Source organism: Rattus rattus, chromosome 12 (assembly GCF_011064425.1).
Source record: "Rattus rattus isolate New Zealand chromosome 12, Rrattus_CSIRO_v1, whole genome shotgun sequence".
Classification (NCBI taxonomy): Eukaryota; Metazoa; Chordata; class Mammalia; order Rodentia; family Muridae; genus Rattus; species Rattus rattus.
In genome coordinates, this window is record NC_046165.1 from 10,077,836 (window position 1) to 10,985,335 (window position 907,500).

The 907,500-nt window shown below is 39.6% G+C and overlaps 1 protein-coding gene and 1 pseudogene across 1 annotated transcript; one reads left to right on the top strand and one right to left on the bottom strand.

Annotated features, from left to right (window-relative positions):
* Positions 1 to 185,521: 185,521 nt before the first annotated feature.
* On the bottom strand, positions 185,522 to 650,540 carry Gpc5 (glypican 5). Its single transcript, XM_032917607.1, has 6 exons — positions 650,022 to 650,540; positions 616,462 to 616,623; positions 392,934 to 393,628; positions 356,333 to 356,466; positions 324,133 to 324,258; positions 185,522 to 186,200 (listed from the first exon to the last, which is right to left on the bottom strand). Exons 1-6 carry the CDS (start codon positions 650,401 to 650,403, stop codon positions 186,062 to 186,064), a joined length of 1,638 nt encoding a protein of 545 aa, XP_032773498.1. The 5' UTR covers positions 650,404 to 650,540; the 3' UTR covers positions 185,522 to 186,061.
* Positions 626,166 to 626,621, top strand: LOC116913838 (annotated as a pseudogene).
* Positions 650,541 to 907,500: the final 256,960 nt, after the last annotated feature.

A 907,500-nucleotide genomic window follows, 5' to 3' on the forward strand; every position in this document is an offset into this window, starting at 1 on the left:
AAGGAATTTTGACTTTGTGTTGAACCATGAAGTCAAAATTCCTTCTATGTTGCTTGACATCAATGCCTAGTAAATTTGAGATCAGCTTGCAATATTGCTGAACTATAATTTAAGAATTGTTTGGTGGGGAGAGTTACAGGAAGTTAATGCAGAGGACCAGGAAGCGGTGGACTGCCCAGAAGGAGCTGGGATCAGATGAAAGCCAGACCTGTAATGATTAAATGTTGAAAGAGTTGGTCAACAGACTGTCTAACATGTTAAAACAAGACCAGGTGCTATGCATGAGAACAAGCAGGACATGAGGACAAGGAAGCGATGAACAAAGTCTTATTAATTCCTGTGATTGCCTGAACCTGGCAGACATCGATGATGCAGTGAAAGAGTCGTGATGAAAGGAGATGAATTGGACAGAGTGCAGCAAACCTTGACTCGAGACGCCCTCTGAAAGACGATGCTGCCAAATCAAAACAGAGTGAAGCAATGATATGGAAAGCAATGCAGGGAGAACATCCCAGGCACGAGGCGGCTGACTGAGAACAGGTCTGGATTACAAGAAAATCATTTTCAATTACAATGTTTTTCTCAAATCATTTAGTGATTTTGACATGATGCATATAATTAACGCAGAAGTGACCGAAGCAGGTTTCAGACATGTTGGCTGAGCTACTGTCGTGCCTTCAGTGCCTTTCTGAAACAGAATGCTATTCCATACTGAGCACATCAGTGAGGCCAGCTGAGGACTAATCTGAAACATAGTCAAGGAAGAAGTGAGCTGTAATCCTGTGAACAAACAGAACTCTGCATGATGAGTTGTCCTAGTGAGACGTGGGAGAGATGGGAGGAGTTGAATTGAGAGGAGGTGGGAGAGCAGTAAGGTGCTTGTGTTCATTCATGACTGAAAGTCCCAGGTGACAGAAAGGAAGCAATGCCTACATTGGGAAGGCTGACAAGTGAGCTGGGATGGGAAAGACTGACAATGGAAGTTAATCAATGAGAGCAGGTTGAAAGTCTGAAGCAGAATGAATGCACTTGAACACAGATGACGGCTCGGGATGAGACGTGTTTGGATCTGAAAGATGAACATGAAAATTTATTTTAGTTTCAACAGATTTCCTAAGCAAGTAACTGCAAGTCCCAAAATGCAATTCCAGTGTGTGGCGTGTGGGAGTAAAGTACATAAAAATGACCAGATGGCTCAGTGGTGAAGGTGGAGGTGTGAACCTGACGAGACCATTTTCAGAACATCACTGCAGGCTGGGTGTGTTTGGAGAATGGTGCCAGTCTGGCACCACAACAATGAATCCCATCTCCATTCTGCCGAGTTGCAACCTGCACTGGTGATCGAAGTTGTTTGACAGATGTGTTTCTCGGCATTCTAGGGTGTGGTTTCTGTGAGTGTTATTTGATAGGACATTGAACAGATGTTTAAATGGCCATTTACTGATCTCTTCAAGTGTGTTTGACCAGCCCTAAATCGACCATAAAAGAAGTGATTTAAATTGTTTTCTTTCTGCAGGCACTCAGCGCTATGAGTTTTCCTCTTAGCACAGCTTTCATTGTGTCCCATAAGTTTGGGTATGTTGTACCTTCCTTTTTTTCATTAAATTCTAAAGTTTTTAATTTCTTTCTTTTATTTCTTCCTTGACCAGGTTATCATTGGTAGAGCATTGTTCAATTTCACGTATATGTGGGCATTCTTCCTTATTGTTATTGAAAGACCAGTTTTAGGCCGTGGTGGTCGATATACATGCATGGGATTATTTCTATCTTTCTGTACCTGTTGAGGCCGTTTTTGACCAATTATATGGTCAATTTTGGAGAAAATACCATGAGGGCTGAGAAGAAGGTATATCCTTTTTGCATTAGGGAAACGTTCTATAAATATCCGTTAAGTCCATTTGGCTCATGACTTCTCTTAGTCTGTCTACGTCTCTGTTTAATTTCTGTTTCCATGATCTGTCCATTGATGAAAGTGGGGTGTTGAAATCTCCTACTATTATTGTGTGAGGTGCAATATGTGTTTTGAGCTTTAGTAAGGTTTCTTTTACGTATGTAGGTGCCCTTGTATTTGGGGCATAGATATTTAGGATTGACAGTTCATCTTGGTGGATATTTCCTTTGATAAATATAAAGTGTCCTTCCTTATCTTTTTTGATGACTTTTAGTTGAAAATTGACTTTATTTGATATTAGAATGGCTACTCCAGCTTGCTTCTTCTGACCATTTGCCTGGAAAGTTGTTTTCCAGCCTTTCACTCTGAGGTAGTGTCTTTCTTTGTCTCTGTGGTGTGTTTCCTGTAGGCAGCAGAATGCAGGGTCCTCGTTGCGTATCCAGTTTGTTAATCTATGTCTTTTTATTGGGGAGTTGAGGCCATTGATGTTGAGAGATATTAAGGAATAGTGATTATTGCTTCCTGTTATATTCATATTTGGATGTGTTATGTTTTGTGTGCTTTTCTTCTCTTTGTTTTGTTGCCAAGGCGATTAGTTTCTTGCCTCTTCTTGGGTATAGCTTGCCTCCTTATGTTGGGCTTTACCATTTATTATCCTTTGTAGTGCTGGATTTGTAGAAAGATATTGTGTAAATTTGGTTTTGTCATGGAATATCTTGGTTTCTCCATCTATATTAATTAGAGTTTTGCAGGATACAGTAGCCTGGGCTGGCATTTGTGTTCTCTTAGGGTCTGTATGACATCAGTCAGGATCTTCTGGCCTTCATAGTTTCTGGCGAAAAGTCTGGTGTGATTCTGATAGGTCTGCCTTTATATGTTACTTGACCTTTTTCCCTTACTGCTTTTAATATTCTTTTCTTTATTTTTGTCGTTTGGTGTTTTTGACTATTATGTTGGGAGGTGTTTCTTTTCTGGTCAATCTATTTGGAGTTCTGTAGGCTTCTTGTATGCCTATGGGTATCTCTTTTTTAGGTTAGGGAAGTTTTTCTTCTATGATTTTGTTGAAGATATTTACTGGTCCTTTGAGCTGGGGAGTCTTCACTCTCTTCTATACCTATTATCCTTAGGTTTGATCTTCTCATTGAGTCCTGGATTTCCTGTATGTTTTGGACCAGTAGCTTTTTCAGCTTTACATTATCTTTGACAGTTAGTCAATGATTTCTATGGAATCTTCTGCTCCTGAGATTCTCTCTTCATCTCTTGTATTCTGTTGGTGAAGCTTGTATCTACAGCTCCTTGTCTCTTCTTTTGGTTTTCTATATCCAGGGTTGTTTCCATGTGTTCTTTCTTGATTGCTTCTATTTCCATTTTTAATTCCTTCAACTGTTTGATTGTGTTTTCCTGGAATTCTTTCAGGGATTTTTGTGTCTCCTCTCTATGGGCTTCTACTTGTTTATTTATGTTTTCCTGGAATTCTTTTAATTTTTTCTTTCTAGGCTTGTTTTTTATTTTCCTGGAATTCTAGGAATTTTGTGGCTTCTCTTGTTTATTTACTGTGTTTCTCTAAAGGGAGTTCTTCATGTCTTTCTTGAAGTCCTCCAACATCATGATCAAATATGATTTTGAAACTAGATCTTGCTTTTCTGGTGTGTTTGGATATTCCATGTTTGTTTTGATGGGAGAATTGGGCTCCGATGGTGCCATGTAGTCTTGGTTTCTGTTGCTTGGGTTCCTGCGCTTGCCTCTCGCCATCAAATTATCTCTAGTGTTACTTTGTTCTGCTATTTCTGACAGTGGCTAAACTGTCCTATAGGCCTGTGTGTCAGGAGTGCTGTAGACCTGTTTTCCTCTCTTTCAGTCAGTTATGGGGACAGAGTGTTCTGCTTTCGGGCGTGTAGTTTTTCCTTTCTACAGGTCTTCAGCTGTTCCTGTGGACCTGTGCCTTGAGTTCACCAGGCAGGTCACTTGCAGCAGAAAAGTTGGTCTTACCTGTGGTCCCGAGGCTCAAGTTCGCTCGCGGGGTGCTGCCCAAGGGCTCTCCGCGGTGGCAGCAACCAGGAAGATCTGCGCCGCCCCTTCCGGGAGCCTCCGTGCACCAGGGTTCCAGATGGCCTCTGGTGTTTTCCTCTGGAACCAGCAATGTGTGCAGAGAGCAGTCTCTTCTGGTTTCGCAGGCGTGTCTGCCTCTCTGAAGGTTTAGCTCTCCCTCCTTTGGGATTTGGGTGCAGAGAACTGTTTATCCGGTCTGTTTCCTTCAGGTTCGGTGGTGTCTCAGGCAGGGCTCCTGCTGCTCCTGGGCCCTCCCCACAGGAACAGAGGCCTTGTACAGTTTCCTCTTGGGTCAGGGATGTGGGCAGGGGTGGGCAGTGTTGGTGGTCTCTTCAGCTCTGCAGCCTCGCTTTCTCAGCGCCATCAGAATCATGTTTTTTTTATTTAATTTGTTTACATGTTGGTTATGTTGATGGTTTCCATGTAGTGAACTATTCTACATCCTGGAATGAAACATACTTGATCACATATTGGATGACCATTTCGATAACCTTAGATTTCCTTAGTAAATTTGTTGCATGGGTATTCATGAGCAATGATCTAAGTTCTTTCTTTCTTTGTTTGTCCTTGTAGATTAGTGTGATAATTGTTGGCTTCATATAAAATTGAATTATATGTTTTCTATTTTGTGATAGTTTTTTTTTTGAGATGAGTATTGGTATCATTTTCTCCTATATGACTCTGATAGAATTAATACTATTATTTGGTCCTGGACATTTTATTTTCTTTTTTTGGTTGGGAGACTTTAATGATTGTTTCTATTTCTTAGAGTTGCGACTATTTGAATGGTTTATCAGTCTTGAGTTTTCTTTGGTAGTGTCTGTCTGAGAGAATGGTACATTTCATCCAGATTTTCCAGTTTTTTTGATTATAAACTTTGTAGTAGGAGCTGATGATTTTTTGAATTTCCTTAGTTTCTATTATTTTCTCTCTTTTTCCCAATAAAAAGACATAGACTAACTGACTGGAAACATAAAGATTACCCAGCCTTTTGCTGCGTACAGGAAACAAAGGTCAGTGACAAAGACAGACACTACCTCAGAATAAAAGGCTGGGAAACATTTTTCAAGCAAATGGTCCCAAGAAAAAAGCTGGAGTAGCCATTCTAATATCAAATGAAATTGACTTTCAACCAAAAGTTATCAAAAAAGATAAGGAAAGACACTTCATATTCATTAAAGGAAAAATCTACCAAGATGAACTGTCAATCCTGAATATCTATGCTCCAAATACAAGGACACCTAACATTCATAAAAGAAACCTTACTAAAGTTCAAAGCACACGTTGAACCTCACACAATAATAATGGGAGAATTCAACCCCCCACTTTCATCAATGGGAAGATTATGGAAACAGAAACTAAACAGAGAAACTAACAGAAGTTATGAACTAAATGGAATTAACAGATATCTATAGAACATTCATTCAAAACAAAAGAATCATACTTTCTTCTCAGCAACTCATGGTACCTTCTCCAAAATTGACCATATAATCGGTCAGAAAACAGATCTCAACATGGACTAAAACAGTCTTCATTAACATTGAAAATGACAGAAAGCCCACAGACACATGGAAGATGAACAATGCTTACTTGGTCAAGGAAGAAAAAAAGAGAAATTAAATACTTTTAGAATTTAATGAAATAAGCACAACATTCCCAAACTTATGGGACACAATGAAAGCAGTGCTAAGAGGAAAACTCATAGCTCTAAGTGCCTCCAAAAAGAAACTGGAAGAGCATACACATAGCATGACAGCATACCTAAAAGCACTGGAACAAAAAGACAAATAACCCAAGAGGAGTAGGTGGCAGGAAATAATTAAACTCAGTGCTGAAATCCTTCAACAGAAACAAAAAGAGAACTATACAAAGAATCAACAAACCAAGCTGGTTCTTTGAAAGTCAAGAAGATGGATAAACCATAGACAGACTAACCAGAGGGGCACAGAGGGAGTATCAAGTAAATGAAGTCTTTTTCTGGAACAATTAGAGCTAAGGGAATAAAGGGATACAAATTGGAAAGAGGAAAAATTTCGAAATGTCATTATACAGAGATGGTGACAGCATGCATATTCACAGGGAAACTCCTATAACTAATAAACTTTAAGCAAGAAGTACCTTGATACAAATCTATACTTAAAAATCAGTAGCCTCCTATATACAAGTAACAATCATACTTAGAAGAATTCATGAACATCCCTGCCCTGACTAAGATTAAGTGAAGTATCTCATGAACAAACATTTTATAATAGCCTAAAATTATAAAATATGCTTTGGTAAGTCTAACATAGCAAATGAGAGACTTGGATGACAAGAATGCCAAGACACTAAAAGGAAGGACATGGAAGATGTCAGAAGATAGAAAGTTAAAAGTTCATGTCCATGGATAGTAGGATTAATTCTTTGTAATAATGAGCATTGCAGCCAAAAATAACATCCTAATCAATGCAATCATGCAACACAAGTCTGTATTGATCTTTGAAAGAGCTTTGCTGTATATAAGACATGTAGGGAAGCATGGTAGCCAAAGAACTCCAAAGTCATTAAAGCACTGCTGAGGCAACACCCTGGGCCTGTAACGGGTCCCAGGCTAAGTAATAGAAACGGGATGGTATTGCCAGAGATAGGCCTTGACAATGTTTTGAATGAAAATTGATGTCTCAATTGGCAAATCTGCACGTAGCATAGATGTCTGATTTCTTAGAGGACGGCAGAAATACACAACAACAACAACAACTTCTTTAACAAATGATGCTGGTCAAATTGGATGGGTAGGTGAGAGGATGCAAACATAGCCATGCTTATCACCTTCTGAACAAAAACTCAACTCCAAAGGGTCAAAGACATCGAGATATAAAACCAGATACATTGAACCTGAGGAAGAGAAGGATAATTAGCTTGGACCGTTAGATCTCGAAGACTTTTCCAAATAGCCGCGTGCTTTATAAGCAGACACTAAGACCGTACAGCGCCATAAAGGGCTCTCATGAAATTGAGAAAATCTGTTCCTCGAAAGGACATCATCATTCAGACAAAACAGTTGATTACAGAATGGGAAAAGAGTGTTACTGACTCCCATACTCCAAAAAGAAAGCAAGATCTAAATTATATAAATAACTCAAGGAACTGGATAATAAGAAGAAAAACAACCTCATTTTAGGAAACAGTTTGTGTATATACCATTAACAAATTATCAATATTGGAAACTCAAATGGCTGACACGCAAAATGTTCAAAGCATCAGGAGAATCGCAAACCAAAACTACTTTGACATTTCATTTTGCAGCGTAAAGACATGCTCCCATGAAAGTTACGCACTGGCTGCTCTTCCAGAGAAGCTTAGTTTCACCTACCAGCTCACAATCAGCTAACCACTGTGTGTACTCCAGTCTCAGGGCTCGACGCTGTCACACACACATATAGCCAGAGCAAGCACCAACGCCATGCCGGGCGAGCAGCCGAGCAGAGAGGAGAAGACGCGCCTCCATAGCTGTCTACTAGTCTTCCTCTGCTGCTCTGCAGGATTCTGTGCTGTGCGAGGGCCAGCAGGGCTGTGCTGGGATAGCAAGTGAGTACAGTGGCTAGGAACCCAGGATCAAGGCCACCGTGTGAGAGTGACACTAGTGGGCACAGAAATCTTCCATGAAGCGAAAACTTTGAGAAGCGTAGCCCTCTTCCCAGAAAGTGTTGCGCCTTATGGGACAGAAGCTCCTCGATTACTCAGTGACTGGAGGCCCTCGGATCTTCATTCCTTCTGGATAGGATCTTATGCACAACATTTTAGTGGGTTGGTGACAGTGCAGAGGCTTTCTGTGAGTTGGTCTGAGATGTTAGCAAACGTTTCATCTGCATGTGGAGGGATTGTGCTGTCTCTATGTGACTGATTGTCAGGATCCTCTCCATGACGTACTATTCAGATAATGTGATTTGAGGCCTGACTAAGCTCTCCACAGTTCTTTTATAGGTTCCAGGGCTTTAACCCATAAACTCACCAAAACTTTCATCAAGTGCAGGGTCAGTCCTGTCCCACATAAGTGACTTCTAATGATATTCTGATACAGATCAGTAGTTTACGCTCATCCATTATCAGAGAAGCTACTGCTGGCAGAATGGAACAAATACATAGATAACACGGGCAGACAAAATGCAGCCAGAAACTCTTTAGAACAAATAAATTCTGGATGGGATTTCTCCAATACAGTCCCTCCTCTCTGGGCCTCAGGGAACGTAGACAAGAAAAGCACAAAATGTCCAAAGGACCAGATAGGACACTGAGGAGAGAAGAGCCTCTAAAAGCAACAGTTTAACACACAAGAACAGATGTACAATCCAGAAATTAGTCTGTACCAAATGAGGCCCTTGAGCTGAAAAGAAGAATTGAACGCATGCCCGCCCACTCAGTTATCTCCGATTGCTATAACTTGCAAAACTAGCTTTTTCCATGGTTTTACTTAAAACAAAATATTCTGTTTGTGGGTTGCCACTAGAAACAAACTCAACAGCATCTTTGGTGTTCTACTAGGGTTTTCCATTTAAAAGAAAATCTTATTTCTTTTATTTTATCGACACTTGTTTTCTTCTTCTTTCACTGTATAATGCCTTTTTGTATGTTCTTGCATCCAGGGAAGTGGTATCATGAGATTTCTGACCGTGTGAACCACTGCGAATCTGTATCTCTGTCTGTTTCGACACTTTTCCTGCCCCTCTTTTCCTTCTGTGTTCAAAGGTTCCATTCAATTCTAATAGCCTTCGTTCAAAGGTTTTTTTGTTTTACGTTATATCTAGAAGCCTGTCGAATGAGAGGAAGAGGGGGTAGATCTGGGCAGGAGTACAGTAAGAAACCTCAGTGAAGAGGTAGAAACCATAGTGAGAGACGGTGAGAAAATAAATTAGTCAGTCAGAAAATAAAAATTATTAGAAAGGAAGTTATTTCCCAATGTTAAATTATTTCATCTTCTTCGCCATTCTGTACTTTATAAGTCCTCAAGACAGGACAATATAAACTTGGTTTCAAAAGGGTGCATGTAATGTATGATGAGAACCCAGGAGAGGCAAGATTAAACCTCTGCAGTAGCAGCTCTTCCTGTACTCTTCCATCACAAATAGAAATGCTGGGGATTTTCAGTCTTAGTCCTCTAATGGTATGCAATTACTTGCTAAAAGTATGACTTTGATCTGTCTTTTTGAAAAATACTGGCTTAGAGAGGATCAGTACCAAGACGAAGTAAATTATTTCAGTCTGGGGTGAAAAAGCTCAGAATCAGACAACCAACAAGGTCTAGCATGGAGTGAAGGTATAGGTATGTAGAATATATGAGATACATGCAAGTGCTGATATGCCTAATTGCAGATCATGGGGGAAGGCTGAGACTTGCAGGAAGGTTCTATGCCATTTAGTTAATCGGGAAGAACAGCTGAAGGAGAGCCTTTTATGCTATCTACCCAGGCACTTAGATAATCTTATTAAAATCTTAATGTTATTTCTAACCATTAATCTTCCATAAAGGTTGTTTAAGAAATGAGGGGAGTTATGATCTATGTTTAAAACCCCAAAGTCCCCAAGTCAACAGCATCTATAGCAATAGTTTATGAATTTTCCACGTGTCCATGATAAATCAGGTCAATCATTCCCAGAGGCCAACAGTAGACACCCAAAGGAAATATGTTCATCTAAGTTTTTATTCACCTTTCTAAAAATACAAAACTATGTTGTGCTAAATACCTCATTCGTACGGATTGCCATTGTCTTTCTGTTGATGGAATCATCTTCCTTGCCAAACACTCTAATGCTTCCTCTGCTCAGAGTATGCATTAAAAGACCTGGCTAAATGATCATATATTCCTCTCAAAAGCAGGTGAATATGTGGAGTTATGCTCTAGACACGTAGCACTCTTATTGAGGTTCTATAGTGATTAATATGCGACATTTACAGAAAGTATCTTTAATATGTCCCTTCACATTTCATTAATTGAGACAATGGTTCAAAAGGTTTCTAGTCACAGATAAAAAACAGTTCTAACTTTTATTACAGGTACTAAATTGCTTAGGTTGTAGGAAACAATGTTTGGGCTTTCTAACATTGAAGATAAAACCACTAACTGATTCGATGAAAAGCCATTAAAGCAAAACAATAAACAAAGAGACATTTTTGTTTCTAGTATTCTTTATGTAATAACAATAAAATATGTATCATTGGTAATACTATGTAGCAATGGTTATATGAAATCTACATATACTTAATTTTGATAACCCAAAATAGGGCCAGCAAAATACGGGTCATTGATATTCCATAAAGCCTTTAAGTAGATTATAAGATTATAGTCATGTCAGAAAGCATTGAAACAGGAAGATGACCATGGTATAAAATTGAGCCGCAAAGCAAAGGTGTTCTTATCTGCCACGTACCCATCTTTTTATGATCGGGGAAAAGTAAAGGTGCCTGTGAAGGAGAAGTGGAAATGCTATTGCTAATCTACAAAGTGATCAATGTGTGCGCCTTATGAATTGGTCCACTTTTTTCCAGACACTTTGATCTGATGGTCTTGGACCCTTGCACTTTGTGTTAGGGGAGACAATTGTAGCTTTCAACGAACTTATTAAAGCCACTTATATGTAAGACTTGTGGATAGAAATACAGCATATGTGCTTTTCTATGGAGAAGTGCCCCATATGGTCCACTATTTTGATCTTAAAATCTGTAGAGATATTTTGTTCTTGTCTTTTAAAACTTTCAACATTCGGGCCTGCTTTTCTTTTCTTCTCTATAAGGACTGTCCTGAAGTCTTCATTGTACAGTTATGTACAATATCGGTTTTCCAAAATGCTTTATGGGCATAACCTACAACAATCAGCTTCTACCCATAACCCCAGTTCCCTTCAAAATATCTCATATGATCATTAGTCAGCAAAGGAGGCCAGGCTCCATGAAGCTGCAAGGAAATGAAGGAATAAGGACTGCTTTGAAGAGACGCAGAGGAAATAGCTTACTGAGACTCATATCCTTTTGCTAATTAAACAGTATAAATAGTGACATTATAAGAGTTGTTATCCAGGTCTCCTGGATTTAGCAAGTTGACTCTTAAACATTCCTCCCTTGTGTGTCAAGTATTACCTTTGCATTGAGCATGGTGATCAGGCCTATACCCCAACACACAAGGAAGGAATCAGAAGATTGGGAATTCAAGGTTTTGCTAGCTGGTTAACATGAAAATTTATACAAACCTTACATGTCATAAACTAAGAAACTAAAAAACCTAAGGGACTGTCAAGATGTCTTAATGGGAAAAGTACCTTGTTGCTCACCAGGAGACCTTGTGTCTGAGTTTCCAGTACTCACATTAAAATGTTAGGCAGCTCTGTTTTCTGTGGTGCAATTGAGAGGGATGGAGGATCACTAAGCTTGCTGGGACCACAGATCTCAAGGCTCAATGAGTTGATTTTGATTGGGAAGTGAATAATGTGATCAAATATGCACATGGCCATGTGTAGGCATATACCAAACACATCAATGTTTATGCTAAAAGCAAAATAAAACAATATTAAAGCGAGACAAACAAAATTAAAAAAAATGCATTTTTCCAAGATGACATTCAGGGAGACGTATTTCATTTGAAATTTCCCTTTATTTGAGCATCACATCCTATTGCAGTTTTCATGCTGTTTTCCTCTAGTGATGATCAATCCCCCTTCCTGTCTGTAGGTACCACATTGTGATTGTCAAGGTGCAATATAACTTGTACTTGCATTTAAGTTCAAATTCTTCCTGCTATTTCTGAGACCACTACTCAACTAAAGCAAATTCTTCTGGGTGCTCTTTTTAGAAAAGTCCCCACCCTGCAAGCAAATCATGCACAGTCCATTCAAACGCTTTTGTATCCCATCATTGTGTCCCATGGAAGATAGTTGTTTTCCACTTAACGCTGTGCTTGTGGGCCAACATTTTTTCTTCTGGTTATTGCTGATTCCACCATTTTGATCCAAGTGATCTTGAAATGTTTGGAAATCTTACTTAACATCAACCATCAGGTTTTCAAATAACCTTCAGTCCTTAGCTTTTGTATGAATAGGAACAAACTTTGTCCTTCCCCACAATTGGTGTCCTTGGATCTCAAAAACATTGGGGACTTTAGTTTTGGTTTATTTGTATGTTTGTTTATTTTATTTGGGGAAATTTTTGGTTTTTTGAGACAAAATCCTCCCTATGAAGTTTGTGTCCTTGTCTCACCACCATAGCCCAGGTGGCTTGTTCATATCCTCCCGTGGAACCTTCCAAAAAGGATAGACATATGCCAACATGCTTAGGCTGTTGTTTTGTTTGTATGTTTGTTTTATTTTTGTTTAATTGTTGTTGTTTTGAGTGGAATATAAGTTTTTTTAACACCTTGATATTTCCCCACATAGATTATTGAATAAAGTAACTAAATCACATCACATGCATTAGTCATACTTTCAAAAGCTTTAGCCCATCGCCATGTGTAGCATAAAGACTGTAATGTATATAAAGAAGCACCTGTTTCTTCCTTGGGTGGAAAGCTAAAGTCTGTCAAATAGAAATTAATATACTACATTTTATACATTTTTTTATTTCCTTGTTGTCGAATCTGTCTTATTTTGACAATGATATGTAATGCCTGTTCGAAATCTTGAATTTCTGGCTTCAAAGGTCCTAGAGGCTCGGGAAATTAGACAGACATATATGGTGAGATATTGGCTAGAAAGTACTGGCATGTGGGTATGAATGAAAGAACCTTTTATCTGTCCCAGCTATCACATCCAGATTCTCCCCACCTCCTTCCTTCGCATTCATAGTTAACATGAATACATGAATTGCCATTTGCTGACAATTTAGCAGACACAGTAAGATGGGAAGGAGGCAGTGAAACTAGCTGTCACTCCAGGTCACTGTCCTAAGAAAGCAGTGGAGGTGGGTAGGTACTGTGGGGCAGGACTGAGCATTGTCAGTAGAAAGGATTTTAAAAAGGTAAGAACAGAATACCCACTGCTTTAAGTGTCTGAGGATTTTGTATGCAACAAATGAATTAAATAAATCGCACTAGACAAATGAGGCAAGTTTCTCCAAAACTGGTTGCTGAAGAAAAACTGTTAAAATCTGTAAATTAGTGGGCATGTGATAACAAAAAGTAATTGTGGTCTCAAAACACCCATCTCCTATTTGGGTAAAATTAATTTTACAATCAAGGAAGAGAGGATAAATTATCGTGTTAGAATTGGTCAAGTCTACAACCCCTGTACCCTTCAATTATTCCCTCTAGCTTTGAGAGAGACACTCACCAAGACTGCTATTGCTAAATTCAATCCAACACAGCTAAATTAGTGCCTTGTCACTTATATTACAAATTACTAAAAAGCAGGGATTAATTTTCCTTTTTATATTCTGATGGTTTGAAAAGACATATGGCCTTTTTCCCCTTCAAATATAATTCATTCATTCATTTCTAGTGAGAAGGAAACAGCTGATCATCTGTCAGTGATGGAATCCCTTTAAAGACATACAGTGGGTTGACAGAATGACTCACAGATGGTGGTGAAGAATCACTGCAGGACTTTTGAGCCAAATATGGTTTCTCCTGACTTTAGCAGACTTTTGTGCCAAACCTTAATAGTCCCATACATTCAAGTTCATAGAAAGAGGGTATGGAAGGGATACAACATTAAAGTGATAGAAGCGCTTTTTTTTTACTTCGCTGATTTATTGTTTCTATTTGCATATTTGGAGTTAGTGATGACAAAAGATAACGCAGAATCTAATTAATCCTGTAGGTTCTTTTCTTTCCTATCTCCCATTCATTTGAAATCATCAAAAAGCCTCCAGTCTATAAATGGCTTCTACAGTGTGCATAGCTAAAATAATCTGTTTTGTTGTAGCCTTAGTGCAAAAAATTATACATTTTAAAATAAATTTCTAGATACTAATGTATTTCTTTTTCATTTCAGTAGATACATTATATTACATTATTATATTTTTTGTTTTTTAAATATCAGATATTGCCAATATGTTTGTAGAATTTTCAGCTTATAAGTATTAAGTCTAATTAATTTCATATATGCTTATATATACAGTAGAGATTACATACTATTCTATTAATGGAAAGAAGTGATCCAGCTTGGAATGAAATTCTATCACTAAATATCAGACCAATGGTTAGCAGGCTACATTATAAAATTTCAATGGGTCCTTATATTTGGTACTGAATTTACTTCAGTATAAAGAAACACACACTGACTTAACACAATCAAAATCATAAAAGAGTATTTTAACATTTTCTACAATGTTAGCATTCCCACTATTCTATAAGTATGAGTATCTATGTTCAGAAATTTACCAAGCGTAGTTTTAATGCCTACTACTCAAAAAAAAGATATCCGATCATTTAAAGGTCCAAAAGAAATTTCAAGAGAAAGTGTTTGGATAAAAATAACTGAAGAAAATGATTTGGTTTAAAATAATGCCACATCATTGACGAGCCCAATGAGATGTCTGCAAACATCTAAATATAGAAAGGAAACAAGAAGGCAAAGACCTAGAGGATTTGTTATCATGAAGAAGAAGGGGTTTGGGAGAGTTCGTTTATGGAACTGATGAACAGAGGAGGGGGAGATTTTGTATCTCAATGGAGAGAAGAGAGGCTTAAACCTTAGGAATAATATGCAGAGATAGAGTTAGCAAACCTTTGAGCATTAAAGTTGATGGAAAGTGTGAGAGTGCCTACAAAGTGTCAAAAGAAAAGAAACTACTAGGTATGAAAACAAACACCAAAGGAGCAGGGCAATGGATCTTAAAGACTGAAACCAATGGCAGAGTTGACCAAGAGAAGAATGTTTAAGAGGTGAGAGGCTGTTGAAGATCAAAAAAGAAATGATGTTTCTACACTTAGATTTGGTTACAAATCATCTGTATGAGGGAAAAATATTAGGATAGGGTCTGTTGAGGGTCATCCTATTATTAGGGACCATATATGAAAACTGGCAAATCATAATTGAGGACAAGGGAAGAAAGCCTGTGCTAGAGGGAAGAGAGGAAATATAGAATCCTTTTGAAAACATCCTACAGCTAGAAGTGGCAGGAAAAGTAACCAGGATCTTCAAAAGGCCTGGGAAATTGCAGCATGGGAACATGTTATTTTTGACTTATTGACACATTGCTCTTCAAAGTGGTTTCCCTATAATTTATAGATATTTTTAATAATTCTTTTCTTGATGTAGAAGTAAAGATTACATTATTGTTGACTTATGTACAACTCGAAAAACATCTAACCCAAAAGAACTAAACAGAAAGACATCTGTTTTCAATTATTATTATTCATCCTCCATAAAAGCAAAATATGTTTATTTGATTTGTTCTTTTTATGTAAATTATTGCCAACTGATGAAATTTTGAAATGGAGGAAGGTCTATTAAAAAAATGTAAAAAACAACTCAACAGAGTGTTCCAGTAATAGGTGTAGCAACAAAAAGGTTGTTGATGGCACAGGGCTTATATCAGGACAAGGGTAAAATGGTCTTGGGAAGAGAATTCTTTATACCAATTTGTCACAACAAAATTATGTAAATCAGATGAATTGGTTTTGGTGGATTTGTTTGCTCTATAAACAAATCTACCTCATGTAATTTGAACTGAAATAGGCAGGGGTTAAAAAGGGAAAAGACATGAATCAGATGCAGAGAAATGAGACACTGATTGGGGCAACAGAACCAGCTAAATTATGTGAGTTCATTATTGGGCTACATTACTGTCCACATTGCAAAAACACTTGTCTTAATTTTGGTATCATGCTCCCCTGAGATCTTTACTATACTCCGTATGTGCCACATTACTTATTCTATAAAGAATACAGAGCTACCGGTTATTGTACATTGCTTTTTACTATGTTTAGTATGTCTTTGAATTTGATCTCTTTCCATGACTTTTAATAAAGGGGTGTTGAATTTGTCATGCTTTTCAGCATCTAATGAAATGATCATGGTTCTTATCTTGAGTTTGTTTAGTTGATTATATAGTTTGATTACCTGGGACAGAAGCTGACTTGATCATGATGATGACCTGCTTGATGCTCTGTCTTTGGTTTGCAAGAATTTTATTGATATTTTGCCAATATTCATAAGGAAATTATTTAAAGTTCTTGGCCTTTGTTGGGTCTTTTGTGGTTTCCAGTATGAGTAATGTAGCTTTATAGAAGGAATTTGTAGAAAGGGTTAATCTGGTTGGAATATTGTGGAATAATTGTACATGTATTGTATAGAGGTATTCTATGAAGATCTGAGGAATTCTGCACTGAACCCATTTTGTCCTGGACTTTTGTTGGGGAGACCTTCAATGACTGCTTCTTTTCTTTTAGGAGTTATGTTGTTTAGATGGTTTAGGTTTGTTCCTTGATTTAACTTTTGGTACCTGGTATCTGTCTAGAAAATTGTCCATTTCCTCCAGATTTTCCAGTTTTGTTGAACATAGCTTTTTCTGATAATATTTGATGATTTTTTTATATCCTCTGATTCTGTTATGTCTCCCTTTCATTTCTGACTTTCTTTGTTAATTTGGACATTTCTGTGACCTCTGGTTACTCTGGCTAACGGTTTATCTATCTTGTTGATTTTCCTCAAAGAACCAGATCCTTGGTTTTGTTGATTCTTGTATAGTCCTTTTCAAACCAGTAGCTAACATTAAACGAAATGGAGAGAAACTTGAAGCAATTCCACTAAAATCAGGGACTGGACAAGGCTGCCCACTCTTTCCTTACTTATTCACATAGGAATTGAAGTCCTAGCCAGAGCAATCAGACAGTGATAGGAGGTCAAAGGGTACAATTGAAGGAAAGAAATCAAAATATCACTATTTGCAGATGATATGATAGTATACTTAAGTTACTCCCAAAAAGTTCACACAGAACTATTTAACTGATAAACAATATTAAAAGTGTGATACAAAATTAAATCAAATAAATCAGTAACCTTCTCCTACCAAAGATAAATAGGTTGAGAAAGAAATTAGGCAATGATGCCCTTCACAACAGTGCCAAATAATATAAAATATCTGGTGTGACTCTTAACCAACAGGAAAGATCTGTAAGACTAGAACTTCAAGTCTCTGAAAAAGAAAAATTGAGGAAGACCTGAGAAGATGGAAAAGATCTCCATGCTCATGGATTCACAGGATAATAATAAAGATGGCAATATTTTACAAAAGCAATCTACAGATTCGTAATTCCCATCAAAAATTCCTACCAATTTTCATAGAGATAGAAAAAGATAATTTGCAATCATTTAGAATAACAAAAACCCAGGAAAGCAAAAACAACACTCAACAATAAAAGAACATCTGAGGGAATCACCATCCTGACTTCCCAAGCAGTATTACAGAGCAACAGCCATAAAAACTGTCTGGTGTTGGTACAGAGACAGGCAGATAGGGACTGTAATAGAATTAAAGACCTGAAAATGAAACCACCACCTTTAAATCACTTTCTGATCTTGACAAAGGAGCTGAAAACCATCCAATGGAAAAAGATAGTATTTTCAAATAAATGGTGCTGGTTCAACTGAGGATAGCATGAAGAAACGAAAATTGGGATCCATTCTATCACAAAAGCTTAAGTCCATGGATCGAGGACCACCATATCAAACCAGATACACTCAAACTAATAGAAGAAAAAGTGGGAAAGAGTCTCAAACACATGGGCTCTGGGGAAAATTTCCTGAACAAAACAACAATGGCTTATGCTTTAAGATCAAGAATCGACAAATGGAACCTCATAAAACTGCAAAGCTTCTGTAAGACAAAAGCACTGTCATTAGGATAAAACAGCAGCCAACAGATTGAGAAAAGATCGGATAGAGGGCTAATATCCAAAATATACAAAGAGCTAAAGAATTTAGGCTCCAGAGGCAAATCACCCTATTTAAAATGGGGTACAGAACTAAACAAAACATTCTCAGTCGAGGAATATCGTAATGCCAAAAGCACCTAGAGAATGTTCAACATCCTTATCATCAGGGAATGCAAACCAAAATAACCCTGAGGATTCCACCTCACTCAGTCAGAATGGCTAAGGAAAGCTCATTCAGAGCCTGCCCCACATGTGGCCCATACATATGCAGCCACAAAACTAGATAAGATTGATGAAGCAAAGAAGTGCAGGCTGACAGGAACAGGATGTACATCTCTCCTGAGATTCACAGCCAGAATATGGCAAATATATAGGCTAAGGGCAGCAGCAAACCACTGAACTGAGAACGGTACCCCCGTTGAAGGATTCAAAGAAAGGACTGAAAAGAGCTTGAAGGGCTGAGACCCTTATAAACAACAATGCCAACCAACCAGAGCTTCCAGGACTAAGCCACCACCCAAAGACTAGGCCATGGACTGACCCTGGACTCTGGCCTCATGGGTAGCAATGAATATCTAAGAAGAGCACCAGTGGAAGGGGGAAGCCCTTGGTCCGCTAAGACTGGAACCCCCAGCTAAAGGATTGATTTGGGGGAGGCGGAATGGGGAGGATGGGGAGGAACAACCACATAGAAGGGGGTTGGGGGGATGTTGTCCGGAAACTGGGAAAGGGAATAACAATTTAAATGTAAATAAGAAATACCCAATTTAATAAAGAGGGAGAAATGAAAAGAAAAAAAACCTCAGGTGACAGCAGATGCTGGCGAGGATGTGGAGAAAGAGGAACACTCCTCCATTGTTGGGGGAATTGCAAAGTGGTACAACCATTCTGGAAATCAGTCTGGAGGTTCCTCTGAAAACTGCACATTCCACTATCTGAGAACCCAGCTATACCTCTCTTAGGCATATACCCAAAAGTTGTTCCAACATATAACAAAGACACATGCTCCACTATGTTCATAGAAGCCTTATTTATAATAGCCAGAAGCTGGAAAGAACCCAGATGCCCTTCAACAGAGGAATGGATTCAGAAAATGTGGTACATCTACACAATGGAGTACTACTCAGCTATCAAAAACAATGACTTTATGAAATTCATAGGCAAATGGAATGAACTAGAAAATGCCATCCTGAGTAAGGTAACCCAATCACAGAAAAACATATTTAGTATGCAGTCACTGATAAGTAGATATTAGCCCAAAAGCTGAAACTACCCAAGATACAATCCACAGACCCCAGGAAGCTCAAAAAGAAAGATGACCAAAATATGGATGTTCCTACTCCTTCCTAAAAGGAGAAAAAATATCCATAGGAAGAGATATGGAAGCAAAGTTTAGAGTAGCAACTGAAGGAACAGCCATTCAGAGCCTGCCCCACATGTGGCTGATATATATATGTGGATAAGATAAACTAGATAAGATTGATGAAGCTAAAAAAAAAAAAAAAAAAAAAAAAATGCATGCTGAAAGGGACTGGATATAGATCTCTCCTGAGAGACAAATCCAGAGCATGTCCAATACAGAGGTCAATGCTAGCAACAAACCACTGAACTGAGAACAGGACCCTTTTGAGGGGAATTAGAGGAAGTATTGAAAGAGTTGAAGGATCTTGCAACCCCATAAGATCAACAATGCTAACCAACCAAAGCTTCCAGGGACTAAACCACTACTGAAAGACTATACATGGACTGACTCAGGGCTCCAACTGCATATGTAGCTGAGAATAGCCTTGTTGGGGCACCAGTGGAAGGGGAAGCCCTTGGTCCTGCCAAGGTTGGACCCCCAGTGCAAGGGAATATGGGGGGGCAGTAAGGTGGATGGATGGGGGAATACCGTATCGGGGAGGGACACGGGATGGGGGCTTATGGACAGCAACCCAGGAAGGGGAATAACATTTGAAATGTAAGTAAAGAAATATATCTAATAAAAAATAAAAATAAAAATAAAAAAGAGAATACAGAGAGAAATAGACATTATTATAAAGAAACATAAAATCTTTCGTTTCAGAATATTCTGTGTCTAATTCCTGGCAATCATAGCTATCTGACATAAAACTGAACACTTTTGAGGAAAAGAATGTTCCTTTTTATGGTAATCCAGTAAAAACAACAACAACAACAACTGTTTTCTTGTAGTGATTGAAAAGTAAGGGATTTAGAATCATCTTGAGTTCATTCAACTGACATGATACTGAGGAAATGACACTATTAAAATATTATAAAACTAAAAACGGTACCTAAAATGTCACAAGAAAATACACGAGAGTCCAGGAATAATTTGTCTTTAGTTTCTCCAGATATATTGTAAATCTAAGTGAAAAAACAAACAAACAAAATAAAATGAAACAAAGAACAAACAAAAAAAATCTCACCCGTCCTGGTAGAAAGAGCTAAAGAGAGAGTCGTATTTAATCCTCAGTCATGCCAACAGCATTTTTTATGAATGGCATACCAGATGACAAAAGTTCAGAACATTATATATTTAAAATATTGAGAGCATGCATTGAAAGTTCACATCTACACTTTAACAATATTTAAATCAATATACTTAATTCAAACAAATTATGGCAGCAGGAATGGGTTAGCACTTGTCACGTGGATGGAGAGACTGCGTTGACTTAGGAGTCTGCCAAAGGCACAGTTTCGGGCTGGAATATAGCTTCCTAACCTCATGTTCCTTCCCGGAAAGTTCATTTAAATAAATTTAATTGATTACTTGCAAATTACAAATTGTGAATTCAGACCCCACACCTGAAGCTCTGAGGATAAATTAAATTGACCAATTAAAATGATCAATAATTATGAATTCCCCTCACATGTGCCCTTAAGAGGAGTTGTTTGTCACATCAAAGTAAGCTATTTTAAAGACCATCACTGGTCACAGACAAAAAAAAAAGGTCTATTAATAACTTAGGACTATACTAAACTGTTTGAAATTAAACACAAAACAGTGCAAAACTCCATTCTGTTGATTTTTTTTAATTCATTAATCGTAATGAGCTCTTTTTAAAATTTTTGAGCAAAATATGTAGGTCAGCTTAGTGCTTGAGCTAATTCAGTATTTTTTTTTGTCGTGTCCATATGTTTATGAAATGGTGCTGTTGTCATCTGCCATGTCACTGTAAAGGAGTTTATAGAATACAAAATGTTCTGGATTTCACACAATGTTATAGATGTCACATCAGATTTATCAATCACTTGAATTAACTGCTTGAGTAGCAACCTCTGTGTAGCATCTATGTCTTTTTAGAGGGACGCCCATCAGATACCTTGAAGAACATTCCCAACCTTTGACTTTACTCACTTGGCGCTACACAGCACATTTCAGCGGGAAAAAAAAAATTGTCACTAAGGCCCCAGATCCTTGGCTGATTTCTACTATAAGAGTATTGGGGGTTCTGTCTAGATTGTATTTTGATGAATTGGGGACTATACATGACCAATTTCCACAGTATTCTGGTTAGAATGTGTGAAAACATGAAAGATATCTTCATTTCAGGAATGGGAGAAACCTCTGCATATCTACTTCACAAGTCATCAACAGCTCTGGAGAAACCATTAAAAGTAACTTTTGCAGATCTAGGAAAAGTAAGGAGCATTTTCTCATGCCGTACGGGACCTCTCTAAGCTTTGTGATATTTTTAGATGCTTTATACTCGTGCCTCTCTCCCCAGTTCTGCAGTAAGCTTTAGAATGAGCAGCTCTCAACTCATCATCAGAAAAACAGATAAACATGAGCTTAGCAGTTACTGATGGATAAAAACACAGCCAGCGCGTGTGTGGCAGTGCCCCGAGCCCTGTCCTGTGTTTATGTTGTTATTTGACACCTGTCCTTTGATAGACTCTATCTTTAGTTGATTTGGCTAATGGTTCCCTAGAGACCCTTCCCCCAAGGTATTGCGTGAAATAATCAAGGATAGAATTAGACTATTTGGAATGTCATTCTAAACAGATGTCAAAGAAGAGAATAAGCAAAAAGTTGTCTCTAACCCCCCCCTCCAAAAACAAAACCGAACAAACAAACTTCGATAAAGAGGGAGGAGTGAGGTCTGTTCATGTGAATATAAAATTTCTAACTCATTCCTATAAACCCAGGGGTCCTGAGTACTGTGCTATGCAGAAGGCACAAGTCCCTCTGAGCTGCCTGGCCTTGATGCTGTGTTACAGCAGGAAGTCCTAGACTCTCCCTATAGAAGTCCTTCAGTATGGTAAGCCTGCCCCTGAGAACACATAGACCTGGCTAATGAACATTGGGGGAGATAGAGTTGCAACATACTTATGGGTCTGTCTGCCACACACATGTGATATCTTAATATAAATGAACAGTCCCCTGACTGTTCATCTACGCTGATGTTTTTCTGAGTTTGCCCATTTCCTTCTCCAACAATTTGCTTTCTCGAGAAACGTATAATGGTTTGGGTGGTATTTAATTAACTAGTTAATTACATCCCAAATATTTCTCCCCCTTCTCGTCACTTCCTCACAGAGTTCCTCCTCCCCGTTCCCCTCTCCTTCTCTTCTGAGAGGGTCACCCCCATATCCCTCCACCATGGCACATCCAGATTAGGCATATGCTCTCCCACTGAGGCCAGACAAAGCAGTCATGAAGACTGACCTACCTGCCTGCTCCATATTTGCTAGGGGCCTCGTTCTAGCTCCTGTATGTTCTTTGGTTGGTGGCTTAGACTCAGAACTCCCAGGGGTCAAGGTCTGTTGACTGTTGGGTCTTCCTGTAGGATTCCCATGCCCTTTAGGACCTTTAATCCTTCCCCTAAATCTTCCCTACTTGTTCCTGACAGGAGCCTAGCATAACTGTTTTCTGAGAGGCTCTATCCAGCAATAGACTGAAGAAGATCCAGATTCCTACAGCCAAACACAAGAGAGAGGTTTAGAGGTTATTAGTCACCGATGGTGAGCCTATGAAAGCCAAGTCCATGCTGTACTTGGACCTTTTGTCATTCCACTCACTTTCAACTTTTAAACAGTATCCTCACAAATCCCCATAGGAGTAACAAAATCACTAGCTCTGATCAGTATCCAGAGGGAAGCCAGGGACCAGCCTAGGCTTAGAGAGGGGTTCTGAGGAGGAGGTACTTGAGAACTGTGAAAGCAAGGACTGGAAATCAAATCTTGGTTACAAGCTAACAGCCTATGTTCCGCTCCAGACAGCTCTCTCTTGCAATTCTAAAATTCTCTGGAAGCTCATCTCTTGTAGAACAAAAGCCTATTCTTTTATTTGCATATCAAACCAGTCATCTCCCCATTCCTTTTTGATTATCCCTTGAATCGACATCCCATGACCCCAGACCCTTGATTCATAGAAAGAGACAGTAAACACATTTTTTAAGTTGGATATATTTCTTTGTTTACATTTCAAATGTTATTCCCTTTCCCTTCCCAGTTTCCTGTCTATAAAACCTCTAGACCCTCCCCCTCCCCCATAAGGGTGTTTCCACAATTAAACCCCCCTTTCTACTCCTCGCCCCAGCATTCCCTGCACTGGGGATCCAACTTTGGCAGGACCAAGGGCTTCCCCTTCCACTGGTGCCCATCCTCTGCTACATATGCAGTTGGAGCCCTGATTCAGTCTGTGTATAGTCTTTGGATAGTGTTTTGTCCCTGGAAGCTTGGGTTGGTTGGCTTTGTTGTTCTTATGGGGTTGCAAACCCCTTCAGCTCTTTCAATTCTTTCTCTAATTCCCTCAAAGGGGGGTCCCATTCTCAGTTCAGTGGTTTGCTGCTAGTGTTCGCCTTAGTATTTGACATGCTATTGTTGTGTCTCTCAGGAGACATCTATATCTGGTTCCTGTCAGCATGCATTTCTTATCTTCATCAATCTTACCTACTTTTGGTGGGTGTATATATATGGGCCACATGTGGGGCAGGCTCTGAATTGCCATTCTTTCAGTCTCTGCTCTAAACTTTGCTTTCATATCCCCGTCTATGGATATTTTTGTTCCTTATTTTAAGAAGGAATAATGCATCTACATTTTGGTCATCCTTCTTCTTGAGCTTCATATGGTCTGTGGGTTGCATCTTGGGTAATTCAAGCTTTTGGGCTAATATCCACTTATCAATGAGTGCATACCATGTGTGTTTTCCTGTGATTGGGTTACCTCGTTCAGGGTGATATTTTCTAGTTCAATCCCTTTGCCTATGAATTTCATGAAGTCATTGTTTTTAATAGCTGAGTAGTACTCCATTGTGTAGATTTACCACATTTTCTGAATCCATTCCTCTGTTGAAGGGCATCTGGGTTCTTATCAGCTGCTGGCTGTTATAAATCAGGCTCCTATGAACATAGCGGAACATGTTTTTTTTGTTGTATGTTGGAGCATCTTTTGGATATATGCCCAGGAGAGGTAAAGCTGTGTTCTCAGGTAGTTCAATGTCCAATTTTCTGAGGAACCTCCAGACTGATTTCCAGAGTGATTGTACCAGTTTGCAATCACACCAACAATGGAGGAGTATTTCTCTTTCTCCACATCCTCGCCAGCATCTGCTGTCACCTGAGTTTTTGATCTTAGCCATTCTGTCTGGTGTGAAGTGGAATCTCAGGGTTGTTTTGATTTGCATTTCTCTGATGACTAAAGATGTTGAACATTTCTTTAGGTGATTCTCAGCCATTCGGCATTCCTCAGCAGTGAATTCTTTGTTTAGCTCTGAACCCCATTTTTAATAGGGTTATTTGGCTCTCTGGAATCTAACTTCTTTAGTTCTTTGTTATTTTGGATATTAGCCCTGTATCAGATGGAGGATTGGTAAAGGTCCTTCCCCAATCTGTTGGTTGCCTTTTTTGTCCTAATGACAATGTCCTTTGTCTTACAGAAGCTTTGTAGTTTTATGAGATCCCATTTGTCGATTCTTGATCTTAGAGCATAAACCATTGTTGTTTTGTTCAGGAAATTTTCCCCAGTGCCCAAGTGGTTGAGACTCTTCCCCACTTTTCTTTCTATTAGTTTGAGTGTGTCTGGTTTGATGTGGAGGTCCTTGATCCACTTGCACTTAAGCTTTGTACAGGGCAGTAAGAATGGATCGATTTGCATTCTTCTACATGCTGATCTCCAGTTGAACCAGCACCATTTGTTGAAAATGCTATCTTTTTGTCCATTGGATGGTTTTAGCTCCTTTGTCAAAGATCAAGTGGCCATAGGTGTGTGGGTTCATTTCTGGGTCTTCAGTTCTATTCCCCTAATCTATCTGCCTGTCTCTGTACCAATACCATACAGTTTTTATGACTATTGCTCTGTAATACTGCTTGAAGTCAGGAATAGTGATTCCCTCAGAAGTTCTTTATTGTTGAGTATACTTTTCGTTACCCTGGGTATTTTGTTATCCCAAATGAATTTGCAAATTGCTCTTTCTATCTCTATGAAGAATTGGGTTGGAATTTTGATGGGGATTGCATTTAATCTGTAGATTGCTTTTGGCAAAATGGCCATTTTTACTGTATTAATCTTGTCAATCCATGAGAGCATGGGAGGCCTTTCCATCTTCAGAGATCTTCAATTTCTTTCTTCAGAGACTTGAAGTTCTTGTCATACAAATCTTTCTCTTGTTTGGTACATGAATTCAGATATCCACCCGTCTTTGTAAGCATCTACAATGAGCTAGTTGGCGGTAGGATCCTGCCCTGAGATTACCCATTTCACAAATGCCTGGTCCTAAACTAGCTCTGTCCCAGGCTGATCATAAACTCAGGAATCTACATGCCTAAGTAACTACCTACTTCTAGGCTCTTCTGACAAGCTGATTCATAGTTCAGCTGCCTCTGTTCTTTTATGTTTGCAAAGTTCCTCATAAAATTCATATTACAATTTTATATTTCGCATAGTTGAAAAATTATATTGTTTGAAGTCATCTTTTCAGAGCTCTTTCCCACTGCCTAAAGGGCTGTCCTGAAAGTTTCAGTGTTTGCCATTTTTGTTAAGGACGTAGACATACCCTCAACACACTCTCAACTCTTGTACTCCTGCTGTTTCTAGTTACCATTCAGTCATTAATGTAAACAGGGAGAGCACTCCCTGAAGGAAGAACATGAAAATGTGTCCATTATTATACAAACAAGCTTTATGCCATAGCTTCCATCAACACTCTTGAAGGCCCTTGCCCTGCTGGCCCTTTTCCAAGGGTGTAAACCATGTCATGCAGTCCCTACTGTAACCAAGCAGGCTCATCAGAGTGCTCAAGTGCACCTCAGGCTGGCCCTGGAAAATTTCTCTGAATTTCTAGCTATTGATTTAGGTTTATTGTTTCCCAATAAAATCATTTATACTTATATGCCAGTGACACAACTAAAGGCAGAACTTAATTCAAAGTGAGAAATTGCTATTAAGTCTTGAATGGAAAACTATTAAATGATAGTCATTTGGGAACACATCATTATATTACCTAAGTTACAAGGGGGATAATCAGAAGTTATAATTATCAATTTGGCATATTCCTGACACAAATGATTTTAAGTAGTAAGCATACATTAACTAGATTTTATAAATCTTAAGTTACCCACGTTTAAATATCTTCATGCTAATTGCAGAAAATTTCTGATTTAAAATCATTTCCTCTAGTTTGTTTAAAATTTAATTAAATGGTAGGTTGGAAAGACTGCATATATGCATAAGAATTCACTAGGACTCCACTCTGGATATGGACAGTCCAGACTAACCAACACAATCTGTGTATCGACATTTACAAGCTCAACAGGGCTCCTGTAAACAACCTGGCTAATTGTATCCCCAAGGAATGGAGAAGCAAAGCTCTGTATTCGTCACCTTTTACTGAAAACTAACAGAAAATATTTCAAAAGGAAGTAACTTATCAATAACTTTACACATTAAGTTTTATTTCCCACCAGGTCCACAATTAATACTAATTAAGAAAAAGAAAATAATGGGCAATGTAGGTCAAAATATTATTTGAATAGATTCGTTTTCAAAATTAATTGACAAGTCACAGACTTATACTAGCAATTTTGTTTGGTCGGAAGCAACTTCTTGCTTATTCTCAACATTGACATCAGTTTAAGATGACATACCATCCTTGATTATTTTGGCAAATACCTTGGGGAAAAGGCCTCTAGGGAACTATTAGCCAAATCAGCCAAAGATAGATTCTACCAAAAAAACAAGTGTGTCAAATAACAACATAAACTCAGGACAGGGCTTGGGGCATTGCCACACCCGCTCTGGCTGTGTCTTGATCAATCAGTACTCACTAAGGTCCACTAAATAGGATGTATACTGAAGACTATATTAGTCTAAATATGACTTTATTGCTAGTGTTGTCGTTTTTAAGGTTGAAGCTATCATATCATGGTAACACATCTCACCAAACTTTTTTTGCATGGTTTTTGGGTGGTATTTTCTGACTCTCCAGGAAAATTACCCAGAGCTTAACTGACTTGCATTAAAAGTGTTCAATGTCTTTCAACTTAGTTTCTTCTGGCATCTGTGTATGATCAGAGACTGCACATTATTTCCTTTCATTACTCTAATGATATTTCACTTTGAATGCATAATATTAAGAATATTTGATGCCATTCAGACTTTTTACTGGTAATACTAATGCTGTATGGTGATCTTCATTGGTGAGATTGAAAGTTATCTGGAGGGTCTAGTAAAGCTGGTCTCTGTACAAGACTTTGATGGGGTTTCTGGATCAAATTAGGACTGAAGTCTTTGACAAAGTGACTGATTAATCCATTGATGGATTTACAGCTTTGTTACATTAGTGAGTGGCTATGAAATGCTATACCCTTCTTTGAGATGCTTACATTTGCTTTTTATTTGACCCTCTCTGTCATTAAATTAAGACTCTCTCATGGCTCTAACATTCTGCTGAAATACATGAGGCAAATGCAATTGTACAATAAATCCTTCTGAAACCATGAGCACAAATACACCTTTTCTCTCTTACTTTGTTCATTCAGGTATCAGCATCTACCTGAACTTGTGGAAAGGGAATTTGGTAGAAGTGTATGACTTGTTGTGACTATGTTGATGTATGACATCATTTTAGGCTGAGTCTAACACAATAGAAAACAGTTCAATTCAATTAAGTAGTTAGGCATCCATTAGCTACTATGAAATAAGCATTTTGAAATTTAGTATAAAAGCATAACGATACTTTATTATATTAAGTATCAAGATAGGTTGTTTTGAAAGAGAATTAATCACAAGGTAGGAATATAAGGCAGCCTGTGCAACTGATGTAATTGTCAAAATATGAAAGAATTTCACAGGCATAAATAAGAGCGAACATGAGATAGGAAGAGTGTTTAGGCACTTGTATGCCCAGGGCACCAGTGTGAGTTCAGTGTTCTCATTCAATAGGAAGTGGCAATTGTAGAAAAGTTGGCAAGAGTCAAATATGGAAAGTTTAAATTTTATATATGTTAGGGTAGATTATGATATGCTCTTGTAAATTCTCAAAAGAGCGCTTATACCCTGACATACAGATATTTTAAATATACTAATAAATCCTTGCTGAGAATATGCAACATATCAAAGGGTTTGGTAATAGGTGTGAAGAGAGAATTTACTTTGGAAACATTTGGGGGCTTGTTAAATTACACCTTATAATTGATTCGATCAGCATCTAACAAAGACGGGAAGACAAGGTGATCTCTGAAATATAAGGAAAGCATTAGCAAACAGAGAATCTATCGCCAGAAATAAGAAGAATACATTACCAGTTTCCAATTGTCACTATGAAATTCTGTTAAAACTCACCACAAGTATATTATCTACTTGTTCTCAAGAATCCACATCAAACATGTCTGCTGAGCTAGCATCAAGGTTTCATTTCTAGAGGCTTGAGAGAAGCACAGTATGACTCTCCTATTATTTAAGACTTCATGATTATAATTAATCTGTGTGGATGATCTAGACAATAGGCCTATACTGGGCAAATGGTTCAGCAACTTTGGTTTAACCGCATATTAGTTTCCTTTGCCACTTGGCATACCCTCAGATTTCAACAAATAGAACATTCAGATGTGTGCAAATTTTTTTGTTCTAGTTGTCTTCCTCAATCTCCAGGGAAACCCACTCACCTCTCTAACTTATAAAATATGTGAATTCTCACTCCATTCCCTGAAAGGCATCACATTCTATTTCATCCTGTGCAAAAGCTCAAAACTCAGAAAGCACTCACAGAATATAAATTAAGACAAGCATGTGATAGTAGTTACAGATAATCTTGTTCAAAGTGGTTACAAATGGAAGGGTAATGAGATCTGCAGGTGTCAGGCAGTTTTACAATTTAAATAAGCAAACTCCATTCAGCTTCAGTGCCTCAGATAATGCCCCAGGTGGTTCTGCAGGTAAAGTGCTTCCCAGGTCAGAAAACATGAGCTTAATCCTGACAACCTATATAAAGGAAGGGAAAGAACTGAGGAAGGAAAGAACAGACATCACAAAGTTGTTCTTTGACTATCATATATACATGTATGACATTTCATGAGCACATCAGGCACATAGACACAAACCACTAAATATGTTAAAATAAATAATAACTTAAGAGAGCAATCCTCTGTGATCCGTTAGTTCATGTGTACCCTGTGTAGGCTCTAGGGACTATCTTCTAGATCTAGATCATCCTTCTATTTCTGGAGAAAGAGCATGTATACCCATCAGCCTTTCTTCTTGGATGATTTTGGGATCAAATGTCCTTTTAAAATTTTGTGTTCTTTTTGTTACTTTTTAGAACAGCACAACAGTGTTTTGGCTGTTCTAAGATTTGCAGAAGCTTCTGTGTATCTATTCTATACTGTGGGGTTTTCTGACATAAGTTTAAAGATTGCAAACAGAGATTCCCTAATCTCATGTCTGCTTTTACCTTCTGCTGGGATGAGAAAAGTTAGGAGTTACTCGATCACTTCCTATAATTTTTCTTAATTTTTAATATACTTTATGTCTATTTGTGTGTACATCTATGTAGTGGGGTGGACACAGAGAAGGGTGCAGATGGCCAAGGGCAACTCTGTGAGATCAGCTTTCCCTTTCCACCGTCCTGTGGTTTCCAAGAATGAACTTCAGACCGTCTGGCTTGCATGGAATACTTTGCCCACTGAGCCATCATCACAGTGTCTGTTACATGCCTTTTGTGAGGCACAATTCGTTGACTTTATGATCTTTCTCAGTTTTAGCAATTTTTTTCTGCTTTCCATCCACGGTTTCAACTTTTCTTTCCTTTTTTTTTCTTTCTTTATTAGATATTTCCTATACTTACATTTCAAATGTTATCCCCTTTCACTGTTTTTCCTCCTGAAAGACCCCATCATATCCCTCTTCCTTCTGCCTTTATGAGGTTGTTCCTCATGACCCACACACCCATCCCACCACCTGACCTCTCATTCCCCTATACTGGGGCATCAAGCCTTAACAAGACCAAGGGCCTCTCTTCCCATTGATGCCCTACAAGGCCAACCTCTGCTACATACACTGATGGAGTGGTAGATTCATCCCTGTGCACACTTCAGATGGAGGTTTAGTCACTGGAAGCTCTGGGGTGGGTTGGGTTGGTTGATATTGTTGTTCTTATAGGGTTGCAAACACTTTCTGCTCTTTCAATCCTTTATTTAACTCCTCAATTGGGGACCCTGTCCTTAGTCCAATGGTTGGCTGATAGTATCTGCATCTGTATTTGTTAGGCTCTAGCAGAGCCTCTCAAGAGACAGCTATATCAGTTTTCTGTCAGCATGCATCTCTTGGCAGCCCCAATAATGACTTAGTTTGCTGACTACATGTGGAATGGATCCCCAAGTATGCCCAGTCCTTGGATGGCATTTTCTTCAGGCTTTGCTCCAACACTTTGTTTCAGTATATCCTCCTGTGAGTATTTTGTTGCCCCTTCTAAGAATTACAGAAGTACCCATACTTTTGCCTTTTTTCTTCTTGAGGTTCATGTGGTCTGTAAATTGTATATTGGTTATTCAGAGTTTTGGGTTAATATCCACTTATCATTGAGTATATATTATGCGTGTTCTTTTCTGATTGGGTTATTTCACTCAGGATGCTATTTTCTACTTCTATCCATTTGCCTATGAATTTTATGAAGCAATTGTTTTTAATAGCTGAGTAGTACTCCATTGTGTAGATGTATCACAATTTCTGTATCCATTCCTCTGTTGAAGGGCATCTGGGCTCTTTCCAGTTTCTGGCAATTAAAAGTATGACTGCTAGGAACACAGTGGAGCATGTGTCCTCGATAAATATTGGAGCATCTTTTGGATATATGCCCAAGAGAGGTATAGCTGAGTCCTCGGATACTCCTATGACTAATTTTCTGGGGAATCTCCAGACTGATTTCCAGAATGGTTGTACCATTTTGCAATCTCACCAACAATGGAGGAGTGTTCCTCTTTCTCTACATCCTCATCAGCATTTGTTCTCACCTGAGATTTTGATCCTAGCCATTCTGACTGGTGTGAGGTTGAAATTCTGGGTTATTTTGCTTTGCATTTCCCTGATGACTCATGATGTTGAACATTTCTTTAGGTGCTTCTCGGCCGTTTGGCATTTTTAAGTTGATAATTCTTTGTTTAGCTCTGTAATTGATTCTCTGGAGTGTAACTTCTTGAGTTCTTTGTATTTTGGATATTAGCACTCTATCAGATGTAGGATTGGTAAAGATCTTTTCCCAATCTGTGGTTTCCCGTTTTTGCCTTATGGACAGTGTCCTTTGCCTTACAGACTGGTTGTAATTTTCCGAGGTCCCATTTGTCGATTCTTTATCTTAGAGCATAAACCATTGGTATTCTGTTCAGGAAATTTTCCCCAGTGCCCAGGTGTTTGAGGCAATTCCCTCTTCTATAAGGTTGAGTGTATCTGGTTTTATGTGAAGGTTCTTGATCCACTTGGACTTGAGTTTTGTACAAGGATATAAGAATAGACTGACTTGCATTCTTCTACAAGCTTGACTGCCAGTTGAACCAGCATTTGTTGAAAATCTTTTTCCACTGGATGATTTTAGCCTTTGGTAAAAAGATCAAGTGACCTGTGTGTGATCATTCCTTTTTTCTATTCCATTGATCACGTGCCTGTCTCTGTATCAAACCATAGTTTTTATTGTTTATTGCTCTGTAATACAGCTTGAGATCAGGGATGGTGATTCCCCAAGAAGTTCTTTTATTGATTAGAATAGTTTTAGCTATCCTGTGCTTTTTGTTATTTCACATGAATTTGCAATTTGTTTTTTCTAACTCTATGAAAAATTGAGTTGGAAATTGGATGCGGATTGCATTGAATCTATAGATTTCTTTCAGCAAATTGGCTATTTTTACTTTACTAATCTTGCTAATCCATGAGCATGGGAGATCTTTCAATCTTCTGAGATTTTCTTCAATTTCATTCTTCACAGACTTGAAGTTCTTATATTACAGATCTATTACTGGCTTTGTCAGAGTCACACAGAGGTATTTTATATTATTTGTTACTATTATGAAGGGTGTTATTTCCCTAATTTCTTTCTCAGGCTGTTTATCCTTTGAGTAGAGAAAGGCTCTGATTTGTTTGAGTTAATTTTATATCCAGCTGCATTCCTGAAGTTGTTTGTCAGGTTTAGGAGTTTTCTTGTGGAATTTTTGGGGTCACTTAATTATACTATCATATCATCTGCAAATAGTGATATTGTGAGAACCCTGTCAGAAATAGCAGGCCAGCTCCCCACAACCAAGTATAGGGGCTCACAGCCAGACTGAAGCCTTCCATTCTGCCCATGACTGCCTGGAGTAAGGACAGATAAGGAAATGGCCTAAATAGAGAACCACCCTGCCTAGGTGAGGACAGAGGGAAGGATTTGGCAAAAAGACAATGCCAGGAATACCACAAATACCACACAAGGTGGGCAGGGAGGTCCAAATGAAGGAGACAACCTCTCCATTCGAGTGGACCATTAATTTTGAAATGTTGCTTAGGTACCCACCACAGCTTATCCAACTCAGTCAACCACTGAACTCCCCACCAAAATGTTCATTAAAAAGTGTGTGTTCAGGGTCTCCTCTTGCCTGCATTCTGGGGAACCCCAACGCACATTGGAACAATAAACCTCTTGCAGATTGCAGCAATTCTGGTCTCTGTGGCCTTATTGAGTGGGGGTCTTCTGATGATGGACTCTTACAAATATTTTCACTTCTTCATTTCCAATTTGTATTCCTTTGACCTCCTTTTGTTGTCTGATTGTTCTGCTAGGATTTTGAGTACTATATTGTATAGGTAGGGAGAGAGTGGGCATCCTTGTGTAGTCCATGATTTTAGTGGGATTGCTTCCAGTGTCTCTACATTTAGTTTGATGTTGACTACTGGTTTGCTGTATATTGCTTTTGCTATGTTTAGGTATGGGTCTTGAATTCTTGATCTTTCCAAGACTTTTAACATGAAGCGGTGTTAAATTTTGTCAGATGCTTTCTCAGCATTGTATGAGATGATCATGTGATTTTTTTTTCTTTGAGTTTGTTTATATATTTTATTACGTTGATGGATTGCCAAAAATTGAACTACCCTTGCATTGCTGGGATGAAGCCTATTTGATCTTGCTGGATGATCGTTTTGATGTGTTCTTGGATTTGGTTTGAGAGAATTTTATTGAGTATTTTTGCATTGATATTCATAAGGGTCTGAAAGAAAGGTCTGAGGTTTTCTTTCTTTGTTGTGTCTTTGTGTGGTCTAGGTATAAGCATAATTGTGGTTTTATAGATTGAATTGAGTATTGTTCCTTCTATTTCTATTTTGTGGAATTCTTTGGACAGTATTGATTTTAGGTCTTCTTTAAATGTCTGATACAATTCTACATTAAATCATCTAGTTCTGGATTTTTTGGGTTGGAAGAATTTTAATAACAGCTTCTGTTTCTTTAGGAGTTACAGAACTGTTTAGATTGTTTATCTGATCCTGCTTTAACTTTTGGTACCAGGTATTTGTCAGAAAATTACCCATTTTTTCTCTACATTTTCCAGTTTTGTTGAGTACAGGCTTTTGTAGTAGGATCTAATAGTTTTTGAATTTCCTGTTTCTATTGTTATGTCTCCCTTTTAATTTCTGATTTTCTAAATTTGTATACTCTCTCTGTGCCCTCTCCTTAGTCTGGCTAATGGTTTTATCTATCTTGTTGCTTTTCTCAAAGAACCAGTTGTTGGTTTTGTTGATTCTTTGTATGGTTCTTTTTGTTTCTACTTGGTTGATTTCAGCCCTGAGTCTGATTATTTCCTGCCTTCTACTCCTCTTGGTTGTATTTGCTTCTTTTTGTTCTAAAGGTTTCAGGTATGCTCTCAAGCTGCTAGTGTATGTTCTCTCCAGTTTCTTTTTGGAATCACTCAAAGCAATGAGTTTTTGTCTTAGGACTGCTTTCACTGTGCCCAATAAGTTTGTGTATGTTGTGCCTTCATTTTCATTTTCTAAAAAAATATTTATTTTTTTCTTTCTTCCTTGACCAAGTTATCATTAAATAGAGCATTGTTTAAATTCCATGCGTATGTGGGCTTTCTCTTGTTGTTGAAGACTTTTCTTAGTCCTGGTGATCTATTAAATGCATGGAATTATTTAATCTTCTTGTATCTGTTGAGGTCTGTTTTATGACCCATTAATGGTCAATTTTAGAGAATGTAGAATGACCTTCTGAGAAGAAGTTATATTCCTTTGTTTTAGGATGAGATATTCTATAGATATTTGTTAATTGGGGTGCTGAAGTCTGCAATTATTATTGTGTGAGGTGCAATGTGTGCTTTGAGCTGTAGCGATGTTTTTTTATGAATATCAGTGTTCTTGCGCTTTTGAGTATAGTTGTTGGAGAATTGAGAGTTCAGCTTGTAGATTTTTCATTTGATGAGTATAAAGTGTCCTTCCTTGTCTTTTTTGATTACTTTTGGTTGTAAGTATATTTTATTTGATATTAGAATGGCTATTCCAGATTGTTTCTTGGGACCATGTGCTTGGAAATTTTTTCCAGTCTTTTACTCTGAAGTAGGGTCTGTCTTTGTCACTGAGGTACATTTCCTATATGCAGCAAAATTCTGGGTCCTGTTTATGTATCCAGTCAGCTAGTCTATGTCTTTTCATTGGGTAATTGGGTCCATTGATTTTGAGAATTACTAAGGAAAACTGATTGTTGCTTTCTGTTATTTCTGTTACTAGAGGCGGAATTATGTTTCTGTGGCTATCTTCTTTTGTGCTCATTGAAAGAAGATTACTTTCTTGTTTTTTCTAGAGTGTAGTATCTCTCCTTGTGTTGGAGTTTTCCATCTATTCTCCTTTGTAAAGCTGGATTTGTGTGAAGATATTGTATAAATTTGGTTTTGTCAGGGAATATTTTGGCCTTTCCATCTATGTTAATTGAGAATATTGCTGGCTATAGTTGCCTGGACTGGCATTTGGGTTCTTTTTGAGTTTATATGACATCTGCCCAGGATATTCTAGTTTTTATAGTCTCTGTTGAGAAGTCTGGTGTGATTCTAGGTCTGGCTTTAAATGTTAGTAGCTCTTTTTCCCTTAGTGCTTTTAATATTCTTTCTTTGTTTGTGGGTACTTGGTGTGTTGATGGGAGGTATTGCTTTTCTTGTCCAGTCTATTTGGAGTTCTGTAGGCTACTTGTATGTTCATGGGCATCTCTTCCTTTAGGTCAGTGAAGTTTTCTTCCATAATTTTGTTGAAGATATTTACTGGCCCTTTAATTTGGAAATCTTTGTTCTCTTCTAGACCTTAGGTTTAATCTTCTCATTGTGTCCTGGATTACCTGGATGTTTTGGGTTAGGACTTATTTGCATTTTGCATTTTCTGTGACTGTTGTGTCAATGTTTTCTATGGTATCTTCTGCACCTGAGATTCTTCTGTCTCTTGTATTCTGTTGGTGATGCTTGCATCTAAGACTCCTGTTCTGTTTCCTAGGATTTTATCTCCAGGGTTGTTTCCCTTTGTGATTTCTTTATTGTGTCTATTTCCATTTTTAGATCCTTGATGGTTTTGTTCATTTCCTACAACTGTTTGGATATGTTTTGCTCTAATTCTTTAAGGGATTTTTGTGCTTCCTCTTTATTTATTTGTGTGTTCTCCTGTATTTCTTTAAGGGGGGGGTTATTTATGTCTTTCCTAAATTCCTCTATCATCATCATGTGATGTGATTTTAAACACAAACCTTGCTTTTCCAGTATGATGGGGTATCCAGAACTTGCTGTAGGGGAAAAACTGGGTTCTGATGATGCCAATTACTTTTGGTTTCTGTTGCTTATGTTCTTGTGCTTGCCTCTAACCATCTTGTTATCTCTAGTGCTACCTGCCCTTGTTGCCTCTGTGCAGCCTGTAACTTGGCTGTGATCTTGGTTGTGTCAGAGTCTAGCTATCTCTGTGATCTTATGATTCTGGGATCCTGTGATCCTGTGATCCTGAAATCCTATTTGTGTCTGATCTCCTGGGATTTGTGCTTCCTCTTTAATCCTGTGATCCTGTGATCCTGGGTTTTTCAGAGTACCTCTGATCTTTGGGGTCTTAGAGCACCTTGGAATCGGGCTTCCTCTGTGTGTGAAGTATTTAGTGCAGAACCAGAGCCCAAGGTCTGCTCGGGTAGTGGTTCAGACTGGAAGGGACCTGTGCCCTTGATTTCAACCTTTAGAAAGTTCCAAAAGCAAATCTTTGAATTTAGTAATGTTTTTAAAATGTAGGTAGTATGAATATTTCCCAAATAATCCATATTTGTTCTTAATATTAAAAATAAACACTTCATTATTGCCTTTCTTATTAATTATGCAATCATCAAGCCTTGATAAGACTGAAGTCCCAACAAATTTCCAAGAAATTCCCTCAACTTTATATATAATTCATAAGGTTTTCTTTCCTTGTTCTTTAGGTTAACAATTCACCTAAACTCTTTGTCAAGATACAAAACTCTATTTTGCCTGACTTGTAATAATCTGCTGGTTTTCCATATTGTCCCTCAGCAGGCCACCATTTACCCTCCTGCCTTCCACTGACTCATGGTCATCCTGGCATCTTCACTGTCACTGTCACAGGATACAGATACTCTCCACCATGCCTCTCGCTTCTTTTGGAGAGACATTAGTATCCACATTATTACTGGCAATGTTCAATACAATCTAGGTTGTCATTTCATATTTTTCCAATGTCTTCTAGGCTTTTGATGCAGTTGGAATGTTCATTTTTATGTATGTAATACAAAATAGTCCTGTTTCAAGACAGCAAATTGTGTGCTTTTTTCGTCATTCACATAACACATCTTTGTTGATTTAAAACAACAAAGTTATGACACTTTGTTGTTCAGATTTTCAAGAAAGATAACTGTGGTAAAGCCAAGGAATTAGTAAGAGATAAGATCTCTTTCTGGGCTCTATATAGGAATCATCTTCTTTGCCATTTTAGCATGTATAGCCTTCTGCACACTCCTTGGCCCCAGCCCAAACTTCTGAGGGCTCAGTGGGGCTATATTATAGGATCTCTCTGCCCCGTTATTAAGCAGCCACGTTTAAAGGTCACAGAGGTTACTCCTCTCTCTTGTTCCATGTCTAAGTATAGTTGTAGTTACAATGGGTCAAATTAGTAGTACATCTAAGTTAATCTTTCTATTTTACAGTTAACCAATGAAAATACGTTAATTTTGATACTGACTAATAATTCTAATTCAGGTGGTCAACAATTCTCTTATCATGCATATTATGATATATTGTATATGCTCAGCCAAATAAGTGTCACTATTAGAAGGTGTGGCCCTGTTGGAGTAGATGTGTCACTGTGGTTGTGGGCTTAAGACCCTCACCTATCAGCCTGGAAGTGAGTCTTCCACTAGCAGCCTTCAGATGAAAATGTAGAACTTTCAGCTCTGCCTGCAGCATACCAGCCTGGACGCTGCCATGCTCTTGCCTTGACAATAATGGACTTAACCTCTGAACCTGTAAGCCAGAACCAATTAAATGTTGTCTACATAAGACTAGCCTCGGTCATGTTATCTGATCACAGCAGTAAAACCCTAAGGCACATGTTAATCCATTATCATTGAAATAGTAGGACATGGGACTCAGTCATTTGTAAAACCAAGGATATCTTTCCTAATACTGAGAGTTGAAATATATAAGATGCAGGTTTTTATTGAGAGCCTACTTTCCATGTCACTATAGGACAGAAATGGAAAGCATAATGTCTTACACAGAACAAAGTAGAACATATAACAAAATAATGTAGTTTACTTCAACATTTTATAAGGTTAATACCTTATAAAATGTTGTCATGTGATTGGGGGCTTTTACCTTCAGTCACTGCCTCTAAGCCTCCACTTATTAATGTCTTTAAATTATGGATTACATGTGGAATATATTTTGTGGTCCTGAGACCATGGCAATCTACAGCCAACATATTCACAGTTTAAGGTGGTAAAGACATAGATAAAATAAAGTAAGGGTCATTGTTTTGTCTACAAGAGTAGCTTCATAGAAAAGTAATAGTTCTATTTAGGGCATGTTGAATAAGAGTCAGATGGTAAATTCCAAACAGTTCCGTTGGTACCACAATATCAATCTGGTCACTTGGCAAGAAGACAGCAGTGTCTGGGGGCTGCTTTTTATTTTTTGTTTGTTGTGTTTTGTGTTTTGGTTTTTTGTTTTATTTTATTTTGTTGTTGTCGTTTTAACATATAGTTACAGAATAGGCCTAGAAAGAAGCTAGTGGAGCCTAGGACTTGAGCCAATGACAGAGGAGGAAAAAAGTCAAAAATATGTGGCATATACTCCAAAGCTGTGCATTACCGAGGATATGTGTTATTGGGGATGTAGCTTCCTGGTATAGGTGAAGCTCAGTCTATGTGACGTCTAGGGTTTCATTGCCACCACCACAAAAAAAGCTCCCCAATGATGCATGCAAGTGACATAAATTTTAATAAATCTTAAAGTAATGATTTTCTATATAGTGTTGTTTGTCTGTCCATTACTCAGTAGCTGAGCTGAGGGTTCAGTGGTGGTATTTTATAGTGAAATAGGAAATAACATAGAGACTATTGGCAGCTGGGCTACAGTAATGACAATATTAACTAGCAGCCTTAGGACCGTTTAACATATAGAGTTGACAGACTTAAATAATATAAAACATGGAAGATTTGCAAACACAAAATAGTTGTGTGAATTTTAAAAAATAATGAATTTGGAGAAGATATAAAGAATTAGAAGCAATAAGAAGTCTCCTGTGAACTGAATGAAAGAGAATGTGTTCTATCCTCTGGTAAATTTATTATAAGAAAGTGAATTTCTGTTAGTTCCTCGGGGTTTCTCTTGCACTATGAAAGTATGTTCTTTGCCTCTACTTTATCCTATTTCTTCTTTATGTTGTGAATGCATGGAGAGTCGTAACAAGTCCTGCTCTCAAATTGCATCAAGCAATAGATGTCTCTGATTCCCAACTGAGAAAAATCTCATTTTCAACGAATGTTTGAGCTTTGACTTCCATTATATTCAGAATATTTTGGATCTAAAGTCTCAACTCTATACAAATAAAAAAGACACCTTTGAAAATTGTATCTACAAATAGAGACATGGAATGGAAAGTAAACTAAAGCTTATCGAACTACTAAAAATGGGGAAAATATATTCTTACTTAATATTTTAATTTCTTATCATAAAAAGTTCTAACAGAAAGTCATATTTGTATAAGTAAACTGGAAAAAAACTAATAGAATTTTAAAGAGTGTAACCTGGTAAAACATAAAAATAAAAGTTGGGATATTTCAGCTATTATTGCTCATAATAGTTAAACATGTATTTATCATAATCAGTGACTTTAAATCATAATCATAGGCAATAATTTTCTATGTATATATACAATATTTTCAAACTGTCTTTGACCAATATGTCACTTAAATTTCCTTTTGTAAAATGATATAACTGTTTCAGAAGAATTTTTGACTGAAGTTTTTAAACATTGAAAAAGTAAGGATAATTGAGTTAGTTTATTTTAAGAAAATTATAATGTTCCCTGGATGCCTAGAAGTATAGCTAAAACACTTAACCTAAGAAAATAAGTAGATGCTTATTCAAACATAACCAAAAAATATTTATGAAACCATTTGATTGCCTTTAATACTGATGATATTCAAGTAGAAACACTGTAAGATCAGTATTTATTTCAGTGATTTATTATTCAACAGTAAACTTATAATGGTCATAAAAACATTCATTATTATTGATATATGCTTGAGGAAGAGGAGGATAAAGAATCATTCATTGTTAGGTTCCCATCACCTAACAAATTAAATCAAGTTGAAAATTGTAATTGCTATTTTGTTTTTAACATTTTGAACTTAGCAAATAATTTTCTAAAACTGACAGCGGGATCCCAGACTATAGTCACTCTTTACATTGCCTAATGCATTCTGTAATCATCATGTTTTATGTCTTAACACTTTGTGTTCACTCAAAATAAATACTAATAAAGTTGAATTGTGCTGATGTGACTTTACTGTCACTACCTCCATGAGAGTCCCCCATAAGTCTGACAAGGAAATTCTCATGACCACAAAGAGTCATGATTGATGTGCGTTCTAGAGTCATGTATCACACATAAAAGGAATCAAGTGACAGCTAGGCTTCATGACAGAGAAGCTCCACAATTAACATAATAAGGCCTTAAAATAGGTCAATTTATGAGCTAAATATACATTCATATATTTCCACATATATGTAACAAAAATATAGGAAAATTAGATGTTGAATAATTTTTATTTTAGAAGAACATTTACTTAAAGTAGTCATCTTTGGACATTTACTTAATTGATAGACTTTGTGATTGTTTTAAGAAACATCTACCAATGACAACCTTTTAAACTATTTTACTTATTCTTTGAAAATGTCACACAACTATAAAATATACCTTATTTTTTCCATCCCTCACTACCTCACTTCTTCAAAATCTCTCTAGGTCTCAACTTTTCACATTCTTTCCAACTTCATATCTGCCATATTCATTATTATTAATACTCTGCAAAGGTCAATCACTACTGCCCATATGTACATGGTTGTGTGGTCAACCAGCAGATCGTGGACAATCCACCAGCTACCTATTTTCAAAGCATAGCAATTCTCCCTCCTTAAGCTTCTGTCAACTGCCAATAGTTCCCAGTACAGATGGATCTAAGAAATCCCTCTTCTATCAGTGCTGGAGCTTTGCTTGGCTTGATCTTGTGGAGCTAATCACAGATGGTGTGCATTAATGTGTACTACAGTCATATCATGTGCAGAGGACAGAATTTCAATGCTTCCTCCCAACCTAGCAGCTCTTCTATTCCTCCTGCTCCCTATTCTACAGTGCTCCTTGAATCTAGGCTGAGGAAATAGTAGTTGACTCAGTCACAGGTGAGAACCACAGTTAACTCTGCTTTTCACTTTGACCATTTATGAGTCTCAGAATTAAATAACATCTACTGCAAAAATAAATTTCTTGGACATATTAAAGCTGAACAAAAATTTTTCAATATAAGACATATCAATGTTTAGGAAAGAATTTAAAATGTTCAATTATCTTACCTATTGGGAAATGGAGATTAAAACTGCTTTAAGATTTCATTATACAAGAGGTGAGGTCATGATCAGGAAGACAGTCAACAAAAAAATGACAGCATGGATATAGCAAAAGAAAAACCATATATGCTATTGGCAGAGGTATAAATGAAGCCAAGTGCTTTGGAAATCAATCAGAAGGTTTTGAAAAAAATTTATAGAATTAGATATGATCCAGCTATACCACTCCAGGGCATTCACTCTATGCCCTATTGCAGAAACTTTTGCACATCCCTGTTTATTGTGGCTATATTCATAATAGCTAACCAGTGAAATCAATAAGATTCACAATCAACTGATGAACAGAAATTAGTATATCCATACAGTAGGATATTAGTAAACCATGAAGAAAATGAAATGATCTGGGGATAGGAGATTACCGAATGAAAATACTTAGACTCAGAAAGACAAACACCATGCTTTCACTCTGGTATATGAATCCTGACTTCAAAATGGTTGAGTTTAAAATATGTGGATTCCAGGAAACTAAAAAGGAGCTATTCAGAGTGGATGATGTAAGATAAAGGACATTGGGATAGTTGAGTATGGGAATGGGACAACGAGGTGTTGGCAGATAGTTTAGTCAAAACAATGAGCACATGAAAATATCTATGAAAACCCATGTTCATCAACTGAAGAAAAATAGTTATTTGGAGAAAATACTTCAGCACAGATGGCATGACCAACTCAAAACAACAAAGGGCTTTACCACTGCCTTTGCTCGACAACCATAATTAGCTAGTAACACCCTGATCCTATAGACAGTACTCTCTGTGAATGCAGGACAAAGAGAAAGTAACATTGAAGTGGCCAGAAACACCTCTCTGTGTGAGCTATAGATGTTATGGAAGTTTCTGGAAAGAAATGACATCAGTGCTTTTTGTTAGTACTCAGTCCTGCATGCTACAGTAATAACTTTATCTATTGGTGCAACATTGGCCTAGAAATTATAGGGTAGTCAACTGCTTTCTGGCTGTATATGAAACCAGCTGCACAAAGAAAGATTTCAAACCTGGTGGTGTAAGCCTCATCAAAAGTTTATGACTGAAGAGGAAGATGAATTATACTAATTTTAAACTCAAGTCTCATTAATATTCATGACAAATAATGTTTATACATTTTTTAGCAAAATATAAGAAATATTTTAAAATTATCCAAAAGAATAATTTTATATATGCAGTTTGACATGTAACAATCCCCATTCCCATAATCTGATATTTGATGAATGGCATACACATTAACCTAGGAAATGATGAAGATGTCACTATTATTTTATGGATTTCAACTCCCTGGCTATTTTTATGTCTAAATGAGATAGGAAGCTTCCCAGTAACCCTCTAGCTTTGCAAAGTCAGGTAATTTTTCAAGTAGGCAGTTCTGCCGCTCGACTAGCTCTTCTTCATCCACGTAGATCAGAAGTCTTTTAAGTCAACGTAGAGCCTCCAAACAGCATGATTTTCATCTGTTACCACATGTAAAAGGCTCATCAGTTTCTCTAGGACACAATTCATGATGTGTTTGATTTTAGAAAGGTACCTTTATGTCATCAGGCAAGAATATAAGTAAGCATCAGTACCTGAGAGATGAGCAGAGAGCATAGTACATCCTCTCCTCACTCCATAATCGACTTTTGGGAAAGAGATGTGGTTCATTGACCACCATTTAAAAGATAAATAGCAGCAATGTTGGGAGATTCTCATAAAAGTCAGAGCTAATGTATAGACAAGAGCATTGTGTTCAGATATTTAGATATTTAGATATAGACTTCAATTGCACTTGCTTAGGTACATTTAATCATGAGGGTGATTGGCCATTAATGCAAGCAAAAGCAGACCAGCTGGTATCTTAAAAGGACAGACACTCATAAGCTCATGTGTTTTGCACATATTTGGAATGGGAGCAATCTAAATAGCTTTTTCTGAGCAGAGTGGAATTGGAGCCCTGAGTTATGGTGAATAGGAAGCTAGCTGTTTTCATAATTTCTGTTTCTACGGTGGTAGTTAGAATACTTGACTGATTCATGAGTTGGGAACTTTTGTATTTACTCAAGAAATTGACACAGTGCAGCATGACTCCATATATGACTTTGCAGGGAATATTTTGTGTTATTTATGGTACATTTATCAAGCTTGTCTTGCGGCTAACATTGTATTATCGCACTTATGCTCAGCTTCTTAAAACTCCAAGTAGTTCTGGCAACAGGGACTGATGGAGTGTCATATATTTAACCTCAGCAGCTATAAAAGCCAAGGAAATCAACAACCTACCTATCGCAGCCATGGCTACCATCAATGCGAAGAATGTAACATGCAAGGTATTTGCAGGCCCCATAGGTAACACTGACACGCACATATAATTTCACGATTTTAATTTGAAAGTTCACTAGCTAAATATCTCATCTACTTCTTAATAAGGTAATGGGAACTTGGTTCGTAAAGAAAAAAAATGTATTCAAAGCAGCATTTAGGCCTGAAATTTAGTATTAAAATATTAGTGCTTATTTAATTTCCTAATCATCTTATTACATGTTTTTTTTTAAACTTCATTATTACATGAGTGTTCAAACATTAAAGGCCATTTAGATTTTTAAAGTACTATTAAAATATCACTTCATTTTAATAAGACACAAGCATATGACTAAATATTGTAAAGATGGACTATTGACCTAGGCAATCTGCACATATGTAACAGGTGAGCAGCTTGGTCTTTACATGAGTAACCCAACAAGTAGAGGAGGGGCTTTCCCTGCTCCTGCTGACTGCTTGCTTGTGGATCCCATCCTGTGCCCCTAAATGGACTCAGTGGGTGAGGACACGCCCAGTTCTACCACAACTTGATGTGCAGGGAAGGATCATATGATGGGGTACTGGGAGAAGAGGAAGGGCTAATATTGGATTATAAAGAGAATAAACAAATTTTAAAATAGATGAGGCACATTACGAAAATGGTATATTATTCATCAGAATCAAAAATATTGAAAATTATTTAGTTTATACCTTATTCAAAGGCACAAAATCATTTCTAAACAATAAGTGACAGCCTTCAAAAATTATATGTACACACATTTAAATGAATGTTAATATCTAGACATTTAAATAAGAATGAAATAATACCTGAATTATTGCTTTACCAAATGCAATCATAATGTTCAGAATGCTACATGATTTTAGGAGAAATATGAGTAACAGTATCTACGTTAGAATTCACCATTCTATGGTTCAATGTAGCCAATTTATTGAAAATTTGTTACTGTCTTTATATGGTTTGGTGTTGTTATTTGAATGTAAAAGATTCTTCTGTAGGCTCATGTGCTTGAATATCTATCCCCAAAATAGGTGCTGTTCTGGACAGTTATGGGAAATTTAGGAGACAAAACCTTGCTGAAGAATATGGGTTTAGCTTTTATAGGCTGTCCCAATTTTCTGTCTGACCTATTCTTTTGCCATTATGGTTCCATTTGAGAGCTTTCCTCTTCATGGTATTGTGTACCCTAAAATGATAGACCCAGCCTTTTTCTTTTAAGTTGTTTCCTGTAAGGTATTTTTAGTCATAGAAACAATATGAGTAACTCATATCATCCTAATTTGATAAGCTTGAGACCCCATTATACAATAGTGCACATCGATAGATAGCATACGCAGCAGAATTGTTCTATCAATTCTGGAGTTGTGGTAGTCCAGGGGCAAGGTGTCATCTCCTGAGGAGGGCTTACTTGCTTACTTAGACAGGCCCTCTGCTTATATCTCACAGGACAGAAAGGGGGCCCATGAATTGTGCTATCTGTTCTTGTTTAAAATTAGCGTATTGTTTTTCTGCGGGATTGTATGCCTATTCATATGCGGTATACATACACACAGTAGCCCACAGAGGCACAAGCGTGTGTCAGATCCCTTAGAACTGCAGCTACCATTTAAATGTAGGGGAACTGAAACCAGATCCCTCACAAGATAAACTGTGGAGTCTTCTCTCATCTCCTAATCTCTAGTCTTCTTCAGATTCAGACTCCATTCTAAAAACTCATCCTCATAACTGACAATATCTAAATCTAAATATTTTTGATTCTCTGACGTTTATTTTCAGCTAATAGAAAACACACTTAGTTCCACTAAGGAATTGGACCTTAACTCATCCAGCTGATGTGATTTAGAGGTCAGACAGATAAACAGGACTGGCATGCCTCCATTTTTGTGAACAAGTCCCAAGCAAGTATCTGAATTTAAAAGAGCAAAGCCATGATCTTCTTAGACTCAGTCTGAAACATGCCAATGGGCTTTGTGGAGAGTTATAAGAAGTGAGGTTATGGAGTGCTGACATAAGGGGACCTATCAAGTCTGCCCTCTGAAAGACCCAACTAGCAGCTGACAGAGTCAGATGCAAATATTCACACCCAACCAATGTACAGAGGCTGCTGATCCCTGTGGTTGAATTAGGAAAATGCTGGAAGAAGCTGAGGGGGAGGGCAACGCTGTAGGAGGACCAGCAGACTCAATTAATCGAGATGCCTGAGATCTCTCAAACACTGGATCACCAACCAGGCAGTATACACCAGCTGATATGAGGCCCCCAACACACATATAGTAGAGGTTCAGTCAGAGAAGTTGCAACTAACCCTCAAGAGGCAGAAGACCCAGGGAGTTTAAAGTTTTGGTGGGGTTAGAATAGGGAGTGGGGACAACCTTGTGGATATAGGGGTGTGGGGAGGAGGTATGGGATAGGGAACAGTCACAAGGTGGACAGGAGGGTTGGAAAAATATGAATTGTAAAAAAAATTAAAGTTAAATATAATAATAAAATATCTCTACTCATTGTAGGAAATTAGATTATCTTACTTTTTTCAGAAAGCAACAGTAATTTCCATGTAAAAATCATGTAAAAGGCCCCAGTCAATCCTGATTACCACAAAATATCTTCATTTGAATAGATATTGAACTACAATATAGGCTCAATAGTTATTTACCTAATGGGTAAATTGAGGAAAATTACACAAGAAATTGATAGTACATTAAAATGTTTTATTTACAGTGTATAGTGTTCTGGAAAGTTAAATCAATACACATCTGTAGGTTGATGTAATTATGCAGGTAAAGGCAGACAAGTTAGGTCAAGTCTATGATTGGACAGTAAAAAAATAAGGCGGGGACTTTTGTAAGGCGGGAGGGAAGGGGAAGAAGAATCAAGATAGAGACGGAGAAGGATGACCCGGATCCAGGTGGTCTTGAATTGCCAAGGTAGCTGGGGTGTATTTCTGTAGACAAATTTATCATTCATATATATATATATATATATATATATATATAGAGAGAGAGAGAGAGAGAGAGAGGCTATATTGCTATATTGTTATATTGCTACTGAAGATACCAAGATTCCTGAGAAGACAATGGGTATGAGTGATAATGTTAGAATAAAGAATTGTGCCAATGAAAATTATGAACTCAAGACCTGGGAAGCCAGAATGTCATGTCAGTTAGAGTAAGCATGGAACTCAGTAAGACTGAGTGACAGGGATAAAAATCTGAGACCCTGTAGCTATAATATTTTTCTTCAAAATGATGATGAAGCCATCGATGAGCCATTCTGAAACCAGAGGAACTTATGGTCCCACGACCTGGCACACACGGAAGTAGGGAAGGAGGAGGTCGAGCACCTGTGCTTTGGAAGCTGGCCAACCATGTGTGGCACCTGCACATGAAGCTCCAGGTGATACTGATGATTAGCTGGACGCCCTTTTCTTGAGGAAGGTGACACAGTATGAATTCCAAAGGGAACATTTCCCTTTTATACTCCAGATGCTGGAGGGAAATAATCCCCTCATTTAAAAGCTCTGTTAGACATTATCATCTTCTCTTTGCTACTTTATGTTTTGTTCTTTCCCCCCATGATAAACAAGGGATGAAGACTTTCAAAATTTTCGAGTCAAAAGAATATGATTTTATTACAGTTGTGTTTTTAGGAATTATCCATTCAATCCGTTTTATTTTGTTAAAATGTCCAGTATTTGTTTTTCCTAAAATAATGCCTAAATTTATATTTTACAAAAGCAGAGTGCTTTTTCTGTATCTATTTATGTCTATATTTTCTCTCCCTATATGTATCTATAAATATGTATCATGTTGTAGCTTACCTAATACTTTGTGTCAGCGTATGAATGCTTGAACTCACAGGATTCATAGATTTACACAATATACATTGCGACAGTACTAGGAGGTAAAATCATTAGCAAGTATTTAGACCTCTCTCAAGGGGAGAGAAATTCCTTTGTATGAGCAACCACACAGCTACCTGATCTGGACAAGAAAGAGACAGCAGCTCTCGGGACAGTTTTATGATCTCTGACTGCAACATTGCATAGCTCTGAGCAACAGAGATCTCCTGTTTATAAATGACCAGTTCAAGGAATTTTTGTTGACACACTAAGATGAATTGGAACATGAGGTTTCAAAATAATGATTTACTAAAAAAATTTCTTGCTCTTTTGTTTTAGAAATTGCCTTGAGTTTAATTCTCTTAGGCTCACAGCATCATGGGAAACAAAGTCACAAGCTAGTAGAGACAATGGCTGATATACATTCCATATCTATACCCATTCAGGAGGCTCCTTATTCCGCCCTGCTCCTTTCTCCAAGATTAACGGGACATTCAGCACCTTGCCTTGAGCTTCAAGGGTATCTCCACTTATCATTTCATGCAGCAGCAGGCCAGGAAATCCGCCCGTAGATACTGATGTACCTTGACATTGCCTGACAGGTAATGCTTTCACTGAGTCAGGCAAAATGGCTCCTAACACTGCCCGATTTACTCCCTACCCTGCCTTCCTCAATATGGACTGTGACAAGAGAATGTAAGTCAAACCCTTTCCTCCCTGAGTCGCTTTTGGTCACTATTGCTGTAATAGTAATCAAACAAAGACAGAAATTGATAGCAGGATCAGTGGTAGTGTTGTGTGAAGTCTTACACTGTTGATTAGGTAAAGACTCTGGAAGTATTTCTTTTCAAATTGTACCCCTTGATTTCATTTTCTTGTGTTATGGTTCTAACTATCTAACTAAAACCTTAAGAACTATGTAGAATAGACAGGGAGAATGGGCATCCTTCCCTTGTCTCTGATTTTAATGGAACTGTTTAACTTTCACTCCACTCATTATGACGTTGGCTATGGGGTTGCCTTATACTGCTTTTATTATGTTAAGGCATGAACTTTATTCCTCTCAACTTTTTTTTAACCTTAACTTTATTGTATATTTTTTATTTACATTTCAGATGTTATTCCCTTTCCCGGTTTCCCATCCATAAGCCCCTTATCCCAAAATTTCTTATTTTATTAATAGTGATGATTTGGTATAAATGCAGATTACTTACTTATGAGCAACTTTACATAAAGTACATCAAATGATACTGACAACAACCTAACACTGATTAATTCTTTCTGCATTTACAGATATGTGGAAGTGAGTTTGAGATGGCCAAATCGTCCTAGGTCATCTTACGTTAATAACTGCCAAAACTGTTATTAACAGTGTGAACTCTATAACTTTCACATTAGTTACATCATGAATATAATTATTGTTCTGGTTTGAATAAGAAGGCCCCCATAAGCTCTTACATGGGAATATTTAGTCTCCAGTTGGTGGAACTGTTTACGAAAGTTTAGGAGTTCTGGCCTTTTGGGGTCAGGGCTGTCACTAGTGGGTGTTATTAAAATTTCAAGAGCATTGTGCCTTCTCTTAGTTCTCTGCCTCCTGCTTGTAGTTGCATCTGTGAGCTCTCAGTGCTTTAATTGCCTGCTGCCTGCTACCTCCATTCTAGCCTCATGGACCCTAACCTTCTGACCTGTAAGCCCCAAACTAATGCATTCTTTTATAAACTGCATTGGTAATACTACTTTATCTCAACAATAGAAAAGCAATTCAGACATCTGGCTACCAATGAATATCAAGTTAAAATCAGGTTCTGAACCAACTCTTGAAGACTGTTTATTACCATCAGGTGTCTAGTCAACCTCAATGCCCATATCTTCGTAGTAAGATAAATGTATAAGGATGTAGCCTTCATGAAAATAGAAACGTGACTTTGAAACGTCTGACGTTTATTTGTATTCCTTTATTGCAGAGGGGGGAATAGTCCGAAGAAGTCGGTTGTTCTGTATCCTCTGCTCTTTATCCAGTTCCTCGTGGCTTAAGGACCCCTGCTCAACTTTATCACCAGTCAATAACTATTCATATTCTTTTCGGAAGAGAACTGCATAACTGATTCAAATGCATCACTTTGATCCATGTTCCAGCTCCTCGTACCTTTCTATTCATGATTCTTTCCTTATCTTCCTGCTGTTAGGGAAACACTGAGGAGTGAATCACCTGTCAGCGCAGAGGCGTGCCCTTTCGGAGAAGAGCAAATGGGAGACTGGGCAGGCAGAGCCAGAAGCCAGATTAGCAAACACAGAGAGGGAGCTCCTGAGAGCTACATTAATAATTTTTATCCCCCAAAGGGAAAATCTCTAAAAAATGAATTGCATTATGCTTATATATAGCAGTACTTTAAATGTAACTCTATGGAGCTCACATATTCTTAGCATATCCATAATATCTACCTAAGGGAATAAAGTTAACAAATCAATTTTTAAATTCAGTTCACTTATTTCTTGTGGTTTTAGCCACTGACTTGTGGGAAAAAAATATTTCTCCTGAATATTTGAGTCCGCGCTCTTATGTAGACATACCTCTGTATTTGATTTTGATAAGTCTATGGAAATGAAATGTCTACCTTTAGCCAGCTTTGATTTTTATCTATACAAATTTAATTCCAACATCTAGTGACTCAAAATCTGTGAAATAGCCTGGCATCAGAATAAACATGTAGTAAGTATACAAAAGTGTTTTTACTCTTTTTCCTCAAAATGAAATTATGGGTCTCTTATCAAACCATTGGTGATTGTTCATCGCAGAATATTGGCTCGTTATTAATTTAATATGAAACATTAAAAATATGAATTGTTTAGGAAACAATTTTCACCTAAGAATCTCCTAATTAAATTTGTCCTTTAATAATATCACACATGTACATAATGTGTTACCAATACTCTCACCTGCATTCTGCTTTTCCATTCTATACTCCTAGCTGATCTCTTCCCTTCAAACGTTCATGGCTACTTCATTCTGTCTTGAAGCCCACTGAGTGCATCCGTGCTAACCTGTCTAACCGTGGGCTGAGGTTGTTCTCTGGATCCTGGTGGATTTAGCAGAGGGGAAGCAACAGAAGGCCATGATTCGCCTTCTCACAGTACTAAAAGACACATCTTCCTAAGACCCTTTGCTTTCATGAGAGATTATTGGCAGGTTGGGCCAGTCCTGTGTGAGCCCAGTGTGAGTAATAGCTATCTTGGTGTCACATACTCACAAAAAAATTGGGCTTTTGAGTAAAACAAATGAACAAACATACTGTCATAGTACATATGGCAAATCGAATGTTGTCATTCCTGCAAGTACTATAAAACATTATTGGTCAAATCAAATAATGAGAAATTTACAAACTGTAATTGTACTGATGTATCACCTAACAGAACATCGTTTCAACTAAATTGTGAGGTTATCCATCATAATTTTCAGCGAAAATTAACCAATGCAGCATATGGTGTATGAAAACTAATATTCTTTTACTAAAACAAACAGTTGACAAAACTGTCAGTCACTGGGCTAGAGTCTGTTCCATTTGTGGCCAAATAAGTTATCCAGATAAAATGAAATATTAACAGGTTCCCAACTTGTAAAGGCCTTGGAAACTGTGACTGTGTGAGTGTTTCTGTTATCTGTCACTTCAACTACATATACATGTACATTTCTGTCAATTTAAAGGTTTTCAATATTATATCTAGTGAATTTGTTGCTTAGCTTACAAACATATGAAACATCACATCCATCTCTCTTCATGTCCATTATCTTTGTAGTGTAATTTCTTAAAACCCCTGAAAAGTAGAAAAATAAATAAGATTTTTTTCAGATTTTAAAAGAAGACGTAAAACTATCTCTGTATGGAAAGAAGATAAAATATAATGAGCATGTAATCAAGAGATAGATTCAGCTATATTAAAAATCCAAGGTAAGCGAGAACGTAGAAGCACACGTGCGCGCGTGCACACACACACACACACACAGATAGAGAGAGAGAGAGAGAGAGAGAGAGAGAAACAGAGACAGAGACAGAGACAGAGACAGAGACACCGAGAGATGAAGAAAAAAAACACACAGAGACAGAAGCTGAAGCAGAGAAACAAAAATCTAGCAAATACATTAATCAAGGTTATGAACAAACAGGAAATTCTACTTTGACCTAGCAAAGACTTGAGGTAAAACCATGAGCACAACGACTTCAACCAAAGTAAGAGTGAAAGGAAAACAGGAAAAATTAATAATAGAATTGATACTGAGGATTGAAGTTGGACTCAGAACAACTAATCCAAAAGTTATTAAAAGGTGATGGTGGGGAGTGGTACGTAGAGGTGCAAAGCCTATAGAACAACAAGTAAAGGCTTAGTGGCTTGGTCCTGATTTAGACAATGGCTCTTTAGAAAGGATATCTAATTACAAGGGACAAGAAAGAAAGGGGTAAATTGTACTTAAATTTTACATGCTTCAGGAGACATCACCAGAACAGTGAAAAGTAAATGCAGAATATGAGAACGGTTCTGAAGATCATTCACCTTGTATGAGCCTTGTACTCAGACACAATGGGCTCCCTCTGCTTAACTATAATAAAAAGAGCTAGCTCAGATTTAAAGGAGAGAAAATGTATAAGCAGACACTTCGCCAGAAAAGAATGCAAATAGAAAAGATATTGCCCAAAGTTATTAGTAAATAGCGAAATGCAGATCAAGACCACACAGAAATACTTTCACATAGTCACTAGGAGAGCTACTGTAAAAAAAGACGAAAGCCAGCATTAAATGACGGTGTGCAAACAAGATCACATGACTTTCATGCCTGAGTGTAAAATGATGCGGCCACCCTGGAAATCAGTTCATAGTTCCTAAAAAATGCATGGGGTTACCAAACAACCAAACAATTCCGTTCCTATGTCCTAGCCAGTAAAATTAAAAGCAAAATACGTGCAAAGTACCCTAGGCAAGTGTTAATAGAAATACTTTTTAAAATGTCAAAAAGAAAGACTAAGCTTTTAAATGATACACAAATAAACAATATGGTAGAGCCAAGAAGTGGAATATTATTTACTCCTAAAAAGCAACCAACATCTACTATGTGTTATACATGTGTATTAGAAAGCATTATGTTAACTGGAGATGGCCAGGCATACAAATGAAATGTGTTCTATGTTTTACCTATGTGAAACGGCAGGATGACACAGGCAGAAACACAATGAATCACTCCCTCTGGCTTAAAGTGTGATGGACCAAACATGAACTGAATAACAAAAATGAATTAGTTTCGTTTGTTTGTTTTTTCTCTGTTATCAAATCAATAGACCTTTGTGGAAATTTTGTTGTTTTCAGCCTAAGTTTGTGCACGTACTGGATTGTCACTGGATTGCATATTTTTAGAGGACCAAGGTTATGTATGAGCATTTAAACTACATCTTAATAAAGAAGAAAAATAAAAGAGAGCTTTTTTCAGTATTCCAAGAATGTTAGTACAATGCCAGCATAAATGAGAGACAATATCTTATGACTATGAACGAAGAAAAATGTATTTTGTACACCTACATGCTAAAAATAGAACGGAGACCTGAAGGTCTTTGGAAAAGTCATCAAAAAATCTACAGAGATGTCAGGACTAAGATGGGATCATCCAAGCCCCCTAAAATCGAAAAAGAAACAACACTGGACATTATCTGCATTATTTGGCATCTTTAAAAACTTATTGCATTAATGTGCACGTTTAAATCTAAAAGTTGAAAATATTGAAAGTAGCGAATCTAGTCAGAGAAATCACTGATCTATAACATATAACGTTTACATTATTGTCATATATAACTAAACATCAAATAATTTACTGATGTTCATGCTAAAGACTGGCATTTTGTTAACTTTAGAGTACATTTTGAATATTTCTTAGGCAGACATTTTCTGGAAACAAGAGAGGTATTGAGGTGAGAGTTTCAGTTTCTTTAGAAAACATAGAACTATAATGGGAATGTGGTTTCGTTTTAATCCCAGGTGTAGGCTACGGGGCTGCTTTACATTGTGATCACATGACGGCTGATTTGCCTCATTCTCTAACAGGGACATGGTTTTGTCAGCTACAGATAGTTTCTGCGTGTGCGACATTTAGTATTCCAGAGACTTTCAGAGGGGAGATAGATGCTAGAACCTTCATAGACAGGGCTGGTTGCCCGGTGCCGGGGTGAGGGGGCGGAGGGATGCCGCCGTTTACTCTTGGTTGTAGCTCGTCAAGTAGTTTAGTTTATGAAGGCACAGAAGAACAAAAACTAGTTATCCTGATGGTGAAGATCAAATATTTCCCAAGAAAACTGACTCTGTAATCAGCAGGAAGTGGTGTAACAATATTTTTGACCCCACCCACCCCTTTCCCTTCTCTACTTCTCTCTCTCCTACATAGTTTTAGGGTGTTGAGAGGGAAGAGGTAAAAGGCTGGAATAAGGGGAAGAAGAACCCACAAAGGAGCCAAAGTACAAGCTACAAGACATTTTGAGGTAAGTTGAATAATGAAAACGTTTCTAGCCATGAAAAGCAATAAAACAAACAACGCATATAACTATGGGCATCTGGCACGGATTAAAGCTACCATGTAATGGACGTCCATTTTACAGAGAACTTGTCAGCTCCTCCAGGAGGAGTTTGCTTTCCTAAGTGTCGGGTTTTAAATTTTTAAATTTCTACTGATAATATTTTGTTGTAAGTGCGTGGGTTCTCACTAAACGTGTTTACATTATATGCATCAGTGTTTATAATCACTTATAAACATATACATGATTATAAGTGAGAGATTGTAAAAAACAGACAACGAAAGAGGAAGAGGATGAGAGGAAGAGGGGAGAGGAGTTTGTTGTTAGAGCTTTAAAAAGTTACACCCTAGAGAAAGGATTCAGGGAGCTGAAGGGGCTTGCAAACACATAAGAACAGCAATGCCAACCAACCAGAGCTCCCAGGGACTAAACCAACATCCAAAGAGTTCACATGTACAGACCCATGGCTCCAGCTGCATATGTAGCAGAGGACGGCCTTGTTGGGCACCAATGTGAGGAGAAGCCCGTGGTCCTGCCAAGGCTGGACCTCCCCCCCCCCCTGTGTAGGGGAATGTTATAGGGGGAGGAGAGGCAGGAAGGGGTGGGTCAATGGATGGGGGAACACCCTTATAGAAGAAGGGGGAAGGGATAGGATAGGAAGCTTATGTACAGGAAACCAGGAAAGGGAATGACATTTGAAATGTAAATAAAAAATATCCAAGAAAAAAATAAACTAAAAATAAAAAGCTACACCCTGGGGGCTGGAGAGATGGCTCAGCGGTTAAGAGCACCCGACTGCTCTTCCAGAGGTCATGAGTTCAATTCCCAGCAACCACATGGTGGCTCACAACCATCTGTAAAGAGATCTGATGCCCACTTCTGGTGTGTCTGAAGACAGCTACAGTGTACTTATATATAATAAATGAATAAAATCTTTAAAAAAAAAAAAGCTACACCCTTAAATTCTCATAACAATGGAAGCAGAACAAGAATGTCGCCAATGGACTTGCCAAGGTGGCTGCGAAAATTACATGAGACCTCAACCCTATACAAAGAACCACAGTGAACTGAGGAAAGCAGGGACCGGAAGAAGCGGTCTCCGCCAGGGAAGAGAGCACCAACTGCCTGTTCAATGCCAAGCGGTAAACCCCAGAAATACACAAACGAGGAAGAGTGTGTGGACCGAACAGTTATATTTACAAATATATTTATATGGATGCATAAACGTATCCAATAAATATTATCTGAAAAGAAAAAGCCATACATTTGAAGGAGAGCAAGGAAGTATGTATGGGAAGGTTGTAAAGAGGAAAAGGAAGGAAGAATGTTTGGAATTACATGACAATCCAAGAGTTTAAAAAAAAATAAAAAGCACATAGCAGAAAAATGCATAGGAAGTTATTGTAAGAAAATATGATTTAATGAAATGGTTATAATATGCTCATATCACTTAACTGCTTTTATTTTTGAACGTATATAGCTTTCAAGAGTTAATCAATAAAATTTTTAAATCGGGAGGATGGTTGTCAGGCTCTGCTTAGGAAACTGAAAAGGAATTTTTAAATTCATGTAGTTATAACTGTGAAACAGGAAAAGTGTTGTGGGGCTGGTTTGCATAAGAAAGTGAATGGACTTAACAATGAACTGGATAGATAAAAATGGTTAAGAAATTAACATTTCCCCGATCTGTACTTTTACTACAATAAAAATAAAATTGAAAATAAAAAATTTAAACCTTGAAAAAAAACCAGACTTATTCCCATATGTCTGAAATAATATTTTTCCTGTGCACAGAGTGCATTGATTATAGTCTATAGTCACTTACTCATGTTGCTTGGACCTCCTCCTTCCCGCTGCTGTGTGAGAACGAAATGACTGACAGCGGTTGGCATGTAATTTGGAGGTTAATTATTTTCTCTTTTTAAAATTATCCTAATTCTAACACTAACAGTCTGCACATACACACCATGTTTTTATTTCAATGGGTGGACATACACACAGCACACATGCACACATGCACACACACGCACACATATACACAGAGCACAATGCACACACACACACACACACACACACACACACACACACACACACACACACACACACACACACACACACACACAGTTGGTCCCCTCCTTACATCCTTAAGCAATTCTTGTTAAAACTTCTTATCATCAATAGTGCCCACTGTTTTCGTAAGGTACACAGAATATACTCAGGAAATGCAAACAGTGTTCTTTCATTGAATGAGGAAATTTGCTACCAAGAAACAAAAAAAAAAAAAAAAAAAAAACAAAAAAAAAACATGGACCTTAAAGTAGGAGGGTGAAAAGCAGGTAACATTTACATAATTTTAGACAACAGACAACAGACAACATGATTACACTCTATAATGTTTTAATAGGACGTTTCACATAACGGAAAGTGCAGTCTGATGACCTCTACCTGCTGTGGCCACAGTCCTCTCTCGTCTACAGTGTTCTCAAATGGTGTATTTCATTTCACACATCCCATACACACGCTAAAGCCTTAATATTGCTAAGGGAGAAAGCTTAGCCAGCTCAGGGTTTGTAAATGTCAACTAGCCAAAAGATATTAGGAAGCCTGTGAGAGCTCACCTTTCTAATATGTGCTTAAAGCCATCTGGAATTAATGTTCTCTTCCTTCTCCTCTCACCTCAAAATAAATCTGTACACAGAAGTCGACACAAAATACTTTTGGGAAGGCTGACATTCAATTCTCTTACATTCAGGAAGGATTTAGGCGTGCAAGTAAGAAGGCTAGAACAATCTATTCAGCACTCTGCATACCGGCTGCCAGGTTCCTCTTTGATGAACAGATTTTCCTTAGGGGAAACGCATCATGAGTGTTGTGTGTTGGAGGAAGCCGGTGCCTGTCCACCTGAGTGCTCACAACGGCGTACACAGTGTGCTCCCCAGGCCGAGGCAATCTGTTTCTCCTCTACCTCCTCAATTGATCTAACAGGCAACACTTGCGAAAATGTGTAATTAGAACTTGCTTTTTGTTTGTTTGTTTCTTTTTAAAATAAGACTATTGTTTACAGATTTAGTCTGTCCATTTCCTGTGGATCAGTGAAGTCTTCCCTCTCACCTTTCTGGACTGTGGGTTAATAAAAGCGAAGAAGAGAGCGGTGAGCCTCTCGCCTGGGGCAATGATCCGCTAGGAACGAGCACTCCACGTGTGGTGTTCAGGGGTCTCTGAGTGACCAGGCTGGGTGATGGGCTGAGAGCCTTAACAGTTCACTTACTCTTTTTCCTTTTCCCTGTCTTTTCAGGTTTGACCAATTAAAACCGAGAGTATGGAGATCGGATTTAAACGATCAACTTCCTTCCCCAAATTTTTTGCACCTTCTCTCCCGCCACAGTGCCTCACTCAGCCTCTTGGGTTGATTTTGAGGCAGTTCCCGAATCCGTTCTTGGTCTGAATCCTGAGATTGAAGAGATTGTTTCATAAAATCTGATCAGCCACGGGAATTCTCACAGGAAGCGCTGCCCTTCGAAGCTGGAGGCCGGTTTTCAATCAAGGACTTAGCACGGTCACTTCAGAGTCAGAACTCTCTAAGTTTATCTAATGGTTTCACATAAGCATCTCTGCTCCTTTAGAATGCTACAAAAATTCTGAGAAAAAGTAAGTAATTTTAAGATTTTTTTTTTTTTACTTTGTTCTCTGGTAGCTTCAATTTGCACATGCTAGGCTCATAAGGCGATCTTTCTCTTCTGCATGTCAACTTACTTCTCTGCCAGGTGATCCTAGTTACATAATTTACATTGAAACCATTTACAGTGCAATGACAAATTGAATGTCCCAGATGCCAAAGAGTGTAATATTCATCTAAGCCATCTCATTGCCTGAAAAACAATTGATGAAATTTGTGACGTTACCAATATCTTTGATTATTTAGATAACACCGAGTCACATTACTGAAACTTAGAACACGCAAGATTCAGTCGATTCAAAATAATATCGATAATGTACTTTTTTTTTTCTAATACCGATCTTTGAAAACTGTAAACCAGAAGTGAAGCAAAATTTGTTTTCGAGTCTTTTGGGGCAAAACCATCTGTCTGAAGTAAGACTGGGGGATACAGGCTGATCCAGGGGAAGGAAGACATTTTTAGCTAAGGCTCTTGAATATTAAATATTCTCTGATGGTTTGCGGTCCTCATTTACACACTGATATTAAGCTTGAGGACCTTAAGGACTCTCATTAACTTTGCTAAATATGGAGTTTAGTTCTTTTTTTCAAACTAATTATTTCTTCACTATTTTTATATCCACATCCAGTCTTTTCATAACTCACAAAAGACAAATCTCCAATCCCCAACCATGGAGTAAAGGAAACATTGCCACTTAACTAGCCCATAAAAACAAACTGGTCTCCATAAAAACTTGGGTGGTACATTTGTACTACCATTTCTATTTGTGAAAATTAAATATTATATGTAAAGTAATGTGGACACTTGCTTGGTTGACATAATTATTGGAACACTTCTTTTTTCCAAAAAAATAGCAAACCTAAAATAATAATACCAGACACACATCAAAAATAATTTGGTCTACTTTAATTGAGCATCCAGGCCCCTCTCGTGTTATTTTGTCTCTGAGAAGCACTAATTTGAGAGACTTTTGACATTATCAAAATTTCATAGACAAATTTATTGCTGACACAATCAATTTTTTGAGGACTATTCTTAATGTATTATTTTCATTTACATTAATTAGACTGTGGTTTTGTGGTTAAATCCATGGCAAATACTTTCTTATATTTAGAGAAGTAACTCCTTAGTTGTCTTCCTTGTCTGATGTGTTGTATCTAAACTAACATTCACTGATGACTTTGTCATAGCTGTAATTCATTTGTGTCTGGCTTCACCTTTAAAATTCATATCTTTACTTTCTCTGGGGCAGTGATTCTCGACCTAGCTACAGAGTCCTAGTGTCTAGCCTGGACCTCAGATCAATTATAGCTACACTCTGGGGGTGGAAGCCTTATACCAGGAATCCGTAATGATAAAAATAAACATACTTTATCATGTAACTCTCCCAGGCAGTTCAAAGGTTCACGCGTTTTTGAAGAATATTATTCAGACTGAGAAATGACCTCACACTTTTGTATAACTTTCCCATTGATAGTCTAACATGTGACAAATGGCGAATGACATCTCTAAAGAGTATGTAGGTGTAAATAGAGATTTTTTTTTCCAATACTATTTGTAAAACCTCTATCTCTCTCTCTCCTGGTAACTTGAAATTTGAACCATCGACCTGTGATAAAGCATGTTTAATGTATTTATTTCAATGCTAGTGCATGCTTTTGTGTGATTTAAGCATGGCAGTTTTCGGTCACATTTGCAGTTAAACATAAGCAACAACACGGAACAAAACAATCATGTTAAAAAAAGGAAAAAAAAAACAGTAACCTTTGTGCATAAAGTAATGTAATTTATTCAGATGTGTTAACCTATCTCATCTCACTAAGAACTTACTTTCATGAATTAGAGTATTACACTTCGCTTTCACTCCCTCTACATCTCTGAAAAGGCCTTCATACCACATCCTTAAGCGATTAGATTATTAGTTGAGGGGAAATTCTTGTGACAAGACATTATTTATCTTACTGAGACTCATTGGTTTGAAATTGATTTTCCCTTGAAATCTACCTCCACTATATTGATCAATTCACTTAAACTTGACTGCAGGGTTAACTTGCAAAATTCTCTAAGATAATTTTTTAATAATTTGTTTCTTTCTTTTTCTTTTTTTCCTTTTTAACTATTGTTCTCTCACAAAATACAGCCCTACTGCAGACCCTCGACCTTCCTCCTTCCACTCCTCCCTAACCCGCACCCCCTCCAACATCCCGTGCCCCCGGATCCATCCCTCTGTTTTCCTTCAGAAAAGAGCAAGGCTCTTTCTTAGTGGTGGAAATCAAAAGTGGCCCAGGAGATGCAGTAAGGTAGGCTCACTCACATCAAAACTGGACAAGGCCCAAAGCAGAAGCAAACAAAATATTTTTCTTTTATAAAGACTGTGCACAACACTCTCAAGATGAACTATTTTCACCTAATTTTCCTAGATTCTATTAATGATGCAATCCCATAAAGGTACAATGATTGACATTCAAGTCTTAATTTCATGAGTTGATTCAATTCCTATAGAATAGGAATAGGATTACTTTGCACTATACTTTGAATTACTTTCCTATTGTTGCATGAGGTGGTTGTATATGTAAATGGGGCTTATACATTCCTTATGTGTTCTACAAATGAAGGTGTCTGAAATAAATTCTATAACTCGATTTCTGGTTTTGTTGTGAACCACATACTACTTAATAGCTTAGCACACTTGATTTGACTTGACATTTTCAAAATTGATTTATTGCACTTCCTGCAAAAAAAAATAAAATAAAAAGTAAAAAACGATTAGCTCTAATCTTGCAAATGCAATGGACTCTTCTTGCCCTGATTATTATTGCAAAGCCTATAGGTATGTTATGTATTCTCCCAGTTTATGTAATTGTGATTTATCATCTCCTTTCTGGAGAAGTCATGTTCCCAAAGTAAAAAGGGTTCTGTCATTTTCTATTGACTACACTTCTGCACATTACCTGAACAGAAACTCTCTTACAAGGATAGGCCCAGTCAAGTATTCTCACTCAGAATACTGGGAAGAAATAAATGCATCTGTTATGATTTATAGAGAGCATGCTCACTGTCTTAGAATTTTAAACCTAATTAATCCTGACTCTTTGGTAGGCCTCCAGTGACTAGAAAAATTTTAAAAGAATGGTTGGGCTTGATGGCCTTCCTGAAGCTTTGAACACGATGAACAATTAAGAAGAGTTGGTTATGATATCCAACGTTTTAAGAGAAAAAGAATATTAAAGGGCCTCTTTAATAATGCCCATCCACAAAATGCAATCCACCTTTGAATACAGAGGCTTTGAATACAGAGGATGGCACTTCATATCTGTAGTCAGCGTGCAATGACTCTGGAGTGACGGACAAACCGCTCAGCCAACAGCTGAGCCAGACAGCTCTCTGCCTGACCCTACCTGCTCTTGCCGGTAGGGGGCGAGTTGGCTCAGAGTCAAAGACACAGACTCCAGGAGCAGGTGAGAAACGCTGCTAGTTCTTCTGAGCACTGCTGCAGGCTCCTTTAATACCCTCCACCCACGGCCCCCACCGATCCCAAGAAAGTATCTATTCTGAACAGCAGCTCCTGATTGGCTAGCGCTGTTTGCACCAGCAATCCTTGGTCTCTCAGGCAGTCCTCAATTAGGTCCTCCTGCAGGAGATGCTTTTGCAGCTGCTTGGCCCCAGTGATTACGTAGACAGCTCTTTGGTTCCTGCTACAGTACATCTTCTATTCCCTGTTTTTTGTCAGCGAACGAGAAGTCTTATCATGATTATTTGTTCTATTATTCATGATAATTTGAACTGTGTTAATTAAGGAGCTTTTAAAATATCACTAAAATGATATTTTCCTTCATATTAGAAAAATCACAAAAATAAAGTAATCGGTTAAAAGTTGCGTTAAAAGCATCATTTTTAGATTGTCTACCAAGACAGAGTAATGAAATAATTTCAGAAAAATAAAATCTGAAGGTGTATTTCAAATTTTACAAGGCATCTAATGTAACTAGAGTAGTTATCCATCAAATATTAATTATTTTATACACTTTTTGGTGATATTGGTGATTTGATTCATACATACTAAGAAAGCTGGTGAGCAACGAGGTATAGATCAGCCTCACCCTGCACTTAAATTTACATAAATTATACCAGATAATCTATTTACTGCAAATGTCTTTGTATCGAACTTTGCTCAATCTAAAAAATAAACAACTAAAATAAGAAATCTAGATTGTTGTGGCAAAAAGTCATAGGATAATTTCGTTTATTTATATTAAAAGCATTTATAATAGTAAATTGATAGTAAGTTATATAAATAGGAAAATCCATTTGTGTGAAATGAACCATTCACAATAACTTTTAAGGTCTCTGTGGCTATAACAATCTCATGGTTAAAGAAATGTATAATATACATATAATATATACACAATATAAAATGTATGTGGGGGGCTCGTCCGTAGTAGAAAAATCACAACTTAATTATTTTCTAAATATAAGTTAACAATAATAAAAGACAGAAACATTTTAACAGCCAAACCTTTTGCAAAAGGAGAAATATCCTTATTGCAAGGAAAATCAAATTTTTATTAGATACTTGATTTTAATGTGCAAATCTATACAATATAAATGGAAAAGTTTACACTACGTATTTTTTTATTTCAAAATCAGTAATTTATTGAGGGTACACATGAAAGATATAGTCAAAATAAAAAACCTTTAAGAAATGCCCATTTTATCTTTATAAAAGAGAGAATAAACGATAATGTTTCTTCAGCCCCATTCCAAATCATAAGCATTATAACACATTCATAATTATATATGTCTGTAGACATATATCACTATAATACTAGCACTGCGATATATATTTCAGAAATTTTTACGCACATGTACACAATTGTATACGTCACAGTTTTTTAAATGAAGCGGCATAATAGATATACTCTGGAAATTTGTTTTCTTCCACAGAACAGTCTGGTACTCACTGACACCTTAGGAACCTGACCTATCAAACGCATGTATTAAGATAGCAGGACTATCGTCCAGCTTACCACTCTCATCTTGGAAAGGAATTTCTAAATGGTTCTTTTTGATAATATCCATGATCCAGTTGATACTATTAGCATGAGAATAGAGCCTTTTCAGTAGCATATATGAAACTTTCAATTTTTTAATCCAATTGTGGCTAAGTAAGGGAAGGTACGCCACTGCAAAGGAGAATTACACTGTCACTCAAATATGGCAGCTGCTAACCAATTAGCGCACTGAGGTCCTCCTTTACCCAGAGAAACAGGAGGTTTTGTGCACCTAAAGGAGCTTTTCTCTCCCTCCGTGGTTCACAGAGATGAGCAGCAACCTCGGGAGGGTGAGGGCTGCAGTGGCTGGCTGCCTTCACAGTTACAGTCCGTGCAGGCCTCACTTTACAGACCCTTGAGCTCTCGAAGTGTTTCAGCAGCACCTACACAGCCCCGGAGACTTGGGGCTCCTTGGCGTTAGTACCACACAGGAAGTCTGCATGTAACCAGCACCTGTACCTTCTGTTTCCTGGCTTCCTATGGCCTTGTGCCTCTCTAGTCTCTGCTCTCTGCCTATTCTCTCTGTCTCTGTCTCCATCTCTGTCTCTGTCTCTGTATGTCTCTGTCTCTCTCTTTCTGTCTCTCTGTCTCTGTCTCTCTCTTTCTGTCTCTCTGTCTCTGTCTCTCTCTCTCTCTCTCTCTCTCTCTCTGTCTCTCTCTTTCTGTCTCTCTGTCTCTCTCTCTCTCTCTCTCTCTCTCTCTCTCTCTCTCTCTCTCTCTCTCTCTCTCTCTCTCTCTCTCTCTCTTTCCTTCTTCCTCTGGCCTGCGTACTCTAACCCTGCTCAGCTTGTCTTTTGTTTGTTTGCTATTATTTGTTGGTTTTGTTTTGTTTTGTTTTTCTTGTCAGCCTAACACAAAAACTTCAATAATCGACATCTGGCTCATTTCGCTGTGTTCACAGCTCATCGCTTCCCTGTACTGTCCCTGCTGGACACTAGACTCTCCCTACAGCCCCCGCTCTGCTGTCTCCGTCTTCCTTCTTCCTATTAACTAGCTCCACACATTCTGCTGAACGCAGGCGAGTAAAGATCCAAGGAGAAAAGTGTCCAATTGACTTAATGAAGCCACCTCGGTGAGGGCGGTGCTGGAGTATCCTCTGGCCGGTTTACAAAACGAGTCTGGGCACATGACTCACATAGCCAGGAGAAGGGTGAGTTCGCAGTCTCAGGCTGTCTAACATGCACATAAATGGTTGTGTTCACACTGATCCAAACTTGCGTCTCCGGCAAGTGTTGGGCAGGACGTCCTCTAGCTCGTGAGTGTGAGCATACCTCTAGACTTCGGCCTCTTCTCAGGCCTTCCCTCACACATGGACAGAATTCTTCTGGGACACTGTGAGCCTCTAGCTTACAGACTTGCTAGAATGAGGGTCTGACTGCAGGCTGTTAAGACAACCCCTCCATTCTCAACAGCTATCAAAATTGAGCCCCTTCCATTTTTACCTATATTCTGATTCTCTTCTTGCCCTTACTGTTTCTCTCTGGCGCTGGGACCTGCACTGGCCTCTGACCCTTGGATAGCTGTTGCCTCTGTCTCTAGGCACCTATCACGAATAGCTCTTCTAAGAAACTCTTCAGTGCCCAGAAACACACAGCAAAGTTCTCCAGAACCACCTGCTCCATCCAAACCAAACAGTAGAGCCATCCCTGGGCACCAGCATTCCTAGAAAGACGCTCTATCTGTGATGGCCGATTGATTAAAACTATATAATGTGGAGCAATTGGAACATTGCTGTTCCAGAGCCTACTTACAATTTCTCTTGGGCAATCTTTAGCCTGCTACACAGCCATTCCTTGCCTAGCTGTATATCAGAACTAACATCCTGCCCTAGTTCCATCTAAAATGTGGACAGACTAGTCAAAACCTTTTGGGATGTACTTACTGTCTTAACAGAACCCTAATTTCCTACCAATCAGAGCATTAAGAATGCCAGCCAGCATGCAAGGTCTGCATCAGAGTTCTCCGCATATTGTTGCTATAGTTAAAATCTACGTAAAAGGTATCTTAGAGCTTCCAGGGACTAAACCACCATCCCAAGAGAACATGGGGTGGACCTCTAGATCCATCCACATATGTAGCAGAGGATGGCTTTGTTGGGCATCAGTGGAAGGAGAGGCCCTTGGTCCTGTCAAGGCTGAATGCCCCAGTGTAGGGGAATGTTAGGGTGGGGAGGTGGGAGGGAGTGTATGTGTGTGTGTGCACCCTCATAGAAGCAGGGGTGGGGTGGATACAATAGCGGGTTTTTGGAGGGAAAGCCAGGGAAGGAAATAACATTTAAATTTTAAATTAAAAAAATCCAATAAAAGAAAAAATGAAAAAAAAAGCTTCAAGATTGTTTTATCATTGGAATGTGATATCTGAGAATTTAATTTATGTTTCCAGGCCACTGTGAATTATAACTTGCTCCAGACAAAAAGAAACATTGTCTTTTATTTCCTCTTTGTAAGACTGGTACTCTACCTTGCCATCTACTATTTATTGAGACAACTTAATAAAAGCTCTGGAACTAACATTTTGAACAGACTTAGCTGGGGCTATACCACCAAGAGTTGCTGCGATCAGTAGGTAGCTATTGCAAAGCATGAGAGTCATCGAGCTGGTTCTTGGCCTAGCAGTCATTTTGTTAGAGGTAGCTGGGGCAGAAACAGGGTTGAATTAAGGAATTGGATTATCCCCCCCACACACACACACACACTATGTTAGCTTTTAGTAAAATGGATCTAAGAAGGAAAGATTTTAATATCAACTTAAAGAATTTTTTATTATCTCCAATTTATATGGATTTTAACAGTGCTTGCCACCAGCTACCAACTGGATAGTTAGGCAGAGGTGGATACCTTTTGATCTATCTCAGAAAAAAATCTCAGTATATAGTATAATCAATAAAGAAAATTGCATGTAAACCACATTGTATATTCCCTTTACATAGTATCTCATTATAGCATATAGACAGAAGTGTGTGTGTGTGTGTCTGTGTGTGTCTGTGTGTGTATGTGTGTGTATGTGTATGCGTGTATGTGTGTACATGTGTGTGTATATGTGTGTGTATGTATGTGTGTCTGTGTGTACATGTGTGTGTATATGTGTGTGTATGTGTGTATGTATGTGTGTACATGTGTGTGTATGTGTGTACATGTGTGTATGTGTGTATGTGTGTGTATGTGTGTACGTGTGTGTATGTGTGTGTGTGTATGTGTGTGTATGTGTGTGTGTACATGTGTGTGTGTGTGTATGTGTATGTGTTACCTGTGCTGGGTAGTTTTATGTTGACTTGACACAATCTTGGAAGAAGGAATCTTTGCTAAATACATGACTTCACGGAATTGACCTATAGACAAGTCCTAGGCTGTTTCCTTAATTGATCACTGATATGGCAGGACCCATCTCACTGTGGGCAGTTCCTTCCTGCACTGCCGGCACTAGATGCTATCAGAAGGCATGATGGGCAAGCCATGGAGAGCAGTACTTCTGACCCGTGGATCAGTTCCTGCTTACAGTTTCTAGCCTTGAGTTTCTGTTCTGACTTCCCTTGAGGATGGACTAAAAGATTTAAGGTAAAATAAACCCTTTCATCCACAAGCTCCTTTTTTATCTTAGCAATAGAAATGTTAATAAAGATGTTAGCTAAATTATTAATATCACTAATGGTCTTCCTGCAATGAGCAGGCTTAACCTTTGGGTATTCTTTTATTGTAAAACTCTCTGTGCCCACCCACGTTGAATCATTTTAATAGAACAAATAAAAACATAGCAATGAAGTTATATTCATATAATAAGTGAAGCTCTCCTGAGCTTTCCTTAAGGCTGCATTAAGGAAGCAGTGGAATGCAATCCATATAAACATGTGTTAAAGGTCAAGGGTTCTTACCCAAACCAGTTCGCCTTAAGAGGAAGAAAAAAAGTCAAAATTTTCTAAAGCAACGCAAAGAGAGTTGAGATAAGTCTTAAAAATACATGATACTCTACAAAACTATTACAGAATCACTGAATTTGTAATGTGTAATGTGCTGGACATCTCAAGATGGGTTCAGTTAGGGTTACAGATGCACGCGTCTTGAGTTAGTTATTTACAGAGGTGAAGCCTGGTGTGCATGTGCTTGTGTGCATGTGTGTTTGTGTGTGTGTGCGCGTGTGCATGCGTGTGTATGTGTGTGCATGTGTATGTGCATGTGTGTCTTGTATGTGTGCATGTGTGCATGTGTGTGTATGTGCATGTGTGTGCCTGTGTGTATGTGTCTGCGTGTGTGTACGTGTGCATGTGTGTGTGTGTGTGTGTGTGCGTGTGTGTCTGTGTATGTGTACGTGTGTGTGTGGAGGGGGTGCTCTTCGTTCCCATGACTCAGTTAATTTGTGAATATAAAATCCCTTTAAATAATAAAGTTGATTAAATTAAAATAAACACATACTTTCAGAAAAGTTGATGGAATCGCAGAAATGGAAGTCTTTTGGACAACAGAAAAAAACCAACTGGGAATGGGCTCTCCCTTCACGCCGCTTTACAATTCACTGTCAGTAAAAACCCCACGTGAGCGGATTACCATGTTTCTTATCTCTAGGGCTTTTGGACAGTGTTTTGTTCCTGTGGGTTCAGGACTAACTTGATGTTGCAGAGGTAGAGAAAGGAAGAACAAGCCTATCTTATTATCTTTTTTTAAACACTTCTACTTTAGCTCAATAAAATATATGCCAGATATAAAAATATTGTTCGGTGGAATAACATCTCTATTCACTTCAGATCTATTGTTATTATTGTTACATGAACTAAGAGTAAAACTGGCCTAGGAGAAATAAATCAGTCGTTATGATCCATTTTCAGTACAAGGTTTACTAAGAGGTCATCAAAGCATCACAGATGGCTCTGTGATCCGAAAGGGGCATTGTGAGTCCCCAGACTAGTCACCAGAGAAGGCTGGCATTCTGGACCAATAGGATGTGGATGTAGCTATACAATAGGATGGAACTGTGCTAGAACATCACAATGGCTAGAACTCTATAAAGTTCTATCCTGTGAGGAACAGAGTTATTTGTGGTCAAAATTTTAAGAACCACTAAAGGAGCAATACAATCGTTTTTGCCCTTTGACTATCCTGGTGTGCCTTTGCTATAGAAAGGTATATTAAAAGATTGCTTTGTTATTTAAGAGTGAGAGTCTTATTTCCTATGAAACTACTATACCAGAATCTTAAATCTGTATTAAACAAGCACACAACTTTCAGCTGACCATGAGAGACAGAGAGAGAGGGTATACATATAGAGATGCTAATATGTACAATTAAAACAGCTATGAGAAAACTGTAATCTATTTCTTAATGAAGTAAAAGATCATTAAAATTTATTAAACAGAGCTAATGTTTACTCACTTGCTACTGAATAACCAACAGCCCAACTTTATGGCTGTTTGATTGCAGATGATGCTGCTCGTTAGAAATGTGGAGTGCGCTTAGCTGGCCTGCCATCCTGGTTGCATTGCATCAGGTGGGGTCACCTGTTCGATTGCCTGCCAGGCAGGTATGTGCTTACAGCTGTGGGCTGTGCCAAGTCCCTTGTTGCTTCATCCTCCCACTTCACAGCATTTCTCTCAATTTGGCCATCCTGCTTTTCTTTTATATGGAATTCTCAAGAAACTTGGACTTTCACGTGGTGCACAGGTTTCCAAGCCAGAGTGATCCAAGAAGGGAAAAAGAACAAAGTCGCAAGTCTTTTGACATGCACACTCCGGGACCTTTGGAATCGTTTAAATCTAAAGCACTTTTAAACGTCCTTTGCAAAGTCAAACCAAAGGCATGGGGAAAGACGTGCGGCACCATCCTCTGGTCCCAAGTGAAAGAATGGAGGAGGGCAAACAGCAGCTGAAAGGATGGGGCAGAGTCTCTCCTAGAACCTCCAGCTAATACACTGTCTGACCATAGCCTCGGAAGACCCACCTCAGACTTCTGACCTGAAGCCCTGGGTGATGATATATTGCGATGATGCTAAATTTGTAGTAACTTTCTCTAGGAGCCAAATAAAAACAAAATCTATTAAACATTGTGAAAGCGAGCGTGCAATTATTTACATTTAATGGCAGCTAAAATAAAATCAATAAATAGTTTAGGAATATTAAACTCACAGTATAACGAGGCTAGATAATTACTGTTTACATATTTACATTAAGGGTTTGATAAACCCTGATTTTTTTAAGTAATAAGTTTGTTTGAATGTATGTAGTATATTCTTGAGAAAATACTATAGTGTAGAAGTCTATATACATATATATATATGTATATGTGTGTGTGTGTGTGTGCGCGTGTGTTGTGAATATGTATTCTCTATTCTAAATAACAAAAGTGCCTGAAGAAAGAAGAAAGCAAAGAGGAAGGTAGGCATTTAATTCAGTCTTTGTCCGATGGAGTAGAAGAGTAAGCAGTAAGTTTTGTTAGTTTGCTCCTCACAGATTTAAACTATGGGAAACTTTGACACATCAAGGACTTTTCTCAGGCTTCATAGAAAATATGTGAGTCCAAAGTATTTTCTTATCTCAAAAGGGAAAACATGTTTTATGTAGACCTATCTACTTGCAACATTCAGGAAAAGGGGTTCACACCTTGAACTTTATTGTCAATGTTTAAATTACAATTTAAGAATTTTAAAACTTTAAACATACAAGTCTTTAATAATCAATTACCACATCCAATTAGTCCATAATCACTGAAAACATACAACTGGGACTAGGTCTCATTTCAAATCTCAGAATACACCATAACTTAATTCGGAGCTCCATCTGCCCCTCTGTCTCTAGGGTCTCAAAGGCTGCCTTCAATTTGTCTTCTGAGTTTTCATCAAAACAAGGCCCCAGTTTGGAATCTATTGTAATGTTTCTTGTACTATATCAGGCCTCACAGTGCGCCTGGCTTGGCTTTTTTTCTATTGAAATTAGTTAGCTGTTCCATGTCAGGAAAGATGAAAGTGTTCCCTGGAAATCATTCTGTTATTTAGAACACAGCAATGGAGAAATCGAAACCCCAGATCTTATATTTCCTCTTCATAAAATTGTAATTGGCCTTTTTATGCCTGTGTTACTCTCGGGACAGAGAATTAACTTTATGTACATCTATGGGAGACACATAAAACTCAAGGTAGTTCAAATTCTCATTCCCCCAAAAAGAATTAGAAATAAAATCATAGCATATTTTCTTTTAATCTTGTGGCGTCTGTATAGTTTAATGATACCTCTTGAGATATTAAATTTCATTTATTGTAAATAACTGGCAAAAGATAAAAAAAATAATATAATCTTTGTAATAGCATTGTAAATAGAGAAAAACCATCACAGAGTTTATGTTTCACCGTGGGACGCAATGGACTCCACGCAGATATCAAAAGTTTATTTTCCACTTTGTCATGTGTCTGAATGTGCAGGGCTGGTAATGAAGTTTGCTGGGTCAGAGTCTGCCCTTCACCATGTATGAGCTGGCCTCTGTCACGGACTCACTGACATCCTGAGGACTAAATTTTACATATATGAATAGCAATTAAAAGTGCAAGCTTTGATAGATGCATAAAATATCCCTACAATTGCTGATTCACTATAAAGTGCCATTGGCGATATTTCAAACAATCAGACAAAATGGACGTTACTTAAGTCCAGGCGCAGGGACAGTGATGGCGTCAGAAATAGTTCACTAAATAAACAGGATATGAGGCTAGAAGCGGCGAAGGTATGTCTTCAATCTCCCTTTGTCACTGTTCCTCCATGTGCTTAATAAACAGGGTTTAATTAGCACTTAATGATGGAGCGCGCACATGTAATCAACCGCAAACCACGTGGCTGCGACTGTGCTGACGTCGCTCTTCTTTCCTTAAGTTAACTCCGACACCCAGCGGTTCCATAGGGCATGGAGAGTTATGACGACGACACACAAATTTCACTGGCATATTCTTTCATACATTGTATTTTGTATGTCGGTTTATGTATGTGAAGTCTTTCTTACAAATCATATTTCTAACATATGACTTAATATCTCAAAAAGAAAGGAAAAATGATGATGATGATGATGATAAATAATAATAATAATAATAATAATAATAATAATGCCCAAATTTAAAACATAAATAATGGGGAAAAACCCAAAAATTTGTAAATAGACGTAAATTGTCTTCTTAGAAACCTTTCGTTTGGAAAAAACATTAATAATTTTGCAAACGGAGCCCTTCTAACACTAGCAGAGCCTCTCTGATAGACGTAATCACTTGTGTTGATTATATTGTGCCTGTTGGAGGGGAGACCCCGAGGCTGACTGCAAAGAGAAGTGACTGCAGACATCAGCAGGGGAGAATGAATCTGTGCTTATCCTCTGTGAAGACATAGATGTTTCTAACTCCCAGCGTTAACCAATGCAGTCAAGGCTGTTTCCGCTGTCACTGGTTTAAGAGGGACTCAGCAGGCTTTTTCCAGCATTCTGTCTGGACTCTGACAGGACTACGGTTTCTGTCTATACTTAGAGAGAACCCTATAATTATTACAGTAGCAGTTTAAAATCTGAATACAGATTTTTAGTTAGAAGACCAGTGGTTCAGCTCAAGGTTAAAAAGAAAAAACATGATGCACTGGATAAACTTGATTTCCCACTCTCTAAACTCCTAGCTCAAAAGAATGTGGTTGGGGACGGGCTGATATCTGGACCTCGCCAGACTCTAAAGGCATCCTACGGATGCTTCTCTCCTTTTGCCTCCGATCTTCGGCTTGCCTCTGATCATGCCATGTCTGCTCACCTGAGGCAGTTCTGAGACTTTCCCTCAAGAGCATTAAATCTAACCCTCACTCCACTACTGAGCCTTTTCGTCACGTGATTTTGACTCGCCTAATGGACTTGAACTAAATCTATCTGGTTTGACTTTTTCCCCGTAGATTCCGTAATAGCGAGAGGGAAATATGTACCACGATCTCCAACAGATGCTGCAAGCTTGGGGCATTTTAATAGGTAGTCATTTACATGTGACTTCCAATGTAGGTCCCATCTATTTTCATTTACCTTTAAGAATCCCAAAAGTGAATATGGTATTGAGCCCTGGTGCTCTCTGACCTCAGGTAATTCATTTCAAAATTAATTATTTCTACTTTGGACCCAGCCAGTGAGGTTGAAACTCTGCAGACATTTCCCCAACTTCTTCCTCCCAAAGTACTGCAAAACAATGCTTTTCTTTTTTTTTTTTTTTTTTTGGGCTGGGGAATCGAACCCAGGACCTTGCACTTCCTAGGCAAGCGCTCTACCACTGAGCCAAATCCCCAACCCCTACTGAGCCAAATCCCCAACCCCAACAATGCTCTTTCCAAAGGGCTCCAGCTGCAGTCTGGTTCCACATCTGACCAGTTTTCATAAATCTACCTTTCATAGAGGTTTGGAATTGTGGAATATTTCTTGAACTTAATGATTTCCTTAACTGTAATGGAGAAGGAATTTTTCTTTCATCTTAACGTGCATTTTATTATTCTGCTGTTAGTGAGGTTGACAGAGAAAGAGTCCACTGTAACGATTTGTTTCAGTTCATCAACCTAAGCAGCTGAAGCTGCGGATGCAGGTGTTTGCCAGCCTCTATTTGAAGACATTCTGCCATAGTGCAGAGTCCTAGAGTCGGACACTGTGCAGCTCCTGCTGTGGGGGGTGCAGTCAAGCATTCTGGGCATCACCTGAGAGCCAGGGCTCAGACAGTGAGTTAACTTGTGTTTCCCTAAGTTTCCTAGGAGCGTCACATGATACTAATGGTGGAGGAACACTGCAACTGGTATATAAAAATAATTACCTTAAAACCTTAAAACGATTTCCCAAACCATGCTCGATATAAAAAGTATTCAACAATATATATTTCACACACACACACACACACACATATATATATACATATATATATATATATCACAACCAAATGCATTTTATAGAAGCATGAGTCATGCCAACTTCCTTTTTTAGGATTACTGAGTCCAACTAAATATTTTTATATTCCAAGACTATAAAAATACTATTCGGCACTTCTGCAAGCTATTGAACCTTGAAGCTGTGTTTTCTTTGGGCAAAATATACTAACATCTCTTGGAAAACTAGAGATAATAACAGAGTAGATTGGAAAATGATGCCTAAACATTTAGAGAGATGATTCGTTCAACCACTCTGGAAATAAGTCTGGAGGTTGCTCAGAAAATTGGACATAGTATTACCTGAGGACCCAGCTATACCATTCCTGGCCATATACCCAAAGGATGGCTGCTCCAACATATAACAAGGACACATGCTCCACTATGTTCATCGCAGCCTTATTTATAATAGCCAGAAGCTGGAAAGAACCCAGATGTCCTTCAACAGAGGAATGGATACAGAAAATGTGGTATATCTATACAGTGGAGTGCTACTCATCTATTAAAAACAGTGACTTCATGAAATTCTTAGCCAGAATGTAACAAATACAGAGGCTGACTCTTGCAGCCAATCATTGAACTGAGAACGGAGTTCCCATTGGAGGAGTTAGAGAAAGGATCGAAGGAGATGAAGGGGCTTGCAACCCCATAAAAACAACAATATCAACCAATCAGGGTCTAAACCAATCAGGGAGCTCCCAGGGACTAAACCACTACCCAAAGAGTACACATGGACAGACCCATGGCTCCAGCTACATATGTAGTAGAGGATGGCCTTGTTGGCCATGGGAGGAGATGCCCTTGGTCCTGCCAAGGCTGGACACCCTCTCCCCAGTGTAGGGGAACGTCAGGGCAGGAAGTCAGGAAGGGATGGGTGGATGGGTCGGGAAACACCCGTATAGAAGAAGGAGAGGGGAAAGGGATAGGTGCTTTATGGACAGGAAACCAAGAAAGAGGATAACATTTGAAATGTAAGTAAATAAAAAATATCTAATAAAAAAAATGGAAAAAAGATTCATTCCTATTTCACCAACTTTTCTTGAAATATCTTAAGAAAACACGTTTGAGATTTGAAGTTGTATGTTGGAAAAAATATTTGTGTGATGTAAAGTGCTAATCTCTCAGAATTAAAGTGGGAAAAGTAGGGGTGCTTGTACGTTTTCTCCCATTTCTTCCTCATGGACCTCGTTCTGACTATACAGGAAGGCTCTGGAAACACCATAGAAACCCAGCATCCCTTGCTAACCTCAGACTCAGTTTCCCCTATTTTTTTTTATCAAAGATGTATCATCCTTACCTCTCCCTATGGTATACTTCCCCACCCTGCTAGAACTACCCTCGGAGAACATATTCTGTTTTCAAAGGCCAAGGTTTTAAAATGCGAAAAATAAATATATGTGATGTCACATGAGGGAAGGATAAAATCATCCTATCGTGCACAAAATATGAATAGTTTTTGTTAGATACTTTGCTTATGTTGTGTCTAAAATATTGGACAATGTGACGATAAAATTAAGTCACAATTGTAATGAGCTATTTGATATCGTATAAGAAAACAAAATCAGCAGCTTTTAAACATTTTCAGTTATCTGCTCGTGGAACTAAGGTCTTAAACATCCCAGACACTTGCTGATGCTAAGAAGTGCATGCTGACAGGAACCTGATATAGCTGTCTCCTGAGAGGCTCTGCCAGAGTCTGACAAATACAGAGGCAGACGCTTGCAGACAACCATTGATTGAGCATGGGGACCCCAATGGGGGAGTTAGGTAAAAGACTGAAGGAGCTGAAGGGGTTTGCAACCCCATAGGAAGAAAAACAATATCAACCAACCAGGTACCCCAGAGTTCCAGGGACTAAACCACCAACCAAAGAGTACACATGGAAGGACTCATGGCTCCAGCTGCCTATGTAGCAGAGGATGGCTTGTTGGGCATCAATGGGAGGAGAGGCCCTTGGTCTTGTGAAGGCTTGATACCCCAGCATAGGGAAATGCTAGGGCAGTGGGGTGAGAGTGGGTGTTGTGGGTGGGGGAGCACACTCATGGAAGGGAGGGGGAAGGGGTGTGGAATGGGGGTTTGTGGTGGGGAAACCTGGAAGGGGGATAACATTTGAAATGTAAATAAACAAAATAACCAATAAAAAAGAGTCAACACGGTAGAGGTCACAATGTATTATTGTAAGTATGGAGAAGTCCTCACATGAAGCAGAAATTCTTCCAACTGAAGATAAGCAGCAGACACCCACTGTCCGTAGGTGGAGGTGCTGCTCCAACATATTTTAATTCTTCTTCTGGCGGGTTTGGTAGGATGCAGCAAAATGGGTTCATCCTCATGTGACCCTCTCTTATCCATGATGAAATGTTCAGGGGTCAAGTCCTGTGCACAGAACCGAAGCTGCCTGACTTCATGAATAAAGCAACCATGGTACGTCCAGGAGATGTTGCTGTGTTGTGCATCCCCCTATCCTCTGGCCCTTACATTCACTTTGCTGCCTTAGGAGGGGTGACATGATTGTCCCCATTAGGGTTGAGCACTCCACCATTAGTTAACTGTGACACGTGATCAGCTTTGCTTTTCTCTATTACTTGCCAGAATTATTATTTTAGAGAACAATTCATAAACACATACTCTATTTTATATTAAAATATAAAATATTATAAAATAATAATATATTAATCTAATATAATATATTACTATTATTAACCTATAATATAAACTATATTGTAATAATAATGATTATATAATAATGTTATAAACTATCAGTCATAGATAATAGGCTAAATTATATCATGTGTGCACATACTGGACTACTTACCTGTGTTCTCATACTGCTCACCATGGCCTGTGCCCCTGTATTTTATCTATATTCAGTTTCTAGCTAAGAAGCACACATTAGACTCACTTCCAAGTCTCCTACAAGTACAGTCTCCACATTCTTTGTAATGAGTCATCTCATGTCTAATAAAAATGGGACTAGGTGGATTGGGACTTTGCTGTAATTCTGGGGCTCCACTCTTCTTGCCGATGGTTTAGCCTACAGACATATCACTTAGTGATCCTTGGGTGTTGTTGTTGTTGTTGTTGTTTATGATGATGGTGATGATGATGAAGTCTTATGCTAATACAAAGTAGTAAACTCATGGTATGTTTAGAATACTTTTATTCTAAGTTGTCTTGTAGAACATGTTATTTATACTGCTATAGATATCCATGAGAAGCTTATACATGCTAATGTTTTTAACAATGATCGTTGACTACAATTTCTTTAGAATATAAACAAATGTGGGTTAAAGATTTAAAATGTAATTATATCCAAACAGTACTGATGAATGCTGCCTAAGGCTCTTGTTGATGTCTTGGCTTTATGAAGGTAAAAAGGAACATAAGGAGGGAAAATGAAGAGGAAGCAGAGGAGAGAGAAGATAAGGAGGAACTAGAATTGTTGTGACATGGGCCACAATATACAAAATGGAAAGGTTTTATAGACAACTGGAGCCAGCAGAGAGAACAGAACTGTAGTTATGAATCCTACATTATATGAAGAATATTGAAAGGGATTGGAGAATGGTGTAGAGATGAAGGAGCGCACCTTGTTCTGGTTCACTTTGGGCACTGGTGCACTGGTATTGCTCTGTTTTCTATGTATAGAGCCATGCCTAAATCTATACATGAGGCTATTTAATTTTAAAAAAATGTACTGTTTCTACAAATAAAAGGGGTAATGATCAGAGATCATCTAATTTGGCTGTAATTTCATAGCTAGTTCATTTGAAAGAGTCCTTAAATGGCATATATATATATATATATATATATATATATATATATATATATATACCAAAATCCCCAACTGAAAAAAAAGACAGGTAAAAGAAAATATTGCAATAACATCTATGGTATCACTATGTATTCTTATTTGAAAACTGAATACTAATTATACTTGGGAGTAAGAAATAATAAATTTTATGAAATCATCTGATTCATTGCATTCAAGATAGAAAAAAATAAGTCTACACCACTTTTGAATATTACTCATTGTTCTATAAAAGTGATTTAAAAACAATAAATGTGATTTAAAATAAAAATGTCATCTGAGCACATTCATGGAAGATACAGACATGTTTATCTAAAAGGCAGCAAATTTTTTCCTGTTATATGTGGTTTAGACATAAAGTGTGTCTTCCAACCTCCTTACCAGTGATGAGAAATTCCACCACTGATAATTGCATGGTTATCTATAAATTTGTAGAATTTTCTATTAGGACCCAAAAATATATGATTAATTAACATAATGAATCAGAGTTGCTCTTCATAAATATTAAAATACAAAAGTTCTTTTGGGGAAAACACAAAAGAAAACAAGGATTAATCTTCCCTGCTGATTCAGGCCTCGTGATCATCTGTCCTGAAGTAAGTGCATTTGTTTCCTGTCAGGTAAACAAATTCAGTTTTATCTTCATGATTTCCTAGAATAAGGAATATTATTTAGTATCCAACCGAAAGTCAAAAATCAAAAGAAAATAAGCATTCAACCTAAGTACAAGATTGTAGAAGTTGCTTAGAAAACATAAAATCCTGCTGACTTATTTATATAAAAATATCTGCCTTGACACTAGAATTGATTGAGGAAATGTATTTGAAGAGTACAATGGAGAAAAGATTCTATACTAAGACGTTTAAAGATTGGATGTCTACAGTTGTGTGTCAGTAACTAGGAACTACTTTTCTTAAAAGACAGGTCTCATTTCTTCAAACTTTAAAATGAGCATTTAGAGTATTAGATAAATTTGATTATTCTACCTGTTCTAGAATTACACTCCGCCCATATATCGATTATGCCAACATTCACATTTGATTTAGCTGTGTAGGATCATTCACCTCTGCACACATGTCCTAGACCCCTTTTCCTGTCAACAATACATCATTTCTCTCAATATTGTTTCTCCATCTTCCTCAAACTTCATTGCTAAAATCACCAGAAACTTAGTGCCATAAAAATTATGTAAAACATCACCTTGGACATCTCTGCATGAGTGACTCACCATGGTAGTGATGACGACCATCACAATGAAAGTGGTTATGGAGCCATCACTGTGAAAGGCTATGTTCTCTCCCAAATTTTTGAGGAACCCCATAAAATATCTCAGAAAACTTTTTAGAAATAAAAATCCCAATCTCTTTTCTTTTGCCCTAGGTAGCCTGATAAACGAAACAGTAAGACTAATGTCTAAAATTATTTAAGTTCCTGAGTTGGGAGGCTGGTGCCCTATATGCACTCATGTAAACACACACACACACACACACACACACACACACACACACACACACACACACAAATATCCACAAACATGCACACATCAACCCATATACCCACAATCATATTTTGCTTCTCATTTTCATCCATTTGCCACTTGATTCTCTGTTTTATAAAACCCTTGCCAGTGAGCCCCACAAAGTCTTCTTCAATTGACCTTTTTATATATAACAAACAAACAGAAGAATCTATAACTTGTTCAGGAAATAAATCATTTATCTACCAACTCTGCTAGAGTTGTTTTGTTTTTTTCATGAGGTTTGTAAAAGAAATAGGAAAGATTTTGTTTGAAACCAAACATGAATTTTCTAGCATTGCACCTGAAAGGAAGAAACCGATTCCTCACTGTATTTTGATACACATTTCTTTACGGATTTGCAATCATGCGGTAATAAGTTAGAATGGTTTATGAGTCAAACAAATGAAGCCGTGGTACTTATCATAGCAAAATCACTCACTTTTAATTGGAAAGCCAGAAGTTTTACTTTTCTGGAAGAAGCAGAAATCTTCAAAGAAGATTTGTTTACTTAAAACTTCATTGGAATGAAGCTCTGAATTAATGCACCACATTTCTGGTGGATTTGGCAGATAAGATGTTGAGTATCATCAAGTTTTGTTAGTGTGTTTAATCATCTTACTCTGTTTTCAAATTATAGTAAAAGTACCAACAGAAACCAGGTAGACAATAGTAAAATACCCAGCATTCATGTCGACACCTTTCTAGCATGCAAACAAACAGACCTAATGATCATAAAGTACAAACAAAAATAATTATAAAATTCTAGGACTCGTGATACTATTGTATGAACTATACTCTTAAATCTCTCAATGTAATTTTCCATGAAAGACTCCTCTTCATGACCGTGTGACAAACATGCTATGCCATGGTGGAGCTGTCCAGGTTCCTGATTTAATATCTTCCACACTAGAATCCAAAGCACAGTAGGTTAGGATTCTGCTGCTCACAGATCCTATGGAGACACCTTCTTCTAAGGTCCCCGAGGCCAGTTCTGTCCACTATGGGACTGTGTACATGGGTTTAGCACTGGTTGTCCATGAGAAAAATTTCTACCTTAAAAATATATTAAATGTGAGGTAGAATGAAGTTTCTATTTGTTTTGTTTTGTTTTGTTTGTTTGTTTGTTTGCTTACTTGGTTGGTAAGTTGGTCTGTTGGTTTTGTTTTCATTTATTTGAGACGGAGTTTCTATGCGTAGTCCTGACTGTGCTGGAACTCACCCTCTACACATGACTGGCCTCACACTCTGAGATCCACTTGCCTTTTCCTCACAAGTGCTAGGCTTAAAGGAGTGAGTGCCTGGCAGAATGAAGTTTCTTATGTTTGTAATAAATATTTAAAAAAATAATTCAGCTTTTATGGCAATTCTCATTAAAGCACATGGAACAGCTCTAAACTGCAGTCTGTGCACTGTATTTTATGGCCTTCAACTCTGTCTGCATTCCTCAAGGCATGCCAGCCCCAGGGACACGTAAGACCGTTCCCTTCCCTGAAGTCTTGCCTACTAAATACCCCTAAAGCATAACCAAAAAGCAGTAAACTATGAGACATTTGTCCCCCGTGCTCTATTTCCCAGCCCACCACTGCATGATTTCCTGGAGGCATTTCTGATGCCAGGGACCACAAGCCATGCTACTACCAAGGAACACAAAGGCAAGGTGAGTATCCAAAACCACAGAGGCCGCACCGGCCACAAAACTCAAGGGGAAGCCCACTCCCAGGCCTGAAGTCTTGCTAATCATCAAAACACCAGATGCTCAGGCCAGAACATAGAGAGGAATCTGAACCGAAGAGGGAAAATATCCAAGAAGTACCCATCCAACAAGATAAACTCAGAAATAATCAGAACAGAATCCTATAATAACACCACAACCCGATGGCTAAAGGCCAGCATAGGAACACAGTCAACAAGAGTCCGGGCAAGAGGACACCACCAGAGTCCAGCTATTTCATTACAGCAAGACCTCAATATTAAGACACAGCAAAAACAGGAGAAAATGGCCAAAAATTTAATCTTATCAAGATGATAGAGGACTTCAAAGTGTTCCACACTGCACTAATCAAGTCATCAAATGTTGACTGTTGGTAAATTAAATGGGATATTTCAGAATTCTGCTGAAAGGACTTGCCTGTGTATTAGTCTATATGTCTGATCACTTCTGTCTATGACATTATTTAGCTTCAAAGAGGACAAGTTCACTCGGTTTTCTTTTCTCCTTCCTTCATTACTTTTCAGTTTTATATTTTACTTCTCTACTTTTTCACTTAACTGTCAGGTTTACAGTGTTGCACAGTTCTTTTCACAAGGTTCTCTTTTTGGTATTGAGTAACACATGTCAAAGATCTCTCTCTCTCTCTCTCTCTCTCTCTCTCTCTCTCACATACACACACACACACACACACACACAAACACACACACAAAACACACACACATTATGCACACTGGAGGTCATGCTTGGGAGTGAAGGTCTTGGATGCTACCTGCCTATTTAGTACTTATTTTTAGATCAGCATTTCAGTTTTAGAATGTTTCAATTTTGCCAACTCAACATTATCTCACCATAGTCTTCCCTGTCTTATTTGGTGTGAATCCTGTCCTTCCTTTTGAGATGCATTGCTACCTTGAATGCTCTTCTGCTCCATGATTTTTGATGGGCATCTCTATACTTCTACATTTTCCAGTTTCAGCAGTGAGCAGGAGAACTATTGTTCTTCTTGTGCAGTTCTAAGAGCTAATCCTACGGCCTCACACACGTTGAACTAGCACACTACTCTTGAGCTGTATTCACAACCTAACTAGACTGCTCTTATTAGGGAATCCAAGTCAGCCTTTTACAATACAAAACTATTTCATTGTCTAAAACCTTCCAGTAGTGGGGTGGTTCATGTAGACGTAGATCCAAAACCATTTCAAAGCCACCTCAGCATGTAGTACCTTTGCTTTCACCATACATTCTAGCTTTGATCTTACTCGTCTCAGTCCGTTAACTATACCGTATCTTTAACATTTGTCAATGCTTATGGAAGCTCTAGACTTTGGAGCTCTGCTCTAGATCCCTTGGTTTGCTGTGCCTTGCTAGGTCTTCATGTACCTCTCTCGCTGCTTCGTTGTTCAGTTCTTTGTCCACTTGCTTGTCTGGTTTGAAATGCAGCATCACACTGAATGTAACCGTGTGCCTGCGGTGTACTTTAGAAATTAGTCATTCTTCCTGTGTACAAGAAAGTTTATCTATTAATTCATTAATGTGTAATTAATTAATGCATTCATAAAAGTAGACAGTAGACTATGAATCAGGAACACCTAAAGGAGATGCTAAGTCAACAAATGTTGGATAAATATAGTGTGTGTGTGTGTGTGTGTGTGTGTGTGTGTAATTTTTAACTAAAAAAATTTTTAAAAAGTTAAAGTTAAAATTAAAGACAGATACAGTGGCACAGGTCTGCAGTTCCAGGTAACTGAGAGACCAAAGCAAGAGACTTCCTTGAATCTAGAAATTTGAGGTTAACGCATCTTAACACACTAGACAGACAGACAGACAAATGGATGGATGGACAGATGGACAGATGGATAGATAGATGGATAGATAGATAGATAGATAGATAGATAGATGATAGATAGATAGATAGATAGATAGATAGATAGATAGATAGATAGATAGATGGATGATGGATAGATGGATGGATAGATGGATGGATGGATAGATGGATGGATAGATAGATAAAATAAAAAGCTGATAGTAGATGATGGTACCATATGTTCCAATTTTATTTAAAAATTGTTGATTATTCCTACCAGAAAGGAAGATGACATTCAGTGTTATATGTTTTATTGTGATCCTCTGCTTTGGTAGTTTTTATTAAGAATAAGAAAGACTAAAGTGATTCATTTGAAATACCAGAATTGAACTTTAGGAACAAGACTTATTTGGGCAGTATTTAATCTCGTGTTATGATAAAACAGAGAATGACGTGCACAGAGATCTTTCAGTTGCCACTTAGCACAATCATACTGCTAATGGGAAGTCTAGACATTCTGGTAAGCGACTCATGTGCATTTGAAACAGGAAAGAACACTCCTCCAAGATTTGCAGAGCTCTTCAGTGAGCCAATGAAGCAATCCCTTTGCAAACCTTTCATTGCTGGCGAAAAATGAAATATTATTGCATAGCTGTTTTATGTGCTAATTTACTAGCTCTGATGTGTGTCATTTTGATAAATGTGTGTCACTAATAATTTGTCACATTAAATATGGGAATATTTAAATGCCACCTGACTTAGTCAGGGAAGATTAAAATTTCAAATGTCTACTCCTTTCACAAGTGACAGTAGGTAGCAAGTGTGTTATCATTTAAAAGCTAAATTTAAAAAATTGAAAATTTCACCCCCCAAAATTGTTAAATGTGTGATATAGAAGACACATTTATCTTGAGATTTCAAAATTTCAATCTTCACAGGAGTGACAATATGACTGGAAGCTCATTCAATATGAGCAGTTTTGATGTTTTTATGAATTGGGTAGAGTGCAGTGAATGATACCTGTACCTACAGTTTGAAAGCAGTGACTGGTACTGTTGTTGCTATATGAGTGAATCAAGTCATATGCACATGATTATATGTGTAGAAATGGGCTTTGCACGTTAATGAAAATGTTTCTTAAAGATAACTATAAACTGTCAAGGACCATAACTGAACTTTATACAACTAAAAGTCCTAGATTGATGGTGGTAACTTTTACAATAATTGTCAATTTAGAGTTGATCTAGCCTATGGACAGGTGGTAAAATTACTGAAGTTTATTCAGAAAGCATTTGTCAAAAACTATGATTGATGTATATGGTACTAAATGATGTAGACAACAACATATGTAATGCATGTTTGGCCTTCAGCATCTCATGAAAATGTTGAAGGAATTATAGACAGCTAAGAAAGACTGTAATAGTTGCTCAGGTTAGGACATCACTGGCAAACACACAAATGCAATCTATGGTGCCATTTTGTAGAATGTTTTATAACAGGAGTTGAAAACAGTGGTAGACTCTGGAGCAGGTCACTGGAGTGGCTGGGAGGAAGCAGAGGGAATAATCCTGATGCAATGAAAACTCCACAGAGGCTTCCACTATCTAAGAGTGGAATTTAGAAGCTTCTGTGGTGTCCATTGATAATAGATTTGAATTAGGGCAGAAGAGTTCATTATAGGAATTCCAATACAGTAATCCTTAGATGAAGGCTGTTCTGATAGGCTTTCTTCAGCAAGCCAAACCTTGTAGATAGTTATCCTTGCTCATTATGCAAGGAAGTCATGATGCCATGTCCGGTAATGACCAGGAAAAGACGCCAAGAGAAAATGAAGATGAGCATTTGATGCCTAAGGAGGCCTCTCAAAGAATAAGCATGAGACAGCTTTTCACACAGCATGCTACATTAGTTTCTTTAAACTCCCACGACACAGCAGCATGGAGTGAATGGGATTTAACACCAGACTTTCATACCATTGCAGTCTTTATATGTCCTCCCCTGGAGGAAAATGTTCTTCTGCTACCTTTAACTCTTGCTGCCAGGGTAAAAGCTGCATCCCAGTTGCTCTTAATTTATCAGCTTCTGACAGCCCCTTAATTTGTTTATGGTCAAACAGAAATGTGTGATAAGTATATGTCTGCAATCTATGGGTTTGCTTAAAACATGGCTCCATAACTGTAATGGCTGACTGAATACTGAATCCCATCACTTTCTTCCTGATTGACTTCCTTTAAGATGATTTTAAAGTATATATATATATATATAGATATATATAAAGTAATATATATATATATTATAAAGTATATATATATATATAGTATATATATATATATATATAGAGAGAGAGAGAGAGAGAGAATTTTAGTTACTGACTTCTGATATTTCTCTCAGTGGTTACAGTTAAGTGTTCTGCAGTGAGTTGCCAGAAGGAAAAACAGATCCAAGCAGATGTTCTACAAGCATGAATACAAGCTTCCAGGTCCTCTTTTGTATATGGATGCCTTTCAAAAGTTGATTAGTAACGCAGCTGCGTTTTAAGATTTCTTATTTTCTACCAACTTTAAATATCCCTTTTCTTTCTTCACAGATGAAAAGAAAACCTTCACCATTCTGCAATCTGTTACTCCAGAGTGTGGAACTCTTGAGAGTGAAACACAGGAAGGCAAAATATTATGAAAATATCTATAACCTATCTAGAAATATTATAGACTGTACCCAATATTTAGATATCAGAGCAGTTCAGGGTTAGTATATAGAGGTTTGTGAGACATTTTGTTATTGTAGTAGATAGACTGAGAGAGACATTTCAAATTTGAAAATACTGGTGTTGGGTCACAGTTATGGAGGATTCAGTCTACACTGTTTGGTTTCTTTTATAAGCCAGTGGCAAAGTATAGACTTGAAGAAGAGAATGGCCAAGCAAAGCTATTTACATCGGAATCATGTCATGCAGGACAAAATCATGTTCCCTATCACTTGCTTCTTCCAACCAGACCATTGCAAAGTCTACAGACTTTCAGTGATGTGTTTAAACATTACACCCATAAATATAGTGAATTCTTAATAGTCATACTATGGATGGGTCCTCACAGATACAAACATGAACATCCTCCTAATACAATTCAGTTGGCAGTCAAAACAAAACATCAAGGGTATATTAAGGAACATCAAATACATTACCAGTGTATTTGAATAATGACAAACTGGGATTCTTCAATAACATCTAATGCAATTGATTCTGAAAGACAAGGGCTATCTTTCCCATTTAAAGATTAGAACCAATAAGCCACCATTGTAATGACTAGAAATCTAAAATAACTTTGTAAAACTTTAAATTTATAATAAAGTTTGATATGTTACTCTGAGACTTAAATATTGGCATTTCTAGGAAATCTATGAAAATCTGCTTTACTAAGTAGAATGATGGAATGGTGGCTAACATAGAAGACTGTCAGGAACCATGTTTGAGATGACTGAGAGGTACTATATTAAGAAGAACCACAGCAGAAAGATTGCTAAATACTACATGTGGAGAATGGAGTGTAGGGGTAGGGAACAATCTTTTTCTCAGCATGACTAAATTTGGCTTAATTTTCTTCTCATGCCTTGATTCAAATAGCAGGAATTCACTTTCTGCTCTTATGACAAATGATTCTACAGTGGAGATAGAAGAAGAAGGAAGAAACTTCCTTGTTTCCCATAAAAAGATTGGACAATGTTATACATTTTGGCCAATATCTGATCATTAAAGCACAACTTGTATATGGAGCAAAAAACAACTTGTAATGTTGTCTCAAATTTGCTTAGCTATGTTTCTTATTTTGTCCTAAATGATACAAAAAGTGAAGCAAATAAATAGCAATGTTATAAAACCTTTACTATGTCAAGTTAATCACAGAAGATTATTTGATGTCTAAGTGTGGGGGATGAGAAGATCCACCTTTATAAAAGTTTATTAGCCATTAATCATAGCGAATAAAGGACAGAGTAATAAATAATGTCTGACATAGCAAAATCAGCCACATTTAACTGGAGGATAGATTTTACATATGGTTGACGTGATAGAACTATCAAGCTAACAACAACCCTTGGGGACAGTTTGAATATTCATTAATTTGCCCTACTTTGAATTTAACTGAGAATGCAACTGTCAATGAACAAGTGAGCTTTTGTAGAAAGGTGATAAACAAAATCCAATGAATTGGCAGAGTGGAAAGCCTTGAAAGAGAATAAACGCTGTAAGATTAAAAATTGAATGAAGGATTTTAGCTCAGATCTCTGCAGGGAAGACAAAAGCTCCCTTCTAAATCAGGTAGCAACAGAGAATATTGCATTCAAAAATTTTTAGAAAGCAACATCTGCCATGATAAAGATAAATTTAGAAATATTTTTGAATGCTGCCTAATCCTTTGACTTTCACTGTCTACTCCACGTTAAAAGACAAATCTAAGTAAATGGGTTGGATTTTTTTTAAGTTTTAAAATAACTAATCATATTTCCAGATGACATGACTTGTACAAAATGTATAAGTAGATGATAGTCTCAAAAAGTAAAACAATTAATCATATCAATTATTAGAAAAGATAGATTGACCCAAATGAATGTGTAGCCTAGTAAATGTCTTCTGGTCCAAAACATTTAACAAATTATCAACCAACCCTAATTCTGGACCTGCAACTCCAACAAAAGGTGAGAGGAACCGACAGCAATAAATAATAACAAAAGATCTGTACCAGAGAATGCTGAAAGCTCTTGATTATTGAGAAAATGCATCTGGGAGAGAACAAAAGACAAAAGTATATAGTATAAAGTATAAGGGAAGCATTATAGACAATACCTCAGCCCAATAACAAGAGTAAATTACTTTTTTGAACTGCTATTCATTTTCAAACTCCCCTATTTAATAGTCTTTAATTCAATCATAATTTTAGCAAAAAATTACTTCCATTTAACTTCTTTTTGCTATAAATGTACATAGTCTTAAATACTGTACTGTGGCATTGCTATATACACTTTATATTATACAAGATATTTTATTTCTTGATCTTTTTATTTTCATTTTATTTAATTTTTTTTATATGTGCCTGTGTTATGTATGCACAAATATGCACAAGTGACCCTGGCAACCAGCAGATGACTTTCTGGTGTCCTGTTTTTGTTTTTTGTTTTTTGTTTTTTTTTTTTTTCCAGTTAGGTGTTATATTGCTGAGATAAAACACCATGACCAAAGAATAAGTGGGGTGGGGGGAGCTCTTGTTTGGCTTACACTTTCAGGATGCCAGGCCAGGAACTGGAACAGAGCAGTAACCTGGAGGCAGAAGCTGATGCAGAAGCTATGAAGCAGTGCTGCTGACTGGCTTGTTCCTTGTGGCTTGATCAGCCTGCTGTTTGATAGAACCCAGCACTACCAGCTCAGGGATGTCACCGCCCACCATGGGCTGGGCCCTTCCCTATCAACACTAATTAAGAAAATGGCTTACAGGCTTATGGAAGCATTTTCTCAGTTCCAGTTCCCTTCTCTCTGATAACTCTAGCTTGTGTCAAGTTGATAGGAAACAATTCAGTACAGCCTGAAAACAGAACTACAGCACTGTGAACTGTTCAACATGGATGCCAGCAATGGAACTCAGATCCATTGCAAGAACGGTACATGCTCTCAGTGACTGCGCTAATTCTCCACATCCCCTTCCTTAATTTGTTTTTCTGTCATCATTATGAATAGTAGGGTTATCAATGCTTATCACTGTACTTTCTTTGTGTTGTTCATTGTGTAGAAATCTATTTAATGAAACTAAATCTGTTTATCATCTATATATCCACAAATGAAAAATTTACTGAGTAAATTTTGTGGCTTCACAAAATGTTGAACTGATGCAATGTTGAGAAAAATCCCCTTTTTACATGTCTGCAGCATTAAGGTTCTTTCTCCCAATATGATTAACTTTACTTGTAATGTTTGTGGCAGCAAATAGCCTCACCACGACATCATAAAGATCAACAAGGTAGAGAATCTCTTTTGATTTAGAGACTGGCCAACTAGACATTTCTTTTTAATGTTAGTAAATTCAATATTCAGAATATTTTGTTCATAGTGCTATAAAAGTTCTTCAGGCAAGAGCAGGAAACATAGAATGTGCCATAAACGAGTATGTGCGTAAATATGTATATACATATGCATACCAGAAAATGAGGTAGAATGCCACATATAGATGCAATATTAAACTTCAGGCATGAAATTGCTCAAGTGTTCTATGGGAATGACCATGGTACATCTATCTACTTTATTGAACAAAAAGTCTTGTTTGTGTACGATGGAATCATTTTATAATATTTGATCAGATTTCCATGTCTAATGACCCTCAAGACACTGACATTAAAATCACAGTTCTAAAGTTCATCCTCTGTTTTTTGAATAATTACCCAGATTCTATTACATACCAGGCACTCTGTAATGTACCATATTATGATATTTAACAGCATAATTTTGCTTTCATAATATTGACAAATTTTGAGTTATATACCTACTAGTAGGTATATACTGGAAACTAATAAAGATTAAACCATTATATAAGGTCCCCAAGATGATGGCATTTGGTTAATTCAATGCATGAATTGATTTAAGCTTTGGAAAGAAACAATGGTAGTGGAGTGAGAAAAAGTCTCACATATATGCACTATTCTTTGTGATCAAGGAATGGATGACTGAACTTACAAATGCAGGTAAATGAAGAGGAGAGTACAACTACTGAAAATTAGGAGAATCAGATATGACCACTTTCATGTCTTTCAACAGCCATCTGGATTAACCAAAAATGGCCATTAAATAATAAACCTGACATTTTCATTTGTGTTATGGTTGACTTCACATGCACACAATTTTTAGATTCTTATTAAAGACATGGTTTAGGGATTAAGAAGATGCAGGTGCTGTGCTGATCAGATACAGGCATAGGTATATGGGGTATTTCTTTAGGTATATTAAGGGAAAAATTATTCAACCTATTTCAGAAGAGGTAAGAAACTTAAAGAGGTGAGGTGAAGCTTATGGTTAAGTTCTCATATGTTCATATTCTTGAATTTTGAGCTGAAAGTCAAAGGTGGTATCAGACTTCTGGAAATAAAAATGGAGCAGGAGGACGGGGAGGACTTGGCAGTGGTAGTGGCTGTAGGATGTTATTAAGCCCAAAATCCCTCAAAGGAAACACATCTAGCTAAAACGAAAGAAGGCTTTAAAGTATGTCTTGAGGAAGTGCGAGTAGGCTGCATGAGTGGCTGCTGGGGGCCAACTCCTTCATTTCTTTCTTCTTGGTTCCTCTTGAGGTAGCAGTGGGGAAGAGTATTGGCAGAGGCAAGACTTCATCCTGAGAGATATTTAGGGTTGCTGTTTCATAATAAACTGTTTACCTATCTTAAATCTAAGTTACATTACTGCCTTAGCTGACCTGCCTGAGTTCTACCGAGGCCAGAAGCAGCAATCTCTGGTGTTTAGCACCCCATCATAAAAACAGCAGGGAATTCAGTGAAGGATTACTTGCTAGAGCTGTTTCCTTCTTGTTCAGATGCCTCTCGCTTGTCAGGCTAGGGAGAAGTTTGGAGCAATAAACTTCTATTGAATTCAGAGATGAGAGTCACATTCACAGAAGGAAAAACTTTTACACAAGTAAATATGAATAAACTCACATAGATTCATATATAAATTTATGCTTACATATTCATACAACTCTATTCATATCAGTTGGGCTTAACTTACATACTTATCTCACAATTACATACTTACACACACACACACATACACACAGACACACACACACACACACCATACATACAGACACACACACACACCATACACACACACACACTTACATATGTCTGTGGAGCAAAAGAACAAGCACCAGTGCAGAAAGAACTCACTCATTCTGGATGAAAATAGAATGCCAATCGTTATTTCACAGAGAAAGACAAAGCTTCTTTATTTTATTGTTACAAAAATTAAACCAACTCTGTTGTCTTTAGTAAGACTAATCTTGCCTTAAGAAAAGACTTCTTACCACTTCTGTTCTGTGGTAAGAAGAAGCTTGCCTGCTCCTTCTGCTCTCCCTGCAGCTTCTTCTTTTTTTCCTCTTTCTTTCTGCATTCTGAATATTGCTCTCTTAATTTTTTAAAGTTGCCCTATAATTTCTAAGTTATTCCACTCTGCATTCTTCTTTGAATCTTCCTCTTTCTCCCTGTTGTGGTGTTACAATGCCATTGCTCCCAATGCCTTAGTCACAATGCTAAAATTTTCCCCAATATAATCATTCCTAGTCATTTGTACCTTTATTAGGGGAATAGATCAGATGGTTTTTCTAAATATCCCTTTTGTACAAAAGTTCACTAGAATTTCAAACATAAATTCAAATCATAAATTGAATAAGAAGTTTACAACAAAGAATATTTATGTGCATATCCATTAAGAGTAATCATCTGGCTAAACTTTAATCATCTGTCACTAGCTCTATAGGTTCATGGAGATTTAAAAACCATAACTGGGATTTATATAGATAAATCCAGTCAATATTTTATCTTCTGTCCTTGCACCTATAGTACATCCTTAGTTCCCTTTTTATGACCTTTGGTTAATTGTTTTACAACCTCTTGGAATGTGCTCTAAATAATAGATACCTGATTGCTATCTGAAAAGCAATTAACTGGTGATGCTTGAAGACTGGCAGATTTCTCAATGCAGTTTTGAAATCAAAAAGGATTTAATAGATGTCCTATTATAAAAGAGCTTAATAATCCCTAATATAATTTAAGTGATTCTAATAGGATCATCATTAAGAACTAACAAATCATCTGTTTGTCTATATGGCATCACTACAAGACATTTTTGTTGTTCTGCAAAAATCTGCTCAAAAGGAGGGTGGGATCACCTACTGAAAATGTATAGTAAAATATATACCATTAGAATATGGTGTTCCTGAAACTACAAGGATAGAATACAGCATCAGAAAGAACCTGAGGATCAGTACAATGGCACACATACCTTGGCAGTAACCAATAACTCTCTAGACCTAGGATGCCTGCAGTAAGAGAGAAGGCGTGCTTGATATTGGAGACCTAGCCAACTACCTAGGGCTAGTGAAGTAATGAAGAGTGGAGAAGAAACTACTTCTTATATGTCACCTAATCAGCATAATCTCACAGAAAAGAGAAGGACTCCCAAGGATATCAACTAAACACTGCAGACCAAGCAAAGAGACCAGGCGGATAACATCACATCAAGTCTGGACAAGGAGGCCAAGTAGGACAAGAAGGACCCACAAGCAGGCAAAAGAGTCAGAAACAGTTGCCTCCCCCTCCCCCCACTATTTACAATCCCAAAGAACACCAAGAGCAGGGTTGATATGGAAGAAAGGGTACATAGGGTAAAAGCCTCAAGGAAGGAGGGAGGGACAGAGGAAGAAAAAAAGAAAATCTCCAGTCTGGATCTAATATATGGGAAAAGAATTTTAAAAAAATAATTAGGTCATGAATTTAAGAGAGGGAAGGTACATGGGGTGGGGTTTGAAGAGAGGAAAGGGTTGGTGATAAAACGATATGATTAAATTATAATCTCAATTTTTAAAAAATATTAAAAGGAATTCAAAAGCTGTTGAGAAGTCATGAACAAACTGCTGGATGAATGTGGCCACTGAACTTAGATGCACGTAAGTGACCTGACTGAAAGTGGTTTAGATCGAATGATTTAGTGTAATGATTGACTAGAAAGGCTATTTAGTTTGGGTGAATATGAAGAAGTAAAAGACAAAGAGCAGGTAATATTTAAGGAGAACGTTTTAGAAGCTTTAACGTGTAGGACTGACATGGCCGCAGCCAGACCTGGGAGCAGAGGAGGAAGAAAATGTGTTTACAATCTAGGAAGATAGTAAGATTATCAAGATGTTGGTGTCATCTAGATGGGGAAAGGAAATGGTCTTGGGAAATAAGGATAACTTGCATCAACTAGGGAAGCAAAGAGAAAAGTACAATGGAGAACTTTACTACTGCAACAGGAGGACATGGTCCTCTCTGGTCCTAAGCAGTGGACAGAAAGTTCCAAAGCATCTCTGTCATCTGAGTCAAAGCCTTAAAACTGTCCTTAATTCATCCTACTGTAGAGGATGTGGTGGCTCATGGGCAATCTTAGGATTTGGAAGACTGAAACAGGAGGATTGCCACCAATCTGAAACCAGACTAAAATAGAGTGAGTCCCTTTCTTAGAGAAACGGAAAAAAAAAGAAAGAAAAAGAACAAACATCTAAAGCGGCTCACTCTCCTCTTCTCCCTGTTCCTCTTCTTCCTTTTGCTTACATTGACAGCTGAGTTGTGCTGCATGCTCCCACAGAGTTTAAATATAGAAGTTCCAGTTTCTGAGAAAATTCTCAGGAGCAGTGCTTCATTTCCTGCTCTGTCATGGGTCCTGTAATCATTATGATTCCAACCAATTTCCCTGCTACTTTTTCATTCAATTTCTTTCAGCCAGCAATGGATTCATGGTTAATTTTCAATAGGCTGCATTTGAGTATCTAGACTGTCACAGTTGATATCTAATGTGAAGGAAACAGACATGCCTCATCTGCTTTACTACATCCCTCTGGAAACATCAAGTTGATGCTTGAGATTGTACAAGTCAGGATCCATCTACAACAACAGAAACTCTCCTAAGTGTTTAAAAGTGAAGGGAATTTAGCCATGGGAACTGGTTAAGCAAGTGAAAGAAAGACTAAGAAACAAGAGAGCAGAGAATGACTTAGCCTAGAAGTTAAAGACAGAGAAAGGAGGTTCCCTATGACCTGGAGAAACAATGACCAGACAAAGTAGTTTCTGGGAGCTTCTTAATTTCATATGCTACAGGTAGGCAGCACTCATCCTGCAACCACAGAACCATGGCACTGTAGACAAACAGGCTGTTCTCTCTTTCTCCTTCGCAAAGAATCATGGATCCAAATCTTGTAGATGACTTACCCCATTCTACCACACACTGCTAACATGAAAGTATAGACTAAGGCTTTTAGGTCTCACTCAAAATAAAGTTGACATTGCAAGGAATTCATCCAGCGAACAGCTGTGTTTAGGAATCCACAGTCAGAGGACATGTCTATTCACCATGGTGTAGATTCTGCTTCACAAGATACATAACTATGTACTATAAGACCGTGAATGTCTTTATGCTTTGTTAATGACTATCTCACATTCCCACTGACAGGAAAGTATTTTTATAGCTAACTCAGGTTCTTTATAAGTATTTTAAAACTAAATCATTTCAGACCGAGTCTGCCCTATCTTGTCCCTACCACAAATGCTTATAGGGCAATGACATTGTATTTTTAAGTGAACTTTGCTTTAAAGTAGAAATCCTTCCACTTTTAAGTTAACAAGCAAGCAAAATATAAACAATAAAAACATGAAAGAAAGTGTTAGTGTAAGGCTGAACAAATCATGAAATAAATGATGCCATTAAATGGCCCAGAATAAACATGCTCTAGGTTCTACTTTAAAGGAACTCCATGGAAACCAACAAGTAGAAGTTAATTTGGCAGGTCTTCACCTGCCGTTGAAAGCACATTACTCACCCTAGTAACAACAGAAGAACTACTCTGTCCTTTCTGATAGAAGTCTAACACTGCACACTGGTGTAAATGATTTAACAGCTATCATTTCAGTCCAATTACTAAGCTCCATATGTTATATGATATTGAAACAGCTGGACCCGGACTGTCTATATTAATCTACTTCCTTTTAACAGGCTTATGATTTATTGTAGTGCCATTGATTTAATGAGTCCTAAGCAGGGTTTTTTTCCCCAGCCCCCAGGGAGATCATGCCTCTCAGTAGAGCAGGTATACACTATTTTCAAAATGTTAATCACTGTGTGTTCTACTCAGATTTGAACCTGTTGACGTCACAAAGCCAAGCCATCACCAGAAGTTCTCATTATGAAGTTGCCAGCAGTTATTGTTTCTCTTTCTACATCAACATCTATCATGTTGACTTTAAAAAAAAAATGTCTACATTGGAAAAGTAATTGGTAGAATTCATGCATGCTAGCTTTACTGACTTTAACCATCTTGTGGAAAAGTGCTTTCTGTGCTAGAGATTCAATCATGTGAGATGAGCTACTCATCTTAGTGATTTAGAGGGGTGAAGGAAAGTAGCATTTTCTCTGACCTTGGATCTGGATCGAGTCTGCCTACTGTCTCTGTTTACCCAGTGGGATCATTCCAAGACTCCAGTCACTTGCTAGGCTGCTGAGCAACTGGGACTATTCTATTTCGGCCACAGTATAAGGAATTGTGCAAACTCATGTCAGAAGGGTATGGGAAATTGTGGAGTCATAGTTAGGGAAGAAATAACTAGGAAATATAAGATTGTTCACTTGCCAGGGTTTGGACAAATCACACAGATGAGGGACGGCCAGTAGGTGTGAGATTTTTTTTTTCTGAGACATGTTCTAAATTACTTAGATGTTGATGATGATTTCCTATTAGTGGAGACACTAAAAACACTGGATTCTGCTCTCGAAAAATGAACAGTATCGTGTAATGCACGTGCATTTCTATCTTAAATCCCTTTATTCACCGAATCAGCAAACCTGATGTTTGTTTAAAAAAAAAAAACCCATCCAGCATTACAGAAATATTTTGAAAATAAAATTTGTAAAATCAAGAAAATGTTTGGGAAGTCATCTCATGTGTCAATTATGGTTCAATACGTAGTACTGCTGTGCTGTTATCAAGGTCTGAAGAAAAGCACACAGCTTACTCTCCATGTGGAGAGCAGTATAAATAGAACGTAAACAAGCAGGAAGTTTTCTCCCTCACCTAGAACTCCATTGATCTTTTATTTTATTTTTCACCTAAAAATAATTTTTGTACATGTTAGCATTAGCTACAGTTTTCAACATCTGACACTCAACTTTCTTTACACAGGTCCTCTGTGAATTAAACAAAGCAGTGCACTCAAATTTAAATCAATTGAATTTGCTGATTTTTCACCTCACTTGGATGCTCAGAGCCAGCACTGAACAATGGTAAGCTATGCAGAGAAAAGTCCAGTGGGTACCCAAAATTACTGAGTGTACCTGTACCTGGCATTCAAGCAAATGACAACTGGCCATCTGATCCTTTGGGGAATCCAGTTTTAAGTGTATTAGCAAAGAGAATCTTTGCTTTAAATTCACAGAGGCTATGTGAATTCACGTCTACAGCATGGTGATGCACGGAGGACGCCATTAATACTGGCTATCTTTGTCATGTTTTTGTCATGGTTAACTTTAGATGAGTTTTAACAATGATGTACTCCAATTCTACCTCAAGTTGGGCCACCATAAGAATGGGCGTCCCATGAGTCCTCATGTATCTCATATCCATAGCATTGTAGTGAAAATGATGTTTAAATATCATAGAACTTAAAGCTTCACAGACTCAAGGTTAATAAAATGTACAATTATGTAGAAGAGAATAGTTCTGAATATATTAAGAGGGAAGGAAAAAATTCAGTGAAAGATCAGCTTTGGCGCTTTGAACTCGACGCTTTTTTTATCTATTTATTTAGTAAACAACAACAACAACAAAAAACAAGGTTTCTTATGGTTCCTGTTTGCAAACCCTTATTTTATATCCTATTTCTATTTCTACTTATATAAATATAGTAACATAATAAACACATATTTATATTTATTTTATATTCTTATGCAAACCCTATTTTATATTCTAGGATTTGATAAACTCTGTCTAGTAACCAGGCTTTTATTGAGTAACTTTCCTTACGATTAGCACTAATTTTGACTCAAACAAGCCCCAAAACAAGAGATTCACAAAAGTGACTTTGATGTGTTGTTGTTTGTATGTGCAAATGTATATGTGCAATTTTCAATATTCTGGCTTTTGTTTCATTAAGCACTATATAAATATATGACATAAATTGCCCCACCTCAGAACTTGGAGGTGATCAGAAATGTAAAATAGACTTGTTTTATTTCATAGTCCCTTTGGTACATGACACAAGCACAGTAATGGGGGGCAAGCTGAAAGCCAAACAGAGATTCTAAGCTTCCAGTACATAAGGCATAATTTGAGGAGTTTGCCCTATGCCAAATCTGGTTCTGGCATAGAGGTTGAAATGATCCTAAATTTCCTTAGCTTAATCTAATATACCTTCTAAAACCAAACTTCCCTTTAAAATATGCACACTTTACATTTAGCATTCCCTCTTACCGATGCAGAAATTATAAAAGTGCAAAGCACATAACTAAAAATATTGAATTAAAATGTTAATTTTAAGTGGCATTTTTCTTTTAGAAAATATGGATTAACGCCTAAATTTTACTATGAACTTACTCTAAGGTTTTCATTTCACAGCTACCGATTCTGGCTGTTTGAATAATTGAGCCAGATAGCATTTCAGTCGGTGAAAAGACCGCATGAGTCCAAAGAGGTATTTTGAGAGAGTCCGTTTGCATTCATGGCTGGATGTTATCTCAATGTTACTGTGGATTAATTTTGATATCATCTGTTGGACTGTGCTTCTCACATTCAGAATCTTTTTTTTTTTTTTTTTTTTTTTTTGGTTTTTTTTTTGGGGTTGGGGACCGAACTCAGGGCCTTGCGCTTCCTAGGTAAGCGCTCTACCACTAGAATCTTAATAACAAAAGTTCAGTAACCGAGACACAAATATGGCAAGCATAAACAGAAAGGACTGAAGATAAAGACATGGGGCTGCAGTTGAGAGAACAGGGCTGAGACGACCTGAGTTTTGTCCCAGGTCTACATTGGTTATTGTATAGCCACTTTAACGCCAGCTTCAGTGAGACTGGATGCTACTGGCCTCTGTGAGTGGAGCACTCATTCACAATCAAAGTTATAAGATGAGATATTAAAAAGAACTGAAATAACTGAAAACCTTAGATAACTCTGTCACTACGGTTGGAGTTTTCGATATGCCCATACCAACTTAACACCTCCACGAATGCACAGCATCCAATGACTGCGGCAGAATTTTTCAGGGGCTCCTGTTACATATTTCAAGATACATGAGGTCCTGAGACAGAAGCAAGACACACATCTAAAATAATTGAATCGTCGATGCTCTTTTCCTCCGCCACAACAAAATCAAGCTGGAATCTAATAGATGAAATAAATATATCAGGAGGCTCTTCAAAACTGTGGAAGCAACACAGTGCACAGCACGCTTTTTATGAACTATACATTAAAAATGAAGTCCCAAGTGGAAATAAAAACTCACTAAGGAAATCTTCTATGGTAAAATAAGGATCGGATAGAATAATAGACAAATCCACAGTTAAAATAAAAATGTAACATTCAAACACACTAGTGCGGAGATGTAGTACTGTGAAATGTTACACAGAGATGGAAAGTGTTAAGGCCGCTAGGACCCACTGGGACACCCAGCAAAGGAAAGCCAAAGGAACCTGTGAGTGGAGGGACGATGTGGTGATGAGAAGTGAAAACCAGAAGAGAAATAGCAAAGACGGAAACAGATTAAAACAAACAAACAACAAAATTGTATTGGCTTACAGCAATGCCAACAAAAATCAGAGAGATTGTGAAGTTCCATTATCAAGTGTGAAACAGAGGCTAACATTTGATCACACAGATACCAAGGAAGTCATAAATGACTTCCATGATGATTTGTATATAAAACTGGCAACTGAAAGAAAATGAACCAAATACTTACTCTCAGAAAGCTGAAATCCAAGAGATGGTTGTCTCAATCAGACTTATCTCAACAGCTGAACAGTTTAATTTTGTAATATATATTTATTTTAATAATTAATTATAATCAATTTATATAACCTTCATAAAGCAAATGGTCTCTGTAAGTAAATGCAGTTTATGAAAGCCTTGTTAAAGTTGTATCTTAAACTCAGCTTTGATGTTTTTGAGCACTGAGCAGTTACAGAAAAAGTGCTAGATAATTCTTAATGCTATTCTTATGCCGATGCTAACATACATTGAATGCTTTGTTTATGTGTCATGTGGAACTATTTTCTACTTACTAAGCCATTTATTTTAAATATCATCCTGTGAGTTTTATAGTTCAGTGAGTTTCTGAATACTAATAACAGATATTAAAACCAAAACTCAAATATTGTTTGGTTAATATACTTCATGGGTACTTAAAAGGAGTAAAAGGTTCGTGCATTATGTTGTCAAGTATTATTTCCATTTATAGATGGGAAAACTGAGGGCTTCAAAATTAAACAAATTACAAAAGGTATTTCAGCTAAAATTGTAGAGTCAATAGCTAAACCATTTGTTGTCTGCCAGAAATTAAAGTTTTAACAACCATATGAAATTTCAAGGTAAAACTCAATATGGTTATCTAGCTGGTTCACTGTCTTCCTGTCTCAAGCTCATTACCCCCAGGAAAGGTGTGATCTACATATTCCCATCTAGTTGTTTAACTAGACAAAATGCTTTGTTACAGAAGAAGGTTTTCCATTTCTACCTTCAATGTATATAAGAAATACTCAAGTTAATAAAAAATAATAATAATAAACAATTTAAAAAATAAAGGGTTTCTAGTTTCTTTGATTTATTCATGACTTATGAATAAAACTAGAAACATCATGCTTGCCATATAGAAAATGCTAAGCAAATAGTAGTTACTAAATATAATTTCTAAGGTATGGAAACATTCATTTCTTCTCTTACTGTCCACAAGCCCTGCCTACCACACTGTTCCATCTCCTATTAGAGCCAGTTCAGGATCAATGTATCAAGCAGTGGATATCAGGGCACCATATGCTCTAAAGATTGACATGGAGACACAATTCAAATAACTCTTCCCAATTATGCCCTACAAAATTAAACACTTGTGTTGATGTTTTTCTTTATCTGATAACTCAAATTTATTTAATAAAGTTTATATGTGATTGACTAGTTAATGCATTAGAAAATAACAACTAGTTAAAGGGCAAAGATTACATATTGCTTCAATTGGTAAAAAAAATTAAAATTAAATAAAAATGTATAAATATAAATATATAAAATATATATTTTATTGTACATTAAATGCTGATGCATAGTATTATATAATGTTATAAAATATGTATTAAAGTACAAAGGCAATAACAGAAGTGAAAATCGAGGATATGTATTAAATAATGGTTTGCAACTTGGAAAATGTTTAAATGTCAAGGTAGACAATACATTTTGTAAAGGGTAAGAAAGTCCAAATGAAGTGGTAAGCTCTTGATTTTTCTTGGCTTTCTACCTGAAAGGAACGTCCAAAAACTAATGCTAGAACAGGATTATCAAAGTGAGCGTCATGGTGTAATGATCTGAAGACACAAGACTGGTAGAGGTTGGAGGCTGCTAAACTTATAAGCCAGAGTGAGAAAGAGGAAGGCGCGTTACCTTATAGAACACTTCATGGGCATGTTTTTCTCTCTACTGCTGGATGCTATGCCATAGATGAAAAGGACACAGAAACACGCGTGCAGTTATGAACTGATGTCAATGAAGAGTAAACTGAGACACCTTGCAGATAGACCATAAAAAGGGAGTTCTTTGAATGTTTTTTAGAGATTTCAGATACTGCTAGGGTGAGTGGAACTAGGTTAGAGGTCAGTCAGGTTCAACAGAGGAGATGTTAGCAAACAATCATAAAACGGTTCATGCAGTGTCCATGTACGTCACTCATTTACCCTGACTGTACCCATTTGTCACTTAAAAGGAAGTGCTCCTGGCCATCCAGTTTTGAAAGGCAGCACACTAATATGAACGCCAAGCAGCAGGGCACACGACTCTGGATATGGAGAGATGCCTTTTAATAGGATTTATCGTCTTTTAATAATCTGAATGGGGGCTCCATTCATAATGTGCTTGGTATGTAGCTAAAAGGATAAGAGTTTGCTCCTGAAAACTCTGTTAGAGCCATGTGCAGGAGAAAATATCTGTAGTCTTGAGCTGGCAAGAACAAGATTTTAGGAATTTGCAGACTATTTAGCTCAGACAATCAGTGAACTCCAGATACAGCAACATACCAGGTCTTGTGACATAAGCTCGAGAGCTATAGAGGAAATCACACACACACACACACACACACACACACACACACACACAGAGAGAGAGAGAGAGAGAGAGAGAGAGAGAGAGAGAGAGAGAGAGAGAGAGAGACAGTGGAATGACAGAAATTGTGGTAGATCTTAAAGTGGGCATTACAAATGTGTTCATCTATTTAAAGGAAAACATGAAATAAGCAGTCAACATATTGAATATCCAATAATATCCAATGCAATCATATCTTAAAAGAATTAATTGTACAAAGCGTTTATCCGGATAATATAAAAATAGCAGAAGAAATGATTAAGCTTAGTCAAGATAGCCACAGAGAATCTTTGAGCCATTGGTAAACAAATGTGGCCCACTAGTTTTAAAGAGGGAAAGGAAAGCAGAGAATTTTGTAGATATACTGTTGAAAACTCTACTCTCGCAGACTCAAGAATTGCAGTCCAACTCAAACAAAATCAGCAATTACTGATGAATTGATTCTTACAAGCAAGCTAGAAGAAAGGGAAACTACAGAATTTTAAAGTAGCACAAATTTACTCAAATATTCAGTTTGACAAATATAATTTTTTCCATCACAAAGGCTCATAGAAACGATGAGGAAATGTCCTCATGAGGAAGGACCATGAGCTGAGACAGAAAACAACACAAGAGAACAAATTATGAGAACATCAAATCTTCAGGAGGCCACAGAACATTTCGTTCTTTGTTCTGTTCTTTAAAAAATTATGTGTTTTCCAGAAAAATGGAAGTTGTATTGCAAGTTGTATGACATGAAAAACAAGAAGTTGCCCAGCAAGAGCAATCAATAGGAAGAGCTGGAAAGGTAATTAGAAATATTAGACTGCAAGTAAGATCTTAATGGCAGAATAGAATAATCGAAAACACTCCTTAAGCTAGACAAGCCATACGAGAAAGTTACATTCATAATAGGCAAATAGAGAAAGTGCAGGGGAGAACAAGAAACTTTTTTTAAAAAGAAAATCCCGAATGGAATTATGACCTAAAAAAGATGAATGCTAATCTCTCAAAAATTAACAGACTGAGAGCTCTAAAAAGCAGAGTAGCAAATGTTATTTTAAAAATAATGAATCCTGTGTTAGCTAAAAGGCAAAATACTCATTGATTGAGGTGAACAGATTTAGCATTAGTACTGATGGCATTGGTGAACCATTCATGACATCCTCATCACAATGGTGATCGAGTTACTCTACTGAAAAGTATCCATCAAAACCTGAGGTAAGATGCAGAATGGAGAGTCTTAAAAAGGATGGAGACATAATGGTTCTAAATATATAGTCACCAAATACTCATAAATTAAATGCATGGTATAAGACTGATGGGTAGAATCAAGAATAGACTAGGCAACCATCTACTGGAATAGCAACATTTCTTCTTTCCTTAATTAATATAAAGGTATTGATTAGTATACAAAAATTAAAATAATATTACCAATATCCCCTACCACACATTCAATCAACATTCTCAATACTAGAAGAACTTATATCACTAACAGGAAAAAAATTTCATTGACGTTATAAAAAATGTATAGTATATCTTCAATTAAATCAAGTTAAATGCAAACTAATTCCAAAAATATTTATGAGGACATGCTCAAATATTTAAAATCAAAATGAATCTCCAATAAATATTAATAAAGAAATACTGTTAAAAAATAAAACACTTAAAATCAATAGAAATGAAAATGTAACATCAAATGTGGACAGGAACAAAAACAAAATCTAGGCAATTTACAGCAATAAACAACATTATTAAAATGGAGAAAAGATATAAAATAAATCTTAAAGGACTAACATCTTTAATGGCTTCCACATAATATTGATTGATGTTTTCCAGATATATTTTAAAAAATTAGGTTTACTAAAAGTATTGATTTTGCTCTTAGGAAAACAGCTTTATTTAGTACATTGGAAGACTGATCTTTAACCAGAAGTTATTATCACTTTAAGTGTTTTTCTTTTTCTCTTTTTTTATCCTTGAAACGAGGTCTTCCTAAGTTGTCCAGGCTGGCTTTGAACTTGCTTCAGTCCCTCAGATGCCTTCTAAATGCTGATAACACAGCAATGTCTTTGTTTTTTACTTCAATTTTCAACTACAAACATAATTTTTATTAGATCAATGGTTAAGATGACTTATATGCTGTCAAGCTAAAACCACTGTCATAGTAATGGATTATGTCTCCTTAGTTGTTGGTCAATGAGGTCCGAAAGATCCTCACTTCATGTGAGACCCTATTGGTGAGGATATCACATTATTTAATTGTAAAACATGAAGAAATACTGTCACTGCTCAACTGCAATCTGCATTTCTAGCCAGATTTCATAGTTCTGAGAGCAGCTATGCATGTTCCCAAATGGGAAAAGCAAACAGTAATCTCACCCTGCTTTTGAACCTTGAAAACTACAATATGGCTGGCCTGACAAGATGCATCCCACTAGTCCAAGACTAGTACAGATGTTACCAACTCCTTTTATGACTGGATTTTAGGCCTGATCCATGAGTTGGAACCCAAACCTATTACCATTAATGGTAACAAGAACCTATGGTCATAGGCCAACAGAACCTGCTACTGTTATTCTGCTAAACAGATTCAGTATTAAAATGACTCTCGATGACTTCTTGTTGTATCCATATATCAGTGATCATTAGAGAAACTTCGTCTTACAGTAGATGGTAATTAACAGAGAGTGACATAACTGATCAAAAGTAGAGCATAAGAAATTGTGGATGCCCTAAATATGGTGCACATATCAAACCCCTCCTTCTGAGCTCATAGACCTTGGGTGAAGACCGATGGAAAGATTATATGAACCTGAGGTAGTAGATGACTTCACGGAAACACTGTTTTGTGAACACAAGAAACTATACATATGAAACTATATTGTTTATAAAAGCATGTATAGCATGTGTACAATCTCAAGCCAGACAGAATCCCAGCAGGGAAAGCGGGACAGAGGGAGGTATAAATCAAATCACCCAAGTAGAAGAGAAGCTAGTGACATTTTTGCTGTTGAGAGAGGGATAGTAAGTTTGCTTTAATAGAGTTAACCCTGGTAGTTCTAGGACACTCCTAGGCAAGTCCTTACTCCAAATCCTGGCTGGGTAACACAAACAGGACTGCATAGGTTTAACAAAAACAAAAAGGAAGCTGGGTGGGTAAGAAGGTGATAGACCATTTGGAATTAGCTGGAGTGTGAACGTGATGAAAATTCATGGTATGAATTTCTCAAAAAATATTTATAAAATATTTTAAGATAAGTTCTATCAGAGAACTATAAACATTTTGTCATGATGATTAGTTACAAGGCTAATGAAGACATGGTTTAAAATGCATGAGTGTGTTAACTAGGATTTCCCTTTAAAATATTCATGTTGTCCTAGCCATTATGAGATGTGTAAATAGAAATCCTGTCATACATTCTTACTCAGACCATAAAACCTAGTAGCAATATTTTTGCTGGAATAAGCTGTATAGATATTGCCTAACTGATGTTTTATGGTACACGTTTATCATGTTAAATATCACAAGAAAATTATTTATAAGACATTTAATTATGAATACTTGATTAAGCAATATAAATAAATTTATTTTTAAAGTACAATATATAACCTTCAAAATGATATTTGCTACAATATTATAAAGATGGACTATTTGATAATACAAACTCTACAAATGAGCAGACCATGAAAAGTTAAATAACTTGATTGTTCTCCCAGTCTGTAATATATGAAACTTACAAAGTTAATTAAAGAATATGCCTCTCCTAAATTTCTGAGCATGCGAGTTTGTGAAGAGTGTTGCAATCTTCATTGTAATACTTTGAAGAAATGAGTACCCATTAACACAATCATTCTTTCTAATAACACTTTGGAAGCTTATGAGTTACACTTTCTGGAAATAAGTAAAAATGTTTTCCAAACATTTGACCCAAGATCATGAGTTTTCGTGGTTAAGGATCTACTTAGGAGAGGAACTGGAACCTAGTGTAAGAGTGAATCGCTCTCGTGCTAGACAGAATTTCAAAAACTCTTAAAGCCAGACAGAAATCAATATTTATTTAGTTTTAAAGAACATACAGTTCCCCAGCCTCTGTGAGTGTTAATTGCTTATTACAGAGGTACACAGTGTCCGGATAAAATAACCTCAGTTTCTGCAGGAAAAAATAACCCTCATATTTCACTGAAATGGTTTAGCTTAGTCATTGAGATTCTTTGATGATTTTTGATGCCATTGTTATGAATGCTTAGGAAGATAGAGAATGCGTGTTTTATTGTTCAATTCACTTTAGAAGCCTTGAATATGTTTTTCTCCTAATACACATCTGCTTAGGCAGAGTATGCTCTTTAGAGGGTTGCACTGGACTCGGTATTTATTCTTATGAAAATACTAGAACAGAAAACACCTTTCATTGAACCATTGTGCAAGGGTTCATACCTCATAGAAGAACCTGCAATATCCTCCATAGTTATAGCATCATTGATCAGACTACTTGTGGCATTCAAAAAATAAAAATGCCAGGATCTCCTTCAGGTAAGGAAGTTTCTTCTTTATTCATAATTAATTAAGTGCTTTTGGAATTCTTTCTTTTCTGAGAGTGAGGAAAACGTAGGTGCCATCGTGCACTTTCATTCCTGGAACAATGCTTGTGGATTACTATCATTTAGACACTATTCCAAGTGTGCAAGACACAGTGGTAAACACAGTCTCAGGTCTTCTCTCCTTGAGATTACATTCTAGTGGTTGTGTGAAGGAATCTAGATTAGATACATATATAAGTATATAAAGCCATACACAATGGAGGCAAAGAAAGAGACAGATGCAGATAATTAATTACTGAGACTTGGGGTGAGTGTGCAGTACATTGAAAGAGAAAGAAACACATGGCTCTACAACGTCTACCACGAAGATCAGTGAAAATACAATATTGGTGTAAAAACCTAGAAGATCATAGAACATGCATATGCACATACTCAAACTTATTCACCCACATACAATGAAACCAAGACAAAAAAGGAAGCCAAAACCAAGGACATTTTGTACATGGAAATATAGCTAGTCTGTGACAAAATTTTTGAGGAGGAATGAGTTTTAATTCCTATCTTAAAACAGGTGACATTTCATGCTGGAGATGATGTAGAACAAAGGGAACATTTATCTGCTCCTTGTGAGAGTGAAAACTTGTACAACCATTCTATAAATCAATATAGTTATTACTGAGAAAGATGGGAATTGATCTACCTCAGGATCCAGCAATACCATTCTTGGTCATAGACCTAAGGAACACTCCATTCTACCACAAGGAAAGTTTTTCAACCATGTTCACTGCTGCTCAACTTATTAAAGGCAGTAATTTAAAACAATCTAAATGTCTGTCAACAGAAGAATTAATTAATAAATACAGTACATTTAAACAATGGAGTATCCCCCAGCTGTGTTTTTAAAAATGATATCATAAAAATTTCAGGCCTGTATGGAACTAGAAAATAATCATCCCTAGTAAGGTGACACAAACCCAGAAAGATAACTTTGGTATGTATTTGCTTATATGTGGATATAACCCATTAGATAAATTATAGCTAAGCTATAATTCTTAGACCCAGGGATGTTAGGTACAGAGTAAGGGAGAACATTTGAGTGATAATATGGAAACCTAGCGCAGTGAAATATATGAAGGTGATCCTAATAAAGTGTCCACATAATGAGGGAGAGAAGTGTCCCAATGGACATCTCCTGTAGCCAGATGAAGCTTCCAATATGAGAACTTGGTTAAATCCAAGTTGTTGGTCAAAAGAGTCTCATGGGAACCTCTAAACAAGCCAGGGTATCACCAGTTCAATGGGATTATCTCCACAGAGTGACAGCAAGACCTCATTGTTGAAGACAGCATACATACAACTCATTGATCATGGAAAGGTGAATCTGGTGTCTACATATGACCAACACCACTGTGTTCTGGTGCCTTTGGTATGGATGTAATCTACATGCTATCCAAAGAGAAACATGAACATCAACTAAGCCACAGAATTGTTAATCTACAATCTGGCCTGCCTGTGCAGTATGCGAAGGCAACGATGGCAGAAAGCTGTTGAACTAGCCAATGCCTGGCTTGCCTTAAGGCCCACCCCATCAGATAGAACCCATACTGTCTGAGTGAGTAAGAACAGAGAGACTCAGTAACCCAGAGACAAAGTACTCCAAGGTATAGCCAAATACCACTGCTGTTTAAAAGTGAGAAAGTGGGGTTCTAACCACATGCTGCTGCCGTAGGTCAGTTCCTTCCTCAGCAATCTTCAGGAAAGCTTCCTCCTGTGGCAGATGGGAACTACAGCCAGTCCTTACACGCAGAGAGAGACAGGAGAGGGGAAGAAGGAGGGGAGGAGCGAGGGAAGGACTGACAGATGGACAGACAGACAGACAGGTCTGCAGCAATTTAGTATTTTTGTGGGACTACTGATTATAGGAATTGGTGGGTCTCTGATGTTTGGGCCTCTCTTGGGATTCCTTGCCTTTTTTGGTTTATCTTTTATAACTTCAGTGTGATGGTTTCTGTTTTATCTTAGTATACTTCTTGGCTCTAAGAAGGAGAATACCTGCATGGAAGAAAGGGGTGGGTAGGAACTGGGAAGAGTAGAGGGAAGGGAACTATAAACAGAATTTATTCATATTTTAACATTAAAAGTCATGAAGTGAGAACACGAAACTACTGCTTGCTGTTTGCTGTTTGCTGGTCGCCATGCTTAATTTTGCCCTTTCTAGGTACACTCTTTTTCCTGCAAACTTAGTCATTCCATTTCACATTGCAACTGAATATTATTTTATTTTGTTTATATGTCACATCCTCATTGTCCATTCATTCTGCATGGGTATCCAGGTATGTTCTCCCTGGGATATGAATTTTACACTGTAAACTGTACTATATATGCATATATATACATATGCATGTATATATATATATATATGCATGTAAACCAGTCTAAGAGTGAGTAAAGTCTAAGAATTTAGAAAAGAGACTAAGATAGGGCAATCTAAATGGTTAGGAGGCAAGCAGTTTAGAGAAAAGGACACGAGTCAAGAAGGATACAAGGCTAATGGCTTGTTAGTTTCAATTTCTTCAGAGTTTTTTGGAGGTGGAATATGTGTATGAGTTGGACATGTGAACTCAACTCACTATGTCTTGCAGTAGTAAGAGCTATTTTACCCTCCACAATAACCCACATGTCATTCTTCACAGTTCTGATTTTGAAAGGCACGCTTACTTTTTAAATTCCATTGACCGTTGGTTCAGGAGGAATTAGACACGATGGATGGATCACTGGGTTCATGTGTCACACTGACTCACTTAGAAAAAGTGAGCGTTTGTAAAAATTGTTCTCAGGAAACGAGTTTTATGAGATCTTTTCTTTTCCTCCTTAAAATGACATGAAATCCTTCTATTGTAGAATTATTTAATATAAATATTGTATTGCTACCTCCCAAAAAATTATTTGTTTTTTAGGCTAAAGTAGTGAGAATCTGTCTCTGAGGCCCCCTCCTCACTCTGCTAGAAGAGGCACAGAAGGCAAGAAGGAAAACTTCCTTCCACAGTACAGCCTTGTGTCAGTGCTGGTGTGGGACATGACTCTTAATGTGTTCCTGTTTACATCCATTACTATGCAATTCTATCAACAGAGACGAACATCTTTAGGGGAGACCTCATATCTAGAGAAGAAAGGCTCTCATTAGTGAGGACATAACAGAGAATCACAGTTTTGAGAAAACTCAGTCAAAACTGCTTTTCTATGAATGAACTTCCGAGACACATGTGACACATATATTCTATGTGGAAAATAGACATCCTGGCCGCAGGTTGCATCGAATTCTACAGGTCATCCTGGCTGGCTTGCACTTCTGGAAACTCCTGAAGGGACGGAATGAGGACCTTTTAATGTTTTAATCTACTTCCAACAGGAGAGAGAGATTACAAGGGGCTTCTTTTAATCTTCTCACAGAGCACGGGGCGGCGGTTTAATTTTCTGTGGTTGCACTGACTGAACACTGAGGTGTAGCATTTTGTCAATATGGATCAAGATGGTGGTACACTATCCCTTGCCTTCATGAACGTAGTATCTATGAACAATCTGATCTTTCCTGATTCCTTGCTTGTTTTCTAAGGAAAGAATACAATTGGACTACAGCAAAGGGGACTAAAAACATTTGGTGCATACTATTAAAGTTGAAATCAAGACTTAAACCTTTAACAAGATTTTCTGCCTGTTCATCTTAACTCTCGTACGGTTTCGGCTTAGTAAGCTTACAACACCGACCAGTATTGGTCAATTGTTAGCATGAACACTAGAACCGGTCAATTGTTAGCATGTACATGTGTATGGCATATGGAATATAACTCCATTTTTTTAAAATTGAAAAACCAAATGAGTTACACAGAAAAAAACTCTCTGCATCAGCCGGTGAATTTCTGACATTGCTCCCCGGGGTTAGTTAGTACTTATCTTCCATATCACATTCAACTTAGCCACTTTATTTCTGCAACTTTTAAATTCTGTTGATCACCTCAGGATTTCCCACACTGATCCGAGCGTTCTTGGATGCTTCGTCCTTTGTTCCTAAGCATTAGCTTAGCAGGCAAGTGCTGTGACTTGGAGGTTTACATCTACTCTGATCAACTCCATAGGTATTTTGAGCTTAAACTTACTGAAGAGAGAACGGGTCTGTTTTGTACTGCTTTGTTTAGTTTTTTGGTTTTTTTTTTCTTCCCTTGCTTCCCCCCTTTTGTTGGTGGAAAGATCTAGCAGTTGGTGGCATTCTTTGTCTTCACTCTTTGAAGATAAAGTCTGATACATTTTTATAAGCCTCCTGCCTACCGTTTTTGTTTACCTTAAAGGGAAACTTGACTACCTGAGGACACATGTTCCTATTCTTTGTATATATTCTTACCCTCTCCTTTTTGTGCCTATTTCCATTTATCCTTCTGTTTCTACTTTTGTGACCCACTACTGTGAAGAATGTTTTCTCTTTTAAAATATCTAGCAAACTATTTTTAACGTCTGCGGGGCTTATTAATTCGGTAAAGTATTACTTTCACTTTGCGGCTCACTGATTGTTTCTCCATACAAATTCTGTGTTCTACTCCGAGTTCAGTGTGAAAGGAAGACATTTATTTCCCCTTTCAGGGCAGATTAAAATTTCTTTCTGGGACTCAAGGTGAAAATGTATTAAAATGCTGAGTGCAGCAGAACTGGTCATTTTTTCAGTCGCCCCAAGGTATGTAATTCTCTTGATATACGTACAAGGAATTTTGTGGAGAAGGCAGCAGCAGTAAAATAAAATGTCTTATTATATTTTTTACAGCAAATTCGGGATAGTCTACAATGTCTTCTGCTATGCCAAAATCTATGAACCACATTCCAAATTTCTTGAAAATGTAAAATGGATGCCAAAACTCAAAATCTTGGGAGGCAAAGATAACCCCCATCTCACTTAGACAGTGGGAATGCCATCCGCTCGGCAGGTGGTCGCAGTCCTGTCTTTGGAAGAGAGATTTGCTGACTTTTAAGCAGCTGTGAGCATTTCTCAAATTGTTTTATTTTATTTACACATTTAACTTCTCAGAGGGCCTGCCAAAGACAACTGTTGGAACCCTCATCACCAAGTCAGTCTGCAGATGAGCTAGCGCTCCCCTCCTCAAAGCTGCACCAGTGCTACAGTGTCTACGGAGGAGAAGTAAGTTCTGTTTGCCAATGAGAGCATGAAAAGCATGAGGAGTAAGATGTTGAACCGAGCATGCGCAGGAAAGTGCCCGTTTCCGCAGGTGACGATGCATATAAAGTGCTCTCTGAGTCGGATCTCTCTGCCTCCTGTGTTCAGACAGACACTCTTTGGGGAGTTATGCTCATAATTCACAGTGTTCTCCCGACCCGCTGAAAGTAATGGATCGTATATCATTCAGTTATCTTCCTGTGCATGTGGAGCTTCAGAGGCCCCAAGGTATGAACTCATTGTGTGTAGTTACAGAAAAGTTGTGGGCAAATGCCATACAGTGATACTTCAGCTGTATGCAGAAGAGAAGCCGCTATAAGACTGTATCTAAAACCCAGATTTCCTATTCCTAACCTGATAATATAAAATATGATATTTGCAGAATGGTGAAATTATTTACTGACAATTTCTCTAAATTGATCCTGCCATTATCTATCACAGCCCTTGGAGGCTGTTTGGTTGCAGCATACATATTTCAAATTTTGATCGTCATGTAGACCATGCAAACTTTTCATGACCTAGCCTGAGCATAAGCACTTTTGCTAAACACCTTTATTAAGAAATAAGCTATCAAAAGATTCAGTTTCTAAACATCAATATAAACATTATTTCTACTTGCTTATTACTAAAATAAAACATTTAAAATATAGAAGTTTCACAAATATGGTTTACTATAGGATTAAAATAACAGAAAATCCAAATTAATTTTTATAAAGCATTTTATATTAATTCATTTTTCAATGTCAAATTTAAAGGCCTTTGCCTCTAATTACCATATAATGATAATTTTCTCCAAAAATTTAGTATAAATGGGATCTCTCAGTGGTATATAAGCAATCTTAATATAATCTCTTTGTTCATATCAGCTGGTGTATTATAGTATAGTTTTTTCTAGTAGGCAAAGAATTTATGTGAAGGTGTTGATATTTGAAGAGTGGTCCAAGCTGGGTAGAGGATATCTGAAAAGCTTGGCATTAGAAGCTTTAAAGACCTCAGACACTTCCAGATTTTTAAACTATTTTCATACATATAATAAGATGTCTTAGCAGTCTACTTAAGACTAAACACAAAATTTATGAGTGTTTCACATACACATAGTCTGAAGGTGATTTTGCCCATTTAAAATTTGATTTTATCCTTGAAATGAAGTCTCATACGTAAGATGATGCAAATTCTCTGTCTTATTGGTATTCATATATTTTCTGCTTTCGGATATATACCTATGAGATGGGGATGCTCAATGTGTGTGATGGATACTTAGTCCGCAATATAAATCTTGCAAAATATCACCCCTCTCACCCTGAGATAGGAAGGTAATCCTTCAAACAAATCTTAACATTGTGTACTCTGTTGAATGAAGCCTCAATCCATATGAGTATTTACAAGATAAAACAAAATATTTTGGGCCATAATATGAGTTTTAATGAGACTTACTTCTACTACCATAGATTGCTTCTGGACAGCTAAGCTGGGGGTAGTGAAGGGACGAAGTCACTGGGACAGCACCTTAAACACGGAATAGCACTGACAACCTCACCTGCAAATTTCTTTAAGCCACTTTCAGTTTGGGAAGTGTGAGGCCGAACCTGGTAAGCCAAGGTCCTACTCTGGTATTCAAGGAAGATAAGCTAGCTAGAATTGTATGATGAGTACTGGGTGTGCTGAACACTTCAGGGCTGGCAAAGGCCATTTCGTTCCTCGCCTCTCTCTCACTCTGAGACTATCATCATGCTCTGTATTGGAGCAAGCCAGCAATAACCTTAGAACTATCCGTTCTAGCAGAGAATGTAACCTGGCCTGGCCTTAAGCAGTTCTTTCCTGTCTCTTGCTCATGTTTGAAATTATAAACCTTATGTGCCCTTGGAAGTCCAGACCGTGGTAGGTGTCAGAAAACACAAGTGCCTTGCATCTGCTACCTAACAGTACCTGAAGAAGTGTCTCCTTCCTTGGTTAAAAGCCATGTGATTCCTAGAGAATCTGGCTATCCACAGGGCCCTCAGACAGCATGTGTGTTAGGGACTCAACATCAGTGAATTATTATCTTAAGGAAGCAATCCACATCTAATGGCAATTGAAGTGCAGTCGAGCAGAATGCCAACAAAACACTGGAGTTTCCTACAGTCTTTCAAATGACAATTGCAATTTAATGGGAACGAAGCAGTAAAGCATTCTAATATGTTTCACATAGTAGACTCACTTTCTCTTGGCCTGTAGACTTCCTGTCTATTAATTTGACTAATGGTTGAATCTCATGAATTCACAGTATTTCCTAGCCTTTCCAAGTACTTGTTTTCTCCACTCAAATGTTGTATTAGCTCTTAAAAACTGATATATGCACAGATCGTTTCTCTTGGTATCTCTAAAATACCTCACCTTTCACAGAGGCACACGCTGACGAGCATTTACTGTGGGGAATAACAGAAAGGAAAATGACTGCTGAGGAGTGAGGCACTTCAGCAGGTTGGAACAGATGGCACTTATTAGTATCCTTAAAGGTTTTTTACTAAAGATTGGATTCTTGAAAATGTTAGATCCGATTTTGTCGCGAAGGATAGAAGCTCTGGAGAATTGAGCTTTGCCTCACACAGATCACTAGCCAGATTTTCGCTGCACAGAAATATCATGAATTAGATACAGAACTTGGCAGTTTGTTGTCCTAATCAGTGGTTCTGGTCATTTATGATTTAATATAGCTCCTTGAATTATTGGAATGTTCTTGAAGTATAGAAAATGGGATTTAGAAATATTCGTGCATTTCAATGTCGATTCAGTAGAATGAAGGGCAGTGGTTAGTCCACAGTTTTCTTCTGTGAGAATGTCATTTCCTGTATAAATGTGTATAAACTCCAGTTAGGGTGTTCCAAGTGGATTCAGAGGGTTATGACGGTATTCTAAAGTACTGTCAAGCCTATATACAAAGGGGACTCGCTGGTTTGATTACTTAGTTGATGCTTCATTTTGGTTTTGAGAAATTTGACTCTATAGCTACTGTTTTTAAAGTAAAAACCACCACAGATCGTCAGGAAAACAGCATATTTGAGCCAAAATATAAACAAAAACAAAAATAAGAACAAATAGTAAGAGTAAACAAAAGCCAGTAACATTTTTAAGATGTAATTCTTTAATTAGTTTACATATATAAGTGTTTGGCTTGCACACATATCTGGGCAGGATATACATGCCTGGTGGAGACATAGGTCAAAAGAGGACAAAGGATTCCCTGTAACTGGAGTCCGAGATGGATGTGAGCCACTCTGTGGGTGCTTACAATTGAACCTGTGAACTCTGCAAGAGCAAAATATGGCCTTACCCACTGAGCTATCTCCACAGCCCCAATAGTTTAAGTAGAATAAAATACATATTTTCAATATTATGTCATAGTTCTCTTCCTCTCAAAATGGCATTGAAAATGGTAATACATTCACATGGAAAAAACAACAAACTAAAACTTAAAAACTAACCATAATATCCAAACCAACAAAAACTTGATTATATCTGGGGGCCGTTCTGAATTCCTAAAAGTCTGAACAGCCAAGGCAGTCTTTAGTAGGTAGAGGATGAAAGCTTCAGTTTGTGTTGTAGTGAGAAGTGAGGCCATCTTGATGCTTAGTTTACAATCCCTGATGCCCCACAATCTACGGGCAATCTGAAGACCATCCTCAATCGCCCATGCCGTGATAGAAAGGGAACGCTGAGTGACATTTTCATAAATTTGAAGGCATTATCACCCATAAGCTTCAAAGCACTTAGTTTTATTTTCCAACTAATAATGAATCTCAAAAACTTCAGTTATAAAAACTAAGAGGAAGACAGAAACAAAACATGGGCAACAGAAACAGCCTCAGCACAACGTTAGATAATACAGTTATTGGTCTCAGAGATCAATACAACTACACCGGAGTTGTAGCGGTTTCTTTTTTCAGGATAGCTTTCTTTTTAATTCATAATCATTTTATTTGTTTGCATTTCATCTGTTATCCCACTTGCCAGGCTCCCCTCCATGAACACCCCATCCCTCTCCTCTTTGATCAAAGAAGGTGCTCCCCAACCCACCCACCCACTCCCACCTCATCCCTCCAGCATCCCATTCTCTGTGGCATCAAACCTCCAGAGAACCAAGAGCCTCCCTCCCACTCATTCCAGATAAGGCCATCCTATGCTACATATGTAGCAGGAACCATAGCCTGGGCCAAGTACACTGTGGTTGGTAGTTTAATTCCTGGAAACTCTGAGGGGTCCAGTTAATACTGTTGTTCTTCCCATGGGGTTGAAAGTCCCTTCAGCTCCTTCAGTCTTTTCCCCAACTCTTTCACTTGGGTCCCTGGGCTCAGTCCAATGCTTAGCTTGTGAGTACCTGCACCTATCTCAGGTGCTGGCAGAGCCTCTCAAAGGACAGCCATTCTAGGCTCCTGTCTGCAAGTACATCTTGGCACCAGCAATAATACTGGGGTTTGGTGTCTGAAGATGGAATGGATTACATGGTGGGGTAGTCTCTGGATGGCCTGTCCTTCAGCCTCTGCTCTATTTTTGTCCCTACATTTCCTTTGGACAGGGACAATTCTGAGTTAAAAATTTTTAGGTAGATAGGTGGCCCCATACCTCCACTGTGGGCCATGGTCTATCTACTGGAGGTAGTCTCTTCAGGTTCAATCTCCCTGCTCTTTGGCTGTTTTGGCAAATATCATCTCCATTTGAGTCCTGGAAGCCTCCCACATCCCTGGTGTCTGGAACTTTTTAGTGGTTCCCCAAGTTCCCCACCCCTGACTGCTACTTACTTCTATTCATTGTCCTGACCATCTGGACTTCTCTCCTGTCTATTCCCAAACCTGGTCCTACCAACCCCACCCCACCTTTTCCACCTAGATACCTCCCTCCCTCGTGATTATTTTGTTCCTCCTTCTAACTTGGTTTGAAGCATCCACATTTTGGCCTTCCTTCTTATTAAGCTCCAAATGGTCTTTAAGTTTTATCATGGGTATTCTGAGCTTCTGAGCTAATATCCACTTACCACTGAGTATAAACAATGAATGTCCTTTTGGGTGTGGGGTACCTTACTCAGGAAAATATTTTCTAGTTTCATCCATTTTCCTACAAGTTGGTGAATTTTTAATAGCCGAGTAGTATTCCATTGTGTAAATGTACCACATTTTCTGTATCCATTCTTTTTTGAGGGACATCTGGTTGTTTCCAGTTTCTGGCTATTATAAATAAGCTATATTTATAAGTGGAACACATGTCCTTATGATGTGTTGGAGCATCATTTGTATACAGCCTATGGTGGTATAGTGGATCTTCAGGTAAAGCTATGTCCAATTTTCTGAGGAACTGCCAGATTGATTTCCAAAGCAATTGTATAGCTTGCCATCCCACCAACCAGCAATGCAGGGCTATTCCTCTTTCTCCACATCTTCATCAGCATCTGCTGCTACCTGAGGATTGTAAGTTTAGCCATTCCAATTGGTGGAAGGTTTTGATTTGCATTTGCTGATGATCAGGGTCGTTTTGATTTTCATTTGCTGATGATTAAGAATGTTAGACATTTCTTTGGGTGCTTCTGGCCATCCAAGAAGTTTCCTCAGTTGAGAATTCTTTGTTTAGCTTTCCCTGTACCCTATTTTTAATTGGGTTATTTGGTTTTCTGGAGTCTAACTGGAAACAACCTAGATGCCCTTCAACCAAAGAATTGATGGAGGAAAATGTGGTAAATTTTTACAATTGAGTATTACTCAGCTATTAAAAAATGATGTCAAAAATTTGCAGACAAATAGATAGACCTAAAAATGAACACTCTGACTCATAAAGATAACCATGGTAAGTACTCCCTGATAAGTGGATATTATCAGTAACGGATAACCATGGTACACTTCCACTAGAAGCTAAGTAACAATGAAGGCTCAAGGAGGAACTTGAGAATCTCACTTAAAAGAGAAAATAGAATAGACATCAAGGGTGAAGAAGGATGGGAAGAGATCCAATGGGGGTGGACATTGAGTCAGGAACAGGAGGTGATACAACTGGAATGGCAGAGAAGCATCTCTGAGACAAGCTGAAAATCTTGAGCAATGGAAACTACCATAAATCTATAAGGGTGATCCTACTAAGACCTAAGATCCTACTAAGACTCCTAGCAATGGTGGCTATGGAGCTTGAACTGGCCATGGCCCCCTCCTGAAACCAGGCAAGGCTTCCATTGGAGAAATTGGGACACCAATCCGGCCACAAAACCTTCAACCTGCGGTTTTTCCTCCCTACAAGTTGTGCCAGGGTAAAGATGGAGCTGAAGTTGAGGGAGAGGCCAACCAGTGAGTGGTGCAGCTTGAGGTCCATGCTGTGAGATGGAACCTCACTCCTGACAGTTAATGATATTCTGCTATACTTCCATACAGGCAGACACAACTGTCATCAGAGAGGCTTCACACAGCAATGGATGGAAACAGATGCAGAGACCCACAGCCAAACACTAGAGTCTGGAGAATTCTGTGAAAGAGGGGGAAGAAGGATTGAAGGAGCCAGTGGAATTAAGAACACACAAGAAAACTTCAGCCCATAGGGACTCACAAAGACTGAACTGCTAAGCAGAGAACATTTATAGGACAAACCTGGGGCCCCAACACACATATATAAAATGTATGTAGCTAGGTCCTCATGGGAGATTTCTAAGAGCAGTAGAAGGGGCTGTTTCTAACTCTTGGCTGTGTTCAGGACCCTTTCTTCTTACTGGGTCACCTTGTCTAGTCTCTGTAGGAGAACTTGTACCTAGTCTTACTGCAACTTGATATGCTAGGGTTTTCTGATATCCATGGAAGGCCACCTGTTTTCTGAAGAGAAAGAGAGTGCTAGGAAGGGAGAACTTTGGTGGTAGAGGGAAGAATTAGGAGGGGAGGAGTGAACAGAAATTGCTTTTGTAATTTAAAAGTTAATTAATTAGCTAAAAGTCAGCACCTGACCAATACAGATGCAAATACTCAAACCAAATCATCAGATAGAGCGGTCAAAACTCTCAGTGTTAGCAAACACTCTTAGCATCAGGCTCAAGAGTTATGAAATCTCACAAACTCTGTGTGGGTTGAAAACCATAATCTAGGTTCTTATAATAAAAAAATAAAATCCAATGATAAAGAGAACATAACATATAAATCTCCCTCAGAAGAGCAGGAGAAGAGTGTGCAAGACCCTTCATAGGAATGTCAGGAGATAATGAAACAGTATCCAAGGGCAGAAATAAATAGGCTTCAATTTGGCATTTGACATCTTGTGAAAATAATCCTTAATGTGTAAGATCCTCAGTTCTCCTTAGTTAGTTCCTATATATTGTATGATAATATGCTTTTTGTATATAGTCCAAATCCTATTACTCATTTTCAAAAATCTGTACAGGTGAATTGAGAAGCAATTGCTATCAGTGTAAGTCTCATTGCTTGTATATGGGTCAGCATAAGGGACTGTGTGGAATTCAAGGGTTTTCAGGTGCCACAACACAGGGTTGCAAGTGTGTCCCCAGAGCAATCTCGGCAGCAATGCATAGAGAAGTAACTCTTTCTCTTTTTTTTTTTTTTTTTTTTTTTTTTCCGGGGCTGGGGACCTAACCCAGGACCTTGCGCTTCCTAGGCAAGCGCCTACCACTGAGCCAAATCCCCAACCCCTGAGAAGTAACTCTTAAGCACACAGCTCAACATCTTCTTTGCCACCAGAACCAAGTGCGATTTACTGCTCTCAGTGCTGTGTGAGTAGCACTTACCTTTTGTTTAATAACAGTAAAATGCATAGCACTATCCAGAATGAACCAACTTAGAGCTTCAAAAAAGTCTAGCTATACAAATGTGATAATATAAAAATGAACATATTTAAGTTGTGATGGAGATAAAATAATCTTGATTTGCTTGATAGCAAAATAATTTCACTTTATTTAGTACAGGCTCCTTTTGAAATCAGAATCCTCTTTCCTTACTCTGCTGACTCATAAGATTTTATACATCCACTGACTTCTTTATAAGAATCAACTTACTCAATTTCACAGGAATGTTATTGTTTCACCCCATTATTTGAGGCAGAGAACAAAAGCATATAGATCTTAGGTTGTGAGTCCCGTGGTTTGTGAGAACTGGAGGCAAGCTTTCTGTTTGGCACCAGAACCAAAGCAAGTACTTATTTTTTCCCCAGGTGTTTTTTGACTTATTGCAGCCATCTTCAGACTTCAAGTATAGACAGACAATTGTTGAAGAAGGAGAAGAAGAAGAAAACGAGGAGCAGGAGGAAGAGGAGGGGAGGGGAAAAAGGAGGAAGAGGGGAGGAGGAAGAAGAGAAAGAGAGGGAGAAAAGGAGGAGGAGGAAGAGGGGGAGGAGGAGGAGGAGAGGAAAGAGGAAAAGGAGGAGGAGATGAAGAGGAAGTCATCAAACTGGATAAGGAAATTGTAAAATATTGTGTAAGTCATTCATAGACAGATAGTCTTCCAAATGAAAACACTCCCAACTAGTCAAGGAAGCAAATTCCTGAATGGACAAGTTCATAAAACTGGACATCTAATGGGACAGAAAGAAATTCCAGAATACACAAAACTAGACTTATTTTTACACAGGGAAGGCAGTTCTTAAAATGGAAATCAAAGTTGATTCCAGACAAAAATCTGGAACAGATTTTTAAACAGATGACTTTGGTGCAATTAAAAATGGAACTACTGAGCCTCAGAATGCTAAGTACTCATTTCCGTTGCTCCGGCAATCTCAGGGAATCTGAGGGGAAAACTAGAATATGCATCAGGTCTTGGGTAAGCTGAGGCCTTTTATCATATATTTTGGAGTAGGTGAGATGGTGAATTTGAGGGCAGAATGTTTGGTGGACTTATGTGATTGAAAGAAACAGTATATTCGGAATTTAATTAAGAATAAATAATTGAAGGTGCTCAAAGTTTTGAGTGCTTCTGTTTTATCTCAGTTCATTGGAACATTCAATAAAGCTCTGTGGGATCTCTGAATGGTTTCTCTGAATATCATTTGTGTCTGAATAGCATTTGTCATGTATTTATAACAAATCACTCATTAGTAATGCATCTGATTCTTTATGATTACATGAAGTGGGAAAAGAAAGGAGAAGCATTGGGTGTTGTAACATTTCAGTGAAAATTCATGTGAGAAGCGTTTTTCCCCCATTAAGATGCAAAAAACCTATTAGTTTTAATTTTCCATTCTGAAGACACTGGATTTCCCCATTCTTGACTTTTGTTACTTTGAGTCAACCACCGATTCATGAGTAACATCTTCACACTGTAGTCCAAGTGACACACACTGTTGAGAAATTCAGGAAAACATTCCCCATTTCCAGTTGTAGCAGTTGGTATGGTTTCTTTGTAAAGCACACACTGACTATACAATTGCTCAGGGATTTATAAAATTGTATTTTCCTGTCCCTTTTTATTATATTTGCTTGCTTGTCTTCTCATTCTTGACTGCTTATGCACTTTACCCTGCATTAATTGCCACTTGATACATTATCCTTAAGGATATCCCGGTCATCTTTGTATATCCCAGCTAAGACCTATGGTGACTGGAATATGGAGGTCCTGCACTGTAAATGACAGTTTCACGTGCACGGAAGATTTCCTACCAAGGATATGAGATGCTTGGAGATCAGGTCAAAAAGAAAGAAAGCAGGTTTCACCTATACGAAAAAAATTCACTTTTATGAAAGTAAGTTCCAATGTGTATATTAGATAAACCCCAAGGCCACATTGCCCAGCATCCCAAAGTGAGTGTGAAAATGCACACACATCCACACACCCAAAACACACACAACACATGCATAGAGAGACAGAGAGACTGCCACAGAGAATCATACACAGTCACACACATAGTTGTGGACCTTGGAAATTAAAAATTGAATGAAAAAAAAATACATGAGTACACTGGTTGATTTTTGTCAACTTGACACAGACGTAGGCATATTAGGAAGAGGGACTCTCAACTGAGGAAGTGCCTCAGTTAGTATTAATTAGATGGCCCTGCACACTGTGTACCTGGCTTCCTTTGGCAGTTATACCTGGCCTGAACATAGAAGTAGCTGAGCAAACCAGTAAGCAGCATTCTTCTGTGCTTTCTGGTTCATGTCCTGTCTCCAGGTCCCAACTCGGGCTCCTACCCTGGCTGCTCGTGAGGACGGTTAGAAGTTATAAGCTGTATAAACTCTTTCCTACCCACGTTGCTTTTCTTCTTTTTTCAGCTTATTCTCACACTTTTTTTTTTTTTTGGCATACATTGTCAAGTTCGATACATAGGAAAGGAAAGCTATGATAACAGGTTTGATATTTGACAACATGAACACCAATTTCAAACTAATAAAATAAGGCATTAACAACTGTGCTGTATTTACCATAATGATTGCATGTTGGAGGATAATATGATTCTCACAGAGTGATAATCACATAGTATTATATGTTGATGATAATGGTTAATAGCCCTAGATTAATGAGGCAGGACGTGATGTTTAAAGCATTGAGAGACTAGATGACATGACTTTTATCACATCTGGACTCTTTCTAGGACATGACAGGTAATAGGTACTCGAAGACACTCGATTTCTAGTAATCCTTGAATGCATAAATTCCTCCCAAAGTAAAAACCATATGTTCATTAAAAGACCATCAGGATGCTTCGTTTGAAGCATTCAAAGTCACCATTTACTAATAAGAATCACATTACTTTACATAAGACTACTACTCTTTTTATAGAGTGTCAATAATTCCCTTTGTCCTTCTGATTCCAGCTTTGTAATCTAAGTCAAGTGCAATTATCTTTACCTACCCTGTCTAGAACACTGCAAATCACATGTAAGACATCAAAGAAGAACACTAGAAGAGAGAGACTGTTTAATTTCCATAATATTTCTTTAACAGATTCTTTTTTTTGCATGAGAAAGGTCTTAGAAATCCATTTAGAAACTCCTTTTCTAAGGCCTCCTGGTAGAAGTGGGCATTCCTATGGAGACCAGGAGGCATATGGCCCATGAGACTCTCCAATTACAGCTTCCAAATGAAGAAAATGAGCCAGGGGAGTGGGTAGAAAGATGTGTGGAAAGCTGTAGCCTTGACTTCATTTTTCTATTCTTATTACTGTTTTATGACATGAAGAATGTACCTTTCTAATTTGAATGCTAATTATCCTAACTATATAAAGGATACAGACAAATCTAAGATGTCAACCAAGCTCGCTGCCGTTCTCAAATGAGGTAATGTGTGACTGTCTACTTCAACAATGTAAAAATAAGTCTTGCGTTGATGTTTGGACCATGAAGCAGTCAATCAAGGAAAGAAGAAGGAAAAAAAAGACACTTTCAGCCTCATCAGAACAGACTGCCTAATGTATTCTAGAACACTGTCTCTGATTCTTGAATTAACTACTGTCACAGGTCTACATTCTATCTCTCTCTGGCTTGCTGAATGTATTTTGAGTTTCCTGTGATAACTGTGATCTTCAGACAATCAGTATCTGTCCTGCACTGTAACATGGGTTGTGATTTTTCTTGCTTAATGTCTGGTCTGCTGTGACAGCCTGCCACTCTGTCTGGTTCTAATAGGCTTTTATCTGAAGAATGAGATCACCTGTTGTTTAGAATCCTGTGCAGTAAATAGGTTTTTGAGTACATGTGTGGAACCCTTGGGGTCTTTGAAACAGACATTCAGATGGGAGGTTTCCCTGCTTCCTTTGGACGAACCCAAGTACACATAGTGACGTGCTCCAGTGTATCTGAATCACTCCATGAGCTTCAAGTACATGATCATAACATTCCGAGCAATGTTTTTGTTATACACATTTGAAAACAGGATGCCTCTGTTTTAGTATAAAATTAGTATGTGTTTGTTCCTGGGTTGAAAGGTGAAGGCTTCCACATCTCCTTCTAATGCTAACAGAACAGTGAAATCAACATGTGCCTCTAAAAGCTTTGAAACGGAAATATATTGAAGGAAAAATAACAAAATGGAAGGTTCCTGGTCACATAAGAAATAGCCAAGCAAGAAACGGACCTGGCAGTTAGTCAACGACTCGTGAGAACTTATCATCTGTCATACAGAACAATCAGCAATCTTTTTAAAACTAAAAAAACACCTCCCCACACCCTCTAAAAGGAAGAAAAGAAAAGGAAAGGAAGAAACCAAGAAAGAAAGATCAAAAGGCACCACTTCTTTTTCAGGATTGTTGGCAGGAACCTTGTGTGACATTATTCCTGAAAGCATGAGAATGCTGTCTGCCCTGCCTGGTCTCCTAACACAGTAAGTCACAGAGGTCACCCTGAGCGTGCAAACCATATTCTCCTCTCAGCATTCACTGCTGCAGCGCGGCCAAGCGGACTATTCATTTTCATTTTAATTATGTTTGTAAATAGGAAAAGAGGCAGGGAAGAAGCATTGCAGGCCTCCCGCAGAGGCTCTGTCTGCATCTGCAGAATTGGAACAATCACTTTTGCAGGTTTCATTACTCTTCAGTGGAATTTTATTGACTGGGAAGCAGGGTGCTATCTTATTAAAATTGCGTTTGTTATAAAAGTTGTTTAAGGAAACATATTCGTTTGCCACAATTTCTTCCCACCTGATTATCTGTTCATTTATGACTTCCCAGCTAACATTTATCTTTAAGACAGTGTAATGTTTATGTAACCTTGATTGCTACCTAATTTGCTTACCAACTGACAATTAATCCCTGATATATTGCCCATGGCACTCAACCCCTATTGCTTAATGAAGCATTCAGCAACAGTCACCTTGTGTCTATGTAGGGATCCATTGACAAAACAGCCGTGTGAATTAGCTTTGGCTTAAAAGTGCTGTCGAAAAACTAAAGTTTTACTCATGTATATACTACACACACAATGTCGATACATCAATTGATTGTTCTGTGGTTTCACTCTGTGTAGGACACTGTGATGGATGATGTTGGGAATGTATAAAGCATCTTTTTTGAGTCTTAGAACCCAAATCTTCTGAGTAAGACTGTGTATGTGTCTACAAAGCCATTTGTAATGACTAGGAAAACACTGAAACAGGACCACTGTGACAGGTCCAACTTCAGAGTCTAAGCTTGCTAGAGAGATTAGAACAACAACAGGGATATGAAGTCACACTACAACTGAACTATGTGAAAACAGCCTAGGAAAAGGAAGAATCTAAATGCAAAAGAAGGAAAGTAGACAAGTATATTTCATCCAAAAGTATAGCCCTAGTTACCCTCAATCACAACATTTAAAGTTTTAAAACTTGGGAAATTATATTACAAGAACACACTGCCAAAGGTCTTGGTGACTAAGGCAGTACATTTCTTATATACATTTGAGGGATTTGCCAGGGATAGAACGCCATATGCCTGAATGCACACACTGGAAAGGGACAATGTGTATTTTTGTTTTCATCATTTTGGGAAGTATCTCCTATGAATTTTCAGGATGCAACTTTCCTAAGTTATCTTTAAAAAGTTATAATATGTGCTTTTTTTAGTCATTGCAAGCTGTGCTTCCCCTGCAGGGATTATAACATATGTAGACATGAAATATATGACAAAGAAGCACAGAGGCTGCAGGCATAGCAAAGAAAAGTTACATAGTGCAAAGTTTCTTACAGGGTTTGAGAAGCAGGAGACCTACTGTTTCATTTGTTTTCTTAATTGGATATAATAAATCACAGTTGTATCTTAAAACAATGCTAACCACCAAGTTACCAATGAAAATATATAACATAAAAGCCATTAAGAAAACAATAAATTGTAATAATTAACACAAAAAGTAAAAAAGGGATAAAGGAATAAACAAATAAATCATATACAAAATAATAAACTCAATTTTAAGAAAAGAGTGAGATCTTCAAATGTAACTTATCTAGTAGGATTTAAAAGGCAAAGATTATATCATCAAGAAGGTTAGCCAGGTAAAATCATTTGCTACAAAGCCTTATGATCTGAGATAATTTTCCTAAATCCACCTGATGAAGGAGAGATCCTACTCCTGCAAGCTGCCTTCTGACCTTCATAACTAGGCTATGACATGCCCCACTTCACTCCCATAATAAATAAAGAATTAATGAAAAAGAATTAAAGGCAAAAATTGCCATAGTGATTTTTAAAAATAGATTATTTATAATATATATGCAAACAACTCATTTACAACTATAAGGTGCAAAGAAACAATGACTAAACATATACCAAACATTATACAATGAAAGCTTCCATATAAAATTTGGTCAGAGTACAGTAATGAAAACCAAAATATATAATTTCAATTTATATTTTAAAACAGTAATAGTACCGTTAAAAACATAAAGCAACTGTAAATGTGCAAGAAAACCCTGCATGGCCACTGCAGAAGGAAGAGTGTAACACAGTACTTGCCCCTGGAACAGAACCAATAAGGTGTGATTCTCTAAGAGTGCTAATGGTAGCTTGTCATAGGCTTGTTTGTATAATACTGTATGTAATTTACTTTATGTTACCTTTTCGGGAAATTTTTTACCCACCAAAGTTACTGAGGAATGCTCTCCCTGCCAAAGTTAATGACTGCATGGTAGTTAGAAGCAGCAGAAGTCTAGGAGGTGAGGGTATATCTCAGTAAAATGGTAAATGCTGTGACCTTCAGCAAAGCTCTTAAGGCTGTGGGAAAGAACTCTGAAAACACAAGTTCAAAAATATATTTCTCAACTATCCAAAACATAAGGATGCAATATAAGTCATATGAGGACCTCTATGGACTTAAAAGAACAGAGTCAGGTGCACTATGAGTCAGCTTGTCAGAAAGATATTAAGGAAGGAGATAAAGAGATTTGGGGAATACTTATCAAAGGAAAGATCCCACCCAGCTAAGTTTATTGTTTGTGCTTATAAAGGCAGGCTAATTCCGGAGTTCAAAGTCAGCCTGGAACAGAGCTAGTTTAGGCCTAGAAGTGGTGGGAATGATGATCTCAGATCTGAATTCCATCCAGTTAGCTTATTGACTGTGCTTACAAAAGCAGGCAGATCTCCGAATTCATTGCCATGTTAAAAAACAAAACAAAACAGTACACTTGATGTCTTTTTCTAAGACTCAAGGGGTTAAGGTCATAATATGATGATTCATAATATAATCAAAAGGGAACCTATGGTAAATAATTGAATTGACATGTACATAAAAGACTGAGATTTTTATCTGGAAGACATGAGCTGTTTAGATCTCTGGAGAGCTGCTTAGGAGAACACAAAGCTGTCAGCTTGTACCCATAATTGACTTTAAGTCATTCTCATGCACTCCCAAGCATCTCTTCTTCAGAACCTCTCTCCCAGCCAAGGCTGGTCCTTGGCACATGCAACAAGTAATAAAACTTCAAAATATAGATATAAATGTTATGGCATACACCTGCAATCCCAGCACTCTGGAAGCCAAGGGAGGACACTAGCTAGTTTGAAGCTACTGCTTAGAATATATTAAAAACTTTTTCTCACAAGAAAAAAAATATTTCACACACACACACACACACACACACACACACACATATATATATATATATGAGACAAAATAGCACAGCAGGCTAGAGGGATAGCAAAGTTACAAAGTAGAAAGGTTCTTAGATGGTTTGATAGAGGGAACATTTGTTGAATAGACCCAGTTATATTGATATCAAGGTATGAAATCAAGAACTAATTGCTTTCCTATTGTGGTTCCTACAGAAAGCAGATGCCCAGAACATCCATGATGTCCTTGATAGAAGTTGACAGTATACTCTCATACCACGCATGAAACAAAATGGGAAATTATTGCAATTTGAAACCACTTAAGACTTTAGAGACAATTCTATTTAAGAAGCTTTCAAGGAACAGACATTGAGTTTTGGAAAGCCAATTCTGGATTCTATGGACTTTTAAGTTAGTTCTTTCCCATTTTAGAATGTTAGCAAAGAACAAGGTGTGTTGAAGTTAGCTCAGAGGGAAATTAGGATCAGGTCAAGCCTCTACTTTCTGAGGTGTCTTAATTACCATGAAAATTATTATGTAGCTACCTAAATATTACCTGGTGTCTTTTGTCTCCACAGGATCCTTTTTGGGCTATTATCAGTCCAACTACCCCTGTCTAAGCACATCTCATGGGGTATATTGGGATGTTAGTGAGACCTCTTAAAATCCCTGTTTATTATACATTCGTATACAGCAGTGTTTTCACACCCATATAATATAGATATTTCTGCATGTAATTAATCCCTAAAATAGCACCAAATTGTAATTGTTGTTTGTTATTTGAAATAGTATGATACGTCTGAAACATTTAAATACATTTAGAGACTGCAGTCTGGAACAGAAATGAATTCACCTAAGATAATGAGTGTTTTCTACTGTTAACAGAAACTGTCAGTGCCCTCCAAAGACCTTGGGTCAGTAATCTTTTACAACATTCTCCTGAGCAGTGGCTTTCCTTCTTGCTCCTCTAACCTGGCTGACTTTGCTGCCAGGGAAGTTATTTAATTCAGGGGCCTGACAATATATGCCTCTTTTGCCTTTCTTTCCAGATCTCCGAGGATTTTATAACTTACTGTCTCTAGTAACAGGAGGATCTTGTACAGTCCAGTTCAACTCTGGCCAAGTTGTTTTCACTAGATTTTTCATGGGACTAACATAGCCTGTTCTGGGCCCTAGTCACTTCCCTTCCCCCCAGCTGACTCTTGTTCATTATTCCCTGATGAATCTCCAGCATCTCGCCAAAACCAGAAACAAATTACACATATCACATTTAAACAAATTGAGAAATAAGTGAATCAAGATTGCATGCCCCAACTCTGAGATACCATATCATTATACATGTCTCTCAAACAGCCAACAGCATAGGCTTAGATTTTTCTCTCAGTCTCCTTCACTTGAGGTTTTTAAATGCTTCAACTTCCCTTCTAGTCCACTGATCAGAGGTAGAGAGAAAAAGAAGGTTAATAGGAAAAGAGGGTTGTGGACCTTTTTAGTAGTAATTCTTTGGGGCAATTACACTGTTTGCTGTCAGGATGCCAGCAGTGCAGTTCAATAGCAAACACCATACCCAAATTGTAGTGGTGGCATGATCTACCAGAAACTGGAAATCTCCACTGAATAGACACAAGTCAGCAGAAACAGCCAGAATACTACCTGATGTTCTTTGGGTCATTTCTCTCTGCAGAGTGAAGACCAGGGAAGACCAGTGGAGAAACAAGAACAGTGAAGTGTTGAATGGCCATAGAAGACCAGTGAAGATTACCAAAGACAAGTGAAGACCAGCAAAAACCAGTGAAGAACAATGAAGTATTGCACAGCGTCAATGCAACAGAGACCTCCCTTCGTTTAAGGGATTCCATTTATTCTCTTTCCAAACATCACACATTTCTCAAGTGTCTGCCCAAGCAAAACATCACATGCCCTCTTACATGTCTGCTTCACCAAAAAATCCTCTCACAAGACAGATTCCATAAAAACATCAGTGAAACTAATAAACTTCCAATGAAACCGGAAATTTCCACTGGACAACAGCAATTTTTTTTAGTTAATCTGTCTTTTCTGCTACATCATTACCCTGTCACCTTGTCATGATGTGTCTGGTATTGTATCTACTTCAAAGACTAAAAGACAATGTGTTTGAAACAGGCCAAAAGTTCAAACAGCATAGTTACCATTCCTTAATTTCTAAACCTTTCTCATTAGTACTGTATTCCTTTAAATAATCCATATTCTTTCTCTCTTTTTTATTATTTTTCTTAGATAGTTTATGGATTTACATTTCAAATGCTTTTCCCTTTCCAGGTTCCTTCCTTCCCATCTCTTCTCCTCCGCTTCTATAAAGATGCTCTCCTTCTTACCCTCCCATTCCCACCTCAACACACTGGCAATCCTCTACACTGGGGAAACAAGCCTTTACAGGACCAAGGGCTTCTCTTCCTATTGATGCCAGACAATGTCATACCCTCTGCAACATATGCAGCTGCAGCCATGGATCCCTCCATGTGTACTCTGGTTATGGTTTAGTCCCTGAGAGCTAAAATGGGATCTGGTTGGTTGATACTGTTGTTCTTCCTGTGGTGTTGCAAATTCCTTCAACTCCTTCCATCCTTTCTCTAACGCCTCCATTGGGGTCCCCGTGCTCAGTCTGATGTTAGGAGGCACTTCTTGGCATCAGCAATAGTGACTGGGTTTATTAGCTGCAAATGGGATTGGTCTCCAGGTGGAGCAGGCTCTAGATGGCCTTTTCATCAGTCTCTGCTCCACTCTTTGTCTCTGTCAGCATTTTGTTCCCCCTTCTAATAAGGACTAAAGCATCCACATTTTGGTCTTCCTTTTTCTAGAGCTTCATGAGGTCTGTGAATTGTAGCTTGGGTATTCCAACCTTTTAGGCTAATATTCACTTATCAGTAAGTGCATACCATGTGTTTTCTTTTGTGACTGGGTTACCTCACTCAGGATGCTATTTTCTAGTTCCATCCATTTGCCTAAGAATTTTATGAAGTCATTGTTTTTAATAGCTGAGTAGTACTCCATTGTGTAAATGTACCACATTTTCTGTATCCATCCCTCTGTTGAAGGATATCTGGGTTCTTTAACACCAGTGGTTCATGCTCTAAGATGAAAAATCTACAAATGGGACCTCATAAAATTGAAAACCTTCTATATGGCAAAGGACACTGTCAGTAGGACAGATTGGCAACCAACAGATTAGGAAAAGATCTTTACCAATCCAATAGAGGCTATTATCTAATATATATATAAAGAACTCAAGAAGTTAGACTCCAGAAAATCAAATAGCCCTATTAAAAATGGGGCACAGAGCTTATAAAAGAATTCTCAACTGTGGAATATCAAATGGCTGAGAAGCACCTAAAGAAATGTTCAATATCGTTAGTCATTAGGGAAATGCAAATCAAAACAATCCTGAGAGTCCACCTTACATCAGTCAGAATGGCTAAGATCAAAAGCTCATAGCAGATGCTGGTGAGGATATGGAGAAAGAGGAACACTCCTCCATTTTTGGTGGGATTGCAGGCTAGTACAGCCACTCTGGAAATCGGTCTGGAGATTCCTCAGAAAATTGGACATTGCACTACCTGAGGACCCAACTATACCACTCTTAGGCATATACCCAAATGATGCTCCAACATATAAAAACGATACATGCTGTAACATGTTTATAGCATATTATTTTTACTTTAAATTTTCTTTTTTACCATGTTTTATTTCTAAAGATTTGTTCTAAAGTTTAGAACCCAGTCTCTCTACATTAATAAGTAGGGGGCTCAGAGCCTTCACTATCCTTGTTTACCTTCAGCCCTTTTTCTGTAATAATCTTTGGCACTCAAATTCCTGGTGCTGGGTAACATAAAATATTAAATTATTTACTGAAAGAGACAAACAATTATAAATCATGATTGTGGTTACTTAGTCCTATTAAACATAATCATAATCGGGTTTGAATTTACCTAGGGCTGAAATATGAATTTACCATCGAGTCTGGGGGAAGGTTACCATATATTATTAACAATACCAGAAAAATTACACCCATAATCCCTACTGTAATCAATTTTCTTCAAAAATTGTTTACTTATATAAGATGTTGATAGAGCACATTGTTTATGTCTAAGTCATATACACAAAAAAGTAACAACAAAACAAAAAATTTAATATGCATATATAGGTACTTGGCTTCCAAGACATTTAGTAAATGGGGGAAATTCTTTAATGTAAACTATATATAACCTAGATCAATAAGATATTTTAGTAAGCCATTATTTTGGTTCCTATCATTTATATTCTACCTCTTTAAAAAAAAATGCAGGCACATGACTTTGGAAGCTACTTGATGAAACACTGGAAGCTATTTTTCAAAATTATTATTGTGATCCTACTTTCTTTGTCTCTGTCATTCTTATGAGTCAATATTTTATGCAACTGCCTGCTTATATCTCTCTCTGGACTGATCTTAAGCCATTATATAACAAGAACAAAAGTAGAAGTCTACCTTTACTCCAGCTTGCCTTTTGCCCTTCTCAATTAATGGAATACCATTCAGAGCAAGCAAGGAGAATCTACTTTTCACAGTTCTTTCACTTTTTGGATTAATTATATCCACCTGGTCTGTCAAAACAGATCATAGGTCTCCATAGAACTCGCCCTATCTAGTCATAATCTGCTTTCATTATTTCCATCATTATATATTACTGGGATAAATCATCTTCACCTATATTATTCCACTTTTCCGACCAAGCTTACATAGGAAACCATTTTTTATCCTAAATGATGGGTTTCATCTTCTTAACACCCTTTAAGAAGTACTTAGTACACTCAAAGTCAAACCAACCATCAGTCTATGTACCACAAGGCTCTAGCTGAAACCTCTGCTTCAGAGAAATCAGATATTTCCCTGTAGTCTTATGGTCACAAATCAAATGTCTGTTACACAGGTTTTCTCTTATCATATCTACAGTAGTCTTACTTCTATGGCTCTGAGTTAAACACAGACACACACACACACACACACACACACACACACACACACACACACCCCCGCCACATCTATCTTCATTACTTCTAGCACAATACTTGGCAGGACTAGCAGTGATCTCATTGATTTATTATCTACTATTCTAATAACTAAAAATATTCCAGGTGTATAGGAGACATTAGATAACTACCCAATGAGCAAGTAAATGAGGGCTGAGTATTCAAAGTATAAGTGAATATCTTATCTGAAAATTTGAAAAAATACCAAGTAATAGAGTATGACGATATAGAGAAGGCAAAACGTTCACTGTACCTTCTGGGAATTTTCAGGTAGCTATGAGAATTTAACTTTGCATAGAAAATACTAACAAGAATGAATATACAAATTTGATAAAATGATTGCAGAACCATAATTGGATTAAATAAGTTCATATGACACAGGAGAGTTCTAAGGCTGGCACTAAGAAAGAGTAAAGCACATTTTTAAATCAAGGTGTACAAAAATGGCAACAGAGAATTAGAAAATGAACTATGAAGGAAAGATAAAGGATGACACCAGTAAAGGTAAAAATATTTGTTTGAGCAGATGGCCATGCCCCATGACGAACAATGTTGCCTGAGAAAAGAGTCTTTCAAAAAGGCTTTTATTGCTTTTGTTGATATTCTTGTTTTTGTATTTTTCTCCTTCTTATTTCAAAAACAAACAGAGATTGATACACCCTTATCTTTGGCTTCTATAGTATACAGATCAAAATAACTTTCATGCTAAAATGCTATATTTATATTTAAATACATCTTCATATTAAAAATATGACACTTACAAATCTAACATTTTAAGCATTTGCCCAATAAATAGATGACTAGAAATTGAAGTATCTATCTTTAAAATACAGAAGCATGGAACTTGATACTTATCTCTAACTGCACAAAACGAAATTCCAAATCAATCAAGGTGCACACTTAGTATTATGGAGGAGAAACTAGAGCAAGCGTTTGAGTGCAATGGCACAGGACCCCATCAGCCCAGGCATTAAGACAAACAAGCAGTACATCAGACATCGTGAAACTAAAAGTCTTCTGTAGAACAAGAAAATCACCTCTGCAGTGAAAAGCAGCCTGGAAAAAGAGAAATAAAAGTATTCATCTGACAGGTTTAACATCTATAATGTAAAAGTAATTAAATAACCACACAAAAAAAAAAGCCCAAGCAACACAATTAAAAATTGTGGCATGAAGCTAAAAAGATGAAAGACAAATGTCTGAGAAACATTTTTTAGTATGCAACATGCCTATCAATCATAAAAATGTTAATTAAAATCATTTTGAGGTGTTGCGGGTTTGTCTGGTACTATGTATTTTGAATCTCAAGATCTGGTCCAGATCCAGATGAGTGAATTCTCAAGTGCACCAGAATTTTTTTTATGTAAACCATGATCCCAGTTTGATTGCTGATTGGTCAATAAAAGACTGGAATGAAAGGAAAGTGGACCTTAGAATTGAGTGGGATGGGAGCATCTTGAGAGGGGCCATGAGGAGGAGAAGAAGAGACAGAGAGAGCAGAAGGTGAGCTTTAGATGGGACAGACCAGGAACATGTAGCCTACAGACGTGTGCCCTGAAGACAGACTGATGGAGCAAAAGCAGCCCCGGAGACATCACATTGGCAAGTGAGAGGCATTGTGTGAGTTTTGACAGGTGGAGGGATTAGTAGAGCTCAGAGCCTGCCCAGCTCAATGCCAAGAGCTTTTTAAAATTACAGTGTTTCTGTGTCACTTACTTGGGAATGTACAAAGAAGGAGTGGGGTAGAAAACCCCATTAGTTATTAAGGAGAAAAGAACTCTCCAGGAAAAAAAAATACTCCAAGATTGAGGTTCTATCTTAATTCAATGAGAGTGGATAAGATGAATAAAATAATGAAAACTGCTGGCATGGATGTGGGGAGTGCAACCTGCTAAGTCACTATGAGAATCAGCTGGGAAGTGTTTCCACAAAGCTCCATCTACCACATGATCCACCTATACCACTCCTGAGTATGTACCCAAAAGACTCCACATCCTACTGTACAGCTACCTGCTCATATGTGATCTTTGCCATTTTATTCTGGATAGAAAGGACACCTAGACAGTCTAGATGCCCATCAAGGGATGGAGGAATGTTGAAAATGCAGTGCATTTACATAATGTGATATCATTCACCTATTTGAAAGATCAACTTGGAAGGTAAATGGATGGAGTTTGAAACGATCATTCTGAGTTATGTGACCTTAACCAGGAAGACAAATGTTGTGCATCTCGGCTAGGTTTGATTCTTCGTAGATGTGTATTTCATGTAAAATACCCATAGCTGTCATACAATTGTCAACATGCTACGGCAAGGTCCTTTCAAGGGTAGGAGGCAGAATCCTCCTCCAGTTAATTCCAGGCTTAAACAGGAATAACAGATGAGAATATTTAAAATGAAAGAGAGGTCAGGCTAGAGGAAGGAACATGAATTTTCAAAAGTCACATGGAAACCTGCTTCCTAGTATAGAAGCTTCCTGATCCAAATAAAACAATGACGTCCCATCAGTGCTGTAGACTAATAATAAGAAACTCAGTTCCAGGAATGCGTTTCCAGTTTGGAGTTGTTGACCAGTGTGCTTCTGTAGACCCCTAAATACTACAAGCCTGTATTTGTACTGCTATTGATTACCTTTCAAAATACCAGAGTAGAACCTCACTGCTGAAAAGACTACATCCCTGAGTCACAGAAATTGGAGATACTAAGTTCTTACTGACCTAGAATCTTCATCCCAACAACCTAGCTTTCACAGTGCTAGAACCTGGTATCCATGTTACCAGAAGAGAAAGGTGATCACTAGTCTTACTCAGAAGTGAGCCCTGAGGGTTGGGGATTTAGCTCAGCGGTAGAGCGCTTGCCTAGCAAGCGCAAGGCCCTGGGTTCGGTCCCCAGCTCCGAGAAAAAAGAAAAAAAAAAAAAAAAAAAAAAAAGTGAGCCCTGTGATTTACAGTGACAACTGGTTGCCAAGTCAGGCCCAGTAGCACAAGAGTGGTGTGAAAATCATGATGACAATCACTTTCTGATAGGACCCCACTCTACGAAATGAAACCCATACCTGCCAAAGGATCGGGACATGAACCTGTCACTAGACAGCATGTAGGCTGCATGGAAGAGCCTATTGCTACCGTTCTGCTAAATGGACAAAGTATTACTGCCTTACCATTGGACTGAGAGGTCAGTGCATCTTGCAACTATTGTATAAGAATAAGAAGATTCAAATTGTGGCAGACATTAATTAACACATGATCCAATACTGGACATGATATAGTGAATGAAAGACTATATGCTCATCTATAAATTATATATGTATGAACACACACACACACACACACACACACACCCTTATATGTATACATATCATATCTCCTTCTCTGAAGCTCAGGCGTCACTGTAGAGGAAGGCCGAGAAAGAGCCAATGAATGACACAAGGAAACACAGTCTTCTGGACCTCTGGACACAGCAGGGAAGCTATACATATAAACTTACAATGATCTGACAGGAGGTAAAGAACCTGTGTAAGTTCAAGCTAGACCAAGTCCCAGAAGGGGAAGAGGTGGGCATGAAGTCTGACCCCTTGAGAAAGAGCTATTGGCAGATCATACATGCTTAGAAGAGTTAGTTACATATAGGGAATAAGAAGGGTTAGGGACACCATGAGAACACAGCCCACATCATCAACTCAGCAGGGCTCATGGGGCTCGCAGGGACTGTGGTGACAATCACAGAGCCCACATGGATCTAACTAGGTCTTCTGAATATATGTCATGGTTATGCATCTTGTCATTCTTGTGGGACTCCTGAGAGTGGGGGAGGGGGAGGGCAGTCTCTGACTCATGTGCTTTGAAGATCCTTGTCTCCCACTGGTTTGCCTTGTGCAGCCTTGAATTGTGTTCTGTTGTAATTTGTTATGCATTTTCACTTGATAATCCTTAGAAGGCCCGTTCTTTTCTTATGGGAAATGGAGGAATAGATCTTGGGGAGAGAAGAAGTTAGGGGCACTGGGAGAAGTCGAGGAAGAAGAAATTATGGTTAGGGTATAATGTATGAGAGAAGAATTTTCAAAAAAGCGTTTAGTCCTTAGTAAGTCACCAAGATGGGGTGGAAAGTCAGAAAAGTCCATACATTCTTAGAAGCAAAAATTGAATGTGAAAGGCATTAAAGAAAACAAATAGAATACACAATCTTTGTGGGTAGAGGATAGAAAGATCTGAGAGGTGTCTGAAGCAGGGAAATATGATTAAAATACATTGTAGGAGATTTTAGTAAACTACTAGTATATTACTCTAAAATGAAAATGGTGCTTCCTTAATTGTTTAATTATAATAAATTCTTTGTTCTTTCTAACTTAAAGGAATGGCTAACACTATAAAATATGTTCACCAGTGAGCACTGATTTTACCACATGATTTAATGTATATGGGAACAAAATAGTAGGTTACAAAAATATTGTAACATACAAGGATATTCCAACAAAAGCCTGATATGTCTGCTTCTCATGTCCTTAGAAACATGGCATGCCCATTCATACATATTACCATTTAAGCTTTCATGGTTCTACAATGGTTTTGTTATTCAGGTTCTGAAAATTTACTTTATGTATTTTAGCTATAATGATGAAAAATGACATATCAACTAGCCAGAATCAACTAAACAACTGATATATTTCACATATGCGTAGGAAATAAATGTAAGAATTATAATGTATTATATACATACTGATTAGAAATGATTTTCATGATAACTACCTTGCACATTATCATTTATTGCAGTATCTACTTTCTGAGCAAATTTCAAGTATGTAATGTAGAATTAGCTATGAGATAAGTTTTAAAATTATGGATAATTTTAATACCTTCCTGGTTGTCTTTCAAAGTTCATTGTAGCCAATGAGTATATTCTATATCATAATTCTAATATTAACATGTTAACTTTTATAAAGTCAAAGAATGAGCAAAAGCAATGGAACGGAGCAGAAAATTAGACCATCTTTGTGTGCTTTTACGTGTTATAGAGTGCACTCCTCTAATGCCAGAGATAAACACTGGGTGTCTTCTTTGGACACACCCTACTTTGTTTTTGAGACAGAGTGTCTCATTAAACCCTCATCATGTGCATTCAGCCATATTGGGTAAATATCAAGTCTTTTTCCTCCACTCAGGTGCTGTACTTAAATGCATGCATGGAAGAGTCTAGCTTGTTTACATAGGTGCTGGGGATTGGATCTGGATCCTTAGGTTTATATGACAAGTATTTGATACACTGGCCCATTTCTCTACCCTAGAGTACCTTTCATGTAAAGGTAACAGATTTTGTTTTCAAATATTTCATTGCTATCTACAGCAATTTATGGAATCCATCACTCCGTGAATAATCAGACTGTAAATGTGGTCTGCATTTAATGTCTCATGTGCAGATGGAGCCCTTCTGGGTTTTTTGTGTTTTCCTTCCCCCTTAAAATATAAGCATCCATTTTTACATAAATCAAGGCTTTTATCGCAACACCAGTTGTGCAAGGAAGCTCATCCAGTGACCACAAACATCTGCTTAAGATAACTAAGCTTGTGAATGCAACACTGCCTAGGTCATAGACTTAATATCTGGGTATCGGTAAACAAACAGGAAATACATGTATGATGCAAGGGAACAGCAAGGGAAAAGTGTGTTTTATACACAAACATTGTTAGTGGGTATAGTCACTTTCTCCATACCTGTTTGTATGTCTTTTTTTTTTAAATACTGAGACTATAAGAGTTCAGTCACAGGCTATTTGTTTCTTAAAAAGCCTCTTACTGACTGAAACAAAATACTCTCCAATCACTTGATAAAATGTGTATCGTGAAATACAGCCTGTTCCTTAACCACATTTTTTATTATAGGATATATTTTATAGATTTTGTGTTTTTCTGCAGTCTACCTCTAAAGGGAAACATTAATGTTAAGTTTTTTCTGGTTAATAATTTAGCAAACTTTTCAATTCATGGGTATAAAGTTGCTGTATGGCCCGAGAAATGAACCTTTCTGGTAACATATTTCTCACCTTTAAAAAGTAAGTCCATAAACAGTGGCTTTTAAGTGTGTGTTCCATAAAGAATCTCTTAGTTCTCTCACTATTTCCATTTAGAAATTCAGGAAGTTATGAATAAATTGTTATTTTGCAGTAAGTACATCCCATCCAATCCTGTGCAAATAAATATCAAAAAATAGTGTTTCTCCCATCTGGAAGCCTACTTTACAAATTAAATTTACTAAGGGTTTAGCTCAAATATTCAAAGAATTATAACTCCATGGAGTTATTCAATTCAAATTTGCATTTCAGAGAAAACTTTATGATAATTACATTAGGAAAAACAAATCAATTTATCAGGAAGGGTAAGAATCTAACACAGTGCCAACAGCTGAAGCAGAAATAGTGTGAATGGAGCTCCACAACCGCAGACTGATTATTCTGATATGCTCAGCTGTTTAATATCATGCCTGGCTACCCCGTTCTGGTGGATGATTTTCCTTTGTAGGATATGACAGGCCTAAATGAATCTGAACCTTTGTGAATTAAAACCCATTTATTCATTTACTTTGGCTAAAATCCCCTTTGCACATGGCGCAAGTGACATTTTCCTCTTGAAGTGCACTGAACTCTATACATAATTATATGGGAAATTCTGAATATTCTTGTCACTCCTATGAAAGAACTGGTTAAGTAAGTACATTAGAAGAAGAGGGTTGTTATCAGCGTTTAATCATTTATTTATTGATACTACAGTAAAACAGATGAACAAGTAATTTGAGGTTAAACTACTTTTCCAAACGAGGACACAAATCTACAAAATACCTCTGGAGTTAAGCAAGGCACAGAAGAGAATAAATATTTCAGCATTACTGTGTTCTTCAATACTGGGCAGTGTTTACGTGCTTTTTAAAGTACTTACTTATTTAATTCTTACTGTGTTAACTATACTTTTCCATTGCTGTGACAAAATACCATGACCAACACAACATATAAAAGAAATTATTTAAGTTGGGTTCAGAGACTTAGAGTCCAGAGCCAGGATGAAGGGAAGTATGGCAGCAGGGCACAACTAGAGTCACGCGTGATCATGCCTTCGAGATGGGATATCTAAATCTGATGTTCTTACCAGCAAAGCTTTTAGACATCTTTATGTTTCTCCATTCATAGGCATGATTGAACTCTTGTCACTCACTGCCTTATGATTGTCCCTAATATTTACAAAGTGAAGCAATTGCACTGTTGGAGATAAGAAATTATAAGAACAGAATAGTGAGGAATAGCAAGGACCACATAATAACCAGAGGGGCCATGTGCAGTGTATCCATTTCAAATGTATTTGACATTTTATTTTTTCTTAATCGATCTATCTTAGAGCTCATACCAGCCACAAATACAATCATTCTATTGCTTTTATTGTTATGACTGTCTTAAGTCAGAAAATAGACTCTTTCAAAAGATCTAAGAAAAATGATTTAATAGATTGAATGTGAATATAGTAGCCAGAATCAGTAATCATAGATATCCTTAGGTTTTAAAAGAGATTTTTAAAGAATGTGATTATGCTTAGGTACACAATTTTTATTACTCTGTTCATATGTGTGTATTTTATATAATAGTTTGGTTATGTGTGTGTGTGTGTGTGTGTGTGTGTGTGTGTGTGGTCATCCGCATAAGTATGATTTCATATGAAGTTCACATGTTGATGTTGTTTGTTTTCTGTTTACTAAATATACTATACATATATACATGTTACATTTTGTTACTTAGCTTGCTAGAATTCTTATATGTTATAATAAATGCCATGCATTGTTCTTTAATACTAATGTGGTTTTCTTATTTAATTTCAAGACATTAATAGTAAATTGGTACTTGTGGAACATTAAAATCATATATTTGACTTATCAATAAACAATTCCAACAAATTAACATGAATTAACTATCTCAAATTATGGTATCCAAAAATAGGCATTTGAAGAAACAATTATAGGAAATATAACAGTATCTCGGTTTATTTGCTCTGTGACAGTATGCATCTTCACCTGGCTAGAATTGTTGCACATATTCTTAAGAAGATATTCGTGAGACGTTAGTTGACTTAATGGCTTAATGGCTGCTACACACAGTCAACTCCAACCAAAGAATTCTTGAAAACTCTAGACAAGTATAGAAGGAGTCTTGTGATTTGGGTAGAGTTTCATATTCTACAAATATTACACTTGATTAAGAAATATGACAATCTGGAGCCATGAGCAGCATAATTAGTTACCAAGTGCTCATTCTTGAATATTGGTATTTGTAACAAGTGGTAAGCTCTTAAATTGTGCGTGTGTGTGTGTGTGTGTGTGTGTGTGTGTGTGTGTGTGTGTAAAATCAAGAGTAAACAGATGCACCAAGTTATATTTGTACAGATATATATTATTCAAATATGTATATAAAATATTTGTCTGCATTCATTTTCAAATAATTGTGATACATGTGTGTGCATGTGTGTGTGAGAGAGAAAGAGGGAGAGACAGTGTCAGAGGCAGAGACAGATACAGAGAAAGAGAGAGAGAAAACATATATAGCAGTAACAGAAAGAGATCATGAATTTGAAAAGAAGGCTTGGCAAGTGTTGGAGGGAAGACGGGGAAGGTGAAGGTGATATACACATAACTTAATTTAAAAAATAATGAAGAAATTTTTATAAGGAAATATAAGCACACAAAGTAGCTGTAACCAGGACCTTCTACTAACGTTGTAGATGCCAAATTCAAGACAATAAGATTTAATGTGCTGAAGATTACACAGTATCAATAATGACTGAAATCTAACAAATAATCCTGTGGAGTCGTGTTCAAAAATGTCCATTAAATATTATTGATAACACAGCATGTGATTAGAATTGTGCTAACACTTTCAAAAATGAATATTGTTTTGGCCAATCATTACTTCATACTGAGGGCTAAAGATTATCAAATCTGCATCACCTTCCTGAGATGACGTGGCCAGTTTCTGCACTTTGGTCGTTCACTTTTACAAAGTTGTGGCCAACAAATGCGTGCTAAGCATTGGTCAGACACTGCAGTAACATAATTTGGTATAGGTTCAAAGAATGCAAATTCAGCCTCTTAGTCCATACGGAACAGGGAAGGAAAAGTATATCATTTCCAAAGTAAAGTTATGAAGCTGCTCCTGTTGCTTGGACCACACACTGAGCAGTCCTTGCCTTTATTCCCTTGAAACTAACTCAAGGGTTCATGCTGTGGTTTAAAGCTCTCAGATCATTTGGCTCTCATGGGTCTATTTTTTGGAGTACCCAATCCTGTGTTAACCATTCTATAGTTAAAAGAGATTATAAGCTAAATCTGGAGAAAGGAAAACCCCACATGAAGGCAGTTTAAAATACGATTTAGTTCAACCATTATTTTGACTGTGCAAAGTTAGTAATGCATTAGTAATTTATGTTTGGCACATAGATCTTTCAAAGCACTGACCCTCACCCAAATGTGTATAAATGTTAATCTACCTTTAAGACAATGTACACATGAAGCAAAGGGAAGAATTTGGTTCTTGTGATTTTCTATTGAACATGGCAAGTGACTGGCCCTTCTACTCCAAGTCAAATCTGAGAGTTTCAAGTCTCCCACTGGGATACTAGCAATGGGGCAATTGGTCTTGCTGGTTCCATTTCCTCAGCCAGGAGTCTCTTTGGCTGTGTAAGCAGCATGAACCTACTACCTACCTCCTTTGAAGTAAGGGTGGGAGCTAAGGAGTTTGCCCTCTGAGTAAATCTACTACTGGCTTACAGCTATGCACTGAAGAGAGTTTTCTGTACACCAGAATTTGATGTTAGGTCAAGCTCGTGTTCAATAAGTAAAAACTCAGCTCACTGGGTAATATTCACCCAGTACATGATAGCTGCATGGGAGTTGGAGGAAAACATCTGCTACCATTTGATAATGGGGTTTCAGAGAGAAAATATAACGACTAGGTAACTCAGAGTAAACACTGGGTAACTCTTTTTTGTCTGCCACCTTCCACATGCTGTTCTTCATTGTCCAAGAAACAGTAGAAAAGTCACTTCCTCTTTTTCATGTAGTCATGGTCTCTACCCCTCAAAACCACCCTTTCAGGAGTTAGCCACACAGGTCCTCCAGTCTTATACACTGAATATGGAGAATTAGAGAGAGGATGGATTATTCAGTCTTAAAAGACAGTACCACCAATAGTTTGGCACATTAATGGAAAGTTTTATAGATAATAATTGGGAAATAAATGGTTGTTCTCATCTGTGAGCAAAACTTGTAAGCTATGCTTAGCTGAGGTTCTTATCAGAGTCCTTGTTGATATGGTAAACAAACATGTGTGAATGGGAAACAGCTAACCTCATTTTTATCATGTCCTCCTTCCCATTGACTGCTCACATCAGCCATTGTCATTTTCACTGGCTCACAAACCTCCATTAAGAGTCCACACTGGTGGGGAGGCAGGCCTATACTTCTGAGTATCTTCCTGAACCCACGTTTCCATGGTGCTGTCCTATGAGGTTCAAGAATATATTTGTCTCCACCATCTGACAACTCACCCATCTTTTTGTATGTCAGTGCTGTGAATTCCAAATCAGGTCCTCCCCCTTGCGTGGAAGGCACATTGGCAACTTCCTTCATCTCCTTAGCTGTTAAAGTACATCATTTAACAAAATTGTTCCTCAGATTTTCATCCTTGAAATGGCAAAAGCACTTGACTAACATGTGTGATGATGAATGAAAAAACCTATGTAAAATGCTCATCAGAGCACTGAAACTACATGTATTCACATACACACACAGAGATACAGAGAGAGAGAGAGAGAGAAAGAGAGAGAGAAAGAGAGAGAGAAAGAGAGAGAGAAAGAGAGAGAGAAAGAGAGAGAGAAAGACAAGTTCTATTAATATACAATAAGAGGTAATTGCATTGGTACTTCTTAGTAGAGGACGTGGGCTAGTGTGTGACCCTCAGTCAAAATTTCTGACCCAGAATTGTTCCTGTCTAAAAGAATTGCTGGAATTCGTAGGCAAATGGTTGGAACTGGAAGATATCGTCCTGAGTGGGCTAACCCAATCACAGAAAGACATACATGGTATGTACTCATTGATAGGTGGCTATTAGCCCAGGTGCTCGAATTACCCTGGATGCCTAGAACAAATGAGACTCAAGATGGATGATCAAAAAGTGAATGCATATCGCTCCTGAGAGACACAGCCAGAATACGGCAAATACAGAGGCGTATGCCAGCAGGAAACCACTGAACTGAGAACAGGACCCCCGTTGAAGGAATCAGAGAAAGAACTGGAAGAGCTTGAAGGAGCTCGAGACCCCATATGTACAGCAATGCCAACCAAACAGAGCTTCCAGGGACTAAGCCACTACCTAAAGACTATACATGGACTGACCCTGGACTCTGACCTCATAGGTAGCAATGAATATCCTAGTAAGAGCACCAGTGGAAGGGGAAGCCCTGGGTCCTGCTAAGACTGAACCCCAGTGAACTAGACTGTTGGGGAGAGGGCAAGGGGGGAGGGTGGGGAGGGAACACCCATAAGGAAGGGGAGGGGGAGGGGGATGTTTGCCCGAAACCGAGAAAGGGAATAACACTGAAATGTATATAAGAAATACTCAAGTTAATAATTAAAAAAAAAAAAAGAATTGCTGGGACAAAAATGGAGAAAAGACTGAAGGAAAGACGTCCAGTGACCAATCGAACTTGGGTCCATCTCATGGGGGGAGGGCGGGCACCAAGGCCTGACTCTATTAATGATGCTATGATGCTATGATGCTATGATGCTATGATGCTATGATGCTATGATGCTATGTTGCTATGATGCTATGTTGCTATGATGCTATGATGCTATGATGCTATGATGCTATGATGCTATGATGCTATGATGCTATGATGCTATGATGTGGTATCAGGTGGGAGCCTTGCATGCCTGTCCTGAGAGGCCCTACCAGCAGTTGAATGAGACAGAATCAGACACTAAGGAGAATCCCTGAGAAGAGATAGCCAAAAGACTGTAAGGATCAGGGGAACTGGAGGACACCGGAAGAACACGTCCCTCTGAATCAACTAAGCCATAAGGTCTACTGTTGGGGGTTGGTCTTATGAACTGCGCATTCCAGATGCTAATTCCTGTGCCCAGAGAACTAGTTACACTCAGACAAAGCATTGCCCTGAATACTGAAGAATCTCCTGATCGATATGCTCTAAAGAATGTTTCCCACTTATCTCTCATTGGGTTAATAAAAAGCTGCCCGGGCAATGACAAGGAGATAAAAAGGCTGGACCTCGGAATCTCAGCCAGGAGTCCTGGGAAGAGAGAGTTCTCCACAAGGCAGATGAGAGGGTAGCAGAAGAAGGGCCGTAAGGTGGAGGAAGAAGAGGTCGCCATGAGGTTGAGCATGAGGAGGAGTCTGCCAATGTAGTTCTCCATGAGGATAGGCAGGTACAGCCAGTAAAGTCAAGGAGAGACTAATTATAAATAACTCGGGGCCTTTGGTGCTCAAAAGTAGCTAAGATAACAGAGTGGATTAGAAATATCTGCTCAGCTACTGCTTAAAGCATGTTGAACAAATCGATAGGTCTCCAGTGCAACTACTTGGGAGCTAGCCAGCTTTAAAAAACTGCCATTTTAAATAGCATCCCATATTCTACACCAGGTCCTCTATGTATATGTTATACCTTAGCTTAGTATTTTTATAGAGCTCCTGACTATGAGGATGAGTGGTCTCTGAGTCTCTTGCCTGCGTTTGGGATTCCTTGCCTCCTTTTGGGTTCCCTCATGTCCAACTTCAAATGAAAGTTTTTGCTTCATCTAGCTCTATTTTATGTTGCCATGTTGCTTGGTATTTGTCAGAAGTCTGTCCCTTTTCATAAGAGACACAAACGGTGTGGATCTGGAGAGCGAGCAAAGGAGGTGGGAGAAACTGCGAGCTCTATGTGGAGGAAAACCCATATTCAGGGTAAGGTGTAGGAGAAAGGGGACTATATTCAATAAAAGAAAAAAGAAGAACTAAATGCTACAGCACCTTGTTATGCTCTTATACCCCAAGAGCTCTGTATCATTAGTCTACTTTATTTATTTAATTTTTATTACTTTGCAATAATGGCGATTAAACATAGATCCTTGCACAAGGCAGGCAACCATTTAACCACCAGGATATACTTTGAGCCTTCATTACAATTTTGACAAGGAGAAAATAGAGGTTCAAAGATATGAGTGGTTTTTCCCGGGTTTACACAAGAATTTACATGTAGCCCTGGAATCTGCTCAGTCTTATTGGATACTCATATTGTGAACCAGGCACTTAGCAAAAACAATAAAACAAATTTTTCCTGTGGTACTTGTACAAAACTGATAGAGAAAAGCAACTTGGTTAGAAATGAAAGAAAAGCATGAATCAGGCAGGGAAGGGAAGAAAAAGCACACTTCACTCAGTGCTGGTAGGAGGTAGCACTCAGGACCATCTTATAGACTACATCATCAGGGAAGCATTCTGAGCATCATATATTAGAGACAAACCAGAATCCATGATTACAATGTCTATGAAATCAATTGGATGAGTCTCTTTCTGTGTAGGCTATACACACGTCTGTTTAGAGTTGAATATATATATATATGTGTGTGTATGTATATATATGTGTATATATATGTATATATATATATGTATATATATGTGTTTTTGTGTGTGTATAATTAATGCAACTATAACAACATTGCTCTTACAGTGGTTCATTTAGTTTATACCTCCTATGTGGTATCAAATTTTTGAAAGGCTAATGTACTGCTGTTTTGATTGTTGTTATAAATGCTCTTAGGAATGAGTTGAATTTGGATGACACACCCACAGGGAAATGCGCTATGAAGTCAAAGAAGACCTGCCAGGAGCCAGAGGAAGTCTGGTGGAAGGGATATGCTGCGTCCACATCTGCAACCAGGGTCCACATAAGAAGTCGAGCTCAGTAAGTCCTAAGGCCAAAACCCAGTGGCCAATTTTCTCAAGTAAGACTCCACTTCCCCAACATCCCACACCATTCCCAAATAGTGCCACCAGCTAGGGACAGATGTTTAAACAAATGAACCCACGGTGGCATTTCACATTCAAATCAGAATAGCAAAAGAGCTCCCTGGTGCCTGGTGAGTGGGGGATGGTATTGGAAATGGGGCATAACATTAAAAATTAGATCTTTCTTTCCACACTGAAATAAATATATATTTCTTAGTACGATGTCACATTAACTTTACCCTCAAAATAGCATCAGGCTGACTTATTGCTTTTGTTCCTAAGGTTTGCCTGAAGTTGTATTTCTTTCCCATTTTTCTAAGCTGAATTTGAGTGGTTATATTAAATTCTACATTGGCTTTCTGTTGGTTGTTGGCTGTCCAGGCTATAAGATGGGACAATTTTGGTTATATATTTCTGTTAACTTCTATACAAAACAAGAGAAACTGCTCTTTGCCACCTCTCTTCATATTTTTTGGTGCTTTTGAAGAAACCGCATGAACCAAATTTTCTTTGTAATATTTCCCTTTTAAAACGTATTTAGCTTCACTCTTTCATAACATTTCAGAAGCAGGCTTTGCATTTCAGAATGTTTTCATCTTCGAAAACTAGAGTGTTAATATTTACAGTTTAATTTAATTTTATTTATAGTAATAATATGTGATAGTCATGGTTTAAGTTAATAGCTGACATTTTTTTTCTTATTTTAATTCTTAAAACACAAGAAAATGAGAGGTTTCTTTCAATTTTAAAATGAAAGGGGCTAGGGTAAAGAAAGCAATCCATCAGTATCAAAATAGTGATCAATAAGATGTGTTGAAATTTAAAAGCCAGAATGCCAGATCTAAATGGTTTTGAAGGGGCTGAAGACATAGCTCAGTGTCTTCAATGAGAGATTTCTTCCAGAACTTTTGTTTGGTTCTATGCACCCGTATTGGAAGGCTTAGAGCCACTTTAGTTCCAGGATATCAGGCATCCTCTCTTGAATCTGAGGGCACCTGTGTTCACACGTGCATGTGGCCTCGCATCCTTACCATGCACACAGATGCGTATATATAATTTTCAAAATGAAATAAACAGGGGCTGTGGAGATAGCTCAGCTCCTTCATAAGACATGCCTATTTCCTAGCATTCACATCAGGTGCCTTGCAAATGCCTCTTACAGTTTAGATCTGGGGTATCTTACCAACTTCTTCTGGCCTCTGAATGCACTCCCATATACATAGCATATTCATACAGATATATGCACGTATGATTCAGAAATAAGAACGGTTGAATGGACATGGAAAATGCTCTCTGCTTATAGAACTCACAGCGTATGTGCTTTACACCAGGCGTTTGCATCCTAAGAATAAAATGCAGTCACAAGTACCTGGCAATCATTTGTGCTCTTATGGAACTAAATACCATCTGGTGCATTCTTAATATTTCTCCCTCAAACACCTTAATAAGCAGAACCAGTGACATACCATATGTCTCCCTGAGGTGGGCCTAACTCATTAAAAGACAGAACCAAACCGTAGCTGACACATGCACTAACAAGATACACTCAAACTGCCTTTATGCCATGGCATGGAATCTGAAACTTCATTTTCTTCCTGATATTAATGCATTTTTTGTAACTACAGTATTATCCTTGTCTGTTATATTATATGTTCGCCAACATGATCTGATAATATTAGCCAAAGTCGAACCAAGAGAGTCATATTACCAAGTTAAATAATTGATTCTCTATTATTACTGTGTATTTTCCATAGCATATAGTTTTATAAATGTATAGTTATTTTTTATACTGCAAGTATCTATCATGGAGAAATATTTAGTCATTTTTTTTATAAGAACAAAGTTAAAACCAAAGGCTTGTAAACTCAGCATGAGTCACCGATGCCGTACCAACCTGAAGTAATGCCAAGAGTGGAGAAGTTGCTCAGTGGAGGTCATGTAATGAATGAGTGGCCACTTACCAAGGTATCTGAATGAATGCCTATTTCCTTTTTATTCTATTTTGGCATGTTACATGTTATCTTAAGCTAATGTCAGAAATGAAATTACAATTATTCTAGATTAATTCAATTGGCTTTTCATGTAGTCAAGATCTGTGGACGCTGACTCCAAGCCCAGCACCATGGTTAGCAATGTAAAGGAAGACAAAAGCCCATCTATCTCACTCTTGAAGAACAAAATGTCAATGTATAGTTGGGATAAAAAAACGTGACAGGAATTAGTTGAATTTTAGTAATAAAATGAAACATCCACATCATTTTATCTGAGTGTTCCAAGTTTTTATCTGTCACTTTTGTCATTCTCAGGACAGCAACAGTGGCAATTACAGAACAAGAGTTTGTCTATGAGGATTCAGGGCTGAAATGCCCTACTATTTCAACCAGAGCTTCTTTTAAAAGGGTTTCGAAGCAAAATTGAAATAGTTGAATACCAATAAATTATGGAGTAAAAATGACAATAAAAATAAAACATGACTGACTAGTAAGAACACAGCAGCTAGAAACAACTAACCAATCATGAAATATCCGCTGGAAACAACTGACCAATCATGACTTAGCAACTGGAACCAACTGACCAATCATGGCATGCCGACTGGAAGTAAACCATGTTAGAAGATTTTCAGATCTAGACAATTCAAAATCACTTGAAAATTCACCAGCAATAAGTAGCAGGAGGGATCAACTAATAAGGTTCTAAGTAGCACAGTAACACACAGGAAAATGGTTTTATGGTTTTTCTTCAGTAAATGGGGGCAAGGTTCTCTGAAACTTTTAAGCTTCCGGATTTTAATCCTCAATATGAAAAGGGACTGACCTATGATCACTATAGAGTAAACAATATACAGTAAAATATATTAGCAGATGATAAAGTTATGGTTATGCAAAATAAAATATTGTGAACCTGCACTTTACACCTTGCTTACACCTGCACTTTAATATTAACTGAATCATTCTTGAGAAATGGTATCATGGTTGTGTAAGCCAGCAAGGGAATTATTGGAATGGAGTGGTTCTAGAGTTAAACTACCAAGTACATGCTTGACGGGTTGAAAAACTAATACAAATAAGACGTGAGAACCCGGATTCTTATTCCCATCTGTGCTGCAGAGTCCTATGTCCACTTGACTCAAGCGAGAGTCATCTGAAAGGAGAGAAACTCAACTGAGAAGATGCGTCCATCAGATTGAGGTGCAGCGCATTTTCTCAATTAGTGATTGATGGGCGAGGGCCCAGCCCATTTGTGGCTTCCGGGATCTGTAAAGAAGCCAGCTGAGGAAACTGTGAGGAGCGAGCCAGTAAGCAGCACTCCTCCACGGCCTCTGCCTCTTTCCTTGCATCCGGATCCCTGCCCTGTTTGAGTTCCTGTCCTGGTTTCCTTCAGTGATCGACTGCAAAGCCATGGAGTGGAAGTGGAAACTAAACGGACTCTTTCTGCCCAACCTGTCTTTAGTTATGGTGTTTGGTGATGTCAAGAGTAACCCTATGTGCACTCAAGGAGAAAGGCTAACAGTAAAGTCTCTTAGGTATTTTAGCAAAATCCTTCCTCAGGGAGACCTGGCCTTCCCTTATTTCAAAGGGATTTGGATTTGCAAAATGACTTAAGTCTGGAAATTGGTTCATAGGCCAATATTCCCTTTTGCCACTCTCCGATGAAGGTTTTCTTTTGTTAGTTTAAATTCTTTTTTCTACTTATGCTGATCAGACAAAACAGCAGCAGACTTCATATTCATTTCATGCCAGGAAACACTATGATTGATTAGCCATTACTAAAAGATAACATAAGTATTGTCACCATAAAATTCACTTCGTGTTTCCCAACACGGGTGAGGCCATTTAGGGCACTGCTTTGCTATGCTACCCGTTACAGTAACTCTGATCATGACTCAGTGCTGCCACCTGTCCCCTGCCACTTCAGGTACCAATTAAATCCAATGCATTTAATTCACGCAACTTGGCAGCACTCCAGCATCTCCAACCCTAAGGTCTAGTGTATACAGCGTCAACGGGAAAGATGCTTTGATTTGACATGGAAAGCCCAGATAATGGCAGAGCTGGTTTATATCTATGTTCTAACCAGGCCACATTGGGAATTTGATTCAAAGATTCACGGTTTTGAGTTTAGTCTTAGTTCCCATGCCCGCACCCCAGTCACTGAACTCCAGACTGGAATCTGGAAATGCAATTTCCAGAGGAGAGGATGAGATTAACAGAAAAACTCATTTCATCCAACAGCGACATCTGCTGTTCATTTACAAGGCTTACAGAGGAGGCTGCAGTGCAGCATATGCCCTGAGGATCGTCATACGAGCCAGTCACATTGACCTCAGTCAGAAACACTCAGAAATAAGGAGTGAAAAATGAAGTTTCGAAATTGCTAAGCTGTGATACTCTGCTATAAAACATCCTAGACTACTTTTATTGTTATTGGCACTATGCTTACGCATTTGTTGTTTAAAGATAATATCAAAGGAGATGGCAAATTCGACTCTCTGAGTAGAAGTAGATATAGAAACATGGGTTTTTGGTGAAGTTCACTACTGTACTTCTATTATTCAAATCTATTCGAGGATTGGTGCCTTTCCATGGCAGCAGCTTGGTTCTGAGTCATCTCAGGGGAAGGAGTTAAAACAAAACAAACAACAAAAATCCCCTACTAAAGGATAAGCGTTTTCATGGAAACCAGCGGAAAAGATAAAGTCAATTTACATGGTATTCTGTCACAAAAAGTATTGGACTGAGCTGTAAGTGACAGTGAAGCTTGGTCTAGTGAGCAACAAAAGTGAGAAAGAAGAAAAGGGTCCAAGCGGTTAGAAACCTTGGACACTTACAAGCCAAACTGTGGACAAAGCAGAAATGCCCACACAGAGTCAGAAACGCCAAGTCAGAGTGAAGGACAATGGGGTGAGGACACCCCTCCTGCAAACTGAAAAACCTACAGAACACATCTGTAAAATGGGGATTCTAAAATCTAGGGAAGGTAGTTTGGTGGTGAGGACAATAAACTACACAGTATCCAATTCTCCTGAACCGGAGAGGGTTCTGGGAAGCAGGGCTAGAGAAGTAGATAACAGCACCATGTTCAATAAATCATACAATGATCGCAAGGTAGCAAATCCTGAGCGTGCCCTCCAGCTCTGACGGCTTTCTTACTTCAAAGAGAAAACTCCCGGGTTCCAGTTGGTAAGATTAGTCACTGAATACCAAGTAACCAGAATGGAAAACAATGAAAAGAGGGGCATATTAACCCCAAAACACCAGAGGTGTACTGCTATAACACAGATGAGGAGTTGTGTATATTTTACCACAGAATTTAAAAATATAATAAAATACAAATATACCTTGAAACAACATGTATGATGGTGGGGAGGAGAGAATGTGAAATTAAAAATAAAATGCTAGAATTCATAAAGAAAATAAAATTCTAGGAGAAATTTCCCAGAAGGCTTTCCACCAGCTAGCATGAAGTACAGAACAAAGTACGGGAGACAGGACAAATCCAGCAGCAACACAGTGAAACGTGAGAAGCGTCTCCCAAATGTTGACCTCTGACCTTCTCAGCTACACCATTTTTGTGCTTTAGTACATAGACACCAGATGGTCACATTTTTTTTTAATAGAGAGAGAGAAGAAGATTGGGAATGAGAAAGAATTAGGGCCATCACAAAGACAAATGAGGGAAGGAAAATAAATTCTCTCCCAGAAGAAAGAAGAGGAAGAAGGAAGAGGAGGAGGAAGATGAAGAGGAAAAGAAGAATATTTGACATGCTTGTAATCCCAGCACTCAGAGACTGAAACAGGATTACAAGTCAAAGAGCAGCCTGCTTTACACAGCGAGATCCTGTCTCAAAAAGACAACAAACAAATGCAATCTGAAAGATAAAATAGAAGTAGTTGCTGAATGATAGTCTCTACAGGAAGCCTAACCAACTAACTAACTAACTATACATACATACATACATATATGTATATATATATATGCCTATGATTAAAGTGTTCTTCTGAAATGAATATCTGTGTATAATAATTGTACTTTATAATAACTATTCTGTAGAAAAGAAATAAAATTAAGAAAGCATCATTTCAGAGCTTAATCAAAGAAGATAATTTACCTACAAAAAAATAAAACTCAAATTGGCACCTGTTTCCCTCAATAAAAGCACAGACAAGAAGAGGAAAATACCTAAAAGCCAATGAAGAAAAGAGATGGGAAGTTATCTTTTCCTCTCCTTATATCTATCACGTCTAAGCTACAACCAACTGTAAGTCCAGAAAACACTTAGAAGAAAGACTTCTTGAGGAATCTAGCCAGGGCAAGCCTCATTCGGTTTTCTTAGTTTCTTTTCTTGTTGCTTTGGTCAAATGTCCTGACAGAAGCCACCTAAGGAAGAAAGGGTTTACATGGGGTCAAGATTCATGGTAAGATCCACCGTGGCAGGAAATTCAGAGCATCATGATCCTGAAGGGGATCCTCACGTTACATCCACAGTCAATCTTCGATAGTAATTAATGCTGCTGCTCGATTCCATCTCCTCATTTATATAATCTAGGATCCTTGCTGGAGAATGATGCCACCCACAGGAGCAAGTCCCTCACTAACTTATATATTCAAGATACGCCCTCACGGGCATGCACAAGGCTACTTAGTCCTCCAGGGGACTCTGGAACCTATCAAGACGACATCAAACGCTAACCGTCACGTCAGCCTACTGCTCAAGAGGTGCCATATTTGAAGTAAACCAAAAGATATCAAATAGATTCGTCTGTAGATGTAACAAAAGTATATCACAGAATATGTAAAATCCTCTGTATTCGTAAGCCTTATCATGTGCAAATAATCCAACCATGAACATTTGGAGGAAAGAAAACTAAAGAAAGGAGGAAGGGATTAGCTCCCTGGTGGCCAGGTCTGTAACAGGGTTGATTTAGAACTCACGAATACATACTAAAGCAAATATTAAGAAATATCGTATTAGAAGATCAAATAGCACAAAAAGGGGTGAAGAAATTACAAGTGGCACAGAGTCTAATTTCATTGCAGGTCCCAGTCAGCCTGTGATAGTGTCCAGTATCCTAGGCTTAAATATGTGAATGTGAACGGAGTTAAAAGTAGATGAAACCGTAAAAATGACAAAAGTATAGATTAGCTCCATGAATTAAAATGTAGTCATTTTAACAATATATTTTCTAATGTTAATAAGAAATGATATAAACACACAGACAAGGAATCTGTAAAAATCAGATGCATTCAGGTCTTTGAAAAGGCCATGCTGCTAGCGTGAGTGAGTGACAGGCTAGCTTTATGTGATTTCAATTGCTTATGTTTTCCTATTGCACCTCAAGATAGTGTCACAATATTTTAAAAATACTTATTTTATCCTGGTTTTATGATAATCCTATCCATCTGATTTGAATTTTGCCCTTGTACCAAATTTTCTTGAGAGCGACATGATTATGTGTTTTGTTTCGCGTTGTTGTTGTGGTGCTATTTTGGCTGCAAAAAAAAAAAAAAAAAATACAACAGACACTCGGAGCAGTAAGAGCGCCTCTCCACTTCCGACTACCCTTTAATCTAGCTACTGTTGTTTATTTTCAGTTTCCTTGGTTACTCAGTGGTTTTTTTTTCTTGCAATTTTCAAGTTATCAATTACATCAGCGTGACAGACAGGCAACAGAGAGCTTTCTTAACCAGAGAACTAGAAGTCCATCTAACTTTCTTAACAAAGTTATTTGATACTCGTAACTTTCCAGCAGCAATGGAGAGTTGTAGTCATAAATTCTCCCTGACATGGACAGATCACCTGAGAACCTAAGTCTCTATTTCAGCTAATACTGAGGAGATGTGGCTGACAGGACCAGAGAGTTGGCAGTTAAGGGCTCAGGTGGAATGGTGTCTGGACCAATAACACGATTCATCCCACTCTGGAGAGGGGAAATAGGTATTAGTGAAATTTCCAACTCATGTCACTGTCCCCTTTGTTAATGCCCCCAAATTGAGTTGGCAACATCCTGTGATTAAGCAAATCAGAAACACTTGATAGATGAAATGTTGTTAGCAGAACAACCAGCTATCCATCATATGGTAAAAGTTCATCTATCACTCAAGGACCAAACCCAATTCTATCGTGTAGTGAAGCACATGCACTCCACAGAAAACTGTCAACTTCTAATCACCTAAAACTTCTTCATGACCACATGACAATACTCAAAGAAACAACAGAGACAGTACATGGTTAATCAGTATAAAGGATCAGTGACACTGTAAATATTAGCCAAGATTGTAAGATCCCCAGTACGACACTCATTGGACTGTCAGAACATGGTGCTAAGGCACCCTGCCAATAGAATACTTTATTACATTCATGATTTTACACATCCCACATTAGAAACATTGATTTTCCTTTTTTGCATGTGTGCATGCATGTGATATGCAGGAATATACCCATGTCCACATGTCTTTTGAGGCAATGTATGTGAGAGGAGTCATCGTCACATGAGTGCAGGCATACAATGGCCCAGAATCGACGTTGGAAACTATCCAGATCGTTCTCTACTTTTGTTTTCATTGGGGTTTGAGCTTTCGCCTAGCCCAGAACTTAGGAACTTCAGCGAGTCTAGTTTGCTCTACACTGCCCTGCCTGTACTTCCTAAGTGCTGGGTCACAGACAGTGCCCATAAGCCCCCATCCCCTCCCCCTCCCCCGTATGGGTTTCCCCCCCATCCATCTCCCTTACCCGCACCCGCCACGTTCCCCTGCACTGGGGATCCAACCTTGACAGGACCAAGGGCTTCCCCTTCCACTGCTGCCCCCACAAGGCTATTCTCTGCTACATATGCAGTTGGAACCCTGGGTCAGTCCATGTATAACCTTTTGGTAGTGGTTTAGTCCCTGGAAGCTCTGGTTGGTTGGTAATGTTGTTCATATGGGATTGTAAGCTCCTTCAACTCTTTCAATACTTCCTCTAATTCCCCCCAAGGGTGTCCTGTTCTCAGTTCAGTGGTTTGCTGCTAGCATTGACCTCTGTATAGCACATGCTCTGAATGTGTCTCTCAGGAGAGATCTATATCCGGTCCCTTTCAGCATGCACGTTTTAGCTTCACCAATCTTATCTAGTTTTGGTGGAAATATATACATATATATATATTCATATATATATTCATATATATACATATGTATGTGCCACATGTGGGCAGGCTCTGAATGGCAAAACATAGCTTCTTATTCTCTTTAATAAATGATTTTAACAGTCATATAGCTTGATATTTTAACTGTTCCTATGAAGAGCATAAACACATTTTTTCTAGAGATTCTTAGATTTTTAATACAGAATTATCAATTGTAGTTAGAGCTTTAAGACACCAACTCTTCATTGTATAAGATTCAGATGCATGGCAGAGCAAGAATTCTCTATCCGGCAACTATTCCCTATATTTTTAAAATTATTTTTCTATATACACACTGTACACACTTGTATAGTAATCATTATTTTCATCATGAGGTGAACCATAAAGCCTGTGATAAATTTTACATGCAATGTTATCCATCCAAACACACATCCATATGCACATACACACACATACATATGTATATATAAATGCACAAATACACACACACATATATGTACACACGTATATATCTATGTATCTATGTATCTATATATCTATATCTATCTATATATCTATTTATCTATCTATATAGATATAGTTTTCCATATACTGAACTCTCTTTGTTAAATTTCCACCCCAAGTCAATGGGAATTTTTATTCTTCTAATATATTGCATATTAAAAATGAGCTGTGTTGTTATTGATTTTTCAAAGCAACACTTCCAAGTATGAAAGTAATAGCTTTTTGATTGATTTGGTCAAGATGGGTCAGGCATTGAGAACAGAGGGAGAATTAATCTGAAGGGTTGATGTAAGGCCTGTTCATAATACAGATTTTCCCTTTTTGTGTCATTGTTCTCTTGTTAGAGACCTGATGAACTGCTTTCCAGCGTGAATGATAAAATGACTAGAATTTGAGAGGTAACAAGGAAACAGGTAGGGGAATTAAGTCCATTCTCAAATTAAAGGTAGAAACTGAATTTCACATCACAGTATTCTCAGAAGAAATTCTACAATTTTAGCCAGGAAAATGCTTATTTCTTATAGAAAATGATTAGACAAAATGTGCATAAAAATGTTAAGAATCTGATACCCAGATGATGTAATGGATCATATTGAAGACTTGAAACTGACTCAGAATATATATATATATATATATATATATATATATATATATATATATATTCAGTGTCCATATCACCAAATAAGTGTGGAGGCATTTAATACTAAGTATTATATGATGGAGCTCTTAATTAGCGTGAGTTTTCTGATTGCTTCACACTGTATAATTATCTAACAAAACACAGCTTACATACCTCAAGTCAAAGCCTTACATACCCACAGTTCCTATTTTTCTATTTTACCTCAACAAAGGAGGACATAGAGATCATAATTTAACTTTGTCTTCCTGAAAAGAACAGAGGTTTCAGAAAAATATGCCTACAAATTGTCAAAATTGTCAACCAATTTGCACAGAATAATCTAGAGTTTTGACACTAACATTTATTCATTTCTTTGTTTAAGGGATTCAGAAAAAGTTTTAAAGATCCAGATAGCACAAGGTCCTGGAAACTCTAAACCTAATTCCTTCCTACATACTACCATAATAACCCATACGGTCATACCATACATACTACCATAACAACCCATATGGTCATACCATACATACTACCATAACAACCCATATGGTCATTCCATACATACTACCATAACAACCCATATGGTCATACCATACATACTACCATAACAACCCGTATGGTCACACCATAAATCTCAGGCTCCTCAGAGACAGGAGTAATGAGATCCTCGGGCCACCCATGATGCAACAGGCATGCAATATTGTCCAGAAAAACTGAACCCTGAAATGACCAGACCTTGACCTGCTTTTCTCAGAGATACTAACACAACCAGGGAGATTTTAACATTCTTCCTGCTATCGAAGATAGAGGCATTAATGAATACGGGGAAATAAAGAATTGATGAAAGAAGATATTGAAAGCTTTGCTGATTCGCCACATAAACAATACACTGCAGGGTGAACATCCTGAAGAGCTATGTGAGCTACTTCAGACCACAGGAAGGGATCACACCATGAGAAAGAAAAGAAAAGTAGGGGTCAGGTGAGCTCACATGAAACATGCTAGGAACACTGCATGGGAAGCTTACATGAAACACACTTGTAACGTGGTATATGGATCTTACACGGAACTTTCTTGTAAGACTGCATGGAAAATTCACATGGGTCATACATATAACACTGCATGGATTGATCACATGGAACATACTCATTAACAGTAGACAATACCAAAGTTTTTTCCAAGCAGCCCGGGGTTACTTTATGAATGTAGGAAGGGTTTTCTGGATAGTGAAATGACAGATAATGGCCAGGAAACTCAGAAACTCTTAAGGGACAGGTCACCGTATCTAAGCAAGATGAAAACACGGGGCCTTATCCATACTCAGTAACAATAGCTCTAGTTGGGACCCAAATTGAGATGTCATTAGAACAACATGGACTGAGCTAAAAAGAGGTTAGAAAGGTGGGGTTTATGAAGGCCAGGAAAGACTACTGCTGGCTTCCTCATCTGGTGTGACCTATAAGTCACCAGTTCAGGGCAGCAGTCCTGGACCTTTAACCCCTTGTGCCATACAAGACCAAAGCCATAGTTTGTGCCCTCATCCTGTCTCAGTACTTATTCAGTTGAATTATCAAGAGCCTTTCTCCAATATCACATCGTCTTTGAAATTTAAGAGCAATTTTTAGTGTATAAATTTCGTAAGATAATTTGCCTGCTTTAGTCTGTATTTAAAATAACAAAGAACACGGGGGCACAGTATAGTTTGTACAGTGCTTTCCGTGCAAGCATGAAGACATGAATTTGATCCGAACTACTCATTTATAGCTGTTGGAGCCTTTATCTCAGCATCAGGAAGGCAGAGCTAGAAGAGTCCCTGCAGCCAGTGGACCAGTCATCCTAGCAAGTCAGGGAGTTTCAGGCTCTGTGAGAGATCACATCTGAAGTCATAAGATGGAGAGCAATCAAGAAACACTTGATATCAACCACCAGCTTCCATATGTATACAAATTTCATGCCTTCTCACCTCCTGCTCATGTACACACAAACACATAAAAATATACATACATCAAGTGAATAAATATGAAAACATGAACTCCATTGTAAGCACAGCTATAAGCATCTAATTCAAGGCATCATTTTTAAGAAGGATGAGAGTTGATCTAGCAATTAGCAAAAAATAATTTCACCCTCCTTGGTTCTACATATGATAAAAGAGATTGAACCTAGAGTTATAGTCTAGACTTCCTTGGCCATGATTTAAAGTAACAAATATTCAGACCCATAGAAGGCTTCCTGGAAAAGTTGCCTGCTGACATGATTGATCAACTGAATCTGATCTGATCCTGGGACCCTTCAAGAGGGAAGGGAATAACTACCTTCCACTACTTGTCTGACTTCTACACATGCATCATGGCAGCTGCACACACACACACACACACACACACACACACACACACACACACACACACACGCACACACACATATAAGCTAAATAACAAATATATAAATAATGAAACCAAAAAGCCTAGTAACCAATTCTTTCAGAGCAGGTAAGAGGGCCCCGAGTATTGGTGTCTTTGTACATTAGAAAGATAAGCAAGTAAATTTTATGAGGTGGCTTCATTTCATCAATGCCGTCATTATGGAAATTTACAGTTAAATCAATAGTAAAAGATACAAAGATAAAATCTCAAATATAGTTAGTTTGTGCAAATAATGAGTACTGATAAATTTTTCTTGTGCATGATGATATACCAATATTGCTGTTTACAGTTTTAAAATCCATCTCTTAGTGATTATACACTAAACACACAGGTACGCATTGCTAGATACTGTCATAAAAGCAAGAAGTAAAAGTAAAGATTTTGTAATAGTGATTAACAGTGATTTTTTCTGTAAATTTTTAAGATTGTATTTCTCAGTCATGAACACCATCGAGTTCATAGTAATCAGAAGGTCAGCTGCCACTGGGACTGAAGTATTATGATTGATAAGAACTAGAATCAATAAACATATTATCTGCTACAGCTATTAGAGAAACAGTTTCATTCCAATAATATTTTGCATAGTGTTTAAAGGCCACTATTGTAGTGGATATAAGATAAATGCAAAAGTATTTCCTTTTTATCTGAGTACTGTGGCATGACTCTAAGCATAAATTTCATTTTGACCATTAAAAAAAGTAGTAGTCAAATATCACATGGAGAGATACAATATACTGTGAAAGAACTAAGCACTCTACAATTTGAAAAGTAAGTTGTTTACAGAGTTACTCTGTAACCCAAACTTTCCGTAGTGCAGGGAGATTCTTACTACTGTCAGGAGCTTTGGCCCCTGTTCTGTAAAGCAGCAGTGTATCACAATATCACTAAAGCTATAAGCTGGAAGAAACCAGTCTTAGAGGAAATCCCATAGCTTAGGCAGTAGTAAATTCTACTTGCTTCAAAAGTCTCCGTAGACTCCCAGCATATACAAACTGTCCCAGGAATGCACAGCTCATAAAATACCCTTCAAATGCAGAGCATATCTCTGACCAACACAGCATGGGTATATTTCCTGTACTTCTTACAAGGTTGTCATTCTCTCCTCCTGCAGAAAAATTGCACATTCTTAGACCGTGTCTCTGATAGGTGATAGAGTTCTGGAACTCCTTCAAATCATAGCTTTCCCAACTGAAGGTTCATCTTTCTAATTTCCTCCAACATTTGTTTGTCTTTATCACTTTCAATAAACCCATACACAACCTGAAATGAAGTAGAAATTGGAATCCATTGTATCTGTATATCAAATTGCAGAAAATATATTCTCTCTCATAATGTGCCTTTCAAACTAAGTCTAGCTATAGTTTTATAAAATTGTGTGTGGGGAAATACAATCTGGAGAAAGAATCTGTAACCTTCATCTCTAGGCACATAAGTCAATAGATCATTGTGACAACTCCTCCAGTCATATGAAAAATCAATATTAAGGCATTTACCTGTGGAGATTTCAACACTGCGCCATAGATTTTCAACTTGCTGGCTCACTTTCTGGTCTCTGACTTGCTGTTCCACAGAAACACAGCCAACTCAAAGGATAAAGTATGTACTGAGAGTACAAAATTATGTTTTTGCTTTTAAATATGTGAACAAGCTAATTTGGGTCAAAGTAAGAGAAATTTAAATGAATATAAGTCAAGAGTTTAATAATATAAGCGGGCACATTTATGTGATTGGTTCTTACATGGTTGCTGACCCAATCATCTGCATTTGCTAAGGATACTATGGAAACATCATGATGGGCGTGGCAATGCTGTTACTAGAAAAAAAGATGTAATTTTGGGTAGGGAAGGCAAAAAAAATCTGTGTTTGTTCTGCTGTGGGTGCATCTAGACAGACGAGTGCAACAGATACGTCAGAATGTCTTCTCATTTACTTAACTGAACACTGCAGTACAGCCGGGCGCCCATCACACTTAGAGAAACCCGCCAGGGAATGATTCGGTCAGTATGGTTTGGAAAGCTCTGGCTGTAGGTATAGGAAAGTGGGCTACCATATGAGAAAAATTTAAAGCCTCAGGGGTGTTTGTCCCCAGGTTGTTCAGCAGATGGCATCTAAGGACTTATCAGTGGGACACGAACTTAGAAATAAACGGACTCCTCAGCTTTGTGTCTTCCCATCTGCTTCTTTTCTGTGACCCTGACCTAACTTCACCACAAGTATCTATGTATTATTTAAGACACCGTCAAAGTGATGAGATGAATCTTTGCTTTCAATTCCCCTAGGAACGGGCACAGACTAGCATACTTGGTTGCAACACATTGTGTGTTGCAGCAGTTTCTACAGTGATACGACTGTAAGACGAACAACATTGTTCAAGGCTCTTGAACCTAACCTAGATTTCTAGGCAAACAAATGCTTAATGATCATCAAACACTGGTCCCTTTTCCCTCTTTACATCCATGAGAACATGCTTTCCAAAACTTTCTGCTAGTAGACAGGCATGCTGTAAATTTGCATTGAAAATGTGCAGAAAGTATGTTGTTACTCCAAGGTGAGTCAATTAAAATGTTCTGATTTAGCCCAATAGGTCCTCGACTGTCACGAGTAGGACAGGACTAAATACATCTCTACATTATGGACAATGTTTTAGTCTCTGCAGGGCCCTTCAGGACCTCTAGGATCTGCTTTTATTAGAAGGCAGGGATGATCAGAGTAATATACTAAATCCAGGGATTTATTAACAGTACTTGGTTTATCTAAGTTAATAAAATCATTACGGCACAACATTTATGCTGTGATAAAAAATGTTAGGAAAATAGAACAGGAGACACGAGAAGCAAATAGGCAAAATGCTAATTTTAAAATAAGTGGATGGCTTATGACAGGCTTAAAGTAGTAACCAGAGCATTGTATACAAAATGCAAGTACTTGTTTGTAGGGCACATGTGTGGATAGAGCAGAATGTTTTTAGAGTTGAATGTCTTAAAGTCTTCTGACTGTTTGCTACCTCCACCTGCTTCTCTGTCAGACCTCCTCCCCCAATAACGAGATAGATTACAGACTAGGATTCCTCCGCTTTGGATGCATGCTTCTGATATTTATATTTCTAGTGTGACTAAGGGTCCAAAGCCCATTTTACACCTGGCATTGATGCACTCCATCCTTATCATATCTTATATTCCTCTCCGTGGATAAAATCTGATCCGCTGATGGAATTCCCCTGTGGGAAACTCTACTATGCATTTACTAGTTGTGACTGCTCCATCTTCTACAACCAAATTCTCTAATCAATGTGGTTTACTAACGAAAACCGTTCCTTCCTCACATAAGGCTGAGACTGAGGAAATGTAAGGCCAAAGAGCCTGTGTGGTACATGTCTGATGAGGGACACTTTCCTGAGTTATAACCGCTGTCCCAAACGATGGAAGAGAGGACTATTTCAGTCTTGGGTTTCCTCTACAAAGATTTTCTTTCTAATCATGAAGACTCTGATCTTGTAGTCTAATCTTGAAGCTAAGGTTTATGTTTAAACACTACCATTTAAAAATCTAGCATTTCAATATTTGAGATTGGGGGGGGGGTCAAAAACATTTGATATCATAGTGCTCTGATTAGAGCCAGCTAGCCAGCATTGCATAGTGAACTTTTAAACGACTCTCACATCCAGAGATAATTTTCCTTCCTAATCTACAGTGCTATCATGAATTTTTAGTACAATCCCTCAAATAGTCCGTCTATTTTCACACAGTCTCCATTCAGTCCTTTCCACTTACTGTAATTGGGCTGTGATTTGTTTGAACGAGTTGTCTAAAAAAAGGCAATAACTTGAAAATTTTTGGATGGACTTCCATTCTTCAGTGAATAGCAAAGCATTGTCCCCTACAAGGCACTCTTTTCTCTTCTCAGGGTCAACTCAGCCCGCTCTCTCCATTGTTCTCAATAATCTCTCACATCTTAAATTTCTCTCACTTATCAGTACAAGCACCCAGTTCCTCATCCTCTCTTTGTGGCTATGGCTCTGTCAATATTTTTAAACCACACATCTATTGTCCTTTAAGTGTTTAATTATCTTTTAGATATCAGAATAACCTCCATAGCAAGTTTTGTTTTTGCAATTATAATTTTCTTTCATATTAGAAGACCAAACTAATTGCACATATTATCATCTAATTGATCCCATCTCTTCTACTGAACTAAGCTTCAGGATGGAAAAGGACCACACCTGGGTCTTCTCTCCTTTTGATTTCTGAAGAGCCCTTATGCCAATAATGCTCAATTAATTTGTCTTTCCGAAATGAATAGACGCACCTGGTGGGTAAATGAGTGGCTGTTCCTTTATTTGTAGAAAAACACATCAATGAATGTTTAGAATACAAAAGGGAAAATTACCAATTAAGAAATAAAATGGTTCGTGATGGAGGAATAAACATGTGCTAACAGATAATATAAATCTGCTAGTCTGGTGCTGAAATGTGCTTGTGTGATTTTTCTAGTCATAGATTAAACTGTCCTTAGATCGAAGTGAGAGTGAATACTTTCCAGCTTGGGAATGAAGCATTCTGTGGGTGTAGCTGAACTCTGAGAAAATGATAACCATGGTATGGTCCAGCATTAAATCCATCTACTTTGAAGAATTACAAGAAAGTCTTTTGTTTTTGCTTGTGACAATGCCAGAAAGCCAGAACAGCATTATTCCGGAAGTGTGCAGTCAGATGGAATATATGACCCAAGAATAAAGTATTCTTCAGAGGCAACAGATCATCGCAACTCAGGAAATGAAATAGAACAGATTTTTAATTCAGTGATTTATTTTTCTGGATTTGCCACAACATTTCTGCAGATAAGAGCATGATAGAAGAGGTGCCCTCTACTCATTCTTGCTGGGTTTCATAGCTTGAAATGAGGTAAGACGCTTGAGATTTGACAGAATGGGGAACATCTGGGTTCCATTTGCCTTTGGAAGGAAGGAGGTGATTCTTGTCCGTCTTTCTTCACTTTGGCTAGTAAATGATCAGAATAAAATCGATTATTTAATAATCTGAATCATTATGAGGACACTCAATATTTATCGACAAATTATCAGCTCTGTTTGCCCCGTAGTAAGGATGCCTTGGTTGGTTGTTAGCTTTGAAATAAAACTTAAATCTCAAGGTTGACCTTGGGAGACAACCAGGCTTTAAGATTAAAATGAAGCATTATTATTCCCAGTGATGTCAGGAAACCAACTCCTGTCACAGAATACTATTACATTAAATAATGTGTTTGAGAGCAAATGTTATTCACAAACAGTAATTTAGCATGCACTCTGCCAACTGCCAGAGTTTACCAGAGAGAAGTGTATTTGAGACTGGATCCATACTTAGCTCCTGTATAAGATCACTTAACTTCTGCTCCTGGACAAGTCACCTGTGAAACATGCTTTCAATTAGCTGTTTAAAATATCCTGCCTCTGGGTCCCTGTTGACCTTGAGTTCAAACTTTGTGTTTCTTCATACTGGTAGAATCACTGAAAATCATATTCTTTGTGGATGTTGCCAGAGTCTTTGCAATGTTCATAGTCACAGAAGAAAGTAAATTTTCTCCTAACTTTTCTACTTTAAAGTTTTGGCTCTAGGAGGAGGATCTCAAGCAAAAAGGTGTATCTGGAGTACCACCTATATTTTGTTACCTATCATTATGTTCCCAGAGTTATTCTAAGGTGAATTTGAAGGGAGACAAAGTATAAGATTCCTCATAGAAATCTACCAGTTCTGCAAAACTACATGATATAACTAGATGTATTCCTATTCAAATGAACTTTTTATTATTCTTTTTTTCTTTAGCAACACATTGCAATTTCTACGATAGCTATCCAGATGTTGTGATTGAGCATCTGACCACACAGGGTGGTCGTGTCAGTGGGAGTGGCTCCTGACTACACATCTCTGTAAGGATTCTAGGCATGGTGATGCTGCAATTCCAGCATCCACAGTCGAAAGAGGAGGATTCAAGCAGGAGGTCGTCTGAGTACAGAGCAAGATTGGAGAAAGCAGTCCTCAGAAGAACAAAACAGGGCAATGCAAGGTAGAACAACACAGCAGCGCCATGGCACATGGTAGAATACCTTGAGTGCTATAAAGAAAGGAAAATTGAAGAGCTGTGTAGTGGAATGTGAGACACAGAAGGCAGTGATGGTGAAAATAGCCCCAGGTTTAAAGCACAATTTCCTTAGCATTCAGCTACAAATCAGCATGCATCTGCCCTTCCTGTCTCAGTACATTTTACCCTTAATAGTGAGTGTACTTATTTTTTCTTCCATGGATTAATGGCATGTTTAAATAAAATAACGTGTAAGCATCTAACCTATAGTTGAGTATATAGTGGAATATATACATATATATGTATATATATATATGTATATTCCATAAAACATCCTGTGAAAAGATTACTAAATACTCCATTATGTAAAAAAGAGGGAGTTGTCAGATTTTCTAAATGTTGAAGGGGAGATTTATCTATAACAAATCGATTAGGCCTCTTGAAAGAAGGAGAACTGAATAAAAGTACAAAGATTGAGCGTGAATACAGAATAGGAAGAAAATAGGAAGCTATACAAATTGAATGTTGCCAAGTAAACTCTGCAGACAACACAGGGACACATAGAAACTGAGGGAGATAGCCATGAATGTCTACATACATACATATATTTGCTTTTGATTCTGTTGATGAAGAATTTCTGGAAATTTGATCTATGGAAGTTCAGAGAAAATGACTTTAAGAAAACAGATGTTGGTCATATTGTTTAAATCATATTTTTCCTGACATAAAGCGTTTTACATTTTATGTGCATGGTATGATTTTCATCGTTTTAGTGTTTAACACAGTAAAATAGATTTTCAAAATTGAAACTTAACATACGTTTATTGAAGTTACTCCCCTGACCAGAAGTATTTCAGGCACAAATCTGACTAATACAGCATTAAATAGGGCCATAAACTGCTGATTTATGCTTCTTAAATCCTACATGGATTTCCAAAAATATCACATATGTGGAAAATATAATTTAACAACACATGAATATCTCAAATACCCTAGGTCCAAATGGTTGTCTGGTGGTGGTCTCTGAAACAGACACAGGAAACTCAGAAAGGAGAAGAGGCTTCTGAGGAAAAGAACTGTTGAACTTAAGACCTGTGCGATGACTGTCAGTCTGAAAGGACTACTGAACACTTTCTCATATGTCAAAGGGACTTAGTGTAAAGACCAGCTAGGCAGAAATGTAGTTCAGCTGCCAGAGTGCGATCCTGGTCTGGACCCACATGGTTATCCTGCAATTAATCAGGGTAACACGTGATCTTGGGAGCTTAAGGGCTATGTAGCTGGTGCCGAGTACATGGTCTTCTTAAATGTGTATGAAAATTAAAGACATAATGTACTAATCCTATACATCTAAAGGCCAGTTTATGAGTTTAAGCTCTGCATTGGAGAAATGTCCGCGTATAATAACATTTATTGTTGGGAAATCTGTCTTGCAGTAACCACTAGGAATCTCTATCAATATTCACCTGGGAAATACTAAAAGTCTTTTAAGGGAAGTCTGATAATTTATGCATCAATTAATCAAAATTTTTTCTTTTTTTATTGGATTTTTTTATTTACATTCCAAATGTTATTCCCTTTCCCAGTTTCCCTTCCATAAGCTGCCCTAACCCATCCCCCTTCCCCTTTCTTCTATGAGAGTGTTCCTTCTCCCCAACCACTCCCTCCTTCCCACCTCCCCACCTGACATTCCCCTACACTAGGGGTTCCAGCCTCCACAAGACCACAGGCTTCTCCTCCCTTTGGTGCCAAATAAGGCTGTCCTCTGCTACAATATGCAGCTGGAGCCATGGGTCTGTCCATGGGTAGTCTGTCATTGGGTAGTGGTTTAGTCCCTGGGAGATCTGGTAGGTTTGTATTGTTGTTCTTATGGGATTGCAAGCCCCTTCTGCTCCTTCAAACTTTTCTCTAACTCCTCCAACAGGGACCCCATTCTCAGTTCAATGTTTTGCTGCTAGCATTCACCTCTGTATTTGTCAGTCTCTGACAGAGCCTCTCAGGAGACAGCAATATCAGGCTCCTGTCAGCATGTACTTCTTGGCGTCATCAATATTGTCTAGGTTTGGTGGCTGTGTATATATGGGCTGGATCCCCCAGGGAGGCAGGCTCTGAATGGCCATTCCTTCAGTCTCTGCTAGACACTTTGTCTCCAGATCTCCTCCTATGAATATTTTTGTTCCCCCTTTTAAGAAGGACTGAAGCAAAATTTTCCAGTGGCATATATAAAAATGAATATAGATAAAGAACTTGGAAAGGCAAAAACCAAATCTGTGATCATAAACCAATATGATTTCTTAAAAATAGATACATCTAGAACAAAGGAAAGGGAACATCAAGAAAAATATACTTCTATCAGTTTCCGCTTCTAGGCAAACCATTAAAATGACAACCAGATACAGACAGGAACAGATGTACCTACCGTTAAAAAGTTAAATTAAATCAAGTGAAAATCTCAAATGAGGAGTTCAATGAGAAGGAAATAAAGAAGGAATAAAAACCACATCTGTTTACAGGATGGGGAAATGAGAGATCCCCCTCAATGTGTAGGCTGAAAATTCGGATGTAGGTAAGCAGTCTGTGAACATGCATTGGATAATAAAAAGAAAAAGAATTTACTGGCCGATCCATGTAAACAGTTATTTTCCTTCCTAATCTACAGTGCTATCATATAATTGAGCATTATTGGCATAACTCTCATCCCTGATACAAATAGCACACAACTGCTTCCAACCACATAACTGCAAGTGATTTTTGTATTTTAAGGTTATTGGACTTCACACTCCCAATGTTTGCCATAATTTTAGAGATAACCCCTCTATGGCATAAACTCAGTTGTTCAAGAACACTTACATTTGTCCTGTACTAATGATATTAAAAATGACAGTGTTCACAGCCTAAGAGTAGAAATTAGAGGGGTGATTGAGTGCGGAAGATGGAACAAGGTCAAAGTGAGATTTGAAAAAATGGGAAAGAAACGTACATTTTACCACCCAACTCTGCAGTCTGGACTTAGAGGCAGTGGCAGAGTCTATATAGTAGATGTCGAAACAAAGTGTTCTACTCTCAACCTTACTATCAGGAAAATAGAAATGAAGGAACATTTCCAAAACTATTCTGTGTTTCTTATATTGATGTTGAGAAGAGAGCTTATGAAATTCTGCTGTAGGCTTTGAGTAAATACAGTAAAAACCACTCACCTCTAATGGCCCATCCTTTCACGTTAACAGTTCTTGGTTTCCTTCTTTACGTCTTCCCTTGTTCTCTGGTCCGAATCAGGCTTTGATCACAATGTCTTTCTGTGTACTTCGTATATGCACAATTTGTTTTTAAATGCTGTTCGTAATGGTGCTAGCACAGCTATTGCTTCAGTACCACACAACAGATGTGAATTTCAGGAAATCCAGGGTGGTGAATGAAAGAAGAGATTTTTGCAGTTCCCCGTGTGCCACTTTCCAAAGGTGTATCTTTCTGCTGCTACTCATTTCTATCATTCCTACTCCGGACCTGTTTTAATGATCTAAACAAAATTAGCTGTCACCCTGTGTCCAGCTTCTGTGTCCCCAGCAGACACGGATGTAACCTTAAAACGCACCGTGTGTCTAATCATTAGCTACAAAAACAAACAAAAATGGAAGGTTTTCCATTGAGGCGTGTGGTATAATAAGGTAATCCACAGTCAGTTAGTTAGAGGAGGGACACTACAAAATTGACCACATTTTAAGCCCTAGTATACATTCTTTACTCTGTGGGGTAATGTCGAAGTAGTCCATGCCGATCTTTCCACTTGACTTAATGGCCACTAGGGCTAAAATCGAAGTAGCATAAAAGCAGGTAGGTAAGTACTCAGTGAAGTAATTTACAGCATTGACTGGGATCTCTGAGAGTGCCGGATGTTTAGAAACCAGATGAACAAGGCTAGAGTGTCGATGAAAATGCGGACATGATAGGGGTGGAAACAGATCAGACTTTGCGGTTCTTGTTGAGAGCTTAACAGCTTAAGTAGTACAAAGGTGAAGTAAGGGATAAGAACTAAATGGACTTGTAGGCATGCATGGCTACACAAAATTGAATAACATTGAATGGCTTTTTTCTTTCTCTAATCGATTTCATAAATATTTAGGTTGGACATGCCTGTGAGATACTTGAAAAATACTTCCCCAAAATACTTCAGTTTATCATCTATCGAGCAATGGTTTCGCTGAGAAATAATGAGTGGCCAAGAGTTTTCCTTTCCAATAACTCAATTATCATTTCCATTTCCACTGATGAATCTTCAGTGTTTTGAAGAGTGTGGCGGTGGGGAGATGGGGGAAACAGCGACATCAGTACTAGTTCTTAGAAACTGTTAGGTTTAATACTTTAGATCAACAAACTGTAATGTAGCACAGAAGACATAAGCAATCGATACTTGAAAATGTTGCTGTGCTATGAACGAAGGGTATAAATATTTATAACTAGATTGAAACTTGATCTAGGCGATTTATAAAGTCAACCACATTTTGCGAAAGGTGAAAAGAGAAAAGTTGTTAAGTACCTGCTATAGTTGCAAATGTTCTGATTGTCGTCTCTCTGTGCCTTGTATTATTGATAAACACATCACGTTTGTATCAGGCCAATGTATTGCTGTGATGTGCTAATGGATAATTTTAAATTCTCTACCATTTTAGAAGAGTAAAGTACTCATAATGAACTGTGTTTACAGAGAGTTCTTATCTACCGCTATGGAGTGTGAAATGCAGGATATTAAGACCTTAAGAAATGATTATCTAAATGATTTAATTATATCACATGTTTTTCCACTGATGTTATAATTACATTTTAATGAACCAATCCAAAAAAAAAAAAGAAAGAAAAAACCAGTCTGAATGTTTAACATCAAAACCCTATTTCATTTGTAGCTCACACTAGTTTTCTAGTTTTCAAATATAATTTTTGTAAGTAATTTAGAATACATTTTAATTTGTTAAAATAAATGAGTATATGACTTAGAAATCGTGTCTTTAATTCCAAGGGCTTTTTTTCCCATCAACACAGTAACATGATTGTCAACAAAACTCCCAGAAGTATTACTTCTATGATGATTTCTGCAGATCAGAATATTTCCATCAAATAAATTCTAAGTATACAGTTTTCACAAGTATAAAAATTTGCCTAACAACAAAAACAATTGGAAATGCATAACACTTTGGGAAATATAGAGGGATTATTAAACAATAGCGTTGGTCCGAATTGTTTCTGTGCACAACCTTTTCAAAGAACCACATTTATTATTTGTGTTAATATTTTAGTAGAATAGAACATGCTTCAAAAATTATTTACAACCTCCTCTACTTCTATCACTGACAAGAATAGAATTATCTACTGCTTGACTTTGGGTATTGCCAAGTGACATGCCTTTGCAAAGGGAATATCATAAGTTTGGCATAACAGGGAAATGAATAGAAGTTGAGTAATTCCACCAATGTCTAAGGATATATTTTCCAAAAAGAAATCATTACAGCAATATTAGATTGCCCACCATTTCTTTCAACCATATATCACTTCCACTATAAGCAACTCATCATATTGTTTCAAACATACTGTTAATATGTTCTGATTAAATAACATCACTTCATTATAATGACCTCTGAAAATTAATTCTAATTTTAATTGGTATGAGACATTTTCTAAGGTCTTGGAACTGTATATGTATTTGATGAAGCTGGGGGAAAATCTTACTATAAATTCTAAAAAGTGGAATCTTTTTTTCTTTGACTATTATGTAAATACTTGTTTTTCTCTTTGCTCATTTTGTGGTTTATACTAGTTCTTGAAAAGTGGCAAAACCAGTCTTGACCATATTAAAATAAACAGGAGATCTCTTATTTTATGCTAGAATTTCAAATATATTTGTTAGAGAAATAAAATGATTTTAGTCTTTACTCACCACTTGCCTTGGAAGCAAACCAGTTAATTAATAAATGGTTATTATCAGTGTTTTTGTTTTCTCAGTTCTGTATCCTTATGTATATGAGAATGCTGAGCACACAGAGCAGAAGGTAATAACAACGCCTGCCAGAGGATTGAACAGACGGGTAGGTTAATGCACACAAAATTACAACAGTCCAAGATTAAATTCAAGATAAAAATAATAATTTATCTTGATAACTTTAGTTATTATTAGTACATGGTATTTTGAGAGACTTGCTTTCCTATATTTATATGTAGTGATCAAATTAACTATTAATTTTATTCACGCAATTTTATTAATGCTATTGTATTTTATGGTAAATGGAGGTTGTACACAAACAGTTCACAGTAGTCTTGGATATAAAGACTAATTTTAAGTGGAAAAACCTTGATGGTTGCCGTCCATTTGAAAATCTCAAAGAAAGAAGTCTTAGAATAAACTAAAATGAGAAACCACATGATCCACCCTTGTTAGACTTTTTATGAATGGGAATGCTGTTAAAGAGTTGGGTAAAGATACTGAACTCTCGGTTATATGGATTAATATTATTGTCAAATCCTTGTCAGTGAAAATATTCATATGTAGCTCTGGAGAGAAAGTTTAAGAGTTATGAGCACTTGCTTCTCACACAGAGGATTCAGATTCTTTTCCTAGCACCCATATAACATTTCTCAATCCCTTGTAAAGTCCAGGTCAAAGGAATCTGGTACCTTCTACTGTTATGCAAACATAAATGTGGTACACATACATACCTACTACACATATAAAATAAAATATATAAGTAATTTGTTTTAAAGAATATATATATATATATATATATGATTACCTAAAAACTGAAACTAAGTACAAATAACTTATTTTTATATATTTGAATTATGTTTTGTTTATTTTTTCACGATAGCATATTATGAAACTAAATTTCTGCCTATATTTGAATGGATACAAATAAGTATTTTGAAATTCACAGTACTAAGTTTTTCAAAATTTATAAAATTTATAAAATGCTTTAAGAATGTACTTATTTTCCAGACAGTTTAGCCATCGTCCCTGGTACTGTATCCCTGTAGCCTTTGAAAAGCTTTCCTTATTAAATGTGGAAGTTTAGAGTAGAAATTTCCTAGGATTCGTAAGGCAAAGGTAAGTTATCTTGCTTTGCTATGTCTATTTTATAAATTGAGTTTAGACTTGCACAGTTGAAAGCTCACTTTATAAGATGAAAGGAGAGAAACTATTAAAGAAAGTTAAATAGGATTCCATGGCCTGTTTATTGGGACTTAGGTCTAGTCATAATAAATTTCACACTGTAAAATTTCAAAATTATAATTTTCAGAAATAGTTGCTGACCCCTCCATGAAGATATACCTATTTCAATTCATTAATATAAAATTCATGATTAGTTCTATATCTAATGAAACTGATTATGGTTCCACCACATCAGCGTGAAGCACAAAATAAACACAAAATTTACATTCATAAGACTTGCTATATTTACAGTTATTAAAATGTATATTTTAATTTGTACAGATCTCTCAGATGGCTTAGTTCTTGATGAAATTTTACACGGATCTTGATCTCTCTTCTTTAAAAGTCTATGCCTAAGAAATACCTGAGCTGGTCCCCCTCAACCATCTTCCCTCATAAGACAGCCTTCTTTGTAGGTGCCTTAACTGTTCGTAAGCTGCAGGAGGCCATCTGCTTAAGTACCACTGCACTGCAAAAAAACACATCTGGGAACTGTTCTGCTCCGACATCTTAAATCTTCAAAGCCCATTCATAAAGTTGGTGTTGAGTGGTTAGAGTAAATTTATTGAAAGAGTAAAGCATCATGGACTCATCATTTACCTGCGGAAAGCTAAGATTATGCATGTATGAGTGAGCTATTCAAACACTACATATGGCAAGGAGTGCTGATAACAAGCATTACAGAGACACTTGAGACCTTGAGGCAAGAGTTGTCAAATTCTGATGCTTTCCCAGGGAAAGCTGGTACTCTCCTTCATTCCTATCACACAACCAGATATGGGCAAACATGAAAGACTGCTTTTGATTGGTTAATCGGGTGGGTGGGTGATTTGGATGACTTTAGGCTACCATCATCTCTCAAAATCATATTCAAAGGAGGGTGAGAGAATTATGAATTTCAGTAGATATATGGATACACCTAGTCATTTTGTTTCCCCCAAAGCACATAGAAAAATGAAAGAAAACAAGATTAACAAAGGGGACACTGGAAATTACCGGCTACATAATGACAGACAGAGCCTACATACTGAAATCAGTTAAGGATGTAATGGCCTGATCAGAAAGAATGAGCGTAGAATAATCTAGGGATTTGGGGACAGAACACAAGTGCTATGGAGGTGTGCAAGGAGCAGATGAGTTAGGAATGCTTGTGGATTGTGTGATATGAGCATGGCAAGAACCTCAATACGTCAGACCCAGCACAATGGCAAAGCTTTCCCTCCTCCCGTGTGGATCTTAACAATGTGTTAACAAAATGTTGACCACATCTCCTTCCTCTTGGCTGTTCACACACAGCCTGTGGCTGCTCCCCATAAAGACCTCCTACAGAGATCAGCTAAACACACTTCTGTTTTCTTGTTCAGCTCTATAAAGTGACTCTCTGATTTCTCAATGCACTGCTTACAATAAACCCCCCTCCTCAATCCAATGTATTAAATGTTCTGAGTTCCTTGGTTTGCAATGGTTTGACTCCATCAGAGTGGATGGCTTACAGATCCCAGATTTTCTGTGCATGTGTCTGGCATTTCTTCCTTCCTGTCATCCCTGATAGGTCAATCCCTAAGCCATGTAGTTGGTGGAACAAGAGAAGAGTGTTCAAGGATACAATCTTTTTGACTTGGGGAGTTGTGTTAAGTCGTCTTCCAATTACTAGAACAAATTTCTGCAGAGAAAGGTCTAGTTGGGATCGGGGTATTAATGATTCTTACTCATGATAAGGAGGAGCCACTGCTTTTAAGCCTTCAACGGGATTGCCAGATAGCAATAGTGTAAAGATGAATGGTGAAGCAAAAGGCTTAACCTGTGGCTAAGAATACAAATGACAAGAGGCTGGAATCTACCTGTCTTTCTCAGGGTTTCAATTAATAAACTAAATATCAATTAGATGTCGTGTCTCAAAATGTCAACATCCTCAAATAATGCCATTCTGGGGATAAAGCATGCAACACAAAGGATTTCAGGGGAAATTTACATCTAAATGATAGCAGGAGTCCAATAAAACACAGCCATTGCATCATAGGCTCTCCCAGTCCCTTCATTTTCCCTGCTGCCTTCATGCACCCAGGAATTGATGGGTGAATTACTTCACATTCTTTGTAAAGAAAACTCTCTGCATCTATGTGTCCTGCAGCCTTGCCTTGTTATGGATGTTTAAAATCTGTAGACCTTTTCTAAGAGGTAATATATTGAGTGTACTGATTTGCATTTTAGAATACCTTTAGCATGTTGTCAAATTTACATAAAAAATGTAATCCAAAACAAAACAAAACAAACAAACAACCCCAGGTGATTGGATTTCATTATAATCACATGGAGGTAACTGAATGTTTTTTCAAAGAGTTAGTAGCCTATCCAGTGTGCTGAAGGACTGCTAATTGGTTACTGGATTCTTCCACAAAAGATGTCTAGTGACTTCTCAAGAATAATGGTGGATACCAGAGACAAGCACAACATATTGCCAAAAGATGCAAGAGAGTAACTGGAGACGGTAGCTATAGAAAACTGATGCACACTAGACAAAGTTAAAAACAATAAAAAAAACCTGTTGCTTTATTCTACATATACAATTATGAGATAACGGAGAAAAACAAAAAGGTAGGAGAAAACCTTAAGATTGCATTGAAGGGTTCTTATACCGGCATAGGTGTAAGTAAAGTGCTAACCAAGTTACAGGCTTAAAGAACTGCGAATGAGCATACAGGATGCAAATCAGAGGAAGAGGGTCTTCCAAGGAGGATGGAGTTTTCATGGCCATCCTGAATTTGAACCTTCATGTTGTTTGCATATGAGAGTAAGTTAAAGTTATCTGAGGTTTAGAGGAAATATGTTGGAAGGAGATAAATAGTTGGTTATCATAAAGTCATGAGAGTGTCTGGGGCAGTGAAAGGAAAGAAAAAGAAGGCAATTGTGTGGTATCTCAAAATAACTTTTAAAGAAGTGAGAGAAGGAGAAAGGTAAAGATCCTATGATGAGAGTAGTCAGAGAAACTGCTAAGAAATCAGGGCACAGGAACAAAGAGAGGAAGTAAGCTGTATAGGTGAGTGTTCCGAGGCCAAGTGAGAAAATTACTAATAAGATACTGTTGAATAATTTACTGGAAAGTAAAGATAAGCGGTCAGTACATCAAGACATTTCAGTAGACTGAGGCAGCATCCTCGCTGTAGGAGGCCAAGCCACTAACAGTAAGAGAAGAACTAAAAATACTGGTTAAACTAACACATCTTCATAGAAACAGACAATTATCAAACACGGTATTTGAAAAGTCATCAATGCAAGTCTTCAGGAAACATTCCACTGGCTTAGTATGTTAATTCGGTCACTTGCTTTGCAAACTCTTTACCTCTGTTTCTTGTTATGTTGTGTTATTATGGTATACATATTTTGTGAAGATTGGAGAAAATTTGGGTTAGATTTTTGTTGTTGTCTGGGTTTTCTTGTTATGTTTTTTGTTTTGTTTTGTCTTTGTTTTGTTGTTATTTGAAATTACTCAGTGGATACTTAGGGGATGGTCTTAAAAGCATTACATTTGTCACTTAATATAGTCGTCACTTTTACTAGCCTCCAAACACCAGATAAGCAAGATTTATGATAAGGAAAGATTAAGATGAGGTCCCAATTTCAGAGGTTCCAGAGCTCTGGAGTGGGAGAGAATGATGACAGAATGACTCATGTCATGATGAACAGGAAGCAGAGTAAAACAGTAACACGAGGAAGCCAGGGTAAAATATGGTAAATGTAGCTTTCAATGGTGTGACCTCCTTCCTTCAACCATGTCCCATCCTCCACAGTTCTACCATCTCTCAGCACTGTACTTAACTGCTGAGGTTAGTAGGTCAGTCAGAGCCCGGATGATTTAATACCCATGGAAACCTCCTCACTAACACATGAGGACACATGGCTTGCTAATTGCTGAAGCATCCCTCAACCCAATCAAGTTGGCAAGAATAACCCTAACAATAATGCACTATATAATCATTTCTGTATTTCATAATTTCTGCAATAATTTAAATCCAAATGGACTCCATTTCTTATGAAATCTGAGAAGATAGAGAGAGTATTAGAGTTAGAGAATGGGAAGGTATCTTACTTTTCTACTGCTGTGACAAAGCACAATGACCTGGGACATTTTTCCCCTTTGATTAGATATTTTCTTTATTTATATTTCAAATGTTATATTCCCTTTCCTGGTATCCCCTCTGGTAACCTCCTATCCCTTCCCCTCTCCCCTGCTTCTATGAGGGTGTTCCCTCATCCACCCGCCAACTCCCTCCCTCTTCCCCACCCTAGCATTCCCCTACACTGTGACATCTAGCCTTGACAGGACCAAGGACCTCTCCCCAGCAAGAGAAATTTATGCAAGCATTTAATTTCCCATCTTTTAATTGAGTCCATGACCATCATGTTGGGTACATGACAGAAGGCAAGCTGGTCAAACTAAAACCTATATGTCAAGATACCAACTGGGAGGCGCAGAGAGAACTAACTAGGAATGGCAGGAGCTTTTGCAACCTCAAACATCTCCTCCAACAAGGACATACTTCTCAATCCTCCCCAAACACTGGAGCAACTGGAGACCAAGCATTCACACAGAAGAACCTATGGAGGCCATTCTCTTGAAACCATCACAGATGGAATGCTACAAAATACTATCTTCTCGTCATAGCTGCTGCACGCATGAACTCACTGTGTAATGGTAACTACAGAAAACCTATCCTAGACTGGTCCCACATGCATTCCATTGCAAGTGGAGAAGGTGCTCATAAAGTCTCATGTCTTCCCAATGGACTGCCGAGAGTTAAAGATTGACAGGGGAGAAGGAGCCATATTCCTCAGAAGTATGCAATGGAGTCATTATGCCCACTGAATCAAATAACACTCTACCAATGCTCATGTAGCCTACTCTAATTCAGTATGGTTGGTCACAAAACAATGGACAAGGAGGGAGATGAGGATTTAAGAAGAGATTCGGTGGGGGAAAGGATAACAGAGAGGATAATAGGGACATTGATTACAGAACATTTTATATGTGTGGGAAATCATATAAGAATAAATAATTAAAATTAAAGTTCTAATTATCAATGTTCTTTCAAATATGTATAAAAAGAAAAATCTATCTGGGAAATTGCTCATCTTATCATGTAAGATCAACAGTCTTACTGAAGTGAATACAAAGCTTAGCCCTCAGTCAGCATACGACAATTACATACTCTTAAATAATCAGAAATAAATCAACAGTGACCAATGCTAATCTCATTACTTTCAAAGAGAGTTCTCAGGACTTTGTTTCCAGTTGATTGTACACTAATTGAAATGGTTCTTTTATACTAGCAATTGATTTTTTTAAGTGACCTAGCCAATAGTGGAGTCAGAGTCCTTCTACCTCCCACTCCAGAAAGCAGCCTTCAATTGAATTATCTCAAACAAGCTAATTGTAGAATTCGATGGTGATTCAAAGTTAGTGAGCGCATTTCAAGTGCTTTCTTCTCTTCAGCATTGTTTTTTAATTGGATATTTATTTATTTATATTTCCCCTTTCTCAGTTTCCCCTCTGGAAAAGCCCTATTCCATACTCCCTCCTCCTGCTTCTATGAGGATGCTCCCCTCCCCACCCACCCACTCCCACCTCCCTGCCTTGGCTTTTCCCTATACTAGGGTATTGAGCCTTCCCAGGACCAAGGGCCTCTCCTCTAATCAATGTCTGACAAGGCTACCCTCTGCTACATATGCTGCTGGAGCCATGGGTCCCTTCAAGTATAGTTTTTGGTTGGTGGTTTAGTCCCTGGGAGCTCGGGGTGGGGGTGGAAGAGTCTGGTTGGTGGATATTGTTGTTCTTCCTTTGAGTTGCAAACTCCAGCTGCTTCAGTCCTTTCTCTAGCTCCTCCATAGGGGATCAAACATGAGTTAACTGCTACATTGCTATACCAAATAGAGAAGCTGTTGATTATAAAATATTAGTACCGCAGGCCTGGGGCCACGACTACTGTGTGTAACAGAATCATGTGAAGGATTTAGTATACAGTGTTCCCTACATAAAATAAGAATATCATCTCTGCCCGAATATAGTGCACTATGATCACTAGAAAATGCTATCATACGAATGGTTATTTTATACTTTAAGTATGGCTATGATTTCTTCTCTTTCAATAAGAAAGTAAAATTTACTTAATACATAAAGATATTTTCATGAAGAAGTTTTAATCCATAGTAAGCAATATTTAATAGAAACTTGGTGCTCTTAAATTAGACTGGTTAGGTTTGAGGAAACAAAATACTAATTAATGGAAAACTGAGGCCACTGCATCTTGCATTCCAAAATGAAAACATGCAAATGGGGTTGGGGATTTAGCTCAGTGGTAGAGCGCTTGCCTAGCAAGTGCAAGGCCCTAGGTTCGGTCCCCAGCTCCAGAAAAAAAAAGAATTAAAAAAAAAAAAGAAAAGAAAATATGCAAATCAATTTCTAAGTAGCAAACCATCAACTGTCCTAAATAGTACTCAGAGGTGGGTATTTGAGCTTCTGCCAGCATTTTCATTTAAAAATGATAGATGTGTAATGTTTAAACACACTTTGTTACAGTTGCAGCGCTGTGCTCTCCTCAGGAAGAGGCTAGGAATGCAAACTGAAGAGCAATCCTGTAACCTGAGCAAAGCTGGATCCAGGTGGAAGACGGACAGGTAACAGGTAACTCTCTTTCATCCTCGGTTCCTGTTTGCATTGCAGAAGAGTTTTTAGGTAGTGAGAAAGCATTGAGGTTCTGAGATGGTCTCTGAGGAACTAACTATCTCACTATAGCCTGACTACTCCATGTATTAAGCCTTATCGCTATCCATTGAAGAACAGAGTGTAAAGATAGGGTCTGCACTTATTAAACATATTAAGATTATTTATACTAAAACCTCTTTCTAGGAGGATTTTAATCTCATTGTAAATTATCTTTTAACCACAATATTTTTAATTTAAAAATGTCGTTATTGTAAGGAATTTGCAAATCAATTTTTAAATATCCCATGTAGCAAGATTAGCCAAACCAAAGTTTATTCATCTCAATGAACTTTGGTACAGTTAGGACGGCCATTCAGAAACTTTAGAGCTTCAAGGTGGATTTCAAAATTTCAGTAGTAATTATAATTTTATGTATTTTCTGTCACAAAAAGAAACAAAATTTATAATAGATTTAAAGATTAAAAAACAAGGCTTTATATCTTCTTTCATAATTCACATAGACTTTAGCTTTATCTGCAGATCTTACCCTAAATATATACACAGAGGTAAGCGAATGTACATCCGGGTACAATATAACACACACAAAGCATGAGAGAGAATTAATCATGGCTGATAAGGAAGGGTGTGAGGCAGATAAAGGCCATCTCTGGGCTGTCCTCCTCATGCTAACTTTCCTAAGAAACTTCTAATCTGTAATCTGTCCCCTAAATGATCCATTCTGTTGGCATTTTCTGGTCACTGCTAGGCTTCTTCCTGACTCTTCAGAATATGGGCAAAGTTGTTGCTCATTCCTTTCCAATGTAACTCAGCTTTTTTTCCATGAATACAGGTTTTCAGTATTGGTAGCAAATGTCCCTACTCAGTCTTTTACCTGCCAATACTTCCGATCTGCGCAGAAACCAATTTCAGTTATAATACTATAAGGCTCTATCTATTTCTCATAATTATCTACATGAATCATTCATTTCATAATCACTGTCATCATCCATGTGCAACTTTTACTCTTTCTCCACACAGTCCATGTTCCACAATATAGCCAAATATCTTTATAAAACATTAATCGGTGACAAGACAAGGCTGCCCACTCTCTCCCTATCTACTCAATACACTACTTGAAGTTCTAACCAGGGCTATAAGACAACAAAAGGAAATTAAGTGGGTGCAAATTAAAGAAGAAGTCAAAGTATCAGTATTTACAGATGATATGATAGTATATATGAGCAAACCCCCAAATTCCACCAGAGAAGTCCTACAGCTGATAAACAATCTCAGCTAAGTGGCAGAGTATAAAATAACTCAATTAAGTAGTCTTCCTTTATACTAATGATAAATGGGATAAAAAAGAAATTAGGGAAACAACACCCTTTACAATAGCCACAAATAGCATATATCTTCTTGTAACACTTATTAAGCAAATAAAAGATCTATATGACAAGTACTTCAAATTCCTGAAGAAAGAAATCAAAGTTGCCCTCAGGAGACACAAAATCTCCCATGCTCATGGATTGGTAAGATTAACATAGTAAAAATGGTCATCTTACAAAGAACAATGTATAGATTCAATGCATCGAAATTCCAACACAACTCTTCACAGATATTGAAAGAGAACTTCTCAAATTCATATGGAAAACAAAACAAACAAACAAGCAAACAAACCAAGGATAGCCAAAACAACTCTCAACAATAAAAGATCTTTTGGGAGAATCATGCCTGATCCCTGACTTCAAGTTCTATTACTTTGCAATAGTGATAATTGTGTCTCTGTATATGGTATTAGTACAAAGACAGGCAGGTAAATCAATGGAATAGAATCAAAAAACCAGAAATAAACCCAAACACCTATGGGTACTTGATCTTTGAAAAGGAAGACAAACACATATGGTGGAAAAAAGAAAGCATATTCAATAAATGGTGTTTGTCTAACTAGTGATCTGTATGTAGAAGAATAAAAATAGAACCATATTTATTATCTTATACATCAAGTACCTCTACATAAAACCAGATATACTAAGTATAATAGAGGAGAAAGTGGGAAATAACCTTGAATCCATTTGGCACAGGGGAAATTTTTCTGAACAGAACATCAATGGTTCAAACTCTAAGATCAACAATTGATAAATGAGACCTCATGAAACTGAAACACTTCTGTAAGGCAAAGAATACTGTCAATAGGACAAATCGGCAGCGTAGAAATTGGGGGGAAAATCTTCATTAACCCTACATCTAATAGAGGGCTAATATCCAAAATATATAAAGAACAAGAAGTTAACCTCCAAAAAAACCCAAATAACACGATTTTAAAAATGGGGTACAGAGCTAAACAAAGAATTCACAACAGAGAAATTTTAAATGGCAGAGAAGCACTGAAAGAAATGTTCAAAGTCCTTAGTCATCAGAGAAATGCAAATTAAAATGACCCTGATGTTCCACCTCATATCATTCAAAATGGCTAAGATCAAAAACTCAAGTGACAGCACATGCTGGCTAGGATGTGAAAAAAGAGAAACACTCCTCCATTGCTGATGAGATTGTAAACTGGTACAACCATTCTAGAAATCAATCTGGTGTTTCCTCAGAAAATTGGAAATAATTCCACCTGAAGAACCACCAATACTACTCCTGGGCATATGCCCAAAACATGCCCCACCATATCACAAGGACACATGATCCACCCTCTTTGTTGCAGTCTTATTCATAATAGCCAGAAGCTGAAAACAACCAGATGTCCCTCAACTGAAGAATGGATACAGAAAATGTGGTTCATTTACACAGTGGAATACTCTTCAGCTATTAAAAACGAGGACATCATGAATTTTACGGGAAATGGATAGAATGAGAAAATATCATCCTGAGTGAGGTAATCCAGACCAAACATGACATGGATGGTATGTACTCACTGATAAGTGGTTATTAGACAAAATATACCGAATACCTAGGATACAACCTGTCAGATCTTAACAAGCTTAACAAGAAGGAAGTCCCAGGTGAGGATGCTTCAATCCCACTTAGAAGAGAGAACAAAATAATCATGGAAGACAGAAGGAATGGTAGAATGTTGGAGATGGAGAGAAAAGGTGGATTAGGATCAGGTATGGGGGGAGAGGATGAGGAGTGAAGCCCAGAGGGGCAGAAAAAGGAATGGAAATATGCAGCCTCCCAGCATGAGAAGTTGGGGGTGGGCTCTAGAGAGTTCCAGATACCTGGGATGTAAGAGACTCTCAGGACTCCATGGGGTGACCTTGGACAAAATGCCTCCTGGTCTAACCTTAGTGGGAGAAAGAACTCAAAGAGTCTACCTCCAGTAGACACACAGGTCTCAAGTGGACATACATGGTTACCAATCCACAGTCAAAATTTCTGATCCAGAACTGTTTCTGTCTAAAAGAAGTTCAGGGACAAAAAAAATGGAGAAGAGAATGAAGTGACTGGCCCTGAGAAGGCACATAGGTCTGACACTATTTACTGATGCTATGTTATACTTGCAAACTGGGGGCTAGTATGGCTGACCTCTGAGAGGCCCTACCAGCAACTGACTGAGACTCAGATACTTACACCTAATCACTGAACTGAAGTTGGGGACCCCTGTGGTTGAATTAGGGAAAGATAGAAGAAACTCAAGGGAGGGCAACCTCATAGGAAGACCAGCAGTCTCAAGTGATGTGGACTCCTAAGAGCTCCTAGAAACTGAGCAGCGTACTGGGCTGGTTCAAGGCCTTTGGCACATACATAACAGAGGACCTCCTGGTCTGACCTCAGTGGGAGAAGATGTGCCGAATCCTCAAGAGACTTGAGGCCCCATGGAAGAGCACCCTCTTGGAGGCAAGAATAGGAGGAAGGGGATGACAAACTGAGGGGGGAGGAACCAGGAAGAGGGGGCAACTGCTAGAATGTAAATAAATAAAATAATTTAAAAACCATAAATCAAGTTCAACATCTTCCTCCATTTAGAATAAAAGTTCCTAGAATGTACGACATTCTCCCAAGCACGCTCATACCTGCCTCCACTGTCCATTCTCCCTGCTGCAGCCTTGTGGATTTCTGCTCCTTGAAGAGGATAAACTTTCTCTCAGTCCTTTCACCCCGGAGTTCTCACCAATTCTCCTGATTCCTTCACTTCAGCCCAGCAGCACACTCTTCCTAAGCTCTCTTCTCAGTCAGCTGGGTTTCTTTGTAATTCTTGCCAGTGATTGTTATGCTTGTTCTGAACTTTCATTATTCTCAGAATGCAAACCCACTGAGACTAGGAGTCTACTTGGGCTCACTGTTGTGTAAATCTACTACAAAACTATGAACTTAAAAGGTATACGTCAAGTGCATTTAATACAACAACTGTAGAAACATCAAAAAGTTGGGCATTTCAATATAAAAATCTCTTAGACCCACTTGCTTAGTGATTAATTGCAGAAGTCAGAGAAAATGAGGTCACAGCTCAAGCAGGCCAAAACACAGGTGTTTCAGAAATGACATATGGATATAATTATTACTAATATTTTTGCTGGCCAAGAATATGGATAGACTATTATTGTATAATCGTATAAAGACAAAAGGCAATGGGAACATTAATCTCACTTATAAAAATGTAGCAATTTGCCATAGCACAGTTACAAATGTGGCTAACATCAATTCTAACACAAACAACTTTTATGGGAATACTTACTTGATCATCTATATCTATGGATTAGGGTGTGAAATATGTCCCAATGTCTGTGCCCTCACTTAACCTACACTACTCCCAAAGTAATGACTTCTCACACCAGAAGATAGCCTTTCTGAACCTTCTTCACAGATGACATCAGTGATCCTGGTAACTGTCCTTTGCCGTTGCATATGACATCAGTCGCCATGCGGGGCATACAGATGATTAGGAATCAATCAGGCAAAATGAAACCTTTTCTTCCTCTGCAGGAAAGTCAGCGTAGGAAGCAGTATTTTCTAAGACACAATAGGTTAATGTTTCAGTGATACCTGCTCAGGGTATGAATTTCTGGGATCTTTTATAAAAATCTAACGTTCAGCCATATCTTCCCAACAGACTTGAAATTCAGACCTCAAAGGCAGTATACATTTGACACTTCCTCATAATTCTATAACGAAGTGAAGGTTGGACAATTTGAAAGCTGCATGCCCATAAAGATGAAGGAATGGAGTGCAATCTAAACAGGGTCTTAAAAACAAGGTTCCCTGCAAAACACTGAAAAGGATGTGGTTTTTGATATCTTTGTAACAAGGATTTAGCCATGTTATGATGCAGAGCAACAGATCAGTGATGATGATGATGATGATGATGTGTGTGTGTGTGTGTGTGTGTGTGTGTTTGTGGAGAGAGAGTGTGTGTGTGTGTGTAAAAATTTAAACACTTGCCTAATTAAAGAACAGCTATAAACATATTAGGAACCACAAAGTTTTTCATATATACATACATGTCATAAATTATAGATAAATAGGAGATAGAAAGATGATAGGCATAGGTTGATAGATAAAAAATCGATAATAGAGAACGGCTTGATTGCATGTCTACTTTATACCTATATTTATGTTTATCCTACTACACACAATTATCACTGCATCTCTAGATGACATATTTAACTGTCTATAATAATCAAAGGAATAATGAGATAAGATGTGCCGATGACTGGCTTTGGCATCCATGTGGTGGGCAAACCGAGATAGGCAACTGTAGGAGGTCAGTGCTTAGAGACACTGGCCACAGTAGATCCAGAATTACAGGGTCTGCTGTCAAAGGCAGCCAGTGATTAGAGACATTATTCAGCAGACATTCTTCTGAGGTAACAAAACTTAATTTACTGAGGCTGGCACTCTCTGTGGGCAGCAAAAACATTACAAACTCTTTTAACTCTTTTGGGCTTGTGAGAAAGAGAAGGAAAGAGAAAATTCCCACACTCACACACACAGCCACACACAGACAGACACACACATACACAGACACACAAACAGACACACACATATACAGACACACAAACAGACACACACACACACATACACACACATACACACACTGAATGGACAAGCCAAAAGGCAGAGTCCAATAACTTTATACAAATATTCACACATATATACAAACATACATACACACATGCATACAGACCTACAGACAGACAGACGTAGTCACACATAGAATGGCTAGAGGAAAGCTCTAGCAAGCAGGCTGCAAGTATTCCACACATAATATACATAAAGACACACAATTAGTGGATGGGAGGAACAATGTTCCAATCTGCAATCGCACAAACTTTACACATACACACGTAATTGATAGATGGGAGAAACAATGCCCCAACCACACCATACAATGCATTATTCCTTTTCCACAGCTTACATAACCCAGCAAAATCTTTCAAACAATCTACAATTACAATGTGATTACATTTTAGTTTTCTTTTAGTGAATGATTATGAAACAATAGTGTGTTTTCCAATACCTTTGCAAGAAATAACATTATGTAATACAGGTAAAGAAAACAAATTATTCTTAAAAATAACCCCACATATATTCATAACGAAGAAACTTGTTATAGATTAACAAAATGTAAGCAAACAAGATAGTTTTTTCAGCCAGTTTCTCTCACTGGCAGGCAGTAATTTGCAGTTACAAAGAAAGAAGTAATTATGTCATTATTTATCTTTGAAAGTAATCTTGTAAGAATCTTAAAAGAATCATAAATCTAAACTTTTATATGAAAATCAGTCATTCAATCTTAAATCCACAAAATGCATATCTACTCATCAGCAATTCTTAATAAATCACATCAGGATGCTGAGGGCAAAAATGGGAATAAGAAATAAATCATCACCAGTTCAGCCTCAGTGAGGGTCACGTCACCCAGTTCTGTCATTGTTCTTGTTCCCTGACCATAAAGGGTTCCTAGCTTAACTAATAAGAGTAGCCTTTCTGAACTTCAGATTGTTCTCTAAGAATTTTTACATCAGAGACACATCTCAAATTAGCTTCACTAACAACTATTTTTTTTCTAAATATTTTCTAAGGGTGGTAGTCATTTTTGAAAATCTATGTCTCTTAAGTTCTTCTTTACGGCGATAAGAGAATCATAATGTACTCCAGGAGCGATGCCTCTAAGAAAGCAAGCATTAGTCTTGTGAACACCAGAGATACTGCCCAGGGAGCAACTGGAAGCCCCCTTAAAATTTCCATATAATTCTTAGATTAAGAGAGATGTGAGGGCAGCAAGCAGGGCAGGACACCATAGCAGCATAAAGCCCTCAGGAAACATAGTTCTCAGGGCCGAGACATACCCAGGCCCACCCACGTTTCTGAGGTAACCAGGGGCTTGCATTCCAAGAGTTCTAAAGCCATTTGTTGTTCCTCCTGTGTGGCCCTCAGCAAAGATCATTGCATCTCTACTTTTGTACTCAAAGAAAACCTTGTCCACTCACTGGGTCATTTGTCAGGCATTATAGAAGTCAGATGTTTTTGTCTTGCAGTACAATGAGCTGATTATTACCAGTCTGCTACATTGTCAACTGTGTGCTATAGTTCCAAACAACACACACTTACAAACCACTCAGTGCCACTTGTCAAACACACTTTGACGAACAAAGGCAATCACTCTGGCAGCTGCAGGTCTTCGTCTGTGTTGGTTGGTGTTGACTTGGAACGGGTTTAGCAGAGCTAAATCGATATCACCAAGCAATATCTTGTGCATACAGGGGACTTAAGACATGCCGATTAGACTCCGCGTGGACAGCCTGCCTGCTGGAATCTTTTAACCCGAGTTGTTGTTCAGTCAAAATGAGATTTCCATTTTGTACCAGGACAACTACAGTATATGTCTGTTTGGTCCTCTACACAGTCTTAATTTCCTATACCCTGATTGATTGCCAGGACACTCGACCACAAATCCTCACACTAAGGTCTTCTCCTAAGAAAAAATGTACAGAAGTATGTAATAAAAGTGTACTCAGCCTGGGCATTCAGTCGCTAATATATTGGTTTTGAGCCACCAGAAACTCAGGAAATAAAATAATACCCTACGTTTTCTTGAGGTCTCAGTAGTTTCCCTTTGGGCCGAGATGAATTTCAGCTGCAAGTGTTCTTGTTTCTGTGGAGAATAAAATTTCCAAGCAGGAGGAAACTTGTCGGGATGAGTTCCTGGTAAATTCGGGAGGTGTAGTCACAGATGGTCTGCAAACTACTGCTTCTGGACAGCAGATCGCCAGGCGACCTCTGCCCACAATTTACCCCTCCTCACGGTTGCTTCAGCTCCTGATGGAACTGCAAAGCTTTCTGTCTCCAGACATACCTCAGCACGTGGGTCACTGGCAGCATAATGTAGCTGCTTCACCTTGGAGCCTAGTCTTTGAAGGAAATGTTTTTAGCTTTACCTACGTGAAGGACTTAGGTTTGCTCTCAGATATTCCTCATATGCTTTACTCTGATACTTATTTTTTTCTGAAAAGAACTTGCCCCTGGTGCTGACAAACAAAGGAGTTGTGGAGGTATCACGGCGTGTGCAAATGGATGAGCAATGCAGGGCTCAGTGCCTCCTAGGAGAAAGCCAGCCCTGTAAACACTAGCCTCTGTGTTCCCTTCACATAGACTGTCACTGGATTTAGAGGCTCATGAACTGAGTTCAAATAACTGTCTCTGGTGAACCTAAATGACAACAGTCATACACGTCACTCAAATAGACCCCACATGCAAATAAAATTCAGAACTATTTGGATTTTCTTTAGTATCATACGGAAAATGATCAATTATCTACACCAACCTCTGATTAAAATGAAGATGTATTCGTTCATAAATGGCTACAGAACGATTACAACTTAAGGAATAATCCTTCTTATAAGAAAGTAATGCAAAATATGCAGTGTGAATGTTATTTATAATATATAACACATTGTTCTAATTAATAAATAGCTTTAATGCAATGTTCTTTTGTGTAATTATCATAATATGGCTTATGTATTATATGTTAAACCCAGCAATGTATATGACATAAAAGATCAAATGGAAATATTTAATGAGCACACACCAGTGAGACTATATACCTAATATGTATAATGTGAAAAATATAAATAGCAGAAATGAAGGCCATTTATTTATAAGCTAAGTTTTGTTAAGGATGTCGCAATGTTTATGACAATGTTCATATAGTTATATGAAAGGATTTTCTGGCTTTTGTGGTCGGATAGATGTTTTCTTTAGTGATCGTAGTTGTCCCTAGACTTACAGCTTCATGACTGAAAATGAATGTACCCTGAAAGGTTCACTACTGAAGTGGAAGGGGTAAAGACCTGCTTGTCACAGATGCACACTGTTCAAACATACCATTGGAACTGAGTTTAAATGATGATGACTTTACAAAGTGTTTCTGGAACAAGAGATATAAGTAAATCATTCCGAAGATCAACGTAGGTGGATATAGGACACACTTAGTAATCAAATATGTTAGAAAGCATTCACATACCATTTAAAGCTGATAATAAAATAGAGATCAATATAAAATATAATAAAATCGATATAATAAAAATTTAAAAACCTGTACTTACCTGGATCACATGCTTCAGTTTGTCAATGATCTGGTTTATCACAGGATCAGTTCCTCTGACTCTGACTTCAGGATTTGCAGACTGGGCTTTGACGCCATTTCCAACCACACGCTGAGCGTAGCTAATGGAGGGGAAAGGGAAGAGTCATGATTTGCAGACTGGCCAGGAGCATCTTCAGAGCACCTTGAGACACCTGGTTTGGAATTTCATTCTCTGGGAACAGACACGAGGGCTGTGCTTCCCAGAATGTAGATGGATGAGCCATTGTGCCATTCTACTGAGGGGACATGACTATAGGGAAAATAACAAAAGATGGATTCAGCTTGTAACTGTGTTTAACAACATGATATATAGTGTGTGAGTGAATGTGGGTGCATGGGCATGTGTGTGTGTGTGTGTGTGTGTGTGTGTGTGTGTGTGTGTGTGTGATGTTAATAACTCTGGCAATTCTGGCTGAATAACATGTGTTTATACCAACAATATCCATGTCAATTTATTTTATGTAGTACTTAGATAATCCCCAGTATAATACACACACAAATACACACAAACACACACAAACACACACAAACATGCACATATTCACACATATATAAACATGCATTTAGACACGCAAGGCAAAATTACTGAGTTTACAATGAAATAAAATCCACAAAATCTTTTGTAGATATAGGAATATATGAAATAATCTACCTCAAGTCATATAGAAAAATTAGTAATGGGATGATTTCACAGGCAGTAGAAAATATATAAATTCATCAGTCCCTAAAATGTATCAATTCCCACTCTATTCAACATTCTATACCAATAAACTTGGTGAAAAAGGAGGTGAAATAGTTGTTCTCAAAATGTTCCTTACCAACCTAGGAATATAGAATGTCAATACTAATTAAATCATTCACTGATACATTCATTCATTTAATTTTACCAGATTTCAAAGTTCCATAGTAGAATCCAGCCATATAACTACACTTGTTTTCTGGACAGTATACTGTATTTATATAAGTATTGTAAGTAATCTCTGATACTTTTCTTGTATTAATGACAAGGATAACACCCCTGAAAGGAAAATGGAAAAGGGATGTGAACAGCATGAAAGTTTATGAAATCAACTAATATCATTAAGGATGCATTTACTTTGGGAAATGGTTCATTTGTTCTAATTAGAACATTTTCCTTTATTTATTTTTTAAAAATTGTTTTGCTTATTTATATTACAAAAGTTACCTCCTTCCCAGATACCCCTTCAAGAGTTCTTCACGCCATTCCCCATTCCCTTTTCCTCTGAGAGGGAGCTCCTATGTACCCCACCCCCACCCTACCTTCTACTCAACCTCCACCTGCATCCACCTTGCCTGGGACATCAAGTCTCTACAGGATTAGGCACATCCTTTCCCACTGAGGTCAGACAAGGCAATCCTCTGCTACACATGTGCTAGGGGCTATGGGCCAGCCCATGTACACTCTTTGGTTGGTGGCTTGGTCTCTGGGAACTCCCAGGAGTACAGGATAGATGATACTTATCATTTTATAGTAGAAAATGATGCATGATTTTCTTCACAAATCTCAGTAAACATTCAGGTTTGTCAGAGAAATAGCAGCCATCACTGGAAGGCTGCCAAATGATTTATACAACTTATTCTAAAAACACAACCACAGTTACAGCAATAGAATGCAATGCTCACTCTCAACTTCAGTGAAGCTATTAATTAGCTCACATTCCTATCCCTTCACAGACCAGCAAGAATTTTAACATGTAGTGAAGGTAGCTGGTGTTAATCTAAGGAACTTCTTGTTTTAAGTGTTTTTATTATCAGTTTTATGATACTCTTGATTAATTAAATAAGGCCAAGTAAAATTTATCAGAATTATGACTGATGAGGAATCACATTCAGCTACTTATAATTAAATATTTTTTATTTATTATTATTCTCTTATTTGTATAGTAAAAACATTATAAAATATAATAAAAATCAGTGAAATATGGTTTACTGAAAGCAATTTCTTCCTTGTTTTGTAAGAGTAATAACAGTATGACATATGGTCTAATATTCATGCTACAATAGTTCAAGTGAAAAAGATGGGTGATATCAAGTGTTGGCAAGAACACAATGTGACTAGAACTCTCTTCCACTGTAGCATCTGTCAGTCTGTTCTAGTGTAGTTGTGATTCATTCATGCTCATTGTGGTACTGTATTTCCTTCATATATGCTTCCATTTATTTGTGTGTGACAATATTAATGGTACAAAGGAAACAGTAAAATAATGAAATTAAATAAAACCCAGCTACATTAAAAAAGACTGACAAGTTACACAGACTAAAATAAAAGATGATAAAAAATATACTTTATGATTTATTATATTTTGAAAAGCAACCACCTTCAAAATATGTATTATATTTTGAAAACCAAGTCACTTTCAAAGACATCCACGACCAGTGGCTCTCAATTGTGGGTCGGGACTCCATTTTGGATCAAAGAACCTTTTCATTGGAGCCCCCCAAAGACCATCAGAACAAATATTTATATTACAATTTATAATAGAGGCAAAATTACAGTGATGAAGTAGCAATGAACATAATTACCTGGTTAGGACATCAGCAAAAGATGAGGAACTGTATTAAAAATCATAGCATTAAGAAGGTCAAGAATAGGACATTAAGTGTAGAGACGAGGTTGCTGTCCCACAGTAAAACTGACCCAGAATTGTTCCCATCTGAAAGAACTGCAGTGACAAAAATGGAGAAGAGACTGAGGGACAGGAGGTCCAGTGACCAGTGCAAATTGAGATCCAGCTCAAGGGGACATCTAAGGCCTGACACTATCATTAATGCTATGGCGTGTTTACGAACAGGAGCCTAGCATGATTGCCCTCTGAAAGGCCGAACAAGCTGCTGAAATAGTTAGATCCAGGTATTTACACACAACCAATGGACAGAAGCCAAGGACCCTTGTGGTAGAATTAGGGGAAAGCTGGAAGAAGCTGAGGAGGAGAGTGATCCTGTAGGAGGACCAGCAGACTCAACTAACCTGGACCCCTGAGATTGCTCAAATGCTGAGCCACCAACCAGGCAGCACACACCAGCTGATATGAGGTCCCCAACACATATACAGCAGAGGACTGCTGGATCTTGACTCAGTGAGAGAAGATGCACCTAACCCTCAAGAGACTTGGGGCCCCAAGGAGTGGGGAGTTATGGTGGGGTAGAGATTGGGGAGTGGGAGCATCCTCTTGGAGATGGGGGAGGAGGTATGGAATGTGTAACAGTCAGAGGGCATATCTGCAGGGAGATAAAGGTTAAAATGTAAAAAAAAATATAATAATAATAATAATAATAATAATAAGAATAATAATAATCAGAAAAACAACAGAAAAGAAAGGTTAAAAACCACGGCTGTAGAGAGGAACAGAATTCACCTTTTTGACTTGATCTTAATTAATCAACAGTGCTTATTAAAATAAAAGAGGACTGGGCTAAAAGGTGAGATTTGGACACTCTACTATATAACTTATGTATATATTTTTAAAAAATATACTTAAATATTCTGTTATTTCTTATAGAATTCATAAAAATATTCTTTCATTAAGCAATTGTTAGATAAACAATACACAGGCAAATATACCAATGGTTCATAATGGTGCATGTTCATTGTACCTGGTACTGTGTTACATCAGGACATTTCCATGCACTTTGCACTGTACGGTAAGCATGTCTACCTCACAGTTGCCTGTCCTCATCTACGCCCTCCCCTTCCAGCCAGACCCGTCTGTTACCTAGACAGTCTCACGTCTAACGTCTTGCCATAGATTCATACACAGAAAGAAATATTTCCATCATCACTAAACAAATGATTGAGGAGTCTAGTTTGAATTTAAAACCTTCTCCCATAGACAAATTTATATGCACAAATATGTTTTTTAAATTAAATAAAACTTTCTAACAAATGTGTTTAATTTCATTATGAAATTTCTATACATCATTATTTCTTTTTTTCTGAATGTAACAGTAATGAGAAAACATTTCAAGCATTCCCGTGGTAGTATTTAAATAGATTTGAAAACAAGTTAACATTTCATTGAGAAGAAACAGAGAGAATATTTTTTAAATGTGGAAGTAAAAGCCCCACCAGATGTGCTAATTTTTTTCTCAGCAGAAGTGGTAATGAATGCTAACAATGTACTGGAGTAGTCACTAGAAGGAGGACTTGTCCTCATCAACAGGGACAAAGGCAAGCACGTACAAACACACCTGTATACCCTCATGCATGCACACATGCCTGAGTGTGCATGCGTTACAAAAGACTAAATGTTGATTAATAAGAGTTCATTTCTCTCTATACTGGACACTGACAACATAAATTAAGCGCCAGTAAGTCTATGGATAGTGTGTTACTAGGAAATATTAATGTGATTCCTGACTTGACTGGCAATGCCTACTTAAAACCACTCTTATAACTTATTGACTGGCAGATCCTAGTTTTGTAGAATGCAATACAATTTGATGCAGATTCATTCCAGAATTATAGTATTTTGATATATGGTTACAAAATTTCTGGTGAGAAGTCCAGAACCTGACTCTGAGATATAAACAACTTCAAAGGACCTATCACGGATGTTATCGCCAGGTCAACTGCTACAGGACGCAAAGCGTGATGGCGTTAGCTATGAGCAAGGCACTTGGTCAGATGTTTCTCCTTACCCAAACTGCAGTATATATCAGCAGTTAAAAATCATAAATGGAAATATAATTGCTGCTATTATTTTTGTTGTTTCCACTATAAATTACCTTTAAACCCTCTCCTTCCTGTCTTTCTCTTTTCTGGTAGCAAATACAATGTAAATACTGGTAGTTTTGCCTAAGGATTTCTTCTTAGAATCTTGCCTGAACAACACTGCTGAGTGCTGTTCTGTGAATGGTCCAGCTGTATAACATTTGTCCCTACATGCAAAGTCTAATTTTGAAACCTCAGCCTAGAAAGAACTCTCATGACTGACTTTATGATCCAGATTTATGGAAATAACCTTTTATGGTAGATTGATGCTCACAGGAGCTTTAGAGAATAAAGACAATCGTAGAGTCAATTCGCAATGATTAAACTTTTTATGGTTTTACAATCTTACTTCAATTGTTAGGACATATAACAATTTTCAAAATACTAGCTACCATTTATTTAGCTTTGTAATTACATATGTCATATCTCAATACAATATTTTATTTCTGATTTTGCTGATATCCAAATAAATATAATTAATCAACTGAGATCCTATTTTGGAATTGTTATTATTTATAAATAACTAATTTCTGTCATGAATGTGATGGTTTGTGATTTGCTTTAGATGGTGATAATATTTTTAAAAATCATTTTATGCTTTACAAATAATGAACTTTCAGCACACTACTGTAATTAAACAATTAAGAAAAAGATATTTAGGAAGACTAGAAAGCATGGACACATGAAAAACTAGATATGACTATGTCTTCGGCCTCACTTTGTTTGGCAAGGTACAGATCACTGCTTACCAGTTTAGCCAAGAGAGCCACGGGGAAGCAGTTTTATAGCAGTTTATAAAATAATCATCTGTGCGAGCCAGACGGAAGGTACGTCAACACGTGAAGCACCTGAACCACTGGAGCCAGAAGGAAGCCGCATCTCAGAAAACATTAAACACACACTGCTGTACGTACGTTTGCCTCTAAATGAAGCTGGAACACTTTCAACCCAAATCCAAAATTACATTTAAAAGAAAAGATCATCTACCATGATCAAGTAAACTTCATCCTAAAGATCCAGGGATGGTTTAACACACATAAATTGATAAATCTAATCTACCAAAAACAGACTGATCACAAACCACATGATCATCTCATTAGGTGCAGAAAGTCATTTGACAAAATCCAACACCACTTTATGATAAAATTCCTGAAGGGAATATGGGTCACCATATGTCACCATAATAGGGACAGTTTACAACAAGTCCATATTCAACATCAACTTAAATATAAAGATACTCAAAACAATTCCACTAAACTCAAGAACAAGACAAGGTTGTTCACTCTATCCAAACCCGTGGAAATACAGAATTTGAAATTTTATCTAGAGCAATGAGACAACTGAAGGAGAACAAGGGATACAAATTTGAAATGAAGTAGCCAAAGTATCTTCGTTTGCAGATGATTTTATATAAATAAGCATCCTTAAAGTGCCCACTGTGAAATTCCTGTAGCTGACATGTTAACTCATTAAAATCAGTAGTCCCCTATGTACAGATGACAAATGGTTGGAGAAAGAAATTAGGGAAATAACACTTTTCATAATTGCCTCAAAAATCTTAAAATATCTGGTGGTAACTTTAACAAGGTAGGTTAGAGACATATAGTAAAAAGCTTTAAGGCAATAAATAAAGAAATTGAAGAAGATATCAGAATATAGAACAAGCTCCCATGATCACATATCAGGTAGTATTAATATAGTAAAAATAAACATCCTACCAAAAGTAATCTAAAGATTCAATGTAATCCCCATCAAAATTCCAAAACAATTATTCATAGACCTTGAAAGAACAATTTTCAGCATAAATAACCAGGATGGCTTAAATGATCCTGAATTATAAAAGAATAGTTGTTGATATTGTCATCCCTGATTTAAAGTTGTACTGTAGCATTGGCAGAAAACAGACACACTGTTAATACAATCAGACTGAAGACTCAGAGATAAATCCCCACACCTATGTATACACTGAAGGAAGGAAAGAACTTAAATAAAGTATGCTGATCGACATGTTTGTCTGTATATAGAAGAATCCAAATAGATCCATATTATGACCTTGCACAAAACTCAACTGTAAATGGATCCATGGTGTCAACATACAACCAGATACACTGAACCCAATAGAAGAGGAAGTGAAGAAGATCTCTGAACATATTGGCACAGAAAAAGACTTTTGAACACTACATAGTTGGTACAGGTACAGACACTATGATCAACAGTCAATGAATGGGACCTCATGAAACTGAAAACTTGTCATTTGGACAAGGGAGCTGCCTGCAGAACAGGAAGAGATTTTCATCACCCACATATCCAATAGAGGGTCAATATTCGAAAATATATCAAGAACTATAAACTAGATGTCAAGAAAACAAAAAATCCAGAAGCAAACTGGGAATAGATATATCTCAAGGACCAGCTATGTTGTTCTTGAGCATATACCTAAAGAATAATTCATTCTATCAAAAGACATTTGCTCATACAAATTCATTGTTACTCTACTCACAAGAGCCAGAAATGAAAAACAACCTAGAATTCCCTCAAGAGATTAATGGATAATCATAATGTGGTACAGTGTGAGCAGGGGAATATTACTTAGCCATTAAAAATGAAATTCACAGGGAAATATATAAAACTAGGAAAAAAATGTCATTCTAAGTGAGGTAACAGATCCAGAAAGATACTTATCAGTAGACAGCCAATGGAAAGTGAAAAATGGCACCTTTGAGGTTCCTTGTCTCATAACATATCAGATCTTTCCTATTTTTAAGGTTTATTTCAATAGTCTTTGTTTTTATTTTTATTTACTTTTATCTCCCTTTCTCCTACAAGTCCTTTATGGATATATTATGGTTTCCAGTTTAGTATTTTTTATGGTATTCTTGAGTGTACACACAAGTAGGTTTCTGTTTCTTGTGAGATTTTTTAGGCCCTTTTCTTCTATTTGATTTTTAGTATTCTGATGTGTTAATTGAAGTGGACATTTCTGGTTTCCTTGGAGACTAATCGTGTCATGTGGTTTATTTTTTTCTGAAAACTGTCTTATGAGAGTATGCTTTTCATGATGCAGGGCATGAGAACAGACATGGAATTTTTCTGGAAGCAGCCTGGAAAAGGAGCATGTGACGATTTCCTAGAGCGGACACTGGAGAGAATGCGTGATGCTTGGAAAGCGTATATATATGATCTCACAGTCAGTGGACAATCTGTGCTGTATTAGTTCACTTTGCCACTCATTGTGGTTGTCTCATTTGACATCACTTCATAGAGATACATGACCAAAGAACTTCTTGAGGTGTTCTGGAAGCTTTTTGGTGCTTCTGAGGACTCAGGTTGATTGGCAGAGCCTCATGGCTTCTTCTGGATCAATCTGCCATTGCTGATTCGTGAATGGTAATTTCTAGTGGATCAAGCTACCCCTGCTGACTGGTGTGAACTGAACTGCTGATATCCTGACAGTGCAGTTAAGATTCACCCCAAAGAACCATTTCTAATCAGGTCCACATCCTCTTTTGCCCTATGAATGTTTCCTTGCCACTCCCGATGTTGGGTGATAGGCTGGAAGGGAAGTTAAAGCATTTACATACACTTATTAAAATAGGCTTTGAAAATATAAGCCTACAGTTAATCTTTGCTTTATATTGTTTCATTATATTATTGTCCCTTAGATGCCTATTTGTTTGTTAATGAGAGATGTATCCAGATTAGAAGGAAAGTGGAGAGAGAAAGGGAGGGGTAAGTGAAGGGAAACCATTTTCAGAACATATTATGTGATAAAAATAAACAAATAAAAATAACAAAGATATTTAGAAAGTACAATAATTGGAAAATACCAAAACACTCTGGAAATTAATATTTTGATAATTCCTGTCAAAACAAAATTAAAATCACAGAACTTCTGAATTAAATTGGATATAAGGTCATGAGAATCACCTTAAAGTAAAGCACACAAAATGACAAAATGTTTGTGTGAGGGCAGAACACCTTTTGGCACGGTTCTGAAGTGTATGTATCCAAAGTTAAGGGTTCACAAGGCCAGACTTTGTCTCCTCCTACAGGGGTGCCATTCCCTCCCACTAGTTCTAGGATACTACATTCTGGTTCTGCTTGATGCCCATCCTCCCTGTGTTACCTCACATCAACTCAGCAATGTCTGAAAATTCGCTATTTCCAAAGAAAGTCACAGACTCTGGTTTATAAACCCGTCATTGGTGCTCCATGCTGACTCACTATACAGCTATTATAGAAAAATGTACAAGCTCTATGAACAACACCAGAAAAATTCTCTGTGACTTTCATCAAAGTCACACTCTCTTATCTTGACATTGAAAAATCATTATTACAAAATTTTGTATTGCACAAAGCATTTACTAAACTATAATGTTAATTTTGTCAAATTCAGTATGCTTTGGGAAAAATATATTCTATTACAGAAATTGTTATCATAAATACAGCATTTAGATATTGTATATTTTCAATGACTTCTAATAAAAATTAGTCATATGGAAGATAATACAAATGATCTAATATATAAAAGCAGATACAATATCTTACAATCAATATTTTTGTGCTGGGGCTCTCTCTTCATAGTAAAGCATTTGCCCTGCATGTCCAAGGCCCTGTGTATAATGCCCACCATAGCAAATAAAATTTAAAACATTTAAATTTTATTTAAACAAATAAATTTATTACATTCAAAAATCCCAGATGTAGAACCATGTTTTCTAAAGACACCGCAGGAGTAGCTGTTACAAGGATGTTGACAATTAATACCTTGGAGACCCACACAAGCATAAAAAAATTCATTTTAGACACATCTAAGCTAGAGTAATAGCAACTGTGACATTATTCCTATCTGATCAGTTTCATAAAATTAAACATGTCCATTAAGTTCACCTTAGTTTCTCCATTTTATATCAATGACTCAAAACATATATTTAAAGTTTTCCCTTTTTAAAATTGGTTTAAGAATGAAATAGTATTTTTATTGATATTTTGCATTTTAAGTTACTTCTGTTTTATCACTGTAAGACTGGGAGGGTCAAGAGCAGGCTGAATCTCCCACACTGCCCAGAAGAAATACACCTGTAGCAAGAAAACAGTACTTGGCATTCATCTCTTAGCCTAGAGCCTAATGCATGTCTTTTGTCTGCCTTTGGTGACAACAACATAAATTTAGAGCTGGAAGGGACCTTAGAGGTCATTTAGTTCAACTCAGCCATCTCTTCAAACAAATTGAGGAGGTATGTTTATTTCATCATTTTGTATGTATGTGCAGTGGATTTCTAAAGGCTTCTGAGACAGCTTTTCATAAAAGGCACAGACTCTATAAAACAAAGGAAAACGAAAAATAATGAAGGCAAATGGAAGAAAGTTATATGTGGAGATAGAAGGAGAGAGACAAAATAGGTCATATTACCTTCCGATTACCAACCACAAAGAGGACATGTCAGGGTATGTTTGAAACAATGTTTTGGTCAACTGCTGATCTCCTAAATATGTTTATGAATCTTTAAGTAATCCAGTATAAACAATTCAGTAAAAATATTGAACAAATTAAAACAGATGTTCATGGTCCCAAGGACCTAGTGGCTTCACATTTCTAGGCTGCTATCTCACTGTGTGTGCATGGTTCTCATTCTCCCAGAAGGTCTGCAAAGCAGTCTCAGGGATCCTTAGAATGTACAGATTCTACACTCCATGCATTCCTACTCATGTTAGGGATTAGTCACTTGATTCTCTCTCTATTGTTGTTGTTGTTGTTGTTGCTGTTGCTGTTGCTGTTGTTGTTGTTGATATTATTATTATTGTTATTATTATTGTTTTCCTGGTTTCTTTTTAAGTCTTTCAAAAATTACATGCATATATTTTTTAGAAGAAAGAGGTAGATATGGGAAATAGAGAGATGAGGGAGAAAGAGAAAGGGAGAGATTATTAATAATACATACATGATAGAAAGATGATAGGTAGATAAGATAATGGATAGATAGATAGATAGATAGATAGATAGATAGATAGATAGATAGATAGATAGTCAGGTAGCAATTTGAAATTAAAAGAATGAGATATGTTGAAGGGCCAGGGACAATTAGAGTCATATAATGAGTCAGAGGAACAGTTTGGGGTCTGTAACCTAAAAGCTGATAGCCCAAGTATCCAGCTTCCTGGAATTTCTTCCTTCTGTTGCTCCTGATAGTCTGAACTCAGCTTTTTTTTCTATTTCCCCTTTTCCCATATTATGCATTATTATTTAGCATAACTTCATCTTAATGAATCTGGGGAATTATAGAGATGTATGATGTAGCAAAATAGAAAATGCTGACAAACAACTCCCTCTCACTGTACACATCAGCCATTTACAGTCAATTCTTTAAAAAATGTAAACTCTCAGACTTCCCATCCAGAAATCAGCTGAGCATATAATATATAAACCACTTTTTCTTGCCTTCTCCTCTAGCTCTCCCTACACATGCATGCTGATTATTGAAATATGTATCATACCCAGAGGCAGGCAGGATAAAACAGGTATATGTGTCAGCCCAGCTGCACTGTGCTCACACGTGCTTGCTGGCCACCCGGAGCAACCACAGACATCAATCTTACCTACAGCATAGGGCAGAGAAAGGCATTAAGCCATCTTCTCAAAGGTAAAAGAAGAAATTAAACTTAAAAATGGTCGTTTATATAAAATGATATACAGAAAATGATGTGTTTAAAAAAAGAATCGGGCATAGACAAGAGAGAGACAGGAAAACTCAGCACGTGTCATCACCCTTCAGAAAGGGACTAAGAGTATCATGCTGAAGTCTCAGATAGAAATACACTTAAGAAGTAAAAGGCTAATCAGAAGGCACATTTAGGAATTTTCTTTAAGCTGGTTAACTTTGAGAAGTATGGAGGTCATACCATTTAGAAAAATGGCAGGAAAGGTACAAAGACAAATAGGTTCCCGGTGACACTGTGAGAGATGCCTCAGATTGCTTTTACAGGAGACCAAAGATACAGGAGCAGGTCCTCTATCCACACAGGAATCCACAGAGGGAAGTTCAGGCAGTAATTGAATCGGAAGCCCGTGGGGGAAGAGCAAAGTAAAATAATGACAGGAGTGAGGTCAGATAGGCTGTGAAGAGTAGACTTCTAAGTCAAGAAGAATTGTGATAATTCAAAAAGGAACAAGAAGGACAGGAGCGGAAACAGAAATCAAAACTATGAATAATAAAAGGAGAACAGAGTTCTTCAGGAGCAGAGGAAGGAGCAGCAAACGGTGACCCATGTGAAGACATTAAGTGGACAAAGCCAGAGGCCCAATCAAGAAAATGTCAAACAAATTCAAAATGCAGGGAAAAGAGAGAAGGGAGACTGGTTAATTATAAATAAATTACATAAAATGCTTAGTAAATGTTCATTCTATTTCATTTAAGTTATTAGAAGTCAGGAGAGGTAAAACAGTTCTTTTATCCTAACCCTGTGGCCTCAGAGGGCAGTAAGAACATTCAAGAGTTCAAGGATACCCTGGACTTCATACATAGTGTGCTCTTGTCTCAAAAGAGCACAGTTGATCAGTCAACTAACCAATCAGTCTATAAATATCAAAAACAGATTCAAAATAGAAAGTGTGGAAGTATTAAGAGAGTGAGGCTATAATAAAAAATATTACACTGGACAACTCATTTTCAAGACCTCTCTCTAGGACAGAGAGCTGCTAACATTCCACTCAATAAACTGTGCATGCTTGTCCTTCTTAAGTTAAGTTAAGAATGATACATCATGTGCTTTTCTGACTGTGTTCAAAAGAATGACATCTGTTTACCATATATGCTGGTTTATCCAGGTAATAAACTTCCCTCAATGACATACATGTATAAATTTATAAATTGAAAAATGAATTATTTTAAGAATTAGGAATCTCTGATTCCAACTTCCTGGAAGGAGACCATGGATTCAGTTACAGAAGAAGTTGGTTCTATATATTCTTTGTTTATTATCTCAGTAGCATTGTTTAAAGAATGGCAAAAGGAAATCAAATAAATACCTAGCCATGTCATATTAATAAGTAATATTCAAGCCCTAAATTAACATATGAAAATTGATTTAGAAAAGTAGCATAATTTTCCCATTTTAGTACTCTGTGTAAAATCAAGTTCCTCAAAACAAAACAAAACACCCCAAAACCATTACTGTATGATATTCTACTCAAAGCATACAGTAGACTGCTGACATAACCAGCCTAGTTGAATGTTTCTTCTTCTGATTATTATTAAAACTCCTGATTTCTCAGTTTCTGCTATTGATCTTCTCCAGCTGGTCTTAGAATAGTGATAAAAAGCTCTCGCAACACAATTTGTATCTAATCATTTCTCTGTTTCAAGTCTTTCAGTGGTTCCCATCTCATTTTGAGAAGCTCCCCAAAACCACATGTTGACCTCAAACATACTGACTCCATGAACTGTTCCTCATGTATTCTTTCTGGAACCTTGTCCTCTAATGTCCTCCTCTCAACACTGGGCCCAACATGGTTAACCTTCCTTGATGATAGTCTTAGAATCAGGCCACAGGATTCTTTTTCAGCACTTCTATAACAAGCTCTGACCTCTTTTCCTTTTTGTACTGTCCCTTTAACTAGATTCCCCCATGATTCCTTACACTTCTCATAGATCTCCCCAATCATTTTTCATCTGATGCCTAATTTCCACAGGTAATAGTTTTAAACAGGATCCTAAAGTGGGATCTCCCCATGAGAAATTTAAGAATATGGAAGAATTATTGCCTTGAGTTTTGGACCCTGGGAACCCCACCACACTTTAGTGGAGAATCCCAGTTCGATAGTCATGAAGATGGCTCTGGATTAACTTAGTGGGCTACCAAAACTACCATAATGCATAAATCTGGAGAAAATACACACAGTAATGGAAGGGACCACAAGGTTGATGGGAATGGGGTGAGAGGAAAGATTAAGAAAGCAAAAGTGATCAGAGTGTATTACACAAATTCATCAAAATGACAAACAAATTTAATCGACACAGAAAATAGCTAAAGAAGAAAGGATGGATGTAAGGAAGAAGGAAGGAAGAAAAGAATGAAGAAAGAAAAGAAGGAAGGAAGGATAGCAGACAGGCAGACATAGAGAAAGGAAAGGACCAGATTGAGGTAACTCTCTTTGTTTGAACAGGTATTATTTTCTCAAAAATAAAGCTGTTTTTCATGAAACTATTACATATACCAAATGGCTTGCCTCCAATAAAGCAATGTATATGACTGGGAAGAATTGAACTACATTACATAAAAAGAAAACTACTGGCAACATGAAGATTGAAAGACAGAGAATGAAAGGATCTTGGAAGCCAATCCCATGTAAGCACTATTTGGAACACGCAATGCTATGTATGTAATACTGTGTGGAAGTTTGTAATACTGTGTGGTTGGTTATGAATTTAAAAATTTACTAAAGAGATAGATTTTAATGCTCAAATAGAAGTTGTCCAAGTTGCCTTCTGACTCAGTTTCAAGCTCTGGTATTCCATCTCTGGATTAAATGAAACCACCACTGGCCAGTCAGAACTTGAATATGTTCCTTGAATATGTACCAAGGTTAAAGAAGAAGCAGGATCAAGGGCATCAAACGGCAAACATGCTAACATATGACCTGATAACAGTACCTAGCTGTGAGTCTCTGCATTTTTTTGCCCATTTACTGCTAGAGGAAGCCTGTTTGATGATGACTAAATCAGACGCTGATCGGGGAGTATAGCAGAATGTCATTAGGAATGATTTTATTCATGATTATTTATCAACACTATAGTCCGAGTGTATCAAAGACCTCAACCTAAAAACAGATACACAAAACCAGTTAAGTATGAGAGTGGGGAATAGCCTTGAACACACTGGCATGTAAGACGACATTTTACACAGAACACCAATCGCATAGGCACTAAGATCAATAATAAATGGGACCTAAAGAAAATGAAAAGATTCAGAAAGACAAGAACAAAGGACACTGTGTTACATATTTCTGTTGACTGGTTCTTTTTAAGAACAAAACCCACGGGGCTGAGAGATGGCTCAGCGGTTAAGAGCACTGCTCTTTAAGAAAAGCAACCACATGGTGGCTCAAAACCATCTGTAATGGGGGTTGAAGACAAGTGTTTTTATGATAAATAAATAAATCTTTTAAAAAAAAAAGAACAAAAAAAAGGGGCTATTTTAGAAGGAGTCCAGACCCTAGGTACCTAGTACTTCTTTAAAAACTCACACCTGCTCTTGCTGCCCCTCACTCCATGCATGCACCTTATCCTCCATGTTTATTATTATTTATTAGTATTAGTATTATGCATTACTTGTTTATCATTTTGGGGTGTGAGCACATGCGATGGTCAACCTGTGGATGTAAGAGGACAATGTGCTGGAATTGTTTCTCTTTCCCATTTTATGATTTCAAGGATCAAAGGAGTTACCAATGAGATTTTTTAAAGTGAGAAGATGTAAAACTGAAAGGGAAAAACACATAAAGAGCATTGTCTTTGATCCACAGGATTCCAGGGAAGAAAATTGATTATGCTACTTTAAGATCGGCTCACCTCTTGTGAGTGAATCTTGAATTAGCTTTAATGGGTCAAGCTTACAATTTTTTTAAGCTTACCAATTCTTGCTCAAAAAAATTAAGAACTATTTAAACTATGTGCTAAATGCTTCATAATCAGATAATTTTATGAATGAGTGAAAATAGTAAAAAATAAAGCCAATTTCAAAAAGGTATTAGAATAGGACTTTCTGTTCCAGCTAACTTTATATTCAAAATACAAGTTTTGAATTAATTCTTGATAAACTTAGTACTCAAAGAGACGCCAGTTTAAATCCATTATTTATCAGGAACTGTCCAACCCTACAATTTGAGATTTGAGATTAGGCATAGAAGGGTAATTTACTACTAAGAAAAATATATTAATAGAAGGCAATCCAACAGCGAACCAGATTATGCACCTCCTGCAGCTAGAGTGAATGCTTTTACTGCTTTCAAGTTCATATCTTAAAGGAATTGATCCAACAGAATATCAACAGAAGGCAGAGCATGGAGAGCTGGTTATTCTGTGAATAAAGCCTCCTCTGTTTTGATGGATGCCATCAGGGCTTCAGAGAACTGCTCTGCCCCTTTGACCACGGTGAAAAAATGGACATCTGAGAACCACTACTGGGGGGCTCAAAACAATGATCTTGCAGGAATATTCAAATACAATTTTTATTGGATATTTTTATTTACATTTCAAATGTTATTCCCTTTGCTGGTTTCCCATCCATAAGTCCCCTATCACATCTTCCCTCCCCCTTCTTCTATGAGGGTGTTCCCTAACCCATCCACCCACCCCTTCCTGCCTCCCTGCCCTGACATTCCCCTACACTGGGAGTTCCAGCCTTGGAAGGACCAAGGACTTCTCCTCCCATTGCTGCCCAACAAGGCCATCCTCTGCTATGTATGCAGCTGGAGCCATGGATCTGTCCATGTGTACTCTTTGGATGGTGGTTTAGTCCCTGCGAGCTCTGGGTGGTTGGTATTGTTGTTTTCATGTGGCTGCAAACCACTTCAGCTCCTTCAATCCTTTCTCTAACTCCTCCAATGGGGACCACACTCTCAGTACAATGGTTGGCTGTGAGCCTCTGCTCTGTATTTGTCAGGCTCTTGCTGAGCCTCTCAGGTGACAGCTATTCCAGGCTCCTGTCAGCATACACTTCTGGGCATCAGCACTATTGTCTGGGTTTGGTGGCTGTATATGGGCTGGATCCCCAGGTGGGGCAGTCTCTGGATAGCCTTTCCTTTGGTCTCTGCTCCAAACTTTGTCTCAGTATTTACTCCTATAAATATTTTTGCTCCCCCTCCTAAGAAGAACTGAAGCGTCCACACTTTGGTTGTCCTTCTTGAGCTTCATGTGATCTATGGACTGTATCTTGGGGATTCTGAGCTTTGAGGCTAATATCCACTTATAAGTGAGTGTATACCATGTGTGTTTTTCTGTAATTGGGTTACCTCACTCAGGATGATATTTTCTAGTTCCATCCATGTGCCTATGAATTTCATGAAGTCATTGTTTTTAATAGCTGATTAATACTCCACTGTGTAAATGTACTACATTTTCTGTATCCATTTCTCTGTTGAGGGGCATCTGGGTTCTTTCCAGCTTCTGGCTATCATAAATAAGGCTGCTATGAAAATAGTGAAGCATGTGGCCTTGTTATATGTTGGAGTATCTTTTGGGTATATGCCCAAGAGTGGTTTAGCTGTGTCCATCCTCAGGCCATATTATGTCCAATTTTCTGAGGAACCTCCAGACTGATAGGGGAGACATAACAACAGAAACTGAAGAAATTCAAAAAATCATCAGATCCTACTACAAAAGCCTATACTCAACAAAATGGGAAAATCTGGAGGAAATGAATAGTTTTCTAGACAGATACCAGGTACCACAGTTAAATCAGGAACAGATAAACAGTCTAAACAACCCCATAACTCCTAAAGAAATAGAAGTAGTTATTAAAAGTTTCCCAACCCAAAAAAGCCCAGGGTCAGATGGGTTCAGTGCAGAATTCTATCAGACCTTCATAGAAGACCTCATACCAATACTATCCAAACTATTCCACAAAATAGAAACAGAAGGAGCACTACCCAATTCCTTCTATGAAGCCACAATTACGGTTACACCTAAACCACACAAAGACCCAACAAAGAAAGAGAACTTCAGATCAATTAGAATTCTATACCTCTAAAAATGAGAAATATGTATCTATGTTCTAGTCAAACACATTAGGATTTTTTTACCTTAATTCTAATAAAAATATAATAAAATAATAAAAAATAAATTCTAATTAAGACATAATAGCATAAAATAAACCTAACGCAGTAATTACAGTGTATGACCTCACTATAAATTAAGTAATTGGCACAAAAAAATCAATTACTTTTATTATTACTTTATTCAATAGAGCAATAATACAGAAATGAACATCAGTATTATCTATAGAAGAAAAGACTGAATGAATGGTCAGGGCCAGCTTTAAAAACTAATCATGGCCCCCTCAGCTCTACCTGCATCCCTAGCGGCCTGCTGTCACTGAGGACAACTAGGTGGTTTTTGAAACCAGGGTTTCTCTGTGAAGTTTTGGCCATTCTGGAACTCAATATGTGGCCTTGAACTCACAGAGATCTGCCTGCCTCCGAGTCCTGAGTGCTAGGATTAAAGATATGTGCCAGCACTGCCCAGCTAGTGGCTGCTATTTTTATTCATAAGAAAAACAATTCATCTTATGATAACTCTTAACTAAAGGTAATATTCATGAACCAATGAAAAATACCACAAAAAAAATCACTTTTTAAAATGCTATGTGAACATTACCTGTGGACTACATTGTTAGTGCACCTTGTCAAAGCATAAACAGGTTTGTTTCTCTCCACGATCGATGCCAGAGCTTGATGAATAGCAATAAACTCACAAGATTCCGCAAATTCAGCCACAGTGATCTAGTCCTCCAGTGGAAATGAGCAAAGGTCATCTCTTTCCATAAATAATTACTAATATTGGTTCTCATAGCACACATTATATGTACGTAAATGAATCAATCAGGCAACCTACTTACCTCTCTGCCTAAACACACTTGCAGTTTACAGAAAGTGGTTAGCGCAGAGTTCCAGAGGCTTCAAGAGTGTCCTGAGAGAAGCACCTAACCTATATTAATTAACACAATGAAACCAGAACCAGCGACTGCACAAAGGTACTGCTGTGGACGTCAGGTAGCAGGAGAGACAAGATAGAGACTGAGGATGCAGTCGGCTGCGCAGACAAGATGGCGGAACTTAGTCTGAGCAGAAACAGAAAGTTTGCATTCAGAAGAGTAACAGGTGGACAGGCAGACTAGACTCAATAATGTAGTCCATGTCCTCAGTAGGGTGTCATAGTGAACTAAAGGATAGGTAACTGACTGAGTTCACTGCTTGTTGGTCCCTGGTATGCACACAAGATATGACATAATAGGTTGTCGTGGGGCCATGCCATTACGATGCTAGGTTCCCGTCGCCTCATGGGGTCCAGGTGAGAAAGTTACACCCGTTCGTCAGTCTGGCATGTTTGATAATTTCTTTCGACTGGTTTGCCTGATATGACTTACACATGCCATTGTGCCCTTAATGTCTTAATTTTCCTTGATCCCTAAATAGATGGAACCATTTCCACTTCAAAGGATAAGTCATTTACCAGTCTGCATTATGTAAGTAGTGTTGTTTGCCTGTCCACTCTTGAAGGCAATCAGCCTCCCTCTGAAAATGGAGTCAAGAGCTGATTGCAAGATGGAGTTTATTAGGGCAAGCCAGAGCCAGAATAAAATCAGGTCAGAGAGTAAAAGTGTGCAGCTTAATATTAATATTAACACTCTATCCCTTGGACTCCCCTGGGGCCCAGTGGATCTGCAAAAGAGCAAATGTTTTGTTTGTTTTGTTTTGTTGGTGTTGCTGTGTAATTTCTTAAGATCTAATTTCAGGCTGTTTCAAATAACTCAGACTATACTTTATGTAACTAAATTTAACTGTGTTCCGTATTTCATGCTTTTTAAAAGAGAATAATGGATTGTCATTGTGTAAAATGTTACTGTCAGCATATTCAGGGTCACTAAAACATGGTGTTTACCTGCAATTTGTTTGCAATTTTTGCATGCCTACTCTTATTTCAAGGTAATTTTAAAAATCAATCTGAACTGTAAAGACCATGTTGTAAGAAGAGAAAAGAAAAACTGGGAGACATGTTACAAAGAGAAATGCTGTAGAAAAATCTAATTTAATGTTACAAAATGGAGGGATAAAGGAGAAATACTGAAATTTTACTTGAAACTATTTTAATATATCATAATTTAAAATAAAAATTATCTCTGAAAAAGTGCTGCTAAATTAGGAGGCAGGAGTCATCCTGCAATCGTTCATGTACCTCAACCTTATATATTGTAAAAACTGAATTTCTAATTTTACATTTACTTGATTAAAGCAAGTATTATATTTATATTATATTTAATAGACCACTATCTGTAGTCCCATAAACTATTAATTATTATTAAAAATTAGATTAATGTATGTGGCTTGCTATAAAACAACTCTGATGTTCCTGGGTAAAATGCAAACAAAGAGAAGATATGAAATTGTAAAGCTCAATTAGAATAAACTAGAAGCTCACAGATTCCAAACACAAAGAATTCCCGCTTTATGTAGACAAAAGGGCATCTAATATAGGACTCCCATGAGCCATTACTCAGGAGACCAAGCCTTGGAGACACAAGTCTGACATTTCCTATTTCCTTTAAAACAATGCTACAAATCTCCCAGATCCCACAGCAGCTGCCTGGGAGAGACTGGAGATTACCTGATAATTTCAGAGCTGTTGTTTGACACAACGCTGACATGTTGAATATTTTCCTTCAGCCACAGGAGATCTCCAGCTCCTGCCACCGCGAGTCAAAGGGGCACACACTCAATTCATCCTTTGTTATGGAGTGGTTTGTTTCTGCTAGATAATTGATGGAAAATTAGCACGGAATGACAGCTTGGATATAGCGTAGGAACTGCAAGCAGATGAGAAACCTGAACAGCATTACCAGTACCAGACAGAAAAGCACACCACAACAGCACACCACAACAAAGGTCAAGCGATAGAATTAACCCAGGCTTTTACCCACTGTCGTGTCTGAAATGCAGTATCAGCAAAACCCTGAGCAGGGTTAGCTCATCAACATTCCCCCCTTTTTAAAGTATATTTTGAAATTCTCCACAGCTGAAGAGACACGTCATTATCAAGTTCCTAACATACATCTAACTTTACCTTTTGAACTTTACAATGGTGAACGATTCAGCCGAAAGGAATTCAATATACGTGAATGAAATGTCATGAGTGTATTGTTTCACTGTGTAAAAGTTAAAAACAATTCAAGTATGCACAGGTGAATTGTGAGATATTTACTCTAAGGAAGTGCATACATATTGAAAGTGTTTACTAAAACTTAAAATGGAAAAATTCTGAATTTTTGCTATGGTGATTTTAGAAAGCTAATTAAACCTCGTAGTGATATTATCTCAAGAAATGGAATTGTTAATATGTACAAAACAAGAAAAATTTTAAATATTTTTTTAAAAAAATAAAACATTTATTGTTAACCTAAAGGTCCCATAAGAGTGAAGGAGCCTTTGCCTATAAACAAACTCCAGATCCACAGGCCTGCATGGAAACTGCTGAGGAGAAATATTAGGAAGAAGTGCGTCACTGGGGTTGTGGGGGCGGGGGCATTTTGAGGTCTTAGATGATCAAGCCAGGCCAGTGTCTCACAGTCTCTCTTCTTGCTGCCTGCCAATCTGGGATGTAAACATCTCACCTACCTCTGTGGCACTGTGTCTGCCTGCATGCTACTATGCTTCCTGTCATAATGAAAATGGACTACACTTCTGAAGCAGTAAGCCAGCGCCAATTAAATGTTTTCCTTTATAAGAGTTGCTGTGGTCATGGTCTCTCTTCATAGTAACAGAAACCCTAATCAAGACATTAAGCCACCTCCACTGTGCTTATTGTGATTGGTTTAAACGCATTCCATGTGTCACACAAGGATCCAAGGGAACTGAACGCAGATATTGAAACTCACAGTTGGCAAATGGGTATGCTTAATGAAAAGACCTTAAACATGGTAGTGAGCTGTATTTAAGACCAATCTGGAAAGATACAAAATGCACCCAGTCAATCAACACACACACACACACACACACACACACACACACACAAATCCTATGAGCAATGACAAGAAATGTACCCAATTATTTTGAAAACACTACTGTATTTGGAAAGGAGTTAATGCTTTTTCAGTGTTTTGTAGATACTCCAGGCTAACTGCAACTTGTTTCTGTAGTCTAAGTAAATAAATAAATAAATAAATAAATAAATAAATAAATAAAACTTTACGTTTCAACAGATAAAGCAAATACTTATTTACAATCTTTAGGTACAACTCAAAATATATCGTGCTTATTAGTGATCAATAAATAAATTGAAACCATGTGCCCTATGCGCCTTTAAAAAACATATTTCCTGATTTTATATAAGAAAATATCATTTTCCTTTTATCTTTGCATCTATGTGCCTTTTAAAAGACACCTCTTGACTGTTTAATTTTATAAAATGGTGTGTGTGTGTGTGTGTGTGTGTGTGTGTCCACCTAGATGCATGTAGAGGTAAAAACATAACATGAAATTCTATTTTCTCCTGCCACCATGAAGCCTAGGGATTGAATGCAGGCCATCATGCTTGCTGAAAAGTTCCTATAACCAACTTAGCCATCTTGCAAGTCACCATTTGTCTCTTTTCCATCACTACTGTATCAATCAACACTATTTGCTAGGTATAATTACAACATACTGTCTATGCTTAATATATGCTATTAACAATATTAAAGCATTACCAAGCATATTGGTTACAGAATATGTAGAATTTCAGTGGGTACCAACCCCCTACATTGCTGTTTCTTTGGCTCAGAAGACAAGACGTTCACTTACAAGAGCCCAGAATCTTATGAAAGGTTCAAGACTCTGGGTACATAGTTCTCCATGTAGCTGACTGCACATGGTGCAGGGAGTGCTAAGGATAATGCTTCTCTGATCGTCACCTATGCTCCTATGACCTTTTGGTGACACAGCTGCTGTTGGGGCAACCATGATCCTATAAGGAACACTGTCTTAGTTAGGATTTCTCCTTCTGCAACAAAAAGGCAAGCTGAGGAAAAAACTGTTTATTCAACTTCCACGTTGTTGGTCATTTCCCAAGAAAGTCAGGACAGGAACTCAAGCAGGGCAGGATTCTGGAAGCAAGAGTGGACACAGAGGCCAAGGTGGGGTGCTGCTCATTGGCTTGCTTCCTATGGCTTTCTCAGCCCTGAGAACCCAGAACTACTTGTCCAGTGATGACACAAGGTGTTGGGCCTTCCCCCACTGATCGCTGAGAAAATGCCTTACAGGTGGATCTTATGGAGGCCCTTCCTCAGCTGAGGCTGCTTTCTCTCTGATGACTTCTGGTCTGTCAAGTGGACCAACAAAACCAGCCAGTTATAGGCACCAAACTCATTGGTCCTTGAAGCTAGACTTGTACAGAAACATATCATTGAACTGTCATCAGTGGTCTCTCTGGGGGTAGAAAGTATTTATTCCATTGCCTTCAGGAGATGTCCCAAAACAGCAGGTCATGCTGAATATGTTATGTGCTACCATAAGAAATCAACTTGAATGAGTGTGCATGATTCCTTGTCACTTCTGTACATTATGTCTGTGCACACATAGATGTGTGCATGTACAAAGCTAAGCATGTACTGTAATGCTTTCTTAGTTGCCATCCACAGAACAAAAGTTTTTCAGGTAGAGTGTACAGATTTTGTTTTACAATTAGGATTGATTTTGGGGGAACAGGTGAGATTACTCGGTGGAGAAAGGCACTTGCCGTCAAGCCTAATGGCCTGATTTGGATCGCTAGCAAACCCTGGGTGGAAGGAGAAAACCAACTCCAGTAAATTGACCTCTGACCTCCACATGTGCACCACAGTATGCATACCCTCATAGACACAAAACAAAGTGTGAATTGTTCTTTAATTTGGACCTGTTCTTGTTACCTACAGTGTATTCCTATTACCTGACTCCTCTCCATCCCCTTCTCCCACCCTCCATAGCTGCTAGATTCTTCGTCTTTCCAATTCTCCCTCTGTACTTCATCCTCTTGACACAGCAGTAAAGAGTCCATGCACATACTCTTTATTTTCACCGAGTAAGAAATGGGAAGAGATAGGTATGCTTGTATCTGACAGTCCAATATCTACCATTTCAAATATCTCCCAGGCTCCTACAGGTTATACATTTTTGTGAATTTTTTAAAGAGATAACTGGATTTGCAGAAAGTCCTCGCCGCATCCTTGATTCATTGTAGTACTTCTCCATATCTACCTGCTTCCCACACGTTTATCTTAAAACAATCCATAAATGGCACATTAAAAAAAAAAAAACAAGTTAGTGCTAGAAGAGCCCAGTGGCAGACAGAGTGGCTCTCTGTCACCTCTTGAGAGGAGGATCTGAAGTGACTCCCAGATCCTTTCAGGATTTTTGGCAGGCTATGCATTCAGCTGCTCTTCCAACAGTTGATGTTCATAGTCTCGGTTCCCATTCAGTTTGGTTTCTCCACCACTGGATAGCCTCCTCTCATGTAATTCTTTTCTTATCTGTCAGACTGGACCTTCCCGTTCTTTCAAACATTCTGTCACGCCGTTTAGGCAGGCTCTCTTTTATTGACAAGTAAAAGCTTTATCTGAGGAAACAGGCAAATACATTTTCTCGTGCTCATTCCATTACTATGTAAATGAAAGAAGGGTAGGTAATTCTGAAACCACACATTTCAGTAATGTGAAAATCTAATGGAAAATTATTAAGCAATGTAATTCGAATATATATGCAGGAGACTATAGTAAAACTAATATAATTAACATCAAAACTATTCACACAGTCAAAGAATAAGTTAGACTTTATGGATCCATGTTATCTAAAATTAAAAGTATTGAAGTCCATTGTTAGATATTTTAATTTAGGCAAACATAGGGTTCCTTTGTGTTTGCTTGTTTGTTCGTTTGCCTCCAAACAGAGCCCAGAGTGAGGTGAATAACTCTTTCAAGGCCCTGCTCTTTCAGGACATTATTATTCAAGCACAAAACCAAAATTTCCCTCAAATGTACAGGTAACTGTGTTAATTCTCTTGTATTTAATGCATGATAAGTTCCCAAAATCTAAGTGAATCCAAGCACACAGAGAAAATCTTTATTACAATTTCCAGAGAATGCGACTCAGGTTGAAGATATCAAATGAGCTCATTGTCTCCTGAACGGATGCATTCTGGCCAACGCACCATTAGCACAGGGAAAGTGTACTGTACTCTAAGTGCCATGCCAGGTACTTCTGAGCTCAACACATATTCTCTTCATTGCCACAAAAGCTGATGCTTCACAGACATTTACGTCATGACTGAGGTCCTTTACTTTTTAATACTTTTCATGCTATCACATGATTCATCCTTGCATCCTCTATGGACTGATAAACTAAAGCTCAGGCTGCAAATGTCCTCCTTTGTATAAGTGCTTTTATCTACTCTGTGTCTAACGAACACCTGTGTCCTCAAAACACTTCCTACTCTTTGGTGTTTGGTATATAATTGGGTTATTCCAGTTTAGAAATCTAGGAAATGTCTTTTAAAAAAAGAGAAAATAGATAAAAATAGATTTTAAATTTTCTTTAGTAAATGAGAAAATACAAAGTAATGTTTTAGTGCTATATAATTCTTTTTTTCTTTAATTTATGTGTGTGTGTGTGTGTGTGTGTGTGTGTGTGTGTGTATCAGTCATCAGGTATGTTCGACAGGGGTCAGACGGAAAAGAGTATTTGATTCCTATAGTTGAAGTTACACATGGTTGTGAGTTATCATGTATGTGTTGAGAACCACTAAGCCATCCTGTCAGGCACATGAGCTATATAACTCTTCATACATTGTCTTTATCACTGAGGACATTAAATATGTAAAGCACCTAACACCTCCAAACAAAATCATTCTCCTAAACTCATATTATGCTGCTGCCATTTCAAATCAGCACTGTGGGAGCTGCCCTGTTTTGAGAATAATATATGCTGAAAGCACGGAATTTAAAATTCCAGTAAGGTAGGAAAGAAAATATCTGTTGGTTATGGCTCTGCAGCCTTGAGAGATAAGATAAGAGAAATAGAAACTGAAACCAAGGCATCATAAAGTATTTTTCTAGAAGGTGGACAGGAAGAGTAAACATCTTTATTTGGGTGCTGTGCCTTTGCCTAGAAATAGAACCAAAAATCTACAAAGACCGATGTTTAACATTATCACTGGAGAATCAAACATGTCTGCAGATACCTCCAATGCTTTTTTTTTTTTTTACAAAGAAAATGCGCATCTCTTCTCCGAGGCCACGCCCTCATGAAACATCTAGGAATTCGGCCATGCTCATGGAGACCGCATCTGCGGGCATCAACTTCCATTATTACCTCATGGAATTGCGTATTAGCCTCAAGCATGAAACGGAACTAGAAGACAATCCTGTCTATTCTCTATCTCATGCCGCTCATATCCCGGTTCCTTTTAAAGAATATCTTATCTCCAGCGCTAGAGCATATGATATCCTTAGTTTTTTTGACGGGGGTTTCTGTTAGCCAGTTCTCAAAAATTTTAGTCTTTCAAAGAAACCAAGGCTGCCCTAGTGGTCAAACCCCATGGTTGCTTAGTGGGGTCATCTTCTTAATCACACCCTGTCAGGAATCTAGTCTGGTTTCCTAGTCCTCCTTTCTTCTTTTCATTTTAAAAATTGATTATTTTATTTATTCACATTTCAAATGGTTTCCTTTTTGATCTCCCCTACACAACTCCCCATCCCATCCTCCATCCCCTTTGCCTCTAAGAGGTTACTCCCCAACCCACCCATCCATTCCCCCCTCACCCCTCTAGCATCTCCCTTCACTGGGTCAACAAGCCTCCAAAGGACCAAGCGGCTCCCCTCCCACTAATGCCAGATAAGGCAACCCATTCCTGCATATACAGCAGGAACCATGGACCCATACATGCATACTCTGGTTAGTGGTTAGTCCTTGAAAGCTCTTAGAGGTCCAGTTAGTTGACACTGTTCTTCCTAAAGGGTTGCAATTCCCTTCAGTTCCTTCAGTCCTTCCCCAATCTCTTCCATTGGGGGCCCTGGGCTCAATCCAACGGTTGGCTATTGGCATCTGCATCTATCTTAGTCAGGTGCTGGCAGAACCTCTCGGAGGTCAGGTCTACTGGGCTTCTGTCTGCAAGCAATTTTTGGCATCAGCAACAGTGTCAGGGTTTGGTGTCTGCAGATGGGATAGATCCCAAAGTGGTTGATCTCTGGATGTCCTTTTCTTCAGTTTCTGCTCGACTTTTTGTCCTGCATATCCTGACTCAGGATGACATTTTCTAATTCCATTCATTTGCCTGCAAAAATCATGAGATGGTCATTTTTAATATCTGAGTAGTATTCTATTGCTTAAATGTACCATGTTTTCTTTATTTATTCTTTTTTAAAGGGACATCCGGGTTCTTTCCAGTTTCTGGCTATTCTAAATAGAGCTGCTACAAGAGCATTATGGAGCACTTGTCCTTGTTATATGTAGGAGCATCTTTTGGGTATATTCCCAGGAGTGCTAAAGCTCAGCCTGCAGGTAGAACTATTTCCATTTTCCTGAGGAACTGCCATGTTGATTTCCAGAGTACCTGCTTGCAGTCCCACCCACCAGCAATGGAGGAGTGTTCCTCTTTCTCCACATCTTCTCCACCATCTACTATTGCCTGAGTTTTTGATCTTAGCCATTCTGATTAGTGTAAAGCAGGATCTCAGGGTCGTTTTGATTTTCATTTCCCTGATGACTAAGGACGTTGAACATTGCTTTAGCTGCTTCTTAGCCATTCTGGATTCCTCAGTTGAGAATTATATATTTAGCTCTGTACCCCATTTTAAATTTGTGTTATTTGGCTTTTTGGAGGGTAGCTTCTCGCGTTCTTCATATATTTTGGGTATTAGTCCTCTATCTGATGTGGAGTCGTCGGTGAAGATTTTTTCTCCCAATCAGGATGTTGTCAATTTGTCCTGTTGACTGTGTCTTTTGCCTCCTAAACTGTATCTTTTCAGTTTCATGAGGTCCCATTTATCAATTGTTGATCTTAGAGCCTGGGCCATTGGAGTTTGGATTAGGCAATTACACCCTATGCCAGTGAGTTCAAGGCTCTTTCCCACTTTCTTTTCTGTTCAACTCAGTGTATCTAGTTTTACGTTGAGGTCCTTGATCCTCTTGGACTTCAGCTTTGTGAAAGGTGATATAAACATGGATCTCTTTTTGATTTTTCTACATACAGCCTGCCAGTTGGATGAGCACCATTTATTGAAGATGCTTTCTTTTTTCCACTGTATGTTTTTGGCTACTTGGTTGAAGATTAAGAGTCTATAAGTATGGGGGGGGCTTAATTCTGAGGCTCCAATTCTATTCAGTTGATCAGCCTGTGTTTCTCCATAACAATGCCATGCACTTTTTTATCACTTATTGCTCTGTAGTATACTTTGAAGTCAAAGATGGAATTCTTTTATTGCTAAGAACTGCTTTAGCTATCCTGAGTTTTTTGTGTTTTTTTTTTCATATGAAATTGAGAATTGCTCTTTCCTTCTCTGTGATAAACTGTGAAGGAATCTTCACTGAGATTGCATTAAACCTGTAGATGGCTTTTTGTAGGATGGCTATTTGTACTATATTAATCCTACCACTCAATGAGCATGGAAAATCTTTCCATCTTGTGAGGTCTTCTTCAATATCTTTTATTTGGAGATTTGAAGTTCTTATTGTACAGCTCTTTCACGTGCTTGGTAAGTCATACTGAGGTATTTTGTATTATTTGGGACAGTTGTGAAGGGTGTCATTTCCCTAATTTCTTTCTCAACCTATTTATACTTTGAGTATAGAAGGGCTACTAATTTGTTTGAGTTAATTTTATGCCCAACCACTTTTCTGAAATTGTTTATCAGGCTTAGTAGTTCTCTGGTGGAACTTTTGTACTCACTTTTGTATACTCTCACATCATCTGCAAATAGTGATATTTTGACTTCTTCCTTTCCAATTTCTATCCCTTTGACCACTTTTTGTTGTCTGATTGCTCTGGCTAGAACTTTGAGTGATATTGAATAAGTAGGGAGAGAGTGGGAAGTCGTATTATCTTGTCCCTGGTGTTAGTGGGATTGCTTCAAGTTTCTCTCCATTTAGTTTCATGTTGGCTACTGGCTTGCTGTGTATTGCTTTTACTATGTTTAGATATGGGCCTTGAGTTCCTGAAGTTTCCAGGACTTTTATCATGAAGGGGTGTTGAATTTTGTCAAATGCTTTCTCAGCAGCTAATGAAATGATCATGTGTTATATTTTTCCTTTGAGTTTGCTTATATAGTGGATTATGTTGTTGGATTTCCTTATATTGAACCACCCCTGGAACCTTGGAATGAAGCCTACTTGATCATAATGGATGATCGTGTTGATGTGTTCTTGGATTTGGTTTGCCAGAATTTTATTGAGTATTGTTGCATTAATATTCACAAGGGAAATTGGTCTGAAGTTCTCTTTCTTTGTTGGGTCTTTGTGTGGTTTAGGTATAAGCGTAATTGTGGCTTCATAGAAGGAATTTGTTAGTGTTCCCTCTGTTTCTATTTTGTGGAATAATTTGGACAGTACTGGTATGAGGTCTTCTATGAAGATCTGATAGAATTCTGCACTAAACCCATCTGTTCCTGGCCTCTTTTTGGTGGAGAGAATTTTAATAATTGCTTCTATTTCTTTAGGAGTTATGGGGTTGTTTAGATGGTTTATCTGTTCCTGATTTAACTTTGGTACTTGGTATTTGTCTAGAAAATTGTCCATTTCCTCCAGATTTTCCAGTTTTGTTGAATATAGGTTTTGTAGTAGGATATGATGATTTTTTAATTTCCTCAGATTCTGTTGTTATGTCTCCCTTTTAATTTTTGATTTTGCTAATTTGGATACTATCTCTTTGCCCTCTGGGTAGTCTGGCTAAGGGTTTATCTATCTTGTTGATTTTCTCGAAGAACCAGTTCCTGGTTTTGTTGATTCTTTGTATAATCCTTTTTGTTTCTACTTGGTTGATTTCAGCCCTAAGTTTGATTATTTCCGGCCTTCTACTCCTTCTGGGTGTATTTGTTTCTTTTTGTTCTAGAGCTTTTAGGTGTGCTGTCAAGCTTCTGATGTTTGCTCTCTCCTGTTTCTATTTGCAGGCACTCAGAGCTATGAGTTTTCCTCTTAGAACTGCTTTCATTGTGTCCCGTAAGTTTGGGAATGTTGTGCCTTCATTTGCATTGAATTCTAAATAGTCGTTAATTTCTTTATTTCTTCCTTGACCAAGTTATTGAGTAGAGAGTTGTTCAACTTCCATATATATGTGGGCTTTCTGTGATTTTTTTTTGTTGTTGTTATTGAAGATCAGCCTTAGTCTGTGGTGATCTGATAGGATGCATGGGATTATTTCAATCTTCTTGTATTAGTTGAGGCCTCTTTTGTGACTGATTATATGCTCAGTTTGGTGCTGAGAAGAAGGTATATCCTTTTGTTTTCACATAGAATGTTCTATAAATATCTGTTAAGTCCTCTTGGTTCATAACTTCTCTTAGTCTGTCTATGTCACTGTTTAATTTCTGTTTCCATGATCTGTCCATTGATGAGAGTGGGATGTTGAAATCTCCCACTATTATTGTGTGAGGTGCAATGTGTGATTTGAGCTTTAGTAAGGTTTCTTTTATGAATGTAGGTGCCCTTGTATTTGGAGCATAGATATTTAGTATTGAGAGTTCATCTGGGTAGATTTTTCCTTTGATGAATATGAAGTGTCCTTCCTTATCTTTTTTGATAAGTTTTGGTTAAAAGTCGATTTTATTCACTATTAGAATGGCTACTCTAGCTTATTTGTTTGTTTTGTTTTTTGTTTTTTTTGAAAGTTGTTTTTCAGCCTTTTACTCTGAGATAGTGTCTGTCTTTGTCTTTGAAGTTTATTTCCTGAATGCAGCAAAATGCTGGGTCCCCTTTACATATCCAGTCTGTTAGTTTATGCCTTTTTATTGGGGCATTGACTCCATTGATACTAAGAGATATTAAGTATTAGTGACTGTTGTTTCCTGTTACTTTTGTTGTTAGAGGTGGAATTATGTTTGTGTCTCTCTTCTTTTTGTTTCACTGCAAGGAGATTAATTGCTTGCATTTTCTAGGGTTCTAGGGTAGTTTCCCTCCTTTTGTTGGAGTTTTCTATCTATTATCTTTTGTTGGGCTGGATTTGTAGAAAGATAATGTGTAAATTTCATTTTCTCATCGAATATCTTGGTTTCTCCATCTATGTTAATTGAGAATTTTGTTGGATATAGTAGCCTAGACAGGTATTTATGTTCTCTTAGAGTCTGTATGATATCTGCCCAGGATCTTCTGGCTTTCATAGTCTCTGGTAAGACGTCTGGTATAATTCTGATAGGTCTGCCTCTATATGTTACTTGAACTTTTTTCCTTACTGCTTTTAATATTTTCTTTGTTTTGTATGTTTGGTGTTTTAACTATTAGATGACAGGAGGAATTTCTTTCCTGCGCCAATGTATTTGGAGTTCTGTAGACTTCTTGTATGTTTATGGGTATCTCTTTCTTTAGGTTAGGGAAGGATTCTTTTATAATTTTGTTGAAGATATTTACTGGCCCTTTCAGTTGCTATACTGTTCTTCTCTCTTCTCTGCCTAGTGTGACTTCATGCAGGAAAAAGTTGCAAAGAATTTCTAGGATTCCAGCTGCTTCTTGATGCTTCAGCGGACTTGTGCTGATTCAGCAGAACCTTGAATTTTCTTCTGGATCAAGCTGCTGCTACTGATAGTTTTTTTCTCATTGGGCTTGACTGTTGCTACTGATTCATGTTTGATGTTTTGGAACAGACTGCTATATCTTTACCACAAGATAGGAATTGCCTTACAGATTCACTTCTGAACAGGTTGACAACCACTCATTTCTTATTAACCTTTCATTTTTCCTACCTTTGGATGGTAACCTGGAAGGGAAGTTGTGTTTAAGAACCCTTATTAAAGTAGGTTTAGAAAAATCTATGCCTACACACTTTGGGCAGATTCTTAACAATAAGCATGTTACTTCTCAATTAAGAAATACCATAACTATTAAGAAGAGACTGAAAAATAAACTATAGACTTCCTTTTCCTAGCTGTTGCGTTTATTACTTATAGCAAAATTAGTTTTCTTTATCCAAAGACTTGATGGGGTGTTATGTCTTAGGTTCTAAATTATAGTGTCAAAAAGTTACTAAATTCTCAACAATACTGAGAATTAATGGTCAGAATATAACACTAACTATAGGCATAAGGTGATAGGTGCATACTTAGTAATTCATCTATGATTAAAAAATTGTCCTTTATTTTGATGGTAATAGAACTGTAAATTATATATTCTGCTCCAACCAGCTCTTAGAATATTTTATGTAAAAAGGCTTACTGTGAGAAGAAATTCTAAAACTTTATATCTAAAAACTAAAATCATTTTAATAACTAAATATTATTTTGTGAAATAAATAATCTTGGAGGTATGAGTTATGCCTTCTATGATACATTTTTCTTTCTTTTGGAGAACATAACTCCAGTTGCACATACTTTGGATGTCCAGATAATAAAATAGTGGTGTTTCTATTTTCATATCCTTCCATTTTCTGTGCTTGAAAGAGAAGAAATCAACTGACAGATTTGCTCCTTTTCAGTCTTACAAATGCACCCCCTCCACCCAAGGGACTATTGGTCATTGAAGGTTACTGGGGAAGTGAGTGTCATGGTTATCAATAGCATGGCTGCTGATAAGATTTCCTTGCTTCAACAAATGATTTTTTTCCTCTATTCTTTAGCCTGGAACATTATCTCATTGTGGCTATTATAAAAAGACATGAAAGAGGAGGGGGTTTGTTGACAAGTAGTGTTACAACAGGAGAGGGAGGGAAGGAGGGAGGGACTGGGAGTTAAAATAACTGAAACTCATTATATAAATTGTCAAACAATAAAATATTTTAAGAAAAGAATGTTGGTTGGAATACATTTCATCTCAAATAAATGTGAAATTTGATTTGAATTCTGATTTTGTTCCTTATTGATTTATGTCTTGAATAATAATGCACTCTATTTTCTTAAAGGGAAATCACAATGTCTGAGTATGTATCTTCAGTTCACTTGTAATATAAACCTGTTCCAACACTACTATTATTTATTTTATTAATAAAATATCTTTCAATGCTCTCAAATATCAACCAGACAGTAAAAATAAGGTTTTTGTCACTCCATGTTGACTTCAGAATCCTTTTCAATGTAAAAGTCCAAGTTTATGCAATAGGAAAGCAATAAAATTGGTTTACCTGGGAGGGACCATGCTCCTAGGCATATATTAGGTTATGGCTGAGCCAGAGGACAAGAGTGGAAAAGGAAAGAAAACAGAATAAATAGGGATAAAGACTGGGAGGTAAAGAGGATGTTGTAGAGTGACTCATTTTTTTTTTTTTTTTTGTATCAATGAAGTTCATCTATGCCAACTCAATTAGGGAGAGAAGGTATTTGCTTTAATCCTTTAAACCAGAAGGGTAAAGATTTCCAATCAGAGCTGAATAGCGTACTCTGGCCTCTGCTACTGAGTAGCACTGAGTCGTTGAGAGTTAAGGGTACTGATGCAAAGACAGGTGGCCAGTTTCTATAATCCTAGACTGAGGCAGAATGATTACAGATTGGAGGGGGATGCACAGGGAGAGCTTCAACTATGATCAACTACAGTTAGAAATGACCCTCAGACCTTCAAATCCAACATGAAAGGGAAGAAATTATTTTCAGTTACTATACAAAAATCACTGACCATCAAACAGATATTAGAGAGAGCTGTTAAATCACTAGATTTGAATTACTAGGCCTGCCTGACATTAGAGTCTGAAAATCTCTTTGCCATGTCAACCAAAAATGGGCAAATGTCACGTACAGGGGGGAAATTATTCCTTTTTATACAGATTGAAATTATATTTAGCAGAAAATATTGATGTCAACATGTTTAATGAAGTGATTGTATTAACTAATGGCATTATTATTGGTTATAAAAGTTTAAATTTTGCCAGCTTTTCAAGGTGAAAGTTGGAGTTTTCCATAGAGGAGTGCTGCCATTTCCAAGAAAATTCTGATCAGAAAAATTGCAGTGCTAATAGAGACATAAATACTTAGCACTCAAAGACTACAATGAAATATGAATTTTGTATCCTGGGAGTGGTGATAAAGAAATATTAGTGTTAGAGTCATCTTTGTTGTAACTTACAAGTAAGCAATGCGTTTTCTCTGTCTGACCCTCACTTCCATCTTCATACTGAGGATATGAGCTTCTTCTTAGTTCCACATAAATCTAATGTTTCTCATTCATATGACACTTTCAGATGTATATTAGAATTAGATAAAAAAAACCATCACTGTTTTAGTGCATAAAAAGCTGTATGTCTGATGTTAAACATAGGGGGATATTGTGTATTGTTTAATTATGAAAGTGTCCCTTCAGTCAAGATATTTTTCTCAATAACCAGTTGAAAATACCTGAAAGTTTTCAAAATGAAAAGATTATGTACCTGAGTGGCAGAGTACTTACCTATACGATGTATGAGAGGTTCTAATGTTGATCTTTTTTACTATGTGGTACAGACAAATTACACAGGATAGGAGAATAGGGAGATGATGTTTAACTTGATGATCAATGAATGTTGTAATAAATAGAATTATTACTTTCTGGAAAGGAAAATGTGTTTAAATATTGGGAATTGGTGACTTAAAAACTTTTAAACATATTAGTAAGATAATATAGACCTTACAATTTATCGATATCTGTATATTATTTATCACCTACATACTCTGTGCACATGGAGGAGATGATCTTTTAGGCATCAAATAATAGCATCAAGGGACTCAACACAAGAAAAAGAGAAATAACTGAAGCTATATGTATCCATATAGTTTACATCTTATCTAGAGAAGCAGTTGTTTGTGACTATTCACTTTTTTCCTTTTTTTTTCAACTTTATTAACTTGAGTATTTCTTATTTACATTTCGATTGTTATTCCCTTTCCCGGCTTCCAGGCAAACATCCCCCTAACCCCTCCCACTTCCCTTCTCTATGGGTGTTCCCCTCCCCATCCTCCCCCCATTACGGCCCTTCCCCAACAATCACATTCACTGGGGGTTCAGTCTTGGCAGGACCAAGGGCTTCCCCTTCTACTGGTGATCTTACTAGGATATTCATTGCTACCCATGAGGTTGGAGCCCAGGGTCAGTCCATGTATAGTCTTTGGGTAGTGGCTTAGTCCCTGGAAGCTCTGGTTGGTTTTCATTGTTGTTCCCATGGGGTCTCAAGCCCCTTCACGCTCTTTCAGTCCCTTCTCTGATTCCTTCAATGGAGGTCCCATTCTCAGTTCAGTGGTTTCCTGCTGGCATTCATCTATGTATTTGCCATATTCTGCCTGTGTCTCTCAGGAGAGATCTACATCTGGTTCCTGTCAGCCTGCACTTCTTGCTTCATCGATCTTATCTAGTTTTGTGGCTGTGTATGTATGAGCCACAAATGGGGAAGGCTTGGAATTGCCATTCCTTCAGCCTCTATTCTAAACTTTGCCTCCCTATTCCCTCCCAAGGGTATTCTTGTTCCCCTTTTAAAGACAGAGTGAAGCATCCACATTTTGGTCATCCTTGAGATTCATGTGGTCTGTGCATGATGGGTAATTCGAGCATTTGGGCTAATATCCACTTATCAATGAGTGCATACCATGTGTGTTTTTCTGTGATTGGATTACCTCACTCAGGATGATATTTTCTAGTTCCATCCATTTGCCTATGAATTTCATGAAATCATTGTTTTTGATATCTGAGTAGTACTCCATTGTGTAGACATACCACATTTTCTGTATCCATTCTGCTGTTGAAGGGCATCTGAAATCTTTCCAGCTTCTGGTTTTATAAATAAGGCTGCTATGAACTTAGTGGAGCACATGTCTTTGGTGTATTTTGGAGCAACTTTTGGGTATATGCCCAAGAGAGGTATAACTGGGTCCTCAGGTAGTACAATGTCCAATTTTCTGAGGAACCTCCAGACTGATTTCCAGAATGGTTGTACCAGTCTGCAATCCCACCAACAATGGAGGAGTGTTCCTCTTTCTCCACATCCTTGCCAGCATCTGCTGTCACCTGAGTTTTTGATCTTAGCCATTCTGACTGGTGAGAGGTGAAATCTCAGGGTTGTTTTGATTTGCATTTCCCTGATGACTAAAGATTTTGAAAATGTCTTTAGGTGCTTCTCAGCCATTCGATATTCCTCACCTGTAAATTCTTTGTTTAGTTCCGAACTCCATTTTTTAAAAGGGTTATTTGTCTCCCTGCAGTCTAACTTTGTGAGTTCATTGTATATTTTGGATATAAGGTCTCTATCAGTTGTAGGTTTGGTAAAGATCTTTTCCCAATCTGTTGGTTGCCGTTTTGCATAACAACAGTGTCCTTTGCCTTACAGAAGCTTTGTAGTTTTATGAAGTCCCATTTGTTGATTCTTGATCTTAGAGCATAAGCCATTGGTGTTTTGTTCAAGAAAATTTCTCCAGTGCCCATGTGTTTGAGATTCTTCCTCACTTTTTCTTCTATTAGTTTGAGTGTGTCTGGTTTGATGTGGAGGTCAGTGATCCACTTGAACTTAAGCTTTCTACAGGGTGATAAGAATGGATTGATCTGCATTCTTCTACATGTTAACGTCCAGTTGAACCAGCACCATTTGCTGAAAATGCTATCTTTTTTCCATTGGATGGTTTTGGCTCCTTTGTCAAAAATCTAGTGACCATAGGTGTGTGGACTCATTTATGGGTCTTCAATTCTATTCCACTGGTCAATCTGCCAATCTCTGTAACAATACCATACAGTTCTTATCACTAATGCTCTATAATACTGTGTGAGTTCAGGGATGGTGAATCCCTTGGAAGTCCTTTTATTGATGAGGATAGTTTTAGCTCTCCTGGGTTTTTTGTTATTCCAGATGATTTGTAAATTTTTCTGTCTAAGTCTATGAAGAATTGGATTGGAATTTTGATGGGGATTGCATTGAATCTGTAGATCGCTTTCGGTAAAATGGCCACTTTTACGATATTAATCGTGCCAATCCATGAGCATGGGAGATCTTTCCATCTTCTGAGATTGTCTTCAATTACATTCTTCAGAGACTTGAAGTTCTTATTGTACAGATCTTTCACTTGCTTGGTTAAAGTCACACCGAAGTATTTTATATTATTTGGGACTATTATGAAGGGTGTCATTTCCCTAATTTCATTCTCAGCCTGTTTATCCTTTGAGTAGAGGGAGGCTACTGATTTGTTTGAGTTAATTTTATACCCCAACACTTTGCTGAAGTTGTTTATCAGGTTAAGTAGTTCTCTGGTGGAACTTTTGATGTCGATTAATTACACTATCATATCATCTGGAAATAGTGATATTTTGATTTCTTCCCTTCCAATTTGTATCCCTTTGACCTCCTTTCACTGTCTGATTGCTCTGGCTAGGACTTCGATTACTATATTGAATAAGTAGGGAGATTGTGGGCAGCCTTGTCTAGTCCCTGATTTTAGTGGGATTGCTTCAAGTTTCTCTCCATTTAGTTTGATGTTAGCTACTGGTTTACTGTATATGGCTTTTACTATGTTTAGATATGGGCCTTGAATTCCAGATCTTTCCAGGACTTTTATCATGAAGGATTGTTGAATTTTGTCAAATGCTTTCTCAGCATCTAATGAAATGACCGTGTGGTTCTTATCTTTGAGTTTGTTTATGTAGTGGATTACGTTGATGGTTTTTCTTATCTTGAATCATCCCTGCACGCCTGGAATGAAGCCAATCGTGATGGATGACATTTTGATGTGTTCTTGGATTAAATTTTCAAGATTTTTTATTGAGTATTTTTCTGTTGATATTCATAACAGAAATTGGTCTGAAGTTCTCTTTGTTGGGTGTTTGTGTGGCTTATATATAAACTAATTATGGCTTCAAAAATGAATTAGGTAAGCGCTCCACCTGTTTCAATTTTGTGGAATAGTTTGGATAGTATTGGTATTAGGTCTTCTATGAAGGTCTGATAGAATTCTGCACTAAACCCGTCTGGATCTGGGCTCTTTTTGGCTGGGAGACCTTTAGTGACTGCTTCTATTTCGTTAGGAGTTTTGGGGTTGTTTAAATGGTTTATCTGTTCCTGATTTAAATTTGGTACCTGGTATCTGTCTAGAAAATTGTCCATTTCCTGCAGATTTTCAAGTTTTGTTGAATATAGGCTTTAGTAATAGGATCTGATGATTTTTTTGAATTTCCTCTGATTCTATTGTTATGTTTCCCTTTTCATTTCTGATTTTCTTAATTTAGACACACTCTCTGTGTCCTCTCGTTAGTCTGGCTAAGGGTTTATCTATCTTGTTGATTTTCTCAAAGAACCAGCTTTTGGTTCTGTTGATTCTTTGTATTCTCCATTTTGTTTCTACTTGGTTGATTTCTGCCCTGAGTTTGATTATTTCCTGCCTTCTTGCACCTCTTGGGTGTATTTGCTTCTTTCATTCTAGAGCTTTTAGATATGCTATCAAGCTGCTGACATATGCTCTCTCCTGTTTCTTTCTTCAGGCAATCAGAGCTATGAATTTTCCTTTTAGCATAGCTTTCATTGTGTCCCATAAGTTTGGGTATGTTGTACCTTCATTTTCATTAAATTCTAAGAAGTCATTTCTTTCTTTATTTCTTCCTTGAGCAGGTTATCACTGAGTAGAGAATTGTTCAATTTCCATGTATATGTGGGAATTCTTTCCTTATTGTTATTGAAGAACAGCCTTAGCACGTGGTGGTCTGATAGGACAAGAGATTATTTCTATCTTTCTGTATCTGTTGAGGCCTGTTTTGTGACTGATTATATGCTCAATTTTGGAGAAAGTACCATGAGGTGGTGAGAAAAATGTATATCCTTTTGTTTTCACATAGAATGTTCTATAAATATCTGTTAAGTCCACTTGGTTCATAACTTCCATTAGTCTGTCTATGTCTCTGTTTAATTTCTGTTTCCATGATCTGTCCATTGATGAGAGTGGGATGTTGAAATCTCCTACTATTTTTATGTGAGGTTTAATGTGTGCTTTGAGCTTTAGTAAGGTTTCTTTTATATATGTAGGCGCCCTTGTATTTGGAGCATAGATATTTAGGCTCGAGAGTTCATTTTGGTGGATTTTTCCTTTGATGAATATGAAGTGTCCTTCCTTATCTTTTTTGATGACTTGTGGTTGAAAGTCGATTTTATTCAATAGTAGAATGGCTACTACAGCTTGCTTCTTCAGACCATTTGCTTGGAAAGTGGTTTTCCATCCTTTCACTCTGAGGTAGTATATGTCTTTGTTTCTGAGGTATGTTTCCTATAGGCAGCAAAATGCTGGGTCCTCATTAATTATCCAGTTTCTTAATCAGTGTCTTTTTATTGGGGAATTGAGTCCATTGATGTTGAGAGATATTAAGGAATAGTGATTATTGCTTCCTGTTATTTTTGTATTTGGAGGTGCGATTATGTTTGTGTGCTTCTCTTCTGTTTGTTTCTTGCTTTTTCTATGGTATAGCTTTTCTCCTTGTTTTGGGCTTTGCCATTTATTATCCTTTGTAGGGCTGAATTTGTAGAAAGTATTGTGTAAATTTGGTTTTGTCATGGAATGTCTTGGTTTCTCCATCTATGTTAATTGAGAATTTGCTGGATACAATAACCTGGGCTGGCATTTGTGTTCTCTTAGGGTCTGTATGACATCTGTCCAGGATCTTCTGGCTTTCATAGTCTATGATGAGAAGTCTGGTGTAATTCTGATAAGTCTGCCTTTATATGTTACTTGACATTTTTCCCTTACTGCTTTTAATATTCTTTCATTGTTTTGTACATTTGGTGTTTTGATTATTATGTAATGGGAGGAGTTTCTTTTCTGGTCCAATCTATGTGGAATTCCGTAGGCTTCTTGTATGTTTATGGGCATCTCTTTCTTTAGGTTAGGGAAGTTTTCTTCTATGACTTTGTTGAAGATATTTACTGGCTCTTTAAGTTGGGAGCCTTCACTCTCTTCTATGCCTATTATCCTTAGGTTTGATCTTCTCAGTGTGCCCTGGATTTTCTGTATGTTTTGGGCTAGGAACTTTTTCCAGCGTGTCGATGTTTTCTATGGAATCTTCTGCTCCTGAGATTCTTTCTTCTATGTCTTGCATTCTGTTGCTGATGCTCGCATCTGTGACTCCTGAACTCTTCCCTTGGTTTTCTATCTCCAGGGTTGTCTCCCTTTGTGCTTTATTTATTGTTTCTTTTTTCATTTTTAACTCTTGGATGGTTTTGTTCATTTCCTTCTCCTCTTTTGTTGTTTTATCCAGTAGTTCCTTAAGGGATTTTTGTGTTTCCTCTTTAAAGGCTTCTAGTTGTTTACTTGTGTTGTCCTGTATTTCCTTAAGTGAGTTATTTATGACCTTCTTAAAGTCCTCCATTATCATGATAAAATATGATTTTAAATCTAGATCTTGCTTTTCTGGTGTGTTTAGATACCCTGTGTTAATTTTTGTGGGAGAATTGGACTCTGATGATGCCAAGTAGTCTTGGTTTCTGTTACTTGGGTTCCTGTACTTGCCTCTCACCATCAGGTTGTCTCTGGTGTTACATTGTTCTTGCTATTTCTGAGAGTGACTTGACCGGTCCAATAGGCCTGTGTGTCAGGAGTGCTGTAGACCTGTTTTCCTGTTTTCTTTCACCCAGTTATGGGAACAGAGTGTTGTGCTCTGAGGTGTGCACTCATTCCTGTCTGCTGGCTTTCAGCTCTCCCTGTGGACAGGAACCAGAATGGCCCTTCCCTACTTCTCCTAGGTCTCTGTGTGCAGGGGGCACAGATAGCACAAGGTGTTTTCCTCTTGAGTCAGGAATGTGAGCAGAGAACAGTTTCCTCTGGTTTTGCAGGAGTGTCTGCCCCTCTGAAGGTCTAGTTCTACCTACCTCCCCACCACGGGTTTTGAGTGCATGGAGAAGTTTGACCAGTACAGTTCAGATCTGGTCAGTCTGGACTGCGGGGCTGCTGCAGCTTGACTGCTTCTATATTCCTGTGTCCAGAGGCACTATGCAGTTTCCTCTTGGGCCAGGGATATGGGCAAAGGTGGGCAGAAGTGGAAGTCTCTCCTGCCCTGCAGTCTCAGAGTTTCCCACACTTCTGAGTGATCAGTTCTCTCTTCCACAGAGTTTGGGAGCAGGGAGCTGTGGGCTGAGATCAGCGAGGTTCCGGCTCTAGCTAGAAACTGGAAGTGCCCAGTCCCAGTGGAATTCTGCCTTTGTGTGTTCCGGGTCCACCAGGCAGGTCACTTGGAGCAGAAAAGTTGGTCTCACCTCTGGTCTCAGGCCTGAAGTCGCTCCTCGGGGCTGGCTTTCAGCTCTCCGTGAGCATAGTAAGTTCTTAATTTTGAAAACTACCCTTTTGAGGATTTCTTTATTTCCCCAGAACACAATAGTCAGTGTCGCTGAAAATTTTCTTCTCAGAGAAATTTGATTCTGTTCCTATTTAAAATATTATAGTTAATTTGGAAGATAGCAAGGGTACTAAGGGGTCATACTTGAGAGCTTCATAGAAAATTAGAGTAGCTCTTAGAAAAGTGTCCACCCAGCCCTTAAAATCAGACATGAGACTTGACCTTACCACTGAGATGTGGAGAGGTTGCATTAGGTCAAGTACAGCAGGAAACTTAACAGCCTATTATATGGCAATATAATAACAGCTATATTCATTATAGGACTTGTTGGAATATTCAGGATGGATGGTCAAATTATTATCTGTTATTTTTCAAATACCTTTAAACCATGAACAGTTTAGTTTCAATGAACACTCATGAAATTGTCATTGAAATATGAAATATAAAATATTCTAGGATTCTTTGAAACTGTGTTTTCAACGTTCTGATTTCAGTCATAATAGAATAAAAAATAAAGTCATTCAAGAAACTTATACTAGAGATATCTGTTTTTAGGCCATAACATTTTATTGGAGACAATCAGAAAATGTGGTGTGGTTGACAAACCCTACATTGAGTTTGAAATTACTGTGTTACCAATATGTTCCAATCAATGAGAACCTCTCAGCCATGAACTTTTATTGATTTGTATTCCTCAGAGAAACATAAATAGCTTTCCTTAAATCTTCCAATTTTACTATCATTCTATTTTTCTGAATTCTTGGCTGGAAAAAGGGTATCAATTCCTTAACATTCCAAGCCAGATATCCAGATATAACATAAGCCAAGTATAGTGTTCTACAAACAAGTAAAAGTGTGTGTGTGTGTGTGTGTGTGTGTGTATGTGTGTGTGTGTGTGTGTTATGAAGAATAAAATTACATTATTCCGTGAGCAGATAAATTATATTTTGGATAGTTTTGAACAAGCAAGTTTCTTACAGAAAAAATGGAAATGTTCTCGCATCAAATCACAACAGGAATTGTTCTACACTTCCTTTTTACTTTTGAGAAATACATGTGAAATCTAATCATCAAAACTGGGTTATTAAGGGATACATTTGAAAGATTATTACAAACAAGGCTAATTTCAACACTTCCTAAAATAATGGTCTGACACTCACTACTTTTAAGACACCCTTAGCTTCATTGGCTCTCTACAATGTTAACTGTTTTATGTGAAAGTGGTGTTAAATGGTGGTCTCACTATATGTTCAAATTGGAAGAACAACTATACTGGAGTCTTTCTACTGCTACTAAAACCATGGGCTTATTTTTATTAATCCTGTTGTCTTTTGTTATAGTTAAAAATTTAGAAAATCTGACTAAAATTGATAAGAGGTGCAAACACTAGAAGATAGTTTCTCTTCATCACATGTAAATTTTATGGAAAATTTTTCATATATTCTGATCATGGTTTCTCCTTTCCCACTCCTCCCAGATCCTCCATACCTTCCATCCACCAATTCCACACACATATTGTGTCTTTCTATAGAAAAGTTGAAAACAAATAATAAACCACAAAAAACAGAAAATGCCCACAACAAACAAATAAAAATAAAAAATAAAATCAAACAATGTCCTAACAAAGCAATATCAGGCAAAATCATCTATATACACCATTGAATTCATTTGGTTGTCCACCTATTGCTGGACATGAATCCTATCAATAAGTTTGATTAATCATACTCAGTGAGGCTTGTCTGAAGATAGGTTCTCACTTAGGCACAGGAGCCTGTGTCTACTTCTCTGCCTCAGAGCTGGGATCCTGTCTGGCTTGAACCTGTGTAGGCCTGATGAATGCCATTACTGTCTCTGTGAGTTCATATGCCCAGCAATCTATTGTGTCCAGAAGAAACTGTTTTCTGGTGTCACCCATTTCCTTTGACTCTTCTGGTCTTTCTGCCTCCTCTCTCTAATAGCTCCCTGAGTCCTGAGGGGAAGAGCTTAATGAAGACTTCCCACTTATGATTGAAGGTTCCAAAATCTCTTGTTCTCTGTATATCTTGATGTCTTTTTCTAACTATTATGTATTTACCATGGGGGAAAAATGAAAAAGCAAAGTCGTGAAGGAAAGCTTCAAACCTAACTGATTTTGAGTTCTTAACTTTATGTTCATATCTAAGTAATGAAATCATGTTTAATCTTCCTTACAGTTGTCTGTGAATTGTGTTCTTTCTCACTATCATTAGAGCCAACGCTGCAGTCTATATTGAATGTTATTACACTGAATTATATAACATGCATATGAAGTCAGTTTCTCTTTCCTGATATAATAAAGCTATGGACAGTTAGTCATAATGGAATAAAGACTGGTTACTTTATTTGAGTCATTGCAATTTACTAATGCAAAATGATAAAATCATTCAAAACTGAGTAAGTGGATAAGAATTAAATGGACAATATTTCCTTTAAGTTCCCATGTATACTAATACTTGATTGATATAACTGAATTAGTTATGTCTTGGGCATAAAACATAGAAAGTATGATTGATTTACTGATATAACTCTCAACCTCAGTCCTATTTCAAACACTTAATTCTTAGAATAAAAGAAAGAATATGATTTAATCACATTTCAAATATACTGCGTTTTTCCTTTTGAAAAGTCTGAGTACTTCACTGTTGATTCAATGGTTTAAATTGCATGAGGATTGGGTTATTTCTAAGTAATTTAATCTGAAAGTTAATTTAAGATTTTAGATGAAACTTCACATTTTAGAGGTTAATGACCACGGTCACTTAATTTCATTCTACATTAGCAAAAAGTATATAACACCTTAAAATAGGGTTTCCCATAAATGTTAGTAAGTAAATATTTGTGTTTCTATGATATTAGTTGTAAATTTTGTAGTTTCAAAGGGAGAATTAGTTAAATATCTAAATAAATGTCATGGTGTAATAAGCTTGCTAATGAACATATTCCTTGAAGTTATATTGGAATTTCCTTTGGTTTTATATATACGGGCAAATGCTATACTTAGAATAGTATGTTGAAACTGTAGTGTTATTATTCAAGTAACCACACACTTAAAGGTCATAGAGAAGAGTTGTCATCAATGGAAGCAGGAATAGTTACTAAGAAGTGTGGTAGACCAGGAGTTAAGACAGACTGGGGTTGTAGTGAATGATAAATTTGATGTGTTCTTAGATTCAGTTTGCCAGAATTTTATTGATTATATGGAGTAGTCGTCAATGGATGCAGGAATTGTTACTAAGAACCGTGGTAGACCAGGAGTTAAGAAAGACTGGGGTCATGGTGAAAGATAGATTTGATGTGTTCTTGGATCCAGAATTTTATTGATTATATTTGCATCAATATTCATTAGTGAAATTGTGTCTGAAGTTCTCTTTCTTTGTTGAGTCTTTGTATGGTTTAGGTATCAGAGTAACTGACTTCATAGAAAGAATTAGTAGTGTTCCTTCTCTTTCCATTTTATGGAATAATTTGAGGAGTGTTGGTGTTTACTCGTCTTTGAAGGTTTGGTAGAATTCTGAAGGAAAACTGTCTGGTCCTGGGATTTTTGTTGTTGTTGTTAGATGGCTTTTAATGACTTCTATTTCCTTAAGTGATATGGGGCTATTTAGATAGTTTATCTGTTCTTGATTTAACTTTGGTATGTGGTTTCTGTCTAAAAGAGTCATCTATTTGGGTCAATCTGCATTCTTCTACATGCTGACCTCCAGTTGAACCAGCACCATTCATTAAAAATGCTATCTTTTTTCCAATGGATGGAATAAAAGCTACTTTGTCAAAGATCAAGTGACCATAGGTGTGTGGGTTCATTTCTGGGTATTCAATTCTTTTCCATTGATCTGCTTATCTGTCACTGTTCCAATACCATACAGTTTTTAGAACTACTGATCTGTAATACTGCTTGAGGTCAGAGATGGTGATTCCCCCAGAATTTCTTTTATTGTTAAGAATAGATTTTGCTATCTTGGTTTTCTGCTATTCCAAATCAATTTGAAAATTGCTCTTTTAACTCTATGAAGAATTGAGTTAGAGTTTTGATGAGGATTGCATTAAATCTGTAGATTGCTATTGGCAAGATGATCATTTTTACAATATCAATCCTCCCAATCCATGAGTATGAGAAGTCTTTTCATCTTCTGAGATCTTCTTCAATTTCTTTCTTCAGAGACTTGATGTTCTTGTCATACAGATCTTTCACTTGCTTTGTTATAGCCACACTGAGATATTTTGTGTTATCTATGACTATTGTGAAAGTTGTCATTTCCCTAATTTCCTATTGGGTTACCAATGTCTATATATTTCCTGTAAGTATCAAAATATATTATATTCACTCACAGCAAACTTTTTCTCAAGCTTTGAGTAAAGTTTATGATCTCTGACAAAGGACAGGAGAGAAGAAACAGTTTAACAGAAAAATATCCCGTGTGTGTGTGTGTGTGTGTGTGTGTGTGTGTGTGTGTGTGTGTACCCAAATGCAAGTCCTTTTGAATCAAGCTTCATTCTCTCTTTAATCCTGCATTCAGCAAAGGCTATTTGTGGGACCATAAAACGTAGTGTGATTCCTGATATGTCCCCAGAGACTCTGAAGGGACAGTAAGAGGTTTGCCTGCTCCAGGACAACAGGTCCCTGTCACTAGCTGAAGCCCCACATATGTTTGTGGTCATCATTCACTTAAGGGCAACACATCAAGCCCCTCCACAGGTAGAGAATGTGATGTGTGGCTCAAGACAGATCTCCATGCTAATGAGGTACATAGAGGCCTGGAGGGCTTAGACAATAAGCTTTCCTTCCCGGACATTCCTTTCTTCAAAAGGTATTTGATCTCAGGCCCACTCTGAGAAGTGGGGTATGGTTTTACACATCCACTTCATGCCATGATAATAAATGCCTTAAAACCATGCTCTGTCTCTTTTCATTAGGATCCACCTTGGGGAGCCATGGAGAAGGCCTTTGCCTACAGAGTAGTCTGGTCTCCCACAGAAAGCCTCTCTGCACTCCGAGCCAAGACTCAAGCCTGCACACCAATTGCACACCAATCTCAAGCCTGCAGCCATCAAGCCAAAGACTCATCCCCTCTCCCTTCTTGGGACCAGCTGGAGCGCCCCCCTTCTCCAGCCCCACCAGATCCAACCTGTGGGCCCCCACTCCATTCTCAGCAGCACCTGGATGTCCAAGAGCCTGAGAAACAGATTGTGTGGGCCTCGTTGCAGGCTTGGGGACCCCCGAGCCAGCTCTGCCTGTCACACACCTCAGATTGCCTTTTCCCACCCCTCAACCCATGGAGATTCGGGACCCACAACCCTACTCCTATTGTCAATTTAATAATGGGAAATCCTAAGTATACAACAGGTTATTGATCTCTGCTACATTACAACTCACAAAGTTGTGCTAGTTAGTTCAGTTATTCCAAAGTTGCACCTAAGGTCCACATTCAGTTTGCATGTCTGCATTGGTAGCAAGAAAATAATAATTTACTAAACACACTAAAATGCAAGAGTTAAACTATCAATACATTTTCAGCAACCAAAATCCTTGAGAAACTTGAGGCCCTAGGGAACTGGGAACCCTGGTGGCCTATGTGGGGTGTGGGGGTGTGAGAGCATCCTCTTGGAGATGGGAGAGGAAGAATGGGATGAGGAACTGGTGGAGAACAGAACAAGTGGATTATGACTGGAATGTAAAAGACAATAGAAAATGTAAGTTTTCAGGAATAAATAAAAAAAATGAAACACTACAGAGTTGGCACAATAATTTATTTTTCTCCAACATAAGCATGTATTTTTACAATCCTACAACCATTTCAGAGGTTATAAAATTAATCTTATTAAAAACTCCATTTTTTGTAAAGTTTAATAAGTCGCATGGGCATGCAGTGGAAAAAATAATTGGTAAGGTAAGTGAAGTCTCAGAAATTATATGTGGATTAGGTATAATGTTTGGAGGCCATAATCTCTTGTGAGTAGAAAGTTTACTGTGTGCTTTTTGATTTGCGCACTGATTCTACTCTCTATTATGTGTCTTTCAGATGATGGGGAAAGATAATGAGATAAGACTACAAGAATGGATGTCAATTAAAGTTCAGATTTAAAACTGTTATTAGCTGTGTTCTCATTGTAAGCACTATCTAATAATCTTCTATTAGTATGCCCTACCAGTTTTACATTACCAATGAAGAAACAGAAGCTAGATGAGCTGAAGTAATTCCTTTTGAGTGAAACTAACTAGTAAATGAGACATTTGAATATTCACTGAATTCTCTCTTGGCTGAGGGTAATAAAAATATTCTCTTAAATAGTTATTACAAATTGAGTAGAGTGTTTTCCCTTTCTTTCTTCACATTTTTCCAGAATACCAATGGTAGTTTGATTCTAGCCTACTTGTTATTCTGTGTATACATCAAACATTTGCATATTTCAGTATCTGTATTCATATTTCTCCTGTATTTCTGCCTTATCCTTTAACCTACTTATGGGTTTCAACATCCAAATTCTAACCACTTATCCTCTTGTGATACTTTAGAAAATTATTTTTCCCTCTGGTGAATCTATGATGCCATTTAAAATTTATACAATTTTTAATTTGGTCACATTTATATTAAAATATTATATACAATATACTATATGTATATACTACAAATAATTTTGTCTGAAGTTTGACCTCCACAGAATATTTACTAAAGGCCTTCATGAAGAGATCATTAGTGCATTGTTTCATTTATTTCTGGTATGGAGAAAGCTTTATAAAAATGCTAAATATATTCTTCAAATTCTTGATTCTACCATTACAAGAGGTTTTGTAGTGAGCAACCATGACAATAATGTTATGTTTCATAATAAAATAATTATTAAGTATAACGCAAATAGATGTGTAAATTAAGTCATGGAAATATATCAAGACCAAAATTCCACAGCTATAGTACATAAGTATAAGTGAACATAAGACTATAACTTATATTATGTTAATCAAATTTCAAATTATGGCATTAGAGTAGTCAATTTATCTGGAGGAAAAAACATTCTGAAAAGTAATTAAGCTTTGAAAGAGTGCATCTTATGATTTGTAATAGAACACTCAGTTCAGGTATTTGAGAAAAAAATACCAATTTATACATATAAAATAAAATCAATCTCATAAGTCAATGTTGCCCCGAAGTTTCCTTGAAAAATATTGTGGTTTTTTTTTTTATTGAAAACAGAGCATTTCAGATTAGAGGTTTTTGAAGATTTCAGGACTAATTATTTTCCTATGATAATCTTTAGAAACAAAATGCTTTGAAATAGCTCATTTTTTCAATAGTACAATTATTTCCTCTAAATTTCCTTGAAGCGGGCACCGGGTGAGTGCCATGGATGTTGATTATTTGTTGCTGTGACTTCATTGCTTGACTTTCAGCCCAAATAATTATAAACCAGACAGAAACTCTTTCTAAAATGTAAACTATGGTATCATACTTCACAATTTCAGGATGAGTGGACTAGACAAAGAGAAGAAACACAATTTTTATAATGCAATAAGGTTGTGTAGCCCAGATGTGATAGAAAAAAAGAGGATACCTAAATATGCTCTTTAAAAAAATTAAATCCACAAACTGAAACTTTCATTATAATACACATGGAGAGAATGATTCACTAAGTCTAGGTGAAGTACGCTATGCCAGGGACAAATTAAATATGACTGTGGACTGTGAACATCTTTAAGGACTTGAGATACGATCAATGCATTGTTTGTGCCAACTGCAGTAGCCAAACGAAATTCCTTCTTCCCTTTTCTCTGTTTCTTTCTTGCATCTTTTCCCTTCAATTTTAGTTTCTTTAGAAACAGACTTGTATATTTTAATCAGTAATATAAACCAAGCAATTTTCTAAAGCTGTTTTTATAAGGAGTAAAATTCTTAGTAATATTCGCTGGTCACATTGTGTAAACACATGATTACTACAGCAACTGAATTTCCATAATCTTTAGATGAAACAAAATGATTTAGAGTGAAATAGATTACTTTGGAAAGCAGATGAATTTTTTATTTTGTTAAATAGTTACCCAAGCATTCATATATGAAGGTAACCATTCAAATTCTACTTCATGCCAAAGGAGTTCTTGGATGGGAGAGGTATTTTTCTTTATCTAGCACATCTGATTTCTCACTCCATATTCAGCAAGACATGCTCAGGTTCTCTTCTTATTCATTTTATTATGTGACTCACTGAATGTACAGTTTTCATTGAATGTAGAGTCATTAGTGGATGTGCAGTGTTCGCTGAATATACAGTCCTCACTGATTGTACAGTCCTCACTGATTGTACAGTCCTCACTGGCTGTATAGTCCTCACTGATTTTACAGTCCTCACTGATTGTACAGTCCTCACTGAGTGCAGTCTTCACTGATTGTACAGTCCTCACTGATTGTACAGTCCTCACTGATTTTACAGTCCTCACTGATTGTACAGTCCTCACTGAGTGCAGTCTTCACTGATTGTACAGTCCTCGCTGATTGTACAGTCCTCACTGATTGTACAGTCCTCACTGAGTGCAGTCTTCACTGATTGTACAGTCCTCACTGAATGTACAGTCCTCACTGAATGTACAGTCCTCACTGAATGTACAGTCCTCACTGATTGTACAGTCCTCACTGAGTGCAGTCTTCACTGATTGTACAGTCCTCACTGAATGTACAGTTCTCACTGAATGTACAGTCCTCACTGAATGTACAGTCCTCACTGGTTGTACAGTCCTCACTGATTGTACAGTCCTCACTGAATGTACAGTCCTCACTGAATATACAGTCCTCACTGATTGTACAGTCCTCACTGATTGTATAGTCCTCACTGAGTGCAGTCTTCTCTGATTGTACAGTTTCCAGAAGGGCAGTCTTCTCTGAATGTACAGTCCCCGCTAATATCTATACTTTGCTGGATGTGTAGATTTCACTAGGTATAGCTTTGACTGGATAAAGTTGATATTGGATATACTTGTCCACACTGCATGCACACACTCTGCTGGATATACAGTCTACTGGATGGAGAGTCTCCACTGATTGTCCAGTCCTCACAGGATGTATAGTCCTAACTTGGTATAACATCTTCACTAGCCGTAGAGTATTCATGGGATTTACAGTCATCCCTGGATATACATTCCTCACTGAATGTACTTTGCACAAGGTATAGTCCTCACTGGATGCACAGTATCCCTGAAGGTACAGTCTTTACTGAGTGGAGAGTCTTTGCTTAATGTCAAGTCTCCACTGAGTATAAAGTTTGCCCTAGACGTACAATCTTTACTAAAAGTAAAGTGTTCACAGAATACACAGTCTTCTCTTCATTTCCATTATTTGCTGAATGTACAGGCTTCACTGAATGTACATGCTTCATTAAATATACAATCTTACTCTAAAAATGACTCTTCTTGGTTATAATCTATGCTCAATGTGCAGTCTTTACTGCATGTACAGGGTCTGTTAGAAGTACATTTTCCACTAGATATACAATATTCCTTGATTGTAGTCTTCCTTAAATGTACATTCCTCCCTCAAAGTATAGCCTTCCCAAAATATAAAATCTTCAAGAAATGTAAAATCTTGGCTGAATATAAGGATGTGGCTGGATGCAAAGTCTTAGTTAATGTATCATCCTAACTACATGTATAGTCCTTGCTGAATGCAAACTTCTCATTACGTACAGTCTTCTCAGAAAGTAGTTTGCTCAAGATGTACAGTCTTTCCTGGCTGTATTATCTTCACAGGGTCACAGTCTCTTCTGGGATTACAATCTTTGTCAAATATATAATTCTTATTGAATATACAATCCTCACTAAATGCACAGTCATCCCTGAATCCTCACTGAATGCAGTCTTTGCTGAATGCACAGTCCTTTCTGAATGTGCAGTCTTTGCTGGGTTTACAGTCTTAATTTTATACAGACGTCACTGAGAGCCGTCTCAGCTAAATTTATAGTCCTCAATAAATATGCATTCCTCACTGAAAGTACAGTGTTTTGTGAAAGCAGTTTTTCTATTCAGTCTTCATTGAATGTACAATCTTCATGAATGTACACTTTTCACTGAATATACATTCTTCCCTATGTATATAGTCTTCCCTAAGTGTACAGTCTCACTCAATGTACAGTCTCACTCAATGTATAATCTTTCACTGAATGTACAGTCCTCACTGTATGCACAGTCCTCACTGAATGTACACTGTTCAGTGGATGTATAGTTTACACTGGAGTTCGCTGAGTGTACAATTTTCACTGATTTTACAGCGTTATGAACGTACAGTCTTCACTAAATATACAATCTCACTGATATGATCCTCACTGCATGTTCAATCCTTGCTGAATGTCCACTGTTCACTAGATCCACAATCTTCACTTAATGTGCACTCTGCTGCTTGTAGCATCCTCAGTGATATACAGTCTTTACTGAATACACACTCTTCCCTGAATATAAAATCCTCATTGATCTAAAATCTTCACTGAATACATGATCTTCATTGAATAGTGCTCACTGAGTACACAGACTTTTCTGAGTTTAAAATCTTACCTGAATGGGCTATCTTCATAGGATGTTAGTCTTCTGGGTGTATATTCTTCACCGTGTATACAACAGGACTAGATGTACAATCTTTGCTGCATGAACAGCGTTCACTGGAGTCAGACTTCTATGAATAAACATTCCAAACTAGATGTGTAGCCTACAGTGGATATACAGTATTTACTGGATAGTCAGTCCTCACCGAGGGTACTGTTGTCACTGAACTTATCTTCCTTTATGAACAATCTTCACAGAATTTATGATCCTCACTAAAATACAGTCTTCATTGAATATACTGTCTTTATTGAATGCACAGTCTTACCTGAATGTCCTGTTCTCAATGAATGTACCATTTTTTTTTCTGGAAATATAGCCCTCAGTGAATAGAAAGTCTTTGTTGAGTGGATAGCCTTTGCCAATTTTAGAATATTCACTCCAATACAGTTTCACTTAATAGAGGTCTTCGAATACATAGTTTTTGCTGGATGCACAGTCATCAGTGAATATAGTACCCACTTCATACCTCATCCCCATTTCTAAAGTCTTTACTGAATTTACAGCCTTCACCCTTCACAGACTGCAGAGTCCTCACTGAACATACAGTCTTCACTGAATATAACCTCCTTTCTGAATAGCCAGTCATATATGAATGTACAGATTAACCTGATATAGTGTCTTCAGTTGTTTTATATTTTTTCCTGGATACACAATCCTCACTTGGTTACATTCTTGTTGGATAGACACTCCTTGTTGAATGATAGTCTTCCCTGTATGAATAGTATTCATTGGATATACAGCCTTTACTGCATTTACAGTCTGCAATATAGTTAAATGTAGTCTGAAATCGATGTAGAATCTTTGCTTGATATACAGCCTTCTTCCTCTGAATACAATATTCACTGGATGTACGATCTTCCCTAGATATGCAATCTATGCAGGACGTAAGGTCTTTACTGAATGTACTCTTCTCACTGAATATATAGCCCTCAGTGAAAATACACTACTCATTGAATGTACAGCCTTCCCTGAATGTCCAGTCTTCACTGATACACAAACATTGCTGAATGTACACTCATACATGAAAATACAGTCTTCCCCACATATACAGTCATTGTTGGATTGCACAGTCTACCTGGATGTCAAATCTGTGCTGGATGTAGTCTACTTTGGTATGTAATGTACACTTCTTTCTGAATGTACAGTCTTATCCGAATCTACTATTTATTCTGTATGCACAGGATTCGCTGGTTGAACAATCTGCATTGGATGCACACATCTCTGATGGATATATAATCCTCACTAGATATGGATTTTTCACTATATGTACCATCTTACCTGAATACAGTTTTTACTGAATGTATCAATTTTACTGAATGTAGAGTCCTCAACTGATGTACAATCCTATGAATATACAAATATCACTGAATATCACTGAATGCACAGTCTTCTCTCAGTGAACAATCTTTTCATGATATATAGTTTTCACTGGGTTTACAGCTTTGCTGGATACACAATCTTCACTGGATTACATTCTTAACTGGATATATACTCCCTGTTGAGCGTCAGTCTTCCCTGTATGTATCGACTTTGTTGCACACAGTCTTTCCTGCATTTACAGTCTTCAGTTTTATAGTCTAAAATGGATGTACCATCTCTGCTTGTTGTACAGTCTTCTACCACTGGATGTACACTCCTCCCTGGATGTAGAGTCTTCAATGAGCATACACTACTTGTTGAATGTACAGCCTTACCTTATGTATAGTCTTTGCTGATTGCACAGCTGCTAATGGATGTACAACAATCACTGGATGTACAGTCACCTCTCACTGACTATATATTCCTCCATGTGTGTACAGTCATATATATATATATATATATATATATATATATATAGAGAGAGAGAGAGAGAGAGAGAGAGAGAATGAATGTACCGTGTTCTCTAAATGTACATTCTTTACTGAACAGACATTCCTCCCTTAATGGAGAGACTTTGTTTAATATTGAATTAATTTTGAATATACAGTCTTCACTGAATATATCCTTATTGAATATATAGTCCTTCCTGAATAAATACTCCTAAGTTAAAGGACAATTGTTACTGCATATAGTTTTCATTGAATGCACAGTTATAAATGAATATGTAGTGTTTACTTCCCAAGTTCTCTGAATGGCAAGTGTTTGCTTAATGTACCCACCTCAGTAAATGTTCAGATTTTTCAAATGTGCAGTATTCAGTGGATATGCAGTTTTCATCAGATGTACAGTCTTTTTCTAAATAAACAATTTTCACTGGGTTTAGTCTTCCCTGAATGAACAATCCTCATGGAATTTACAATTCTCACTAAGTATAGTCTTCAGTGAATATACAGTCTTCTGAATATACAGTCTTGCCTGAATGTCTTGTTCTCATTGAATGTAGAATCATTACTGAATACAGAGATTTTGCTGGATTTACAGTCTTCAGTGAATGGACAGCCTTCACTGAACATACAAACATTGTGTACAGTCATATATAGAGTCTTACCTGCATATACAGACTTTGCTGGATGTGCACAGTCTACCTGGATTCATAATCTATGCTGGATGTACAGTCTACCTGTATTCCTGTCAGACAGTATTTAGTCTTCATTGAATGCACAGCCTTTGTTGAATATACACTCCTTCCTGAATAAACTGAATCTACTCTTTAAGCTGTATGCACAGTACTCACTGGATATAGTCTTTGCTGGATGCACAGTTTTTACAGGATATGCCTTTTTCACTGAATGAGCAGTCTTCCCTGACTCTACAGTCAATTGTAAGATTTTTAAATTTTTTAGCCCTGCAATGGAAATCCATTTTCTTTATAAGAAACATGGTGATGATCCTGTCAGGTAAGTGTCCTTACTCATCTGTCTATATGATCAAGCTCTTCTCTCTGAGCTCCTTCAGAATTCATATATGGATTGTTCTGTGTGTATTAGCATCTGCAGGGAGACTAGCTTTCACAGCTCTGTGAAAATAAAAATTCATATATTTCACAATTTCAGGGGTATCAGATAATAATCAACTTGAAATATTATGACTACACTTTGGTTCTGGCTCCCAGGGATATAGCAGCAATTTTGAGGTGAAAGCATTTCCAACATAGAATGCACTTCCAGAATCTTAGAACTGACAATCTTATTCTGTAATCACAATGTGTTGTTACCAGTAGAATTCTGTAATCATTGTTTACACTTAATGCAGCAATATATCCCATCTTTAAAACTGACATTTGAATATTATAAAGTAGTTAAAAGTATTTAAATGTATTTTATATTACAAAAAATAAGAACCCAGAATGTGTGTGTGTGTGCATGTGTGTATGATATCATAAATAGTAAATATAAAATAACAAGCTCAGATGTAGTAACTTTCAGGAGAGGGACACAAACCAAGCCACTTTTCCTTTTATTTTTGGGATTTGTTTGTGCAATTTATTGAAATGTTTTTCTCCCCGAGGCTAATTATTTTAAAGAGCACACTGACCTAAGCTTCATTAGATCCTGACTCCTTCAATTAATTCGTCTCAGGATTTACAACCAATGGAGCTAATTGGCAGCTGTAACTTCTCTAGCCTGATTTACCTATGATTTAGGTATCCAGCGCCATCTACACACTTTCCTTCTCCCAAATGTTACTGATTATCTCATCCGTGTGAACCTTTATGGAAGGTAGCAAATAATATAAAGGGATGCCAAATGAAAGATAAGAAGGGCATAGCTCCTTATAGGGAGAGATAATGATATGTATTCATAATGCTAATAGAATGCATACCTAATTGAAAGTGGTAAGAGTAAACAAACATTTAAAAGTACAATAGGAAGAAATTGCAATTGAGCTAATTCCTGTTGTGGAATATGAATCACCGCCCACCCCCAAGGCTAAAATAGGGGAAATTCATTCTAAATCAATCCTATGGGAATATTACATGAAGGTATTTGGAAACATTGGGTGTCTTAAGGGTTCAGAACAATTTGCTCATGCTAGCGAAGAAGAAGAAGAAGAAGAAGAAGAAGAAGAAGAAGAAGAAGAAGAAGAAGAAGAAGAAGAAGAAGAAGAAGAAGAAGAAGAAGAAGAAGAAGAAGAACAACAACAACAACAACAACAACAACAACAACAACAACAACAACAACAACAAGAATGGAGAACGGAGAAGGAGAAGAAGGAGAAGGAGAAGTAAGAAATGAAATGGTTGTACAAATTAAGGCATAGACCAAAGTACTAGGGTTTCATAATTACTGTCTCTAGCTTCAACTTGATTCATTGTCACTGATTAGGTGAACAATTCCGATACCTGAAAACACTGAGGAAAGAAGACTATACCAAAAGGAGCCACCTCAACGCCTACTACCCTGTGGTAACTTATAATTCACACTGGTTCAGTAGTAAGATCTGAGTAATAGTTTGAACCAATTTTCAAAGCAATCCTCTCAGACACTTATAAAACATGATTTTGGTATCAACACTCAAAGTTCTTGTGTGTGAGTGGGTTGCTAATCAAGAGAAATACACCAGAGCCCTGTACCCTACCCACCCGAAGCATGTGCATCAAAACTGTTTGAATCAGTTTGTCTTATATTCAGAAAGCCATCCACATAAATCACATGGTTATATCTTCAAAAGTGTCTTCAGTTATATATGATTAACTTTCATCATTTGTAAAAACAAAACATCTACCTCTCAACCAAATACCCCGCAGCAGCTACAAACTGAAACTATTAAGTACTTCAAAGGAAGAAGACAAGTTTTAAAAAATTGTTTAAGAGATATAAGCCTACCACAATGCATTGTTAATACAATATAAATATTCCCAATATAAAATGGTCAAATTTCATTATATATCAAACACACACACACACACACACACATATCTCAAGCAATATATATATATATGTATATATAAAATCAAACATACATGTATATGTGATCTTTATAGAAATATTACTCTGTAGAGAAACATGTATATTGTTATTTATAACACATTTATAGCAGGAAGATAGAAGTAAAATAAATGTCCATTAGAAAAACGTCAAATTCAGTGACAGCAATTATTGAAATTATGCAATTTGTCAATATAAATAAATATGTGTGTATCAACTTACCTCTTGAAAGACTCCAAAATGTTCAGTGAGATGTGTACCATACAGAATATCCACATATCAATAAAGTGTTAATAAGTATCCTATTATTTATATGCCCATAAGCACAGGAAATTAATTTCAAGGGAGGGGCCATGTCATATATTATTAGTGTGACTTCTTCCTTCAGGCATATGCCTTGTTCTTTTTAAAATAACACTCAATCCTAAATATCTATGCTCCAAATGCAAGGGCACCTACATTCATAAAAGAAACCTTACTAAAAGTCAAAGCACACATTGTACCTCACACAATAATAGTAGGAGATTTCAACACCCAACTCTCATCAATGGACAAATCATGTAAAGAGAAAATAAACAGAGATGTAGAGAAACTAACAGAAGTTATGAACCAACTGGATTTAACAGATAGTTATAGAACATTCCATCCTAAAACAAAAGGATATAATTTCTTTTCAGCACCTCATGGAACCTTCTCCAAAATTGACCATATAAATGGTCACTAAACAGCCCTCAACAGATATAGGAAGATAGAAATAATCCCATGCATCCTATCAGATCACCAGGCACTAAGACTGGTTTCAAGAACAATAACAACAATGATGATAGAAAACCCACATATACATGCAAGTTGAACAATGCTCCACTCAATGACAACTTGGTCAAGGAAGAAATAAAGAATGAAATTAAAGACTTCTCAGGCTTTAATAAAAATGAAGATAAAACATGCCCAAACTTATGGGACACGATGAAAGCAGTACTAGGAGGAAAACTCAGAGCTCTGAGTGCCTGCAAAAAGAAACAGGAGAGAGCATATGTCAGCAGCTTGACAGTACACCTAAAAGCTCTAGAACAAAAAGAAATAAATAAACCCAAAGGTGTAGAAGGCAGGAAATAATCAAACTCAGAGCTGAAATCAACCAAGTAGAAACAAAAAGGACTACACAAAGAATCAACAGAACCAAAAGCTGGTTCTTTGAGAAAATCAACAAGATAAATAAACCCTTAGCCAGACTAACTGGAGGACAAAGAGAGTGTATCCAAATAAAGAAAATCAGGAATGAAAAGGGAGACATAACAACAGAATCTGAAGAAATTAAAAAAATCATCAGATCCTACTACAAAAACCTATATTCAACAAAACTGGAAAATCTGGAGGAAGTGGACAATTTTATAGACAGATACCAGGTACCAGAGTTAAATCAGGAACAAATAAATCATCTAAACAACCCATAACTCCTAAAGAAATAGAAGCAGTCATTAAAAGTCTCCCAACCAAAAAGAGCCCAGGTCCAGATGGGTTCAGTGCAGAATTCTATCAGACCTTCATAGAAGACCTCATACCAATACTGTTCTAACTATTCCACAAAATTGAAACAGATGGAGCACTACAAAATTCCTTCTATGAAGCCACAATTACTCTTATACCTAAACCACATCAAAACCCAACACAGAAAAGACCCAACAAAGAAAGAGAACTTCAGAACAATTACCCTTATGAATATTGATGCAAAAATAATCAATAAAATTCTTGCAAACCAAATCCAAGAACACATCAAAACAATCATCCATCATGATCAAGTAGGCTTCATCCCACGGATGCAGGGATGGTTTAATATATGAAAATCCATCAATGTAATCCACTATATAAAAAAACTCAAAGATAAGAACCACATGGTCATTTCATTAGATGCTAAGAAAGCATTTGACAAAATTCAACACCCCTTCATGATAAAAGTCCTGGAAAGAACAGGAATTCAAGACCCATATCTAAACATAGTAAAAGCAATATACAGCAAACCAGCAGCTAACATCAAACTAAATGGAGAGAAACTTGAAGCAGTCCCACTAAAATCAGGGACTAGACAAGGCTGTCCACTCTCTCCCTACTTATTCAATATAATATTCGAACTCCTAGCCAGAGCAATCAGACATTGGAAGGAGGTCAAAGGGATACAAATTGGAAGGGAAGAAATCAAAATATCACTAATTGCAGATGATAAGATAGTGTATTTAAACGACCCCAAAAGTTCTGCCAGAGATCTACTTAACCTGATAAACAATTTCAGCAAAGTGTTGGGGTATAAAATTAACTCAAACAAATCAGTAGCCTTCCTCTACTCAAAGGATAAACAGGCTGAGAAAGAAATTAGGGAAATGACACCCTTCACAATAGTCCCAAATAACATAAAATATCTTAGTGTGACTTTAATCAAGCAAATGAAAGCTCTGCATGACAAGAACTTCAAATCTCTAAAGAAAGAAATTGAGGAAGATCTAAGGAGATAGATCTTCCATGCTCATGCATTGGCAGGATTAATATAGTAAAGGTGGCCATTTTGACAAAAGCAATCTACAGATTCAATGCAGTCTCCATCAAAATTCCTACTCAATTCTTTATAGAGATAGAAAGAGCAATTTGCAAATTCATTTGGAATAACAAAAAACCCAGGATAGCGAAAACTATACTCAACAATAAAAGAACTTCTGGGGGAATCACCATCCCTGACTTCAAGCAGTATTACAGAGCAATAGTCATAAAAAAAATAGTCATAAAACTGTATGGTATTGGTACAGAGACAGGCAGGTAGATCAGTGGAACAGAATTGAAGACCCAGAAATGAACCCACACACCTATAGCCACTAGATCTTTGACAAAGGAGTTAAAACTATCCAAGGGAAAAAAAGATAGCATTTTCAACAATGGTGCTGCTTCAACTGGAGGTCAGCATGTAGAAGAATGAAAATTGATCCATTATTATCACCATGTACAAAGCTTAAGTCCAAGTGGATCAAGGACCTCCACATCAAACCAGATATACTCAAACTAATAGAAGAAAAAAGTGGGGAAGAGTCTCAAACACTTGGGCACTGGGGAAAATTTCCTGAACAAAACACCAATAGCTTTTGCTCTAAGATCAAGAATCGACAAATGGGACCTCATGAAACTGCAAAGCTTTTGTAAAGCAAAAGACACTGTCATTAGAACAAAATGGCAACCAAAGATTGGGAAAATATCTTTGCCAATCCTACATCTGATAGAGGGCTAATATCGAAAATGTACAAAGAACTCAAGAAGTTAGACTGCAGAGTTCCAAATCACCCTATTAAAAAATGGGGTACAGAGCTAAACAAAATATTCTCAGCTGAGGATTATGGAATGGCCAAAAAGCACCTAAAGAAATGTTCAACCTCCTTAGTCCTCAGGGAAATGCAAATGAAAACATCCCTGAGATTCCACCTTATACCATTCAGAATGGCTAAGATAAAAAGTTCAGGTGACAGCAGATGCTGTCGAGGATGTGGAGAAAGAGGAACACTCCTCCATTGTTGGTGGGATTGCAAATTGGTACAACCACTCTGGAAATCAGTCTGGAGGTTCCTCAGCAAATTGGACATTGTACTACCTGAGGACACAGCTATATCTGTCTTCGGCATATACCCAAAAGATGCTCCAACGTACAACAAAGACACATGCTCTACTATGTTCATAGCAGCCTTATTTATAATAGCCAGAAGCTGGAAAGAACCCAGATGTCCTTCAACAGAGGAATGGATTCAAAAAAATGTGGTACATCTACACAATGGAGCACTACTCAGCTATCAAAAACAATGACTTTATGAAATTCATAGGCAAATGGAATGAACTGCAAAATATCATCCTGAGTGAGGTTACTTGATCACAGAAAAACACAGTTGGTATGCACTCATTGATAAGTGGATATTATCCAAAAAGCTCAAATTACCCAAGATGCAATCTGCACACCACAGGAAGCTCAAGATGAAGGGTGACCAAAGTACAGATGCTCCCACTCCTTCTTAAAATAGGGGAAAATATTCATAGAAGAAGATATGGAAGCAAAGTTTAGAGCAGCAACTCAAGGAATGGCCATTCAGAGCCTGACATACATGTGGCCCATATATATACAGCCACCAAAACTAAATAAGATTGATGAAGGTAAAAAGTGCATGTGGAGAGGGACCGGATATAGATCTCTCCGGAGAGACACATCCAGAGCATGTCCAGTACAGAGGTCAATGCTAGCAGCAAACCACTGAACTGAGAATAGGACCCCCTTGGGGGGAATTAGAGGAAGTATTGAAAGAGTTGAAGGAGCTTGCAACCCCATAAAATCAACCAGCGCTTCCAGGGACTAAACCACTACCAAAAGACTGTATGTGGACTGACCCATGGCTCCAACTGCATATGTAGCCTTGTTGGGGCACCAGTGGAAGGGGAAGCCCTTGGTTCTGCCAAGGTTGGACCCCCAGTGCAGGGAATATGGGGGAAGTAAGGAGGATTGAAGGGAATACCCATATGGGGGAGGACATGGGTTAGGGGCTTATGAACAGGAAACCGGGAAGGGGAATAACATTTGAAATGTAAGGAAAGAAATACATAATAAAAAATAAAAAAATATTTTGTAAATAGCATACAGCTTAACAGGTTTTTACATGGCATTTTCATGTACACTTTCCTCTGGTTGATTCTCCTGCCTTGCCAGGACCACTCTCACCTCCATGCCTAGAGCTTCCAACCTCAGTATTCTCCCGTCTACTTCCATATAATATTTATTATACTGTCTCCCAATACTCCTTCACTAAAGACATCTTTCCCCATGGTCTCTGGTTTCCAGGCTCCTAAGCATAGTCACTGGCACCTAAATATAGAAACTAAGATCTGTATCTTCCTGTCCTTTTAAATTTTCTTTAAATTCCACCTATGTGAAAAAATCATAGAATCTTTGTTGATGGGATTGGTTTATTTCATGTGAAATAATGATCTTCAATTCCATCCATTTTGCTGTGGGTGACATAAATTAATTTTTTCATGACTGAATTGAATCCTATTGTAAATATATTTCTGCCACTTATCCATCCAACCACTAATAGATATCTACACTGATGCTATAATTTACCGGTTGTGAATGCTACATCCACACTCATGATAGTCTGGGTATCCCTACAGTCAGTTGGCTATTGTTATTTGGGGTAATAAACACAGAAGTGTTGTATTTCTATCATACATTAGCTCAGGCACTAAGATCAACAAATAATAAATGGGACCTCATGAAACTGAAAAGCTTCTGTAAGGCAAAGGACACCATCCGTAGAACAAAATGACAGCCTACAGATTGGGAAAAGATTTTCACTGACCCTACATCTGACAGAGGATTAATATCTAAAATATATAAAGAACTCAAGAAGTTAGACAACAACAAACCAAATAACTATATTAAAAAATGGGGTACAGAGCTAAACAGAGAATTCTCAACTAAGGAGTCGTGAATGGCTGAGAAGCACTTAAAGAAACATCCAAAGGCCGTAGTCATCAAGAAAATCCAATCAAAACAACCCCGAGATTCTACCTTACACCAATCAGAAGTTCTAAGATCAAAAACTCAGACAACATCAGATGCTGGCATGGATGGGGAGAAAGGAAAATACTCCTCCACTGCAGGTAGGATTGCAAACTGGTACAAGCGCTCTGGAAATCAATCTGGACGGTCTTCAGAAAAAAAAAAATGGAGTGATAAAATGGAGCAGGCTTGAGTGCGCACCAGTTCCTCTTCGTATCTACGCAGTGGTTGATGAGCAGGCTGTTTTGTGGGATGCCGAGCAATGACAGCAGCTGGATTTCTGAGTCCTTTGCCTGCTCTTTGGACATTTTTCTTCTTATTGTGTTGTCCAGTCTCGAGATGCAGTTTTTGCTTTGTCTTATTGTATCTTGTTTTGTCACGTTTGGCTCTCTCTTTTAGCCTGCTCTTTTCAGAAGGGAAATGGATCCGGGGTGGATCTGGGGATGAGGGGAGGTTAGGGACACTCACTGAGAGGCATGGAGGGAGTAAGACTGGTCATGATATATCTTATGAGAGAAGAATTTACTTTCAATTCAGAAAACCCAAATTCTCAGCTTCCTTTTTAACCACATGAGAGCCAATTTCAACTTTGCAGTCAAGGTATTTCCAATTCATTGTGAAGGGTATGATATAATAGTTGTTTAATTGAAAACAAACTTATGACTGTGGAGTAAAGTTTAATAGATACAGAAAAGTTGTGAAAGTGAAGTGACAGAGGAAATAATGCAACATGTTTCCATGTTTCCATTGCTAAAATATAGCCAACATATCAGGGCTAAAAAAAAAAATTGCCAGCTTCCAAGTTTGTGTCTTTCTTGCCTTTTTGTTAATTTAATGTTCTCCCTGTGGCCAAAGGGCTAATGAAGCTTCAAAAGTCCCAGACCATAACTTATGCAGGAGATGCTGGGTCATTAAACTAAAGGTCTTGGATCTGCATCTTCTCTAACAAGCATAAAGGTGACCCCGACCCATATTGTCACTCAGGGAATAGATCCTTGACTTCCAGTAACAGCGCTATAATAGAGTCCACACAGGAGCAGAAATGAGACCAAAATCTTTGGGTGATTTTCACTATTTAAAGAAATAAGATCTTTCAAGCATCCTTTGAAAATTGGGATTTAAAAAGAAACAGGGAAAAAAATTAGGGAAGAAAAAATACCAGGATTTTGGATAAATAGTAAATTAGACATTCATTTAATTTCATAGAAAGGTATACACAAACATTAGAAATAGGGAAAAAAACTTTTCTCAGAGGAAAAATATAAGCCAAGACATATATATTTGTGTCAATTACGCATTGAGTATTAACTTCTGATTCACCTCTTTCAAAATCCTTTAGCAATTTAGATGAAAATTAATGCAAATAGTTCAAGTTTGCTGGATCATCCTATTAAAAGGTGTTAATGTGAATATGGAAGCATATATAAACAGAGAATGATTTTTAAACATAAAATAAACCTCTAAAGTATATGTCAAGTGATACTTCAACATACTGAAATTTATCTTACTATTAGCATTTATGTGGTAAAAAAAATTCATGACTGAAGAATACTCATGCATGTGTGAATGTAAGTTTTATTAAAAAGAGCATATTGAGTGAATTGCTTAGTATTGAACCATAGGTAATAAAACGAAGGACTGGATCCTAGGCATAAAAATTGGGCATGTGTTCAAGGCAAGCAGCACACCACCGTGTTAGAAGGGCCAAGGGCTTGCCTTGGCTTCTGAGTTGTGACAAGAACATATTCTCGTCTGCAGATATGAATGCTATTGTACATCTTTATGTATAAAATATTAAATTATTAAAATTAAAGACAAAAGTTTTAAACAACAATGACCAGAAGTCCACAATATAAACCAGATGTGATTTCTTAAAAAAAAAAATTACTCAGGCTTTGAAACTACTGATAACCACATTCTCCTAGGTCATCACTGTCTCAGCATCTTTAATTGTAACTCTTGGACTATTTACCATCGATGTTTTTCTAATACACACACAGTAGCATTTAGTAATTAAGTGTTTTTTAACTTTTGTGGGTTTTTTTCCAGACTGGCTTCCTCAGCCTACCACCACCATACTTCAAACACACGGTCGCAAATCCTAAAGGTAACTGTGAAGAATTGGACCACAGCAGGTTATAGGTGCAGAAGCAATCATAAAGCTTTAGAAATAGACTATTTACAATCAGCATTTGTTTTGTATTTGTCATAATGGCTATGGGCAATGTTATATATTTAATTAATTTCATATAGTTTTTCTTTTCTGAGTTGATAAATATACATTTGATTTGGAGATTAGTCACAGGGTTCCAGATGTAAATATTTATTCAAGGGAAAAGTTACATAGCCATCACTATTAGGTTTCAATACTATAAGTAGAAACCTTTACAAGGATTCTTCACTACCTCCGTCAAGATATATCTGCTTCTGCTTTCCACAATTTGTTCTACGTCTTTATTTATCTCTGCCTCTTCAACATACACACATTACTTTGTTACTACATACATCTCTTGTTTGTCAATAACTGATAATCAAAACCAGTGCCTCTTCCCCATCCCCTCTCTTCCTTTCTTCACTCCTCCCCTTCCCCAACTCTTGTCATTTATCAGTTCAAAGAGTCAAATCCGAGTTCTAAGGTTTGCAGTAAGAATTCTGTGTAACTCGGCTACAATCACAGCCCTTGCTGTTTGAGATAAGACCTTGTTATGCATCTCAAGCTGGTCTTAAGCACGCCATCTTCTTCTTGTTTCAGCCTCCAGAGCACATGAGACTACAGATGTGTGCCATCACACCAGCGCTATAATTGTCTACAATCATCTTCTTCAACCTAGGGCACAATCTGGGTCTTAAACTTGAACACCACATATCTGTCTTTACAAGTACCTATTTGTATCTTTTGTTCTTCTATTAGATTGTCCCTTGAAAATTTTAAAATATTGGCATGTATAATAAACTCATGAAAAAATTGCTGAATACAGATTGCTTTCATGTTTACTCTGTTGGGCCTGTGTTTTTTTTGTAGCATAACTTTTGAGGAGCCTACTTTTCAGGATGGACTTCTGAAAACCTACATTAATTTTTTTATTTATGTTTACTTTATGTTCCATACTCTGTTGACCTTTGTATGATGTGACAGATATATAAAGACACATGCAAATATATATTTATCTGAATAAGCATTTGCAGCTTTTAAAATTTATTTGCTAATGGTAGTAACAAAAACTTATTCTTCTGTCTTGGTGAATTATTTATGCTTTCTCAAGTGAGCTCTGTATTTTAATGGGCAATGGTTTTACCTTAATTTTAGATTCAAAGTAGTGTAGTTCTCCTGATTATATAAATAAATTTCAAGCTTCCTTTAGCTATTCTATGCCTTTTTACATTTACATGTAGATTTCATAATCATTTCATCAACGGAGATAAGACATCATTAACTTCGATTTGCGCTCTTCAATATTTTAGCTATCTAACTTGCTATTCAATACACCATAGAAAAAGCTAAGATTTATTTTTGACAAAGCTTCAAAAACTGCCTTGCCATTGACATTTGTCATCCACTGTCTCTGACTAACAGTAGTTGCAGTTTGTGATGTGACTCTCTAAGTCATGTGGCGTTCATCGTTTTACTCACCTTTGTTTTCTGCATGGTAATTTCACCGTTCTCTCTGGGTATTCTGCTTTGAGATTCTTACATCTATCTCAGCATTTAGCTGTTTTGCATTCATTAAATCTGGAGCCCTTTGTCTATTCTCCAAGTGTTTTATGCCCATTTCAACATTCTTAACTGCACATGTGGCTAAGTGTGTCCCCTAGTCCCACTCGCTCATGAGTTTGTGTTTTTAAGACCATCATTTCTTTTTATCCTTGCTTAGGATGATGCCAAAGCACTTGTACTTACATATCCTACCCTTGGGCATCCTGTCCATATTCATTTAGCTTTGATTTTCAGACTTTCTACATGCATTTCCCTATAGATAGGTCAACAGTGGCACAAAGGCTACAAGTGTCCTCTCCACATAAACAGCTTTCACTTCAAGTCCTCCAGCACACCTAACAGCTGCTAACCTGTTAACTGCAGATTGTGCACACATCAGATGTGTGGTGATCGAACGCTAAGTTGTTTCCCTTTGACTCTTAATCCTAGTTCCGATAATTGCTCCCACAGAAAATTATTTTTTTTTAACTTTAGATTGAACTTTGTGGATTATATAAAATTAAAGGTATTGATGTTTCCCTCTCGAACTCTTCAAAGTTTTACTTCCCATGGTTAACTTAGCTCTGGTGGTGTGGCGGATGTGTGCTGAGGTCATCATTACTGTCATTCTTCTTGTCTTCTCCTTAGCTGCCATGCTATCTTATGGTATTTGGAAGCTCTCTACCTTAAGTACCATTGAGCCATCCAAGGGGATGAGAAGATGAGAAGTCCTGTGTAGGACTGGGCTTTCTTCACTCTGGGTTTTCCTTCTAGATTGAACTTTGAATCATTGATGGCAAGCCCATCTTCAATTTTTAAACTTCATCATATGGATCCTGAAGCCACAGTCTGCAATTTTTCCTTAAATTCTATTTACCTGGAGACCTATGACTTGAACAATGCTTTTTGCCATAATTAGATGAATAAAGATCACATCAGCTTTCCTTCTCTGCTTCTGACCAAATTCTTTATGCTCCTTTTGGTCATACTCCCATGTCTTAAGTACCTGCTGTTTTATTTTTCTTGAAGTTTATAACTCTTCATTCCAACTCTGCTGCTATTATTGGAACTGGAAAAGAACACTTTTTTATTTTATTCCAGTCATCTTGAGCATTGTAAATCAAATATTTTCAATCTATAAAAGCTGGCAGCTTATTTTCTGACTAATGGTTCAATGTTCTTTCCTATGTACATAGATGTGTTTAGGCACCACCCACAAAGGCTACATTTAATCCTAAAAGCAACATCACAGACAGGCATGCTTATCTGATTCTACACTGAAAGGGGGAAGACTGAGAGCCAGTTGCTTGGAAAAGTTCAAAAGATGGAAAAAAGTTAAAGGACCACAATAGCCATAATGTCTCCTATTGTTACATACTTCTCCCCTCTCTCAAATCTGCAAATCTTAGCACCACTGATGAGTATCATCAAAAACAATCACCATAATTTAATGATTAAAACCATAGGCTTCTGAGTATGACATTGTTTGTTGTCATGGATTATCACGGAGCCCCCATATGTAACTAATCAATTCTACAAAAGCAAATGACATCGAAAATTGCAGTGTTCTCTAAGCCACATATCTGATCCATGGAGAAAGTGCACGGCATGAAATTTTGCAATAACCATTAAAATACATTTTATTGTAATATTATATGAAAATTTAATCTCCTTCAAAAAGTAAGAAATGTGTTCTGTGATATGTTTATATCAATCTATCACAGCTGAAAAATCCATTGTAGTATTAGGAAACAGAAATAGAAATAGGCGTGTATTGGAGATGTATTATACGCTAAACACTGTGTCAGGCATTTTGATTTTGATTATATTTTATTTTCACAATCCTACCGGGTAAATAACAAATTCTGTCTTTTCAGATGAAGACAATGAATAAGGCACAAAATACTTAAAGACGGATTATCCAACATGGGGCAAAGAAGGATTTCTATTGCTCTATGGTCAGTATATAGCCATTACAGATTCTAATTTTTTTAACTTTAGATTGAACATTGTGGAGTATATAAAATTAGAAGTAGCGGTGTTTCCCTCTCAGGCGTCTTGCAGTGTTACTTCTCGTAGTTAACTAACACTATCTGAGATGTCAACAAATTTCAGAGTTTCTTCCTCAGTTTCTTATCCTCCACCTCCTCAGTATTAAATCTAATGCCAACATAATCTGATTATAAAATCATCTTTCTGTCATTGTTTTTGTGTGTTTATTTCACTCCTATTGGATTACCTCCTAAATTTATTTTTAGTATGTTCAAGTCTTTTATGTGGAACACAAACATACACTGTTACTTCTTTAGGCTTTGGGAAGAGTAAATTAGACTAGCATAGTCTTGTCTCTGTCTAGAAGGCTTCAATTGTCTTAGGAACTTATACATGTCCACTTACTGCTTTACCTAGTGAGTGCATTCCATACAAGCCTGTAACATGGTCTCCGTTAGAACACACCAAAGAACAAACATCCCCCCAAATATTGATATTTCAAAGTGGTTTACTCATTATAAAAATTAATTCAGCACTATACATATCAGGTATTATATGTAAGAATCAAAGCATTAGCTCTAGTCATAGTAAAGGGCTAATGAATTGAAACAGCAGTCACATCCCAACATGTAATGACAATGGGTAAAGAATGAGAACATTAGATTTTATTCAAAAGTACTCAAAAGTACTTTTACTTACTAGAAATTGGAATTTATATTACTTGGTGGAGAAAGAGTCAGTTTTTTTATTAAGTTACTTTACTTATTTACATTCCAAAAGTTGCCCCACTTCCTGTTCTATCCTCCCCTGAATTCTTCATTGCACTCCCTACTCCCTACCATGACCCTTAGAAGGTGCGCCCCCACCTGTCCACCCACCACAACCCTCTTCCCTGGGACATCAAGTTTCTACAGAATTAATTAAGCTCAACCTCTCCTACTGAGACCATGCAAGGCAGTCCTCTGCTATCCATGTGCCGGGGCCACAAACCAGCCCATGTATGCTCGTTGGCTTTTGGCTTAGTCTCTGGGACCACTGGAGGGTCTAAGTTAATGACACTGTTGTTCTTCCTATAAAGTTTCAATCTACTTCAGCTCCTTAAAACCTTCCTCTAACTCTTCCATATAGGACCTCATCCTCAAGCCAATGGTTGGTTGTAAGTATCTGCATTTGTCTTGGTCAGTTGCTGGTAGAGCCTCTCCGAGGATAGCCATGCTAGGCTCCTGTCTACATGCACAATATGGCCTAAGTAATAGTGTCAGGATTTGGTGTGCATGCATGGATGGATCCCAAGTTGGGCTGGTCACTGGGTGGCCTTTCTTTCAGTCTCTGCTCCAATTTTGTCCCTGCAGTTCTTTTAGACAGGAACAATTCTGAGTTAAAAGTTTTGAATATGGGTGGGGAGCCCCCTGCATTGACTAGGGCAATGTCTATCTACTAGAAGTGGTCTCTTTCAGTTCTATTTCCCAAATTTTGGGCATTCCAGCAAATGTCATCCCCTCTAGTCCTGGTAGATTCTCACATGCCAGGTCCCTGGGACTTTCCAAAGGTTCCAGAGGGAACCTATCCCACACTGCTGAATATTTCAATACATTCTCTGGGCCTTCTCAGCATCCCTCTTGTCTCTCCCCATACCTGATCCTGTCCCTTCCTTTCCCCTCCCCCTACCCTCTCCCACCCACATTCCTCCCTTACTCTGCCTCCCACAATTATTTTGTTCTCCTTCTAATGGGTTTCAGGTATGCACACTTGGGTTTTCCTTCTCATTAAGCTTCCTGGAGTCTGTGAGTTGCATCATAGGTATTTTGTTCTTTTTTGCTATATCCATTTATCAGTGCATACATACCATGCATGTCCTTTTGGGTTTGGATTACCTCACTCTGGAAGATATTTTCTAGTTCCATCCATTTGTAAGCAACGTTTATGATGTCCTTGTTTTTAATAGCTGAATAATATTCCACTGTGTAAATGAACCAATGTTATCTGGGATGTTTCCAACTTCTGGCTATTACAAATAAGGGTGCTATGAACATGGCAGAGCATGTGTCCTTGTGGTATGGTGGAGTATCTTTGGGTTATATTCCCAGGGTTGTAGAGCTGGGTCTTCCAATTTTCTGAAGAAACACCAGATAGATTTCCAGAGCGGTTGTACCAGTTTGCAATCCCACCAGCAACTGAGGAGTGTCCCTCTATTCTGTGTACTGTCACACCGTTCGCAAATAGTGACACCTTCAAAGTTTCTTCCTTTCCTGTTTGTATCCCCTTGCTCCCTTTTGGTGTCTTATTGCTCTAGCTGGAACTTCAACTACTATCTGAATAGATAGGGAGAAAGTGGGTGGCTTTTTCTTGTCCCTGATTTTATTGTAATTACTTCAAGTTTCTCTCCATTTAATTTAACACTGGAAGTTGGTTTGCTGCATAATGCTTTTATTATGCTCAGGTATGGAGCTTAAATTACTATCCTTCCAAGACGTTTAACATGAAGGGGTGTTGGACTTTTGTCAAAGTCTTTTTAAGCATCTAATGAAATGATCATGTGAATTTTTTCTTTGAGTTGGTTTATATAGTACATTAAATTGATGGATTTTCAGATATTGAACCATCCCTGTACTCCTGAGATAATGCCTACTTGGTTGTGGTAAAAGATGGCTTTGAAGTGTTCTTGGATTAGGTTTGTGAGAATTTTAATGAGCATTTTTGCATCAATATTCATAAGCAAACTGGTCTGAAGTTCTTTGTTGGATGTTTGTGTAGGTATCAGAGAAATTATGGCTTCATAGAATGAATTAGGTGGTGTTCCTTTTGTCTTTACTTTGTGGAATAGTTTAAGGAGTATTAGTATTAGCTCTTCTTTCAAGGTCTGGTAGAATTCTGTTCTAAAATTATCTGGTCCTGGACTTTTCTTTAGGTTGGAAGGATTTTAATGACTGTTTCTATTTCATCAGGGTTTATGATATGTTTAGATAGTTTACCTGCTCTTGATTTAACTTTGGTATGTAGTATCTCTCAAGAAAATCATCTATTTAATGTAGATTTTCCAGTTTTGTTGAGTAGAGATTTTTGTACTAACATAAGATGATTTTTTTTTAAATTTCCCCAGTTTATACTGTCTTGACTCCCTTTTCACTTCTGATTTTGTTAATTTGGATAAGTTAGTTTTGGTAAGGGTTTATCGATCTTGTTGATTTACTCACAGAAATAGCTCTTTATTTTGTTGTTTCTTTATATCATTCTCTTTGTTTTTAACTTGTTGCTTTCAACCCTGAGTTACATTATTTCCTGTGGTCTACTTTTCTCACCTGTGTTTGCTTTTTTCTTTTCTATAGCTTTCAGGTGTGCTGTTTAGCCACTAGTGTAGGATCTCTCCAATTTCTTTATGAGGGCACTTAGTGCTATGAATTTTCCTCCTAGCACTGATCTCATTGTGTCCCATAAGTTTGGGTATGCTGTGTCTTCATTTTCATGCAATTCTACACAGTCATTAATTCCTTTATTTCTTCCCTAGCCAAGTTATCACTGAGAAGAGGGCTGTTCATTTTCCATGTGCATGTGGGATTTCTGTCATTTTTGTTGTTATTGAAGACCAGCCTTAGAACCTTAGTCAGTGGTGATCTGACAGGATGCATGGGGTTATTTCAATCAACTTTTATCTGTCAAAGCTTGTTTTGTTTATTAATTTTGGAGAAAGTACCATGAAGTGCTGAGAAGAAGGTGTATTCTTTTGTTTTAGGGTGAAATATTCCATAGATGTCTGTTACATCCATTTGGTTCATAACTTCTATTATTTCATGATGTTTTTTGTTAGTTTCTGTTTCAAATGACTGATCCATTGGCAAGAATTGGATGTTGATTTCTCCCTCTGTTATTGTGTGAGGTTCAATGTGTGTTTTGTTTGAGCTTTAGTAAAGTTTCTTTTATGAGTGTGGGTGTCATTACATTTTGGCATAGATGTGCAGAATTGAGAGCTCATCTTGTTGGATTTTTTTGAGTAGTATTTCTCTATCACTTTTCATAATTTCTGGTTGAAAGTCTATTATATTGAGTATTAGAATGGCTACACCAGCTTTTTTTTTTTTTTTTGCAGCCATTTTTTCAGAAAATTTTTCTAGCATTTTATTCGGAGGTAGCATTTGTCTTTGTCACTTAGGTGTGTTTCTCATATACAAAAACAATGCTGGATCCTGCTTGTGAAGCCAGTGTGCTAGCCCATGTCTTTCTACTGTAACTGAGACTTTGATGTTCAGTGAGAGATGTTAAGGGCCGAAGATTGTTGGTTCTTTTTCTTTTCTTTTCTTGGAAGTGTTATTATGTGTGTGTGATTCCCTTCTTTAGGGTTTGTTGGGAGATGATTGAGTTGATTCTTGTGCTTCCTTGGCTGTAGATACCATCCTTATTTTGGAGTTTTCCTTTTACTATCATCTGTAGGGCTAGGTTGGTAGATATATATATATATATGTATATATATATATATATATATATTTTAATTTTGTTTTGTCATGGAATATCTTGGTTTCTCTATGTATGATGATTGAAAGTGTTTTTGGGTATAGTAGCCTTGACTCTCGTTTGGATTCTCTTATGTTCTGCATGACCACTGTCCAGGATCTTCTGGTTTTTAGACACTCTGTGGAGAAGTCCGATGTAATTCTGATAGGTCTGCCTTAATATGTTACTTGGCCTTTTCCCTTTACTCCTTTTAAAATCATGTCTTTGTTCTTTTTGTTTAATGTTTTGATTAATATTTGACAGGAGAAATTTAATTCTTGGTCCAATCTGTGCGAGTTCTGTAGGTTTCTTGTACATTTAGGGACATCTCTTGCTTTAGGTTAGGGAAGATCTCAGAAGAGGGAAAGATCTCCCATGCTCATGGACTGGCAGTATTAATATAGTAAAAATTCCCATCTGACCAAAAGCAATCTATAGGTTCAATGCAATTCCCATCAAAATAACAACTCAATTCTTCATAGAATGAGAAAGAGCAATTTATAAGTTCATTTAGAATAACAAAAAATCAGGATAGAGAAAATTATTCTCAACAATAAAAGAACTTCTAGGAGAATCACCATCCCTGGCCTCAACCTGTATTGCAGAGCAATCATGACAAAAATTGTGTGGTATTGGTACAGGGACAGTCAGGTAGATCAATGGAATAAAAATTGGAGACCCAGAAGTGAAGCAACAGACCTATAGTCACTTGATCATTGACAAAGGAGCTAAAACCATCCAGTGGTCAGCATGGAGAAGAATGCAAATATATCCATTCTTACCTCCTTGTACAAAGCTGAAATCCAAGTGGATCATGGACCTCCACATAAAACCAGATACACTGAAATTAATAGAAGAGAAAATGGGGAAGAGCCTTGAACACATAGGCAGAGGGAATAATTTCTTGAATAGAACACCAATAGTTCATGCTCTAAGACCAACAATAGACAAATGGGACCTTATAAAACTGGAAAGCTTCTGTAAGGCAAAGGACACTATCAATTGGACAAAACAGCAACCAACAGATTGGGAAAAGATCTTTACCAATCCTACATCCCATAGAGGGCTAATATCTAGTAAATAACAAGAATTCAAGAAGTTGGTCTCCAGAGAACCAAATAATCCTTTTAAAAATGGACATAGTACTTCCTAAGGACCCAGCTATACCACTCCTGGGCATATACCTAAAAGATGCTTCAATATATAAAAAGGACACATACTTCACTGTGTCCATAATAGTCTTATATATAATAGCCAGAAGCTGGAAAGAACCCGGATGTCCTTCAACAGAGGAATGGATACAGAAAATGTGGTACATTTACACAATGGAGTAAATTCACAGGCAAATGAATGGAACTACAAAATATTATCCAGAGTAAGTAACCCAGTCACTCACACACACACACACACACACACACGCGCGCACGCACACACACACACACACACACACACACACACACACATACACACAAACCATATATGGTATGTCCTTACTGATAAGTGGTTATTAGGCAAAAAGCTCGGAATACCTATGACACAACTTAGACTATATGAAACTCAAGAAGAAGGAAGACCAACCTTTCAATACTTCAGTCCTTCTTATGGAGGAACAAAATATGCACAGGAGGTAGAGTGTAGGAGGGACATGGAAAGAAGAGAGGAAGGGACCGGGAAAAGTGGGAAGGATCAGGTATGGGAGGACAAGGGGATGCTATACAGAGGGTCAGGAAATTGAACAGAGGTAGGTAGCAATGGGGGTTGGGGAACTGGTGTTAACCACCAGAAAGTCCTAGATACCAGGGAAGCAAAAGGCTCCCAGGACCCAAAGGAGATGAGATTAGTTGAAATTCCCAAGAATGGAGAGGGAGAACCTGAAGACCATATCTAAAGGTTAGGCAAGGCCACAGGTTGAAGGATGGGATCATCCGCTCATCTCCAAATTTTTAACCCAGAATGGCTCCTGTCTAAAGGAAATGCAGGGACAAAGTATACAGCAAAGACTGTAGCAAAGGCCATGCACAGACTGCCACACATGGGGTTCCACCCCATATACAAACATCAAACCCAGACAGCAGCCAGATATAACTGTCTCCTGAGAGGCTCTGCCAGAACCTGACAAATACAGATATGGATGTTCACAGCCAACCACTGGATTGAGCAAGGGAGCAAGGGAGGAGTAAAAGAAGGGACTGAAGGAGTTGAAGGGGTTTGCAACCCATAGGAAGAACCGCAATATCAACCAGCCAGACACCCCAGAGCTCCCAGGGACTAAACCACCAACCAATGTGTACATGTAGGGGTACTCTTGGTTCCAGGTGCATATGTAGTAGAGAATGGCCTATCTGGCATCAATGTGTGGGAAGGCCCTTGATCCTGGGAAGGCTAGATGGTCCAGTGTAGGGGAAATCCAGAGCATGGAGGTGGGAGTGGGTGAGTGGGTGAGCTGATGAGTGGTTCGGTGGGTGATCCCCCTCATAGAGGGTGGGGGAATAGGATAGGGGTTATCTGGAGGGGCAATTGGGAAAGGGGATAACATTTCAAATGTAAATAAAGAAAATATACAATAAAAAATAAAAATAAAATTTAAAGAAAATTCAGACATATAAATTAACAAATTATTAGGCAGAAAGAAAACTGGTTCAGATAGCCAGTCTGTCTTAAACATCTAATATATATTCCAGATATTAGTTACTGATTCTGAATTGTAGGGGTGCATCCATTTACTCTTATGAGTTCTGTGGCAATGATGCTGTAGGTTATAATAGGTTATGAGGGATCTGTTTTGCCAAGTCCTCATGTGAAAAGTTTCAAGAAAAGCACACATTTTCTTAAGAGTATGACTTACTTTCACATTAATAACTAGACCGTGTTCACTGAGGCTACAGATCTGTGGAGTTTGTACACGATTGGTAGATTATTTTTCATTTACACTGAAATGAGAGAGTTAGAGATGTTTCCATAGCTCTTATTTTCATCTCAGTTCTGCAAGGTAAAACCTGAGGCAAGGGCTGTGTCTTCTACATAGCCTAATGATTCGTGTTCCTGCTTTGTTTTCAATCTTAGGTTCCCTAAAATAGGGTTCCCTCCATTGTTTAGTAGTTGTCTGAACCTAAATATTTAACACATGTAATTTGGATATAAATAGATAATTGTGAAATGTTTGCAGTTACTTTAGACACAATTGAAGCTCTGTAAGCTCAAGCAAATGGTGTAAATTAACTTGAAAAGACTCTTTGACATAATAAGTGGGTCCTAATGTAAAACTTCAGAAACTTTCTTGTAGGAAAAGAGACACCTACCTAGCCTGGAAATTATAAATCAAGTGATGTTTGGTTTAACACAGGGCCCTTCTAATTTTGAGGTAATTTTAATGTTTTCATTCAGCAATAAAACTTTTCTTTTGTAATGATTACTCTTTGAAACCAACCCCCATAATATTCTGAAATACTAAGACCATAACAAGTTCAATAACAAGAACTATTTATAAACTGTGAGAATAGGTGGGTAATAAAGTAAATTATAAATTCTTCTGATACTGAGAACCTCTGTGTGACACATGAGAACATGAAATTAACAAAGTAGCAAACTAGAGTGTAAGAAAAGACACTTCAAATTTTGTCCAAGTGGGAATTGGTACAACACAAACAATGCCATGACCAAACCCAAAATATTTAAACATTAAAAACCAGAATATTATGTAGATGATAAATGAGAAAACAACTAGAAGGTCGCAAATGATAAGTAACATTAGCAAACAAGGAGACTGTAAATTTAAAAAATATGTAATTGTATGTTTATAGAGTATGATGGTTAAAGTAATTTCAACTTGATAGACTCTAGAGGCAAATCTACCATAGGTAGACCTAAGAGGCACACCTGTGAGCATGTTTGTGAGGACATGTCTATAGTCACTTAATTGAAGTGGGAACACTCACCCTGGGCACCATAACAGACTTTCCTCTGTAATACAGCATGCAACCTATGTTTCTAGACATGGATGTTTCAATAGCTTAACATCTAATGTCTCATGATTGTTGGATGTTCACATTGGACACATTCACTACATTGCAGCTTTATGACATCTTTAGTACTTGCTAAGTGTAAATGTACAAAAATATCTTTCAATGGCCATCATTAAGACTTAGAGAAGATGCACCTAACCTCAAGAGACTGGAGGCCCCAGGGAGTTTAGAAGTCTGGTGGAGTGGAGGGGTAGGGGAGTGGAGACATCCTCATAGAGACTGGGGTTTGGAGAGGAAGTATGGGATGTGAACTAGTCGGAGGGTGGACCTGGAGGGGAATAAAATCTGGAGTGTAAAAAAAAAAGATTAAATAAAAAGAAGGAACATTTTCAAAAAAGACTTAGTTTTGATTTGACTGTGAGGCACTAATCAGTTATATATCATTGATATAGGTATAAATGTCAGTATAGATACTAATGCTTGCCTTATCTTTCTACACATTTCACATTACCACTACCTATACATGACATGCTAACTGCAAGGCAAGCTTAGACTTGCAAGTGCCAAAACTTAAATGATTTATCCCATTCTTTTCTTTACCTCTGCTGTCTTAAGGGAGATGAGTACTGCATTTTAGTTTTGGTGGCTGTGTACCATTTCCCAAATTTAGTTATTAAGTGTTTCCCCAAAGACCACATGGTAAAAAGTTGATCTTCAGAATGGGAATAGAGGGAGGTGGTGAGATCTAGGCTAAGGAAGCTTGTAGAAAAAAAGTCCTTAGCTGTTTGGGGCTGTGCCTTTGAAGGAGACTGTGGCTTCCAGTTGCCTCATAGCCCTGAGGTAGGAAGCTTCATTTCACCACATCTTCCATGATGCTTCATCACAGCCAATAAAGAGAGCTATCATGGACTGGGAACTTTAAGGCTCTGAGTCAAATAACATCTCTATGTTAATGACCTCAGTTGCCTTGTTATATAGAATAAGGTAAAGGGCACTAAAACGCCACCAAAACAAACAAGGACCAAGGATATGCAGCTCTTTTTTAACATAAAATCTGGACTTAAATAATTTGAGAAACAAACCCTTTACATAACTATCTTTGATCAAATTTATGTGATAATTACTTTTATTACACTATTTTAATCATCCTGGCTATAAAGTGCCCTTGTTCATGATTAAGCAGGAGGCATGGAACTCAGTGGTATTCGTGATTAACTCTGAAGTCTAATGCAGTATTTGATGAAAGTGGATGTGGCCTGGATGAGCAGCATTTGGGTTCATAAGTCTTTAAATGGCACTGAAAAAACAATTCACTGTGGTTATGAGGAGAAAATTTGCTATTTGCCCTAATGAATCACTGAGAAAATAAAATAGCTTCCATATGTAATATAGATTATTTGGTTAGATAATGCCAACTTCTAGGACATGACTAGATGATCTACTAAGAGAATTTCCTTTTAACTTATGTATTTCAACTTTTCTTTCTTTCCTCTCAAGTATTGTATTATAAGCCGGCAGAATTACTGAAACACACATCAAGGCAATACTTAATTTTCCTCCAAAAATAGGTATCAGTTCCCAATATCAGTTAGTTCCTAGTTTAAAAAAAAAAAAAAGAGACAAGCAGTATCTGAGATTTTGAAGCCTCCACTTGACACTGAACGTGAGAGCCTGGAAAAGCCTTTGCATAGCTAACTCTTCCTTCTTTCCATGTGGTGCAAGTTCGCCATCTACAGGTGTAAGGCAAACTCCCACGATCTCTGAGACTGCAAGGCAGATGCTGCAAGGAAGAAATTCTTTCAAATGCTATTCTTATCTAATTCTTTGCATTCTGTGTCATTCGTGAGAAGGGGGAAATAGGATTTCATGAGATCCTGTGAGATTTTAGAAAAATGTTCTTTGCGAACTATTTATTTAACATTTAAAAAGTTTATATATTTGCCAAAAAGACTAGCACTATACATTTGTGTTTGGAGGAAAATGCCAAATAAAATAGCATATAAATATAAGGTGGAATATCCTGTAAGTGTATCAAATTAAACTTGAGAATTAATAACCATGATATAATTCACAGTCTGAGCTATTATCTAAACTATATTGAAGAGTTTTAAGACAAAATTTATTGAAAGAATTGGGAAAAGATATACCTTCAGCATACAGATACTGAGCATCTTCTTTTCTTTAATTCTTATACCATCTCACGTAGGGAGGCAAGCTTCAACAGAAAGCCATCTAGGATATTCTATGAACCATAGCTACACTGTTACCAAGCAGTAGAGTAGAGCTACGGAGGTGAGGTCTCCAATCACAAGAGGAATCCCTTTTCATGATTTTAGCTCAAAAGACAGAACTGTAGGGAGCATTCTTTTTGGGGGGTAGATGTTCATTGTGTAGATGTACCATTTTTTAAGAGTTGAGGACTCTTATACTCCTACTTTCCGAGTATCTATCTTACAGGAAGTATCTTCCTCACAGTTCAGATCTAAAATATCCGTTGCTACACACAAACTACTGTGTTCTGCTATGCTCAGACAGCTTCTCCTTACAAAGACATATTCTATGAATAAACTTGTAATAAAATAAGATCCAGAAAAACAGCTGGCTTAGATGAAGAAAGATACATGACTAAGTAGGTAATTCCTCTCCCCTTGATTTTAGTGCTGCAGATTTGATCCTTTATTACGTCAAAGAGCATAGGTACAGCAACAAGTGACCCCAGTGAAGTATGGATTTTCCAGCTGTGAAACCAAGGTCCTCACTCTTTCAGTGTGAAGTCTTTCACAGGAGTTTTGTCACACTGCAAGAAAGAAGCATGCCTTACGGCCTCCGACAGCCATTCATTGATGTATTCATTGAGTAAATACAGCCAATATCCACTCTGAGTGTCCAAAGCAAAGCTATACATTTGAACAAAAGGAAGCAATCCTTGCCCATGAAGAACTTACAATAGCAAAGGGTGCATGATAGGAGGAAGTGCTATCAATAGGCAAATTAAGTACACCCAGAAAATCATCATTAAGTATTTATTAAATGAAGTCTTCGTGGCTGACTTAGGCTTCATCGAATTCCCCCTGGACTCCAAAGATGAAAGGAGGCTCATTTTAAACACTGTTTAGCTGGGTAAGCCTGCCCAGAAATGCGAAATGTGATATATCCTTTTTGTTTCTTGACACAATTATGTAACTGTTCAACATGCATATTTTACACATTAAAGAAAGTCACAGAAGTGGGGCTGAGATAATGAAAAAAAAAGATGAGGCAGGGAAAGCTAAAGATGAGTCTCCTTGGTGCTATTCTGGAAGTCTTGCTGAACTCAAGAAACACCAGAAAGGGAACTGAGCAGACACGGGAGAAAACATGAAGGGAACCAAGCTTTGTTTTTTGTTTCAGGGATTTTGTTTATTTGTTTGTTTTGTCTTTTGGTTTTTCTTTGGCTTTTTTTTTTCTGGAAGAAGCAAGCAGGTCTCTGGAATGGTTTGGAGGTGTTGCTTAATCAAGACCAGTTGGCCAATGGCATTGACAGAAGACAGACTCTACATTAATTGCTTACTTAAGTATTGTGATGTCTGGATTTCTACTAGTTCATGTCAGTAGTTCATGTGCTGTTGGCCACCACATTGCTATTACATCACCTATCCCAACTGTAGTGCTTACAGAGGTATGATATTATAAATATTAGGAGAATTCAGTGGGAAGAGCAAAGAACACAGAGAAGTAAATGAGGTTGGAATGTTCTCTCTTTTTTCTATACATCCAGAACAGGGCATGTTTGGGATGTGGGAGATCAACATCTTTAATAATGGTAGCGTTCTGCATCATAATTTAATTGTGTGATTATTCGTTTTTTAAAGATGAAAACAATTATTAATTTCTTTTTTATGAACCATTCCATTCGTTTACATCTCAAATGACATCATACTTCCTGCTTACTCCTCCCCCAATACCCCCTACCCCATGATATCCTACTTTCTGGTTAACCCTCCACCATCCCCCATCATATATCCTGCCTTCCCCTCCCCTTTGCCTCTATGAGGGTACTTCCCCACCCACCCACACTCTCCCCACCCACTGCTCCAGCATCCCCCTACACTATAGGTCAGCAAGCCTTCTGGGGACCATTGTTGACCCCTCCCCTTGCTGTCAGACAAGACCATCCTCTGCTACATATGCATCTGGAGCCATGGATCCCTCCATACACTCCTTGGTTGGTGGTCTAGGCTCCGGGAGAACTGGGTGGTCGGGCCAGCCTTTGTCGTTCTCCTCCAGTCCTTCTGCCTGTCCCCCGTCCATAATCAGCTTTAAATGCCTCTTTGGGTAACTCTAAGACAAGTAATGACTACTTTGTTTTTGCATCTTTCCATTCATCCCCAGCTTGATAACAGATCACTCACTGTGGCCTCTCCTTCCTCCCTGCCACCACTCCTTGGGAACTTAAACAGATCCTCTCCTAATGCCTTCCTTTCTCACTGTATCCCTTTGTTGCACTCCAGATACTCTCTCCCTGGGAACTTGCTATGCTGGTCAAGGAACGAGATCCTCAACAGACCTAGCTCTCCTCCTTCCTATGGGTACTCTCAGCCTCCTCCCCAAATGGTACCCCATCTCCATAACTGTCGGTCAGCCCCCAATACCTAGGAACACATCTTTCCTGGAATTCCCAGAGGTCTCCTTGGTGAGACTAAGAGGACTTTTTCCAGGCAGCCCACAGCCACCATGGGCTCCTCAGAACCAGAGAAGGCAAGGAACACCAAAGAACAAAATGCCCGCTGAGCAAAGACAAAGCTAGATATCAACACCTAGAAATATAATCATGACAAATGCAGATGCCTGGACACCACATAACAGCCAGGTCAGTATGTCTCCACTAGAACCCAGAAACCCTACTATGGTAGGCCCTGAGAAATACAATAGAACTGAAGTACAAGGCTAGACCTTGAAAATAGCTACTATGAATATGATCAAGGACTTTTAATAGGATATGACTAAATACATTAATGAAATCTGTGAAAACAAACTACATAGGAAGGATATGAACAAAAGTGTAAGGCATAAAAGTAAAAATAAAATCTATTTTTAAAACCTATGAACACAGGGAAAAATTGAAAATAAAAGAATTGAGGAAGTCAGACAGGAACTTCATAGGCAAGTGTCACCAACATAATACAAGAGTTGAAAGAGAGACTCTCGGGCATTGAAGACAAAACAGTGGTAATGAATGTCACAGTTAGAAAATGTTAAATTTAAAAAAGTCTTTAAAAACATTCCAGAAATGCTGAATGCTATGAAAGGACCAACTTTAAGAATACTAGGAAGAAAGGAAGGAGAAGAAACCCAGGTCAAAGGCATAGAAAATGATTTCAAAAAAGCCATTGAAGAAATTTTCCCTAATCTAGAGGAGACACCTGTCAAAGTACAAGAACACAAATCAATTGGACCAGGAAAGCAATTTCCCATAACACAAAATTGTCAAAATACTAAATGTACAAATGAAGAAAGAATATTAAAAGCTGCAAGGAAAAGGGCAAGGAAACATATAAAGGCAGACTTATTAGAATATCACATGATTTTCATTGAAGACTCTAAAAGACGAAATGGCCTATACAATGTGCTGTCAACTCTAAAAGACCACAGATGTCAGCCCAGATTATTTTACCCAGCAAAGGTTCAATAGCAACATATAAAGAAATATATTCCACAGTAAAGTCAAATTTGTACAGTATCTATCTACAAATACAGCTATACAGGAGGCTCTCAAAGGAAAACTTTAACTTAAAAAAGTTAGCCACAAAACTCATAAGGAATAAATAATCTTAGCTTAGAAAACCAAAGCAGTGGGGGTAAACCTACATCATACCAACAAAATAATGAAAATCAATGTACACTTCTCATCAGTGATCCCAATTCCCTTACAAAAAGACATGGACAGACTCAGGTTGGATAAAAAATAGGATCCATCCTTCTGCTACATCTAAGAAACAAACACTAACATTAAGGATAGACATCATCTCAGGTTAAAAAAAATGAACAACGACAAAAATAATAATACAAGAAAATGGACCCAAGAAATAAGCAGGTGTAACCATTTTAAAATCTGACAAACTATACTTCAAACCAAAACTAATCTGAAGAGATATGAGAGGAAATTATATATTCATCAAAGGAGAAATCTACCGAGAGGATACTGAATTATAAACATGTATATATCAAACAGGAGAGCATCAGAGTTGTCAAAATAAACAGTACTGCAGTTTAAATTATATACTGATGCTCACAGAGTATTTGCTGGGTGACTATATTTACCCATTCTGTATAATAGACAGATCACAATGCAAAAACTGAACAAGAAATACTTGAGCTAAAACACAGTAAACCAACTGGACCGAAGGTATATTTACAGAATATTTTGCCCAATGCAAAACAATCAAACAAACAAAATACCACACCTTCTTAACAGCTCATGGAATGTTCTTCAAAATTGACTACATACTAGATCACAAATCAAGTCTTAAAAAAGTAAAATTTAAATAATAGCATGCGTCTATATCAGCAGAAAAGCTGAAGACATATGGGAACTTAACAAATCACTACTAAATGATATATACAGAGAAATAATGTAAAATCTTTTAGAATTGAATGAAAACAAATGTATAAGACACAATGAAGGCAATTGTAAAAAGCATGTTCATAACACTAAGTATGTAATTTAAAAATGGAATAAATTCATATTAGTAACTTAACAACATACCTGAAAGCTCTAGAAAATAAAAAGAAAAGTGACAGAAAGGAGTAGACAGCAGGAAATAATATAACTCAGAGCTGAAGTCAATAAAACAGATATAATGAAAAATGCAAAAAGTGAAACATGGGAGTGAGTTCTTAGAGAAAATGAGTAAGATCAACAAACCCTTGGCCAAATTACCTAAAGGACAAAATGAGAAGACCCACGTTAGCAAAATTAGAGTCAAGAAGAAGGAAATAACAATAGATGCTGAGGTGCTGAGGAAATCCATAGAATCATTATGATATACTTTAAAATCCTGTGTAACAGCAATGTGCAAAATCTAAAGAAAATGGAATATTTTTCTTGATACATACCACTAAAATATTTAAACCCAGATCTGATAAGCAATTTAAACATACCTATAACTTCTAGTGAACTAAAAGCTGAAAAAAAAAAACAACTCCCAATCTAAAAGAGAGACAGACAGATAGGCAGAGAGACAGAGAGATCAGAGACTGAGTGAGGTGGTTTTAGTGTAGAATTACACCAGACTTTCAAAGAACAATCAATGCCAATACTCCTCAAATTATTACATGAAACAGAAACAGAAGAATCTTTCCCTACTTTTTTATATAAGGCCAGAGGTATCCTGATATCTAAACCATATTAAATTCCCACAAAGAAAATTTCAGAACAATTTTCCTCCTTCTCATAATTGAAAAAAAAATTTATAAGGTACATGCAGGTCAGTTTCAGGAATACATCCAAAAGACTACCCACCACAATCAAATTGGCTTAAAAAACCTATATGATCATCTCAATAGATGCAGAAAAGGCCTTTGACAAAGTAGGTTACCTCTTTGTTACAAAGGTCCTGGAGACAATAGAGATACAAGGGACCTATTTTAACAAAATAAAGGTGGTTTATAGTAGGTCCAGAGTCGACAACAACAGCTGAAAAAAATACATAGCATTTTCACTAACACCAGGAAAAAAAGTAGGCTGCCAATTTTGTCCATAGCCATACTATACAGTCCTTAATGTCTTAAATCAACGAGACAACTGAGGAGACTGAGGGCATACACGTAGTAAGGGAAGAAGTTAGAGAATCTTTATTTGATGGTGAATGACAGCATATATTTCTGACCCCAAAATTTTCATCAGGAAACACCTACAGCTGCTAAACACTTGCAGAAAAGTAGCAAAATCAAAATTAACACACAAAATTCAAGAGCCTTCATATATATGAATTACAAACAGAATTTGAAATCAGCACTACTATACCTCCCAGAATAGCCTCAAAAAACAAAACAAAACAAAACAAAACAAAACAAAAAACCAAAAACTATCTTGGGATAGCTCTAAGCAAGCAACATAAATACCTGTATTATAAAAAAAAATTAAGGCATTGAAGAATGAAACTGATGAAGGTATCAGTCATGGATGGATGGTACAGGACTGGAACAAGAGGATCAAACTGGGAAGAGGGTTGAGAGAGGGAGCATGGGGGGAGACAGCTAAAACTAAAGGCCATTTCATGAGTTGTATGAAACCAAATCCAGTAAAGGTCTCCTAAAATATATTCAGTTACGAATATGATCTAAACAGAATCAGCTAATAGTGAGAAGATGGAGCCACCATTGGACATCTCTCATCTCACAAGAAGACTCCAGTTTTGGGACTGAGTTACCTCTCATTGAGTCCCACGGGAGCCCCCAAACAAACTCCCCAGACTATTGGGAATGCTATTGGTTGCTCTCCATGAACTGATGCTGATCTATTGGTGAGGACAATACATACAGAACTCATGATATACAGAGAAGTCAAGCTAGTATATTCAGAGAGAATTAATCTCTACCTACTAGTATTCATGGAAGTGAAAGGTACCCTCACGCAACAAAAGAAGAAAGATAAAATCTGAGCTACGAACTTTTGATCTATGATGGTGAGCTGCATGCAAGGTTATTTAGCACAATAGTGCAGCAAAGACAGTGGGTCTAACCAACCACTATCTGACTGGGTTTAATATCCACTCCATGAGATGGAGCCCATCCCCAAGTCTGCTCACATGACCAAGAACCCGAGGGCAAATACCAGAGAACTACGTAAAACCAGATACTACTGTTCTGGCAACAAAATGACTCCTTACAACTCATACTCATAGAAAACTATCTCACTCAGCAGTCATCAGGGAAGCTTCCTTACGTAGTAGATGGAAAAATACAGAGACTCGCAGCTAGGCAATGTACAGTTAGAAACCTTGTAACACTTGGACCTAAATGGGATGTTTCCACCAAATCTCTCTCTTTCAGGCTCCTGGAACCATACAGAAGAGGAGAAGGGAAGATTGAAAGACCTGGAGGGAATGGAAAATACCACAAAAGAAAGGCCGTCTCAAACCAGGGGAAATACTCACATTAAGTCACAGAGACTGCTGGCAGCAACCTCAGGGCCTGTAGAGTCTGAAAATGATGTTGCCCCAGTGCTGAGAGTCAACAAGGTAACACCTCTACATGCATCACTAAACCAGAAGGTATCTCCAGTTGATAAACACTCATGAATGAAATTTTAATTTTCTCCAACGGGGTCTCACTGGGAATACAAACCACTCTTAAGGCCAGGACCTATTCCCAGAACAAACTCAGGGGTACTTTTTAAATTTTTGTCTCTTAATTTTTTGGGCACTGTTTTTACATGCCATTTGTTTATATATGTTTCTGGTTGCCATTTGTGCATATATATATATATATATATATATACACATGTATATACATATATGTGCATATATATGCATATATATATTGGTTTTATGGATTTTTGTAATTTGTGGTTGCTGATGTGTTTTTCTCTGCATCTATATTTGTTTCTTGTGCTTTTCCTTTGACTCTTGGTTTTTCTGCTTGTTTCTTTTGTCCTATTCAGGTATATTTTATTTTATCATGCCATTTTATTTTTCTATCTTTACGATGTCTGTTTGTTTACTAGTGAGAGAGAGTGGGAAAAGATGTGGATTTGGGATGGCTGGTGGCTGGTGATCATGATTTAAAAGGAACCTGAGAATGCAAAAAATAATAATCAGAATGTATTGTTTCAAATGTTTTCAATTTAATAAAGAAAACAATATTGCAAATGAAGGCATAAAGAAACTGGACACTAGGCATATGAAACCCTGATACATGTCGCAGTAACAAATAATTCCAAAGACACTATCAGAAAGATTTACTGTTCAGAGCTTCGGAGTGAATAACAATATTCTGTAAGAAGCCTGCATATTATGGAGTTACGATACTTTGTTTCAGTCATACCATTATTAACTAGGTGAATATGAGCTGCATATCTTCATACGGATATCAAACAATATATATGAAGGGCAGCATGAGATGTTTATGTAAACAGATGTGCATGCTGACAGGAGTCTGATATAGCTGTCTCCGGAGGGGTTCTGCCAGAGCCTGACAAATAAGAGGCGATGCCCACAGCCAACCATTGGGCTGAGAACAGGGTCCCCAATGGAGGAGTTAGAGAAAGGACTGAAAGAGCTGAAAGGGTTTACAACGCCATAGGAAGAACAATATCAATCAACCAGAGCCCACAGAGGTCCCAGGGACTAAACCACCAACCAAAAAGTGCACATGGCTCCAGCCACATATGTAGCAGAGGATGGCCTTGTCAGGCACCAATGGTAGAGCCTTGGTCCTGTGAAGGCTCGATGAGCCAGTGTAGGGGAATGCCAGGGCAGGGAAACATGAGGGAGTGGGTGGGGGAGCACCCTCACAGGAGCAGGGGGAGGGGAGAGAGGATGGGGGTTTCCAGAGGGGAAACCAGAAAAGGGGATAACATCTGAAATGTAAATAAAAAAATCCAATAAAATTAGTTAATTAATTAAAAATGTAAATAAATGTATACAATATATGAGGCGACAGCAGATGCTGGCGAGGATGTGGAGAAAGAGGAACACTCCTCCATTGTTGGTGGGATTGCAGACTGGTACAACCACTCTGGAAATCAGTCTGGAGGTTCCTCAGAAAATTGGACATTGAACTGCCTGAGGATCCAGCTATACCTCTCTTGGGCATATACCCAAAAGATGCCCCAACATATAAAAAAGACACGTGCTCCACTATGTTCATCGCAGCCTTATTTGTAATAGCCAGAAGCTGGAAAGAACCCAGATGCCCTTCAACAGAGGAATGGATACAGATAATGTGGTACATCTACACAATGGAGTACTAATCAGCTATTAAAAACAATGACTTCATGAAATTCATAGGCAAATGGATGAAACTAAAAAATGTCATCCTGAGTGAGATCACCCAGTCACAGAAGAACACACATGGTATGCACTCACTGATAAGTAGATCTTAACCCAAAAGCTTGGATTTCCCAAGATACAATTCACAGACCACATGAAACTCAAGAAGGAAGACCAAAGTGTGGGTGCTTCACTCCTTAGAAGGGGGAACAAAACTATTCATGGGAGGAAATAGAGACAAAATGTGGAGCAGAGATTGAAGTAAAGGCCATCCAGAGACTTCCCCGTCTTGGGATCCATCTTATATACAGACACCAAATCCAGAAACTATTGGCAATGCCAAGAAGTGCATGCTGACAAGAGCCTGATACAGCTGTTTCTTGAGAGGCTCTGCCAGAGCCTGACAAATACAGAGGCAGATGCTCACAGCCAACCATTGGACTGAGAATGGGTTCCCCAATGGAAGAGTTAGAGAAAGGACTGAGGGAACTGAAGAGGTTTGCAACCCCATAAGAACAACAATACCAAACAAACAGACACTGTCCAACTCCCCACCCGAATCTCCCAGGGACTAAACCACCAAACCAAGAGTACACATGGATGGATCTATATGTAGCAGAGGATGGCTTTGTTAGCCATCAATGGGAGGAGATGACCTTGTTCCTATCTAGATGAGATGTCCCAGTGTAGAAGAATGTCAGGGCGTCAGGGCCGGAGGGAATGGTTAGGTGGGATCACACACGTAGAAGCAGGGGGTAGAAGGATGGGATAGGGTTTGCCAGAAGGAAAATGGGGAAAAGGGATAACATTTGAAATGTAAATTAAAGGGGTTGGGGATTTAGCTCAGTGGTAGAGCGCTTGCCTAGCAAACGCAAGGCCCTGGGTTCGGTTCCCAGCTCTGAAAAAAAGAAAAAGAAAAAAAAAAGAAATGTAAATTAAAAAATATATCCAATTAAAGAAAAAAAAAGAACACTTAAAAGCGCATCTCAAAGTTAATTAAAATTTTCAGTTGAGATAATCCACAAACGCCAGGCTAAATATTGTCTTATTAAATTTTTTTACATGTATGGATAATACTTAAATATGGAGGAGAAGGTTATTTTAAATGCTGACTTAGATCTTTTACAAAGTTCTACTTTTATACTTACTGATTTTTTTAGAGTATATAATTTATAATGCAAACTTTTTTACTTTCCCTGAAAGTGCAGATACTGGGAGAAATAAGATCAGTACTTGGCATTTTTTCAAAAAATATCTTCTCTTACAGCCTACACTTGGCAAACTAGCTGGTCCTCATCAGGCCTGACCTACAAACCACACCAACCCATGACCTGCAAACTACATTAAGGACAAATCTGATTCTGATCCTCATGGCCCCTGCTCTGTGGAGAGCTACCCAGATGTTGGCATTAGCCATGTGCTGGAATAACCTGGCTCTGTTCTGTGAGTGAGCTTAGCTTATGTGAGGTCTGGAGGCTCCTGCTGTCACTCTAGAGAAGCATTTACAATCTGGCAGCCTGATGCATCAACACCTCTGTACTGTACCACCACAGCCCAAATTCTGGCAGCTGCTGGAGAGCTAATGAAAATTTCTAAGTTACAACGCTTCGCTCAGAGGTCCTAAAGAGGAAGAGTGCTCTCAGATGGACGCTAACAGGTGTGTCAGAGTAATCCAAGGGAAGGAGGGGGTAGGGGGTTGAGATTCTTGGAACTAACAAAACAGTAATAAAAGCAAAAATCCATACGTAAACTCTGCTTTATGAATATAAATATATTTTAATATTTAATAACTAAAAGAGGATAAAAACTGATTTCCATGAAGTTAAAGAGGTCTTAAATTGTTGTTTTGCTCTGTTTTTTCATATATATTATATCTATATATATGGTATCACTACTGGAAAGGAGCTGCAGCTTCTGTAATGTAGCAGCTGCAACATGGCTTGGCTTAAACTACACAGAAGTAATTTTAACAGAACCTATTTGGGGAACTGTGGGGTTACCCTTAATTTGGGGTTTGTGCTTCTAATAGCCATTCAAAATTTCAATATTTTATTCGTTATTAGCAATAGGCTCCTGGAAGCAAGAGGACAGCAATAAAAACAAGACCTCTGACTTTTGAACCATTCTTTATTTTTGCTCCTGAGGGTAATGTGACTTTGAGAATTATTATATCAGTGACAGAGGATTAAGGCAAGTGAGGACGCCCCTCTAGCTGCTGCTGAACAGCACTTTAACGCTGGTACAGAATGGGAACGGCACAAACATTTGTGGGATACTGGGAAAGATTTTTTTGCTCATTTTTCAAATGCATCACGTTGGACTAAGTTTATTTTAAGTGGTCACTTACTGTACTCTTTCATATTTTTAGTTTATGAAGACTCACATCCTTTTTCTACTTCATTTTCTTTCCTCCCGCACCTCCTAGCTACCCTGCCTTTGAACGTCAGGGATAGCATTACTAAAAGAGCTAACACAACAAGCAAATGGCAACAAGCACAGTGGCATATGCTGGGATTAGCTGCGGTAATGTTGGATGTTATTAGCAAATCTGATGATGGTTACCTCTCAGTGATGATCACAGCTCTCTGGGTCTGTATTCCCATACTTAGAAAGCTGAAAGGCTGTTAGCTTGTAACCAGCGTAGATTAGCAAGAATGTTGAAACACTTTGTAACTATCTCAGGTTTCTCTATTCTTTCTCCTGTGTTTTATAGCAGTGTTCTGTCATTCTATAGTTTTAAAACCACATATTTTTGTGCTCTTTTTTAAAATAAAGGGACATGTGACTACACACAGGCTCAATGTCCAGTTCCAAGAAGTAGGTCAGGGAGACTTAACACACTTAAAACAAAAGCTGTAAAAAGCCGTCTGGGCATCCACACAGCTTAGTCCGAAGCTCAGCTCACTGTGTTCATGGTGGGAAACACGTTTAAAAATACCGTCTTCATCCAAAGGGCAGATCTTCTCACTTAAGCCTAAAGAGAGCTTTCCTGTGCTGCCTCTCCACTTTATTCGGAGTGTTTAAAATGTTCTTTTCTACCAGACTTAGCACACTGTATGAGCACGGGTGCTGACTTATTTACACTGCAGCTCCACACTGTGGTTGGTCAGGGAACACATTCTAAGGTAAATGGTCCCATGGAAATCAGAATGGCTGCTGTGATGGGTATAACCTGGAACAGAAGACATTTCTAGTCTAGCTGAAGGGCCATGTCCGAAACCAACTTTCTGGAGCTTTTGACTTGAAATGCCATGATTTAACATAGCCCTCCAGGAATGTGGTGCATGTCACTACTTTTCATGCCAGGATTTAATCAAGGTTGCTTTTAAATATTATTTTTAGAACCTGTTACTTTGTATTTTGAAATATCTCTCAAAAGCTATGCAGTAAAGTCACTGTATATTATTAAGTTATAAATATGAAAAATAGCAACAAACACACCAAGTAATTGTACAATCTAGATTTTATATGCTCCTCCACTGATACATAAATAAATTTCATTAATAATAAAATTTTATGATATAATATAATAGTTAAATAAAGATAAACCTAGATTACCATTTGAGAATATATTATAGGAAATTTAAAATCAGGAAAAAAAGACCTTTACAGGTAAACTAAATTTATGAAAAATCTCCAAATAGATGACTTAAAGCATTTTTAAACATTTTATTGATTTCTAAATTTAATGAAGACAGATGTTAGCTGTAGTGTGTCCAACTTTCCCATTTAGTTTCTAAATGATGTTATTGACAAAAGTATAAGCTTAGTATAAAGAAATGTTTCCTGATTTGCTTTGTATCCATTAGACACAAACCTCAGTTAGAATGAGTAAAACAAATATGTAAGAAAGTGTCCCTTATAACCCAAATGCAAAGCAATAGAACCACAGCAGGCAGTAAGAATCCCTTAGCTACAATTAGTTTTCATTTTTAAAAAAATATACTTTTTTAGTAAATCATCAAATATTACATTAAATCGTACAATGTGTAACACTAGAGCAGGACTGGCACAAGCTGAGTCATCCATGCTGGACTCAGAAATTTTCTTTTTTTTTTTACACCATGAAGCTCATCATAGCTATTTCAAATAATTTTTAAGTCTATTAGATATTTTTGCTGAGTCAGAAATTAAACTATGCCAATTTCCCTGTACGTACGAAGCGATTTGATTATTCCACTCAGTGGAAAGGAGTCTTAATACAGAGAACACGTGGAGTCACTGTAGGACCTAGAGGAGGAAAGTTGCCTTTGCATGCAGACTTGGATTCGGATCTGACCTCCACTGTTCATTGCTCCGTAACGTCTTTGTGAGCAGAGCAAAAAATTGAAATAAATATGTCTTTGACTTGTAAGAAATACAATTGGTAATAAAGGCAGAATTGGCTCAGCGATTAAGAGCACTGACTGCTCTTCCAGAGGTCATGAGTTCAATTCCCAGCAACCATATGGTGGCTCACAACCATCTGTAATGAGATCTGGTGCCCTCTTCTGGCCTGCAGTCACATATGCAGGCAGAATGCTGTACATAAAATAGATAAATAAATCTTAAAAAAAAAAAAAGAAAAGAAATTCTAAAAAATAGTAAACCATAATTGTATGGACTTGACAAATTAATGAGGAAAATTACAATGGATGGCACAACCACATACTTAACAAAGTGACAACCCTAGGTCTAAGGCTTTTTCATCAAAACAACGAAGTCCCCCAAAATTTTGTCATTTTTTAATATTCTGAGATCTCTCCACATACTTAAATTCATATGGAGGAGGTGGGTTTTTTTTCTTTCCTTTCTGGAATGAAAACAACTTAGTCCAATTATATGCAGCTATCTATCTGTTAAGTAAAACTGCAGATTTTTAATTGCACAAAGTTGTTTTGAAATGTGCACTTGTAAATCTGAGATTTCACACCCTTATTTCCCTATCAGCTCACTGGCATATGTGTCCAAAAACGAGCATAAACTGTTTTTTTAGCTTTGACACTCGGTGGAGAGAAGATTAATGATGGAAAGTTTCCCAGCCGTTTTGCTACTTCCTTGCAGAAATTTCTCCTGAGCATACAGTGAAACTTGATACACTCAGTAGATGTTACACTATGTCTCCAGGCCGGGCTTATGCTAACTGTTGCTCTTTTTTAAAAGATAAAGTCAAGAAATGAAAGATCTCTTGTGTTCCAAATGAACATAGTTGTAAGGCAATCTTAGGCAAATGACAGGAGGAAGTTAGTGTCTCAGTGATTCTGTAACAAGCACAGATGAGCTTAAGAATTCATCTTAGTGACACTATTTGAAGGGGAAGCCTTTGGTCCTGCCAAGGTTGGACCCTGAGTGCAGGGGAATATGGGAGAGGCAATAAGGGGGATGTATAGAGGGAATTACTCATATAGGGGAGGGGATGGGGGCTTATGGACAGGAAACGGGGAAGGGGAATAACCTTTGAAATGTAAGTAAAGTAATATATCTAATAAAAATTAAAAAAGAAAGAAAGAAAAGTGTGTGTGTGTATGTGTGTGTATTTGTGTATGTAGGGAGTTTGTAGTCTGTGTATGTGTGTGTGTGTGTGTGTATGAGTTTATGTGTTTAAGTCTTTGTGTGTATGTGTGTGTGTGTGTGTGTGTGTGTGTGTGTGTCTAGTGCATGTGTGTATGGTGCTTGTGTATTATTATGTCCGTGTGTGTGGTATGTGTGGATAATGTGTGCATGTTTGTCTGTGTGTGTGTATATACATATGTGTTTAAATCTGTGTGTGGTATTTGTATATGTGTATATGCGTGTGTGTGTGTGTGTGTGTGTGTGTGTGTGTAATATAGTCATAAGCAGGCAGACATTATCATCAAGTCAAATGTCCACCAGTATGGAAGCTACATACAGTTGTAACACATGGTAAGAGAAATCAAAGAAAATGTAGAAGGACTCCTATCAAGGTGTTAGCTTAATGTCAGCAGAAACTTTCATCATCACTAGCTGTCAGTCATAGCACAGTTCTCTGATGAGAGAAACATCTGCAAACAGAGTAATTGCTGTGGTTAAACAGCAATGGATCTACTATGTGGGAAGTAGCTAATATTACAGTGGAATATAATGCTAATGTGATAGATGATGTGTGCAGAACTACAAGTGTCCGATGAGATAACCAGTGCTATGACAAGGTACACTAGACAGGCATAGATGTGATGAGGGTCTGACCCTGAACTTCAGACATACCGAAAAGACAATAAGTGTTTCACTTTCAACTGAAGAAATTTAACCGTGTTCTTGAAGTTCGATTGTTTGTGTTGTTCGTAATTAGCCTCAATCATATCATTCATGGACATCACATTCCTTTTTGTTTTTAGACAGGGTTACTCTATGTAGCCCTGGATGCCCTGAAAATCACTATGTCGGCCTTGCTGGCCTTAAACCCAGAGATTCGCCTGACTCTACCTCCTACGTGCTAGAATTAAAGGCATGTACCACCACCGCCTGGCTTCAATTATATCATTTAAGATGGACATTTTTTTCACATAATTTATCTTCATTTTCTTTTTAATTTTGTCTATGATTTTGCTTTATTGAAAACAGAAACTTTTTCTCATACTATATATCCTGACTATTCCTCTCAGTTCCTCCCCACCTCCCTGAAGGACCCAACCTAGCACTAATTTCATCTTATGTCCAGCACGTCCTTAGTTTGAACCTAGCAACTTGAAAAACCACAACTTGTTCCAGGAACTAAGACACCCCAAAGCAACAGCTACTCCACCCAGGCCCAATGTCATGTCCCAGGCAAATGACTCAAGTTAACCACAATTATATATGACAAATTGAAATTGTCTAAATTGGCTAAAATTCTTGTGCAAGCTATGATTTCTGAAATGTCAACCAATGGTGTAACTGACAAATTGGAATGCCCCACCCCCTGCTTAAACTGTATAAAAGACAAGGCTGACACCATCTCAACACCTTCCACACCAAATGACTACAGTGAAGAGGTTGGAGAGGTCTGAGCTCGAACTTGAATAAAGACTCTATGCTTTGGCATGTGCGTTAGAACCATGGTGGTCTTTGGTGGTCTGTGGGGAAATCCACGGTTAGGGTATAACAGTCCCCACCCATCCAGTGCCACCCTTTTTCTGTGTGTTAGAAAACAAGTAGGCTTCTAAGAGATAATAATATAGTTATGAAAAAACCAAACAGGCCTATAAGGGATAATATAAATTTGAAGAGAATAGAGCAGAATAGAATACAGCAGAATAGACTGGGATGAAATGGTATGGGATGGACTGGACTAGACTAGACTAGACTAGGAGGATAGGGTAGGGTATGGTAAGGTAGAAAAGGATAGGATAGGATAGGATAGGATAGGACAGGACAGGACAGGACAGGACAGGACAGGACAGGACAGGACAGGACAGGACAGGAAAAAATAGAATGGAATAGAGCAGAATAGAATAGCATAGCATAGCTTAGCATAGCTTAACATAGAATAGCATAGCATAGCTTAGCATAGCATAAGGTAGCAGAGCATGAAATAGCATAGCATACAGGTGAATATAGCAGAATAGATTACATCAGAATAGAATAGAAGTCAAAGCTAACACATAGGAGCAGAACAATACACTACAAATCAAAAGGAAAAGAATCCAGTCAGAGGCAAAACAAATAGCTGCGGATGCATAGACCCACTCATTTGCACACTCGGGAATCCTATAACAACACCAAAGTAGAGGCCATACTACAAACCCAAAGCACCCATGCTGTACCTGCACATTCTCCCTCACTCTCTGAGTTCACATGTGTGCCCATCCTGTTCATTTCGAGGGCCTTGTTTCCTTGGTTTCCTCTACATTTCCTAATAGTTTCTCTAACACAGAAATAAAGGGTCTTCTCTGTGTTAGGTAAGAGCTAGAAAGACGATTTTAGAGAACAAAAATGGGAATGCGGAGATGGGGGGACCATCTCAGGCTCCTCAGTATCATGCTTTGCAAGCTGAAATCTGAAGGTGGCACTTTGATAACCAATGGAAAACAAGTCAAAAATGGACCCAAGATTAATGACTAAAATATCAAGTCTCATGGGCTAGAATGGATTGGAAATAATGTGTTATTTCATCCTTTCTGTTTTTAAAGATTTTCTCATTTGTTTTATGTACCTTAGTATGTCGTGGTTATCTTCAGAAACACCAGAAGGAGGCATCAGACCCCAGTACCAGTGGTTGTGAGCCACCATGTCGTTGCTGGGAATATAACTCAGAACCTCAGGAAAAGCAGTCAGTGCTCTTGACTGCTCAGCCATCTCTCCAGCCCCTATTCTGTTTCGTATGGAGCTAACTAGGTGATCTAAGATTTCTCTTGTGGATGTCTTGGTGGTGAAGAGCACACATGACTTTTCACAGAGCCACATAGGGTGTATAGCATCGAAAGCTGAAAATAACTAAACAAAACCGATGTGGTCAGAGTTGATCTCTGCAATCGAAGCATTGGATTCTCAGTAGATGAGATGTAACACAGTCCTCAACAGTAGCAAAACACAAAAGGCAACAAGTCACCCAGGCCATGGAAATGCCCAATGAAGTGGTGTCTTTTTCTCTCTCTTCACCCTACTACATTTAGGGTCTCATTGATTTTTATCACATTCACAGTCATGAGAAAGCTCCACCTGTCCTTGCCGTAAGAGGTCATGTAGCAGTTACTTTGCTCATCGCAGTGATCAGCCACCTGGAAAATGTATAGTAAGCGTTTACTTGGCTCTTAGGATAGAGTCCCTCCCAACAATGGAAGCACATAAGCAGGGGGCACAGGTGGATTTTGACCTTACACCCACAACCAGTAGGCGAAAACAGATTCACACTGATGCTCTGTCGGGGACAGTTCTGCTTCCATTTTATTCAACGTGGGACTCAAATACATGACAGGGCGCAACTCACATTCAGGATCGTTTCCCCTCCTCAGTTGAGGCACTCTGATTCCCCGACATGCTGAGATATTTATGGTCTCTTAGATAATCCAGCCACCTTCAAGAAAAACAGATGGACCTGCGTGCTATAGAAGGATCATGGAGATTTCAGTCTCTCATAATGAACCACACACACAAATACAAGTCAATCATGGTTTGTTTGTTTTTTCTCCAAAAAAGACCAATCATATTGAAGCTAGGAATGATCTGTTTGGTTCATATATGCTGTCTATTCTTAATTTCAGACATTCTTAACGCTACTCTACACTGTACCTGTGTCACGATCTTCTTCCTATGCAGAAATATTTTGTTATATAACATGTTGCAGAAACAAAGAAATACAAAGTCTTCTCTGAAGACTCACCCTGCTAAATATTTTAAGAAATATTTCATTTAAAAAGAAACAAGAATATACTTGCTATAGGTCACACTGGTCTCACAACCTCACTCTCTCTAATGCTAGAATTTTATGCATATGCAGACAAGTCTAATTATAAACTGGAGTTCTAAAAAATACTACATTTCTCAAATATTTTACTGTTTCCCTCCTTGAAATCAAAGACAAAAATGAAAAAAACAAAACAACAAAACAAAACACTTTATGTTGGGCAATGGTGGTGCATACACTTAATCCTAACATTCAGGAAGCCTAGGCAGGTAAATCTCTTGAGTTCTAGGCCAAACTGGTCCTCAGAGTTCCAGAACAGCCAGGGTTATACAGAGGAAGCCTGTTTGGAAAAACAAAACAATGACAAAAAAAAAAAAAAAGGTAACACTCTGTTGTTGATCTTAGATACCCCATTCTTCTTAACTGAAACTGATCACTTTTATAAAATAGTGCAACATATCACATGATTTATCTTAATCTTCAAATAAAAATGAAGCTTGCTTCCTGTTGTAATCCATTTGAGTCCTACTATTTAAAAATCTTTTTTATCTGCTGTGTCACAGAGTGACAAAATTGAAATAAAACCGAATAGATCAACAGAAAACACTAAACTAAAAATTAACAAGAGTAAAACCTTAGCTTTGCAATTGTTTCAGTAAGTAAATTTTTTGAAGACAGAACTTACTGCTTTTGATAGATTCACACAAAATAAAATATGCTCTTTATAGTTTAGTGGACACTCTCCACCTGTGAGTAAAGTGTAAGGCCTCAGCCTGCTCTAACCATCAACATTTTGATGGATGTTGGTTTGCAGTTTGCAAGATGCAGGAATGCTGTTCCTGGAAACCTCTGCCACCTAGTGGCCAGGGGCCATGGTGCAGCCTCTCAGTGATGCAGTCTAATTGCCTTATATGCTATATCTGGGCTTCAGAGAATCATTCTTGAGTGTGTCTAGGTCAGTTGGAAGTAATAATTTGAAGAGGGAATAATACACACACCGCATTTCCTAAAAGCATCTGGCCTGAGAATCAATACAACATTTCATTTTCATTTTAGCGGCACTTTAAATTAAAATCCCATTTATAAATGTTTTAATGTGGCAGTAAGAGGCTCCTGGGTGTGTTTTAGCCTTTCATTAATATATGCCTCCAGTGTGTTGCAAGATACACGCTTACCAAATAAGTCCCTTTGACCATTCAAGTGCTAATTAATGACGCAATAAAGCGAGGCCTAGGGTGCCTTAATGAAAACAAAATGCAATTCTTTAATTTGGAAAATAAAACGTTTTATTTCCCCTTCAAGTAGCACTTAAGGATATGAATAAAACGAGCACCAACGGATCCGAAGAAATAACAAAGCTTTAGTCATATTTTTAATCAGAACCCCACACACACCCCTACACAGCGCCCTTAGCTTCAGATTTAATTAGTGCCAGTTTAATTTTACATAGATGGAGGAGGATAGAACATGGGATGACTGTCAGCGGATACATTTATAAAGCTATATTATTAAAATATCTTTAAAAGTTTAAAGTCAGATACATCACTAGATCATTCTTGATTCTGTGGTGGTTTGTTTTGTTTTGTCTTGGTTTGGTTTGGTTTTTAAATGACTACTCCAACGACCATTTTTATAAAGTCAGGGATCAGTGGCGGTAAAGGCTGCTTGCCTTGTTTTATCCTTGTTGTTATCCTTGTTTTCAGCAAGGTGTCTCCCCACAACAAGTCCAAGATGAGACAGAAGTTAGCAGTGGGCTCTCTCTCCCACCTCAGTCCACCTGACACTCATGGGAGGAGCAAGATGGCCATCATGTCAACCCTTCCTGACAGGCCTGGAACTAAGGCTTACTCTCTTACCCTTCAGTGTCCTGCGTCTTAATGCAGGTCCACTCCACATGGATCTCTGAAAATCACTGTGATAGGCAGGTCCTCTCTGCCCTTTCTGCACTGCTGAAACTTCCCGTCTGAGCAATTCTGAGTGACACAATGGCTTGTTAACCTACTGTACTGTTCAATTACCAAACTGCTCTCACCAGATCATTTTAAGACATGGAAAATTATTAAAATTAATAAGAATGGCCCATAATAGAGAATATCAGAGAAGTGGAATGACTTGCCCCTCGCTTTTTTTCCTCGTGCCTCACCAAAGCTTTTTTGATGTCTAACAGCAAGTAGTCCCCCCAAAAAAGCATACATCGGTTAAATAAAACATTAGCCTTAAGCAAGAGATGTCAAGAAATTCCTCTAAATTACTTGTCATGATATCAGGTTGGTGAGCACGAAAAACAAAATCAATGGCATAATTGCAAAGGATGTGTTGACACTTGGGGGTGGTAATAGGGGGAGGGAATACCATGATGGAGCACAAATAATATGTTATGATTCCTTCCATCTTTATGAGGAGGTAAATCACAGGCTTCTCAGACATCTCTCGGCTCTTAAAGGGGTGACATTTTAAAAGAAATCATGAAATATACATACCAACACAAAGCTGTAATAAAGCCAAGAACCTGTGAACGTGTGTGTGTGTGTGTGTGTGTGTGTGTGTGTGTGTGTGTGTGTGTGTGTGTGTGTATGTAAGCTGGATAGAAAATTTCCCAAAAAGTCGTTGTTATTTTATGCGATTACTCTATGGTATTCACTGTTCTTTCTTTTAATTATTGGAAAAAATAAACAGAGGGCCAATGAGATGGCTCACTGTTAACACAGTTAAGGATGTTCACTAATGAGCACAGCAATTGACAGGTCAATTCTCAGAAGCCAGTAAAGGTGGAAAGGAAAAAAGGACTCCGCAAAGTTGTCTGTTGACACAACATATGTGCAAACGCATGCGCACACACACACACATGCACACATACAAGTGCACATTTGCGCTTGCATGTATACACACAGAAACATGTACATATCACATACAGTAACAAATAAAAAATTTTAAAAAGTTTTTCTAAATTGATTTTTCAATACCCTAAAAGGTCACAGTTTCACAATCTGAAAGTCCTTTTTAGAACTGCCTTCGGTTTACATTTTCATGACCATGATGAACTTCTTGAACTAACCTGTCCATTCTGACAAGGGTGAATGGTCTCTCAGCAAAAATTCTTGTATGCGGTAGTTGAAAATTTAATAGTAAGGGTGCTGGAGAGACGGCTGAGTGGTTAAGAGCACTGGCTGCTCTCCCACAAGACCTGGCTTTCCATTCTCAGCTGCTACAGGGCAACTCGAGGTGCTCTCTACACCACCGTTTTACAGCACAGCCATCATGGGGAGGAAAGGCGGCCTGGGTAGCTCTAGCTGTGGCAAGGGAAACAAGAGAAGGCGGGTCGTGTGTGAGTGTAATCGGGAGCAGAGATAGATACTACTGATCAGCCTTTCTTCTCTCACTTTTCAGTTTTTCCATCCAGTCTAGGGCTCCAGTCTCACAGTGCCCACATTCAAGGCCAGACTCTCCCCGATTAAACCTTTCTGGAAACATCCTGGTGCACTATCCCAGAGATATGTCTTCTAGGTTATGAGCATTAACCATTATATGCTTAGTATTATATAAGATATAGTTCTATGGTAACTTAAACATCATCCAATGAAATATACAGCTTCTGTGTTCGGAAGCCCATGTTCTTATGCTCATTGATTTTATTTTTTACATTTCTTTATCTTGAGTGTGTGTGTGTGTGTGTGTGTGTGTGTGTGTGTGTGTTTAGGTATGTGGATGGATGTTGGTGTGCAAAGGTAAGCATGCAGAGACCTTAGAGAAACATTCAAGCATTGGTTTTCAACTTGTACTATGTAGGTTCCAGAGGTCGAACTCAAACCATCAAGCTTGACTGCAAGAACATTTAGCCATGGACTGACCTCACTACCCCCATATATTTGAATGGCACATGGACAGTTTTCTTAACTCACACCTCTGGGGCAACGGAAAACTGCAACTTACAAGTAAGGGAGATGGCTTCGTAAGTCAAATAGAGCCATTTAAGTGTGGGTTGGAGGTCAGATTCCCAGAACACTTGTGAAAGCAAAGCGTGGTGAGTTACCTACAGCCCCAGTGCATGAAAGGCAGAGACAGGCCATTCCCCAGAGCAAGATGGGTAGGACAGATTCACTATAAACTCACATTAACAGTTTAGTAGGGGACAACTTATATATATATATATATATATATATATATATATATATGTGTGTGTGTGTGTGTGTGTGTGTGTGTGTGTGTGTGTGTGTTATAACATATATATATATATATATATATATATATATATATGCAAGTGCAAACATGCACCAAAGAATATTTTGCTGTTTCAGTATGTTTCATGAAGTACCCAGGTAGAGAGAGTTTTTACGTCTCTGGTCCACTATGGCATTCAGGGTTCCAACACTAGAGTGGTAATGACTGCTTATACTTAAGTTTTGGTGTTTCATATTACTATGTATGTCATTTTGTACACATCATGTCTCCACGTTGCAACTCATGACGTTAAGCACAATGCCTCCTCCGTAGAAGTGGGAGTTAGATCTATCTCCATGGTTGATGCAACTTTGTCACACGTGGTAATGGTGGCATGAGGATGCACACTTGTCGATCCCTTGGCATCTCTTCCCACTGTTCTTCGAACCTTCGCTTGACTCTGTCGTCAACTACAAGGCATAAACGATAATTTCAAAGACATTCCTTTTGTGACTGCCAGAGAACTTGTTCAAAGGAGAACAACACGTGTAAGGAACACAGAAAGAATTGTGTCAAAGGCAGTTAGAACTCTGTCCTAGTTCGGGCCAATAAACAGCTGACAGCTCTGAGATGTGTTATGAATATCAGATGGCTAGGGTTTCAGAAACAAAGCATCTATGAAACACACACACACACACACACACACACACACACACACACACAGAGCGCAGGGGGCAGGGTTGGGAGGATCATGGAGAGTTGGTCTGCTTGGCATCTGGATTACATTTAGATAAGACCAGGAGAGTAGCAACGACATTAAACAACTGCTTACTATGAATGCCCTTCCGTTTTGATTCAATTACAAGGCCATCAAAACCTCCCTGTATTGTTTCAATTTAAAAGTGTTTTCCAAAAAAGAGAAATCAGCAGAAAAAGCAGTCTGCAGATTAGAATCTAACAAGTATGTGCATTGTCCTTGGCTTGAATAATAAATACATAGTTATGTGGAAAGGTGATGTGATTTTTAATAAAATAAGCGAATTTAGAATTGTCATTAAAACTTTGAAAACACCAGGCCATCTTTTCACAGAAAGATGTTGTGAAAAGATTGAGGGAAGATATTTGAAACATTCTAGACATTGACGGCACGTGAATATGAAAAGAACGAACAAGCAAACATCCTGACCCTGGCGTGGAAAGAAGTTCACACGGCCAAATCCAACCGTTGGAGACAATAAAATTAGCAATGCATTCTTTCAAATATGTAGGAGAAAATGTTATAATCTATATTGAAACTCAATCCTGTCTCTAAAAATTTGCTTGACAGAATGCTTGTCATTTGACTTACAAATACTTTTATTCTTCAGTTCAGATACAGTGGCTTTCCAAAATCATTACTAACAAAACGATTTGGCATACTCTAAACTCCACAGGGGAAAAAGTAGTCAAATTTTGGATTAGAAGTCGGGAAGTACAATCCATGAAATTATCGCTATGCTTTGCTTTGCACTAATGAGAAAGCTTCAGCCAGGATGATCTATAGGGTCTCTGTAAATTCTTTTCTTTACTCTCAGTAGAGTGGCTGGAATCTAACTGGGGTGTTTCTATTTTAAGCTTCAGCTGCTTGCTGGTTTCCATAAAGAAAGTCCACAATGGGAAAGAGAGGTGAGTGAGACAATTTAAATAGCTTTTTCTTACACGGGCTAATCAGTTCTACTGCAGAGCTAAATCAAATGGCATCCTATTTCAGGATTATAATTCTACAGATGGTACATGTTTATCTTCCCACCCATAGTATTGCTTACAAGGTGTGACACACTTTCACATGAAATTTTTATCACCATAAAGCTATCATCTCCCTTACACTGTCTTTAAGAAAACTTAACTTGGAATTACACAAGTCAATCATGAGTTTCAAAGACTTGACCCTATCACATGGTTAATTACCTTTGAAAAATGTGAGATAATCTTTACTATACAGATGCATGAATAAAATATTCCTCAATGTATAGCAGTGGGAGATGAGGAACTGGGAGTAGTCACTAGAAAGTCCCAGATGCCAGGGACCCAAGAGGTTCTGAGGACCCAACAGGGAGGACCTTAGCTGAAATACCCAACAAAAGGGAGAGAGAACCTGTAGAGACCATATCCAGTGGATAGGCACGATCCTGGGTTGAGGGATGGGGCCACCCACTCACCTCAGAAATATTAATCCAGAATTCCTCCTGTCAAAAGGAAAGGCAGAGTGGAGTAGTAACTGAAGGAAAGGGTATCCAGAGACTGCCCCACCTAGGGATCCATCCTATCTGCAGACACCAAACCCAGACACTATTGCTGATGCCAAGAAGTCCTTACTGACAGGAGCCTGGTATAGCTGTCCCCTGAGAGGCACTGCCAGAGCTGGACCAATCAGATGCAGATGTACACAGCCAACCATTGGACTGAGCACAGAGACCCCAATGGAGAAGTTAGGGCAAGGACTGTAGGAGCTGATGGGGTTTGCAACCCCAGAGGAAGAACAACAATATCAATCAACCAGACCCCCCAAAGGTCTCAGGGACTAACCCTGAGAGTATGCAGGGAGTACCCACAGGTCCAGCTGGATATGTTGCAGAGGATGGCCTTATCTGGCATCACTGGAAGTGGGGCCCCTTGATCATGTGGAGACTTGATGACCCAGGGTAGGGGAATGCTAGGGTGCTGAGGCAGGAGTGGGTGGGCAGGTGGGGGAGCACTCTCATAGAGGCAGGGGGAGGAGGTGGGAATAGGGGTCTTGTGGAGGGGAAACCAGGAAGAAGGATAACATTTTAAATGTAAATAAATAAAATAACCAATAAAAATATAACAAAATATTCCTCAGGATTGATGATTTACTTTATTGTTAGTAAAAGTAGGAATGAGATTATGTTTCTCACATTCTTATTTAATAAAAGATGCTACCTCTCGGTCCAATAGTAATCACTTACATAGTTTGTATTTAATAAAACACTATTATACAAAGGAACTGAATTTTGCTAAAACTGGCATCATGTTACAATACTTATTAGACAAACCTGCTCTCTTCAATATATTCGTTCAGTGAATTCTTGTGGAGAAACTATAGTTCAAAACACACAACAGCTGGTGCTACATATGGATTCTGGATACAGTACATAACATAATCAGTGCAGAGTCTGTGATACCACAAGATAATTAATCTTACAGATATTGCTATGAAATAGTGAGGTAACATATACTGATATATTATATGTTTTATTAAATACATCTTTTCAAGATACTAACATAACATTTCATTCAGCGGTAATTTTCACCATCAAATCCTTCGGTGAAAATCACATTTTAAAAAGTCCTTGTTATTAAAAATTAAAAATAATCTCCGTAGTACAATTTCATGTGTGCTCTGCCCCAAACTTGTTTTTTATTATTTTTTCCTGATGCTGATGCTTTAACATTGAAAGATGCCATCACTATCTGCCAGCCAGCTTTCAATCTGATGTATTTCATAGGTACTCTCACGAGGACAACCTCACTGAGTAACAGTTTAGGCCACTGAGGTAGCCCAAGCCACCAGCTCTTAGCAGGCTACCTGCATTGCCTCAAAGTCATGGTTTTCTCTTTGTTCTGGGATACTTGCCTAGCAGGAGAAAAAGTGTCTCTATCACACAGGAGAGAGCTCCACTCTCTGACTGATCCTTGGGGTGGATGGAAAACTCATAAGCCTGTCTCCTAAGGACTTGTTTCCCTGTATGGGTTTAGGATATAAAATTAAAATCATTTTACTAAACACTTTGGCCAAATCAGTACAGCTAACCTTTGCCCAGAGACTGGGTATAGTTATCTTAATGAGTAATTTGGAGGAAGAAAAATAAGAAAAACCAAAAAATTTGCTTTTTTCATAAATGATAAAAGGATAGATTATATTACTAATATTAATTTTATTAGTTTCCTTTCGCTGTGACTTTTTGCCTTAAAATTTCAGCATTAAGTGACAATGCCACTGCTTTTGTGACAATGTGGTTGACTTTCACAAAGAATAGGACCCAGTACCAAACAGAACAAACAAGCGATCACCCACAAATATGGGCTGTCATGAAAAAATTAGCAATAGTAACAGATTTTTGAATATTCAATGAACAAAATTAATCAAAAAATGAATCTCTGGTGCTTCGGGTAGAGTTTGCCTGTGTTGCACCATGTGACTTTACTGTAAAGTTTAGGAACAGGCACCATGAGCTCTTTGCACTGTACTTGCCAGGGTGCCTCAAAGAACCAATGTACAGCGCATGGGTATGTGTGCATATGGGCACGCATGTGTGCATGCATGTGTATGTGTATGTGTGTGCGTGCGTGCGTGCGTATGCGTGTGCGTGTGCGTGTGCGTTCTTTTTTACAAGACATGTTTATTTTGTGTAGTGCTGGCTGTCCTAGAACTTGATCTGAAGAGCAGGCTTGCCTCAAATTCACAGAGATCTGCCTGTCTCTGCCTCCAAAGTGCTGAGATTAAAGGAGCGCACCACTATGCCCAGCCTACTATGTTTTCTTGATTGCGGTGTTTTTACTGCACAGCTAAAGTTTTCTGTACGGAAAAACAAAACTGTTTGATTATGAAAAAGAAAGTCTTAATACTTTTATGTTGCCATTTTTCTGTAGGAACTACCAAATTACTCTTTCCTTGGACTAGAATTACCTTAGAATTTTGTATTTCTGATGCTGGCTTTAGTTTCAAAATAAATAAGTAGATAAATGTAGATAGATAGATAGATAGATAGATAGATAGATAGATAGATAGATAGATAGATAGAACATTAAATAAACTTTGGATGTGAATAAGGATTGAATCCCCAATATTTTCTAAAATGACCTTACATGTACTTTTGCTCTTTTGTCCTAGGTAATTACATGAAACAGCATTCTCAATACTAATGGCAAAATGATAACATATGTCAAATAATCAGTTGAAAAGAATTTATGATTTATTAAGAGTAAATATTTTATTTGCATAACTATTATAAATACCCATTTTATTAACAAGGTTTATGTTGCCTTGATAAAATTCCATGATCAAACACAATCAAAGGAAGGAAGGGTTTCTGCTAGCCTAGGAGTCCAGATGTCTGGCGTCCATAATGGTGTGGAAGCATGACGTGGCAGCAAGAGCTGGTTGGTCACATTTTCATTCTTCTACAGAGGGCTGAGTATTAACAGGAAGCAGGGAAAAGTTATAAACCCTCAAAGGCCACCCCCATGACTTAATTCTGCCAGCAACACTGTACATCTTCAAGATTCCATAGCATCCCAAACTCTCACCATCTGGAGACCAAGTGTTCAAATCTATGTTCGTCACATCTCAATAAAACCACCTCACCTATCAGGGGTTGAATAAAAATGTCTGTGGCAAAAAAGTCACCATTGGAAGAAACCATTGTTCTAAATGGTACAATATTGAGATTCGGTACCTAGATTCCATGTTTGGAGAAATAATACGGTAATGAGGCCTTTAGACAAACATCAAATTGAAAATTTAAAACTTAAGAAATGGTTATAAGCATGCATGATTAAGCAATTACACTTATTGATCAATAGTATGAATCAATATGTTACATAAAGCACGAGATAAAACCCAAGCTTATGAAGCTCAGGTAGTGTAGTAGAACTTTCCCCTAATGAATAAAGATTACAAGGGACCAATCACTGGGCAGGTAGGTGGGACTTCTGGATTGGGAAGAGGAAGAGGAGAAAGGAACACCCTTTTGGACGGCGGTAGGTAGGGAGGCTGACCAAATGTAGGAAGTCAGAGGCAGTGGATTCCAGTGGTGTATCTGCCACTGGAGGATTTCTACATAAAATAGTTTGTAAAATTAGGCTGATAGATTCCGAGCCCAAAGATTGTGTTACCTGTGATTCTAAAGTAAGATTGTGTGGTGTTTTCCTTCATAAAGTGACTCAACTGGGTTCCAGAGAACGGTACCACGGCAGAGCGTGGTGTGCAAGAGTGCACAGTAGCCAGCTGCGGGAGTTTGGAAGCATGGGGCATATGTGGCAGCAGTCAGCTGTGGAAACTTAGCAAGCGAGGTGAGACATGCCCTGGCTAAAAGAAATAATATATTCTCAGCCTGTCGACCTAGCATGGGTGCTTTTTAATATTTTTAATATTTCACACAACAAGGTAGTACATTAAAAAGACAGATCATTTTACAACTTGATATGCCACTGGGGTAAAAAAATCAATAACGAAACTCTGATGGTTGAAACAATAGATTAAAAATCCAAGCCAAATGTGGGCCAAGAATTTGATTCAGTAATGAAGTGCTGACACAGCATTCTCAAAACCCAGGCTACCCACAACAAGAAGCATACATGCGCATACACACATGGAGATAGGAAAGGCAGACAGAGACAGAAAGACAAAGAGAGACAGAAATCGAGACAGAGTCAAACTCTGTTATCAAAAGAATAGATACAAAAGGAAAGCAGACACAAGAATAAACCCTAAAAGAAATTAATAAATATTATATACAAGACATAGGAAAGAAAAAAAACCTCTTGTTTAATCAAGCAAATAAAGAAACCTTTTCTAATATAATGACAGTGAGGTCATCTAGGGCTGTCCATGCAAGTTGACCATTCATCTGAAAATACTGCTTGCAGACACATGCACCAAGGGGTATGAAGACCCACCTGAATGCATCTTTTGTCAAAATGGTGCAGACAGCATGCCTGCCGCCAAACACTCATCATACCTAACCACCCTTATGCTGAAAACTATATTAATTGTTGTTCAAAAGGGATATAAAGTCTTTTGTCTTGACCGACACATGATAACGCTGTACATCTATGGAGCACAGTGCAATGTTTTCATACAGGCCATACCCAACTAGAGAGATTCGTGTGTATGTTTATCATTTCTTTGTCACTCTATTGCAGCCATGGAGAAGGGTTTCACTGAGATGGCATGAAGGGACTGACGCAATCATCCTTCCAATTTGATGGACTTTTCTCAACAATTCCTATATAACACTACTGATCAGGGCCAGTTGCCAGCAGCAGAGTCTATGACATGTTCTTTCTCAGACAGACAGTGTCATCAACCATATGCGCTCAATGAAAAGTGGATGTTGAACAAATTCTTTGAATCAAAAGGAATTAATATACACTCACCATTGTGGAACTAACTGATATTATTAACTCCGCTGCTTTAAAGGGGAGCGAAAGATGTCAGTTGGTAGAGAGCTTGCTGTGCAAGGATGTGGGTCTGAGAGCATTCCCAGAATTCATACAAAAACCTGGGTGGTGTATGATTGGAAACCCAGCACCTCCTAGAAAGAGACAAATGGGTCTCTGGAGGCTCACTGGTCAACCAGACTAGCACAGTCAGTGAGTCCCAGGCCCCAGTGAGAGGCCCTATGTCAAAAGACCTGAGGAATAACAGTTTATCTCTGGCCTTCACACACATACACATATGTACTTATATTTATGTGCATGTGTACACCCCCACTCCCATGAATGTACACACACACACACACACACACACACACACACACACACACACACACACACACCCCAGATGACCTAAAAGCAGAAAGAATAACTCTTAAGCACAACATACAGTATCTTAGGTTGGAAATGGTCTCTTAATATCCTGAAAAAATACGATTTCATCATAGTCAAAATCAGAGGATAGAACGGCAGATACCCACCTAAACACAGACCATTCACGTTCTAACATCACAAGCGTGGTGTTTGCTGATTAGGGGTTCTCTGACACCAAAGCAAAAGGTGATTTCTTCAGAACAGAGAGACTTTAACAAATCCGAGGTTGATAAATTCATCTTGCTATTTTGCACCCCCGTTCCACACTACTGATTCAATAATCACAGGCAGTGTGATGTTACTAACCAAAGAGTGTGCTTGATTCTGGTCTACGGGTGATCATTGTGAGTTACTAGACACCTTTCGGTCTTTCCATTTTTTGCAGTCAATAAAAATGAGATAAAGATAGTGCAGTGCATAGGTCAGAACTTAGTCATGCAAACAAGGGAAAGCTCTTGGGATGTGGTCTGTCATGTGGGGCGAAATGGGGAGGTGACAGGAAAAGCACATTATAGAGATGATCATGACCAGAAATAGGAACCACAGTCATGTGATTGTGTGTGTGTGTGTGTGTGCGCATGTGTGTGTGTGATGTTTTCAGCAAAGAGTGTCTTTTCTTCTTTGATAGTCCATTTTATGTGCTCAATGCCATACTTAGTTTGCTAATCTTCAAAACTGAAAAACCACTTCCAATCGTAGTAAACCTTGTAGATAGAGACACTGGTCATTGGTGAGGACTTGGTGCAAGAAAGGGCACCAACTGGATCTCTTGTGTTAAATATACAAAAAAAATGAAAGAGCTTTCAATGACATAAGAGCACCTCGTGGAGCTGCAGTTTATGTCAAGGAATTAAATATTCACAGAACGTGAGGATGGAGCTGTACGTACCAACCTTTTCCCAGATGTCTCCCTTGATACTTCTGTACTACTAGGGTCATCTTCTAGTCGTCCATGAAAAGTGCGTTTCAGGTACATGTGGTTATAGAGAATTCCTTGGGAGGACAGTGGAGTACTAAAGTCTGTGACAGGCCAAAATACATCTATGTTTTTCTCCTTACATGGAGGAATCTAAGTGGGCGTGATTTCTCTGTGGTTTCAGTTCCTAAGCATTGGCCTTCCTCCGCATTCCTTCCCGATTTCTATCTAGAATGGCAAGCTGAATGTGAATTCAGCTTCACTGGGAGGGTTCTTTGTCTCTGTAAATTTTACCTCTCCTCCTTGTCCCTCTGCATAGAATTAAACACGAATAGCAGTGTTGGAATATGCGTTGGTGGATGTTGATACAGATAGAGACTCCCCACAGAAACAGATCTCTGGTCACGCTTGTGCAGAGTCTCTTGACTGAGTTAATCGAGGTGTAGAAGTCCATACTAGTATCCAAACAACCTTCCCATAGCATAAAATTCTAGACTTCAACAAACAGGCAGCAGTAAACTAAATCCCAACACTCCTCTTTCTCTTATTCCTAACTGTGCATGCAATGGACCAGATGCCTCACTCTCCAGATACTACCTTGTCCTCATGATGGTGGACTGTATCAAACTGTAAGTCCAAATAAATCCTTCCTTCCTGAAGATGCTTTGATCATGTATCTAATCATGGTGATGAAAACTGTGACTAGTGTGAGACAGTAGCAAAAGCCTTGTCTCTAAAAGGCATATTTAGGTCATTAAGTGAGAAGCTTGTATATGATATATTGAGTAGAAACAAACAAGAAAATGATAACATAATGCAGTCTTCCTCTCAGCTTTGACCAAAGAACCATTACTTATAAGATCTTACAAAGCTGTCTGCATTTGCACAAAGTTTATCTAGGGCCATACAAGTATCAGAAAGTGGGCAGAAATGCTGGTCAGAAAAGTATCAGTATTGCAGGTAATGTCTCTAATTATTTCAATTATTTCATTATTGGTAATGTACGGGAAAAAAGAATAGATAGTTACAATGTATTAACATTTATTTTTGTGTTTCAAGAATACAAAAACTGAGTTGCTACCCAAAAGAGACTATCCTACAGCGTGTAAAATGTATAATCAGTATTTAAAATGAGGGAAGTTAATTCTAGAGTAATTTCTCATGCTTTACCAGGAACATTTTTGTTATAAAAAATGCTGAATGTTATGACCATATCACTGAAAACTTTGGCTCTCACTTTAAAATAACTATAAACTGAGTAAAATTCCAACTAAAATAATATTACAATTGATCCATCACTCTTTTCTTTTAAATTTCTGGTTTTTAAGCATAGAAATTATCATGGATGTTACTTCACTAAAATAACACAGAATGTAGCTCAAGAGAGTAAGAACTATTTCCTGATCAAATTTATACCTTCAGCAATTGGAAGAAGGTTTGGTACATACTTGTGACACAAATACATCTTCTTAAATTAATGGCTGAATGAAAAAATGATAACTACACTAACAGGTCATTAACATGTATCTAAAATAATGTATGACCCAAAGGTCGACAGCCTTATCCCAACATCCATACACTTATGGGCAGCAATGACTGGACTTAGTGGGTTAAAACCTAGGACGTGAAGCTAAGAAGGGATTGTGGAAGGAACTGAGGTAAATCTTTTCAAAATACATTATATAAATATATGAAATTTTCAAAGATTAAGCTTAAAATATTAAAAAGAAAAAGTTTAAGAAAACTTCTGACAAAATAAAATTACTAAAAACAAACCAAAATAAAGATATTTTTAGGCCTTAAAAAAGGATCATGAATAAACATTTCCCACAGGAAGCAACATAGCTAGCACATATATAAAAACAAACAGTAACCACCATAAAATCTGCACATCATCAATTATCCAGAAAATACAGGTTGAAACCAAAAAGAGGACTAGTGAGATGGCTCAGTATAGAATGAATGTTGTTCACTCACAGGGACCTAAGTGCAGATCCTTAGAACCAGTCAACCACACCATTGACAACCCTGAAGTATATTTGTTCTCCATCAAGAATAACTTACAAGGGCTAGACAGATGGCTTAGTAGTTAAGAGCACTGGCTGCTCTTCCAGAGGTCCTGAGTTCAAATCCCAGCAATCACATTACAGCTCACAATTGTCTGTAACTCCAGTTCCTAGGGATCCATGTTTCCTGTATCCATTCTTCCATTGTGGGACAGTTGGGTTGTTTCCGGCTTCTGACTATCACCAATAAGGCTGCTGTGAACATAGTGGAGCCTGTGCCCCTGTAGGGCATCTTTTGGGTATATGTCTAAGAGTGGTATAGCTGGGTCTTCAGGTAAAACTACTTCCAATTTTCTGGGGAAGCTCCAAGTTGATTTCCATTGTGGTTGCATCAGTTTGCAATCCCACCAGCAATGGAGGAGTGCTCCTCTTTCTCCACATCCTAGCCAGCACGTGTTATCTGTCACCTGAGTTTCTGATCTTAGCTGTTCTAATTGGTATAAGGTGGAATCTCAGGGTCATTTTGATTTGCATTTTCCTGATGACTAAGGACTTAAACATTTAAATGCTTCTCAGCAATTGAAAATTCTTTAGTTGTGAATTTTCTGATTAGCTCTATAGCCCGTTTTTTCATTGGGTTGTTTGAATTATTTTGGAAGTTAACTTTTTGAGTTCCTTATATATTGTGGATATTAGCCCTCTATCAGATGGGGGTTAGTGAAGAATTGTTTCCAATCTGTTGGTCACTGATTTGTCCTATCAACTATGTCCTTTCCCTTACAGGAGCTTCTCGGTTTCATGAGGTCCTAGTTGTCAATTCTTGATCTTAGACCCTGAGCCATTGTACTTCTGTTTAGGAAATTTCCTGCCATGTCAGTGGGTTCGAGGCTCTTTCCCACTTTCTTTTCCATTATGTTCCATGTGTCTGTTTTTATGTTGAGTTCCTTGATCCACTTGGACTTTGTGCAAGTTGACAAGTCAGGATGTATTTTCATTTTCCAACATACTGACTGTAGTTTAACCAGCACCATTTATTGAAGATGCTTTCTTTTCTCCATTGTATATTTTCGTCTTCTTTGTCAAAGATCAAGAGGACACTACATGAACAACGTAAGAGTCTGAAGTTGTGATCACTTTCGTCAAAATTTTGGAGGAAAGCTTCTGGAACCAGGCATTGTAGGTCAGGATCAGATTCACAGAAAGGAGCACCAAAGACAGAGTACTGTTGGCAACTGTGAGCAGGGAGTCTAAACTGTCACAGATATGGGATACCTGCCTAGGAAACACGCAGATAAGGAATTAAATCAGCCAAAAGAGTCCACAGGGAGGTGCTGCTCTATCTGTTTAGAGCTCAGATCTGCACACCATGTGCCCCAGATGCCTGACATAGAGCGAGGCCATTTACGTTTGCTGTTTGGTTATGTTCTTGCCTTTGTCCCATCTCTCCTTTCATGGGCCATCTTTCTTACTTTTTGGAATGAAGATGTTACTCTACACCATTGTAGATGAACACAATATGTTACCATTTTATTTTCCATGGACTCAAAACTAAAAATTTATATTGATTCTTGAGGAGACTTTGAACAAAGTTGAAATCCTTAAAATATTGGGTACTATTGAAACTGAACTGAACATATTTTTTTTTCATTATGAATTAAACATGAGTCTTTTGCAAGGTCCAGGACGGACATTACAATTTAGTGAATTGTGTTGAATAGCAAGTTAGCAAGGTGTGAATTTGTAATAATTAGTCTTTATTATCAATTGGATCAGATTTAGAATCACTATGGAGTTTGTTGAGAAGCACCTGGGAGTCTGTGAAGGCAATCCCAGAGACAATTAGGTGAATGAGGGAAGGATAACATCCCATTGACAGGTATTAAACGATAAATAGAAGTTACACCAACCTCCAACTTCCTTTATCTGGAGACACAGATTTTAATCTAGCTAAAACTTTTTATTTCGCCTCCAAACTTTTCAACTTCCAACATGGAAAGACAACCCCAAATCAAATTATGCTAAGTTTTAAACAAAGAAACATTTGTTTTAAGCTATTGTATGTTCATTATATTTTACTTTAAGTAGCGTAAGTCTCATTTTATGTTATGATTGTGAACGATCCTCACCACTGTTAACAGAGTTTCTGAGACAGTTATAGAAGTTATTTAAAATGCATCCTTTAAATTATACGTTTGCTTCAGACAATTTGCCCATCTTAGAATAAATGACCTAAGTGGGTGGATTTAGCTGTTCTAACTTCTGTGCTCAAATTTCTGTATGATACTTCAACTCGTGGATTCCACCACACCTGAGAAAAAACATCCAAAACTGGTGCATTTAATTTAAGTGCAAACATCATTAATGTATACATTTAAGTTAGTGACACTGTAAAAACTTACACAAACACTATGCTTCTCATTATTTAAAATGAATATAAGGAAGTAATAAATGTGAATAATAACTTTCCTAAGAAAACAAAAGAACTTATTTTCTCTGCAGCTATTATCTACTGTTTTCCCCTCTGTCCACATCTAGACATATGCATTCCTTGATGCCCAGTGGGAAGCATGGCTACCGCTGACGTCAGGTTTATGTTTTCATTAGGTATTGAGTTCTGAGTCAGAGCAGTTGCCCTGCTTGGCAGGCAGAAGGTTTTGTCACAGGAGTGAAGTGTGTAGCTGTTGCCACCGGATGGCAACCCAAGACACAGAAAGAGCAGGAACGCTCTGGGAACTGCAGAAGCAACACTACAACTTCAAAAGGAATTCAAAAGCATCTTGCTTTAAAGAAATCACCCTGTTGTAAAAATATATGCAGTTGTACTGTTTATGAAGTGAATGTCGGTTGTTTAAAATGAGTTACTATTCAGCAAAATATCAATAAATTTGAGAAAGATATCTAAATTAATAACCTGATTATTTTGCACCAGGGCTAGAATAGAGTAGATGAATTTTTTAAGTCCAGCTTCAAAGCTCCTCCTTTGAAGCAGCCTTCATTTACGGAGAGAAGTGAGGACGTGGGGACTGACTGCTGGTTGCTGCAGGCTGGTTCAGGACAAGAGGCTGTCCACATGAAAAAGCACAGCTCTCAAATAGGTACAATTAACTCCCACACAGTAAACTTAATCTTGAATGGGATAAAGTCATCTTTACATGTGTAGGGTTTTCCTTATATATAAAACGGGAAAATGTTCTAAACATGTTTAGACTTGTTTACTGAGTATTAAAAGCAATAAATTCCCCTTTTAATGAATTGTGAAACCAAAATGACCATTAAATTTCAAGGCTTTGTCACATTGCCCTTATTGGGCATTCTTGGAATTCAAGGACGCATGAGCAAACCCAACATGAAAGTAAGAATAATGACCTTCTTTATGTAGGGATGCTTCTTGATGTAGGTCAGTGCAGAAAAAGCTGAAAATCAGGGATCAGGGCAGCCAGGGGTGAGTCTGAAGGTGAGGAGGAGTACTCTGCTTCTAACCTTGGTTTCTGACTATGACTTTCAGGAGGAAATAAAGAGGGGAGAGAGAAGGAGTCAAGGGGAAGGAGATAGGAAGAGACTAATCAACAAACTCTATGTTCAAGAAATATGTCTCCATAAAAGGAAAGCAATGGAGAAAGACACCCATAGCTGAACTCTGGCCTTTACAGGCAGACATGCACACATATGAATGAATATATATATATATATATATATATATATATATATATATTTATACCTTTACACAGACAAAATCTAAAAATATGAGAAAAACAAAAAGAAAAGTGATATGTAACAGAAATGGAAGAAGCCTATCCTAATTTTCCACTGCAACTCCATTCTTACATAGAAATAGAGGGCATAGGTGGAAGAGGAGAAGGCATGGACATTAGTAAAGTAAAATTGTTTGGGAGCAATTCCCCATTCTTTGATTTGAGCACTCAGTTTTACAAGGTTCATGAAGCTGTCTACGCCACTGAACTGAATGACATAAACAGTGTTTCAGCTCCCATCCAAAATCTAAACGTGTTCAAAATTATGACTTACCTTATATAAAGTTATATTTTTAAATTTTAACTTACAAACCATTTTGTTCACAGCCTGGAAAAGTAAAAGTCATGTGAAATTTTATAAGCCCTGTGTAATATATAGCAGCTTGTGTAAATATAATAAATAATTTGACAGAATTGATATTCAGTCATCTTCTGTTATCTGCAAACAGCAGGGGTTCAAACCTATGTGAGTTCACATTCAAAATCAACCTACAAACCAAACGCCTTCAGATTACTGAAAGCTCACCTGTTAACCAAAAAACAGAGGGAATGGTTTTCTCCTACAACGAAATCTAGTTCAAACAGGATGAAAAGCCAACAGCAAAAACGAAAAAGGAATTACAACAAACAACAACTTTACTCAGGACAACAAACTATTTTCATTATAGACTAACTGTGAACAAAAACATCGCCTAAATGAAGATGATAAATGATAAAATGTGTTGCTTCAGTATTATGTTGTGGTTTTAAAACAAATAAAAAACAAACAAACAAAAATGGAAGAGCAATATTGATAGAAGAAGAAAGGAAATCTCCCAAAAATAAGAGAGGAAAAGGTTTGACTGATTAGAGGATAATAAATTATACATAGTCCTCAAGGTCAAAGGTTAGCAAGAAGAGCTGTAAAAGCAATTTTATTGGGCAGTTGCACATTACAATGGTAAAGTAGCTGTGTGTTTGAAGGGGCTAAAATGTGTCTCTGAAAGCTTATATGAGAAGATGTCATTATCTTCTAATAACTCCATGATGGTTGGCACTGGCTGGGATTTGGATAATGAACTAGACTTCAAACCTGTCTTTCTGGATATATGAGGAATATCATTGACACTGAAAAGAACTTGATAGTTCAATTCACATGTGTGCTGCTTTCGAATGGGAAAATGCCCTATGCATGTTCATGCTATTCATCCGTTTGCTTGGTCACTGACACATGTAATTTATTAGCAGAGGAGAGCACAGACATGGGAGTAGTGTAGGCTCTGTCATCACATTTCTAGTTTAAACTCTTAGCATTGCTAATGGTATGACCAGTGACAGGACGCCTTCCTCAGGCCAAAACAAAACTTTTGGCTTTTCTGCTGGAAAGAATTTCAGGACTAACAAACATAGTGAAGCAAAGCTAAAAATTTTATTAGAGTTATTTTGATATAGGATCAAGAATATTAGGAAAAAGAGACATAGAGAAAGAAGATGCACTGAGATAGGAATGAGGAGTTGCATCAAATGTGTACTCATGTGTAGGTCTAAAAGTCCTTAAGGGAGATTTAGTGATTGGCTTTCTTGGCTTTGGCTGTATATAAATCCTGTTGTCAGGTTTCATCTCAAAAAGCTTCTATAGAAACTGGTTTTCCCTTCATTTAAAAAGTGAGACATATGATGTGGCCTTGGAAAGAATTAGAGTCTGACAAATAAGACCAGAAGCTCCAGGATTGAACATTTTAGTATATACTCTTTCCTTAGAACAGGGCTTCTGATAAAAATCTGAGGAAATTTCCCATATGCAGCTAAGAGGGGAGGAAGGCCCAGGACATTATTAGGTGAACAGAAATTCCTGCTTCTCTACTGAGAAGAGTAATCACCTGAACTCCAAAGTGAAATCACTTTCTTCCTTCCTTTCTTCCTTCCTTTCTTCCTTCCTTCCTTCCTCTTTCTTTCTTTCTTTCTTTCTTTCTTTCTTTCTTTCTTTCTTTCTTTCTTTCTTTCTTTGTCATTCTCTCCCTCACTGTCTCTCTTATGTGCACACACATATTCACACATACACATAGCACACACACATGTACATACATATACACATATATTCACACATACACATAGCACACACACACATACACACATATTCACACATACACATAGCACACACACTCACACACATATATACACATACACACACATACACATATACACACCCCTCATACTCCCATTAAATTCTCTTGCCTTTCTCATTGCCTCAAAAGAATCTTGAGTCAGGAACTGGAAATCTCCACTTTCATTTTCTGAAAATTCAGCCCATAATAAAACCTTCTTAGTAAAGCTGTAAGGCTATGGCAGAAAGCATTCAGCTATGACTAGCAATCAGTCAATAGCATTGTACTCTAATTTGATTACATGCAATCTCATATTAATGTGTAGACTCTCTTCTTTTTTTTTTTCTTTTTTTCAGAGCTGGGGACTGAACCCAGGGCCTTGCACTTGCTAGGCAAGCGCTCTACCACTGAGCTAAATCCTCAACCCCTAGACTCTCTTCTTATATGGTCTTTTGACTTGACGAGCCACAGTCATGTGAACTTCATTTGCAGCTCACTGTTCCTGCTCTATCTCAGACTGCATTTATGTCCTGACCCATGTCCACCTCTCATGGTCTCAGAACCACTTATCCTCACCTATCTGAGTCTATCAGCCTCAAGGACAAGGTAAATGCCTGAAAGAGAGAGGCATCTGCGCAACTGATTAAGTTAAGTAGATAAAAGCCATCCCAAGAGTCTATATTGGGGGTCCCAGAGAAAGAAACAGCAGTTACTCAAACCTTATTTTTAAAAGCATCATCGTGACTTTGAAACAGTCAGAGAAGAGTAAATCTCAACACTGAAACAATTGCTCCAACGACAACTATGAAGGGGTATTTGATAGGCTGGGTCTAAAAGCCTGTGGTGAAGACCAGAAAGAGAAGTCTAAGAGTGGCAAATCCTTCTTCCTCCTCTGGAGAAACTTATAAGCATGGAATTGCACTATTGATTTCTTAAATAGTAATCACCTGTGTGGGGAAATTATTTACAAGAGAGGTGGCAAGTAGAGGGACAAATACGTTATTAAAATCCAGAGGGGGTAGGAAAAGAGACTATGGAGCTGGCGTAGAGCAGAAGGGTGGTAACTGTCCAAGATAACATGGAATGCATGCTTCTTTTAACCTCTGAACATAGTTATACATCATTGTACTTCTGGGAAATCACAAATCATGCCAATTTGCATTGCCAACAACTAGAAATGTAACCCCAATGGGAGAAGAGTATTGACTTTACAAAAATAACCCTCAACTTAGTTCTGTCTTTGGCAGTCAGATGTAACGCATAATTTTCCATTATATAGATTTTTTTTGAAGTAGTTTCTCTAAAGCTATGATATACACTTGTGTTTAATAATATACATAGTAACCCAAGTCCATTGTCTTTGAGGACTCATCCTTCTAGGTTACTGCCAGATCATGCCAAATACCATGTATAGAATGTTTAAAACTTGTATTGCAATAAAATATGTTTAAAATGGCATGCTATATGCATGCTTTCTACCTGACTGTGAACAAGTATATCTTATGGATACATTTTACTCCTACACATACTTTGTACTCTTCTTGCTTCATTCAGAAGATTGAACTTGGGATAAAGAATAAGAATTAGAAGCTCTTTGGGTTGGTGACACTGTTACAGACTTTTTATATCCTTAATACTGAGGGCTACAGTCACAATCATCTTGCACAAACAGGAAGAACCCATGTACGGGAACCCATGTAAGTTTTAGGCTGAACATCTTAAAGTTTCAATTTTAGACTATGATTCCAAAGTACATCAAATACATACATACATCATTCCAAATATCACATGATGCTATGTACTCTAAAATGTAGGTCATGTTCTGAAATTTCCGGTCCTTTCTGTCATTAGTTAACTGTAGATTAGGAAATTTAAAGTTTTAACCTTTTAGTTTCATTTTTCATACTACTCCTTTGCTTACAACCAGCCCTCAAACCTCTTAAGTGTGCCCCGGGGGCATCATGACTATATTCATTCAATACAATTCTTCCCTTTCAGTGTGGCTGTCCTCTTCTGTGTAATGGTGTCTTCTCACAGAATACGAATGACTCCCTTAACCCTTTCCATTCTAACTAGCTCTTACTTGCCCTCCATATATCAGAATCTTTGTGACATGTCAACAATATACTTATTAACATAAGAAAGTATGTCATAGCTATATGATTCCTCAAGAGATTGTGGACAGACTTTCAGATGAACCGGAATGAAGGACATAAGGTAGAGTGGATGATTAAAAGCTGGGAAAAGTACAGGAGGTTTCGCATCCAGAGGCCAGCGTCAGCAAACATGGGCTGGACTGAGGCTCTCGGCATGTATGTAGCAGATGTGTAGCTCAGTTTCCATGCAGGTCCCCCAACAACTGGAGAGGGGGCTGTCCCTAAATCTTTTGCCTGGCTATAGAATCCACTCCACTCCCGAACAGGGCTCCTGTGTCTGGCCTCAGTGGGAAAAGATATGTCTAAGCCTGTACAGATTTGATGCTTCAGGCTGGGGAGATATGCCAGGGTAGAGGGTCTCACACTCTCAGAGAAGAGAAGGGGGTTGGGGCAGATACTCTGAGGGAGGAGACTGGGAAGGACGTAGCAACTGATGTAAATAAATAAATAAGAAGGAAAACAAAGTCTCCCCTGACCCACAGGAAGCAATGAGATATGTATTAAAGCTTGGGTCTGAACGAATCTGAAGATAAGGAAAACAATCCTTGTGAAGCTTAGTCAGGAGGCATTTCATGGCCCTTCGGCCAGAAGGCAGGTCTATGGAGCTGGTGTCTGGAGTAAGATGTGGTGAGCCGATACCTCTGGAAGTAGGGATGACTATGCGGCAGGTCAATAGAAGAAAGTGTGGGCCACATATGCACCCAATTCCTTGTTTACTCTGATGTCTTCCAGAAGTCTCGCCAATGTTTTGCCATACAACTTTGTGCCGAAGAGCTATCCCATCATCACATGTGCTTCAATTAGCAACATGAGAGGGATACTGCTACCCATTCTTCCCTGGATCTGAACCATGTACATGGCACAAGGCCATGCCACCCTGGCATGTATGTGCCTACCACACACACAACACACCCTAAAAACAGATCGTGTGATCGGAAACCTAACATTCCTCCACAAAAGAATTCTTCACAGGTAATTTTCCTGTAGCACCTACATTTTGAGAGTTGAATTCTGCTTTAATTGAGGCAAAAGGACAGGACTCCTGACCATGCAGGATTTTGAAATGCGACTTCCTGCTGATTTACCCACTGCTGTCCATACCTTTGGTACATAAATTATTCCATGGTTTCTTTTTCAATACAATCTAAACATTTGTTTAGCCATTGAAATCTTCATGAAGCTGAACGCTTTGTCATCTGAGCTGTTAGAAAACTTCCAGAGAGAAAAGCAACACATTAGCAAGTAAAATGAACAGGAAGCAGCTAATTAGGAATCCCCAAACAGAGCCTCTTCCCAGCAATAGCATTAAAACATTTTTTTACCATAAGTAAATAATACAAATAATAATAGCGTTTGCAGACGAATAGTCCCCAGAAGACACACATGAGAAATCATGATGAATTGTGTCAATCTACACGCTAATGGATCTGTCTGTGGATGTGTTTTGAGGCTTTCTGTGTTTACTTGGATAGAGTCCCAAAGAGAAGCTGACTTGCATGTCTGAATAAATAAATTCCTAATTAGCTTCCTGGTCCTGAAGCTTTTACATTCTACAAATGGCTTCATCTGAATGCCTGGGCCAGGCTAGAACTTTTTTTTTTTTTTTTTTTTTTTGTCCAAAGAACATATCAAAATTGCAGAAACAAGTGACAGGGAGAAAGTCATGTTCAAAACACAAACATATATCTCAATTAAAGTACTAAAAATTATCTATAGAAATTGCACCTTCTTTAGTCTGTCTTTTTCGCTTCAAATCATTAGCAGAGAATTTTTCTTGTTTTAGTTTTTCTTGTATTTTGGAGCTGCTGTATGAAGAATGGGGAGCTTTGATCTTGGACCTATTTGCAGCTACTCTCCCGTTTATTGGCGTCCACAGATAGAAATTCCCAAGCAAGTTCTATTATGAAAATATTTGTATATTTTATTTTGTATATGTTTATGGAAGAGTAGAGATTTTAAAATATCTTCATCTCCTGAAGAGTGCTGAAGATTCATATATGGGCTAAATAATTAATTTACATCAGTGATACTAAATATCTAAGGAGAAAGTGATTGATGCTTCTTTTTGAGAAATGTACAATACTTAAAATTCTGTCTTGCTAAAGTTGTCAACCATATGAAATGCAAAACTTATTATGTAGAAGGTACTCTGTACATCAAAATAGAATCTTATTAAATCACAACTCTGAAGCCTTCATCTAAACAAGAACTTCACAACACTACAACTTGTCCTATATCTACACTTGAATCTTGGAATAGAAACATGTACTACCCTACAACTTTATAGCTTTATAATTATAGGAATATAATATATATTTCTAAAACAAATAATCAATGATACATGCCAGATGATTCCATGGGTCAAGATACTTTCTGCCAAGGCATGTTATTTGAGGCCAATTCCTAGAACTTACAGGTTAGAATAAAAGATCCAACTTCTAGAGCCAACTTCTTTTTTTTTATATTTTTTTTATTATTATTATTAACTTGAGTATTTCTTATATACATTTCGAGTGTTATTCCCTTTCCCGGTTTCCGGGCAAACATCCCCACCCCCCCCCTTCTTTATGGGTGCGCCCCTCCCCATCCACCCCCCATTACCACCCTTCCCCCAACAATCTAGTTCACTTGGGGTTCAGTCTTAGCAGGACCCAGGGCTTCCCCTTACACTGGTGCTCTTACTAGGATATTCATTGCAACCTACCTGAGGTCAGAGTCCAGGGTCAGTCCATGTATAGTCTTTGGGTAGTGGCTTAGTCCTGGAAGCTCTGGTTGGTTGGCATTGCTGTACATATGGGGTCTCGAGCTCCTTCAAGCTCTTCCAGTTCTTTCTCTGATTCCTTCAACGGGGGTCTGTTCTCAGTTCAGTGGTTTCCTGCTGGCATCGCGCCTCTGTATTTGCTGTATTCTGGCTATTGTCTCTCAGGGCGATCTGCATTCACATTTTGATCATCCGTCTTGAGTTTCATTTGTTCTAGGCATCTAGGGTAATTCAAGCATTTGGGCTAATAGCCACTTATCAATGAGTACATACCATGTATGTCTTTCTGTGATTGGGTTAGCTCACTCAGGATGATATTTTCAGTTCCAACCATTTGCCTCACAATTTCATAAAGTCATTGTTTTTTGATAGCTGAGTAATATTCCATTGTGTAGATGTACCCATTTTCTGTATCCATTCCTCTGTTGAAGGGCATCTGGGTTCTTTCCAGCTTCTGGCTATTATAAATAAGGCTACGATGAACATAGTGGACACGTGTCTTTTTATATGTTGGGGCATCTTTTGGGTATATGCCCAGGAGAGGTATAGCTGGATCCTCAGGCAGTTCAATGTCCAATTTTCTGAGGAACCTCCAGACTGATTTCCAGAATGGTTGTACCAGTCTGCAATCCCCCCAACAATGGAGGAGTGTTCCCCTTTCTCCACATCCTCGCCAGCATTTGCTGTCACCTGAGTTTTTGATCTTAGCCATTCTCACTGGTGTGAGGTGAAATCTCAGGGTTGTTTTGATTTGCATTTCCCCTATGACTAACGATGTTGAACATTTCTTTAGGTGTTTCTCAGCCATTCGGCATTCCTCAGCTGTGAATTCTTTGTTTAGCTCTGAACCCCATTTTTTAATAGGGTTATTTGTCTCCCCTGTCTAACTTCTTGAGTTCTTTGTATATTTTGGATATAAGGCCTCTATCTGTTGTAGGATTGGTAAAGATCTTTTCCCAATCTGTTGGTTTGCCGTTTTGTCCTAACCACAGTGTCCTTTTGCCTTACAAGCTTTGCAGTTTATGAGATCCATTTGTCGATTCTTGATCTTGACCATAAGCCATTGGTGTTTTGTTCAGGGAAATTTTTCCAGTGCCCATGTGTTCAAATGCTTCCCTAGTTTTCTTCTATTAGTTTGAGTGTATCTGGTTTGATGTGAGGTCCTTTATCCATGACTTAAGCTTTGTACAGGAGTGATAAGCATGGATCGATCTTCATTTTTCTACATACTGACCTCCAGTTGAACCAGCACCACTTGCTGAAAATGCTATTTTTTTTCCATTGGATGGTTTTGGCTCCTTTGTCAAAAATCAAGTGCCCATAGGTGTGTGGGTTCATTTCTGGGTCTTCAATTCTGTTCCATTGGTCTATCTGTCTGTCTCTGTACCAATACCATGCAGTTTTTATCACTATTGTAGAGCCAACTTCTTAAAGTCATTCTCTGACCTCTGCCCATATGTGATAGCATCAGGAACCCCTCCCCCAAGCAACTAAATAAGCAAATATGTTTGTTTAAAGATAAGTGCTAACATTTGAATGATGTTGTTAATTATATTAATTATAATACTTTTTATTGTTTTTGCAAAGGACTGAAAGTACATTCAAGTATCAGTAGTAAAAGTACATGAAATAGAACCATTGAAATATGGTTAATTAACGAATCCTCCTGTACATACCCCCGGCTCTCTTCTCAAAGAGGTATTTTCGACCACTAACGATAGTGCTACATCTTTCTTCTTAAAAATCAAAAGTACATCCCATTTTTTAAAAAAAAAATATATATATATATATATATACAATAATCTCTATAATTAAATTCTAAAATCCCTATTAAGAAGCATTTTTGTTGTGACTTCTGCATGCTTATAAATGAAGCTTACTTTATTTACATGTTACTACATTGGAAGGAAAGTTCCTACAGGTAAAGTAGGTAAGACAGAGGTCAAGTACTACTGAAGCACTCACACAAATTCCCCTCTCAGAGACATATGAATAATCCTGTCTCCTACATGGAGACAAAATATATTTCTGCATATTTTGGACAATGTCAAGAAGTATAAAATGTAACTATCTAGACCATACTTACAAATGATAAAATGTAACTATCTAGACCCTATTCACCAATGAAAAAACAAACTGATTCCATTTGTGTTTCTTGAATTAAGTTAATGGTGTTCTACCTGCTTAACTTGATCTATATAAGGTTGTGATTGGAAAATTTTCTCCACCTTACAAGTTTCTTGGTCATACTTGAACTCATTCAGAAACATATATAATCCTTTTAAAGGGGGAGGGGCTAATAGGAATAAGGACAATAATGAGTGGTACAGTAAATGATTTTAGAAGAATTAAATGGTTTGGAGACAGGAACTATTGAAACAAAACCAATCCTCCCTGTAGAAAGGACAGTGATGTGTAAATAGTTGGTTTTGGCCTAATGAGAGAGACCATAAAAGGTGATAATGTTATGTGAGAAATCTGTTCTGTGGCATTGGTAGACTCCCATTTTCCCTCCTGTGGTACCAGTCCAGTCCTGTCTGGTTAACTCTTATTTATGTCTAGGATATGAAATATTCTTCCGAGACTCATGTTGAACTTGGTCCCAGTTGCAGGAGCAGAGACGGAGTCTTGGAAACTTATTTGATTATGAATGTTTGAACTATATCAATGGTTGATTCATTGGTCCGTTTAAAGGTAAGTGGGCTACTCAGGAGAGACATGAGGGGTCCATTAGATGTAGTAAGTTATTGGCACATGCCTATGACATAAAATTTTGCCTCTACACCCTTGCAGATCCTTGTACTCTCCTCTCCCTCCCTCTCTCCCTGGCTGACAGGAGACCTGCAACTTCCTTCTACCACATTATAGCGCCATGATATTCTCCCTCACTACAGGACCAGAAACAGTGGGCCCAAGAGGCCATGGCTGGAAATGGTCATATTTACAAAAATATGACCCATATTAAACTTATCCTCCTTGAAGTTGGTTTTTTCAGGTATTTTGTCACAGTACAGAAAGCAGGATAATTAATACAGCTTATGAACACCCATTGTTATGGTGTACGTGGTGCTGTGGACCATGAGTGGAAGCCTGGTAAGGTTGAGATACAGTCTTGAAGCCCCAGAGATCTCGAAAGGATGGTAGAAGCTTCACCTGGTCCCTGCACTTGGCCCCTGTCATGTAGCTGCAGCACCCCATAGAGAGATTTGTGGCCATCAGTCACATAAGGGCAATGCCCCAAGCCCTTCCACAGTAGATGAGGCATCCCTAACATCTCAGACCAAGACAATTGGAAGTGACATTAGACATGACCACCACAGTCAGGTAGATTCAAAACAGAGTTCTTCATGCTAATGAGGTAACTAGAGGCCTATAGAGTGTTGCCAATACACTTCCCTTACCAGACATTCCTCCCTGAAAATGTATTTCACCTCAAGCCCACCCTGAGAAGTGGGGTATGGTTTTACACCACCATAACAATAAACTGGAACCACAAACTGTCTCTTGTCATCTAGATCGAGCATGGGGAGCCATGAAGAAGAGTCACAGCCTAATCTCCCATAGAAGGTCTCTCTACACTCCTAGTCCCCAACTCCATCCTCGGCTCTTCTGCAGCTCTCAGAGACTCCTGGATACCCAAGAGCCCATGAACACCATGGCACTGCCTCTTCGCAGGCCCCGGAACCTGGAGCCAGCTCTGGCTTTCCCTTGCCTCAGACTGTGTTTTCCCACCCCATGGAGTGGTGTCTTGGAGCTCCTCTACAGCCCAGCACCTGTCTCTCCCACAGCTTGGGATAAGTACAGTCAAACCCTCTGCGGTTCCACCTCCCCAAGATGCTGGAGCCCAGTGGTGGAGAAGACTTGGTCCTACATCCCTACAGCGGTGTAAAAATTGGACCAACTGCTACTGAAATGGCAGTAAGACCTTCGAAGTTTTAAGTGGTGCGTCTGCCCTATGATCTCTCCCCCATGGGTGGGACTAATTCCATTATAACAGATTATTGTTACAGTTTGGATGTGCAACTTCTGAATACGTAGTCTACAACTTCCTGCACTCTTTTTTAAAGCTGGGAAACTATGAGGTGAATGTTAGCGTAAGCAGGTTGTTGGGAATGGGTTTCAAAGATGACTTTAGCCATTCGTGCTAGCTTGAGCACTTTGCTTCCCCCACATCTACATATTGTGGCTGCCATAATTTTCCCAATGGAGTGGTAAAATTATGAACTACTTGTCCTTTAAGTTGCTTCTGTTGGGTTCACAAAAAAAAAAAAAGTACCACAAGCACACTCCTCTTTCTTTTTGCCTTTGCGTCATGTGAGGACTTCTTTTATACAAAGGTATAGAAACCTAACCTTGGACAGCACAAGACTAGAACTGTAAGCAAATAAATTTTCTTGTTTATAATTTACCCACTCTCAGGTACTCTAACATAATAAAACAAGCATAAATAAGAAATGATTGCTGGAAAAAATGTTGGTTCTAATATTTGGTCTTCAGTCTAAGTTCCTAATGTAGATCTCCTAAGTACTTTTTAATTTCCTGCATAGAACTTTCTAACAGAATCTTAAGTGCCTTGATAGATCCCGAGTGACAGGACCTTGTATTTTAGTGAGGGGATACTCATTGGCTCTGCAAGAGAGCTGGTCACCAGAAAGATCAAGGTATAATGAGCAACTTGAAATTTCAGGCTTCTCCTTACGCTCAGGAGAGTAGAGACGAGATGTAAGAAAACTGACTCAGTTGATGATAAATGACTGTGAATCTCTGATTCGTTATGCCTGCATGAAGTCTTCACCAATATCCCAAGGCCTTGGGGTTCAAGAACATCCAAATTTCTGATTATGTCAAAGTGCTGGGAACCCGGGTGTGCCCTGAAAGGGTGCAGAAGCAGCACGTGTCTGCCCGTGGCTGCCAAAGCCTAACCCTCTTCCCAGATTACCCTTTGCCATTTTCCCGCTCTCTAGTTCTCCCCTTTAGCTATCCCTGGATTCTTTTCTATTAACGGACTGAAAACATGAAAGCGTTTCTCTGAATTCCTTAAGCCACTCTAGCTAGCAATTGACCAAAGCAGAGAATGAGACTATAAAACTCTCCAAGTGTTAGCTACATGTCACACACAAGCTGTGGGGAACCTACAATTTGTGATGGCATCTGAAGTAACACTCGTTCTGTGGAGTGGGCCTCTCAACGTGTGGACTCTGTTCTCATCCTGATTAGTGCCAGGCTGTGCTGAATTGGAGGAAATGTGGCTGCTGTCAGAGGAGAGCTGGATATGCTATTGACATGGGAGAAGCCGTTACATGTGTTGTCAGAAGTGACCTGAATTGAATTTGGATGCAGACAAAAAGCAGCTTAGTGTTCACCTACTGCAGCTTGAAAGGCCTAGTGACTTGTGGACATAGGTAGAGTGAAGCACCAAGTAGTTCCGGGGCTACACTATCTGATGCACAAAGTAGTTCCGGGATGGCAATAGCTGACTTCACTCCTTATAGCATCTTATCCCAGAGAACCCTGGATCCTTTTATCAGTTTGTCCCCTCACACATTGGCTTTCCTTTCGTCCTCTAACATGTGAAGCCTGAAGTTCTGTCTACTTGGAGAAGTCAAATACCCCCATGGTATTTCAAATATGAGCTCTCCACAGATGTTTTTCCTGGAGAGTTACCCTAGCACAGCCTATTCCTCACCCCAGCTCTGTAACACCCAGCCCACGGGAATAGTTTGACTTTCCCCACCCAAACCAGTGTTGGTTATTATTAATTTTACTTAGTAACACACCTAGGAGTTAGAGTGTTCATTTGGTATAAAAGATTATTTTTACTTTTGGTTATTTATTAATTAAGCTTATAGACATGGACTAAAGCATTTTATTCTCCACAGTATAGAGTTCTGTTTCAGTAGTAGTCTTGGAAACAAAAACAAAAGTCCCCAGAAAACTAAGAAATTGCATCTCTTGAAGGCCTTTGGACTTATGACTGCAACATAACTTCTCAATGTGGCTGTCAGCTTGTTCATCTTCCCTGGGAATCTTAGACTAGCCAGTTCCTGCAATGGTGTAAATGCATAGCCACATCAATATACTCTTGCACTTACCAACAATCTGTATCTGTAATGTGGATGAAACATACTCACCAATAGTTCATATAGTCAATTCTAAACCTCTAGACTTTGGTCCTACAAGGAGCAAGGATCATTAAGAGGTAAGGCCTAGTAGGATTTCTTCTTGTCATAGAGGATATGACCTTTAATGGAGAGTGGGACCCTCCTTTCTTTCTCTTTGTGTTTACTCTGTCTGCCACATCTGCAAAGCCACAGACATCCACCAGAGCCCCAAGTCAGTTTACCTAATCATCTCCAAAATGGTGAGCCATTTCTTTCTGTACATTGATTAATATAAAGTTATTTTTCCAGAAACAGAAAACTAACACTATACATATACACATATAGTGTGGATATACATACAAAGCCATGTTTATATAGTCAATTTTAAATATATGTGTACGATGTATTTATATATTGATGTCCAAGTGAGAGTATATGTGTGTGTGCCTGTACATAACAAAATGTTTCAAAGAAAGAGGGCATGTGTCAGTTCTGTGTTTGAGGAGCCCCTAATTAACAACACGACTGTACACCCATGCCTCTCAGGCTACAGGCCTTTCCACCCACACCACATCACTTTCCTGTGTAGAAATACATATTCCAATTTGATAAACATGGTGTACAGTAGACTTTCCCCAATTCAATCCCGTGCCTACGCTGCTTCTACTTAGCAATAGTTTCGGCATTTAAATATATCACGGTAAATAAAGGCTAATAATTTGTTAAACATATTTCATTTAAGTTTTTGTTGTTCTACTCACTTGATGCTCTTAAATGTCTAGATTTCCCTACAACAATAAAATAACCAGCATTTCATCCATGTATGTAATTAAAGATACTTTCATATTTACTTTACATATAATTCCTATAAATGTACTTATATCCTCCCATATCTATATTTCTGTTTTTGTGACTAGCAATAAGCATTACTATATAGAATACCTTCCTAGATCTCAAAACTGTATCAAATAGCAACCAATAATGGATAGTTTCATACCCCATTCAGGCACGGGTTAGTTCCTGCAGACAGGGGGAATACAATGGCTATGTAGCTTTCTTAAAATTATGACTGGCTTCCTATTTACTTAAAGCTCTCTTCTGTATGGAGGAAATGTGTTTGAGGATCCTCTTCCAAATGTGAGATCCATCTCCTTCACAATGTAAGACTTACATTACTTACGTATCACTCAAACATTTATTGCATGCAACTTCTACAGCTCTTATTGAATATAAAATTGATTAAAGGTGGAACTTTGAGAGCAGGTTATATGAACACAAAAAGAATTTGTATTCTTGAGTCTCCCCAAGTAAACAAAGAAACAGAAGTATTTCAGAGTAATCAGAAAATAAAGTCTTCAGGAAAACATAGCACAAAACCACACACATTGTACAAACCAAAATATGTAAAGAGCAATATTCTATTATTGTGCATTTATTAATCTGGGAATCATTTACCATCAGATTCTATAAACTCTAACAGCTTCTAGAAGAGCTCGCTGATTTCTTCTGAGAAGTAAGTAGATCTGGGGACTTTAGCAATCATGTGTGCATGTAATGGATGAGTTGTGCAGGGAAATTGAATGAGACTACAGTGGGACCTATTTGAAGAGAAAATCTAAACGGATGACAATATACTTCTGGTATGACTTCTGGTATGTTACTTTAAAAGGTAACAAATCACTGGCTAATAAATTTATGTACCGTAATATGAGAACATAGGACCTAGTCTGAGTAGAAGTATTTTTGTTTTATTGAAAAGAAACTAATTTGCGGGTAGAAATCCAGTGGGAATGTGAAGGTTGAGTGTGAAAATGCTCTAACTAAAGCAGAATTGCCATCCTGGAACACTGTACAATTGTTGCTGTTTTCAACAACATAACCTGAAAGTCACAAGTCAGAGGAACTGTGATGCAAACCAGACTCCCAGAGAGAGCAACTTCTGTGCCCCCTAGATGGGAAAAGGCCCGTTAGCTTTATATTTCGGTGAACTCTTATCTTGCTTCTTTTTCTAACACTCCTCTACTCACAGCCTCTGATAGAAGCATGTAACAAGTTAAAAACAGTCGATGTGTATGATGTCAGCATGCGAGAAGCGGAGTCGACACAGGGTGATGGCTGGTGTTCACCGTATTGTGCTCCAGGCATTCTGTACACAATACAGATTCTCTTTGGGACCTCAGTGGGTGAAGAAAAGTAGCAAAATGCATGTCAGCCTTAGAACTGTCATGTTACTATGGTGTGGGTGGTGTTGTGATGGAGGTTTATCATGGCTTCAGGGCATGATTTCCTGTCAACTGAGAGTTCATCATGATTAACAATATGCCTAGCCAATGGCATCACAGTCAACAATATGCCCAGCCAATGATTCCCATACTATTCTTTAGGAGGACTAATTATTTTTCCTTTTGTCTCTGAAACAGTCTTTGTTTTTTAACATTGGCTCTGTCTTGAGAAGACTGATCCATTACATGGTGTCTTAGTCAGTGTTTCTATTCCTGCACAAACATCATGACCAAGAAGCAAGTAGGGGGAGGAAAGGGTTTATTCAGCTTAAACTTCCATGTTCCTGTTTTATCATCAAAGGAAGTCAGGACTGGAACTCAAGCAGGTCAGGAAGCAGGAGCTGATGCAGAGGCCGTGGAGGAGTGTTGCTTAGTGGCTTGCTTCCCCTGCCTTGCTCAACTTGCTTTCTTATAGAACCCAAGACCACCAGCCCAGGGACAGCACCACCCACAATGGTCTGGGTCTTCCCACCTTGACCACTAGTTAAGAAAATGCCTTGTAGCTGGGTCTCATGAAGGCATTTCCACAACTGAGGCTCCTTTTCTGTAATAACTCCAGCTTGTGTCAAGTTGACACACAAAGTTAGTTAGTACACATGGGTAAAAAACTTACACTCTTTTCCCCAAGCTGAAATTATTGAGGAACTCTCTTAAAAAATATTTTCTCTATTTCTATCCATAGTGAAATAGTCTTCTATTTAGCATTTAGGAAGAAATCACCTTTTACCTCAGTCCTATAAATATGCCATAATTTTTTAGACTTTGAAAAAATATTAAATTATGTGTATGCACATGAATCTTTGTGGAATAAGTGTATCTAAGTTGCCAAGGGAGGCCAAAAATGACAGGGAGTTAGAGCCCCTGAAGTAGGGAATTACATAGGGCTTTTAACTGCTTAATATGGGTGCTGGAACTCCAACTCAAGTCTGCTGCAAAAACAGCACACATTACAAACTACTGTGGCATCTGTTCAACCCCTATTTCTGTTTTTACTAATTCATAAACTACTCCACATATGTTGATGTTTCTAAACAGGATCCTTCTGATTCAAGATATAACTCATCCAGTAATGAGCACCCTAAGGCCCCCCAGTTACAGCTTTTATTTCCTGTCAGCCAAGAGCCATCAATTAAAATAATCTTAGGTTTATTGGTCATGGAAAGTATTTTTTCCTTCTTCTCTCTCATTTTAGTCTACACTAAAATCTCCCAGCCCTGAACCTCCCAAGTATATATGAGGAGTTAGAAGCACTTTTTGAAAAATTAGTACAACTCATGGTTGACACACGGTCCAGAAGTTGCTCAAGCCCACTATATGTCTCCCAGATTCAACCAGGACTTATTGGGCAAGAGTATGGATGAACATACTGAATGAATTTCAGATTTTCAAATATTTCGTAGGGCTGGATGCTTCCATTGCAGGACGTACCCTGCTTATCGTTAACCAGACATCCTTCAGGCACCAACAGAGATTTACAAGACCCAAAACTGGTCATCATTTTATTTTAGTGGCAAGGTAAGAATAGCTCTCTAGTGGATTTAGTTCTGTGGTTTATATTTTCAACTTGCAAAGTGCAACTCTCTGAGAATAATGATGTCCCCTTAACTAGAGACAATTGGTTACGAAGCTAGCAAGTCACTAACATCTCCCTTAGTACTTTCAATGAACACTAATAATGGAATGGCTAGCCTGCAGACTACAGTTTAAAGAAAAATAAAATGGTAGCCAGAAATAATCCAACAATGAGGCAGCTCACAGCTGGCTGCTGTGCAGGATAGTCTACAGCTGAGAATACTGGAAATTCATTCCATATTTGTTATAAGTACCATGCATCAGCCACACCTACATACATACTCAACATGTAGGTTGGCATGTGATGAATCTACACACAGCCAGAGGTTTCATTTCCATCATTTGAGGACAGGTGTGTCTCAGTTATTCCCTTACAAAGCATTCTAAAATTGTAAATTTTTCAGATATTTTTTCATACTGTATTTGTAAAACATTTGCTTTCATGTACATATACATGTATACTTAGTAAACCTTGGAATCCAGAAAAAGATCTTAGATTCTTTAGATCTTGAGTTACAGAGGGTTGAGAGATATCATGTGGATTCAGGGAACTGAACCTGTGTCCCCTGAGAAATAGCAATTACGCTTAACCGCTGAGCCACCTTTCCAGCATAGAATTCAGACTTAGTACGAGCTGTGCATTTTTATACATCCCCAACACTATATCCCTTCATTAGGATGATTCTGCCTACACATTTAACCAACACATTTGAGATTAGACTAGCTCTCCGAACTTTGGTTTTACACTGTCAATGGAGTACACTCCCGTGAGATACTCATGACCCTACTGCTAAGTCAAAAACAAAAAAACAAAAAACAAAAAACAAAAAAACAAAAAAACAACAAAAAAAAAACCAAGCAAATAAACAAAAAACAGAAAAGAGTACCCAGAACAGATGCAGGGAGGTGATTTTCAGGTCCATCCCTCTTCTACACTGTCAGGTGTTGAGCTTCACTTAGGAGCCTACTAGCAACAGCCTAACATCAGTACTTCCCACTGTCCAAATCCCAGTGTTCAGTCCTACTTATGACAGTGGTTTTCTATGAACCTGTGGGTCATACTCTTCTTGAGAGTCAAACAATCTTTCAAAGGGGCACATCAGATCACTGGAAAATATAGATATTTATATATGATTCATACCAGTAGCAAAGTTATAGTCATGAAGACACAATGAAAACAGTTTTTCGGTTTGGGGGTCACCAGAACAGGAGGAACAGTATTAAAAGAGTTAGAAAATTAGAAAGTTTGAGAACCACTGACTTATGGATTTAATTTACCCATAGTTCTTTTATCTTCAGAAAAAAATCACTCATATATATATATATATATATATATATATATATATATATATGCTCAATGATACTAATCATTTTCAACCTTCCTATTAATACAAAGGCTATACTCTAAAAGAAAGAAGATGTGATATATGACACAAAAGGCTTCATAGGGAGCACAGTAGATTAGAGGTTTCACACACAAGTTAGGGAGTGCACTCTACTAAAACATGAGATGAAAGTAGGAACTTGGCAAAGTTGTATGTATACTTGCTTGGATAAAATAATTTAGTTGGAAATCGCTCTTTTTAACAGTGGACTTTCCATATTCTGTAGTAGATTTCTGAGATGAATAAGCTGGCTAATCACAATTTGAACACCCTCTAGTTCCCAACCAATGACATTGTGGCAGTAAGACGTAAAAACATTGACAGGGGAAAGGTTGGGGTTGAGGAAAGACCGAATGGAGGTAATGAATACAAATTGTGAAAGAGGATGTAAATTCAATTGTTTTTTCTACTTCTTACTCTGTCATGGGCTTTTCATTTTTGGTGAAGAATATGTTCATAAAATATATTCCATGGTGAAACATATAACCTCCCTCTGTAAATAAATGGCTGTTCTAACTCTGGATCACTGATTTGTACAGTTTTTGTTCTGGTTATTTACATGTGTGATCTTTTTTTATTTGCAACCTTCTTTAAAAAGTTGTAAATTTTAAAAAGGTTTTAAATTTTACAATTTTTAAAAGTGTTAAAAAACGTTTTAAAAGGAAAAGAGGATTTTGACATCATTTGCAAACCTCACTGGATATGCATCATACACTGTGGACAGCAACTGAAATCAGATGGGTGTTCAAATCACAGGAACACTGCATTCTGCATAGTATGCAGGGAAAGCGAATGGTTATTACACGAATACATCCAAAGCAGTTGAGACTCGATTGTCTTCTAATGAAGGTCCTAATGTGAGAGCTAGACTACTCCTTTTTGTAAATAATATATCTAATATAATTAAGCACTGTAGAATCAGAAAGAAACACTGAAAGCAAAAATTGATTTCCTATTAGGTGATAGGTAAAAGTGAGGGGAAATAAGTTAGACAGTAACTGCTGAGAAAAAAGTTCTACTTGAAATAGGAAATGAAACTACATTAAGTATAATATTAAAAGACTGCTAACATTTGGTCTATTTTTACTTGATTTTAAAACTCAGTCATAATCACTTAAAAAATGGTCACCTTATCATAAGGACTAGAGAGAAAAAAATAAAAACCCACTGGATTATGCCACAAGCCAGAAGCATTAGGAAACATTAACTAAATAAAGATGAAGTAGAGATGATGTGGCTTATTAATTTTACTAGGGTAGTTAACAGCTCCTGGCTGTTTCAAGGGCTAATGTAGAGATCATGAATTCCTGTATATCGAGGGAGAGTTACTAGATCTTTTTTCTCTTAATAGCAAGGGGGGATGCAAGCTGTGCTAATTAAGGGACTGTCATCTAAACTTCTTTGCCCAGAGGGCAGTGGAGAAATCATTGAACAATCAATTACAATTACAGATAACTGAGAACAGAGTAGGGACTAGCACGCCTCCCAGAGAACAATTTTATCTCGCGGTAACTAAGGAGTGCGGTAGATAAGATGGACCTTCTGGGATGCAGATCACATAGATTGCAGCAGTAGCTCATTTTCATCTGCAATCAAGAACTTGACCCATTGAACTCGGTGTTCTACTAGAGTATAAGGCACAAAGGCTCTCTTTAAAATTACCGGAATTAAAATAGACTTTTTTTTTTAGACGTAACTCTCCTTACACTACAGATATTTCAGCCATTTTTCTCTTACATTCACAAGCACCCAATTTCACAGACTCGAACGATACAGAATCAGTCTCTAGATTCTCCACAGCTGTGCACATAAATAATCTTATCAGTCACCTCCTAACAAATGCCTTCAGGAGACGGAACGCCGCCAAAATAATCACTCCAGTCTTATAATGAGTGATAAAATCAATCCTGGCAAGCAATTCAATGTGTTGATGTGTTTGGCATAATTTCCCAGGATGGATGCAATGGGTATTATAGCCTACCATAAGAAGGATAATAGTCTTCACCGCTAAATGGGACACACATTCACTTGGTATTAGTTTTCCCAAAATTGAATGGCATTATTTGTTTTAACTAAGGTTATGTCTCTAAAACGAATGCTTCATGCAATGGCTGCGTACAGCTCTCCACTGCGAATCTTGCTATATTTTGTTTTCTGACAAAAAAAAATTAAAAATTGATATCATAGCAGTTTTCTGGACTCAGTATTTTATAGAAATACTATTATGTAAATTCAGCAGTTCAATAATATTACACATCTATCTGTGCTTTGACAAACATGTCACAAAACTCCTAAAACCTGAATTAGAAATGTAAAACTATTAATAATAGCACTTCTTATCACATGAAGTTTTACTTTCACAAGAGAGGGATGAAACACTAAACACAGCCTAAGCAATCAGCTAGATTATATAGATACCTAGATTTTACCGTTGTGCTTGCATTGACAAAAGTGATCTTGTTCTAAACCTACCTCAATAACTGGTTGAATCATAATTGAAAATACAATATAAATCGAGCATATAAAAAGATAAGGTACCCATGAAATTTCCCACAGAGACAAAAATGTTTGGAGAAGTAAACGACTCAATGCTTAGATTTCTTTCTTCATTGCCTCAAAGTAGTCACGACTGAGACACGTCCACTAAGAGTAGATGTTGGGCGCAGTGAACGTGTTGGCTCATTCCACCAGCAGTCACAGGAAACGTCTCCAGAGCCATGACGGGCAAACAAATACCCAGAAGGAAGACGAAGGCATCTACTGAGACAATAATTTGTATAATTATTTCAGGAAGATACTGGCAAAGTGAAATTTGTTCTCCAGAGATGGAGTTTCCGTACTTGGCCCTGTTAGTAAACAGCAAACCTTACCAGGATGGGGAAGGAAGGGTAGAGTATATTGAAGACTCAGAATGACTTTGCTCTGGAAATGTAGACACCTTTCATGGAAAACTCTACCTAAAGATGTGCCTTCCAAATTCAGATGCATGGGGTGTTAAAGATTACATTAAAGAAAGAAATTGTGGGGGTTGGGGATTTAGCTCAGTGGTAGAGCACTTGCCTAGCAAGCGCAAGGCCCTGGGTTCAGTCCCCAGCTCCAAAAAAAAGAAAAAAAGAAAAAAAAAAGAAAGAAAGAAATTGTGTTATGTGTTATGTGACTTGAAGGAGATTTTCTATCCGAAATCTTTTAAGTCATTCTCTCTTTCTCCTAGCACACAAACCTCAAGGAAGAGACAGGAGACTTACACAAATTGAACACAAATGTTTATGAATGCTTACAGATGGACATTTGGATAACACGGTTTAACACAATATAATACAGTAAATAAACTGGCATTAAATGCTTAATCTTTCATTTGACATCATGATATTCTTATTCATATTCCTTAGAAATATTTCCAACAGAAGACTTCACTTCAATTTAAATAATGTGCAAAGGAAAGTTATAATTCAAAGTCGAGATTAATTGTAGAATGTAGAAAGAAAAATATGGACAGAACTACTTTATCCATTCAATTGCATATTATGACTGCTCTCAGTACGTGTAAAATAAAAAATTTAAAATACAGTCCAAGACTCAAAGAGCATAATGAAAGATATTCTAGTCAGATCACCAAAACTTTATACTTCAATTTACATTTTTATCTCCTAAATCATTTTCTTTGAATGCTCTTAATCTCTGAGATGTATTAATTAACCATAACATAAGAGTATATAGCTTCTAAGTATAATGAATATGATCACCTAGAATTTTAAAAAAACATTATGACAGACATCTGTATTGAAAGTGTACTGTCATATGCATTTGTCAGAGTGACAATTCACTACATGATACTTTAAGTGAACTTGCCATTGTGGTGAAGCTAAGCCATGAGTCACCAGATGGAGTAGGCATGTGAAAGAGTAGCCACACTGTCTTTCTTTCTATCAGACCGCTAAAGATAAAGTGAAATTTCCTGGGAGCTCTGGTTGGTTGGCATTGTTGTTCTTATGGGGTTGCAAGCCCCTTCAGCTCCTTCAGTCTTTTCTGTAACTCCTCCAATGGGGACCCTGTGCTCAGTTCCATGGTTTGCTGCTAGCATCCACCTCTCTATTTGACATGGTCTGACTGAACCTCTCAGGAGACAGCTATATCAGGCCACTACCTAATGGCTCCAGCTGCATATGTAGCACAGGATGGCCTTGTTGGGCACCAATGGGAGGAGAAGCCCTTGGTCCTGCCAAGACTGGACTCTCAGTGTACAGGACTGTCAGGGGGGTGGAAGAAGGGGTTGGTTGGGGAGGGGGAACACCCTTATAGGAGAAGGGGAGGAGGATGGGATAGGGGGCTTATGGCTGGGAAGGCAGGAAACATTTATAACATTTAAAATGTAAATAAAATATATCCAATTTTTAAAAAAAGAATAAGACATTCCTTTCACAAAAAGGTGAATTTTCACAGAGTCAAACAAAACTTTCAACGAATTCAAATCCTAACCATGGATAATTGAATGAAAGTGTAATTTATTTTATGCTTTAGAAATACTCTTTCCTCCCCTTCCCTCCCTCCACCTACCCCCTCTCTAATCTTTGCATGAGTATTCAGGTTTCACCTAAGTTACTCGCAACCTAATAATCATAAAGTTAAAAAAATAAGACATTTGATAAATAAAGCCAGCTAGAGAGAAGACAGCAGTTTAAAGGTTGGAGCTGTTGTGTATGTTGGAGACAGGTGCAAATGAAGAAAGAACTTCAGACAGCACATAGTGGACCCACAGTTGAAATGGAAAGAAAGATCAAAGCTATCCAGGAAAGTCAAAGGAAGGGATTAACCTAATCTGTGCTGTAAAGTAACAACAGTAAGCATCCATGCCAGTTCCAGGGAAGAAAGCAAGGAAGAGAAGCAATGTACCCAGGATTTACCTTTTCACTATGTCCTCCCCATTCCAGCAGGGCCTCCCTTCAGCTGCAGCCCATTCATTAACGCAAAGCTGGTCAGCCAGGCCACCGTAGAAGGACCTGTGCAGCCTAAGGCTATTGATGAATTCTCTGAATGAGAAAAAACAAAAACAAAAAATGTAAAATCTACAGAGATCTACATAAATATTACCACACACAATTTATAGAAAGCTATAGTTAACTTATTTTGCATATATTTCACATACTTGTCAACCAGTAAAACCACATTATTCTGTAAAAGATTACGAGGCTAATATTTACATTTATTTTTAGAATAGAAAGTTTTCACTAGCTATGACTCTTATTTTAGAGACAGACATTATTAAATACCATGCATTGACACACACACACACACACACACACACACACACACTTTATTCAGTCTCCTTAAACCACTCCCTAGCTATTGGCATCTAGACACAGTAGCACTCTTTATTTTCTATTTCAAGTGGAAAATGTGATACACTTACAACTCCTTAGTGAATTGCCTATCTAATAAAGGCTTAGTCAACTTATATCACCTTTCTGAGTCCTTGGCAGCAAAGTAGTATGCTTTTAGTATACATGACACAAGCCCTAAATATACAAAATATTAAAATAAAATTTAATGAAGTGAAAGTTTTGTTTATTTTCTTGATTCACATCCTATTTTTCTGCCCTTGAAGATTATAGAGGGAAAACTCACAGATAATAAAGGATCTTTCATTTTTTGCTTAAAAGGCCAAAACTTTTGAGTTTTAAAATCAGGTCTTGGAAAGAGAAACAATGTTTGCTTTGCAAATTCAAGGGCCAGTCATAACCAAAATTCATAAAACCTAGGCAACAGTGATGGCCACCTGTAATTTAAACACACAGGAGCTAGAGCAAGAATACCTCAGAGGCAAGCTTGATAATTGGACTAACCAGGATCACTTGAGCTCTGGCTTTAGCAAGAGACTCTGTCTCAACTGCTGAACTGGAAAAGGACACCAACGTCACTACCAGACCCCCCGTGAATGCTTTACTTACATACATAAAGCTATAATACACACACATACACAATCAAGGATCGATGGTAAAGTAAGAACACTAAGATAATTTCTAACAAAGGTGACATATTCACTGATATATACAAGGAAGGAAGAAAAAGCATTTCCTTAGTGTCCCACCTCATATTTATAGCCACTTTTACCCCGTTCATGTCTTCATCTTTTCTAACACACTCCCTCCAGAGCCTACTGTGTAGATGTGTGTTTTTGTGTGTTGTGTGTCTATGTGTTATGTGTGTGTGTTGTGTGTGTTTTGTGTGATTCTGTGTGTTCTGTGTGTTCTGTGTGTGTTGTGTATGACGTGCATGTTGTGTGTGTGTTGTGTGTGCTGTGTATGTTTTGTGTGTATGTGTGTGTGAGTGTGTTCTGATTATATTTTGCAACTTCATCTTTCTCCCTGCTCTAGATAAAATATTCAAGAAGGCAAGGGGTCTTCTGCTTACTTGTTTTGTTTTCTTCATTGCCTTAGATCTGAGGGTAATGATGATGACAGGAGTATATCTGATAAACAGTCATCAGAGTAATAAATGACCAAGAACTAAATAATTAACGAGAGTATTTGAGTTGATAATTTGTGGGAATGCCCATCTACAGAATTAGGTAAAATGCTATTTTTCAAACATTGTAAGTGTAAACATCATCTTATAATCTTGCCAACATGCTGATGTAGATCTGACACCTCCAAATAGGGACCAGAATTCTGTATTTCACAAGGGCCTGCAGATGCTGTTCATGCTAGTGATCCAAGAGTCATGAGTGTAGTGGCACTGTGTTCTTAAATCGCAGACATTGGACCTTGACTGTCTGGGAACTGTGTGATCTTCAACCAGGAAATGGTGAACAAAGACATGGATGCTGATGGAATTTCACAGATAAGAACCACACATTAAGTAAAAAGTCAGAGGTACTCAAAAGTAAAGGGGTTGGGGAAGGAAAAAGAAATAAAAGCCAAGCAGTCATGCAAACCATAAAATGAGGAGAAATGAAATTAGCAATTATACACAATATAAAATACTGAGTCAATTAAATATGGTGACAACATTTTTTAGAAGACAACACATAGCATGATTTCAGACCATATAGAAATCAACCTGGAACCGAAGGACAGAAACTTGCTCCCTGCTTAGTTCCTTTCACAGGGGCAGAAGGTAATATGCGGGCCAATGAGGAAGGAGAGTCATCAATAGATTTAGCCATATATGGACCTTGCAAGTTACAATACTGATCCCCCAGGTAAAATGTTCCAACAGCTATAACACGATGACACTTATGGTTATGAGGGGAAATAAACCATTCCTCTACAGTAGGAATTTTTGTCTGATTCTCCAAATGTAGCCAAAACCTTATAGCAAGCCAGGTCATGGGCCCCAGGCAGTAACCTACAGTAGTTATTTTGCTTAATAGCTATGGTGTTCAAACTGAGCTCTAAATGTTTATGTTTATACCTATAGATTAGTGCTACACTCAACCTTGGTCAGAGAAGTGTTTTTCACAGAGTTCAATAGTCAATGCAGAGACCCACAACTACTGAAAGTGCTGAAGCCCTATGAGACGTTTGTATCAACCCCAAAATGCTCAGGGACACTGTAGAAGAGTGTCTGTAGGGGAAGATGGAGCAATGCTGTCATCTAGATGTGACACGACTCCTGCACTCTTGAATGCACTGCTGCTAGGTTTATCTGAAAAAGACCTGCAAAGGATCAAGACAATCAACATCCGCACAGGGATGGGAGAGAGGCTTTTAAGCTTCCACCCATAACTCAGTAGCTGATGGCTACTGCTGGGCTGGAAGACATTTTCTTTGTAGACATTGCATATAACCTTTAGTCGACAGTGGATGGCCCCACTCTGATGAGCAACAACAGTCGTTAGACTCAGTGGGTTACTACTTTTTGTAAGGAAGAACCACAAATAAGGTCGGGGACGCTATTGGGAGATGTTTGGAGGAGGGGGACAGGAGATTTGGGTTTGAATTTTCAGTCTTACTTATTGTTCTATTGCAGTGATAAAGAAAGACACCATGATGGAGACAACTTATAAAAGGAAGTGTTTACAGACCCAGAAAGGCTAAGTAACAAGGAGGGGACTAAGGGGGTGGAACATGGATCTCCTGGGAAGGAGAAATAGAATTTGTGGCAGGTGGGAATAGGCTAGAAGGGATTGGGTGGGGGGAGGCAGGGTGGAGGGATGGAGTACTGGGAGAGACAGCTTGAACTAGAGCACATTTGTCAGGGAGGAAGGAGGGTGGAAACCCAGTCCAGTAGAAACTCTTGGGATTCTAGGGTTACCCTAGTAAAGAATCCAAGTAAAAAAGGATTCAAAACCAGAACCAGCCATCCTCTGGAATCATTCGAGCCTTCCAGAGATGGCTTTAATCTCTAATCTGCCTTACCTGCAATACATACAGGGGCATTGAGGGCACAGAACTTGTTAGCCGACTAATGACTGTCTAATTTGAAACCCACACCACAATAGGGAGTCTATGCAGTTCATTTTCTAGATGAACAGGAATTGGAGGGTGGTTAGCCTAGAGACCTATGATAGAAAAAAAATCAATTCTTAATGATATTTTGTATATTTATAAATCAGTGTCTAGTCAAATCATCAAAGAGGCTATTACTGATAGTTGATGGTAGCAGACACTGAAACCCAAAGCCAAACATTAGGTAGAGAGAGAGCCCAAGTTGGAGATCTTCATCAGGTCCTTCCACTTAGACCTCAGGAAACCATGTAGAAGAGGGGGAGGAAGAAATTCGGAAGCCAGAGGTGTAGAGGATAGTGGGGGAACATGGTCTACAGACTTCAACTGAGCAGGGCCCATAGGGGCACACAGAGACTGGTGTGGAATCTGCATGGTCCTCATCCATTAGGCTCTCTGCATATTTGATATATTGTTAGCTTGATATATTTTTTGCAGGACCCCCTAACAGTGGGAATAGAGGTTTCTCTGACTCTTTCATCTACTCCTTAAGAACCATTTTTCTCCTACTGGATTTCCCAGCCAGGGTTTGTGCCTAGTCTTATGGTACCCTATTAGTCTGTTTTTAGTAGATATGCCTGGGAGGCCTACTCTTTTCAGAAGAGAAATAGATGAGGGGTGGGTCTGGATTTGATAGCTATTCCTAGTTGTCAACTTGACTACATCTGGAAAGAACTACAATCCAGAAATGAAGGGCACATAACGTGTTAGCCAACTAATGACTGACTAATTTGAGACCCACCTATGGCTTCAGGAGGGCACACCTGATCTTGACTTGAGGCTGGAAGACACAGGCTTTTACCCAGATCTTGACATGGAGATCTTAAGGTATAGTGACCATAGAAAGCTTGGGTCCAGGCAAGTTGTTCACACTTTTAATCCCAGGAGACTAAGGCAAGCAGATCTTTGGGTTCAAGGGCAGCCTAGTTGAAAGGCTCCAGATTCAGGCGTGGTAGTACACACCTTTTATATGGGCCACACGTTCTGCTGGAGGCCTATATAAGGACATTGGAAGAAGGAAGATTCACTCTTCTGCTTGCATGCACTTACCAGCACATCTGTTGGGACCCACTTCTTCAGGATTCCAGCTTACACAGAAGACCAAGTGAAATAACTAGCTTTGTGGGACTGAGCAACTACTATATCACAGCTGCCCATTTTTGTGTTAGTTGGACTATAGACTGCAAGTCATTACAATAAATTCCCTTAAAATGTAGACACATTTCTAAGTCCATAACGCCAGAGAACTCTCAGGAGAGAGAAGGTGGGATGACAGGAAAGGGTAGGACTGGAGGGAGATTAAACTGCCGTCAGTATGGTCAATATGTATTGAAAAAGAATCAAAATAAATGAATAAAATTTAGAAGTGTCTAATTTGGGTTTATGATTTCAAAATGTTAGAGTGGATCTTGCCTGCTCAATAAGTTCAGGGTATGGCGAGCTGCCCTGAGCAGCCTGCTATCTCTGTTGTACCTGCTTTCTCTCCTCCACGGGACCTGCGTTTCCTGAATCTTACAGAACTGCAGATCTGGACCCATACAGCCCATGGATAAATATCAGAGGCCTACCATACCAGGACAAGCCCCCTCCCAATATCTACTACAACAGGAACATTCTGAGACCAAAGCAATCCAGCTGGTTAGAAGCAATTGAAAGAAAACAACCAACAAAAGTCAGGGTCATCTAACACCTTCAAAGCACAGCTACCCTACTACAGCAAGTCCCGAGTATCCTACTACAACCGAAGCACAAGAAAATGACCTTAAATCCCATCTTATAATGATGATGGAGGCCTTTAAAGAGGTAATGAATAAATCCCTTAAAGAAATACAGGAAAATACAATCAAACAAGTAGAGGTCTTTGTTAAAGAAACAAATAAATCCCTTAAAGATATACAGAAAAATACAATTAAACTGGTGAAGGAAATAAATAAAACCGTGAAAGCCTTGAATGTGGAAATAAAAGAAATAATAAAAACACAAACTGAGGAAATCCTAGAAATGTAAAACCTAGGAAAAGGAACAGGAACAACAGGTGCAAGCATCACCAACAGAACACAGGAGATGGAAGAGAGAATCTCACTTGTAGATCACTCAAAAAAAAATGTTAAACCGAAAAAGTTACTGACACCAAACAGCCAGAAAATCCGGAATACCATTAAAAGACTAATCTAAGAATAATAGAAATAGAAGGTTAACTGTTCCAGCACCAAGGTAGAGAAAATCATAGAAGGAAACTTTCCAAAACTATAGTAAGAATATAAACATACAAGAAGCTTATAGAACACAAATTAGACTGGAATTCAATGAAAATTCATGGGACACAAGGAATCAGTGATAAGAGGAAAATCCATAGCATGGAATGTCTGCATAAACAAAGAGAATGTTCTCTTACCAGTAATTTAAAAATTACATCTAACAGCTCTAGAAAGAAGAAGAAGAAGGAGGAGGAGGAGGAGGAGGAGGAGGAGGAGGAGGGAGGAGGAGGAGGAGGAGGAAGGAGGAGGAGGAAGAGGAGGAGGAGGAGGAGGAAGAGGAGGAGGAGGAGGAGGAAGAAGAGGAAGAGGAGGAGGAGGAAGAAGAGGAGGAGGAAGAGGAAGAAGCAAGCACACCAAATAGGAGTAGAGGGCAGGAAATAATCAAAATCAAGTCTGCAATCAATCAGTTAGAAACAAGAAAACAACACAAAGAATTGACAAAACCAAGAGCTGGTTCTTTGAGAAAATCAACAAAATAGACAAACCCTTAGCCAAAATAACCAAGATACAGAGAGACAGTATCCAAATAAACAGTTAAAATCAGGAAAATAATCTAAACAGCCCCATAACCCTTAAGGAAAGAGAAACAGTCATTAAAATCTCCCACTCCACCCCAAAATAGCCCCAGACTGGACGGTTTTAGTGTGCTACCAGACATTCATAGAAGAACTAATGTCAATAATCCTCAAACTATTTAACAAAAGAGAAACAGAAGAAGCATTGCTAGACTCATTCTATGAGGCCATAGTCACCCTGATATCTAAAATATACAGACTCAACAACAAAAGAGAACTTGAGACCCATTTCTCTTATGAACACTGATGCAAAGATATTCAATAAAATACTCGCAGACTGAATCCAGGAACACATCAAAAAACACCATCCATCATGCTCAAGTAGGCTTTATCCCAGGGATGCAGGTATGGCTCAATACTGGAAAATTCATCCTTGAAACCACCATATAAACAAACTGAAAGAAAAAAAAAACTGCATGATCACTTTACTAGACTGAAAAGCCTTTGACAAAATCCAACACCCTTTCATGTTAAAAGTTTTAGAGAGAACAGGGATAAAACTCATATACCTACACATAATCAAAGGGATATACAGCAAGCCTGTAGCCAAGATCAAACAAAATGGAGGAAAACTTAAAGCAATTCCACAGGGCTACCTTTCTCCCTATCTATTCAATATGGTACTTAAAGTTCTAACCAGAGCAATAAGACAACCAAAAGAGATCAAGGGGATACGAATTGGAAAGGAAGAAGTCAAAGTACTGCTATTTGTGGATGACAGTATACATCAGTGACCACAGGAATTCTATCAGAAAACTCCTACAGCTGACAAACACCTTCAGCAAAGTGGCTAAATACAAAATTAACTCAAAAAATCAATAGCCCTCTTTTATACCATTTCATTTTATTTGGTAAAGAGGCCAAGAAAGAAATTAGAGAAACAAGCCCCTTCAAAATATCTCTGGATAATATAAAATATCTTGGGATAACTCTAACCAAGTAAGTAAAAGACTGTTATGACAAGAACTTCAAGTCCCTGAAGAAATAAATTGGAAAAGGTATCAGAAAATGGAACTATCTCTCATGTTCATGGATAGACCTAGAAAGAGCAATTCTCAACCTCATATGGTAAAACAAAAAACCTAGGATAGCCAAAACATTCTGACAAGAAAAGAACTTCTAATAGAATCACCATCCCTGATCTCAAGCTGTATTACAGAACAATAGTGTTAAAAATTGCATGGTATTAGTATAGAAATAGACACTTTGATCAATGGAATCAAATCAAACATTCAAAAATAAACTCATACACCTATGGACAGCTGATTTTTTTTATAAAGAAGCCAAAGGCATACAATGGAAAAAAGGAAGCATTTTTCAACAAATTTTACTGGTCCAGCTGCACGTTTACATGTCAAAGAATGCCAATATATCCATGTTCATCACCCTTTGCAAAACTCAAGTCCAAGTGGACAAAGAACCTCAGTATGAAACCATATAGAAGAATCTAATAGAAGAGAAAGTGGGAAACTACCTGCACTTGTTAGTACAGGAGACAGATTACTGAACAGAACACCAATGGCTCAGGCTCTAAGATCAATAATTGATAAATGGGACCTCTTGAAACTTAGAAGCTTTGGTAAGGCAAAGGACACTGTCAATTAGACAAAATGGCAGACTACAGATTGGGAAATGATCTTCACCAACCCTACATCTGACAGAGGGCTAATAGTCAAACTTTATAAAGAACTCAAGAAGCTAGACACCTGCAACCCAAATAACCCAATTTTAAAAATGGGATACAGAGCTAACAGTGAATTCTCAACAGAGGAATCTCGAATGGCCAAGAAGCACTTTTAAAAATGTTCAAAGGTCTTAGTCATCAGGGAAATGCAAATCAAAGCAAGTGATAGCACTGGTGAGGACATGGAAAAAGGGAAACACAATGGAATACTATTCAGCTATTAAAAACAAAGACATTTAAAGACAAATGAATTGAACTTGAGAATATCATCCTGAGTGAGGTCGCCCTGACCCAAAAGGACATACATGTAGTCATTTATAAGTGTATATTCGTCATAAAGTACAGGGTATTCATGCTGTACTCCACAGACTCAAAGAAGCTAAACAAGAAGTAAGGCACATACTTGAACCTCTCTTAGAAGAAGGAATAAAATAGTCATAAGAGGCAGATCAAAGGAGGAAACTAGGTGTTAGATGGGATGGGGGAAAGAGTGGGGGGGTGATTCAGGATCAGGGGTGGGGAGGGACAGGAGAGATGGCCAGATGGCCATGAGACTGAATGGAAATATGTAAATGACAGGAATGCAGAGGTAGGAAGCATCTCCAGGATCTGGCAGAAACCTGGGCTGAGGGAGGTGCCTAAGAATCAATGGTGGTGACCTTAACTGTGACTCACAGCATTGGGGATATGAAACTTCAAGAGGCCATCTCCTGTAGCCAGGCAGGAACTCCAGTGGGATGATGGGACACCATCTCACCTGCCAAACTTCCAACCCCAAATTTGTCCTGTCTATAAGGCATGTACAAACAGGCACAGGGAATGGAGCAGGCATTGACTGAATGGCCAACCAATAACCAGCCCAAATTAAGACCAGTCCCATGGGCAAGCACCAATTCCTAACACTATTGATGATACTCTGTTATGCTTACAGACAGGAGCATGTTGTCCTCTGAGGGACAATGCCCAGCAGCTGATTCAGACAGATACAGACACCCACACCTAAACAGTGGATGGAGCTTGGGGACTCATTGAAAAATTGAAGAAGGAGTACAGGCTCTGAAGAGGATAGGACCTTCCCAGGAAACCAACAGAGTCAACCCACCTGGACCTTGGGGCACTCAGAGACTGAACCACCAAACAAAGACCATATAGAGGCTGGACCTAGGCTTCCCTGCACATACTTAGCAGATGTGCAGCTTGGTCTTCATGTTAGTCCCAAAAAACTGGAACAGGGGCTATCCCAGAAGCTCTTGCTTCTAAGTGGGATATGTTCTTCTAGTTGGGCTGCCTTGTCTGGCCTCAGTGGGAGAGGATGTGCCTAGCCTTACAGAGACTTGATGTGCCAGGTTGGGAGTATATCCAAGGTGGGGGATCCACCTGCTCCGAGAAGGGGAGGGAGGATAGGGGAAGGATCACGGGAGGGTGTGACTTTGAGGGGCACAGTGAGGGGATATAAAGAGATTAAGTTTAAAAATTTCAAAAAAGAAAGTCAGAGTGCGTGTTGGGAGAGCACAGGTACTGTAGCAGAAACACCTAAAAGCTCATAATTCACACATAATAGGCAGAGTGAGAAATACTGGATAAGGCTTGAATGTTTTAAAACCTCAAAGCCTGTACCCAATAAAGCCACCTCTTCCAATAAAGTCGCATCTCCTAATAGTTCACCAACTGTTAGACCAACTGTAGACCAAGTATTCAAACATATGAACCTATGGGGGCCATTTTCATTTAAACTATCAGAGATATCATCAAGATATACATGTGAAAATGTCAAATAATAAAACAACATATTATCAAAAATGCAATTTTGCTCATTGTGTAGATGGTACATTAGCTACAAAAAAAGGTAGGAAGGAAGGAAGGAAGGAAGGAAGGAAGGAAGGAAGGAAGGAAGGAAGGAAGGAAGGAAAGAGAGACAGAGAGACAATATAATTGAGCTGTTTGGAAAGGAATACTAGTAGAAAAAGTATAGTCAGACATTGCAGCTGCTGCATAACCAATTGATATTGGACCTCCGGGTTTGAATGTAAGTGGGTTCATAGTCCCACATGTTTGAGAGCTTGTTTCCAAAGATGGTGGTGGTTTATGGGGAGTTGATGAAAGCATTAGGAAATGGAATCATCCTAAAGGAAGTGAGTCACTGGGACTGGTCCTTGAGAATACATGACCATACTTCCTGTCTATTCTTTTTTTCAGGAGTATGGATGCAAGCCACCTTCCTGTTCCCGCCAGCATGTCTTCCTACCAAAATATGCTGTATCCCTCTGGAATTATAAGCCAAAAAGTAAACTCTTTCTTTCTTAGGTATTTTTGCACCTGAACAATAAAGCCATGCACCCATACCTTTCTTCCCAGCTCAGTGCCGACTATTATGCATGTGATTCCCTTTCCAGTTTACATGAAACATTTGAAGAAATGGTGTATTCTTGAAATTACTCTAAATTTAAATTTGTATGGGTGTGGCCAATACATACATTTACTTTTATCCATCGTGAAGATTATATCACTTAAAATTTGGAGCAGAATATATGCAGGGGAAAGCTAGATCTTGCTAATTATCCTTTGGTAGTTATGTTGTTCATATCAGTTTTCCTCCTGTCCTGGAAACATCACTAAAAATATAGAAATCATATTTAATTCATGTGAGCAACTGAATTGCAATATTTAAAGGATATGGGAGAGTGTTTCCCATCTGAGCATTTATTCAACGTATAATCTATCAGTCCATATTAAAAAAAATGTGTAAATTCTTCATCAAGCTTCAAACTTAACAGATGGGCAATGCCTCTAATTTTCCCTTTTCTCTTTCCCTTCATTTCATTTTCTAAGTTATACTGAGAAGCAACATTGGAAATCACAAATTGTGTAAGTGAGGTCTGGTACTTCCTCCCAGCTCCCTGCTCCCAGAAATAAGACTCAGATTCAAAATATATTTACAAATACTTCGGCCATATAGCTAGGCTCTACTCTGACTAGATATAACCTAAAATATGCCATTTATTTTAACCTACATTCTTCTCAGGTACCATACACCCATCTTGTCATATCTTCCCGGAGTGAAACACCTGCACTTGCCTCTATCCCAGAATCCTTTCTGCCTCCTAAAGGTCCTACCTCCCATTTCTTACCAAAGCAATAGACCATCAGATTTACTATTGACAGGTGCCACACCCAAATAGACACAAGATATCTCTCTACCACAAACACCGCTTTGGATCATTTTAAATATAAACTAATTTAGATTAAACCATGTCTTACGATGACCAGGTCCTCTTTACATTCCACCCTGTAGGCTTATTTCGTGCCAGCTACTCTTCCTTCCGGGCCCATACCCCAGGCACAAGTCACATTTTTATTGAGTCACTGCATAACATATATCTGTATTGCTTGAACAAACTTCATGCTGATGTGTTCATGCCTTCCACTTTGCTCTGCTTTCTCCATTGTTCTAGCCATGTAGCCATTCTCCAGACTCTCAGCAAAGTGCTCCACCTCTCTTTCTTCTCCACTGATCAGCCTGTGTCTGCTGGTTCTTCCTGGCTCTCATCTGTGTGTTCCTCATAGCCTCTGTCCTATAATTGTCCCTACTTTGTAAATCTCACTCCTCTCTGAAGAAATGTCTCCTCTCATAGCAAAAATGCTGTCTTGTCTATCATTTGTACACAGGGCTTGATCACCATTTATACCCAACTCAAATACGTGATAAATTAGCTCTAAGTGATATCTTAGTTTTTAATAGTTTCCAGAATTGGAAATTAATACAATGTATTTTTAAATGATGATATTCTTAAGCTCCTAAACAGCAAAAATAAATAAATAAATAAATAAATAAACAAATAAATAAATAAATGCCATAGGATTCTTTAATCCAGACGACCTACTTCTAGATTGTGAAGAATCACATGTTCCTAGTATATTATCAAAATACTAGAAGTCTAGAGCGTGGGATTACCAACTCAGAAGACTACTGGACAAACACATGGCAGTCCCAGGGATGAATACGGAAACGTTCTCATTACTATTCAGCCTCACTATGAAGTAAGATCCTACCCACCACAAATGTACTGTATCATGAGTTAGAAACCAACCTGAGGAAATCACCTCTTTGAGTAGCTCCCTGTCCTGTCCATATGTCACCATCACATAGAAAAAGAAATTAACTGACACAGATAGGACCGGTGACCTGGTTCAACAGGGAAATATCAGTTATCAATAACACGAATTTTCAAGGGTCTGACAACTCAAGGTTTAAAAATGTGAACAAGGAAAATGCTGCTGAAGTTACAAAAAATTTATGGGAATTTCACATTAAGAAAACATACACATCATTTATAGGTGTATTGCTATGCTAGAAACATAGGTGCATCACTTCTTCCCCTGAAATCAGAAAATCAGAACTTAGAATGTAGTATGTTCAGATAGAATCTCTCTCCTCCCTTTTCCTTCTCCTTCCCTCCCCTTCTCCCCTCTCTCTCTCTCTCTCTCTTCTCTCCCCTCTTTCCCCTTCTCCTTCCCTCCTCTCTCTCCCTCTCTCTCTCCCCCCCCATCATCTCTCTCTCTCTCTCTCTCTCTCTCTCTCTCTCTCTCTCTCTCTCTCTCTCTCTCTCTCCCTATGCAGCACAGGAAGCTGAAAAATAGAGTAAATTACTCTAGCTAATGACCAGCCTTGCTCAGTGCTGGCTTGCTCAGTAAAGAAGAAAAGGTCTTTAGTACAATTGCTCATTCACAGCCTGCAGCCTTGTTTGCCCTGAGCTTACTGAAGGCAGGGGAGAAACATGAACTAGCATATTTATTGCTTCATTGCTTCCCATGCCCTTGAGGCCAACCATACCAGAAGGGTCTCCTGATCCATCACATGCTAAAATATATAAAAGGAAATGCAACTCATCTGGGAGTTGTCCTTTGTGGTTTGTTGACATGGCCACACTCGGTTACTATTATAAAGGCAGGCAATACCTTCAAATGTGTAATACAGTGACCACCTTTAATAAAAAGGCAACGCCTTTTACTGAAAAGTAAGATAATTCAAAGGTACCTGAAGATCAGGTTAATTTGGTGTTTGTATCCTTCCTGAAGTAACCAATGTTGACAATCTGCTGTTTATCCTTCCTCAGCTTTCTCTACATGCAAATTAACAAGCAGCCAGAGAGAGGAGCAGATGAGAAAGGCAGAAATACAAGGAAGCCTTAGTACTACAAAACCGCTACTAAGCTACTCCCATACCTTCAGTGGGTATCGGGAACATCTACAACTTCAAAACTATAGACCATACTTAAATATGTGCTGGTGTACAATATTTCATAAGTTCAATATAGACTTAGACAGTCTAATAAAAAACTTTACTAAACTAACTTACGCTGTAATTTGTAAGATGGACACATGCCTCGTAAATCAGGTGTGAGGAACGGTACCCATATAGAAGTTAAACATGGTCCATCTAGGAAACTATGTGCTTTAAACACGTGGCTCTAATTTATATTTCAGTTTGCATTCTATTTCATTCGATACTTCTAAAATATAGCTGGAATCTATACCCTTACCCTGTAGTGGTTTGTTTGGTTTAAAACATTTATATATGGTCACATGTTACATTTCATTTCTATCTTCCCCAATCGAGACAGAGGGGACTATTTCTAATTTTGACCAAAGCTAATTATCTGGGGAGAAAATATTGGAAAAGAGTCACATTTTCAAATGGAGCTCTCCTCTGTGGAATGTCTCAAACCACATGTTTCTTTATTTAATGACATGTATTGATTTTTTTCTTTTACCCCTAAAGTCAATCCACACATAATACAGAACCCAAATTAAAAGCAGTACCTCGCACTCTGTTTGAAAAAAAAAAAAATCTGTAGAACAAAGGTCAAATGTGCAGTTTGCTAGTTAATGGCCTGAGGCAAAGTTAAGGTTAATGTGCCACTAATGAGCAGGATCAACCCTGTGGAGATGCCTGACCACAGCTGTCAAACAGGAGACATTTAAAATGTCAGTCTCCAGCTCAGCAGAGGAAATCTATAATTACATGCTTCGAGATAACTATTTTCTCTTGCTGCTCTGAATCTATATTTAATCATTTAACTTTATTCTCACCTAAGTCGTTCTATCTGACATAATATTTTTGGATTTCTATCCCACAGCAATAACAATTCTTTGTAAGCGCTTGAAAATTATTCACTGTGTGTAGTTTGATGAGCCAAAGGGACAGCTGAAGTCTCATTTCTTGGGCCCAGAGAAATATAATGGGGACCGTATCCTATGAAGTAATGCTTCGCAAGGCTCCGGGAGCATTTTTCACAAACTTAGATGTGATTCAAAGCAGTTAAACTGATAGCTGATTTAAATATTATGAATATACATACATTCATATAGACATTATTATAATATATATATATATATATATTCATTCCAGCACAGACACTCCTGAGGTCTGCTCTCTGAACCCTACTTGAACTTACTTCCCATCCTGGAACTGTGACCTAAAGGTTCGTTCAGCATCATTTGCAGAATTGTTCCCTTTCTGGTTAAGTGATTCCAGGCTTCCCCTCCTCACAGGAAGTCTGCCATGATTTCCCTTCATTAAAAGGCTGACAAGGATTTCTCTATGTGTCAAACAAGGTGAAGAATTAGTGGCATTAAAAGAAGCAACCGGGAAAGTCTGGGAAACAGATAAGGGAAGGAGACTAGGAAATTCACAAACCTTCCGTGTCCCTTATAGGAGGCTGTTTTTAGACAGAGGTTCCGTGGTCAGAATTCTCTTGTAATGTTAGATTAGCCCTGAGCTACAGCCAGCTACAACAGGATAGATTCCTTATTTGTCAATGGCATTCAAACACAAGCATGCCATCATTCACTGTCCCAAGAAGAAACATGCATTCTGGAAGCATTTTCTTCCTGTGTGATTTAAAACTCACCAAGACAAAACTGGGCTTTCAAGCCTAAGTCATTATTCTGCATTATAAAAAATTGTACCTTAAAATGCATTAATGTGTTTTGCATTAAAGGGTCTTTAAGCAAAACATCAAACATAAAATAAAAAAAATAATACAGAACAAACAAAAACATGTCCAAATAGAAAAGATTTAAAATAGATCTGACCAGAATAAGAAAACTGAAAATCTGTGACAGATAGATGATAGATAGATAGATAGATAGATAGATAGATAGATTTTCTTTACTACATAACTTTCATTCATTTTAATTAAAACTGCACTAATTCTAATGTAGTTAACTCAACTTGCTTAAAGAAACATGTCAAGCTATTCATAATTGGGTCAAAAATCAATGAGAAACTTAGGTGAAATCTGCAACTCTCCTGAATCTATTTCAAGGCTCTCCACAAAGAACCATTTTGAGATAAGTATTTTGCCTACATGAGGGTTGGGTATTAAATGTTTGTATATGGGATGCATACTTGTGAGTGAAGTGAAGGAGTAGGAGTTAGGCAGATCCCTTCACAGGCAGAAAGATTGGGCGAGGAGCCATGACTAGGTAATAAAGACAGGGAACTTCCAAGACAGCTAGCTTCACCCTCCTGAACTTCAACAAAGGCCTGGAAGCTTAAAACAATAAATAAAAGGGAAAAAACCATGCTGGGCATTTGTCTCCCACAAGTAGATCCTACCCTGCTGATAAGCAGCCTGGCTCAGAATCCGTTTACAAAACAGTTGTGGGCCAATCCGTCAATCTGTTCAAACAGACCAAGCCTTAATTAGGAGAAGCAAACCCTTCAATAACTTTAAATATTCTCAAATAGAAACAGGATTTTCTAGATGCTCCTCTTTCTCTGTCTCTTTCTCTGTCTCTGTCTCTGTCTGTCTCTCTGCCTCTCTGTCTCTCTCACTCTCTCTCTCTCTCTGTATGTGTGTGTGTGAGAAAGAGAGAGACAGAGACAGAGAGAGAGACAGAGAGACAGAGAAAGACACAGAGAGACAGAGAGAGTCAGAGACAGACACAGAGAGACAGAGAGAAAGAGATTTCCTGTATATTCACATTTCTTCCACCCTTACTTCACCAGTAGATTTTGTCTTCTATGTTACGGTTTCCCTCACTGCTACCTATGCATTTGAGATGCCTTCTGCCTGTTAATTCTTTAATTGGCAAAGATAACAAACCTTATCAAGACCCCTGTACAGTAACACAAATGGGTATATTTGTGTAAGTGGAGACCTGAGGTAAAAAGGAAAAGTGTGTTCTGATTGTTCTCTGTGTTTATTTTATTTGACTTTCACAATGAAAAGCAGGACAAAAGATTTATTTGGTGTTTTCCCCAAAGAAAAGATAGGCAAAGTTATCCAGATTCCTCCCCTCAACACTGAGGTGATTCGAACATTACCCATGCATAGAACGTTTCAGGTTTACCTGACCAGAAAGCCACCCCTTCTCTATCACACAGCTACTTAAATAGGTCAGAAGGAACTCACCGGCACCATGTCTGTCACACTGTCAGCTACACATCTACAACCCATGTTCCAATCAGATCAATGAGGGCAAATCTGATCTTCGCAGTGTATAATAGAAATTATCAAATGCTTAATCGGAGACTACTGTTCAGAGGCAAGGAGTGTGGGAGTTCTTAGAATTGAGTGTGGGCCTGCTGATCATGATAGCACTTGCCTGTAACCCCATCTCTTTGGAGACTGAGAAATGATGAATTTACATTTGAGGCTATCCTGGGCTTCATGACAAAATCCTCTCTTGAAGAAGAAGTTACTTGTGCCAGCCTTTCAAAAAGTAGCTAAAAGCCACACGGAAATGCTTCTTTCCCACGGCAATTCGACACCATGTTCAAACCTTGGCTCCACTTATAGTCTGTGTCTTATATTTGTTTCAGATATGGGCATATTGTACCTTAAGATTAAGGTATTGCAGTCAACAGTGGGAGTATAAACAGCCTGCTTGGCAGGACTGGCGACAGGCTAAAGAGACACTTATGCTCTTCTTCTTGGCACTCAGATGGTTAAAGTAATAGACCCCAAGAAGCTATAATTTCCCCAGGAATTTTCTTTTGGGAAAAGAAAAGGATGATGCTAATTTCTTGAATCAGGGTCTCTCACTGAACATGATGAAAGTCAGTGATTCATCTAGAATGGCTGGTCTTCAAGCTTCAGGGATTTGCCCGGCTCACCCCTGCAGTGCTGGGGATACAGGTACTAGCCATTCCCTGTGTTCTTTGACATGTGTTCTAGGGATCCAAAGACAAGTCCTCACATGCTTGTGCTGCAGTCATGTTACCCACTGAGCTACCTTCTCAGCTCCTTTTACTTAAAACTGGGGATATAGCATTGTCTGTCAAATCCTGAATATTCCTTTCTTTTATTGATAAGATTTTAACAGTAATCGTCATGACATAGGAAATGCAAAGTTAGACTGGATAATAATATTCCCTCTTAGAATTAGAAGAAAATAAATGAAATATTTTCTCTCAAGTCATCTGCTAATAGGAAGACTATTTTCTGCATTCTTTTCTCATGTCTTCATGTTGCATTGTTATCTAATATTCCTTATTATACATAGAAACATTAATTTTTTCAGATTGTGAGCAATATTTGCTTGGTAAACATTCACACTTGTATTTTCAAAGACTCTCTAATTTCACTCCAAACACTTTGTCCTTGAACTTTGTAGATCTGTAATTAAGGCCATTTAGATAAAGTACACTACTTGAATGCTTAAGATGACCACTATTTCCACCCTACTCGTCATTTTAGAAAGTATTGTTCCTATTTTGTAGAATAGTTTGAAGAGTATTGGTATTAGGTCTGATTCTTTGAAGGTCTGATAGAATTCTGTACTAAACCCGTCTGGTCCTGGGCTTTTTTTGACTCGGAGACTTTTAATGACTGCTTCTATTTCTTTAGGAGTTATGGGACTGTTTAGATGGTTTATCTGATCCTGATTTAATTTTGGTACCTGGTATCTGTATAGAAAATTGTCCATTTCATCGAGATTTTCCAGTTTTCTTGAGTATAGATTTCTGTAGTAGGACTTGATAATTTTTTTTTAATTTCCTCAGTTTCTATTGCTATGTCTATCTTTTCATTTCTGATTTTGTTAAATGGATACTGTCTCTGTGCTCTCTGGTTAGTCTGGCTGAGGGTTTATTTATCTTGTTGATTTTCTCAAAGAACCAGCACCTGTTTTTCTTGATTCTTTGTATAGTTCTTTTTGTTTCTACCTGGTTTATTTCAGCCCTGGGTTTGATTATCTCCTGCTGTCTAGTCCTCTTGGGTGTGGCTGCTTCTTTTTGTTCTAGAGCTTTCAGCTGCCAAGCTGCTAGTGTGTGCTCTGCCCAGTTTCTTTTTGGAGGCACCCAGAGTCTCCTCTTAGCACTGATTTCATTGTGTCTCATAAGTTTGGTTATGTTGTGCCTTCATTTTCATTAAATTCTACAGTCTTTAATTTCTTTCTTTACTTCTTCCTTGACAAAGTTATCATTGAGTAGAGGGTTGTTCAGCTTCCATGTGTATGTGGGCTTTCTGTGCTTTTGGTTGTTATTGAAGACCAGCCTTAGTCCTTGGTGATCTGATAGGGTGGATGGGATTATTTCAATCTTCTGGTATCTGTTGAGGTCTATTTTGTGACTGATTATATGAGATTCTACCTCACACCAGTCAGAGTGGCTAAGATCAAAAACTCAGAGGATAGTAGATACTGGCGAGGATGTGGAGAAAGAGGAACACTCCTCCATTGTTGGTGGGACTGCAAGCTGATATAATCACTCTGGAAATCAGTCTGGAAGTTCCTCAGAAAATTAGACATTGCACTACCTGAGGACCGAGGTATACCTCTCTTGGGCATATACCCAAAAGATGCTCCAACATATAACAAAGACACATGCTCTACTTTGTTCATAGCAGCCTTATTTATAATAGCCAGAAGCTGGAATGATTCCAGATGCCCTTCAACAGAAGAATGGATACAGAAAATGAGGTAATTTTACATAATGGAGTACTATTCACCTATTAAAAATAATGACTTCATAAAATTCTTAGGCAAATGGATGGAATAAGAAAATATCATCCTGAGTGATGTAATCCAATCCACAAAAGAACACATATGATATGCACTCACTGATAAGTGGATATTAGCCCAAAAGCTCAGATTACCTAAGAAACAATCCACAGACCAGATGAAGCTTAAAAAGAAGGAAGACCAACATGTGACTGCTTCTGTCCTTCTTAGGAGGAGGAACAAAATATACATGGGAAGAAATACAGGGACAAAGAATGGAGCAGGAACATGAAGAAAAGGAACTGCCCACCTGAAGATCCATTCACATGCAGCCACCAAACCCAGTCACTATTGCTGAGGCCAAGAAGTGTTTGCTGAAAGGAGGCTGATATAGCTGTCTCCTGAGAGGGTCTGCCAGAGCCTGACAAGTACAGAGGCAGATGCTTGCAGCTAACCATCAGACTGAGCATGCAACCCACAATGGAGGAGTTAGAGAAAGGACTGAAGGAGCTGAAGGGGTTTGCAACCCCATAAAGAAGAACAACAATATCAATCAACCAGACCCCCAGAGCTCCCAGGAACTAAACCATCAACCAAAGAGTACACATGGAGGGACCCATTGCCTCAGCCACATATGTAGCAGAGGATGGCATTGTGGCATCAATAGGAGGAGAAGCCCTTGGTCCTTTGAAGGCTTGATTCCCCAGTGTAGGGAAATGATAGGGCAGTGAACTGGGAGGGGGAGCATCCTCATAGAAACAGGTGGAGGGGGCTGGGGAAGGAGGGAACCTAGAAAATGAGTAATATTTGAAATGTAAAGACATAAAATATCAAATTAAAAGAAAAATACAAGATTTAGAATGTAGTAAGTTACTATGCTAATCTAAAAAGCAAAAGCCAAAAAAGAAAAAAGGAAGAGTTTTGGCCTCAATAGTCATATGTGACCCGAGCCTTACTCTCTCTCTGTTTCTGAGAAGTATGAGAAAAAAAAAGGGTTTAGGTCGGATAGTAAAATCCAAAAGGACACAAAGATGGGTGCCTGGGAGCAGCCAGTTTGAGGGAAAACGTATTAATGGCAAGATCAGAGGGACAAAGGGTTAACAGCAGGTTGTGGGTTTCAGCAGAGCTCAGGCCCTTGCAAGAGGAAACAGTCCTCATTGCAGAAGTGGGATCTCCTTTTTCTAACTTCCTAAGGAAGGGAGTCTTCAGAACGCAAGTCTGCAGCCAGTCTCTCTGACTCCTAGGCAGAAGGCAGGGATGGGGTATAGAGGAAGAGGTGGGACCAATACTCCATTTGATCATAATTTTTATGCAAAAACATACTAAATCTGATATATACATATATATGTGTGTGTATATATGGTTTATTAGAGTGTGTTTACTTTTTTGACTATTAAAGATATTTTATTTCATTTTTTGGATATTTTATGTATTTACATTTCAAATGTTATCCTCTTTCACTCCTCTCCCATACCCCCTCCTTCTACCCTATAAGATGCTCCCACTCCCACCCACCCACCCACTCCCAACTCAATGTCCTGGCATTCCCCTATAATGAGGAAATGAGCCTTCACAGGACCAACGACGTTTCCTTCTATTGATGCTGGACAATGCCATCATCTGTTCCATATGTAGCTGGAGTCATGGGTGCCTCCATGTGTACTCATTGGTTGGTGGTTTAGCCCTGGGAGCTCTGGTGGGATCTGGTTAGTTGATATTGTTGTTCTTCCTATGGTGTTGCAAACCCCTTCAGTTCCTTCAATCTTTTCTCTAACTCCTCCATTGGGGTCCCCTTGTTCAGACCAATGGATAGCTGTAAGAATCCTCATCTGTATCAGTAGGGCTCTGGCAGAGCCTCTCAGGGTACACCCATATCTGGCCCTGTCAACAAGCACTGCTTGGCATCAGCAATAGTGATTGTGTTTCGTAACTGCATATGGGATGGATCCCAGGTGAGGTAGTCTCTGGATGACCTTTTCTTCAGTCTCTGCTCCAGTCTTTGACCCTGTATTTCCTCCTGTGAGTATTTTGCTCTTCCTTCTAAGGAGGACTGAAACATCAACATTTTGGTCTTCCTTCTTCTTGAGCTTTACATGATCTGTAAATTTTTCTTAGGTATTCCAAGATTTTGAGCCATTTTTGAAGTAAAATCACTTTCCAGGTGAGATTCTGGCACAAGAGAGTTTGTTAGCTAGGAACTGACAGATTTTCCTAGTAGGGGGCCTATTGGTTTGTCTGTGAGAGTCAGAGGGCTACACAATACTGCAGCCTGAGCGGCAACTAGAGTGGAATATTACATTCTTACACACCAGACACTGATGAGCACGGTTGGATATGAGTAACCATTGTACTCAGGTTTAGCATCGAAAACACCTCATGGAAATTAAAGTTCTCTTTTCTTCTTGTATGTTTATCCCTATGTGCATGTTTACACCAGGATTGGCTTAAAGGGAAAACTGTAGGCAAAGTCAAAGAAGATGGTTATAAATCCTTTGAGTCTGTTCAATTTGCAAGATCCCAAAGTTGTAATGTTTGATTTATAACAAGATTCTTGGTAGCGGAAGGTAAAACCAATACAGCAAGAGAGGAGCCTTAGTCCTATCGATTTCCAAGCATCGTCAAAGAGGAGTCATATTTTTTAGAAAGAGGCTTGACGTGTCTATTAACTCTACAAATGGGAGCCTACACACGAAGAATTACCTGGCAGCTTCCTTCAAATCCCAATTTGTTTTGTTTCCAAGAGAAACAGCCACCTGTGATTCTGAAGACACTGGAGAGTGCTGCTGTGCTTTCTTAGAGTAGAGGTGAAAGGTTGATGAATAAATAAGAAAAAATTAATAAGTGAGTAATAAATAAATAGATAGGACCCTCTATCAAAGGATACAGTCTTACTCTAAACACTTTGGATGCATTTATTGTATTGTTTTAAAGACAGTTGGAAAATTGTATCTTTGTCATCTCCTTTAAACCAGCGAGAGAAACCTATGCAGTTATAGTTTTGTCTCTTCCTTTTCTCCCTTCTGGGGAAGGACAGTGTCTTAGAACCTTTCAATGGCAGTTGACAGGTGTACAGGGTTAGAAATATTCTTTACCATGCCAAACAAAGTAGAACAGAGAGCTTGGAATGCTTCAAATACAAGTGTTTCTACAAACAAGTTTTATTTACCACCTAATTAGCCCCCAACAGGCTTTGTAAAATAGCCTCAAATAACTTACATAAATTCACAGAAGTCATCAGTTTCAATATGGCAGAAACTCGAATTGTAACCTTTTAAAATCCTTAGTGGGAAAAAAAAGGGGGAGTTTAGTTCTTTTCAATTGTGCAGATGTTGGTTGACTTTCTGAAGAGAAGGAAGATTCACATGTTTGACATAAAGAAAGGAAGAAGAGAAGAAGGAAGAACAAAGATGAGAGAGAGAAAAGAAGAAAGAACTTGGAGGCAGGTCATCTGGCAAGAATTTCACAGTTTGGTTGCTTGCAGAGGGACATTTTGAGTCTTATACATGAAATAATTCAACAGTTCCATTATAAGCACTACTGAAAGCCCCAGGTATCTCTAGAAACCTGTTAACTGGAAAACGATTAGAGAAAGAGTTTGAAAACTGTCCAATGGAAAGGGCAGTCTTCCTATGGTCTGAAGTATATTGTCTTATTCTTTCTATCGTGTGAAATATGTAAAGCTTTATTCTTATTAATCTTATCCTAAACATTATAAGGTGTGTTATTACATACCTCCCAGATTAACACAATAAAGAGTTCTCTGGGGAGCATCGATAGAACATGAAAATTTTACAATATTTATGATGTTTCCTGACATAAGCTTGTAGCCCACCCAAACAAAGTATGAGAATTCAAACTTAGCAAGGATGGCTTAGTAGTTTTCTTTAATGTTTTTGAAGAGAGAGAGAGAGAGAGAGAGAGAGAGAGAGAGAGAGAGAGAAGAGAGAGAGAGAGAGAGATTGATTTTATGCTTGTATGTGCATAGTCATATCCGAAACCCATCCTAATTTCAATGCGGATTTCCATTAACTACTGGACACCATTTCTTTCATTTCAGGACCATGAGTGCTTTGTCTTGGTATAGTTATCTGTGGCTTGGGATCGAATAAATATGTCCTCTGAATGGCTCTGAAGTCTCCCGTGAGTGTAGAGAAAATAAAAAAGGGCTCCTTTTGAAAATATGTGTTTTTTTAATATTAGTTTCAGCTGCAGCAAATGGCTTTCCAACACAACAAAACTCTTCCTGTGTTTGTTTATAAGCCTTCTTTTCTCTGGGAATGTATCTCGGTGGGATACATGATCCCCGAAGGTTAAGAAGCAAGAGCCTAACTTTTGCCATATGTTTGCGGTGCCTCCTGGCCTTAGGTGCTTCCTGTGGGCCTGGGTTTTGACCCCCTGCAGGCCCTCACCCTCATTACTCAAGGTCTTGACTCTAACCTGGTTGTAACTTTGTTCCCTGAGTGCGAGAGCTCTGGCCTCACCTCTCACCCTATCTAAAGCCCCGTTGTGGCCTGGCTTGCCCTGGAAGCACTTACTTTGTATCACCACTTACTAAGTGCTGTTTTAAATTAAACAAAAATTTTCTCATTCAAAGGAGCATGACCTTCATTTTACTAAATTAAACTTGCAGGTGATAAATAATAATGCCACCTCAAAGGACTTACTTCCTTTAAGGAAACAGATTGTAAAGTGCCTTCTTTATTATTATAAGAGATGGTAAATTCTCGGTTTCCTTTTCTCTGACCTGTGTATATGTTCTTCCATGGAGTATTTACATTACCAATACACCATTGAGCCCAGCATATCTCAAGACTGATTTAACACTTAAAAACAAAATCACATTCAGCCAGTGTGCTATGTAGAATTATTTATTTAATAAAGTATTATAAGAGGGTTTCAGTAATTGTAAACTCATGTATTCTAAGTAACTGGCCCATTTAATGTGAATCTATTCATTTATCTTGATAATAAACTTAATAAAATTTGGAGTTCTTATTGAGTATGTATATAATTTTCTCTACATCTAAATTGATATAGGCTTATGTATATTTTGGCTGGATATGATTTGCTTTAGTTCTCAAACATTAAGTATACACCATGTACAAAAGGTCCCATTCTGCTTGGGCACCAAAATCTGCATGACACTAAATATCTTATTTTTTGGCTAAGCACCTAGGATAGCCTCTCTTACCCAAGCAAACAAGGCATATATAGCCAATCTCTTCCTCATGTGTTCTGCATTGAGGAACTTGGGTAATTGGAAAGCGTTCTGGCGAACAGATGGGACCCTGGTGTTGAGGCTGTGTCTTAATTTATTGTCCTGGGGTTTTCCTAATTACCCACTTAATTGGCACAGCCATACTGCTTTGAAATAATAATGTACAGCTAATTATCACTGACTTAAGCTCCCTAATAGCTTATTCTTACCAGCTCACTTCAAGAAATCAGGCTGGGAACAGGAAGTGCCACAGGAAAATCACTCTGCCTGGGATGGCTCACGGTAGGGTCCAATATCCCTCAGCACTGTGCTTATTTGGTTTCTGACCAAAGGAGAAAAGGGTGACAACTTTCTGTCTGATTAAAGGAACAGACACCGTTCCTTCCTTCCACAGGTACAGAGAACCCTGTAAACAGCTTAGATCAAACTTTTAGGGTTCAGTTAGCTCAATTTTTTTGGTATGATATGAAATCAAAGAATAGACTGAGTCCATACAATTACATCTCCAAAAATAAAATGAAATTCCACTCTGCAGCCTAATCTCCTCTTTCCAATAGATTTACACAGTCCATAAAGAGCATTAGCACAAATGTTACAGAGACATATTTAATAAGCAAATTGTTCTCCATCAAATGTTAGCACATAAATGTATCAGGAGAGGGTTTGTTTTTAATGAATATAAGGGAGAAAGGGCAGAGAATAAAAATTGATTAGAATTTAGGACCATGAAGTTATTTAAAAGCTGATGCTCCCTTAATTTATATTTGTTCTGTATTTATTCGAGATGCTTTTTACAAATTCAGATATCTCTAGATCAGATTCTCTAGATTTCAGGCCTGGGGCCAGAACTGGATGTGGAGAGAGAGTAAGAGAAATAATGTTCTATGGGGAGAAGACTAAGAGTAGCAGGGGCGGAGGTGGAGGAGGAAGGAGTTAAAATGGGATGTGGTCTTAAGTGAGAGAGCAGAAGTCATAGTGGGTGAGCAGAGGGTATAGTGAGAGTGCAGAGGACATAGGGAGAGAGTGGATGGCATAGGGAGAGAGTGGAGGGCATAGGGAGAGAGTGGAGGGCATAGGGAGAGAGTGGAGGGCATAGGGAGAGAGTGGAGGGCATAGGGGGAGAGAGTGGAGGGGCATAGGGGGAGAGAGGGAGGGGGCATAGTGAGAGAGTGGATGGGAGAGAGGGAGTGGATGGCATAGGGGGAGTGGAGGCATGGGGAGGGAGGGCATAGGGGAGAGGGGGAGGGGAGAGTGGAGGCATAGGGCATGGGGAGAGAGTGGAGGGCATGGGGAGAGAGTGGATGGCATGGGGAGAGAGTGGAGGGCATGGGGAGAGAGTGGAGGGGCATAGGAGAGAGTGGAGGGCATAGGGGAGAGTGGATGGTGGATGGTGCATAGGGAGGGCATGGGAGAGAGGGTGGATGGCATAGGGAGAGAGTGGATGGCATAGGGGAGAGAGGAGGGAGGGAGAGAGTGGGGCATAGGGAGAGAGGGAGGGCATAGGGAGAGAGGAGGCATGGGGGAGAGTGGAGGGCATAGGGAGAGAGGTGGAGGGCATGGGGAGAGAGTGGAGGGCATAGGGAGAGAGTGGAGGGCATAGGGAGAGAGTGGAGGGCATAGGGAGAGAGTGGAGGGCATAGGGAGAGAGTGGAGGGCATAGGGAGAGAGTGGAGGGCATAGGGAGAGAGTGGAGGGCATAGGGAGAGAGTGGAGGGCATAGGGAGAGAGTGGAGGGCATAGGGAGAGAGTGGAGGGCATAGGGAGAGAGTGGAGGGCATAGGGAGAGAGTGGAGGGCATAGGGAGAGAGTGGAGGGCATAGGGAGAGTGGACAGGGCATAGTGAGAGTGCAGAGGACATAGTGAGACTATGATATATATTTCAGCACATGTTATTTTTCATCTGCATACAAAGTTAAACCCCTCATACCACATGGCCTGTCAGTCTGGCATTGCCCATCAGCTGCTGATAGTCAACTGAGGCCAGGAAATGTCTGCCCACCTCCACCAGGTAGAAGTAGTGAGTGCTACCAATCTCCGACAATTACCATCCATTCACGTGTCCACGAATCATTTCCTACAGTGAATATGGCTGAACTGTGTAACCTCTTTGGTAGAGTAAAAACATGGTTAGTTAATTACATCACCGTGTTTATGCTTTTGTTCACAGATGGGGCGGGCCCCACTGTCTAATTCAGAATGTGAACTTTCACTACACAGAGGCAGAATACTAGGATTTATAAGGCATCGACAGGGAATCTCAATAATGTGAATAAAAGTTGGTCATGGTGCTAGAACAGGCGTGGTAGTCTGAATGATCGATGTCCCCTGCAGGCTCACATGAGACTTGGTCCTACCAAGCAACATTAAATAAAAGCTGACGCAAGGTGATTCAAGGCGCACAGGGTCTGTCCCAAACTGACAGCCAAGATGCACCAGTGTTATTGGTATTGCAGGCATGAAGGAAATAAGAGCAAATGGGTCATGGACTCCATTTCCTCCATGATTTCACACGGCTACTGAGGTCAAGTAGCATGCAGAAAGGCAGTCCCTGCCTGGAGGCCATCACAGGCCACCATAAAGCCTGGATGGAAGTGGAGTCTACGGGATGTTAGAGATCCCGGCGGCCATGAGACACGTGCCCAAGAATACAGGGAATAGAACCAGCCACAGAGAGAAATACATTGCTGCAGCAGAGGCAGAAGCGCTGAAACAGTGCCATCTAAGCCATCTAGAGCTGAAGTCCTAGTCACCGGGCACTGAGATAGAATCTGGTGCTTGCCCTGCTGGTTTGGTTTGCTTGATCTAGTATCACCTTGCTATGCCATCCACTTTAGAAGAGTAATGTATGTTCTCAACCACTGCATATAGGAGTATATAATTCTTCAGTTGTACAGGGGTCACAATTAAGGGATTGCTTTGAGTAGCAGAACAGACTCTGCACTCTGGGCTTTCGGAAAGTCTTAGTACTGAGAAAGACTATGGTACTTTTAAAGTTGGACTTTGCATTATGAACGTCTTCAAGCCCATGAGTACCAGGGAGAGGAATATGATGGCCCGAATGGGACAAGTCCCTCACAGGCCCAGGTACGTGAACACCTGGTCTCCAGTCAGTGCTAGTGTTTGAGGAAGTTGAGGGGAGTTCCTTGCTAGAGGAAGCACATCATTGGGGTGGGGCTCAGACTTCATATTCTGGTATAGCTTCCACTTCATGCTTATGGTTGTGCCTCAGATATGATGTCTCAGCTTCCTGACCCCACAAAGACTGCTGTGGGGTGCCTTCCCACCCAGACGCGATGGACTTTTGTCCCTCTGGAACTGAAAGCCAAACAAACTCTCTGTATAAGTTGCTTTGGCCATGGTGTTTTACCACAGCGACAGAAACAACTGATGCAGCAAGGGTTTCTTTGGTTAGGGTGAAAGTGGTGGTGGTGTTGGGGGTGGGGGGCTTCCGTAATGAAAAGACTGACCAGATTTTCTGTTTTTCAAGAAGAACTAGCCTGTCTGTTCCCACCTCCTTAATGTTTGTGTGGCATATCTTATGAGTGACTACATTTTTCCTCTTCTGATTTGCTGCATCTGAATACAGGCATTCAGTGTAAATAAATGGCCTCCATGACTGCTTAGAGCTGCCAAGTGCTTTTCCCTATGCCCGTGCTTCTAATTCACAGAAGCACCGCACCTTCCTTCCTCTGCCCTTCCCCTCCCCCTGCCCCTTCTCCTCTTCCTTCACATTTTTTCCCCTAAAGGAAATGCACTCACTGTTTCTGTGACATGTTGCTGCTGAGTTTTACATATCGTGTTTCCTTTTTTTATTATGGACATATTGTTTGCCTCTCTTAGTTACCATAAATGATCAGGAATGCCTCCTCTAGATATGAACAGCAGCTTCTTATGGAGAACATCTAAATGTTACATAATAGCATTTAGTCCTGGTGAGATTGACAGATGCATTGGCTTTCATGACAACATGGCAGTTCTAGTGTACAATAAAATCACAAAATGGAAAGCTAGGTCCTACCAGTGAACTGTCAGAGATGAAGTTCAGAAGAGTCACCACATATATAGCAATAAATCAACAACATATTTGAAATAACTCTATTCCAACCTAACCATAAGACTATAAAATATATTGACAAGAGCATACTGTAGAATGTTCGGTAAATAGGAGTACTAAAGTGAGTTACGAAGATTTTCAAAATCCCTCAAAGAAAAATTATCACAGTAATAACTAACGAATAAAAGCGTGGCTCAGAACAAGCTGGGATTCACAGCCACAGGCCAATCAATGACACACAGTCACTGCCTGTGCCTGAAATCTGAATGTGTGTTAAGTGAAAAACAACACTAGTAATGAAAGGATGGGCCAGCTCAGGATCATGTGGGAAAACATGTTTAATGTAGGGAATGGGGATGTCCCTTAAACACCGTGGCATACTGCTTCTGTATTAATTCTGAAGAGAAACAGAATGACAGAGAAAAAAAAATCTCTGAGTGAAGTTACCCAGACCCAGAAAGACAAACATGATATGTAGTCACTTATAAGTGGATGTTAGCTGTTAAGTAAAGGACAGTCATGCTACAACCCAAAGAGAGGCTAAATAATAAGGGAGGTTTAAGAAGGTGTATGGATCTCTCTGGGAGGGGGAAAAAGAATAGCTTTTGTGTATGGACTGGAAGTTGAAGACAAGGTGAGGTTAGAAAGGAAGATTTCAGTTCCAGGAGGGGATGGGCGTGAAAGGAGAGAGTACTGCCACAGATGACAAGAATTGGAAGACACAGGGGAGGGGGTCATATAGAAAGCCTTGTAGTAGAAACTCTGTGGAATCTATCAGAGTGACCCGAGAGAGGTTTCCTTAGTAATGAGGGATACAGAACCCAAACTGGACACGTTTTATAACGTAGGAGGCCATCTAGCAGCGGGGTTGGTACGTCAATCCAGCAGAATAATGATGGTGCAGAACTCTCCGGAGTGGCCAAACGATGATTGGTCCAACTTGAGGCACGAGCTGTGAGAGGGGATCCACGCCTGATACTGCCTAGATGGCCAGCAACCAGAGGCAGGATGCCCAGAGACCCAGGATAGAACCAAACATGGCTGGCAGGGAAACAAAGTCAATAAAATGATCCCTAATGATATTCTGCTATACTCAGATCAGCGCCTAGCCCTAGTTGTCATCAGAGAGGTTTCATCCTGTAACTGGGGGAAAGAGATGCGGAGACCCACAGCCAAACGTTAGGCAGGAACCCTACAAAAATGGGAAGGAAGGATTGTAGAAGCCAGAGGGGTCAGGGATTCTACAAGACAAACCACAAAATCAAGTAATCTTGGCTCACAGGGGCTCAAAGAGACTGAACCGACAAATTGGGAGCCTACATGGGTCTGACCTGGCCCTCTGCATAAGCATTTTGGTTGTGTAACTTGGTCTTCTTACCGTATTCCTGACAGTGCAAGTCTGTGTGTGCGGGGTTCCTCACTCTTTTGCCTGTGCTTGGGAACCTTTTTCTCCTACTGGGTTGCTTTCTCCAGCTTTGACGTGAGGGCTTATACTAGTCTTATTATAACGTGTTATGCATGTTCAGTTGATATTCTCTCCCCTCTCTCTCTTTTTTAAAGCAAATGAAAGACAAGTGGGTCTGGGGAGAGGGACTGGGAGGTGTGGAGGGAGGGAAAATTGCAGTCAGGATGTAATGTATAAGAGAAGAATAAAATCAATTCACTAATAAAATAAAAAAAAACAGATGATACTATATGAAGAAAGTTGTATAGAACACTTCATTGGTGGCTGGAGAGATGGCTCAGTGGTTAAGAGCACTGACTGCTCTTCCAGAGGTCCTGAGTTCAATTCCCAGCAACCACATGGTGACTCACAACCATCTGTAATGGGATCTGATGCCCTCTTCTGGTGTGTGAAGACAGCTACAGTGTACTCATATAAATATAAATAAATAAATCCTTAAAAACACTTTATTGTAGATTATCTAAGAGATATAGAAAACAGCTATCTGAACTAATACAAAATATGTAACTTTCTGAAATCGGGTTACATTTATATGGCCATGATAGAGAAGCCACTATTTCCTAAGAGATGCATAGTCAACTCAATATTAAAAAGGAGAAAAAGGGTTTTTCTGTAGTTTGAATAGCTTTTCGTGTTCAATGGTAATTACCAACCAAAGGGATACTAGAGGAGGGTCTAATTTACCTAGAGAAATAGGGATGGGCAGAGTGGATTCCTATCTGCCTAATGCTTACTGCTTGGCATCAACAAGTGGCCATTTAGCCACTGCAGGTAAAATGTAGAGGGAAATGCACTTCTTACTCCTCTATTTCAAGAGTGTTAAACATTCAGAAATATGAGTCACATGGTATGACGCATTGTCTTACACTGTGTAAGACAGACACCACTACCTTTGTGCAGAAACCAGATTACAGTTACCTAAACTCAGTTAAAATAAAACACCCAGTCCTTAGTTTAAATATGCAATGCTCATGTGTTCCTGGATCTGCCCCAATATAATAAAGAATAATTCCCATAGCCACAAAACAATTAATAGTTTCCACAAGCTTAATCTACCTTCCAAATTGATGAGAAAGCTTGAGCTGCTGAACTGAAAAATTTTAAATCTGTTCTTTTGTATGTGTCTATATGTGCTCAGTCTTCTATACATGTAACGTGTATGGGAGGCCAGGAGGAGCATCAGATGCCCTGAAACTGCACTTACAGGTGGTCAGGATTAGCCTGGTGTGGGTGTGTTCCAGAATATTTAATTGCACCGTGGCCCCCAGGATTGTGTTTACTTCAAAAACCTGTTTCTAGTTTTAGTGCAGCTCAGCCTTAACATACACCTTTAATCCCTCTGGCTGGAATATTACACTCACTCAATACACACCTTTAATCCCAGGCAATGAGAGTAAAGTTAGTTTGTAGAAGGAAGCACCGGTGTTTGAAAGTGAAGTCTATTGAGTGGCAGACAGAGTAACAAATCAAGGAAACATTTGACAGAATAGGAAAGAGAGGAAAGGGAAGCTACTTGAAGGGCAAGGGCTGGGGGGGGAGAGAGAGAGAGAGAGAGAGAGAGAGAGAGAGAGAGAGAGAGAGAGAGAGAGGAAGAAGAAGGAGGAGGAGGAAGAGGAGGAGGAAGATGAGGAGGAGGAAGAAGAGGAGGAAGAGGAGGAGGAGAAGGAGGAGGAGGAGAAGGAGGAGGAGGAGGAGGAGGAGGAGGAAGAGGAGGAGGAAGAAGAAGAAGAAGAAGAAGAAGAAGAAGAAGAAGAAGAAGAAGAAGAAGAAGAAGAAGAAGAAGAAGAAGAAGAAGAAGAAGAAAATTCTCTAAGGAAAAGAAAAGGAAATATTGGGAGTTGGGAAAAGGACAGAAAGGATCTAAATGTACTGAGAGAAAACAAGCTAGACACAGGCAAAGACAGAAGAAGGCAGAGAATGAGAAGGAGCCGGATTAGGACAGATTGCTAGAGTTAGTTTGAGACAAGCAGAGCAATTCAAAGGTTGAGAGATAAGCCAGATTGAATAAGAATGCTAGATGCTAGGAGAGGAGTTTGTGACAGAACGGCTGAGTTGAATCAGCCAGCCAGCGTTCAGAAAGAACTAGGATGGGGTGAGATTTTTCAGCAGCAAGTCTCAGAGGTTGAGATTCTAGGCCTAAGTTAGATTGTATGGAGGGTAGAAACTCCCAGGACTGGGCCTCGGTGAACAGATGGAGGCAGTAAGTCTCAGGGACAACAGTGACATTAGGTGAATGAATCCAAACTCCGGTCCTCTGTAAGAGCAGCGAGTGCTGTGAACATTGAACCATCTCACCAGCCTATGAGCCACTGCATTTTTAAATAAATAAAATGGCTTTTGAACTTTTTCCTTCCATACTACATTTGGGCCTATTTAATGTACACATTCTATTCTCTTGTAGAATTAATGGCTTACTTTCTTTTCTCTTTCTGGTTGTAAAACAAATGTCTTACTTTCTTCTGTTGGCAAGTGTCTCTTCACCATTCCTTGGAGAGATCTTCATCCCATGCCTCTCTTTGCTTGGATCAAAAGTACAGCGGGGGCTCTGCGTCGGTGTTCTCACTGGAAGGCCGCAAATCTTATTCACCTTTCAAACAGAAGGCAGCAGAAAGCAGTTACAAACCTGCTCTATCTTTACTGAGACCACAGAACAATGGTACGTTTGCCCTAGTACATTAGTTTTCAACAACTATAATGCTTGTCTGGATTTGAATTCAGTACCAATAATGACAAACCAGTCTCATGCATGTTGATACGGGCTACAATACACATGCAAAAGCTATCCAAAAATCAAGACTTAAAGTAAAAGCTAAATTACCTGTATAAGCAGGATTGCCTAACCAAAATAGATATGCATCGGGCTTTATATTTGTGTAAGATAATATAAATCCTTGATGAATGTGCACTCAAGTTTGAATGAGTCCTAAAGGATCAAAGTTAAGATCTACAGAGAAAGGACAGTAAGTCGGCAGAGTTCCTTTGTTTGCAGTTCACAGAGGGAGGCTGGGACTCACACATGCTAGACAAGCACTTCATTATGAGTTTATATCTGCAGCCTGACTGTACTTTTTATTGTGAGGCAAGGTCCCAAGTTACCCAGGCTGCCCTTGAACTCACTGTTCTTCTGCCTCAACCTCCCAACTAAGCAGAATGGTCAGCTTGTACCACCAGGTCTTGTTGACAATGAGTCCATGAGATATTGTATAATATTATACAATCTCATTTTATAATCCCTCTATACCTTCTTTCTTATACTGATAAAATTTCAAGGATGGTATAGTCTTCTAACAATGAAAAGAAAAACAATGACTGCAGTGGGGCAGCGGTGGCACAGGCCTTTAATCACAGCACTGGGATGGAAGCAGGCAGATCTCCAAGTACCAAGCCAGCCTGGGCCCCAAAGTGAGTCTAGGACACCTGGGATTACACACAGATAATCTGTCTCAAAAAAACAAAACAAAACAAAATAAAAAAACAAACTTGATTGCCTTTTAGATACTCTTAAAGCAATGATAATTTACAAAGTTAACATAATTATCACTGGAAAGTCGACTTAGCATCTAATGTGTCAGTAAGACTCATGATAATACGTAGTTCAAGAGGACACAGCATGTTTGAAACAGGTACAAAAGCCTTGTGCAGAACCAGGAGGCTTCACTTCTTGTCTATTTTTTTTTCTTAGTTCCGAGACCTTAAAAATAGCATGAAAGCTCTTTGAGATTGATGGTCCCATACCTGAGGTGAAAATGCAAGGCTATTCAAAGTATAAAATTCTCTGTTTCTTTGATTGCTCCATATTGGTGATATTAAAATAATTATGCATATATTTCCTCCTCCTGTTCACAATTATTTTACTTCTAACATTTGTGAAGCTCCTGTGCTGAACTTTAGGGGAGAGGAAAAGTGACTTCTGCCTTAGCAGAGCTTACAAACCAAACAGAATGAGATCTTCCAAATTGAGATCTTCTGTGTGTGTGTGTGTGTGTGTGTTTGTGTGTGTGTGTGTTTGTGTGTGTGTGTGTCTGTGTGCATGTGTGTATGTGTGTGTGTGTGTGTGTGTGTGTGTGTGTGAGAGAGAGAGAGAGAGAGAGAGAGAGAGAGAGAGAGATCACTGGAGATAGATAATGCTTTCTTCTGGTTGTGTTTCTGATATCTTCTGGGATTGTAGAAAGATGGAAATTAAGAAACATGAGATTACCCCTGCCATGTATGAGATTTTGAGCATCTGTTAGGGAAGGGCATGTTGAGATGGATTTCTACAAAGTGAACTCATAAACAAGCACTCATTAAATACCATTATGTCAAGTGCTGGAAGTATATCCATGCACGCAGTTAAATTAAGTTCGGTGTAAAGCAGCCACTGCATTTTTCCATCTTTCATGACTATAACAGAAAGAGGACAGCACTAAAGCCAACAGCATACTTGCAGTTGCACAGGAAGTGGGCTGTTCAACTGCTTAAAGAAGTGCTTCAAGAAGTTGTATCTGAATAGCAAGTCAAGGGATGGACTGAGAGTTTGAAAGATGGGAAAAAATGCAAACACAAATGTTTCAGGAGAGTCTAAATTACCAAGAGGAATGCAACAATTTACCATACATATCTTACATATGAATATATTCTGTAAGAAAATAAATAGAATATAGTGTAGCATTTTTTCCTAGTATGGGGATGGGGAATGCCATATGATGTGGATACCAAGATAATAAACCTTCTAAGACAAGCAGGAAATTGATATTTTCCCATCATTACCAGCAGGATGATAATGGCCAGAATGTAGAGAGGGGCAAGGGCAGGCCTGCAGAGAAACACCAGGATCCAGAGTCAGGAGCAAGAAGGCAGAAAAGGAAGAAGATTGCAGGAGCAGAAATAGATAACATAATCCCATTTGAAAATCATCTCAGAGCAAAGAATGGAGCTGAGGGGAAAGGCAAACCCTAAAAGACGGAGATGTAAGGGTTCCATGCAGAACGTGGCTACCATTTTGTTTTACCTAGAAATGAAGAGTTAGGATAGGAAACAGCAAAAGGAAATTATGCTGGAAGAGTAGGCTGGAGACAGATCTTGGGGGAGTTCTTCAAAGCTAAGAATATGTTTATTAGATAAAAGCTCCTACTGTTTGCTAAGTTGAAGAGCAAAATCCGGAAGTGGGAATTTTACGAATTCACCAGACACCATTGCGTAAGTTTAACTACAGAGAAAATTCTCCGCTGAATGTAAAAATATAGTTTAAAACTGCAGGTATTCCCAAGCAGAGGTGGGGGGTGGGGGGATTAATTCTGAAGTCAACCAATGACGGTATTCATAGATAGTACAGAGAAGTAAAATCAGCTGGACTCGGGGAAGGCTATTTCAAGTGAAAAGAACAAGGTATTACAAAGTTCAAAATGAACTTTAGTCCCTGGGGCTAAAAAATAGTGATGGTGGACTATAAATATATTAGCTGGGTGCTAAAATGGAAAGAAAGAGGAAGATTTGTTGTCAACAACCAGTAGTACCTGGAACCGAAGAGAAGATGATGTGAATTGATGGGAGGTATGTCTGGAGGTATTATGTGATATTTTCAAAATAATCATGATCCATTGTGGCTGGCCACAGGGGCTTGAGGCAAAATGAAACTCGAAACGTCTATGAATCTTAGTTTTCTCTTTCCTAAATTAGAGGAGAGGGACAAACTACTTTGAACTTACAAGTGGGGAGAAATATCATCTAACCCCCGACCCCCTGTTAGAATCAAAGCCATATCTTCCACTGAAGTGTTTTCTAGTTAGGTTATAAGGGGTTGAAAACCATCAGCCTCGAATGACCTTTATACTCATTATGTTTGCATTGGTTGCAGCTACAAAAATAAAAAAAAAAAATAGCTTTAGCTAAAAACTTAGAAACTAGCTTCAGTGTTATCCAAAGACACCAGGAGGCACAGAAGACCCAAGATGTCAGTAACAGCACGTGAATCTCAAAGACCCTGCTCCTTGAGTTTCTGTGGGGAGCCCTTCTTCACATTTTATTGAAAGGGAGCAGAAAACCATCTGGTAGCAGGGCCTTAAGCTGCCACCTTTGCCCCTGAGGAGAGACAATGTGGGTGGTACATTTCAATACTTATGCTTTCTTCCTATTGAAAAAACCCTCACACTTCTGCTGACAGATTTTCATCTTTGCCTTATACTGCAATTTCCTCCATTTCTTCCTCCCTGGTCTCTACTCTTCTCCCCTGTAATCAGTCTGAAGTATCTCAGAAAAAAAGATTGTTTTCCTCTGTAATGCTTGTCAACTCCTGCTTTAAGTTTCATCTTTGGCTTCCCGCTGATTTCCAAGTTCCCATCTCACCTTGAAATGACTCTCCTCCTCACTCTAAACCATATCACTTTTCCTGCTCCAGTCAAGTATTTGCTGCAACAACTTCTTATAAGTTAGCTGACTTTCCCGTTCTCAGTATAATTGTGGAAACGCCCAGAGTGTGCGGAGTCATCATCAGCCACCGAGCACCTCCATCTGTCTGCACACTCACTCTTTTTCAAGTCTTCAGAGTGTAGATTTCCACTGAAAATCTTCAGGTGTTTGCGAAGAACGCCTTTTTTTCATTTTACTCCGATTAGCAGGCTTCTGGTTCTCGAGCAATGGTAGTCTTAGGAAGTATATTAATGATAGTACAAATCAAGGACTTAGAAGATAGTTCACTGGTAAAAGTGCTTGCCACGCATGCACAGCGACCAGAATCTTGATCTCCAGAACACATACATGTCAGCTGGACACATGACATCCTATAACACCAGGGCCCAAGAGGCAGAGACAATGGATTTCTAGGGCCAGCCTGCTAAGCAGAGGAGCCAGGCAAGGTTTGGGTCCCACTGAGAGACCCTGATTCCATTAATAAGATGAACAGTAATTAGGAAAGACTCCCAACAGCACCACCAGGACTCTGCATGCATATCTGCCTGTCTGCCTGGACACATGTGCACCCCATGCATAAGCATGCAAACAAACCTCATGTACATAAGGAAAATATGGCACAAACTGAACAGCAACCTTTTAAGAGTATTAAAAGTTTGGAATAAAAACGTGGGTGTTCCTCATTGATAAGTGGATATTAGCCCAAAACCTCAAATTACCAAGATGCACAGAACACATGAAACTCAAGAAGGATGACCAAAATGCGAATGCCTCACTCCTTCTTTAAAAGGAGAACAAGAATACCCTTGGGAGGGAATAGAGAGGCAAAGTTTAGAACAGAGGCAGAAGGAACACCCATTCAGAGCCTGCCCCACATGTGGCCCATACATATACAGCCACCAAACTAGATAAGATGGATGAAGCAAAGAAGTGCAGGCTGACAGGAACCGGATGTAGATCTCTCCTGAGTGACACAGACAGAATATGGCAAATAAATAGGCGAATGCCAGCAGCAAACCACTGAACTGAAAAATGATGGGACCCTGTTGAAGGAATCAGAGAAAGGACTGAAAGAGCTTGAAGGGCTCGAGACCCCATATGTACAACAATGCCAAGCAACCAGAGCTTCCAGGGACTAAGCCACTACCCAAAGACTATACATGGACTGACCCTGGACTCTGACCTCATAGGTAGCAGTGAATATCCTAGTAAGATCACCAGTGGAAGGGGAAGCCCTGGGTCCTGCCAAGACTGAACCCCCAGTGAACCTGATTGTTGGGGGGAGGGTGGTAATGGGGGGAGGATGGAGAGGGGAACACCCATATAGAAGGGGAAGTGGAGGGGTTAGAGGGATATTGTCCTGGAAACCGGGAAAGGTAATAACAATTGAAATGTAAATAAGAAATATCCAATTTAATAAAGATGTAGAAAAAAAGTAAAAAAAAAAGTGGGTGTTCTATGTATGGTTATTAAATAATTTAACCTAACAGGTAAGACAATTCATAGCCCCTTGAATGCTGAAAGATGCTGTTTTAGTTTAGGAGATATTATATGAGAAATGACTCTAATATTCATGGGAATAATAATAAAATGTGAAGCAGTATAGTGTTTTATAGTGTGCTATGTTCCACTGTATGAAAATCCAGTTTCAGAGGAGACTGATAGATAGGGGACTTCTCAGGTATAACAACAAAAGCGAGTTTATTTTCTCATGCCTCATGCCCTTGTGATTTTAGAAACTTCAGGGCAGAGCCCACTAGAGTATGACTATCTTGTCCAGACAGAGATAAATTCACCCTCCTAGCTTCATTCTGTAAAGCCAGTGTTAGTTGGACCAGACCTTGAGAAGAAAGCTGGAGAGGTGGCCAATAAATATCAGTCTTATTATAATTAGGTTTCTTTTTATTTTTTATTTATTTAATTTGTTTGGACTAAAGTAATGTGCTAAAGGTCAAGGGACAAAGGGATGAAATACTACAGCCTCTTCGTGGACATATTTGGCTGGTTCAGGACAAACAACAGAAGTATCCCTCTATTGACAATTCATTTAGGGCCCATGAAGAATGAGAGAAGGAAGGAAATGGCCCTTGAAAGGAGGACTAGGTGGATGTCCATGGTTACAGTTACAGGTGGGTGAACAGGATTGACTATAGGTGGGTTGGTTACAGTGAACAGGAGTTGATCTATAGGTGGATGTCCATGGACAAACAAAGTGAACAGGAGTTGACTACAGGTGGATGTCCATGGTTACAGTGAACAGGAGTTGACTACAGGTGGATGTCCATGGTTACAGTGAACAGGAGTTGACTACAATGGAGTGAACAGGAGTTGACTGGATGTCCAGGAAAGGTGGGTGTCCCTTCCATGTTACAGTGAACAGGAGTTGACTACAGGTGGGTGTCCCTGGTTACAGTGAACAGGAGTTGACTACAGGTGGGTGTCCATGGTTACAGTGAACAGGAGTTGACTACAGGTGGGTGTCCCTGGTTACAGTGAACAGGAGTTGACTACAGGTGGGTGTCCATGGTTACAGTGAACAGGAGTTGACTACAGGTGGGTGTCCCTGGTTACAGTGAACAGGAGTTGACTACAGGTGGGTGTCCCTGGTTACAGTGAACAGGAGTTGACTACAGGTGGGTGTCCATGGTTACAGTGAACAGGAGTTGACTACAGGTGGGTGTCCCTGGTTACAGTGAACAGGAGTTGACTACAGGTGGATGTCCATGGTTACAGTGAACAGGAGTTGACTATAGGTGGGTGTCCATGGTTACAGTGAACAGGAGTTGACTACAGGTGGGTGTCCCTGGTTACAGTGAACAGGAGTTGACTATAGGTGGATGTCCATGGTTACAGTGAACAGGAGTTGACTACAGGTGGATGTCCATGGTTACAGTGAACAGGAGTTGACTACATGGTTACAGTGAACAGGAGTTGACTACAGGTGGATGTCCATGGTTACAGTGAACAGGAGTTGACTACAGGTGGATGTCCATGGTTACAGTGAACAGGAGTTGACTACAGGTGGGTGTCCATGGTTACAGTGAACAGGAGTTGACTATAGGTGGGTGTCCATGGTTACAGTGAACAGGAGTTGACTACAGGTGGATGTCCCTGGTTACAGTGAACAGGAGTTGACTACAGGTGGATGTCCATGATGAAGTGAACAGGAGGTTACAATAGGTGGATGTCCATGGTTACAGTGAACAGGGAGTTGAACAGGTGGATGTCCATGGTTACAGTGAACTACAGGTGGATGTCCCTATAGGTGGATTACAGTGAACAGGAGTTGACTACAGGTGGATGTCCATGGTTATAGTGAACAGGAGTTGACAGGTGGATGTCCATGGTTACAGTGAACAGGTGAACATGGTTACAGGAACAGGAGTTGACTACAGGTGGATGTCCATGGTTACAGTGAACAGGAGTTGACTACAGGTGGGATATCCTGGTTACAGTGAACAGGAGTTGACTACAGGTGGGTGTCCCTGGTTACAGTGAACAGGAGTTGTTTCTACAGGTTGGTGTCCCTGGTTACAGTGAACAGGAGTTGACTATAGGTGGATGTCCATGGTTACAGTGGAAAGGAGTTGACTACAGGTGGATGTCCATGGTTATGAACAGGAGTTGACTACAGGTGGATGTCCATGGTTACAGTGAACAGGAGTTGACTATAGGTGGATGTCCATGGGTGAACAGGAGGAGGTGGATGTCCATGTTTGAACAGGAGTTGACTACAGGTGGATGTCCATGGTTACAGTGAACAGGAGTTGACTACAGGTGGATGTCCATGGTTACAGTGAACAGGAGTTGACTATAGGTGGGTGTCCCTGGTTACAGTGAACAGGAGTTGACTATAGGTGGATGTCCATGGTTACAGTGAACAGGAGTTGACTATAGGTGGATGTCCATGGTTACAGTGAACAGGAGTTGACTATAGGTGGATGTCCATGGTTACAGTGAACAGGAGTTGACTACAGGTGGATGTCCATGTTGCAGTGAACAGGAGTTGACTACAGGTGGATGTCCATGGTTACAGTGAACAGGAGTTGACTATAGGTGGGTGTCCATGGTTACAGTGAACAGGAGTTGACTACAGGTGGATGTCCCTGGTTACAGTGAACAGGAGTTGACTACAGGTGGATGTCCCTGGTTACAGTGAACAGGAGTTGACTACAGGTGGATGTCCATGTTGCAGTGAACAGGAGTTGACTATAGGTGGATGTCCATGGTTACAGTGAACAGGAGTTGACTATAGGTGGATGTCCATGGTTACAGTGAACAGGAGTTGACTACAGGTGGATGTCCATGGTTACAGTGAACAGGAGTTGACTATAGGTGGATGTCCATGTTGCAGTGAACAGGAGTTGACTACAGGTGGGTGTGAACAGGAGTTGACTATAGGTGGATGTCCATGGTTACAGTGAACAGGAGTTGACTATAGGTGGGTGTCCCTGGTTACAGTGAACAGGAGTTGACTATAGGTGGATGTCCCTGGTTACAGTGAACAGGAGTTGGCTATAGGTGGATGTCCATGGTTACAGTGAACAGGAGTTGACTACAGGTGGATGTCCATGGTTACAGTGAACAGGAGTTGACTATAGGTGGATGTCCATGGTTACAGTGAACAGGAGTTGACTACAGGTGGATGTCCATGGTTACAGTGAACAGGAGTTGACTACAGGTGGATGTCCATGGTTACAGTGAACAGGAGTTGACTATAGGTGGGTGTCCCTGGTTACAGTGAACAGGAGTTGACTATAGGTGGGTGTCCTGCATATGATAAGAAAGGAGATGCTAAAACTGCCAAAATCTTTATCATAGTAGCCAGGACAAATAGCAAATAGAATAAAAAATATAATAAAAGATAATAAAATAAAAGCAAGTTTAGCTCTGTGTTATTGCCTCTAGAAGAGACTCATTTTCTTTGAAATTTTTATGTTTGAGGAGATTTCTAAATAACAGCTTTAAGTGGTGGATTACAGGGTATTTTTTGTCTTGATTTTTTAAGGAAGTTATTGAACAAACCCACCTATTTAGAGCCAGAAGCAAAATGAAAGTACAAAATGTGGCAAATACAAAGTTCAGAAAGAAAAATCTAGCAGCGAAAGAAAGGTTATAATATTATAAAATTTTAAATATTAAATATCAATATTAATATTATAATATTAAAATTATAATAAATTCCTCCTTCCCCCAAAACTAGGACTGGAAAGAGGAGTCTGGCATTTTCATCGATACCAGGAAATCCTGCCCTAAAACTATGTTATTAGCGCTGTGCTAATAATGTAGACATTATTCACACATGCTCAAAGTGCAAATAAACACTAAAGCCCAGTACAGAAAACACTCAGAAGTAAAAATCCATAACAATGCTTTAAAAGTTGTGGAGAATATATGCAGGGGTCGAATATCATTGATAACCCCTAAAACACGGTCCTTTAGTATATTTTACCCATAAGACAATTCTAAATCGCCACGGGTGGCCAGTTCTGAGAGGACAGGGACACAGGAGATGCCAAAGCTGCTGGAGGAAGAAGGCCTGCTGTGGTCCTGCCAGTGGGAGCTCACCTGACACTTTCCTATGTGTATAAATTAAGCCACCAGAGGGAGCTTCTGCATTTCAGTCCTCTTCAACATTATTAATTACACGTACATAAGAGTCTGTTTAATATCATATACTTTAAGACTCTTTAAGGGATACTCAGCTTGTCTCCTAGAGTAAAATATATACCCATACATGAAGTTTTCACAAAAACCCAATCTTTTATGAAGAACTGCTACACACGTGCTCTAAGGCCTACGTGCTCAGGGAGAAGCTCAGTCATGGGGTAACAGCCCCTAAGCTATCATGGACTCTGCAACAGCACACAAAATGCACCAGCATTTACAATTCTTCCTGCTCCTCTCTCCTGCCCTCCCTTTCTGTCTGCCTTACTCGCTTGTCTCTTTCCTTCCCTCTCTCCATCATGGTCCTCTCCAGGTAAAGGAGAGGTCTAGTCATTGGTCTAGTGAGTCCCCAGAATTGAAAGGCAACTACAAACTTCTCGTCCTTGTTTCACAACACAAAGCACAATGTTGATACAAAAAGTGAATATCTATTATTCATGAGATATTCTTATAAGACATGAGAATATAGCAATACTTTCAGATCTATATTCTCATCAGCGGAGCAAGAATTGCACTTTTTTTCCTTTTGTTTCTTTCTTTTTTTTTTTGCTTCTTCTTTTCTTTTATTTCGTATTTTTTATTTACATTTTGAATGTTATCCCCGTTCCCAGTTTCCTCTCCAGAAACCTGAGATTCCCATCTCACCTTCCCCTTCTTCTATAAGGGTGCTCCACCTTCCTGCCTGCCCACTCCCTCCCACATCCCCACTCTGACATTACCCTACATTGGGCAGTCAAGCCTTGGTAGGACCAAGGGTTTCTCCTCCCATTGGTGCCTCTCAAGGCCATCCTCTGCTACATATGCAGCTGAAGCCATGGGTCTGTCCCTGTGATCTCTTGGAATGTTGATTTAGTTGCTGGGAGCTCTAAGGGGTCTGGTTGGTTGATATTGTTGTTTTTCTTATGGGGTTGCAAACCCCTTCAGTTCCTTTAAATCCTTTCTCTAACTCCTCCACTGGGGACCCTGTGCTCAGTTTAATGGTTGGCTGTGAGCATCTGCCTCTGTATTTGTCAAGCTCTGGCAGAGCCTCTAAGGAGTCTGTCAGTATGCACCTCTTGGCATCCCCAATAGTGTCTGGGTTTGGTGTCTGTATATGGGATGGATCCTCCAGATAGGACAGTCTCTGGATGGCCTCTCCTCAGTCTCTGCTCCATACTTGGTTTCCGTATTTCCTCCTACGAATATGTTTGTTCCCCCTCCTAAGAAGGACTGAAGCATCAACAGTTTGATCTTCCTTCTTCTTGAGCTTCAAGTGGTTTGTGAATTGTATCTTGAGTATTCCGAGCTTTTGGGCTAATAACCACTTATCAGTGAGTGCATACCTTGAGTGTTCTTTTGTGATTGGGTTATCCCTCATGATGATATTTTTAGGTTCCATCCATTTGCCTAAGAATTTCACGGAGTCATTGTTTTTATAAATGAGTAGTAATCAATTGTGTAAATGTACCATATTTTCTGTATCTATTCCTCTGTTGGAGGACAAATGGGTTCTTTCTAGCTTCTGGTTATCATAAATAAGACTGCTGTGAACATAATGGAGCATGTGTTCTTGTTATATGTTGGAGCATCTTTGGGGTATATGCCCAGGAGAGGTATAACTGGGTCCTCATGTAGTAGAATGTTCAATTTCCTAAGGAACCTCCAGACTAATTTCCAGAGTAGTTGTACCAGCTTGCAGTCCCACCTCAATAGAGAAGTGTTCTTTCTCCACATCCTCACCAGCATCTGCTGTTATCTGAGTTTCTGATCTTAGCCATTATGATTCATGTAAGTTGGAATCTCAAGGTTGTTTTGATGTGCAGTTCCCTGGTGACTAATGATATTGAATGTTTCTTTAGGTGCTTCTTGGCCATTCAGTATTCCTCAGTTGAGAATTCTTTGTTTAGCTCTGTAACCCATTTTTTAAAGGGGTTATTTGATTCTATGGAGTCTAACTTCTTGAGTTCCTTGTATATATTGGATAGTAGCCTTCTATCGAATGTAGGATTGATAAAAGTCTTTTCCCAATCTGTTGGTTGCTTTTCCAGGATGTTGGGGTATCCTGGATTTGCTGTGGTGGGTTTTGAAGATGAAAAGTGGCCTTGGTTTCTGTTGCTTATGTTCTTGCACTTGCCTCTTGTCATCTGATTATCTCTGGTGATAGTAGGTCTTGCTGTCTCTGACAGTGGCTTGACCTTCCTGTAACCTGTGTGTCAGCACTCCTGGGAGACCAGCTCTCTCCCAATGGGATCTGGGCACAGAGAGCTGTGGCACAGGGTCAGCTCTGGGCACAGAAGGAAATGGAATAAGAATTGTACTTTAATCTACAACACTCTGATTTTCTTTTTGAGGCAGCCTCTTTCTATATAGTCCTGGGTGACCTGGAACTATGTCTATAAACCAGACTGGGTTCAAAATCAATGAAATCTGCCTGCTTCCGCCTCTCAAATGCTAAGGTTAAAAGCCCTGCAATACTATGAAATATCTAAACTTTGGTGTTTTGAGTGATAATGTCCCTGACTCAGATATTTGAATACTTAATCTCCATTGTTGGAGCTGTTTGTGTAGGTTTAAGGAGGCGTAGCCTTAATGGAAGCAGCCTTTGAGAGTTGTGAGCATTCCTAACCCTCCTGCCTCCTGTGTGTGGTTGAACCTGTGAGATTCAGTTTGCTGCTTCATTCACCATGCCTGACTACTGCTATGCTTAAAAACCATAATGTTGATGAACTCTTGTCCCCCTGGAATTGGTAATCCAAATAAATCTGGCCTCTGACAACCTGCTTTTATCATGCTATTTTATATCAACAATATGAAAGTGGATAATACAAAGTGACTAAGTTAAAAGGGATCATTGGTAAAATGGAGGGGTGTGGGGGATGGCCATCCAGGTAATAAAGAATAAACTATTTAAAAGGAAGACTTAAACTATGCCCTGGGTGGAGTTAAGAAGCAATGCTGTAAGCTTCAAGAAGAAGTGTCCGTTGCAGAGAACAGACACAGGAACAGCTCTGAATTGGAAGGAGGTCACATGGTCCAGGGGAATAGGGTGATGGGTGACAGCAGACACAGTTCAGCCACATTGCACACTTCCCCCTGTGTTCTGGCAATGAGTCAGTTTGTGCGGTCACTGAAGAGTTGGGAGCCTGATAATAACACAGGGTAGCTTATTTTTAAAATAGCCTTGGCCAGGCTAAAAGACAGGACAGAGGGGAAATACTTGCCAAAAAAGTACAAGGACCCAAATTTGAATTCCCCAGAACTGTAATCTCAGGGATAGCCTATGTAGTTAGATGAACTCGGCAAGCACATCCCTGCTTCAGTAAGATACTGGCTCCATAACCAAAAGTGGAAAATGATCCAAGAAGATCCTTAATATCAAGCTCTGGCCTCCACAGGTATATCCAGATACATGCACAAGAGCAACCACACAGATGCAAAATATACACACATGCCTATGTACTGGGACACATATAAATGTGCATACACAGAGGTGAGCATACCACACATGCATACAAATAATATATAAAGAGTAAGCATGCTGACCAGCTATTATATGCAGAGAAGTAAGGTCAGAGAACAAGACATTGATAAACAAGATGGAAAGAGTTGGTCCTAAGGGACATTCTGGGTGTGCTGGTGAGAGATGATGGTAGCTTGACTCAGTGCTGAAGGAGAACTAAGCATCGGTAGATGGCCTCTATATCCTAATGATGCAGATACCAGGATGTGAATATACAATCCAATAATCGAGTTCTTGTATCTTTTATATGAAAAAACAAAGACAAATTGAGTGTCATGTGATCGGAGCGAAAACTAAGAGAAGAGAGGATTTAGGGGAGAATCGCAATGTTCTCCTTGACTATGCTTGCCTCCTGATGAGTAATACTCATCCAGGAGCAGGTGGTCATTCTGGGAACAGAGAGCTACAGGCTGAGATCAGGGAAGGTATCTAAATGTGCATATCTACTGTGGGCAGCATTTGAGAAAAGACAAGAGACTGCTAAAGACTCATTTAGAGATAGAGATACAGGGAGATTCAGAAAGACTGGACAAAAAAATTTCAAACAAGTAAGTATAACTAAACAAATGAAAACCTCTCTAAATGTAGGCATTTCCCCCTCTTTAAGTTATCATTGCAATAGCAGCAAATCTCAGAGGAGTAGACACGGTGATTTGAATAAGGATACTCCACATCAGGCACTGCTGGCTTCTGCCTTTAATCCTGGCATTCTGGAGAGGTAGGTGGATCTCTGTGAGTTCAAGGACATCATAGTCTACAGATTGAGCTCCAGAACAGCCAGGGCTACACAGAGAAATGATGTCTCAACCCTTCCCCACCCCTCCAAGACAAATAAACATCAACCAACAACAATTTTTCCCATAGGCTCACACGTTTGAACACTTGGTTCTAAGTTGGTGGTGCTGTTTGGGGTCTCAGTGATGGAGGAAGCACATAACTGGGGTTGGGGTAGGACTCTGACGTGTCATAAAGCACACACCACCCCAGTTCACTCTCTCTGCTTCTTGCTTGAAGTCTGAACCCTTGGTTTCCATTGCTATCAGCAGGAGCTATTCCCCACACCATGGATGCTTCTCCCTTGGAGCTGCGTGCCCAAATAAACTCTTCTCTCTAATGTGGCCTTTGTCTTGGTGTTTAATTACAGTGATAGAAAAGTAACTAATAGAGTAGGGTACCTCAGAATGCTGAGGAAGACAGAGTTTGCATTTAAATGGAGGCTATGAATAAGTGTAACAAAAGGCTGTGGTCCTATAGTAACTGTTGCTGTGATGAAAGAACATGACTCAAGTTACTTGGGGAGGCAACAGGTCTTTTGGCTTATGCTTCTGTGTCACAGTTCATCAAAGGAAGTTAGGCTAGGAACAGAGCAAGCATCTGGAAATGGTAGCTGATGCAGAAGTCATGGAGGAATTCTACTTACTAATTACTCAGACTGTGCTCTTACAGAACCCAGGAGCACTTGTCCAGGTCTGGCCCCACAGTGGGCTGACTTGTTCGTTATCAATCACTAAATAAGAAGATGGCTCACAGCCTAATCTTACAGAAGCATTTTCTTTCTTTTTCTTTCTCTTTCTTTTTACTTTCTTCCGTTTTTTACTTTATTTTATTTTCCATATTTTTTTATTAACTTGAATATTTCCTATTTACATTTCGAGTGTTATTCCCTTTCCCGGTTTCCGAGCAAACATCCCCCTAATCCCTCCCCCTCCCCTTCTTTATGGGTGTTCCCCTCCCCATCCTCCCCCCATTACTGCCCTCCCCCCAACAATCACGTTCACTGGGGGTTAAGTCTTAGCAGGACCAAGGGCTTCCCCTTCCACTGGTGCTCTTACTAGGATATTCATTGCTACCTATGAGGTCAGAGTCCAGGGTCAGTCCATGTATAGTCTTTAGGTAGTGGCTTAGTCCCTGGAAGCTCTGGTTGCTTGGCATTGTTGTTCATAAGGGGTCTCGAGCTCCTTCAAGCTCTTCCAGTTCTTTCTCTGATTCCTTCAACAGGAGTCCCGTTCTCAGTTCAGTGGTTTGCTGCTGGTATTCACCTCTGTATTTGCTGTATTCTGGCTGTGTCTCTCAGGAGAGATCTACATCTGGCTCCTGTCGGCCTGCACTTCTTTGCTTCATCCATCTTGTCTAATTGGGTGGCTGTATATGTATGGGCCACATGTGGGGCAGGCTCTGAATGGGTGTTCCTTCTGTCTCTGTTTTAATCTTTGCCTCTCTATTCCCTGCCAAGGGTATTCTTGTTCCCCTTTTAAAGAAGGAGTGAAGCATTCACATTTTGATCATCCGTCTTGAGTTTCATTTGTTCTAGGCATCTAGGGTAATTCAAGCATTTGGGCTAATAGCCACTTATCAATGAGTGCATACCATGTGTGTTTCTCTGTGATTGAGTTACCTCACTTAGGATGATATTTTCCAGTTCCAACCATTTGCCTACAAATTTCATAAAGTCATTGTTTTTGATAGCTGAGTAATATTCCATTGTGTAGATGTACCACATTTTCTGTATCCATTCCTCTGTTGAAGGGCATCTGGGTTCTTTCCAGCTTATGGGTATTATAAATAAGGCTGCAATGAACATAGTGGAGCACGTGTCTTTTTTATATGTTGGGGCATCTTTTGGGTATATGCCCAAGAGAGGTATAGCTGGATCCTCAGGCAGTTCAATGTCCAATTTTCTGAGGAACCTCCAGACTGATTTCCAGAATGGTTGTACCAGTCTGCAATCCCACCAACAATTATTTTCCATATTTTTTATTCACTTTACCTCCCAATCACAGGACACCTTCCTTCCAGTCCCACCCTTACAAATCCCTCCCCCCACTACCCATTCCCCTCCTTAGAGAAAGGGAAGGCCCCCTTGGGTACCATCCCACCCTGGAACATTTATTGAAAGCATGACTAAGCATATCCTCTTCTACTGAGGCCCAAACATGTAGTCCAGATAGGGGAAAGAGTTGGGCATATCCTATTCTGTCAAATCTTTCCCAGATTCGTCACTTATTCTGACATCAGGTAGAAATCACTTTAAACATGGGTGCTTCCTTTTACAAACTAATTTTGCCTTCATATCTTGGGTTTAAAGGTGCATACTAAGGGTGTGCCTTTATTCCGGCCGGAGGGATTAAAAGTCCTCGCTAAGTGCTAAACTCACACTGCAAGTAGAAACAAGGTCCTTTTCAGCAACTACCACAATCTCAAGGTTCACATTATGATCAAATATCCTGCAGCTCTCTCCCTCTGTCTCTTCTTCTGTTCCTCCTTTCTCCCTTTGAACTGTAGAACTTATGCAGAGGCTTACTGGTAAGGATATTTGAGAAGCAATCCCAAATGCACATTGTGAATATCATGATCTTTAGGGTGTGAGGGAAACTAATTAAATGCTAATGAGAATGGGACATACAGAAGAACATTTTTCGGAGAGTGATGTTTGCATCCTGTATGTTCGTTCTCCTTGTCAGGAGCACAGACCACTGGTGTACTTCTTCTTCACAGTGCTTTGCCTGGGACAAGCGTAGCCCAAGCAGATGCACAAGGCAGGCTCTGAAGAATTTAGTTTGCAAGACCTACTCCATGGTAAGCGTAAAGGTTTTTACTCCAATGATGAGGAAAATACCATCAGCTGCCCTGCAGGGATCTAGTGTGAGTGTAGAGTTATCCCTGAGTAACTATGGATATCCATTAATTTCAATAACTTTTCCCAACAGATAATCACAAAATACCTGTAATGAGCACTCCCTACAGCATTTTAGGGATAAAATGAAGAACCCAGTTAAAAGTCGAGTCAGTTTCAGCATTCAAGTAAACACAGTTAATAGATTTTTAACCAGTAGCTGGAGAAAGCCTTTATCACACAACCCGCATGGAGACAACTTTAAATGATCTGTAGAGATTCACGTGGATAGCTTCCCTAAGCTTTACGATAAAATAGATTTCAAAGATTAGCTACTAACATCTACGAACATTAGTGAGCTTCCAAGATCACAGTTTTAAGAATTCTTAAGATGACCAGAAAAAATTATTTAAATGAGGCATAAGCTCAGAGTATCTGACAGACACTTGTACTGACAGTGGGGACTTGATCTTTCTCCAGCCCCTGGAAATATCTTCTGCACTGGAAACTGCCTATCCCATAGCATGGAGATATCAAATTTTTATTATTTTCAATTCTGGGCTGATAAGGGAAAGATGAAAAATTGACACAAAATACACCTAGAATCATTTACAGAAAATCACATGGACCATTATGGTGTGTTTTGCGTGTTCAATAATTTTAATCTTCACCCTTATTTTCAGTAACCCAATCTGATAAGTAGGATTTTGACAGGGCTGAAGATAAATGCATTTATACAGTGGAGTACTACTCAGCTATTAAAAGCAATGACTTCATGAAATCCTTAAGCAAATGAAAGGAAATAGAAAATATCATCCTCAGTGAGGTAACCCAATTACAAAAGAACACACATGATATGTATTCACTGATAAATGGATATTTGCCCAAAAGTTTGGAGTACCCAAGATATAATTTACAGACCACATGAAGCTCATGAAGGAAGACCAAAGTATGGATGCTTTAGTACTTCTTAGAGGGGAAACAAAATACTCACAGGGGGAAATATGGAGACAAAGTGTGGAGCAGAGACTGAAGGAAAGGCCACTCAGAGACTGTCACACATGGGGATCCATTCCATATACAGTCACCAAATCCAGTCACTATTGGGGATGTTAAGAGGTGCTTGCTGACAGGAGCCTGATATAGCTGTCTCCTGAGAGGCTCTGCCAGAATCTGACAAATAGAGAGGCTGATGCTCACAGCCAACCATTGGACAGAGAAAGGGGTCCCCAATGCAGGAGTTATAGAAAGGACTGAGGTAGCTGAGGGGATTTGCAACCCCATAGGAAGAACAACAATATCAACCAATCAGGCATCCCAGAGCTCCCATGGACTAAACCACCAACCAAAGAATACACATAGAGAGACCCAGGGCTCCAGCCTCATATGTAGTAGAGGATGGGCCTTGTTGGGCATCAATGGGAGGAGAGGCCTTTGGTTCTATGAAGGCTTGATGCCCTAGTGTAGAAGAATGCGAGGCAAAGAAGGTGGGAGAGAGTGATTGGGTAAGTGGAGAAGCACCCTCATGGAGGCAGGGGATGGGGGGATGAGATGGGGTTTCAGGAGGGGATAACAGAAAAGGAGATAACATTTGAAATGTAAATAAAAAAATATCCAGTAAAAGAAAAGAAAAAAAGGATAAATGCATAATATCAATAGCACCAAGATATCTGTGTAAGAGCTTTAACGTTATACTTTGTTTATTCATTAAAAGAAACAGAAATTATAGCAGTTCTGTGGATGTACTCCCACGGGAGACAGGAAATGTTAATAATTTAAGTTTCAGCAAAAAACTGTAGATGAATGTAATTAAATCCAGTTAGCACGTTAAATCAGGATGTTTCTACTATCGAATTTGAGGTCATTTCATTTCAACAAATATTGTCAAACATTTTAATAGGCACTGGGAATAAAATGGTAAGACAGCATGAATTGCCAGGACTGCCAGCTAATCCAGAGCAATGGGGAGGGGAAGGGAGCCTGAATGAAACAGGCTTTATAGCAGATGGAAGATGTGCACACAAGGAGGTGGGGAGCGCATAAGGCATTCATACTTTTTCATATAGACACAGGAAGGCCAAAGTGGAGACAAAGACGAATTTGGGAAGAATTCCCCCTTTTGAGGAAATGTATCAGAAAATCCAAAATTACTCAGTTGCCCAATAAAAATTTACCAAAGTGCATGTACTGTAAGACCTAGATTCTGGGAGTAGAATAATTAACACAGAAAATGGCATCCGCCCTCATGACATATACAATTAAGCTTAAAATACAAATAAATAATAACTGTGGGCCACAAAGAAGATGATCCATGTGACGAGTATATGTTACTCACAAGGCTACCGACCCAATTGTACAACGCCACACTACAAAATTTTATGATTTCAACTCTAACCCCTTCCAAAACAAATCCTGTTCTGTGGAAGTGTAGCAATTTCCCATTTGCCTGGGTCACCACCCAACCCCGAGGAACCACCAAGTTCTCTGTCTCAGTAGACCTGCTACTTAGGCTTTTCATGTTAATAGTATCCTGCAAAGCAGGGTCTTTGAGATGGACTTATTTCAAATGGCGCATATTAAAGTAATTAATTGGGACTTCCACAATCATCCAGATGAAGAATAAAACCAAAAATGAGATGCCTATAACCATCAGTTAAGGATGTTAAAGGGTAACAGCCAGCGAAGAGTCTATTTCATTCTCTAACAGAGCAGTGAGATTCAAAGCAAAGAAGGACCGGTCACCGGGCCCTCTGAGATCAGATCCAGCATGGGGAGCCAAGCATTGCTAAGAATAGTTCTCACAAGAGCAAAGTGGGAGGAGAGAGTCCAGGTAGACAGGGTTCTGAAAGCCAACAGAAAGGTTTTAGATTCTACAAGGTCAACACACAGTCATGGTTTATGTCACGATTCACTTTATATTTTGGAAAGACCATGTTCAGAACGGAGCAGAGGCAGTGGAGGAAAGGAAGATGATCTTTTATAAATTCCAACACCGAAGTGACACTATCCAGTTAGTACACACCCCGTGTCTCACTGGGCATCCTTCTTTCAAAGCATGTCATACAGTTGAACTAGAGTCTAGAATGAGTAAAAGTATTCTCCCATTAAATCCTGCCCCTAAATTATTTGAAGTAATAAAATCCATTTTCCAAGGTCTTAAAGTTTACTTCTTATGTGAAAAACAAAACTTATACTATACAAGAAGTTGTTTTTTTCTAATGGTCTTTGAAGCATTAAGAACAGAGTATTTCTAAAATCTATTTAATGTTTCACTCTGGTTGAAGATAGTTCAGAAAGCCTCAAGAACACATGCCAACACAAGTATAAAAAGAACAACCCTCAAAATGGAAATTATTCACTGTATTGTAGTGGTTTTCCATTTGTGAGAATATATTTTCAAAATCAGTCAGCCACTTTCTTATAACTTACTATGAACTTCAATGGTTTTATAAGCTTTTTATTATGTAATTTATGTTCCATAAAATTCAACTTTGAAATGTGAGTTTAACTATATCTTCAGTTGTACAACACCACAATACCAAATTTGATGATTTCAACTCTAATCCCTTCCAAAACAAATCTTGGGTTTTTTTTAATTATTTATTTACATTCCAAATGTTGCCCTGTTTTTGATACCCTCCTCCACAAGTTCTTTACTCTATCCTCCATCCTCTTTGCTTCTGAGAGGATGCTCCCCCACCCAACCACCTACTATTACCTCATTCCTGATAGCATCCCCCTTCCTTGGAGCATCAAGTTTCTACAGGATTAATCAATCCTTTCCTACTGAGGCCAGACAAGGTAGTTCTCTGCTACATATGTACCAGGGGCCATAGACCAACCCATGTATACTCTTTGGTTGGTGGCTTAGTCCCTGGAAGCTCTGAGGAGTCCAGGTTAGTTGATACTGTTGTTCTTCCTATTGGGTTGCAATCCCTTTCAGCTGCTTCAGTCTTTCCCCTTACTCTTCCATAGGGTTTCCTGACCTTAGTGCAATGGTTGGCTATGAGTATCTACTTCTATTTTAGTCAGCTGCAGGTTACTAGAGGATAACCTCAGAGGATAACCATGCTAGGCTCCAACTTCAAGCAAAACATGGCATCAGAAATAGTGTCAGGGTTTGGTGACTACACATGGGATGGATCCCAAGTCAGGCCAGTCTCTGTACAGCCTTTCTTTCAGCTCTTTTCTCCATTTGTTTAGATAGGTACAATTGTGGGTTAAGAATTTTGAAGATGCGTGGGTAGTCCCATGTCTCAAATATCCACTAGAAGTAGCCTGCTTAGGTTTCTTCTCCCCCTCCCCCTATTGGGCATTTCAGCTAAGGTCAATCCCACTGAGTCCTGAGATCTCTCACTTCTCTGGTATCTGGGACTTATCACCTCATGGTACCTTCTCCAAAATTGACCATATAGTCACACACAGAACAAACCTAACAGATACAAGAAGATTTAAAATTGTCATTCCTTCTATCAGATCACCATAGACAGGTCTTCAATAACAACAAAAGCAACAGAAATCCCACCTACTCGTGGAAACTGATCAACCCTCTGCTTGATAACTTGGTAAGGGAAGAAATGAGAAAGAATTTAAAGAAAGACTTTCTAGAATTTAATAAAAATGAAGGCACAGCTTTCCCAAACTCATGGACACAATGAAAGCAGCGCTAAGAGGAAAATTGATAGCACTAAGTGCCTTCATAAAGAAACTGGAGAGATCCTACATGAGCACCTTAGTAGCGCACCTGAACGCTCTAGAACAAAAAGGAGCAAACACACCCAAGTGTAGACAGTTGGAAAAAATCAAATTCAGGGGTGAAACCAATCAAGTGCAAAGGAAGAGAACTAAACAAAGAGTCAACGAAAATAGGAGTGGGTTCTTTGAGAAAAACAAGAGAGATAAACCTTTAGCTAAATTAACTAAAAAACACAGAGACAGTGTCTAAATTAACAAATCTTGTTTTGTATAAGTACTAATTTACCATTTGCCTGTATCACCTCCCATCCCTGAGGAAACACCAAGCTCTCTGTCTCAGTGGACCTACTACTTAGACTTTTCACGTTAATAGTATCCTGTAAAGCAGGGTCTTTGTGATGGACTTACTTCAAATAATGCACATTCAAGTAATTGAGAGAACATTAGCCTGAGAAAGTACCAGCCTTCATGGTCCCTATGTAAACAAACAAGGTGAACTCAGTAAATTCCTCTCTCACAAAACTTAAATTTAGCCAATGAGAAATATACAACTAACATAGCATTGTTTTATTTAATCATTAAAATATTTCCTTGTCTAATTTCTATGACAAGCATCTTGTCTATGTTTTCTGTTTGAAATCTTCCATTGCAGACTCAGCTGCTTGCAGACTACAGTTTATGATTTAAATAAATTATTTGAAATTCTAAATTATCTGTTCACCTTTTTCAAAGTTGCAATGGTGTGTCTCCTACATCTGTCCTTGTGATCAATAAAGAAATCCACCACAGGCATGAAAGACAGTGCCTTTACACATTCATCTCCTGATGGTCATTTAGGTAATTTCCTTTTCTCAACTTATCATAAGTGATGTAATGGTCACAAATCTGTATTTTGGGGACACATATTTCATTCTCATTTAATGTGCAGACAAGCAAACATATTGTATACACACACATACAACATGGAGCTCCTAAATCATATGATAACTCCGTATTGAACAGTTTTGAGGAGACACACAACCATTTTCCAAGCTTCTTGCACTACTCATTACACACAGCCTGCCTCCAGCAATGTTTCAGTGTTCCAATTTGTCCACAGCCACACTCGCAATGTCCGTCTGTATTTCCATTACAGCCATCCTACAATGGTAAGTGATATTTTATTATTGCACAGTCCCCATGAGTAAGAATGCTAAACATTTTTCATGTAGCTTACCAAATCCTTGCTGACCTTCCTTGGAGAATGTGTATTTAACTCTTTTTTTTCCTTAATTGGGAGTTATAATTATTTTCTAATTGTATTGATTAGTGAATTCACATAAACATTAATTTATAGCATGTGATATATAAAAGGACAGTTTTGAAAAAAAATGTTTCTAACAGTTCTACTATACCTGTAGAACTATATTTTAAAAATTGTCTCTACTACTAATTTTATTTCAGCTGTTGTATTTCCATGTTTTAGTTTAATTTTTGTTAAGAACATTTTATTACTAGTTGGCAAATTAGAAATAGTATTTGTGGATTCCACACTTGACATTTACAAATTACACATCTTCAGTACTTCTGGTGTTTGTTTTTAATTTCTGCCCTTTGTTTATCCTCTAGCAGCACTCTGTCAGATTCTCAGTTGACAGGTGTTTTCACCAGTGCACATATATGAGCCCACACTGTGCCCGGGACTGAAAAATGCCAATTTTGAACATCAGTTGACGATGCAAGCAAGAACTAGGACCCAAAACCAGACCAATGAGCCAGAGTACAGAAGAGGTCCTGTTTTCTATGATATGAAAGAACCCTCGTGACTAACAGGGGTCGTAAGCTAAACACTGCACAGACAAAATATTTTAAAATAAAAAAAATTATTAGTGTTTTGAATCATCTTGTACCTTAAATGTATTGTTTTTGATATCTTTGTTTTTTCTTTTTTCTTTTTTTCGGGGCTGGGGACCAAACCCAGGACCTTGCGCTTCCTAGGCAAGCGCTCTACCACTGAGCCAAATCCCCAACCCCGTTTTTAATATCTTATATAAGAACTTTTGAATTTTCAGCATAGATGGGGTAGATATATGGATATAAATTCATCCACTTTGTGGGAGGGGGACTGAAGAAAAGAAGATGGATGCTGTACCTGAATTTCTACTTCTTCACAAGTCACTAAGATAGTGATAGCCCGGTTAGCTTCCAGAGGACCCTTCATGTGGCTAACACTACTCAAAGCAAACTATCAACTCTAAGATCCTACCACTGTGAACCTTCAAGCTCAAACCAACACATGGAGGAACCCATGGCTCTAGCCACATATGTAGCAGAGATAGCATTGTCTGGCATCAATAAGAGGAGAAGCCTTTGGTCCTGTGAAGGCTCATTTCCCCAGGGAATGCCTGGGTGTTGAGGTGGGAGTGGCTGGGTGGATGGGGGAGCATGATCATAAAGCAGGGGGAGGGAGGATGGGAGAGGGGGAAACTGGGAAAGGGGATAACATTTGAAATGTAAATACATAATATATCCAATAAAAAGGAAATAATTCATTTATTAAATTAGCCTTAAAACAGCACATCTGATTTTGTTGTAAATAATTTTGTTGGAAAGCTGCAGAACTCTGGAACAAAAATCCATAATGTTTTAATGATAACGCAGTGCAAATTACATAAAGTCATAGAAGAGTTATGAAGACCCTCTTTTGTGTGCTCACACACACAATTTGGGGGAATGGAAGAAAGAAAGGGTTGGATTTTGGGTTATCCATAACTATATATGTATGAAAGATGTACCTTATAAAATCCCACCAGTTAGTAAGCTAATTTCAAAACTCAACTTTTAAAATTACAATATAGAAACTTACTACAGCAGAAGCTTCCAGGAACATAAATGTATACATATTTAAAAATGGTCTAAATGGAGTTACATTTTCAAGAACATGATTTTATGTCCAATCATATGAGACCATATAATCACATACCTTCTGAAGCAGTAAGCTAAAACACACCCTTCCTCCACCAAGTTCTCTATCAGATATTTTATCACAAAATGCAAGTGTGATTAAATAAATAAATCTTTGAGCGAAAATAGGGATCATAATATGTGGGTATCTCAGAGAAACTCCTAGAATGTAATAAAAATGCATACATAAACAATGTTAAAATTGATGGGGAAGTAATATAAGTGATTATTTTCCTTGTTATCTTTGGAATGAAATTGAAGCACACAGGTTAGGGAAGGGGGTGTCTGAGAAGAAAGTGAAGACTGATCCTCGAATGAGAGTGAGTTTTAAAGGTAATATCATCCTAGAATTCATAGATAAGAGGGAGAAGAATAAGGAGGAGGAGAAGGAGGATGAAGGACAGAGGTGGGAGAGGGAGGGGAATGGGGACAACGAGGGGTTAGAGAGAGAGAAAGAGGGAGAAAAAGAGGGAGAAGGAGAGGGAAAGAGAAGTTCCACTCTAACATGAACATGTCTCCAGGAATAGAATACAACAAAGAAAATAAATTAAAAAAATAGTTACTATCATTACTGATTTTAAAGAACTCTTTGTCACAATAGTCCTCAGAAAGGCAAACACACAAATTAATCATACATGTTTAAACTCCTCTGGAATATTTACTTAAAAAATTATTCAAGATCGCTTTCTAATGTCTTCCTAAGGAATTTTAGACTTTACAAAAAAGAACCCTAGGGATTGACTATCCCTCACCACTGTCTATCCTTTCAACCTTAAAAACGGTCACAAACAAAAGTTCACTGTAGAGCTCCTTACTTGTAATCCAAGCATTACATAGATCAGAAGTTGAAGGTTATCTTGGCTACATGGTGAGATCAGGAATATTCCTGGCTACTTGAGACCTTATCTCAAACACTAATATCAAGGAAAGAATCAAATTGAACCCACCCATTGGCATCAGTTTTTGCACCCATGTTCAGATAAAAAATCTTCAAAAGGTAAAGAATCAAGCATAAAAGAAAACATGTCAGCATACACTGATAACGTCCTATGGGTACCCCCAAGACATAGTACTTACTGAACAAAAACAAATTTCAGGGGGAGATGTTACCCTTAGACTTGTCTCAGATTCTTGTTCTGCATTAGAGAAGAATACAATAACCCTAGCACAAAAACTAGAAACTCCTAATTATGGCCGCATGTTAAATGCAGGTACTTCTAGAAACAAGCTCTCTATCATGGCTGACTGCCCATGGAATCTGACTCATTTCAAACAGGTTAAAGCATGAGAATTAGTATACCTCTCTATCTCTGTGCCTTTGACAAGAAAGTGTTGCTGAAACAACAAATAATACCCCACCATCACATAATAGTAAACACAACTTCTAATAATGGTTGACAAAAACGGTTTAGTGTCTATGGCTCTACCACCCTGAATAAACTTATCTCCTCTGCTCTCAGGAGCTAGCTTAGCAGGGTCACACCTGTGTAGAACTTGGACTGGGAGACCCACTGATTTGTCAAAAGGATGAAATCCGTGTACCTGTAAGTACAATGTATATCTAGAAACATCAGAGAACTGCATATTTCCTAAAAACCCTCTTTTCTTCTCACTTGAGAAAATATATATAATTAGTTGTTTATATTAAGTAATCATTAAAAAATGATTTTGAAGTCCTAGAGTCCTGCATTCCTAAGAAAGGGTAGTTCAGTATTAATGTAAAACCCTGAAGAATTCACAGCAGTACTTAGCAGAACAAAAACTCAGTAGGGTTAAACAGCTTGCTGGAAACACTAAGCCCATCCTAGGCTCACCACTACTCTGTCATATTTAACCCAAGAGCAAACTTAATTATCAAGGAAACGCTCTAACTTCTGCAAGAGCAGCAGTTCTCAACCCCGTGGGTCACGGCTTTCTTTGGGGTTGAACAACCTTTGCATGGGGATCATTTATCAGATATCCTACATATCGGATATTTACACTATGGTTCATAACAGTAGCAAAATTAAGTTAGAGAACAGCAACAAAATATTTCGAGTTGATGATGCAGGCAGAAATACAATCAGCCTCACACAATTGCCTGCTTTTTAATCCCAGTCTTTCTAGATCTGCTTCTACTTTAACTTTAACTTAATCTACAGAAAAAACTAGCATTTAAAAATATAGTCTTTTTGGGGTTGGGGATTTAGCTCAGTGGTAGAGCGCTTCCCTAGGAAGCGCAAGGCCCTGGGTTCGGTCCCCAGCTCCGAAAAAAAGAACCAAAAAAAAAATATATATATATAGTCTTTTAAAAGAAGCTTTTGTTATTGGCAGGTGTGTGTGTGTGTGTGTGTGTGTGTGTGTGTGTGTGTGTGTGTGTGTGTGATACTTAGAATTTTGTCAATAACCTAAGAACTTATTTTTATTTCCAATTGAAATTCCTCTAATAGAACATGATACACTGGGCCCCTCTATGGATTTCTTTAAGGGAAAATATGTACTTATTGAAGGATACATGGAGAAGTGCTCAAGTTCACAGATTGCTTTGGGAACGTGAGAGGGCCATTACTTGCTGGCTCCCCAGCAATTTATTTTGAATTTGTTGAAATCATTGATGTGTGTGAACTGGTTATCAAAGCTTGATAAACAGTTTATAAATCACTTTGAAGTTGGCACAAATAAATATTAATGAGTCAATTTACAAGGAACTTAAAGTCAGTTTCTTCTCCTCTTCTTTTGAAATAAATGAAAATAAGGATCTCCATTGTTTATATTTGAAAAAATAATCCACAGTTTGTTAATAATAATTATGTTTCTTCAGATACTAATAAGGCCATTTGTTATATGAAATCAGACTAATATTTAGGCTCTTGAAACAATAATCTCCTGTTGATAAAGTCCTCCTGATTGTCAGTCAGGACAGCAATGAGCTCATACCCATGGCTGACAATACCACACACCTCATCCTAAGTTACAGAGAAAGGTGGTACTGAGAAGGGAACTTCTTCCTCTCTGATGGCTTGCTTTCAGATGCCAGAATTTTACTACAGGAGTAAAAAGGTTAGCAATGGTCTTACCTACCTAAGAACTATATAAATAAACAGTACAAAACAAAACAAAAATCATAAAACCAACCTACCAAGAAAGTTGTTCCTACCTGTGCAACAGCTGGAACTTCTGTGGAACAACCGGTGCACAGGGCATAACCAACTGATTTTGAGAACCACTCCATGGTTCTCAACCCATGCCTGGGGGATTGGAAACCCAAGAGAAAAACTTACTACTGCTGTTTAAATATGACAGCATCAAAGGGCCTTTTAAGTACCTATGTTTACAACCCTGGGGCCATGCTGTGACATGTGACTACTGCCCACCTTAATCACCGAAGCCCATCTTTTCGGTGAATGGTGAATGTAGGATGTTAAGGATAAGTGGCAGTCCAGCCCTCAGCACTACAACACATTTAAGTTATCGACACCACCTCTAAGATCCAGGGAACATAGTGCAAGCAAAGTTAGGAAGCATGTAAGACTCTGGTGATGAGGGGAGGAGCTGTGGCATGCCATCATTAAACTCCAATAGAATGGTTGCAACCACAAATTTAAACCATAACCATTTGCCCTTGACTAGCACAGCACTGGATTTGCCAACAGTCAGTCACTCAAAAGAGAGAGGTGCACAGGAGACCACTTCTTCTGACAGAACTATTGGCTGCTGATGGATTCTGGGGATCACTGTCTGTGAGCTCCAAAATGTAACTGTATACTCACAGTCATACTGATGGCCCTGTATAAACTCAGTGATTCACAAAACCAACGGATGGGTGTGAATGTAGGAAAGAGAAGTAGGAAGGAAGAGTAAACGGAATATGGGGGGGGGGGGAGATGAGTTGGGGGGGGGAATACAAACAGTCAGGATTGTTTACAGACATGTGGGAAATTGTCAAAGAGCAAATTTACCTACCAAGAAGATTTTTTAAAAAGAAAGGAAGAAAGAAGAAAGGAAATAGAGGAAAGAAAGGATCATGGTTGTAATTGCTGGCAAGACAAATTTTAAAAGGCCAGTGCAGGTAACAGTAGTTATGAAATCATTATTATAGAGCCCTTTGAAGCTCTTCACCCTGTCTTCTGGCTTATATATACTTTTTCTGTAATGTTTCATGAGAATTATGTGGCATGAAAGCTTTCTGCAAAAGTGATTCATAAAGCACAAACATTTGCTGCTATCCCAGGGGGACCTCCATTCTCCTGACACCTCTCCCATAACCTTCAGCAGATCAGCAAATCCTGAACCATACAGGTAAGCTTCCTTTCCCCTAACTATCTTTCTTGCTCTCTGGATCCTCTGGGCCAAGCCAAACTGCTCTGAACAACTTGTTATCCTGGGGGAACCTCTATTCTCCTGATACCGCTCTTTCCATCTGCATCAGACCTGAAACTTCTGAACCATAGAGGTAAGATTCCTTTCCCAATCCCATCTTACCTGCTCTCTGAGCCCTCAGGGGGATCTCCGTTCCTCATTAATTCTCCACCCACCTTCATTGAACCTGAGGGTTTTGAGTCTTACAGACTGGCAGGTTTGGAACCATACAGCCAGCAGATACCCATCTGAAGCCTGCTATACCAGGATCATCAAGGTTCATCCGCCTCCTAATACCTAGTACAACAAGAACATCCAGGGACCAAAACTATCCAGAAGGTAAATGGACCTTGAAAGATGATAGAGGGCTTTAAAGAAGAAATGAATACATCCCTTAAAGAAATACAGGAAAATACAATCAAACAGATAGAGGTCTTTAAAGAGGAAACAAATTCCTTAGAGACGTACAGAAAATGCAATCAAACAGGAAAAGGGAAATAAATAAAATTGTTCAACCCTAAAGTGGATATAGAAGCAATAAAGAAAACACAAATTGAGGGAATCCTGGAGATGGAAAAGCTAGAGAAGATATCAAGAACAAAAGATGTAAGCGTCATAACAGAAAACAGCAGATGAGAGAATTTCAGTCATAGAAGATACAGTAGAAGAAATTGACAGCAGTCAAGAAAATACTAAATATAAAAAAGTTCCTGAAAGAAAACATCCAGGAAATCAAGAATACCATGAAAAGACCTAAACTGAGAATAATATAAATAGAGGAAGGTGAAGAGTCCCAGCTCCAAGGCCCAGAAAATATTCTCAACAAAATCACAGAAGAAAATTTTACCAACCTAAAGAAAAAGACATGCTTATAAACATACAAGAACACCAACTAGACTACACCAGAAAAGAAAATAGTAATCAAAACTGAAAATATATAGAACTAAGAAAAAATATTAAATGTGGCAAGAGAAAAAAGGCCAGACAACAGACAAAGGCAGACCTATCTGAATTATACATGACTTCTCAACAGAGACTCTAAAAGTCAGGAGATGTCTTACAGTCTCTAAGAGACCACAGATGCTAGTCTAGATTTCTATACCCAGCAAAACTCTCAATCACCATAGATAAAGAAAATGAGATATTTCAAGACATATCCCAATTCAAACAATATCTATCTACAAGTCCAGCCATATAGAAAATATTAGAAAGAAAACTCAAATCAAAAGAAGGATAACTACATCCAAGAAAACTCAGGAAATATGGGATTCCATATGAGCAAAAACAAGGACAGTACACACACACACACACACACACACACACACACAAACACCACCAATATCAAAGTAACAGGAAATGACTATCACTGGTCATTAATATATCTTAACATCAGTGGACTCAATTCCCCAATAAAAAGACACAGGCTAACAGAATGGATGCAAAAACAGAATTCATCATTCTGCTGCATGCAAGAAACTGAACAGCTCTCTATTCAATGACCTCTGGTCAAGGAAGAAATAAAGAAAATGAAGACACAACATACCCAAATTTATGGAACACAATTGAAGCAGTGCTAAGAGGAAAGTTCACAGTACTATGTGCCACCATAAAAAATTTAAAAGTGTCTCATATCAACAATTTTAAAGCATACCCGAAAGGTCTAGGAAAAGAAGGAAGAGAGGGAGAAAGCACACCAAACATGAGGAGAAGGCAGGAAATAATCATAATCAAAATCATTGCTGAAATCAATCAATTGGAAACAAAGAGAACAATACAAAGAATCCATGAAACAAAGAGCTGGTTCTTTCAGAAAACCAACAAGGTAGACAAACCCTTAGCCAAACTAACCAAAAGACAGAGAAACCATATCCAACTAAACACAATCAGAAATGAAAGGGGAGACATAACAACAGACACTGAGGAAATTCAAAGAATTTCCTATAATACTCCACAAAATTGGAAAATCTTAATGAAATGGACAGTGTTCTAGACAGATACCACTTACCCAAGTTAAATCAAGATTTAGACAGCCCTATTATCCCTAAAGTAATAGAAGCAGTTATTAAAAGCCTTCTACCCTCCCCCCCAAAAAAAGCCTAGGGACAAATTATTTTAGTGCAGAATTCTTCCAGACTTTCAAGGAAGAACAAACTAGTCCACGAAGCAAAATAGAAGGAACACTGCCAACCTCATTCTTTGAGGCCACAATTAGCCTGATACTTACCTACACAAAAATTAAACAAATAAAGAGAACTTCAGACTCATTTCTCTTATGAACATTGATGCAAAAATACATCAAGACATCATCCATCAAGAGCAAGTAGATTTCATCCCAGGGATGCAGGGATGGTTCAATATACAAAAACCCATCATATGAACAAAATGAAAAGAAAAAATTCACATCATTATCTCATTAGACACTGAAAATGCCATTGACAAAATGCAACACTGTTTCATGTTAAATGAATTAGAGAAATTAGGAATACAGGCACATAAGTAAATATAGTCAACACAATAGACAACAAGCCAATAGTCAACATCAAACTGAATGGAGAGAAACTTAAAGTAATTCCACTAAAATCAGGGAAAAGACAAGGATGCTCACTCTCTCACTATCTATTCAATAAAGTACTTGAAGTTCTAGACAGAGCAATAAAACAACCAAAAAGAGACCAAGGGGATACAATTTGGAAAGGAAGAGGTCAAAGAATCACTATTTGTGGATGATATGATAGTATCCATAAATGATACCAAAATTTCTACGAGAGAACACATAAAGCTGATAAACAGCATCAGCAAGTTGTCTGGATACAAAACTAACTCAAAGATATCATGAGCTCTCCTTTATATAAATGATAAATGTGCAGAGAAAGAAATTAAGGAACCAACACCTTCTCCAATAGCCATGGATAATATAAAATACCTTAGTCACTCTAACCAAGCACACGAAAGATCTGTATGACAAGGGCTTCAAGTCCCTGAAGAAAGAAATTGAATTTAATATCAGACGATGGAATGATCTCCCATGTTCCTGGATGGGTAGGATTAACATAGTGAAAATGGTCATCTTACAACAAGCACTCTACAGATTCAATGCAATGCCCATTAAAAGTCCAACACAATTTTCTATAGAACTTGAAAAGAGCAATTCTCAACTTCACATGGGAAAACAAAAATCCCAGGATACCCAAGACATTCCTGAACAATAAAAGAACTTCAGGAGGAATCACCATCGCTGACCTCAAGCTGGACTACAGAGCAATGGTGATAAAAACTACATGGTATTGGTGCAGAGACAGACACTTTGCTCAATGACATTAAATCAAAGACCCAGAAATAAACCTACATACCTATGGAGAGTTGATTGTTTCTATAAAGAAGCCAAAGCCATACAATGTAAAATATTCTTCAGCAAATGGTCCTTCTGTAACTGGATGCTTGCATGTAGAAGAATGAAATATATATGTTTATCCCCTGCACAGAACCCCAGTCCAAGTGGATCAAGGACCTCAACATAAAACTAGGTACACTAAATCTCACATGAGAGAAAGTAAGAAATACCATTGAAAATATTGGTACAGGAGACAATTTCCTGTACCGAACACCAATGACTGCAGCTCTAAACCAACAAGTGATAAATGGGACCTCACAAAACTGCAAAGCTTCTTTAAAGCAAAGGACATTGTCAATAGGACAAATTGGTAGCCCAACAATTAGAAAAGAATCTTCATCAACCCTACATCTGACAGAGGGCTAATACCCAAAATTTATAAAGAACTCAAGAAGTTAGACACCAAACAACCCAAATAACACAGTTAAAGTTGGGGTACAGAACTCAACAGAGAATCCTCAATGGAAGAATCTCAAATAGCTGAGAAGCACGTAAAGAAATGCTCAAACTCTTTAGTCATCAGGGAAATGCAAATCAAAGCAACTCTGAGGTTCCAACTTACACCCATGAGAGTGGCTAAGATCAAGAGCTTAAGACAGCACAAGCTGGCAAGTGTGTTGAGCAATGAGAACACATTGTCTTTGCCGGTGAGAGTGCAAACTTGTACAATCACTTTGGAAATCAATTTGGCAGTTTCCTATAAAACTTGAATAGTTCTACCTCATGGCCCAGCTATGCCACTCATGGCCGTATACCCAAAAGAGTGTACAACTTTCCACAAAGACACTTCCTCGACTTTGTTCACAGCAGCTTTATTCATAATAGACAGAAACTAGAAACAGCCTAAGTGTCCCTCAACTGAAGAATGGATAAAGAATGTGGTATATCTGCACAGTGGAATACTATCCAGCTTTTAAAGTCAATGACATCATGAAGTTTTCAAACAAATGGATGGAACTTGAGAATATCATCCTGAGTGAGGTAACCCAGTCCCCAAAGGACACGCATTGTATATACTCACTTATAAGTGGATATTAGCCATAAAATATAGGCACCGTGCCACACCACAGACCCAAACAGGCCAAACAAGAAGGATGGCTCAGGTGACGATGCTTGAATCTCACTTAGAATGGGGGGGGGGTGTAAAATAGTCATAGTAGGCAGATGGGGAAAGGGAACTGGGAAAGAGATATGGGGAGGGGAAATTAGGAGTCAAGATCAGGTATGGGGAATGACAGAAGAGATGGCTAGATGTCCATTAAAATGAGTGGAAATCTATAACTAACAGGGGTAAGGTGGTTGGGTACATCTCTATGACTATATAGAGACCTGGGATAAGGGAGGCACCCAAGAATCAATGGGGTTGAACTTAACTGTGATGCACTATGTTGGGGGTTATAGTACTTGAAGAGGCCACCTTCCGTAGCCAGGCAGGAATCCCAGTGAAGCAATAGAGACATCAACCTCCCCCCCCCTAACACTTTTTTTTTTTTGGTTCTTTTTTTCGGAGCTGGGGACCGAACCCAGGACCTTGCACTTCCTAGGCAAGCGCCCTACCACTGAGCTAAATCCCCAACCCCTCCCCCAACACTTTTAATCCAAAATTATTGTTGTGTACAAGACATGCAGCAAAGGGACATAGAGCTGAGACTGAGCAAATGACCCACAATAACCCAACTTCAGATCCATCTCATAGGCACACACCATTCCCTGACACTATTGATGACGCACTGTTATGCCTGTAGACAGGAGTATGTTGTCCTCTGAGAGGCTCTACCCAGCTGCTGACTCAGACAGATACAGACACCTACAACAAAAAGATGGATAGAACTTGGGTACGTCTATAGAAGAATAAAAAGGATTGCAGGCCCCAAAAGAAATAGGAAATCCACAGGAAGACGAATCCCCGAGGATCTCAAAGTCTGAACCACCAACCAAAGATCATACATGGGCTGGACCTACGTCCCCCACACATATGTAGCCTATATGCAGCTGGACTTTCATTGGAGACCCAACTACCAGACAGCTGTTGCCTGTGTGTGGGCTATGTTCTACTAGCTTGGCTGCCCTGTATGGCCTCAGTGGGAGAGGAAGTGCCTAGCCTCAGAGAGACATGATGTGCCAGGGTGGGGGGATACCCTTGAGGGCCCCCCACCGACTCAGAGGAGAAGGAGAGGGGGGATGGGGAAGGATTGTGGGAATGTGTGCCCGAGAGGAGGCAGTGAACAGGATGTAAACTGAATAAGTAAAAAGTAAAGTTAAATAAATAAATAAAACATAAACGTACTAATAATTTGAAATACAAAAGCAAACGGTTTAAACACAGCCTGCCAAGGGCTGGCTTTAGAATAGGGAAAGGAACTACCAAGTGGTCACACATCCATCTCCAGTGACAGGCCAATATCACCACACTCAGCCCATCACTACCCCCATTCCCCTGTTACACAAGCCTAAATGCACTCTAACACTGTTAGTAGTCTACTTGGGCTACAGGTAGAAAATGCTGGGTTTAAAAGCATGCATGGGTACTGTAGTCCTGATTTGATTCCATTAATTGAAATAGGAAAAATAGATACTTTTAGATCTGATGGATCTTTAAGGATATGAAAGATCACTCTGGCTCCTTGAAGTGCATAAGGCATCTTGAATGCCAATTCTGCTACATACAGCAGAAATCTCGGGCCCAAGATTTTAAGTAGCATACAGCAAATTAAAACTGAAGCCCGAGGGCGGAAGAGACGGCTCAGGAGTAAAGAGCAGTTGTTCTTGGAGAGGAGCTTGGTTTGAATCTCAGCACCTACATGACAGTTCACACTATCTGTGACTTCCAGGGGCCCTCTTCTGACCTCTGTGGATACCAGGCACATGCGTGGTGTACTCACATAGATGCAGGCAAGAGACTCATGCACATAAAAATGTAGGTAAATCCTTTTATAAATATAAACTATACTCTAGACTTGGCCCTAGATTTCTAGTACACATGTTCCCTCTGGACATAGTTGACATTGTCAAATGGATATTTTATTTCCTGTCCAAAATTTAAAACTATACAATTTTTGTGTTATGTACTTTTAGAGGTCAATCTTGTATTTGATTTACATAAATTGGGGAGACAGGACCAAAACACTGAGGTTTATTACATCAAGTTGAGAACAAGCAAAAAAGGAGGGCACTGCAAGGTGAATATGAAAAAGACAGTGATGCATACATACATACGTACATACGTACATATATACATACATATGTACATACACACACATACACACAGCAATGAACACATACACACATACATACAAACACATATACATGCATACATAAATATACACACATGAAAACAAAATAATGAAACCTATTGTTCTGAATACTAATTTTAAAATGGCAAAAGAAACTTGTTTACTAGTTGAGGACACTTGGCCAAATGCAATCTGGACTTGAAATTCAGGGCTCATGCCACATTCGGATGATGCAGCCACCAGAGGGCGCTATTTCTAATTGTCTGAAGGCTCCAAAGAGGCACGAAAAGGTCGCTGGGGAAAAATGTGGAAGGCGTTGGTAAACTCAAAGCTTTCAGGTCCACTTTCTATCAAGAGTGAAGAGTTGACATACAGAGCATGTGACAAGAATATTTTTCAGGTCAGTAAATCAATGTCAGTTCAGAAAGATGGATTGTCTTGGTGCTCGAGAGTATCTGTTTTATTTCAGGAGAAATGATTTAGGAGAATCATCCACAGCATATCCTGCTCCACTCTGTGAGACCTGAGAAGCGTTACTGAAGGAGCCTGAGAATATTTCTAAATAGCTCTACAGGAAGCTGAAGAGAGAAAACTCTTGTATCACTTGCTTGATGGTTTTGTCTCAATAGTTTCTTAGTTTGCTAGAAATGAAACCGTAGGAGAGCACGGGTCAGGTTTTACAGACTATCCGCTCCATCACTTTGTCAGACTCTTAAGAAATTCTTTTGCCCACAAAGGCATCCAACCTTAACTTCATGGATACATAGTCAGTGTTTTGCCATTCTAAGCTAGGAAACTACAAACCTCTAACAACATCGACCTGTCTTGTTTTACGAAGAGGTGCTGGACAGAAGCTTGAATAAACAGTGCCTTTCTCAAAAGGGAACACTTCAGAAGATTTCTGCAGTGTTTCCTTCTCGTCAGTGAGGAGATGGAGGTCCAGAGACTTAAAATTCTTACCTCATCTCATATTGCTAGTTAATTTTGCACCCAGATGTTCTTGATTAAAATGTAAGCTCTCCCGGCTTCACTGAGCCATTCATGAAGCCAGATACTTAATGGCTAAAGTATTATTTTATCCGATCAAACTTTCGGTGTTGAGTAGATGGAACACTGGGACTCAGTCAGGTGCATCCATGCATTTTGCGACTGATTCTTAGAGAATGAACTCCCTGTGCTGACACACATGTGAAGACTAGAACAACAGAGTATCCAAGACTTTTGTGCGTATCCCACCTACGTGTTGCATCCTAAGAAGTTAGAGGGGAAGAGCAGAAGGGCGGCTTACCTGATCCAGTAACTTCTGCGCGTTGAGGTGAGCCTGCAGCATGGCGTCATTAACAAGCAAGTGGAAGTTCAGGAGCACGTGCTCAACGTCGTAGGTTCCGTGCATCGCATCCGACAGCTCTTCCAAGGAGCGGATATAAGCATGCCAGTGTGGATTAAGGTCTGTCATGTGGGCTAGACAGCCCCTGATGACATTGAGGCAGTACCCCATACAGGGCTTACTGAGCGTCAGGCTCTGGCAGTGAGGACAGTACTGCATCTTCAGGAGGGCCCTACTGCACTCCTTAGAGAAGTGGATATGGTCCGTGGTGTTGATGACTTCAATGCCCAGATTAAGCGCCTGCAGGAATGTGCGGCCCGGCAGCAGTGACCTCCCCATCTGTCCCATGACTCTTTTGGGGATGTTGCCAAATGGACTAACATCCTGGCGGGCCGTTCGGATGCATTCTGAGTATTGCAGAGAACTGTCAGTCACACCAGGGTTTATGAGATGGTTATAGACCAGAGGGAAAAGACTGTCAAAAAATCTGTTTACAAATTCCTCGGGGTTAACGTCCGCACCAAATAAATAGAGTCCCACATCGGTGAAAAACTCCTGAATGGAAGCGGCAGCCTCCAAGGCCATGTTCCGGTAGGTGTTGCAGAAAAGGATACTGGTGTAATTCTCTGCTTGTCGGATGAGGGTTTCCAGGGTCTCTGTAACACAGTGACAGTAAAGGAGAAGGCTTAGTAGTCATGCCAAGCCATCTGCCTGCCCTAGGTAGCAAATGTGCTCAATACCTCATCACTAGCCCAAGGTCAGCCATATTGTGCAGTTTACTGAACTGAACTTTCCGAGGGGAGTGGCCACATGATGATACATACTATATATACTTTCTAGGATGCAGATCCTAGTGTCCAAACTGGCTAAAACGTACAGAAATCTGGTTACACAGATGGGTAATTTCTGACTAATTTTCATCACCTGGCTTCTCATAATCTGCTGGTGATAAGTTCGCTTTGTTTCATGTCCTGATGTCAATACATATAAGCAGGATGTCATTTAATACTGATTTCCTGGCTATTGTAGTCTCATAGTTTTTCCCATCTCACTTTTATTTTCAAAATGGATGTTTAGACATTATATACTAATTACCGATAAGGCACAATAGATCCCAGAAGAACAGTCTTGATAATCCACAGCCCTTTTGATATTTCCAAACGTAAACAAATCTAAAATATGTCACCACCACTGTCCCTGCAAATTGGCACGCTTTGTTATGAAACGAGAAATAGAAAAGGTGCTGCCCCAAGACAGTAATTTGTGACCCCGTTGTCCATTTTGCTTTGCCGTCTTTAATCTTTCCTTCAAAGGCTAACTGTGGGATATTTTATTTATTATCTAAGAAGCAGATGGTCCTGAACTAGCCAAGCAAATCTAATATATCCGAAGGGAAGGAAAGAATAATCTAAAGGGAAGGGATTGGAGCGATCGCTGAGATCAAACGAAATTCCAAACCCTGGCTATTAAAAAGCAGCAAACCACCATGACTATCCTCGTAATTACATTTTATAATTAGACCAATGAATGGCACTTGACTATATTGATATATAATCAGTTATAAAATACATTCAATAAAATTATCTCCCATAGCAACAACTTCATAGCTATTTCTAATTAGGTTGTAAAAGGCCACCATCATACTTCACTAATCAAATCACCGCTTGAGTTTCTTATTTAAAAAAAATGGAGAAAAAGTGAAAATGAAAGAATGAAAAGCAAATATAGAAGGAGTGACTATCAGGAAGGCAGAACCATACCCAGGACTGTGCAAGGGTGTCTTTTCAGAAAGGAAAGAACACAGTGAAGTCCAGTCTGAGTGTCCTGAGACTGACTGAAATTGCACTCCAGACCTCTCTGTGAAATCTCAGGGTGCATCTTTCCCGCAATCGAAGGTAACTACTTTGAAAGGCTCCTGCATTCCTGAGTTTCACCAAACAGAGGACTCCAAACACCAGACTGCTATGAGACAAGACCCCTGTATTCAGATGCTGTTCCAGCACCCAGTACAGGTGTCGAGTATATCCTAGCAACTTGGCGAGCATGGGAGAGAATGAAAGTGTGTTTGGAGCTGTGGTTTACACCAGAATTTCCTGCATGGTCTGACCCTGGTCTAGATGAAGGCGAATGCGGGCTGTTAGAGCACTCAGGTGATCTGACTTAGTCAAGCAATCTGCAGTTACCATGCAGCTCAGCTGATACGGACAGGCCAATCATAGAAATTCTATGAGGGTAGGTAAGGCAGTATTCTCTCTCTGCTCAGCAAGTGTCTGTCCCAGGGGGCCAGCCCAACCCTACCGCTGCATCTCAGCCAGGATCCTGTTCTCCAGGACCCACAGGAGCGGCTGTGAAAGCCACACAGAGCTGGGACCTGAAGAGCATCTGAACTCACCCTTCCCTGCATAGCACAGGGCCCATCTTCATGGGTGCTTGCATGTGGGAATTAATTATAACGTAGGTCACAAGCAATTATATTTACCATTAGTATTTAAGTAGCAGTGATTGTAAATCAATTGATTTTTTTTTTAAGCTAAATGAGACTGGATTAAAAGATACCCCCATATCACATGCTATCTTGCAGACGCTCCACACTGGGTTTTTAAGGTATGCTATGGATGTGTTCCAGTAACTGACACTCTTTAAGATAGGCTATGGATGTGTTCAGGTAACCAATGTCTGCCATATTACTCCCAGTTCAATGGTGTTTGGACATTGCTCATCCTGACAATACAAATGCCGTTTATTTATTTACTTATTTATCTATCTATCTATTTATTTATTTATTTTCAACTCTAAATGATCAAGTATGTAATTTTTTAAATTGACAAGTAAAATTTAAAATGTCTCTTTACAAATTGTAGCATTATACATTCACAGAACAGTGATATGGGGACTTGCAGAGTTTACGAGCAAGCGTCTATCACTGTACAACTGGGAACTAACTTACTTTGTGAACACGCTAAAGAGAAGATATTTACTAGAGCATTTATGCTGAGTACAGTGCACCTAAATATTATCTCTTTACTGAATTCACGCTGCACCACTGACAACTTTGATTACTATTTTGAGTGTACAGTTAAAAAAAAATAAGTTCATGAACAAGCCCAGATGGTATTTTACTTTAGGCCTCTTTTTGTTTGATTTTATTACAAACAAAATGAATTTTTGAAATTGGGTTTTTGTGTTAGTTTTTCACAGTGTTACCCATGTATCACCACATAGGGATCTAATTTTCTTTCGGTTTGTATTGCATCCAAATATTTAAAGCATTGTTAGTGCTAGGGATAAGCAGTTTGGGGGCTTTAGTCGATCTCTATATTTTATCATACATATTCATATATATGTGAAAAGCTGACCATGCTGGTACTTATTATCCCAGTGACTGAGGCCTCATTTAAGAGGAGAGTGAGTTTGAAGTTGGTTTTGTCTAAATGGCAACCATAACCCTAATTCTACAGGACATTTTGTCTCAAAATAAAGAACTTTAAAATCCAATCCATTAGAGTATTCTGGCAATTTTTTTTTAATGGGTAAACTCAAGCTGAAGTTATAAAAACTATTCCTACATATTAACTTTGAGTCTACAAAATATCAATTGTCATCAATAGGAGTTAACACTATCCTCTTTTAGAATTAGCACTGTCGCAGTAGCAAGAATATTAGCTTTAGGGGGCTGGAGAGATGGCTCAGCGGTTAAGAGCCCCGACTGCTCTTCCAGAGGTCCTGAGTTCAATTCCCAGCAACCACATGGTGGCTCACAACCATCTGTAAAGAGATCTGATGCCGTCTTCTGGTGTGTCTGAAAACAGCTACAGTGTACTTATATATAATAAATGAATAAATCTTTAAAAAAAAGAATATTAGCTTTAAAATCAATGTGTCACAAAGTATTTGCTGCTGTGTAAAAGAATTCGCAAGTAGTAGTGTTGCTTACAGAAGACAGGATTGTTACCAAGAAATTTGTTTCGTGTCTTAATTGTCAAGAATAAGATATATATAGCAATACAGAGTTTTGATACACATAAAAAAACCACATCAATTCTATGTAAGCATTACCTTTCTATCCTGGCGCTATACATTGAAATGATTCACACACACACACACACACACAGATAAAAAACAAAAACAAAACCAAAAACAAATATTTGCCCCACTCTGATTAAAGAATGTAGTGAACAAACGTCCCTAAAACTTCCTTGCTTTGCATTTGCCTCTGAGTATTTCAATAAATATCTCTGTCCAGTGATACTAGATGAAATTACAAAGCCAAAATCGCTTCTTCCTTTTCACTATGGAGTAGTAGAAAGAAGAAAAGACTGCAATATAATTACAATTAGGTTAAAAATTACAATTCCTCCTAGTTTTATAGGAAAATTCACTTATCTAGACAAAAATACTTGCATACAATCTCACAGAGGAGAATGTATTTGAATGCCGAAGTTCATGTTCATCTATGTCGATTATCGGCATTAGCATTCTGGAATAACTACATGGTACAACACAAAAATTACTTCAGGTTTCCCAGTCCTCATTCCCACCAAAGGTATTGTGCTATACATGCAAATGATTCCTGACATGTAAACCGAAAATTTAAATTCGAATGAAATACTGGCGATAAAGTCAGGTCATACTGACATAAAATTAACAAACTGAAAAGTCACGTGAGTGGCTTTTGGCAGCAAGACAAGTTTAATCTTCATGGACGTTTTTATTATTTTAAAAGATGAATTGACCCCATAGGTAATAATCGGAAAACAATAGTTTTAAGAAGTTCTCCCGCATGACATGAACAGATAATGTCTGGGTCTTGATACACTTCAGCCTTTTAAGCCTATGGACATGTTAAAACACAAAATATGAAGTATTAGTTCCACAGTAAGGGTAGATGTTCCCATCTAGAGTCAGGGAAACATGAAAAGAAATCAGCCATGGAAAACTAGCCACAGATAACCCACAACAGCCTGCCACAGATAAGCAGTCATGGATAACCAGGGGGTGCTTGGCATGTACGTGTAGGTTGAAGAGGTATTTTCACAGTGACTTCACCCTGCTGCACATCAGAACTGGAAAGTCACAGATTATGCAACTGCAACAGAGCTCTCATTACTGCTCAGTTGCTTTGGAGCTCCGTTGTGCAATCCCTATGCATTTCATTCTGGAGAGATAAACAGATGGATACAATGTAAGAATAGTTCCTCAAGAGTTTTATCATGCATATATTAAAATAAATTTTACCTCTATCTCCACCTTTAGAAAATGCTTTCAAATGATTTTAACAGTGCCACATTTAACAATCCCTTTAGTCTTTGGAAGACCACTAAAATACGCTGTTGTCATACAGACCTACATAAAAATGCAGCAATTTCCTATTTTTTTCACCTTGGAAATGTCTATGATGAATTAGTTCTTCCATTTGCATATTTCCTTCAGTTTTTTTTTTAGAAAGTAAAATGTGTAATAAATGTTCTCTGGAATATTGATTTAATGACATTTAAATGCTATGCATTATGATTTGTAATATAATTCTTCAGAAATTAGTCATCTGTATAAATAAACAGTGACTGGGATATTAATCTGCATCACTAAAAATTAGCATACTGGTCATTAATCTACTCTCCTCAGACAAGCACTGGATGAAAAAAATGCTTTCTCAACTTTTCTTCCTTTATTTCTCTCTTTGTTAATTTGGTCATCACAATGTGTTGACTTGATTCTAATTTAGTATGCATTCATTTATTTTCTAAAAGTCAATACTGATTCTAGTAAAAATATACTTAATTAAGCACTTCCTTAATACTTAAAATCAGTGTTAAGCAACCATCTACGTGTATGTGTGTGTGTATATGTGTGTGTGATATGCACAATTGTTTCATACATTGTAAAGATTTTTAAATAAAATTTATCCAGTAGTTTTAAAATAAACACAAAGAAACAGTACAGAGATAAGAAACAGCTACCCAAAACTAATTCTTACTAAGTACGTAATCTGTATTTTAAAAGAACAAATAAACCAACAACTTTAATAGTTAATTTAATGATTTTGGTTAACAATTTTCATTACTTTAATAATCTAGAACATAGAGCTCTTTTATTTAATTGAACAAAATATATCGGTTTAACAGAAACATAGTTCCTGTCATCATTTTCCTTTCTGCTATCTCAGGAAAGTAAGATGATTTTATATGTTTGACTTCCCCTGGCATATTATCCATTTCCTCTTGTATACATTAAAATTTAATCCACCGAGCCAACATTTTTAGAATGTGATATAGACAATGAAGCCAGAGCTAAGAAAGCCATACATGTTTCTGTGTTGCAACTATTAGAATCTGTAGGATAGAAAATAAAAGCAAACAAATAGGATTTATTGTCAAGTATCACAGAAAAGACTGAAGAGTAAACTTCAGATGTGACTGGAAAATGAGCTTATGTTCCTTGATAATGCTTTTCAAAGTAGAAAACTTTCTTAATTTAACAAGTATACCCAATCTAGACATAATGTTTTTTCATATGAAAATTTAATTACATGTGTATGCAAATTAAATTAAACAAAAATTATTTTCTGATTTTTTTGGGGGGGGAGGGCGCACATGTCTTAAACAAGATGAACAAGAAACCATTAGCCCAGAAGGCAGCATTTGGGAGAAAAGAGCCAGATATATGGGAAGATGAGAATCTGGTAAGTTCAGAGGGCCTGAAACACAAAGATACAAGACATGCAGAAACAATCACCAGAAAATACACAGTAAAGTGTTTGTTGGTTGTTGAGCTGAAGGGACCAGAAGGAAAAAGCAGTGAACCAGCAGACAGGAGGCAGATCACAGAGTGCCTCGAAGCCATCAGGAGGTGTTAGACCATAGATGAGCAATGGGAAGTTAGTAGAGAATTTTCTAGAGAAGAGTAAAAGGTCATGGCTTGCATTGTAGTAGATCTCAGCAATAAGTGGGTGAGGTCTAGAACACTAGAGCCAAGGCAAGAAACTACAGGTAGCTCAATAAAGTCCAGGGTTCATACCTATATGTCACACTATCCTCGCAGTGCTAGGATGCACAGCTGCAAAAGGGCATATTAGCCATATGTTGGAAAAATATCTAAAAGGGTTTGATGCTCCTTGAAAGAGTACAATAGAAAGATGTGGAATACAAGTTCTGGAGTGCAGGCTTGAACAGCTGGATTCATGGTAGAACAGGTCAGACTATGGGGGCACACATCAAAGTTGGAAAATCAATGTAAAGATTAATATGCCAACTAGAAATTGAGGTTTGTCAGTACATACTGAGAGAAAATAATGAAAAATCTAAAGGGGATACTGAAACTGTTTGTACAAATATTCATAATACAGAGAGCAAAGTCATGGTGCCAGATGAAACAGAAGATAGACAAACAAGAGTGAGGAGGACTAAAAGTATGTATTATGGCAAAGAATACAAGTCAGTGAAGTTAAAAATGAAAAATTGAAAAAGAAGAGTATTCCACAGGTCAAGGGAAGAAAATTATCCTTCCATCTCTCACGTCAAATGCCACAAGGTCAACTGAGATGAGGAGTACCAACTGCTGGCCACCGAACTTTCAAGAAGAAGCATGAACTCAAGAAAGAGAGCAGGAATTGAGGACACGTGCAGACACGTCCAGCAAGTGCTTCCTCTGGAATCATAGAAGCAAGCACGGGATCGGGATCTAAAGTTAAAGGCGGTTGTTGTTGTTGTTGTTATGGAAGTTGTTGTTATGGTGATTGTTGAGGTTATTGTTGTTGATGTGTTGTTGTTGCTGTTGTTATTTAGGTTGCTGTTATGTAGGTTGTTGTTTAGGTTGTTGTTATGGAGGTTGTTGTTGTTTAGGTTGTTATGGAGGTTGTTGTTATGGAGGTTGTTGTTTAAGTTGTTATGGAGATTGTTGTTATGGAGGTTGTTGTTTAGGTTGTTGTTGTTGCTGCTGTTGTTGCTGCTGCTGTTTCATATGGGTCGATCTTTCTATATCTCCTCCAGGAACAAACTGAGCGGCAAAGATAGGGTCAAGATGGAAATCAGTTCAATAAGCTAAAATGTGTGATCCTGGACACTCACAGGAAGTCAAAATACTTGGCATTTAGTAGGTGCGAAAGTTACCAAGACTGATAGCAAGGTAAGAAACGAGAAAGGGAATTTGGTAATGTTCTCAACCATGGGAGTGGTTCAATAGATTCCTGGCAGCCTTTCTTGCCAAATGTAATAGCAACTTCTCGAAAGGCAGACTCCTCTATTTCCTCTAGCCATTGAACCTGGTGCCAACGATTTTACTTCATTCTGCATCCAGGAAACACTTATATCTTCCCTAAGCCAATATTTAAAAGCTGTAGTCCTTGAAATATATCATCTCCTTTAAAATATGGTTTGCTTATTATTATGCGGATGTGTGTGCCTAACGTGCAGTAGAAGATATGCAAATTCATGCATATGAAAAGCAAAGAGCATTTTTGTAAAGTTGGTTCTTTCCTTCCACCTATCCGTGGGATCTGGAGATCAAACTCAAGTCTCAGGGCCTAGAAACAAGCCCCTAAACCCAGTGAGCCACTGTGGTGGTTTGAATAAGGATGGCTGCTATAGGTTCACATATTTAAATACTTAACCCCTCGTTGCTAGAACTGTTCGTGGAGGATTAGGAGGTGTGGCCTTATTGGAGAAAGTGTGTCACCTGAAGTCAAGCACCCAACACAGTCTTGCTTTTATAAATTGCCTTGACAATAGTGTCTCATCACAGAAATAGAAAAGTGGCCAAGACCTCTTGCCAGTCATGCGTTTATATCAGATGATACTACGAGTTGCTGACTTCCATATCTACAAATGTACCTCAATATTTCTCAGATTTTTTTCTTTATCCCAGGACTCCTTATGTTTGTAAGAATTTATCAAGAAGCCCGAGGTGATTTTTGTCCCACTGAGATGTACGTATACATACATATGTATTTGTATAAATATGTATACATTTCTAATTCATTTCTGTTGCTATGGTAAAATACCCTGACCAGAAGCAACCCTTTGAGAGAAATTACTTTTTCTTCTTGGCTTGCAATACAAGGGTACAGCCCATCGTTAAGAGGAATGTAAGGCACGGACTCAAGGAGCTCGTTATTCCACAACCAAAATAGGAGAGAAATGAGTGCTACTGTTTCTTTCTCACAGTACCTTCCTTCGTTTTCACAAAATTCAGAGACAAGCTTAGAAGATGGTGAGATCTGCTTAACAACTGAAGCAATCCCCCAGAGACATGCCCACAGGAGAACCTGGTCTAGATAATTCCTCACTGAGACTGCCCAGGAGAATCTACATTGCACCAAGTTGAGAGTTAAAACTAATTAGTGTGGGTGTTGGGGGTGGGAATGTCTTAAATATTTATTCTGCCTTGAAAGGGAACTGTAAGTACAATTGTGCTAAGAGAACAAGTAGTTACCTTTGAGTCTATAAGCACAATGCACAAGTGAAAAACTTAAGGGAGGATGTGGAAAAGACATGGTAGAGTTCATAGAAGCAAAAGCCTGTGACAGAGACCTTTTACACTACCATGGGCCTGAAAACAAAGAGAAGGTTAGGTTGTAGCTATCAAAGAGGAGCCTTGTGGGACCTACTGTACCAGCGAGGCCTTATAAAGGTTCAAATGAGCCTATGGCAGATATTACAAACCTAAATGATAATAAATAGATAACCTATAAAGAAAAATGTCTACATTTCCAAAAGAAAAAAGAAATCTTTAGTGATAAAAGTGCCATTGATTTACATCACTGAAAATTCCATTAATGTCTGGCTTAATAGTTGGTGCAGTCTAACAGCAGGTATATACTTGATAAATATATAAAATAAATTCAACATTACACGGATACTTAGTATTACTTAAGATTGTTGTTAATAGTACTTTATATCACATCAAAACAATGCTATTAGCTGTTTGTCCAAAAGTTAGCTGGAGAATTAAAGTCTAGCCGTCCACTTCCCTCTCCTCAGTTAATGAAAATCTATTGCTTAGATTTCATTATAAGTTATTCTGTTATTCTTGAGACAATCTGGCCCATACTGACATTTGAAAAACGTTGGTACACAGGTTATGGAGACTTGTCTAAGGCTGACATTTTTGGCCAAATGGTAAGTATTATAAAGTCATTCTACTGGAATAAATAATTTTTGTCTAAATTTTCTACTTTATCTTAAGATTTAATTGTTATTACTATGGTTCGGATAACTGTTTCCCAAAGGTACATGTCTAAAGAAAAAGCCATTCTCCAGGGCTGAAAGACTGACTCACAAGGTACTGGCACTTGCTGCTATCACAGAAAACCAAGCTTTGATTCCTGGCACCCACATAATGGCTCACAACTGTCTGAACTCTATGCCCAGGGGATTCAATACCCTCTTCTGGTTTCTGTGGGAACCAAAGGGACACGCTGCACATCCATACCTACACACAGGTAAAACCTCATACACATAAAACATAAAATAAAATAAATTCTTTTTTCTTACACCTGTTTTGTTTAAGGCCTGATTTTAAGTTTCTTTTTTTAAAAAGGCCTGACTCCCAGAGTGACCTTAATGTCATCTTTAGATAAAAGGAGACTATGAGGAAGACCTTATTTGGGAACCATGACTGATTGGTAGCCACTTCTGTCATAACATCTAAGCCCACCCTAATGCGTGACTTCCTGGAGCCCCAAAACATGGGCCAATGACCATGGATTTGAACCACCAAAACTATAATCCAGAATAAACTTATCCTCTATAGAAGTTAGCCATCTTTTTCGTTATTTCCTTATATTTTCACCATCATCTAGTTTGCTATAGAGATAATAGGTCTACGGAGTACAACTATCATTAGCACAACATGCAGTAAGTTGATGTCCTTGATGTTACAAACTCATTGGTTTGGTCTTAAGAAAATGCAAAGCAATAATCTGAATCACTATAACCTGCCTTTTTATAAGGAATTAAGTGGTATTTGTGGCCAAAGGCTGCCAGGTTCAACTACCATGTCAAAGGACTGCAAAAACAGTATTTACTGAGAGATTCATTTTGTACCGTAGACAGAAGAAAGATACGCTGTATGTGGCTTCCTCATTTTATCATATTAATCATGAAAAATGGATTAGTTCACCTGAAGGTGTGTAATTAGCAAAAAGAATATCGCTGGGTTCACTAGGATATTGTTAAGTGGAACTGGATTTTTAAAAGAGTATTTAATGTAAAGTACACACAGATCTCAATTGTGGTTTGTAGATATTAATTTAGCTTGTGCCGATCTCCAGGAGATGAGTCAATGGTAGCATTAAAGTATGTTTTGTCTGACAGATACCCTGACAGGTCTCCAGAGCACTAAATCACACGTTGAGACTTTTCTCCTGCAAAAATGGTACATTTTAGATTCTGAGATCTAAGCAGGTTCAATGTCTGACGAGACAACGTGAGCTGTCCTCACTTGCCAAAGACACCCCCCCCCCAACAAAAGCCTCCATAACCTCCGGGAAGCCTTATTTTTCGCATAAGCATTATCCTTTAATTTTTAATTCCAACAATAATTTTTCATCAGTAGATGCCCTTTTTAACCTCTTCACCCTCAGATATCCTTCCTAAACCAATCTCATCCAACCTGGAATCTACCCAGTGTTGCCATTGTGCATTCAGCTACCTTTTCCCCACTCCAGTACTGAGATTCTATTTTTTTTCTTACTTCTTTCCCCATATGGAAGTGCAAGTTCATTCAAGGACCATACCTAAACCTGATAAACCTGAGAGAAAAAATTCAAAAGTAAACCTGAGAATTTCAAATGCATTGTGAGTTCTTTGAAACATACCTGAAGGGAGAGATGGATGCTAAGGAGTTTGACATTATGTAACACACAACATTCTGAACTCAAGGAAAACTTGTGAACAAGATTGACATATCATTCTCCTACTAAAAGAAATACCTCGATCTTTCTTTCTAAACTAACATTCAACAGATGAGAAAAAGGTCAGTTTTCACCTGAACACTCCTAATGTATTCTGGTACCTACACTACTTAATTTCCTTAGTCATCAGTTATTGGAACATTCCTTACAGTATAATATTAAAACACACACATACAAACATACACACACACACACACACACATGTACACACACACAGAGAGCTACCTCAGGTTATGCACACACAGTAGCAATGCACACACATACACAATGCACAAACATGTACACACATGCACACATATATGCACACACATGCACACAATGCACACATGCACAAACATGTATACACATGTACACATATATGCACACACATATGCACATACACTCACATACATACACACATGCACACACACACATACACATATATACACACATCTGTCTTTTATTAAGCTATAATAAAGGTTAAGGAGTTAAAATCTGCAACACCAGAATATTCTGTAAGTCATATGCTAAATCACACTGAACTTCAGTATTGATGAGTTCTAGGACTTACATGCATTATACACAGGCACATCGAAAAGGGCTGTAATTATTATCTGGAAACTGGTTCTTCTTAAGCATCTTGACCACAGTCCCAAAGATCTGCTAGATCACATTGCCAAGAATCCATTTGAGTGCTTTGTTACTTACAGGCCAGCAAACAGATAAAGAATTGAAGGTATCCACTACTAGACTCCAGACGGTTTAATAAATATACTGCTACTACCTTGACAGGAGAAACTCTTTCAGAAGCCAGGCAATCCTTTCAACCATTACATTCTCTCCAAATAGCAGGAGGAGAAATTGCAATACTTTCTGATAACTGGAATGCACTATAAAGCACAAAATCAATCAGACCAAAAGAAGTCTGTCTCACTACGGAATGCATTCCTGCATTCACAGCTGTTACCACCGAAGGCTCCACCAAGAGCAGTTCAGGAAACAGATAAGAACTGAGTTACAGTTTGATTATAGCTATGGGGGTGACAGGAAATTACTGAAATCCAATTTTTTTAATGCTTTGATTCATAGAGTTTGTGTTTGACCATCTGGAGTGAGAGGAAGAAATCTCTTCTGGACAAGTACTTTTGGTTACACTGTTTTGAGCTCTCAGCTAGTCTCAGGTGCACATGCGCTCAGGAACTTTCTCGGATTCGTGGATGAAACACACACACACACACACACACACACACACACAACCTCATTTTAAAATTATTATTCTTTAACTTTTTTTACAGTCCAGTTATTATCCCCCTTCCTGTCCATCCTCTGACAGTTCTTCATCACATTCCTCCTACCCCATCTCCAAGAGGATGTTCCTACTACCCCACCACACCAGGCCTCATCACTCCCTGGGGCCTCAAGCATTTTCAGAGTTAGATGCTTCTTCTCTCATTGAGGTCAGACCAGGCAGTCTTCTGCTGAGTATGTGTCAGGGGACTCGGACCAGCTGGTGTAGGCTGCCTGGCTGGTGGCTCAGTGTCTGAGAGATCTCGGAGATTCACGTTAGTTGAGGCAATGGCCTTTCAACTCATTTCATCTCTTTTGGGTCTCTTGGAGGTCAAATAGATGAAACGTCCAACAGTGAGGAGGGAAATTGTAATACACTTCCGGTCAAAGACAGGGCATCAAGGGTGGAATGCCATCCCACTAAAAACTCTGACCCAAAATCCCTGTCTAAAGGAATCAGGGACAAAGATGGAAATGAGACAGAGAGAGAGGAGGTTCTGTCTGGAACCCAGCCCTAGGGAGGAATGACATTCATGCTGTGGGGTGCTTTCATTAGAACAGTTTTAACCTGCTTTACTGGCTCAGTGGCCGGACTCTCCTAAGCCTTCTGCAGGTAGCTTACTCTTCCCTTTACTCCTAGCCTGCACCTCTAAGTCTTGCCTCAGCTTAATTGCCTGGTTACTGTCTGTGAAACTCACTGGTCTTGCTGCCCAAGACACTTTCAGGCTGCCCTTGGCCACTCTCCCCTTTTGGAAGATCTCCCTGTAGCTCTTTGTTCCATCTCTCTCAAAGTAAAAATTCTCCTCCTCCTCTCAGCCTGGGAAATCCAATTTTATTTTTAATGCTTTTGATTGACATAGAACCAATTAGGGTGACCTTTGCAGTATACAGATTCGATTAAATCAAACCTTCAGTCCTCTATGCTCTTCTTTTTCCTTCTTCCATGTGGGCTCCAGAGAGCTAACTCAGGTTACTCAGATTTAGTAGCAAGTAGCCTTACCCACCAATCCACTTTACCAGCCCGAACTATAAATTTAAGGATATGCTTCAAAGGTATTAGATTCTATTAATATAATTTTAAAATATTTGACTTCAAAGACACGGGGTGATATACTTTTTTCCTATATGGATGTCTCAGTTCTAAAGATCCATCCCACATGCAGTCACCAAACCCAGTCACTATTGGGGATGCTAAGAGTTGCATGCTGACAGAAGCCTGATATAACTGTCTACTGAGAGGCTCTGCCAGAGCCTGATAAACACAGAGGTGGATGCTCACAGACAACTATTGGACTAAGAACATGGTCCCCCATGGAGGAGTTAGAGAAAGGACTAAAAACGCCTTCCTTATTTATGGGGCTTTAAAATGAGGGTGGACAGCTCCAGTTGGTACTGCCTTGCACAGTAAGAACAAAGGTTTTGTGATGTCAGGGAAGGAATGGAAAGGAGATTAACAGACACAAGAACGCAGCTACCCAAAGTCTTCATCACCAGCCCAGGAACTTTGGTCTCCCTTTCATTAAACACAAATCTAAATTTCTAAACTGCTCTTGGTGCCATGCTGCCAAGTTTAGTGCAGCCCAAACACAATGACTGTGTGGCTAATATACCAAATTACAAACACCGGGAAAGAAAGAAAGTCTAGTCCTTCATTCTTTTTTTTTCCCAGAAATTGTCATCAGCTCTCAATTGAAAAGCATCACAGTGTAGGAAGAGCCACTGAGGAAGGCATTCATTAATGGTAAACGTGAAGGGCACACCGTGTCCTGCGTAACTCCTCAGCATTGCCCCCATATTGGATCCCTCTTATACGTGAAATTATAATTTCATCATTTCTCCTTCCCCCTTCTACCAATAAATGCTCCAATATTAGTTTTGTTGTCCTTTTTCAAATCCACGGGCTCTTTTCTCATTACTTGTTACATATACATATGCACGTAAATACATATTTTTAAATATATGCTCAGGTCTATGCATTCTGGAGATGAATTGTCTTGCTTTAAGCATTCCTTGGTTGCTTATAATTCTTTGCATATGGTTCAGGCTCCCTGGACTTATCTCCGTTCGCTTTGGCGGGCCTACTGGTGGTAGGGCCTATTGGGCTCACATTTGAGTGGTTGAAGAGACTGGATGGTTGTAGCATCTCAATTTACTATGAGTCACGATGACATAGAAATTCCCTGATGCTCTGGCCTTTACAGTCTCTCCTCCCCATCTGCTGGAATGTTCCCCAAGCCTTAGGTGCAAGATAAGTTGTGTTACAGATGTATCCCTTTGGAGTTCAGCTCTACAACCCTGCGTTTTGAGTGGTGGTAGTTTTCTATAACGCCTTCCATCTCTTCCTAAGAGAAACCTCCTTGATGAGGTATGAGAACTAAACTCACTGGGTAGGTAGAATGGTAAATGGTTAGATTGTATTTGGAGATTTTGCTGGTTTAGTAAGGCAGTGATTGTAGATTCTCTTCCAAGATCCCCAACGTCATTAACACTGAGACTTCCTGAGAGAATTACCCATGGTGTCATTTTTGCAATAGCCTATAATGCTGTTACAAGCCCTATTTATCTAAACAACTTATCTATCCTTGCTGTTTGTAGTAAGAGTTTGTATTTGCTATAATTAAAATTAAATATATTTTTGTTTCAATTTTCATAGAAATTTCTCTTCTACACAACATAACATACTAGCACCCCCTTACGCACAGGTAAGACATAGTCAAACTGAGCCCCTGAATCAATCAACAGGCCCACCATAGTAGTCTCTGAGCATAATCCGACCTACAAACCAGAGAACTAAGGACTAGCTCACTTCCCGCTCTGCCATAGTCAATTAAACTTCTTCTTAAAATCATTCTCTGGAGGAAAGTGCAGCTGCCTCACACCCTCTTATTCTCCCACATAGAGTTTGTGGCAGCCTTTTCAAAAGCCACAATACAGTTAAGAAAATCTTTAGTTATCCTCTATGAATGAAGCCTACTTTAATGTTCAGCATGATTAAGTGATTCAGAAGATTTATTGTGCTTGAGAGACGCTATCATAAGAAAAAAACTTTGTGAAGTGTATTTCAGTATATATATATATATATATATATATATATTTATATATTTATATATATATTCAATATATATATTACACACACGCATATATATATGTATATATATATATAATTTCATGCATTTAAACCACTTATAGTTGCTACACAAGCAATTCTCATTTCAAGGTACACTAAAAAAATACTTTTCATTATGTCTCTAAATACACCATATACATATAGAATGTAGTTTTATGGTACCAAACATGAGTATGCATTGTGTAACATTAAAACCCAAAGGCCTCAGCTGTCTCACCCAAATCTCTTAAATCCTAATGGCCACAAGTTATGTTAAAGGTTTCGAGTCTCATCAGGACATGGCATTCACATTCAGTGCACTTTGGATGAGGTTCAATCACCCTCCTCTTCATCCAGCCTATGGAGTCCTGATGTATGGTACTTCTAAAAGTCTTAACTATCGGAGAAGATATAGTGTTCTTTGTTGGGTAGAGTCTAAGAAATTGTTCCAAATCTCTTCCCCACTTCATTTTCTCTCTTTCCAATTCCCTTCCAGCTATGCCACACATGCAGTTGATGCTGCAGTGAGAGTCATGCGGTACTGTGTTTGTTTTCTCATATCTTTACACAGTCCAATTTCTTCTTCATTTCTCACCATAGAGCATTCATGCCTACCACTAAGAACAAATGATGTCTTCTGCAGGGGCCTGTGCAGGCTGATATGTCATCTGAAAGACTTTTTATATAGATAAATTACAAAGCCATGGATTCAATGAATTGTGTGTCAAAATATATTGAAAATCCATGGCCTGAACTGAACATGTGCAGGCATTTTTTCCTTGCCACTGACCTCTAAACAATACTTACTGAAGCTACATTTCATTAGGTATTAAAAGCAATCTAAAGATGATTAAAAATATATGAGAAGTATATTGGGCAATTCTCAGCTCAATTTGTTTGACAGGTAGGATGTCACAGGTAAGCGTAACACCCACAAGTATGCAGAAAGGAAGTGACTACAGAAAAATGTCAAGACATGAAGAAAGTCACAGAGGTAGCTTTGTCTTGGAGTGATAAGAATGACTTAAATATCTTAGAGACAGAAATGTATGCATTCCTATTACTAACTCTGCTGTCTCCAAGTGTTCAGCAAAGCTTTTAATCTAACAACTTGGAGGTAAAGACAGGAGGGCCTCTGCAGAAAGATATTAGCAGGCAAACTTCATATGAAAGCAGGATCTTGAATCTAGAAAACAAAGTAGTGATTTGGACATGCATTCGCTGGCAATTCAGAAACAGTGGGCTGGGGTCATTATCCATTTAGAAGACAGAAGGCCAAACTAATGATGAGTAGGGAGCTCACTGTTGGGACTCCACAGCCCTATGGCCACTTCTGACTTACATTGACCTTCTGAAGGATAACCGAAGTGTGGATCCTTCAGTCCTTCTTAGAAGGGGGAACAGAAATATTCATGGGAGGATATATGGAGACAAAGTTTGGAGCAGGCCATTCAGAGCCTTCCAAACCTGGGCATCCAGCCCATATACATACAGCCACCAAACTCAGACAATATTGCTGATGCCAAGAAATGCATGCTGACAGGAGCCTGATATAGCTGTCGCCTGAGAGGCTCAGCCAGAGCATGAGAGATACAGATGTGGATGCTCGCAGTCAACCATTGAACTGAGAACAGGGGTCTCCACTGGAGGAGTTAGAGAAAAGAACTGAAGGAGCTGAAGGGGCTTGCAACCCCATAAGAACAACCATACCAACCAACCAGAGCTCCCACTGGGACTAAACCACCATCCAAAGAGTACCCATGGATAGACTCATGGCTCCAGCTGCATATGTAGCAGAGGATGGCCTTGTTTGTCAGCAAAGGGAGGAGAAGCCCTTTGCCCTGCCAAGGCTGGACCCCCCAGTATAGGGGAATGCCAAGGTGCAGAAGTGGGAAGGGGTGGGTGGTTGGGTGGGGGACAGGAGATAACATTTGAAATGTAAATAAATATCCAATAAAATTAAAAATAAGTTAATATTTCCATGTCTCATTTTTAGCTAATTCTTAAGAAATGTAAAGTATTAAAATATTTTTGTAATCACTTAGGTTAATAATAAAATATTTCTTATCTGAAAAAAAAAATAAACCACATTGACCTGAGCTTTGGGTATGCTATTTAACTTTCTTTTCTCTCTGTTCCTTTTCCATCTGTATGAGGAATTAAAAGGGACAGTGCATAGTTCTTAGGAGTGATATTAGGAATGGGTTAGATAACCGTGTTTTAAAGGACCCCAACAATGCATACAGAAGGCTTAGTCTTTCTTAATACAAGGAGAATAAAAGGCCCCAAGAAAACTTACCTGTTACATCACATTTTCCCTCCTCTTTGATGTATAGGAAAAACACTCACAACTGTAAATATTACAGGCATATTCTTTGAAGTTTTATACACAAACTGTAAAATTAAATGTTATAATGCGATCACCCAATGTGGCATGATTTCTTTGTCAACTAGCCCTTCTCCTTCATCTACAGATTTATATAGATGAAAATGTAAAGATCAGATTACAAATTCTATCACAAGAGTTAACGTTCTTGCTTTGGGACCTACCAGGGGAGATACAGAAGAACTGTCAAATAATACAGAAAATTTTCCCTATTTGAAACTGTCCACACTAGTGACAGCATCCTCTGAAGGAGCGCTCTTCACTGTCCTCAATACTTTCATTCCGTTTCTTCATCCTCCTAGGAACTGATGTGTCCTACCCCTAAACCAGCTACCCTATATTAAGGATTCCACATGACCATATGACATGATTACAAAGTTGTAATGTTGCAGACGTACAATCAGAACTATTGTATCTTAAGTCCCCTTAGTAACCATTCATTACCCAGCAACATAACATCCCTTTAACTGGCAGGTAAGACCTGTGGATGTGTTCTTATGAGAGCACTAGGCTATTTCAAAACAAAAGCCAAGAGTATCGCCAGATAGCACATATTCTAACATTTCAGTTCAGTGCAGCACTGCCTAGGTTTTTATTGATCATTTTATATTGTTTTAACATTCAAATATATATTCATATATATATAAGAAAAATTCAAAAGAGGGCATGAATTTAAGAGAGAGCAAGGTTGGTGCATGGCATGGGTTGGAGAGAGAAAAAGGAAGAGGGGAAATGATGCAATTATAATTTCAAAAATAAAAATTATTATAAACTTGAAAAGAAACCTATAACTGACTTTTCCCTCACTCTGCCTCTCTGATACAACCCTAGTCCCATGCCAATGTATTTAGGAAGCACCTAGATTTATGACTTTCTACTGTTCAGTAACTGTAAAAGGCCACCTAACAGCTTCTATGGTGGATCTTGTCATTTGGGCACACTAACGTCTTGTTACAGGGCCATGGTCACTTGTGTGTGGCTCAGAGTAATCTCCCTTACTCCATTTGGAGTGAGGGCTGTGTTTGTATCAACAGTTTATTCGTTTGTGATACTCCAGAGACCCTGGGCCCAGGTGCCCTCAGAAGAGGCCAGCCACTGAGACAACTACACCCAGCAGGGACTCCTCCCTCTGATGATAAGGACGCTAACCACTGATTGTTCCTTTCCTTCCAGGGCTGGGTTGCCTAAGAAGTCGAAGCATTGCTACAGAGTATTCTGAAAAACAAACACACAGCAGGCAAGAAGGTTGCTTTTGCAAGGTTTTTAATATTTCATTTTCTTTACCCCTAAAAGATTATCAAAATAACAGAGGGAAAAAGAAAGTTATCTGGGTTCTTTTGATTGCCGACCTCACTTCAGCACTGCCTGTGTTTGTATTGATTGTTTTATATGGTTTTGACATTTCAATTAAGTTTGGCATTGCTTGCTTTTGAAACATTGAGTTTAGTGTTGTTTTTGGTATTGTTTTTTATAAAACAGAGTTGTCCTATGCAACCCAGGCCATCCTCAAATGCATAATGTCCCTCCCAAGGTTAGGCTTCTTCTACTCCAGTCTCCCTGCCATTGTGGTATTAGCTGTGCCCCAGTGTCAACCTGTGGCATAGGATTTACTTGCCAAGAAAATGATTTAATAATTTTTTCATTGTTTAGCATATCTATTAAAAATGTCAACTCCTTCTTTATCCCCTCCTTTCGCCCCTACCAAACACAACTTTCCTTATGCTCTGTCTGCAGTGGTGAACTCTTGACCCAAACTTACAGACAACTCTCTCAATCACATCCCAATTCATGTCTTCCAGAGTAACTCATCAGACTAACTTACTTTGCTTCTGTGCTAATGTCACATTCATCCACACATGAATTCAATAGCCTTCATTTCACACATACACAAATGAATTTACACACCATATACAGTCAGAGTCACAAGGCAATAGGACATTGGGTTTCTACTCAAAACTAATCAGGCATAAATTAATAGTTCTATCTTATTCAGACTTTTATTCTAAGTATGTCCTCAATCCTTAAATAAATTCCACCCATATCAGCAAAGGCCATCTACATTAATCATTTTCCTGATCCAAATGTTGGTCTTATTCAGAAACACCCTCACAGAACAAGCAGAAATAACGCTCAACCAAATACCTAGGTACCTCTTGGTCAATCCATTTGACATATAAAGTTAACATTTATACATTTATCTCATCCAGTATTTTGAAAAATCTATGAAGATTCAACTCTCTTTTCTTATAGCCAAAGTTCAGTGGTATATATATGCTACAGAATTAAGCTGGAAACACTCAATTAACTAAAAGTTTTTAAAAATGTTTAAACTTCAAAACTAAAGTTTCAAAGATCATTTAAAGACTTTCTTTTGTCGTTTCTAGAACAATGCAGATACACAGGACAGCAGGACAGAGAGACACGATGGCAATGATGTGCTTAGATTTCTTTTGTTTGCTGAGCGAATGAGTACTGTTTCTCTTCTAAGTCAACAACAGCCCCTGAGTACCTTCTAAGGTCAGGCGTTAAATCTTATTAGACCAAAGATTTCTATGGAGAGACAGAAAAGTTAAAAAAAAATGTATACAGAAAAATTAAATCATAAAGCAGTGACCAGGAGTAGTGTCACTCCTCTTCGCGGTGGTGTAACACACCCAGATTTAACAGGAGATGTGTTCTTTCACCATCCTCCTGGGAAAAGCCCCTCCCCCCAAAAACTGGTTTCTACACTTTTTTACAAGAAGAGTTAAATAGTGCATATTCCTTAGGAGTATTTTTTATGATAATCTACTCGTCTTTCAGACCATGACTTGGGTAGTCATCTCAATTACCTGAGTGAATGAGGGAACACCCATCTTGACTGTGAGTAGGATCATTCCTTGGTCTCAGGATCCTGGCCTACACAGGCTAGGAAAACTAGTTGAGCACACACAAACATTTATGATTCTCTGTTTCTAGATTTTGGATTCAGTGTGACCAACTGTTTCAAGTTCCGCTGCATTGACTTCCCCACCATGATGGACTGGACTTTGAGCTGCACTTATCATAGCAACAGCAAAAGAATCTAAGACTGAAATCATAACTCAATCCGAGAAGCACAAAGTGAGCAGCTGGTGAGCAATTTGGTTAGTACAGCAGTTCAAGACAGACATTCAGTCACCAGATAATGGTTAGCCACTGGAAAATGCTATAAATAATCAGTTTTTGCAAGAAAAGTATGAAAGCAGTGTTGTGATTCCCTTCTGGTTAAATATATGGCAGTTCAAAACACAGTGTCACTCAAGTTTCTAGACTATTCCCATCACCTAGCATAGCTGCAAAACATATCACTAGAGTTGACTGTGATCATGTAGACATGAAATTAGCAGATGTGGAAAATAATTTAAATAAAAAAATATATCCTTGGGCTTACATTCATTACACCAACCTAGGCAAATATTGCCAAAGTTAATCAACTTAATTAGGGTTAACTTGCGCTCGATGCACTAATTATGCCTACATATCAAAAGCAAAGCTCATTGAGATGTCTAAATTAAATCTAATTATCCTTTGTGATCATTTCCTGGGATTTAATTGCTTACCAATGTCAAACATAGAGAGACATTCCAAGCGGTATGAACCCTAGTTGTCAGGATGCTGTTTTGGATGCTTTTGCTCCAGGACAGGAAAGGAAGGCTAAAGGGCTTTTCTTTTTTTCTTCCCTTTTTTTAAAAAACATCCTATCACGTTCTTTATGGGAGAAAATATTTTGGCAATTTCATGCCAAGCTAGTTCATTTTTCAAAATTGTCTGCAGTCTGGGAGAAATATTCATGCTGAAGCTGTTCCTAGGAACTGAAGGGTAGGCTGAGAAATCATTTCATATTCCACAGTTACACTGAGCAGATCATGTTGCACTCTCAAAGGGGCTTCACCACAGCAACAGTCTTCCGTGCTATTGACTGGTACAAATGAAAGGAAGCAGCGTCTCAGTGATTGGTGGTAGGCCACTGTGTTCACAGCAGGCATAGATTTTTAAGAATACTGGTTGGTCTTTCTAATTCTTCATAAAGTAATGTAAGTTATGAATGATTTAACTTTCAAACTTTTTGAAATTTTGGGGTTTTATCTGCTGTACTTGCATAACCCAACTAGCATCAAAATTGTCTGTTTCTTTATCTAGTTCATATAATTTGCTCAGATTTATTACACTGTACACTGTAGCCACCACTGTAGTCTATGCAGTCTCGTCTCTGCTAATTACAACATACTCAGTATTGTATAGGCTCCTTATGAATTCTCACCCCAAAAACTACAGTGTATGTTCCCTCCTTGAGTTATGGAATGGTCTCTATTATCAGTATGTTGTCACTGAAAACTTTGAGTCTTGACCTACCAGTATTTTTCCTATTAAGTTGCAACATACAATTCTATTCCCACTGCTAAAACTTTCCATGTCTTTGAAAACCTTGCTAATAACCTCAGTTATGATAGACCTATTCTTGTCTATTCTACAACGAGGCTTGTTATATTGTGTATCCCTTTGATAATCCATGAGAGTGATTGGCATACATTACACTTTAATATCTTAAGATGTCCGGCTAAAGAACAATTACTGTTAAAATAGAAATTAGAAATTAGGGTGCCTTACCTACATTCTATTGCTGTGATTGAGACAACATAACCAAGGTAATTTATAAAGAAAAGCATTTTGTTTTGAGCTTACAGTTTCAGAGGTAGAACTAGCATGGCACAGAGAATGGTGGCAACACGCGGGTGGACAGGGTGCTAGTAGCTGAGAGCCCTCGTCTGACAAGCATAAAGCAGGGAGAAAGAACACCCAGACTGGGAATGGTGTGATCTTTTGCAGTCTCACTGCCTGTCTCCTCTTACATATCTCCTGCAATAAGGCCACACTCCAAATCCTTCTCAAATAATTATTCCAACCAAGGACTGAGCATTAAAATATAAGAGCCAATGGGGGGCCATTCTTATTCAAACCATCATACTGGATTATCAAAATCTATAATGCCTTGCTAGCTAGTCAGCACACCCTCACTGATTTTCAAATAGTATCATCATTGTATCCACAAGAGAAAAGTCTATGGAAGAAATCACTATTGCCAAAAGCTAAAATTACAGAAGAAAATTAAGAGCAAGATATACCCAAGTCAGAAGGCAGATTAGTTAGCTAAATCAAATAAGGGAGTTTTGTGTGTTAATGACAAATTTCTACTGGAAATTCATTTTCAAACACATCACACACACGAGGGAATAAATTTCTTCTTATTAAATGGGTTTGGTATCACTGTTGTTTTTGAGTTTTCAGAATGAGTGGATGTTCCTGAGAACTTACCTATGGTTTTGAGGAATATGTTACTTCTCCTGACACATTACAAAATCTAATCGTGAGCAGAACTTCCTCTAATTTTTCACATACAAAAGGGGATCCTTTTCAGTTTGATGATGTCACTCTCCTAATTTACAGCCTTTTCAGTTTGGGGACATCATTCTCTCCTACGTCAGTACCTTTTCAGTTAGATGATGTCATTCTATTACTGCCATTCTACTCCCTTGGCTATGTGATTATTAGCCATTGTCAACTTAGTTGGAATGAGAATCAGCTAGGAGAAGCATGTTTGGGTTGATCTGTGGGGGTTGCCTTCACAGAGATTTAGACAAGGGCAGAGGTTGAGCCATCTGCATACTAGCATGGATATATTATCACCAGTCTGCTCATAATTCTCTATTGGCTTTACTCTATTATGATAAACTCAACCATGAACAAAAATACAACCCATCTCCCTTACTGCTGGCAAGCTTCAGGCCTAGTTCTAGAGGATCTGATTTCTGACTCTGGACTTCTGAACTCGACCAGACACATACACCATACACACACACACATACGTACATACATACACACACACACACACACACACACACACACACACACACACGCACACACACACCTGAAAGAGAAAGATAGTCAGAGGCAGAGAGACAGAGAGACAGAGACAAAAGTAGACAAAGTAGACAGAGACAAAATTAATCTTTAAAAGGAAAGGAAAGGAAACCAATGGGAGGTAACAAAATCCTGAAGCCTTTATTTTAGCCAGTGCCACCCCTCCACACACCCTTTAAACTGGTGTGTTTGTTTAGCAAGACTGGATCATACCTACAACCCTTCACTACTCTATTGCAGTGTGTCTTTTCTAATTAGCTAATCAAAATCTTATTCAGACTTAATCTTTGGTCTTCCTGTATTCACCGCTAATGCATGCAGAACTGGACGGCCATGCTCCTGAAGCAACGGTGCTTTTGTATCACTTTGCTAACAGGGTGTTGCAAGGCACCGTTTCCCTACTACGAAAATATGACAATCATTGGCTTGTGCAAGGAGTCTTCTGTCTGCGGCCAGCATTCTAATGATGATCCTGAAGCATGTTTTACCATCTTCTCTAGTCTGCATTCCAGACACAGTTGCTGAGTTTCCTAATGCATTTGTAATTACCATGCAGGATTGCACTGTATTTTTTTATCTAAGCCCTGTCATTTGAAAGCTCTCCTCTGTTAGGCCTTGTAAAGCCAATGGCGTATTGAGTAGTTAATCAATGTGTGCAATTTTTCCCTGACGTCTATTTTCACTTTATAAAAATGGATTAGTTGAATACTGCTTGTTAGAAAATGCCACTGCAATTACTGCATTCATTTGCAAAGATATAGAACAATGATTAAAGTATTCTTAGTAAATATTTCCTGTTTTATTGCCTATGTTTGGAATTGTCGGGATGTCAATGGTTTTCCCATAAACAGTGTATTAAGATTAACAAGAACCAACTTGACATTTAAATCATTGATATGGTCTGCAATTATTTTCATTTCTGACAGGAACATTTCATCGTGCTGACATTCCACTATCTTTCATTTTTAGAGAAATATGCGAAAAGACAAGCAAGACAAGAACTAGTGGAAGTATTCTAAAATCCTCCTGAAGTGAGAATAGAGAAACAACTGTGACCAAATGACAAATGTAATAACAACTCAAAGCAAATATTCTAGTAACTGAGTTCCATGCATTTGGGAATCTGGGGCAGAAAGGCAGGATGAACATCCATTTACCCAGTGAGAGAACACGCCAGTGCGGTAAAACAACTGTCATGTTTTCACATCATCTCAGATCTGTGGGTTGCTCGCTGCTGTGTAGGAAGCTTCTTTATAAAGCAGACGAGGGTCCATGCCGAGCTACTTTACACCCAAGCACATAAGGCAAGCCCCAGAAGGAACGTGCCTTTCCTCCTCTCTGTGTGCACCTCAGACTGCACTGCTGCACGAGGGCTTCATGAAGACAGACAAGAAAATAGAAGTCTCCTGATCCAACTGGGCTTAAGTTACTAACATCTAAGTAGCAGATATTTCTATTCTTAACTTCAGTAAAAGCTGGAAGCCATCACAATTTGCTAGATGAAGCCAACAAGTAGAATTGTAAGTTCTGAGTTCCCCAGACTCAGATGCAATAGCCATGAGTGCTGTAGTTTTCCTTGTCTTCCCTAGGGTTCTCTGGGTATCAGGGCGTGAATTCTCTCACAGAGTAGATTTAGACTACACAAGAACAACCTGATGTCACAAGACCCAGGAACATTTGTCTTCCAACCTTTGGGTTTTAGCCACATGCTCTCACCTGGAGCTGGCGCTGAACCTAGATAGAACTAGAAACTAAGATGTGAGCTGGTGTCCATGCAGTAAAACTCTATGAGACCTAGCTCTGTCCCATTAGACACGGTGTAAGGAGAAGGGCCGAGACCTAGCAGGCTCCTCCACTGAATCTTCTGTGAGGCTGACTGACTAGTGATAGCTTCACACACTGTGAAGAAGTTGGAAGTGTGCAGGTTCAGAGCTTAGTTACCATTTACCTTGGTAATCATTTTCTTCATCCCATCATAACTTCCATTCCCACATCCTGGCTGTATTTCACCTAACGCCTTCTTATTAACAGATACCAGGTAGAAACCCTCTAAAACATATTAACAGACTCTTAGCTTCCACCCACCAGAAGGCTAAGTGTTCCCTCAGACAGTGCCTGAGGCAATAGCAGAGACTGTCTTGCTTCACTTCAATATGCTTACCTTATATTTCCATCAGTATATTTAAAATCTGCCTTGACTTATGATTGTTTTGTGAGGTTAGCCATAAGAGCTTCATGACATTGTTACTTTGTTGAAAAATTAAATTTCTTAAACCTATGTTTCCTAACCCACAATCACTCATATTTGGCTCCAGAATGAACTACTTCTTGTCCCTCTATTTAGGTGACAGCTGTATTAATGAGGGAGGAAACATTGGCCATCAACTTCAATGGACCACAAGCTCTCGGTTGGTTTCTCCATCCCTATGATCTCAAGAACCCTCCACTCTACATATCTCACCACTGCAGCTATCCATCACAACCACTTCACCCATGTCTCCAATGGCAGCTGCCTCCACCTCCCCACGGTGCTCAAGGGTACCCTTTTATAAATTTATTGGAGCCTTACACTAGATTAGGAGGAATCATTTTCAAACGGGAAATATGAAGTAAGATACAAGCCACATTTATGCAGGTACCGCATGACTTAGGATGGAGTTATGTTCAGATAATCCCATCATAAATGTAAGTATTTTGGGGAGGAAATCTAGTCAATAGGCACATCAAATACCATAGCATTGCTACACAGTAAGCACACTGTTAATGACTGTAGTGGCTATTCCTGGTTGTCAACTTGATTATATCTGGAATAAACTACAATCCGGAATTTGAAGGCTCACCTTTGATCCTAATCTTGAGGTTGGGGGATACAAGTTGCTGACCTGGATCTTGGCATGGAGATCTTGAGGCATAGTGGCTATGAATCTCAGAAGCCTGAGGCAAGGAGATCTCTGAGTTCAAGGTCATCTGAGACAAAGCAAGTCCCAGATCCAGGCACGGTAGTACACAACTTTAACCTGGGACACACCTTATGCTGGAGACCTATATAAGGACATCGGAAGAAGGAAAAGTCTTTCTTTTTTGCCTGCCTGCCTTGTGGGACTGAGCCACCACTAGATCCTTAGACTTCCATTCACAGCTGCTGATGATCATTGTAGAATTGGACTACAGACTGTAAGTCATTAACCACTTCTTTTACTATATAGAGACTACACATAAGCTCTGTGACTCTAGAGAACCCTGACTAAGACAATGACCCAATTGTTTGTCCCAAGTTTCTGTGGCCAAGTTGGTGATACAACTGGCTGCTGTTCCCCAACAAGGCAAGACATCTAACCACATGTTGCTAGCCCAGCATATTATCTAAATAAAAAACTCAAATCCAGTATCTATTGCGTAACTTTTGCTCCATTGAAGAGTGAAAAGTTTTATGATTTCATTGAGAGAGGAACACATGTATACATATATGTGTATTAGTAACCTATTACTTAAAATGGACAGGGTTATTAGTTAATAACTAAACCAACCATACTACCAAGCAAATACTGATATCAAATACTACTACTAAGGGTTGAAGAGTAATTTTTTAAAGAATGTATTGATGGTAGTAGTGGTGGTGGTGGTCCTATGGGACAGATGCTGGCCTGGAAGTCACTGTAGTCCAGCCTGACATTAAAGTCACAATTAATCCTCTGCTTCTGTCTCCCTATTGCTAGGATATGAGTGTACCTCACACCAGCTTTTTATTACTACTACCAATAATAACAATAAAGGAAAGTCTCACAGTAATGGTAAACTATCATAACTTTTTATCAATGGCAAGTATGGAAAAACTCATGACAAAACTCCACCATTGCAAATCATCAAATCACAGTGAAGAAAAATTAGAAGAGTTTTATTTAATACAATAGACACGTTCTCAAAAGCAATTAGCTACTGGAATTCTAGGGGAGGTAGGGCAACTAAAGGTATATCTTTGCTTTTGATATTTAAATTTTCTTTGAATAACCAAGTAAATTGGGAAAAAATGGCAAAATAGTCTCTGGTGGGTTTTGCCTAAAAACATGTAGGATTCTATGAGAAAAGTAAGATATGTTTGCAACGAGAGATAGTAGAAAGTGGAAAGTCTCTGCCTTTTATAATAGAATATCAGCAGCCTAAAATGTAAAATAAAACGAGTTCATGTACAAAACTTATACAATGCAGATACTACTGGCATGAAATCAGAGAGTCCTTGAATTAATTTAAAAACTACAACTATTATGTTATATAAAACAGAAATCATAATAAAAAAGACATACCATCATGGTAAATAGGAAATACTTTGCATGATAAATGACCAATTCTTCTAAAACAATTAAATAAAAACATAATTTAAGCTTATGTATTGTTTCAACTACTACATAAAAATGGGCTCCCAAACATAAAAGAGATAACACTGAATAAGGTTATCCTTCTAAACATTAAAATACTATAAACAATGTAAGTCATGGGCTATTGATGGCATGAAGGTAGATTAGCAGATTAACCTGATAAAAATAACTAATGAATACAATGATTGCTGATACATATATTTTCAATACAATGTAATCATTGGAGCTGATGGTTTAGCCCCATGGTATCCCAAATCAGTAATTGTATCCCCTTTCACTTGCCTGAACACCAGCAGCCATATGCCCATGTTCTTCAGTGTTCCTATGTTGCTCTGCACACAATACTTAAATAATGTTTGAGGGATGTGGAAACCATGCTGAGCAAAGCCCTTATAGAGCACTAATTCAAAGTGATTTCTAATTACAGAAATAAACATAGGGTATGTTTCCTTTTAGTAAAAGCCTTTTGAGGTGGAATGGCTTTACCTACAAAAGTGTCATATCAGTTAAACAGTCTCTTGAGCTGTTGATCAGAGGTAGTAAATGAGATTGCAGGACAATGCCTAAAGTCACTTCTGGCTATGAGACCCATTGACAAATCGAATTTCACTATGTCAACTGCATACCCTAATTCCATCATGCCCAGATGTTGCTTGGCAGTAGGCTGGCTATCCAGCACATGAATTCAAACGGCTTCCTTTTCCCTTGTGGCCATTACTACAACCCATTCATCCAAACCCTTAGTTTATCCTCCCAACTATTAAATCAGAAAACTGCGCAGGTGGATCGAACATAGAGAGGCTTTCCTATTCCACACAAAAGCTTGGACTAATTTCATTTCATAATGTTTCTAGCCTTCAATGGGCTGTAATTCCTATGCCGTATCCATAATGTGATACCTTTAACAAAATGTGAGGTAAAAAAAATGACCTAATTGCAGAACTGTGAGACACAGATAAGTTAAAGTGAAGAAAAAATATTGAGAAGCCTTGAAAGCATTTTGTGGCATGAAGCAACTTAATTCATCCCAAATGTTATGCTACACTAAGTTATATGATTCTGCCAGATGCTTCTCTTTAGAAGAATTTTATTATACCAAAGAGAGCAATTTCTTTTAATGAGAATATTTTTGAATAATATTTGTTCTCGAAACCAGTGCTTTCTTTGTTTCATATCTAATGAGAATAATTCCTTTGATTCATAGGCATTTTTATTCTTTTGCTGGTTCAATCAAAATACCAATTAACTACACGCATCGTATAAGGATGAAGTGTGCACCTTCCGGCTTCACCTCAGAATGTGCATATCAGTCACAGAAAGCACACGGTCTGCACCACGAGAATCCACAGGTGAAGAATTACAACCCAAGTCTGTGGTTAATGTCCCAGTTTAGCTTCACCTCCAGGTAGGGAGCTAATGTAAAATCTGAAGGGTGAAAAAGCACTAAAGAGAATTTGTCTCAGTCGTCATAAACTGCCAGCGACGCACACACCCTCACCTCAACATGGACTCTTGGTCTGCTTTTCACCAAGACCTGTGAGAGGTGTTTAGTGATGCAGACCCTGTTCAGATAGAATGAATAGATCTGTTTAGAGAGAGGGCCTAAATACAGAGAAACACCATCACTTCAAACTTGGAAAAGGAAAACCGCATAGCAATTTGCCTCTGAGAAAGGTAAATAAACCAAAATATAACTCAAGATTGAGCAGTGAATCTCATTTCTAACAGGCAGCCATGGAGGTGACCATGAAGCAGAAAGTGCGAGGTGAAAGCCATCACTGCTTTGGTTTGGATACAAAGACCCCAAAGGCATGTGTTGAAGGATTGGTCCCACAGAGTGATACTGATCAAAATGATTTCCCTTCCTCGTCAAGGGACTAAGCCATTGATACATGCTTTACTGGGACACACTTGGAGGAGGTCAGTCACTGCAGTGTGACCTTGAGGGATATATTTCACTCACACACCCTTTCTCTTTCTTTCTTTTTACGTTCTCATTGTCTTTAGCCAAGTTCCTCTCATCTACAATGCTCATTGTCAGGCTGCCCTCCTAGTCACAAGTCAAAAGGCAGCAGTTATCAACGAGGAACTAAAATCCCCGAAACTGTGGCCTGATTAAAACGCCTCTCCTCTTTAAGACACCTTGAGGAAGAGCTGGGGTTTGCTGGATGAATCACATACACAGGGATACTTTATCAGGGGGCAGCTCATGTTTGCAGAAGCCGTTTGATCACTTTTCTTGGGCCTGAAACAAGAGGTAAGACATCTTCACTGGACCAAGAAAAACCAATCTTGTGTGAGTGAGTGTGTGTGTAAGTGTGTGTTGTATGAGTGTGTGTGTGTGAGTGTGTGAGTGTGTGTGTGTTTAACCTGACAATACTGTTCTTACACTGTGAAAATGTCATTTACTATTGTTATGTGATATGTTATAATATTATATAAGGTCATGTCTAATCTCAAAATGTTAAATTCCTTAAAAGTAAATACTCTTTCCATTGTGAAGGGAATCATAAGGACCTAACTCACAGTATGTGCTGAAAATAGAATCAGCCAGTAGTTTAAAATGTTAATGCAACAGTAATATCTCAGTGAACCAATTTGCGATATAACATTTTGTAAATCAAATACAAGTACAAGCAGATGAAAACTGATCTCAGGACAAAAATATGTCAAAAGTAAAAACAGTATATGGGTGTATTTGTACAGAACCATAAAAGTATATTCATACTGTATATGAACGCATATTAGTCTGTTTTTAAAATGGATGTTATATGAAACCAGATAACTAATGTCATCTAATGCTTATCTGAAGACCTTTGATCTATAACGAAACAATGAGGAAAAAAATGGCATGCCAACAAGATTCTTTGGTTCTTCAATGGCAGAACCTTAAAAGCATCAGAGTCTTACATGTAGTACTCAGAGTTCTGCAGTAAACTACAGTGGGAAGCCCCAGTTACACATTCTCTTCTAGGAGAGCTAAGCTCTGGTTGCTAAAAGAACAATTATTTCAGTGTCCTGACTTCAAAGACTTTGCACAATGCTGATGTACCCATCACTCTTCCTGTGTTCCAGACATTTTAGTCTGCTTAGCAGCTGGAGCCAAGTTTGAGAACCCATTTAAATAGCCACGGTGGACAGAGTAGTGACATCACTAATGTGTCTTGAAGGGAGTGTGCTGGCGGGGGTGATAAAGCAATCACCACAAGTGGGAAGAAGCTACAGTGAGCGCACAATGGAAGGATGTAAGAATAATTACATGGTGTTGGGGATTTAACAGTCTGATGAGAGACACTGAAGAACGGGATGAACTACAGCAAGATGGGGGCAGCAGACCATATGGACAAGCATATCAAATGTTGAACATGGAAGAAAGAGCAAAGCTTGAGATCCAAAAGGGTTGAGGGCTTAAAAGAGACGTATTAGGTGGGCCCCCAAGGAAAATACAATACACTCCGCTCCTACTGCCAGCTGCTGTCTCCATTCTCGGCAACGTTGTATACAAAAATTAACGCATCAATTATTATATATTACTAATAATACATAATAATATTAGCAATAGAATAATCTATAATTATATAATTATATAAATATACTATATACTACATATATAAATATATATAAATACATTATATAATAATATATTATTAGTATCATTATATTGCCTTCTTTCCAGTTTGTGTGTCCAGTCCTCATGTAGTTCATCCTCACCAAGGCTTCCTTTTCATTACATCATGAAATTAATGCTGAAAACTTCTTTAGTGGCTTTCAATCGGTTTCTGAATCCAGTAACAAAGTCTACCCCTCAGCACTGGCAAGGCATCATCAGGATTTGAGTGTTGCTCCTTGGCTTGTTTTCCAGGGCATTCTATGTTCTCAGGATTCTTTCTACTTCCCTTGCTGGTCATTCTCAGTCTCATTCATTCTTTCCATATATATGTGTATATATATATATATATATATATATATATATATATATATATGTCCTGTTCTCTGCCTACACTTATATTTTAAACAATTATAAGTAAGGCAAGAGCTCATCTAACTATGCCAGTTCTACCCTACTCGGATCTAGACTGTGTTCAAAGATAAGCTATCTAAAAATACAGCCATTTCCATTCATTGCTAACAGCACTATCTAATCTTCCCTTCACTCAAAATAAAAACCAGGACTTCTTTTTTTCTCCTCATATTTTACACCCTGTCAGCAGTTTCCCCTCTTCCTCTCACAGTCCCTGTGCTCTACCTACCCTGATCTCTGAGCCATTCCTCCTTTAGAAAAGGGCGTACCCCCCAGAGATATCAACCAAAAACAGCATATTAAGTTGTGACAAGACTAGTGACCTCCCCTCGTATAAATGCTGGACAAGACAGCCTAGAATGGAAAAAAGTCCCAAAGGCTAGCAGAAGGGTCAGACAGCTCCCACTGTTAGAAGTCCTACAAAAAGACCAAGCTACACAATCATGTATGCAGAGGACCTAAGTCAGTCCCATGCAGGGTCTCTGTGAACCCCTATGGGCCCAGGTTAGTAAGTGTGTGTGTGTGTGTGTGTGTGTGTGTGTGTGTGTGTGTGTGTAAGGGCATAAAGTGTGCAAGGTGCAAGGCATGGTGTGTGTGTGTGTGTGTGTGTGTGTGTGTGTGTGTGTGTGTGTGCTGGTGTCCTCAATCCCTCTTAACTCCCACAATCCTTCCTCTTCTGTCTTCTGTAGGAGTCTCTGATCTCTCCCTAATGTTTGACTCTGGGTTTCTGCATCTGCTCCCATCAGTTGCTGGGTAAAGTCTCTCAGACAATGATTATGCTAGGTTTCTGTCGACGAGTATAGCAGAATATTTCTAAAAATCATTTTATTGACTTTTTGGAGTGGACTAGTCATGTTTGGTTCTATTCTGTTTTTTTTTTCCTTTTTCTGACTATTATGAGTAAAGCTACTATGAACACAGATGGAGTATCCTTTGGGCATATGCACAATAGTAGTATATGTAGGTTTTGTGGTAGACCAATTACCAATTTTCTGAGGAATGATCAGAATTTCCATAGTTGCTGTATGTGTTTGGACCACCTTAAGCAGTAGAGGAGTATACCCTTTTCTCCACATCCTCACCAGCATAAGATGTCACTTGTGTTTTTGATATTAGCCATTCTAACAGGGTAAGATGATATCTCAAAAACATTTCCTTGAGAGCCAAGAGTATTGAGTATTTCTTTGATTGCTTCTTGGCAACTTAGAGTTCCTCTAGTTGAGAATTCTCTGTTTAAATCCATATTCCATTTTTAATTGGATTATTTGGCATGTTGATGTCTTATTTCTTGAATTATTTATATATTCTAGAAATTAGCCCTCCCTCAGATGTGGAGGTAATTAAAATCTTTTCCTATTCTGTAGGTTGCCCCAAAACAAGGATTTTTCAAAGTCCAACAGGGATATGAATGAGTAGATCAGTGGTTCTGAACTTGACCTTTTCACAAGGGTTGCATATCAGATATCCTACATAATAGATATTTACATTATGGTTCATAACAGTAGCAAAATTAAAGCTATGAAGTAGCGATGAAAATAATTTCACAACACGATAATCACAGCAGGAAGAACTGTATAATAGGGTCACAGCACTAGGAAAGTTAAGACCCACTAGACCAGACCAACTCTCTCACTTCTTCTGCCTTACTCCACTCTAGCCACACTTATCTCTTATGCTTCTACAAGCACAGCATGCACACTCATGACATACAGTGTGTTCCTGCATCATAGAAAGGCTTTTCCCTAAACGCCCTCATGGACACTCCTGTTTCTCTTTCTTACTTTCTTCCTTTCTTTCATTCTTTCTTTCCTTCTTTCTTCCTTTCTCTTCTTTCTCTTCTTTCTTTCTTTTCTTTCTTTTTCTTTCCCTCCCTCCCTCCCTCTCTTCCTTCCTTCCTTTCCTTCCTTCCTTCCTTTTTTTTTTTTTGTAAAGACATCTCCTGCTCAACAGAGATCTCTCTAGAAGATCAATTTACCTAGGACACTACATGAACTGTTTAATATACATTACCTACCTTCCCTCCCTATACTATTTACCATATGAAACTGTGGCTAAAAAGATTATGTTTCCTGTTAATACAATAAGTTGGATTGTCATTGGGTTCAAAAACCCAAAACAATGGATTGGGGAGCCCCCTACAGCTAACTGGAGGAAATGCACCTAAATTTAAGCTTCATGGAAATCAACTGGGGTTTGTGGATTCTTTACCACAACAGAGGATTGAAAATTTTTTGCCCAAGGATCTCTAATGCTAGGTATCTGATGACCCTAGGCCATGGTTCAAGCTTACTAGGCATCCAAGCTTACTAGGTGCTCAAATAGTTTCCATTTGAACAGGCAACATCATTGATTCCATGCTCTCAAGGTAAAACAATGGTCAGAGGGAAATGTTTTTTTTCACTGGATCATCACCAAGCCCTCTCACACTATGGAAGAAATACAGAGCCTAGGCTTCTCTTGATGCTCCTGAGCCTTCAGTGTGTACTGTTAATGCTTGTTATCTACGCCCCAGAACAATAACAACAAAAACCTAAAAAACTGTTGGGGATTTTTTCTGTAGTTGTTTTCTTGGAATGTGTGTGAGAGATGGGTTAATTGAGGACAAAAGACCCTATTTAAATGTATGTATTACTTTCCCATACAGAGGAAAAAGCAGACTGGACACCATCATTCATTTTTCTTTGCTTTCTGATTGTGGACACAATGCGATTGGCTGCCTTGTGTGCCTGCTACCATGCTCTCCCCACCATGATGGACTGTACTATCCAACTATAAGCCAAAATGAACCTTTCCTCCCTAAAGTGGACATTGGCAGGTATTTGCTCACAGCAAAGAAAAAATATTTAATACACTGCCTCTCATTGTGAGTGTAAATTCTTCAAGAAAAGATAACTTTACTGTCTTCCAGTTTACAGGAAAGTGTCTAATACACTCAATGAACATTTTCTTAAAAGTCAATGAAAACTTTGAAGATTTTGGATATTATGTGGGTAGATGATATGGTCATCAAAGAAAATAACAGTGAAGAAGGAAGTTTAGGAAGAAAGAATTTTGCTTTAATTCTTTCCAGCATATCTTTGAATTAACCAAATAGTAAATGATTTCTTCTAAGATATATTGATATCACCTAGGTATTCCAGACAAACTTACTTGAGTTCTGAATCTAAAGCTGTAAATCCATATATTTACCATCCCGCAGTCTCTGCAGGTCATGGACCAATGGCAAAGGACCTTGGCTAACCAAGGCTCTGACAAAGACTGCCCACAATACTATGGTTAGAGGATCCCTTAGGGCCTTGGCCACTTCACAGTTTCAGGATTTCCCTCAAGGATGTCATCAAAGAAATATGTGAATATATACACAGTGGCCACATCATATAGAATATCTGCAACCCACAGCCAGTCACAACCCATCCAGGAAGCTAAGCCATACCTGCTGCAGAGAGACAGCATCGGCACCACAATTCTTGTAACACTTGATCCCAAACGTACAAATTTTAATCAATGACTGGTAACCCTGGGGTTCTGCCTCCATTTACTATGGTTGATTAAATATTATCTCATAACCAATATATGACATGGTTTGTTTCTATGTAGTCTGTCCATGATATCCCCATATCAATATTCTTCAGTAAGAACACATTTGAAAACTCCCTTCTGTCCCCTCAGGGATCTTATTCTGCCTTCTTTTAATTTATTGGTAAACATTCGCAGCATGGGTCTGCCTAGCTAGTGCTGAATAAAACACTCGTTGTTTGTTCTCATTTAGGTGGTTTTCTAAATCTCCACACTCAAAATACAGTAGTTTAAGTCATGTAGAATTGGGTCAATAAGTCTACCTTATAGTCAAGTGGCTGGTGATAGCCCAAGGCTCTAAATACCAAATTGGCCTCATTGAGGGCCCATTAAGATAGTCACCTGTGGGGCAAGTGGAGCCATGTGTCACCAGACAGAAAAACTGCTAAGACTGAGTAGATTAAGAAACCCCAGAAAGTCTCATAATTGAGAATGTGAGCTGTTTGAATCTGCTCCTGACCAGATTCCTGTCCTGGACCACATGACCATGACACCCCACTAAGAGGACCCTGACAATTGATCATGTAGCATTGAGCCCAGAGTTCTCCATACTAATGAGGTATCTTGAAGCCCTGACCATTTAACCAATAAGCAATGTCCTTCCAGGACATTCCTCTCTTGCAAAAGGTTTTTAATCTCTGGTCCACCCTGAGTAAGTTACATGGATCCATTTTCCACTATGAATAAAGTTTGGATAAGCAAGGACCGTCTCTCTCGTCAAGACGTGCTGTGGAGGGAAGGCTTCATTAGCAAGCTGCACCTAAGTCCCCAGCAGAAGGCCCCTCTGAGCTCCCGACACTCCTCACCCTAAGCTAAGCTGGACCCCAACCCAGGCTCATCTCAGGCTCATGGTCCCTTTCCCAACTCTTTGGGGTTCCCAGAGGTGGTGACTGGGTGTCTGGGTGTCTGGGAGTTTGGGAACTATTGGCCCCAGCCTGTGCTCTATACAGTGGTGTTTTCAGAAGTGTAGGTAAACTTGCATAGAAATTCTCATGTATCTAAGTGTTTACCAGCAACACTACTTTCCTCAAATGCCAGGGATATTGGGCAAGGTCAGCACTACAGACGGGGCTCCCCTCAAAGCTTCTTTGCCACTGCCTGAATCTACACTTTTCAATATTTATAGGCACACCATGGTCCAAGGCTTGGTGGAATCTAAGGAATTGTCCTGAAAGTCTTCATCAAGCTCTCTACTGCCTCACACCTCCCTTTTGACTTAACTTTTGTCATCTTCTGGTTTTCATGTCATTTGTCTTTACAATCATTGACCTTGTGTAATGGCCTTTTAAAAACACATATGTATAAGAGTCTATTAATGGAATGTCTATTCATAATTATGATTGATAGATTAAATCATACATTCATTTATATTCATTTATTTATTCACCCATCACATAGTGCTGAGTGCAACATGATGAACTGCTCCTAGATATGGAGGTGTACTATTAAATCAGCAGAGGTCACCAGTAAAGGACACTGTAGCACATGGTATAGTGACACTAGCAATAAGAGGAATATGGGCCATAAAGTCTTCTAGAAAACAAGGAAGACGGTTCTGTAGTTTGCATGTCATGAACTTGTTTGAAAAAAATCAAAGTCAAGGAAGGAAGTCAAAAGAACAAAAGCATCAAGTTCCCAGGCAGCTGGGCACATTGATGGCTCTGAGAGCATTGCTAAGGCTCGCACAGAGTGCATGGACCACATAAAGACAGGCGAATCAGGCTGAGGGCTGACTTCACAGAGCTCAGGGAGCTCAGCTGATAATGACGGAGATTACTTAAGAGTAATTATATTAGTCAGATACAGTAATTAAACATGGGAGCTCATTAAACATTACTCAGATTTGATAATTAAACATAGTCAGATACTGTAATTAAACATGAGCTAGATAGAGCAATTCAAGCAGTGTTTCACAAGAAAGGTCAATTTGAGTGGATAATTGAATCAAAAGTTCCTACTTTAGAATCAATTATCTGAATCAGGTGCCCTTATTAAGGGAAATTTTAGAAACTGACAGATCTTTGCAAAGGATATATATTGCAAAGAATGTAATCTGCAAAAGACAAATAAGATTGTCCTTAAAAAAAAAAACAGAACAGATCCATTTGAGATAAAGAAATTCACCGTCAATAAAGTCAGTATGGCAGTGTTAATTCATTTTCCATAGAATTCAGCTGAGTTAGTTTATTATCTAATCTATAGAGATTTCATTCTTTAGGAGAAATTTGTGTGGGAAAAGGATTCTTTGACCAATACTAATAAAACTGGTGAGATTCTGATTTAACTAAAAGATTACAGACCATCTATGGGGAGCTGAGGATGCCCTGAGTGGATGTCTAAGAAGTTGATAAAGTCCTGAAAGCATGTGTGTTATTGACAAGGACCCCAGTTCCTCAGACTCCACGGGAATTGTCAAAACCTTCCCCAGGTCAGACGCCAAGAATTGCCATTTTCTTCCGGTCATGTGTGAGTGTTGACAGACACACACAAAGAGTCAACCATTCTTTCTTCTTTGGGACATTGATAGTCTGAGAATGCTCTCCCCCAGAGACCTCTTACTGCTAGCAGCTAACATCTACCCACTCTCCCTGCGCTGTGCATCACAAACATGCTGAGGTTTCGGATTGATGTGGAGTAGGGGCCACTCCCTCAGAGTGAGCATGTCCTACACATCCCCACCTCTTCTGTACATGTTCCATCTGTCCGTCTTTTCTTTATTCCCACAGATGCCACAGTCAATTTTCCAAAGCATAGTGCCCATCAATCTGTTAGATTTAAAACAATGTATCTTTGCTTAACTTCATAAGAATAAACTTGATAAGCCCATTAATAATAACAGAGATGAGATGATTAAAATAGAAATTCCTGAAATGGTGTCAAACAGCTGTAGTCTTACTCTTACTCCCTTAACCAGTTTCATAAGAAAAATCCAAATTACTTTATTTTAATTCATTGCCAAATAAGTTTCTACATGTTTCTGAGAGACAACCCCCTACCTGATGTCCAGAGTGTAATATATGGAAACAAAATGGTTAGAACTGTGTAATTAAGATGTATACCTTATGTTTATGAAAAAGTTTATGTCTGGCACAAAACTGATTGACACTGGGTAAATTAATAAAGTTGCATGCTTTCAAATGTAAATTAAGAATCAAGCTTGAGTGAAATTCCAATGCAGTTGTGGCCTTGATATGAAATGTTACTGGAGAAAGTTCCTGTGTTGATAGCTTGTAGAGATACTGACAGGGGACCAATTCACAAGTGTTAATCTCTACAAATGAGTTCACAAGTAAATGAACTTACACTGTGATGGCTGCCATAAACAAAGACAAATGGATATTAATGAAATCTCTTCTTAGGGAAGGGAGAGAGAGAGAGAGAGAGAGAGAGAGAGAGAGAGAGAGAGAGAGAGAGAGAGAGAGAGAGAGAGAGAGAAATGCAAAGAGAATAGAATCACATCCTTTCTTGCTTGATGCTTATGCTCAGCTAACTGTCATGACTCTAATACAGTTCAGGGCCATGCCTAAGGAATGGTGCCGCCCACAGTAGACTGGGTCTTCCTAAATTAATTAATAATCATGACAACCCTTACAAACATTCTCACGGGCCAATCTGATAGAGATAACTCTCCACTAAGACTCTTTTTCTGAAGTGATTCTAGACCGTTTCAAATTGACAGCCACAACATGCCAGCCTAGTCACTGGGATCACTTTTTAAGGTATGGTTACCTCCCATCCATCCTGCCTATTTCTCTTTTTCATGGTGACCATATGCTCATCACCATGCTGTTCTACCTCACTGAGAAACAGAAACAGTGAATCCAAGTGACCAAACATAAATACCTCTGAAACTTAGCTAAATACTTTTTCTCTGTAAATACACATAGAGAAAGAAAAACCCCACATCCTTTTTCTAAGTCAGCTTGTACCATCTAAGTAATAGCCACACTAACGAGTTTCTTAAGTGAAATAGGTTAAAAATGCATCAACAACTTTTTAATCCAGAATGTACAAATGGCTAAATTCAGGTGCTGACAGAGGTATCACCGAGGAAGTATAGTGCTTATAAACCAATGTCAGCCACAAGACTACACAAGCCTACTGGAATAGCTAGCAGTTGCATTTCATTCAGAATGTGAGAAGACTACAAATATCATTTAATGAAAAACAAGTGTCCGTAATCGGGGTAACTGAATCAATCTTTGACCATTTCTGCAGAGATCTTAAAGCTGCATGCAATCTTTGCAGTATTTACATTTACCTGATGAAATGCTAAAATTCATAACTGTGGGAAATGTTCTTTTTATAACCTTTATATATTAAGGAAGTCAGAGAACTAATAATGCACACACATAAAACTCTTACCGACGTAAATCACTACTGCGAACTTGGCCCGGCGTTTGAATTACTTGAATTTATATCAAATGACTTACTGAATATTCAGCAGTGCTAGAAATATACTCAGGATTAACAATGACTTTGAAGGACAGTCTCTGCTTAGAATTTCTAGAGAGCAAACACCATAATTGAAAGCGACTCTCAATTTCATCATGGGATTTTATAATTTCGCTAAAATTAAGAAAATAATTTTCCAGTGAACAAATACTTGCCAGCCTTCTATATTTCAAAAGTATGAGAGAATCTTATTCCACATATTTTCAAAGTTCTTCTTGTATTTACATATCCTGGAGATTAATATGAATTTAGAGCCAACTGGGAGCAAATATCTCCGTTTTGCTTCTAGGTGCAGTTAAATTTGCTTTTATTGGTGTTAATTAAAAGTTTAAAAAGAACAAATACATTCATTGTGTTTCATACTCTCCAGCAAATTTATTTTCTTCAGCGTTTTGAAATACCATTTTGTACTGTTTTGACATGTTCCCTTTTGTTTTGTTTTCCTACATAAAAAAAAGAGGTGAAACCACAGGCCAAGCTAATTTTAATTGGAATATATTGCTGAGGATTGGATTTGGGATGTCAACCAGGAGGCAGATATATATGTGAGAGGACTGGTCTCAGAGTGGAGCCTCTGGCAGGCTGTAGATATCTTCAGAGGTGGGGCCAAGGAAAAAGGGTGTAGGTACTGGGAATATATGCCTCACGGGGCTCCTAGCGTCCCCTGCTGTCTCTGTGCTACCTAACACATTCCATGTCAGGCCGTTTGGGCACATTCTCCAGGCGTGATACTCTGTTTCCCATGGGGTTGGAGCAGAGAGTGAGGGTATGGCCATCCAATAACGGGCCCAACGTGAGACCCATCCCATGGGCAAGCATCAATCCGTAACAGTATTAATGACACTCTGTTATGCTTGCAGACAGGAGCATGTTGTTCTCTGAGAGACTCTACCCAGCAGCTAACTCAGACAAACACCCACAGCCAAACGGTGGATGGAGCCTTAGGACTCTTAATGGAAGATTAGGAGGAATTGTGGGCCCAGAAGGGGATCGGAACTCCATAGGAAGACCAAGAGACTCAAGTAACCTGGATCGTTGGAGCTCTCAGAGTCTGACCCACCAACCAGAAAACATACAAGGGCTGGACCTAGGCCTCCCTAGGCTCATATGTAGCAGATGTGCAGCTTGGTCTTCATGTGGGTCCTGAACAACTAGAACGGGAGCTATCCCCAAAGCTGTTGGCTATGTTTAGGAAACACTCTACTAGCTGCGCTCCTTGTCTGGCCTCAGTGGGAGAGAAAGCACCTAACCCTGCAGAGACTTGAGTGCCAGAGTACGGGAAAACCTAGGGGGCCTCCACCACTCATAGGAGGAGAAGGGAGACAGGGGAAGAATTGTGGGAGGGGGTGACTAGGAGGGAGGCAGTGAGCAGGATGTAAAGAAAAAAAATTAAAAACAATGAAATGAAAGGCAAACAGAGTAATTACCCGACTACAACTGGACTGAGACCCCGCAACCAGAGGTAACATGAACCTTTTCTCTTTATACAGTAATCTCCTTGTGTCATCTGTTATAGTCACAAATATCTGACAAAGTATGCATAAAGCTGATAAAGATAAAATTGAAGATGATTGAGAGACATTTTAAGGAGGCACAGGTGAAAGGTGTGTCTGAAGAGAGGGACTGCAAAAGAACCCCCCTGAAATAATGAAATACCTCAGTGTCTTGATTATGGGATTTCTTTTCAAGTCCAAACAAATAATCAAATCGCACTGACCAGCGTGAACACACATAACGCTCATAAAAAACATCGGTGAAAACTGAGTGGGATCTGTAATCAATAAACCATAATGTCCCATTCATCTCGCTTTGTTATTACATCACATTATGCAAAATGTCATCAACCAGGAGAAGTCAGGTGGCAGGTTTATAGGACTCTCAGCTCTATATTTATGACTGCCTGTGAGCCTTTAATTATTTTTAAATGAAGATTTAAATTTGTTGATTGTGTAGACTTCACTAAGTAATTGGCAGCATTGGGTTTCTAGTGATTTATTAAGGGCTGGGAATATTCACATAATTTAGATCGTGGGATTAAGGTGATCAGAAGAATATAAGCCAGGTGGACTATAAATGGACCCACTTGGGAGGGCTGGGAACGGGACGTAGACATGAGGCGTGATGTGTGACAACTCAGGCCAAGCAAACCCGCTCAGGCTGTGGATCCCACACGTGCTCAGCACAGTGACAAACCATGTGCAACACCGTCCACCACGCCTGCCAACGTGAGTGCTATCTGCAAACCCGAAGGCAGTTGGCAGCCTGCTGTAAAGTGGCCGTGCTGAGGATTCCTTATCCTTACAGTAGGCGAGGACGATAAACGCAGTAACCCGGCACATCCTGTGCTGAAGGAGACAGCTCTGCAATTGCTAGGAGCATCTGTGGTGCCTGTCGCAACTGCTCCATTCGAGAGATGTGCAACCCAGCTCAGCTGTGTAATGGGTTGTGTCCGAAGGAAGAAAGAAGTAAAGGACAGATGACACCCAAGTGGCCTCTCTTCAGAGCTCCCACACTTGGTTGGCTTGCTACTGTATCTCAGGTCCCAGAAGAACGGAAGCAATGCATTGAATCCTTTAGTTCCAAGTCTCCAAAGCCCTCCTGCATAATGCCTGGCGTAGGCAGAGACACAGATAAAGACAGGAGGATGGAGAAAATGTATCACAAATAAAAGAATGCTGAAAAAATATAGAGCACTTCACATTTAATGGTTTTGTAAGCTTATATTTTCTGTTTCACAGTGAGCATGTCATATTTACAAAGTAAAACAATAAAAATGATTACAAACTTAAGATGCCTTATAAATTTTTGTCTGACAGCAGAAAAGTCATTAGATATATGAATGATGTCATAGACACTTTGAGACGCACACAGGCACCCACATACATTATACTATTTGATTATGTAATTTCTTTTGTAAATATTTTCACATCCTCTAATCACATATAATTTATAAAAGATGGAATGAAAGTAAAGCTGACTTTCCTATTGTTTAATATATAACAAAAGTGATAATTTCATATTTTATCTTAGATTTGATCTTACTTTATTCAATACACTTAATTCATTTCTTCATTTCACAAGAAAATCCAACATTAATGCAACAAAACACAACGTTTATTTTTGCTTCCACAGGATGATGAAATTATTCTTATTCCTTTAATAAATTTTTATGTCTAACACACTGCAATGGGCTTCAGAGTCTAAGATCAAACCTGACATAAAATCAATTTGCAATAAATGCTTGATAAATGAGGAGTAAGGGTGAAAAGAGAAAGCCTGGAATTGGAATAGCCTGGTGCAAAGATGTTCCACACTAGTATGAACACTCGTCCAGAAGTTCAAAGAGCAGAGACTCGGATCTGAGTAAATAAATATGAGCTTTCACTGAAGACACTGCTTGAGCTAACACTCTGAGCAGCATTAAAGGCCCCTGGGATTTTGTTGGCTGACATGTAATCAGAGAACGGGATGACAGGCTCACAGCACTGGTTTGAAATATCCCAAGTGTATATTCTTCCTTGTGGCTGTTTGTACAGTCACTTCAAGTACTCGCTAGAGAAGATGCCCATGTCAAAGAATGAGGTGTCCTAATAGGACTGATTAACTCAGAAAGGTGCTTTATGAGATGTGCCAACAAGAGCCCACAAGAGTCAGGAAAATTGGGGTCAGCTCTCAGACCATTATGTAAGTTTGATCAGAGCATGAGAGAAGGAAAGGTTGTGGAGTATAATACAGTCCACTGTGCAGGTTAAAAGAGGGTAGGCCAGGTGGTAAGGGCACCTGAAAGCCAGAGTCAGCGGTCAGGTGAGTCCCTCCTCCCTTAAAGAGAGATGTCTCTTAGTCTCCCTGACACATTGCACACTCTAACCAAAAGGCAACCCGTGGGAAGCATGACCTTGGCAGAAACGCAGTAATGGGTGTGAGCACTTGAGGTCTGGGCCTATGATTAGGGCAGCTTCCCGAAGCAGGAGGTCAGCCAGGGAACTGGCACTGCGACTGCAAACAGAATTCGAGGCAAAAGGGGTCAGCTGAATAATGTATTCAAAGATATCCTGTTGTCTTAAATAAGCTTGTGAGATGCTAATCGTAATAATAGGGTCAAATGCAGAGCGTCGCATCCTGCTGGCTGTGAACCTGTTATCTTTCAGCACCGGGAGCTGTCTCATGGACGACCTAGCCAGAGGTCTCTGCTACATTTACTTTTGATATGCCTGGCGGATGAACACTATGCAGAAAGCTCAGGGCCACTCTCACACGCACATTTATATTAAATGATAGTTGCCAGTATGTCACTTCTTTGCTGAGGGTTTCCTTTCTTTATCTAATAGCCTCTTTATTTCGATGCAAATGATGTTATGGCTAAATTATGAGAAATGACAATAACCAATATATATCAAAATGCGTAAGGACTGAAAAGGTGACTTACCCAAACCTCCTAGTTTTCCACTTTGGCACATCCCCGTCCACCCTCACAGTCACTTGATGCAACCTTAGCAATTTAACCCCTCATTGCCTCATTGCTTTCTGATTCCACTTTTGCTCCTTTTCTTTCTCCAACAGTATGCTTATGTATGAACATTACAACCTGACAGAAGCTGGCCTCCCTTCCCTCCTCCAAGTCCCACCCTTACACCCCCTCCCTCTACTCCCCTCTGATTCTCTGAGGAGAAGGAAATCTCCTCCCCCCATGGATTCCTACCCACCCTGGTACATCACGTCATAGCAGGACTAGACACACCCTCTCCCACTGAGGCCACACAACGCAGCCCAGCTATGGGAAAAGGATCCAAAGGCAGGAAACAGGATCAGAAACATCTGCTACTCCAATTGTTAGAGGACCTACATGAAGACCAAGCTGCACATCTGCTACATATGTGTAAGGGGCCCATGTGCAGCCCACGAATACTCTCTGGTTGATGTTTCAGTCTCTGTGAGGCCCCATGGGTCCAGGTTAGTTTACTCCCTGATCTCCTTAATCCCTGCAGCTCCTTCAATCCTTCTCCTGACAAAAGACTCCCCAAGTTCTGCCTGTTCTGAGTCTCTGCATCTGTTCCCATCAGCTGTGAGCTAGAAACAAGCAGGCTCCAGTCCTGTTGGGAGCAAGTGCTGAGAACCAGAGAGGCAGGAGAAAAGGCCTTCTTTAGGAGTTTTAATGTCATGGCTCATTTAGACAAAAGCCTGCCTGACATGGCAATCTTTAATGAAGCAGCTCTCTTAGACAATTCTTGCTTGTTCAAATTAGTTTAGTTGAGGTGGATGTGGGTGCATACATTTTATTTGGGGTGAGCAAGGGATTCATTTTTACAAGAAGGGCATAAGAATACCCAGGAAGGTTATTGACTAAAGGCAGAGGCTATCTAGATACTGCATCAGCATAAAGAAGAACTCCAGGTAGTAAGCTATGTGACTGAGTGCCCATTGTCCTCTCTGTTGGGTGTTGTGGTTACATGTTCCCAAGCAGGTACAGAGACAGGTAGGGAATGGCTCCACTCCTGCCCTTCTCAAATCTCTGAGATTCCCGGGGTTTGAGCTCACTGAACCTTACCAGTTCTTCTATCCATCTGGAGGCACAGCCCACTTGCCCTACAAAGTCTTAACTCTATTTATCTTCCAATATTGTGGAATTAGGCTACCAAATAATCATTAAGAAAGATCGAAAGCCAAAAACCAAAGTGCTATGCCAGAATGAGACACAGAAATCAAACTCGTAGGATCAAACCAGAGCCAGAAAGGGGAGAGATGAAGCACAGATTTCAGACTGGTGACCATGTAAACACTGTGGGGAAGATAGGGATGGACTTTATCTGGTGTCCAGGGAAAGTCCTGGACTGAAAGCCCCAGAGGGCCTAAGACACTTGCCATAAGAGGCTCCTGAAGGTGAGTTCCCTACTCAGCTTGTGGTCATTCATTTTTCCTATCTATTTAAGAAAAAGAAAACACAGTCAAACAGGCAAAGGAAATGAAAATGGAAATAGCAACAATAAAGAAAGCACAAAGGGAGACAACCCTGGAGATAGAAAACCAAAGGAAGAGACAAGGAGCCGTAGATACAAGCATCACCAACAGAATACAAGAGATAGAAGAGAGAACCTCAGGAGCAGAAGATTCCATAGAAATCATCAACACAACTGTCAAAGATAATGTAAAAGAGAAAAAGCAACTGGCCCAAAACATACAGGAAATCCTATACCTAAGGATAATAGGTATAGAAATGAGTGAAAATTCCCAACTCAAAGGACCAGTAAATATCTTCAACAAAATCATAGAAGAAAACTTCCCTAACCTAAAGAAAGAGATGCCCATAAACATACAAGAAGCCTACAGAACTCCAAATAGATTGGACCGGAAAAGAAACTCCTCCCATCACATAATAGGCAAAACACCAAATACACAAAACAAAGAAAAAATATTAAAAGCAGTAAGGGAAAAAGGTCAAGAAACATATAAAGGCAGACCTATCAGAATTACACCAGACTTCTCATCAGAGACTATGAAAGCCAGAAGATCCTGGACAGATGTCATACAGACCCTAAGAGAACACAAAGGCCAGCCCAGGTTACTGTATCCAGCAAAACTCTCAATTGACATAGATGGGAGAAACCAAGATATTCCATGACAAAATCAAATTTATAGAATATCTTTCTACAAATCCAGCGCTACAAAGGATAATAAATGGTAAAGCCCAACACAAGGAGGCAAGCTATACCCTAGAAAAAGCAAGAAACTAATCGTCTTGGCAACAAAACAAAGAGAAGAAAAGCACACAAACATAACATCACATCCAAATATGAATATAACAGGAAGCAATAATCACTATTCCTTAATATCTCTCAACATCAATGGATTCAACTCCCCAATAAAAAGACATAGATTAACAAACTGGATATGTAATGAGGACCCAGCATTTTGCTGCCTACAGGAAACACACCTCAGAGACAAAGACAGACACTACCTCAGAGTAAAAGGCTGGAAAACAAATTTCCAAGCAAATGGTCTGAAGAAACAAGCTGGAGTAGCCATTCTAATATTGAATAACATCAATTTTTGACCAAAAGTCATGAAAAAAGATAAGCAAGGACACTTCATATTCATCAAAGGAAAAATCTACCAAGATGAACTCTCAATCCTATATATCTATGCTCCAATACAAGGGCACCTACATACATTAAAAAAAAAAAAACCTTACTAAAGCTCAAAGCACACATTGCACCTCACAATACTACTAGGAGATTTCAACACCCCACTCTCATCAATGGACAGATCATGGACACAAAAATTAAACAGAGACATAGAAAGACTAACAGAAGTTATGAACCAAATGGACTTAACAGATATTTATAGAACATTCTATCCTAAAACAAAAGGATATACCTTCTTCTTGCAACCTCATGATACTTTCTCCAAAATTGACCATATAATCAGTCACAAAACAGGCCTCAATAGATAGAGAAAGATAGAAACAATTCCATGTGGCCTATCAGACCACCATGGGCTAAAGCTGGTCCTCAATAACAATAAGGAAAGAATGCCCACATATACATGGAAGATGAACAATGCTCTACTCAATGATAAAGTGATCAACGAAGAAATAAAGAAATGAAAGACTGCTTAGAATTTAATGAAAAGGAAGGTACAACATACCCAAACTTATGGGACACAATGAAAGTTGTGCTAAGAGGAAAACTCATAACTCTGAGTGCCTGCAGAACAAACAGGAGAGATCATATATCAGCAGCAAGACAACACACCTAAAAGCTCTAGTAAGAAAAGAAGCAAATACACCCAGGAGGAGTAGAAGGCAGGAAATAATCAAACTCAGAGCTGGAATCAACCAAGTAGAAACAAAAAGGACCATAGAAAGAATCAACAGAACCAAAAGTTGGTTCTTTGAGAAAATCAACAAGATAGATAAACCCTTAGCCAGACTAACCAGAGGACACAGAGAGTGTGTCCAAATTAACAAAATCAGAAATGAAAAGGGAGACATAACTACAGAATCAGAGGAAATTCAAAAAATCATCAGATCCTACTACAAAACTTGAAAATCTGGAGGAAATGGACAATTTCCTAGACAGATACCAGGTACCAAAATTAAACCAGGAACAGATAAACTATTCAAACAACCCCAGAACTCCTAAAGAAATAGAAGCAGTCATTTAAAAGTCTCCCAACCAAAAAGAGCCCAGGTCCAGATGGGTTCAGTACAGACTTCTATCAGACCTTCATAGAAGACCTCATACCAATATTATCCAAACTATTCCACAAAATTGAAACAGATGGAGCGCTAGCAAATTCCTTCTATGAAGCCACAATTACTCTTATACCTAAAGCACACAAAGACCCAACAAGAAAGAGAACTTCAGACCAATTTCGCTTATGAATATCCATGCAAAAATACTCAATAAAATTCTTGCAAACCAAACCCAAGAACACATCAAAACAATCATCCATCATGATCAAGTAGGCTTCATCCCAGGTATGCAGGATGGTTTAATATATGGAAAACCATCAACGTAATCCACTATATAAACAAACTGAAAAATAAAAACCCATGATCATTTCATTAGATGCTGAGAAAGCATTTGACAAAATTCAACACCCCTTCATGATAAAAGTCCTGGAAAGAACAGGAATGCAAGCCCCATACCTAAACATACTAAAAGCCATACACAGCAATCCAGTAGCTAACTTTAAACTAAATGGAGAGAAACTTGAAGCAATCCCACTGTAATCAGGGACTAGACAAGGCTGCCCACTCTCTCCCTACTTATTCAATATAGTTCTCAAAGTCCTAGCCAGAGCAATCAGACAACAAAAGAAGATCAAAGGGATACAGATTGGAAAGGAAGAAGTCAAAATATCACTATTTGCAGATTATATGATAGTATATATAAGAGATCCCAAAAGTTCCACCAGAGAATGGCTAAACCTTCAGCAAGGTGACTGGGTATAAAATTAACTCAAATAAATCAGTAGCCTTCCTCTACACAAAAGAGAAAGAGGCTGAGAAAGAAATTAGGGAAACGACACCCTTCATAATAATCCCAACTAATATAAAATACCTCGGTGTGACTTTAACCAAGCAAGTGAAAGATATGTATGACAAGAACTTCAAGCCTCTGAAGAAAGAAATTGAAGAAGATCTCAGAAGATGGAAAGATCTCCCATGCTCATGGATTGGCAGGATTAATATAGTACAAATGGCCATTTTACCAAAAGCGATCTACAGATTCAATGCAATCCCCATCAAAATTCTAATCCAATTCTTCACAGAGTTAAGACAGAACAACTTGCAAATTCATCTGGAAAAACAAAAAACCCAGGATAGCTAAAACTATCCTCAACAATAAAAGGACTTCCGGGGGAATCATTATCCCTGACTCAAGCAGTATTACAGAGCAATAGTGATAAAAACTGCATGGTATTGGTACAGAGACAGACAGATAGACCAGTGAAATAGAATTGACGACCCAGAAATGAACCCACACACCTATGGGTCACTTGATTTTTGACAAAGGAGCCAAAACCATCAAATGGAAAAAAGATAGCATTTTCAGCAGATGGTGCTGGTTCAACTGGAGGTCAGCATGTAGAAGAATGCAGATCGATCCATGCTTATCACCCTGTACAAAGCTTAAGTCCAAGTGGATCAAGGACCTCCACATCAATCCAGATACACTCAAACTACAGAAGAAAAAGTGGGGAAGCATCTTGAACACATGGGCACTGGAGAAAATTTCCTGAACCAAACACCAATGGCTTATGCTCTAAGATCAAGAATCGACAAATGGGATCTCATATAACTACAAAGCTTCTGTAAGGCAAAGGACACTGTTGTTAGGACAAAACGGCAACCAACAGATTGGGAAAAGATCTTTACCAATCCTACAACTGATAGAGGGCTTAAATCCAAAATATACAAAGAACTCAAGAAGTAAGACTGCAGGGAGACAAATAACCCTACTAAAATGGGGTTCAGAGCTAAACAAAGAATTCACAGCTGAGGAATGCCGAATGGGTGAGAAGCACCTAAAGAAATGTTCAACATCTTTAGTCATAAGGGAAATACAAATCAAAACAACCCTGAGATTTCACCTCATACCAGTGAGAATGGCTAAGATCAATAACTCCGGCGACAGCAGATGCTGGCGAGGATGTGGAGGAAGAGAAACACTCCTCCATTGTTGGTAGAATTGCATGATGGTACAACCATTCTGGAAATCAGTCTGGAGGTTCCTCACAAAATTGGACATTGCACTGAGGATCCAGCTATACCTCCCTTGGTCATATAACCAAAAGATGACAAAGAGACATGCTCCACTATGTTCATAGCAGCCTTATTTATAATAGCCAGAAGCTGGAAAGAACCCAGATGTCCTTCAACAGAGGAATGGATACAGAAAATGTGGTACATCTACACAATGGAATACTACTCAGCTATCAAAAACAATGACTTTATGAAATTCATAGGCAAATGGATGGAACTGGAAATTACCCTGAGTGAGGTAACCCAATCACAGAAAAACACACATGGTGTGCACTCACTGATAGTGAATATTAGCCCAAATGCTTAAATTAACCTAGATGCACAGAACACATGAAACTCAAGAAGGATGACCAAAATGTGGATGCTTTACTCCTTCCTTAAAAGGAGAACAAGAATACCCTAAGGAGGGAATAGGGAGACAAAGTTTAGAACAGAGGTTGAAGGAACACCCATTCAGAGTGTGCCCTACATGGGGCCCATACATATACAGCCACCAAACTAGATAAGATGGATGAAGCAAGAAGTGCAGGCTGACAGGACTGGGTGTAGATCTCTCCTGAGAGACACAGCCAGAATACAGCAAATATATAGGCAAATGCCAGCAGCAAATCACTGAACTGAGAATAGGACCCCTGTTAAAGGAATCAGAGAAAGGATTGAAAGAGCTGAAGGGGCTTGAGCCTCCATATGAACAGCAATGCCAACCAACCAGAGCTTCCAGGGACCAAGCCACTACCCAAAGACTATACATGGACTGACCCTGGGCTCCAACCTCATAGGTAGCAATGAATATCCTAGTAAGAGCACCAGTGGAAGGGGAAGCCCTTAGTCCTGCCAAGGCTGGATTCCCAGTGAATGGGATTCTTGGGAGAAGGGCAGTAATGGGGTGAGAATGGGGAGGAGAACACCCATAGAGAAGGGGAGGGGGAGGGGTTAGGGGGATGTTGGCCTGGAAACTGTGAAAGGTAATAACATTTGAAATGTAAATAAGAAATACCCAGTTTAATAAAGATGGAAATAAAGAAAGAAAAGAAAAGAAAAAGACACAACTCATGAGCCCTAGAAAAGCAGGTTCTCAAATTGTTCAAGCCAACAATGTTTCAACAAATAAGAACAACCTCTATGATCATCAAGTCTTGTGTTTCTTCAATCTAAAACATTATCATCACCGCTTCCTTGAACATTTCACTTAGACTATTTTTCTACTTGTAGTGAAAAGTCTTTACATTATCATCTATTTAACACACATGGTCGTTTGAATGTTTGCTGTGGTTCATCTATTGGATTTAGCGATGGTCTTTGTAAAGACAGCCATTATATACTTGCAAAAATGGGCAGGATTTTAAATTATCCTGCACTTTATTTCCCTTAAAATATTCTACATGCAAAATATTTGTTCCCTGACAGTAACCAGAAAGGTTTTAAAACAAAAGTTAACAGAGCAGAAATATATTGTTCTATTTTAAGGACACATCAAAGTCTATTAAACACATAACACATATGCCTGGGTAACTGAAAAACATAAATATTGATTAGTGAAGGACACTAAAAGTGAACAGTTACAGTGACAAAATAAAGAAACTGGAAGGAAATGGAAACAAAACTGTAGCCATCAGAGTCAGATGCAGCACCATAGAACATAACGACTGGTGGTTTGAATGGGCTTGGTACTATTAGAGGTGTGGCCTTGCTGGAGTAGGTGTGGCCTTGCTGGAGTAGGTGTGGCCTTGCTGGATAGAGTTTGTGGGAATGAACAATAAGACCTTCCTCCTAACCATGTGAGAGGCAGTCTTCTCCTAGTAGCCTTCAGATGAAGATGTAGAACTCTCAGCTCCTCTGCACCATACCTGCCTGGATGCTGCCATGTTCCCACCTTGATGATAATGGACTGAATCTCTGAACCTGTAAGCCAGACCCAGTTAAACGTGTCCTTATAAGAGTTGCCTTGGTCATGGTGTCTGTTCACAGCACTAAAACCCTGAGACATAATATTTTAAAATTCCTAATTATGACAAATCACACTAAGTCCTTTAGAAAGACAGTATAGTTAAGAATAATCTAAAGTAAGGGCTTCACAGCCAGGAGATCCAGCCTCAGACACTGACTGGTACTGCCTATGAACCTATATTTGGTAAGCTAATTTCCAGCATTTAATCATCAATGTGTGTAAGAGTTTTACAACAGTTCCCATGTGTAAGCAAATGCTCAATTCATGCTTGGTATTATGGGAAGACACTGTGCTATAGCTATCCAATGCCAGCCCCAGATGTAACTTTAAGGTTCCTAGGAACCATAATGTAAGATGTAAAAGAATGATGTGGAATTTATCTCCAATTATGCTGAGCTAAAGGAGAAGTAGACAAAGGATGGTTTGGTTCTGGGCTTCTAGCCTCCAGAAGTGTGAGTTAATCGATGTCTATTGTTTAAGCCGCTCGGCACGTGGGACTCTGCTTCAAGAGCCTTAAAAAATGAACAGAGTCTAATGAACCAAAATGTCATCAGCTTAGTATCCTATCAATACACAGTTTTAAAAATAAGTGCTTCACATTTTGTTTTGTATATGAATCTTCAATGTTAGGTATATTTTGCACACCTCAGTTTCCTCTGGTTAGGATTCAAGTGCTCAGGAAATACAAGAGGTAGCTCCAGGATTATCCAGGAAACCGTAAGCTCTGTCATGGAGTTAAGGCTCCACCACTTCCATTGTCTGACTACAGCTTTGGTCATTAGAGAGCCATGTTCTCATCCTGACACAGAAAAATACATACATGTATATGTATATGTGTATATGTGTATAATGTATGTATGTGTGTATATATATGTGTGCATATGTGTATATGTATATATGTATATTTGTGTATTGTGCATGTATGTGTATATGTTTGCATGTATGTATCTATAAATGTGTTTATATAGATATATATACATAGGTATTATTAAAAATTATTGAATGAATAAATTTTACTCATAGAATCATTCTGATTACAGTTTCCTCTCCTCTAGCTTCTCCAGGTTCTCCCATCTACCCAAATCCACATGCTTTCTCTCTCTCAATATAAAACAAGAAGGTGTCTCAAAAATAAATAATAACAAATGCATAAAATATGATGAGATAAAACAAAGCAGACTAGGACAGTACAAACATGAAAAGAAGCCAAAGAAAAAGTACAAGAAACTCATGTAGACACAGAGACACTCAAAACACATGCATTTACACATGAAAAAAATCCCATAAAATACAAAAGTGGAAACCATATACGGAAGAAAAGATCTGTGAGATCAAAAAAAAAAAATCCCCAGGTAACAAAATATAAAATGAAAAAATTTCCACAAATCCCATTGCGTTCATTTGTGTTGTCTGTCCACAGCTGGACATGAGGTCTGCCCTTGAGTGTAGTTTTTATACCCGCTGTGACTGCCATGGAGAAACTAATTTTTCCTTTTCGAGTTGTTATCACCTGGAGACAGTGTTTGGGTGGGAGGTGATATTTTGCTGACACAGAAAATATTGACTGATGTTGGCATTTCTGTTGCTTTGATTACTGATCTCTTTTCGGGTCTATCTGATCTATGGTACTAGTTATTTATACCACCACGTGACCAAATACCTGAGAAAATGCCTGAAAAGAAAAAAGGGTTGCTTGGATTTATGGCTTCCTGGAGTCATTTCAGTTGGGTGAGAAAGGTGTGGTAGAACAGAAAAGTTTAGATGAGGCTAGCCAGAAAACAGAGAAGGAAATCCAAAGAGGTCAGGGCAGGATGTGTCCCCTGGAAGGCACACCCTAGTAACCTACTTCTCCCAATTAGGTTCAACCTCCTGTCACTCATTCCCCAACATTGTCATTCCACCATCAATCCATTAAGAGACACATTTTTAGATCAGAGGCCAAATGACTCTGGAAAGGCATTCACAGACAAACCCAGAGGCATTCTTAAGTCCAGGAAGGTTGACAGGATAAGAAACCAGAGATATCTGTCTGTACCTAGTCTTAAGGCTGATATTTATAGCTCTATTCTCCTTGGGTTTTTCTTTAAAACTACATCAGAGAATCAATCCAATCACTGCTCACTTCCATAACCATATTCAGGTTTTACTCTACTGATAGGAATAAAAATAAAATAGAGAAGAGACCCATGAGAGCCAGAGTGCTAAGTAGTGTCTTTGTCACAAAGCAGCCTTCTATACAAAGGGTCTCACTTCCTCCTGTGACATTCACAAGCTTATTCTCATCTATAGCTATGATTCCAAATGATACTCTTAAAGAATTAGGTCTGACCCCAACGTACTTCTCTTCTGGGGTGCTCAGAGCTGGGAGAAGGCAGGCAAAGTCTGAAGTGGGGAGTCCACAGTGGTTCCTGGTCTTCTCTCTGGGTACCTGAGCACCACTGGTGTCAGGCAGACATACTCTGATTCAGAGTAAGTATCAAAAGTACTCAAGGAGCTGGAGGAGAGAAGGCCTTCCTCTGGAGTTTTAGGTGCGGCTCTTTAGGACAAGGCCTTCCTTGCAGCAATCCTTAATGAAGAGATGATCCTTTCTTGTTCATGCTAGTTCATTTGGTGGTAGGTATGAGTGCATACAGTTTATTCAGGATGAACCAAAGACTAAATAACTTTTGTAGGAAGGAATACCAAGGAAGGGAAGCTCATTGGCTGAATGCTTGGGGGCTATCTAGATATCATTTATTGTGGAGAAGCCCAGGTGTTTATGCTACTGTGACCCAGAGTCCATGGTCTTCAGTGGAGTGTCATGGTTATGTATTCCAGAGCAGGAAAAGGTAGGTAAAGAATACTCTCCTGATGGTCTCAATTCTGAGATTCATGGTGTTTGAGTTTATTTCACCTTAGCCTTCTCATGCCTTTCCAGTGAGAAGGTCCCATATGCCCTACAGAATTATTTGAATATGATCGCTCCCTGCCCTCCTATCCCCCATTCTCTTGCAAGAACTGTACCCTGCCTTTCTATCCCTCTAACACTGCCTCCATAGCCTCAGTATTAAACATGCTCGCACTTACCCATGAAGACAGAGCTCCTCTTTCGGGTCATCATTTGCTAGCCCTTCTTCCCTTTGAGATTCCTCAGCCCAGATGTCTTATAATCATCATTTCCATTACTCTTGTCTCCTAGGTCACCCCCATAAGCCAACCTGCACAGATACTCAACAAATTTATCCTAGTGGATCTGCGGTAGCTAAAAAAGTCGACTGGTTCATCATTTTGGAGCACTCATTGCTGGCTTCCTTAGGGTCACTTCTTGGTTTTTCTCCACTCAAAACTCTTGTCCCCTCACATGTTAAACATTTTGCACAAAACAAAGTTTGGGTTATATCCTCATTCTGAAGTCCAAAGTTACCTCACTGGGTTTATACCTTATTTCATCCTTCCCCTTGACTTAAGCAAACCAGCTTCTATCACTCACCCACCTTATCCGTATTTATAAACGTTTTTTGTCACACCTTGTACACCAAAAAAGAATCTAAGCAGTTATATTTAATATCATATATATCCATACAGTGGTAGTTTGAATGAGATGACTCTTGTAGGTATTATCTATACAGTAGTGATTTGAATAAGATGACCCTATTAAGTATATATCTATGTAGTTGTAGCTTAGATGAGATGTCCTTCATGAGGTCGCATGTATTTTAATACTTGGTCTCCAGGTTGTGGCTGTTTGAGGAGGATTAGGAAGTATGGTCTTACTGAAGGAAATATGTGATTGGTGATGGCCTTTGAAGTTTCAAAAATTTGACACATTTCTAATGCAATCTCCTAGCTTGCTGTTGGTACATTGCAATGTGGTTTCTTAGCTGCTGCTCCAGACTCCTGCAACCACTACCTCCACTCATCCTCATGGACTATTACCCTCTACCACAACCAAATCAACTTCTTCCTCTACCGGCTGCCTCAGTCATTGTGTTTCAGCACAGCAGGAGAAAGTAACCACTACATAGCTGTAGAGCGTGTGTTCTAGTTCCTGTTATTTAGAAAGAATTAACCTATATGCTAAAGTTTCATAAACCAAATTATCCAATCTACTCTTGAAATCACCAGATGTCACCTTGAAACCAAACTTTTCATGACATAGCTCCTTTTGATGAGTCTTGGCTATGTTCAAAACATTGAGTTGGTCCTTCTATAAACCTACCTACATCTTCCAATCAAAGTGATTAACCGTCTTGCATTTGACGTAATTCCCATAACTTTATCCACGACTGTCCATAATCTTCGATCTATCTTCAATGTCAGTATTCATTTGATCTCATCATTTTTACTAGCTCTCCTTAGTGTACCAAGTAATCAGTTTCCATCTCTAGATCACAATCCTTAAGCATTTTCTAGCGCTTTTCAACAAAACTCTTTTAAAATCTCTGAGTAGTCTTAGTCCAGGCGTCATGTTCTTACATCTATACTTTGAATGTGACTGAAGATGAACTATAGTATCATTTACTAGACAGAATATGCTTAATAGTAAAACAAAATTTATTATTGATTGTATATTTCAGAAAATACTTATGTAATTTTTATTATAAATGTAATGCTATGTCAATACTTAGAAAAATAGCAATGTCTCTTCAATTGGTTTAAATAATGAAGAAGTCCATGCTGAACATATGGCTATGAGGGTAAAATGCTTGTCCCACAGGGGGGAGGACCTGAGCTTAATTCCCAGATCCAATGTAAAAGTCAAAGGAGAAAATTGACTCTATACACCTGTCCTTTAACCCCCAAATTTGCTCCATACATACACACATATTTATAATAAAATCAATAAAAATAATAATTTTGAAAAATGAGAACTAATGACAATGTAGTTTCTATGTGTACAGCTGATATGTCCTGAAAAAAAAAAGCAATGGAAAAATAGAAATATAATCTTCCAGAAAAGAAATATGCTGAGATAGTAAACAGAAGTATGAACCTTGGAACACAGCAAGCACTGACTTCTTGACCTTTGGTTCTCTTCCTATACTCTGTTCCTTACTTGTAAAGTATAGGTAATAGAGCCCACTTCCAGACTTAGAGTTAAAATGAACTAACAGGGTGCACAGGAGGAAGCCAGAACCATACATAACGATGGTACACCCCCAGGGTCAGCACACTGAAGTAAAATAAGCACAAAAGAATAACAACAATACCAACCAACCAGAGCTCCCAGGGACTAAACCACCATCCAAAGAGTACACATGGACAGACCCATGGCTCCAGCTGCATATGTAGCAGAGGATGGCCTTGTCAGGCACAAATGGAAGAAGAAGCCCTAGTTCTTGTCAAGGTTGGACATACCAGTGTAGGGGAATGTCAGGGGACAGAAGGGGGTGTGGAAGGGGAACACCCTTATAGAAGAAGAGGAGGTAGAGGGGATAGCGGGCTTATGTCCAAGAAACCAGAAAAGAGAATAACATTTAAAATGTAAATTAAAGAATACAGAATAAAAGGAAAAAAGGTATTTCCTTTCCTTTTATCCTAGTGTAGTCCCATTAAAGTTCAAATTATGAAATGCCAAAGATCAAAATAAAAAAAAAAAAAAGAATTTCTGATAGGTGAAAGTTGACTGCCACCCACTGCAAACGCAAACACCTCATTTTGGTCCTAACATTGTGGTTCCATGATTTTGTATGCTGTAGGACTTCTTCATACAGGAACAAAGAAGAGAGTTAAATTGAAGTTAGCAAAAAGGTTGAAAAGGATGCCAATCAATTCAGTTATTCATAGGCTCTGGGAAAATTCTTGAGGTAACTATTGAGTATCTTTACCTCCCAAACCAATGCTGCTTTATAGGTTACCGTGCATTCTGCTTCTATAATGTAAGTTATCTTCCCACAGATCATTTTCTGAAGTATAAGATGATAAGAAGCATATTACCGAATATCTCCACAAACTGCCCACTGCTGTGCACGTGTGAAAAGAAATGGAACATAAAATCCGATTTAGGAACTACAACTCGGTTTCTTCCTCAGACCAAGATTGTGTCTCCCTCCAAAGTAGCGAAGATCTTTCTGAAAAGATAACTTTTACCATAACTTTCTTTTCTTCATAAATACAGCATATTTAGCTGTATCATTTCAATACTGGTCTGTCCTCCCTCAATGTTCCCCAGATCTTTCCACTTCACTTCCTTGTTGCTTTCTATGGTGTTGACATTGGGGGCTTCTTTGAACCTGAGAAACTTGGCTCCTTGCAGAATGACAGCTGTGTTTGGTATCCGCTTCCGTCCATCTTTTATGCAGTATTCTCAGTGTGTGTCCCTGGCCTACACAGGCTACACATAACAAACAAACAGTTCCAACACTTCCTTTCGAATGTCTTCTGTAAAGCATTATAAAGCCACTCATTCACTATTTACCTTTAAATGGAACTCTTTGCCCTTCAGCATGGATTTATTCCTTGATCCCTTAAGGAATGAGAAGCATCCGCATTTTGGTCATCCTTCTTGAGTTTCATGTGTTCTGTGCATCTAGGGTAATTTGAGCATTTGGGCTAATATCCACTTATCAATGAGTGCATACCATGTGTGTTTTTCTGTGATTGGGTTACCTCACCCAGGATGATATTTTCCAGTTCCATCCATTTGCCTATGAATTTCATAAAGTCATTGTTTTTGATAGCTGAGTAGTACTCCATTATGTAGATGTAACACATTTTCTGTATCCATTCCTCTGTTGAAAGGCATCTGGGTTCTTTCCAGCTTCTGGCTATTATAAATAAGGCTGCTATGAACATAGTGGAACATGTGTCCTTGTTATATGTTGGAGCATCTTTTGGGTATATGCCCGAGAGGTATAACTGAGTCCACAGGTAGTGCAATGTCCAATTTTCTGATAGGGAGGCAAAGTTTAGAACAGAGGCCCCACATGTGGCCCATATATATACAGCCACCAACTAGATAAGATGGATGAAGCAAAGAAGTGCAGGCTGACAGGAACCAGATGTAGATATCTCCTGAGAGACACAGCCAGAATATGGCAAATACATAGGCAAATGCTAGCAACAAACCACTGAACTGAGAATGGGACCCCTGTTGAAGGAACAAGAGAAAGGATTGAAAGAGTTGAAGGGGCTTGAGACCCCATATGAACAACAATGCCAACCAACCAGAGCTTCTAGGGACTAAGCCACTACCCAAAGACTATACATGGACTGACCCTGGCCTCCAACCTCATAGTAGTAATGAATAGCCTAGTAAGAGCAACAGTGGAAGAGGAAGCCCTTGGTCCTGTCAAGACTGAACCCCCAGTGAATGGGATTGTTGGGGGGAGGGAGGTAAATGGGGGAAGGATGGGGAGGGGAACACCCATGTAGAAAGGGAGCGGGAGGAGTTAGGTGGATGTTGGCCTGGAAACCGGGAAAGGGAATAACATTTGAAATGTAAAAAAAAAAAATACACAATCTAATAAAGGTGGAAAAAATTATAAAAAAGGAATGAGATATCTAAAGATGAAACTACATAATTAGATACACTTCAGAAGATATACAGCTTTGTTATTTTCAAATCCAGTTTTAGCCAACTTTTATCAGCCTCTGGTAGTCTCCTTCTTTTTGAACTCTGGGGACTTAGGCAGCAGGATTTCCGGTACCCTCACCTGCCCGTTGACTCACCATTTCTGCAGTATGTTAGGACAGGTTTCTAATTTATCCTCTGGTCTCAAAGGTACTTGAGCAACTCACTACATTAACTTGAATTAATGAAGAAATCATTGATCACAGGCACATTCATCAATTAATTTTAAGTGAAATGTTCTCAGATTTCAGCAACAAAGCGTATCATGGAAATTTGTAGCTGGCACAGTAGAAAATACCTCTTTACTCAGCCTACAAATTACTCTCATATATTCATGCTATATCCATGGTTGCAACGGCTTGTGATATGTTCTATGACTACAGATAAAAGCTACTCAGTGGCCACTGGGTTTTGTCAAATAAATAAATTAGAACCTATATAAATATAATTATATATAATTTATACAAACATATTGCATATATCAATAATACATGTGACTTGATCAAAATCAGGATTCTCTGTCATGTTACAAGGCACACACTTGATTCAGTGTGTGTTTTACATAGTCATCACGTTAAGTGATACAATAGCATTTCTACTAAACTTTGAAGATAATGATGCTTATAACTACTGCTACCACTTAACATTGCAATGTGTGTGCTTTATAGCACATTTTAAGATATTAAGATGGAAATGTAAGTACTTACATAATTAACAAACAATTATTTTGATGTTACTGTATAAAGTGAAAATTCCCAAACACTTAGACAAATGAAGACTATTTAAGACAGCTAAAAATAAATATAAATAAATCATGTTCATCCCTCAATAACAACACAGAATGGAAATGAGTAATAATGTGCAGAAAGCATAATGAGGAAATCTCTAGACATACTGAAGATAAAAGAAGATACACGGAAATGCAAGTATGCCAGCCTTCTCTTAAGTAGGAAAGCCATACAATCCAGAGGTCGGTTTCCACACTACATGAAATCTATACATTCAACCAAGTCCCAAGGGGGTGGGAATTGCAAAACTGACCATGTAATTGTATGGTTTATCTGTAAATATGAATTTCTGAATACTTGGCACCAGCATGTCAGCGTAGGACCAAAAGGCAGCTATCTAAGTTGGTCGGTAACTAACTTTGTTCTTGGGACTATAACTTTAGAACCCTACCCTGCATCCTCCGCAATAATACTCTGCAGGAAATTTAATGATATCACTGTGGTTCAATATAATGGTAAAGACAGTTAAGACAAGTATGAATTGTTAAAGAAAAATAGGTGATATAAGGGAAGGTCTTGGTGGTACAAGTATACTTAAGCAGAAGAAAATGTTAAATCGTAGTTTTGTATCTGTACAGATATGCTATCACAATGCTATTTCAAGAGTACTATATGGTAGTCATACTGACTTGAGTGACTCTCTAGCATGAAAGTTTCAAAAAAAAAATTAAAAATCACAGGGAGAACCCTAAAAAGATTGCAGGGTTAGAACACTTCTAAATTGTGGAATTACAGTATTTGTACTTTCATTTTTAGTTTTTCTTTATTGTTAGAATCTTTGACATGGACTGACTATCTTTAAAAACAAGATAAGACATTCATTCCAGGAAATATATCTATTAAATATTGAGCAGAAATCTGAAATTTTGATCATGAGTCTGAGGCCATGCTCTGACTTCACTTGCTAATGAGTATACATCTCTCTATCTAAATCACTTCCTGGTCTCTCAAAGCATTTTAATTTGATTCAAAAGCCCTCAACAACTTTAAAATTCATATTCAAAAGCCTTCAACAACTTTAAAATTCATTATATTCACATGAAGACATCAAATGTGAATGTACATTCTGCAGTAAAGATGCAGGCCTGAGGTTAAAGAAGATTGGAGCTATGGAATATCATTTCCAGACAAGATTGAGAGATATTCTGGTGATCCCTGGGTGGAAGTGGGGGTGCACTCGGGTCACTAACCACCCTGTATCTCTGCAGCTAGTCACACGCATCTGTTAAACAGCATGCCCTTCCCAAAAGTGCGATCTACTGCCATGCTATGTTTCAACATTAGTTAAGCACTGTCGCCGTCATGATGCTCACATAATTGGTAAAACTGGTGTATAAAATTCTATTAATTTCAAGCTCCAGTAGAAACATGGAATGACATTAGTATTTATCAAATGAAATAAGGAAGGTGGAAGGAATTATTACCCTCAAAAGCGTAAAGACAGCACCATAAACAACACTACGCACTTGATTTGGAAGAGTGAACTAAATTAGGTGATTTGTTTAAAAGCAGTCTCCAGACTTCTCTTGTGACAGCATTAACTTATTTTTGAATTAATTCACCAATCTGTATAATCTTGACTTATGTCAAGGTTAGAATAAAGAAAATAAAATTATTCTTCTGCAAATCAACTATGTGTTTTCAGTCATGATCATCTTCTTTCTCAGTCTTGGTTTTTCCTAATACCACTCATGCCCAAGGTGGGGGAAATGCTGCAGCAGAACATGCAGTCTTTTGGTCTTTACAGGTTTTTGTGCCTAGTTTTTTTTTAAACTTAATGTCTACAATTCTTATCTTTTTTCTAAAGTACCTTATATGTGTTGGCGTTGGGGATTCTACAAACAAATGAATAGAACAGGTAATTCAATAATTTAATGATGTCTACCCATTTCCCTCTGGAAATAGCCAGTCACTGGCAAGACTTTGAGGTCAGCATCTTCTCATAGGGAGGGCTCTTCCTCCACAAGGCTTAGCCTATAACATAACAGAGCAGAAAGGATGCGGTCTTGAGTTTCAACAGATGCTAAAAGTGTGGACCAAGGGAGAGGCTGACCCACATTCTCTCAACTCTTGCAAAACCATGGATACACATCACAAATCTTTCTTTAAAAAAAATATTAATCCTACAAGGGCTATGATTTACAGTTATTTTGAAAGCCTAATAGAAGTTAATGTTCTCAAGACATAAAACAGCTAGATCTGATCTAATCTAATACCATTTGAGAAAAAAGAAGGGACCCTAAAAATAAACATGACCATCATCCTTAACGGTTGACCTGTGCAGTCTGCTGCATTTTATTATGAATATAAGTGTAGCTACAGGAACTTACTCTTTGGCTTCTGGAATATGAAGGAACCTGTCAAATCTATGTCACCCTGGAGAGAAAAATCCTTGAAGACAAGAGCAAATTCTGGGCCTCCATATAAGGACACACATTGGAACCCGTTACAGAAACTGCTGAGAGCGCCTGCCCTAACTGTTGGCCATGCTTTGGGGATGTTACCACGGACGGGCCAGATGGAATCTTGATCTTTGGGAATGTGAAATCTCTCACCCTGATTCATGTCTTAGCATCTTCATTTAGACAAGATCTCCAGTAACCTGACAGTCTGTTTACTACAACGGTACATGAAATCACACTCCAATAAGGAAGAGAGAGTTTAGGCGCTAGAGAGATGGCTCTGGGCTAACAGCACTTGCTGATCTCCCTTAACATGGGTTTGGTTTTTAGCATGCAGCTGGTGACTTATGATCAGATACAATCGAATTTCAGGGAATTGCACACCCTTATTTGGTTTCCATGAGCACTGCACACACATGGTGAACGTATATAGGAAAGAGACGCTCAAACACATACAAAATAAAAATAAATCGATCTCAAAATAATGCAGACTTAGACAATGCCTTGTTTATTGACTCAGCATCTAAAATAGAAGTTTAGAGTGGGTGGGCGGGTGGGGAGCACCCTCATAGAGGCAGGGAGAGGAGGGGATGGGGGCTTGTGGAGGGGAAACTGGGCAGGGGGATAACATTTGAAATGTAAATAAATAAAATAACTAATAAAAATGAAAAAAGTTTAGTATATGAAAACTTACCACAAAACAGCAAGCAGCAAAACTGGGGTGAGCCAAGTCCTATATGATTTCAAAACTCAGGTTTCCACACATCATGCTATCCACCGAAGAGAACTGCGTCCTATTTCCTTCAATTGATTCAAAGTGGAGATGTGTAGCAATATATATATAGATAGATAGATAGATAGATAGATAGATAGACAGATAGAAAGATAGATAGATGGTAGATAGCTAGATGATAGATAGGTACATAGATAGGTATTTAAATGGAAAGCTGTGTTGCTATATGATGTATGATGAATCCCAAAATGGTTAAAAAAAAACTACATGGCGTATCTCATCAAAGGTTGTGATATTCAAAATTGTCTATAATCACTAATAGCAACAATGTGTGTAAATCATGACAATGAGCTAATGAAAATAATGTTAATCTATAACTATGACCAAGAACCTAAATAAGGCTTGAAGCATCTTAATAATGTACATTATAAACAAGCACTTTGTCGTGACAAAGTACTAAATGCTGAAATAGGTTTTTTGAGGTAATGTTAAATACAAACCCAAGAACACACAAATATTGAGACTGCTTTTATCAAGAGAAATTTCCAGGGACAAGAAAGATGGCTTGAGGAGGACCAGAATTTACACCCCAGCACTCATGTCAGGTAGCTCACAACTGACCTCTGTCTCCCTCAACAGAGGAACCTGATGCCTCTAGTCTCCATGGGTATCCACAAACACTCAAACAGATCCAGACTCTGATACACGCATATATGCACAATTTAATTTAGTAAAAGTCTAAAAAGGGCAAAAATTACAGCGTAGGAAGATAGTTCAGTTGATAACATACGTGTCAGTCAAACAGGAAGGATGCAAACGTCAGCCCCAGAAGCCATGTTTACACAGCAATTGTTTTAACCACCAGGTACATGCTTGCCATCACAGAGCTGGGAGGTGGAAACAGGATCTAAGCAAGTCTAGCCTTAATCATAAATTCTCCAGGCCAGCCTCAAAAAGCAAGATAGATGACACCTTAGGGATGACCCAAAGTTGCCCTCTAGCCTGGCCTCCACACAGATAAGTTCACACAGACACACACACACACACACACACACACACACACACACACACACACACACACCTACATATTTATACAGATAAAATTGCTCTCTGAATGCATATGCACACTATCTCTTAAGATTTAAGAAAAATATAAAAATAAAATCATTTTATTTGGGTTGATTAAAAAACCTATAAAGTATAATTTAGAAGAGAGTACAAGGGTATAACGTTCAAAAGCATTGGTAGCAAGCAATTCCCTTCCTGTGCTGAGAACGAGAACTCCTGTAACACTGGTAAACATCTCCTGTGGTAATTACTTTAGAATCGTGCAGTATATTAACGCTGAAGAATACCATTAGAGAGAACATAATATCTTATTATAGCTCTACATCATCTCCCCCGGAAAGCTACATGGAATCTACTGCTACTTCAAAATTGTATCTTTAGTCATTTTATGATATCACATTTTACAGAATTTAAATGTCTAGATAGAAAAACTTTATTTAGTATTTTAAGTACCTGCTTCAACATCCAACCCATTTGTAGAACCAATAAATTTGACACTTCTTGCATGCCAAGGACTAGGATAATCTTTTTGTTATTATTCATGCACCATCTCCAGGTATTCCCATTTTTTTTCCACTGCTGGTAAATTGCTTCACACATGCAGTTGGAGGAGGAGAGGTGCAATCCTAGCTCTACAGGAAAGTTTGTGAACCCTTTCTGAAAGGATGAAAAGACGGGGCTACAGATGCTACCTAGACAGTAAACAAGTTTGTTGGCAAGTAAGCCGCCACGGGTTGGCTCTTCAGTGCTACGTAAAACAAGGAACAGCGGTGCATGCGTGCTTGTAATTCCAGCACTGGAGGGTAGGGGAAGAAAGCACAACTCCTGAATCCTCTACTGCACTGCTAGGACAAGGCTAGCTTGGATTCTGAGGGCAGGCTTGAGGGCAGGCTTGAGGGCGGGGTGAGGGCGGGGTGAGGGCGGGGTGAGGGCGGGGTGAGGGCGGCAGGGTGGAGGTGATGCATCATACTACTGAACAGATTTTAGTCGTTTAGGTGTGTTGTCCACCAGATTGGGCAGAAGTTCTAATACAAGATCTTCCGGAAGAGATAGCTTAGTGTAAAGACTTTGTCATAGTCATTTCAGCTTCACCATAAAACCTCTAGGAAGGTAAGCCAGGATGACAACCATATACCATCAGCTCTCAACCTCTGGGGTCAGATGACCCTCATTAGAAAATGGAGATGTCTATATTGCAATTCATAACAATATTAAGTTAGAGTTGTGAAGTAGGAACAGAAATAATTTGATTGTTGGGGGCCACCACCAATGAGGGACTGTATTAAAGGGTCTCAGCATTAGGAAGGTTGGGGACCACAACAAGGTTGGTACAAATAAAAGACCCAAAGAAATCCATGTATATACCCTAGTCCCAGTAGTGACTTGTAATCATCTGTGTAGAAGCTAACTTCGTTTTCTTTACTACTTAAACTTTACTTAGTTTACTATACTAACATAGTCCCTCTATTTCAGAAGTGTGCTCTTTCTTGGCTTTCAGTGTCAAACTGATACATGGTACCAATTTCTTTTCACTGTAACATGTCTTCCAACATCAAGCAATCTTGAGGCCTAGCATTTGAAACAATTGCTTCCCGCTAAGAGAAGTTAGGAATTCTTTAAGATAGAAAAGGAAACTGTAAATGAATATCTTTAGTATAAGTGTAGTAAATTAATCCAGTAACTGTATTTCTTTACCTTATGTTAGTCCCCAGTAACTGCACAGAGAAACCCGCACCTCAGTAGTTGAGCAATTAAATGATGGTTGTTTTCTATGCTAATGTGGCTACCTTCCATCCCCATCCCATAATGTACATTATTATTGATCTGGCTCTTTGGTCTTCGGGTGTGTTTCCATGATCTCTCTCCAAATCCCTTTGGTATGACTCCAAATCTTCCATCCTCCTCCACTGATCTGAATTTTCCCTTTTCCCCTCTCTGTCCTCTGGTTGGTGGACATCCCACCTTATTGTCTATTCTGCCTAGCCATTGGGTAATCAGCATTTATTGACAAGGCAGAGATGAAGGGTAAAAAATTTTTCCCCAACTTGAGACTGGTATAAACATTACAGTGTTGTGTCCAGACTTAAAAAAAGGTACGAAGGCAGAGAAATCAGTCTTGAATAACAAAAGGGTAAAGTTTACACTGCACAAAAACATGATGCCTACAGAAAATAGTCAAAACACTTAAATGTTTTGAAAAACATGACATGAGTGTGTGTGGAAAAACTAAATGAATTTGACGATATAAATTCATAATGGTTGAAAAGTAAAAGCTTGTTTTTAAGTTCACAAACTATGTAGGACATTTTTGGTGAGCTGATGTATTACTGTTCTCAATGACAACATTATTGTTTTTAGCGTACACAACCCGAATCACATAATATTTGTATACACACACACACACACACACACACACACACACACACACACACATTCCATTTATAAGAAGTACTCCATAGATTGTTACAGGAGCCTCCAGCTCATTCTCCCTGAATAATGAATCTGAAGAAATAACTTTTACTAAGCCTTACATACTTTGAATCTTTCATACTGCATTTATCTCCCCATCAGTCACTTAATTTGAGGTCTACAAAGACATAGTCTTTACATAGTAGATCTTTCTACTTTCTTTTATTCCATAAGTTACTCTTCCACCCTCTCTACCTACCCTTCTTTCCCTTACCACTAAGAGAACAATGACAACATCCAGGGCACATGACAATCATATTCTAATGTCTGCTCAAAAAAGAAAAATACATCTTTTTCTCCTTCACTGCCTCTGTCATTTTACTCCAAATTAACATGTTCTGCAATTTTAGAAAATGTTTTCCTTAATAACTTCCAAGTTCCTTGTCTTTCCTTGATCTTGTGAGTATATATGCAATGACTTATGTCTCCTTCTAGATTTTAGGTCTTTGTGTTTCATTGTAGCATTGTATACAACTCCTGCAGTGTTTTATTGTATCCTTGTGTACAGCTCCTGGAATGTGTGTGTCATTGTGTACAGCTCCTGTGGTGTTTCATTGTGTCATTGTGTACAGCTCCTGCAGTGTTTCATTGTGTCATTGTGTACAGCTCCTGTGGTGTTTCTTTGTGACATTGTGCACAGGACCTGCAGTGCTTCATTGTGTCATTGTGTACAGCTCCTGCAGTGTTTTACTGTGTTGGTGGGTACAGCTCCTACAGTTTACTGGACTTTCATCTACTAGGCCTTGCATGGATGTTTGCTCCAACAGAATTTCATCAATATTCAACGAAAACATGTTTCACTCTTTCATTCCATTTCATTTGTATAACAGTGAGTCCTTCCTTTTCACCTCCTTTATTTTTGTATTTAGCTTTCATCCATTTTTCCTTTCCTTATGTCTCTTTCTTCATTCATTCTTTCTTTCTTTTGATTTTTGTTTGTTTGTATTTATAAAATGTCACTCCTTTTCTGTGGGGCACTGAATGAAATGGTTCCTCAGAGTTCTACTGAACCTATTGGGATCTAAATTCATTTTCCTTTATATTTTCCAAATAGTTTGCAAATCTAAAACATTGCATTATAAATGAAGTCTCAAAATTAAATATGATTCATACCTAATTTAGAAGTATAATTATTTAAATAGTTGAAGAAATTCAGGATGTGTTTATAAGTAATTTTACTTTTCATAATTTTATTTAAAATGGAATTGTTGAGGCAAGAAAGCCTTTCTCACTGTGCCCGAGAATCTGAGGGAGGAGGAGAGAATTGAGTACATAAGTTGCCCTTTGTCTTCCACAGAAGAGCAGTGGCTCATCTATGCACACAACACACATACAGGCTCGCACACGCGCATGCGCATGTGCACACACACGCACACACACACACTAAAATGTATTAAATTGTACTCATTTTTATTTTGTACCATTTTTATTACTCTCCTTTACCGGCAAGAGTACAACTAACAATGAATATTTTATGAACGTCTAAAGTAGCATAGTTTATTAAAAGTATAAATTCCTAGACATAGATTTTATGTTTATTGATACCATCCAAATAATTCCTCAATGTCTTCAATTACATTTTTATTGGATTTGTTTAAATTTAATAAATATTCTCTTACATGATTACTATCCAGTTAGATAAACACAGATGTCAGACAGACTGTTAGGTATGAAGATACTGAGGAATACCAAATTAGTCTCACCACTGTTTGTTCCCCTATCCATTTCCTGCTTCTTGAAGCTTCTGAGCTGATATATTACTTTGTTGAGTTTATTTTCAAGCATTTGGCTCTCCTAGGAATACAGATGACATACCATCGCAATCACTGAATGCTCAGTATACCCTAGATTGTGCCTTTTAATCCTTAAAGATCATCAATGTTATCAGGACTTACTAAGGCATGTGTCTGAGCTCTCCAATTATACCTACTACGCATGGGAATTTTGTCTGTACATAGTTTCACTTCCATCTACCCTTGCTTTTGTGTAAGTCTTGTCACTCACATGTCAAATATCAGAAGCTACTTTTCAGCTTCTCTTTCTTCACCATTTTCAATACTTTACCTTGCTTAAGTGTTGGTTCTTTTCTTGGATTGTCCTAGCAATCTTACAGGAAAATTTATAGATTTGACTCCAGTTTCTTTCTGTTCATTTTGCAATCATCTACTAACTATATTATTTCATTTTTCAATGAATTTCAAGGAGACAATTTAGAAGGTGTTTTGGTTTGGATTACTTTTGCCTTAAATTGGCATGTAGTGAGATCGCTAACCACAGAGGGTATGCTCAAAGAGAGTATGCCTACCATCCCATTGTCCCTTGGTTCTAGTTATCACTTTGAGAGGTTATAACTGTTCTATACACAGAATTTTCTCTGGAAATGACCACTCTATGCTTTACTTGCTCTGGGACTTGGCCCAGAGAGAAAGTTTCAGTGTTGGAATGATGGGAAAGACATCCTGGTCATACAAATCTTCCTTTGATATTACTCAAGTAAGACTCTTCTCTAGAGGTCTAAACTTCTTATTCTGGTTTCCTTATAAACAGAAACAGAGAAGAGAAATCGTAAGTAATTTAACAAAGCTCTCAGGTGATATGTGAGAATCATATTCTTTTTTCTCGCTTTTTTTGAAGGTACTCCATTTTCCTCGGCAAGATCCATTTTTCGTTTGTGTTGTTTAGTATAATGAATATGCTTTCTATACCTAGACAGCATAGTTATCATTACCTCTTCAACTACTAAGACAATATTGGTGACCTTTGGCTTAGCAAACGAGGATTTGGATGTGACAAGGAGAAAGAAGGAGACATGCAGGAGACAAAGCTATATACTATGGAAGAAGGCGAAATTTAGCCATAGAAAGAAGATAATCATAGCGATGTCTTCTTTAAAAGTTAGCTTGGCATAGTGACAAGTTAATAGAACTCAAGGTGACAGTAGATAAGCCCAATTCCTGTTGCTACAGGATGTGCTGGAGATGGGGTCACATGGGAAGGAGTGGTGCGGTATGGACAGGATGATGCTGCTAACCTCACTTCACTCCTGAGCTAAAAGAGCATAGCAACCATAGAGAGAACCCAGATATGCCAAGTCATCTCCGGTTACTTACCCCATTCCATGTGTGCCTAGTAGGCACCCCACTGACTCTGAATTCTATCTAAAGGTAGGCAAGTTTTTCAGGACAGATACACTTTGCTTATGTCCAGTCTAGTGTGTGCTATGCAACAGAGCAGGTTTCTTGCCTTAGTCTTAATTTAAATCTATTTCCTCATATTTCCATGTCACTAAAATCAATTCATATTTAAATACTTCTATAAACTTTTTAAAAAGTATAAATGGGAAAGCAATCAACATCCTAAATCAAAACATCTATACAGCTGTGAATATATATATATATGCTTATTTTTCTTTTCCTTCAAACCTCACTTTCTAATAAACATAGGCTAATGAATCGTGAAGGTGTTAGATAAAGAACTATTATCACTTCCATTCTACACATCTAACCACAATCCCAGATGCCTGAAGCCATCAGGCACTACAAGGTGAGGTAAATAATCTAAACAGTCCTACAACTCCTAAAGAAATAGAAGCAGTCATTAAAAGTCTCCCAACCAAAAAGCCCAGGGTCCAATGGTTTCTACCAAACTTTCAAAAAAGAACTAACACTAATACTCCTCAAACTATTCCACAAAAAGAAGGAGCATTGCCAAACTCATTCTATGAGACCAGTGTCACCCTGATACATAAACCACACAAAGACTCAACAAAGAGAATTTCAGATCAATTTTCCTTATGAACATTGATCAAAACTATTAAATAAGTTACCTGCAAATAGAATCCAAGAACACAACAAAGACGTCATCAATGCATCATACCATATCATGCATCATACCAGTAATGCAGGGGTGGTACAATATATGAAAACCCATCAATGTAATCCACCATATATACAAACTGAAAGGAAGAAAACCACATGATCATTTCATTAGATGCTGACAAAACCTTTGACAAAATTCAACATCACTTTATGTTAAAAGTCATGGAGAGATCAGGGATACAAGGAGCATATGTAAACACAACACAGGCAATTCAACACAAGACAATAGCAAATATCAAATTAAATGGAAAGAAACTTAAAATGATTCCACTAAAATCAGGAACAAGACAAAGCTGGCACTTTCTCCATATTTCTTCAAATATAGTACTTGAATTCCTAGCTACATAAATAAGACAACTAAAGGAGATCAAGAAATAAAATTGGAAAGGATGAAGTCAATGTATGGGTGATATGATAATATACATAACAGAGTCCAAGAATTCTATCAGAAAACTCCTACACCTGATAACCACCTTCCACAAAGTGACTGAATACAAAATTCACTCAAAGAAATCAGTAGTCCTCCTTTAAACAAGTTATAAATGGGCCAAGAAAGAAATTAGGAAAATATCATTTACAATAGCCACAAATAATATAAAATATCTTGCTGTGTCTCTAACCAAGCAAGTGAAAGATCTGTATAACAAGAACTTCAAGATACTAATAAAAAAAAGAAATTGAAAAAGATATCAGATGAAAATATTTCCCATGCTCATAGTTCAGTAGAATTAACATCATGAAAATGTCCATTTTATCAAAAGCAGTCAACACATGAAATGAAATTGCAATGAAATCACCAAAACATTTTTACAGACCTTGAAAGAATAATTTACAACTTCATATAGAAAAACAAACAAATAGAAAAGCCAGGAAAGCTAAAATAATCCTATACAATAAAAAAAAAAAAACAAACTTCTGGAGTAATCACCATACCTGACTTCAAGCTGTATTACAGAGCAATAGTAATAAAAACTGCATGGTATTGATATAGAAATAGACAGATTGATCAATGGAATCAAACTGGAGAAACAGAAATGAACCCATATACCTACGGAAACTCTATTTTTGGCAAAGAACCCCAAACCATACAATGGAAAGGGAGAGCATCTACAACAAATGATCTCACTAGAAGTCTGCATGTAGACGAAGGCAAACAGATCCATATTTATCACCCTGCACAAAACTCAAGCCCAAATGTATCAAAGACTTCAAAGTAAAACTAGATACACTGATTTAATAGAACAGAATGTTTGGAATAGCCCTGAATGTATTCGTACAGAAGACAACTTTCTGAACAGAAAACTCGTAGCTCAGGCACCAAGATCAACAATTAATAAATGGGACATCATGAAGCTAAAAAGCTTCTGTAAGACAAAGGACCATGTCAATAAGACAAAATGGCACCCTACAGATTAGGAAAAGATCTTCATCGACCTCTGACAGTGGCCTCATATCTAAAATATATAAATAATTCAAGAAATTAGACACCAACTGCCCAAGTAATCCAATTAAAAATGGTGTACAGAGCTAAACATAGAATCAATAATGGCCAAGAAACACTCCAAGAAATGTTCAACATCCTTAGTCACTAGGGAAATGCAAATCAAAACGACTGTGAGATTCTACCTTATACCCTTCAGAATGGCTAAGATCAAAAGCAGTACATGCTAGCCAGAATTTCCCTCTGAAAATTGGAAATAGTTCTACCTTAAGACCCATCTATACCATTTCTGGGCCTATATGGAAAGTATTCTCTACCATCTGACAAGGACAATTGTTCAACCATGTTTATAGCACATTCATTTGTAATAGCCAGAAATTAGAAACAACCTAGATGTCCATCAACTAAAGAAAGGGTAAAGAAAATGTAGTTCATTTACACAATGGAATAATACCCAGCCATTCAAAACAAGGACATCATAAAATTTGCAGATAAATGGATGGAACTAGAAAATATCATCTTGAGTGAGGTAACCCAGACCCGAAAGGACATACATGGTATGTTCTCAGTTATAAATGCATATTAGTCATAAAGTACAGGATACCACACTGCAATCCACAGACCCAAAGAACCCAAATAACAAGGAGGATCCAAGGGGTGATGTTTAGATCTTTCTCAGAGGGGAAATTAAATTGATATTAGAAGTGGATAGAGGGGTGGAATTGCATAGGAGAGGGATAGGGAGAAGTACACAGCAGGGAATCAAGTGTAGGGACAGCAAGGGAGAGAAAGGAATCTGCAGTGGGTAGGGGGACATCTCTATGTTTTGCCATAGACCTGGGATGGGGGAACCTCTAGGGGTTCTATGGGGACGACTCTAGCTGATACGACTAGCAGTGGGTAACATGGAGCCTGAAGTGTCTAACACCTTTAGCCAGGCAGGACTCCCAATGGAGGGATAAAGACCTACCACAACCTTTAACTCAAAATGTGTGCTGCCTACAGTAACTGGCCCAGTTTGAGACTCATCCCATGGGCACAAACCTATCCCTGACACTACTAATGGTACTCTGTTATACTTACAGACAGGAGCTTGGCATAACTCTGCTCTGAGAGGCTCTACCCAGTAGCCAATGGAAACAGATACAGAGCCCACAGGTAAGCAAAGATGGATGTCCTGAGTCTTCTGGAAGAGCTTGGGGAAGGACTGAGGGTCCCAAAAAGGATGGGAATGCACATGAAGACTAACAGACTCAACAGACTCATCTAACTTGGACCCTTGGGAGCTCCCAGAGACTGAACTACCAGCCAACAAGTGAGCATGAGTAGGATCTATCCCCTTAACCCCCACACATATGTAACCAACATGCAGCTTGGTCTTCATGGTGTCCCCCCAACACCTGGAGTGGGGGTTGTCCCCGACTGTTGCCTGTCTGTGGATCCCATTCATAACTGTGCAGCCTTGTCTGGTTTCAAGGGGAGAGGATGTACCTAGTCCTGCTGTGACTTGAGATGGCAGAGTGGGTTGATAAGGGGGTGGGGGTGGAGGACTTCCTCTTTCTCAGAGGAGAAAGGCAGCAGGAAATGTGGGGAGGAGCTGTGTGAGGTGGGGACTGGGAAGAAAGGGGCTAATATTGGTATGTAACTTTTAAAAAAAAAAAGCTACAAAGTTGAGGCTTGGATTGGTATCTATAAGAAGCTTCCCCTTCTCTGAGGAAAAGAGGCAAAGGACAGGCGGTGAGATGAGATGAGAGGGAGGACTGAGAGGAGAGAATGGATGGAGGCTGGAATCAAACCAGTGTAAAGAAAGTTAATGAATGGGAAGAAAGAAGAAAATTGTGGGTTTAGTCACACAGAAGACTGTGACAAAAGACCTCTTGTATAGTTGCTGAAGACAAAGAATGTTGGGTCTGTGAAAGTCAGTGCATAACACTTTAGCCCTATACCAAAGAGTAGGCCTTGATGCATCAGAAATATCTGTTATTAAATTTTAATATTACAGGATTTCAAGCATATATTTTTATCCTTGGGCCATTTATGGCACTCTTCTTGGATCTAATACAGTAAAACAAGGTCAAATTTTGCAAAGGAGTGTACAGGCCCTATGATGTCACATGTGTAAGGCTACTCCAGCTTCTAGACTTTTTCATCAGAATCCTCTCTCTACAAAGAACTCTAAATATAAGTTACCGCACAGGTTTGCTCTCAAAAAAGACCCAGAAGATAAGAAAAAGTCTATAGGGTTTGATGTTCAATGCAGGCAGAGCAAACATCAATAAAGATGTGTTGTTTTGTAGGAAAGAAGAATTATGAGGACCTAAGTCAATATTCTTGTGGGCGAAATGGCACTGCAGAGAAATAAATCTGAGCGACCACTAGACAGAGGCAAAACAGGAGATGTGATGGGGGCAACTAGGGAATGAAGCACGTGCTTTAGGGCTGACCAAGGAGAAAACAGTTGTCATTCTATAAAAACCCGTTCATTGAAGGGTAGGATGTCTACGCTAGAATTATCCAACTTGAATAAGACTGCAGAGTGATATCTATTTAATAAAATTATCCTGACTTTAATATGCAGCCCTAAGGTGACCTCATATTTACAAATAGAAAACTTCAAGCTCAGTGCTATCATATCTAGTGTGCTTCTCTGCATGAGATTATTGGAAGATGACGTTAGAAAAGTGGTCTGACAATGGTTGTTCTATGCCTAGCCTCCAAAAGCAGCACTAACAGCATAGGAAAAACCAGTGATTCACTGCCTACATGCACAGGCTTCCTACCAGTTATCTATTGTATATCCGACCTTTCAGTTAATTCTTCCAAAAACTTCATTCAAGACATTAACTAAGTAACACAATTGAGACCTCTGTAGTAACTCTTACAGGTCTCAATTGTAGATTTGGCGGCCATATATGAAATCTGTACAAATTGAACTAAGAAAATTAAGTGTACACATTTGTACTTATATTAAGGTACAAATATAAATACACACTACTGGGCATAAGACAGACAGAATAGCAGAATACAGTGAATCTACCCACTCTTCATGCTGTGCTGCAGACAAACTTTAAAGCGAAGGCCCATTGGCATTTCTCATATTCACTAAAGATCAGCGCCTCCTTCTGTCCACACTACAACATTGACAGGTGTGTGCGTCCCACTCGCAGGTTCTAAGCTTTTCTCCTATTGTAGTGTTCTTCACTGCAAATCTGAATCATTCTTTGAGGAAAAGAAAGATACGTTTCACAAAGAGCCATGGACCAATTAAAGTCTTTTTCTGGCAAATATGGAGAGTTGACTCTTCACTTGTGTCATGGTGTTATGCATTGTTTTGTCCTTTGTGTATTTTTTGTTTACTTGTTTGGTTGTTTGTTTGGTTTTTGATTTTTTTTGTTCTTAAAAGAAAGCAAGAACATGAAGTTAGAAAGAGAAGAATCTGGAAGAAGTTAGAGGAGAATAATATAATAAAAAATATATTGTATGAAATTTTCAAAAATAAATTAAAACATTACAAATTATTTATTCATAAAAGCAAAATTCAACAACAGCTTCCATATACAGTATTCCTCCAGTTTGTGCTACATGAATGAACTGATTCCTCCTTTCTACAATAAGGCAACCATTCAGCAGACTATAATTAACGTTAAGGGCTTTGCTCCTTGACATAATTATGAGTCTTTGAACAGCAAAGGATGATGAAATGTAATTGATTACCTTTCTTGACTGAGACGTATTATAGTCATTCAATAACTGTTTGGTAACCAGAGAAGTGCTAACAAATGAGCTGGAACTAGAGTTCAGTGGCAGAGCATGGTTAGCATGTGCAGAGCCTTAGATCTAGCCTTACAGGGGAGAAAAAGTACAGTAAAATAACATACAATATCCAGGAAATACTCCACAGGGCTTAGCACTAGAAGATTCAGTTGAGTCGCATGACTATATTTTTAAAAATTAATAAAATCTCTTACCAACTTAAACAGTCATACCATTTGGGTTAAAAACAAAAAGGTACCATTCCAATAACAGTAATTGCTTGCATCTAAAAAAGTCATTAAAAATCATAATATTATTTATTTATGTAAGATAAGAGTGTGAATATAACATATGTATACTTTAAACAAATAAAATTTTACATCCTGAGCAAACACTTGTCCTTCACAGACTCTAAGAACAAGCATGAGAAATGTCCTTTCAAGTTGGACAGTTCAATAGACTTCCAAAATATTATAGACTATTGTTGTTGCCCTTGGTTACCTGCCAGAGGTCACAGGTAAATTCCTATTCCTACAGACACCGTACACTTTGAATATACAACCTGGACAATCCAAGCTGGATCTGACCTGAAAGCCTAGTCGGTGATAACTAGTTTTCATGGTCAACGAAGGAGAGATGCAAATTTCTAAGGGAGGGAAGCAACTAATCGCCATCTACCCATGATGCCTATGAACAACTAGGAGCATGAGGTATCTTTAGGGTACAACAGTAGCATCCAAACCTTGGCTAACGAACATCTCCTTAACTGAGCCTAAGGCAAATTTGCTAAGAGAGAAATCATACCTGGTACTACAAACTTTATTGAAAACCTCCCAAGACTAGTGAGATCATGAATCGTAGAGAACCTACAACTGTTGCTTCACTAAACCAGCATAATTCCTATGTTCTAAATATTTATCCTTACACCACTGATGAGAATAACCCCTATGATTTAACAATGAATTTTTTCTTTGCAACCAAAGACAACCACCTAATTACAATGCAAACAACCACTGCGGTACCCCACCCCAACTGATCCATTTACAGCACAACTCCTGCACCTGCAGCTCAAGGAACATTGCAGCAAAAAAATCATCTAAAATAGACAAGATTAAAACTATAAAAATAGCAATGTTTTAAGTTTACATGACCTTCATAAAACGTTACTTACAGTTAAAATTCATATAAAAAGCAATGAACTATATGATTTTCAATTGTTAGTACTGTAAGCACAGTTTTATACCCAAGATTGGAAAAACCTGTTGAGCTCAGATGCTTTAAAATGATACTATATTCAAAAAACAGTTAAGTGATTAAATTTAGTGAGGAAAATTACAAGCCATAGAATAATGAATGCAAGACAAGAAAACAACCAGGTGGACAAAGCAGAGCAGCACCTGAGTGCCCTTCCTAATGACGTAATCTGTATTTAGTGGTGTCATTTTTAATCCTAGGCTTTTGGAGGCTCTCTGATTGTTTATCTGCTCTGGAGATACATGGACTGACCCTGGGCTCCAACCTCATAGGTAGCAATGAATAGCCTAGTAAGAGCACCAGTGGAAGGGGAAGCCCTTGGTCCTGCCAAGACTGAACCCCCAGTGAACATGATTGTTGGGGGAAGGGTAGCAATGGGGGGGAGAATGGGGAGGGGAAGCCCATATAGAAGTGGAGGGGGAGGGCTTAGGGGGATGTTGGCCCAGAAACGGGGAAAGGGAATAACAATCAAAATGTAAATAAGAAATACTCAAGTTAGTAAAGATTAAAAAAAAAAGGAATAAACCACAACTTGTTATCTCTGAATCAGTAACATCAAGCATGGGCTGCAATTTTAGCAAGATTTTATCTTTTAAATTAAATTTAGCTTAATTTAATTTAATGGTACTAGGATTGAGCCCATGTGCTACCGCAAAATTACAAGGTGAACCCTAGCAAGATTCTATAAAATAAATCTAAGAACTATCAATCCCAACAGTCGGTCTATTCCACAGATTGGAATTGTTTATTCTCCACATATGGTACCATTTCTGTTTAATTATTTATTTGTTTACTTATTTATTTATTATTGATTATTTTTTTAAATAAAGTTGTAGTATGACCAGGCTGATCAAAAAAAAAAAAAGAAAAGAAAAGAAAAGAAAAGAAAGCAAGCCCTGGAAAGCATCCTATATTCCCTGCTTCTAAGGCTAATAGCTTCTATTTCCGGAGTCATTTTACCTGGTCTTGATCTATTTAGCTTGAGGAAAGGTACCTTAAAATAGTTCACCAGAGTAAGCCAACAAAACAATTTATGCTGAATACAGTCAGGTCCATAATAACCTAACAATAAGCAGTTAAAAGTCATTTAAAAAAATTAAGCTGTTTTTCACAAGGCCTAGGTACTATCGTCTGAGGCAACCCAAGCCCTCTTACAATTTTTATCATAAATATTACACCTTTATTGTTTTATGAATTATCTTACTTATTTACATCCCAAATGCTCTTTCCCAGTGCCCTCTTGCATTTTTATTCCAAGATTAGTGCCATGGTTTTTTGCTTTTTTTTTTCTCCCCAGTAGTAGACAATTAGATTCCTAACTTTGTTTTGATATTATTTCTTTTTTGTAATGATATAAGAAAAACGAACACATAGAAATTAGAGAAAACAAAACCAACCAATGAACCAACCAAACAAACAAACGAACAGAAAAGAACCCAAAAGAAGGCACAAGACACAGAGCTCTAATAGTTCACATACCCAATAAAAACACTAAACTGGAAGCCATTATATATATGCAGGGGACCAGATGCAGACCTGTGTAGTCCCTGCAAACACTGCCCAGGTCTCTGGGAGTTCATCTGAGCTTTGATAACGTTGACCTAGAAAGCCTTGTTTTCTTGGTGTCCTCTATCCCCTCTCTGCCTCTTACTCTTTCAGCTCCCTATTCTCCACAGTCTCCTGAACGCTGAGGGGAGAAATTCGATAGAAATAAATTTAAAGGAAGCAAACCCAAGGTCTCGCTTTCCGGGTAAATGTCTGGCTGTGTGTCTCTGAATTTGTTCCCATGTGCTACAGAGGAAGAAGCTTCTGTGATGAAGGCTGAGGAAAGCATTGATGGATGAGTATGGAGAAAATGTCATCGGGTCATTTCACTGCTGCTTGCATTTTTTAAGGGCAGTAGTATTTGGTTTTATCCTAGGTCGCAAGGTGATTTAGTTTCCATTTGTCGGTCACGTAATTAGCATTGGATAGGAGTTCAACCCTGTGGAGTGGGACTTAAGTCAAATCAGACCCCGCTGATGAACCCAGCACCTACACAGCTCATTGAACATGGAGAAGCGAAGCTGGTGCCTACATAGAGCCTTTGGTACAGAGAGGTTCTCTGCATGTCACCAAAAAAGAAATTTAAACACTAACTGTCTTAACTAAGCTTACTATTGTTGTAATGAAACACCACCATGGTGATAACAACTTGGGGAGCAAAGGATTTATTTGGTTTATGCTTCCACAACATTCTTCACCACCAAAAGAAGTTGGGACAGGAGCCTAAACAGGGCAGGAACCTAGAGGCACAAACCACGGAGTAGTGTTCTATACTGACTTGCTCTTCATGGCTTGCTTACCCTGCTTTCTTGTTAGAAGCCAGGACTATCGACTTAGGAATGGCTCCATTCACAGTAGACTGAGCACTCCCATGGCAATTACTAATTAACAAAATGCTCCACTAGCTTGCCCACAACCCCACGTTTAGAGGAAATTTTCTCAATTGAGGCTTCTTTCACTCAAATGACTCCAGCTTGTGTCAAGTTGACATAAAACTAACCAGGAGGGTAAGCTAGCCACAAACTCTTGGACCTATAATGGCGTCCTGTCTGCAGTGGTGACACAAAGCTTGTGGGAATGACCAATCAGTATCTGTTCTGGAAATATTTCAACCAATTTTCTCTTGGACTCCCTAAGTTTCACATATTAGTAACTAAATGTGATTTTCAGATAAACCTATTTGTGCAGAGGATTTTTAATCCAGCCACATGGCTGCTCTGTCAAGGGGTCACATCCAAAGAAACCTCCTAAGTCTGCATGATCCAGGTGGAATGACACACCTTTAATCCCTGTGGCCAGAATACATGCACACTCTTAATACACACCTTTAAAGTTAGTTTATAGTAGGAAGCAACCAGTTTGAAAAGTGACATCTAATTGAGAGGCAGATGAGTGATATATAAGAGAAAGATTTACAAAATGAGTCAGAGATAGGACACGTTCAAAGAGACAGAGAAGAAAGGGTACTTGAGAGCACTGAAGATCGAGGCAGGTAAAAGGTAGTTCAGTGAGTGGAGTTCAGTTCCATGAAGTTCAGTGTAGTTCAGTTGAATTCAGTTGAGTTCATGCAGTTCCATTGAGTAGGTGCAGTCAGCGCAGTTCAGAGCACAGCATTCAGAAGCAGTTTTCCAAGCAAAGTAATTTAGTGAGAAGCTGAAAGAACCCACTATATTCACTAAAATACCTCAGCTGCTCTTCATGACCCCTTCATGCCTTCATGAAGTACCACCTGGGTGACTCTTACACATTACCAAGTGAAGCCACAGCACAAGGTACAACCTTGGCTATCTCTGGAACACAACTTCTCTGTGCTCCCAGAAAACACTTCCCAGATTTTGCCTCAGTGATGCTGCTCTCTTCTTAATCGCCACTAATTTCTTAGCTCCAGCTGACCAACATTAATAGTCTCAGTAACACGAAGGTTTCTCTTTGGCAGTTCTTGTTAATCACAGCTGATTCTTCAGCCCCAGCTAACCAAAACCACAGAATCATCACAATCAAAACAGCATCAACCTTGAGAAGAGTCTTTAATCTTCCCTCTGAAATTGCACAAGCCAGGCCTCCATCTTCCTCTGCACTGTGCTCAACACTATCTTCCAACCTCCTACAGAACACCCCACAGAGCTCTAAACATCCCAATGGCTCTCCTAGCTCAAAGTTCTGAAGTCCTTCCACGGTCCTCCCCAAAACATGGTCGGGTTGTCACTGGAATACCCCACTATGCTGGTACTAATTTATCTTAGCCAGGGTTTCTAGTCCTGCACAAACATCATGACCAAGAAGCAAGCTGGGGAGGAAAGGGTTTATTCAGCTTACACTTCCACATTGCTGTTCATCACCAAAGCAAGTCAGGACTGGAACTCAAGCAGGTCAGGAAGCAAAAGCCGATGCAGGGACCATGGAGGGGTGCTGCTTACTGGCTTGCTTCCCCTGGCTTTTTCAGCTTGCTTTTTTATAGAACCCAAGACTACCAGCCCAGGTGTGCCCTCCCACCTTTATCACTAATTGAGAAAATCCCTTACAGCTAGATCTTACAGAGGCATTTCCTCAAGGGAGGATCCTTTCTCTGTGACTACTCCAGCTTGTGTCAAATTGACACATAAAACCAGCCAGTACAATATCTATGTCTATGTCTATGTCTATGTCTGTGTCTGTGTCTATGTCTGTGTCTGTGTCTATGTCTGTGTCTATGTCTATGTCTATGTCTATGTCTATGTCTATGTCTATGTCTATGTCTCTCTATGTCTATGTCTGTCTATGTCTATGTCTATGTCCGTGTCTATATCTATGTCTCTGTGTCTATGTCTATGTCTATGTCTATGTCTATGTCTATGTCGTCTATGTCTCTGTGTCTATGTCTAGGTCTCTCTATGTCTATGTCTCTCTATGTCTACGTCTCTGTGTCTATGTCTCTCTATGTCTATGTCTATGTCTCTGTGTCTATGTCTAGGTCTCTCTATGTCTATGTCTGTCTATGTCTATGTCTATGTCCGTGTCTATGTCTATGTCTGTGTCTATGTCTATGTCCGTGTCTATGTCTATGTCTGTCTATGTCTATGTCTATGTCTATGTCTATGTCTATGTCTATGTCTATGTCTATGTCTATGTCTCTCTATGTCTATGTCTCTATGTCTCTATCTCTCTATGTCTATGTCTATGTCTATGTCTCTGTGTCTATGTCAGGTCTCTATGTCTATGTCTGTCTATGTCCATGTCTATGTCTGTGTCTATGTCTATGTCTGTGTCTCTATGTCTATGTCTATGTCTATGTCTATGTCTATGTCTATGTCTGTCTATGTCTATGTCTGTGTGTATGTCTGTGTCTATGTCTTTGTCTGTCTCTGTCTGTGTCTATGTCTCTCTATGTCTATGTCTATGTCTATGTCTCTGTGTCTATGTCTAGGTCTCTTTATGTCTATGTCTGTCTATGTCTATGTCTATGTCCGTGTCTATGTCTATGTCCGTGTCTATGTCTATGTCTGTTTATGTCTATGTCTATGTCTCTCTATGTCTATGTCTCTCTATGTCTATGTCTCTGTGTCTATGTCTCTCTATGTCTATGTCTATGTCTATGTCTCTGTGTCTATGTCTAGGTCTCTCTATGTCTATGTCTGTCTATGTCTATGTCTATGTCTACGTCCGTGTCTATGTCTATGTCTATGTCTATGTCTCTCTATGTCTATGTCTGTCTATGTCTATGTCTATGTCCGTGTCTATATCTATGTCTCTGTGTCTATGTCTATGTCTATGTCTCTCTATGTCTATGTCTGTCTATGTCTATGTCTATGTCCGTGTCTATATCTATGTCTCTGTGTCTATGTCTATGTCTATGTCTATGTCGTCTATGTCTCTGTGTCTATGTCTAGGTCTCTCTATGTCTATGTCTGTCTATGTCTATGTCTATGTCCGTGTCTATGTCTATGTCCGTGTCCATGTCTATGTCTATGTCTGTCTATGTCCATGTCTATGTCTGTGTCTATGTCTATGTCTGTGTCTCTATGTCTATGTCCATGTCTATGTCTATGTCTATGTCTATGTCTGTCTATGTCCATGTCTATGTCTATGTCCGTGTCTATGTCTATGTCTGTCTATGTCTATGTCTATGTCTCTCTATGTCTATGTCTCTCTATGTCTATGTCTATGTCTATGTCTCTCTATGTCTATGTCTCTCTATGTCTATGTCTATGTCTATGTCCCTGTGTCTATGTCTAGGTCTCTCTATGTCTATGTCTGTCTATGTCTATGTCTCTGTGTCTATGTCTAGGTCTCTCTATGTCTATGTCTGTCTAGGTCTATGTCTATGTCCGTGTCTATGTCTATGTCCGTGTCTATGTCTATGTCTGTCTATGTCTATGTCTATGTCTATGTCTATGTCTATGTCTATGTCTATGTCTGTCTATGTCTCTCTATGTCTATGTCTCTCTATGTCTATGTCTATGTCTATGTCTATGTCTATGTCTATGTCTATGTCTATGTCTGTCTATGTCTATGTCTATGTCTATGTCTATGTCTATGTCCATGTCTATGTCTATGTCTGTCTCTATGTCTGTCTCTATGTCTATGTCTATGTCTGTGTCTGTGTCTGTGTCTGTGTCTGTGCCTGTGCCTGTGTCTGTTTCTGTCTCTGTCTCTGTGTCTGTGTCTGTGTCTGTGTCTGTGTCTGTGTCTGTATCTGTGTCTGTGCCTATGCCTATGTCTGTCTATGTCTATGTATGTCTATGTCTATGTATGTCTAGGTCTAGGTCTAGGTCTAGGTCTAGGTCTAGGTCTAGGTCTAGGTCTAGGTCTATTCCTATGTCTAGATCGAGGTCGATGTTGCTGTTGATGTAGATGTTGGTGTCGATGTCTATATAGATAGTGAAGAAGTATCTTTATTGTTATGAGGTACTTGCTGCTCCTGCAGAGAACCCTAGATCATTTCTCAGTGCACAACTATGTATAGCTACAGTGCTTTAGCTTCTGATGCCCTCTTCTGGAATCCGCAGGTACCAGAAAACATGTAGTACATATACAAAAATGCAGGCAAGAGCATACACACACACACACAGAGAGAGAGAGAGAGAGAGAGAGAGAGAGAGAGAGAGAGAGAGAGAGAGACAGAGACAGAGACAGAGACAGAGACAGAGACAGAGACAGAGGCAGAGACACAGAGACCAAGACAGAATAAAAGCAAATCTTTTTTAAAAGATGATGAATCAATAACATTTTCCTCAAGATGGTTTTATTACAGAGGCAGGGAAAAATCAGTCAATATAAGAGAAAGAGCATTGAGACATGAAGAACTGTCATCTCAGTATCCTGCACAGGGCCCTTCAGAAAGGACAGTGCAGTATAGATCTCAGAAATAGGAGAGATCTATGAACTGTCATCTCATAATATGTTCAGATACAACTAAACAGATTCATATATATGGCAATCTGGCCAGAGTGATGGGTGTCAGGCAACCTGGCCAAAGTGATGGCTGTATGGATGCTTGTCATTTTAAACATGATCTTGTCTAAAAACCTTGATGCCATTTCATACAAATAGCCTTGACCACTCAGATTTGTAAAAAAGAAATTCATACAGAAAATATGCTTTGTAATTGCTTATGGGGAATTTTCATATTCTTTTACCAACTCACATTTGGTGAGTCTTCTAATCTACATATCTCTAGAATTGTAGGCTATCATTTAAAAAGCCGATGTCATATGCCCTCATTAAAGAAGCAATTTAGCTAACTAATGCTGTTATATTATTGAACAGTCTAACTAAGCTGACAAGTTTTTCATAACCACCCAGTGAGATCCAGACTCCCTTGTAATTTCTAACAAACAGGCGAGAAGGGGGGGAGGGATAAAACAAATCTTAAATATTTGACATAAAACCTCATTGACTGGAGAGTAGAATTGAGAGCCCCATCTCTTGGGGGAATATTACCCTTTAACTTGAGCCAAAAACAAGGATGTCTGAAGACATTAGCTGCCCACCCAGTTCCACATGCAAATCTCTCATCCGGAAACACACATTCTATACCAAATCTTTCCCTCCCTACCTTTGAGACCACTGTACAAGAGTAAAAGTACTTAGAGTACTATTGGTGTCATATCTTGAAAAATAGCACCTGTTATATTTATTCCAGTTTGAGGATACTTCTTCATAATAACATTTTTAAATTCACAGTCAAGTTCCTGAAGACCTAAATGAAGGCAACAAAAGGAAACTGTCCATCCTACAAGGTAATGAGAAAAATGATAGCAACTAGAACATTCCAGACAGGGAGCCCTACTGACTGACATACTCCCAGTGGGATGTCAGCCTGGCCACAGTCCTGTCACATCTGAACATAAGGATGCCTTTTTGCTGAGAAACCCATCTCTTTGTTTATCAGCACTCTGGATGAATACTGTGAGGGTAACAGAAACCTGACATTCTGACATCTAAAGAATGCTATTAAAATGAACCATAGAGGAAAAGTGTACAGTGATAAAAAAATATAACACATCTGAAACTGAATAAATATATAAATAACAAAAGCCCAGCCATAGATCCTCTTGCTTACTGTTTTATAGAATGGAAGACATTCTATGAGATTTATATTGTGGGATTTAAAAATAAAACTTAGACTCAGCAAGTGTATAAGTATTTTATAAGCACTTTATCATTTCTCTTCCTACTGTTATGACACTATTAAAAGAATACACCGTCATTATGTGTTGAATAAAAAATGAAGACTTGATGATGCCTACTAGTGCCCTTTCAATAATGCCTGCTGACTTGATAATAACCATTGTCAATGGCACTATACAGAGCACACTGAAAATCTGCAGTGTACATAACAAATGTGTACACACAGCCATGCAAGGGCACAGGTTACAAACTGGCCCCACTTGTCATATCTCTTCTCCCTCAGATTTTTAGTCATCTGTTAGAATGTACTAAAAAAGCAGCACCCTGGGGGTACGTGGGGGGCACTATATGCAACAGTGTCTGATTTGTCTGGGTCACCATAAGAAGTATGTACTTCAGTGCATTAGTGTGGCAGTGAACTTTGCTGTGGGATGGGTAAGACTACTTTGGTGACCTACTTAGGAGCCTTGAGTTTCATAGGACACTCCACTGGATGACAGTAAGTGAAGGTGCAAGGGTATTGTTTTGTACAGTGCTAGAGATGGAACTCTTTAACATGCTGGGCAAGCATCCTACCATTTGGATGAAAGTTTGCCTCCAGTCCCCTTGTGTATTCTTTCATCCCCTAAGTTGCTAATACATACAATAAAATAAAATGGAATGATAAAAGTCACATAAATAAAACACACAAAATAAAGTTTCTTGGGATCTAAAACCCAAGAGTTGAATTTTAAGGATTTCCTAGCCTTGACTTTAAAAAAAAGAGGATGCATATATGATACTTCACCTTGATTTGTTCAAAGACTTCTACCGTCTAGCAACAACCCAACAAATCATTAAGGGCTTGCCTGACTTAAACCCCGTTCACAGCACTCTGCTGAACAGAGGAGCTTTGAAGTATTTTTAAGAACAAGGACAGCTCTTTCAACATTATTTCAAAAAATAGCCTACATGTTTAAATTAAAATATAGAGGATCTAGGATAGAGTAGAGACTCAACAAATGAGTTGTGTTTGAAGCACTGTTTCTAAATTAAAAAAAAGATGGAGAAGCAGAAATTGCTGCCTATGAGTATACAAAGCTAAGAGTATATAAAATATAGTAAACATAGTTTAGCTTAGTTGAGGTTTGAAATTTAAAAAAAAAAAAGCTTAGGTATAAAAAATATGTGCAACTCTAAAGGTCAATACTAAATTAGCCAAAACAGATGAGCAAGAAAAAGTTATAGTAGTACCAAATATGGAATTAGAATTTGAATACTTGTAATGCTATATGGTTGGGGAATCCTTAATTTTTCCACACACAATATTAGCAGTATCAGTTTCTTGTGTGCCTAGCTTACTTCTCTTCATTTGTGGAATCCCACTCCCATGATTCCAACCCTTCACTTGAATACCTTGGGTATCTGTATTTGACTCTGCCTGGCCAATTCATACAACACCACCATTCTTTTGAGAACCTCACTGTTCAAATTGTACTTGGGACATGCACAGCACTTTAAGAGATGGCTGTGTATTAATGTAAGCTACTGAACATAATAGATGTTTTCTCTCAACTGCTCTAGCTAAAAGAAAATGAGGAGCTTTCTGTGAAGATATCTGTGTGAGAATTATTCTTCCCTCCCACCAGGAAAAATGGATGGAAGAAGAGGGTAGAGAAGGGGACACGAAGGAGGAGGAAAGACAGTGAAAAAATGTAAAGAGTCTCAGGCCTACTTATTGTCCTCTGTTCTCTTCCTCAGCTGTCACCTATGAGTTCGTCTCCCCTCCACACTAAACCAATACTGTTCCTCTCATGCTAAAGGGAATTTGAATTGTTTCTTTCACTTGCAACTGAGTCAAACACAACAAGTGCAGCTTCTTGGCCAATTTATTCATCTCCATGCTTCCAACCCATCTATTCATCTTGGGCTATCAGTTTCTCCTTTCTATCCTCCCAGCTTTCCATATTTCCAGACCGACTTTCTATATGAAGTGTTGTATTACTGGCATGAAAGAATTAGTTTCTATATTCCTGTCAGGACTCTACGCATACATTAGAGACAGGAGTTTAGAGAAGATGTCTTAGAAATTTGAATTTTAGAACTGTCAAGGAAATTTACTGGGGTGGTTAAATAATTGGGGGGAGGAAATGATTCAGAATGGAAGATAACTTAAAACAACTCAGCTGGTATGTTTTTGTTGATGATGTCTGCCATCGTTGAACTCTGGGCATGAGTAAATTTTGGCCTATCAAATATACAAAGTATAAGGCAGAGATGTTTGATAAAATGTCACATGAATCTGCCCATGATACATGCTGAGACAACACCACCAAGAGTGGTATCTTCTAGCAAATAAAGCTGAATGACTACGATTCTGACTGGATTACTTCATCTCAATATACAATTAACCCCACATCACACTATGCACATCATTGGATATTAATCTCCATCTGGTAAAAGTTTGATTATAATAACAATCTCATGGACTATTTGCCATAGCATGTGACATGATGTATGAGAAGCACCAGCCTCCGGATAATAACTGTCAATCATAACTCTCATGGAATATCTTGGTTTCTCCATCCATTTTAATTGAGAGTTTTTCTGGATATAGTAGCCTGGGCTGGCATTTGTGTCCTCTGAGGGTCTGTATGTCATCTGCCCAGAATCGTCTGGGTTTCATAGTCTCTGGTGAGAAGTTGGGTGTAATTCTGATAGGTCTGCCTTTACATGTTACTTGATTTTTTTCCCTCATTGCTTTTAATATTATTTCTTTTTTTGTGCATTTGGTGTTTTGACTATTATGTGACTGGAGGAATTTCTTTTCTGGTCCAATCTATTTGGAGTTCTGTAGGCTTCTTGTATGTTTATGGGCATCTCTTTCTTTAGGTTAGAAAAGTTTTCTTCTATAATTTTGTTGAAGATATTTCCTGGCCCTTTAAGTTGGGAGTCTTTACTCTCTTCTACACCTATTATCCTTAGGTTGGATCTTCTCATTGTGTCCTAGATATACTGGATGTTTTGGGCTAGGAGCTTTTTGTGTTTTACATTCTCTTTGACAGTTGTGTTGATGTTTTCTATGGTATCTTCTGCCCCTAAGATTCTCTCTTCTATCTCTTGTATTTTGTTGGTGATGCTTGCATCTATGACTCCTGATCTCTTTCCTAGGTTTTCTATCTCCAGGGTTGTCTCCCTTTGTGCTTTCTTTATTGTTTCTATTTCCATTTTTAAATCCTGGACAGTTTTGTTTAATTCCTTCACCTATTTGGTTGTGTTTTCCTATATTTCTTTAAGGGATTTTGGTGCTTCCTCTTTAAGGGCTTCTACTTGTTTACTTATGTTGTCCTGTATTTCTTTAAGGGAGTTATTTATGACCTCCTTAAAATCTTTTATAATCATCATAAAATGTGATTTTAAATCTAAATTTTGCTTTTCTGGTATGTTGGGATATCCAGTATTTGCTTTGCTGGGAGAACTGGGCTCGAGGATGCCAAGTAGTCTTGGTTTCTATTGCTTAGGTTCCTTCTCTTGCCTTTCACCGTCAGGTTGTCTCTGGTGTTAGCTTGTCTTGTCTCTATCAGCAGCCTGACCCTCCTGTAAGCCTGTGTGTCAGCACTCCTGTAGACCTGTTTTCTTTCAGTCAGATCTGGGAACAGAGCACTGTGGGACAAGGTCAGCTCTGGGCAGAAAATGGCAGAAACTGGAAGGGTCCTGTCCCAGACTGCTCCTGGGTCTGTGTGTCCTGAGGCCTCCATGTGGGTCGCTCAGAGCAGAAGAGTTGGTCTTACCTCTGCTCTCAGGTGTGTCAGTGCTCCTGGTAACTGGCTTTCAGCTCCGGGTGCAGGCAGAAGCTGGAATCATAACTCTAAAAGGGCTAGCACAAGACCGGCCTGGCAGAGGGCTCTACACACATACAACAGACACATATTACACAGGTCTTATACACAGAACAAAGAGTAAATAAAAACTAAAATCCTTGGAAGAAATTTATTTCCTTGCCAAATAAATATTTTTGGTCTGCTCCTCTCATATTACGTCTGGTTATTTCATGGTGCTCCTCGCTTTGTAGTTCTATCAGATTATTCCAAAGCACTGTCAGAAAGAAGCCATTGCTGACACTGGCTTCCTCCCACCAGCCCTGGTCTTCAGAGTCCTCCACTCTGGTGTATTGTCAGGCACAGAACTGCACGGCTTGTTAGTTTGGAAATCTGTTCTGCTCTCCGATTTTGGTGAGGGCATCTTTTAAACAACTATTTTGCTCATTCAAAATACCTCAGATACAGATCAGGACATGCCCACATTTAAAATGGATACCTGAATGGCACAGACCCACAAGGTTGTCATATGGAATCTGACTCTTCATTAATATCCTGATTAACTCATCCTAAGCAATTTTTATTTTCTTGAACACAAATACTAAATAGATAGGTTCAGTTTAACCATCTATCTCCTCATCCATAATGAAGAAAGTAAATACACAAAACAAACATTTAGTCATAAACATCACAACCACTAAAATGAGCTTAGACTATCACAATTTAGGATGCTATACATCTTACTGTGGAAGTATTGACTTGCACAGTACTTAAGAACTAAGTATGATTCAAATTACTAAGTTGAAGTTCTTTTGCCCCTCATCTGTTCAACCATAGCATTTTCCATTTGCTCAGTATTCTGTACTACTTGATATGTACCAGAAAATGGAGGAACACAGGCATATGGGTGCCAGCTGGTGTGTGTGTGTGTGTGTGTGTGTGTGTGTGTGTGTGTGTGTGTGTGTGTGTGTGTGTGTGTGTGTGTGTGTGTGTGTGTGTGTGTGTGTGTGTGTGTGTATCCTCCCTCTGAAACCAGAGCTTGTTCCTACTACAAGGACTGACTGCTGCAGCTGCAGTCATAAGGTTCCCCACAAGGGACAAGTTAAGTGTGGGAGTGTACACTAAGTCAGCATCTGGAATAACCTATATGGAAAAGTTCTAAATATTGCATGGCAGCCTAAGATCAGATCAAATTTTATGCTTAAAATATTAGAAGCAGCTTTCCTAGAATAATAAAGATAATGTTCCTCCTTTCTGATCCTTACTAAGAAAAATCCATGCTTTTCTTGTTCCCTGTTATATCCCAGCCCTAGCTCTTTTGAAACACAACAGGTGCTGCCTGAATGATGGTGGCATAATTAAGGAGTCCCTTGGAACTTCCTTACTGCCTACCTTATTGCCAGTTACCACACAGATCACTTGAGAAATTGTTAACTGGCAATATCACTTCAATAAGGAAAAAAAAATCACTTGCAGGCAAATGGATGGAACTAGAAAATATCATCCTAAGTGAGGTAACTCTGACCCAAAGGGACATGCATGGTATGTATTCACCAATAAGTGTATATTAGCCAGAAAGTACAGCATAGTCAGGATGCAAACCACAGACATCAAGAGGGCTAACAAGCCCAAGTGAGGGCACCTCAATAGTAATTGGGAGGGAGAAGAAAGGAATCACAGGAGGGAGAAAGGGAAGGAGGGACCTGGGTGAAAAGGGGACAGGGAGGGAAAGAGGACAACATGACCAGGTTTTGGGTATGGTGAACAAGACTGAAGCCCTGAGAGCCAGCAGGAAGAATGGAAACAGCAACCTCGGGAAATAGGAGGTGGGGGATCCTGTAGAATGTACCAGAGACCTGGGAGGTGAGAGACTCTCAGGACACAAAGGGAGAGAGGGACCTTAGATGAAACTCCCTTACAGTAGGGAGAGAGAATGTGTAGAGCTCACCTCCAGTAGAAAGACAGAGCATCAAGTTGAGGGTTGGAGTTGCCATCCCACAGTCAAAAACGCTGACCCTGTTTAAACAAATTGCAAGGACAAAAATGGAGAAGAGCCTGAGGAAAAGGAGGTCCAGCGACAGGTCCAAATTGGGATCCAGCTCAAGGAGAGGCCCCAAGGCCTGACACCATTACTGAAGCTATGGTGTGTTCACCCAAAGGGGCCTGTCATGATTGCCCTCCGAAAGAACCAACAAGCAGCAGAAAGAATCAGATGCAGGTATTTACACCCAACCAATGGACAGAAGCTGATAACCCCTGTGGTTGAATTCGGGAAAAGCTAATGGAGGAAGCTGGGGAGGAGGGCAACTCTGTAGGAGGACCAGCAGTCTCAATTAACCTGGACCCCCAGAATCTCTCAGACACTGAGCCAACAACCTGGCAGCATACCCTAGCTGATATGAGGCCCCTGACACATATCAGCGGAGGACTGCCAAGTCTGGACTCAGTGAAAGAAAATGTACCTAACCCTCAAGAGATATGAGGCCCCAGGGAGTGGGGAAGTCTGGAGATGGGGCAGGGAGGGTATGGGATGTAGAACAGTCAGACGGTGGACTGTGAGGGGGAGAAAATCTGGACTGTAAAAAAAATGATTTAAGAATTAAAAAAATGTATATAAAGCTGATAAAGCCATTCAATAATACTAAAAGTTTAAAAGTTTCTCTATGAAAATCATTAAAATAAATGTACCTCTGCGGGTAGAACTTATTGACTGGAAAACACTGATAACCTTCATTACGTGGAAACTCAGAAATTGTTCTGAGGCACCATTAACTGTGAACTGCAACCCTGCCACCTTGGCTCTTACTAATTCCTCTATATGAGGATGATGAAAGTCATATCCCTCATTAGTTCCAGGTACCCAGGGTACAGATGCTAAGAGATATAGACTGCGGGCTTTCTCTCCTGTCTTTGGAAGGGAGCTTTCCAGAATCTAAGAAGGTAGCTGGGAATGAATGCTAATCCATGCTATGTAAACATCGCTAACATCAGACAACGATGAGGCCTTGGAGCCAACCAGGAAATGGAACTTTTATTATTTATGTAATTAAGCTACTTCTTCTTTAGCATACAGTTAGACATGTAACAGAAATTAAAAGGTGTTTTGCATTTGCTCCTCATTGCAAAGGATTGTTTGGTAAACAGTATAACAGCCTGCTCACTGCATGGGACTCCTGCTGGCTGCTGCGGAGGGATGTCCTCTTGTTTACATTGCCATCCTCTGCCCATTTGGCAGGTAAAGCACATTAGGCAGGTGGAGGCTCTTTCCCCAGCAAGCGGAAAGCATAAGTGACAAGAATAAATCATTCCATTTGTTGGAGGAAAAAGATACTTTCAGCAAATTCCAAAATCTGACTTTAAAAAGAAATCAATTTAGTAAATTAGGAATCACAAAATGAAAGCTTTAGCTGATACCTTACCCAAGTACAAACTACAGGGGCTGTCATTGCCTACACAAGACTGAGTCCCAAGGCCACCCATGACGCTTCATCCCACCCACTTATACCACTGCTTTGGGAGGGTGGAACACTCTATCTCCTTGCTCTACCAAAGATTTTCTAAGAAAGTTTCATTCGCTAAAACTGGAAGGCTTTCAAGTGATCATTAACTTACCATCAAGGAAAGCCTCCATCCCACAACCTGCTCACCAAGAGGCATCAATCAAGTCAGTTTAATGGTTAACTCTACAGGACACCCATCCATTATTGTACATAAGACTCGGGAATCAGTGGGCAAAGATTTGCATGGTTACAGAAAAAAAAAAGACAAACAAAAAAACAATTAAAATAAATATTTTAAACAAAAACGTTGCAGGCATTTTATAGACAAGCTATTTCATCTTACCTATTTCTGGCAGACTGTAGAGAAGCATCTTTTAAATAAACATGTCCTAGTTAAACTATAAAGCACTCGCCCTGATCAGACCTCCAGACCTCCAAGACCAGGACCTCCCACTCTTCACGCTTGCGTAATCCCCATCTACTAAGTGTAGACAGTGCCCTGAATTGCACTAAGCATCTTGAATATGGCAACATTAAAAGATTCTTGGGCTGCTGAGATAGCTTAGGTAGTAATATGTTTACGTCCTAAGGACAAGAACCTGAGTTTAATACAGAAATGACCTCAAAAAGCAAGACAACATGGTTGTCAGTCCTGTGCCAGAGAGCTGGAACTCTTGTGGTTCACTGACCTTAGCCCACTTGGCAAATGACAGACCAGAGAGAGACCCAGTCTCAAAGAAACTGATAGATAATGCCGGAGGATTTATGCCCAAGGTAGCCCTCTGCCCTTCACTCACAGGCATATGTGCATATATCTGCACAAACGTGCACACAAACACACAAAACAACAACAACAAACTCATTGTCTTCCTGATCAATTTCCTCTAACTCTAGCTCCTGGGTTGATGGACTTGAAGTTACGTAAGAGAAGTTCAAGTTTCTCTGACAAACTTACAGAGACAAAACATAGGAACGGTTCTGTCCTTGACAATCAGGTGGGAAGGTCAACCTCTAGAACCTGGGCATGGCCTAGAGCTAGGGCAAGATACTGTAGACCTGGGTCCTACAATCACAAGGAATCAAGTTCCATGGGCATCTGGAGTGAGCATGAAGGTGGATGTTGCTGTAGTCAAGGCTGCAGAGGAGAACACGGATCAACAGTCACTCCACATGCAGCTGTGAGCACACTTGTATAAACTCCTTACTGAATCGGTCCCTTATTCCTGACCCATAAAACCCTTGAGATAATAAATGTGCTGTTGTAAACTGTTGGGTCTGGGGTGACTTTTTACCCAGAAACAAGAACTGACAGAGAAGCATTAAAGTATCTCAGACACATGCAGGGCTAAGGAATCCATATTTCTAGCTGCAATTCTTACATAAACAAAAATCTTTAATATGTATACAATATTTATTTGAAATTAGTATGATTAACATTTTTCTGTTGGTATTCATTCACACCCCAAAATGATACAATATTTACAGTTGTCTGGGCTAAACTCATCTTAGTCAACTCCAAGCTGGTCTAATTAGTCTCTTGTCTGTTTTAATGTAAGTAATAGGTGAAGACAGTGCTTCTTCCTTTTAGTAATTACAAAATTTGATTTCTTACACTATACCTTATCAATAATGATCTTAAATAAATCAAGATACATTCAGTATCACACAGAATTTGCCATTATATAAATGCTCATCTGAAAGAATCTAGGCAGCGTGTTTAGGACTGGAAAACAAAGTTATTAATCACATGCAATGGACAGTCTTTGTGGCCTGCATACTGATGTTCCTGAGTAAAAAACTATGATGCTTTGGACCGTGACTTTTTACACTGATAGTCACTTTGCTGCATGCCTTTGATGCAATGGTTATAGACAAAAGGAAAGAAGTTATTACAGTATAAATAAGGATCTGGCTGCAGAAATTAATCCTCACTAAAATATTTATTCAGAGTTAATTAAATTCCATTATTACATCCATCATTACAAATTGTCTCCTGCACTCTAATCATTGGGTTAATTGCTTATTATCTTGCAAAGATGTAAGTCAAGACACTCACAAGATTGTTACTGTGGACTTTGCTATGGGTGATGACTTGTTTTTTGTTTTCAGATTTGTAGTTAGAATAACTGCTACACTAAATTAGACAATATGCCATCTCTCTGCACATGGACACCGATGTATCTGGAGCAGATGTTTACAGCACCTAGAAGACTGCAGAACACATAAATATTTCTGAAATGAAGCAACTTCCTCACCATCCAGCATGTGCCAGCATGCCATAACTAAACCTTGAAAGAGAGGAGAAATGGGCACACAGCCGCACCCCTGGGTTAATAGCTATTGGCAACTGATAGCTGCTTAGGAAGACAAAGGATGATTTTCTTTGAAACTGTATCTCCTAGTAGAAGAACCACACTCCAGCTGAATGATACCTAGCATAAAGTGTGGAGGCAGTACGTACAGTACGTACTCCATTTGATGGGAGTAAACATGAGGATACACTGTGGTTTGATAGGAAAGGGAAGGGATATGGAGGCATTGAAGATGGGTTGAATGTGTCGAAACTATTGTGTGAATGTCTCAGAGAGCTAATAAAAATGAGAAACAAAAGAATATAACATTTTGTAAAACCCTGCAGAAAAATAGAAAGCAGATCCTAGGTGAAGGGCTGTAAGCTGCTCTCTCTGGAGATCTACCACACTACGTTATACCTGGACAGCGAAGAGGGGAGGACTGAGAGGAGTTGAGCACAGAGACCAATACTAGAACTATTACAACGCAACTGTAAATTATAGTACAGAGACATTGAAACCAAAAATGTATCTTATTGGTACAAAAGCATGTGTAGTGGCATGGGAAAAAAAGAGAAACCAACAGATCTAACAAAAACTAAGAAGTATACCTACACAGCTATAGCTTTCTGACTCTCCACAAAGCTGCAACAATATACAATGGAAAAATACTTCCTTTTTTAACAATTAGTACTGGAAACACTGGATGTCATATATGGAAAAGTAAAACTACACTTCAAGTTCCTTATACAAAAACTGAAATAAAGTAACAGATTAAAGATCTAACATAAAGCCTGAAATTCCAAAGCTGTTAGAAGGCAAGATAAGGGAAATGCTTCAAGGTCTCTTCAATGATGTTCTGAATAGAACTCTAACAGCTCAGAAAAAAAAGTTGGAAAAACAAATGAGATTACATGACGTTGAAAGCACAAATTTTTGTACAACAAAAGAAACCAGAGGGATAATCTTTGCCAGACATTGATCTGATATGGATTTAATGCCCAGAATATTTAAAGAACTAAAAAATAAATCTGAAGAACAAACAACCCAATCAATGAGTGGACTAAACAAACACTATCAAATGAATGAGTGCAAATGACCAACAATTACATTTTTAAACTATCCATCATCTTCAGTCATTTTTAGAGAAAAGAAAAATACATTTTGGGCTGGGAAGATAGCTTACAAAAGTTCTTGTCTCACAAGATGCAGACCCCACTTTAACACCAGAATCCACCCCAACCCTCCCTCCCCCGAAATGCGCATAGTAGTACACGCTTGTTCTAGTGCTGAGGGGACAAAATGGTCAGTGGGGATTCATAGTCAGCCAGCTTAGCTTAATTTTGAGGATGCAGAAAAAATAAACATATTCACTGCTGGTGGCATTTGAAGAGCTTAATACAGGCAAATGTGGGCAGTGGAGGCTTGGCTCGAGAGTTTTCATAGGGAAACAAGAACTCTACAGGAAATTAGGCCACGGGCTATTTGTGTTATATTCTGGGAAAAACTTGGTAATATTCTACCCATGTTCTGAGACCTTGATTAAGGCTGAATTCAAAAGTAATGAAATAATTAATTTTGCAGAGGAGATTGACATCGTCAAGTTTGGGTTGCCGTTCCTTCTCGCTGCTCTTCTCGTGGTCTGCCTTGGGAGAGAACAAGTGCAGAAAAAGATGTAACATTGTGCCCTTTCCTGGAAAGGAGGCATTTAAAACTGTAGGCAAACCTGGCACAGAGAAAGCAGCCGTGATTAAAACAGATTAGCTCTACTAAAGAGAAACCTACTGCTCTCTACTGAGGCTCTAGGAAAGGTGCCCTGGAGACAATATGTCACCCTCTGAAGACTCCGTCCTGCAAAAATCCAAATTCATTTGAGAGGAAGACTAAACTGAGAATTATAAATTTTTAAAAAAAGTTCTTTGCTCAAAAACAACTACCAGGGGAACCAATTCCTCAGGTCTGCCTAGAGGGTAGAGACCAATGAAACTCTCATCTAATGAGGCTAGGCTACATCGCTAGTCTGCACCAAACTTGGTAGCATCGCTGCATAATGCTGGCTTAACAGTCAGAAAAGAAAAAGAGTCAAGGGTTTGCAGTGGCTTCTGTTATGTTCTAGAAGGCAGTTAAGGCCAGGCAATATGTATTAGCATTTTTATTCCCTGAAAGAACACCCAAAAGAACCCTTGCATGAAGCTGTGAAGGTGAGTGTCTTAGCTAGTGTTTATATTGCAGTGATAAAAGACCATGACCAAAGGTAAGCTTGGAGGAGAGGGATTATTCTGCTTATGCTTCTGTATTATACTCCATCATCAAAGGAACTCAAAGCAGGAACTCAAGGGAAGTAGGGAAACCTGAAGCAGAGGCCACAGAGGAACATTCATTTGTGTTAGCTTGTACCCTATGGCTTGCTCAGCCTGCATCCATATATACCCCAGGACCAGCTACAATAGCCTAAGCCCTCCCACATCTATCAACAATTTTTTAAATGCCCCACATATTTGCCTGCTGGCCAACCTTACCCAGGCGTTCTCTCAGTTGTGGTTCTCAGATAGCTCTGGTTTGGGCAGAGCTGACACACAACCAATCAGGACAATGAACCTACATGGAGAAGCCAGCCACAGGATATTTACGATGCAAGGTCTGTGGAACAGCTGCTCTGGGAAACATCGAGCATAAAGGGAGGTTCCAAGCAGGGAGGAAGTGAGGGTCAATGTGCTACAGATGGCACATGGAGTTGGATGGCTGGAGCTCCCCAATTTATTTGAATCTCTAATTCTACCCCAAGAATCAGAAGCCTAGTGTGAAAGTGCATAATGTGGTGTTTTCTCTGCTGGTTTTCTGGTGGTTTTCATGTGGAGATTCCTTGTTACGGCCCCATATCACCCTTTGGGAATGGCAATGCTTAATCTGATATGTCATACATTGGAAAGATATACCTTGTTTCTGATGTTATAGAAACTCAGAGGAGTTAAAAGATTCTCCATTTACACTTATGAAGAACAAATAGAGTGGAGCAGTTAAAGGCTATGAAGGTTTTGAAGTTGGACTGAAAGCATTTTTCATTATGAGATGGCCATGAGCTTTATGGAGACAGTGGGTTAAAGGTTATTATCTTTTATTTTATCATTCATTAATCTTTTTATTATCCAGTCTTTTCCCCCTTCCTGGTCCGCCCTCTGACTGTTCCTCATTCCATACCTCCTTCCCCCAACCCCCATCTCCAAGAGGATGTCCCCACACACCCCAACTGCCAGCTCCAAAGACCTCCCCACTCCCTGGGCCCTCCAGTCGCTTGAGGTTTAGGGGCAACATCTCTGACTGAGTCCAGACCAGGCAGTCCTCTGCTGTATATGTGTTGCCTCATATAAGCTGGTGTAGGCTGCCTGGTTGGTGGCTCAGTGTCTGAGAAATCTTAGGGATCCAGGTTAGTTGAGACTGCTGGTCTTTCCATGGGGCTGCTCTCCTCTGAGCCTTATCAATACAAATGTGGATTCTTGCAGGGGAATGACTGAAGAAGCTGAAGGAGTTTGCAACCCCATAGGAAGAACAACAATATCAACCAAGCATATCCCCCAGAGCCCCCAGGGACTAAACCACCAACCAAAGAATACACATGGAGGGACCTATGACTGCAGCTGCATATGTAGTTGAGGATAACCTTATCTGGCTTCAGTGAGAGGGGAGGCCCTTGGTCCTGTGAAGCCTTGATGCCCTAACATAAGGGAATGCCAGGGCTGGGAGGCAGGAGTGGGTTGATAGGTGGGGAAGCACCCTCATAGAGATGGGGGAGGGGCAGGACGGGGGGGGTTGGAGGGGAAACTGGGAAAGGGAATAACATCTGAAATGTAAATAAATAAAATAACCAATGAAAAATTTTTAAAAATAAATAAAATTTAAAAAAGCATTATGTTTGAGTGTCATGTTGATAATGGGTAGAAATATTATGGTTGTTAATATTGATTGTTAATTTGATAAGACACAAGCCTATAGGAAGGTCTGTGAACAAGATTCTAGATTTTACTAATTGAGGTGTGAAGAACCATCCTGAATGTGGGCCGCCCCATTCCATGGTCAGGCTCCTAAATAAACAAACAGGGGGAGAGAAGTGAGGACTAGCACTCATCCATTCTGCTGCCTGAATACAGATGCAATCCGATTAGTTGTGTCCTGGTTTTGCCTCTCTGCCTTCACAGCAGTGATGGACAGCATCCTCAAACTGTAACCAAAAACAAAACAGAAAGCCATCTTCCTTTCCCAAGTTGCCCTTGTCAGGTATTCTTTTTTATAGGAACAAGAAAAATAATTAATTCAAATATTACATCTTCTCTGTCCCTCTTTTGATCCCTAACCATGAGCTAAGTGACTTTTCTCTGACACCTGCTCAGACTTGGCACCCTGACCATTCTGTGCTGACCAAAGGCCCCTAAGCAAGGCCACCACTTATCAAGGATTGAAACTTCTGGAATGCCTACCCAAAACTAATGTTTTCTCTTCTAAGTTCATTATCTTGGGTATATACTGACACCATGAAAAGATAATATAGCATATGATGAGGAATCATTCATAGAAAAGAAAATTTGCTAATTATGAGGCAGATCAAAGCTTTAAAGAACTTTAAAATAGAGAGCTTTTTAAATTTAAAGACCTATGCACGTGATTCTTGTACTAGAGAAGCCAAGTAGTTCGACGCTATTCTGCCGAGTATATACCAAGTCCCAGTTCAACTATGGCAAGACTGTGATTTAAAAAGAAATGAGTCTCACAATAGCCACAGTTAACAGGCACGCTTGGTAGGCAGCCATGGAGAGTCAGGAAGTTTTACTGAGTTAAACAAAAGCTGCTAGGGGTCTGGTGAAATTGGTGGAACTTGAGCCTACAAGATAAAATGTAGGAAAGAAGGGAGCTACCCAATCAGAGAACTCTAGAAACTAGCTGAGAATCTCCCCAAAGTATTCACCAGAATACTGATTAGATCACTGATGTAAGGTCAACACCAAGGGCTGGAAAGCTTCATGTAAAAATCTTACAACAAAATCCAGGACTCATGACAGGGAGGAGTCTGTAACTACCAAAAACAGTGGGAAATCTGTAACTCATGGGAAACTGAACAGAATACTTAGAGGAATACTACCTCAAGATACAAAAAAATAACCCTAAGCTAAGCAAGAATTTGTCCTATTCTACAAATCAAAAAAGAAAAACACCCTTGCATTGGATCCCACCGCTCCCTGCACCCAAATCCCATGGGTAAGAGAACTGAACTCCCAGACATGTGGACAATCCTGAGATCTCAGGGGAGACTATAACTTCTGCCCACTTCTGCTCACATTCCTGGCCCAACAGTAAACTGCACAATGTCTCTGGATACAGGAATGTAGGAGCAGTCAGCAGCAGGAACCTGCTGATTTGTGCCTGTTCCCAGAACTAAACTGAAATGGTCCCAGAGCTCTTTGCGCACAAATCACCAGGGGAAGAGAGCTGGACCCTGAGAAGTGCGGGCACTTCAGAGAACAGAGGAGACAACTACTTTCTGCCCACATTCCTGTCCCAAGAGGAAATTGCCTAGTGCCATCTGTGCCCTCTAGGCACAGGAACCTAGGAGCAGTCAGGGGCAGGACCCTTGAGGTTTCTGCCTGAACTGAGAGTTGAAAGCCAGTCACCAGAAACACCTATACACCTGAGAGCAGAGCTCTCTGTTCCCTGATCCTGCTGAAAGAAAACAGGTCTACAGGAGTGCTGACACACAGGTTTACAGGAGGGTAAGGCCACTGTCAGAAACAACAAAATAAACTAACACCAGAGACAACCTGATGGTGAGAGGTAAGCACAGAAACTTCAGCAATAGAAACCAAGACTATTTGGCATCATCAGAACTCAGTTCTCCCACCAAAGTAAGTACTAGATATCCAAACACACCAGAAAAGCAAGATTTAGATATAAATCACATTTTATGATGATGATGTAGGACTTTAAGAAGGACATAAATAACTGCCTTAAAGAACACAAGACAACACAAGTAAACAAATAGAAGCACTTAAAGAGGAAACACAAAAATCCCTTCAAGAAGTATAGGAAAACACAACCAAAGGTAAAGGAATTGAACAAAACCCTCCAGGATCTAAAAATGAAAATAGAAACAATAAAGAAAGCACAAAGGGAGACAATCCTGGAGATAGAAAACCTAGAAAAGAGATCAGGAGTCATAGATGCAAGCATCACCAACAGAATACAAGAGATAGAAGAGAGAATCTCAGGGGCAGAAGATACCATAGAAAACAACACAACCATCAAAGAGAGTGTAAAATGCAAAAAACTCCTAGCCTCAAACATCCAGTAAATACAGGACACAATAAGAAAATCAAACCAAAGGATAATAGGTATAGAACAGAGTAAAGACTCCAACCTTAAAGGCCCAAGAAATATCTTCAACAGGATTATGGGAGAAAACTTTTCTGACCTAAAGAAAGAGATGCCCATAAACATACAAGAAGCCTACAGAAACCCCAATAGATTGGACCATAAAAGAAATTTCTCCAGTCACATAATAGTCAAAACACTAAATGCACAAAACAAAGAAAGAATATTAAAAGCAGTAAGGAAAAAAGGTCAAGTAACATATAAAGGCAGACCTATCAGAATTACACTAGATTTCTCACCAGAGACTATGAAAGCCAGATGATCCTGGGCAGATGTCATAATGACCCTAAGAGAACACAAATGCCAACCCAGGCTACTAATCCAGCAAAACTCTCAATTAACATGGATGGAGAAACCAAGATATTGCATAACAAAACCAAATTTACACAATGTCTTTCTACAAATCCAGCCTTAAAAAGGATAATAGATGGAAAACTCCAACAAAAGGAGGGAAACTACACACTAGAAAAATCAAGAAACTAAGCTCCTTGCAACAAAACCAAAAAAGAGAGACAGACAAACATAATTCCACTTCTAGCAACAAAAATAACAGGAAGCAACATTCACTATTTGTTAACATCTCTTAACATTAATGGACTCATTCCCCTAATAAAAAGACAAAGACTAACAGACTGGATACATAAAGAGGACCCAACATTTTACTACATACAGGAAACACACCTCAGAGACAAAGACAAACAGTACCTCAGAGAAAAAGGCTGGAAAACAACTTTCCAAGCAAATGGATCAAAGAAACTGGCTGGAGTAGCCATTCTAATATCAAATAAAATCAAATTTCAACCAAAAGTTATCAAAAAAGATAAAGAAGAATGCTTCACCAAAGGAAAAATCTGCCAAGATCAACTCTCAATCCTAAATATCTATGCTCCAAATACAAGGGCACCTACATTCACAAAAGAAACCTTACTAAAGCTCAAATCACACATTGTACCTCACAGAATAATAGGAGGAGACTTCAACACCCCACTCTCATCAATGGACAGATCATGGAAACACAAATTAAACAGAGACACAGAGAAATTAACAGAAGGTATGAACCAAATGTATTTAAGAGATATTTATAGAGCATTTCATCCTAAAACAAAAGGATATACCTTCTTTTCAGCAACTCATGGTATGTTCTCCAAAATTGGCCATATAATCAGCCACAAAACAGGCCTCAACAGATACAAGAAGATAGAAATAATCCCATGCATCCTATCAGATCACCACGGACCAAGCCTGGTCTTCAATAACAACAAAAATGACAGTGAGCCCACGTACGCATGGAAGTTGAACAATGCTCCACTCAATGATAACATAGTCAAGGAAGAAATACAGAAAGAAATTAAAGACTGCTTAGAATTTAATGAAAATGAAGACATAACATACCCAAACTTATGAGACACAATGAAAGCAGTACTAAGAGGAAAACTCATAGCTCTGAGTGCCTCTGAAAAGAAACAGGAGAGAGCACACATTAACAGCTTGACAGCACACCTAAAAGCTCTAGAACAAAAAGAAGTAAATACACCCAAAAGGTGTAGAAGGCAGGAAATAATCAAACTCAGGGCTGAAACCAACCAAGTAGAAACAAAAAGGACTATACAAAGCATCAAGAAAACCAGGAGTTGGTTCTTTGAGAAAAATCAACAAGATAGAAAAACCTTTAGCTAGACTAAAGATAGGGCACATAGAGTGTATCCAAATTAACATAATTAGAAAATGAAAAGGGAGACATAACAATAGAATCTGAGGTAATTCAAAAATGAATCATCAGATCCTACTACAAAAGCCTATATTCAATAAAACTTGAAAATCTGGAGACAGATACCAGGTACCAAAGTTAAATCAGGAACAGATAAACCATTTAAACAACCCCATAACTCCTAAAGAAATAGAAGCAGTTGTTAAAAGTCTCCCAACCAAAAGGATCCCAGGACCAGATGGGTTTAGTATAGAATCCTATCGGACCTTCATAGAAGACCTCATACCAATACTGTCCTAACTATTCCACAAAATAGAAACAGATGGAGCACTACCAAATTCCTTCTATGAAGCCACAATTACACTTATACCTAAACCATACAAAGGTCCAACAAAGAAAGAGAATTTCAGACCAATTTCCATTATGAATATTGACACAAAAATACTCAATAAAATTCTTGCAAACTAAGTCCAAGAATACATTTAAATGATCATCCATCATGATCAAGTAGGCCTCATCCCAGGGATACAGTATGGTTCAATATATGTAAATCCATCAATGTAATCCACTATATAAACAAACTCAAAGATAAAACCCACACAATCATTTCACTAGAAGCTGAGAAAGCATTTGACAAAATTCAACACCCCTTCATGATAAAAGTCCTGAAAGATCAGGAATTCAAGGCCCATACCTAAACATAGTAAAAGCAATATACAGCAAACCAGTAGCTAACATTAGACTAATGGAGAGAAACTTGAAGCAATACCACTATAATCAGGGACTAGACAAGGCTGCCCACTCTCTCCCTACTTATTCAATATAATACTTGAAGTCCTAGCCAGAGCAATCAATGAAAGGAGTTCAGATGGATACAAATTGGAAAGGAGTAAAAATATCACTATTTGCAGATGATCTGATAGTATACTTAAATGACCTCAAAAGTTCCACCAGAAAACTATTAAGGCTGATAAACAACTTCAGCTAAGTGGCTGGGTATAAAATTAACTTAAACAAATCAGTAGCCTTCCTCTACTCAAAGGATAAACAAGCTGAGAAAGAAATTAGGGAAACAATACCCTTCATATTAGTCACAAATAATATAAAATGCCTCAGTGTGACTCTAACCAAGAAAGTGAAAGATCTGTATGATAAGAACTTCAAGTCTCTGAAGAAAGAAATTGAAGAAGATCTCAGAAGATGGAAACACTTTCCATGCTCATGGATTGACGGGATTAATATAGTAAAAATGGCTATTTTGCCAAAACCAATCTACAGATTCAATGCAATTTCCATCAAAATTCAACTCAATTCTTCATTGAGTTAGAAAGAGCAATTTACAAGTTCATTTGAAATAACAAAAAACCCAGGATAGCAAAAACAATATTCAACAGTAAAAACATTTCTGGGGGAATCACCATCCCTAAATTCAAGCAGTATTACAGAGGAATAGTGATAAAAACTGTATGATATTGGTACAGAGACAGGCAGATAGATCAAAGGAATAGAATTGAAGACCCAGAAATGAACCCACACACCTATGGTCACTTGATCTTTGACAAAGGAGCTAAGGCCCTCCAATGGGGAAAAAGATAGCATTTTCAACAAATGGTGCTGGTTCAACTGGAAGTCAGCATGAATGTCAGAAGAATGCAAATTGACCCATTATTACAAGGCTTAAGTCCAAGTGGATCAATGACCTCCACATCAAACCAGATACACCCAAACTATAGAAGAAAAAGTGGGAAAGTATGACCAAGAATCCACAAATGGGACCTCATAAAACTACAAAGCTTCTGTAAGGCAAAGAACACTGTCACTAGGACAAAATGGCAACCAAGAGATTGGGAAATATCTTTATCAATCCTACATCTGATAGAGGGCTAATATCCAATATATACAAAGAACAAAGAAGTTAGTCTCCACAGAGTCAAATAATCCTATTAAAAAATGGGGTACAGAGCTAAACAAAGAATTCTCAGCTGAGGAATATCAAATGGCTGTGAAATACCTAAAGAAATGCTCAATACCCTTATTCATCAGGGAAATGCAAATCAAAACAACTCTGAGATTCCACCTCACAGCAGTAAGAATGACTAAGATTAAAAACTCAGGTGACAACAGATGCTGGCAGGGATGTGGAGAAAGAGGAACACTCCTCCATTGTTGGTGGGATTGCAAATTGGTAAAACCAATCTGGAAATCAGTCTGACAGTTTCTCAGAAAATTGGACATTCCACTACCTGAGGACCCAGCTATACCTCTCCTGGCCATATACCCAAAAGATGCTCCAACATACAACAAAGACACATACTCCACTATTTTCATAGCAGCCTTATTTATAATATTCAGAAGCTGGAAAGAACCCAGATGTCCCTCAACAAAGGAATGGAAACAGAAAATGTGGTACATCTACATAATGGAGTACTACTCAACTATCAAAAACAATGACTTCAAGAAATTCAAAAGCAAATAGATTGAACTAGAAAATATTCTGATTGAGGTAACCCAATCACAGAAAAATGCACATGGTATGTACTCACTGATAAGTGGATATTAGCCCCAAAGCTCATATTACCCAAGATACAATCCACCGACTACATGAAGCACAAGAAGAAGGATGACCAAAGTGTAGATGTTTCACTCCTTCTTGAAAGGGGAAACAAGAATATTCATAAAAGAGGATGTAGAGGCAAAATTTAGAGCAAAGACTGAAGGAAGAGCCATTCAGAGCCTGCCCCACATGTAGCATATATATGTATATGACCACCAAAACTAGATAAGATTGATGAAGTTAAGAAGTGCATGCTGACAAGTACCAGATATAGACGTCTCCTGAGGGACACAACCAGAGCATGTCAAATACAGACAGGAATACTAGCAGCAAACCACTGAATTGAGAACGGGACTCCCATTGGAGGAATTAGAGAAAGGATTGAACGAGCTGAAGGGACTTGCAACCCTAAAAGAACAACAATGCCAACCAACCAGAGCTCCCAGGGACTAAACCATTACCCAAAGACTATACATGGACTGACTAATGGCTCCAGCTGCATATGTAGCAGAGGATGGCCTTGTTGAGCACCAATGGAAGGAGAAGCCCTTGGTCCTGCCAAGAATGGACCCCTGGTGTAGGGGAATGTCAGGGGAGGGGCCTGGAAGGGGTGTGGAAGGGGAAGGGAATGCCCTTATAGAAGAAGGGAGGGGGACGGCATAGGCTTATGTCCTTGAAACCGGGAACGGGAATAAAATTTGAAATGTAAATTTAAAAAATCCAATAAAAGAAAAAAAAAGGAAAAACGTCAAAATGTCAAACTTTCCTCCATCCCAAAACCAATGTGAAGAAAACTCATAGGTTAAAAAACATATAACATTCTAGTAGAAAATGTTTACAAGTTCTGGGGTTTCCATTAAATAATAAGAAAACACCCAGACATGCAAAGAGGAAGGAACAGACAACCAATTTACAAAGAGGAAAGCAAAACCTAATAGAATAGTTCTAACAGAATTAGAAAGAAATACTAAAAACTGATGAGACACTTAAACCTAGCCATATATTTCATTACATAACATGTAAGGGATGCAAATATCCTAATTGATCGAGATAGTAACAGATCAAACAAAATATAAGAAATAATTATTCCTGGTCCACAATAAACACACATTCCCCTAAAGACAACAAGAAAATGTAAAGAGAATCACCAAAGAAGGCTCACTTGCACAGGGTGTCATGGTGGTCAGTAACGCTCAGGCATTTAATATTAGAATTCAAACCACAGCGGAGAGGAAAGAACACTGCAAAGAGAAAGACAAAGAAGTATCGAGACTAAGTCAGAGACGTAATCCCCTGCTTCCACTCACAGCAGAATGGAGAAGTAATCAGTCCAAGACACTGTCCTCGGATCTGGCAAGATGGGCTCATTAATGTGATGTAGGGGAATAGTTGGGGCAGCGTCCTGGCTAAGGCGGTGTGGAAGACGATGGATGGTGACCAAGTGCTAATAGCAGCACTATCCCTAAGAGCTCCCTCGAGACTCTTGCTGGAACGTAGAGCCGAGAGTGAACTGCACCAAGGGCAACGTGTGGGAGCCAAAAGTTTTCCTTTATGTTGGTGGAAATGTAAACTAAGCTAGAACACATTCACACGCTTTCCAGAAAGTTTTGGGAGTAATTTCAGAAACCAGAGACACAAAGGGAACAATGAAGAAAATTATAACTATAACATTGCTAAACAAAGACAAAAGAAGCCGAAAGCAAGACTGCACAGATTCACATGTTGGAAGCTTAGCAATACATCCACGGACAATTTAAGGGTTAGAGGATATATTCTAACAAAAATTACAGAATTCTTCAAAATGAAGAAAAACTCAATGGAGCAACATGGATAAAAGTTCGTTATGAAACAGTTAAAATAGGATGGGAGGATATTTATACTCTTTTTTTTTTTTCTTGAGTATTTTTATTTACATTTAGTGTTATTCCTTTCCTGGTTTCCGGCAAACATCCCCTTCCCCCCCCCCTTCCTTATGGGTGTTCCCTCCCCACCCTCCCCCATTGCCGCCCTCCCCCACAGTCTAGTTCACTAGGGGTTCAGTCTTAGCAGGACCCAGGGCTTCCCCTTCCACTGGTGCTCTTACTAGGATATTCATTGCTACCTATAAGGTCAGAGTCCACAGTCAGTTCATGTATCATCTTTCAGTGGCTTAGTCCCTGGAAGCTCTGGTTGCTTGGCATTGTTGTACATATGGGGAGGCCTTCAAGCTCTTCAGTTCTTTCTCTGATTCCTTCAACAGGGGTCCTATTCTCAGTTCAGTGGTTTGCTGCTGGCATTCGCCTCTGTATTTGCTGTATTCTGGCTGTGTCTCTCAGGAGAGATATTTATACTCTTAAAAGCATACATTAAAATTAAAATGGCTAGTTATTATGAATAAGCCTACTATTTGAAAATTAGAAGGGAAAAGAAAAGAAAGTGTCTGTTCCAAAGGTTCACTGAAGTGTCTGGACTACATAAGGAGCAAAACGCATAAGGTATTCTAGAGCTCCCCTGCTGAATGGGCTTGACAGGTTTACCAACAAAATAGCGGATCAATGCTTAAAGGCCAGATATACAAAGCCAAGGAAAGACGTACCTCAAATAGGCTTCCACCTACATTGACAATTTTGTCAATTCCATTTCCTACCCTGGCAAGCAGAGATAGACAAGATCAATGGGGCAAACATTCCTTGTAGAGAAATCCCCAACCACACATTCGATATCTCAAAAATGCATGCATAAAGCAGTCAGAAGCTTTTGAAAGCCATGTTGTGAGGCCATGCACTGTTGACACATGCCCAAGCTCTGAGGTCACAGAAGCTAATCGCATTCCTTCATAACTTTTTTTTATACCATAATAAGATGGCATAGCATTATTTTTTAATCCTCTGCCACTGGACAGAAAATCTAATGTGCATTAACTTCAACGGAAAATTAATTCCTAGGAAAAGCTAGGAACAAAAATTTACAATGTGATATATTCAGTTCTTAGCCATCTCAAGATATAGGATAGTAAATTGTCTAATAAAATATGGGGCGCTGACATCAGGAATCTATTCAAAACTAAAGCTGTCCTTATCTTCTACCTTGTAAAGTAACATTCTTTTCTTTCTTAAATTCTTGGTGTGGTAACATTGCTCATGATTGGAAGGAAATCCCTTTGTTATTGGTTGGAACAAACATTATATTAGTTAAATAGATTCATATGACGCTAGATTAACCAGCAGGTATGCATAACATTAAAAAAAATAGTTTTTCACTGAGGAACAGCCAGAGCGTGTGCTTTAGAACAATGACTTTTGTTGAGATCATGAAATAGCACACACTATCACTGTCAAACCAAACCATGTCCTCTGGGTCCCAGCACAGAAAACATTTGTAGGTCAATGTGGTGACAGCTGTGAGGAGAGCTAAACACTCAGCCGAGGAAATGGCTCCTAGAAGTGGAGCAAGTCTGAAGGAGCCGGTTTCAGCCAGGAGAACAATGGGAGAAACACGGTTATGTGTTTAAGTGGAAAGTTGTAGGCAAAAGGCTCAAAGTAAACTATTGATCCAGACTATAGATGCTCAGTAATTGTATTACAAATTTCCCATCCTACCATGATAAAATGTTCTTTTAAATAAAGAAATATTCCAAATGACTGGAGTATTTAAAGGACCATTTGGGCCCTGAGGAGTTAAGGGGCACTGAGGATAGAAGATCAACTTGAAGGTTGAGCGTCACAGAGGAGACATTTCTTCTGCTGAGGTGACACAGGAGACTGGGATACACCTGTGGGCAACACGCGTACCCGGTGAACAAACGCGCGCAGTCGGTCGGTTCCAGACACTCTTCTAAGAGCGCTCCATACAGGGAGCAGCAGTGCAATGCGCCATCTTCCCTACACTGAAGATTTCCTTATCTCTGTGCTACAGGTGAGATAACAAAAACCCCAGGAGAAGCTTGGTAAATTGTGCAAACCGTGGAAGTCAGAAGAGGTGGAGAAGAACCTCTTCCCAGTAATCTGCTGCCAGAGTTGATGATTAAAACTGCACGAGAACCCGTTTCCAAGGGAGATTAAAAAAAAAAAAATCACGGGAACTAACTTACTGACATTTTAAATCGTTTCACAATAGTAAAGGCTTGTGTGTTTGTGAGTAGCTCACAGGCATGAAGAGGGATGCAGGAGCGAATCGAGGAAAAGGTAAAGCAGGTTTGAAAAGGTGACAATGGAGCAACCAGAGCTTCCAGGGACTAAGCCACTACCTAAAGACTATACATGGACTGACCCTGGACTCTGACCTCATAGGTAACAATGAATATCCTAGTAAGAGCACCAGTGGAAGGGGAAGCCCTGGGTCCTGCTAAGACTGAACCCCAGTGAACTAGATTGTTGGGGGAGGGCGGCAATGGGGGGGAGGATGGGAGGAACACCCACAAAGAAGGGGGAGGAGAGGGATTAGGGGATGTTTGGAAACCAGGAAAGGGAATAACACTTGAAATGTAAATAAGAAATACTCAAGTTAATAAAAAAAAGTAAAAAAAAAAAATGGGGTACAGAGCTAAACAAAGAATTCACAGCTGAGGAATATCAATTGACTGGGAAGCACCTAAAGAAATGTTCACCATCCTTAGTCATCAGGGAAATGCAAATCAAAACAACCCTGAGATTTCACCTCACACCAGTCAGAGTGGCTAAGATCAAAAACTCAGGTGACAGCAGATGCTGGTGAAGATGTGGAAAAAGAGGAAGACTCCTCCATTGTTGGTGGGATTACAAACTGGTACACACTCTCTGGAAATCAGTCTGGAGGTTCCTCAGAAAATTGGACATTCCACTATCTGAGGACCCAGCTATACCTCTCCTGGGCATATACCCAAATGATGCCCCAAATACAACAAAGACACATGCTCCACTATGTTCATAGCAGCCTTATTTATAATAGCTAGAACCTGGAAAGAACTCAGATGCCCTTCAACAGAGGAATGGATACAGAAAATGTGGTACATCTACACAATGGAATACTACTCAGCTATAAAAAACAATGATTTTATCAAATTCATAGGCAAATGGATGGAACTAGAAAATATCATCCTGAGTGAGGTAACCCAATCACAGAAAAAGACATGTGGTATGCACTCACTGATAAGTGGATATTACCCAAATGCTTGAATTAACCAAGATGCAATGTACAGACCACATGAAACTCAAGAAGGATGACCAAAATGAAGATGATTCACTCCTTAAAAAGGGGAATAAAAATATCCATAGGAGGGAATATAGAGGCAAAGTTTAGAGCAGAGACTAAAGGAACGGCCATTCAGAGCCTGCTCCACATGTGGCCCATACATGTACAGCCACCAAAACTAGATAAGATGGATGAAGTTAAGAAGTGCAGGCTGGCAGCAACTGGATATAGATGTCTACTGAGAGACACAGCCAGAACATGTCAAATACAGAGGCGAATGCCAGCAGCAAACCTCTGAACTGAGAATGGGACCCCCGTTGGAGGAATTAGAGAAAGGACTGGAAGAGCTTGAAGGGGCTTGAGACCCCATATGAACAACAATGCCAACCAACCAGAGCTTCCAGGGACTAAAACACTACCCAAAGACTATACGGGGACTGACCCTGGGTTTCAAGTGCATAGGTAGCAGTGAATAGCCTTGTTGGGGCACCAATCGAAGGGGAAGCTCTTGGTCCTGCCAAGGTTGCACCCCCAGTGTAGGGGATTGTTGGGGGGCGGTAATGGAGAGTAGATGGGGAGGGGAACACCCATATAGAAGAGGAAGAGGAGGGGTGAGGGGGGTGATGGACAGGAAACCAGAAAATGGAGTAACATTTGAAATGTAAATAAGAAATACCCAATTTAATAAAAATGGAATAAAAGAGATTAAAAAAAAAAGAAGAAAGAAAAGGAGACAATGGAATCCATGGGAAACAGAGCAGCTCTGTAGGCTGAGCTGATCCAATGGGAGGCAAACGGGAAGGTGCTGTGGACACTTGCTCCCTTAGTGCTAGCATCTCCTTCTTTTGCTTCTAATAATTCCTTTACTCAAACTCACATTTTTATTACTCAAGTTTACCCTCACAAACTAAGAACATTCAAATACATCACAAAAATCGATCAGCATTGCAACCCAAGGACCAAAACAAGCAAAAGAAAAAAAGATACAAAAAAAAAAAAAAATCCTGAAAAAAAAAATTCACCAAGGGGCAGGCTGCTGTCATACAGACTTTAGTTCCCATTCGGTGATTTTATAAAACATTAGTGCTGCTATCATATCAAAATCCTAAACAAACTGTCAGTGGGAAGCAACCGAAGCAAGGTTCTGAATAGAAAGGATTAGCACTGTGTAGACATGCTTCCAGACAGTGACCTGAGACAAGAGTGAAGTCCGCACAGTGAAGCAGCCTCGTTCTGTGGTCATGGAGGCTGTCGTTGACAGGCATCATGGAACAAAATGTGGACATAGGTTTTGATTTTGTATCTATCGATTTCAGAATGCATCCATGTATACAGAAATATAAACTTATCTAAGTACATATAATATTCTAGTACACATTATAGCCTATTTGAGCTTCTTTAAAGTTGAATTAATATGCTTCTAATAAAATAAATGAATGGCTAAGTTTACTATTATCTTTCTTACGCTCTTTAAATGGTTGTAACTACTCTAAACAAAAGCATCTCTTACACTAATAACTGCATACATTGGCAAAATCTCATGGGTTTTTGAAGTTTAAATGTTTTAGCAAGATAATTTTACAGTAATATTTTTATTAATGAAAATACTATAGATGATTTATAGCAAAATTATATGAATGAATATAATTTATAGAAATACTATAGCACTGTTTATAGTAATATAAAATGTAAAAATTATAATTTTGCTACAGTGAATTACTGCCAAACTTACTATAGTAATTTAAAATTACAACTATATTAGCAGGAACAGAATAAATTGCTATGTATGCAAATACGAAGCCTAAGAAGCATGATAAATTCTTATAGATCTGACATAAACAAATACACAGGTACAGACATGAGCACTATTGATTTAGAGGATATAGGAAAACACGCGCCCTTCATATCCATGACTATCAATTATATTTTATACTGTTAATAAATGCGCGAGAAAATAAACATTATAGGGAATAACGGTTTATAAACATCGTTAATCTTTAAATGTTTTCAGATAAAGTTTTATAACAGAAAATAAAAAACTAAACCAAGTATCTTCTTTAAATATATTGGGAACATTAATATCATATGTTTATTTGTATGTTTTGATAATTTGAGTGATCAAATCATTCTATCAATCCCTAAACCAATAACTTATACAAGTAAAGATTATTAGGGGATATGAAGGATCCAATATATGTTAATAGATCTATATTAGAAAATTATAGACTTAATAAGATATATTAATATATTACATAATTTTTAATTACCATTTTAAAAATACATCTTTGATTTGATATATACAAATGGATTATCAGACTCCAAAGTAACACGGCACAGAACTGAAGAGCATTTAATAATGATCTTTCCTCAGATACCCATAGTCATGTTTTTAAAAAAGACAAAAATATAATTTCTCCTTTGTGGAAATAAAATATTCTGAATATTTACATGTCGCCCTAATCACAAAACGGTGTGATACATATTCAAATTAACTAATCTACACGTGGTCCCAAGGTAAGGTGGTTCCGTTTCCAACATTTTGATTTCTTTTTGGTGTATAACAGAAGTAGGAATCCCTTGGAGCTGGCATCTGACCCTCCCCTGGGCGGGCGGGTGGCTGGCGGCTTCATGCTGTCACCAAACCCTGGCAGTGTTGGTGAGATGGCGCTCCCATCAGCCTCACGGCCAGGAGAGCACGCAACCGAGGCTCTACGGGTCGCCATTACGTGAAGCTGTGGTTATTTTGCAATCTGGCCGTATTAAATGAATCTCGTTTCCCGTATTTGCAATTTACACTATTTAAAGGGACATAATCTCATCTCAAGCCCAGGAGCACCAGTGTTTAATATTGTTAATATTCACAGACACAGGACACCTTTATGATGGATCCCGAGAAGTTGAATAAAGGTGGAAGACAAAGTACAAACTCTCCCAGGGTTGCCAAGCCAACGCCAGAGCTTCACTGACTCCAGAGCCTGTGCCTCAATATCACACCGCTCAGCACAATCGGAATCTGTGTGCAGTAGGCAGCACATGCCCAGAAAGTTGAAAGTTAATTTTAAAGGTCACATCATGCAAATTTGAAGCTTAAAAATATTTACTGCTGGTTGTAGACAGATATCTCATGGGTAATTCCAATTAACTAATCTTTGAAAGTGCAATGCACCTGTAGTTGAAATGATGCTTCTCTCCGTACCAGTAAATGGAACATCAATGCTGTTAGCATCCCCGGGTCAATTTAGCTGTCTAAATACACTCATCCTGTGTAAGGCGGCATGGAAAATCCGTGGTGGTTTGTATGTGGGGCTAGCATTGAAGCTCATCTAAGGCACTTCTTTATCACTTCCAACTGTGAAGTTCTGCATTATGAGTACTCAACCAGAAATCTCATTACTTTAATAGCAGCAGAGCAAGAAAAATACATGGTGTAGGAGAAGTCTTATAATCCGTGATGCCCCCAAATATTACACTTTGCTCAGACAAGCTTAAATCCTTACCCAGGCAGCTCGATCTTATGAAGAGGTCTAGGGTACATTGTTAGTTGTTTGATATAGGAAAAGATACTTCCTACCCTCGTGAATTTATAATCTCATTAGAAAAAAAGCATCCACCCGTAGCTAAATGTCAAACATAATAAAATGATTATATCTCAAAAAGTAAATGCAATTAAGAAGACACATCAACATACAGTTATAAAATTGGACAAATGTTTCACAATGTCTGCTGAATGACGATCTAAACACAGAGAGATAAAATGAGGGGGTAACGATAGATCAAGGGACAGGACAGTTTCTAATGCAGACTTCAACTTATATTTATTTTTTAAATAAAGTCATTTTACATAATAATATCAGTACCAATATATCTCATTTTAACACAAATGTGACCTTAAAATCTTTACTTTAGACAAATATTTAAATTCATTTATGTTACTCTTCTTAATGTTGTGTATATACCAAATATTCTATTAAAAAACAAAACTAATTATGAGGTAAGGATCTCTGACATGTGTATACACACACAAACACACACACACACACACACACACAAACACACACACACTGTGGATACATCACATAAATATATCACATTATATATCATATGCACTTTTTAAATGAAATAAATGAAAACATAAATAAATGTGAAAATAAACAACTGCAAACAAAAATGGACGAGATTGTATGACAGAAAATTGCTATTCTGTTATGCATAGGGTGAGTGATAGTAATCTAAATTTTAAAGGAAACTTTCCATGCAAGATAATCTACACCAAAATTGATTACAATTAAGAAATCTATTCTCCAAGGAAGAAAAAATAGATCCGTGTTTTTATTTCAAAATTTTTACTTCAGGTTTTTACTTGTTCATGGGATTTAAAAGGAAGATGTGGTATTTATAAAACAGAAAAGTAGCAACCTCAGAAATCATAATAAGGTCCTAGTTAGTTTATGTCAAGTTGACACAAGCTAGAGTCATTTGAGAAGAGGGAACCCTAAGTTAGGGTTCCCTAAAATGTCTCCACCAGCTTAGCCTTTGTGTGAGCCTGCGATGCACTTTCTTCAGTAAAGATTGATACAGACCCATCCCATGCTCCATCCATGCACAGTGCCCACACCGGGCTGGTGGTCCCGAGCTCTACGAGAATAAAAGCTAAGCAAGGCAGGAGGAGAAGACATCGAGAAACACTCCTTCGTGATCTCTGCGTCACTCTGCCTCCATGTTCCCGCCCTTTGAGTATGCCCTGGTTTCCTTTGATGATGAGGTGGATGTGGAACTGTGAGCCACAGAAACCCTTTCTTCCCCAAGTCCTTTCCGTCATGATGTTTTATCACGGCCATAGATACCTTAACTGAGGCAGACGGGAGTCACCAAACAGACCTCAACTCTGAGCAACGTGCACATCCTCTCCGACTCCTCTTCCATGTATCACAGATCAAGTAAACCTGAGTGCAGGCTGACCCTACAGGAATTCAAGAGGTCAGAGGTTCTTTACTTTTGTCTCTTAGTTAATGTAGGATCCCTGGGACCTAAGTTACAATCTCTAGCAAAAAGAGAAAGAAAAGTGGCATTTGGCTGAGTTACTCTGAGTTTATGGATCGTCTTCCTCTCGGTACGACTTTTCCGATTTTCCATAGATGATCAACCAGTCTTGGTTTTGATACTTTTGATCTCTTGATTAATGGCCTCCCTCTTAGGAGTCATTTTATTATTGGTAGATTTGGGTTTTAGCTTTTACAGATGTCAAATTTTATTACTGGTATAGCAACGTGGTTTTTATTGTTGAACTTTTACCTATGACTTTGGAAAAATTCATGAACTTATTCAGATAGTTGAAGTTCATAGCCTATTATACAGCCATTCTATTTGTGCTTTGTTTTGTTGTTTGGTTGTCTGTTTGCTTGTTTGTCTATGGGAACCATATACATTTTATTTCGTCTGCTTACCTGCTTGTATTAACACCTTGAATAAGATCTTAGAGGGCTGGAAAGCTGGCTCCGTGTTTCAGAGCACTGATGACTCTTACAAAGGACCCAGGTTCAATTCCCAAAACCCACATAGCATTTCAGAACAGTTTCTAATTCCAGTTTAAGGGAATCTTATCCTACCTGGCATCAGGAATGCACACGGTACACAAACATATATGGAGGCAAAATACCCATACACATGAAGCACATTTATTTTTTTAAAAAAATCTTGCTGAAAGTTATGACAGTTGGTATCACTGATTCCTGCTTGAAAGAGCGCTTTCACCCTTCTGCTATGAGATATGATGTTGCTGCTTTGCCAACCATCCCTGTGAAGTGAGCTTCTAGTAGGTACCATGTGTTTTGATCATGATGTATTGCACATGCCATCTACCCAGTGCTGTTTGATACTGAAATGATCTATAATCACTACTCATTGGCCTCGTAAGATATAAAATTACATTAAATTATTTGGGTGATATTAAGGCAAACTCATGATGGCCCCAATTCCATTGTTTACTTTCTTCTCAATAACAAATGCCATTTTAGGAGGAGAATATCTGGCATGTGTCTTCTCTGGGACATAGAAGTGGGTGTCTTTTGTATCTTCGGTTTTCTGTCATTGTTTTCTATCATTTTTGTGCCGGTGCGCTTAGCCAGTGGATGTTGTAAATGAAACAGTAAAAAAAAATGGTCTGAAGTCCTTTGTAATGTCTACAGAAAGTTCTCCTCCTCCTCCTCCTCCTCCTCCTCCTCCTCCCTCCTCCTCCTCCCTCCTCCTCCTCCTTCCTCCTCTTCTCCTCCTCTTCCTCTCCTCCTCCTCCTTCTCCTTCTCCTCCTCCCCTTCCTCCTCTTCCTTTCCTCCTCCCCTTTTCTTCTTCTTTGGTTTTGTTTTATTCTGTTTGGTTTGGTTTGGTTTGGTTGGAGGGGAGGTTTGAGAGGGAATGTCAGAAAGTACAGGTCCACCCACTGGAGTTGGAAATTGATATTCTCCAGTGGCTGCTCTCTACCCCATGGAGAAGTTGTTTGTTTCTACCCTTCTAAGCACTCTCTCAAAGAAAAGACATTTGTAGTCTGAACCCTTTTCTTGCAATCCCTAACCTCCAAGTTTCATCCCCTCCACCTATTAAAATTCCCCAAGTGTGTCTCTTCTCCTCAGTTGCCTCTTCTCGAATCTGGAAACACATGACATAAGACTCTGTAAGCCAATATCACTATCCTTGGGTTTCTTTTTCCTGGACTTTGGTCCGATAATTCTGTATTATCATGCCGGTTTTTTGGATGCCTTCAGGCAGCATTGTACAAGTTAGAGAATTCTTAATTAATCTCAGCATGAGCTGATCAAACCTAACTTACCCCTCATATTTGTCAGGGACCAGACATCTGGCTGCATCTCAGATAAAACCGCCTGCCTGTGTATCTAAAACCCCATTCAAGAAAAAGGAATAATATGTTAATATGTTCGACTGCATATAGTTTCTATTGAAAGAAGTTTTAAGAGACCACCTTAAAATTAAACTTAATTATGATAGGAATATATTCATTAAAATAGCAATGCTTGATAAAATTCTAGAACTCTTAATTGATATGAAGGCAGGGTCCAGCAATAAGAGTGTGAAGGCACCCACAAACTCTGATTACGAAGCTCTTGGAGACAATCCGCGTTACAGAACAGTATCATAATGCAAAGCCTCAACTGCAAGAGCTTAAACAAACAGTGCACAGAATGTACGAGTTTATCACACAGAACCAACACAGCCTTCTACCCTGGGCAGGTAGTGGATGACAAAACTGAGCAGTAACTCAGACTTGACTCTGTGCCCTGACACAGCTGGGAGCAGGGAACACCCACGCGGGAGTAATTAGTGTCAGTGAATATACAGCGCTCACACAGACACAGGTGTGAGTAAACATGTCCCCAAAGGGACACAGTGATGGAGAGCCACAAGAGGAGATAAAGAAGAGGGCTAAGTGCTAGTTAGAAGGAGCAAACAGCTAGCAGAGAGGATCTTACAGTCCCGGCAGGTAGCCAAACCTGGAACACTGAGACCTCTAAAGAGAACATTGGGTGACACTGTGTAACAACCACCAAAGATTGCCTGGATCCTCGGATAACTGCAGGGCAGAATGTAACCCTTGGCAACATTGCTTTGAAAAGTTAAGTTTCGAAACTAAAATTCATTAACTGTACATCACAAATTTTTTTTTAAATCTCAAAAATTGAAAAATATTGTGAAGTGGGAACTTCGAAAGTTCTTTGGAAAGTCAGTTGGATGGTGTTTTGCCGGGGCCAATGTGTGAGGGAACGTTTTGTTAAAGCGGAGAGGTGGACACAGATGTAAAAAGCTAAGGCAGACTCGTGAAGGAATGTTTAGCTGAAGCAGACACAGGAGAGAAGATATTCTGGTAAAGGAAGCTTGTGAAAGGTCATGTGGTGAAGGATTCTTTGCCAACAAATGCACATGTGTTGGTCCGCCTTACACCGCATAGCTGAGCTGAATTTGTGGACTCCACAGAAAGAAGAGCACCAAAATCATATGGTTTTTTTCTGCTTCCTTGGACTCGGGCTGATTGGATGCCCTGCTGAGGCAAGGCACATGGAGAACACAAGGTTTTGGAGGTATAAATAAGACTTCATTGAGGGACGGAAACAGAGCCTGGCTGGCTGGTACAACTAGCTGTGCTACACTTGCGGGTCTATATCTTCACTGATCTTAGCTTCCCTGAGAGGCCCAGCCAAGAACTCCTGATGTCCCTCCTTGTCTCTCCTGCTGACTTGAATGGAGGCTAAGGTTGTCTCTGCTAGGTTGTATCACTGCTGTTGCTATCCCAACTCTCCCAAACTGGACTGCTGGTGTATCTGCAAAGTGTTTGCCACTGCCTGCTAACCTGTGACCTAAGCTGACGATTTCCAGACAACACAGACAGGACTTGCTCCAAAGAACCTTTCCAAACATGTCCACTTTCCCCATATCCTTTCTTTTCTACTACCTCTGGTGGGTGGTGGGCTACAAGGGAGGTTAAAGTGTTTAAGAACCATGGTTAAAAGTAAGGTTTGAAAAAATAAAGATACAGTAAAGACGTATAAATAATATTAAAAGTATTATAAAGTAAAAACTTTTCTAGAAGTAAGTCAGAGGGAAATTAAAGTAGGTTACAGAAAGAAGAAAATCATCCCTGTAAAATGTAGACTTCCAGCTTTGCGAACACAGCAAGATATAAATCAAAATTTCTTTCAGTAAGATTTTTAGATATTAGTAATAAGGCTTCTATGTATCAAAGAGATTTGAACTGACGAGAGAAACAGTGAGTGCGGAATTTTAAAAAGTAAACAGGAGCTCTGCGTGGAGACATCAGAGCAGCTACTAGCATAAAGAGAAACATAGTAGTGATCTCAGTTGTTGTGAGCCAAGAGCATGAGAACAGATGTGCTCTGTAGTCAGGCTCCGGGTTTCTTAAAGGTGCAGTGAAGGCTTTGGACTGGGCTGTCTTTTAGTGCTTGGCTCCAGCATCTGATTGCAAGGCGGCTCACAGAATAGGTGGCAGCCTCTGACTCCGGCTACTATGGGCAGCAGGTTTCAATCGCTTGCTACATGGTGTCTTTATAAGATGTTGGAGCAATCACTGATGGACACCCAGACGATGGCCAAATTGATAGAGGAAGGGTGTCCTAGTGTCTTTCCACAAAAGCCATAGGCTACCACTTCTGACTTTCTTGTTTATTAAAGCAAGTTCCTAGTCCAGTTCAAGCTCAGGAGGAGAGAAATCAAGACTCCATCCATTGAATGGAAAGTCAAAGACTTTGTGAGCACACTTTGAACCACCACACCACCTATCACTGGTTTGTTGGCATGGGGAGCACAGGTGTCAGGAATTTATGCAAAAAGGAAGAACCACACAAGTGTTCCTACCACAAACCAACAGCTTTTCAGGAAACCTATAGACAAGCCCCGAAAAGGGGAAGGCCACAGCAAACACAGCAGCATTCTTTGTCCTCTCTGACAACTCTCATCACAAAAGATTTTAACACACATGACCTGGAACTTTCTGACACCAGGAGAAAAGAGGAAGGAATGCAGTTTGTACTAAAAGGGGAGCTAATTACCCATAATGCATGAGTAACCACCATGGAAGTTAGCAATGCAGAAGAACATGCTGGCTGCTCATCAAAGAGAAGGCATAGAAAAAGAGGCTCCCTATGTTCATCCAGCCTTATTTATAATAGCCAGAAGCTGGAAAGAACCCAGATGCCCTTCAACAGAGGAATGGATACAGAAAATGTGGTACATCTACACAATGGAATATTACTCAGCTATCAAAAACAATGACTTTGGAAATTGTAGGCAAATGGTTGAACTGGAAAATATCATCCTGACTGAGCTAACCCAATCACAGAAAGACATACATGGTATGTACTCATTGATAAGTGGCTATTAGCCCAAATGCTTGAATTACCCTAGATGCCTAGAACAAATGAAACTCAAGACGGATGATCAAAATGTGAATGCAGATTGCTCCTGAGAGACACAGCCAGAATATATGCCAGCAGGAAACCACTGAACTGAGAACAGGACCCCCGTTGAAGGAATCAGAGAAAGAACTGGAAGAGCTTGAAGGGGCTCGAGACCCCATATGTACAGCAATGCCAACCAACCAGAGCTTCCAGGGACTAAGCCACTACCCAAAGACTATACATGGACTGACCCTGGACCTCATAGGTAGCAATGAATATCCTAGTAAGAGCACCAGGAAGGGGAACTAAGACTGAACCCCAGTGAACTAGACTGTTGGGGAGAGGGCAGCAATGGGGGGAGGGTTGGGAGGGGAACACCCATAAGGAAGGGGAGGGGGAGGGATTTGCCCGGAAACCGGGAAAAGGAATAACACTCAAATGTATATAAGAAATACTCAAGTTAATAAAAAAAAAAAAAAAAAAAAAGAGAAGGCATAGAAGGAAGAGGTCCTTGGTCCTACGGCATTTTCTTTTAATAGTGAACTCCATTCCAACATGGTCAAGACACAGTGAGAGAGAGAGAGCACTGTGGGTGGTTCGAGTTATGTATCTTAACCTAGCTGACACTGTGGGGATGGGGGGTCACCTACTAAGACTTTATGAATAACTTACCTAGCTGAGCTCAAATTCACTTGCATTGTTTCAATAAACATAGAGAAAATGAAACACATTTCCAAATTGTGTAAAATTCACTCATGGCCTTTCTCTCCTGCTTGGTGACACAAATAGTGGCCAGATTAGGACAGATTAAAAGTAGGTAGAGGCTGGTTTATTAAGAGACAGATATTGATATCACCAATACCACAGATGGAGGTCAAATATGAGTGTATGTGTGTATTTGTATGTATGTGTGTATGTATGTGTATATGTGTATGTATGTCCATGTGTGTATGTATGTCCATGTGTGTATGTATATATATATGTGTGTGTGTGTGTATATGTATATATGTGTGTTTGTATGCACATGTACATATACAAAAACACACATACACATACATGTACACATATGTAAGTGCACACAGTGTGCACACACATAAACACATATGCACACATACACACATAAAACACACAAATACACACAAAAACACACTTACACACATACACACACATACACACACATACACACACACATACACACACACACACACACACACACACACACACACACACACACCAACTGACAGCGATGTGGCTAAAAGGAATCCTACTCCATCCAACCCTTTAGTTACTTAGAGTAGAAGAATCCATAAAGTGCCCAGAGAGACAAGGTGCAAGCCTCTACTTACATTCTCTAAAGAAAACGCATGCCTGAGGGGAATCTCTCCTCCCCCTTCCCCACTAAAACATGTAATGAATGAAGAGCAGGTTGAATAAAGAATCTGTGCAGAAGAGACATGTATAAATATGTCATTTCACATGCAAAAACAACAAAAATGCAGGTAGGTCAGGGGCTTCAACTTGTGATGCTTTCAACAGAATCTGAAGCATGCAGAGAGCACAAGATGAAGGATAATATATAAATTCAATGCGTCTAGAACACTTTCCGCTGCAGCTTCCAGTTGAGTGTGGCCAGACAGGAGGCACCAGGAGGTTTCTGGGATGCTCTGATGTAGTTGTTTGTCACATGGTTCTGGAAGGTGCCCTGGTCCACTACTGTGGCGCTCAGCAGGCTGCAGTAACACACATCCGTCCGTCTCTGTCTGAGACACACTGCACTTCCTCTTGCTTGGACCACGCCTTTGAATCCGGAAAGTCTCCTCCAATATCCTGACACTGGCTCTGTGTGCTAGAAATGCTCGCTGACACCGAATGCCCCAGCTCTGTTTAAACAGTATGATTTCCTTGGATTTCTTTTACCTTTCCCTATCTCTGATATCTCATAGTGTCTATATTTTCTTTTTAGTTAGTAACAACTTCCAATGTGTAAAACTGGATTATATTTGAAGTGGGTTACAATGTATCTAGAAATATGTGTGACATTCAGATCTTGCACTTGCTAAGTTAGAGTCACACCAAGGTATTTTATATTATTTGTGACTATTTTGTGAAGGGCGTCGTTTCCCCAATTTCTTTCTCAGACTGTTTATCCTTTGAGTATAAGAAGGCTACTGATTTATTTGAGTTAATTTTATATCCAGCCACTTTGCTGAAGTTGTTTATGACTCAGGTTTAGGAGTTCTGTAGTAGAATTTTCGGGGTCACTTAAGTATACTGTCATATCATCTGCAAATAGTGATTTTGACTTCTTCCTTTTCAATTTGTATCCCTTTGACCTCCTTTCATTTTCTAATTGCTCTGGCTAGAACGCCAAGTACTATGTTAAATAGGTAGGGACAGAGTGGGTAGCCCTGTCTAGTCCCTGATTTTAGTGGGTTTGCTTCACGTTTTTCTCCATTTAGCTTGATGTTGGCTATTGGTTCTACCTCACACCAGTCAGAATGGTTAAGATCAAAAACTCAAGTGACAGCAGATGCTGGTGAGGATGTGGAGAAATAGGAAATACTGCTCCATTGTTGGTGAGATTACTAGCTGGTACAACCACTCTGGAAATCAGTTTGGCAGTTCCTCAAAAAATTAGACATAGTACTGCCTGAGGACCCAGCTATACCACTCCTGGGCATATACCCAAAAGATGCTTGAGCATATAACAAGGACACATGTTCCATTATGTTCATAGCAGCCTTATTTATAATAGCCAGAAGCTGGAAAGAACCAAGATGCCCTTCAACAGAGGAATGGATACAGAAAATGTGGAACATTTACACAATGGAGTACTACTCAGCTATTAAAAACAATGACTACATGAAATTCATAGGCAAAGGGATGGAACTAGAAAATATCATCCTGAGTGAGGTAACCCAGTCACAAAAGAACACACATGGTATGCTCTCACTGATAAGTGGATACTAGCCCAAAAGATCGCAATACCATATGAAACTCAAGAAGAATGAAGACCAAAATGTGGATGACTCAGACCTTTTTAGAAGGGAGAACAAAATATTCATGGGATGAAATAAAGGTACAAAAAGTGGACTACTAAAGAAAAGGTCATCCAGAACCTGCCCCACCTCAGGATCCATCTCATATGCAGCCACAAAACCCAATCACTATCGCTGATCTCAAGAAGTGCTTGCTCACAGGAGCCTGATATGGATGTCTCCTGAGAGGCTCTGCCAGTGCCTTACTGATACAAATGGTTAGCTTGCAGCTAACCATTGGACTGAGCACTCAAGGGAGGAGTTAGAGAAAGGATTGAAGGAGCTGAAGGGGTTTGCAACCCCATAGGAAGAACAACAATATCAACCAACTAGATGCCCCAGAGCTCCCAGGAACTAAACCACCAACCAATGAGTACACATGGAGTGACCCATGGCTACAGCCGCATATGTAGCAGAGGATGGCATTGTCTGGCATCAGTAAGAGGAGAAGCCCTGGTCCTGTGAAGACTTGTTTCCCCAGTGTAGGGGAACGCCAGGGTGTTGAAGTGGGAGTAGATGGATGGGAGTGGAGCATCTTCATAGAAGCGGAGGGAAGAGGAAGAGGGGATGGGAGAGGAAGCAAAGGAGATAACATTTGAAACATAAATACATAAAATATCCAATAAAAATGTTGTGCAAAAAAGAATAAATATGTGGGGGTTGGGGATTTAGATCAGTGGTAGAGCGCTTGCCTAGCGCTTGCCTGGGTTTGGTCCTCAGCTCCAGAAAAAAAGAAAAAGAAGAAGAAGAAGAAATATGTGTGCATCGTAGAATTCTACACAAACTAATTAATGTAAATAGTGCATCACATAATCCTTATGGAGTGAGAGCACCTAGTCCACTTCTCAGTTTTAAAGAATATCATACATAGTTATGCTATTAGTGTGTAATGCATCTTTTTTATTTATCCCTCCTATCTGTTTGAAAGTTTGTACCATTTCACCAGTATTGCTGTGAAAGCCCCCATGACCAATGCCACCATTTCTAAATACCCATCATCCTAGGAGAAAATTCAGGACATTTCTACTGACTGCCTTTATGTATCATTAGTTTTTATGTTGAAGAAATTCTGCCTAAATTATTGGATTGCTGATATATAAAATGATCTTGTTTAATACTTTCTATTATTCTCTGTTTCCTTTATTCATTTTGAACCCTTTTTTGGCACTAAAAATAATGTGGCAATGGAAGGAATTAAAACTATAATTGATATGGTATAAAAATAGCTTTTCAAATGTATAGCTACTTATTAAGTATACTATTAAAGAAAATAGCCCCATTATTCAAATTATTAATAACGGAAAAAGTCGCCACTCTCTCATTTTGTAGCCACCAAATTGGTCTCATACACTTTTATTTCATTCAAATCAGCAAATGAAGAAACTTTTTAAGAAGCGGCTAATTAACATTATGGAGGAACAAAGGCTGTAGGCTATAGAGTTAAGCATCCTACAGCCAGTCAGTAAAAGTTTTCCACTAGCGGGTAAGTTTACCATGCACATAAAAACTGTTCTCTTTACAAAATCGATTCTGTGTTGGCTCATGGGTATTTTCTCATACGGGTCTCTTAGTCTCAGCTCCCCTACTATCCAGTTACAAATGCCTCTTATAACTACTTTTTTTCTGTACCCTGTCTTCAAATAGGTAACATCAGACTTTTCAAAGTATCAATTAGCAAATAAGCTTCCTATTCTCAGAACAAAGACATTCTCAGCACGTGGAGTTTGCATCCCATTCACATCAGTAAATTTGATTATTCTTGCAAACTTGATCATCTTATACTATAATTTATGAGGCTTATTTCCAAGGCAAAAATAAAAAATAAAAGTGAAACAGACTTTGGGGAGGGGGTTGGGTATCCACAAGTTCATTGTACTGACTTAAAGGAAGGGAGGAACGCTAAAGTCTTTAGGATGGATCAATTTTGGATTAATAGGTATGGTAGAAAACTTTTATGGTAGTTAAATATAAATTTTGGTAAACACAATTTTGTCTAGCCTACATCCTGGACATAGGAATGATTTTAGAGAGACCCCAATTAAAACAGAGTACATGGTAGTCCCAGCAAACTGGAGGGAGGTACTGGAAATGGAGCCAAGGGCTTTTTCCTGGTGCTAAGGAAGCTATATTCCCAGCATCTTCCCCAGAGTTTGGATCCAGTCGTTTACAATGACTCCTGGCAGCACGCATCTGCAGAGCACAAATACCCAGCTGGGTTTGACAGTCACTGCTGTAAACAGTCAGTGGCATCATCATAGCATGTCCGCAATGCAAATGTGATTCTGCACACAAATGAATGATTTCCGTAGTTCATGTCCCTCAGATTCCGGGTAAGGAGAAGCCCTGTGATTTCATGGCAAGTTAAAGTCGAAAGTCTGCTCCGCCTAGCACATCCACATATCGTGATCTTACTGAGGACAACAACTTTATGAATTGCTAATATTTTCTGTTTGATTTGCTTTATCGTTCTGTGTATGTATACAAGTATGGACCTGTGTCTGAATGTAGCCACATGCATACCATGCCACATACATGAGGCTCTGAGAAATCCCTCAGCTGTTAGTCTTTGCCTCCTCCCTTGTTTGGGAAAGAGTCTATTGTTCACCACTACCGGAGTCAGGCTAGATGGCGGGGGAACTCAGTACATTTTCCTGTCTCCTCCTCCCAACTCTTAGTAGTGCAGGGTTTATACTCACTCCTACTATCGCTCTCAGTGGGTATGGAACGCTGAAGTCAGAGCCTTACCCTTGAGAGACAAGTGCTTTATTCACAGAGCTTTCTCTGTGGCCCCCTTTGTCTGACTTCAGTAGATGAATGGACTCTAATTATCCACTCCTTTTCGTTTCCTAGAGAGACTTTTCCTATTAAAGCTTCTCTGATTGCTTGCTCGTTGGCACTAGGGTTGACCTTGTACGATCAATATTGGAGACAACCCTCCCTTTTCAGGATTCCATGAAGGAGTCACTGTTTGCGCATGTGCAGGTGATTAGCCCATCTGATCTACACCCTGGATCCTTAGAATTACAAAGGAGTACCTCAAAGCTAAGTAACATATTCTACTGCTGAAAGATCAAAGCCTAAAGAGTTTAAGTAACTGAGTCTATGGCAAGTCAGAACCATCTAATCTCTGTATTCCTGATGTTGTGTTCTTGAAACAATTCAAATCATCTGCAAAAAGCAGAATGACAAGTTAGAATTTATGTCTCACGGTCTTCAGCATGGAAGCAGGCATTTACAGCTACAATTTTGCTAATATATGTAAAATGATATGCTTACCTTCGTCAATATCATCATGTTACACTGTGAATTTGGGGACACCTTTTCATTTCCATTACGCACTTACTTTCACATCCATTTACTTTAGTCTCTCCACATTCAACTGGATGAGAGTTTAGTTTAGGAAGGTAGCTTGATTTTAATACATTTTTAAGGCATGTATTTAGGAAATCAATATGATAAAATTATAAAAAAGCAATGTAAATTGTTCGAGTTTAAGCATCTGACAGTTTAGGAATATATATATATATATATATATATATATCTGTATTTTGATCTCTTAAGAAATTGTTTATATGATGAATCCCGAACTGCATTTTTTTCTTTAAACTACTCAAATTCCTTACTCTTTGGCGTGCAGGATAGCAGGAAGTAAGAAAGAATCTCTTGACAGAGGCCATCTTTGTGAATTATCCTAACAACTACATAGGAAATCATCTCTATTCAGCGAGTGGCCTCCTTAAGTATGGAATCCTCAAAACTAAGCATCCCTCGGAAAAGAGTTTGGAACCACTGATTTCTAAGACTGCTCAAGGGGCCATCATGATTCCATCATTTCCACATGCATTCTTGACTGCTTTCCTTGGAAACAGCAGGGCAACTTGTGTCATACTAAAAGGTAATTTCGTAAACTTAACACCTTTCATAGGCAGCCTCACTTTCCATTGCACATACTCAGGGAGTCAATGGGAGAGTCAGAAAGTAACAGGTCATTGTTTCTCATTTTCTGTCTGGGTTTTATTTACATCCAAATGTTGACCACCCTCCCTCCCGTCTCCCCTTCCCAGACTTCTTCACCCCATTCTGCCTCCTCTTTGCCTCTGAGAGGGTACTCCCTCCCCTCTACCACTCCACACCCTCTGTGTGTGTGTGTGTGTGTGTGTGTGTTTCCTGATATGTTTGCCAAACTGGGAATCCAAATCATTATGGCAATATAGGTTTTTTCCTCAGAACTCAGAACTTAGATAAAATGTCCTACAGGGAGGAGAGGGAACTACAGGGTGGAGGGTTGAACCCATCTCCAGCAGAAAGGCAGGGCATGAAGTGAATGATGGGGTTGCTATTCCACAGTCAAAGCTCTGACCCATAATTGTTCCTATATGAAAGGGGGATAGAAATGGAGAAGAGCTTGAGGAAAAGGAAGTCCAGCGACAGGCCCAAAGTGGGACCCAAGGAGAGGCCCCAAGACCTGACACCATTACAGAGGCTATGTGACACTCACCAAAAGGGGCCTATGGAGACTGACCTCTGAAAGACCCAACAAGCAGCTTAAAGAGTCAGATGCAGATATTTGTACCCAACCAATGAACAGAAGCTGATAAACCCTGTGGTTGAACTAGGGGGAAGCTGTAGGAGGACCAGTGGTCTCAGTTAACCTAGACCTCCAAATTCTCTCAGACACTGGATCACCAACCAGGCAGCATACACCAGCTTAGATGAGGCCCCCAACACATACACAGCAGATGACTCCTGGGTCTGGGTTCAGTCAGAGAAGATGCCCCAAATCCTCAAGAGACTCGAGGCCCCAGGGAGTTTAGAGGTCTGATGGAAAGGGCATTGGGGTGGGAACATCCTCGTGGAGACAGGGCAGTGGGGAGGAGGTATGAGATGTGGAACAGTCAGAGAGTGGACCAGGAGGGGAATAAAATCTGGAGTGTGAAAAGAAGAGATTATAAAAAGGAGGAAAAATAAAAATAAAAAATGCAGATTGCATCTGCAATGATGTGGATTGAGTAAAGTGTATTGATAACCGCTTTGATTTTTATAACTACATTTCTGACCTATTTTGAACAAGACTTATAATACAATGAATTAGTAGTAATTATAGGTTTTCAGGTTGGCAAACATATCAGGAAACACACAAACACAGACACACACAACACACACACACACACACAGACAAGCACACAGGATGATATTTTTGATAATTTGGGTTTCTCACTTTATAAAGTTGGACTGATGCTTTTATGAGAATGTGGGCAAGATTTGGAATCAGAACCCAACTATGGAAGCCAGGGAAAACCACAGCAGACATATTAAAAAGCTCCGTATTCTCACACATCTCCTCTCATTTCCCAGACTCCTTGTCATGTGTACTGTTCCAGAAACACAGGTAAACACATCTGTATCACTCCACTGCATCAGAATTTCTGGAATAACAATAAATTTACAACATTCTGTAGTTTCTATGACAGTGATTTGTAAATTTCCCCCTACCTTGGTGGCCTGGCTGAGGCAAACGAATGCTCTTCAATTCCAACTATAATTACTAATGCGAATTCTCAAATTATATGACAAAAATATCTATAAACACACCGTGTGTGTGTGTGTGTGTGTGTGCGTGCGTGCGCGCACATGTGTGTGTTTACACATGATGAAGAATAAATACACATTAAGAGGCTGCAGCCGAGCTCAAGGGCTTCCAAGTGTGGTTGAAGACACCTGTGTTGACGATACAATCAGAGCGGTGTGAGGAGGGAGCATCTGGCAGAATCTGCTGAAGTCAGGTTTGAGAGCAACACGGTAGGCTTCAGAAGAGAGGTGAAGAAGGCCAGATGCCAATCAGGAGCAGAAAATGGCAGGTCATTTCCCGGTCCAGAGGGAGAAGAAGAACAGGCAATTAGGAAGGCAACTGAGTGAGCTGTGCCAACATCAGGATAGCAGGCAAAGATCCAAATACTCATATCTTAAAACATGGATGCTGCGTGTCATGTGACAGGGGGCCATACACGTGGAGTGTTGGTTGTCTCTTACTGTAAGGGGTCCAACCAAAGGGGTACCCTTTCCTTCTGTCTGATGTCTCTGGTAAGTCTCTGGGCCTGGTTTTCTTTCATATGCTCCTGTGTCGCCACAGGTTTAACTCTACCCAGTAGACTTGTAGGGCGGCTCAAAACTAAGTCTTTTATTAGTCTGTGCTGGACGGTGGCTTCTGACATTGTATACTCTCAGGATTTGCTTAAAGTGGCAGTAGTCTTTCTGTCTCAAAGCAAAATCAAACTCTTGTAAAATGAAGACTCCTGGGGCAGGTACACTCTGAAAAACCCAAATTATACAACAGGAACATCTTACAGTAGGGCATGACCAGATCAATAACCAGTAAACGTTTTTAGACTTGCTAGCTACATATTAGGAAAAAAATGTGGTTGGGCATAGGGTATATGTCTATAATTTCAGCATTCAGAAAGAAGGCTGAGGCAGGAGGATCAGATTCATTCAAGGCCAGTGTGACCCATTCAAAGTCTAGGAGGATTCTTAACCTGTTAGTTATTGACCACTTTCCATATCCTGCATATCAGATGTTTACACTATGATTCATAACTATAGCAAAAATAGTTATGAAATAGCAATGAAATAATTTTATGTTTGGGCATCACCACATACTCAAAGGTCACAGCATTAGGAAAATTGAGAACCACTGACTTAGAGCACGTGAGACCAGCCAGAATGCCTGTCTTTAAACAACAACAAACCAAGAAGAAATCAGAAAAAAAATTTTTTTTGATTGATTTTGTAAGTCTCTCAAAAGACAACATTGCAGGGTACGTTGTTTTGGTTGGCTCATCAGATCTGGAGGTTAGAGCGAGCATTCTTAAAGGGAAAGGCTTGCAATACCATGCACTAGCATGTGGAGATGTAAGGTGATACCACCATTTCCAAAGTGTGGTTTTGCATGAATGTTCCCTTCTGAACTTCTTCCACTACTAGACTGCGGTGTTCAAAGCTGTCTCGGTATACTGGAAATATACTGGCTCTTCCTGGACAGCTATGTGGACCCTTCAGCCACTCAATCAGACTACTGGAAAACAGATTAGAAGCTACTTTTTAAACATTTGATTCCATGTTGTTTTTCACATAAATGTTTTAGATTTAATTGCTAAGAAATTTAGAATTGTCAATAACGCATTTTGAGTCTATGTCAGGCTAAATGGTGACACTCCTTTCATCCATCCACAAACACAGGTCTATATGAGATCCGTGGACTTGGAGCAAGGGGCTTTCTTCATCTGGTCAAGCATCTTATAGATTGACAATGCAAAGCCAGAATTCCAGTGCCTTTTCCTATCCTCACAGAAGCGTTTAAGTGTCTTGTCTTTTCTTATCATAAGCACACTAACTATTGGATTTAAGATCTACATGGTGATCTCACCTCTGATCTTAACTAATTATGTTTGTAATTTCCATTCTTTGGGGGGGGCTGCTTTAGGAGATAGGGTCTCTCTGCCTAGCCTTGGCTATTCTGGAACTCACTTTGTAGATGAGGCTGGCTTCAAACTCACAGCGATCCACCTGCCTCTTCAGTAACATCAAAGTCCACAAGTGACACTCATTGTCAATGTAGTTAATAGTAGGTTATAATTGTTTATCATTAGAGAGTCAGGCACAATGCTTAAGACCGACAACCAAGGTTGAGGTACACTTGTGTCTCATTTAAACACAAACCAACTCCTCCACCCTAAAACCCTTTGCAGTTTGCATAGGATTCCTCCCCAGTTACTACCATCCCCTGGACTGCTCTTTTCATAACATACTGCACTTTTCCTCTGTGCCAATACACCGGCCAGATATCCGTTTTGTCCCTAAGAACTTCGTGTGCGTTTGAATGATAAGGGGTTGGCTTCCAAGAGCACAGGCAAAGTTGGATTCTAATTTGCAATGTTGTATCCTATTTCATGAGTATAAAGCACTGAATTTAAAAGTCTCTAACTATAACATCATGGTGCCTATCGGAACTATTCACAGAACTTTTATTTCTCATCTGGAAAAACACTGATAAAATTAATGGGAATAAGAGAATGATCAAGAATGGTTGACTTTGAAGGTTGACATTTGACTCCCTTTACTGTCACTCCACAAGGTTGGTCACATTATTTTATGGATTAAAAAGTTTCTGGGACGTGTCCACCCAAGCAATTTCCCATGCTTTGAAAAGGAGGTCAATGCCAGATTTCACATTATGTAAGAGGTCAATGCCAGGTTTGATATTATGTCCCTTTTGATTTTCCTAAAGATCAACAGAGAGACCTATCGGCCAGGTCTCCCTCTTTCAGACGGGAATGCTCACAAAGCACCTGCATGTGCTCTTTTAACTATGGCTGCTCCTGCAGCAGCTATACTGTGACCATGAGGGAACCAACCAGAGGTACAAAGCTCCCATGCTTAGGAACATGGCGGAGAAATACAAAAAGACACTGAATTATTTCAATGCTCGGCAACTACTTAACTGTGAGCTAAGAAGAATAAAAGAGTGCACTCTTGTTTGTCACATTCATCAAGGGCTCTTATCACTTAATACCCATTGAATCCCAATACACAGAAGGAAAATAGGTGTGTATATGTCTGTATGTGTCTGTGTATATTGTTTAGTTGCGTAAATTCTATTTTCATCAAAGCAGTGTTTAAAAGACAAAACTGATCAAAACCTAAAAAAAAAATATCCTTTTAGCTTACTATCTTAAGGTATTTCTTACAACTTACAAAATATGAATGTTCAAATTGTATTCATGTTATAGTATATTATAATTTGTGGCAGCATACTGGAATGCCTCATAGATCACTTAAAGGCTAAACAAAAGTCAATATATTATTATATTGCTATATTCTTGATGACGTTTAGGATTCAAAAGGCCATATTTGGAAAGAAATCCGAGTAGATCATTTATCTCCATTTACAGCCATATCTCATGGACACCTATAAGCAAATTTGCTCTTCCATTAAGGCAGCCAAGATTACAAAGCACTCTGCAGGTGATTTATTCTGCCACATGCTATTCTGAGTTACACACTCAGGAGATTGCTCTGCAAATAAGTTAAAATTCATTCATGTCTGCCAATTATTCTCTGCGACTGCTAAATCTTTATCTACATTATTCATGTCTGCCTGTATTCCAGGAAAGCTTGAAGTCCTGCAAAGTGGAAGCCTCCTAAAGGACGCAGTGTTGATCCTTTACAGAGAATGAAAGAGACAAGATGAGCTGTATCCCTATGAAGCCACATTATGCAGGTTTGCCCTGGGCCTGAGGGAATCAATATATTAGCACACTCATCTCCTCTTCAGGGCATGTATGGGCATCACAAATCCACCCATAAACAAGTTTGGGCATAGATTACATTTGCCGTTTCATTAACACTGTACACTCTGCTTAATGTTAATAGTGTGGTGTTCCTTCAGAGGGTCACCACTAGGATGACGGTGGGAGACAGAGGAGAGAGCACGCATTGAGAGGCGAATGGAGAAAAATAAAAGCAGATATTGAGCTAAGGAAGCATGGTCCACTGCCGGATGGGATGAAATGAAAGCAGGACACCAAACAGTAGTTTCCAAATCAGTCCATTGAGGGTATTTTGGAGATCCATTGATGGGGTACTAAGAACCAGTTGTTAGAGCAGAAAAGAGAAGTTGTCTGGGGAGCAATGTGAGGAGTTCCAGGCCCTGAGCAGGGTGTGTCATCAGGACAGAACACAGCTGAAACTCCACTGAGACCGTGAGACAGCTCCACTGAGGAGAGGAAATTAGCAGGAGTAACAAGAGCAACAGAAGGAGGTAAACATCTCCTGTGGTGGGCGGGAAGGAGGAGCACAGAGTTGGAATTACCTGGGCTCTGTAGGAATCAGGGAGCATGTGTGAATTATTGCCTCATTGTGTGGATCCCCTTTACGTTGATGACATATGTAACAAATGAGTTGTTCATTTTATAAGCTAGAATATGATTTTTATGAGAAGGTGTTAATATTTTTGCTTAATTAAATACACAAACCTGATTGAAAGTACCAACACTGAAAGATAGGCCAGATATCAGATATATCCCCCTATTAAAAACCTTCACAAGAGTCTGAAGTTGTTTTTGTCTCCTGGTGTGCATTAGAGCCTGATCCAGAGCGCCATTCAGCAGTGTCCCCTGTGACCCTGTTCTCTCTCATGCTCGATGTTAAGTACCTGCAGTCTGACAGGGCGTCTGCGTATGTTTCTGTGTATGAATGTGTCCAGTACCTACCTGGTTTATCTTTGGATGTTTAATGACAGCTTACATGATAACCTTCTAGTATATACAATTTCAAACTTGGTACTGGCAGCAATTAGCAACTTTAAAATGAAAATTAAGTCTAAGAATTTAGAGCCGGGCAGAGGTGGTGCATGGTTTCAGTCCTAGCGCTCTGGAGGCAGAAGCAAGTGGATCTCTGCATTTGAGACCAGCGTGGTCCACAGAGTGAGTTCAGGTCAGCCAAGGCTACATAGAGAAGCCCAAGCTCATAAAACCAAAAGCAAAAACAAAAACACAACTTAAAAAAATGAGGACTTAGAAAGATTTTGTAACAGAATTTATGATTATTTAGGTACTGTCTATGTCAATGAACAGTAATGGAACATAATTGCAATTCTAGAATACTGAATTATATTTTAAAATTAGCATGTAAAATTGCTTTAAATGAGAAAACTAACTTTTCCTCTAAGGCTCAATAATATATTCCCTAGCAAAATTTTCAAATATATGCACTTCATTTTTACATTTAAAATCATTCATAGAAAAATTTGATTCTAGGAACATAAACCTGTGCCCATGGTCCCTCCCATAGAAGCCTCTTAGAGTTGATTTTCACAAATATAACTGTTACCTTTCCCACAATTTTATTCATGACTTGCACGAAGTGCAAATACCAGTGGTCAATCCTAAGAGTTTTGCTCAATAGACAAGCCATTTCTACTAGTGATTTGCCTTTCTGAATGTACAGGAAGTCCGCGCACCTAAGTGATGAAGGTTACTTTGTATATCATTCTCTAAATTTCCATAGTATGTTCATTATGAAGCATTAGATATTTTGATCTGGTTTTGATACTTTCTGTCCTTATTTCTCACAAAGTGAATTTACCAATTTCTTATTATTTGTTTTTGTTTTCTTTATGTTGGTTTGCATATCTTGTTTTAGGGGTATTAGTTAGAAATTTCCACACCATCTGGTAAATATACAGTAACCTAACACAAAACAACTTTAAAAGCACTGCAGTAGGTTTAAGGTAGTCAGCAATAAACAGATTGCATATACTTTTATTGTTGATAACTTTAAAATTAGCATGGATTAAAAGTTGTTAGCCAAAGTCAATATGTATATAACTACCAGAGATCATGTTACTTCTGAAACCTTATAGACATATTATGTTTAAAGACAACATCAGAATGGTGACCATGGATAACGTCTAAAAACAGTTCAGTTCTTCTCTAAAATCCACTAACTCATACACAGGCTAAAGAGCACCACTTCCAGCTTTTGCAAGGTAGAGATGACAGCGTACGTTGCCTTCTTCCCCCGGATGCAGATTGGCCCCTGGACTGTTACTGCAGTAGGTAAGGGTGTTCAATAAATTCTCCTGAGTTGTTTCTACTCCAACAGGTATAATCGCTTGTATTGATGCATTGTTTGGGATGTATGATAAATTGCTAAGTATTTTTCCATGCAGTTAAACATTCAGTGCCTGAGAGATAACTTCAAGCAGGGCATAATATTCCAACTCAACCCACTGTGGCTTCTCAAGTATAGATTCCACTAATGCACCAACTTGACCCACTGTGAGCTATCAAGTGTAGATCCTACTAATGTACCAACTGGACCCACTGTGAGCCATCAAGTGTAGATCCTACTAATGTACTAACTGGACCCACTGTGAGCCATCAAGTGTAGATCCTACTAATGTACCAACTGGACCCACTGTGAGCTATCAAGTGTAGATCCTACTAATGTACCAACTGGACCCACTGTGAGCTATCAAGTGTAGATTCCACTAATGCACCAACTGGACCCACTGTGAGCTATCAAGTGTAGATCCTACTAATGCACCAACTTGACCCACTGTGAGCTATCAAGTGTAGATCCTACTAATGCACCAACTTGACCCACTGTGACTCACCAAATGTAGATCCCACTAATGTACCAACTTGACCCACTGTGACTCACCAAATGTAGATCCCACTAATGTGCCAACTTGACCCACTGTGAGCTATCAAGTGTAGATCCTACTTATCTCCCACTGCAGGAATCTCCTAGCTTGACTAATCAGTGAAAACCTTTAGGACCTCAGGAATTAGTAACCACTAAGGAGCGGTGTCCACCACGCACCAACCACTACACTGGAGGCACAGCCATGTCATGGAAATGGCGAAAGTCCTAAAGCCAGCACAGGTATTTGACAAAGTTCCATCAGTGTCGAGTCAAATGCTGCGATTGCTGTCATCCTGTCCCTCATTTTTTAGGTCTTGGTTTCTGCATGATGCATTCTTGAAGAATTTCTGCATTGTAACTCATTTTCTGTCTTCTCTGGAGCAAATTATGTCTGTGTGTTTTTGTGGAGAGTCCTAACCATAACGTTATCTCGCCACTATTTGGAAGCTTTCCTTATGCTCTGAAGCTCAATTAAGCACTGGGATAGACATTTCTAAATGAGGAATCTTCCTGAGGTATCTGCCCCAAAGCAGACTCAAATAGTGTAATTGGTACAAGGTAAACAGAGACAATTAACTCTGACTGTCCAGGATAATTAATAACATACTCTCAGCCTCTTTTTCAATACTCTTAGAGATTTCTGAAAATGTAGTTTAAAGAGAGTGGGTCACACAGTAGTATACCCCTGAAGGACTAGAACTCAGTAAATATGAGAGATTGACTAAAATGACCTTTTTCTACTTTCTAGCATAGATGATGAAATGATACAGTAAAAAGAGTTAGGGATTAGTATCTGCCATTCATAAAAAGGCAAGGCCAGGTATGTGCTGTTTGTCTGAAGTTCACTAAAACTGCAAATACTTCCAACCTAAAATCAGGCCAACGTCATATAATAAATGTTCTGCTTTGGCAGAAACATTCTTTAAATTCTTTAAATTGGAGTTATTAGGCTAATAATAAAAGTAAAATCTGTTCTATTTGTACTTTGTATTTGTGACTGAACTTGTAACCCCAGACATGTAATGAAAAATCAAACACATGTCCAGGAACAAGATGATAGAATCTGTACATCTTGGATATAGCCTGTCTGTTCTATGAAGCCTGTATAAATAAAGACGGCAATCAATCTGATTGCTACTCAGTCAGGCTGTAAGATTCCCTTGACCACTGTGCCTCCCTCACTCCTCCCTTTCCTACTCTTTACCTTCTCTTGAGCCACACTGTCAAACAGCATGGGTCTGGCTCCCAGCACATAGGCATACTAATGTGAGAGCAGCAAAGGTCCTCAGAGGCAGTGATGTTGTATAGCAAAGGTCTGCATAAGCACCCAGATGCATGTACATCAAAGGACTGCATTGGCACTCGGAGGGAGGTACACGTTTTCTACGTTTTCTACAAGGAAGCTTGGAAAACCTATTATGGTGTACATCTGACATAATTCTGCAGAATTTCCTTCTGGATGGAAATAGTTTCCATACCAATCAAGAGGTCCTGCGTCTTCTTATTGACTTATGTTCAGTACCTGAATGAGAAAGGATAAGTCTACTTTGGTCACTCGGTCAGGGCTTTGGTTATTGGCCTTGAAGTTTTCCTCTTAGTGTAGATGAAGCAACATTTCAGTGAGTTGCGTCTCCCCCTAGTTCTCATGCTAATTGTGGTCAGTTAGTAACCTATGTTGTTTACTACCTAAGGGTTGGGACTGGTGCTGAAGGATACTGAGCACTGTTACCCACGAGATAGATAGACATTAAGTAAAGCACAAAGATAGCGTAAGTACATATCCAGTCAAAGAGCTACAGTGAAAACTGACAGAAATGACCAAGGATGGACAGGATGCCCAGAAATAGTCATTCAGACCTTGCTGGTGAAAATATAGACTAGCAGAGCCATTCAAAAACAATTCACTTCAGTATTTTCTCATACAACTAAGAGTGCAATGACTCTAGGGACCATCATTTACACTCTTAGTATTTATAGCAGAGTAATAAAAACTATGGCTACACAAAAACCTATACCCACATGCTGACTGGTTAATGAATGCCTAATCCTAATTGAACAAAAATGGACACAAAGCAACTATTCTACCCCAAGGTTTTATACACCCATCAGAAAAAAGAACTGTATACCTATACAACAGTTTGGGCAACTCTTAATAAAATCGTCTGGAATTTTACTAAGAAAAATAGGGACAATAACAAATCATGACATATTACACAATTTCATTGATGTATCGTCATTCTGGAAATGGCAAGATTAAAGAAGGGGAGAAAAACAGTGCTTGCCAGGGTCAGGAACTACAGACATCCCTATAAAATGTCTTTCTGTATTTAGTTGTCCCAAAGTCATCATTCCACATGTGGTATTGCATTCCATTTTGTTACACATCCCTATGGAAGGAAACTGAGGGGATAATAGGTTAACTCTGTGTGCATTGTTTCTCGCAGCTATCTGCCACAAAGACATTATCTCAAAACCATAAATTTGAGAAGAAAATCATATGCAAGTGTCTCAGTCAGGGTTTTACTGCTGTGAACAGACACCATGGCCAAGGCAACTCTTAGAAAGAACCTTTAATGGGAGCTGGCTTACAAGTTCAGAGGTTCAGTCCATCGTCATCATGGCAAGAATATGACAACGTCTAGGTAGGCATGGTTCAGGAGGAGCTGAGAGTTCTACATCTTCATCTGAAGGCTGCTAGCAGAATACTGACTTCCAGACAGTTAGGACACAAGTTTAAAGCCCACACTCACAAGGCCATGTCTACTCCAACAAGGTCACACATCCCAAAAGTGCCACTCCCTGGACTAAGCATATACAACCCATTACAGCAAGACAATAAAAAAGAAGAAAGGAAGGGAGAGACATCCCTTAGCTATTTCCTTATAACAACAACAAAATGGTGTGGGTAAGTCTTTGTGGTTTATTTCTTCTTTGAATTCATAAAGGGAGACTTGGGCTACAGGGTAATAGATGCGAGGATCATTAAAACTGTGTTTGTATGAGAACACTGTCAAATACCTGGAATTTGGGAAAAGATGTTTTTCAAGGTATTTGTTTTAAGTTAGGCTTAAGTTCAACGTAGAAAGTTTATAAGGAAACTAAATGCTGCTGGGAATTCTGATGTGATAATCTTCAGGCTAACAACATTACAAAGAACTCAGAGTGAGTTCAGTTTAACTCACCAGTCCTTCACTGGAACTCTACGAAGACATCTGAGCAGAAAACAGTAGATAGATTTTGGGTTTAAAAAGTGAGAATTGTTTTAGCAAGATACACACAGATTTATAGATTCATTGGTGGTGAGCAAAATGTCTGTTGTTAGTGAGCTGTGTGCTATATAAGCTCAGGGGGAGTGGAACACCACGAGACCTTCAGCTCTTGTCATTTCAGGTTATTTACTCCGTGTTAGAATGTAATCAAGCAGGCCCGGTTTCATTGTGGTTGCATATTTATCCACTAGACAAAACACAATGACAACGGAGACTTGCAATTAGAGCAAAAAGAAATAGGTTTTATTAAATTTAAACATAGAGGGAGATTTAATGACTATTTAAGAAATCCCAAGTTCCAAACTCCATTTAAATCTGGTCTCAAAACAATAAAAACCTTATTATAATAAATGATAATATCACTGGACTTTATTACTGCAGCTTTCATTCATTTCTAATCTCTGTGGCTATATTAAGTAAACACTCTTTAATTTCACTCTTCTTAGGAATAGACTGGTCCCGGCTGCACATTATTAAGAGAGTGTTTCATTCCCTTTGCTGTTTGCAGAAGAGTTGTTTTCCTTTAATGAGAATGCATAATTATTGCTAAACAGTGCTATTAGAAGTACACATTTTAACTTAGTGGGAAAATATGGAAAACTGTGTACATAATTTCAAATTTTCTAAAATAACCTGAGGTTTCATATTCAGTAATGCTCTACAAAATAAAGACCACAAAACATTAACACATCAAGTTCAGTGAGAAACAAACATACATTCAGAAACATTTCTCTGTTCCTACAGCAGTCTCCCCCATTCCCCCGATCGAACTGAATTGCTGGAGACTCATTTTGACTGTGACAGACCTGTTGCACTGAGTCTAATTCTACAGGCAAATCTTCAGGACTATGATTTAACAAATAAAGTTAAGTGTCAACATTCCATTTTCTTCTTTCCTGCAAAAAGCTCCCACACTAGTTAGATCTGGGTAAAAATTACCTAAGCTGTACACTTCGTTGCCTTCCCCTAAACCCGGACTGTTCCTCTGTTCATATTCTGTTTCAAAATGGGACAGGCAGGTGGTGCAGACTAAATTGAAGCCAAGCTTTAATGTGCACCATAACCTTGTGAAAATGAAAGGAAAGATATAAGAGGAAAATGTTATCTACTTCAAAGTCATTTACCCAGACTGTCTGAATTACCACACTTGCTGCATGTTTATCATCCAAATCAATTAAGTCTGCCTCTCAAATCACACACATGGAGTGGGGTATTCCACCAGTGCTAAGTTACCACCAACTGTAACATTCATCATCATTTTACGTTCTGTTTAGAAGGGGGAAATGCTGCCAATAAAACTACGACGCGTCATCAAATTTAATCTAATGCCTCAGCTTCAAGTCAAACTGGGGCTCAGCGGTGATAAGGTGCTTTAAACAAAATGTGTGTGCTAAGGGAGGGGAATGCTGTGTGAGGGCTGTGTGAGCATGAGGGCTGGGGTTCAGATCCCCACACCCACAGTGCAAACATCACGGCGTAGTACTGTGTGCCTTCAATACAAGTCGTGGGAGTAGTGCGAGGGGAGAGCCAGGAGGATCCCAGAGGCTTACTGCCTAGCTAAACTAAGTGAAATGGGAAATCCCAGGCTCTGTGAGAGACACTTGTCAGAAAAAAAGGGGGGAGGATGAAATGATAAAAGGACAAAAAAGAAATAAAAGGCAGAGAAGCAATTGAATGATTGAAGAAGACAATATAATTTCAATATTTAGTCTTTGCATCTATCTGTATAGACAAATAAATAGGCATACACACATATACCACACTTAACCACAAGACACACACACACACACACATACACACACACACACAGAGAGAGAGAGAGAGAGAGAGAGAGAGAGAACATAAAGAGCTACATAAACAAAAAACTTTCCATACTACACAAAAATCATCCCATGAACTCCTAAGCTTTTAATATAATGCTCAGATCAAAAAATGGATTAAAGGGTTGGGGATTTAGCTCAGTGGTAGAGTGCTTGCCTAGCAAGCGGAAGGCCCTGGGTTCGGTCCCCAGCTCCGAAAAAAAGAAAAAAAAATGGATCAAAAAAATTATAGATTAAAACAGCAACCATACCATTGGGGTAATTAAGCTCCTCCTCTTTAAGACTGTTCCAAAATGAAAACATCGATGATTAAAAATGACAGAAACAAAGGGTGGAGAGACGCCTCAGTGGGTAATATTGTCTGTCTTGCAGGAACACTCATGCTGCATTCATATTTCCAGAGCCCAGGCATCCACAAGTACATGGCCTGTGGGGGGATGGGAGATGGGACAGGAGAACCTTCAGCAGTTTGGGGACCAGCTAGCCTGGCTAGTGAAGTAGTGAAGACACTCAGCCCCAAATAATATGGAGGTGAGATCTGATATTACCTTGTACAACATACTAAAATAATAAATTCAATAAAAAACAACTCTATGGTTTTCAATCACCATTTTGTCAAAGTCAAAAACATTTCAATATGGCTGGTGTCCTTTCTGATTTTCTTGAATCTGTTAAGTATAACTTCTGATATGTTGTTTTTCTTTATTTCAATGGGCAAACTTTCTGACTTACTTGTGCAATGGAGTGAAATGAAACTATATCTGAAATGCAAATATCTCAACATATAGAGAAGTAACCTAACCTCTAAGATCTCAGACCTACTTACAAAAATTGTCAGGTACTGAAAAGAAAATCTCTATTTAAAAATTAACTGAGCATAAGGCAGCTAAAGTAAGTATATGGTGTTTGGAATTGCTTGGCATATTAAAAGTGCTGCTTATGAAATTACTAAGCTCTTCACCAGAAATTAGCTTAGATACACTATTCTATGCAGCAGTGATTTTGCATATCATCTTTATTAATTTAAAATAGAACTTTGTTTACTTAAAATAGATAATTATTTGTTTCTTGGATATTAAATTAAACATAAGCTTGAGTGAATGCCATTATAGTGCATTATAATTTCAATTTATACATTGATTCACATGATTCATGATTTATGTTGTACCATCCACTTCTACCATGCTTTGCAAACAAAATACATAGCAATTATCTGCCTCTGTTAAAGATCTGCTACTACAAAGACACTACGGTACATCAAGTTTTTTCTTTACTGAAATTGTGCAGTTGTTTTAAAATGGTCTCCCAGAAGAGCACTTACATCAAAGAGGTATTACATTTTACCATGACCACTAATTGTGTGTATCTTTGTCAAATCAAAGGGCTAAAGGCAATAATGCATCAACATAGGTACTCAATGTGTTAAATAAAAATGCATTGGGTCACAAAACCCCTCTCCCATAAACTAATAATTTCCTAATTTCACTTTTCCTAAGTGTGTCAATGCAACAAATATATACAGTGGCAAGCCCTGTCTAGTTCCTATTTTACTAACGGCCAATGAAATGGAAAAGAAAGTCCAACTTTCAAAATAATTGATTCAAACACTAACATCTGTTGTCTATGGTTGATTGCAGCTTGAAATTGTTTCCATTTTCCTTTCTACTTGAAAGTACACCAAGTAATTCTATAATGTTATTGGACATGTTACCTATGTTACTAAATATAATATAAAACACGTGTTTCCGAAAACTAGATGATAGACAATGGGAATACCAACCAATGAAATTACCTCAATAGTAATGAAGCTCGAAAGACAAATCTAAAATATGGTTATAAATTATTTTCGTGAAATTAAGGAAATAAAATTTTGATATGAATCAATTCTATTCATTGACATTTGTTGCATATAATTTTAAAAATGCACGCTTGCTCTGGCTAGAGTCTGGGACTAGCAGCCGCTCACCAGCCATCTAGTCAGTCCCCAGAGCTAGCTAACACTTTCCAGTGTTTCCGGCTATGCTCCGAGAACAGCCACCACCGAGTTGCCGGCTGATTCTGAAACCCGGGAGCACTACCCGGTCCTCCTTGCCCAGTCCTGGCAATGACCATCTCACCCTACTCCTTTTAGTCCTGAGGTAGGAAATACACTAGAGACTTTTACATTTTAAAACTGACCAGGTAACTCAAAGACTGGATATATATCCTGCTCCATCCTCCTTAGTCTCCGCAGCCACCTGTGCAGGCTACTAACTAGAGGGGCCCACGGAGATCTACAAGTCTTCATCTTCCTATCTGGTCCACAGCCTGGTCGGAAACCCAATCCTCCCTGGTCCCCATCTCTTCCTGTCTGGCTTGGAAATCCCACTTTATCCTTCGTCCAGCAATTGGCTTCTTCTGTCTTTATTGACCTGATCAACGAATAGACAACCTCCCCCTGCAGACATTGCCGTAGAATTTATTTGAAAATTTAAATTTTAAAATATTCTCAGCATGAAGTAATTCCTGCCTTAGAGTGTTTATTAAACAATGGGATAAAAAAAACATGAAAATTAAATCCTATATCCAAAAAGTAAAGAAAGGCACCGAGTGGAGGCAGAAAACATGAAGTATTGGTGAAACAAACGACAAAGTAACTAATAAATGGATGGAATGTGAGTTGCAGATTCACGGGAGACATTTACCAGCGGAAGCTTACTAACACCTGATGGAAAATATCCACTATCGCTAATTATCAGGCAACTGTAAATAGAGCCACCAGGAGAAGTCATCTTGCATCTATCTAGATGGCTATTATCCAACTAAGAAAATAAAAGACACGGTTAGAGTCGACCAGGATGTGGTGAGACAAATCCTCACACGCTGTGGTTGAGTTGCTGACAGAGGGTGGTAGAAGGTCCTCTCAGAATTTTAAACATTGAACTTGCATGTGACTCAGCAGTGCAGACTTCTCATAATAAATAAATAAATAAATACATAAATACATAAATAAAGAAATAAATAAATGAAGTTGAGATCTCCAAGCGTTGTATGTAGCCTTATGCCCACGAATGCACTAGCTACAATGGACAAGGAGCATGAAAAATCTGTATCCATTCTCCTTGGGTTTCAGAAACCACGAAATCATGCGGTATGCAACAGCACAAAGAAGTTTGCAACAGCACCATGTGAAGTGAAACAAGGCAGCGAAGCCAATGGAAGCGCCACACAATTCCACGTAGATGAGGTATTTACCACAGTGAAATTCCTAAAACCACAGCGTAGTGGTGCTTCATGAGGGTAAAGCTGAATTACTACTTAAGAGACCAGCAAAGAGACTTAAAAGCAAGAAGCCAACTTCTAGACCAACTGTACAGCAGCACAGCAGGCCCTGCACACTCTGTAAAGAAGGGAGTTCCTACCTGTACACCTCAGACATAACTTTTAGTAGAGATGAAAAAGGTACCATCAGAATACTATTTACAACACCCAACAAAGAAGATATACAGATAAAGATATAAGGATTTTTAAAACAAGTTTATGAGGCTAATGCTAATGTTATATGTAGGTGAGTTGTTTTTTTATTTTAAACCTACTTTTAATAAGGTTTCTCAAATGCTTCGACCCCACCCATGCAAAGGTAGGGGAGAAAAGGGGGTGCAGAACTATTTAGTTCTTTGGTGAGATTCCCATCTCTTGTTTTCAGGATACAAGCATCCCAGTTCAGTAGTGTCAGGATATCAAACACAAATCAGCAATGGTGGCACAATCCAGCAGAAACATCCAGGCCACCTCCCACTCGGCACCAATCAGTGGGAGCAAACAAAACCAGCCAAGATATCAAGAGAAGTTCTCTTCCATGCCTCTCTCAACGAATTGAAGATCATTTATGATGTGAGACCAATGAAGCATTGCAAGGCTAGCTATGCATGCACACTGTCACTGTCCGTTGAATCCTATTTATGCTCTCTCTAAACATCGAGTGTCCTCCCATGGACCTTGCCAGAGGAAGACAGCACATGAGTTTACATCACATGACCCAAACAGAAACTTCTACCTCAGTTACATGTGGATATGGATTTGAGCACATGCTCTTCAACTTGGTAGAAATTTTACAAAATTCCATGTTACATTAGACAGCACAAACGCCAATACATCTAATTAACAGAGAGTGCAACACAAAGCTAACACCTTTCAAATCTCTGACCACATCGCAGCGTAAGGACACAGCTGCACTCTAGAGACTCTGCTAAAAGTGAAATAGTGAATAACCAGAGAAAAAAATCCTTCTAAAGTAATTGAAAATATCACAGATTGCTTGCGATGGTATCTAGCAAACCTGAGGATAGAGTTCATGGCAAAGGAAGCATTAGAAGTGATGAAGAGTTGTCTATTCATGAGTTGCTGGATTAAAAATATGAATAATCCCATCCCACCTGCAGACACCACACCCTGACACTATTGCTGATGCTAAGAAGTGCTTGTAGACGGAAGTCTGGTATAGCTGCCCCCTGAGAGGCTCTGCCCCCACCTGACCAATACAGATGCAAATACTCACAGACAACCATCTAAGTGATCCCAAGGACTCCAATGGAGGAGTTAGGAGAATGACTGAATTTGCTGAAGGGGTTTGCAATTCCATAGCAAGAACAATAATATTAACTAACCAGACCACCCAAATGGAAACCATTTAGAGGAAGGACTAAACCACCAACCGAAGAGTATATATACATGGAAGGATCCATGGCTCCAGCTGCATATGTAGCAAAGGATGGCCTTATCTGGCATCAATGGGAGGGAAGGCTCTTGGTCCTGTAGAGTCTCAGTGCCCCAGCATGAGGTGATGCTGGAGCAGTAAGGTGGGAATGGCAGGTGCTAGAGAATATTCATAGAGGCAAAGGGGAAGGAGGATGGGATGGGGCGGAGGGGGGGTTGCTGAGGGGAAACCTGGAATGGGAACAAACATTTGAAATGTAAATAAATAAAATAACCAATAAAATTAATAGCAAAATATATGGATAATTATTGTTCAAAAGACTAATCAAGTTTTAATATTTATGCCATCTAAGGAGTGAATGAGTGGCTAGTGAGTTGACTCTGGACAAAAGCTCTACTGCTCTTGTAGGAGGGCCTGGGGCTTCTCTCATAATCTGTAACTGTGGTCTAGGAGATGTCTTTGGCTTCCACAGGCCCCTACACTCATATCACATCACGGTCACAAATACATGCACATAATTTAAAATGATAATAATAGTAAATCTTTAAAAGAGTTAATTTGAAGAAGAAATTATCTATACTCCATAAGAAAAAAATATGACACAGAAAACTCAAGAACAAAAAATAAAAAATCATCAGCAGTTTACTTTTGTATTGTAAAACTCAATTGCTGAGATACAGAAAAATGACCATTTCGTCATATGAATGGCCATTCGAACAGTATTGATATTGTTTGAAATGCAACTACATATGCCAGTGAACCCAGCAACTGTGACGCTGAGATCATGAGGCATTATGAGTTTCCATGGCCAGGCTGGGCTACATAGCAAGAATGATAGGACCCTGTCACAAAGCCAAGAAAATGTCAAAGTGAGGAGTAAGGGGGTGAGTGAAAGGAAGAAGAAAATTCAATTCAGAATGATTTAAGAATAGTTTGATTGCAAGCATTCACATACAACAGATATTTGAGAAATTATAAATGAAGCAACTTCTTAAATTTTTATCTCAGTTTGACCAGCCTTAATAAAATGTGCACTAATAGCTGTGTAAGTTTTCAACATTCTAATGAAAATAACATTCATCCTTTCAGAATGTATAATCATGTAAATCTCTATCCATTCACCACTCATCAAATATATGCAATTACTCTCGTACACGTTTTAATTGAACAGACTTCCGCCGAACTCCTAAGCACGACAGTTCAGTTGGATATGTTATCTTCAGTTCTGTGTGTTTTCGTGTCTTAACATGGACTCTGAAAGGCATTCCAAGATGTACAACCTGTGTGTCTGGACCGCTTTTTGAGACTGAGGCTCATAGTCACAAGAGACAACGTTCACGTCTATATTCACAGCATCTGGAATCATTCTGATTAGCAAAAGTAAACGCACGTTACATGAATAGTTTTTAAATGTGCATTTTTGCTCTACCTTGCAAATCCATCTTTACGAGTATTTATGTCCACCCACTTTATTGAAGCTTAGCAAACACATGCCATAAAATTCACCAGGTATTGCACACTACAATGGTTTTAGTGTATCCCTGGAGAAGGTAATCACAATTACCTTCAGGTCACTTTCACCACCACCTCCATACCCCCACATCCTCATTTTCTTCCTGCCAAATAACTAAACTAGACCTCAATCAACGATAAAGGTATTTTCTATCACTAGAAATGTGTGTGTGTGTGTGTGTGTGTGTGTGTGTGTGTGTGTGTGTGTGTGTGTGTAAAAGTCATAGGAGTAGACTCACAATCAACATCTAATCATTTGGAAAGCTCTAGAAAGCAGCAACACACATATGTAGGTGAAACACAATAGAAATGAGAGTTTAAAATGAAGTCGGAAGACAGTATGTGTGGCCTTTAGATGGAAACCATTTAGAGGAAGGATCCCAGGACTGGTCTGGGTGATTTTAGAGCAGATCTCACTTGTCAAAAGCATGTTGGAGGATGAACAGGGTTCATTTAGACTGCTGAACCTAACAGGAAGAAAATCTTGAAGTCAGTCTTGAAGGCCAAGCTGAGCCTTCGTAAGTAGACTAGGTGTTTCTTCAGATTTCCTAGGCAATACAGGAATCTACTCTGCTTAGTTCCGGGACTGCCTAACCATGGACAAAGAACTGTCTTGTTTTTAATTACATAGCTTCGTGTGTTACTTTTCAGATTGATTTACATTATTGTGCTAGTATTTCCATATGAACATGACTTGGAACATATAATACATAAAGCAGAGATCTGATTTCTGATTTTCAAGCAAATACTACTGGTAATGTGTCTTTGCACTAGCTGAATTACATGATAATTCTGCAGCTGGTCGGTTGTCTAATTCTACTATGCTCTGCTCTCATTTTTAATTCTTATTTCTGTTATGTTTTACCTTAACATATGGCTGATGCATTACAGATGATTAGATATTGACCACGAATTGGGTCCTTTACAACCATAAAATATTCATTCTCAATTTCAGACTCTTTTCAATATATTAGGTCTACCATTTATAGGCATGAGTAGTTTGAATTATCCCTTCCTCTCTGAATCTTTCTTTCTTTTCTTGGCTTCATGCCCATAGAGATCCTCCAGCACAGTGTGGTTAAAACAGACGGTTAAAACAGAGTTATGCCTCTTATTTCTATCTTCAAGGCTGAGCCCTCAGATTCCACATCAAATAGGAGGTAGGGTCTGAGTTTCCAACTCCACTTCTGAGAAACTGACATTTCTCAAGTGGAAGGTCCCTTTGACTGTAGTGTATAAAGTATTCCTATCACTAAAACATTGACCTTTGCCAAATATCCGTGTCTATTGAGAGGACTGTGCGAAACACATACATGTCTTCATTAGGTTAACCTGGTACATGGCCTAATTCACTCTCAAATGTCGAACCAAGATTCCGTGTCTGGGAGAAATTTCTCTTGATCACAGTGCACATTTTAAAATGTTTTGATCATATTTTGTTGATTATTTTCCCATCTGTAATCCTAAGAGATATTAGTGGCTAGATTTTTGTGTCATTCATTGATTCTGTCTGGTTTATGGATCAGGATGACACTGACCTCAGAGAGTAAGTTGGGGAGTGTTCCTTTGTCATTTGTTTTGGGGAAAATTTTGTGCAAGAGTGGTAAACACATTTAAAGATATAAGGGTAAATCAGTAAAGACATCTAGACTTATACTTGTGTTTACAAGAAAATGCTTTTCCCCCTGAGGTATAATACAATCTTTTACTTGTCCTGTGTCCTCTGGGATTTTAGACTTCTTCAAAAACATTGATTACTGTGGGTCTTACTAGAATTGTAAGGTTATGTAAGTTATCTAATTCATTTGCACAAAGAATCACTGACAATTGCTAATTTCTGTAAAGAAACGAACTGTGTTCCCTTTGTTGCTGGCTTTTGCAACTGAGGAGGCTTCTTTTTTCAGTCAGCATTGTTGTTTTTTTCAACTGCCTATGTTCAACTGACTTTGTGGATTTCCTGGCTTGTGTTTCTATTGCCTACATAATTTATTTCCTGTCAAATATGTTTATTATTTTTCCTTTACAGACTTTGATGTAATTTGTCCTTATTTTCTGGAGGTAAAAATGTTAGATTTTGTATTTTTTTCTAAAACTTTTTCTTTTCTTCTTTTTTTTTCTTTTATTTTTTCAAGACGGTATTTCTCTGTGTAGCCCTGCATGTCCTGGAATTCATTCTGTAAAACAACCTGGCCTCAAACTCACAGAGATCTCCCTGCCACTGCCTCCTGAGTGCTGAGATTGTAGCTAAACATCACTGCAGCAGACACATTTCATTTTCACTAACATAAACATTTATGTAAATGACCTGCTGGACTTTGACTGGTTAATTAGTTTTTATGTGCTTTGTCTTCACTTTCATTGAAGCATTTCTTCGAATCCTGGCACTCCTTCTTAGACTGTTCAATGCTTAGGGGTGTGTTTAACGTTTTACACAGACACATAGCTGACTCACATTGTCTTCTGTTAGTATCTAAGTCCTTTCTATTGCACTCTGAAACACTCACAGGTTTGCTCAGTTCGCTATAACAAGTACAGCAAAGTAGGCAGCTTAAGTTGAAGAAATTTGACAAGTAATACTTGTGGAGGACAGTTACATGGAATATGGTTCTAGGAGTGGCCCCCTAATCCAACACAAGTAAAGTGGGGTATAAATTCTGGTACACATACATACAGAGGAAGCTATGCAAAGACACATGAGAAAAAATGACCACACATAAGCCAAGGAAAGAGATCTGAAACACACCAATATCTCCCAGCTTGCAAGAGGCACAAACCCTACTAACATTTGATTGTGGACATCCAGCATCAAGAACTGGCAGATAAGTAAAGATAACATTTTCAAGAGGAATTCTGACAGATGGGAAAGAGACAAAACAGTTACAGTTCTGCCATCATGCTGGGAAACTGTTTCCCGCTAAATATCCATAACAGCAGAAATGACAGTAGAGAACGTTAAGACACTATGATACTCCATGCTCACAGATTTATTTGGGGATTTTTCTTAGCAATAACATCCTGCAGTGCTACAAACTTCCGATTCATTCTTGGGTACAGAAGTTTGGCTGTGGTATTATTGCTACAGTTGGTTGGCTGCTCTTTTGATGAAGAGGTGGATTTTACTTCAACAATGTTGATGATAACCTGTGCAAAATTTTAAACAAATTTGAAAATGCAAAACGGAGAATCGTTTTTAAATAGAGAAATTTTAAAAATAAATAGTAGTCCACTCAAATAATGACAGGATTAAGTCATTGAAATGATGTAAAAATGGTTAAACAAATAAGGAAATGTTTGTAATGCTTGACTCATTATTTAAGATTCAAGAAAGTAGCATTAGTCACTCGCGGTCATTAAAACACTTCTTCATGTTAAGTGCTGAGTATGAGGTGTATACATTGTCTCATTTTATTGTAGTAAAAATGCTATAATGAATATTCTATGTTCCTGCTTTAATTATGTTGATACTTAAAGTTCTTCAAGTTCTGGGATATTCCAAGGTCACACCAATGAAAAATAGCACGGTTAGTAGCAGATATGCACTTACCCACCACCAAAAAAAATGAAAATATCCATGAAAGATAACACTAAAAATCTCTTAGCTGTATATCATTCTGCATGACTCAAGTAGGGGAATGCTACTCTGCTCTAAAGAAATATAATAAGGTTTTTAAAATGTAAAAAAATAAAACAGAAAAATTTGGACATTGAGTGTATGCTATTAAGCAAAATTACACAATCTCAGAAAATATAGACCTTAACCAATAGTGTGTGTGTGTGCATGTGTGCATGCATGTGCATGAGTGTGTATGCAAATAAGTGTGCTTTTGGGTAGAGTATAGGGTGCAGAAAGGAGAAGAAAAGGTAATTACTGGGTGATGAGAAAGGCCTGAGTGCGGGCAAATGACCCTGAGTGCTGCCGGAAGAAATAAACCTTACTTACTTTTGCAGTTTCCATTGCCATGGACGCTTTGCGTTTGAAGGTGGATGGTGCATAAAAAGTATTGTGAAAAGACAGTGGAAGCGAATGACCCATTGTGGAGCTCCTGCCCTCAGAATAGCTACTCTCACGCGTGCAAGTTCATCAAATCGTTTGTGCTGGTGTGTAATTCAATAAAGTTTTAATTAAAAACTATGGATAAAAATATTAATATAATGGATTACAGGACACAGCAAAGCCCACTGCAAAAGAAGAGGGTGACATGAACTCCGGCAAGGTCTAAAATGGGGCTGTTAAGAAGCTGAGGAAGTCGGTGCCGGTGATCAGTGTTTGACTGGAAAAGGTAAGGAGGGCATGGAGGAATTCACACATGCTCACTTCCCAGCAGTCTTCAGATCGCTCTGTTTGCAGCAGGTCAGTGCTGTCGCTCCTTCAATGTTGATCCAGCATTCCTTTTTCTGTAAGGAATAAATTTCAGTACCAGGAGTTCTAAAATGTAGCTATTTGACGTTCAACGAGGCAGACTCTCTCAGTATGGAATGCCAAGACAACAGCAAACATGTGTGTAATTTAAGTGCTGGATAGTTCAGCTCAAAGTACTTTAGATTATAAAATCATAAAGTGTCCATTTCAGAGATGTGAAAACTAAGGCACAGAAAACCTAGTTATGCGAATTCTCATGGGCAAAGTGTAGACAGCACCATAATTAAAAATATTTGTGACTGTGGATTTAATTTATAAATGTATATGTATGTATAGACACACAGGGTTTCTATAATTAATGAATGATGGAAAGAGTAAGATTTTCATGTTTAATAACAGAAAATTACTTTCTGTCCTTCCTAACCTACTTTGGCTTAAATCATAATACATAGCCACGAAGCACCCCAATGTTAGCTGAGCAATATATAATCTATAATGGCCTTCTGGGAAAAGCTGCTTTGTCTTCTCAGCAGGGTAGACTATTTTTTCTCACACATACACACACAAAAATAATTGTAGTATTGTGCTTCAGTGCAAATTCTCAGAGGGGAGCAGCTGTACAGAAATGCCGCAACTTGTTTCATTAAAAATAATAAAGCACAGAAACTATTTCACGTGACACATCTCTTCCCCATTTTCATCAACTGCATTATCCCAATGTCAAGTCTCTGATTCAGAGATTGGAAGGAGGGTGTTCTAAAGGGCTCTAAATCTGTGTGCTTGGAAGCATATAAAGATTCAAGTGCCTAATTATCTCTAAATTAATAATCTACTGAGCAAGTACAGGCGAAGAAATATGGAGGTCACCCAAAGGCATACATGACCTGCTTCAGTTTGGCTTCCTCGGAATGGATTTTGCCTGCTCTCTTAGGTATTCTCTCTTATTCTCCGAGACCCCTGCATAATCTCTCCTTGGCTACACTTTCCTTATCGCAAATTATCTGTCTTCCAAGACAGTTTGTTCTACAAGGTCAAAGGCTTAGATTATTTTGTTTCTTGGACAGAGTCCCAAGCCCTGTTCACAAATGGGCCTTCAGACATTTTTAATTCCAAATTATGAAGCAAGCTCCTCGATTCAGAAAACGTAAGCTGACCCATGAAAAATAAGGAGACCCGAGCTGATGGGGGCAGTTAACAGTCCTTCCGTTAAGTCTCCACAGAGAAGTGAAGACTGTGGAAATGACCTGGAAGAACTTTGGGATCATCAGCTTCTCTCAGCCCACAGCACCCCACAGCACCAGATCCCATCCTGCCTATGTAATTTCTGGAACCTATTAGTTCCAAAAAGTCATCTTACCTCTCCATTGTATTAACAAACAAACATCTAACTCTGCATTCTCGGGTTCTGCACAGCAATTCACGACTGACCAACCACACTGTGTTGTTTCTTTCCTCAATGATCAATTTGGTCAGCCGTGTATATCTTCTGTTCTTTTCCATTAGTTCAGATACATTTTAGAAAGCACATCATTTTATCGTTTTTTCCTTAACTAATAATTTCACCAGTCTGGAATGCCTCATCAGACATTCACAACAGATTGTGTAATGTGATGTAAATGTAGCCATCAAGCTCCTTCTCAATACAGCCTTTTAAAAGTTCCCGATCACAAGAAATTGTATTGACAAAAACCCACACATGTACACGAATTGGCCAACACAGCTCATTTATTTTGAACCTCACGTTTCTTACGTTCTAGTCTCGATTTAGAATCATGTGGCTGATTGATCTTGGAGCATCTTCCTGCATTGGAATTACAAAACTGCCAAACCCTTCAAAGACAAGACCATTTACGATTTAATTGTTTTTTAGCTGGGGCTTGAATAATAGGTTGTAAAAAGTGAATACTTGGGATTTTTGTGGAACGAATATTAAAGTCTTTCACTCAGGTGTCAGTTTCCTTAATCTTGCCATCTGTTCTTTTTCTACTGTTTCAAGTAAGGTATTAATTGGGTTTCTACAGTAGTTTGTTTAATTCTCACATTCAATATCAAATGCTCAAGAATTGCTTGGCTAGATTAAAAAACCTAGGAGAGCTAGAGTGGCGCGCGCACGCACACACACACACAACACACACACACACACATACACATACATAGTTTTAGTGACAAATCCTGTCACAACAAATAATACATTTGGTCTTATTAACACAGAGTTCCTTCTAAAAGACTTGAGGAGAAGACAGAAACAGTATTTCAGCTACCATTTCTGGTCTAAAGGTAGAAGAACACATTGTAATGGATAACAAAGTGAAACTGGGTGAAAACAGAAAGTTGGGTGCCGTGCACTCCCCTCTATGGTTCCTGCACACTCATTCCCGATTTATAGCATTCTGCAAAGTTGTATTGAAGGTGCTACCTTTGTGTTTGAACAAAGAGCAAAAAAAGAACACAAAGCTATTCTCTGAATAAGCACTAAATAAAAAGATCCTTGCCGTCTCTCACACTTTACAAGTGTACCTGAGACCAAATGAGACAGCCCGTTTCCCTCCGTGAGAGGTTAGAAAGGGTCCTAAAGAAACAGAGGGTTACCATTGTCAGTTTTGATGCTAACAAGAATCTTGCTTTGCTCCGGTTTTTCTTCCCATTAGCTCAGAGAAAGCCAACAGTTTAGAACAGAATTTTTATAGAAAAAAAAATAATTCTTACCACTTTTTCCTTATTTAAAATGACTTCCATAAAGTCACTTAGGGCTTGAGAATGACTTATATGAATGATGGCAGTTATTCAGGAAGCAGCCAGCTGTCCAAGTGTAAAACAATGGATCGCTACTTGTAAATGATTTCTGTGCAAATTTCTGCAGCGCAAAAGAAGATTTAAATACAATGTGCGACAACTGCATTTAACTTGTAAAGCAAATCATTACTCAAAGATATTGTGAAGCCTATCTTAGTCAAAGCCCTCTTCCAGGGGTGTTTCTCTAAACCTGGCAGTCACAGGAGCAAAGATGAACTCTGTTAAGTATCTAAAGCACTCGATCTGGAGGAATCCAGTACTGGAAAGTAGACGCCAGTAAGCCCGTCCACCATCGGGATTTTTGAGACAAGAGACTTACCTTGCCACTGTCAGTTACGTAAAACCTTTGTAGTCAGAAGTTATTTTCAGTTAACAAGCACAATCCAAACACACCAATGTACTATTTTCTTAATATTTACACATTCTATTTGGGTTAGAACCCATTAAACACACCCAGGTTTCACAAATACCAGCATGTGCTCTATTAAAAAAAAACAAACAAAAAAACTCAAAAAAAAAACAAAAACCAAAACAAAAAACAGTAGAATATAACAAAGAAAATGGCCTCTCTTTGCCATGGGAGTAACTAAGAAGTTAAAATATCAAATTAATATAGAGAATGTACCAAGGACTTTCACAGTTTCTATATTCACTTTTGAAATAGTCGCACCATGTGTAAATTATTACTCAAGCTCGAAAGTTAGATTACTGGTATCAGAATCCTAATGCCAAAGGTCAAACTTGATCTCAGTGAGGTTAGAAACTTCTGATTAATGCCACTTGCTGATCTTGGTGTAAATTCCCCACTATGGCTTATTTCATGCTACCAGGATGAGGACAGCCTTCTTATATGCCAGTGGCTGATTCGGGCAGCACAGATGATTTAAGTGACTAGGAATACTGACCTAAGTGCAAACTTTTTCACGTAAGATAAAGGAAAGGATAAATTATCCTCTTCTGAAGCTGCACAAGATACAATCTGTACTAGCTACAACCACAGCTATTTATCAAATATGTTCGCGTAATTCAAGAGATGGCAAACACTGGTTTCTGTGGGTCTCCCAGATCCCATGTATTGTTGGCCAATTAGGTCCAGGAGGGGAGTGGGAGCAGAGACATCCAAAAGAGGGTTGAAAGCCTTGTGATTAAAAAATGGTGAATGATCACACTGGACCACAACTGTGACTTCAAACACCACCCCAGACTGCTTGTCAGCAGGCAGTTACTTACAGTGATCGAAAAGGTTATAGTTTTGAGGAACTGAGGGTAGGGAGATCCCGGATGGGCAAAGATCGCTGGCTGGGGGATTAGAATACCTGGAATGTCTCGCTAGCATGGTGAAACATTAGGAATCTCAAGTCTTGTCAGGAGAAGGGAAATTGATCCTATAGACCAATCAAGAATTGAGACTACATGGCATTCCTCAGGTAGAGGTGAGTATGGGGTCTTAGAATTACCTGGACAACATCAGAGAAGGAGAAACTCTGCTAACAGAGGGAGTCTTCCATTACTGATCCCAAGAAGGCTTTCTGGTCTATGGTAGACTTCAAAATAAACTAGCAGTTTTCCCTCAGTTTTCAATAAAAATTTGGGCTCAGTTGAAATGAGAGTGTAACATCTCACGATGGAGCTATAATAGTCCACTGAAGTGGAAGACAGAAACCAGGGGAGGCAGCTTCGGAATTGTACAGGACTCACGTGAAAACCAGCCAGGAGCTAAGCCCAGTGCAGCTCTCTCTGAGACCCAGACAGATGGTGTCTCAGTAGAAGACTATCCCAGGACCTGTTCCACGCCCTCAGGATGGGACAGTCTCCAGAAGCTTTCCAGAGACCGTGACCACTACCTTACTACTACTGTGGGAAGAAAAGCCAAGTGCAGAGCAGAGCATGTTCGGGAACACAGGGAAGAGCCTCTCCCCGCAGCCGCGGGGTTTTGAGGTTTGCGCTCACGTACTTCACTTGTTGGCACTGCTAATACTGCTCTTGCTGTTAAACGGCATCACTTCACGGTGGCTTGTGAAAAACACAGTGGCAAAATTTACACCTTAACAACGCAATGAATTTCTCTTAACAATGCAATGAATCACACACTGATAAATATGCTCAAAACACAAAAATAGAGGAAGACAAAATTTTCAGTCTAGCATCATTTACAAGTTTCTACTCTCCATGATTTTAATCGGTTCCCTTACTTCCCTCCATTCATAAATTAATAAATCTAATGATATATACACATTGTATATTTTAGGTAAATTGAATTGTCTTAAAAATAACCTAAAAAATAACTTAAAATATAGTAAAACTATTTTTAAGAAGGTAAGACAGGTATAAATAAAAATTTTAAATACATAAACACTTAAATACAATGCTAAACATTAGTAAACAAAAAGCCAAGAGGTCGTTCTGCTTTTTGCATATTAATTATAATGTTCCTACCCGAAAGATAACAATAAATTCAGGTGTTATTCATTATTTTTTAAGTGTCAGCATTCAGTGAAGAAAAACAGCTTTGAAAGTGACAGGTGTCATAACCCCTGACATGATGTGTGCACTTGTTTGACAAGTTCTGGCGTCCTTTTTAGAAATGAAAAACTCCTGTCTATCACATGAAGCTATGATAAAGGCAAATTTTAACTCCAGGATTCTGGGTCATACGCCTCCTTATCTAGCTTTCTCTAATGAGTTTTTAGGATGAATTTGCATTTCTGATTTCCAATTTTCTTATCTTCGAAGACATCTGTCTATTCAACAGGCCAGTCACCACACTCCGGTTCTCTCAAAGGTCCATGCCTGTAATTGCCTCTGCCTCAATTATTGGGCATGGGGGAAGGGTGCTTCACAGTTCTATTCCAAGTGTCTAGCACTATGTCGTCCATATGAGTAGTAAGTTTTCAAGTACTGTGAAAACTGCAATAGTGTCTTCTCAAAGTGGCAGTGAAGCTACACCCATTAAACGTCAATAATGTGAACAACAGCTATGCCCACAGCTGTGCTAACTCTTAACTGTGAAAGGGGAGAACTGTCTGGACCCCACCCTAGGAAAGACCCACAAGCATCTACTACTGCATTAAGAGGGAAAATTAGTCTTACCTAAGGACCTACCTCTTCACCCATTATCCGATGCAAAGTTACCAGCTCTGAAGTCATACACACAGAACAACACTAAACACACTGGCAAGCTGTGTTTATACATTTCTGCATTTACATATCCATGTAACAAATAATTAGACAATGGGAGGTCATTGATTTGAAAGGGAGAGGGGAAGGAGAAAAGGGAAGAGGGAAGTGAAGCCATTACATTTTCATTAAAAAATTTAAAGATTATGATAAAGTATCTGGAATATGTATTAAAACCTTCCTTTTATCTCTTCCTTATGATCTCTCCTAAATGACTGACTACATCGATTGCTTAAACTAAAATTTTTAGAACAGCATACACTGAAGAAAATAATGATAACTCTCCCTCCCCCACTGCATCGTCTGCCTCAGGTAATGACTTCCCTCACAGAACCTTTGCTCCTCCTCCATGAGCTCCACCCTTTACTGTGAGGAGTGGAGGGAAAATGCTTAGTGTCCACTTCTGACCCCAAACATAATTTATGGCTTTTTTACATAAAGGTTACTGACTGCATATTAACACTATTTAGTGTGACCTCTTTCCAAACTGCTCTTTGAAGGCCAAATTTTGTGACACTCTCTGAGTGTAATATTAAGATTCAACAAAATTTCCATGTGTGCAAAATGCAAAACAACCCAATGTGCTATAGATTTTTCAGGAAAATCAGCCCGTAACTGAGATGGCATAGAGCATGTAGCTAGGTGTGTTGTTCTTTTCTCTTTCATTCCCTCAAGTGTTAATATCACCTGTGGCACAGAGGAATTATGAGGAAAAATGGGGTGTGTGTTTGGATTCCAAGAACTCATGTAATTCTAACTTAAAGGGCAGAGACCAGATACTCAGAGCAAGATGGCCAAGCAGACTAGCCATCAGCGAGCTCTGTATTTGACCAGAAACCTTGGCCTTTGGTGAATCAAGCACAAGAACAAGGGAGAATGATTCCCAGAATCAACCTTACATGTCCCAGCCTACAAGTGCATGAGTGCGCACACAAAAGTACACACATGCAGGAGGGCAGGGGTGGCAGAGTCATAGAAAACTCATGTATAGCTTTGTAATTCCTCACTAGTTCAAGAAATCAAGTGGAAACCAAGCCGGTTTCAGATGCTTATATTTCTCTCATGCTGATATTTAATATAACCAATTGATCAATTCCAGAAATTTTAGATCAATTTTATATCATAAATAACTTCAATCTGAATATTAAATAGCATTAAAATCCACTAACATATGTAGAAAATACCCCTGATGTCTTCTAGTAATTGCAAAATTTACCAAATCCTTCAATGTGTTCTAGAAGGACTTTTTCCTGATAAAATACTAGAAGAAATTCTTGGAAATAAAATAGCATCCCTTTAAATTTGGGCAAGTTTCATTTCCATATGAAAGATACACAGTTTCTTTGGATACAGAAACAAGGTTTATACATCCAGGAGGAAGTGCAAGACAGATGCAAAATCAAGAGGACTCTGTGTACATAAATATTAATAAACATGTTTCTGATGCCCAGTACTCTTGGTTACAAGAACTTTGGTGTCCAAATTTGCATACCTGACTTTAATTTGACAGCAATAGTAAAATTCCATTTTTTTCATCTGCCACACAAGACAGAATTTTAAAAAGATAAGTAATGCAATTGGCTTGACTATAATTTCAAGTGTTTTGACCTTTCCTAGGGAAAACAAGAACAGACATTTAACTCAGCAAACGTTCCCTGTCTACTTCACTCCTTCTTAGGATAAGTTACTGGTATGAGAATTGCATAGGAACGAAGGAATCATGTTCTCTCTTGCGTACTGAGTGCTCTTCAGGACTATTTGGGTTGAGGCAGCATTTGATTCCTGACTTACGTTTCTGTGAGAAAAGTTTCATAGAAGAGCTATCTGATCTGGCTTGTGATGAAAAGAAACTGAAATCAGGAACCATTCATCATGCCAAGGATATAAGGCTTTAATCAGCATATTAACGCAGTGTAATTGCTTCCATTGTTCTTTGAACAAGGTAGCCTGTGTTTTCTAGATAGCCAGTTTTACAGGAGACAAAACTTTGCTGATATATATATATATATATATATATATATATGTATATATGTATATATATACATATATGTATACACACACACATATATATATAACTTTATTCAATGAATTTTTAAAATTTTACTAAGTATCTTCATTTGTTAAAATGAGATTCATACATGTTAATATTTTGAGATGACATCATAGAAACAAAAATACAACACTGTACTGAATTGTGTGGAACGTAAAAACATATCCCTCGCTAAAATACGGTTGTAGAATGAGAATTTCAGATACCCTAGAGGCAAAGTGCTAAACAAGATTCCACTAATCCTGACTCTATAATGTATAGACTTTGGAGGTCTCAGGATTTTTGTTACAAAAATATAGAATGCTAGAGAAGGAAAATAAAATTTAAATGGTCTTTAAAAAAAGTTTCTCAGCTCACCTTTCCTTCTGTAAGCACTCAGAGACCTGGGTGGAATGGTGCTGCCAGTTGCAAGTGGGTCTTCCCACACCAATCACCACATTCTGAAGCCCATTATTGACATGTGAAGAGGCTTGTCTCCAAGGTGATTCTAGATTTTTCAAATTAATAATGTTAGATGTCACATTCCATAAAGATAGGTATTATTCTATATTGAAAAGATAGCGTATCAATTATAAACTCCAAAGGAACAAGGTAAAGCTATGTTTAATCTATATATGACCCTGTTCATTCCCTAAATTGCACGTCATTGTCACAGACACAAGCATGTAATCTGTGTTGGTAAGGAATAAAAATTTTAACCTCAGCCCATTCCTCTCACCTTCCTCAGATGAAGCAGCAGATCCGAAGGGAAAACCAGAGGGCCACAGGGTTTGCATTGCAAGCCAACAGTACTTTGTATCGGTTCTTTTGAAATGTCCATTTCTTAAGAAGTAATGCCAGACAATCAGTTTCAGAAATTGAAATGGAAATTTCTCTTTCCATTCATGTGGAGAAAAGTTGATAAACAGCAAGGGAGCCAAGCTAGTGCAAGCAAGAAAGGGTTGGCCCTTCCTGTTGCACCAAGGAAAGGTTAACCATAGGCGTTCTTTTGAATCATCCTAAGAATAAAACTTAGAAATAATACAACGCACTATAGCAACTATTGGAAAATAAATCATTAAAGCATTCTAAATGCCAAAATCCTTCAAACAACTGTTGGATTATAATGATGTAGGGTTAGTCTTTGAGAGTCATCAAAAATCCCATGTTGCCATTTGTACAGAAAATTATTACTCTGATGTATGCCTGTTAAAACATCTTGCTTTCAAAAGGTACTCTAAAAAAAAGACTCATTTTAGTTTTGTTTATGTGTGTTGGTGTGTGTGTGTGTGTGTGTATGTGTGTGTGTGTGTGTGTGTGTGTGTGTGTGTGTGTGTACATGAGTATTTGAGCGAGTTTGTGCCAGGTATGTATGGATGCCTGTAGTGACCAAAATAAAGACATTGAATCCTTTGAAACGGGAGTTACAGGCAGTTGTGAGCCACAAAACTAGGTGCTGGAAAACAAACTCTGAAATCAGAGTAAGCTCTCTTGGCGATATAACACTCTATCCCCTTGGTTATCCGACTGTGGCTTAAAACTAAACTATCTGATCCTCCTGTCTCCGCCTCCTTCAGAAAAGGCTACTGACTCACGCCATTGTTGAGGTCCGTGGAACTGTTGCAGCAGGGGGCTGTGCCGCTGTTCCAAGGCTCTGCTACCGCTGAAGACCACACAGATGTCCGTGGTCGGGGTCGCAGCCCGAGGCTATGTTGATGGTGTCCTTGAGCCAGAATGCTGCCAGGGACTCTATTGCTGACTGTGGCCCATGCCTTAAAGGTCAAGTTCATGTCCCTGGCTTATGCTTTCACCAGAGACCGTGGTCTGTGGCGCGGCTGATGCTGGAGGCTATGTTCACGGTGTGTGCTTTCCCCAGGAATCATGTTTCTGAGCACGATCTGTTCTCTTGCTGACTGTAAGAGGCAAGGAAGTTACTTTGGCAGTGGTATTGATGATTGTAGACTCACGGTTGAAAAAGAAAGTCATAAAAGGTCTCTGTGGCAACCGCTACTCCCAACCCATTCCAAAAAAGTAAAAACACAGACCGGCAGCTGTAAAAGAGAACTTTTAAAATTGTAAAAGGGTTGCTGAAGTGAAGCTCTCCACAACTGATGGCTTCTGTTGGGCTGCAGGTGGGCAAGAACACAGTTTTTTTTAACAAGATGGCTACTGGGAGTTTGACCATGCTCCGTTAAGTATATGGGTAATACAAATTGGACTTGGTTTCTTTCTTTCTTTCCTTCCTTCCTTCGTCCTTCCTTCGTCCTTCCTTCCTTCCTCCCTCCCTCCCTCCCTCCCTCCCTCCTTTCTTTCTTTCTTCCTTTCTTTCTTTCTTTTTGTTTGCTGGAGAAGACCAAGGTTCACAAGGGTAGGGACACAGGTAGGAGGACTGAAATGATCAATAAAAATATTACGTTGTTAAAACAAATCAGCAAGTATCAGATGGCTCTGAAGTCAGGTAGGTAGCATGGGACCGTAGCACCAGCTCTGGGGTGGTAGAGTCAAGAAGCTATCCCAAACTTTATAATTCATTCCAAACTACCCTGGCCTACAGAACTTGTGTTTGTCTACTTGTCTTGTGTTTACTCATTTGTTGTTTGTTTCTTTTTAAAAGCCATCTTCACTGAGGTATTCAGAATTCTTACCAAAGGAGAAACGGGCTATTGAGTGGAATAAAAAGTTTATTTTAATGACCTGGCTCCCTTTATTTACCTTTATTGTAGGTGCTGGTAAGCCTGAGCTCAGAAATGGTAACCTGCATCTGGAGCCCCTGAAGGGATTGATACTGCACTCGTGAAACCACATGCAGCATGGAGGCAGGATCACTGTTGCTCGTAAGGACCTGTGCTAATTAAATAAGACCAGCAGTCATTATGGAAGGTAAACCGTTTCAGTCAAAAATCTAACAATTTAAATGTTAATCTCACCGACAAAATCCCATCAAAGCAACAAGACGACTACTGTTTACCCAAACATCTGGGCACCAGAGACTCGCTGAACATATGGTGTAGGAGCGTACACCCGGAATAGAAAGTACAGTACCGTGTGGAGATTAAGAGACAGTGTGATGTGTGTTCTCCAGGCTGTTCATTGTATCTTAGCTTTCTGCCTCTTGTGCTTTCTTTTTCTCTGCCTTGGCATGTTTCGTATTTTGACACTACTCGAACTATCACATGAATAATAGCTGCACATAAGCAATGTCCACTGGTATGGTAAGCAGAAAGTGCTCGGGACATCACATTTACTAATACAAATTATTAGTAAAAGTCATGCATGGAAAAACCATTCTATCTCGTAAAGAAGGCATGAATATTTACTGTAAATATATTTACAATATTTTTGAAAGCCATTTTTCTGCAATATCCTTCAGACTTTTAATCATTTTTTTAAACACTCTGGTTTATAAGTATTTTCAACTTCAATATGTGGGTGTAAATTTTACTTATTCCTTTAGGGATGACTTTGTTTCTACATTTCCATAAACTCAAAGAGTTTTACTGCCCTATAGATCTTTCATGCTTTCAGACCTTAACATCGTTTTATATATCTAGAAGCAGCTTCTTAAGAGAAGGGAAAAGCAGATCAAGACAAAATATTAGGAGATCAAACTATATTTCAATACAGTGTGGAGACTCCTTCCTAAAGCCTAGAGGAGGAAATGGGCAAGATTAATGGCTTTGGACATTAAAAAAAAGAAGATGTCGGGTTGGGGATTTAGCTCAGTGGTAGAGCGCTTGCCTAGGGAGCGGAAGGCCCTGGGGTCGGTCCCCCACTCCGAAAAAAAAAAAAAAAAAAAAAAAAAAAAAAAAAAAAAAAAGATGTCAGTAAGGTCTAGCGATACTATTACTAGACTCTATTTTTCATTTTCTTCTCATTCTTAAATACATCTGTTTTGTTGGGAATTATATTTATGAAATTCTACCTAAATTAACAATATAACTGCTCATTTTCAAAGAGTAATCAACTTGCTCCTAAGAGAAGAATTAAACCCACTGAAAGCTTGGGCTTCTGAGTCAGAAAACATTGGCTGCAATGTGGTACTTACTCACACACTTAGTTAAGGCAGAGGAAACTCAGATGTCACCATCCTCTGCTCTCTCTTGTGGGGTTGCAGTGAAGTTTTAAATGATGGAAGCTATGCAAAGTTTCAATCTCAAAGTAACTCAAAAACATTAATTTCCTTTCTTCTGGAAAAAAAAAAATCCCATCCACAAAAAGAAAGCAAAGTGGAATGCTTATACTGGCCCCAAAACTGAATAGATAAAGCCTTAGTAGTTGCTAAGATTTAATCGAAAGGCTATGTATGAGAAGATGAGACGATTTGGAAATTGTCATCACCCTACTCTTTTCAACAGTGAGGAAGAATGGGGAAGGTGCTGGACACTCAAGCAAGGGATTACACGCCTTAAAACGGTTCCACCACTGAGCACAGTGCATCCCCTGCCACATGCCTTCATAGGCGTCTTCTTATAGCCCTGATCGGCAGCAGTAGCTCTCCCTCTGACTAGTACAACTCTCATATTTATCTAATAACATGGGGTACTATTTGTAGGAAGTTGTAAATCATGATTGAGAGTTCAGATATAAATCTTGCTTCTTCTGAAAACTTTTGCACCAGTAGTTTTATTGATTTTTTAAATTATTATTTTTTTTAAAATCTAATAAAGAAATGCTTAACATTTGAAAATGTCCTGGGGGTAGGCTCAAGAATGCTTGTTAGGGTTTCTGTTCGATTTAGAAGTTTAGAACTTTTAAAAGTTTAAGAGACTATCGTCTCAGTGTCTGGAATGAAGGCTAACGTTCTGAAATCTTTTCGAACATACGAGAATATTAACTTATGATTCCCTAACTGTGGTGAATTCATCAGTACGGCTCCCTTTACTGAACTGGCCTGGTGATCATGGAATAAAGCTCGTTAATAATGAAGTAACTTAAAATACTACTAGATTGATTTTGTGTACATGTTTCACATCAATATTAATGGAAATTGAACTACTTTGCATTCCCACTAGCAATCTCACTGTCAGATTTTTGAGCTATGAAGAAATAGTGCTTAGGAACCCATTTTTTTGTTATCCAAACTGTCTAATATTCATTGAAAATAACCTTCTCATGGACATCAAAAAACAATTGCTTATAAGTTCCTCTAGACCTGGTAGTCTTTTAACTCACTTGGCTTTTTGAATAGGTAGAAAATACATCTATGTCAACTGTATCACTGGAGTGCAGAGTTTTTCTTCATTACTCTTTTCTTCAAGTCGGATTTGGTGGTCTTTATTTCTTTCTAGAAGTTTTAGGTAGAGGAAACTCCTCTAATAATTCTGATGAATTTGCCACAAATATGAGCATGCTTACTTGGATTACTTTCTGGAGTCTGGATATTCACTGCATCCTCCCTGCTTTCTCTATAATTATTCCTCCTACTTTCTTAAACTTCAATTCTATTTCCATTAAGTTTTTGCCTTCAAAGAATAGTTGATTAACTTTTTCTTGTTGAATACAAAAATCTTCAAGGTTGCCTACCTAGTCTTCCAGAATGCACCAGAGGCTGGAGCATCAACAAACAAGTCCAGAGTCTCTTATAAGACTCTAAAACTTCATTTCCTCATTTGGAAAATGCATATAGCATTAGTGTTTACATAATAAAGGCAACAATTAAAAGAGACAATATGAAGATAAGAAACAGCATGTGCCACACAATAAATGCTCCTGCCTCAGGTGGAGATGTTGGAGTCAGAGGGTAATGCTTGCATTAAGAGATGTAGCTTTAATCTGTGAGCATGATATATAGTATTCTGACTGAATCAGTTTAATCTGTGATTTTGATACATAATATTGTAACTAAACTACCTTACAGTGACCTTGAAACTGTGACTGAGTTTCCACACCTTCCTTGCCAGATCAGAAAGTCACCTTCTATAAGACACAATAACACTGATCCCTGCCTTGAGCTCCCTTTTAAGCCATCTCTTTGTACAAAGAAAACAAGGATCCAAAATAGAATCGAGATCTTCCTCTTCCCGACAGAAAGCTACTGCTACTAATTATTTGAAGACAGACGGCATTAAACTAAAAGCAAACAGATGGATCATTGATGTTATAGGATAAATATATGTATCTAACTAAAAATTCTGAAGTTGAGGGATGAAAGGTAGCTTAAAATCAGAGTGAATTTTAATATGTATAAGTACCTGCATTTTATTGCAAGAATGACAACAATAAAAAAGGAAATAATTGAGTAAATAAATGAGAATAAAACTGCCATTGTATTAAATGGAAAGTAATGCTGACTAGAAACAGAGCTCAAAAAGACACCAAGTTTTTGAGAAAGGAGAATTGTCAGATGGGTAGATGGATGGAAAGATGGATGGAGATAGATAGATAGATAGATAGATAGATAGATAGATAGATAATAGATAGGACTGATTGAATGATATATTTTAATCTGATTATGAAATGGCTGCAGAAGGCTCAGATGTTGAATGATTGGTCCCTAGCTGGTGGATGCAAACACTAAAGGGTGACTGGTCATAACCGGTTTGATTCATTGACCAATGATGGGTTCACAATTTAATGGTATTATTGGGAGGTAGTAGGAGTAGAGATTGGAGGAAGAAGGTGACTAGGAGGAAGCTTTTGAAAGGTAGCTTCAACTTTATCCCTCTCTCTCTTCCTCTCTCCTTCTACCCTTCTCTCCTTTCATTCCTTTCTTCCTCCTCTCCCCCTGCTCTTTCCTGGCTGTTCTGATACTTGCTCCCACTGTTTTACCTCAGATCCAAAGTAGAAATCCACTCACAGACATATCCAGAGATGCTTGTTACTTGTCTCCTTGGTTATTCTAAACCAAATCAATCTGACCCTGAAGATTAACCAAGATAGATAGATAGATAGATAGATAGATAGATAGATAGATAGATAGATAGATGCATAGATACATATATAGACAGACATATATAGATACAAAGATGATAGATCAATGTATATGTATATACATATGTGTGGTACGAGATGCACAGAGAGAAAGACAAGCAGATGAATCAAGTCTCCTCTCTTGACATAGAATCTGATAATGCCAAGCACAATCTCCAAGTGATACCTATAGTAAGTAGGCTACACAATCTATATATCAGCTAGGAAATGGAATTGAGCAAATGATTTGTTAGTTTTCTTAAATTCAAGTTAACTGGGCATCCTGTATTTTCCATTATATGTGACATTTTTCCAAATTACCGTTAAGTAGATTGTATGTATGCAACAGATTCTAAAAACAGAGGAGTCAGCAATATAAAATACCACATGGTCATGTTGACAAGCCAAGGTTCTTGCCCAGGGAAAGATGTTTTTCTTCCTACCTACTCTGCTATTACTTATCAAATATTAAATAATTTCTATATGTATGGTTGTGAGCAAAATAAAGTTTCTGTTCATTTGGATCTACTTTATCCGGAAAGAGAAAAACATTACCAGTAAGCATTAAACTATAAATCACCCTCTCAGGAAATAAAACTAGGGGAAGAAAGAAAAAGATCTAAAAGTCTGAGTACTGCAGATGGAGAACACACAGGGAAAGAAGTAAGCAAAGACCTGAAGTAAGAGTGAGGAAGCAACCCAAGGGGAAGCGGAAACACAGAGCACAGTGAGACATCAAGAGTACAGAATATGAAACTAATTAGTGACTGCTACCGTGCTATCACTCTTTATATCAAAAGTCAATGAGTAAACACATGCATGTGAAAAAAATATCCGAGTGGTGATGTTTAGACAGAAAATGAACACAGCCCTCTGTAGCTGGAAAGGAAGAAGTTAAAGAGGCCTTGGGAAAGATAAGCGCGAAGGCAGGATGCAGCTGTGCAGAGGATAGCCCCCTGGTGCTGCCTCTGATGGATAGTAAAAGATAAGCTTGGTGGAAAAAAGAGGTAGTCAGAGAACACTAGAGTGCAATGTGAACACATTTCGGTGCCATTGTCACTCATGCGACTCAGCAGGATCAAGAAAATAAAACCAGAGCTACCATAAACCATATGCAGAAGAATAAGTGATAGAAAAACTCCTGAAATGATAGGCTAAGGAAAGATTAATGCTCAGAACGCTGCTAAGGATGACACTGCAAAACACCAAGTATCTGCAGAATTACAAGAGCTACATGTCAGTGTCTGTGTACTCTTGCTGGAGATTGAACTTTCTCCTCTGTTCGTTGTTCTTCCTCCCTTTTAATGTATACTGACTTCCTTGCTCAGGCTTCAAGGATCTCTGAGATCTAGGCACATTTATTGAACATCATAACTGAACACCAATCCACTGAATTTAACCATGTTGGACAGGAACTGAATGAAAACCACAGCAAACAGTAACAATACGCCAACCAACCTCTTCCTGTTGCTGGATAGAACCAAGAGTCCTGTTAACCAAGGAAGGACCCCACACTACTTCCATCTTGTTCTACCTGCTCCAAGGATGGCTACAATGTCCTTATGCAGCCAGCTCTGCTGTGTTTTATAAAAAAGAAAAAGAAGCCAGGAATATGTTTGGTGGAGGTAGGTATGAGGTGGGGGAAGGGGGTGCCTCTGTAGGCCCATGCTGAGGCATCCCTTCCTCCTGACGTACAAGTCACACAATAAGTATAGTATAGAATAGTTTATTTAGAGCATGGGAGTAGTAGAGACAGAGAAAGGCAGGAGGAAGGGGAGAGAGAGAGAGGAAAGAAGAGGAGGAAGAGGGGGAGGAGGAGGAGGAGAAGGAGGAGGAGGGGGAGGAGAAGATAGAGGAAGGGGAAGAGGAGGAGGAGGAAGAGGAAGAGGAGGAGGAGGAAGAGGAGGAGGAAGAGGAAGAGGAGGAGGAGGAGGAGAGCCATGAACACATGGAGAAGGGAAGAGAATATGGAGAGAAGGGACAGAGGGGGAAGAGGGCAAGGCGGAAAGAGAGCAAGAAAACAAGAGAGCAAGAGAGTGAGGAGAGGGCAAGAATCCCCTTTTATAGTGAGTCAGGCAAACCTGGCTCTTTCCAGGTAACGGTGGGGTGGAGCCTAGAAGAAGTGCTAACAAACTCTATCTCCAAATTATTATCTTTACTCCCATTCCATTTCACGTCCTTAAAACTCAGATGTCCACTCACTATGTATCCCCTAGATTATAACAGAAGCTTCACAATGACTTGGCTAAACTAGATGGCTTCCTATTTATCTCATCCATGCTCTAATTGTCTAAGGGTTATCTTCTTAAAATAGAAATGACTATTTACCTAGCACATTCACCAAGCTGATACTGTCCCAGATTTCACAATCCAAATACTTTGTTTGTTTGTGAGATAGTCTCACAAAAGTCAAGCTAGTCTTATACACACTATGTAGCCAAGGATAACTCTGAACTTGTATTACTGGGTAGGGGTCTTGATTGGGTCCATTTTCTCTAACAGTTAAAAATTTAAAGGCAAGAAAATATTTAAAATGTAGTTAGGAATTATGCTGGTTTAGTAAAAGCGTAGTTGTGGGTTCTCCTCTAAGGTCTTCACTAGCTCTGGATAGTCAGCTAGGTTTCTAGTACTAGGCTCCCTCTTGTTGAGTACATCCTAAGTCCAATTAGAGACCTGCCCCTTACTATCAGGATTTGCAAGCCCTGAGCCCACCGACTGACAAGGGGAAAAGCCTGCCATGCCTTTGTTTCAAGCTTCCAGGCATTTGTCCCAGGTTTGGGAGTTAGGATAAAGCCTGAAGTTTACCACATTGGAAGTTTGTCATCTTTATTACCTCTGTGTAGCCCCTCCTCGTGTCTGTCTGCCTCTCAGAGATCTGTCTAACTCCTGGTTTTTCCTGTGTCTCCTCCTGAGTGCTGAACTATAGGCATATTATGCCCACCCACCCCAGCTTACTGTTGTATTATGGATCAAGCTCAGAGCCTCTCGCATGCTAGCTAAGCACTTTCTATTGGAGCTGTATCCCATCCCTGACCTGTTCCCTTGTCATCTCCACGTAGCCCTTGATGTACAGCCTACAGTATATACACCAGTCATGACAAAATCCTTGCTTTCCTCTCCTTCTACAATCTGACTGTTATGACCCTAGACTTGTGCATGGCAAACTCTCTGCACAATTCAGTTTGCTTTCCCCCTATTGTTCATTCAGCCCGTCAGTAAGCTGTCCCACTCCCAACTTCCCAAAGAAAGCTTGGCACGGTGTTACCAACCTGTAATCTCATGGTTTAGAAACAGAAGCTAGAAGATACAACTCCTCTGAGCTACATGGTGAGATCTTATCTAAGCACAAAACCAAGCCACTCATCATGACACATGGCTGTCATCCCAGCACTTAGGAAACTGCAGCAAGAGAAGCCCGAGCTGCAGGCCCAGTCTAGTTTACTGAGTAAGACTTTTGTCCTTAAACACAAGCAAACAAACAAACAAGCAAAAAGTTCTGCTCACAGCAGAAAAGAAAGGAGAGTTAAAAGGCAGCAAACAACAGAGTAAAGCACCAGGCGTTAGGTGAGATTGCAGAAGGAAGAGTTTCCAGTCCCTGTGACTAGAAACAAAGAGCAGAGATGAAACTGGACAACCGTTATGCTATACAGAGTAGATGAAAAGACCATAGTGGAAATTCTGACATGGATCAAACCCAACAAAGACCCTCACACGGGCTTCCTTAAATGGTATATTTCCAGCCTCCACTTTCCTGACCACTGAGGTGCTCAATACATACTACTCAATGAGGACTCATTGGGTGCACATGCTTAAAAGGGTAAATGCATACTCCAATTATCAAACCAGGCTAAATTAGTTATTAATGATTTCCAAACCATGAAGAAGAGAAAGGGTGTTTAAATAGCTTAAATAAGTCATCGCCGTTCTTAATAAATAGAGGAATGTTCAGCTGAAATTTTAAAAACTATTTGGGAGCTCACGAATTTGACAAACAGGATCATTGCATGACCTTTTTATTTGTCTCAGAGAATTCACTGGTAAACGACTTACAATGCGGACAAGAGAAAGCATATTCCACTTCTGAGTCCAGTAAGATACTTGACACGAATACTGAACGTAAAGATTTTGAAGCGTGCGGGCAAAAATACTATTCAAATAGCTCCAAGCTACATCTATACCAAAGCTGCTAAGAACCATTGTAAACGGCCACAAATCTCATTAGCTCTAACAAGCATTACTCCACAAAGGACCACTACTGGAAGGACGAAAAGAAAGTATATAAATTATTTTTTGATGTATACATACAAGCAAAAGCAATGAATCTTTGAAGACTGAATAAATGATGGAGACAGTTAATCGATAAAGAAGTGGAAAGGGTTGGAACAGTGCTCAGTGGGTAAAGTGCCTGCTGTATAAGCACGAGACCCTGAGTTCAGATCTCTAGTCCTCATGTGAATCGTGCACTATGACGTATCTCTGTAGGCCCAGGCTTGGGAGTAAAGTCAAAGGGAAGCCAACGGCTCACCAGTGGAGCTGAGATGCTGAGGTCTAGACTATCAGAGGTCCTGTAGAAAGAGATAAAGATAGAAAGGCACCTACTATCCACCTCTAACCTCTAACACACACACACACACACACACACTTACACGAGTTTACACACCACCACTCATCCTTCTCCACACTCACAGAAAGAACATGAATAGAATCAGAAGACTGCTAGCTACTGGAGAGGAGAACCACAGGAAGGAAGTTGAATACAACTCCATAAGTTACAGCAGACCTGTATGAACTGATACTCTGAGCTAGCAGTGCTGAGGGCTTGGAGCACAAAAGTGACATGATTTGATCCTTCAACAGGACCTCCCTGAAACGGCCAACATACTATAAAAATCAGTGTGTTTTAGTAGTGTGGTAGCAGTGGATACAGGAAATGTTGGATTGTAGATGTATTAGGATTATAGCCAATAGTATGGATGAAAGAGTCTTAAGTCAGGGACAGTATCAATGACTAGCTGTTAATATATTATATGGTCTCTTATCTATTCTATGTGTGATGAGAGACATCATTTATCTCTCTTCAAGTTGTAAAAGAAAGAGAGAGAGCCTTCCTAAATGCTCTTCTGGTCTTTAAAATCATTGCCACCTACAAATGCCCTAAGTATGTGTAGTTTCCAAAAAACGACACTTGATAATCACCGGTAGCAAATTTAAAGAGAAAAATGCCTCTGCTGTGTGCACCAAAAATAAAGAATAATATCCAAGAACTTAAGGCATGGCTGTGTGATTTTATCTTATTACCATGGAAGGTAGAATTAACAAATCAATCACTAATAAACACAATTCTCCCAGTCAATATCCTTAAACCTTAACATCAACAACCAGTGAGCCCACCGCATCCTTATTTGTAAGGTCAACCACTGATTTCACAAAACACTTCCTCTTCTGAATGAAGCTCTGGCTGCCGGCCTTCACTGTGTGTCTACTCTTGCTGATAAAAGGAAAAACTGGGCCAAAGGTCTGAATAGTCCTACAACAATATTGGGCAGAGTATGATAAAACTACCCTAATCATCACAGTAGAATTTCCATCCTACTCACCCAGGAAAAGAGTGAGTTCTTTCAAAGAAGCAGAATTTGTGAAATACAGTAAGGGTTTAATACAGCATTTGAGTTTTCTACTAGAAATTTCAAGAATACACTGGGACACAGTTGTTGGTTCCCTATAAAAGTCCAAGACAAACACAGCAGATTCGACTTTGAAAGCTGTAAGACTTAGTGTCGTAATGTTTAAAACACAGATAAGAAAAATCTTGAGATCTGAGCCAGGACACAGTTTCAAGCTAGTGTTGGAAGAAAGGAGGAAATGCCATCGGGGGAGGGGTGAACCTCAGAAAGGTGGTCAGTGGATAAGGACAAAGAACAAATGATAACACTGCAAGTCCAGGAGTCAAAGGAAAAACCAGGCTTCAAAAGAGGTGAGCACACGCCCGCTGCTATAATAAAGTTACAATGAAGATGTAAAACTGTGTGGGGGATTTAAGGTAACAGGAGAAGAGCCTACTGTGGCAGACTCAAGAGAGAGTAGAGTGACAGAAATTGTGGACAGTAATTGCAAATAAAAGACCTTTAGACTTTAAGAATAAAGGGGAAAACAAGCCAGAAGATAAAGAAAATATTTTCAGGAAGTTTGTTGCATGTATAGGAATAAGAGAAATAACAATTAATTAATATGGTGATAGGAACAAGTCAATAATAATTTGTGGAAGGCAAAGGAGGAAGATGCTGCAACTTTTTAAAAGAAGACAGCAGTAGATTTTGTCTATAAAGAGAGGCCATTCATAGCAATAGGAAAAAAGGCAAAGGAAGAATGGTCAGGCAAGATGAGGGAGAGCCTTTGCAATTCTTTTCTATTGATTGATTTTCTTCTCCTCCCCTCCCCAGTCCTCCCTCTCCTCTCCTCTCCTCTCCTCTCCTCTCCTCTTCTCTCCTCTCTTCTACCCTCCTTTCCTTCTCTTTTCTTTATTTTACTTTCTCTTTTTCCTTCTTCGTTTTTTGAAACAGCAGCTCCTACTGTTGCCCTGGCTGACTTGGAATTCATGACAATCTTCCTCATGCCTCAGCTTCTCTCGTGTACTAGAATTGAAACACTCTACTCCACTGTGACTGTTTTCATGCTCCATGTAATATGAGAAAGATTTCTGCAGATACACAAGATGAAAGTGATGTTTGTGCTTTGATAAAAGAGACTATAGAATTAAAGGAACATCAGGGAATGCAGATGGATTAATGGACAGAGTAAATGGTTACCAGGCAACCTCAACACTCTTTCAGAAGTTAATGATGGTTTGCAGGCATCAGTGAGTGTTTATCTCTAGTCATGTTTGGCTGGCACAGTGTAGCATAGAGTAAGAGGCAAATTCAACAAGACTTTGCTTTGACCAAGACAGTATGATCAAGTATAAGTAGAGATCTGGTCCATAATGGTTGGCAGTACATCAGGCAAATCACGGAAGAACTGAGTACACAAGTGACTGATATAAAAGTTAAAAATGAGGATGGCAAAGGAGATCAGAGAATTATTGCAAAAGTTCTTGAGAGAACCATCGGGGGGAAAGCTGATGAAGATGGGATAGTACTGTGTCCAAAATGAAAATGATTGCCTAGTGACATGATTTCACAATGATAAGGAATGAGGAGTGCTCATGACATGGATGGTAGAGAGCACAGAGAAGCCAAGGTAGTTGAAATAAAAGGATAGACAGTAAGAAATCAAGTTGTTAGCATATTAAAAGTATAATCATAGTGACTAATTTAAATGTTGACCTGACAAGGCTAAGGATGCCACATACATTATGCTAGCATCATTTCTGGGTAATTCTATAAGGGCATTTCTGGGAAACATTAGCCTTATAAAGTGAAGAGCAGTGTAAACCACACTGCTGGGTGTGTATCTTCCAGTCCCTTACAGCCTGAGCAGAATCAAAAGCTAGAGAAAGAACAACAGCTCTTGTCTCGAGCTAAGGCATCTGTTTTCTACTCCCAAACATCAGCACTACTTGTTTTCTGGCTTTGCAGAACGAGACAGGACTTAGTCAGTTGTCCCAAAGCTCCGTCCATATTCTCAGACCTTATGGCTGGGATTCCATTACCCTCAGCATGTTTTCTTCTACAGAAAATAAATTGCAAGATTTAGTTTCCAATGCCACGTGAGGTAAATCCTAGAATAAATCCCTTAATAATGTTACTTACAGATGAGAGATTTAGCATTATTTTATTTTTAATATGTCCCTAAAATTATCATTAATGAAAGCCAGTGTTTGGAGGTGAGAAATAGCTCTGGCCTCAGAAGGTGACAGAGCAAGGAAGGTCACCTCCATAAGACCTCAGGTGGGACTGGAAGTCTGGCGACACAGGATTTTGTTATTCTGATGTCCACAGATACAAGAGAAGTATTTTGTTACATTAAGCCATTCAGTGACACAATTGTATTATGGGAAGAAAACTTCTCATACAGACATTTGAACTGCATCCTGATAGAATCCTAAAAATTTGAGAGTGTAGGAGTTTTAAAGTGTGACATAGGATGTTACTCCAGACTGCACACATTCAAAAGGAGAATGAGGATACTAAACTTGGGACACCAGAATGTAAAGCCGGGTATGCAAATCTGAAAATGTGTTTTTATTGTTCTGAAGATTCCCATGGAGTAACATTTACATTTTGTAAGCTAACTATGGAGATAAAGAAAAGATGAACATATGATGAACAAAAAAGAGTGGAGATGTCTGATTTCTCAATGAAAACCTAGATAACTTCTTACCTAAACGTCTTACTAAAAAATAAGCTATTCTTACTGGAGTGCATGAAGGGCCAGTTCTACAGATACAAAATTATAGGATCTCCATGACACAGGACAACAACAGGAGATCAGAGAGGAGTCTAGGTGGGCAACCAGCATAGACAGTGGAGCAGAAGGCAGAGGCCTCATACCAGACCAATGAGTCACTGCAATGCACACTGGCAAGCAAGGAACTGTAGATAAAAAGGTATACTGTGACACACTACACTTCCACAATGAGGGTGTTTTTCCTCTCAGAAGAGGGTTAGGGGGTGGTGTTGCAAGGGTAGAGGGTGGGTACAGGAGAATGGGTATGAGTGGGATTGGAATACATGATGTGAAATTTACAAAGAAGCAATAAAAAGCTTAAAAAAGAAAGAACATGTATTACATGAAAACTTTAAGCCAAGTAGAGATATCCAAGCTCTACTTGGATATTTTTATTTCTCACATAAAATCCTATACATACTTCAGTCTCCCTACCACCTCCAGTTTACATGAAGCCATAAATTTTGCAACTGAAGAATGCAGCCTTGTAACAAGGAAGATGGCCCAGTAGTTAAAACACTTCCTATACTCATGAGACCCAGAGTATGGATTCTTGAAACCCACATAAATGCCAGATAGGTATGGTGGCCTGCCTGTAATTCAGGCTAGGAAGGGAGAGACAGAATATGCCCAGAGCAAAAGACTAACCACACTGATGAGTTCTGAGCTCAATGGAAAGACCTTGTCTCATTAAACAAGATAGAAGAACAATAAAGAATATTCTCACCTCAACCTTGGGCTTCCACATGCATGCATATTCACATACACATACAAGTCCACACACATGCAAAAGTGCATATACACACTCATACAAGCATGAACACAACCATAGGAAAAGAATACTACCCCAACAGTCCCAATTAGATTGTCTCAAAAACCTCACTTCCGCCTGCCCTTCTTTTACCCTGTTTCCTTTCATTCCTTTACTTTTTCAGAACCAAGATCAAACAAACAACCATCCCAAATTATCACCATCCTCATGATGATAACATACTCATAAAAAATAAAATAAGAACAGTAAAATATCTCACCTCTCTTTGTCTAGGACTTATTCTAAAACTACTATATTGCGTGGTTGCTTGGTTGGTGGTGGTAAGCGCAGAGACAGCATTAAACTAAGGGTTATTTATCCTGGCTTCTCCCCGTCTGGGCTTCAAACAGACCCAAAGGGAAAAGAATCCTTTAACTCTTCTGTTCCTAAGGGTTTTTTCCCACCTCCCTAGTACCCTTTTAGGTCCCTAGACCTAAAAGCTGGTACCAAATTAGTCTTGCTATAGAGTGCTATTTAAAGGTTTCAAAGTTTCCTTGAAAGAATTCAATGGGTTTAACAGTTAAAATTATTTTGCTACATTAAATTTTATTCAAATATATTGAAAAGGTTCAGTGAAGGGGGAAAAGGAGGTCAATGTCTTTTTAAAACTCAGTCTGGCTTGAATAGAGAGGCAAATTGTAAATTGCAGGGTTCAGTTAGAAAGTAATTCAGTGGTAAAGACCAATTCATCATGAAGGAGCAGAGCCGGGTTGGGAATTAAAATGAGCCCAGTAGTTAGTCTAACAAGAGGAGAAAACAGAAGCAACTAGTGCTGAGTCTTCGTTACCCAGGTAACTATTTACAGTAGGAGGCTGGGCATTATAGGGTCTTTGTTCAAAGAAAGAAAAGAAGAGAAATGGTTTGCCACTGATTATAGTTAGAACTTTTTGAAGGATCTTATCTATTCTGAGAAGGACAAATGAATAAGGAAAAGTATCATATAGGTGGATGGATGGATGGATGGATGGATGGATGGATGGATGGATGGATGGATGGATGGATAACAGGGAGGGAACAAGGAAAAGGTGGATCTGAATCTATATAAAAAAAAACAACCATGTAAAGCAATTGCTTCTCAAGCACAAATTCATATGCACACATTCCAGTGAGAATGCAGATCTGACATCCAAAATGATCTGACGCTCTGCATGACAGAGGCTCTCAGGTAATGACCAAGGTGCCAGTGTGCTGACTACATTGAGTAGTGAGCACAAAGCACGTTATTGTTCCGTGATTATACAGGGACTTCCAAAATGAGCTTCTGTGGAAAAGCAAGCACTCAATGCTCATCTCTCCAACAGTGGTTTCTCAGTTAGGGTATTCTGTTCCCAAATTGTGGGATTTCTTTTGATTTTCCCTCAATTTGTCTTCACAATTCCATCTTAAGTCATTTTATTTCCCAATAAAATGTGGGGAAAGAGGGTGAAAATTCCTTTTCTTGGCTATAGTTTTTCTATCTCTTCTCCTAAGACAAACCTAAAATATAAATATATTTGCATATTAAATATAATATATATTGTATACAGATATGTAAAATTTACAAAAGTAATTATTTCTTAGACTTTTAACAAATTTTAAGGTTTTTTACACTTTAGAGGTCAAATGAAAAGCCTATTGCAAAATTCCTTTGCATTCCCTTTAAGGGAGTGGAGCAGACCTTGCTTGGCCCTGCTCGATAAGGCCAAGAGATCGATAGTTCCACTAGATGACTGTCCAGGACCACATGTTGTATTACGCTTATGCAAATGTTAAGAGTGAGGGCTACATGCTTGTGTGAGAGGAGACAGTGTTACTAACTAGCAATGCAATTAGTCTACATGCTTGTGTAAGAGGAGACAGTGTGTACTAACTAGCAATGCAGTTAGTCTACATGCTTGTGTGAGAGGAGACAGTGTGTACTAACTAGCAATGCAGTTAGTCTACATGCTTGTGTGAGAGGAGACAGTGTGTACTAACTAGCAATGCATTTAGTCTACATGCTTGTGTAAGAGGAGACAGTGTGTACTAACTAGCAATGCATTTAGTCTACATGCTTGTGTGAGAGGAGACAGTGTGTACTAACTAGCAATGCAGTTAGTCTACATGCTTGTGTGAGAGGAGACAGTGTGTACTAACTAGCAATGCAGTTAGTCTACATGCTTGTGTGAGAGGAGACACTGTGTACTAACTAACAATGCAGTTAGTCTACATGCTTGTGTGAGAGGAGACAGTGTGTACTAACTAGCAATGCAGTTAGTCTTCAGTGTGTGTGTGCTTCCAAGCACACCATGTAATACTTAAAACTCATCTGTCAACTTAAAAAGTAAAGAGAAAAAGAAATAAGCACCCCTAAGTGAATCCCATCTTCCTTACAATATTTTACTATGACAAACTTAGGGAAAAGAAATGAGAATTATAAGGGCTATCCACTCAAAGGAAAAGGAGAAAGAGTTCTTGACCTATAGGAAACTTAAATTTACTTTCATAGTTATCTCAAGTAAAGAAAGAAATAGCTACATGTGTATAGATACACTCTTAATTAAAACAAATTGAGCTAAGAGAAGTTTGCATGCCTCCCAAGGTGGCTGAAATACTCAAGATGCTGCCAATATCTCGGCTTGGTTCTTCCTTCCTGTGATTTTATCAGACCATCTTCAACAAACCAAAATGCTTCCTTCAGTACACCAAAAGCTAATAAGAAGCAAATGAAATACAAAGAGTGAATACACAGGCAAATAAATAGATAGATAGATAGATAGATAGATAGATAGATAGATAGATAGATAGAAAGACAGATAGACAGTATACATGTCTTAGAGACTTCCGTAAAAAAAACATATGATCCAAACAAATTATCAGAAAAATAAATTGTCACTTCTAAAGGAATAAAGTTAATATAACAATGCCCCTAAAAGTAAATGCATCATGGCATACACTACACTCATGGGAAATGTTATACAGCATTTCTATTATCTGTGATGCTGTCCTTTATCTCCTTGAATTAGAATCATCCTCAGAAATAATGTCTAAGTCTACATCAGTGCTTGAGCATCTCTGATCTCCAAGTTGGGAATGTTAACGGGTAAGCTAAATGCAAACCCCTCCACAGAGGGAATTTTAGAAGCCTAGCAGGCCTTTCCAATTCAAGCAAGTGCATAGCTCTCCATCAGAGGTGTGCCCACAAAACTCTTCTATTCTCGTGCACAGAGACCATGCAAAACAGCTGTGAAGAAACTGAAAGTGGAGAATATATTTTAGACCTTCCCATAGAACAGCACGCAATCTGCAGTAACACTGCTACTCCAGTATAATCTAAATATCAGGAAGACAGTGGCACAGATACGCATTGCCTTCCTGGAAACAAACAGAAAGGGTCTCGTTTTTATACTTTTTCTATACTACTGTGTACACAAATACCCTAAAGATACTAAATGTAGAGTCTGAGTTAATAAGGCTGAAGTAGAGCAGATATCTTCACACCCATAATGTGTTTCCATACCTCACAAAAACATAGTTGACAAGACGGGCTCTCTTCAACTGGATTGTTCTTACTGAGGAGGCAGCAAGAGATAGGCTCAAAGATTGGGGATAGTCTCCTTTGATCCTTTCTTTAGGTCATTCAAAGGCTCTGCCATTAAGTCAGATGCAGACTGAAAAACAAGTCTCTAGGGGCCCCAAATTTAAGTATAAATGGTTCTGCTACTTAGCCCTATATGATGAAGATTAAGTAAACACCTGATAGAAGAATTATGAAAACTGCACATAAAACATTGAGTTAATGCCATGCACTCAGAAAAACATATCACTTTTTGTTTGCTATTTGGCTGCAAAGTCAAAGGACAGTTCTAGATAATCACTTAACTCAGGACATCGCTATGAACTAGGTACCGGAGAGTTTAGCTTATCCTGCGACTTTATGTAAAGATATTTATGCATTTGTGTTTAACAGATTCCCCAAGTTGATTAGTGTTCATAACAAACCAAACAGGATCGAAGCACACTTCTGAGTTTCCCTTACCAAAAGCCTATGCTGTCAAGAAGCCCTTAACACAAATTGGGCTTATAGTTTTATAAAAACCAACTAAGACAAGCCCCAGTTACAACTACACAGCTTTAGAACAATAACACATCTTAAAATTGGCAGTGATAAAAATGGAGAATGCAGTATTTACCAACCACATAATACTGAATGGGCAATTACCTTCCAGTTTGTCTAAAGAGAGAAATAAATTTAGGTCATTGGTTTATGTAAGGTACCTGCATGATCACGAGTGTTTAAACTAACTTTCAGTTTCCTAGAAGTAAAAAAAAAAGGTCTGGAACTCTGGAACATCACAAAGAGACTCACAGACAATACATTTAAAACAGCCATACCCTGAGCCTTGTATGAAGGCCAACCCACAGACATTTTCCGAGGAGCACGCTAAAATCAGTAAAGTGTTCTAAGGATAGTCTTCACATGGCTAAGAGCCAGACGGTTGCTTAATGAACACATACAGAGAAAAGCCATGGTGATTGGGCACAGGTTCATACCATCACTCACCAACCCTTCTTCACCTGGTAGAAGAAATCCTAAAATTTCGCATTCTGTCCATTTTGAGATTTTGAGGAATAATGACAAATTCTTCTCACTAAAAATGTCACCTAGCCATTTTGAAATTATCATTCACTAGGAATAAGGAGGAAGAAAAAAATGGTTTTTGTTAGAGTAACTGACAAAAGAGTGAAAATGATCGAATGAGCTGATGGCTGGAAAGAGGAAGGCTGCAGCCTAGGAGATCACCATGCATCCTACTGCAAGGCTGCAGCCTAGGTAATATCAACATGTCCTACTGCAACTCTGCCTGGGCACAGATAAGGGTACTGATGCTTAAGAAAGATGTCTCGGTTAAAGACCACTTCCTCTAAAAAGTAGTGCTACCAGAAAAATGCAGGATGACCCTGGAGTTGTTCTCGGAGTCACACACATCTATGACTCTGCTTCTTTTGCAGAAGCAACTATTGCCTTTACTTAAACAGTTTGGCTTGCTCCACCAGATTTATATTTCACTTGAATATATTTTGTGTACATATATGTATGGTATAACCTATATTATATGCATGTAGATGAACATATATATTACAAAGTACATGAGAATGTTTACATCATTCATTTATATTTCTTCATCATTTATTCCTATTTCTGCTTTAATTTCTCCCCTTAGTATCACACCATACATAGAGATATTCCTGACAGACTGTAATGTAAAAACCAGAAGACCGTGGGTCCAAGCAACCATGACACTGATTCTCCATGAGGCAGAGGTGACTGCTTGTCTCTGAGTAAGTGAAGAGCTGTAGAAACGCATCCCGGCTTGACACACAGAGCATCCAGAATATATAACTCCCTAAATCCCCTAAAGTTCTTATGTGTAACCTGTGGTTTATGTGGTTTATGATCCTAACCATACATGTTTATCTAATGCAATATATGTATAATATATATAAATGTATAATGTAAAAAAGTAATATATATTTATATTTATGCCCCAACTATGAATGTTTATCTAATGTTCATATATATATATATATATATACACACACACACATACACAGACACACACACACACACACATACACACGCACATACACACACACACACACATACACAAACACACACACACATATATATATGGCAAAGTGAGCCAATATGGTTCTCTCTTGAGAATTTTCTTCAGCAGACAGATACAGACAGGAGATGGTTGATGTTCTAAAGGAAATGGCTACAAAGAATAATAGGGTCTTTGGTGTTGCGTTGTTCCTATCTTTCTTGGAGTTAAGAATTTCAACATCTTCTTCCAAACTGAGATCTTCCCCAAATTTTCATCCATCCCATAAATATCCTTTACATTTAACAGGGAGAGTCAGGTATGGATGTTAGTAGCTAAAAGAAACTATGGCATGTAGAACTATTATGATAATGTTAGCCAATATGTTTAAAAAAACTGAACAGTAACTGAACAATGTTAAAAATCAGTAACACCAATGGCTATGTGGTGTGTGCAAAGCTTTCTTTGCATATTCATGTTCCATTTCCATTCAAAAATGATTCTCGCAAGTTGGGCATGGTGATGTGCACTCTTTATTTCAGTGCTAGGGAAGAAGGGGCAGGTCCTCAGTGCTGACCAGTCAGCTCACATAACTAGTGAGCCCTAAGTTCCAGTGAAAGGTGGGGTTTCAAAACAACAGTAAACTGCCAAACCAAAGCAAGGCAGACAGCTTTCTTAGGTGAGAGATGAGGGATAACACCCAAGGCAAATGTGCACACATATGTATGCACAACTGCACACAAAGTGCACTGCACACAATCACAAGTGCACATATACAAATGTGCACACATATGTCTGCACAACTGCACACAAAGTGCACTGCACACAATCACAAGTGCACATATACAAATGTGCACACATATGTCTGCACAACTGCACACAAAGTGCACTGCACACAATCACAAGTGCACATATACACCAATATATGCACACACATACACATACACATACATTTTTTTCTATCTTCAATTTGTCTCTTCTTTTTTTAATTGGTTATTTTATTAATTTATATTTCAAATGCTATCCTCCTTCCTGGATTCCCCTATCCCACCCTCCCTCACCCTGTGTCTATGAGGATGCTCCCCCACCTACCCACCGACTCCTGACTCACCACCCTAGTGTTCCCCCCGCACTGGGGCATTGAGCCTTCACCAGAGCAAGAGCCTCTCCTCCCATTGACGCCAGATAAGGCAGTCCTCAGCTACACGTGCGGCTTGAGCCATGGGTCCCTCCATGTGTACTCATTGCTTGGTGGTTTAGTCCCTGGGAGCTCTGGAGGGTCTGGTTGGTTGATATTGTTGCTATTTCTATGCAGAAACTCCAGCCAATATACCCTGATACGCATCTAACTGTAGTATTTGCTCAGGCACCAGTGAACCACTCAGAAAGGTTTACAAAGGAGCCCTTTAGTCATAAGTAATGGATACCTGGCATGCTTTTGGCAAAGGAGTTTAGAAAGCGGTTTCCTACGCTTTCAAGCAATGGCAGATCGACTCGCTCTTCCCGCTCATCACTCTTTCTAAAGAGCACTGTGTGCGTGTGGTGAAGGGCTTAACACCGAATGAAACCACAGAAGAAGTAGAAAATCATCTGATTAATGTTCTACTTTTTTCTGCTTCTGTTGTAAAAGCCATCGTCTGTTTTAGAATAAAAGCCCTGTCCGTTGTAAAGGTCTCTGTGGTTCCACAAATGAAGACATGTGGTACTTTATACAGCACACACATGCAATAGGAACCTGAAATAAGTCAACCATATAAATTATTGAAAAACTAATAAGATAGGGCCCTTCCTTAGTCAAAAGGTGTTAAATTATTCTATTTAGAACATCTGTGCTTCTGACGTACATACATCCAAGCCAGAGACCCTACATACAGACTAATGTGTATAGCAGCAGCTTCCACATCAGCAGCAGAGAAAGCAGTAAACTTACACTAATGTACAATTCTAAAAATTTATATAGTCTGAGGAATGAATATATTTATGTTATCACAAATTTTTTCAGCTCTATTTTAAGTTCCATAGACAACGTAAGTCCCACTAACAGACATTCTTTTCTATTTCTCCTCATGTGGAATGTGGATTCTGTAAAGCAGAGGAGGAAGGTTAGTTGATGGTTACAAGGGTAGATATGTTTAAAGTAGAAAATAAGGCAATAATCTTACTTGATTCAAGCCCTGTCAAATGGCAACTGTGTTTGGGACTGTTTCTTAGAACTTCCATTGGGAACTTCCTGGAGACTCTAAAGACAAAGTACTATTCAAACTGCCTCATTCAAAACCCAATAACAAAGTACTATTCAAACTGCCTCATTCAAATGTCACCCAATAACAAAAAATTCACAGAGGCTAGATTATTTGATTGACATTTCGACAGCCTTCCATATCACTCCATGTTACCTTGGTACATTTCCTTTCCTTTCATTCTCATCTCAGAATCCCAAGTGCTCTCACTAAGACCCTTCAAGGATGCTGTGTGCACATATGCCCCAGAAACACACACAGGCACACACATGCACACATGTGCACGACATACACATACACACACACACATGCACGCATGCACACACACACACACATGCACGCATGCACACATACATGGTGAGCATTCAACCTCACTCAGCTAGGTAAACTTAGGCTCCTGTTTACTCACTTATTGAAGTCTTACATGCTCTTATAACATAGTGAGATTCACTTACTTTTTGATGCAAGTGATTGATAATACTAAACATCCAAGCATTTCTTTCCAGCAACTGAAGCATATTAATTCAGGAATCTGAGATGGTTAAAATCATAGTTAGAAAGATTCAGTCCTTGAACCCCATTCTTATTTATGGCTAATTTTAACTATGTTATTAGACTACCTCATCATGTATGCATTGATTACATTAGGAGCAAAACATGTAAATGAAATAATGAAAAACTAGTTTAATAATAGTATATTTTCTGAACATTAAAAAACTAAGCATTTGTAATAATGAACAAAGTATTGAAAATAATATGTAGTAAATGACTGAAAACCGATATATATTTTAAATAACTGAATGATAAAACCACAACAGCATTACAGAAGTATAAAAATAGTATAGTTGCTAGTTTAAATAATAATCACATGCATTTTTAATTATTATAGAATCAAGCATTCGTAATATGAGAAAGGAAAGAATATGACGCAGTGGATAAAGAAGCAAAATAAAACCAGAAGGGGCTGGAAACACTTAACTGATATTTTGTGATACAAAATAAATTCATGATGATCAACAGTCAAAGGGAATACCTCAAAATACATCACCCACATATGAATTTTCTTCTGTGGTCCCTAGGAAAACTTTCTTTACTGAAGAAATAGAAGTACCTTTGAAAGGCTTGTGCAGAAGACAAGCTTTTGCTTTCTTCTCAAGGCAAACATGTTAAACACATGCTTTTCTCATTCACCTTCAGTTTCTTACCATAAACTACTACCAGCCAGTGTCTAACTCTGGCTTTTGCCTGGACTACTAAAGACCAAAGCACAAATGCATTTGTCACCATGTCGGCCTATGGGTGACATTTTGCTTATTTACTATGCCTTTCCTCTACAAACTTTATCTTGCCTTGATGTCTGTCAACTACTCCTGAATAGACTTTCTTCTTGGTTCTTTGTGGGGAGGGTTGGGTTTGGTTTCGCTGTGTTTTGGTGGTTTGGAGACAGGGTATCCTTTCCCCATGTGTGTCTTGTCTTTGACAATGTTCCCTATCTTATTATTCTCAAAATCTATTTCCACCCAGCCCTATACTAAATGCTGAATTATGTGTGTAAATATGGTGTGGGGGGGTGACACAGTGTGTGTGTGTGTGTGTGTGTGTGTGTGTGTGTGTGTGTGTGTGTGTGTGTGAGTGAGTGTAGGTGTGACTATATACATTTGTGCAGCATACATACCTAGAGGTTAAACAGCAATGTTGAGTATTTTTCTCAATTACACTTCACTTCAATTTTTGAGATGGGTTCTCTTACTTAACCTAGAGCTCACCAATTGAGTTGTACTGTCTGGCCAGAGAATTCTGGGATTCCTCCTGTCAGCCTTCCCACACTTGGGATTACAGACCCACCCAACTGTGTTTGGAACTTTGTACAGGTGCTAGTGATCCAAACTCAGGCCCTCATGCTTCCATGGCAACCACTTGACTGACTGGTGTAAGTGCCTAGCCCCTGAACTCTTTCTAATAGGCCCCAATACCTCCGGGCTACAGAAGTCCCTGAAGCACTTTACACAAATCACATTCTAATCAAAATGAGTGTTTTCCCTACAAATATCTTGTCATCTCCCTAAATTTCCCCTTACAAATCAAGTTATTCATGGATACATTAAAGCTGGAAACAAAAGGAATCTCTTGGACTTCTCCCTTCCCTTAGGAAACCTGAACACCACCACATGACCTGAAAACCTTACCTCCAAAGTCACCCTCCTCTAAGTTGTCCCTTGGCCTCAGTCTTCATTCCATATCTGCCTTTATAATTCCTGAACTAAACCATGACAACAAACTACTCTAACACAACGAACTCCAGCAGCCCCTCCCACCTGTCTAATTCCTAGGTTCAGTAACACCTGACCTACCACACTTGGGAACAGTGAATGGAAATTTTCAAAATGAAAAATAGGTTTTCAATTGCATTCTCAGGAGAGTGTTGGCTTGTAAGGTAGAGGAATGAAACACTTCTTTAGCCAGTGTCATCAGACTGTATCTGTCCTCCAACTGTGGTAGGTAGCTTAGCAACTGTCTTTGTTATTAATGTCTTGCAGAGGATTTAGTATTATGCACAGTCTCTGGTATTCACTAGGGTCTCAGAATGCTTTCCAGACTTGCCAGTGACTTAGGAGCTCAGGCAAACACAATTACAAATATACTTTTCACTGGTACCAAGATGAAATTAAAGATAACAAAAAGAAGCTGGATATGGTGGCACATGCCTTTAATCTAAGCACCAGGAGGCAGATGCAGGCACATCTCTGGGAGTCTGAGGTCAGCCTGGTCACACAGTGAGTTTGAGAACACCCTTAGCTACATAGTAAGACCCTGTGAAGAAGAAGAAGAAGAAGACAACGACGACGACGACGACGACGAACGACGATTACCAGAGTAAATCGTCCTGCTACTTGAACTTGCACTCTTCCACAGATTTTCTGTCTCCCACAGCCAAGAACTGCCAGCTACAACCTTCCCTATAACACAACTGTAGAGCAGGGTGACACTGTCCAGGATTAAAGTAGTAATGTGATTCTGTAATTTCCATGTTTTAAATTCCTGTGTGAATCCAATATTGCTTTTGAGATTAAAGTTCAGAACCCACAGCATGACATGAATCACTGTTCCTCTGACTCATAGCCACTCATTTTCTTCACTTCCAATCATGTTCTTAGATCCAACATATCCATCTCCTGGCTGCTGTTTGAATAGCAGACGGAATTTATGCTGCAATCTCCATTTATGAGGCTCACCCTGGCATCTGTCATTTGATTGGCACCTATCCCATGTCCTACATTTGACTCTGTCTGTCTCAACTGGTGTGAAAAGAATAATCCTAATTCCCTTTCATGTGTCTTAATCTCTACACAATGTAATTTCTTTTACTGGTCACCTACTGAAGGAAAGAAGAATCCTATTTCAAGATGCCATTGTCTTTAATACCACTGAGCAATATAATGAAATCCAGTCATTTTGAATTAAGAGATCTGGCTTTTACTCCTAAATCTGTTATCTGCTTCAGGATAATTAGTTAAAGTAGCCCTTTCGGAGTTTTGCTTTCCCCATGTTCGATATACAAGGTTCTCACATATCCAAGAGTAACAACCTGATGGAAGTGTCCAACACTGAGATGGACGCTCGTGACTGAGCAGAATTATTAATATATCAGGAGGAATGCAATGCATGGGGTGAGGCATTGAACACCATCACATCTAGGAAGAGGAAGCTACCCCGTGTGTGAGTGTCAGGATGTGATATGCCAAACATCCCTCCATACACAAGACAGCCCCAGCCAAGAGTCGCATAGTGGCAATCATTCCTGAGACCAAAGTTAATTTAGGTGGCAGAGTCTGGACAGTGACTAAGACCTAAGGCTTCGATGTCAGAAGTTTAACTCCTTTCTGATACAAGTATTATATTAATAATTTCTCGTTGATGCACCAAATATTCATCGCTACAGCATTTCTAACATAAGTCGAATGAAAATTGCTAAGCCATTGTGACCCCGTATGGCATGGTCATGGTCTAACCATCCACAAATACCATAAAATTGCTTATTAAAGAACCACTGCAAAGCTCACTGCATGACTCAGTCACTGTTCTTTCTCCAGCCTTTACCTGGCTTCAGTGTGGACCTCATCCTGATGCTCGGTAAGTGCCACTGATTGTGACGGTGGAGAGATGCGTTAATTTACAGCCTTTTGCAGAATTTGAACTCTTGCTTTTTTATCTGCATCTCATATGGGGTGTAAGAGATGTAAACATATCTCCCTACTTGTTTTCCTCTACAGAAAGACAGCTCTCCCTACCTACTGTCATGCTTTCATCTCTGAACTACAGACAGAGGCAACAAACATACAGCGCGCCAATTCTGAGTTCCAATTTTATGAGGCATGCTTGTTGGTTCTGCCTGTCCTAACACTCCCATCAACAGCATAATAACTTCCTGCCTTCCTTTTGTCTGGCCTCTAACATGCGTCTGTGCATGCCGCAGGCTAGAACAGGACTGTCTGGGCCAAACACGTTATGTAAGACATGATGAACCAAGATTTAACCAGACTAATCTGAAAATGCATCGGTAGGATATAAATGTTCCTAGCTGTATGAAACCCTGAAGTTTGCTGTCATATGACAATAACCAATCATAAACCTGTTGCCATTGCTTTCCTGTAATAAAAATGCTAAGAAACTATGCAGACAGCATTCTCAGAAAAATTAATCTCTCATCTTAAGTGAAAACATTAAGAACTCAATTTTTTCCACTTTGTGTTCAAAATTATATAGATATGTACACAACACTATTTCTATGGAAAATGGGTCCAAAGTCCAAAAGCGTACAGTCTGGGCCTTGATTAAAAAGGATATGCTAAGGCCAGGGATATAGGTCAGAAGTGAAGAACATGAGCTACTGTTGAAGAGAACCAAGGTTCAGTTCTCAACACCATAGCAAGAGGCTGACAACTGCCTGTTCCAATGTCTCTGTCTTCCATGGGCAGTGGCACCCATGTGCAAACACACACACACACACACACACACACACACACACACACACACACACATATACACACACACACACACACACACACACACACACATACACACACACACACACACACACACATACACACAAACACACACACATACACACATGCACACACACATACACACAAACACACACACATACACATACACACACACACATATACACACACATACACACAAACACACACATATACATACACACAAACACACACATACAAACACACAAACACACACATATACACACACATACACACACAGAGAGAGAGAGAGAGAAAGAGGGAGACTTAACTGAAAATAAAACAAATTATTTTTTAACAAAAACGGAAAAAATATAAAGAAAAGCATGAAGAGATGACTACGGTGATAAACATGGCAATAAAATAAATTTCGTTAGGGAGTTAAAATAAATTGACAACTGAGAACCATTTAAAGTTAAACCAATATTCTTTCTGTGCAAGCCTGCTTCATACTTGTTTCTCACGTTGACTCCTAGCTGTTTTTACATCACTGCACGGAATCTGAAGACTGAATACCTTTCTTCTATCTTTGTAAGCTTGAATACCAGTATGCCCACGGCATTCATGGACTGGGTTTCATTAATGAGACAATACTTTGCAAATAATATACATGGTCTTAGTTTTATGTTAGCTATCATGTTTTCCATTGTGAAAAGATTATGGTTTTATGATATGATCACTACCTCTGTAGTAGCCACTGGGGACTGGTCCCATTACGATACTTCTAAGCAGTGGTTGTTTTTTTCTACTTTTTATCAAATACAAATGATTAGGGTTACTAGAAATGATCCTCCTGGTCAGAATTGGGCAAGTTTTATAAATTAGAACATTTCCTTTAACTTCAAGTTCTCCTATTAGTGACTTCTGAATCACTGGAGGTCAGTGTGGGATGAATAGTAAGATATGTTTAAAAGGGGATTCTGGAGGCCTGAAGGTGTAGCTCAGGGGTAGAGTACTTGCCAGGCATCTACAAGGCCCTGGGCTAGATCTACAGTACTGTCAAATCAATGGGGGATACATTGCTCTTCGTAGAATGAAGTGTTGCCTGATTCTGGAATAAAAAATGAAAATAACCAGTAAATAAAATAAGCATTTCCTTGTTGGGACGTTTTCTCGTGTGTATCAGTGTGATCACAGGTGTAGAGCTGTTAAAGGTGGAGGTGGTGAGAGCCCAGGAACTGAGAGCTCCGCCCTGGTGGTGAGGAGAAGTAGCCACAGAGAAAATGCTGAATCTCCTCCTCCCAGGAAAGTAAACAGAAGAACACTGCTACTACTCACTTCTCTTCAGTGAGACACTGAAAAGCCAGTGTGATCATTTAGTTCAGAATCCACAAACACGAGAAGTCCACAGGAGTTTAGGGACTTGCCTTTTTGGCACTGGATTTTTCCAATGTATTCTATAAATGGTATTAATAGCAATTCTACACAAAGACTTCTTTCTAGGAAGAAAATTGATGTTATAAAGTATAAGACAGTAAGATACCAACGTCAAAAACCATACACCAATCTTTCCGTCGGTTTATCTACTATGACTTTGCTAAACATTGGCACTTCAGCGCACAGAAACTCTGCCCCACCACACCATGTACAGGGGCTTCTCATTCTTCAGTTTCACCGAATACATTGCAGCTTAACATAAACAACATAGAGTTTAGAAGAGAAATACCACAATATTCTTTCATGCACAGTGAGGATTAAGTTAATGAGCAAAAATTAATCATAACAGCTTGCTTCAATCAGCATTCTTGTCAAATATTATGCAGTCTATAAAATTGATAGCTTAGAGTACTCTCTGAAATAAAAAACAAACAAACAAAACAAAACTAGTTTTCAATGGTATCCTGGCTCAACTAACAGGGCTAAAAAACAAAGACTCTTACCCTGAAAGGAGAGAAACAGCTGTCATGAACAGGCTGTTTAGTATTCCGACAGTATAAATAAACTCTCCACCTGCCTGTTTAGGCTTCCTTTCTTTCCTAGAACTATTCAGTTTTGAAGCTTTGTTGATGGATGCCAAACTGTAAGTATCACCTGGGAAAAAGATAAAACTGAAGTTTATAGTAATCTATACGACTATGTCACAGCTAAGAAGATTTGGTGCAACAATTTTATAGCAGCCGGGAAACATTTTCCTCCTTAATACCAGCAATATGGAAAGAAAAAGAAATACACCTACAAGATTTCAATTAAACTGTAAAAAGAAAAAATAAAAGGTATCGTATAATGTATCCATACAAAGAAACAGTCCATAACTAGCCGTGTTTATGATTGCCATCGTCATAGGCTAAGCAGCACTTTCTCAATGTGCTCTGCAAATGCCTCTCTATTGTAACCATTCACCACCTTTGTTTTTTCAGAGCATGAAAGTCGTGGGGGTGGAGCCTAAAGTGGAGGTGGAGCCTAACGTGGGGGTGGAGCCTAAAGTCAGAACACTCCCTGTACTGTTAGTACTTAACAGATCTCAGGCCAGAAAAAATAAGCAAACATTCAGTTGGTTGAATTCATCTGTCATTTGAATTCATATCTCAGTTCTTTCCTTTGTTGGAATAAGTCACTGAGTCACAAATGTTACAGAAAACTGTGACGAATTTACAACAAAGAAGAAAATCCAGAATCTTCTTATTTTGAAAGCAAGATGATATTCAAATCAATTCAAGTTAATTTCAGAGATATTTTAAGACTTTAGAAAACGCCCTTGGATTTTTAAGTGAGAAATATGTTCATTCATGTTAAGAATTATAAAATATATATATACCCTGACCTATATAAACTATTCAAGAAAATCATATAGTTAATGTGTAAACAGATCTTAGATAACAGAAGGAAAGAAGATAGAAAGAAGTCTAAGAATAGGATCAGATGTGAACTAGATAGCTTTGCCCTAGGATAATATTAGAAATAATTTTGATTATCAGATGGCATATGTATACTGTCATAATAATAAATTAGATGTGCTTTATACTTTTCCCTAGTATTCAGTGAATATATTGCAATCAGTAAATAAATTTAAATCGTGCTTATTCAATGCTCTGTTGTTAAAGGAAGGAACTGGCAGAGGAAGGCTATATAGTACATTGTATGGTTGTACATATTTACAATTGTATTATTAATAGTTAATATTAAAATATTTAGCAAATTGAATACTACTACTATCACCAGAACTTTAAATCCTATTTTAACACAAGTTCAGTAGGGCAAAAGTGTTTACGTACCTCCAAGGAATTTTCACATAAAATAAACTTATGTGTTGGCAATTACTAGGAATAAGCAAATTAAAAATTGCGTTCTACAATAAGATCTTTTACCCTACCTAATTTCTTAAAGCCTTGGAAATGTTTTGAGTAGTTATCAATTGGAAAGGGAAATAATGCACGCATGTTATTGATAGCTATGTATCCATCATTCTTTGAAAACTGTGCACCCCTGACTCCTTTATCTGGTTCTCACAACAACCCTTTAGTGTTAGCATAGCAGTTATCTCTAACTCACAGACGAGGCCAGAGAGCTTTAGTATATCATGCAAGGTCTCAAAGAAAAGTAGGCATAGATGAGGCGAGTTGGCCAAGGTCTGAAGAACAGAATTAGTGGTAGGTAATTCTCCTATTCTTCTAACCATCACACTGATTTAGACTGAAAAGTTCCATGAGTTTAATATCTACCATGGTTAGGTACTGTACTGAGGAATGGAATATAGTCACAGGTAGAAGTATCATATGCAGTTCTTCATCTCCAGAAGGACAATGCTGAAAAATCAGAGAATTGTGTGAATAGGACATACTATATGTGGGACGTTATTGCAATGGATAAGAACTAATTTTGAATAGACATAATGGAGATTGTAGCAGACATTTAAATCTATGAATACCAGACAGTATTTTAAGTAGGAAGAAACTGCAAAACACGGAAGAATTTTAAGTTGGTGAGTGACATGCAGGCAGCATAATTTAAAATCTTCATCTGCTAGCTTATAAAAAAATCCAGTTGGTACACCAGTTAAGAGGCTATTGCCATTATGAATGTAGCTTTTAAAAAAGGGTGAGGAAAGGGTTAAATTATATTTCAAGAAGAAAATGTCAAAAGGTTAGCAAGAAGAGAGATGGAGTGAGTTGGGTAAAAACTGATCTCAGAGCTAGAATAGAGCTTCAAAACCAGGACCCACATACATGGCAAAAACAGACAGTTTCGAAGATGAAGAAGAGAGTGCAGGCTGCAAACGGAGTGAGTAAGTGCAAGTTATTCTACCCCAAGAGTGTACTTCATCAAACTCTTGGGCAGCATGAGAAAATGAAATGCCACATTATTACAATCTGACACCATCTCTCTAACTTCTAGACATGCCCTGAAATTGTGTGTCCTGGCAACGAATTAAATAAACCAGAGCAAACAAATTTGTCTTCCCAAACTTTACATTGAAGCTCTATTAATCTGCTTCACAGTAAGGATTAACGGCATTAAATACACGAAAGAACTATATTTAAGGCAGACGTTATAGTAAACACTTGGTGAAACTAGTGTTTTCAAATAAAAACCCCAGGTGGATCGTGCTCATCAGAAACTGGCAACTCAGTGTAGCACTGATCACAAAGTAGAACACTGAATGTTAAACCAGGCCTCTCCCGATGGGGCAATTACTGTACCATTTTCTTCTTTACAATACCAAATGAAGACTCTGTAAAGAAGAACTTTCAGAATAAAAAGGTTGACATCCTGCTCTGCAAACAGCTTCTATAATCAAGAGGCAATCTCTTAAACAGCACAAGACATCATTGGTTCTTGTTTTGAGATTCAGCTTTGTTTTCTTAATGGAAAGTTATAGTAATCAATGCCTCGTGAAAGTCATCAAAATTGGATCAGCAGACCTCTACAGTATGTTGATGATCTCTTACAATAAAATCTGAATGAGAAAGGGAAATTGTCTGAAAGGACCATTGAGCCAGGTAATAGATTCAGTCTCATATATCCACACAGCAGGAACCAAATTAAAATGTAGATGGGATTCTAATATAGTCCAACTGGAAAGACTTGCTCCAGTTTCCTACAAATGCTTGCTTGCTGTTTGCAACCAGCTATTCTTGAAGACACAAAATTGGCCATATTAATTACTTCAGACGCTTTTAAAGGTATAAAGATGCAACTGAGAACAGTATCAAGTCCATAGTGCATGAAATAAAATGGCCAAAACTCTTAAGCCAGGGCAAGTCTCTTCGATGAACAGAGATCAATCCTAAAATAGTATCTGGGTGACTCATCCTTCACCAATGTATCTGTTTGGCCCACCACTATTCCCAGGAGAAATCGTTAGAACTACATGTTGTGGACACACCTGTAAAGAAAGCACATATTTCTAAGGAGTGTTTGCCAGTGATCTGGAAAGTTAGCAGGGATCAGTCCGCAGGAAATCATTGTGCCATTTTACTTTAAAAGTAATATGAAAGGGAAATAATGATGGGGAAAAGAAAAGGCTGGAGAATAATCCATGTAAAATGTTCTTCCAACGAGCCTAGCCACTCTACAAGAGAGTACAGAAAGGCATTCTTTATAAACTGCAGCAGACTGCAAATATGAATACACATGTTATTTACAAATTTGAAAATACAATTCTAAACGTCCATGTATCTGTAGTCCACACAACTCTCAGGATATTCACTTAGAAAAACCATAAGATTCTCTTTAAGTTACTGAAAAGAAAACATTGTAATCATCGCAAAATGTAATTTGCTATGTGAAAACAAAATTCTTGTGATAGCCTAATAAAAATCTAAAAAGTAACAGTAGAGATATTAATAGGCTAAAATGATAATAAAATGTAATGGATTAGAAGTCAATAAGAAAAATAGAAACAACCATATTAGAAATTTTAGACAGTTGTATTCATGTCCCAGGGCTACTGAAAAAAGGGGCCACAAATTGGCTTGTCTACACAGCATAATTTTCTCTCTTATGGTTCTGAAAGCTAAAGTCTAAAAACAAGGCAATTTAATTTGATTACTTCAGAGAAATTTGAGAGAGAATAAGTTCAATGTTCATCTCTTAACTTCTGGTTCAGAAATTCATAAGTTTCTCAATGGCATCACATGAACTTTTGTATCTGTATGTAGATCTCTTGGGGTTACTGATGTTGTGATAAAGCACCATGACCAACAGCTTGAGAAGGAAAGGGTTTGCTTGTTTTATGCATCTACACTCATAGTCCATTGACGGAAGCTAAGGCAAAAACTGGAACAGGGTGGGAACCTGGAAGCAGGAGCTGATGCAGCGGCCACGGAAGGGTGCTGCTTACCGGCTTGCTCCTCCTGGCTTCCTCAGCCTGCTGTCTTCCATAACTGGGGAACACAAGCCCAGAGGTGGCAGCACCCACAATGTCAATCACCAATTAAGAAGATGCTCTATAGGCTTTTCTACAGCCAGGTCTTAGGGAGCCATTTTCTCAGTTGTGGTCCCCTCCTCTCATGTGACTCTAGCTTTTGTCAAAATGGCATAAAATTAGCCAGTACAACTTTCTATGTCCAGATTGACTTTTATTTTTCTTTGTTATTTTTTAAGACAGTGATTTTTTTTTGTCTCTCTGCCTGCCCTCAAGGAAAAATGAACATAAACTCATGATTCCTCCTGCATGTCAGTAAAATCCTATTAACTGACACGCATGCTTACTGTTTGACAGTATTAAACGGCGATGTCAGCCGTGTAGGATTAGAACTTATTCTCATGATTTCACTTTAACACAATTGTCTGCATAGAAAGAAACAATGAGATGGTACTAAGAGTCAAAATTCTCACATATCTTTGGGGTAATTTAGGGAGAAGGAAATTCAATGCACACCAACATGTTTTAGAGAACACTGGAACCATCATGCAAAGCAAGTTTTGCCTTTCCTATAGGAATGTAAGAGAGTAACATGCATTAACATCATTTTGGCCATTGAACTGTATCTGTTGGGAGAGATTTGAATAGAAGCCACAGGAGTCACTCCTAAGATCATATTTCCTTCTACCCTAAAACATCAACATCTCAGACTAGGCTTCTTCTCCCAAGGTAAGAGATCTTATCATATCATATTTTATCATAAAGACTTGTGCTCATTTGGAGGTGAACTACTGATACTTCAACATCACTCTAACTGTAATAAATTTCCTCAGAAGCTGATAAAAAGTGTTTCAGTAACCTCAAAAAAGAAAATTAAAAGTAGAGACAACATGAAACACAATGAAAATGTTACCTCATAGTAAAATCTAAGTCACGCAGTAAATAGTTACCAAATGAAATTTCTGAAAATACTTTCGTTATAAGGAAAAACATAAAAGTTTAAAATTATATTAGTGATAGTAATAAATTAGACACTTAAGATTTTTAATTAGGTTTTTTAAAACTCATTTTTAAATTATTAAAGTAGACTTTATTCACTAAAAGTAAAGGCCTAAAGTATATAAAATTCTCAAACAATGTTCTTGACCAATGGCTGCAAAATTATTTTGAAGAAGCACGTGATGACAGAGGTGAGGGCAGAAACTAGAAATAATAGAGAGTAGAGTGGTAACAATGTAATGAGAATAAAAAAATATAAAAACACAGAAAGGAGGGAAAAAAGAGAGAACTTGGGAATATGGAAGAATTACAATTCAGTGTTGTGAGATTAGAAATTGCAAAGGGTTGTAAGTCTTGAGCTCACTCTCCCAAACTCCCCAGTGCTCACTCCTGGCCATGTCTTAGTACAGCTGTCCTGGAATACATAATCACCCAGAGTCTCTCTCTCTCTGCCGAAAAGGAAATCACCTACTGCCGCGATGCAATGAACTTGTCTTCGTGATGACCAAATGTAGGATCTTCTTTACAACCTCTGAACTCCATCACAGCAAAGACCATTACAGCATAATCAGGGGTATATCATGCACAACAGATATTAAGCTGCTTGAAAACAATCATAATTTCATACTTAGCCTAAGAGGCTGTCCTCATTTTTCACAATTCTCTCATAACTGAAGTAAATTGAAGCACCTAAGAAAGGCATTGTTTAGCTAAGCGTGAGCTTCACTTAACACAAAATTGTGCCAGGTGAATTGCCTGAACATATTAGAGTCAAGTATTTTTATATACTAAACACTCTTGAAGATGTGAATGAGTTTTCCATAGTAGGTTGCCCATAGGCTTAAAATTGAATAAATTATTTTTAAATGAAAGAAAATTATATTGACAAGAGAATAAGGGGAATGTGTTGTTATGAGAACACTCTCATCCCATCTCTGCTCCCTATTCTGCCTGATTCTGTTCTAAACAGTCCTGCACCTCCTTCCACTTGAACATTCTCAAAACCTCTCTCTCTACTCTCTGTCATCACTGCTAAAGCTTACTGCCTGGTCTCTGCTCCAACCTGGACTAATAGAGAAGCCTAACTAGTCATCCTCCAGCCAGTAAACATATCACTTGGACTTCTAAACAAATATATTTAAAGTAGAGAAACACCAAAAACCTATTCTAAAAACTTTGAAGCACTCCAAGGCAGAGCCAGGCAGATCTTTATTTTCTTTATTGTTATTGTTATTATTATTATTATTATTATTATTCCTACTTCCCTAATGAAGGTTCACCTCCTTACATTTTTCTCCTTGTCTCCTATCCATATCTCTCCTCTCTCCTAGTCTACTCCTTCTCTGTTTCCCTTCAGGAAGAGCAGGAATATCAACTGAACATAGCATAGCGAAGTACTGTAAGACTGGGCACAAACCCTCATCATCAAGGCTGGACATGATGACCCAGTAGAAGAAAAAGGGTTAAGCCTGGTCTACAGAGTAAGTTCCAAGACAGCCAGGGCTACACAAGAAACTCTATCTCGAAAGAAAGAAAGAAAAAGAAAGAAAGGAAGGAAGGAAGGAAGGAAGGAAGGAAGGAAGGAAGGAAGGAAGGAAGGAAGGAAAGAAGGAAGGAAGGAAGGAAAAAAGAAAGGCAAAGAAGAATAAAATTTAAAGGTTAAAAAACTTGGAGCAAACTTTAACTTAGAATACATTTAAAACAAAAGTATAAGAACTCCAGTCCTTCTACTAAAACCCAGAGACCCAGAGAGGGATTGAAATCATTAAGCAGTGAGATTTCAAATAATGCTCATAATTTATACTTTATTTAAATCAGAACAGTGAATATCTGAGATTTATAGCATGAATAATTTGGGAAATAGTAAAATGAATGAGATATTTTCCCTCGAGGTAGAATTTCAAAGAATGTTACTAAAACTGAAACCAGAAAAGGCTGTATATATGTAACTATTTAGTTTGAAATATTTAGATATTTCAACATCAAAATATTAGAATGTTTAAGTCACCAATAAAATGCAATCAGCCTAGAGGTCATAAGGAACAGTAGACATAAAAAGAATCTCATCTATGTCATCTAATGGTCCATAAACAGAAGCCAACTTGAAATATCAGCATTTTCAAATACTAATAAGTGCCAAAAAAGAAAGAAAGAAAAGAAACCAAAGAATTGAATGCTTCCAAATGGTTGTGCAGTTTGAAGTTCTTGTGGGACTCTTAACAGTGGAAGTGTGTGTAGGTGTGGGGGAGCTGGGGTGTCTCTCATTTTTCTGCCTGTGTTTGGGACCCTTTTCATCCTACTGGGTTACCACGTCCATCCCAGTGTTGATGATGAGGGTTTGTGCCTGAACTTGCTATGCTGTGTTCAGTTGATATTCCTGGGGGGCCTGCTCTTTCCTGAAGGGAGACAGAGAAGGAGTAGACTAGGAGAGAGGGGAGGTATGGGTAGGGGCCAAGGAGGAGTATAAGGAGGGAAGTAGGGAAGAAGAATAATAAAAAATCAATGTCTGTGATAGAGAAGTAAGTAGTGACTATAAAACAGAAGGCCAACCCAGAGCTATTTGTGCAGTGTGACTCCATTTTCACAACACTATGAGAAAAGCGAGTGAAGGTGACATATGCATATGATATCTTTATATGATGAGGAAAGTAGCCTCTATCTTGATTGTGCCATGTGTCAAGTTTTTGTCACTGTGAGAAATGGTGATGGTTAGTTTTAATTGTCAACATCACACAACCTTAAAAGATCATCTCGAGGAATGGTCCAGATCAAATTGGTCAGTAGGCATGCCTATGTGTGATTATTCTGTTGCACTAACTGAGGTGGTGTACTGGCCTGGCTGATACTAAGCCCAGTAGTCCTCTGAGCAGGGGAGAGGCTTGTAGAGAAGATAGGAAAGAAGACTGAGAGACGAAGGGTAGAAACCGGGAGGACTGTCTAGTCAGTGTTGCAGTAGAACCATGCTTAATTCTCTTAGTTTTTATATACTTTACAGTATCATGGAAGATAAAGTCTCAAGCCAGCAGAAACAAAGGCTGACATATATTCAATTGTACCCATCTGGAGGCCTCCATATTCCTTCTTGTTCTTCCTCCATGATGAACAGCTCCTTGCCTTGAGCTTCAAGTGTATCCCTTATCATTCCACACATCAGCAGGCCAGGAAATCTACCTGCAGACCCTGGCCTGACGTGACTCTGTCTGACAAACAGGCTGTCACGGAAGCAGGCAAAATGGCTCCAGAAAAGGTGGAAAGGAACTCCCACTGCTGTGTGTGGTATCATTCCTTAAGCCAGGGACCCTGAAACTGTGTAAGGGTGAAGAAGGCAAAAAGAACACAGAGCAGCATATCTATCATTCATTCTCTCTCTCTCTCTCTCTCTCTCTCTCTCTCTCTCTCTCTCTCTCTCTCTCTCTCTCTCTCTCCCCCCCCACTGGGAGATAAATGTGACTGGCTGCTGTATTACTTCACTGCAGCGATAGACCGCAACCTGAACCTCTGAGCTGAAATAAACCCTTTCCCCTGTTCTTCTCAGGGTGTTTTATACAGCACTGGGTTGTAAAAAACTAAAATACAAAGACTCTAGAAAACAACTTAAAAAGAATTATTATTTTGTGTTATGGTTTCAAAGATATAAATTGTTATAGATTTTCAATCCACATTTCCTCGGCCCCATGCACAGAACATGAGGACAGAGGTGCCCATGCATATGTGTCTGCCTGCGTAGAGTCTGGAAGACAGTTGTATGCTGTGCCTTTTATGTAAGACACTGAGTATTTTTATAAAAGAAGAAAGATTACAGTCTATCAAAGACTAAATTAAAATAAATTTCAACAGAATTGGACATTTAGTTGACTTTTTCTAAATGTATTATTTCTAATATTATGTTTCTTCTGTAGTCTTGAAGAGTTTTCATAACATCATTCCTTAGAAGATAGAGTCATTCACCTGATTAGCATGACCTTTCTAATACTGAATGTATTGATTTCTTTCTTCATCAGTAAACTCCAGGTTTACTGAGAGATCCCATCACAAAACTTATGTAGAGAACAATAAAGAAAAGTACCCAAAGTCAACTTTGGCATCCACACTCACACACACATAACAAATGAATCCACACTCATTTATGTACAGACATACTTACAAAGCACAAAAAACCATAGTATTCACCATTGACTCCAAAAATACTAAATGTTATCTTAGATTAAATTTTATTCCAAATTCTACAAACCATTTAAGACCTTTACTTTGTTCTGAAGACTACAAATTTATTTACCCTGGCTGCAATAAAAAGGGTTCACTTCAAAACAGTGACTTGAATGAAATTTTCAGAATACACATTGGGTGGCTCACAAATGCCAGTAACTCTAGCTCCAGTGGAACAACACATTTTCTAACCTCTGAAGGCATATGAAGAAACATAGCACACACACACACACACACACACACACACACACACACACACACACAATAATTATATTATTAAAATATTCCCAAATATGAAGATACTCTCATTTGAGACATAACAATTAGGTTGTTTTATTTACTTTTATTGATTGATTGATTTACTTTACATCCCAATCACAGCTTCCCCTCCCTCCTCTCCTTCTAGTTCCTCTGTCTCCTTTCCCCTCTCCCATTGTTCTATTTCTTAAACCAGCCATTGGATAATTTCCCATGGGCTCTCTTCTTCACTTCCTTGTGTAAGTCTGTCATTAGATATCAGAACTCATATCAGGTTCAACTTACATTGAATGTCCAAGTGTTACAACCATTAATACAACTTGAGACTCTCTTTAATTGCCAACAAGACAGCACCAAACCCTTAGTTAAACAACACAAATTGCTATTACTCACCCAACAACTGGCATTTATCATCCTAGAATATACTTGGTTACACTGAACATTTACAATGAATCTGATTGCTGGCAAGTTCATGGGCATAATGATCCTTGGAAAAAGCTAGAAATTGGTACCACCAAGACCCTTCTCTAACCAAACCACTGCAGCATTTCTAACAGTGGAACAAACAAATTCATTGAATACCCCACAGTACAGAGAACCACCAACTGACTACAAACCATCACACATTGAGGAGAAAAAATACTCTATATATAAAGGAAGAACAATGGCTAATATATGCTAAGTGCTTATACTGTAAGTTCCTACCACAGAAGAAACATCATAGGAATTAGTTCAGTTGACTCCCATTAACTGCTGCCTTGACGGTGGTACTATTATTTTCTATTTACACAGCAAGAAAATTGAAGCCCAGCAAGTAAGTCTAAAAACAGGATCCACATTTGGACTCCCAAACTCTTTATCCCTACTTCATAAACTCCTAAGCATACTTTCTGTCCATTCAGAACATATATTTTCCCACCACAAGAAGTAGTCCTATATTACAGACTATCTTCAATTTATTCCTACTTAAGGAAAAATACTGAATGTTTTCAAAATTAACATTCAAGTCAAGCTTTCACCCTGGGGAGATGGAGTCAAATCAGTAGGTAGAAAAGAACAATGTCCTTTAGGGATTGAAAGTTCAATTATCTTTGTTCATACACAAGTTTATCCATAGGCAAAATTGCTCTGGAATAAAATAAAAAGCAGAGCACAGCTATGCAACAATTACCCTTTATTTATTTACTATCATGACTCATGGGATGTTGAGGTGTCATTTCAAGCCCTTTGCCTTTTGCATAAAAGCTACAGTAACTATATTCCATTTACTGCTAGATATATTTTATTTTGAAAGCACAAAGATATGCATGGTTAATTTCCCATCAGGAATAGCTACACTGAAGGATGGTTATAAAATTTAAGTCCTCTATTTGAGGAAAGAGAGGTATATTGTTTTCTATTAGGTCTTATCACTTTGTCAATTGAATGTTATGGATAATAGTGTAATATTTTCAACTTAATCTCCTCTTTGCCCAAAGCTACAGAAAACATCAGTTTATATATTAAGAACTTCTCTACATTTTAATAGCCTACAATGGTTAATAGTTTACAATATACTATAAGACCATTTAACTCTTTTAAATTTGAGAGCAACTGTTAATTATGAAACTACAAATATTTATGTTAAATAAAGGAAGTTACATGGAAAGCCTATTATTTAAGTGATTGACAACTATTAATATTGCTTAGTAAACAGAAGTTATTTCATTCTCAATTTCTATAAACTAGCAAATGTAGCCTTCATTTCCGAATATTTTGCCAATATTTCAAAATAGATTTCAATGAGTCTTAAACCATCAAAGAAATTTATGTGCTGAATTGTTAATTTTTAATTTTACTTTTCATTTTTTGTATCTATGTGTATCTTTTTGTCTAAAACATATGTCCCATTCCAAACTCATGATCTGCAGTTTAATTACAAATATTCAGCTTTAGTCAGTGTTGCCTAATTGCCCTAATTCTGTTTATAGTGTTCACCTTGCTTCAGATATTTTACCAAAATTGGATTTGTATATTATTCATTTCTTGGCTATGATCTTCATCTTTAAATCATGCTAAATATTAGAAATCTATTTCATTATATAGAATCATGGAATTTTGACTTACTTAGTTAAAATTACTTTTTCATATACAGGCATGGGTTTTTGTTGGCTTGTATGTTTCTATGTCACTGATTGCAGCCCTGAGTTTGATTATTTCTTCCTGTCTACTTTTTCAGGTATTATCTCCTCTTGCTTCTCTGGGGCTTTCTGTGTATGTAAGTTATTAGTGTGAGATTTTTGTATACATGTTTTATTACAGTAATATTTCTATCGTTTTACAAGCCAGGCGGTAAAGCAGTCTGCTGACTCTTCCACATAATTATTCATCAAATCCGTGTCAAAGGTGCACAATTACAATCCCATAGGTGGGCCTCCATGGTTCCACAGTGCCGCGGGCAGCTACTGCATAAACACACCTACACATTTCTCTGAACCCAGGCCCATTCTATCTCCAATTCCTTTCCATATGCCCAGGGGACACTGGTGATCATATGTCCTGAATCTGACTACTACTTACTGCCTCCACAGCCAACGACTGGGTCTAAAACATTGTGATGTTTCTTCTGATTTGTGACAATAACTTCCTAGCTGCATGTAGGTTCAAAACAGTCTCAACATAGACTGGTCCGAAGACTACGGACAATTTTATAGATCAAGAACATATGTGGGAAAATTCTTGTTTCAGAAGAGACCCAATTTGTCCCCACCTGTTCTGCCCCCTGTTGCATCTATGATATTCTTTTGAGGGCCTGTTATACATATTCCTTATTGTACATAAATTGCCCTAGCCTCCTTGCTGCTATTTCTCTCACACCCAAGCCTTCCCCCTGCCTTCAGCATATCCCCTCTTGCTAGAATGTGTTTCTCCCAGATAGTCACATGACTAACATTTTCACTTCAAATCTTTGATGTAATAAGGACTTTTCTCTGAATATCCAATCTAAAATTGCAACCTTGAAGTAATTCTAATCCCTTTCATCCTGCTCTCTTTATTTTCCCAAAGCATTTATTGTAGCCTGACTTACACTTCTATATGGCAAGTGCTCTTTATTTTATTCAGAGACTTAAAATGATGCGAGAAAATAGAGGTTACTCACTTCCCCCATGAAAATGTATTGAATGAATGGATGGATCTTCTGTCACTCACAATGTTTCACTGCAGATGCTCAAACATGTACATGGATGCTACTTCACCTGTACCCTTCTGCTGAGTAGGTAAAGAAGGCTAGAAATAAAAACCACCAGACATCCTACATGCTTGTTTTACCATTAATTAGTTGTCTCAAGTGTTGAGCTACAATTTTTGTTGTTAATTTCCCTTCTTGCTGCCCAAAAACACCATTTCAAACCATGTAAATAATTCCCACTCCATTTTCTATCATGTCCTATCTCTATAGCTGGGCTCATTGTGTCTCTCTGGATAGTCTTGGTTGTCCTGAAACCTATTGTGTAGGCCAGGTGGACTTGGAACTCACAGAGCTCTATCTGCCTCTACCTCCTGGTTAGGACCGAAGATGTGTAACTCATGCCCAGGTAATTTCTTTAATATTTTAGTGTCACTATATTTCATCTAAAACTGAAGTGATCCTAATTATTGTGCATAAATTTTTGTAGGGTCTTAAAGAACATGAAGCTATGAACTCTCAAAATATTGACAACAGTCTTTTTAAAACTATTTGGTCATATTGTACACATTTCAGGGGTAAGTGACATTTCATAAAGCTAAAATAAATTAAAACTAAAACAACGATTGAGAAGACCTGGTCATTTACTCCCTCAAGACCACATTCAACTAATTTTGTCTAACACAAAAAAATTTATAATAGCTGTAAGTTAGTAATAATTTGTAATAAAAATAGCATTTATTACCTAAAGTTCTGTCTTTTATAGAAAGTATATTACAAAAAACTCAAATGAACCTTATTCTCAATTTCCACCAGCTTATTTAATTTTAAAGTAGTGTTCCCTTTCATTCTATGTGTATGAATGTTAGTACATGCATGTAAATAAATGTAGCATGTGTGTGCCTTGCACCCGTGAAGGTCGGAAGATAATATCGGACCCCCTAGAACTGGAGTTGATAGACACTTATAAGCTACCAGGAATGGCTTTAGCTGCTTCACAATCTCTCTAACCCCTGAAGCAGTCTTTTATAGCTTACTTTGGATATTAAAATGTTTTGTTTTACAGAACAATTAATTACAAGACATATACCCACATGATAATTGAAATATTTAACAAAAATGGCAATATTCAAATATTTTTTGAAAAGGAATAAACTAAGGGAAAGTATAAATTTCACAATTGGCTGCATGTGTCAGTATTTGTTCCATCTGGTAATTTTTTTCTCTAAATAATTTATCTTATTAAATTATAAAAATCAAAAAGTGTAGTAGTCATACTGCCACTCTAATGTTTATTTCTGTGCAGTATTCAGGAAAGGGCGGCTTTGTTTTATTTCCTCTGTTTCACCTTTAAAAATGTAGTCACAAAAAAATAAGACAAAAGTTGATCAAAATAAATTTGGGTTTTAGGAAAACCCACGATTAAGTTTGTCAACAATTATTGCCTCATTAGAAATAGAAATTTCAGAGACACCCATGTGCCCAGTCCCAGGGCCCAGTGTTGAGCGCCAATACAATGAGTGAATATATACTGGGGAGATAGGAAGAGGCAGTATGAGAGAGATGGGAGGAAAAGCCAAGCCGAGAGATTTGTGCACTGTGGAGACAGGTGGAAGTACAGATACAACAGTGGTGAAGCACAGGTAGACATGAGGTGACTGTGCAAACCACCTGGGGTCATGGTGATAACTGGGCCTGGGCTGCCTTTAAAGGCCATTTCTGAGTCTGTGGCCCTGTTACAGCTAGGTCTGTGCTGATGGCTGTGGCCCATGTTGCCACTGAAGGCCATCTGGATGTCAGTGGTCTAGGCTACTGTCTGAGACCATGTTGATGTCTGCAGCCAGTACTGATGCTGGGGGCTAAACTGATCTGAGTGGCCTGTGCTGCCACCTGATGCCTTGGTGACATCTGGGCCTATGCCCGCCACTGGAGGCCATGTTTGAGTTCTTGGTCTTCTCACAGCCAGGGTTTGTGTTGATATCTAAAGCTTTATTACCACGAAAGGCCATGTGGATATTCCTGGTCTGAGCTGCCTCATAAGGCCATGTTGATGTACAAGCACTGTACTGAGCTGGCCCCAACCTTCACTAGCTGCAGTGCTTGGGAGAGGGGCCCACACTGGGCCTAGGCAATAGAGATGGCTTTGACTGCAAGGGTGTGAGAGAACTGCCCTGAGGGTAGGTGAGCAGGGGAGCTGGTGGGCTAACAAACTCTGCTTCCACTCAGGCCCAGATCTAAGGCTGTAAGCTGGCCCAACCCAATATTCACCCCATCTGTGAACTGCTGGAGCATGTGAGGGGTCTGTCTTCCTCATCCAAAATGGTAGGATATCCATGACTCAAGGCAACAACAAGATGTTCAAGAGGAGTCTCAGCGAGGATGCAGTATTGCTAGTGTAGCGGAAGCTAGAAGCCTGAGAGCAGACCAATAACCCATCGCAATGGGCGTTTGCAAGTAAAGCTGTTTGAGCAAAAGGGTATACTGTGTGACATACTGTGATACAGTGCAGCTTCCATGGCGAGATTTCAGTTTTGGTTTGTTTTGTTTTGGGGGAGTTACAAGGGCAGAGGGCAGATATGAAGGGATGTAGAGATGAGTGGGATTGGGGTACATTGTGTGACAGTCACAAAGAATCAATGATAAAAATTAAAAAGAAGTATACATTACTAAGATAAATAAGCTACACTTTAATAGCAGATAAGACTTGCTCATTTCTTGTCATTGAATCATCGCGAAACCTAATATTTAATATGCGTGTGTGTATTAGGCATAATAACAATAAGACCATATACTTCATCTCTGCTTTATAAAGATTACTGTGCCTTACTAATTACTAACCTGTGCATTTAATCATCCCTGTGATACCTAATAGGCATAGAGGAATCAAGGAGTACTTGATTCGCATTGACAATGAGAGCACATGTTAGGCATTTAATATTTCTGTGTTCACACAATACATCCTGGAAACTGGAAGATGCACTTTCTGACTGCCTATGATGAAGATGCGAGTTCTCCATCACAGAAGATCTCTAACCCAGAGGAAACAGTGGAGGACCTGGGCTCTGAGTATCAGCACTGGAAGGCTGGATCCCACGCAGACGGAGCAGCTGTGCTCAGCGGGAAACTGTGGTCTCTGAGTCATCTCCACCACTATCAGCTGATAAGGTTTACATAAGCACCCATCATAGGAATGTGGAGGTATTTATTTATGAGGCTGGAACTTGAGAAAATATGCCATGCTAAATTAATGTGATAGCAGATAGACAGGGAACAGCCAATGAAAAGCTCAGAAACAGGCACGGATGACATGGCTGCCATGCTCAGGATGTGCAGGACTCAGGTTGTTATAGGAAAGAGGAAGAGTTTTGATTATTATCATGAGAATTTTCAAATTCGTAAAACTAAGGGGATATCCGAACATATTCTCTAGGTATATAGATATATGTCTGTGATATATTCATAGAGGCTTATGGTGCAACAAAACAAAGGCCCTGGTGAAGGAAAAATAACTCAAGCTGTGGAATCATCGGGGAGCTGCACACAGTGTGCAGTCATCCGAAAGCCACACACAGTGTGCAGTCATCATCGGGGAGCCGCGCACAGTGTGCAGTCATGGGGGAACCGCACAGTGAGCAGTCATGGGGAGGTGCACACAGTGTGCAGTCATCCGGGAGCCGCCCACAGTGTGCAGTCATGGGGGAGGTGCACACAGTGTGCAGTCATCGGGGAACCGCGCACAGTGCAGTCATCTCGGGCAGCCGCACACAGTGTGCAGTCATCGGGAGCGCGACAGTGCAATCATCGGGAGCGGCACACAGTGTGTCATGGGGAGGTGCACAGTGTGTGCAGTCATCGGGAGCCGCGCACAGTGTGCAGTCATCGGGGAGCCGCGCACAGTGTGCAGTCATCGGGGAGCCGCGCACAGTGTGCAGTCATCGGGGAGCCGCGCACAGTGTGCAGTCATCGGGGAGCCGCGCACAGTGTGCAGTCATCGGGGAACCGCACACAGTGTGCAGTCATCGGGGAGGTGCACATAGTGTGCAGTCATCGGGGAGCCGCGCACAGTGCAGTCATCGGGGAGCCGCAGACAGTGTACCGTCATCAGGGAGCCGCGCAGAACATGCAATCATCGGGGAGCAGCATGCACTACTGCCCACGAGGCTGCACACAATGGATAGTTTCATGTCTATCACGCTTACCTTTTAAAATCATGAGAACACTCTGTGAGAAGAAAGTGACCAAGCAACAAGTCACCCAAATGATGGTGGTACTGCAACCTGTCTTGCTACACAGAAAAGCAACTCTAACAAGGACTTAGTAAGCCGGTCAATGTGCATATTCTATCAACCCGCCTGCAGGCTGCTGAAATTCATGGGGCATGAATTCCTGCCTCTACCACCCAGTCCTGGAAACAGGATCCCACAGCCAGATCTTTTTTTTTTACAATTTTTAAAGATTATAACATGGGGTTGGGGATTTAGCTCAGTGGTAGAGCGCTTGCCTAGGAAGCGCAAGGCCCTGGGTTCGGTCCCCAGCTCCGAAAGAAAAAAAAAAAAAAAAAAGATTATAACATAAGATTTCTCCCTCCATTTCCTCCCTTCAAACCTTTCAATATACTTTCCCTTGTTTTCTTTAAGTCTCTGTTTTCATTGTTACTGCATGAATAAATGTACATGCACATATGTTCCTACATAGAACCTGCTCAGTCCGTGTAATGTCACCTCTGTGTATGTTTTCAGGGCTGACAGTTTGGTACTGGATAGCCAAAGGGAATCACCCACCTTTTTACAGTTTCTGGGAATCAGACTTAGGTGTGTATGATGTATGCTTTCACGACAAACATGTCACTATAGGACCTCCAAAGCCCCAAAACTTTACTTTTGGAGTTTCCAAAAGAGTTTTCATGGGCCCTAACACATATACAGCAGAGGACTGCCAGGTCTGGGTTCAGTCAGAGAAGATGCACCTAACCCTCAAGAGACTGGAGGCCCCCAGGGAAAAGTCTGGTGGGGTGAGGGTTGGGGGTGAAGGACATCCCCATGGAGACAGGGAGGTGGGGAGGAGGTATGGGATGCAGAACAGTCAGAGGGGTGGACTGAGAGGGGAATCAAATCTAGAGTGGATAGATAGATAGATAGATAGATAGATAGATAGATAGATAGATAGACAGACAGACAGACAGACAGACAGACAGACAGACAGACAGATGGAGAGTTTGGTGTAAACATGACATTAAAATTATAAAGTCTCACTATTGATAATGTTTTGTTCAAATCAAGATTATTTCCAGCTGAAAAATAATTTAAAATCTCATAATCTTTACCTAAAATATAGATTGACCTATTTTCCATAATTGATGGCAACCTCCTGACACATATCTTAAAAGAACAATTTTTAACTCTTTAGAGATAAAGGATAGAGGTTGAAAACAATTGCCTGGACACCTGCCGTATGAGACAACCAATTTACCAGCAGTCAGGAGTGCAATCTAGGTGTGGCCCCATCCACAGAGAAACTATGGTGTAGTCACCTTAACTTATGATCGATAAGTTAAGACACACGGTAACATAACACGAATCTCAAGCAAGAGATAAAAGTAACGCAGAGGGGCTGGAAAGAGGGCTCAGTGGTTAAGAGCACTGACTGCTCCTCCAGAGGTCCTGAGTTCAATTCCCAGCAACCACATGGTGGCTCGCAACCATCTGTAATGGGATCCAGTGCCCTCTTCTGGTGTGTCTGAAGATAGTGACAGAGTATTCATATAAATAAATAAATTTAAACATTCTTTAAAGAATAATGTAGGTGAATATTTAGATATTGGGTACAATTTAAGCCCCTCATACTCTTGTTTCTCCGTAAGTACTCAAGAGACACAGTAAAAATGTCAGCGTAGGGAAGAAGGAGGTAAAGGATGGGAAGGAGGAGAGAAAGGGGGTAGGGATCTTTTGTCTCCTTGGAAACCTTCCTATGCTAAGTAACACACATTGCTTCACCTTCACGTATTCCTCCAGGACATTTAATTACACTTGCTGGATCTCTGTACTGACTGCTACAGTTAGAGAGCAGTGAGCTAATCTCTCAAAGGCTACATTTTCTCTAACTCTAAGCTTTTGATCAAATACGTCTTACCGTTAAAAATATCATTATTCATGGAGGAAATCCCACGAGGCCTCAACCCTACACAAAGAAAGGTAACTATGGAATTCTGAAAGCTGGAGAAATAGTCTTTTTCAAGGCAGAGCATAATAATTGGTTATCCAATACCAAATGGGTCAGCCCTGAATGTACATAGAGTAACATTATACAGACTGAGCAGGAAATTTACATATATATATAATTATATTTGTAAATATATCATATTTATATATATAATATTTATATATATAATATTTAAATATATATAATAGCAATTATTGGGGAAAAAAGAGGCCACAAATTTGAAAGACACCAGGAGGAGTATGTTAGAGAGCTTGGAGAAAGGAAATGGAAAGGAGAAATATCATAATTATAATCTCAAAACTAAAAATTAAAAACATCATTACTTAACTAACCTTTCCCAGTCTGCCCAGATCTAGGTAGGCATCAAAAGGTAATGGCTATTCAGGCCATGACTACTGGTCTCAAATTTCTTCCTCCCAGCTCTTGGTGCCAAAAGGTAAGGGGTCCCTGACCCTAAAACCATTGCCTAACCTTGTGTATTTCCGCTAACACTGCTGAGTTTTATAGTCTGCAGACTACATTAGCCTCAGGTCTACTCTCCCATTCAATCCACTTGCTCCAAGTACACAAACCATAGTACAAAGAGCATGAAAATCCAAGACAATATGTCTTCCTCCAAGGTTACTAGTCTCTTAGTAATGGACTCCAGGGAGAAGGGTGTCATAGAACTTCCAGACAATCAATTCCAAAATATAATGAAAATTATGTTCAAACCAATAGGAAGAGGAGGAAAAGGAGGAGGAGGAGCAAGGGGATGAGGAGGAGGAAGAGGAGGAGGCCTGAGTGAAAGAAGTCAAAACAAGATAAGAAAACAATCAAATTCCTGAAGAAAAGCAAACTAAAACGATGCCAGAAATGAACATTTTAATGAGTCAAATAAAGACCTCAGCAGAGAGCCTCACCAAGGTCATATGGAAAACAGAATATCAAAAGGCCATGTCCATATACGAATCCCAAAGGGGATGGATTTACTCTGTATGAACAGACCATTTCCATCCCCAGAAGACACTGGCTATTAAGTGAAAAACACAGTCCATGGTATGCGTTCCTGGTGAGTTATTAGGGAGAATGGAAAGGACACTGAAACAGCACCGGCTACTGCTGTTGCCTTTGGTTATTCCCCACAGATAGGTGCTAAGGTTCTACAGGTGAAGACTTTTTAGACCAGGGGAAAGGGACCATTTCAAACTGACTAGGAACTTCCCCCTGCTGGCTTTCACAGTCTAGGAAGGTAGCTTACAGGCCTCTTGAGGAGCATCTGGCGTTGCATGTAGCAGGACAAGATACACCTCCTGGAGGAACTGTGATGGGCATAGTCTACTGCTTTCTGATTGGATTTGAGGCCTGCTGCACAGAATAGTGGGGCTTTCCTGAGGCAAATAACTGGATTCTGATCGGATTTAAGGTCCCAAGAGGGAACTTCTTGCCTAGAACTGTCAACAACTCCTAGCTGGAGAAGTCAGGGGCCCTAGGGTAGAACTGTTATTAGTTTTACCATCTAAAGTTTTATGCTTCTACATATAGACCTGGGCTCTCTCAACCTTAGTCAGGAGTTCTTTGTGCAATGGACAGCTGTCAATGGAGAGAGAGACCTGCATCCTCAGAGTGCTGAGAATAAAGGGCCCAGTCCTCAGCCTTAAATAGCACCATCTCTGAAGGGGAGATGGAGAAGTTAATAGCCACAGTGCAGGAAGATTGCTGTGGAGGGCTAACTCGGGACCGTCACAGTCATGGACAGACTGCTGCTGCGGTTACATGCATAAAGCCTTCATAAGACGAAGCTAGTCAAACTGAAGGCACCGATGGATGAGGCGACACGCCTTTCTGAGGAAGGGCAGGTTGTGAGACTGTGAGCAAAGGAGAATCTTTTCTCGTTGTTGTTATTACTTCACTATTCTTTTCTGATATAAAAAGAAGATGTAATTATATATTATAATAACAATATCTCTCCCTTCCTCTTCTTCCTTCCAAACTCCGATTTACCCTTTCTTGCACTCCTTAAATTGCATGGCTTCTCTTTTCTCTTTTCATTAATTGTTAATGAATGTATATGTGTATATATCTATATTCCTAAATATAACCTACTCAATCACACACACACATACACACACAAAGAGATTATATATATATACATATACATGTATATATATATATATATATATATATATATACATGGTTGAAACTAATAGGGTTCCATGCTTCAGTAGATGACTAGCTAAAAACTTGATCATACTGGATTAAAAACAAACCCAAAAGGTCATGATGGAAAGATATGGAGGATTTGGGGAAGGAAATAAGAAGTGTAGATAAAAACATTTCATCATTTCATCATATATGTGTTTGAACTACAGATAAACAAAAAGATTTAAATTATATCATTATTAAATTATTCTTTCTACATATTTCTCCGCACTCGCGCTCACTTTTTATTTCAGCCGTTTTGAACTAGGCTATTCGGGCTGGAGAAGTGGCTCAGCAGTTAGGAACAATGGCTCCTCTTCCGTAGCCTCCGGGTTAGTTCCCATGTCCACAAGAAAAGTCAGTCATCTACATCTCCAGTCTCAGAAGACCTGAGGCCCACCCTGGACTCTGCACGCATTAAATATATGACTGCGTGTAGACATATACTGGCAAAACTACCCATACACATAAAATAAATGAATTTATTTTTTAAAAATAGGATGCTTAAATTTGAATAACTCCAATATTTTAGAAAATACAAGAATGCAGTTTTATTAATTCCTGATCCTTGAATTTTCAAAAGAAATAGAGATAAGTTTATTAATCTTTGAGGTGTTCATAATTAATGGATGAAATTTAATAAGCCAAGACAATGAAATACTAAACAAAAATTAATAGATTCTGTTCTAAATATCACTAATTGCTCAGATTAAACAATATTGTTCATTTTCAAAGTCATACATGATATTGGGAATTTTCCACAACACAGATGAGTAGCTACCTTAGGTTTATTAGAAATATTTTAATGTATCTGAAGGTGAGGAAAATGGAGAGCAGTGCATCAGGGAGAAAACAATCGATTTCTTAGTCTTATCACCCCAATGTTTATAGGGAACACAAATTCTAATGTGTCCTTTAATAAAAATACCACCGGGTTTCATTCTACAAATGATACTGAAATTTCTGATAGGTTTAAGTTGTAGACTAAATGTCACCACTGTGCTGGAGCAGAGACTGAAAGGGTGACGAGAAGGAGAGCTGTGGGAGCTGCTTTTTCAGTACATGACATATTCTGTCCATTTCCCTATTGCTGCAGGAGTCTCACTATACCTCAGTGCATACATAAATAAAACATTTATTTTAACAATTTTCTAAACATGTTTATAGCAGGCAATCACAGTCATCATCAAAAGCCAAAGGGACACACATTCTCAGTTATCCAGGGCTGTCTTGCTTTATTCATGAGCATGTGCAGCCTGTGCAAATGAGAAATAGTGTCTGTGCTGTGACAAGGGCAGTGTGCCTCTCTGTAGACAGCCCTGATTCTCTATGCATAGTCAACATGAGAATATCAGCTTGTTCCCTTTAGGTTACAAAGTGCTCCAAGCGTGACTGTCTCAAGAAACAGTGACTGGCATCCCAAGCCATTGCACAGAACCCTTGCAGCAATATTTATGTGACTACTAATTTGGTTTATTATGAGAAAATGCAACTGAGATGAACTCCAGTAATTATTTTGGAAAGGTAGAGTTGTCCCTGAAGCATAGTCTAGCCTAATAGCCTACATATGGTATACCCAAGTAGAAGATTCTAACACCAATGTGAATTTTACACAGGCTAAACCCATGACTCCTCTAGCATTGGACCTATGGAAATATTTCCCCATGGTAATTACCTAGATAAAGTGTGGGACATGAGATTTAGAATAATCATAAATGTGATCGAATAATCCATTGTGATTAGAGGAGACATGAACAAACATCTCAGTGAACCGAGGAAGGCAAACAAAGTTCAGAAAAACACAAGTATGTGCCTAATGGAATGACAAAGAAAGTTCAGAATATGAAAACTGAATTTGGTAAAGAGATAGAAATACTCAGGAAAGCACATGCTGAAATGAACAGGGAATTGAAAAAATTTCCATTAAAAAACTCGTGGAAAGCAAATTAAATAGAAGATAGAATATCAAGACTCAAAGTAAAGTTGAGGAAGTGGATGACTTAAACAAAGAATATTTAAGATGGAAGGGCAAACGAACTAAAGGGATATGCAGGGACCTTGATACCATGTAAAAATGAAATTTGTGAATCATGGGCAAAGAAAAAGAAGAATCCCAAGACAATGGCTTAGACCAGACCTTTAACAGGGACATCAAGGAACTTTCCCAAACTGAGATCACAGGAATCTCTGAAAAGACTATGAAGACTTTTGGAGTTGGGCTAAATGTATCTTGCAATTATGCTGTATCTAGTTATACCCCGCCCCCCGTGGACTCATGTGTTCAAACAAGCATATGACAGCCGGGAAGTGGAATGTGGTAGTTTGACTATGCTTGGTCAATGGGGAGTGGCTGAGCTAATAGAAGGGGTGAACTTGTTAGAATAGGAATGGTCTTCTTGGAGGAATTGAGTCACATAAACTCATATGCTCTAGCTCCATCAATTTTTGAAGAGGGCCTGCCATGCTTCCACCCATGACGATAATGAACAAAATCTCTGAAACTCAAAGCCTGCTCCACTTATGTCTTTATAAGAAAAAAGAAAAAATAAACAAAAAAGAAGCACACACAATACCAAACAGGGCCAAAAAGAAAACTCCCATTGGCATATTATAGTTGAGACACTAAATATATATATAACTAAGAGATCATATTGAAAGAAGAAAGAGAAAAATCACAAGTCACATATAAAAGAAAATACATCAGAATAACAGCTGATTGCTCAATGGAAACTAACGGCCAGAAGAGATATAACAACCATAAATATATTATGTCATAATCTTACTTAAATGTTTATGTGAATATGTATGCATATATTTATGTATACATATATATTAAAATATGTGCATGTATAATATACATATATAACTTATGTGGATATAAATATATTAATATACATATATTTACATGTACACATATAATGCACTTATATTTATAAATGCATATATAAATATATTATATATTTATATATTCTTCATATATATAAATATATATACATATCTATGTATGAAATCAGCATGGTGGTATATACATTTAATCCAAGTACTCAAGAGATAGAAGCAAAAGCATCTCTGTGAGTTTAAGGTCAGCTTAACTACATCTTACCAGTACATTCCAAGCCTACCAGAATGACACAGTAAATATCCTGTCTCAAAAGAAAAAAGAAGGGGAGGGGAGGACAGGGGAGGGAAGGGAGGGAAGGCAAGGGAAGACAAGGGAAAAATATATATGTGTGAGCATCCATACATGTAGTTACAGCACATAAAATGGTGGTGTCCCCAAAAGAGCCGTGAACCCCTAGTGCTAGGGAAGGGAAACCTCCTTCATGTTGTTGGTCAGGTTAATACAAGAATCTCCCAAAGGAAAATGAATTATTACTTTTCCTTTCAATATACTTCTGGAACTCGCAGGGGAGGCCCTACAGACAACACATACTTCAGACACAAGGCTTGAACGAATGGAGTAGGAACTAATGTGGAAGGCCTGGCTCTCAGCACCGGGAGGTGGTATTCAGGCTCCCACTCAGGAGAGGTAGTAGTAGGAAATGTAAAGGCTGAGGAACCAGGACAATGACCAGATTGGCAAGTCTGTCTTCACAGTCTTTGGGTGGCACTTTTATCTTGGAGGTGACCAACAACTATCTATTATGGATATCTATTATTTAAGCCACTCAATGAGAGATAACTCATCCTTAGTACTATGAACATAACCCTCTAATCATGGCTAGGGAGGAGACCCTGTTACTGTCATCTTGTTAAACCAATTTATGTTCTAACTATGTTCTAAATACTCATCCTTACATCCAGAGTTAAGTGTGGTTCTCATTCCTCATTGAAGAAGTTTCTTTTTGGCAATGGATGAAAACTATTACAGAAATCCATAACTGATTAGAATACAAAGAGTAAGTGGCCATAAGGTGTCCAGCCCCAGTTGATACAAGTGTAGTACAACCCTGAACCTAAGGCTCATGGAAAGTCATGGGAGAGGACACAAAACATTACAGGAGCCAAGGGCCCAGTGCACCTGCTGCTAGGTGGTGTCCCCTAGACATGACAGGTAAAGTCTATGAACTCTCAACAAGACCAGCACAATGGCAACACCAACTAACATGCAAACATGGATGGGAAATTCCACAGGGTACCATGCCTATGTGGAAAAACAATGAGTGCTGTGAGGAGAAATAGTTTCCTTCAGGGAAGAACTACTACACAGTGTGTCTAAACCTGTCAACCCTGAACACACATGTATCCAAGCAAAGCTAAATGGATTCAGTAGAACATTTTCATACATACATACCTTCTCTTCTCTCTCTCTCTTTCTCTCTCTCTCTCTCTCTCTCTCTCTCTCTCTCTCTCTCTCTCATATGTAAATACATATATACATATTCATCCACATATACACATATATATATATACATATATACATACACTACACACACATATATTCTATTACTTTGAATTCTGACATTTTAAAAATGTCTGGGGAAAATACATTATATATGTGTAATTGTACATATATGTAGCAAAAATAAAGAGTTCATTAATTTGGGAGAGAGATACAGGACTTTAGAGAGATTGAAGGGTAAAGAAGAATGGGTGAGAGTAGCCTACATGCCATGCTCTTGAAGGAAATTATCAAAGTAAATAAAATTTTTAAAAAGAAATGGAAATGAAATATCTCAACCACAAACTCTTTGGCCTACAACAGTCTCATTCCTGTCTGCAAGGTATGCTAGTGTGCAATGGTGACTCAAAGACTGGGAGAGTGACTGACCTACATCTGATGTGACTTAGGGTCACTCCACTAGATGGAACCCATACCCAACACTGGCTGGGTGACTAAGAACTTGTGACTAGATAGTCCTGAAATGTAGGATAAAAGAATACTACTCTTTTTTAAGGTAACAATAAAATGACTCCTAATGATATTCTGTTCAACTCATAGATCAGTGCCTTGCTATGCTATCATCAGAGAAACTTTCTCCTGTAGAAGACAGAAATAAAGACGATATACTGAGAATGAGAGACCTTGAAATAATCAATCCTAAATGTCTTTATCAAAATTTCCCTTATTGCACAGGGAATTGTGCAGGAAAAAAAAGGGGAGGACAGCATGTAAGAGTCAAAGGAGACAGAGGACACCAGGAGGAAAAGACCCTACAAATTCCACAAGAGCTACACAAATAGGAATCAGAGAGATTGAGGCAGCATGCACAGCGCCTGCACTGGTCTGCTCCAGATGGGGTCCTAGAGCTGAAAATAATCTCTGCAGGGCTAGGCACATCCTCTCCCACTGAGGCCAAGACAGCCAAGCTAGAACAAAGCATTCCGCAGACAGGCAACAGCTTTAAGGATATCCCTGACCCCCACTCCAGTTGTTTGGGACCCACATGAAGACCAAGCTCCACATAAGCTACAGATGTGCATGGAAGGTTCACCCAGTGCATGCTCTTTGGTTGGTGATTCAGTTTCTGAAAGCTCTCAAGGGTGCCCTTCAGGAGCCCCAATTCTGCCCTCAACTCTTCCATAAGAGTCCCCAAGCTCTATTCAGTGTTTGGCTGTGGTGTGTCAGCATCCATCTGAGTCATGACTCCACTGCAGGGTGGAGTCTCTCAGAGGACAGCCTTGCTAAGCTCCTTTCTGAAAGCGTAATAGAAGATGAGTTAATAGTGTCATGGATCGGTGCTTGCCTGTTCAGTGTGTAGCTAGTGATCTGGTTATTGCCTGGCCATTTTCTCAGTCTCTGCTCCATCCCCACCTCTCCATTTCTTGCTGATAAGTGGGACCTCATGAAACCGAAAGTCTTCTGTAAGCCAAAGAACACTGTCCACAGGACAAAACAGCAGCCTACAGACAGGGACAGGATTGTCGCCAACTCTACAGTTGACAGAGGGCTCATATCCAAAGTTTATAAAGAATTCAACAAAGTAGACACCAACCCTAATAACCCAATTAAAAATAGGGTACGGAGCTACACAGAGAGTTCTCAACAGACAAATCTCAGATGGCCAAGAAGCACTTTAAAAAAATGTTCAACATCCTAAGTCATCAGGGAAATATAAATCAAAATGACTCTGAGGTTCCCTCTTACAGCTGTCAGAATGGCTAAGATCAAAAGCTCAAGAGACAGCACATGCTGGAGAGGATGTAGAGCAAGGGGAACACTCCTTCACTGCCTGTGGGAGTGCAAACTTGAACAACCACTTTGGAAATCAATTTGGCTGTTTCTCAGGAAACTGGGAATAGTTCTACCTCAAGACCCAGCTCTAGTACTCCTGACCATATACCCACAAAGTCCCCGATATCCCACTTTCTCAACTAGGTTCATAGCAGTTTCATTCGTAATAGCTGGAAACTGGAAACAACCTAGATGTCTCTTAACTGAAGAATGGATAAAACAAATGTACATCTACACAATGGAATGCTATTTAGCTACTAAATACAAAGACATCATGAATCTTTCAGGCAAATGGATGGAACTGGAGAATGTCATACTGAGTGAGGTAACCCAGCCACAGAAGGGCATGCATGGTATGTGCTCACTTATAAGTGGATATTAGCCATAAAATACAGGATACCAACACTACACTACACAGACACAAGGAAGCTAAACAAGAAGGAAGGTACCCTGAATCCCGCTTAGACTGGGGAATAAAATAGTCATGAGTAGCAGATGGAGGCAATGGGAAGGGGAATGGGGGGTTCAGGATCTGGTGTGGGGAGAGACAGGAGCAAGGGCCAAATGGCCATGAGGAGGAATGGAAATCTGCAGATCTATATGGAGGTAGGGGATCTTGAGGATGGGCCAGAGACCTGGGATAGAAGAGGCTCCCAAGAATCCTTGGAGGTGAACTTAGCTGGCACTCACAGCAGAGGAGATGTGGAACCCAAAGAGGACACCTCCTGTAGCAAGGCAGGAGCCGCAGTGGAGGGACAGGGACAGCAGCCCACCCACAACTTTCAGCCCCAAATTTATCCTGCCTACAACAAACTAACGTTAAAGATAGGCTGCGTGTTCAGGGGTAGATGGCAGGCAAAAGGCAAAGTCACTGGTATGTTTGGAGGCTCCTCGTCTCATAACGTCGTGTCAGAGTTCTCTTCTCTGAAAAACATTATTTTTTTAAGGTACATATTTTCCTTCTCAGACCTTTGCATACATTGGCTTTCAGTCTAGTGTTTTTATGGGGTTCCTGATATGGGAACAAATGGGCCTCTATTTCTTGTGTCTTCAGTCTAGTGTTTTCTATGGGGTTCCTGATTGTGGGCCCTAACAAATGGGTCTCTGTTTCTGGTGTCTTTTCTTGGATTCTTTTTGTCCAATTCCTATGTTTGGTTGGTTGTCCAATTCCTATGAGCTACGTTTTATTCCATTTTGTTTTACTTTATTTTATTATTTTATTTTGTTTTTAATTCCTTAGAAAACCTGTTTGTTTTCTATTGAGAGATCCAAGAAGGGGTAGATCTTGATGAGAAGGAAGGTGGGGACAAACTGGTAGGGAGTGGAGGAAAAGAAAAACATAACCGGAATATTGTGTGAGAAAGGAGCTAATTTCAATAAAAGAAAAGAAAAAAAATCAAAGGAGGAACTCAGTCATAAAAAAAAAAAAAAGAAAAGAAAATGTAAAGTAAAATTACCAAGTCAATGTTCAGGAGCTGTGAACTGATCTCTTAAATCTCGGTCAAGCAGATTGCATCCACATGCAATGTGGTGGATTGTTTTAAATAAAGATTCATTTTTTAGTAGCTAATTGGCGAAGTGGCCTGCTCAATTATGATGCAACAAATGTGATTTCTCATCTTGTTTTGGGCAGACATATTTAAGGCTCATTTATGAAATTATGGCCCAAGTCAACTCTTCTGTTCATTTAATTAAGGGCTGCTATCCTTGAAAGTTTTGTTCCAATAAAAGAATATGGGCAAATTCCTTCTAAATCTATATTGTCTTCTTCTAACTCCAAAATGATGCCTGACAGTGGTGATTATGATAGTTGCTTTATAGAAAATCATTTCATAATACCTTTTTACTGTTATTTTTACAGTTAATCTTAAAGTCAAAGTTTATCTTGCTAATAAGAGCACGTGAAACTTACTAGGCAGAAAGATAAAAAGGTTATAGAGCAATAAATGACACTGAACAGGAAGTGTGGATCTTAGATCTTAATGCACATTTTGCTTCTGAAGTGGTCATCACCCAACCTGTATCACTTTCAGCAAAGCTTTTCAGCCATTCAACACACTTTAGTGGTCAACAGCTTTCTAGGTTCCACAATCTTTTGATCTTTATTGATTTATTTAGAAATAAGTTATTAATGAAAGTATATGAAATGCCTATGGGACCGCAGCTGATGGCTCTATGCCCTGGTCTGCCGTCAATGCCACTGAGGAAGAGGAGGCTGACTTATCAGACCTTCCCTGCTCTGTCAGAGCACGGCCACCTGTTCTGAATGGATGAACTTGAGGCTAAAAGTTCATATGTAGTTCTCCCCATGCAAACTTTTTCCTTAACACTCGTGTATGTGTGTTTTAAGATTTCTTCCCAGCTCTGGCCTTACTTTCTCAAGCATGTGACTGACGATCAGAAACTCCCTATCTGGCTTGGACTTTTCTACTTCCCCCTCACTCCAAAAATGTATTTTCCTACATCACAATGCTCTCGTTATCATGAGAAGTAGTCACATCATTTTCACTGGACAACTGAGGCTTTCTAATTTTCCCAGTTCAAATCACAAATCTTTGTTTAGATTGCATGTCAATGACTTACTCCCTACAATGTCTCAAAGGAGAAATAAAGCTATAATTAAAGCCTACCAAAAACATAGTTGTATTGAGGATTGGTCTGTTGCTGTGTATTATAATGCTAAACAAGGGCCCCCAAGATGAGATGTGTTGCCCCCAACGAGGAGATCCTCATGTACACAAAGTAATGCTCTGCAACCTTACCCCCAACTTATTCCTGACTGGTCAATAGATACCTAGACAGGTTTCCATTCCTGGGGATTGGGGGTCTGAGAAGGAGGTCTCAAAGAGGAGATGAAATGGTAAAAGAAGGAATACAACACCGTGGGATCAGTGGATTGTTCTATCTTGGGGCTATTGACAGAGAAATGGACAAAATAGCACAGAGGGTAAATACCTACCCAGCTCTGTAGCCTTTGAGGCTTGATATAAATATAAAGGTTTTTGTCTTTTATTTGGGAACTAAGTGATCTAAGCCGGGGTAGAAATTCCCAATTAATATTTACCAAAATATAGCTGACATTTCAAAATTTCTGAACAAAAAACTCAATTCGTGATGAGCTACGTTTTAATTCAAGTTGAACCTTGTTCTGACTTAGTACACCTACTTTATTTACTACATATAATTTTAAAAATCACCTTTGTGATTTAGTTATGTGTGTAAACAATTCAAATTACTTGCATAAGTTCACAATTAATATGCCTATCACATAGGAACACTAACAGAACCTGTGTCCTGTGTTGAGCAGAGCTATAAATTGGTTTCAAAAAGACACGCAAACAAATTCTTCCATTTTAACCATAGGCACAATAGCTAATACTTTATAAGGAAAAATAAGCTATTTTATTACAGTAATAAGAAACTTTCCAGAAAAAACTAAAATAAAAAGACCATCTATCCTTCAGTGTGTCTGATAATTTCATAACTCATGAATTTTTATGTGTCAACATTCTGTTTGATTTAAGGATGAATTCTGAGGTTAGTTGAACCTTAAACATCAACTACTCTTAAACATTTACTACTCTTGAATACACTCATCACATCAAACCTGTGTTCTCATGAAAAATGCGTGAGGTTTCCAGGAGAAAAGTTAAGATAAATATTTCTTCATTTCATATGTTTAAAAATAAATTGATGATTATACAGGTAAAAGTCACTGAGATTTTGTTACTTCCTCCTCCAAGGTCTCTGGTAAATATGAATTTTCACTGGGAAAAAAATGGTGGGTGAGAATCATGGAAACATTGAAGGACTGTAGAATGGTATGCATTCCTGTGGATTATTTCAATAACACAGCATTTACTCCTGTCATATTCAATATGCACTCAGGAAGCCTCCATGCATAATTTATAATGGCTAGGAAAACAAACTCCACTTTACAGCAGAATGATGATACACAATTACAAAGAAATGAGCCTACCCAAGTTTACTAATATTGCTATTACAAGGAAAGGGTTTAAATGGGCTGGTCATTAGCGTCAGAACGCAAATCCATCTACCTTGAAAAGCAGCTGCATTCCGAGATATTAGCAACTTTAGTGTTGAGCTGGATGTCTGTAGCACCTGCTGCAAATCCTGCTGAGCGGCAATCTGGTACTGCTCCTCCATCTTCCTGGTACAGCACGTTGGGTTTTTGGATAGGCACACCTGAAGATCAGGTCCTGAAAGACAAATGGCATATTCCACAATGACTCTCAGTCCATTTAAGAAATGTGACCGTTTACAGGGCAAGTGTTATGACTAATCCTGCATGCTGGAAGTATGTGTACAGTGTTAGAAACGGATTCTTAAGTGCATTTGTTATCAGAAAACTTAGTACCAAACACTATTATCACATAAAGTCCAGTATCCTTGGGATGCCAAGAGGCCCACACCAGGCTTTTCCATGAAGGTATTCCTCTTTGCACTAAATGTTTAAGCAAAGTTTTGATAGAGTGGGCTACCTGGACTTTATATAATGCTCCATGCAAGTTTGTTAGAATTGCCTAAAAACAGTTTTTCTTTTTGTCCCGTGGAGCTTCAGAGCTCCCACATTAGCTCTACATTAACTAATATTATTACTGAAATAAACAAAAGTAAAATATGTTTGCATGCATCCACATACACACATATCACTGTGCCAATGTAACCCTTACAAACTCTTGCCCAACATCCATTGAAATTGTCTGAAGGCTCTTTAAAGTTCTTCTAAAAAAAATGAAGCCAGGTAAAGTCACTCTGTTCTTTCCAGCAATATGGGATGCCAACAACAATGCTGGCTTTACAAATGCACAAAATAAAGAAAGAATATTAAAAGCAGTAAGGGAAAAATGTCAAGTAACATATAAAGGCAGACCTATCAGAATCACATCAGACTTCTCGCCAGAGACTATGAAGGCCAGAAGATCCTGGACAGATGTCATACAGACCCTAAGAGAACACAAATGCCATCCCAGGTTACTGTATCCTGAAAAACTCTCAATTAACATAGATGGAGAAACCAAGATATTCCATGACAAAACCAAATTTACACAATATCTTTCTACAAATCCAGCCCTACAAAGGATAATAAATGGATATTTGATCACATTGTAAACCCTGAGATTGTGAACTGAAAAAATCTGTTTCTTGTTGTGGTGTGGCTCAGCCCTGAGCACACAACTTCAACCCAAGAGCTTTCCGTAAACAAATGCTAAATAAAATCAACCCTAGGTCAAGAAGTGGAGCAAGCAACCAGAGGACAGGGAGTGAACAGGAGAAAACCCAGGAAACAGAAAGAAGGCCTTTGAGTTGAAGGGCGTTTAAGACAGCATGGAGAAGGAGAGGAGCTTTTTCCTTCTGGGACTTCCATGGAGCAGGAAGGTCACTGGGTGCTTTCTCTGCCTCTCTGAGCTAGCAGGCTTTCAACCCAGAGTCTGACTCCTGAGTCTCATTTGGTAAATCAAAGGTTTGGGATTTTACAAAAGAAGATGTGAAGGTGCTAGAGGAGATCGGAAGAGGGTGTTGTCTCCCCTGAAACTGGAGTTCCAGGAGGCTGTGAACCTCCTGACCTGTACTGGAAACTGGTCTTAGCTGACAATCCATTTCTCTAGCCATGACAAATGTCTTTCAAATAAAAAGTCATCACGTAGCATCTAAAAAAAAAAAAAAGTGTTGGCTTTAGTTTACTGAAGTTAAACAAGAAATGACAATATTTGAGCATTTTACAAAGCTAAGAAGAGTCAACTATCTACAGACATCGCAATAGGTAAAAGATTGACATCTTTTCATTTATCTAACCTAAAAGTGATATACAAGCAAATTCTATTTCAAAGAATAAAATTGACTCTCGGGTTTTTCCTAAATGGAAAAATTGGTGGACTAGTGTTCATAAAAGCAAAAATAATAAATAGGAAAGAGAAACAACTAACATTGAAGGACAAAATCCTATCTAGTGTAAGAGTAACTAGAAGGATTTTAAAATAACCATGATACGTTAGTGCAAGCATGACTCCAGAAGGCAGCATTGTTCTCTACCTCAAATTTAATATTGACGACCTCAAAATATGTCCTGAACACCACCTGCATTGGTTTAAATAAGAACAACCCTATATGCCCATGTATTTGAATGTATAAGTCACCAAGTAGTGGCTCTATCTGAAAGAATTAAGAGGATTAGGAGGCATGGCATTGTTGGGATCTCTCTCTCTCTCTCTCTCTCTCTCTCTCTCTCTCTCTCTCTCTCTCCCTGCCCACCTCCCCACATGCTACCCCACCCCTGCCATGGACCATGATCAAGTTCTCAACTACTGCTCTAGCACCCATCTGCATGCCACCATGCTCCTGCCTTGATGATCATGGACTAATCACTGAAACTGTAATCAAACCCCCAATTAAACATCTGTTTTGTTTTTTTATAAAACCTACCTTGGTTACAGTGTCCCTTCAGAGCAATAAAATAGTGCCTGAGACACCATGTTTCTCCCCCCATCTATGCATGGTCAGGATCATAAACCACTGTGATCTTCCCTCAGAATCTACTCTTGTTCTGTTCCTCGTGTTCACCAGGTTGCTCCTCCCTCTGTCTAAGACACTCTTGTCCTACACTTGCAGGAAGCACGCACCTCCCTCTGGTTGATTCTTAGACATAGTTCTTTCGGTCTGTGCTTCATCTTTCCAGAGGATACCTCACAACCTCCCAGACATTTCAAGTCCTTATAGCATAGATCTGTAAGGGGACTTCTCTCCACTACAGTTATCATGTATAAAATTTTATATTCTTTGATGTGATACCTAATTACAGTGCACCCACTAATACTGAAAAGCCCCAAATAGGAAATGTTCCACTTGTCAGTTGTCCTAGTTACGCAGGGCATGCATAGTACATCATAAAGAGTCAATAATATTATGCATTATACCCTTTAATATTTACAGCAACTTTATGATATTTTCACCATTACTATCACATTTCATGTACAAAGAAACAGGGTTTAAAAGAGGCTTCACACTTCCTTGTTTGAAGCTGAGGATATAGCTCAGTGGTAGTGTTTGGTGCACCCAAGGCCCTTGTTCAATCCCTAGCACCTCAGAAAGAAACATGGTTCTTTTATACTGGTTGGGTAGGGTAGCACACACCTATCTCAGGAGAAAACAAGTACAAAGTCAGCCTGGGTTACATAATGTACACCAGGTTAGACCAGGTTAGCCTGGTACACATAGGGATCCACTATCTTAGAGAAGGAAAGGGAGGGAGGGGGCACACAATTATGCAGTGTCACACACCAAGACTACACAAATGGTAGCGCTGACTCCCAAATCATAATCGCCACCATTATTCTACCGAGAGGAAAGCAAGTCTTAAGCCTATAATCGGCTGGCTTATGTGTATAACTGGCCATTTCCTCTCCCTACTTAGGAAGGAGGCATCTGTTTGGAAAGCTGCAAGATAACAAATTTAAGGTTAGGAACTATCAAACGAGATTTACTCAAAATAAAACAGTCTAAAATATAGCTACAGAGCACTCATTTGCCTCTTTGCCCAATTTTCAATGATGGAAACTACAATTAGAAAGATGCTACGAACTGTTCCCACTGCGATTATAAGCACAGAGCCAAGAACACGCTACACTGGGAACTCAGAGCAAGCGTGGAAGCCCTCCTTCCATCTCTTGGAGGAAATGCAGATCCTTGTTAACAAGAGTCTGCACTGAGGAAGCTTTCATTTACAATCTTGAAATTTTATAATGGCCAGGCAAAGCTCAACTCAAAAGCTATCTGAAATAGGATACCACAGTTCAAAGGTCGGCTCCTTTTAATTGTACGCGTTTTAATCAGTATCGCCTACAAGGCTTGTTTGAATGACTTAAAGTTGAAGTGCCTGTGCAGGCAAAACCAGAGGTGGTTTTAAAAAAAAGCCTTCCCTCTCCTCGAATGCTCATCCAACAACAGGAAGGATTCTAAAGTAAGGGGAATCCTGAGGGAAAAGACCATACATCCGCTGTTCACAGTGTAAGCACAAAGGCCTTGATAAGATGCTTGTTGATAAAAAGACCACACTGCAGTTCTTGGGCTGTAAATAAAATAGGCATCAGAAGAAAGCAAAGCCAGAGAGAGCACAAACATGCTACAAATAACAGGAGGGTTTTTTTTCTTTTTCTTTTTAAGATATCAAAGCCAGGCTTCAAGGAACACAGTATTATCCCAACCTACTCTGAAATGGCAAGACAGCCCAGGCTGCAGAGCAGGCGTCCTCGTCCTGTTCCTGGACAATAATTTCAAACTCTGCAGGGAAAGCTAACAAGAAAACAATATTAAAAATAAAGTAGTAAGCACTTCACAGAAGCAGTCGTCAGCTACGATAGCTGAAGCTTTTCTAGGTTCTCATCCAGGAGCAGCAGGGTTGACTAATTCCTGTCTGTTCCCAATATAAAATACTCACAGCCACCAGCCTGCCTAAGTATTTGTTGAATGTGTTAAAACAGGAACACTGGGAGGCATTCTGCTATGCAGTGATGGTAACTGGGTGCCTTTTCATTATTTCCATATCCTCACATATAACCAGACAGAACCAGAAAAGTTTCCTTAAAAATCAAAAAACTAACACACACACACACACACACACACACACACACACACACACACACACACAAACAACAAACTAAAACCCTCACAACATGGAGAATACGATATCGCCAAAGCTTTAAGCTACGGACAAGAAAGTGACAACTAGCATCAGAATTTAGGAGGGAGCAGGCAAAGGAATGGCAGTCAGAGTGAAGACCGTAAATGCCCGCCATAGCAGACACAGGAAAATACAACCAGTCACCTTGGGAACGTGCATGACAACCTCCTCCTGGAAGGCAGGAGTGAACAGAGCAGTCAAGACCCCAGGGACCCAGGCAGGACTCTTTCTAAGGACAGAACTCGCTTGGTAGTGAAGCTTTTGGAAGTAGGCTCGAAATGAAGGTGAGCCAGGAGGCACAGACCAGGCTAACGACGTTCCAGAAGGTGAGCTGTGGATGTCCTAGCACAGTGGCAAAATCTTGGACAGCATAATTAGCACCGTAAGAAAATTAGTCAATTAAGGAAATGCAAAAAAACAAAAGAACACATCATTGAGCTTGTTTGCTTGCTTGTTTGCTTTTCCTTTCTTCTTCCATTTTGACTTTTGAGACAAGGTCTCACCGCAGACTTCAGGCTGACCTAGATAGAATTCTCTGGGTAGACTCGACTGGTCTCAAACTCATGGCAGTCCTCCTGTTTCTGTTTCTCCTAATTCTAGTGTTACTGACTTAGTGTACCACTATGTCATTTCAAGCAGCCATATTCTTAAATCTTACCCAAGAACAACAGAAAAGGAAATTCTTTAAAGTTACAAAAGCTATTTTTGAGCCTGTCTTGAAAAAAAAATTTAAGCAAACCAAGAAGAATGAGGAACAGAAAATGTTAATGTCAAATCTCATACACATTGACTATGGTAAAAAGGAGTAATGGAGAAAGGCATGCCCACCAAGAACATACTGAAGAAAGGCCTGCCTCACAGAGTCAGATCAGAGAGTTAGCTATGACGCTTCAGAACCTACTTGAAGATAATGAATGGAATGCCACACAGAAGAACGGAATTAGGAAACCTCTCAGTCAAGGTGACAGTACTCAGGGAAGAGATGGAGATGAGAAAGAGCTTCTGTGTGAAGACTCTAGTGGAAGAAACACAGAGGTGGTAACACAGAAGTGTGCTATGAGAGGAAAAACAACAATTATAAAATCTCAAAAAGAGTGAAAGGGTCTGAAATTCAGTGACAACAAAATTAAAGGGAGGTACGATTCCTCCAGAAGACAGTGAGTGGTCTGTGAGAACTGGCTTAAATGGGCATTTGTGAAATATTAAAATTCTACCACCAGTTCTACTCTGTATTTTTGGAAATTTGGAATACTTTTTAATGTGGAAGGAATACAAATGTAATGAAAACAAGATCAAATCAAACCCTGTAATCTTGAATTTTAAGTATAAATAAAAATCATCAATTCCACCTCACGTCAGTCAGAATGGCTAAGATCAAAAACTCAGGTGACAATAGATGCTGGCAAGGATGTGGAGAAAGAGGAACACTACTCCATTGTTGGTGGGATTGCGAGCTGGTACAACCACTCTGGAAATCAGTCTGTAAGTTCCACAGAAATTTGGGCATTACACTACCTGAGGACCCAGCTATACCTCTCTTGGGCATATACCCAAAAGATGCTCCAACATACAACAAAAACACGTGCTCCACTATGTTCATAGCAACCTTATTTACAATAGCCAGAAGCTGGAAAGAACCCAGATGCCCTTCAACAGAGGAATGGATACAGAAAATGTGGTACATTTACACAATGGAGTACTACTCAGATATCAAAAACAATGACTTCATGAAATTCATAGGCAAAGGGGTGGAACTAGAAAATATCATCCTGAGTGAGGTTACTCAATCACAGAAAAACACACATGATATGCACTCATTGATAAGTAGATATTAGTCCTAAAGCTCAAATTACCCAAGATACAATCCACAAACCACATGAAGCTCGAGAAGGACATCCAAAGTGCAGATGCTTCACTCCTTCTTAAAAGGGGGAACAAAAATACTCATAGGAGGGGATATGGAGACAAAGACTGGAGCAGAGACTGAAAAAATGGCCATTCAGAGCCTGCCCCACATGGATATATGGAGATATATATATATATATATATATATATATATATATATATATATATATATATATATATCCACCAAAACTAGATAAGATTGATGAAGCTAAGAAGTTCATGCTGACAGGAAACGGATATAGATGTCTCCTGAGAGACACAGCCAGAGCATGACAAATACAGAGGCAAATGCTAGCAGCAAACCATTGAAGTGAGAATGGGATCCCCATTGGAGAAATTAGAGAAAAGATTAAAAGAGCTGAAGGAGGCTTGCAACCCCATAAGAACAACGATGCCAACCAACCAGAGCTCCCAGGGACTAAACCACTACCCAAGACTATACATGGACTGACCTATGGCTCCAGCTGCATATGTAACAGAGGACAGCCTTGTTGGGCACCAATGTAAGGAGAATCCCTTGGTCCTGCCAAGTCTGGACCCCAGGGGAATGTCAGGGTAAGGAGGTGGGAAGAGGTAGGTGGTTGGGTGGGGGAACACACTCATAGAAAGAAGGAGGGGGATAGGTTAGGGGGTTTATGGATGGGAAATCGGGAAAGGGGATAACATTTGAAATGTAAATAAAAAATATCCAATTAAAAAAGGAAGAAGTAGTATAGTTCTGGGGCTAGAGAGATGGCTTAACAGTTAAGAGTACTGTCTACTCTTCCAGAGGTCCTGAGTTCAATTCCCAACAACCACATGGTGACTCACAACAATCTCTAATGGGATCCGATGTCCTCTTCTGGTGTATGAGTGACAGTGCATTCACATACATAAAATGAATAAATAAATCTTTAAAAAATGAAGTATATTTTCTAATGTTTTAGGAAAGACCTAGAAGTCATGACTCAGTGAAGAGAAAAGGCATCCCCAGTGCCCAGGTCATGGCCATGACATGACATTTCTCTCAATAGGAAATTTGGTCTCTTTAAGGAATGGCTTGGGACCTAGAGAGATGGCTTCCCTATTAAGACTACACGGTGTACTTATAGAGGACCTGAGCTTGGTTCCCAGCACCCAGGTCTAGAGGTTCATAGTCTCCTGCAACTGCAGTTCCAGAGCACACGATGCCTTCATCTGTCTTCCATAGACCTCTGAATTCCCATGCACACAGTGACTTCTGAGACAGGGTCTCTCTCTCTCTCTCTCTCTCTCTCTCTCTCTCTCTCTCTCTCTCTCTCTCTTCTCTCTGTCATTCTGTCTCTCTCCTCTGTCTCTCTGTCTCTCTCTCTCTCTCTCACACACACACACACACACACACACACACACACACAATTCACACATTAAACTAAAATAAATCTTTAGAAAAATAAATAAATGGTTTGGGGCATAAACTAAATAAGACAATAGCTGCTAAAATATATTCACCTGCTAGTAGAGAAGTACGATCAAGATCCCTCCCTCCTCCTAGAAGAGTAATCTGGAACTAGATTAGTCTGGTAGAACTAGCATAATAAAATACCGCAGGCCTGTGACTTACTGGATGGAAATGACTTGTCTCACAGTTGAGAGAAGAAATCCAAACTGCAGCTGCCAACAGACTAGTGTCTCCCTGGCGAGCAGATGGCATCTCCTCCCTGTACCCATTGATCACGCTCACCCTAAAGTCTGTTCCTCTTTTCAATGGGACATGCGTCAGATGGATTAGGGCCCTGCCTGAGCCCTTCATTACCTCCTAAAGGTCAAAATCTCTAAACACAGCCACTTCAGGGCCAGAGCATGACTTTTGCAGAGACATGTTCAGTGTATGTTGGACCATGGTCATTCTCATAGATTCCAAGAAGTTCCCACAGCTTAGGTTTTCATGCACCCCCCTCCAAGTAACCCTGAATTCCAGCTGTCTCCCCCCACACTCTCTCCCTCCATCTGTTCAACCCCTACCTCAACCCAACCTCCACTCTCCCACCCCTGCATCTCATGCTGCCTCCAATAATCACTGTTTGAATGTTTGAAAATACAATTTTATCATACTTCAGAGTGTAGAGAATTCACAACTGGAAACTGATTGATAAGCGGGAAGATTATATATCTTGCCTTTCAGCAATGACCTGTGTCAGAGCATTCAAATGGTAGATGAAGGGAGTCCTTCCTAACAACAAGCTGGTAGCATAGCACCATTTACCAAACCCGAATGCATTAATAGACTGAGGTGTTAAGCAGCAAATAGCTGCTCCAACAAAGGCGAAAGGAAAGCTAATCGACAGGAAGCCTCTCTGCAGTCTTGTCAAGTGCTGAAGCCATGCCTTGCCAGAGACATCCAACCTGAATTTAATCTCATCTCTGAATCCAGCTGCTAAAGTATAGCAAACATGAAAGACTAAGGAACCCTTTTATCCTGCACCCTTAGTATGCAATCAGCAATATATAGATTGTGGGAAACTCGAAAAGCCAAGTGGCCCAGATTCTCAGCAGATATGTAAGCCAAAGAACAAGACAGAAGGATCAGTAATATATCAAAGAAGTCATACAGGAGGAGAAAGTTCCAGGGAGCTGTTGCTTAGTAATGAGTTTACAGATAATCACACTGTAACAAGGCTGCAAAGAGAGTTCTGTGGTTGGGACTGGACTCTTGGGAAGGCTGTGAGGTGATGACAAATTTTAAATTCTTACCCAAGATGGTGTTAAAGGGGTGCTCACATTACATCTCACGTATTCTTCTTTTGTCTGTGCGTTACTTTGTAATACATTTTGTGTACGGACTGCTGACGGGAAATACACATTCTCTTTTGATTTCAAATAAATACCTGTGCTAATAAATCTATGAGACTTTGATAATTAGCTGATACTTTACTGTTAGTGTTGGAAATATCCTCAGTACCAAGACATAAGAAAAGCTAACGACAGACAGGAGATGGTACACAGCATGAAATATCAAATGCTAATTCCCTCCTCCTACTCTTCAAGAACATCTTCTTGCCAAGGATTTGGAAACTGACAAGAGCCTGTTAGATGATATCATACAGAGTTTCACTGAGTCAAACATAACCTTCTATCAAGCTAGGTTTAAAAATACTTGAGGCGCCTTTCCCCGTGGCGACGCCGCGCGGTGAGGAGCTCGTGTTCATCCTTGTAGCTATGCAGTCCAAGGGTCCGCTGCAGTCCGTGCAAGTCTTCGGACGCAAGAAGACAGCCATAGCCGTGGCCCACTGCAAATGAGGAAATGGGCTCATCAAGGTGAATGGACGTCCCCTGGAGATGATCGAGCCACGCACACTGCAGTACAAGTTACTGGAGCCTGTTTTGCTTCTGGGCAAGGAGAGATTTGCTGGTGTGGATATCCAGGTCCGTGTGAAGGGTGGTGGTCATGTGGCCCAAATTTATGCTATCCGGCAGTCCATCTCAAAAGCTCTGGTGGCTTATTACCAAAAATATGTGGATGAAGCCTCTAAGAAGGAGATCAAAGATATCCTCATCCAGTACGATCCGACCCTGCCTGTAGCTGACCCCCGTCGCTGCGAATCCAAAAAGTTTGGCAGTCCCGGTGCCCGTGCCCGGTACCAGAAATCCTACGGATAAACCAGTCTCAAGGATCAGGGTTTACCTTTATAGTAAACATCCTAGGACTTTAAAAAAAATACTTGAGGCTGTGAGACTAGCAAACCTTTTAAAGGTGGCATACAGTCCAGTAAGAGTAACCAGTTCTTTCCCCTGACATCCTTTAAAGGCCTGTCTCACTAGAACACATATAATTTTGAGGAGTTCTATGTCCACATGAGGAAAATTGACTAGCTTAAACATAGTACCATATTCTGTCAGTGCAACGATTGTTTCAGAAATAGCCAGTCACAAAAACAAAATGTACTGTAGTCTTTGCCAGGGCCTCTGGAGAGCAAAGCTTTCACTTCAGCAGACCTAAATGTGAAGGTACAAATGTCTCAGGTCTTCAGAGCCCTGGCTATTTTCCAAGTCACCATAAGAAGGGTATTTACCACATTCTCTGGTCACCAGTAACGTTAGGATAGCTGACTAATACACAAGTAAAGGAAGGCCCATATCATTTCATTTTCTCTTATTTCAGAACTTTAAAGAAACTCTACACAAAGCAGGAAGGATAACCCAATTCCATGGGTGCCTAAGTCCCCTATCCCAAGAGACAAACTACATCTCTACCATGCAAGACATTTGCTACAACTAGCCACATCTATTCATCATGTGTATGAATTAACTGTAGACAAAAATGAATCAATTAAAGCCACAGAAATGAGGAGAGAGGGAAAGGCCCTAGGAAGCAGGCAACGTTTGGAAGACAGGGAAAACGTTAGGTTACAGTCCCATCTTTGGCTCTGGATCTGACCACATTCTAAGGATAAGCTGACTAAACACAAGTGGATTCTCAATCTTTCTGGAAGCTAAAAAGTTGGGGTCAACAGTTGGGAAGGAAATACGGAGGCAGGACCAGGGAACTGAGGAGCAGGAGCGCTTAGTTCACTGTGCAGTTCTGTTCTGTCGGCCATCACCTGACCCGCACCTCGCATGAGTGGAGAAGGTTCCACCAAGCCCACTCACTGGGAAGAATTAAATGGAAGGGTGGTTGTCACCCAAGAGAGGGGATTGCCACTTTCACTCACATCAGTCACATTCAAGAAGCTTATGTTTTTCAAACATCTCTATGGGTCTTGGCTATCTTTTTTTTTTCATAGAGAGTCACATTGCATTTAAGATCCTGGAAGTTCACCTCAACTCACTGAAAGCGACTTTACTAAAGCCTGTTTAATTATGTGATAAGCATCTCTTCTAATTTATCTCTACATCATATGTGTATGTGTTTATGTATACATGTGTGCCTGCTTATATATTTGTGTATATGCTTATGTTCATGTGTGCCCAAATGTGTAAGTATGTGTGCTTGTATATGTACAGGTGCACATATGTGTATATGCATGTCCATGTGAGTGTGTGCAAGTGTGTATGCGTGTATAATACAGGTACATGTATGTGCATGTGCATGTGAGTGTGCATGTGCATGTGTGTGGGCGAGTATGTGTGCTTATATATGTGCAGGTTCACGTATGTGTATGTGCATGTGCATGTGCATGTGCATGTGAATGTGCATGTGCATGTGTATGTGTGCTTATGTGTATTATTTGGTCCAGTTTCCTCCTAAGGCTAAGGTTTCCACCACAGGATACAGACATTCGATTATTCCAAGCTTGGTTTCACCCTGTGCTTTTTGTTACAAACACATTGTAAGCAACTAAAGCAAAGCCCACCATGAAAGGTTTTCAGTAGAACATTAATAAATTTCTTCTACTTCTTTCTTGCACATACAGTGTTTTGTAATAAATTTAAGAAGACACTGTCTTAGCTCAAAATTAATGAGAGAGCTTCAAAACATTCTATCGAGGAAGAACATATTGCTGAAGATATCAAAAACTGACTCAATAAACTATATGAAATAGTATTTATGGTTATTGTTTTTATGTTTTTACAAATATTCTTATTAAAGTGTCACTATAATTTACAGATTCATTTATTACTTTATATAATATCTTCATTGTTCCATAAAACTATGTACAGATATCATTCATAAAAATGAAAACTCTTAAAATAATATTAAGTATTTCAGATATTATAAGTTTTTGTAGTCCCATATTCAATGAAAATTAATGGTGAGGACTCAGAAAACTCAGGCCAACGAAGCCAATATAATACTCCCAGATGGGGTAGTAACAATGTCCTTATATACATAAATGGCATTACTGTACCTTCCATAGATAATGTGCTCATAGTTTTTTCATAGAGATGGTCAATTAATGTTCCCATAAAAATCACATACTTAAATCATTTTTCATATAGTCAATAACAGACACTTCTGATATGAAAAGGTATGTTCTCAGATTATGAAGCAGAGGAAAAAGCATGCTAAGAAGGATGCTTTCTCGAATTTCAGGCCATGAATTTGGAGTCAATAGTCAACATTCAACACTCTGTTGATGCTAACCAGTTTAGGGGACAAAGGGTACTCTTTACCCAGACCCCCAACCCACAATAGTAGTAGCTGTATCAACATAATATGGTTCTTGTAGGAAAAGGTAAGTGAATTGCAATGCCATTCCTTCTATATAAGAGGGCACAAATTGATATACTTTGTGTGTGTGTGTGTGTGTGTGTGTGTGTGTGTGTGTGTGTGTGTGTGTGTGATACTTTAGTTCTGAAAGTCTCAGGAATCCATCTTGAACAGGAAATTGTCAACATCAGGAAGATGTTGACAAACAGGAGCTGTCAAGGCTCTGGCCAGTTCTCTGTGGTGTCCTTGGTAATGCTTTCCTTTCCAAGCTGTGTCCCTGCCTTCACTGGGGTGACTTTATCAACAGGTTGATGAGTACAATGTGCCAGCCCTGGTCGAGTATTCCTTTGTGAATTCCACATGAACAAACATCAGTGCTGTCAATATTTTCACTGGTATCCACCAGCCTGTGGCCCTTGATGCCTAGGGATGCTACAGACGATGATGTCTGTTATTTCTAGACTGAAACTTCTTGTACAAGTCTGCCTTCCACGAGCTTTATCATGTGGAAATGTATCAACTCCTTTGGTGTTGGTTGCTATTCCACTGTACTTTTCAACAAAGTACACGCATATGTGCAATTTATATTTTTTAAATTGTTTTATCATAACTTGGAGGCTGGGAAAGGAAAAAAACTTAAGTTACTTTATTTTGCTTTTTGTGTCTTTATGGGTATGCATACATGCCTGCCTGCTTGCTTATGCAGAGGCATCAGAAAGAAGTTGTCATTATAAAAGACTGTTACATGACACCTTGTCCATTCTCTAATCCCTTACAGGACTTTAAATACCCAACACATACAAGGAAATAGCAAGAAGATAATTTGAATCGAGGATAAGAGATAAAAGTGGATGGTTCTAAAATCCTTACTCCTGTGTCCCTGGGTCCATAGTCACCGGGGAAGTGTGGGAAGAAGGACACCAGAATGAGTGGCAGAAATAATGCTCAGGACCTCTGTTTGCTAAAGTGAGATCATAAGGTCATTACCAAGACTTCTCTTATATTCCCTACCTGTCTATGATGCCATAAAATGCATTATAAATTTTCCACACATTTTTGAGGTGGAGGAATCTTTTTTTTAAATTAGATGCAATGACATTTAATAAAACACAAGAGAAAGAGAAAGCAAGTCCCACAGAGATGTAAACACAGTCATTGTGCTGTTGTGCTTCGTCTAAGAAGCAAAGGTAAAGGGGTGTAAGGGCGAGTGTATTAAAAGGACTGAAGGAGACGAAGGGGTTTGCAACCCCATAAGAACAACAATGCCAACCAACCAGAGCTCCCAGGGACTAAACCACCATCTAAAGAGTACACATGGACAGACCCATGGCTCCAGCTGCATATGTAGCAGAGGATGGCCATTTTGGGCACCCATGGGATAAGAAGCCCTTGGTCCTACCAAGGCTGGACCCCCCAGTGTAGAGGAATGTCAGAGAGGAGAGGGGGGAAGGAGTGGGTGGGGGAAGAGTCTCATAGAAGGAGAGGGAGAGGGGATGGACTGGGAAACCAGGAAAGGGGATAACATTTGAAGTGTAAATAAAAAATATCCAATAAAAAAATCACAGGCTGCCTGTTTCTCAAGTTGGGAATCAGGCACATGAAGAGCTAAATAACTCCTGAAACTGCGAACATCACAGCGATGGTCCCACCACAAACAAGGGGAACATCTATAAGCAACTATAAAAAATGGTTATATTTTAACTAAACTAATATTGCAGTATGTGAAATGCATAAGGTAGAGAATAATAAAAGAAAAAACACACATATATACTTCAGGAGGACAGGAAGGTAAAATGAGTTTTAGGGTCATATCTGACTCAGACACGGGATACTCAGCATCATATCCTACTAATAACTGAAAGCCCATGGGTTATGCAACACAAGTGAAGCAGGAAACCTGGTACCGTCACCATAGCACGGATCCTCCATACTTAGGATAAACCCAGAACTATAAGCGAAAGAGTCATTGAGAGGTTCATCAAAGAAGGAAACCCATTTGACCATGCATTCTCTCATTTTATGACTTGATGATTGTAAGACCCACAGTAACGTTTTCCTAGGGTCTATGGCTCAGAAGCCCTGGAATCCAAGCTTTATTTACTATGAACAAACTAGCTGTATCCGGGTAAAAGCCTACAGCGGTCATCCTGAGGATCTACTGCTGTATGTACAAGGTTCAATGCATCATTTCTTCCTGTGTAACATCGCCCAACTTCAGCTTTAGTGATTTGTCATGTGCAGCCTCCTTCGACCCAAGAAATCAAAAGCCAACTTTCACTCTCTATAAAGACACCAGCTTACTGTTCATCCCGTGACACAATCACCTCTCCTCTCTCCGTGCCTGCCTCCCCTCCATCCCGCTGTTTTCCTTTGTCCACCCCACAGCCCCGTCCTCGGCCTTGCCCACAACCACACTAAGCAATTTTGCCGACTGTGTTCTTCTCTGTAGTGGCCAGTAAGAAGCTCAACACTGAAGCCTTCAGCCCCGGTCACAGCAGTATACATGGCATCCTGGAGCTGACTGCAGATCATTTCCCCTGCTCCTGTATTTCACATCATTGTCTTATCCCTTGCTTACTACTATTATTTTCAGGCGGCACGAAATTCTGTAAGTTGATTGTAAAAATATGAAAATATCTAAAAATATAAATATGTGTAAAATCAACAATCCACACTTAACACTTGGGACTAAATTTCTTTATTCTTTCTGGCTTACACTATGAGATTTTTTTTAAAAACATTAGCAAATTATGGACAATGAGTGGGAGGGCATACAGTGTAAGTGTACACTGATTATGTAGAGAGAAGCACATGTCATGTACACATGCCACCATGTGGTTGCACATCTCTAATTGGTGAGATGTGGATGGATGGATGGATGGATGGATGGATAGATGGATGGATGGATGGATGGATGGATGGATGGATGGATGGATGGATGGATGGATGGATGGACATATAGACAGGCAGATCTGTGTATTGGATAGAAATTAAGATACATATACAGCAGAAGGTGAGATAAGTCAGAAAGCTTTTTCCCTATGCAAATAAATTGGCTTTATCAATAACAAATATCCTAAATTTCTCACTGAGCAGCTCTTTATATAAGAAGCATGCAGAGTGTGCAGTGCTTGCCCAGCTCCACTAAGCAGCAGAGAGAAAAGCATGAGGCAGGACAGAGCTGTTCTTCCTTCTCAAAGTCAACTTAACCAGAACTCTCAGAATGGCATCATGCAGAGTGCCAAGTTGATGTCCCTCTATCTGGGAAGGAACAGTGGCCCCAGAGCATAAGTGATCCTCTGTCATCCCTTCTCAGGAGCTGCTATATCTTGCTCTCACCTGTACTCAATTACAGAGTAATTTCCTGCTCTTCATTTTGATTAATAAGTCAAACGAATTCATCAAATATTGATTAAGCACCTGTTCCTTACAAGACATTGTGTAGTTATTAAGGTTAACAAGAAGGATAAAATATAATTTTCCCTCCCGGGCTCAGATGATGAAGAGACACATTTATAAAAACTTAATGTGGTAAAATGTCATAAAAGATGCACCAAGTTTTCTAGGAGCATCAAAAAGAGAAATTATATCCTCTTAGAGGAATCAAGAGGGATGGTCAGAGAGTTTATGGAAGGAAGGGACTTGAATAGCTTCTTTGAATAAGCACTAAAATACTTACAAGATAGAAAATATTGTTACCCAATAAATGAGAAATGGGTTTCATTGTGCTTGAACTGCTCTTAATCCATAAAACTAATGTACACCAGAACAAACCTGGTAAGACAGGGTTAGTGAGTGAGGAGAAGGAAGAGCATCTTCTTTTTTTTATTATTTTTTTCTTTATTAACTTGAGTATTTCTTATTTATATTTCGATTGTTATTCCCTTTCCCGGTTTCTGGGCTAACACCCCCCTAACCCCTCCCCGTCCCCTTCTATATGGGTGTTCCCCTCCCCATCTTCCCCCAACAATCATGTTCACTGGGGATTGAGTCTTGGCAGGACCAAGGGCTTCCCCTTCCACTGGTGCTCTTACTAGGATATTCATTGCTACCTATGAGGTTGTAGCCCAGGGTCAGTCCATGTATAGTCTTTGGGTAGTGGCTTAGTCCCTGGAAGCTCTGGTTGCTTGGCATTGTTGTACATATGGGGTCTCGAGCCCCTTCAAGCTCTTTCAGACCTTTCTCTGATTCCTTCAACGGGGGTTCCGTTCTCAGTTCAGTGGTTTGCTGCTGGCATTCGCCTCTGTATTTGCTGTATTCTGGCTGTGTCTCTCAGGAGCGATCTACATCCGGCTCCTGTCGGCCTGCACTTCTTTGCTTCATCCATCTTGTCTAATTGGATGGCTGTATATGTATGGGCCACCTGTGGGGCAGGCTCTGAATGGGTGTTCCTTCTGTGTCTGTTTTAATCTTTGCCTCTCTCTTCCCTGCCAAGTGTATTCTTGTTCCCCTTTTAAAGAAGGAGTGAAGCATTTGCATTTTGATCATCCGTCTTGAGTTTCATGTGTTCTGTGCATCTAGGGTAATTCAAGCATTTGGGCTAATATCCACTTATCAATGAGTGCATACCATGTGTGTTTTTCTGTGATTGGGTTACCTCACTCAGGATGATATTTTCCAGTTCCATCAATTTGCCTATGAATTTCATGAAGTTAATGTTTTTGATAGCTGAGTAGTACTCCATTGTGTAGATGTACCACATTTTCTGTATCCATTCCTCGGTTGAAGGGCATCTGGGTTCTTTCTCAGGTAGTACAATGTCCAATTTTCTGAGGAACCTCCAGACTGATTGTACCAGTCTGCAATCCCACCAACAACATCGGGAGAGCAAACAGACAAGGGCGTAGCCGAGATGAATTGCTGGGTCTGTGCAGGGCCGCATGCCAGAGGACGTTGTTGGGACTGAATATTTGGGGGGTTTCACAACTGGGTTCCGGAAGGAGGCTGGAAATTCAAGCGTCCAAGTCAGGGTTTCTATCACTGTCATGGAACAGTGACTACAAACATGTCGGGGTGGAGTTTATTCTGCTTACACCTCCACACTATAGTCCATCACCTAAGGGAGGTAGTTCAAAGACACAAAGACAGCAGAAACTTGAAGGCAGGAGGTGACGCGGAGGCCATGGAGGAGTGCTGCTTAGGGTTTCCTCCACCCGATTCGCTCATCCTGCTTTCTCATAGTACCCAGGACCAGCAACTCAGGGATGGCCCCGTGTCAATCACTAAGTAATGAAGGTGTCCTAATGGCTTGCCCAGTCTTACGGAGTCTCCAGTGAGACCCCCTCCACTGCAATGAGTCCAGCTTGCCTCAAGGTGACATAAAACTACCCAGCTTGACACAGGAACGAGTCACCATAATTTGAAACCTTCCTTTCTTATAGAATCCTAAGACCACATATTAATATCAACATTACAGTATAAAGCATTTTATAATCATAAAAGTCCCACAGTCTTACAAGTTCAAATACTTTACAACTTCGGTCTCTAAAAACATCCAGTCCCCCCACTGTGGGCTCCTATAAAATAAGCTGAATACTTTTTTTTTTTTTTTTTTACTTCAAGAGGAAAAAAATCAGGACACAGTCACAATCGTAACAAAGCAAAACCAAACTCCAACTGTGTAAATGATTCAGTGTCCAGGGTCTTGGACCCGCTGACTGTCTTCTGGGCTGCTCTAAAGGTCTTGGGTAACTTCTCCAGTTCCTTTTCCTGCCACACCCATAGATCGTCCACAAAGCTCAGGCCAGCCTCAGTCTATGGCTGTGGCTGATCTTGCCAGGTGAGCCAAGGTGCTGCCATTTTCACAGTGCTTATGTCTCTGCCGCAGCTGAGCTGCACTTTCTTCAGGATCCTTTCCCGTGCTCTCTTCATGGTACCGAGCCTCACCGTCTTTGCATAACCCATTTAATCCTGGGCCTTCAGTTGCTACTGAGGCTTTGCCTTCACCCATGGCCTTTCCTGGCCTCTCTCAGTGCCAAGCCTCATCTGCTCTCCATGACCTCCTCATGCCTTCAAAACCAGTACCCCCTGAATGACTCTTACACTACCAAATCACGCTGCCGGCATGAAATACAACCTTAGCAGTCTCTGGAATGCAGCTACTGTGTCCTGATTCTGAGAAAAACTTCTTGGAATATGTTTTTCTTTTCATTTTTTTTCTTTTTGATCAATCTATTTTTTACATCCTGACTATAATTTCCCCCGCCTCTGCTCTTGGTATTTCCCGCTAACCTCCGTTCTTCATCCTGCCTCTTCACATCCACTCCTTCTCTGTTTCTCTGCAGGAAGGGGCAGGCCTCCCTTGGATACCAAGCAGCCATGGCATATCAGGCTGCAGTAAGACTGGGCACCTCCTCTCCTATTAGTGCTAGATGAGGCAACCTAGAGGAGAAACAATTTTCCTGCAGTCGTTTACCTCAATGTGTTGGTCTCTTCTGAAACACCGCTATTTTTCTCAGCTCCGACTGACAAGGATAAATTGTCACAGCAATGTCGATTTCTCACTTCAGTATTGAATCGGGTCTCTTGTTAGATACAAGTGACCCTTCCATCCTAACTGACCACAACCACAGACTCTTTTTATTATTATTATTATTATTAACTTGAGTATTTCTTATATACATTTTGAGTGTTATTCCCTTTCCTGCTTTCCGCAAACATCCCCCTCCCTTCCTTATGGGTGTTCCCCTCCCAACCCTCCCCCATTGCTTCCCTCTCCCAACAGTCTAGTTCACTGGGGGGTTCAGTCTTAGCAGGACCTAGGGCTTCCCCTTCCACTGGTGCTCTTACTAGGATATTCATTGCTACCTATGAGGTCAGAGTCCAGGGTCAGTCCATGTATAGTCTTTAGGTAGTGGCTTAGTCCCTGGAAGCTCTGGTTGCTTGGCATTGTTGTACATATGGAGTCTCGAGCCCCTTCAAGCTCTTCCAGTTCTTTCTCTGATTCCTTCAACGGGGGTCCTATTCTCAGTTCAGTGGTTTGCTGCTGGCATTCGCCTCTGTATTTGCTGTATTCTGGCTGTGTCTCTCAGGAGCGATCTACATTCACATTTTGATCATCCATCTTGAGTTTCATTTGTTCTGTGCATCTAGGGTAATTCAAGCATTTGGGCTAATAGCCACTTATCAATGAGTGCATACCATGTATGTCTTTCTGTGATTGGACAACCACAGACTCTTAATCCAAATAGCAAATGGCTCCTGTAGAGTCTTTAAATGTCCCTCTGAAACTTCACAAGCTGGCCCTCCACTGCCAGCACTGTCCTTAACACTTGATTTTCCAAGCTCCTACAGATCAACCCACTCATCTCTCAACACTCAAAGGTTTTTCTAGCCTGAAGTTCCAACATCCTACCACAACCCCCCTCCCCAAGATAACATGGTCATGTCTGTCACAGCAGTACCCCACACCTGGTACCAATCTCTGTCCCAGTTAGAATTTCTATAGCCATGGTAAACAAGCTGGGGAGGATAGGGGTATTTTGGCTTATACCTCCACAGCATAGTGCATCACTGAAGGAACTTGGGGGCAGGAACTCAAAGGGGCAGGAATCTGGAGGCAGGAGCGGATATAGAGATATGGAGGGGTCAAACCCTTTGACTTATTCAACTTGCTTTCTTATAGCACCTAACACCAGCAGGCCAGGGGTGGTCCTCTCCCATAGATTACTAATTAAGAAAAACGCCTTGCAGGATCGCTTAAGTCCAGTCTAATGAAGGCATTTTCTCTATTGAGACTCCCTCCTCTCCAATGACCCTAGCTTGTGTCGAGTAGACGTAACAGTAGCCAGCACAAGGAGCATGGTAAGCAGTCCCAGTAAGATGCCAGTCACTGGGACCAGGATCCTGCCCCCAATTCCAGCAGACTGGCTGATCATGTTCAGGCCAAACTGGTCAAAAGGATGGGTGATTGAGCCCCTGTCAGCAGAACTGTAGCACTCAACCCTTCCCCCAGCGGCTCAGGTACAGGCCACATCAGTCAGAAGAGTCGGTCAGAAGAACAGAAATCACCCGCTGTACCACAGGCTAAGCAAGTCCCGAAGTCAAGGACTCAACCTGGTAAGAGACTTTCTAGTGGATCAGAGGTCAAGCAAATCCAGGTCACAAAGCACAGAAGACAAAAGAGGAAACAGAAACTAAGGAACAAACACCCATCCAACAAACACAAACTCAGAAATCAGCACTGAGGCATAAAATCACCCAAAACTCAGATGCCTAAATGCCAGTGTGCAAACACAATCATCAACAGTCTGTCACCACCAGAGCCCAACTCTCCTAAGCCGGCAAGACCTGAGCATTCTCATGCAGCTGAAGAACAAGAAAACAACCTTAAAACTAACTTCATAAAAATGACAGAGATCTTTATTGAGGACATGAAAATCTCTTAAAGACATCATGGAAAAGATCAGAAAAAAAAAAGAACCACAAGTGAAGTGAAGGAGACATTTCAAGACCTGAACATTGAAATAGAAGCAATAAAGACAAGTTAACAGGAGCAACAGATGCAAGCATCGCCAACAAAGTAGAAGAGATGGAAGAGAGACTCTCGGGGGTTGAAGCTATGATAGAAGAACAACAAAGTACAAGAGATGGAAGAGAGAATCTCAGGGGTTGAAGGTATGATAGAAGAAATAGATGATGCAAGCATCACCAACAAAGTAGAAGAGATGGAAGAGAGAATCTCGGGGGTTGAAGCTATGATAGAAGAAATAGATTCATGATCAAAAAAATGTTAAATAAAACTTGCTGACACAAAACATCCAGGAAATCTGGGACAGTATGAAAAGACCAAGCCTATGAATAATAAGATAGAAGAAAATCCCCAGCTCAAAGGCCCAGAAAATATTTTGAACAAAATCACAGAAGAACATACCTCCAACCTAAAGACAGAGATGCCTATAAACATACAAGAAGCTTACAGAACACCAAATAGCTTGGACCTGAAAAGCAAGTCCCACTGCCACAAAATAATCAAAACACAATGTACAGGGAAAACAAGGATATTAAAAACTGCAAGGGGAAAAGGTCAAGTAACATATAAAAGCAAACCTATCAGAATTCCACCAGACTTCTCAACAGAGACTCTAGAAGTCTAGGGCCTGGACATGTTTTGAGGCTCTGAAGGGGATTGCAATCCCATAGGAAGAGCAGCATCAACTAGCCCAGGTCCCTCAGAGCTTCCAGGGATTAAGACACCAACGAAAGAGAATACATGGTTGCTCCTTGGCACCTGGCACATGTGTAGCAGAAGGCCGACCTATCCTGCTTCAGTAGGAGAGGATGCGCCTAATTCTGCAGAGTCTTGATGGGCAAGGGAAGGGGACACCCAGGGGCCCCCACCCTGTCAGAGACAAAGGGGAGGGGTGGGGAAAGAGACTCTGAGAATGGGTACTTGCAGGGGGTAGCATTTAGGATGTGAATAAGTAAATTAATTTTTTTAAAAAAAAATAGCTAAGAATAGAAAACATAAAAAAAAGTGTTCAACATTCTTAGCCACCAGGGAAATGCAAATCAAAGCAACTATGAGAGTCCATCTTTCAGCCATCAGAATGGCTAAGATCAATACCAAAAGTGACAGCTCACGCTAGGTAGGGTATGAAGCAAGGGGAATCCGCCTGCATTGCTAGTAGGAGTGCAAACTTATGTTAACAACTCTGGAAATTAATTTGGCAGTTTCTTGGAAAATTGGGAATAGTTCTATCCCAAGACCCAGCTATACGACTCCTGGTCATATACCTAAAGAGCGCTCTGCCATTCTACAAGGGCACTTCCTCAACTGTCTTCCTGGCATCTTTGTCATAATAGCCAGAAACTGGAAACAACCTAGATGCCCCTTAACTGAAGAATGGGTAAAAAAAATGTGGTACATTTACACAATGGAGTACTACTCAGCTATTAAAAACAGTGACTTCATGAAATTTGCCAGCGAATGGATGGAACTAGGAAAGTTAACCCAGACCCAGTAGGAAAAATATGGTGTGTACTCTTTTATAAGAGGATATTAGTCATAAAGTACGGGGTGATTATGCTACAATCTACAGACCCAAAGAGCTAACTAACAAGGAAGGCTCGAGGAGAGGGAGAGAAACATTAATCTCGTGCAGAGAGGGAGACAGGATAGATACTGCCAATCGACGGGAAGAGGAAACTGGGTGGGGATGGGGGGTTGGGGATGTGACCAGGAGTGAAGAGTTGCTGGAAGACTGTAAGGAGGGTGTACTAGGAGAGAAAACTGAAAGCTTTTATCAGCTGTAGGAGTTCCCTGGTAGAATTTGAGGAGTCATTTATGTATGCTATCATATCATCTACGGATATCAATACATTGACCTCTTCCTTTCCTAGGGCAAGGGAAAAGAGCCTGCAAGGGTGACCCTAGCTAAGACTCCTGGCAGTGTGGGACATGGACCCTGATCCAGCCATCTCCTGTAACCAGGAAGCACTTCCAATAGAGGGATTGGGACACCAACCCAGCCACAAAACCTTGACCTAAATTTGTCTTGCCTACAAGATGTGCAAGGGTAAAGACGGAGCAGAAATTGAGGGAGTGGCCAGACAATGTCTGGTCCAGTTTGAGATCCAAGCCATGTGGGGGAGCCCACCCCCAACACTGCCAGGAGGAGCAGAAACCAGAGGCTGGATAGCCAAGAGACCTAGGATAGAAACAAACACAACAGGAAAAAATAAAATAAAAGGGAATGAAATGATTCCTAATGGTATTCTAGGTAGATTAGTGAGTGCCTAGCCCAGTTTGTAATCAGAGAGGCTTTACCCAGCACGTGGAAACAGATGCAGAGACCCACAGCAAAGCATTGGGCGGAGCTTGAGAAATCCCTTGGAAGAAGGGGAAGGAAGGATTGTAGGAACCAGAGGGGTCAAGAATACTAAGGAAAACACACAGACTCAATCAAGCTGCGCCTATAGGGCTGACAGAGACAATCATGAAGCCTGCACCGTACTGATCTAGGCCCTCTGCACACTTGTTACAATTGCGTAGTCTGGTCTTTGTGTAGGACTCCTGACAGTGGGAGCAATGGCTCCGTTGCCTGCTTTTGATACCCTTTCCCCTACTGGATCACTTTGTCCAGCCTTAACGGAAGTAGTCCTAGTCTTCCTGCAATTTGATATGCCAAGACTGGCTGATGATGATCGAGGCCAGCCCTTTTTTGAAAAGAAATGGAGAAGTGGATAGAGATGGGGGATATGGGAAGGGACTGGGAAGAGACAAGGGAGGGGAAACTTTAGTCGGGATGTAAAAATAAATAAAACTCAAAGAAAAAAAAAGATGTCAATCACCAGCCTCCTTCATGATTCTAGCGGGTCTTCTAGGAAGGCAGTTAGCTATGCTGTACGAGGGAAATTCTGAGCTTTCTGATTGTCACAAGATTTTACAGTGGGCCTCAGTCATCCTGCTCTGTCCTGGGATGACGACATTCCTCCACTTGGTTCAACCACCGCACAGAAGAAAACCTTCCTAAAGGAAGATTAGGCAGTTCTGTTATGCAGACAGGCAGTGAAAATATTCAGTGCGCGTGGTGGCTTGTCCCACCAACAGGCAAATGAGAAAGACAGCAACGAGAAACTGCAGGAGACAAACTGGAAAGAAGAGCAGGAATTACGGACAGCTCCAACAGCCAACGGGGGAATGTAAGCTTTTATGTGAACACTGCGGAACACATGTGGGCTCCCCCACACGGCATGGATCTCAAACAGGACCGACAGCTGTTTTCAGTTTCCCAGCAAACACCTCTGCATTGGTACCATTACCTTGTATTTCCTGGGACCCCCTACCCCTTATATTCGGCCTGTACTTGAGTTGGTGACAAGGACGGAAACCTTTATAAAGAATCAGCTTCCTGAAAAGGTTCAATTTGGAAACCAGAGAACGACTTGAGTTCCTATTTTTGTTAGAAGCTGCACAGCTGTATTTCTGACAGGTACAGAGGGCTAATCTGTGGTAGGAAAAATGAACCTTGATCAGTGTAGAGAGATCAGCCCTATGGTCAGAGCCCTGAAGTCAATAAAAGAGTGAAATTGAGAGGAGCGCTAGCATTCATTTCCCTGTGGATCCTGACTGCAGACCCAAGGAGACCAGCTGCCTCAGGCCTCTGCTTCCGTGATCTCCCTTCTGTGACAAAGGAGACTTCAAACTATAAGACAAAGTAAATTCACCCTTTCTTGAGTTGATTTTGACCCAACAACAAGTAACTAATACTGAATGTCTTAGTCAGGGTTTCTATTGCTGTGAGGAAACACCATGACCAACGCAACCTGAGGAGGAAAGGGTTTACTCAACTTATACTTCCACATCACTGCTAGCTACTGGAAGTCGGAACAGAAACTCAAGCGGGGCAGGAACCTGGAGGCAGGAGCTGATGCAGAGGCCAGGGAGGGGTGGTGCCCGCTGGCTTGCTCAGCCTGTTTTCTTATACAATCCAGGGCAGCCAACAAAGGGATGGCACCAACCACATTGGATTTGGGCCCTTCCCTACAACACAGTTCTCAAAACCACCAAAGAAGAAAAGAAACTGTATATACTATGTATGTATGTACATATGTATGTAGTGTATGTATGTATGTATGTATGTATGTATGTGTGTATGTATAGAGGAAAGCAAAATACTCAGAGACATTGAGTCATTTGCTAAATGTCACGCATCTACTAGATGGAATGGTAAAACTAATTTCAAAGCTATAAATTCATTTCTCTGCACTATAACACGTGACAAATTGTATGTCTGGTTTTTCCAACATTTTAGTCCTTTGTCAGACTTATTTTTTCTCATTATGACTACAAGACATTTATATACATGAATTAAATGCTAAATATTTAATGACCTGAAGCTTTATGGCACCAGTGAACTTCCAGAGAAGAAAAAGAAAACTTAGCTTTGTCTTTCCAAACTAAAGCTCTTAGCTGCCCAGGCATAGACCCATGCAGGTACATCCGATAGCCAGCACCCAAAGAAGCTCATCGATTTCTCTGCTGTCGATTTCCCTGCCCTGTGAGTCTCAAGGTGTTCCTTCTATTTCCTTTGCCTTTTAAGTTGATCAAAACCTTTTTTAAAAATGACTTGTTTTATACATGGTATGCACTCACTGATAAGTGGCTATTAGCCCAAATGCTTGAATTACCCTAGTGGCCTAGAACAAATGAAACTCAAGACGGATGATCAAAAAATGAAGGCTTCACTCCTTCTTTAAAAGGGGAACAAGAATACCCTTGGCAGGAAGAGAGAGAGGCAAAGATTAAAACAGAGACTGAAGGAACACCCATTCAGAGCCTGCCCCACATGTGGCCCATACATATAGAGCCACCCAATTAGACAAGATGGATGAAGCAAAGAAGTGCAGACCGACAGGAGCCGGATGTAGATCGATCCTGGAGAGACACAGCCAGAATACAGCAAATACAGAGGCGAATGCCAGCAGCAAACCACTGAACTGAGAACGGGACCCCCGTTGAAGGAATCAGAGAATGAACTGGAAGAGCTTGAAGGGGCTTGACACTCCATATGTACAACAATGCCAAGCAACCAGAGCTTCCAGGGACTAAGCCACTACCTAAAGACTATACATGGACTGACCCTGGACTCTGACCTCATAGGTAGCAATGAATATCCTAGTAAGAGCACCAGTGGAAGGAGAAGCCCTGGGTCCTGCTAAGACTGAACCCCAGTGAACTAGACTGTGGGGGAGGGCGGCAATGGGGGAGGGTGGGGAGGGGAACACCCATAAGGAAGGGGGGGGAGGGAAGGGGATGTTGCCAAATGTACATAAGAAATACTCAAGTTAATAAAAAAAAAAAAAAAAAAAAAAAATGACTTGTTTTTTTCCCCCGTGTTTTTTAAAATCCAGAGCGAAATGTGTTCCAACCCTGGGAAGAATGGACGATGAATCTCTCCCTTTTATTGACCGACTTCAGTTTCAGCTCATTAAACACAGACATCTCAATGATCAAAAGAGAACGAGCCAAATGTAACTTGTTCTAACCTTACTGAATAACAGGGCTACTCAAAAAGCAAATAAATCCGAACTGGTAATTTAATATTGACAGTCTTCCACATAAAGGATCTCTGTGTAATTTTTTCCCTGTATTTCACTTGATCAATGCAGACACAGTCTTGCTGCGTCTTCACATCCACTCTCTTCCCAGATTTCACCCTTTCCTAACGTGAAAAATGAAAAGGCAGAACGGAAATTCTAAGAACACAGCTCAGAGATCAATTATAATGCATATCCAGAATTATGAAAACTAGGATAAATTTTACTACAACACTGAAGGAAAAGAAATAGTAATTCAAAGTCCTTATCCTAATGAGTAATAAATATTTAATCATGTGGAGCTGGAGGGATGGTTCAATGGTCCAGAGCACAAACTGCTTTGCCAGGGTCCTGAGTTCAATTCCCAGCAATCACATGGTGGCTCACAACCATCTGTAATGGGATCTGATGCCCTCTTCTGGTGTGTCTGAAGACAGCTATAGTGTACTCCTATAAATAAAATAAATCTTTTTAAAAATGTCATCATGTACTTAAAATTTTTAATAATGTTCTAAAGAACACTTACTAACTTTTAGATCATGGCTATTTTTAAATGTATTTAAGTGAAGAGTTGAGCCGTATCAAAATATTCATGTGTATTTCATTAGCACTAACACAAATTCTTCTTCTATTCAGAGAAATTTCTTCATGCTTCTTATGTGGCAAACCAATCATGACACTACTTCACATAGGCAGAAATAATTTCCAAAATTTTCACTGAAAAAGACGTCATAAAGAAGTGATACATCTGCGTGCCTATCAGTCAATAGATTAATGGGGAAAGCTGTGGTATGGACACGCAATTGGATATGGCCTGTCTTTAAAGAATAAGATACTGTCATGGCCATGTGACGGACTGTTGAGGATGTCATCTTGAACAAAAAAGGCAAGGGACAAAGAGAGGAAAGCTACTTTGAGTTTGTAATAACAGAGAATAAAGGTGTGGACACCACAGGCTCAGCTAATCCAGGATCTGATCAAGGGATAGAAAGAATTAAGCTCAAGAGATTTGTTGTACAATGAACTAAAAAACACACGATGGTGCACTCAACCCTCAGAAAGGACCAAACTGGACTCTAAGTGTTTTTGCCACCAAGAACGATCTATCGTAAGATTACATTTATCTTATTTAGCTGGATTTAGCCACTTCACAACATGCATATATTAAGTGTATATACAAGTTACATTTTCAATATATGGTGAAGATTATGTTGTAAATAATAAATATCAGCAATTTCATGTCACTAATTTAAAATAAATGGACTTTAAAAAAGACTAAGAATGTGTTTTTAAAGCTGCCTGTATTAGAGATACTTTACAGACTGATACATATGCTGATACATACGGAATGGTGTGTGATTTACTAGCAATTATTTCTGTTATCCTCAAAGTCTGACATCACTCTATTTTTACATTGATATCTTCATTGACTGCTCTTCTCGTTGGGACCAAATGCCTGACAGGTGAGATTTACGGAAGAAATGATTTCTTTGGGTTTATAGTTTGAGGTGCAGTTCATCATGGCGAGGAAGGCATGGTCAAGCTGCCCGGTCACAGCTCATCTGCGATGAGAGAGGAGCGGGAAGGATGCTGGTGCCTCAAATGCCTTCTTTTCACTCAGTCCAGAATGCCAACCCGTGGAGTCATGCCAGTAGCATCTGAGGTAGGTCTTCACACCTCAGTTAACCCAGTCTAGACATAGTGAGAGATGTATCTCCTAGGTGATCCTAAATTCTGTCAGCCTAACAATCAATATTATTGACACAGTAACCTTCAGCAAACACAGCTCTTCTCCACGCAGGAGTTATCCTGTATCTGAGCAATGTGGTAGGCAATGTTTCTCTCAGGATGGAACTAATAAGGATGGACTAAAAAAGGGGATTCAGTACATAGTTCCCACTAGTCATTTCTTTATGGCTGTGCAAACAAACCCTAAATGTTAGATAATTTCCCTTTCCCTGCAGAACAGGGATAGCAGAGAAAACTGTCTTCCAGACACTCCTCTAGCTGTCTCCTTCCTCCATTTCAAAACTGTCAGATAAAATAGGTAAAATTTGTTTAAATTTAAAATTTATGGGGTTGGGTCACTTTACAGAATCTGTGGCAAAGTCACACAAGGAAATGTTGTCTCTGAGGAAACACTGAATCAACACAAGCAGGCACAGGACAGAACATATCTGAACAACAACAACTTCACTGCTTTACTGACTACCTTCTTCATCCTACCAGAATTAATAAAAATTACAACTAAGCACAATGAATTGTATGTTATGTAACTATTAATTAAAATTAATTTATTCATCAAAATTAATGTAAATGCTGACCTGATGAAAATCAATTACAGATTCTTTTCTCCCGTAGGGTAGCAGTATGCAAAAGAACAGAAGTACATTTAACATGCGTTTCTGTGCTATGAATATCGCTCCATCTTCAAGGGATTCAGTGCCCTCTTCTGGCCTCGTCAGTCACAGGGGCAAATGCAACACACACACACACACACACACACACACACACACACACACACACACACATACATAGTGTGGGTGCCGGGCATTGAACTCAGGACCTCTGGAGGAGACGCCAATACTGTCAACCACTGAGCCAACCATCTCTCCTGTCTCTGGCCTAGGCATTTATAAAACTCTGCAACTTATAGACCTTAGTTAAGTTTGTGGTGCGTGAGAAACATCAAGTTGGAAATGGCTAAAACTATGGATCTCTATTTAAAGCAACCATGTGTCTAGAACTTTCAGGTATGCCCTGTTGGGCTTTGCTTTGAAGCTGCTACTCTTCTGTGAAGATGAAAACCAGGATGAGCACCCATCTCAGAAGCATATTCCATGTAAGACTCACAGCACATGGCTAGCAGGGTTGGAGATGGTTAGTGCTTGAGACTTCCTTTACCGTTTGAGAATCAGAGCGATGGAAAAGATATAACAACATGCTTCTTCAGCTCAACTGGATAAAATGTTGCAACCTTACTTTGGCCAATCCCTGTGACCGACCATACAGCACCCAAAAACACACCGTGCAAGTGAGGTCCAATCGGCTGTATGACTTCCAGGACCCCACGCCAGCAGCAGATGAAAGGCAAGGGTTCAAATTTCAATACAGTGCCCACTGTACATTAAAATAGGCACGAGATCCTTCTGAATGTGAACTCTTTTTGTGACAGTGTAGACTGGTCACAGACTTATGACACTGTCCCCAATAGATATGTTTTCTGTTCCCATTATGCAACTTCATGGTGGAAAATAACAAGCTGAAAGAAAAGGAGTGTAGTAAGCGCCATGTAACAAAAGAAACAGCGTCCTACAGTTACAGCTGGCACAGCCGAGTGCAGTACACAGTGATTCAAGCTGAAATTTGATGAGTGGATAGAAGTCAGCCATTCTTACTCTCTCTGTTAGTTCCTATGTTAGTTCCCATTCAAACTAACTACTACTGTGACTTAGCTTAGGAGACACATGACCAAAGTCACAGATATCTAGTTAGAAATGTATATAATCTATATTATACACACATGATGGGGCAACAAACCCACCTACCAGAAATTCTTAATTAGCCCCAAACAAGCAAATGTAACACAGGATGTGAGCATAGATGTGCCTCTTAAGCTTCCAAATCGCAACCATCCTGAAGCTATCTTTTGGGCAAGGGCTGGTCCCTGGTCTCTTGGCCTTGATCTGTGAAGTGTGTAGCCTGCAGTGTCTGCCCACAACCACCTAAACTGTCTCCAAAGAGGCTCAAGTCGACTGGGCTGCTGAAGCCTCCCCTGGGGCCCCTCCAGCCAGAAACCCAGGTAAATCTCTACTCTTTGCAACTTGGTTGTCTCAGGTATTTTAATTTTTTGGAGTCATGAGAAGCTGACTAAGGCTTACCTTCTATGCACTTTGCTACAAAGTGTATATGTAGACTTGTACCATTAAAATTAGTTACATTCTATCCCATAGCTGGTTTTAAATAAATCCCTTAACATCCTCTAAAAGAAAAAAAATGTGTATGTGAATAAATCATTATCTTCCCTCCCCAGTGAGTAAAATAAAATAAAAGGCCCATTAAAGATGCCCCCACTAACAGTCCTTCCCCGAGCAAAATAAACAAGAGCAAAGGGCACCTTGACTACCACTTAGGAAATAAAAACGGGAACATGGGCAAATCTGTAATTCTAATCACACTTGCGCCTCCTCTCCTTTCTGCATTTCTCATCCAAACATTCTAAGGAGCTCAATGGGCTTAGAGGAATTGGAGCAGTGCGGAGAACAAAGGTGGAGGGGGTCTGGGGGGGCAGCTTAGAAGGCTGTCCACACCACTTTAATAATTTCAAACTCGGATATGATCTTCCAGAAGATATAATAATCACAAGTGTAGGGAGGAATTGCAAAAAGTTATTCTATCTTCTTTATGTTACAAAACAGCATTTGTGCTAGACACCTTAGGAATGATTGACTGTGAACAAGAAATTAAAAAAAAAAACTAAACTTCTAAGAAAAAAATACGGAAGTAAATGTATTAGTTTTACCCAATGAAAGGCTATGTATTAAATAAGTTGATGGATTTTTTTTAAAATGCACTATTTGTATTCTCATGTGAAAAGGACTACTTAGATATTAAGTATATACTGTCCTGAGACTGGTGTGATTTTAGAAAACTAGGTAGCTACTCACTGATTTTATTTTGTTAGCTATTATAAATAGTTATGAAATATAACAGTATTATGTAAATATAAGACTAAAGAAATATTTATTAAGCATAACTTACATGTGAGTTATGAGGTTGGGGTAGAAAACCAAGAATGGGAATTTTTAAGCAGGGAAAAAGAGATGGATCAATGTCAAAACATTTTAAGGTTTTGCTGAAATCTTCAAATCAATGAATGACACAATTAAATGTGAGTATTATAGAAATGTGTCCATGAATGATTCTCCTGGGTTAGTCAAAAACACAATAATTCCATATAACTTTTTCTTAATGAAATATCCAAGGAATTTAACATTCTTTCAGGAGAACTTCTTTCAGACCACTGATGTGTCTAAGAGTGCCCGGCTGCTTTAGTGGGAGCTACTCTGATTTTTCATTACCTTAAGCTACAGATAAGAAAGGTGCTTTCAACAGGACAACAGCCCAGAATGCCATTTTTAGAAAGGAGAATGCCCTCACAGCACTTAGGGTGTGCTATCCATCTGTTCCAAATGCAAACAATGACAACTATTTGCTTTTCTGGAGGGTAGAGCTTCAGTAGCTCCTTATATCATAGTAAAAGGTTACCTCAGTGATCAATGCTCTAGAACGCTCCTCCTCTGTCCTCTCCTATGGAGATGACATACACAAGATTCTAGAAATGAAAGTCAACACCCTTAGGAGTGTGGTGCCGTCCGCAGGTGCTCCAACACTGAGAGGAGAGAGGGCATTGGAATCAAAACCTTGCTGAGAAACTGTGCACTACAGCCAAAGCAGTGGCATCCAGGAGACAAGCATAGTGTATTCACATTCAATACCCACTGCCCACGATCCAATTAGTTTCACAAGCGTTAAGTGAGATGTATTTCTTAATGAAGTAAGTACATACTTAGAAGGTTTCTGGTGTGTGTGTGTGTGTGTGTGTGTGTGTGTGTGTGTGTGTGTGTGTGTGTGTGTGTGCCTTTGAAGAGACAAGAATTGTCCTAACCTGGAAGTGTGAACCATGTATGTCAAGTATGGAAAGAGTGTCTGGTGTGATAAATAGGTATTCCAATAAATACTGGTGTATTTAAAAGTGATCCTGTAAGCGCTGGCTGGTGGGCTTTATGTGCCCAGACACTGGGGAAAGATGATAAGAATTGAGCTAACTAGCAGAAAAGCAATCAAGCAAATGTGCTACCACTGGGGAGTGCTAACGGCAAGCCTCCTCGCATTGGAAAAAGGATGTATTTGGTACTCAGGCATCCTTTGCAAATTCTTTGTTCATCAGACATCCTCCTCAAATCCATCCCTCTCTGTTGACTTCAACAACAGCTCACAGTACTCCACTAACTTAGCTCTAGACACGGCTGGCTCTCTAACACACACCTTCTCTTTCAGATAAAACGTGTTCTTGTCCTCCCACCAGCAGCTAAGAATTAGAGTGTAGGATAGGACACAGGAGATGGATGCAGGCCAAGGGGCTTATAGGACGCATGGCCTCTAGCTACCACATTAATTGTGTCGTTCCCTGTGGGTCTATAGTTTACCGTCCATGCTCGGTGCCCCCAAAACACAAGGCTTGATTGCCTGCTGCCCTATCGCTTTCCAGGCTTGAAACTACTTTGTGGGTCTGGGAGACCCACTGAGCGGCTCGGCTTTCTGAAGGAAGGCTTGGTGCCAGGGTGCAGAGGGGCAACTAAAGGTCATCTCTGAGTGCACTGGGTGGAGTGTTCTTTACAGATAACATCGACTGTGCCTTGTCCAGCAAAGGACTATAAAAAGATTTGTTATTTTACCATCAAACTTGCGGCAACCAACACAATTTCTCTGAGGTTGTGGGCTAACAGTAAAACCAGGACCCCTGGCGGTATTCCCTGTGGGAACAGATCCCGGAGTTGCTACGCGCGGCAACAAACCTTTACTAGTCCTTCCAAAACATCTCTGAAGAGCAAGGGAGCACCAGCAGGAAGCGAATGCTGCGGAGCTCCGAGGAACTCCAGATACAGTTAAGGAGCCCCTTGAAGCTGCCCTACTATGGTGACCACACCAAGCATCTCCACAGGCCTCACACTGACTCACTTACTGGGGCTGAAGTACCCGAAAGTCTCACCAAGGACCATCTCTGGATGCCCGGGAGAGCGTGGTCGCAAGCCCAGCCTTCCCCGGCTGGAGCCCCGCACACTGCCAAACCAACCAACCGCTCCTACCTGCCCGCGGTGCCTCCGGCAGCCCCTTGACAGCTCCCCCAAGCCTCCACTGGAAAAGTTTCCGAACTTCTTCGCAGCTTTCCACGCCCTCGCTTCGGGTAGATCCAAGAAGAGCCAGGAGAAGGAGACAGCGCCATCCCAGACGCCAGGTGCGAGCATCCATCCTCGGTGTTCGGGTCGCGCCCTCACCGCTGTGGTCCCCACTCTCCGGAGCACCCAGCATCGGCGGCGCTGGAAGAAGATGCCTGGCCAAATCTGGCGAGGGTTCGAAGCGCAGGCGGCCACGGGAAGACCGCGAACAGACCGCGGCTTCACCTAGAAGAGCTTCGCTTTCTCCCCTGAAGCCCTGAGGCTGAGATGCTGGACTTCTCTTGCTTAGCATCCCGGTTCCCTCCCAGACCCAAGCGGGTTGGCGCTGCGCAAGCCGAACACAAGCCGGGAAGAAGCGAAGAAACAGCGAGCATCCAGCACCCTCCACTATCGCTTGCTGCCGCCTGAGGCTCAGCTCGCAGCCACTAACCTAGGCTGTGCCTGCCTGCGGAGCTCCAGAGCTGGGCTCACCAGCCCCGCGATCAGGCCACGCCCCTAGACACACCCCCAGCAGGCCTCCGGCTCCGCCCAAGAGCAAGAGTCCCGCTAGCGACCTCAGAGAAGAACCAAATTAATGAAAGGAAACTAGTCTACTTCCTCCCGGTTCATTTCGAAAAGCATTCACCGGCTAAAACGAAAGTGTGTATAAAGAGGATCAGAGAAAGCAGGAGATGAGAAACATGAATTGGAAATAAAATGAAACATTTCTCTACAAATCAAGGTCCTCTATGCACAGGAATCTGTATCCAAATTTCATGAAATGGACCTCCGCAAATGGGAAAGGCAAAAGCTGGGTTTTTAGAGACCTAATAACACTAAGGTTTCAAAGCAGCCTGAAGAAGTTATTTTTAAATGCTTTATGCTTTTAAATTTTTTTTATTTCAAACATTTTATGCTTTTAGTGCTAGGAGGATTTTTCTGTAGCCTGATTTTTTTTTTGAAAAAATTTAGAATGCAGAGTCTCAATGGGAAGTTAGCTCGTTCTTTATATCTTGCTGACGTCCAGTTTATTCTAACATGATAGTTCGTGCCAGCGCTGAGCTTTGACACATGTGAGGACTTGTTTTTAATATTTCTCAGCGATTAACTAAGACAAAGGTGCTCAAGGGGTTTCTCTCCAGGAAAATAGAAGCAACGAGCATACTGAGCAGTTAGAAGCTGAAAGGAAAGTTTGTCACGTTAGAGTTTGCGAAAGGAAATCGTGAGAAACCGTGAAGCAAAGGGCAGGCTGCAGTTAAGCCTGAGTGACAAGAGCTGTCCTGGGCATAGCCACCTGGACAGAGTACTTCTCACACAAAGAAGCTGTTTAAAAGCTTCAGCAGAAGGAACTCTAAATATCTTAACCACTTGAAGAGAATTTCATCTTAAGCTGAACCCTTGCCAAGACTCATGATGAATAGTTTTCAGCCTTAGCTAAGTGTCCTGGGGTTTTCTGATGGCCGTTTGATATCAAAGGCTCCCCGTTCGGAGAGAGATCGCCTGCTGTGGCCGGGACACTGTTTCAGAGTGAAATATTACCCACTTGGCTTTTGACAACCTTTCCCCGAATACTACAGATTTTTCCTTAGAAGTTTTCTTAGTAAATGAGAATGGAAAACATTAGCCGCTTTCGTTCTAGGCCTTTAAGCAAGGTTGGCCGTATGTATCCTAGAAGAGAGATAAGCACGACTCTGCTGCTCTGATGCGCCACGGTGGAACAGCTTTCTGGGGTCAGCGACATCCGCGTGAGTAAAGAGGAGCCATCACGCTCCTCTGTAAATTCTCACTGCTAAACAACATCTAAGTGCTGTGTGGATTTTCCTTTGCTCGGCCTTTACAATAACCCTATAAACTTGTTACCACCAGTACTGTTTTTCAAGTAAGTAGATAGGGACAGACATGCAAGATGGTTTTCCCAAGGCCACAGGCAGGGGGAAACCAGGAGTCAAGTCAGGATATCAAAATCCAGGATAAGATTTCCTTCATGCTTCATGTTTCTCCTAAACACCTACTCGGTTACATCAAGTAAGATTAAAGACTATTTCTTAATCCATCCTACTTTTCAAAATTAGAAGAATAAATACATATCTTCTAGACTCTCTCATATGTTAATATAAAATTATCTTCTAAGTTTCACCCAAACTTCTTTATTCTCATTAGAATCTCTCCTTGTTAGAGCTGGTCATCATAGATCATTATAACTAAAAGGAGTCATACTGTCCAGTCTGATCCCTTTTACTGTGGTCTGTAAGATACTTTATGTAAAGAAGAAAATCATAAATACAACTGAGACATATTGATGGTTTGAGTAGCAAGTATTGATTGGACAATATACTAGAAAGAACTCTGCTAAGCTTAACTAGGCTTAAAGAAACCTACAAGCAAGTTCTCAGTGTTTTATACTTTCAACAAAACATACACAGAAACTGAATAGGTTCTAATGAGAAAATAAGTGTACTAAGCCTTATATACATGGACAACATTTATAAATAAATGACACATTTTTTTCATCTTTATTAACTTAAATACTTCTTATTTACATTTCAATTGTTATTTCCCTTCCCTGTTTCCGGGCCAACATCCCCCTAACCCCTTCCCCTCCCCTTCTATATGGGTGTTCCCCTCCCCATCCTCCCCGCATTACCGCCCTCCCCCCAACAATCACGTTCACTGGGGGTTCAGTCTTGGCAGGACCAAGGGCTTCCCCTTCCACTGGGGCTCTTACTAGGATATTCATTGCTACCTATGAGGTCAGAGTCCAGGGGCAGTCCATGCATAGTCTTTAGGTAGTGGCTTAGTCCCTGAAAGTTCTGGTTGGTTGACATTGTTGTTCATATGGGGTCTCAAGGCTTTCAGTCCCTAAGATTCCTTCAACGAGGGTCCCAGTCTCAGTTCAGTAGTTTAATGATGGCATTTGCCTATGTATTTGCTGTATTCTGGCTGTGTCTCACAGAAGAGATCTACATCCGGTTCCTGTCGGCCTGCACTATTTTGCTTTATCCATCTTATCTAGTTTGATGGCTGTATATGTATGGGCCACATGTGGGGCAGGCTCTGAATGGGCGTTCCTTCTGCCTCTGTTCTAAACTTTGCCTCCCTATTCCCTCCCAAGGGTATTCTTGTTCCACTTTTAAAGAAGGAGTGAAGCATTCACATTTTGGTGAATTCTTGAGTTTCATGTGTTCTGTGCATCTAGGGTAGTTCAAGCATTTGGGCTAATAGCCACTTATCAATGAGTGCATACCATGTGTGTTTTTTCTGTGATTGGGTTACCTCACTCAGGATGATATTTTCCAGTTCCATCCATTTGCCTCCGAATTTCATAAAGTCATTGTTTTTGATAGCTGAGTAATATTCCATTGTGTAGATGTACCACATTTTCTGTATCCAATCCTCTGTTGAAGGGCATCTGGGTTCTTTCCAGCTTCTGGCTATTATAAATAAGGCTGCTATGAACATAGTGGAGCATGTGTCTTTGTTATATGTTGGGGCATCTTTTGGGTATATTCCCAAGAGAGGTATAGCTGGGTCCTCAGGTAGTTCAAAGTCAATTTCTGAGGAACCTCCAGACTGATTTCCAGAATGGTTGTACTAGTCTGCAATCCCACCAACAATGGAGGAGTGTTCCTCTTTCTGCACATCCTCACCAGCATTTGCTGTCACCTGAGTTTTTGATCTTAGCCATTCTCACTGGTGTGAGGTGAAATCTCAGGGTTGTTTTGATTTGCATTTCCCTGATGACTAAAGATGTTGAACATTTCTTTAGGTGTTTCTCAGCCATTCAGCATTCCTCAGCTGTAAATTCTTTGTTTAGCTCTGAACCCCATTTTTAATAGGGTTATTTGCCTCCCTGCAGTAGAATTTCTTGAGTTTTTTGTATAATTGGATATAAACCCTCTATCAGTTGTACAATTGGTAATGATCTTTTCCCAATCTGTTGGTGTCATTTTGTCCTAACAACAGTGTCCTTTGCCTTACAGAAGCTTTGCAGTTTTATGAGATCCCATTTGTCAATTCTTGATCTTGATCAATGGCATAAGCCATTGGTGTTTTGTTCAGGAAATTTTTTCCAGTGCCCATGTATTCCAGATGCTTCTCTAGTTTTTCTTCTATTAGTTTGAGTGTGTCTGGTTTGATGTGGAGGTCCTTGATCCACTTGGACTTAAGCTTTGTACAGGGTGATAAGCATGGATCGATCTGCATTCTTCTACATGTTGACCTCCAGTTGAACCAGCACCATTTGCTGAAAATGCTATCTTTTTTCCATTGGATGGTTTTGGCTCCTTTATCAAAAATCAAGTGACCATAGGTGTGTGGATTCATTTCTGGGTCTTCAATTCTGTTCCATTGGTCTATCTGTCTGTCTCTGTACCAGTACCGTGCAGTTTTTATCACTATTGCTCTGTAATACTGTTTGAGTTCAGGGATAGTGATTCCCCCTGAAGTCCTTTTATTGTTGAGGATAGTTTTAGCTATCCTGGGTATTTTGTTATTCCAGATGAACTTGGAAATTGTTCTGTCTAACTCTCTGAAGAATTGTATTGGTCTTTTGATGGGGATTGCATTGAATCTGTAGATTGCTTTTGGTAAAATGGCCATTTTTACTATATTAATCCTGCCAATCCATGAGCATGGGAGATCTTTTCATCATCTGAGGTCTTCTTCAATTTCTTTCTTCAGAGTCTTGAAGTTCTTATTGTACAGATCTTTTACTTGCTTGGTTAATCACACCAAGGTACTTTATATGCTTTTGGTCTATTATGAAGGGTGTCATTTCCTAATTTCTTTCTCAGATTGTTTCTCTTTTGTGTAGAGGAAGGCTACTGATTTATTTGAGTTAATTTTATACCCAGCCACTTTGCTGAAGTTGTTTATCAGCTTTCGTAGTTCTCTGGTGGAACTTTTGGGATCACTTAAATATACTGTCATATCATCTGCAAATAGTGATATTTTGACTTCTTTCTTTCCAATCTGTATCCCCTTGATCTCGTTTTGTTGTCTGATTGCTCTGGCTAGAACTTCAAGAACTATATTGAATAAGTAGGGAGAGAGTGGGCAGCCTTGTCTAGTCCCTGATTTTAGTGGGATTGCTTCAAGTTTCTCTCCATTTAGTTTAATGTTAGCAACTGGTTTGCTGTATATGGCTTTTACTATGTTTAGGTATGAGCCTTGAATTCCTATTCTTTCCAGGACTTTTATCATGAAGGGGTGTTGAATTTTGTCAAATGTTTTCTCAGCATCTAATGAAATGATCATGTGATTTTTTTCTTTCAGTTTGTTTATATAGTGTATTACGTTGATGGTTTTCCATATATTAATCCATCCCTTCATGCCTGGGATGAAGCCTACTTGATCATGATAGATGATTGTTTTGATGTGCTCTTAGATTCAGAATTTTATTGAGTATTTTTGCGTCGATAATCATAAGGGAAATTGGTCTGAAGTTCTCTTTCTTTGTTGGGTCTTTGTATGGTTTAGGTATAAGAGTAATTGTGGCTTCATAGAAGGAATTTGGTAGCGCTCTATCTGTTTTAATTTTGTGGAATAGTTTGGATAGTATTGGTATGAGGTCTTCTATGAAGGTCTGATAGAATTCTGCACTGAACCCATCTGGACCTGGGCTCTTTTTGGTTGGGAGACCTTTAATGACTGCTTCTATTTCCTTAGGAGTTATGGGGTTGTTTAAATGGTTTCTCTGTTCCTGATTTAATTTTAGTACCTGATATCTGTCTAGGAAATTGTCCATTTCCTGCAGATTTTCAAGTTTTGTTGAATATAGTCTTTTATAGTAAGATCTGATGATTTTTTGAATTTCCTCTGATTCTGTAGTTATATCTCCCTTTTCATTTGTGATTTTGTTAATTTGGACAGACTCTCTGTTTCCTCTTGTTAGTCTGGCTAAGGGTTTATCTATGTTGTTGATTTTCTCAAAGAACCAACTTTTGGTTCTGTTGATTCTTTCTATGGTCCTCTTTGTTTCTAGTTGGTTGATTTCGGCTCTGAGTTTGATTATTTCCTGCCTTCTACTCCTCCTGGGTGTATTTGCTTTTTTTTGTTCTAGAGCTTTTAGGTGTGCTGTCAAGTTGCTGATATATGCTCTCTCCTGTTTCTTTCTGCAGGCACTCAGAGCTATGAGTTTTCCTCTTAGCATGGCTTTCATTGTGTCCCATAAGTTTGGGTATGTTGTACCTTATATTCATTAAACTCTAAGAAGCCTTTAATTTCTTTCTTTATTTCTTCTTTGACCAGGTTATCATTTAGTAGAGCATTGTTCAATTTCCATGTATATGTGGGCGTTCTTCCCTTTTTGTTGTTGAAGACCAGCTTTAGCCCGTGGTGGTCTGATAGGATGTATGGGATTATTTCTATCTTTCTGTACCTTAAATGACACATTTTGCTGATATCTTCGCCCCCTCTGATTGCCACAGTGAGTGAGATAACAATAGACTTAGAAGGGAGCTTTTCCTCTTAGTTTTCTTATGCTACACAAATAGTTCCATTTCTGATCTGAGAACATTCAAAGCAAGTTCCTGTCTTCCAAGCACTGTACAATACCACCGTGCGTTTTATGGAGACATTCTTAGAGCAATCCACACACAGTGGACGCTAACTTGTCTCTGGCTCAATTTACTTATAAATACTACAAATGAAGCAAGGAAGAATTTCAGTATTTGATGTTTATAATGTCTCATTTTTGAAAGCTACTCAACCAGCACTTATAGAATGTCTTTTGTGTAATAGGCCCTGTGCTTTGCTTTCAAACATCAATACCCTTAGATAGGAAAATCTTTAAAGGACCATCATTTAAAATACACATTAATAATCTTCTAAGTGTGAAGTTTCCCCAGCATTTCCCAGTAGCTGTTTATGATTCGTCAACACAAGGTCTTGTATAAAAAAAGTAAAGAATCGCCAACATAGTGTAAGAATGATGTGGTATTGGTGCAATTGGTATTGCAGAGTCTTCGCCCTGAATGTGTCTTTAGGCCAAAATGTACTACTGAATAGCTCAACTGTGTACTGATTAATTTTAACTGTTAACATGAGACAACATAAAATCACAAGAAACAGAAGTCATAATTGAGAAACTACCGAGATCTGATTGGTCTCTAGGTACACTTGAAAGTGCTAGTCTGGACTGTTAATCGGCCCAGGCCATTGTAGGCATCACTGATCTCTAGGCAGGTGGGAACAGTTCCCTAGTGAGTCTCTGCTCCATAAACCTTCCCTGCATTTTTTTCCTGACAGATAACTTTTGGACAGAAGCTTTTGTGGGTGGGATAGTGTCCCTATTGTTCTATTGGGGTTCCTGCCTAGCTACGGAATGCAACCTCTTTTCACATCCAAATGCTAAGAGTCACAGCTAAGGGTAGCCAGCTCTCTGGTACATCCTGGAGACGCCCCCTACTTTCCCACCCCATCATGTGCAGATCTCCATCCTTTCTCATGACCATTGGCCATCTCTCCTGTCCTTTCCACACCTGATCCTGAACCTCCCCCATTCCCTCCTCATCCCCTCTCCCACTCATTTCCCTCCCTCAATCTGCCTCTTACAACTATTTTTATCCCCTCTTCTAAGTGTGATTCAAGCACCCTTGTTTGGACCTTCCTTGTTTAGCTGTTTTGAGGTCTGTGGAGTATAGCATGGGTATCCTGTATTTTATGGCAAACATCCACTTTTAAGTGAGTACATACCGTGCACATCTCTTTGGATCTGGGTTACCTTGCTCAGGATAATATTCTCAAATTCCATCCAGTTGCCAGTATACTCATGGTGTCTTTGTTTTCTAATGTCTGAATAATATCCCATCGTGTAGACATACCACATTTTCTTTATCCATTCTTCAGTTGAGGGACATCTGAGTCGTTTCCAGTTTCCAGCTATTACAAAAAAAGCTAATGTGAACAAAATTGAGCAAGTGTCTTTGTGGAATGATGGAGCATCTTTTGAGTATATGCCCAGGAATGGTATAGCTCGGTCTTGAGGTAGAACTATTCCTAGTTCTCTGAGAAACCATCAAATTGACTTCCAAAGTGTTTGTACAAGTTTGCAGTCCCACAAATAATGGAAGAATGTTCCCTTTGCACTACATCCTCGCCAGCATGTGATATTACTTGAATTTTTTATCTTAGCCATTCTGACAGGTATAAGGTTCAGGGTCATTTTGGTTTACATTTCACTGATGACTAAGGATGTTGAATATTTAAGTACTCGTTGGCCATTTGAGATTCCTCTGTTGAGAATTCTGTTTAGCTCTGTAGGTCATTTCATTAAATTGAGTTATTTGGGTTGTTGGTGTCTAACTTCTTGAGTTCTTTATACGATATAATATATCTTTATTGATATAATATTTGTATATTAGCCCCCTGTCAGATGTAGCCTTGGTGAGGATATTTTCCCAATCTGTAGGCTGCTGTTTTGTCCTTTTGACGGTGTCCTCTGCCTTACAAAAGCTTTTCAGTTTCATGAGTTTCCATTTATCAACTGTTGATCTTAGAGCCTGAGCCATTCGTGTTCTGTTCAGGAAGTTGTCTCCTATACCAATGAGTTCAAGGCTATTCCCCCCATTCTGCTCTATTAGATTGGTGATCTAGTTTTAGATTGAGGTTTTTGATCCACTTGGACTTGAGTTCTTTTCTTTCTTTATCTCTTCCCTGGCCCAGAGAGTACTGAGCAGATAGAGTGCTATTCAATCCCACGAGTGTGTAGCTTTCTGATGTTTACCTCTTCCCTGGCCCAGGGAGTACTGCTTTATCTCTCTCCTGGCCCAGGGAGTACTGACAGATAGAGTGCTATTCAATCCCACGACTGTGTAGCTTTCTAATGTTTTTGTTGTTATTGAAGTCCAGCCTTAATCCATAATGGTCTGATAAGATACAGGGTGTTACTTCAATTTTCTTGTATCTTTTGAGGCTTGCTTTGTGACTGGCCATATGGTCAGTTTTGGAGATGGATCCATGAGGTTCTGAGAAGAAAATATACTCTTTTGTCTTTTGGTGGAATATTCTGTAGATGTCTTTTAGGTCCATTATTTCTTTGTTTAGTTTTTGTCTGAATGACCTGACAATGTGTGAAAGTGGAATGTAGAAGCCTCCCACTATTAATGTGTGGAGCTTGATATGTGATTTAAGCTTTAATAATGTTTCTTCAATAAATGTGAGTGTCCCTGTATTTGGCATGTAGATGTTCAGAATTGAGATAACATCTTGGTAGATTTTTCCTTTGATGACTGTGAAATGTCCTTCCCTCTTTCTTTTGATTAATTTTGGTTGAAAGTCTGTTCTATTAGATACTAGAACGGCTACTTCATCTTGCTTCTTGGGTCCATTTGCTGGAAAACCCTTCTTTCCAGACCATTATTCTGAGGTAGTGTCTCTTTATTACTGAGGTGTGTTTTTTATATGCAGCAGAATGATGGATCCTGTTTTCACACTCATTTTGTTAGCCCATGTCTTTTTTTGGAGGGGACTGAGTCCCTTGATGTTAAGAGATATTAATGACCAGTCATTGTTAACTCCTGTTATTCTGATGTTGGTGATTGTGTGTGTGTGTGTGTGTGTGTGTGTGTGTGTGTGCGCGTGTGTGTGTGTGTGTGTATGTATGCATGCATGCAGTGTGTGAGCTTCCCTTGCCTTTGCAGGTATAAAATTTGTTTTGTAAGTTTGTGTTTTGATTATTATGTGTTGGGAGCATTTTCTTTTTGGTCCAATCTAACTGGTGTTCTATAAGCTTCTTGTATGTCTTGTATGTTCTTTCTTCAGGTTGGGAAAATACTTTTCTATGATTTTGGTGATTATATTTTCTTTTCCTTAGATCTGGGACTCTTCATCTTCTATTCCTATTATTCTTAGGTTAAGTCTTTTCATGTTATCCCAGATTTCCTAGATGTTTTGTGTCAAGAATTTTTTTAGATTTAACAGTTTCTCTGACTGATGTAACTTTTTTTTCTATCATATGTTCTGTGCCTGAGATTCTCTCTTCCATCTTCTGTCTTCTGTTGGTGTTGCTTCTGTCTGTTGTTCCTGTTTACTTCCCCACATTTTCAATCCCCAGGATTCTTTCAGTTTGTGCTTTTTTTTTATTATTGCTTCTATTTCCATTTTTTAAGTCTTGAACAGTTTTATTTATGTCTTTCACCTGTTTAATTGTATTTACCTATATATCTTTAAGGAATTTATTTGTTTCCTCTTTAAAGACCTCTGTGTGTTTGATTTTATTTTCCTGTATTTCTTTAAGCGATCTATTCATTTCCATTTTAAAGGCCTCTATCTTTATAAGGTTGGATATAAAGTCATCTTCTTCTGCTTCTACTGTGTTAGGACATCCTAGGGCTTGCTCTAGTAGAGTAGAGCATCCTAGGGCTTGCTCTAGTAGAGTAGAGCATCCTAGGGCTTGCTCTAGTAGAGTAGAGCATCCTAGGGCTTGCTCTAGTAGAGTAGAACATCTTAGGGCTTGCTACAGTAGGGTAGGATATCCTAGGTGATGGTCCTGGTGTGGCAGGCCTCTGATGTGTATCCTTGGACTGTATAGCTCCAGGTCAGCAGGTCTGTATGGTTCAGGATCCACGGGTCTGATGAAGGTGAGCAGAGAAGTATTTGGAGATTGGAGGCCCGCAAGGGATAGCAAACTTCAGGGAGCAGCTGGGTGTGCCCCAGAGGACTCAGTGGGCAGGAAAGGTCCAGTTGGATTAATTCTATCCAACCCCATTTTTAACCCTCTGACTTCACCTGTCTACCACTATTTTTGAATAAATTATTATTTATTCAATATTACTGAATAATTATTCAATCATTGAACATCTTTCAATTCTTGTAGCAAAACCATGTCATAAAAGAAATGAAGATGGTACAAATGTCTTTCACTTTCAGTTGTACGTTTGGCACCAACTGTTATAAAGCCTATTTCTTTTTTTTTCTTTTCTCTTTTTTTTTCTTTTTTTTATCTTTATTAACTTGAGTATTTCTTATTTACATTTCGATTGTTATTCCCCTTCTCGGTTTCTGGGCCAACATCCCCCTGACCCCTGCCCCTTCCCTTGTATATGGGCTTCCCCTCCCCATCCTCACCCCATTACCACCCTCCCCCCAACAATCACGTTCACTGGGGGTTCAGTCTTGGCAGGACCAAGGGCTTCCCCTTCCACTGGTGCCCTTACTAGGCTATTCATTGCTACCTATGAGGTCGGAGCCCAGGGTCAGTTCATGTATATAGTCTTTGGGTAGTGATAAAGCCTATTTCTTAGTTTTTACAGAAAGCAATTCACACCTGAGATCCAATACTCTCATTATTGCAATTGTTTCCAATATTTTTTTTAAAAAATTGGATTAACAAATAAATTTGTTTGTTATCATCTGTTTATCTTAAACTGACTGTTTTCCTGAGATTAATCTAAGGAAAAATAGTTAATAGTTTATACTGTTTGGACTGATTGTGAAGTGTAAGAAATAAGGGCCCACAAAGTATCATCTCCCAGATAACAAAGTCTAAGAGATCAGCTGATGCTGCTCTATCCACCTTTATTCTTTGACAGGACTGGGAAGAGTTATTGAACAGATTTAGTATTCTGTATGTCAAATTCTATGCATCTTACACTTTTCAAGGTGGTTATTGATCTCTATTGGCCTTCATTTGGGTTTTTGTATTACATAAGTAGCAGCTCACCTTTTAGATTTAACATACTCTTTTAATTTGTTTAAATGAGGGGGAATCACCATTTGATGAAATAGTTTCAATAAACATTTTCTCTTTTTTATATTTATTCGTTGTTTCTTTTATTTTCCTTTTATTTTCTTTTTAAAATTATCTCTAATTATTTTTTAAGGTCCTTAATCAGGTTGCCATTTCTTAGCTAATCGTATTCATGGGTTACTGCATCATCTTGTACTTAACTTTCAGTAAATTTTTCCATTTTACTTCTTTTCACTTATATTTAATTTATATTTATATCAATATATAATATTATCTATCCATAATAGTGTAAATATAATTAAATACAATGTCTGAACATAAATATAATATTTATATAAATATAAAATTTATATCTTTATATTTCATTTATATTTAGAGGAAAACTATAAAATAGGTATCTTAAAATGTTAATAACACTACTAAATTAATCAAGAGAGTAATTAAGTATTGAAAATTATTTTCTTGTTTTCTCACATCTGGCATAATAGCTCAGGTATTAATATGTTCAGTTAAAGTTAATGTTAATGCTAGGTATAGAATACACTGCAGGGTAACTGCTCATCATCTGTACAACGTCGGTAGAGTATTTAAGAATGCTCTGATCCCTGTTTTCATTACCACAGACAATGAGGAGGAGGTGAACTGCCCAGGCAGTGCTGCTGGGGTTAACTAGGGTAATACATGAGCAGCATTTGCAACTCATGGCTCCCAGGCTCACTCAGTAAACAGACATCAGTCCTCCCCACTGGAAAACATATATGACACTGGCCCATGCTTACAAGTAACATCCTAAATATAAACAAGGTGATAAACTCTCGCAGATCTCCCTAAAATAACTAACTTACTAAATACATAGACTAATTTTAAAAAGTAATAGATTTCCTTTACTCTATCTAGCATAGATGCCGTTGAGCTGTCAAATATGTTGTTTTGAATAACAGAACAAATCGAGCACACCATCCACATCGAATGTTGGTACAAAGCAATCTTTTTATTTATTTATTCATTCACTTTGCTCAAGGTTATAAGCTAAAAGTCACTTGTAAAGGGAAGAGTCATTCCTTCCCTCTCCAAACGTAATGAGCACTTGGAGCAATATCTGGAGACTAATTATCAGCAGCTTTTTAAAATGCAACACATCGACAGTCTAGTGATGATTAAGCCTCATAATTGATAATTATCTCTGATTAAAGAAAAGGAAGTTCTTCCAGAGGCTTCACTGCTCTATGCCATTGTCATAATTGGTTGTTAATTGCCTCATGTAAAGATTCTTTTTATCATATGTTTAATCTTTACTATATATAAATAAGGTCCACGAGCAGCCTTACTAACCATATGAAAAACGTGATATTATTTTACAAGTGTCTTTGCACATTAGTATTCAGCCTGTTTTTTTTAATATTTGCATATGAAAAGGTACAAGCAGTTCATGCTCCTAAGCTAAAAAGAGAAATCTCTTGCTCTGGCCACTTTTGAATTCTCTCCTTGATCCAAACGTTGTAAGAAGAGAGAACAGCCCTCTCTCTGCGGTGCGCCAGAGACTGTCAGCACTGCCAGTGCTTGGCCCCGAGCGGACGGACGATGATACCGTCCTCTCTCCTTTCTCCGCCAGAGCTCTGCAGAGCATCCCAGCCTTTCATGGCGCTCCTTTTCTCACCATCGTTTCCACGATCTCGTGACCATTCTGCTATTGCCCATAAACAATAGTAGTTTAAGATGTGAGCCAACAGCTTCTCGGGTCTGCTGAGCTGACACCCTGAACTCCCCTTTTCCAGGATACCTCCTTTCTTCAGAGTTCTTGACTTGAGCTCTAGTTCTCCAAACGACTGGGTTAGACTCGCTTTACTGTTTTGCCTGTTTTCTCTTTTCTCGTGCATCTGAATTTCCTAGATCCTCCTCCTCCTCCTCCTCCTCCTCCTCCTCCTCCTCCTCCTCCTCCTCCTCCTCCTCCTCCTCCTCCTCCTCCTCCTCCTCCTCTTCTTCTATAAATTATTAATTGGGGTGTTACTGAGTTGAACGCTGTCCCTCAAAATCATGTCCACTGTTTGGAAACTGAGTCTCTGCGGTGCGTTTCTTAAAGCCATCAGGTTGGCATCACTGGGACTTAGGATGAGTTATAGCGACTGACAGGAAAGAACAAGGAAGCAGGGGAAGATATGAAGACAAAGGCAGAGATGGGTGGTTGGCAGGGGTTGCTGACAGTTGTGTGGAGCTAGGAGGGAGAGATGGGATGGATCCAACTCCAAAGGGAGCCGGACTGCTTGACACATGCACCAACAGAGACACATTTCTATGGCACGCCACGAGGGTTCTGTCCGGCAGAGGGAAACAGTTGCTGGGGTTCTTGCTCCTTTACCTGCAGCTCTGCACCGAGTGCTGACACATAACCTCCTCCACACCTGCCTTCTCACACAGCCCTTCTGCTTTTCAATGTCAGTATCCTGCCATCACCTCAAACTTAAAAGGAAAAGCCCCTGACACTGAAGCTTTGGAGAGTTGGAATTACTGATATGAATCACCATATATGCATATGAACTCTGTTGAAACAAGGGAGACTATACAACATTTACACTCTAGCTCATACCCTCTCACCAGTTGATTCATTTGCTAGTCTGACAAACACAATCTGAACTTTTTTTTATTTTCATTAATAGCATGTTTATTAGCCTTACTAGCCTAGCCTGGTTTTTACCGTCTTTCCTTTTTGTAACTACATAGGATATAAGCTATGGCTTGATTGACAGTTTGTCCATCTTTCATTTATCATTTTCATTCTGACTTTCTTACTGTTTCTCGTCAATTTTCAGCTCCACCAGCTCTCAGAGAGGGTTGTGAACCTTAACCCCTCTCTGGTCTAAGTCGTAGGTAGCAATGGGCCCTAGTCGAACCTAAGCCCGTTTCTTTGTTGTGCTACTATGCAGCTGAATGGATGTCAGCAACATTTGTCCAGTGTTAGAATCCCATTCCTGGCTCTGATACAAAACTGCAGTCTTCCTGTGGGGACCCATGCTAATTCTCTTCCTTTTGGACATCCATGCTATTTCTCCTTAAGACTTACAGGGCTCAACATTTAAATTTAGTGAACTTTTATTGTTTTGATATAAACACACTTTTCTCACTTTATCTTCTCTAAAATATGCCTTGGCCAGTTACACTTTTAAGCACCGGTTAAGCCTAAAATTCCTTCCTCCTCTTTCTCAGTTTTGACTCATCAACAAGACTTCCCATCATGCATCTCATATTCTCATCTTCCATCTCAAGCATGTTATTTTGTTATGATTAGCGGATTAATAACGTACTGCTGCTTAGGTTATCCTGACATTCTGCTTTGTTTCTTTAAGACACTCTTCCCCCAGAATACAGACAATAGCCACTTCTACTTCCAGTAAATAACTGAATGAATGCTTGAGAGATTTGACATAGCACCTTGAAAGGATTAGCAATGATCCTAGGAGACTAGGCACGTACCTCCTCCTTAGAGTGAATTCATACAGCCGCCGCTGGTGGTGCATGCCTTTGATTCCAGCACTCAGGAGGCCGAGTTTCAAGGCCAGCCTGGTCTTCAGAGCAAATTCCAGGACAGAAAGGAAAGGAATGTGAATTAGTAGATGGGCTGCCTGTTTACCTTTTTCTCTACCTCTCTCTCTCTCTCTCTCTCTCTCTCTCTCTCTCTCTCTCTCTCTCTCTCTCCAACTCCGTGTCCCTCCTCCTCCCCTCCCCTCTCTTTTGTTCTTCTCTGCCCTCCTTCACTCTGAGGTGCCATTTCCCAACCTTATTAGCCTGGAACTTCTGGTGTTAGAAAAAGTCAGAAGGAACTGGAACCATAAGCTGGAAAAAATTTTGGACTCAGACTTCCATCCACCCACATACATCATCTACATAAACACATAAAAATAATAATAAATAATAGTAGAAACATTATTTTAAAGAAAGTAAATGAATGGAGATGAGTGTTAGCAATTCCTCTAGGCTCCGCCCAATAATTACCTAGTGCCAGGAGTCAGGTAAAAAAAGAAGACTGCCTGTTACCTTTTCTCTACACTCTCTTTCTCTCTCTCTCTCTCTCTCTCTCTCTCTCTCTCTCTCTCTCTCTCTCTCTCCTCCCACTCCGTGTCTCTCTCTCTCCCTCCCTCCCTCTCTTTTTGTTCTTCTCTGCCCCTCCTTCCTCTGCCTCTACCTCTTTTCCAGGTGCCATTCCATCCCAACAATAGCCTTCTTCATATTAGCTCTGCTGTAAGAGCACCAGTGGAGGGGGAAGCCCTGTGTCCTGTTAAGACTGGAACCCCAAGTGAACTCCCTGGGGAGGGTGCCATATAGAAGGGGAGGACTATGCCATGCTGTGTTAAATAAGGACATATAAAGTGAAGTCCTATGCCGATAAGAAAATGTCTCTAGCATCCCTAATGGAATCTTAGATAAAGATGCATCTGTAAAAAAAAAAAAAAAGGCTGAGGCGATGAGTGCATTTGAAATGACTTTAAGATGAGGAACTTGTTTGCTTTCTCAGAACTTGAAAGTGAACAAACTTCCCAATTTTAAATCACACTGTCTACTAGTCTAATAGCCATAGAATAATATTAGAAAATCTGAACAACAATCTCAGAAAATAATCAATACATTCATTAAGGTACAATTTAAAACAAAAGTCAAACAAATATACATTACCCAGTCTTAGTTCTAAGTCACTATGTTCAGATGGACCAATATGTACAAATACTGTATGTACTATGCAAATCAATATACGGATTACTGGGTCCATCACATATTAGCCATGGAAATTAAACACAGAATGACCTTTATTGCTCTTTATGAAGAGGAAACCTAGTCTTCAGAGAAATATCTACAATCACATACTCTGACCATCTGCTTTATTTTTTCAATCCAAGTGTAAGCACAAGAGAAATGCAAGAAACCTGTCCAGCAGTGCAATGACATGCTTTTAGACTGTGCCTTAGCGCTCCCTCGTTAGCGTACCCTGCTCCTACAAGAAAAAAATAAGTTTTATATTACAAATCTTTATCCTAAACATATTCCCTGCATTCTATATCCCTTGTCCTCGCTTCTCAGATGTTTCATAGACATGAGCTAGCGAAAGACAGTTAGAGAGGTCTGCCAGCTCTGCTCACAGTTGAACACTGACCTCCCTTTCAACCCCCAGGATATCCGAAATCGCCTCAATGACTCACTTGAATGTCAAACATGCCAGGCGCCATTCCAAGTTTAGAACTAGGAGTGAAGAGGTGAATCAAGTACGGTGGCTGCCTTCAAAATTTACAATTCAGACGGTTAGACCAGCACATAAACAAGTTAAGTACCATAAAGGGCTAAGTCTGCCCTGCCCAGCGTTCACAAAGGAAGTGACAATGGCTTCCAGGCAGGATGTAGAAGAAGGGGGCTGTTCCTTATGTTAGTGCATAGCACGCATCCTTAATATTGCACAGTGCAGTCCAATCAGACAAAATTGAACGAGAGCCACAGACGTCTTACTCTAAGTCGTGGGGATGAGGGAGTGTTGGAAGGCGGTGTCTGGGAAACCCTGCTATGCACTCAGAGCACTTACAGAAACAGTCTGCATACCACATCCACAATATGATGGAAAGGAATGCAGTCAATAAAATGTATGCTTTACAAGCTCAACCCCTCTCCAGGAATGTTGGACGGGAGGTCTCTGAGGAAGAATGTGCAGGGCACAGAGAAGCAGCTCCACTAAACTTTCTATAGAGAAACCAAAACTGGAGAAACGCTAACTAGTGCTCTCTGTCTGTTACTGTCTTATTCTGGTTTCAGATATCTTCCAAGTTTACATTTGTAATCCGGAAAGAAGTAGTACAGATAAAACCCGCACTGTCCTTCCGAGGAAACACTACATCCCCTACCACTAGAGAAAGGAAAAGAAGCACACAAAAGGGTAACCACTACAGCCTCCTCGCCTCCAGCCCTGGAGATTCTCTGCTATTTCACTGGAGCTAAAGGATGAACATCGTGTAGCTCAGTACATTTTTATTAAATATGAATCTTTATATCCAACTTAATTAATGTGCTTTAATGCAACCCCAGGAACCAGTCAGTACGGCAGTACTGAGGTGCAGGCATACTAAGGCATTCCAATGAAGTCCCCATCTCTCTTCTTGCCTGAGTTTTCTTCTGCTCCAAAATGTCCCCTGCACCGACCCTCCTGACCTCAGCAGGCAGCAGACAGGCAGCAAAAGAAACCCAGTCTGAACAGCTAATGTGGCACTGTGAACAATAAATCTTAATAACTAGTTAAAACACCAAAAGGACCAGAGGGCAAGTGTTCTGGACATTTGGGGTGGTCTTTGTATGCTAATTTACATAGTTCTGTAAGTAACACATTTCCCCGTTGCTATATTATTATACAACAGAGAATCCTCATAACATCCTTCAAAGTGATTTTTGTGTTAAGCATCTTAGAAAGAGTAATTCACTTTTAATTATATTAGATTACCTTAGATAAAAATCAGGTCATGGTGAGGGAGAAATAACAGCTCTGTATAAAAGTGTGATTTCTAGATGTCCCTATATCTCTGGGATCTGTCACTTTGAACCGGCCATGCTAAACTCAGACCCTCCAGACTTCATGGAGGAGCTGAGCTAAATAATCTCTCTGGCTGCTATGAAAATACGCAATACTGGGGGGAGAGAGAGATGTTTAAAATCTCTTGAAAAACCAAAGGCATAAAAGGTTTAATTGCTCAAAACAGAGTCATTTATTTTCTCTAATTAAGATTTATTTGAAATAATCATATACATAATTAATTTTCAGTCTTCCTATCCCACATATGCACACAGTGCAAGACAGACAGCTTCAGGAACAAAAGGCAAGCCTGGGCTACCATGGAATGACAGTAAGTAGTTCACCTTGAAGATCTGGGCGTAAGGAATGAACACTCTTTCGCACAGAAAGCACACGTGAGGCCATCTTACGTCACACCCTAACAGCACTAAAGCCAGCAGGGGCCTTTACAGGATGCTGTTTGCAGTCCACACGTTCTAGCAGGGCTTGATCCACGTTTCTTCCATTACATCCACCTTATTGCCTATAGCAATATGATTACAATCCCTGCTACTCACGTGAAATCAAGGCACAGAGAAGTTAAGTACCTTTCCTAAGATCACACAGCTAGTTAGTGGCAGAATGAGATCAGGGACAAAGATCTGTCTGCTTCACTATATCCATTCTTAACTGTACTCATTCTGCCATTGTCTAGCTTCCATTTGGGGGTCTTTCTGAGTTGAGCCTCCATTCAACAGAATCAGAACCAATTCTGCTGTTTCCTCTCTATTTTTATTTTACTTATTGTGTGGTGGTGGTGGTGGTGGTGGTGGTGGTGGTATGTGTGTGTGTGTGTGTGTGTGTGTGTGTGTGTGTGTGTGTGTGTGTGTACACATGCAGAGATGCATACGCATCTTCAAGAACCATCTACGTTGTATTTCAAGACAGGGTCTCTCAGTGTATGCAAACTCCTGAGTAGCCGACCTGACTAGCTAGCCCCACGGATCTGCAGGGCGGGGATTACAAGCCCGCAGCACAGGCTCTTCTGGCATTCTGCTTTGTTTGTTTTAGTTTGAGCATTTAAGAAGATTCTATGTAGATGTTCATGGTGGGTTAAGGTCCTCGTCTCATGACTGTGTGGTAAGCACACTAGTAACTGAATCATTTCCCTAGAGCAACTGCCCTGTTTTATAGGCACTTCATAGAAACCAAAGAGTTTCTCTTCCCATCTTTGTACATTTTCCAAAGATGTTCATCTCAGACCCTTAGTCTCAATGGTCTAAAATTGTATCAGTCTGCCTTACCGGATGCCATGATCCCTTTCTCAATTTCATAAGATGCATTTGTTCTTCTTGTGTGGCATTTATCACTTCATTACTGAGGATTATAGCTCACATGTCTTGATTTATCACCTCTCATAAAGTGAACTCCTTGTACACGGAATGAGTCAGTCAAGAGTTCATTGCAAACCCTCAAAGCATTTACATGTGGGAATGTGATTCATTCAAAATATTATTTTTTTTCCTGATAAACAGGAAGTTTCAGGCCTGGGGATGTAGCTCAGTTGACCCAAAGGAGCCCAAATTTGTTCAATCCCAGTACCACATAAACCAAGCATGATGGCCAATGTCTCTAATCTCAGCCCCTGGCAGGCGAAGGCAGGAGTATCACAGGTTCAAAAGCATCCTCAGCCTCTAGACAGGTCCCGGTCAGCCCAAGCTACAGAAAATCATCTCTTAGGAAAAAAAATTAAACAAATGTTCTGTTTAAAGCTTATAATATGTTATATAAACTACAGCAGGCTCTTAAGAGTGAAAACATACAAATATCATGCACGTATACATACCTACACACACCTCAAGAAATCACGTACAGAGAAAGCTGAGAAGATCATATTTTGGTTTGCTTTACTCTTACTCAAATGTTAAGTGCAGATTCGACTCCGGCTATTGAGTTCTCTATTGTATATTTCTGATTCATAATATTTAATGCTGTGTACAAAATATTGCATGCAATAGTTTTAAATTTTCACTGAAAAGAAGCCGTTGTATAATACTGTTATTGTCATTTCCTTTTCTGGTTAATCCTGAAAATGCAAAATAAATAGGGTAGAGGTAGCATCATAAAAATATCTATCTAAATGGGAATTAATTTGGGAGGTCAAACTGTTTTATCAGCAGACTTTACTAGACACAGAAACTTGTGGGTCAAATGAACGTTGAATGGGCTCACAGCATCATCCGCCTCCTGGGCCATGGAGCTCCTCACGAGGAGCTCTACAGTGTAGTAATTGTGACAAAACGAAAAACAAAACAAATAGAAACCACTTCTAGCCACCATCAGCACCTGCCCTATGTTCTCTACTCACAAGTCAGCTTAATCTCAACTCCTGCCTGCCTGCCTCTCCACTTCTCTAGAAACCCCAAACATACTGTGCTCAAAAAGCTATCTGCTGTCCAAATGCTTACAGCTCATCGTCAAGAGACAGATGCCTCTTGTCCCGCAGTGTGGACAGAGAGACAGATGCCTCTTGTCCCGCAGTGTGGACAGAGCAGCCATTGCACGGCAGCCTCCCGTCGTACGGTTTCAGTTTCTTTGACTTCAGTATTACCTATGGTCCACAAGCCTCAACTACATACCAGTATGGACATCAGCAATTCATAAAGCTAAACCCATGTCTCCTAGTAGCATGAGGAAACCTCATGTCATCCCTGTGACTCACCCTTTTATCCAGCATATCGTGCTATGTCCTTTACCACCCGCTCTCACAGGAAGACCCTGCCAGTCATCAGACCCACTGTCTGTTGAATCAGAGTACTGTGTTCACAGTGTATTTTACTTAATGATGGTTCCAAGCTCAGAATAAAGACACAGCGACTGGGATATGACAGAGAAGCCATTGAGTGCTTCTCTTGGGTGAAGCGATGTGTTCTGAGTGTAGGAAGGAAAGGAAGAACATTATATGCTGAGGGCCTGAAGTCTATGGTAAGAACAAATGAACCCAGAAATTGCAGAAAGGGCATATCAATTTTTATGGTAGGCTTTCTAAAATACTTCAAACCGAAAATATGACAGCCATCATGGAGCCTGACATGTTTAGTGAAGACAACAACAGGCACTACCTAATGGGATCTGGAGTTAGCTGTGGCTTCTGGAGCCTGTGTGTGTGTGTGTGTACACATGTGTGTACACATGTGTATACACATGTGTGCAGGCGTGCGTGCGTGTGGAATACGTCTCCCTGGAGAAGAGGAACTTAGCTCTCACCAGTTCACCCTTCAGAGACTTTCTGGGATTACCACTTCATGAATCTTCCTTCATGCAGCCAAATCCAGCCTTCCCTTACCTGTACTCACTCTGGGCAGAGCTCTATGAGCTGGCGTGAACACTGCCCTTTCAACCAATAGGGTATTTGAACACAAGCGGTCAAACCATGTGATAAAAATGAGTTAAAAGATCTCAGGCATCTACACATTGTTCAACGTGGAAGTGTAAGCCACCTGTTCCTATGTCAGCGGAGTGGAGAGTTAAAACAGGAACACGACCTATTATTACCATGTGACTTCACCTTCTGTTACTCTATGTATTCTTCATGATATGCTTTGGCTGCTGATTTATTGCAAACTTTTACTGTTCAAAAGCATACCTAGAAGTTGTGGTTAGACATGGTGAGTGATCATTAATTGGAAACTGAAACGCTGATGATTACTTAAATAGTTTTCTTTTTCCTAGTAAGTTTACTTCTTTAAGAATTTGTTACTAACTTTGGTTTTAATTTCTTTTTCATCTCCAGATCATTAGACAATAGATGGTGGAGATTATTTTTCCAGATGTTCCAGATTCTGTTTTCACAGAATTACTGGATTCTGTGAAAGCCAGTTTACAACCAGGAAAATAATAAACCTGATTAACTAGCTTCAGAAATTTTTAATCCTAATAATTATTGGTTTATGCCCTCACAATGACAACTAGTTTTCCCATGTTTTTACTTTACTTTGTGTTGCTTTTATAAAACACACTGTCCAGAAGTAACCGAGAAGGACAGGGTTTATTCATCTTACCTCTCCATATCATGGTCTAACATTGAGAGAAGTCAGAGCAGAGCCAACACAGGGAGGTAGGAACTAAAGCAGAGGCCATGGAGGACGGCCGCTTACTGACTTGCTCCTTGTGAAATGCTTAGTTTGCTTTCTTTCTACTTTCGTTCTCTTTCTTTCTTTCTTTCTTTCTTTCTTTCTTTCTTTCTTTCTTTCTTTCTTTCTTTCTTTCTTTCTTTCTCTTTCTTTCTTTCTTTCTTTCTTTCTTTCTTTCTTTTTAAATTTAGTTTTATTTTTCTTTATTTATTCACTTTACATCCCACTCACTGCCCTCCTCCAGGCCACTCCCCTCCCACAATCCTTCGCTCCTGTTCTCCTCTGAACTGGTGGGGCCCCGTGGGTATCTCCCCGCAACCCTTGACCCTGGCACTTCAAGTCTTTTTGAGGCTAGGCACTTTCCTCTCCCATTGAGGCCGACAAGGAGGCCGAGCTAGAAGAACATAGTCTACAAAAAGTTTGCTTCCTTATATACACCCTGGGCTCAAGAGAGAAAATGCCCCCCAATACCTGGCCACAGAAAGCTATGGAGGCAAGTCCCAACTGGGGCTCTGTCTTCCCAGGTAACTTCAGCTTGTGCCCAGACAACACAAACAAAACCCAAGGCTCTACTCCAACTTTTTAAGGGCATCGTTTTCCTTGTTATGCCAGCACCACAAGCACAACCCTAGTATTCCATAGTTACACTGCAGAGATGCTGTACAGATACGGTCTGTGTGGGCCAGCTACATGCTGAAAGGTGGTTGGTTGGTTAGATGATTTATATAAACAATAATTAGCACAAGGAAGAGAGGTAACATGCACTTTCTGTGAAACTGTAGTTTTTAAAGTGCTGTTTACAGCTAGGAGCCTTGGTCTCTCCCCTTCCTGAACATCTCTCTTGTGAAGTGTTCAGAAGTTCCTACCCTAGCTGGAGAACTTCTGGCTCAGAGCATTCTACTAAGTTGTCTGTGAACATTAAATAAATAAATAAATAAATAAATAAATAAATAAATAAATAAATAAATAAAGGTCTAGCATAAATCAGTTACTTTGTCAAGAATTCTCAAACTGCAAAGAGGGAATTCTGGTGAAATTTTTTTATCTCATTGTACCGGTTATATATATGTAAATGCACTTGTACGTGTATGTGTATGTGTCAGTGTCCTTAAATGTGTATGTAGTATGTGTGTATGTATGTACGCATACATATATATGTTTGTAAATGCCACATCTATGCCAATTGGACCCCTGGTAGCTGGCAGAGTGAGAACTGAAACAGAACTCAGGTCCTCTCTTAATGGCTGAGCTATTTCTCCAGCTCCTACCATAAGCATTCTAATTGTCATGAACACCCATCTTCTGGGTACCATGCTTTTCAGTATTTTTCACACCAAATAACAAAGCACAACCTAAATCTGATATAGGGAAAAGGAGCATCTGAACTGGAAGTCAAACTTTAAAAATAGTTGTCTTGTGTGTCAAAAAGATTAAGGGACACTCTAGACTCTTAGATTGATTCAAGAACTCTTTAATAGTGCAAGTTCTAACGTTGCCAAGACAACAATATGAAGATGCAGCTAACCAAGCTACATACTTCAACTGCATGTCATCAGAATTGTTAACTAAGTCTTCTGGACCACTTCTCTGTGTGAAAGGACTCCAAATTCAGGTTTCATTCACCGATGTGACTTTCTGCCACTAAGCATAGATTCCCTATAACCCGAGTACCAGGATTGCCTTTCACTGTTGGAGGTCTGAGGTCATGGCTACTAGCCACTGAGCTCCTATAATGTCCCCAGTCCAAAGCGAGATGTGCTGTAAACAGAAAGTGTGTGTTGAGTGTTAGAGATGAAGGGGAGGAGGGCACTGGGAGAGGGAGAAAGGAGAGGGAGAGACACGGAGAGAGGGAGAGAGAGAGAGAGAGAGAGAGAGAGAGAGAGAGAGAGAGAGAGAACACCAATGGGTTGAAATTATTAAAATGCAGTGTTAATGTCCATCACTCATTTCTCCTCATTCTGTCTTACTATGACTCCTAGAGAAATGCTCACTGAGAGTGTGGCTGACACTGCGTCTCTGTTAGAATGTTTGAGATCTTTCAGTCCACTTAGTGAATTACTAACAGAAACTCACACTCTGAAGTTAGGAGAGTTGACAACTTTTCAGTTCCTATATGGCAAACATCTCAGTGTGGCGAGATGTACTGTAGTTTGCATCTTTGCTTTCCCAGCACTCTGCGTGGGTGAAGAGAGCCATCCTACTGAGACGGCTGCAATGCATGGGAGCCACCAACTGTCCAAAGGTGGCAGTGCCTGGCTCGCTCAATCTTTACAGGAAGAGAACACACGAATGGGAGCACAACAGTTATTTGATGGGATGAATGCTGAAACAAGTGAACAATGTGTGTAATTTCTGTCTTAAATAATGATGGCTGACCATTGAGGAGAAATGGTTTAGGCTGTCTTTCAGTGGGTTGTATTTAGAAAATAGTTTAAAATACTTCTTGATAAAAGAACACTGGTAAAAATATTTTTTTAAAAATCTTCACAGGCTAAAATATTTGTAATTAATACCAATCATTTATATTTATGCTACATAAAATTTTTAATTGGCAGGAATTTGAAAATGACAACCATTAGTTCATAGAACAAGAAATAATGCACACTGTCAATATCCTTTTAAACAAGATCTGTTCATTTAAAATGTTTTGAATATCTACAGACATTCCTCTCCGGGGTCCTTTGTACCTACTGTTGTGGTGAATGTTTCTGACTACAGCCCTAGGCTGCTGCTCTGTGGACAGTGGAGTCTCCTTGGCTGATACAAGATGGGTCCACACTGAGCTGCTAGACATGTTTTCATACTTGGCCAGAGAGAGAGAGAGAGAGAGAGAGAGAGAGAGAGAGAGAGAGAGAGAGAGAGAGAGAGAGAGAGAGAGAAGCACATCTTCTTCCCATGGCTGAAAGAAAAAAGAAAAAGGTAAAATAATCCACATAGCAAACTTTGGCTTTCAAATGTTAAACATTAGGGCATCATTTCTAAAGTACAATTAAATTTATTTAGTTTATTTCATGCTGTTTAATAAGCCAAGCAAATACGTCATTGCAAAGTTGGAGAATTTTCTTAAAAGCAGGCCCAACTTTATCTGCAACAACTGTGGCAAAAGGAAACCTGAATGTCTCCAGTAGCATCCAGATAAAAAGACTTGCCAAACACTAATCTTGTTTTAATAAAGCAAACTTTCAAGATATGTGACATAGGAAAGAAGTGTTTCACTTACTGCTGTAGGAAAACATCAAAATGACAGAGAACACAGTTGTGCTGGGGATGGTATTGGAAGGAGCACACAAGAGGAGGAGAAGCCCGTGGTCCTGCCAAGGCTGGACCCTCCAGTGTAGGAGATGTCAGGGTGGGGAGACAGGAAAGGCTGGGTGGGTGGGGGAACCTTCATGGAAGAAGGGGGAGGGGGAGTGGGATAGGAGGTTTATGGACAGGAAACCGCGAAAGGGGATAACATTTGAAATGTAAATTAAAAATCAATAGATAGACAGATAGATAGATAGATAGATAGATAGATAGATAGATAGATAGAAAGAAAGAAAGAAAGAAAGAAAGAAAGAAAGAAAGAAAGAAAGAAAGAAAGAAAGAAAGAAGGGAACCCTAACTGGACAAATGTGTTTGGGAGACAGACACTATCTCAACTGAAGTGGCATGCTAACAACTGAGTAATACTTGAAGTGTTTATTCCAACCATAGCCTCAGTGATCCAAGAGCATGGTACCAACATCCACTTAGTTTTGTTAAGGATTTTCCAACAATATCATAGTAGGTAGTGCCTCATGATATGAAAGACATCCAGTGCTAGGATATAGGGTCACTTCAACAATGGAAAAGCCACCTATTGTGGGAATTTGGTGAGATGTTTTCCATAGAAATGGTTATAATACCCCCAAATACTTCCCACCAAATTCCACTGCTATAAACATTCCATTGCAGGTTTTCTTACTCTAACCTGAGATTTTGAAAGTAAATCCTTCCTCAAAAAGTTTCTAAAACCAATAGTCTGCTTCGAAAGGCCACATAGACACTACCACTGAGCTCTATTCCCTGTCTAAAATGTTTAGAACTCCTAAATATGCCTACTTAAAGCATTTTTTCACTTGGTTTATTAAATAAATTATTAAATAATTTTACAAGAAGAATTATTCTTTCAAAAATGCTAGTTTGTGTACAACCAATACATGTGAAACTTGTACAACATGCAAGGCTCCCATTAATCCAACTTCAAATGAGAACTCGTGGAATGCTGAAACATGTCTTGGAGGTGTGCTCTCCCACTAAAGAACAGTTAGGAATATACTTTCTCTATTCTAAAGAAACCACAGGCTACTGGGGGAGGCAAGAATGCTACAAAAGATGGGTCCTCACTGAGCTGCTAGACATGTTTACAGACTTGGCAAAAAAAAAAAAGACCCAGGAAAGAAGACTACAGATTAAGTAAGCATGATTCAAAGAACTTTTAAAAATTGTTTTCTTATTACTCATTTTATTTCTTTACATTCCAAATGTTACCCCTCTTCCCAGTTCCCTGTCCTCGAACTCTCCACCTCATCTCCATCCCCTTTGACTTTAAGAGAGTGCTCTCCCACCCATCCACCCACTCCTGCCTCACCCCTCTAGCATCCCCCTTCTCTGGGGCATCGAGCCTCCACAGGACCAAGGGCCTCCCCTCCCACTGACGCCACATAAGGCAGCCCTCTGCTACATATAAGCAGGAGCCATGGACTGGACTATGAATGCTCTTTGGTTAACAGTTTAGTCCCTGCGAGCTCTGAGCGGTCTGGTTGGTTGATACTGTTGTTCTTCCTATGTGGTTGCAGGACCAACAAGCTAGCAAGTGGTTATTTCTTGTACTGACCTGATGTAAACTAAAACATACTTTTTTCTTTCTTTTTTTTTGTCTGATCAGTTAATTGATACTTTTGAAAGTCATGTTTTTATTAATATATGGGAATTCTCAACAACACATTTTGATAATATTCTCCCATTTTCACTCCAATTATTCTCATATCTGCCACACCCTGTCTCCTGCTCCTTGTGGGTTTTTGATGCTTTGTTTTAAAATCAATTTTTATTTTTTTTTAAAGATTTATTTATTTATTATATGTAAGTACACTGTAGCTGTCTTCAGACACACCAGAAGAGGGCATCAGATCCATTACAGATGGTTGTGAGCCACCATGTGGTTGCTGGGATTTGAACTCAGGACCTCTGGAAGAGCAGTCAGTGCTCTTAACCACTGAGCCATCTCTCCAGCCCCAAAAATCAATTTTTAATATTTATTTCATGTGTACAAGTGTGTTTTCTCCCTTTATGTATGTGTCCCACATGCGTGCCTGGTGTCCACAGAGGCTGGAAGTGGGTGTCAATGTCTCTGGGACTGGAGTTACAGACAGTTGTGAGGTCCCATGTGGGTGCTAAGAATCCACCGCCATCTTCGCAGTAAGAAGGAATAACTGCTGAGCTACGCCTGCAGTCCCTGTCTTGTTAGTGCTTAGAAGGCTACTTCACAGCCAATATCCAGCCCTGTATGCATGGTGCTAATGGTCTTACTGCCCTGCAGAAATAAGGAGACCCATGTAACCAGCACTTGGAACTTATGGAGCAGTTAAGACATAAACATAATCAGCTATGATGAAATTTTAAATCTAGCAGATTTTTTTAAAAGTATATACCCTGAACACAGAGGATATTATATACTAATCATTAAGTGAAGTATAGTTTGTAAACAATCAAAAACCATTTGCAGGCAGCATACCCCCAAACAGTTCTACTTATTTGAATATTAATGTGTTTGCTCTTTGTATGTTTTGGGAATAGCATGTGGTTAATATGATATTTAAATTATTACGTAAATATATTATGTATCACAATCAAAACCATGATGCTGTTTTTTTTTTTTGTGCTGTAGCTGACACAGGTTGGGGAGAAGGCTCAGCCAGCAGAGGTGCTGGCCTCTGTGCTTAAGGACCTGAGCTCCATCTCCAGACCCACATGGTCAGAGGAGAGAACCAACCACTCCAAGTCATCCTCTGACTATCACACTTTCTGTGGTACACATGCACACACCCATACACGAAATAAATGATGTAGAAAAAGAATTAAACCATGAAGTAAAAAGGAATGGAATATAAAGCTATTGAATGGATGTTATGTTAGGTACTATGTGGATGTGACAGACACATTGAAAGTGATTTTAAATGACAAAACTTTAGGAAACAATGTTCCATCTCTAAATTTACCTTTGTTTTATTGTTAGTTCTTATAGTAGTTTTTATACTTATATAATTTTCCAAATGATATTTCAAGCGACATCAGGTTATATCAGCAATTAAATTTAGTTAATTTTGTATTTGAAGGCACTTTTTTATTTACATGAATATTCTTACCAAATGATTCTTCTACATCATGGCTCTATATCCATAATTCCTTAAGCCTTGGCTTATATATTTAAAAATCTAACTAGAAAAATCTACTCTCTACTTCTGCTTCAAAAGTGAAATGTTGGTTTGAGACAGCTGTATTTTAATTTGGTTAATAAACCAGTTGATCATCAGCTAATTACATGCATAGGGACTGCTTTTATCTGTATATATGTAGAGTTACATCTTTAAGAGTTGCCATATATTTAATGTAGAAAAAATATTTCCATGCTTTCATATATACTGAGTTGTTATAGATAGCATAATAACTAAAAATGATACCTGATACTGTGTTAGGGTTTATGTTTTGTGATGGGAAATGATAATATTTTGCTATTCATCAAGTACATTCATACAAAGTATACTCAAAACACTTGGTACTTCTGAAGATGAATAAAATACTACCATATGAAATATTTTGTGCTCCTCCAAATCACATTAGAATTCTTTCACTCTTCCTTTGGGACCTCTGTAGTAGGAGAATTCTCCCTAGAACATCAACAGTAAAAATGGAGAATATTTTCACTACGTTTTGCCTTATTTAGGGTTAGTTACTACAGCTGTCCCCTCTGCCTGTTCTTCCCTGTGTGACTGAGGCCATAAAGAATCTCATGTTGGAGACGAAGATTCTTCCTATTTAGGTATATCCCAGAATTGGAATGCATAATTACATACTCAAGGGAACTTAGCTGAACACAGTTTTTTATATTTACATTATGGGCTCTGCCTTCAGGCAGTGACAGTAAAAAGTAATGAGATGTAGTCAAAGAATTTTGCAAACACTTCTTTCTGACAAAGGAAATATGAGAGGTAGACCCAAGGGAAAGAAATACTGTAGACTTTGCATGTCAGATAGAAAGAAAATAATGTATTAAATTTTGAAAGGATATGATGAAAATGGAGAGAGAGAGGAATGCTGTGTGGTAGGGAATAGGTTAGACTGATAACAAAAAGCCCAAGGGCAAATTTAAAAAAGAAAATAACTTTGCTATTCTCCCACATGTCTGTCCAGAAGGAGTCAGGTGACCCAAGACAAGAAAAACCAGCATCACAAGGCACATTCATGCTCTCTGTGGACTCTTTGAAACTAGAGAGACTTCCCTTAACTCTGTGTTCAACTTCGGGTCAAACCTCCTGTTTCCATTCAGAATTGAGGGAAACAGCAGAGAGACAAACATACATGGAAAACCAAGACGAGGAAGTCGCCTGTAGCCCTGCCACTTCTATCCCACTTTCAGGAAAGCAGTCTTACATAAACATCACAGTTGGAAGGATATTGTCTCCATCCGGGCTGCATCCCACAAACACTTAGGAAGCTTTACTCTCTTAAAAATATGTGAGTTGCATCCCCCTGCCCTGCTCGCTTACTCCTCCTTTCACTCTTCTCCTTCCCCTTCGTATTGCCTGGTCCATTACCCGCACTCCCTCAATCTGCCTTTCCCTACTCACCAGTGGCCTCCTTCTACATCTGGGGTCTCCAAATACATAGGTACTCCAGGCTGAACACACAAATCAAAAGATTTGATACTAGGATCCAGGGCGAGCGAGAACTAAGGGCATGTGAAAAAGCCATGTGCAACTCTAGTATTTTGTAAACCAAATGTGCGTGCGTGTGTGCATGAGTGCATGCATGTGTGTGTGTGAGTGTGTGTGTGTGTGCATGAGTGCATGCATGTGTGTGTGTGTGTGTGAGTGTGTGTGTGTGTGTTTGTGTGTGTGCGTGAATTTAATTAGAGGAACCATACATTGAGGATTATATTCCTCCCAGAAGCTAAAGAGTGATCAATGAGAATCCCAGTGGCAGGCATGGGACATCTTGATGTGTTGGTCAGGATTGTTCTGAAGATCCCTAAAACAACACCGGCTATTGTCATTGTTCTTTGCTCGACACCAGAACTTGATGGTAAGACTGTTTTGCTGAACACACCATACACTTTGGTCACAGGTCGCAGACAAAATCAAGTTGGTACTAAACTGTCAGGTTCTTCCTGTTGGTTGACATTCATAGTGCTGGAGAATCTGTGCAGGCTAATGGGGGAGAGGGGAGCAGTGCCATACCCTGCTGGGAACATAACCTCAAGCATGGCACAATACGACTACAGATAACACAGTAGTGACGTGTATAATAGGTATACTCTAGTTTCATTTTGTTGCTGTGACAAAGCATTCTGACAAATTGCAATTTAGGTAACAGTTTATTCCAGCTTACATTCTCAGGCCACAGTCTGTCACTGAAGGGAGTTGGGGCAGGAACAAAAGAAGAAGCTATAGAGTAACACGGTTTAGTACTGGTTAGCTTACTGGCTTATGATCAGCTAGCTTTCTTATATAGCCTGAGACCACCTGCCCAGGGATGGTATGTACTGCCTGCAGTAATTAATAACTGTGGCAATGCCCCCACAGACATACCCCTACCCCAGTTTTATAATGACAACCCTTCAATCTAGATTTTCTCTTTCCAAGTGACTGTAGGTAATGTCAAGTTAAAAATAAAAACTAGCAGAGAGAGGTAATCAACCAATTACTTTCTGATTGAATTTAAAGCCTACTGTGAAGATATCCATGCCAGTTACTAATACTCTGGCCCCCAAAAGGCTTCATAGACCCCAGGTCTAAACCTACTATTATTGTTTTATTAATTGAACAGAATTTCAAGTTAACTTTTAAATTCATATCTCTATACTCATAGGTTAGTATAGTCTACAGACTTCATTACAGAAGTGTCTTTGTGCAGTGGATGGTTCTTAGTGAAGAAAATCCCAAGTACAGAGAACAAACATTTTTGAAGAGCTCAGCCACAAATGGGGTCTACAACAAACCGCATCCACCCAAGGTTCGGGCCAGCCCTGATAAGGAGGTCAGAAACATTAAAAAAAAAAAAACCCATAGGTGTCAGGTGACCAGACCAAAAGAGTCTCTTCTGGACAACCACTGTACTTATGAACTCACAGAAACTGGGATTGCTTAAGACCTACCTATACAATATCAAGCCAGCCAGTTTCCAGCATGGTTGAATTCAAGAGCCTCTACCCACAGCTGTGAGGAGGAGTTAGGATTAATGCAGAATAAGCAAATTTGTGTCCGGGGAATGTAATGTATGACACAACTTTCAAGTAGCATTTTAAATCATTGATTAGGGCTAGAGAGAAGACTAAACAGTTAAGAGTCCTTTCTAGTCTTCCAAAGGAACAGAGTTCAGTTCCCAAGTCAGGAACTAGTATTGGTAGTTATTGTTACTGCCAATAACTCCAGCTTCAGAGTCTGGCTTCGGAAGGACCTGCAGAAACACAGACTTCCTGAACGACAAGTTCTATAGCCACTTACCTGTCTTACAGACTATCCACACATCTCACATGACGACTGGACTGTGAAGTAAATATCATCATGGAGTCATTTCAGTCTAGTTTTGGAATTCAGTTCCTAAGGGACCAGACAGCTTTAGCAGTTGCCAAGTCTCTAGCTTAGCTCCCATTTCAGTTGCTCCTACTCCAGGGATCACTGTTGCAAAGAACTCATCTCGCATGTGTATCTTTGCCTTTGACTCCACTACAAAGGCAATTCAATTTATGAGGGAAACTGCTCCAAAAATGTCACCCACGGTAAGGTGTCTCATCGTGCCGCACTCTCAGTCCAGCAGTCTTAGAATCTACTTTTGCTTCCTTTTAGCCATAGATGACTTCTTATGTCATTCCAAAAGATAAAGATTGAGAAGGCGTACTTACTTTCAGAGGATATGACCTGGATTTTGCAAGCACTACTGTTTGGTTTTTAACTCCTAACTGGTAACTGAATGGAGCAGACTCTCCTACAGAAACAATTCAGAAAGTGTGGAAGTAATGGTAAATAATTTGCAAATACTTCCCTCCATTACTAGCTAAAAGCTTTGGGTACCTGGGTAAATACATGTACCCTCCCATGTCTTCTCACCCGACTCTGACTTTTCTGTTTAGTAGTTTTGCTTTCCCATCAGTTATGGTTGGTGTCACACAGCCAGTCTTAGAAGTGCTGCCTTACTTGGCATGTCGCTTAAAGGAACCATTTAAAAGACAGCTGACTGTCTTCTCCCAGCACCTACCAAATGCCCCAGCTAGTGGAAGGATTTTGTGTGCTGGCTTTCTGTTGGGATTTTGCCTGGCTGGAGTTTGAGGAGGTCTGTGTCAAAACTATTCTTAGTTCATATGTGCAACTGCCCAATTGTGTTTGGAAAACGCTGTTTCTTTAATGTAGTCCACCACCTCTGGTTCTTAGAATTTTTCTACACTCTCTTCTACAAAATATCTTGAGCACTGGAGGAAGGGGTATGAGATGTACATTACATTTATGGCTGAGAACTCCAGTCTCTTATTGTTGCATTTTGACTAGATGAGGGTGTTACGTTAATCGCCCTCTACTGGAAGAAGTTTCTCTGATGGGATGGAGAGATGATGTCATCTCTGGATACAGCAATATACGACTAGGAGTCATTTTACTAATGGCGTAGTCCATTTAGCAAATAATAGTATTTGGTTCTCCCCTAGGGCTTGTGATCTTCCTAGCCACAGGTTCTGGGTCTCTTTAGCAGTGCCATGTCTGGGTTTATTTTATGGATTATGCCTTGGGTCCAATCAGAAAATGATTGGTTGCTTCTATGACATGTATGCCATTATTGCATCAATAAGCATATCTTGTCGAGCCAGTCACTGTAGTTTGAAAGGTTCCGAGTTAGCTAAGATTATATTTCTCTCCTGGTATCATGCACCTTCCAGTACCATGAAAATAGCCAGTAGGGATAAAGCATCCAAGTGAAGCATCAGCTTGATTTCCCCATGCTCTGTGACTCCAGAATATGCTATCTTCTGCAACAGGGTCTTACTGTCGAGCTCGGGAAGTTATCCAAGAGTATCAGCAATAGTCTGTGATGGTTGGTGGTCTATGTGACTCCATCATCCAGCAACTCAATAAAAGGTAACAGATACCCTGTTGTGGGCAAGTGGAACTGTGCCCCCAGAAAGAAGAACTGGTATGGTCAAAGCAGATTTAAAAACCCCGGTAAAAAAAAAAAAATGAGAACAGTAAGCATTAGAATCAGTTCCTGGCCAGACTAAGTAACCACGGCATCCCACTAAGAAGACCATGACAACTGCATAAAAACCTAGAGTTCTCCATGTTAATGAGTTATCTAGTAGACCCTGAGTGTTTAGCCAATGAGCTTCCTTTCCTAGCCATCCCCCCCTGCAAAAGCTATTTAATTCCTGATTCACACTGAGTAAGACATACATTTTCATCCACCATGAATAAAACAATTTGGACAAGCAAGGATTGTCTTCTTTATCAAGGATGGTTATGGGGGAGGACTTTGTTGCAAACAGCCATGCCTAGATCTCCCATAGAAGGCCTCTCTTCCAGCCCCTTTGTACTTTTGGCACTCACTCAGAGCTAAGGTGGATTCTTCCCTGTCTGGGATTTAGCAAGGTTCCCTGGCTCCCCATCCCCAACTCCCTGAGTTTTCCAGTGGTATCTGGGTACATAGGAGTTTAACAACCACAGCACCCATCCCAGATCTTGCTGCTTCTCGTCCAGGAGAACACGGACTGGGACTCCTATCCTAGACTGCATTCTGCCTTCCTTGAGTGACATTCCAACAGTGCTCTGGTTCCAAGACAAGGCAGACCTACATTTTGCCTCCTCTGAGCAACATATGGACAAAGCTTTGACATCCCAGAGGTGAGGTTTTCATTTGCTAGGTTGAGCTTGAGGTATTATTCCCCATTTTATCATAATTCTGTTAAACATATATATATATATATGTCGATAGAGATAGATATATAGAGACAGACAGACAGACAGACAGACAGATCAGTTTCTACAATAGCTTTCTGTCTTAAGCTTTCTTTTGATGTAAAGAGACATCACGACCATGGCGACTTTCTAGAGGAAACATTTATTTGGAGCTGACTTACAGTTCAGAGATTTGCACCGTTATCCTCATGGCAGAAAGCATGGCAGTGGGAGGCAGACACGCTGCTGGAGAGGTAGCTGAGACGTCTACATGCTGATCTACAGGCAGAAGTAAACTAGCTTGAGCTTCAGAGACCTCAAAGCCCACACCCAGTGAAAATTCCTTCAACAAAGGCACATCTACTCCTAACAGTGCCATTCCCTGTGGACCAAACATTCAAACACGTAATTCTATTGGGGCATTCCTATTCAAACCCCAAGTTCCCATATGGCTTTTTCAAAAGGCCTTTAGTATTAGTTACCCTTCCCCACATTCTCTTCTGTGTTCTGTGCCACCACCCCAAATTAACCCTTCCTGTTCCACTGTTCCTTTAACCCTCTACACCGCTGTGTTCTACCTTCCCTCCATCAAATGTTCCCATGTCTCATTGCCTTATACCAAATTTCTGACTTGTGTGCATATTCCAATGGAGTACATGTCTGAAGATTCACAGCTAATATCCACGAATAAGAGAATATGTGATGTTTGTTTTTCTGTGAGTTACTTCACTCAGAATGATTATTAACAGATCTATCCATTTACCTGAAAATTTCATATTTTTACCTTTCTTAGCAGTTGGATAATATTCCATTGTGTAAATGCACCAACTTTTCATTATCTATTTACCAATTTATTGATAAGTAGGCTTTTTCCATTTCCTGACTACTGTGAATGAAACTACAACGACATGGACAAGCAAGCGTCTTGGTTGTAAGATACAAAGTGTTTTGGGTATATAAGCAAAAAATATACAGCGGATCATGTGATAGGTTTATTTCTAGCTTTTTAAGACATGTCACACTGATTTCCATAGTAGCTGTACTGGTTTGCACCAACTGGGAATAAAGGTCATACTTCAACACCATCATCGCTTGTCATTTGTTTCTTTGGTGTTGGCCATTCTCACTGGGGAATATGAAATCTTGAAGGAGATTTAACTTGCACACCACCCCTGGAATGTTGAATGTAAAAAAAAAAAAATACTATCAGCCATTTATTTTTCTCTCTTGAGAATTCTGTTTACTTCCACGTCCATTGCTTGAGTTGTTTTCATGACGGTTAGGCTTTTCTTTCTTTGTGTATTCTTCATACTAACTCTGTGTCAGGTACACAGCCAGTAACGACTTTCCCATTGTATAGGCCGACTCTTTGCTCAAATGATGTCCTAATGATATAATTCTGGACATAAAAGACCCTAAATGTTCTATGAGAAAAATTCTACAGCTGAGAAGCATATCCAGGTACATTCCTTGGTTGGTGGTCTAGTCCCTGGGAGCACTGGGTGATCCGACCAGCTGATGTTGTTCTTCCTATGGAGTTGCAGTCCCCCTCAGCTCCCCCAGTCCTTCTGCCGGCTCCCCCACCAGCATCCCTCAGCTCGGTCTGATAGTTGGCTACAAGCATCCACATCTGTATTTGGTTACCGATCAGTTGTTGGCTGAACCTCCCAAGGAGTAGTCATACTAGGAGGTATGTGTCATCAAGTGCCTCTTGGCAACTGCAATGGGTCTGGTGTCTGCAGACAGGATAAATCCCCAAGTTGGACAGACCTCGAATGGTCCTTCCTTCAGTATCTGCTCCATTTTTTTTTTCCATTCTTTCTATGGACAGGAACATTTCTGAGTTAAATGAGATCTTTGAGATGGGTGTGTGGCCCCCAACCCACCACCAGGTCCAAGCCTATCTACTGGAGGTGGTCTCTATAGGTTCTATCTCCTTTTCTCTGCTAAACTCATCCCTGTTGGGTCTTGGAAGCCTCTAATGGCTATCATCAGTTCCTGCTACATATTTTTATTCAATTTCCTGACCCTCTGTACCTCTCTCCTGTCCCCTCCAGTACCTGATACTACCCCCTTATTTCCTCCCTCCCTCCACCTTCCACAATAATTGTTACCAGCTCAATGCCAGACTGAAGCATCCACACCCTGGTCTTTCCTCCTAAACTCCATATAGTATGTGAGTTGTATCGTGGGCATTGTATATTTTGGGGCTAATATACACTTATCAGTGAGTACATACCATGTGTGTTCTTTTGTGATTGGGCTACTTCACTCAGGATATTTTCTAGTTCCATCCGCTTGCCTGCAAATTTCATAGAATCATTGATTTTTAATAGCCGAGTTACTACTCATTGTGTAAATGTACAACATTTTCTGTATCCATTCTTCTGTTGAGGGACATCTGGGTTGTTTCCAGCTTCTGGCTATTATAAATAAGGCTGCTATGAACATGGTGGAATGTGTCTGTTTTATGTTGGAGCATCTTTTGAATATATGCCCAGTGGTAGTATAGCTAGGTCTTCAGGTAGAACTATTTCCTATTTTCTCAGGAGTCACCTGACTGATTCCCAGAGTGGTTGTATCAGCTTGCAATCCCACCAACATGAAGGAGTGTTACTTCTTTCTTCACATCCTCACCAGCATCTGTTGTCACTAGAGTTTTTGATCTTAACCATTTTGACTGGTGCGAGATGGAATCTCAGGGTTGTTTGGGCTTGAATTTCCCTGATGATTAAAGATGTTGAACATTTCTTTCAGTGCTTCTCAGCCATGGGAGACTCCTCAGTTGAGAATTCAGTTTAGCTCTGTACCCCATTTTTAATAGGGTTATTTGGTTCTCTGGATTCTAGCTTCTTGAGTTCTTTGTATATTTTGGATATTTGCCCTCAATCTTTTCCCAATCTGTGGGTTGCCATTTTGTCTTACTGACAGTGTCCTTCGTGTTACAGAAGCTTTGCAATTTTAAGAGGTCCCATTTGTCAATTGTTGATCATAGGGCATAAGCCATTGGTGTTCTGTTCAGGAAATTTTCCCCTGTACCCATTTGTTCAAGGATCTTCCCCACTTTCTCTTCTATTGATTTCGGTGTATCTGGTTTTATTTGGAGGTCTGGCTAAGTATGGATTTTTAGAGTAAGTCATCATGAGTCTCTGAATATTCAGGTATCTACTTTTGATTTTTACCTTCTCAGCTTTGATTTTACTAATTATCTTAGCTCCTTTTTGTTTGTCTAATGGTTTACAGTCCTGTTAGCTTATTCATTGCATCAACTCTTTGTTCCATTGGTTCTTATTTTTTTGTTGCTCTAATTTATTAATTTCAGCCCTGACTTTCATTTTCTCCGTTCTTTTGGGCTTGATCGATATTTTAATAAGACCTTTAACTATATCATATTAGTACTTAATCTCTCCAGTTTATTTCATGTAGGTACTGAATACTATGAGTGATCCTCTTAAAATTGCTTTTATTTTGCCACGTAAATTTTTTTCATTTAATTCTAGAAAAAAAAATAATTTCCTTCTTAGTTTTTCCCTTAACCCAGTTTTCCATTAGCAATGTGTTATTTCACTTCCATGAGCTTGTGTTCCTTATGATGCTTGTTTCTGATATTAGTTTTATTCCTTCGTGGTCACATATAAAAAGGGGTGGTATTTCTATTTTCATGAATTGTTAAGACTTTTATGTCCTGATTCTGGTCAATTTTGGAGAAAGTTATGTGAACTTCTGAGCAGTATATTCCTTAAATGTTTTAGTGGTGTGGTGGTTTCAATAGGAATGAGCCTCATAGGCTCATGTATTTGAGTGCTTAGTCATTGGGAGTGATGCTACTTGAGAGGGATTAGGATGTGTGGCCTTGTTGAAGTGTGTCACAGGGGTAGGGGCTAGGATGTTCTCAAGGGCACAATCCTAGCCCAGTAGTTTTCTCTTCCTGATTGAGAGACTTGGCTGCAGGGCCCTCGGCTGTTACTCCAGCACCATGTCTCCCTGCATACTGTCACACGCTTTGCCATGATGTCTATGGACTAAACCTCTGAAAATGTAAGCAAGCCTCAATTTTAAAATGCATTCCTTTAAAAGTTGCCATGGTCATGGTGTTTCTTCACAGCAATTGGACAGTGACCAAGACAGTTGGCAGTGTTTTATAAATGTCTATTTGGTCTACTTGAGTTTCCCTATTTAATTTTTGTCTTGATGATCTACCCATTGGTAGGTATATTGATATTACTATCATATTGGGTTCAATCTGTGATTTTTAGATCTGTGTCTTAGGGTTTTACTACTGTGAATAGATACCATGACCAAGGCAATTAAAAGACAACATTTAATTGAGGCTGGTTTACAGGTTCAGAGGTTTGGCCCATTATAATCAAGATGAGAACATGGCAGCATGCAGGCAGGCATGGTGCAGCGGGAGCTGAGAGTTCTACATCTTCATCTGAAAGCTGCTAGCAGAATACTGGATTCCAGGCATCTAGGATGAGGCTCTTAGAGCCCACACCCACGGTGACACACCTATTCCAACAGGGCTACACTAACAGTGCCACTCCCTGGGTTGAGCATATACAAACCACCACTCTATGCTTGTTTTAAGGGTATCCATCCATGTTTCTTGATTTAAATTTCCTTCTGATTAGTTTTGTTTTTTAAAATTATTTTGTCAGGTATTACAATAGTTACACCTGCTTGTTCCTTTTTTCTATTTGTTTGGTCTACTGTTACCTTCCACCTTAAAGGTAAAGAGTTTTATGGAGGAAAAAAATGGGTCCTGCATTCTAATTCAGACTGTTGGCATCTTGTTGCTAGGGAATTGGAACTGCTAATATTGAGTTGCTATTAAATAATGTTAACTAAATGTTTACTACTCTCTCATTTTCTTAGACATTTCAGTTAACTGTTCTAGAGTTACATATTGCATGTGCCCTTTTAGGCATGTTGAAGTAGCCCTTAGCCAGAAGTTCTCCACCTGTAAGTGTCAGATCCCTGGGGTGGGGCTCAAACCACCCTTTCAAAGGAAGGGATCACCTAAGAGCATTGGAAAACACAGATATTTACATTATGATTCATAATGGTAGCAAAACTAGTTAAGAAAGTAGTGACAAAAATAGTTTTATCGCTGGGGGTCACCACGTGAAGAGCTGTCTGAAGAGTCCATGTTAGGAAGGGTAAGGACCCCTCGTCTGGACATTCTAGACTTACAAGCTGGCTCCATGTCACTCCCTAAACTGGGGTTACCTGCAGGTCTGCCTTACTTCTTATTACTGGCATGGAGAAGCTGACCATAGCAAAGATCTAGGTTGTGCTAGCATTAAGTGAATTTCTTGGCTACCCTATCTTTATTAGAGTTTATGTAAAACAAGTCCTATGTGAAGGAGGAGAGAATGAATATATGGTAGCACAATTACTCAAGCCTCTCGAAAGTTCTTTGGATATTTTAAACAGACACTCAAGTCTCCAGGGAACCACACTGTCATTGTGCTTCCTGGCAGCTTTGCAGCAGACCAGGTTGGATGTTTATTGTTTCTGCTAAGAAACTTTGTTAGAGACAAGAACAGCTGTTAGATTTGTCTTTAAGGGTCAGTGTCTTTAGTAGGGTTTTACTGCTGTGAACAGACACCATGACCAAGGCAAATCTCGTAAGGACAACATTTAATTGGGGCTGGCTTACAGGTTCGAAGGTTCAGTCCATTATCATCAAGGCAAGAGCATGGCAGCATCCAGGCAGGCATGGTGCAGGAGCTGAGAGTTCTGTCTCCATCTGAAGGCTGCTAGTAAAAGACCCACTTCCAGGGAATTATAGCCTATGCCCACTGTGACATACCAACTCAAACAAGGCCACACCTCCTAAGAGTGCCACTCCCTGGCCCAAGCATATCCAAACCATCACTGTTAGTGTACTCAAGGAGGCAAAACAGACCATTTGAAGTATGTACTTTTTATCCTGGCAGTGGGTATTAGCTATGGCCTCATTTTACTGTGGGGCTAAGAAGTTATTGTTGGCCACAGATTGTGTCTTCATTCAATCTCATTCTTTCCTATGGAATATATACACCTCCCTCCATTGTTGGGACTAAAGGCCATAACCAAGACACCTTAGTTAGGCTTATTCTTCCAAAGGACTAGGGTCCAGCTGGCAAAGGGATGCTTGCAGGAGTAGCTAAGAGCACACATCTGGACCTGTTAACAAAGAAGGGGTGCTTCCCCCCAGCAAGATCACACCTCCTCAAACAACATTAGAAATGAAGTATTCAAACATAATGACACATCGGGCCCAATTTCATTCATTCCACCATTTAACATAATTCTACACTAATGCAAGTACTGAAGGCAGCTTTCTTCATGTTGGACATGAAGCTATTGACAGCAATTTTTGGAATATTTAGGTATTAGAATTGGAATAAACAAGGCGACAGAAAGAAAAGCATACGGAAAACAATATATTGCTACATATTAGCCCATAAGTCTTTAGAGAGCTCTATTTAGCTTTTAGATGAAGGTAACTGCAAGACAGAGTAGATAACTTGGAAATGCCAGATTACTAGAAACTTTGACATACTGATTAGGATTATGATTCTACAAATAAGAGTTCAGGTATATGTCCAGGTAGTATAAATTTCACTTCTCATACCAAAATATAGTTTTTAATATGGACTTTTGGTCTGTGTTTTACAGAGGAATGTAAAATGTCTAAAAAAATTAAATTTATTCTTAGTACTTTATAAGGCCACCATAATATTACTAGAAAAATCCTTAATGATACACATCAACGCGAACTGCAGAAGCTATAGACAGAGAAGAGGAAGAGAAATAAAAAGGAAACAGTGAAGGGGAAACAGGGTACATATGGACAATGAGAGGTAAACAAGTGGGCTCATAACTAGGAACATCTCAAATACACACTCCCATGAAAAGAAAGAAAAGGTCGGTTGTTCATTAACTTTTAAAAGTTCACCTTATTCATTTTATCCAGTACTATCATTTACAGCGTTCAAAAGTGCCAAACAATTGCTTAACTCCTCTTCAGTTAACCTTTGCAAACAAAGTCACTGGGTCAACATAAAAGAGTCAAGCAATTTCAAAAGTGGAACATTTTGAAAGCATTTTGTTTGCTAAGACAAATATGCCTTATGGTTAACTATTTAATAGGGATTGATTTCCTCAGACTTCTCCAATTATTGGATGAGTTTAGGAAAGAATAGTGTCAGCAGTACTTAAACCCTGTTCCAAGAGGGTTACCATGTAGACCTCAGTTATTAACAACATCCCAGCAGCACAGGCTTTGGTTAGCTAGCATTGTTTTTTTAAGCGAGAAAGGTTACAATTGTCATTGACAGTTGTTTAAATAATCCAGTTGCAGAATGTTTATTAAATTGCTGCAGCATAACCTTATCAAAGTATGATTCTTCCATTTTTCGGCTAGTTTTTTTCCTAAGTTAATCAGGGCTTCCTTTTTCTAGACTCTATCATTACCCAGAACTGAATGTGTGTAGGAACCCTGTAATTTAAGGTTGAATTATGGCTTCTAAATGTATTGCTGTCCCTAAATTTTATAAACCAAATGAAATCAAAGTAACAGCCCTATCCAAAAATGAAAATTACTTGTGAATGGCATCCTTTTAAAGACAAACCTGTCTTTAAAGTGTTACAGTAGGTTTTAAAACATGAACAAGACTGAAATGTCTTTAAGATGAATAAAATATGTTATTTAGGGTTTTTGATTTTCTAACATTTCATCATTTTAAAGAAGTCAAGCACTTCTACAGAATGTAGTCCCCAGTTCTATATAAACCAGAAAATCAGGACTGCACTGTGTCAGTCTTACCAATCATCACTGAATTGATTCACTTGGTACTAACAGATTCAATTTTTTCTTAACATTTTTGAAAAGTACTAAAGACTAACATACCAAGATCAAATTATCAAAAATAAAACCCACCTAATTACTGTACTATGGTATGCTATATTAGCCTGTTAACAAGGCTACTTCAATGACCTGCTGTAATGTTCATGAAATGTAGTACTTAACATATCAGTCATTTTCCCTGAATTCTAGTAGTACTTACAAGCCTTCACTTACTTCATTAATGCTTTGTTATACTAATCCTGATTCTATACATGAGACTTATCTCAAAACTAAGGATCTCTAAGGATACACAGCCTTTAGCACAGGGTTTGCATTAGACCATGGCTGTCTGCTGGAAAACAGCAGAAAAGTAGTCTTGAGGTCATGGACTAATCATCTGCATAAAAGACATTGTTTTATGCATATTAATGCTCTGCCTGTATTATGTATGAACATACATAAGTACGTGCATGCTTGGGACCAGAGGATGTCAGAAGAGGGCACTGAACCCCCTGGGAGTTAAGCTACTCTGTGGGAACGGGAACTCAAACCTTGCTTGGATTCAATTATGTTATTTTGTAGACAAGACTGTTACTAGTTCCTCACATGGCCCAAGCTCTTCTCAAACTCACATAAACCCATGCTGGAATGGAAGGCTGATCCGGAAATCCTAATTCTTGGGAGCCGCTTCTGAAGAGTGGCTCTGAGCTCTACACACTAGGCAAGTCTCCACTGTCCAGCCCCATTCAGCTGTGCACGTCACTCTTGCACGGCACACATAATTATGTATGTAGCTTTTGCTCTTCTTTTCACTAAAATAAGCACTCTTCAATCTCTACCACTAGGGGAAAACAACAAAAACAGAAAAAGTCAGCATAAGACACTGAAGAGCAGTATCAAGAAAATCCAAAATGATACCAACCATGTAACCCATCAGTCTAACAGGTATTTACTAAAGCTCTATTTTACCAACATTTTAAGGAAAACAAACTAAGACACTATGTTTTCAGGGACCTAGGCTTAATAGATCTCGAAGTCAGGACAAAGAATACTCAAGGTAAGCTTTGAAATGTAACCTTGAGCATACAGGATTGTTATAAAGTTTAAAAACTTGTTTAAAACATAACTTACATACAATCTTACTATCTAATGTAAAACTTTTTTTTTTGCTTTATAAACTGTTGCTGTACCCTAAATGGTTTCAAAGTATACTGCTTTATTAGTGGTTTCCTTTAAAACTTTCTTTGAATCAGGTTATCTCTGTGTAGTCCTAGCTGTCTTACAACTCACTCTCTAGTCCAGGCTGGCCTCAAACTCAGCTATCAGCCTGCCTCTGCCTCCCAAGTGTTGGGGTTAAAGGGGAGCATCAGCACTTTAAGGGCACTTTTAGTACTCCTAAAAAAGGGTAAATTGCTTGATATATTTTTAAATTGCCTACAATGTTGAATGCCTGAGTTTGGAGACATTCTTGAGGTTTTAATTCTCAAGAGGATGATGGTCTCTTCATCCTCTAACAAACAACCCTTTTCCGATTACACAGGCTTTAGCTAACGAATGTTTCATTACTTCCCTCTTCTGGAGACCTACTAACTGCCGTGCCATTTTCTTTCTAGAATGCTTGTGAGAAATACTGTAAGCTTTTCATTTTACTACATCTTCCTTTCACTCAATGGCTACTGTCTATTAAGTTTGTGTGCAATCACTTTCTCTTACTTCCCTCTATGATGGTACTAAATACTAAGAAAAAAAAAAAATCATGACCAGTCTTTGCTCACCCCCCACCCCCAAATGGGGTTCTTAATCAGAACTTTATCTTGGAGTCTAAATCCCCAGGAGTTACAAAGTAGCTAGGACAATACCCACACTTAAAATCCGTGTAATTCCAAGAGGATAAAAGGAGGCTGTAGTACTAGGCAAATATCCAAGTATTATCCTCTGAACCTACAAACATGTCACATGGTAAATGGTTATTAGGAAGCAAATGGAGTCAGAGCTAACTGGCCATAAAAAGTTGTGTAGTATCTGGGAGAACACAGTATCATTACAAGGGTCTTTGAATGTAAGAGGGTACAGAAGAGATATGTAATGTTTCCAACTGCTATCACGAGATCAGAAGATGAAGCCAAGAAATAGGGTATTGTTCTGAGTGGAAGGCAAGGAGACATCTAGAGCTTCAACACGGATACTGTCCCCTACCTGCAAGACTTCTGTCCCAGACAATAAGGGCTTTAAACCCCTTTGTGGTAACTCACAATGTCAGATGGCTAAAAGGGTCTAGACATGTACTAAATGCTTTCTCTGAGGCAGAGCTTATCTAGACAGAGTAGCATACCAGACTTTCTAAGGACATCTTGAGACCTACTAGCAGTCGCCTTAGACTACGGGTAGGCTCAGACCTTCGCAGGCTGATGCGCTGCTCCCTGCACCCGAACATGACTGCCTACGTTCTCGCCTCCTCACACTGACCCTCACCAAAGAGGACAACTGCAGCCCACAAAGGTCCACATGTTCTAACTCTGCAAGCAACTGTCTCATACCTGTGCCTCAAAGTGACTACCCTTATTCAGTAGCACCAGAAATAAATAAGGTATAGGCCTCAGATGAGTCCTCCTGTAGTCCAATCAATTCAGACACTCATTAAGTCTGGAGAAACAAGCCCTTAAACTTAACAGATTAGCCAAGTAACTTAGCAGTCTTCAAATTGGAGCTTACACATGACAGGGGCCCATAACCTATTATTAGAACACAAAAGCATTCATAGCTCCAAGAGAACTGTTTGCACAATGCTGCTTCATCTTAGGTGTATGTGGTTTAAGACTATATTGCTTTGCTACTATGTGCTAAGGGTAAGGCATGGAAACCACACAGCACCTGTGTTCCTGATCTGTCTGTGGAAAAACCCTCATAGAAAAACTTGTTTGTAGTTTTAGTTAGCATCAACACCTCTAAGCAATGTGTATAAAGGAATAGTATCTGAGGACTGTAGTTACAGGCGTGGCACAGGATCTCACATCTGAGTCTGGCACTCATTACCTAACTCCTGCTGTCATCTCCAATAGCCCACGTTCTAACCCCAAACTGAGGAGCTAAGTATTGGGATGGCCAGATTTTAAGGATATGGCTTTGATAGGCTGACCATGCTCTAGCTCAAGGGCCACAGAAAATGCACTACAGAAGCGAGTTGAAGGCCTGGTCTGGATCTGGGAGTAGGTAGGTAGTCAATGATCAAAGCAGTGCATAAATTGTACCCCCCTTCCCAAATCAAACTTCAAACCACATTTAGGCCCTAAAAGTAGGTTTGAGAATTGAGAACCAACCACTGAAATCTTTCCCATTCAACACAACCAGGAACCTGAGAAAGCTCAGCAGTAGGTCAGCTAATAATGCTCTGAGGTTTAAGCCCTGAAGACCCAGTTGTCCAGCCATTTTGAACGACCATTCCTTCTCACTCACTTAACTCACTTTTAGTAGAGGATGTGAGTTGTTTCAATTTTCTTCATACCATAACCGAACTCTTCTTTAACAGAAATGTGTCCATAAACCTTAAGACAATTTGCTTCTGCTCACTTACATGTTATTTGTGAACAGCCCAGGTCTTTTTCGTCCTAGCAGCATGAATACATGGGTGCTTGCTAACTTGCTGAAGGCTTGCACCTGACTCTATATACCAGGTAGTTTTTACACACCAACACCAGAGAGCCATGGCTTCAGACCACTAGGCTTGCAGCTTGTGCATTACCACTGTGGATTAGGAGCACATCTAAATTTTAAAAATGATCATCAAATGAAGCTTGGAAATGTACTTCAGCTCACTTCTAACGTTTCAGGTGATGTTTGAAAAAGGCCTTCCTAAGTGGAAAGCCTTTTCTAATATACATATAACACCAAAAAAGACTTAGTAAGTCAGCATGAAACTCCTAAAAAGGTGTGTGGCATGGAGTAGAGGCAGACAGCATATACTGTTGTGGTCAAATAAAATACAAAGTACATCAAAGAACCAGAACTCAAACTGAAAATACCATCATGAGCCTTAGAACTTTAGCAACCACAGAAGAAATCTAAGGCATAGTCTTCTTGTTTGGGACCAGTGGTACCAGAAAAACAGCACGTAAAGACATTAAGGCTCAAACTCTTTATGAGTGGTAGGATGGGAATTGAGCAAACAAAACACCACCATCTCAAGTTGTGAAAAAAGGTTGTTATATACACAAAGAATTGTTTTGCAGCCAGCCTCAAGTATAAGCCTAACTAAGGGAATGCTTACTTATACAATCTTCAATGTGGCCTGTTAGACAGGGCTTTGAGATTCCCAAGCAGTGATGGTTCATGGACAACCCATGGCAATGGTTACATGTTAACACGTATGTATATCTAACTCTTATAAGACAGTCCTTAAACACTGCTAATCATCCTTTTTATAAAGTAACCCAAATGATGCTCCTAGATTAGAACTCAGGAGAACGCAGAACTTCTTTCACTGTACCTACCTAGGTATTATGGTCAAGAACAGAACCAGAGCAAATAGGCTGGTGAAAAGCCTTAGAACCCAAACTGCTCGCTACAAATCCTAGCTCCCTTCCTGACAATAGCCTAATTAATCCCATTCATAGAAATAAATTCTAATGACCTGTCTAAATTAGAAATGTACATTAATATATAACTGAGACCTATTGTTCACTTTTAATCATGTTCAATACCTGACAAGAACCGATTTTGTATTCGTTCATGTTACTTCCCAATGCTACAGGAGCATTTTCCAGCACTCATTCAATGAGTCTTGAGTTCTTAAGTCCCTGGCCTTTAGTACCTTGTTTTTACTCTATCATGACTTATAAACATTATGCTATGAAATCACCCTTGAGTGGCATACATTGCTTCATTAGCTGTTATAAGCAATTTTAGACATCAATCACCTGAGCAGGGTCCAAGTTTCAACCTCAGCACATCAGAATGTTCTAGTCCTAAGGGCTGAGTGGACAGATAGTCTTCTCATGCCCATCGTCTAGGTAGTCATTTGTTCCTGGAAACTTTCCTACCAAAACATGTTAGGAACCCAAATCAAAGGCACGTAAGCACAATTTGTTGCTTTTCTCACCTATTTGTAAAAGATAACCTAACTTGATTTTTTGAGGTTGGAAATCAGGGCACATTTTACCTTTCACAATGATTTTCTCTTACCTGTAAAATAAGACAAAATACAAACTCCATGGTTAAAGACTGGTCTCCCCATACCCTCAACAAGAAAAAAATGTTTGGCCCTCTTGCAGGAAAAACAAAATACAAGATCACCAGTGCTACAAGATAACTTTATTTCCAAATGCTCATCATGTACATCATGTTTTAAATGCAGTCTTTATTAGCACTAAAGTCTGTAACCACAATAAACCAGGTACCTCATTATGTTCTGCCTGTTTTAGGTCACTGGAAAAAACATTGAAACCCTTGTTAGCAACCTTTTTATACTTTAAAATTCCCAGCACACACTTCCTGAATAGATCCTAGACAACTCAAAGCATTATACATCATTTACACAAACAGAACAGCACACCAATCCTGAGTGCAGAGCAGTCTTTGCTACACAAAACCTACATGTGGAGTCTACAAAATGACCTCAGAACTCTAAGGAGGCATGCTGCTCACCATCAGTCAAACACCCAGAATGCCCCATCCAACTGAGCTGTTTCCACTGCTTAGCAAGGAATTACCAATTAATTCCTAAAGCCAAACTAGTGTTACCGGTTACAAAGCAGAATTGGATTATACATACAACAAAGTTTAGTGACACTGCTTTCTCCAGGTGGCTGCAGGTTGCACTGTGTCAGGAATTATGTAGAACTGACTCTTCAAACCATACACAGGGAAAGTCCAGCTGGTTTTCTGTGCTTAGGTCTGCCTGTTAAAATGAACATCTTAAGGGCTTTTAGTAAAATCAACAGTTTACCTCCTTAATATAAGATCAGTTTAACTTTCATGCAACACGAGATACCAGTGAGCCCCTGCTTTCTTGAAAAAGCCTAAAAAGCAAATGTATGTACGCCTAAGTCAGATCCAAGTGTAAGAGACCAGAGCCAATCAATTAGGACAGTGCCCGTCTGCTGAGCCAGAGAGAGAGGGAAAAGGAGAGGGAAAGGGAGGGAGGGAGGGAGGCAGGCAGACAGACAGACAGAGACAGAGAGTGTGTTGTATTTGTGCTTGATGGAGAAAATCTTAGAAAAACTCTTCACTGCCAGGCCCCTAAGAAATACCTTCCTCACTTAATTCAAGTTTAAAACATTCTTAACCCAATTACTACCACAGGCTCAGCACCCGGAAGATCCTAATTCAAACTCTACTAATTTTAAAGTTCTAACTTAGCATATCGAAGAAAGCAACTGGCAGACTATTCCTGTGTTGAAAGATAAACAATATTCAAACACTTAAAGCAACTTTGACAAATCCTACTCCCTTTATAGAAAAGGCATGAATCATGTTGAGATTATAGAACTCTATCTCTTTTTTAAAGGAATGTTTTTCATTAACCATCTAAAACAAGTTCTAATTACAAAGAGTTAAGAATGGAAGTAAAAATGATTGTTTCCATTTTGTTAATGACTGCACAACTCTGGTCACTTACAATCAAACCCAGACCTGTGAAATCCTTACCTTGCTGCTCAGACATCCAACAAGAAACTTCTTACATTTCTTTTAAAAAAGCAACATATTATCAAAGTGGATTGTCTAACCACAAAGGCTATGAAAATTCAAATTACTATCACAATCCTTTTTTAAGGTGATATAACTGCCTAAGTACTATCAGCTTAAACCTGACCTTTTGAGAACCTTCTCCAGACCACAGGGCTTTGAAGTGTCACGCATACCTGTCACCGCTTAGCAGTCTGCCATCTCTCCCTTGAGGGGTGGTCACATGGTAACATGGTCACATGGTAACACCAGTGAGGAGAGTTCCTTCTTACAGGGTGTGCACATTAGCAGTGGTTATGACTGTTAAGTGTTGCCACCAAGAATTCATGTATTAGAGTCTTATCAGAAAATATTCCACCCTAAATGTCATGCTTTAATAAAAGAAAAATCCTCTTTATACAGATCCAAAAAGGAACATTTTCTTAACTTGTGTTAATTTAACAGTTGCATAAGGGTTTTAGCATAAAATAAACCTGGAATCATACCAGGTTCAAAAGGCGTATTTTAACTTTGCCATACCAGAATACCTAAGCCTACACATAAAATTTCTTACTAAATCTAGCATGCAAATCCAAAAGTGAAATGATTCAGTAAAAATAAAAACAAAACAAAATTCAACTTAAAGATTGTTTCACACGAATGAGGAAGCAACAGCAGTCAGAGTGTTCCCATACTCCGAGAGATCTTGAACAGTTTTTACAGTAGAAATCGGCATCTTCAGCAATATTGTAATTTTCACATCTTCTGGTCACAATCCCCACCAAACTCAACAGGCCGGGACAAGTGCAATACTATACAGAAACACAGCATTGCGACAAATCCCAACCTGTGTAGAAAGGGGTTTGATTTTCCCTTACGTCTCTACAGACTTTTCACCACCACAGTCAGTTTTGCATGGATTTGCACAGCAGAGTATTATACAGCTGGATGCAAACCTGCAAAACTAACCATAGACCAGTGCTCAGTACGGACAGTCGGACGGCGACGGGCCGAGGCTGGAGCTTACAGCTGGCAGTACTGTAAGTGCTCGTAATGCAGTAGATGACGACACACTACCTGCACTATAAGCACTTTAGTGCTACAGAAGCTGTCACATCACACACCGCCAAGAGTCTACATCGACACAATAAAAATACACAATTAGTTTAAAACAAACCACAACAACACTTGAAGTAAATAGCAGGCCACCATCAGTTTTGCATAGATTTGCACAACTACATTCTTCTTGTAGTGCAACTATGCAAAACGAACAGAGGGCTGCAAACAGAACTATTGAGACCCCTACATGCTTGCTTGCCTCGGGTTGGATGAGGACATAACTTCTTATGCCAGAAGGAGCACTTAGGGCAGTAGATGCTAGTCTACTTCACTATCTGCACTAGATGCACCTTAGAACAAAAAGCACGCAGCGCCAGCAGGCCCTCCCCACGGCGCCCAGCCCAGCCCCCGCGAGGCGGCTGTCAGCACAATGCCACAAGTGCCTTCACTGCAGTAGATGCACACACCACTACCTGCACTGTAAGCACTTTGACATTATCCTGACCGGTCGGTCGCTCGGCCGCCAGCCGGTTTCAGTCCCTCCCAAGGCGATGGCCTCTTCCGTCCTGCTAAATTGGGAGATATATAGACAAAAATGAACAGCCCAGGGCTCAAACCCTGTGACAGACTTCAATTTCAGCTTATACCTGAACAAGAAAAAAATAAGCCAATAGGAAGAAGTTCCAAATTGGACACATGTAAGCCTTAAAAAAAAAGCATTCCTTAAACATAGACGCAACCCGTATTAGAATGTTGGATTTTACGGTAGGCTTTCCCCAAAGCACACATTAAAGAACATACACAAAATTATACCATACAAGTGAGAACTATCATCAGCAAGTCAGCTTCTTATTAGTCCCCTCAGAGGAAAGCTTCAGAGGAACCAGGCAGCAATCCCCTTTCTTCTGTCCTCCAGATTGTCAGACACTTGATGAAATGATTAATGATTATTCTTTAGTCAATTCCAAGTTTGTTAGTCATAAAACATAAAAATAGTTTTAAGTATCACCCCAAATTAGATATACTCTATGATCCAACTTGAAGGATCTTCAACTATTTTGGAAGTTTCCAAAACCCAGTGTAGATTTACTAAGTTAAGATCTGGCTCACCCATATTTAATTTTGCAGAAAAATTTTACCAAGTCCAAAATGCATTTACTTCATGCCTTAAAGGATCAAGACTGTTGTACAAGCTCAAAAGACAAAAGTAAAAAACAAAGGTCTTTATAAAAGAAGTTTAACTACAAAAATAGAATATACTCACCCACTCAGGCAAACTTCCTTCTCAGTAAGTATCCTTGGGCAATGCTTCGGGTGCTGCTGGGTCCACGTGTATGACTAGGGTTGGGGGTGGGGAAGACAGAGAAAGGGTAAGCACATTCGCTCAAAAATTACAACCACTCTCTAAACCCGACTCAAAGTTGTTCTCTAACCTTCCTAAAGGGCAAGTCTATCTATTTGCAAAGCCAAGGACAACAGGGCGAGGGCAACAATGTATTGGATGGAAAACCGTGTAACAAAATAAAGTTGAAAAACCACAAAGCTTCATATAGGTGCGTGAATTAATGTGCTCCTGAAATTCTGTAATACCACCAGCTTCAAGCCTGAAGCCTACTGTCCAGCTCCAGCTAGAGAAAAAGGGCAACCAAGAGGACTATTCTTCACCACCCCTCCCCCAATCAAGACCTCGTGGCTGCACGCCGGGATAAAGAGTTGTTTCCCCAACTGCTGTGATCCTCGTGGCATGTTGCTCATTTTCTTCTTCCTGGTCCCATAAAAACCACGAGCTCGTTGCGCTCGCCAGTTTTCTCCCCTCCGTGCCAGCTTATCAAGAGAAAACCGGACGGGAACACCCGATCCTGCCAAGTGCCCGCCACGCTCATGGAGCCCGGGCCGGCAGCACATGTCGCACAAGGGGGCAGGCGGCCTTGCGGGTCCCTGCGCGGCCGCCAGGGGGCGGCAGGTCAGAGCAGGGCCGCGCCGGACGCGGCGACTCCCCCCGCCCGTTTTTGGGCGGCTGCGCGGCGAGCGGCGGCGCCGAGGCCCGAGCAGAGCGTGGCTCCGGACACGCCGGCCGTCCTTTGTGTCCCGCACGCCCCCCGGCCAGGCTCCGGGGAAAGGGGGGGCGCGGCCAGGGGGCTCGCCGCACGCGGCCCGAGGCCTAAGCCGGGAACAATCGGCGGCGGCGCGCAGTCGCCGCCATGTCCCCCGCCCTCGGCGCGCGCAGCCCGCCCCGCAGGAACATGGCGGCGGGGCCGCCCCTCCTGCCGAGACCGCCCGGCCCTCCCGCGCCGCGCTCGTAGCCAGCGCCCGTCCCGGCTCCGCGCCGTCCGGAAGGCGGGCTCAGGCGTCCCGGGCCACCCGCAGGCCGCCAAGTCGCCTCGCCCCCGAGGGGAGCTGCCCACGCGGCCGCACACAAAGCCCACGCGGAGCGCGGGTGGCGCCCCGGGCCCCGTCGCCCCGCAGCTCCTGCGTCCGGCGCCCGCTCGGGCACGCACAAAGTTTGGGAGACGCCGACTCCCGCCCACGCCGCGCCTCCCGCCCGCCCGCGCGCAGGTTCCTCGTGGGCGCGCCCCTCCCGGCCCGCGGCCTGCCCCATGTGCCGCCGCCGCCGCTTTGTTCTGGAGGCGCTTTAACTCGCCCCGGGGAGAAACTTTCCCCGCACCGCGGCCGCGCGCCCCGCCTGGCTCCCTGCTGCTCCGGGGACCGCCACCGGCCTCGTGCGAAGCCTCCCGAGGGCCATTGTGTGCGCCTGGCAGGCCCCGCCGGGGTTCGGGCCGCCGCCCTCGGGCCCCCTCCGGCCTGCGTGCGCGCCAGGATTTGCCGCCCCATGCCGGCGCCCAACGGCCGAGACCCACCGGCCCGCGGCCCTGGCCGTCCTGCCCGCCCCGCCGCCGCTCCGCTTAGCGCACAACAGGTTTCCCTGAGCAGGCGGCGGGCGGGCGCACTCACCGCAGGAGCCGCCACCATCTTCGCCAGCCTCCGCGCCACCCGGCCCGAGGCCCCAGGCCGGGGGGGGTGCGGCGTGGCCGGCCCGGCCTGCGCTCGGGGCTCCGCGGAGGGGCGCGGGCGGCGGGGACCGTCCCCACCCCTCGGCCTCGCCGCAGGGCGCGAAGTGGCGCGAAGGCGCGGGCCGGGGCGGCGGCGGCGGCACCTCGAAAGGACCATGTGGGTGAATGAAGGGCGGCGGCTCCCGCCTCAACGTAAATACGGACAAGCCCCGCTCCCTCATTAGCATAAAAAACAAAGTACTTCTGACCTCCCCGCCCGCCCGCCAATCACCGCAGGCCCCGCCCACGGCGGCTCGTTCTGGCGGCCGGGCGAGCGGGAGCCGGGGAGCCGCTGGTGGCGCCGCGCCGCCTTCCCCGGCCGCGCGTCCCCGGGGTCCGCCCACCGCCGCCCGCCGCCCTCTGCGCAGGGCTCCGGGCCCGGACACCCGGGCCACGCCCCGGCACGCCCTCCCGAGCCAGCCCCGCGCGTGCGGACCCCGCGCCGCACACCCTCCTGCGAGCGCACGCGGCTCAGGCTTCCCGCCAGCCGCGCTGGCCCGGGACTCGACGGAGGCGCCGGGTGACCACAGCTTTTCTGCTCGCCCCGGGATCGGGGTCCCACGCGAGTGGGAGCCAAGTCAGATCCACTCGCCTACCGTCGCCCCCAGCGCGGTCTCCGCCGATCACGGATCCTTTGGGATCCGGCTCATCCTGGAAGGTCTCTTTAACCTGGCCGCGTGCGACAGAGCGCGTGCTGGGTAGGGGCTTCGCGGCCAGTACCTGAGTCGCCTCCCTCGCCCAGTGCACCCAGAACTCTTGGCTCTCAGGTAGAGAGAAAGAGAGAGAGCACACAGCAGCTCGGAAAGAGCATTGTAAACAACCACAGAGCTGAGATAAGCCCACTCCCTGCTACACGCTGTGGTTCAGGAAATTCCAGAATTCTCAGAAACCTTATTAAAAGAACTGAGAATTCATAACATCTACTACAAGCAGCAATTTCAAGCTGGTTCCGAATAATCCAGTTCGTAGTCTTTGGAAAGCACTTGCCACTCTGTTTCGTGCTTTTTACAAGGAAATTGTAAAAAAGCGTATTACCCGAAGATACCTATAGTGTCCAAATGTTACGGGTTTTGACACTCATTTCTTGGCACTTTTGCTATTTATTATGCTCCTGACGTATTTTATCACGTGTTACTTAATTTCGGCTGACATTTTAAAATAGTGGATGAATGTTTTGCTCCCACCACTTTTCAGCACTGGAAACTGTTTTCCAGATACTTTTTTGCTTTGAAAATCAAAGTGCATGAGGTTTCGAATATGTGTTCTTTCTGAAATACAGCCGTTTATAAGTTGCTTGGGGAGGGGGAATGAAAGCTAATTTTATTAAGTCTCATTTGCATTACTGATAACTAGCACTAATTATGTCAAATTTTCCTTACAACTTTTATCTTCTGCTTTAAACCAGAGTGATTGTTAAGTGCATTCATCACTCTGAATCATGGGAAATCCCACCTATAGACAAGTTTCTTGGCAGAAAATTACTTATTTCTTACTTTCGTTCCAATTAACATCAACACAGAAATAGTCCTATTTTAAGACTCTGCTTTAAGATACCTAACAATATCTCGCTGGAAATCTGACATGTAATCAGCTATTTTCTGTGGCTAGATAAGTAAAAAGGATTTGGTTCTTAACAAATACACTTTTTTTTTTTTTTACCGTAATCAGAATTTGGAAGATGTAAATTCATTTAAACTTAATGACTTGGAAAGCCCAGAAAGTTTCAGAATTACTAGGTTGTACTTTATTTTAAAAATGTGCACTCATGCTTCCTTTCCACATTAATAAAGCATATTAATTATAATTAAAACAATTGAAAACCATTTTATATCAATGAATTTGAAACTTATTCCCCCACCCCGTGTGTGCATGCGTGTGTGTGTGTGTGTGTGTGTGTGTGTGTGTGTGTGTGTTTGAAGCCATTACTAATTAGAAACATCCACATCTGCAGTTTCACAATCCACAGCTAGGTATGTTTTATAACTAAAGAAAAACTCGGTCAGCATAATTATGAGCATCACAAAAATGTCTGAACGTTTCTCAAACGCCAAACGCCGTCTACAAACAAACCTATAAGACATACCAAGGAGAGACACATGCCCTTCAAAGTTAGATAAAATACTGCGTGATTTTACAGAGCCCAGAGCCTCTGTAGAAAGGAAAAGCTCTACTCAGGATCAGACCAGAGCTGTCTATGCTGCTTACGTGCTGAGCCACAAGCAGTAGATGACTGCCCTTCACTTGACACTCCTGGGGTTCTGAGCCTTACAGGATAGGGGTGATGAATTGAGGGAGGACATCTACCAAGCCCTGGAGTTGATTACTAACCCTTGTTACTGGGTGGCTGTGACACCGCCAGTTGACTAGTGTTCAGTTTTTAAAAGATAAATTCAGTTGAAGCGTTCCCTTCTTTTTAGCATAATTAAAGGGTAGGTCTTTAGAAACTGAATGACCAACACATTCACATCTTAGAGGGGAAGTTTTAGAACCTCTACCACATTTGACTCCCGGGTGTCATTTTAAAAACACGTTCAACTTAGTAATTAAAAGATAATCTATAAATTGGTCACAACAACTGAGTACACTTAATATTTTTGAAGATTCACATTTTTAGTGGTTTCTTTTCTTGTAACCATTTATTATTTCGCCACAGTGCTTGGATTTAGTGGGATATGGAAACTTAAATACCACGGTGAGTCTAGAAAATTAACTTGTTGTAAGTTAAGAATGGGCTTGGATCTTCTTTGGTTATGTAGCAAGCTGCCCATCAGTACAAATTAGATGATGAGTTATGGGGTTTTTTGTTTGTTTGTTTGTTTAACATGTCAGTCTGTGTGGAACAGCATAACCTAGTTGTATCCTGTTGGTAGTGTTTAATCATGACCATTTAGTGACTCTTCTATCCACTCTCCGCAGCATGAATAAATGCTCATAGTTCTTGCTGTGCTGGTCACAGGTACAGCAAAGAGTCAGACAGAAATTAAGATTATTTTATTAAAACCACTCTTCAAGTTATTAAAAACTAAAAACTGCAAACTATTGCTGGCTACCAAGAATCTCTCAGGAATGAGCTTAAGTTTTAGGTCCTTAAGCCTCCGTTTTATTTGCTCCTTCCAGTATTTCTTTGAATAATCCTCCCAATGTGGCTTTACTTAAAACGGTGACATTCTGTGAGTCATTTGATGACAGTGCACGTATAGAATAAATATAGGGGTTATTCATCCACCACGGGCAGGATTCCAAGACGTTATGTGGGTCTGTAGATTTGTAGTGGATGCAAAGTCCTTTGATCGTTTCAATGGGAAGCTCCTTCTATGTCTTTGGAATTAAATTAGAAATCGTGGTGGGAAAGATGAGTAAAAAGCAACTGGCAAGCACCTTCCTTTCCTCCTGCCCATCCTTTCTCTTCTCGTTACATCTCTCTGAAGCTGTCCCTGCGGTACCCTGAAGAGCTGGAGGAGGATAACCCTTGATGACTCAATTAAGACAACCAGTCATGCTGGGAACAACTTTCCACAGCCCGGCAACAGCCACAAGCCTTAGAGATTGCCGAGGGCAGTCCTCTGCCAATATGTGTAAAACCGTGAGGCTCTTACAGAAACAAAAGAGGGAGGATAATTCCTATTAAACCTTTCAAGGCAACCTATCATTATAGTATACAGAACAGCAAGGTTATTTCAGCGGTTTTTCACAACATTTTTAGAAGGACATGTCAAATATCAAAATAACAAGTGGCTAATTTCAAACTTCTCACTCTCAACTCAGTGTTGCTCAACCTGGCTATCCTTTCGTTACTCAAGGAGCCATTAAGACATGCAAATACCTGGCTCGTACCTGCAGACATTCTAATTTACTTAGTCAGAAGTGTAGCCATTTCCACCCCCCTCCACCCACCCCTTTTAATTCCCAGATCATGTTTCATGTTTATGTGAGATGGGGCTGCCAGCCAGCCTTTTGACTTAGTCTGTCATTAGATAAAGCATGTCTGACTAATTCTCACTGTGAGTTGGTGAATCTTGCTAGGAGCTGTTGTCTCCTCATCCCTACTGTGTATACTGTGTACACTGTGTACGTATAACACACTGAGAAGCCAGGAGGAAGTAATCAGGGTTATTCTAAGCATCCCCTCCAGGATTACATGGGAAGTCTAACCAAGTCAAAGAACTTGGACACAACCTTGAGAGCGTCCTCACCAGTTTCTAAGGAAGGAGTTGAACTGGCTGGGCTGACTGCTGGCCAGGATTGCAATGGAAAGAACTGTATCAGTGACTTAGCCCTGTGAGCACCTACTTCACGGAGCTGTGCTGAGTTTGGAAAAACTCTTGGGAATGGATATAAAGTGATGGATTTTTTTTTTCTCCAATCAGCTTTAAGGATGGAGTCCATCAGTAATCATCCAGACCACCGTTTTGAAATTAACAAAAGACATTATAAGAAGGGTCCAGGTTAGGAGGTATTTCTAAGTGGCGTTACTTTTTGTTGATTATATTCAATTTCCTCAGCGTGTCTTAGGTTTTTCTCTTTTGTGTTGGTTTCAAATATTAAGTTTAACCCCCTTTGATATCAGAGGAGACAAACTGATGTAATCTGCTTTTTACCAGTTAATAGTTTCCCAAACAACCCAATACCTGGATTGGGTAGTTTGGTTTTTGTTTGTTTGTTTGTTTGTTTTATTTGTTTGTTTGTCTGTTTTTTTCTTTAAAACTGTTCGAAATAACAGATTCCACAGTTCTTACACTACTTTATAAAATTATTCTTAAGTATTAATTTTTCATTCTCAGAGATAAGCCTAATCCTCTCTGTGTATGTCAAGTGGTCCCAAATCAAGTTTATGTGGAATTGTTGTTAGTCTTAGATAATTTGCCCATTTTCATCCACTGTCAAAGCTGGCAACAGTGTGTTTGGGTTGAAGATTTGTGGTGGTTCAGCTGCTGTTTCTTTTTCTTTTAAAAAAATATTAATTTATTCTCCACACATATAACGCAACCTGACCACAGCTTTTCTTCTCTCCACTCTTCCATCCTTCTAGACTCCCCTCTCTCCAGATCCACTTCCCTTTATATTTCTAAAAGATCTTGTTGAGGGAAGAGAACTTGGGTGAGTTGGAAAGGAGAAATGAAGGATGGATAAGATATTAAAAAAAAAAAAAAAGACTAGCTATTCTGGGTCACCAACGTGGTTCAACATATAAAGGTGCTTGGTGACAACTAGAAGACCTGAGTTTGGTGCCCAGGACACTCAAGGTGGAAAGAGAGAAAGAAGAGAACCCACTCCTGTAAATTGTCCTCTGAAGGTCGCATGCACAGCTGGGCACACACACTAGAAAAAGGTAACGTACTTTTTAAGGAATAGATAATCTGATAAACTCATTAAAGATTCAAAAGTAGTTACAGTTGTTCTTATTAAGGAAGTAGAACAAATCCAAGCAAGTATTTAAATCTTAATAATACTTAACACACAGAACACTTAAATACTCTTAATGTTGACTCAAAGTCAACATAAAAAGGGGAAGAACGCTGACTTAGAAGAGACAGCAGGATTGGGATGGGCTACGTAAAAAGCCTAAGAAGGTGGTGTTGCTGTTCTGACTGACAGGTAACAGCTGGCTACTTGGGTTTACGGTCATGGTAGACACTTGGGATCTGTGCATTGTGCACTTTGTCCTTTGTATAAGATCGCTCAGTTTTACAATAGTAACAACAGCCAGGAGCTAGGTATCAGTATAAAATCCTAAGGGAGACAGAAGCAGGGGTGAATGGGGCACATTCAAGGACAGCGTGCTGAGGGAACTACAAGTTACCGCTGACATTTGTCTGTCCTGGAGATGATTCTATGTGGATGAGTTGGTAGCATTTACGGTCTTGAGCAAAATGGACAAATCAGCCAGGTAGTATTTAAGGATCTGCTGTTGCTCCTTGTCAATAAAAAGACTGACTTTTACAGTATCAAGAATCGAAGACAAGGTGAACCTCTGTCACCTAAGAGAATTCTCTTTTCAACAGGCAGTTTGTAAGAGATGACTAACGTTGTCTGCTATCCAAATGCGCTATGTGGTTTAGAACGCCATCAAACATTAGCTACCTTAGCCAGGTATGTCAATACTCGCTGTTCAAGAAAGGCTGATGCTTAATTTTGCTTGAGCACATGAGCCATGTTAAAGCCTAATGTGTGTTCACCTAAAATAATTACTACAGAGTATAAAGTCAGAAACTATTGAGTTTACCAAGACATGTAAAAGTTCTAGCTATAGACTCACCAGTGGCCATATAAAATTCAACCCTTAGAATTGGCTACAGTGTCTTGTAGCCAACCTGAGAAGGGTTATAGACTTTCTTTGATCTTATATTCACCCAGCTAGTGTATTATACAACACGAGGTGCTAGAAATAAAAAGAGTCCAGGGCGAAGAGACAATGGACAGACCGACTCTAAAATGTGACAAGGTTACTCTCTGACTTGAATTATGAAATCAGAATTGAGCTGTGGCCAAGGAATGGAATATTGACAGTGGCTAGGAGATATGGGGTATAGTCATACCAGCAGGGAGCCAGAAAAATACAAATGGGAGGATAATCAATGCTAATCAGGTAGTTCTGGGTTCAGAGGGACAGGAAGCAAGGTGAGGGATGATGTGAGCAGCTGCTGCAATGGGGGCGGGGCTTATGGACACGTGGTTTCCTGGGACACCTCAGTGATCCCTAAAACCTTGCTGACTCCTGTGTAGAATTGACCTACAGAACACAGAGCACCATCTTCTTCAGGAGAGTCAGCATGGTGTCAGATACTTTGTCACAAGTGGAAGAGCTCAGCCGTGAATAGATTGATTCACCAATTTCTAAGGAATTATACACAGTATCAAATCCCTGGCCCAAAGCCAATGAGAGACGGAAACCAGGTTTTCGGACTTGACTAGAATTTCAAAAGAACTTTAGGAGATTACAGCAGATGATACCCCAACCCTTGACCAATTAAATATTCACACCCTTTCAGTCGTGGATGTGTTTGGGAAGCTCGTCCTCTCGTCTGGAAGGATGACCCCACCGATTGCCAGTATGATACCAAGAGTGTAAGTTAGGCTCCTAGGGAGCAGAGAGCACGTATTAAGGTACATGAAAGCCTCAATAAAAACACGTGAGAAACACAGCCAGAAAAAAGCTAAACAAAACATCACGGCAGCTGTCACAACACCATGTGCTAAAACAGACAAAGAGAAGCAAAATTCTGCTCCACATAGATAGTCTTAAATATTTCCTTTTCGGGGAACGCATCGCCGCTGCCTGTCCTGAATCCATAAAGGCGCAGGGTAAGAAAGGCTGGGTGGCGATGCTAAGAGTGCGTGGGGATTCTGAGATGAAGCAGCAGTAGCACCCTGGCTCCTGATCAGATCTCCTTCCTGAGGTAGACCGAAGAGCCTCCCTGGCTCCTGCTTTTGTCAGACAAGATTAAATGCTACATTTTAGCGAAGTCATACTTTGTAGCTGTGCTCTGGTATTGTCTTTATCTTTACTAGATTCAAGCAATATTGGCTAAACTAGTCAATGATTTTGAGCCTCACAGCACTTCCTAGATTTTTCATTTTCACTTTCACTTAGAAATTTCCTGTGGTTTTCGAGCTTGTAAACTGCCCTAAGGTAATAGAATATTACTGATTTTACGTAGTATTGTTAATCGTTACAAAGAAGAGTAACTGTATCAAAGAAAAGCCAGCGATTTACAATGTTCACATTTCCAACTCTCTATACAGCCTTTGGCAAATATTTACATTAGAATTTTATTATTATTATGATTATTATTATTTACAGTGCTGGGGAATTGACCATTTTTAAAATGCTAGGCAATAATGCTCTATATACTGAGCTACACCTTCAGCTAAAAGGCATAATAGTAATGCATTCACTTGAATAAAAAAAATTCCCTTTCTACAGTTCTAAACATATTTAACAAGCAACAAGGTTACTTGTTATAAGTATTTTGGTTGCTATCAGAAAGAAAAGACAGGAATTATTCTCCTATTGTCGTTTCTAGACCAGTTGAAATTGTAGCATAGATTAATCTTTTTTAAAAAAAGATTCTCAAATCTTAATTTTTATCAGATAATCCACAAAATGCGTGATATTTTCAGACCCCCTGATTAAAATGAATAAAAACAGCAGGTCTGTGTTTAAGCTAGGAGTGGAACTCATACCCTTGCAGACCCAGAGGGCCGGTTGACATAGCCGGTTGACATCGCTTCGGAATCACAGGTAGCTTTCATCATTTTCCTCATTCTACAGTGAGAATGTTAACAGTTTCTATCTCACCAGGTTGTTTTTTAAGAACTGAAATAATAGATACAAAGCAGTTGAGGGCATGAGGGCCAGGACTAAATAAATACTGTCATTGATAGAGTTCAACGCACCGTGATATGATTATTTACTAATATTTAAGGACTCTTTTGTTGGAAATATATTAAACCACAGTGAGCTGCAGACTCACACTTGTCATTTTCTAAGAGTGGAATATTATTTTAGAAACCATGGTGCGTGTGTCACTATAAAACTATCAGCTTTCCTGTCGAGACATGTATTGAGTATCCCGTCCCTAGAATCTTGTCAGCCTACCAATACAAACTCGGGGACTTACGGCAGAGCCGAGTGTGTGTTTACAAAGGGAAGGAACAGTGTGTTCGATCCTAACTCTAACATAAGTCTGAAGAGGAAGGAAAAACAAACAGCAAACAAAACTCTGTTCTTTCAAAGTCTTTTTCTCAGCTTAAGATTCATAAGAACTGCGGTTCAACTTTAAATTATCTTCTAAATTGGTAGATCTGCTCTGATTTGAATTTAATACTATCCTCCTTTGGAATATGATAGAACCTGTTTTGTTTTACCCCCTTCTCCACCCCCTTTGGCCAATTCCAATAGCCCCACAATGAATGAATAAATGGCTGAATTCAGTTATTCATTCAACAAGCAATCATTGAGTGGCTACAAAAACTATAACACAGACAGCTTGTTTCCAAGGAGAAATATCCACGGAATGGACCTGTGTGCTCGTATTGTATGGAAGGACAGCCAGCACAATGTCTTGCAGTTAGAAGATGCGGCAGACAGAGTTCCTTTGTGTGTGTCTATACATTTTAAAAATCAACATACAGAAAGTGAATCTTCCCTGGTCCGTGTCATTCAGTGTTGTTTGTACAGAGCTGGGGTTGGGAGAGCTGCCAGTATCTGTGGCTGGAACAGCAAGGAAAACTGGGGAGAAGGCAGGGAATACTGAGTTTGCGCCTGTCTGTTTACCAGCTCCTTCCTTCCATCCATCTCTTAGGCTCTCTTGCTAAACCTTTTCTCTCAACTTCTCATAACCTCAAAAACTACACACACGGGTCATTTTCCCTTGTTCTTTGTAAGATGTTTTAAGAACGGGAACACTTCCCTTTCTCCTTCTGTTTTTCCACACTTTACACATGCGATTGAATTTATCCTCTGGCTCTGTTTATTTCTTCAACCACTCAGCGTGTTTTCTCGGATCATTCACATCCAGCTCTTTGACATCTTTCTTTTGTAATTCCAAGTGTGTTCTGTTCAAAGCCATTTCTCCCCAAGACATTCACACCAGCCTTTCTCCCCACCTTTTGGCAGAGAGATAAGGACACCAAGAGAAACACCATGAGAGCAGACTTTTAAATGTTAAGTTAAATCTCCCTAAAGTGAATTTTTCTAGGTGTACTCATGTGCATGAAAGGGGGAGAAAAAAAATCCTCCCTAAGATTCTCACTTCATTCTCGGAGGTGATAATTTATTCTCACTCACAAAAGCTATGGAGAAAAAGTGGAAACGCACCAGTTAATTGTCAAAAGTGCATACCGTGGTGTTGGTGTCGGCCATGCCCTCTGATTTTCCAGGGCAGTATGTTATTAGTGAAACAATCCTCATAGGTGTCTGGATCAATGGAAATCGTTAACTATGCCTCCTTGTGTTAGCAAACACTGTGATTAAGTATTTTCAGAAATCCAGCTTTTTTAACAACCAGAAGTCTTTTACTAGTCTTCTGAGTCGCACAGAACACATAACTAGGTATCTTTGAAGGTCCTGCCCACATACCAGTAGTAAGCGTGCCATCAGCCACAGTGTCAACACATTTTTTTAGGGAAGCTCTGGAAAAGGTCAGTTTTATAATTACCTGTAGGGGCTATCATGCAAGGAAGCATATAGTCCTTCTCCACAATGCCACAACTGTAAAAATCAAGACGGTGGAGGGGAATTCTTTGGCAGGAGCCTTATTATTGGGATTAAGGGTTAATTCCTTGAATAGATTATACAGGACAGAGTTATCCCTACCAAAGAGTGTTCAGCCATTACTATCAAAATTAACAGTGAAAGTGCACAGGCAAATCAAGCACTTGCATTTAACCTTTGCCCAGAAAGTCTTAGTATACAGATCTGTATACTTCGCACACACTTGTTAGATTAAAAATAATTAATGGACCTGTAAATGGTCCTTAGAGCAAACCATGCTTACGTACGCAAGGACTTCACATGACTCAAAACAAATTCAACTACGAAGATTAAAATAATCTAAGAAGGTAGTGATGGCCCACTTGTAAAAGGTGCATATTCAGAACTGATTTTTTTTAGGTTTAAAGTACAGTTCATGAAATTTGAAAGCCAAAAGAATGTGTAAGCCCAGAAAGTTTGAGACATGCAATTACAGAATAACCCTGAGGGATGAATGGCTTTTAAATAGCTTGGACTTTATCTCCCATCCAACAGGGATTTTATTGTACGTGTTATACTGGCCCGGCCCAAGAAGGAAGGGTTCCCATCTTTAATTTGTGGAATTTGGGGAAAACATCAAGAGAGGAAGGACTTCAGGCTAGCTCAAACTTACTGAGAATTGCAGTGCCAGTGGCTTGTGGGTTATAGCTACCTAGATGCCCATTAATAAAGGTGTGACTCTGGCTGGTTTATTAAGAACAACTTTTTTGGCAGGGTCTAAAACAGGACCAGTGTTCCTCTAGAAATTATATATAGCGAACTCTATTTCCATTGGAAACTCGTACTTTAACAAGCATGCCAAAAATATACATACACACAAATACAGCATGTGCATAAGCATGCGTACCCCCACACCCATACCCACACAGGTAAACACTCATGCAGAGAAACACACACACACACACACACACACACACATACACACACACACATACACACACCCACACACAGGATGGAGAGGAGGAGAGGTTCTGGAGGGACATAGGGTAAAGGCTCTTTCTTCGTTTTCTGTGAAGTCTGTGAGTTTGTCCTGATTCTTTGGTGAGGATAACTTTACACATGTCTTTGATGTGAAGTACTATGAGGTAGCCTTAATGAGCAAAATTGATCAGGGAACTTTTGTACTATTAAATTTTAAAGAGGACTAAAGAGCACAGCCATTAAAAATTCTTCTCTAGCCTCTGTGTGTGCTATATGCCATCAATCATACATTTTTAGTGAAGAATTATCTCCATATGATTGCTGCTTTCTTACTCTTTTAGTGAGGTTGAAAAATAGTTTGTGACTGTCTGCTGCATAGCTGTTATTGGCCATGTTAAAATGTTTCTATTACCTTATTAACAACTTTACACAGCAAAAACAGAAATTGAGCAACCGACATTGCCAGTAGGAAAACTTGGATGGGGAAAATTTTAAGGAGGGAAGAAGTTTAGAGATAAAGAATTAGGGGCACCCGAGGAGCTCCCGGGAATAGCTTGACATACTCATTATGAAATTGAAAGAAGAAATACAAAAGAAGGGTAACTCTTTAAAAACTTTGTTTCTGAGGCTGCACTGATACTCAGTAGCCAAGAGGACTAGCTGCATTCTCAGAGGACCTGGATGGCGTTCCCAGCACTCACGAGGGCTCACAAACACCTATAACTCCGGTTCTAGGGGATCTGATGCCCTGGTCAGGCGTGGGCTGACAGCAATGATGCACAGAGTGCATATGTGTGAATGAAGGAAAAACCACTCATGCATGCACAATTAAAATGAGTGACTCTTTAAAGAAAAACATGGCTCTCTGAAAGAGGACACAGAGAGGGCAGGTTGGGGCTTATACAGCACGACTATTGTGCATTTGAAAATTTGAGTAAGGAGCAACATAGCTTCTAGTATTGCAAGCCCAGACATATACTATATTTAAATATTTTATATTTAAGCCAAAATATTACCCATACAGGTTGGCTGTTTTAAGAAAAGTTTTGGCTCATGAAGAATGCCAATATTGAAGAATTTTCTCTCGTCTAAAATGACAGGGTCAGCATGTTAACATTGCACTCTTCATTTCCTTTTAAATACATGGTGAAATAAAACGAGAAATGAGTTAGATCAAATATGTGAAGCTTGTATTTGCACTTAATCAAAAATTTCTTTTCTGATAAAGATACTCAGTGCCCCAAATACTCATTAACACTCATGGGCTTCCTTCCAGTATCTTCTGTCCCAGCACCCTAATGTTTTTGTTCCCGTATTTCAGGGTATGTGTGTGCTGTGTGTGTGTGTGTGTGAGCTGAATGTCAGCTCTCTGTGCTTCCAAGCCAGTTTGTGTCAGTTGCTCCTGTGGTTATATAATTGCAGTAACTAGTACATAGAAAACTCCAGCCCAACTCTATCACTTTAAAACTGCATGTGTAAAGCCTTTTACATAAGAAATCAGGATTAACATCTGCTTAGCTTCTCCTGTGATGTAGATAATATTTTCGAGTTTTCTTCTGCCTTTTCCGTAAGCACGTACCAGGAGTCTCAGAGGCCACATTAGCCCTATAGGAAGGACACGATCAAATGACAAAAATCCCAACCAATGGAACAACACATGAAGAACTATACTTAGCTCTACATCCAAGAAACTGCAGAAGAGTCTCCCAGCAGGTGTGGGTCGGTACAGAGTTTGACTGCCGTACTTCCCTAATTAGGATTGGAGGTGGCCACTCTGCGTCTGCGTTGATACACACGCTAGCTGCATCGTTTGTTAATCGACCCGTTACGATGGCTATGAAGATTAATTCCAAATGTGTAATAGGAAGCACTGAGAAGAAGCACTGTATTTAGCAAAGTTCTTGGTAACAACTGAGACATAATGATGTGCTTATAAAGCAGTGGTTTTGTTAGGTAAGACGTGATAGCGATGAACTTGGGTGTGTCCAAGATATGTGAGCATGGACGTATATGAACTGTTATGTGAGTAACACATCAATAGGGGTGGATTCCACCTAGATCTCTGAACAGATCACCTCGGTATGCAGCTTACAATGAAAGGATACAACTGAAGACTATTTCAAAGCTATTAAATGTATTTCGTTTAAAAAAAGTATTCACAAATATCGATTTTATTGTTTTGCATTTAAATTGACAGTTTCTGGTTGGCGTTTGTGTCCATATACGCACATATGGGTTTGAGACAGCCTCATAATCCCAGGCAGTTCATGGACTAGCTATTCAACCAAGGATGACCTTGAATATCTAATCCTCATGCCTCCACCTCATCCGTGGAGCAGTTTTCGGTGGTGGTGGAGTGGAATCAGGGTTTTGCGCGTAGTAGGTGAGCATTGGTTCCACAGGCCTATAGGCCAAACCCAGCCAAAAGTGCCTGTTTCGAAAACTTAGTGTATGAAAGGATTTTAACATTTCTTCGGTGAACAAAATAAAGCTTGAGTGGAATAAAACTCTGGATCCTATTAGAGTGGTAGCTATCATTTTATAGCTGAGGAGCTGACTAGTTTCTCTGAGATCACACACTTGCTTATGTGGAGGTATGACTCATTCTTGAGCTGTCGCCCTACTGACTTCCCCTATCCCCTGCTGGAGCCACGCATCCGTTGTTACTCCTGGTGCCATCAGAACCTTAAGAGTGCAGTGATCTGAGAGCAGCACCCAGCAGTGTTGGCTTTGACAGCCCAAGACAGGAAGATGGCTGTCCCCTGGTCACTGTCTCATCACAGACTGAGCAGATAGAGTCAGAGGGAAATTCTTGGCCAAAGCCTCTGGGACAGTAATTCAGCTGCAACAAGGATAACGATTTGCCTTCCTTCTCTATTACTCACTGAAAACACAAAGGGAAGGTAGTAACGCCATCTCATCTTTAAAGTCTGTGGACCCTTCAATTTGTTGGCATGTCGGGAGAGTTTCTAGTCTGGTCTGTGAGAGTGCAGATTCTCATGCCAAAGAAGGTGAGACCCAATTCTTGCATTTAGGCAGAGATAAGAGGTCACAATTCCTAAAAGTTGTCTGACTCCCTCCCCAGGAATAAAACCATACCCAGCGCAGGTCACAAGCAGGATGCTTCACCCTTCCTCTATAGGTTATTTTCATGTCAGCAATATGGAATATGCATGCATGTTTTTATGCATTTATTTAAAAAAACAGGTTTAAAGCTTTTTTCGGAGCTGGGGAAAAGGGCCTTGCTTCCAGTCCACCACTATATTTCTTAGTCTTTCATCCAGATTGTAATTTAAATCCATTTTGTCGCATTACTCTTTAAACAGGAAAAACTAAAGCTCAGAAAAGCTGCAGAGTTATTCTTCATCCCAGCACAATCCGAATGACTGAACCAGGAGTCAAACCCACATTTGCCCGGTATCAGTAAGTAGGTGACTATGAACCATTTAGAGAAGTCAGTTTACACAAAGAAAGGTCAAGAAGGGCACGCATTTCAACCTCATCAGTGGCAGTTGTGTCAAGAGCTCACTAGTCAGTTCTGTTTTCTGTTTTTTGTCTTTTTCCAGTCAACACACGGAGAGTTGCAGAGATGGCCAAGGAAGTCCTTCTGTTCTTCCACATTCCCAAATCAGGCAGCAAATTGCTTGGCCATACAGTGCTGTGCCTCAAATGACTAACTTGCCCCGGAGGGTGGGGGACAACTGGTCTACCACCCACTTCCCTGAGAGATGCTTCGCCTGCAGCAGTCACCCTCCTCAGCTCAGCTGGGAGAGGCCTCTGGAAAGAACCTTTCCTTAGACTTGTCTCCATATTCAGAGTCAGGATATAAGCCTCCATTCCCCAAGATGTCATGCCTTGAGAGTTCGTTCCTCACAGAGGTGGTTCTGGGAAATGGAGGAACCTTTAACCGTCCAGAAGGGGCACTAATGCAAGGTCCTTAGGCCGCTGGATCGCTCCCCTCTGGGAAGATAAGTGTGGTTCTTAGCCTTTAAGTGAAGGTTCCCCCAACTCCTGCATTTTTTGTTTGTTTGTTTGTTTGGTTGGTTGGTTGGTACAGTTCTTATATAATCCAGACTGGCCTCCAACTCTCACTTTATAGCTATCAAAGTGACTGAGAACAATGTGGCTCATTAAAGTTACTGCCTTTGCATTGTGAACGTGTAGAGTGGCTGGGGCAAAAACGAGAAAAGTTAGCAAAACCGGGCAATTGCTTTTTCGGGAGACTTAAGTTAGCTAGGTGTTTCCTAACTCGTTCTGTGAGATTAAACCATCCGTTCCAAAGGACAACAAACGGGGATGAGGTGGGAGGGCTGGCACTTGTTTTTATGAAATGAATACAAAGTTATAACTTTAAAGCACAGGCGACGAGACAGTAGACTCCAAATGCCCAGGACGCTGCATACCGGTGACTTCGAACTTTTATTCCCTACCCCTTTGAGTCTTTAGAACAAATATATGGCTCCACAAATAATGCTGAAAGCTGTAAAATTCATAAAACCTTGGGCGTATTAACTTCTATTTTAAAGGGAAACAGACCTTGGTGCTGTTCACCACTCTTGGGGCTCCAGAGACGGAACTGACAGAGCATTCAGCTCAGAACGTCTGTCGTAGATGCCTTCCAGGAGATGAGTGACAAGGTCTCCATAGGAATAGGCAGGTGAGTTCACCCAGTAGTCTGTAGGAAGGCAACAGACTCTCCAAGTCTGACAGTCCATGTTCTGAGAGCTTAAAATGATAGAAAGGCACTAGCCACATCTAGGGTAAGCACCTTTGAATAAGAAACTCCTAGAAGGGAAAAGGAAACAAATCATGCTTCTTAGAAAGTTACGGGAGGACCCTCAGGAGAGCAGTCTACAAGGGGGGGCATGCGATTCCATTTGCATGCTGTGCCAAGTGTCTGGAGGAGAACAGAAAGGAGAGGAATAACGAAAGGAAGCTACAGGAGACAGTCAAAGAAACCGTCGGCCGCCTAAGACAGCAAGCAAGGATCCAGTGGAGAGGGAGGCATGGAGGAAGCACACGACGAACTGAAAACCCAGGGGCCTGAGTGTGAAATGCAATGGTCCCAGCATGCTCTTCAGACACGTCCTGAGATTTGTAGACCTTAGCCTCAGAGCACCATGGGGAATAAGATGCCTGGGCTACCGATCCAGAGAGGCGAGGCTCACGGCAGGTGAGGCTAGGCGAGCTCGAAGCCCGGTGTAGACAGCTGAGTGGGTGATGAGCCTCTGGGGCCAGCTCTGCACCTGTGTTGTTTGCCACGGTGCCAAATGCGGGTCTCAGCCTCCGCGTTGGGGCTCTTCTAGTCTGTGCAGTCTTCATTCACTGAGATGGACAGAGGCTTGCGTTTTAGACCTTGATGTTGTCTATGTTTAATTTACCACAGTGTGTCTCTTGGATGCTATCTTCCCATCTTCTGTCATTATTTAGCCTGTTTCGGTTATTCATTTAAAGATGTGTTTATTTTTTTATGGGTGTGTGTGTACACCATGTGACTGCCTAGTGCATGCGCAGGCCAGAAAAGGTCTTTGGGTTCCCTAGAACAGGAATTGGGGGCAGTTGTGAGGCATCAAGAGAACACTGGGAATGGAATCCCAGCCACCTGGAAGAGTACCGAGTGCCCCTAACTCCTGGGTCATCTCTCCAGACCCTCCTTCTGGAGATGATTTTTCAGAGAAACCAGAATATCGGTATGGCTTCCTGACCTCTACTCCTGGCTCTGAAGCTTGTCCTGTAGGATTTATGGCTCTGCCTCTACAAGAGCCTGCTCCCATTCATATCCTTGCCAGCAGAGAATGACCCAAAAGGCAGGAGCCGAGAGACTCCACTTTTACTCTGAACCTACGAGGGCCCATTTATGTTGTGCTTTCTCTGGTGGGTTCTGTTGCTGTCCCCAAATATCGCTACTCGAATCATCCTGGGATTGGCGGCGGCGTTCCTCGCCCCAATTTCCTGAGTTCTCAAGTGAAAGACACACAGACATAGACACACACACACAGACACACACAGACACACAGACACACACACACACACACAGACACAGACACAAGACACACACACACAGAGACACATGCACACACACACACACACACACAGACACACACACACACACAGACACACACACACACACAGACACACACACAGACACACACACAGACACACACACACACACACACACAGACACACACACAGACACACACACACAGACACACACACACACACACACACACACACACACACACATAGACATCACACATATGCAGACACAACACACACACACACACAAAACCAGACACACACACAGAGACATGCACACAGACCCTCACACACACACAGAAACAGACACACACACAGACACACACACACACAGACACACACACACACACACACACACACACACACAGACACACATACACACACATAGACACACACACACACACACACAGACACACAAACACACACACAGATAGACACACTGACACACACACAAACACACACACAAACACACACAGAGACAGACACACACAGACACAGACACAGACACACACACAGAGACAGACACACACACAGACACACACAGACACACACACAGACACACACACAGACACAGAAACACACACACAGACACACACACACACACACACACACACAGCCTTATATTTTAATATGCCTTAAATAGCTGAATGGCTGGGCCACTTCCAAATCTCCTTGTAGCTAACACGCTCTCCTCTGATATTACTGAAACCTATATTCCATCTTGGCTGAATTCCTCTCGGGCTGAATTCCCCAGCACCTACATGAAGGCCATGTTCTCTCTCCAGTCCCTCTCTGGCCTCTACTCCTTCCTGGGCATGGCAACTGTCTCCCTTCCTGTTCCTTCCTTAGTCCCTTTCCCTGGGAATCCTAAATCCCCACCTCCCTGCCCAGCCATTGGCCTCCCACAACTTTATTTACAATCAAAACCAACTGGGGACCAGGCCCCTCAGAGTCTCATGTAATTTTGGGGAGCAAATTAACACAGTACCTGCTGCATTAGACCTAATCCACAACCAGGTTCCACGGACACCAGCAAGGCCCAGTACAGGTACAATCCCAGCACTTAGGAAGGGGAGGGAGGATGTCTATCCTGAGTTCAAGGCCAACTTGCGTTTCAGAGTGAGGCTCTGACAAAACTAAAAGGAAATACTAGTTGTAGGAAATTGGTTTTAGAGGAAAAAAATTACAAAAAACTAAAGTGTCTTAAAGTGTCCTCATCCCACTTGAAAGGAAGTGACCGTGGAATCACAAACAGCACACTATGGGAACAGGTTAAGCTTTCTGTCAGAGGGACTGCATGCGAAGGAAAGCACTCGCTCTACCGCCAGCACGTCAAGAGATGTGAATGAGCCGTGTGCATCGATGTATGGGTTTACCTGTTAAGTGTTTTAAATGTGCAGAATTTTGGCTTTCCACCAGTAGATTACACAGGATTAAAAGTCTTACCCTGTGTGACTTCTGCATAAGTAAAAAGGTTTTGAGTTGTCCACATTTTTGGTTTTGTGCACTGCTTCGTATGAATTTGTGTCTGTCACAGGGTTAGATGTTCGACAGATTCACGTTGGAGGAGTTTGGATAGATGTGAAAACTGAACTCTTCCCATTTAAAGGAAAAATGTAAACACATTCATATTCAAGGTTTATTCGAGGCCCGTTTTAAGACTGAGGGATGAGCTTTGGGGAGGTGAAGGAGGTGACCATTCAAAAGCTGCTTTACAGAGGTTCAGACTGAGTATTTCAAACTCTCCACGCCCATCCTGACACGGGTGTACATGTCAGTTCTCAGCTTCATCGTGTCTCTTTTTAAGGAAGACCTTCTTCTAAAGCAATACGGAAATCTATTGCCTCACATTCTCTTCTGTGTTCTAATCTGATTCTGATACATTTAGATAAGTTACATTAGAATTCGTCTCTCTTTGGGTTTACTCTGAACATCAACACACTCATTCTTACATTTGATCGTTGGTTGGGAAAATATAAGAAACTGGTGAACAGATGCTTTGAAAATCAATCAATCAAAAACCGCTACCACTTTGTTAAACCTTTATGTGACTACCTTTAATTTCTCATGTTTTGTTGTGAAAAAAAAAATGGTATACACAAAACTGAAGTAACAAAATATGTGACAAAAAAGAGGGGAGGGGAGAAGACAAGTAGAACAAACCAAAGGAAAATCCAATTGGCCGGTGACAAGAAAAGCCCTGAACTGTGAACTGCTCTCCAGTGTGAAGAACTAAAGCTCACAGGTACTTTGAAGCCACCTTTGCACACCCTTCCACCTAAATTGCCACACCGGAAGAAGCAAGAAGTCCTTTCTTCTTTGTATTCGGTGGTAATCATTGCTTGATTTTATATCTATATGTGGAAACCATTCCTGTATACTTGTATATGTGTGTTGTATATGCATACATACATGCATGCATACATATATACATACATACATACATACATACATGGAACCCAGAGGCTGATGGTGGGATGCGTCTCTTGATTGCTTCTACACCTTATATTTGAAATAGGGGAGCTCGTTAAATCTTAAGCTCGCCATTTTGGCTGAACTAGAGTCTCCGGGATCTACCCCCTTTCCATCCCCCAGGGGCAACGTACAGACAACCACCATATTTAACTTTTATGGGGAAGCCGGAGAGCTGAACTTTGGTCCTCAAGCTTGCCGAGCAAACACTTTACCCGCTGAGCCGTGGCTCCAGCCCTTACATTCTTTTCGTTTTTATATTTATTCACAGATATAGCTCTGTTCCAGAAAGCACTCCAATAAATAAATAGGGCACAATTTACTAATCCACGGGACACTGGAATTCGAGTTGTATGCAGCCTTCACGGCATTGCCGCTTCCATCTTGCTCCTGCTTCTTGAGGGACGGGCCTCCTGATGCAGGCGCCGAGGTAGAGTAGCCATGTACCAAACACTACTAAGTCAAGTCAGGGTCTCTTTCCCCAAAGGTTTAGGCAACTTCCGTTGCTGCCAGTTGTGTGGATGTTTAGATTGAATTTCTCAGGCTGACAAAGGCACTCTTTGATTTATCTTTCTCCCAAAATTGCTGCCAAAGAGAAACCATTGCGTGTAAAAATAATTTGAAAGTTTATTTCCATTAAATCTTACAAGTTTCACACGAAGAGAGCCAGGTAACACACATTAGTCTGCTTACGCTGATCTGAAGTGCTGCTTTAATGAAAAATTAAGTAGCAGCTTTGAAAGGGGAAAGGAAAGGCCGTTTTGTTTTCCTTAATTAAGGCTCAAACACGGGGTCCTAGCTCAAAAGGTCAATTCCTATAGCAGACCCTAAACTGTACATATAACAACATGCCCCAAAATTTCGTCTTTGTTTTGCAGTAATTTTATTTGAGCAAAATTGAAGGGGACTATTTGACTTTCGAAAATCTTTTTATATATCTATTGTTTATAGATAAATAAAAATAGATAAATAAACATTTTCTAATTTTAATCGTTATATTTGACAGTTTGCAATTCAAGATATAGATGTGTTTTATAATTTAAACACTAATTTCTATTTCTTCACTGTTTTACAGTACATAAATGTAATAACTTTAGAGAGCTTAAAATATTCGTTGCCTGCTTGCCACATTTGAAAAACATTTATACTTTCACAGGCTCTGACTTTATTGCTCTATCAATGATTTTGCTTTCAATCCTCCAGGAAACTTTCATCAATAGAGTACGATGATCTTAATCCCCCAAGCTAATAAAGCTGGGTGAGTCCAAAAACTGTACAAGAAAAGAAGAGAAGGTTTTGTATGACCAAGTTAAAGTCAACAAGTTATATCTGACTATTGTGTTGATGTCTGTCATACATAATTAAATAATGCTCTTTCTACAAATATAATGTAACAAGTTAAATTATTTCGCAGAAATAAAAAAACCCACTAAATTGTAATCCGTTAATTAGCTATGAAAATTATGTAACCAATTCAACCATTCTCGCCAAATATTTCATACAAATCTAAACAAACCAAATCTTTATAAAGTGGAAGTTTGAATGGAAGGATGTTAACCATCAAAATGGTAAAAATTTCAAACTAATAACTTATACTAAGTTATTCAATATTCAATAAATCTACTGAACAATAAGTTACTCAGTTTTGGTCTTTGCTAAGAGTCCAATGGCATGAAAGGACAATTTCAATGTTATGAATGGCTATATTCTTTTGTAGCAGGACCCAGGCTTTCGATACAACAGCGAATTAAGACACAGGGTCCTGTTGAACGAATGGGCTATTAAGGGAGAAGTTGGCTTTGCTGCCAGTGTTTTGTATGTGTACATCCTGTTCTTAGCTACAGGTACATAGCTTGGCTGTGTTATCTAACGGTACAGCTGCGAAATGGTGGCTTTAATAGTTGTGGAAGAGTGGAGCATGCTGGGTAGAATACAACTTCAGTCTGAATGTTTTCTTTTTCTTCTGAATAGAGTTGTTTAAATAAAAAGCCTCTAAGATTACATTTCCTCATGATCTGAAGTAGCATGGCTGTTCATAGGCAAATCTCTGTGTTTCCTTATCTACACCGCTCACAATGATGTGGGAAATATTTACTTTAATTATTTTAAACATGCAGATGATAATAGAGTAGGCACCCACAAGTAACACCGAGAACAATATTTAGCTACCAAAAAGAGCACATCTAACATACCAAAAATTTGTATCTTTATATTTTTTTGTATGATAATTGTAGAGTCAAGGGTTTTCATATGTAAAAAAGGAATCTCCATGTTTCAAGTAATGTTTATAGAATGGGTGCTAACTGAAAATTTTATTTGCCCAGAGTAACCCGAAGAGACATTCATTATGACGGTGAATTCTAGAGAATATGAAAGATTAATATTTTAGTTGCCAGTTATGTTTCATTGGTGGCCTAGAGTGTGATCATATCGACTCAGATTCAATATTCAGGGTACTTTAGAAACTCGCATATACCACAGAGAGTTGAGGGACTTACTCAATATTTGTCATTTGGAAATAACAAAGAAGTCTCTCCTGTAAAAACCCTCTATTCGTTATGAGAAAAACACTTCACTCACAGATTGATCAAAATCTAAGTTTGCAGCAGCGAAAACCTTGCAGAATGTTTTTAGAAAATGGTTTGAAAAGGAGATAATCGTATGTTGACTTTTTGTGTGTGTGTGTGTGTGTGTGTGGAAATCTGTGCCGTTCCGCAGTCTGCATAGGACAGATCTATCTTGTGGGGGATACGGTGGGCTGGCAGCATTTGCTGGCGCTGAAGAGCTGTGTTGAGGAGAACCTGCTTGGAGCTTCCTCTAAACAGATTTTGCTTTCAGATGCTTTCCGTTTGTCCTGTGAACAGGTACAGCTTTTGGTCACACAGAATGACCTTTACTCTGTGAAGTGCATTTTCGTGTTTAATATTCCCTCCCCAAGGTTTCTTTAGTTCCAACCACTTATGGGTCAGATCTCATCTCCATATCTCACAAAGCATTGACAGCCTGACCGAAGTGCCCCAGGAAACTGGCCTTCACATTTTAATCGGAATAGTCTTCACATATAACTTATATCTTAAAGTCAATTCTTGAAATAGTTTCCACGTTAAAGACCTCCCTTACACAGATTGCCCAGGTTTTATTTTAAAGCTTTTCTTTTTTCCCAAATAGTTTAGACTACTTAATTTGGTTCCACAGAATATTCCCATTACTGTCAACTGCTTCAGCTATAGCGATTTGACAGAGAAGTCACATGGTAGAGAGCTGAGAGCTCGCTCTGGTTCCTTTTCATACGAAGAGCCACAGGCGGTGAGATCAACGAAGATTCTGAATCTAATCATCCTTAAACTCCTTCGACCTTGTCTACCCGTCACCCAAAGGCTTCAGTGATCCTGACTGGTCCCCGCTTCTTTCTAAATTGTTCGCTGCAGACGCAGGCAGGCAGCAAGGTTTGGTTCCGCTGACAGCCCTTTCCGTGTCCACCCTCTGCTGGTGGCACTTAGTAACGGTGGCAGGGCTGCACCGAGCCAGAAAGAAGGGGCACACCGCACACTCAGCCTGGAAAACGAAAGTTTTACTCTCTCGTGAGTAAATTAAAAAAAAAAAAGAAAAATCAACGGCCACAGTGGCTGATGATTGTTTGGAAAACATCTAACTGATTGGAAAGCATAGACGGAATCTCTGTATAGTTCACAAAAAGAAACTACCTTTCTACCTGCCTATTTTGTGCAGAAACGGATTTTTGTGAGTTTGTTTTGGGGGTGCAGTGCCCTTACATTCAGACCGAGGCGCCAGGGACACAGCTAGAGCAGTATGTCATCCGGACTGAGGAGTTAAGAAACTGTGTGGGCGATTGCCTGCATAGCATTACACGTTATTGAAATCAGAGAAGGTGTCCTTGGGTCAGAAACACTACCAAGCATACCAAAACACTGCAAGTCTGATGGTCATTTGTTAGGAAGTTTATCTTGGTATAACACTAATCGTTCTTCCTAGTATTTGCATATCTTAAACATTAAAATAAAACTGAAACGGTATTTAAAGTAAATAATGAAAATGGTTTTTAACTTTTAAAAGTTTAGTGAAGAGTTTTCAAGGATTGACGATATACACAGCTAGTAAGTTTCTAGAGCAGACACTAGTGTGTGTGTGTGTGTGTGTGTGTGTGTGTAGGGAAGATGGAGGGAAGGAGGGAGGGAGGGAGGGAAGGAGGGAGGGGAGGGAGGGGAGAGGGAGGGAGGGAGGGGGAGATTGCTACAAGAACTGCGGTTTCCATCCACTCACTTCAGAGGGAAAAAGAAACATACTATGTAAGTGAATTACAAAGTTGAACAGATCCTTAGAGTCTACTCTGATTAGCTGATGGATTCATTTGTACATTGAGATGTATTTCTATGTAAAGACAACTCTAGTCATGGTCAATGTCAGGGTGTGTACTCATATATTTCTAAAAATTTTAAATTAAGTACTGTGGTATTCAGTATATAAAACATGATCAGTCTATTAATAATCATTGTAGGTCTTTTTTTTTTAAAATAGATTTTCATACACACACCCTTTCTTTCTGTCTTTCCTTAGGAAACAGACAACTAAAAACAGCAACAACAACAACAACAAAAAACCAAAAAACCCCATACAACAAAACAAAATAAGAAAACAATCAGAATAGGGCAAAACAAGCAAGCAAGCAAACAAACAAACAAAAACCAAACAGGAATAGAAGAGCCAAGGGAAAAGCCCAGGAAACATATAAACACAGAGACACACATTTGCATACACAGAAATCTCGTAAAGCACAAAATATATAAGCAAAACATTGTTAAGGTAAGAAACGACCAGTCAGAGCAGTGTAAGACAAACAAACAAACAAACAAACAAACAAACCCAAACCTCCAACAATACCATTGAGTTCATTTTTGTGGGCTACCTACTGCTGGCCATCGGGCGTCATTGGGTAAGTCTCAGTGTCGCCTGACCACAGCATCTCTGGGAAGAGGTTTCTAAACTAACAATTAGCAGAGGCTAAGCTGTTGTCTCAGGATAGCTCGTGAGGCATTAAGTGGCACAGTACATACCATTTTTATAAAACTCAACTCTAAAGTGGAAAACATTTTACAGTGACTGTGTGGACCATGTGTTCTGAGCGATCTCTGTGAATACAATATCCGCCACACTCGCTTTCATCTTTCTCCTACTCCATTTCCCCTGCTGTGTAAAACAGATTCGCAATGAGAGAGCTTTCTCTAGAATGAAACTTAGCACTTAGAATTCTGTTTTTTTAAATCAAGCAGACATTTCTAAGATGTATTTGCTTGTGTTCTGTGACAATCAATGATCAGTTTCTTGCCTATTAGCCCCAAACTGGCTCTTCGGCACCTGTTCTGATAGCCCATGATAAACGCTTTAAATATATTTTCTTCTCGTGCGCACGAGGTGAATTCAGTTGGTAAATGGGAGGGAGTAACTTTACTTGACTCTTGTCTGTATAAAATTGCCTGTTCTTACTTTTTTACCTTGAGTTCGTCGTGTGGAGTGGGTCTGTGAAGAAGCTGGGTGCTTCTACACCTCTATCATCTGACCATGTGCTACCGAGTGCTGTTGCTAGGAAACCCCGAGGCTCTGGCGGGAATCTAGGCTGTCTTCCGGTGGTCCTCGCCCATTTTCCTACTCTTTAAACACTCTGTTGCTGTCTATTGCTCCATATCCCAAGCGTCTTACTATTCCAGCCACGTAGCAGGCTTCTCTGCCATCTAGTGGGCTATACTAATACCTTTCTCTCTAGCCTCGAGAGAAACCCCACCCCCACCCCAAACACCCCACTCTATCCTTCTGTGGGCCACAGTCCTTTAATCATAAGGTAGCTTTTAGCATCTTCGTTATGTTTTTATAGCGACTCCTATCATAATTTAATAATACTTTATTCTAAACTTCCCTTGTGTAAATTACTGTCACTTTCATCTCCTGATTGAACCCAGACTGATACACTGGCAATAAAGTATTTCATTATCAGATCAAAACAGGAATGTATGATAGACACATGGCACTCATCTATGGGTGCAGCAATAAATCATTAGGGGTTTCCAGACCTTCTCCACTGCACAACACACAGGAGTATTTGGGCAACACGCAGTTGACTTGAAGGATTCATAAACAGAGAGGAAAACCTGTTGCTGAAGCCCCGGGAGATCCGAACCCACCTTCTGACCTCTCCAGGCGATTGTACATGTTCCTCATACACATAATTAAAAACAAAACAAATCTTTAAAAACGAAACCAGCATAGCACAAGGAAGGAAGATTATTGGCAGTATCTGGGGATACTGAGACCCGAGGTTGATTTCCAGGACTCGCACGTTGGAAGGAGGTTTGACTCCTGCAAGCGTTTTGACTTCCATGCGTGCACTGTGGTGTGCTCTCCCTGACTGAATGGGAGCGAGTCTTTATTAGCAGATCATCCTTTGTCAGCAGTACAGGGAAAGCGGTTGTTTTCGTACTTCTTTCCAAATTAAATACTAAGCTTCATCTCCCAAAACAAGGTTTATTAAAAAGCAAAATTTTCTCCAGTAAGCTTAACCTTTAGAAATTATGTATAACCCATAACTATTTCATGGTCACTCTGAGATGGCTGGAAGCTCTTCCCACTGGTGACAGGTCAGTGAGCAGGGCACAGTGCCTGACCCGCGTTTGATCAGGAAGCTGGGTTCAGACTGTGGAAGTACCCAAGAGAAGGGTGAAGTTTTTGGGAAAAGCGGTTTCTGCTTCAGGAAGTTATTGTTAATTATTTATTTTGAGAAGCATCTTCTGGCTTCCCTATAACATTATTGTGTAAATTGAATCACCAATGATGGGATGGTGGTCACAAGTGATCTGATACCTGTTCTCGGAGAAGACATGGCCGCGACCCTTTGTCTTGAATCTGGATACACTGCGACTGTGTTAAGCAATAGTGGAACGGGTTCAGAGGCATGCGCTTTCCTAACCCAGGTCTTAAGAGGTTGTGTAGCTTCTGCACAGGGGCTCGAGGGCTACTTTCAGAACCTTGACCCAATATGTAAGAACTCCAAATCATCCCAAAACGCATGGGGAGGCTCTGAAAAACACCTTTACCAACGCCTCGGATAGGCTCCAGGCTCCGAGTTCCCCCGGACCAGGCACCAGATACACAAACAAAGAATACACAAGACAATTCTAGCTTCCAGCTGTTTGTGTTACCTCTCGCTGTTCAATTATTTGCAGCCAAGATTTCCAAGTATCGTGAAGAAGAACAAGAAGGGGGAAAATGAAAACCACATTCAATCTGTATTCTTTCTAAACGTTTGCGCCGTGGATATGTGAGAATCCAGAGGCAATTTGCTTTGGTTGCAAATGTATCTGGGACAGCATTTGATATTGGGTGCTTTGTTATAGCAAAGCCGGGACAGCTTTTGTCACAGAAGAAAAATGCTTGGCAATGTTCAAGTACAGAAATGACACGTAAGGAAAACGCCCCAGAAAGTTGTAGCTAAAGGGGTTCTCATGCAGAGGAAGTGGGTAACATCATTGCTTCTTGGAGCAGTAGAAAATCCATGATCTAACTAAGGAGGTTCCCAGGTAACAAATTGGAGGACCCATCTTGTTTCTTTATCTCTGCTAACACCATGAGAGGAGAGATGTAACACCTTTTCATTCTACAGAATGTAGAAGACAGCTAGAGGGCTCAGAATGCCATTCCCAAGGAGCAAAGGGCCATGTAAGACAAGGATTGGTGGAAAATGAAGCTCAGGATATTTTGTCAGTCAAGTGAGGTTGTCAGAGTAGAGATCCAGGGACAGTGAGGATGCAGGGACAGGGAGGATGCAGGGATAGTAAAGGTGCAAGGAAGTGAAGCAGAAAGTGATACCTTATAGCCTGAACTCACCTTTCATACCCTGGGTATGTAGATCCATTCAGAACATGCTTGATATGTAGACTGTGTAGTAAGTGATGTATAGGTTGTTTTGGGGATATCAGTGTTGGAGCTCAGATTGAAGCTACTGAAATCTGCCTTCCCATAATTTGATTTTCTGAATGGAGTGGATACCATTATAATAATAGTTACCAAGCAACAATATTTCTTTGCCTGTACTATTTCTGCAAAGGTCCATGAAGGTTGAATTCATTGTTTCTAGAAGTCAAAAGAAGAAACAACGGACTCCAGGAAGCCCATCTTTGCTTCTTCCATTTGTCTGCCCACTCAGCAAGGTAAAGAGTTGCACAGGAAACCAAATGAACAAGTCTGCGTTAGCCAATGAGAGCCGTGCCTGACAGCAACCACGTTCAGTAGTGTGTGTGATACAGATGGGAAAAAGTAGATACTAAACATTCAAGATAGTGCTGGGACAAAATGTCTCACCTTTGACCACTCTTTTCCTAAAAATTAAGATATACAGCTAAAACCAAAGCCATATTGTTCTGTATTTCAAGTAAAAGGGACTTATAAACCAGCCAAGCAATGCTAACTTTAGCAGTTTCAAGATTTAAAATGTTCTGGATATTTCTGGTCACATCAGGGAAATCATTTCACGGTCTGAAGTATACATTTTAAGCCATTAGGTTTTTGGTGAAAAGTTCACAGTAAATAGTTTTGACAAGTAGTAATAGAAAAATGATTAAGAACATTATAACTTGATCAACCACATAGAACATCAGTGTTAATAAAATAACACATTTTCTGATATTACACATTGGTAAAGAGTTTTTTAATAGACAATTTACGTTAGAAATTAAGGCTGAGAAGCACCGAAAGAAATGTTCAACATCCTTAGTCATCAGAGAAATGCAAATCAAAACAACCCTGAGATTCCACCCCACACCAGTTAGAATGGCTAAAATCAAAAACTCAGGTGACAGCAGATGCTTGTGAGGATGTGGAGAATGAGGAACACTCCTCCATTGTTGGTGGGATTGCAAGCTGGTACCACCACTCTGGAAGTCAGTCTCGTGGCTCCTCAGAAAATTGGACATTGAACTACCTGAGGACCCAGCTATACCTCTTTTGGGCATATACCCACAAGATGCTCCAACATATAACAAAGACAAATGCTCCACTATGTTCATCGCAGCCTTATTTATAACAGCCAGAAGCTGGAAAGAACCCAGATGCCCTTCAACAGAGGAATGGATACAGAAAACGTGGTACATCTACACAATGGAGTACTACTCAACTATCAAAAACAATGACTTCATGAAATTCATAGGCAAATGGATGGAACTAGAAAATATCATCCTGAGTGAGGTAACCCAATCACACAAAACCACACATGGTATTCACTCACTAGTAAGTGGATATTAGCCCCAAAGCTCAAATTACCCTAGATGCATGGACTACATGAAGCTCAAGAAGAAGCATGACCAAAATGTGGTTGCTTCACTCCTTAAAATGGGGAACAAAAATATCCATAAGAGGAAATATGGAGACAAAGTTTGGAGCAGAGACTAAAAGAAAGGCCATCCAGAGACTGCCCTACCTGGGGATCCAGCCCATATACATATAGTCCATATACATAGAGCCACCAAACCCAGACAATATTGCTGATGCCAAGAAGTGCATTCTGACAGCAGTCTGATAGCAGTTTCCTGAGAGGCTCTGCCAGAGCATGACAAATACAGAGGCAGATGCTCATAGCTGACCATTGAACTGAGAACGGGGTCCCCAATGGAGGAGTTAGAGAAAGGATTGAAGGAGCTGAAGGGGTTTACAACTCCATAAGAACAACAATACTAACCAACCAGAGCTCTCAGAAACTAAACCACCATCCACAGAGTATGCATGAACAAACCCATGGCTCCAGCTGCATATGTAGCAGAGGATGGCCTTGTTGGGCATCAGTGGGAGGAGAAGCCCTTGGTCCTGCCAAGGCTCAATCCCCAGTGTACCCTAGTGTAGGAGAATGTCAGGGCAGGGATGCTAGAAGTGGTGGGTGGATGGGTGGGGGAACACCCTCATAGAAGAAAGGGGAGAGGGAATGGGATAGGGAGTTTATGAACTGGAAACTGGGAAAGGAGATCACATTTGAAATTAAATTAAATTAAAAATCAGGAAAAAAGTAATTGAAAATTGAAGATAAAAATCAGCTACACTTATATTAAGTTCTTTACCTTTTGCCTTACACAAAGAGAAAGTGTAGCAGGTGGCCAGTCCATGATGGTCTTTGGACAAAATGAACCATGGCCCATCATCACTATAAAAACTTAAGAGATGAATGAAGACATTGATACCTTGTGGAAATACTTACAGTCATGTGGTTTAGTGACTCCAAGCTCAGTCTGGGGGTACACAGAAAGTTTCAATAGAAAATCCACACTTATAGCTAGTTTACATGTTGCAAATCAAGCTTCATCACTAAGGGATGAAAAAGGCATGGCGGCACTTCTTCCCAGGGGACATGTTTGCAAGGGAGAATCTGATGAACCCGCGACAAGTCGCTCTGTAAGCGAGGCAGCATGCGCATGCTTATTAGAAGTGTAATTCTACGTTTGAGATGCAAAGAGATGCAGATTTTAATTTTCCCCGTGTTAAAAAAAACTCATTAGCAATCCTGACACGACCACTATTCTTGCAAAGATATATGAACACAAACTAAATGTTTTAAAGGAAAGGCCCTAAACGTTTTATATCCAGAAGGAAAGAAATGGAAATCATGCCCACAGGTGGAGAACATTAACAGGGTGCCCAGGACTTCTTTCTACCCCGTTCAATAAGAGTTTTGCAGAGAAACAGATACCTGTTGAAGTAAACACAAAAAGTGCGACATTGTATTTTCATGTTGTCACTGTGACACTGTAGCAAAGTCCTAGAGCCTCAGCAGCTTAAAAGGAAACTTGATCTCACACTTTGGCAGTCGGGAAATGGCAGGTCAGGAATTTCTTGCTTTTTCAATTTCTCTGCCACTTTGTTCCACTTTCTCAATTTTCTAGCTTTTTTTCATCTACTTTTAAGGTATCCATTGGGCCGACTGTGTCTTAAAGGACTAGGGACAAGGAGCATCTTTAAAACTGTGACTCCTATAGACAGTGTATGCATAGGTGTTGTGCAGAGGGACACTCCAGCGATAGCCCTAGATCTCTGAAGGCAGCCCCTGGAGGTACTAATATCCTTTCAAGGCCAATCACATTTTTAATCTTTTTGGGACAGCTTCAACAATTACTTTCTCATTACTTGTCTTATCATAAGTGGTATTTAAAATGTTGAAATTTTGGGTGCTGAAACATGAATGAGAGAACATCCAGAAAAGATTGTTTTTGCTTTCCTTCTTTTGTCCAGCCATCATATGGGAGTTAGGCTGGTATCCTCCGCCATTTTTCTTTAATAAAAATGTATCAACTATGGTGTTTTTACTCTAACAACTCCATTATTCTTGACATGATATCCCACATATATTTTTTCTATAGTAAGTTTTAATTATTAAAAATTAAATTATATCTATTCATGTATAGAGATTCAAGGAATTAAACTCGGGTCATCAGGCTTGGTGGCAAGCCCTTTACTCCGGGAGCCCTTTCTGTCTTCCCCATCTAGAGAGCTACTTAGTCTCCCATATAAATAAATCCTGCTGATCTCACTTCCTACAACTGGTAGGCATGACCAGATGTGCTGCGGTTTTAAGATAAGCTTTGAGCCCACTTAACTAAAATCTTTACAATTCTGCAAGCATACAGTAGAACCCCATTTTCTCAGATTTGTCATATCGTTCGTTTTAATTCCCTAATTCAAGGTCAAGTTTCAAAGCCCACCACATGACTTTTGCAACTCCCCTCACACCTAATTCTTCAAGGTTTTGAGACCTCCTTTCCCCTCCATTCATGGATACTCATTATTCAACATTTATTTTTATCAATGTGTGGCAGAAATTCAACAGCAATATAGTTATTGTTTTTCTTTTCTTTCTAGATGCTCAGATCTTCTCAAGAACTTTCCACCTTCCCAGTCCCCCAACCCCAGTACATTATTTTTCTCTTCTTGGTTGCAAGATGGCGGTCTCACCTTCAATCTTGTGATCTACGTATCATGACAGAGATCTGCCACATCGCTTATATTAAAAGTCACAAATCCACTGAACTTTGCATTTTCCTGGCAGGAGCTGGGTACATGGGTGTATTGTACCCAGAAAATAAAACGAGGTTCTGTCAAAGAAGAAAGAAAAGGCACTGGACAGGTACCAGTAGTGGCTGCCACAGTGTGTAACTCTTCTAACTTAAATGACCTAGACGAAACAGCCAGTTCCCACCCCAATTTGTTCCACTCCAGACATTTCATCACGTTCATACCCTATGAAGACACTGCTGTGCTGTAGGGAAGTCTCGGCTTCTCACAGTCTTGCTGGTTTCCAGGCAACGTTCAATCCTGGGCTGTGGTTTGGATGTGTGGTCTTCCCACCAAAGTGACTTTAAGTTGTGATGTCGATGCTCAGTGTAGGGGTGGTGAAGGTATTATGTGGGCCTTTAGAGGTCCAAGAGGACCCAACTAGGTCATTGAGAAGGCTGCCCTCAGGAGGCACCAGTACAACTGATGCGGTCATGACTGCCCAACTTTTGCAGGGTGATTGTTTAAGCAGAACAAGTCCGACTATCTCAGGACTCAGGATACTGCCCCACCACGTACTTATTTCTTTCTCTCTTCCTGTCTCTTCCTCCCTTTCCTCTCTCTTTCACTACCGACATCTGCTAGGAGACCACAGTCAGAGCTGAGCCAAAGCTAAGCTTTGATGATGAGCTTAAAACCTTCCACCTGTAAGCTAACTAAAGCCCTTCTCTCTATAAGCAGTGCAGCCTCAACTGTTTGATTATACAAAACAAAATGTAATATTATATCCCCAGTTCACACAACAGGATATGTCATCCAATACAGAACTTCTTAGAGCTAGATAGTACGTGGTGCTTGATGCAAAAAAAAACATAGTTTAGTATGAATGAAATATTCATATTTTACATGTACATTATCCAAATGATGTTGAAAGCAGAGTGGGACCAGCCAAGATACCAGAGTGTCTAAACGCTAATACAAAACCCCTGTGCTCTGAGGCTTTGGCGACTGAAGAAGCGAGCTGGTTTTAATATCTTCAAACTTGAAAGTAAAATGCGGTTGCAAAACAGTAAATAGAAAGTTTAAATGAAGTTTAGAACAGAAATGTGTAAATTGTTCAACTATATTTTCCTCTCAATGCTACTCACAAATACCAATATGTAAACAATACTTTATTATAAACTCCAATGTTAATGAAATGTGTCCAAATATTTATTTTTATTTTATTAAGTTAGTTCCTTGATCATCTCATCTATCATCTCTATCTATCTATCTATCTATCTATCTATCTATCTATCTATCTATCATCTGTCTATCTATCTATCTATCTATCATCTATCTATCTATCTATCATCTGTCTATCTATCTATCTATCTATCTATCTATCATCTGTCTATCTATCTATCATCTGTCTATCTATCTGTCATCTGTCTGTCTATCTATCTATCTATCTATCATCTGTCTATCTATCTATCTATCTATCTATCTATCTATCTATCCATCTAATGCATTCTGGTTTCTCACCTCTGCTATTGTCTTTTAGCTCTCTTCCATTTTTATGAAAACCTCTCTCATCTCTTTCCTTTTAGTGACTTTTGTTTTGTGAACGATTTAGTTCAACCAAGGCCATCTGTGAGAACATGGGGTTGGAAGTATCTATTAGAGGCTGATGTGATTTGTGGAAGAAAAGTGTCCTTGAATCAATCGGTGCCTTTAAGAAAAAAAAATACAAAAACAAACAAAATTCCAGTGACCTGACCTCTGCCTCCCAAATGCTGGGGATTAGACATTCGCCACCACACCCAGCCAGGTTAATGTTTAAAGTCAAGCTTCTCTTACTCTATTGAAGAAAAAAACTATAGTTTTATTTTATGTGTATGAGTGTTTTGCTTGCCTATGTGTCTTGCTTGCTCAAGGAGGCCAGATTAAGGGTCAGATCCCTGAAACTGGAGCTGTTCCTGGTTGCTAGCCAGGCGGGTGCGGGAACTGAACCTGTCCTGCAAGAACAGCAAGCCCTGAACCACCGAGCCCTTTATTTAGCCTCTTTTTCTTGGTCTTTCATGAAACATTTCTATGTTTAGATTATAAGCCAGCAATGGAGCCCATCTTGCACTACTTGGAGGCAGGTCACTATAGGTCAGTAGTACCTGGATACTATATATAAAATTCAGCTATCCATATTTCAGGAAGGATGATCACATGTAATTGTAAAAAGAGGACAATTGTCATCTTTCTTAATTGCCCACGTCAATGGGAAGTCTTAAGATTGAACCAACAGAGCTTCCAGGGACTAAGCCACTACCCAAAGACTATACATGGACCGACCCTGGGCTCCAACCTCATAGGTAGCAATGAATAGCCTAGTAAGAGCACCAGTGGAAGGGAAGCCCTGATCCTGCCAAGACTGAACCCCAGTGAATGTGATTGTTGGGGGAGTGGTAATGGGGGAGGATGGGAAGGGAACACCCTTACAGAAGGGGAGTGGGAGGGGTTAGAGGGATGTTGGCATGGAAACCGGGAAAGGGAGTAACATTTGAAATGTAAATAAGAAATGCTCAAGTTAATAAAGATGGAGAAACAAAAAGGAAAAAGAAAAGAACCATGTCTGTGTCCATGCTAGGCCATACGACTAATTCTTGTGAAACAAACAAACAAACAAACAAACAAACAAAACAAGCAAATAAAATAGTTTCAAGGTGCATGGCCTTGCTAGCTTATGCCTGTGAAGTACAAGTGTCAGATATGGCTTGAGTCTATTGTAACAATGTCAAAATGTTTTACGGACAGATTAATCCTCATAACCTCAATTTGGGAGACAGCAAGTATTTCCTTTACCTTCTGGAGTGGCAAATTGAGTCACCCATAGATCTTGGCTCGTGTCCAGTTAGTAGAGCTACAGTGCAGAGGCGGAGAAATTGTCTCCGCTCCTTGGTGAGGCTTAGAATTCTACTCTGAGAGCTGGCCGTAGTGTAACTGGTGAATCACCCCTCAATTCCATCCTGAAACTCATTCTCAGCAGACGGTTTCCTGTGGGTTCATTTCAAAGCGTATACAGCGAAGGGAAAGGAGGTTTTCCCGGAGCCTAGCATTTCCTCTAGTTGAACTGGGATGAGGGTTGACATGCCTTTCTGCACGCGTGTCGTGTGATCAAGCAAAACACAAGAAATGAAAGGAGGTGCTAGGGATGCAGTGAGAGTAGGATTTCAGTTATTTTGATGCATGAGGTTATTTATTAATTTAAAAATTGCAACTTGGTGTGTCCCTCCCCATTTCTCTGAAGTAACATTGCTTTCCCTTCCCCCTAACATGGCCCCTGCGCTTGATGTTGAAGGTCCGGAGCACACATGTGCGTTCAACTTTCTTACCCTTTGTAATCATAGTTAATACTTGGGGCCATCTTAGTGAAACAACACCCTGGAGGGGCATGCAGATGGCTCAGGACATAAAGCCGTTTGCCAGGCACGGAGGACAACCTGACGTTGGTCTCTGAAACCCGCAGTGGAAGGACAAAGCCAACTCCAAACATTGTCTGTCTCTGACCTCTACATGGTTGCAGAGGCACATTCATGTACATGTGCATGTGCATGTGTATGTGCACATCTGTATTCATTATAAACACCGACATAATTGCTAAAACAAATCAAAACATCATGTGAGCTGTCAATTTTTTTTAAAGCTCGATGCATACAAAGAACACAGAACATTGTCCCAATTTTGAAAAAAAAATCATTCTTCTCTTATGGATAAAATTCTATTTTTTTAATGTTTGTTTATTTTGAACACACTCTGTCCAGCACTCTGTGATGATGGGACTGGTCTATATTACACTGTGTAATAAGAAGGCCACTAACAATACCTGGCTAAGAAGGGGAAACATAGCTGGTGGGAATGACGAATCCACGCCTTATTCAGTGGACGTGACGGTGCTAAGTATGTCTAGAAGAACCCACAGGAGGTGGCCCAGCTTATGTATCTGTCAAACTTTGAGATTAGTCTTTAACAACTTATACTCATCTCTGTTTAGTTATCAGATGTCTGATCATTTGAAGTAAAATCATAGCTCAAAAATAAGCTGATATGCAGTGTACAGAAAGCTTGTGCATCTTTGGTCAATAGCTGGTGAAATATTTTTATATCCTTCTCTCTTTTTTTTATTTCGCTTATAGTGAAAATGGACCCTACGATCTCATATATGCCAGACACGAGTTTTGCCAGTGGGCTCCATTTCCAGCCTGAATAGTCCTGTGTTCTGAGGGTAAGATATTGTGAGTATTTTTATAGGTAGGCCTTCATTATATTCATTGATGTCAGATTCTGGAGAGTTTACATGGTGTATAAGAAACTGAAACAAGGTAATAAGACAGAATGACTTTCTGGCTATACAAACTTTGTCTTTATTTAAATCTGCTTGACAAAACATTGACACTTTTAACAGACGCAAGCCTTGTGTGATCTCGGAAGTTGTTTGATGGCTCTTCGGAAGATAGGTCACATATGCTGGAGTGTAGAGTGACAGCCAGGCAGACGAGCCCTGAATCATCTCTGAAGATGACTCTTTGTACCTGAGGATGATTCACAGACGGCAACAGGAAGCTGCCAGCAACTGTGCGGCTCCGGGGGTACTTCTCCAGGTTTCCTGTTACAAGAAGAACTGGTTTCCATTCCCCTCCAGGCACAGAAAACAAAATTACTCTGACGATCACACAGAAGAAGCTACACATTTGAAACACATACGACTTTCTTTAGACAGGATTTTTAATTTTTTAAAAATGCTCTCATTAGCCACAAAAAATTTCACAAAAGAGGTTCCTTATTCAAACGGAATGTGGCTTAATGGAGACTTAGGATTTTCTCTTTTATGTCTTATTTTAAAGCTCTTAAAAGTGCGTGTTAATAACAGATCGCGATGGGCCTCTTCAACACGCTTTTATAACCTTCGCGCAGTGGATCTCAATCGTACTCCCGCCCCTACCCGCGGTTGGCTTCCACATATGGCAATCACCTTTCTGTTTCCAAATTTCCTGCTTGTACTTTCAAGTGTGTGTGTGTGTGTGTGTGTGTGTGTGTGTGTGTGTGTGCGCGCGCGCGCAAAACCCACATTAGGATCTTTTAACAAGGGAATGGGTAGAAATTTTGTTAACTAGAGCATGGTCATTTTAGCCTTGGATTTCTCACTGAAGAAGCCACCTCTCCTTTCTGAGTCAACTGTTAACTGTATATAAATCCCCCCATGGGTTGGTGTGGCGCTCACGAGCCCCTCCTCTTGACAGGCTCAGACTTGTTCGAGAAGTCACAGCCAGCGGTTAAGGGTTCAAGAGTCCAAAGGCCATGTGGTTCCCAGGGAGCTGCGCTCCACCTCTCCTCAGCCTGCCCGCAGCTGTTCCATTTACTCTGCGCCTCCTCCATTTACTCTGCGCCTCCTCCTGAGGTGTTCCCCAAATCCCGGCGGGGTAACATACATGTCCTATTTATGGTTGAGTCATTTATTCTTTGTAGGATAATCTCCAGGAAACTGTTGCAGTAGCAGGAGTTAGAAACCCAAATAAAAACCTCAGAAAAATCACGAGCCGTCAAAGGTACTGCAAAACGCTGAGACCCAACGGGTGCTTCTAAGTGACTGCTCACGTTTTTACGTTCTGAGCCACCTACAGAAGCTTGCCAACCGGAAGACACTTCTTTTGTATATTTTATGGCATTCCTGTAGTTTTGGATACTGTTTTCTAGACACTAGATCGAAAGAACACAATTATCTTATTTGTCAATACTGTAGTGTATGCATATACAATGACAGACATAGGTATAAAACTTAAGTGGTGAGATGTAATAGTACTTCTGGGGATTTATAGCCCATACCTTTTTCTCTAATAAGCGCTAGGTGTTTCTATGCCCCCTCGAGTCCTTTTTAGCTCCAGGACTAAGACGCAGAGACCTGGTATTGTTATTAACCAACTGCAAGCTGGACAGGTTCTGAGCTGTTCTAACCCTCTAAGGTTTCCTATGCCTATTTCCCAGTCACATGACCCTCTGCCTTCAATCGGAGTCTGGCCCTGGCTCACTCTGGACCATGTGTGTCCTCATGGAGACTCCTTTGGCGACCTGCTAATGTCAACTCCTCAGGGGCTCTCCACACCTTCCTCTCCCTCTGGTCCTTCTCCCTCTCTTCTTTCTCTGGCACTCTGACTTGGATCCAAAGTCCTGCCCTATTCTCTTCCACCCAGCTAATTGGTTGATCGGCTCTTTATCCAGCAATCAGAGATGATGGAAACAGTCTTCACACAACATCAAGACTGGAGACGCTTGGCTGTACTATCTATGGTCTGCAATCAGATGTCTGGGAATCAGCATCTGAATACACACTGCTCAAACCCCTCCTGTTGATAATGTCTTCAGGCCTTGATTTTCCTTCATTCTTTCTTTGTTTAGAACGAACCTTAGTTGTAGACATTACAAATACAGGATACTTAAAAGAAAGGTTAAAAACCTAACAAAATCAAACCTTGCTTTGAGATTCAATCTTACATAATCTAATACTTTAGTATCACCTTATGCTTTTGGAATTTAGATTATTAGAGTGTGGCCATTAGCTAATTTTTATGGCAAAATCCTTAGTCTATATAGCAGTGTAATTATTTATATCAAATTTATGTAACCCTATAAGAAAAAAGGATTGCATAATCAAGAAAACAGAAATAAAGCCACATCTATTGGCAGTAATACCCTAAAATAGATGCAAAAGGAATTCAATGGAGGAAGGATACAGTATATTTTTACATGGGGCTATAAAGATATATATATATATTATATATTGTAACAAATGTATAATATATATATTCTGTAACTATATATAATATATATTCTCATGCTAAAGAGTTTTAAAAATTAAAATATATACTTTGCACCGTTGGGCTGTGTCTGCCTTGCCGCTGGGGTACCCAAGCTCCACAGGTCATTTCTTCAGGGGAGGCAGAACACAGTCTGTGACAGGGGTCCCATGTTTCTCCAGCTAGAACCAGCCAGGTCTGAGATGGATGCTGTGTTTCTCAGAACCTGTGTACCCAGACATCACTGGGGTACCATAGAGAGTTGGGAATGGGGTCCGTGGGTCTGTGCTTCCTCTACAAGCTAGACAGGAAGGGGAGGGCTAAGCCTGGGACTAGATGGGGTGCGGGGAGGCATTCTGTTCGGTTCTGAAAGAGTTCTGAGAGTATGGGTGTGGCTCTTTACTGCCAAGACCTCCTCCAGTGGCGATCCTTGTTGAAGGTGATGATCCTCCTTTGTCCAAACTACTTTTTCTGATGCATGTAAACGGACGCATCTTAGCGTAAACTAGGGATTAATTTGTGGGAGGGAATGCCCAGAAAGAGAAGCTCATTGGTTATAGGCGCAGGGGGCCTATCTAGACACCTCCTGAACGCCAGGTTTTCATGCTACCTGACCTATTGTCATGGTCCTCTCCGTAGGATGCCATCTGATCCATATCAGAGAGTTTGGCAGGGAGCTGGCCTCACACCTGCTATTTTCCATTCTGAGATTTCCCAGGGTTTGGTTGGCTCAACCTTCCCAGTTCTTCTGTCTGGTGGGGTCCACTTGCCCCACATTGTACTATCTCAAAACTGAATTCAAACTCTTTGATTGGTTTCAAAATAAAGCCTAAAACATAAGAGAAGGCTCTTGTGTCCTTTTAAAGAACCATATCATTTTTATTTATCTATTAAACTTGCCATACACGTATACAAAATGTTTTGATAATATCATCCTGTGAATACTCCCATTATCTCTCCCAGCTTCCTCCAGGATCGCCCACCGCATTTCCCTCTCAACTTCCCGTCTTCCTTTTCATAACCCATGGAATATAATTAGCACAGCCTATATGCCTATGAATGTGTGCTAACTCCTAGGGCATGAGCAATCTACCAGTGGCCACAGTCCCAAGAACAAATCACTCTGCCCCCCTCAGCAGTCACCAACCTTCAATAGTTACTCGGCAGTGCCCTGACTGGTTTGATCCTGCTCAGGCCTTGTGATTACGTAATCACTGCTGGTGTGAGTTATTGTGTGTAACTTCCACACCATGTCCAGCTCTCCTCCCCATTCTTCCTGTCTTTCCCTTTCAAGACCCATAAGGCCTTGAGCCTCATGTATGGCACACTGGCGCAGATGGTCCGTTTATGGCACTGAAGACTGGCAGTAACTTAATCTCTGCACTTTGCCAAGTTATGAACCTCTGCGTTATCTGCTACCCCATCTCATTAACGACCCGCTTTTTCTTCGGCCAACTTTAAAAGTGGCGCGAGTCAAGGGGTATAATGATACCTATTTAGAAAACCTTTTAACAACATGACTAGCAAAAAATGAACAGTAAAGTACTGCCGTAAAGCACTGCCGTAAAGCACTGCCGTAAAGCACTTGCTGGGACCTCTTCTGACCTGAGAGGTAAGATATGCCCACAGTTTTCGTAGTGATGTTATACCTTTGGGTTAAGCAACTGATTCCTGAATGGATGTGAGGCTTGCTCCACAGGAGGAATCCTATGCCTGGTTCTGTAAACGCGGTCAAAACGATGTGTTCTTCGTGTAGGTAAAGAGTTTTGAGCTATGATACAAAAGCATGATTACAACCAAAATGAGACAAAATGGACTTTGCAGAGGATTAAGGTCTCCTGAACCTTGAAAGACAGGGCAAGGAGCACAAAGGTAAAGCCACAGGTTGGAACAAGTAACTTGAAATGATTTGTTGAATGAAAACATATACGTGGGGTATTCTATGAACTATTTATTAAAGCACATGAAGAACCCCCTAAAATTTAATGAATAGGAGATTTGAACAGATTCACGAAAAAAAGACATAGATTTGAAAAAAAGCACACTAAAAGATGCTTACCCTCACTATTGATGAGAGAGACGAAAAAGGATGAATCAGAAACGGCTGTATCACACTGAGAACACCTGAGATAACAATGAACGCTCACACCAGGTTTTGATGAGGATGAGGACCTAGAATGCCCTTTCCCTGCTTACAGAAATGTAGATGGTACCGCCACACCAAAGTCCTTTGAGCGGTTTCTGAAATGCCTAATGAAATGCTTCGTGTATTCAGGTCATTTAAATCTTAGATGTTTCTGCGAGTGAAAGCATCAGAGACTGGAACACTGGTGTTAGGGACAAATTTATTTGTAATATTCAGAGTTGAAAACAACTCTGCGTCCAGCAGTAGGAGAATGCATAAACAGTTCTGTGTGTAAGCAGGTGTGCATAATACGGTAGTTCTCTGCACTACAAGGGAATAAAACACCCAAGCATGAACACATCTCAAAATAATTTAATGGAAGAAGCAACATATCAGTAAAAGAATGCATACTTTACGTACATCTATAGATAGATTCTTTTTTGATAATATAAATATATGAAATACAAAGTTCTGATATTTGCAACCAAATCTCCAGGGACAGAAATCATGTCATGTCTTTCCTGAATAAAGAAGAAATGTAGGAGGAGTTTGTGAAGGAGAGATTACACCAGGAAAATCTAGAAGTCGTGTTTACGTTAATTACTTTGCTTGGTGGGTCTGCTGACTTGATACACACATGCAAAAATAAATGCAGTTTATTTTGGATTGATTTCCCTTCTATAAAATTGTTCATTTTTCAAAACAGTTAAAAATCATTTTTTTTTCCTGGAGCTCAAACCACTCAAAGATATCTTATTTTCAGTCTCATGAATGACATTGTGTTACCTCGAAGAAGAAACCGATCCCTTTCCGGGGGAGTTTTATTTGGAATCAAGGAGATGAAGATGTAATCAGATGATGCTGCCTTGCTGTCTCGGTAAGTGGCATGAGTCTGTAGTTGCTACAGTGAGATCTTGGGCATCCTGATGGATTTACCCTTTCCTTTGCTCTTCAATCTAATCTTCCTGCTATGCTGTCCTGTATTAATTAAGGACTGAGAACATAGTCCCCATGTCCTCTGACTCTCTATCTATTGTTATTGCTGGATTCTCTCCATTTCCCACATTAAACATTCTAACCGTTCTCCTATTCTAAGCTGCATCTTCTCTGATCTGTAAGAATAAAATGTAAGATTTTTTTTTTTTTATGTTTGCTCCTTTGGCTTGCTAGTGTTGATGGCTGCCCCTCGAAATGCAAAGAAAACATTGTGTACCTCGTCGCTATTTTTATTAGTGTGGCTGGATTAAAAGGCAACTCATAAAACTGCATACAACATATTTCGGTGTGTAGGAAACGTCAAGTTTCCCTTGAAAACGCGAAGTTGATTTCCCTGTCTTCTGAAATATGTGTCAGAAAAGTGTCAACATCGTGAAAACTAGTAGCAACTCTTCTCCCTTGCTGCCAGCTTTCTTTGTGCAAACATTGTACAGAAATGTTTAGTGTGCATAACGAAATATTATTAGATTCAAATACCCACATTTTTGGAGCAGGAGAATTACAGAAATTAAACTATTAATGTGAAAACAATTACAACTGGGCTAATCAACTCTTTCTGTCTATATTTCTGCACCCTCCTAATTAATAAGACACACCAATTTATACCACCGCTGCCATTTATTTTCAAGATTACATTCCAGACAAAATGGGAGATTTGTGTATTTTTTTAATTGGTGTCTTTAGGGTGCCTGGTATATATCTTGAGATAACGGACGTTTCCATAAATGATACTTCAACCTGTGAGTGAATTCTTAAATGGCAGCCATCAAGGTTGGCTGTGAATATTTATTAGCTCTAGTTAGAGTTGAATTAGAGAATCTATGACGTTTATGTAGAACAAGTGAGATGGGATTTCCAGGTATGAAGTTATCCTCCGTTGTTTTTAAATCTTGAAATAGACATTTACGTCAAACTACATCAAAACTACGGATGGGAGACAGTGTGAATTGGAGGGAGTCAGTAGCGGTTAGCATTGTCTTGCACTCGCCTCGTTTTAGGTTGGTTTTGTCATACTTTAAAGTCTCACATGTACCTCCATCTACTATCTGGGATTCTTGAGCTGGACTAGGGCAGCAGCCACCACGCATTTGTAAATCTCGAAGTTGGAAAGCGGAGGTAAGAATACCTGTTGAGAGATACCCTATCTCAAAAAGCAACCGACCAGCCAGCAAACCAAATGTGTTCTCTGAATGTGTAGTCACACTTTCCACCACACGAGTGTCTCAGCACCAGCACGTTTTATGGCTGGCCTTGGGAACACTTAGCTTTGCTGAGTCTAGAACTGGCTTCGTTCTTCCTCGATTCCAACACCCCGAGACCAGATACAGGGAAGCTGTACATAGATGAGTAATTTAAGGGAACCAGTTTCTGGGCTATTAAGACATGGTAATCTAAAATTAGTCTATTGAAAAAAACTGTCTGAGTTCACAGTAAAAACCTCTTTCTCTACACAGCTCTCCCCAGCCCACGTGGGACAGCAGAGTCTTGTTTGCAGGTGTAGCATCCAGGGAGTTTGCAATCAAATGGGAAACCTTCTACATCACAAAGAACAGTTGTTCTGTGGCATTGCTCACCCCTCCTTTTTTGGGAGGAAAGAGAGGGTCTGGAGAAACTTCACATGAAAACTGGAGTTGATGGCTGTATATGTATGGGCCACAAATGGAGGGAGAATGGGGAGGGGAACACCCATATAGAAGAGGAGAGGGAGGGGATAGGGGGATGTTGGCTCTGAAACCGGGAAAGGGAATAACAATCGATATGTAAATAAGAAATACCCAAGTTAATAAAGATGGAGAAAGAAAAAAAAGAAAGAAAACTGGAGTTGATATTGTGATACCTGTCTTCAGGAATGTTATATATACAGAAAGGTAGTGATGACATTTAACAGTTTTCTTTTTTTTTCTTTCGAGAAATGTCCCTTAAGGAAACGTCTCTTGTGAAGATAACCGGGGAGTAACTTTTGGAGACACTGACTTCTGAAAAGCTTTTGTATTTACTAAGGGTTTTGAGGTTAATTGTAAAGACTTATTTTTCAGTGACTCGTTAGTCTCACCTTACTTCACGCTGTTTTCCAGGTATAACTTTATAATATAGACCTTTGTCGTTTATACACAGGCACATTATTGCAAGCTATCTTGATGAGTCAGACTTCTCTAGACAGTCATATGAACTTAGAATGATTTCTCTGGGGCCAACCCTATGTCCCAACAGGCAAAAGGCACTCACCAAAGAAGCCTGATGAGTTTCGATCCTGGAACACATGGTGGAGGGAAAGAACTGACTCCAGAGAATCATCTTTTGACATCCACACCATGGTGTATGTGTGCCCCCCGCCCCGACACACACACACACACACACACACACACACATTATATGCACCCATGCACCAACAGTGACAATTAAGATATTTATATAAATAAACAAAATGATATTCTTAGTGCGTTACTGTTACAGTAGATCATAGGAAAGTTCCGGTCAACTAAATCATGTGAGTTAAATGCCAAATTCTCAGTTTTATGAAATCGCATTTAAAATTTGCAATAATACAGAAGTATCTCATGCATCAAGTAAGTCACAAAAAATTACCTACAGAGAAAGAATGAACTTAACAACAGCTTTGTTTTTGAAATCCACTCTGCACCTTTTTAGATAAAGAAATTTCTTTACATAAGAGTAACAATACTCACTAGCTAGCAGGTATGTTTTGTTAAAAAATAATTTTCTTATCAGAAGTTGAATATGAGACTGATTGGACAAATTTCTTCTGAACTACAGGTAGTTTCCTGTGTCCATTTGAAAAACTAAGTTAGACTATAACTTGATAGAGATCTCAAACAGCTTCAAAAACTGAACTTTGAGGGCATGGTGCGTTATTTTTACATGTATGTATGTATGTATGTATGTATGTATGTATGTATGTATGTATGTATGTGTATGCACCTGTGCATGTGTGTGCATGCATACAGCACATCTGTGAAGACCAGAGTCCTTTTGGCTATCATTTCTCAGGTGCCAGTGTGGTCACTTTAGTTTCTGAAACAGGGTCTCCTCTCACTGGCTTGGAACACCTGGGGTTCGTTAGGTGACCTGACCAGTAAGCTTCCCTGCCCCTCAGCTTGGGTTACAAGTATGCACAATGGCATTCAACTTTTCTCTCACGGATCTGGGGATGGGTCAGGTCCTCAGCTGACAAGGCTGGTGGTTAATGAGAAGAACTATTCTCCAAACTATACTTTATGGGTTTGACCCCTCAGAAAGAGTTTTAAAAGTTAGTAGAATTAGAATGAAAAAAATAAAAAAAACCTGCCTTTACTTATGTAAAAATTTGAAGTGTTTCTAACTGCTAAGTAAAAAAAAATTACTGTAGAATTCATGCTGTCTCATGAAATATGAAGTAATTAGAAAATGGCAGCTAGTCCTGTCTCTCTCATGGAAGAGATACATTCTCAGTACAATTTTGTTTCAAATTTGATATGATTTATAATGTATTTGTTGTTTTGATTACATTTTCAATACAATGTAAATATTAAGATTGTATAAGCATGTTAATTACAGATAAATTTGATATAATCAACAAAATGTCTTCATGATTTTGATTTTCAAATATAATACAATATATAGCACTATATTACACTGCAAAAATGAAACATAAATATACCAAAGACAGAAATCATGTAAAATTCCTGAATGGTAAGGATGAACTTTTCTGTTTAATGGTGTGGTAATAATATACATCAGTAAGATACTTAGTTGTCACATGACACATGTAAAATGGTGATTTAATGTTTTAATTTTAAAATATCACATTTATAACACACTACAATATGTATACATTGTAATTTAAGTTTATGCTTCTGATAAAGACCTTCAGATGAAAAATTTTAGAGTATGAAAGTTAGATTTCCCCAAGATATTCTACATTATTCGTGAACAAATGACTTTATTTTAGGGCCTATACCACCTACAATACTTGACCTTGTGACTTCTGCTATATGGTAAACTTTGGTGTATGCTAGAAAATGTTCTTGTTTGGGAGAACAGATCAAGACTATTTTAAAAATAATCTTAGATAACAAATCAATACTTCAAAGAGTTTCTGCTGTTAGCATGTCTACTTTATGAGAAAAACTGTCAGAGTTAAGTTGGTTTCCAATACATAAATTGATTATGTTTCATGGAAACCGCAAATTAAATTTGTATTTATGACTAGCACCGTGCTTCGCGGGAAAGGTGCTTGCTGCCAAACTGATGACCTGACTTTGATCCCTGGGTACCTGGAATGGAGGGGATGACTGGGTCTTCTAGACTCTCCTCTCAGGTGCACATGCACAGTGTGGTGCCTTAGTACCTGCATATGCACAGAAGGAAGGCAGGGAGGGGGGCGAGGAGGGAGGGAGGGAACTTTTAAAAGTCTATCTAAGAATCAAAAGAAATTACGATCTCCCCTGTGTGTACTAAAGTTCAGTTTACCACAATCCATGAGGGATATCAATGAGTTTGCTTTACAATAGGATACCCTGGAGGAATTAATTTCTTCATTTTGTACTACCCGGAGTAAAGGTTATGCTTTTGAATTTTTAAGAGAAAAGACACAGCTAAATTTAAACTCTTATCTTTATTTATAGTTTCAAAGCATATATTTATAGGTTCAAAGCATACCTTGTGTTGCTCTGTGAAAGTATAGACAATACACTGCAAATTAAAATATTGTTAAATCGTCAAACACAAAAGTGTCTTTTGCAATAGATTTTTCAAGGTATTAGCATTTTTACTGTTATTCTTTGTGAAATAAAGAAGGAGATATTTTGTTTCTCACTTTTAACTAAGCATAATTTTAAAAAAGATACATGTAAGTGTCACTTTTTATGTCCTCAGATGAAGTAATGAGATGAGAGCCATACCCAAGCTGTGTGAATACAGGGGTCTTAGCCTGAGCCCAGAGTGTGTCGTTCTCTGCTCTGACTATCTCTAGGCCTGGAAACTGCAAGCCTTTGTTCAATTTAATCTTCCAAGCTGACTGATTCAATCCAGCTTTTCTCAGCTTCTGACCGAATTGCTCTGACTGGCCTCACGCTAACGTTAGCAATGTGTTAATCTTCTAGCTCCTTCTAATTCTCTGGCTAGTTCTGTCTCACCTGTGTCCAGCTTGCTTTCCCTGCAACCTTGTTTCTGTAGAGCTGTCCTGGTAAACCTAACATACACGTATACTCTTCCACACACTACTCTTCTGTCTTGCTGCTCCTAGGTAGTCTCTCTTCCTCTGTTGTTTTCATGTGAGTCGGGGGTATCCTATCTCTGAGTTACTCTGTGACTCCTTCTCAGATTCATCACTTTGTCTGCACTTCAGCCAGACGTGACTTCCAATCATGGCTACTTCCTTCTGCAAACTAACTTTACCTCCACTGCTAAGGATTAAATGTCGGTGTTCCAGCCTGATCATAGTATAATCCTGATCGTGTGGGCATTCCAGCTGGATCATGTCTGTGGATTTGATCCCTTGCTGGAGAAGCCATGTCGCTGGAATAAAATTCGTCTACCGATATACGGGAAGCCTCTGTAGTCCTCAGATATGGAAGGACAGCATAGAGGACAATGACATAAGGTCTGATCTTATTTGCCAACACAATCGCTGTATAAATGGTGTTAACCTCAGAGACAACAATAGCGATGACAGAAAAATTTTACAAAATGTGACATCGGATACCCGAGTTAAACTCACCTGGAATAAGGGTGATGAGGACTTCCTTTCTCAGTAAATCCAATCCTTCCCTCAAGTTGGTGGGACATGAGTAAAAACTTAAAGTGAGAGAAGTGTACAGACAGGAGGATTTGCATGTGGCAGAGCTGGACTTTTTAATGTTTGGCTCTAAGAATTTACTTTTTAATATTTTTTGAGGTTGTAACAGATCATTTTCCCCTTCACTTTCCCCCTCCCATATATCCCCCCTAAATATATAAATACAACCTGATCAGCCTGTATAACAGTATTTGCATGCATGTTTTCAGTTGATACCGTTTGGTGTCAGTTGGTGTAGTTCTTCCCTGGGAAGACCATTTCTCCTGCTCTGAGTATTCCTTAGTTGCCTATAGTTCTTTGTGCACGGCTGAGACCTTCTGAGCATACCACCTCACCCTATTTTCTATGCTAGTATTTTCACAGGGGACTAATATCCCACTCTTTTCTGCTTAGCTTCTGAATAAAAGACACTGAAACCTAATATTTCATTTACCAGCAACTTGCCCTAGGCTGAGCATATTCTGAGCTATTCTAATCCGACTAGGAAATTAATAATCAGATAGACGCTCCATCACTTACCAACTTGTGTGTCCTCAGGGAGAGCATCTCTTAGTCACATGCTCTTGGTTCATCTTGTCTCACGGCCATCTTCTTCTTCTGCCTCCTCTGTCCTTCTTCTTGTGGTCCCTACTTGAGACCTCCTACTTGATCTCTGATTCCGCCTTCCTCTCTCTCCTGCTCACTCACAGGCTCTAGATTTTTATTAACCAATCAGGGACTAATGGGGAGCATATTTCATAGCTAATGGTTAATACAGTGCCCCAAGATCAGACTGCAGGCTGTACAGGGGCATAGAACTCAGCTTCTGAATACACAGTGCACAAGACTAAGACCAACAACTTTCCACATTAACAGGTCTATAATTGTTGTCCTTGTTCAGGTGGTCACATTGGAGAGACTTCGTCATGGGTGCAGCTCCCCACAGCAAACTCTCTGTTCCGTTGGTTCTTGTGATCGCCCATCCCCATGCCTTTCACAAAGGTCCCTCAGCCTTGGCTGCAGAAGTCATGTTCTAGATGTACCGGTTTTTGTATTCTTAACTGATGAGTTATATTGTGTTTCACATCAAGGCCTCAGAAACATATCTTGCTTAGAGATTCCATCCATGTCTACCTTCTGTCTCCAATGCTTTCTTTGAGGAATATTCTCAAGCCTATGGTTCTGCTCCCTGTCTACCTCGATTGACCTGGGTATTTTGTGGTGTCTGAATGAAAATGAAAACATGACCACTCCAAGGTATGATTGAGGGAAAGGTTTTTATTGTAGATATAAGGGAAATAACAGCCAAGGGCATCTGGAAGAGTCCAGATTGAGCCAGGCCGTGAGAAGAGAGAGGAACGGAAGAGGAGAGAGGACAAACAAGAGAGACCAAGGAACAAGAGCCCAAGAGGCCAAGAGAGTGCATGGCAGAAGTGACTGGGTTACATGGGAATCAGAAACTGGGGTAAGCCAAGCTCAGACCCAGCAAAAAGTGTAGTCAAAATGGATCTAGAAGGTCCCTAAGCAAACAACAAATTTTGCTATGGTAATGTCACAATTGATCACTTCCTGTTTTTTTTAAGGTTATGTTACTCATCAGAATTTAAACGCCCTTAAAAGATAAACCTATGACAATCACAATATACATTAGGAATGATCTTTCTTGAGCTCTGCTATCCAATGGCACAGAAGAGACACTTTCTATCTGCCTGGTATTATGCAGTCTGTCAGAACGAGTCCAAGTTTCTTTTTTCTCTCGTAAGCTCTATGCGTTTCCACACATCTACTCCCTCTCTGAAGTCCTCAACAGTCAGAAACAGAAAGCTCTTGAAAATTGCCAGTTCAGTTTTAGTTTGGGGTTTGTTTTGGTACAGGGTCTTTTCTCATAGCCCTGGCTATCCTCTACTGGCCTCAAAGTCGCAATGATTTCCCTGCCTCAGTCTCCTGAGGGTTGGAATTATATATATGTGCCACCAGGTCAGAGTCTATGTACGATTGAAAGCATACCGTTTCTAAGTTGTTACAATATTCATTTGTTTATTTTGTCTTTCACCCTGAATGTAAGGACAAGGTTCCTTTACGGTACTTTCATTTCTTAAATATCTTCATATCATCAAAGGGAACTACACTAGGGTTTACAAAAAAGTGTAGATTATTTCTATAATACTGTGCCTCAAAAATCTCACACCCCCCCAAACGTAATTGAAAACGACAACAGAGACTGGTTGAATACGTCATCAGCTTCATACTCAGGTTTGAGAGAACCAGAACCAGCAGGTCGTTTGTTTGGTTGTATTGCTTCACTCAACAATGGAAGCTGAAATGTTTTAAGATCTGAAGGGCACAGGGCTGGGGAGAGCTGATGGGGTATGTTCTCAGCTTTGGGACTGCCAGACAGCACAGTAGATCCCTTCCTGCCCCGTCTTTAGTTTTTTGCTTATCCTCTAGTATTTTGGATGAGACTTCCTCACAGTGGGAGGTCACCCTGTTTTACTTACTGTACCAATTCAAGTGTTATTGTGAAAAGTGTCTGGACACCATGTGAACCAGTAAAATGGGTGCACAGAACTAGAAAGGATCGGCCTTATTTGCATTTCAGTGGTGCCCCCCAGAGCCCCTTCATACTGATACAACAGCTATGTACTGTACCCATGTAGGAGACATACATGATCCACTAAAATCATCTTCATACACTTCTGGAAGACTCCAGGAAAAGCATTTGTTTGTTTGTTTGTCTTTGATGTTTTCTAGACTGAGTTTCTCTGTATAACCCAGGCTGCCCTGGAACTCTGTAGCCCAGGTTGGCCTCAGACTCAGAAATCTACCTGCCTTAGTCTCTGAACTTCTGAAATTAAAGACGTGTGCCACCATGCCTGGTGGTAGTAAGAATATTAGAAGTTCAGTCCTTCCTCTCAGCTTTACAAAGATAAAATGGAGGTTAAGTGGTAGGTTACCTTACCCCATGAATACATGTTACAAAATGTTTGCAGTCGATACATCTAGAGCTGGCCCTTCTCACAAAAGGAGACAGTACTTTGGTGGGAGAACAAAACACCCACTTTCCTTAAGGGATATTTGGAGTTTGAGTTGTTTCTCCTTTTCAGTAAGTCACTTTTAGTTCAGTGATTATTTTTTGAAATGAAATCATTCTTAAATTAACCATACAGTATTCTTCTCTTACAAAAAACTTATATGGTATCTTGTAATGAGAGAAACTTAAAGCAATCTCACTGAAATCAGGGACAAGACAAGGCTGCCCTCTCTCTCTCTCTCTCTATTCAATATAATACTTGAAGTTCCAGCCAGAGCAATTAGAACACCAATGGCTCAAGCTCCAAGATCAAAAAATGATAAATGGGATTGATTTTCAACATCCTTAATCATCAGAGAAATGCAAATCAAAATGACTCTGAGATTCCACCTCACACCAATCAGAAACTCAAGGGACAGCAGATGCTGGTGAGGGTGTGGAGAAAGAGGAACACTCCTCCATTGTTGGTGGGATTGCAAACTGGCACAACCACTCTGGAAATCAGTCTGGCAAATTCCTCAGAAAGTTGGAAAAAATTCTACGTGATGCAGCTATCCTGCTCCTGGGAAAATAACCCATAGATGCTCTACAATATCACAAGGACATGTGCTCCACTATGCTCATTGCAAGCTTATTTGTAATAACCAGAATCTGAAAACAACCCAGATGTCCCTCAACCAAAGAATGGATAAAAATATGTGGTTCATCTACACAATTGAATATTATTCGGCTATTAAAAACAAGGACAACATTTTTGAAGGCAAATGGATGGAACTAGAAAATATTCTATGTGAGGTTACCCAGACCTAGAAGGCTATTCATGATATGTACTCACTGATAAGTGGATATTAGCCAAAAAGTACAGAATACCCACGATACAACCCACAGACTGTAAGAAGTTAAACAAGAAGGAAGGCCCAAGTGAGGATACTTCGATCCCACTTAGAAAGAAACACAAAATAATCTTGAGAGGTAGAGGGAGGGAACTGGCTAGGAGAGGGGAGGGAAAATGAGGGAGTGGGGAGAGAAGCCCAGAGAGCCGGGAGAGTGAATGGAAACATGCAGCTGCCAGGGGTGAGAGCTGGGAGAAACCTCTAGAAAGTCCCAGAGACCTTGGACGTGAGATGCTCTCAAGACTCAGTGTGAATGACCTCAGCCGAAATGCCCAACAGAAAGGATATAGAACCTAAATAGGCTACCTCCTGTAGTTAGACACAGCCCTAGTTGAGGGATAGAGACATCAACTCACCTTTAAATCTTTCAACCCAAAATTGTTCCTGTCTAAAAAAAAAATGCAGGGACAAAAACGGAGCAGAGACTGAACAAATGGCTGACCTGTGACTGGCCCAACTTGGGGTCCATCCCACGGATAGGTACCAACCTTGACACTTTTAGTGATGTTATGCTGTGCTTGCAGACAGGAGCCTATCTGCAGCTGACTGAGGCAGATGTGGATGCTCACAGCCAAGCAGTGGAGCATCGGTCTGAGGTTGGGGGTGACCCCTATGGGTTAGATAAAGGAGGATTGAAGGAACTGAAGGGGATGGCATCTCCAGAGGAAAACCCACAGGGCCAACTCACCTGGATCCCTGGGAGCTCCCAGAGACTAAGCCACTAAACAAAGAGCATTCATGGGCTGGTCCAAGGCCCCAGGCGCATCCGTATCAGAGACTTCCTTGTCTGCCTCAGTGGGAGAGGATGTGCCTAATCTTGTAGAGATTTGATGCCCCAGGGTGGGTGGGGGTATACCTTGTGGGGACCTACCCAGAGGTGAAGGGGAAGGGGAAGAGGGAAAAACTCCTAGAGGGGGGAACAGGAGCAGAGGGGGAGCAACATTTGGGATGTAAAGAAATAAAATAATTAATAATAAAAACTAAAATACTGAGAGGATGACAGCCCAAGGATTGCCAAATAGAAAATTAAGAGAAAAACACACCTGAAGTCACTGTACAATTATCTTCTCAAGTCATTAATAAGCAGTTTGCTTAAAATACTGGCAACAATAAGAAAAGCCCACCTTGAAAGATTTTTAATTTTCATTTTTAAACAAACTCTTTTCTCAGAATTCTTTGCTGTTATAGTAACTCAATCTGAAGTATGGTTGTGAACATTGCTGTTCCATGAAGAATATTTGCTTGCAAGTCAAAACATGAACAATGTGGTGGTGTGCAGTGGGCTGTGTGTTCAGTCTAAAATAAGAGTCAATGACGAGAAAGAACAGCGTCTATTTTTCAGTTTTCAAAATGACCTTTTCAATGACCCAGAGGAGTTTGTGAGTTTCTATGGCAATAGTTTTTAGCTAGCAACTCAATTTAATTACAAATTAAATCATATTAATTCAATTTCTTTTCTATCCATCATCACATTTTGAAAAAGAAAAAGAACCTAAAACTGATCAAAAAGTGTGTCTTCCCATTTCATGATGTGCACACATAACTTTTCCTATGACCCTTTACCTCATTCCTCTGTGGACTTCCTGTTGTGAGTCATCCTTACCTATAAGTTTTCTTTTATGCTTCCCCCACTTCATGTTCTCTGAGTTCAATGGCGAGAAGTTGACATCTATTTCTTCTTGCTGAAATCCCTTTTAATTCTCCTCTGTCCACCGTAACTCATTACTTCACAAGACTATTTAAATCATTTCTTAGACGTTCTTTCTTGCTTGTGTTTCTGACCTCTCTAGTGTTTTCTTCATTCTATCCTTCTTTCCTCAGCTCACATTAACACCTAAGACACATCAACATTTCTCCACATGCACCACAATCACTCTCAAGTTCTGTATGCTGACATTTCCAATCTGACTCCACGCTAGGACTGCACCTTCTCCCGGTCATTAGTTGCTTGCAATGGCTACACTGTAGCAGGGCCTGGCTCTGAGTTTAGCTAGCAGTTTTTAACCAAGTTCCTGTTTCAACAATGTAACTGTGGCATTTGGTGTGGACAAGTGTAGAAGGCTCTCAAAGGCCAGCACCTGTGGCTGTTAGCGCTTTCTCGATGCCTCAGACAGCTTTTTCTTCAAACATCAGTTCACTTTATTTCCTCCACAAATCTTTTAAAATCACCCTTTGCCACTTTTACCTCCTGTATCATTTCATCTTAAAACATTTGCTTATGATAATCAGGATCACTTTTAGTAACTGAGGATAACTGTGCCGCACAACACACCATGGTATATTTATCAGCGTCATTGTAAGACTCTAGTAGTCAGAAATGGAAGGGCTGCTGTTGGTACTCGATGGATCGAGGCCAGGATGTTGCTATCTAAACACAGAAGATGCTCAGCACAATGCATACTTTTCTAGACCCAAATCTCAGTTGTACCAAGTTGTCTGTGCCTATAAGCTTTCCTTTCAATTGTGTGACAAAATTAATGAAGTCGAAACTTTGCTTTTTGTATAGAAGAACCAGAACGTGAGACGTTGAGTGATAACCATCTAAAAGATAAGAGGACACTACGTTCCTGGAACTAAAGAACGTTGCCTTATTTGGCAAAAGGAGACTTCACAGATGCAACCGAAGGTCTGCAAGCTAAGACGTCATCATGAATTCTCCAGGAAGAGCCTTAGTCCATCGATGGTCCTACCAAGACACTCAGAGGAAAGACTCAGAGAAGAAATACCCAGAAGAAGCAGAGGCAAAAATACAGACTGGAGCCATCCAGCCACAGTGAGGCACGGAAGAGAAGGAGATTGAGGTGATAAGGCCCAGATCCAGGAAAGAGGAAGACTGCTTGCGTCACCAGAAAGGGTGAGGTATGAAGAGGAAGGATCTTACCTAGAGCCTTTAGGGGGAATGTGGCCTTTGGGCGTCTTGAGTTTAGATTTCTGTGTTCAGAACTGTGTGAAAGGACATTTCTGTCATTTTCAAGCCATCAGGTTAGAGTGTCGCTGTATGGAGGAGTCAGGGAACTGATGCCCAAGTAGTGCTGAGTCACACTCAAGCTCTTTACAAATGTTTTGTAAATATGAAGAAAACTGCCTTGCTCTTTTGTAGAAGTTTGACTATGCTTTATTACGAAACTTAAATGGGTGTTCCTATACCTTTTGATGTCATAGTATATCATGAAACAAAGCATTCTCCTATTGACTTGAGCAGTCATTAACTTATTTTAAGTGCATTGCATATAAATAGCCTGTAACAGACACTTAAAATGCCCTACTAAACATATCCCCAGTAAAATACAATGCTGCAGTTTAGAAACTGGTTCAGGATAATGTAGCTTGCAGCAACATCAGCTTTAATCTCTAGATGGCACCATGTTATAAGGAATCAGGCTGGGATCTGATTAAAATTTTCATAAAACACGCTGGCAACAGAGAACTCTCGCTTGCAAAAAAGAATTCCAGGAATTAGGCACACTTGTGACGAAAGTTTTACTTCACTAAACTTGGGTAGACGTCCAATTTTCACATGCCTGTAAGACAGAGGAGTCAATGGAGAACCTGAGAGTCCAAGACATTCTTGCCACCAGCCAGGCTCGTCTTTGAATTATTGTACATGTAAGTTGTTAGAGAACATTAAAAGCTGAACGTGCAGTCATCAGGGTTCCCCAGAAAGACTGCACATGCTACTTGTGACTTTACGTTTGATAATCTAGTGTTCACCTGGCTTCAAATAGAAGCAGACTGCAAATATCTTTATTATTCTTTAATCTAAATCTTTATTAGAAAAATTTCAGTATTAGTCTCGGCAGAGAAGGAACAAAACTGCTCATATCATCTCTTCCTTAATTTACCTTTATATATTATTAAACATTCTTATCCTCTTTTAGCCTTTTGTCTTGTGTCTTCAGTGATTTGATTCCAGGACCTGAAATTTTCTTTTAAGGTCTCCAAGAACTTAGTAATTAGGTTCCTTTCTGTCTGCCGATGTAGCAAACTCAATTAACCAGCCAATAATCTGCCTGCCCTCCTTTCTCCTCTTTCAGGACATTTTGAATCACTCCTTATATATATTTTCAGTTGCTGTTTGCATTTACATTATTTGCCTACAGATTTTTATCTTCTTCTTGTATGAGCAGCAGAGGCTTGCGTTTTGCTATCTTTATGCATATAGTGACATGCACACTAAATTTGGAATGATGTGAAGATTCACATACAAGAGTGACATACAGATTTGTGAAAATTTACCTATTTTTAAAAATTTTACATATAAATATAAAAAGCGTAGACGGTAGGTATAAATAAGGTTCCAGATAGCACTTAACACTATGAAATAGAAGTGTGACCTGTGAAGAGGAGGAGGTGTATGTCTGTCTGAAGCTACACATTTCCTCCAGAGAGAAGTAACATAAGGCTATGAGTCAGAAGCACTTGTCTGGTGTGTTTCAAGAAAATGGGTAGAACTAGAGTGAGGGACAAAAAACAAAAAGAAAAGAAAAAAAGAGAGAAAAAGGAAATAGCTGCTGTGAGGGCTTGCTAGGAAATAGATGCAACTTAGGTAATTCAGGCCCCTGTAATATCCAGCAAGGACTTTGGATGTAGTTGGAGGGAGGTAGGGAGTCCCTGTCCTGGACCAGTGGGTAAGGAGGAGTGGTCACTTATGGTTAGTACTTGAGTTAGGATACGATGGTGAGATCCTTGTAAAGGGGAAAAATGAAAGGTCGATACAAAGATGACTCTAGGGAGTTTGGTCAGATCACCTGGAAGAGGGGGCATTGTTCATTGAGACACTTACAAATGCAAGCTAAAACGTAGGCAAGGACACGGGGAGGCCTTCGTTCGGAAGTGATGAGGATTTCAGCATGTGAGCATGCTGACAGAAATGATGGCAGCCGATGGAGGGGCAGGAAAGAGTACAGAGATCCAGGGCTGCGCATTGACTGGGGAGCAGGCTGTGGCGCTAATCAAAGGTTTCCTCAGAAAGGTCACCCTGTGTCTAAATAAACATAAAGTGTTACAGACCCAGCAGAGAAGGGTGGATTGCTTGAATGTGTGCCCAGGAGTGGGAGGGATCCTATTGCCGCAGGTGCCATACGTATGAGTCATTGTCCATGAAGAAATCAAGTTGGTTCTGACCAAGGAGCATCATCCCTGTCGGATAAAATTCACACTGGCAAGAGGTGCCATGCATTCTGTCCTTGAAAAAAAGTAATCAATGTTAATATCCAGTTATGAGTAACAGAAGCTACCTGATAGGATACAGTCGGTGGAGCAGTTGTGGCAAAAGTATTTTGGGGCTAATCAACTGCTTAGATTTATGGTCCACTCAGTAAGACAGAACTCATGACTGGTATTATTAATGGGCCCAGAACCCATGACTGATAATAGGTCCTCTAGGAGAATGTATTGCTATTTTTCTGCTAACTTGACACAGTGGTAAACTTCCCTCTAAATACTTATCTTTATAAATTAACGGAGCTCTGTTCCTTTATCAGAGATGCCTATTTTTTTTGCAGTAGATGCTAATTAATACAGAGACTCCCCACCTGGTCAAAATTCAGAAAGGAAGAAACTAGAGTGTTCTGTCCTAAATGGGACATGGACATCATATCTCCCATTCCGTAAGGTTCAGGAATTGTGGGAAATGCAGCAGAAACACTGTAAGAGCCAGAGGTTGTAGATGATTGCTTCAAAACACTGTTATCCAGATAGGACAGGATCCCTGGCCATCTGAACTCATAGGGACTGTGACTGCATATGCAACACATGGGCAGGATCAAGCCAGCCCAAGTTCCAGCATGGATGGGAGAGGGCTCAAGATGCTCTGTCTCTATTTGAGAAGCTATTGACAATTGCTGGCTGCTGGGAGAGGGAGAGACAGTGCTCTTTGGATGCCCTGAGAGGCTGCCCACATTCTAGTGGATGATTTATACTTACGTGCACACCCTGGCTGCCCTGAGTGGACTCAGTTGGTTAAAAAATGAAGGAGAGAAAGGGAGAGTAGGCACAGAAGATAGAAGATCTCCTGTATGCATGGATCAGCAGGATTAACATAATGAAAATGGATTTCTTAATAAAAGCAATTTACAGTTTTAATACAATCACCATCAAAATTGCAACACATTTTTTGTTACAGACATTGAAAGAGCAATCCTCAACTTTATAAGGAAAATCAAAAAACCCAGGAGAGTGAAGTGGAAACTTAAAAGGCTTGTTGGAAAGTCTCTTGTGTCAGATGTGTTTTGCTGGGGCAAGCATATGAAGGAGTGTCTTCCTGAAGTGGACACAGGTGAAAGGATGATTTGCTAAAGCAAACATGTGGAAGGACATGTGATGGAGGATTCTTCACTAACAACATGCATGTATTGGTCTGCTTTACATTGCGTAGTTGAGATCCATTGGTCAGGACTCTGTAGAGAGAAATGCACTAGAAAACATCTGGTGGTACGCTGTGGCTTCTTCTTTTATTTCCGGGGCTGGGGATCGAACCCAGGACCTTGCACTTCCTAGGCAAGCGCTCTACCACTGAGCCAAATCCCCAACCCCACGCTGTGGTTTCTTAAAGCTTCTGTGAACCCTGGCCGGTTGATAGGGTGATGTTAGCTGATAGAGACTCACGTGGAGTTTTGTAAGTCAGACTTACATGCCAAGGAAGGACGTGGTGAGCAAAGACTCATGGAGGACACGCGATGTTTGGAGGGCGTATAAATATGACTCCATGGACTGTGAGAGGGGCTTGCTTATAGCTGTGCAAAGCTTCTTGGTCTTTGCTGATCTTTGCCTCATCCAGAGAGGCCCAGCCAAGAGCTTCTGGTGGTCCTAACCCTCCCGCTGACTCACGTGAATTCAGCTGAGGCCTGGCTGTCCCTGCTAGGTCATGCCACCACTGCTGCTGATCGGACACTGCTGACCTGGACTGCTGGTGTATCTGGGCAGTGTTGGCAAGTGCCTGGAGCTGCCACTGCTGACCCGAGAACTGAACTGCTGATTTCCTGACAACACAGATGGGACCTGCTCCAAAAAACCATCTCTAAACAGGTTCACTTCCATGGTATACTGTCTTTTCTACTACTTCTGGTGGGTGGTGGGCTAGAAAGGAGGTTAAAACATTCAAAAACGTCACTAAAAGCGGGCTTTGCAAAAACTAGACGGGATAGGCAAGACAATCCTGTTATAATAGATGGACTTTTGGTGGTACTGCCACCCCTCACCTCAGGCTGTATGTACTACAGAGCAGTAGTGATGAAAACTGCATGGCATTGCTATAGAAACAGACAGGTTGGTCCATAGAATCAAACCAAAGACCTAGAAATAATCCCACACTACTATGGGCACTTGATTTTTGAAAGCAAAACCATACAATGAAAAAAAAAGAAAGCATGTTCAACAAATGGCGCTCCTCTAACTGGTGGTCTGCATGTAGCAAAATGTAAATAGATCCATATTACCACCCTACACATAACTCAGGTCTACGTGGATCATGGACCGCAACATAAAACCAGATATACTAAATCTAATAGAAGAGAAAGTGGGAAATAGCCTGGAATGCATTGGTACCAGAGACAATTTTGTGAACAGAACACCAGTGGTTCATGTTCTAAGATCGACAATTAATAAATGGAACCTCACAAAATTGAAAAACTTCTGTAAGAAAAAGAGCACTGCCAATAGGACAAAACAGCTGCCTGCCAATTGGGAAAAGGCATTTACCAATTACACATCTAACAAAGAGCTAACAGCAAAAATTTAAAAAGCATTTAGACTCCAACAACCTGAATAACCCAATTAAAAAAATGGGATACAGAATTTAACAGTGAATTCTCAGCAGAAGAATCTCAAATAGCCAAGAAGTACTTAAAGAAATGTTCAACATCCTTGGTCATCAGGGAAATGCACATCAAAACGACCCTGAGATTCTACCTTACATCTATCAGACTGGCTAAGATACAAAACAAAACAAAACAAAACAAAAAACAAACAAACCAAAAAACCGTCAAAGGACAAGACATGCTGTTGAGGATGTGGAGAACGTGGAGCGTTCCTTCATTGCTGGTGGGAGTGCAAACTTGTACAACCGTTCTGAAAATCAATTTGGTCGTTGCTCAGAAAATTGGAAACAGTTCTACCTGAAGACCCAGCTATATTGACTACTCCCAGGTATCTACCCAAAAGATGCTCCAATATGTTCATAGCAGTTTTACTCCTAATAGCTAGAAACAGGAAACAACCGAGAGGTCCCTTAACTGAAGAACGGATACAGAAAACGCCGTTCATTTACACAATGTAATACTATTCAGCTATTTAAAACAAGGACGTCATGAATTTCAGGCAAATGGATGGGACTAGGACATGTCTTGAATGGATAACCCAGACCCAAAGGGATATGCATTGTATGTATTCACTGTTAAGTAGTTACTATCCATAAAATACAGGATACCCATGATATACCCCTCTGACCTAAAGAAGTTAAACAAGAAGGAAGGTCCAAACAAGGATGTTTGAATCACACTTAGGGGGAATAATCACAGGAGGCAGAGGGAGGGAGGGATTTAGGTGGGAGAAGGGAGGGGGAGGGAACTTGGGGAGCAGGATCAGGTGTGTGGAGAGACATGAGAGAGGGCCAGAGAGCCACAAGAAGGAACGGAAATCTGCAGCTTCCGGGAGTGGAGGGGATCTCTAGGAAGTCCCAGGGACCTTGGATGGCGGAGGCGCCAGGGAATCAATGCAGGTAATCTTAGCTGAAATGCCTAAGAGTTGGGGTCTGGAACCTGAAGAGGCTGCTTCCTGTAGCCAGACAGGATCCCCAGTGGAGACATAAGGACACCAACCATCCATAAAACACTTGACCCAAAATTTGCCCTATCTGAAAGAAAGACGGAGACAAAGAAGGATCAGAGAGTGAAGGAATGGCCAGTCAATAACTGCATGGCTCGAGACCCATCCCACTGGCAAGCACTAATCCTGTTGATACTCTGTTGCGCTTGCTAACATGATGATGCTCTGACCAGGAGCTGACGGAAACAGATGCAAACCCCCACAGTAAACACTGGGTGGAGGGCAAGGACTCTCATGGAAGAGATGGGGAAAGGATTCAAAGTCCTGAGGGGCTACTAACTCCACAGGAAGACCAACAGAGTCAGCTGACTGGAGCCCTGGGCACTCTCAGAGACCAAGTCACTAACCAAAGAGCAAACACAGGGTGGACCGAGTTAGGCCCCTGACTCATACGCAGCAAGTGTACAGCTCGGTCTCTGTGTGGGTCTCCCAACAACTGGAGGGGAGGCTCTCCCTAAAGCTGACTGATAGCCATGCCCAGTGGAACGGCCTTGTCTGGCCTTAGTGGAAGAGGCTGTAACTACTCCTGCAGAGACTCGATGTGACAGGGTAGGGGGATACCCAGGACCCTCCCTCTCAAAGGAGTAACACACATGCTCACTTTCTTCCTCGTGAGTAGCTTCCCTTCCCCTCTGCCGTTCACAGGGGTGCTGTTTGCATATTCTAGTCCTGCCTCTACCCATCCCTCATTTCCCCGAACTTCATTTGCAGCACTTAACATAATGAACAATCATGGTGGTCCAACTTGGCACATTTACGAAGACAGATCCACAGAGGAAGAATCGCCTCAATCGGTTGGCCTGTGGGCCCGTATGCAGGGGATTTTCCTGTTGGCTGTTGTTGGGGGAGAGCCTAGCCCACTGAGTACCATGCCTGGGCAGGTGGGCTTGTGCTGTGTAAGAGCTGCGGCTGAGGACGCCTCAGACCGAGTCCGTAAGCAGCATGCCTCTGTAAGTTTTGCTTCAAGCTTCTGCCTTGGATTTCTGCCTTGGATCTTTCGGATGGTTGGCTGCAGCCTCTAAGAGGAAATAAACCCTTTCCTCCCAAGTTGCTTTTTTGTCAGTGTTTATCACAGAAGCAGAAAGCAGACTGAGCAAAGGACAAACCTCCCTATTAGATTATTAATGTTTCCTGGGTGTTTATCGTCTCTTTCCAGGGCTTAAACATTCTCGAATGATCCATTCTAGATGACTAAGCTATTCCTTTGGTGTCTCTCGTTTGTAGCCAGCATACCATGCAGATCATGAATAAATCGTGCATTGAGCTAAGCCCTTTTTAGTCTTCTGCATTGTTTCTATTTTTCATCAGCCGATGTATGTTGAAGGTCAGTTAGGAATTAGCCGGGGGTGGGGCAAAAGGTGCCTTAGCCTTGATCTCTGTCGTCAAAAGTAGCCCACTTTCTAATGGGAGGGTGTCCTAGGCAGATACACTACTCTGATCCAATACAATAAAGACATTGTGTAGGGAGGCTTGGGCACGGCATACTCCTGTTTCCAATGCAACAATTAGCAGAGGCAGGGTGTCAATGCTGACTTAGACAGTGCAGTTCTCCAGATGAGGCAGGTGGCTCCTACAGAAGTTTTGTCTACACTACGTATTACCTTAGTTCTGGGCTCCAGCCAGTTAACTCACTCAGATAGCTAAAATCATTGCAGCCAATGCACATTCTTCTAAAGGACTTTCCAAGAGCATAGCTTCAATTATTCTGGGTAAATAACCTATCTGATTAGATGCTCTATTGTATTTTTATTTGAAAAGTGCTCTGATCCTGGGCCAGTTAATTAAAAAATCTATTTTCAACCTGTTCTTTTTCTTTCACTTCAAACAAATATGCCCTTATACCATATTGTGAACAATTTACATTTTAGAATACTGGCCCTTCAAAAGCCTGTGTAACTTAATTATAATACATTCCGTTGCTCAGACAATAGTTACAAATGAAAACAAATCCTTCCCACATAATGCTCTCTAAAAAGCACAGGAAACAGAAGGACTAGAAAGTCCGGGTGACAAATTGCAATCAGCCTGCATCAAGATACTTCAGAACATTACCCCAATCACTGAAATATACAGGCGTTTTGTTGGATATCGAACGGAAGACTTGGATTCCTCACCCAGTTGCAGTAACACAGTGTAGCATTGTTAGTTCTGATTCAAGTGCATCTGATCAAAAGGTTATTGAATATTCCTTGTCTCGCTGCCAAGTCTGAATGTCTTCTCCCTGACGGTGATATTTGGATCGTGCTGCTGTTCATTAATGTTTATCTTACCTTCCATTCACCATCATTATCTACCTCTCTCTGTAATTAGCTAATTATATTTCAAGATAATTAGTTTAATGAAAGTGCGAGGAGTACGTGGTAAGAATCTAAGTGATATTTTTTATAACCTCTACATATAGATGCAGGGGGAAGGAGGGAATACACGTGACGAAAAAGAAAGGAACACTTTTCACAGCATTATATGGGTCCAGAGAATTTGTGAACTTCACTGATTCATATCAAGTCCTAGCAGCCTCTTGGTTTCAGTGGATCCTTAGGATCCACTGAATATATAAATGCTATCTGGGGTATCAGAAATGGGGAATGATAGGAAGATCCGAGCCAGCCTTTCAGTTCCTGTACTGAACAATGACATCACTACATGTTGTGTTTATGCAGTTCTGAGTCAGCCTTTCAGTCCCTGTACTCATTGGTGACGTCGCTACATGTTGTGTTTACATATATCTTAGATACCAAGAAAGGGGATAAGTGAAATAATATTAAATTAACACAGTAGCTTTATTAGTAGAGGGAGATATATCCTTTCTTGCAGTACTCTTCCATTTTTTATGAAACAGTACATAATTAAGATGAACCTAAAATTAATGTATTTTCCAGTGTTTTATTTACCTAGACTCATATATGTCTGTATCCACACACATGGATGTGTGTATTTGAACATTGCAACTTTGTGGTTGTTATGGGAGAAAGTATGCATTAGGTATACTTATACCTTTGAAGATGCTACTACTAGCATTTCTTAATATGAAGGCTGGCTCTTTTCATTCTCCAGCTCTGAAGAATGCAATTGCCCAAAAACTTCTTGTCTGTTCTGTCATCTAGCATTCTCATATGCAGAAACCCTACGCTTCTTAGAGATTCTTCTCTGCTGATAAATACAACAGAAATATTGTAAAAGGTCTGCTCTTCAGACATGACTCCTAGGTGGCTTAGAGAAATACAGGCTTGGGATGCTTCCTCTGCAAGAGTTTACAATACTTCCACACTTCCTTTGGGATCAAATTTACATTGTTTCTGGACAATTCTCTGGCTAGCTTCCTTTTCCCTTTTCAGGCATTTCCTCTAATAAAAGATGTTTTCATGTTTTATCTCCTTTTAACAACGTATTCTTGGAAGACCCAAAGTAATACACAGGAAAATTAAATCAAATGTATGCAGGGAAGTAACGAATAATGCCATCAGGAAGTAAAAACATAGGTCCAGAGAGCTATGTATTTGAAGAAGTCACCAAAATGACATCATGGACTTGATTCAGAAAACTAAGAGACTAATTAACAAATAGAATTCATAACATGTTTGGAACATAGGAGGTATGCTAATTAAATGTAGCACAGAGGAACTAAAGATATGCTTTAAAAGTTTATTGAAGCTAGATTATAGAAGATAATGGACATCCCAACAATAAAGAGTTTTACTTGTCTTTTATTTTCTATGTCCGTTGTGAAAATGCAACACATAAGGATCTTCAAGGATTTGAGAAATTTAGCAACAGCTGATGCTTCTGTCCAGGGTTCCTAGACTATGATTAAAGCCTTATGGGTTTAGGATCATAGGTCTTCATAATTTTCTGGTGAGTTGAAGGTTAGCATATGTACATGCAACTTACACTGGGCCACAGATCTGCATTCTGTCTTCTAGAAACCGTGCAAGACTGGAGAGTTGATTCTTGTTGTTTCCCACCTCATCGCCAGTTTTGTTTATCAGCCACACCCCTTTAAAAAATCAGAAATGTAGCATCCAAATCTAATTGCTTGACTTGCGAATAGTCAGTTTGTTTGACTAGATTCTTTTTTTATCCCATTGATCATAACAAAGTCATGACTTCTTTAGGCTTTTCCAGAGTTCATCATTTCACTGAAGGCTCAAATCGACCTATCCCGGGCTTCCAACTCACAGTACCAACCACTAGGGTTTGCGGCCTCTTAAACACACTCACAACAAGGTTTGCTGGCCGCTGACCTTCTCACACCCACAGGACTCAGCTTCACTTCAGCAACTCACTCTTCAAATTCTGAGTTAGCCTCTCCCAACACGCCTAATATTATTATTTCCAATTTTTATCTGTCTTCTTGACAAGAATCCAAGTTCATCCTTCCTCATTACTGTTTCCCAGTCAGAGACCCAGGAAACAAGGTGAACTTAATAGTGCAAAAGAAAATCTATTGTTTCTGTCTGCAAATCTGTGGCTTGGATTGTTTTGCTTCCTCGGCTTACGATGCTGCTTGAGCAGGTACGTCTGCCCCACGTCTGAACTCTTCACTCCCTCTTACTTCCCTTCTGCTAGCCATTAAGCCCACTCTAACGCTCCCCTTTTTTCGTCAGCCATTAGACTATCCGCCTTCATCTATCTCCTGGATCACATAAGTGACTGACAGCCATCTGCTAGCTCTGATTCCTACTCTCAGCCTACACATAGCGGCAGCCTTTACAAGCAGTGAACTTGTGAAGGACAAAGCAGGTCATGCCTGTGCTTTATTCTTCCGATCTGAGGGGAAAAAGTAGCAAACGATTCGCCTGTTCACAGAGTGGCCTCCATTGCTTGGATTTCAGTCCTCTATTTCCTGTTCGCATTCCACAACACTAGGCCCATTCTCTCCAACCCAAACTCGTTCCTAACTGAGTCCATGGTTCCTGCTCTATTATATCTCTGAACGGATCTTGCTCTTCATGCGACCAAGCTAAGTGTTCCTTGTCATTCATATTTCAGTTGGGATAATTGAGATGATCTCCCTTCAGAAACCCAATGACTTACAATAAAGTAGCCGCCCTGTGTCTCTATATGTGCATGACATTTTTATGAAATCTTTTCATGGTATCGATCATCATCATCATTATCCGATTTATTTGGCTTCCTCCACATGATGTGAGCTTCAAGAGAACAGAGATTACACGCATGTTTGATTACCTTCATTCTTCAGTCAGTTGATTACCAGTTCCTTCTAGTTCTCTATCCCACTTGAGTGGTAAATCTGCTCATTCATTGTTTCAGCAATGTTTCTGACAATTTCCTTGCCTACTCTTTCCCACTTTGGCAAGTCATCGTTCCCGAACGAGGCTTCTACTTTCTGTGTGCTATATTTGTCCTGGTAAGACTTGCTGGGTGAGATGTCGTAACCAAGGAACTTGGTACCATTAGTAATTTTTACCCATCACCTCACCTGGGCTCTAGACGCTGCTGGATAATCTTAATATATGTCCCATTTGGCTTGCGGGCCTCTGCTCCATGGTTATTACCCATCTCTGCACCCTCACTCCACTCTGTCTCACTCCTAGTTCATTAAAAACAAGAGGCCCCATCAAGGCCCCGCACTGGGACTTTGTGCTCCTCACTGAAACTTATGGTTCACTTTCATTCATGGTGTCCTCCTCGTTTCTTCTTCATTCCCATCATTCACCTTTGCTCCTCTCCTCTCTGTATCCCACTCCCTTTCTGATCCTCTAGTCCTCACCATTCTTCTTCTTTCCTCTTTGCTCTTCCTTTCTCTTCTCCTGTGTGTTCTAGCAGATTCCTTTATTTGACACAATGTCATTCTGCTCCTCGCCCCGCTCCAATTCACACCACCTGTTTGGTTGTTTCTTTTTATTTTTTTAAATTTATTTCAAATTAGTTCTGCACACTGGCCTTGAAACCAATGTCTCGCCACACTCTGATTTTCAACGTTCTCTTATCCTTACTATAATTACATGTTTAATATCTGTCTTACTTACTATTCTATTGCTGGGAAGAGACACCATGACCAAGACGACGTGAAGAAAAGAACATTTAATTGAGGGTTTGCTTAAAATTTCAGAGTGTTCATAATCATAATGATGGGAAGCATGGTGATGACAAGTAGGCTCAGTGTTGGAGCAGTAGCCGAGAGCTTACACCATTATCCACAAAGCATGCATCAGTAAGAAAAGACTGGATCTGGTGAGGGCTGAAATCTCTAAACCCACCTGCAGTAATAAACCTCTGACAAGACCATACCTCTGAGCCTTTCCAAAGCAGTTCCATGGACTGGACTAGGGACTAAGCATTCAAATATATAAGCCTATGGAGAGAAAGGGAGGTGTGCTCATTTGACCCTCCATAACATCTATCTGATGCACTGAAAGCTCTGTGAGAAGAGGGAAAGAACCGTGAAAATCTCACTCATGGGTCTCGTTCACTGAAATACACAAATGTCTAGCACAGTGACTGAGCCAACACTGACTTTACTCTCTGGGTATTTGTTGGCGGATGAATCTAAGAAGTCAGACGAAGGGTAGAAGGAAGACTGAAGGGAGAGGAGCAAGGAGAGGAGGCAGGATGACAAAAGCAGGGAAAGGGAGCACAGCTCAAAGGCACACGGTGAAGCTTACAGCAGGCTTGGCTTTTACTTAGGTCGACCTGGTGTTTCGTTGGTGGGATAAGGTGCTCCTTCCACCAGGATGTTGGTAGTTTCACACAATGGATTATCTGTCTGGTGGCTAGGCATCCCGATGAGGCTTATCAATCACTGGCTCTAAACAACTTGCTTCTTCCAGCCTGGTGGGTCTAACGAAACCTTCTCATTTTATTGCTGCCCAATGCTGCTGGGGGGAGAAGGCTGTGCTCGCCCTCGTGGCCATGATGAGCCCCTTCCAACGAAGCTTAGGTAGATGATTCATGCAGTAAAGTCACAATCAGCGGGCAAAGAACTAGATAATTATATAAATTAGGGAAGGGGCACACTTAATTTGTGATTATTTATCTAATATTGAATATTAACAATCTTTAAAAAATCACTAAAAATAGAGGACCAATTCAAGAAGGGTATTTTTACATGTAATGTGGTTGGAAAATAAATTTAAAAAAATTAAGTGAATTTGAATGATCCAACTGGGTTAGTGAATAAAAACATCATTATTTTTAAACAAAGGAAATCACACTAAAATATCGGTTTTTCATTAGTAAGTTAAAAGGAAGAAAAAAAGAAAAAATCTCTTAAGAATTCATTTATAGAAGCACTTGGCTAAATGCTATGTGAATTTGGTTTTCCTTTTATAAGCATCACCGTGTCACACAGAGAGTAGCAGATGACATAAGCAGATGGACTTGTGTGATCTGTGCTGTTTAAAACCTTCTCTAACTTTTTTTTTTTTTTTTTTGGCCGTGTTCATAAACAGAGGGTATGGTAGAAGTAACTTACATCTGCTTAAAGCCGTTGTTAGCTTCTGTTGAAATTTATTTTAGTGAGCTATAATATGGCACGGTTTTTGGGTGATTATGGACAATATTTTATCCATTTTTAAAGTGAGGTCGAAGGTGGATTTCATTACTTCTAGGCAACTCTGAGTTCAAAAAGTGAAACCTTAACATGTTTAAGTTTTCCTATCGGTGACTATCCCTATGGGATTTGTTATTTGTGGAGATTAGTTTTAAAGTAATAGTTGGAATAGAAAGGCATGGGAGGATTCTTGTTGGAATTAATATTTTTTTCCTTACAGTGTTTGAGGCAATTTTGGAATTGACTTCCTATGCTTTTCAACTGAAAACCATTGGTAAGTAGATGATTTTCAGTTGAACAAATGGGAAACTATTCCTTTTTCTTCACTCAGTTTCTTGCTTTTACCTAAGAGTAGAATGTAACCATTATTACATTGTACTTGGTAATACTTGGAAATAGCTTGCTTGCTAAGGTTACCAAAGAAGCCACCTTTTAACTTAGTGCCCAGAAAGTACTATGTAGATTTTGAGAAGTCTTTTCTTGGGGCTGGAGAGATGGATCAGGGGTTAACAGCACTGGCTGCTGTTCTAGAGGTCCTGAGTTCAACTCCCAGAAACCACATGGTAGCTAATAATCATACTCTGGTCCCCTGGGATCCAATGCTTTCTTCTAGCCCTCAATAGTCAATGCAGGCAAATGATGCAATGGACCTACACGAAGGCAAGACACCCATATGCGTTATATACGCATATAATATATAATTAATATATATGAATTTAAATATATAATATATTATATGATAAAAATAAACTGTAAAGAGAAAGGTTTTTTTACAGGCTAATAACTATCATTTTACAGGTTCACATATGCACACTTGCTTACAGTCCACACTTTATCTCCCCTATCATCCCTGTAAATCTCTCTCTTCTATTCATGACTTTTCATTCCATTTCGGTTTGTGATCCACCAAGATAAACAAAAGGCATCTGTGTGATGCTGCGTTTGGGCTACTCGGCAGAGGGCACATGACTAAAGACCGTGATTTCCCTGTCCCGAATAACAATAGTTCAGCGGGAAAGAGCAGGGCCCCATAAACTCCTCCCTACCCCTTGACTGATTGTTGATGGGGCTGGTCGGTATGGACCAAGAGCGGTGACTACCTCTGGTATGAATTGACAGCTACTGCAGTTGTACTGAGTTTAAGGAATGGTCTTCTGTAGCCCTCGCTCTGTCTTCCTGTGCCTGTGTACTTCCTGCTCCGTCTTCCACGGTGTTTGCCGGTGTTTGCCGAGCCATGCAGGGGTGGGGGAAGAGACCTGTTCAGGGTGATTATGCATCGGGCGTTGTTTTCTGCATCCTGGGTGGCCATGAGTCTGCACTCGCCACTGTTCCAAGTAAGGAGAAGATTCTCAGATTCAAGCTGGGAGCTGCTTGTTTCGATGGGAAGAAACATAGGTGGTCAGAAGGTATTCGCTGCTAGGCCAGTTTAGTTAGCTATTAAAAATACTTTACGTGCATGTACCTCCTACCTCCCTGTGATAATCAGGTTCATCGAAAAGAATAAGTTAATACTTTATGTAGTTACCATTAATGATGTTAATAGAAAACACTCAAGCCTAATGAAAATGTATTCCTTATTCTGGTTGGCTCCTTTAGAGAGTAATTTATGCTAGAGAATCTAGCAAGTTGACTTAGTAGTATAAGTACCCAGGAGTAAGAATATTTTTTAAAATTTAACAGTTACAGCTTTCAAATGGATGGTTTGATGGGTATTTGAGAATAAATCTGATGGGTTTTAAATATGTTTCTAGAGAAAAAAAAATATAGGTGCTTCAGGTCTGATCATGAACTATCCAGGATTGATTACCAAGATAGACTTCATATCAGGATAAGTTGCTAATGAGAATATCAGCATCCGGGATCACGGAGGAGAGGATTTCTGCCCACTGTACCTGTTTCCTAAAATTGTTGGGATGGATCATTGATCTTAGACTTTGTGGAGTCCCATTCTCACAGATGGGTCCCTAAATTCCTTGCAGAGAAGAGCTGGGAGGTGGGAGTGGCTGGGCTGGCTCCTTTCCCAAAGGTGCCCCCTTTACTGAGCACATCCATTAAGTTATTGATCTTTAATGTAATTTTTGAATGAATGGTTTTGCCACTCAATGCAATGAGCAGCCACTGTATACCATAATCACAATGATCATTTCTTTATTAAAACTTAGATACTGTATGTGTGTGTATGACATGTCGCACAAGTGTGGATATACACACCACATCATATTATACACACACACACACTATACACACACACACACACACACACACACACACACACACACACACACACACACACACACACACACGGGTCACAGAACTGCTTTGGTGAGTTGGTTGTGCCCTTCCATGGTTGGTTGCAAGGGAGGAATCCATGTTGTCAGGATTGCATAGGTGGCTTCTATTCTTGTTGAGCCATCTTGCTGCTCAACAACGGCCATTCCTTAATTACAGATGTCACAGTGGTGAGCTGTGTTAAATAGAGTCAGGCAGCCAGTGCTTTAGCCTATAGGCAGTAGCCCCCGTTTGAATCTGACCAGAGATAGGGTGATAGTTGGTATTTTTCCTAGGTTGTTTTGACATAATATGCTAGCATCAAAATAGTTTTGCAGTCCGCTTGTTTCCTTAATCCACTGCCCACCCCCAATTTGGGGTAGGTTTTTCCTATACTAATAAAGGCTGACATTAAATTTACAATCCTCCTGCTTGGGATTCCTGAATTCAGGGATTATAGGCAGGTGCCACAGTATTTAATTTGTCTCTCCAATTCTGATTGTTTCCAAAAATATTGTACGACTCAGCAGTTTGCTAGCGTGAAACCTGATGAAATATATATTTGGAACACAACACCCATGATTATTTCATGTGCAGATGTGTTAACATAATGTCAGGTCAGCTTTACTTGACTGGCAACACCCAACCTGGAAAGTTTAGCCAGCGGCAAACAAAAACGAAATTGATAGCTGTTCGCCATGATTGGATTTAGCAGCCACGGGTTTTCAGAATCAGGTCAAAGTGGAGAAGTTCATGTTGATGAGTCAGGGGAAACTGGTAATTGAAAAGATAAGCAGTGAGGATTTCTCAACCAAGAACAGCAAAGTCGAAGCCTGAGTAATAGTAGTGTTGTGCATGGTGAACAGTTATGGTTTCTGGTGCCTGTGGAGAAGCCAGTGAACAATGCCCACAGACCTTCCTGCCCACACTGTGTGGGAACTACTTACTCCAAGCTCTCAAAGACAGGCTGAAGTCTTGCCATTCTATAGTGCCATTATGTAAAATGGCACCCGGGGAATACGTTGATGTCAACCTTTCTTTTCTCCGCACAGAGTCTCACACATTCTGAGTTCCACAAACCACCTTCCCACTTTGTGTTGTGCACACTGTTCTGAAATATTCAAGTGGAAAAAGTAAAAATTTCAACGCTGTGGAAAAAAATAAATTTTTGTTGTTGTTGGGCTAAAGGGAAGTAAGCTTGAATGTTCCCCAAGCTCATGTTTGGTGACCTTTGTTGTCTGACATGGAAATGAAAAGCCACCCATTTCCATATTTGGCTTAATAAGGTGCTTCACGTAGCAATATTCAATAGCCCAAACTGACTGGTGATTTCCTGTCCCGATGGCTCATTAAAATTGGCTGAAGATAATGAATTCATCTATCACGTTTGACTAAGCGAGCTGTCCCCTGCATGCACTCGGGATAATAGCATTTTCAAAATGAAGGGTATTAAAACAGTCCAGATAAATCTAATGTCCCTAAGAAGGGTCGTCTTAAAATGGCCACTCATAGGTCACGTTATGTACCGGTTTCCAAATGGTTGAGGCGCAAAATTGGAGAAGAGGAAGACAGAGAGCAATGTCTTTCAAGTGACCCTAGTCATTTACATCTAGTAAACGGTTTCCTTCCTTCAGTGAAGAGAATTCCCTACTTTCAATTTTGCAGGAATTTCATGCAGTTAAATCTCTTATGTATTTTAATAGCATTAAGTCCCTCAAAGCACAACATCCACACAGGCGAGGGATGAACTGTGCCGAGCAGACAGCTTTGACACAACTCCTGGAGAAGTTGTCTACTGTGGGACTGAGTCTACTTCAGCTCCAACCTGCACTCTACATTTCACGACTGGATGCAATTTGGGCAATGTATTTAACCACTCTCTCTACTGTGTTTCCTCAACCATAATGGGGGTGGGCAAGACTATTAGCTACTTAGGGAGGTTAAGGGGGAAATTAGCATATTAATATAAGTAAAATATTTATAATGATGTCTAGTACAGGGGAATACCTGGGTAAAGATTAATCATGGAGCCATCACTCCCCTTCTTAGTGTTTTTCTTTTATTTATAATTGCCTCTAAAAATAAAGTACTGAGAAAAATAGGCTTTATGTCATGTGTTTCTTGGTTTTTCTTTGCCCACCCCCATGGTTATTTTGTGATACTTTCTAAGCCAGTTTTCTTTTCTTCCCTTCTCCCCTTTTTTAATCATTCAAGTTTCCTAGTCTTTTGATCAGCATCTCCTCTTGTCTGACAACCTAACCCATACATGTTAGGATATGTGAGGTCTTTAAATCATAATTCTTCACTATTTGGAGGAAGGGTGGGATGAGGGGGAAGGAGGAGACCGAAAATAGCTAGAATATAAACCGTTTGACTGGTGTTGTATTCCTTGTGGGATGCTGTTATGGAAGACAGGATCTGGAATAATACTCTGTCAAAGCTACCAAGTAGGTATTTATTATGGGTGATTCGTATAGCAAGGGCGAAACAGGGTGAATGGTGCCCATGGCCTTACCTCAGCTATTTATAACCTAGGGAGTCTTAGTTGTACTTTATGTTTTCTTCATGAGAAAGTCATGCATGTGTAGCACGGACTTTGATCAAATCTACCTGCCATTCTCTCCCTCTGATTCCTGCCTTATTCTCTCTCACAACTTTTCCCTCTCAATTTTGTGCGTCTCTTCCTCCTCTATAAAGACTCACTCAGTCCACTTAATGTTGTCTGAATGTGCACAGGTATGGAGACATCTACAAGAGGATGGGCCAGCCTTTTAGCTGCTGCATCTCTGAAGAGAACTTATGCTCCCTCCACATATACCATCTATGGCTTCTCAGATAAGACTCGAGACTTTGTGAGCTCCTATATCTATCATGGGTTATTGGCTGGCTTGATCTCCTGCAGGTCTTGTACATGTTGTCATAGCCCTGTGAGTCTATACAAGCGATGACCCTGTTGTGTCCAGCAATTAATGTTTGGCTGCAGATGTTCATTACTCAGAACTCAGATAGCTTTTCACAAACCATCTGAGTATTCTCCCTTCCCCCAACCAGTGAGATTCACCAATGACCCCTAGGTATAAATTTGATCGCAGAACTCTGAGGAAATGGAACGAACTGGCTCTGAGATGTTGTTGCAAAAATACATACATGGTGCCAATTCTTTTTATCTGCCTTCTTTCTCATGCTGGGAATGCTTGGGGCCTGAAGCATTGTTCTCTTTCTTGATATGACAGTGGGAAGAAATACTGGTTTATCTTCCATTCCTCTTTTCTTGCTATAATCAACACTCTATAGGCATGCTAGGCTTGTGAATTAAAATCTGCAGCCAATTCTTAAGAAATACTCACTGCATGCTAACGGACTCTGTCTTTGACCCTGGTACTATAGAGTAAGACATACTCCCTGCCCATGAGGGTGTCCTTCTGAAAGAGATTCACCCTGTGACCTCGTCACTGAAGCCAGATCAAAGATGGAGCTAGTTGACCAAGTTATCAGTGTCAACTGACAATTCTTAGAGCATTAGTTCCAATTCAAAGACTTAAGTGAAAATCATTCAGAGAGACAGATGGGCTGAAAACCCAAAATATCCAAAGATGTCTTCCCTGAGTTAACATATCTTGTCAGAACTGACTAAAATCTTGGCTGCTTTTTGTATGGGTAGCATGGGAGAAGATCTTAATTGAACAAGGGCTTTTTTTTTATTGGATATATTTCTTTATTTACATTTCAAATGTTATTCCCTTTCCTAGTTTCCTGTCCATAAGCCCCCTATCCACTCTCCCTCCCCTCTCCCATAAGTGTGTCCCCCCCATCCACCCCCCTTACCACCTCCTGACATTCCCCTGCACTGGGGGTCCAACATTGGCAGGACTAAGGGCTTCTCCTTCCACTGGTGCCCAACAAGGCCATCCTCTGCTACCTATGCAGCTGGAGGCATGGGTCAGTCCATGTATAGTCTTTGGGTAGTAGTTCAGTCCCTGGGAGCTCTGGTTGGTTGGCATTGTTGTTCTTATGTGGTTGCAAGCCCCTTCAGCTCTTTCAATTCTTTCTCTAATTTCTCCAATGGGGGTCCTACCCTCAGTTCAATAGTTTGCTGCTAGCATTCGCTTCTGTATTTGACATGCTCTGGCTGTGTCTCTCAAGAGAGATCTATACCCGGTTCCTGTCAGCATGCACTTCTTAGCTTTGTCCATCTTATCTAGATTTGGGGGCTATATATATGTATGGGCCACATGTGGGGCAGGCACTGAATGGCCATTCCTTCAGTCTCTGTTCTAAACTTTGCCTCCATATCCCCTCCTATGGATATTTTTTGAACAAGGACTTCTTACTTCTATGTATTCATAGCCTCTGTCTGCCTGTCATTTGTAGGTAATAGCCACAGGCACAAGCACCTGTTATATAATTTCATTAAATTTCACTTTTTGAAAACAAGCAGTGTTGCAGTATCCAACAATGATTGAATTTGTTGATAGAACGTCTTATCAGAAGAAATAGCTTTAATTCACTATTTACCATGCCTTTGAGATATATGAACATACAGCGAGTTAAACTGAAGGTAAATCCCCAAATATTGTTCCTGGGGTTCAAGCCAATGAAGGCACTTATGCAACTTTGTGTTTTTTATCCCTTCCTATTGTAAACTGACATGTTATGGACAAGAAAGGAAAACTCTTAAGACAGAGAGTCTTGGCCTGATGGCGAATTTGAACATTTTGTTAGTTTCATGGATGACTTCTACTGCCTGCTTTTACTAGAAAGCTCTTTGTTTGTGGTCTTATTTTATTCACTGTTTTGTAGTGCTAGGTTTGGAACTTGACCTCTCTCAAGCCAGCCATAAATTCTACCATCGAGCTACATCTGTGGGGCAAATGGAACCATGTAACCAGACAGAAGAACAGGCAAGGTCGAAGCAGAAAAGACCTCCGTAAATCTCATAGTTGAGAACCAATGGGTGTTAGAATTAGCTACTGGCCAGACTACCTGTCCTGGAACACATGACCACAAAACGCCTCTTAGAGGACCATGACAGCCGGTTACGTTGCATAAAAACCTAGAGTTCTCCATGTTGATGAGGTATCTTGCAAGGCCCTGAGAATGTAGCCAATACTCTTCCCTTCCTGGACATCCCTTCCTGAAAAAGGTATTTAATCCCTGGCTCACCCTGAGTAAGACATATACATCCTCATCCACCATGAATAATAAAACACTTTGGACAAACAAGACTGCCTCCTTTATGAAGGACCTCCATGGGTAGACCTTCGTTATACAGAGCCAGGCCTTCCTTCGTCTTCCACAGAAAGCCTCTCTTCCAGCCCCTCCATCCTTCTGGTACTCACTTAGAGCTAAGCTGGATTTGACCCTGTCCCAGGGTTAGCACAGGCTCTAGCTCCTCGTGGTCCATAATTGTGTCTAGATACACAAGAGGGTGGGAACCACTGTTGATAACTACTCGCGGTTCCCAGTGGGTTAGACAGGAGTCGGAGAACTACAGCACCCATCCCAGAACTCTCTGTTTCTTGCATGAAAAAACACGGACTAGGACCCCTATCCTAGACTGCATTCTGCCTTCTCTGAGTGACATTCTGGCAGCACTGCAGTTCCCAGCGGCAAGCAGACATGCAACATGTCACCCCTACACTTTGCCTCTCCTCAGCGGTACACCAACCGCATTCTGACACCCCAGCGGCAAGGCAGAAACACAGACCGACATACATCCTCAGATATTAAAATATTTCCTAAATACAGTGACATTTGAAAAGCAAACCAACCCATGAAAGCCCAACGGTAGTCTCAAATGTTATTTGGCTTGCAGTTACTCAGCCGTCTGTCCACTACGTCCGCTTGTACTAATTTCCTCATTATCACTTCCTGCATAATAGCTAGAATGAGCTCAGTGCTCCTAGTTCTCGATGGTTTGGCTTAATCTTTTTAAAATTGTTATTGTAGTAAAGTACATAAAACAGAATTAACTCTGATAGCCTTTTTTTTCGGAGCTGAGGCATTTTGTTTTTATTAAAATTTTATTATTTTTTGAGAATCTTACACCTGAGTGTTACATTTACACCATTTCTACCCCTTTTGTATCCAACGCTTCCTGAATTTCCTACTCCTTTTCAAAGACATGACCTCTATTTTTAGTGTGTGTGTGTGTGTGTGTGTGTGAGAGAGAGAGAGAGAGAGAGAAGAGAGAGAGAGAGAGAGAGAGTGAGTGTGTATGAGTCTGTGTGAGTGTGTGAGAGGATGAGAATGTGTGAGTGTGGGTGAGTGCATGAGAGTATGTGAGAGTGTGTGTGTGAGTATGTGTGAGTATGTGTGAGAGAGAGTGTGTATGAGTCTGTGTGTATGAGTATGTGTGTATGTGTGTATGTGTGTGTATATATGTATGTTTATATGTGTGTGTATGTGTGTATATGTGTGTGTATATGTGTGTATATGTGTATGTGTGTGTATGTGTGTATGTGTGAGTGTGTGTGTATATGTGTGTGTATGTGTGTGTATGTGTGAGTGTGTGTATATGTGTATATGTGTGTATGTGTATGTATGTGTACGTGTATGTGTGTGTGTGTGTGTGTGTGTGTGTGTATCGCCTGTTGAGTACATTAGGTGTTGCTCATTTGTGTATGTGTTTAGGGAGGATGGCTTGGGTTTGGTAAGCTGTTGGTGTGTCCCCCTTGAGGACACCTTTCTTAGCAGCCATTAATGGCTTATAGCTCTTCATCTTGGGGTGGAGACTTGTGAGAGTTTCACCATCCACTTTGGGATGTCAGCTGGTGTTGTCGTTGTGTAAGTTACAACCATAATGTTAAAATTTCATGGCAGCATCTCGCTGTCATTGTAGAATATACCGTCTGATAGGTGCGTGATAGCCCTCTGGCTCGTACAACTCTGTTCCATCTTCAGAGGTGTGCGCTGAGTCTTAGGTGTAGGGCTTGTGCTGGAGGCTAATCCACTGTGTGCCGGCACTGCATAGTCAGCTGGTGCCGCACTTTAACCAGCTGTGGATCCGCCACATGGGCTGGCATATACCAGGAACTTGAGAACCTTGGAGGTATGAGTACCAGGAATCCAAGAGCATCCTCACTGACATGGAGAGTTTGAAGCCTCAACAACCGTGCCTCAAACTTAGAAATAGAGAAGCCAAATAAAATAAAATTAAATGAACAACGGATTGGCCCAAGGCATGTTAACGAATGCTATGAGGCCTCCTATCAATTCCAAAACGAAACCATCCATTAATTAATCTCTTCCTACTCTCTCCTTTCTCCAAATCCTGGCAACTAGTACTAGCTTTCTAGCCCCACTGCTTATCTGCTCTGCATAGTGTGGCTAATTACAATGACAAGCCCTGACCTGGAGCTAACACTTCAGTGCCCAGGAGTCTGACCCTGTTCTTGCACCGTGAAAAGCTAGTGAACTTTTCACCTTTTGTTCAAATTGGGTATGCATGTTTCAAAACTTATCTGCTGTAGGACATTGATGCCCTGATTTTTAACCTTGCTTTGGGTTCAAGCTCCTATTTTTTTTTTTACAGGGCACAGCCACGTTGTTAAGGATGCTGCATAAGGTGGGTCTGTCTAGGAGAACACAAGACACAGATGTGTACAAACACACACACGAGCCTGGAAGTGACGATAGTTACCAATAGTGAGTCTATGTCGAAGAGACTGGGAAGCTATGGTGTCTGTTGTCAGTGGGGGAAGGCAGTAGTGGTGCTGACTGAAGCAGCAGCAGGAGAAGGAGCAGCTGGAGCAGCAGGAGCAGCAGGAGCAGCTGGAGCGGCAGGAACAGTTGGAACAGCAGGAGCAGCAGCCAGAAGTAAACTCACCCAGCAGGAAAAGCTTGTGTGTCTGCATGCATTGTTTGCATTGTTTTTATTGTTGTTGTTTGTTTTTTTGTTTTTGTTTTTGTTTTTTTAATCTCAGTTGTCTTTTTCACCTGGCTGGAAGCAGTAAAATGCTGCCCACCTTGAGGACACTTACTTTTTCTCCTCGCTGTTGCACATGCCAATCATCTCAGGAAATGCTCCCACACCTAGACTCCTGTGTTTAACTGTGTCTAGGTCTGTTAATCCAGTCTAATTGGCAAACAAGACCAATTATCACAGATGCCATCCACAGCTATAGGTGAAGTGGCGTGCAGATCAGTCACATAGTATACTGAATAATACCTTAAGAGGCAGAGAATCGCTACTTTGGATTATCCTCCACGATGATCATGAGTGCTTCTAAGTGCTATGCATTGTTGGTAGGTGAGAATATTTGGGAGGGAGTTTGCTGGTGTGTGTACACCTTTCTCCGGAAGCCAAGGGAAGTGTGCGTCTCTCTCCAGGCGAGTGCTCTTGAGGGGGACATTCATCACCTCCAGGGACTTTTTGTGTAACAACGGGAATGTGTGTCTTGGGTGTTTGACCTGATCCTTTATACCAACTACTGTGCAGATCTGTATTTTTTTGAGTAAAATTTGAATCAGTGGTGGTAGTGGTGGTGAAAAAAAAACAACTGTAAGAAGAAAAGAAAGTATAAAAATGAGCTATTTAAGGAAAGTGAAGAAAAATTATTGCAGGTTGAAGGCTAGCCTGGGAAACTCAGTGAGCCCATGTTTCAGAATTAAAAATTAAGAGGAGGAACAGAGCTGTAGTGAGTGATAGAGAACTTGTCTGGAATATGCAACTCCCTGAGCCAAATTTCTTGCATGAGCCATGCCATGTGCAAGTCCCTGGCCCTCCTCACATTGTCTCATGGTCTTTGGAAATTAGGAGTTCCACTAGACCTTTGACAGTGACTATAGCTTTCTCTGTGACTGCTAAACTGAGCTCTGGCTCTGATCTTGGAGTCTCTTGTCCTCCTCCAGTGTCCACGTTTCTTGAGAGTACACTAAGGGTTTCAGACAATTGCTTAATGTTGTTATGAAGCCCAATGTGAACTGAGATCTAAGCTGTGATGCAGATAGTGAAGTTTTAGTTAAAAAAAATGTTCAGAGGCAAAGTCAGACCCTCCAGTTAGCATTGCTAGTGGTCATATTGATCCTTCGAATATGCTTTGGGAAGAAAGTGAGATGGGGTTTGACAGCTTGCTTTGAAGGTGCAGATTCAGGTTGTGGGGTGGACGAATAGAAGGCCTTGCTATTTAACTGGCCTGAGTGAAAAGTTAGAAGCTGCAGTAACTGTCTCGCCCTAATGATTCTATTTCAACCTTCCCTTCACTGTAGTCAGAATTACTATGTGATAGTAGCATCAATTTCTAGGCACTTACATGAGCAGCTAGTACACAATTCTCAGAATTATAAAGACAGAGTAGCATTACCAACTAGGTCTCCTGTTTAAAACTGCAGGATGGTGCAGGTCAACTCCTCTATTTTCAGAGAACGTTTCCCTAGAGTCAGCCACCAACTTCAACTCTTACATTCTTTCCTCCTCCTCTTCCATGATCCCTGAGCCTAGGGTTCCATCTGCAGCGTGATGCTCACTTTAGAGCTGAGCGTTCTGTAGTCTCTATTATACCCCGCAATCGGCAGTTGTAGGCTTCCGTGTTACTCAGGATCTAATGCAAATGTAAGCTTCTCTCGTAAGAGGTGAGATGCAAGGTTACAGTGACAGCTAGTGACTAACACAGCCAGCAGGTAGAGCAGCAGATCCGAGTCCAGTTGATTAAAACATAATTCACAGTACTGAAGAAATGGAGAGAAGGGAGAGATAAGTCATCAAGAAAAAAGAAAAATAACTACTTAATTAACTACATTTACTTTTCTTTCCCCCTTGGTGGAGTGATCTGCACGTAACAACAGATATGTAGAGGTCAGAGGGCAACCTGAGAGAGTCAGTGCTCTCCTCCCACCAGGTGAGTCCCAGGGATTGAACTCAGGTCAGCAGGCTTGGCCGCAAGCGCCTTCACGTATGGAGCCATCTCACGAGTCCCTAATATTACTTCTCATAAAATGAAAGCATGCAGTAAATGAAGTTTCCGCTGTTGTTTTAGGTACCGGCCTCTGTTTAAGTATAACAAGCATTATTCTTCAACAATCCTATTCATGGGTCTGTCTTGTGTATGTTAGAAAAAAGCATTCACAAATACAGTCTGGGGATGGGTCAGATGGGTCATATTGTTAGGATGGCTTTTCACAAAGGGGATCAGGAACTGCTTCTGTGCCCTGTAATTTAGTGTCTGTCAAACTAGCACATGCTCAGGGAACTGAAGGAACTAGAACTGGAGGACTTTGCTCCAGGTACCCATAGGGGAACCAAGACGGCGCCAGATGAACGCTCCGTTGACTTTCTAACGTGTATCTTAGAGCTTCCAGCACGCATGGTTAGAAGACTCTTCTCACCGCGTAAAGAAAGACACTTATTGTGATTGTTTGCACCACCATTGTTACATGAATATTTATGATTATGTCACAATAAAATATGTCTTCGAACCAGAAATTAATGAAATTCTCTCATTTTATGGCTTTGTGGCGCCTCAAGTTCCATAAATAAGTTTTATTTCTATTTAGTTCCAAGGAATAAATTTAGGTGCATCTCTTTAGGGCAGTATTGCTGTTAGCAATATTCTATTAGGAAAATGAGAGAAAAAATGACTTTAGAAGGATAAATATGTGGCTTTATTTATGACACCAATATGCACTTGTATCATGAAAGTACACGATGTGTATAAAATCCACTTGTAAATTCTGATTTTCTAAATGACAATAACTAAGGGGAAGGGTGGATAACATGTGGATAACATTCACGGCGCTATTTTGCAATGCAAACCTTGAAATTTTACAACAAGGTTTTTTTTTTTTTTTTAATTTAAATTGCAGTCTTCATTGATCACGTCTGTTAGTTTGGAGTTAAGAGACTACACGGATTACTTAGGGCAGTGAAGCAGATTCTGAGTCAAATTCAGGCAGAACTCTGCTCATAGAAGAGTGGTGATTGGGAACCCTCCTATCAAAACGTGGGCTTATAAAGGGCCGGGCTCCATTTTCACTTCTGTACTTCCATAACTCTTCGTCTCTACCTCGTTTATGCACGCAGTAGTGAGACATCTCAAATACAAACCGACATTTTCCCAAAATGGGGTAAAATCCCCATAAGTTCTCAACTGCCCAGAACTCAGCAACCCTTTTAAACATAACTCTCATTTTTTTTCTCCTCATTTAGACGTCAATGCCATGTGGTGAAAGAAAATTCTCTTCATAGACAAATTTTTGCCCAATTTCTGAAACCTCTCTCAACCCCACGCACAAGCCTACTTGTACATAATCGAGTTTTAAGAATGCAGTTTTGCAAGCTTCTCCCTGCCTTCCCGCCTTCTAAATCCGGTCCTTCTTGGTATCAGCTCAGTTTCTTCACCCTTCGCATCTGCTGCTCAGTACCCCAGGGGATGTTGGATGGCTCTGGCTTGCCTCGGGGAGGAATGTTGCTGGATCAGTTGAGTCAGTCTTCCTGGGCCTGATGTTTCCTCCTAGTAATTTTCCAGCCTCTGGTCCCAGCCCTGCTCCTTGCATATAACTCTCCACTGTCCCATGATGATTTGAGGAAGCTCTAAATCTTTCTTTCTGTCCCACCCATGTTCATACCCTGTTTGTGTTGAGTCTGGGCACAGCATTCCTTTTGATATTTTAGCAAGTGCTATTCAATAGAGTATTTTCTCTTTTTTTCTTCCTGGATATTTTATTCATTTACATTTCAAATGGTGTCCCCCTTCCCAGTTTCCCCTCAGCAACACCCCCATCCCATCCCCCTCCCCCTGCCTCTAGGAGGGTGCTCCCTCATCCACCCACCCACCCACTCCTGCCTTACCGACCTAGCATCCCCCTAGGCTGATTTTAACCCAGAATTGTTCCTGTACAAAGGGAAGCAGGGACAAAGAGTGGAGCAGAGACTGAAGGAAAGACCATCCAGAGACTGCACCCACCTGGGGACCCATCCTGTGTGCAGACACCAAACCTAGAGACACTGTTGCTGATGCCAAGAAATACTTGCTGACAGGACCCTGGTATAGCTGTCCCGAGAGGCTCTGCCAGAGCTGCACCAAGACAGATGTGGATGTACACAGCCAAACATCAGCGTGAGTGCAGGGACCCCAATGGAGAAGTTAGGGGAAGGACTGAAGGAGCTGAAGGGGTTTATAACCCCATAGGAAGAACAACAGTGTCAACTAATATTTTCTCTTTTAGCAACAGTGTCACCTGTGATGCTAACACGGTGCAATGAAAGCAGCTTGGGGATCTTAACCAGGCTCGGAAGGAGCAGAATTGGTGGCCAGAGGACTGGCAGGAATGTTTAACAGCTTGGACTCTGAGCACTTTCATTGAGAAGACTGAGCGCTATAAATGTATCTTCCAGTTCTAACCCACCTAGAGAATGAAACAAGCATCTTCTGGCTCTCGGGGGCTCTAGGGGGAAATACTTCTGAAGTAAATAAAACGTTTTTATCCTCAACTAATTTGTAGCCGCATTTTGGGGGTCAGTTCCCCTGCGTTCCTTAAATATTACTAGCTAATACCTTAATAAGGGTCATTAGGGGACAACAGGAGTAATTGAGGGTGGGAGAGAGAGGAATTTTGAGCACCATTTGCTTTTACCCAAGACTGGATCAGGTCCAGAGACTGACAAGGGTCTTTGTTCCATGTCAACCCCAGTCCTTCATTAATCACACCCAGTGATGCCCTGTGCAATTCTACAATGACACACCATGGATGGGACTTAGTGGTTCTCACATACATGGCTTATTTGTTTTTTACCAGGTCAGAAACTTTATGCTTTCTATAAAAACAGTTCATTTATATTGCACCTTGATTATTTCATTCATTTTTCTCTTAAGGAACTATTTTAAAGATTACAGAAAAATCTAAGTGGAGAACAGTGGTAGAGATAACAGACAGCAGCCAGGAGCATCTGTCACGTGAACCGAGGACACAATGCCTTTTCCTTTGTAAAAGTTTGCCTGCGTTGTTGTAATTTTGAGATTATATACATGCAAAGTAGCTTGAAAAACTGTATATCAAGCTGATAATTTCTTTTCCAAAGTTGTGGAAGCATGGCTTAGATTATAATATGATTGACACTGAACATCCAAAATGAATACCACCAAGCTTAGATTACATAGTAAGATCTTTGGTTTTCTAATTTTTCTAAAAATTTCAGAATTTTTTGTAATTGGCTTTGGAGCTAAATTAAAATTAGAGTCGAATTACTTTTACCATATAATCATATTTTCTTGTCTTTCCCTCACTTTCAGTCAGATTTTGATCCATGGGATCTCCTGTTTTGTTCAAATTTGTTTCCCAAAGTTTTTATCATATTATATATATATTTTTTTTTCAGTGAGCCATAATTTTAGGTTAGAGTAGCAGTCATTACATCCTTAGAGCCTCCAGTGAAACAACTAATCAAAAAGGGAGATGCTATTTATTTTGGTTTATATGTGTGGCAGGTTGACTTTTTTTTTTTCAAAAGTCAGTTTACTAGATGCCATAGCCCATATATTTGCCTGTTTTCAAAAGCAATGTGGTGGTTGGAAATTAGCTCTGGGGTCAGAGTTCCCCCTGAGAGCCTTCCTTCAGTAGCGTCTGTCTTGTGGTGGGCTCGCTTATCAGCTGCACTGAGCCCTATCCCCCTCTCTACCATAAAAATGCCTGGGCTGGAAGCTGAGCAGAACACCAGGCAGCAGTGGCTAAAAGTCTTCTCTAAAGGGACGGACGTGCAGCTCCGAAACCCCCTCTAATATTTATGCAGCGATTTGCAGAAAGAATTTCTGGGGCTCGTTTGTGAGTGGATGGCACATAGCCATTACAGCCGCAGTGTTTGTGTGTGCTTGGAATGTCCAGTAGGAAGCCCTTGAGAATTTTAAAAGTCAGGAGCAGACTTTTATTATGAAATGAGTATACGGGGAGAGAAAAACCACATGTGCGAATAAAAGGACACGTGTAAAAGGACAATCACCTAAAGCTGGTCTAAGAAGGCATTTTTAAAAATGATTTTTACAAATTTATTATTGTTGTTTTCTAAACCTAACAAGATTACCACGGTGCTGGGATCCAGGGGTTTTCAATGACAGTCGCTAATAAATTGTATTAGAATGACCAAGATGTTTTTATTTATGATTTTATTTTTATTTTTTTTAATGTGTGGTCCTTAGAGCCTAGATGTGAAACTGTTGAATCCAAATTGCAGGTACTAATGGATCATTAATTTTAAAAACCACCCAAACAGATGCAGAAACAGGTAAGGACCTCATCTGAGACCTCCTGGAACAACAACAACAAGAACAACAACAGCAACAACGACAACAACAACAGTACCTTTAGCAAATGTCTCAGCATAGCAGCAGAGGACAATTCACTCTAGAGATGAGAGGTGAAAATCACATGACCTCTGCCTTACGAAATTCAGCGGGAAGGGGAAGAACTTTGGGTGACAGGTTGCTAAGAATATGTGCGGCACGAGGAGGAGAAATGACTCTCAAGCATTCTGCAAAACCCAGGGAGACTTGCACATGTGGTAACACTTGGGCTGACTACTGTAAGCTGGTGTGAGGATACAGAGGACTCTAACACTGTGTAGGCAAAGCCATGGGCTTGAAAGAGCATGTTGCACGTTAGAATCCCTTAAAAAAAAAAAAACGTTCTCCGTGCCTTCCCTCTTAGAGCTCTCTTTCCCTCCAGGGGATCTTCGGCAGATGTTCTTTGAGCTGAGAGCAAAGGGTCAAAGGGTGTGACCCTTGCCTCCCAGCCTGCTCCTCGCAGTCTCTACAGCAGCTGTTGGAGATGCTTATCAGTCCTCAAAGGGCGCCTGCAGGGAGTCCCTGCTGGGTGCCTACTGGCACGTAGAAGTCTTTTCTTCAGCAAGTTTTTCCTGCAGCCCATCTAAACACCAAGTGTTTAGTCCCGGACAGGGTATAAAATGCTTTTGTAAGCACCAGTCCATCTTATCTTCAGAACCCTGGGACCTAGGTATTGTGTCTTTACCCTTTTTAAGGGATTAAGTCACTTGCTTAAGAGGGTGGGCAGTTAATAACCTTTGGGGCCAGAGCTCAGGCTTACCTCTTTGGCTCATAATCCTGTGATCTTTGCTCTACATTTAGAGAGCTTCCCTGCTTCTGAGTAAGTGGATAAAATGGAGATTCTCCGTCTATCAGGCTAAAAGCTACCTTGACACCAGTTCTAGGTCTGCTCTGTATTGTTTTTTTTTTAAAGTTTCCTTGAAAGACTTCTTCTAGCCACGTTTATGGGAATGATGAGAAAGGCACCATCAGAATTTGTAGGAAAAGAACAAATGCGCGTACTTGAAGGAGAGTCCTTGCAAAGTTGATCACGTTTCGCCTTTGTTAAAGGTTGGACTCAGATCTGCTCTATTTCTCCGAGTTCTCAGAGCCGCACCGCCATGCCTTTCATTAAGGAAAGCGTTAGAAATAAAACTTTCCAGGTGCTAAGCAGAACACTTCTAACTTACACAGAAGCAAGCGACTGGCCTGAGGTGTAAATGCTGATATGAAAAGGGGAACAAAGGATTTGAGATACCAAAAGGCCTGCGAGTAGAAGGTGGTTACAGAAGTGAAATTTGGAGGCATTCCCCCTTTATAATTACCACTAGGTTTTCTCTACCATATACCTGAGATTTTCATACGGTTTGATATGGTTGTTGTTGTTAAACGTATTCCATTGGCCAGCCTCGCCCACTCGGCTTCTTGTCATCTCCTGAAGAGCTGTTAATCACTCTCAGATGAGTAAATGTAGTAAATAAGGCACTGGATAAACCTGGTTAGCATTAGAGACTATATTCTACCGAAAACCTGTGTGCAGCCGAGTTCTTCCTTTGAGCAAACATACGAAATGCACCTAAGAAGTAAACCGGAAGCGGAAATGCTATCTCGGCAATAACCCGGGAGAGCAATGCTCTGCTCCTATCATTTGGGCCAACTGTAGATGTGTCCGGGAGGGGCTGTAAGCCAGTTGAACACTCCGGTTTTATCCTCTATCACAGAATAAAATAATAACACTTCCAATATGCTCTACGTTCATCTTACTCTGGTTCGAGGGCACTGAAAGACTGGGAGAGGCTAAAGCATCAAAGTTCCCCCCAAAGTAAGGCGAATCAGCACGAGACTGGTGAAATTTCTTTTTATTTTTCTCCAGGAAATTGGCTGTGAGCATATTCTCATGAAAGAATAAATGTTCTCTGTAACTCTTAGGATATAAAGAACGGGATAAATAACTTTAAAACGTACTGGAAATCGCATTATATCTCTTTGATTTGTGGCTCACCTCCACCATCCATCATCATGTTAGAAGACAAAAAGGGGCCCTGGATCATCAATCCATCTTCCCACATTGTCAGGGCTCCCATCCTCAGATAAACACGATCTGTTTCCATTATTTATTTTCTGAGAAGGATCGAGGAAGCTGAGGTATACATGCTTTCAAATTAGGCATGGTCTTTACAGGACTGAGGGGCACTGCAACCGGTCCTCGTGCTAAAAGCCTGGCCAACTGTAGCTGGAGAAAATGAATTACATTCATATCACACTTATATTACATTTATATTTATATAGACTTTAGGTCGGCTTGCTTTTAAGCAAGACTAGAGGATAACTTTTGTACTTCTGTAAGTTCCAGAAAAGATATTTGAGAACATCTGAAAAGAGAGTTGTACTCTTCAAAGTACCCATTGAATAAAGTGTGTGTGTGTATATACATATATATATGTATATATATACACATATATATATAAAGAGAGAGAGTGACAGAGAGAGAGAGAGAGAGAGAGAGAGAGAGAGAGAGAGAGAGAGAGAAAGTAGGGGTTTTTACATTCTTGTTTCTACATTTCTACATACATTGATTGAGTAGGGTTTTAGGGTTTTAAGTGCTTCATTCTTCTACCTATGTGTAATAGTTAGAAATTTTAGTCAAAATGGAAGCTGTCATCGTTTTCTATGTATTTTCTCTGGACAGTTTTTACTTTGACTTTCCCAGAGCTGATTCTTTTGTATTCAGTCACATTCTTCATTCATTTTTTCCATATTCACTTCAATTTTGAGTTTTGGGGCATCCTAATTAAACTTGAGTCAAATCTTTCTCTGTTTTTCTTCATGTGCACGTGCGCGTGTGTGTGAGTGAGTCTGTGTGTGTGTGTGTGTGTGTGTGTGTGCTCACATACACATGTGAGCTTTGGAATGAGTTAATTAGAAATATTAGAGGGTGTAGAGTAACGTAATAAGGGAGATAACATGGATTCAGGAACCAACAATTTCTGTGAACCAGACCAATTTTGTGAGGAAAGTAACAAATTTGTGAGGAAAGTAGACAATGCACGCAATTTTAGTTCACTGTGTAAGAAAAAATATCCATGTCTTTATATGGGTATAATTACAATTCCTTCAGGAATTATGAAACTGTATTGTCCAGTGTGGCCCTCTCTAGGCCTAGAGGGCTTGTGTGAGCTTTTCTTCATGCTTTTCTCTTTGCCCCTCACTCTGGAGCTGGCAGTTCATGCCTCGATGGAGGGCGTTGTGAGAATAATTTTTGACACGGTGAGGGAGTTCATATGAACACGCGGGGCTTTGTCAGAATGAATCAAATAGGACTGATGCTCTTTCCCAGTTCTCATGGACACTCCACCCGATCCTGAAATACTCAAGGAAAACCTAAAACTCCAAAGATTCTGTAGCTTTCAAAGTTTAGGCTTCTAAGAAGACCCTTCTCGGAAGAAGGTTAGAGAGGAAATGACTCAGCAGCTCAAGCTGGATTTCTATTTTCAGCGAGGAAGTCTCCTCTGTGGTGCTGTTTCCGTGGGACACAGCAAGAAGACGGGTCCCCTTTCCAGCCTCTGTAATTACGACGGAACACGGACAGTGGACCGTGTGTGATACTCAATAAAAAAATTTGCATTTTTTCATACGCTCGGCTGTTCTGTTCTAGGTTTTTATGCAGGGATTTCCCTTTGAGGTCATTCCTGACGTCCCTGCTTTCAGAAAGAGCTCGTTGCAACCGCTGATTCCTCAAGGCTAGGTTTTGGAAACGCCATTGTTCTCCCTTATTGTCTCGGCTACTGACTGTATTTTAAAACAGACGTCTTTCGACCACTTTGAGAGTCACAGAAAAACTTTGCAGAAATAACCAAGAATTCCTATCAACTTCCTGTCTCTCACCCACAACTCCTGCCTTTATCAGCAACCCTCACGGACAGTGGGGCTTCTAGTACAAAAGAGGAAGTCACAGTCCTCCTTGTCCGCGCCCAGAGACTACAGTCTGGGCTAGAGTTCGCTTTGGGTGTTTGTTCTGTGGGCTTTGACAATGTTCTAAGGCACATATTCACCTTGAAATCGTCATATGATATTCATACAGTCTGGGGTCTTTGGCCAGAAACCTCTAACGCCACAGACGGCTGCAGACAGAATCAGCGCTTGAAGAAAGACATTTATTGGGGTGAGGAACTATGGGTATGTAGCAAACACATGGAGAAAAGAACCCTCCCCAGAGCAGGGAGGGCCTCGGGAAGCCAAAAATTCCAGTCACTTTTTGAGGGCTTGTTTTTTTTTTTTTTTCCTCCACTAATTTAGGGTTGGTAAGTTTGAAGAAAGATGATCGGCCCACAAGTATTGTGTAAGTAGGCCTGACCAGGACTTGCGGGGTCAGTCCATCAACAGGGGGATTACTCAGAGAAAGCAAAACAAAACAAATAAAACGAAACAGCCTACAAGGCCTTTGTCTTTTAAACTGCCGGGGTTTTGTCTCCACTCAGAAGGGAAAGAGAGAAGGGAGGTGCCTTGGAACTTTTAATTTATACATACAATAGAATTATATAATTATATAGGAGTTTTATTAACTAGCCATGGTCTCTTTTTCTGTTGGTGTATGAGGGAGTCCGTCTAACTCCAAGTTGGTCAATATCACTCTCAAAATCCTGTACACCCCATCCCTCTCCCCGTTCATTCTGGCCACCCATGCTTTCACGTACCCCACCGTTTTCTCGCAGTGGCGATCTTGTGGACAGCCTTTGCAGAACTGACATATTTTAAAGGTCTACTTACTTATTTTTGCTGTGCTGAGTTTGGAACACATTGCGCATGTATGCAAGGGCGCTATCGTGGGGCTACACTCTGAGCCCCAATGATACATTTAAAAAAGATAAAAACATTCGATTCTAAATTATAGAATTTATTTATAAACTCATTGCCATTTTAAAGATTAAGACATGAGTGACAATTGCTTCTTGAAGCTGAGGAGACGGTGCTCTTCCTGGAGTGGCTACGTGTAATTTCAGGTGAAAATCTTGGAATAGACAAACTGTTCTATTGATTCTACGAGCAGGTAGTTTCCTGCCTCCTGCTGCTGTTTTTATGAAAAAAAAAATTGCCAAGAAAAGAGACAAGGAAAGTTAACTTGTTTGAAAAAGTAAGTAAAATTCATTGTTTCTTTTCCCATCTACCTCTCTGCCAAGAGTGGAAAGTTTGTATCCTACTAGGGGCATAACTTACAAACATATGTCCTTGGTGACTATAATTTAGAAAACTAAGATATTTCAAAATGGGGTGTGAATTTTCAGTTGCTTATTTTAGGTGAGTTTCCTATTTTTTTCCTCTAACCCCAGTATTGAATGACTTGTGTTTATGGGCACACTGGTCATGTTGAAATGAGGTGGCAGAGAGGAATGCTCTGTTTTGTCAGACAGAACTCCTGGGGACCTTGTTAGACCTCGTTAGGCTCTGTTTATTCCTCTCTAACTACGTGGATGGTGTTACAATCATGTAACGGGAAGATTTAAAATCTCACAGTGAGAAATCCATTTTGTTTGGCGCTGTCAACCAACTTACCATGTCACGGTTTGTAAACATCACTGTAGTGAAGAGAGCTTGAGCAGTTAGGTAACTGTGGAAAGAAACACGATATGTACGAGGTTCCCTAGCCGTTGATTCCCAAGTGTTAAATATGGCAGCCTAAGGCAAGACAAGAGAATTATTTAAAGAGAGGATATATACAGAATGAATGAGAATATCAATTTTAATGTCATTGTCTGGAGTCAAACTCTGTTCTTTTATCATAAAAATGTGCCGTAAGCCCCATTCTAATAGGTATGCTGCTCATACATTTTTGAATTTATGCTAAAAATTTTGCAGCCTGTTCCTTTTTTTTAAATCAATGGAATACTATTTCTTCTGAGAATACTATTCAGTGTTGGTGGAGAAGAGGAAGTCACAGAACTAGGGGACACTGTTATGTGAACAGGATGTGGCTTAGGAAACGTGTCAATCACAGTCATGCCTAGGAGACCACCCTACTCACCACTTCCCATCCTCACGAGCTGTTTGCTGGAGAATTGCAGGTGGTGGGATTAAAGAAAACCGCTCAGAGTGAGAGAAAGGGAGGGAAATAGAGTCACACATGTTCACACGTGTGTTTAAAGTAAAAAAACAGATCAACCTAAATTCTTTTATTATATAGTAACCCCTTGTTCCTAAAATGGAGATTCCAACAATAGAAAATGCATTATGTATAACATACACAAAATGTATTATGACTTAAGATAAATCTTGCTACTTATATGATAGATTCAATGAAAATCATAGATGGATGAGAACGTTTAAATATGAGTTGTCTTTATGGGAAACATCACTCGCTTCAAATCCTAGAATCTCCCATGTTTCTTTTAAATACAGCAGGGTAAAAATACATTAATAGCTGACCCAATAATTTCTATATCAACTGCGGTTTGAATGGCATGCACTGAGGCAAATGATTGCTTGAGCCCTTGGGGAGGTGGGGAGGGAAGGGTGTGACTGAGAGTTAGAAGAAATTGTTGGGATCCCATGAGCAGGAGAGGATGAGAGGGACGGAGCTGAAAAGGTGGTGGCCTGCCCACAAGATGGAAGATTGTGGCTGTTTTGATGGTTAGCAGTTAGCATGCCCCTCAGAATAACGGCTCCATGTCAGAAACTGGCTACAGACTGCTGCCCTGGTGAGACCTTGGGAATCTCTAGTCACACTTTTGCTGCTCAGCTTATCATGGTTGGGAAGAAGGGTCCTTTCTCTAGGTGTGGGAGAGGCCCTGTGCTGACAACCCTTAGGAGTAAGAATACACAGAACAGGGCACAGTAGGGAACTTGACGCTCACGGGGAGAGGTGCTGAGAATGTAGAGAGCTGCTCTGTCCCCAGTCCCAAGAATACGGACACACTGTCTTTAGAAAATGGTTCAAATTTCTTTACTTCTGGCAATGGGTAGTAGAATCAAATCTTATCTAGGTTTTAATAAAAGAAGAGACCAGGCGACCTTGTGAACATACAGCAAAGAATGATGTCTTCCGTGATTGTGTGTGAAACTCCACAAAGGGCTTCCTTGTCCAAGCTTTCAATCTTCTAATATATTTTATGTTGATATCTATAGGTTATTTATTTCATATATATCAGCACACTTTCACTTTCTTCAGACACACCAGACAAGGGTATTGAATCCCATTACAGACGGTTGTGAGCCACCAGGTGGCTGATGGGAATTGAACTCAGGACCTCTGGAAAGCAGTGGTTTTAACCACTGAGGTGTGTCTCCTGGTTTTGTTATATTGTTAAAGCTACATATTAGCTCTATTATTATTATTACTACTATTATTATTATTATTATTATTATTATTTCACTCAATACTGCTGAGATTTAAAAAAAAATGAAGCCCATTTTTGCTTGTACTGAGGCATTCGCTCTCAGATTGATTCTATACGAAATATAACCTAGACCTTCTGGTTCTAAGGGATTAAAAGAGTTATTATTGACTCTTATTATTGACTCTAAGTTTTGTCTCTCATTAGGAAGGAGATTGATTTTTATTTTTTTTACTCAAAAGAGAAGTGGATGGGGGAGGGGAGAAAAGAGGAGTTTTCATTTCAATGGTGGAAAGGCTCTGTTTGGGAGAATGATAGGTGGAGCTATGGATGATAGTGAGGAACGCATGGGTTGGGAATGCTCTCCCTGAATTGCACACTTGAAAATGGTTGGAATGCTGCACTTCCTTCTCTTGTATTCTGACATGTGTATGCATGTGGATACACACATGCAAAAAAACACACACACACTCATTCCATCACCCGTCTTCCTGGTTATTTCTTGTTAACAAAGCAATGTTGGGCAAGTCAGTTAACCTTGCTTCACTTTGCTCTCACTCTGTGGGATGGGGTGAGCTGCATACGTACCCTTATGAAACTTCAATGAGCTCAATATTTATCCCTTGAAGAATTCAGTAAAAATTCCTACAGGTTCTTGCTGCACAAAGGAATTAATGCTACCCCTCCATTCTTTTTTTGAAAAAGTTATTCAATTATAATCATCCTTCGGGGAGGACTCAATGGATGAGCATATTACAAATGTTTGATACGGTGCTTGTCTAGATTCACTACCCAATAAACACTAGCAAATACCATGATTCCTCATATAGATTACTATCCCAAAGTAAGAAGAATTGAGGACACACGTCTAGCAAGGTTGTGTGACTCCTGGTTCAAACACAACGTCATTTCTTTTTCTTTTTCTTTTTTTTTTTTTTTTTGGAGCTGAGGACCGAACCCAGGGCCTTGCGCTTCCTAGGCAAGCGCTCTACCACTGAGCTAAATCCCCAACCCCTCACAACATTATTTCTTAACAGATCTTAGCAGTCAGTGATTTTTTACAACTGAGTCCTAAGCTCTTCTCTCACTTACCCAGTACATCCAGCTAAACTAGAGTGCAGTCTTTTGTCTCCCAATATTTGACTTCTTAGTCTCTGACTTTCCTCAGCCCTATTATTTACTAATTACGTTTCAGCCCTTTAATAATTTAGTGTTTGAGGTTGTTTATGAAATTCAAATCTTCATGCACGAGGGTAACTCCCACCATTTCATGTAAGTGTTCCAGTTTTTCAGTACTTTTCACAAAGCAAATAAATCTTTGGCTGCCTTTCAATTCCGCTAATCGCCTGAAGGTGCTCTCGAATGTGATACTTGTTGGCTGTTTTTATGAATTTGTTTACGGTTTCAATCAAAGGTGTGAATTTACCCTGGATTTTAGTACCCAGTTTGTTTCCATTCTCTCTCTTTTTTTTTTTAATTTTTAAAATTATTTCCTTGTTGTGATGAATGTTTAGACAGAACACTTATCACTTTATCACTTTAGAGTGTTTTAGTTTCAGCTCTAAAGAACCTCCTGAAAGTTCATGTCTTTAAACACCTGTTTCCCTGTTGGTGGCAATGTTGTGGGAAGCTGGGTAGCGAGGCCAAGCTGGCAGGAGGAGGTCACCTCGGGGCAGATGGGTATAGCCCGTTCAGCAGTTCTCAACTTCTTTGCTTCCGGTCATTAGTCGTAATGTGAACTGATGGACCACACATTCCCCCTACAACGAACAGAGCTCCCTGCAGTGTCTTTCCTACCAGTGCGGATGGAGAGCCTCTAAAACTGAGTCAAAATAAATGTGTCTTCCCTTAAGTTATTGCTGTCACGTATGTTTGGTTATAATGGCATGGAAGTTTTGTTGTAACAAAACTAATGCATAGATTATAAAGAAAGACTAAAAATTATATAAACCAAACTTATTTTGTCTTTATCTGAAGATTTTATTGTGCATTTAACATGTCCATGTTAAAGACATATATGCTGGCGATAGCTAGGTAATTCTTATACATTTTTTGTGCATAAAAGAATTAATGCTACCTCTCCGTTTTTTAAAAAAACGTATTCAATTATAATCATTGAGAGTATTAATATTATTTTCCAAGAAGTGTAAGGTTTTTTTTAATGTACAGAGAATGTTTAAAACACACATATATCTGTATACTGGAAATACCTTAAATGTTGTGAAGTTTAATTCCTCCAGATTAAAACATTCCTTCCTGGAAAGAGAAACTCAGAAAATAAACTTGGGAGGTCCAGGAAGCTCATGAAACTTAGCAGGCTCAGAAGCTTCTAAAAACTGCAAGGTTTAGAAGGTCCACAGCAAAGATTAGAAAAGAATGAGCAATTGTAGGGGGAGAAGAGACTCTCATAATAGGTTGCCTGCAGGATGTCAACGCCCATGCTGGGCTACCCTTGTGGGGATGCAACGGAGATGTTCCTGCAACAAATATTTCACCCCTGCTATCCCAAATAACTTTGGTAAACTATGTCACTAAGCCAGAATTGGGAGAAATAATGCTTTCCTTTGTAGATGGTGCCTTTTTTACGGTGAGCGCAGGTTTGTTCAAGTCTCCCCAGGAAAAGTCACAGAGCAGTGAGATTTGTTTTGGGGAAATGTAAAGCTCTGTAATTACTGTTGTAACGTGAAAAAATTGCAGCTCAAACTAGAAGCGCTGTAGCTGATGAAATCAAGACTCATCAGCAGGAAAGACACCTGCTTTTGCAAACCCATGGGATGTTACAGCTCAGCAGCGTTCAGCCTGGAGGATCTCTCATGCACAACCACAGTAAATAACTCCTTGTCTAGATAAGGCATGCATGGAGGTCAGTTCATCTAGGGATGGGGACATCTCAGCAAACTGGAACAAAAAAGAAAGTTTCTTTTTGTAGTGACCAGGAAGGAAACCTTCTACAAAGTTGGTAATGAGGTACATTCCGCTAGGTTCCCAGCTTTTGCTTTCCAGATAGTGTAACAATTTGGCTGCTCTAGCATTTGCTACATTAATGTAAAGAATGTTTGAAATCTAATCTTTCAGGTCTACAAACAAAACAAGACTCATTATAACGCACCGTTTTCGAACCAAATAAAACTATATCATAAAAACCCATGACTCCCACTTACTGCCAGTTTTATTCATGTGATACTTTGAAGACAAATTAACATCAGTCTTCATCTTTAGGATCAAGTTCAAACTAATTATGTAGGTAGTTTTTAGTTTGTTTAGAGGTCGGTGGGGATGGAAAGGATATTATTGAAATATGTATCCTAAAAACTCTTGTTTTGGATCTTTATTGTTTTACCATTCAGTGATATGTTAAATAATGAAGTCAGAGCGATTATCCTGCTTTCAAAATTGCCTCAAATTCAAGACACAGTAGATGGTCTATTCTTTTCGATAGTTGGCAATGTTATTTGCCTTCTTGGAAATGGAGAAATCTAGGCTAATGGTCTGCTCTCTTTGGGAATTTTGAAGATGGTTTGTCATTTGTTGTTTAGAAGTGTACTGTCAGCTTCATAATTCATTGCTCTTGACTTTCCTGTCTTTAACTATTTCAACTATGGTCTATTTCTGTGTATATCACTGTCAATCATATTATCTAACCCACTTATCACTTTTCTTCTATTGGCTTATCTTATCTATCTACCAACTTATCAATTCTGATATTTTCATCTCAAGAATTGGCATTTCTCATTCAATTCAGGAACATTCTCAGCTGCTAATTTAGATAATAGTTTTCCTGAATTCTTTATATTTTCATACTTCAGAGATCATTTGATTTCTATATATTGATTTTCTGTATTTTTTCCTTTGGCCTTTAAATTATCTTCCTTTTCCTTATTCCAATCTTTCTGTGATCCTGCCTTAGCTGATTCCTTGCTGCTCTAAAATACCCTGGCAAGTTTTGGGTTGAAAGTTTCATGGGCAATTTGGTATTCTTATCCCTTCACTGGAAGTCCTGCTGATGGGACTGGGAGAGGATGCACTTGTCCCTGCTGAGACTTGATGTGCCAGGGTTCAGGATATCCATGGGGTCCCACTTTGTTAGAGAATAAAGGGAGGGGGATTTGGGAAGGGACTCTGGAAGGGGAAGACTGGAGGGGGCAGCAATTAGGTTTTAAAAAATCTTGGTCAAGCAATGTATGGGAGAATGGGTTTATTCTAGCTTAGAGCTTCATAGAGATACAGTCCACCACGATGGGAAGATGTGGCCGCAGACTTTCACAGTGGCAAGAGCAGAGGCTGGCAGTTGGAGTTACAATGATATGCAAACCACAAATCAGAGAGGAGTAAGTGGGTCTGCACAATAAAGCCTCAAGGCCTTCCCTCCCACATTGATGCATGTTTTCTAGCAAACTTCCACCTCCAAAAGTTTCCACAACCAAACATCAATACCAGCCAGGGGGATGAGGGGAGGGGGCGTACACTTGCACCTACCGAGAGAGACTTCATAGTCACTCCACTACAGACATATTCATGATATTGTCCTCAAATCTGCTTTTTCAGTTCATTAAATGGGCCTCATTGTGAATTATCTTCTCTCTTATGTTCCTCTTGAAGTGATTTTGTCTTTCTAATTTTAGAAATTTGAATTGTTCCTCCTCAAATAAAACCAGTATTTTTCTACCATGTCCTGTTTCTCCCAAGACCAATTCTTCTTTCAATAATTTTATGTATCCTAGTATTTTCCTTTTTTCTTTTTCCTTTCTTTTTTCTTTCTTTTTTCTTTTTTTTGCAAGATAGAGTTTCTCTGCGTAGCCCTAACTGCTCCGGAACTTGTGGATCAGGCTAGCCTCAAACTCAGAGATTTGCCTGCCTCTATCTCATGAGTGCCGGGATTAATGGAATGTGGATTATCCTGGTTTTCAACGAGTTGATTGGATTATTTAATTACATAAAGTTTGTAGGGTCAATGTTCATGGAAGAATATCTAAAAGTAAGATTCAGCTGATTTCGGTGTTGCAATTTCAGGGTACTTGCCTGTGTCCATGAACCTTAGACAAATGTCCCATCCTTTTGGCAGCTGTTCTTATCATATGGCCAACGTGTTCTTGGTGCACAGGACCATTTGTTGTTGTTGTTTTACTAAATTCTACCTAACCCTGCCTTGGCAGTACATCCTTGTACTGCCTCCTGTCAGAAAGCAGGGGAAGGAGAACCACATTAAGTTTTAGGCCCAGTGTGGGCTACATATGCCTATCGACAACTGTATTGACTCAGTCACTGTTCTGTTGCTTCGACATTATGACCAAGGCAACTCTTACGAAAGAAAGCATTTGCTAGGGGTTTGAGAGGATTAGATTATTATCATGGAGAGGAGCATATAGGCAGGCACTGGAACAGTAGCCAAGAACTACATCCAGCTCTGTAGGGAGAGAGAAAGAGGAAGAAGAGAGGGAGGGAGAAGGAGAGGGAGAGGAACAGGGAGAAGGATCAGGCAGATAGATAGATAGATAGATAGATAGATAGATAGATAGATAGATAGATAGATAGATAGGCAGGCAGACAGGCAGACAGATAGACAGACCTGATCTACCCTTCCATGGGAGTTTGAAACATTAAAGCCTACTCCCAGTAACACACTTTTTGCAACAAGGTCACACCTTCTAATACCAAAGAGTTCTACTTCTGAGTGACTACACATTCAAATATATGAGCCACGATTGCATTCAAAGCATAATTATTCACATAAACACACAAAACAATCAGTCATCTAAAGGGTTGGTCCAAATTTTAATTTTTTTTAAAAGCATAGGTATTGAGTTTTATTGTGCACCAAGCCTCTCATGGAGAAGCTGAGTTTTCCTGTTGACTTGTTAAATTGGAGAGTGCAGCTTTCTACAGGTCTACATTTTTCTGACAGGTTTTCTATTTCTTCTATTTCTATTTTCTATTTGACTTTTTCCTGATCTCAGATTTATGCAAGAATTTCAGCTCTAACTTTACTGTATGGACTCAAGACCTCATTCCTTGTGCCTTTGAGATATATATATATATATATATATATATATATATATATATATATATATATTCCCCACTACTAACCAGAGATGACACAGATGTTTGCCCCTACTCACATGATGTTCTGTCTAAGGCACCTGTGAACTTCCCCTTTTGGGCTCCACATTATAAATTCAGGTAAACTTTATGTAGCTCTTGAGGTGTTCGCATCTGGGTGATTTTTAGTTCATCATATTCTACCATCTTGACAGCATATGTCATAAAGCTATTAACGGCTGCTTCCTCCAACAGCCAGATGAAGCTTTAAAATTACCCCTTCTTAGGCCCAAGACCATTTTTATCCTTGCTCCTTTCGGAAGTACAAATTGTTGCAACTACACTTTGTTGAAGTCTTACTACCAACACAGTGCTTTAATAATGTTACTTAACCATCACAAAAAAGAATCTCTGAATGTACCCTCATGTTTAATATCCCAGAGAGATTAAGCTACTTGTCCAAGGTCTCATAAAAATGAGATGTAAAGTGGCATTGTTAAGGTAGCAACAAAGGTTTGTCTGGTGAGACACCCCGCCCCTGTAAACATTTAATCACACGGGCCATGCAGATAGCCACTTTCAAGACGACCATATTTAATGTGTATTACTTGACGTTCTTGGTTTTTAAAGGCTGTTAACCCTTCAGGATTTTTGCTATCAGAACATGCATATATTCGCTTACTCAAAAAAGAAGTCTTTCCATTAAAGTTTGGTTTTAGAATGTATTTTACAATTTTGGAGTTTTCTTCTTCATAGATTTTGCTAGTCAAACAAGGAATCTACGCACGCTCATTATTGATGATGTTTCCTCAGGAACTTCATAGATATGTTCTTCCACTTGCCTGCACAATAAGACAGTGGCGGCAGTGATATATTGACTCTGTTGTCAGAAGAATAAAACCTATGATGTTCAGCCTGACACTTATATATGCCATGAACCAATCCTGCCACCTTATGACACACTTTTCCCAACACCACTTTGTGCTTTTGCACAAGAAAGGAGTTAGAAGGTGTCTCTCAATATGACACTCTTGGTTAGAACATAGTGACCAGTTGGGTTGGACCTGTTTCTGCAATAGACTGCAGGAGATAAAGATTCAGACCCTCAAAAGGAGAGGCAACTATTGAATACACGTGGACATTTCTAGGGGACAGTTTTGTTCTGGGGAAAGGGAGAGTAAAGCTTTTCGCAATGGGTTTTTGGACGGTAGGAACTGAATATATAATGCCCTGCTAGGCAACCGCTCTGTGCACAGCATCAACATCTGTGAATTATTTAACTACATTTCCTCTACGTGTTTCCACAACACTGCGCTTACTACATTAAATCATTTTTATATCATACATTTTAGCTTTTATTGAATTCCATAGGCTCTTTCTCCTCTCTTTCCCTCTCCTCTTTAACTAAGTTTTGGCAAAGCAGAAAAATCTACCTTGACTAATCACTGTGAATGACAATTCCTGCTAAATACATACTTGGTGGATAATTATTTGCTAAATATATTTCTAATTCAGTATGAGCTTGCACGATCAGTCCAGATAAGGAAGACATCAGGTAATCATGGTACTTGGATAGGTAACGAGGAAGAGGATCATTCCGTAAGCAGAAGGCTGGAAGAAAAGTGTGCTTGGTGTAGCAGCCTTTGTGAAATGTGTTGTTTGACTTATTCCCCACTGTTTAGCTTGGGAGTGAGCTCACTTAATTCTGCCTGTATTTTCTTTCATGTTCTGCATATCCCTCTAATACAGTGTTCGTTTTTCACAGGGCTAAAGGGTTGCTTGGAACTGTACAGAATGTTCTTGCACTGCTGTGGATGGAATGTATAGCTTCCATTAGCATTTACCGGAGTTTATGTGCACTTTACCCCACGTAAACAGAATGCCTCAGATTCCCATTTTTTACAGAACCTTATTTATCATTAATACTTTCTGTATTTAAATGATACAGAAATGTACATGCTTTCAACGTATATTAGTTGCTTTAAAATGTCAAGAAAGGTGCAGTTTATGCCTTTCTGCCACCTGCTAATACCTATAAAACCATGCCTGCCTGAGATGCTGAATCGTTTTCCATTATATTAACATTGCATGAATAAAAACCCAAGCCTTTTAAATCAAAGTTTCCTATGGTGTTGATTGGCCTGAAGCTGGATAAATCCAGACAAATATTTATGGTGCCAGGAGTTGTGTACATAAATACTCTAGCCTTGAAAATGTTTCCAGTGTACTGTTAAGCTGCCAAGGTGACATAATTTCACAAGGAAAGCAGCTAGTAGAGATCCTGTGGTCACTCAAGTTGAATTATGTTCTACTTGCACTTTAATACATGATTCTGAACCACTTCTACCTTCCCAGAGCCCAACCCCCTCTTTGTGAATTGTGGGAGAACCAGCTTTAGAGTTACTAGGGCAAAGGGCTGGGTCCATGGCTTTAGAAACTTTGTAAATGTAAATTACTAAGTTATTTAACTTTACAACTTCCATAAGAAACTCTTACAAGCCGGACACCATTAAGCAAGAATCATTTCTTGTAGACTGTGGCAGTGAAGGCTGGCAAACTTAGTTCCTATAACACTGTGTCATGAACTCAAGAAAGAACCAAGGAGGATGCTCGGGAGGGGTTGGAGGGAGAAAGGGGAAGAGGAAAATTTTGTAATCACATTTCAATTAGAAAGATAAAAGCTCTGTTTCTAGGAAGGGCATGCTTTCTGAGGCTCACAGATACTTCTTTGTGACCATGTCTTTCCAGGATGGACAGAGTCGGAAGTCTATCACTGTTCTTCCAATATTACTCCTCAGGGTTTCAGTCTTGTAACTTAGTCATTTCCCAATAGCCCCACCACCCAAGACATTACCCTGATACTGTGGGAACTCTTTCCCTGGAGAGCTAAACCAATGGCTACCTTACAGAGCACACTTGACAAAACAAAGGATGACTTCCCAATGTCCAGCTTCGGGACAGATGTTTATCAGGAATACTTACAGGAAGCAGGAGTGAGACATTACTTATAGGAGTGTGGGTGAGCCCAGAGCAACCATACTGTGGAAGTCTTACCTTAGCATGGATGACAATTCCCCAAAGCTGGAGCTTCGTTTAGTAAACCTTGCACACTTTATACATTCTAGCATACCCAAAGACCTGAGGCCACCTGCACTTAGGGAATAATTACCTACAGCTACTTGTGAGGTTCAGGGGGGCAGTGGCTGAGATCACGTGAGGGTCCAATGGCCTTCCCCACAATCCTTCTATTAGGGATCAACAGCTCTCAACCAACCCAGTTTTGAGGGTCGATTGTAGGTAGTCACAGCTTCTCTGACGCAGAGAATGGGAGATATGCTCAGAGAATAATATTCTATAATACTTGGGTTGAGGGAAATTTATATAATGCTGAGCATGAAGATGAATATTCATAGCAACGGCATTTACATTTATAAGGAAATGTGTTTGCATGTATTATTATTCTTCAAAAGGTATTTGCAAGTTAATTTGTTATAACGCTCATTCCACAACTGTTTGCTCTTCCTCAGACATGAGCCTAAATGCTTGGTTATTCCACTGTCACTTCATTTAGCCCCTGTAATAAGTCTTTAATGCCCGAGTTGTCATCTCTGCATCGCAATTAGAGTATGTAGCAAGCATAAGCTTTACCAGCTGGAAGATGGAAAAGCTAGGATTCAAACCAGCTGAAGTGGTAGCATGGGTCTGATGCTTTGTGGCACATCCTTTGAACCTGAGCTTAGAAAGCCGCAGCAGTTGGCTGATGCTTGACAAAGCCCTCGTGCAGCTTGGTTTAAGAACGCCCCGGTGTGTTGGACAAGACAACCTCTGTAGTAGGGCTGTTTCTCTAGTGATATGAGTGTGCTTGGCATCTTCTTCACCACCCTTTCCTCTTGAATCATGAGGATAATTGGAGTCAGTGTTCTGCTGAGTGCCCTGACCTCCCTAATCTTAAAAACTCAATCTTACTAATGAATTCTAGTAAGAGGATATGAAAGTGAATTATGTATCAAAGGAGGAGCCAATTACATTTAAATCTTTAGACATTCAGCTTCCTTTATTGCTTAAATGAGGGATTTGTATTAGGCCATGGAGTTTTATTTCCATTCTAGCTTTGCCCTGCTTGGTATAGTGAAGAGTTGTTTTCCATTTTATTAAGCCTAAGTGACTAATTTAGTGTTCAGAACTCTCTAATATACCACATGCCAAAAAATATCCGTTAAGAGGATGTACACATTTTTTAATTTAAAACTTGGTCACATTGAACACTCTATATAATTGCTTGTTAAAATGATCCACGTATTATTTTCTTAACAAGGGAAACTTTTTAAAGGAAGTTAGCCCAATTTTCTTGAATTGTTTAAACATCTCTGTTGGTTATACTAAAAACACAAGATGATGACAGAGCCCGATTGTGTAGGTTGATTGACTGAGAGTTGTAATTTAATTTCTCCACATGAAGCTTTTAAGTCATATCATCTTGCTTAGACTGTGGCGTTCACAGAGAACCCCAAATGACTAACGAGAAAAAGCCACAGGTAAGCGTGTGATATACTAGTATTGCCCGAAGTTTACTTGGATAAGGCACCAATCACATGCCATAGAATGGTTGTACCAAAGTTGAGATTTGCAAGCAGGTGAGATTATATGGGCTTACAGAGTATCTGTTGGGGATAGTTACAGGAATGTAAGTGACTCCAAACAGCCGTACCACCAGATGTCTCACCACAGCGTGGATGACGACTTCCTAGTAGCTGCATAAATGGGGTACCACCGTTCTTCAGTTAACTTTCTACATTGTCTACACTGAGCCCATCTCAGGGTCATGAGAACACTTGTAGGCAGAGCAGAATTCTATGCAGCTGGGAGAGAGGCATCACAGGGAAGGGGCTAATGACCCTGCCCCCACTTTCCTTCTATGACGGCATGCCAGCAGGCGAAATATTGAATTTCGTGCATGAAGTTGGTAGTGACTACTATGGTGGAAGATAATAATCTACAATGCTCGTTAGTGATCTGAGCATATTTTCAGTGAGTTCAAGTATTCCAGCTGTAAATGGACTTATTTACCACATGAATTTCTTTTTCTTTTCTTTCTTTTTTTTTTTTTTCCGGAGCTGGGGACCGAACCCAGGGCCTTGCGCTTGCTAGGCAAGCGCTCTACCACTGAGCTAAATCCCCAACCCCATGAATTTATTTTCATTGCACTTCTTTAGGATAGTTGTAAAAAGTCATGAGGGCCCCTACTTCATAGAGTTTACTGCAAGTATGATTCACGTGGGCAGTCGAAGATCTTAAAATTTCTGTACATTTAGTTTCATGTTGCCAGGACATATAAGCCACAAGCTTAGACTTATAATAGAGCTGAGTTCCTGCCAGTAGTGCGGTGAGACAGGCACCTTCTATTCAGCCCCAAAGCACCTTTAGTACAAAGACAATAGCTTTTTAAGGATCTGCATGGTAGAATCCTTGAAATCTGAGACCATGTTAGATTGCATACCCAAAGGAACGTTGTTGATATCATTAAGACTATAGGCCTTGGGACGGGGAAAGATTATCCAGTGTTATGCTTGTTCACACAGTTTAGTCACATGAGTCCTTAAAAGCATAGGGCATTTTCTGGCTGCAATCAGAGAGATGTAATGTGCGAGTACAACCCACAACCACCTTTGAAGGTAGATGAAAGGTCCCATGCACCGAGAAATGCAGGCGGCCTCTGAAAGGAGGGAAAAGGCATAGGATAGGTTTTAATCTAGGGCCTCAAGAATGTAATACGGCTCTCTTGGTTTGATCTGTATTGGATTAATGGTCTATAGAGCTGTGAGACGGTAAACTCATATCGATTAAGTAACCATGTTTGAACTGGTTACTCCTTAAACAGCAGTAAACACGAGCAACATGCCTGTGCATGGTCCTCCCTGAATTGTAGCAATAGCCAACTTTGGAAGAACATGTAGGATTTGTTAGGTATTCTGCTGTGTAGTGAGCGTGTGTTTGTGTGTGTGTGTGTGTGTGTGTGTTCATCATACAATACCTCCAAATGTGTATTCTTGTTTTATCTTCCTGTATATATGGAAAAGTAAGGTTTGGAATGTTTAAGTAACTTATACATACCACATATCTAATAGCTAGCACAATTATTATAGAAAACCATATGAATCCGAAGGCAAAAATCCATAATGCATCCTTATATGCATCTATGTAAATACACAGTGTTAATTGTTTCTTTTCATTAGGAAGATTCAAAAGCAATGAGCCTCATTTAAAGGCATATTTTATCATGTCAGAATGTTAATTATGTTACTTATCAATCTTTTCCCCATGGTGTTACCTTATTAATATAGGTGTTCAGTATATAGTGATTAAATCATTAATAAACCTCCTTGCATGGAAATAGTGGGATGCAATTCATGGTATTTGTTGTGTCACACACATATGTGTTATATAGTTATAAAGAATAACTTCTACTTTCATTTCAAATATCCCACAAGATTCAGATTAAGGCATTAGTCTGCATTTGTAAAAATTTCAGGTATAATCCCACATCTATTTCAAATACATTATTTACAGCTCATTTATGGTTTATTTTAATACTTGACATGAATGTTAATTCTCATTAGAATATCAAATAAGACTATTCAATGATATCAAGAAAATTAAATGACTTTTGTTTTATTAGGCAAGGACTTTCTTTTCTGCTTTTAAGTTGTGATTAAAATTAGAAAGATAACAACATCTAATTAAAGCATGTTCTGCTCACTGGAAAATGCTCACTGATGGTGAAGCATGAACTTTTGAGCAAAGTGAGACCTCGTGGACAGCTAAACCTTCTCTTTTCCTATTACTCCATTTATAAATGGTCAAATGCTGTTGAAACTTGAATTCAGTAAGGTCATACATTTCAGCTAAATTTTGGCCAAGAAGTCTAATGAACAGTGAACAATTCATAGAACCCAAATAAGTTCTTAACACTATTTGCTTCTAAGTATTTGCTGTTCCAAAGAACACTCCTTAATGAAAATAATGATTGAGCTTGTTAATTATAAAAACAGTGTATAATTTTTAAAAATTAATTAATCAATTAATTAGTCTCCAGACACACCAGAAAAGAGCATTGAAAACCAATACAGATGGTTGTGAACCACAATGTGCTTGCTGGGAACTGAACTTAGCAAGTGCTCTTAGCCACTGAGCCATCTCTCCAGCCCCAGCCTATACTTTTGACAGAAAGATGGAGGGTATAGTGTTCAGCAACAAAACCACAGGGAACAGTTATCTTGTATTTAACTGAAATTTCAGCAATTATGAGTAAGATACTCAGGCAGAGGCTATACCAGTTTTTCATGTATCTAGTAATGATAGTAACGTGCTGACTTGTCTTAGTTCTGCGAATGATCACCTGAGTTCAATCCTTCAGATCCACATGATGGAAGGAGAGTTGGTCCCTGCCAATAACCTTCACATGCTTGCTGTGACTTCCTCTGTCATATACATATCCACAATAATAATAAATAGAATAGCATGTTAATATGATCTACTCAAAATTATCTATATTCACAAAAGTACACAGTAACACACGTAATTATCGTGTTTTAATATCTTGGTCTTAAATAAGCAATTAAAATGCAAGTATTTCATGTTGAAGACTAAAGGCATGTAAATGTTTGCTATGCCAACAATCGAACCTTATGTCATGGTTTTATTAGCCCATTCAAAATTATAATTATGACCGTATAGCCACAGCCATGAAAGTTAGAATAAATACACAAGGGAAAGAAATCATGAAATATTTCATGCTAATGCCTATGGTAATTTTAGGAATTCGGGTCAGATATCAATCTCACAACCAAATTAGTTCCATGGAGTGCTGGTCACCAGAGAAGTGAAAACAGAATGTGGGGCACAGAGAGAGAACCGAATGATCTGGGTCCAGGGAGCCTGTCCACATAGTGAAGGGTCACCTACGACCAACATAGGAGTACCGGTTCTGGAACCCATAAAAGAACAAACATCTTGAACACCAGTGGGGTAATTACATTATCCCCTCCTGTGTCGGAGGACCAGTTGCTTCTCTGCATGTTTTCAAGATAATTTCCTTCCACATGCCACAAGGGTCTGGCCTCTGTCTCCTCTGGGACATTGCTTCCTAATTGTCTGGGGCCACCTTCCCTTACTGTCCTTCTTGATTATGTTGATTATGACTAATTCTAGTTTGTCTAGAAAACTCTTCCCACCACCTCACGGCTGGTTATAAAGATATCTAATCGATTCTCTCTTCAGTTCTGCACACTTTTTCTTTCTGATGACATTTACATATCGTGACCCAAGAATGTGTGTCAGACTTAGTAACTCCTGCTTTCCCTAAGCGTAGGTCGTGTGTGAATTAATTCTGCTTTGCCATTGACTGAAAGTTTCTGGGAAATAATGTGCCAGTATTTTTAGTTTTTAATCTTAAAATAACTCACTTCCTATTGGTATCAACCCTTGGTGAGTATTCACACTTGTATACATTATTTAAACTATAATTTCCTACACTAAACAGTCATTACATTAACATGCATCTTTAGAGATCTATCCAGATGTACCAAATTAGCTTCTTTGAGTTCTTTTTGGTGTATGATTCGAGGCAATGCAGAAGCGACTGCTTTTTAACTTGCATTCCATGGGTTACAAACAGCAATTTGACTTTAAAACGCCATTTAGAGTGTTTTTTTCCTCCTGTTAGTTTTCATGCGGGAGGAAAATATAGTTTTTTCCCCCAAGAATTATTGAATATCAAAATACAGCCTGATCTCATTTACAGAGGAGAAGCAGATACAGATGTTTCCAATGGTTTTAAAGGAAGCCCATTGTCATGAGATGCTCTACCTCCTGTTATTACCTATTAATCGAGTACAAGTGACACGGACATTTTAGTTCGGATATTAATTATCACTAAGAAAAAATCCACTAGCTGAAATGAAGGTCATGTAAAAGAAATATCAATACTTGAAACATTTTTTTCAGGATTTTAGGAATTAGAAATGTTTAATGGTGCCTAATTCTTTGTTTAATTTTTTTCTACCACTTTTTTTTTCCTGAGTGCTCTAATAGTTGGGTGCAAGGCAACATTTATTGAATATTTCCTATTTACATTTCAAATGTTATTCCCTTTCCCGATTTCCCATCTATAACCTCCCTATCCCATCCCCCCTCCTCCTTCTTCTATGAGGGTGTTCCCCCAACTACCCACCCACCCCTTCCTACCTCCCTACCCTGACATTTCCCTACACTGGGGGGTCCAACCTTGGCACGGCCAAGGGTTTCTTGGTGCCCAACAAGGCCATCCTCTGTTACATATGCAGCTGGAGCCATGGGTTTGTCCATGTGTACTCTTTGGATGGTGGTTTAGCCCCTGGGAGCTCTGATGGTTGGTATTGTTGTTCTTCTGGGGATGCAAACCCCTACTTCCCCAATGGGGACCCGGTTCTCAGTTCAATGGTTGGCTGTGAGCTTTTGCTTCTGTATTTGTCATGCTCTGGCAGAGCCTCTCAGGAGACAGCTATATCAGGCTCCTGTCAGCATGCAGGGCAACATTTAAACAGCCTCTTTATCAGTTGCAACAAGCATACTGTCCGTTTCCTGTTTCCCTTCCAGCCTTTAGATGCGGGCTTTCCGTCTTTTCTTTTCTCAGCTGTTAGGGATTCCTGCCGCATACTTCTTTCTGCTAGTGATTAATATTTTTTCCCCCTCTGACAAGTCCTTATTTTCGTTCTCCTGCAATGGAATCCCTGCTGCTGCTGTCACCTCTTCTTTGTATTTCCTTCAGACCTCTTTCAGCCAGCCTCCCTATAGCCTGGTGTGCAAGGGGACCCGCTGATGGCAAGAATGTCTCCCCCTATTTTAGCTTTTTGTTATTCAAAGTACTCCGAATGCTGATTGAATGATAACAGCGATAGGTACGGCGTGTTTGTAAATTGCTGTTCAGGTGATTTCAATGTGATCTGTATGCCTGGGTTCATTCGTAGTCTACATTTTCATGTGACTTGGTGATTGAGCTTTGTCCTCTCAGTGACTAAAGAGATGAACATTCAAATACGTTTTTACAAGAAACGTTACCTAACACCATGGGGCTGGAACAATGGGATAGGTTACTAACAATCAATTCATCTGTTCACCATACATTCCAAAAAACATATGTCCAAATGTAGTTGACATCACTAACTGTGGCAAAATAGCGGAGTAAAGTTTCCATGATTTAAATTTTTGTTTCAAGAAAGTCTATTTTTAGTTGCTTTTATGCTTGTAATAAATAATACTTCCACATTCTTCTTGCCCGAGCTTATTGTCAGTTCCACATAATCTGGTTGGCTCATTATATGTCCCTATGGATTTTTATTTCAGTTTTTCTCAAAAATTTTTATTGGATAATTTATTTATTTACATTTTAATGATACCCCGTTTTCTGATTCCCCCCCTGGAAACCCCCTCTCCCATCCTCCCTCCCCCTGCTTCTATGAAGGTGCTCCCCCTCCCACCCTCTCCTGCCTTGCTGCCCTAGCATTTCACTATACTGGGGCATCAAGCCTTGCTAGGGCCAAGGGACTTTCCTCCCATTGATGTCTGATCATCAACACATCCCAGTGGTCAGCCAGGAATGGAAGTTTAGGGTTTTGTCAAATTTGCATTACATTTTTAAAACCCAGAATTCCAGGACTTGAGGCTTTTTCTTAGGACAATTCATATATAAATTTGGCACCTATGTTTTTCTTTCAAGGTATCTCCAGGTAATCATTAGTAATCAATTTTACACATTCATCTTATAAATTTAAGATCAAGATTAAACAAAAATATAGGGTTCTGAAAAACAGCCTATCTTTGCCTTCTATATTTTTTATCTTTTCTTTTTCTTTTCTTTTATTGAATTATTAATTTACATTTCAAATGCTATCTCCTTTCCCCCAGAAACCCACAATCTCACCCCCTCTCCCCCTACTTCTATGAAGGTGCTTCTCCACTGATTCATCCACTCCCTCCCTCCTCCCCACCCTGGCATTCCCCTACACTGGGGCATCAAGCCTTCACAGGACCAAAGGACTCTCCTCCCACTGATGAGACAAGGCCATCCTCTGCTACATACGCCGCTCCCTCTTTGGTTAGTGGTTTAGTCTCTGAGAGCTCTGAGGTGTCTGATTGGTTCATATTGTTGTTCTTCCTATGGGTTGCAAACTCCTTCAGTTCCTTCAGTCTTTCTTACGCCTCCAATGGGGATCCCGTGCTCAGTTCAGTGGTTAGGTCCGACCAACCTCCTCTGTATTTGTCATGCTCTGGCAGAGCCTCTCAGGAAACAACTATATCAGGCTCCTGTCAGCATGCACTTCTTGGCATTCGCAATAGTGTCCGTGTTTGGTGTCCGTATATGGAATGGATCCCCAGGTGGGGCAGGCTCTGGATAGCCTTTCCTTCAGTCTCTGCTCCATATTTGTCTCCATATTTCCTCCCTTGAGTATTTTGTTCCCCCTTCTAAGAAGGACTGAAGCATCCACTCTTTGGTCTTCCTTCTTCTTGAGCTTCATGTGGTCTGTGAATTGTATCTTGGGTATTCTGAGATTTGGGGCTAATATTCATTTATCAGTGAGTGCATACCATGTGTGTTCTTTTGTGACTGGGTTACCTCACTCAGGATGATATTTTTTAGTTCAATCCATCTGCCTATGAGTTTCATGAAGTCATTGTTTTTGATAGCTGAGTAGTACTCTTTGTGTAGATGTACCATATTTTCTATATCCATTCCTCTGTTGAGGAACTGGGTTCTTTCCGTCTTCTGGCTATTATAATTAAGGCTGCTATGAACATAGTGGAGAATGTGTTCTTGTTTTATGTTGGAGCATCATTTGGGTATATACCCAAGAGTAGTATAGTTGGGCCCTCAGATAATACTATGTCCAAATTTCTGAGGAAACTCCAGACTAATTTTCAGGGTGGTTGTACAAGTTTGCAATTGCACCAACAATGGAGAAGTGTTCCTCTTTCTCCACATCCTCCACAGTATCTGTTGTCACATGATCTTAGCAATTCTGACTGGTGTGAGGTGGAATCTCAGGGTTGTTTTGATTTGCATATCCTTGGTGACTAAAGATGTTGAACATTTCTTTTGGTGCTTCTCAGTAATTTGATATTCCTCAGCTGAGAATTCTTTGTTTAGATCCATACCCCAGTTTTTAATAGGATTATTTAGTTCTGTAGAGCGTACCTCCTTGAGTTCTTTGTATATATTGGATATTAGCCCCTTTATTGGATGTAGGATTGGTAAAGATCTTTCTCCAATCTGTTGGTTGTCATTTTGTCCTATTGACAGTGTCCTTTGCCTTACAGAAGCTTTTCAATTTTATAAGGTCCCATCTGTTGATTGTCGATCTTAGAGCATAAGCCATTGGTGTTCTATTCAGGAAATTTTCCCCTGTGCCCATGTGTTTGGGGCTCTTCCCCACTTTCTCTTCTACTAGTTTCAATGTATCTGGTTTGATGTGGAGGTCTTTGATCCACTTGGACTTGAGCTTTATAAAGGGTGATAAGAATGGATCAATTTGTATTCTTCTACAAGCTGACCTCCATTTGAACCAGCACCATTTGTTGAAAATGCTGTCTTTTTCCCACAATCAATAACAAAAGAAGCCTTAGAAGTTGTTATAGGTTTCCTGGGACCTATGGTCTCTGTATAAAAGTTTCCTTACTGAGGACATGCAATGAGAAGCAAGGGTGAGAGGCTTGTGGGAGAAAGTTGCCAAAGGAAGTCAAATATCAGAAGGAAACTGGCCACTGCAGGGGCCCTGTGAGCTCAGTCCTACCATTCATCTCACTAGGATGCAAGGATCATTAACTGTGGACCAGCCTCTCAAGAGATGGCACTCTCCTAGGTCAGGTAATTTCTTGGAGAAGGGGAAATCTTTTGCACCACCAGGAACTAGGGAAATGGGTACCTCAAGTTGGTAGTAAAGACTGAAATATACTGTGTCGTTCAGCTTTTTTGGCTTGAAGGAGAGCAAATCAACAAGAGGCTTGAAATGAGGATTTCTCTCACTTTGGGTTTGTAGGTTGTCCATGAGGTAGGGCTCAGTTAGCCAGTTCTTCAGCTCTCTGTAAATTTCATCTGTTCTAAACTGACCTCATTCAACAATCTGCTGCTTTGAAAAATTTATTATTTAGATATCTATTTGTGTGTGTGTGTGTGTGTGTGTGTGTGTGTGTGTACGTGCATGTACATGAGCACTCGTGTGTGCATGCTATTACATGTAAGTCAAAGGACTACTTTTAGGAGTCAATTCTCTCTGTCTACCATATGGCTTCTAGGGATTGAACTATGATCATCAGTCTTGGCAGTGGGCACCTCTATCTGCTGGGCCTTCTTACCCCTTTAAAAATAAAGTTCTATCGGGTGCCTTTGTGCATATGTTTGCCTATACTTGCATCACGAGTCAAATAGCAGGCTGTTTGCCACCCGAGTCTCCGGAAAGAATGTTGGCCAAGCTTGATCCATAAAGTTATTTCAGGCTTGCTGGCTGGCTTCTTCAGATTTACTGTGCAAGGCCTCGTGAGTGACCAGGCACATGACCATGTCTGCCACATTGTGTTTGACTGTGGAAGTCACAGGCTGTCTCAAGGAAGGGAAAGACAGACTCCACCTCGCGGTGAAAGAAGTTAAGCCAATGCATGGCCATTGGGTTTTTACCATAATGGTTTCCTGCCATTCTGGGCAGGTGAGATATGAACAAATCATTCAGCGAGGTAGGAGAATAAAACAGGGCTAAGCCTAGGATGTCTGACAAAATTCATGATGAGTATTTAGCTCTATCATGGAAGCCCTAGTATATTGTGGCCTTATAATGGCAACTTGGTTGTCGAATGTCATTCCTTGAAATGTTAGCAGAATTCTTCTTCATCTTAAGCAAACTCATACAGCTAAAGTTATACAAAACCCATTTTCCCCAAAAGTTAGGATCTATACACAGCTGATTTCTGTCAACATTACATATTTCTCATGTTATTTTCACAGCTCAATCTCTTCATTTACATGATGTAGGTAGCATACCACCATAGACTTCAGTTCCAACATATTTATGTTACTCAAAAGATAATAAATTTATTGAATAGCTAAGGTGCTGCTGGGGCTGTCGCTTGATTAGTAGACCATGAGTTTGGTTCCCAGCTCAGCAAAACCCAAAATTGAGTAAAAATAATTAAGGAAGGGAATCATTGTCATAGGAAATAGAAACTGTCGTTTGCAAAAATGAGGGACTGAAGAGACAGGTCAGAGGCTAAGAGCACTGGCTCTTTCAGAGGTTCTGGCTGACTTCTTAGCACTTACGTTGTGACTCCAGTTCCAGGCGATCCAAGGTCCTCTTCTAGACTTCATGGGCACCAGACGTACCCATGACGCATATACATACAAGCAAGTGAACACTCTACACATATAATAAAAATTAACCTATCTTTAAAAATACAAAACTGAGAAGCAGGTGGATGTTGCAGTAGTTAATAAGAAAAATCTGGTTGTTTTATCCCATGCTAGCTCAAGCCCTGTAGGGCCACATGGCACTGCGGGGTACCTTTATCTCAGCGGTGGCCAGTTCCAGCACATCAGCGCTCCATGTTGGCCCCTGGTAGTCAAAGTATAAACTCCCAACTACCTGGTGAAATCTAAGATCAAGAATCGACAAATGGGATCTCATAAAACTACAAAGCTTCTGTGAGGCAAAGGACACTGTGGTCAGGACAAAACGGCAAACCAACAGATTGGGAAAAGATCTTTACCAATCCTACAACAGATAGAGGCCTTATATCCAAAATATACAAAAGAACTCAAAAAGTTAGACCAAGAGGGAGACAAATAACCCTATTAAAAAATGGGGTTCAGAGCTAAACAAAGAATTCACAGCTGAGGAATGCGAATGGCTGAGAAACACCCTAAAGAAATGTTCAACATCTTTAGTCATCAGGGAAATGCAAATCAAAACAACCCTGAGATTTCACCTCACACCAGTGAGAATGGCTAAGATCAAAAACTCAGGTGACAGCAAATGCTGGCGAGGATGCGGAGAAAGAGGAACACTCCTCCATTGTTGGTGGGGTTGCAGACTGGTACAACCATTCTGGAAATCAGTCTGGAGGTTTCTCAGAAAATTGGACATTGAACTGCCTGAGGATCCAGCTATACCTCTCTTGGGCATATACCCAAAAGATGCCCCAACATATAAAAAAGACACGTGCTCCACTATGTTCATCGCAGCCTTATTTATAATAGCCAGAAGCTGGAAAGAACCCAGATGCCCTTCAACAGAGGAATGGATACAGAAAATGTGGTACATCTACACAATGGAATATTACTCAGCTATCAAAAACAACGACTTTATGAAATTGTAGGCAAATGGTTGGACCTGGAAAATATCATCCTGAGTGAGCTAACCCAATCACAGAAAGACATACATGGTATGCACTCACTGATAAGTGGCTATTAGCCCAAATGCTTGAATTACCCTAGTTGCCTAGAACAAATGAAACTCAAGACGGATGATCAAAATGTGAAGGCTTCACTCCTTCTTTAAAAGGGGAACAAGAATACCCTTGGCAGGGAAGAGAGAGGCAAAGATTAAAACAGAGACTGAAAGAACACCCATTCAGAGCCTGCCCCACATGTGGCCCATACATATACAGCCACCCAATTAGACAAGATGGATGAAGCAGAAGTGCAGGCCGACAGGAACCCGATGTAGATCTCTCCTGAGAGACACAGCCAGAATAGAGCAAATGCATAGGCGAATGCCAGCAGCAAACCACTGAACTGAGAACGGGACCCCGTTGAAGGAATCAGAGAATGAACTGGAAGAGCTTGAAGGGGCTTGAGACCCCATATGTACAACAATGCCAAGCAACCAGAGCTTCCAGGGACTAAGCCACGACCTAACGACTAACCATGGACTGACCCTGAACTCTGGACCTCGAGGGTGGTGCAATGAATATCCTAGTAAGAGCACCAGTGGAAGGGGAAGCCCTGGGTCCTGCTAAGACTGAACCCCCAGTGAACTAGACTGTCGGGGGAGGGCGGCAATGGGGGAGGGTGGGAGGGAACACCCATAAGGAAGGGGGGAGGGGATGTTTGCCGGAAACAGGGAAAGGGGAATAACACTTGAAATGTACATAAGAAATACTCAAGTTAATAAAAAAAAAAAAAAAGATTCAATAAACTGTAATTTAACAATCAGATTTATATGTTAAATTCTCAACCACAATATATCCACACAATAAACTCACCAACGATTGATAAAGATATAAACTACTCACTTAGATAAATAAATTGACCTATAGAAATCCATCCCTTAAGAAATACTCATAACAAACTGTATCTATGTAGAGATGCATGGCGAGGATCGTTTACATCTGTCTCCGTGTTGCCGCTCCTCCCTGTCTTTCTAAAACCTTGTTTCCACCTACCCTTCCTTCTCATCCAATGACAGGCCTCGTTTCATCTTGTGTCTGCCCTCACAGGCATAATGACATCAACCCACAGGTGCTATCATCTGATTGTCAAAGAAGTGGCCAGTAGGACAACACAGACATATTTCTGTGAGGGCTAAGCACCACAGAATAAGTATTTGTTTTCCTTAGGATGTGCTCAGAATAACACACGAGGCAATTTTGTCAAGCCATAAATAGTTACACCAAACCCCAATGCATATGTTTCAGCTCAAGGTTTGGGATTCAGAACAATGGGCCTTTCTAGGATACCTAGGTTTCAGCTTCTGCCTTAGCCAAGTATTGGGTCTTACTCGGATCTGATGGACAATGAAATTCACAAAGCAGGACAGTCCGCACACTACCCCCCTTTTTTTGTGTGCTTCCGCATTAGTTTTTAAAGTGTTCAATAAAATTTATTTAAGTTAACGTCTTCGTGAGATCAATGTATTTTCCATGTCCTCATTTTAATTGACCTTTATACATTGTATGTGTGACTGTTCTGAGGAACACAATAAATACTGTTTTCCCTCCTCTGAGTGTGTTCCTTCAGTACTAATCACACAGCGAAGAGAGCTGTAGAACCTAAAAACACTAGCTTGCATCCTTTTCTTCTGTTATACTCCTCCCATTAAGCTTGTGATAAAAGGCCCACTGGAGGGTTGTGTTCAGTGCCTAAAGTGAACGTTTTAAATTTAATGATACAATCAAAATCATTTTCCCCTGGTAACTACTATTGTGCTCACTTAAATAGATTCCGGCACAGTTGTTCTTTCCTTTTACACGATCCTTACTGTATGCTAGAAGTAAAGAGGGTTGAGCTCACGTGTAACAAGCATCCAGCTAATTCAGCAGTTTCCTTTGCTTATCTCTGTCAGGATGAATGCCTGCCCAGTTCCCAGCTTTAGTCCAGAGGCACGATTCTAATAACTTTAGTTCTGCATTTTAAGAATTCCACATGGGGTTGCTGAAAATACTTAGAAGTACTTCATACCAGAAGATTAAATCTCAAAGAATTTTGGTCTTGCCACTAGCAAGCTAAATTGCTCCTCATGGTATTGTCTTAACGTCAGGTCAGGCTGTCACCATTGCTTTGTGTTTAACTGGAAATATCCCAGTGAGTTATCTGGGCTGGGCCAACCCAAAATTGATTTGAAAACACAGAATGGAGTCAAATTACTTTCTATTCTGAGAAATGGCTACTTTGTTACAAATTTGGCAGTAGATTTTAAAATCAGATTTCAGAACCATGTTGAAAAAATAATTCTTTTTGAAAAAGGTGTTTTGAAATTCCCTAGGTACTGTGTTGACCTGCTTTTTTTTTTTTTTTCTAGATATTGTCACAAATGTCATAGGATGGAATGGATGGAATTAGCTTTTATTTTGATGCAGGTCTAGTGCTAAAATGTTTTCTGCTCCTCAATTAATAGTAACCAAGCTATTTCTGTCAGTCTTATAGGACAGCAAGGGACCCAAACCAAGGGTAAAGACTAAGGAAGGTAGATAAACACTGGCCACCTTACCTCCTATCTCCCACCAAGGACTCCTTTATTCTGACCATGAAATACATTTCTGTGTACTACACAAATGGTCCTTCAGAATGCTACAGGAACTCTGGGAGGGGCCACATGTGTTTGAGAGCTGTGCATGAGAAACTGATGGTGTGCTCCTGGTTTACTTACACTAACTGAAAGGTTTCACTCACTGAGGAACAATGACTTCTACCATGAGTTGAAATCTTCTATTACCTCTGTGTCATAGTCATATAAGAATTGCTTAAGTGTTGAACACAAGAAGATGTAATTCTTAAAGTGACACAAGTACCCTAAGAATTCAAATATCCAAAATGCCTTACACTTTTTAATCCAAAATTTTGTGGGTACCAATATGATAGCACAAAGCAAAAAATGTTGCCATGAAACTTTGTTTTATACGTGAAGTAATTCTAAAATACTGTATGAATTGTCTTTGGGGTATAGAGGTAAATCTATCCTCTCTCTCTCTCTCTCTCTCTCTCTCTCTCTCTATATATATATATATATATATATATATATATATATATATATGGAATTTGGGTTTAGATTTGAGTTATGCCCCAAGGCCCCCAAGACCCCAAGATATATTTATCCAAATTAATTATTTGGGATATATATCATATCATTGGAATACCTCTCTCTCTCTCTCTCTCTCTCTCTCTTTCTCTCACACATACACACATCTATATCTATCTATATCTATATCTATATATATCTATATATATATGATGCCATATATTTTGGATAAAGGGCATTTAGTCTATAGCAAACACAGCTTATGAGGATATAAATTTATTCATGTGTGTGTATATATATATACATATATGTGTGTGTGTATTTCTAGTTGTATCTTAACAGTAATTAAAATTTAAATACTATAGTGTTTACATATCTATAAAATTTAAAATTAGAGTAACATGTAAAACCCACCGGAATATTTTTTGTATGTGTATGTGTGTGGGATGCATGCATGAGTGTGTTTCCCATGTGTGAATTTGCGTGCATATGCGTGTGGAGGTCATCGGTTTCTATCAGTTGTCATCCTTAGTTGCAGAGGTAGAATCTCTCACTTGAGTTTTCTGCTTACCAGTTTGGCTAGTCTAGCTAGTCATGTAGGCCTGGGAATGCCTCGTCTCCACATGGTGAGTCCTGTGGTTACAAGCAGGCCACAAAGACCCCAGGGCAATGACGTGGGCTCTAGGAAACTGAAGCTTGGTCCTTCTGATTCTTGGCAAGTACCTAACCCACTGAGTCATCCCCTCAGTCCGACTGGCAGTAGGAGACATAGTCCTTTGATCCTTAGCTCTCTACTTTAGACAAATGAATAATGTTTCCTTCCCATCTTTTCATCTTAGCCAAAACTTATTGCTCCAGAGTCACCCTGTGTACTTACACTAGGAAATAATTTCCAATTGAGTATTGAGTATTTCGAACTCATCCGGGGTGACAAAACTCCGTTAGCGATGTGCACAAATGTAAACACACACTGCAGCTTCCTTCACTCATCAGACACCCGTGCTTGTCTTCACAGTGGTGAGTCCATTGCTGTTGCATAGTTTTATGTATTTAAAAAAAAGCCATAGGAAGATTCATTTTATCAATATTCACTTCCAGAAGAAGCAAGGGCTGAGAAAAAACAAAGTTATATGCAAAGGGTTTTAGAAATCAGAATCAGAGCCGATTTTATAGCAAATTAGCTGTTGCTATAATTACTGAATGATATTTGTCTTCTGCATAGTGAAATGTTAGGATGGAATTGATTTTTATAATTCACCACACCTCCCTAGCCTACAATCAGCGCTCCCTGAAGCTGGACTGTGATGTTAAAACACACATGTGTCTCTGTCCCTCATTGTTTCCACAGCTCGCCTCCAAAGAGCCGGATCTCGTGTGGTAGCGTGATGTGTTCTGCCATTTCTGTCAGCAATGCTGGGACTTCGTCAGGACATACTCAGAGCCTGTGCCAAGGCTAGATTTCTCCACTGGGCATTAGATGGCAGTGTTCATCAACACATCCAAAGCTGACAGGCGTTCAGAAAACTAGATGATTTCTAAAAGCATTCACAATTTTCCTATGGATATTTCATGACATAGTTACTTGTCCAGCATTTTCTGCTTCTGCCCAGAGAAAGCAGACGACGTGGTAAAGTTCCAGTCTGTGATATGATGCATCACGTGCCCAATCTCATTTTAGAGAGAGAACTTTAAGACAAATTATTTCCAGTCAGTGATTGATAATGTATCTATACTATTTCTGTGGTATGTTTTAATCTTCTCTTGTGGCTATAAGTACATATATGTCAAAGGTTACTGTTCAAGAGAGTGGCCAATATTAAGTAGCATTTACTATGACAATTTAAGTACAGGTTTATGATTGGTTGGAACTGGGAATCTGTCACTCATGGAGCATGCCCAGGGAGACCGATCCCATATTTCTTCATCTACAAAGTTGCCATCATTTTAATTTCTCTCTATTGATATTACTACTAAATGAGGTATTTTATGCACAATGCTCAGAGCAATGGCTGGTGTTGTATAAGTGTTTCCTATGTATTGTAGAAAGGGTAGAAAGAGAAGAGACTGGTAACGTGCAGTACTGTGATACCATTCTTCAGGGTGCTTCTACTTCCCAATAGACAAATAAAAGGAGGAAGCTTCACAAATGTGAGGGCTCTGGGCAGTCATCACCATCACCAGAAGGGTTCATTTTGTGCAGAGCTAAACCCTGCTTTGTGATTCACTTGCAGCCACACAATGGGGAATTCATTTCATCACGGGATCAACTCAGAGGTGACTTTTGCCAACAGAAATGCTATGGAATCAGATTTCCTTCCATTCCTGCAGCTGAACAGAGCTCAGGACACAGATGTGGCAGCATCAAGAGGTGCCAGGTTCAGAGTCCTCTAAGAGGGACAGGAAACTGAGGGCTGCACTCCAAAGAGGGGAGAAGTCATTTTCCAGAGCATGAGTAATCCTTGGCTGGCTTTCAGAAGAGCACTTTGGAGAAAATTTGGAAGATCATTTACCACGGTAGACAAAGACTTGGATATCGAAATACAAACTTTCAAGACACTGTGGATAACACTTAAAGATTCTTGGCCCTGATGCCGTAGGCATCCATCCCTATGGACAATGGTGTAGGAATGTGATGAAGGAATCAAGAGATGCTGAACACAGGACCCTGAATGTAGAAGGGAATACATGTGCCTCAGAGTTGTGGCCTTGTACATGACTAATGGCTATCTCTCACCAGTCCTTTGTGGGGAAAACATATTTCTATGATAAGAATGATAAAGCTAAATGCTAAAATGTTAAAGCTACATGCACATCATGAACTTTGCTTTATTTCATTGTTCATTGGTTTTTCTATTAAGTTCTTGTGGTGGTTTGAGTAGGAATGCATTCACATAGGTTCGTGTATTTAAATGCTCATGGAGTAACTCACATAGAAAACATTAGAAGGTGTAGCCTTGTGGGAGGAAGTGGGTCACTGAGGCTGGGGTTTGAGGTTTCAGTCTCTTCTTGCTGCCAAAGATCTGGATGAACTCTTAGCTAATTCTTCAGCACTACGTTTGCCTGTGAATCACCATGGTCCTTGCTATGATGATAAAGGACTGAACATCTGAAACTGTAAGCGAGTCCCAGTTAAATGCTTTCTTTTGTAAGGGTTACTGTGCCCATGGTGTTTCTTCACAGCCAAAGAACACTGACTAAGGCCAGTACTCAGCATAAAACTAAAAGTAACCTTCAATTACAGATGAATGCTTTTGGATTTATTTGATCAATTAACTACCTTATGCAACAAATAATTAAATTAAGAAGTTAAGTGTCAGAGCATAGATTAATGGACTAGAAAAACTGAATGCCATTTGCTAAGTCAACCTAATCATTTTCTCTGATGTTTTCCTTATTTGTATAATATTCTAAGGAATTATCTTCAGTGATTTTATAGATATTTTTCATTGTAAGTGTAAAAAGACTTGAAAGATTTTGCCTAGTGATGTCAGTAAATATATTTGATCCAAGACAAACAATCAAAGTATTTTCCCTCCACAGAACTTCCTTAATCGGACTTACTATCTAATGTTACATGCATGTACATGTGTGTGCATACATACATATTATTTGAACATTACTATGTACAGGTGATAGTTGCATACATATATCCGGACCTTGTACTCTTCTTGTTATGTTACCCAATAAATATTAAGTATAACGTAACTTTTGTTATTGAGAAGCTTTTAGAGGTTCTATACATGACTTACTGTCATGTGTCTTTTAATTTCCTAAGAGATAACATGCACTTTGATATTTAAACTTGACCTTCACTGCTTTCCTCACGGTGATCCCTCCACCTAATCCAATAGAACAACATGGCATTCTAATGCCTATTCATGGAATCAAATATTTCAGACATATCCAACTTAACCTTTATAATGACAAGCTAAGAACGTCACTTAGAACATCTTGACTTTAAAGGCTAGAAATGAAATAACATTTTCCAGTCTCCCTGATGCTCCTTTCTTCTTATGGGCCATACAATTTTTCGTAAGCCTTCACTAAAGCTGTCAGTAACTCCGCCTCTCCCTCCTCATGCTTGTGGTTGACTCTAAAGCTGAGGAAAAGAAACTCATCTACACAGTGTTACATTTAGGGCTGCACTGCTGTGTACAGGCCCATCAGTGTTTACAGTTCTGTCACTAGCCTGCATTGGCTACAAAACATTTCAGTTCAGGGGACATTAATTTTTGCCTAGGAACCAGTGTTTGATAGTACGGATATCCTTTCGATGAAGGAAACTCAGAAGGGAATTCTACTGTCTTTAGTGTGAAAGTCAGGTAATGCATTAGCTTGACACTGCAGGAGAGCCAGCCACCCTGTGATTTGCTTGTGTGGAAGAGGGAGTGTACTTCCTGAACCTCAATGTCAAAATGCTATCGAAGTTTCCAACAAGCAGCCTGGAAGCTTTATCTATCTTCTCTCATCGAGCTCTGTTCTAAAACAGTTCTAGCTGCCATTGCCAGTTCGGACATACCTGCAAGTGTTTTGAATATACATACAATTTGCAATATGGAAAAGAGAAACCTTGAGCTACAGACATCACCTATAAAATTCTTCTGGATATAGCCACAATGATAGAGGGACTGAGTTCAAGTTCATCTACATGGCAGGGTGATTTTTGTATTCTTGAAACATGTTAAGAGAATGGAGATTGTCTTCTGACTACAAAAATGCTAATCGTGTTAGGCAATGCATTAATAATGTTAGCTATTAACATACAATTAATATATTTCAGTGAATGATAATTGCATTTGGTTTTATGTATCAACTTACAGTTAAGTATACTTGAAGTATGTTATTCTTGTCCAGTAAGTAGAATAACATCAGTATTTAAGATACTTAGTGAGGCTATGCCTAGAGTATGGAAAAACCAATGCCTGTAGAGTGCCACCCAGGGTCCTGAGACTACCTACTTGTATTTTGTGGTTCTCTTGCTTTACACAAATCCCACATCCACAATATCAAGAAGTACGAGGAGTCTGAGATGTATTCTAGTTGTAAGCTAATATGTGAACTTGCTTGAGTGTCAGGAGTGATAGGAGATAGAAGTTCCTGGATCTCGGACCGAGGACTTGTGGTGCACCAGATGGTCTGAGTACAGTGTTTCAGTTCCGTCTGCTTGTCCCTAGGTCTGCTCCTGACAGTGAGCAGACCTGACAGATACTTTGTATTAGATATATTTGTGGTACAGCTCAGGGTCCTGAATCTTCCATTTTATTTAAGTAATATACATGCAAGCTTCACTGATTTCTCCCCCAAATTAAGGCATTATTATTATTATTATTATTATTATTATTATTATTATTATTGTTGTTGTTGTTGTTGTTGTTGTTGTTATCCTGTTACTGGGAGTAAAAATAAAATCATAAAAAAAAATCCAACCAACCAACCAACCAAACACCTGCCCACTACTCTGAAGGGAGACACCATCTCTGCCTTTTAAGGCGATTGACCTGAAACTCTAGAACAAACATCCGGGTGACTTTCCATCTGAGCTGGGCAGTGCTGGCAGAGCTGGAAAGAATGCGAACCAAACCACGCATTTCTAAGATGAAATAACACCGTATTGATAAAACATTCAGTCCAAATTGGAGAACACAGTAGGAGCTCAATAAATAAACTCTGAGGCATGGAGATCACTGCTCAGTACCCAGAGTGCTTATCGAAGATACGGACCACCATGAAAACATTTTCAGATTTAGTTCTATGTTTGCAGATGAATTCAAGCCAGGTCAAATCATGCCTTCCCCGGACTTGAGTCCATGTGAATGGCTGATACCTACCAGGGTCCAGACCTTAGCAAATCCTAAATTAATCTTGACTAAAGTAGCATAGACTCTTGCAGATTTCCAGAGGCCAATCTAATTAACCATTACTCGTGACTGATGGAATATTAGTCAATCTCACCACTATCTGTTTCCTTTCTGGTCCTTCCACTGCTCTGTTCTATGTACCATAGCACTGTCCCCTGTCACCCATATTTCATTAGCTCCCTTGACAAATTAACAAATGCCAATTAGGTTTGGGGCCAATGACAGGCAGAAGCAGGAAATAAAAGGGAGGCTGGGGCAAAAATGCTAGGAAAACTTTCTTATCGTTAATACTCTAATTATACATGGATTTCTGAACATAGCGGATCTCTTCAAGAGCCTGGCTGAGCTAGCCAGCATTTCCAACTATGGCCTACTTTCTAATGCTTGGTTCTCTTTCCTGTCATTGACTAAGCACATTTCTTTTCTTTCCTTCCCAGATCTTTCTGCAATGATCCGTGTTATCTCCCAGTTCCACACTTGTACTCTTTGCCCTGTACAGCTGTGTGGTATAGGTTCTGTTTCTTAGCAAATTTACTTATTTGTTTTTACTTTTTATTTTATTTTTTTTTTTAGGAGATATTTGGGTGAACAGAACAGACTGTGATTCTGGTCATACTCAGCAAAATAGGATGTGTTGTAGAAATGGTGGGGGCCATTACCCAAACAAAGGTGAGGGCATGTAGCTTGACCTGATGGATTGACTTAACATTTGACTTTTCTCAAAGGAGGGTGGATGTAAGCTGCTTCCCTGGAAGAGAGTTTGGGAAGGAGCAGAAAACAAATCCTACGACCCCAGTCTATCTGAGCTAAATAATTGGCTATCACACTGCATGGTAGCATAATCTGGTACTGCTGCACGTTTATGATTCCACAGCGAGTGAAATGTCTGGATGTCAGGAAGTAGCCCTGATGCAGAGTGGGGACTTTAAGGGGCAGTGCTTTGAGGAAACAAACACTTGTTTGTGGACCAATGACATTTGTTTTAGTTTCAGAAGAAGACTTCCTGAACCCCAAGTGATTTTCTTTCTTCCAGTTACAATATGACAGTTTTGGGCAAGATCAGTAATTAAAACACAAAGTATCATGACAAAATGCAATAATTTTGCATTAATTCTGCACTTAAACATCACATATTTTTAAACAGATTGAATGCTAAATGGAGAACTACTTGTGAACATGTCTGTGACTTACATTTTTTCCCCCTCTTAATAGAATTCACTTTAGCCTCACAGAGCCAAGTAGTACTAGTAATGGCTGGCACCCAGAGTCTAGACACATCATCATTCAGCTGAAATGGGAGCTAAAATCCTGCTCTTGAAAGCTGAATAGATGCATGTACCTTCAGTTCTCTAAACTTAGGAAGAATGTTAACTAGAGAGCAGACCCACATTGGGTGAAGTCATACCACAAACTTGACCAAGAATCGCTTTTCAATTTTTGTTATGAATGGGTAGGATTTAATCTCCAGTAGGATGGAGCACCATGCTATATCAATAATGGACATATTATTTTTTATTTCTTTTATTTTTGAGATTATAATATAATTACATCATTCCCCACTTTTCTTTTCTTCCTCCAAACTCTCCCATGGACACCTTCTTGCTGTCTTCCATATTCATAACATCCTTTTTTCATAAAGTGTTGTTACATGCTGTGGTGTTTTGAATGAAAATGGCCCTCATAGACTTATAAATTTGAGGAGTGAAACTGAGAAGGCTTAGAAGGATCAGGAGGCGTAGCCTTGTTGGAGTAGATGTGGTTTGTTGGAGGAAGTGTGTCACTGGGGTGAACTTTGAGGTTTCAGACGCCCATTCCAGGCCTAGTGTCTCTTGCTTTGCATTTAGCTTGTGGATCAGATGAAATGCTCTCACCTATTGCTCAAGGGCTATGCTTGCCTGCTTGACAGCATACCCCTTACTAAGAGGGTCACGGACCAATCCTCTAGAACTGTAAGCAAGCCTCCAATTAAATGTTCTCTTCCAGACGTTGCCTTGGTCATGGTGTCTCTTCACATCAACGGAATAGTAACTAAGGAAGAAGTTGGTATCTGGGAGTGATCAGCCATGTTATTGTTTGGAGGACTATGGAAGACTTTGGGACTTTGGATTAAATAGAAGCAGTTAAACATGTCAAGTGTGTTAAGTGGGTCTCAGTGAGCCATCCTAGTAGGATCCTGAGAGGCAGTCATGCTGAGGTGAAAAATGGACAATGCAGGCCTGGCTCAAGAGGTCTCAGAGGGGAAGAATGTTAGCAAGTGGTCTAGAGACCATTGTTGCGGAATTTTCTCAAGGACTATGGAGAGTTTTTGCCCCTGTCCTATGAATCTTCTGGAGGCTGAATTGAACAGTTTTTGTTTAATATCACGGATTGAGGAGATTTCAAGTGTGTATAGAATAAACTGTGTGACATATTGTTAGTGTTTATTCTTCTATAGTTCTGTAGTGGAAAAGAGCAAGCAGCACAAAAGGGAAATACAAAATGTACAGTATGGAGAGAACAGGAGCACCAGGGAATGTCATCTTGGTGCCAAGTCTGTGCTGCAGGAGATAGAAACAACCATGCCTGTCTGCTTGCCAGCACACTGGCAGCAGTGGTAGTCCAGCACTAACCCTTTGGTACTGGATTAATAGTTAGCATATTCTTCCCCGAGACATCTTCTTTTTAGGATCAATAATATGTAATGTTCACAACCTTGAATGCCCACAGCCTTTACTGAATTCATTAGTACTTCCCTTTCTAACACGTGTCAAAGTTTCCCTAAATACCCCAGACTGTTTACAGAGCTGAGCAGAATATCTGAGTGACTCTACATACAGCCATTTTGCAAACATTCATTGTATATGCATGCATTTCAGTTCCTCCTAGGATCCTATCAGTCATCTTCAGGCAGAACCTACAATAATAATAAATAAGATCTTTATTTTATGTCCGCATGGTCCTAAAGAGTTTCCAAAGAAAGCAAGGTTATACATAAAGGGCCCTGGCCAGAGAGATGCTTTCTGTGTGGGGAATAAACATGGAACTGGTTTGTTTTGGATTCTACTCACAATACCACTGTGGCTCAAAACATCTTCAGAATGCTATATTCAAACATTGTCATCCTTACTTGTTTCCATGGTGTTACTAGTGATGAACATCTTTTTTTTTTTTTAAAGTAACCATTCTTTGACTGCCACCCATTTTAGCACATCCCTTCAGAAAACCTGGTTTCACATGATTGAAGATAAGACACTTCCCTCTCTGCTCTTGATCTTACTCTATCCTCTCTTTTCCTATGTCCTCCAGTCTTTTTTTCACAAAAACGTCCAAGATCCTCAAACTACCAGTGTCTAGTGGGATAGCAGATTGCCCACATATGACTCTAATTGTTTACAATGATGTCCTTTTCTAAAAAGAACTGTACGGTAAACATTCTATGCTTTTTCTCCCCCTCTGCACAGAGCTGTTGACCAGTCTTTGGTGTTTTTTCTTTTTAGAGTATTTGAAAAACACAGGAGCTATTTTTAGTTCTCTGAGTGCTATAGACCTGCCAAACCCCAGGGGTTCTTATTGAGTAGCAAGACTGAATCATCTGGAATGCTCAGTGAAAATAGAGTTGGTCCTTAGCCTCAGACTTCTAATGCTGTCCCTCAGGGTAGGCTGTGAATGATTGTATTTTTAGCACGCTTGTGGCTTAGAGAGGTGTGCCTGGTCCTGAGCCAGTGTTGTGAAAACTTCTTGACAGTGTCTTAGAATAACTTAAGGGTTTATTTATCTTGTGTGTATTTAAAACAGTTCACTTTTGAATCCTTAAGTTGGCAAACAAAGTGAAAATGTTTATTATGTAATTTTCACACCTGTAGGTCATCATTTGTCATTTTGATTGGTCCCTCACACACTGACCTCCTATATCCCTTCTGCTCTCCTGTGGCTGGTGCTTTTCTTCTGTCTTAGTTACTTTGCTAATGCTATGAAGAGACACCATGGTTAGGGCAAGTTGGAAATCATTTGTTGAGACTAATGATTCTAGAAGGTTGGAATCCATCATGAAAGTCAGGACCACGGCAAAAGGCAGGTAGGCATGACCCTGGAACAGTAGCTGAGAGCTTATATATGAGTCATAAGCAGGAGGGGGGAGGGAGGGAAGGAAAAAAAAAAAACAAGAGTGAGAGTGAGAGCTAGAGAGAGAACAGGCAAAGGTGTGAGGTTTTAAAACCTCAACACCATCCTCAGTGAAACATCTCCTTCAAGAAGGTCACACCTCCTAATCCTTCCCAAACAGTTCCCCCAAGTAGGAATCAGGTATTTACATATATGAGTACATGGGGGTCATTCTCATTTAAGCCATCACATCTTCCCTCCAACAATCCTCTCTTTGACTTTATGTCACACAAATACGACCAATCACCTAAGGATTTCTTGCTCTCCTCTTTCTTTTTTTCTCCCAAAATTTTTATTTGAAATTTTGTTTATTTACATTTCAAATGTTATCCCCTTTCCTATTTTCCACTCCCCAACCCCCTATACCATCCCCTCACCCTGCTTATATAGAGTGCTCTCCCACCCACCCACCCACTCCTGCCTCACCACCCTAGAATTCCCTTGTGTTGGGGCATCAAGCCTTCATAGGACTAAGAGGCTCCCCTCCCACTGATGCCAGATAAGAACACCAAACCACACAAAGACCCAACAGAGAAAGAGAGCTTCAGACCAATTTCCCTTATGAATATTGATGAAAGATAGTCAATAAAATTCTTGCAAACTGAATCCAGGAACACATCAAAATGATCATCCATCATGATCAAGTAGGCTTCATCCCAGGAATGCAGGAATGGTTCAATATAAGAAAGTCCACCAACGTGATCCACTTTATAAACAAAATCAAAGAAAAAAGACTACATAATCATCACATTGGATACTGAAAAAGCATTTGACAAAGTTCAATACCCCTTCATGTTAAAAGTCTTGGAAAGATCAGGAATTCAAGGCCCATACATAAACACAGTAAAAGCAATATACAGCAAACTAGTAGCCAACATCAGACTAAATACACAGAAACTTGGAGCAATCCTAAGGCTGCCCACTCTCTCCCTACTTATTCAATATAGTACTCAAAGTCCTAGCCAGAGCAATCAGACAACAAAAGGAGGTCAAAGGGATACAAATTGGAAAGAAAGAACTCAAAATATCACTATTTGTACTTAAGTATACTTAAGTGACACCAAAAATTCCACCAGAGAACTACTAAACCTGATAAACAACTTCCACAAAGTGGCTGGATATAAAATTAATTCAAACAAATCAGTAGTTTTCCTCTACTTAAAGAATAACCAGGCAGAGAAAGAAATGAGGGAAACAGCACCCTTTACAATAGTCACAAATAATATAAAATAATTCAATGTGACTCTAACCAAGCAAGTGAAAAATCTGTGACAAGAACTTCAGGTCTCTGAAAAAAGAAATTGAAGAAGATCTCAGAAGATTGAAAGATCTCCCATGCTCATGGATTGACAGAATTAATATAGTGAAACTGGTCATCTTGCCAAAAGCAATCTACAGATTCAATACAATTCCCATCAAAATTCCAGCTCAATTCTTCATAGAGTTAGAAAGAGCAATTCTCAAATTCATTTTGAACAACAAAAAACCCAGGATAGCGAAAACTATTCTCAACAATATAAGAACTTCTGGGGGAATCACCACCACTGACCTCTCAAGAGATACCCATATCCGGCTCCTATCAGGAAGTACTTCTTGGCATCAGCAATAGTGCCTGGGATTGGTGGCAGCATAAGAAATAGATCCCCAGGTAAGACCATCTCTGAATGACCTTTTCTTCAGTCTCTGCTCCACTCTCTGTCCCTGTATTTCCTTCTGTGACTATTTTGTTCTCATTCTGAGAAGCAATGAAATATCCACATTTTTGGTCTTCCTTCTTGATCTGTGAATTTTTTCTTAGGTATTCCAAACGTTTGGGCTAGTATCCACTTATCAGTGAGTGCATACCATTAGTGGTGTGACTCTAACCAGGCAAGTAAAGGATCTGTATGACAAGAACTTCAAGTCTCTGAAGAAAGAAATCAAAGAAGATCTCAGAAGATGGAAAGACCTCCCATGCTCATGAATTAGCAGGATTAATATAGTAAAAATGGTCATCTTGCTGAAAACAATTTTCAGATTCAGTGCAATCCCCAACAAAATTCCACATCAATTCTTCATAGAATTAGAAAGAGGAATTTGCAGATTCATTTGGAAAAACAAAAAACCCAGGATAGTGAAAACTATCCTCAGCAATAAAAGAACTTCTGGGAGAATCACCATCCTTGACCTCAAGCAGTATTACAGAGCAATTGTGATAAAAGCTACATAGTATTGGTACAGAGGCAGGCAGGTAGATCAATGGAATAGAATTGAAGACCCAGAAATGAACCCATACACCTATAAACCATAGAGTGGAAAAAAGAGCATTTTCAATAAAGGATGCTGGTTCAACTGGGGGTCAGCATATTGAAGAATGCAAACCAACCCATTCTTATCTTATTGTACAAAGCTCAAGTTAAGTGGGTCAAGGACCTCCACATAAAATCAGATACACTCAAACTAATAGAAGAGAGAGTGAGGAAGTGCCTTGAACACATGGGCACAGAGAAAATTTCCTGAATAGAACACCAATGGCTTATGTCCTAAGATCAACAATCAACAAATGCGACCTTGCAAAGCTTCTGTTAGGCAAAGGACACTGTCCTTAGGATAAATTGGCAACCAACAGATTGGGGAAGGATCTTTACCAACATTACATCTGATAGAGGGGCTACTATCCAATATATACAAAGAACTCAAGAAAGAATCCAGAGAACCAAATAACCTTGCTAAAAATGGGGTACAGAACTAAACAGAGAATTCTCAACTGAGGAATCTTGAATGGCTGTGAATCAATTAAAGAAATGTTCAACATCCTTGGTCATCAGGGAAATGTAAATCTAAAGAACCCTGAGATTCTACCTTACACCAGTCAGAATGGCTAAGATCAGAAACTCAGGTGACAGAATATGCTGGCGAGGATGTAGAGAAAGAGAAACACTCCTCCATTGCTGATGGAGTTGACTGTAAATCAGTCTCCCGTTTCCTCACAAAATTGGACAGAGTACTACCTGAGGCCCCAGCTATAATAGCTCTCGTTCTCTTTTATGGTGTCCTTTCTTCTTTCTTCTTCTTGTTTTTCTTGTTACTCTTCTTGTCTTGTCCTTGTCCTTGTCCTTGTCCTTGTCCTTGTCCTTGTCCTCCTCCTCCTCCTCCTCCTTGTTCTTTTTTCTTCTTGTTCTTGTTCTTCTTGTCCTTGTTCTTCTTCTTCTTGTTCTTCTTGTTCTTGCTCTTGTTCTTCTTCTTCCTCCTCCTCCTCCTCCTCTTCTTCCTTTTCCCCTCCTTAGCCTTCTTGTTCTTCTTGTTCTTCCTCCTCCTCTTCTTCTTTTTCCTCTTCCCCTCCTTCTCCTTCTTGTTTTTCTTGTTCTTCTTCCTCCTCCTCCTCCTCCTCTTCTTCTTCCTCTTCCCCTCCTTCCCCTTCTTGTTCTTCTTGTTCCTCCCCCTCTCTTCTTCTTTTTCCTCTTCCCCTCTTTCTCCTTCTTGTTCTTCTTCTTCCTCCTCCTCTTCTTCTTCTCTCCTTCCCTCTCCTCCTTCTCCTTCTTCTCCTTCCTCTTTGTCTCTGTCTCAGTCTCTGTTTTTCTGTCTGTCTCACATACACCCACACAGAAACCACACCCTTATTAAATTTTATTACACATTCCTCCAGAATCTCTTCATCTCGAGAACCATAAGAATTATGTTAATATCTTTTGAGTATAGCACTCCAAAGACCTACATCCCTTACACTCAGCTCCTCTCACTGATCACACCTTCCACCATCACATATTTAGCTCCAAGCTTCAAGCACACCAAACTTAGGCAAACCCCAATGAACACAGCAACCAGTAAATATATGTACATCTGCCTCATGCACCCACCTGTATTTCCCTGGCCAATACTTCCTTTTAAAAATGATTGCTTTTAAGAGAGCATTTTCTATTTCAATAGGATGGGCCTTGTTATTCTTTGTTTTACAAGCTTCGCCTATTAAAGGTCATTTATTTTTCTAAAGTTGCTTTGTCATATCCTCACACCCTTCAAGAACTGTAATTATGGCAGTGTGCAGTAACTACTAATGGATACTGATACCATTCCAGTGAGAGAACTGATTCAACAAAACCATGCCACTGGGATTCACATCATGTCAATCCAAGATGTCAGGAAATAGCTGCCTTTTGATTAATAAGTTATTTAAAATGATTAATTATCCGATAAGTTAGACTATATAAATTTATGTAGGGATATGATTTGGGATAAAACTATCAGAAGATAGAGACGTAAAGCATTCGGATTCTCAGGTAATATGTGAAGGACAGCTCCACTCCTTAAGGCTTGGTGCTGAGGATTCTGCTAATCTCATGATTCTGCATCCTCCTTGGAAAGCAGGGAGGTGACCTGCTGCCAATGCTGCAGCAATAAGAAAAGAAAAAGTGCTGTGGAAAGATATGTATGTACGGTTTTAAGGCCTTGTATCATTTCGCCCAATGCTTCTGCTTCTGGTTTTATTCCTTTTGTCAGATGAATAGGGATGTAATTCCACTTACTGTAAGCAAACCCAGAAAACCAGAAGCAGACAGGCAGAGTAGCACTGCTTGCACCAGGGAGGTGTGTTCAAGCTTTGTGAAGCAGCTTGTAGTCACAGTTCAAGAAAGAGACGTCAGGGTTCTGTCACTACAACGGAGGCTCGTGGGCATAGTGTAGTCTGGTTTGTCTAAATTCCTGGCTTCCTGTGATGTCTATGAATGCTGCAAAGTGTAAAATTGATTTTGTCACTTGGTCAAGCTAAAGCTGACTCTGATACTCTGTTCCTAGAGGATCAATTGAAGGACCAACAGTATAACATATTTGCAGTGACTACTAACAATTGGCCAGGGGTTATTTGGAGTGACGACTTGTGTTTCTCAAGGATCAGAAAGACCAAGTGAAGTGCAGCCACCGATGCTGTTGAATTGGTTGTGGTGAATTCTGCTGCCTAGCACGTCTGAACGCCTTCCGCTGTCTTCTCTCATGACTGCACATCAGAGCAGGGCAAGCCGAACTCAGGTGCATCAGCCACTTTCCGAGATCCCATTTCCCTCTGATTTCAGCTGAAATACCTCAGCACTAAAATGAAGTACTTGGTTAAAAGCAATCGCTGTCTCTCCCCACCCTGAAATGTTTGGGTGAATTGTTGTTTTTATCTATGTATTTATGTGTGTTCATTTGTGTATTTGTGTGTTTGCATGTGTGAGTGTGTATGTGTGGTATGTATGTATATATGTATTTGTGTGGTCTGTAATACATATGTATACATAGTTTTGTATGTGTGTGGTATATAAGTGATGTGTGTGGTACATGTATATGTGTGTATATATAATATATATGTGTGTATATATGTGTGTGTATCTGTGTGTGTGTGTCTCTGTATGTTTGTGTGCATGTAGTCATGAGGGTACATGAGCACACATGCATTCATGAGTAGAGAAACTAGAGGCTGATTATCTCTAGCTGTCTTTGTTAGAAAATGTTCTACTATGTTATAGAGGTCTCTGTTTTACTGTGACTTCAGAGATGAGGAGAGTAGTTACTCAGAGCCCAGAAACACCAGTTCTCCCTTCCCCATTATTGTGATACGGGCACGTGCCACTCATGCCCAGGGTGTTCTTAAGGCACAGTACTAACTGGGATGAGCTGGTTTTGCATCAAGTTTTACTGCCTGAGCTCTCCCTTGGCTGAAATAGTTGCTTTCACATTTGATGTACTAACATGGGAATGGTGAAGCTGTATGTTCTGCAGGAAAGCAGGAAGGTCATGGAGTAAGATGTAGAGCTAATCTGTTAGTATCCAAGACAATACTGAGCATTAACTTTTAACTTCACTTTTACCGATCAGGATTATTTCTTTCAGTGTTATTTTTACAGGCAAAAGTTGGTAACAATTTAGGTACGAAATGCTTTCATGCGTCTTTGGTGGATTTAGGCTTGCTGCTGTATGAAATTCTTCCCGGTATTCTAAAAGTAAAGCCATTCGGTGGCAGGTTTTACATCTCCTCCTGCAAGAGAGTGATTATGTTTTTCTGTCATTTAATGAAGCCAATTGCAAGTTAGGGCAGATTTATTCTAATTAAGTTGGGTAGCACAGATTCCTTAAAGAGCAACACCATCAGTTTGATAGTAGGGAAATAAGGGTTGAACTCTCTCTATTCTCTCCTAGCAATGAAGTACAAGTATCTGTTTGGGTTTCCGTTGCTGAAAAGATTTTTCTGTCTTTTTTTATTGCCCTGGGTTGAGGATGAAAACCAAAGCAAAGCAAAGCAAAGCAAAGCAAAGCAAAGCAAACCAACCTGAACAAAACACAGAAGAATGAAGTGCCCGCACTCCTTCCTGCAGCTATATAGTTTTTGGGTGAAGATGAAAATCTTCCTGATATTTCCAGTTTACAGGTAATGTAAAACTCAACCCTTGTTGAATTTGGTGTTGGGATTAGAGAGTAGTTCCCAGATGGATCAGACAGGCAATAGCACAGCGAAAGATTATTAGCGTGGCCTTTACCTTTGAGACACGCACTGCCATGCCGAGACACCATTTTTCGAGGGGATTTAGTTGAGCCCAGTCATCTCTTCTGGTAAGCAAGTTATGCACGTGTGTGTCAGCACATTTCCTGGCCTGTCACTCACATCCCAGGTCCTACTTCCAGCCCGGTGTTTGCTAACACCACTTTGATCATACCTTTTGTCTCTTTATAATTCCGGGCAGTTTCTTGTGAACCAGCCAGTTTCTGTGTATCGGGTGTGCAGAATCAAAACCTTGTATCTTGTGCCTGCATCTTTCCCCTAAAACTTCCCATTCATAGTCTATTAAATGAGCTCTAACCTTCTTATATTCTTATCTTACCTTCTCAGTCCTCTTCTCGCCTGAAAGCTGGTGCACCCCAGCATCAGTAGTGTAATTAACAAAGGTGCACGCTCTGGACTCACACGCAGCTCTCGGAGTCCTCAGGTGAAGGCCAGCATCCACACTCTCTCCTCCACTCAGTTCTCTTTTGTATTAGTTATTGTTCCCATCGCTGTGACTGGACCCCTGAGAGACATGACTTAGAGGAGGAAGGATTCATTCCGGTGAATGGTTTGGGAATGTAGTCGCAGGTATCCCTACGGTGTGGATATCTTGGTATTGGGAATGGCTGGTGAAGCTTGGTTGATTCCATCACCTCGGCACCCAGGGAGCAGAGAACAAGGCTGGGAACCTGGGTGAAGGAAAGTCCTTCAACCTGGATCCTATAGAAGACAAGTGGGATCCATGCCTCCCCAAAACTCCATGACCTCCTAAAACAGAGCCACTCTCTCTCGGGACAAACTATGGAGACACAGAAGCCTGTGGTGAACATATTGCATTCAGATCATTACAACACCCACATCCAGTTGCCTTACTTCATGGAGAGTTCCTTCACAACTGCCTGACTTGTTCCTACACCTGAAGGCCTTTCATCCGAGAGGAATTTATTATAGATTTTTACATTTAAGCTGATGTCTACTTTATCTCTTTATTGCAGCTTATTGTTTTCTTCAATTTTCATCCTCAGATTGAATTTCAATTACACCAAGCTATCTTCTTGTTGCTGGTTTTTACAGCCTCTCCCTGTGCAACCAGGCTGGCCTTGAGCTCACACTGATCCTCCTGCCTCAGCTTACCATGTACTGGCATGACAGGTATCTGCCACTCTTCCTAGTTACCCACATACTTCTGGAAGTTAATGCTCTACTGTGGTCTCTTTCCTAAACTTTAAAGAGCTTAGCATTCAATATACTTTTGAAGTAAATGCTTTGAGAACTAGAATGATGACAGGGGTTAATGTGTTTCAACATGGACAGTGACAAGTTCAGCTCCCACCTCTTTACCATATTACCCTCAAATCAATGCCTCTCATTTCATATATGTATTCACCCATACATCTATACCAGGTGGCAGTAGTCAACCAAAGGGTTAGTTTACTTCAGGTTGTTTGCAATTCTATACAAAAAAGCTATTGCTGGCAACTTATTGAAATCTTATCTCTCCTTCTTTTCTCAATCATGAGGGGAAATGGCATAAATGGTTATAGCTAAGATTATTTCCCTTCCTTGACCCCCCAGTAAGGCTGTGCTACTGGGAATTTACCCGCTGCTTAATGACTTCTTGGTCGTTTTAGAATTTTGTGACCTTGATGAGGAAATTATGGAACCTCTTTGAGTCTTGTTTCCTCCTTTTAAAATGAAAATGCTTACAAGACTCTTTCAAGGCCAGTTTGGGGGCTTGGTGTTAAGACTTTTAGCAGCACTTACTTACTGAGGCTGCCATGTGCTTGGCTTGTACTTCTGCTGTTCACAGAAACTTAATTGTTAACAGTGTATTGGCAAAGTGTCACCAGATTCTTAGTAACAGTGACTACTATTATGTTTCATAGATTGGCTTATAAACATACCGAGTCAGACTGGAGAAGGCCAAAACTTTAGTTTCCCTTCCTCTAGTTTGGCAGAAAGGATTAATAAAGTCAATTCAGCAATAAGAGCTTCTGGCCAAAGGCCATCATAACAGTTACTTAGAAGAGAGGCTCAAATGCTATGTGTTCCCATGGTATACTGAACCTTAGATCTGAGTAAGCTGCTCTCAAAACGTAGCTTTGCTTTGAAGTCCAGTGGGATTCTGCTTAGTGACTCTGGGTCAACCTATGGTTCAGCCAAATGTAGACTGAATCTTAGACAGCACAAAAACCAAAAAAAAAAAACCAAACCAAACAAACAAACAAAAAAAAAAAAAAAAACCCAAAAAACCCCCAAACAAACAAACAAACAAACAAAAAAAACAACCAATAACACACCCTTGTAAATATGGGAGGCACAGAGCAAAAGCCGTGTTTTCTGACTAGTTCTTGTTTTCTAGGAACAAATCTCCCTCTGAGACAGAACAGCCAGAGGGAATTAGATTGCCTTCTGTAAGAGAATCTGGACTGTAAGGTTTTGAGTCATTGGTGCACATGAACAGTAGGATCGGGGAGAGTTTACTTAGAGTTTGATTTGTAACTTTCCTCTTCAACCTCAAGGGATATCTCCGGAAGGAGAAATGTGACAGAGATAATTTGAAGAGTCACTTCAAGCCTGTCTCTATTTCTTTCTAAACAAAGATATATATTTTAATTATACATATTTCTCCTACTTCATCTTTGAACATCATTGTTTCAGGGAAGCATCTTCCAGCGAGTTCATGGTGCAGCTTGGCTTGAGAGCACCTCCTCGGAAAAAATATGTCTCAGACACCTCAGAAGGCTGGGTTCCAATCCACCAGTGATGTTGACTGTGATGTTATCTCTTTTGTTTCCACATAGTCCTGGCCGAGGTGGAGGAAGCCTATCTATTTGTTCTTTATAACTTCAGAAATACTTTAATGACAGAGTCCCTGGCAGTTATCTCTCCTATCGAGGACAAGCAGAGCCTTTTCTATTACATGACCCCACCAGAAGCTTATGCCTACACATAGTTAAGCATACGATCCGAGATAATTAAAGACGTTTTAAGTGCCAAATTCATTAGTGTCCTTGTGATACAGATGATGTCAATGAGGCACAGGGGGTTAGTGTCAAATACCTTGCATAAGGCCATGCAACTTGTGGGTGGGAGAACTTGATTGAGAGCCCAAGAAGTTGAGTCCACCTGGCATCTATGCTGAGGTCACTGGAGTTGGATCCAACTGCTGGACAGCCAGAGATTGGATGTAAAGTGACTAGACGGAGAAAAGCAAACCTTTAGTCATGAAACACTGCTGAAATACTTCTTTTTAATTCTGTATGGAACCCAGGGGTACAGGCAGGCTGGAGAGGTGAGTCAGAGGTCAGAGCAAGGGAATAGTTAAAGGATGTGAATTTAGTTCCCAACACCCATATTGGGCAACCTGTAACTCCAACTCCAAGGAACCTAATACCTTCGTCATACTTATATTTACACATATCTCCCATATACCAAATATTAAAAATACAATACAAAGACTACCTTTTGTTGTGTCCACAGAAAAGCAACCCTAGGAAACTGATGTTCAAGATAAATAACAATGTTGACAGGAGAAACTCAGAAAAGCGGTGAGGATCAGAGGACACACAAAGCCCTACATCAGCACTGTCTTCATGAGGAAGAGGAGTGGCAGGTAGGGAATGTATCCAGGGAAGCCATCTTGGTCATGGGCATGTAGGCAACCTAGTAGGAAGGGAGAGGAGCCATCCATCCCAGCGGGATGATGGGTAATGTGTGCTTGTCCATACTCTAGACAACACAGCAAGTCACAGGCCTCTCACCTTATCCTCAGAGTACCTTCATGAGGTGAAAAGCATTTTTACTTCATCTTCACTGTGACCGACATTGAACTGTAGCAGAACGATTCAAGTTCGAAGGTAGACAATATTACAATAAGATTTAAACACTGCATTCTAGGGTCCTCATCTGTCATCCCCACCCCACAATATTACCACCCCTGTGATTTCTAACATCAAATCCCACCATTTTCACAGGAAAGGATTTAATCAGGGGAGCCAAATCCCAGCCATTTCCATTTAGTGGTCTAAGTTAAATGGCTAAAGCCTCAGGCATTCGGTATTTGTAGAAGCTGACATGGTCAGGAGGACTTCTGCTTTTAAAGACCCCGGACCTCCTGGACGCCTTTTTCCTCTCTCTCTTTAGCACTCCCCCCACCACCCCATCCCCCACTGCCACCTGCTCTCCCTGGTGAGGCATCTCAGACTCACCCTACAAAGTTACATACACATAAAACTGTGATCTCTTGATCTTTTTAAAATGCTAATTGGGAAAGTGACTTGAAAGGAATGTCCCCATGGGTGATGGGTGATGGAAATGACTTCATGTCTTCAGGGATGCTGACAGGATGAATAGCCCCAGCCTGGCTGTGCTCCGTGGGACCGGAGCTGTGCTCAGTGGGACTGACGCCACTTTGGGTGTCACTTGTTGTAGTAATTTCACTGATTTGCTTGTATTTTACTTGACTATGTTGAATTGTCAATAAAAACCAAAATGATGGACATATTGTAAATAGAATAATTATGGCTAGAAACTGCACAGGCTACCCAGATATGGTGAAATATGCCTGCATTCCCGGCACCCAAGAGGCTAGTCTGGGACAGAAGAGTTAGAACCTGCCTCAACATAAATAAATAAATAAATAAATAAATAAATAAATAAATAAATAAATACAGCAGAGTAAAAGAAAATTAAAAAAAACACGCACATAGAGATCAAGAAGCAGGCAGACAGACAGACAGACACACACACACACAGGAAAGGCAATGGGTAACAGTATTTTGATACTTGTGAATGGGTTTCTTTAGGTGCTGTCACACTTAAACTTTTACTCCTTCAAAATTATGTTAATTTTGTAGAATAGTTTTTCTTTTCTTTTCTTTAGGTTTACTTGCATTTATCTTGCTCACCAAATTTCTTTTTCTTTTTCATCTTGTATTATTATTATTATTATTATTATTATTATTATTATTATTATTATTATTATTATCTTCATCATGCTTCATTCATTCTGTAGATTTCTTTCCTAGCCAGGTGGGCCACATATGGAGCCTTTAATACTTCCGTGTGCCCTCTTCTTTCTCTCTCTCCCTCTCCCTCTCCCTCTCCCTCTCCCTCTCTCTCTCTCTCTGTCTCTCGGTGTTCCGCACCTCAGCTTCTCTAATCACAGCAAAGATTGCTTTATAAGACAATTGCTTATTTAGTTTATTTAACATACCATTCAACTAATGACTAAGTCACAGTCTCCTTAATGTCCCGGTGCCTCTCTGACTTCGAAACGGGAAGCTCAAAGGGGCTGTGCTTTTCACTTTTAGATCTTGAAAATGACTTGTAGGGAAACAGAAAATGGGAGTTTTAATCCTCTCATCACAGGCGTATCTCATATGACCCTGAGTTAGATTGCAACAAATCTTTCCCCCTTGCAGAATCACTTCTAAAGCAGGAGGGAATGTGACTTCGGTTATTATGACCCTGGCACCGTGGACTACATTAGCTGTCATCGAGTGAAGTAACAGGGAAGGCAGATGTGCTACTTAGAGAATGAAAATGTGGCCGGTTTCGCTCCCGAGGAAACGGCATCATTTTTCAATGGAGTCTTCTGTTAAAATACAAAAACAAAACACAAAATAAAACAAAAACCCCACCTGGTCTGACCTTGGGAGGTAATGCTTATAGGAAACGGAAGAATCTGCAGGAGCGGTCTCATACATTAACTTCAAATAAAACAAGATAAACTGGTTGCCAAGGAGCATTCCAGAAGACGTGAATGCCTCAGAAAAGGACTTCCAAGGTAGAAGGATGTTGCAGGAGTCAAAGGGGGCACTTAAGAAGTTTTCTTTATTAAAACGGAGACTGAAGGAACACCCATTCAGAGCCTGCCCCACATGTGGCCCATACATATACAGCCACCCAATTAGACAAGATGGATGAAGCAAAGAAGTGCAGACCGACAGGAGCCGGATGTAGATCGATCCTGAGAGACACAGCCAGAATACAGCAAATACAGAGGCGAATGCCAGCAGCAAACCACTGAACTGAGAACGGGACCCCGTTGAAGGAATCAGAGAAAGAACTGGAAGAGCTTGAAGGGCTTGAGACCCCATATGTACAACAATGCCAAGCAACCAGAGCCTCCAGGGACTAAGCCACTACCTAAAGACTATACATGGACTGACCCTGGACTCTGACCTCATAGGTAGCAATGAATATCCTAGTAAGAGCACCAGTGGAAGGGGGAGCCCTGGGTCCTGCTAAGACTGAACCCCCAGTGAACTAGACTTTGGGGGGGAGGGCGGCAATGGGGGGGGGTGGGGAGGGGAACACCATAAGGAAGGGGGAGGGAAGGGATGTTTGCCCGAACCGGGAAAGGGAATAACACTGGAAATGTATATAAGAAAAACTCCTTAATAAAAAAAAAAAAAAAAAAAAAAGAAGTTTTCTTTAGCCATGAGGCTGGGTCAGGGGGTTTTGAGGACAGAATGTGTAGCAATTTAATTTCCAGTGGCTTGCTCTAGTTTGTCAATGAGGAATGTTATACGTACCTTTGATTTCATGACTTCTGAGAGTATGGATGGGTAGAGGAGATTCAAGCCAAGGAAGCAGAGATCTCAGACGGAATTGAAAGAAGGAGCAGAGTGGAAATGGTCTAGCACTGAACACTAGCAACCTTTCTTCTCCCAAGTAGAATGGCGGAGGAGGAATGGCGGAGGAGGAATGGCGGAGGAGGAATGGCGGAGGAGGAATGGCGGAGGAGGAATGGCGGAGGAGGAATGGCGGAGGAGGTTAAGGGTGGGTTGGAAGTATTCAGATTGCAATTATTACCATGTAGCAAAAGTCAAGGGAAGAAAATCCATCAAATAGAGAAAACATAAAAGGTGCTGCTTGAGTATCTATAGCAAATAAAGATCACCCCTACAAAGCACAGTAGAGAGAGGCACAGTGTGCCTCTTCCTTCTTCTGTCTTGAACATGTTGACATGTGATGCGGTCTGGACTCTTCCGCAAGTAAGAAGCCAAGGGCATTGCATCTTTTTATGACTGTCGAAGACCCAAGGAGTGTTCTGAAAGTGCTGATCAAAGAAGGAAGTATAAAGGGATGTTTAAGTATCTTCTAACACATGTAAGGAAGTTTAGGGGCCTGGAGAGATGGCTCAGTGGTTAAGAGCGCTGACTGTTCTTGCATAGGACCTAGGTTTAGTTTTTACCATCCTCTCGGCAGCTCATAGCCACCTATAACTCCAGTTCGAGGAGAGTCAATGCTTATTTTGAGCTCTCATGGTTTCTGCATACGTGTGGCACACACATCCAGTCACATATACATAAGCAAATAATAAATAATTTTTAGAAAGAAAATTTAGATATTTCATAGAAATGTAAGTGCTTTTAGAATGTAAACTTCTTGGGGGAAATGTCTGTGCCAGTGATTCTGAACCTGTGGGTCCCGACCTCTTTGAACGACTCAAGTTCCACCTAAGATCATCAGAAAACACAGGGATTTATATCACTATCCACACGGTAGTAAAATTACAGTTAGGAAGTAGCAATGAAGATAATTTGATGGCTGGGGGTCATTGGAGGTTAGAAGAACTGTATTAAAAGGTTGACACATGACGAAGGTTGTCACTGACTTATGCAGTGGAAAAAAATTTTTTTTTTTTTTAACCAGTGACGAGTGACATCTCTATTTTCTGTCTTCATACTCAGGATTCAAATACATGAAATATCACTGGAGGCATAAAGTGTTTCCGAATTTTAAATTTCCTTATAATCGGGACACAAATTTTGAATAAAAATGTGGGAATCAAAGCAGCTTTAATATAAATAATTTGGTTCAATGTTGTCATATTTATTGGGAAAAAAAAATATATGGATATATATATTTCAAGTTTTTGGAGTTCTAATTTTAATTTTTGCGAAAGGGTCTTATTCTACGGTCCCGGCTGACCTTCACGTAATTCTTCTCCCTGATGCTGAGTGCTGAGAGTGTAAGGAGTCGTCGCTGGGCACCGTGCACAGTGCTATTCTTACATTTGAATGTTTAACAGAGAATCGGAATATTTAAATTGGGAACGCAAGCGAATGCTCAATCCAGAGTTCAGATGTGGGATACAAATCTGATGACGATGTTAAGGATATGTGTTCTTGAAAACTGCAAATATCAAAACCGGTACGAGTTATGGTAGAATAAATAAGGCATTGTTATTTCTTTCCTTTCCACCTATGTTTAAGAAAGGAGACACACACGTATCCTGTTTTATATTTCATGGCAGAATGGGCCGTTCTGCCGCCCGCTGTGGAATGGAAACGGAAAGGAAGTGACGTTGGAGGCTTGGGGTTTCTTCCTAGAAAGTGCTCGGAATTCCTTGCATTTGGTTCTTGGAATTGTATGGATTCAGACCTTTGCAAGATGGCATGACTTTTCCTGATAGAGATCATCCATCATGCCTTCACAGGAGGACTTGCTGAAAGTCAGAAACAATCTTTAGGCATGGGGATTAATTTTCCAGAGCGATTAATGGGCAGAAATCTGTTCAGCGTGTCCTGTGGGCTGGCTTGTTTCCTATTCTTCATCAGAGTCAAGTACAGGAAAGAAAATAAATAGGCAAAATCACCACTCCTCGGGTTAAACGGTAAACCAGCTGCAAGTCATGAAGGCTAAATGCTCAGTTGACTAGAACCACCCAATGGGGCCAGGTAAGAGTGGAGTCATATAGAACGGAATGTGGACAGTGGATGTGAGCCCATGGGTGCCCTGAGAGTATCTGTGGGAGAGCTGCAGAGGAGGAGTTCCAAACGTGTGTTCACTCAATGTCTCCAGTCAGAGTTCAAAGACCAACTACGCTACAAGCCTTAAATATATAATTCCTGCCACCTGCGGGCTGAAGCCTACGCATCTGCTTCCGGGTCTCCATAACAGTCTCGCGATAGGTGCAAGGATCCTGTTGGTAAATATCCCTCCTTCCCTTTCAGACCTTGCCAGAAGTCCTTTACATTTATCTGTCCCTCTCTGTTGGAGTCCTGACTTCCTCTGGGAAGCATGTCCCAGAAACGGGTGCATCCCCATTTCTTACTTCTACTCTCTCCTTCCACCTTGCTCACCGTCCCAAATGAAGTCTTTTCTTGTTTCTGGCGTTGACTTACTTCACGGACACTCTCTGATTTTGTTGCTAGCTCCCGTTTCCTTATCTAACAGCATACTGGTAGTTCAGTTTTCTCGCCTTTATGAGCTCGTGGTCTATCCTTGTGCCGAGATGGGGAAGTGTGAGCTCAATAAATAGTTACTGTGGGAGTGCTGGAAGAGAAGAGAGAAGTGGTTTACAAGTTTAGAAGTATGTTTTGGGTATCATAATTGGGTGCCTGCCCTTCAGGCTCTGCTCTCCCACGGGTATCGGCAAGGTTAGCATGATTGGTGATCACAACCTTGGCATCCTGGGAAGGAAATGGGGCTGGGTAGGCTGGGATCCGAGGAGATTGCAGGCTGTGGTGAGCGCTTTGAGAGGAGACTCTCAGCGGGCAGCTTCATTGGGGTGAGTAGGGGCTACCTAGGGGTGAGTGGCCAGGGGCAGGGTGCTGGGGTGCCTCATTAACATAAGAAGGAATTCCGGGTGTTTCTAGATGTGACCTTATAAGGAGGGAGAAATTCTAACCTGGCCACTGGGCTACATGACATCTTTTGGTGGGCAAGGATGGGGGCACGGGGCTACATGGGCCCTCAGGACGCAGAGGCCAGGGGCAGGGAGCATCCTGCCCATCTCAGAAAGATATTTCTGGGGTTTGGGCATGCTTCCCCTCCCCCCGCATCCCACAGCTCCCTGGCTCCACAACTACGGTCAGTCTTTCATTCCTGATTCACATAACGTGAAGTGACCTAACTCTATGCTGTTCTTCAGTGAGGACCTTTCCGCTTTTACATTTTTGCCAATTTAGGCAACTTTATTTTATGCGAAAGAGTACCCCTCCCCCATTCTCAGGAAACCACACTCGTTACACATGTGCAACGAGAGTGTGTGTGCAAGAGAGTGTATGCACCTAGAGGCAGGAGGACGGCGCCAGGTGTCATTCATTCTCAGCAAAGCCATCTACCTCCTTGGAGACAGGGCCCCTGGAGCTTTATAATCAGGCTAGACTGCCAGGTCTCATCCAAGGATCTACCTGTCTCCCCCTGTCCTGCCCTGGAGTTACATGCTGCCACGCCTGGAGTGAGTTCTGTCAGTGAAACTCAGCACCTCATGCTTGTTCGTGAGGCAATGAGGACTTACTGACTCAGCCATCTGTCCTCACTATGGTTTGTTTTGGGCGGGGGTGAGGCTTAAAAATTAGGATATTTATTGGATATTATATTTATTTACATTTCAAATGTCAACCCCTTTCCCGATTTCCTCTCCCCAGAACCCCTATCCCATTCCTCCACCCCCTGCTTCTATGAGGGTGCTCCACCACCCACCCACCTACTCCCTCCACACCTCCCTAATCTTCCCCTATGCTGGGTCATTGAGCATCCAGAGGACCAAGGACCTCCCCTTCCATTGATACCAGATAAGGCCATCCTCTGCTACATGTGCAGCTGGAGCCATGGGTCCTTCTATGTGTACTCTTTGGTTGGTGGATTAGTCCCTGGGAGATCACTATGGTTTAATTTTCACTTTTCTAATGGTTAATGAACTTGAACACCTTTCCATGTATCCTAGGGAGACAGCTACTTGAGGTCTTTGCTTGTGTTTGTTTAAGTTTGGCTCTTTGTCCTCATCTTGGAGCTTTGGAGTCCTTTGTATATTGTGGATACCCAACCACTGCCTGGTATATGGTATATATGTTTCGCCTCTCCTGCAGGGTTTTTAAAAAAGTTTATTTCATTTTTAATTATGTGTATCTAGGAGCACATGCACATGAATGCAGGTACGCTGTGGATCAGAAGAGGAAAACAGACGTATTCATTAGATGTCAAAGGCATTTGTTAGAGCTAGAGTTACAGGGATCCCTGAGTTGCTCGGCTGTAGTGCTGGGGACTGAATTTGTGTCCTCTAAGCCACTGAGGAGATCTCTCCATACTCTGCAGGTTTTCTCTTAAAGGACTCAGAAACTGGATTTTGCTGAAGAAGCTATGGCTGAGTCAACTTCAGTTTTCTTCTAGCTGTTTCACATTTGTAGCTCTCCTACTTTGTAATTTGGGGGGAGGGGAGGTATGTGAATTTTGTAGATAATGTGTAGCTAAAATTTTCCTTATCTTTCTGTGTTATCTGTCATCCAGGAAAACAAAGTTCACCTGAGATTTGTCTCCAAGGTTATGTGACATCATTTTCTCCTGGGCTTCTGTTTCCAACCATGTGAGATGCTCTCACAGACACAAACTTCTCCTACATTATATCTCCACTTCTCGTCTTGCCAAAAGTAAAAATTTCACTGAAGTCTATAGCTTCTCTTATGAAAATCATATACTACTTGCATATATATATATATATACATATACATATATATTCAAGTATTCAAGAATAAATCATTTGGCATTTCAGATAAGTACTACAGCATCCTTTCAAGCACATAAGTTCCTCTTTCCCTACAGGTGTGCAACACAGGAAAGGCAGAAACGCTGTGTCATTGTTCTCAGTCCCTAATGGATTCGAATTCGGGAAATGGAGTAAATTAAACAATGCACAAATGCACATATCCTCTCTGATTCCCATCATTGTGAGTGGAGATGATGACTCTGAACTCTTGACCATCACGTGTGTCTGCTCACTCAAGTCACAAGTTTCAGCTTCGGGCCGGCAAATTTACATTGGCGTGCTCTTGTCAACTTAAGGTAACTGCAGATTCTCTCCTTTGGCCACTTCCTATCCTTTGCACGTGAGATTTTCAGTTACTTCTGGGTGGGGATTGTGCAAAATAACCACCAACTCTGTTTTGGATGTTAAATCCAAGGAATGAAATGCTGTGCCAGCTCTCTTGGTTATGCGTCTTCCATAACTGATCCTGCCCAACTCATCTGCCTAGAGATGTGGTTCATGTATCCTAAGTGTTTCAATTGCAAAGAATTTTATGCAAAAACTACAGAAAGCTCCAAAAATCTTGTGTGCAAAGAGATCTGGCGTGTGTGTGTGTGTGTGTGTGTGTGTGTGTGTGTGTGTAGTTTTTTCTTTTTACCTTTTCCCTAGTAAACAATTTTTCAAAATCTTCCCCCATGCCCTTTAGAAGAATCAAACATGGCCACTGTGAGTACAAGACTGATAGCTTCAAACACAATATTCGACATTTATTCTCATTCCACATTGAGTAAGGACACATTGCTGGATCTTTTCCAGGTCTTTGGGGAGGGGGCATCGAATGGATATATTTTGACCACCTAAATTTCTTTAAGTACAGAATAGCCCACAGATAGAAAAATACTGAATTTCAATGTAAAGACAATAGGAGTAAAATAAATTTTTTTAAAAAAAAATTGCTCTTTGAAAAGGAGAGAAGATCACAGTGCCTGGCATTCAACAAATAAATCCTGCTGGTGTGCTAAAAAATAAGGCATAGCAGCCAGTATTGTGAGAGCAGGCGTCCTGACCTGGTGGTTGTTTTCAGGGTCCCCTGCTTCCTGGCATCCATTTGCAGACCTGCTGAGTTCAAACAGTGCTTTAGATGGCACTGTTCAATAGTGTATGGGAGTAGCCTGTAGATAGTACTGTTCATGCAGTGTACAGGGCTCCGTGTATATGACACTGTTCATGTAGTGTATAGGGGAACTCTGTGTAGATGGCACTGTTCACATAGTTTACAGGTGCTCTTTGCAGACATTTTAGTGAACAGAACCAATGCACACTTCTGTTTTGGATTTTAATGCCCCTTTAGCTCTGCCAGGAAAGGGGCTATTTTCCTTTAGATTCTCCTTTATGTTTTTTATGCATCTGGGCATACGGTGTAGACTGTTCACACATGTATAATTGAGGCTGTTTCACAACAGACGTAAAAGCACACTCAATATCTCTGAGTCTAAGCACCTAGCCAAGCAGAGACTTGAAGTGCCAGGGTTGGGGGATACCTACGGGGGGATCTGTTCAGAAAAGGAGGGGCGATGGGGAAGTACTGTGGGAGGGGCAGGCCAGGAAGGGGGCAGTGAGTGGGATGTAAAGTGAATAAGTTAAAAAAAAAAAGACAATAAAATTTTAAAAAGTCTCCAAATCCTTCTACCTTACTAATAGATGAGAAGCACAGTGTAGGGGTGCAGGGTTAGGATCCTACAGAGATAAACTCGGTCCCCAAGCCACCCTCTGCCCCTTGAAATGGTAGTTTTCGAGATCAGATTTAAATCATACTCTATTTAAAAGAATTCCTAATTTAAAAGTTTCATTAGGGGGCTGGGGATTTAGCTCAGTGGTAGAGCGCTTACCTAGGAAGCGCAAGGCCCTGGGTTCGGTCCCCAGCTCCGAAAAAAAAAGAACCAAAAAAATAAATAAATAAATAAAAGTTTCATTAGCTTTAATTAGTTTTTGCTGTCTGTTTATCCTTTTTTTTCTTTTTCAAATTTGACTTGGACTCTTGGCATAAAAATAGAAAGGAAGGAAGAAAAGAAAGAAAGGAAGAAAACCTCTATTCTAGCCCTCCTTATGCTTCTGTTTATTTTTAGCTTCAAATTCAATAATGATAATTTGCAGGTCTGAGTAGTCTGACTCAAGCAGAGCAGAGTCCATTCGGTACATGGACCAGATGCCAAATAACTTAATATGTCTTAAGTCCCATCAGGAAAATATCTCAGATGTCTAAAATCCACATGACTTTCAGCATTCTGTCGTAGTCTTGTTTTAGAAATTTAGCTTATTAGAACAGATTTCCAAGTCCCTGTTTCTCTCCAAATAGCAGAGTGGGGCAGGCCTTTCTAATTTCTGCTCCAACAACAAAGTCGGTTTTCCTGATTCCAGAAACCCTGGGACCTCTGGACCCGAGAGGTCACATGACACCATATGTTAAATTTACCAAGACTAAATTTAGAAGCTTCTCTCTCCCTGTCCTAAATGAGAGCATTCAGGCTCTGTGGATAGGGTAGGCAGGGTTTCTGTCAGTCAGGGCTGCAAGGTCACGCCAATAATGGGGGGCTTTGTAATACCTGAGGTGTAACCTTTCTTATTATTTCTACACACATAAGGGACTCTAAATAGACTTATTAGCATTCACACATCAGTTGAAAGGGTAAGTTCTCAAAACGTATTTATTTAGTGGATGCCATAAGATTGAATAATAATGAATGCCTGACTATATTTATAGAGTCCTCACATAAGGACAAATGTCATGGATTCTACTATTCTGTTTCCTCCATGGGAAAACTGAGACCTGGGGAGATTCGCAATCACAGGTCTAAAACCCAAAGTCATATTGGATCTCTCTCTCTCTCTCTCTCTCTCTCTCTCTCTCTCTCTCTTTTTCTTCAAAATTTGAATATTCATGCAAGATCAACACTGTTTGTGTTCCTTCTCATTCAGTGTTCCAGGATATATGTGCCCTACTCCAACACTGGCCTACATTTGTCATGATTTTTTAGCTCAGGGCAGAGCTAGAGTTCTCCCTGTGCCTACCCCAGTCAGGAAGTAATTATGGAAATAGCTAGAAAGAAGCCCCTTTCTTCCTGGCAGGCTAATTTGCCACATTCCTCCCAGGTTACTTTGGGTGTCCCTTTCTGTGAGTTCAGGGACTTTGTGTTTTCCAAAGGGATGGGTATAATTTTAGAGAATTTATAACTTAGAGAAACACTTAAGCAGAGAGATGCCCATTGAGTGAGATTTTCTGTCCAAACCCAATCAATCAAAAACTTAAGCAACTGTGATAGACTCCACTTGTTTGTTAATAGCCACCATATGTCTACTTTTTATTCAGGGACCAATGAAGTGGGTTAGTGGGTTTTTTTTCACAGATTATATATATAAATAACAGCTTCGCCATTTCTTGTTTTTTGTAGGTGATGCATTTTAGAGTGCACTCAATAAAGTCAGGGATACCATAAAACCATCACTAGTAGCTAATACAGACAGGGACGGAGAGGGCTTTGGTTAGTGTCTGCAATATTGGGGACTGTGGATCTTTGGGGTATGGACTGTTTTACAGGAAAGATAGAAGGGACTGCTTTGAGGATTTTAATGTTGACATCAATATTCCATATAGTTAATTATTTTTCCCTTTGGTTCTTTCAGGCTTTGCTTAAAGATCTATACATGGAAACACACGTTTTTAAAAAAACCAGTTGTCTAGCTATAGTCTACCCTTTCCCTCCTCTCTTTCTTTTCAAGAGGCCAAACCTTAACTTCCCCCTGCCCCTTTGACTCTACCTTAGTGGGAGGAGTGGGAGGAAATCATCCTATGCTCATGCCTCAAGGGAAATAAGACATCCATATTGGTGGAGTCTCTCTGTGTCCAGGCCCTGGGCTAACCTATTGCATATGTGGCGGTGTAATATTTCAAAGTGCTAATTGCCCGGTATAACTGACGATTCTCTCCAGCTTGGTCCCTAAATGGAAAACCAGTGTGGCTGTGGGGACGGACGATTTACAGTGGGGGAACAAAGGTCTTTAGCTTTTAAGTTCAAAGGGCACCATCTGGGGTAGAACGGACTTTGAAAAGGAATGTAGGCACAAGGTCACGTTTTTCTTCCCCATCCGAGACTGAAGAGATAAAGGGAAGCCGGGAGCCTGCAACCCAGTCTGTCTAAAGTGGCACAGCCCCCTTAAAGGCTGGGTTGGATGTCCCTCTCCTTCCTTTAAATGTACTTCCCGGGCCAGCTGGAACCTGCTGGCAAAGGACTGAAGACCAACTTTCTGTCTTGGGGATTTGGATAAAAAGGAAGCAAATGAGTACAGTGGATATTTTCTAAGGAGTTGATTAAACATGTCAGTCAGAGTGTTTGCAGGTAGTGGATTTTCTCTTCTTATAATTCCCTCTTAGAAAATGCCTCCTTTCTTACTTTACTAACAAGGAGGTCTTGACTCCCCAGTTCTTTCTCGGAGGTCCTCGTTTGGAGTAGGAAACTATCTGACTTCTGCTACATCGACTTGATTTTCTAGTAATAGCTCCATGAGTATTTCCGAGTCTTTGCAGCAAGCCATCGTAATTTCCCTGTTTTCTATCTGCCATGCAGATCCCCTCTGAGTCCTCAACGCCAGCCATCTGGCTTTTGGTTCCCTCTTCCTCCCAGCATCCTTTCTCCTCCTTCTCCAATCTCTGCGGCGTACTTCGTTAGTTCTCTCTCAACATGCAGGCTAGGGGGAATATTTATTTGGTTCATAAAAAAAATTGTCATTTTTGAAGCCAGAGTGAGACTTCTGAGAGGGAAAACTTCAGCAGCATCTATCTTACTAGGATTCCTCCTCTCTGCTTCCTCCTTCCCCAGAAAGTAAGCACAGCCCTTTTTGCAGTTCCTTCCTGTGTTTCTATTTTTAAGAATCCCCAAAGTAGCCATTTTGGAGCCACAGTGACTGCCAGCAGTAGGGGTTCCAGTGGGGGAGATAAGAGATTTTCACTGTCTTTGTATGTGACACACAGGCTGCCCTAACAGTGTCGGCACCACGGGCGAGCTGGGCCAGAGGTTAGGGTCTTAGGTTCACACGCAGCCCGGTGCACAGATGTCACTCTGGACAAATCATTTATCTTTGTCTCAGTTCTTCATCTGCAAGATGGATTTCTAGTGCCACTGAATTAGGATGAGCCGAGCTTGGAAAATAAAAACATTTCTAAGATAAATATGTTTTTAGAATGCAGAGAAATGGTTTAATCCTTGGCAATAAAGTAATTATTAAAAATATACACTATCATGTACTAAGTCTATTAAGAAAAACAGGTACTGTTTAAATTGGATATTGGATTGCTTTTAGTATTTGATATTAAAGCAAATTTATTTGAAAGACAAGTACAATCCAGAGTGTTCGAACACATCGATTTTCGTTAGGTATTTAAACCGAACAGTTTTGGGAAAGTTGGGAAAATTGTGCTGATTACAAGTCAGATAAAAAGAGACAGACCTTTAAAAACCGGCATCGTGCAAACACAGAGAAGATGGGCACCACAGTGGGACCTTACTGCTTAAAGCGAACTGCCTTGTTCAGTTCTGTCATGTTGAAAAGTTATCATATTTTCATACTTACTTGTGACAATTAGATGCAAGCAAACCCTATTTTCAAAAAAACAAATGAAAGCTCTAAGATGTTTGGAAGGATATGCACTTTTGTTTCCATTTTCACAGATAGAAATACTGCGATGTTGGTTAGAGCACACAGCTGTTCACACGGAATAGCTTCAGTAGCACCTTTACTTCCGTATTAAAAATTGTCACATAAGTGTAAAACTGTGCTATCCTGTCACATTGACGTCCTGTGTGGCCTTTGTTTCAAAAAGTGGTAGATGAAATAAATAACATTTTCTACTTTGTTAAAACCAATAAGCAAAAAAAAATCATAGTTGCGTTTATTTTGTGCATTGCTACATTGTAGCAGAAAATGGGGTGGGGTTTGGGGTTTGAGGCTGAAAGATGTGTGTATTTCAAATAGGCCCCAAGCTGAGAAAACAAGAAGGGAACGGGTGACTGTCGCAAACCCGTGCTTTGTGTTTCTGTGTGAACACAGTGGATGGAAATTCACACCCTATTTGCCTACCAAGCACAGAGTCACTTCAGGACTGTTTCAAGTCTAAACCTGCTTTGAGATTTAGAAAGTGTCACTTCTCTCACTGGTCCCTCACCCCCAAACCTTTGCACAACTCCAGTGGCTTTCAAGCCACACAGGGTGAGGTGAATGTTTTAACTTGGCATTTGTGTCTGGATGAGGGCACTGAGCAACCTTCCTCTCCTGCAGTTTGCTCCACAGACTGGCGTTTCTGATAAACACCGCTTTCCCCTGACAAGATTACAAATAACTTTGATGTCGGGGGGAAAACCTCTTCCTTCCATGGCTAATTTTATCTCCAGGCAGGACTTACCATAGTCTTTGTTCATTGTGTTCAATGCTTTTAAGCTTAAAAGTGAAATGTGTCCCATTTGCACACTTCGTGTTTGCTTCTCTCTTTAACAGCAAACAGAAAAGATACGAATTATGGAAGCAGTGGGAAAGAAGCCTGAACAGACTGTTGATAAAGAGTAGTAAAAACTTCAGGAAAAAAAATTACAACTTATAGGGGAAAAATATGTTCTGGAAAATATTAGAAGAAAATATTCGTGTGGAACTAGAATGAGAAATGGTTTCCGTTTGCCGGGTGCACTCTCCTGGCCTTCCCCATGCTCTTCAGATAGCTTCTGAAGACACGCATGCCCAGGATTAATGCCCATGTACAGCTGCTAGGTGGTATAAGCCTGTGCTAGTGTTGCAGGTTTCCTTTCAGTCACAATTACAGTGCTGTACACACCTCTTCAGAGTCCCCTTTAGTGACTTTCCCTATCCACTGGGACAGATACCCTGGAGTTTGAACTGTTGGGCATCAACTTCTAGAGTCTATAGGAAATCCTTAGCCATTGTATATACAGACATCTTTATTTTCTGAGTTATCCTTTGAATTCTATAAAATTCTATACCCTCTCCCTGGGATATATATATATATATATATATATATATATATATATATTACATATAAAGGAATCATGTAGCGTGTATAATGTTTTTAATTTTCCTTCCTAAAACCTTTCCTTTGCATGTGAACCGTTTATTCACATTTTCACGCGTGTGTATCTGAGGATGGCCTTCACCTTCCATCTACCTGCCCTCTTTGTTCCCACAGTAAGGGCTCTGAGACTTGGTTATTTATAAATGAATGCCTAGGTTGTAATCTTAGACTCGTCCAGGACTAGCTCAAAACTTATATAACTCACTTAATTCTATCATTTTTTTTATATTTCTTTATTTACATTTCAAATGTTATTCCCTTTCCAGGTTTCCTGTCCATAAGCCCCCTAACCTGTCCCCTCTCCCCTTCTTCTAAAAGGCTGTTCCCCTTTCCATTCACCCCCCTTACCCCCTGACATTCCCCTACACTGGGGGGTCCAACCTTGGCAGGACCAAGGGCTTCTTCTTCTTTTGGTGCACAACAAGGCCATCCTCTGCTACATATGCAATTGGAGCCCAGGGTCAGTCCATGTATAGTCTTTGGGTAGTGGCTTAGTCCCTGGAAGCTCTGGTTGGTTGGCATTGTTGTTCATAAGGGGTCTCGAGCCCCTTCAAGCTCTTCCAGTTCTTTCTCTGATTCCTTCAACGGGGGTTCTGTTCTCAGTTCAGTGGTTTGCTGTTGGCATTCGCCTATGTATTTGCTGTATTCTGGCTGTGTCGCTCAGGAGCGATCTACATCCGGCTCCTGTCGGTCTGCACTTCTTTGCTTCACCCATCTTGTCTAATTGGGTGGCTGTGTATGTATGGGCCACATATGGCGCAGGCTCTGAATGGCCATTCCTTCAGTTTCTGCTCCAAACTTTGCCTTCCTATCCCCTTTTACAAAGGAGTGGATCATCTGCATTTTGGTCATCCTTCTTCTTGAGCTTCACTTATTCTATTCTATGTGTGCCACAGGCTGGCTACCTCTCCTCATTTTCCTGTTTATTTCCTCAGACTCTAGGTAGAGACTCTTGGCCAGAATCTCTATCTCTCTTTCTCTCTCTCTCTCTCTCTCTCTCTCTCTCTCTCTCTCTCTCTCTCTCTCTCTCTCCTCTCCTCTCCTCTCCTCTCTAGCTCCTTCCCCTCTCTCCTCTCTTTTTTGTCTCTTTTGTGTGTGTGTGTGTGTGTGTGTGTGTATCTGTCTGTCTGTCTGTCTGTCTCCTGGATGGCCCCGCCTTCTAATCCTGTCTTAGCTCATTGGCCATCAGATTTTTATTGACAGGTGATGCTTCTGCACAGTGCACAAGAGACTCTCTCTACAGACATAGAAAAATGCAAGAAAATTGTATAAAATTAAAAGCTTAACTTGGTCTGCTTAGATCTACTAATTGTCGTATTCAGTGAGTTCCGAAAAGAGTCTCTACAGCAAAAACCAAAGCTACAAAAGTCGGCTCACAGCGATAGAAAGGACCATTGCCCTGTTACCTGTGCAGTCTGAGGGGCTGTCTGTCAGGACCAGCGCAGCCTCCTAAGTGTCTGAAAAGGACAGACATGACAAGGTTTCATATCCCAGGTACAGTCCAGGTAGGGGAATGCTTTTAGTATCTATATGAATGCAGTCCTTCAATCTTGGTGCATATCACTTTGTTCGCTTTTGATATATATTAAAGTGAAATGAACACATTATGAGATATGTGTTGAGTGTATGACAGGTGTTCTAACCTGTGACTATGTTAGAACTTGGAGAGTAGGGGACAGCTGTGATCACAGGACCTGGGGGTACAGGTAGGTGGATCAGACATCTCCTATACATAGTGAGTTCGAGGTCAGCCGAAGCTACATAAGCAAGTAAACAAAGAAAAAAAGGCACGCTGGCAAATATCATCCCCTTAAAATTCCCACACTTCTTTTTCAGAAAATGCAATGTCTAGGTCATGAGATATGTGTTTGATTCTCAGAGGAACTGTCAGGAAGTTTCCTAAAAACCACCCTGTCACCTAATATTTCCCAGGCCATTCCTTTTAAGTCTCTAATAGATTAGACTTTAACTGTATCATCATATTCTGTGTTTTCTTTCCCCTTCTGATTGTTTATCATGTTTTTGTGTTACTCAAACATCATAAGATTGTATGTAATATCCATAATTGAAATACAGATATGTACATGTGAGCACAAATAAATGAACATTAGATAAGATTTAATTTTCTTTCTATAATATTTAAATTACATATTAATAATAAATTTCAATATTCGTTACTGACTTAAGAATGCCTAAAAATTCCTAAAACTCCCACTTACCACTTCTCAGCTCTATCCATTCCAAAGTCACTTACTGTCATTCTTGCTTTCTCTACAGAAAGTGCTGATGCCATCTGCTTTAATTATGTAAATATTTTACCGCACAAGGTGAAATGATAATAATTTCAGTAATGTTATCCAGATTTAACTACATATTTGAGAATCTGAATTTAAATTTTAATTAAAATGTAACTACAGATTTGAATTGGTTAAATTTAAACTTCGTACATTTCATTAAAATATCATTGCATCATTTGCTCTCTCCAGCCCTTCTCAGGTCTCTGCTTTCTAGCTCCCTCCAAATCGCTCCTACTCTCAAATTGATAGACTGTAGCAGCGGGATGGAGGAGGTGTGGGGGGGACTGGAGGTCTCCACTAGAAACTCCCAGATGCTAGGGGTGCAAGGGGTTCCAGGACTCAACAGGGATGACATTAGCCGATACCCAAAGGGGAGAGGGGGAAGGTTAGGAGGCTTGTGGAGGGGAAACCGGGAAGGGGGACAGCATTTGAAATGTGAATAAATAAAAAAACCAGTTAAAAATTGATAGACTCTTCAGTAATCACCGTGACATATAGTTTCATTTCAATTATGTAAACAGTTTGCCCAGCAAGGTGAAAATAATAATTTCAGCGGAAATTTGTTTAGATATGCCTACGTATTTAAGAATTCATCTTGACAAAGTTCTTTCTGGAATGTATTTGCTTCTATTATAGTTCTCTTTTTACCTGAAAAAAAATGTTTTGCGTTTGGTAGCAACACTTTTCTTATGGTTTTCGTTCGTGTCAAAAATGCTCTTAATCACATTTTGGAAGACTGTTATCACTGGGCATAGATTTTTGGGTTGACTTTATTTTTTTATTTTGAGGGTTGTTTAAACTTGAAAGACATTTCATTCTTCTCTCTCTCTCTCTCTCTCTCTCTCTCTCTCTGTGTGTGTGTGTGTGTGTGTGTGTGTGTGTGTGTGTGTGTGTGTGTGTGTGCACGCCCGTTTATTTGTTTATAGCACTGGGCTGCACCCAGAGTCTTGGACTGCTTAGCAAGTGGCTGTTTCCCAGATTTGTTTATTTCTACTGAGAAACTTGCAACAGGGACTGTTTTGATCCTTGAGTAAATAAAGCCTATGATTTTCCTTTAGCTGTTTGGACATTTACCTGTGTCCTTCCTTGTCGGCAGATCTCAACAGCTGATTTGGGTGTGTTTTTCTGTGTTGTTTGTTCAGTTTTGGTCCCATATTTCTCTGGCTCCATGAATCTTTAATGCATTTTGAAGGCTTTCATATAATTTGTTCTTTGCACACTGTTTCTCAGAGCCTTGCTCTTTTCCACTCCCCATCCCCCTAAACCCCTGCTACCCTGATTCCAACTCTCCAATGCTGCCTGCCTATACCTATCACACCTCCTCTGTCCTCTCCAGGACTTTCTATCCTCTCCACCATTCTCTATGCTTATCTCCCCCATCCTATCTAGGACTTTCTATACTCTTCACCATTCTCTATGCTCATCTCCTCTATCCTCTCCAGGACTCTCCTATCCACCACTCTCTGTGCTCACCTCCTCTCCAAGGTCAGAGCTGCTGGATTACAGAGTTTTATCTCTCCATTTTGTGTGACTGTAGAAACTCCTTTTAGCCTCTCAGCTTTCATCTAATTTCTTACCGACCTTCTGTGTTATGAAGGGTATGGTATGGTGAACCACAGTGATGAAACAGGAGGCTCATCTCAGTGAATTTTCTTCCCCTTGAGATCTTGGCCCCTACAAATCTAGCAGCCCGCCATTTCCAACTTTCAAGCCGACTCATCCAAAGGATTTTGTTAAACCTTTGTGGTTATACTTGGTTGCTAGTCTTATCTCGTGTTTCTAAACAATACACAAGACTTGTTACTGAAAATTTCCCTGACACTGTGCCTCAGTGCAGAGGTCCAGGTAATTTTCAGCTTCAGGACAGACACAAACTGCTGTCGTGAGAAGTGAGAAAGCTGTCCCTCCTCCTGTCCTCCCTCCCCCATCCCCTCCTTTCTTCTTATCCTCCCTTCTGTCTTCCCTTATTTCTCCTCCTCCTTTCTTCTCTTTTACTTTAACCGTGTGGGTTTTGTTGTTGTTTTTTGTTTGTTTTGTTTTGTTTTGTTTTTGTTGCTGTTGTGTTTGTTTTTGTTTGTTTGTTTGGACAAGGTTTTATGTAACACAAGATAACCTGGCACTTCTCATGAAGTGGAGCCTGGCCTTGAGCTTCTGGCCATGCTGCATTCTCCTCTCAAGAACTGGGGTTTCTCAGCTCAAAGCAAGGCCCTGCTGACCTTCCTCTAGAACTGTGGTTCTCCAGTATACTAATGTTGAGAACCTTTAATACAGTTCCTCATGTTGTGGTGACTTGAGCCATAAAGTTATTTTCATAACTACTTCATAACTGTTAGTTTGTTACTGATATGAATCATTATGTAAGTACCTATGTTGTCCAGTGGTCCTAGGTGACCCCTGTGAAAAGGTCAAAGGGGTCACGACCCACAGGTTGAGAACCTCTCCCCTAGAGTCTAAACAGAGCTCACCCCTCACTTTCGCCATGTAAAGAACCTCACTAAATTCCTTAGTTCTCCAAAGTGAACTTTGGTGGAGAATCCTGCCTTAGGTTGTCATTGGAGCCTTAGAAGTCTTGCCTTGGGAAGGACTTTCAGCAAAAATATTATATAAATGTAACAAAAAGTAAGCCAATACTAGCTCATCAATTTAGCCAATGTCTGGACTATTAATTGAAATCAATATGTTAATCTTTTTCACCTCTTCCTCAATTTGTGTGTGTGTGTGTGTGTGTGTGTGTGTGTGTGTGTGAATATGATGTAAAAGTAGAAGGAGACTAAGAGAGGTGAGAGTGAGAAAGAGGACTAAAGAGAGAAGGAAGGTAGACAAGTAGAAAGTAGTGGACTCTGTGATAGGAACTAGAATGAAGGGCGAACCTAAGGGGTGGGGAAGGTGGGCAGGTAGGCAGAACAGGTGGGCAGGAGGAGAGGTGGGTAGGAAGACAGGTGGGGCAGGAGGAGAGGTGGACAGGTGGGCAGGTGGGCAGGAGGAGAGGTGGGCAGGTGGGCAGGAGGAGAGGTGGGCAGGTGGACAGTGAACAGGTGGGCAGGTAGGCAAGTGGACAGGTGGGGCAGGTAGGACAGGTGGGCAGAAGGGAAGGTGACTAGGTGGACAGGTAAGCAGGTGGACACAGTCTAAGGGCAATAATGGCATCTACATGTGATGTTTTCACCTACAAAAAGCCTTCACCACGGTGAGCTGGGGAATTCCTGGTAGCTGCATAGATGGAGCTCTCTCCCTGTTTTCTTCCATGGCCTGTATACTTTTCCATTCAACTGAAGCAGAGTTCCAAATAACTGCGAAAATGCATAAGGGTATGATTATTCTGTGTGCTAACTAAAAAAATAACAAAAATGATGTCACTAAAAAGGCTTAATGTGGAACTAACAGGTAATTGATTAATTCGTGTAATAAATCAAAATAACAAAGTAAGTTTACAAACACAATGTGGCTAGCTAATATCCTTTCAGTTATAGCAGCATCACTTTCTATCTCAAAGGAAGGCAGTCCAAATTCCAAGTTTCTATTATTATACATTCTCAAGATTAATCTCAAAATCCTTAGAGAAAGAACTTTAATACTATGAACTTACCAGTAGTTGCTGAGAAGAAGCATTTCCCAACATATCAGTGTCCAGTGTTTGCCTAGCAATTGTGTTCTAACACATCCTCCCAAGGGCAATTTGATTATTTTCTTTCTTTTTAAAAATTCCAGTCTCATCTGCATGATAGTAGGGAAGTTGACTATTTAAGCCATCTTATAATAAATAAATAAAAATTCCTATGGTAAAGTCAATTTTTTTCTTTGCATATATGATCTTCAAACATGAAGTATTCTTTAGTAAACATTTTTTCACAGTGAAATGTAGATTTTTTTAGAGTTGATAAAAATTCAGAGTCATACTAATGTCCTCTTCAAGAGAAGTAGGTTGTACTTGAGTCGCTATGACAGGTTTGGTGAGTGCGATTAAAGCTTTAGTATTAGTCAATTCTTGTTTATCTACATTAAGGCTTGGTACTTAAGTTCCTTAGGGGTATGCTGTTGGGATAGTCACTGGGTATGGAAGGGACACCTATCTTCCCATGGTTCTGGGAGGCAGCCCTCAGTGCTGAGAGGGGCACCTGTCTTATGTTGCAGCCCTCAATGCCTGGCGTGCCCTTAAATGCTGCAGTCAATGAACCCATTTCAATCAGAAGCTGAGGGCAGTCCTGTGTGTTCTCTATGTTCCTGCTCTCTTTATTCATTTGCCTTTCAGAGTCATTAAAAAAGCCAGAGCCACACGGGTTATTTTACATAGAAATGTTTAGACCAGACTGCCAAACCCAGTTTTTCACAGCTTTTAAAAAACCACTTTTCAGATGTACAGGAATTCTTATTTGTCAAAAATCTGCATGAATCTAAAATTAAACACAACAACAGCAATTCATGCTAAAACGACTTTATAGGGAAGGAAACCATGGCAACAGAGTCGTTTCCTTTTAACTGCCCGAGACCTTATCTCTCCCTTCACCCCAATACTGTGCACACGAAGGCCCTGGTTTCTTACATGTGGCCTTGCTCCCACTGATATTCTGCAAGTCAAAACCAGGGGTGAAATCATCCTTCCTAAGTGTACTGCAAGCCACCCTTTTTTTTCCCTCTGTTTACTTACTTAAGATATCCTGAAAGCGGTCTTTGAGGAAGGAACTCCTGTGGATGTCAAGGTGAAGCTGAGCTCCTGCACTCCTCTGGTCAATGCACTGCTGTCCACCACAGACTCTCTAGTGGTACAGCTGGGTCTGATCTTATCTCATAGAAGCCAGCTGAGCATACAGGGCTCATGATACAATAGCATTGTCACGGGGTAGATCCTCTTGGTGCTGAGGAATGGTGTCTGTGTAGTTTACCTGGAGTGTTTGCTTTGAAATTGCCTTTATTGTCCCGATCTGCCGTTTCAAGGCCAGATAAGTTGCACTTAACAATGTTTATGCTTTCCTTAACCAAAGATTTACCACTTTCAGGTGAAAGACTGCATTGTGTTAGAAGAGTGTCAAAGCGGTCATCAGCAATTTTCTTGATCGATGAAACTGGAAACCAAAAACCATGTTTTCCTGTTCATAATTTCAAAAGCAAGTCACTTTTTAAAAAGTGAAACCCAAGTCTAGGTTCAGTAAAGATGTTTTAATATGGGTTTAGGTTTAAGCATGAGGGCTAAGAAATTGGAAGCACTCTGAAGGAGACAAAACACTTCAGAGAGATCATGTGTGTGTGGACTTCTCCAAGAAGAATGCAGGAAGGACATACTGAATTAATCAGCATTCTCTAGAGGAACAGAACAGACAGGGCACAGACACAGACATACAAGCATACACAGCCAGACACACAAGCACACACAGACACACACACACAAACATAGGCACACACAGAGACAGTCACACAAATGTTCATACATATGCACACACATGCACACATACTTATACAAACTCTCACATATAAACACACATACAAAAAATGCATACACACACACACATAAACACACACTCATAGAAATATACTCACACACACAGAGTCTATGTTAAAATAGTGACAACAGCATTCTCTCACCTAAGCGGCAGAGAATCTGGTAATTGTTCAGTCTTTGGGTGTCTCAACAGCATGATTAGTTCCACAATGGCTGTTTCCTACAAAGAGGCTGAAGAGTCTGAGAGCCTGGTAGCTGTGCCCTTGAGAGTGGGTATCTCGTCAGTCCCAATCTGTTGCCCAAACCCTGGAGAGTTCCTGGAGGGTGGTCCTTCATCATGATGGAGTACTGGTTCTTGTCAGGGCAGAAAGCAGTAACAACAGCAACAAGGCAGGACAAGGGAGCTAAGAGAGCACAGGGTAAACAGATGTTCTCAAGCCCATCTTGTTCCAACTAGGCTAGCACCAGAGCCACGCACAGTGAATCTGCCTACATCACATCAGTTATGACACTTGGGAGAATTCCTCAGCCAAAGCTTTCTAATAAGGAGATTTAAATTTATGGCAAATTAACATAAAAATGAACTATCACAATACGCAACACGTCGGTGCTTACGGTTTGCTTAGGAACAGTGGATATGGAATCTTCGGGGCAGAGTCCCCACAACTCTCTTTCAAAACCATTATTTACTTGAAAATGAGGTAGCTTGTTTTAATAAACATTAAGAAATCCGATAGGGTATTTTAAATGTGCCTTTCACAAATCCTTTATTTTTACTTCTTTTAGCAATATTGGCAAGAGAAGCTCCGTATGTCCAAAGCTATCGCCCAGTTCTCCATTGTTTCTGATGCACAGTTATTCCAGGGGCCCTGAAGGAAATAGACTTTACTGTTGAAGATCAAAGACCTTGATGATAGAAATCAGCACCGGCATTCGTCTGAAGGCATGAAAGGGAATAGCCAATGGAGTCAGACAGAAAATTCTTGACCTTACATTTCTGAAGTAAATGGAAAACTGTGATGTATAAAAGCGCTGTGGCTTCTTGTCTATGAACCATCCCTGGGTTAAACCAGGGGCGGAAGGAAGAGGGTGTCTTTTCCCAATCTAGTTGCAGGGAGATTTAGCTCCTTGGGGTTTCATTTCAGTTTCTTCCCCACTTGTCTTTGTTGTACGGGTTCCACTGTGTCCTCCCACTGGATTGGTGGGTGGATAGGTGGGCGGGCCGATTCCATTGACTGCCTTGGATGCTATCTAGGGTCAGGGCCTAGGTTAGCAGGTATGTGTAAGAACACAGGCAAACCTCAGGTAGGTCCTCAAGGGAAAGAACGGCTATTTAATGATGCATTGAGAGTTACATCTGGCTCCTTCATCCCCCCTCCCACCTTTGAAGTAAAAGAAGGCAGAACAGAACAAAAACGCAGTTCAGAATTGTTTCTTCAACACCAGAGGATGCCAGAAGGGCTTTGCCTTTAGTTTTGGGGCAGAGAAACGGATTATCCCTTTGCTTGCAAAAAGAGAAAAGCAGAACCATCCTATGGTTCTTTATTTCCACAGCTGCAGTTACTCTGTTTTCTGCGACGGCTTCTTTGCTTCCAACACCTCCCGTTTTTTGGTAGCAGCTTGGAAGATTTATTCAGCAAATATTTAGTTTGTCCCAGCATGGAATTAGTCAGTGCCCATAATAAATGATGAAATCATGACCATCAGAATCTGGCTGTGGGCGTGTAGGAACATGAGGCAATCCAGGTGCAGCCACGCTTTCGAATCAGAATCCTTGAGGGACAGGAAATTGAATCCTGATTATTCAGCAACCAAAAGATAATGAGCCCAAAAGTAAGGGAGATAGCACTAGCTGTCCTCTCTGTGTGCTAGAACATTGCGAAGAGGGTGCCCTTAAAAGAAACCAAACTTCAAGTCGTCCTCCGCCATCCACATGCCCTGCACGATGACTCCCGTATGCCCCCACCCCACAAGTGCGCACAAAATAAACGGGCACATAATTCAAATTCAAATTAACCTACAGACAGCACTCATTTAGGATGAAAGGAATATTTGAGAAAATCAAAGCCAAAGAGAAAAATCAGGGAGAACTAAGACAGAGGGGAAGGCAGGTAAAAGCTGTGTCTCTCACGGTGTCTACCTGCCCACTGTCAGAGCCCTGAGTTTCTTGGCGGACACCCTCAGTGGGAAGCTGGGAATTACAGGTTCCAAGTGCCCATGGACAAAATGCAGAATAGTCCTAAAGAAGCATAGCAATCCTCGCTTCTTAGACTTGAGAAACAGTTCTTCCTCCCATGGGTCCTCATAAAAAGTCAATGAATCATCTGGTAGAGTTCCTGGAGAAGATCTTCATGGCAGTGGGGTGAGCTTGAGGGCAGGGCTGCCTCGTTGTATGCCCCTAGGGCCTCATCCACACTCCGCTATTCAGTAACTGAAGTCACTTAACCTTTCTGAGACCAATGCACTTCCACTGGGAAACAAGAGCCCGAGTGGCCCCTGGGGCTTCATCCAGAAGCCCAAGTCTCTGTTTTGGCTTCCCATCATTGCAGTAGGTCTTTAGAAAGTTCCGTTTGAAGAAAAAAAAGAAACCCAGCTTACAAAGGCAGAGTCCTTCTGAAATAAGACTGTGTGGGTGTGTTTGGGAAGTGTGTACTCAAACTTCTTGTGAATCTACAGTGCCAAATAGTCCAGGCAGGAAACAGAAGCCATACCAGCATTTAAAAGGGAAGTAAGTATTTGAGGAATTACTAACGGTGTTAAGGAAGCATTCATAATTGTATATAAAAGTGCACTGATAGTCAACAGTGAGCTAGACAGGGTGTGCACCCCAGTGCCCAGTGTAGAACCCACTTGCAGAGGGAGTGGCTGGGTCTTTGCCTGCATGGTTCCTAATGCCTCAGTCCAAGCCTAGTTGCATTGTTGGTCCTGGAGAGGAAGGACACACAGACAGGAATGGTATACACAAAGTCTTCTAACGGATCCCAGCAACCCTCCTGACGTTGTATGCCTTCCTTGAACTTCCAGAACTTCCTTGCAGCCGCCCTGTAGAACAAGAAAGGCAGAGACATCCACTCCACGGAAGTCTCTTCCGCTGTTGACATCTGTTACTGAGGAAACTGAAAAGGGCACCTACTGAAAATGGAGAAATATTTCAGGTTTCGGTTCCAGTCTTGCAAAGGGGCACAGTGAAGAGTGAATCTGAATCTCAGGGGCGATAAATGGATGACTGGAAGACTTACAGTCCCCAATAGTTAAATTCCAAGATTTGGAATGTACCTTTTCAAAACAACCTGTATGCTGGCTAAGGAGCTATCGTGAGAAAGTGGATGCTGGGTGTTTCTAAGCAGTTAACCTTGACTTTTTCAAGTAAGCAAACTGCATTTCTATATAGAAGAGGGAATGGTAATTTAGATTATCGAAACCTCACTCAATCAGTCAATTATCGTGTGAAAAGGGAGTCTATAGTTTAGGTACATGTTAATTCATCAATGTGGTCAGTCAGTAAATATTCAATGAATATTTACTTCCAGCTAGGTACCAGGAATACAGAGAAAGATAACAATGAAAATGGCTCTATGTCTTCATACTGATAATCGCCTTGAGGAAGATGTGTGAGTTCAGCGAAAGCAGGGAGTAGAGAGACTTGACTTTCTCAGGTCTGGGAAGAATTTCTAGCTAGTGAGAGTTGTTGAATCAAAAGGAGTCCGCTCATTGTCTAACCGCACAGCGTGCTAGGCAACGACCAAACAAGACAAGTGAACGTTCCCTACAAAGATTCTGGGGAGGGAGAGAACACAAACCTGCTTCAACCTGACTGTCCTTGCTAAAGATCGACATGGCTGATGCAGGGATTCCCCTGCCGCCGAGGAAGACTGTTTCTCCAGGCATTTCATTTACACTCTGCTCACCTGGAATTTCAGCTCATCTGTTCAGACTAGCGATTTATGTCATTCAGCTTCCGAAGAGTCATGCAAGACATGATTTTAGAAGAATTCATTTATTATTTTTAGGGGGTATTTGTGGAGGTCAGAGGGCAACTTGGCCACATTAGTTCTTTTCTTCTGCCTTCACGAGGTGCCAGAGCAGTAACGCAGGCCATTATGCTTGTATGGCCAGGGTTTCACTCACTGAGACATTTTCCCTGTCCCATGGCTTTATAATAGATTCCTGCCCCTCTCTGTACATGCACTTTCTGTGGCCTCTCCACCTCTCGAGAGCTCTAAGACACATTTTGACAGGTCGGTAAACACATCAATTCCTCCGTGAGGACTTATCTCAACCTTTGTTTGTTCTCCGCTGGGAGGCACCCGCAATGCCTCCACACATGTGGTTGTTGTCACCTGACACTGATGTCTGATGTTACTGGCATCTAGAAGATTAGAGATGAGAGTAAGCCTCTTAAAGTGAGAAAAGGGGAGTAACGCATCTACCACCCAAAGGAAGAGTTGGGGAACGTTGCTTCATGACTTTATGCTGCTGTTGTGCCGCCCTACTTACTGAAGCTGTTGTCATGGATAGAAGAGCTTCAATGACACCGAGATCTCTTATGCATGGCTAGGCACAGAGAGCGTCTTAGTCAGGGTGACCATTGCTGTGAGAATACACTATGACCAAAGCAACTTGGGTGTGTGTGGGGGATTCAGCTCATGCTTCCACAGCAGCGTTCATCAACAGTGGAAGTCAGGACAGGAACTGAAGCAGAGCAGAGTCTGGAGCCAGGAGCTCATGCAGAGACCATGGAGGAGTGCTGCTTTACTGGCTTCCTCCTCATGGCTTTCTCAGCCTGGCTTCTCATTAGAACCCAGGACCACCAGCCCAGGGGTGGCACCACCCACGATGAGCTGACCAACCTCCCACTATAAAGCCCCAATTAAGACATAAGGATTGCCCATAGCCTGATATGATGGCGGCATTTTCTCCATTGACGCTCCCTCTCCCCCGATGACACTAGTTTGTGTCAAGTTGACATAAAATGAGCCAGCACAGAGGGTGAAGGTAGAAGTTAGGAGTTGAAGGTAATGAGAAGGACAACCTGTTCTTCAAAATCATCTGGAAAAAGCCAGATGTGCTGGTCAACACGACACGAATTAGGGTCACCTGGGAAATAGGAATCGCAATTGCTGAGTTGCCTCCATCAAACTGACAAGTTTTTTACCCTCTTTTTTCTTAACTGATAACTGATGTAGGGGCGCCCAACCCACAATGGGTGTTGCCATCCTGAAGCCAAAGGACATGATCTGTAGAAGAAAAGTAGGTGACCAAAGCAGAGGAAGCAAGCCAGTAAGCAGCATCCTTCAACGGTCTTCTGCCTTGATCTCTATCTCCAGGATCCAGACTGGAGTTCCTGCCTTGGTTTGTCTCAGTGATGGACTATCTCCCATAAATCAAATAAAAACCTTTCTTGCCCAAGTTGTTTTGGTCATGGTGCTTATCACAGTAACAGAAAGCCTGACTGAGTAGGATGTCACAAGGACTCCACTGAAAAGCTAATGAAGCCTAAATTCTGAGAGTTTTAATATGAAGCCACAGACCTCTGTCGCAACTGGCCCAAGGTGAAAGGATTTTGGTTATCACTGGAAGTTGATGAGGCAGGCAAGCATAGGGAATAGTTTAGCAACCTGGAACTCCACCTAGTTTGGGTTATGCATACATTCCTCTTCAAATAATATACTTTACATAGTAGGCAAACCATGCCACTATGAACAATGTGCTTATCAACATACGAACAGTATAAGACCCTCCCACCTCCATCATGTACACCCCTCTCTACGCAACAGAGTGAATTTCACCTTCCCTTAAAACAATCAAACTCAACAGATTCTATGTTCATGCTATCATGTATACTTAGAAAATAGAAGTGCTTATTTGACCTGTACCGGTTTTAGGTACAGTAGGTCAAAATTGTGCCTTCACAATTGAACTTTTAGGGAGAATTCCTTATTTACAATATTTTTTTAAACTATCAGTATATGTGTGTAACTAACTAACTAACTAACTAACTAACTAACTAACTAACTAACTAACTGTGTGAGTGTATGCGTGTGAGCACTGATGATTTCAGAAGCCAGAGACATGGTGAGCGTCTCTAGAGTTGCAGTTAGAGGCTGTTGTGAGCTGCCTAACTCGGATCCTGGGAATCAAACTCAGGTTCTGTAAGTGCAACAAGTATCACTGAGCCATTTCTTCGGCCCCTTGTTTCACCTTTATGCCCATGAATGACTGAACATATACATGATTAAGACTATGTACACTATAGTAAGGAAAATGCTCAGTAGACACAGCTTAATTTATCAGTCAATACAGAACCTCTCTCACTGTGCTCCCATAGCCAAACTCCTCTCCCCCTACCTGAATTCTGTAGAGGAAGCCTCAAAAGAAATGGAGTTAGCCTTACTTCTGTTCTTTTACAGCATATTATGATCTTTCCCTTTTCCTCTTTTAATTAGTATCCTTGCCACGTTTGAAAAATCTTTGTGGAAAACTTGGAAATACCGGGCCCTGACCCTGGCCACTGGTAACAGTGATAAATATGAAAAAAGTTTAAAAAGTCCACATAGACAGCACTGTGCACGGTAGCTAAGGAATTCTAAAGAAATCTTACTGCGAATATTTTCAGCATATTCAATGTATTCAGACCTTTAACTCTAGGTTTTGAGACAGGGTCTTGTGCACTCCGGGCTGGCCAAGGGTGTCCTTGAATATCTGATATTCCTGCCTTCACCTCTCTGGCCTGCAGTTACAGACAGGTATGCATTCTAACCCCAGATACCCAGTGCTTTGTGCACGCTAGGCAGCAACTCTACAACTGAGGTATTTCTTTAGCCCCGGGAACTGTAGAATTTTAACAGTCAGACCTCCCTGTATCTAATCCTTTCTAACTAACTGTTGTGGGAAGCTATAAACTGCAGACTCAGAAATTATATAAAGCATACACAGCTTGTCCAAAAATCATTTTAAAATTAATAACGAATTAGAAAATGGATCTATGCATTGCAGGATATTTGATTCCATTGTGAACCCCAAGATGTTCAACTGGAAAAACCTTGTCGTGGCGTGGCTCAGCCCTAGCACATGCCTCTAACCCAAGAGCTTTCTGTAAACAAGAGATGTGTAAAGTCGATGATAGGTCACGAGGTGAAGCAAGCACCCAGCTGACAGGGGGTGAAACTCAGGAAGTAGAAGGAGGTCCTTTGAGTTGAAGGGTAGTTAAGACAATATGGAGAAGGAGAAGTAGCCTTTTCCTTCTGAGGCATCGGCAGAGTAGGAAGGGTCAGTTGGGTGCTCTCTGCCACTCTATGCTGGCAGGCTCTTACCACTCTGTAGATTTCACTGGGTAAAGTATTGGCAGTTTTTAAATTGTCCTTCCATGTTCTGATTGCACCAAGCATAGTGGTTGATAGGGAAGAAATTCCACCCAAATCCAGGTGTGACACACACCCATAATTCCAGGACTTGGAAGGTAGAACCGGGAAGATGTAGAGTTCGAGATCAGCTTCAGATACATGGTAAGTTTGTGATCATCCTTAATTACAGAGGAATCCTCTTGGGGGAAAAGATCTGAGAAAAAAATAATTAAGAAAAAGGTGAGAAGCTTTATGTATGTGAAAATTTTCGTTGTCTTTTTCGTCATTAAATTATTAGGTCATTCACTTTACATTCAGATTGCAGCAGCCCACCTTCCCTTCTCTCTCAATCCCACTTGTACACCCCTCCTCCTGCCCACTCCCCTTCTCCTCTGAGAATGGAAAGTTCCCCCTGGGTACAAATACACCCTGCGACATCAATTCACAGTAAGGCTAGGCACCCATCTAGGAGAAATGGATCCAAAGGGAAGCAACAGAGTCAAAGCCAGCCTCTGCTTCCAGTGTTATGGGACCTACATGGAGACATACATTGGCGACGTAAGTGTAGGGGGCTAGGTCTATCCCATGCATACTCTTTGCTTAGTGGTTCAGTCTCTGTGAGTCTCTGGGGGCCCAGGTTAGTCGGCTCTGTAAGTCTTCTTGTGTCCTCGACACCTCCAGCTCCCTCGGTCCTTTTTTCTACTCTTCCACAAGACTCCCTGACCTCTGCCTGTTGTTTAACTGAGGGTCTCTGCATCTGTTTCTTTCAGCTATTGGATGAAACCTCTCAGAAGACAGTTACGCTAGGCTCCTGTTCGCAAGGACAGCGGAATAGTGTCAGGAGTTGGTTTTCTCTCCTGGGACGAGTCTCAAGTTGGGTCAGTCATCGGTTGGCCATTGCATCAATCTATGCTCTAACTAGTAGGCAGGACAAATTTTGGGTTAAAGGTTTTGTGACTGGGCTGGTGTCCCCTCAAATTAGAAGTCCCACATGGCTACAGGAGGCGGTCACTTCCTTCTCCGTGTGCCCAGTTGCTGGGAGTATCAGCTGGGGTCACCCCCATAGACTCCCAGGAGCCTCCCTGTCCCAGGTCTCTGGATCTTCCCAGAAATGGCCTCCCCCATCTGATTTCCAATCCCTCTCTCCACCTCCTCCAGCCCCACTTCCCTACACCTGATCCACATCCCTGTTCTCCTCACCCCCTCTTCTCCCCAGTTCCCTCCCTCCACACATCTCCAGTATCTATTTTATTTCCCTTTCTGAGTGAGATTCAAGCATCAAAATGACTCAAGAGTCCATCTTATACACATCACAATGGCTAAGGTAAAACTTCAAGTGAGAGCACAAGCTAGGAGGATGGAGGGCATGGGAAGCACTTCTTCACTGCTGGTGGGAGTGCAAACTTGTACAACCAGTTTGGAAAACATAAGCATCTTCATACTACCTGGGCAATGAGTAACCGTGCGTATATTACTTAAGTAGACAAGCTTTAGAGAATTACAATTCGAACTCTAGGTATGCTCACCCTGGTGAAAAGACTTTAGTCTCTGCTGTACTCCTGGTATGGATATGTGGATGTACGGTGTATGAATGTATGTATTCATGCATGTATGTTTGTATGTGTGCGTGTATTATTGTGTGAGAAAGGGTCTTACTCAGTAGACTGGGCTGAGGTAAATTCACAGTCCTTCTGCCTCAGCACCCCCAGACTCTACTAAATACTTTGGTTAATCTGTCTCTCCTCTCCTTCCCTCTCCTTCCCTCTCCCCTCCTTTCCCCTCCCTCCCCTCCCCTCATCTGCCCTCCATTCTCCCTCCCTTTCTCTTCTCTGCCCTCCCCCTCCCTTCTCTGTCCCTCTAGACTTAGACATTTAATAATATGTGTTTCTTTTTAATCCTATCCTCTGTCTAAAAATAGTTTTATTGTATTTTCTTTATTATGTGCATATGTGTGTGTCTCTGTGTCTTGTGTCTTTGTGTCTGTCTGTCTGTCTGTCTATTTGAGGCCTTGCTTGTGCTGAGAGTCAGTTTTCATTTTTTTTTTTTCCTTTTCAGTGTGGGATCTGAGGATTGAAAGCAGATGACAAAAGCCCAAATTGTGTTTTAAAAGGACAAGCTTCTTTTTAAGGAGAGGAGGCCATGAGGCTGGTATGGGGCTGTAGGGAAATGGAACTGGGTGAGTGACCTAAAAACATTGTATATGCATATGAAATCAGCACAAAGGAAATCCACTTAATGAAAGAAGGTGAACTCTTAAAAATCAAAATCGCTCGTTAATACCAGCAGTGTGTATTCCGAAGACTCTTGATAATAGAAAGACTAAATGAGGCGTAGGACTTAGAATTAAAACTGATTTCATTCATGGGGACTCAGGGTTTCCATCTGAGCTGGAGTCGGCAGGCTTCCTTGTCTGGAAGGGAGCTGGCCCCAGCACTCTGCTTTCCTTCAGTGTTTGCACAGATTCACCTTTGACACACTCCTGATAAGATGGCTGCATTTCCTTGGAGATAATCAGCCCAGCCCCTGGTTTGATGCAGGGCTGATGAGCTCACAGTTTAGACGTAGTGATTGCAGCCAGGTTTTAATGGCCAGAGTGTCAAGTGTTAGAAGTGCAATTTAACAAAACCTTCCAACTTGCCCACCTCTTGCTACAACACATTTTAAACCCAAGAAAGGAAAATGTTTTGACGTGGGGACCTGTGGCCAAGTGCTCACCCTGTAGTCCCAAGAATCCATGCAATCTCCTGGATGAAACTTAAAAGATAAAAGGTTTAAAGGTTTTCCTGCTTGATTTGTCTTTTCTGTTGTTTAAAAGTTTCCTTCTTCTGGGCTTGAGAATCGGCAAACAAAATACTTCAAACATTTATGTGACTTCTGCTGTGGTTCCTTTTGTTGTAGGTAGTAAAAATCCAGGGAAACAGGAAGGGTCATGATTTGCCAAAGGTCAAAGATCACAATGAGTGACTGACTCAAGAGGCCACGAGGTCAAAGGTGCAACGGGAATCCCATAACCTCTGCTTCACATTCTGCATTAGAGGGGCCCGCAGTGCTTTCTGACTTCTGTGAAAGAACCCATACACATGTTCACAGTTTGCCTTGAAAAATTACTTGAAAATGATTCTGCCCTAGACGATTTTCCCTTTGAAACCAAGTGGCAGGAAACAGGCTTTTAAAGAAATTGAAGGTGTCCTAGCTGTTTGTTTGTATTCGATGCCGGCCTCCCAGAAGAGGAGGAACTAACAGAGATTAATATGTGTTTTTAAATGAAAAAATAAGATCTTCTCTTGGGGGATCACATTTACTCTTATTTTTCATTTCAGTCGACTGTGTGCTTCTGGACTGTGCCTAAAAGTCTGGTTCTGAGTTTTGGAAAACTACAAATAACGAAGCCTCATGCATCACTGATGGGTCCTGTTTGGAACACATCTTCATGCTGAAATTTTACAGAAATTGTCCTACTGCATTATTCCCCCTCCCCCTTTCTGATTGAAAGCAATGGAGACCTCGTGACGTATTAGAAGCTGGAGATGAACTTACAGCATGTGGAGCTGAGGCAGAGTACAGATCCTCACTTTTCAACTCCATTGGTGTCTAACTTCTCATGAGCACTTAATTCCTCCTGGAGAAGAAAACGGTCATGGCGAAGAGTCCTGTGGCCCGTGAAGGGTAATTGGATAACATCTTTTGAAAGATTTACAAGGCTGCCAAAGATTCTGCCAGCTTTAAACCTGATTGATTCAGTGTGAAAAGATCGGAACAATTCTGACCTAAAAGTTTAAAGACAAACCTTTCCCGTGAAAGCATAATTTAGGGCCCACAATAAAATTGTATTGGAAACAGCACATGGACGTACACAGTACATTGTAAAAGCTAACATTATGTTAAAGGACTTTTCTCTCTATCTTAAATCTCCTAAAGAACCAAGATGGTCCCTCAGAAACTTCGATAATGACATATTTTTGTTCTTACCTTTTATTTTCCTCCAAGATTTCCCTAAAGAAAGACGCAACTAACCAACTACTTCACTTTCCTGCCCACGTTTATGTCTTGCTAATGCTTGCTTCTCGGGAATTTAAACGGGTTTCATTTTATTAGGTAAAAGGCAGACCCAGTTTCTCCTTAATCAGTGAAAAGTGGGTCAAATAGATTTGTCCCACATTTTAATTTTTCAAAGTACTTATTCTCACCATATATTAATTTCCATCTTGACAAAATATATCTGCTTCTAATTAGTACAATATTTTGTGGACAGGCGCCACTGCTTCTGATGGCTCAGACAAATTAACGATTAAACATCTTCCAGCTAATTGCTTCAGGCCATTAATTATTTATTTAGATCTATAAGTCTGTCGTTCTATTACCCTCCATTTCCTGTCCCCTGTTTGAGAAGTGGCAGGTTTGAAGAAAGGGAAACACACACGCAAATTCCAAATAAATAAAGGCAAGCAGAGTACATATGTCTTTCCTTTTTCTCTCCTTATTATTGAGGAAATTGGAACTATGGTATTTAAACAAAGGTTTATTTGTGTTTAAACAATGGTCCTTTTGTGACACACTGACTAACTGCCTTTCCTCCTCAGATTTCAGTGGGAAGGATTTAGTGGGAGGACCGTATCCATTTGCCTCTTACCTGTAGTTGGAGGGAATGCCATTCGCCTTTTGAAGCTTTGTTCTGCCTTAGATGTTTAAGGAAGGAATCTCGATTGACAGATACTTGTGTCACTAGACATTTACTGGAGGCTGGGGGTGATTTTCTTGATAGATTATTGGAACACCAATTTTCCAACAAATTGTGAACTTGCGCTCCTGCTATTGTCAATACGAAAGAACAGCGACGTTAAGAAAGAGGCAGTTAAAAAAATGAATTAAGATGTATTCAGAGAAGGTCTTCTGTAGTAAAAACAAGTGAAACCAAGCTTTCAGGAAGGAAGGAGGGCCAACTCCAGAGACTCTCACATTACGTTCCTGAGGAATTAGGTAATCGTTTGGTTCAAGCTTTCCCGTTCCACATCCTAACCAGAGTTAAGTGTCAAGGAGGTAATTGGATCACTCACCAGAGAAGCCTCCCTGTTTTGTGAATTAGAAGAGCGTCCCCCTTTTATTGAAGTCATCAGGGTCAAATAAATTCAGATGTATCAACTTCCAGGTGGTGGTCAGTGTTCTGTACAGAATCATTCCTTATCAGGTAGGTCCAGAAGAGTTCTTAAAGCTGTTTCTTAGAACACTGTACTTAGTACGCTGAAAATTGTTAAAGAAAGGGAAAATATCCCAGGAAAAATCAAAGGCCAGCAACTGACAAGAATGTATGTATATGCATCTATATACATATGTGTATTCATATATGTGTACTCACACATATGCATATATATGTATTCACATATATATGTATATGCATATATACAGGAATATATAGCATATATCCTACAATAAGAAGAGAACAATGAAGCTTTTGGGGATGCTGATTTTGGGTTCTAGTGCCATCTAGTGGCATGGTAGAGGAAGACAGGGTGCAAGAGGCCTGATAGGTCATCGCTGCATAATGACCGACATTCTTCGAAACTTTGGTGTTATAAAAATAATAATAATTCATTTATTCGAGATAAGGCCAACCTCTGATACATATGCGGCTGGAGCCATGGGTCTGTCTCTGTCTCTTAGGATGTTGGTTTAGTCCCTGGGAGCTCTGGGGGGTCTGGTTGGTTGATATTGTTGTTCTTCCTATGGGATTGTAAACCCCTTCAGCTCTTCAGTCCTTCCCCTAACTCCTCCTCTGGGGACTCTATGCTCAGTCTGATAGTTGGCTGTGAGCACCTGAATCTGTGTTGGTCAGGCTCCCTGTGAAGCTTGATGCCCCAGGGTAGGGGAATGCTAGGGCAGTAAGGCAGGAGTAGGGGGATGGGTGGGGAGCGCCCTCATAGAAGCAGGGGAGACTGTAAGAGGTATAAGAAGTTTGAGGAGGGGAATCCTGGAAGGAGGATAACATTTGATATGTAAATAAATAAGACAACCAATTAAAAAAATAGTAAAACAGAACACTGAAAAGGAAACCCCAACCCCCAAACCCTATCAACTTTCTTAGGGAAAACAGTATAGGAAACCCCCTTAGTTAAAAGCGTTAAGAGCAAAGCCTGTGTGTTGGATTGTGCTGACATTCCACACACTCTGTCAGCCTTCCTTTACAGCAGATGTGTGAAACTATTCTTCTCTGTGAGCTTTTGTTTCTCAGCAGCTGGGCCAGTTGGCCCCTCACCCTTGTTCACCCTCTTTGCTCCTTTTCTCTGCCTGTCCAGAGTGGATACTGCCCGAGTTTGTAATCTCCCGGTTGGCGGGACCTTGCTCTTGCGTTTGTTACTGTCAGTACTTGTGCCATTCACAAGCCTCCCCTCTTCACCCACTGATGGAACATCACTAGGGGTGTGGCGTTCAACTGCATCCAAGGTGGCTTACGGTGCTTTCAGAATCAGTAAGTGCTGTCACACATTGAACCTATGCTTGCAGCCACAGACCCCAGTGCTAAATGCAAGTGGGGGTTCAGCACCCAGGCTTTGATAGATGGTGATCTGGATTCAAACCCCAACTTTCAGCCCCCTAGCTAGGTTCCATTGGCCCATGCTTTCTCTAGCTCGATTTCCGTAAATCAGACTATATGCATAAAGGAACTTACAATGGGGTATAACACATGTTTTACAGGCATTTGCTTTTTTGGCATTGGAGGTCATTGTCACAGAGTGATGGTTGTTAGTAATGGTGACACTGGAAAAATGTATATTGAACAACACGTCTAACTGGATACACATGGAGGATCCAAACTGTAAGATGTTATATTGGGTAACAGGCCGTGGGATGTAAGTTTAGAATGTGTTCACGCTATATGCAGTTATATACTGTATACAGGTATATTATCTGTTTACATAGCTGTAACGATATTGTACCCAAGGCTGATATTTCATGAGATGCAACAGTCTATATATCATTGGATAACTTAGCATTGCCTAAACATGTATCCTCAACAATCCTTTTCTTTTTATTTACATTTCGAATGTTATTCCCTTTCCTGGTTTCCAGGCAAACATCCCCTAATCTCTCCCCCCCCTTCTCTATGGGTGTTCCCTCCCCATCCTCCCCCATTACGCCTTCCCCCAACAATCATGTTCGCTGGGGTTCAGTCTTAGCAGGACCCAGGGCTTCCCCTTCCACTGGTGCTCTTACTAGGCTATTCATTGCTACCTATGAGGTTGGAGCCCAGGTAAGTCCATGTATAGTCTTTAGGTAGTGGCTTAGTCCCTGGAAGCTCTGGTTGCTTGGCATCACAACAATCCTTTTCAATATAGCATCTTAACATTTCGTTACATATTTAGGTGCTAGGAAAGGGATCCTCAACTCAAAATCTTTAAGGAAAAGGGAACCAGTTGTGTAACTGGGGGGAATCAAGCCCTAGAGATAATGTAGAGGGGCCAAAGAAAGGGAATGGGAAGTAAAAGTTGGAACCAAGAAAAAGTAGCATGTTGGAAACTAAAGAGGCAAAACAGAGGGGTTTCTGGACTACAGAGGGCATGTATTCCTCTTCTAATGCTGCTGATACGTGGCTCTGACTGACTCGAGAATGATGTGTTCACAAGACCCTACGGACGCCTCCCTTTTCAAATTCACAAGCTGCCTGAAGTCTTGGCTTTAGGCCCTTCCTGAGCCAAGGTGCCTGGATCACTTCTCATAGCAGAGCAGGATCTCTTCTCTTCACACAACCTCAGCTGGGTCTTTTCTCTTGCCTGCATCTTCAGCTCATGAGAATCACGGACCCGATCGGACATTCCAAGACGCTTCCCCAGTTTCAAGTTAATGAATCAGAAACACTCACTCCATCTTTGACCTTAGTGCCCTTGTGTCTCATTGGTGCATTGTGCAGAGACTGGGAAGGGTAGGGATATTGACTTCATCGTGGCAAAATAACAGGAGAGTGGAAAGCATCTTGATGAGGTGTCATACACTTCTAAGAAATGGAACTGCAGCTTCTTAGTCCTCCATCTGTCCGTGAATTGATCTCCTTGCTTCCAGACAGCGGAGGCAAGCTGGAAAACGAGAAGGAATTGGGGATGTATTTGGCAGTAAGTGACGCTTCTCAGTCTTGGATGACTTTAAGTAAGGGTATGATGTGCACTGTTGACTAAGGGCAGCTAGAAAAATAAACTCTCTCATCTGAGGATGGACGATTATGAAAAGAATTCCTCCCCCATGCTGATGTAGGCCTCTGGAAGGTTACGCATGTGGACATACAGAACAACCACATAGCCTTTGGATGAGCTTGGTTGTAGGAGGTCAAGGCTTCACACCCGTAAGGGCAAGTGAGAGACTCTTATATCCTGCTATCCCCTGCACAAGCCCATCCTCACACTCCGAATATCATACTTGGAGACGTGTTTTTCCCTGGTCTTCTCCAGATTTCTTGGAGTCTTTCGTCATGCTTTTGAGAGTTCTAGGACATTTCATTATACAACTCCACTCTGGTCCCTTGTGTAATCTTCCTTCTCTGGGGTTGGTGTGCTGAGAGTAAAGGACACTTTATTTCAGTTCCATCTCGGCACAGTTGCCGGCCTTTCTGTCACTGGATTGGCCACAGATCGAGTATATGAATGGCTCACATGATATAAGGATGAGTTTTAAGCATTCCTGGTAAAGGACTCTAGTGTGTACCAGTTATACACATGTGCCGTTGCGACATTCAAAGTGTGGTTCTCAGTCACCTTTAGAACTTGTGAGGAATGTACACATGGGTACCCTCTACATAGACTGCTGGCAACAGAATTTCTAACTGTAGCCTTATCCCCAAGCGCCTTGGCTGCCCAAGGAAGTTGGAGAAGCTGTAAGAGTGAGCTGGACTCTGCTATGGCAGATGCATTGTGAGGATGCTTCGCATTTAAAATGGTGAGTCAGTTTAAAACTCATTAAAAGAAAATTACACCAGGGGCATCTAAATACAGAAATCTCTGGAAACCTAAGCTAGTGACTGAGGTTCAGGAAGCAGAGAGCTGACATCTACAGGCGACTATGGATACGTGCTGAATGAGGGGAGTTCTCAATTTCCTCCCCCTCTTCATACAACCTCTTGTTTGGTTTTGATTCTTCACACAGCACATCATATAGCCCAACTGGTCTGAAGATAGCTCATGGTGACCTGGAATTCTTAGTCCTCCCGCCTTCCCCTCCCACAAACCTGGATTACAGGCATTCATAGTTGTGTCCAGCCGAAGCTACACCCTTGCATGTGCCTATGTTCCTAGCTCTTCCTTCCTTCCTCTGTATTCCTGGAAGCTTTGCCACATAAGTCACTGACTTTAAGACTTTGACTTCTTTCTTTGTATTGTCCCACTCTGTTAATGGACATTTATTGGGCACTTGCCTCTCTCCCGTTTAGATCTCGATAACTGACTCAGAGACTCTGTCCTCAGCTAGTATACCTGTACTCCATCGCCAGAAATTCCTTTAGGCTCCTAAAACGATTCCTTTGTCACTACCCACTAAGAAACTACCCAGTTTTCTTAGGATTTGAGCTGATTGTGGAGAGCAATGGACACCTACATATTGCAGTCCTTAGATTGTACATAGAATGCTTAAGTGTAAGGAAAAGTAACTGTGAGATGTGGGAAATCAGAAGCTGGACTAAGATCCTGTGGGTGGGGCCCAGAGAGTGTCATCAGCCACATTCTTACTGGGGCATCAGCTAACTTGGGCTCTTTCAAGCAACCCCTCCCCCCAAATATAACTCCCCCCCCAAAACAAAACAAAAACCAAATAAACAAAAAAATTGCCAGAAATCATAAAAGCAAATAATTCTTTTCTCCAAATTGCTAATTGCTAGATATTATATGTTGGAGGAATATGATTATACTTCCCCAATCCTGGGAAGAAGTTATTCAACCATATTTTTTCTTAATCTATCACTAAACCAGAAATTTTATTAGGACAGTGCATGGCCTATAATTTTCCTATTTTCAGAATAACGGTACTTCATGATGCATTTGGAGGGAAATGGTTGTCATAAATCTGTTTGGTGGGTTTATGAGTGAGTCTTCCATGATGTAATATTAGACATGTATAATATAATGATAGAATATGATATGCCAATGGACTCTGAAATGAACAGTTCATGCGACTCTCTAACTGATTTGGTGACTTGTTTCTGGATCCAGAGGGGCATCTTTATCCATAAAATACTAACTTCTCCGTTGGAAAAACTAAAAGAGTTGGCAATTCATATTTTATTTGCTAGGTAATTGATTCAACCATTCAATGAAGGTTTAGTTAAAATTGTTAAGAGCTGATGATTGTTGTTATCTAGACCTGGAGGTGTCTACAGTTGTCTTGATACCATTGTATCTGGATAGTCATCAGATATCTCAAGTGCATTACTTGTATCGAGTAACTTAATGATCACAACTTCAATACTACGGAGCAAGCTCTGAGCTAACACCGGTGGTAATCTGGCCAACGCAATGAACAAGTTACAGTTCTTTGTCCTTTCATTCTTCTGATCATTAACTTAATAGTTTTCAAAGTTAATAATGTCAATGAAGCCTGTATCTACAAGATTAGGCAGAAATCTGACTAACTGGAAGAACACAATGAATCGAAATAGAAAGCAATTCATTTCCCTTAATGTGAATATAGAATAATTAGAATACATGAGGAGAAGTGGTTTTGAGTACGGATGCATCCAGGGAAACATCTTTTCTGAAGAAGCTTTTCTGGGATTATTCTTAATTGCATATTTTTATGTTTATGTATCTTACATTTGGGTTTAAAATATCTTGTTTTGTACCTATAAGTGTATATATCACCATATGTGTATTTCTCTCTTTTTACCTGCGCATGTGCATGAGCACGCACGCGTGCACGTGCACGACACAGATTCTATTTGTAAGACAATTAAATGTTATTAATGTGTCTGTCTCTCTTTAGACTTCTTTGTAAGCCTCTCACTTCCCCAGTGTTTGGGAAAAGGAGAGGTAAGCCCAGTGCGCCTGCAACTGCAGAGTTCTTTGATCAAAACTTCCCCAGCGCCACTGGCTATGACAGTCTCAGGATGTTTACCTGTGAGAGAAGGTCAGGAGCATAAAGGCTGGCTACAGAGTGGCTAAATGCACCGGGAACAGTCAATGGTGCTCTTCTTTTGGACTTAATATATGGATTGATCCTTTAAAACCATTAATTGATATGCTGGGGGAAAAGGGCTTACTTTTCTCAGGGGGAAGAGACCTAGTGAAAGTCCAGTCCTAGCTTTCCAGTTAGTAGACAACAATTCATTCTCTCTCTCTCTCTCTCTCTCTCTCTCTCTCTGTCTCATCCCATCATCCATCCATCTATCTATCATCTATCTATCTATCTATCTATCTATCTATCTATCTATCTATCCATCCATCCATCCATCCATCTATCTATCCATCCATCTATCTATCTACCTACCTGCCTACCTATTCTCCTATTCTATCTATCATCTATTATAATCAGACCACCCATCTATCTGATAGCAAGAGCCTGCTAAGTATATTTAGTGTTGTTGGCATGTCCGTGTATTTAGGAGTGACTGCTGGGAATAGATAACCTATCCAGGCATGTCCCCTGGAGAAGACCTAATATCCTTCTCCCAGCAGCCATTAATCACCTACAGCTCTTTATCTGTGGGTGAGTCCTTGGGAGATCCTTCCTATCCGTGTTGGCATGACAACTAGTGTTGTCCTTGTGCATTTCTTATTTAGGCAACCAAATATTTGAGATTTCATGCATATAGCTTCACCGTGTAGCATCAGGTGTCCTGGCCCTCTGACTAGGGCAGTCTTTCCAAGTAGAAGAACATTTTTGTGATAGTGTTTCATTGTGTAGCCCAAGATGGCTTCCAAGTTAGGGCATTTTCCTGTCTGGTCTTCCCGAGTTGGAATTGAAAGCATGGGCCTCCACAATTTGCTACAACTTACTTACGTCCTATTTAGATTTTTGATTTTTAGTTTTTCTAGTCAGGGCTTCTCTGCCTTCTCTGTCAGGATCTCGGCTCTCCTGGAATTTGCTCTGTAGACCCGGAAGCCCTCAAAATCAGTGATGCACCGGCCTCTGTCTCCAGAGTGCTAGGAATAAAGGTAAGGGCCACTATACTTGGCATTGTTGTATTTGAAGGTTTAGAGTCTAGGATACTTCTAAGGTTCTAATATGACAGAAAGAAACACACATGGTAAAAGTTTCGGAAAATGAAAGGACTTGGATGTCTTCTGTAGACATTTCTGAGATGACATGACCATGAAGTATTTTTGCTTATATAAACTGAAGATGGGTAAATTAATATGCTCAGGGTCAGGTCACCTTGGTGTAGCTTCCAACGCTACTCTTTCGTATGTGGAGTTGTCTTTAGTTGTTTGCTCAGCATAGCCTGAAGTTGCCTAAAGGTGAAAGCTTGGGAGACCTAGAATGTATTTTGGCATATATTGGGTTGTTGTAAGAATTAAATTGAACTCACAAATGTAAGGCTGCTGACACACAATTAACAATCAATCAGTCCTAATGATTACTATTCATTGAAAACTTTTAGATACATCTCTTCAAACACCCATCCACAGTGGCAGATTTCCCCCCAGATCTCGGTCCTTTCTGTCTCTCAGAATTCTAACCTACATTACCCCACTGCATTCTGGAGCATTTGGCTTCTTATTTTCTCCCAGGCTTAGCTCTGTTCTGTCTTGCACAAAGTCTACCTAGATTTTGTAGATCTCAAAACCTTCTATCCACAATTCATCAGTAGTAAGTATATGGAGTTTAATACAAGTGTTTAGTTAGTCAATAAAGACTTTCCCCAACAACAACAACACAGTAGCTACTTCACAGATGCAACCTGTGAAGATACTTTTAGGCAATCTTGTTTGTTCTCAGATAAATTTTCTTAATTCTATTTGTATAAATTACTCACATGTTTGAACATGAATTCATTCAGTTTCCCATCCAAATGACTAAGACATACCATGACAGTTCTTTTGAGCAATTAATAGAATTTGAATTAATGGCTCAAGTCTATTCTGGAAGTTTTATTGATTTCTCATTGAGATTGCCAAAAATAAAATAAAATAAAATAAAATCCTTCTTGAGCACAGTAGAGAAACACATTTAGAAATGACCTTTGGGAACATTTCAGAAGTTCACTCAGCTAAAATTATTTTCGATAGTTAAGTATGTGACAAAATGTATTTATAGTATGTACTTTAATGCTGGATGATACCGTACAATGATTTTGTGGGTGCTGAACTGCGATGCTACCTCCCCTCCGGGTTAGCTGCAGGGTGGGTCGCTGATTTCCTGGGTTCCGATGCATAAACACTTCATCACAGTCTATATCAAGGTGTTAAGTGCAGCTGAGAAGAGATGGCCACAAGGATGCTATTACAGAGTATTTGTACCATAGAAATGCAACAAACTCAAGAGTGTAGATAATATTAAAATGCAGTAGAATAATTAGTAATTTAGAAATTTTGAATTATTTATCATGTTTGTTTCTATAATCATTTATTTAAACTTTTTTTTTAAGTTTATGGGGTTTTTGGATAATACATGTATGTAATACTTTTCCAATTCTGGAATAATGAAACATATACTTTTATGAGCCTGTATGCTGTGCTTTTAGACCATCATTTTTGTATATACGACAGTTCTTCTTAAAGCCTAAAAACAATAAAGTTTAAACTCATGAAATATCTCTTCCCTTGACTTTTCTTTCCTTCCTGGATCAAACAAGTTATCTTTCCAAAACATGTGTGGATTTTCAGTGCACCTCAATTCCTTGCCTGGGTAGGAACCGATTCGGAAATACAGTTAAGAGTGTGTAGTGTTGGTATGGGACAGACATAGGACGGCCACGTTTCCATGATTCTATAATACAGTATTTCATCACATGTCGTGTGATGCATACATTTGCACTTATGTATCTAGATACAGTAGAAGGCTTATTTTTGTTTCTCGGAAAATCATGTTGAAAGCTAAGAACGAGGATGAGCTACTTCAAAAAGGGTGTGTGAGCAAGAAGGCTCAGATGTGCTCGCACTACTCTGGCTGCCTTGCGTCTCTCTCTTAGTGTTCTTCAGAAAATACACTTGGGGATTTTAGAACAAGAATGTATGCTGAGCCTTAACCTTTTGATTTATAAGCAATACTACTTGTTACAAGAAAAGGCGACTAAATGTGCATACTTGTGTTAAAATGCAATGTAATTACTAAATATGTGTACATTTTTTGAGTTTCCTATAAGCATATGACATATTTTAATCAAACCCACACTCCTCCTCTTCAAGTTCCTCCTCTATTTTTTTTTTGCACCACTTTCCCCCTCTACCTTCATCTGCACTTTTAGAAAATATTATTGCTCTGAACAGGGTCTCCCTATAAATCCTTGGCTCACCTTGAACTGGCTGCCTAGGTAAGGCTGGTGTCTGATTCACCGAGATTTGCTTGCCTCTCTCTCGAGAGTACTGGATGGTCTGGTCTGCCGCTGAGTTCACTTAGTGTCGCCAGTGTGTACATAAGTATAGGACCATCCACGGGAACATGGGGATCACGCTGGCTCTTCCTTTCCCAGCAGCCCTCAGTTCTCAATAGCTCTCGGGTAGAGGCAGGGCTTGATGGGCTCCTCCTCATCCTTACTGGGATTTTGGCTAGTTTGGTCCTATGCAGGTCCCAGACATGCTGTGACAGCTGTTCACACATTCATTGCCTAATTGCCCAGCAAACATTGTTTTGCAGCAGTCGTGCATTGCAGCCTAAAGCATCTGGCTCTGACGGTCTTTCTGCTTCCTCTTCCTGTGATAAAGACGGTCCACTGGGGATGAGCGTGCAACATCTGCTCATGTTCTCCATGTTGACCAACATGTCGACCATTTTTGTTCATTATTTCATGGAGCCTTTTAAGTTTTGACACTAATTTATGAATTGCTATCCAAAAACACAGTAGATATTGGGGACTCAACTCTTTGTATTGTTAAATTTTTACAATCTAAATTTACCAAGTTCTGAGTTCTGTCTGATTAAGAATGGTGTAAGGCAAGACTGATTAATAGTACCTTCAGAGTGAACACCCATGTTAGATTTTACCCAAATTCAAACCAAAATTATAAATATAATCAGGTAACTCCTCTTGTTGAAAGAATGACCCAATTTGTCTTATAATCGAATGACTAATTGTGAACAGATCTTATTTACCTTTTGCTATGGGACCTTTTATTTTTTATTTTATTTTATTTTTTTTAATTAATCACTCCATTTGTTTAAATCTTAAATGGTGTCCCACTTCCAGGTTACCCCCCTCCACAAGCCCCCCATCCCACACCCCCCTCCCATCCCTCTCCTCCTTCTCCTCCCTCTCCTCTGCCTTCCACTCACCCTCTCCCACCCACCCCTCCTACACTGGGGCATCAAACATCCACAGGACCAAGGACCTCTCCTCCCATTGAAGTCAGACAAGGCCATCCTCTGCTACATATGTATCTGGAGCCATGGGCCTCACCATGTACACTCCTTGGTTGGTGATCTAGTCCCTGGGAGCACTGGGTGGTCCCACACTGATGCTATTCTTCCTATGGAGTTGCAATCCCCCTCAGCTCTTCCAGTCCTCTGCCAGCTCCCCCACCAGGGGACCCTGTTATATTAGGTGCTTTGAAAAACATAGCGCCCTCAAATTCTTTTTGTCTTAAAAGACATTGTCTAGATTACGATTTCATAGAAAGTTTTGTGAGTACACTAGAGATTGGGAAGAGGATAGTTTGGAGGAAGTGATCTGATATCTGTTTTAGTTACTGTTTTATTGCTCTGAAGAGACCCTGTGACCAAGGCACAAGTCTTACAATTTTAGTGGGTTAGTCTATGTTATCATGGTGGCAAGCAGATAAGCATGGTATTGGAGCAGTAGCTGACAGCTATACACCCTGATCTGCACCCAATACACACACACACACACACACACACACACACACACACACACACACACACACACACACACGGAGGGGAGATGATGTGTGGCCTTTTGAAACTTCAAGGTCCATCTCCAATGACACACCTACCCCCAACAAGGCCACACCTCCTCATTCCTTCAAACAGTTCATCCACTGAGGACCAAGCATTTAAACATGTGATCCTATGGGGCCATTTTCATTCCAACACCACAGTAGCCCTTAGGATCAAATCTGCACACACTGCGTGAGAGCATGTATATAAGCACACACACACACACACACACACACACACACACACACACACACACACACACACACAAACACACATTAACTATCCAGAATATTAAATTTAAAATAAAAGTAATTGACTAAATTAAACTAAGTTATAAATCTTAACTATGTATATATTTGTAAACTTAGAAAAACAGACCCTTTAAGTAAGTTTAATGACTTGTACTATATAAAACTTAATAGCTAAGAAAGTATCTTAAAACAAATATAAAATTTAGTATATTTAAATACACTTCCCCTTAAGTTGTGCAATTCTATGACTAAGTTTCAAATATCCGAATAACACATAGGAATTGAATTAAGTGAACTTATTTGTAAGTCCCATTAAATGTCCCACTAACTTTATTCTAGTGTCACACTTGTAGTTTTCACTTTGCAGGATGAAATCAGTGATTTAATGACACACATTAAACTTTGATCACAAGGTTATCTGTTACTTTTGTGGAAAAGTTTTTTTTTTCTTCCCACATTGTAAATGACTGAATGTAAGCACCTGGATCTAATTAAAATATTTGAACTAGTCCTCGGATTCTCCTAGGAATTTCTGTGATGTTTCCCTGTTTTATAAAGGTTTTCTGGATTAAAATAATATTTGTTAAATAAAAAATTATATCCTCTGTGGCCGGAGAATGGTTTAGTTGTTAAGTAACTACCGCTTTTGTAGATGATCCCAGCTTGGTCCCCAGAACCATGAGGGCAGCTCACAACAGTCTGCAACTCCAGTTCCTTGGGATGTGAAACCCTCCTGTGTTCTCTGCATCCACTTGCACTCACACACACACAGATATACACATATGTGCATCACACATGTGTGCAAGCACACACACTTGCCTGCATGCATGCACACACACACAGGTAAAAGGGAAATAAATCCTTAGAAAATAATATCACTGAAAAAATTTAGGGAATATGTTTTTAATTGGTTATGATTGCATAATTAGCAGAAACACTTGGCAGAAAACTTACTCAGCTGTTTTGTGGCATTCATGGCATTCTCTAAGCCTTATTTATAACCTTTATATACTCATAGTCATGGATCCATTAACCCCAGAAGTTCTCAGCAAAATCTAAAATGTCCACATGTGGTGCTATATTGCAGGACTAGACTCTGGGTGTATTTTAACTCTCACCCTTTAGATGCTACCTGTAGTAAAAAGCTCAAAATCCCCTCAGGTTTTAAGAATCCCATTCTCACTTATGCTACTTATTTACATTTAAATATAATCCAATTCAGAATTCATACAAGAGGACTAGGCATTTATAAAACTACTCGGATAATTATATATTCTAATTTACTCATTTGTCTTAGGTATTTTCTTCTTTTATGGTTCTCCAGCAAACATGTTATCCAGAACTCTCATGAATGCATTAAGTGCACGAGTGAGTGAGTGTGTGTATGCATGTGTGTGTGTGCATGTGTGTGTATGTTTGTGTGTGTGTGTTTGTGTGTGTGTTTGTGTCTGTGTGTGTGTGAGTATATGTTTGTGTGTGTGTGTGAGTGTATGTTTGTGTGTGTGTGTGTTTGTGCATGTGTGTGTGTGTATGTTTGTGTGTGTGCATGTATGCCTGCATGCGTGTGCGTGTGTGTGTGTGTGGATGTGTGCGTGCATGCGTGTGTGTGTGTGTGTGTTTGTGTCTGTGCAGTTATGTGTGTGTGTGTGTGTGTATGTTTGTGTCTGTGCATGTATGCGTGTGTGTGTGTGTATGTTTGTGTGTGCGTGTGTGTGTGTATGTTTGTGTCTGTGCGTGTGTTTGTGTGTGTGTACATGCGTGTGTGTGTGTGTGTGTGCATGTGTGTGTGTGTGTGTGTGCGTGTGTGTTGGTGATTACAGTCCTGTAGCTTTCACCTTTCCCTCTTTCCCACTGACTTTCAGGTCATGGCTGAGGCCAGTTGTCTACTTTGTTTTGCATCCACCCACTAAACGCTTCCCTGTGTGTTTCTACTCAAGTGTGAAATTAGTAATGGAGCTGGTTTGTTACGGCCACTGACTTGCTTCCCACAATTCAAGGTGTCAGAATTACGGCTTCTATTAACGTGCCTTTGTGAAGGATTTGTGCACCAATCAGATTTGCTCCTTGCCTGGATCAGGACAAGTGGCGATTTTTGTTATTCTTCATTGTGAAAAGTAGAGGCATCAGTCTCATCGTGTTAAACTCTTTTAAGCCATCTGAGGGGTTAAATATAATATGTCAGCTTGCTGTGACGGTGAATTGGTTATGGTGGTGGCAAGGTAGAGATGAGCAAACAAATGCAGCCACTGAACAGTATTTGACGACGTATCCTTGCATGGGAACAGTCACATCCTTGCACTCCAGACCCCCACTTCCCAGTTTTCTGGAATATCAAGACTACGCTGTATTCAACACTAAGCATTTCCTGAAGAACGCGGACTGCAGCGTTTGCTCAGGGAGGCCAGTGACAATGATGATGGTTGTATCAGACCAACCACACTTATCCGCTGGGGATAAAAAGAGTCACTTTTGAAGGTGTGTGTAAGTGTGTGTGAGTGTGTGAATGTGTGTATGTGTGTGTGTATGTGTGTGTATAAGTGTGTGAGTGTGTGTGTATGAGTGTGTGTGTGTGTGTGTATTATGTATATCTGAGTGTGAGTGCATGTTTAACAGAGGCCACAGGTGTTTCCTATGGCACTATATTAGTTAGGAACTTGGGCGCTAGGAACTGAACTCTAGCCCTCAGGAGAAACACTGTGCACTTTTTATCAAGCACTCCTTTTTATGTTTTTTTTTTTTGTATCTGTTGTTTATATAAAACTCTTTCACTTAAAGATCATAGAATCCTAAATATTCTGTTTCACTCAGTTGGTGACAGTTTACAATCACAGCAGGTAACAGCCTTATTCTTAACAAAGTGTTCGTTTTTTTCCATCTGATCTGTGTTACTCTTCAAAAAAAAAATCTTGTCTTCGGAGATGTCATCTGAAGTAGAGAAATATACCATGATTAGTCTGTTTAACCACGTGTTTTGTGGATTTTTATTACTTTCTGTTTGCTTGCCTTAGATGCTTTCCTACTGAGAGCCATTTCAGAAGAGTTTACTACTAGTCAATTCAGCTCAGAACTTTTGATTCACGGGAGAGGGAAGATTTAGGTGAGAGAGTCCTTATGTCTTGAAAGGATCAGCCGAAGTGACACCAGCCAATAGTTGTACTGTGTGTATTGACTTGAACTGTGTGTCACGTACACGCTTTCTTCTGTGGCTTCAGCCCACAGCACGTGACCGTATGTAGCTCTTTTCCTCTTTAGAGGAAGCTGACAAGACAATTGTAAAATAATCTCAGATCCTTTGTGGGTGAAGAAACAAATACACAAATACAGAAAAATGCTAAATAATAATGCTTTTGTTATGACAAGTGTATTATTATTGTTATTTATTATTAGTAGTAATAGTAATAGTGGTAGTAATAGTAGTATTAATAGTAGTATTATTGTAAGAAAAAGCAATTATTTGGATTGGTATATAGAAATCAGTTGGGTCAGGCTCTCTGACTGTATATACGTGTCGGAGATGGGCATTTTGAGTTATTCTTGTGTCCTCTGCTTCCAGAATGTGGGTGAGATAAACAACAACATGGAGCTCTTTCTTCTTCCCCCGCTAACACTTCCCTGACCTGCTTCTCTAAAAGTCTACCACTGGAGGATCTAACTCCAATGTAATGTTTTCACTACCACAGTTTTCCTAAAGTTCGTTGAAGAGAAAAATTCCTCAGTGAAGGCAATAACGGAAGAGTTTTTATTTATTTTTTTATTATGCCCGAGTAAGTTTAGATGTACTATTGGCTTTGGCTGATTCACACTGTTGTTGCCCACACAGAGGCTCCTCATCTCCACCCGCTGACAGACCTTCTCATTTCCCTCAATACAGTGATTTCATGGAAGCAGAGAGATGCTATTCTTTTTTCCGCCCCCTTCTTTTTTTTTGGTTAAATTGATCACGATCTGGAAGAGAAGAAAATTCTTTCCTTGCCACTATCTCTGCCTCCAGCTTCACCTTCTGCCGGAGCCCTCCCACTAAGTCCTCCAGCCTCCCCGCCTTCTATTTCCTGGTACTTGGAGACATGAAGCTTTCTCTCACCTGGGGGACTTGGCAAATGCTCACTGTGCTTGGAATGCACTTCCTGCTGCATTTTGAGTGGTTGGTTGTTCTTGTGGGTCTTACCCTTGTCTTCTAGGTAGCAGAATAAACCCCATCGTTTGTAGACCCTTGCTTGACCACCCCGTCTCCTCTCTCGTCTGCTTGCGACACTCTACGATGGAGGATGCTCATTTCCTTCTGTGGTTTCACTCGGCAGACCCAGGAAGATGTCTTGCTCCTCCACATGCTCCTTCCGGCTCTTGACTAGTATTTGTACATTGAAGAAATAAACAACCCTTCGTCTTGATCGTGTGCTTGCTCAGAAACCCGTCTATCTGCTCACCTGCTTCTGCGTCTGCTGTTTCTCCTTGATTAGGAACCCTTCTCCTGGCCTGTTTAGTTTCTGGGCGGTTGTCATGAAAGTCTGTTCCCCCGGCAATGTTTTCATGAATCTTCACAGGTTGGCTGAAAAGCCTCAGCTTTAAGGGGATGGAGATTTGTTGAACACTGAAAGGCATAGAACCTGCACATACATGACACACTTGCACACACGTGACACACTTGCACACACGTGACACATCTGCACACGCATGAAACAATTCTGTGCCGTTAGGACAGTTTTTGAGTAGGTGAGAGAACATGGGAGGAAAGGGGAGTTAAGTAAATGAGAAGAAAGCGAGTCCACAGACCTTCTAGCGATGCTTCATCACGCTCTTTGCTGCTGCCCTGCTACAGATGCCGAACCTGAATTTTCCGGCCAGGAGAATGCTTTCTTCCTGAAGGTTTTACAATCGAGGCACCGAATTCAACAATCTACTGTTAGATCGTCACATACAGTTTTGTTTATCTACAAAGCTACTCAAGAATATCAACTCAGTTTCCAGTTACATGCGTGGAAAGAAAAAGAAATAGAGAAACTTTTCAGTGGCAGAGATCGCAGATCAACCCAAAGCACGGTTGCGATGCGCTCGTTGTCTTATGGCCATGGCTTGGATGACCACGCTCCGGAGGTAGTCAGCCATCGCAATAACAGATTCGTACAGAACTCGTCCTTTCTCATGTAAGGAGAGCACTGTTAAGGTTTAACGTCTTCATGACTCAATTTGTTCTCAAAAAAGAATACCAGAGCATATCTTTTTTTTTTTTTTTTTTTTTTTTTTTTTTTCCGGAGCTGGTGACCAACCCAGGGCCCCTGCGCTTCCTAGGTAAGCGCTCTATTGCTGAGCTAAATCCCCAGCCCCAGAGCATATCTCTTAAAAGTTCGACTAGCCCTTTCAACCGCAATGCCTTGTCTTTGCCTAACTTTACAAAGAGCAGCAGCTCAGCGTTATCAGCATCCAACCCTTCACCCTGTCTGCTGACTATGGGAGGCACCTGATTAGGCAACCAGCCAGAGAGAGCCTGCTCAACCCCTCTGATCCAAACTCAATGGGCCAGTGGTAATTAAGGACTAGAAGAAGCTTAATTGCTTAGCAACCACATTCCAGCAGGAAGGAAAAACACAAGACCAAAAGACAAAGAGCCTACCCTGGAGAGTAAAACAATCCTCAACACGCAAGTTTTAGTGGTGCTGCACGCCTCTAATTCCAGCACTTGGGAGACCAGAGCCATGAGGACCATCTAAAGCTGGAGGATAGCCTGGGCTACACAGCCACATAGAGAGACCTTGTCTCAAAAATCAGATCAAAACACAACAAAAAGCTGTATATTCTCAAATTAGGAGATTCAGTATCTTACATAAATAAATCTAGGCAGAAACGAAACTCTCAACCACTAACAGAAATGGTTGATATCTCATGTCTGGCCAATTTAATATTGTTATGATAAACAGAGTTTCTTTAATTAGTCAACGAGCATATACTAATATGTCACAACAGTATCCAGGTTGAATAAAAGTGGTGCTTGGGGTTTCAGAAAATTATCAGTTCAAATATATTCATACTTGAAAGAAACACAACAAGTTGTGTGTGTGTGTGTGTGTGTGTGTGTGTGTGTTTTGTTTGTGTGTGTGTCCACGTGTGAATGGTACATCTTCCTGTTCATGTATCATGGCATGGTGCATGAGTCAATGTCAAGACAACCTTGGGGACCGATAGCCCATTTGCCATTTGAAAGGATGCTCACCACAGCATACAGCAGGTTGGCAGACCTGTGAGCTTCCAGGGGCTTTGGAACTCCAGCTTCTCCTCACAGTAGGAATGCTGGGATTGCAGGTGTGCAGTGTTGTATACAGCTTTGTGTGGGTTTTAGGGATCCAGATTCAGGTCCTCACGCCTTTCACTGGATGTTCTGTGCTTTACAAGGGGACATTAATTATCTTCCTGTTAGTAGCAGACAGAATTTTCTAAATCATTAAATGCTCTCCCTTTTTTTGTTTTCCCTAAATGTCAGCATGAATCTAAAACTGAACCAAATGCAACCCAGTTCCTATTCAGCAGGAGCACTTCATAAATTTTATAAAATCGCCTGAAATAAAACCTACCATCTTGTATTTAATGCAATAACATTTTGATAGGGTTACGTACCCAAATAGAAGGGCACGTGGCACTGTTGAATGTCGGAGAAAACAGACTACATCCAGTATGCGATCATGTTGAATTTAATGCAGCCAAGTTCTCTTAAAATAAAAGTTGAGATATTTTCATACTTCATAAAGAAGATTGAAGAACTTCACAAATAATGAAAGCCAGTTTACTGGAAATTGGAGGGTACCAAAATAAAGGTAAATGTTTCGAATTAAAGCATTTGCTCATGTGACAGGGATGTGAATATCATTAGTACTTCACCTTTCTGGCTGCTTGCTGGGCTCCCCCATAGCATAATTCGGTTTAGTGGAGTTCCCAACCAAAGAATATTCTCTGTCACCGTGTAACGAATCTTGGCGACAGCCGTGCTTTGACATCCCCAGCTGCTGCGGTTGAAACAATCACCCTTTCAACGGTGTGGCACCTGTCTCTTATTATGGTCGGAGCGCTTGTTAATCTTTGTAGAATTTCCCCATCCCTTTGGTGCCTTCGCATCCCTCTCTGTCTCTGATGCACATTTGCATGGTCCATTATATCAATTCTCTCATTTAGTCTCAAGAACCTTAAAATTATTAGAGAGTTAATTGTGCAGGGATCAGAGGGTTTCCCTCACAGCATAACTCTGTTAAATGACACAGTTTGCTCCAGCTTCTTGCTGACACTGCAAGGGATTGTCTAGAACGAAGAGTTCAATTACTTTCGCAGCACTAATCATATATCATTATGTAGAGGCATGAATCCGTAATTCTCGAGCTGGTGTTGAAGCAAGTATCGCACCAATAAAGGACACATTCTACGCTCCTCTGTCCACTGCAGCACACAGGTACTAGCCCCAAACAATAATTATGTCCACCTGCATCTGTTCTTCATTAATTGCAGTATTTGATGCCCTCAATGTATCATGTTCCATTAATTTTTACTTACAAATGTGCAGGAGTTTCAGTTTGTTTTCTCTCTTTTCTTTTCTTTTCTTTTTCTTCTCTCTTTGTTTTGGTTAGAATTAATTTCAAATGCATTGTTCAAAGCTAACTGTAGAATTACTTAAAAAAGAAGAAGCCCCCCTAATATAATCCCAGCATTTGTGTTGTCTGTAACTTTTCAGGGCACACTGAAGGATAATGTTTAGGGGCAGGCAGTCACAGATGACAGATGCCTCAGCTTCAAAAATGCCTGACTACTCCTCCCCCTCAAACAACCTCAGACTCTCAGGTTAATGTGCAACCAGGGCGATTCTCTTGTTGGGTTTTACCAAGGTCAACAAAGAAATTTAATCAGAGAGAAGAGCATTTGCTTCATAGGCAGGAAAGTGGCCCGTGAAGTCTCTTAGCTGGGTGTGACCTCATTAAGATAAATGTAAAAATAACTTGCAAATCCCCAGTTACAGAATCGGGAGATCAAAGCCCGAATTAACGAAGAGGACCCCTCCCTTTGTGAACAGGCACTACCTTTCCTCTCTACACGTCTCCTCAGCCATGGTGTCTACCAGAGACATAACCACTGTGGGCAAGGGAAATAGAGGACCAAGTACCAAGTTAATCCAAAACAGAGTTACCTTAGTTGTTTCAGTGAGCTCTCTTGGTGGCACTTACTGCTGAGTCTGATGACCTGAATTTGATCCCTGGGAATCACACTGTGGAAGGAGAAAACCAACTACTACAAGTTGTCCTCTTACATGCACATGGCATGTGTGCACCTTTCCCATCCCAACTAACTAGCTAACTAGCTAGCTAACTAGCTAGCTAACTAGCTAGCTAACTAGCTAGCTAACTAGCTAGCTAACTAGCTAGCTAACTAGCTAACTAACTAGACTAACCGTGAAAAGAAAAAACAAACAAAAAACAAACCACCATCAATAAAAAAATATACCATAGTTACAAGCAATTCAACAGATTAATAAAATATTTTTTACATTTTCTAATGTAAGCTTTTAATCAAGTAAGAAGATCATGCAGTAGTGTTTCAAAGTATTTTACTGTTTCATTTCTTTAATTTGAACTAAAATTGAAATAACAATTTATCCCTTGGGTTTCCTGCCCCTTTGGAATCCACATATTTAGTTCTTAAACTTGGACTTAAGTATTAGAAACATAGTTTTTCTGTAATGTAACTGTCTCCTAAAACATTTATAATTTTATCTTCTACATTGTTCTCACTTTTACGTACAGCATGGCTTCAGAAAGAAAGTTCAGTCTTCCACTTAGGAGGTCTTTCATTTGTTTGGCCTTTCACACTACCACAGATTTTTAAATTTATTCTCTAGTATAATGTAGGAAGTATAATTGGTATAATTACTTGGTATAATTGGGATCTACTGATCTTGTGGGAAGATCTCTGTAAACAGACAGATTCTTCTGGGGAGGATTACTGTAACATTGTTGCCACTATTTGCCATGTGATCCACTAAAGCAGGATCACAATTTACAAAGTTGCCATTGCTGGATCTGTGAATTTTTTAGGATGCTGTATTTTCCCATATATTTGTTTACTAGAATCACAATTACATCAAAAGTACCAGATTTGGGTTTTATGTGCTCCTAGATCTAATCAGGATAAAGGCAACGGCTTTGGAAGTAGCCCAGGATGGGGAGAGCCCTTCTGAAAGAAACAGGCTAAAGTAACCATGGTTATCAGCCTGGATTGCCATTAAAATCAGATGGAGATCACTTCCAGGGGAAGAGATGTTTTAGTTTGTTTTGCTTTCCTTCAAAGCATCCTGAGCAAAAGTCCGTGCAAGTACAGATTGAGACCTTGAGTGTCCTTGAGTGACGGTCTGGTAGTGATAGGCTTCAAGTGCTGGATCTCCTCGCCCACAGCCTACTCTATGAAGTCACTTTCCGTGTGTTCTTATTTGCTCTGATGTCTGTGCTGCTGACAGAGATGCCATCAGTTTGGGCTGAACTCAGATTCTTGGAGGAAAAAGAAATCAGGATGTGTCCCTGTATCAGATCAGGTCAGAAGACACCATGGATACAAGCCGTCTGTTCAGATTATTCCCCACTAATTTTCTTAACTATCATAGTGATTTTGAAATCTGTGCTCTTAGTTTTATCTTAAAGTATCTGCTTTTATTTGGGTAAGGTGCTGAGATCTCAATTTGACTGCTGAAATAATACTTGTTGTTTTCTCAGGGGTCACCTCTTTTAAACCCTGGACATGCCTTTAATTCTAATATAAGAGTTTGTAATAAATATAGTATTGAAATTTATAATTTTATAGGCTATGTGTATTAATAGGTAAAAATCATATTTCACCAAAGTAAGGCCATGTTTTAAATATATAATAATATATATAATATATAATTTTAAAATCCTATTTTCTATTTTCATGTAGCTAGCTGGACTCACAGTCTGAAACAGACCCAGTTAGTTAAACTCTCTTGGTTGTTCAGAAAATAGTAACATTAAATTGATTCTTACTTTTCTCCTTACATTTTCAAGAGTTTTTAATCCTTTTTAATTTTAGTTAATTAGTTAATATAATAGCCTTCTCCCCCCCCTAGATTTTATACATTTTCCTTGATTTACATCAGCATAATTTATAAGCCCTTGTCTGGTTCACAGACCAAATATTGATTAGCTCTTGTCATATATAACATTGTTCAGAAATCCTGTGGTGTAAAACAAAGAACTCTGTAACCACTTCCTGTTGCTTCTCCGAGGGTCGACTGATGCTGCAGTGGTTCCGGCGGGGCTGCACTCCACACTGTTGTTTTTCATTCTCTGTGGGTCTCCAGAATGTAGGTGGCGGGGGCTGGAGGTGCCCAAGTGGCCACCTTCCCTGTCTCTCTTCTCCTTCTAGGAATAGAGAATCAACTGGAGCGCTTTTCATTTCAATACGACAGAGGAATGAAGAGAGCGACACTTAACAATGCGCACTTAGAAACCGCCCACTTCCACCACAGGCAGGCAGCCAAAACATATTTCGAGGGAAAAACTCGAGTCAGAGCGTAAACATACTCTTCTGAACTCTGATGTGGGTAGTAGGCGTGGAAGGGGGTGGAGTCAGTCTGTCAGTCTGTCACATAGGACTGCCCAGCATTCTACTCATCGTTGACCTGTTAAATGACTTTCACTGAATTAAGGACGCCTTCAGGACTCGATAGCCGCAGTCTTCTGTGAAGCAATGTCTAATTCATTCCTTAACAAAGCCGACCCTGCTTCCCTTTCACCATTTAGTGTTTATTTTCTTCATTACTCGCTATTTTTTTCCTTAATGTTTTTAGAATTATAAGTTGATATAGTCTGGGCGATTGGTTTAAGGCTTTAGCTCTCTAACATGTGTTTTAATTAACAAACGGTTTTGTCTTGTGTTAGTGCAAGAGTGCAAAAATATATGTGACCCTCCTCTGTCCTCCTAAGAGTAGGTCCGTGTGACTCATGACATGTTAGGAATAAAATCAAATCCTGTTATGGTAAAAAAGACTTCAATGGAGACATTCTGCCCCACCCCACAGCACGCACAGCAGTGTCTTGGCAGGTGGGAACAAATACAGTTACACAATGCAGAGCCACGGTGTAGAGCACCAGTCTCCGGAACCATGGCTGAAGGCCAAAGGCAAGTGGCATTAGCAAGGAATAAACCTATCATGAACTCTTTTTCCTAAATGGTGGTAAAGGGGAATATGATATAATCAATAAATGCAACTAAATCTCCTTAAGGAATAAGGATAGTACGGTGAGTTCTCTTTTTGTGCTCATTCTTTGAAATTGAAATTGCGGGTCTTTGGGCCAAATCCAACGCTAGTAGGATATGGGCAAGTAGGAGGAAACGAGTGTGAAAAGCAGTGCGCTAAAATGCCAGCAGAGGGCGCCTTAACAAGTTTCCTGGTGAGCCTCCCTTGCCCCTCGCTGTCCCCAGGAACACTGGATTAGTTAGTGATTGGCCGGGTGTATTTGGAGGAGTCAACTGCTTATGTTTTCCATCAGCCTGACCTAACCTTGAGCTGGAATTTAATAAGCTTCTCCTACAGCTCTCTCCATTGATTTGCCTGCCCTGAAAATTTGACTTTGCTCCTATTTTTGTATCCTGCAAAGTGTAAGTTTCAGACAGATGGATAGACAGTAGATTCTGGGCTTTTTTGGCAGGGAAATGTCCTAATTCATAAAATATTTAGGAAAAAAGATTCTTAAGTTAGTCTTAAGTCCCTTTAGCAACATTCCTTGTTTTCGTGTGTGACCTATCGTGCCTTTGAGAAAGAATCTGGATGTGGAGTACCTTAAAACACTGCCCGGAATTATCTCGAAGTTTTGAAATGCTAAGATATTACAGTGAATTCTAATACTTGTCTTTAATATGAGTGTCAGTGGCAAAGTCTTTAAAAAATAGGCTCTTACTGGATGGCCTTGTCTGACATCAATAGGAGGGGAGGCCCTTGGTCCTGTGGAGGTTTGAAGCCCCAGCTTATGGGGATGCTGAGGTGGGAGAGGGTAGGTGGGTGGGGGAGCACTGTCATGGAGGCAAAGGGAAGAGGGAGAGGGAGGATGTGGGATGAGGAGTGTGGGGAGGGGTAAGTGAGAAGTGGGATGGAAAAGAACGGAATGATTAATTAACAAAAAAGAAAGTAGGCTCTCACTGAGTAGCTCTAGCTTGGACTGTAACTTGTTATATAGGCCAGTATGGGAACAGGAACAAAAGTAGGGAGTGAGAGTCGACAAAGTCACATGACGAACCCCAGGAATCAGACTCCAGAGACTAGCATCAGGGTGTAGATGTGAGTTTAATGTGCAGTGCATAAGCTTATTTACAGGGTTTGAGCCCACCCCAAACCCTAAATTCTCAGCCACTTGTATCTCTCCACACCATCACCGTGCTTCAGTGGAAGTCCTGCCTGATAGTGCAACTCACAAGTGGGGAGGGCACTGTCAACTTTGTGGACTTCCGTGAAACTTTGTGGACTTCCGTGAAAACCGGGAAGCAGCCGCCATCTTAGACCCAATGCCTAGTACGGCAGATGGGGACTCTCGGAGGAGTTGCAGAAGCCTGTGGCTACTCGATCTCCACTCCACTTTTTCTGTCACAAGGTTGACTTCCACATCCCCAGGATCGCCTCAAACTCACCTCTGTATCTCAAGAGCTGAGTTTCCAGTGTGTGCGGCGGTGCCTGCCTTACGTGGGGAATTCAGTAGAAACCCAGCGCTGTAAGAGCTGTGGTTATGCTCTGGACTCTGGCCATTCTAAAGGTATATGGTGAGATGGTTTAAGATGGTCCGATGATGTAGGCTGCGTTTGTGCGTGCTTATTTGCCACTCCGCTCTCTTCTTCGGTGTGTTTTCCAGAGGTACCCGTCTTGGCGCTCTTGCCTGTTTCTTGTGCAGTTTAGAACTCAGCGTGACTTTGAGAAAATCACCTTATACCTTTAAGGACACTGATGTCCCGGTCTTCATCCTCCGCCCCACAACAATAGAAACAACCAGTAAATGCTCCTCCACCGGCTTCATCCTTTCTGTAGCGGCCTAAAACCAGATTCTTCCATTTCGCTTTTTCTGGTTCTCAAAAAAAAAAAAAAAAAAAAAATCATCAAATTTCTCCAAAGGAAAGGATGCTCTACTACAGGCTCTCAACTCTTCGTGGTCTTCTGTCTGGTGCGTTCGGTGTTAGCATTTGTTGCTGGTGAATTAATATGAGGTGTAAACTAAATGGCTGCTGTATTTCATTTGCTTTACCTCTTCTGTGGGAGGGAGTTGGTATCCACAAACTATTTTACCCTTTTCATACTTAGTATTAAATATTTCATTTCCTCATTGCAAGAGGGCAGGAAAGTGCAGAGGTCCATTCCATCTTGTACTTTTGCTGAGGCCATTTCTGGTTTAACTAGAATTTGATCTCCTTCATGGAGCATCTTGTGGAAAATCCTATTCTAGGAACTCTCTAAGGTCAGGTCGCCCTAGCTCTACCCTAGCTTCTGGCCAATGGCTTGCTTGCACAGACTACCCCATCCAGCTAACTGCTAATTTAACCTCTGTCAGTTTTCTTGCTTATAGGAAGCCCTGCCCTGCAGCTGGGCAGCGAGATGCCAGGATGAGGTTTCTGCCTTCACTAAAATCTGTGCTCCGGACACCCATGGTACACTTATATCTGAATACCGAGGTATGGTCACTAGCAGTTCGAATAAAGACTTTCCTTAGGCTAGGAACTGTACCCGAGTGGTCAGGTACTAACCACATCGAGATTGTTTTTACATAAATGATAAAAATGGCACATGCTGAGATTTTGGCGACCGATTAGTATTTACAAAACCACTTTCAGAAGTAAAAATAACACTAAGAGCAGTCTGCACAGGATCCTGAAAACAGCTATTTAATCAACATTAGTTTTTCTTCTTTTAATTAAATTCTATAGTTCCTCTCAAAGCTTGGCATTCAGTGTCCTAAAGTGCACTAATGCTATGTAAGCTTCTTCGTGGCTCAGATGGGCCGTGGTGTGTGGTGAAGGGCAGTGAACTTCAGCTTGCGGAGGCCTGAGGTGTAAATAATTACTCCTGTGCCTTTCTGATGCTGTTTTGCAAACCTTCTCTTAGGCATTTTGAACTTGCTCAGTTTCTGCCAATGGGAACGATTTTCTACTCCAGCCTCAGATAACTGGGGCTATCTGAGGCTCATTAATTGAAACTTTAGCTTCACCAGCTTTAGGGAAAAGGCCTATATTCATATCCTAAATCCCCCTCAGTGTGATTTCTTCTAATCTTGTGTTTGTTGGTGGTGCATTTTATTTTAATCCTTGAAGAAATTAACTAATGGAGTTTTGATTCATTAATGTGAACCAAATGATTGAGTTTGTAACATTGATGAATAAAATACTAATAGTCTCTTCAGGTAATAATTTTTTAAAAATACCTTTCTGATAAATATGATTAAATAATGTAAAAAATGGTATTTGAGAAACAGGCTTCACATATTTAATGTTATGAACATTTGGTGTGCCAAATATGCTATTTTGACTCACTTTCTTGGTATTATCATAAAATGGTTTAAGACACCGTCACACAACCAAAATTATTATATTTTTTTCCTGTATCAATACTTTCATGTAATATTTTACAGACAAAAGGTGTTATATTTATGTGTTTACCAACACACACATATTCACACAGAGATCAACATATGTGCACGTAAAATAATGAGAAAAAGGCCTATGAATTTAAAATCGAGCAAGGAGATGGGTATGTCGAGAGTTTGGAAGAAGGAAAGGGAAGGCAAATGTAATTATATTAACATTGAGAGAGAGAGAGAGAGAGAGAGAGAGAGAGAGAGAGAGAGAGAGAGAGAGACCAGTTAAATAATTCTAAATGCATGTAAATATTTAAGTATACCATGACTAGTTTTGTATGTGTTCCATGTATGCATGAACACACATCCAGATGCACACAACTAACAAAGATAGATGAATTATTCCACCAAAACCCTAACAGTAGAAATCAGGACTCTAAGAACCAGCCATCGTGTCCCCTTCTGGGAGAAGAGTGAGTTTCCTAAGGTCCTTTGGAGAAGCAGTTTGAATGTTTACTCGAGAGTCACAAAGCTGGAAACCCTGTGAGTAAATTAGGTTTTTACAAAGCACTATGTATTTATTAGAGTTTAACAAAATTGCATGATTCTGTACTACTCGGGCATCCGCAGGAAGAGACCCTTGGGAGAGAAAGCCTCACAGCTGGGAATAATTAAGCCTGATTAGTTTGCTGCTGAGAAAATCAAACTGGAAAGAAACTTGTCTCCGCATGGGGGAGGGGAATTCCAGGCCGAACGCACTGCCAGGAGATTCTGCATCTCAGTGTGGCTGGGGGAGAATGTGAGTCTCAAATGCTTGAAGTTCTCTGGCTAGGCTATTTAAGGTCTGCATAATCGTCCTGTTTGACTCCTCTGGTATTTGTTAGAAGCTCAAGAAAATTGATCCAACTTTTCTTTGCATATACTTTGCAACTTTTCCATATATCCCACGGATTCCTTCATATTCTCATTTGACCCTATAAATAGAATATAAATGGTTTAATAATTTCTATTCACTTCACTCAGACTGATATAGCTGAGGTTTCTGAGAACTTGGCAAAGAATATAAATATTAGTTCTTCCAAAAAAAAAAAAAACCCTCTCACATCACAGGGCATACGATTGGCTTGAATTATCCTTTAGAAGCTTTCAAAAGAGGACAGTGGGAATTTAAACAAGAGATATGCAGACACATGATCCATCATCCCTGAAGCTGCCACCCTCGATGAAGAATTGGTGCCTCAAGAGCCAGATAAGCTGTGGCTAACAAAACAAAGTAAACGAAATGAGACGACAGCAGAACACACAGCTCCTATTAGCTTCTCTCTTTTACGGTTGAGCTATAGATATTCATTGAAAATACATAACCTTTCTTTCAAATAGAGTGCTAGATCACTAACAAAGCATGCATATAAATTAAATGGGATGCGTTCTTCCAGGCTTTTAAAAGACTCTGAGGTTACTAATTTCCAATTCTGCTGTCTGTGGGTGCTCCTGCCCGTGGTTTTATTGCGAATGCGCAGGTTGGTCCATCAAACCATTTGCGGCAGAAATATTATGACTCAACAATAAGAGGTTATAGGCAGTAATCATGATGATTTGGTTTTTTTTTTTTTTGCTAGCGAGCAAAATAAATTATTTATTTATTTATTATGTGTGAGTGTGTGTGTTTGTGTGTGTGTGTACACTCACTCTCACACAACTATGAGTGCCTGTAGAGGCAAGAGGGAGGAATAGAACCCCTGAAGTTACAGGCATTCATACTGCAATCCACACTCCCTTCCCCACTATAGTTAAGCCATCTCTCCAGCCGAACCAACTCTACCTACAGTAATAGTCAAAGCCGGCAAGGACAAGACATTTTGGGGAAGCTTTTCCTGGCACCTGACACGGCAGCCCCAGGGGTAGTACACAGGAAGGAAGACTAAAACGGCTGAAAAGACCAAAGAGGCTGTCAGTCTGCTTATATAGCTAGAACAAAAGGAGCAGGGCATAGCTGTCCCCATTTCCATTCCTACTGCCCCAGTGTTACATGAATGCATTATCTAAATCCTCTAAAATAATAGATCCTCCGATAAACTTTTGTTGAGTCACCAGGGGAAATACTCCTCCTGGGTCTAAGTAAGCACAGCTACAGAGAAAGGCAGGGCCATCCAGTGGTCACCAAAGCTTTGCAGGGCAAATGCTATCTCCCAGGAGCTGGTTGCAAGTTGTCTGGTGAGCCTTTGACCCCACCAAGGCATCCTGTAGCAGAAGCGGCTTCCGAAGTAGCAATGGTTTCAGTGGTCTTCATAAGTAGTTTCAGGGCTCTTTTAATGACAGTTCAGACAGTGGTCTGCATGGGGGAGGTATATAACGGAGCATTTTCTGCTCAAGGCAATCAAGCACAAGGAAATAGCCTGAGGGTTGTCCGTCAAATGGCCAACTTAGGGTCACTTAAAAGGGAAAACATCAGAAGGAACTTAGAATAAATATCTACCATGGAATTAATATTCACAACAGTGCTGAATTGATAGGAAAGCTTGTCTTGACCTGAGATTGTGGTGTGCTGTGCAGAACAGGCTGGCGTCTCCAATGCTCACCTCCGAAGTGGCTAGAACATCCCCACTTATGTATGTTCCAAAGTCACTGAAGGAACAAATAAGTATGCTGGCTAAAACCCACATGCCAGGTAGACAGCCTGTGTCGATTGTTGTCTTTATGCAGGTGAAGACCGGCACAAGATAAGGCAAGGCCTGTGATTGGGCAGTGAAAAAGTAAGGTGGGGCAGAGTTTTGGTAAAGAGGAGAGAGGAGAAAGAGGAGAAGAACCAGCATAGAGGCGGAGAAGGACGAACCAGATCCATGTAGCCTTAAATGGCTACAGGTAGTTATGAATATTTCATAAGGGATGGTTTTTATAGGACAATTTGTCTTATCTAGGTGGGCAGTTTATATCATTATCAATTGGCTGTGAGTTTATTGTGCAGACCTTTTGTGGAATTTGAATTTGCTGATATAAATATGATTGCTAAATTGCAAGCTTAATGAGTTTTGATTTTAGCGGGTTCCTGCGAGTTGTGACGATAACCATTAGGGGACAGATGCTGGGATGTGAGCAGAGTCCACAGTAAAACTGCCTCGAGATAGGTAGACTCTGTGTGGAACTGGTATGGCGGCGACCTGCCTTGGGAACAAGATAGAGTTACAAGAGTATGGCTGCCGACGGGCTCCTAGGGTAGCCAGTGGCAGCGTGGGATGGAGATTGGGAGCTTAGTGGGTTAGATGCTTTGCTGACTGAGATGAAAATACCCCACAGATGCCATGTGGCCCTACGATGGAGACACTAACGTGGGCTAATAGATTCATTTTATAGTATTAACTGCTACACTCCTGTGCTAGTTCCCTGTAAAGAATAGTGGGTCTTTAATTCATCATTATAGAAGAAACAAATTGAAGTAACTGCTTTGTCTTATTTTGCTGTTATGTATGAATGTGAAGGACATGTAGTCTGGTCTGCTGTCGTGATGCATGGTGGGAGTTGACTTGCCTACTGCCCACATCTCAGGAGTGTGAAAGTCAACACCAGTCATCAGAATCCTTTAGCACATTTGACATGGACCCTCCAAGCTAGCCTTTATCCGTAAGACTGTCAGTATGTCAATCATTCTACCCCTTGAGTTGGTCTTGTCTGATCTTGCAAAAGAATAAAGGATGCTGTTCGTAGGTCAACGGCTACCCCTTCATATACTGTCAGTGCATGGAAGGACTGAATGGAGTACAGTCTTCCAGGAACCCTTCCCCGCAGAGCACGCATCCTGAGTGTATTAACCCAGACCCCGAAACTCAAAGTGACACTGCTGTATGGTGAACTTTCTAAAGTCAGCTAAGTAGGTGTGTGCTAAGGCCATCACCATTTCTGCCTTTCTGTACACCAGTGGTTTTTGTATTTTTCCTGTACCTTTGAACGTAAGAGGTCAAGGTCACATAGCAGTAGTGTCTGCTTTGGTAACCCCATGTCACGCTCTCTAATCGTGTCACTGACAGAGGCAGTACTGTCGTTTGTGCTCTGCACACAATGAGAGCGAACCCTTCAGTGATAGATGGAGAGAAGTGTTCTCTTTGAAGCATCGACCCACACTTTTTTTTTTTTTTTTTTTTTTTTTTTAAAGGAAGAAAGCCTTTATTTTGTGGGATAATGGAGGTGTCATAACGTGGAACATTATCAGATCTTTTTTGTCAGTGACTTCAAAAGCTAAACACATCACCACATATGCCTCGAAGTTGAAAATTCTTGTTTTAAAATGCTACTGGTGGCAGCGTGGTATGACAAAGGGAGGCTAGTCTCTGGAAAGAAGTAAGTAGACAATTTATTCCCCTGCCCCCTTTCGCAGAGCCGCCTGGCTCTCTGCTGTTGGCAAGTTTGTCCTTTATCGGATACAATCCCCGCTATTTCTGAAACTAGGTGAGTGATCTAAAAACTGTAAAAGTGATATTAAAGTGTCAGTAGGTGTTTATTATGTTAACTCCACATCCAGTTCTAAGTGGTTGACTGCATTTTGATACATAGCAGCAGGTCCTTTTGTTTGCAGAAAGAGTTTAGTGAGCACAGGTACTCTGAACTGGGTTTTACCCAATGGGATGCTGATGACAGGGTTTGGGGGATAGAGTCACAGAGCCAATGACATGAATGATTTCCTCATGGATTCTGGCTTTGGACCCGAGCTGCTAGCTAGTTACTTACTAGCTTAGGTCCCACATAATCTTTAAACAGGAGACAGTTTTGACTGTTTGAATGGAGTTTCTGTGTATTGCTTTATTTTGAGTGAGAATTCAGTTCATCAGGCATTGCCTGAACATCGTTGTGAATGGAGAATGATAACAGCAAATACGGACATGGCTTAGCTGTGTTAGAAGTTGTCCAACTGCTTCCATATACCCAGTGCTATGGGACAACAATATGTATTGTTAATATGTCCATTCTACAGGTGAGGGAATTTAGCCTAAGAGGCTAATGTGACCTCCCTAACATGATTGGTGAGTGGTGGATATAGATTTGAACTTTTTCATTTGGCTTAAGTTGGCTAATAGGCTTAGTATTGAAAGAGTGGAGATTCATTTCAAAGCAGTTTTTTCAGTATAATAAAGGCAACCAATGTATGAAACTCCTTAAGAGTAGCTCTAATGATGAGCGACGGCTTTCTATGTGCCACAATTTTATCTGCATTTATAATGCCCCCCCCCATTCTCTAACAAACATTGTTACTTCTTAGGTAGGTAGAAACAAGTATTACAGAAATAGAATGTGTAGGCTTATCACAGGACAGTATAACATTGCTGCATTTTAATTTATAAGTGATTAAACAATCTATTAATAGTGGCCTAGTTCTCTTGGAGAAGAAGCTTTATAATTTGCGATTCAAACCAACCAAGACATGCAACGATTTGGTATCATTTAAATGCGCTTGTAAAATCCCTTTAAAATTTATAATTGAGTTTGTTTTTGTACACACTATAGTCTTACTTTTAGTCACTTGTACTTGTCCACACAACCTAAATTAGAATTTACCAATTTGTCACAACTAGCCAGGTCACAAGCAAGCCTCATGCATTATTCTTTGTAATCAATGCCAGCTCGGAAGGAGAACTCTTATATAGACCTCATGCTTGCTTAGCTATAATGTTTTGGAAATTATAACCATCACACACCCAGAAAATGATCTAAGTACACAGATGTACCCACCTGTGTCACTAGAGCAGCTCTTTACATCTGTTCTCCTTCCTGGAGGTGTTGAAAGGATGAGATAGTTCTTTCCCTCATTCATCCTAAACTAAGATGTAACTTAGAATTTAGAGCATGGAAAGCATCTTTTTTTTCCCTCAATAAATCAACAAAATAGACCATGGCAGGCTTGCTGTTTCACTATTTCATACTGTTTTGTTGATCTGAGTAAATGCCCTATGTTTTTTATTTAAAATATGATTTTTTAAAAAAAATATTGAGCATCCTCAAAACTCTTTCTTTGTAGTGATATTGGGTGCCTTGCTAGATGTGTGGTGGAAAAGGAAATGATCTACATTCCCCATCGCCTATTTTTCAAGTCAGGCTTAAGATGGGTACAAACTTTCTAATGGTTTTGCTACTGTTTGGCAAAAAGTTAATACTTCAGTCCACACTGATAATTGTGTCAAAGCCCTTTCGTTTTATGAAACAGTAGCAACCATTATCTGAGAAAAATCAAAGAGTAAACTTGCATATTATAGAATCCTGAAGGGTTTTTAAATAATCGTGATGGAGAATAAGCAGTGTTGTCCAGGGCTGCTAACTTATTCAGAAGCCTGGCACCTGGGTGTAGACCTCTGAAGCCCCAGCAGTCAGTTGAATGGCTTTGTGAGAGCTATCTAACTTATCAAAGGAAAAGTCTGACAGGGACATCATGGAGAGTGTCTTTTTGCTCCTGTCTCCATCCAGTGCTCTGGTTTTACAGAGATCACTGTTCCCTGAAGGAGACATGGGAGAGTTTTGACTCTCCTCACTACCATCCCGTTTGGGAAAATGGCCCCCAGCTAGGGCACTAGTTTGCTGAGCACTGGTCATTCTCCCAGCCCTACATTTCTACGAGAGACCAACTACATATGCTCCACAAGTTGCCCCAACCCACACCTAAGGGAAACGGTAACCTCATTCTAGCCCACACTTTTGTAATCTCTTACCTCAGAATTTAAAATGAGTGAGTTCTTCTCAGAGCGTTGCTCTTCTGAAATTCCCATGGGGCTGAGATGAATGATATCGTCACAAAATGAAGGATGCTGACCCCCAAAACATCGGTCTGAGATGAATTTCAGTCATGAGTATTTGCTCCTAACACATAAAATAATTTTTTATCGTAATGCCGGTGATGTGGTTGCAGATTTAAATTCGGGATGCCCTGAGATGGGGAGTTAGAAGAGCTGTATCACCAGGATCTAACAAGGAAAAGCGCACAGGTTACTGGGGATGTGGAAGAGAGAGGGAAAGTGAAGGGCAGGGAGGAGCTCTGGGGAACGAACTGTGCCAATTCAGTCCACAGGAAACATCAGCTCAAGTCCGACCCAGCCGCGTGTATCTGGGGGTGGTGTGTGTCACATTTGTCCCCACCAAAGACCAAA

Bases quoted from the DNA above. Each gene is read 5' to 3' on its own strand.
- Gpc5 (XM_032917607.1), bottom strand. From the start codon at position 650,403: ATGCTAAGCAAGAGAAGTCCAGCATCTCAGCCTCAGGGCTTCAGGGGA. The intron at 324,259-356,332 runs GTAAGACATTTG...TTTCTCATTCAG, and splicing joins ACACTTGCCAACAGAAGAAA to AGAATTCATCAATAGCCTTA. The intron at 186,201-324,132 runs GTAAATCCTGGG...CCCCTCCATTAG, and splicing joins GGGGAGGACATAGTGAAAAG to CTACGCTCAGCGTGTGGTTG.